This window comes from Talpa occidentalis, unplaced genomic scaffold (assembly GCF_014898055.3).
Source record: "Talpa occidentalis isolate TD23 unplaced genomic scaffold, MPIMG_talOcc4v2.1 talOcc4.6, whole genome shotgun sequence".
In the NCBI taxonomy this organism is placed as follows: Eukaryota; Metazoa; Chordata; class Mammalia; order Eulipotyphla; family Talpidae; genus Talpa; species Talpa occidentalis.
In genome coordinates, this window is record NW_023604972.1 from 51970599 (window position 1) to 52870041 (window position 899443).

Sequence of the window (899443 nt, forward strand, 5' to 3'; positions counted from 1 at the left end):
AACAGTGTTTCAACCAAATTAGCACGCTTTGATCAACGTAGAATTGCTAAATTCAGTTTGCCTGCTCTGCTGTGTGCTCCTAATCAACCCAGGGGACATTTGGGGGCAGGCTTCAGTTCTGACAAAACTGAGTCAGCAATTGCGAGTGGACTCCCTGAAACAGGCTTAGAGTGGGGAAGTGGTAGTATCATTCTAATGTCAAAGGTGTTTTTCCTTGCGCTGCAATCTGCAGAGGCTTGTGAATTTCCTCTATGAAAGATGAAGCAACTTGGACTTGCTGTTTCCTTTTTTTTTTTTAAAGTCACTTTGCCCTTATAATACTGTATCCATTTGTAAATGATTCACTGACTGATTACAAGATTCAGTAGTGCTGATAATCGCAAGGAATATTATAAATGAGCTAGGAGGCTGGGGGGGGGGCGGTTTGTGGAGGTATGTGTTGCACCTTCTGTTTCTGTGGGGCAGTGACTACCAAAAAAAGCATCATGCCTTTCAGAACGAGACGATCAGATGTGTGCAAATGTTATCCCCTTCAAATATGGGGAGAAATGTTACAAAATGTAATTTTACACCATACCTCAAAATAAGTCGATTTTGAAGTTTGAATCTAAAATTCTGTTTTTATGGAAATGTTTCAAAGTTCTATGAGAAGACTATGTCAAAGCAAACCTAAAAATACGTTTTAATAAATATTAGTATATTTTAAGGAGCAAGGTGATGGGGTTCCAATGCTTTATTTATTTATTTATTTATTTATTTATTTATTTATTTACTTGATCCACACAAAGTAACTCTGCGCAGTTAGGTTCCATATTTCAGTAGCCATCTTTCAATACTAGTAATTCTATTTAAATCAACACTCTACATCATCATTGAAAACTTTTAACTCCAAATAAAGTCTCAGACAACTTCTTACAATGAATTTTGTAATAAATAATTAAAACGCACAAATGTGGGGTGAGGGGTGTTTTTTCTTTTGGCCTTTTTGGTGTTTACTCTTCAGAGTTTCTCCAATCTATTACTAGAGTAGTAACATTGCAATAAAATTTTTTCCTCCTAAGAATTTTATTTTTGGAGAAAATAGATTGGATGACATGAATTGAGTGAGTATTGATACAAAGAGAATTGAGTTCTTTTAAACATGTAGACCGGCATGCATATTTAAAGGAAGGTTTTCATTAAAAAGAAGGTTTCAGGAATCTTGTTTTATTTACATCAAAGAGAAAGTTCTCTTTGAAATTGTTAGTTACAAATATTTTTTTCTGTTGAAAGAAACACATGCAATAAAGTTCATGGACAAATCAGTATGCAAATACAACAAGCAGTTTCTTGTTAATGTCTTACAAACTTAAAATCTCACAAAGGTTTTTCATTGATATAACAATACAGCAAGATTTTTTCTTTTTTTTTTGAAACCATATAAACCTAAGCACTAAAGTAATGGACATGATTTTAAAAATCATTGATTTTCTTGCAGCTGTTTCAAATCTGTCATCATTACAGCCCTTACCTTCTTTAATCTTTGTTGACTGCTAAGTGTAGTTTCTCTGTCGTCTTAGGGTTCAGGTCTTTTTTTAAAAGGTCAGATTAGGTTCTCCTGCAATATGATCATTATTTCATAAGTAGTCACTCTCAAATAAACTCAAGGTCCTCTATAAAACAAAGAATTGTGTTAACGTCAGATAAACCCTTTGTGCAGAGGCCAGATGGAAAGAGATCCAGGCATGTGCAGCAAACTCCTCTGGGAATAGAGGAGCCAACATGAAGGGCTATTTCTAAGCAGAGCCTGTTTCCCAACTTACAATTCATGAATAAGATGATTGTAGAGAATAACAATCAAGAGGATATCTGTGACAATACACAAACAAAACCCATATTTGTTTTTAACATGATTGAAAATTCTATGAACATAAACAAGCCAAGGACAACTACAAATGAAGATGGAAATATAAGGCTTATGAAAAATATCTAAAAACAATAAGAAGAAAATAAACAAAATAGAAAAAAATGATTTTGGAAAATTATCAGGATAAATAATTTGCATTAACATTTGCTACTTAAACAATTATTTCCTTTACATCTGCTTCTAAGACAAATAATTTAAAGTTGAGCAGGTAGGATGATCCCAGAGGTAAACACAAGTAAGTTATGAATTTTTGGATGTTTCTTATCCTAAAATTAGGATATATTATAAAATTATATATAAACTAATAAAATTATATAAAATTTTAAATATGGTGCTAAATTATGCTAGCACACAAAAATTAAAAGGAATGGAAGCTTCACTCTCATCTTTTAATTACATAGTCACCGTATTCAAAATATATGTGCATTTTCCCAGGCTACTAGGTATAACAATAGAAATGCCATATTGTTTTTCTCTTCTTTGAAAGAGCCAGATGGAAAATAAACTGGGCAAGCAAATGAAAGTCTCTGGGGATCATGGGAATTGAATGACTATAAAAGCCATTTCCAGACCAGAATAGTCTTAGTAAAGCACAGTTTTAATGTCATAATTTAAATTATTTTATAAAAGACAGTAATATTTCTATTCTGCTTTTCCCTCTTTATGTGGACTGTCTAAAAGACCAAGTGAATAACAACAAGCCATATTTATCTGCACTGATTGAAATTTAGTTTCATTCTTTAGTCCTGCATTTGGAGAACTTCTTATAATTAACTGATGAGCTGTCTTCAAGACAGTGCCATTTAGAGTCATTACTGCACTCTAATTGGAGAGAAATGCTTTCAGAAATTTCCAATTAGAGACTTTTCTGTTCTTCTTATAAATACAATCAAAGGAAGGATTGAAGCATTTGTTTGTTTGTGTGGTGGGGGGAGGATGTTGTAGGTTGGTTTGTTTGTGTTTTTACACTTAAGTAAATAATAAAAAGTAAAGCTTCTTTGAACTTCAAAGAGTAAAATGACCACAGGATGAACCCAAATAGTAACTTTTTCTTTTGCTCATCATCATAATGATCATGATTATAATAAAAACAGGAATTTGAGGGGGGGGAATTTATTAGTAGTGAATTGTATATCTATTGATACTTAAAGTTTGAGGCCCCTCTTGATTTTCAATTCATGTTTCTTTATGGAGAGCTGAGGCTTTTAAAAAGAATATTTTTAAAAGTTTTTACAAGTTAAATACAGTATTATGTGAACTAGATTTATTTCACTCATTCAAAGCTTTGGCAAAAAAATAGTGAAGTAGCTTTTTATAGCTTTTGTTATTGCATGTTTTGTGGTACTTTGAATAAAATCCAAATCTGATTCATTCTCAAGTTCAAAAATTTCAGAGTTGAAAGGATTTATTTTCACAGGTTGAAAACAAGCCCAAATAAACTTTTAATTATGCCACAAGTTTTAGTCATCTTGATCTTTATGTCCAGAATTACTGTTCATCATTGACCTTTCTTAAAAATAAAGTAAAAACAAACTGGTTTTCCTGTTGTTTACAGAATTGAGAACAATTGCTTGCAATGAGCCATGTAAATAGAAATTTGAAAAAAAAAATTAAGAAAGCTCAAGTTGACTAACAATTTTTTTGATCTAGACAAACATCTATAGTATTTATTTACAGATGAAAAGTACAAAGTTAATTCTCAAAAATACTTTAGATTGCATTTAAATTATGAGTCTACAGATGCAGGAGTCAGGGGCGGTCTATTAGCTAAATAAAGTAAAACACTGCCACCTGCTGACCAAAATGACAAAACTGGTTGGTCTTTGGCATGTCAGAGAAAATAAAGGAGAAACCCTAATTCAAGAGACTGCTATAAAGCTATTTTATGTCTTTTAATCATGCTAAAAACTGCTATGCTGGGTGATGTAAAATTAATCAGTCTCCTATATGTAAATTTAGGATCCTATTCCCTACTAAAATGTGATGGTGGTGTTAGCATTATTTGAGAAAGCTGACCAACAATTAAAAGTGGTTATTAGGTTTATTAGTATTTAGACTAGTAATATTTGGCTAAAATAGCATTTAGTTTTATGGCTAAAACATAAAATGAGTAGATTATGATATAATCTTGGGATTTTAATTTGAAATACTTAATATAAATATTTTCACTTATAATGTGTAGAGTAAGGTAAAAGTATCCGGCTTTTCTGCCCTCCCACCATTAGGATAAATGAAGGAACCCTGTGGTCCTGAATACATGCCTGATGGTGGGCACCTAGAGTAGGGTGTGGGCATATGTAGATGGGATTCACCTGGGCTAAGACTGGATTTATAAGGGCGGTGTTACTGGGACGCCAGCAGAAGAAGCAGAAGCAGCAGCAGAGCAGAGATGACCAGAGAATGCCAGAGAGCCCAGAAAAGAGAGAAGACTTGCTGGGGGCTGGGAGGCCTGCCAGCCTCCCGGCTCACCATCATCTCTGCCTGCCATGTGCCTGGTAAATCCCAATAAAAGCCTGCAAAAGCCACTGAGGGCTCCAGGACTCTCTCCTCCTTTATCCTGTCTGCTGGATCAGAAACCTGCTCCATGTCCCTTCCTGCCCTTTACATAATGTATAACCACACTAAAAATAATCTGAAAATAGAAATTGTTAACGTTTCCTTCTTGACCTAATTATTTCACTTTGCAAATATCTGAGTGACTATGTCAAAAATTTTATTGCCTGCAGGATATATGAATAAGATCTAGTATCTATCCTCAGGGAATTCAGTCTAGTAAAGGTGACAAAAGTTAACCAGAAATTAAAATATCTAAAGAACTATAATAAAAGCAAATACAGGGTGGTAAAGGAGTGTCATTCTGCTCTAGTCAGGTACACAAATTATTAAGAACAGTCCAAATAAATGGAAGACTAATGACCATTTGCTCTTGTCTTCAATTGCTGCAAATAACTTGGATTTGTCCAAGAATTGTATTTTAAAACTCATCTCGAATGCTGTTACTTATAAACCTCTGTAGGGTAAAAGATTGTCAGGCTTTTCTGCCCTCTGCCATTAGAATTGATGATGGATCCCTGCGGCCCTGAATGCATGCCTGATGGCGGGCACCTGGAGTGCAGTGTGGGCACATGTGGATGGGATTCACCTGGCCTAAGACAGGGCTTATAAGGGCAGCATCACGGGGACACCAGCAGAGAAAAGCAAAGTATCAGGAGAGAGAGCGCAGAACAGAATGAGCAGAACACCAGAAGGAGAACAAGTGAGAGAGAAGCAGAGGCCACAAAAAAAAAAAAGCCAGAGAGCCCAGAAAGAGTGAAGACTTGCTGGTGCTGGGAGGCCTGCCGACCCCCCTTCCCCCCACCCCGCACCCCTGCCTGCCGTGTACCTGGTAAACTCAATAAAAGCCTGAAAAAGGGGTGTGGGGCAGGACAGGACACTGAGCAGGTTTTCTGATCCAGCAGATGGGATAAAGGAGGAGTCAGTCCTCAGTGCTTTTGCAGGTCTTTTATTTAGATTTACCAGGCACACAGCAGGCAGGGGTGCTGGGGGGCCGGGAGGCTGGCAGTCCTCCCAGCCCCCAGCAAATCCTCACTCTATCTGGGCTCTCTGGCGTTCTTTCTGCTTCTCTCCTTCTCTCGGCTTCTGTTCTGCTTCTCTGCTTCTGTTCTTTCTTGCCTTTGCTGGCGTCCCAGTGATGCCGCCCTTATAAACTCAGTCTCTTAGCCTAGGTGTCCCACTGCAGGTGCCTGCCATCAGGCATGCATTCAGGACCACAGGGTTCCTTCCCTCATCTATCGTAATGGCGGGAGGGCAGAAAAGGCTGATACTTTTTACCTTACCCTACAAGGGGCCTCCCTGGTGGCGCAAGGGGTTAAGAAGCAACCTATGAAGCCAGCCACAGCCTCTGCAGCTCGAGTTTGATCCCCAGGCAGGGAGCTACTCACGTTGCGCAGCAGACCTCTCCTGTCTCTCCTGCTGCTCCCCTCAGCAGTGTATTTCAGTCAGTCTGCCTGTTCTGCTCCCCACTCTGTCTCTGGTGAATCCTCTCATCCCCCCACATCTCTGGCCTGTGCTCCAGCTCTTGTATGAATAAATAAATAAACCTTACCAAAAAATAAAAAAAAAAACCTGAAAAAGCCACCAAGGGCTCCAGGACCCTCCTCGTTCACCTGTCTCCTCGGGTCATAGAAAGCTGCTCTGTGCCTTCCTGGCACTACAACCTCAAAAAACAATCTCCATAGCACTTCAGTTTCTTTCTTCTCTTCTATCAAGTCTATTACCAAGCATTATCAATTTTACTTCTTAAGTATTTCTTTCCATTTTCTCTGGCATTACTATCTCACTTTTACAATTGTAAAAACCTTTCATTTGCTACTCACATTCATGTGGATGCCTCCAATTCAGTCTTCCCACTTACAAATTTTCGGTGGTTCTTGGGACCTACCATAATTCATCCCCCACACACTTCTTGATCATTGACTTATACCATGGCTTCTTGCACTTTCACTGCTGTGGTTACCTGCTGCTTTCAGTTCCTCTTTCTTGCATGTTCATTGCACAATATATTCCCTACCCCTTCATTCTTCACCTACCTTAAAAGAGCCTTCAGTGAACTACTTAATCACAAAATCCCACCATTAAAAGACTCCATAAAACCACTCAACCTTCCTTCGTAGCACTCATCGCAGATGCAATTTGATAGTTGTATGTGTTAGTACATGACTTGTCTATAAATTCAGTGAGTATGATGACTGTGTCTATTTTTAGTCTATTGTTCTAAATTTAGCAAAAAAACATTTTGCATTACAATTTTTTTCCCAATTTATATGGAACAGTTTTGAATTAAGCAATTAAGAACTATCTCAACTTAAAATATACTAATGAAAAGGACAATTCTAAATGCATATATTTTTCTCATACTGGAATACAAATTTAGCTTTATTCCTGTTTCTTATTATATGTCACAATAAGACTAAAAAACATATTTGTTTTCTTTGCGTAGTGGGCTTAATTATCTCCATTAAAATACTTGCAAATTTGACTGTGTGATGTCTTTAAGGCAATATCGTATTAGGAGAGGATCTACAGATAAGGCTAAACATGGACCCAGTTTTTTATAAATTTTCTCTAACACTGAAATGTTTTCTGCTGCCCTTTATATCCTTATATGTCTGCCAACATTACGTGCCTTTTAAAATCAAATTCCATTTTTTACTGGACTTTTGAAACTTCCAGCCAATGGGGTGGGAGTAGAAGGACACAGTAACAAACAAATAAATCAGAAACACAACCTACAGTTTCTTTGTTTTATTTATATTTAAAATTTTTCTTTATAGCTTGTTCTTCTAGATAGAAGCAGTCACACACATCCATAGATTTCAGTTTTCTTCACTTGTTAATAAGTTGACATTCTGAATTCAAATTGAGACTATATAAAATAAATCACATGATATATCATTTCAAACATTTATTTTTCTTTAAACAAATTCAAATTAAATTATTTACCATGATGAGATACTATCATGATTTACTGTATGTGACAACTTAATTGTTTCAAAGGATGCCCAGATATTCTGAGTATGCCTGTGAGGGTGTTTTGGGATGAGGTTAATATTCAAATTGGTAGACACAGTAAAGCAGATTGTTCTCATTGGGTGGGCTACTCAAAAATGTTGAAGACTTGAACAGAACAAATAGGCAGTGTCGGGAAGAATTTGTTCTTGGTGTAACTGTCTTCAAGCTGGAGCAATGGGCCTCTCCTGCTTTTGTACTTACGTTATTGACTCTCTTGGGTCTCCAACTTGCTGACTGTAGATCTTGGGATGTCTCAGCCTTCAATAAAAGTATGTCAGTTCCTTATAACAAATCTCTTTATTATATCTGTATCTATCTGTCTACCTATCTATCTTTCCATCATCTAGCTATAATTGGTTCTGTTAATCTGAAGAACACTGATTAATACATACACATGACATTAAAGACTGACTGTAGGTACTTTGACCTTATACTATTTACACATAGCTATTTTGATTAGTTTTGGTTTTAATTCTAAGCAATTTTCTCTTGTATTTACATCTATTTATGAAATAAGAATAGATACACACATACACACATTCTGCATTCTTTAAACATCTTTCAGACTCTTTTTTAAAGATTTTTATTTTTATTTATTTGTGCATTCAGGAGAGGGGTGTAGGCCAGAGGTGCGGGGAATGAGAGGATTCACCAGAGACAGAGTGGGGAGCAAAATAGGTGAATTGACTGAAATACATTGTTAAAGGGAGCAGTGGGGAGAAACAGGAGAGGTCTGCTGTGCAATGTGGGTTAGCTCCCTGACTGGGGATCAAACTCATGCTGCAATGGCTGGTGATAGTTTGATAACTCTGAGACTTTAATCCCCACACCACCAGGGAGGTCCATCTTTCAGTCTTAATTTTTCAAATTGGCAAACAAAATTTCCCAATCTCCTCTTTCTTGCCTTCTCAAATTTTTCAAAGGCATGGCCTATTTATACTTCATTTATGTTCAGTTTCTCTACTCATTTCCAAAATAGTCATTCAATAGTCTGTGACTTTAGCACTCTGTTGAAAATGCTTTTTGCAACATCAAATAAAATTATATCCTAATGCAACATCAAATAAAAAAAGAGAAATCCATAGCCTGACATTTCTGATGAAATGATGGAGATGCAAAAATCCTCAACAAAATCCTAGCAAACTGAATTCAGCAATATATTAAAAGAATCATCCATCATGATCAAGGAAGTTTCATCACAGGGATACGAGATTAACTCAACAACCACAAATCAATCATTGTCATTCACCAAATCAACCAAAGGGAAGATAAATTCACATGACCATTTTAACAGATACATTAAATGTATAATGAGTCAATACCGCTTATGATAAAACATTCAACACAATGAAAATAAATAGAATTACCTCAATGTAATAAAAGCCATGTCACAAATTCACAGCCAACATTGTATTAACTGGTGAGAAACTAAATAAGACAAGGATGACCCCTTCCACCACTACTGTTCAACATACTAATGGAAGTCATAGGTATAGCATTTAGGCAAGAAAAAGAAATTAAAGGATCCAAATCAGAAAAGAAGAAATGAAAGTATCACTATTTGCAGATGACATAGTAATATGTATAGAAAATACAAGACTCTACCAAAATACAACTACAAATAATAAATGAATACAGTAAAGTGACAGGATACAAAATCAATACACAGAAGTGGCCGGGGATCGAACCAAAGCTGCAGAGGCTGCGGGCAGTTTTGCAGCCCAGCACTCAACCGCTGCACCACCAGGGGAGGCCCAATAACGTGGTCTTCAATAAAAGAAGACACAAAGAAGGCCTCCCGGGTGGCACAGCAGTTGAGCGCTGGGTTGCGAAGCTGCCCGCAGCCTCTGCGGCGCCAGTTCGATCCCCGACTGCTCCCTGCCACCGGAGGAGGGTCCCATATGGCACGCAGACCTCTCCTGCCGCCCGCTGCTCCCCTCAGCAGTGTACTTCAGTCCTTCCGCCTGCTCTGTTGCCCGCTCTGGCTCTGGTGAATTCTCTCACCCTCCCTCGCTTCTGACTGTACCCAGTGCTTGTATGTATGTATGTATGTATAAATCAATCAATCAATCAATCAATCTAAAAAAAATCCACAAAAAAAGGAAGTATATTCTGTGCTCATGGGTTAGAAGTACAAGCACCATTAAAATGATCACATAATCTAAAGAAATTTACAGTTTCAATGCAAAACCTATTAAAATCTGAGTCTTTTTTTCCCAAGGAAATAGAATTAACAAATTTGTATGGACCCACAAAAGGTCTCAAATAGCCAAAATGATGCTGAGATAAAAGAAGAAAAGTGGAGGTAACACAAACCTTGACTTCAGACTATACTATACAGCAATGGTAAATGAAATATTATGGTCTTAGGGAAAAAACCAGAAACACAGAACAGTGGAATAGAATAGATAACCTAGGGATAAATTCACACAAATATGAACAGTTAATTTTTAACAACGTAGTCATGGCCTCACAATAAAGTTTCTTTAATGAATGGTGTTGGGAAACATGGATAGCCACATGCAAGAGAGAGAGAGAGAGAGACAGAGACAGAGAGAGAGGAAGAAGAAAGAGAAGGAGGAGGAGAAGGAGGAGGAGAGGAGAAGAGAGGAGAGACCAGATCCATACTCCATAATCTCCATAAACAAAAAATAATGCAAATTGTATGAGATTTGGTTATAAGACCTGAAACCATAAAACACTAAAAGATATCCTAAGGCATACACTACTGTTCATCATTTGCCAAGATGTAATTGGAGAGGCAACCCCACTAGTAAGGGATACAAAAGGAAAAATAAGAAGGAGGGGGGCCTTCCTGGTGGCACAAGGGGTTAAGCACCACACTATGAAGCAATCTGCAGCCTCTGCAGCATGAGTTCCATCCACAGCTAGCCAGGGAGCAACCCACATGATACGGCAGACCTCTCCTGTCTCTCCCACTGCTCCCCTCAGCGGTGTATTTCGTCAGTCTGCCTGTTCTGTTCTCCACTCTGTCTCTGGTGAATCCTCTCACCCTCGGCATCTCTGGCTTGTACCCCAGCTCTATAAATAAATAAATCTTTAAAAAAAAAAAAAAGAAGGTGGGACTACACCAAAATAAAAAGATTTTGTACTTCAAAAGAAACCATCACAAAAACAATATGGCAACCAACAGATTGGGGAGGAGATATTTACTCATCACACATCTGACAAGTTACATAAATATGTAAATGGCCAAGATGTTAATAATGAAAAAACAAGTTAATGAAAGATTTACAATAAATTATTTTAATAATTTTTCTAATGTAAAAAATACAATATAATGAGATAAAGTTCTGCTGGCCAAAGTTGTTAGTGATTATTTTTGGCAACAGGACTTGGGATAAATCTTGCATGACTCCTTTTTTCTGTAAATTGTTAAGATTTTCAAAATGATAAATGTGTATCACTTTTATAAGGCTAATTTTTTTATAAATATACTAATATGATTAAAAGGATAAATATACACTTAATAAAGTGAAGATAAAACAGATTAACAACTGAAGAAACCTAAAATCTAAACCTAAAATTCATCTATGGTCCTGTAGGGGTCACTGGAACACTAAGACCATTGTCTGGTCTGGACATTGCGCTTACTAAGTTGTTGGGGGCAATACTTTCCTCCTACACTGCCACAGTGGGCGCCTTCTTTGAAGAATGCCACCCTCCTTGGCCCAGGGGTTTTGCAGGCAACAAGAATCTTTTACCGAGGGCTGCCAAGTCTTGCATCTGTACCACCTCTTCTAGAACATAGAGGAAAAGTTCTCTCTTGGGGCTGATTGTTAAGAAATTTTCCAGTTTCTCTATTCTAAAACTGATCTACAGAAACCTATTTGCTCGAAACTAGCCTGATCTTGTACTTTGTATCCAAGGAAATATATGTAATTACTCTAGACACCTTCTCTACCACATTAACAACAGGATTGCTTGTCCACATAGTTAAAATACATGCTGCCTCTATTGGGGAATTTGTTGATAAACTCATTGAGCAAAAACTTGCCCAACTAAAATGGGGAAACTGTCCTCCATCAGGCAAGTCCATGATACTGTTGAACTGAAGTCACAGCAGGCATTGATTCAAAAGCATCATAACCTTTTTGTCCAGGGAGTAACATTGCCACGGCCTTGAAAGTTATTGACCTGAAATGACTGGATAGAATGCCCAAGGAGGTGAGGAATGCCCTGGACTTTCATATCTCTGAGCAGAGTAGGATGTCTTGAAAAAAGCAGGAGAACTTGGTAAACTGAGCAGAAAAGCACGTGGTGCAGAGCATCTTTGCACAACAGGAAAAGGAGACCATGTAAAATACATTGCAGATATAAAAGTCAAGTTATCATTACCAAGGTTAAAAACTAAACCCCCATTTCTTGCCCAGGAGGCAAGTTTGGGAGGGTTGAATATGTAAAGGGACTGGATAAGGTTGCTAGGGGAATTGAGACTTAAGACCAATTACCTTGACTATGAATGCAGAAGTAGGGCCAGGACACATTCTGCGTCAAAGGTTAACACCCAAACCAGATATCCCAGCAAATAACCTGGCCCAAGCTGGAACCCCAGGTAAGAAAGCTCTCAAAAAGGGAGTATAAAAGAAAGACTTATGCTCTTCCTGGTGCACAGACTTCTGCCATTTTGCCCTCTGCACTCTTGAAGAGTATTTTAATCTCCTGTTTTTGTTGTTCTTCACTCTGTTTCTGGTGATTTTTTTACTCTGGTGCCCCCGGTCTCACCTGCTATTTCTCCCAACTAAACTAAAGCTGCTGGCAACAAAGCAAGGCCAGCTCTGTAAGTGATCCATCCCAACTGAGACAGCTAGAAACAATTGACTGACTAAATGGAAACCAATCTTTGTGACAAAATCTTTCTGCTTTGCTGTCTGCTGAAGTTACAGTTAATCTTTCCTAAAACCGAAGTTTTCAAGTTCCACATAGAGAATTAAAACAATCTATTGGCCAGTGAGATATTTCTCATCCTTCTTTCTCTACATTTGGAGTTGTTCATGATTATTTTTGAATAAGCAGTTTGATTTAATAAAATGTGGTATTTGACTGAAGATTACCAAGTTTTAACATTTCCAAACCACATTATTATTTATAGTGAAAACATCGTATTATATTCCCTACTTTAGTAATCATATTGAAAATAACCACATTAGGGCCTCCCTGGTGGCGCAAGGGGTTAAGACTCAATCTATGAAGCTATCCACAGCCACTGCAACACGAGTTGGATCCCCTGCCAGGGAGGTGACCCACACGGTGCAACAGACCTCTCCTGACTCACTTGCTGCTTCCCTCAGCAGTGTATTTCAGTCAATCTGCCTGTTTTGTTCCCCACTCTGTCTCTGGTGAATCCTCTCGCCCACCCACTCCCACACCTCTGGCCTGTACCCCAGCTCTTGTATGCATGAATAAATCTTTAAAAATAAATAAATAAATAATGGGCATCCTCTGGTGGCACAGCGGTTGAGTGCTGGGCTGCGGGGCTGCGAGGCTGCTCGCGGCCTCTGCAGTGCCTGTTCAACCCCCGGCCGCCGGCGAGGGTCCCACATGACACATAGACCTCTTCTGCCACGCCCACTGCTCCCCTCAGTAGTGTGTTTCGTCAGTTTTCCTGTTCTGTTCCCCGCTCTGGCTCTGGTGAATTCTCTCACCCTCCTGCACTTCTGACTGTACCCAGTGCTTTATAAATAAATCTTTAAAAAAAAATTTTTTTTTTAAAAATTTAAAAATTTAAAAAGAACCACATTATTTTATTTTTTTTAATTTTTTTTTTTAATAGAGGCATGTTTTATTTATTTATTTGTTTGTTTGTTTGTTTTGTTTATACAAGCACTGGGTACAGTCAGAAGCGCGGGAGGGTGAGAGAATTCACCAGAGCCAGAGCGGGGAGCAGAGCAGGCAGAAGGACCGAAGTACACTGCTGAGGGGAGCAGCGGGCAGCAGGAGAGGTCTGCGCGCCATGTGGGACCCTCCTCTGGTGGCCGGGGAGCAGCCGGGGATCAAACCGGCGCTGCAGAGGCCGCGGGCAGCTTCGCAACCCAGCGCTCAACCACTGCGCCACCGGGGAGGCCCAAAAAGAACCACATTATTTTAGGGCCACCATCATAGCAGAAAAATAATAATTTTAAGATAGACCTAATTCTCTTCATTGTCTCCTCTTTCCAGGGACAGCATTTATCTTCAAAGGGCTTAAGTATAGTCATAGTGTGGTGTAAACTGTTTACAGCAGCTCTGCCTGGGGTTTCCATCCCCAGCCATAGCCATCTTTTCTCATCTTCTGCTGAGTCCTGTTTCCCTTATCAGGTTTTCAGTCATAAGGTTTCATTACTGTTTTCTGCCCAACTCTTTCTTCAGTCTCCACTGCATTTGAACTACAAGGAAGGAAACATTGGCTGCTCTGTCTTTTCTTCTTAGGGTACAATGTAAATCTTCATGAGTCAGCCTCAACCCAGGCCTCTTAAATATTGGGCAGAGATTTCCCTCAGCTTCCTCATATTAGGTAGGGTTAGAAACTCTTGGACTCAGTATCTTATAAGGACAACCAGACCTGAGGTTCAGCATAAATCTCTTCTAGTCTCAGATCCCCAGTATTTGGGGGGCACTATAACGGTCCTTCTCTCCTTTGAGAGCTAAGAGGTCAGAATGGGCAACCACAAGGAAAGGTACAGGAGTACTTGGTCTTTTCTTGGACATAGTACTGGTGTCCAACAACTGCTTCCTCCCTATCTATAGAGAATAGAGAGAGCACAGGGAGAGAGAAAGTTTTGACAGAAGGCTATTTGGAAACTTGGAGTCAGGAATGTGGTGGTTAGGAGACTCATTGTACTTTTTTATTTGCCCTGTAAAAATAGTCTTTCTTAAACCTAGACTTCAAACTTCAAAATTAAGAACTTGATGTTTTTGTTTCTCTGCTTCCACTATGATAGGTACTTGAAGGAAGAAATGGGTTTGCTGAACCTATGGGCAAATAACAATCATTAACCCTACTTTAATGTTTTGAAAAGTAAAAGAGAAACTTTGGAAAGTTCCATTTTTACCAATTTACCAAGACTTGGAAACAAAACCATTAATATAGAAAACAAGCAAAAAATTCTAAATAAAATATTAGCATTTTTACCCTAACAATTAAAAAAAATAATAGGCTGTGACCAGGCCATATTCTGAGAATGCAGATTACATGTTTGTGGATTTATATTTTTTTGTATTGTATTGTAATGAAAAGCTGCTACATGGTGGAGTATAGTACCTAAAATACAGTGGGACATGTAATACAGACCTCATGGACCTGAAAGATTGGTTGGAGAGTCAGGTGTATCTAACTGATGATAGGTGTAAGAATCTGTAAAGGTAATACATTACTTTTTTCAGATGAATTGTATAAAGACACTGTAGGTGTTTCTAAAAGTCAGATTACTTTATTGTAAAGTGGTAGGGGAAGTCGTTACAGAGAGGGCTAATGTGAGCACAGTGTTAAAAAAATAAGTTGGGCATGTATGTGGTGAGGAGAATTTTTTAAAAAGATATATTTTTGCATACAAGAACTGGGGTACAGGCCAGAGGTGTGGGGGTTGGGGGGCGGTGAGAGGATTCACCAGAGACAGAGCAGGGAACAAACAGGCAGATTGACTGAAATACACTGCTGAGGGGAGCAGTGGGTGAGACAGGAGAGGTCTGCTGTGCCATGTGGGCATCTCCCTGGCCGGGGATCGAACTCATGCTGCAGATAACTTCATAGGTTTTGTCTTAACCCCTTGTACCACCAGGGAGATTCTCTGGTGAGGAGAATTAAGGCAGGCAACACAACAGGTGAAATAATGAAGGAAGGAAAACTGGCCATAAACATGTTGCGAATACAGCCTGTTAACTTTCTGTATACAAGGGTGAATTGTTTTGGTTTAGAGACACTATGAGTTAAAAATCTACTCCTGAGGTGATATTGATTTAAGTGATTTGTTGTGTATCCTTTAACATATTCAGCTGGTAAAACAGTTTGAAATATCTTAGTCTACACAGAATACACTATTCTGTGTGAGTGTGACTTTCTATCTGTAAGGTTGCTATGTGCTTCCTTTACATGGTTACCACCGAAATGAATGAATGAAGCCTCAGCCCCCCTTACTTTCTCTTGACTTTATTTCTCTCAAGACTTGACTGCAAATAAAGGTCAACTCTTCTACCATACTCTTTGCCTCTATTTTCAATAGTCATTTCCTGGATCCTTTTTTTTTTTTTTTAAGATTTATTATTTATGCACGAAGAGCTGGGAGGCAGGCAAGAGAGAGCTTGGGGGCCGGCCAGAGGTGCTGGGTGGGTGTGAGAGGATTCACCAGAGACAGAGTGGGGAACAAAACAGGCAGATTGACTGAAATACACTGCTGAGGGGAGCAGCGGGCGAGTCAGGAGAGGTCTGCTGCATCATGTGGGTCACTTCCCTGGCTGGGGATAGAACTCGTGCTGCAGTGGCTGCTGATAGCTTCATAGTGGTTACACTTAACCCCTTGTGCCACCACGGAGGCCCAGTATGCATTCTTTTATATTAATCAAGATATCATCAATTAATTTCAAATGGAATACAACTGCTGCTACGAAATATATAGGAATAAATTTCTTGTGTATTGAAATTTTCACAAAATAAACTTGAAACTGGTAAGAAATAACTGTGCTGTATTGAAAGACTGTTGTTTGCTCTGAGAACATGAATAGTTTTTCTGATTTGGACTGGATTCCTTGCAACTCAAAGACTAGACATTTATAATTCTTTGTGTACATTATATACTTAGTGGGAGCACCCCTCAACAGCACTAGAGACAGAATTACATAGCGGTTTAGATGGGAAAACATAGCAATGCTATTTCTTTACCCCGGGGCACTGATAGAAGAAGACTTTTTCCTAATTTTAGCATTTTTCAGTCACTCTCCTCACCTTAGCCTTTTCCACCCCCTGCCCACGGTCCTGTAGTTTCTCTACCATCTTTGCTTACTAAGCCTCTGACCCAACTGCATTAACCTCTTATTAAACCTCATATTAACCTCTCATTGCGGATCTTGGTGTTTAGTTCTCGGATCTAAACAGAACTTGCTTTTTCAAGGTCCTCTCCACTTTGCCGCAGCCTCCTTTATCCCTAACAAGAGTACAACCCCCCAAACATCTGCTCCTATTCTGCATCTACTTCACCTCTTATCTTTTCTCAATCTCCAATTTCCTCCTGTTATTATTCTCAACATATTTTACTTACTCCCTAAATGTTTGTTGATTGATTGGTTGATTCTGCATAATACAAAAGGGTTACTGACTCTATTTAAAAAATAATGAGAATTGTGATTTCTGCAAGCATGAGTTGGGAGCAGATAAACTCTTGCATGACAAATTGAAAAAACAAACACCTTATTAGATTGTTTCCACCAAGATGCAAATGAAACAAGTGATAATCACCATCAGTTAAATTACAAACACTGCTAAGGTTTATGATGTCCTTATCATATTTTCAATCATTTTTTGTTGGTGGTTTAAAATAATGTTATCTAAGTCAAAGGGAGCATGAAAAATGCCCACTGGATCAATAGTGTGTTCTTTTCACCTGACCCCAACTCCTGATAATGATTACAGACACATTAAAGGTTGGTTAGTATGGGACTCCATCAAGGCAAAAGGGAACAACAGCAGCATAAAACAAGGCAGTCACGGTGTAGCTGCGTTGTCTTGTATCTCAATTGCTATCCCATTAACAAATACGAGATGGGCTCTGGGATGTTTGCGACTTGAAGATCTGAATTTTGTATGCATTTTAAATCATTTAGATTTCCCTGGCTATGGTTTCACTCACTCCTTTCCTGAATTCTGTTCTCCTTCCTAAACATGCCTTCATGGTGGTCAAAGTGGATTCCTCATTCAAAAGTTTTGGCATTTCTCTGTTTTAGAAATGGAATGAAATGGAGTAAATGAAAGGAGTGAGGAAAGGAAAGGAGTGAGTGAAACCATAGCCAGGGAAATCTAAATGATTTAAAATGCATACAAAATTCAGATCTTCAAGTCGCAAACATCCCAGAGCCCATCTCGTATTTGTTAATGGGATAGCAATTGAGATACAAGACAACGCAGCTACACCGTGACTGCCTTGTTTTATGCTGCTGTTGTTCCCTTTTGCCTTGACGGAGTCCCATACTAACCAACCTTTAATGTGTCTGTAATCATTATCAGGAGTTGGGGTCAGGTGAAAAGAACACACTATTGATCCAGTGGGCATTTTTGGCTTTATGGAAGCATATTTACTTCTGTCTATGCTTCCTTTTTAAAGTAATTACATGCACTGTTTTAATTGACCAGATTATAAAATCAGAGTTCATATCTTATTCATCTCTGTTTATATAGTCTCGAACACTGGTGATGCCATATATATACATACACACATATATATATATACACACATACACGCATACATATTAATATATATTGATATATATATATTTATTGATTAATAAATAAGTGAGTGGTTATAGATGGAAGAACTGGAAAAAAAGGAGGAGAAAAGATATTCATGAGCTTATGATGTGACAAAGCATAGAGAGGTGGGAAAAACAAAAGCATACTTAAAATAAACACATTTTTCTAGCTTGGTTGAAAGTATAATGTATATGTTAGGAAAGGTTGAATGTGGTCAAATTTGAATCCCAGATTGAATGCCAAATTTAGGAGTTTGGATTTTTTTTTTTTAAAAGATTTATTTATTTACGAATACAAGAACTGGGGTACAGGCCAGAGGTGTGGAGGGGAGGGTAAGAGGATTCACCAGAGACAAAGTGGGGAACAGAACAGACAGAATGACTGAACATACTGCTGAGGGGAGCAGCCAGTGAGACAGGAGAGGTCTGCTGCCCCATGTGGGTAGCAACCTGGCCAAGGATCAAACTCATGCTGCAGTGGCTATGGTTTTCTTCTTAACCCCTTGTGCCAACAGGGAGGCCCAGAAGTTTGGGTCTTTATTCTCCAAATAGTATTGAATCAAGTCAGTGGCTTGGGGACCATGGGGGCTCTTCTTGGTTTTTGTCTTGGCCAGGAAAGAAGTCAATGTCGAGACCTGGCTTAGCAAAGTGAGAGATTTATAGTAGATATGAGGAAGGACAGGAAAGCTCTCAGAACAGAGAAGAGGTCCTGAGTGGGTAGCCCTCAGAGGTGGCAAAGTGTAGGTGCCTATGTGGGTACAGTGGGCAAGGAGTGGGCGTTAGGCCTTTGGGTTTCTTGGCGTTGTGTCTCCTGCTGATTGGTTGGGGCCTGTGGGGCTTTCTAGTGAATCCTAGGGCAAGTTAGGGAGAATTAGGCAGCCTCAAGGACAGTGCAGGTGGGGCCCTCCAGAGAGTTAAGGAAAACTCCAGAGATAAGGGCAACAAGAGGAATGCAACTAATTACGCTGGGAATAATAAACATCCCAGAACTAAGATCACCGTTGTTACCCAAATGCCAGCCTCAGTTTCCCTCAGCCAATAAAGGTGGAGTTTGGGAAAAAAGGAGAGTGGTTTAATTTATTGACTAATGAGGAGGGCAGCAGACTCATGTCTGAAAGACCACTGTTCTGCCCTTTGACAGAGTACAGGGATATTTATGCAAGGGGGAGATGGGATGGGGTCAGCACTGAGACTGGTGGGCACCAGCCTGTTTTTCTTCAATAGCTGATGTTTTTGACTTTCTCTTCCCTAAAATGCAGGGATGCTCATTTGGGAGACTGGGTCATAAAGATAAATCTAACAAACAAGGAGGAAGATGCAACAAATGGGGAAAGACAAACCTGTTAGATAAGGAATGTGAAGATCCCCTGCTCAGCAGCAGTTTAAGTGAGACAGCAGAGAACTAACCAATCACAAAGAAACTGGGGGAGCTTTATAATTAGGGGAAAAAGGTACATATTCCCTGAGACACGATTCCACTTTGGCTTCCTAGCCCCTACTTGGCCTGGTTTCATGACCTGGGAGTCTCACTTTATTTCTGTTCCTTTTCTCCTCAATAAACTTTTTCTTTCTCTAAACAAACCTGCCTCTTCTTGCTTGCTTGCCTGAACATCTGCGAAGTTCCTGCTGCGGCTTCCTAAGACACCAACCGGAGGGGTCTAGTAGCTGGGGCTCAGCGCTGCCCCTGCAGCCTGGGATCCGTTCCTGGCTGGGAGACTAGGCCTGACAATTCCGGTATCACTAGGGCACTGAGACCCACTGAGTTTCCCACATTTCCTGGCATGTCTTTCCAGAACCAGCTTTGGTCTGTTGCATTAGCATTGTGTAACTGTGCTGGTGTTCTGAACATTCCATTTTTTAATTGAGTTGGTGAGTACCCTGACTCCTACCCATTGTTCCCCATTCAGTTTGATAAATGGGGTTAGGGACCTGGGTTGGGGGGTGCTCTTCTGGTTCCAACTGATTTTTCCTTATTGAAGCTGATAAATGATCTTTGGACACACGGGCTTGGGGTTTGGGGCACCCTGCTCCTAACTGACTACCTTACCCAATTCCTAACTTCCTCATTCAATATGAAGTTTGAACACATTATAAGAGAAGAATGATTTAAAGAAAATAATGTTTTGGGAATAGTAATCCATGTACAGAATGCAAGAAGGATTATGTTAGGGAGGGACTGGAGGTTGGGAGGTGAGTGAAGAGGTTAAAGTACAAAGGCAAGTTAGGTCTGAATGAGAGAGGTAGCACCAGAATAGTAGCACGGTAACGTGATTTGAAAGAAGAATCATCAGAATTTTTAAGTTTGTGTTTGGAGAGCACAAGAGAACTATGTGAAAAATGATTTTCTGATTTAGAATTAGGATAACAAAAACACTGTTAATTCCATTGCCAATAACAGGGGAACCTGGTGCCAGGTTGGGAGGGGAAGTTTTGGAAGTAGATTTTAGAAACTTAATTTTAAGGAGATTGGGAAATAAATGCTTATAAAAACCCCACATAGTTTAAAATGAGGGGCTAAAATTCTAAGATGAAAATGGATCAAAATTTGGTAGTAAACTATCAATACAAGCTATTTTTTTTTTTTTTGGACTTTCAGGTGATTGGATTTATTTATTTTTTTATTTATCTTTTTTTTATTTTAAAGATTTATTTATTTATTTATACAAGCACTGGGTACAGTCAGAAGCGTGGGAGGGTGAGAGAATTCACCAGAGCCAGAGCAGAGAGCAGAAGAGGCAGAAAGACCGAGGTACACTGCTGAGGGGAGCAGCGGGCAGCAGGACCCTCGCCCTAAGGCCGGGGATCGAACTGGCGCTGCAGAGGCTGCGGGCAGCTTCGCAGCCCAGCGCTCAACCTCTGTGCCACCGGGGAGGCCCTGATTGGATTTATTAATTTTTTTTAAATTTTTTTTTATTTTATACAAGCTATTTTTAGAGAATGGAAAAAACTCTAAGAAATACTGGGAGAACAGTAGAAATAAAAATTAAGCTTTGGGATTAAATATAGTAAATCAGTTCATTTATAGTCAATGAACATGAAAAAATGAGATGATCAAATAAATGTTTACAGTTATTTCCTACATCACCAAACAAGTTAACCTCTGTAATGTAACTTCATTAAATGTCTTCAATTGAGCTAAATAGATGAAACTAAAGATTATAAAGGGTACTCCAACAATCTCTCATATCTTTCAAGGTGGGAGATATTTTAAAACTTATACATGGATGGTATTTTTGCTATTTCACTCTATTCCCTTTTTTTTTTTAAAGATTTATTTATTTATTTATTTATTTATGTATTTATTTATTTATTTATACAAGCACTGGGTACAGTCAGAAGCACGGGAGGGTAAGAGAATTCACTAGAGCCAGAGCGGGGAGCAGAACAGGCAGAAGGACTGAAGTACACTGCTGAGGGGAGCAGCAGGCGCGGCAGGAGAGGTTTGCGTGCCATATGGGACCCTCACAGGTGGCCGGGGATCAAACCAGCGCTGCAGAGGCTGCAGGCAGCATCGCAGCCCAGTGCGCAAGCCCTGCGCCACCAGGGGAAGCCCGATGATGGCCTATTTTAATATGTCTATAGACCATCTGTTTATCTTCTTTGGAGAGTATTAACTCTGCTACCCATTTTTTTTGATGCATATTTGTTATCTTTTTGTTGCATTGTATAAGTTCTTTGGATATTAGCCCATTGTTGAATATATGCTGTACAAATATTTTCTTCCATTCAATAGGATATCTGTTCACTTTAGTGAGAGTTTCTTTCAATGTGCAGAAGTTTCTTAGATTGATGTAGTCCCATATGTTTACTTTTGCTTCTGTTTACCTTGTCATAGTAGTCAAATTCCCAAGTACATCACTGAGGTCAATGTCATGGACTGTTTGGCCTTTTTCTTCTATGTATTTTATGGTTTCATGTCTTACATACAAGTTTTTAATCCATTTTGAGTTATTATTTGTAAATGATATAAAATAGTGATCTAGTTTAATTCTTTTACATGTGGCTGTCCAGTTTTCCCAATACCACTTTTGTCAAAGATACTTTTTTTTAAAGATTTATTTATTTATGTATACAAGAACTGGGGTACAGGCCAGAGGTGCGGGGATGGGGGGTGAGAGTATTCACCAGAGAGAGTAGGGAACAGAACAGGCGAATCTACTGAAACACACTGCTGAGGGGAGCAGCGGGGGAGGCAGGAGAGGCCTGCTGCACCATGAGGGTTGCTCCCAGGCTGGTTGGGATCCAACTTGTGCTGCAGGGTCTGGCCATAGCTTGATAGCGCTGTCTTTAACCCCTACACCACCTGGGAGGCCCTGTTGAGGATCATTTCTCCAATGTATATTCTTGGTACCAATGTCAAAGTTTAACTGTCCAGATATGTATGAGTTTATTTCTGGGATCTCAATTCTATTCCATTGTTCTGTGTGTGTGTTTCTATAACAGTACTGTACTGTTTTGATTAGTATAGATTTATGTGTAGTTTGCAGTCTGAGAGTGTCCAACTGCCACTTTACTGTACTGATTTTTTGTTTCTAATAGTTTTTAGTGGAGTCTTTAGGGTTTTCTATGATATCATGTCATCTGAAAATAGTGATAGCTTTACTTTCTTTTTCCCATTTTTTTTTAATATCTTTGTCTTGCCTAATTGCTCTATCTAAGACTCCCATATTGTGCTGAATAGTAGTGGTGAAAGTAGATATCCTTGTCTTGCAAATTATCTTAAAGGAAAAACTTTTAAAATTTTCACCATTGAGTACAATGTTAACTGTTGGTTTGTCATATGTCTTTTAATATGAGAGGTATTCTCCATCTATCTCCATTTTTTGAGGGTTTTTATCTTACATGGATGTTGAATATTTTCAAACACTTTCTCTCCACCTACTGATATACTCACATGAGTTTTGTATTTCCTTTTGTTAATGTGGTGAATTATAGTGATCAGTTTTCAGATTTTGAACAATTCTTGTGTTCCTGAAATAAAGCCCACTTGGTCATGATATACGATCCTTTTAATGCATTGTCGAATTTGATTTGCTAAGATTTGGTTGAAGGTTTTTGCATTGATCTTCATCATGAATATTAGTCTGTAGTTTTTTTAAGATTTATTATATTTATGCATCCAAGAACTGGGGTATAGGCCAGAGGTGTGTGTGAGTGGGGTGGGGGGGTTAGAGGATTCACCAGAGACAAGAGTGGGGAGCTCAACAGGAGGATTGACTGAAATACACTACTGAGGGGAGCAGTGGGCTAGACAGGAGAGGTCTGCTGTGCCAAGTGGGTTAGCTCCCTGGCGTGGGATCGAACTTGTGCTGCAGTGGCTGTGGATAGCTTCATTGTGCTGAGATTTAACCACTTGCGCCACCAGGGAGGCCCCTGTATTTTTCATTTTTAATTTTGTGGTATCTTGTCTACTTTTGCCATTATTGTTAGCCTCATAAAATATGTTTGGAGGTACTCATTTTTTTTCTCAAAAGTTTGAAGCAGTTTGAGAAGAATAGGTATGAGAACATCTTGAAGATTTGTAGAACTCACTAGCAAAACCATCTGCTCCTTTGTTTTTTTTTTTTGTTTTGGAGACTTCTCTCTCTTTTTTTTTTTAAAGATTTATTTACTTACACATACAAGAACTGGGGTACAGGCCACAGGCATGTGGAGGGTGAGAGAATTCACCAGAGACAGAGTGGGGAGCAGAACAGGTGGACTGACTGAAATACACTGCTGAGGGGAGCAGGGGCAAGTCAGGAGAGGTCTGCTGTGCCATGTGGATAGCTCCCTGGCTGGGGATCGAACTCGTGTTGGGGATAGTCATAGGTTGCGTCTTAACCCCTTGTGCAACCACCAGGGAGTCCCTTGTTTTTGGAGATTTTTGATTACTCTTCATTTTCCTTGCTTATAACTGGTCCTTTTTGGTATTTTATTTCTTCCTGATTCAGTCTCCGAAGGTTGTATACCTCTAAGAAGTTGTCCATCTCTTCTGTGTTACTCAATTTAATGGCATATAGATGTTTGTCGTATTCTCTTATGATCCTTTTTATATTTTCTGAGATGTCTGTTGTAATTTCTGTTTTATTTCTAATTTTACTTATTCAAGTTTTCTCCTCTTTTGCTTTGTGAGCCTACCTAGGGGTTTGTCCATTTTGTTTAGTTTTTTCAAAGAAGTATTTATCTTAAAAACTCAGATGGGTCTCTGGAGACAGCAGAAATTTTGGGTTTTGATTGCTACTCTGTGTCTTTTGATTCTTGAGTTTGGTACATTTACATTTAGGGTGATTATTGATATAGCGGTATCTTTTACTGCTGTTTTGTCTTTATTTTGTTCTGGTTCTATATATTTCCTTGTTCAATGCTTTTATAAATTTTCTTCTATTTGATTTAGATAAGAGGTGCTCCTTTTCACCTTTCCTGTATAGGAGGTCTATTGCTTGAAAACGCCTTTGACTTTTGTCTGTTTTTCTCTCATATCCTCATGTAATTTGCCACATTAAAGTACATACTTAATTTTTGCATCTGACTTGTATTATTATTATTTTTAATTTTCCTAAGATTGACAGGTTAGCAGAGCTTTTTTGAAATACCTATGCTCAGGTCCTCTCTCTTATATCTCAGTGAGAATATATAGGGGTGGGATTCCATCAAAGATGTATTGTTTTTAAATCTAAATGATTCTACTGAGCACTCAGGCTAGAGAGTAACTGGGCAGGAGAAGAGAAAGTATGTTTATATATTATGTACATTTTGCACATCTTGTACAAGTGTAGGCCAACTACACTTTGAGTGCTCATGAAACATTAAGTATGCCTTTCTTAGACTAGGTCTCTTAGTGGCAGATGAGGCCTGAGTTAGAAAGCTAGTACTTTATTCTATAGTGCTTTCACTTTTCGAGGTCACACAAATAAGATGAATAATATCCATGACAATGGCAGATGTGACTCATCCATTCTTTAGCTTTCAATTTCCTTTGGGACATTATGTTTCCCTGGGATCACATTTGGGTCAGGTTATATACTCTATCAGCCATCTGGCACAGCTGGTGATTTTAGCACTTCTTCATCTATACTTTTTAAGGAATATAATCCAAAAACTGTGATAAATGCATGATATCAGTTCATTTGCATATAAAAATGGAAAAATATTTGCATGGTTATGATAGAAAATGTTGATTGATCCATATTTATTTTTAAAGTATTTACTGAATAGTTGCTGCATGGTCAATACTTACAGGTTGATCCTTACCCTCAATAATCTTACATTCTTTTTTTTTAAATATGTGTGTGAGTATACAGTAGGGTAAGTTTATTGTAAAAAGGGAGAGAAGTATTAAGAATGCTTGCACAGACACAAATGGGCAGAAAGAGCTGCCCCTAGATGGATAGGTTTATTTTTTATTTTTTTAAAGATTTATTTATTTATGCATACAAGAACTAGGGTACAGGCCAGAGGTGCGGGGGGTGAGAGGATTCACCAGAGACAGAGTGGAGAACCAAACAGGCAGATGGACTGAAATACGTTGCTGAGGGGAGCAGAGGGCGAACCAGCAGAGGTCTGCTGCATCATGTGGGTCAGCTCCCTGGCTGGGGATCGAACTGTGCTACAGTGGCTGTGGATAGCTTCATAGTGCTATGTCTTAACTCCTTGTGCAACCAGGGAGCCCCCTAGAGAGACAGGTTTATTAAAAAGAGCAGCCTGCATAGTCAAGGCAGGTAGCCTTGAGAGGAGATCTGCCTCTGCTGTTTTGCAAAAGGAGAAGTTCAGTGAAGAGTAACACCTGATAGGCACAGGTGGGCAGAAAGACTGCTGCATGTTCTTTATTTTTATGATGGTGATAGATCTTTTTTTAAATAAAAGGTACAACTGATATCTAATATTATGTTAGCTACAGGTGTACAATATAATGATTTGACATTTATACATATTTGAAATCATCATCACAATAAGACATTAAAATGTGTGAATTGAGTGAAGCTAGGATTCATTCGCAAGCATAGTTACAAATGGTTTTCTCTTGTGAAGACTCTTATGCATGCTAACACTAGAGTGTTATAACAACCTCATGACTTTACTTTATTACTAGAAGTTTGTTTTCACCTCTTCGACACATTTCACCTTCTCTCCACACCCCATATCTGGCAAAACAAATCTCTCTGGTAAAACAGATCTGCTCTCTGTATCTATAAGTTTGGTTTATGTTTTGTAGACTTCACATATAAGTGAGATTATAGGGTAATTGTGTTTCTCTCTGTCTGACTTATTTCACTTAGCATAAAGCCCTCATGGTTCATGCATAGTGCTGCAAATGGTGAGGTTTATTTTTTTACTCCATTTTTATTTGTTCATCTAAAGGACAAAAGTAATTACTGATGTATTATTTAAAACTCTTCTATTGAAATAGAAAAACAGAAAGTTCTCCTTGAGCTCACCCTCCTCCTTCTACCCCAAATATTAAATAAGACATTTTCAAGTGATTTGGAATTTCCCTTTCTTAAAAGAGGAGGAATTAGGGTCAAAATAAGTGGGGGTGGGAATTGTATAGGGACTATAACCAAGATGAAAATGCATACATTGTGCAAAAATGAAAAATGATGTAACAAATATATAAAATAAAATTTAAAAAAATCCAAACCCTTAAAAAAAGTTAAGAAAATAAAAAAAAAAAACTTTGTTTTATACTATGTTTGTGAAGAGTTACACAAAGACCTCAAAAACATCTACAAATGGAGGAAACCAAAGGAAAATAAGTCATCCTAAATTACAAAATGAAAATATTCTGAGTAGCAAAGCTATCTAGTAATTTATGTGACAGAGTGGAGGGAGATAATTAAGTCAATTTGCTGAGCCTAAAAATTCAGTATGAAGATATTTATGTACTCGAATGTGAAATTATTATGAAGTATAAGCTTATGTATTCCCATAATTATGATCCAATGAGAAGCAACTGGCTAGTTTGGGGTTCTGAAGTTTTTTCATATGGCTGCAGTGAAATGAGCTTGGGCAACATCCCAGAGGTCTTCTTGGGAGGTGAAGATGCTGAGTTGATGGCTTCCTTAATCAAGATGCTGCTAAAATTGCCATCAAGAAATAAGCAATATAAATTTCAGAACTTTGTTTATTCAATAAAACATGGTTATAAGTTGCAGGATCTTCTTTACAATTGCTTGCTCACACATGTTTTTGCATATATATAATATGCCTATATATTTAATACATTTTTTTATGTATATTTGGTGAGATAAACCTTTTTCAAAAATTTTTATTGTCTTTTTCATTGCAGTGATGGTTTAAAATACTGTATATGATTGAGAGCTTAAGGTTCACACCTCTTCAGATACCCACATTCTTCAGTATATTACTACACTGCATCTACCCCCAAAGTACCCACAATACTCCAACATAGTTATTGAGATCCTTCTCCCTTGATATCCCAGCCACCTGCCCCCCTCACAACCACCCTCCCCGCCGCCCCCCACCCCTGCCATTCTCTGGCAGTCTCAAATCTATAGACAGATTTCTAGAGTTTGTTTTGTTTTGACTATTTTTTTTTTAAGAATTATTTATTCATGCATACAAGAACAGGCCAGATGTGCGGGAGTGTAGGAGGAATCACCAGAGACAGGTCGGGAACAGAACAGGCAGACTGACTGAAATACATTTCTGAGGGGAGCAGCGGGCAAGGCGGTAGAGTTCTCCGTGCCATGTGAGTATCTCCTTGGCAGGCCAACCTGCTGGGATTGAACCTGCCTGCAGAGGTTGCGGACAGCTTCACAGCACTGCACTCAACTGCCTGCGCCATCAGGGAGGCCCTTGACTATTTCTTTTTTGGTCCTTTATATTTCACATTTGAGTGAAAACATTCTGTATTTATCTTTTTCCTTCTGACTCATTTTGCCTACCATAATCCCCTCCTCTTCCATTTGAATGTGTCTCCCAAGTTGCAGCACTTAAAGTTCAAAAATACACTTTTCTTTTTGTTTTGACTTAACCAGTGATTTTCTCACTTAGCATAAAGCAAACACCACAATAGAGGAACTCATAGCGTGTAGAGGATATTCATAAAATGATGGGAGACCATGCATGAGAGATCATGCATATTTATCAATCATAGCACTTTCATGATTACCTGTGGGGAGCTTCTTCATACATTACTAACTGATAAAAGTTGCTGTCAGAATTCCTCAATTTTGCATGGATTTCTCTAGCTGAATATAACATGGGATGAACTATATTTGTGAATTCACAAAGTTTATCAGCTATTTGCATTTCTTTTAGAACAAACCTAAAAACTGGATGGTAAGTTACATATATGTAATGTTATGTACATTTAAAAATACATCAGGCCCTCCCCTGGTGGCACAGCAGTTGAGCGCTGGGCTGCGATGCTGTCCGCAGCCTCTGCAGTGCCTGTTTGATCCCCGGCCGCCTGCGAGGGTCCCACATGGCGCGACAGACCTCTCCTGCCATGCCCGCTGCTCCCCTCAGCAGTGTATTTCATCAGTCTGCCTGTTCTGTTCCACGTTCTGGCTCTGGTGCATTCTCTCACCCTCCCGTTCTTCTGACTGTACCCAGTGCTTGTATAAATAAATAAATAAATCTTTTAAAAAAATAAAATAAAAATACGTCAGCAACTCAGTGAACTTACGCTATTGGACACTGATAATTTTTCCTCATAAAGAAAAAAAAAATAGAATATAACTCATTTGATGAGATCTACTTGCATTAATTTTGTCTGCAATTTATCTAATAATGAAGTCATCATAAATATACAGTACTTACCATTAATTTACCATAAATCTAAAAATAAATAATTTAAGGTGCCTGAATAAAATAAGAATTTTGCTTTCTTTTGTCATTTTTAAACTCAATTTTATTAAAGCATAATCATGTAAAATTAAATAAACACTCTTTCCTCTTTGATATATTTTGACAAATATGTCCACCCAAATAATTATAGTCCAAATCAAGATATGAAATATTTCTTTAATTCGCAAAATTTCCTCATGCTTAAATCCTTGGCCTTATGAAAACACTAATCTACTTTCTGTCACTATAGATATTGATTTTTTTTTCAAATTACTGAGACGTAATTTACATAACAGATAACACATGCATTTAAAGTGTACAGTTTGGCTGGTACAACCACTATGGAAAGCTGTGTGGAGATTCCTAACCTGCTAAAGATGGAGCTTCCATATGATCCAGCAATTCCACTCCTAGATATTTACCCAAAGGACAGAGAAACATTAATTCAACAGGGCACCTGCATCCTATGTTTATAGCAGTACTATTTACAATAGCTAAGCTTTGGAAACAACCCAAATGCCCAAAAATAGATGACTGGATCAAGAAGATGTGGTACATATACACCATGGAATATTACTCAGCAATCAAAAAAGACAAACTCATGCAGTTTGCAGCAACATGGGTGGAGCTGGAAGGGCTCATGCTCAGCGAAATAAGCCAGAAAGGAAAAGAAAAATACCGGATGGTCTCACTCATAGCAGGAATTTAGAAAACCTAAATAAGGGACCAGGAAAAAGACTAATTATAATAAAGAAAAAATCAAAATCAACAAGCAACTATAAACCAAAGACACACTATGGGGGGATGTGGGGAGGAGGGAGTAGGGTCAAAATAAGGGGGGGTGGGAATTGTATGGGGAATATAACCAAGATGAAAATGCATACATTGTGCAAAAATGAAACATGATGTAAAAATATAAAATTAAATTAAATTTAAAAAATAAAGTGTACAGTTTGGTAAAGCCATTGATTTTCAGAAAATGAAATTATTTTATAATGTTTTGCTCTTAAATCTCAGCTATAGCTATTGAACTTAAAAAATGAACAAAAACCCAAAAACTTACCAAACATTTGGTTATATAAGATGTCATTAAATAAATTCTCATTTTTTTTATAAACACAGTCACTTCATATTGCACTGAAGTTTTATGATATAATATTCTTGATCTGTAACTATTCTTGAAAAATTACTATTATAAGGGCTAGAGAAAGCAAACATAAAACTAACCTACTGATTTAGAGCCAAGCTACTATTAGCTACTGCTACCCAGCAATAAATCATAAGACCTCTAAAATATAGCTATTAATGGTATTCCTAGCTAATCACTCATAAAATTATTTTAAGAAAGGTGGAGTATAAATCTCAAGCAAACAAATGAATAAATAAATATTTGATGTGTGTGGTAGGAGGAGAAAGTACAGGTTTGTTACCCAGGGATTTCCACTAATGGTCCAATTATGAAAAAGCTTATTTGAAGTTATTAACATATTTTATGACTTATTGATTTCTAAATGTCTTCCCAGTTTGGTAAGAGAATCAGATCTTAGTAGACGTCAGCTAATCCTTTTTATCAGATACATTTCAGTGTGACCCAGCTCCATGAATGTGAAACAGAGTGATTTTGTACAATGTAAAGTACCCCAATTTGCATGTGAATTACAGTAACAAATGTTGGGAGCAAATTATTATACCTTTCAAATTCAGATCCTCTAAAAAGAATTTAGGGAAGCGACTCCTGAACCACTCAAAATCTGCAGAATAAACAAGAATAGCTGTTGCTACAGTTATCCAACAACCATTGTACAATCTATCACTTCTTTTAAACAAACAAATAGTGTGAATGTATTGTATAGGAAATGTCACTTCAGGCCATGACAACATATAAGCAAAGAAGGGCTTCTCTTCCTAAGTTCCCACTTTAAAAATGCAGCAGAAAAAGAGAACATTAAATAAACCATTGCAACATTAAGTGCTAAGCTTGATGAGAGAAATAAAGGACCATGGCAGGAAAGATAAAGAACACTGGAACTAGGCTGAGAGAATCAAAAAAAGCTTCTTAAAGGTAATAATATTTTTGTTAAGTCAAGGGAGACCAGAAGAAGTTAGCCAGATAGGAGAAATAGAGCCTGTTTGGATACAATCCTAAGAAAGCTCCTGTTATGAAAAGTCATATTATAACTAATTCAATATAGAAAGAAGGTAAGATGCTAGAGATCTTTAAGGTTGTAAGAGGTTTTTTTCTCTGCAGAAATATCAGCAATAAAGATATTTCCATTGTTATAAGGGTATTTTGTGCCAACAAAATATCAAAATGCTCAAAATCAAAACTGAGTATTTTCTCATTGATGCTTTGGTTCACACAACCTCAGTTCCTTCTGTCACTGTGTTCTGACCTCAAAATTGTACTTTCTATATTGATTACAATAGCCAGTGGGGGGAAAAAAGAGCCCAAGAAAGAAGTTCAAAGAAAGATGTTGACAAATCATGGAGCCATGTCTTTCCATGGCTGGTTTGCCTGAATCAGCCACCCCTTGCTAGTGAGCTATTTATTCTTAATAGAAATCAACATTATCAATAGTAGTTTACAAAATGCACAGTAAGTTTCATAATTAATGTATTGCATTATGTCTGATTCCCATTATAAAAGTTAGTTCTATTAGAGAAGTGTCTGAAGTTTGGTTTTATTGTAGCATAAAACCCATCTGAAGGTATGTTGAGAGAGGGGCTGGACAATGGCCAGATCCTCAATAGCTGAGTGTGCCATAGAAGGCATTTGGCTTTTACTCTGAAAGTAACAGAGGGCAGTTGATTGATGAATTTCAGGGAGAGATAAGAGCATAAAGTTTGAATATAGAAAAAGCCCTCTGGTAGCAGTGCAAAATACAGATTAATTGGGCCCCCCTGATGGCGCAAGGGGTTAAGCACCACACTATGAAGCAATCCACGGCCTCTGCAGCATGAGTTCGATCTTCGGCTGGCCAGGGAGAAACCCACATGGTGCAGCAGACCTCTCCTGACTCGCCTGTTGCTCCCCTCAGCAGTGTACTTCGGTAAATCTGCCTGTTCTGTTACCCACTGTGTCTCTGGTGAATACTCTCACCCCCTGCATCTCTGGCTTGTACCCCAGCTCTTGTATGCATAAATAAATAAATCTTAAAAAAATACAGATTAATGTGTTAAGGAGCTATTAGGATAATGAAGATCTAAAGCAAGGCTAGTAGGAAGGCAAAGTGGGGAAAAGTTTAGAGAGCTAGGAGCATTGAATGGTTTTACTTAGTGACTAACTGGATGTGTGTGTATGTATGAATATGTGTAATTGTGGGCCTCCCCTGGTGGCACAGGCAGTTGAGTGCCACACTGTGAAGCTGTCCGCAGCCTCTGCAGCTCTGGTTTAATCCCGGCCGGCCGGCGAGGGTCCCACATGGCATGGCAGACCTTTCCTGTTGTGCCTGCTACTCCCCTCAGCAGTGTATGTTGTCAGTCTACCTGTTCTTTTCCCCGCTCTGTCTCTGGTGAATCCTCTCACCCTCCTGTGCATCTAGCCTGTACCCAGGTTCTTCTATAAACAAATAAATAAATTAAAAAAAAAAGAAAGAGGAGAAGTATGAGCAGGATTTATGGAGAAGAGTGATGAAAGAAGATGGCTCATTCATGAATTTGAGGTATATGGGATATCTAAGAGGAACTACTCAATAGTAGGCCTGAAAATCAGGGAATGCCATAAATTTTAAGCTTTTTGAAAATAAAATTCTAAAACTTTTATCAAAATAAAACCTACAATTGGTTAAGAACATCAAATTGTCCACAATGGCTTATAAAGGATAATCATGATTATGGTGTGGCAATTATCAATTCATTGCCTCTCAATTCCAAATCCTGCTTCGCATTTTCCCTTTGTATGCAGCACATTAAGTGTGTTAAGCTTTACAGTAAAGGGTGCTGGAAGGACACTGGAAAGACACAGGACTAGGAAAAGATTTTTCCTACTATATTCCTATATGCTACATCAGTCAACTCCTGCAGCATGGAGGGCTTCTGCAGGAGCAGAGCTAAAAGCAAGAACAGCCTTCTCCAGCTCCAGAGTGCATTTGCCCAGCTTCCCAAGCACCCAACGGGCCACTAACTTTCTTACACATTTTCACTGGCAATGTTGTAACAAGTGCCTAGGTGTGGCACTGTAATGTGAAGCATGGACCTGAACCTGCTTTACCTGAGGAGAAAGATTTCATTTATAATTAAAGCCAATAGAGTATCATTACTGGGGGGAATCCACAAAACAGTAATAAAAGCATACAATTCAATTGTCTTTAAAAGCGGGGAGGATACAAGCCAATAAGATGAGGTCTGGGAGATCAGTGGGTTAGAACACTGAATGATTTTACCTAATGACTACCTGGATGTGTATGTATGTATGAATATGTGTTAGGGGGGTCACATTAGGTGTTAGGTGTGGACTTTCAAGTGTTCTCAGCTCATGTGGATGGGAGCACTGTTCCTCCCTGAAAAGCCTCTGGCAACCCATGGCCAAAATTTGGTGAAGTCTTTGAAGGCCCAATGGACATGGAGTTCAAAGCCTCTCAGGTTGAACTGAACTTAATTCACTTCCCATATTCACATTAATTTTACAGATGTATTGTGAGGGCCATCTATCCTTCCCTCCTGTGTCTGCATATCACTGTCCTCATAAACAAGTGCTTGTTTTCACTTGGAATTGTCAAGTCACTCCATTTCAATTAAACTCATTTCTTGATCAGTCAGGATCATGATGACATGTAATAGGCATCTCCCTGTAAATGGCTTTCCTGTGAATGGTAATTTTTTTTTTTTTCCTGGCACCTCAGAGGTTGAATTTTCAGCCAGCAAAACCTAATATTCCACTGTCATGGTTCTGAAGTATCATGGTTCTGAAGGTCTGGATCTCAGCTCTGAAGCTGGAACTTTCCTTTAGCCTTCTAGCTCAGCTCTAGGTGAGTGACTGCTCTTTTTTGTCATCTGGTATTCCTTCATGCTTCAGAGTTTTCTTTAGTACTTAGTAGTCCATTTTCTGTTACTTCAATCTTATGCTAGAGTTTAACTTTTGACTTCATACTATTTTTTAAAGATTTATTTTTATTTATTTATGCATAGAAGAACTGGGGTGTAGGCCAGAGGTGCAGGGTAATGGTGAGAGGATTCACCAGAGAGAGAGAGGGGAGCAGAACAGGCGAATCTACTGAAGGGAGCAGCAGGCAAGACAGGAGAGGTCTGCTCTACCATGTTGGTTAGCTACCTGGCCAGGGATTGAACTCATGCTTCAGTGGCTGGTGATAGCTTGAAAGCACTGAGACTTTAACCCCTGTACCATCAGGGAGGCCCTTTTGTGTTTATAATTAACTTTCCATATTCAAACACTTGGGTGTTTCTTCTGACTGGATTGACTCACTGTCATCTTTTTTTTCTACTCTTCTACAAACCTAATACTATTCTCAAGAGGCAATGACTTATTACTCTTTTATTTTCCATTCATTATTATTATATTTTTACTATTTCTTATTTTAGTTTTTCTGACTTTTGGGCTAAAATAAAATCTTCTTGTCCTCACTCTTTCACCCTGGCCCCTTTCCTTAACCCCCTGCTGCTAAACTTCTGAGAAGAGTTGTCTATACTGACTGTCTCAAGTTCTCTTCTCCTTTTTTCTCTTCAACTCATTTCAATCAGGATATTTCCTCCAGTACTTCAAAGAATTGATTTTGTCAAGTAACCGATGATTTCCACACTGCTAAACCTGCAAGCCAAATCCCAGTCTATGTGTTTTCCTTACCAATATGTTTGACACAGCTGACCATAACATTTTCTTTGATTCAGTTTCTTCATTTGATTTATATTACACCACTCTTTTTGTCTTCCTCAGACCCCATTGTTAACTCTTGTCTCCTACTCTTCTTTTTTCTAGGTTTGTCATGTTGGAGTGCTCTAGAATGAGCATTTTTCATTTCTTGATCTTCTGTATTCACTCACTTAATACTGTCACCAAGTATCAAGCATATAGTTTATGTCTAGACTTTTCTCTTGAACTCTAGCTTCATATACATAATCTATTAGATATCTCTTCTTGTAGGTCTATTGGTAATCTATGTTGGTAATTTGCATGTTGAAACAAAATTACTAGTCTCATCTTCTCTACCTATGATCTTTTCCATTTTAGTTGATGTAAATTCTAACTTCAGGCTTAGTTGCTTAAACCAAAATTCTGGAAATTATCTTTGAAATCATTTCACTTCTCATTGCCCATGTCCAATCCATGAAAAATCTTTTGGCTCTGCTTTCAAATAAATCTAGAATATAAAACCCTCATAAAATCTCTGAGACCATAGACATGCTGGGCCCTCTGATCCACTCTTCTATTACTTTCCTATTCAATTTCATGCTCAAAGCCATGAAGAAAGACATATTATTCTTCTTGCTATCCATCTAACATGCCAGGCATTTTTTGCACAAGCGTGTTTTTTTCCAACTGTCCTCTGTCTCTAGTCATCTGCTAGATATTCAGTTAGTTTTTAAAAAGTTTTTCATAAAATATCCCTTCTTAAGGAAATCTACTTCAAACAACACCCCTCATTCCCCATTTCCCTTTACTTGCTATATATTGTTCAGATACCAGAAATTTTCCTTTAAAGAGTTTCTTCATTTTGATCTCTATTTCCTAAATCAGTGATCTGCAAATACTTGAAGGGATATATTTACTCTGAAATAATTTGTACTTATATATTCTATAGTCATATGGGGTTATTTATCTGTGTGATATATAGAGTTTCCAATTCAGAAGATTCCTCAAAATACAGTGATACAAATTCTTAGAGACTTGGAAACTATAGTAGACAAAGGCTAAGAATAGAAATTATTGTTGTCCCAATAATAGCAATTTCTAGCATTTATAAAGAACTTTTAATATTGGGTCTCCCTGGTGGCACAAGGGGTTAAGATGCAACCTATAAAGCAATCCACAACCACTGCAGCACGAGTTTGATCACCAGCCAAGGAGTTACCCACATGGTACAGCAGACCTCTCCTGACTTGCCTGTTGCTCCCCTCAGCAATGTATTTCAGTCAGTCTGCCTGTTCCGTCCCCCACTCTGTCTCTGGTGAATCCTCTCATCTCCCACCCCCCCGTGCCTCTGGCCTGTGCCCCAGTTCTTGTATGAATGAATAAATAAATCTTAAAAAAAACTTTTAATATTTCAGCTACTGTGAGCAGTGAACATTTGCAGTAAATGTCAGCCATGTTCTAAGTGTTTTTATTTATTTAAGCTTTACAGTAAAACTGTAAAGTAGGTAATAATATATCTGTCTTCATAAATGATGAGAATAAGACAGATTGAAATTCAAAAACTTGCCCAAGATCACAGAGTCAGTAAACTGTACAGCTGGAAATCGAATGTACGTAAACTGACTTGAACATTTTTGTTTTTAACCATTACTTTTCATATTGATTACTATATTGAATTAATTTTAATTACAAGTAATATAATATATTTCATAGAACATTAAAAAAGGACATAATGAAACATGAAGAATTAATAACAAATAAAAAACATTATGAAAAATGAAAAGATCATTTCAAACACCATTTTTAAGAAACTTATACTCATCAGGAATCATGTAGCAACTTTATTTTTTGGGGATAGTAGGAGTTTGATAGTTTGATGATTTTTTTAACTCCAGTTTCAAAAATTTTGTAATAATTTTGATAACAACAACATTAGAACAAGCTGTTGCATCTAATTTAGCTAAAGATTTGATAATTAATGATCTTAAAGACTGTTGTGAATTACCACCCACCTCTATGCTCGGTAAATGTAACTTGGTAATCTTTGGTTTTGACAGGTGGGAGGATAACTGCTCACTGAAGGATTTGTAAGCTGATATGTTATCATTTTCTACTACAGTACGCTATCTGACTCTATACACTCTTATTTTTCACTTTCAGGAAGCTTATAACCATATGCTTCTATCAAGCAGATATAAATTGTTATCATCTACTATATTAATATCACCACATGTACTCATAATTGTATAGAACATTATGAGGTTAAGATTTATATAATATAAAAGTGGGAGTACTGCATTGTTTACAACCAAACTTGAAACAAAATTGTCAACCAGTTATCTTATTTTTTTAAATATTTATTTACTTATGCATGCAATAACTGGGGTACAGGCCAGAGGTGCGGGGAGTGAGAGGATTCACCAGAGACAGAGTGGGGAACAGAACAGGGAGATGGACTGAAATATACTGCTGAGAGGAGCAGTGGGCAAGACAGAAGAGGTCTGCTGCATCATGTAGATTAGCTTCCTGGCTGGGGATAGAACTCATGCTGCAGTGGCTGTGGATAGCTTCATAGCTCTGTGGCTTAACCCCTTGCACAATCAGGGACAATGTTATCTTTTACAGTAAAATTGTCTTAAGGTCAACTAGGAGGCAAAAAAAAAACAAACATGTAGTAAAAATGCTTCCAGTAAAAATCTCACAGGACATAATATCTATGGGACATAATGTTGTATCATGTTAGTATATAATCTCATTAGTTAGTGACTGAGTGTCTTTATTTTACTGATAAGGACCTGAGACTCAGAAATTTTTTGTAATGGTCATATGAATGACAGAAGGTGGAGATAAGGTTTGGAACCCAGGAGAGTTGAAGTACAGAGGTGATATTCTCTCTTTCTCCCTTTTTAAAAAAGATTTACTTTATTTATTTTTGTAAAAATGAAGCCAGAGGTGTGAGGGGTGAGAGGATTCACCAGAGACAGAGTGGGGAGCAGCGCAGGCAGATCTTCTGAGATAAAATGCTGAGGGGAGCAGTGAGCGAGATGGGAGAGGTCTGCTGCGCCATGTGGGTTAGCCCCCTGGCCTGGGATTGAAGTAGTGCAGCAGTGGCTGGTGATACCTTGAAAGTGCTGAAACTTAACCCTTGCACCATCAGGGAGGCCCCAAAGTTGATATTCTTAATCTCTTGGTTGAATTGCCTTCTATGGGATCCTGACATCTGAAGGAGAATGAATCCAAACCTATGGAAGCTAAAATGCGAGTTAGTTTAATCAATTTTTTAAAGGCATAATTGTGCTGCTTCATGGTGCCAGAGTATCTGGACTTTGCTGATAGCTTCATGGAGTCAGAACTCCAACTTTGCTGCTAGCTGCATGACTTTGAGTGAGTAAGTCAATTTCTTCAAATCCGTTCCTACATTTGCAAAAAAAAAAAAAAAGGGGATAATAATACTGAATTTAATGTAAGGTTGTGAGATTAAATGAAATATGTAAGTGCTGAATATAATGCTTGCCACATAGCAGGTGCTCAAAAAACATTAATCTTCTGAGCATAAAGATACAAAGATAGTGTCTTTACAGATTCAGGAAAGTGTGGTCAACGCAGACAATCAAAATACTTCTGGACTGAAGGTTTTTTCCTAATCTTTTAATCATTTAATGCTCTTACATGTGCTTTGGGTTTGGACAACCTCCTAGAATTGAGAATGATAGGAACAGAAATTTCTACATAAGAAGTAAGAGCTTTCAAGTGGATTGCTGATTTTTTTCTTTCATTTCCCTTTGTTGATAATGTAGCAAAAAGTGTAGAATTGGGTAGAAGGTTACATGCAATTTCCTGAAAAATTTCTTCCAACTGAGAGACTGTGGAAGTCTATGATGGTCTCACTCATAGCAGGAATTTAGAAAACCTAAATAAGGGACCAGGAAAAAGACTAATTATAATAAAGTAAAAATCAAAATCAACAAGTAGCTATAAACCAGAGACATACTACAGGATTTGTGGGGAAGGGAGAAGGGATTAGGGTCAAAATAAGGGGAGGTGGGTGGGAATTGTATGGAGAATACATACAAGATGAAAATGCATACATTGTGCAAAAATGAAATGATATAAAAATATATATAAAATAAAAAAGAGAACATCATCCCTTCTCCTTTTACTCCCTCTTTTATTCAACACATTTTGAAATTTTGAAATTTTATTTATTTATTTTTTAAATATTTATTTAATCATGCAAGAACTGGGTACAGGCCAGAGGTGCAGGGGGTGAGAGGATTCACCAGAAAGAATGAGGGGTACGAACAGGCAGGTCTGAGCAGCGGGCGAGACTGGAGAGGTCTGCTGCACCATGTGGGTTGTTCCCTGGTTGACTGGGGATCGAACTCATGCTGCAGAGGCTGAGGAAAGCGTCATAGTGCTGCATCTTAATCCCTTGCACCACCAGGGAGGCCCTATTTAACACATATTTATCAACTGCCTAACTGTGTCATGCACTGTTCTATATGCTGTAGACACATACTGTGGTGATAAAAGGAGAGAAAGCCCATGTCTTCATGGTCTTTACATCTTAATACACTTGCCAGAAGTAAACCAATGAACAATAATATAATAGCAGGAAGTGATAGATGCTGTGGGGATAAATCAGGGTAAAGTAATAGGAGAGAGTTACGGGACTGTGAATGATAAGGGGAGATTGACTATAGAGCTGAATCAGGCAGGGAATGAACTATGTTACTGTCAGGGAGAACATCCTAACTGAACTAAGAGAAAACACAAAGAACCTGAGGCATGATGACTGGCATGGGGTATATGAGAAATAAAGCTGCCACCAGATTGGCTTAGAGAAGGCTAAGGAAGTGTGCTTGGAGATGGCCTCAGTGGCTAGACCATGTTAGTCTTCAGGCATTATGGAATGGATTTTGTATTTCATTCTAAGTGACATGAGGAGGCATTGCAGGGTTTTAAGCAAAGGAGTGAAATGATTCGACTCACATTTTCAAAAGGCGCCTGTGGTGTCTTCATGGAGAAAAGCAGGAGAGGAGAGAGGGGTCAAGAATGATGAATAATGATTGCTCTTGTCTTTCTTTCTTTTTTTTTTTTTTTTTTCATCAACAGACTTCTGCCTTACTTCTTTTTTTAAAAAAAAATTATTTTATTTATTTATGGGTACAAGAGCTGGGCTGTAGGCCAGAGGTATGTATGGGGTGAGAGGATTCACCAGAGACAGAGTGGGGAACAGAACAGGCGGATCTACTGAAATAGACTGCTGAGTTGAGCAGCGAGTGAGACAAAAGAGGTCTGCTGTACCATGTGGGCTAGCTTCCTGGCTGGGAATCAAATTTGTGCTGTAGTGGATATGGATAGGTTCATAGTGCTGAGACTTAACCCCTTGTGCCACCAGGGAGGCCCCTGCCTTACTTCTTGACTAAATATCCCTGGCCATTCCATTTGTCACCGTAGTTGTGTGAGCCAAAGTCAATAATCTGGTGAGACAAGGACTGTGAGTTCTCATTGTGACTTGTCAGTTGTCTCCTGCTCTTAATTTTTTTTATCCTCTTCGAAGCTCTCACTTGAAAATCTGAAGGAATTATCATCAAGAGAGAAGGGAATGGAATAACATGAGTGGTTGGGACCAAGAGAAGCTGGAAATACTGAGACAGAAACCACATAAAAATTGAAAAAGGGTTCCAGCAAAGTTAAGATTATGACAACTACCATCTTTTGTCTCTAATAAATATGTTAACCAGAAATAGATGTTTTATAAGTGGAAATTTCTTCTGAGATATGGAGAAAGCCCAGCAGCCTAAAGTGGAACAAGAGCAAGAGGGTACAAAACTATAGTCAGGTACTCACAAATGAGCTGGGAATGATGGAAGGAAGGAAAATGGAATCAAAAAGGGTCTAATGATGAACATGATTTGCTGCTGAATTTGTATTTCTGCCCAACACGCTAAGTTAACCTCTGAACTGTCATACATTGAGCTTGTATGAGTAGGCTGGAAGACAGCTGCCTCAATTTCATGCTCATTACTAATTTTCCTCCAACATGGCGAGGATAAAGGGTGAGAATCAATCCTTGACTCTCCTCTTTCAAGCTTCTCTATGTTCAGTTTTCTGTGAGGATGCAAAGAGCTCAGGTGGTTTGTGTGACAAGAAAAGATCTGACAGCATCTTTTGATATCCTAAGTTGTGAGTGTGATATTTCAATGCATCTTTCATCTTGACAGTCTTCTGCCCTGTGGCTGTACTTCACGGGAAGAGACTATTGCTCCAGGATGATTAATCAGTAACTGACTCATTTTGTGATTGGAAATGCAGCACGAGTGTGAGTATGATAATGCAGTTTCAAAGTCCTTTGTTTATGAAGTGTTTCATCATAATTTGAAAAATATACTTGTTTTCACATAAGCCTAAGAGGCTGGTTATTGTCACTGCCATTCTAAAGATAAAAATGTGGAGCTTGGATAACTCCCACGAGGTCATATCAGAAGTTATTGGCTTAGTCATGATGAGAACTCACAGTCCTTGTCTCATCATATTATTGCCTTTAACTCACATAATTATGGTGACAAATGGAATGACCAAGGATAATGGCTGAAGAAGCGACACAGGTATAGAAGTTTATTGATGCAAAAACTGAAAGATAAGACAAGGGGCCATTATTTATGCAACAAATGTAGTTGGTGCCATAATTTTAAGTCACTAAGGACAAGTAGAAAAAAAAATTAAATTTACTTTTTCATTGTTATTTGTACTGTCTCTATTACCTGAATACTGTTCTTGCTTTTAGGTTTGTCAATAAAAGAGACTTTATGATGTCTCTTATCACTGCTAGAAGTAACTTTTTTTTTGATTTCTACTACTTTTTTTTTTTTAAGATTTACTTATTTACACAAGAACGGGGTACAGGCCAGATTTACAGTAGGGTGAGAGAATTCACTAGGAACAGAGTGGGGAACAGAACAGGCAGACTGACGAAATACACTGCTGAGGGGAGCAGCGGGTGAGACAGGAGAGGTCTGCCATGCCATGTGGGACCCTCACAGGCCAGCCAGGATTGAACCTATGCTGCAGAGGCTGTGTACAGCTTCACAGCACTGCCCTCAACCGCCTGCGCCACCAGGGGAGGCCCTGGCAGAAGTAACTTAAGTAGGACTTGATGTTTCCATGTTTCTTTAAGTGCTGTAGAGGTTTTAACAATTTCATTCTGCTTTTCCCTTTTAGAATATTATAAGATATATTGCTCTATTGAAAGGAAAGGAAATTGAGGGTGAAGACAAAAACTATCAGTCTATTATTTTACCTAATTTCCCAATATGGTAATTAACAAAAGGAGGTCTTCATATTATTAGGCAAGTGAATCATAGACAAAGCTTGAGATAGAGTCTGAAGCAAACTCAGGCTTTATCATCTAGAGAAGGAAATTATTTCACTCATGTCTGATGCTGAAGATTTAAAAGTAAGGTCTTCATTGTTCTATTCTAGTTGCCACCCCTTCAGTATTGATAGGACTGAATAAAGGCATGTGGAGGGTGATAGCTCTATCACAAAGCAGACCAGAAGGGTTACCCATGAGTGCTGGCAGTAACACAGCTTGTGAACAAACACAGGCAGGACTAACCTATAGTGGAGCAACAGCCTTTTTAATGCCATGTATGCAAGAGTGGGGAAACATTGCTCACTTCACATCAAGAGGAAGAACAATTACAAGTAAGAGAAAAGATGGTAAATATGAAAAAAAGCCTTGGGAATCACATGTCAAATCAAGATGGTGCAAAGGAAAGTTGTTAGGTCTGTTCTCCCTTCATGGGAGAGAAAATTATAAGACAATCCAAAAATATTAATTCACTAAGGGTAATTTTCCTCTACTTCAGTATAATTTGTAAGTGAATATTTTCAGAGTGAACTATAAAACTGGCCTGGATAGGCCCCTCCCTTTGTTTTTCCATGGTGCTGTGCATCACACACACTTGCACCTACAATACAACTCCCTCCTCCCCCCTCATTGCCAGATCTAGGATTAATGAGGACAGGAATCTTGTTAAATTGTTCAGTGGAGCATCTCCAATGCCGGAAATATTATGCTTGAAACTTAATACATTAAATGGCTGTTCGTTGTCCAAAGGAATTAAAGTGCATCAAGGAAAAGGAGGTACAGATAGGAGAAAAAGTTGATTTTTGTTTCCCAAATCTAATCATTGGCACTGTTTTAGGAGACTTACAGTATATTATAATTGAGACACAGAATTCTTATGTTCTAAATTGAGATTTGTCATCTCCAAGCTATGTCATAACAAGATGTTCCTTAACCTTGCCTATGAATAGGGACAATAGCACTGATGTACATCAGTGGATATATAAGGGATATATGTTTTGCTGCATGTAGAAAACTCAGAAAGAGTAGTTAAATATGATAAGGGTTTATCTTTAATCCTAAAGATAAATCAGTTGAAAGAGAGGTAGTCCAGGACTGTATGGCAGGTCCACTATCCAATTATGACCTGGGGTCTTTATACCCTTTCTTTTAACCAAGTGTGGAGTGTATCTATGGTTACCCAAAAACAGCTAGAGCTCCAGCTATTGCATCTACCCTCCAGACAGGAAAAATGAGATAAATATAAACAAACTCCCCATGAAAGTAATTAACTTTGCTTTAAAGAAATCTCTCAGAAGTTTCAACTCAAAAACCCTATTTATGTCTTATTGGCGAGAACTGTGTCATATGAATCCTCCATTCGGATAGTGGTCTGGCTCTTTCATATAATTGCGCATATTGCTACTCCACAAATAAAAGTTATCATGTTGCAAAAATTGAGGACTGGCAACTGGACAGGCAATTAACAGGGTTGGACCTTAAGGATACACAATGGTCTCTCATCAAATGTTGCTTTTAAAATCAGGCTCTTGATTGTAATTGAATTTGTAAAAACATAAAGAAATGATGAGTACATAGAGTTGAACATTAGATTTACAGGATATACATTTTGGGTGGCTTCCTAGCTTATGGGTAATGTTTAATGCCAACAGGTATTTACCATGAATGTGGTTTTTTTTTAAAGATTTATTTATTTATGCATATAATAACTGGGGTACAGGCTAGAGGTGCAGAGAGATGAGAGGATTCACCAGAGACAGAGTAGGGAACAGAACAGGCAGACTGGCTGAAATTCACTGCTGAGGGGAGCAGCAGGCAAGACAGGAGAGGTCTGCTGAGCCTTGTGGGCTGCTCCCTGGCTGACCGGGGATCGAACTTGTGCTGCAGAGGTTGCGGATTGCTTCACAGTGCTGTGCTTAACCCCTTGTGCCACCAGGGAGGGCCCGAATGTGTATCTTAATATATATTCACTTATTTAATCTTTAGCCACAACTGTGGGTAATTATGGCTATTATTTTCACCTTGTGAGTGAGGGAAAAAAAGACTTAAGTAGTACGCTACCATAAACACCAACTGGTGGAGCTAGGTGAGATTTGAACTCAGTTAGTATGTGGCCTTAATAACTAATGTAAGTGAGAGTTTCTTCTAGTAAAAGTGAATTAAAAAACTCATTTCCTCTAAAAATATTCCCAGTTCTCTGGCTAGTATATGTTAACTATGAAGTCTTACTAATTTATATAAACTTGTTGTGTCTCTTGATACCATGTTCAAAATAAGGAGAATAAATAGCAGATGGTGATATCTGTTAGAATATAAACCCAATAAGGAAAAAGGCTGCCATTTTTCTGGCTGCAGCAAGTGCCTAATTTAGTGTCTCAAACATTATGAAACTACTTGGCAAATCACATTTGTTAGTAAAGCCCACACTTTGACTTTCCCAGTTATCAAACTTCACATAGAAATACGCTGCAATTTAATAGCTTCCTTTACAGATATGTAAGGGCCCAGGACTGGACACAGTGCAGGTTTTCTGATCCCATGCAGACCAGGTAAAGGAGGAGTCAGAGTCCTCAGTAGTTTTGCAGGTTTTTTATTTGGGGTTCACCAGGCATATGGCAGGCAGGGGTGCTGGCCTGCCAGCCTCCCAGCCCCCAGCAAGTCTTCACTCTCTCTGGGCTCTCTAGCGTTCGTTCTGCTGCTTCTCGGCTTCTGCTTCGGCTTCTACTGCTGCTGCTGCTGCTGCTGCTGCTGCTGCTGCTGCTGCTGCTGCTGCTGCTGCTGCTGCTGCTCGCGTCCCCCCATGACACCGCCCTTAAAAGCACAGTCTTAGCTCAGCTGAATCCCATCTACCTATGCCCACACCCTATTCCAGGTGCCCGCCATCAGGCATGCATTCAGGACAAGGATCCATCATCTATCCTGATGGCGGAAGGGCAGAAAAGCCTGATATTTTCTTTACCCTACAAGATAGAACTAAAATTCTCATCTTTAGTCAAAATGACAGTGTGCATTTTATAAAAAAAATTTAAAGGTGAATGATCACCAACCAAACAGCTTGTGAGAAAAGGCAATATCAGATTGCATGAATATACCTATATATATACATATGCACATATTTTGTATGTATATATTAAAAGCACTCATTCTTATATAAGAAAAAAGAACCTGATCACTTTTAAAACATGTGTTGGGAGAAGAGGACATTACTCCGGTACCCTTTAGGGAAGATACAAGTGGTAGGGGCTGACTGATTATGAGAAGTGTAGGTTGTCTATACAAGGTCAGATGAAATAAAGCTTCCAATTGCCTTCCAGGATGAAGGCAATTGAAATGCAAATGTGAGTGGAGAAAGATGTAGCAATTGTTGTGCCTGGGCGCCCAGTGACAAAATAATGATCAGGCTTAACCCTGTCTGCAAAGGCTGGAGAGGGCACTGATGTTTATCTCCTTTTCGATTTCTCTTGCCAACCTACTACGGATGTATCTGCTCCTGATTGGCTGCCTTCACAGCCTGTGAAAGGAGAGGGAAGGGAAATCAGCAGGTGGGTTCAAGGGAGCAGTTTCATAAGCTGGAGGCTGGATGATATTTCTATGATAATTAATTCTAAGGGATTGCTTTTCCTCACCTTTGTATTTTGTTAATTAATGCCAAAAATGTTGACCCTTCACTCTGCCCTCAAAGAAACTCTTCTGCCAGGGCTGGTGGTTACAGCTTTTAGTCACAGGCACTCAGGAATCAGTAAGTACTTCCCTGTGATTGGTCTGCATCTTTTCCTTTGGGCTTCATGGTTCTGGTAGCTTTTCTTTCTCCACTTTTGGACCTCAACTCTCATAAAAGTGACTGTGAGGAATAGTGGAGGATGCTAATTCTACTCAAGAATTGGCTCTTGTTGGGTAGCTCATAAACTGGGTCTGTTCTAGGGTTGGTCAAGGGTTCACTTGCTGCTGGGTTGGAGATTAAGGGTTGGAGAACTCCACTATGAAACAAATATCCATAAAGACTATTATCTTTTGTAACATATTATTCATGTTGTTATTGTTACAATTATTAGAGCAACATTCTTAGGTAGACAAAATCATGGACGTATAGGAAATCAACTGCCTTTTGATTTCAGTAGAAAAGAGCTTTTTTACCTTTTATCTTGTCATTGCTTTGTAGTTACTAAAAATGTGTGAAATTTACATGAAAATGTGTGCTTCCCAATAAGGCTGAGATGAAAGAGCAAAGAAGAGGGTAGTGATACCGATTTATTTCTTCCTAGAAGTTTTACTTTGTATGGTTACTTAAAATATTGTAAGAAATGTACACTGCTGTTGGGAATTTCAAAAACATCTACTTTTAAAACTATAAAAAATTACTTTCTTGGCATTAGGTTTTGTATTTGAGCAAGACTATTCAGATTTATATCCATGGTAACAGGATACAAAACATTGAAAGATTGGCTAAATTTAATTTTTCTGATTATTAGAAGAAAACAGCTACTTATGTGTCTTATTATCTCTTTTTCCTTTCTGAACACTAATATCTCATTAGTTTAGATGGCATTAACTAGCAATTTGTCATAATTTAGGCTGGGTGACATTTTTCTAGCTAGTTCTTAAATAAATGGCAGAGTAAATAGGTTGAGAAAATGAGTTTGTAGACAGAAGGTTTCAAAGAATAATGAGAATGCATTGTTTTTTAATTATTCACAAATTGTCTATCCAAAAATAATTTGAAAACATATTTGCATTCATACAAGCCTGTGGTTACAAGGCATTCTACTTTACCAATGAATGAGTGACACTCCATTCAACAAATATGTATGAAAAATCTGTTTTATCAGAAGAACTATGCTAGCACTAGAGAATGACTGACTGACTGACTGAATGAATGAATGAGAGATATCTGTGGCTTCAGAGAACTCACAGCCTAGTGACATGACAGGCGGGAAATAAATAAATTACAAAGCACAGGTTTCCCCTGCTATCCAAAAGTAGTATTCCCATGAAACCTTTTAGCAAGCCAAAATGGCATAAGGTGAGGAAGCAATTACCATTGATTTATATGGAAAATATTTTGAGCATTCCCAGATGCCCCAAACAACCTGCAAATCATGGCAACTAACACTTTAAATCTAAAATAACACCGACATACAGTAAACACAGAAATGATATAATAAATATAGTTTTATAAGTAGTTCCCAGAGAAGGCATTTGGGGTGTCACTGCCTCTAGAACAGCTGGTTACAAATGTTGATTGTCATGAAAGCAGAAATAATCTTCACATTTCTTTTGGTTAGCAAAAATAGTTACTAATGTTATCTTTTGTAAAAGTAAAGTGACATTAAAGAGAACTTTTCAAAATTGGGGCACGGGGGGTCACCTATAGTTAATGTTCTTGTGTGTGTATGAACAAAATGCTTTGTACAAAGGTCACTGATTATAGAAGTCAAAACGTCTTGAGGATTAATTTTAGAGGAAACATTTGAGTTGGGTTTTGATAATAAAAAAGTAAGCCAATAATATGCTGGGTGGAAAGAATAAGGAGGTTAGCACCCAGAGCTGTGAAGCGACCTGTGTACATGTAAATCTGGTGTGCCTGAGTAAGTTGGATATCTTGGCCTGGTGTTCCTTGACTGGCGAGGCTTGAACATTCTAGATTCTGTATGGGCAGGGCAATGGTGTTAGTGATGGCCGGTAGCAAGAGATGAGGTTGAAAAGGCAGGTTGGAAAGTTAGAACTCAGGTTCTGTATTCCCTCTCTTCTGTTGTCAGGAGCACTGCAGGGAGTTGAGAAATACCAGGCCAATGGAGACAGAATTTAACTTTGTCATTTGTTGACGCTTTCCATGCAAGTTTATAGAAAATGGTTTATTAATATCTCTCAGAACAAATGGGAAAATAAACTTAGGAAAATCTTGAAAAGTGCCTAGCAAGCTGTTGACTTAGGTATTTTCCTTTCCCTCTCAAAATGCCATTTACAGCAATCTTCCAAGATCTGTTTGTGTAAGTGAACAAGCCCCCCAACTGAACCTTTTCATTTGTTTTGTACAGATTGAAACTGGGGCACTGCGGCGGGGAAAGACGGGATTTTCCTACTCCACCTAAGCTGCGGGAGGCACAGGAAAAAGGTGGGGGTTAAACTCCGCCTGCACTTTAAGTTGCAGCCTGTGGCCAGCCCCTCCCTTGGTGCTAGTCAGCTTTTGAGCACAGACCGGGAGTTTCCTTCTGGCTGCCTAGAGCACTGCCTCTGGGCAACACTCAGGCTACCAAGCAGCTCTAGGGCTGCAGGACCACTGGCTGCACCGTGCACGGAGACCTGGAGCTAGTGGCGGTGCAATGCTGGCCTTTTTCTATTTGGATGTAGAAAGGACCAATGAGGTGCAAGCAGAGTGATTCAATTGTTAATTATTCAGCGCCAAATGATTCTACGTGATCCAATCATCACTTAGAATTGAAAAGGGTCCAATTAGGAGTTATCAACTGGGTGTGTGTGGGGTGTTGAAAGAGGATATAAGGCAGGGCAGGCACCACCAATTTGCAATGACTGGGCGGCTGCCCCCGTTTCTGGTACTGCCACCGCCTGAAAAGAGCATCAAAAGCCCCAGGCCTGGTGTCTCAAAGAACTGTTTGCTGTAGTGCAGACCAACATCTCTCAAAGAACCATAGCAGTCGTTTTTCTAATTCTGACTCTGGTGACCCCGTGATTGACACTCTGTGTCCGGTCACTTTTGAGAGGTGGTGACTCAGTGTATCTGATCATCTGGCACCACCTCTAGTTGCTGTTCATCCCGGCAATGTCAGGCTGTGGTTGGGGCTGCTGCTGTGTCATCTCAGCGGCCCTGCCTGTGAGCGCCTCCAGCTGGGGCGTGTGGGATCCCGGCCCAATGTCTCCAGCTGCCATGCACTCCAGGCCCTCCTTGGCAGGACGGCGCCATCTTGAGCGAGTGGCCTTCTGTTGGGGACTTCTGGACACTGTGGACACTATCTGAGGGTAAGAGCCGGCCACCTGTGGCCTTAGGAACTCTTTGTTTCCCCTGTTTGTTAAATAAACCCCATTATTGTTGTTCCCTGAATATAAGTGGTCTTGCAATTGTGTGCTGGGGTGAAACCGGGAAGTGACCCGTGGTCTGTTGGCCACTGTCCTTTGATCTGCTGTAGCTCCCCCATAGCCCTGTTTCAGTATGAGCTATGGCAGGTACTCCATATAGAGTCACCACAAACTTTCCAATTTGATTATATAAACATCAATAGAGAATTTGGAACTTAGAAGATTCGGACTTCTAGGTTGAATTTGATCCATCATTTGATCCATCCATCCAAATCAGTCTGGATTTAAACTCACATAAAGTTCCTGCAAATATTTTTCCTCCTAGTCTTTTTTTCAGGAGGTAGAAATAACATGTTTGCTTCTATGGGAATTTTTGGAGTACATATTAAATAACATTTGCAAAAGTGATTTGAAAATATCCATGCAAAAGTAAAATAATAATACTTCACAAAATTTTTATTAGGTAAATGTGGATTATGTTATTTGAATTGTTAATACATTTTGATAATCTGCTCTTGGGATAGAAATCTGGTTGAATTGAAAATGCAAGTGTCAAAAAACTTGTTCTATTTTCTTAAAGATGATAAATACTCAGTTCTAAACCTAATTTAGTGACTACGCCTTTTCATTTGCTATAAGTATGGTATGTCATGGAACTAGAATAATGTCTTTATATTCATTTTATTAAATCCCAGAACTCTTAGTGTGTTGGCCAAAATTCACTGGTCAGTTCCATAGCAGTCAGTACATCTTGTAATACCTATTTTCAAAAGTCTTAAATTCTTTGAGAATTTTTGTTGTTTATCATCATACATAAGGTCTAATGTATTCTGAGTTATAATCTTACCATAATAATAATGACTGATAAAATCCACAGTTACTAAGATTGAGATTTTTCTGATGTTAAATATGTGGTTTTTTTTTTTTTTCTTACTAGCTGCTGTACCCTACTTGGTTCCAAGAGCTGCTGGTGTTTTTTTTCCCTAATTACAATTTGAGGGTTGCATTGTCTTTGATTGTGTCATATACAAGTCTGTTAGTCTCATGAAACTGCTTGTGTTGCTACCAGTTAGATCATAGCAAGTGCATTTTAATTCATAAACTGTAGTTATATCCATGACCATTGTGTAGAGACTGTAATGACTCAGGTTTGCATTTGACAGCAATATGAATAGCTCATGTAAACAAGTACATCTTTTCTTAGTGATACAAGAGTATTTTTGTTGTGAAGTTTAGATATTGCAGAAGACAAGTTGCCATTATGACATGGCAACAATTCTTTTTGGAATTTGCTTGAAACCTTTACAATGCAGTAAAATAGTTTCTTGGCTTATGTATTGCATTCATTTCATTGGTTTAACTGAGAGATTTTTATGTGATCTCCTTGGGATAACCAAATTGTTTTCAATTAGATGATAACATTAGTACCAATAGTCATCATTTTTTGAAAAGGAGTTTAGTAATACACTGTGGGAATCTAATTTAGCATTATTTTATTGGGACATAAAAGAGAAGCTGAAAAAAAATCAATAATTTATATGCATATATTTATTTTGCTATTCACTCCTGGGATCTTTTATAATGTGACCTTTGTGGTAGTTATAAAATGTTAGAGTGAAACAAGATCATAATAAGAATATTAACCTGAGACAACACATTACTTAAAATCAATTTTAATGTAAACCTCATTATAATAAGACAAATCTCCTTATTATGCTGATTACTTTAAAATGATAATTAAAATCAGTATTAATCGTTGTTGGGTACTCATTAAGTCATGGCTTTAACCCACACTTTCTATTCAATTTCTTAAATTAAAAAAATGGTCACTTTAAGGAATTCTATTCTGTTTCCATACAATGGTGATAGAATTTCCTAAAAGGAGAATGGAATTTTTTTTGAAGGAAATTGTTAAGGTATATATTTGATGATATTTAATACTTACGTGATAAAGAATTAATGACTGAACAAATATTTACTGTGTCTCCTATAAACTCAATATCATTCTATCAATAGGTATGGAGAATGTAACAGTAAAAGTTGTTGCTTTCATGAGCTTATGTTCTCTAATCTAGAATGATCTACTGATGCCAAAACTCCAGTTGATGAAAAGCCTGTTTTAATTACAGTGATGATCTGCTGTTTTCCCAAGGGGAAACTGATCAATAGTTGATTTCATATTCCTATATTTTTAATAAGATATAAGTTGCATTTGGAATTAGATCACAGCCATGTGGTGATGCTGGGAAGGCTCCATGGATCTGCATGTATGAGCATTGTTCATCAAAGCTCTAGAAAGTCTAGATCTGTGGTTCTTGAACTTTAGATACATATGAAACAACTTTTTTAAAAAGTAGTAATATTATGAACTTAATCTATTATTACTAATCACTACTAAAATTACAAGCTTATAGATAACCTTAACTGTTTATTGGTATAGATGAAACCTATGACCCATTTGAAAAATTAATTTTAGCATGAGATTTAGGAAATGTTGCTTTCCTGGGGAATTAGAATATTTTATCCTACAGAAGGGGAAGGAATTATGCTGAGGAAATGTCAGAAGGAGAAAGTAAAAAATACTGGATGATTTCATTCATATGTGGGATAAAAATAGTTTTCTCTAAAACTAAACCAAAACAAACCATAGGAATCTGACTGCAGAATAGAAGCTACCAGAGGGGAAGGATGGGAGGGGAGGAACAAAGGGGGAGGTGAAGGATTATACTTGGTGGTGGGTGTGGTGTATGACACATCTGACGAGGTGCAAACCTATAGACCTAAATCTTACAGTGTTGTAAACCAACATTGACACAATGAAAAATATGCATTAATAAAGGAATATTTGTCTTACTAGGTAATATGAAATGTGTAACAGACTATGTTTCCCTTTCTATTTTGGCATTCAGACAACTTTGCACTGAATTGATTACTAAGCAATAGTCATAAATTTGATCATTACATTCTAATTCCTTCCTTCGTATCACCAAAATCTGAAACTGTCTCTTCCAACTGGCATGTCTCTATAATTCTGATGCTTATTTTTTTCTAAAGATTTATTTATTTATGAATATAAGAAGTGGGGTATAGGCCAGAGGTGTGGGGGGTGAGAGGATTCATCGGAGACAGAGTGGGGAAACAGAACAGGCAGACTGACTGAAATACACTGCTTAGAGGAGCAGTGGGCGAGTCAGGAGAGGTCTGCTGCACCATGTGGGTAGCTCCCTGACCGGGTATCGAATTCATGCTGCAAAGGCTGTGGATAGCTTCACAGGTTGAATCATAACCCTTTGTGCCACCAGGGAGGCCAGCTTATTTTTTTTTTTAATTCATATTTAGCCATTGCCCTTCTGTAAATAACTCCAAAAAACTTGGTGGAATGAGATATAAGAAAACTATCTCATAATTAAGATTTTTATTAATTCAGACCAATATTCCTTCTAATTTAGTCTAATTTAGGTGTACTATGTTAAAGAGAAAAGCAAGTTTCCTCATCTTACAGTAATCATATGTATGAAATTTATCTTTGCTTAGGAAATGCTGAGAATGTGATTAATAAATATTGACATTTGTAATAACCGTCAGGCCCAGGATACTCAATTACGCTATGAAAAAGAAGTAGAGAGTCCTCATCTAAGAGTCAAGAGCTTTGGACTATGTTTTAGCTCTGTGTATAATCACTTATATGACTTTGGAAAAATCACAACCTCTTTGAAGCTTTTTTTTGCCTCCACGGAGTCACATGACCTGGAGTGAAGGTTCTCCAAGCCTCTTTTAGGCTTGTTTTCAGATTAATATAATTTTCTTTTTTAAAAAAAAGATTTATTTATTTACGCATAAAAGAGTTAGGATGCAGGCCAGAGTTGAGGGGCGGGGAGGGGAGGCGGTGAGAGGATTCACCAGAGACAGAGTAGGGAACAGAAAGGGCAGACTGACTGAAATACACTACTGAGGGGAGCAGCAGTTGTGAATGGAGAGGTCTGCTACACCATGAGGGTCAGCTCCCTGGCTGGGGATTGAACTCCTATTGCAGTGTCTGAGGATAGCTTCATAGTGCTGAGATTTAACCCCTTGCACCACCAGACAGGCTCCAGATTAATATAATTTTCAATATGATTTATATATTAACTCTTTTTCAGTACATTTTAAAAATCAGCAGATGAATATGTCTAAATGGGATACTTTTATTTAATTGAAAAATCCATCAGAAGATTGACTCTGGGGCCTCCCTGGTGGTGCAGGCGGTTGAGCACAGCGCTGTGAAGCTGAGCTCAGCCTCTGCAGTGCATGGCATGACAGATCTCTCCTGTCTTACCTGCTGCTCCCCTCAGCAAGGTATTTCATCAGTCTGCCTGTTCTGTTCCCCACTCTGTCTCTGGTGAATCCTCTCAACCTCCCGCACATCTGGCCCTGTACCCTGGTTCTTGTATAAATAAAAATTAAAAAAATCTTAAAATAAAAGAAAGAAGATTGACTCTGACATTAAGAAATAGGCCAGACCCTATTCTAAGATGCTTCTTACACATGAAATTGAAGTCACAGATAAAATGTTGCTAACACCTCCAAAGCCTGATCATTTCATAGTAGTTATGCAAAGAGAATATGAAGATGTGTAATACTTTATCAAGAAAATTAAATTGCATTCTAATAAATGTGAAATTTTCATTTGTAAATTTGTTTCAGTACCTTCCCCCCCCCCACTCTGTTTAGCCTTCCACACACTTAAATCCAGCTCATTCACTAGATTGTTCAGGATAGACCTGAGATAGAGATTACAAACTATTGTCAAGGTGGTTTTCAAATGCTAATTTCTGAGAAACTCATTCAAGTTGGAGAATGTTTTTATTTCCCTTAATGGGTCACATAAAAGACTATGTATATAAAAACATTTTTGAGGACTAAAAATTATACTTTCATCATGCAGAGTGATAAGCTTGATGAGAACCTCAAAGTATTGTGAAGCTCAAGGCCTCTTGATAGAATTTGCTGAATATATGATGCAATCTTGTTGCCTAGAAAGGGAGAGACAAAACAATTTTGAGCACTTAACAATGGCCTCAGTATCCTTTGTTTCTTCTATGATAAATGTTCAGAGAGAGTTGAAGCTGTCAGAATATGCCTGGAAGCAGCAATCTTTAGACATCTGGTTAGTAAAAAGATATTTAATCATGACCACACAAAACAGAGGCAGCACTAATTAGTCTTTTTTTCTTTTTTCCATTGCATTGGGACAACAAACATTGTCATCAAGAGGGATGGCCACCATATATTTTATTAACTTGTGTATGTTCTTTGCCATGCTTATAGTTCTTAAAGAAATATTTGCCTCAAATAGTGTAGTTTTAGGAATCACATTAGAGGAGTAAAAATAATTGTGGAATTTATGACCAACTTTTCTTTCTGTTCCAACATTCCATGAAAGGTTTTCATCAATGATTAGATAGTATATTTTTTCTTAGGCTGTCATTAGTTCATTTTTATCAGATTTACTTAGGTTGCCACAATTTTTCATTCAAAAACTACTTTGGGGGCCTCCCTGGTGGTGCAAGGTGTTAAGTCTCAGCACTATGAAGCTATAGGCAGCTACTGAAGCATGAGTTTGATCCCAGCCAGGGAACTAACCCACATGGCTCAGCAGACCACTCCTCACTCATCCACTGCTTCCCTCAGCAGTGTATTTTAGAAGATCTGCCTGTGCTGCCCCCCACTCTGTCTCTGGTGAATCCTCTCACAGCCCTGCACTTCTGTCTTACACCCCAGATCTTGTACGCATAAATAAATAAATCTTTAAAAAAAAAAAGAGTAGAGACCTATCTCTGGGAAGACAACAAGGAGCTCATGTGTCTGGATTTGACTCTGACATCAAGGGCAACAAAAGCAAAAATAAATAAATGGGGCTACATCAAACTAAAAAGTTTCTTCACAGCAGTGACAGGATCTGTAATATAAATGAAAAGACATTTTACTGAATGGGAGGAAATATTTGCACACAGAACATCTGACAAATGCAGTGGGAGGCGACTACCCTCAGGTGGGGGCCACCAACAGAAATTCAAAATCCCAGCTATCTGAAAAAAAAAAAAAAAAAAAAAAGAAACAACTTCATAATTCTCCATATATGACCTGCCTTGAAACTAGCCAATGATCTTCAGCTAAGTCCACTTTTCTTTTCCTTTAGTCTACTCCTTAATCTATAAAATGTAAGTCCCTTGTTCTCAACCTTGACCCCCCAAACCAATATAATCTTATTCCCTCTCTTACCTGTTGGGACAATTTTGAGTTAATTGATTGTCTCCTTCTCAATCAACTTTCAACAAAGCTTCTTTCTTTTCTCAAAATCTGGTGTCACAGTTTATCAGCATAAGTGGCAAATCCACTGCTTAGTAACACTCTCACTAGTAACCAAATTCACAAACACCTTGATATCTGTCTCATTTTCTAGCCTCCAGAATTGTGAGAAATCAGTATCTGTTGTTTAAGCTACCCAGTCTGCGGCATTTTGGATAGCAATTAATATAGGCCAGTGAATAAAATATTCTCCTGTCAAGGTTGAATTTAATGAAAACTGCTATCTTGCTTAGTTGTAAGAACCAATGCCAGTTTTTATTTTTAATTATGATCAAAACATATATTAGGTTTAACATCTTAATAATTTTTAAATGTATAGTTTAAGACTGTTAAATGATGTTGTTTTTGGAGTTGATGGGTTTGGAGAGCGGGGTCCTTGGGTTCACTCTGGAAAGGTTTCACCAGAGCTCCCTTTCAGTAGCAGGTGGCGAGTTTCCCAGGTGAATTTCTCTACGAGACAGACATGCAGGTTTATTAGGGAAAGAGACAGAATAAAGGACACTTGCATAGATGCAAGCGGGCAGAAAGAGCTGCCCCGAAAAGGACAGTTTGCTAAGAGAGAGGCATTCATGGCTGCAGGCGGGCGGCCTTGAGGAGAGCTGCTTCTGCTGAGGGAGGTCAGTGAGGAGAAGTACCAGCATGGTCCATGTCGTGGGCAGGGAGGAAGGCTGCTGCCCTGTGGAGGGACAGAGAGTTGGTGAAAAGGAGCACCTTCATAGTTACAGGTGGGCAGAAGGACTGCTGCCCTGTACCATTGCAGAGATTGCTCTGATGTAGTCTTCTCTTTGGGATGGGCTCACTCCTTCATGGAGTAGTTTGGTTTTGACTTTGAATAATCTATGTAGAATTTGAAAGGAGCCAGATTTCTGCAGAGGCCCTCAGCCTCCATGTCTTTTCCTTCAGGTCAGCACTCCTGACACCCCCTTCAGCAGTCTGATACCTGCTTGGGTCTGGCGCTTTGTGATCTACTAGGCATTGGAGCCAAAGGATCTAAGTTTCAATAGGTGGGTTAATGGCTATGTTAATACATTCTACCCCCACCTCCAGCTCTTGGCATTGTATGAGCCAGGTTTCTGGTCTTATGGAGCCTCTTTTCCAGTTTTTCTGTTTTTATCCTCCATCATTGAGTACATTCAGAAAATATCTCTGGAACTTTTTTATCTTGTACAACTGAAACTGCATACCTATGAAGGAGCAATTTTCCTTCTCTCTTCCCCAGCTTTTGCAACCACCTTTCTAATTTTGTTCCTCTGATTTTGACTACTTTAGGTACTTTATCTAAATGGAATCACACCTTATTTGTGCTTTTGTGACTGGCTTATTTTTCTTAGCATAATGTCCTCAAGTTTTATTCATGTTGTAGCATGTTTATTTTTTAAGGCTGCATATTATTTCCTTATAAGTACGTAGTACATTTTTTAAAATCCATTTCTCTATTAATGAACATTTGGGTTACTTCCACCTCTTGGTTGTTGTGAGTAATGCCTAATAAAGTGATTATTTACCTAATTATATCATGAGATAATTTTAAATTGTGTTTTTTTTAAGGTTTATTTATTTATGAATACAAGAACTGGGGTATAGGCCAGAGGTGTGGGGGGTGAGAGAATTCACCAGAGACAGTGGGGAACAGAACGGCAGATCAACCAAAGTATACTGCTGAGAAGAGCAGTGGTGAGATATGAGAGGTCTGCTGCGCCATATGGGTTGCTTCCTGGTAGGCCGGGAATCAAACTCGTGCTGCAGAGGCTGCGGACAGCTTCACAGGCTGTGTTTTAACCCCTTGTGCCACCAGGGAGGCCCCAAAAGTGTGTTATTTCTAAAATCAGGGTTCATTTCACTTTTCATGTCAGTGGTAATGTATAATAAATGCATGTCAATGATGTGATGATTAAATAGTTAGTTGAAAGTTTGAAACAAATACAAAGAGAATGCAAAACCTGTTTAATAGCAAAATTGACAAATCAATTATATACATCAGTTCTTGCCTATAATTCACTTAAATTTTATATTCATTGTTATAGACTTTTTTACAATTTTCACCTACAAGATTTCAATGACTTGAAATTTCGCAAGCTTTTAAACCTATTCATTTTCTATTATTGTTACTCTCAAGCTGCTCCAGACACTGGCTTTCTAGTTATTTCTTAAAGATGCCAAGTTCATCCTTATTTCTTGACTTTGTATTTGCTGTTTATTCTTTATAGACTGCCCAACTGCCAGATTTTCAAGTGACTTTCTACTTATTAGCTATCAACTCATTGTCATCTTGCTCATTTGTCATTGCCTGACATACATTATAAAAGAGCAATCCTTCTTATTGCTTCTCCAGATTTGGTTTTCATAATAGAACTCTAAAATTCTTACTTCTGGCCATTATATTATGTATTGCTTTGTGTTTGCCTGCCGCTGCACTAGAATGTAAACTCCATGAAAGTAGGGACATTTACAGTTTATTTTCTACTGAATCCATAATTGCCTAAAATAGTGCATAACAAATTGGATTTTATACAAACTGAGGTTGAATAGAATGAATGGTAATGGATGAATTTTGTATTATTGTTTAAATGTTGATTCTTCCCTGTTTTCATGCTTAACTATTCTGTGTCTTCTTTTTTCCTTTTTATTCTTAAGACAAGAATATTGTACCAATGGACTTTGGCTTATTGAATATGTATTTGGAATTCAATGGCATACAAAATTATTGTTTTCTTTAATTATCTCTCACAGCTTGCTCTTGTATTCCCTCTTTCAACCCATAATCAGTGATTTAAACCTTAATAGTTCATCTAACATGCTTCTTAGGAGAATACTTTGTACTAACCCACAGAGATCATAGCCAGAGCTTATTAATTTATAACAAGTACCAGAAATGGTTGGAATTTAATTTGTTTTTTTAAAGGTTTTTTTAAAGATTAATTTATTTGTGCTTACAAGCACTGGGGTACAGGCCAAATGTGTGGAGGGTGAGAGGATTCACCAGAGACAGAGTCGGGAACAGAACAGGCAGACTGACTGAAATACACTGCTGAGGGGAGCAGCGGGTGAGTCAGGAGAGGTCTGCTGCGCCATGTGGGTCTCCTCCCTGACTGGGGATCAAACTCGTGCTGCAGTGACTGCTGATAGCGTCATAGTTTGCGTCTTAACTCCTTGTACCACCAGGAAGGCCCTGGAATTTAATTTGTAAACGCAAAGAATTGGGAATGCTAAAAGTAGACTTTTGTGTGTTTCTGTTTCTACCTGTTGCATTTGTATTTTTCTCTTTGTAAGCAATGCATTATCAATGAAACAACTAAGTTGAATTAACTAACATTTAAGATATCTTCCCACATATACAAGTCGATAATTTAAAGAGTATTCAAGAATTTAATTAATAACTTTAGAGAAGGCAAAGCTTTTGTCTTTTCACCCCCCACCATTAATTAACCTACCTTACACAACACAAATATTTGTTGAATTTGAAAAATTTGTTGCATATGGAAAAACAAAAAATGGGTTTTTTTTTCACTCTCTGAGTTAATAAGATAGTAAAATCTTTTTGCAGTAAGTGACATAATAGGCGAATTTGCAATTTGATTGGAAACTTGGATTGTTTTTTACTATTATAAGAAAACTGTGATAGAAGTAGATCAAAGATATTTGCTAATGCTAATTTTTAAACAGATTTGCTTTCCGATTATGTGAATGTCGCAGACTTTTCTTGAGAGAAGGTAGTTAAGAGTAATAAGACACTGGTTTTGTTTTAAAACATTTTTTATTAACTTTATTCTACAAAAATATCAAGCCTTAATACATTAACATTCCAAAGGCTTTCACCATATAGTGGCATAATGAGAGAAATTTCCTTAGTATCATTAATTTAAGTGGGAAACCAGAGGTTTCTAGTTGTCCCTTTCAGAGCTGAAATCATTATACTTGTTATTGTAAGACCAAATGATACCACTAGATGGCATGAATTGCAAGTTGAAGGCAATAGTGTTAACCAGAAAAAAAGTACAGCAGCCGACATACAGCTTACATTTGTATGGTGGCATATTAAACTTGGGAACTCTTACTACATACAATATGAATTTTGTTTGGACCTTTACCAAACAAAATACCAATAAAATACCAATAAAAGATAGAATACAGGTATTAAGTTCATTTTCGAAAAATTAAAGCAAAATAGTTTTTTAAAAAGATATAATTGAAGTCATTAAATATTAAGTTAAAAAATCAGGGGACCTTGGGCCTCCCTAGTAGCACAGGGGTTAAAGACACAGCACTATCAAACTATCACTAGCCACTTCTGGCAAGATTTTGTTCCCTACGGAGGGAGCTAAACCATGTGGTGCAGCAGACCTCTCTAGTCTTGCCCACTGCTCCCCTCAGCAGTGTATTTCAGTAGAACTGCCTGTTCTGTTCCCCCCTTTGTCTCTGGTGAATCCTCTCACCACCCGTACCTCTGGCCTGCACCCCACTCTTGTATGCATAAATAAATAAAATAAATCTTAAAAAAAATATTAAGGGACCTTAATGGATAAGTGAAGTTAGCCCCAGGCAAAACTGCAAAACTGCAAAAAAAAAAAAAAAAAAAAAGAGGTAAATTCACTCCTCTTTCTGGTATCCTGTAGGAATCAAAACAAATGGTTCTCCACTTTCCACTTTTGGAAAGTCCCTTCTCCCAGCTGCTCTCTTTCTGTCATGCCCAGCTGCTCCATGGTCATCCCTGTGGGCAGGCAGCGAACTCTTTTTACTTGTAATTCATCAAAACATGCCTATTCTATGTCTCATCTCTTGGAGTTAGAACTTTGAGTTCTTCCTTAATATTGACTCATCAAGATATAAACCCATGTCCATATATATGAATGGGGTTAGGGTTTATTTATTTATTTAAAAGATTTATTTATTTATTTATTTATTTATACAAGCACTGGGTACAGTCAGAGGCACAGGAGGGTGAGAGAATGCACCAGAGCCAGAGCAGAGAGTAGAACAGGCAGAGTATGAGTACACTGCTGAGGGGAGCAGCGGGCGGCAGGAGAGGTCTGCGCGCCTTATGGGACCTCATCCAGTGGGGATCGAACTGGCACTGCAGAGGCTGCGGGCAGCTTTGCAACCCAGCGCTCAACCGCTGCGCCACCTGGGGAGGCCGGGGGTTAGGGTTTAATGGGAGAATTAGCTCAGCTTTGTTTTATTCTCTACTCAGGTAAAGTACATTTTCAGGGATGGTCTGTTGGTCAAGATCTAAGCAGGAAGTAGGCACACATGGGGTAAGAGAAAAGAATATCAACTAGGGGTGGGAAACCCCCCACTCTCACCCCCAATCCCATTTTTTTGAGAGTTGGTGAAACTGCTGGTTGCCATGGAGTAGGGGTCTCCCACAGGAGCTGTGAACATAAATATGTAGAAGAATGTGGTCACTACACACTGGAAGTTCCAAGCTGCTGGTGTGTGGTGGTATTGTGAGGGTTTAAGAAAAACTGAGCTGTATTAAACCCTTTAAGAGTTTATTTGAACCAAAATTAATTCAAATTGGCAAGCATCCAATCAAGCAGGTAGAAAGGAGTTCAGAAAGCTGCTCAAAATGAATGACTTTTATAGGTAGAAAGGAGAGAGACAAAGTAGTTATACTAAACAAAAATGTGGATTGGGGGGTGTTATGCCCAAGGTCAGCAGACTCGCGAGCATAGCCTCCAAGAACCCAAAGACAGCTGATGCAAACACAAAAGGGAGTTTATTTCAGACTCGAGTCCGGGTCCACGGCACCTACCAACGCAGTGGCAGATACCGAGAGGCCCGGACAAAGGAAGCAGGGGTCTTTTAATAAGGTTAAATTATGCTGGCAGTTACTCATTGGCTACAAGGATGCGTTCTCCAACTTTGCCCGGCTATCATTCTAAGCTGACTGGCCAGGCCAACATGCAGCTCCAACCTGCAGCTCCAATTACAGTAAGTTCGCCCTCATTGGTGACCGGAGAGTAAGGGTGGAGTGAGGGTCCAAACTATCTCTGGAATGCAGTCTTCTCCCAACAAAACCTAAAATTCTAAAATGGCAGTTACACAAAGCAATGGCTAAGAATACTTATGCTTGGTTCCACAGGGGGGGTCCAGTGGTTTAGGATAAAGGACTATGCGTGATTTGAGGCGGGGGAGGGGTGGTGACATACATCTGAGCAGGTGTGAACCTATTCCCCTAAATCAAACACAATGTTGTAAACCAGTGTCACCTCAATAGAGGGAAAAAAGGGAAAAAATGTGGCTTGAGGGTTACTCTCCTTTTGGGATACTAGGTGTCTTCTAGGCAGATAACTTAATTGCTTTTGGTCACATGATTCCTGATGGACTGATTTACAGTTCCATTTCTGGGAGATTGAAAACTAATTAATAGTTAAATCTAGGTTTAATGACATAGGGCTTAGGACAAATGACCCCATTTTTGACCTGTTGTTTTGTTTTTTAACATTATGCAGGGGGATGGCGTGTACATAAAATATTCAGACTCTCCCTTCACTGTCGCAGACAGGTTTCCTGCTGTTGCTTCCAATTGGGGAGATTTTAACCAGAACTCAGAGGACAAAGGAACCTGGGAATGTAATACCCACAGATAAGCATCTCAGTGCAAAAACAGGACAGAAAAAATTAAAGAAGGAATGTGGAGTGTTAAATGAGGCTATCCAGCATAGGAAACTTGTAAAAACCGTACTTTTTCTAGATTGGGCCTCTAGCTGGAAATTTCAACTGATCAGATTTGTTGGCAATGTGTCACTCAAAGTCTCACTCTCTAGGCAGATCTACATTCTATATATATATACTTACTTTTGTTTTGAACAGTATTTGATAAAAACCAAATAGCTAATATCTCTTTATTCTGATTGTCTTTGTATGTCAACAAGTAAGTATAGGTGGTTTATCAAGATATTTGATTTCTAAAAGAGATCTCTTCTCAAGTGCTTTTCTCCATCTTCATTAGAAATTCTTAGTATGTCAAAGAAGACAATGCCACATCCTTTTTTATTTCCTAAAAAAAATTGCCTTGTGAATGCAAATACAAACAAAAGTAGGCAGCATTTATCATGAAGATTTAACAATTCAAGTTTTTGGACCACATTCCCTAAACTTTTACTAAAGGAACAAACCTTTGGGTCAGAATACATTATAAATATAAAAGTGTTAACAGGGCCATTTTCTACTGTGTAGGTCAAGCTGGTTCAGTGTCAGAGCTAGCTGTGTGGTTTGAGTCCCCTGATAGGTGACTTCTTTTTTGCCTCCATCTACTTTTATTATTTTTTAAAAAAAGATTTATTTATTATTTATGCATACAAGAACTGAGGTATAGGCCAGATTTGTGGGGGATGAGAGGATTCACCAGAGACAGAGTGGGGAACAGAACAGGCAGACTGACTGAAATACACTGCTGAAGGGAGGAGTTGGCGAGACAGGTGAGGTTTGCTGTACCATGTGGGTAGCTCCCTGGCTGGGGATCAAACTCGTGCTGCAGAGGCTGTGGATAGCTTCATAGGTTGTATCTTAATCCCTTGCGCCACCAGGGAGGCCCTCCATGTACTTTTATACAGAAGAAAAGAACACAGGCCACGAGAGGGACTAAAGCAGGGAGGAGCTTACCTGGATGTCTCCTGGGTTTGATTCCGAAGACTCCACAAAAAATTGAGCCCAAGCACAGTTCAGTAATCGACACACTACAGACAGTTCTGTTCTACTGGGCCTTAAATATAACCAGTTAAAACACAATGTGGATTTTCTTGCTTCTTTTTATTTTTTATTTTTTTGGCTCAGATTAACATGCCTCTAGAGAAACTAGTCACAAAAATTTAGAAATGCTTCACCACCCCAGACAGCTTTCTAGCTTACTAAAGAGAAATTTTACAAATAATTAGAATTTTGGTCACTAGATTTAGACCTTTAGATTCTCTTTGTATTTAGTACCAGGTTGCTAAGCATTTGGGTAAAACTAGGCCATCCATGGAACTCTTATTTTTCACTTTAAACAGTCTCCATGCAAATTTACTTAGCCTCATTGTCCCAGCTACCAACAAAAATGACCCTTGGTTAAATGTTTTCCTCAGATTCAAACACAACTGCTTCATAACTAATTTTTAAAATCTCTTTTTCAGATAATGCCACTACAATCTGCCTGTGAGGAATTCTTAATGCCGCCTTCTTCCTCACATCTCAGTAATCTCACTTCTCATTAACTTCCATTTACTTTCTCAGTACTGCTAGGACGAAGACTCTTCCCCATACCACTATACCCATACCACTCTATCACTGCCGTCTGTCAAATTGTTTCCCCACAGCATCACATGCGCTGGCAGTTCTGAATTATGTGCTCTTTTCCAAACCAGGACATTGATCTTCATATTTTTGTGTTGGCCTTTTCATCTTTTCATTTCTCTCTCTTTCTTTCTCTCTTTCTTTCTTTCCTTTTTTCTTTCCTTCTTTCCTTTCTTTCTTGATTTATTTATTTTTATATAAAAACTGGGGAATAGGCCAGAGGCACAGGAGGGTGAGAGGATTCACCAGAGACAGAGCTGGGAGCAGAACAGGAAGATGGACTGAAAGCACGTCTGAGGGGAGCAGCGGGCGAGACAGGAGAGGTCTGCCGCGCCATGTGGGAATCTCCCTGGCTGGCCGGGAATGGAACTCACACTGCACAGGCTGTGGACAGCTCTGTTCAACCCGCTGTGCCTGCCACCAGGAAAGCCCCTCATTTTGTCTGCTTTCATTGATAAATCCCATTTTTTTTTTATTTTTGCACCTAGAAGAACTGGGGTGTATGCCAGAGGAGCAGGGAGTGAGAGGACTCACCAGAGACAGGGTGGGGAGCAGAGACAGGCTGATCTACTGAAATACACTTCTGACGGGAGCACAGGCAAAACAGGAGAAATCTGCTGCACCGTATTTGGTTATCTCCCTGGTTGGGGATTGAACTCAGGCCATAGAGGTGATAGCGCTGAGACTTAACACCTAGGCTACAGGGAGGCCCTGATTAGCCCAAATGTTAATTCCTCTGTGATGTGAAATCATGGCTGATGTCTCCAGGTAAACAGCCTTAATCTTTCTCTTGGTACCTATTGTACTTTGTACATATTTCCCCTATGTTATGGCAATTCCTAATGCACTGCACTTGATTATTTCTATGTCTCCAGTGTCCTAAAACTCTTTTAGGAATTGGGATTAATATCTATGTGTCTCTAATAATCATAATTGGCATTGAATAGGTGTGATTAATTAAATAAATGATTATATATGTGTAGTACTATCTCCTTGGCATGGAACCAAAAACACTTATTACACCAGTGAAATCTAGTCAGATGGCCTCATTTAACAAAGGGGTGGTTGGATGGGAAATAGAGTTTATCTAGTTGCTATCCTACTGCCATAGGAACTGTGTTATTGGAATGATACATATTTGGAAGTGGTAGATTCATCTTTAAATAAAAAAAATTATCATTATGTAGTGAATCCTGGTAATTCTTTTAGCCTTAACAACCATTTTTGTATTTTCTGATATTAATATAGCTGTATGCACTTCCTTTGAGGGATTTTTATCTGAAGCATGCATGCCTTTATTTTCTGTAACTTTATATTAATCATTTAGATGTGTCTTGCAAAGAGCATATAGCTGAACACTTAAAAAATCTGAAATGGTAATCTTTCTTTTTTGGTATATTAAACAATTAAATTTAAAATTTACACTTAAAAATATAGTTTTATGACATACTTTGACTTAATTTCTCCATCTTATTTTATTGTTTTTACTTGTCTTTTTGATAAAATTCTTTTATTTTTTCCTACCATCTTTTAAATAGATCAAGATGTAAGAAATTCCCTTTTCCCTTCAACTACAGTATATGCATCACTGCTTTCCTAGCTGATGCAAAACTATTTTCCAAAGTGGCTTTGACAATACACCACTAGTAGCACACATGAATTTTCTTTGTTTTGCTTTTTACCAACATGTGATATTGTTTGACTTCTGTTATTTTTGGCAATCCAGAATATGTACAGTGGTATCTCCATGTGTTTTAGTTTGCATTTATTTGATTATTGATGTTAATTAAAAAATACATTTAGTGGCTGTTAAGATCCTTCTTTTCTAAAGTGTTCATATATATAGCCCATTTTTTCTATTAGTTAAGTGGTTTCTTCTGTAACAGTGTAATATCCATAGAAAAGAGAGGTTCCAGGTTCCTCACCCCAACCAAGGGAGGGTAGAGTGAGGAGGGAGGAGGAGTTAGAAAGATGAAGAAGACTTGGAGGAGGCATGTGGAACACAGACATGTGAAGAAGCCATGCTTGCTTCTTGGCCTCGGGATTATACCAGGAATTGGGGCACATAGGAGACACTTGAAAGTGACAGAGATATGGGTAGGAGACTCTTGGGGAGGCTGACAATGGCAGCCTTTATGTTTACTTTGATTTTTTTATTTTATTTTATTTTTTTAAAGATTTATTTATTTATTATTTATACAAGCACTGGGCACAGTCAGAAGAGCGGGAGGGTGAGAGAATTCACCATAGCGAGAGCGGGGAGCAGAGCAGGCAGAAGGACTGAAGTACACTGCTGAGGGGAGCAGCGGGCGTCAGGAGAGGTCTGCGCGCCATGTGGGACCCTCCTCCGGTGACCGAGGAGCAGCCGGGGATCGAACCGGCGCTGCAGAGGCTGCGGGCAGCTTCGCAACCCAGCGCTCAACCACTGCGCCACCAGGGAGGCTCTACTTTGATTTTTTTTTTTTTTTTTTTTATTTTTAAATATTAAATTTTATTTTTATATTCCCCCATACAATTGCAAACACCCCATTCTGACCCCAATCCTTCCCCTCCCGCCCCCCACCCCCCAAAAAGTGTCTCTGGTTCATAGTTTTTTGTTGATTTTGATTTTCACTTTCTTATATTCATTTTCCTGGTCCCTTATTTAAGTTTTCTAGATTCCTGCTATCTACTTTGATTTTTTAAAAAAAAGATTTATTTATTTATGCATACAAGAACTGGGATACAGGCCAGATGTGCGGTTGGGGGGTTGGGAGAGGTAGAGGATTCACCAGAGACAGAATGGGGAACAGAACAGGCAGATTTGACTGAAATACACTGCTGAGGGGAGCAGCAGGTGAGAGAGGAGAGGTCTGCTGCACCATGTGGGTAGCTCCCTGGCCGGCTGGGGTGCAGAGGCTGCGGATTGCTTCATAGTGCTGTGCTTAACCCCATGCACCACAAGGGAGGCCCTAGATTTCGATTTTGATTTTACTTCTTTCCTCCCAGACTTGCCTGGCCCTTTTGCCCCTTTTCTATGGATCCCCACCAGAGATCCCTTAGACTTGTGGCAAGCTTTTGGACCTCAGTGGCTCTGCTTGGGCCAACCCTGTTTAGCTGGGAATTTTCTCATGAGGGGGTGGGTAACTTTTGGTGTTTTATGGGGAAATTTTTATTATTTTTTTTAAGATTTATTTATTTATGCATACAAGAGCTGGGATACATGCCAGAGTTGTGGGGGGTGAGAGGATTCACCAGAGACAGAGTGGGGAACAGAACAGGCAGATCAACTGGAATACTCTGCTGAGGGGAGCAGTGGGCAAATCAGGAGAGGTTTGCTGCACCATGTGGGTAGCTCCCTGGCTGAGGATTTCGAACTCATGCTGCAGTGGCTGCCGATAGCTCCATAGTGCTGAGACTGAACCCCTTGCACTACGAGGGAGGCCCTCTACGGTGTTTTTTGATTAAATGATTTAATTTTAAAGTGGCTAGATTTATCTTTTTTTTATGGTTAGTAAATTTTGTGTATTAAGGCATCTTTGCCACCCCTGAGATCTTAAGATATTTTTCCTACATTTTCTCCTGAAAGTTTTGTACTTTGTACTTTATTTAACTTGTAAGTGAAGTCAGTCTCTGGCAGGAGGCAGAGGTTTTGTTTTTTTAATTAAGAAAGCTAATTATCATAGACTATCAATTATAATTTGCCATAATACCTCCTCCCCCCCTGGATGTAATAACACCTGTAGTATCACGTATTTATGTATGTATGTGTCAATTTCTGGACCTTTTTTTCTGTTTCATTGTTCTTTTTGTCTATCCTTGCAGCATTACTGAAGTCTGATTTTCTTTGGCTTTATGGTAAGCATTGTTATGATAAGCACTCTTTCTTTCTCATCCTTTCCATGTAGCCTTAAGACAAGCTCTGGGCCCTAGAAGTCAACAAGTGCCTCCAGGATAGGATTCATTTGGATACTAATTTGTCATGATGCATTCCTTCTTCTTCATTTTCTGGTATTTAAAAGACTGTATTTAAAATACAATGGTGGTTTTTTGTCTGCAAGGATTTTTCAGGATATATTGTTCTCTACATTGTCAGAGGGGAAATTCATCTACATTTGGCAAGGAGAAACAACATGCATGAAGAGCATTTCCAGATTTTGAGAAATAGTTTAACATTTCTGAGTGCATACCAAGAAGAAAGATAAGTTTTGTTTTATAACTTGTCTCCAGAGTCATGCAATGCGTTATTCTCAGGCCTTGATAGGTTTTCCCAGTTATAATAATACATTTGACATGGAATAATTTCAGATGTATTAAGTAGCTTACTGTTGTTTTTTGTTTTTCTATAGCAAACACTTGGTAAATTCTTTCAGTTGATTAACTGATATAGTATCTCAGAAGATAACCTTTGAAAAATATTTATATAATTCTTATTATGTGCCAGGTACTATTTTAAATGGTTTATGTATATTAGCTCATTTAATACTCACACAACCCAATGAAGCATTTAGTGTTATAACAGATGGATCAACCAAAACATGGAATAATTAATTAGGTTGTGTATGGTAAACAGCTGGTAAGTGGTGCATCTGGGATTGGAATCCAGACAGTCTGGCTTCAGAGTCAGCAATTTAAACCACAATGCTATGCATAATTCAGTTTGTGTTTTCTGGAATTTGTTGTCTCTTTCAAATGATAGAAATTTTAATGATAATACATGACAGGAAGTCCTGAGGAGAGAAATAAGAGATCATATAAAGTTGTTGCACCTCGATATTTGCAGTAACTTAAAATAATTTAACCCTGATGTTTATCACATGCAAGCAGGATTTAGAAGCATGCTTACATTACCTTTTATTCACTCAACATCTTTGTATACTGATTATATGGCAAGTACTTTCCTACAAGAGGAGGGTAAAAATATGAAAGTCGTGCTCAAAAAAATTTAGAGCAAGTTTGCCAAAATGGCAAACATGGGTTCCATTGAAAAGAGAGACCCCTCTGTAAGAACTTCCTTAGATAAGCATAGTTTGAGATATTTAAGAGAAAAAAAGGTAAATATAAATGAAATAAAGCAAGAAGCTAAATTATTTATTTTGATTATTTGCTGACTTGTTCTTTTTTTATGCAAAGTAGAGACCTATTTTCGTTTCTGGGACAGTATCCCAGGATTTCTTTTTCTGTTGGATTTGAGCAGTACAGATAAAATGTAGATGTGATAGATAATTTTGAGCATGATAACTTCAGGGAAATTCGTGAGGAATGAAAAAGAACATGATACATCTCAGAGTTCATTAGTTGTCATTTTTCTTGGAATATAAAACAGAGGAAATAAAATTGAAGAGTATTCAAAAGTAACAGGGCAGGGGATTATCAGCACAGTAAACATGGTTATAAGACTTCCATTCTGTTTGTGGAACCAGCTTGTATATGACCATAAACAAAATATGTGTGGGCACTGGCGTTTTTCACTACCTAATTCCCTGAATGGTAAAATAAAAGTAAAACCAAGATAAAATCAATAAAAATATCAAACTAATACCAAATATCACAGTCAATAATATAGTTTCTTTTAGTTTTTAGGTTATTGTTTAGTTGCAAGTTTTGTATTTTGTATGGTTTCTTGGGTAACTCTTCCAGTAGCAGGGATAATTTTATATTATTCTTTCCATTCATTCCCTTTTATCTGGCTCCCTTTCCCTTTGTGACAAATACCATGAAGAAGATCATTAAGTGGTATTCCAGTGAGATGCAACATTTATGTAAATTGATTTAGTTAAAAGAACATAATTATTTTATTGATTTTCACACTAAAGAAAATGTGTCATTGCACTTGTTACATGTCATATTAGAAACCATACAAAAAATTTTAGGATAATAGGAAAAAGAATTGGGGCAAAGTTTGCAAAGAAATGCTAGCAACAAGAGAGCAGTAGCATCTTAAGAATCAGGAAAACTCTTTTTCCTAAAGCACTACATAGATTCAATGTAATCTCTATCAAATATCCAAAGGCATTTTTTTTTTTTTTTGCAGAAATAGAACAAGAGGATCATAAAATTTAATTGGAACTACAAAAGACCCTGAATAGCCTTCTGTTTATCACTACTCTGTTGTCAGAATACAAGAATATAACAATTTGTTTTGGTTGTGTTTTTTTGTTTATTTACCTTGGTTGTCTTCACATATGAGTAAAATCATAAGGTATTTGAAAAAAAGAATCAGGAAAACTAATGGAACTCTGGTACACATCACTATAAAAACATTTCAGAGGGCGAGGAAACCTCCCCACTTGGAGCTTCGATTATGATTCCGAACCTTATATTACAGGAGTGGTAATGATGCATCAATGAAGTCAGTCATGATAACAAAAGATCTTTAGGTCATTGCTTCCCCGGGACACTAAAAAAATAGAGGTCAGTACTCATTCTTAAGAAGGAAATGAGGGCCTTCCCAGTGGGGCAGCGGTTGAGCGCTGGGTTGTTAAGCTGCCTGCAACCTCTGCAACGCCGGTTCGATTCCCGGCCACCGGGTGAGGGTCCCACATGGCGCGCAGACCTTTCCTGCCTCCCGCTGCTCCCCTCAACACTGTACTTCGTCGGTCTGCCTGCTCTGCTCCCTACTCTGGCTCTGGTGAATTCTCTCACCCTCCCGCGCTTCTGACTGTACCCAGTGCTTGTATAAATAAATAACTCTTTTTTTTTTAAAAAAAAGAAGGAAATGAAAGGTGAACATGACTAATGCAGATAAAGTTTACAACATAGAACAGGTAAATTTATCTATCTATCTATCTATCTATCTTTCTATCTATCTGTCTCTGAAAGGAAGCTCTTCAAGGATATAATAGTTCAAAAGCAAGAGGGCATGAAGTAGAACAAAGAAGGACTGACATTTAAAGAATGTTTTTTAAAAGAGTGTAGTTTGTTTTTTTTTCAAAAGAGAATCTGTACACCTATGTCTACTGCATCACTATTTACAATAGGCAGAACCTGGAAACAACCCAAATGCCCCAAAATAGATGACTGGATCAAGAAGAAGTGGTACACACACACAATGGAATATTATTCAGCAATCAAAAAAGATAAACTCATGCCATTTGCAGCAATGTGGATGGAGCTAGAAGGAATTATGCTCAGCAAAATAAGCTTGAAGGAAAAAGAAAAATATCAATGGTTTCACTTATAGCAGGAATATAGGGGAGCCAAATAAGACTCAGTGTAAAAAAATATTAACAGTACAAAACACAACAAAGCGAAATGGACAATTATAAATCAGAGACATACTGCAGGGGAGGAGGAGGGAGAGGGATGCGAGGGAGGGAGGGAGGAGCACAGGGGACTGAGGTGATGATGCACGGGTGCATTGGTGAAGGCAACTCTATGAGGACTACATGTGAGGGGGTGGGGGGAAGCAAATATTGTTTGAAAATGAACAATGATGTAAACAAAAAATAATTAATTAAAAAAAATTAAAAAAAGAACATTATTCCAAATTGGCTCAAAAGGAGTTTCATAAGTCTTGTAGAACTTATGCTAATTTTTCTTTCCTATTACATTGTCTTTTATTTCTTCTTGACCCAAAGGGTCAAAGGAGTTGAAAACAAATACAGTTAGAGAAATAACACCTTTATTTTTATTTATTTTTTTCAATAAAGAATTTTTTTTAAAGATTTATTTATTTATACATGCACTGGGTATAGTCAGAAGCGCGGGAGGATGAGAGAATTCACCAGAGCCCGAGCAGGGAGCAGAGCAGGCAGAAGGACCAAAGTACACTGCTGAGGGGAGCAGCGGGCAGCAGGAGAGGTCTGTGTGCTATGTGGGACCCTCCTCCGGTGGCCGGGGAGCAGCTGGGGATCGAACCGGAGCTGAAAAGCTGCTGGCAGCTTCGCAACCCAAAGCTCAACCGCTGCGCCATTGGGGAGTGCTGCACCTCCCCCTGCAGTGACCCTTAGGGCTAATGGCTTGCTCCACGGTCCCTAGGTCCGGCTGGGCAACCAGCGTGCAGGGGGAGAACAGCAAAACCCACTGAAGACATACCTGCTGCACCTCCCCCTGCAGTGACCCCTAGGAATCCCTAGGTCTGGCTGGGCAACCAGCGCGCAGGGGAAGAACAGCAAACTCCCTGAAGACATAGATAAGATGGAAGCCTGTTGAAAGATAACGACCACCAGGAGCCACTACAGGAATGTTGTCCTCCCGGAAACTTATCTCACCTTCTCTAGACCCACAAACTTCATTCTAATACAACTGTCCCTATAAAATCTTTTCTCTTTCTAAAATCTTTTCTCTTTCTCTGTCAAAAAAGGTCATTGGTTTGCTGATTAAAAAAGAACATACGAAATCTAATAACTAGGCTGATTCAAATGAAACATTACTAAACTCTGTGTATTAATAGAACTGTTAGCTTAATAATTTCTCTGTTGTATGCTTAGCCTTGTTAGTATTAATCTTAATGATAAAAATATTACATTGTGAAAAGTAAAATTCACCCGTGCTAATTAATAGTAATTTAGTGGTAGTGAGTAGTTTAAACAAAAAGTATTCACATAAAATAAAAAGAAAAATTAATAGCCTAACTACTTAGGAATGCGCCTGAGTCCAGATGTAAATCACTGCTCTGTCAATGATAAGCTAAACCTATAAGCAAGCTGATTTCTTCACTGATGTTCGCCTTTCCTATGCTTTTAGAAAACATATATATACTGGTCACCAACTCAAATTAAATTACACTCAGATTTTCACTCTTGAAGTGTGTCTGTCATTTCTTTAACCAAATCCCTGACCACCCTGCGCAGTCTCTCAACCCTGATACGGCCTCATCGTTCACTGCTGTGCAAGTCTGCGGCAGGGGAGGCCCAGAAATAACACCTTTAAAACCACTTTTTCTAACATACAGTCCAACTTCTCAAAATGGCAATAAGTCTGTTAAAAGCAATACTGCTGAGCGTGGCATGTGCAAAGACTCCCAATATTAAAATCCTTTAAGTTTGTAACATCTTCCCTAATAATTCTGCTCTACGGAGGCTATCCTCAAGAAGTGGAAATGTACAGAAATTTGCAAAACTGAACATTTGAAAGCAATTAAAAGCATAAGCAATGTTACACACTGATGAAAAGAACATATTATAGTGATGGCACAGAAAGACAGTGTGATGGAGCCATTACAAGCACAGATCTGAGTCTGAACACCGATCACAGGGAAGCTTCAACTTTCTACTCATTTATGATGATATCTTTATAACAGAGATGTCTATATTAACTTTATAATCAGGTAGGGAAGTCAAATTTTTTATGCTGAAAAATTTTTGTTGACATTTCTGTCATTTCATAAAACATCTTTTGTTGACATTCTACAAATGATACCATCCAGTAATGTCCCAATACTTTCTTCTTGTGAAGATAATTTATATATCTTTTTGACGTCTGTAATATTTGTTATTTCAGGAAGACTGTTCAGAGAAACTTGATGACCTTCTACCTGAGAGATAAGGTATTCTTGATTTATCTGCTTTTCTCCCTCTTCAACATAAACGATTAGAATTGAAGTATCATTTGCTGAGATACCAAATTTTTTCAAAGCCTCTGAAATATTATTATTTGGGGAAAAGTTGAAAATAATTTCAGTAGACAGAGTTCTTGTTTTCATTTTTCCCAGTTTGTAGAGGTGAACTGCTTTATTTGCTGCCACAAGTATCTGAAATGGATCGACAATCATTGTAGGGTTTATTAATGAACCATCAATGGCACCTTCCATGGCCCTTTTTCTCAAATCGCCAGCATTTTTTACATCTTTAAATAACAGAAGGGTCATCCTGCATTCGGGAAATAGGTCCAGCTGATGAGTTAACTGCATTTCATAGATAAGCAGGATTCTCTAGCTCTCCCTTCTCAGCACCACCCGGCCCAGCCTGGTCCAGCCAGATCGCGAGCCAGGAACCCGCACCGTCGCGTCTCCCATCCGTCTAAAAGAGTGTAGTTTTTAAAAGAGTGTGTCAATAATGGCTAAAGGTGCACGTGGGATTTTCTGTTTAGGAGGAAAAAATATATTAGATTCCTATGTATAATCATGGAACAAATTGGAAAGTGTTGCAAGTAAGACCTTAGAGTCTTTCATGAACTTTTGTCTTCTATCTTAGTATATACAATACTTCATGGATTGTTCAGAGGTAAAGATCACATCTATTGGACAATTGACCTTATATACTACATTTAATTAATTGCTGGCAATCGTATATCAAAATATATTTTGAATAAATATATATATTTATTTGAACTACACCAGCTTAAGGGTAAAAATTAGAGCAAATTGTACTTTTTTCTGAATTTAGTTTTATCACATGCTATTTCATGATTTTCATTATCTGTCAGATCTTGTCTACACATTTCTGGAGATGTCCAGGGCATCTCCTGTGGTCTCAAAGATGTTCTTTTTAACTGTTGGTGGCTGTGTAATACATTTTACTTGCTGTTTCAGTGCCCACAGTCTCCTAGTAGTCATAGTCTGTAGCCACCACCACCAAATACCAGCGCTTCCTTGGTGTATTAAGGCAGCATTTACCCTGTGGACCCTCCAGTGAATTGTAGGGTGCTTAGCTACACACAGCCTGCCCTGCAGAGGTGGGAGGGTGTCTCCCATGTTGGGTTTTGTTTGCCATGTGGATACTAAACCAGTGCTCCCTTGGTGAAGGTGCATTAGACATTTTAGTGAAAAGATCCCATACATATTTTTGTTTCAATATAGGGTTGAATGAATGGGTCAGGGCAGATGGCTTATAAGAAACATGTGCTTTTTCTATGCTGATGACTAAGGTTTTGTTACTAGGCTTAGTTATTTATATTATTTGTGCATATTCCTTCCCTAGATGCCTGCTTCTCAATCTTGAATGCAAACAGATTTCTGTATTTTCCTTTGTTCTCTCAAAGTTGTTCAGAAAAGATTTAGACATATCTAAAGTCCAGAAACAAACTTTTTACTAAAGTGGGTAATCAGTTTGAATAATGAATATTAAAAAATAAGGCCAAACAAAACAATACAGCGAAGAGGTAGAGAAGAAGTAATAGAAGGAGAAAAAGGGCAAAAAATCAGAAGGTAAAAATTAAAAGTAATAGTAAAGCAGCTTCCCATTTGATTTTCTTCCATTGTTCCACATTTTTGTCTTTCATTAGTTCTTTGATTCAGATGTCTCTTAGTTTAATATTCAACATATCCCTTCTAATGGTATCAAAATTGATTATTTCCTATCAGATGGGATCAATTATATCCCACCGAAATCTTGACGTTCTACAAGTGAGATAGTGGAAGCAATTTCATGGTTCAAATGAAATTCGTTTTGAAGTGGTAACTACTGTATAGACATCCAGCTTTATTCTTTTTATTTCTGAGAGAATGCCAGAAACCCACTTCTTTGTTTACTGAAGAGAAAGAGATTCTCTTTATAGCTCTTTCTGATTCTCATTGCCCCCTGTTTTATGCTATAATTTTTTTTGTTGGTGGCTGGTGTCATCTTTAATGTAAGTTTTCATGGCATAAAATTTTTGTCTTCAAAAACATAAGTTGTCGCTTCAATCCGGTTGAGCAGATAAGTTTTACATATTTCAGTGACAACAGCACAGCCATGAGCCCCCAAACATAGCAAGTTGAACTGTGTGAACTTTGGTTCCTTTAATTTCTGGAGGATAGGGCACCTCACAGGCAAGGTGAGGCAAGCCTCTGATGCTGGGAAACCAGCCATTTCTATGCTTGCATAGATTTCTGTTCTCAAAGAGGAGCAACATCTCACGTTCATAGACCATTAACTGTAGTTGCTGCATCAGTGTTGGCTATAAATGGCCAAATTAGGGAATTATATCAAGCTTCTCTTCTAATCATTGAAACCTGCTGGAGAATTTAAAGTAGTCCAGTTTTAAAATTGAGATAATTATAATTATAAATTATAATTATAGTTTATCATGCAGTTATGATAAATAAAATGGAGTAATCTTTTGTATACTGTCTAGTTTTCCCAGTAATGCCAGTGATAGTTTACTAACAAACAGTGTATGGACATGCATACAGTCCACCAAGCTTACTCAGAATTGCTTGTACTCATACACATACATGCATGTATGTATTGTATGTTTGCATATATGTGTATGCCTATTAAGTTCTGTACAGTTTGATCATCCTATAGGTTCACGGATCCACCACCGCAGTCAAGATACTGAACAGTTCCAACACCACAGCTCCCTCAGATGCACTTTATGGTCACACTCACCACCTCCCATCTGCTCCCCAACTCCATACTCCTTAAACAACCATTAATCTGTTCCTTCGTTCATTTCACCATTCATTAATATTATATAAGTGGAATCATACACTGGGTAACCTTTTTCAAAAGTATGCTCTATTTTTTAGAGCTTTTAAGGTTCACAGCAAAATGGAGCTTGTAATACAGAGTGCCAGTACCACCATCTCCACCACAGCAGCACACACATTACAATCAATAAACCTATGTTGACACATCTTTATCATGCAAATGCTGTGGATTATATCTCTTATATAGGGTTCACTTGTGATATGCTTATTCTGTGAGTTTAACCAAATGCATAATGACATATATCTACCATTACAGTATCAGAGAAGTATTTTCACTGTCCCTAAAATTCTCTGTGCTGTGCCCATTTCTCCTTCTAAATCCCTACAACCACTGATTTTTTACTATCAACATAATTCTACCTTTTTCAGAATGCTATATAGTTGGATTGGGAAATTGACATTTTTCATATACTACAATTCTCTGGACATCCATCAAAGTTGTTCCATGTATTAATAATTTCTTCTTTTTTATTGCTGTTAATATTCCATGATATGGATGTACCACACTAAATATTCATCTGTTGATGAGCATCAGGATTGATGCCAATTTTTGGCAATTATGAATAAAGCTGCTACTTTTTGTGTGAATGTAAATTTTCAATTTTGGGGGATAAATGTCCAGGAGTGCAATTGTTTGTACTCGGTGGTAGTTTAGTTTTAGTTAAATAAGAAACTGACAAATTGTTTTCCAGAATGGCTTAATCATTTTACACTCCCACCAGCTATGTGTGAGTGATCAGTTTCTCTCTCTATAGCCTTCCCAGCCTTTGATGTTGTCACTTTGTATTTTGGGTGACAATTCCAGAGCTCCTCCCAGCTCTAGATTCTGAAGAATTTTTCTTGTGTAAATTTTTTCCTAAAAGTTTTGCAGTTTCAATTTATATTTGCTTATGATCCATTTTGAATTAATTTTTGTAACACCTAAGACAGATCATTTTGCCTATATATGTTCATTTGATGCAGTTATTTGTTGAAAAGACTAACCTTTTGTTGAATTGCTTTTGTATCTTTGTCAAAGATTAGTTAAGCATACTTACTTTAGTCCATTTTGGGGTTCTCTATTTTGTTTCATTGATCTATGTGTCTGTTACTGAGACAGTCTATTTCTGTGATCTGATTTGATGAATGCAAATACTAGAAATTAATTCACTATGTCACGATTTTAAGATCAATAGTTTATGGTCATTCCAAAATTTTCTTGTTTGTAAAAACTGAACTGGTGAAGCTAAAAACTGAAATAAAGAAGATAGCTAAAATTTTCTGGGAGCTTTGATTTCTTTTGTAACATTTAATTTGCACAACAATACTGCTAAGTGAAACTGGGGAAACTGAAGCACAGAAAAGTTAAATGGCACTTCAATCAGAATATGACTCTGACTCTTGAGTGAGGACAGTTATTGACAATGCTAGACAGTTTCTTACAGTGATAATTCTATCACTGTAGAAGCCCAGGTAACATTGGGCCTCCCCAGTGGCACAGCGGTTGAGCGCTGGGTTGCGAAGCTGCCTGCAGCCTCTGCAGCGCTGGTTCGATCCCCAGCTGCTCCCCGGCCACCAGAGGAGGATCCCACATGGCGCGCAGACCTCTCCTGCCTCCCGCTGCTGCCCTCAGCACTGTACTTCAGTCCTTCTGCCTGCTCTGCTCCCCGCTCTGGCTCTGGTGAATTCTCTCACCCTCCTGCGCTTCTGACTGTACCCAGTGCTTGTATAAATAAATAAATAAATCTTAAAAAAATATATATTAAAAAAAAAAAAAAAAAGAAGCCCAGGTAACATTGCTCAAGAGATTCATCTTTTAATGCCATTTTGAAAGTTTTCACCTACATTTTGCCAAGAAGCTGATCCATAACACAAATAAATATGTAATTTAAAAACAAAAAGTGACTGCCTAAAAGTATATAGAATTTTCTGAAAGACATCTTTGATGTTTAAACAACGTTGCTTAATTTTCCTTGCTACTTGATGACCTTTACTTTGATAATATCTACCTAATTTTTGTATTAATTTTTAATTATTATAATTTGTTATAGTTAACTTATAACAGAATTAATAATAACCAAAAGATAGATATATCCTTATGACCCTAGGCGGTGTTTATTGGCTTATGGCTCTTTTCCCATGACTTGATTTAAATTGCACCTTGCATACATATAAATTCTTGCTTTAATCCTTTCAGAAATGAGTTTAGCTTTTTTTTTTAATTGGGAGAAGAAAAATGAGTTGTCCATGAAGACTTCCCCACTGGGTATTCTGACATGCTAAATGAAAAGTTTATAAAGTTCTTTAAATTCAATTAAAGGATTTGAAAATATTGCCTTAAAAAACTTTGAAGGTTTTATTACTGAGGTTATGTGACCTATTGTTATCATAGTATTTTCTTTCACTTTCATAATATTGCTGACATTTGATACTTTTCTGTTGTCATATGTTACTGACTATGATGGGCTAAACAATGACTTCATCAAAGATGTCCATATCCTGATCCCTGGAACTTGTGGCTGTTTTCTTATATGGCAAAAGTGACTTTGCAGATGTGATTAAGTTAATGATCTGGAAGTGGGAAGATTACCCTGGATTGTCCTTAAATGTAATCACAAGATACCTTCTAAGAGGAAGGTAGAAGGAGGAAGGTAGCAGGAGAGGCAGTTGTGGTGATGAAATCAAGAGATAAGTGATGCAAGGAAGTGGAGAACCAGCAGGGGAGGTAGATGGCCTCCAGCAGCTAGAAAAGAAAAGGAAAGGATTCTCCCTAGACCCTCTTGAATGTAGCATACTGTTGACACCTTACCTTTTAACCCTCTGAAGCTAATTTTAAATTTCTAGTCTCCAGAACTATAGACAAAAAGTTTATGCTGTTTTAAGTTATCAAGTCTGTGGTTTCAGCAGCTATGGATATGAGTTATAGTAGTCTTAGAAACAGGTAGAGGGATGGAATGTTGGAAGGGTCTGATTTAAAATATGTTGAGGACAGAAATTTCTGAAATTCAGTTTAAGAAGATTAATTGCACAATCTTTTGATATGATTATTTTTCAAAAGTTGGCCTGTTCCAGCACTGGGGGTAGGAAATGCAAGAGGAAGTTGGCATAACAGGGATCAGGAAGGGCCAGGAAAGAAATTTAAAGGTACAGTTCAGAGAGTCAGCAATCCTGAGAAAACAGATAGAATCAATCATTAACCCTGTATAAGTTTTATTCAGGCATGCAGAAGATTTTATGAATACTTTTTAATTTTTTTTTTCTTACATTGATGTTCGTTTTTGTACAATATTTGATTTCTCCTCTCAGGTGCGGTCCCCATAAATCTCCCACCATCACATCACCTGTGACCCATCACCATAGTCCCTTGTGTTCTTTCTTCCCCTGTTTTGATCCCTTTCCCTCCCCCTCCCCTGCTGTATGCCTCAGATCTATAGTTTGCCTGCAAGTTTTGTCCTTTTTTTGAACTGTTTGTTCTCCCTATATTTCTCCTATAAATGAAACCATACGATACTTTTCTCTTTACTTCTGGCTTATTTCACTGAGTACAACCCCTTCCAGCTCCATCCATGTTGCTGTGAATGGCATGAGTTTATCTTTTCTAATTGCTGAATAGTATTCCATTGTGTATATATGCCATGTCTTCTTGATCCACTAACCTGTTTTTGGACATTTAGGTTGTTTCCATATCTCAGCTATTGCAAATAGTGCTGCAATAAACATAAGGGTGCACGTTTCCTTTTGAATTAATGTTTTTGTTTCCTTGGGTAGATTTTATGAATATTTTTAAACAACAAGGTTTTGTATGTTTGACATAGTGAAGGAGCATATTCCTTAAAGACATATAGTTCTATATCCAAAACCTGGCTCTGATATCCTTTCTTGTGTTCCTTTGAGCAAGTTACTGTAATGCTGTGAATATCAGTTCATTGTCTCTGAAATTTTACTTTTTTTGGCAAGGATTAATGATATACTTCACACCTTAGTACAACCCCCAACATGATAAACTTCCGAAATGATTGAAAAAGCATTATAGAACAGGTAAAATATTTCTTATTTGAAAAGTCAAAGTTTTAAGGAAGAAGAAAAATAAAGGTTAAGGTGAAGATAAAGTAGGGAAAAAAGTATCAAAAGATCAGTGGTGGGAGAAGCTAAACTAAGAAAGACTATGAAAGTGGGGGTCAGGTAAAGATTCACCTGAATGATGAACTGGTTATGACTCAAGGTTACTTTCACTTTGGTTGCATCACAAACCACTGTGTAAATTATATCCATCAGAAAAATACACAAATGAATGTATCCACTTTTCTGGTGCCTCCCTTGTTCCATGAAAAGCTGCAAAGAGGTCCTGTGATCAGGACTGAAAATTGGGAATTTAAAAACCACTAATTCAGAGGAGAGAAGAGAGCAGAGGCCCTTCTCTGCTTCTAAACAATTAGTCTAGGGGTGGGGCCACTGCATATCAGTGATCCACTGATAGGCCATGTGGGACCCTCGCCGGCTGCCGGGGATTGAACCGGCGCTGCGGAGGCTGCTGGCAGTTTCGCAGCCCAGCGCTCAACCGCTGCGCCACCAGGGGAGGCCCAAAATCTGTATACTTTAATGAACAAATTAATGTTTTTGTTGTTTTGATACTAGACAAAAATAGGGGTATAAAACAGATGAGATTGGTTATAAAAAGGAATTTATAAAAACAATTTTTTTTCACATTTAAAAAGGAGGGTGCAAATTTTGAGTGTTATTCATATTTAGTCCTTTACTTTACATTCTTACATCCACACTATCTATTCCAGAATTGTGTGATTTGCTCATTGTATGATTTGCTCTTAGCTATAAACTTTTGCTTATTATCTTTTAGTTATCTCAAAGCTTGGTCATCATTGACTTCATACTTGTGAATCTAATGACCGTTCTCTAGTCCTTAGTCCATGACTTCTGTTCTGCTCCTGGAGATATCAGTTCGCATATTATCCTCATTCATACCCTGCTCTGTAATGCGTGCTGGGATCTGAGCCTTGGAGGCAGTGTTTTGGGGTCTCCCATGTGACCTGCTCATGACTGGGGTGAGATAAGGGGAACCATTGGCTGGAAAATGTAAAGGGCCCTTTCTGCTAACACCAATAACTGAATCATCCCTGGGTTGCCTTGATTTCTTTATTTTGAATTTTAGAACATTTAACTGACTTTTCTAAGGTTTTTACATTTTGATGGATGCACTATATTGCAATGAGTTGTCCACTATGTTCTCTCTCTTCATTCTCAAATATATATATGTTTCTTAATGATTGCAAACTCTTGACTTACTGAGGGCAGACATAAATGTTAATGGCTAAATGAATGGGTAGAGGTATGGGGTGAGGTAATTGAGACCGCTCTCCTTTGGGAATGTTCAGAATCAACTTTTCCAGTCACTATGAAAGCCATATGGAGGTTCCTTAATACACTATTTCACTCCTAGGAAGCTAGCCGAAGAACACAAAAACTCCAATTTGAAAGGAAACCTGCATCCCTATGTTTATTGCAACACTGTTTACAATAGTCAAGATATGGAAACAGATGAATGGATCTTTTGATATATACACAATGGAATATTACTCAATAATCAAAAAAGATAAACTCATGCCATTTGCTGCAACATGGATGGAGCTGGAAGAATGGATACTAAGGGAAGTAAGTCAGAAAGAAAAATATAAATGTTGGATGATGGCATTTATAGGAGGTATATAGGGAAACCAAACAGGGTCAGATAAAGACAAACCTTGAAAGCTGGCTGTGATATAACACATACAGGAGAGGAGAAGGAGGGAGTGGGAAGGGGTGAAAATTCAATGTCTTAGTATTTTGGGTGGTAATGGTATTGATTACTATGAGCCATAACTCTTTCCTTCTATACTTTTAAATGACTCCATCTTCCTGTTATAAAACTCCCAATAAAAGAAAATCCCATCGTGTTAGATAATGTGTGTCTCCTGCTCCAAACTATTGCTACAAATCTAACTGCAGCTTCACCATCTGCTTAAACATTGTTTCTGAGGTCCCAGAGGACAAAAAATCATATATCTGTTGACATTCCTTGCAGTACACCTCATCTTTGCTCTTACCGGATATGTGTGATCCCATTTAGGAGAGAAAAGCTAAAATGCTAAGATGGGAGAGGGGGCAAAATAGAAGCCGTTGATTGCACTGCAAATCTGATATGCAAATTTTATCATGGTTGCATTATTACTAAAGTTCATTTTGAGGCACTCTGGATGTGATGAATTTTAAGGGCCATACAGGATGTTGTCTGCTGACAACACTGTTGTTTAGCAGCCCTGTGGGATAAATGAACCTGTCTGCTTGCTTATTATCAAGGGGATTTTTAATATAAGTGGAGGCATACCAGTTAGAGTAGAACATTGTAGTACCTTATTTTTACAGAAGCTTAAACTATACTAGGAAGTGAGCTATAGGATAAATGGGCCCACTGCAACATAGGTCAAGGTAATAAAATAAAAATATTTCAAATTCTACCCATTTGTACTTTTTCATGCATCATAAGAACGATTTGTGCCTCTTGGAGAAAAGATTCTTCTCTATCTATCTATCTATCTATCTATCTATCTATCTATCTATCCATCTATTAATCTTCACCTATCTCATCTATCTATCTAAACTATTCCATTTTCCTCAGTCATAATTTAATTACTTTCTTATAAAAATTTATACTCCATAACATCTTCAATAGTCCTTTGGGAATTAATATTGCAATGTGTTATTTTTAAATTGATGAACACATTCTTTATTATTGCACAGCTAGTGTAATTTAAACTGGATTATAAGCGTTCAAAGAAAAAGAAATATAACTTCCTTTATGCATTACTCAAAGGTGTTAATGTTGTTCTCAATAAATATTTTATTGAGTTTCAATTACCCCCTATGCCATTTATTTCCTAATGTTACTGAGAATTTAATTTATGAGGCATTTTTATACATGGTAGCAGGGAGAGTGGGTAGATATATTTTTCTTCTTCTTTTGTTTTTTCAGTTTACATAATTACTTTATTTTTTCTCCTTTGCACATAAGAAGACGTATTTCCCAGTATCCCTGAGGTCTTCTGATGGGAGGTGAGTGGAGGTGATATGGCATACTTGCAGGCATAATCTAAAAGTCCTTTTGTAATCGTCCTCACCCTTTCCCCACAACCAGCCAGGAGGGAGGGAAGTCTTCTTATGGTAGAACACACAATGGAAATGTCCTGAATCCTGAGCTTACCACCTGACTATGTTGCTCAGAGATCTGGCAGGAACTTCAGCTTGAGATTTTATATGAGCAAGAATATTGTGTTATTGTATTAAGCTGCTGAGTGAGATACTGGGCTTGTCAAACACAAATTAATGTTGAATAAGACAGAAAAATCAATAATAAGCGTTGAAGTATTAAGAATTGCAATTAGAGTAAAGCAAATTAAAGGTCTTTGATTGGAATGCATAAAGGAATAATCAGAAGTAAGATGCTGCTGGAGATATTAGTGGTTGTAGGATTTTTTTTTTTTTTGCAGGTGTAAGTATCTTAAGAAGTGAGGCCAAAGATTCAGTTAAAACTTTTTTTTTTTGAGAATGTGATATTTGCTACATATAAAAGACTATATAGTGATGTTTATCACCCAGTCTAAGAATCAGAAAATTGTCATCATTGAAGCTGCAAACTGTATAGATAAATTTTAGAAACATGATGAAAAAAAAATATCAGATTACATTTTAAATGAAAACATTTTTTATAAAACTCACAAAATAATGAAGTATTTAGAAATACATATATTTAGTTTTTGTGTTGCTATGTTGTGTTCTTTTATCCTAAACCTTCAGTAAAACCTTTTTTGAATTTTGTTGGTACGCAGGGAGAATAAGATCTGAATTTAATGAGGGTATAGAGATAAACACCTTTATATATATATATATATATATATATGCATACACACACAAGTATATATACATATTTCTCAAAATGTATTCTGTGAACCAGCAGCCTTGAAATAACTTTGGATCCTATTTGAAAGCACCAATCAGAAATACTGATTTTAGGGAGGTAATTTGTATGCGTATTAAAACCTGAGATTCACTAAACTACAACACATTCTCCAGAGTTGTATTTTCTCTTTTCCTGAATTGGCCCCATAAAAATATTTCAGCATGGGGACAAAAGAAAATGATAGGAAATCAACATCTACTAAGAATCTACCTCGAAATACAGAAATATAGTGTTCCCCTTTGTTGCCTTTCCTACTCCCTGAAGGTCTATTATATTCAAGCTTCTGATAAGAAGAATCACTGACTCATATAAATCCTTAAATCACTGTACTTGCTGATTAGAGACATGTCAGTAGCAGTACTGACTTCCTGGAAAATATTGGTTGTAACAACCTAATACCATGCTCCTGAAGGAGATCATGTATTAGAATTTTGGGTTGAAGTGCCAGGATTAATTGGGATGAAACACTAGTGTGTTCCCTTCTCAGAAGAAATCTCAGTCTGTTTTAAATGCTGGTTGTATTTCACATGGTACTGAATGAATTTGCTGGCTGCTAATGCATGCCAGAAAGCATTAATTTGATCCAGTTTTTACCATGTACTGATGGATTCTGTCAGGCATAGGGCTTAACGATGAAATTAGACATTTCCTTAGCTAGATTTAAAAAAGACAGTCTCTTTGATTCTGTAAAATGAGTTGACATGTGGCATTAAATTCATGGCTGTTATCTGTCTAAGCTTTTCTGGGAAGAATAATGAATGTTAAACTTTATTAGAAATATGACTCAATCTTAATATCACAAATGTGTTGGTAGACCAGAAGGAATGTAATTGTTTTATCACAATGACTTTGGTTTTTGAAAGTGTAATTAATGGGAGAGGTAACTTATGGCATCAGAATTTCTCATTCAGATTTTGAAAATTTGACAAAAATTTAACAGGGAAATATACCAAAAATAAATCATACTTCATAACAAAGAAGATTTAAGAATAAATGAGGCAACTTTACATTAAGCATGGTGGATAGCCATATGTATTCACTGCTTCCTCCACTGAAAGCTCAGTGAAATGACAATATAGAGATGAAAAACAATCATAATCCTCAAGGACAAAAAAGACCAGAAAAGGGAGAAAAATACATCATAATTTAGAGTGGAGAATGGAGATCATTCTGGTTATTTATTGCTGCATCATTAACTATCTCAAAAATTAATGGACGAGGGCCTCCCCGGTGGCGCAGTGGTTGAGCGCTGGGTTGTGAAGAAGCTGCCTGCAGCCTCTGCAGCGCCGGTTCGATCCCCAGCTGTTCCCAGGCCACCAGAGGCGGGTCCCACATGGCGCACAGACCTCTCCTGCCACCCGCTGCTCCCCTCAGCAGTGTACTTCAGTCCTTCTGCCTGCTCTGCTCCCTGCTGTGCTCTGGTGAATTCTCTCACCCTCCCGTGCTTCTGACTGTACCCAGTGCTTGTATAAATAAATAAATAAATCTTAAAAAAAAAAATAATGGACTACACAACTATGTTATCATACCACATAATTTTTGTGGTCAAAATTTGAGCAGGGACCAGTTGGGTGGTTTTTCTATCCCTTATGGCATTGACAGTGGTTCCTCAGGGGTATTCACCTAGTAGCTGACTGACCTGGAGTACCAGGATGGCTTTACTTACACACTGGAGCACCTCAGAGTCTGGCTCAGCTGCATCTCTTTCTCCTCTTTGTGTACTCTCAAGGTTTACCATGTTGCAGGTGGTCAGATTATCTACCCGATAGCACAGGTCGCCTAGAATGAGCATTCCGGAGTAAGGTATGGTAGCTGTCACTCAGTTCAGGCTTAGGTCTGACCACTGGTACTGCTTCATTTCTATCATATTTTACAAGTCAAAGTAGAAATCTCACTAGAACGAATGGGACCAAAATTTAAAAAAAAATTATTTTATATATTTTTTACATCATTTTTCATTTTTGTTCAATGTATGCATTTTCATCTTGTTTATCGTACCTATAAAATTCCCCCTCCTTGCTTTGATCCTACTCCCTTCTCCCTGCCTGTAGTGTGTCTCTGATTTATAGATGCCTGTTGATTTTGATTTTTACTTTATTATAATTAGTCTTTTTCCTAATCCCTTATTTAGGTTTTCTAAATTGTAGCTATGAGTGAGACCATCTGGTATTTTTCTTTTTCTTTCTGGCTTATTTCATTGAGCATGATCCCTTCCAGCTCCATCCATGTTGCTGCAAATGGCATGAGTTTATCTTTTTTTGATTGCTGAGTAATGTTCCATTGTGTATATGTACCACATCTTCTTGATCCAGTCATCTGTTTTTGGGCATTTGGGTTGTTTCCATAGCTTAGCTATTGTAAATAGTGCTGCAATAAACATAGGGGTGCAGGTGTCCTTTTGAATTAATGTTTTTGTATCCTTTGGGTAAATACCTAAGAGTGGGATTGCTGGATCATATGGAAGCTCCATTTTTAGCAGATTAAGGAACCTCCACACAGCTCTCCATAGTGGTTAGACCAGTTTTCACTCCCACCAGCAGTATAGGAGAGTTCCTTTTTCTCCACATCCTTGCCAACATTTGTTATTGTTGGTTTGTTTTTTTTTTAATATGTGCCATCTCACTGGTGTAAGATGGTATCTCATTGTAGTTTTGATTTGCATTTCCCTGATTACAAGGATGTTGAACATTTTTTCATATGCCTGTTGGCCATTTGCATTTCCTCTTTGGAGAAGTTTCTTTTTAGCTCTTCTGCCCCAAATGGGACCAAAAATTTATTGCCATCTTAATTCTGTCAACCACCTAGATGAATAATAATAGACTTAGAGGAGTGGAAGAGTATGAAACCCAAAGCGCAGTGAGAGAAACATGGAGGTCAGTTGAACCCTGACATAGAGCCTCAGAAAGGTTTAGAAATTTTAGATACTTGCGCAAACAGGGAGAACAGTTCCAGTAAGGGTGGAAAAAAAAAAAAAACAATTGGTTTAAAGTCTATATATAAACAGAGTCCCTGATGTCCTCCCACAAGTTACTGAGCCCTTCTCCATGCTGACATAAGGTGAGAAGTTTCATTTCCAGAGAGGTTCAACAAACAGACTCTTTACTTGGGCACAACTGAAAGTAGGGGAAGACTACAGAAACAAAGATATTGAATTGAACTCCATGTATTGTGCCATGTAACCTTTTCCCCCTCATATCGTAAATCAAATTCTGATAATATTGGGAGTATAATCGATAATACTTCTGTAAGAACTGATGCTCCTCTAGCAATATAACAGCCTAAGAGAAAATAGCTGCAGCTGTTGACAGTCAGGGGTCCAGTGACTTGGCACCTTTACATTCACACCAATGAAACCGTCAACAAGTTGCATCTATACATGATGTGTCTACTCAGGATCTATATATGATGTGTCTACTCAGGATTTTAGTGCCTCTTAGATGAGCAGACAATCAAGTATTTATAGACATTTGAGGCAGCTTCCTGAGATGCATAGGCCAAACCCAATACATAAAAATTAAAAAAATAGAGTAAATAAAAATATAAATACACAGTAAAGTTAAAAAAAACAAACAAACTATAATATCCCCACATGGATGATGAAAAAACATTCTATCTATGAAACAAAAAGAAACATTGAGCAAGTAAGCAAACTAGAATTCTTGGAATAAAAACTATAGGATCAGAATTAAAAATTCAGTGGAATATTTGAAAGATACATTTAAAGAAATTTCATAAATAAAATAACCAAATAGATGAAAAATAGTAGAGAAATTGAAGATAATGACAAAACAAGTTCAGGTGGTTCCCCCATCCACACAACAGAATAAACAAAAAGAGAGAAGAGAGAAAACAGAAAGGAATAATTGGGGAGCTTTATCAGGAAAAAATCTCATAGCTGAAGGATATGCATTGCCAGACTGATAAACATCATGGTGGAACCACGAACAAAAGTGAGAAAAGCATCTACACTGTATATATCATCATGAAATTTCATAATATTGAGGACAAAAAGAAGCTCCCAGAATCTTCCAAAGAAAAAAAGTAATTGACCAAGATTCAAAATTGCACAGATAGAGGACTCATGAGAGCAGGTGTAAAACTGGATGTTGAAGATAATGGAGTCACATTTAAAATTCTGATTGAAATGATTTCCAATCTTGAATTCTATGCTCAGCTTCATTATCAATCAAGTACTTAGAGAAAAACGATATAATGCTTTTTACGTGTTTAAAATGTGATCAAATGCATTCAAGATCCCTGAAAGTTGATCAAAGAGTGATCACCTCTTTTTTTCATTATGCATTCCATTCTTAATTAGACTTTAAGGTTCCTAGGGGATATAATTTTACTTTGTAACTTGTTCTGCATAACATCTGCATAAGATAAGCATTTATGAATAAATGGATTCTATTCTACTTTAAACCATGATTATTTGAAATGCTGAATATAATAGCATTGTTTTGGGATTTGAAAGTAATTTATTTTCATAGTTGCCATTTCTTGATGCCATATGTCTTCTCAGGCATCATTTATGATTGTTTTATTTTTGTGTTGTTTTCTTTTCCGTTTATTTCCCTTTGTTTTTATATTTGGATGTCTTCCCCTGTTTGTTCTTTGTTTCTTCATTCTTTGTCTGTATCTATTCTAGATTTTTCATTTGTTATCTCCATAAAGGTAATATCAATCTTTTTATGTCTAAAAAAGTCCTTTTTGGGTTTCTCTGACTCATCATCATTTATATAGGTTTTGATATTTTCTTCTTCAGCTTTAGCATTTTTTTTGTTGTCTGATATTATTTTTTATACTTTTTCTTCTGTATTCCTATTGTCACTTTGCAAAATTTTGTGTTCTGTTCTTTTCTTATAGAAGAGTTCCTTTCAACATTTCTTAAAGGTTGTAGTAAACTCTGTTTGCTTTTGTTTTTCTGGGAAAGACTTCATTTCACCTTTATATTTGAATGACACGTTTGCAGTATTTTTGGCTGGAAGTTTTTGTCTTTAGTTTTGTGAATACATCATTCCACCATCTTCTAATTGAATCTGACATCTCAGAGTTTCTTCTGAGGTATGTGTGTTGCTTAATTTGCTTTTTGTGGTAGGGACATTGTGGGTTTAATTTTCTTTGTTTGTTTCTCTTCTTTGTTTACCTTGGGATCTGATAGAGAGGGAGGGGAAGCTGGTATTCAAATATTCATTCTTGGTTTCAGTCCCAGTGAGGAGTTACATCAGCTCCAGGGTGATAAATTGCTTCTGTCCTTCTTTTCTCTCTCCAAAGCAAGCTCTGCTCAGTGGTTCAGGGATCCTAAATTCCCACCCTACCTGCTTACTCTTTCTGCTTTATGGGACTTTTTCCACCAAGCTTGACTCACCTGTCAAGGGGCATCTGGAATGGTCTATAGGGCATGAGCAACCAACCAGACACAAGCCACCTTGTACTGCTATCCAGAAGGAATCAGTTGTGGGTGTATGCCATATGTTGTTTGGGTTATGCAGCAATGGCTACCACCAGACAAGGTGCCTAGAGTACAGTTCACTCCTAATCATTCACTTGGGATTTTCTGGAGGGAGTAGGGAATGGTATCTCCCACATGTTCCACCTACTGCCAAACTCTCAGCAGGTGAGCCCAGAATTGCTGCTGAAGTTCCCTTTGTCAGATCTTTCTACTGGGAGGTGAAATCCTCCCTTATCATGTCACTAATTATTGAAGACCTTCTTATTAAACCTGTGTTCTTATATGTTTGCATGTCCATTTGCATTACTCTGTCTTTGAAAAGTCCCTCTGAGATATCCTGCAGGGGAGGGGGAGGAAGAGCTATCAGAGGGAGGGAGGGAGGGAGGAGCACAGGACTGAGGTGATGGTGCACGGGTGCATTGGTGAAGGAAATTCTATGGGGACTACATCTGAGTGGGAGGGAAGCAAACATTGTTTAAAAATGAACAATGATGTAAAAAATATATTTAAAAAATTTAAAAAAAAGAAGAAAAAAGGGGGCCTCTCTGGTGGTGCAAGGGTTTAAGACACAACCTATGAAGCAATCTGCAGCCTCTGCAGCACAAGTTCAATCCCAGGCGGCCAGGGAGCAACCCACATGGCGCAGCAGACCTCTCCTGTCTGGCCGCTGCTCCCCTCATCAGGGTACTTAGGTCAATCTGCCTGTTCTATTCCCCACTCTGTCTCTGGTGAGTCCTTTCACCCTGCCCTGCCCCGCTGCGCCCCCGCACCTCTGGCCTGTGCCCCAGCCCTTGTATGCATAAATAAATAAATCTTTAAAAAAAAAAGAAAAGGGGCCTCCCCGGTGGTGCAGCGGTTGAGCGCTGGGTTGCGAAGCTGCCCACAGCCTCTGCAGGGCTGGTTCTATCCCCAGCTGCTCCCTGGCCACCGGAGGAGGGTCCACATGGCGCTCAGACCTCTCCTGCCACCCGCTGCTTCCCTCAGCAGTGTGCTAAGGTCCTTCTGCCTGCTCTGCTCCCTGCTCTGGCTCTGGTGAGTTCTCTCACCCTCCTGCGCTTCTGACTTTACCCAGTGCATGTATAAATGGAAGGAAGGAAGGAAGGAAGGGAGGGAGGGAGGGAGGGAGGGAGGGAGGGAGGGAGGGAGGGAGGAAGGAAGGAAGGAAGGAGAGGAGGAAGGAAGGAAGGAAGGAAGGAAGGAAGGAAGGAAGGAAGGAAGGAAGGAAGGAAGGAAGGAAGGAAGGAAGGAAAGGTAGGTCCCTCTGATAAGACTTACCATGCCCAGTAAGACCACCTGTGGCAGGTCCTCAACTTGTCCCATAGGCCAGTGTAGCTGCCGCCCTGACTGCAGTTACTTTCACCTGTTCCATCTCAAGCCACCAACCTCAGTGCAAAACCTCTGTAGGGTAGTCCTTTGTCTCTGTTGATGAACCTCCAAAACCCCTTTTGAGGAAATTTTATTCTAGCTTTATTTTCCTTTTAGCTGTGCTTAAGAGAAAAGATGATCCAAACCTATCTGCCATGTTGGGGTTGGGGTAGTTTTTTTCTGAAATTTTAAACAAGGAATCTATCCTAGTTTGTTTCACATAATAGGTGGACAATCACTTCTGAAATTGTGTATTGCCTGAGCTGCAATAAACTTGGCTTATGAGAAACTTATTTTGCTCAGTACTCTTTAACTATAAATATATGTTTTCAATATCTTTCCGTTATAGTTTTATTTATGTGAAAAATTATGTGTGTGTGTTGTGATGTGAGGATTCTCTGACTCAAACTACTGACTGATATTAGGTCCTTTGTGACTCAAGGAGGAATCAGTCCTAGGTCATCAGCCCATCTTCATCAACCCAGTCAGGAGATGAGCATGGTAGCGGGTGACTTTTTGTTATGATGATTCTGAAATAGTAATTTTATTCCAATGTTGTATAGGAAGATCGTGAGTTTCTCCAGTTTTGAAGCCATGTGGATGAACACGTATCAGTAAAAATTTACTTATTTGACAATTGTTGAGTAAAATCATCTTTAGAAACTAAACTGTCTTTAGAGTTAATTTTCCCATTTCCAAATTAAAAAAAAATGTTGCCTAGACAGTAACCCCAAAGTAATATCATTTAATTAAGCTGCCTATTTATTGACTTTCCCAAGAGACTTTTTTTTCTCACTCTTCCTATATTATAACGTTACCATGATGGTTCTTTATTATTTCTTATTTTCCACATGCATTGCTCCAATAATTGGAAAGAGTCAGAAAATTCAACTATTGAAATGAGTGACCTTTGCATTTGGAAAACTAATTTGTTCAACAAAAATATAGGTGTTTTCATCATGTTACCTAATACAAATATAATTAACAGTCAACTTAGTTTTTTATTGAAGGAACTTATTTAATCAGAATATGCATGACATATCCTTATGTTTCATTTTCTTTCTGTCACCCATTTTTTTTCCTCCTGCTTCTTCCTCCCCAACTTAAACAAGTTTTAATTTTGTTTTTTTGCATTTGACATTTTAAAGATTTTTAGATATAAGCATAAATCAGTGTCCAAGAAATTAGTGACAAAAGGGTCATAGCAGATACAGAGAGTACTTGATTCACTCACTAGCAATTCCAGGTTCCTCCCATGTTTACTATTAGAAGAGAGCAACTTTGTGCTTTCTTTCATCTTTTCTTCTTCCCTTCCCACTCCCCTCTACTTTATTCATTTATATTTTACATTGTAAATGACATTCATTAGTATTTTAGACAGCAGTATGGTACCCTGGAACTGATTCTTAAGCACGTCTTCAAGGAACTTCAATTTCAATCTCTCCAGCCCAAGGTCACTGCCTTGTTTAGTTTTCAGCCTAATACTTGATTGTTTTAAAGAGTGGGAAAAAACCATTTATACAAAAAATGATAGCCAGTGCCAGAAGACAGGTCCTTGGTCTTTCCAGCAATGGTGGGATTCACTGAGTGCTATGGGAGGCCAATGTCTTTACCCCCATGGTGGTAAGCTAGAGGGGCTATAAGATTCCCTGACCAATTTCAAGAAGCTTCACATCCCTGCTTAGCTACAGTTTTCCCATTAAAAGGTGAGGCCTCTCAGATTTATTCATCTTTACTGGGAAAAATAAGGGCTCAAATATCTAATGTGCATATTTGCACAAGAATATGTGACCAGGGTTTGGTAAATGAAAGAACTTTAGGGCCTCCCCGGTGGCTCAGCGGTTGAGCGCTGGGTTGCGAAGCTGCCCGCAGCCTCTGCAGTGCGGGTTCGATCCCCGGCTGCTCCCCGGCCACCGAAGGAGGGTCCCACATGGCGCGCAGACCTCTCCTGCCGCCCGCTGCTCCCCTCAGCAGTGTACTTTGGTCCTTCTGCCTGCTCTGCTCCCCGCTCTGGCTCTGGTGAATTCTCTCACCCTCCCACGCTTCTGACTGTACCCAGTGCATGTATAAACAAAACAAATATATAAATTAAAAAAAATGCCTCTATTTAAAAAAAAAAAAAAGACTTCTATCCTATAGAAGACTTTAAAAAAAAAAAGTAAGAACTTTAATGTGGAGCTGGACTAATGGGAAACAGGGCTTGGGAGAACAAGAAATGAATTCCACTGCCTGGGGAGTGTCCTGGGGATACAGAAATATGACTTTGTCAGGAGGTCATTGGGAAAAGTGGATAGGAGGACAGAGGAATGTAGAGTTGACTGAAGGACATTGGCTAGTTATATATCATCCCACAAAGGGAGTTCATTTTAAAATGACCAGATCTTCCTGGTGAATGGATCCTTTGCTTTTGAATGATGTTTGGGTGATTTCTTGTCCTGTATTTTTGGTTCCATGTCCATGGTCTCTTGGTTCTGGACCTATGAGCCGTAGCTGAGTGTCATATTCTGTTGCTCTGTAATAGCAAGGTCAAAATATAGTCAAACATGCCTATCTGTTTTTGCTGACAGGGTGGATGGGCCATAGTTGCACCATCATTTCAAAACAGTTCTCTTACTAATCAAAGAAATATTATGTTTTGAATCTGTTTCCTGCCTCTCCCCGTACATCCAAAATTTCTTACTATGCCAGTGACGACCCAGGTTCTGTCATTTGTAAACTGCTCAACATTCTTTATCCTCTCATCTGATTGTTCTCATCACATTCTTGTACAAGTGACACCAACTTTTATTGACACTGCCTTGTCGTCAGTCCCTCCAGGGACAGCTGTGTTTTCTTTCAAACTCCATCTGAACTTATTCTTTTTCACTGCCCACAAATCTTCCTCTCCTTTCTATTTAAACCCTAAGTAATCTTTTATATGACTTCAAGTTGTATGGATATGCCACCTTTTTTTAGCTCATGAATTAACAAAGCAGTCCCTATTCCTCCTGCAAGGCTAGAAACATGGATCCTACCTTTGCTTTTCCACTTTCTTCTTGCTGTGCTTGATTCTTATTTGGTTGACTCTCTTAGCTCCAACAGTCTTTCTGTCTTCTTTATCTTGCCTGCTTTCTTTACTCATGCATATAATTAGTCACACATGTTATGATGTATATGTATACTCATATACACACACACACACATACCCATAGCTCATATGCCCCTTATATGTTCCCACATATCTATTCATGTATAGAATTTTATTCAAACCTGGTATTACCAGTAACTGCACCAATATCCCATTTTTACCCCCGACTTAACCTTCCATCCGGATAAATCCTAACTTTCCTATTCCCACTTTGGTTATTCTGCCTCTTAAAGACTTCTTAGCAACTGAGCTTTCCTCAGTTTAGCCATTTACAACCCTCTATTGATGTCCTTTTCCCCAATTGTACCTAGCTTAGATTCCAAGTTTTGCACTATAATTATTAACTTGCTAAATGTTTAAGTATTTTCACAGTGCCCCTCCAGCCTAGTGTGCACATTTTGACTCTATTCAAGAGTGGCTGAAATTGCTGGATAACAATCCCAATACATTATTGACTAGTCTTACTTACTTACTTTATTTATTTATTTTAAAGATTTATTTATTTATGCATACAAGAACTGGGGTACAGGCCAGAGGTGTGGGGGGAGGTAAGAGGATTCACCAAAGACAGAATGGGGAACAGAACAGACAGATTGTCTGAAATACACTGCTGAGGGGAGCAGTGGGAGAGTCAGGAGAGGTCTGCTGCACCATGTGGGTCAGCTCCCTCGCCGGGGTAGAACTTGTGCTGCAGGGCCTGTGGATAGCTTCATAGTGCTATATACTTAACCCCTTGTACCACCAGGGAGGTCCCCTAGTCTTACTTTAGATTTATGAACACAGGTCTCAAAAGCCCTGAACTTTCAGAAAATCTTATTTTACTTTTCTTGGCAATTCAACTTCATCTTCCCTAGATGACTATTTTCATACCTTCTCTTCTCTCTTCTAAACTCAAAACAGTGTTTAATCTCTTTACTCCCAATTAATAACTTTGTTTTACATTTCCTAGAGAAAATAGATGTAGTGGAGAAGAAATACCTCATTGTCCCAAAACCCAAGTATGCATTTAGTCATCTAACTCACTTTTTCTTATCTATTATTCTTGGCTGTGTCCTACCACTTTGCTTTCTTAAGATTTTAGGTTTGGTTAGCTCCATTTTTTTTTAAGCACATGTCTAAATGTTGGGGGTGCCCATTATTTCTTTAATCCTCTAATCTTTCTGGTTACACTTTCCTTAGGAGAAATTCCTAAGGAGAATCTTAGGATTCCTTAGGAGAATCTTTTTAGGCCCACAGCATTAAATATTTTTTATGTGCAGATGGCATAAATTTTTATCTCCACTCCTGAACTTTTTTTCTGAGTACCAGAATCATATAATTGATTTCTTATTCAACATTTTCTAATTGGGTGTCTTTTTGGCTTCCCTAACCAAATATGGTCAAGACAGAATTCTTAGTTTTCTCAAAAACAAAAATGCCCTTTCTCAGTCTTTCTATATATCAGTAAACAGTGATCAACTCATTGACTGTTCAGACCAAAAATATAGAAATTATTCTTTAATCTTTCCCTCACTGCCTGTATCAAATCCATCAGCAGGCCGAGTTTGCCTTTACTTCCAAATTTTATACTAATATGATGACATCTCAACATATTTAGATGAAAACCAAATTGTCACTATATTTTATTCAGTGCACTTAAATTACATTTAAGTCTGACGATCATCGATCATCATTTTCAGATAGAACAAATTGTCACTGTGTTTTAACTCAGAACACTCAAAGGTTCTTGAAATTATGGTTAATTTTTCTATATTTATTTTCTGCTTCCTCAACTTAAAAATATAAACTCTTTGAGACAAAGGGTTTTTTTTTGTGGTTGTGTTGTTGGCGTAGTATAACTGGTGGGAGGCTGCCCATGGGAAGTTACACAGGAAGTCTATTTTTTTTAAGATTTATTTATTTATCCATATAAGAACTGGGGTACAGGCCAGAGGTGTGGGCGGGGATGAGAGGATTCACCAGAGACAGAGTGGGGAGCAGAACAGGCAGACTGACTGAAATGCACTGCTGAGGGGAGCGGCAGGAAAGTCAGGAGAAGTCTGCTGCGCCATGTGCATGGCTCCCTGGCTGGGGATCGAGCTCATGCTGCAGTGGCTATGGACAGCTTCATAGGTTACATCTTAACCCCTTGCACCACAAGGGAGCCCTTCCATAGATTGCGGTAGTTCGAGCTTGGGTTTACCTGAAATCAGTGGGCTGTCCAAAGACTCCATGACTTTATTGCCTATCTGCCGGGGTGGTCTGTGCATATCCTTGCGTGGGCTGGGTGCTATAAGAGCTATAGCATCAGTGGGATGCTACTCGGCTGTATTTACCATAATCCATGGATGCCATTTCCTCTCCTTTGACAGTTTAATCTCTCAGAGACAGTGTAATTTCTATTTTTTAAAAAGATTTATTTATTTATGCATAGGAGAGCTTGGGTGTAGGCCAGAGGTGTGGGGAGTGAGAGGATTCACCAGAGACAGAGTGGGGAGCAGAACAGTACATTGACTGAAATACACAACTGAGGGGACCAGCGGGCAAGACAGGAGAGGTCTGCTGCGCTGTGTGGATCACTTCCTTGTCTGGGGATCAAACTGTTGCTGCAGTAGCTGCAGATTGCTGATGTTTAATCCCTTATGCCACCAAGGAGGCCCCGACACCAAATCTTCTAGAGAGAAGATTTGGGTTCAAGTTTATTACTGAGAGTGTTAAGTTATGAAGGCGATAACTAAGTCCTATAACCTGTCAACTAAGTATATAACATATTTGTCATATGTTGTCACATGTATTGTGTATATATAACCCCATAAGTTATTATTTTTAATGTTAGGAGATAAAATGAGAAAAAAATTCCTTAGGTGGTGTAGAGGCAGGAAGGCCACAGAGCAGGCTATTTCTGATCTGAGCAGACCGGGTAAAGGAGAGTCCTGGAGCCCTCGGTGGCTTTCTCAGGCTTTTATTGAGCTTTTACATGTAGCGCAGCAATCAGGAACATGGCCCGCAGGGCTTCAAGCCCCCGGCAAGTCTTCACTCTGGGCTTCTCTGGCATTCTTTCTCCCCTTCTCTCTTCTTCCTCTCTCCTTCTTCTGCTTCTCTTGGCGGCTATAACAATACTGACCCATGGCCCACAGAAGTAAACAGCACAACTTAAAACAGTTTAACAACTGCAGGTGCCACATCAGGCTGGGTAATCCTAATGATGGGAGGGCAGAAAAGCCTGAAAATCATTTGCCCTACAAGTGGTAATGTGGTTTTTAAATGGTTGTTGTCATTATTTTTGTTTCCTCATCTATCAGTTATTTTTCTAAACCAAGTATTTATTTTATTTCATTTTTATTGAAGTGACAGTGGTTTAGAAAACTGTGTATGATTCAGACATATAGGCTCACATCTCTTCAGATGGGTGTTGGCCCCACCCCACCCACCACCAAAGCAGCCATAGTTCTTTACTGTAGACCATTGAGTCCCTGTAGTTCATTACTGTAGTTCTTTACTGTAGACCATTGAGTCCCTACACATCCTGTTCTCCACTGTACCCCTCATGCTCCCGTAGCCTCAATTCTACAGTCAGACTCCTAGGGTATGTTACTGCTTTGGTTCTGACACTTTGTTTTGTTTCTTTATATTCCACATATAATTGAAACTGTCAACAATTTGTCTTTCTCTTTTTGTCTATTTTACTCAGAATTATCCCCTCTCATTGCATCCATATTGTTGCAAGCGACAAGAGTTATCATTTTTATTGCTGGGTGGTTCTCTATTATGAAAATATACCACATCTTCTTTATCCTAATCCCAGTTCTGTGGCAAATGTTATTAATATGGGGTGCGCTATCACATAAGCTATTCATTTTTGTTTGTTTTTAATACTCTTTTTCTAGATTAGTTTTAATAAATGTTTGACTTATCATCAAGAATGTGATTCTTTTTTAAAATATTCTAAAGTTTATATTACATTGCTTTTTTGCATATATTTTTGCAAAATGGGAATGTAGACCAAATATATATTTTTCTTATAAATCACAATATTGCGGTACTCTACTTAACCATCATGTAACCATTGACTGACTTCTTTGTCCTGGAGAACAGAATGTTTCAGACATAAGGGCTTTAAAATTTGAAGTGCAGAATTATGGACAAGGGGATACATTTTTATTTTATTGTTTTCTCTTGTTTATTTTTTATTTTTATTGAGGTAACATTGGTTTATATGACCCAGAGGCATAAGTTCTCCTCTTCAAGTGTTTTTACTGTACCATACCCAGCACCAAATACCCATAATCCTTCACCATAGTCATTTGTGCTCCCTTCCCATTTTATTCCCTCCCCTAGCTTCTTCCTCTGGTTGCCTCAGTTCATCAGCCAGATCTGGGGTGTTTTTATTGGTTTGACTTTATTAGATCCTTTGTTACATTCGTCTACATCTTGTATTTGACTTTCTCCTTATGACTTGCTTAGCATAATCCCCTATAATTCCATCCATGTTATTGCAAATGGCAAGGGTTAATCTTTTATTATAGCTGAGTAGCATTCCATGTGTGAGCCACTCATCCGTATTTGGGAACTCAAGATGTTTCAGTTCCATAGCTTGACTGTTATAAATAGTGCTGCATTGAACCACAGGAGTTTATACATCCCTACTAATTGGAAGAATGGGATTCTTATAGTTGATGTTTCTTTCTTTCTTTCTTTTTAAAATTGAAGTAACATTGCTTTATAACATTATGTAAGTTTCAGAAGTTCATTGGTGATAATCAGCATATATACATTATGAGTTCATTACCAAACATTGAAATCTATTCTTTAAATTACCATTGTTTCCTTCCCCCCAATTTACCCTCCTTCTGCTTCAATAATCACTCCCTTCTTTTCAAAAGAAAACAAAGGTTCTTGGAAAGTTTCATAAGGTCTTAGGGTAGTAACTTTTGCTGCTAATGGGTATAATACTATAACTCTACCATGACAACCAAGGCAAAGTTTAAACTTCAGAACCTCTATGAATTCTGTAAAATATAAAGACTACAATATAGTCTGTGCAAGAATGCAACACTGAAGGAGTTTCCTGATGTCTGCTAACCACTTGAAGAGCTTCTACTTAAATCCTTTGCATGTTTTTTAAGAATAGAGAGAATACTAGCTTGAGTGTGTGTGACATACTTGAAAAACAAAGAAAATGCTGAGATATATAGAATATTCCTCATATATACAACTTTAATTCATATCTCACAGCCAATGATTCCAATCACTATATCTCTTAGCTTACGTTCTAAGATCATATATGCTATTTGGAATTTTCTCAATTTGTGCAAAACAACATAATCCACAACCCCATTATCCTGTATTTATTCAATTTTCTTTCAAGGTCCTTTCTAAATGGTGGTTCTTATTTTCTCAGGCTGACTCTCATTTCATCTTGCTCTGTGCAGTCAGAGTCTGTACTCAATCATTGATTCCAGTAACCTTTTCTTTAGCTTTCCAGTCCCACTGCTGAGATAGTCAAAGTATCTCATCACTCTTGCTGCATCGTCTGCTGCCCTAGATCTAACTAATTCTTGCCATGCTTATTCCTTTGTTAACAGTTAAATCTTAAGTGGAAATATTCACATTAAGCCTGATGGTTTCCTTGATGACATAACCAAGACTGGAGATCAAAGACAAAGATTTTGATTATCCATTGTTCTTGTCTGACTTTTGCAATCTAGTAGAAAGGATTCCTTTTGTCTGATGTTTCAGGTCATGTTTTCCTTCATGATTTCCAGAAAAAAAAAATCTGACATTTTGAGAATGTGTTAGCAATTGCATTTTTAGTTATTTTCTGAGCATTAGTAGTATCTTTGCTGCCCTGCTCAAAAAAAAAAAAAATACGTTTTCCCCAATCTTGTTCTAACAAAATCAATGCATTTTAGTGCATATAGAGTACTCATTCTCATATGTCAGAAACGGATATTCTCAGAGTAAGAACCAGTTAGTGGAGAAGCCCAGATATTCAAGTCCCTTATTGCTAGTATGACTTTTAACAAAAACCCAACTAACTCCTCTGTTTTCTCAAATTTAAGATAATAGTAAAAGATTACCCTCACAAGTTTGTTAAATATAAAGGTGACAACTGTAAAATATCTAGTATAGTGCTGGGGGCAGAGAAGTTTGTCACTAAATTTTATTATTGTATATTGCTGTCTGTTTTCATCATCATGCATCATTATCACTATTTCTACCACTGCCACCACTGCTCCCTCCCCCTGGAAAAATACTGTTCATCTTAACCACTTCTCTCAAGGAAAAACCTAGCACAGTAGCAAAATCCCAAGTACTTATAACAGATTCTTTTTTTTTTGTGGGACCCTCGCTGGCAGCTGGGGAACGAACCGGCGCTGCAGAGGCTGTGGGCAGCCTCTCAGCCCAGTGCTCAACCGCTGCGCCACCAGGGGAGGCCCACTTATAACAGATTTTAAAAACATCAACAACAAAAAAATAATACTCTGGATTCTATTATTTGGACCTTTTTAAATATGGTATAGATAAGAAGAATAAAAGAAGAAATTTTGACTAGAATTATTTCCTCTTATTTTACTTATTCCAAGGATATTCTCATCTGGAAGTTGGTGGGTGTTCACTTAAAGCACACATGCACACATGGGTGCGCACACACAAACACACACCCACACGCTTTCTTAAAATTGAACATGTCTTTGTGAGACACTTTCCAGCTGCAATGTTTAGAAAGCTATTCTGAATAAATGGCTCCAATCCTGAAGAAAAGAACTTTATACTTCAGAATTGAAATTGAAAAATTTCCAAATTGTTTGCATAAGAATATTAGATTGGGATTTTGAGTTATTTTGGAGGAAGACTACAGAGATTAAGTATATAAAGAATAAATACTAGCAACATGACTTGTCACTGTTGTTGTTGACTTTGATCTCCTAGCTAAGGTGTGATTTGTTGGGTTTTTCTCTGTAAAGTTACTGCCCTTCCACTTACTGTATTCTTTGAAGAAAGTCAGTACATGTAACCTGCACTTAAAGAGTTGGGATTTATATTCCACCTCCTTGAAGGCAGAGTATCTACATAAATTATTTGGATTTCTTCTTTATGAGAGACATGTCTATTCTTCCTATTTACTTATTTTTCAATATTTTACTTGTATCTATATAGACTCATGGATATTACATTAAGTTTTCATATTATAGAAAATAGAAAGCTTTGAGTGAATTAGGATAGAAGAAACTACAAATATACCTAGTCTTTCTCTGCAAGTTTATTTTCATTTTTAATAGTAATGAGTGAAAAATTCAGAACTATTCCCATTTTTCTCTACTAATCATGCTGATGTGTATATGTGATCTCCAAAATTTTACAAAAAGTATTTATGAGAATAAGAGTAGGGTTTATACTTTAAAACACAATACATATATTTGAAAATCCTTCTGTCCATAATTATTCAACTTCAGAAAATATTGGGGACATGAGACTCAACAGAATATACACAATGTAGTTTTATATTGTGGTCTATCAAAGGTTTGATAGACCTTTGATATTGGTCTATTAAGACTACTTTTTTTGTACATCTCAAGATATATTAAATATTTTGAAACAGGAGCAACTTGCATTACTATTTTTGAATAAATTGCTTCATAATTTTCTGTTAAGGTCAATTCTGTCCTTAAAGAGGAGACAGTTCAGATTTCACATTTTCTGTATCAGAGAGGGGACACTGTTTTTCTGATTCTATGATGATAACCAAGAGTATTTATTCCAACTTACTAAAGTCACTTAGCATCATAATTTTAGATTTCACACCTTAAATAAATTTAAAAATCTATATGAGTGTAACAAGACAGTAACTTGCTATGAAATCTGAGCTTAATACTGCAGAGGAGCTTGATAAACAATTTTCTGAATTAGGTAAAACATTAAAAGGTGTAAAAGATTGAAAGGAAAATTGTAAAAATGAATTTACAATTCATAAATTGTAAAAATATATGATTCTAAGGTTTGATAGCAAGTCTCAATTTCTCAGTGGGTCTCTGTCATTAATTTTTTAAAGGTAGGGTCTCCCTTGTGGCCTAAGGGTTAATTATCAGCACTCTTACACCTATGACCTCAGTTGGACTCCTGGTCAGCGAGCTATCTCACATATGAGTAGCAGACCTCTCCTATCTCACCTGCTGCTCCCCTTAGCAGTGTGCTTTGGTAAATCCACCTATTCTGTTCCCTGCTCTGTGTCTGGTGAATCCTTTCACCCCAGCACCTGTGGTCTACACACAAGTTCTTCTATGCAAAAAAAAAAAAAAAAATTAAGGGCAGTTCCTTTAGCGTTTTAATGCCTTTTGAAAGATATATTTTAAAGGGAAGCAAACATATACTTAGTTTTCTAATATTGTTTACTATTTAGTAATGATCTACTCTCAGTGTGACTTGACTTTAAAAAACCTAATGTAATATCTGCTTACAAATTATAATACATGGAGTACCAATGTTCTCCCAAATATTGTTCATCAACTCCCCCTTTTTTTGGTCAATGTTCCTACTCACAGAGAACACTCTTGGATTTTTAAACAGAGAGATTGATTTCAGCCTTTTTCTTTGTGATCACTTCAGTTTCATCTCCTGTTAAGTGTTCTCCAGTTTTCATAATATTTAAATCAAAACAACCAATTTCCTGTTATTTCCTTTTTAATGATATGGCTTACCATATTATCTGCCCTCTGGTATTCTCATTACTAGTCTCCCAAACGCTGTTTGCAGCTCTCTACAGCATTAATGTATTTGCCAAATTAATAAAAAAAAGTGTGTCTGTTCTGAGGCTTGCACAAAAGGAAGTTCTGCCTATCCATAGCTGCCAAGTGGGCTAGCAATTTCTTTCTGATGTTATGCTGCTGATGAAGAATGTGAACAGGTGCATGGCTGCCTGCCCCTAGAGAAAAAAAAGGATTTTGCACTAAAATATATTATTGGTCATACTAAAGTGAACAACCTTGGAAAAACGGAAGCCAAATTATTGGGGATATCTTTTTGTTCATATCAGTCATCTTGAAGATACTGGAAACAATGTGCAGTATAATTGGGTGAGGGTGATCAGTGGCAAAACAATGCCAAGCTTGTAGTGAATCATCATAACCAGCACCAACAAATGTTCCCTATGCGTCCCCCAAGTCTGCATGACATCCAAGTGGTTGCTATGGGTTTACAGTGTTTAGTTTCCTACTCTTGTTCAGGCTTATGGGTGACAGCAGGTCACCAGTTTGTGGCAGAGAGTGTGGCTGCTTTCCTACCCCCAACTCTAGCAAGTGGCAGCTTTCAAATGGGAAACAAATAAGAAAGGTGATCATAAATTCTCCTTTTTTTTTTTTTTTGCAAGGGGGATAGTGTTCCAAACAATAGAAGCTGTCTCTGCTTTTGTTTGATATTTCAGAATTTAGGTTATTTATGTGAACATATGTGAAGTTAACATCTGAGAAAAAAAACTGACCATTAAAAACCATTTGGAATAAAGATTAGCAGAAAAGATTATAGAATTAGGCAAATAGCAGTAGTAAGAAGGAAAAAGTAAACATCCTGACTCTACGGAGACAGGTTAAATTTGGAGGGTCTCAGAAGTGAGCAGTATTTAGGCAGGCTAGAAAGATAAAGACCATTCAAATATGGAAGGACGCTCACCCGGAAGCACAGATTCTGTGACAGATATTCCAAAGTTTCTTGCCAAAAGGGATGATAGCCAAGAGATAGAGGTATATGAAAGGTGGGGATCAAAATGAAATGTCGGAATGAAAACCAAGAAAGTTTTCATGATATCACAAAGAGCCATATATCAAACAAATGAACTGAAATAGTGTTGTAAATCTTTACTCCAAACAATTTTTTTCTTCCAGTCATATTGTACATGAGTCTAAGTCTAGATATTTAGGGACTTAATCATGTGTCAATGAGAATTTCAAGACATTGTTAAAGGATTTTAAGCATGACATATAGAGATGGAAAGGCATGCAAGGCTGATGGATTGGGGGAATAAATACAGTCGGATTGACTGTTCTACAAATAGCGATACATAAAGTTAACACAATACCCATTAAAATAACAATATTATTCAAAACCTTGAGCAAAAATGTTAAAATTTATAAGGAATCATAAGATGCCTTGAATAGCAAAGTCAATTTTGAGAAAAAGGAGGGAAATGGAGTCATCATGTTACCCAACTTTATACTATAAAGCAACAATAATTAAAACAATATAGTATTGGAAGTGCATCAGTGGAACAGAAATAAAAGCCCAGAAATAAGTCCATGTATCTATCAACACTTAACTTATGATTAAGGGGCACAACCAGACAACAGTGAAAGGGAAGTTTTTTTCAATAAGTGATCTGGGATAACAGACTATTGCATGTAAAATAATGTTGTTTCACTTTCTAACTTCAAGTACAAAAATAAATTCTAAGTGGATATAAGACATAGATATAAGACCAGTAAGAATAAAATATGTAGAAGAAAACATTGATGATACATTTCATGTTATCAGTAATAAAGATGTTTTTAGAAACTCAACCCTTATGGCAAAGCAAACAAAATAAAAAATAAACAATTGGATTACTTCAAATTAAAAAGCTTTTTGCACAGTGAAAGAAAATATAATTAAATAGACATCCCACTTGGGCCTCCCCGGTGGCGCAGCGGTTGAGCGCTGGGTTGCGAAGCTGCCCGCAGCCTCTGCGGCGCCTGTTCAATCCCCGGCTGCTCCCCGGCCACCGATGGAGGGTCCCACATGGTGCGCAGACCTCTCCTGCCGCCCACTGCTCCCCTCAGCAGTGTACTTTGGTCCTTCTGCCTGCTCTGCTCCCTGCTCTGGCTCTGGTGAATTCTCTCACCCTCCCGTGCTTCTGACTGTACCCAGTGCATGTATAAACAAACAAACAAACAAATAAATGAAACATGCCAAAAAAAAATAGACATCCCACTAAATGGGAGAATATATTTATACAGTATATAACCAAAAAGGAATTGATATCCAAGTTATAAAAAAAAATTCAATTTAACAAAAAAATCTAACAACCAAATTAGTAAATAGATAGTAGATCTGAACAGAAATTTGTCTAAGAGGATATTTAAAAGGCCAATAGATACATGAAAAATGTTTATCATCACTTTTTTTATAAAGATTTATTTATTTATACAAGAACTGGGGTATAGTCAGAGGCATGGGAGGGTGAGAGGATTCACCAGAGACAGAGCGGGGAGCAGAACTGGCAGACGGACCGAAGACACTGCTGAGGGGAGTAGCCGGCAAGGCAGGAGAGATCTATTGTGTCATGTGGGTTTCTCCCTTGCAGGCCGGGAATTGAACCCGTGCTGCAGAGGCTGCAGACTGCTTCACAGCACGGCGCTCAACCTGCTGCACCACTGGGGAGGCCCTATCATCACTTGTAATAAGGGATTACAAATACTTTTAATCATCTATTGTTCTTTATTATGAAAATTCCCCTAATATTGGACTCCATTTTTGAAAATTTTGCTGCTTTGTGTCTTTATATTGCTTTCCAAGTTAACCACCCCATGAAAATGGTTCATTGAATCATCAAGCACTTATTCCTTGCAGAATAACTAAAATAATTACAGTTACCTACTAATTTTTTTCACTTTGACTCAGCTTCTTATTTGTTATAAGAACTTGGGAAACTCATTTTACCTCTCTAGTCTTTAGTTTCCTCATTAGTAAAATTGAGATCAATAAATCCAATTTAAGGGATAATCTGAATGTTAAGAAAGATAATTTAATTTTACTTAATTATAATTAGTCTTTTTCCTGGTCCCTTATTTAGGTTTTCTAAATTCCTGCTATGAGTGAGGCCATCTGGTATTTTTCTTTTCTTTCTGGCTTCTTTTGCTGAGCATGATCCCTTCCAGCTCCATCCATGTTGCTGCAAATTCCATGAGTTCATCTTTTTTGATTGCTGAGTAATATTCCATTGTGTATATGTGCCATATCTTCTTCATCCAGTCATTTATTTTTGGGCATTCGGGTTGTTTCTATAGCTTAGCTATTGTAAAGTAAAAATCAAAATCAACGAGCATCTATAAACCAGAGACACACTGGTGGGGAAGGGGGGGAGTGAGTAGGATCAAAACAAGGGGGATGGGAATTGTATGGGGACCATAACCAGGATGAAAATGCATACATTGTGCAAGAATGAAAAATGATGTAAAAAATATATAAAATAAAAAAAATAAAAAAAACCAAGAAAGATAATTTATGTGAAATCCTCACTCAGAGCCATCCTTATTAGTATTTACCCCAAAGTATTCCTACAGAGCCCTTTTGTAGTAGCTTCTGTTAAAATCTAAGGATCTACCAACAAAATAGACATGGGTCTGGCTCTTATGTAGCTTCAGTCTCATAGTGAATACCAACATTAAAAATATAATTGCAGTTGATGACAGATGGTATGCAAATGGTTGTGGACATTGATGACTGTATTCTATTATTGATGTATTTCCCAGTTCTGTTGTAGAAAGTCTTCTATTGTTAATTTTTTCTTATTTCCATTGGAAGCTGATGTTCAGTTCTGACTCACTGCTGTTCTCACAGTCCATGTATCATCTTGGTTTCCTTTATTCCAAAGAAAATAAAATGCTGAGTCTTAGAATGGAATTTCCTAACTATTAAATATGTAAGTAAAATCTTACTGGGAAGCAGAGGATTTCTATTTCATTCTTTCACTCATATGTTTATCAGATAGTCAATGAAATTAGAATATACAAATAATTTCAGGGAAGATGGAGATGCTCAGGCCAATTTGTTTTTAAGACACAGGTGAGAGTTAAGCAATGCCTCTTTTGTGTTTGATTTGCTATTATTGTCTTTAAATTGGATCAAATATTTGAGTTGAAAGGTTTGAATCAATGTCTGATTCAATAATGACACTAATAACGAGACAGAATCATATTTTTAAAAAGTAATTTCCTTTAAAAATGTAGCTAAGACTATGAGATAAGGAAATGAATAAGGGATGTCATATGTTAAAATTCCTTGTCTTGGTTTTACAAGCAAAATTTCATAGTATTTTTGTCAGAAGTTTTCAATCATTCTCAGTCATTTCTCAATCTCTATCCATGCCTTTATTATTTTTTAAATCTTTATCTCTTAATTGACATTCATACCTTAGGCATTCAGTAATCTGCTTTGACACAATGTATTCTACAATTTATAGTTTAAAATCTCTCTTTCTCTCTGTGTGTGTATGCGTGCATATTTAAGATACCCACTGACATGATTCAGAAATCCAATTTCTGTTCAAGCATGTAAATTAGGTTCAGGTCATATATTCCAATTACATTCTTAGCTCTATTACATTTTTGGTGGTGATCAAGTGATCATGTGATGTGTCTAATCTCTAATAGGGTATATAATTTCATTGATATTTTGGTTCTCTTACTGTTTTTTACAATATGATTTCAATTTATTTTCTGTCATTTTTTTTATAACATTTATCTTTCCCAGAGTAAGGGCATTATTAAATACATTCTTTTTCTCAATTTTTTACCTTTTCATTTTGTAGGTTATACTTCTGACCCCATTAGTATCATATTTGGCCAATGTTTTACTAGGCTAATAGAATGTGAGTGGCAGTTGCAATTAAGTATAGCCATGTATATCTGTCAATATTGTTTTTCTTTTGCTGTGAGATTAAAATAAGGACTGCTTCTTCAGTCTGGATTTCAGGATGAAGCAGTCTTTCAGTGAGAACTGATACTGACACAGAAATAAATGACATTTTTTATTGTGAAAATGGCAGCTTTTGGTGGGTTCATTAGTTAATGCATTATTTCTAAGATAATATAAAGGAACTGGTAGTGTAATTACTGTTAAGAGGTGGGGGGTGGTCTTAGTGTAACACAGAGGAAAGAGCGTTATGTTTTGATATGAGGGAGATATAGGTTTGATCCAAGTTTGAATTTTTTTTATCGATGTGACTACATGGGCTAGTTATTTAACTATATAAACCTCGGTTTGTTCATCTATAAAATGGGGTCAAACCCCAAACTTACTTTGCTGCCATAATTAAATATCTACATTAATGTAATGCTTACTGCTATAGCTATCAAATTTAAAAAATGCACAATGACTCAAAAGCTATAGAATTTTCTTATTCACTTAAACTGCAAAATACATGATCCTGATTGTCAGGTGTTTTTTCCCCAAACAATGATTCAGTATTCTGTTTTGTGGCTGTTATTTGCTATACAGTGTCCAAGTTTGCCTGAGCACTATTTCTATTCCAGTTATCCAGAAGGATAAAGTAACCTGGACATACCGAAGAGGGAGCTTTTCATGGGTTAGGCTTCGAATAATACACATTGCTTCTGCTCATTCTGATAGTTAGAATCCACTTGCATAGTCACACTGAAGTACAATGTAAGCTGGAAATAAAGTAAATTCTGCTTAAGGAGAAAAGAAAATAGATTTGAAAAACAGGTAGCTCTCTCCATCACATTCTGCCTTTCATTCTACCATATGTGAAGGGTATAGACTACCAACAAGAACCCAGCAGATGCTTAATAAACATTCTTTTCCCTTTGCATTTCTAGGTACCTTCAAGTCTTATGTAAATATCAAAAAGAGTGTCTGTTATCTATTGTCATCAAAAAAGAGTATTTGCTATCTATTATCAAAAGGAGTGTTATCACATGCCATTTAGGACAGTATATACAAATCTTGTATCATGAAAATTTCTTAGTTCAGGGATCGTTCTTGGATGATAATTCTTTTTTTTTTTTAAAGATTTATTTATGCATACAAGAACTGGGGTACAGGCCCGAGGTGCGGTGGGGGGGGCGTGAGAGGATTCAGAGTGGGGAACAGAACAGTAAGATTGACTGAAATACATTGCTAAGGGGAGCAGCAGGCTGCGCCATGTGGGTAGCTCCCTGGCCAGCCAGGGATCGAACTCATGCTGCAGAGGCTGAGGATAGCTTCACAGTGCTGTGCTTAACCCCTTGTGCCATCAGGGAGGCCCTCTTGTATGATAACTCTTGATATTCACTTGGCAATGAGCCTTAGTGCAAAGGCACAGGACTCTCAGAGCTAGAGGCAGCGTTAACAGGCATTTAGTAAATATCTGCTGAATGACTAACCTAGTAAATATACCTCTCTTGGTTTGATAAAATATTGTGACCAAGCGTTTTAACCTTTTGTAAGATGTGATAAAATATGAGAAACTAAAATGACTTTTTAGAGATTATTGCTTTGCCATCCAAAAATTGGTTTTTGACTTCGATTTACTATGAGAAACAGTTGTATTTCTAATGTAAACTTGAAAACTTTTACACAGAATTTTATTTTCAGCATTATTGAATAATTCTTTGGATTTACTCTCTTGTAAAGTCTTTCACATGGCTGAATACATGTGAAATCTACTGATAATTTCTTCTTGTTGAAATCAGATTTGAAAGAGTTTTCCAACACATGGTAATGGTTTTGAATATCAATTCTTTTACCTCTTGTTAGGTAGTTGAACTTGGACAACTTCAATTTATATATGTATATAGGGCTTTAATAATTTATCCACAATGCAGGGTGAGGACAAATCTAGGTTGTACGTCCATAGTGACTTTTAAATGAAGTAAACATATAAAACAATTAATATATTACACAGCAGGTACTCAGTAGATGACTATTGTGGCAGGATGGGCACATTGCAGGTTTTCCATGATTCCAAGCAGGCAGGGTAAAGGAGAGTCCTGGAGTCCTTGGTGGCTTTCTAAGGCTTTTATTGAGCTTTTACATCTAGTGCAACAACCAGGTACAGGGCAGGCAGGGGTGCCATGGGGCCAGGAGGTCAGGAGGCCTCCAAGCCCCTCACAAGTCTTCACTCTGGGCTTCTCTGGTGTTCTTTCCCCCTTCTCTCTCCTACCTCTCCTCCGGCCTCTGCTTCTCTTGGCAGATATCTCAATACTACTGCCATAGCCCGCAGAAGTAAACAACATAACTTATAACAATGTAACAAAATGCAGGCGCCCCATCAGGAAGGGCAATCCTAATGGTAGGAGGGCAGAAAAGCCTGAAAATCATTTACCCTACAACAATTTATTTATTATAATTAATAACAGTAATGATTACTTGCAATATAAGAAATAATCATTATCATCATAATAATAGAATAATAATTAACTTACCAGGGAAATGTCTGTTTTTCTCAGAGATGTACGCTAGGTGAGAAATAGGAATGAGGTTTAAACATTAAATATCAGATATTTTTTCTTTAAAATCCTAGATCAAACATAAAATGAGGTTGGAATATGCTTCTTGTAATGCCCAGAGCTGGCTTTTGTTCTCACCTGAGTGTTTTGACATTGCGTAATTGGATAGTAAACAAATTATGTCACATGCTTGGCTTGTACTTCTTAATAATTTTGGAAAGCCACTAGAGGGTGCTACTTTGTTAGGAAAATATAAGCACCTCCCAACAGTAGCATTCAGTCTGCAGCCAGCGGCGACGTCTGATGTTGAGGGCCAGAACTGAGCTCTGCTGTGAGTATCCGGATATAATTTATTCATTTATCGTTTATGTCGGAAGTAAATAGCAATAGTTTAGGTAAGCCACAAAAGTTGATTCCAATAAAATCCTAGCCTTTTCTTTCAGTAAAGGTCTATAGTACTTCTGTTATGAAAAAGCTGTGAATATTCTTACTAAACAAAATTGTGAGGCTATAGCACTTTCTTTCAAGAAATAAGCTGGCTTTAATACAGGTGTTGTGTTTTGACTAGATAGCTATATTGCTTTAAATTTGGTATAATGATTTTTTGTTCTTTGGTAGTTTTTATTATAAGGATTGGTGGAAACAAAGATCTTGTATTATGTTTGCCTCTGAAAAATATTATTTCAATGATCCAAAGGTCACAAATATATTCAGGTGGGTGAAGTATACACTAAGTAATTGACCTTCATTTTTTTTGCTCTGGGTAAATGTTATGTCAGTGAGAGGTTTTAGGAGGTGTCAGCTTCAATTATGAGGAACAGTTCGGAGTCTGTAGTTCATGTTCAGTGGCAAGTGAATCTTTGTGGAGCCAGTTAGCTAAGTGCGAATCAGTCAGCCTGGGTTTAGTCAAAAGATTTCTGCATGTAAAATACTGTGTTTTCTGCTGACCATGAGGTAATGATAGAGATGGAAGAAGATTGCAAGTAGTTGAGTGAGAGGAAGAGATTAATGGAAGATATAAAAGAATTTTCATTCTTCAATAAAAATGAAATAAATGAAAAATGGGGTTTTCCTTATAGAAGAGTTAGCTTCCCGAGTACATATTCTGAACTATTGTACAAGGTAGGGGGAAACAGTTTCTGATATGATTTGCGTTAGTAAAAGGAATATCTAAAAAGTTTCAGACAAAATGATGTGGAAAAATATGGTTCCTCAAGTCTTCTGAGTTCCTCAGAACTAAGTTAACTAATCAACAGCCTTAGTTGGACTGATGATTATACAAGAATAATTGTTCACGGGACTGGTTCATGGAGTAGTTTGCATGTGCACACACATTTAATTACAACCTTACGAGGTCATGTCAGTCTGAGAATCCTGCCTTGCCCTACTTTAATATTTAGTGATAATTCAAATTCTTTATGTTGCTTTATGTTTACCTTGTGGAACGGTTTTTCTGAGTTAGATAATTCTTAATGGTGTGTGGAAAGCAGCAATCAAGAGATTCTGAATGTTATTCACTGTTAAGATGTCTTCAATTTCATACTTCAAATCCTGTATAGAAAATTTGAGACACAATATTTGGGTGGCACTAAAAGGAAAAACAAATTCCTCCATCTTTTTCATTAATGTTGATTATCTTTCTTTTCACCTAAGTTCACTTGAGAACAGGAATAAAATGGAATAGGTTATCTGATTGTCCATGTTAGGTAATTAGGGAAACTATCCTCTGGATGATAAGAAAGGGAATTTTCATGTCTAAGCTGATTTTTTATTGAGGAAAATACCTCTATTTTAATTTGTCAACTATATGAAAGTATGAATTATAGAAAATAATATTTAACAGGGAAGTTGGGGATTTTTAATTTAGCCCTCCGATTCTGATTTCCAGCTCTAGTTGTGACTACTGGCTTTACCTTGAATAAAACATAGACATGACTAAACTCTAGGTGGGTTTGTTGGTAAGAAAAGGTGTCTCTTTGGTGTGCATTAGAGAATTGTTGGGAGTGACATATAAAAAAGTTCCCCCAAACTATAAAGAACAGTAGAATTGTTGCCATGCTATGTGACCATCAAAATGGGCCTTACTAGATTAATTAAGCACTATCAAGAAAATGCTCTTTTCCTGTTCCTTGATTTTCTTCAGCCTTCCAGTTTCTCATCCCACACAATTAGTTATCTTACAAATAGTTATATTCTATCTCAACTTGATAGCAGACATGAAGGTGTGCTGATGAGGAAGGTAGAAAAAATTTGTTTTCTCAATTCGGTGTCACTGCCAACACTCTATAGCTGTGCTTTTGCTTTTGTCTTCTGCATAACTTCTCAACAACCCAATTTCTCCATTAAAAGCACATTGTATTCGGGCCTCCCCAGTGGCGCAGCGGTTGAACACTGGGTTGCGAAGCTGCCCTCAGACTCTGCGGCGCCGGTTCAATCCCCGGCTGCTCCCCGGCCTCTGGCAGAGGGTCCCGCATGGGGCGCAGACCTCTCCTGCCGCCCGCTGCTCCCCTCAGCAGTGTACTTCGGTCCTTCTGCCTGCTCTGCTCCTCGCTCTGGCTCTGGTGAATGCTCTCACCCTCCCGCGCTTCTGACTGTACCCAGTGCATGTACAAACAAACAAATAAATAAATAAATAAAAATACATGCCTCTTAAAAAAAATTAAAAGCACATTGTATTCTTGGCTTCTTAAACTCAGATGTTTAAGTTCATGGGTTCCCCTTTGTTGTCCTGCAGCCAGAATGGATATGAAATTGGAAATACTCTACTTGGAATTCTTATTTTTTGCTAAGATTTTTCTCATTTGAAAACTTGTTACAAGGTTTTTAAAGTAGCTTCTTTTGCTGTATCTCTCAAACCCTGAATCTAGGTGAATCCAGGCTTTACTTTTTCCCACACTGGGCTGAATATTGTGAAGGAATCTTCTTTGTTTGCCTTTTGTATCCTTATAGAAGCCCAACATAGGAAAAGACAGGTTTGGGTTCCCTGCCTAAGTTAGTAACATAGATATTGTATTCATTTCAGCTTCCTCCTATGTGTTGCATAAAATAGATGGGTCTCAAAGAGATCAAAACATCACTTTTATTTTTCATGATTGGCTAAACAAATATTGGGGAATGTGACTTAAGGAAGTCACAATGATTCTATCTTAAGAGTCAGCCACATTCAGGTAGCTTGAAACTGCCTGGGTAAAGGTCTACCCATGTTACACCTAAAGGCGGGGTAGAGTGTGTTCAGTTTCTCAGGGTAGCTGACTCTTTTGGGGATGTAGAAAGAGCTTTGTCAACTAAGTATCTCTCCACTACTCAGCTTAAGTAACTAACTTTCTGGGGTGAGAAACCTTAGAAAAGCCCCATCAGAGAAATCTGAGGAAAGGAAAGACTATTCCAACCCTCTATCTCTCAAAGTATTCTGCAGTGTTATTTTCTTTATGGAGCTTAACTATCAAGCCTGTGGAAAACAAGATTGTTGGAATCATGTGGGTCTGCTCCGGATACTGGTGAGAGCAATTCAATTTTCCCCTGGAAAGATCCGAAGGAGTCAGCCTGTTTAAAGGTGAAAATTCTCTCCCCTTTCTATTTCTAATCCAAATTAATATCCAGCTACATTTTTTAAGCTTATTAAAGGTTTTGCCATAATATGAAATGACTGTGTGGAGCTAGTCTACCAATTACAGCTGAAACATTATAACTGTAAATATAAATTTTGCCAATTATTTTATTCCTCAGCAAAAATTAAAGTTCAGATTTAAACTCCTGCGAACTCTATCATTCAAATGTATAAAAACCCAGAATCAAATTATTGTACTTTGAAATTTCAAAGAAATTAATAAGAAAAATGAACTTTGCCGACTTCTTAGCCACTGAAGAGGCTTCTTGATGACTGAAGATGACTTTCCTTCAGCAGTTATTTATTATAGAAATGGAAACAATGTAGTTCTTCTTACAATTAAAAAATGGTATCGATTCATTGCCAAGTGTCTTATGTATCTCATTAAAAGAAGTACTCACAAGATTACTATGATAATGACCCTTTCCCACCAAATTTAGGGGAAAACAAAAACAAAAACAATACTTAGTCCCTTCCTGGAAGAGTTTGTTCTGGAAAATTGTGTTACCTAGGCTCAAAATGTAGTGAGGCATGTGCATATCTAGATATGTAGCTATATTCCCCAAACTATTGTATTATAAACAAATTCATTGTAAACCAATGGTAATCCAATACAATTTTCTTACAAGAAGATTACAGGGGAGACTCTGTTTTCTGACAGCAGTCTTGATTTTAGTCTGATCTGCCACTGAACATGGCTGGTTCTTAAGAATCTGTGGCTTAGCAACTTTGATTAAATTGGTAGAAATCACTTATAAATATTACCTGTGGTTTTAGGGAATTTTTGGATCCTGGGAGGAAATCCATCTATGAACTGGTCTCTTTTCCTAGAAAGGGATATTTGAGACATGCTTGGCAAGCTTAGGAATTTGTAAGGTTTCTACACTTTTAATTTGGCGTGCTTTTGGGCCTTCATTTGGGTCATCCTACTGTTGATTAGTGTGGATTTGTTCTTAGTGACAAGCTCCCCACCCTCCTCAGACTGATTCCAGTATTTTTTACTGTAAAAATGTTTATCCCTAACAACTCTTTCTTCTAGAGAAATCTTCTTTCTCTTCTTCATCCTTATTGTAGCTGGAGAAACATCTTCAACAACTCACCCAGTTGTTTGTATTTCTTGAAGTTTGTAGACTTAGGGAGATTTAGTGAGAACAGATAACTCTCTGTGTTCTTGGAAAAGATGTTATCTGGCACACAAAAATTAAAGCTAAGAATTCGCACTTCAAATCACTCATAGGACTTAGATTCTTCTGTCGTTAAAGACAGTGTCTACAGGGCCTCCCCGGTGGCGCGGCGGTTGAGCGCTGGGTTGCGAAGCTGCCGAAGCCTGTGCGACGCCGGTTCGATCCCCGGCTGCTCCCCGGCCACCGGAGGAGGGTCCCACGTGGCCCGCGGGCCTCTCCTGCCGCCCACTGCTCCCCTCAGCAGTGTGCTTCGGTCCTTCTGCCTGCTCTGCTCCCCGCTCTGGCTCTGGTGAATTCTCTCACCCTCCCGCGCTTCTGACTGTACCCAGTGCATGTATAGACAGAAGACAAACAAACAAACAGATAGATAAATAAAACATGCCTCTAAAAAAAAAAAAAAAAAAGTGTCTACATCCATGGTTGTAAACCAGAGGGGGGAAGAATTGTTTCACTCACTTTTCACACACAATAGGTAGTTCAAGGTCATGCTGTGGTAGTCAGTTTCCAAGGTCTTTGTAGCTAATATGACTCTATTTAAGCTCTGGGAAACTTAGCCTGTGTAAAAACAGCTTCTCACTTTATAAAAATAGTCACACAGTTGTGGACAAGTCACCATAAGCTCTAGTTGTCCACCAAATGTAAAACCCATTACTGCTTATCCTTTTAAAGTTTAAGACCTGCTACATTTTTTGCACTGATTGATTCTAAGCACACCAGCTGCAGGGTGCAATGTAATCTCCTGCAATATACCAAAGTAACAACAGCTAGACTGACCTCACTCACTACCTCAAGATTCAAGGCTGTTTTCTCTCCCACATTGCACTCCATGTCGGTTTCTCAGTAGTACTGATTCAAAGCATATTATATCAATTCTACCTTGTATTGAACTTCCAAATTGTGGGCAGAGGCAGAGTCTGCCCTCTAAGCCATGGGATTTGAATAACAGTGGTGAATGTGTATTTTTTTTTTTTAAAGATTTATTTATTTATTTATTTATACAAGCACTGGGTACAGTCAGAAGCACGGGGAAGGTGAGAGAATTCACCAGAGCCAGAGGGGAGAGCAGAGCAGGCAGACTGACGAAGTACACTGCTGAGGGGAGCAGCGGGCATGGCAGGAGAGTTCTGCGCGACATGTGGGACCCTCCCTGGTGGCCGGGGATCGAACTGGGCTGCAGAGGCTGCAGGCAGCTTTGCAACCCAGAGCTCAACAGCTGCGCCACGGGGGAGACCCTGAATGTGTATTTTCTGTAGTAGCTGGATCACAGGGCAGGGGCAGATGGAGAAGCTAGACTACTCATGTTTGCTTCTTTGTTCGAAGTCACCAGTTAGGTTCCTTACTCCATCTTAATACACAAGAACTAGAGGTATTAAGGACAAATATCTCCTCAAGGAAAGCTGAGAATTGGAGATGTTCTGTTCCCCCTTAACAGAACTTGATTGAATCTCCCCTCTGTGGATTCCTTTGATAGCCTGTCCTTGAAACCAATTGTACTCTACAGAATGAAAATGCAAAGCCAAACAAATAAACACAAAAGACTTATTGCATTCTAAGTAATTGATAAGCTCAACAGTTGAATGACTCAACTGATGCATCATCAATTTCAGTTCTTCTGCAGTTTTCCCCAGGTGTTTTACATATGTTAGCAGTAACTGATCTCTTCAGACTCTCAATATAACACATTACCGGAAATTCTTGGGCAAGTTGTGTATTCAGAAGTTGATTGGAAATATTTCAAATAACACAATTGGGAAAAAAGTAAATAAATAAGGAAACAATTCACAGTGTGCATTGATACAGGGAGATGTAATTACATTAAGTGAGGAAACAATTGTAAGACCACGTGGCAAACTTGTGAACTACCACGTGAAGGCAAAATCTTAGCTGTTATATTCAGAGAGAATGGATTGCAATTTGAAGGCCACAGTTCCCATTATAAGAATTTTGGTATTAACTTAAAAAGTGTAGTTTCATTTTCTCAAAGAAACAGAACCTTGATCTTTTTAAGCAGTAAGTGATCTTCTTAAGCCTTAGTCTAGAGTTACCAATTGAGTGGATGAGTGTGAGTAGAGACAGTGCTGGCCTTAATGGTTGGTATCAGAAGTTGCTGAGGTTCATGTGAAATGCAAACCACCCAGGCAAGAGACCCTGACAAAGATGAAAACTTGACCATAGAAAAATGTTAGTAATATCCACTCTAGATATGAAGGAAAAGAGCTATGTATATTTTGGAACCTAAGAGGAATCAATTCCCTCTTTTTTTTTAATAATGTCATGAAATTATTTTATCCGTAATAGCTTTGTAAGAAAAGAAATCAAAACATAGTATTACAATGCCCAAAAATAGACGACTCGATCAAGAAGATGTGGTACATATACACCATGGAATATTACTCAGCATTCAAAAAAGATAAACACATGCAATTTGCAGCAACATGGATGGATCTGGAAGGGATCATGCTCAGTGAAATAAGCCAGAAAGAAAAAGAAAAATACCGGATGGTTTCACTCATAGCAGGAAAACTTAAACAAGGCACCAGGAAAAAGAATAACTATAAGAAAGAAAATATCAAAATCAACAAACCACTATGAACCATAAACACTCAATGGGGGGTGGGGGGCCGGGAAAGGAGGGCTTGGGGTCAAAATAAGGGGGTTGTTATTGTATGGGGAATATAAAAATAAAATTTAAATAAAAAAACCACAGTATTACAAGAGGTCCCAATCTGTTTATGTCCTTCTTCTAAGTAAGTTTAGTGTATGTAAAGATTCCATCCAGAGAGCTAATTAAAAACTTGTTATTTTGTCATTTTGTTTAAATACTTAGGTCAATGATGCATTCTCTTGTCTTAATGAAATATCTCCTTTCAGTGATAAACAATTTCCTTATGGGATTTACAGTGGACAGTATGTTCTGCTGTAGAGCTTGTTTTGAGAATGAAATTGTTCCAATACATTTGATATGTTAGGAAATGATTTGAACACGACACAAATTTTATCCTTGTTTCTTCACAATTTTGTTTTGGAGAAATTCTAGGGTGAATGCAGTAAACTGCAGCCAGCAGAACCCAGCTACATAGTAATTCCCTCGCTGTCTCACACACACCCCCCTCAAATATCTACCCATTATCTCAATTCGCAATCACCATTCCCACCCACATCTAGCGTTAGGATATTTAGACTCACTAGCTGCAACCTTTTTGCAGACTTCAGGTTTCTTTCAAGGAAATGTGCCATATTTTTTCTGGTAATTATGTATTTTGTAACCTTGTCATTTGTATGAAACTATGCTACTGTTTTTGCTAGGTTCTTGTCCTTTATAAATACATGTGTCACTGATGAATTTTCTGAGTGTTGTGTCCCTAATCCATTTTTCTCATAAGGCCTCTTGTTTTTATTGTGCAAGTTTTCATAGCTTGGTAATTTCAATGAGTGCACATGCTATGTAATAGCAGAAATTTTAAATTCAGTTTCTCACTTTTATTTCTATTTTGGAGCAACAAGTGATACAATTCTCCATATCATTTCTCTTTTACCCTCAACCTCTGTTTTTATAGTGCTGTTAGTTTATTGATGCCTGTGAAGTACTTGCTGCTAGGTTCTGTGGCAGCCAATCTAGATTTACATGGTCTGTGAACAATGTCTTGTAGCTAAACACCTTTGCAATCAAGCAGAAACCTGTAATATTTTGTCTTAAGACTCAAGTCACTCAGTGATAGCAGTCACACACATTTGTTTTTCATACTCTGAATTTGAGAAGTTTAACAAGTCATAAAGCTTCCACGTATGATATTTAATAATATGGAATATACATAATAAAAACCTTTCCCCCAGAATTTAATTTTTATTTTGTGTCTCAGTACCAGTCCAGGCATAATAGCACGTAGATGATACACACATTTACTGTAATAATTATTGTTATATGTTTTTATTTATTTATTCATTTTTTTTAAAGATTTATTTATTCATGCATACAAGAACCTGGGAACAGGCCAGATGTGCGGGAAGGTAAGAAGATTCACCAAAGACAGAGCAGGGAGCAGAACAGGCAGATCTACTGAAATACTCTGGTGAAGGGAGCAGCGGGTGAGACAGGAGAGATCTGCTGCACCATGTGGTATCCTCACCAGCAGGCCGGGATTGAACTGGCGCTGCAGAGGCTGCAGACAGCTTCACAGCGCTGTGCTCAACCACCTGTGCCACCAGGGGAGGCTTTGTTATATGTTTTTAGAAATACTTTTTCTTTACTTTTTGAAATTTTACCGAGGTATAATTGACAAATAATATTGTAAGATATTTAATAGTACATTGTGATGATTTGATATACATACCAGTTGTGAATGGATTCCTCCCACCTAGCTATTTACACATCCATCACTTCACATATTTATCTTTTACATTTTTAGAAACACCTTTCTTTTCTGTACCTCTTATCCCATTCATAATGTACCATATCCTGTGCACAACCTCTGTGCATGAAACAGTTTATAGAACAAAATGTCCAATGATGTGCGGGAAGGAAGAGCACATGTATATAAAAGCTGAAAATTTCTCCTCTTTCATTTATGATCCTATTTATTTGTGTTCTCTCCCATTTTTTTCTTTGTGAACCTGGCTAGAGGTTTGTCTATTTTGTTTAATTTTTCAAAGAACCAACTTTTGGTTTTGTTGCTCTTTTGGATTTTTTTTTTTTTAATTTCTGATATCATACATTTGGTATTTTTATATTTTATTTATTTTTATATTTTATTTATTTATGCTTTGATTTTTATTATTTCCTTTCTGATACTGGCTTTTTTTGTTGTTGTTGTTCTTTTTCTAGTTCTTTGAGATAGAAGATTAGATTTTTCTTTGAGTTCTTTCTTGATTCTTTTTTTTTTTTTAAAGATTTATTTGTTTATACAAGCACTAGGTACAGTCAGAAGCACGGGAGGGTGAGGGAATTCACCAGAGCCAGAGCAGGGAACAGAACAGGCAGACTGATGAAGTACACTGCTGAGGAGAGCAGCGGGCGTGGCAGGAGAGGTCTGTGCACCATGTGGGACCCTCGCCGGTGGCTGGGGATTGAACCGGCACTGCAGAGGCTGCTGGCAGCTTTGTAGCCCAGCGCTCAACTGTTGTGCCATCGGGGAGACCCTTTCTTGTTTCTTGATGTGAGCTTGAAGTGGCCAACAGGTATATGAAAAAATATTCAACAGCCCTTAATATTGGGGAAATGCAGATCAAAACCACAATGAGATACCACCTTACACCAGTGAGAATGGCCCATATTGAAAAAGCGGGCAACACAAATGTTAGTGAGGATGTGGAGAAAAAGGAACTCTCCTACATTGCTGGTGGGAGTGCAAACTGGTCCAACCACTATGGAAAGCTGTCTGGAGATTCCTCAGTCTACTGAAAATGGAGCTACCAAATGACCCGGCAATTCCACTACTAGGGATCTACCCAAAGGACACAAAAACATTAATTCAAATAACTGCACCTTTATGTTTATTACAGCACTACTTGCAATAGGTAAGGTATAGAAACAACCCAAATGCCCAAAAATAGATGACTGGATCAAGAAGATGTGTTATATATATGCAATGGAATACTATTCAGCAACTGAAAAAGATAAACTCATGCCATTCACAGCAATATGGATGGAGCTAGAAGAGATTATACTCAGTGAAATAAGCCAGAAAGAAAAAGAAAAATATTGAATGGTTTCACCTATAGAAGGAATGTAGGGGAACCAAACAAGGGATCAGGAAAAACAACAACAATGTTAATAATAATAATAAAACAAAATTTGCAGGCAACCATAAATTAGAGACATTCTGCAAGGGAGTGGGAGGAAAAGGGATTGAAACGGGAGAGAAGAGCACAAGGGACTATGGTGATGGTTCATGGGTGAATTGGTGGTGGGAATTTTATGGGGAATTTAATGGTGTAAAATATATAAATAAAAACTGAAAATATATTTCTGTTCTTCAGCTTCCTTTGATATTCACTATTAATGTATCTCATTCAATCTTCATATTATTCCTTCTAAATTTTACTCTCCATTTTAATAGATAAGGAAATGGAAGCTCATGAGAGGTCATTAGCTGTACTGGTTTCAAATGGACTCAAAGTCCTAGGTCAGTTTGGGTCCCTGATAATTGAAAACAAGGACTAGAATTGACTTGCAAAAGAGTTATTGAAGAAAATACTTGTGAAAAATAAAGAAGGGAGGGAAAAGTTTTGAGACCATGATGCAGATCTGACACTTGGGAAAGGAGAGAAAAGAAAGGAGATCTTAGTTGGAAGAGACTCAGATTGCACAGTTCTGAGAAGTCTCAACCAGGCATATCTCCAGAGAACCCTTGAGCAAAACATGCCCATTAGAGGAGTCCTGCACTGCATTGAAATTGCCCTTCTGGTACCCCTTCCATGAATTGGAATTGTCTGGCAGCACCCCAACAGAAACTTCGACTCTTGGACTCCAAGGTGGATCCAAAGGTGGCTCCCAGTCAACTATGATCCCATGAATAGATTCTCTTGAAGGGAGTCTGAGAGGGCACTTCACTGCCACTCACAGTCATAATGCAGGGCAGAAACTGCTCAGGTCCAAAATTCTTCTCTACATTATAGCAGGGAGTGCATCCCACTAGTCAAAAATACACCCTTAATCATTTTCAAAAAATATAACCTGTAAAAAATTTATGGTTTTGATTAGCAGACACAGCCTCAGGATATGTTTGTAAGTTTCCCAGCTCTCACCAACTTGTTTCATCCAAGTCCCTTCTAGAGTTTTGTAGCTGCTACTTAATAGCAAAGGCAGAAAAACAATCTTCTAAAGCAATGGTTCTCAATTTTGGCAGCACGTTAGTCAGCGAGGGAATGATTAACATTTCCTACAGCCTGTCGGTACCTCAGCCCAATTAAATTAGAATCTCTTGAGGTACAGCCCCAGCTCAGTATTTTTTAAAGTTTCCCAGGTGACTTCAATGTACATCCAAGGTTGAGAGTCACTGTTCCAAAGCATATCTATCTTAGATGAAAAAGTATATATATCTTTGAACATTCTTCTAAATACTCAGTCTCTCTTCTAGCTCCATTCAAACCCCAGGAAGATATCAGAGGTTATCAAGCTTAAGAATAAATGTTTGGTATTTTTACAGGAATCCTCTAAAAGATTTTCCTATACCTAACTTTTATTTGCATTCACACTTTTGCTTACTTTAATTTCAGCACGTGTGTGTGTGTTAAAAAACAGAATAAAAGTTATGATAAGTCAAAAAAAAGTTATGATAAGTCATAACAAGACGTCGTCCTGGTTTTCTGACTATAGTCAGTAATATGGTTTTTGGAAGTTATCTAGACTCTGGGAAATTGTGGAGGTAGAGGTAGACAGAAATTCTCATCTTTCTGTGGAAGAAACATTATCATTTTTTTTCTAAGGTTTTAAAGGAAAACAGGAAGGGGGAGATTATGCATTTAAATGAATAGAGTCCAGATTGGGTGTGTTTACTTATAATAATTATTATTTTTTAAAAAGTTTCATTTATTCATACAAGAACTGGGGTACAGGCCAGAGACGCGGGGGATGAGAGGATTCACCAGAAACAGAGTGGGGAACAGAACAGGCAGACTGACTGAAACACACTGCTGAGGGGAGCAGCGGGCAAGACAGGAGAGGTCTGCTTCACCATGTGGGTTGGTCCCTGGCAGGCCGGGAATCGAACTCGTGCTACAGAGGCTGTGGTTTGCTTCATAGTGCTGTGCCTAACCCTTTGCGCCACCAGGGAGGCCCTATTTATAATTATTTTTATCCTAAATTAATATCAAATGAGATACATATGCATCGTAAATTTTTGGAAAAATATAGACAAATGAAATTCTATGTTTAGTATTTATATTAGCTTTTTTTCCAGAAATATAAACTGATCAATATATTCACCTCCAATGAGCTCTAAACTTAGATGAGGATAATTTAATCATGCTATGGTCTTTGGTACCTGACTTTGATTATACTCTTAATTTTTCCCGATTTAAAACACACACACACACACAAAAACAAAAACCAAATCCACCCAACATCTATTCATTTGTAGTGGCATATCAAGAGTAAAATGGAACTGTCTAAATTACTGGAAACAGGCAATAAAGGGTTGTTGCATGGTCTGTAGGAAAAGAAAACTTAGAAGCAATAATAAAACTAACTGAAAATTGACTCTTAAAATTACCACCATCTATTGGCAACTCTAAACAATGTCAGTGATAAATATTCTACTCTACAAAAATGTTTTTGTGGTCTAAGTTTTGATTTTCTGATTATCACATTTTAAAAACATATTCCTTAATAAATTTAAAACTTATTCCTTAATAAGCATTCTGTGTATTCTCCATAGGATATTCCCATTTGTACAGCTGGTCTCTAACTTATATGAAATTAGCTAAATGCTTTGCTTTCAGAGTTTATGTAAATATTTGACCTCCCAGCTAGGGCAGATATAGTTTGTTTTTCATCCCTCTGATAACATAGAGTTCTGCCTTTATTATTTTTTCTTTATGTCTGTCTATCTATCTATCTATCTATCTATCTATCTATCTATCTATTTATCTATCTATCTATCTATCTTACAACGTTTGCTTTCTTTTCTCAGGTGTAGTGCCCATAGAACTTCCACCACCAATTTACCTGTGCAGAATCACCATAGTTTCTTCTGTTCTTCCCGCCTTAAACCCTGGTCTCTTGCCCTCCCCCTCCCCTGCAGAATGTTTCTGATTTGAGTTGTCTTTTTATTGTTGTTTGGTTTTGTTGTGTTTTTTATTTTTATTATTTTTCCCCTTTACCTCTCATTTGGTTCTCCTGTATTCCTCCTATAAGTGAAACCATCTGATACTTTTTCTTTTTTCTTCTGACTTAGTTCACCGAGCATAATTCCTTCTAGCTCCATTCATGTTGCTGAGAATGGCATTATTTTATCTTTTTTGATTGCTGCATAGTATTCCACTGTGTATATATACACCACATCTTCTTGATCTAGTCATCTATTTTTGGGCATTTGGGTTGTTTCTATGTTTTGCCTATTATAAATAATGTTGCAATAAACATAGGGGTGCAGGTATTCTTTTGAATTAATGTTTTTGTGTCCTTTGGGTAGATCCCTAGGAGTAGAATTGCCAGGTCATACTCCATACAACTGATAAAGGACTGATCACAAAGATATGCAAAGAACTCACACAACTCAACAACAAAAAAAAGTAAACAATCCAGTCAAAAATGTGCAGAAGAACTTAAAAGACATTTCTCCAAGGAGGAAATGCAAATGGTTAACAGGCATATGAAAAAATGTTCAAAATCTCTTATAATCAGGAAAATGCAAATCAAAACCACAATGAATTCTGCCTTTAAACAATAGTCTGAATATAAACAAAGGTGGTAAAGAAAGTGTAAAGAGGATGAACTAGAGCTTAAGTTAATTCAATTTTGTCATTCTATGGGGTGATTTGGAGTTTTTTTTTTTAAAGATTTATTTATTTATGCATACAAGAGCTGGGGTGCAGGCTAGAGATGTGGGTAGTGAGAGGATTCACCAGAGACAGAGTGGGGAACAGAACAGGCAGACCAACTGAAATACACTGCTGAGAGGAGCAGCGGGCAAGACAGGAGAGGTCTGCTGTGCCATGTGGGTTGCTCCCTGGCCGGCTGGGGATCAAACTCATGCTGCAATGGCTGCGGATTGCTTCATAGTGTGGTGCTTAACCCTGTGCGCCACCAGGGAGACCCTGATTTGCAGTTTTCATTTATCTTTAAAGTTTAAACAGTCATATAGTGTAGAATGTGGTGAAAATGATCTGCTCTTGTTGCCAAATAATCTAGGTATGCCACTGCTCAGCTCCTTTTGCAGTTTGAAAATCACTGAAATGTGCTTCATCCTTTTTTCCTTCATTTTGTCAGTTTCTCTTTTTACCACGTATGCCTTCTTCTTTCTTTGCTTGTTCCTGGCACCCAATCTCCCAGGGCAAGAAATGTCTCCTAGAAAAATGTAGGAAAAAGTAATTAGTAGGGGGCGGAGCAACATGGCGGCGAGGAGACGCTGCGAGTAAGATCTCCCATTAAAAAAAGTGAATAGGGAGGAAAAGCGGCAGGTCCCAGTGAGAACTGGGACACGGAAGATAAACGGGTGACGCCAGCGAACTGCCCGAAGAAGAAACTGGCCATAAAAGAGGACTAGAAGGGAGGGAAGCGCAGAACCCTGCTCCCCTCCCCCGCCCACAGAGGCGGCACTCTCCGACCCGCAGAGAGGAGGAAACAACAAACCAAAACGGCCCACAAGAACAAACGACGCAGCAAGCGGGACTGTGAGTGGAAAGGAACTATTGCAGCCACCACACCCCGTGAACGGGAGCTGAGGCGAACCCTGCAGGATCCGCCGCGGCGGTGAGCGAACGGCTCCGGGCGCCATTAGAGAAGAACAAAGACCCCGGGAGACGCGCACACAGCCCGGGCTGCTGGTAAGCCTGCGCGGGAAAGCGGCGCGCTCGGCGCGCTTGAAAAGCAAGTGCAGACCGGGATCGCGGCTGCCCAGGTCCCCGCGCCTGCGACCTAGGCTTGCGGGGAGACGACCTAGGCTTGCGGGGAGACGCGCGGAGGTCCTCACTGAGGTGAAGGTCCCTCCCTGAGTGAGCAGGAACCAGGCGCCCAGGCACGGGAGCGGTGCAAAAGGCGCCATTCCCGCGCCACTGAACTGGGCTACAGCCCGCATCCTGGAACTGAGGGCTTTGAACTGAGACCCGGGGCACGAAAATTCGGGGCGTGGTTTCTCCACGACGGTGGGGCACAAGGCAGACACAGCACCCCAAAGCTGTTGAGGTGTACCCTACCATTCCCGCTCTGTTCTCTGTCCCACGGGGTGGGGGGAGGCGAAAAACAGCCCCCCAAGGACAATAGGAGAGATCTCTGGCGCCACCTAGCGACCAGGAAAAAAAAAAGTCACTAACACCCTATAAAACAGGACATTTCTTAAGACTGCTTGAAAAGGGCAGAAGGTTTCTGGAGGACCCAGTGGCCAGCCGGGAAGTTATTCCACGCCAGGCCCCTTCCGACCAGCAGTCTGAGCCCACAGAGGGAGCAGGCACCCACGTCCGGGGCAGACCGGGTGCGCAGAAGAGTGTGCCTGAAACCGGAGGCGCAGGGACTGCATCCCGCTTCGCCATTTGAGAACAGGGACATTTCTTCAGTAAAAACTGCCTAAAACCAGCAGAAAGCTCCCCCAGAAGACAGAGATGGCTCCTGGAAGAGCCAGAGGGGAGCGGAGAAGTTCACCCAAGATGTCAGTCAGTCCGAGCAACACAGTGTCCCAACGCATACGACAAATTAGAAAACAGACAGTAGGGAGTAGAAGAACCACACGCAACCTAACAACTCCTCAGGAAAGAAGCACACCACAAAAAGAAAACCACTCCCCAGATTGCAACGACAGCAACTTGGAAGAACTTCTGAGCCTTCCAGAAAGAGAATTTAAAATTGCCATGATTAAAAAAGTGATAGATCAGAAGAAGGAAATTGAGTCCCTAAAGAGGGAAGTAAGAGAAATGCAGGAGATCAAAGAATTAATGGAGGAACTAAAGAACTCTGGGAAAAGCAATGAAAGCAGAATAGATGAAATGGAAGAACGAATAAGTAATCTTGAAGACACAGAAATAAAAAGAACCAAAACAGAAAAGGAAAGAGAAGTACGAAGGAAAAAGAATGAAGAAAGACTTCGGGAACTATCTGACTCCATGAGGAAAGGAAATATAAGAGCTATAGGAATTCCAGAAGGAGAGGAGAGAGATGTAGGAACAGAGAAAATATTCATGGATATAATTGAAGAGAACTTCCCAAATGAGAAGAAGGAGCTGAAAATTGATATACAAGAAGCAAGAAGAACACCAAACTTCCACGACGAAAGGAAAAACACAGCAAGACACATAATAGTAAAGCTCCCAAGAATCCAGGACAAGGAAAAAATAATGAAGCTGACAAGAGGGAAGAAACAGATAACATTCAAAGGAAAACCAATCAGGCTGACATCAGACTTCTCTGAAGAAACACTACGGGCAAGGAGAGAGTGGAGGGACATAGTCAACAGACTCCAAGAAAACAGATGCCAACCAAGAATACTCTATCCCGCAAAGCTCTCTTTCCTCCATGAAGAAAGAATATGGACCTTCCCAGACAAAGAGAAACTCCGGAATTTCATTGCGACTAAACCCCCACTCCAAAAAATACTACAAGGAATCCTAAAGCCAGAACCTCAGAGGGACGAATAACAACGAAAGAAGACCAAAAAAAAAAAAAGTTATTAAAAGAATAAATAAATAAAATCAAAGGAAAGACAAACATAATGGCAAATACAGATGCTAACATATCAATATTAACTCTAAATGTAAATGGACTAAACTCTTCAATAAAAAGACACAGAGTTGCAGCCTGGATTAAGAAACAAAACCCAACCTTTTGCTGTCTCCAGGAAACACATTTAGCTACAAAAGATAAAAATAGGCTCAAAGTCAAAGGATGGAAAACAATCCTACAAGCAAATGGGCCAAAAAAGAAAGCAGGAACAGCTATACTTATATCAGATAAAACAGACTTCAAACTCAAAAAAATAAAAAGAGACGCCAGTGGTCACTACATTATGATTAAGGGGACAATACTTCAAGAAGAAATAACACTCATTAACATATACTCACCAAACGAAAGAGCACCAAAATATATCAGACAACTGTTGTCCTCTCTGAAAACAGACATCAGAGAAAACACATATGTAGTGGGAGACTTCAACACACCACTATCAACAATGGATAGATCAACAAGACAAAAAATAAGTAAAGAAACTAAAGCTCTAAATAAGGACCTAGAGCATTTGGGCTTAACAGACATCTATAGAACACTAAACCCAAAAAAAACGGAGTACACATTTTTCTCAAGCGCACACGGATCATTCTCCAGGATCGATCACATACTGGGGCACAAGACAAACATTAACAGATACACCAAGATTGAAATCATACCAACCATCTTTTCTGACCACGAAGGCATAAAACTAGAAATAAATCATAAAAAGAAGGCAAGGAACTATCCTACCTCATGGAGATTAAAAGCCACACTACTGGAAGACCACTGGACTAACGAGGAGATCAAAGAAGAAATTAAAAAATTCTTTGAATTGAATGACAAGGAGGACACCAATATCCTAAATGTATGGGATGCAGCAAAAGCAGTAATAAGAGGAAAATATATAGCAATAGAAGCTCACATCAAAAAACAAGAAAGAACTCAAAGAAACAACCTAATCTCGAAGCTCAAAGATCTAGAAAAAGAACAACAAAAAAACCCCAGAACCAGTAGAAGAAAAGAAATAATAAAAACCAAAGCAGAAATAAATGAAATTGAAACTAAAAAAACAATCCAAAAGATCAATGAAACCAAGAGCTGGTTCTTTGAAAAAATAAATAAAATAGACAAACCCCTAGCCAGGCTCACAAAGGAAAAAAGGGAGAAAGCACAAATACACAGGATCATCAATGAAAGAGGAGAAATCACAACGGACACAGCAGAAATCAAAAGAATAATCAGTAACTACTATGAACAGTTATATGGAAACAAGTTCAACAATCTAGAGGAGATGGACAAATTCCTACAACTCTACAATCACCCAAAGCTAGATAAAGAAGAAATAGAACACCTAAACAGACCAATTACAAGCAGCGAAATTGAAATGGTAATTAAAAACCTCCCCAAAAACAAAAGCCCAGGACCTGATGGATTTACAAATGAATTCTACCAAACATTCAGAGACGAATTAGTGCCTATCCTTCACAAACTCTTCCAAAAAATTGAGAAGGAAGGGACAATACCAAACACGTTCTATGAAGCCAATATTACACTAATACCAAAACCGAATAAGGACAACACAAAAAAGGAAAACTATAGGCCAATCTCCCTAATGAACACTGATGCAAAAATCCTCAATAAAATTTTAGCTATCAGAATCCAACAATGTATCCATAAGATAATTCACCACGACCAAGTTGGATTCATTCCAGGGGCACAAGGATGGTTTAACATCCGAAAATCAATCAACGTTATCCAACACATCAACAAAAAGAAATATAAAAACCATATGATAATATCAATAGATGCTGAGAAAGCTTTCGACAAAGTGCAACACCCATTCATGATAAAAGCCCTTGAAATTCTTGGGATACAAGGAACATACCTCAACATCATAAAGGCCATCTATGACAAGCCAACAGCCAGTATCATTCTCAATGGTGAAAAGCTGAAAGCAATTCCATTAAGATCTGGAACAAGACAAGGATGTCCACTCTCACCACTGCTTTTCAATATAATACTGGAAGTCCTAGCCAGAGCAATAAGACAAGAGAAAGACATCCAAGGAATCCAAATAGGAAAAGAAGAAGTCAAACTATCACTATTTGCAGATGATATGATAATATACATAGAGAACCCCAAAATCTCCACAGAAAAACTAATTCAACTCATCAATCAATTCAGTAAAGTGGCAGGATACAAAATCAACACGCAAAAGTCAGTAGCCTTCCTATACACAAACAATAAATCTGAAGAAGAAGAAATCAAAAACCACCCCTTTTATTATCGAAACAAAAAAAATCAAATATTTGGGAATAAATCTAACAAAAGAGGTAAAGGACCTATACAAAGAAAACTATAAACACTGTTAAAAGAAATAGAAGAAGACACAAAGAAATGGAAAGACATCCCCTGCTCATGGATTGGAAGAATAAACATTATTAAAATGGCCATCCTACCAAAAGCAATATACAGATTCAATGCTATTCCAATCAAAATCTCAATGGCATTCTTCAAAGAAATAGAACAATTATTGATGAAATTCATATGGAATCACCAAAAACCCGAATAGCCAAAGCTCTACTGAAAAAAAAAGAAGGAAATGGAGGCATCACACTCCCAGACTTCAAACTATACTACAAAGCCATAATCATCAAAACTGCATGGTATTGGAACAAGAACAGACATACAGACCAATGGAATCGAATAGAAAATCCAGAAATAAACCCACAGATTTATGGTCAACTAATCTTTGACAAAGGAGCGAAGACTATGCATTGGAGCAAAGAAAGTTTGTTCAATAAATGGTGCTGGGAAAACTGGGTCGCTACATGCAAAAGAATGAAGCTTGACCACTACCTCACACCATACACAAAAATCAACTCAAAATGGATTAAAGAACTAGACATAAGACCTGAAACCATAAAATACATAGAAGGAAATATAGGCGAAACACTACGGGATTTGCACATCAAAGACATCTTTACAGACACATCACCCAAAGCAGTGATAGTGAAGAGAAAGATAAACAGCTGGGACTACATCAAATTAAAGAGCTTCTGCACAGCAAAAGAGACAATAACAAAAACAAAGAGAAACCCACCAACTGGGAGAACATTTTTGCACCCAACACTAATGATAAAGGACTGATCACAAAAATCTGCAAAGAGCTGATGAGACTCAGCAACAACAAAGAAAATAATCCAGTCAAAAAATGGGCAGAAGAGCTAAAAAGAAACTTCTCTGAAGAGGAAATGCAAATGGCCAACAGACATATGAAAAAATGTTCAACATCACTTGTAATCAGGGAAATGCAAATCAAAACTACCATGAGATACCATCTCACACCAGTGAGAATGGCACATATTAAAAAAACTAGCAACAACAAATGTTGGCGAGGATGTGGAGAAAAAGGAACTCTTGTGCACTGTTGGTGGGAGTGCAAACTGGTCCAACCACTATGGAGAGCTGTGTGGAGATTTCTGGACCTACTAAACATAGAGCTTCCATATGATCCAGCAATTCCACTCCTAGGTATTTACCCAAAGGACACAGAAACATCAATTCCAAAGAGCACCTGCACTCCTATGTTTATAGCAGCACTGTTTACAATAGCTAAGCTTTGGAAACAGCCCAAATGCCCAAAAATAGATGACTGGATCAAGAAGATGTGGTACATATATACCATGGAATATTACTCAGCATTCAAAAAAGATAAACACATGCAATTTGCAGCAACATGGATGGCACTGGAAGGGATCATGCTCAGCGAAATAAGCCAAAAAGAAAAAGAAAAATACCGGATGGTCTCACTCATAGCAGGAATCTAGAAAACTTAAATAAGGGACCAGGAAAATGAATATAAGAAAGTGAAAATCAAAATCAACAAAAATCTATGAACCAGAGACACTTTTTGGGGGTGGGGGGCGGGAGGGGAAGGATTGGGGTCAGAATGGGGCGTTTGCAATTGTATGGGGGAATATAAAAATAAAATTTAATATTTAAAAAAAAAAAAAAAAAGAAATAAAAGCACAATATCACTTTTGAAAAAAAAAAAAAAAGTAATTAGTTACATTTACAGTTCTGCTTTTCCTGTGTTGTCAAAGAGGCTTAAAGTAATCCTTCCTCAGACCTGGTCAAGTATTAGCTGAGAAAGCTTGAAGAAATCAGTGAGATTGATTTGACCAGTGCTGAAGGAGTGTGATGAGTATTCTACTGAGAAAGGTAATCTGATTTGGACAGCCCAAAAAGATTGAACAGATTAAGTGGTCACTATAGTCTGTGAGTTCTATTCAGCTCAACTATCAAATACTTAATTCCTCTTTAGTCTATAAGCTAAGCTGACAACTTCTTTTTGAAGGTGCACAGTTAAGGGGGAAAAGGAAACCAGTGTTTCCATTGATTTAGGACATTAAAGCGCAGAAATGGAAGCAGAATAAGATTGGAGGAGTTATTTTATATCTTTAGCCCTGCTTTCAAACAGAATGGCATCAGTATATTTCTGGAGAGATACAAAATCAGAACACGTTAATGAAAAGTCTTGGAGTTGGTATTCTGGGTTCTTGTTTTATTTGTGTAATAACTAACTGAGTAATTAGGACGCACCACTTAACCATCAATGTAAAGACAGAGGGACTAGGTGATAGGATCTATATAAGTTATTCTTCAAGCAAACTACTTACTTTTAATGGTATCTTAAAATGAACTTTAACTAGAAATATATGACAAAAAAGTATTCTGTTTCCTTTGGTGTTGTCAATAAGAAATAATTCTTGAAATTATACTGGTTTTTCATAGAAATAAAAAGGAGGGGAATATTTGCAACAAAAACATGACTTACAGACTCATATACTTACGACTTCAGATAGAAGTAATTAGTATTGTTAATATTATCAGATCACTTTAATGATAACATTTTAATTTTTTGAATTGTATTTACTAAGCTATCCTTCAAACTTATAAAACTTAAGAGAATAATGTAGCAAATATCCATATATAGTCTCATTTTTTCACAATAAAATTTTTGCCAAAAGTATTTTGCTATGACCATTTCAGAATTCTTTTGAAGAAAGAAGAAAGGATGATCACTGTTAAATTTCATTTACTTCTCCCCGAATTTATTTGCTTCTCTCTCTCTCTTTCCCTAGGAGTAAGTACCACCCTGTATTTTGTGATTACCATTATCACATATGATAGAGGTCGCTGTTGCTTCCACATTCAAGTTCAGTAAACCGTGATTTTAGCTCTACTCAACTACTTTGCATTTCTATTTTAGACACCTGTTAGGCATTTTATACACTTCAGAGTCATTTGTCATAAATATTCTGTGGGACCTTGGACCACTAATTTTATTTTATTTTCTATTTTATTTTTTTAATTAATTTTTTTACATCATTGTTCATTTTTAAGCAATATTTGCTTCTCCCACCTCCTCAGGTGTAGTTCCCATAGAGTTTCCTTCACCAATGCACACTTGCACCATTACTTCAGTCCCCTGTGCACCTCCCTCCCTCCCTCTGATGCCTCTCCCTCCTCCTCTCCTGTAGTATGTCTGATTTATAATTGTCCGTCTTTGCTTTGTTGTGTTTTGTACTGTTATTTTTTTACAGTGATGTCTTATTTGGTTCCCCTGTATTCCTGCTATAAGTGAAACTATTCGATATTTTTCTTTATCCCTCTGGCTTATTTCACTGAGCATAATTCCTTCTAGTTCCATTCATGCTGCTGTGAATGGAATGAGTTTATCTTTTATGTATGTATGTATGTATGTATGTATGTATTTATTTATTTATTTATACATACAAGCACTGGGTACATGGCAGGGTGAGAGAATTCCCCAGAGCCAGAGCGGGGAACAGAACAGGCAGACTGATGAAATACACTGCTGAGGGGAGCAGTGGGCATTTGGGTTGTTTCCAGGTTTTACCCATTGTAAATAGTGCTGCAGTAAACATAGGAGACCACTAATTTTAGCAAGCCATAACTAGTTCTTCATTGACCACCTCTTTTTGGAGAAGCCAAATCGCCTTCACATGGGGCAACTCAATAGCATTTACCATGCACTTGGCTTCTTGTTGAAGCCAGATAGGTGATGCTATGGTTCCATGTATGTACAACCCAGAAGTGTGTGTGAGAGGGGTAGATGGGGAAAGTTAAAGATTTGTGTAGTGAAAATATAAGAAATAAGAGCTAGGAGCCTGCAAATAAATTCTTTCTTCCTTGGGTTGGGAAGTCATTTATATATTCCTTCAGAAGATGGTCTTGTGAGATGATCAATCGATCATGCTTTATCTCTTGAACTGTTTTTTTTGCTTCTTCCCTGTCTCATTCCTTTTTGTCCTTCATTTCTTTTGCATGGGGTTGTACAACTTAATAAAGTACTAAGCTTTTGCCCAAGGCTGAACATTCTTGGGAGACCAGGTTAAAGCAGAGATAGTTATCTTGTTCTGACTCTGTCTTTCTGTCTTTTTCTGCCCGTATTTCATCTATAATTGCTGTATGTTTAGAACAAGAGTGGTATAGCTTACTGTTTATCTGAGCTAGAAGTCATTGATCCTATATTTGCAGCTTTTTCTTGCTGAAAGTTATTAGCATTATTTTCATATTCACCAAAAAGTCTTTAGCGTTAGTTATTCATGTATTTCCTGTCACATATAAAGTAATATGAATGCACTTTTAGCAAGAGCCTAACATCAGAAAAGTCCATTATAACTATTAGTTTAATTTCTGTAGCTTTGAAAAAAATATTGTTCCCTAAAATCCCAGAACTTGAGCAACCTTTTCTCTATTTTATATCTATTTACACAACTGTAACTACCTCATGCTAGATTGCCCCTCTCCCTTATATCGGCTTTCTCCCAAGACTGTGAACTTGAGGGTGGGAATTGTGTTTCATCTTTGCACACAGTACAGCGCATAGCCCAACTGACTTTAAGTTAATGGATGCGGAATAGACTTGACATTTGGTGTGTACATAAATAAGCAGGGCCGAACATTTTGGTTATTTATATGCAATTCTCTGACTCCTTCCCTGAATGTAGAAAACTCTCAGATTGTTAGGAGCTCTCTGTTGTGATTCCTGCTGCTAAGTACAGCTGTTTGAGCAAATGTACTCACTGATGTGATAGTTTGTCTGGAGGAGGGAATACTCTGCAAATAGCATACATCCAGTAAGTCAAGACAGCTCATAATAAGGATTTGGTATCATGAGACACGTGTGTCATTAGCAATAAAAGCTATTAATGTCACTTTCTTAATGAAGGATTTAAATAGTTTCCCTCATTAGAATAGAAGGCGTAAGAGTGATGCAATCAACATTGTAGATGGAGATTTGGTGAATGATAGGCATATTGAAGGTAAAAGAAAAAGCTGAAGCCCAAATTGACTCTGAAGTATAAAATTTGGGTAATAAAAACAGATGATTATGTCATTTTATAAGACAATGAAATAGGAAAACAGAAAGATGTCAGCGAAAGTTGATGACTTGATTTTTAACTGACTTTAATATCAAACAATATCTATTCCTTCAAGAATTAATTTATCAATGTATATGACACCTATTATTATTTTTTTAGAGATTTATTTATTTATACAAGAACTGGGGTACAGTCAGAGGCATGGGAGGGTGAGAGAATTCACAGAGACAGAGCAGGGAGCAGAACAGGCAGACGGATGGACGACACTGCTGAGGGGAGCTGTGGGCAAGACAGGAGAGGTCTGCTGTGCCATGTGGGTTTCTCCCTGGCCAGTTGGAAATTGTACCTGAGGCTGCAGAGGCTGCAGACATCTTCACAGCGCGGCGCTCAACCCACTGTGCCACTAGGAAGGCCCCATATAACACCTATTATTATCAGACATTGTGGTAAGGTGTGAGCAAACAAATGATACTGTCAGGCTTCCCCTTAAAGAACTTTCTGTCAAAATTTTTCATCTGACTCAAATGCAAGTGGAATAACAATTTCGTTAGATGAAGTACTTTGGATAAAAATTCATATTATTGAATTGATAATGTTGGAACAAAATTAAAGCATTAAAATTTAAAAATTTGCGATAAAACTTAATGCCTAATAATATGACATGGTTACCCCCCATTTAAACATTTTTAAGCAATATTAATACAAATGAATAATGAAACAGGGATACATGTTTCTAAAATAAATAAATGCACAAAATAGTAATCCGTTGTCAACTTTTCATATCACCTCTAGGCTGTTATGTTCAATTATGGTACCACATTTTAAATATTAGTCAGCCAGGTGAGCTTAATTCTGTGTGATGTGAAGAAGCATTAAATGACCTAGGCACAATTAGGAGAAAAATTGTTTCGATGTATTATCTCGCCATCCAATGCCAATGTCAAAGTTGAGGCCATTTATGTAGAAATGCTAGAGAGAAAGACAATGCATTGTAGTTGTCACAGTCTAATAATTGGAGCTCTCATGTGAATAAAAACTTCACTAAAGACTATATGAAGGGAAAGTAGTAAAAAGCACTCTGTTAAGGTGCACAGACCTCTCCTGCGGTGCCGGCTGCTCCCCTCAGCAGTGTATTTTGTCAGTCTGCCTGTTCTGTTCCCCACTCTGGCTCTGGTGAATTCTCTCACCCTCCCGCGCTTCTGACTGTACCCAGTGCTTGTATAAATAAATAAATAAATCTTAAAAAAAAAAGCACTCTGTTAATAGGGAGTTAGTATTGCTTGCATAAGATTTGCATGTGTGCTTTAACATCCTAGTATCCCTGATCCTCTCATTATAAATCTAAAGGAAAAATAAAAAGAGGTTAATATATATATTTATATATGTGTTGCTCTTCTCTTTTTTCTTTTTTTGAACCAAATTAAAGACTACAATAGGAGGAAGTAGATCCATAAAATGGCTTTGTGCTCCAATTTTATGGGCATTTTTTGTCAGCTATGCTGTGGGATGATATTCTCATAGAAGAGGAAAATTAAAAGAATATTGATTTACAAGATTGGTTGGAAAAAAGGTTATTATGGTTGCTTATAGATAAAAAGGTCACATATAAAGATTCTTCTAGGATGTAAAAAATGAAATATCCCTTTAATAAGTGTCTGCTAGGAGAACACAGCAGTTATATATATTTTTTATGATTTTACTATATTTTTATTTTATATATTTTTATATCATTTTTCATTTTTGCACAATATATGCATTTTCATCTTGGTTATAGACCCCATACAATTCCCAATTCCCACCCCCTTTATTTTGACCGTAATCCCTCCTGCTCCCCCACCTGTTTTGCGGCTACATGGATGGAGCTAGAAGGGATCATGCTCAGTGAAATAAGCCAGAAAGAAAAAGAAAAATACCGGATGGTCTCACTCCTAGCAGGAATTTAGAAAACCTAAATAAGGGACCAGGAAAAAGACTAATTATAATAAAGTAAAAATCAAAAACAACAGTTACATACTTTTTATTCTGTTTGAATTTGTGAAGTTAAATAAATAATTGTGAGCAGGTACAAGTGATGTAACAGTTGCTTATAGTGATTCAGTCATTTATTTATTATTTACTAAGTGTCTGTTAAAGACCAGGAAAGAAGGAATGAAAACAAAAGGTTATGTCAGCAAAATAACTGAAATCGCAGGAAAGGATATAGGAGGTAAATAAATGATTGGAATATAATGTCTTGGTTAAATGTGATAACCACTACATGCATAAACTTGGAATGCAATGTGGTAGGTGGTAGGTGAACTATTAGAGGCAATGTTACCCCCAAATAAGGAGTTGATACTCTGCAGAGTTTGAATATGTTTTACAGAATTGCCCTTAAAGAGTGAAGTTCAGATGGAGGATGGAGGAAGGAATTTCAGTAAAAGAGTAGAATATGTGCAAATACTCTAATCTCTCCTCACTCCTGCCTCCCCACCAGTGTGTCTCTGGTTTACAGTTGCTTGCTGATTTTGATTTTTTTCTTTATTATAATTAGTCTTTTTCCTGGTCCCTTATTTAGGTTTTCTAGATTCCTGCTATGAATGACACCATCCAGTATTTTTCTTTTTCTTTCTGGCTTATTTCGCTGAGCATGATCTCTTCTAGCTCCAACTCATGCTGCAAATTGCATGAGTTTATCTTTTTAGATTGCTGAGTAATATTCCATTGTGTATATATACCACATCTTCTTGATCCAGTCGTCTATTTTTGGGCATTTGGGTTGTTTCCATAGCTTAACTATTGGAGGGATTAGGGTCAAAATAAGGGGATGCAATTGTTATGGGGAATATAACCAAAATGAAAATGCATACATTGTGTAAAAATGAAAAATGATGTAAGAACTATATTAAAAAAATATATTAAACATAAAAAATAAGATAAAAAACAGAATATATGCAAATACTCTAAGATGTAATACATTAAAATGTAAGTGTTCTCAGGCTTCTGAAAGTAATAAACAGAACAACAGTGATAGCTAACAAATATTAATATGTTCAAAAATGCCAGTCCAGGCATGTTATATGTATTAGTCTACTCTGCATAGAAATATGTATCAATTTGACTTCAAACTCACATGTTACATACTTTCTTGAAGAGATGACTTGAGAGTTGATTGAGTATTGCTTTGCTAGCATAAGAGGTTACATATCTTAAGGCTAAGTAAAAGTAGTGCTTCAGGGCCTCCCTGGTGGCGCAGCGGTTGAGCGCTGGGCTGTGAAGCTGCCCTCAGCCTCTGCAATGCTGGTTTGATCCCCGGCCACCAGGCAAGGGTCTCACATGGCATGCAGACCTCTCCTGCTGCCGGCTGCTCCCCTCAGCAGTGTACTTTGTCAGTCTGCCTATTCTGTTCCTCGCTCTGGCTCTGGTGAATCCTCTCACCCTCCCGCGCTTCTGACTGTACCCAGTGCTTGTATAAAAAAAAAAAAAAAAAAAAAAAAAGTGGTGCTTCAGCAGTGTAGCTGGAAATTATACTTGTTGGTACTGGGAGGATAAACTGTTATAAACCCATCAGAAAATTGTTTGCTATTATTTTGTATAATTAAATTGGTTCAATGCTAGTTTACATATAACACTTTCACTCCTGGCTATATACCTTAGAGAAATTTCTACACATGTACTTTAGGACACATGTATTTTTAGAAGAATGGTGTTTTTAGAAGAATGGTGTAAAAGGGTGTTTTTTGAAGAATGTTAGTAATAACACACACCCTAAACACACATTCAAATGTTCATCATAAGTTATTATTAGTAATAATAGAATAGATAAAAACATTGTGATAATTGTACATATTAGAGTATAAATAAATGAGTTGCAGTGCTGACATGGATAAATCTCAGACGATTATTCAGTTGTTCTTTATTTCTGTTGATTCTGCATCTAAGGTTTCAACCAACTTGGATAAAAATATGTACTGTACAGTTAGGCCTAGGATGGTTGGGTCAGTGTGGAACATGTGTAGTAGGTCCTTGAACAACGTTGTTCAATGTTGTTTCATTAGAGAGTTGATGAGTAAAGCAATCCTGGTCTACACCGAAAGAAATGATGATTTTCCACGATCTGGTTTCATCATACATAGTTTTGCTTAAAATCACAATTTCTAAGAACTTACAATGACCTTAAATAAAGATTTACTATAAGACTCTTTTTCCTGATATTATTTCCAGCACAGTATAATAGTACTTTTCTATAGCATTTACATTATAGTAGTATCCTAAAGTAATTTTGAGATGATTTAGAGTATATGGGAGGGTGTGCATAGGTAATGTGCAAATACTGTGCCATTTTATATAAGGCATATTTAGTATCTATGAGTTTTGGAATATTTGGGATTCCTGGAAACAGTCCCCTGAAATACTGCATGATGACTGTACTGAACAAAAAGAATACATTTTAGAATACCTTTATTTTTGTGTCAAGTTCAAAATATGCTAAAATAAACAATGTATTTATTATAGATGTAAACATGTAGCAAAATGATAAAGAAAAGCAGGGAGGGATGGATTTAAAAAATTACAAATACATCACTGAAACTTGTATGCTGGAGTTTGCGTTTGTTTTCTTCTATGTGTTTTATGAATACAGGTATTACAGCCAAGTATTTAACCTTTTAGAGTTGATTTTTGTGTGTGTTATGAGACTGTAGTCTAGTTTCATTCTTTTGCATACAGCTATCCAGTTTTCCAACACCACTAATTGAAGGGGCTTTCCCTTTTCCAGTGAATTTTCTTGACTCCTTTGTTGTAGATTAACTGTACATATTTGTGTGAATTTTTTTTTCTGGATTCTGAGTTCTTTTTTTTTTTTTAAAGATTTGTTTATTTATTTATTTATACAAGCACTGGGTACAGTCAGAAGTACGGGAGGGTGAGAGAATTCACCAGAGCCAGAGAGGGGAGCAGAGCAGGCAGAAGGACCGAAGCACACTGCTGAGGGGAGCAGCGGGCGGCAGGAGAGGTCTGCGCGCCATGTGGGACCCTCCTCCTGTGGCCAGGGAGCAGCCGGGGATCGAACCGGCGCTTCAGAGGCTGCTGGCAGCTTTGCAACCCAGCGCTCAACCGCTGCGCCAGGGAGGCCCTGGACTCTGAGTTCTATCCCACTGCTCTGTGATTCTGGTTTTGTTTCAGTACCATGCTGTTTTAATTATTATGGCCTTATAGCATAATTTGAAGTCTGGAAGTGTGACACTGCCATTTTACCTGTTTTGTCAGGATAGCTTTGCTATTAGGGGTCTTTTTTGGTTCCACTTTTTTTTTTTTTTTAAGATTTATTTACTTATTTATACAAGCACTGGGTACAGTCAGAAGCACGGGAGGGTGAGAGAATTCACCAGAGCCAGAGCGGAGAGCAGAACAGGCAGACTGACCCAATACACTGCTGAGGGGAGCAGCGGGCGGCAGGAGAGGTCTGTGCACCATTTGGGACCCTCCTCCAGTGGCCGGGGAGCAGCCGGGGATCGAACCAGTGCTGCAGGGGCTGCGGGCAGCTTCGCAACCCAGCGCTCAACCGCTGCGCCACCGGGGAGGCCCTGGTTCCACTTTTATTTCAGTTATGTTTGCTCCATTTCTTTGAAAAATGACATCAAAATTTTTGTTGGGGTTGCATTGAATCTGCTTTGAGTAAGAGGACAATTTTGACAGTGTTGATTACTCCAGTCAATGAATAGAGAATATCTTTACATTTCTTCGTGACTTTAGTTTTTTTTAACAACATCTTATAATTTTCTTTGTAAAGGTCCTTTACCTTCTTTGTGAATTTACTCCTAAATATTTAATTTCATTTCGTTGTGATTGTAGAAATGATCATTTTCTTAATTTCTTCTTTTGGCTCATTGTTTACATGTAAGAAGGCAACTGATTGTTGACTTTCCATTTTGTAACCTGCCACTTTGCTGAACTTACTGTTTTAATTAGTTTTTCCATGGAGTCTTTAGGGTACTCTCTATATATTATCCTGCTATCTGCAAATAATGATAGCTTTTCTTATTTTTACCCAATTTGGATTTATTTTATACCTCTTTTGCTTAATTGCTCTAGCTAGGAATTCTAATATTATGTTAAATAGTAGTGGTGAGAGTAGATATCCTTGTTTTATACCAGATCTCAGTAGGAAAAGGTTTCAGGTTTTACTTTTGAGAGTGACGTTAGCTGTGGGTTTGTCATAAGCAGTGTTTATTACCTTAAAACATATTCCATTTCCCCAGTCTTTTGAGGGTTTTCATCATGAGTGGGTGTTGAATCTTATTGCATCTATTGATATAACCACTTGGTTTTTATCTTTCCTTTTTTTATGTGGTGAATTATATTGATTGATTTTCAAATGCTGAACCATTCTGGAGTCCCTGGTATAAATCCCACTTAGTTATGATGTGTAATTATTTTAATGCATTATTTAATGCATAGTTTGCTGAAATATCATTGAGGATTTTTGTGACTGTATTCATTAGGCAGAATTGGTGTAATTTTATTATTATGTATTGTCACTGTTTAGTTTTAATATTAAAGTTATATTGGTCTCATAATTAGAGAGAAGGAAGTATGCCTTCTCTCTCAATTTTTGGGAAGAGTTTGAGTAGGATCGGTGTTAGCTCATCTTTGAAAGTTTGGTAGAACTTGCTTGTGAATCCATCTGGTTGTGGACTTTTGTTTTTTGTGCAAGTTTTGACTACTGTTTCAATTTTCTTTTTGTCACAAATAGCACGATTTCATCTCTTTTACAGCTGAGTAGTGTTCCTTTTTGTATATATACCATATCTTCCTTACAGACTTATCTGTTATTGGATACCTAGTTTTGCCATAATTTGGCTATTTTAAATAGTGCCACAATCAACATAGCAGTGCACATATTCTTCAAGGTAGGATTTTTGCATTCTTTGGATAAGTACCAAGAAATGGAATTTCTGGATTATATGGTAGATATATCTTAAATATTTTCCATATGTTCTGGACCAGTCTACATTTCCACCAACAGTCCTTTCCTTTTTGCTGTGTGCCATTTTCATAGGAGTATGGTATTATCTCATTGTGGTTTCGATTTGCATTTCCATTATGATATTGATAGATGATGATGTGCATTTTTCTTTTCATGTGCCTGTCTGCCATATATATATCTATATAACACCTGTCCATAGTTACTAAGATTTTTATGAAGAAAAATAACATGGTGGGGTTATATGATTCTTAGAACTTAATTATGATATCACTTTGGACAGCTACACTTTGAACACTTTCATTCATAATTTACTTTCAAATAATAAATATTATCCTTTAAAAAAGTGGCCTTGAGTGACAATGTATGCAACATTCATTTTTTTAAAGACTTATTTATTTATTTATTTATTTATTTATTTATTTATTTATTTATTTATACAAGCACTGGATTCGTTCAGAAGCGCGGGAGGGTGAGAGAATTCACCAGAGCCAGAGCAGAGTGCAGAACTGGCAGACTGACAAAGTACACTGCTGAGGGGAGCAGAGGTCACCACAGGAGAGGTCTGTGTGCCATGTGGGACACTCGCTGGCGGCCAGGGATTGAACTGGCACTGCAGAGGCTGCAGGCAGCTTCACAGCCCAGCGCTCAACCACTGCGCCACTGGGGAGGCCCCAATATTGATTTTTAAAAATAAAGTAGCTACCATGTGGGAAGTCTGGACTTTCTTCCCCATCTGAGAGTAAATAGCACCCCCAGCCCCCTCCTTTTGGTTGGTCTGAGAGAGGCTGGTGAAGAGTCAGATCTTTTATCCTTGCCCAGTGGAGCTGAGATCACTTCCTTCACGTTGTCTGTATAGATGACGCAGATTGTTAGAAATCCCAAACAATCTAGCATAAATGAAGAATTACTCTTCATTGGTATCAATGAAAACTGAGTGAGGGATTTGAATTTGGTAGAGGGAGCAAGGCAGTGTTCCTGCTACCCAAATTAAGTGGTGTTATAGAAATTGAGCTAAAACAGGTTTATATAAGATCTAGAGTTTTACAGTATATTAAAATACACAAACTTTAAGGGCCTTCCCTGGTGGTGCAGCGGTTGAGCGCTGGGCTGCGAAGCTGCCCGCAGCCTCTGCAGTGCCGGTTCGATCCTTGGCTACCGGCTAGGGTCCCACATGACGCAACAGACCTCTCCTGCTGCGCCCACTGCTCCCCTCAGCAGTGTGTTTCAGTCCTTCTGCCTGTTCTGCTCCCCTCTCTGGCTCTGGTGAATCCTCTCACCCTCCTGTGCTTCTGACTGTACCCAGTGCTTGCATAAATAAATAAATAAATCTTTAAAAAAAATACACAAACTTTAATTAAAAAAAAAAACCTCATACTAAGAACCAAGGAGCTCTCAAACTTAATGAAAAGAGACAATCAATAGAAGCCACCAAGGTGACAGAGATGTTAGAATTATCTGATAATGTCACTGTGATAAGAATGCTCCAACAGCAATAACAAACACACTTAAAAAAAAAGGAAAAACAGAAAACATCAGCAGAGAAATGGAAGCTATAATGAAGAACCAAAGGGAAATTTTGGAATGGGAAATACAGTAACTGAAATAGAAAAAGATTCATTGGATAGACTCAGCAGCAGAATAGGAGGGGGACAGAGGAAATAGTGAGTAAATTGAAAGGTATAATAATAGAAATACCTAATATGAACAATAGAGAGAAAATAGACTGAGTAACAAACAAAACAAAGAAACTAACAAATCCTGAGCTGTCTGCGGATTCTAACAAAAGTTCTAACATATATATCTTTAGAATACTAGAAAGAATATAGAAGTAAGTGGATTTGAAAGAGGAAAAAAAAAGCAAAAATAGAAACTGTGGACGGTCATAAGGGTGAAAGAGGGGACTTCAAAAATAGCATAAAGTTACCTTTCATATTGTAGTTTATCATTAATCTATCATTTCAGTCCTTCTAAGTTTCGAAGCTTTCATGTCTTAGTCTTGTCTATCTCTGGTACATATTGGTGTCACTTGTTTCATTTATTGCAATTTGAGAGGGACAGACAAATAACCGCAGCTTTTCTGAGTTCTGACAGACACTAGTAAATAAATAAATGGTTTTTATTGACTTTATGTCTCTATGGTGCTTAATCACAGACTGCTCCTCATCCTAAATGATGTGGTCAGTGTTGTAAATATAGACTATTGACTAAATGAGAGTTCAGCTGAGAGTGTCTGTATAACTTTGCACAAATTTGTCACCAGTGCCAGAAAAACAACTGAAAATACATATTTAATAGCCGTATAGCGCAGTCATGTCACATGTCATAAATCAAATTACTGTCTTGTTTTTTTTAAGATTTATTTGTATTTATGCATACAAGACCTGGGGTGTAAGCTAGAGATGCAAGGGCAGGGTGAGAGGATTCACCATAGAAAGAGTGGGGAGCAGAACTGGTGGATCTGTTGAAATATACTGCTGAGGGGAGCAGCGGGCAAGATAGGAGAGGTCTGCTGTGCCATGTGGGCCACCTCTCTGGCCAGGGATGGACCTCGTACTGCGGTGGCTGGTGGTAGTTTGATAGTGCTAACTTTAACCCCTGTACCATCAGGGAGGCCCCAAGTCATTATCTTCTGTGTTCCAAAAATCAGTGTTTAGTTTCCCCACAAAATTATATAGTTGGAAAAAAGAAATTTGTCATGGAATAGCAAGTATGTATTATTGGCATCTCATTTCTATTAAAATAAGAAAAACTTAAATTTTTAATAGTGATGTTAATTTGGTTTAAGATATATTAACATGTTTATTTTTCTATTCAGCTTGGACTGCATTGAAGGGTGTTTGTGTTTTTAAGGAATGCAACAGTAGTGAGTGAATATGAAGAGTTGCTTTGCAACTTAAACACAGAAACTTAATGAAGGTCTTCCTTTAGTTAGAAACAATGCTTGTTGGTGGCGGGTGGAGGAGAGAGACAGTTATGTTATAGTAAGCCCTCTCTTGACTTTATCCATGGCTCTTGTCCTATTGTGTTATCTCTAGGTCACCTAAGTACTTCATCTCCTGGTGACCTCAAAATCTGGGTGACTCCAGTTCCTACGCCCACACTCTCATCATCTAAAACTACCTCTTCTATGTTTTATCTCATCAGAGTGCATTCTTCAATATTAAAGATCATAGCCAGCCACCCCAGTCAAAGGGAATGTGTACAGATGGCTTTTTATGTTTCTTCTGTATTTTGCTCTCTCTCTCTCTCTCTCTCTCTCTACATACACACACACACACAATACGTATTTTATTTATACACACACACACACACACACACACACACACACACACACACATACACATATGTTTCAAGTAACTGCTGAGGACCAAAACTTGAACCCAGGGAATGATGATAGCAAAGGAAATTCAGGTGTTGTGGAAGACAGATTTGTGATTTTGTCTGTATGTGGCTTTTGATGTTACACTTCGTAGATAGCTGCTTACATTTTCATAAAGATGAATCTATTCATGATCAATAAACATGTTTATTCCACTAGATTTTTAGTGCAACAATTAAAATCATAATCCTGAATTAAAAAAATAAATGTGTTAAATAGATTATATATTCATTTAATTCTTTTCTTGAAGTACTGATGTAAGTCAGGCAGGTAATACCACAGTAGAAATGTATTATCTTAGGTTGACCATCAGTTTTGTAGAATACTTATTGGAAGACTAGCAATTCCATTTTTTAAAAATTAGAATCACTTAAAACTTAGAATAGTTCAGTTGTTACTTGTACATGTTCTTTGGTGTTTGAACATTATGCATTTGTAAATGCAGGCATATTTCTTGAGTTCCTCTTGTGTTGCTAGCTCTGAATTCATCTAAGGGCCTGAAACATTTCATGTAGAGAAAAATACTATCTGATTATTTGGGTTTATGAAGGATTAACTAGACATTATACAAATCTTACCTGACCACATAACATTGAAATGAAAAAAAAAAAAAAATAAGGGACAAACAAGTGCCAGGCTTTCCCAAGCGCACTCGGACACACACAGAGAATAGCAACAAAAAGACAAAGAATCAGCAACAATTTAACTCAAAGTCTGTAGTTAGTTTTCCAAACTCCAAATCCCATACTGATCCTCTTGCAGATCCATGTCTGCTCCTCATTTACAAGATCACCTTTCACACATTTCTGAGCAAGGTTTTCTCAGTGTGTTCAACCTACAGTTCACCAACTCTGCAAGGCAGATGGTAAATTTGCATATAGCCACACTCTGGCAAATATTTTCTTGTTGGTGTTACCAAGTCAACAGTTTCATTTTCCTAGTGAAACAGCATGGAGCGTCTTTTAAGTACACTGAAATGTTAACCCATTTTTAATTATGTTTCCCATTTAGAAAGTAGATTTTGTAGTTTTAACCTGCAATATTGTGAAGGATTTCAACTTAATAGATACATGCAACTGTGATATACCAATTATTTACTTTTCTGTTTAGATGTTTGTAAGTCTGTAAGGAATCCAAATCCTTCGGTCAGTCATATCTGCTTTCTTCTCTGATTTAAGTGAAAGTCAAAGACTAAGCAACTGTACAGAGATTGCCAATTTAGAATAAGATTAGGCTAAGATACATAAAAATATTGCTGGTCTATAACATTTTTACCACATTCCTCCAGTTATCAACAGTATTTTTTAAAAATATGTTTTCCTGTGGTAGTAATGTTATTCAAATCTCATTTTTTGTCTTATGCTTTTTTAGTAAGCCATTTTCAACTCCCAGCACAGGACATGTTCTTTCCCGTCTCTGGCTATTTCAACACATTGTGTTCTTTATGCTTAAAGTAGTCTTCTCCCTCCCTTTGTCCTCATTCTTAGTAATTCCAACTTAAAATTTAGATTGGGGCATAAAAGACTTTCTGCGAGGAAGAATTTCATCCTCCTTTAAGTCAGGCTAATGACTCCTAAAATTGTCCCCCGTCATAGTATATGACACACCATATTACAATTTACTGATATGTATAATCCTCTATTCTGGAACCTCCATTTGATCAGATTTTATTCTGACATAGTTCATGATTGTGGCAGTGCTTGGCCCATAGTAGGCATATTCCATGTCATTTTTATGAAATGGACTAAATGGTACCTTAATTTCCTGAATGTTCTATTTAAATGTCTAACCCTTGTGATCTCCCTTGCTTTGTTTTTTGTAGAATTACCCCTATAACTATAGATTTATATGGATGTGAGTATGTTTATACATATTGTCTCTCTGCTCCCTCTCCCTATAAGTGTGGAACTTGTATTCTACAGTAACCATAGATGAAAGCTGAAGGTCTGCTTAATGTTTTGCATGTCTAATAAATAATCAAATAAGTTTTATACAAACTAATTTCTGGTTTTATACAGTTGCAGTGTTGGTGTTTTCCATAGGATCTGTTTATATACTATTCATCGCTGGCCCTAGACTTCTTGTGTCACAATGCTAGGTCATTGGGAGTGAGTGATGGGAGTGCTCCTGGAAAGTTGTTACAACCCTGGTGTAGCTAGCAGTAACTCAGTCGTGCCCAGGCATGACTGTGCAGGTTGTGCATATAGATACTTTATACCTAAACAAAATCTATCTCCATATTTCTTCTTAACTTCATCCCCCCAAATGCCTGTGACCACTTCAGTGCCACATAACATTAGGGAAAGACAGAATGGAAAAAGACAATTGTCTTTAACTAATTCTGTCATCTGTTTAACTAATTCAATTATCTGTTTTCTTTTGCAAGATTTATAGAACAAAATAGAATGAGAACACATTGTTGTGGTCTTGGAGGGATTGGAGCATGTGAGGGCCCTTAAAGTTTAGCTTCATTTATTTGAAGATAGATAAGTGACTGCAGGCCAAGCTGCCCTGGGGTTCAATTTGGAAGAATGAGAATGGAGGCAGGTCTGGTGAAATTCATGAATTACTTCCTTGAATTCCCAGAAAGACCCTCAGACACCTCAAGTTATATCTGATCACAGATGGAAACAACTGCTCGATACTATCCTGCTTTCCAGGGCCCTTTATGTTAATACAAAGCTGAAGAGCTAAATTTGCAATGAGGAACATACATTTTTCAAATATAAAGAAGCACAATTCCTTTCAGCAGAAAGTCTTTCATGTTTTTAAGACTGGTTCTGTCGAGTATTATCAAAATTATAACTCATATATCTGCTCCTGATCTGTAGAAAATAGCCACATTTTCAAGATCATATCAAAACAATGCTGCAAAGATCTTTTGAAAAGGAGATGATGAATTGGTGAGGAGTGCTGCTGTGAAGGCAGGGAGGGGAGGTGCAATCAGGTGTGATTATAGGAGTATTGCTTCTGTCTGCCGAGCCGTCAAACCTGGGAGAGTAGTGGATTATGTTGCACAATATAAATGCCTGCCCATATGAACACAATTTGGTAAGCAGTGCATGAAAATTTCCAGCCATAACCAAGTAATACAACTCAAGAAGAGATGATTTGAAGATTCTTCATGTACTGGGCCTCCCCGGTGGCGCAGCGGTGAGCGCTGGGTTGCGAAGCTGCCCGCAGCCTCTGCAGCGCCGGTTCGATCCCCGGCTGCTAGGTGAGGGTCCCACATGGCACGCAGATCTCTCCTGCCGCCCGCTGCTCCCCTCAGCAGTGTACTTCGGTCCTTCTGCCTGTTCTGTTTCCCGCTCTGGCTCTGGTGAATTCTCTCACCCTCCCGTGCTTCTGACTGTACCCAGTGCTTGTATAAATAAAATAAATAAAATAAATCTTAAAAAAAAAAAGATTCTTCATGTATATTATAGGCCCTTTAACTTGGAAACTGTTTTCATATTTAGTGGTATTCACCCTCCTGTAGCAACCTCAAAGGTACAGAGTGAAAGAAATCAGAATGCAGCTATCATCTGAGAACATAGGTGCTTTTATAGCCAAACTCCCACAGGTGGTATGTAATTTAATCCCTGAAACAAGAATCCCTGATTTTTTAAAAAAAGGAACATGTAGTTTAGTATTTGCCAAGGTTGATCGAGATAATGAGCAAAAGAATGCAAATATAGGGTTAATTAATATAGTGTAGAAAAATGAATTTTGTTCTTTGTGCCAGCATGTAGGGAACCCAGTGAAGTATCTTTTCTGAACACTGGAAATCGAGATGGTCTTCTGAAGACCTTAAACTAATCAAGTCCAAATACATAGCTGTGATTGTAAGAGCAAATATGTGGGCAACAAGAAAGGGAACCATCAAAATACCAACAAGCATAAACTGGGTACATTCATTTATAAGACAAAGTATGGGAATAGGAATGCAAATGGGGAGAGGGAAATTCAATGATTTCATGCTCAGTATGAAGAACACCAGGCAGAATGGACTTGGTGGGGACAGTGCCCATCTAAGCTCTACCCAGTGAAGGGGAATGGCTTTCCAAGGAGCTATACGAGGATGAACCCTGTATTTTTTGTTACTGATACATATTAGATGCCCACTAAATATATGTTGAATAAATTTCTTAAGACATAAAACAGAAAGTCAAGTTCTTTACTTTGGAGCTGTATCTTATGATCTAACTGTCCTTGTTTAGAATCTGTGCTTGCTAGGAAAATTTATTAATTTGTATTTATAGGTACCTTATTTTTAGGAAAGAATTCTTATTTGGTCAAATTATTATTCTAATATCTGAGACCTTAATATGCCCTGCTACTGAGAATCTGATTATTCTCATTTGTAGTCATGGATTCAGGAATCTCTCCTGTACATTTTATGCCTGCAATTAATTTACCATGGAAAACTGTGACCTTGGGAATCTTTCATTTCCAGTGTCTGGTTTTTGTAGGTGACATTCCACTTCATTAGGTACCTTAAAATGTACAATATTTCTTTAATATTTAATGCTAATTAAATATTTATATATTAGCTTTTAGGAGACATCATTAATTTTAAAGATACAGGATTATAAGGAATATCTTCATTTTCTGTTCTTCAGACATAAAACATTTCCCAAGTAGGATCAATTATGTTATGCAACAGAACATGGGCGAGGTGGCTAAAGACTGATAAATACAGCATAGGGATTTTACAAGTTATGCTAGATCCTATTTTTTATTCCTTTGCTTATTAAAAAAAGACATCATCATGAAAGATAACATTTATTTATATTGAAAATGTAGGACAAATATCAACAAGCCAGGAGAAATAAGGAGGCTGGCAAAATGTCTGGTGTAGGAAAGGTCACTATTTGAGGAAAACCATGGCTTTTCTGATAATTACTACACCATCTACAGTAGAAAGATTACATTACTGCTCTTAAAACAAAGTGTTTCCCTAAGTATTTCATGTTTTGCATGCTATTGTAAATAATAACTTAAATTAGCGGTTGAATCAGCAGTTGAACTTCATTTATTGACTTAATATCCCGAATCATAGAAAATCCATCTATTAGCTATCAGTAGCTTATTTTGTAGATTCATTAGAACCATCTCAGGAAATAGTTACATTGCTTTACAGAGGTTTAATTTCTTTTTCTTCAATCTGCATGTTTTTTTCTTCCACCCCTCTGTTTTATTGTATTGATTAGGCTGTTGAATATAATACTGAATGGTGATAAAATAAATATCTTTATTTTGTTATTGATTTAGGGTGAGAGCATTCAGTCCTTTGCCATTAAAAAACACTAAATGGTGTCATTTTTTCCCCTAAGATTATTTATTTATGCTTATAATAACTGAGGTAGAAGCCAAAGGTGGCGGGGGGTGAGAGGATTCACCAGCGACAGAATGAGGACCAGAACAGGTAGATCTATTGAAATACACTGAGGGGAGCCGCAGGGGAGACAGGAGAGGTCTGCTGTGCCATGTGGGTATCTCCCTGGTTGGGGATTGCACTTGTGCTACATTGGCTGGTGATAGCTTGATAGTGCTGTCTTTAACCCCTGTGCCACCAGGGAGGCCCTAAATGATGTCATTTATATGTGGGATATAGAGAAACAAAGGGTCAGATAAAGCCAACCTAAAAAAAACGAAACCTTGACCTGGCTGTGGAATGAGGGCAGCCACAGGGAGAGGAGCAGGGGCAAGGAAGTGAGGAGAACATCGAAGGGAGGAAGCCCAAGGGCTGTGGGTTCTTGGGTGATGGGTTCATTAGGGCAACAATGCCTGAAGAGAATCCTACACTTTCATTATGGTAACAAAAATGTAAACCAGTATTAACTCAATGAAAAATATTTAAAAAAAGATGTAAGTTGTAGTTTTGTTGTAGATATCAACCGAAGGAGTATCTGAGAGTTAGCTGAGGGTTTTTACCATGAATGATTGTTATCAAATGTTCTTTCTCCATCTATTGAGATGATAGGAATTTTGTCATTTATTCTGTTAGTGTGGTGAATTAAATTGATTGATTTTAAAATGTTAAGCCAATCCTGCATTACCGTATTAGCCATACTTAATAATTTTATATATATAAATACACACATACATACATTTACATGCACATACATACACACACATAAATACACATTTATATATATATATACACACATGTAGCCATACTTGGCCATTTTATGTATACACACACATATAAATACATATGTAAACATTTAAATTTATATAACTGTATAAATACATGAATATAAATATATGAAATATGTTTATATATGGTATATACATTTATATATTTTGTATACATTTGTGCACGTTTCTGGAATAAATTAGCTAATATTTTTTAATTTTTATTAAAATTTTTTTTTTAAAGAGGCATGTATTTTTATTTATTTATTTATTTGTTTGTTTGTACATGCACGGGGTACAGTCAGAATCACGGGAGGGTGAGAGAATTCACCAGAGCCAGAGCGAGGATCAGAGCAGGCAGAAGGACCAAAGTACACTGCTGAGGGGAGCAGCGGGCGGCAGGAGAGGTCTGCGCGCCATGCGGGACCCTCTTCCAGTGGCCAGGGAGCAGCGGGGGATCGAACCGGCATCGCAGAGGCCGCGGGCAGCTTCACAACCCAGTGCTCAACCGCTCCGCCACCGGTCGGCCCAGCTAATATTTTTTAAAGATTTATTTATTTATGCATACAAGAACTAGGGTATAGGCCAGAGTTGTGGGGTGTAAGAGGACTCACCGGAGACAGAGTGGGGAACAGAATAGGCAAATCAGGTAAAGTACGCTGCTGAGGGGAGCAGCAGGCGAGGCAGGAGAGGTCTGCTGCGCGTAGGTTGGTTGCATATTAACCCCTTGCGCCACCAGGGAGGCCTTAGTTAATATTTTAAGGATGTTTGAGTCTATGCTCATGAGACACATTTGTTTTTAGGTTTCTTGTAATGTCTTTGCTTTTAGTATCAAGTTATTGTGGCTTTACACAATTAGTTGGTAAGTTTCTCTCCTGTTTTCTAAAAAGAATGTATAAATTTGGATGATTTTTCTTTATATGTGTACTAAAATTAACAATCATTCCATCTGAATCTCGCGCGTGTGTGTGTGCGCACGTGCATGCGCACTTGCCTATAAATTTTAAAATTTGAAATTGTATTTATGCATTTTGAAATGCAATTATTAGGATTTCCATATTTAGGGTTTTTTTTTAATAAATTGAATTTTCTATTTTATGAAACATTCTTGTAACTGGTAATACTCCTTATCTTAAAATCTAATTTAATTGATATTATGTAATATAGCCTCTGTAGCTTTCTTCTGATTATTTGTATGTTTATTTTTTGTCTTTTTTAAAAATTTTTGGTATTTTTAATTGAAAATTCATCTCTTATAGCCAGCATATTTTGTTCTTTAAAACTATTCTGATATTTAATTTGATTGTTTAGTTGATTTTCATTTAGTATCATGATTTCATTTAGTATCAAGATAACCCATATACTAAATTTTCATTTAGTATATGGGTTATCTTGCTATTTTTCCATTTGTTCTATCTATATTTTTCTTCTTTTCCTGTTTTCTTTTGGACTAGGAAAGTATAGTTTGTTGTTCTGTTTTATCTACTTTCTTCATTTTTAGTTTTACCTCATTGTTACTTATTTGGTTTAGAGATTTACATTTTAGAGATTTATATTTTAAAGATTACAGTATTATATTTTACTTATCACAACCTTATACCTCTTCCTGTGAAATTATAAAAAATGTCGATGATAAACTTCTGTTTACTCTTTCTTCCCTTCATATTTGTTTTCATTCATTGACTTTGAGATATATTACAAGTTTCCTAATATAATGTTAATATTTGTGGTTTAAACTATTACATGAGTTTTCTTTTTTTTTTTGATGGGACCCTCGCCGGCAGCCGGGGAGCGAACTGGCATTGTAGAGGCTGCGGGCAGCCTCCCTCGCAGCCCAGCGCTCAACCACAGCGCCACCAGGGGAGGCCCACTATTACATGTATTTTAGAGAAAATAAAAAACCTGAAAGAAATTGTTCCTCTATCTTCAATTTTTATTTATATATTCCTTTGTGTTACTTAAAGTTTTCATGTGTGGTTGCTTTTGTTTTCAACCTGAAGAATTCCCTTTAATAATTTCTTTTCAAGTGAAGTTCTATTAGTTATGAATTATCTGAGCTATTATTTTTATGTCACTGTCTATTTTATCTTAATTTGTAAAGGGTATTTTGCTGAATGTAAGTTGACAATTTTATTTTCTTTCATTCAGTATTTTAACATAGCATTCTATTGTCTTCTGACTTGCATTGCTTCTAATAAGAAGTCAGCAGTATTTATTACTGTGCTCCCTTTTATGTAATGAGCCTATCTTTTCCTTCTGGTTGTTTTTAAGTTTTCTCTCTGGTTTTCAGAAATGTCATTATTATGTGTCTATGCATGGCTTTCTTTGTGTTTATCTTTATTGAGTTTTTTTTAACTTTTTAAATCTCTTAATTTGTTTCCCAAAATTTGGAAAATGTATACCATTGCATCATTAATTATTTATCTGTCATATATTCTCTTGATGAAAGTAAAATTATGTGTGTTGCAATTTTAATATTTGACATTTTCCACAGATCACTGACTCTATACTTAATTTAAATTATATATTTTCCTTGGTTTTCAGTACTCCAATTTCTGTGTGAACTCCATAATATCAGTCGAACTAAAAGCACCTAACTAGCAATTTTCTGCAAGGCGTTACAGTTTTGCTTGCCTGTGCACAGTTTAAAATACAGCTAAAGACTTAAAGTGACTATGCTTTTACCTGCATCTCTTTTTCTGGGCTGCAACATAATCTTATTTCTTTTTAATTGCCCCTTTAAAATTATGAGGGTAAACAAAAAGTGGAATCAGATTATCAGAGGAATTTTGCATATACATGGAGAAACAGAGAAACAACGGGATCACCAATAGATTACTATTGTTACAGAAAGCATTACAATAAAAAATATTTTTAATCAAGTTTTGTGCTTTCTTACTATTTTTTGTTGTTCAGACTCAATTCTCACAGAAGTAGAATATATTAATACTAGGTTTGAAATTCAGCAGCATGTGATGGTTTCATTATAGTAATTGTTAAATCAATGAAAACTTCTGATGAAACCCTTGTGGTATCTGCCCACTTTCTGAGCGTTCCCTAGATCCTGATTCCTCACCCTAGGACTCTACACCTGATAACCTATCAACTTAATGTTTAAGATTTGGTTTAGTAGGGGGGATACTGGGACCTATTTTATACTACATTTGGTGTCTTATGTTTTACTATAGTGGTTAAATATTTCTAAAGACATCCTTTCTTAGATGTATGTTGTGATTAATATTCTTCGTTTTCACAAAATAGTATTACATTTTCTGTTGATTGAGCTGAATGGAAAAATAAAATAGCTTCAGCCAAGGTATTTGTAAGGTAGAATTATCTTGATTTATTATCATGTGATGCTTTCTGGAAGTTGAGACTAGCCATCTTACTTAGCCTCGGGATTATATGAGTGATATGCAATCCATCCATTTCTCATTTAGACATGAGAGTTTGTATCTGAATTAGATCAGATTGTCAGAGAGATGTGTATTTTAGAGAGATTTGTTTTAGTCCCTGCTTGAATTGCTTTCACTAAACTAGTCGATGGTGTACCATTTAATTTCTGCACTGAAAGGTATTTTGAGAAATAACACAATTCACTTGCTATCGAAAGGTCTTTTTTATTTTTTTAACAAGAATTCAAGGTAGAAAATACTTCCAGGGCTTATTAGGGGGTATAATTTTGCTTTTTGACAGTTACTTTTATTTTCATGTGAGGAAAACTGTGTACAAGTACACCTTGGAAATAATACAGGTTTGATTCCAGACCATTCAATAAAGTGAATAAATTGCAATAGAGTCACACATTTTTTTGTTTCCCAGTGTATATAAAAGTTATATTTATTCCACACTCTAGTCTTTTAAGTGTTCAATAACATTTTGTCTTAAAAAAAAAAAGCTCATACCTTTATTAGATGTATCACAAAGCAATGAAGTGCGAACATGCTGTTGGAAAAATGGTGACAATAGACTTGCTCAATGTAAGGTTGCCACAAACCTTCAATTTGTTTTTTTTTAAAAGCATTAATATGTGAAGCACAATAATGCTAAGTGCAATGAAACAAGGTATGCATATATTTAATAACTAATGATATTTCTTTTCCTGGAATAGTCATCAATTTCAGAACCAAATTTCCTACTTTTAAAGAATCATCATTTTGCCTTATTCCTACTTTTTATATAAGAACCTTATATGGTAAGAATTTAAAAAAAATTCTCAGATCATTTTTAAATAAGGTTGAGTACAATAAAGCAAGTTAAAGATATCAAAACATAATAAACTTTCCATTAAAAATGTTCTCTTTATGTGTATGAAACTGGAACCACAGCTATTTGCAGAGCAGGGAGTTGTATACTCCTGTGAAGATCGTTGTTAACAGATACTGGGATGTTGTGTGCCATTGATGCAAAGATGCACATTTTATGTTGAAAAATCTAGTTGCATTTTACAAGTGAAAGTGTCTTGAATGACAAGGAATATGATACTTACATGCATTGTGGATGCTATTTTTCCTTAGAAGCTAACTGAAGCCTTGCCTTTTCTATTATGTAGTACATCCTTCACTCCTCTGTCCCTGTCCTGTTTGACAAGCCTGATGTACTTTTGAATGTTAATTTAAGGAGATCTATCACCTTAGCTAAGAGGCCTTCCTTGATACTTTGGTTGAGTTTAGGGAAGTTCTTTTGTGCTTTCAAGCATCGATACCTCTTCCATTGCATTTCCATTGCATTACCATACTGTTGTAATTATTTGTTCAGGTATTTGAGAAACAGTATAGCTGGATGGTTAAAAACTTCGTCTCTGAAGGAAGACACCCTTGGATTTAATTTTACTATTACCAGCTCTTGGTAAAATTGCTCAAACTAACTGCCTTGTATTTTTGCAATTGTAAAATGAAATTATCATGGCAAAATATTTCATGGAATTATTTCAAGTATTAAGTGATTATACATTTTGAAACAGTGCTGGGAATAGTAAAAGTATTTTTTCTCTTATTCCTTTCCTTCTCATACTTTCTTCTCTTTCCCCACTTCTTTCCATGTTCTTCTCCTCCTCTGCATTTCCTTCCTCCTTGTCTTCCCTCTTCATGTCATCCACTAAAGAATGTAAGCTCTGAAAGGAGAAACTGCCCAAATCCCTTCAAATCTTTCATTTATAATTTCTTATGACCTACAAAAGTGCTTGTTACAAATAAGTACTTATATATGAATTATATATGAATTTTGGTTGAAGTCATAGTTTAGTGAAAACTGAACTGTTTATGAAAATTTTTATGAAACACTAGTTACCAGTGTCTTGCTAGATGATAAAAAAGTATTCCTCTCTTTGAAAATAATTCAACTGCTTATTTAATAACATTTGAATGGCAACTCTGTGTCAGATACTGTTCTAGATTTTGGGAATGAAGAGGTGAAAAACAAATTTTATCTTCAAGGAACTAATTTTCTAGTGTGAAAAAGTGATAGCATTTGATTTTTTTGACTGGACACGTGAATGTGTTAGGAAAATGACCTTAAATCTAGCACTTTGTCAGCATATATGCATAAAACTTATTATTCTATAAATTTATTTTGTTTCAAAGAGTTAGTCAGGTGATAATAAACATTAATTTCTCCCCCAAAATTTCTAAAAACTACTTTTCTACTCTGTGATGCATTGAAAAAACAGAATTGACTGTCTGGCCACTTGATATTTTCTTTATATATCCGAAAACCATTCCTAGCATTGGAGATTGTGTGGCTTGCATTGTGTGGCTTCTTTAATTATATTTGACATTACTTAGAGCCTCTGCAAATTGTTAGAGAAATTGGCCCTTGGTTTCAGGTTTTTCCACTGGTATTTCTTTAACTCAGTTGCCCAGTTCATAAAAATTTTCTCTTTAAAATAAACTCAATCTCTTGTGTTTATGTTGTGCTTCTAATATAACTGTAGTTATGACTCCTTTAAAATAATTTAAAAATTTTTTTGACTTGTATGATGGAAAACTGTGTTCTTGAATCTTTTAACAAAGTCTTCCTTTCCTGAAGGCTTCCTTTTGAAACTAATTATTCCATGTGCTTTAGAGCCTGCACCTAAGTTTTAGCTGATGTGATTTTGGTACAAATCTTTGGTACAAATCTTAAGAGACAGTTCCTTTAAAATATACCTAACCCACAATTCTGGAGCAAGACTCTATCTTCTGAAAGTAATTATCACTTATGTCTTGCCTGTTTTGCGTATTTCAACTTATTTGTGCATCTGGTATTATACTTCCAAGTCTTTACCATTTATGAATCATTGGCCATATTCACACCCAATTGTTTATGACTCACTGGGAAACTTTGCCAGTTTTTTCAGCATTTAAAGGATATTTTTCCTGTTTTATGTTCTTTCATTTTAACAGTTGGCACATATGCTCCTTTATACTGTAATTTCAAATAGATGTCAGATTAAAATTGGTTCCCATATTTAAATCTTTTACACATGTAGTCTCTTGTTCTAAGAACTCACAAATAAATACATCTTTTGGGACTGCTTTTAACAACACATCAAATTTAAACATCTTTTGGGACTGCTTTTAACAACACATCAAATTTAAACAATGTGAACATTTCTGGTTGAGACATTAGTGTGAATAAAATGTAATTCCAATCCTGCAGGAAAATTGGGAATGTTCAATCTCTTTAGATAAATTATACGTTTCAAGATTTATCCCTTTATGTGCATAGGCTCTGTCACTCATTAACATTTGATCTTAGACAAGACATTAACAGCTTTAAACATTTCCCCATTTGTAGATATTTAAATCTGTAAGGTTCTCTCTTCAGTAATATAAAAAATCTTTACATGAAATTTGTTCCCTGGAAAATATCTTTTTGATTAGAAGTAATTTAGAACATAACATACAGGATGAGTATATGGAAGGAAGAACTGTGACTAATACATATATTTTCAGAGGTAGGAATAGCTATATATAATTATCTCACATTGATTTTGGGGGAAGCATTAAACAAAGTGCTATTATCCTAAGTATATGAAAAGAACCTACAACTTAACAAAGAGTAATGTCCTATTAGTATAAAAATGAGGAAGACGTGAACAATCCACACACAAATACATAAAAAAAATCACAACTTGATTAGATACATGGGTAAGAAATCTTCCCTCTCTATAGTAACCAAAGAAACATCAAATCAGCAATAAAATTTCTCTTTTTATCCATAAATTGATGAAAATTTAAAGATAATACGTAATGGGAGCATGGTTTTAGAAAATAGACTTTTTTTTTAAAGATTTATTTATTTATTCATACAAGCACTGGGTACACTCAGAAGCGTGGGAGGGTGAGAGAATTCACCAGAGCCAGAGCAGGGAACAGAACAGGCAGACCAATGAAATGCACTGCTGAGGGGAGCAGCGGGCACAGCAGAAATGGTCTGCGGCGCCATGTGGGACCCTTACTGGTGGCCAGGGATTGAACCAGCGCTACAGAGACTGCAGGCAGCTTCGCAGCCCAGCGCTCAACCGCTGTGCCACCAGGGGAGGCCCGAAAATGGACATTCTGGTAGAACTACAATTACATTATTTTTAGAGATTATTTTGGCATCATGTCTCAAAAGCCTTCATATATATTTCTAAACAAAATATGAATCAATTTCTTTCTAGACATTTATTTTGCATAATCAGAAAACCCCACACATATTTACATATTTTGCATGTCATTTGATATGCATACACAAAATACCAACTTAATGTTGTCATTAACTGTGGGGAATCAAAATAAACAATATATTACCAACAAAGCTGCTCCACTCTTGGATTCCCTGTTGTAGTTAGGGGAACTTCTTTGGATAACAATTTGGGATTATTTTTGTTCCATCTTTTTTTTTTAAAGATTTATTTTTATTTATTTGTACAAGCACTGGGTACAGTCAGAAGCGCGGGAGGGTGAGAGAATTCACCAGAGACAGAGCAGGAAACAGAACAGACAGACCCACGAAACACACTGCTGAGGGGAGCAGCGGGTGCGGCAGGAGAGGTCTGTCGCACCATGTGGGACCCTCTCCAGCAGCCAGGGATCGAACCAGTGCAGCAGAGGCTGCTCGCAGCTTCGAAGCCTAGCGCTCAACAGCTGTGCCACCAGGGGAGGCCCTGTTCCATCTTTTTTCATCTATCTATGTAGAGTGAATTTCCAAGTTCATTTATTAGTATTCCAGATTGAGGCATTTCTTCTTTAATACGGTTTAAGGAGATGAAATGTAATTTAGTTAAAGAACACTAAACTGTGTGTGAGAGCTCCTGAATTCACTGATTACTAGCTATTAGTACTTGAGATAATTACTTGACTACTCTAAACCCTACTTTTTTTCATGTGTGAAAAAAGCTATATGCAACTAATGTGTCATTTACCAATGTTTCAGTCAACGACCTATCACATACATGGTTGTGGTCCCAAAAGGCCACGTCATAGAAGCCTAGATATGTGGTAGGCTACACCACCCAGTGTCGTGCATGTACTCTATAATGCTAGCACAATGATGAAATCACCTAAAGACACATTTTTAAGGGTGTATCCTTGTTATGAAGTGACAGTTGACTGTATATTCTCCCTACTGAATTTGTAGAGTTGCTTTGAGGAACTAAGTACCAATTATAAAAGTATTTTAAAGGCTTCTTTCTGTATTTTGAGTCTTCACATACAGTGAGTGGGTACACTCACTGTGATGAGATTGGGGAGAGAATGAACAGGGCTGGGTGTTGGCAAGCCAGGGTTTGCCTTGTGCCTCTGTCAGTATTGAGATTTACTTTCTCAGTGGAGGAATTTTAGATAGGGAAGGGTGGTGGGGAGAAGATTAAATAGAATAAATAAAGGACATAATGTATGGCCTCATTAAAAACAATAAAATGACTTTAGGTTAATAACATCAGAAAAGTTAATAAGAGTATATACTTCTGCATATGTGTGTATAAAAGTAAGAATCAGAAATTGACTTGGAGAGAATTCAGATCAGAGAGGTCAGGTATAATACCTTCTTTCTGGATACTCAAGCAGTATAAATAATTCTCTTCCAGGTTATAGGATTTTTTTTTTTAAAGATTTCTTTCTTTCTTTCTTTCTTTCTTTCTTTCTTTCTTTCTTTCTTTCTTTCTTCTTTCTTTCTTTCTTTCTTTCTTTCTTTCTTTCTTTCTTTCTTTCTTTCTTTCTTTCTTTCTCTCTCTCTCTTTCTTTCTCTCTCTCTCTCTTTCTCTCTCTCTCCTTCTTCTCTCTCTTTCTTTCTTCTCTTCTTTCTTTCTTTCTTCTCTCTCTTTTCTTTTCTTTCTCTCTTTCTTTCTCTCTTTCTTTCTCTCTTTCTTTCTTTCTCTCTTTCTTTCTTTCTTTCTCTCTCTCTTTCTTTCTTTTCTTCTTCTTTCTTTCTTCTTCTTCTCTTTCTTTCTTCTTCTTTCTTTCTTTCTTCTTTCTTTCTTTCTCTCTTTCTTCTCTTTCTCTCTTTCTCTCTTCTCTCTCTTCCTCTTTCTCTCTTTCTCTCTTTCTCTCTCTCTTTCTCTCTCTTCTTTCTCTCTCTCTTCTTTCTTTCTTTTTTCTCTTTCTCTCTTTCTCTCTTTCTTCTTTCTTTCTTTCTTCTTTCTTCTTTCTTTCCTTCCTCTTTCTTTCTTTCTTTCTTTCTTTCTTTCTCTCTTTCTCTCCCTTTCTCTCTTTCTTTCTCTCTTTCTTTCTTTCTTTCTTCTTTCTCTCTCCTCTTCCTCCTTTCTTCTCTCTTCTTTCTTTCTTTCTTCTTTCCTTTCTTTCTTTCTTCTTTCTTTCTTTCTTTTCTTTCTTCTTTCTTTCTCTCTCTCTCCTTTTCTCTCTTTTCTCTCTTCCTCTTTCTTTCTCTCCTTTCTTTCTCTCTCTCTCTCTCTTCTTTCTTTCTTTCTCTCTCTCTTTCTTTCTCTCTTTCTTTCTCTCTTTCTTTCTTTCTTTCTCTCTTTCTTTCTTTCTTTCTTTCTCTCTTTCTTTCTCTTTCTTTCTTTCTCTCTTTCTTTCTCTCTTTCTTTCTTTCTCTCTCTCTTTCTCTCTTCTCTTTCTCTCTTTCTTTCTTTCTCTCTTTCTTTCTTTCTCTCTTTCTTTCTTTCTCTCCTTCCTTCCTTCCTTCCTTCCTTCCTCCTCCTTCCTTCCTTTCCTTCCTTCCTTCCTCCTTCCTTCCTTCCTTCCTTCCTTCCTCCCTCCCTCCCTCCCTCCCTCCCTCCCCCCTCCCTCCCTCCCTCCCTCCCTCCCTCCCTGCCACCGGGAGGCGCGGCTATAGGATTTTTAAAATACTAAGTTTGGAGTTTGGGTTCAGTTCTTTGCCATGTTCCTTTAAAGTAACTTTTTTTTTTTTTTAAGATTTATTTATTTATACAAGAACCGGGGTACAGGCCAGATGCACGGAAGGGTGAGAGGACCCTCCAGAGACAGAGCCGGAAACAGAACAGGAAGACTGACAAAATGCACTGCTGAGGAGAGCAGCGGGCGAGACAGGAGAGGTCTGCTGCGCCATGTGGGATTCTCTCCCACTGGCCGGGATCAAACCCGCGCTGCAGAGGCTGCGGACAGCTTCACAATGTGGCGCTCAACCGCCTGCGCCACAAGAGAGGCCCTACGGTAACTTAAGAAGATTTTCTATAAGGGAGAAAAGCAAGGAAGATGGCGCTTTATCTAATATCTCTATTTACCATTTGAAATAAAGTTACAGTAATTAACTCCCATAGTTTTCATTATGCTAACATATTACATATGGATTTAAATGCATTTGAACTGTCATTTAAAACCTATTCTTTTTTTTAAAAGAATTATTATTTTATTGTAAGATTTTTATTTTATATATTTTTGTGTAGAAGAACTGGGATGCAGGCCAGAGGTATGGGGAGGGGGCGGCGGTGAGAGGATTCACCAGAGACAGAGTGTGAAGCAGAACATGCAAATCTACTGAAATACACTGCTGAGGGCAGTACTGGGCAAAAATAGGAGAGGTGTTCTGGTGCCATGTGCATTAGCTCCCTGGCCAGGGATCGAACTCAGGCAGCAGGCATCACGGTGGTAGTGGTGAGACTTAATCCGTAGGCAACCAGGGAGGCCATAAAACCTATTCTTTAACAGCAATAGGAAAACATGTATGTGTCCCCTGCCCCCTTTTTCCCCCTGGTGATACATGTTATATTGAAGAGCCCTAACAGGTTTTTTTTTTTTAATACACTGCTGAGGGTAGCAGTGGGCGAGACTGGAGGTCTGCTGCCCTATGTGGATATCGACTGTGGACAGCTTCATAGGTTGCCACCTTGTGCCTTGTGCCACCAGGGATGCTTCCTGCTAGATGTTTTGGGTTTTTTTAAACAGAATTTTCACTTCTTTTGAAACATTACATACTAGCATCAATTATCTAATTTTTGAAATCAGAAAGATGTTGTCTGTTGTGCTTAAGTGTGTGGGCTGACTCAGCGTATTTATCAAGAAAAGCAATACATAAAAAGTGAAGAAAGATATTGACTATATTGTGGTATTTGTCCAACTGGTTTTTCTCTAACTCTGTATTCCTGTTGTCAGTGAGCTAACATGGAGGCTGCAAGCAAAACCGCAGAACTGCTTAAATGTGGTTTTCACTGTGACCTAACAAGTTTGATTAGCTTCATTAGGAATGCCCTGCAGGGAACTTTAGGTGAAAAACATGAAAAAGTTGGATTGTGAGCAAACACTTCATCCTAACTGGGCATGGTAGCCAATTTATACATTGATTGTCTCAACTAATTGGATTTACTAGTGTTACTGTATCAGTAGCATATCAGAACTCTGTGTCTTTCTTTTTAGACAGACTTCCACTGCCTACCTCACTATTTTGATGGAATAATCAGGATTCCTACTAATAGTGTTGTTAGGGAATGTGAAAAAGGCATTTTAAAATACTGGATATAGCTATTGTGATTCTTTTTTGTTTTTATTATTAACTGAAGTAATGACAAGCTGACAGGGAAAAGAGATTAAAATATCTTTGTTCAAAAGGAGCAAAGACTATACAATGGAGCAAAGAAAGTTTGTTCAATAAATGGTGCTGGGAAAACTGGGTTGCTACATGCAAAAGAATGAAGCTTGACCACTACCTCACACCATATACAAAAATCAACTCAAAATGGATTAAAGAACTAGACATAAGACCTGAAACCATAAAATACATAGAAGGAAATATAGGCAAAACACTACGTGATTTGCATATCAAAGACATCTTTACAGACACATCACCCAAAGCAGTGATAGTGAAGGCAAAGATAAACAGCTGGGACTACATCAAATTAAAGAGCTTCTGCACAGCAAAAGAGACAATAACAAAAACAAAGAGAAACCCCACCAACTGGGAGAACATTTTTGCACCCAACACTAATGATAAAGGACTGATCACAAAAATCTGCAAAGAGCTGATGAGACTCAGCAACAACAAAGAAAATAATCCAGTCAAAAAATGGGCAGAAGAGCTAAAAAGAAACTTCTCTGAAGAGGAAATGCAAATGGCCAACAGACATATGAAAAAATGTTCAACATCACTTGTCATCAGGGAAATGCAAATCAAAACTACCATGAGAATACCATCTTACACCAGTGAGAATGGCACATATTAAAAAAACTAGCAACAGCAAATGTTGGCGAGGTTGTGGAGAAAAAGGAACTCTTCTACACTGTTGGTGGGAGTGCAGACTGGTCCAACCACTATGGAGAGCTGTGTGGAGATTTCTGGACCTACTAAACATAGAGCTTCCATATGATCCAGCAATTCCACCCCTAGGTATTTACCCAAAGGACACAGAAACATCAATTCCAAAGAACACCTGCACCCCTATGTTTATAGCAGCACTATTTACAATAGCTAAGCTTTGGAAACAGCCCAAATGCCCAAAAATAGATGACTGGATCAAGAAGATGTGGTACATATATACCATGGAATATTACTCAGCATTCAAAAAAGATAAACACATGCAATTTGCAGCAACATGGATGGCGCTGGAAGGGATCATGCTCAGCGAAATAAGCCAAAAAGAAAAAGAAAAATACCGGATGGTCTCACTCATAGCAGGAATCTAGAAAACTTAAATAAGGGATCAGGAAAATGAATAACTATAAGAAAGTGAAAATCAAAATTAACAAAAAACTATGAACCACAGACACTTTTTTGGGGGTGGGGTGCGGGAGGGGAGGGATTGGGGTCAGAATAGGGGGTTTGCAATTGTATGGGGAAATATAAAAATAAAATTTATTATTTAAAAAAATATCTTTGTTCATACTTAGTGTCATATTCCGATCCTTATACTGGTTTTATTTTTTAAAAGTCAATGCTTTATAGGGCCTCCCCGGTGGCGCAGCGGTTGAGCGCTGGGTTGGGAAGCTGCCTGCGGCCTCTGCGGCGCCGGTTCGATCCCCGGCTGCTCCCCGGCCACAGGAGGAGGGTCCCACATGGCGCGCAGACCTCTCCTGCCGCCCGCTGCTCCCCTCAGCAGTGTCCTTCTGTCCTTCTGCCTGCTCTACTCCCCGCTCTAGCTCTGGTGAATTCTCTCACCCTCCCGCGCTTCTGACTGTACCCAGTGCATGTGTAAACAAAACAAACAAATAAATAAATAAAAACATGCCTCTATTTAAAAAAAAAAAAGTCAATACTTTATAAATTAATGTTCTTTATACAGAAGTCAAAAAAGAGGGCCTCCCCTGGTGGCACAGTAGTTGAGCGCTGGGCTGTGAAGCCGCCCACAGCCTCTGCAGAGCTGGTTCGATCCCCTGCCACTGGCAAGGGTACCACATGGAGCGACAGACCTCTCCTGCCACACCCGCTGCTCCCCTCAGCAGTGTATTTTGTCAGTCTGCCTGTTGTGTTCCCCGCTCTGGCTCTGGTGAATTTTCTCACCCTCCTGCGCTTCTGACTGTACCCAGTGCTTGCATAAATAAATAAATCTTTAAAAAAAAAAACACTTAAGAGATTGGTAATAATATTATTAAAAAAAAAAGAAGTCAAAAAAGAATCAGAAAGAATTTGAAGAAATGGCATTGCCTTTTATGTACCATTCTCAGGTAAAACATTCCAGACATTTTATAGGTCAGAATTTCAGATTTAAAAATTATTTTAAAAATTGCCTTCTCATAAGAGATCAACTGGATTTATAAAATTAATGTGGTCTTCAAATTCAGTCAGAAGTTTTAGTCTTCAGTATTCTGATTTCTCATCATACAAATGCAAGTTAATAATATCTTGACCATAGGTGTTTTGAATGGACTGCATTAAATGAGTGTATGTTAATCTCCTGGAACAGAATTGGTGCTCAATGCTTAACAAAATATATGCTCATTTAACACTATTCCTTAAACTAATTCTGACATTAAACTAATTCTTTATTCATGATGTTTTGCATTAAATATCCATATAATCAAAATTTTAAAAGCATTCTTCATTAAGCAGTGCTGTCAAAACTGCTAAGTAATCCAAATTTTTCTACTTATGTATTTGTTGACTACATTTTTTCTTTCTTCTTCCAATCTTTTTTGAATATATTCTTCTTCTTTCCATTTCTCCATCACTCCTGCCCTCTGTTGGTCCCTCCCTACCTTCCCATCTTCCTCCTTTCCTTCCTTCCTTTTAGGGGGGCCAGGGCGGGAGGGGAGGGATTGGGGTCAGAATGGGGGGCTGCAATTGTATGGGGAATATAAAAATAAAATTTATTATTTAAAAAAAAAGAATAATGAAAGACTAGTTGAGCATGAGTATTTTCTAGAATCCTACGTAGCCTTTCCCATGTGTAAGTTGTTCATGCTTAAGTGTTCACTGACATCCTTTCTTATAGTAGACACCATTAACCTACCAGATAGGAAAGACGCTTGCCTTATTTTAAGGGAAAAGTAAGACAGATGTATCAAACTTGGCCTTATTTATGCTATTCAAGTTGAATGTAATAACTCAAAGGAGAGAGGTGGGAGGCATTACTTTCCTTCAGTGTTTTATGTATTCTGAATATGTCTTCTATTAAAATTCTTCATTTTGGTAAGTTCTACTGGTTTGCTGAGCACTACAACCTTCAGCAATTTCCCTAGTAGCAGTTCTATAACATGGGGGTTCTCTGGCTTCTGTGATTAATTCATGTCACCCCTCTCTTTACCTTAAGTGCCCTCATTCCTTCTGTTGGAATTCCTTGTTGGAAGAGGTCATAGACAAATCTCTGTTCCTCCCAAGAACACTTCTGCCTACACAAGACCCAAGAAGTCTGTCTTTCCTTTGAACTCCTATGGCACTGATACTGTGCCATTTCTTTGCTACATGTCATTTACTTCTCATATTACTAGTATTCTTCTCACAGTTTGAATTTATCAGCTTTCACAACAAATATGTTCCTTTTTTGTGGTTCCTATCATGGTGAGCGACTTCACCATCCAAGTAAGTTTTCAAGCACAGACTGGACATCACCTGTGACCTTTAAGTCCTGTGTCATCTCAATATCTCTGTTTTCTGTCACTTCTTGAAGTCTTTCCTTGCCTAATTTGTGATCACTGCTTTGCCTTTCCCAAATGACAAGATTCCAGCATTGTTCACACTTACTATGTTTTACCTCTTGCAGCCTGAATATTTGCTAAAATGCAAATGTGACCTTTTTACTTTACTGCTTAAAACATTTCAGTGTTTTCGAAGTAGTTTAAAAAGTCCACACTTCTTATCATGGCATATAGAACCCTTTTTAGCCACCACTTATCTATCTATCTTTATATAGGGAAACTCTTTCCACTCTAAGTTCTTTCCTAATGGAATGAGCCCAGTTATTGCCTATGTTGGTGAATATGGAATGAAACTTTTCCTGCTGCCTTAGAATTTCTGCTAAAGTCTTCAAGTTAAGGACATATGTAGTAGACATATGTAACTTCTAGGAGGGGCATTGCTTTAGAACCTTATAAAATATGTTTGTGACTGTCATTTTCCATAACTTTTCTTTGGCCTACATAAGAGAAAATTCAAAATTCAAAAACAGTTCATTGGAAAGAAGACTTCCTGGTGGTTGATAGTGTGATGGTATTTCCCCTCTTCTCTTTATGAAAATCATAGGCACTACATCCTTTTCCCCAAGCCACATGGAGAGTCATCAGGAGTATCATTTTCTAGAGGCTGTAGGCGAACTCCATGTCCCAGAGTCTTGCTGGATGTTCACTGCACTATTATTGACCTTGGGCTTTTGTATGTACGGAAGCAGATAAATGAGAGCAATCTTGAGGGACTTCCTCCCTGGGAATTGGGAACATTCGGTATTATGGAGTCAGGTAATTGCATCCACCTCTTGTGAATTTGAGTGTCTGGAACCTGACTGAAGTAGCAACATGAAAGAGACAAGTGACGAGTTAGAAGAAGCAACATCTTTCATGGAAAGGGACTCGAAGTTTCCCATGGGTCAAATGGATGCTATGGAGAAAGCACTCAACTCCTGCAGAGATGAGGAAAGTCTGGCTCCATGTTTCCCATTAGAAAGCTCTCAAGTGCATGGGCTTTGGGGTTTGCCAAAGAACGTGGAGGGAATGTGTTGTCTGTTTGGAACAAATGCAGTCCAGGAGTGCATTTGGGGGTCAGTGTACCTGGTTGGGGGACAAGGATGGTCTCTAATGAACATCCATGCATCTTATGATACAACCAACATTTGAAGACTCTATAATGGTGTCCTTATATCCAGGTGCAGTAAGCCAAATTACAAGCACACCTGCCAAATCAGAAGACATCAGGTCTCTGTCTTCTAATTCTTCTTTCTCTTATTCCCTACCTTGGGAAAGTTTGGAAGGATGGGGATGAGACAGAGCAAAAGAATGAATGGTCTGAACTCTTTAACCACTGCAGATCTGGTGACCTGAGCTGAGGAGAGGAGAGAAGTTAACTCATTCCATCAATACACATTTATTATGCATTTATTTTATACTTGCTACTGTTTTTAGTACACGAAATACAGAAGTGACTAAAACATTGAAAGAGTATGGACCATATTAATAGAGGAGGAGAAATGAAAAAAATTAAAAGGTCAAAAATAAATATGTAGGAGGTGATATGTTCAGTGGAAGAAAAGGTAGGAGAGAGGACATATGGGGAGGTATAGAGTAGTAGGAGTGGAAAAATGAGAAATATTTGTTTGCCAATCAATAAAGTCAAGCAGTTCACTGAGGATTAGACATGGGTTAAGAGAGGTAGGCAGACTGGGCCTCCCCTGGTGGCGCAGTGGTTGAACGCTGGGCTGCGAGGTTGCCCACAGCCTCTACAGCGCCGGTTCGTTCCCCGGCCGCTGGTGAGGGTCCCACCAAAAAAAAAAAAAAAAAAAGAGAGAGGTAGGCAGACTAGTGTGATTTTGGGCTAAGCCACTGAAAGATGGAATTCCTATTAAATGAGAAGGGCTCTGCTACACAAACTGCAGATTAGGTGCAGGTTAATTTTATGATGTCCACTAGTTCAAGTGCAGATGTAGTGCAGGCAGCTAGAGTTCAAGGAGGAGGTTGGGCTAGAGAGAGAAATGTCAAAGTGGTCAATGTGTGGATGTCAATTAAAGCAATGAGACACATTTCAATTTATATGGCTCTGGAATTTTTTATATTTGAAATCAAAACTATTTTTAGAACTGAAAATGACTGAAAAGCCATGGGATTGACTCAGGATGGCAGTAAGTCAATGGGTGCACTGAAGTTCTTTTTTTTTTTAAAGATTTATTTATTTTTATACAAGAACCGGGGTACAGGGCAGATCTGCGGGAGGGTGAGAAGATTCACCAGAGACAGAGGGGGGAACAGAACAGGCAGACTGACGAAATACACTGCTGAGGGGAGCAGCGGGCGAGAGAGGAGAGATCTGTTTTGCCATGAGGGATTCTCTCCAGCCGGCCGGGATGGAACCTGAGCTGCAGAGGCTGCAGACAGCTTCACAGTGCAGCGTGCAACCGCCTGCACCACCAGGGAGGTCCTCCACTGAAGTTTTTTTTTTTTTTTTTAAATCTTTTAATTTTTTTTTTTTATAGAGGCATGTTTTTTTTTTATTTAGTTTGTTTGTTTGTTTTGTTTATACATGCACTGGGTACAGTCAGAAGCGCGGGAGGGTGAGAGAATTCACCAGAGCCAGAGCGGGGAGCAGAGCAGGCAGAAGGACCGAAGTGCACTGCTGAGGGGAGCAGCGGGCGGCAGGAGAGGTCTGCGCGCCATCTCCACTGAAGTTCTTAAGGAACATGTTAAGTTCAGTGATAGAAAAATGTTTTATGTTTTTGTCTCATTAAAACAGCTCATTCAGAAAACCATTTATACTTTTAATGTACCTGGTTATCTGGAATCTTACACTACATTTACACCTGACGTTCCCTGTCCGGAAACTACCTCTACTCATTGTTGCCTGAGGAACTAATGTGAATTTTTCTAAAATGCAATTTTATGGGAAGCATTTCCTCATAATTTTGTGATTAAAGTCTCTCCTTATGATCAATAAAAGCCCTGCCTTTCAGTATACTGTTCCTTGCTCTTCACTCTGTCTAAACTGGAAGTCCCTTGAGAGTAGTATATCTATCTTATTAACCTCTCTATCTCTAGAGTCTAGTATTGCATCCATTCATAATATTTGCCCAATAAATCATTATTCAGTGTAATTAAATATATTAAAAAGTTTATTTTCTTACTTCTTTGTTAATTTCTGGACAGTATTTGATTTCTCCCCTCAGGTATAGTCCCCATATCTCCCACCACCATATCACCTATGACCCATTACCATAGTCCCTAGTGCTCTTCCCTTCCCTGTTTTGATCCCTTTCTCTCCTCCCCTGTTGTATGCCTAAGATCTATGGTCAACTTAAAAGTTTTGTCCTTTTTCCCCCTGACATGTTGTTTGGTTTCTCTGAATTCTGCATATAAGTGAGCCCATCCAATAATTTATCTTTTCCTTCTGACTTATTTTGCTTAGCACAATCCCTTCCAGTGCCATCCATGTTGCCGCAAATGACAGTGTCTTTTGTGATCACTGACTATTCCATTGTGTCATTGTGTGTGTGTTTCTGTGTGCATGTGTGTGTGTGTGTATCACATCTTGATCCATTCGTTTTGGAACATTTAGGTTGTTTCCATATCTTGGCTATTGGAAATGCTGCTGCAATAAACATAGGAGTGTAGGTTTCTTTTCATATTAGTGTTTTTGTGTCCTTTGGGTATATTTCTAGGATTGTGATCATATGGTAGGTCCATTTTTAGTGCCCTGAGGGTCCTCCGCACAGCTTTCCAAAGTGGTTGGACCAGTTTGCATTCCCACCAGCAGTGTAAAAGGGCTCCTTTTTCACCACATTCTTGTCAGCATTTGTTGTTTCTTTTTTTAATATGGGCCATTCTCACAGGTGTGAGGTGGTATCTCATTGTGATTATGATTTTCATTTCCCTGATAACTAGTGATAGTGAAATTTTTTTGTGTGCTTCTTGGCCATTAAATGATGCAAGAAGATCAAGCACAGAAACTATGCTTTTAGGTTGTATTGTTTCCTGTGGTATTTGGTTCACTTAAGAACAAGAATGCAAATGTCGGTGTTACCTAAGGAGTCCTGTCAGTATGTTTTTGCTCACTATGGGAATCAGATACTTGATAATAGTAAATAGGCAGAGTACCGGTTTCCATAAATATTGGTAAGCTTCATTATCTCCAGATGTTATGAAAATGACAAAAGGATTTGTTGAGAATGGTTGGACATTATGTTGTGCGATGAAAACTGTATATAATTCACTAAACAGGTATAAATATACAACAGTTTTGAATCCTATGCTTAGATATTTCTCATAAATAAATATATACCCAAGTTAACAGTTTTCTTTTTGGTCTGTATTAATCTTTTCCTCAACTCTTCCTGATTTTGCTGATGTTTACCTATGGCATTACTGTTCTACAAGTTTCTGTGGAACAGAAACTTGACATTGTGGTTTAATCATTTGGATAGGGTCTAGTTCCCTATTATAGAAAATCTACAATAGTTAATTATTATTATTATTTTTAAGATTTGTTTATTTATTTATACAAGCACTGGGTACAGTCAGAAGCATGGGAGGGTGAGAGAATCCACCAGAGACAGAGTGGAGAGCAGAACAGGCAGACTGACAAAACACACTGGTGAGGGGAGCAGCGGGCGCAGCAGGAGAGGCCTGCGCGCCATGTGGAACCCTCACTGGTGGTCGGGGATCGAACTGGTGCTGCAGAGGCTGCGGGCAGCTTCGCAGCCCAGGGCTCAACTGCTGCACCACCGGGGAGGCCCTACAATAGTTTATGTAAAAAAGGTTATTTTTCTCTCTTATGAGATAAATCCAGAGATAGAGTAAGGGTAGTTTTGGAGATCTGGGAGTCTTCTCATTTTCTGCTTCTCCTTGTCTTTAGCATGTGCCACTAACTCCAAGGTCATCTAACCTCATAATCTAAGAAAGTTTTTGATGTGCCAGCCATCAAGTCCCAGACAGGAAAAAGAAGAAAACAAGGAGTGATAACAGGGACTTCCTTTTCAAAGGAGACTGCTACCTTTAACCAGCCTTCCTAGGAATCACACTCAACACTTCTACTTACATCTCTAATAGCCTGCTCTAGTGGGGACTGGGAAATATTGTCTTCTACCTAGAACCTGGTTTTTATTATTCACACAAAAGGAGATTGGACTCCCACCAGCAATGTAGGTGGACTCCCACCAGCAATGTAGGTCCTTTTTTACCACATCTTCGCCAACATTTGTTATTGCTAGTTTTTTTAATATGTGCCATTCTTACTGGTATAAGGTGTTACCTCAATGTGGTTTTTTTTTTTTTTTCATGATTTATTTATTTATTAATTTATTTGTTTGTTTGTACAAGCACTGGGTACAGTCAGAGGCGCAGGAGGGTGAGAGAATTCACCAGAGCCAGAGCAGGGAGCAGAGCAGGCAGAAGGACAGAAGTACACTGCTGAGGGGAGCAGTGGGCGGCAGGGGAGGTCTGTGCGCCATTTGGGACCCTCCTCTGGTGGCCGGGGAGCAGCCGGGTATCGAACCGGTGCCGCAGAGGCCGCGGGCAGCTTCGCAACCCAGCGCTCAACCGCTGCGCCACCGGGGAGGCCCCTCAATGTGGTTTTGATTTGCATTTCCCTGATGATAAGGGATGTTGAACATTTTTTCATATGCCTGTTGGCCATTTGCATTTCCTCTTTGGAGAAATATTTTTTAAATTCGTCTGCCCATTTTTTGACTGGATTGTTTATTTTGTTTGTGTTGAGTCATGTGAGTTCTTTGTATATCTTTGTGATCAGTTCCTTATCAGTTGACTGGAGTGCAAGGATTTTTTCCCAATCAGTGGGGTGTCTCTGTTTTGATTAATGTCTCTTTTGGGTAACTATATTGAATTCCAGTGTTGATGGTAGAAATTGGAAATGATACTGTAAATGCCACATTTCCATGATCAAAGTAGGATGCTTAGTCTTTCACAGGGTGCCCTTCTGTATTGCTCCTATGTATTAAGTTCTTTTTTTTTTTTTTGAGACTCTCTCTTTGAAAACTTTTTATTTTGTTTTTTTAAATATATTTTTATTATTTTTTTTTATTTTTTACATAATTATTCATTTTTAAACAATATTTGCTTCCCCCTGCTCCCTCAGGAGCAGTCCCCATAGAGTTTCCTTCACCATTGCACCCTTGCACCATCAGTCCCCTGTGCTCCTCCCACCCTCCCTCCCTCTCTCCCTCTGATCCTCCTCCCCTGCAGTATGTCTCTGATTTATAATTGTCTGTTTTTGCTTGATTGTGTTTTGTACTGTTATTATTTTTTTTTACACTGATGTCTTATTTGGGTCCTCTATATTCCCGCTATAAGTGAAGCCATCCGATATTTTTCTTTTCCTTCTGGCTTATTTCACTGAGCATAAATCCTTCTATTTCCATCCACATTGCTGCGAATGGCATGAGTTTATCTTTCTGGATTGCTGAATAATATTCCATTGTGTATATATACCACATCTTCCTGATCCTGTCATCTATTTTTGATTTGGGTTGTTTCCAGGTTTTACCTATTGTAAATAGTGCTGCAATAAACATAGGGGTACAGGTGTTCTTTTGAATCAATGTTTTTGTCTCCTTTGGGTAGATCCCTAGTAGTGGAATTGCCGGAGAGTATGATAGTTTCATTTTTAGTAGACTGAGGAAACTCCAGACAGCTTTCCATGGTGGTTGGGCCAGTTTGCACTCCCACCAGCAATGTAGGAGAGTTCCTTTTTCACCACATCCTCACCAACATTTGTTGTTGCTTGTTCTTTTGATATGTGCCATTCTTACTGGTGTAAGGTGGTATCTCAGTGTGATTTTAATTTGCACTTCCTCTTTGGAGAAATGTCTTTTAGGTTTTGCCCATTTCTTGACTGGATTCTTTATATTGTTTTTGTTGAGTCCTTTATATTGTTTTTGTATATCTTTGTGATCAGTCCCTTATCAGTTGACTGGAGTGCAAGGATTTTTTCCAGGTCAGTGGGGTGTCTCTCTGTTTTGGTTAATGTCTCTTTTGATGTGCAGAAGCTTTTCAGTTTGATATAATCTCAGGTGTTTATCTTTGCCTTCACTATCACTGTTTTGGGTGATGATCTTTAAAGATGTTTCTGAGATGTATGTCTTGTAGTGTTTTACCTATATTTTCTTCTATATATTTTATGGTTTCAGGTCTTATGTCCAGTTCTTTTATCTATTTTGAGTTGATTTTTGTTTTCCCAGTTTTCCCAGCACATTTATTGAACAAACTGTCCGTGTTCCATTGCATGTTCTTTGCTCTTTTGTCAGAGATAAGTTGTCCATATAAGTGTGGTTTTATTTCTGGGCTCTCTATTCGGTTCCATTGGTCTGTGTGTCTGTTTTTGTTCCAATACCAAACTGTTTTAATTATTATGGCTTTGTAGTATAGCTTGAAGTTTGGAAGTGTGATACCTCCTTTCTCCTTTGTTCTCATCAGCAGGGCTTTGGCTATTCATGGTTTTTGTGGTTCCATATGAATTTCATCAGTATTTGTTCTATTTCTTTGAAGAATGTCATTGAGATTTTTATTGGAATAGCATTGAATCTGTATATTGCTTTTGGTAGGTTGGACATTTTAATAATGTTAATTGTTCTATGAGCAGGGGATGTCTTTCCATTTCTTTGTGTCTTCTTCTATTTCTTTTAACAGTGTTTTATAATTTTCTTTGTATAGGTCTTTTCACCTCTTTTGTTAGGTTTACTCCTAAATATTTGATTTTTTTTGTTTCAATTATAAAAGGGATGGTTTTCTTGATTTCTTCTTCTTCAGATTGATTGATTGTATACAGGAAGGCTACTGATTTTTGTGTGTTGATTTTTGTATCCTGCTACTTTACTGAACTGGTTGATTATTTTGAGTAATTATTCTGTGGAGTTTTTAGGGTTCTCTATGTATATTATCATATCATTTGCAAATGGTGATAGTTTTACTTCTTCTTTCCCTATCTGGATACTTTGTATGTCTTTCTCGTGTCTTATTGCCCTGGCTAGGACCTCCAGTATTATACTGAAGAGCAGTGGTGAGAGTGGACATCCTTGTCTTGTTCCTGATCTTAAAGGAAAGGCCTTCAGCTTTTTGTCATTGAGAATAATACTGGCAATGGGGTTATCTTATATAGCTTTTGTCATGTTAAGTTACATTCCTTCTATCCTGAGAATTTCAAGGACCTTCATAAATGGATGTGGGCTTTGTCGAATGCTTTCTCAGCATCTATTGATATGATCATATGGTTTTTATTTTTCTTTTTGTTGATATGTTGGATTACACTGATCGATTTTTGGATGTTGAACCATCCTTGTGCCCCTGGGATGAATCCCGCTGGATTGTGGTGTATTATCCCTTTGATGCATTGTTGGCATCTGTTGGCAAGGATTTTGTTGAGGATTTTTGCATCAGTGTTCATTAGGAAGACTGGCCTGTAATTTTCTTTTTTTGTGCTTCTTTGGTTTTGGTATTAGTGTAAAGTTGGTTTCATAGACTGTATTTGGTAGTATTCCTTTTTTTTTTCAGTTTTTTGAAAGAGTTTGTGTAGTATAGGCACTAATTCACTGCTGAACATTTGGTAGAATTCATTTGTGAAGCCGTCTGGGTCAGGACTTTTGTGTTTTGGGGAGTGCTTTGATTACTGCCTCAATTTCGCTGCTTGTAATTGGTCTGTTTAGGTGTGCTATTTTTTTCTTTGTCCAGCTTTGGATGATTATATCGTTCTAGGAATTTGTCCATCTCTTCTAGGTGGTTGAATTTGTTTGCATATAGATTTTCATAGTAATCTCTGATTATTCTTTTGATTTCTACTGAGTCTGTTGTGATTTTTCCTCTTTCATTTATAATCCTATTTATATGTTTTCTCCTGCTTTTTCTTTGCTGGCCTTGCTAGAGGTTTGTCTATTTTGTTTATTTTTTCAAAGAACCAACTTTTGGTTTCATTGATCTTTTGGATTGTTTTTTTTAATTTCTAATTCATTTATTTCTGCTTTGATTATTATTATTCCTTTCTTCTACTGGCTTTAGAGTTTTTTTTTTTTTGTTGTTGTTGTTCTTTTTCTAGTTCTTTGAGATGTGAGATTAGGTTCTTTCTTTGAGTTCTTTCTTGCTTGTTGATGTGAGCCTGTATTGCTATATATTTTCCTCTTATTACTGCTTTTACTGCATCCCATACATTCTGGAAAGTGGTGTCCTCCTTGTCATTCAATTCAAAGTATTTTTTAATTTCTTCTTTGATCTCCTCATTAGTCCAGTGGTCTTCCAGTAGTGTGAATTTCAATCTCCATGAAGTGTGGGAGGGTTCATTGTTTTCTTTTCATGATTTATTTCTAACTTGATGCCTTTATGATAGAAGAAGATAGTTGGAATGATTTTGATCTTCATGTATCTGTTGATGTTTGTCTTGTGGCCCAGCATGTGATTGATTCTGGAGAATGATCCATGCGCACTTGAGAAAAATGTGTACTCAAATTTTTTTGGGTGCAGTGTCCTATAGATGTCTGTTAAGTCCATGAGTTCTATGTCTTTTTTTTTAGGGCTCTAGTGTCTTTATTTATTTTTTTGTCTCATTGGTCTGTCCATTGGTGAGAGGGGAGTGTTGAAGTCTCCCACTATATATATGTATTTTCTTTAATGTCTGTTTTCAGAGCTGATAATAACTATCTAATATATTTTGGTGCTCCTTCATTTGGTGAGTATATGTTGATGAGTGTTATATCTTCCTGATGTATTGTCCCCTTGATCATGATGTAGTGTCCATTTATGTGTCTTTTTACTTTTTTTAATTTGAAGTCCATTTCATCTGATATAAGTATAGCTGTCCCTGCCTTCTTTTTTGGTCCATTTGCTTATAGGATTGTTTTCTAACCTTTTACATTCAGCCTGTGTTTATCTTTTCTGGTTAAATGTGCTTCCTGGAGACAGCAGAAGGATAGATTTTGTTTTTTAATCCAGCGTGCTACTCTGTCCCCTTTTATTGATGAGTTTAATCCATTTACATTTAAAGTTAATATTGATACGTTGGCATTTGTATTTGCCATTCTGTTTGTCTTTTTTGTGATTTTATTCCTCACTTTATTCTGTTCTTCTTGATCATTCCTCTCTTGGTTTTGGCTTTAGGACTTGTAGAATTTTTTGGAGTGGAGGTTTAGTTGTAATGAATTTCTGGAGTTTCTGTTTGTCTGAGAAGGACCATATTTTTTCTTCATAGAGGAAGAAAAGCTCTGCAGGGTAAAGTATTTTGGTTGGCATTTGCTGTCTTGAAGTTTGTTGAATATGTTACTCCATTCTCTACTTGCCTGTAGTATTTCTTCAGAGAAGTCTGAGGTTAACCTAATTGATTTTCCCTTATAAGTTATCTGTTTCTTCCCCCTTGCCAGTTTAATTATTTTTTCTTTGTTTTGGACTCTTGCAAGCTTTACTATTATGTATCTTGCTGTAGTTTTCTTTTCATTGTGGTAATTGGATGTTCTTCTCACTTCTTGTATGTCTATATTCATCTCCCTTTTCATGCTTGGGAAGTTTTCTTCAGTTATCTCCTTGAATAATTTCTCAGATCCTTTGTCTCTCTCATCACCTCTGGAATGCCTATTTCCTCTCCTCATGAAGTCTAATAATTGTCTAAGGGTATTCTCATTCTCCTCCCTTTGCACTTTTCTCTCTTTTCCTCTTTTGGTTCTTTTTATTTCTGTACCTTCAAGAGTACTTACCTGTTCTTGCATTTCCTCGGTTCTGTTTTCAGTGCTTTTCCAAAAGCTCTTTGTCTCCTCTAGTAATCTTTTAGTCTCCTCCTTTTCTTTTATTTCCTTTCTTAAGGTCTCATTTTTGTTCTTCAGTTCATTGATTATTTGTCTCATCTCATTATACTTTTTAATCATGATGATTATTAATTCTCTATCTGACAGGCAGAGAAGTTCTTCCATGTCATTGTTGTTGAGTTTTGGTGACTGATTTTCTTTTTGTGGTGTGTCTTTCTCCTGCGGGCTTGCTTGGTTATTTGTATTTTTCCTTCTCCCTGCTCTTTGCTTTCTAATTTGTTCTGTGTTGGGACGTTGTGCCACTGGTGTTGGCAGGCATCTCTTTGGATTGATCCTTCAGGGGTGTTGGAAATTGTTTACCAAACTGAGACCAGCACTGGTAGACCAAAACTGCACCAGGGTGTTGATGCTGTGATTGCTTTGCTGGGCACTGCCTCTTACAATTGCTTCCCTCCATATTTACTCAGTTCCAGCAGGGAATTAGTTAGTTGGTGATTTTGCTCTGGTCACTAGATGGCGCTAGAGACCTGTACTTGCTGATCTGTGGTCTTCCCCTGTAGTTCTCTGAGAAACTGAGGGGGGCAAGGGGAGCACCTCAACACGGGGGCTGTTCTCATGATGGGTGCTGTGTCTGCCCCATGTTCATCGTGTGCTGTGTCTGTGGCTGTGTGGCTCCCGTGCCCTGAATTCTGCACTCTAGTTCTCAATCTCAGGGTCTCATATCCAAAATGACAGCTGTCACCCTGTGCAGTGCCCACTGTTATGGCGTGCCCCAGGCCCGAAACCTGTGCCTAGCTCTCAGTTCCAAAGTGGGATCGTGCTCCATACCTTGTTTCCCTTCTTACCCCTGTTTGCATGGCCCACGCCCTCTCAGAGCCTGAAGGTGGTTTTGGAGACCCTGGCTTCCAACTACTAGGAAGTTGGTGATTTTGTTCTGATCACTAGGTGGTGCCAGAGATCTTTCCTAGTATCCTTCCAGAGCTGTGCTTTTTTTCCCCCATGGGTCTCCAGCGAACCGAGTGGGGGTGGCATGGAATGGCTCAATGGCGTGGGGTGCTGTGTCTGCCCTGTGTCATGTGTCCTGGGGATCCCATGTCCTGAATTTCATGTCCTGGCTCTCAATTCAGAAGCCCTCAGATCCGGCATTCGAGTGGTAGCCCAGTTCAGTGTCCACAGAAATGGCACCTTTTGCACCCTGCTCCCTTGCCGGAGTGAGTGTTTTTTGATTACTCAATGAGGGTCATTCACCTCGTTACAGGGCAGGGAGAGGGGCAGCCCAGACTCCACAAACCTGCCTGCTCTAAATAGGTTCTGCCATCCGCAGCATCAATATAAAACATATGAGACTTGAATGAAAAGGAACTTTATTTTTTTGTTAAAATTTATTTATTTATTTATACAAGCACTGGGTACAGTCAGAAGTGCGGGAGGGTGAGAGAATTCACCAGAGCCAGAGCAGGGAACAGAACAGGCAGACAGATGAAATACACTGCTGAGGGGAGCAGCGGGCATGGCAGGAGAGTCTACGCGCCATGTGGGCCCCTCACCAGCAGCTGGGGATCAAACCAGCGCTGCAGAGGCTGCAGGCAGCTTTGCAGCCCAGCGCTCAACAGCTGCGGCACCAGGGGAGGCACTGAAATGGAACTTTAATACAATTAGTAAACAATACAGGAAAGGCAAAGAATATAGTTTCTAAATCAAGCACCCAAAGTTACCAGTCCCTTCATGGATAAAAGTCCACCCAAGCAGGATTGGCCCAGAGCAAGTCCCCAAAGCGTGTCACAAGTCTAAAGCATCTTCCAGTGGGGACCCACAGAAAAGGATCAGAAATAACCAGACAAGTCTGGAAGGAAAAGAGCAGTTCTAAAAGGAAAAGAGCAAAATCAAAATCAAGACAAAAACCGCCATTGTCACCTCCCCACAGGTCTCTCACCCACATCTGTTTCAACCAGTTCATGACCAAAAGGCAAGTGTAGTTTCTTCACGTGTCTCTCAGCTCCATGTGCCTCCTCCAAGTGTCCTTCTGGCTCTCCTTCCTGCTTCCTTCCTTCCTCAGTCTCCTCTGCAGCTTTTTCTCTCCTTGCTCAGCTCCACTCGACTGTTGGTGGGGCAGGGAACCTGGAACCTCCCCCTTTCCTGGGGACCACCCTGTTATAATCTTAGTGACAGTTCCCACGTGTCTCCCCGCGAACCTAGGTCGCGGGCTCAGGGACATGAGCATTAGCGATCTGTGCTTTTTTTTTTTTTTTAAGATTTATTTTATTTATTTATACAAGCACTGGGCATAGTCAGAAGCATGGGAGGGCGAGAGAATTCACCAGAGCCAGAGCAGAAAGCAGAACAGGCAGACTGACGAAGTACACTGCTAAGGGGAGCAGCCGGCAGCAGAAGAGGTCTGCGCACCATGTGGGACCCTCACCTGGCAGACGGGCATCGAACCTGTGCTGCAGAGGCTGCTGGCAGCCTCACAACCCAGCGCCCAAACGCTACGCCACTGGAGAGGCCCTGCGTATGGTTTTTGAGCACGTGTGCTTTTCTGCACAAGCTTACTGGCTGGCCGTGGGCTATTTGCAGGTTTCTCTGTGGAGTTCTTATCTTCCTCTAATGGAGCCCAGAGCCATTCGCTCACCTCTGCAGCGATTGCTGCACAGTTCTCCACAGTTTTCATTTGCAGGGTGTGGTGCCTGCGGTAGTTCCTTTCCACTCAGTCCTGCTTGATCTGTAGTTTTTTCTTGTTCTCTCGTTGAATACTTTAAGAAAATACCCTTCCAAACCATAGGGACTGGTTTCACAGCATAACCTGATCACATCTAGCAAATCCCCAGCAGTTTATTCCTCGCTGTGTAATTTACTTGGAAAATGTTAACATCCAAGAGTGCCAATAGTCACCTATAACATTCCAAGTGTCATAGAAGCATTGAGAATAGATACCCCAAATTTCCCCATTAGTGTGAATTTCTCCTATTAATTGTCTAGTAAATAAATGTTCTTTGTCTCCCAGACATGCACATACACACACATGCACTCACACTCACACTGTGTACCAAGGTAATGAACAGATTACTGGAGATTTTCATGCCATAAAATGCAGTGAATAGTTTTGTTTAACTTGACACATTTTCATTCTGATTTGTGGTTGCCATGTATTTAGCTAGTGAGCAGAATTGGAGAAAATCTGTGTATGTGTCCTTAGGGAGGCCCAGTCATGCTTTTTTTTTTTTTTGGTTGACTTTGTACACACTGGCTTGGAAGTGAGGGTCTACTGATTTCAAAATAGTAAAGCTTGAATAATTTTGAAAGAGGTGGTTTTTCGAATGTTTTCTGTTTTTTTATGATAGCTTAGAAAATAAGATGTAAGAATTTAAAAACTCAAATGGGAGAGGTAGTGTTAAACTATTAAAGATAGTTTTGCCATTTTATGAATTTGGATTGTTAGAGAACATTGTATTTACCCACAAAGTAACATAAAGGAAAAGTACAAATGTGATATGTAGATATCTTTTCATTTTTAAAAGGTAGTCTTACTTTTTAGAACAGTTTTAGGTTCAGGAAAATTGAGTTGAGAATACAGAGTTATACCTATCCCCTTTATGGTTCATAATAATAATAAGGTTAATAATAATAGCAATTATTATTAAATATGTATTGTTTTTAAAAATTATATTATTTTTATTGAGATATTTTTGGTTTACACCAATGTATATATTTTAGAGGTAAAGATTCACACTTCTTCAAATTTATGTTTTCATACCATATCCACCATTGAAGGGTTTGTTTTGGTTTGCTTTTGTCAATTTCTTTGCTTGCTTTCTTTGTATTCCACATGAGTGAACTCCTTTGGTCTTTGTCTTTCTCCTTCGGGCATATTTCACTGTCTCTTCCCTTCTGTGATAGTCGTTATTCTTATGCTGGCTTTCTTTAAAAAGTGTCAGATTGTTCTCGAATTTCCTCTTCAATTTATTTATTTAAAAAAATAGAGGCATGTTTTATTTATTTATTTGTTTTTTTTTTTTTTTTGTTTATACAAGCACTGGGTACAGTCAGAAGCACGGGAGGGTGAGAGAATTCACCAGAGCCAGAGCGGGGAGCAGAGCAGGCAGAAGGACTGAAGTACACTGCTGAGGGGAGCAGAGGGCGGCAGGAGAGGTCTGCGCGCCAGCGGGACCCTCCTCCAGTGGCCGGGGAGCAGCCGGGGATCGAACCGGCGCTGCAGAGGCCGCGGGGATCGAACTGGTGCCGCAGAGGCCGCAGGCAGCTTTGCAACCCAGCGCTTAACCGCTGCGCCACCAGGGAGGCCCTCTTCAATTTATTTTTAAATCTTGTTTTTCTTTCTTCCGCCTTGGTCCTTGGTGCATTATTACCTACGAGATCACTGATTGTGTCTTCCATTTGATGTATTCTACTTTCATAGCTTTCTCTACAGTTTTTGATCTCGTTTATTGAGTTTCGTCCTCTTATTTCTTATTTAAAGTTTAAATTTCTTCATTCTTTTCATTGATTTTATTTTTGAGCTCATTAATTTTTCCCCTTAATTGTCTTGGACCTCATTTTTTTTTTTTTAATGTTCTCTTGTATTTCTTTGCTCACCTTTGTGAGTTCTCTTGTATTATTTTGACTTTCTGCATTTTCGACTCTTTTTATTATACCAGCACTGAAGTCTATCTGATAGGAGATATTATCTTCCATATTTTTGTTTTTGGATTCTGGAGAGTTTTTTCTTTTGCAGTGTCCTATTCTCTTGAGGTTTCATATCTATCTGGTATTTATTTTTTCCGCCTGTCTTGCTACATGAGGTCTTCTTATTTTATTATCATTTTAAATTTATTTAACAGTAATTTAGGGGTTAAGCTATTTCACTTTTCCTGTAGGTGGTAGTGTGGTTTTGTTTGATTTTATAAATTAATTATAAATTAGCTTATGCTTAATTACTTAGTTAATTTTGCCTATTTGTAGTCAGAACTGTGGGAGAGGGGGTTTGAGGTTCAGATGTTGTAGATGAGTTGGGATGGGTCTGGCTCATGTCTGTGATATCCCTGATATCCTTCTCTGTAGTTTGTGATCAGAGACTTAGCAATCCCAGTGTTCTCAGTGTACATCACAAGGTAAGCACCAGTCCAGTGGGCGGAAAAGGAGAGTGCAAATTAGAATGACTGCTCTGCTATTATCTTTACTGAGGACCCAGGCTCTGTGGAGCACCCCAGCTCCTCCATAAGGCTTTCTCTTCCTTCGGAAGCGTGTGCCTCAGTATCAGCTCTGCTTCCCTCTGCTCATGGCCCCTTGCTGAGCCAAATGCCTGCCATCAGTGTCTCCTACTCCAGTCCATTATCCCTAGCTCTTCTTTCCTCCAGTCTCCTGTTCAGTGTAGCATGGATCTCCTCTGTGTTAACACTGATGAGTTCTGTGCTAGTTTCTACTTTCCAAGGCATTATCAGTTTCATTCTACAGTATTGTTTATGACCTCTGCATTGCTCCAAAAGCCACATCAAGTGGTCCTGCTCATTGGGGTCTTCAAGGGCCTACTACATCAGGGCCACTTGCCAGATCTCTGCTTTTTGTGGGGCCTGCCAGGCCACTGAGGTCCGTATCATCCAACTGGGCCGCTTGCTAGAATTACTGCAGTGCTTGCTGGGGCCTCCACCTCTAAAAATTGCTCGTAGTGTGTGCTGTAATAGTATGTTTTTCCATCAGGAATTATTGGCTTTGTTCTGCTGCAATCTACCTGTATTTGGAGGAGGTGAGTCCAGCACCTTTAATTCTGTCACCATATTGCTATTTCTCTCCTTATGTTAGTTTAAAGGTGAAATGTTAACTCTTGTTTCTGCCACTGAATTATAATGTAATTCTCTTACGTTCAGATTTTAGTACTTTTTAGGTTACTGTAATAGTGACCATTTGAGGTAATCATTAACTTGTAGGACATAGAATTAATATAACATGAACATAATTTATATTATTTGACAATTCTGTTGTTTTGGATTGAAGCAATGCACTTATAATTTACATGAAATTACTTCATTTTAATGCAATCTCTTTATTTGGTAAGTGAATACTTTTAAGTGAAAGTAATTTTGTTATCTGTAAATTGTTACACCTCAATTAAAATAATTGAGTATACAGTGAATGGGAATTTTATGACTGCTATTGTGGAAAGCATCTGTTGCCTCGGTCACTCTTGAAGTAGTAAGTATAATCTTGATACCAATTTATCTAACTAAATAAAGGCTAATAGAGAAATTAGCTCTGTTACTATAAAGTGTATTTATGCTGATGATTTTTCAGGAGCTGTCCTAGCTCTTCCATTTATCATTAGGAAGTAAATGTTAGTTGCAGTACTCCTTAGTGTGTTCCAAGGCTTATACTAAGAACTCAGAACCTCCTTTCCACCATTTTATCATTCATGGGTTGACAGTTTCTCTGTGGGGAATATTTATTTTTAAATCCAAAAGGCTAATGATTTGAATATTGCGTATTTTCCCCTTGAAATTTCTAATTATCTTGATGTTCTAATGTATTTGTGTGGTTGAGGAGAAGAATATACATAAAAATAATTTTAAAAATATTCTGCCTGATATTTTTTGTACTCATTTTTCCCCTTGTTGTTTCAAGTATTGTCATTGACCTGATTCACAAGGTTAAAAAGCAGCTGATTGGATCTTTTTTTTTTTTTAATTTTTTTTACGGTAGTATTATTTTACAACACTGTATATGTTTCAAGATTACATTTTTTCACCACACCCACCAAAATGTTCAGTCACCATTCACCATTAAAAATTAGCCACCTCTGGGCCTCCCCGGTGGCGCAGCGGTTGAGCGCTGGGTTGCGAAGCTGCCCGCAGCCTCCGCGGCGCCGGTTCGATCCCCGGCTGCTCCCAGGCCACTGGAGGAGGGTTCCACATGGTGCGCAGACCTCTCCTGCCGCCCGCTGCTCCCCTCAGCAGTGTACTTCGGTCCTTCTGCCTGCTCTGCTCCCTGCTCTGGATCTGGTGAATTCTCTCACCCTCCTGCGCTTCTGACTGTACCCAGTGCATGTATAAACAAACAAACAAAATAAATAAATAAATTAAATAAATAAAGCATGCCTCTATAAAAAAAAAAAAAAAAAAAAATTAGCCACCTCTGTCCCTACATCCTTCTTACCCATTGGTAACTGCCATTCTGTTGTCAGTGTCTAGGGTTTGTGTTTGTTTTCTTTATATTCCACAAATGAGTAAAATCATACGGTATTGTCCTTCTCTTTTTGACTTATTTCATTTAGGTTAATTTCCTCAAGGTACAACCATGTTGTTGCATGTGACAAGTTTTCATCTATTTTTATGACTATTATTCCAATGTGCATATCACATCTTTTTATTCACTCATCCATCATTGGACATTTGGATTGTTTTCATATCTTGGTTATTGTAAATAGTGCTGTAATAAGAATGTCAATGAAATGTCTTTTTGAGTTAGTATTTTTGTTATCTACATGTAAATACCCAGAACTGGAATTGCCATATAGGAGTTCTATTTTTAATTTTTTGAAGAAACTCTATGTTGTTTCCTATAAAGAATGCTCCATTTTTGTTGTTGTTGTTGTTGTTATTGATGAATTGCTGCTCCCATGATGTAGTTTCTTCTTTGTGAGAATGTCTTTTTGCCTGTCTTATCCCTCTAGGTACTGCCTTTTTATCCTTTGTTGTGGAAACTCTATTTATTTGGGATTCAGGTCTGTTTTTGTATACCTTAGTCCATATTTAGATGTAAATTTGATGTGATAGAAGAAGGAAGTAAGCACTATTTTGCATTTTGTTATTTTTTTGAAGATTTATTTATTTGTGAAAACAAGAGCTGGGGTACAGGCCAGAGATGCGGGGCATAAGGGGATTCACCAGAGACAGAGTGGGGAGCATAACAGGCAGACTGAGTGAAATACACTGCTGAGGAGAGCAGTGGGTGAGACAGGAGAGGTCTGCTGCACCATGTGGGTTACTCCCTGGCCGGCCGGGGATTGAACTTGTGCTGCAGAGGCTTGGGAATTGCTTCATAGTGTGGTGCTTAACCCCTTGCGCCACCAGGGAGGCCCCTATTTTGCATTTTGGCGACACACCTACCTCCCCTTCCTTTTTAACTTGTAGATATACTCAGATGTCAGCCAACACTTTTTTTTTTTTCAGCCAACACTTTCTTACTTTTCTTACCTCTTGTGATTCTTCTTCATGTCTTTAAAGATATGTAGTCTGTCTGTAATTACTTCTAAAGGGTGGAAAATTCCTAAGATGTGTATAAATTGAATCATAATGGGCATAATTTAGAACTGTCCAAATACTGTTTAGATAGAGCTATAAAGCTATAGCCTCTAGTAGTCGAGGTTTTCTTTTTCTTTGTCTAAAGATTTATTTATTTATGCATAGAAGAGCTGGGGTACAGGCCAGAGATGTGGGGGATAAGAGGATTCACCAGAGACAGAGTGGGAAGCAGAACAGGCTGATTGACTGAAATACTCTGCAGAGGGGAGCAGCGGGCGAGACAGGAGAGGTCTGCTGAGCCATGTGGGTTGCTCCCTGGCTGGCCAGGGATAGAACTCGTGCTGCAGAGGCTGTGGATTGTTTCATAGTGTATTGCTTAACCCCTTGCTCCAACAGGGAGGCCCGATTTCTTTCTTCCTTCCTTCCACCCTTCTTCCCTCCCTCCCTCCCCCCTCCCTCCCTTCCTCTCTTCCTTCCTTGTTGTTGTCAACATTTGTAAATAAGCTAGCAAAACTTTCCAGTCTTTTTCTTAGTGAAATTTTCAGAAGGAATGATTAACAATGAGCTGTTGAAATGAATTGTCTTAAGAAAAAAACAAAACCAAAAGAAACAGCTGATTAAAATATTGGTCATGACTTTAGACAAGAACATTGAGAGAGGACATGCAGGAGGTGGAAATGGTTCAGTGATAACTAAAGTGCAAGGTTGGTAATTGGAAAGCGGCAATTGTTTTGGATTTAATCCCATCAGACAGTCTCCTGAGCAAGACTGTCCTGTAAGCTGTCAGTGACCACTTCATACTTTCTCACTGCACTAGACTTGACTTCCTTTATATGTTCATCAGAGAGAGTGCTCAATTAACTGTAGAGCTAATATTATAGGGGAAAAAAAGTATTCAAAGATTACAGAACTCCCTTGAATCCTAGTAAGAAAGCAACGATGAACTGCCAGGCAGCATACTCATCTCAATTACTTTAGAAGATTGTTCGTTGCTAGATACAGAGATAGAAATGGCAGAAGTGGGTACCCAGTTTCCCATGCACTTTGGGAACATAAACATCCAGCATTACTGGGCATCAGAGTGGGAGACTGGTTGTGAGTTTATAAACTGCCTGTCCCTAACTGGCATAATCAGGAGCATAATGAAATATCATGCGTAGAAATTGGGCCCTAGTCCTGTATATCTAGCTCAATAACAGGTTAGGAGAACATCGGCCTTTCCCTAGGCCTCATCAGGGGGTGAGACTCTAGCCCCGTGGTGGCAGGTCTATGTTTTAGTAGCCCATAGTCCTGCTACACCAATTCCAGCATTCCATGGGATGACCTTTCCCTATGGGTTCCGGGTGTTGCTGCTCCTCAACTTCCTCTCTGAGCAGTCAGCCTATGGCAGTCAGTCTTGGACAAATTAGCTCTTCCCTTTATGTCTCCCTCCAGTCTCCCCAGCTGCCCAAGCAGCTGTACGGCAAGGACAGAGAAAGAAACCCTTGGAACGTCACAGTCTCTATCATGTAGTATTGATAGTCACAGTGGTACAGCCTTACAAACAAGATACTTGATTTTCAAAGAAATTTCATTTTGGTTTAAAAAAGACTTCTTTAATAAAGTTTTTGTATTTTTTCACTTCTAGCACCAGCTTCGTAAGAGTTCAAGCTCTTAGAAAATCCATTTGCTAGGCAATTTAAAGTTTATATAACTACCAGTTAATGTGTGTTTCCAAAATGCCTGGCACATAATTGGGGCACGGTCATTATGTTTATATTATGAATAAGGTATTGGAGACTCTGAGAAATATCTAGCTTAACCAAGGTAACATAGGTAATAAGTGGTCATCAAGGTGAGGCTCCAAGACTATGCTTAGATTTATTTTCATTTCCAGAACTCTTATATTCTTTTTTTAAAAGAGATATATTTATTTATGCATACAAGTTCTGGGGTACAGGGGGGGAATGAGACGATTCACCAGATTCAATGTGGGGAGCAGAAGAGGCCCATCTACTGAAATACACTGCTGAGGGAAGCAGTATGCAAGACAGGAGAGGTCTGCTGTGCCGTGTGGGTAGCTCCCTGCCTAGGGATCAAACTCTTGCTGCAATGGCTGTGAATAGCTTCATAATTCTGAGACTTAATCCCTTGTGCCACCAGAGAGGCTCAGAAGTCTTATATTCTAATGACATATTACCTCTTCCTGATTCCTATAACATGTTACCTTATGTTGAAACATAAAAAATATGCATCTCTTTGAATTTTATCATAAAATTTCTCATACATATCACTGATTAACAAATAGAATTTACTGAGGATTTAATGGGGGAGTCAGAAGAGGGGTTTACATTATTGACCTGATCTTGTTACCGTTTAATAAATATACACTTCTGCCTGTGGCACTGTGAAGAAATTCTGTTCAGTTCAACCTTCCTTGCCCTATTGGTCTCTCCTTTCTCCTTTTCCCTTTTCTTCTTTTGGCAAATCCAAACAAGCAAATAAGCTAGCAATATGTCTCTCTCTCTTTAAAAATATTTTTAAACAAGGCAACTGTCCTCTTCCTTTGAAATTTTGGTGTCAGTCAAAGTCAAGGCCCTCAGTACCTTACCTTCTAGTCCAAGTAATTATAGAATCACCTCCCCATTGCTCGCATATCCTCATCTCTCTAAATGTGTGCACACTTTGAGATGAACATAGGGTTTCTAGTTTTATGATCAGTAGATGGACTACTCAATTTACTGCAGAATTTGAGCTCTGACAGTTAACACCTAGTTTTTGATGGGCAGGCTCTTGATCTTGATCTACCACATCTTAAATTCCTTCAGACTGAAAAGTTCAGGAAGTAAAAGAGGATGACAGGGTGAGGTGAGGTGATTCAGAAGGGATCTTTTTTCCAAATTCATATTTTAGGGAAGACATTACTTTGTGGACTTCTGAAATATAAGTTAAGATTTTTCTTAAAGATATCTGTCTTCATTGAGTCTTTAAACTTATTAATTCTACATGCTTTTCTTTTTGGTTTAACTCAGATAATGGTCTCAAAAATTAAAAAAAGTAAAGATTGCGTGGGTCATGAAGCTTTGGGGTCATAAAGCAGTTTTATTTGGTATAACTTAATGAATTAGAAAAATTTTCTTAAATTTTTTTTAAAATTTTATTTATTTATACAAGAACTGGGGTACAGGCCAGATGTGCAGGAGGGTGAGAGGATTCACCAGAGACAGAGCGGGGAACAGAACAGGTAGACTGACTGAAATACACTGTTGAGGGGAGCAGTGGGCGAAATGGGAGAGGTCTTCCACACCATGTGGGATTCTCGCTGGCTGGCCAGGATTGAACTCACGCTGCAAAGGCTATGTTACCAGGGAGACCCCTTCTTGAACCTTTTTTAGAGCAGATGACAAAGGAATATAAAACATCTACCACTCATATGTTGTCAATTTTCTTTTCTAAAAGTGACTTTGTAAGTACTAGAAGAGTTCAGTTTATTAATGTATAAATTAAGGGCATTGTTTTGTAGGATAGTAAGTTCCCTTTCTTATTCATTACCAATGTGGACCATGATCTAAGGCTGTTATTATCTACAGATAAATTGGGTGATAACTGTAAAATTTGTTATGTTCATTCCTCTCATTCAACTTATTTGTTTATAAATTAATTCACTTTGGTTTATTAGATCTTTTCTTAAAATTGGAGTGAATTATTGATGGATCTTCCAAAAATCTTTCTGAATACAGCTATCAGTAGATTGTCATTCAACCTAATTAAGTAATAAGGAATTTGTACCTCTTTAAATATTTTAAGTAATTATAAAACATGGTTTCTGACTTTTGTGAAATATAGTACGTGCTTGAAAAATTGAATTGCTACCAATGTAATTTCTATAATATTATTTCTCCTTTGTCTCTTTTTCAATTCTTTCATCTTATCCATCACCAAGCCCTGTCCATACCTACTCTGTCAAGTTTTCCAGACTATTCACAAATATAGACTCTGCTGCAGTCCGTCATACCAGACTCCTTATTATTCCCTAAATTCACTCTCTGTTTTCCTGCTACCATTTCTCTCTCCACTTGCTGAAATCCATCTCAGGATTTAAAGGTCAGCCCTGATAACCCCTTAAACCCACAGTCTTCATTGACTGTAATAACAGGAAGTTGTTTCTCCTTTCTCTCAACTCTTTTGGAACTAGATTTTGTCTTGTTATCCTAGCTACTCTGAATGTCTCCTAAGCGGTCTGCAGACTCATTTTTCTTTTTCCAACAAAGTCAAAGGTAACAGAGGAATGCATGGAGGCGCTTCATCCTGAGATCCAATAGATCTCCTTGAAATCTCCTAGATTTCCTTGAAAGTGGAGAGGTCATGCACTTTCAGTGTATCTTTCTGTTTTGATTGCCCACACCCCAGTATCAGATAAGGCAGCCAGTCCATTGTCAAGAGCTTTCTGTATCTATTCCAATTACATCTGTTACTGCCCTTATACTCTTTTGTATCAAATAGTCTTTCAACAGCTCCCTAGGTTCTTTTCTACTTTTAATCTTCAGTCTTAATCTTCAAATGTGGCTATCTTTCTTCCTACTTTTTTCCTATTCCCACTTTGACCAAATTAATGAGTAATTAATTATAGCAAATATCTTCTATTACTGCACCTCTGCTTGGTTTCATCAATTAGAATTTCTATCTAAAGAAAGAATACACAACCTGTAACACTAAACTAATTCTTTAATAGTCTTAATTGTTTTTTCTTGCCCATGGGCTATTTAATTCTGCCACTGGGAGTTACTCTTCCTCTCCATCCATGAGTCCTCATTGTTTAAAACTTGACTTTTTCTCCCTCCAGGCCAAAGTCTCCTCCTTTATTTCTGTTTTCCCCACTCACTCAGGAATTCTATACCAAATATTTGGAAATAAACCATCTTTACACAAAGCAATTTTCACATACCTGACACTTGTCATATTTAGTTACAATTTATGGGTAATACTGGCCTCTATAACTCCTATTCATTGTACTTACCAGATGGGAGAGGCTGGGAGATGTAAAAGAAATGCTCTGGAAGTGAATCTTTTAAATTGACACATGCACTGAAAATAGTAAACTAAAACCACTTTGAGGTTTAATGAAGCAATTTTACATGCCATTGCTTCTCACAAAGGCCTTGTCACAATCTTGAGAGCAAAGAAAGCCATTTTTTGAGGATAGAGACAGTATATTAAATACTTTAGTATTTTTCACAGTGTTAAATAATTATAGAACAAATGAATAGAATCAATTATGTTTATGACTTGGATTTGACGATGTTTATTGGGTATAACAACATTTGTTGATGTCCTTTCCTTTACCTTTTTTTGTGGTTAACAAATATTTGGTATTGACACAGAGTTGTCATTATAGATACACAGACTTTCAGAACTGAGAGAAACTGCTTTGTGCTTCATCTTTCGAGTACCAGTTGGGAAAAATCCATAGTTGGAATAGTCATTTCCTTTCTACAAGGTAGGTGGTAACAAGCTTCCCTGGAAAGTTTACTGGTGGCTATAGGATATTGACATGGGGACATATTGGATGACTTATAAAGGCAGCTTCAAAGGAATCTGGCCACAATGCAACTATTGCCAGTCTTTGCTCTTCTTCTACTTCCTGTACATGATGATTTCGTAACACTGAATATTTCTCTTGAGAGACTCACAGTGTCAGTTTTTCAAGTTTCATAATAAAAATGCTTGAAACCAATCTCGATTTTTAGCCATTTTCAAGCTCAAGAGTGATATCTGTAATGACAGGTAAAGTCAGTGGAATAGAGAGAAAAGTATAGCCAAGGGATGAAAATAACTGTAATGAAAACTAATAAAATGAATAAACAACTTACAGTTTTCATGCCAGCAAGAAATGATTTTTTAATATTGATGTAGGTTTAAGACAGAACTATATACAGATAAAATATTTTATCTTCATAATTTGGTTTTGTATTCTTTCTTACGCTCCATTTCTTCCTATTTGTGTGTGCACATATATATGTACATGTACATGAATACTTACTGTCTCCTTGCTAAAGATTTTTTTTAAAGATTTATTTATTTACTTATACAAGCACTGGGTACAGTCAGAAGTGCGGGAAGGTGAGAGAATTCACCAGAGCCAGTGTGGGGAGCAGAACAGGCAGACTGACGAAGTACACTACTGAGGGGAGCAGTGGGCACGGCAGGAGAGGGATTGAACCGGTGCTACAGAGGCAGCAGGCTGCACATGCAATTTGCAGCAACATGGATGGCGCTGGAAGGGATCATGCTCAGCAAAATAAGCCAGAAAGAAAAAGAAAAATACCGGATGGTCTCACTCATAGCAGGAATCTAGAAAACTTAAATAAGGGGCCAGGAAAATGAATAACTATAAGAAAGTGAAAATCAAAATCAACAAAAAACTATGAACCAGAGACACTTTTGGGGGGGTGGGGGGCGGGAGGGGAGGGATTGGGGTCAGAATGGGGGGGTTGCAATTGTATGGGGAATATAAAAATAAAATTTATTATTTAAAAAAATAAAAAATAAAAACTGACAGAAATAAAAAAAAAGCTGGAAGTTCTTAATAATATAGTGAATATCAATATCTATTACGACAAGAGAACGAGAAAATTAAAATGTAAATAAATGAAAAAATATACCAAAAAGTTGTGGCCAAAAATATGTAGCAAATAAAAACTTTTGGTGGTTTGAGCATTTGGAGAAGTGAAAGGAAAGAGAATCCACTTGATCTGATGTGTGTTACATTCTAATAGCAGCAGGGGTTTGACAAATTTTCCTTTCCCTAGGAGTTTTAAAAATTAATTAGTTATAGAATTAATAGCAATTACATAACTACAATATAGTAAATGCAGTTTTTAAGTTTCTAATTTTACAAATGAATTTTATAAATGAAGCACTGAGATTTTATCACATTTACAGAATAGGATGAAAATGTGAATCTTGATAATATGCACTTGGTGATAAAGCTGATAAGTGTCAGGAGGTGGGGGGGAGATTAGTATAGAGTGGTATTTACCAAGATGATAAGGAACATTAGTTGAAGTTGAAGAAACAACGTGTTCTAAGTACCTAATATAATGAGGGTCGATCAGTGGAAAAAATAAAAGTTAAATATGTAATCAACACACTTAGGTAATGAAGAATGGGGGAGCAGGGAATTGGGAGTCATGTTTATTCCTCAGGAGAGTCAATGGGAACCATAAATGATCCATAGAGAAAATAAATAAAGTGAGTGAACTAAGAGTGATGGTGAGTTTTGTGTATCAACTTGTCTGGTCATGGAATGTGCAGATATTTAGGCAAATATTTTTGGGTGTTTCTGTGAGGGTTTTATGGATGAGTTCAATATGTAAATCAGTTGACTGAATAAAGCAGATTGCCCTTCCTAATGTGGTGGTTCTTATCCCGTTAGTTGAATGTCTGAATAGAATAAAAAGATTTACTTTTTCCTAAGTAAGATAGAATTCCACTTTCTTGAATGTAGTGAACTGGGATATTGATTTTCTCTACCTTTGAACAAAAACTGAAGCCTTCATTCACCTTAGGTCTTGAGGCTGAAGGTCTTTTAACTAGAACTAAACAATCAGCTTTCTTGGGTTTCTTATTGTTGACTCAATTTGCATATCTTGGGAGCTAATTCTTTATAATATCCCTCTCTCTTTCCCTCCCCCCACCATTCTCTCTGTGTGTTTATGTATATAACCTACTAGTTCTGTTTCCCTTGAGATCTTAATAAACTGGGAAATAAAGGCATATATTTATATCCGTTAGAATTTTAATGATACCACTGAAAAATCTAAAAACCCAAATGGGAGCTTTCAAAAAGAAAGGGATATGTGTAGGGAGATTAAACTTCTTTCTGTTAATTTTTCTGTATCACATATATTACTTTATGAGAATAATGAAATACTGAACCTAAAGAAATATTTTGAAGTTATGACTTTTATTTCTAACCTGTTTGAAATACTGTCTCTCAAATATATAATAAAAATATCACGAGATTCAAGTTGTTTTGAATTCTTTGTAATAGCATAAAAGCATGTACATTGTGAAACTAAGTTACAATTCAAAGTAGTGAACTTGAATTTATAAGGCATATACATAGATTTGTAATAAACCTAGACAAGTAAATATATCCAAAGGTGTTAATTGTTCATATATCACAGGTACTTTGTTTATCCTGTAGATATTGACTGATTTTTGAAAACTTTACTTCTCTTATAAAACCACACTGTACCTAAGTGCTATAGAGCAATGGTTATATGGGGCTGCAGTGTGATAAGGTAGCTGTACTTGAGGAAATACAGATTTAGTGTACTTTTGTTGTGTCATTGTTATTCAACATATTTAGTATATTAATATGGCAGATTTGAAAAAAAAGACCATTATAAAACTGTCAGGTAAAATATGACTTATTGGTATATTAGTAAGTGTTAGACTAGGCAACTCTCCTGCCCACCTGTGTCTGCAGGTGCTTTTCTTTTTCTCCTTTTCCTAATAAACGTGTCCTTTTAAAATGTTAAAAAAAAGTGTTAGACTATGATGTGTCCATGGAAATTGAAATGCTATAAAAATAGGCAGTTTACTATTGGTATATGTATTTCTGGTGTGCTTAAATCTAGAATGATTGTTCTCCCAGAAGACATGGAAAAGCTGGGAGAACTAACTCCCTTGTGATTTTGGAGACTTTGAGTGATGAATTCCTGCTACTAATTGAGTCATAATATCAAGTGCAGACACAGGTATGCAAGTAATCTGAGGACCTAACTGCTACTAGATTTCAATTAAACCAAACAAACAAAAGGTCATGGGCACTATGGTGCCATGTCAGCCCTAGGAAGTTGAATTAGAAGGCATGTATGTGATCAGATCCTCTAACAGTCTGAGCAAGAAAAGTCCATTTAAGGAGTTGATAGTTCATTGCTCCTACCTAAAGGGGGACTGTTTTGTAGGGGTCTCTTCTATTAAATCACATTTTATCCAATTGTTGCTGTAAGCACTGATTATATGGGGCTGGGAAGGTGTATTGATCACTACCTGTATATTGGCTGTATATTTGACTATATATTTGTTTGGACAATGATTGTATATTTGTTTGGAATCTTCCATCTAGACTTCAGCACTTGCTAATGAGGAACATGACAAGTTGTACATGATAGTATCTTATTTTCTTATTTTTGAAATAAATATGTGTCAAGGTAACAATGATTTATATTACTGATTTTGATGTATAGCATTATAATTTGACATCTGTATACACTACATCGTGATCACCACCAAAATGCTAGTTTTCATTCATTACCATACAACTGACACTTTTTGCTGTTTCACCTATCCCCAATTGCCTTCTCCTCTGTAACCACTAATTTGTTCTCTGTAACTAAGAGTTTGTTTGCTGTGTGCTTTGTTTCTGAAAGGGATTTATTATGACCTGTTTTCTATCCCTGACTCTGCCTGCCTTAGGCCTGCATTGTCCCATCTTCCAGCTGTTACATAAATTTTTGACTCTCTTGCATCCAACCACTGTTTCATTAGTCCCAGTCACAGAGTCAAGTGTTAAAAAATCCAAATTATATTTTAATTATTTTTGAGGATGTTGTTAAATCCCTGATAGCAAAAGGCTGTGAGATTTGGGTGAAAAGAACATTATAAATATGTACAAGAAAAGCAGAATTTTATCTACGTAAAATTCATAATATTAAGTAGCCTTTCTGAATATTCAACAATTATGAATGGGATGTTACTGTCCGTGGTATGAATTCCTCAAGATAGCAATCATTCTACATCCAAATTTCCTCTGACAATACCTTCCACTCCCAAAGCTAAATTTTTGTGCCCTTTCTTACTTTAAAAGACAAGGTGAAACTTGATATGAAAAAGAAGGTTGGTTGAAAGGCATGTATAGTAACATTGATTTTACTTCATGATGATAGATCTATTCTAGGTGGAATGCTCATGTGATCTAATAAAAATTCATCCTGAATGAAAGATCTGCTGAGAAGTTAAGAACATTTATAAAGGAAAATATTGCTTACCGATATCACCATTTCAGGTTGTTGCCTTTGCATTCTGGAAAAAATGGTATTTAAGAAATAGTTGTAATTTTGCCAAGTGTCTTCCTTTGATTTGGTATGGAATGGTTCTCTGATAGCTCTTCCTCAGTTTCCCCTCTCTCTATTAGCCATTCCTTCTTGTCTTTACATAGGACATCTATGACTAATTGCCAATGTAGACACCCAACTTTGCATTTCTGTTGACCTACCATTCTTTCTCTTTCCTCATCTTTTTATCATTTTTTTTCTTGCTTTAACATAAGCCTATCTTGTTTCATTCAGCTGGAGTTGGCTTGAGTAAATCCCCAAATTATTTAGTTGATATTAACTAATTAACCAATTTGTTTTAATTGAGCAATTGCTAAAAACCTAGTAGTACCTGCCCTGAAAGTATTGACTCCCAAACTGGAGCCCTGGGTTTATAGATAACTGTTAAATTAACATTGTTTATAATTTCAATTGTAATGCTAAATAACATGTTATCTAAAATAGTACACTTTCCTATATAAGACTGCACAGGCTAGCAAAGCGTAATTTATTTTTGGTTGGAGGGACAGTAATTCCTTGTGGTGCCAGAAATGATCTCATATGGGTCACAAACTGACTTGTGCACGTTTGGAATATCTTTACTGTGTAGTTAATCCATTACTTTGTTACATAAACAGGAAGAAATGCATTAATTATTAACACAAGTTTCTTTAGTACATACTATACTTTAAAATATGAAGTTTATGTGAGGAGATAGCAAAAAGAAAAAAATTTTGGTAAAATATTTGTAAATATTATTTGTTTCAAATTTGACCTGTAGAAATTGAAGTGGAGATACAGAGCACACAATTGTGGGATCCCTCATCCTCATTTCAATTAAAGCATTTGCAATTGTAGAAGCTTACATATTCAGGGTATTCATAATGTTTGGAAACTTCTTATTTTTTCAGATTAGCGATGTCCTTGGTGACATCATATTTTTCTTCTCTACCAGACTTTACAAACACCTGCTAGTACTAGGCATTTGCTTAACTTTGACTAAAAAGAGGCTTTATGAGACTCTTCTGTGGCTGTAGAAGATTGAAAATCAATGTTCTAGAAAGCTGGCTTGGCCAGTATGCCTGCATGCTTAGTGACTTGGAACAACCTGTGAGAAGCATGGCCTTGGTAAAAATGTGACAATGGGGCCTCCCTGATGGCGCAGGGGGTTAAGTCTCAGCACTATGAAGCTGTCCCACAGCCACTGCAGCAAGAGTTCAATCCCCAGGCAGGGAGGGACCCACATGGTGCAACAGACCTCTCCTAACTCACCCATTGCTCCCCTCAGCAGTGCATTTCAGTCAGTCTGCCTGTTCTGCTCCCCACTCTGTCTCTGGGGAATCCTCTTACCTCCTGCACCTCTAGCCTGTGCTCCAACTCTTGTAGGCATACATAAATAAATCTTAAAAAAAAAATGTGTGTGGTGCCAGGATAGGCACAGAGCAGGTTTTCTATGATCCGGAAGATAGGTAAAGGAGAGTCCTGGAGCTCTCAGTGGGTTTCTCAGGCTTCTATTGAGCTTTACATGTAGTGTGGCAAACAGGTACACGACAGGCAGCAGGGCCAGGAGGCCACCAGGCCTCCAAGGCCCCGGCAAGTCTTCACTCTGGGCTTCTCTCTCTCTCTCTCTTCTGGCTTTCTCTCTCCCCTTCTGGCTCTCTCCTGCTTCTGCTTCTCTCGGTGACTATGTCAATACTCCTCCCATGGCCCACAGAAGTAAACAACACAACAATGTAACAACTGCAGGTGCCCCATCAGGCAGGGCAATCCTTATGGTGGGAGGGCAGAAAAGCCTGAAAACCATTTACCCTATAATGTGACAATGGACTTAAGAGTACAGTAAGTAGGACTCTATGTCGTTACTCTTTCTATAGTTGGGACACTAAGAAATTCATCCATATAGCCACCCCCAGTGTATTTCAACAAGAGTGATTTGATGCTCAGTCCCAAACCATGAAACTGACTCTGATTTGAAGTACTTGATGGAATTGAGTCTATAAGGGGGAAATCAAGTGATCCACAGTATAAGAGGAGATTTGATGTGGAGGACAGCAACCAGTTTGAGTTTGACAGCTAGTCAGAATTGTACAGTTTTTAGCTTTAGTTTTCTATGTGGATAGAGGCAACACCCATGTTATGTTTTTCCATTTTGAAACTCACTAATATTTTTTAAGAAATATCAAAACTTCTCTTTCTGTTTCTTTTTTCTTCAATAGTTTTAAGCTCATATGACATTCTGTACAATATTTCTGTATGTGTACAAGTCTTTCCTTCATAAGTGATACTTTCTTGGCTTATATTTTCTTATAAAAGCTTTTATAATACATAATAGGAAGAAAGTACTGTTTTCTACAGCTGACTCTTATTACAAAGGTTATATGATCAGTGTGATCAATGTGTAACTTTGTTGTCTCAATTTATCCTCACATATCATTTTGATGGTGATTATAATAAGATTTATGCAAATGACTTAAATATTAATAAAGTAAACCACAATGACAGAAGATTCCAATGTGATTTACTTTAAAGGTTATCAGGTTTTCTTGCTCCATCTTTTATTGTCATATTTTATGGGAAGAATAATAGGAAAATGCAGTTTTTCAAACATGAACAAGTAGTAAAACTGGCGCATAAAACCAAATTGCCTTGAGTAACAAATGGGTGTTTACTGATAGTTTTTGTAAAAAATATATTCCAGTGCTTACACTATCATTTCTGAAACAGTGAAAAGTCCTAAACTGCATATAGGATAAAGTCTTGTAAGCTTTGGAGTTAGGAAAATATGTAGTTCTTGTGTAAACGCTTCCCACTTGCACTCATATTGCTAAATTAATTTTCTTGCCTAATGACTTTTCCTGTTAAAAGCGTTCTCTGTGAATCTTTTCAATTGATAGTTTATTTTCTCTTTACTTCCTCTCCCTCCCTCCCTCCCCTCCCTCCCCTCTCCCACCCTCTCTCCCCCTCCCTCTCCCTCCCTCTCCCCTCCTTTCCCCCTCCCACCCTCCCTCCCCCTCCTTCTCCCCCTCCCCCCTCCCTCCCCTCCTTCTCCCCCTCCCACCCTCCCTCCCCCTCCTTCTCTCCCTCCCCCTCCTTCTCTCCCTCCCTCCCCACCTCTGCATCACTCCCCCTCTCTCCCTCCCTCCTCCTCCCTCTCTCCCTCCCTCCCCTCCCTCTCTCTCTCCCTCCCTCCCCCTCTCCCTCCCTCCCCTCCTCTTTGTTGAAGCTAATACAATTTGGATTCCTAAAGTTAAATATATATGTATATATAGTTCTAAAAGTGACTTATTTAGTCCTCAGAATGCTTAAAATCAGGGTTTATTGAATAATGTAGTTGACTGAAAAAAGTTGGTTTGTGAGAAAAGGCATGAAAACTGGGATTGGTAAGTTTTAGCTAACAGATAGCATACTGAAAGTTGGTGCAAATTGCCTTTGAAGGCATTGTCTAACTTGATGCTGTTTTCTTTACTTTCACATAGCTCTGGTATACTTGTTTATTATAATCATTCTCCTGAGAACTCTCATAATGGATGTCTGATTATTACCTACACTTACTTTATCTTCCCATAAAGTTACACCAAAGGAAAAAAAAATAAAACTTTTAGTTTACTTGGAAAACAGACAAAAGATACAAATATATATATGAAAAAGTTTTTATATTTTATAATCTTGAAATTTCTATCAGGAATGGCCCTTTCTGATTTGGTGTTCATTTGACTTTGAGACGTTTGGCTTCTACTTACATTCACATCAGGGAGCAGCTTAGCAACCACTCACATTCTTTCTGACCTTGCTTGTATTAAATATTGTATCTTTGATAAGATCTTTCTTACCATGTTGGCCTTACTTTCCAAACTGCAAATACAACCAGCTTTAGGGTGTATTACATGATACATATGTAGTATTTCTTTATTCTAAGTGAAGGACTTACATTGATAGGGACTTGTGAAGTGGCTGACAGTCCACTAGCAAATGCTGAATTTACTGAAATACTCTATGGGAGATTGTTATAATAATAACTACACTAAATCATGTCTTAGTACCAGTGCCCTTTTGCTTTGTAACTTGGTTTCCCCTCTAAGAAGTGAAATCTGTGTTGGTACACGTTAAGCCTAGTGTTTGATCTTGTGACTTCCTTTGACTAATAGAGTGTGGCAAACAGGAGGTCCTGCAAGTTTTGGAGCTAAGATATTAAGAGAAGTTTGTGTTTTTTGGAGCCTTGCTATCATATCTTGTGAACAACCTAGAGTAGCTTCTTGAAAATGAGAAATCAAATGCAGGAGACAAAGGCTTTCCCACAGATTGCCAGTCCCAGCTGCAGACATTTAAGTGAGGTCTTTTTGGATGAATCACCCCCCCAGTCACTCTGTCAAGAAGCTACATGAGTGATCCCAACTGAGTGTAGAAGTGCTCAAATTGACAGTCCATACAATTGTGAGAAATATTAAATCATTGTAATTTTAAATTGATGGAGTATTTTTTTATACTCCAATAGATAATTGGAAGAATCCAGGATAGAGAAAAGTGTAGGAATATGGGAGTCTAAAACTGAGATGTAATCCAAACTAACATTCCATAATTGTAAAATTTCTTTATTTCATGTTTCCTTAAAAATTTCTGTGACTTTGATTTATGTTCAGTATAACAATTTTGCTTATTTTTACCCAGAAATATATTTCAGAATTTTCCTATCACTAAATGTAATGGATGCTCAAGAAAGCACCTATCTATTGAGTCTATTTTGTGGAAACATAACCCAGGGCATGCCACTTTGTATCTCAATTTGAGTAATACAGTATTTTTAACATACAGGTATTGAAATGAAAAGTATTGGAAAAAATTAATTTGATTGCTCATTCCTTGTTATTTTGCCAGAATACTTTTTCTCTCATCACCCTTTATGTGATGAACTCTCCCACAGTTTATCCTTTGTATCCTTGAATAAGAATGAGTCTTAGTTATGTAACTCTAGGTAGTATGTATAAGAAACCACAGTGAGAGCCCTCCAGATGTGCTTTTGGTCAATTTTTTTACAACTAAGGTTTTGTTTTTTTGTCGGAAATAGATGAGACCTTTTCATTTTTGTTGTTGCTGGAAGAAATTAGTGGTTGCCTAGCAATCAGTTTGGCCATCAACTTCCTAAAGCAGGAGGGATTGCTAGGTAAATCGCCTTACAGTTTTTTTTTGAAGATTAGATTTGTCTAAACATAGTCTAGGGTTTGGACAAGCATCCAGGGAATATCAGGAGCAGGAAATTATTCAATCTTACATTAATCAGTTTTCTTTTATTAAAATACTGAAATACACTCAAAATTCTCGAGATTGTTAGTGATGATGTTTGTACAGTGATCTGAATATACTTAGTGCTACTGAATTGTGCACTTAAGGGCAGTTAAAATGCTAAATTTTATGTAATGTATATTGTATTTACACCCACATGTAAATTACAAATAAAAAAAATTGAAATGACATAAGGGAATCTAAAATTAAGAACTATTATTTCTGAAACATTTATTATGAATGCCACTAATGTTACACTTTACATACTACTTTTCATACATAGAACTCATTTACTCAATTCAGGTATTTTATCATACATAAAAAGATTATTATATCTGGACTCAGATAATTAAATAATTTCCCCAAAGGAATGGCATAATAGTGAAATACATAAGACTTAAATATGCACTGTAATGAGTAAATTTTCTGCAAAGCATTTTGTTTAGAGCTAAAAATTTTCTAAAGAAACATATTTTTAAAAAGTCTAGAAATTTTATGAATTTTATTCATACTTCTAAATGATAATTCTTTGTTCATCAGTCACCCTTGATCTGTGTAAATCACTATTTGATAAAAAAAGAGTACTCTTTTGTTACACCATCTTTGTTATAAACTTGAATATTTCTTCTTGGAGATATTATTGTTAATTATATTTTTCTTTACAATAATTAATATCTTTGCTTACTGAGTCATTTGTAATTGAATAGTTTATGATTATGTAAATCAGTATACTTAGCATAAAAAAGTATAAATCAAGATTGGTAAACAATGAAATGTCTAGTTTTATACAGTGTTTATGGATAATATAGGGAAATTGACTCACTGTATACATTTAATTTGCCAAACATCTGCCAAAATGTCACACGAGTTATACTTCAGAATAGATATGAGGCTCTTATTTCCAGTGAATTCTCTTGTCGAAAGTTTTCAAAGCATAGAAACAGATGCCTAATTTACTACTATATCACAAAGAAAACTAGGACTATGAGGTGACAAATTTGCCATTAATGTTTCATTGTTTTTGAATCACTGCAAATAAATGAGAAATAGTACAAAAGCCTTTTTTTTTGTGAAATTATGAAGTTAGTTTTTAAGAACTTGTTTGTTGAATAGGCAAAAAAATTGTAAAAATGAAAATACATTAATTTCTTTGAGATTATTGGTACTTTTAATATATTGTGTCTTTATGTTTACAGTTATTATGTATTTTTCTATGCAAGCATAGTTTTCATCCCTGGTATGAAACATCTCTGGTTTTCATTTGAGTATATTTATATATTTCCTTGCCTCTAATTAACACGTTCAGTTCTAACTTCTTGAACTTAGGGAATGTAGTAGTTATAACTGTTTATTGTCTGTGTGTGCTAATTCTATCATCTGAGTAATATCTAGGTCAACTCCAATCCATTGACTTTTTTCTACTTATTGGGCTTGAAATTTGTTTCTACTTATTGGGCTTGAAGCATGTTTGTTTACATGCTTTTTTTTCTTGGATGGTTTACATTGTGCATTTTACCTTATATAGGGTGCTAGATGTTTTTGTATCCCTAAATTTATTGTTGAGTTTTATTTTGAGAAAGTTAAGTAAATTGGAAACAAGTTAATTGTTCCAAGAGTTGCTGGGAGAAGATGTGGGTTTTCATAATTTGGGTTTGTTGTCCCTGAAATCTTTGGCAAATACGTTCATGGGATAATTAAAACATAGAAGAAAGGTATTTAATAAGAATTAATTAGAAACTAACATTTTGAAGTGCCCTTTATAAAGTATGAATTTGTTCATGCTATTTCTCTGTTTAAACTTCTCAGGTGACTATCTAGTGTAACAGGTTATAGATATGAGAGGATGTGGATTGGTTGAAGTTTTCTAATTTGTAACGTATGACTAGACTTATATCTGTTGTAATAGTTAGAGACCGAAGCTTTGAAGAGGGCGGGAATACATGAGGCAGGGCATGAGTATAAGGATTGCATCCTTACTTGTCTGAAGTCCCAAATTACAAATACTACCAAAGTTAATAGTATAATAATTACAAATACAGTTTAGCAGTCAGAAGATATACAACAGTTTCAAATAAATTAAATTTATACTTTAGACAAATTGTGAATCATTTTCTTGAGGACCTTCAGGGTAACTCTTTAATACAATAGCTTAGGTGAGGCAGTATATTCCTTTATTTAACAGACATGTGAGTGTCAAGATCAATTTCTAGAAAGGCGACAAGGGGTAACTTCTGAACATCTCTTCTTTGAGCACATTGGACTCCTTTCAAGAATTTTGCATTTCAGGAGACTGATTACAGACTTATTTTGTATAAAAAAAGTTTTGTCAAATGATTGTTAATGATTATATATCATTTGCTAATTGCACACAATTGCATCAGTGATATGGGGCATTACAAAAAAAGAGAAATCATGATTTTGTTACAACATACATTGATAAATATATGACATATCCATTTGAAATATTAGACAACAAAATTATTACTCGTAACCATGAATGCACATATTTTACCTGGTACCTACCTTGTTTGGTGGCGGAGGTAAAGGACAGTCCAGAGCACAATCTCTGATGTCCTTACTGTAGATTCAGATTGTGTGGTGTCCCCTAGCCCCTACACAGATACTTCCTCTCAATCAGTGGTGTGTGTGACACATTGTTTTTTTCTCCACTCCCCAGTGTCATTGGCTGAGCTGGAAGCCCCCAATATAACACAGCCCTGAATCACAAACTCCAAGCATTTCTCTTCACACACCTCCTATTCAATGAATTATGACTTTTTTTTTTCTATCTTCTTTTTTACAATATATGCAAAAGATTCATCCAAGCCACAGGATTTCAAGCGTAGTGTTCCCCTGGTAAACTTTTAGATAATCCTTTTAGGAATGAATCAAGATACCTTCTCTGCCTGCTCGTTGGTCCCTGACTCCCATTAACAGTTTTTTTCTAGATATATTAGAGGCTAAAGCATGATATTTGCAGAGTGAATTCTCAGCCCTATAGAATACCAAATTGCAGTAGACATACTTTCTTATGAAGTAGATTCTTTGAGTCTAAAATGCATTATGTAGATAAATGATATAGAACCAAAGCCAACTGTATGTAAAAAATAATAAGTGTAACATTAGACCTCTATTTTAACCTGGGAACTTCTCAAAATAGTAGGAAAAGTAATATTATTTTACATTAAAATGATGCCAATTGATGTAATTTTGGAATCCTTTTGTGAATTTTTTTGTGCTTTTTACTATTTATTCAACACTCTTTTGTGGGCTACATTTCAATAGGATCTTCATTTCTTAGTAATAACCTGACAGTTGCTAGGTTCTTGATAATGAGTTCATTTGGATGCATGCTTTTTCTTTAACACACTCCAATCTTTGTGAAGTAAAACTTCTAATTTTGCTTGAGTATATTGGTTGTTGGTGGTTACTGATACAGCTTTTTGAAATATGCTGCCTGGCATTTTTAGATTAATAAAGATTGAGTTGCATGTAGAAATAGCACCTAGTCACAGTGTTAAGTTGGTAAGTGAATATCCTGTCAGATTCTAAAGAAATTATGTTTCATTTTAAGACTTTGCTGATATCAACAAGCCATGTTTTCAGAGTGTGTTAGTATTTTATCCAGAGGTCATATCTTTATGTAGGAAGGGTCCATGGTGGTTTGTCTAGATGACTCTTTCCTGGCTTCTTACTCTTCTTTCAGGACACAGTTCCGGCACTCTTGTCTCCAAGGTCTTCTCATAGTTAAGCTTATGGCCGGATGCCCTCTATACCATTCTGTTGTCTACCTCATCACAGCATGTTCTCCCCTACCACAATGCTCACTTACTCTTTACATATCTCACAGCTTTAGGTACTAGAAGGTGCTATCTTTCTAATATAGGTCTTTGACAGACAATTATGTCTTTCTAATATAGGTCTTTAAAAGTTGACTTTTAAAAGTTGATAAGCATGTTATGAAAGTTTGTTGAATGAAGAATAGTTATGATTGTAATTGTTTAAAACTGATGAATATTCATGCTTTTTGTATGTAGAATATTTGTAAAATATGTTTGTGATTATTGGATATGTTTCAGCAAAATTGGTTGGAGAAAATCTTTAGAAAGAAGTTTTCTTTTTTTGTTTGCCAGTTAGTTACTTTGGTCTTTTTCACCAAGATACTAAAATCTCTGAATGATCATTTAAGAGCCTAAATATAAAATTGTTCCTGTAGTGTCTCATTTTACTCAAATTATACTGAATGGTTTCCTGGGTCTTAGAATCTTTATAGTATTGAAATGGTGTCTCTGCTTTTTAAATATATAAGAATACATTATAATTGCTGCTGTGAACATGCTACTGCTGTTCAGGAGGTTAATGTTCTGAATTTATATGGTTCCAGTAATAGAATATATACGATCCAAGTTACTTAATGTAAAGACTGTGCAAATATGTCTCTGTATCTACATATATGTACATCTAGAGCATTACTGATCTAGAATATATATGTATTCTAGATCAGTAATTCTCCATTAAACTAAGTTCATTTGGAAAGATTGAACTGTAAACAGAAAGGAAATTTTTTAAATTCTTATTTTTTAAATACTTATTAAATTGAGTCTACTTCAGATGGATAAATTAGAAAAATAGTTGAATACCTACCATATACAAAGCTTCTTACATGTATCATTTAACTCAAAATTTATGATAAGTCTATGATGCATGGATTACTGACTCCATTTTTTTATTTTTGTTTTTTAATTTTTTTTAAAGATTTATTTATTAATGCATACAAGAACTGGGGTACAGGCCAGAGGTGTGGGGGTGAGAGGATTCACCAGAGACAGAGTGGGGAACAGAACAGGCAGATCTACTGAAATACACTGCTGAGGGGAGCAGTGGGCAAGACAGAAGAGGTTTGCTGTGCCATGTGGGTTGCTCCCTGGCTGGTGGTTGGCGGGGGGGGGGGGGGGGAGGAAAGGGGGGGTCAGGGACTTGTGCTGCAGTGGCTGTGGATAGATTCATAGGTTGTGTCTTAACCCCTTGTGCCACCAGGGAGGCCCCTGACTCCATTTTTTACATGAGAAAACTGAGCATGATGGAAATTACGCTTTTTACTCAAATCTGCAAAGTTAGTAACGATGTCTGTATTTGAAGCCAGTTATGTCTGAGAATCATTGGCAATAGATTTGGTATAGTATTTGCTTTTGAAACTTTTACCATTGACCTCTTTAATTGTGTACTAAGGACCCTTTTGATGGTAGTGTAAAGAAAAGTTAACTTATTTTTGTTAAAAATGCATTATTACAAAGGGCTCACAGGTATAAAAAAAAGATTATACCATTATTGTGTCAACTTTGGTTTATATGGGATTATAAAGAATAATTTAACATATTTCTTTTATGTTATTTCTTCTTTTTTTTTTAAAGAAAATAACTAACAAACACAAAGGCTACTTTTTCTTTTTTTCTGTAGGTGCTTGCACAAAGGTAAAATAAAATCTCTAATTAGGTTTTCTTAACTATAAGCTGTCTTTATTTTTTCAGCAGGATTTAGTATGCAAGAACATTTTTACCATTTTTTAGTTGATACATATAACAGTTAAAAGAGGTAAGAGATTGATCCAATAACTATCCCCACCAACATTGCGGAAGCTTTTTCTAGTAAGGTGTAAAATAACTAAATCACAAAGAAAATATCTTTTGATTACTGTATATGAGGGTAGCTGGAAAGACAGCTATATTGTGTTTATGGAAATCAGTTAACATTAATGTGGTATATATTGAACATTTTTAAAAATACCACTGAATGCAAATAAGCTACAACTACATAAAAGGATAAAGTTAACTCTCAAGTTATAGATGACAACACAGTGTATTGAATTAGTGCCTTTGTCCAAAGTGATTGTAGCCAAGGAACGGGGGCCTCACAGCCTTCACATCTCACCCTCAGTTGTAATGTAGAGGTTGGTAGCCACTATCTTCCAATTATCTCTAAATGTGCTACACCAATTTAATATATCAAAAAGAATATGTAGAAGCAGTGGTAAATAAAGTATAATAAAAAGTGAAAATGGGAGAGTGCTTTAGATCTTAAAAAAGGGGAGCCCTAATACTAACCCCATTCCTCTTAGGGATAGTAATTTAGTGGCAAAGTTGCAGTTCATTAAAAAGTATTATTTAGTTTTCTCTTGAAAGTATAACTTGTGCATCATAAATTCCAAGAGTACAAAAATCCATACCCAAAGGCAAACCTCTCTTCAGTTCTTTTGTTTCTCTTCCCCAGAGGTAACACCATTACAGTTTTTTCAGTCTCTTCCAGACTATGTATTTATTTTAAACAAGGGATTTCCAGAATGCCCTGTAATGTATATTTCCCCGTGGAACACATTAAATGCACTTTCCTTCTCTTTCCTGCACCTTTGGAGTACATGTGGAATGAAAAATTAAAGTTGCCTGGCAATTCTGTCATCACATGCTTAATATGATATGTAAATTGTTGGCATCTTTGCCCTCTGTGGCCTCAGCTGGCTGAGAACTCCATAACAGCCGCAGAATGAATGACAGGTTAGATCCAGTGTTTAATTTTCAGTCAGCTAACTTGAGAAAAAAAGAATGAATCTTTACACTTAATGAAGGCTCAGTTATGCTTATCCTAGTGTTATATTACATTTCCGACAGCTAGGTATTCAAAAAGAAAATTTTGAGTAAATGTGCATCTCACATAATTGGGACTGTAATCTGTCGACAATTTAAACCTCACTTTCCACATCATTCTGTTCCAGTCCACACCTGAGAAGAATTACTGGTCACAGCATCTGCAAAGCCAAGTTGAAGGGTCAGTGTTAGCCTTAGTCTATTGTGGAAGCTCTGACTGTGGAACTGACTTAGAGAAGGGATTGTTTCAGATTCTGTCCCACCTCAGCTTGGGCACCTGTAACCCCTTAGGAAACTTGAGCTACTTTTACGTTCTAGAGAACTGACTTTCATGAGATTAATTTTTTAATTGTTATTATTTTTAGTAATACTTTGTTCATTTTTCATCAGTTTATAATATCACAGAAATTTCTGGAGTAGTTTCACACTTTGATGTGTGTGTGTGTATAGATATAGATATAGATTAGATATAGATATATCTCACTACCCACTGCAAAAGTTCTAGTGCCCTTTATACAATTGGGTTCAATTCCCAGGCTGTTAAAAGGGTTTGACAGGAGAGTGCTTTTTCAGCTGTGCCATTCCTGACCTTTGCTCTAAAGACAAAAAAATTAATGCTCTCTATTCTTTCCTCCCACAACCCTTCCCATTCTCTCCAGCTGCCACCATTGTTTTAGACAGAGATTAGAATTGTTTTACTTGTGTTTTGTTACTTTGCTTTGAAATTTATATTTAACAAATAGTGGCAACTGTCTTTATTTTCTTACTTAAGCTGCTTAGCACAGTCATGTCAAGTTCCAATTCATATTGTTGCCAGGGCAAAATTTTTTAATAGCTAACTAGTATTCCATTGAGTATCTATCTATCTATCTATCTATCTATCTATCTATCTATCTATCTACCTACCTTTATCACAGCATCTTAATCAAATAACTCATCAATGGACATTTAAGTAATTTCCAAGTCTTGGCTATTGTGAATAATACCCTAATCCAACCAGATATCCCGTGTCTTTTAGGTGGTAAATTTACTCAATTTAGATTTATAGTGATTATAAAAGTCTTTGCTACCACTTTGTCCTTAATTTTTTGGTTCTATGTATTTCCTTGTTTCATTATTATTATCTTTGACTTAAGATTCTAGAGCTCCTTTCAACATTTCTTTGAGGGGCTTCTAGTGTTTGCAAACTCCTTCAGTGTCTTGTTTGTCTGAGAAGACCTTTATTTCTCCCTCCTATCTGAAGGATAGCCTCTCAGGATAGAGTATTCTTTACTGGAAGTTTTTATCTTTACTCCCTCTATCTTGTCATTTCATTCACTCCTTGTCTGCAGTGTTTCTTCAGGGAAGTCTAATGTTAGCTTGACAAATGCTCCTTTATAGGTTTTCTGCTTCCTCCCCGTTGCCACCCTCAACATTCTGGGTTGTTTTTGTTTTGTTTTGTTTTGGTTTTTGTCTTGAACTCTTGGAAGTTTCTATACTTTGTTTTTGTGTAGGTCTCATTTTGTTTAGGTACCCCGGTGTTCTTTTAGCTTCATGGGGTTGTACGTTTAGTTCCTCCTCCTAGTTTGGGAAATTTTCCACTATCATTTAATTTCTTTAAATAAGTTCTCTGTTCTTTCCCCTTTCTCTTGTCCCTTTCTTGGGTACACTTTATTTATTTATTTATTTATTTATTTATTTGTTTGTTTATTTATTTGTTTATACAAGCACTGGGTATAGTCAGAAGCGCAGGAGGGTGAGAGAATTCACCAGAACCAGAGCAGGGAACAGAACAGGCAGACTGACGAAGTACACTGCTGAGGGGAGCAGCGGGCACAGCAGGAGAGGTCTGTCACGCCATGTGGGATCCTTCCTGGCGGCTGGGGATCCAACTGGCGCTGCAGAGGCTGTGGGTAGCTTAGCAGCCCAGCGCTCAACTGCTGTGCCACCAGGGGAGGCCCGGGTACTCTTTATTATTATGGTACTTTTTCTCATGGAGTCAGATAGTTCTTGAAGTGTTTCTTCATTTTTGCCACTTTATTTCTCTTTTTCTTTTTCTACCTTGTTTTGTTCATTCACAGCTTTAGGTTCGCTGATCTTCCGTTTGGTTCACTCTATGCCTTTAGCTTTCTACAGTATTTTCCATCTACTCTGTTGCTCTTTTTACATCTTTCAACTTTGTTATTTTCTTATTTAGAGGGTTATTTTCAATTTTCTGTTTGTGGATTTTGTTTTCAGAACATTGATTTGTTTTTCTGAATTTTCTTGTATATATTTGATCTGCTTTTCTGTGTTTTCTCTGTGTTCTTCAGATTTATCATGGCAATTTTGAATTCTGTTTCTGAAAGGAAAGCAAAGCTTCCATGTCTTTGGGACTCAGTTCTGGAGATTTGTTCTCTATCTGTGGTATGGTATTCCCCAGAGGACTCCTATGGTTTTTTATTGTTTATTTTTCTGTCTATGCATTATTTGTTTTCAGGGCCATGCTGCTTTGGGCTGTGGGTGATGCTTCCACTGGGTCTAGCTCTGCTCTTTCTACCCCGCCTTGAGCTGTGGTCCTTAACGGTGGGTCTGGGGGTCACTGATGCCTGCTGGGGCCTTGGTGCTTTAGTTTGGAGGTTATGGCTGGGGGCCAGGGTGTCTTTACTGGTAGGACTGCGGGTTGTTGGTGCCTGGTTGGGCTTTGGGGTCTTGGCTGGGAGCTTGTGCTGCCTCCTGTGTGCTTATCCCATAGTCCATTCTTATTTTAAATGTTTGTTGCATACTGTTATTAATAGTGTGTTCTTATATTAAATGCTGTGTTACTGTAAAAGGAGATAAATTTTTTGACATTAGTGTTTTGTCGTCGTAAATTGTTAGCAAGTTGCAAAACTCCATTAATGACAGATGAAAATTCTTAAATATTTCCTTATCCTTTAACATCAATACAGTAAAAAATTCCTCCTATGCATTTCTGTCCATTTTGTTCTTCTTTTATACAGTATTACAGAACTTTGCAAATGTTTGTGTTCTGAAATAATTAATGAAGGGTAAGTTTCATAATGGATCAAGTAAAAGTTTTAGGTCACATACACCCTAGGTGAGGTGCTGCTGAAAGCTGTCAGAAAATAAGCTCAACAAATACCATCTGGAAGGATAGATAATGTGACTTCACAGCACAGGCAAGAACTGTACTGTTAATAGAGACCAGACAGTCTTCAAGGACTGTCTTTGCTCCATAAGGCTTTTAGGGTTGTTGTATACGGTGGCACAAACTTTGAGTGCCCCCTCATTATCAGTACTTACCTGAATAGTAACTTTCTAGCATCAACATCATCACAAAGATATGGAGATTACCAGGTAGGTTACAAACTAAGAGGTTTAAATTGGGACACACCTGGAGTCAGGAGGGCTTCTGAGTACTAATTCTTACACTTGTATCAGAATCCCTTGAAAACTGGTTATACTATCCTCAGGTTCTATCAAGTTATGTCATAACTTTCTATTAACTCAATTTTTTTTTTTTTGAAAATTTATTTATTTATGCATACAAGAACTGGGGTGCAGGGCAGATGTGGGGGTTTGGGAAAGGATTCACCAGAGACAGAATGGGGAACAGAACAGGCAGACTGACTGAAATACTCTGCTGAGGGGAGCAGCGGGCAAGACAGGAGAGGTCTGCTGTGCCATGTGGGTTGCTCCCTGGCTGACCGGGGGATGGAACTCATGCTGCAGAGGCTGTGGATAGCTTCATAGTGTTGTGCTTAATCCCTTGTGCCACCAGGGAGGGCCCTTCTTTTCTTTCTGAATAGGCAAATTTTTCTTAGAGGCAAAGAATTAGCTCTTGTTGTGTTGCTTCTTTGCTCTAAGTCCCTTTACAGACTAGGCTTTTGAAACAAATACTTATATTTTCTGAAGTAATCAATCTTTCTTGAAGCTTGTTTGCTACAATATCAGATTATTGCACAAATATAAGGGAGAGTAAGAAATGGTGGAAAAGGAGGAAAATATCAGTTATTATTTCAAGTATATATTTTTTCACAACTAGTGTATGAACTCCCCAAGGAATTTTCCCTCAGGGATATGGAACATGTTTTTATAAAGAAAGGGAATGAATTTGAGTGACATAGAAGTTTGCTTAAACTAAATTGTCAGTTCTTTCCATTTCTCACTGGTTGATACTACTCCAAAATAAATTATATTTTATTATTGCATTCTGTACAATTTTATTCCTGAAAATGTGTTGTGTACTTGGCCCACAATTCACTTCTGTGCTGTTGAGGTACTTAATTTTATCAGAATAAAATTAGTTTCCCTAATTTTAAGAACAGTTACATTGACTTTTCCCCTTTGTCCCTGATTATAGTTTCTAACTATTTACACCACGTCTCTTCTTAGAGTCATATATTAGATTTCTGAGAAGTTGGTAGTCTCAGCTGTTCTTTATTTTTAAATACTAAGATTGTCACATTTTCTTATTTTAAAGTGATCTACTCCACATTTTCAGAGGTGTCTAGGCAATTATATTTAGAACATTAGTGGAAAAGATTTAATGAGTTGGTGTTTTTATTTAATATGCTTATATTTATAGTACATCTCTAAAATATAATTTGATGTGAAAGAGTGCAAATTAAAACACATGAAAATTGTAATCAGTAGCCACCACTTGCCAGGTATAGACACAAATATCATGAAAAACATATATATTTCATTTAAGTTTAGTATTTTCTTTGTAAGAACTGAGCATTCACATAAGGCGGTTTACTTTCTAGTTTCTTTTGTGATTGATTCATTTTGTGACTTTGTGAAAATATTTAACTCCTCCAGATATCTGTATTCTTTCCTTTATGATAAGGGAATTCAGTTGAATAGGTTGTGAACTCACTACTTTGCATAATCATTAGTTAAGGAAAAATTATTCTTTGAAACAAACAAAACATAAACTTACTAATTATGCATTTTCTTAAGAAATGTAATGTTTACAACTATATGTAAGATTCTTTTATTATTTTTCTGTTAAACAAGAGTGTCTGTTTTGAATTACTTCTCAGGAAATACAATAAAGTGTAATCATGATGGAATGTAAGATAATTAAATTTTTTTTTTTAATTAGTGTATTTTGACTCTTTACCAATCTTCTGAGCCACTCAACTGAAAATATGGTATATCACTTAGAGACTCTTGACATTGTATTATTCAAAACAAAATTTTCCCATTGAAGATAGGAAAAAATCAGCAATATTTTAAATCTAAAATATATTATTGCCCAGGCCCCTTGGGTTGGAACATATGACTTTCATTAGCCACTCTTCTTCTCTTGGCAATGACCATAGACATATATTATGTTTTATTTAGAAAACAACTTGTCACACACATATTGCCACCTGCTGTTTTTCGTTTCCTGTATTCCACACCGAGTTCATCATTTCTTACATCACTTTCTTATAATTAAAAAAAAAAATCTTCCTTAATAGCCAGACTCAAGAAGTAGAGTCTGATTAACAAGTAATTTCTTAAGGCTACAAAAAAGTGAGCAGAATTTGGCTCTCTCCAAGCCTCATTCCTGAGCCACATCAAAGAGTCAGAAAGGCCAAATGTGTTCTGTGGATTCCAGAATGCTCATTAACACACTTTATTGACCCTAGGATCCCTTCCAGCTAGAAAATCTTATTCCATTATGAATATCTGAAGCAGAGTTTTCATTGTGGTTGTTGTTTTGCCTTAAAATGTAGACTAATCATTTCTACAAGAATACTGTGCAGTAATCCCTTAGGAATATTCTTGCCCAGAAATTCAATCTCAGGGGGTACCATCTTGGTGGTTTTGAAAATTCCATGTGATTTTTGGGAAACTGTGTTTTGGGAATGCCAAGAAGTATGTTACTCTTGACAGTCCTGACTATTCCTAGAAATAGTATAACAAACCATCTAATTAAACTTGCAGACCTGAGTTGACTTGAACATTCTCTATTGATTACTATTAGTTCAAATAATGAGCTATTTATCTTTATCAGAGAAAGGTGTTAATTTTAACATGGAATGAGTCCTATAATCGAATTATAGACATTACCACTTACACTTCTTAATATCTTAAACATTCAGTTCTGTAGCTTGAAAAATGAAGTATTTGTGCAACAATATTACGCAAATACATTACTGGCCCTTCCTGGAAACTTGTGTTTCTAAATTCAATACACAAAGAAATATGTAAATAAATATTGACTATGAAGGACTTGGTGCCCATCCTTTTATTCCATATTTCCTAAAGGATTTAAATGCATATTAATCATGTTTTTTTTTTTTTTTACACTGGAAAGAATAAAGAAGGCTAAGTGCTAAAACTGCACATGAAGCCAACTGGACTTATGGGCATGAAATCTATGCAATTGCCCTGCCATTTGTTGATGCTCTTAAAATTTTTAATAACTTGTGTATAAGAGATTTCACATTTTCCAATTTGCAGTATATCTGTAAATTATGTACTGGCCCTGTTATTGTGACATCTTCTGAAATAGACCTTATAGATAAGAAGGTATTACTTGACAAGGTACACGTGCTCAGTAGCAAAAACTATTTTTTTAATCTCTCATTTTTATTTTTTTTACATCATTGTTCATTTTTAAACAATATTTGCTTTTCTTTACCCCCTCAGGTGTAGTCCCCATAGAGTTTCCTTCACCAGTGCACCTGTGCACCATCACCTCAGTCTCCTGTGCTTCTCCCTCCCTCCCTTCCTCTGATCCCTCTCCCTTCTCCTCCCCTGCAGAATGTCTCTGATTTATAATTGTCCGTTTTTGCTTTGTTGTGTTTTGTACTGTTATTATTGCAAAAACTTTTTTTTAGTAAACAAATTGGTGAATTAAAATATTTCATAATATATCAATAGTTACCTAATTTTCCCAAAAACCACTGCAAGTTTTCAGGGCTACCAACATAGTACCAAAAGGGAGTGAGTAGCACATTATGAAAATACAAAAAACTGGTAACAAATACATTTAAGCAGAAGAGTTTCTTATTAAAACTTGAAAATGAAGGCAGGACAAATGAAAGGTGGTAAGAAAAAGGTAATCAGAAGTTCTTTTCTTTACAAATTCACAAGAATAAAGCTAAACATATAGGTCCACTATTTATGAAGTAAGTTAAAAAATTAATCTGTTACTTATAAATTATTATCTTTTAACTTTTGATATTGTTTATGGAATATTTGCTGTAATATACTCAGAAATATTTAAGGATTTGCTGACAGTCCACTAGAAACCATATTCTTTTCAAATTTAGACAGCTCTTTTTAATTTCAGTGAATATACTTTCTCTTGTGTTATGATACATTATGAAAAGTAATGCAGCTCAATGTTTGGAAACTGTCATCTTCCTAACCTGTCTAACATTTGGCAACATATTAGCAGAAAATAAATCTGAAACTCCGAGAGATGGTCATTAGATCAATAATAAAAGGTAAAAAGAACCTGAAGTGTTTCAGTTCAGTATCAGAAATTTAGATCTATTATGTAGTTGTTTTCAACACAGTATCGTACATTATTTAATGCAATTGTTCTTCGTGCCAAATAAGTGAAGAGGTGGCATAATCATCAAACTTTTTGTACAGCCATTGAGTTCATCAGTGATCTAAACGTCATAGACTTGTTTAGCTTGGGATGTGGTCTTTTTGATGCTTATTCAGTCCTGGTGAGAGTTCTGTAATTGTGGCTTTGCTGCTGTAGACCTGCAGAGTGGTGTAGGTTTAGGGTGTAGTTACATTTCAGACCTATTATTTCCATTTAGCATAGAAGAATATTTCTATTAAGCAACAAGTGACAACCAAGTGTATGCATATGTTTAAACACTAAGGTTGGGCCTTCACAGTAATTTGACTAAAGCCGAGAATGATATGTCTGATTACTTGTAGATGCTCGTTAATAAATCCTATTCTCCCTAGCAATATATAACTTCTGGAAGAAATGAAAGATCTTTTCAATTCCAGAAATGATAGCTAATCCAATAGAATGTTCCTCATTCAATGTGCTGCTTTGTCGGAAATTGTACTTTCATAAATAAGCACTTTCAGAATAAGTTGAAATATTGGCCTGCTGGCTCACACTGCTACTAATTTCATTTTAATAGAAAAAATTAACTAAAATGGGATATTGATTTGATTTTGAAACTATATTTCCTTGGAAGAAGTTCATCTAATTTATTACAAATTAGAAGCTGTTTGACTAATGATTGTACCTATCAGTTTCCTCTCTAATATTTTAAAAGAATTATTGAAATAAGAATTCTAAGTTTCAAGTCTGTGATATGCTTTAACAGTCATTAAACATAGGTCTTTTATGTGGGGTTTTACTAGTGTAAGAATAAAATAAAACTTAAACAAATTAATAGGAATTTTAATACTTTTAAAAATGCAAACTTAGTTTCCTTATATTACTCCCTTATTTGTTTAATACCTTTTACATTATCATTTATATTAATACTCAATATTGCTTAAAATGTGGAAGATGCAAATTAATTCTTTAGTTTTATCCTTAATTGAATGTGTTTTTTGCTCTATAAATTTGTCAGTTAATGTTATTTATTTCTCAGAACTCTTATTCTTAGGAGTCATTCTCTGTTACTAATTCTGTGTCAGAAACAGAACAGAAAATATTATGACTAAGAATCAGAAGAGACATTGTATTATATGAGATTTACAACAATTCCCACCATGAACTGAATATTCAGGCATTCACCATGCAAGGATATAATACTTCTTTCTTTAAAAAAAAATGTTTACCAAAGTGATTTTATACAATTTCTTGTTTCAGGTGTGCATCATTATGAATCGGCATCAGTAAATGCTATGTGAAATTCACCACTGAAAATCCAGTTCTGTCCTTCATTATACAACCTGACCCTTTTTGCCATTTGACCATCCTCCTTCCCCTTTCCTTCTTGTAAACACTAACCTAATCCTATAGTCTAAAAGTTTATTTTTGTTTTATTTAGTTCGCTCATTAGTTTTTCAATGACATTTCTTTTATGAGAACACAGGATAATAATAAAACAGGACAATTATTCTTAAGCAAGTTAGGCCAGGATAATTCCTTCCTATACTAAAATATGTCTCCAAGTATATATTAATATATAACAAATCATAAGTAAATCCTTTTATGAAGCTTTGTTTTTAGAATGTCACTGGCTTACTGTTTTATGTATGTTTCGTTGTTTAGGAAGATATTGGCTCCTTTACAAAACTATTTTATGTTCAAAAGGAACGTATATTATCATGGTCAAGTTCTAGTGGGATTTATCTCAGTGGAGTATGTAATTCATTTTTATCAGGCACTAGAAATTTGTGCACGAGGGAAAAATCACAAAACATTGAACATGTTGTTTTGCTCTCAACCACTAACTCTGGATTAAAAATGAAAATCTTTTTTTTTTTTTTTTCTTGATCCAGTCATCTATTTTTGGGCATTTGGGTTATTTTCAGGTTTTACCTATTATAAATAGTGCTGCAATAAACATTGAGGTACAGGTATTTTTTTTTTTTAAATCAAGCTTTTGTGGCCTTTGGGTAGATCCCTTGTTCTAGGTATTTTAAATATATTGTTATTTATGTTCACAACAACTTTGCTTAGGTAGATATTATTATGCCCACCATAGGGATGTAGTCAAGAAGATGTGGTATATATATACAATGGAATACTATTCAGCAATCAAAAAAAGATAAACTCATGCCATTCACAGCAACATGGATGGAGCTAGAAGGTATTATGTTCAGTGAAATAAGTCAGAAGGATAAAGAAAAATATCCGATGATTTCACTTATAGGAGGAATATAGGGGAACCAAAAAAAGCCAAAAAAAAAAAAAAAAAAGAAAAAGAAAATCCTGGGCCTCCCTGGTGGCGCAGCAGTTGAGCGCTGGGTTGCGAAGCTGCCCGCAGCCTCTCAAGCGCCGGTTCGATCCCCGGCTGCTCCCCGGCCAACAGAGGAGGGTCCCACATGGCACGCAGACCTCTCCTGCCGCCCGCTGCTCCCCTCAGCAGTGTACTTCGGGGTCCTTCTGCCTGCTCTGCTCCCTGCTCTGGCTCTGGTGAATCCTCTCACCCTCCTGCGCTTCTGACTGTACCCAGTGCTTGCATAAATAAATAAATAAATCTTTAAAAAAAATTAAAAAAAATGAAAATCCCCTTTTTGGTTTCTAATCCTTAACTACTTTAATTACAGTGGGTTAGGGTCTAGAGCCGTTTTCATCACTGACATTTCCCATATTTCCAAAGCTCAAGATGAAGCATATGATAGCTAAATATGGTTTTAACTTTGTATTTCATATGAAAATCAGCACATGTGGATCCTACCAGTTTTATCTCTTGATTTTCCCAAAATATCAATATTATTATCTGGCAAATTAGCGTATGGGATTTCCATTCTCTGCTAAGCTCAGAGGAGACAAGATGGATGTTGACAACCTTGGATGGTGATGTGGGTTGAGGAATCAAAGGTCAAGTGGTGAAGGCTGTGAAGAGGTATAGGGTTGTAATGACCAAGTGACATGATCCACTTTACAGCAGTTATAAGCACAGTATTTGGCTGAGTGATCCCTCATTGGAATGTGAGATTTTTATTGGGGTCTTGGAATGCAATCAGTAAAAGATACCCTTCTCCCCCACCAAGATTCTGAAAAAATTAAGAAATAAATAAACTATCAAATAGAAGCATAATCTCTCTCTCGCTCTCTCTTACTCTCTCTCTCTCCCCCTCTCTTTCTTGCTCTCTCTCACTCTCTCTCTCAGAGGTCAGAGGTTTGCGATCCTAAAACCCACATGGATTAAATTTCTTGTCTCAATCAAGGATGGACAAGGATGGACAGACAGAAATTCTGAGAAAGAGCAGAAATCATGCTTCCCAGAAACAGGTCACACCCCAGAAGAAGCATGTTACTCACCACGCATATTGGATTTGTTCTGTATTTACCAATCAGATCTTTTTCTATGGGTGGATTGAGTAAAAGTTGCAGAGATCAGATCTGTGCTTATGAATAATCCTTCTTTATGAAAACTCTTTGAGTAGGGAGACATTTTTCTCTCTAAAACTTTTTGTTTTTAGTTTACTTATTATGTATATACTTTTTACATCATTATTCATTTTTAAACAATAGTTGCTTCCTCTCCCCGCTCAGGTGTAGTCCCCATAGAATTTCCTTCCCCAGTGCACCCGTGCACCATCACCACAGTCCCTTGTGCTCCTCCCTCCCTCCCTCTGATCCCTCTCCCTCCTCCTCCCCTGCACAATGTCTCTGGTTTATAATTGTCTGCTAAAACTTATTCTTAAAGGGAAACAGTATCACATAGTAGAACTCCTATGTCATAACAGAGTTTGGATTTAATAGGAAAATTGACAAGCATTTCTTAAAGAATTTGAAGAATAGTGGTAAGAGAAATATATTTGACTTTCAGAAAGAAAATTCTGGAATGGCATATAGCAAAGAGGATGAATGGGGTTAGAGTTTAGGAAAGGAAAAGAGATGAAAAGCAGGAGGATCATTTAGGTGGATTCCCCCTGAATCTTAACGAGAATTGCGAGAGTCTCAACCAAGAGAGTTCCTGAAAGACTAAGAAGTGTGTCTGTTTACATACCTACAATGTAACCAATAGAACAGTGGCAATCATCAAAAATTAAATCACCTGATTTATTGTTGTTTATTAACTTCTGTTCTGAATCTTTTGCTAAAAGTATAAATTAATGTCAGTCTGCTATTTCTCTGGAGCTTTAGTTCCCTGCATAAAAGCAGCCAAAGGAAAAGAAAAAAAAAATGATCCAGTGTACCTGTATAAAGGAGTGACTAAAAAAGGGTCTAAATAAAATACAGTTGTATAGCAAATATTTTTAATTCTTACTTTGGCATGTATAGGGAGTTGTCACCTGAGTTTCCTCTATAGTCTTTCTTACAGTGTGATTCTTAGAGTGACGTTCTTTGCATAGAACCTTGAGTTTCATTGTTGTCTATAACCTTGGTAACTGTTAATAGACTTTGATAGGCCCTTCAGGATGGAAAATTAAATAATTTTTTTTAAAGATTTATTTATTTATACAAGCACTGGGTACAGTCAGAAGTGCAGGAGGGTGAGAGAATTCACCAGAACCAGAGCGGGGAACATAACAGGCAGACTGACGAAATACACTGCTGAGGGGAGCAGCAGGTCCAGCAGGAGAGGTCTGCTGCACCATGTGGTACCCTCTCCGGCAGCCGGGGATTGAACCGGCGCTGCAGAGGCTGTGGGCAGCTTTGCAGCCCAGCACTCAACCGCTGCGCCACCAGGGGACGCCCTTGCTGGAAAATTAAATACAGGAAAATTACTCATTTTCACCAATGAAAATATTTCAAATGTTGTTTTCCTTATTATATGGGAAGCCGGGGATTTAGATAAAATTACACAAGCCCATTATAATTTGTTTGTCTAATATATAATTGCTATTTTATGTAAAACATTCTATTTATGAATTCAAGCATCAGAGAAAAGTATAAAGAAGTAAAGTAAAAATCAACATACTCAAATTTCACAACAAAGAAATAAAATTTGCAAACATTGTTTCAAACATCTTCCTATCCATATGTACAAATAGATATTTAAAAATAATATTAGTAATTACTGGAAAAGTAACTTTTATCTACTATTGTGGGAATGCAATTTGGCATTGCTTCTGTGGAAAATGGTATGGCAATTTCTCAAGTAAATAAAAATGGAAATTCAGGTAAGACCCATCGATACCTCTATTTGGTATTTATACAAATAATGTGAAAACTCTAATACAAAAAGATTTATCTACACCTGTGTAAAATAGCAGCACTGCTCACAATCACCAAATCATGGAACCAATCAAATGCCCTTCAACAGATGAATGGATAGAGAAATCATGGAATGTATACTTAATGGAATATTACACAGCTATTAAGAAAGATGAAATGGTGGCATTTGGGACAAAATGAATGGATCTTTAGGTGATTATGTTAAGTGAAATTAGTCAGAAAGCAAAAGAATCAAAAAACATTTACGTGCAAAAAATCACGAGTAAGATTTGAGCTTGGCAAAAAGAAGATAATTGTTAGCAGAGGGAATAGTGGGAAAGATAGGGGTGATGGGAGATGGAGGCAGATGGGATATGGGCATAGGTGATTGGCTGGAGGGGAAAAAAGGCAAAAAAATTAAAAAGACAAATTAAAACAAAACCAACCAAACAAACAAACAAAAACAAAACACCATTTTTTATACCTTGTTTAACTCTTCCTAGAATGGATTGCTCAAGGGGGGATTGCTGGGCTGAAGTGAATAGACAATAAAATGTTGCTACACACAAAAAAGAGTATTAAAAAGATAAATGGATTGCACTATTAAAATTTAATGACATTTATAGAAAGTAAAATTCTCAAATGAAGTTGCTGAAGCAGCTGAAACAAATGTCTGTAAGCCTAAAGACAAAAATCACTGAGAATATTCACTTATGTTTTTGTGTATTAAATACATGTTTCCACTGTAGATTATCTCATGAAAGGTGAAGAAATTGACAAGTTCACACTTTCTCCTACTTTGTTGCTTGGGCTAATGTGTACCTTGTGTTTTCTTTTCCTAAACTGTATTTTACATCCTTATAATTGTATAACTTTTCCTAAATATATTTTTTTTTTTTATTTTATTTTTTTCTTTATAGAGGCATGCTTTATTTATTTGTTTGCTGGTTTGTTTGTTTTTTTTTTTTTTTTTTGTTTATACATGCACTGGGTACAGTCAGAAGCGCAGAAGGGTGAGAGAATTCACCAGAGCCAGAGCGGGGAGCAGAACAGGCAGAAGGACCGAAGTACACTGCTGAGGGGAGCAGCGGGCGGCAGGAGAGGTCTGCGCGCCATGTGGGACCCTCCTCTGGTGGCCAGGGAGCAGCCAGGGATCGAACCGGCGCCGCAGCGCGGGCAGCTTCGCAACCCAACGCTCAACCGCTGCGCCACCGGGGAGGCCCCTCTAAATATATTTTTAATATAAAAATGATATTGTTTTCAAAAGTAGGAACTCATTTTGTAATCATAAAAACACATTCACAGAACATTTTCTTGAATTATGCATTTTGACTTTGAAATATGTTTACATTATTACATCAAACCTTGGGGTATTTTATTTCTATTTTTCTTTTTTTCCTATCTCCCAAATCATCCATGTTCATATTCCATCTGTCTTCTGCCCCCTTCCACTTTTCACTCTGGTAACCATTATCTTTTTTTTTGCTGAGCTCAAGTTTTATTCTTTCTGTATTTTGTATGTAAATGTTCTGAGTGAAACCATCTAAAATCTTAACTTTTTAACTGATTCCACTCAACATAATCACCCTGAAATCCATCCATTTTGTACAAATGCCACCATTTCATCTCTCTTCACAGCTGTGTAATAGTCCATAGAATGTATGCTCCATAGTTTATCCATTTTATCTGCTGAAGGGCACTTGGGTTGATTTCATGATTTGGCAGTTGTCTAAATATTCTTCTATGTTGCTCATTTCATATCAGAATTTTCAGAGACCCATCTTACTTTTGTAATTATTTCCTTTATTTCTTGGTACATGGTGATATATTTCAATCTTCAGTTAAAATTTTTATTTCTTTTGTTCGGTTTATGATATTTTTGACTTTCCGCCTATACTTGCTTTGTTCTCTGCATTATGAACAATGATTATATGTCAGACACTTTATCCCTATTATTTTCTTTATAATTACTGTTTTATTTTATGTGATATTTTTATGCTTAGTTGTTTTGTCCCTAGCTTTGATTTTTCTGTTTTATTCAGCATTCTCAGTTCAATTTTTCATCTTAGAAGAGATTATATGCTTGTTATAAGTTAAAATATTTTTAAATTATTTTACAGGAACTGCACCTGAGAAGAGAAAGCAAACATTATACAAAAATGAATGCTGATGTAAAAAATATATATAAAATAAATTATAAAAAATAAAAAAGCAAAACATTTTTTATATCATTGAATTATTTGTCTAAACTCTTCATCTCTCTATGAATTTTTCATGTCTGTAATAATTTTTGAAACTCTTTTTTTTTTAAAGATTTATTTATTTGTTTGTTTATACAAGCACTGGGTACAGTCAGAAGCGCGGGAGGGTGAGAGAATTCACCAGAGCCAGAGCGGGGAGCAGAGCAGGCAGAAGGACCGAAGTACACTGCTGAGGGGAGCAGCGGGCGGCAGGAGGGGTCTGCGCGCCATGTGGGACCCTCCTCTGGTGGCCGGGGAGCAGCCGGGGATTGAACCGGCCCCGCAGAGGCTGCGGGCAGCTTCGCAACCCAGCGCTCAACCGCTGCGCCACCGGGGAGGCCCAATTTTTGAAACTCTTACATAAACATCCTAAATTACTTTCTATTTGTTGCTTATTTTTGTTTTAGATTTATTTTTATTTATTTAGGTACACAAGAACTGGTGTGTAGGCCAGAGGTGCGGGGAGTGTGGGAGCGTTGTGAAAGGATTCATCAGCGATAGAGTGGGGAGCAGAACTGGCAGATCTACTGAATTACACTGCTGAGGGGAGCAGCGGGCGAGACAGGAGAGGTCTGCTTCACCATGTGGGTCACCTCCTTGGCCCAGGATCAAACTCAGGCTGTAGTGGCTGCTGATAGCTTGATAGCATTGTCTTTAACCCCTGCAACACCAGGATGCCCTATTTGTGGCTTTTTTTTTTTTTTTAAAGAGAATTATCTGCTGAGAAACTGAGGGAAGGTGTAGAGGAAGAGGATGCTGGAGTGACACATGCATTTAGACATAAGGCTTTTGTGCTGTTCTTTGACCACCAGACTAATTTGGTGGTTGTCCCTACTGTGTAAGTGTGAACCACGGTGCTTTTGTCTCCTTGATTCCTATTCAGTATTTCTACATAGTATGCCATAAAATAGTTTATGAAAACTTTTTTTTTTTTAGAACTGGTGAAGTTAAAGATTAGAATTTATTCAAGCTGCTCTAAATGCTGAGTTTCAAACATATACAAATAATCACACAATTATGTACAGTATACAAGAAGGTTGGGATGAAGAAATAGTGGTGTTGGGGGATACATCAATGTGTTTTCTAATTGCTGTACTATTTGTAAGTATATAAATACACTGTTTAGGAAAAAAAGAAAAAACTTCCACACTGAATATAAAGTGTGTTTGTGATTGGGATGCCAATCCTTCTTTCCAGGTGTAATTGCTAGCCTTGTAGTTAATGAAGTCCCACATCTGAGACAAGCAGTGCCTAGCAACCTTTCTGGTTATGATTCCCGGAGAGCCTAGCATTCCCCGAGTTGGTGAGACAGTCTAATAACGGTCTGCTTTAGATTCAGTCTTCCCGAGTTTATCAGGAACTTGATTGGCATATGGAAGAAAGTAAGAGGAAACAAGTGATCCCAAGAGGTAAAGCCTGGGATTGCTTTTCACCGCTTGAGGGGGAAATTTCTCCTCCTGGATGGTTAGGTTTCCCCAGAGTTAATTAACAATCCAAACTCCCTTTAAAAGAAAGGTGCTTGAAGAGTTCTCATTCCTATTTAACTTTCTTTCTCTCATTTCCACAATTACCAGTTAAAATTTGGGGCAGTGTCATTAGGAATCAACATGTTATGAGATAAAATGCCTCAGAGTGACTTCTCCAGGAAACATCTATTGGCAATTTGACAAGGAAGGTACATTTATTTTTCTTCCATGCTAGTGAAAGCAATTCATGTCAATTGTTGAAAATTTTGTTGACATCAAATTGTATACAGAGGAAAATAACATTCATGCACTATCTAACTGTTAAGAAGTAATTTAACATTTTCTATGGTTCTACTTAGCATAAGCAGAGTGTATGCATGTTTACATGTGTATGTCTCATACCGTGAGATTATACACTGAGTTTGGATTCTGCTGACTATTTTTTACTGAAAACTGTATCATAAACATCTCCCTACTTATTGTTTCTAAGAAATACAACTTTAAATCATGAATAATATTCTGAATAAATGGAGATGTCATAATATAGTTGATATCCCTGTAATGTATATTTACATTGCTTACAGATTTATTTTACTTTATAAATAACACTGCAATAAATATTAGGGGGCATAAATATTTGCCTGAATTTTGTATTTTTTTTTCATTTAAGCAGAGATCTGATTTACTAGCTTAAGGAGTATGAATATTTTAAGCCTTTCTGGCAAATACTTGTTATTCAGGTTTGAAATGCATTTATTCCAACTTTCTGTATTGTCCTTATAATTTAACATTTGTTGCTAAGATTTGTGTGTCCTTAAATTGTCATTAGAATCCCATATATTAATGGTACGTTGGTAAATTTAGAGATACTTTGTGAGTGTGTGTGCGTGTGTGTGCTTGTGCATGGATATATGTGTCTGTGCATGGTAATGATTCAACCAGTGTTCCTCAAACTGCTTTTTTTTTGAATTGATAGTTCTGTGAGGTGATACAGCATATGCTAAGGGGCATAAATGGTTCATATTCATAGAAATGTAGGAAACACTGGTTAGATGCTGTTTACACTTGCTCCACTTAACTACTCATCCATGGCAAACACCAGCCCCAAATGTGAATTGTATAAAAGTGAGACAGTCAGGGCTTAGTACTTGCAACAGCTATTCCCTGGGACTCGCTACATAAAGTATTGGCTTTTTCAAATAGGAAGTCTTTTCCAAAATTAATGGGAAGTCAGATGGCAAACATATTTTGATACTCTCTGACTCATCTTGCATGGACAGGTATTGGTGAAGATATATGTATTTGAAGGTTTCTGGTCACAGACTGTAATATGGCCCACTGAGATGAGCGGCATCAAGTCTCAAGGGCCTGGGGGTTAATACTAAGATACAGAGACTCTGAGATACATAAATATGCCTTCACATTCCTTTTCACAAATTAACTTGGAAAGAATGATAGTTCAAGCTAAAGTAAAACATATTCATCAGTGAATTCACAAATTATGTTTTCCCTTTTAGTAAAGGAATCCATTTTAAATAGACAGGAAAGGGGATCAAGAAGCTGTCCATTAACTAGAGATGTTTTGATCACTTGATAACAATTTCTAACTTCTCTTTGGTTTTCTGGAATGGTGCACTTGTGTATATTTTGATACAGTGAGATTACACATTGAATTTGGAATTTATTTGAGTTTTATTTTATTTAATTTTATTTAATTTATTATAGTTTAGTGGTTAGAAAGGTAACTGTTGGCATCTATGATATTTCTATCCTCGGGTGTCTGCTTGAAAGCATCATTCTTGGTTATTTACAAAAATATTACTTTGATGGTGGCTGCTAAGAAAGGAAGGATATCATTATTTATTGAGAAAAGCTATTAAATATGTGTGATACATATTTTTTATACTCCCTCAGAGGAAAATGTGACTTTTGTAAATAATTTAATATCCATTATACAAACAAAAGAAAATGAATAAGACCTTTGTTTTAACTAGTAACACTCTTTTACTTATTTATAATATATTTGCATTAACTACACACACATATGCACACCCCCAAAATTTGTTTTGCATTTACAAACTGGCTTTTGGAACTTCAAGAATTTGAAAATAGATGTGCCATAAAAAGGAAAATTGTAATGGAGACAATAGATAATTCGGAGAGAAAAAATGTAGAAAAGGGAAATTATGTTCAATACCTAGTTCTTTTCACAAGGGTGAGAATTGTTTCTCTCTAATTCCTACTCTATGATCCTAGCTCTACTCTTTGTGGCTGCTAGGCAGAGGTCTAATTTTTCTCCCAATAAAAACCATCATCTATTTGAGAACAGTCATGATTTCTAAGAGTGTATATTGTCGAGCATTCACATTTGTATTTACATTTCTTCTAATACCTTGTAGACATACCTATAAAATTTCTCATGTATATTTGTCTTTATATGCTTTTTTCTTTTTTAGATGTGTGTGCTATTAGAAAAAATAAATCATTTTAGATAACTGTTCTTGGAAGTAATTTTTATGCTTTGATCAAATCTTCCTTGTTCTGTTTTGGTCCTTTTTAGCATATAAGAGGATAGAACATAAATGTGTTCATGTTTCCACCCATTACTGCCAGTCAAGTTGTAGTTAGAGGAGTCAGAAGAAATGATTTCAAAGGCCCTTCTTTTTCTGATAGTCCTCCATAAACTGAACTGTTAACTCCTTTCCCCAGTTCTGAGATACTTCTTGGCTCATGAAGTCCTCTTTTAGGATAAGCAGAACACACAGCATTATTACTTGACTGAATGTTTAGAAACATTGACTTAATGTTTAGAAATGTCTTGACTTAGTGTTTAGAAATGTCTCCATACCCAACTAATTGCAAGGCACACTCCTTCACAGTTCTCTTACAGATGTGAGCAGTCAGTTCACGACTGATATTTTGGGGAAGCTCAGTTCCGTTCCACCATTTGGACTCAATTCTACTTTCTTCCACCAACTGCTCCCATTTTGTTGTATCAAACCCATTTCAAAATCTTTGGATATCTGGATTGTGTAAGGCTACTACTGGTGCTGATTTTTAATACAGGTGGTTTTAAAGGAAATTTTAGTTTGTAACAAATTTTTGAAGTTAAATAATATATGTAGGACACTGGGATTGCTTTAAAATAATTTATGTAATAATATTCAACAGGAAGAAAGTTCATTTGCATCAGAGGAGGAGGTCAGTGGCAAGTAAATACCTACATACTTAAAAATCAGTGATAAATTATCAACAAAAAGACACATTTACATTTTTTAGAAATAGAAATCATTAGTGTTTGCATCAATTTTGTGTGATTGCAATGATCTTACCTGTTACTTTTTTTTTTTTTTTTGAAGATTTATTATTTATACAAGAACCGGGGCATAGTCAGAGGCACGGGAGGGTGAGAGGATTCACCAGAGATAGAGCGGGGAACAGAACAGGCAGACTGATGAAATACACTGCTGAGGGGAGCAGCGGGCGCAACAGGAGAGGTCTGCAGTGCCATGTGGGACCCTCGCCGGCCGGCTGGGATTGAACCAGTGCTGTGGAGGCTGCGGATAGCTTTACAGCATGGCGCTCAACCCACTGCACCACCGGGGGAGGCTCTTACCTGTTACTTTTTTGTGAAAAAATTTGAGAGGCTAAATATACCCCGACTTAAGAAAAAATGGAAAAGATCCTTATGTAAGTAGAGAACACCTCATAGCATTAGTGGTGACTTCCTCACCAAGCTAATTTTCCTCAATCATGGAAGTTATGAGGGAATTCCTCAGAATATTTTGACCCTTCTTCTAGAAGTCTGGAAACCACAGAAGTGGCAGCCTTGAAAAGAGGTTAAGATCATAGACTACGGAGCCAGACAGCTTGAAAACAGGTCCATTACTTATTAGTAACTGCAGGTCTTTGGGCAACTCACTTAGTCCCATGCTCAGCTATAAAGCAGAACTAGTAATATCCCCTATCTCAGAGGAGTAGGTGAGATAATGTTTGAAAATCGAAATCACTGATAGCGTTGTTTATATTTAGTGTTATATAGACATGTATTAAAGTATAAAAAGATAAAATGAAAGAACCATAAGAATCTTTTCTGTATTAGAAAACCTTGAGTGTGCTGACTTGGAGCTTCCATGTGTTCTCATAAAGACTTATCCTCTAGTTTTGTATATACATTTCCAAGTATGAATTTTGTATTATGATTAGCTCTCTCACACCAGTTCGTAGCCCCTAGTATGGTCAGGCCTGCCAAGTACATGCCCCCTGCCTTAACCCTCAACCTAGCTTGTTAAGTTTAGTGCGCTAAGCCACATTCCTCAGGACTGTGGAAATGGGTTGCTTAATGCTCATGCAATATTTTATTCCTTCTGAGGATGCTGCTAACACCCGTGGGCCATTTAAAACTGCTATGACAGAAGCGAACAAATGTTCCAGGAAGGTCATTAATAATCCTGTGACTACCAGTAGGGCTGTCTGTTGCCTTCCTCGACCTGAGGACCTGAGGATGAAGAAATTCCTCTGAAACCCTTGGCATTCTTCTTTCCTCATTCATTCCTTCTTTAAATATGAACTGCTGTTCTCCCGTGGATGTATCATACATTAATAAAGGACTTCCTTGTTGAAACAATCTTCTGGTTCATTTTGGCTTTCTGAGTATGAGAGACACAACCTGTTTAGGTCCATAGTTCTAGGATCAAGTTCTTCTCGAGGCCTCATTATTACAACTAAGAAGAAATGGCACAGAAATGATTCAATGGTAGCACTCAAACTTTCCCTTTTCACTGTCATGGAGAGTTAAGATTTAACCTTGAGGCATCAGTTATAACTGTTTGAATATTAATGATTAAATTAATATCTAGTGGATCTTTGTGGTGGGGGAAGAGAATATTTTATACTATCAGTACTTTGCAATAAAGAAATTTCTTCTTCCTTAGAAGGTCTATACAGCTCTATCAGGAATCAAGTATACTTTATCAGCCTTGGAAAACACTACACTCAAGAGAGGAATAAGGGCAGAGAAGGAAAAAGAAATAATAACTTTACCTACCCAAACCCAAACAAGTCAAGGAGCAATTTAAAATTCATTTTATTTTATTGTATTCCTACTATTTACAGTGACTATGCACAGAGTAGGTAATGTGATGATTAAAAAACAGTGTTAAATATTGTTCTGATCCTGGAAAAAATAACTTCTATTATAGTTACAGAAAAAATCCAGTGTCCTCTGAAGCAAGCTACTTACCAAGGGCCATGAGAACATCAGCTGAAGATGCTCTGAGTATAGTGAGCTAGCACTTCAGCTGGGCCTTCCTTGCAGGATGACATATGTTAAGCATGGATGGAAAGAGGGAAAAATACGTATACAGGATAGAGATTAAAAAAGTAGTAAACATTTTTAAAATGCAGATTGGTTCAGTTTTCAGGGAAGGCAGAGGCAGGGAGGGTAATGGAAGATGTGGCTGTCAAGGGAGGTTGGGCTTAAGATAAATTGCCATGTATTGCATACCGTGGAATTAGAAAACTTACTCTAGGCAAAGTTTGGCAAGGGCACAGAAGTTTCTTATCACATATAGATTATGTTGTAGAAATCAAACTCTAGCTATAGAGAATTAACTGGCATTTTCCCTAAAATGTCTTTCAGTGTTTTAAGGTATTTATGCTTGTTTTAGCAAATTATTTTTCATTTTAAAACTGGCAAAGAAAAGAAAATGATAGGATAATTTTTTGCAGACTACATTTTAAAGAGATCACTTAGGGTCATTATATACATTTGCAAATATTGATTTTTTTCTTAGCTCAATACTAAGAAAAATGATGTTGGCAGTTTTCTAATTTAAAGAAGCTATCTTAATATATTCAGATATATCCAAGAGACAGTTTCTACTTTTTTAACCTTAAAACAGTTGCTTTTTTTTTATGTGAGAAGAATGTACTGTACTACTTTTTCTACCTTTGCCAAACTTTTAGAACTCTAACAAAAGAAATATAACAATTTATCTTCTTTCTATTGATTTGTTGTACTAAAACCACAGTACCTCTGCTTGTATTATTTGGTTCTAGCAATCTAGGACCAATAAGAATCCTAAAAACTCTGGGCCTCCCTGTTGGCGCAGGCACACTGTGGAGCTATCCACACCCTCTGCAAGTGCGGGTTGGATCCTGGCTGGCCAGGAAGAGACCCACATGGCGTAGTAGACCTCTCCTGTCTTACCCTGTGGTCCCCTCAGCAGTGCATTTCAGTCAGCCTACCTGTTCTGTTCCCTGCTCTGTCTCTGGTGAATTCTCTCACCCTCCCGCACATCTGGCTTGTACCCCAGTTCTTGTATGTGTGAATAAATAAATCCTTAAGAAAAAAAAGAATCCTAAAAACTCTCAGGTAAAGTTACAAGTTTTGGCTCATTTCATGAGTAAACAGGTAGGGAGTTAGACTTCTGTTTTCATTTATTCAAGTTTTACTTAGGGTAAATAACTCATTTATTGTATTCTAAGTATAGCAGTTCAACCTCATCCACTTCCCCAACTTCAGTTTTCTATGGTCCATGATGGGTCATAGATCCATATTACATACAATAAGATATTGTATTTGTGTGTGTGTGCTGTAGGCGTTCCTTTTGTATTCTGAAAATTAACCCCTTGTATGCAAGTGTACAAATATATTCTAGTGTGTAGGTTGCCTTTTTTTTTAAGATTTATTTATTTATGCATACAAGAACTGGGATACAGGCCAGACGTGTGGGGGGTGAGAGGATTCATCAGAGACAGAGTGGGGAGCAGAACAGGCAGATTGACTGAAATACACTGCTGAGGGGAGCAGCGGACATGTCAGGAGATTTCTGCTGCACCATGTGGGTAATTCCCTGGCCGGGCATGGAACTCGTGCTGCAATGGCTGTGGATAGCTTCATATGTTGCATCTTAACCCCTTCTGCCACTGGGGAGGCCCAGGTTGCCTTTTTTTTTGAAAGTATTTTTTTGTGGCACAAAATCTTTTACGTTTGACACAGTATCGTCTATTTATTTTTTTTTTTGATTTTGTTTCCCTTGTCTTTGAAGATGTGTGCCCAAATACAGCTTTGCAGTTGACATCCAGGAATTTATCACCAATATTGTCTTTTATGTATTTTACAGTTTCAAGTCTTCTATCCAAATCTTCAATCCATTTTGAATTCATTTTTGTGTGTGGAGTTAAGTTAGAATCCAGTTTCACCTTTTGCACGTAACTGTCCAAGATTCCCAGCATCACTTGTTAAAAGAGACATTTCTGCATTGTATGGGCATGGCTCCCTTATCTAAGGTTAACTGCTTTTTTTTTCTTGTGAATTTATTTCTATGCTCTCTATTGTAGTCCATTGACCTGTGTTTCTGCTTTTGTTCCAATATTATACTGTTGTGATTACTATCATTGTGTAGTAGAGTTTGAAGTTAGGGTGTGTGATACCTCCATTTTCCTTCTTTTCTCTAGAATTTGTCTACTTGGGGCTTTTTGTATTTCCATATAAATTGTGTAATTGTTCAGTTTTCTTGTCAGTGAAAATTTTGATAGCTTGAATTGAGTATGAAATTAATTTATGTAATATGGCCATTTTAACAATATTGTCCTTCCAATCCAAGACCACAGGATATCTTTCCTTTTCTTTGTATCTTTTTTGTGCCATTAATAATGTCTTAGAGTTTTTAATGTATAGGCTTCTGCCTCCTATTATAAATTTATTCCCAGGTATATTATCCTTTTTGGTGTGGGTGTAAATGGGGTTTCTTCTTAATTTCTCTTTCTTCTTATTCATTGCATATAAAAATATAACAGATTTAAAAAAATTTTTTTTAAATATTTATTTTATTTATACAAGAGCTGGGATACAGGCCAGATGTGCGGGAGGGTGAGAGGATTCACCAGAGATGGAGCAGGGAACAGAACAGGCAGAATGACCGAAATACACTGCTGAGGGGAGCAGCGGGTGAGACAGGAGAGGTCTGCCATGCCATGTGGGTTGCTCCGTGGCCCTCGGGGATCAAGCCAACACTGCAAAGGCTGTGGACAGCTTCACAGTGCTGAGCTCAACTGCCTGTGCCATCAGGGAAGCCCAATACAACAGATTTTTGTGAATTAATTTTGATCCTGCCACTTTTTTTGTCTTTACTTTTTATTCTTAGTATTTTTTTTTATAGTCTTTTGGATTTTCTATATATATTATCATGTTCTTTACAAGTAGTAATGGTTTTATTTCTTTTCCAATTTGGATTCCTTCTATGGCCTTTTTTTTTTTTTTTTTTTTTTTTTTTTTTGCCTACTTGCTGTAGCAGGATCCCAAAACCATTTTGAACAGTAGAGGTGAGAGTTGGACATGCTTGTCTTGTTCCTGATCTTGAGAGAAATACTTTCAGTTTTCACCATTGAATATAATGTTGGCTGTGACCTCTCTTCTGTTGTGACATGTTCCTTTTATTCATAATTTATTGAGAATGTTTTAATCACATATGGGTGTTAAATCTTGTAAAATATTCTTTCAGCATCTATTGAAATAATCATGTGGTTTTTATCTTTTGTTTTGTTTTGGCTGATGTGGTGAATGACATTGATTTATTTGTGTATGTTGAACCAACCTTGAATCACTGAAATGAATTTCATTTTTTCTTGGTGAATGAATTCTCTTAATAAATAGCTGGATTCAATTTTCATTAATTTTTTTTGAGCATTTTTGAATCTTATGTTCCTCAGAGACTGCCCTTCAATTTTGGGATCAAAAATTTCAAGCGACAATTTACATAAACAATGAAATATACTAATTTAAAATTCATTAATAGATGAGTCAAAAAATTCATACATCAAAATACATGTGTACAAAACATACAGTGATGTGTAACTATTATCAAAATCAAACTAGAGAACATTTACATCACCCAAAAGCTTTCCTCATTTTCTTTTTCAATCACATTCCTGTCTTTAGCTCTAACCAGTCACTGGTAACTGATTACTATAGATTTGTCTTCTCAAGAATCCATTTCATTTCATTTCATTTCATTTCATTTCATTTCATTTCATTTCATTTCATTTCATTTCATTTCATTTCATTTCTTTCTCTCTTTCTCTCTTTCCGTCTTTCTCTCTCTCTTTCCGTCTTTCTTTCTGTCTTTCTATTTATGTGATTTATACAAGCACTAGGGTACAAGCCAGAGGAGCGGGAGGGCGAGAGAATTCACCAGAGACAGAGTGGGGAACAGAACAGGCAGACTGACTTAAAACACTGCTGAGAGGAGCAGCAGGTGAGACAGGAGAGGTCTGCCACACCATGTGGGTATTTTCCTGGCAGCCTGGGAATTGAAGCTGTGCTGCAGAAGCTGCACACAGCTTCACAGCGCTGCACCCAACTCCCTGCACCAGGGAGGCCCTCAAGAATTCCTTTTAAATGGAACTATAGAATGGATACTCTTTTGTTTAAACTCTTTCAATAAGATAGTGTTTGTGAGAATCATCCCTCTGTGAGTCTTAACATTTTCTTTTTTGTTGTTGGATACCATTCATTTTAATGGATATGCCAAAGTAGCCTTACTCATTTACCTATTAGTAGGTATTTGAGTTATTTTAAGTTAACTATTACAAGTGGAGGTTCTATAAACATTTGTGTGTAATTTTTTGTGTAAACACAAATTTTCCTTTTCCTTGGGTGAATACATGGGAGTTAGAATTGCTTTATCATCAGTAAATGTTTATTTAATTATATACAAAAGTGCCAAATTATTTACTAAAATAGATGTACTATTTAAAATTTTCAGAAACATGTGAGTAGTGCAGCTGTTTCACATTCATCATGATATTTGCAATTGTCAGTATTTTTAATATTAGTCATCCCAATATGTAGTGATATTTTATTGATATATTGATAGCTAATAATATTGAGCACCTTTTCAGATGCTCATTGGTTATTCATTTTTAAGATGTTTGTCTTTATATATTAGGCTGTTTGTCTTTATATATTTCTCTTTCTCTCTGTATATACATACATGTATTTTTTTCTGCTAATATACTGAGTTAAATCAATTAATTTTCTAATGTTGATCCAACCTTACACTTATGTTTCTAGAATTAACCCCATTTAATGATGATTTTATCCTTTATTTTTTAAAAATATATTTATCTACAGGAGAATAGTTGAAGATTTCTTTTTTTATGTCTTTATCTGGTTTTGTTATTGTAGTAACACTGACTTTTGAGTTTAGAATAGCTTTTACTCTATTACCAGTTTAGGCCACCTACTGAGGCATTACCCCCTTTGGAGTTTCACTTGAATGTTTCAGAAGGACTCTATTCTTTCTCTAGTCAAACTCAAATATCTACTGACCCCATCTGAGCTCTTTTTCAGCTTTTAGTTCCCAGGGTTTTCTGTTTTTTTTTTTTTTTTTTGTCTTGTGATATTCTACCCCATGCATCATGATTTTGCATTCAGCAAGAATGTAAGAGGCACTAGTGTGTTTATAGAACTTTTGCTCCATGTTGGTTTCCTCTCTAGAATTTTTCCCTTCAAGTTCAGCATGCATACCCACCAACTATATACCCTGATTGTCCTAAATCAATGAGATATTTATGTGTTACTTATGATTTTCCACCCCTCCCTCCCCTGGCCTGGATAATACTTCAAGGTAGAAAGTTGGGGAGATTGTCATGTCACTTCTTTTCAGGGATTGGTATCTTGTGTTGCTTGTCTAATGTCTGAACTCACTTTTCAAATTATTTTGTCCAGTTTTCTAGTTGTTTACTATGAGGGAGAAGTCCATTTCTCTTTACTCTATCATGGTTAGAGGCAGAATTCCAGTGCCCTACTTTTGTTGTTAAAAAAAAAAAAATCAATTGAGTTGAACACAGTTGTCTGATCCTGCCCTCTTTGGATGTAGTGAATGAAACACTGCATGAATGAGTAAAGCACTGGATATTTTTTCTAATTGAGGGGCAATATGTCCCTTCTTTGAAAGCAGTCATAAATAGGCATTCATTCATTAGTTGGACAGTTGCTGAATCCAAAACCAGTTTGGTCAAGTGACAAGGCTTAGAAACATGACTGAGATCCCTTAAGAGTTGGCTATTTGTTTACTTAAAGATTCAGATATTATTTACAAATGATGAAAGAGTTTTGGACTTTTATTTAGAAAAATCTGGGTAGACTTATTTGATCATTATTTTTCCACCTTCCATTTAGGTACAAGAATAAAACCCAGAAAAACTCCAAATGAATTTGGATTTAGGGAGTACATGCAACAGTTAGGAGCAGAAAGGAGAGGTGAGGCAGAAAGGAGAAGTGAGGCCACTATACTTTAAAAGGGGAACACTTTGATTCTACATTGTGAACTCAGAATATCAAAATTTAAATGAATTCAATCAAATATTATCAAAATATTATCAGCATCGTGAGTATCGTGAGTATATGTATTTCAAAATTATGATATTTGGGGGTGCAGGGGGAGGAAGGATTAGGGTCATAATAAGGGGGGGTGCAATTGTATGGAGAATATAACCAAAATGAAAATGAATAAATTGTGCAAAAATGAAAAATGATGTAAGAATTAAATAAAATGAAATGTTAAAAAATTAATAAAATGAGAAAAAATATGATATTTAATTTGTACTACCCTTACTAGTTTGTCTTCTCCTTGCTACAGTTAGTAACAGGCATTTATACAACGATTGCTTGAAGTTAGAGTTTAACCTGTATGCAGAAACTATTAAAGCAAACTTGCCTTCAGACAGTTGACACTGACCTCTGATCAACACAGTACACTGTTAAAAAATGGAAGCCTTGGGAACAAAATGGAGTTACTCATGCAAGCCCACAGTTCCAAACCAAGATTTACCTTAATTCCATCCCACTCAGGTATGTAATCCTGGTTGGTTTCTGTCAACAATAGCAGGTAATCTGTTGATACCCGCCCCCCTGCAGCCCCCCCCTCCACTTCCTCTGATGGATGGTAACCTTCCCTGAAATAATCTTTTGTAAAAAAAAAAACAAACAGTTTCAGGCCTCCCCTGGTGGGGTCTTGAATAGGGTTAAACTGGGGGATGACTAAATTTAAGGAACCAAGAAAGTTAGAGGTGTTTGACCTAATACATATTTGGATCTATGGAGGAGGCTTTACACATGAAAGTTGGGATGCACCATTGATCAGATGGATGCCTTGAAACCCTTATTCCTTGAACTGAAAGTCAGAAGAAATTGCAAGGGGCAAGATGGTTCCAGTGCCAAGTTGGAGTGCACAGCTCCATCCAGGGTCCGTGGAAGGGAGAGGAGCCAAAGACTCCACTGAATGCACCAAGAACTAAAACAGATTAATTTGGAAACAATTAGATGGCTGATACTCCCTACAAGTGCTTCTAGAGCCATGACTGAGTCATGAATTACCAGCTCTAAACCACAGCGAAGGAGGTCAGCAGGGCTCAAAATGGCAAGGTCAACAAAGGTCATAGCTCTTAAGAACAGTAGACAATACTGTTCTAGCACAGTCCTCACAACACAATCCTCATGCATGTCTGAAAATTACCATGAATTCATTTCCACCAACACCATGGGAACTACAATACCCATTGGCATATCCTTGCTGTATATTCTGTCCTTTTCTTCTCATGCAGATTCTTCAGAGAGGAAGTTAGCAGGAGAATATTAGAGACACAGAATTTTTTGCAGAAAAGATGAACCTCCTGCAGATTGGATGTGGCTTAAGATTGGGATGGAGAGTTAAGTCTTATTCTCCACCCATTCACTAGGGGTCACCACAGAGATTATTTGTGGATAAGAATTTGTTAGGCCACAATGAAAATCTGTATCTCCTAAATGTTTAACCTGTTTAAGGAAAAAAAAAAAATTGAACTAATGGTTTATAATTTTGATATACATTTAAAATTATTTGTCTGAATTTATCTGAATTAGTGTCATTGAAAATGGAAATGTTAAATGTATAAACTTTGTTTGAGACATTATGGTAGGTTCAGCAAATACATATATAAGAGCCATCATTTTCTGTCACTTTTCTAGCCCCCGTTCCTCACATTCCCAAATCTTAACCGTGACACCATTATTAATCAATCAAAAAATTGTATTTTTCTTTTGTTGCTGAGACAAGTTGTTCAAGTTGTCAACCAATAAACAATCAGGAAAACATTTATTTGAGAATAGGGATGATGGTCATGGTTCACAACCAAGGGACAGACCTAAGGTTTAGGCCATGGGCAGAAAAGGGGAGAATTTATAAAGGACAAAGCAGGGAAGCAATCAGAGCTTGGATCATTTGTTATTAAGCCTTGGTTCAAACTTCATTTGTCTTTTTATGATTGGTGAAAAGGGTCTTCAGACAGAAATCTGCAGTGTGGGTTCTTCTGTAACAATCAGCACATGGTTTCCTGTTTTATTCATGATGGCTGATGAGAAAACAAGTAATTGCTGAATTAGGCCGCGTTCAGCAAATCACCAGAAGTCTACACATGGCTGTTAGAGACAAGATGGAGTCTGTTTTGACTTAAAGTAGATTCCACAACTCTTATGGTTCGTTAACAAGTTAGTTGAGGGCAAATGGAATTTTGAAGCAGGAGGAAAGTGAAAACAGCAAAGTGGGTTCCAGACAATATTTCAACATGGCACTTTCCAGGCGGCAGCACTAATTGCTCAAAGTTGGTAGGGGAGAAGAAATTTATCTTGCCAACCCTATAAAATGAGAAACCCAAATATCGTTAAGATATGGTCTCTTTCCTCAATTGAGTAATCTGATCAAGTAGGTAAGGCATGTATAGAAGTTGAATGACAAGTCAGGAAGCACATGATGTAGGGTTTGTAGATGGTGGAGTAATGAGTGGAATAATGAGAGAATTTCACACAAGGAAGAGAAAACTGGAGGCCAAAAGAATTAAGAAAATGTTCATCAAAACTGTAGCTTCTCAAGTGTCCTGTGAAAGGAATTTGGGGAGGTGAAGAGGATAAAGGGGTGAATTCGCTGATACTGTAAGTGGCCCTCTGATTTCCAGAGTACACTAGAACATATCATAAAGAGCATTAAAAAATTTGGGTTCAAAATGCCTCTGTGCCACTTACCATTGTGAATTTGGACAAGTGACCTTGGCTCTGAAATCTTTTCCCTGTTTGTGACATTATGGACCATAATAATCAAGGTATAGTATTTTTAGTAGTTAAATGGGATAACTTAGAATGCATTGAGTTCAGTGCTTAGTCCACAGCTGAACAGAGTAATCTAACCCTATTTCCTTTCTGTTCATCTTTGCCTTTCATCTGCTTTGAATCAGCAAGTTTCTCTTACAGAAGATTTTGTTCCATATAGTCTTCCTGTTCCGTTATTACTTAGTATAACATACTTCCAATTCCTATTATGTTAAAAATTCAAAAAGATTCACTGTAAATGAATGCTTCTTAAAGGAATCATAAAGCCAAGAGGGCTTAATTCAACTGATTTAAATAAATGCAATCTTTCACATTTCACAAGCTTCCCTTAAAACTCAAATGCAATACTCTATTTTTCATGAATAGAATATTTAAAATGATTTCATGTGCTGGGGACATTATATTTTCTTATCATCTATTAATATGTTTGTTATATATTTTTCTGGTCTATTTTATGTTCAAACTGTATAGTGTATAGGGGTTTAGATCTAGGGTAATTTAATCATGTAGTTCTTGTCAGAAGATTGTTAGTTCACAGAAACCTGAGCTCAGTTATCTAGTGTTTGCTTTCTGTCTTTCAAGCCCGCAGGCTAGTGTGTGAGGAGTTATTATGTACATGTGCAGTTTGTTGAGTTCAAGTTAACTGGATGATGTAGTCCACATCATCAAAATTTCTGGTGGAAATAAAGAATCCACCTGTATTTGAAACATCTGTATGGTGATCTGTAAATGTTTCTTATATGGTTTTTAAAAGATTTATTTATTTATGCATACAAGAACTGGGGTACAGACCAGAGGTGTGGGGTGGAGGGTGAGAGGTCTCACCAGAGACAGAGTAGGGAGCAGAACAGGCAGACTGACTGAAATACACTACTGAGGGGAGCAGCGGGCAAGACAGGAGAGGTCTGGTGGGCCATGTGGGTAGATCCCTGGCCAGCTGGGATAGAACTTGTGCTGCAGAGGCTGCAGATAGCTTCCTAGTGCTGTGCTTAACTGCTTGCACCATCAGGGAGGCCCAGGTGTGTTTCTTATATATTATGCAGAATAGTCACAGAATTTGGTGACTTGCCAACAAATGTAACAGTTTTTACCTGAAAAGATGTTATGCACAGTCTAACTGATGATTGGGCTATGGGTTGAGAGGGGAGATTTCATACACACACACACACACACACACACACACACACTCCCTCTCCCGCTCCCTCTCCCTCTCTCTAATCCCTGCCAAGGATGTAGAATTTAGAGGAAATGAGGTCGTCATGCAAACAGAAATAAATGGGGTATATTTCTCTTCCCCCTGGATTTTTTTTTATACATGTGACATTCCTGGACTATTATGGTCCTTTTGAAGTAGAGAAAAAGGATGAACACTTGTTACTTCCTTACTTTCTTCTACTTAAATTTATATTTTATTACTGACACAAATAATCTATGTGCTTCAATTTGGGGGAAATATATCAGTTTAAATATATCAGTTTCTCCTGGTTCACAAACCAAACTCAGAACTTAGCAATGCTAACTGGGATGGAAAATGGAGTTGGTGCCTGAATGTCTCTTGAGGAAAATATTTCCGCATGTGGCTTCCAAATGTTCCTTAATAACTGTCTCCCCTAATCAATTATTAGAGATTAAAAAAATGATATGTCTGGGGTCTCCTTGGAATGGAAGGATGAGGCAATCTGCAGAGAGGATGACACAAATTATGAGAACCATTAAGAATTAGTTGTCTGTCAGTTGGCTAATGTTAACTGTCTTTTGACATCATAGGTTCACATGTATCTTTGGATTTTTGCTCTTAGTATCTGTATGACCTTATTCCTTATTCCTGCAGTGATTTCAAGTTGGGGGTGTGCTCAGGATAGCTGTTATTTCAGCTCAGATCACCAGAACAGTGAGTCCCAAGTGCTGGTCTAAAAACCAGGACCTACCAGGAATGAGGTTCCACTGGCCTAAAAGAAAATGGAAAAACTGTGGGTTACCCAAATTAATGAGGGGAGATTTTAGAAGTCAGTGAAATTATTTCCATATATGTATACTGACAAATGACTAAAACTATTAAAAGGATCCAACAACGTTTTAATTTACCTATTAGCTGGAAAAAAACAACTAAGGAAAATTAAAAAATCATTAGCGATTCCTTATTTTCTCAGCAATAGAACAAGCAAGATACTTTTTGTATTGACCAGCAACTGTCAGGTGGGGAATATGGTGGAAGGTTAATTAGATCATATTTTATATAGTGTTTATATGAAAATAAAGATAGTGGCCAGAGCAAATTCTACTTAGAGCAATTGTTTGGGAAATTTACCTGGAGGATGTGAAAACTGTGGAAGACTTTACAGTAGCAATTAATATTGGTAAAGTCAGAGAGTGTTTCTGACATCATTGACTCATAAATTAACAGGCATTGAGGGCACAGCTTTTACAGAGAGTTCTGTCAGCTTATAGCCCTTTGCTCCACCTGTTCTATTACACATCAACCTGTGTGCAGTTATTTCTTATTATTTCCCCAGTGGGACAGACCCTAACGCGCCCATAGGACATGACTAACAGAGAAAATAGGGTTTTCTATTTGGCACAGGTCTAAGATTCTGAATTTCAGAGATCCAACTGAATGTTCTTTTACTTGTTTTTGTTTACTTTTTCCTTTAATTTTAGGCTATCTCATCTATTCAGGCAACAGTCAGTTTTAGGGTCTTCGCAAGCAATGCAGTTCACTTTTGCTGAATTACTCAGTGTATTGTTAAGTATTAAACAATATATTGTATTAAACAATAATAAGTATTAATAATAAGTATTAAACAATATATTCTCAGAGATAAATAAATATTAAACAGTAAGTATTAAATAAGCTAAATAAGTATTAAACAATAACTATTAAACAATATATTCTCAGAGCTAAATAAGTGATTATTTAGCTTTATATTTTATGTCCTTGTAATGACTAATAGCAGGTGATACTTCTAGGTAGCTTGAGATTTATGAAGCACAGTGCCTAAATCTCAGCAAATGTGGCACTAGAAGCAAATCATGATACTATTTACCCCGTGCTATTATATTTGCTAGGCACTGAGTTCATTATATATTTTACTTCATGTAAAGCTTTCGAAGATCCTATAAAGTAGTTACTACTGTTGTAGTAGAGTTATGTAAACGGAAGCATAGATGAGGTTAAGCAATTGTCCAAAGTGACAGTGAGAAATGGAGTCAAAGTCATTTGAATGCAGAGTGCAACCACTGAACAAATGACTAAAACTCTGTGGTTATTGATGACAATAGTGCAATCATCACATAGTAAGGTAGATGTGGCCATTATTGCCTTGCTAATCTAGTGTAAAACAAGGGATTATTTATTACTAAATTCCTTATTGTTTCGATTGCTTACTGTCTTACTTAAATCCCTACGACCTCTTGCAGGACATTGCAATAGTCTCCCCCTTAACCATGTGTCATGCATTCCAAGATACCCAGTGGATGCTGGAACCATGATGGCACAGAGTCCTCTGTATACTATGACTTTTCCAATACATATAGACATATGCTAAAGTTTAAGTTGTAAATTAAACACAGTAAGAGATTAACAAAATCTAGTAGCAGAATAATCATGACAATAGACTGTAATAAAAGTTATATGAATGCAGTGTCTTTCATTTTCTCTCATATATCTTATTGGATGCAATGTTTTCTGATCCACAGGTAACAAAGTATGAGAAATTAAACCAATATTAAAGGGGGAACTACTGTGAATTAAAGGTAGCATTTTTCTTTGGAGGTTTTAGTAAGGATTTAACTTGATAATTGGAAAACAGTAAGTTTGAAAAAACAAGACTTCTGTATAAGAGAAATAAATGGATTTCTGACAAGACATGTGCCTAGTTTTCTCCACTGTGTTGTAATCACAACCACTGCTGCCACCACCATCATCATCATTGCCATCCCATGGCTTCAGTGACCAAATGGAGAATTTTCTCTACAGATTAAACATTTTGCTATTCATTAAAGACTACTTTCATCTTTCCACATATACCATTACTTCAAATTTTCTTTTAAATGTAAATGTGTTGTTTGGTGTTGGATGAGAAGCAGTTTATAACTCTAGATTTCATTCGGATTTTCTAAACTTATTTTCTGTTTTAAAAAATAATCATTTATTTATTTTTAGTTGAGATAATATTTGCATGCCTCCATCAGGTAGAGCCACCATAGTACATCCACCACCAAATCACCCATACTCCACCACCATAATCCATTGTGCTTTCATCCCTCTTTGTTCTTCCCCTTCCCTCACCCTCAATTATTTCTGGGTACTTCTGTAGTCAGCTTTCAAGTTTTTTTTTTTAAAGATTTATTTATTTATGCATATAAGAACTGGGGTACAGGCCAGAGGTGTGTGTGTGGGGGGGCGAGGGATAAGAGGATTCACCAGAGACAGAATAGGGAACAGAACAGGCAGACTGAAATACACTGCTGAGGGGAGCAGCAGGCAAGTCAGGAGAGGTCTGCTGCGCCATGTGGGTAGCTCCCTGGCTGGGGATTGAACTCGCATTGCAATGACTGTGGATAGCTTCATAGGTTGTCTTAACCCCTTAATCAGGGAGGCCCTCAAGGATTAGTTTTTAATCTTGTTTTTATCTAACTCCTAGTTTTGATATCTATATCCACACATTAGTGACACCATCTGGTGTTTATCTTTCTCCTGCTGAGTTTTTTCATTTAACATTATTTCTTACAGCTCCATTCATGATGATACAAATGGCACGAGTTTATCTTTTTTTTATTGTGGAGTAATAGTCCACTGTGTGTATATACCACATCCTCTTGGTGCACTTATCTGTTTTAGGGAACTTAATTTGTTTTCATTGCCTAGCTATAGTAAATAACATTGCAATAAATATGGTAGTTTAACTTTCCTTTTGAAATAGTGTATTTGATTTTTTTTGATAGATGTCTAGGAGTAGAATTACTGGATTGTTTGGCAGATCCATTTTTAATGTCCCAAGATAACTTCGTACTGCTTTCCATAAGGGCTGGACCAGTTTGTATTCCTGCCAGCAGTGAAGGAATGTCCTGTTTTCTCCACATCTTCACCAGCACTTGTTTCTGGTCTTTTCAATATCGGCCATTCTCACAAGTGTGATGGTATCTCACTGTGCTCTTGATTTGTATATCCCTATTGATAAGTTATAGTGAATAATTTTTCTTCTGCCTGTTTATAGTCTGTGTACTTTCTTTGGAGAAGTGTTTGTTTAGTTCTTCTGCCTTTTTTTTTAATTGGATTATCATGTTTTTGTAAAATTTTATGTGTTCTTTGTATAATTTTGAAGTTAGTACCTTATAAGTAACCTGAAATCACACCTTACAGAGTGTGCAAATATTTTTCTCCCATCCAGTAAGGTGTCTTTTCATTTTAGTTATGCTTTCTTTCACTGCAGAAGCTTTTCTGTTTGATATAGTCCCTGTTGCTTTCCTTGTTTTTGTGATTGAATCCTGAAAGACACCACAAAATCATATATTGTGAAATGTTTGGCCTGTGTTTATTTCTTTGTCGTTTATGGATTCAGGTGTTACATATAAGTCTTTTATCTATTTTTTAAAAAGATTTTTATTTTCATTTATACAAGAACGGGGGTTCAGGCCAGATGTGTTGGAGGCTGAGAGGATTCACCAGAGACAGAGCAGGGAGCAGAACAGGCAGATGGACCAAAAGCACTGCTGAGGGGAGCAGTGGGTTCAACAGGAGAGGTCTGTGGCACCATGTAGGTTGCTCCGCAGCCAGCCAGAATCGAACAGCACTGCAGAGGATGCAGACAGCTTCATAGTGCTGCGCTCAACCGACTGTGCCTCCAGGGAGGCCCATCTTTTATCTATTTTGAATTGATTTTTGTGTTTGATGTGAAAGTGGTCTAACTTTATTTTTTTTTCATGCAGCTTTCCAGTGTTCCCAATACCACTTACTGAAAAGGCTTTCCTTGTTCAAGTGTGTGTGGCTTCTTTGTCATAGGTTAACTGTTCATATAGATGTAGGCTTAATTCTGGGCTCTCAATTCTATTCTTTTGGTCTATGTGTCTGTTTTTGTTATAGTACCAGGCTGTTTTAATTATTACAGCTTTTAATATAATATGAAGTATTGCAGTGTGGTATCTCCGTTCTCTTTGTCAGGGTTGATTTTGCTATTTGGAGAATTTTGTGATTCCATATGAATTTTAGTAGTGTGTATGTATTCTCTCTTTGAAAAGTGCCATTGATATTTTTATTGGGATTCTGTTGAATCTGTATAATGCTTTGGGTAGGATGGCCATTTTAGCAGAGCTGATTCTTCCAGTCCATGATTTTGGAATGTTTTTTCATTTCTTTGTGTCTACTTCTACTTCTATAACAATGTCTTACAGGTTTTTTTGATATAGATCTTTTACTTCTTTTGTTAGGTTTATTTTTAGGTATTTAATTTTCTTTAGGTGTATTGTAAATGGGATCACTTTCTTAATTTTTTCCTCCCCTATCTCTTCATACATAAGTTATTCTTGTGTGTTGATTTTATTCCCTGCCACTTTGCTAAACTGATTTTTGATTCATTTCTCCATGGAATATCGAGGGTTCTCTATATATATTATGTCATTTGCAAGTTGCTTTACTTCTGTCCCAATTTGGATTCCTTTTATATCTTTCTCTTGCCTAATTGCTTTAGCTAGGACTCCAATACTACATTGAATAGTAGTGGTAATAGTGGATATCCTTGTCTTATATCAGATCTTAGTAGAAAAGTTTCCAGTTTTTCACCATTGAGAATGCTTGTAGTTGTGCATTTGTTGTAAATGGCTTTATGTTAATATATGTCCTGTTTATCCAGGTTTTTTTTTTTTTTTGAGGGATTTCATCATAAATTGCTGTTGGATCATATTAAATTTTTTCTTAGCATCTTTTGATACTATCTTTTGATACTTTTGATACTGTTTTTTATTTTTCTTTATATTGATGTGATTAATTACATGGATTGATTTTTGGGTGTCGTACCAAATCTGTGTTCGTGGTATGAATCTTACTTGCTCATTATGTATGATCCCTTTAATGCATTGCTGGATCAGTTTGCTAGGGTTTTATTAAGGATTTGTGTCTGTGTTCATTAAGGAAATTGGTCTATAATTTCCCTTTTTTGTGTGTTGCCTTTATTTGGTTTTGGTATTGAAGTTAGCCTCATAAAATAGATTTAAAACCAAAAAAGAAAAACATCTTTCTGCCATATAGCATTCTGTTTCTCATTTTATTTAAAAAAATCCAAATATATTTCTCCCCATTTCCATTTAGCTGTCTTTGCCATTGAACCATCTTTGTTTATTCTGTTTTTTATAGATTTATTTTATTTATTTATGCATACAAGAACTGAGGTATAGGTCAGAGGGGGGTGGTGAGAAGATTCTCCAGAGACAGAGTGGGGGAGCAGAATGGGCGAATCTATGAAATACACTGCTGAGGGGAGCAGCGGGCAAGACAGGAGAGGTCTGCTGCACCATGTGGGTTAGCTTCTTGGCCAGGGATCAAACTCAGGCCACAGTGGCAGGCGATAGCTTGATAGTGCTGAGACGTTAACCCCTGTGCCACCAGGGCAGCCCTTCTTTGTTTCTTCTTCTCTTTTTTTTAAAGATCCATTCATCCATGTACATAAGAACTGAGGTACAGGCCAGAGCACGGAGGGTGAGAGAAATCACCAGAGACAGAGCAGGGAGCAGAACAGGCAGATTGAGCAGTGGGCGGGCCAGGAGAGGTCTGCTGCACCTTGTGGGTAGCTCCTTGGCCAGAGATTGAACTCGTGCTGCAGTGGCTGCGGAGAGCCCCATAGGCTGCATTCCAACCCCTTGTGCCACTGGGGATGCCCTATACTTTTTTTGGGGGGGTCCATTTTTGTTTTTATTTTATTTTATTTTATTTAATTCTTACATCATTTATCATTTTTGCACAATGTATGCATTTTCCTCTTGGTTATATTCCCCATATAGTTTCCCCCCACCCTTATTTTGACCCTACACCCTTCTCTCACCTACCCCATAGTGTGATACTAAATTTTGTTCCTCAAGGTCCCTGATACTCTATTGCTCTATTGCATCCTGTGGATTATAGTAACAACCATAAGGGCTAGTCCAGCCACAACACTGACCCTGAGAAGAGTTGGCCTGGAGTGATAAACTAGAGAAATGACTCAGGCAATCCTATCTTACCAATAGTTGGCTGGAACAAAAACATGTAGTATAACAGAAAGATACTGAAATATTTTTTTAATTTTTTTAGAATTGTAAAGCAAACATTAGAGCTAGGAAATAAAACTTGATTTTTTTCTCTGGATGAATTTAGATATAATGCCCATCAGAGATTACTAGTCACTAAAAATAGCAACATATTCGTAAGGCTATTGTCTGAAAACTAAGGGAAGGGGGAGGGAATCTCTGAACCATAAGGCACTATGTTCTAGAAAGCAATAAATCGAAATTAAGACTAGGGCCTCACCTAAACATCATAAAGGCCATATATGACAAGCCCATAGCCAATATCATTCTCAATGGTGAAAAGCTAAAAGCATTTCCATTAAGATCTGGAACAAGACAAGGATGTCCACTCTCACTACTGCTTTTCAATATAATACTGGAAGTCCTTGCCAGAGCAATACGACAGGAGAAAGACATACAAGGAATTCAAATTGGGAAGGAAGAAGTCAAACTATCACTATTTGCAGATGACATGGTAATATACATAAAGAGAGAGAGAGAGAGAGAGAGAGAGAATATGAAGGGGTGCATAATACCTGGGTGTTGTCTCTAGGGTTTTAAAGGATCATTCATTATTTCCTTTTGGGAAGGGGAAAGGGGAGAGGCCAAGAAGGATCATTCAAAAAGTCACTTACCTAGGTCACTCAGGGTTCTCTGAAAAGGGAAACTCATGGGTGGAGTGGCCCAGTTATTTGTCTGGTTGTTTCATTCCTTGTTGGCAACATATTTATTCAAAATAGATGACTTTTGAAATGGACATCTCATCAATCAAAAGTTTAATGTCATGCAATTATATTACAATGCTCCCATTTTTCACAACTTCATTCTATCTGAATGACAAAATGTTTTAATTATTGGTCTATAATTATCCCTTTTTCACTTAGTCTAACCCCCACAGAGAAAACCTTCCCACTCAGTTGGAAGAAAATAATCAGTTTTAGAAACATAATTGTTGCAATGAACTAAAATTATTAATTGTACTTCAAAGAATAACAATTTATTTCATTATTATTATTATTATTATTATTATCAGGGTCAACAAAGAGAATATTTTATTCTCCTAACTCAATAGGCTAAGAAATTGTTTGACATTATTATCCCATTAAGTTGATATGGCATTTCTCAGAATGCAGCTATCATTTAAGTATACATTTGAATGGATAGCATGTCTTCGTTCATCTCTTCTGATAGCACTTTAAATCAAGCTGAGTCTTCCAAACTGAATGATTGTACAAATGGACAGAACAAAATTCTTAACTCATTTTAGAGATGATTAATATTACTGCAAAATAATATACTCTGTCTCATACTTTAGTTGTCTGAGAGAAATGCCCAGACAACAGCTGTGTTTTACAGTTACTCTTGCATTTAAGAGGGTCCAGGAGATAGGGTATTGCCAGTAGAAGGGAGGGAAATGAAATCTGCCATTTTTTAAACTTTATTTTGGTGTAAGTTTCAGATAAGCACAGCTAGGTGTTAAGACATCTTGGTTTATTTCACTGAGCATCTGGTTTATTTCACTGAGCATGATCCCTTCTAGCTCCATCCATGTTGCTGCGAATGGCATGAGTTTATCTTTTTTGATTGCTGAGTAATGTTCCATTGTGTATATGTAGCACATCTTCTTGATCTAGTCATCTATTTTGGGGCATTTGGGTTGTTGCACTGCTGGTGGGAGTGCAAACTGGTCCAACCACTATGGAGAGCTGTGTGGAGATTCCTGCTAAAGATGGAGCTTCATATGATCCAGTAATTCCACTCCTATGTATTTACCCAAAGGACGCAGAAATATTAATTCAAAAGGGCACCTGTACCCCTATGTTTATAGCAGCACTGTTTACAATAGGTAAGCTTTCATTTATTTTTTCACTAAACATCAATTAAGTGATGACTATATGTCAAGGTAAGAACTAGGATTTGGGGATGCCAAAATGAAATCAGAAATTACCCCTTTTTGAAAGGTTTACAATTTAGTGAAGGGAGACATGCATTTAAGCAAAGTGCGTCAGGGAGCTGGGAAGTGCTGGACTCTTGTTCTGGAGAAGAGGAGGCAAATTTTGTGACTGGACAGGAAGGAGGGAAGTTCAAGAGAATGAGGCTAAATATGCAATATGTTACAGACCTTCTAAAATATGTCATTCTGGAGACCCTTGTAAGTGAAAGAATTCACCAGATAGTTTAAGTAAAACAAGTCAAGGTTTTTTTAGAAGCTTATATATAAGGAAACCAGTGCTACAAAAACTGAATAAATGTCAGAATGAAAACTAGGATTTGGGGATGCCAAAGTGAAATAAGAAATTATCCTTTTGAAAAAGAATGGGAGTAACATCATAGTTTTTGGGGTTGGGTTTTATAGGGAGATGCTTAGATAGGTTATATACTCCTCCATGTGTTACGTGTTTGGTCAGCATTCATCAACTGCATGTGCAGGGCTCCTGGCCATCCCTCTAGGAAATTGTAGGACAGTTGTTAGTGAGACACTTTTGTCCCACATGTTGCCTTTGTTTAATCTAGTGGGTAGAGTTGCTGGAACAATATGAAAGACGGAATAGCTAATCCATGACTAATGCACCCATTTAAATTAAATGCTGGAGCAACTCATCCTATATCCAAATTAGTTATTTAATGGGATGTTTGGGTAGCTTACATCTCAGCCTTTATTTTTGAATAATTTTAGATTTATGGAAAGGTTGCAAAGTTGGAGTTCCTGTAAACTATTCGCCCAACTTTTCTAATATTGTTATCTTACATAACAATGTCAAAATTAAAAAAATAAATTGATACAATATTATTATTTGAACTGTAGACTTTATTTGGATTTTCTCAGTTTCCCCACAAATATTCTTATCTGTTTCAGTAACAAAACCAGAATGCCAAATTGACTCAGTATCCCCTTAATTTCCTTTAAGTGTGTTAGTTCCTTTTTTTCTTTTTTACCTTTTAGATCTTTGAAGAATTGAAGTTGTGTTTTAGCCAATTTCTGGTTACCTCTATCTTCTTTCCCTGCTGCTTCCTGTATTTCAGTTATGATTAGGTTCAACTGCTTATAACAGAAAATTCGTAACAGTGGTCTAAACACGCATAAAAGATTAGCACCTGAAAACTGATAATGGTTCTAGAGTCTTCAGAAACTCAGGCTTTAACTCTGTGTCTGCCTTTTACCCTTTACATTGTCTTCTAGCTCCAATATTACTATTGGAGTGGTAAGGTAGGAGGAAGAAGCAGCTGCCTAGTCTGTTTAAAAAAAAAATGTTCTGGGCCTCCCTGATGGCGCAGGGAGTTAAGCACCACACTATGAAGCAATCCAAAGCCTCTGCAGCACTAGTTCGATCCCTGGCTGGCCAGGGAGAAACCACATGGCGAGGCAGACCTCTCCTGTCTTGCCTGCTGCTCCCCTCAGCAGTGTATTTCGGTAGATCTGCCTGTTCTGTTCCCCAGTCTGCTCTGGTGAATCCTCTCAACCCCCACATTTCTGGCCTGTACCCCAGCTCTTGTATGCATGCATAAATAAATCTTAAAAAAAAAAAGTTCTACCCTTCAACTTTTGATTAGATTTCATTGGCTTCAAACTAGTTACATGGTCTCATACTGACTGCAAGGAAGGTTTGGAAATGTAATCTTTCAGCTGTGCTTGTAGCCACCCCTAACAATTGGGTTTCTGTCTTTAAGGAAGCAGTAGAGAATGAATATTTGCTTGTGTTATTAACAGAATTGGCTTTATCTAGATAAGAATAAATGAGTAGATTAGTAAATGGTCTGAAGAATGTTTAGTAGAGAAACAGAAAAACAACCATTTCGGAAGCCTTGATGAAAAGGGATCCATTTACTGATTATGAGGACTGATTACAAACAGTTTATGGATTTATAATCCATAAACTGATTATAAGGACTGCCACAAAAATACTGCTTTGCTTACACCTGCAAAGTCACTGACTAAACACCTACCTTTTCTTTACAATTAGGTTAATGAATGCTTTAGTCTTTGTTCATATACAAATAAACTAATAAGCTGAGAGGCAAAAGAAGTATAAAGATATTTGATTTACATCTTCCTTTACACTTTCAGAAAAATGTCAAAAATTTACTTAAAAATAGAAGACATTCGTGGTTTTTTTTTTTTTGTTTGTTGTTGTTGTTATTGGGACCCTCACCAGTGGCCGGGGATCGAAGTGGCGCTGCAGAGGCTGCAGGCAGCCTTGCAACCCAGCGCTCAACTGCTGAGCCACCGGGGGAGACCCTAGAAGACATTTGTTGTCTGTATGGCAACACCTGCTATTGATGATGAGGCTAGCAGGGGGAGTCAGGAGGAGTCAAATGCTGAATGTTACAATGTCAGTTGTTAGGGGTTGTTTTATAGGGCTGTGTTAGGAGGCATCAATGGTCAGCTGGACTACTTAAAGAATGAATGCCTAGTTTTTGCTGAGGCCTTGCCTTGTTGAATAATAGGAAGTGTGTTTTTTTAATTTTAATTTCTGGGACCTCATATCTTGTTGTTTACGGAGGAGGAGGCTTTCATGAAGAAAATTTTAAATCTGCCTTGATTGGCCATGCAGAAAAATATTTGGATTACTTCCTAAGTATTTAATAAAACTCATTCACCTAACACATGCCAAGTTTTTTCAAAGTTGAATCTTTGTGTTTATTGTACATAATCTCATGTACTTACAATGAATAATGTGAAAGATTACTGCAACTATTTCTTTAGAATAGATAAACGTTTAATTGGTGCTCCCCTACTTCCTTGTTTATTACTAACATCTGTGATGAGGATAGTTATCTATTATAATGTTATACTTTGTTAGTTTTGTTAGGACACTAAGAGCCCCGTACTTGATCATGCAAGGCTTTGTACCTTGTTGTTTTGAAATTATGTTTATCGAGGTAGTGTTGGCTTACCACTCTGTGTTGTAAGGGTATAACCTCTACAAATGTATGTTATCACATCATACCCAATACCAAATCCCAATAATCCTTGTAGGGTAAGGAAAAATGTCAGGCTTTTCTGCCCTCCCGCCATTAGGTTAGATGATGGAACCCTGTGGTCCTGAATGCATGCCTGATGGCGGGCACCTGGAGTAGGGTAGGACATAGGTAGATGGGATAGTAGATGGCATAGGTAGATGGGATTCTACTGGGCTTTTAAGGACGGTGTCACGGGAACAACAGAAGAAGCCGAGAGAGAAGCAAGAGAAGCAAGAGAAGCAGAAGCTGGGAGAAGGCTGGAGAGCCCAGAGCGAAGACCTGCTGGGGGCTGGGAGGCCTGCCAGCCTACCCGCCTCCCAGCACCCCTGCCTGCCATGTACCTGGTAATCCCAATAAAAATCTGCAAAACCACTGAGGACTCTGACTCCTCCTTTACCAGGTCTGCTGGATCATAGAAAACATGCTCAGTGTCCATTCCTGCCTCTACAATCCTCCAGTAGAGGGGATTTTTAAGAAACATGTAATTGTCATTATCCTTTATATAATGTGATTATAATTTATATTTGTAAGGGGCAGGACAGGGCACAAGGCAGGTTTTCTGATCCCATGCAGACCGGGTAAAGGAGGAGTCAGAGTCCTCAGTAGTTTTGCAGGTTTTTTATTTGGGGTTCACCAGGCATATGGCAGGCAGGGGTGCTGGCTGGGGGGCTGGGAGGCTGGCAGGCCTCCCAGCCCCCAGCAAGTCCTCACTCTATCTGGGCTCTCTAGCGTTCTCTGCTTCTGCTTCGGCTTCTCCTTCAGGTTCTGCTGCTGCTGGCTGGGGCTGCTCGCGTCCCCCCGTGACGCCGCCCTTAAAAGCACAGTCTTAGCCCAGCTGAATCCCATCTACCTATGCCCACACCCTATTCCAGGTGCCCGCCATCAGGCATGCATTCAGGACAAGGATCCATCATCTATCCTGATGGCGGAAGGGCAGAAAAGCCTGACATTTTCTTTACCCTACAGTCCACCCCCTCAGGGTTTTCTGCCATATAGTCTATACATATATATACAATTTTCTAAGCAAACAAACAATGCAGCCATGGCCCACAAAAGCAAATACATCAAATATAACAAAATACAATATAACAAAATACAACAGAACACAAATAAGTCCAGGCAGGGCACCAACCAAGTGCAAAAGACAATTATTGGTACCAGCAGATGAGCCACCAAATCTGCTGCCGAAGGCACTGCTCATACGAGGGAGGGGAAATCACACACGGCATCTGCTATAACACACCAGGAGCCGTCAGGCTTCCTGGCCTTCTCTGGCTGTAGTCTCGGCTACAAGGCACACAGCATCCACCCCCAGGATGCACTAGCTCTGGGATTGGCAATTTTATTCTGTTGGGGGTAATCGCCAACCCTCAGGGTTTCTGTCTGCAGTCGCTCCAACACTCGGCCTTCATGGCCACCCATGCGACTCACAGACCCCTGCTCTCAAGCCAACCCACTGCACAAGCACATGGGTCGGGGATCCAAACTTTGCATTTGGCTTGGGCTCCACCCCAAGCCACATTCCCCACCCGTCCCCCAAGGACGGGCTCCTCAGCTCCTCACCCTCACTCAAGAATGAGCAGGGCATCACCCATAGGTGATTTTACGAGACTCACAGGGCTTCAGCATACCCAGGCTGCTTAACAGCCGCTTTAGGGCTTCTCAACTTAGCATCAGTACCAGCTTTTGCCACCTTAGTTGGCTTTTCTCCTCCACCTGGCCACTGGGCATACACAGGCTGCTTTTGGCCATCTAGGCCCACTGGCCACCCCCAGATTCTCAAAAAATAAACATAACCTGCTAAGGTCCTCCGCCTTCTGGCGGGATTGTCAGTCCAAAATCATCAGTTCATCAGTCTATCAGTCCATTGGCCTCTCCCTGCTTCAGCAATGGCCTGCTGCCTCAGGGGTCATTGGCTGGTCCTTTCCGGTGTCGTTGGCTGGTCCTATCCGGTGTCGTTGGCTGGTCCTTTCCGGTGTCGTTGGCTGGTCCTTTCGGGCGTCTCCTTCACGCCAGGTCTCATCCTGTAGCTCGTGGACGTATCCATCTTCTATACCGCCATGGTGCCTCCAGCGTCGTCACAGGCAAAATCTGTTCTCCTTAGTCCCTCCAGGTCTTCGGAGGGCTCCAATACCCGTCTGCATGGATCTTGCCGACATACGCCAATTGTAAGGGGCAGGACAGGGCACAAGGCAGGTTTTCTGATCCCATGCAGACCGGGTAAAGGAGGAGTCAGAGTCCTCAGTAGTTTTGCAGGTTTTTTATTTGGGGTTCACCAGGCATATGGCAGGCAGGGGTGCTGGCTGGGGGCTGGGAGGCTGGCAGGCCTCCCAGCCCCCAGCAAGTCCTCACTCTATCTGGGCTCTCTAGCGTTCTCTGCTTCTGCTTCGGCTTCTCCTTCAGGTTCTGCTGCTGCTGGCTGGGGCTGCTCGCGTCCCCCCGTGACGCCGCCCTTAAAAGCACAGTCTTAGCCCAGCTGAATCCCATCTACCTATGCCCACACCCTATTCCAGGTGCCCGCCATCAGGCATGCATTCAGGACAAGGATCCATCATCTATCCTGATGGCGGAAGGGCAGAAAAGCCTGACATTTTCTTTACCCTACAATATTAAAATACTGATTTTTAAAAAAAGATTTATTTATTTTATGCATATAAGAGCTGGGGTACAGGCCAGCGGTGTGGGGGGTGAGAGGGTTCACCAGAGACAGAGTGGGGAGCAGAACAGGCAGATTGACTGAAATACACTGCTGAGGGGAGCAGTGGGTGAGTCAGGAGAGATCTTCTGTGCCATGTGGGTCACCTCCCTGGCTGGGGATCGAGCTCATGCTGCAGTGGCTGCGGGTAGCTTCATAGTGCTGTGTCTTAACCCCTTGAGCCACCAGGGAGGCCCCAATAATAATGATTTTTAAAGAGTTAGTAATTTTATCTTAATAATGAAGTGTTACCACCCTCCCCTCATTCTGAAATAACAGTAAGTACTAATACTACATTGACCTTGGAAATCTTTATAAGGAACACACAGTCTTTCAGACAATTAAAAGGCTATGCTTACTTCAATGACTTTGACAAATTGTACTTGAGGATAGAAGTGATTTCATGGAATGAAATAAATGCATATGTGTTTAAAAATTAATTTATCAATGTGATTAGTTAGTTTTAGCAACACTCAACTCATGAAATACAAACACAGAGTGGTTTTATTTTCTCCAAAGTAGTGAGAGCAATCAAGCCACCTTTTTTCCCCTCTGGGTAGTATGCTCCACAGTGGCATCTTTCTAAGCACTACCATTTTGGGTTACATTTAACTATCAAAAAAGTTTGATCTTCAGGGGAAAAATAATAACAATACAAAACACAACACAACACAACAAAAACAAACTGACAATTATAAACCAGAGACATCCTGCAGGGGAGGAGGAGGGAGAGGGATCAGAGAGAAGGAGGGAGGCGAACAGGGGGCTGAGGTGATGGTGCTGGGTGCACTGGTGAAGGAAATTCTATGGGGACTACACCTGGGGTTGGGGGGGGAAGCAAACATTGTTTAAAAATGAACAATGCTGTAAAAAATATATAAAGAAAAAAATAAAACATTGTTCTGGAAAACAGAAAAATTTAAAAATTAAAAAAAATGTAAAAACAAAAGCAGTTTTATCCTAGTTTTGAAATGTAGTTCTATTTATTTAAAAATTTCTACTTCATGTTCAATTCAAAATGTTTTTCTGGCCTCAGCTCAGATAGAATCACCATTCTAGCATCTTGGACTGTTTTCTCACACCCCTCTCCTTATTTGCTGTGCATGTAATATTCTGTTTGGAGGAGGAGGAGATAGAAAGCAAAGACATTTCCTTAAAAGACTGTGTTTAGCAGTTAACTGTCAATGATGGTAAGGTTAACTATCACATTTTTGTCTGCTACTGATGCCTCTCTGTCTACTATTTGTTAATTCTTCAGGTAGTCCAATGTTGGGAGTTTGTCCTTTATTATTAGCTCCAATTTATATTAGAATTCTTTCATTTAACTCCTTTTACTTTGTCAATTTACCATATAGCCGTCCTGTATATATATATATATATATATATATATATATATATATATATATGTATATATGTATATATAGGGTGGTTTTACCTGCAGGTGACTGCCAGTGTGGAAATTGAATCCATTGCTATCTCTATGAGGTAGAGGTAATAATGTATTATTCCTATTTTTTACTCTATAGCTTTCCTCATCCTTTGACCATATCCCAATAGAATTATTGACCCAAATGGTTCCTTTAAATGAATTAGAAAAATTACTTTTCAGGGCCTCCCCGGTGGCGCAGCAGTTGAGCGCTGGGTTGCGAAGCTGCCCGCAGCCCCTGCAGTGCAGGTTTGATCCCCGGCTGCTCCCCGGCCACTGGAGGAGGGTCCCCAATGGCGTGCAGACCTCTCCTGCTGCCCGCTGCTCCCCTCAGCAGTGTACTTCGGTCCTTCTGCCTGCTCTGCTCCCCGCTCTGGCTCTGGTGAATTCTCTCACCCTCCCGTGCTTCTGACTGTACCCAATGCTTGTATGTATAAATAAATAAATAAATCTTAAAAAAAAAAAGAAAAATTACTTTCCAATTGAATTGGAAAAATGGAAATATGCATCTCTTTCCTAGATATGTATCAGTGTGTCATATCTTACACCTTGGCTTTGGGAGTGACTTGTTTTTCAGTCCTCACTTGCAGCCTCAGCTAGGTGATCTTGTAATTTAGGACACCAACTCTATGATCATACCTGGCAGTACTGAATTTTGGTATTCAAGCTGCTAGACCAGTGGTTCAGTATTCAGGCAGGTCCTTCTCACCGAAAGTCACAATGGGTGAGGACTGTTAGGGTAATAACAACCCTGTAGTAAATCACATTCTTGATATGACAGGAGAAGGTTGAAAAAGAAAGATTGCTTCTCCAAAAACTGCATTATTCCTACAAACCATCTCTCACAAACTTTTTCTTACTGCTTCTTAATGTTAAATGTCTCTAACCCAGTTGTCTCCCCTGGCTGGACTGGTAGTTCTCAGTTTTGTCCCCCACGGGACCTTTGGCAATGTCTGGAAACAAGTTTGGTTGTCACAGCTGGAACAGAGGTGCTACTCCCATCTACTGGCTTCAGGGCAGGGCAGAGATGCTACTAATCTACAGGACACAGGGAAGTCCCCACAAGGAATAATCCTGCTAACAGTGCTGAGATGAAAAGGCCCTGCCCTGGAGTATTGAGCATAATGTTCTGCCCATTGTAAGAGCCAGAAAATGACCTTACCCCATCCTCTGAGATCAAGGGGTCAGGAAAATTAAATTCTCACTTTGGATTTTTCACTTTGCTGTAACTTTGGACAAACCTTTGTCTCAATTTCTTCTATCAACTATGATGAAAATATCTAATATACTGACTTTATAGGGTGGAGCTGACAATGAAATGAGATAATACATATGAATATATTAGAAAAAAATTTAAAAGCCAAAATTCTCGTGATTTCTGTCATGTTGAAAGTTTTCCAGACCAAAAGCTCTCTGGCTGACTAGCTGAATTACTCTCTGCTTTATCCTTCCACTTAATGTTAATTTAAACTTCTCATTTTAGAAATATGTAACGTATTTAAACATAGGGAGAGAGGGCGGAGCAACATGGCGGCGAGGAGACGCTGCGAGTAAGATCTCCCATTAAAAAAAGTGAATAGGGAGGAAAAGCGGCAGGTCCCAGTGAGAACTGGGACACGGAAGATAAACGGACGACTCCAGCAAACTGCCCGAAGAAGAAAGTGGCCATAAAAGAGGACTAGAAGGGAGGGAAGCGCAGAACCCTGCTCCCCTCCCCCGCCCACAGAGGCGGCACTCTCCGACCCGCAGAGAGGAGGAAAACAACAAACCAAAACGGCCCACAAGAACAAACGATGCAGCAAGCGGGACTGTGAGCGGAAAGGAACTATTGCAGCCACCACACCCCGTGAACGGGAGCTGAGGCGAACCCTGCAGGATCCGCCGCGGAGGTGAGCGAACGGCTCCGGGCGCCATTAGAGAAGAACAAAGACCCCGGGAGACGCGCACACAGCCCGGGCTGCCGGTAAGCCTGCGCGGGAAAGCGGCGCGCTCGGTGCGCTTGAAAAGAAAACGCGGACCGGGATCCCGGCTGCCCAGGTCCCCGCGCCTGCGACCTAGGCTTGCGGGGAGACGACCTAGGCTTGCGGGGAGACGCGCGGAGGTCCTCACTGAGGTGAAGGTCCCTCCCTGAGTAAGCAGGAACCAGGCGCCCAGGCATGGGAGCGGTGCAAAAGGCGCCATCCCGGGCCACTGAACTGGGCTACAGCCCACGTCCTGGAACTGAGGGCTTTGAACTGAGACCCGGGGCACGAAAATTCGGGGCGTGGGTTCTCCACGACGGTGGGGCACAAGGCAGACACAGCACCCCAAAGCTGTTGAGGTGTACCCTACCATTCCCGCTCTGTTCCCTGTCCCACGGGGTGGGGGGAGGCGAAAAACAGCCCCCCAAGAACAATAGGAGAGATCTCTGGCGCCACCTAGCGACCAGGAAAAAAAAGTCACTAACACCCCATAAAACAGGAAATTTCTTAAGACTGCTTGAAAAGGGCAGAAGGCTTCTGCAGGACCCAGTGGCCAGCCGGGAAGTTATTCCACGCCAGGCCCCTTCCGACCAGCAGTCTGAGCCCACAGAGGGAGCAGGCACCCACGTCCGGGGCAGACCGGGTGCGCAGAAGAGTGTGCCTGAAACCGGAGGCGCAGGGACTGCATCCCGCTTCGCCATTTGAGAACAGGGACATTTCTTCAGTAAAAACTGCCTAAAACCAGCAGAAAGCTCCCCCAGAAGACAGAGATGGCTCCTGGAAGAGCCAGAGGGGAGCGGAGAAGTTCACCCAAGATGTCAGTCAGTCCGAGCAACACAGTGTCCCAACGCATACGACAAATTAGAAAACAGACAGTAGGGAGTAGAAGAACCACACGCAACCTAACAACTCCTCAGGAAAGAAGCACACCACAAAAAGAAAACCACTCCCCAGATTGCAACGACAGCAACTTGGAAGAACTTCTGAGCCTTCCAGAAAGAGAATTTAAAATTGCCATGATTAAAAAAGTGATAGATCAGAAGAAGGAAATTGAGTCCCTAAAGAGGGAAGTAAGAGAAATGCAGGAGATCAAAGAATTAATGGAGGAACTAAAGAACTCTGGGAAAAGCAATGAAAGCAGAATAGATGAAATGGAAGAACGAATAAGTAATCTTGAAGACACAGAAATAAAAAGAACCAAAACAGAAAAGGAAAGAGAAGTACGAAGGAAAAAGAATGAAGAAAGACTTCGGGAACTATCTGACTCCATGAGGAAAGGAAATATAAGAGTTATAGGAATTCCAGAAGGAGAGGAGAGAGATGTAGGAACAGAGAAAATATTCATGGATATAATTGAAGAGAACTTCCCAAATGCGAAGAAGGAGCTGAAAATTGATACACAAGAAGCAAGAAGAACACCAAACTTCCACGACGAAAGGAAAAACACAGCAAGACACATAATAGTAAAGCTCCCAAGAATCCAGGACAAGGAAAAAATAATGAAGCTGACAAGAGGGAAGAAACAGATAACATTCAAAGGAAAACCAATCAGGCTGACATCAGACTTCTCTGAAGAAACACTACGGGCAAGGAGAGAGTGGAGGGACATAGTCAACAGACTCCAAGAAAACAGATGCCAACCAAGAATACTCTATCCCGCAAAGCTCTCTTTCCTCCATGAAGAAAGAATATGGACCTTCCCAGACAAAGAGAAACTCCGGAATTTCATTGCGACTAAACCCCCACTCCAAAAAATACTACAAGGAATCCTAAAGCCAGAACCTCAGAGGGACGAATAACAACGAAAGAAGACCAAAAAAAAAAGTTATTAAAAGAATAAATAAATAAAATCAAAGGAAAGACAAACATAATGGCAAATACAGATGCTAACATATCAATATTAACTCTAAATGTAAATGGACTAAACTCTTCAATAAAAAGACACAGAGTTGCAGCCTGGATTAAGAAACAAAACCCAACCTTTTGCTGTCTCCAGGAAACACATTTAGCTACAAAAGATAAAAATAGGCTCAAAGTCAAAGGATGGAAAACAATCCTACAAGCAAATGGGCCAAAAAAGAAAGCAGGAACAGCTATACTTATATCAGATAAAACAGACTTCAAACTCAAAAAAATAAAAAGAGACCCCAATGGTCACTACATTATGATTAAGGGGACAATACTTCAAGAAGAAATAACACTCATTAACATATACTCACCAAACGAAAGAGCACCAAAATATATCAGACAACTGTTGTCCTCTCTGAAAACAGACATCAGAGAAAACACATATGTAGTGGGAGACTTCAACACACCACTATCAACAATGGATAGATCAACAAGACAAATAATAAGTAAAGAAACTAAAGCTCTAAATAAGGACCTAGAGCATTTGGGCTTAACAGACATCTATAGAACACTAAACCCCAAAAAAACGGAGTACACATTTTTCTCAAGCGCACACGGATCATTCTCCAGGATCGATCACATACTGGGGCACAAGACAAACATCAACAGATACACCAAGATTGAAATCATACCAGCCATCTTTTCTGACCACGAAGGCATCAAACTAGAAATAAATCATAAAAAGAAGGCAAGGAACTATCCTACCTCATGGAGATTAAAAGCAACACTACTGGAAGACCACTGGACTAACGAGGAGATCAAAGAAGAAATTAAAAAATTCTTTGAATTGAATGACAAGGAGGACACCAATATCCTAAATGTATGGGATGCAGCAAAAGCAGTAATAAGAGGAAAATATATAGCAATAGAAGCTCACATCAAAAAACAAGAAAGAACTCAAAGAAACAACCTAATCTCGAAGCTCAAAGATCTAGAAAAAGAACAACAAAAAACCCCAGAACCAGTAGAAGAAAAGAAATAATAAAAACCAAAGCAGAAATAAATGAAATTGAAACTAAAAAAACAATCCAAAAGATCAATGAAACCAAGAGCTGGTTCTTTGAAAAAATAAATAAAATAGACAAACCCCTAGCCAGGCTCACAAAGGAAAAAAGGGAGAAAGCACAAATACACAGGATCATAAATGAAAGAGGAGAAATCACAACGGACACAGCAGAAATCAAAAGAATAATCAGTAACTACTATGAACAGTTATATGGAAACAAGTTCAACAATCTAGAGGAGATGGACAAATTCCTACAACTCTACAATCACCCAAAGCTAGATAAAGAAGAAATAGAACACCTAAACAGACCAATTACAAGCAGCGAAATTGAAATGGTAATCAAAAACCTCCCCAAAAACAAAAGCCCAGGACCTGATGGATTTACAAATGAATTCTACCAAACATTCAGAGACGAATTAGTGCCTATCCTTCACAAACTCTTCCAAAAAATTGAGAAGGAAGGGACAATACCAAACACGTTCTATGAAGCCAATATTACACTAATACCAAAACCGAATAAGGACAACACAAAAAAGGAAAACTATAGGCCAATCTCCCCAATGAACACTGATGCAAAAATCCTCAATAAAATTTTAGCTATCAGAATCCAACAATGTATCCATAAGATAATTCACCACGACCAAGTTGGATTCATTCCAGGGGCACTAGGATGGTTTAACATCCGAAAATCAATCAACGTTATACAACACATCAACAAAAAGAAATATAAAAACCATATGATAATATCAATAGATGCTGAGAAAGCTTTCGACAAAGTGCAACACCCGTTCATGATAAAAGCCCTTGAAATTCTTGGGATACAAGGAACATACCTCAACATCATAAAGGCCATCTATGACAAGCCAACAGCCAGTATCATTCTCAATGGTGAAAAGCTGAAAGCAATTCCATTAAGATCTGGAACAAGACAAGGATGTCCACTCTCACCACTGCTTTTCAATATAATACTGGAAGTCCTAGCCAGAGCAATAAGACAAGATAAAGACATCCAAGGAATCCAAATAGGAAAAGAAGAAGTCAAACTATCACTATTTGCAGATGATATGATAATATACATAGAGAACCCCAAAATCTCCACAGAAAAACTAATTCATCTCATCAATCAATTCAGTAAAGTGGCAGGATACAAAATCAACACGCAAAAGTCAGTAGCCTTCCTATACACAAACAATAAATCTGAAGAAGAAGAAATCAAAAAAACCACCCTTTTATTATCGAAACAAAAAAAATCAAATATTTGGGAATAAATCTAACAAAAGAGGTAAAGGACCTATACAAAGAAAACTATAAAACACTGTTAAAAGAAATAGAAGAAGACACAAAGAAATGGAAAGACATCCCCTGCTCATGGATTGGAAGAATAAACATTATTAAAATGGCCATCCTACCAAAAGCAATATACAGATTCAATGCTATTCCAATCAAAATCTCAATGGCATTCTTCAAAGAAATAGAACAATTATTGATGAAATTCATATGGAATCACAAAAAAACCCGAATAGCCAAAGCTCTCCTGAAAAAAAAAGAAGGGAATGGAGGCATCACACTCCCAGACTTCAAACTATACTACAAAGCCATAATCATCAAAACTGCATGGTATTGGAACAAGAACAGACATACAGACCAATGGAATCAAATAGAAAATCCAGAAATAAACCCACAGATTTATGGTCAACTAATCTTTGACAAAGGAGCAAAGACTATGCATTGGAGCAAAGAAAGTTTGTTCAATAAATGGTGCTGGGAAAACTGGGTCGCTACATGCAAAAGAATGAAGCTTGAGCACTACCTCACACCATACACAAAAATCAACTCAAAATGGATTAAAGAACTAGACATAAGACCTGAAACCATAAAATACATAGAAGGAAATATAGGCGAAACACTACGGGATTTGCACATCAAAGACATCTTTACAGACACATCTCCCAAAGCAGTGATAGTGAAGAGAAAGATAAACAGCTGGGACTACATCAAATTAAAGAGCTTCTGCACAGCAAAAGAGACAATAACAAAAACAAAGAGAAACCCCACCAACTGGGAGAACATTTTTGCACCCAACACTAATGATAAAGGACTGATCACAAAAATCTGCAAAGAGCTGATGAGACTCAGCAACAACAAAGAAAATAATCCAGTCAAAAAATGGGCAGAAGAGCTAAAAAGAAACTTCTCTGAAGAGGAAATGCAAATGGCCAGCAGACATATGAAAAAATGTTCAACATCACTTGTAATCAGGGAAATGCAAATCAAAACTACCTTGAGATACCATCTCACACCAGTGAGAATGGCACATATTAAAAAAACTAGCAACAACAAATGTTGGCGAGGATGTGGAGAAAAAGGAACTCTTGTGCACTGTTGGTGGAGTGCAAACTGGTCCAACCACTATGGAGAGTTGTGTGGAGATTTCTGGACCTACTAAACATAGAGCTTCCATATGATCCAGCAATTCCACCCCTAGGTATTTACCCAAAGGACACAGAAACATCAATTCCAAAGAACACCTGCACCCCTATGTTTATAGCAGCACTGTTTACAATAGCTAAGCTTTGGAAACAACCCAAATGCCCAAAAATAGATGACTGGATCAAGAAGATGTGGTACATATATACCATGGAATATTACTCAGCATTCAAAAAAGATAAACACATGCAATTTGCAGCAACATGGATGGCACTGGAAGGGATCATGCTCAGCGAAATAAGCCAAAAAGAAAAAGAAAAATACCGGATGGTCTCACTCATAGCAGGAATCTAGAAAACTTAAATAAGGGACCAGGAAAATGAATATAAGAAAGTGAAAATCAAAATCAACAAAAAACTATGAACCAGAGACACTTTTTGGGGGGTGGGAGGCGGGAGGGGAAGGATTGGGGTCAGAATGGGGCGTTTGCAATTGTATGGGGGAATATAAAAATAAAATTTAATATTAAAAAAAAAATTTTAAGCCATCTAAAAAATGAAATAAAAAAAAAATAAACATAGGATAAGTTATCTAGATGAAAGAATTTTGTTGAAGTGATGTTTTTGGTATTTATTTTTTCTTGTACTCGATTATTTTCCTTATCATCACTTTTTTGGTCCATATTGACATAGTTTATTATATATATATCCTTGAAAAAATGATTTAAAATTGTGGTAGTTTATGCAATAGTAACATTATTTAAAATACCATTATTTATGATGAGACTGAGCTGAATATTTATAATTTTGAACTTGAATAGGTGAAATAGACAATTGACCTTGTATATTCACGAACATTAACCATTGTTTGACACCAACACACATTAAATTGGATGAAGCATTACAGAAATTCTATGTGCATATGAAAATGATTCCATAGTTAGGCCTCTACCAAAGCAGTGCTAAATGAAATGTGACTAGGGCCCAATCTGAACTTATTATCAGTGTTTGTTCATTTACTGAAACCATATGGTAGCTTATTAGAATGAGTCTTTAGTCAGCAATCCAGTTTTAAAACTTTAAGAGTTAAGAGGAATAAAGCAGAAAATTACATTAGCAAGATGCATCAAAATATAATCTTATTGTGGAATGAAAAGAGCATAATGGATGAAAGGTTTTTAGTTTGTTTTTTTTGAAACATTGTTTGAAAAGGTCATGCCTGTCTCAACCACATTAGGATGTTGTGTAGCTGTGTTATAGATGAATCATGTCAGTTTTGGGGAAAGAGGTAGAGCAAGTGAAAAATATTCCCCTCTCCTATTTGATGATTCCATGATCACAAAAATGACATATATAACATTTTCTGAGTTTCTATGGAATTTTAGAAATTCATCTTAGAAATGAATCTTAAACATGAACCATTATTCTTTTTTCCTTGGTTACAGATGTGGTTATGTTTAAATCCATTATTATTTTTAAGGTTTTAGTATGCCATGGTTTTATCTTCCTCATGCTAAACTGTCTAAATTGTGCCTTGTTCTCACATTTACTGAGTCCTTTGGCATAGAAATGAGGAACATGTGATGCCTTTTATGCTGCTCTTGCCTTTGATAGGGAAAGGAGAGCCAAGATTGTGTGGTGTATCTGGAGTACAGATGAGTATGGAAAGATCAGAATCGAATAGGGTAAATATCCTGTGATTTCTCGGCCCACAAACATTAATGCATCTGTTTCCTTTTCTGTCACTTTTTTAAATAAGAGAAACATCTTTTTGATACTCCTTAAAAATACTGCAGGTTGGGGAGGGAGGAAGTCATGGTGAACTGGCTTGTAAATTTACAAATTGTGACCTGAGTGAGCTCTTCTTTATCATTATGCATAGTGCATACATCATGAGTCAAAGTGAAGATATCTTTGGTAGGTTCATAGTCAAGCACTGACTGAGTTTGCTCTATGGCAATACTGTATTTGCTGAAATAGTGTAACAAAGATGGCAAACATAGACCAGAATTTAAATTGTTACTTAATCCAGATTGACAGATAGTATTACTGATGAAACATAAGGACTGTGGCTCACCACAGCAGTTTACAGGACAGTATGGCACATTACTGCCTTGCTCCGAACAATGCCCAACCCATTTCTGGAGCTTGGTGACTGCTCAACAATACCGATACTGTCAAGTGCTTCTTATTTTTCACCCAAGGACATTTACAATTCTCTGCTTCATGTACTTTCTAATTCTTCACGCTCAGTGATCAGAGTGAAAATTAATTACTCTGGGAGTCTGAATATTGCCTAGACTAATCATTTCTATTCTGTTAAATAATGCTTTCATTGGTGCAACTAGGAGGTGTCTGGACTCTATTCTGTTGTCCTGGTCCTCCTTCTTCTGTCCTAAGATCTTTCAAGAAATGTCAAAACTGAACAAGAGTAATTGCCTTTTAATTTAAGTCTGGGATTTAGATGTGATTTATTTTAAAACCTTGCTAAGTGTGGCATTTATGTCTACTTGAAATCCCCAATTCTCTATTGCTGTGGATCAGCCAAGGATGTCATTTTGATTTCTGAGCTGCACATTCCTGGGAGCATGGGTCTCATTTGTCAGAAAAAGAGAGATGTAAGCTCATTTGAAGTTTCAGTTGATTTATAGTTCTTTTTGACCTTTATTACTAATAGCTGGCAGAGAGTAAAACTAGACATGTCAATCATTATCTTGATTTTATAAACTATTGACTGTTACTTGAAGGATTGCAATGTTTATTTTATTGATCTGTTGTATCATAGGAGAGGATTTATAGTGTCAAAACACTGAAAACCATGGCTAGCTAGCATTATGCAGATCTACTGGTAATAAAGTCATTACAATTAATAACTATCAATTAAATATAAATGAGCAGAAATCACACCAAGGAGACAATCAAGCACACTTTAATCCCTAGATCTCTTTTGGCATTATTGTATTTAATACCCTGTAAAGAGCTGAATTAGCTAGTTTTCCTGGTTTGTATTAAGCTGAACACTTCTTAATGGTTTTGTTCAAATTTTATAGCTTGCCAAGAAAGGCTCTGCAGGCAGCACTCGCTCATGCTGTCACCCAGTGCGTAGCTGTTTCTGCTTTGCTCCACTTCAGGCCTTGAAGATTTCTAACACTTGACACAGTGTCATTCTCTCCAACATAACCTGTCATAATAACTGGTGATTTCCACTCTGCCCTCAGAGTTGTGTATAGTTCTCACCTACATTGATTTTGCCCTATATTCTGCCTTAGACACTCATTCTAATGTATATGCTCTAGACCAGCAGTTCTCAAAGTATGGCCCAATGTACCCTAAGAGTATTGTTTAAGGAAACTCTTGTGTTAACAATTATTTTCATAATACTGCTTAGATGTTATACTTACCTTTTTTATACTGTCATTACTACATGGGTATGCAGTGTTTTCCAGAAGTTATGTGGCATGTAATACCAAAACAGATGGACTATCCAAGCAGATCTGAGAATCCAACTGTCTTCTATTTAGCAAGACATTAAAGAGATATGCAAAATGTAAAACAATGCCACTCTCACTATTTATTTTGAAAACAGTTTAATTAAAAAAGGTTATGTTAATATTTAAAAGGTTTACTTTTATTTTAATTGAATTAAGTAAACATTTAAATTTTTTCTGTTTAATTTCTAATACAGTAAATATTAATAGGTATAATCTGTGTAAAATATTTTTGACCGGTAATTTTTAAGAGTGTAAAAGGGTACAGAAATCAAAAAGTTGACAATTACTGTCATTGACTACATTTCTCAAATTGTCTGGAAAGATGAAACCTTCTTTGTTGTTTTGTAATGTCTGTTCTTCATAGACTGAGATATTGAAAAATGAAATAAAAATAAATTAGTAAAAATGTAGGTATAAAAATTCAAGCTCAGTAATCAAATGATAGGGTATCACAGTATTTTCAAATTGCTGCTAAATTTTCCACTTTCTTATTCCCAATTTCTGCATGTGATGTTCACAGACTGGCTGTGGCACCACTCTGGGTGGCATTGCTCTGGACCTTCTCTTGAAAGAGCGATCCTTCCATAAAAGCAACTTCCTAGCACTGACCACAAACCATTATTTTTTCAGTTCACCCCCTCCAAAACCCTTTGAAACTGAAGGGAGAAATCAAATACTATAAAAATATGAACAATAATGTAAAAATTAAAAAGTTAATAAAAGGAAAAAAAGAACCACCAAAAACCCTTTGATTTCCATCAAGACCTTCAGTCTAATTTCCTGGCACTTTTGATTTGTCTTCAGGCTCTCCATACCTTATCCTTCCTTAAATGTCATGGTCAATGATGATAATTACTTTTTGTCACACTCTCAAATCCCTTGAGAAATTTCTTCCTTTCTTTTATGCACTTTTTATGCACTCACAATCTTGCTTAAATCCAACTCTACTCCCGTGACATGTTTGCCGCCATGCAAATGAATTAAGGGAAAAAACCCTTAATCATGTCAATAAGTCTTACTGTATGTTCACATAGGCCCTTAATTCTGTCTATATCAGCAAATTTTATCTACTTCTGATGTGATACAAAACTACTTCTGAGTCTCGGTAGGGAATTTAATAAAGGTTTGTTTTCTTCTTTCTCATTTGTTTTAAATGTATACCATGAGTCAGCTTTTACGTTTTACTCTGGGAAGTAGATTAATGGAACATTTCCTAGTGGGGTGCTGTGATATTTAGGCAAAGGGAAAGAAGAAATGGTAGGACCACAGACTTCTTAGAATTTTTTTTCTGAAATGGTTCATGTCATTTCCACCTATATCTGTTTGATTAAAGAATGCTATTTGACCAATGAAGTGGGAAGTATAATCCTCTGACAGGGATAAGCATGGTAAGGAGGTCCTGGGCAGTGAATGTTTGTACATATTCAGTGCTGTAATTTCTCGTTGGACCACTCTTTCATTCTCATAAATGAGAAATTAGTGCCCTCCTCGTTTCTACAAACCTCTAATACTACCTCTCACATCGTTAATCCCTATTGATGACCTTCGTTCCCATTTCACTAAAAAAAAAATCATAGCAATCAGAAAAAAAACTCCACATGATTCTCCCTACTCCCATACCTGAACTTGTAACCATATATTCTGCCTCCTCTAGTACTCCTACTTTCCACACTCCTGCTTCAGGCTGACATTTTCACTTTTTATACTAAATCATATTGCCTTTCCCAGTTCAAAATATTGCCCCAGCAACTCTTTTCTCATTTTAACATTGTCTGTCTATTCTGTATTGGATTATTCCTACGTATGCCAATGTATTATTGTTCTTTTTACTGTCTTAAGAAATAAAACTAAGGGCCTCCCCGGTGGCGCAGCGGTTGAGCGCTGGGTTGCGAAGCTGCCCGCGGCCTCTGTGGCGCCGGTTCGATCCCCGGCTGCTCCCCGGCCACCAGAGGAGGGTCCCACATGGCGCGCAGACCTCTCCTGCCGCCCGCTGCTCCCCTCAGCAGTGTACTTCGGTCCTTCTGCCTGCTCTGCTCCCTGCTCTGGCTCTGGTGAATTCTCTCACCCTCCTGCGCTTCTGACTGTACCCAGTGCTTGCATAAATAAATAAATAAACAAATAAATCTTTTAAAATAAATAAATAAAACTAAACAAAAAAGCCTTTCTTTATCTCATTCTGACTCATGATATTTCTCTATTTCTATTTTTGTTTTGCCCACATTTTCATGTATGTATTTTATGATTAAGGTCTTATGTTCACGTCTTTAATCCATTTTGAATTAATTTTTGTGTATGGTGTTAGATAGTTGTCTAGTTTCATTATTTAACATGCAGCTGTCCAGTTTTACTGACACCACGATTTGAAGAGACATTCTTGCTCCATTTGAAGTTCTAGACTCCTTTATTTTAAATTAGTTCTCTATATGTGTGTGATTTTATTTCTGGATTCTCTATTCTGTTCCACTGTTCTGTGTATCCATTTTTATTCCAACACTGTGCTGTTTTAATTGCTACCACTTTGCAGTACGATTTGAAATAGGGGAGCATGATAACTCCATTTTCATTCTATTTTTCTCAGAAGTGTTTTTGCTGTTTGGGGTCTTTTTAGTTCCAGATCAATTTCATCTTTTTTTTTTTTTTTTAATTTTTTGTTTCTGTGAGGAATGCCATTGGAATTTGGAGAGCTCTTGATCTCATTTATTGAGTTCTTAACATCCTGAATCTCTGTTATTTTCTTATTTGCACGTTTAATTTTCACCCCCTGTTCATTTTTTAAATTTCTGAATTCATTCATTTAGTCTTTTGAGTTTTGCTATATTCCTCCTATTAGTTTTCCTGAGTCCTCTGTATCACTTTGGTTTGCCTTTCTCAATTTCTTCTATCTCTTTGGGTTCTTTTTGTTATTGTTAATTAATTAACTAATTTAATTTTGAGCCCTATCTTATAGGGAAATATAATTTTCTCTATCTTGATAGCTGGATCCTGGAGAGTTATTCTTTTCTTGTCATATCATATTCCCTTGAGTTGTTGAATTGCCAAGTATACTTTTTTTTGTCTGCCCATTTTCTACTTTAAATTTCCCTATTTAAAGAAAAATCTATGGAAAGTTGTGTGGAGGATCCTTGAAACACAAAAAATGGATCTATCATATGACCCAGTGATTTCACTCCTGGGAATACACCCAAAGGACACACAAAAACTAATTCATAGGGAAATCTGCACTCCTATATTTATTGCAGGACTGCTTACGGTAGCTAAGTTATGGAAAAAACCTACATGCCCCAAAACAGATGAATGGATCAAGAAGATGTGGTATATATATACAATGGAATACTACTCAGTGATCAAAAAAACAAACTCATGCCATTTGCGGTAACATGGATGAAACTGGAAGGGATGATGCTAAGAGAAAGAAATCAGAAGGAAAAAGAAAAATATCAGATGGTCTTATTTATGGGGGTACTACAGGGAAACCGAACAAAGAATCAGGAAAAAGACAAAGCTTGCTGGCAAATTATAGATCTGAGGCATACCACAGGGAGGGGGAGGGAGAAGGGTCAAAACAGAGAGGGAAGAACACAGGAGATTATAGTAATGGTTCATGGAGAATTAGGGGGGCTAAACCTGAAGGGAGAAATCAAATATTGTACAAAAATGAACACTGAAATAAGAAAAAAATAAATAACAATAACTAAATAAATCAACAAAAAACAATTAAAAAATCGAAATCTTTAACCACAACCTAGAGGATAAACTGCTTTCTCACAGGTGGAATTTTGTTTGATTTTATTTTATTTGACTATATCTGGCATCTGCTGGCTTCTACAGGTACAGATCTACATTAAAAATGTAAGTCTATTCATTCAAAAACACTTGCCCACCAAACATTGGATGGTTGTAAGATACAAGAGGTATTTCTCTGTGGAGTTTCAGACACCCATTAGAGAGGTTGTTATCAGCTCTATTAGTAACCTCTAGATGCAACACTTTTGGAGTCTTCAAATAAGATGAAATTAGAATACTCAATATTAGAGTGGGCATGTGTGTGTATGTGTGTGTGTGTGCATAAGCATAGTTAGAGAATGTTTACTGAGTTTTTTTTGGTTAGCCATTTTCTATCTCTTTTACTTGTATTAAGCCATGAAATTATTTTAAAATATCTATCAGGTAGTCATGATTATATTTTACATCTTAGAGAGAACCAAAGCACAGAGGAGTTAACAAAGTGTGTGAGGCTCCTACAATTAACAATAGTTAAGCACAGAACTTGCATTTGAGCCCTGGCAGAGCTGACTTGGGAGCTGGTCTCCTCATGTGACTACTAAGCTATATTAGCTCATAACTACATGGCCTGAGATAATCTCTGTATACATCTGTTGTCTGGGCATAATTATTCAGAGTTTATTCTCTAACTCAGTCTCAGTTTGCATGAAAACTCATGTGGCCTTCCTTCTCATAGGTCATGCAAATGTTTTTGTTGTGATATAGCTAGTTAATTCCATATTGTATTTTATTAAACTTTATTTCAAATTATGTGGTGTATCCTGTATTTTTATATATTTAAAAATGAATCTAAAACTTGCTTGCAACTATTTTTTTGAAGATTCATAAATTATAAAATTCTGATTGCAAGTTTTTGAAAATAAATGTTTAATGGTAGAATAGTTTTGAATTATAGAAATATTGCTGATAATACCTTGAATTCCCATGTATCCCACTTTGTTATCCCAGTTTTTAACATCTTTCACTAATAATTACATTTGTCACAACTAACAAAGTTAATAAATTACTACTAATGAGAGTTAATACTTCCTGTGGATTTCTTTGTTGTTGTTGTTTTTATTTATTTATCTTTTCCACTGAATAGCTCTTTTCCGTTGTAGGATAAGACATTATTCCTCAAGCCCACCAGACTGGGACAGTTACTTTCCTTGTTTCCTCAGACTTGCCTTATTCCTGATAACCCTGACAGATTTGAATACTGGTCATATATTTTATAGAATGTTCTCAAGTTTTTAAAAGTATGAGTTTTTGTAGGTACAAATCATATTCATGTTAGTGTTGTATTAGTATTGCCTTTTATAACAAATGCATATAGATGTGGAAACATTTAGAAAGTCATTTTTGTGAAGTATTTTCTTTAAGAAAAAGAAAAACACCGAATGGTCTCACTCATAGCAGGAATTTAGAAAACTTAAATAAGAGACCAAGAAAAAGACTAATCAATACAAAGTAAAAATCAAAATCAACAAGCAACTATAAGCCAGAGACACACTACGGAGTCGGTGGGGTGGGGGGAGGGAGAGGCAGGGAGAGGAAGGTCTAAAGTCAAAATAAGGGGGTGGGGGTGCAATTGTATGGGGAATATAACCGTAATGAAAATGCATACATTGTGCAAAGATGAAAAGTGATGTAAGAATTATATAAAATAAAATATTTTAAAAAATAATTTTATCTTTCCTCATCATATTCAAGGGATAATTTCTTTGCTGGTAATTCTTAAAATTTTGTTTTACTTAGGACAGATTATATACAAAGGTATAATTATTTTTGAAATCATTTACTTGGTAACATAGTACCAAGTACTGCATATTCCATAAGGCAAGTCAGCAAATGTGGAACATGTGTCTTATTTTAACAGAAACTCTTACTACACCTCTAGTTTAACAATGCTTTTAAGACTTTAATGCAAGTTAGCAAATGACATCTCTGGCTTGTGTTCTACTGAATTTATAGTTCAGCTATTGCATTCTTCAACTCTGTGACTTCTATTTAGGGTTTTTTCATATTTCCTCTGTCTGTGTTGTATTTCTCATTTTGTTTATCCATTGCTTTACTGATTTTTGTAAGCAAAATCATTGCTTACAAAATACCGGATTGCTCTGAAGTCTTCTTCCAGTAATTTGGTTAATTTGGTTGCATTAAGGACTTTTCCCAGGGTTTTGTCTTGGTTCATAGATTAGGGTGAATTCCTCTTTCTCTTCATTCTTTTTGATGTTCTGTAATTATTTTTATAAATTAAACTAGACTGATTTTCTTCACAGCTCTGTTTTAACGGTCTTACATTAGAATCACAGATTGCAGAGTAAAGACCTAGGGAGTTGAATGGTCTAGAATGTTGATCTTGGATGCTCTGTTTTCTATTGTTGTATTGGTTGAAATCTCATCATCAATAAAGATGACTCTAGATCAAGACCTAGTGTACAGTGGTTTTCCAAGGACCCAACAGGGGTGAGGGCTGGAAATGTGAGGGATGTGGAGATTGTTGCTATGCTAAGCCTCCATCTGTTCTGAAGCCACCTAAGCTGAGGGAGGCTCTCCACTCACTGTCTGGTCAAGGTCCAGACAGACCCCACTAGTGATATTCTCCCCCAAATCTTAAAGTACAGCTGACCCTTCAGTGGCAACTTAGTTCTGCTCTCAGCAGGTTTTGCTGGCAGTGCCTTTTCCGGGAGGCTTAGGTACACAGTTCCAGTTGATCAGCTCAGTGCCCATCCTGCAGTCAGTGTTTTCTTTGGGAAGCAGGGCTTACCTGGCTGCAGTGGGCTAGAAGTCCCAAGAGGCTGGTGGAGTGTGGGTGAGTACCTTTCAAGATGCTAAGCTAGCTGCCAGCATTTTGTCAGGGATGTTATCTCAATGCCTTCCCCACAGTAAGTGTTCCTTCAGGAAGATGGTGCCAGCTAGGCCAGTGTGGGCTAAGAGAGGGAGTACAGGTGTGGTGGGTCAGGTGCCTCTCCCAGTGCTCTGATTTCAGTTCTGACAGGATTGTTTCTCAGACTTTCCTGTCCTTCCAAAGGTCTTTCTCTTCTCATTGTGGAGACACTAATTATCAAGAGAACTGATTGTCAGTTCTGTTTCAAGCACAAATCCTTCATTGTTGATGCCTGTCTGCTGTGGCATCAGGCACATCCCTATGGAGGGAGATATGACTCGTTCAAGCTAAAGTGCACCAACTTAGACCCTGGTTGAGTTTATTTTAAAAATCTAATTGATGGTATTATACCATCTAGCAGAAGAAAGGTGCTAGTGGGAATGACTATATTGTAATAACCTACTAGGGTTTTTATGAGGAATAAGTGAGTTCACAGAAGCAAAACTCTTGGCATATACAAACAAACCATGGGATTGTTATTGCTTATTGATATTCAAAATATTAGTAACTGGATATTACATCCTAACTTGTTTAACCACTGTTTAAAAAAAAAAATATTGTGACTACCACTTTAAGGAACTCAATTGTAAATAATTTTTTCCATTATATCAGATACTTACATGTGCAATGATTGAGTCAAAGAGTATTAGCATTTTCAGTCTCTTGAATCTATATTTAAAAATTCCTCCTTTGAAAAGCTATGTTTGAAAGGGATCCTCCTCATTCTCATTATCTCTTGACAGTCATTAAATATAACAAACATTTTCACTTATTTCATAAAATTATTGTATTTGCTTTCTTTTGTTACTTGTATTGCTAGCAAGATGGAATGAAATTTATTAATTTGTGAATGCTGAACAAGTAAGTCATATGTTTTCTTGAAAAATAAATCTGGTTCTCATAGGAAATATACCACAGCCTCTGTTTTTAGAGACAAATCAGGCATATTCAAGTCATTCTATTTTTTTTATGAGATACAGGATTTTATCAACTGTTTGCTTATACTTTTTTCAATTGTATCTTTGACAGCCTACAAAGTCCTCCATACTGTAGAAATATTGCTAAAGCAATCTACAAATGTTTTGAAGTGGCATGCCTTCTGTTCACTTAGCAACAATGTCTGTGCTCAGTATAACCTTAGGAAGACTGATAAAACAGTGTGTTTGGTCTTTGTAATAGAAACTGCTGTGTACCAGGGATGTCTCATGTAAAATGAAGTTAAGGAAAAGACTGGGGAGAAATGGGTGGGCTGGTGTGTTAATGCTGTTAGGAGCAAAAGCCTCTTTGAATAACCTGCTAATACTATAATACCATAATTTAAAACACACCATCTCATAGGCAGTGTGTTTCCAAACAAATCTTTGTGTCAATATTGTCTTGCTCGGTAAATTTTATTTTAAAAGGTGCTGACAATTAGTGTAAAGGTAGTCTTTATTATTATTTTTTTACTCATGAGTTAAAAAATAATAACTGAAACAAAGACCAATGAAGAAATCCCTTGTGAGATTGAGTTGCCTTATGTATAGCATGCCTAGATATGGGAATTCAGAGGCAGTTTTATTGTATTTTTTACATCATATGAAAATTATTTGGTATATTTCAATGATCAAGTTCTTTTAGCCCAGACTCATAGCAATCATCATATATGTATTGAGTGTTCCCCCAAATTAATACTTTAATTGATAAATGATAAAATTGTAAAAAGAGACATACCCCAAGTACTTACTGCTTATCTTTGTAGTAGAAGCTGAAAAACTTTGTAATAGAAGCTGTAGTAGAAGTAGAAATGGTTACAGTACAGACTATCATAGCTTTTATTCACTTATTAGTTACCTATTAAAAACCTGATCGAGCCAGGATCTTTACTTGTAGTGGGGATATGACAATGAACAAGAGCGTCTTACTGCCATGAATTCAGTGTGGTGGGGAGGGTAGATGAATGAATTAATAGTAAGACTAATAATACAACTGTTATAAAAAAGGATGTAGGCAGCACCATGAGAGAATGGGCACAAACATCGCACTGTTGAAGTGAGGTGGATGGGCCGAGGGCAAGTGCAGAGGCTGGAGAAAGTGGTCCTCAACTTTTGGAGCCAAGAGGCAATAAAGAGGATCACATTTATCCTTCTAAATCAAGAATTAAAGTAGGATGTAAGGATATTTAATCTATTGATGAGAAAATAAAAAAACTATTTAAATATATATTGGGGGTACGATCTCAAAAGAGAAACTGTCAAAATTGTCAACAGGACACTGGGATGAAGAGCACTTCAATGTGTGTGAGGCAGGATTCCAAGACTGTATTCTAGGTCAGTGGGACGTGGCGAAGACCTAAATAAAGGGATCAGAAATGCCAGCAAGAAAGAAGGGACAGAAGGATGACCTGGATTTGGAATTTATAAGGCACTATTATGGACCAAAATGTGTCCTCCAAAAAAATCAGTGTTTTGAAGATTTAATCTTTAGCACTTCAGAATGTATGTATTTGGAGATAGGGTCTTTAAAGGTCTAAGTGTATTGAAAAGGAGCCCTATATATCTTACATTCCATGCTGAAGGGTTTTAACATAGCGAGAGATAATATAAAACTTTCTAAGCTCACTTGTCCACCTCGCAAATGGAGATTCCTCTAACTTCATATGCATAATACAAGGGTTAAAGCAAATCATATCTGGAAAACATTGAACTCCATTGCTAGTATATCATAGGAACTTAAAAATCCTTATGTTCTTCCTTTCTTTATTCCCCTGATTTTATTACTTATTTATTTTAATTGTAATAGTTTTGATGTTGTTGTGGTAACAATTGTTTACAACTTTTATATAACGTTTACAACTTAAGATATACGGTACCCCTGCAAAAAGTACTCATAATCCTCTACCCCGTTTATTGCGTCCCTTCCCCCCCTTGACCTCCTCTCTCACCACTTCTCTGATAGTCTCAATTGTGTCAGATTTCTTTATATTTTTGTTTGGTTATGTGAAACAAGTCAGAAGGAGAAAGATAAACACCAGATGATTTTACTCATATGTGGAATATAAATAAATAAAAAAATGGAACAACATAACTAAGCAAAAGTGGATCAATAAAAAAATCATCTCTACTTTTTTGCTAAACCAATAACTAGATGTCTCATGTAGAAATTTGCTGATTAGTAGCAAACATTTTGGTTCTCCACAGATTATATCAATTGGGTGATGACATATAGGTATCATGATGTTCTGGTTTTGTCAGAGATAGGGACATAGGCATAAATTCTTTATTCTTGAATACATTTTTGTCTTCAAAACTTGCTTTTTAAAAAAATGTAGACAATGATTACAAAGATAGATTCTAGAGCTGTAAAATAATCTTGAGTGGTTCCTAAATTCTTCCACTCTACTTTCTGAATTCATATCATACAGCATAGTTTTTATCATTTATTTATTCTATAGCAAGGGTTATTAAATCTTTACATATTTTAATAATTGAATATACCTCAAGATTTTTTAATAATGCACATTTCTAAAATCCAGGAATAAAAAAAATCCTGTTAATCTTTACTCATCTCTGCTAAGAAGTATATATTTCTATTAAAAAAAGCATAGGGAAATATTTCTGTAGATTTCATTTTTAATTCTAGCTATTTTGTACAGAAGGATTTGTTAGCTCTGCATAGGAAAACAGAGTTTTCAAGACAGCATTTGAAGTTTGATATGGTCTTGGGCCAAGCAAGCATAATTCAGGGTATTGAATTTTATTGTGCTACTGGGGGCATATATGGCTAAAATACTGTTTAATACTCAACCTGCCTTTTTAATTTGTTATAACTCCTTTTGTTCCTTCTTCATTAACATTTTTTGATGCCTTTCATTTGTACCTGGAAATAATGTGAGAAATGCAATGCAATGTAATAACTTCTAAAAAAATTGTATCTACTCTAAGATGTCAACTATTCAAATGTAAACTGAGAAAGTCAGTCAAAATATGAACACTTAGACTGTGTTATAATCTTCTCAATATTTGGAAACATTTTAAATGGGCTAATTTGAAAGAAGGAGACTGGTATTATTACAACCCAGTTTATAAACAATGATTGATCTTTTTCTTTTTAAAACTGTAATTTAAGCAAGAAAACATGTTGCCTTACTCATTGCCATATCTTCAGAAATATGAACAGCTGTTTTGTCAGTAGTGGATTCTTTTTTCTATAGTCTAAGTAGCATTTGAAAAAAAAGTTTTTCTGATTTCGGAAGGACCAGCTGCTCTGATGTTTTGGGAATAACCCCATATGTTCTGAATGGGAAAAATTAAATGAAGCCAAACCAAAGGCTTTTGAGTTCATAAAAGAGACAAAGCTTTTAAAGACCTTTTCAACTAGAAAGTTTATAATTAGAGTATTAATTTCCTGGAGGGAATTTTTCCTTCTTTGTGTAACTTAAAGGACAAATTCTTCATGCATTTTCTCATAGGATTTTGTTTTGTACTTAGAATTAATAGTCCAATGAATCAAAAATAGTCCCTGGTGCTTGACTGAAAAACTAATTCAAGAACCACAAGAAATGTATTAAAACATGAATTACTCCTCAAAATTAGTCTTACAGTCCATCAGAAAAATATATGAATCTCCTTTACCAATGACTATTTCATATTTGTGTTTCATTTAACTGGCTCTGTTTTGAAGACATCTGTTTTATGAATACTAACATTTACACTATATAACGAAGAACAAACAAACTTCTCTCCCAAGAAACCCCTTGCAGAGATATTAAATGGCTTATGATTTGTGAATCAGCTCTGAGAGTCTGGCTTACAAATCAACCATTAATTTTCACATCTACAGCCGATGTTTTTTGTTAACTTGTATTCTCTTCAGGTTATTTGTGGCAAGAGAGGAATTGGATTTTTTCAGTCATGCCTTCACAGTTTACATGAAGTGGACTGGGAAATGGATCCATATGGGAGGACATGGACCAGAATTTTCTAGGCAGGCTATGTCTAGAGATGACCTCTCCACCTGGAAATTGTACATGATCTTGAACCTAATAAATGTGTGTTTTCCTTTAATTTTGATGAGTTGATAACCTGAACTAGTTCGTTGTGTTAAAAGAGGTCAGCTAGCACAGAAATGATCAATTAGTTACATGACTTTATTAAGATGGTAAGAATGCTGATTTTCTTGGTTTCTTCCAGTTCTAAAACTTGTGTGTCCTCTATGGGATTGTGTTTAATCAGTGCCCATACTGCAGTTCCTAATCTTCTGCAGAATATCAGATTTGAAGATAATTTTGTCATACTTTAATTTTTATTGTTTATGTTGTTAAATATATATAAAAAACTATTTTTCTAAACTACATACACATTCATCTCTTTCTCTCCAGTATTCATGTATGTATCAGGAAACTCTTCATTTTTCTTCACTATTTGAGAATCAACTTTCAGCTGCAAGGTATCTACCTTCATGTAGTCAAACAATAGCACTTAAATCTGATTTAATTTGAGAAAACCAACATCTGTTGATGGTTTTCTGGGCATATAGTGTAATGATCAGTGATAATAATAAAAAATAATGACATCAGTTGACAACTACAGAATGCTGTGTTCAGGTGTTCAGGTGCAATGTCACATGGTGTTTTTTTTTTTTTCATTAATCTTTTATAACAGGTATTTATAGAAAGTATCTCCCTTTTTTTTCTGGATCAGAAACCTAGGGCTCAGTGAGATTAAGTATCTTACTTAAGGTCACAGTTCCCTGTTAAGAGGGAAGGTGGGAATGAAGGTCTGTATCACCTAACTTCAGAGCCAAAACCTTTGTTGTTTTCATTAAGTCATACTGCTTTCTCCACTAATCTCTCTCTAGGGACAATTGGGATGAATGTACACATTGACTTCAAAGATGGTGTAGCAGCAGGAAGGGATGGAGCAGGATATCTGTGATGGGAGCAGACAGAGTAAAGGAGGAAAGTCCTGGAGCCCTTGGTGGCTTTTGCAGGCTTTTATTGAATGCATCTACCGGGTACACAGCAGGCAGGGGTGCCTGTGGCGGGCAGGGGCAGGAGGCTGGCAGGTGAATCTTCATTATCTTTGGGCTCTCTGATGTCTTCTCAGAGGCCTTTGCTTCTCTGCTGGTGGTTTCTTTTGCTCTGCTGTACCATTCTCATTCTACTCTGCTGGTGTCCCCGTGATGCCACACTTACAAGCCCAGTCTCAGCCCAGGTGAATCCCATCTACCTATGCCCACACCCCTCTCCAGGTGCCTGGCATCAGGCATGCATTCAGGACCGCAGATCCATCATCAGTGCTAATGGCTGGAGGGCAGAAAAGCCTGATACATTTTTTTTTACCTTACCCTACAGATGGTTAAAATCTGTAGCACATAGTACACAGTGCTTTTTTTTTTTTCATTTTCCATTTATATCTTTTTAATCTCCCTCCCTCCTACCATAGGTAGTTCTCTCATGCTGCTATAGATCCTCCGTTGTGTAAAGTTATTAGGCTATTTTTCTTAGAGCTGGAAACATTTATGACAATTTTATAAAAAGAGTATAGACAGCAGACAGTGCTCACTATAAATAAATGATTCATAAATTAAAGAATTTCTGCTGTTGATTCAAGTTTTGGAAGAACTGGGGCCTAGTCTAAAACTTGTTCTTGGCTAATTTCCTCCACACTGGGTAAATTGTGTGGGAATGGATTTACCTGTAAAGCTGAAGATACGAAACTTCTTTCCTTGCCATGTCCACAGAAGCAGCCACCCTCATATCAGGATGAAGCTTCCCTGAATTTAATAGTGGTTCAAGATCTCGAGAGCTCTGTACTTGTAAACTATTTTCTTAGAGTGCAGAGCATTGGTTTTTGTTGCAAGTGCTTCTAAAATGGTGATGTGTGTTGGAAGAATAAAAGTGTGGTAGCAGAATAAGAATTAGGCTCTCTGGACCCAGTGTGACTACATTTTGCATTGAGCCTGAAACTTATAGCTTGTTTTTCTAATTAGCTCTTCTCACAGCTAGGGGGATTTTGCTGAAACTTGCTTCATCTGCTGCTAATTTTTGAAGCTACCTTATTTTTTTTAACATTTATTTATTTATGCCTACAAGCACTGGGGTACAGGACAGAGATGGGAGCGGTGAGAGGGTTCACCAGCATGGGGGGCAGAACAGGCTGTTTGACTGAAATACACTGCTGAGGGGGAGCAGCGGGTGAGTCAGGAGGGGTCTGCTGCACCATGTGGGTTGCTCCCTGGCCGGGGATCAAACTCATGCTGCAGTAGCTGAGATAGCTTCATAGGTTGTGTCTTAACCACTTGTGCCACCAGCGAACCTAACTACCTTGTTTTTTAAAACAGATTTTTGCACTCTGGAAAACTAAACCCTAAACATAACCTAGTCTCACAGACTACTGTGTGTACACATATGTGTTTATTCAGTGGATTAATTTTGGGTGTGTGGACTCTTTCTTTGCCTAAGGAAGTGTACAATGTGTATAATGTTGCAGTATATATATATTTTTTTAAACTTTTTTTTTTTAAAGATTTATTTATTTATACAAGCACTGGGTACAGTCAGAAGCGCGGGAGGGTGAGAGAATTCACCAGAGTCAGAGCGGAGAATAGAGCAGGCAGACTGACGAAGTACACTGCTGAGGGGAGCAGCGGGCAGCAGGAGAGGTCAGCGCGCCATGTGGGACCCTCCTCAGGTGGCCGGGGAGCAGCCTGGGATCAAACCGGCGCTGCAGAGGCTGCGAGCAGCTTCGCAACCCAGCGCTCAACCGCTGCGCCACCGGGGAAGCCCATGCAGTATGTATTATATACTTGTAGTGTCAGGAATGGACACTGAGCAGGTTTTCTGATCCAGCAGACCGGGTAAAGGAGGCGTCAGGGTCCTCAGTAGCTTTTGCAGGTTTTTATTGGGATTACCAGGTACACAGCAGGCAGGGGCGCTAGGGGGCCGGTAGGCTGGCAGGCCTCCCAGCCCCCAGCAGGTCTTCACTCTGGGCTCTCTGGCCTTCTCTCGGCTTCTGCTTCTCTTGCTTCTCTCTCGGCTTCTGCTGACGTCCCCGTGACGCCGCCCTTAAAAGGCCAGTCTTAGCCCAGGTGAATCCCGTCTACCTATGCCCACACCCTACTCCAGGTGCCCACTATCAGGCATGCATTCAGGACCGCAAGGATCCATCATCTATCCTGATGGCGGGAGGGCAGAAAAGCCTGATTCATTTTCCTTACCCTACAATACTGTAATGTACAATACATATAATACAACGTATTAATTTATGTATAATGCAGTGCATAATGTATCATTTCTCAATGATGAACCAATGTCTGAATATCATATGGGCTTTTATATCATTGAAGTAAAAAATACTTGTTTTATGTATGTGTTAGCATAGGAATTGATAAAAAATGTTGGAAATAACTGACCAGATCTCTTAAAACAGGCAGAGCTCCAGTGGCATTATTCCCACACAAATCTTATTAAAGTTGCCTATATTGTTATATTAAGTAGAAGTGCAGGTCACAACTGTGGAAGGTTTGAGACTTTACCTTACTTGATATCAAATGAAATAGCCCATCACAGTTTCATTGATGTTAAGAATACAGGTCTCCTGTGTTAGAGCTACAGCACAGTGTATTACTCCAGTCAGTACCTATAACCAGATAATAAACATTTTTGTGTTGCTCCGTAAGCTCTAATTAGGGTGATGTGAAGAGGACCAGATGCCACCTTCTCCCATCCCCACCACAGTCGTTTGACAAATGTTTATCTTAGGCATCAGGAACATTTTATAATAGTCACTATGCAAATCTGTTTTCTGCTTTGAAGGAAAACACTATCTCTATCCTTCAAGGCTGCTTAATAGTCGAACCTTGAAAATATAGTCTGTATGAAAGGACAATTAGGGCCTTTACTTTTAAGATATAAGATATATTTTAAGATATATTTTAAGAAATAAGAGACAGGGCCTCCCCTGTGGCGCAGCGGTTGAGCGTTGGGTTGCGAAGCTGCCTGCAGCCTCTGCAGCACTAGTTCGATCCCCAGCCAACGGGCGAGGGTCCCACATGGCGCGCAGACCTCTTCTGCCGCCCGCTGCTCCCCTCAGCAGTGTACTTCGGTCCTTCTGCCTGTTCTGCTCCCCGCTCTGGCTCTGGTGAATTCTCTCACCCACCGCGCTTCTGACTGTACCCAGTGCCTGTATAAATAAATAAACTCCCTGGTGGCGCAAGGGGTTAAGCCACAGCACTGTGAAGCAATCCGCAGCCACTGCAGCAGGAGTTGGATCCACAGCCGGGGAGGTGACCCACATGGTGCAGCAGACCTCTCCTGACTTGCCCCCTGCTCCCCTCAGCGGTGTGTTTCAGTACATCTGCCTGTTCTGTTCCCCACTCTGCCTCCGGTGAATCCTCTCACTCTCCTCACCTCTGCCCTGTGCCCTAGTTCTTGTATGCATAGATAAATCTTTAAAAAAAATAAAATATGATAGTGAAAAAAAATAAATCTTAAAAAAAATTAAAAAGGAGGAAATTCAAAACAGAGTAATATAAAATCCTGATTAAAAAAAAAAAAAGAAATAAGAGACACATGGAGGAGTATCTCTCAACAGTTTCTCCGCTCTTCATTTCCTGGAGCAATTTTTTTCTCTTTCCAGAAACCCTGTTGAACTCTCACCTGGCACTGGTGAACAAAACCAGCAGAGAGAAAAATGGTCAATCTGTTAAGTCAGCAGTCAGTTTAATCCATTTTGTAAGCTGAGCTGATCAGTTGTGCAGAAATTGTCCATTAAGGCTGTCAAAATTGATAGTCATGAAAAACACTCTACTGGAAAATATTTTCCACCAGAACCAAGTTTTAAGGCTCAAGAGTAAAGTTTAACTGGGATAAACCCTGACTAAGATAGCCAAGAACTAGAGATCTCCTGGCCCAGTTTTGGGAGAACAGATAACTTAGTTGAATGTGATAGTTGAACATTGGTAAGGATGGCAGTTATAACCTAATTTACGAAGAGATTAAAGAAAAGCTCCTGGGCCTCCCCTGGTGGCCCAGTGGTCTAGTGCTGGGCTGCGAAGCTGCCCGCAGCCTCTGCAGTGCCGGTTCGATCCCCGACCACGGACGAGGGTCCCACATGGCGCGCAGACCTCTCCTGCCGCGCCTGCTGCTCCCCTCAGCAGTGTATTTCGTCAGTCTGCCTGTTCTGTTCTCCGCTCTGGCTGTGGTGAATTCTCCTACCCTCCTGCACTTCTGACTGTACCCAGTGCTTGTACAAATAAACAAATAAATCTTTAAAAAAAAAAAAAAGCTCCTAAAAGATTGGCTTCCTGGTTGTTCTCTTGTTGGCTGTGGCCCTAAATCCATTTTCCATCTGTTGTGGTCCTGCTGTCTTCCACAAAACACCTACCACTGGACTTCACTACCCAAATCCCTTGCTAGCTGGCTTCCGCTAGGAGACTCTAGGAGTGATTGAAGGTAGGAAGAGAGAGAGGTAGATTTCTTTCCCATGCCCTGTTTTGGCCATCATTCTAGTAGTGACTGAGTCGTTCTGTAGGTGTAGCTCCTGCTCCTCTCAGCCAGTCCCTCGTCCTCAGTTTCAGTTCTCACTGGATTCCCATGTTCAAGAGTAGGTGGTAGTGGCTTCCCAATATTGCTAGCCCTCAGGTGCCTCTGTATCCTTCTGTCATTCTCTTAATTTTGCCCACTCCTCTGAATTTCATGCAAGTCTCTTGAATATTTTAAGTTAGATTCCACTTCCTGTTGAGACTGACTAATATAAGTAAGGGAAAAAGATAGAACCTTTGTCTCAAGGGACCTGAAGTAATAATAAACATTTACTGAACCATCACTGTATGTCAATTTACACCTCACAGCAAGTCTGTGTTAGAAACTCCATTAGATACGAAATGGTAGAAATGAAGAAGTTAGGGAAAGAAGAAATGTAGTACTTGATGGTGCAGGGACTTAAACCCAAACAGTTGGACTTTATGTCCTCACTGTTATCATCATATACTACTACACATCTTGCTGAGACCAGCCCCCACTCTACGTACCTCTGTGGGTCAGAGGTTTAGTTATTACAATCAGAGGAGGCAGGTGGCCACTCAGGAAGAATAAGATAAGAGTAAAATGCTAACGGCTTGTCATTCAGGATTAGTTGCGATCAGGGGCAAGCCTGTCTTGCTGCTGATTTACTGGTTTTAGTCTGAGATGAGTTCTACATAATAGGCTCCAAATCCAGTCTTTTTGAGGGAAAGACTCCCTAGCTATGGGAATTAAGGGATACAGGGACCAGAAGTCAGGGCTGAGTCATCATTATGTGTAGGTTTCGGGCTACAAAGTTGTATGTCCGTTGCAAATATCTGCATCCATCTAAAAATGGAAAAATATACTATGGAATGCAAAGACTAGTTAATACTATTCAAAACCAATTTAAGTGTTAAAATTTCATGAAAGGGCTATATGTTAGTAAAATGATATGAATTAAGTCAAATAGAGTGAGCAAAATAAAAATAGCATGGCCAGCTGAATGGATATCTGACCTTCAGTTATTTGGCACTATTAACTTTCCAAAACAACCATGAACATGAAAATAAGCAAAAAAGCAAATAATCACAAACCATAAAAATAGCTCATAGCATATTTGAGATCATTTAATGGTTAAGAGGAAAGGCATTAATATTTTGGCTAAAATTACAATAGAGCTCAGTTCTCATTGACATCAAAGCCCAGAATCCCTGGAGACATAAATGGGTAGACAGAGAAAAGCCTGATGAAATGATATTTGAAAATATCTGTGCACTAGTTTTTCTCTAAAAGGCCACTAGCTAGTCTCATTACAAATGCAGCGTGGACAGAGAGAGAAAAAAAACAATGCAAAGTCAATAGAGATTGTGATGAGAAGTGGCAGCCCGTAACAGGAATCCTCATTAGGGAGGAGAGAGAAGAAATACCAATTAGCTGAATACAGCAGCCAGAGATCATTTGCTGTGTTGGCAAGTCTAGCACAGCCTTCCCCGATACCCTCACAGTTTCCTATTCCAAACACTCAAACCAGCACAGGGCATGAGCCTGAGGTCATCTAACTGCCCCTACTCCTGCCAAAGCCTTCTGCTTCACCATAGATTTTCTCACTCTTACTGAAGTTCAGCCTTCTGCCCTAGTAGTCAAAGAAACTTCTCTGGGGGAAAAATAACATGCCGGAGATGCCTCTCATAATATGCCTCTCATACTGCCTCCTGAACATTCTCAGAATTTACACATCAAAAATGTGTGAGATTCTATAGTAAGAACCACATTTAATTTTGCTTAATGCAAACTGTCAAGCTAATTTAATATTGAAACTTTTTGTTTCTGACTCAAGAACATTCTTTGGGAAATGCTCAAGTAGTTGCTTCAGACCAGACATTATCATGGCGTCACCTGTATCAGTTAGGGTTTGGTATGTAAGGAGTTTGAAAAGGAACTGTTTGCACAGGTGTGTGTTCGGTTGATATGAAGGAACAAAGGAGAGTGAGATCACTGGGAGTCAAGTCAGAGAGCAGTTATAGCTCCCACGCTATCAAATTTGCAGAAAAGGAGAGAGCTGTGTGGTAAGGAGTATCCCCGGTGGAATGATGCCACCATGCTGAGGTGACACAGTCAGGAGAGAAGAGCACGAATGTCTGATGTCCTTTTCTTCTTCCCTTTGAGTCTGCTTTTGCCAGCGGCTGCCTCACCAGGGTAGCGAAGTTCCCCGCGTGATCTGTGCAGGACAGCAGAGAAGGTGGGCATGATAGCGAGGGGCAAACTGACAGCGAGGGACATCCAGCACAACATATCTCCTACTTCCCATCAAGTCAAAACTTACTAAGTTGAGGATGAATCGTCTGTGAAATTTGGATTATATTTAAAGAGACCAAGCAGAGATCTCTCCCAGCCTAAAAGGTTGGATGGATTGATGTAGTGTGCTTATCCTTGTTGCAAAACACAGCTCAGAATGGACAGCTTCTGTTAGATTTTGAATCAAATAAGGCTCTTGACTAATTGGTTCGTGTATGCAGTTAAGTTCATAGGAAGCTATGTTTCATGCAAGTACTTCTCACAAAAAGATCAAAAAATGGTTACGTTTGGTTCATTGATTACTGAAAGATGCAGAAAATCATCTGACTAAACTTTCGGAGTAAGTCATGGCACTAGAAGATATGAACACAACTAGCAGACATGAACTTGTATTTTTGAAACAAAAATATTGTGTTTTTTGTTTTTTTTAAATTTTATTTAATTTTATAAATTTTTTCTATCATTTTTCATTTTTGCACAAAGTATGCATTTTCATCTTGGTTATATGCCCCATACAATTCCCACCCCCCTTATTTTGACCCTAATCCCTCCTCCCCTCGCCCCCCCCACTCCCCATAGTATGTCTCTGGTTTATAGTTGCTTGTTGATTTTGATTTTTACTTTATTATTATTATAATTAGTCCTTCTCCTGGTCCCTTATTTAGGTTTTCTAAATTCCTGCTATGAGTGAGACCATCTGGTATTTTTCTTTTTCTTTCTGGCTTATTTTGCTGAGCATGATCCCTTCCAGCTCCATCCATGTTGCTGCAAATTGCAAAGTTTATCTTTTTTGATTGCTGAGTAATATTCCATGGTGTATATGTACCACATCTTTTTGATCCAATCATCTATTTTTGGGCATTTGGGTTGTTTCCATAGCTTAGCTATTGTAAATAGTGTTGCTATAAACATAGGGGTGCAGGTGCCCTTTTAAATTAATGATTCTGTGTCCTTTGGGTAAATACCTAGGAGTGGAATTGCTGGATCATATGGAAGCTCCATCTTTAGCAGTTTGAGGAATCTCCACACAGCTTTCCATAGTGGTTGGACCAGTTTGCACTCCCAGCAGCAGTGCAGGAGAGTTCCTTTTTCTCCATATCCTCACCAACATTTGTTGTCGCTAGTTTTTTTTAATATGTGCCATTCTCACTGGTGTGAGATGGTATCTCATTGTAGTTTTGATTTGCATTTCCCTGATCACAAGTGATGCTGAACATTTTTCATATGCCTGTTGGTCATTTGCATTTCCTCTTTGGAGAAGTTCCTTTTTAGCTCTTCTGCCCATTTTTCTGACTGTATTATTTACTTTGTTTTTGTTGAGTGTCTCTTTGTAGATTTTTGTGATCAGTCCTTTATCATTAGTGTTGTGTGCAAAAATTTTCTCCCAGTTGGTGAGGTGTCTCTTTGTTTTGGTTACTGTCTCTTTTGCTGTGCAGAAGCTTTTTAATTTGATGTAGTCCCGCTATTTATCTTTGCCTTCGCTATCACTGCTTTGGGTGATGAGTCTTTAAAGATGTTGCTGAGGTGCATGTAATACAGTGTTTCGCCTGTATTTCCTTCTATGTATTTTATGGTTTCAGATTTTATGTCTAGTTCTTTAATCCATTTTGAGTTGGTTTTTGTGCATTATGTGGGGTAGTAGTCAAGCTTCTTTCTTTTGCATGTAGCAACCCGGTTTTCCCAGCACCATTTATTGAACAGACTTTCTTTGCTCCAGTGCATATTCTTTGTTCCTTTGTCAAAGATTAGTTGACTGTAAATTTGTGGACTTATTTCTGGATTTTCTATTCTATTTCATTGGTCTGTGTGTCTGTTCTTGTTCCAATACCATGCAGTTTTGATGATTATGGCTTTGTAGTATAGTTTGAAATCTGGGAGTGTGATGCCTCCATTCCCTTTTTTTCAGGAGAGCTTTGGCTACTTGGGGTTTTTGGTGGCTACATATGAATTTCATCAATATTTGTTCTGTTTCTTTGAAGAATGTCATTGAAATTTTTATTGGAATAGCATTGAATCTATAAATTGCTTTTAGTAGGATGGCCATTTTGATAATGTTAATTCTTCCAGTTCATGAGCAGGGCATGTCTTTCCATTTCTTTGTGTCTTTTTCTATTTCTTTTAACAGCATTTTATAGTTTTCTTTGTATAGGTCCTTTACCTCTTTTGTTAGGTTTATTCCCAAGTATTTGATTTTTTTTTGGGTTTTAATAATAAAAGGGATGGGTTTTTTGATTTCTTTTTCTTCAGATTTATTGTTTGTTTATAGAAAGGCTGCTGATTTTTGCATGTTGATTTTGTATCCTGCTACTTTACTGAACTGATTGATTAGTTTCATTAGTTTTTCTGTGGAGTTTTTGGGGTTCTCTATGTATATTATTATATCATCTTCAAATAATTATAGTTTGACTTCTTCCTTTCCTATTTGGATTCCTTGTATGTCTTTCTCTTGTCTTATTGCTCTGGCTAGGACTTCCAGTATTATATTGAAAAGCAGTGGTGAGAGTGGACATCCTTGTCTTGTTCCAGATATTAATGGAAATGCTTTCAACTTTTCACCATTGAAAATGATATTGGCTATAGGTTTGTCATAGATGGCCTTTATGATGTTGAGGTATGTTCCTTGTATCCTGAGAATTTGAAGAGCCTTTATCATAAATGGGTGTTGTACTTTGTCGAAACCTTTCTCAGTATCTATTGATATTATCATATGGTTCTTATATTTCTTTTTGTTGATGTGTTGGAATACATTGATTGATTTTTGTCCCTGGAATAAATCCTATTTGGTTGTGGTGAATTATCTTATGGATACATTGTTGGATTCTGATAGCTCAATTTTTTTTTTAATAATTTTAAGTGGATCTTTAATGTTTCCCAATACTTTCTCTATTTTCTTAGTCCATTGACTCATTTTATTTATTTATTTTATTTATTTATACAAGCACTGGGTACAGTCAGAAGCACGGGAGGGTGAGAGAATTCACCAGAGCCAGAGTGGGGAGCAGAGCAGGCAGAAGGACCAAAGTACACTGCTAAGGGGAGCAGTGGGCTGCAGGAGAGGTCTGTGCACCATGTGGGACCCTTCTCCGGTGGCCGGGGAGCAGCCAGGGAGTGAACTGGCACTGCAGAGGCTGTGGGCAGCTTCGCAACCCAGCCCTCACCGCTGTGCCACTGGGAAGGCCCCTGATATCTAAAATTTTATTAGGGATTTTTACATCAGTGTTCATTAGAGAGACTGGCCTGTAGTTTTCTTTTTTGTGTGTTGTCATTGTTCGGTTTTGGTATTACTGTAATGTTGGCTTCATAGACTATGCTTGGTATTATCCCTTCCTTCTCAATTTTTTGAAAGAGTTTATGAAGGATAGGCACTAATTCGTTTCTGAATGTTTGGTAGAATTCATTTGTAAATCCATCGGTCCTGTGCTTTTGTGAAACAAAAATATTTTAATGAAGAACAATTCATTGATCTATTTAGAGAAACAATGAATAATTAGTTTCTGTTTTGAACTGTAGAGAACATATTTTGTCATTCTGGAGAGGTAATATTTTAAAGTAATTTAATACAGAAATTTATAGTTGGTAAAACTTGGGGTAGAGGGCCTCCCTGGTGGCGCAGCGGTTGAGCGCTGGGTTGCAAAGCTGCCCGCAGACTCTGCAGTGTTGGTTTGATCCCTGATCCCTGGCTGCTCCCCGGCCACCACCGGGGAGGAGGGTCCCACATGGCAGACCTCTCCTGTGGCCTGCTGCTCCCCTCAGCAGTGTACTTCCGTCCTTGTGCCTGTGCTGCTCCCCGCTCTGGCTCTAGTGAATTCTCTCACCCTCCTGTGCTTCTGACTGTACCTAGTGCTTGTATGTATTGTATGTGTGTATGTATGTATAAATAAATAAATATTTAAAAAAAAAAAACCCAAAAAACTTGGGGTAGAATCCTTGCTCTTTCCCAAATATGGCAGCACTCACCTGGCAAATCCATCAATCTCTGCAGGCACTGTTGTTTTGGGTAAATTATAACCTAATGATGAAAGGAGCTAATTTGCACCAAATTCTTATATAATGTCATGCCCTTTAAGTGCATCATTTCAATAATATTTTCAATAAACTTAGGGAAGTTACAGTTACTCTACCTTTAAAATAAAGAATTTGAGTCATTTGTCAAAGTCATGCTATTAATGTGTCTAAATCAATGGAATGTTACTTGGTAATGCAAAATACCTGATAAATGTTAGATGCTGAAATTATTTATTTTAGTAGTTTTTTGTTACTTATAAAACTCTAACTGGCAAATAAAGAAATAACAGGCAAATGCAATACCTCTAAAATTAATTTGGCTAGATTGATTTTATATATGTGAAAATATTACTGGCCTCCATAAAAATAAATGTAATGATAGTTGAGTTTTTAAAATGTAATTGTTCTGAAATTTTCAAAGGTGTTACACATTTGCTTAGAATAATTTAATATATGAAGGGATAAATTATATGTATGTTTCTGGTTTGTTCCTTAGATTTTACATATTTAAAGGAAGAATATTTCAGGACAGTTTGTATAGAAAAACAAGTATTTGGTTGAAGCATTGACCTTAAAGATGCAGGTTTTAGACTCTGAGAAAATACTAAAAATCATTTAGTCATTTACATAGCCATGTAGTGTTACTAAGCTCCTGATATGTTTCAGGCAGACCAGAGATTATGAAAAAATGTTATCAAAAATTTGTCACTGACCTATTATATAGAAACTATACTTCAAGATCTACTCTGCTGTTGGATTTTTTGCAGTACAGGCACCTGAAAAAATAAAAAAGGAATATGTTGTTTATTCTAGAAGTTCTAGAATACGTGAAAGCAATTTATGATAAAAAAGGGCATGAGAAAACCTCTGGGTTCATTAGAATGTTCTGTACCTAGGGAGTAATGATATGGCAAGTGGATAGTCGAGGCTTTTGGTGGTGATATAATGTCACACGTCTGAAACTTCCATAATTGTATCAACCAAGGTCACTTCAATAAAAAAAAAATCTTTTAAAGATTTTTTAAATTAAAATATTGAAAGACAATATAGGATTAAAACATATTCTAAATATTGAAAGACAATATAGGATTAAAACATGTTTTGTATGTAGATAGAATTTCAAATTGCATACAAGTTCTGTTGCATAATTTGTAGGCCCAGTACAAATTGAGAATGTAAAACTTCTTGTTCAGATGTTTTGAATGAAGTAGCAGAGCTTCAACCCAAGCATCTAGTTCTTCTAAGTGTGAGCTCCCGTGGGACTGTACAGGGCACACATGTATTTGTCAATGAGCTGAACCTGTTAGGTCCCCATGTAATTATATCTCAATTAAAAATATAAAATCAAGTGGAAGTCTGGAGGTTGAAGTTTGGGTTCTTAAGTAAACAAATTATTAATTCTTTATCATATAGTACCTAAATTATCATTCTCATGATGGATGCTAATGAGCACATACACAAACACACAGATTATATAGTCTATGCATAAGTCTTTATACATAAGAAGCTAAAGAGCTTACAGTGTGGTTGTAATTGTAATTCTTATTATCTTATTATCTGGTTATAACAAAGTCTTTGTATCTGCTTACAAACCCAATCTGAGTTTTGATCTTCTCATTCTATCTTTCTATACCTTAGTCTTACTTCAACCATCCTGATATTAGTTTGTTCTTCTATCAAAGCAGCAAGTTACTGACAAGTGTTTCTGAGTTCTCAGATTAAGGGTGTAGAACTATATCCCACAATTTGATGCACTTTTTCTACTCTCACTCATGGGACCATGAGTCCTTGAGATACTTTTTGCTATTCTCACTGGGAGGTCAGGCTCCTGCTCCATTCTAAAATAATGTAATTCTTTTAATTTCACCGTAATACTTAGCCTACATTTTAAATAATATACTTTATACATAAAATTATTTGAAGTAAAATATTCCAAGATTCCATCTTACTCTGTCTCTAACTAGCCTTCCTACTTGGAAAGAGTCATTAATGTTTCTGAGTCTTTGTTTCCTACCTGAGAAATGAGGAAACAGGGGTGACCCCATTTTCTACAGTCTGTAGACACCAGGAGAAATTTGCAGGCACAAGATGAATATGCCTCCTCGTTCTCACCTATCCCACCAGATATTCACCTATATTCCACTTTTCCCCAGAGAACTTGTTTGGTGAGCCTTAAGGAGTTTTCTCTCCTGTTGGAAAAATTTTAATGGTTTCAAAAGGACTTTTCTATGCTCTTAAAAGAAGTTCTCATAAACTGCAAGGAAAGTGAAGAGTGTATTTATAAGAAAATGCACAAAACTAAAACATTAAGTTCTTCCTGTTAAAATTTAATAGCGTAAGAAAGATGGTAAAACTAGTTCAAGGCTTAAAACAACTTGATTTTATCTTGCTGTTCTGCTATAATTTCACCTGGATTTGTCAAATATTACATGGTTAGCATCTCAGTTTACTTGTAGCTTCACTGATAACGACTGAAGAAATTCTTTACACTTTTGTAGTCATTGAAGAGAGTATCAACAAAGCACTGCTTTGGGGTCATGTCCTAAAGGGGGTGTCTGAAGAGGAGTATTTTGTTTCTACCTCTGTTACTGCACATCTCTCACTGAATTATCCATTAGAATTAGTAGTCTCGGTATGTCTTTCTCCCTGGGCTACAAGTTCAGGGATGGCAGGGAACTTTGTGCCCAGCAGAGTAGTCTACTGTCAGCAAGTCCTCAATTACTATGTTTTATTTTGTTGAATTACATTGAAATCCAGCACAATTTGGTTTGTAGTTGTCAATTTGAAATAAAACTAAACAAAATAAAATAATAGCTTATGGAAATTCTCAGAAATATATTAAGGATGACATGTGAAAATATAACTTGTCTATGTAAGGAATATCTTCTAGATTCTGTTGGATAAAAGGAGTAACAATATATGGGCTTTCTGACAATGCACACTGTCATAAATAAGATGTCACTGAAATAATGGGTGATACATCTTCATTTAATTGAAATAAGATGGTGAATTGAAAGTAGTAAAGATTCTACTAGTGACATTTTTATTGTCAGTGGTTATATAAATAGACACAGACAATTATAAAGAAGGGGGGAGACAATGACCTCTCAGCTTGCACCTATGTCCTTAGAGTCAGTGAATTCAATCACATGTTGAAGGGATAAACATTTAAAAACAAAAACAAAAACAAAACAGTATTGGGACCTTGATATTTAGATAGATGTTCAAAATAGAGACCTCAAAATTTTATTCTAATTCAGAAACTCCATTAATTTTTGATACTTTAAGTGTAAACCAATTATTTGATACTTTACGTGTAAACCAATTATTACTTAAAAAAATTAACTGACTATATTTTATAATGTCTTGCCTATAGCTACATAATATATACATATTTGTGTGTATATATTAACACACACATATATAACATGTGTTTTATAAAATATATATTAAATATATAAATATAATATTAAATATATATATATATATATTTGACTAACGGAAGCTATTCCTCAATTATAAGTGACCTAAAAGACAGCAGCAGCCTTATTTGGGTTTATTTTCATACATATTATTTAATTTCCTATTTCTTTTTATGAGTAAATTTTACTATCTTTTTTTATGACATGTGGTCTTCACCAAGATCATGGGAATATTAATGAGTCTGAACTACAAAAATCAGCAAATGCTGAAGCATTCACCCAAAAAGGATTCTCCCTTTATCACAGACACTTTTCATATCAATTATCTGTTAATCTTTTTTTTCTTAACGTTTCTGACTATGTCAAATGATTTTCTTGAGAATGTCCACTCACATGATATGAGAATGAAGTGTTTTATGGAATTTCCTAGATCTTCCACAGAAAGATCAAAGAGATACTGGGGAAATTATAATCTTGATTTGATTCATTTCTCTGCCAAATTTACATTCTTAAAAAATGAAGTGGTGTTTGTTTAGCCCCGTTTTTACCCACAGCAGCAATTCCTAGTGCCTGGGCAGCACTGGATTCAGTACACTCTTAAAAGAAGGACTTCGTCTTGAGTTGACATTTCACAAAAAACTGAGATTTTTAACTCATTTTGAGGTTCACAAGCAAATGTGTTTCAAGATTAATCAATGCTGTTTTTTTAAAGCTTCCAGAAAAGCTTATTGCACCTCTTTTACGTATAGAAAAAAAATTCTAAGTCTCACTGAATTCTCTACAAATTACTTTGATTTTTACTCTTAGTGGAATTTAGGTGAGATAGACTAGGAGATGTGAGTATTTGAAGTGTAACTGGTAAATTTCAGTCCCCCTCCCAAATATGAAGGGTACAGTACATCCTGTTAAATGACAGATAACTATCACCTAATTAATGAGCTGTCCCGTTACTATTGTTCTTAATAATTGCTTGTACTTGTGTCTAAGGGTGATGTTTCTTTGCAGTTACTCTGCCTACAAACATGAACCGTGAATGTTTAATCCTTTTGTTTCAAAATGATTTCAGTGACTCTTGTTTGAAATTGTTAAAAATGAGGTTACTCCCTTTTGTGTGCATCCTAATATTATAGCCCTCACTAGTTTGTGATAAAGTCCTGAGAACAAATGAGTCCACATTTTACTGCTTATTCTTGGCACTGTGGCCTGAAAAATTCTTCCCCAATATATCTGAGATTCTCCAGACATTTATATGTATCTCCAAATTAATCTTGCTTGTTGATGCTGCTGCTGCTGTGATCAGCTTTCCGTGACTTGCCCCTATTCACAGAGACAAATAGCCTGTGCCACTAAGTAGGATCCAACAACATCAACTTCCCAGCTTCTTCTGCCAAGGCCGGGCATCTGCAGTCACTGGCACAATCAGGGCTGGAGGCTCATGTTCACAGCTCTGGTTGTTTGACAGAGCTGTGACCTTCACTACTACTGTCGGCGGCAGCCAGACCAATATGTGCATCCTTCCCAGACCTTGCACGATAAAGTGGGCATGGAAATGGTAACCTTCCTCGAGTAGGTGATGTTATGGGGATACCTTAGCAAGGTCGCATAGATGTCAAGATGTTAAGAGTTTAGTGAAACAGTACCTGTATTAGCAAAATTGGCTCCTTTCTCTTTAAGATATATAATAGTCAAACCAGAATCTAGAGGAGGAGAGATTCCATTATTTGTAGCCACATTTCCTTTCAAGCTCTGTCTTTGCAAACTCTCCTAATTAATTAATTAATTAAATTAATAATGAGGCTGATTAATTAACTCAGAGATTAATGATCAAGGTCCTGCTGACTTTACTTGAAATTTTTCTTCTGTTAGTTCCTCTTTCCTTGTGTCCTCAGTGTGCTAGATTTGTTTATATATGATCATAGCTGGAGAACCCCTCAGTTCCTGTGTAGATCAACTGATTCAATTAGAGATGGGGTATGGGGAGAGTGTGATGCAAAGTATCACATGACTAAACTACTACAGTCATAACTATACATGACTCAGCTGAGATGGCCTTTCTTTATATTTAATGGCCTTTCTTTATATGTGTAAGCATACAATGCTTTGCTTCTTAGAAACTCTGGGTGGACAGGTGTAATTGAAAAGTTCCCTCCTGCAGTTCTAATAATCTTTTCTGTGAAGTTACAGAGGAACGTAAGAAGAGTGTGAGTATTGAGGAGGAAGGTACGTCCCCCATATCCTATAACAGTAAAATCTCTATCACTATAAGGATATATTATAAACCTCAAGTTATAAAATAATGTACTTAATTAGTTTTAGGTAAGGTTTAAAGTAGGTACAACAAAATTCTCAGAATAAGTGTGAGGGATCTGAGAAGTTAAAGCCTGGGAAATCGCTACTTATAGTTCCTCCAGGGTTTTAGTCTATCCTGATTTTATTGGTCTTTCATTCTGACTCCTCCAAACATCGTGTTTAATTACAATACTTGTCAGCTTTATGAGATCATGTCTCAGGTGGGCTTTTATACTTTCTCATTCTATAAGAGTGGTTGGTATGGTGATTTATTTTTGCCTCATTTAAAAACATGTTTTCTTGAAGAATCTCAAGAAAAGATTTTTTAGAGAGGTAAAAATAATTACCCATTAGTGTATAACCCAGATTTCTTTGAGAAGTAATAATAGAAATAACATATGATTCAACTATCCCATTACTGGTTATTTATTAAAAAAATAGGAAAACACCAATTTAAAGAGATGTGTGTACCTCCATATTCTTCATAGCATTATTTATAATATCCAACACTTGGAAGCAACTTAAGTGCCCATCAACAGATAAATGGATAAAGAAGATGTTATGTGTATGCAATGGAAAGCTTTTCAGGTATAGGATGAAATCCTTCCATTTGCCACAGCATGGATGGACGTAGAGAGGATTATGCTTAGTAAAATAAATCTGACAGAGAAATATAAACACTGTGTGATTTTGCTCATATGTGGTAGATAAAGAAAAAAAAAACAAATGAACAAGCAAATCAAAAGTTAACTCGGGTTATAAGATCAAAATAGTGGTTACAACAGAGAAGGAGAAGAGTAGGTAAATGTGCACAAGAAGTCAATTATCGGGTCGTCAAAGAAAACTAGAATTCTGCTATCAGACTTCATGTAGTATATGCATATGTTGATTTATTAGGATGTATTCCTGGAGCCTTATATAATGTTACAAACCATTGTTACTTCAATAAAATAAATAATAAAATTAAAAATATTTTCGATCATTTTAGTGAATGAATAGTAGCTATGTAGTTCAGTGTTACCTTAGCTTTATTGATGAGGGGTAAATACCAGAATTAGCTCATGCAAAGAGGCCACAGGAGATTGGGCAATGACTTTCTGGAAGCTGATAATGGAGTTGAAGCTATAGCAAAGTAGGAACAAATTTAATTGGTTATAGTCATGTGGAGACTTACAAGATCAATAACACATTATTGTAAGGGGAAATCAAAGAATTAGGAACTTCAGAACTAGAAATGATTTTCTAAATCAGTGACTGTAAAACTGTGCTGACTAAAACCTACAATTAGAAAGACATTTTAAAAACAAACTCATTGAAAAAGATATAGAACTTGTGGTTACCAGTCATGGGGGTAGGGCAATTAGAGGAAGGTGTTCAGCAGGTAGAAATTTCCAGTTATAAGATAAGTAAGTACCAGGAATGTAGTGCACAGCATGGTGACTCTGGCAAACACAGTTGTGAGGGATACATGGATGTTTTTAAGAGACTAGATTCCTAGAATTCTCATCACAAGGAAATAAAAATTGAATCTTTATTTTTTATTTTCTTGTACCTGCTCGAGATGATGGATGTTAGGTAAACTTATTGTGGTAACTTGACATGTGTAACTCAGATCATTATGTTGTACATACTAAATTCATACAGTGTTGTATGCCAATTTATATGGTAATAAAAATGGGAAAAATGCATGTTGCATTATGGCTCAGTACGTGCATAGCTATGTCTGAAGCAGAAGTTTCATGTATATTCATACAATAATGATATACTTACCAAAAGGAAGCACTTATCCTCTATTTTATTATTAAAACACTAAATTAATTTCATAGTCCATACACACCTGACAGAAATTGCAAAGTATTATTATAGATCACCCTGAAAAACCTTTGATTTTTCAGCAAGATTGGAAAGTCCTAGAAATTAAGTGAATTTCACAATGGTTATGGCTACTCAGGTCTAGAACTCATGTCTTCAGCTTCTTCTGGATGTGCTTTCTTCTCCATACCAGTTTATTAGAAGTAGTATAGGGCGCTTCATTTTAATGTTTCTGTTGTACAGAATATATGTTAGGCTATATAAGGGCTATAATTGTAACTCTGGTACAATTTTGAATATGAATGTATATTAAAACTATTGTTTAGATAATGGTACATGTAAAAATGTTGCTTGACATTCATATTTGTATGCATGCAAAGAAACAATAGGCAAAGGCTTAATAATGTGAAGAATAAAATTAGATGCTGCTCCTGAGAAATAAAATTTTGGGGTCCTTATTATTGCTTGAAGTCAGATTTCCTTGATTTTTCGTCCACTCCACAATGAATCACTTCCTTCCTTTATGGTTGTGAAAAAAATAATTAGGGGCACAAATTTTATTTCAGTAGCAAATAAAATAGTAATAAATAGTAGGCAAAAATCTTACTTATGGAAAGGGACTTGGAGCATTCTTGGCTCCTAGCTGGTCTCCTGTTAAAAGTTAGTGGCCATCAGTCTACCTCTCTTGCATAGATATTTCTCTGGCACTCTTCCTCCCCTCAATGAGTCATACTTTTGTTTCATTTTTAATTGCTTTTCCAATAGATAGTATTGAATCATAACAAAATAATATAGTTCCATTTCACCCTCGTGGCCACTTACAAACCCAATGACTGGTAAATGATTTTGTAGGAGTTGTCATCAGACCATTAATATTATGTGCTTGGTGTGTTTATTAGATGTGCAGAATCCTGAGTCCCATTACAGATCAACCAGCCTGGATTCTGAGAAATGAGCATAGGAATCCATATCTTTGATAAACTTTGCTTTTGTACAAAAGGATGATACTGTGTATTTCATGTTTCAGTCTTCATATCTGGTTTTCTCCTGACTTCATCTCTAGTGAATGGCGCATTGTAGACCCATAAGGATTATTTTTTTAACTTACCGGAATATCTCCTATTTCTTCATTCAATATTTGAGGCAATTGATCAACCAACACTACTGAAAATTTTAGTGAATGACGGTCACCAAGATGACAGCAGAGAGGTTTCCTTTCCTCTCTCCCCAGAGGGACACTATATGAAGAGAGTTCTATGGCTTTGTCAAAACTTGACATTGGCAACTTGGACAACAACACAGACAACATGGATGAGATCCAGCATTGAATAGGGGTTGGTGGAGAGAAACAAGAAAGGAGACTGCAGTTTTGGGTAGGGAACTCAGGCAGCAGAATTGCCAGTTCCACTAGAGAGCCTTGGGAGGGGAGAGAGAAATGGTGTGGAGGTATATAACCTGACCAAGGGAAGAAGTGTAGAGATGGGGATGCTCCACCAAGGCTGGGTCCCTTGTAAAAAGAACAGAGCCAGTACTCTGGTTTTCACTCCTCCGCCCTGGCAGCTCAGACCTGAAACTGACTTTGTGAAGCATGCTGACAATACATAGACTGCAAATCTCAGTTCTGGTCCCCAGGGAGGAGGAAAACCAATGGTGCCACAAATAGGAGACAACCTTTCCCTCAGGCACATTCGTACTAGTGACTGGATTGCCCTCCAGGGTTCTCCCCAGTCCACTAAGCAAGAAACTAGAAAATCAGGTCTCAGTATCTGTAAGAAGCTGGCAAAGGCAAAAGAAAAAAAATCAAATCAAATCAAATCATAGCACCACCAATAGGAAAAGTAAAAGTAGTTCAACTTTCTAAGCTACCGCTACATTTGTTTAAAAAAAATGATATTTAAAGTAGCAAAATGGGCAGACAAAATAATGTAACACATGGCACATTGAGATCTCAAGGAGCTATGACATCAAAAGGAGAGAACATCTCTGCAGAATCCAACTGTAGTGCCAGCAACCAGGCATAGAACAGGCAGGGGGCTGGGAACCCAGGAGAGTGACAGGCTTCCCAGCCTCAGCAAAACTTTATTCTTTCTCTTTGGGCTCTCTCTGGCATTCTCTGACGGTTTCTTCTTCTTTCAGATGTCACTCATCCTCTTTTTTTATTTTTACTTTTTTAAAGATTTATTTATTTATTTATACAAGCACTGGATACAGTCAGAAGTGCAGGAGGGTGAGAGAATTCACCAGAGCCAGAGCTGGGGCAGAACAGACAGACACAAGCTTCACAGCCCAACGCTCAACTGCTGCACCACCAGGGGAGGCCCTCACTCATCCTCTTGTAACCATTCAACACAGCCTTTCTCTTGTCTGTGTGACACCATCCTTATTTCCCCAGCCTCCAGGCTCAGGTATGCCCACTTACGCATGCCCACACCATGCTCCAGGTGTCCACCATCCTGCATGTGCACACCTGCCCACGCTCCCAAGCACCTTCTGCATTTAAGGTTACAGGTGATCACCACAGAGACCAGTTGCTCAAAAGCCTAATCATTTCATTTACCCTACACCAACCAAGAAACATGAAAGATTATATTTCTTCATCACATAGAAAGTTCAAAATTGCTATAATAAAGAAAATCAGAGATAAAAAATGCAGAAAAGCAACTCAGATACAAGAGAACTCAGAAAAGCTAATTGAACACATAAAACAAAATTGAGAAATCACATTTATTAATGCAAATAAATTAATGAACAAAATGTTTATGTATAGTATATGTTTAATGAATATAGGTTTAATGAATGAATGAATATATGGATATGTGTGTGCTTGAATGAATGAAAGAAATAAATGAGTTAAAATGAACAGATGTGGAGACACCAAGAATAGACTATTTTTCTAATAAATATGACAGAAAACAATCTCAGAGGTAATTTTTTTTTTAATGTGGAGATCTAGGTATGTTCAAATTAGTTGAAAGAATGGGAACTGTGCAGATGGATATAGCATGGAATAGACAGGCTGGCTTGCTTGAAGGAGTCAGTTCCCTAAGGAGATGAGTAGGAATGGATCCCAGATGGAAGGGTTATCTTTGCAAGGGTATTTTTAATTTACCTTTTCCTTTTCAGGATAAAAATTATCAGCAGGAGAAATCAAAATCTTTTGCAAGTAAATCTGGGTTCTAAAGAAAGCAGTGTAAAAATTTATTTTATGTGTTTTGAGCTGGAGTGGTTTGAGTTAAACTGATTTGTTCTCCTGCATGTGCCATTTGCAATTAAGGACTATTCAGCACCAGCCATCAACACCTGCTATTTGTCTTGGATTTTTACCTGGCACTATTTTCAGAGGTTCTATTTCTAAATTACAGATTACCTTTTAAAAAGAACACAGCCTGGATTTGTAAAAGGAGATGCTGTGCAGCCTAAAAGGCAAAAGTTGGCTTGTAAATTTATGTTTTGGTTTGTAAATTCTGTGCATGACAATAAAACATCTATGGAAAGGCTCCCAGTTTCTGTTTTAGATGAGGATGTGTTGCATTTCCAAAAACAGACTCTTGCTTGATTGTTGAATTTTGGAAAATTTGAAAGCAATTTATGCACTTTTCTGAGACCAGTTAAGTTTAATCTGTTTGACAAGGATAAGTTACAACTGATTTGTTTAATAGATCAACTGTGAGATGAAATGCAAATGAGGAAATGGTGAATGTAGGGTTAAGTCCCCTGTTCTTTTCCAAGAGAAGGCGAAGCAGATTTTGCATGTACTTGGTGGGCCATTTCCAGATCAGATTAACGTTAACAGTAGAAAAGGTAATCCTTTGTTGTTGTTTTAATTTATAAGACACGAGTAGGGTGTAAATGCAGCTCGGCAGAGGGTGCTGGGATAAGAACTACTGCTCTTCCTTCATCCCAGCATGCAAGAATCAATACTTCAAAAGCTGAGCTTCCCATGGCACCAAGTAAATTGAATTGGAAATGACTGCAGCTGCTATGTGGACTCCCTTATGGAAGTACCTAAGAGTGCCAGCACCCAAGTTTACTACCTGCTTTTCAATCCTTGCTAGCACTAATTGCTGGCTGTTTGATCTAATGCATGGTTCATAATGGTACCTACTTCATGGAACTTCTGTGAAGATAGAACGAGGCACATATGACTAGGTACAGTGCCTCAGAATATGTTAGCTGACATTATTTTTCCTTTTGGTTATTAGAAGTAGAAAATATAAAAAGTGCAACCCATGCAATAGAAAGAGACAAACAAACAAAAAAATGGCAACAGCAGCATCAACAGTGATTTAAAAGCCTATCTAGTACCAGCAAGCACAGGGCAGGTTCACTGTGGATTCAGGCAGATGGATAAAAGAGTGTCCTAGGGCCCTTGGTGGATTTTTCAGTCTTTAAATTCTCTCTCAGGGAACCAGGTACATAGGCACACCAGGCAGGGAGGCTGGCATGTAAGGAGGCAGGCACAGGCTGGGCAGAAGTTCTGAGATGCAGGCAGGCAGCTGAGCCTCCAGCCCCCATAAGTCTTTGTGCTCTTTCTCTGGGCTCTCGGTGTCTCATGGTCTCACCTCTTCTGTAGTCACACCAGTCATCCTTCTGTTGCCATTGCTACCACTGCTTTTACCTTAGCCTCTGGGCTCAGGTGTGCACACTTACACATGTGCACACACCCATACTTAGTTGTTCACAATCAGGCACGTGTGCCCCTTACCCACACTCCCAAGTGCCTCCTGCATTGACACAATCAAGGTTGAAGGTGATAGCAATAGAGGCTAGTGGCTTAAAAAGCCTGATTAATTCACTTACCCTACAGCTGGAAAGCTAGATAAACCGCAGTTTGTCCAACTGTGAGTCGGTTTTTTTTTACTATTGGGGCTTCTGTCCACTATTGAACACCCCATACTCCTGAAATGTATGGTTCAAGGCTTGCCATCAGAGCACCCTGGGCAGAGGTGGTCTTGGCACCTAGAAAAGAGCATGGATAACACCTCTGAGAGTAGTAGGCTCGTGAGGAAGGGTAGACATTTAGGATATATTTTTGGTGACTGAAAATATCATTTGTTTCTGATTTGGAGGTGGAGTAAACATCTGGATTTGCATGATGACTAAAGCTGAGCATTACCACATTGTTGGTTGCCAGCAAGTAGGTGGTGTCATAAGGATAATAAAGGAAAGCTGTCACTTAAGTGCTGATGATTTGGCGGGTTGCTGTGGAAAAAGAAAAAGCTGGTATCAGCAATTCTGACTTCAGGCACAAGCCCGCTGGTATTGAGAGAGTCATAATCTTCCTGGACTTCAGCATCCTCATGTTAAAATGAGTGCTTCTGATTTGGTGATCTCTAAGATTCCTTTGTGACCATAATTTGAAGATTCAAGTGGAAGTAGTACTTAGGCATGTGGGAAGATGGAATGGAAATAAGAGAAAAAAAAGAAATGAGAGAATTGAAAAGTGAGGGAAGGTATGTAAGATGAAAGAGAAGAAGAAAGAAAGCAAAGGCAGGAGCAGATCAGCAATAGGAAAGAAAATACAAGATAAAACAAATACTGTGAAGAGATATGGTGATGAAGCCCTATAGCTACTTTATTGGTTAATGAAGGAACTGATTTGAGAAGAAAGGACTCTTGTGGCAAGACTGACTTTCTTTCAGTTGCACAAATAACACTTGGCAAGTCAAACACTTGCTGTTAGAAGAAAATTAGGAAATTCAGAAAGTTTAGGTAGGATAATTGGAGCTTGAAAATTAGCTTAAAGAAGAGCTGACGGAGGTTGGTGATGAGGGAATGTTGCCCAAAGAAAGGCATATGCAATCAAAGGGAAGCATGAGGTGTGTCACTTTGCGCCTCTCCTTGGCTCACCAAAATCCTGGACTTGGTCCTTTTGTGTCAAGAGTTTCCTATCTCTGCTCTAGTCAGTTCCTGCTATATTTCTGCAGAGTGGAGGAAAAAAATGGAGGTTCTTTTTTTGCTGTGTCTGACTTTATCTTGTATTAAGTCTTCAGATTTTTGTTTATCTCAGGGCAATCTGATATTCCCAGAAGTCACTATCTAGGTATCATAACAATGTTCACATTTCAACTTCCATTTATCTAAATAAATATTTATATAAAGGTCAGCTCAGTATTGCCTATCTAATTTTGAAATTCTATTATCACTGCTATTTATTACATAAATAAATAAAAAAATCTTTTTTAAAAAAGAGTCCTTCAATAGGCAAAATTTTATTTTATTTTATTTTTTTAAAGATTTATTTATTTGTGCATACAAGAGCTGGGGTGAAAACCAGAGGTGCAGGAGGGTGAGAGGATTCACCATAGACAGAGTAGGGAGCAGAACAGGAAGATGTACTGAAATACACTGCTGAGGGGAGCAGCAAGTGAGACAGGAGAGGTCTGCTGCTGTACCATGTGGGTCACCTCCCTGGCTGGGAATTGAACTCATGCTGCAGTGGCTATGAAAAGCTTCACAGTGCTGAAGCGTTTAACCGCTGCACCACCAGGGAGGCCCTAGAATTTTATTTTTCCAAAACTCTGTAGCATATACTAGCCAAGTCTCTACATTATAAAACTATAAGAACTACAAGGAAATAGCAGTGATAATAGAATTTCAAAATTAGATAGGCAATACTGAGCTGACCTTTATATAATATCAAAAACTGGGTTACTGAAAAGCTCATGTTCCTATGAAGTGCACGGTGATTCCAATTTTGTTCTTTTATTGATACTGATACATGGCATCCAGCTGTACAAATTGCAAACTCCCTAACTTCTAGAAGCTTAATCAGATTCTAATGTTTTTTAGTTTTTTTCTTTTTTTCAGTATGTTCTGTCATATGAATTTTCAGTAACCTCTCAATGAAAAATTTGACTTATTTCAAGTGGTACTAGGGAATTATGTGTTAGGGAATTATTCCATGTGTGAATACTAACAATGTGAATGACTAACTTACAGGTCAAGATTGCTTTCTCATTAGTTAACTACTAAACTAGACAAATAGTTAGGCAAAGAATATCTACCACAGAAAATAAAAAATGAGTGCGCATAATACCCTGATGCCTACTATTTTTCCTCAAAGCAGTGTATACATTTAAGTAGTCGTTGCTGCTTGAACTAGTGGGAGACATTTTTTTTTTTTAGATGGTCATTCAATTTATTTACTTGCTTTTTATTTTCTGCTTTTTTAAATAGAAGTAACATTCAACACTGTATATATGATTTAGAGGTATATATTGAATATATATGAATATACAGTGATCACACCACACTTGAGGTTTATGTTATACACCACACCCACTAAGGCACTGACAGTCCTCCATCACAGTCCATTGTGCTCCCTCCAGACTTTGCTCTCTTCCCTATTTCCCCCCACCATGGTAGCCTCAATTTGGTAGTCATATTTTTAGGGTTCATTTTGCTTTAGTTTTATCTGACCATTTTTTTGTTTCTCTATATTCAACGTATAAATAACAATGACATAGAAATGACAAAAAATGGTATTATTCTTTTTCTGAATTATTTCACTCAGGATAATACTTCCAGTTCCATTATGTTGTCACAAAATTCAAGAATATCTTTTCTGTAGCTGAGTAGTATTCCATTGTGTATGCACATACCACATCTTCCTAGTCTACTCATATGTCTTTGGAAACTTAGATTGTTTCCATAGTTTGACTACTATAAATAATTGTCCTATATCTTGATGCTTCTTCATTTGGTGAATATATATTGATAAATGCTATTTTCTTCCTGATATGTTCTTCCCTTAATCATGATATACTGTCCGTATCTGTTTCTTATTAACCTTTTTAACTGGAAATCTATTATGTTTGTTATAAGTATGGCCTGTACCCCAAGTTCTTGCATGCATAAATAAAAACAAATCTTTTTACAAAAACAACTTTCAACATTTCTTGTAGGATAGGTCTCGTGTTTGCAAACTCCTACTTTTGTTTGTCTGAGAGAACATCTATTTCTCCTTCATGTGTGAAGGAGAGTTTTGCAGGATAAAGCACTCTTGGCAGGCAGTTTTTTGCTATAAGTATTTTTAGCACATCATTCCATTCTCTTCTTGTCCACAGTATTTCCTCAGAGAAGTCAGATGTAAGCTTGGTGGGGGTTACCTTTATAGGTTATCTTCTTTTTCCTTCTAGCCAGTGCAGTATTCTTTCTTTGTCTTCAGTTCTTTGTGTGTGCCTTGGTTATATTAAGGTAACCAGGTATTCTTTTATCTTAATGGACTTCTCCAGGTTTGAGAAGTTTTACTCTCTGCCTTCTGGAATATTCATTATTCTTATATTGCCTTTCCTCATGGCACCCAATAATTCTCAAAGTGTTTCTTCATTTTTTTCTTTGTATTTCTCCTTTTCTTCTTCCACCTGGACCTTTAATGCATTATGGGTTTGCTCTTCCCTTTGTTTTATTCTACCTCCCATAGTTTTCTCCAAAATTTTTAATCTCCTCTATTGACTTTTTTTACATTCTGCATTTATGTTTTCCCCCCTTATTTAAAGCTTCAATTTCTATCTTTTCTTGATTTTATTTTTTTCTGAGTTTTCTTGCATATATTTATTAAGCGTTTGTGTGTTTTCTTCCATTTCTTTGAGTTTCTTTGTTGTGGCAATTTTAAAATCTGTGTTTGATAGGAAGATAAGGCCATCCCTGTCCTTGTTATCACTCTGTGGTGAACTTGGAATTTGGAATCTTGGAATTTGTTATCACTCTGTGGTGAAATACTCCTTTGAGGCCTCAAAGTTTCATGTTTCGTCTTTTTATTTCTCTCCATTTAGTAGGTTTCTATTAGTTCCAGTGCCCTGAAAATGCAAAGATTCCACTTTTTTCAGCGGATGAGGTTGTATGTCAGGGACAACTGATCTGCAGCTGTTGAGTCAGGAGGTGGCGGAATTCCCTGTAGGTGTCCAGACACTGGTGAAATTGGTGTGTGCATTGTCTTGCATTTTTGGCACTGCCGATAGCCCTCAGTTTCAAGACTGAGTCTCTGCAGCACCAGTTCACAAAATCAGCAGGATTCCCAAGTGGATGGGGACAGGAGCAGTGTACTCTGGGTGTACCGTCTTCTTCAGCAGAGATCCTGCCTTACCTGCACACAACAGCTCCTCTGCATGTATCTCCTACAGTTAAGAGTGCACCTCCACATCAAACAGATTTCTCTCCTTCCCAGGGCTACTAGCAAGATAAGAACAGTTCCCTTCCTAACTGCAGTGTCCGTGCCTCTCTCTACCCTTTTATTGTGTAAACTTGAATTTCCTCAGTGCTCTTCTGTCTTGGCCAACATTGGTTTCCAACGTGCAGGAGGTGCTGGGGTTTTGTCCCGGGTCACAGGATTCTCAGAGTCCATTGCTACTCTGGATCACCTTAGGTATATACTCCTGGCCCAAAGAGGGGATGATGCCCTGTTCCCCTCTCCTCTGACCTGAGGCTTTTGTTCTGAAGGAGCTCAGAGATTCATTTAAAAATTAGGCTTGCATGACATCGTAGTATTACCCAATGACTTGTCTCTCTTATCTAAATCTTACAGTCTTTGCTGTGTGATTACGTCTATATCCAGACTCTCTTTCTTGTGCTATTTAGTATATGCACTGCCAAAGAGAGTACTCTTATGGCATCTGGCAAAGCAAACTTCACTATGACTGATCATATGGTAATGGCCCTTGGAGATAGCTTTGTAAATTTTTGTAATGTTACATTGACTAGCTGATGAGATTTAACTGCCCAGTTGACATATATAATCACTTTTATTAACTCAATAAAACCTCTTAATAAAAGTCAAAGGAATAATTTTGATTATATTTCAATCACCTAAAATGTAAAGAATTTAGACATATTCCCTGTGATGAATCATATTCCCTTTATAAAGACACAGTTGGCTGCTAGATATAAATTCATATTTGTAGAGGTCACATATTGCCAAAGTTCCTAGAAATTGGGGTAGTAAGACAGGAAATTCACTACTGATTTCCAGGTCTCTTGAATATTCCACAGCAACACATACTGACAGCCTATTTTGATGAATTGCTTTCTTTCTCCTCAATTTCACTCTCACCTTGTCATAGGACTATGCATTTGTAGTCTTTGCATTACCTCCCCGGTAAAGTAAGTGGATTATACGTCTACACACCACTAACTTTAGTTTGATGTGACTTTTTGGCTGCTGAAATATTAGCTGATGTTATGCAAAGATGTTCCAAGTGTATTTGCATGATTGGGTGTGGTTTCTTGTCCTTCTGCCATGTAGATGAGAAAACCATGCTGTGGGAAGTCCTGGTCTCAGGACCACAATCATATGGAACAGCCCTTAAAGCAAACTTGACTTGTAGCCTAGAGAAGACTCATCCTACCAATATGAAGACACATTAGAGAGAAATAAATGTCTGTTTTTGTTAATTGTTGAGATTTTGGGGGTTGTATATTAGATGAATTCATCTAATTAATCAGAATCTCATTAATGTGTCTATACATAGAATGTTTTTCTTTTCAAATTCAGTTTTCTATGAGGTGAATTAAATGATAGTGGACACATCTAGAAAGATGTGTGGTTACCTCTACAAGATCTCTGTAAGCATAAAGGCTGTCTGAAGTAGGATTGCGCTTCTTTTTGAAATGCCCCTATGTTGTGGTGAATTTTAAAGAAAAAGTAAGAAAGCTTATCTGAACTATTTCTTCTTGGTCCCCACACATGTTTTAAATGATGTAGTCAGTCTTGATATGTTGCCTGATAGGGTATTTGAAATACCATTTGAGTTCTCTTACTTTAGATATCTGAGTGCTAAGAATACTTAAATGTGGAGTAACCTTTTTAATCCCCTTTCAGGGTGCAAAAAGATAGATTTAGAGGGTCTAATGCAATTTCTCATTCCAGATTGTCTCTTTTTTTTTGTTTTTGTTTTTTAAAGCTTTATTTTTATACAAGAGCTGGGGTACAGGCCAGAGGCACGGGAGGGCGAGAGGATTCACCAGAGACAAAACGGGGAACAGAACAGGCAGACTGACTGAAATACACTACTGAGGGGAGCAGTGGACTTGACATGTGGGATTCTCTCCAGCCGGCTGGGATTGAACTCGCACTGCAGAGGCTGCGGACAGTTTCACAGCGCTGCGTTCAACCGGCTGCGCCACCGGGGAAGCCCTCATTCCAGATTATCTTGATGTTTCTACGCCATTTCTACATTCATAGAGGACCCTGCTAGAATATTTTTAGCCAAGGGCATGTCTACTAGTAGGCTCAACTCAATCCAGTTCCTGGGGTGAAACTGGGAAATGCAGGCTGCTTGTTAACCACCTCCGGATTCTACCAGCAGGTGGGGCTATAGAGTTACTCATGCTCCAACAGCGTCCATTAGTCCTCATATATGACCAATGAACTACTTGTTCTTCATAACCTTCTTTCAGTTGACCCCAATCTGTAGGCCCAGTGATTAAGCTGTGTGTGTAACTGAGCTTTCTGGTTTCCGGGTGGATTTAACTAGATAGCCTGACATTGGTCACTTGATTGAAACTATGTTGTTTTTCTTGCTTTTCAAATATTCTTCCACCCAGGAAATGGACTCTTTCCTCCATACTTACAAATAAGTCTATTCCACTCTGTATACATTTAGCATCATAAAGTAGAACCCCATCCACCAGATTTGTGGCATTGCCTGTGATTGTGCCTCTGCATGTGCTGAGGTTCCCTACATTTCAGAAAGTACCTTCCCACATCTAACGTTATTTAGTCTCTTGACACCAGTACCCCTGTGTTTATTGCAGCACTATTTACAATAGGTAAAACCTGGAAACAACCTAATGCCCAAAAATAGATAACTAGATCAGGAAGATGTGGTACATATACACAATGGAATATTATTCAGCAATCAAAAAAGATAAACTCATGCCATTTGCAGCATCGTGGATGGAGCTAGAATAAATTATGCTCCGTAAAATAAGCCAGAAGGAAAAAGAAAAATATTGGATGGTTTCACTTGTAGCAGGAATATAGGGGAACCAAATAAGACATCCGTGTAAAAAATAATAACAGTACAAAACACAACAAAGCAAAAATGGACAATTATAAATCAGAGACATACTGCAGGGGAGGAGGAGGGAGAGGGATCAGAAGGGAGGGAGGGAGGAGAACAGGAGACTGTGGTGATGGTGCACGGGTGCCTTGGGGAAGGAAATTCTATGGGAACTCAATCTAAGGAGGTGGGGGGAAGCAAATATTATTTAAAAAAAATAAAAATTTAAAAAATTAAAGTTAGTCCCTTGGTCACAGTTATCTTATTCCTGATTCCTGATTGCTCTTATTGGATGTTAGTCCTTCACCAGGATTGGTTATCACCAGCACCACCTAATTTGTCTCCTCCAGTTCATGTGTTTATTCTCCCACTAACAATCCAAATCGGCAACATTCCTCTCCATGCATGGTTACAAAATCAGATTTTTATTTCCTTCTTTGTTTTGATAGAAAATCCCCTCATGTATTATTTTGCCAGGGTTACCATAACAAATAACTTAGAATGGGTGTCTTAAACCACAGAAAATCATTTCTTCTCAACATTGAAAGCTAGAATTCCAAAATTAAGATAATGGCATGGCTAGTTGCTAAAGAGTCCTCTCACTTTGCTTTGCAGATGGTCACCGGCATGCTGTTGTCTTTCAACCCATGTGGTAACCTCACATTCTTGTTGAGTTAGCGTTCAGCCTAACTTTTTAACTTAATTGACTCTTTAAAGAACCTATCTCTCATATTCTGAGATATTGGCTGTACAACTTCAACAAACAAGTTTTTGTGGGGAACATAATTCAGTCCATAAAACTTTTTTTTAAAAGATTTATTTATTTATCCAAGAACTGGGGTACAGGTCAGAGGTGCAGGAGGGTGACAGAATTCACCAGAGAGAGTGGGGAGCAGAACAGGCAGACGGACCGAGAACACTGCTGAGGGGAACAGCAAGCAAGACAGGAGAGGTCTGCCACACCATGTGGGTTTCTCCCTGGCAGGCTGGGAATTGAACCCACACTGCAGAGGCTGTGGACAGCTTCACAGCGCAGCTGCACCACTGGGGAAGCCCATAAAACTTTTTTTTTTTTTTGCAAATAAAAAATTATTTTTAGGTAACAAATTCAAACTTATTTTGACACATTTTACTTGAACTTTAACAATAGTTTAATCTTTGATTCTTTAGGATGCTGACAAAGAAAGGGTCCCTATCATAAAAATGTCAAAAGATAGTTTTCTGATTACTTATTTTGAAGAATTTACAAAATTCTTAAAGCCGGATTATTATCATGTAGCACATAGATGGGTAAAATTACCCAGGGTGCAGTGATTTAAATTATGTGTGATATTTATTGATAGGTAATTCAGAAGTGAATGGAGAGAGAAGAGTATGGTGATAAGTGAAGTGTGACAGGACACAGAGTCTCTTAGCAACAGCATTACTTAAGAGGGAATTGATCATAACGTTGCCACTAAGCCTCCAATTCATCTCCAGGCTGTGAGTGTAAGATTTCAAGCTGTGAATTCTCTTTCTCATTCTCCTACTCCCTTACATAAAAACTCATTCCATCTACATCTATTGCTTCACATGCCTGGAATCCTACTCTTTCATACTCTCTTATGTGCTTTGCTTTATTATTCCCTCTCTTCCAAATTATCAAACTTTTCTCAAGAAACATTCCATTCATTTTTACATATGGTGAAGTCATGCTCATATATCAATATTGCTGTATAAAAATCCACCCAAAATTCAGTTACTCCAAATACCACCATTTATTTATCTGATCAGTCTGTGCGTGGGTGACTTTGGCTGGGTTTGGCCGAGCAGTTCTCAGATCTTAGATGGACCCAGTCACAAACATCGAGTGATGGGGCTGGGGAAACAACATCCTTATCCCTTCTGTCTCAGTTCATTTCCATATGGTGTCTAGGTTTCACCCTTCTCCAGTTCTGCAGAAATTGATCCCACTAAGAACACAGTGACCTACTTACTTATTCAAACCAAGAGAGGATTTCCAGATCTAATCTTGACTGTACTTCAGCATTGGTACTAATGATGGCCACTACTTTCCTGAAATAATTTTCCCCCATTGGCTTTTAAGGGTTCTGTATTGTCTAATTTTTACTTTTTTTTTTAGTTTTTCTCTTATGTGATTTTTCTAATCCCTTAAATACTAGTACTTCTCAGGGTTTCATGCTCATTTGTTTCATTCTACTCTGTTTCTCTGAGAGTTGCATTTGCTCCCATGGTATCAGTTGCCAGCTCTACTGTCTGAAACAGAGAGGGTGAGAGTACAAGAATCCTGGGAGTTCCCTTAGGAGGGTTACAGAACCATAATTTAAGTGGAAGGAAAGGCAGATAAACTGAAGGAGGCAGTTCTTGGTCACCCAGTGAAAAAGGAAGACCAAAGATAGTCCTTGAACATATGGGAATAAAACCCAAGGTCAAAAGTTAGGGGTAAGTAGGAATGCAGACAACAGGCAATTGTGAAAGTGGGATGGGGAGGAGAGAGTAGAATGTGGGTGAATTACAGGGATAGAAATGGTATTGACAGACTTCTCGATACTGCTTGAGGACCAATTTAATTTTAAAAGCTAACAATTTACTCAAAACATATTTATTCACTATTTACTATATTCCAGGCTCAGTTCTAGGCACTTAGAATAGGATGGGGGGGAGAGAGAGAGAGAGAGAGAGAGAGAGAGAGAGAGAGAGAGAGAGAGAGAGAGAAACAGAGACAGAGATTGAGAGAGAAAGAGAGAGCAATCTGTTATTAAAATATTGTCATTGAGGGTGAAGAAGTGGTAATAGACCATAAAAATTAATGTAGCACAAAGCAAAAAATTCTTTAAAAGGTGATGATTACTATGATAAAAAATAATTAAAATGAAAACAATAGTAAGGGGAATCGAGGGTGCAGAACTATATTAAAATTTAAAGGGTAATTAGGATTGGCTTATTTGAAGCAGAACACTCCAGAAGGAGGTTAGAGCTAGTACAAACATTTTATCCCTTAAGCGTTTGAAAAATGAAGCTGTGGACAATATCACAGGGCCCAGCACACTTAAAAGTAACACAGAAGAGCCTCTGAGGTTCCTATGTACCCTGAAAGGCACAGGTGAGCTGGCTCTGATTGGAGGTTGCTGCAACCGTGTGGAGGCTGGTGGTGCTGATGTAGAGCTAACAGAGTTGGTGCCATGGCTGATGGTGAGGGAATCTAAGCCTCAGTGTGGCTGAGTAAGGGCAAAGGTGGCGCCCAGAACCCAGTCTCCTTTATAGAGTGACATGTAAGCTCTTTTGAGAGCTTGAAATCTAAATGATTGGAAGAGACAAGAGAATAAAAGGGAAACTCTAAGTTTAACTGAGTATTTGTCACAGGAGACTGAATTGTAAATTAAAGGGAAATAAATTACAAAAAAAGTTAGCTTTCTATTCTTGAACAAAAATTGTAATTTGGAATACAACTTAAATTGAGGTATATTTTTAAACATGAAAAATATTATACATGTCGTATGGATGGTTTGTAGATGAAGAGAAACCAAGACTTGATTGAACAAAAATATTCTATTTCAGTTTTTAATCACTGAAAGTTACATATCAGCTTGTTAAAAAATATATTTGTATATCATGTGTTATTTATCAAATATTTGTGGGGTACCTTCCACATTAAAACACACTGACTAGAGATTATAGGCATTTTATAAAGCTTTGAGAGGTACTAACTCTGTCATCAAGGGGCTGACATATATAATATGAAAATTTTGTTACTGGAAACATTTTTAGTGGTCTTTGAAATTTTGCTCCCATTGGGACAGAGATAGATTTGAAGGTGAAGTTAATTTTTGAGCAAGTTATTGAAAATTAAGTGTGACATGCAGAGTTCTGTAAAGCCCTCTTAACATTTTTCATTAATGCAGTATGTTTGTTGCAAGTGATGAGATAATATTAACGTATTATTATAAAGTAAAACCCACTGGAGTTCACTCTATGTGTTAAATGTTCCATAATGTTTGACAAATATTTAATGAAAAATGTCATCATTATAGTACCACAAAGAATAGTGTCCCTGCTCTAAAAGTTCACTGTGCTCTGCCTTTTCATCCTTATCTCCCCCTAACTTCTGACAACCGTGAATCTTTTTAATATCTCCATAATTGTGCTCTTTCTACAATCTCATACTGTTGAAATCATAAATACATAGCCTTTTCAGATTGTGCCTTATTTCACTTAGTAACATACATTTTAGATTTTTCATGTGTTTTCATGGTCTGATAGCTCATTCCTTTTTATTGTTGAATAATATTCTTTTATATGGATGCACCACAGTTTATGTATTCACCTATTGAAGGCTATCTTAGTGGCTTTGACAATTACTTTTTAATTTAGTCATTCTATTATTCTCTGACTGGATCTTAATTTTTTTCTTAGTTAAATTTGGTCCTCCTATGTTTTACTTGAAAAGCAATGATAAAATGTTGTATTAAAATTATTGTGACAGAAACCCAAATTCACTTTAAGTAGACAGCTTCATATACTCGAAGGGTGCAATGATAATATGTGGCGCCCATAAAAAGAAATAAAGACTGAACCTCAGAAAAAAATAGAACTTGTTTCAGGATATCTCCTCTTGATTGTAAAAGTGGATTGTGTTTGTGTGTGTATTTATAATATATATATTTTATATATGTTGATATCATATACACATATACACGTGTGTATACATATCTGTTGCTTTAACATACATTTACATGTACGCACACATAAATATGTAACATATTCTTTTCAGATTGACTTTTAGCAGTCTATATTTTATTCTATGGAAATAAATTATTCTGATTTTCCCTCAACTACCAAATCTAGATTTCTATCAAGACACCATTGATCCAGTTTTGGTACCCTTCTCTGGGCCAATCATGCTGTTGAAGCATGGTCAAGAATGCTTGCATGGGCCTCCCCGCTGGTGCAGCGGTTGAGCGCTGAGCTGTGAAGTTGCCTTCAGCCTCTGCAGTACTGGTTCGATCCCCGGCTGACCAGTGAGGGTCCCACATGGCGCACAGACCTCTCCTGCTGCACCCGCTGCTCCCCTCAGCAGTGTATTTCGTCAGTCTGCCTGTTCTGTTCGCCACTGTCTCTGGTAAATCCTCTCACCCTCTGGCATATCTGGCCTGTACCCCGGATCTTGTATAAATAAATAAAATCTTTAAATAAAAAAAAAGACTGCTTGCATGACCACATGGAAAGATGGGATGATTGGGGTGGGATGAATGATGTATGGTGGAGGTCAGAAGAAACTTGCACATCTACAACAATCAGGAAGTTTTTAAAAATTCAGAATTCATATTTTAAATATAATTTAATTACAATTATACAAAATATCTCTGAATACAAAAAAAGACAAAAATTATAAAAAAATTTCAGTCATTGTTTTATTTTTTTCAATTCTTTTACTATTTGTTTTTATCATGAAATGATGTAATAAAAATTAGATCTACATTCAGGATCATATCTATTACAGAAAATAACTTTACTCAGGGCAGTTTTGAGACCAATAATTTAGAGTTCCATAGGTCCTTTGAATGACATTGTTTTGTTCAATGTTGTTTCATTATAATGTTGATGGAAAAAAAAATTCCCCACAGACTTTGAGCAAAACAATGCTATTAGAGGATCTGATTTCCTTACATGTCATTTAGCTTAAAGTCACAGTTTCTAAGAACCTACTAATGACATTTTAAGTGAGGATTGGCAGCACACATGTGCTCTTTCTTTATCTTACCACTGAAAAAAGAATAAGAAAGAGTATTCAATTTTCTTTGGGCCTATGTGACTCCATTCAGTGTAATACTTGTGTTGATTTTGCCACACATTATTTTATGAACTTGCAACTGAGTCATTTTGGAATGACTGAAATATCTCAATGATATCCTACTCATACTACATTTTAAATCATCAGTAGCATTGACCAACTAACTAATTTAATACCTGGGAGTATTAATGAATTCACTTACTGTTAGAAGGTCAATGACAAAGAACTTAAATATGTCATGACATTGACATGACAAAAAGAGGGACTTTGACATGACAGAAAGAGAGAAATGTTACTAGACAGGCAGAAATGAGAAGTCAATTATCCATTTACCATTATTCACTATTAATTCAACCTGTGTTTACAGAGGGTTTGCTATCAACAGTTGTCATTGTTTGTGAGTTTTCTAGTTTGAACTCTGATACATGGTCTTTCTCTCTTGTATCTCTTTGTATCCTCATTATGTAAAACTGCACTTATTGTAGAGTAACGGCACAATCCATATGCATTGATTTCAACTGAATTGTGTTGTCTGGTGTTGGCAAATAAGAGGTGACTAAGAGGTCCCTGTGCTTAAGGAACTTACCTAGCAGGACAGTAATTATTGAGGAAAAGTGAACAACACATAACAGCAAAATGTTTCCTTTAATTGAGTGCCTATTGCATGCTGAGTGCTTTTACATATAGCGCCTTTAAATTTCATAACAACCTTATGTATATGTCTGTCAGTAGGGGTTGTTATATGGAGAAATTAAGTCTGTTAACATTTTGAATGTCTTATTCGATGTACTTAGTTAGTAAGTCTCATGTTCAAAATCATACTCTAAGAATTCTGTGTTTAAATTTATTATGGGTTCATATGATGAGATTGGTTGGTTTGCTTATGTACTCTATCTAATCAGTTCCTCTTCCTTTGCCTACCACCAGAAAAATAGTACTATTGATTTTCAATAATGCACTTGATTTGTTTTCCAGTGGGATTATGGGACTCATTAAAATGTTCATTCTGTCTCATTTGTGACCAATAGTAGACATACTATCAGGGCCATGGGAGCCTTAATGAGTAACCTCTTCCTCTGTGTGACATTAAATTGTTCTATGGGGATGGGTACAGTGACCTTGGCTTCATTAATGCCATGCGTTAGTCAACTGAGCTCCAGTACACTCTAAGCTCATTATTCCTTACAGTCTCTTCGATGTGTATAACCATCAGCCTCCAGATGATAATGTTCCTTCCTGCCAATAATTAGACTCTGAAAACTCAAATGTCAAAAGATATATTTTTAAAACCCTTATACATATTATATGAAATCCCAAAGATTGATTTAAAAATTTTTATACATGTACTTCTATAAAAGCAGGTATGGTCAGAAAGCAAATGTGATCTTTTAGAAATGTGATCTTGCAGTTAAAAAGAAAGGCTTTATTACCCAAAAGGAATTTGGATCGATTTTGTTCTATGGGCGAAAAAAGAAAGGCGCCCAGGCATCTGTCACTAGATAACACAGGATTTTTATCATTCTCCTTGTCAAAATACCTCTTTCTCTCTTAAGGATGTGAACACTAACAGGACCTGCTGTGCTGAGTAACCATTCTCTTTGTTTCCTGCAATTATCGCACTATTTAGCAATGACAGACTTTTCTTAATAGAGAAATCTGGAACTGAAATTTACCCCATATGATTGTCCCAAGTGTGTTGAAAAGCAAGAGCTCAAAGGTGAGAAGGAGTCAAGTAAGAGAAAAGAATGGGTAACTTTATAGTTTAGCATCTTGCAAAATAAATGTCTTTACACATCAACCAATATCTCTTAAATGATGTTGACACAAAGCAGCACTAAGTTTGTTAAATAAAAGCCATGGGTTTTGCTTTCGTTAAACATTTTGACATGTTGTAGCATGAATCTAATAAGGAACAGAAAAAATACTATAAGTTGTAGAGTTTGATATCTAAATGGGTAGATACGAAGTTAAAGTAATAGCATTCTCAAAATAGACTTGGAATAAATAAGGTGAGGAAATCTCTCCAACGGAAATAACCAAATAAGTGCAACTTTCTTTTATAATTATGTTTATATTACTCTAGTCTTTAAAATGAAAAGTAAATATGTGATAGGTGAGAAAATGCAATAGATATTTCCCATGTTTGAAAACAACTAATTTTCTTCTTGAAGCAATCATTTTTGAATATATCCTCATATGACTTGCACATATAAGGAGGAATCCATTTTTAACATATTGGGGATTTTTAAACTAAAGACATTGCAATCTTGGTCTCATTTCTATATTTTGCTAATGCCTTCTCTGGGCCCTTGATCATGTTCCTCCATCCAACCTTCCACAATGACTTCCCTTCAGTCCCTTTTCTGCAAAAGTGTCCTGGTACCAGATTTGATATTCTACAGGATAGGCTGAAAATAGTCCTGTGACATCACCTTACTAGGTAGCATTTGTATAGGTGGAAGGATATTGTTGACCCGGAATAGAGCTAGGCATTACTTAGCTGCTAAATAAATACTTGATTCACATGATTATTACTTTGCATAAATATGGAAAACCTTCCATATCCTCACTATCCCTACTTCCTTAAAAAAAAAAGGCACTGGAAAAGTATCTACTTACATTTTGAATAATTTTGTTAATTATATCAAGTCAGCTTTTTTTTCAATGCATCCACTGAATAAAAGAGAAGTTAAAAAATCCATATGAAATCCCGATTTATATATTTTTTTAAGATTTCTTTATTTATGCATTCAAGAACTGGGTTCAGAATAGAGGTGTGGGGGTGGGCGTGAGAGGATTCACCAGAGACAGAGTGGGGAACAGAACAGGCACATGGACTGAAATACACTGCTGAGGGGAGACAGGAGAGGTCTGCTGTGCCATGTGGGTCACCTCCATAGCCAGGCATAAACCTTGTGCTGCAGTGACTGTAGATAGCTTCATAGTGTTGACACTTGACCACTTGTGCCACCGTGGAGGCCCCCAATTTATAAACATTTTTAATTTGGATAAATCAAAAAGGTCCATGTGAAACCCCAATTTATAAATATTTGTAATCTGAGGTACAGATATATTCATTGTTATTTCTTCATTCAACAATAAGATATTAAGAGTTGTAAACACAACAGATGCTGGCATAATAAAGACACTTAAAGAATAAGACAAGTTTCTTTCCTCTCAGAGCCATGAGTCTGGGGGAATGTGAGATGCAAATCAAAGAAAGAAACAGCATCTATCACAGCCATTTGGGTGTGCTTCTAGCCTTTTCTATGGACACAGTGTTTTAATTCCCCCTCCACTCTAAATTTATATTTCAAAACCTAAATCCCCAGTATGATGGTATTTGGAGAGGTGGGCCTTTTGGGAATTAAATAAGGCATGAGGATGGCGCCAGCATGAGGATGAAGCTGTCATGGCTGAGATTAGTGCCTTTATCAGACAGAATAAAGATGATCTCTCTCCTTTCTCCTCCATTTAATAATACAATGAGAAAAGGGCCATCTTTAAAACAGATACAGTGTTCTCATCAGATCCTAATCTACTGGTGTTTTGATCTTGAACTTTCAGCATAGAACTAAGAGAAATGAATTTCTATTGGTTAAGGCACTCAGTCCATGGTATTGTTTGTTATTGCATCCCTAACTGACTAAGACATCCTTACTGCTAATATTCTCTTGGACCATAATTCCACTTCACACTTGGTCCATGGGCTTTTGATTATTAAATACATAGGAACAAAGGGAATCTGAAAGAATAAATTATGAGAAGGAGAATTTCTGGGGAGGATGTATTTTCAGAACACTGCATTATCTGAGTCTTCACTTATTAATAAACATTTATTGAACACATGATGTGTCACTCTATTGGATTTACATAGTGATAAACTATATAGAAAAAGAATCTCTCAAGGTAGAGTCAATTGAAACAAAATCCCCAAACAAAAACCTACAAAACATAAAATTTCAGATAGTGATAAAAAACTAATAAAGTGCTTATGTATTAGATTGTTACCAAAATAAGGGAAAACACTGCATTTTGTTCATTGGCTATCAACTCAAGCAAAATCAGCATTTTACACATGGAAGCTGCAGTGATAAAATATTTGCTAATAACCCTGGGAGATAATATGAGGAGAGGTTGTGGAATAATCAGAGTAGGTGTATCCATTTTTCTATTGCTGCTATAAACAGATTACATTGAATTTAAGTTTTAATTAAAATAATACAAACTTGTCATCTTTCTATTGTTCGAAGGAAAAAAATGGCTCTTATTCGGTAAAGTCAAGGTGTCAGCAGGGCTGCATTCTTTACAGAAGTTTTAGGAGAGATCTTTTCCCTTGTCTTTTCAAGCTCCAGGTAACCACATGTCTTGGATAAAGTCATTTTGCTCCCATATTCAAAAATTCTGAATTTTTCTCACATTGCCTTGTCTGTTTCTCTTTTAGTCGTATCTTTCTCTTCCAGTATAAAGGACTCTGGTGATTACATTGGGAACACCAGGATAATCTCCTACTTAAAGTCAGCTGATTAGCAACCTTAATCTACATGTAGTCACAATTCTCCTTCACCATGCAATCTGCTGTATTCATGGGTTGGGGGGAAGAGAATGCAGTCATCTTTGGGAGACCATTATTCTGCTAACACATTTTTCTCTGAATATTGATGTTGAGGAACTAAGTCATGAATGATGGGATAAGCCAAACATGTAAGGTGGGTGTGGGGGGAGGGTGGGGTGTGAGTTGGAGGGGGAAGGCTGTGTGTGCATAAACTAGTAGGGAAACAGTGGGTGGTTTTTTAATATAGCCTGAGGGAGAGTTAGGAGTTTGTATTTTATTCTTGGAAGTTACTGGTTTTAAGCAAAAGACTTATCTGATATGTATTTTCAGAGGGTCACTCCTGGGAGAGATATTAGGAAAGGGATAGAGCCATTAAAACTATCAAAAATGCTTTAACTGAAGGAAACTAGAAATGTGATGGTTGAATTGATAGGGGATGATGAGAAACAGGCTATAAACTTGGGGTGCTGAGGAACTTGCTTTTCAGCTAAAGATGTGGTCAGGAGAGTAGGAAAATTGGAGTGAGGAGGACAAGGAGTTGGGAGGCCTTAGCATGGGGCAGTTGCATTGGGCGTGAGCACAGTCTTCTCAGGTGAGTCTTTTCCAGATTTTTTGACAATATGAACAAGTCTTTATAAAAAGCCAGGATACATGTTTGCTTTTGTTTTTTAGATTCCAAAGATGATAAATGAGGGGTTTAGTCATGAAAGTGAAGAAGATTCCTGAATCAGAGACTCTGATAAATTTGTGACCACCTGGAAGTAGCCAGTTTTGGCAAGCATGTACCTTTTGGAGTCTGTAACTCAAAATGTTTTGGACTAGGAGAGCTTAAAAGAAAATGGATCTACAAAATTCTATTTTAAAGACTATTTTTTCAACACAGGAAGAAGAAAGTATTTTGTTTTGTTTCATTAATACCCATGAAATCCTGCCTCATGGAAAGGATAGGGAGCAACTTTTCATCATTTCCTATTTATAAGAGGCAATTGTGGAAGAATGGGTGCAGTGTGTGCGGTGCCCATAGGTCTGGTGTATTCTGGGGTGCCCATAGGTCTGGTGTGTTCTGGGGTGCCCAGTACAACCCCAGGCTCATGGGGGTTTTCAGTCAAAACTGGAGCTCTAGAAGGCATCTGTATTTGTTTAGTAAGTTGTAATCATATCATTCTCATCCTGTATTATTTATTGAAATGCCTGTGGGTAAGGCAACATCAGTGAGGGAGTGCATATGGTGCTCTGTGCTGTGTTGTGCTGTGATATTAAGGGATTACTGTGGAGACTGAGGATAAACTAATGGCACTGATACCTTCTGCTATTAAGATATCCAGACCTGTTTGCCATGCCAAGTGTGGCCGGGAACAGGTGACTTGGCAGAGTCTCAGCCATAAACAGATGCTCATTTGGATCCTAATTAAAATTTATAAACCATGTGGCATGCTTTTTGGTCATACCCTTTGATAAGTTATTTGTTAAATATCTTCCAAGTGCACCCCTTAATAGCCAATTAAAATTATTTTAAAAGAATTTACTGTTTGAAATGGAAGATATTATACTATAGGTGCCCAAAAAGAGGGCAGAGGGTAAGGAGCCTCCTGCACTGAGATATGCAGCCTGAGCTAATTGAAAACAAAACAAAACTCCACATTTGGGTGTTCCAGATATTTGGTGACATGGCATGTCTGCCTGGGAACCTACAGTAATGCCTACTCTGTGTAGGTGTATGTCTTCTAGTGTCTGCCGAAGGATTCTGCTCTCTTTGACAGAGGAGTTGTGGGGTCCATTTTTTCTAGTGTCCTCCCAGCTTCTCTGTAGTCACTCGGCATTCTTGGAAGAAGTCCAGCTGCAGACAAAGAAATATCAGGGCTGTCAGGAGAGAGGGAATGAACCACTCGCAACAACAGGTGATGCACGCAGAAGAGTCAGCAGGAGTTACTCTGGGAGAAATTGCTGAGAACATTTACATAGCACACAGTTGGGACCTGCAGATGGAGGGCTGAGAGCTCTGGAACAATTGGTGCTTCTTTCCGCTGCCTCGCTCAGTGGGAGATTAGAACAGGATGGCAGAGATGGAGGACCAAATAAGCACTGATTGATTTGGCTCAGCCAATGGGCTGGAATTGGCAATAGGTGAGCGTGTATTTTCTCTTTTTCACTGATCCATTTCCTGCCACCCCTCAAATGTTTTTCCGTAATCCTTTTAATATATGCAGGAAGTTACCATCTGAGGAGGGCTTAGAGACAAAGATAGAAAAAGGCTATTTACTGTGGATAAAAATAATGAATCTCACTGGGATTTTCAGGTAGTACAGGAAATAGGGAAATAACGGAATGTTGGGGGGGTCACGCCCAAGGAGAAAAACCTGTTTAGAAAGCTTTGTGTTGTAAAGACCTAAAAATTATCTTTTCAGCTATTGTGGCCAGTGTGAATTTCCCAAGCAACAATCTTAGAACTCCCTCTCCAAGGCATTAGATAGACTTCTTTAATTTATTAAGTCAACAGATCTCTGCATTTGAGACACTATATTTTGTTGCTGTAAGCTTATTTCACTAGAGATAAAAGGACTCACCCCTCCTAGATGGCATTTCTGAAACTTACGTTGAGGAGAAGGTTTTGATCTGAACTTTATCATGGGCAGAAGAACTTCATTATGTGAACTGTGGCACCACATAGATTTTATTGAACCTCCCCCCCTCAATGGAATCATTCATGGAATTAAGAAAAAAAAACTCACTAAGAACTAAAAATATACTTCATCCAATGTAACCATTCAAGAGATGTTAAATGAATATCAAGAATTATAGATTAAACCCAAAAATTATAGATCATGACACAAAATGTATGTGTAAGAGTATAATTATATATTGGAATAGTTTTCATTTCAAGGAGTATTTTTATTTTAAATTTATGGTTCAAAGCATTATAAGAGTATTTTTTCTGAAAGCGAAAAATCCTTTTGTTAGAATTTTATTGGTTATAAAACAATTAACAATTGCTTTTAAATATGTATATACATTAAAGAAGCACAAAATTACAAATGAGATTATTGGCAAGATTTAAGATGATAGTAATGCCTATGTAAAATTATTTGTATTATGATTATAAGAATATTAAATTGCATATTCATTTGTTCATTCATTAAATAGCTGATTGAGTTTTTACTATGTACTAGCTAGTAGGAGTCATGGAAAGAGAAGATGCTTGCTCTCAAGAAGCTTACAGACTATTTGGAGGCAAATCCATAAGGGAACAACTGTAATACATGACATATTTCACAAAAAGATTTTTTTGGATGTTCAAAGAGAGTGTTTGTACCTTGACTGAAGAAGTCAGGGATGGCTTTGCAGAAAGAGATAATAAAAAATTTAAAACTTTGAGAATGAATACGCATTTGTTTGCTAAATAGTTAGGGGAAGAACCCACAGCACAGTTTCACAGATTTTTGGGAAGTCTATGGAATATCAGGGAATCAAGAATGACATGACAAATAAGGATCAGAGGTCTCTTAGGGAAATTGGTGGCCAATGAGTCTGGATAGACAAAAAGGGGTTGAGATTCCCCAAGGAGCTTTATGTAATATGCTAGATTTTAAATTAGAAATAAAGTTAAAATAGAAATAAAGTTAAAATAACATAATAATAAAATCCCATTTTCTTCTTTAATTTTATTGATTCATATGATTAATTATAATATATATATATTTTATGTGTATATTTTATATCATTCTTCCTTTTTGTATAATGCATGCTTTCTCTTCTTAGATGTAGTCCCCGTAAAATTCCCACCACCAATTTACCTGTGAACCGTCACCATAGTTCTTCCTTCCCATTTTGATAACTCTCCTTCCCCCTACTTTGCAGAGTTTCTGATTAATAGTTGCCTGTTAATTTGTTTTTAATTTATTATAATTATTTTTTTCCTGATCTCTTATTTGGTTCCCTTATACTCCTCCTATAAGAGAAACCACCTGCTATTTTTCTTTTTCTTTCTGGCTTATTTCCCTGAGCATAATCCCTTCCAGCTCCATCCATGTTGCTGCAAATGGCATGCATTTATCTTTTTTGATTGCTGAATAGTAATCCATTGTGTATATATACCACATCTTCTTGATCCAGTCATCTATTTTTGGGCATTTATGTTGTTTCCATGTCTTACCTATTGTAAATAGTGCTGCAATAAACATAGGGGTGCAGGTATCCTTTTGAATTAATGTTTTTTGTCCTTTGGGTAGTTTCCTAGGAGTGGAATTGTGGGGTCATATGGAAGCTCCATTTTCAGTTGTTTGAGGAACCTCCACACAGCTTTCCATAGTGGTTGGACCAGTTTGCAATCCTACCAGCAGTGCAGGAGAGTTCCTTTCTCTCCACATCCTTGCCAACATTTGTTATTTTCTGTGTTTTTAATATGTGCCATTCTCGCTGGTGTAAGGTAGTATCTCATTGTGGTTTTGATTTGCATTTCCCTGATTACAAGTGATGTTGAACATAAAATGCCATTTTTTAAATTTATTTATGCATACAAGAACTTGGGTGTAGGCCAGATGTGCGGGGCGGGGGGTGATGCTATTCACCAGAGACATTAGGGAGCAGAACAGGCAAATTGACTGAATTAATTACACTGCTGAGGGGAGCAGCAGGCAAGACAGGAGAGGTCTGCTGCACCAAGTGGGTTAGCTCCCTAGCCGGGGATCGAACTCATGTTGCAGTGGTTGGTCATGGCTTGATAGTGAGTGCTGAGACTTAACCCCTTGTGCCACCAGGAAGACCCCAAATTCCATTTCAATTCAAAATGATCTTTCTGATGCCAGAGATAATTGATTTGGAGGGGCTTGAGTATATGAATTAGTTTCCTATTGCTGTGGTAACAGATGTCACAAATTTATATTTAAAAAAACCAAAAAAATTATTGCCCTATAGTTTGCATGTTAGAAACTCTAAAATCAAAGTGTCTGCAGGGCTGTATTCTTTTTGGGAGACTGTAGGGAGAATTGGTTTCCTCCTTTTTTTTTTGTTTTTTAGCTCTTAGAGGCTGCCTAGATGGTCCCTTCCTCCATCTTTAAAAGCAGCAGTGTAGAATCTCTGAGGCTTTTTCAGATCTCTCTCTGTCCTTCTTTCTGTCTGTCTCACTCTGTCTGTCTGTCTCTCTCTCTCCCTCCCACCCTTCCTTCCTTCTTGCCTCGCTCATGCTTCCCTCTCAAAGGACCTTTTTTAAAATCACACTAGATCCACCTGGATAATTCTGGCATAATAGCATAATTCCCTCATCTGAGATCCTTAATCACATCTGCAAAGTCCCTTTTGCCATGTTAAATAACATATTCACAGCCTCCAGCAGAAATTAGGTGTAGGGGCAGGACAGGACACAGTACAGGTTTTCTATGATCCAGCAGACCGGGTAAAGGAGGAGTCAGAGTCCTCAGTGGCTTTTGCAGGTCTTTTATTGGGGTTTACCCAGTACACAGCAGGCAGGGGTGCTGGGGGGCCGGGAGGCTGGCAGTCCTCCCAGCCCCCAGCAAATCCTCACTCTATCTGTGCTCTCCAGTGATCTCTGCTTCTCTCTCAGCTTTTCTTTTGGCTTCTACTGGCGTCCTCATGACACCGCCCTTAAAAGCCCAGTCTCAGCCCAGGTGAACCCCTCCTACCCATGACCACACCCCATTCCAGGTGCCCGCCATCAGGCATGCATTCAGGACCGCAAGGATCCATCATCCATCCCGATGGCGGGAGGGCAGAAAAGCCTGACATTTCTTTCCTTACCCTGCAGTCCACCCCCTCAGGGTTTTCTGCCATACATTAGGATATGGACATTTTTAGGAAGTTTTATTAATCTCGCCACCGCAGGATAGTTACAAAAGAATGAAATAGGGAGATAATTTAGGAGACTGTTTATCTAGGTTAGTGACAATGAAGACTTAAAATGAGGTTGTGAACAAGCAATTTTACTCTTAGATATTTGCCAAGAGAAGTAAAAACACATGTCTACAAAAGACTTGTACAAAAGTGCTCATAACAGTTTATTTCTCATAGCATCAGGGCAAAAAACAGTGGAAGAGTCCATTAACAGTAGAATAAACAAATTATGGTATCTTCATATAATGGAACACTACGTAGCAATATAAAGGAATAAAATTGTATCACTAGCCGAGCATGCAAAATGCCAAATGAATGAAATCAGACAGAATGAAATAAACGCTATGTAATTCTATTTGAAGCCCTGGAATAGGTGAAGGTAATCTTTTTTTTTTTTTTTTTAAGATTTATTTATTTGTTTATACAAGCACTGGGTATAGACAGAAGTGCGGGAGGGTGAGTGAATTCACCAGAGCCAGAGTGGAGAACTGAACAGGCAGACTGATGAAATACATTGCCGAGGGGAGCAGCGGGCACGACAGGAGAGGTCTGCGCGCCATGTGGGACACTCGCCAGGCCAGCACTGCAGAGGCTGCGGGCAGCCTCACAGTCCAGCGCTCAACCGCTGCGCCACCAGGGGAGGCCCAAAGTTAATCTTTAGTGTGAAAAATCAGAAGGGTGGTTCCTCAAGAATGAGGCTGAGATTCCCTGGAAAGCTGAATGAGGGAACCGCATGAGATAGTGGACATGGTCCACCATGGGATTGCATCTATCAAAATATGCTGAACTGTAGATTTAAGATCTTGGCATTTTCCTATTTATGAAGTATACATAATTTGAAATAAAATTACCTTAAAAAGTTAGGTAGTAACATGGGGATAATAAGGAAAAGAAAGATCAAGAGCTATTTTGAATCTAAAATTGACAATAATTTGTAAGCCGTTGAATGTTAGTAGGAAAAGAAATAGGAAAAGAATGGATAGGGAAATAAATTTCCAAATAGATTGAGAAAACAAAATTAATAGTGTGGTATTAGACACATTTCAGTTTTATCAGCACAATAAAAATAAGACAAAGTATTGAATAATGGTTTATAAAATAGAAAAAATAAAAAGCACTTGAGTCATTCTTTGTGGTTTAATTTGAAGGAATAACTGTTAGTTATTAACCACTGTTGGGAAAGTGACTGAGTTTGGATGGTTGGTATGAAAAATAGGACTGATAAGATTCAAGTTTATTTGTTAAATGGAAAATATATACATAATTAATACTAGCTCTGCTGCACTATAGAACCAGTCTATGAGGCAAGTAAATCCAGCAATTAATGTGTTTACTTGGAATATGAACAGAATATATTTCTTGAACTTTCCAGACCTTATTCCTTCTGTGAACATTATCATGGCCTTAAATACATTCAACATTTTTTTCTCAAATTATGTGAAGAATAGTTAAATTGAGTTAAAGTTACAAATTATCTTAAAAAGATGCTCAGTACCATTATTTTGATAATAGATTGCTAATTTGAATACTAATTTTTGGAGTTTATTTTGTATGAACTAGATACCATCTAAATCTCATTTATGATCATTTCTTTGGTGACCTACTCAGTTTCTATCCTATGTCTTCCTTTCTTTTATTGTTTCTAGATTCCTTCCTCCCTCTCCTCCCATTGTCTCTGTAGGTTATATCCAGTCCCATGCACATGCTGATAATTCAAATTTCTGTATGCCATCCAGACCCTTCAACCAAGCCTCAGTCTTGGATGGCTCATGTTACACAGAGGCTGTTGCAATTCAGAGCTTTGCAAGTTCAAAGAAACTCTGAAGGGTCCATGTTATTCTATAGATTTCAGCTTGAAAATACCTTGGACCTCTGGTTACACACGAATGTGCTCCCATTTCTTCCTACATTTGCATACCGCTTCTAAAACTTTGTGTAGGGAAGCTGTCATAAAACATTAAAAATATTTGTAACTTTGTCCTGACCTGCAGAGCTCAGCTTGGAGTCTCTGATTTTTTCAGCTGCCTGTATTTGATAATCAGTATGACTGCCAGCTCTTTATTTATGATGTAGGTAGTTTACTATTTTAATTAATGAAGTTTTATGGGTATCTGTGCCCTAAGGCAATGTAAAGCAAAGGGCATAGTTTCTGAGCCTTTGCAAAATAAATTCATAAACACAAAAGCCGTTTTGAGCCAGACTAATAAAAACTCACTGGCTTTAATTGACCACAGGCTACAGTTCAAGCTGAGCACCTTCAAGGTAGTGACCTTGTGGAGTCTCTGGTGAAACATTTGAAACTCAAGGTCGAACAAAGTCTTAAGCATTTTTGTTGAAAGTTGACATTTACAGTTCAGAATTGTGAGCAAGGCTGAGAAAAGAAAATGGGTTTAAACGAAAAGTGGAAGGGGTGGTTCGTCTATCTGGGGAACACTTTGGGGTTTCCACAGAGAGTCAGGATTTCTGCCTTTGTGTTTCCATGAAACCATTTGTAAAAGAAAGACCTATAGTGTAGAGGGCAGGACCGACCACAGTGCAGGTTTTCTGATCCCATGCAGACTGGGTAAAGGAGGAGTCAGAGTCCTCAGTAGTTTTGCAGGTTTTTTATTTGGGGTTCACCAGGCATATGGCAGGCAGGGGTGCTGGCTGGGGGGCTGGGAGGCTGGCAGGCCTCCCAGCTCCCAGCAAGTCTTCACTCTATCTGGGCTCTCTAGCGTTCGTTCTGCGGCTTCTCTTTTGGCTTCTGCTTCGGCTTCTACTGCTGCTACTGCTGCTGCTGCTACTGCTGCTGCTGCTGCTCACGTCCCCGTGATGCCGCCCTTAAAAGCACAGTCTTAGCTCAGCTGAATCCCATCTACCTATGCCCACACCCTATTCCAGGTGCCCGCCATCAGGCATGCATTCAGGACAAGGATCCATCATCTATCCTGATGGCGGAAGGGCAGAAAAGCCTGATATTTTCTTTACCCTACATATGGCTTCCATGAATTTTCTTTTATAAACCAGAAGAAGCATTCCATTTTTGGTGTCAGCTTGAGAGCAAATGGTTTTGAGAACTCAAAAAAGAAAATTCCTTTATGTCATGCTTTGAATATTATGCAGGATCTGGTTAGAATGGAAGAAGCAGGACAGGTTTCCATTTCTCCCTATTTTATTAAAATCTTAATAAAATTTAGGAATACAGCTAAATTGCCTGGAGATTAAAATTCATTGTCTGAAATATAATGTCACACGACCTGGAAGCATTATGATGTTGAGGATAAACCAAAGAACGAGAAAGTTGAAGTTATCACTCAGGAAGAAACTCTTTTAATTTACAGAGAATTTCTGCTGCGGGTCATCCGTCCCTCACATGGTGTGGATTAACTTCAGACATGGCCCGGGGCTCTAGTAATGCCATCAGAATACATATATTTTTCCTTAGGAGTTTGTATTGTTCTGTGTAGGCTTTATTCTCCGTCTCCTGGGGGGGTTTCAGGCACTTCTTCCTAGTCTCAAATTCACTGGCTATAGAGTAAATAATCAGTGTTGCTCCCCGCACCTCTTCCCCTCTGTGCTGTAAACCTTCTCTTTTCTTTAGTCCAGGTCTTTTGAGGTTGTTTTTCTCTCAGTCTCTTCTAACCTAGAGGCCATTTTATATTCTCTCTCTTGTGCCATTCTTTCTAAGAAAGTCAGACTCACTCTTCTTAGCCCCATCATCTCCTACAGCACTGCAGAGAGGCTCACCTAACCACCCTCCCCCTCCCTTGACTCATGTGCTTTTTAGAACCGTAATTTACACTTTAACATGTTTAAGATAATTGCCACTAAGTCTTAAAATGTTCCAATTTTCCTAAGTGATTTAAACATTTAAAATACTTAGAATTCATATACTCTTTAATTTTATAATAAAAACTTTTTCTAAAACATTTTATGCATGGGTAGTTTTAAAACCAAAACAAGTGAATTATAAATCAGAAAAGAGCAAAAGGGAATGGGGGCCTCCCTGGTGGGGCAAGGGGTTAAACTCCACACTGTGAAGCAATCTGCAGCCTCTGCAGCACGAGTTCGATCCCCGGACAGCCACGGAGCAACCCACATGGCAAGGCAGACCTCTCCTGTCTCACCCACTGCTCCCCTCAGCACCTACTGCTCCCCTCAGTGTATTTCAGTCAGTCTGCCTGTTCTGTTCCCCACTCTGTCTCTGGTGAGTCTTCTCACCCCCCTGCATCTCTGGCCTGTGGCCCAGCTCTAGTATGCATAAATAAATAAATCTTTCAAAAGGGAATGGAAGGTCTGTGGCCCCATTAGCTAGAGAGAGAGAGTATTATCTTCTTGTTTTAATTTACCCCCCTCTTCTCCATTACTCCTGTTTTCCATGTGCCTTCTTTCTTCCTTTCCATGTTCTGATGTCTTATTTGAACACATGCACATACTTAATGATGTTATAAGGTTCTCCTTCTATCCCCTGGCCATTCCATTTCAGTCTTCACTTCTGAATCTTCCTATCTCTCTCCTCTTCCAAATCTCTCTTGGATCTCATCTTTCTGACCTTTGGATGTTAATATCCTCATGGTTCAGCCATCACACATCTTCATCTGCTCTCATTTCCAAGATTTCGCTCAGCCCTTTGGCTTTACAGATCACCTGTATTGTAATTACTCTAGCTTAGACCACCACTTGAATTTCAGACCCATACATCCAAGTATTACTTTGCAATTCCGCTTGGATATCATGATGGCATGACAGCAAGGAACTGTTAATTTTTATGTCCATGTTTGCTCTTCTTGTGCCTTTTCCCCCCATCATGTAAGTAGGATCTTTCCACTTATTTAGGTCAAAACCTTGGCGTCATTCTCGGTCCTTTTTCTTTTATATATCCAAACCATCAGTAAGTTTTTATTTCTCTGCCTTCAAAATACTTCTAGAATTGCTTTCTCATAGCTAATTGCCATAGTTGTAGTCAAACTTATCACTTGCCTAGTATATTGTAGACTGTCTGCCTTTACCTTTGCCATTCCCTTTGCCTCTCCTATGCAGGGTTTTTTTTTTTTTTTTTGTAAAGATGAGAGATTTTTCCTAAATGTCACTCTACTCCTTGAAACTCCCTCAGGACTTCCCATTCACACAAAATAAATACTTACATTTTTATTGTGGCCTAAAAGTCTATGACACTATGTGATCTGCACTCCTAAACCAGATGTCTCTTGTATCTCATACACCATTTTCTATTTTCTTACTCCATTCTGCTAGGAAACCCCTTTGCCTCCTGCTGGTCTTTCAGTGTCTCTTGACAACGGCCTTCTTGACAACAGCCAAATATGCCTTTCATCGCCCTCCTGAGAATATATCATGGGTCTTTGTGCTACCTAACATGCACAGACTGTGGGGCCTGCTACCAGATAACTGAAGATTAGTTCACTTCCTTGATGCAGGCATGAAGGGAAACACCATCATCCCTCATGTGAAGGTGCTATGAATAATGTGACCTGTACCCTTTCTTTCCCACTTTTATTGGGTTATGTCACTTGCACCTCCAAGAAAAATCACACCTCATCCTCTTTTCCCCAGACAGTAATTTCTGCCTACACAAACCTTTAAAATATTTCCTCTAACCCCACTTAATAAGATATTGTATTATTGTACAATTGTATCTACTTTTGTATCTACAATTGTATCTACAATTGTATCTACAATTGTATCTATTATTGTAGATATTGTATCTACTCACTGCTTTCAGGCAGTGAGTAGAGTGACTATAATAATCACAGAAATGCAAAATAGTATTTTCTTGGGTCTGACCCACACGTTCTGAAGGGGCTTTCCATTCTCTCTAATTCCTTCCTGGTTCATTTAGGGGAAATCTAAGATGCTTAGATTTGGAAGTCTAGAGTCAGTGTTTTTCATTTTCCACCTCACTTGTTTTGGTTCATCATAGTAATGGCTGCTTACTACTGATGCCCAGAGTGTTTCTTCTGGAACTGTCAATGCCCAAGACCAAAGGAGCCAGCACTTCCCCCTCATTTCCTGATGTTCACTATCCAGGACACTGATGGTGCTGCTGTCACAATCAAACTTGTTGCCATTTTCACTATTACTAATGACAGCACCATTCAATATCTCAGTAGATTGATTATCTCTCTTTTAGCTCTTCTTGCCTTGTTTTTGGAGCTTACGCCCCTAATTCTGAGTGTGCAATAACCATTTGTGTGACAGACGCTGTGCACACATTGATACATGCATAACACATGCAGTCATGTGCTCCAACCAGCAGCCTGGTTCTCATGGAGCTTGCCTTCTAGTAAGTGAAATCCTTGTTCTCATGGAGCTTGCCTTCTAGTAAGTGAAGTAGACAATAACATAAACAAGCTACTATTCAGCATAATTTCGGGTGTAAGTGCTATGAAAAAAATCTAAAACAAAGTAAGAGGTTATGCAAGCACAGTGATATTTTAAAACAATTATTTTGTCCTCCTGCCTATATAAACAATGTAAATATCAAACTCTATGGTGTCCATTTCAAAAATTTCTTATACAGGAGCCTCCCTGGTGGCACAAGGGGTTAAGTTGCAGCACTATGAAGCTATCCTCAGCCATTGTAGCACGAGTTTGATCCCCGGCCAGGGAGGTGACCCACAGGGCACAGCAGACCTCTCCTGCCTTGCCCACTGCTCCCACTGCTCCCACTGCTCCCTTGGCAATGTACTTCACTAGATCTGTCTGTTCTGCTCCCCACTCTGTCTCTGGTGAATCCTCTCACCCCCCTCACCTCTGGTCTGCATCCCGGCTCTTATATGCATAAATAAATAAATCTTTTAAAAATCTATATATAGTTGGAAGCATGACGACATATGGTCTTATAGTACTTGACAAATTTTAAACTTGCCTCAGACTGAGATTTGAGAAGTCATGGAGAACAGGCAATCACATTCTTTAGGGTATTATTTCCCAACTCCCAGTCACACATGGACCAAAAATGTATTAGAGGACAGATTGAGTGTTTTATCCATCTTTCCCAATATCTTTTCTATAAAAGTGATAATGATTTTGAACAAAACTTAGCAACTCAAGGCAGAGTTTGTATCGATTTAGATGCTATATTTAGGGGGCAGAGGTTGATGGGGTTTGTGGTGATGGGTTTTTAAAATTTTTAAAAATTAATTATTAATTAATTTTTAAAAATTAATTAATGCATGGAAGAGCTGGGGCACAGGCCAGAGATGCAGGCAGTGAGAGGACTCACCAGAGACAGAGTGGGGAACAGAACAGGCAGATTAACTGAAATACACTGTTGAGGGGAGCAGCGGGCGAGACAGGAGAAGTCTGCTGCGCCATGTGGGTTGCTCCGTGGCTGTCTGGGGATCGAACTCATGCTGCAGAGGCTGCAGATTGCTTCATAGTGAGGTGTTTAACCCCTTGTGCCACCACGGAGGCTCCCTTTTTTTTTAAGATTTATTTATTTATGCGTACAAGAACTGGGGCACAGGCCAGAGGTGTAAGGGGTAAGAGGATTCACTGGAGACAGGGTGGGGAACAGAACAGGCAGATTGACTGAAATACACTGCTGAGTGGAGCAGTGCGCAAGTCAGGAGAGGTCTGCTAGGCCATGTGGGTTGCTCCCTGGCTGGGGATCAAATGGATGCTGCAGTGGCTGCAGATAGCTTCATAGGTTGGGTCTTAAACCCTTGCACCACCAGGGAGGTCCCCTTGTGGTGGTGGTTTAAAGGTCTCAGGTTGCAAGGAAGTGACCAAGCCTGGCAAACTGATAGGAAAGAAAGATTCATCTCCACATATTAACCCTATGGAGCCAGGAGGGCCATTCTCACTAGACCTTGTGAGTCAACTTTGAATCACTCAAATGGACTGAAATCTAAACATGAAGGCCAGCAGTGAATGCCATTAAGAACTAAGGCAGGGCCTCCATGTTGGCTCAAGGGGTTAAGTCTCAGTACTATGAAGCTACTTGCAGCAGGAGTTTAATCCCTGGCCAGGGAGGTGATCCACATGGCACAGCAGATGTCTCCTGACTCTCCCACTGCTCCCCTCAGCAGTGTATTTCAGTGGATCTGCCTGTTCTGTTCCCCACTCTTTCTCTGGTGAATCCTCTCATCCCCCCGCCCCTGTGGTCTGCACTCCAGCTCTTGTATGCATAAATAAATTAAATAAATCTTTTTTAAAAAGACCAAAGGCATACCAACAAACAAGTAAAAAGCTGATCTGAGATGATTCCTCTAGTCATATCTTTGACAGAACAGGAGGTAGAGTAAGAAAATCACTGCCTTGTAGGTTTTTTTAATTTTGTTTTTTAATCTATTTTATGCAATATTAATATGAAATTATTCTATGGCATCAATTAGAGGGAACTTCTTATGCAATAATTAGTATTTGCTTTCTAAAACTCTCAGAATGCATGGATTCAGCATTGTCAGGCCTGCTTTATAGTGAATGGAAGACACCCTTCTTTATGGTCATAATTTTGCAACAACAAAGAAAAATGAAGTTTAATTTTAACTGTGTTGCATCATAAAAAAGAGACAATGAGAGTTCAATGTATATATGCTTGCAAATATTTGTCATATTTTTTTGCACATCTAGAAAGAACTATGGAAATAAGTCAATTTGTGTCCCCAGTAAAATAATTTTTTTAAATAATATAATAATATTAATCTTCTGCCATAAAAGAATACTTTGAAAGGAGGTTAGTGTTCAGTGAGGTCTTCTTAACAAATAGGATGGTTTTAGCTCATGGTGAGTCAGGACAGTGGAGTGGTGGACAGCCTGGAAAGGTGTGAGATCACAGTGGGATTATGCATATCAGCGGCGCATCTTGGACAAGTTTCTTAGACTCTCTATGCTGCATTTTTCCCTTATGCAAAATAGAGATAATAATAGTATCAGCCTAATAGGGCTGTTATGAAAATTAAAGGAATTTATAGACAAATTGCACCTGGAAAATTGTTATGTAAATTATAGTTACCATTGTGTTATTAATCATTATTATTATTATTAGCTTTGTTACTCATGTGGTATGACATGAAAGATTATCTTCCTGAAATCCCATGACCAAACAACATAAAATAAGTTCAGAACTAAACATAAAGAAATCCAATATATCAATAGAACTAATGAATAAGAAGGCTTTATAGAGGGGGAATTCCCTAAATTTTTGGGTTTTATTCAATGTAAATGTTAACCACAAAGGTGCGAAAAGACCAATTAGGCAACAACATGATATTAGATGGCTCCTTGAGAAACATAAGCATAATTATTTATAAATGACAATTATATTTTACATCTAGTAAGTTAAATAAGTGAAAAAACTGCTTTCTCATATTTGGCTTCAAATTGACTTCTCTGATACCCTTTATCTTTATAATTTAGGTGGCTTCTAAGGCCTATCATTTAATATTATCACTTTGGAGAGCTACAATTTCTATTACATGTCTCTGTTTCTAAATGTGAATAGACAGACTCTCCAAAGCCACAGCTAAATTCAGATTCAGAGAGAAAAGACTGAAAATTATTGAGTGAGTACCTACTCTTAACATTCAAGTTGTTTGCATGTATTTTTCATAAATGTATTTATTTCCTACAGATGCACTTTGAGATGCTTATTATCATTCCTAGAATACTGGAAAATTAAGTAGCTTGCCCAAGATCTCCCAAATAGAAGATGATGCCTGTAATTGAACAGATTTGTTGATTGTAAATGCAGTGAACTTTAATTCAACAACAAGTATTCAAGGAGTGTAGATTCTTGGAATCACAAAACTCATTTTTTTTACTTGCTAAAGATGTTTATTTTGCAATTCACTTAACCTTTCTAATCTTTATTTTCTGCTGTATTAAACAAGGCAAGACCAGCTGCCTCCTTAAAAAAAAAAATTGTCATGAGAATTAAGCAAGGTGATGAATAGAAAATGCTTCAGAATCAGACAGCTCTGATTTCAGATCCCCACTTTACCGCTGAGAACTTGGCCAAGTTATCTCAACTCTGTGCCTAGTGGGTGAATTGTTCCTGAAGGTATAGTTTGTAAGACGTAGTAATGTACATAATGAATGTAACCCAAACACTAAAATATAGTAAACTCTGTAGATGGTTGTGCTTAATAGATATTTTATAATTTAAAACATTTTATACATGTAATTCTAGAGAGTTCAATCTATCCATAATTAGTGAAAGTGTGAATTTGAAAATATGGGGATATTTTGGGAAAAATTCAAAGTCTAAAGATCTCTCTTGCTTTGTATATAGATTGTCATGATAGAAGACTGTTTTTCAAAGTATCTAAATAATGAAAGTACCTAATTTATATATGATGCCCACTTCCCTTAAGCCATAAAAATGGGGAGCTTGTGACTTATTGCTACAATAAATCACCATATTTAGTAAAGGTTAGTTAGGTGTCTCTTTGTACATTGAAAACAGAAAATGTAAACAGATATATAGATCCACCTGGTGGTGGACTGACAGCTCTTTCATGAACCCATTCTCCCCATTTTCCTTATTAGTACAGTTTGACTGGGTACACAGCTGCTTAGCTAGTACTGATGTTTCCCGTTCTGCCATCTAGGTTGGCAGAGTCATGAGATCATGTGTCTACCAATGGAACTTGAGTAGAAGTGATGGTGCCTCTTTCAGGTCTCACCCTTAAGGTACTGCACCTATATTTGTCTGCCTCGTTCCCCTTTCCTTCTGAAGCATGGTGCCCACCATCCTACTTGGTAACATACTTGGTAGCTATGTTAAGGACAGTCTGAATTCCTAGAGAACCTTCTGGTATGGAGCTGCTCACACTTTTATACCATTTGATTAGTCCATGGAAGAGACTTATCTTTCTTATTTAAGCCATGGCATTGCGGTGTCTATGTTATGGGAGCTCAAACTTAGCCCTAACTAATGCACAAGTAAAATCAGAACATTAGTGACAGTTACTGTGACCAGTTATTCCTTTCTCTAAGGAGCACGATTTCTACCAAGAGAAACTGACAAAGCAGAAGCAATATAGTAGAATATAACATTAAAGTTAAGTTAATTTACAGTTAACAAAGGTGAAATAAAGGGAGGAAAGAGAAGAAGTTGGGGATTGGGAAAGGAAGGGCCTAGGGCACTGCCACAGGAGGTTTGGGATGGTGAGTAGAGCATGTGCATATGTGGATGAATAAAAATGTAACTCCAACACTATGTAGTCACTGAAAAATTTAATAAACAACAACAATAATAATACATAACTTTCAAGAAACCTTAATCTAGACCACTATGGACTAGTAGGGGTTGCATGGGGCTGAATACTCTTCAACCAGGCTGGAGATGGGAGCTGTATTTTACTTCTGGCAGGAAACGAGCCTGAAGACTCAAATAGAGATGCTGGAGTTCAGCTGGGTCTGTCAGAGTTCAACATTAACACCTTTCTGCACCCTCTCTCCCCGTCCAACATGGACATTCACCGTGGCTAGTAGACCACACTAAACTCCACAATTTTTAAAAACCTTGCTTGACACTGGGATTCTCACCATTGACTTCTAAGTGATCAATATATTGTCTCTATAAATTAAGCTAAAAAATGTAAGTTTAGGAAAATATTATTTGGTGAGATGATTATCAATTACTAGAAATTCTTCCCTATAGTCCTATTTTCTTCTAAGAAGTTAATGTTACCTTCATGAATAGTATTAATTGGGACATACAAAGTCTACTATTGCATTCTGTAAAAACTGGAATAACGGAACTGTGTTTATGTTTGTTGAACAGTTCCTGTCATTTTAAAATCCATTTGTGCTTGAAAAGGAAATGTATTTCTACATCACTAAATGGTTTACATATCCAAAACTGTTTTGTGAAAATCAATTTAAAGGAAGTTGTTTTGTGTTTTTTCATCTTTTGCCTTCCACTGGAACGTAAGCATTCCTACTTCACATTCTTTCTTCTAAATTCCTAATAAGGGCCTCCCCAGTGGCGCAGCAGTTGAGCGCTGGGTTGCGAAACTGCCCGCAGCCTCTGCAACGTCGGTTCGATCCCTGGCTGTTCCCTGGCCACCGGAGGAGGGTTCCACATGGCGCGCAGACTGCCCGCTGCTCCCCTCAGCAGTGTACTTTGGTCCTTCTGCCTGCTCTGCTCCACACTCTGGCTCTGGTGAATTCTCTCACCCTCCCGTGCTTCTGACTGTACCCGGTGCTTGTATGTATAAATAAATAAATAAATCTTTAAAAAAATAAATTCCCAATAAAATTCAGAACTTCTTGGGGAGTGGAATCACTGGAATGAGCCGCAATGGCGTCAAGGAAGCTTGTGTTCAGTTATTACTCCAGGATTTACCAGCTGGAGAGATTTGACCAAATTACTTACTCTAGTAATTCTCAACTTGGTGACAAATTAGAAACATCCAAAAACTTTAGAGTATGATGATAGAGATTCCCCACCTTCCTCTAGATTTGGGTTTAAACAGTTCATCATGGAGTTAGACCTACGTATTTTTTTAAAAATTTCCCTTAGTGATTCTAATGGGCAATCAGAGAGTTGATAGATTATTTGGGCTTCTATTTTCCATCCTAATTTTCCATGTTCTAAGTTATTATTAATAGAAAAATGCATTTTTAACATTTCAAGTTTAAAATGCTGTGAAATTAATGATAATGAGAGAACATGACAGAAGACTTCTGTATCCCTTGCAATCATTGCCTGTGTTTCAATGAATAAAGTGAACAAAGCCATTTCAAGATGTCTAAAGAGCCAAGATTTATTATTATAATTGCTTGTGATTTGCATCCTATTTTACAAGTGACTTCTTTATTATTTCTCCTAGGAAAATTATTAAAATAATTTTACAATATTACTAATATAAAAATGTTCATTTTATTATTTATTCAGACATCAGAAAATGAGAATTTGCTTTAACCTTTTTATAAAGTTGACATTTTGATTACCATGGAAATATTTTTATAATGAATGTTTTGAATTTGGTAAGAATTTGGTAATCTTGCTTAAGATTTGTGAGTTACTTTATTTATTTTTGTAGATTTTAGAGCAAAAAGAACATGCACTGTAAGTTAGTGGCTACAAGGGTCATTTGACTCCTGCCTTAGGTCAGGTTCCCTGAAAGCAGGGCCTAAGATAGGGATTTGGATGCACATGATTTATTGAGGGAGTACTTGCAGGAGAGAAGGGAGTCAGGGAAGTCAGTTTAAGTGGGGGAGAAACCTAAGCAAAGATGAGACCTCAGGAGAACTCTAGCCTTTCTGCCCCAGTGAAGGTCAGATTTTGGATGAAGGCAACTCTCTGGAGAAGAAGGGCAGCTGTGCACTGGGCTAGCCAGACTCATTGCAGCTGGACTGTGTGCACTAGCTGGTCAAAGACCCGCAGCATTTAATCCAATGCTGCATATATTATCCTCCCCACTACCATTGCATGTTAACTGTTTCATTCCTTTAGATGTTTAAGAGTCCTTGGTATGATGAAAATAGCCATTAAATGGGTCACACCTTAGGTGGGCAACTTAACTATCAAGAAAGAAGAGACAGATAAGCACTGCCCACCTCCTAGTTTTAGTTGTTAACATTGTGCCATCATCATTCACAAGTTAGCCAGAGACATTGAGTGGTATGAGAGCAAAATATATTTAAGAAAGATAGTTGAAAAAGAGTAATTTCAAAGGAGTTAAGACTAGAAATTCTGAGTACATGCACCAAATGTTAACTTTGTGAATCCCCAGGGAAAATGTATGTTATTCAGGAAATCTATGCTAACATGAGAGTAAATAAATGACACTAGGAAATAGAGTGATGACAGAGAGGTACAATTAGCAGAATTTGGTTCATTCACATTTTTTGCCAGAGATAGGAAAAATGATCCCAAATTAGGGATTAAATTTAGACTTAATAAAACACAGAAACCCATATTTCAAAAGGCACCAGTGCTGTGCAAGGACAATATTTCTCTTCTATGGTAACTTTCATTTTTTAACTAGGAGTCTAGTGTTGTTCTGAGGAATTTGTCACGAAAGTTGACTAATTTAATGCAATGTCCCATAAATCATGACTTCTGTCAATATTCTGTAGATCCCTCCCCTATGAACGAGTCAGAGTCAGACCTTTGTTGACTTGATAATTGTAGTAGAAAACATTTGTTCATTTTCTTGCAATCTTCCAGGCAGAATGCCCATCAGATTTTCATCAGCCTTGCAAACATTCTTTTGGCATGGAACATGATTTCATTAAATTGTGCTGGAACTTTCTTCCGGGGTTACACAAAACCAACTGCAGGTGTGAATCAGGGTTCCCCCCCACCCCGACCCCACCTTGCAGATTCTAGCTTTATAAATGCTAGTCTGCTGTTTGATCAAAGGCGGTTTCAGAAAATCCTTTTTCTTGTCATCAGCAAGTCCCTTTAATATTAAAAATGACTGCTCTGTATCCTGGGAATACTGGCATTTGATAATTTTTTATTCTCAAACTTCAGTACCAGAATGATCACAAATTTGTAAAAATAAACACCCACTTATTTCACTTCCTCCTGCCTACTCTCATGCAGCTGTATGAAAAGTGTGATCTTCCTGTGTGCATCTACTCAACCATTTGAAATTTGCACTATTTTCCATTTAAAATCTTAACATATAAGCAAAGGTTGATAAAAATTAGTAAAGTGCCAACCAGCTAAACATAAATCAAATTCAGAAATACAGATATACATGCGCTGTCCTGCCTCTGGGAAGAAGACACTATGGTAAGCCATGGGCTACTTGGAATTCTCTTTTATGGATGATAGGTTTACAATGAACTGTTTATAGATCCTTGGTGCCCCTTGAAGATCTCCTCAGTGCAACTGGTTCTCTATCTTTCCCCTCCTCTGACCCATGTGAGTGACGAATTTAACTGCTGAACACTTTCCCAAAGGCGGGAATATCCAGAGAAATAAAGTCCTAGCAGAGCAGTTACGATCTCAGCACAGTGGAACTGCATTTCTTTTCATGAAAGAAGTTGTGCGTGATAGAACAGATGTAGACTGGAAATCCTAGCCAGAGAGGCACTCTTGACTGCACTGCATTGCTCACTATTTATGATTCATTTCAAAATGTTGTTGCTTTAAGTATTATGACCTGTGACAGACACTCTAATGCATCATAGCACTTGAGATGCTCAAGACAGTACGTCAACAGATCAACATCACAAGAGATGGTTATTGACTTTGTGAGGTCATGACTGACAAAAAATTCTGAGCTAGCAGTGAGACAGAGGTTAGAAGACTTGACTTTACATGCACGCCGTGGGTAGTTCTTCCAAGTGTCACTTCGATATCCTTAGATTATTAGGTGATTTCTAAAGTCTCTGAACAGAAACTTCAAATCAGTCTTAACTTTGACAATCTACTAATTAGTCCTTAGAGAACAGCTAATGAGCCCTTTGTAGGCTCAGAGAGGTTAGATCACTGAAAAATATATATAGTGTTAGTGATAAGAACAGTTTGGTGAACACTGTTTCAGGTACTCGAGCAGAAGTTATCTCTAATCCTTTCAGTAATTAAGAAAAGTAAAAATCTCCTTTTATAGATGAGGGAATGAATTTCAAATGGTTAAATAACGAAGGTATAACACATCAAATTATGCAGAGAGGCCTCTGTTAAAATCACATATTTAAAGTACACCACAAAAACTAGTTTTAGGACACAGGATCCTCCTCATTTGAGCCTTTAAAATTTTGAATATCTTAATGTCCAACAACAGACTTTTATAAATATATACCAGCATAGCTGTAGGATGTGATACCTGTAAGTAAAAATGTGAACCATTTGAGTATACTGTTGAGTGAGAGGTGATACACCAAGTTGGTTCAGTAAATGTGGGTGTGTATATACATATGTGTATATACGTATATACACATACACACATGTGTATATACATATATACACATACACACATGTGTATATACATATATACACATACACACACACAAAGTGATGGACTTCAGAAAGTAGGATTTGGGGTGACTTTGTTACTTATCCACCTCATTAGGGATGTTGTGAAGGTTACATGACAAAGTTTCATAATAGGGCCAATCTAGTGTTTGATCCATTCTATGCATTAAATAAATGTCAGTCACTAAAAGGAAAAGAACTTTGTTTTAAAAGTTCTATTTTCTTTTTTATTACTAAGATACATTTATTTAAAAAGTTAATAAAATTAAAATCAATGTTTAAATTCTTTGAGAGATTACCATCTTTCTGGAAGATAATTACAATCACTAGGAGGGGCAACGCAACCAAAGTTGAATTTTAGTCTGGTTTATTGAGTTCAGATGTCAAGTGGTATTACTGTATTTGATACTAAACAATGAATATGTAAAACTACTGAAATTCAAGTGCAGCAGAACTTCCAGCTTGAGACGTAACTGTGTTGTTTACCTTGGCATTTATGTTTCAACATGCCCAGAAGATGAGTAAAGGCTACCTCTTATCTATCTGCTTACCTGAGGGAATGAGGATTCTTTTGGGGAAAAAACCATGGGAACATGGAGCAGTTTGAATAAAAAACAAGGATCAGGTTTGCAGGATAGGATTGATTTTGAGGTGTGTGTGGCCTTATACTTTGGCCAAGCAGGTAAAGTGGCAGATGACCATGTTTCCCAGGAATATGGCCCAGAGTCAGGTTTAGAGAAGGGCAGGGACACATAACAAGAATAAAGGACTGTCCCTGGAGAAATAGTGTTCATGGATTGATGAGTCTATGGGTCTGCTGGTCTGATACATTATAGAAAAGAAAACTTGTTTTCTTTGATAGGTAAATTCCCAAATAAGCTAGCGTGGTTTTAAAATTTTATGAGTATTCCATGGATTCAAGGGATAGTGTCAGAATCCCAGAGAATGCTAAATCAGCAACCAACCTCTTACCCTCACTAATACACCTAAAAAATTTATAATGCTGTATAAATTCCCCTGCTTGTGTTTTCATTTTTTTAGTGTCTTTTCAGGATAAACCCTGACAGATAGTTGAACAACTGCCCTTTGGACGGTGAATGTAGATAATTGAGCAAAGGGCCTGAGAATTCTGAAATACAGATCAGATGACATTCTTGTAACTTAATTATCTTGAGTTCTCTAACAGTCTTTTATCTGTCAACATTACCATATTAAAATTTTATCATGCCTGAAATGTCTACTCCTACAGTCAAAATAACTTCAGATTGTAATTTTTTCTCCTCTCAAATATATTTCTATTTCATTATTGTTGGTTTTATTTTATCACCCTGTGATCAGCTGGCATGACCTCATATTTAAGTTTTCACTTCATTGGATTTGTGTTTCTTATGATGCCAGTGACATATCTATTCCACAGACTAAATTCCATGCTTCAGCAGGCTGGAAGCTGTGACTGGCAGCATTCAGAAACAACCATGATGCAATAACAGTCAGCTGTCAGGGATTTCCTGGTCTCAGTAGGACAGACTTTGGCCATAAACATCACAGAAACATGTCATCCTGGTTTTCTTTTTTTTAAATTAATAAATAAATTATTTTATATATTTTTTACATCATTGTTCATTTTTAAATTAATTTTTACATCATTCATTTTTTTTAAAAGATTTATTTATTTATTATTTTATTTATTTATACAAGCACTGGGTACAGTCAGAAGCACGGGAAGGTGAGAGAATTCACCAGAGCCAGAGCGGGGAACAGAACAGGCGGACTGACAAAATATACTGCTGAGGGGAGCAGCGGGTGGCAGGAGAGGTCTGCGCGCCATGTGGGACCCTCCTCTGGTGGCCGGGGAGCAGCCAGGGATCGAACTGGCGCCGCAGAGGCTGCGGGCAGCTTCGCAACCCAGCGCTCAACCGCTGCGCCACTGGAGAGGCCCCATTGTTCATTTTTAAGCAATATTTGCTTCCCCCCACTCCCTCAGGTGTTGTTCCCATAGAGTTTCCTCCCCCAATGCACTCGTGCACCTCAGTCTCCTGTGCTCCTCCCTCCGTCCCTCCCTCTGATCCCTCTCCCTCCTCCTCTCCTGCAGTATGTCTCTGATTTATAATTGTCTGTTTTTGCTTTGTTGTGTTTTGTACTGTTGTTATTTTTTTTACACTGATGTCTTATTTCTAACCAGGTGTGCTAACTGTGATCCACTAACTGATCAGCGTTGTTAGGGCGCCCCCGCCGTCCTCTCCCACTTTTTCCTGGATCTAATAACTCACAGCTGTATTCCAGTGCATTTCTGTTCCTGAAGAGAGGAGATGGGTTAATAGCTGTATAGACAGAAAATTGTTTTCAGAAGGAGTTGGGAACAGAGCTGTAAAACCATAATGTCTTCCAGGCCAGCGTGTTGTCATCCAGACAATCATAACTGACACTCAGTGTTGGTTCCAGGGCTTTTCTCCCCCTTCCCATCCCCTCTTAGAGGCTGCCTCCTTTTAATAACATCTCTTCATACTTGACTTCTCAAGCAAGAGACCCATCCTAATATTTTTTTAAGGTGGGTTCTATCATTTGTCTTCACTTTGATTTTCCTGTGTCTTCCCTTCTCTTCCCTCTATAATAATTTAGAGTCTCAGATCTCATTTTCCCTGCATAACCTCTTTTGTGTCTGTATTCACCTTTTCAAAATGAATATACTTGATACTGACCTGAAGCTCCAGTGGTGAAGTGGGTTTCTAAGTGTCCCTTCAACCTTGTAACTTTCTTTCTCTTCTCTTGTCTGTCTATAGAACCTGATCATTGAATCTTTTTAAACATTCCTTGGCTTTGTTTCAATTTTTCTTGTCAAGTTAAGTTCCCTTTATTATATAAGCTCCTTGCTGACTTTTGAGAGAAGATATGTGCTTGCCATTCAAATCCAGCACGTTTGTGAAGTTATTCTTACTCCACTGAATTAGTCTCAGTTCATTCACCTTGCTTCGAAGTTCTCTGCTGATATTTTTCTTGGACATTTTTGTCTCCCTGTTTTATAGTTTTAAGCCCCTAGCTTAAAACTAGGGCAAATACTCATTCTTTGAAGAATCATCTGTAATATTTTAGAGTCATATTAATATATGAGGGCAGCAACTGCTGCTGCAGAGCTTTGTTACTGCTGAGAATTACTCCCAGCATCATTTAATTGATAAATACAGCCAATGCTTCTTCCTCTCCTGCAAAGAAAAAACCAGTAACTTTGTGATTGCACCACAAAATTCCCCTGTGTACAACAGTTTCATCTCTTTTTAACTTTCTGCTATCTCATTTTTTTAAATATGTTTTAGGTTTAAATAAAAGCTATAATTTTACTTTTACCTTTCTTTGTTAATGTTACATATATCTTTTGGACTATTTTTAGACTGTCTACATACATTTAATGGAAGATGTAGGACTATTTGATTGGAAATTTTAGTTGAAGTAAGAAGCCAGGATTCTTTCCTAAAGTTATACCATGAGACTAGGAGGTGTTGTTTCTTTGATTTTTATCTTCCTTCAATTTTTTTTTTTTAAATTTCCAGATTTCATTTATTCCTCGTCCCTTCCCTGATCACAACTTTGAACTTGACATTTCTAATCTTCTGTAAGTTGAGAAATACTCAGGTAAATATTATAAGTTAACTAATATTTACGAAGGCTCTCAGCAAGTGATCAGGAACATAATATCAGCTTTCATGCTGGAGTAGCTTATTTGTGAAATTTACATGATGATCTTGATGTCATCAAGGAGGGAGTGATAAGACATTGCTTGCAACACAGCTACTGAGTGAGGAGACATTAGTGCTCACCCATAACTCTTTGTTGAAGAGGGTCTCCTACCAATGCTTTTGGAATGAACCCCAAAGTACCAGTATTCCAATGTATAGACCTGAGAGAAAAGTATAATTTCACACATTCAAACATATTTTAATTAATAATTTTATATTGTTTCCTATGTTCTATGATTTTCCTTAGACAAATAAACTGTTCCATTTAGAACAGCTGTGCTCATTTTAGTGCCATGTTGTAAGATGTTTTCAGAAGTCCCACGCCCTTGATCTACAAGATGAAAGGGGCACTTTGTCCAGTGTGCTGGCTGCCCAGCCCTTCCCTTTGCAAAGTAGGTAAATGGAAATATTAGACAATGATTGACAGAACAGAAACACTGCTATGCAGATCTTTTGTTGTGAAGAGTGAGATGCAATTCTTTCTAAATGTCAGGGTTCTCCAAACAGCAAATGCTTTTAATGATCTATTTCACACATTGGCAAAAGGATATCTATCAATCAGTCAGTTGATCAGTCAATAGATAGAGATCTATCTATCTATCTATCTATCTATCTATCTATCTATCTATCTATCTATCTATCTATCATCTAATCTATCTCTTTGAGACAGTGATTGTTAAGCATAGGTAAAAGGAGAAAGGTGTGCAGTGGATCCAGCATGACTAACTACCAGTAGAAGAAATTCCAAAGTTCAAAATAGCAATAGCCAGTATCATTATTTGTCTTATTAGCAGGGGTGAGTAGAACAAATGGCAGTGATATTAATCATTTCAAAATCAGAGGCATCCTGGTTCTTTGAATTCTAACACAGAGAGTTGCTTTTAAGAAACACATAATTTTTTCCTCTGATTTTTATATAGTAGTTTGTATAAATATTCCACTCCTCTGCCTATGTAGACATTAAAATGTTAATTTTAAAATGGAATGTCAAAATGTTTTTGATATTAGCTTTTCTAAAAGGAATCATTCTTTTTAACATTCTGTCTTACATAGTAACTTGGATGTTAACTGAAAAAGAATACTATAAAGTTCAGTGATTATCTAAAATTCATCATTTTATTAATTTCATGTGGCAGTTTTATCTGTTTGGTATTTAATTTATTAGATATTGCATACCTAATGCATATTTTGTTATTAATATATTTAGAAAAATTGGTTCAATTTTATTTTGATGTGATCATTGGTGCCCTAAACAGTCACAAGCTGATTGACAACCTGCATTTAAACACACTTCTTTCAGGCAGCTGAAAACACAGCACAGCTCGGGCCTTACATGCCCATCAATCTGATTGGCAGCAGTGGAAGTGAGGGCTTGCAGTATTTTCAATTGCTATCACTTACAAATAGTATCTTTGTAATATGTTGCTTGGTTATTTAGAGATATATTTTAAGTCATGATTCTTTAGTCATGATTACAACTTTGTGTACTATTTTTGTATTCACATAGATTTTGTTTTAAAATGGAAATGACATTATATATCCAAGTTTTTAAAAATGCTTTAATAAAGACTGCAGCTCTTTTTACTTTTATCTATTAATATTCTTTTTTCCAGAGTAGTACAAATGGGGAGAGAGAGAAAGTATAAGCCTTTTAAAATAAAGGAAGATACATGAACACCCAATTGATATGTAAAAAGAAGGAATAGACAAAAGATTGGTAAATATAATTTGAAGTATATTAAGAGATAAAATAAAAGTTTTATATTTTTCATAATAGTTAAACTATTATTTAAAATTCTTAAAGACTTGCTATGTAGTTCAGATAATCATCTTTAAAGCAGTTAAGCTTTTAGTCAAGGAATACAGTCATAACAGAATTTCAGAACCATCATTTTAGGGAGAAATGATCTTAGGACTTTCAGCATTTAACATTATATGTTTCTAAGACAGAATCCCAAAATGTTGTATGTTATGCATTCTGCTCCCCTCCTGCCAGAATTACTTCTTGAGAGTAATGTTGTTGTTAGGAGTAAGGGCAGAGACTCAGCAGAAGTGGAGGGTTAGGAGGTGAATTAAAAGTTTTCTATCATTAGCTGGAGAAGTTCTTAGGGAATTGTCAAAATCTAACCTGGGGCTAATTTCTAGGAAAGTATGACCACCTCAGAAAATAAGAAAATGTCCAGATTGTCATTTTAAAATATATTAGTCACCAACAACTATGTATTCATAGTTAAGATCTCACAAAAATAATGACTTCACTCTGCCATATTGACATTGTTTACTTCCTCTCGGCTTCTGGCTTTCTGCTTACTTCTCATTGCTCAACTTGGTGCTCTGGCTTTGCCAAATTCCCAGCCGCCTGACATACTCCAGTGTGGTCTCATGTCCGCCCTTGCTTTACCCGTGATTCTATGTTGTTGGTTCACTCATCCCTAGCTTCCCCACTACCTAACTTCTTGGCCCAGGGCTCCTGAACTTTGAACCCTGTACTTTTCCAAATTGCCTTCCTTTCTAAAAACAATTCTTAATTCCCTGTTAGAAAACAAGTGTTTATAGTCCTTGCTTCCTGGTTTCTTCCTTCTTAAGGTTCACTGGGTTAAAACATTTACTGGCCCACTCCAATCTAAATTTTCTCCTCCTGAATATTTTATTTATTTTTAATTATATATATTTTTTACATCATTCTTCATTTTTGTACAATGTATGCTTTCTCATCTCGGATATTGTCCCTGAGAAATTCCCACCACCAATTTACCCGGGTACCATCACCATAGTCCCTTGTGTTCTTCCTACCCCTGTTTTGATCCTACTCCCTTCTCCCCCCCTGTAGAGTATCTCTAGTTTATAGTTGCCTGTTGATTTTGATATTTTTTGACCATACTGCCTAACTTTTTAGGTCCCATCCAACTTATGGAGCATTGCAGAATTATATAGCTGTGTCTACCATTCACAGGCTCTACTGCACACATGCAGGATATCGATCAACTGACCATATTTGAGAGCCAAATAGATACAAATAGTTGTGTCTTCTCATAATTGTGGTAGGTATTGGGAGGCTTACAGTACAAATATATCAATGTTGACTTTGAGGAGCGTGTTTTAGTCTTGTTGGGACAAGATTAAATTTGCGTGAATGGACTGGCTGACCCTTTTATACAAATACACATTGCTTCACTCCAGCACATGAGTAGAGAAATACCCCAGGAGGAGAAACTCAGATAGAGGGGACTATAATTCAATCCAACTCTAACATTTTCTTAGCTGAAGTTGTCTCCTGTGTATTGCTTCTGCTACTTAATTCTGTCATGTCCTTACTTTCTCCAGGTCAGTCTTACAACAAAAATTCCTTTTTGTATGCATTTTATCACAGTAGATATGGACTTTCATTCTCAAAATACATTATTAAATAGTATGTCAAATAAAATGTTAACAATATGTGACAAAAAAACTAACATCTTGCTGCATGTTTTGCCAGGGATGGTGGTATAGATGCAACTGGAGGCCAGGGCAGAGTTCTTCAGAATCAGTACATGTCAAAGAGATTACAAGTCATGTCCTGTCCCAGCAGGAAAGAAAATTTTTCTAATTCTAATGATGCTAACAAGAGGAAAAAAGACTGACTCCAGAGTAACATCTTCTACGTCCTAAAACAGCATTTACCATCCTAAAACAGCTGCTGGAAAATGCAGCAGCCATCTTTACTCTCATCCTTCACATCTCTTTTCCTCTCAGCCTCTACCTGCCTTTGGCCATGCAGCCGTTGGAGACGGCTTGTTTTCAGCATTCTGGAAACTTTCAATGAGGACAGCATTCTCCACAGAAGAACAGACTGTATATGATAAAATCAAGCCTCTTATTATTCCAAGCTTCACCAGCATGTCCCAGATACAAAGGAAAATTCACTTCAAATTTCTTATCAGATGGTCTTGCCTCATTTACAACTGATTAATTGGCAGCGAGCACTAAATAATATTGTATTACTTCTAGAATTAGGCATGCAGTCCTGCCTTTCCAAATAACTTTAAAAAAAAGATTTTTAATGGGACTAGATTAACCACAAAGATATACAGAATACAGAGTTAATGTGTTTATTGAAGTTTGCATATGCAAATAATGAAACTAGGATATTGTGGCAGGTTGTCTAGACTTCACTGACAGTCTTTTATTAGCTATTTGCAAGATTGCTGCCCTACAAAGCAAGCTTGTATTTTAAGAACAGTCAAGAGGACATGTAGGAGAGAGCATTCATGATGAGACATATAGCACTGCCCCAATCCAAGGCTAAAGACCCCTTGTATAAACACTGGAGGACCTGCCCTTAGTAGCGCAGGGAGGGGAAGAAAGGTCACCTTCTCTGAAGATGCAAGACCTGTTAGGTCCTGCAGTTTGCTGGTTTGTGCATGTTTAGGCACACTTTCCTGATTCATTTAAGTAAGATTCTGAATATTAGGGCCTCCCCGGTGGTGCAGCGGTTGAGCACTGGGTTGCGAAGCTGCCCTCAGCTTCTGCAGTGCCGGTTCGATCCCCTGACGCTGGGTGAGGGTCCCTCATGGTGTGCAGACTTCTCCTGCCGCCCACTGCTCCCCTCAGCAGTGTATTTCATCGGTCTGCCTGTTCTGTTCCCCTCTCTGGCTCTGGTGAATTCTCTCACCCTCCTGCGCTTCTGACTGTACCCAGTGATTGTATAAATAAATAAATAAATAAATCTTTTAAAAAAAAAGATTCTGAATGTTAATGTTCAGAAGATTAGTAGCTAGAAACCATTTTCCTTTGTAGCTTGCATGATCCCTGTCTGTAGACAGAGATAAAAATATCCCTACCCCAGTGGTCTTCTGAGCCAAAGGACCAGTCTCCCCATGGCTGTTCTAGGCTCACACTGAATTTCAGGTGAAGGTAAAAAGCTCAATTGTCCTTTCTCAGAGTATTTTATCATGGTAGGGCTTGGGCTTCTGTTCTGCTTGCTGTTCCTCACTCCTGCAATGCTACACACTCCTTGGTTGTTGAGCTTTCTTGACCTTTTGACCACGTGCATCTGGCTACTCAAGCAACTTGTAAGGATCTTTTGGGTTTTATTTTATGTGTGGACTTTGAGCCTCTTCACACCTTCTGCTCTTGGATGTTTGTCTAATTAAATTTGGACTCACCTGCTGCTTACCTTTCTTGTTTGCATGAACACTGCTTCCTACTATTGAAGCCTTAGCCCTGATCTGCGGCCATTCATAAATATGGAGCAGCTCACTTTTCAGAGAGTTAAATATCAGAAATTTTTGTGTGTAATTACTGCATTCTCTGCAAGACTATCCTTAAAAATCCAGTATCTCCCTGTGGTTATTGCTGCCTTGCTTGTTTTCTCTATGTTGCTTTCATCATGGAGATTTCAATATTCGTGTAACTCTTTCAAAAATTTTGAAATGAGATGTGCTTGATTTGGATAGAAGATTGATCATTCAAGGACTCATCGCTAATTGGGTCATTATGGGCGATGAAGAATAGCACTTAAGGGATTTCTTTTGAAACTTGAAACAAAATATAGTATGATTGGTGTCCCTAAGTCAAAACTTAATTTGTAGGAAGGGTGTGATGCTAATGGCTGGCTGCCTCTAAATTATATTTGGGGAACTTTCAAGAGAACATGGGCTAGATAAACAGCCCTGTATGTGAGACAGACTTAGATTTTCATCCCAGAACTGTTTTTTTACACCTTAGGTATCTTTAGACAAGTCCCCTAACATCATCTGTGAATTTCAATTTCTTGCAGTCTCCATACTGTTGGTCAAAGAAGCAAGTAAAACAATATACACAAAAGGTCTAGTATAAGTTGTAGAAAAAATAGATCTTTAAAAAATGACACTGTTAATATCCCTTTGTCAGAGCCTGCATTCCTTACACTGCAACTGCTTTACATACATATTTGATCACTTTAATTTCTTTTTCCGACCTTTCAGTATCTTAGGATGAACTAAAAAACCTGGAATGAAGATAAAACTCCTTAGCAAGGTCACAATATCTGAATTTATTCACTAAGGTACCTAAATATGAGGGTACATATGCTCAGGAGGGCATTCCTCCTACCTTGCATCCCCTCACCCTTTTAATTTTCCCAGAACATCACTTTTGCCTTTTAGTGATTCCTCTATTGCCTCTTTGCAAGTTTTGAGTTGAAAGGAGGGTGTCCATGTAGCATATGTAACATAAGAACTGAGCTAAATCTTGACCATATGGCCAGTTTTTCTTCTGGATGGATAGAAAGTGATAGGTTATCAAAAGGGGGAGACTAGTTTAGTCTCTGAGTGCACAATGTACTTTGTTTACTGTGGTGGGAACTGTATCAATTACAGACTCAGTTCCCCCCTAACTCCTGGGTAGGATTGATGGATATGCTCACTTAAGTATACATTTAAAGATCACAGGAGAATGACTGTCTGTGTGTGACCCAAGTCTGTGTGTTGCTCTCATTCCTTTGTCTCATAGTATGGTTATTGCTCCACATAAGGGATTTCTGTCTAGACTTACCTTAGGAAGCTCTTTCTAAACCACAATGTAGTATCCCTAACTCTATTATTTATACTAGTTTCATGATTTCCCTAAATTTGTGAGCCTATTTTATGATTGTTGTTACTGTCATTGCATACTTTACCAGAGACAAATGAACTCACATATTCAACTCACAGGGAGAAGGGAATAGCAGAAATAAAAATGCATTGGTTAATATTTTAAAGATAGTATCTTCTCATGGAAATGCAATTCCATCACATGGAAATGTTCAGAAACTTTCTACCATGATATGTGTGTGAGAAAATGTAATCATAACTTCAATCAAAGTTATTGGGAATGTATTACCTGCTGCTATAAATGTGGCACCAGTATACCCTGCTTCCCATCTTATTCACATGACTACTGGGCATCTGAACTGAGGACTTTTCCACTTCTGGTATGGGCATCTGTGATCTGGACCAACAGGGGCAAGTTGAGCTGTCAGGGATATTTCTCCATTTTAGCCTCCTTCTTGCCTTTAGCTCCTGCTCTCTATTGAGTTTTTCCTTTGTGTTCTAACCACTGGTAGGTAGATTTTCTTGTCAGCAAGGACTTTATTCTCCCCTGTGCACTGTGACAAAATAAATTATCTGCAAATTTGGCCTTTACACTTTTTCTCTGAACTTAGTAGGTAGGTTATTTGTTACTTTTATTTTTTTTTTTTTTAGCAAAAAAGGGAAATGGTAGGGAAAATTACTTTTTCAGGTATATTTTTGGTTCTTTCTCTGTTTGGTCTCAGGTCAGGAAAGAACTTGTGTCTGGTTCTAAATCAGTAGACTCCTCCTCTGCAATTAGAAGATTTGACATGGAATTATACTTAATCCATCACTCACAATAGGATTGAGTGAGGCACATAACATGCTGAATTAAGATTAGTCCTCATTTAGGAAAGAATATAGAGTCAGTTTTTCTAAGGAAAGTCATCCTAGATATTCTGTTCCAGAAGCCAGAATAAGTATTCCAATGTGAAGGAGGAGAAAGGTGTGAGGAGAGGAGATAACACAGAGCCCATATGAGAACAAGCTGCCATCTCATTTCCTCTTTATCCTAAGGAATCCCTCCCTAACTCTATGAAATGTACATTGGGTTATGTTTGGACTAGGGTTTAAACACGTGATAAGTTGTGGAGAAAAGATAAAAAAGGAAAATAGAAGGATTCCAAGGATAGGATGAGAAATCCAATCAGAGAATTCAGTAGGAAATTTGGCTAGACACCTATTTAAGTTAAAAAGTACAGAAGTCAGTTGTGTGTATTAGGAGCTATTTACTTGGAAAGTTCATTAGCTTCATGCTTTCTTGGATAGAAACAACCAATACTGACTCAATTTGTCAGCTTCCAATGGACATCTTTCTGATTTTGAAGTTTGAAATCTTTGTCTTTTCCAGCATTTGCTACAAATATTTATGTTGAACGAATTGGCCACCAAGGTCTTTGCATGATCATCTCAATTTTGGTTGGGATTTCATGATGTCATATCTTGGGGACACATAAAGATCAAAGTCTTATAGGGTATCCTGGGAATGAATGAGCTTAGTATTTTCTAAGATTTATTTATTTTATACAAGAACTGGGTTACAGGCCAAATGCACAGGAGGGTGAGAAGATTCACCAGAGACAGAGCGGGGAGCAGAACCGGTAGACTCACTAAATACACTGCTGAGGGGAGCAGTGGGCAAGACCGGAGAGGTCTGCTGCACCATGTGGGGCCCTCGCCGGCCAGCGGGGATCGGACCCACGCTGCAGAGGCTTTGGACAGCCCCACAGCGCAGCGCTCAACCCCCTGCGCAACCAGGGGAGGCCCAGCTTAATATTTTCTAAGGTTTAAGTTAGCAGTGATATAATAGAAGATGTTCTAGGCTGAATGGTAGGAATGAGAGCCCCCATTGTTGAGTGTGCTCCATGTGTCAGACATTGTGCTTTTTAGTTCTCAGGCAATGATTCATTTCATGTTCAAGATAATTCTGTGGGTGCCGTTATGACACTAATGAATACCAGATAGAGAGAACACACCTATGGAATGACTGGGGAGAATGCTGATTAATAAGGAACTATCAGGACTTAAATCATTATTGGAAACACACACATGTGCACACATGCATGAGCACGCACACACACGCACACAATGGTAGTTATACAGCTGGCAAGTAAGTCAGGAATAGACTGTTAAAGAAACTGGTACAAAAGACTAACAAAAAATAAGGATCTCTAAGGAAAAAATGCTTGGTTCTGGTAGAATAAGTGGGTCAGCTTCCAGCGAGGCATTTTTAGGAAATCCTATAGTGTAGATGACATTTTTGCAGTGCTTTATTTCCATTTCCTAACCTCACCCTTTATGAGTCCACTGGATGAAGCACATGTGCAGATTCTTGTATATGTAGTTTTCCAAATCTTATAAATCATAATGTTAATACTAATGCAGACTGTAGTGTACATTGATCTATGGGATTTGAAAACTTCCATTTTTACGCAACTCTATCTCTATAATGTCTCAAATGCCTGACCGATCCGTGAGTATGTTATCAATTGTTTGAACCTCTATGCTTCTAATATTCAAACATCAATCTATTCATTGCTCCTTCCAGGTCCTTGTGTGCTGTGATATGAAGCTATTAGTCAAGCAGTTGCAATCTTCATGAAACACAAATATATTGAAAGTTGTTCTTTAAAGACTAATGGATGATAATAGAAATTACTTGATTTCATAATGTAATTTTTTCAATATCACCATGGTTATTTGGAAAAAAAAGAGAAAGATTTCAACCTCTAAATTCTGTGCTGAAAGATCCAAGGTTAAGATAAGGTTATAGCATAGCTTACTTATTAGCATTATTAAAAATGATGATTGAGTTAATTAAGATTGAATTATAGTGACACCATCTCGATAGGCTCTTGACAGCCATTTTAATGAGTTCCATTAAATGTAGCAATAAGAATTAAGCTATTTGAAACACACTCAATAGTTTTTATAAGGAATCTATCAAGTATATTTCTCTTGTGTCCCATAGGTAAAATTGTAGTAGCAGAACATTTAAACTGTGGGCTCTAGAGATAATCTGTGGCCATGGTTGCTCTGTAATGAATTGCTCAGTTAATTAATACTATGCAATTTATTTCAGAAGAGCAACTACAATGAGCCTATGTTATTCCTCTCTACACAACTCTTTTACATCAAAGAACAATGGTAACACTAATGGAGAGGGGACAGGCTAAGGCAATGACAAAGGTCCCCAGTCTACCCAACAGTTGGGTACTCCATTAATGTCTAAATATTTAAAATTTTCATATGTAAGTAACTGCATTTTTTACTTTTCTATGGGTTAATCAAAGCTCTACGAATTCACTAAAAAATGCATATATTAGTCACAACTTCTACATACATAGGAGAAATATTAGTGAATATTTGTTTGAACCAATGATGTATTTTACTCTCAAAGTTGCTATATATTTTTCCCCCTTTCCAGATTACCTCAGGATAGGGTAAATGTATTGGAAATCTGAGATATAAAAGATAGGTTCCCATGTTTTTGCTACTTCTCCTTGGATATCTATATGAGCAAGAAATTGGGAAAAAGGGCCTCCCTGGTGGCGCATCGGTTGAGCACTGGGCTGCGAAGCTGCCCACAGCCTCAGCAGCGCGGGTTCAATCCCCGGCCACCTGGTGAGGGTACCACATGGCGCACAGACCTCTCCTGCTGCCCACTGCTCCCCTCAGCAGTGTATCATCAGTCTGCCTGTTCTGTTCCCGCTCTGGCTCTGATGAATTCTCTCACCCTCCCGCGCTTCTGAATGTACCCAGTGCTTATATAAATAAATAAATAAAATCTTTTAAAAATAAATAAATAAATAAATAAAGTTAACTGTTTTTAAAAAAAAAAAGAAATTGGAAAAAAGAAAAATGGGTTACTATGGTACAGATAATAATATATCTGACATCTACTTGCTCTTTCCATGAAAATGATTTTGCTATAATTTATCACAAACATCTACTTTATGTATTTATATTTATAATTGGAACAAAATAAAATTAGAGGAAGGATAAAACTGGGTATTTATTTTTCGGTCCTAATGCTTTGAATATTGAAACTTTATTCAATAAATAACTCAAAAAAATTTCATTTATTAAATAAAATCTTGACTTTAATGAGCTCAGGAATTACCAGTGGTGATAGGGAACATCACTTAATATAGATAATTTTTAATGCTTTTATTGTAGCCTTTAAGTTAATAATTCATTTTTTTTGAAAGGCTTATGACTGCTCAGAAGCCACACAAAATTCTGATAAATCTTCATAGGTTGACTTTTAACGTTCATTAGTAGTGTTATAGGAAGTTAATACTTAATTTTTCAGGGAGTACTAGGTTGTTACAAATCTGTTTGTTCATGGACTATTAGCTTAGATAGGACCACAGTATGCTCTCCCCTGGAAAAGGTTATTGCCATGGGCGATCCCTGTAACTATTAAATAAGAAAATACAATCACAAGGTCCCTATTGTAATGATATATAAATGCTGTCTTTTACTATTAAAGAGTCTATCCATATATATTATACAAAATTATATATTTCAGAAACATAATCAATAATTACAAAGTCAACATAGATATAATATGAGTGAATTGCTAACATAGTCACATTAAGAATATTGACTTTTTGCCTATTGAACTGTATGTTCAGAATGAATTTATTTGCAAAATAATCCCTGACTATGATAATTAATTACAAGAACCTGTATGGAGGCAACACTAAATTTTGACAAACACCTTTGTCTAAGTTGACACTTTTCCTTAATAAAATTGAAGGGCAACTTTGTTGTAATCATCTTTTCTTTTCATGGAAATTTTTTTTTTTTTAAGATTTATTTATTTATACAAGCACTGGGTACAGTCAGAAGCATGAGAGGGTGAGAGAATTCACCAGAGCCAGAGGGGAGAGCAGAGCAGGCAGACTGACGAAGTACACTGCTGAGGGGAGCAGTGGGCGGCAGGAGAGGTCTGCGCGCCATGTGGGACCCTCGCTCGGCGGCGGCTGGGCATTGAACAGGCGCTGCAGAGGCTGCGGGCAGCTTTGCAGCCCAGCACTCAACTGCTGTGCCACCAGGGGAGACCCTCATGGAAATATTAACATAAATCTTCAGTCTCAGATTTCTAAAGTAGTATAACCTTTGTGTGCAAAGTATGTTGGTTATTTTAAGTAAAATTTGACTGTGTTTTTTAACCCAATAGAGGACATCATGAGGAATTAACATAATTTTTCACATGACAGGAAGTTTCATCTTAAATATTTGTCTTATAGCATTATTTTTTTTTAAAGATTTAGTTATTTATTTATACAAGCACTGGGTACAGTCAGAAGCGCGGGAGGGTGAGAGAATTCACCAGAGCCAGAGCGGGGAGCAGAGCAGGCAAAAGGGAGCAGCGGGCGGCAGGAGAGGTCTGCGTGCCATGTGGGACCCTCCTCCGGTGGCCGGGAGCAGCCAGGGATCGAACTGGCGCTGGAGAGGCTGCGGGCAGCTTCGCAACCCAGCGCTCAACCACTGCGCCACTGGGGAGGCCCTTATAGCATTATTTTTAAGACAGGTCTAGTAAATTTAATATTTTTACAATAATTCAATAGGAGAAGAGGACTAGGGTAAAAATTTAACATTTGAATCCCTTTTAAGCCTATAGTTTACATTTCCCTAAATTTTGTCAAGTTTTGACTTAATGTAAGTATGGGAAAGTTCAAACCCATGTATATCATTCTATAGTTTCATCAGTAATTCAAGCTAGAATTTTAAATAAAAAGAATTTTGTTGTTGTCTTAGACTTTTCCTAGTGTGTGTTCAATGCAGGGAATATTTTAATGTTCACAAATTGATTTTCAAAAGATTTGATATAATCACTAAACTTCACCACTTTACTTATAGTGTCTTTTCTGATTTTGTACATTTCAAAGCCAAAGATTCTGTGCAACTCATACTAAGAAAAATCCACCTGATAAGTACCTGAATGTGTGTTTCACAATATAGGTCCATTTTCTTTTGATGTACAAAGCTATGCATTGGGAATTTAAAGAACAAATGAACAAAAATATAAAATACATCAAAATGTCTTTACATGCAGGTTAATGTCTGGGCTGGTTTCTGTCTAAAATAATTATATAACACTAAAATATGAAAAGTAGTTTATTGTTTGCCTGTGAAGATGATGCCAGTAACTTTAAGATTCTAAATTTGAGCTGAGAGTAAACATCAAAAAATTGTAGCATTGTTTCTGCTTTACCTTGGAGGGAAAACGTAAAATTTGCTCTCAATCTTTTTAATTCACTCATTCCCAGTGATTGAAAATGAATTTCCTGAAGGCATGGATAATGTCTGATCTGACTTTGCATTATGCATAAGCCATGTGTTTGGAAGGTGTTTAGCATGTTTTGCCTGTATAAATGAACCATCCTTGTACAAGGCAACTACTACTTTCTTGAATTTTCTCATTTCTCCCAATATTATTTTTCTTCATAAAATGGTGAGTATTGGACTCAACTACACAACATTTCTAATGCTGATGATAGTACTTGGGTAGCCACAGCAGTTTCAAAGAACATCAGCAAGGGTATGGGTAAAATTTACATTCATGATGAATGTTTACCTACTGTGTAAAGTCTCGGCTTTACACTCTAGGCTCTGAGACTGCACCTTGCAGGATAAAGGGAGAACCTCATCCCAGTGAGCTACCCACATACCCCTCACAAGGTACAGAGCGACTTACTGATATTCAGATCTCAGTGCCACTGTCCACTCTCTTACCTGGTGACTTTTGTCTGCCCCAGTGTTGCACCTGGGTTTGATCTTGTTGCTAACTGCTTCAACAGATATTGAGCACTCCAATCCCAAGCCAGACAGAAGAGACTTTTCCAGTGATAATCTTTTTTTTTTAAAGATTCATTTATTTATGCATACAAGAGTGGGGTACAGGCCAGAGATGCAGGGGGTGAGAGGACTCACTAGAGACAGGGTGAGGAACAGAACAGGCAGACTGACTGAAATACACTGCTGAGGGTAGCAGCGGGCAAGACAAGAGAGGTCTGCTTCGCCTTGTGAGTTGCTCCCTGGCTGGGGATCGAACTCGTGCTGCGGAGGCTGTGATTGCTTCATAGTGTGGTGCTTAACTCCTTGCACCAACAGGAAGGCCCTTTTCTGTGATAATCTCAAAATTATTGTAGTAGGCTCCCCAAAGGTGGTCTCATTTTCTGCATTCCATTTGTTGTTTTGGAAATACCCTTTCCTGAAGAACTTGGAACCTTTTTCCCTACATTGATTCATAATACATTTAAGTGAACTCAGCTGATATCCCATCCAAATCTTCCTTATTACTTGAAGATGCATGGAAGAGTTAAGCTGAAGTCTTGGTGCTTCAATTTCTATCTCATGGGAATCCCCCCCAAGATAGTCATTGTAGGGTCAGGACTGGTCACAGGGGAGGTTTTCTATGATCCAGCAGACCAGGTGAAGGAGGAGTCAGAGTCCTCAGTGGTTTTTTGCAGGCTTTTATTGGGATTTACCCGGTACACAGCAGGCAAGGATGCTGGGGGGCTGGGAGGCTGGCAGTCTTCCCACCCCCCAGCAAATCCTCACTCTATCTGGGCTCTCTGGTGTTCGTTCTGCTGCTTCTCGGCTTCTCTTTCAGCTTCTGCTGGCATCCCCGTGACGCCGCCCTTAAAAAAAAAAAATCCCAGTCTTAGCCCAGGTGAATCCCATCTACCTATGCCCACACCCTACTCCAGGTGCCCGCCATCAGGCATGCATTCAGGATCGCAAGGATCTATCATCTATCCTGATGGCGGGAGGGCAGAAAAGCCTGACATTTTTCCTTACCCTACAGTCATTTATAAGCCTCTTTTGCTGGTCTTTCCATTCTTGAATAAAGCACACTGAACGCAAAGTCTTCTGAAATCATATATGATAGTCTGCTCAGCATTTGGAAACTCCACCATTTGTCCTCCTTAGCCTCTGCCCCAGTTTATTCTCAGCTTACCCCATTCTATTCTACTCTTTGGAAATAAACCTTCACAGTTTGCTTGCTACCATTTCATACTTGAAAAAAAAAATTAGAAATCTACAAAGCAAAAAGAAAAGTAAAGGGGAGGATAATGACTTTGTAGACCTATTTCCTTTTTTTTTTTTTTTTTTGGTCTGCTTAATGTCCTATTTCTTGAACTGCCTTTCAATTATCATCTTCTTGGAATATATTCCTAGTTTATTTTAAAAATGTTTCCAAAAATACCGTATGTGTTTGGTAATTTTTTTAAAAATTGAGGAACTAGTGACCTTTGATTTAATTCCTTACACAATTGACCTCTTCCTATTTTTTCTCTGTCTTTAAAAAAAAAATTCTAATTTCTGTATTTCTCCAGTTATACTTCAGGATCTTGAAACTAATACTCACTTCTCAGGAACTAATTTCCAAGTTTATGAATTATCTAAACCACTTGCTGTTCTTCCCGATATTTGCTATGGCTTTTTGGCCAATTCTCTCTTCATTAGCACCTCCAACAGATGGTGAGCACAGACAGAAAAAGGGAGAACATTTAATTTTTCTATTTGTGGGAAACTTAAATGAGAGGTTTGGTCAGATAAGGCATTAAAATTAATGCCTAAAATGGATTTTAAATTGGTCTGTAAGAGGATAACAGTCTTCTCTTTACAAAAGGATGTAATGGTCACCATTACTGTCAAGAACATGACCAGTATAAGTGATATCTGAGAGGGGAATTTTGCTGTGCTTTGCATAGGGAGATGCTGCTGCTGACACATAAGTTAACAGAATCCAGAATTTGTACTCAAATGGCCTGAATTCAGGTCTTGTCTCCATATGTCTTAGCTTATGGGTTCTTGAGCAAGGTGTATGAAATGTTTCTCTCTGTACTCTTTTCTATACAATGTAAGCAGTAATAGATTTTTCATAAGTTTGCTTCAATGAAAAGTTATACATAGGAAGGTACTTTCAAAGCTATAAGGTATATTCCTGTTATTTTATTATCATTATTAACATGAATGAGTTATGATAATTCATTTGTACTTTCTTATTTAGCTTTCTTGCATGATAAATTGCCTAAATTGATAGTAAGAAACATTTAATTCTTGTTAATCTAATTGGTTTTAAGTACTTTGAAGTAATGGCCTCAGTTCTGTGTCTCACATTAACTGAGATACAGTCCACTCCAGGAAAATAACATTTTATCAAGTGTGAGATCAATTGCTTTTAGTGTCCAAGTTCATTAGTTGACTTAATAGCTCTACTGTGTACCTCAACTATGTATTTCCTATGATTGGGGTAAGAATCCATAATGCATTGGGTTCTCTTTAAGTTTCAAATTGTTTGAAAGCAGATAATGCAGGGGAAAATGGAAAAGAAGGCAAAATAGTACATTTTTTATTTAAAGAGTCTGGAGTAGGGTGGAAAAAGGATGTGATACAGATTTCCTAGGTAAATGATAAAGTTTGGAGTATACATAACACTGCATTTAGATGCATTTCAAGAACTTACTGATTAATTTCTTTTCTACCTGCTTGAGTATTAGGTAATAGAAAACTGTTTTTAAAGTTATATGCAATTTAGGTAGTGTTTATGTAAATAATTTGGGGAAGTAGGATTATTTTGCTTCTATGGAATATTTTAGTCTTCTAAAAAGTGTAAACCTAATGAGAATATTCCAACATGAGAATGAACTTGAAATCTACAAAAGGTATGTGTACTGAGAGTAAACCCATCTTGCTCTTACTGGTACTCAAATAAAATTAGATTTTTAAATATTATAAGTTTCATGTCAGTTTTATATCAAGAGTGAAATACCCAAGTAGGAAGTTGCATGCCTTGGGGACCGTTTCACTTTGTGGGTGTGCATATGTGATATAAATGGCATGGTGTTTGTGTATGTGTGTGCATGTGGTATATACACGTTGGTGAGTAGAGAAAGAAGAGAGGGTGTGGTGAGCAGGAATGTGAATGAAGGGGAATGAAGGCTGTCTGACAGAAATTAGGAGTCAGCAAGATCAAGGAAACTCTAGACTAGTGAGAGATTTAGAAACGACCACTTAAAGTATAAAGCAGAAGTTTTTGCTGGGAACTGATGGGATGGGGGTGGGGTGATCTGCACAACTTGGAAGGGAGAAGTTAATTCTTTAACAGAATGCAGTGAATGCTCCAGTCTTGGCTTAAACAGCATCAAAGAAAACCATTTTAATTGAAATCTGAGATTAGAATTTGGGCCCAGGCAAAAAGGACCCTGCTTGACTAGAAAAGGTAGGCATAAGCATGGTGGTGAAGAAACAACTAGACTTGTTCAAAATGTTAACAACACTTACCTCTGAATGGTGAGATTTTAAGTTTTTAATTTCTTCTTTTATGCAGTTTTGTAGCTTTTCCTCTTCATAGATTGAACATATATTATTTTTGTAATTAGTCAAAAAGTAACCTATTAATAATAAATTTCATCATGGTTGTTTTGTACTCTTACTCTGGGGTTCTAAGGAACAAGGGAATAGCATGGGGGCTGCCCCAAAAAGTATGTCAATTCAGTAAGAGAACAGTGATGGTTTCTACATGCTTTCCTAGGCATTTAAATAGGTATATAGCATTCTTCCCTTTTAAAGTCCTTAAGTGATGGCAGGCCTGTGATGCAACTGTAAAGGGTGGAAGTATTCTGCAGCCATAGTAGCCTTATTTCTTTGGTTCGTTCCTTTATTATCTTTCTCACAGGACTTGGCTGGATTGATGTGGTCTCATTTTAATAGTAGCAGTAGCAGCAGCAGCAGCAGCAGCAGTAGTTAATTTTGTTTCATTGCCCTGGAATGTGTGACCCAAAATGTTGGGGAGAATGAGCATGAAATTCATTCAATCTCTTTCCATCTTATTTAGCTAAGACAAAACTGCACTTTCTCAAGGAACCAGGAATAAAGAGAAAAAACAAAAAAAAACCCTGATGTTTTGAAACAGACAAACTTTAAAGCATAAACTTCTATCTAAATCCTTAAATCAGATCTTGGCATATTTAATACCCACACAAATTATGCATTGTTGGTGAGAGTCTGAAGGAAATGTTAAGATTTTGGCAATTCTTGACTATTCAGTTTTGTTACTGTGTTTTTTGCCCTCTTAGGAATTTATGTTCCCTTAAAAGAAAACATAATTAAAGAACCCAGTATCTTATATTAAATAGGCAAGTGGGCAATATGACAACACATTAGTAAGGTCTTTAAGGAATCTGGTAGAATCATAATTGTTAATTTAGTAAAGTTTATTAAAACACATGTTTAATCCATGCCTTTAAATAGTACTTTTTGACCCATATGCTTAAAATATTCGACAAAGTGATTATACAAACTCTTACTGAGAATCCTCCAACTACATTTCAATGAAAGTGACCTGACGAAAACAACAGCCAGGGGACTCTGAGCGTGTTTTTCCTGTCCTTGACGCTGGCAATGCTGATACTCCAAACTTGTCCAAGTACAGTGAGGTCATTATTTTCTCCTTACTCCCCTCCTCCTCCCTCCTCCACCCCTTCTCCATTTCTTACTCATCCTCCCATCCCCCTATTCTTTATCTTCTCCTTTTCCTTCCCCACTCCCGGACCTCCCTCGCCTCCTCCACCTCTTCCTCTAATTTCAATTCTGGGTCCCTGGCATTCATCTTGTCCTGGAGGTATTGATACAGCAATGTCTTTCCTGCTCTGGAGAGACACTCTCTTCCCCCTCGAAGTTTCTTTCATCCTAAACAAGCCTTATAGATACGAGGTTTATAACTAGCAGTGAGGAAGTGATGGGGGCTAGGGAGCAACAGAAGGACACCATACCTACTATAGGAATCTGCACATACACTCATAGCACAGGCTGTGCATACACACTCAATGACTAATGATCTGTTTTCTTTGAACTAAAACCTTTTCTTTGAACTGATTTCCTGCCCTGATGATACCCAGTGAGTGCTGGAAGTTGATGCCATCAGAAATCAACCAAGCGGGCCAGAATTATACCGAACTCAAGATAATTGGAAGCTGACAACAAGCTCTGGGGGCTGAACACGGTGAAAAAGCAGGAACATTAACTACGATGGGGGCTGTCCTGCTGAACTAATTCACTTATGACTGTTTTCGTTCAACTTGCTACAAAAGAGCCAGGTAGAGATGAAATGTCAGAATGGTTTCTTCAGGCTGATATGTCTACCATTCTCAGATTATTGCCAAGCTGTCTAAACAAATGTATTTCTTATAAATTCAGTAGTAGTGACAGCCCCCAGGACCCAGCATTAATGGCAACATTATTACATATCTCTGTTTAAATCTGAGACCCCTCAAATCCTGCCTCTCTCTCTTTTTTTTTTTAAAGATTTATTTATTTATTTACTTATTTATTTATACAAGCACTGGGTACAGTCAGAAGCGCGGGAGGGTGAGAGAATTCACCAGAGCCAGAGAGGGGAGCAGAACAGGCAGAAGGACCAAAGCACACTGCTGAGGGGAGCAGCAGGCAGCAGGAGAGGTCTGCGCACCATGTGGGACCCTCGCCAGTGGCCGGGGATCGAACAGGTGCTGCAGAGGCTGTGGGCAGCCTAGCAACCCAGCACTCAACCACTGTGTCACTGGGGAGGCCCCCTGCCTCTCTTTTATGCTGACCTTTAATAGACTCCTCTAAGGGCATCTACTTATGACACGCTCAGAGTCCCCTGGCTGTTGTTTTCCTGAAAAGTTAGTCCTCACCCTTGAATCATTTGTGGGTTTTATGGAGTTCCTGGAAAGCACACCTTTAATTCAGAATAGAGTTGAATGGCAAAATTCAGCATTAAGTGATTCCCTGGACAAGCTCTCACCAGAGACCCTGGAATTTTTTATTTATTTATTTATTTATTTATTTTTTAGGATTTTATATATACTTTACATCATTCTTCCTTTTTGTACAATGTATGCTTCCTCCTCTCAGGTGTAGTCACCATAAAATTCCCACCACCAATTCACCTGTGCACCATCACCATAGTCATGACGAATGCCATCTTCTTGGAGTCTGTAGCAGTCACATCAGCATCCTCCTCTGTTAGAATCTTTCAAATCTCTTAAGAGTTTATTTCTCCATTAAAGGTACTCCAATCTGTATACAGGATGTTTATCAGCCCCAATTAATCCACAAATAAGAGAGGAATATCATAGTCTGAGTCCCATGAACAACCAAGCATTTATAATCCAGCTTATACTCTTTGTCACAGATTCTTTGTTCCTAAAGGGCTTCTGGGAAAGGAACACAGCGGTCCTTTTGTAGAGAAGTAGAAGGGAAAATGGGAACTTATATTAGTAGTTGTATTCCTTCTTGCTTAATTCCTATCAACTCACACTTGTCTTCCTAAGGATTTTGAATCCATCAAGTGTGTGGATTTCATTTTTGTTAATTTCACTGCTTTCCAGTTTTCATATAAAACTGCCCATTGCCATCTACCTGCCAGAGTATATAGCCATCTGACTTGATGAACCTCACATATTCCTACCAATTAAAAAATATGCTGTATTATTTCCAGCTAGGATCCCCATACACAATTTTAAAAAGAAAGTGCCAAAGAGATTTTTCTCCCACAGAACTTAATTTGATTCATTAAAGGGATGAGAATTCTCCAGCCAGAAAATGGGCTATCAGTGGGATATCAGTCCAGGATAAGGCAGACCCTCAGGAAGACTTAGAAAATTCAGAAAGAGAGTAACACAAAGAACCTATCAGTGTCCACACAGAATTTTGGTTTTGGTGTTACTAAATTTGAATGTACTCTTCCATAATCCTGGAGATCCCTAATGAAGACACTCTTATGTTGTGCCTAAAGATATCTGGTGACCATTTCTAAATAACATAATACAGCGATCTCTGTAAAGCTTTTTGAAATAATTTAAGCTGACATTCCAGGTAACCAATACTGTAAAATCTGCAATAGTGAAACGTTTACTGTTTTGTCTTCTTTCATTCTTGTGTAATCCCAAGAGTTCTGAAACCACTGATAAGGGAGTAATTATGCTTTGTATTTTTCTAAGGATCTAACTAGAGGGCATCGATCTAAATTAACATATCTAGGAACACAGGTTTAATGACCCCGGTAATTCTGATTGGAGAAATACTATTTGATACAGACCACTAAGAATAGCAAGTAAAACTGGGGGTGGTGTGGGGTGGGGGGTTGGGGGGGTTGCTATTTGGCCAAAGAGAGGAACGCTCCTCGAGTGCAGAGACCTATACTGCCCATCCTTCTTGAATCCACAACCGCAAATCGGTGACAACTTGTAAGTGTGATACACATGAAAGACACCCTGTGGTGTCACTCGGGCTCCATATAACTAAGCAGGGAGGCAGTGGGCAAGCGCAGGGTTCCTCTTGATCTCCCCCAGCAGTGCGGCTCCAATCTTCTGATGCTGCCAGTTGCCAAATGAAATCTGAAACCCCGGGCTGCGTCTGAGGGTTGGCCGCACTCAGTTGTTCCAGCCTCTTGTACTGTATATTTACACATTCACACACAATCACTCTTTCTAACTTCTGGGACTCTTCTTTGCGCAACTGCTAGGATTTCTCAAGTGCATGTGGCAACTAAGCCCAGCTCCGGGTGGAAACCGGCCGGGCTCCCGAGGGCCAGGGGAGCTGTCAAGGCTGTGGCGGGGACAAGAGAGGATCCTCGCGGGGTCGGCGGGGGGAAAACACCCACAACTTTGCACCCTAGACTCAGCTCTTTTGGCCGCTGCGTATTTCCTCCTTAAGGACCGCGGTGCGGCCAAGTGCATGGGGCGCAACACTTCCCCTCGTCGTGGGAAGTAAAGGAGCCTTCCCCTCCTCCTTTTTGCTTTTCTTTTTCTCGTTCGGCTCGTCCGGAGGGCCGTTTTCGTCCGAGCAGCCTCCGTCCTGCATCTGTCTCGCGCTCCGAGGAGGAGGGTAGGTGACGCCGCTGCAAGGGTATGCGCCGGGGCCGCCGCGGGAGGCTGGGACGCTGGACGCGGCCTCCATGGCGCGGGGGCTGCGGGCGCAGTTGCCAGCCCCTGGGGAGGAGGCGGCTGGGGACCAGGAGGGAGTGCGGGATCCCGCGGTGGCGCAGAGTGTGTGTTTGTGTGTGTGTATGAGAGATGGGGAACAATGCTGCTTTTTCATGACACCAACAGCGCAAGCTGTGACTATATGTTGTGTGTTTTAGGGCTTAAAAATAGATGGAATTGATAAAAGTTGCTTGGGTAATTCAGTTCCCTGCTAACTATCCATCCTCCACCCCACCCTCATCCCAGTGTTTCCACTGGTGTCTTATGAGATTTCCTAGAGAACAGTCATACAGAAGTAGGTGTTAATAATAAACACTTCTACTGGAAACACGAAACAGTGGAGAATTTTCTGTGAAATTTAAGACACCCTAAAGGTTTGTCTGGATTTTTGGGGGACAAAAAGTAATATTTTGAGGACATGCGCATCTTCTTTTGAGGATGTATGTGCAATATGTACTTGTTCCAGGACCTTTCCTGATTCATTGTAATTTATTTTTTAAAAAATACTGCATTTCTTTTATGAGGTTCCAAATAGTAGGGGAGATAATGTTACTGTGGATTCCTTAGAGGTGATAAGTTTTCAGTACCAGACTCCCTTATAGTCTGTATCTATGAGATCTGTCTAATTAATTTCAATTAAAAGATTATCTCCAAGTAATTTTTGTTTCCATCATAGTTTATTTTATAGTGTTTTAAAACCTACAAGGTATCATTTTTTAATCTCTCTAAAAATAGTAAATAAATAAACCTTGCTGGGTATTTGAAATATGAAAGTTGTAAAGGGTTTGCTTATCCATAAGTAAAACAATATGTGTTACTGTGTCTACTCAGTGAGGCAAATTAATTGAAATCCAAGGATATTTACAGTAGAGTTAAGAGCTTTGCTCAATTACTGCAAAGAAGGACAGACAGATTAAATACAAACAATCTGTCCCCTGACTCTAATTAGAACTAAAAACTAAACCTTAAGGGAAAGAACAGATATTGGTGTTAAGCTGGGCATCATAAACACACAGAATTAATATATTATTAAAAATGTATAAAGTATGAAGCCACATCAGACTTGTTTAGATCTCACTATCCCTTTTAAATTTCTTTATTTCATTTTTATTTTGGAACCAACCTAAGTGTCCATCAACAGACAAATGGATAAGGAAATTGTGGAATATATACTCAATGGAATACGACATAGCTATTAAATTTCTTAGTACTTCTCTTCTTTGGAGGATATTTCAGCTTCTAAAAGATCCCTGTAACACTATTCCCCATTTTTGTCTTCCCTGACTTCCTGACCTTCAGGTAGGACATCACCCTTTACTGAGATGTCAGAGAATTCACCTTAAGATAGTTTGGAGACTGAGATATTGGCTAAACTTTAAAATAAATAGCTTCCTCCTACCACTCAGAAGAGACTTGTTCTTGGTGGGAAAATCTTTAAGTTGGAATTAGGGATAAACTGTGAGTTATTCGGTACTGGAATTTAGTTTGAGTTATGGATAAGGAATATACAACTAGCATGTTAAAGGAAGAAGAATCTGTACTTTTTTCTGTGTGTGAAAGGCTGTTGAATTCAATGTCTCCTTGATTTTCAACTATATTATTTGGTTTTATTACTTAATCTCAGGGGTATGGATTTGAGAAGGGGGAGGGATTCTCAGTAATGTTCTTTGGGGGCTTTATCTACTGTGAACATGAACCATTTTGAAAATACAAACCTGGTAGTAAATGGGAAAAACTTAATTTCTTAACAGGAAAATTATTGTAGAAAAAAATTGGCAAAACATAGATTTAGGTATAAAAAGTGAAAAATGGACTGAAATCCTCAATGAAATCTTTTCAGTTTTTGCTGGGATAGTAATGGGCAAAGCTCTGAGAGTTTCCATCAGTCATGGTTTTATATATTGTGTGATCTGGGACTTGCTGGGTAAAGAGTAGGAGGTATGGGAAGTGGGGGCTGGGCAGGAAGAATGAAGAATGTGCAGCAGGTGGTGATGAGTGCTTTGAGTCTGATTATTTTTGCTGTCTTGCCCAAAGGCTACTTGGTGTTTACCAACAATGCAGTAATTTTGCAGTAACCTATTGGACCACTGAAGTGTATTTCCTTTGTGGCCCTTTTCTAGTCTAGGCTGGTTTCTCAGGCATGAAAGCAGGACTTTGCTGCAAAGTCCAGGCTGTGCATTTGGTTCCCACTCTTAGTGTTTACCATGTTGTATGGCTACCGTAGGTACATGTAGTTATTTTCCTGTGGCATTTTTTGGCCACTGGTGAAGGATCTTTTCCCATGAGTGTATCTAAAGCTGATTCCTTCTTTCCAGGTTTCCATTTTTGGTAAGGGTAAATTCAAGATGGAGGATGTGGATAGAGCTTCAGCTTGGAGCCCAGTTAGAAGGGGCAGCTACCCAGCTGATCACGTATAGGTGTGGAATAAGTTGAGGATAACTAGAACTTGAGACATTCATTTTAGGCTGATCATATTTTGCTGAGAAACAAAGCAGAAAATTTTTGAAATAAAAAGATGCCAGTGTGCTCTTAAATCATGGTAAAGGATTGAGACTTCTCTCAGATGGAGAAAAGTATTTAAAAATTAAATTGCAAGTAGCCAATTTAAACGGGAAGTAAATGCTCTTCATGCGAAGAGTTAGAACCACATACTGAGTCTTGAAATGGTAAGCCATCTGTCTTTGCTACGTGGACTGAAAGTTTACAAGAGTATGATGGTTTCAGTGGCTAAGTAAAAGCACATTTGCAGTGAAGGGATTATTGTGATGAGTCAAAGAATGTTCAATTTTCAGAAATTATTGTGTCCATGTGTGCTTTTAAGCAGCACACCCTCCACCGTGGCATTACCATTGTGTGTCTTTGTGAAGTTGACATCCATTTGTGTGAGTTCCTTGTTCTAGAATGTTTGGCAGATCACAGTGACCTATAACATTAACTCTAAACACTTTAGTATAGTGACTAAGAGCTCTGCAAGGCTGTACCTTTTTAGTTTTCACTTCCCACACAAGAACCCCTCACTGCTCACACTTCTGATTTCTTATTCTTGGGTTTTCATGCTGTAACACTGTCTGCCTCGAAAGTTCCTCTTGGTTCTTGCTAGTTCAATCAAGTGAGACTTCCTTTTAGAGAACTTACCAATTTCATGCAGAGAGAATAAATCCTTTCATCTTGTCATTTGCTATTGTGTTTTGAACATACTTCGAATATTTATCTACTAATTTTTATGTGCCCCCTACCGACTCTAAACAATAACAGTGCATTTCATAATGGGTGTAGTGGTGGCAGGCAAATTACCTGTATCCCAGTGCCCATCACGGTGGTGTCTGAAATGTAGGAGACAGTAATTAAAATTTCCTTAGTAAATGGGCAAAGTCATGAATGAATAAAGTACTGGTGGGCTTTAATTTACACAGATAGTTAAATCCCCAAAAGTCTATTTGAATGTTTGTTTGGACGCAGGTTATTTTCTAAAAGTAACAAGGCTAAAAAATTCTCTTGCCATATCAGCCCATTACTTAATTCTGACAATAGATAAAATATTGTGCTCTTGCAATTCTAAGCAAAAGCAAAACAAAACAAAAAATGCTGTGAAATCTTTTTTTTTTTTTTTTTTTTTTGGAAATCTCAAAATGCACTTGAACTTAAAAATGATCTGTTATGGGCCTCCCCGGTGGCGCAGGCGGTTGAGCGCCGCACAGTGAAGCTGTCCGCAGCCTCTGCGAGAATCCCACATGGCGAAGCAGACTTCTGTCTCACCTGCTACTCCCCTCAACAGTGTATTTCTTCAGTCTGCCTGTTCTGTTCTCAGCTCTGTCTACAGTGAATCCAATCACCCTCCCACGCATCTGACCTGTACCCTGGTTCTTGTATAAAAATAAATAAATTAAAAAAAAAAGAATTAAAAAATCTGTTATACTAGATTCACATTTCCCACAATTTTTATATTATACTAATAAAATCTGTAATCTTATGAAATCCCAGTGGGAGGTCTTCTATTTAATTGTGAAGGCTAATATTAGCGCTAAACTTGGAGATTCAGTTGCCTGTGGGGTAGGCAATAATCTTAATTAATCAAACAAAATAGAAATACTAATTTTGGCTATTTAATGATTATCTTCAGTGCTAGTGCTTGAGGGAAACTGGATGTAATTAAAGGAGAATGTGAAGGTGGGTGGAGAGGAAGATAGAAGATGGCCATCTTCTTTCATGTAACTGATTATTTTACTGATTTACTTTTCATCTGATTTGAACATTTATCCAAAATTCGGATTTAAGCAAATCTAAAAGTTCTTGAAAAACATTGTCTTTGTCCACATTTATTTCTGCTGCTTAACATGAAGAAGGGGTGTCTTACTTCATTTGAGCCAAACTAGAAATTGATTCATTAAATTTTCAAGACAGTAATACTTTTTCACTTGTACTCCTGCTGTTTAGCACATGGATGATTTTTCAATAAAAAATGCATAATGATTGTGTTTCAGGCATTAGGCAGGACCCTACATTCAAGGTGCCCCATGTTTAGTAACTCTGAGAAGACCAGATAAGCTAATCATTTATATTTAAGAGGCTAACCACTCATTTCTCTAAATTTTCTCTGTTTCCATATGTGTAGTTATATGACCAGAAATTAACCTACCTTAATCACATTACAGCACCTTTTTGTTAAACTGTCCCCATTACACTATGCTTTAATATACATTTTTTTCCTGAGAGTCAAAAGAGAGCTTACACAGAAAAAATCTTGACCCTTGTTACGTTATTTCAATATTCCATATGAAGGATCTTTGCTTTTTCTGCTTTAAAAGGTGTTTATCTTTGGATAACTAGTGTTTTTGTTTTTTGTTAAGAAGAAAAGAGACTAGATCACTTTGGGTTAACTAGTGACTTTTTTTTTTTTTTTTTTTGGTAAAAAGAAAAGACTGTGTTTCTCATTTTGGCCCATCACCCTAGAAGTTCGGAACTACATTTGATACTCAGTGGTACCCTCAAAGTTTTCTTATGACATGGTTTGCATTCTTTAGTCATACTTTAATGTACCTATCAGACCCTTACCTTTGAACTAAGTTAATTCAAATACCTACGGAAACAGGTTGATTGTCCTCTTTCGTATTTTTAACTCGTTTTAGACAGATAGTTGAATATATTTATATTTTTGTAGCTCCAGTTTGTCATTTTAGAACCAACATTTTTTCCATATCAAGCTAATGTAATTTAGTAAGTATTATAGAATTGAGAATCAAAACCAGATCTATTGAATCCAAATACTCTGCTAGTTCTGTTATGTCACCTTTTTCTCAGCACTTCCCTCCTCAGTTATTACTTTCAGAGTCATAATCTGAACGTTTCAATGAATTTGACATACTGGTGCAGAACCTGGTCTCAACATGGTCTCCATGAAGTGCCATTGGTTCTCTTGCAGGGCTTTAGGATGACAGCATTTTTGTGCTGATGAACTGAGGCTCCTGGGAAGGGTCACCACTCTCCAGGTTCTTTTGTGAGGAAAAAGAAGTTCCGTCTACCATAAGCCAATAATTGACTCCATCTAGAGCTATCAGCCTAACCAGACTTTATTTCCTACCAAGAGTTTAACAGAGAAAGTGTGGCCCAGGCAGCTTCAAGGATCAATTCCAGTACTCAATTCTTGGAGATGGGGACATGCCCCAGGAACACTGAAAACAACAGATGGAGGAGGAGAGAGGGAGAACTGAGAACTAATGACCCAACTTGAGAACGTTGAAATACAGCAGGAAGTTATGGTTTCTTTGGGGAGCAACATCTCAGAAGGAGAGATAAGTTAAGGTACTGGCAGCGGTACTCACTGGCCACACAGAAATGAATTGGGAAATAAGGAAAAGTAATTTCCAAGCCAGTTTTTCAAAAGGAAGGGACAATTATCACAAGCATTTTTGGAGTGTTTATAAAGATACCTAAAAAGACAAATTTCCAGTCTCCTTGCAGCTTCATCTTTGATTGATCATTGCATTGGGATATCTTCTAAAATTTCTTCCCACTAGAAAGAAGTTGTAGTAAAAAAAGATGGGCCAAGGTCATCAGCAATGCCTGATGTTACCTTGTTGTTTTTTTTTTTAAGATTTATTTATGTAGTTATGTATTTATTTATTTATACAAGCATTGGGTATAGTCGGAAACGCGGAGGGTGAGAGAATTCACCAGAGCCAGAGCGGGGAGCAGAGCAGGCAGAAGGACCGAAGTACACTGCTGAAGGGAGCAGCGGGCGGCAGGAGAGGTCTGCGTGCCATGTGGGACCCTCGCCTGGCGTGCAGGGATGGAACCGGTGCTGCAGAGGCTGCAGGCAGCTTCGTTATCAACCCAGCGCTCAACCGCTGTGCCACCAGGGAGGCCCTAATGTTACCTTGTTACACCTAATTGTAGAGCTTAGCCATACCGACACCAGTTCAGAGTTTCCTTTTTTTTTTTTGTATCCTATGAAATGTTTTTAATTGTGCAATGCTAATGATTTTATATAAAGGCATCTTTGGAGTATACAGAGACCTCATCCTTCTCACATTTATGATTTGCTGATTAGAGATTTCATGTTTTGGTAAACTCACAATTTCATCATAGAATTACTTTCTTGTATCCATGGGGTCATCTTGGTCTTTGGTAGTCTTGGCCTTTGGTTCCTAGAGACAGGTGGAGACCACAAGGAATTTCTGGGTGACGAACGCCCATGCAACAGATGGAGCTGCTAGAGGAAGCTGAGTGGGAGAAGAGCAGGTAACAAGTGTCAGAAGTCAAGATATCAAGAACAAAAAGGTGAACCTGACAAAACATGAGAACTAGAAGTTGAGGGAAGGGAGAAAGTGTCTGAGTGGCAATTAAGAATTCAGTCGCTATCTAAAAATATATATAACAATTATTGAAGCCTTATTATGTGCTAGTTATACCAAGCAGTTGTCATGGGATTTCTCCTTTAATCATCGCATCATTCATATGGGCTCTATTATAATCTCTTTTATAGGTGGGAAAATTGAAATAGGAGAGGCTTGATAGTTTTCTAAAATCATACAGTCACTCAATGTTTGATCTGATATTTAAAGCCAAAATATTTCATTCCAGAACCAGACCGGTATTCCAACAGGACTCTGATATGCAAAAGTTTTGTTGCATTAGCCTCTCTGAACCAAAGAGTTCCTCTCTATCAGGATGAGCGCTAAATAATACTTTATAAAGTTATTATGCATTTTAATTTATAAATGACCAACACATATACAGAGGTAACTTTCAATAGTTATTAATAATAAAATAAATGAACATGGGAGAAATGAGTAGTATTTTTCAAGGTACAGGTTTTGATCTGTCAGTGATCATGAAATGAAAGCAGTGGTTCATGACTAATGTTTCTTTTTTTTTTTTTAAAAGATTTATTTATTTATGCATACAAGTACTGTGGTATAGGCCAGCAGTGTGGGGGTGAGCGGATTTACCAGAGACAGAGAAGGTAACAGAATAGGCAGACTGACTGAAGTACACTGCTGAGGGGAGCAGTGGGCAAGACAGGAGAGGTCTGCTACGCCATGTAGGTCACCTACCTGGCCTGGGATTGAACTCGTGCTGCAGTGGCTGCGGATAGCTTCATAGTTTGTGTCTTAATCCCTTGCACCATCAGGGGGGCCCTAATATTTCTTTTAAAATGAAAAGCAATAGATAGGATGGAATGGAATAGAAGAACAAATCAGCATTCATTATATATAGTAAAAATAAGAATTACTTCTTGTTTTAATTTTTGTTTTTTCACTGGTGTGTGTGTGTGTGTGTGTGTGTGTATATGTATGTCTCATACACTGGGTGAAAAAAAATGTGCTTCTGATTATAACCTTCAAAAGATAACTTTAATCATTTAAAGTAGAAGTTCTCAAAATTTGGTCCCAGGACCAGCTCTGTTAGATATCCAAGTTACTTAGCCCCACCTGGACACAGTATTTTATGTTTTAGCAGTACTTTAGGTGATTAAGGTCATTATGTATTCAAAGTGACATTTGGAACACCTTTAAAAGTTAGGTAAGGGCATGTCTAAATTACTTGAGAATGGTGAGAAGTACATGTACTGACTAAACATTTTCATTTACAGAATGTTGTTCTGTGTTGTATGATTTTGATTTTATGTAATTGTTTTATCTTATTTTTCTATGCAGCTAGGTCACAAAGCAAGTGGGTATGTTCCACAAAAGTCCAGTTATATGTAGAAGGATGCTGAATAGTTAGAACCTGTACTTTCTTCTAGCTCTACCAGATAAACTTTTAACATTCTTTGTGAATAACATGGAACTCTGAAAGTTGTGTTCAATTTGTAACATTTTAGTGAAAATAATCCAGAGGCCTGGACAGCTGTAAAATTAGGAATTAATAAGGAACTCATAAAAAAACTGTACTGAATATTTTGATAACTCAGATAATTATTATTTTTTTAATTTATTTATTTATGAATAAAAGAGCTGGGGTATAGGCCAGAGATACGGGGTGTGAGAAGACTCACCAGAGACAGAGTAGGGAACAGAACAGGCAGACTGACTGAAATACAATGCTGAGGGGAGCAGCAGGTGAGACAGGCCGGGGATCCAACTTGTGCAGCAGAGGCTGTGAATTGCTTCATCGTGCAGTGCTTAACCCCTTGCACCACCAGGGAGGCCCCCAGATAATTATTTTGAAAAACACATGCAGGCAAGAGATTGGCAATCCTGTTAATTCAATTGATACTGATGAAAAATTTAAAAACCATTTTGTTAAAAATGGAAGTAACAGGTTTTTATATTGGGAGAGTTTATTTCTTCTCAAAGAAAACGATGAATGTGTTCAAGATATTTCATGTATTGTGTACCTTCATTTTAAAGAGAGAGCAGGTAACATTGTATTGATGAGTATTGTTTGTGATATCCTTTAGTGCAGTGCAGTGTGTTTGGTTTTGGTTGAAAGGGGTGTGTGTGTGTGTGTGTGTGTGTGTGTGTGTTTTAAAGATTCATTTATTTATGCACACAAGAACTGGGTTGTAAGCCAGAGGTGTGGGGGTGAGAGGACTCACCAGAGGGAATGGGGAGCAGAGCAGGCAGATCTACTGAAATACACTGCTGAGGGGAGCAGCAGGTGAGATAGGAGAGGTCTGCTGCGCCATGTGGGTCAGCTCCCTGGCTGGGGATCGAATTTGTGCTGCAGTGGTTGGTGATAGCTTGATAGCACTGTGTCATTAGACCTCGTGCCACCAGGGAGGTGTGTTTTCTTTAAGACTTAAAAACAGCATCCAGATTCACTACTTAGGATGATATCACCTTGGATTTTTTAAAAGCAGCTTTTCAATGAGTGTAGTTCTTAGTGGTGTGAATGTATTTTTCAGCACAAAAAAAGTGTCAGAAAAAATGAGCTCCAAGGGTAAGAAATTCTACCTTCTGGCTCGCTGTTGGTAAGTTTTCATGTGTAAATGGTAGCTTAAGAGATGTTTCAAAAGATCCTTCTTTAGTTTGCATTCTATGGTTGGAGAAGAGAGGACTGGAAAAGAGTGAGGGGTGGGGACCTTCATGCTACCTCTGTATTAATTAGCATCTGTAAACTCAACCATATCCCTGCGGTTTTCTGGGCTTTAGTCACTTTATCTGTGATCTAAGGACATTGGATAAATCCTTTCTAGGATTGTTGCAGCCTTGAAAAAAGAGTCTGGTACTAACTGGTGCTATGTTTCTCTTGAACAGCTTTGATAATAGTGTGGCTCTTTGTATGCATTGGTCGGGCTGGGTGAAGATCTGAAAATTGTATACAGCACATGAGAAAGTTTATCTTGCCCTTTGCTTGACAGATTTCATGTGCCAATAAGCTAGTTTTCATCAGCTGTGCATTTAGGCACATAGGAGATGCCAGTCACTAGGAGGCATGTGAAAATGTGTGAGGGTGTCTTTACTCATCACAATGAGTGGGTGAAGCTACTGACATTTAGTGCCCAGGGGTCAAGAATGCCATATATCTTGCAATGTGTGTGACAGCTCCTAACCGCAAAGAAATTTCCCTCCCCCAATGCCAAGGACGTCCCCATAAGAAACTAATGATGTTTAAAAATTGAGTTTTAACTCATTCTGTTATAAAGTCAGCTGGGAAATTGGAAATGAAGTTGTATAGTTTCTGCTATTTCAGTAAGAGAAATGCAAACAATATCTATTCTTAGATGACAACTGGTGTTTATGATGCCCGGGAGAGAACAGCGCTAGTTCTCTGCACTATATATGCAGTAAGAAAAGTAGTAAATATCCCAGCTCTGTTAGTACCGTGTGCAAATATAACTTGAGGATATATTAGGAATAGTTTCTTTGAATACGAAATTACTAGTTTTCTGATGATGACCATAATTTTATTGCAAGGGCTTGTATAAGTAACTTCATTGTAACTACACATTTTTTGTTGTTGTTGTTTTGAAATAAATGCCATGAATAATGCAATACACACATAGAATTGATTCCCTATGATAAGAATATGAGTACTTCTTGTTTCTCCTCTGGCCTTTTCTGCACTTGGGGAGACCTTGTAAATGCCAGGTCAGATAAGGAGTAAAGCCATTCAGCCAGAGTGATTCATCCAGGACTGTCCCAAGGTCCTTGAAAATACTTTCAAAGTGAAGGTGAACTGGTCTTGGAATCACTTAAATCACAGGATCATTTACTAAGTTTTTTCTCTTTTCCTTCTTGCATTTGTCAAGTCCTTGCTTTGATAATGTGTACATTTTTAAACTACTGCTTATATTCTGTTCTTAGCTACTGTAAGTATAAACGGATAAAATTGTTGTCTAGAACATCAAAGTCACCTTGATATTTTTCAGCAGTGAAAGAGAACTCTGCTTTCTTTGCTAAAGCTGGGCCTTAAAACCTCTGCAGGAGGTGGGAAAGGGTAGGTGGAGTTGAAATGTGTAACTTTTCCAATATTTTGGTAAAAATTTAGAATTAAGAAGAAGGTTGAAATTACAGAATTAAGGGGGAAAAACTTCGAGTAATCTTTTATGTTCATTATCTTGCTAGCCCTTTACAATATTAGCCTCAGAGCAAATTAAAAGTTGTATGCTACATTCCCCTTAGAATGAATTTATTTGACTTCAGAACAAAATTCCACTTACAAAATAGCTATTAAACATCTCACCTCAATCCTTTAATAAGGAAAATGAGTTCGGAGTGATTTAGATGACTTGCCGTAGAACACAATCAAGATTAGGCTGACCTGTATCTTAATTTTTGGTTATTAATTTTTCTACTGCTGTATTCTTCACAGGTCTTTCCCATTTTTGAGTTCCTTGGGACAATGAAACCAAAATGCTAACTTAGGCCTCTGATGCATATAATGAATTGTCTCCTCCTTTCTGCAACTAGAGGGTAATAGTTAAGTAACATCTAGCGAAATGGAGAAAAGAGTCACTCATGATTTTCTGTACTCCATTATTTAGGTGAGAAATTATGGCTGAGAAAAAAGAAAGTGAATCTGTAACTATCATTTAAAAATATATTTTTGTTGAGCCTGGGTTAACCCAAAAGGCATATATACCATATGAATATGATTTCATGGACTGTATTAAAACCAAGGTGTAACTTGTAATACTTTCCAGTTTTGGTTTCATTTGGAAGTTAACTCCTTGTCATAATAATTATGTTAAACCCATTTATTACCAGTGTTCTTAATACACTGTAGTTTTTCAATTGGGGAAGACTTCAAACCAACAGAACTGTACATTGTCCTCCTATTTGATGTTCATAATTCCTGAAAAAAATAGAAGGAAGCTTTATAGTACTTAACAATTCAGAGATTTCATGCAGAACAATAAAAACAGGAAAACCAACTGGTTTATCTTTTTAAGAACTGCCTTGACAGAAGAGTCAAAAATCAGGATGGAAGATGAGTGAGAAAACAGAAGAGAGAGAGAAAGGAGCTCATGGCAACTGATATGTGAAGCTAAGAAACCGGGGGAGTTCTTTCTATGTGCAACTTGTATTGTCTCTCTGTTTGCCGTACCATCCTCTACTGTTTAATGTGCAGAACATTCCAGTGAGTATCCTTAGCTTCCTTGACATGAGCCTGAGACTGGGCTTGAAGACTCTGGGAGACTCCTTTCTGAAACAGGGGGAGGATAAATAGAGCAAGCCTTTTAGCACCTGTCTCAGCTGGTTGTGGAAGAGCAAGGTGAGACATTGCGCCACTGAGTTGTAGATACCAAAACCTGTTGCTCCGTGTATGCTGCTGGCTGTTCTGAGAAGGGTAGGATGTCATCTGTCACTCTAGCCAAACTTCTGTATATCAAAGGAGAGAATACCAGATGCTTAGACTTCCTTCTGTTTGCATGTGGCACAGTGTTGTCACATCTGGAACTCTGCTTCTGCTACATTTATTTTTAAATGAGAATAGGGCACAAGTGGTTTGTGATGGCTAGACTTTACTTGTTTGACTGAATGCCTAACAGTAAAAGTAGCATTTTTTTTCTACTGCTGGTTTCTGTCTGTTTAATGTAATAAAGATTTTAATGTCTTAGAAGGGCCATTAGGTGAAATAAAATTGTATTTAACTCTTTTATGGAAATACCAAGCAATTAGGGTATAACATTTATGAGCTGCATTATTAATATGAAATGCTAAAATAATTCAGAAAGAGTAAATGATATGAAAGGTCATATTACCATGAGCCTGGAGGGAGTGGAAAATTGGGGAAGATGATGGAAGAAGAATAAGTAAATACATGAAATAAATACATGTGTAATGTTGAACTAGAATGCACTAAAATTGTTGTCGATGATTTCCTAGCAGTCTGGGGTATGCTGAGTGGCAGCCAAAGCTGCTATTTGTCAGGGTTGTTAGGTAACAGGTCCTGTTACTACTTAAGTTATTGGAGATTGATTCCTGATACCGATGTTGACCCCAAAATTATAACCAGAATAATTAGGACTGTGTTTACAAACTTGGGGGAAGGAAGCAAGGCTTCTGGATGTTGTTATTTTCTTTCTTTTTCTTTCGTATTTTTTTCAGAGAAAGCTTTTTATTTTTTTAATTTTTAAAAATTATCATTTTTTAAATTTAACATATTTTTCACATCATTTTTTATTTTTGCACAATGTATGCATTTTCATCTTGGTTATAGTCCCCATACAATTCCCACCCCCTTGTTTTGATCCTACTCCCTCCTTCCCCCTCCCCCATAGTATGTCTCTGGTTTATAGTTGCTTGTTGATTTTGATTTTGATTTTTACTTTATTATAATTAGTCTTTTTTCTGGTCCCTTATTTAGGTTTTATAAATTCCTGCTATGAGTGAGACCATCTGGTAGATGTTGTTATTTTCAATGGGCCTGGTCACATTATTACCTTAAACCCAAGGTTTGATTTGATTGGAAGGTATTAGCTAACTTTTCTTGCGTGGGTAATTCCTTTATATTGCAACTGCCTGTTTCTCTATTGTTGAATTTCTGGGGAAATCTCTTTTGTGCTCACACCTGAACCAGAATACATTCACATAATAACCAGTGTACCTTCCTGATTTTCTAGAGACTGGATTTGGCGATATAATTGATTAATCAGAAACAGAGAAGCACCCAAACTGTAGTTAACAATCCCGGCATAGGGCTACAGGTTTGTTTGGTGGCTTTGGGGAAATTACTAAATTTGCAGTTCTACTCCCATTTAAAAGCTGCATCTGGGCCTCCCCTGGTGGCGCAGCGGTTGAATGCTAGGCTGTGAAGCTGCCCGCAGCCTCTGCAGCGCCAGTTCTATCCCTGGCTGGCGAGGGTCCCACATGGCGAGACAGACCTCTCCTGCCACGCCCGCTGCTCCCCTCAGCAGTGTACTTCGTCAGTCTGCCTGTTCTGTTCCCCGCTCTGTCTCTGGTGAATTCTCTCACCCTCCCGCGCTTCTGACTGTACCCAGTGCTTGTATAAATAAATAAATAAATCTTAAAAAAAAAAAAGCTGCATCTGCCTCTGCAGTCTATGAGTATAGAGATTTTTGTTTGTGACAAATGAGTGGCCACTAGCTAGAATTTGATGGTGTACTTAAATAGGTTTTTTTTGAAAACGGAAATTGTATGGCACATCACAAGAGACTTTATGATGGTATGATTCATAATGAACTTTCCCCCATAGAGATCTTCTGATATAATTTAAAAAGTTGCGGAGTTACCAAACAAAGGGTCAGGCAAAGCCAAGCTAACAACAAACTCAGAAGGCTGATAAGAGACCTGAGGCATTGGGGAATGGGGCAAGGGGAGGGCCAGAGAACAACATGGGAGGGAAGGAAAAGGTGCTTGGTGGTGGCAGTGGTGTGGTAACAACACCCAAAAGGGGAAATCCTTTAACTCTAAAACACAAACAATGCTGTAAACCAATGTTAACTCAAAAAAAAGTTGCAGAGATTTTAATCTTTGTTTTTTGTCTAGCACAGATGCATATTTCTGTGGACTCCAGTTTGCCTTTTAATGGGTTTGTCGAGCTAAACACTTTCTCTGATATTCAAGCACAGTTAACTTTCACCTGCTACCTGTTACTGTTTTTTTGTTTTTTTTTTTTTAAGGGTTGGTACAAAACTTGGTATTTTGGGTTGATCAACTTTCTAATTATCTTTATTTTTTCAAGGTTTTTAACTAAACTAGTCATACTACTAAATATTTTACTATTATATAAAATGCTTTCCTACACTAATTTTAAGTTTGTAACTTTTTCATTTTTAATGACTTTTTATTTATTCTTTTGATATTGCATTTTTTAGGTAACATTGATTTACACACCTCTTTAGCTATGTGTTACCACACCTCACACCAAGGTATGCACAGTATGCCACCGTAGGCTACTGTGCCCCCTCACCCATTTGTCCACCCTCCAGCTTCCTTTTCTGCTAGTTTCAGTTTTATGGTCAGATTTCTAGGGTTTGGTTTGGATTATTTTTGTCTGTTCCTTTTTTTTTAGATTACGATTATTGATGGCTTATATGGTCTATTCTTCCATCTAAGTGAGCCTTTAAGAAAATAACCCTTTTGTTCTTTCTCATTTCCTCTGCAGTTTTTTATGTTTGACTTTAAATAGCAGACTCTGAAATTATGACTACAAAATTTAGTAATGGTACCTGGTCTCTTCTGATATTAATTGCCACTTATATTCTGTGACTTTTTGACTTGTTTATATTAATAAATCATCCAAGTTCTATTTCACTTCAAGCATTATCTGGAAATCACCAGTATTCCTGGAATCTCTTCACATACACATAGCTGCCTGGAATTCAGTTTGAAGAGAACAGTGATGCTGGGCAGGGTTCTGAGAGGATTCACAGTGGATTAGGTACTAATTGGAGTCTTGGAACTAGAGGTTTTTTGTCAGGACTTTGCCAGGAATCTACACTTGCTTCTTGGTCCAAGCAAGGTTCTGAACAGAGCTCACTGTCAACTAGAGAACAGATACTTTGTCCTGTTATGATAGCCTCTGATGAGTATGTGTTTCTGTAATGCTGTCTCAGAAGAATTAACCTTAAGTTCCTGAGAAGGTTCAGCTGCTTCATGTTCTGAATTCTTATGAATTTGAAACTGTATTGAGCAGGTGACAGTTATGATTTAGCAACTATATGTACAGCCCATTCACTTATATTCTGAGTCAAAAAGATTGGCCCGTTTTTCTTCGAAGTTCAATGTCTTGTTTCTCTATTTTTTCTTTCTGCCATTTTGATTCCCTTATTCTCTTTGTTCCTTTGTTTTATCTCTTTATTATCTCAGAAACTTGTCATGTCAATTTCCTGTTTTCTTCCATATTCCTTCTCATTATTACTATTTATGGGGTTGAATTGCAACAATGTACTGCATCGATCATTACTTCTGTTCCATTTGGGTGCATCTGTGTGTTAAATATTTCACTTTAATGGTCCCAAGATGCTTGAACAAGTTTTGGTATAATAATTATTATGTATATCTCCTTTCTATTCTTACCACTATAAAGCTTGTGTAGAAATATGAAACCAGTTAAGCAGTTAATTTGGCAAATATTACCTTGAGCCCTGGTTCAAAATACTGTAAGTGTAAGAGTTAGTTCTGAGATTCACTAGTAGTCATTTAAAGTATTTTGTAAAATAGGAATAATGATGATCAGATAAGACAATGTTGCTGAAAGCATTTCACAGTACAAATGTAAGGTGTTACTGAGAATTAATGTTGAAGGTCACCATTCAGAATGATGGGACATTTTGAAAATTACATTTTACTACTTTTTAAATTTTTATTTTGAAATAATTTCATACATATTATGATTTTCAAAAAGTAGTACAAAGAATTCTCATAGAACCTTTTCTAAAGATTAATACTTGAAAGTTATCAAAATCAGATTATCTTTAATATAATACTATTATATGGCCTACAGATGCTATTAAAATTTTATTAGTATATATTCCTATTGTCTTTTTCTGAACCAGAATACAAACAGAAGTCACATGCAAGTTAGTGTCATTTCTTTTAGTCTCCTCCAATCCCGGACAGTTCCTCAGTCTTTCTTTTTTTTTTTAAGATTTATTTCTATTTATTTGTGCATATAAGAACTGGGATATAGGCCAGAGATGCGGGGGGTGAGAGGATTCACCAGGGCAGCAGAACAGGCATATCTACTAAAGTACATTGCTGAGGGGAGTAGCAGGTGAGACAGGAGAGGTCTGCTGCACCATGTGGGTAGGCAGAACTCATGTTCCAGTGGCTGCAGGTAGCTTGATAGTGCTGAGACTTTAACCCTTGCACGACCAGGGAGGCCCAGTCTTTCTTTATCTCATGTGGTCTTGATACTTTTGAAGAGTAGTGACCGATTATTTTGGAGAATCTCTTTCAGTCTGGGTTTTCTCTCAATTAAATTCAGGTTCTGCACTTTTTGACAAAAGTACCATAGAATGATGCTCTGCTTTTCTCAGTTCATCACAGCAGGAAGCCTGTAATGTCAAAGTGTCTAATTACCAATGAAGTAATTATTTTCAATTGAGGTCTGCCAAGTGTCTCCACTGTTAAATTGCTGGTTTCCTTTTTGTAACTAGAAAACATCTTTTAGGGAGCTACTTTGAGAATATTTTTATCAGAAAACTTTTACACTTTCAGAATTGCTAACCCATATCTTTGTGAAAAACAAAGTTGCTAAATACAGTAGAATATTTGTATTTAATTTTTTTTATCCTTTAACCTTAGCAGGTAAAGTCAAAATTTTATGGTCTACAGTGAAAACTATGGAGATATCATCTTGATCTGAATACTTGTATATACTTAACCAAATAAATTACAAGTCAAGCATTTTTAAAAAATAGGATAATTTTAATATTTTATTACCAGTAGGAAAAGGGGGCCTCATATTTCTAATGTGTTTTCAGGCTGCTCTGGAAATTGGACAAGAATACTGACCACAATTAGAAAAATGTAAAGCCCATTAAAATATCATATCATTCTACTAGAAAATTTTAATTATTTTTAAAGCTTTGCTTGAATTTGGATAGCAACTAGTATATAAACAATAGTTTATTCATAGGATGGTTTCAAGCCTTTTTCTTTAGCTCTCACTCTCATTCTTCTGGTTCTTTCATAATATTCCCTGGTTCTTTCCACTCTACGCTGAGAACTGAATCAATTTCAGGTTGTAAAAGTGGAGATTATGGTCAATTTTATAGCCTCATCCCTGTTTCCAATATCACCAAATATATATCTTTCCTAACCAATTCTGCATAAGAGATATTCAAAGAGACAAGCAGCACATTTTTTATTGCACTTACTTTTTATCGTTACAGTATATATCATAGCTTTTCTTTGATAGAAAAGCAAAAACAAAACCAAAAAACCTGAAACAACCAAAACTACAGGAGTTAGAGCATTTTTTGTCTGTTGTTAGTCAAGCTTTAAATGACTCAGGTACCATGGGACACCAGTTAATATTTGCTATTCTGGCTTCTTCCCCCATCAGCACTCTTTTTAAATACTTTTGACTTGAAGGACTCCCTGGTGGCTCACGCGGTTGATCACAGCGCTGTGAAGCTGTCTGCAGCCTCTGCAGTGCTGGGTCGATCCCCATGGGCCTCAGAGCAACCCACATAGCAAGCAGACTTCTCCTGTCTCACCCGCTGCTCCCCTCAGCAGTGTGTTTCATCAGTCTGCCTGTTCTGTTCCCCGCTCTGTCTCTGGTGAATCCTCTCACCCTCCCGCACATCTGGCCTCTAACCTGGCCCGCTCTTGTATAAACAAAATAAATCTTAAAAAAAAAAAAATACTTTTGGCTTTAGGTGGGATTTATGACATGAGTAATGTTCTTTTTCATAGAAAGGCTTGTTCTATTTTCTTTTAAAATGTGGCCCTTTTACATTTCTTCCACATAGAGTAGAACTTTAATCATCTGCACTTTAAATTGTCCCCCAGCTCTGGGAAACTGCATGTAACAGTAGTTAAGAGTAATTAGGGACTGGGTTGATTTACTCTAATTCTAATCCTTAATCTACCAACCATTTGATTCTTTATCAAACTACTTAATCTCTATTGACTTCAGTTTCTTCATCTGGAAGATGAGAAAAATTACATAGGACTCCTTTACATGTTTGTTGTGAAGCTTAAATGAGCTAATACAGTGCTTAGAAGCATACCTGCATATAATAAGCACCCACTAAATGTTATTGCTGTTTTACTTGTTATTATTTTGTACCTTGTCTTTCTTTGGGTCTTATCATCATCCTGCATTTCCCACTATAGTTTTTGCCATTAACATAGATATTTAATATATATTTGTACAGTAAACCATAGGAATAGTTCGTTTTTCATTACAAAGAGTTGTAATGCAACTCCTTAGCTGAGGATGAAGTAAAAGAGGAGATGGCTAGTAAAGAAAAAATAATGCAACATTATTATATGTTTTTTCCTATTTTAATATCTTTGATCTTCATTTTAGTCTCTCACATACGAAATAAAATGAAATGGTTTTCTTCAAGTTTATATAACTGAATACAATAGGATAATATTTCATGAAAAGCTCCAAGTTAAGGAGTGATTTAAGCCAAAAATAGACACTTCAACCTGATGGGCATTTTGCCTTTCTGAAAAACAAGACCTGTAAACTAGAGTAGTTTCTGGGTTCCAGGGATGCAAGAGGATAGGAAATGGCAAATATTGGAGGAGGTGCCCCTCTAGTACAGTTAAGTAAGAAAAGCTTATTATCATTTATTTATTGGAAATTATTAGATGAGGAAAACTTGACTTCTATTAAGATGCCTCTTACTAACTGTGTCAGAATTTAGTGTCCTGGAGCATGGCGGGTGTTGCAAACATTTTCTGATGTCCAGATAGAGGTATGATAGTGACTCAGTGCAAGGGTTTCTGTCCTTCACTGTGATGTGAGCATCACTGTCATATCTCTCTCTCTTTTTTTTAAAGATTTATTTATTTATGCATACAAGAGCTGGGGTACAGGCCAGAGGTGCGGGAGGTGAGAGGATTCAGCAGAGAAAGAGTGGGGAACAGAACACGCAGATTGACCAAAGTACACTGCTGAGGGGAGCAGTGGGTGAGACAGGAGAGGTCTGCTGCGCCATGTGGGTTGCTCCCTGGCTGGCCAGGAATCGAACTCATGCTGCAGTGGCTGCAGATAGCCTCATAGGTTGTGTCTTAACCCTTGCGCCACCAGGGAAGCCCACTGTCTTATCTCTTGGATTGAGGAAGAGAAAGAAAATTTTAATCTTTCAGTGGTAACACTTACTGTGTATGTGTTAGGTCTTATTTTGATTTGGTAGCTTCCAAACCCTGTGGAGTGCATGAAGTAGTTAGATGAGTGTTATTCTTGTGAGATTTTGAGCTTTTATCTTAAATAACATAGTGAACTCATTCTCTTAGTGAATGCATTTTCCACTATTAGTCATACTTACTGGTTACAGAGTTTCTGTTTCTTTTATACACATGCCAACACTTAATATAACGTTTTGGCTTTTGAAGGGTGCATGTTTAGAGTTATTGGGAACCATGAAGAGGTAGATACCCCAGGTGTTTATTTACTTAGATTATAAGAGAGTCTCTGATAGGGTATTGTTATCCTTTGTCTGCAGAAATTGAGGAAAGCTTTTGGTTGCATGTGCCTCAATGGTTTAGCATTTGCAAAACAGAAACAGCTTGTGAATCTCACCATGTGACAGGCCATCAGCAGCAGAAAGAGGTCCACAAACACACTGTTAATTTGTGCACAGGAATCCTTGGTATGGTCAGAATGTTTATTTGTTTACTTTTCATAACCTAAAGTAGAGGACTCCTTCCTTGAAGAAGTCTATTTCCCCTCTGGCTTTTGAGAAGGTTATAATCTTTTGTAAGATTTGTTGATCACCTTTTGACCACCAGTGCATGTCATGTCATAGTAGCCGTGCTTTAATCACAAGGAAAGAGTTCAGCAAAATATCAATAAACATGGCCATGCAATAGTGTGAAGACAAATAAGGCAGGCTCCACAGTATATACATAGTTGTAATAAAAAAAAAAAGCCAAAAAAAAAAGTCTTAGGTGCCAGATTGTCCATGGCTTATTTCTCAAAATTTCATATGCATTTTATAGACTCCTAGCTATAAACATTAGCATCCATACATTGGTCACAAGTGGAAAACATTTTGGGAAATTGGTATTATGCAAATATCTTCTGGGGAAAATCTAGTCTTCCTAAGAAAGGTCCTACAAACAGAATATTGAGGGATGACTATAAAATTTGTTGATAGACACACAAGGAAAGACATTTTCTGAGATTTGCAAGTGAAAAAGGAAGGAAGTCACTTCAGACAGAGGGAACTTAAATGCAAAGTGTTAGAATGAGACTATTAAGAGATGTTTGGTAAGTGCCCAGGATTTTAGTATGAATTTGGAAAATGCTAATTAAAAGGAAGACATGGAAGTCAAAAATTGTGAAATGATTAAAATGACTAAACTAATGACTAATTAAAGTTTAATAAATAAAATGTTTTAAAACATTGCAGTTGGGGAGAAGGGGTTTGCAAAGACCCTAACCTACTGAGCTTTCGTCCCTGACTCTGCCCCTTCTGAACTAGCTTGATCATAATGTTAAATAAGATGTTGTGAAGCCTAAAAAACATGGTTTCGTGACTCAATTCTGCCCGTCATCTGTGCAACTTTGGGAAAATAACTTATGCATGTAATAATTCCTGAAAAGTACACTTATTTTTCATAGTTTTATAGCAATTAATTGGAGATGTCAGTTTGAAATAACTATGTAAATGCAGAATGTGTTGTTATTCTGTTGTCCAGTGCTATAAATTGTCAACATTAAAAATGGATATTTGCAAAATCAGATCTTCTATGCTAAATTGAGAATCACAACACCACGGCCCTAGCTTTTCAGTTGTACTTTTGTAGTGGTCTCTGCTCACACCACAACTTTGTTATATATACTTGGATATCCCTGAGCATTCAATTCCCATTTCCATCTTTTTAATTTCTAATCTCAGTGAAACAAGAGGTAGCTATGGTTGAGTTCCTTTTCCTCTTACTGGTTAATGAAAAGTGTGCACTCCTTTTATCCAAGTAAAATAAATGCACAAACCATGAGCAGACTCATAGTTTATTTTCTTTTCTTTGGTGACAAGAACAAGGAAATTTTTTAGGAAACAAAATACTTGTTTGCAAAGAATCAGTGTTAATGTGTCAAAGGTGACTAAAATCTTGAATCTCCTCCAAATACCTACTACAGGGAAACCAAGGACACAGTAAAATAATGACCATCTTTAATACCTAGTTTGGCTCTCTCAATTCCCTTTCTATGTGGATTGTACCCCAGTGAGCTGGGCCAAGTCTCAGTCAGATAATGTAGACATACATGGCTTTGCTTCTTTAACCCAACACTATGGAGAAAACATCCCAGATGGCTAAGGTTGTTATTTTTTCTGTGACTGTCTTTCTTTGGCATTATAAACTCATGGTTTACTAAAGAGAAAAGGAAGAGAATCCTAGGACAAAGTGATTCTATGCCTCATATCTTGGCTGAGTTCATAAGAACCCCATGTCCCTAATGGAGCGCCTGTAGACCAAACCTACTATATAGGTCACAAGAAAGTGAAGATAGTCAAGAAGAACTTTCTCCTCTAAAGCCTGAGAAGAATTAAAATTTTTGGAAATATGGTCTAGGACTCTACATTTTAGCAAATTCCCCAACTGAGTCTTCTGTTTGTGAAAGTTTAAAAATATTTAATAGTTTGAGAAACCTCCACACAACTTTCCTTAGTGGTTGGACCAGTTTGCATTCCCACCAGCAGTGCAGGAGAGTTCTTTTTTCTCCACAACCTTGCCAACATTTGTTTTTGCTATTTTTTTTTTTAATATGTGCTATTCTCACTGGTGTAAGGTGGCATCTCACTGTGGTTTTGATTTGCATTTCCCTGATTTTAAATGATGGAGCTACCATATGACCCAGCAATTCCACTGATAGAATCTACACAAAGAACACAAAAAAATTAATTCAAAAAGATACCTGCACCTTTATGTTTATAGCAGCACTATTTATAATAGATAAGATAGGGAAACAACCCAAGTGCCCCAAAATAGATGATTGAATCAAGAAGATGTGGGGGCCTCCCTGGTGGCGCAAGGGGTTAAGGCACAGCACTATGAAGCTATTGGCAACCACTGTGGCACAGGTATGATTTCCCCGCCAAGGAGGTGGCCCACATGGTGCAGCAGACATCTCCTGCCTCACCTGCTGCATCCCTCAGCAGTGTGGTTCAGTAGAGCTTCCTGTTCTGCTCCCCACTCTGTCTCTGGTGAATCCTCTCACTACCCCCCCTCAAACCTGTAGCCTGTACTCCACTTCTTATAGGCATAAATAAATAAGTTTTTTTTTAAAAAAAAATATGTGGTATACATACACACACACACACACACAATGGAATACTATTCAGAAATCAAAAAAGATAAACTCATGCCATTTGCAACAACATGGATGGAGCTGGAAGGGATTATGCTCAGTGAAATAAGCCAGAAAGAAAAAGAAAAATATCAGATGGTTTCCCTTGTAGGAGGAATATAGGGGAACCAAATAAGGGATCAGGGAAAAAATAATAACAATAAATAAAAAAAATTAACAGTCAACAATAAATCTGAGACATTTTGCAGGGGAGGAGGAGGGAGAGGAATCAAAACAGGGGAGGAAAGAATACAAGAGACTATGGTGATGGTGCATGGGTGAATTGGTTTTCAGAATTTTACGGGGACTATACCTAAGAGGAGAAAGCAAACATTGTACAAAAATGAACAATGATGTAAAATATATATAAATAAATAAATTATAAAACAATTAAATTTAATCTAAAAAATAAATAAAAATATTTAAAATGAATCCCCGGTTATGGTCTGTATGGTGGAGACTATGGTGTGGTAACATACATGTGGAGAGTTGTGAACGCATAATGCTAAATCATATATGGTGCTATAAATCAATTTTGCCTCAATAAAATTTGAGTAAATTTAATTAATTATAAAAAATAACTAAAAAAGAAATGCAGTTACCAATATTTATAATCAGTAGCTTGTATTCACATTTTAAAGACAAAAGTAAGTTACCTCTCAGGCAAGGGATCAAATTATTAGAACTTAAACAAGTCAAGTATTTCTGATAAAAATTCAATGTCCAGGGCCTCCCCGTTGGCGCAGCGGTTGAGCGCTGGGCTGCGAAGCTGCCCGCAGCCTCTGCAGCGCTGGTTCCATCCCTGGCCGCCGGGCGAGGGTCCCACATGGCGCGCAGACCTCTCCTGCTGCCTGCTGCTCCCCTCAGCAGTGTACCTCGGTCCTTCTGCCTGTTCTGCTCCCCGTTCTGGCTCTGGTGTATTCTCTCACCCTCCCACGCTTCTGACTGTACCCAGTGCTTGTATAAATAAATAAATAAACAAACAAATAAATAAATCTTTAAAAAAAATTCAATGTCCAAATTGTGATGAGCTGTAAGTATAAAATCAATACACGCTGGTGTTTTAAGATGTGTAAAATATCTCATTAATATTTTTATTTATTTATTTTTTAATTATCTTTTTAAAATTTTATTTAAATATTTTATTTGATATAATTCTTTTTATCTTTTTTCATCTTTGCACAATATATGCATTTTCATTATGGTTATATTCCCCATACAATTGCGCCCCCCCTTATTTTGACTCTAGTCCTTCCTTTCCCCTCCCTTTCCTCCCATTCTCCCCCTGTAGTGTGTCTCTGTTTTATAGTTGCTTGTTGATTTTGATTTTTACTTTGTATTGATTAGTCTTTTTCCTGGTCTCTTATTTGGGTTTTCTAAATTCCTGCTATGAGTAAGACCATCCAGTATTTTTCTTTTTCTTTCTGACTTATTTCTCTGAACATGATCCCTTCTAGCTCCATCCATGTTGCTGCAAACTGCATGTGTTTATCTTTTTTGATTGCTGAGTAATATTCCATTGTGTATATGTACCACATCTTCTTGATCCAGTCATCTATTTTTGGGCATTTGGGTTGCTTCCACAGCTTAGCTATTGTAAACAGTGCTGCTATAAACATAGGGGTGCAGGTGCCCTTTGAAATTACTGTTTCTGTGTCCATTGGGTAAATACCTAAGAGTGGAATTGCTGGATCATATGGAAGCTCTATGTTTAGTAGGTCAACAAATCTCCACACAGTTCTCCATAGTGGTTGGACCAGTTTGCACTCCCAGCAGCAGTGCAGGAGAGTTCCCTTTTCTCCACATCCTCGCCAACATTTGTTGTTGCTAGTTTTTTTTAATATGTGCCATTCTCACTAGTGTGAAATGGTACCTCATTGTAGTTTTGATTTGCATTTCCCTGATTACAAGTGATGTTGAACATTTTTTCATATGCCTGTTGGCCATTTGCATTTCTTCTTCAGAGAAGTTTCTTTTTAGCTCTTCTGCCCATATTTTGACTGGATTATTTTCTTTGTTGTTGTTGAGTCTCATCAGCTCTTTGCAGATTTTGTGATCAGTCCTTTATCGTTAGTGTTGTGTACAAAAATTTTCTCCCAGTCGTTGGCGTTTCTCTTTCTTTTGGTTATTGTCTCTTACGCTGTGCAGAAGCTCTTCAATTTGATGTAGTCCCAGCTGTTTATCTTTGCCTTCCCTATCACTGCTTTGGGTGATGTGTCTGTAAAGATGTCTTTGAGGTGCATGTCATGTAGTGTTTCACCTATATTTTCTTCTATGTATTTTATGGTTTCAGGTCTTATGTCTAGTTCTATGGATTATGTCTTTAATCCATTTTGAGTTGGTTTTTGTGCATGGTGTGAGGTAGTGGTCAAACTTCATTCTTTTACATGTAGCGACCCAGTTTTCCCAGCACCATTTATTGAACAAACTTTCTTTGCTCCAATGCATATTCTTTTCTCCTTTGTCAAAGATTAGTTGACCATAAATCTTTGGGTTTGTTTCTGGATTTTCTATTCGATTCCATTGGTCTGTGTGTCTGTTCTTGTTCCAATACCATGCAGTTTTGAAGATTATGGCTTTGTAGTGTGGTTTGAAGTCTGGGAGTGTGATGCCTCCATTCCCTTCTTTTTTTTTTTTTTCAGAAGAGCTTTGGCTATTTGGGGTTTTTGGTGATTCCATATGAATTTTAATCAATAATTGTTCTAGGGCCTCCCCGGTGGCGCAGCGGTTGAGCGCTGGGTTGCGAAGCTGCCCGCAGCCTCCGCGGCGCCGGTTCGATCCCCGGCTGCTCCCAGGCCACCGGAGGAGGGTTCCACATGGCGCGCAGACCTCTCCTGCCGCCCGCTGCTCCCCTCAGCAGTGTACTTCGGTCCTTCTGCCTGCTCTGCTCCCTGCTCTGGATCTGGTGAATTCTCTCACCCTCCCGCGCTTCTGACTGTACCCAGTGCATGTATAAACAAACAAACAAAATAAATAAATAAATTAAATAAATAAAAAAAGCATGCCTCTATAAAAAAAAAAAATAATTGTTCTATTTCTTTGAAGAATGTCATTGAAATTTTTATTGGAATAGCATTGAATCTGTATATTGCTTTTGGTAGGATGGCCATTTTGATGATGTTTATTCTTCCAATCCATGAGAAGGGGATGTTTTTCTATTTCTTTGCGTCTTCTTCTGTTTCTTAATATTTTTAAAGTTAGTATTAACATGAATGCTGTCTACCTGTGGAAATGATACACTTTTTATAGAGAGAGTTAAAGTACATGATTAAAATTAGTTCCACCTGTTTCTACCTTTTTAATGTGAATAATAGAAAACTTTGTGACTTCCATTACATAGTGATGGGTCAGCACTGATGCAGATGTTTATGACAGCTCCAGAATCCCATAGCACATCCCCAGTAATCTCTGTTTACTTAGAAATCTATGTTCCCTTGTATTTATATTAATATATAAATATACATATAATACATGTATATATATATTAAGAATAATGGCAATAGATAATTTTGTGGTTTTAAAAATGATTTGGCTACTTTATGGCTGAGAATACGAATTTTTAACCAAATGTATTGAATAGGTATTGACTCATTAAAACTGCTGGGAATATTTAGTGTGAGAACTGAATAAATGTTTGCCAAAATTACTTCCTTCTTCCTGATTTATTTCCCACAACTTTTATTTTTAAATATTTATTAATTAATTTAAAATAACAAAGCAATTGCATGTTAACATAAGTATTTTTATGAAAAAAATATGTTCTCCATTATAAAAAAAGGGGAGGAGAGTAACATTTTAATTTTTGTAATTTTTCAAATGACTAAATTAGTAGAAAATAATTGTATGCTCAATTTATAGTTGTTGCTATTGATGTTTATGAAAAAAATTCAGATACCTAGAGGCATATAGTTGAAAAAGAGAGATATATTTGAGCCCTGTCTACATATACATGTAGATATTCTTCTTTGATGCTACACCAATTTTTTCAATTTGTTTTTGGTTTACAATACTATTTAAGTTTCAGGAGTATAGCTTCACAACTAGATAAATGTATATATTACATCATATGCACTAAAATTCTAGTATCATTCACTACTATTTAATTGACATTTCCCCCTACCCACTCTGCTAGCCAACCTCTCTCTCCTTTCTTTTTTGCCTCTGGTAACACTTCTGGTAACCGACCATATTCTGTCAGTCTAGGATTGTTTTTGTTGTGTTGTGTTAGTTCACTTGCTTTGTTTCTTTATCTTCCACATCTGAGTGAAATCATCTGGTATTTTTTTTTCTTTTTCTAACATATTTTGCTTTAATCACTTAAAGTTTCATCCATGTTATTGCAAAAGACAAGATTTCATCTTTTTTATGTAGCTTAGTAATATTTCACTGAGTATATTTACCACATCTTTACTCAGTCATCCCATTGATAGGCATTCAGTTTGTTTCCTTGTCTTGGCTATTGTGAGCAGTGTTGCCATTTACATAGGGTGCATATATGTATTTAAAATTTATCTTGTCACTATTAGCTAGGTAAAATATATTGTTCCAATTGTATCACATGATGCGTATAAATCAAGCATTAGATATTTACACATTATCTGTTCAAATGTGCATTGATCATGTCCACAAGTGGAATACAGGAACCAGAAAATATGCAAATCCCAAAGATAAAGCTCCAGCACCTTCTTCAGACTTTCTCTCTACTGCTGTTATCCTTCCCTACTTCCTTACCATTTGATGTCTGTATTATTGCTGTTTTGTGCACCAATTTAACATATCTGCCTTTAGCCTTTGGTACAATTAAATCCATCTTCATATTGGTGCCAGTTCAGTCTTAAAATCATTGCTTTCTTCATGTCTCTCCTCTTTCCGAGAGTGCATTGGTTTCCACTTGTGGGGACTTGCCTGTTGTAACTTGCCCATAGACTGATCTTTATACTGTCTTCTTCCCACATCCCCATATTCCTCCTCCAGTCATTTCCCTGCCTGGAATTCTCTCTTCTCCCTGGTTTGTGTCTTACTAGGCTTGGCAGCAGTCCTATCCTTCTGTGAAATCTTTCTTTAGTTCACCTCTGCAATGAGCATCACGCCAATGTCTGAAGTTTTAGAAAGCCCTCTTACAACTGATTTATCATTTATAAATTCTATTTCCTGCTATTATCTTTCATTCGTGTATTTTAACTGGAAATATCTTAATTGACTTATAAAAAGACATACACCTGTTTAAGAACATATACAATATGCTACAGAGAGAGGACCGACTTATCAAAATCTTGTTTACGATCACTAAGTTTAATGCTATTCACTTTCTTGTTTACTTTTCCATGATACTTTCCTTGGTTTGATTATTTTAAGTGATTTTTTTTTTACTTTGTTTGAATTTTGAGGCTTTTCACACAATTTTTAGTTGTATAATAGCTAATGACTGCCCATTATAATACGTATATACTTATAAATTAAATATAATACATTTAAAACTGTTACTTGTATATAATGGTCTGATGTAGTTGAGTGTTTTATTAAGAAAGTTCTGCTTCTAATAAATATCATATTCTAGCAGCAGAAAGACAGAGGGTGACAAGATGTGTCTCCATATTTATGGCCCTTGATCTTTACTATCCAGAAATATTTCTCAAAGATCAAACCACAGCACACTTGGCTCTTGGCATAGAAAACTTGGGCTTTGATGATGATCAAGAATTGCATGTGATGTGGCGGCTCTTTAAAAGGGGCTCTCAAAATAAAGTGATACGAATATACACTGCTCTTTTGTTGCAGAGAAAAGACTTTGCCAAGATGAAAAAAAAAGTTTGTAAGAATATTTTCCTCCTTAGGGTTTTTGACTGGATACTTATTATTATAAGAAAGTGCCATGGAATGTGTCTCATTTCATTCTTTTTCAGATGTCACTAAGACCCTGAAGAAAGTGTTGTTTATACTTATCAATAAACAGACAAACAAGATTTCACACCTGCCATCATATTCAGCACATTTTTCCACTATTCTCTCTCCCTCTCCTTATGAGATCTTCACTTGCCTTGTGTCCTATTTTCAGTTTCATTTTTCTTCCTTTGCTCAACTCTCCCTAATCTTCCTCTTCTGTCCTTCATGTCATCATTTCCTTGACAATATATCTTCTGTATATCCTTGTTTCTACTCCTCTGATTCTATATTTTCTTTGCTTTTCATTTTAAAAGGAAAATTAATGTTCTGGGAAAATGTTGGTTGTGTAGGATATGCGTATTGTGTAAACTCACTTGACCGTCTTACTTTAAGTCTGTGTCTTCTAGATGAGCTCTTAGAGTTTGGTAATTCAAATAAAAGAGGCTAGCAGACACCCACAAAATACAAAGAATCCTTGTTTGAAGATGAAAATTGCTTCAGGATAGATGTTGGTCATTCTGGTAATATAAAATATTTTGTAAAATATTTAAAAATAGCTACAAAAATTATGTTTACCACAGCTCAGGCAGAAAATGGGAATTCTGATTTAGAAAAAAATACTGTTTTCAGTGGATTTTCATGTCATTAGGATTAATACAATTGAAAAAGTATATCTATTTTGCATTATTATTAGATATTTCTTTTATCATTAAGGAAAGATTTTAAGCTGACATGGCATTAAAATATGGCACTCTGAAGGTTTTAGATTCTTTCTTTCACTTTTCAGATTGCCCAATTCTGGATTGTCTGTCATTTTGGTATTTGTCTTTAAGGCTTGATCTAAACAGTGTTTTCACTTGCCCCTTGAGAGGTGTCATTAGAAGGCTCCTAATGTGTGTATGATTCCCTTAACTTGAATTTTTTTCTTAATGAAAGATCTGCATTCTTGTTTTCTGTCTCTAGAAATTATCTCCTCACATTGAAAGTCTTTGTGGAATGGTTTATTTTAATAAAGTTCCTACAACTTTCATTCTATGATGGTGTAAATTACTCCCTTCCTGTATATATTGCACCCACTGAGATACCTTTTCTTTCTCCTGTGTTCATTCCTTGTTGCTATGCTCATTTTTCCCCACATTCAGTAATCAGTAACATCCCTAGCAGTTCTATTATAGATGATGCATTTATTTCTTAAGGAGACTTTGCAATGAGTTTAAGAATGAGAAGTAACAATGGGTTGCCTTTTGCAGCAATACACTAAATATATTCCACAATTTTGTCTATTGCTCATCTTAGGCAACGTGGCAGTTACAAGTGAGTCTTAGATTTATTACATAGTTTTATATAGTGTAAAATTGATATGCCAGTAGCACTTTAGCAAATATTTATGAGGGTCTGAAATATACAAGATAATTTATAAACTTAGATAGTAACAAAGGTATTATGTTTTTCTTTTCATATTTATAGAAGCTAATTTTTAGAGGGCTGCTGAATACCTGTTATGTAGATATTTATTCAGATTTCTAATTCTACTCCTCTTTTCTAAGTTCTTTTACATCTTCTGTCTTTACCAGGAGAAGAAACTTCATTCAGGTGCTCTGACCTTTTTCTTCTTTCTCAAATGCCTTTTTACCACCACAGAAGGATTTGTACATGATGCAAAACTATCTCCAGGCAGCTGCAGATATTGTCGTATAAGTATGGGATAAAGGGAGATAGCACAAATCAACAATGTCAGGAATGAAAAAGCATTAAAACTACAGATACAAAAGGGATTTTAAATCAAAGGAAAGTAGTATGACCATATTCTAGCAATAAAATTGGACAGATTAGATGAAACAAGTGATTTTCTGAAAAAAATATAAATTATCAACTGATTCTACAAAAAAATAGAAATTGTGAATGTATCAGTGACCATAAAAGCAGTTAAATTTTTGGTAAAATGTGTTTCCCTCAATCTCTAAATGACACCAAATCCAAGTATTTACAGGCATAGATTTTAAAATCTATAAAAGCAGAAAATTCGTATGTTAAATTAGATAAACTGAGTCAGAGACTCAAAATAGGATATTTAATTAATTCACTTTTTTTTTTAAAGATTCATTTATTTATTTGTACAAGCACTGGGTACAGTCAGAAGCGCGGGAGGGTGAGAGAATTCACCAGAGCCAGAGCAGGGAACAGAACAGGCAGACTGATGAAATACACTGCTGAGGGCAGCAGTGGGCGCGGCAGGAGAAGTCTGTTGCGCCATGTGGGACCCTTGCCTGGTGACCGGGGATTGAACAGGCGCTGCAGAGGCTGCGGGCAGCTTTGCAGCCCAGCGCTCAATCGCTATGCCACCAGGGAAGGCCCTAATCAAATCACTTTGTGCAGCTAGTGTAACTTTGATGTTAAAAATAGGTGTAAGGATCGAGTAAGAAAAAAATATGGTATATTATTACTTAGGAATATAAAAGCAAAAACCTTAATGTAATATTGACAAATATTTTCAGCAGTCTATAAAAACTTAGAAGATAGTCAAGAAATGATTATCTAAAATTGCTGAGGATGGTTCAGTTATTGAATTTAGCATTTACATTATTGACTTTAGCAGAAAACTGTATATGATTTTCTAAATAGATGGAGAAAAAGTCTTCAATAAAATTCATCACTTAATTGTGGCATAAAAGTAGGAGTAGAATGTAAAAAAACTTTTCTGTTATATATTAAAAACCTCCCCCCAAAATGTTTTAGGTATTTGGAAAACCTTATAAATATAACTATTAAAGTCAGCAACAGGAATTACTGTAATTATTCCCATTATTTAGCGTTGTGCTGGATGTTACGCCAACTTTAAAAGGTAAGAAAGAGAAGAGGGGAAACAACTGAAACAAAGAAAAAGAAATTTTGCAAATAATGAAACTGACCAGAAAATACAAGAGAGGCATCAAATATATCATTGGAACAACTTGGAAATGTGTTAGGTATGTTACCTGATTCAAGATTAATATACATAAAATACTAGCATTCCTGAAAATTTGCAACTAAGCAACTGAAAATTTTCAGAGAAAAATATATATACTATTTATGGTAGATAGAATAGTGACACGGCCTCCTCCCCCCGCCAATAATGTTTATCCTGGAACCTGTGAACATGTTAATTGCTAAAGGAAAATTAAGTTTACAAATTAATGTAGGTTTAAACTTGAGATTATCCTGGATCATCCAGGTGCGCCCAATGTCATCATAAGTGTCCTTTGAATAGGAAGGGGGAGTGAGAAGAGTCATTGTCAGGGTGATATGACATGAGAAAGACCCCACTTGCTGTTGCAGGGTTTTAAGATGAAAGGCCATGAGCCTAGGAATGTAGAAAAGACAAGAAAGCAGATTCTCTCCTTGAGTCTTTAATTGTGGAGGAAGATAACGCACCTTTATTCTGCTAGGATGCCCAGAAAAAGCTTCCCTGATCTCTTTTCCTTTTATTCCCCCATACCTAGAAACCTATAAGGCTCAGACTTTTAATCCTTTCACTACTTGAGTTCTTGGACCTCTAAGAGACCAGGAGTTTGCACTGAGCTCACTCATTCCACAGGGGAGAGACCACAGTCACCTGCAAATCCAGTAACTAAGTCAAAAGAGGCAGTGAGAAAGAGGTAGCAGTGAAGGGGAAGGAGGTCCAAATACCAGAAACCCCTTTACTAAGCTTGTTTAAAATTCTTGTCCAGTGAGCCACTGACCACACATTTCAGAGCCCCAATTGATCAACTGAATCATTAGTTGTCTTTGCATAAATAAGATATATGGAGTTTATATTCAATTAGTAGATAAAGATGATATAACCTGTCTTGATTGGGTGCCCTCAAGAGTAGATCCTAAAACAAGGATTTGAGTGAAGGTGACTGCACATGTGATCCAAGGAAGCCTGGAGAAGGAGTGGAGAAGTTGGGAGAGAAAAAACAAAGAAACAAAGAAGGTGATTATAGTGTAGGTGACAGAGGTGGCAACTGGGACCTGTCCTGTTGGGGATCCTTTGAAGATGATATAGAATATTCCTTAGAATTAACTTTTCTTGGAAGCTGTAACCTGGGGCTTTATTCTTCAGCCTGTCAGCCTGTCCTGCATGAATGAGCCACAGTACTGTTATTAATGATCTGAGAATTCCCCCAAGCAGAGAGATACTGCTTATTATTCCTTTGGATGGAATTATAACTTATGAATGGTAAATCTTTTACATTTGTAATAGTCAAAATTATGTAAAAAAGAGACAAACTGGTGTGTGAATACATACGTTTTTATTCTTCTTTATTACACAAAAGGGTATGGCATACATATTCCTTCAAATCTTTTTGTTTTCTTAACAGTATGCAAGTCACTCTATACAGTCCTAGTATTCTTTCTTTTTTATAGATTTATTTATCCAGTCTCTTATGGATGGGCATTTAAGTATTTTCCATATTTTATTATTATAACATTGTTATTCAAAATTATTATGATTTTAAAATTATTTCCTAAGTAGCCATAAACATGCTGTTTAATTATTTTTGAGGTTAATTTTTAAGGTAAAATTAAAAAAGTGATATTGCTTGGTTAAAGGGTAAATGCATGTTTATTTTAGATATTACCATATTCTTATCCATAGGGTTATCCAATATTGCACACCCGCATCAATATGCAACAATGTATGTTTCTGCCCAGCTTTGCTAACAGTGTATGCTGTCAAGTATTAATATTTCAAGTATTAACATTTTTGTCTATCTAATAGGTGTTATTTCAATTTGATTTATTTTGACAATTCCATCATTCCTTGTTTTTATGAATGAGGAAATTTATGTATCTTTTGGGGGGATAAGGTTCATATTTTTGTTTTTTTCTTTTGGGATTTTTGCTTTTTTATTTTTCAATTTTAAGAGCTTTTACATATTTGTGTGATAGTATTTGTTCACAATACACATTGTAAATATTTTCTGTGAACTAAGTCAATTGTCTTATTTTTGTTTTTTTATTATTACTTAATTTATCAATCTTGTATTCGGATCTGGATTTTAAATATAATTGGAAAGGCTCTTCTTATACGTAAGCTATGTTTTCTTCTAGTACTTGCACATTTTCATTTCTTCTCTCTCTCTCTCTCTCTCTCTCTCTCTCTCTCTCTCTCACACACACACACACACACACACACTCACTCAGATATCTAGTTCATTTAAATCTATGCTGGTATAGAGGGTGAGATAGGATTCACTTGTAGGTTTTTACAAATAGCTCTCCAGTTTCCCTAATCCTAGTTTTTAAAGTCCATCCTTTCCCCACTTTTATCATGTAAGAAGTTTCTATGGTAGTTGGTTCCATTCTGAAATTTCTCTTGATTTATTTATATGCCTGTGATGGAACAATATGACCTATATAATAATTGTTATAAAGCTTACAAACATTTTTTTTAATTCAAAAGTTTTTGTGTTGGGCCTCCCTGGTGGTGCAGCGGTTGAGCGCTGGGTTGCGAAGCTGCCCGCAGCCTCTGCAGCGCCGGTTCAATCCCCGGCTGCTCCCCGGCCACTGTAGGAGGGTCCCGCATGGCTCGCAGACCTCTCCTGCTGCCCGCTGCTCCCCTCAGCAGTGTATTTCGGTCCTTCTGCCTGCTCTGCTCCCCGCTCTGGCTCTGGTGAATTCTCTCACCCTCTGGTGCTTCTGACTGTACCCAGTGCTTGTATAAATAAAAAAAAAAAAAGAAAAAAAAAGAGTTTTTGTGGTAGCATACATTTGAAGATGTGTGAACCTCTAACTCTGAATAATATACAGCGTTGTACACCAATGTTACCTCAATAAAAAATATTTATTTAATAGCCAAAAAGCTAAGTTGCATTCTTATATCATTAAAATGGTTAAATATTTTCTCATCTGCTTTCTCATTCATATGCTTATTTACTATTTATAATGTCTCCATTGTGACTTTTCATATTGACTTTAATTTGATGTTTTCTTATTAATTTCTATTAGATAGTAACCTTCGAATGAAGTAATCCTTCAATCATGCTTACTGCAATGCTTACATAGTTTATTACATTTTAAATGTTATTTGTTCTTTTTCAGGCTGTCTTAAACTTTTGGTTAAAAACTGTAATACTTTGCTTTTATTATTCCTTCAGCCAGTTCTAAAATAACTACTCATTCATGAGATTTATATACATTTATAATTTGGGGTGAATGATTGATATTTATTGTAATATAAGAACAATCTAATACAAACCTAATGCTTGCAGTGTAATACAAGCTTGAAGTAGTAAATTAGAAGACAGAAGTGATTTTACAGGCAGGCACAATGACAGCTTTAAGAAATGACATCTTATGAAAGGATAAGAAATTTTCTAAAAATATCACACAGAAATCCTCAAAATTATAACAACTCTAAGGCCCAGTAAAGTAGATCAAACAGATCTCAAACAGATCCCTAAAATGATATTCACAAAGTTATTGTGAGCTATAAAAATATTCAGTGATGTTCAGGATATTATGGTAGTAAACAAAAAAATATGTAATGCTTTAGGAGATATTTCTGACTCAAGCAATTAAAAAAAATAGTGTCGAGAGTCGTAAAATAGCTAACCAGGAAAATCGGCTATGAAGAGTGACTTGTTCCCAGGGGAGCCAGTTAGATGATATTTTATAATAATTATTTGTCACCTGTTTTATATTGCTTCCTAGAGTCTAAGTTCCATAGGAATAATGGTAAGGATTTATTCTTCAACTCCCCTTGAGTGGCACAGATTAAAAGGGACTAGATGCCATCTGAGTGCCTTTGTCCTAAGCAATAAGCACTTTGCCATGGAGAAAATGAAAGCTCAGAGAAGTTACAGTTCTGGTTAATTCTGAGACCAGAACTGTCTGGGCTCCCCCCATGGCTAATTCCTTTCTGGATACCTGGTGCAGTGTCTTGCTTAGGCTTGGTTCAGTTTGCCAAGGAAATCAGCAAGTTTATTATTTCCAGTTACTCATTATTATTAACAAGAAGTTGGGCGTGGCTGATAGAGTTTACAGTTTTGTCAGAGAAACAGGATACACATATGAGAGAAGGCCTCAATCAAATGATAATTTAGTCCATCATTTAAGTTAACTTTCTCAGAACATCAGCCCAGAAGCCTTTGCATAGAGCAATTAGATTCTCGTAGGATCTGAATATACTTTTATTTTTTTTTACATATGAGAACTGGGATGTAGGCCAGAAGCACAGGAGGTGAGGGATTCACCAGAGACAGAGTGTGGAGCAGAACAGGTGGATCTACTTAAATACACTGCTGAGGGGAGCAGTGTGAGACAGGAGAGGTGTCTTAGTGAGACACCGGCCTATGCGCACATACAGTGTTTATTGTACCAGACCCAGCTGAGCTGCCTGGCCGGGATAGAACTTAGGCCTTAGGGGTGAGAGTGTTGAGACTTAACCCCTAGGTGACCAGGGAACCCTGAATATACTTGTTCTTGAAGGAAAACAAGTCAGGTCAGCTGAATCTAGGATCAAAGTATTACAGGCAGTCTCATGTTAGCCTTTCACGCTGGCATCCAGTGAATTCTTCATTGGAACTCTCAGTCTCTTAGTTCCGTTGATTATGTAAAAGCAAAACAAAAGAAAACTCTTTGTTTTCAAAGCTCTCCCTGTCTGTGATTTATGTCAAATGTTCTCCTACATCATTTTCCACATTCTTTCTTCACAATGTGATTGTGGAAATGATGACTTTAGCAAATCACTTGTATAATTTTCCATTTATTTAATTGTTGTCACCCCTCCTCTCCATTTTTCAGCTTTGGTGAGGTATGATACGGCATTTTATGAGGATTTAAAGACATGCCTACTTTGCATGATAAAGCTGTTTGTGTATTGTTCCTTTATACTTAAATTATTGCTTCAAAAACATCTTTGGTCTTCTTTTCACCATAAGCCGGCTGAGTGAGAAAAATAATGTGCTAAAAAGAGGTATAATTTTCACAGTCAATGTAGGAAAACATAGGATTTATGCAGTTTTATGATATAATAGGTGAAAAGGTTGTCAGGGACTTGCGAAATGATCCATAAATCTGAGTGCCCTGGTGAGAGAGGAGAGATACTGCCCAGCCCCTGGAGGTGTTGATGGAGATCTCAGGTTGCAATACAGTCTTCTCACCAAGTTTGTCAGATAGTCTTCAATAACGTTTGATGTAATAACAGAAACACAGTGTTTATATATATTATATTGTATTGTATTGTATTATATTATACTATATTATTTGTATTATATTATACTATACCTATATTAGAGGCAGTATGGAGAAGGACATTTCTTACTTCTCCACTTTGTGTTTCCTCATTTATATTGCAATGACTTCCTTTTTTTTTATTTATACACCACTGCACTTCAGTCATTCATGCAGGGCCCACTGCTACCAGTATTGACTCAGAATAGATTCAGTTGAACTTGTATATTGTTAGTATATGGAATCTTGAGGATGCAGACATGAATCAATGATTACCTCTGATGGAAAGTATGGGGGACAGGGACTGTCAGGAAAGGTTAATGATTTGGCCAGTGGAATTGCTGTGAACATGAGGTGCTGTGAGGTAGGTGACATTACTTGAGTAAAGAGTATACTGGAGGAGTGGGGAAAGATTACAGGGAAAGATTACAGGGTATTGGAGGGTAGAAAATTTGACAAGAAAAATGTATACCAAATTGTGGTATACAATATATTACAATATATTACAATATATATTACAATATAGCTTATATATTATTTGAGCTGCATCAGGGAAAATTCTAAAGCTTTGGGGTAGGGCAGTGATATGATTCAGTTTTGTTTCAGCAAAATAGCTCATGGCAAATCATAGGATGGAGTGGAGGGGAAGAACCTCTTGGTGAATATATGAGACACCAGTTTAAATGGTCTTTTCCTCAAGCTCTTTAACAATGTCCTCAATTCAATGACTCTCAAAATGACATTCAGTTTCATTCATAAGCAACAATAGTATTATTCTCTGTTCTCTTCTGAATCTGTACTCATCAATTCCTCACCCCAGCACTAATCTTTGGAGATCTCTTATACTACTAGACAAGTCTTTGAAACTTACATAGTGATTGAGAGCAGGTAGGCAAGATACTGCCAAGATGAACTTCAGAACAATTAGAAATGATAACATCCACTTTCCATCCAGATATACCTATACCTGTGCACCACCATCCTCTGGATCACATTCTCTTAACCTTTGCCCTAAAGGCACACAGTCAGTTCTTTGACCCGCAGTCTTATGACAATACCTCACCGTTCTCATCACAGTCATTCTCAGACTGTGTGCTCTGCTTTGTGTCTTTTCCAACCTCTGGGTCACTCCCTTTCTTGTTTTTAGCATCTCTACCTACTGCTGAATTTAATGTTATCTAGTCAGTTCATTAAAACTGCCTTTGATGTTCATTTTAACTAATTTTTACCTGTTTAAAATATTAATAGGAACATAGTACATAATTGTCATGAGCTTCACAAGAAACTTCATAGGAACTAACTTATTATGACCCAGTTAAGAGGCTGATATATTTACAAATTAGCAAGACACTAACCAAAGTTAATAGCAACCTGTTATATTATAAAGAAAGGAATTATATCAGTTTGTCCATGGAAGAGCTAAAACTATCACATTGTTAAGCTCACATTCCTTAAATCATTGATATATTTGATGTCTGCCTTGGAGAATTTTCTTGTTAACAAAAACAGGAAATTATATATCTACTAATGTGTAGCAGCACTGGTTTCACTTCAGTTCATGTTTCAGTTCTAGGAAAATATTCACTGTGTGAATTGCCCTACTAATTAAAACTTCATAAAATTAATAGAAAAATTCTAGAACATCTATTTTATTTATATCTGAAAATTAAATATGTCTGGAAAAGAAAAGTAAGGTACCAAATTGAACTTTGATTTATTCAAGACCATTGTAAACACTAATGCACTTTAAATAACACAATAATAAAATAAGACCATATTAATTTAATCCAGTTCAATCACACATCTAGGAATTTGTTGTTGTTTTAAATACAGGTCATGAACTTAGTTGATGAAAAATCAAAATAGAAAATACTTCCTTTGATATAAATTATTATTTTCATATCACTCAATAATACTGGTGTTGGTGTGATACTAATAGTAAGTAGCAGCAGCAGTAGAAATGAAGTAAGTGGCAATGATAGATACAGGAAATGTGCTGTTACTACCACATGCACTACTCTCTTTTCTCCACTTTTACCTTTCCCCCACTTGTTATCCATATTCCTATTTGGTGTATGTTCTGGGTATTTTATGAGGATTATCTGTAAATAGCATAATTAAATAAGCAGACAGTACTATCCTATCTTTCAGAAGTGGGGACTGAGATGTAAAGAGCTTAAGTAATCTATTTAAGTCTGATAAATTGTGACATAGTAGAGCGAGCATTTGAACTCAGATCCCTGGCTCCAAAATTCTTGGTTGTTTAATTATACTGTGTGGTCATGTTATCCTGTCACCATTTATATACATTGTACAAAGAAGTAGAATCATATGATTTTTATTTTCCCTTTAAAGTCTGTGTAGAGGTATATGGACTATAGTTTCTCATCTGTTTTGGTTTGCCTTTCCCCCTGCTTATTCAAACAGTTGGTTGCTTTTCTATCTTTCTGTCTGATGTGTGTATGTAAATAGCCTACTAGTCACATGACCACATGCCAGATGGGCTGGTCATTTGCCCTTCGGCTGCTGAAACACATCCAGGTGGTTCTGCCAGTCTTTGACGTGGTTGAATGGTATCTGATGTATTCAGATAATGTTAACTATTCAGTACTGAGAACAAAAGCCCATATATAAATGGAGACCACATTCTTTTTTGAGATAGTAAAGAAGGCCTCTGCTATTTAAGGATGCTTATTACATATCTAACACTTCCCTATGTATCATCTATATTCATCATCAATACTAAGATGAAAATCATGTATTAAGTGACTTAAGTTGTCTTTTGAGGACAGTTCAAGTACTTGACTAAGAACTGCACATGACTTCTAGATTTCCCACTAAAAACAACATGTAACTTCAGTTTGCAGCCGTAAATGCCCCAGTGCATCTCCTCATTGCCTTCCACTGGAATGTATCAAAGAATGTTAACCAATTTTAGACATGACTTAATCAAAATATGATTAAAGGCACAGGTCTGGAGAAGACAAATGTAAACAAATATAAATACTATTTGTGCCATTGACAGCTTCATTAATATAAATAAGACTTGTCCTAGAGACACTAAACTTCATTTCCTGTCCAATTTGCAATGCAAATATGGGCAAGATTGCTCTGTAGCTGTTGCAAGGGGGTACTGAGGGTGTTTCCCAATAATGTGAGCTATTGGAATTCAAGGATCTGTGTTTCATTCTGATTATAAAATGTGCTGAGTGCCTAGGTTCTCAATAAATACTCTGTGGGACTCCCTAAGCTTATAAATGTGATGTTTCCTTCTTTATGATAAAACAATGATAAAAAGAAGATTGGGTATGAAGAATGGTATCTCCAAGGACCAATTTGGACTACTGTTTCCGTGATATTGAAATATTTGAACTTAAGAGAGGATTGTGGGTAAAAGCTACTTAGTTTGACATACCTTCTAAAGACACTTTCAAACTAAGTCAAAACTGAATTACTATACCCTATCTATCTAGTACAAGACATTATACTCTTTGTCTTTCAGGATTGCAAGGTGGTTTTAATGGAAACAAAATATAAGACAAACACTTTTTGCCTTTTCTTAAGGGTAAATGAAAAAACAGGTCATAATTACCTAAATTTTACACTTATTCAGCCAAAGAGAATTGTTTAATTTGCAAAAATTGAAGGCATAAAGTTAAAATGTTATTTTATGACCCAGTAATTCCACTCCTAGGCATCTATCCAAAGATTTCAAAAATACTAATTAACAGGAAATTTGCACTGCCATGTTTATTGCAGTGCTATTTAATATAGCTAAATTATGGAAACAAGCAAAGTGCCCCAGAACAGATGAGTAGATCAAGAAGATGTGGTGTATATACACAATGGAATAGTACTCATCGATCAAAAAAGTTAAACTCAAGCTATTTGTGGCAACTAGGATGGAGCTTGAAAGGCTAATGCTGAACAAAGATAAGTCAGAAGGAAAAAAGAGAAATACCCTATGGTGTCACTAAAATGTGGAATATAGAGTAACTAAATTATTAGTCAGATAAAGACAAACTTAGAAACCAATCCTGGATAGCTGACTACAGAACTGAAGTACCAAAGTGGGGAGAGGGTGGGAGAGGGATAAAGGCCAATAGAGGAAGAAGCACAATGGTCTCTGTGGGTGGAATATAAGTGAGTTGGTGGTAGGTGCACTAAAGTGATAATATCTGATGGGGGTACCCCAATATTACCTACATTAAAACAAAATTGATTACTTAATTAAAAAGAGAATGGAAATAGATTATTTGTAAAAATAATAAGCATTTGGTTGGCTTTTTATTTACATAATCATGATATATGCTGTGTAATATAAACAATTTTATGTTAATCAGATTTAAAAAAAAATCACTTTAACCAAACATATTTGTATCCAGCTGTCAATTCAGAGAAGTTTCCATTATATGTCCTCATCTTCAGTCACAGGTCCAATTCAGATTTCTTTCACTGGTAACATCATTTGAAATTATGTTCTTGAAAGTCAGAAAGACTTTGGACTCCTAGCTAGAGATACGGATTTAGATATGGACAGTGGGTGCAGATCTGAATATAATTTCCTTAAAAGATAGACTCCATGTATCAAAAGTCTCACATAAAATGATGCCTGTATAGGGAAGAGTGGGAAAGTTTGTGAACGTGTAGACAAACATGTAGATTTAAATGCCCTTCAAAATACAAATGAGTTTAGAAATCAAGGAAGTCATGTTTAAGGGATCTCAGTGGATAAAGTTCTTGTCTTTTCAAGTGTTTCTAGGATACCCAGACAACACCTGTCTTTCCCAGGTCTTCTTGTCACTTCATCCTGGGAGTTAGCCCTGCTAAACATTTTATCAGACATTTTTGAGCTCATGGAAGATTAGCAGTCTGTCTCAGTAAGTATCCACGTCAACAGTAAGAAGGAAATTATTACAAACCAAAACCAAAATCACTCCTTCCATGTCCTTAATGACCTGGAAATCTGGAAATTAATGATCTGGAAATCTGGAAATCCTATTTCTCTAGCTCTCAGAAATAAATTCCACTCCTTTTCTGGGGTGCTTAACAGATCATGCTTTTCATCTACTTGCCTCTGATAATAGCAAGTAGAATTGAGAAATAAACTATTAAAGCAGTACTTGGAGGAAAACACAGACCAATAAATTTCACTTATTTTTTTTAGGTTTTATTATGGTCATGTATAATAAGGTATCACTCTCACAGAAAGTAATACCACATCTCTACTACCTTCATCACAATTTTTCAGGTCCTTAATGTTCTAGTGCCCATAGTACTTCGTAAGCATTTTCAATTTTTAAATGCATGAATATTATTTTTAAAAATTCTGATGATAACAGTATGTTGCTCAATTTGTTCAGATTTCTCTTTACTAGAATCTATTCTTTTATCTTTAATGGGCAGAAAATAGATTTTGTAGTTGGTTTGGAAAAAATTATATGTGAATCCTCTGTTAAATTTTATTTTCTTCTAATTTTATTATATTTTCTGGAATCTCATGTTGCATATTTGACATAGTAGTTCTTAATTAAAAAAAACTGTCTTTACTCTTTAAAAGTGTTTTTCTCAATTGTTATTGATTTGCCAATCATTTACATGACTGTATGATCTTTGCAGTAAAACCTCACACCTCCATATGTGCACATGCCTCACCTTGCTCCCAATGCTCCAGTGTCTTTGCCCTATAACCCTCTGTCCTCCATCATGCTCTTCATCCTCTGCTATTCTGTCTGGTAAACCATATACTGCACACAGAGTCTAAGAATTATTTTTCCTATGTTTTGTCACTTTGTTTCTTTGAAAACCATTTTCTTTAAATAAATAAACCTTTAAAGATAAAAAGTGAAAAAATACTTTTAGGGGCCTTTTTTGTGTTTAAAAAGCATATTAAATTTATAAGTGGATTTATATTTCATATCTAAATATAGTTAACAACTAGGATCAGTTGACTTACAAATAAAATGTCTATAGAAGAGCTGACAGGAAGAAAGATTATTTTTTCCCTCTGTGATAGAAAGTGAGACAAGGTAAAAAAGAATTGGATCCTAATGATTTCTATATATTGGAAATAAAAACTAGAGAGTGTAGGCATATAACACTATTTGTTGTTGATCCTGAAACCTGTAGTCTTGACATGACTTACAATGACATGACTTACAAATCTACAATCCTGTAGACTTACAGGATTGATCCTTACAGAGATTGGTCATTTCCATATAGAGTGGTCATGAATAACCCAATTCTGTATATATATATATATTTAAAGTAATATATATATATATAAAGATTTATTTATTTTTATACAAAAACTGGGGTACAGGTCAGAGGCACAGGAGGGTAAGAGGATTCACCAGAGACAGAGAGGGGAGCAGAACAGGCAGATGGACTGAAATACACTGCTGAGGGCAGCAGCATGCAAGTCAGGAGAGGTCCGCTGTGCCATGTGGCAATCTCCCTGCCTGGCCGGAATAGAACCCACGCTGTAGAGGCTGCAGACAGCTTCACAGCGCTGCGCTCAACCCACTGCGCCATCAGGGAGGCCCCATGGTTTATATTTGTATACCTAGTCAGACTTTTGGAGATAGGATTAATTATCAGTTATGACTCTAGAATCATTTGAAGATAATATTCTCTACGTATACCATAGTTTTATTTATTTATTTATTTATATTTATTTATTTGTTTTATTTATTTGTTTGTTTGTTTGTTTATACAAGCACTGGGTTCAGTCAGAAGCGCGGGAGGGTGAGAGAATTCACCAGAGCCAGAGCGGGGAGCAGAGCAGGCAGAAGGACCAAAGTACACTGCTGAGGGGAGCAGCGGGCGGCAGGAGAGGTCTGCGCGCCCTGTGGGACCCTCCTCAGGTGGCCGGGGAGCAGCCAGGGATAGAACCGGCGCCTCAGAGGCCGCGGGCAGCTTCGCAACCCAGCGCTCAACCGCTGTGCCACCGGGGAGGCCCTATACCATAGTTTTACATAGTGGTTTGTTTATGTCATAATTATCTGGAGAATTCTGCTATAGAATCCGAACCCCCCATTCTGGACCCTTGAATAAAAATCTTGGAATGCGGACATATTTTTACCAAATTCCTGGATGACTTTAATCATTCAATAATTAATAACTACATTCTTGTTGCTTCTACTATCTGTCTTCAGCTAGTAAACATAGAGTACACACTATGTAAGATTTTAACTGTTTAATGGATAGGAATTTAGTTATTTTGATAAAGTTTCTATCACATCTTGTAGAGGTCATAAAAACAGTATCTATCCCATACTGAAAATTTGAACAAAAATGATGTTCCATGATCACACAAAATCTGCAGTGCTTACAATAGCCCTGAATAATGGGTGATACTATTCCCATTTTATTTAGGGACACAATCTAAGTAACCTGGATTAAGTTACACAGACAGTAGGTATTATTAGAAATTAAATCCAAACATGACTTAGTCTAAAGCCTGTGTTGGCATCATTGTGGCAGAGTGATCATTTACAAATTCACAGCTTTGGACAGGGTCATGACTAGTTCATTTGGTACCTCCTTATGAAGCTGGTAAAGGCTCTTCGTCCTTCAGAAAGATGCAGCTCATCTTGTGGGGCTATAGCATCCTGTGGTTCATTGTGTGGGACATGAGGCAGGTTTTACCTCTCCTCTCTCTCCATCACGTGTCCCTCTCCAGTGAGCAACAAGAATTAACTGTTGCTGGTAGTGTAGATGATGCTTTTAGTGAGTAAGCTGGAAAGCTTTATAATACAGATGTAAGACCTTATGAACACAAAAAATATGTTCAGGCGTCCAACTTAAATCCAGTAAATGTGACAGGGTTGAAGTTTGAATATAGCTTATTGATCACTGAATTCCATTGACTTATTTTTATTGCTTTTGGGGTTCTTATAGAATTGAGTGGTTTTGCATTTTTTTAAAGATTTATTTATTTATACAAGAACTGGGGTACAGGCCAAATGTGCAGGAGGGTGGAAGCATTCACCAGAGACAGAGCGGGGAACAGAACAGACAGACTGATGAAATACACCACTGAGGGGAGCAGTGGGCAAAACAGGAGAGGTCTGCCGCGCCATGTGGGACCCTCACTGGCTGGCCCGGATGGAACCAGCGCTGCAGAGACTGCGGACAGCTTCACAGTGCTGTGCTCAACCGCCTGCGCCACCAGGGGAGGCCCGGTTTTTCATTCTTATTTTATGATGGAGATGTGTGTTATCTCCTAACCTTTTAGCTAGAGTCAGGAGTAATTTAATTTGGTTTCATCCACATCCACATTGATTCTACTATTTTCCTAAAATCCAAGTTCTGTCTTTGATACTAAATGACAGTAATAATTGTACAATATTTAAGACCCGATTGGAGTATTTCTTATCACTTTATTTTTGTTAATAGTTTCACATGGGCCATGTATTATCAGCAGTTTTTAAAAATACAGCTTATGTTTGTGGCTCATGCTATACATTTATATCTTTTCACACCTCTTCAGGCTCCCCTCTTAGGTACTGTATTTGTTTCACACTTTCTTGAATCTCATCACTAGCACTCTTTTTTTTTTTTTTAATTTATTGCATAAAAGAAAAGGGTTGTAGATCAGGGGTGCAAGGAGTGAGAGGATTCCCCAGAGACAGAGTGGGGAGCAGAACAGGCAGATCTACTGAAATACATTGCTAAGGAGAGCAGCAGGTGAGACAGGAGAGATCTCCTGCACCTTATGTGAGTTAGCTCCCTGGTTAGGGATTGAATGCAAGTGACAATGGTGATAGTGACTAGCACTCATCTGAAAACACAGAGTTTTTAACCTTCCCATTCAACATATAAGTTCACATAAATCTGATGAATTTTTTTTTAAAGGTTTATATATTTAGGGCCTCCCCAGTGGCGCAGCGGTTGAGCGCTGGGTTGCAAAGCTGCCCGCAGCCTCTGCAGCGCCGGTTCGATCCCCGGCTGCTCCCCGGCCACCAGAGGAGGGTCCCACATGGCGCGCAGACCTCTCCTGCCGCCCGCTGCTCCCCTCAGCAGTGTACTTCGGTCCTTCTGCCTGCTCTGCTCCCAGCTCTGGCTCTGGTGAATTCTCTCACCCTCCCGCGCTTCTGACGGTACCCAGTGCTTGTATGAATAAATAAATAAACCTTTTTTTTTTTTAAAGATTTATTTATTTATTTATGTATTTATCAAGCACTGGGTACCGTCAGAAGCGCGGGAGGGTGAGAGAATTCACCAGAGCCAGAGCAGGGAGCAGAGCAGGCAGAAGGACCGAAGTAGACTGCAGAGGGGAGCAGTTGGCGGCAGGAGAGGTCTGCGCGCCAAGTGGGACCCTCACCTGGTGGCCAGGGATCAAACCAGCACTGCAGAGGCTGCGGGCAGCCTCGCAACCCAGCGCTCAACTGCTGTGCCACCGGGGAGGCCCAATCTGATGAATTTTTTAAAAAATTCTCATGGTATAAATTTCTTTAACAAAAACCATAACTAAATATTCAGAACATGCTTCTGTTTTTGCCTAGGATATCATATACATTAGTCACTCTAATTGTTTAGCACCTACTGTGTATCATTTCCTGTTCTAGGTTATTTGTATGTTTTTAAATCACTCAACTAGGTTACCATAGTCATTATTTTGGAGATAATATTCTAGGGAAATAAGTGATAAAGTGTGGCTACTTTAGTACAGACGTGTCATCATTCCTAGAAAAAATATATCCCAGCCAATGTATATATATTTTTAAATTTTCTTATATTGTTGTTCATTTTTGTGTAAAATTTGATTTTTCCCTCATTGTAGTCCCATAATTTCCCACCACCACACCATATGAACCACCACCATAGTCTTTTGTGCTCTTCCCTCCCCTTTTTTGACTCTTCCTCTGTCCTCATTCCCTACCATAACTCAGATCTCTGGTCAGCTTGCAATTTTGTCTTTTTCCTGACCCTTCCTTAGGTTTCCCTATATTCCACCTATAAGTGAAACCTTTCAATGTTTTTCTTTTTCTCACCTATTTTGCTTAACATAATCTCTTCCAGCTCCATCCATGTTGCTGCAAAAGCTCAGCCAGTGTTTTATTAGTGCATTAGCCTTTGATACCATCAATTCAATAAGCCACATCCTGCAGTTTCTAGACTGTTAGTTGTAGTCCATGTTTCTTATGCTCCTTTATTCTTAAAGAGTCAACCTTTTATTTTGTGCTCATTCTTTTTGTTAGAACAATGGAATCAGTTTTTTGTACTGAACTTTATCCTCCCCCAGGGTATCTTTTGTGGAGGTGTATGCTTTTAATCCTTTTGTTCCAGTTCTGTCCTTTTTAGTAGAGATTATGGGCCTAAGGAATTCAAAGTTTATTCTGATGAACTTGTATTGAGTACTGACATGAATGGATTGAGCTTGAAGTATGTTTTAAAGACTTTTTTCCACACCTCAATATAACTTTCTTGACATCAGATTATGAGATAGAAATTAGTTGCCTGAAGAACCATATGATTTTAAGTGTTAGATACTGGTAAATGGTGTATCTTGAAGCCATTATTGAAGACCACATGGCTTCTGCCTGCGTAAAGACAGGAGGACAACTCATAAGATCAATTTTTTTTCTGACTGTTACCATTAAACTGGCATACTTTTGTCTGATCTCTTTTTTGGGATCCTAGTGGAGATTGCTTTAGATATTGTAGCTTCTGGAATTTTGAAAGCAAATATCACTTTATTCCAATCAAAGAGCTGAGTATCATATTAAATTTATGAGTCTCTTATATAGAATATATACATGAGGAAAAATACCCTTCTATCATCTTTAAGATGAAAATGCTCAGTTTATTTATATTTTTAGATACAAACTTACAGAGCGGTTCTATTATGTTGTATTAATATTTTACTTTTAGGAATATTACATGTGACCTGTACATTTTTATGCAACTTATTTCCTAGCATCCCAAATGGCAATTTTACTTTCAGATCTTATTTAAAGTTTATTCACTGCTTTGTCTATTTCGGGTCAGCAGTATCCTGCATATTTGCTTTTCTCTGGGGACTTGGGCTAGATCAGTGGGATGTCTATAGGCACAATGAGCTCCAGAAAAAGGTGTGACAGAAATATTAAGTTACATTATTGTATACAAAAGCTGGAGAGGAAATAGTTTCAGGGGAAATTTTTACCTTTTCTGAGGCTATATCTTATTAATAATTCATTGCAATTTAGAATGCAAGGTAATTTTTTTTGTTTGTTTTTTTTTACAATCAGCATAGCTTCAGCACATTTTCACTACCTGCTTGTAAGTTTCACTTATGACTTCTATTCAGTTAGCAAACCCATCTGGGGTATTACTTGTGTGTGAATCACTGCAGTAGGTGGAGTACTATGATAAACAGGTGTAATTTCTACCTGGGAAGATAAGATATACATATTAATAATTAAAAGACAAAATTAAAAGTTTGGAACCACAAGTTTTCCATGAAGGTATTGTGTAAGTTCAGGAATGGCAAGACCAATTCCAACTCCAGAAAATCCCTCTCTTTTTTCTAAGAGTCTCACCATTTTAGTCTCATCCCCTCAGAAACCTTTATTTTGCATGTGGAAAATTTTACCGAGGTGTGTTGCACTATTTCATCATTTTTTCATTTATACTTTAGTTCTCCTCTTCCCCAAGAAGGGACAACTTAATACTTTCTTTGTATACTCATTCTTGTGCTGTTACTCAACCATCACTTTGAAAAATAGAAATACTATTGAAATAAAAATGTTGTCACTTAACCCCACCAAGCATTTTTTTTTCTCCCATCTTTTAAATTACTCCTGAAATTTTCACCTCATGCACAAAATTTTTTGATTTGATCGAAGACATGGACATGGATTTTCCTGCAGCTCAACATTGACAACAAATATCCAATTCCTTTCTCTGATTACCTAAGACTTATATTCAATGTTTAGTAATTCAATTGTTTGGAATGTTCAATGTGCCAAGAATGAAAACAAATCTGAAATAAGTTTATTGAACACTGATAAAGGAAATAGGTATTTGAAATAAGATTGCACTATGACATGGCCAGTGTTACTATATTAATGTATGTTTGAAGTGCATTATGAACACAACGTTACAAACATAACTCTGGGGGAAATGATGAATAAGAATATACCAGAAAGAAATGAGAGAGAAAGTCACTGTAAGAAGGAACCAGTGTATACAAAGGCACAGAAGCATGGAAAAAGATGTTGATTTGGGTCAGATTGTGGCAGACCCTGTATTACATAAAATGACTGCTGGTTTAAACAAGATAATACATGTTAAGTTCTTAATGCATGGCTCCATACACAGAAAGTTAGAAAAAAAGTCAACTATTTATACTAAAAATACTCTTGCCTATATTAATCCATGAAAAATCAGTAAGAAATCAGGAGCCACTGGAGAGTTTTAAGCAGAGACATTCAGAAAGTATGCTACAGAAAAATGACTTTGTTTTAGACTGCTGTATCAGTGTAAAATATGGATAGAGGAGAAAGTTGGGTAGATCAGTTGGAAATTATAAAAATTATATAGGCAAGATGTAATTAGGTTCTAATGACATGGGTGTGAGAATTCTCTCTGTATCTGTTTCCTTATCTGTAAGTAATAGGACTATAATGGTATTAAATCCATAGCATATCCATGAGGATTAAATCATATCTTCAAAGTTCTTAAACAGTGCCTTGTGAACCCTATGAATTTATTGAACAAAGTTCAAACTGATGAATATGGCTTGCATGTCTTTTTTTGTTTTGTTTTATATATATATATATTTTTGTTTTGTTTCAAGATTTATTTATTTATTTATACAAGCACTGGGTACAGTCAGAAGCACGGGAGGTTGAGAGAATTCACCAGAGTCAGAGGTGGGGAACAGAACAGGCAGACCGACGAAATACACTGCTGAGGGTAGCAGTGGGCGGCAGGAGAGGTCTGCGAGCCATGTGGGACCCTCGCCTACAGCCGGGTATCGAACCGGCGCTGCACAGTTCTGCGGGCAGCTTTGCAACCCAGCGCTCAACCGCTGCGCCACTGGGGAGGCCCGGCTTGCATGTCTTTTGCATATGCATGAGTTCTAGATTGCTATAATTGGCCATGAATTGTATCTATGTCACATTCGTTATATAGGTAGTAATAAAGAATTGTACATTTCAGTTGATTATAATTATAATTATATTCAGTTGATACTTGCCTATTCAATACTATCAAAAATAGAGACATATCTTGCTCTTCTTAATCAAGTACATAATAATACCTTGATTACTCTACAGCTGGTTATCTTCAGTGATGGCAAAATTCTTCTTGTGCATACCATGTAGTAGTCATTGCCTTAAGGGATCAGAGTACATAAATATAAAATAATATTTTGTTGTTATCAAGGATTCTAATAGAACTCAGTTTTTTCCCCAGAAGAGACCATTTGCTACCGTGTCCTATAAACACCAGCGGTAAATCAAATTATGGATTTTGGCAAGTACATTGCCAAAGTTCATAATTTTGTGATATCCTACCTCTGTATAATTAAGTAAAGCACCTGTTCCTTTACCATTGAATTTTGTTAAATTTTAGATTATAAAAGGTTTGCTTGATTCGCTCTAATATTCTGACTTTAAGGTTATTACTGATTAATAACAAATGCTGGTGAAATCTGTCAGAGGACTTACTCTAATTCAGTTGCCCTGAAATTCTTTGAGTCACCCATTCTGTGGGTTTCCATCATCATTTAGTTATTAGATCAGGGGCTCTCAAACTCAGGATTACTGACATTTCAGGTCAAATAATTAATTTTTGTGGGAGTCTGATGACTATATTCTGGAATTTTTAGCAACCTTCCTGGCCTCTACCCATTGGATACCAATAGAGCTCCTTCCCTTGGTTTTGACAACCAACAATATGTCCAGATGGTGTCAAATATCTTGTGAGGAGTTGAGAGTAATCACCCCTAATTGAAAACATCTGTTCCACATGAGGATTACTATAATCTAAAAAGAAGTGTAATTTTCTTGAGCCATGCATCCAGACTAACACTTTGTTCAGGATTCATCTCAACAATTTCTGTTTTTTACTGATCTTCAGGTAACACATTTTTCTCTTGAGGATATGTAAAAAGTATTCTCTTCCAAATCATTTTACTGGTTTATCAAAATTTTAAGTATTCCATTTGGCAGATATCTGTTAAGTGAAACTTGACATACCATCTCGTGGGCTCTGAAGCTAATTTCTTCATTTCTGTTTTTAATTATATGACTGTCATGCTACTTTAAAAAATTCCTTATCATTTTATCTTGTTTCTTTTGAGAATTGGTAATTTAACTCTACAAATATATTTACAGTGCCAAGGATGAGAATGGCATTTAATTAATATTTATTGAATGTATAAAAAACTTCACTCTTTCATTCATAAGAGATTTGCTTCTTAATTAAGAACTAAAAATAAATGTTCATTATGGGTCTTATATTCCTCCAGATCTAGTTGACAAGTGAAAATTTCCAACTTACTCTCCTTTTTATAAAAAGTCTTGTCTTTATCATTTATCATTTTTTTTAACTTGGACATTTTAAAATTATTTTTAAATTTTTTTTTACATTATGTTCATTTTTAAACAATGTTTGCTTCCCCCCACCCCTTCAGGAGTAGACCCCATAGAGTTTCCTTCACCAATGCATCCAGCACCATCACCTCAGTCCCCTGTGCTCCTCTCTTCTTCCCTCCATCCCTCTTCTGCCTCCTCCCCTGCAGTATGTTTCTGATTTATAATTGTCTGTTTTTGCTTTATTGTGTTTTGTACTGTTATTTTTTTTACACTGATGTCTTATTTTATTCCCCTATATTGAAACCATCCTATAAATGAAACCATCCAGTATTTTTCTTTTTCCTTCTGGCTTATTTCACTGAGAATAATTCCCTCTATTTCCATCCACGTTGCTGCAAATGACATGAATTTATCTTTTCTGATTGCTGAATAATATTCCATTGTGTATATATACCACATCTTCTTGATCCAGTCATCTGTTTTTGGGCATTTGGGTTCTTTCCAGGTTTTGCCTATTGTTAATAGTGCTGCAATGAACGTAGGTATACAGGTGTTCTTTTGAAATCAATGTTTTTGTGTTCTTTGGGTAGATCCCTTAGTAGTGGAATTGCCGGGTTGTATGGTAGCTCCATTTTAGTAATCTGAGGAAGCTTCAGACAGCTTTCCATAATGGCTGGACCACTTTCCTCTCCCACAGCAATGTAGGAGAGTTTCATTTTCACCACATCCTCGTCAACATTTGTTGTTGCTTGTTTTTTTTTTTTTTGTTTGTTTGTTTTTTTATATCTGTGCCATTCTTACTGGTGTAAGGTGATATCTCAATGTGGTTTTGATTTACATTTCCCTGATGATAAGGGATGTTGAACATTTTTTCATATGCCTGTTGGCCATTTGCATTTCCTCTTTGAAGAAATATCTTCTAAGTTCTTCTGCCCATTTCTTGACTGGATTGTTTATTTTGTTTTTGTTGAGTTGTGTGAGTTCTTTTTGCATCTTTGTGATCAGTCCCTTATCCGTTGAATGGAGTGCAAAGATTTTTTCCCAGTCAGTGAGGTATCGCTCTGTTTTGGTTAATGTCTCTTCTGCTGTACAGAAGGTTTTCAGTTTGATGTAATCCCAGGTGTTTATTTTGTCCTTGACTATCTTTGCTTTGGGTGATGATTACTGCAATGTATGTTTTGTAGTTTTTTTTTTTTAAAGATTTATTTATTTATTTATACAAGCACTGGGTACAGTCAGAAGCGTGGGAGGGTGAGAGGATTCACCAGAACCAAAGCAGGGAACAGAACAGGCAGGCCGATGAAACACATTGCTGAGGGGAGCAGCAGGCATGGCAGGAGAGGTCTGTGTGCCATGTGGGACCCTCGCCGGTGGCCGGGGATCGAACCGGTGCTGCAGAGGCTGTGGGCAGCTTCACAGCCCAGTGCTTGACCGCTGTGCCACCAGGGGAGGCCCTGTATTGTAGTGTTTCATCTATATTTTCTTCTATATATTTTATTGTTTCAGGTCTTATGTCCAGTTCTTTGATCCATTTTGAGTTGATTTTTGTGCATGGTGAGAGGTAGTGCTCTAGTTTCATTCTGTTGCATGTGGTAGTCAGTTTTCCCAGCACCATTTATTGAACAAACTGTCCGTGTTCCATTGCATGTTCTTCACTCTTTGTCAAAGATCAGTTGTCCATATCAGAGTGGTTTTATTTCTGGGCTCTATATTTGGTTCCATTGGTCTGTGTGTTTGTTTTTGTTCCAATACCAAACTGTTTTAGTTATTATAGCTTTGTAGTATGGCTGGAAGTTTGGAAGTGTGATACCTCCGTTCTCCTTTGTTTTCATCAGTAGGGCTTTGGCTATTTGTGCTTTTTTGTGGTTCCATATGAATTTCATCAGTATTTGTTCTGTTTCTTTGAAGAATGTCATTGAGATTTTTATTGAAATAGCATTGAATCTGTATATTGCTTTTGGTAGGATGGCCATTTTAATAATGTTAATTCTTCCAATCCATGAACAGGGGATGTCTTTCCATTTCTTTGTGTCTTCTTCTATTTCTTTTAACAGTGTTTTATAATTTTCTTTGTATAGGTCTTTTACCTCTTTTATTAAGTTTATTCTCAAGAATTTGATTTTTTTGTTTCAATTATAAAAGGTATTGTTTTCTTGTTTCCTTCTTTTTCAGATTGGTTGTGTTTAGGGAGGCTACTTATTTTTGTGTGTTGATTTTGTATCCTGCTACTTTACTGAAGTGGTTGATTATTTTGAGTAGTTTTTCTGCGGAGTTTTTAGGGTTCTCTATGTATATTATCATTTCATTTGCAAGTAGTGATAGTTTTACTTCTTAAAAATGGAAGAAAACACATATAAATAGGATTATAAATGAAAGAGGAGAAATCACAACAGACTCAGTAAAAATCAAAAAATAGTTAGAGATTACTATGAACACTTATATGCAAACAAATTCAACAACCTAGAAAAGATGGACAAATTCCTAGAATGATATAATCATCCAAAACTGGACAAAGAAAAAATAGAACAACTAAACACACCAATTATAAGCAGCGAAATTGAGGCAGTAATCAAAGCACTCCCCAAAAACAAAAGCCCAGGTCCAGATGGCTTCACAAATGAATTCTACCAAACATTCATCAGTGTATTAGTGCCTATCCCACACAAACTCTTTCAAAAAAATGAAAAAGAAGGAATACTACCAAATATGTTCTACAAATCCAACATTACACTAATACCAAAACCAAACAAAGGCAGCACAAAAAATGAAAATTACAGGCCAATCTCCCTAATAAACACTGATGCAAAAATCCTCAACAAAATCCTTGCCAACAGAATCCAACAATGCATTAAAGGGAAAATACACTACGATCAAGTGGGAATTATCCCAGGGGCACAAGGATGCTTCAACATATGAAATTTGATCAGTGTAAGCCAATACCTCAACAAAAAGAAAAATAAAAACCATATGATCATATCAATAAATGCTGAGAGAGCATTTGACAAAGTCCAACATTCATTTATGATGAAGGCCCTTGAAATTCTCGGGATAGAAGGAACATACCTTAACATGATAAAAGCCATAAACAACACACCTACTGCCAATATTATTTTCAGTGGTGAAAAGCTGAAGGCCTTTCCATTTAAGATCAGGAACAAGACAAGGATGTCCTCTCTCACCTCTGCTCTTCAGCACTGGAGGTCCTAGCCAGGGCAATAAGACAAGAGAAAGACATATAAGGAATCCATTTATCATTTTTTAAAAGATTTATTTATTTATGCATATAAGAGCTGAGGTACAGCTGAGGTAGCGGGAGGATTCACCAGAGAAGAGTGGGGAACAGAACAAGCAGACTGACTGAAATAACTGCTGAAGGAAGCAGCAGGCGAGACAGGAGAGGTCTGCTTCGCCATATGGGTAGCTCCCCAAATGGCCAGGAATCGATCTTGCGCTGCAGAGACTTCGGATTGCTTCATAGTGCAGTGCTTAACCCTTTGCACCACCAGGGAGGTCCCATTTATGATTTTTAATCAGCTTACTTGTCTTATTAGGGCACTAGAGGGTCAAAAATAGTAAAAGGACATGACATATGAAGACTGAATTTCTAGCACATGTATATTTCACTTTCAAAATGAATGAGAATCATATGAACTATACTTGTTTACATTATAGCATTTCTTATTATCAGATTTTCTATTATCAGCATGGAAATTTGGTCTGGACTGTTTCACTGTAATATTTAACTTTTGTAAAAATATTTTCTTCATCCTTTTCACTAATCCAGAGGGTTTATCACTTTGGTGGACTCCAAGAACTCTATCAGGTCTCTCCGATACATATCTTATAGCCCCATTTTGCAGGACAAAGTTATTTGAAGTGCATTTCTGGATTGTGATGTTCCAAAAAGAATCCAAATAACACTTTATCAAGCAAATAAAATACCAATATTTTTATACCAGTTTTTCTCACTGTTTTGTATGTAAGACGATGCATTGGCTCTATGTAATAGCTCAGTGATAGCTCAATCCCCAAATAGATTGTAAGGTCTGTATAAGTAGAAATTATGTCTGGCATTCCTTAATATTTCCTAGTATAAGAGCATCGTCAGAGATCACTCAGAAAATCTGGATTCTTTTTCTGAATGGTATTACTTTATGTATTTAATTGTGGTGGGATCAAATTCAACAACCTGGAAGAGATGGACAAATTCCTAGAATTAACTGGTTAACTACTTAACTAATTAACTAGTTAACTCAACCTAAGGAGAGAGACAAAGAGTAGTCACTTGTTACTTAGCACTTTTTGCCCAAAGAGATAATTAATGAACAAATAAATGTTGGGTCCTGGTTGTTGTTGTTGTTTTTTTTTTTTTTTTTTTTACTTACTTAAGTGCAAAGATTGCTTTCCATAATAAAAATGATAAAATGATACAGGATTTTAATAATATTTTTTCATAGTTTGGTAATATTCTGTAATTTGCTAGAAACAAGAAACAAGTTCTTTGGGTTGGGAAGTGAAATAAAAAGAAAAGAAACACTCACAAAAAAACAAAGGGAAATCAAAGGAAACCAGATTCTCTTTCCTTTCTTATATGTATTAAACAAATCTAAGAGGTTTTCTATGCCAATTTTTTGAGCAAAACCAACAGTCCAATAGCTCGTTTGATCTCAAGGTCAAAATACATGGAACCAAGAAAGGAAGATAAAGTGAAAGTTTCAAGGAAAGTAGTACACATCCAATTGTGGGAGATGATAATTTCTTTGCTAGTATACATTAATAGTGTATTTTATTCAGTGCTCTGTTTCCGACACTTAGAGTAATATCTGGAGCACAGGAAAGATTCAATGAATATTTGTCTAGTGAATGAATGGAGAAGTGACTTCTCCAAGCACAAGGCTTTAACTGACATGCATGTGTTAGAGGGATGAGGAATGTATTTCTAATCACAAATGACCTTCCAGGGATAATTTGTGCTTCTCCAAATTATTTTGATTTTAGGTTGATCATTCTAGGAAAACCGATGCATCTCTATATAGTATTTCATTACTGGATTTGCAACTTATATATCTATTTTGTTAAGTTGTTAATACAGGTATTACATCTGTCTTTGCAATACATATAGCAACTCTGGGAGTATACTATTTTGTGTTTTCATCAAATACTCATTTGTAGTAATTAGTTTTTTAATTATGTTTATTGAAATAATGTTCATCTACATTTTTTAAGATTTATTTAATTAGGCATACAAGAGCTGGGGTACAGGCCAGAGGTGTGGGGGGAAGTGAGAGGATTCACCAGAGACAGAGTGGGGAGCAGAACAGGCAGAGTGACCAAAGTACACTGCTGAGGGGATAGTTATCCACCATTGGGTATTTATGTAGTTTCTGTGTCTTGTTATTGTGAATATTGCTGTTATGATTATTGGCATGCATAAATATTTTCATGTTAGTAACTGCATATTCTTAATTTTGCTATGTATTATACTTTGAAATAAAATATTATCTGTAGAAGTGGTAATGCTGGATCATATGGTATTTCATTTATATATTTTTAAAGGAATTTCCATACCATTTCCCATTATTCTCTACCAAGTTACATTCCCATTAACAATGGAGGCATGTCCTTTTTCTCCACATTGTCATCAGCATTTTTTATTTTAGCCTTTTAATATAGGCCGTTTTCACAGTTATGAAATGATAGCTCATTGTGGCTTTGATTTTCATTTCCCTTATAAGAAGCTACACTGAGCTTTTTATCTTTATGTGCCTTTAAGCCTTCTAATTGTCCTCTGTAGATAAGTGTCTATTTTGGTATCTTACCCATTTTTTGATTAGTTTGTTCACATTTTTGTTGTTGAGCTTTATGAGTTCTTTATATATTTTGTAAGTTAACCCCTTTTCAGATGTGTGTCTGTCAATATCTTTATCCAACAGTAATTGCCTTTTTTCATATCTGATCTTTTCTTTTGAGGTTCAAAAGCTATGTAATTTGAAGTAGTCTCATTTATTTTTGTTTTGGTTTGTCTTGCTTTAGAGTTGTATCCACAAGTATAATATCTTTGCAGCTGTTGTTCAGGAGTGTATTACCTGTGTTTTCTTTGAAATATTTTATGGTTTGAGGCCTTTTATCCAAGTCTTTAATCCATTTTGAATTAATTTCTATGTGTGTGTGTGTGTATATATATATATATATATAACTATATATATATAGTTATATATAAATATAGTTATATATATACATATATATACATATATATACATATATATATATAACTATATATATATAGTTAAGTAAGGAAATAATTTTTTTTGGGGGGGTGTATGTTTGTACAAGTTTCCCATCAACATTTATTGAAGAGACTTTTCTTTTTCCATTGTATATTCAAGGTTCCTTTGTCAAAGCTTAACTGTCCATATTTGTGTGGGTTTATTTCTTGGATCTCTGTTCTCTTCCATTGGCCTGTGTGTCTGTTTTTGTTCTAATACCATGCTGTTTTGATTATTATTGCTATGTGTTATACTTTGAAATCAAATAGTATGATACCTCCATTTATCTTCTTTTCCTCAGGATTGCTTTGATTGTTTGGACCTCTTACAGTTCCACACAAATTTTGAAATTGTTCTATTTCCTTGAAAAAGTCACTGAGATTTTGATAGTTATTGTGCTGAATCTGCAAGTTGTTTTAAATAATACAGCAATTTCAACAGTGTTTGTTTTTCCAATGCATGAACACGGGTTGTCTTTCAAGTTCTTTGTGTCTTCTTTTCATGTCCTTTAACAGTATCTTGTAGTTTTCACAGTTTGGATGATACCTTATCTCCTTTGTTAACTACCAGATATTTTATTTTTTTGTGTTGTTTTATTTTTTTTTCCTTTTTTTAATTTAAATTTTATTTTTTATATTTCCCATACAATTACAACCCCCTTATTTTGACCACAAGCCCTCCTTTCCCCACCCCCCACCCGCCATAGAGTGTCTCGGGTTCATAGTTGTTTGTCCATTTTGATATTTTCTTTCTTACAGTTATTCTTTTTCCTGGTCCCTTATTTAAGATTTCTAGATTCCTGCTATGAGTGAGACCAGCCAGTATTTTTCTTTTTTTTTTCTGGCTTATTTCGCTGAGCATGATCCCTTCCAGCGCCATCCATGTTGCTGCAAATTGCATGTGCTTATCTTTTTTGAATGCTGAGTAATATTTCATGGTGTATATGTACCACATCTTCTTGATCCAGTCATCTATTTTTGGGCATTTGGGTTGTTTCCAAAGCTTAGCTATTGTAAATAGAGCTGCTGTAAACATAGGGGTGCAGGTGCCCTTTGGAATTGATGTTTCTGTGTCCTTTGGGTAAATACCTAGGAGTGGAATTGCTGGATCATATGGAAGCTCTATATTTAGTAGGTCCAGAAATCTCCACACAGCTCTCCATAGTGGTTGGACTAGTTTGCACTCCCACCAGCAGTGCAGGAGAGTTCCCTTTTCTCCACATCCTCGCCAACATTTGTTGTTGCTGTTTTTTTTAATATGTGCCATTCTCACTGGTGTAAGATGGTACCTCATTGTAGTTTTGATTTGCATTTCCCTGATTACAAGTGATGTTGAACATTTTTTCATGTGCCTGTTGGCCATTTGCATTTCCTCTTAAGAGAAGTTTCTTTTTAGCTCTTCTGCTCATCTTTTGACTGGATTATTTTCTTTGTTTTTGTTGAGTTTCATCAGCTCTTTGCAGATTTTTGTGATCAGTCCTTTATCATTAGTGTTGTCTGCAAAAATGTTCTCCCAGTCGGTGGGGTTTCTCTTTGTTTTTGTTATTGTCTCTTCTGCTGTGCAGAAGCTCTTTAATTTGATGTAGTCGCAGCTGTTTATCTTTGCCTTCCCTATCACTGCTTTGGGTGATGTGTCTGTAAAGATGTCTTTGATGTGCATATCATGTAATGTTTCGCCTATATTTCCTTCTATGTATTTTATGGTTTCAGGTCTTATGTCTAGTTCTTTAATCCATTTTGAGTTGATTTTTGTGCATGGTGTGAGGTAGTGGTCAAGCTTCATTCTTTTGCATGTAGCGACCCAGTTTTCCTAGCACCATTTACTGAACAAACTTTCTTTGCTCCAATGCATATTCTTTACTCCTTTGTCAAAGATTAGTTGACCATAAATATGTGGGTTTATTTCTGGATTTTCTATTCGATTCCATTGGTCTGTGTGTCTGTTCTTGTTCCAATACCATGCAGTTTTGATGATTATGGCTTTGTAGTATAGTTTGAAGTCTGGGAGTGTGATGCCTCCATTCCCTTCTTTTTTTTTTCAGGAGAGCTTTGGCTATTCGGGGTTTTGGTGATTCCATATGAATTTCATCAATAATTGTTCTATTTCTTTGAAGAATGACATTGAAATTTTGATTGGAATAGCATTGAATCTGTATATTGCTTTTGTTAGGATGGCCATTTTAATAATGTTTATTCTTCCAATCCATGAGCAGGGGATGTCCTTCCATTTCTTTCTGTCTTCTTCTATTTCTTTTAACAGTGTTTTATTGTTTTCTTTGTATAGGTCCTTTACCTCTCAAAGAATTTTTTAATTTCTTCTTTGATCTCCTCGTTAGTCCAGTGGTCTTCCAGTGTGTGGGTTTCAATCTCCATGAGGCAGGAGAGTTCCTTGCCTTCTTTTTATGGTTTATTTCTAGTTTGATGCCTTCATGGTCAGAAAAGATGGTTGGTATGATTTCAATCTTGGTGTATCTGTTGATGTTTGTCTTGTGTCCCAGTATGTGATCGATCCTGGAGAATGATCCGTGTGCGCTTGAGAAAAATGTTTATTCCGTTTTTTTGGGGTTTAGTGTTCTATAGATGTCTGTTAAGCCCAAGCACTCTAGATCCTTATTTAGAGCTTTAGTGTCTTTACTTATTTTTTGTCTCATTGATCTATCCATTGTTGATAGTGGTGTGTTGAAGTCTCTTATTACGTATGTGTTTTCTCTGATGTCTGTTTTCAAAGATGACAATAGTTGTCTGATATATTTTGGTGCTCCTTCGTTTGGTGAATATATGTTAATGAGTGTTATTTCTTCTTGAAGTCTTGTCCCCTTGATCATAATGTAGTGGCTGTTGGGGGTCTCTTTTTACCTTTTTGAATTTGAAATCTGTTTTATCTGATATAGTTACAGCTGTTCCTGCTTTCTTTTTTGGTCCATTTGCTTGTAGGATTGTTTTCCATCCTTTAACTTTGAGTCTATTTTTATCTTTAGTAGCTAAATGTGTTTCCTGGAGACAGCAAAAGGTTGGGTTTTGTTTCTTAATCTGGCCTGCAACTCTGTGTCTTTTTATTGAAGAGTTTAGTCCATTTACATTTAGAGTTAATATTGATATGTTAACATCTGTATTTGCCATTGTGTTTGTCTTTCCTTTGATTTTATTTATTTATTCTTTTAATAAATTTCTTCTTCTTCTTCTTTTTTTTGGCCTTCTTTCGTTGTTATTTGTTCCTCTGAGGTTCTGGGTTTAGGACTCCTTGTAGTATTTTTTGGAGTGGGGGTTTAGTCGTAATGAAATTCCGGAGTTTCTGTTTGTCTGGGAAGGTCCTTATTCTTTCTTCATAGAGGAAGGAGAGCTTTGCGGGATAGAGTATTCTTGGTTGGCATCTGTTTTCTTGGAGTCTGTTGACTATGTCCTTCCACTCTCTCCTTGCCCGTAGTGTTTCTTCGGAGAAGTCTGATGTTAGTCTGATTGGTCTGCCTTTGAATGTTATCTGTTTCTTCCCCCTTGTCAGCTTCATTATTTTTTCCTTGTCTTGGATTCTTGGGAGCTTTACTATTATGTGTCTTGCTGTATTTTTCCTTTTGTCATGGAGGTTTGGTCTTCTTTTTGCTTCTTATATATCAATTTTCATCTCCTTCTTCACGTTTGGGAAGTTCTCTTCAATTATTTCCTTGAATATTTTCTCTGTTCCTACATCTCTCTCTTCTCCTTCTGGGATCCCTGTAACTCTTATATTTCCTTTCCTCATGGAGTCAGATAGTTCCCGAAGTCTTTCTTTGGTCTTTTTCCTTCGTACTTCTCTTTCCTTTTCTGTTTTGGTTCTTTTTATTTCTGTGTCTTCAAGAGTACTTTTTCGTTCTTCCATTTCATCTATTCTGCTTTCATTGCTTTTCCCAGAGTTCTTTAGCTCCTCCATTAATTCTTTGATCTCCTGCATTTCTTTTACTTCCCTCTTTAGGGACTCAATTTCATTCTTCTGATCGTTGATTATTTTTCCCTTATCATTGTTTTCCTTTATGACTTTTGTCAGTTTTTTAATCACAGCAATTTTAAATTCTCTTTCTGGAAGGCTCAGAAGTTCTTCCAAGTTACTGTTGTTGCAATCTGGTGGGTGGTTTTCTTTTTGTGGTGTGCCTTTTTTCCTGAGGAGTTGTTGGTTTTTGGTGTTGTTTTAAATGGATTGTTTTCTTAATTTTTCCTTCTTCTAATTCATTCTTTGAAATATAGAAAAGCAACAGACTTTTTGTATTGATTTTTCTTCCTGCCACTTTACTATATTCATTAATTATTTCTATAAGTTTTTCAGTAGAATATTTTGCATGCGGTTGTCCAAATTTCTGTGTATATTATGTCATCTGCAAATAGTGATAATTTCACTTCTTTTCCAATTTGCAGTGCTTTTATATCTTTTCTTGCCTGATTGCTTTGGCTAAGTCTTCCAATACTATGTTGAACAAAGTGGTGAAAATATACCCAATTGCCTTGTTTTTGATCTTAGGGGGAATGCTTTCAGTTTTTCACCATTAAGTATGATGTTAACTGAGGGTTTGTCATAAATGACTTTATTATCTTGAAGTAGGTTCTATTTATTACCATATTCTTTTTATCATGAACATTGTTGAATTGTGTTGAATGCTTTTTTAGTATCTATGTATGTGATCATGGGCTTTTTATCTTTCATTTTGCAGATGTGGTGAATGACATTAATTGATTTGCATATGCTGAACCAACCTTGCATCCCTGGGATGAAACTTATGTCATTGCCTAGTTCTCATTTCAACAGGTTTCTTGGCACTGTTCTTTCCCTGACGTTCTGGCATGAATAGAGTGGACAGAAGAATGTGAGCTTGGATTGCAGGCATATACCAAAAGAAGTTGCAGATTGAATGGTAGTTAAATTGTCTAGATTCCTGCCAAGTCCAGATAGGGGAGGGACAGGTACTTCTGGAATGCAGCCAAGCTAGCCTCCAGAATCCCAGGTGCTGTCAGCTCAGTTCCATGCAGCAATCCGTGATCTCTTTGGAATGTATATGCTCATTCTGCTGCAATAGACCAGGAGCTATTGGAAGCTCTGGGAGTCCAGACAGGGGAGGGGTGAATGCCTTTCAGAAGTGCCAAGCTAGTCTCCAGCTGAACCAAATGGATGAACTCAGCACTTGCCTGTCAGTCAGTATTCCTTATGCTTTGGTGCTTGCCTTGCCGAGGTGCATTAGGAGCTCAGGGAAGCCCCAGGAGATTGGATAGAAGAAGAGAGGGTGCCTTTTGGGATTTCAGAGTCAGCCACCTGTAGCCCCAGGTGTGTTATCTCCACATGTGTCTGGCAGTCATGTTGTTCAAGGGAGGCAAGGAGGTGGTTCACTAGTCCTTTGGAGGCTGTGAGCTAAGTGGAAGGTCCAGGAGTTCCTGCATGGTGGTGGGGGGTGGTATTGCTGAGGTTCCCACCAGTTCCTGAGCTATGTAAGCTGACTTCCACCCAACAGTCAGTATTCTTTATATTAAGCAGAGCTGGCCAGTTTTTTCTGTATGCTATAAATCAGAGGAAGCCCCAGGAGTTGAGGCAGTGAAGGAGATGGTGTTTTGGGGGATGCCTAGCTAGCTTCCAGCAATCTCTGATATGTCAGCTCCCTGCCTGCTCAGTAGTCAGTTGTTCTTAGAGTAGGTGGATCTTGCCCTGCTGTAGTGGGCTAGGAACAGAGGGAAAGTAAAGTGGGTACTATAGTTGGTAGAAGTTGATGTTTGCTATCCTGGAAAATAAACTTCCTTGCTTCTCCTAATGGTGGAGAGATGGGACCCCACCAACCACAGCAGGTTATGATAATTCACAGAAATTCAAAGTCCAACAACTTCAAGCTTTGGGGAGGGGTGGACATGGATTCTCTCCACCTCTATGCAGTAGTTCTAGAGACAATATGCCTTCAAATATGAAGTCTCCTTCACCTGTTTCTCACTCCATCATGACTAGCCATGGCTGTACCCTCCACCACAGCTGTGTTTGCAACTCTGCCCTCCCTCTCCTGACTCTGCAAAACCATGGGCTTTTGGCCACCCATATTCAATAATGCAAATGCATGGGTAATCAGACATCCTCTGGTGATACGTTGATATGGTATGTCTGAGATATTAAGCTGTTTTTTTTTTATATACATAGGGAGATATTTTCATCACAACACTTACTCTGTCATATTTTCTGGGAGTATCTCTAAAATGAGTTATTATTTCCTCTATTTTCAAAAATAAATAAAAGTTAAGCAAACTGATTTACACAAAATCACTTGTACAACTTATGAAGAATGATCCAGGGACCAGGATTACCCCATGTTCCTTATTTCAAAGGGTATCCTCTTTCCAGAACATGCTGTATCAGTGACCAAATCTCCTGGTATTTTGTTAGCATTTATTAACTGTAGTGTCCCAAATCTCGCAGAGCTCATTGGGATACACAGTTGACCCTTGAACAACCGAGGTTTGAACAGCATGGGTCCACATAAATGTGAGTTTCTTTTGAATAAATATATAGTTGACTTTTTAAAAAAGATTTATATGTTTATGCATACAAGAATTGGGGTACAGACCAGAGGTGTGGGGGTGAGAGGGTTCAATAGGGACAGAGTGGGGAGCAGAACAGGAAGACTGAATGAAATACACTGCTGAGGGGAGCAGCAGGTGAGACAGGAGAGGTCTGCTGTGCCATGGGTTAGCTCCCTGGCCGCCAGGGTGGGGATGTATTGAATTTGTGCTGTGCTTTAGTGGCTGTGGATAGTTCATAGTCCTGCAGCTTAACCCCTTGCACCACCAGGGAGGCTCTATAGTTAACTTTTAAACTTCACACATGTCAAAAAAACTATCAATAACAAATGTTGGCAAGGATGTGCTGAAAACAGAACTTTCCTATATTGCTGGTGGGAGTGCAAACTGGTCCAACCACTATGGAAAGTTATATGGAGTTTCCTCAGTCTACTAAAAATGAAACTTCCTTATGACCCAACAATTACACTCCTAGGGATCTACCCAGAGGACACAAAAACACTGATTAAAAAGATTACCTGTAGTGCTATGTTTATTGCAGCATTATTTATAATAGGTAAAACCTGGAAACAATGTAACGCCCCAGCGTAGATGACTAGATCAAGAAGATGTGGTATATATACACAATGGAATATTATTCAGCGATCAAAAATAGATAAAATAATGCCAAGCACAACAACGTAGATGGAACTAGAAGGAATTATAAGTCAGAAGGAGAAAGAAAAATACTGGATGGTTTCATTTATAGGAGGAATATAGGGGAACAAAATAAGACATCAGGGGAGAATGATAACAATACAAAACATAAAACAAAACAGAGAGTTATAAACCAGAGTTATCCTGAAGGAGAGGGGGAAGGAGAGGGTTGGAGGGAGGTAGGGAGGAGCACAGGGGTGAAGGAGTATGGGTGCTTCAGTGCTGGGAGAGGTGTGGTGAAAACATCATTCTTTATCTACAATTTGACCATGCAAAACGTAGTCTATCCATGTAAACCTTTATATTTAACAGCTAATATAATGTTTTGTGATTTTTGAAAGAGGAGAGTACAAATACTTTGATCACATTGCACATGTGAACTTCAGTTAGGATCTGACAACAGTGTTTCCTAACTTCTTATTATTTTCCATGAGTTTTCTGCCATTTCAAGATCTTGCTGCATGAAAACAAACTTTGTACTATGACCACTTTAACCCTGTCACTGTTAGGAAGCCTCAACCAATCCTTTGTGTATAATGCTATTTTTATGCTGTCCACTGCATTCTGTCAGTGATGGAAAGCTTCTGTGTTCCTGAGTTGTTCTATTCACTGATCAGTGGCAGCTCTCAATAGGCAAAAGTCAATTCTGTCAACAAAAGGCAGTGACTTGGGAGAGCAAACTTCTCTGCTAAGACCTTGGCGTGATACCTGGGCCAAAGTCACCTTCAAGGATATAGTGTGTGTTTTACTTTCTATGTGAGAGGTTATAAAACCTGAACAAAATTTTCTAGCACATAGTCTGAAATAAAATATACGATGGGAGCTTTTTGGGAGAGTTTGAAGAGAAGTAGCTACCAGTTATGTGAGTGGACTTACAGTATTAATTACCAGTGAAATTTTTCCTATTAATTAAAAAACCTCCTTATAAATTTTGAGACACCAGTTTGAGGGAGGGGATATTTTTATTATTTTGATTTTTGTTGTTGTTAATTTTGTTCAAAAAGAAATTTCCTAGTTTTTAAGCTAAGTAAGAAAACTTTGGTATAATGCATTCAATGTGTTTCCTATATTTTGCTTTTAATTATTTTTACCTTTTACTTTAAATTTATGTTATTTTGTTAATCTAGTTGCATTTTATTAATAGTTTATTTTATTTGATATGCATTAAACAGTCAAAGTTTGAATGAAAATATTTTCTTGACTGAACTTTACCTTTGAAGATATAGTTTTCAATATTTTAATTTGCTTTATAGGCTAAGATTTCTGCATGATTTATAGCATAAAGACAGAAGGGAATCTTCTTTCAATCTGGGACTGGAATGTACCTTTGGGATCTAGGATACTGTTTATATACTATCAAATACATTTATTGGCCTTTGTCTCAGTTGTTCAACACAAAAAATAAAGATATCATTAACAGATTTTGTTTTATTATGAATATTACTATTATATCATTATAGATATTAATATAACTGTCAAATGGAGTCTATTCAAATGCATAAAAATACCATATATTAGAATATATTATGATAACCATTAATTTAAAACTCTTTGAAAGATTTCATCTAAATAACTGGCCTTGTTTAGTTGTTCTCCAAGGAGACAGAGGGTGTATGAGAACATCAAAACTTTCTCCCAGGATAGCATTGGGCTTGGCTAAATATGTACATGAGAGCCAAGTAATTAGGGTACAAAAAATCTGCAAGTCCTGTACCAGGGAATGGATGAGGATACTGATCTGAGGCAGATAGAACTCGTCTAAGGAAGGCTGTAAAACAGCTCACACTAGAATGGAGGTTATAACAGAGAAATATATGTGATATAGCTTTTTTGAAAGTTTGTCTTAGACCAGTTCTCTTTTATGATAGGCCTGCATTAGTAACTGGGCTAACCAAAAGAAATCTGAAAAGGATTTTATCTTTTAGGACAAAAGGAAGAAAGCAAAAATCATGATCAGCATTTGTTTTCCCGAGTGATTCTAGACGCAGCCTGTACCCCAAGCAGGGAGAGCAGTACCACCAAACTCTCCCCTGAATTTGCTTTAAACAAGCTGGGTATTTATCATATCATTCCTCCTTTTATATATTAGTGTGATTTTAGGTTCAGTGTGTTATTTGGTATGATTTGGCAGGTTATTTCTTGGGACCTGGAGACTCTTAGAAATGTTTCCATCTTATATACCATGGTATATTACTCAGCATTCAAAAAAGATAAACACATGCAATTTGCAGCAACATGGATGGTGCTGGAAGGGATCATGCTCAGCGAAATAAGCCAAAAAGAAAAAGAAAAATACCAGATGGTCTCACTCATAGCAGGAATCTAGAAAACAAATAAGGGATCAGGAAAATGAATAACTATAAGAAAGTGAAAATCAAAATCAACAAAAAACTATGAACCAGAGACACTTTTTGGGGGGTGGGGGCCGGGAGGGGAGGGATTGGGGTCAGAATGGGGCATGTGCAGTTGTATGGGGGAATATAAAAATAAAATTTATTATTTAAAAAAAATAAAGTAATAGTAATTGCTTCACTTCATGCCATTTCAGTTTTCAAAATGTTGTTAGGAATGCTCTACTTTTGCATAGAAAGGGAAGTCAGAAGATTGGTATGGAAACAGACAGCATCACAAGTAAGGAACAGTAATTACTGGGTGACTTGAAAGAAGACATCAAGGAAAACCAGAAAATATGATTGAGAATACCTTCAATTAATTTTGTTCTGCAAATTGTCAATAATTAGGACACCTGGTTTTACTAACTAAAGAGTTTCAAATAATGTTCTTATGTTTGCAGAGTTAAGGCATGACTTTCTTGGTATTCTCAGAGAGGTTTGCGCCTTGGCCATTTCCTTCAGCACCAGGAATGTTGTTAAGATTAACTAAAAAAAAACCTGTGTGGTGACAGATTTTTTTTCTGGTTATAGGTAAAGAGCGTTGGTCTATTATTGGTAGAGAAGGCAGTTGGAGAACACTAAGAGAGATGAATGTATGTGAGGATTATATGAAGGGTGGTAAGGGAAAATTAATGATGCCTCTGAAATTGGGATCAACTAAGTGAAATTGTATGAATAGTATCTAGTCCCTATATATCTTAATTATTAATGAGGCATAAGAATATTTGTATAAATTTCAGGCATATGCCGTATCAATGGGATCATTCTTTTTGACTTCTCTATTTGCCAACATAATCAACACTGCTGGCATTGGCCTTAGGGGAATAGGTTAAAGTGACTGAAAAAGGGGACCATGACTGTTTTCCCTTCAGTTCAAACCATACCTATTTAAGATCCGCTGGGCTTTTTGATAGGCATTTTTATAAGTCAAAGGCAATAACCTCCCTGAAGTTGTGTTTTACTTATATATTTTTAAAAAGATTTATTTATTTATGCATAGAAGAACTGGGGTGTAGGGCAGAGATGCTGAGGGTGAGAGGATTCACTAGAAACACGGTGGAGAGCAGAACAGGAAGATTTACTGAAATAAACTGTTAAGGGGAGCAGTGAGTGAGACAGGAGAGGTCTGCTATGCCATATGTGGGTTAGCTTCCTGGCCAGGGATTGAACTCAGGCTGCAGTGGTGATAGCACTGAGACTTAACCCCTATGCCAACAGGGAGGCCCTCTGAAATTGTGTTATAAATTAAGTAAATCTGAATGTCTTCCAAGATAAGAATTTGAAGTGCAAGTCAAACTGACTTGTGACCCTTCATGCTGTCCCTTCTAGTTCCATCCATGTTCTTGCAAATGGCAAGGATTCATCTTTTTTTTTTTTTATTGATGAGAAGTATATGTTTATGCATATATACCACATCTTCTTAATCCGTTCACCTGATGCCTCTGAAACACTTGGGTTGTTGTCATAATTTAGCTATAGCAAATAGTGCTGCAATAATTATGGGAGTGCAAGTTTCTTTTTGTTTTGGTGTTTTTGTATTTTTTGGTAGATGTCTCATGGTAGAATTAGTGGGTCCAATAGATGAATGTGTTGAGATACCTCAATACTGCTTTCCATAATGGCTGGATCAATTTGCATTCCCACTAACAGTGTAGAAGGGTTCCCTTTTCTCCATATCTTTGAATGATCTTTTCCATACCGGTGTGAGATGGTATCTCATTGTGGTATTGATTTGCATTTCTCTAATTATAATGATTGTGAATATTTTTCATGTGCTTCCTGGTGGCTTGAATTTTTCTTTGAAGAAGTGGCTGTTTAGTTCTTTTGCCCATTTTTTGATTGGGTTATCTGCTTTGTTTTTGTAGTTTCATGAATTCTTCATATAGCTTTGATATCAGTTCTTTGCCAGAAGTACAGTGAGAAGATATATTCTCCCATTCAGTGGGTATCTTTTCATTTTAATTATGGTTTCTTTCACTGTACAGAAGTTTTTAGTTTGATGTAGTCTCAGCTGTTTATATAATATTTTGTTTTCCTTGCTGTTGGGGATGAATCTCTAAAAGCATCACTAAAGCTAATGTCATGAAATGTTTTACCTATGTTTACTCCTATGTATTTTATGGTTTCAGGTTTTACATCCAAGTCTTTGATCCATTTTAAGTTGATTTTGGTGTATGGCGTGAGATCATGTTCTAGTTTCATTCTTTTGCAATCAGCTGCCCAGTTTTCCCAACAACATTTATTGAAGAGTCTCTACTCTTCTTGAGAGTGTACAAGGCCTGGCCTAATGTCCTATAGAATGAAACCAGGGTTCTATTCCAATTCTTAGTCTTGGAATTTTATATATATACTTCTGTGCATTAGAATTTTAAATTATCTTCTTTTTCAAAAAGTTGTACATGTCACTTGAAAGTAAGAGAGGTGACTCCTCTATTCAAAATCTTCTCAAGCCATTGTTTAATTACTTCTTCAGGGCATCAACATGATCAGTCACCGTGGAACTCCAAGGGTTTGAGGGCTTGGTGGGGTGCTGTCCATCTTCCACCATCCTTCATAATTGATACTTTCATTTAAATGGATTATTTATGCTTTTCAATCTTATGTAGAGACTAAGACATCTTTAGGAAAGATTGCTATTTTTATTGACATACTACCTGAAATCTAATTAACTATACTTATTTGGATGCTGTACCTTCAAAGCAGGGTTTCTGAATCATTGGCCTTTTCCCCAAATAACATTAATGACAGAGATCTCTCTATATTTTGACTATCATAATTCTTGTGTCCTTGCCTTTCATAATATTATTCTTTACAGATAAAATTTTTTAATAAAATGATCTCCCTTAGAGACATTTGTTTGGAACTAACTGTATATCGAAGAAATACTATACTTGGTATAATTTTACCACAAATATAGAATTTAATATCATTTTATTAAAAAGATAGAAGTAGCATATTTAAAATAATTAGTGGCTAATTTTATTACTGACAACGAGTACATTGTATTAATTGGTAATTGAGAGGCATAGAGATAGAGGTTGGATGTAGAATCTGAAACCAAACTGCTTGGCTTGAATTCTGGGTCTACAACATACTAGCTGTGTGACCTGGCACAAGTTACATGAATGCTTTGGACCTTTTGAAAAATTTCACAAAGTTTTTGTGAGGATTATGTGTGTTAAAATATAAAAAGTACTTACGATGTTGTCTGGTACCTAGTAAGTGATGTGTAAGTTTGCTGGTGATGATAATGATTTAGTTGGAGTAAGTTCCAAGAATGAAGAGGTTAGAACAAGCACAGTTTTGGGGTTAAACGGAGTACACAGATTTGTGTGGTTGCTTTATAGGGTTCTTGTTGGAAGAGTAATAAATTGGAAACTTAAACCGGTTTAGATTATGCCAGCTCAAAAGTGAAGCTTAGTTTAAACTTGATCTGCTATACAATTGGCAGCTATTGAAGGTTCTGAACCATATAAAATACACATTTGAGAATTATCAGTCTGCAGCAACTCTGAGAGAAGGGCACTTAGATGCATGAAACTGGAGGCTAGAAAGAACTCATCATCTGGATGTGAGGCAAAGAGGTGGCATGAAAATAGAACAAGGCAGATTAGGATAGAGGGAATATTCAAGTTGAAATAAAGTAATATTTTAGTGTGGGAGCAGGAAGAATGATATCCACTGTTGGTATAGCTGGGGAAGGGAAAATGACTATCAAATCTGGATCATTTGGCATTCTGTTGATGATAAAAGTACTAGTAACTGGACCCTATAGTGTTACAACATTCTGAAAGAATTCTGAATCTCAAAGCAAGCCTGCACTGTGTTTATTATCATTTTGGTTATAAGTACGATTGCTTATTCCAATTAATTGGAAATAACAATTTTTATATTACCAGATTTCCTATTTGATCAATCTGAGTGTTACATTTCACAACCATGTTGAAAAACAGAATTTCTCTACAATCCTTAAAATGTGCTTTGAAATATTCATTCAAAGATGGTCATTTAAGTTGTACTAATACTTTAATTTTTTATGTGATCCTTCATGTAATGTCTCCATTTGATATTTAAATTATTGAAGTCTTTAAGAAGCTCTATGTAAATACTATAAGAGTATTTCCTCAAAGGTCTACTAATTTTATATTCTACATTGTTATAATAATATATATTAAGTTATATATTATATTATGTATATAACCTAATATGTATATAATGTTATAAATTATAACCTATGTTAGGTTATAATATAAAAAAGTAAATATTCTTTCTTCCCTTATTATTTTATTTCTTCCTCATCTTTGGGGAACTCTAAGATAGTAGTCTGAATTAAGTGATGGTGTAAGTATGAAGCAATACAGTTCAGTTGCAGGGGGAAAGGGAAAATAAAACTTTAGGATCTAGTGGCAAAAATTCTTGCTGAGATATTTGCTAAGTTTATGAGTTTAGCAAGGAACTTGCTTGTCGGTCCTATATACAGCAGGGTCATCAGCCCTACTTTTTTTTTTTTTTTTTTTTATCATTTTATTTATTTTTTTTTATTTTTTTTTTTCTGTTTTGCTTTTTATTTTATTTTTTTTTTAAATATTAAATTTTATTTTTATATTCCCCCATACAATTGCAAACGCCCCATTCTGACCCCAATCCTTCCCCTCCCGCCCCCCACCCCCCAAAAAGTGTCTCTGGTTCATAGTTTTTTGTTGATTTTGATTTTCACTTTCTTATATTCATTTTCCTGGTCCCTTATTTAAGTTTTCTAGATTCCTGCTATGAGTGAGACCATCCGGTATTTTTCTTTTTCTTTTTGGCTTATTTCGCTGAGCATGATCCCTTCCAGCGCCATCCATGTTGCAGCAAATTGCATGTGTTTATCTTTTTTGAATGCTGAGTAATATTCCATGGTATATATGTACCACATCTTCTTGATCCAGTCATCTATTTTTGGGCATTTGGGCTGTTTCCAAAGCTTAGCTATTGTAAACAGTGCTGCTATAAACATAGGAGTGCAGGTGCTCTTTGGAATTGATGTTTCTGTGTCCTTTGGGTAAATACCTAGGAGTGGAATTGCTGGATCATATGGAAGCTCTATGTTTAGTAGGTCCAGAAATCTCCACACAGCTCTCCATAGTGGTTGGACCAGTTTGCACTCCCACCAACAGTGCACAAGAGTTCCTTTTTCTCCATATCCTCGCCAACATTTGTTGTTGCTAGTTTTTTTAATATGTGCCATTCTCACTGGTGTGAGATGGTATCTCATGGTAGTTTTGATTTGCATTTCCCTGATTACAAGTGATGTTGAACATTTTTTCATATGTCTGTTGGCCATTTGCATTTCCTCTTCAGAGAAGTTTCTTTTTAGCTCTTCTGCCCATTTTTTGACTGGATTCTTTTCTTTGTTGTTGCTGAGTCTCATCAGCTCTTTGCAGATTTTTGTGATCAGTCCTTTATCATTAGTGTTGGGTGCAAAAATGTTCTCCCAGTTGGTGGGGTTTCTCTTTGTTTTGTTATTGTCTCTTTTGCTGTGCAGAAGCTCTTTAATTTGATGTAGTCCCAGCTGTTTATCTTTCTCTTCACTATCACTGCTTTGGGTGATGTGTCTGTAAAGATGTCTTTGATGTGCAAATCCCGTAGTGTTTCGCCTATATTTCCTTCTATGTATTTTATGGTTTCAGGTCTTATGTCTAGTTCTTTAATCCATTTTGAGTTGATTTTTGTGTATGGTGTGAGGTAGTGGTCAAGCTTCATTCTTTTGCATGTAGCGACCCAGTTTTCCCAGCACCATTTATTGAACAAACTTTCTTTGCTCCAATGCATAGTCTTTGCTCCTTTGTCAAAGATTAGTTGACCATAAATCTGTGGGTTTATTTCTGGATTTTCTATTCGATTCCATTGGTCTCATCAGCCCTACTTTTTAAGGATTTGTCAGGTTTATAGAAAATGTGTGATATCAGTTACATGAAATTTATGAGAAGTCCTTAATGATGATGATTTTTTTTTTTTGCACTGTATGTGTTAGGCATATTAAAACATGATGGATTCTAATTTTTTTTTTTTTTTTTTTGTGGACCCTCGCTGGCGGCTGGGGAACTAACACGCGCTGCAGAGGCTGCGGGCAGCCTCGCAGCCCAGCGCTCAACCCCTGCGCCACCAAGGGAGGCCCATGGACTCTAATTCTTACTGTTACTGTTGTAGCTTCCTTGTCTTTCATCTCTCTCAGATCATTCTATTGTCATTCAAAAACAAGTTGTTCAGTTTCAACTTCCCCCAGTGTCGGTCTCATAAAAGGTGAGCTTGAGATTTGCATGCATCTAGAGAGTCTTAACAGAACTAAATAAATAAATGACTGCAGATATTGGCACCTGGAGTGAGTGAACAAGTGTTAGTTATGCTGTAATAAAATTCTGAGTACTTATAGCTTTGTTCTTTCCAACTAAAATAATATAGTGGTCTACAGTTTCTTTTTCTTTTTTTAAATTTAACTTGTGGACAATATATGATTTCTCCCATCAGGTATGAAAATGGGGTTTGGGGAAGAACATAAGGGAATATGGTGATGAACTTTGGGTGCTTTGACAGTGGGAGTATTCTGGTGGCTATAGTTTCTTTTTAAAGGTAAAGGAATTTGTCATCTTTACTGTGATTTTTTTTTTTTCTTCATAAAAGATCAGGCACATGAGCCTTATTCTTTTGGCCCTGAATGGGAATATCCAGTGTGCTGCAGCTTGGGGCTTATTGGGATTTGCTGGTTTCTGCAAAAGAATGGCCAACAAGCAACTATAAACCAGAGACACACTGGGGGGTGGGGGAAGGGTAGGAGGGATTATGATCAAAACAAGGGGTTGGGAATTGTATGGGGACTATAACCAAGATGAAAATGCATACGTTGTGCAAAAATGAAAAACGGTGTAAAATATATAAAATAAAAATAAAAATAAAGAAAACAAACAAACGAAAAGAATGGCCAAGCAGCTGCTTCTGAGAAGATTCTGAGATACTTCACCTAACTGTTTCTAAGCTGTCAAAAGGGAAATGGCTGTCCATCAGTGTGGCTAAAGGTTCACATAGAAGGATCTACCAAGACTTAGAATTTTATCAGTAAAATGTCAAAATTAAATATATGGCCGTAAATATCAAAATAAGAATATATCAGTGTTAGATATGGACAATTAGGCTACATATAATCTTTCTCTCTCTCTCTCTCTCTCTCTCTCTCTCTCTCTCTCATCTGTCTAATCTATCTAGACATCCAGGTACTAGATTTTAGAATAAAGCAAACTTTTATGACTTGGATCAGCTTTTCTAGTGGAATTTTTTTAATACAAAGACAATTTGTGATAGAGTTTGTATTTATCTAATATTTGAGACTTAAAGTAGAATAGTTAAGAAGACTATTTCTGCAGGCACATTACCCAGGTTTGAATGCATGGTTTCTTTTCAACAACCACTTATAGCAGTAGGACTGTAGGTATCTTTTGGCACCTTAGTTTCCACTTCTGTAAAGTTACAAAAATCATTTTGCTTACTCCATAGATCTATTGTGAGAATTAAATAAGTACATACACACACATTTGTACATGACTAAATGTTAGAACTTAGACTAGTGTGTGTCTAGTAAGCAATATATATTATTTAGTGTAGTCATACTTTGTTTAATTGTTATTTGCTTTATTGCACTTTACAGAGTTTTCATTTTTTGCAAATTGAAGTTGTGTCAACCTTATATCTGCAAGTTTATTGGTGCCATTTTTCCAACAGCATGTGGTCACAGTGTGTCTCTGTACAGTTTGATAATTCTCATAATATTTCAGTTTTTTCATAATCATTATTATGTATTTTATGGTAGTCTATGGTCAGTGATCTCTAATGTTACTCTTGTAATTGTTTTGGGGTGCTATGAACCACACGTATATAAGATGTCAAGCTTAATTTATAACTGTGTATGCTTTGGCTGTTCCTCTCCTCTCCTTGGATCTCCTTATTCTCTGAATCAAAGCAACAGTGAAATTAGGCCAATTAATTACCCTGCATTGGTCTCTAAGTGTTTAAGCAAAGCAAAGAGTTGCACATCTCTTACTTGAAATTAAAAGCTAGGAATGGTTAAGGTTAGTAAGGGAGGCATGATAGACCAAAATCTAAGTCTCTAGCACTAAACAGCTAGCCAGGTTGGGAATGCAAAGGAAAAGTTATTGACAGGAATGAATAGTGTTACTTCAGCGAACATAAGAATGATAGGAGGGCCTCCCAGGTGGCTCAGCGGGTTGAGTGCAGTGCTGAGAAGCTGTCTGCAACCTCGGCAGCACGGGTTCGATTCCTGGTTGGCCAGGGAGATACCCACATGGCAAGGCAGACCTTTCTTGTCTCTCCCGCTGCTCCCCTCAGCAGTGTATTTCAGTCAGTCTGCTTGTTCTGTTCCCCACTCTGTCTCTGGTGAATCCTCTCACCCTCACGTGCCTCTGGCCTGTATCCAGCTCTTGTATAAATAAATAAATATTAAAAAAATTATAAGAAAGTGAAGTAGCCTTATTGCTCATTTCAAAAATGTTTTAGTGGTTTGGATAGAAGATCAAACTTGCCACAACATTCCTTTATGCCAAAGTCTAATCCAGAGCAAGGTCTTACTTAACTCTTTTCAATTCTATTAAATCTGAAAAAAATCAAGAAACTTTTTCTTTCTGGCTTATTTTGCTGAACATAATCCCTTCCAGTTCTATCCATGTTGTTGCAAATTGCATGAGTTTATCTTTTTTGATTGCTGAGTAATATTCCATTGTGTATATGTACCACATCTTCTTGATCCAGTCATCTATTTTTGGGCATTTGGGTTGATTCCATAGCTTAGCTATTGTAAATAGTGCTGCTGTAAACATAGGGCAAAGAAAAATACCAGATGGACTCACTCATTGCAGGAATTTAGAAAACCTAAATAAGAGACCGGGAAAAAGACTAATTATAATAAAGTAAATATAAAAATCAGCAAGCAACTATAAACCAGAGATACACTACAGGGGATGGGGGGAGGCAGTAGGATGAAAACAAGGGGACTATAACCATGATGGAAATGCATACATTGTGCAAAAATGAAAAATGATTAAAAATATATATAAAATAAATAAATAAAAGATTCACTATTTCAAAAAAAAGAAAGAATCGAGGAACTTCAAAGAAAAGTTTGAAGCTAGTAGAATTGGGCTCTTAAGGCTTAAGGAGAGACACCATTGCCATAACTTTAAAGTGCAAATTGAAGAAAGATGTACTAGTGGTGAAACTGCTGAAAGTTATGTAGAAGGTGTAACTAGGTAATAGATGAAGGTGGCTACACTAAACAACAGATTGTAATGTAAAATAAACATTCTTATATTGGAAGATGTGATGTAAGACTTTGCTTGCTAGAGAAGAGAGTAAATAACTGGTTTCAAAGTTTCAAGGGACAAGCTTACTCTCTTAATTAGCTCTTATGAGCTAATGCACTTGGTTGCTTTAAGTTGAAGTGAATATTGCCTAAAAAGTCTAAGGCCCTTAACAACGATGTTAAATGTGCTCTAAAAATGGAACACCACCACCTGAGTGACAAGACATCATTTTACAGTGTGGTTTATTGAATATTTTGAACCCCTTATTGGGACCTGCTGCTCAGGAAAACAAAACTTTTCATGTCATACTGTTCATTGATAATGTAGCCATCAAAGATCACGTTGTTTTCATGCCTGCTAATATAACATCCATTCTGCAATCCAAGGTCAAGGAGTCATTTCAACTTTCAAGTCTTATTCTTAAGGCTATTGCTACTTTAGATAGTGATTTCTCTGAAGGATCTGAGCTAAATAAATTGAAAACTTTCTAGAAAGAACTCACAATTCTAGATGCCATTAAGAATAGTTGTGATTCATGGGAGGAGGTCAAAATACAAATTGATTAACAAATTGATTCCAACCCCCACGGGTAACTTTGGAAAGTTTAAGACTCTTGTGGGGGCTGTAACTGAAGATGTGCTGCAAAGAACATGAGAACTAGAATTGAAAGTGGAGCCTGAAGACGTGACTGAAGTGCTTATGAGAAGTGCTCATGAGAAAACTTTAATGGACAAGGAGTAGGTTCTTGTGGATGAGCAAAGAAAAGGTGGGGGGGGAGGGTTTGTTGACATGGAGCTTATGCCTGGTAAGATCTTGTGAACATCATTGAAATAATAAATGATTTTGAATATTATATAAAATTAGTTGCTTAAAAAAAAGCGACAGGATTTGTGTGGATTGACTCCAATTTTGAAAGAAGTTCTACTGCAGGTAAAATGCTATCAATCAACATTGCATGCTACAGAGAAATATTCCAAGAAAGGAAGAGTTAACTGATGCAGCAAACTTCATTGTTGTTTATTTTAAGCAATTACCACAGCAACCCCAACTTCAACAACTACCACCCTGATTTATTAACAGCTATTAACATGGAGGGAAGACCCTCTGCCACCAAAAAGGTTATAACTTGCTGAAGTTTCAGATGATGGTTAACATTTTTTAGCAATAAAACATTTTTAATTAATGTATGTACATTGTATTTTTAAACATAATGTTATTGCATACTTAATGGTCTACTGTATATTAGAAACATGATTTTATATGCACTGAGAAACCAAAAATTCACGTGATTTACTCTATTACAAATTCAATGTTTATTTTATTGTGGTGGAACTGAATCCACAATATATCCAAGGCATGCTTATAAATTTGAATCATATTTCTATCTAAAATCAAAGAATTTAGAGCCATATACAGATTTTCAGTGGTAGTTAATGTTTTTTTATAATCCTCTAAATCAAGGCATATTTTCAAAAAGCAATTATGTTTAACCTACACACATCCTCCTGTGTACTTTAAATCAACTCTAGATTACTTACAAAACCTAATATAATGTAAATACTATGTAAATAGTTGTACTGTATTGTTTAGAAAATAATGACAAGACAAAAAGCTAATGCATTATTCAGCAGAGAAGCAGCCATTGTTGGTCTAGCTATATAGTTACATTTTTATATAAATGTGATTGGGTGAATCCGCCCATGCTTGAAGAAAATGCATATATTCAGGGTAAACTGTATTTGACAAGTGAAAGCCACTTCAAGCTTCTTCCTGCATTCTTTTGATAATTCCTTGTCGTTTACAATTATTTCCTTATATTCTAGCACATGTTCTAAAATCATCTTGTACTTTTGTTAACCAAGTCCTAGAACCATGTAACCCTGATTCCATTTTGAAATGACTGGCATTTAGAAATCATGATCTGTATACTCTGTGTTTAGTTATTGCTGCTGGTTGTCATAACTTGTAGGCCCTCTCAGGGAATAGCCTTTGTAAATTCAGTCTATGTTTATATCTACCTATCTATTATATCTATAGATATCTATATATCTATTAAAACCATCAGATATTAGGCAAAGTGTACAAAGTTACAGTTATGAAGGCTGAATAAGTCTAGAGATATAATATACAGATGATGACTGTGGTCACTCTAATGATTCCAGAGTTTTCATCACACATGCACAATAGTAACCATATGAGAAGATGGTTTGTTAATAAGCTTGATTATAATAATCTTTTCACTGTGTATATATAAATCAAATATCATGCCACATACATTAAATATATATCGTTATTATTGAAAATAAATAAAATGAAAACAAAACCATCAGTCCCTACTGATTATTTTCAGTTTAGATTACAGGATACAACCCACTGTTCCAATTTCCACATTTGTAACTTCATTTTCAAACAGTAAATAACTGACTTCCCATTATGTTCAATAAATAGATTCATATTTGCTCAACTGCATATACATAGAAGCTAATTTCAAAATTGCTCATTCATATCATAGCATAAAGCAAACTTGCTAACTAGAATTCTGTATTTTTTGTTTTTTAAAAAATGGAATGTACTCAGTGTAATTTGTGTGCAATATGAAGCACATAATTCAAATTTACTCAATTGTGTACACCTATATAATTCATGCCTCATCAAGATAAAAGGTACTTCTATCACTTAGAAAGTTTTCTTGTACTTCAATATCCAATTCCTCAAAAATAGCCATTTTTTCTGATTTTTTTATCACCATTGTCTAGTTTTCCCTAGTCTAACATATGACTTCATGTGAATGGAATCATGGGACATAGACTTTGTATCTGACTTCTATCTCTTAATTTAGTTACTGTGGGTTTCATCTTTGTTTTAATGTATTTCTATAGTTTGTTGATTGTTACTGCTAAGGACTATTTCACTGTAAAGTCAAATCACAATTTGTATACTTACTTGTTGATGGGCATAATTTAGGTTATTTCTAGTTTGGGGATATTATAAAGAAAACTACTATGAACATTTTTGTGTTAATATTTTTGCAAAAATATGGATTTCATTATTTTGGTTAAATGTCTTGGATTAGAATTGCTAAGTCATTGGGTAATGGAATATCTATTTTTATAAGCAATTGTAAAATATTTTATCAAAAAGCTTTTGATATTTGCATTCCTACCAGAATTATATGAAAAATCTGGTTGCTTCATATATTTACCGATATTTGGTATTGTTGATAATTTTTTTTTTACTTAAGACATTTAAATGTCTATATAATGTTATATCAAAGTGGTTTTAACATGTATTTCTCTGTTTTTTAGTGGTGCTGGCACATTTTCATGAAATTATTGCATATGTGTATACCTTCTTTTGTGAAGTGTGTATTTAAACTTCTTCCCTCATTTTTTTATGTTGCATTTTTTTGTCTTTTTATTATTGAGTTATAGGAGTCCTTTATATATTATGGATATAAGTTCTTTGGCAGGTATATGTTCTGTAAATATTTTCTAACTGTCTCTGGTTTGCCTTTCACTTTATTAATGATATCTTTTGGTGAGCATAATTTTACTTTTAATGAAAAAAAGCAGTTTACTTTTAATGAAGCCTAAATTTTAATAAGTCTAAATTATAATATTTTAGGGATTTACACTCTGTATCCTTTCTAAAAAATCACTTCCTTCTGCAAGGTTGTGAAATTATTCTGTGTTATCTTCTAGAAATTTTAGCTTTTAAATATAGATCTGATATCCATTTTGAATTATTTTTATATATGATCCAAAGTAAAGGAAGTTGTATATGTTGTCAATTTACATTTTTTCTTATATATAAATATATATTTTTAACATCATTGTTCATTTTTGTGCAATGTATGCTTATATGCTGTCTCCTTTTAGGTGTATTCCCCATAAAATTCCAACCACTAATTCACCCATGAACCATCACCATGGTCCCCTGTATTCTTCTCTCCCTGTTTTGTTTTTTTTTTTTTTTTTTTTTTTTTTTTCTTATTTTTTTTTTTCTCCCTGTTTTGATCCCTTTTTCTCCCTCTCCCTTGCAGAATGTCTCTGATTTATGGTTGCTTGCTAATTTTGTTTTTTTTATTTATAATTATTGTTATATATGTTATTGTTATAATTATTGTTATATTGTTATAATACATTGTTATATTATTGTTCCCTGATCCCTTATTTGATCGCCTAGATTCCTTTTTATTTTTTTAAAGAAAATTTTGCCAGGAATATTTTCATTAAGTATTTTTTCTTTGTTATTACTAAAGATTCCTTCTGGTAGCAAGTGATTAAAATCAATTCAAATTAGATGAAGCCAAAGGGAATTTCCTGATTCACTTTGCCTAAAAGAAAAAAAAAATTCTCATAGGATCCAAAGAAGATGCACAAGGACTTCAGGAGCTAGAACTAAGATAGATATTCCAGGTTGGTCTCCATTCTTTTTTCAAGTCTGTTAGTCTCTGCCTGGCTTCACTGTGCAGACAACTTTGCTATAGGAGGCAGGAAGATGAATATAGTCAGCCTGAGATGCTCATCTTTCCTGTCTCTCTATCGCTATTCTAAGGAAGGACTCCAGTAGGCACTTCAAAGAGGGATGAAGACTTTAAAACACGAGCAAAGAACACTTGCTAAAAATGGCAGCATAGATGTGAGGGTGTTGGTGTATACAATGACAACTTCTATTTTATTTTAAATAAGTTTTCTACTTACCTTGTTTTCTATCCCATTGGAATAAGCACCCATTCCAAAGCTTTATGATCAGCGATGTTGGTGCATGTTTGAAATGCAGTCTGTGTAAAATGGTGATATTGTATGTAGTTTGAAATCAAATACTCATTGAACATCTTCTAGGCAAGGTGGTATGATCTTTATATATATGTGTGTGTGTGTGTGTGTGTGTGCATGAAGAAAACTTCATTCTTGTGAATCCTTAAAATGTGTGCAATGTAAACTATGCAATATAAACACTGGTACTTAGGATTCTGTTTTGATTATTACTTTTAAAGATTTATTTATTTATGCATACAAGAACTGGGGTACAGGCCAGAGATGTGGGGGTGAGAGGATTCACCAGAGACAGAGAGGGGAGCAGAACAGGCAGATCTACTGAAATACACTGCTGAGGGGAGCAGCTGGCGGGCGAGATAGGAGAGGGTCTGCTACGCCATGTGGGTCACCTCCCTGGCCAGGAATCGAACTCATGCTGCAGTGGCTGCTGATAGCTTCATAGTGTTGTGTCTTAACCCCTTAACTACCAGGGAGGCCTCTGATTATTTTTTTTTTAATAAACTACTCTTTGATTAACAAACTACTCACAATGTCTTTTCCTGGGCTGGTCACTATAGCTGGGCTCTGGCACTGGGATACTTGCACCCACTGAAACAGCATGGCATGAAGGAGAGAAAGTTAGGCAACTGGACATTCCAAGGAACATCGGTCCCGCCGAGCTTCCTATTTTCAAAAAAAGCTGTTTGTATATAAGATATCTATTGCTGAACTGATAATAAAGTATGTTCAGGTGCATTCAGGCTAGGTTTCCGTTCAGTTTATCTAAAACCTAAACATGAACTAATTAGATATGTTGAAGAACTAAAATGTGTTCAAATTTTATATATGAGATTAAAAGTATCTCATCAAAGACCTTAGTTTAACACATCAAAGTCTATCACAATGTGAATTATGCTGAATAAAGTGAAATAGCACTAAGATTTTTTCACTTTGACATCTCCCCACTTTCCTTGAATTCTAACCAAAAAAAAATGTGTTGTCAGTAGCTCATTATAATAAGCCATTGGGAGAGCAACTGTGGTTCAGTGATTAGGAAAAGATTTATATATTCAGAGAGCCCAGTAACTTTCTGGAGCTTATAAAGCAAGGCTGAAGATGTGCAACCCACAGGATTAATTGACAGAGAAGCAGATCTTATTGGAAATCATTAAGTACCTCAAGGCTTGCTTTTGAAGGAGGAAACCTGAGCGTCCATTGTAGACAAATGACTATCTCAACCAAAGTTACCTAGTTGCAAATTATTTCCTTCAAAGTGTGGTTAAATAAAAACTGGCCCCAGAGATGCTTGAAATAATAATGTAATCAGTAATCTGATTTTTCTGGGATGGGCTCACTATAAGAAATGGACAAAATTAAAAAAAAAAATTGGATGCTTTTAGATTTTTTTTAAATTTTAAATATTTTGTCCATCTTTTTTTTTTTTTTTTTTTTTTTTTTACAATGTATCCTTTCTCATCTCGGTTATAGACCCTGTGAAATTCCCACCACCAATTCACCCGTGTACCATCACCATAGTCACTTATGCTCTTCCCACCCCTGTTTTAATCTACTCCCTTCTCTGAGTTTCAAAAAGTCATCATCAGTGGACAGAGATATATGGAGTCTGTGAGTGATGGGCTCAGAAGTTTTTCCTTGTGAGAGGAGGACCCAGCCAAGAAGGTTCTCCCTACCTGAGTCTCAGTCTCGTAGCATTTCACCTGCTTCAGCTTTGCCCTCCCCACTCTCCCCACTGTGTGCAGAGTTCTCTTCATTGCTATATTGCTTCTCCCATCCTTTAGCTATTGCAATCCCATTACTTTCCAGATTTTGGTGAGAAAAACCCCTTTGGTTTGTTTTTAGGCTTTTCAATACAAAGTTTTACCAATAAACTATGAATGAGATAGGTGAAGGATACACTAAAGCTTAAAACCTGAGATGTTTTTTAAAGCCACTTTTTTATCTTATTTTAAGGGCATAGTCACAGATTGGATTAATATAAAATTAGGGACTTCAAACTCCTATTTCCTTTCCCCTACTTTATATCTCTTTTCTTTGTTCTTTATGACTGGGATGCAATGATGGTTGCCGGTTAAAGCTCTCAGTAAAAAAGTCCTTTTAAAGAGGTTACCTTTTTCTTCTTTACTGTTTCAGATGCTATTCTCTGTCGTGGGGAGTCACTGGGTATCTTTTCATATTAGAGTGATACTTTGAGTTCTTGGTTTGTTTATGGAATTGGAGTAACAAAGAATCTTCCTCTCCATTTCATACGTGACTATTGATTGTGACTATCAACAGTGTTATATATTGGGAGGGTATATCTCAGTTCCATAGGAAAGTGACTGTGATTAATAATAATGTCTGCCATGATCTTGAAGAGCAGCAAAGATTGTCATGTGTCTCATTTTAATCCCATCGAGAGTTAAGTATTTGTTTTGATTTAATTTTTGTTTCTACTCAAGTTACCAGCATTGGGAATTCTACTGGTTTATATCTATCTATCTATCTATCTATCTATCTATCTATCTATCTATCTATCTATCTATCCATCCATCCAGACACACACACACACTTATCAGTCTCTTTTTATTATGTACAAGATTGCACTCTTTCCCTGCTTTTCTGCATACAAAATAATTTATAATTCAATAATACTACATATTGTAATCATTTTAGGCATTTTGCAAGCAGTTTGATGGGGTGGTAGGGAACACATCTAAATATATTAAACTACTTTTCTCCCTATTGAATTAAAACCTTGAGAGCAGTTTCTCTACAAAGTTGGAGGCATTAAACAAGAACAAAAATAAATATTAAGGAGTATTTTTAAAGGTTCATTCCATTAAGTTATTTTTTTCTTACTAAATTAATTTGAAAATATTAAAAGTTAAAATATAAAATAAGGATTGGCATTCCTGACCCACCCTAACAAACACAAATTTTTTCTGTTATTGTATATTTTTTTGATGCTTGAGATAATTTTCAAATGAGTCAAGAAATAGATTTTTATTGTTTTCCTCGGGAAAATAGCTGCTCATTTACACAATTATTACTTGTTAATGTTCCTCCAGGTGTGTTCTTCTGGTGACTATTTAAAACTTTGTATTCATGACTGTTATACTTTAGTAAATCACCCTATTTTCTTCACATTGAAACTTCAGTTTTAAGAAGAAATGTTTTCTCTATTTTTTTTAAGATAACTGAATTTGTGACCATATCTTTCAGCTCACAAAATATATCTGCATTTTTTTAATGCTATTGACATTTATTTTTTTATTTTTTTAATAATAAATTTTATTTTTATATTCCCCATACAATTGCAACCCCCCATTCTGACCCCAATCCCTCCCATCCCGCCCCCCACCCCCAAATGGTGTCTCTGGTTCATAGTTTTTTGTTGATTTTGATTTTCACTTTCTTATAGTTATTCATTTTCCTGGTCCCTTATTTAAGTTTTCTAGATTCCTGCAATGAGTGAGGCCATCCGGTATTTTTCTTTTTCTTTCTGGCTTATTTTGCTGAACATGATCCCTTCCAGCGCCATCCTTGTTGCTGCAAATTGCATGTGTTTATCTTTTTTGAATGCTGAGTAATATTCCATGGTATATATGTACCACATCTTCTTGATCCAGTCATCTATTTTTGGGCATTTGGGCTGTTTCCAAAGCTTAGCTATTGTAAATAGAGCTGCTATAAACATAGAGGTGCAGGTGCTCTTTGGAATTGATGTTTCTGTGTCCTTTGGGTAAATGCCTAGGAGTGGAATTGCTGGATCATATGGAAGCTCTGTGTTTAGTAGGTCTAGAAATCTCCACACAGCTTTCCATAGTGGTTGGACCAGTGGTTGGACCACCAACAGTGCAGAAGAGTTCCTTTTTCTCCACACCCTTGCCAACATTTGTTGTTGCTAGTTTTTTTAATATGTGCCATTCTCACTGGTGTAAGATGTTATCTCATGGTAGTTTTGATTTGCATTTCCCTGATTACAAGTGATGTTGAACATTTTTTCAATATGCCTGTTGGCCATTTGCATTTCTCTTCAGAGAAGTTTCTTTTTAGTTCTTCTGCCCATTTTTTGACAGGATTATTTTCTTTGTTGTTGTTGAGTCTCATCAGCTCTTTGCAGATTTTTGTGATCAGTCCTTTATCATTAGTGTTGGGTGAAAAAATGTTCTCCCAGTTGGTGGGGTTTTCTCTTGTTTTTGTTATAGTCTCTTTGCTGTGCAGAAGCTCTTTAAATTTGATGTAGTCCCAGCTGTTTATCTTTGCCTTCACTATCACTGCTTTGGGTGATGTGTCTGTAAAGATGTCTTTGATGTGCATATCACGTAGTGTTTTGCCTATATTTCCTTCTATATATTTTATGGTTTCAGGTCTTATGTCTAGTTCTTTAATCCATTTTGAGTTGATTTTTGTGTATGGTGTGAGGTAGTGGTTAAGCTTCATTCTTTTGCATGTGGCGATCCAGTTTTCCCAGCACCATTTATTGAACAAACTTTCTTTGCTCCAATGCATAGTCTTTGCTCCTTTGTCAAAGATTAGTTGACCATAAATCTGTGTTTTATTTCTGGATTTTCTATTTGATTCTATTGTTCTGTATGTCTGTTCTTGTTCCAATACCATGCAGTTTTGATGATTATGGCTTTGTAGTATAGTTTGAAGTCTGGGAGTATGATGCCTCCATTCCCTTCTTTTTTTTTTCAGGAGAGCTTTGGCTATTCAGGGTTTTTTGTGATTCCATATGATTTTTATCAATAATTGTTCTATTTCTTTGAAGAATGACATTGAAATTTTGATTGGAATAGCATTGAATCTGTATATTGCTTTTGGAAGGATGGCCATTTTAATAATGTTTATTCTTCCAATCCATGAGCATGGAATGTCTTTCCATTTCTTTGTGTCTTCTTCTATTTCCTTTAACAGTGTTTTATAGTTTTCTTTGTATAGGTCCTTTACCTCTTTTGTTAGATTTATGCCCAAATATTTGATTTTTTTTGTTTTGATAATAAAAGGGATGGTTTTTTTATTTCTTCTTCTTCAGATTTATTGTTTGTGTATAGGAAGGCTACTGACTTTTGCGTGTTGATTTTGTATCCTGCCACTTTACTGAACTGATTGATTAGTTGAATTAGTTTTTCTGTGGAGTTTTTGGGGTTCTCTACGTATATTATCATATCATCTGCAAATAGTGATAGTTTGACTTCTTCTTTTCCTATTTGGATTCCTTGTATGTCTTTATCTTGTCTTATTGCTCTGGCTAGGACTTCCAGTATTATATTGAAAAGCAGTGGTGAGAGTGGACATCCTTGTCTTGTTCCAGATCTTAATGGAATTGCTTTCAGCTTTTCACCATTGAGAATGATACTGGCTGTTGGCTTGTCATAGATGGCCTTTATGATGTTGAGGTATGTTCCTTGTATCCCAAGAATTTCAAGGGCTTTTATCATGAATGGGTGTTGCACTTTGTCGAAAGCTTTCTCAGCATCTATTGATATTATCATATGGTTTTTATATTTCTTTTTGTTGATGTGTTGGATAACGTTGATTGATTTTCGGATGTTGAACCATCCTTGTGTCCCTGGAATGAATCCTATTTGATCGTGGTGAATTATCTTATGGATACATTGTTGGATTCTGATAGCAACAGTTGAGAGCTGGGTTGTTTTCTCTATTATTGTGAACTGTGAATTGTTTCTCTATTTTCAAATTGTGATTAGGGGAGATCTGATGAAACAAATAGGATTTTTCTTTGATCAGTAGTTTTGGAAGTTCAGTTTAGCTTTAAGTCAATAAAAGCTTAAAAGTTTAAATTTAAATGGGAGCCTTTGAACTCAAGTCCTTTCATTGTGATCTGATAACTTCAAATTATTTGATAATTGTGCACTGTACCCTGGGGAAACATACGAATTCTGGAGTGAATTCTAGTAGGTCATTCATTCATTTATGTATTCATTCATCTACATTTATAAACAAATCTTTGAGTATTTAATATGTTTACGTTAGTCTAGTGGAATCATGGAGCTTGTATTTTCAATAAGTTATGGTGTAGACATTTGAAAAATAATAAATGTCATAAAGCATATGTACAGAATAATACATAGAAGCGCATGAAAGTGAAGTTCCTGACTGTGGACGGTAATGGCACCAGGGAAGACTTTCAGAAGAACTGATGGGTGATAAGAATGTAACCATGAAGTCCAGGCAGTGAGAACAAATGTGGATGAAACCCAAGGTCCTTTAAAGGTACTTTAAGAAATTCAGTTGCTTCCTAAAAACATATTTAGGCTCCTAGAATGTATCTTGGGACTAAAAATGCATCTACTAAAATCTTGGTTGTATTGGGCTTGGGAAGCTGATTTCCTTAAGGCATCACAGTGGAGAGGTGGAGTGGAAGAGAATGAAGTACAGAAAAGGAGCTGTTTTTCCTCTTTCCTTGGTGTCTTATGTGAAAGAAAGAAAGAGAGAGAAAAAGAGGGAGAGAGAGAGAGAGTGAGAGTGTGCAAGTGCAAGCCTAAATTTGTTTAAATATTTAGAATATTAAATAACTAAGTTTTAAATCATGCAAACAATTGCGTTTATTAAAGAAATGTTCTAGGAAGTAACATAAATAAAAATAATACTATAATTTCATAGATTGACTAATATATTGTGACCAGATTGTCAGTGAACATTATATGGTAAAGTTCTTTTTTTTTTATTTCTTTTTTTTTTTTTATTAGGTAATAAATTTTATTGTTATATTCCCCATACAATTGCAGCCCCCCCCATTCTGACCCCAATCCCTCCCCTCCCGCCCCTGCCCCCTAAAAGTGTCTCTGGTTCATAGTTTTTTGTTGATTTTGATTTTCACTTTCTTATAGTTATTCATTTTCCTGGTCCCTTATTTAAGTTTTCTAGATTCCTGCTATGAGTGAGACCATCCGGTATTTTTCTTTTTCTTTTTGGCTTATTTCGCTGAGCATGATCCCTTCCAGCGCCATCCATGTTGCTGCAAATTGCATGTGTTTATCTTTTTTGAATGCTGAGTAATATTCCATGGTATATATGTACCACATCTTCTTGATCCAGTCATCTATTTTTGGGCATTTGGGTTGTTTCCAAAGCTTAGCTATTGTAAACAGTGCTGCTATAAACATAGGGGTGCAGGTGTTCTTTGGAATGGATGTTTCTGTGTCCTTTGGGTAAATACCTAGGAGTGGAATTGCTGGATCATATGGAAGCTCTATGTTTAGTAGGTCCAGAAATCTCCACACAGCTTTCCATAGTGGTTGGACCAGTTGCACTCCCACCAACAGTGCAGAAGAGTTCCTTTTTCTCCACACCCTCGCCAACATTTGTTGTTGCTAGTTTTTTTAATATGTGCCATTCTCACTGGTGTAAGATGGTATCTTATGGTAGTTTTGATTTGCATTTCCCTGATGGCAAGTGATGTTGAACATTTTTTCATATGCCTGTTGGCCATTTGCATTTCCTCTTCAGAGAAGTTTCTTTTTAGCTCTTCTGCCCATTTTTTGACTGGATTATTTTCTTTGTTGTTGTTGAGTCTCATCAGCTCTTTGCAGATTTTTGTGATCAGTCCTTTATCATTAGTGTTGGGTGAAAAAATGTTCTCCCAGTTGGTGGGGTTTCTCTTTGTTTTTGTTATTGTCTCTTTTGCTGTGCAGAAGCTCTTTAATTTGATGTAGTCCCAGCTGTTTATCTTTGCCTTCACTATCACTGCTTTGGGTGATGTGTCTGTAAAGATGTCTTTGATGTGCAAATCACGTAGTGTTTCGCCTATATTTCCTTCTATGTATTTTATGGTTTCAGGTCTTATGTCTAATTCTTTAATCCATTTTGAGTTGATTTTTGTGTATGGTGTGAGGTAGTGGTCAAGCTTCATTCTTTTGCATGTAGCGACCCAGTTTTCCCAGCACCATTTATTGAACAAACTTTCTTTGCTCCAATGCATAGTCTTTGCTCCTTTGTCAAAGATTAGTTGACCATAAATCTGTGGGTTTATTTCTGGATTTTCTATTCGATTCCATTGGTCTGTATGTCTGTTCTTGTTCCAATACCATGCAGTTTTGATGATTATGGCTTTGTAGTAGAGTTTGAAGTCTGGGAGTGTGATGCCTCCATTCCCTTCTTTTTTTTTCAGGAGAGCTTTGGCTATTCGGGGTTTTTTGTGATTCCATATGAATTTCATCAATAATTGTTCTATTTCTTTGAAGAATGACATTGAAATTTTGATTGGAATAGCATTGAATCTGTATATTGCTTTCGGAAGGATGGCCATTTTAATAATGTTTATTCTTCCAATCCATGAGCAGGGGATATCTCTCCATTTCTTTGAGTCTTCTTCTATTTCTTTTAACAGTGTTTTATAGTTTTCTTTGTATAGGTCCTTTACCTCTTTTGTTAGGTTTATTCCCAAATATTTGATTTTTTTTGTTTCAATAACGAAAGGGATGGTTTTTTTGATTTCTTCTTCTTCAGATTTATTGTTTGTGTATAGGAAGGCTACTGACTTTTGCGTGTTGATTTTGTATCCTGCCACTTTACTGAACTGATTGATGAGTTGAATTAGCTTTTCTGTGGAGTTTTTGGGGTTCTCTATGTATAATATCATATCGTCTGCAAATAGTGATAGTTTGACTTCTTCTTTTCCTATTTGGATTCCTTGGATGTCTTTATCTTGTCTTATTGCCCTGGCTAGGACTTCCAGTATTATATTGAAAAGCAGTGGTGAGAGTGGACATCCTTGTCTTGTTCCAGATCTTAATGGAATTGCTTTCAGCTTTTCACCATTGAGAATGATACTGGCTGTTGGCTTGTCATAGATGGCCTTTATGATGTTAAGGTATGTTCCTTGTATCCCAAGAATTTCAAGGGCTTTTATCATGAATGGGTGTTGCACTTTGTCGAAAGCTTTCTCAGCATCTATTGATATTATCATATGGTTTTTATATTTCTTTTTGTTGATGTGTTGGATAACGTTGATTGATTTTCGGATGTTAAACCATCCTTGTGTCCCTGGAAAGAATCCTACTTGGTCGTGGTGAATTATCTTATGGATACATTGTTGGATTCTGATGGCTAAAATTTTATTGAGGATTTTTGCATCAGTGTTCATTAGGGAGATTGGCCTGTCATTTTCCTTTTTGTGTTGTCCTTGTTCGGTTTTGGTATTAGTGTAATGTTGGCTTCATAGAACGTGTTTGGTATTGTCCCTTCCTTCTCAATTTTTTGGAAGAGTTTGTGAAGGATAGGCACTAATTCGTCTTTGAATGTTTGGTAGAATTCATTTGTAAATCCATCAGGTCCTGGGCTTTTGTTTTTGGGGAGGTTTTTGATTACCATTTCAATTTCGCTAATTGTAATTGGTCTGTTTAGGTGCTCTATTTCTTCTTTATCTAGCTTTGGGTGATTGTAGAGTTGTAGGAATTTGTCCATCTCCTCTAGATTGTTAAACTTGTTTCCATATAACTGTTCCTAGTAGTTACTGATTATTCTTTGATTTCTGCTGTGTCCGTTGTGATTTCTCCTCTTTCATTGATGATCCTGTTTATTTGTGCTTTCTCCCTTTTTTCCTTTGTGAGCCTGGCTAGGGGTTTGTCTATTTTATTGATTTTTTCAAAGAACCAGCTCTTGGTTTCATTGATCTTTTGGATTTTTTTTTAGTTTCAATTTCATTTATTTCTGCTTTGGTTTTTATTATTTCTTTTCTTCTACTGGTTTGGGGTTTTTTTGTTGTTCTTTTTCTAGATCTTTGAGCTTCGAGATTAGGTTGTTTCTTTGAGTTCTTTCTTGTTTCTTGATGTGAGCTTCTATTGTTATATATTTTCCTCTTATTACTGCTTTTGCTGCATCCCATACATTTAGGATATTGGTGTCCTCCTTGTCGTTCAATTCAAAAATTTTTTAATTTCTTCTTTCATCTCCTCATTAGTCCAGTGGTCTTCCAGTAGTGTGGTTTTTAATCTCCATGAGGTAGGAAAGTTCCTTGCCTTCTTTTTATGGTTTATTTCTAGTTTGATGCCTTCATGGTCAGAAAAGATGGTTGATATGATTTCAATCTTGGTGTATCTGTTGATGTTTGTCTTGTGCCCCAGTATGTGATCGATCCTGGAGAATGATCCGTGTGCGCTTGAGAAAAATGTGTACTCCGTTTTTTTGGGGTTTAGTGTTCTATAGATGTCTGTTAAGCCCAATTGCTCTAGGTCCTTATTTAGAGCTTTGGTTTCTTTACTTATTTTTTGTCTTGTTGATCTATCCATTGTTGATAGTGGTGTGTTGAAGTCTCCACTACGTATGTGTTTCTCTGATGTCTGTTTTCAGAGAGGATAACAGTTGTCTGATATATTTTGGTGCTCCTTCGTTTGGTGAGTATATGTTAATGAGTGTTATTTCTTCTTGAAGTATTGTCCCCTTGATCATAATGTAGTGACCATTGGGGTCTCTTTTTATCTTTTTGAGTTTGAAATCTGTTTTATCTGATATAAGTATAGCTGTTCCTGCTTTCTTTTTTGGTCCATTTGCTTGTAGGATTGTTTTCCATCCTTTAACTTTGAACCTATTTTTATCTTTTGTAGCTAAATGTGTTTCCTGGAGACAGCAAAAGGTTGGGTTTTGTTTCTTAATCCAGGCTGCAACTCTGTGTCTTTTTATTGAAGAGTTTAGTCCATTTACATTTAGAGTTAATATTGATATGTTAACATCTGTATTTGCCATTGTGTTTGTCTTTCCTTTGATTTTATTTATTTATTCTTTTAATAACTTTTTTTTTTTTGGCCTTATTTCATTGTTATTTGTCCCTCTGAGGTTCTGGCTTTAGGACACCTTGTAGTATTTTTTGGAGTGGGGGTTTAGTTGCAATGAAATTCCGGAGTTTCTGTTTGTCTGGGAAAGTCCATATTCTTTCTTCAAAGAGGAAGGAGAGCTTTGCGGGATAGAGTATTCTTGGTTGGCATCTGTTTTCTTGGAGTCTGTTGACTATGTCCCTCCACTCTCTCCTTGCCCGTAGTGTTTCTTCGGAGAAGTCTGATGTCAGCCTGATTGGCTTTCCTTTGAATGTTATCTGTTTCTTCCCTCTTGCCAGCTTCATTATTTTTTCCTTGTCCTGGATTCTTGGGAACTTTACTATTATGTGTCTTGCTGTATTTTTCCTTTCATCGTGGAAGTTTGGTGTTCTTCTTGCTTCTTGTATATCAATTTTCAGCTCCTCCTTCACATTTGGGAAGTTCTCTTCAATTATCTCTTTGAATATTTTCTCTGTTCCTACTTCTCTCTCCTCTCCTTCTGGTATTCCTATAACTCTTATATTTCCTTTCCTCATGGAGTCAGATAGTTCCCGAAGTCTTTCTTCATTCTTTTTCCTTTGTACTTCTCTTTCCTTTTCTGTTTTGGTTCTTTTTATTTCTGTGTCTTCAAGAGTACTTATTCGTTCTTCCATTTCATCAATTCTGCTTTCATTGCTTTTCCCAGAATTCTTTAGTTCTTCCATTAATTCTTTGATCTCCTGCATTTCTTTTACTTCCCTCTTTAGGGACTCAATTTCATTCTTCTGATCGTTGATTATTTTCCCTTATCATTGTTTTCCTTTATGACTTCTGTCAGTTTTTTAATCACGGCAATTTTAAATTCTCTTTCTGGAAGGCTCAGAAGTTCTTCCAAGTTACTGTCGTTGCAATCTGGGGGCTGGTTTTCTTTTTGTGGTGTGCTTTTTCTCTGGAGAGTTGCTAGGTTGCGTGTGGTTCTCCTCCTCCCTACTGTCTGTTTTCTAATTTGCCGTATGCGTTGGGACACTGTGTTGTTGGGACTGGCCGGCATCTTGGGTGGGCTTCTCTGCTCCCCTCTGGTTCCTCCAGGAGTCATCTGTCAGTTTCAAGCAGTCTTTACTGGAGAAAGGCCCCTGTTCTACAATGCCTATGTGGGGACACACTCCCCTGTGCGCCTGGTCCGCCCCGGCGGTGGGTTCCTGCTCCCCCTCTGGGCTTGGACTGCAGGCCAGAGGGGGTCTGGCATGGGCGAACTTCCCCCGCTCACATCTGGCTCCTGAGGAAGCCTTCTGCAGGTAGTCTTTACTGAAGAAATGTCCCTATTCTATAATGGTGATGTGGGACACGCTCCCTGCGCGTCCGGTCTCAGGCACACTCTTCTGTGCGCTTGGTCTGCCCAGGCTGTGGGTGCTCGCTCTCCCTGTGGGCTCAGACTACTTGTTCGGAAGGGGCCCGACGTGGGCTAACTCCCCAGCTGGCCACTAGCTCCTTCAGGAGCCTGTGCTGGCTTCAAGTCGCTAGGTGGCGCCAGAGATCTCTCCTGGAGCCCTTGGGGAGCTGATTTTCCACCCCGTGGGACAGGGAGCAGAGCGGGGATGGTAGGGTACACCTCAACGACTTTGGGGTGCTGTGTCTGCCTTGTGCCCCACCGTCGTGGGGAACCCACACCCCTAATTTCGTGCCCCGGGTCTCAGTTCCAAAGCCCTCAGTTCTAGGACGCGGGCTGTAGCCCAGTTCAGTGGCGCGGGAATGGCGCCTTTTGAATCCCGCTCCCCTGCCTGGGCGCCTGGTTCCTGCTCACTCAGGGAGGGCCTCCGCGGGTCTCCCCGCAAGCCTAGGTCGCAGGCGCGGGGACCTGGGCATCTGCGATCCGATCTGGATCCGCGTTTGCTTTTCAACTGCACTGCTTTTCAGCGCTATCCGCGCCACCTTTCTGTGCAATCCTGACCGTGATCCGCGCCTGTTTTTCCAGCGCGCCCCTTTTCCGTGCAGGCTTACCAGGCGGCCGGGGCTGTGTGCTGGTGCTGGTCTCCTCCTGGGCGGGGTCTCTCTTCAATGGCGCTCGGAGCTCACCTCCGCGGAGGATCCTGCAGGGTTCTCCACAGCTCCCGTTCACGGGGTGTGGTGGCTGAAATAGTTCCTTTCCACTCCCAGTCCGGCTTGCTGCGTCGTTTGTTCTTGTTGGTTGTTTCAGTTTGTTGTTTTCCTCCTCTCTGCGGGTCGGAGAGTGCCGCCTCTGTGGGCGGGGGAGGGGAGCAGGGTTCTGCGCTTCCCTCCCTTCTGGTCCTCTTTTATGGCCACTTTCTTCTTCGGGCAGTTTGCTGGAGTCACCCGTTTATCTTCCGTGTCCCAGTTCTCACTGGGACCTGCCGCTTTTCCTCCCTATTAACTTTTTTTAATGGGAGATCTTACTTGCAGCGTCTCCTCGCCGCCATGTTGCTCTGCCCCTTTATATGGTAAAGTTCTAAAAAGTCCTTTGATTCATTGAAGAATGTTAGATCTACAGGAATATACTTACATGTTTTCAGTGGCATGAGACTTAGTATATTAAAAATAATCTCAGCAAATATTTTGCCTTTAAAGATTTTCTTCCCTAGAGATAATATGTACACAATGTATATATACACCCACACCCACCACACACACGAATGAATACTTACACACATACCATTTCAATTTCTAAGTATGTTTGCATTTTGTGAACCATTTCCTATAGAAGGTCAGTATCTTGGCATTTAGACATGAAGCTCAATAAAGTATACAATAAAGTAAACCAGCATGTTAGCAACAGCTATAAAACAAAATTTATTTTTGTAAGAAAGATTAGAATTCAGATAAATGTGGGTGATCTGTAGTTTTACATCATGGATAGTGCAGTCACATTTACATTACAAAGGAGTTAGGATTTAATGTCAAAACAAAAGTGACTATTGGATGTGATCAAAATTGCACTTGAATGTCAGATAAATCTCATAAATTGCAGTATTTTACCAATCCTGCCAGATTTGTTTTTGCTTTCTTTCCAGTGATAGACAAAGTCTTTATTCTTTGACTGATGAACTGGAATAGCTTGTCTGTGTTGAGGAACCATGTGTCGTAAAATTATTTATATTCTGTATCTCTGGGGTATCCTAGTAGTGCCCCAGAAAACTGACACCTACAGTAATGCACTCCCCACTTGTTGTAGCAGCATATGTTCATCAAGTGTAATGGAAATATTGATGTGAAATTGTTTCTGCCATTTAAATCATTCTCTAGTTCTCCTTTCTCTTTCTTTAGGGTTTCCTTCTTCTATGTCATCTTGTGTCTTCAGCGGTCATGTGTAGTTATGTAGGCAAACCTAAAAACATTACAGGTCTATGGCATATGCCATTTTGTTTACTTACATCTTGGTTTGTATACATGTTTAGGTATTCTATGATGAAATGAAGCTACAAATATAAATATCTGTGTGTGGCTGTTTGACTTTTAGAAAAGTCTGTTAGGAGCATGAGTTTTATTTTTGATTTTATCTTGTACTGTTCCTAGCCCATCTGGTTGTAAAAAGGAACCAGATGTGTAAATGTATAAATCAGTTCTCACCCTTAGCAAATAATTCAAAGCTGTGAGGCCACCAGATAATCAGAGCTTTCTAAGCTCAGCATTGGATGTTATACATCAGTAAATCTTTTCCCTAAGATTGATATGAAGACACAAGTTGTTCTCAATTCTGTTTTTGTTTTGGTTTAGAGTAACTGTTTGTTTATGTTATTGTTATGTTGTCAGTATTGTGTCAATTTTCTAGAAATGTAAGTTTGTGCTTCCATCTTGTAATCCCATATACTACCCAGTTGCCATGATCTCACCACAGTGAAAGTGCTTTCCCAGTGGAGAGTCTGTTAAATCATTCTCTGAGAATCTGTTTTCTTCATGCTAAAACCACAGTTGATTACATGTATTTTCTACGAAGGCTAAAAAGTATAAATTTGGATTGACATTTCTTTGTAATGGGTGGTTTCTGGTTTGTTTATGTTTGATGATTTTGACATTGTGTTTAAGAGCAATTTTCATGTTAATATAAGCCTTCTATGCCAAAGGGGAAAAAATCAAGTTCTTGAAGTACAAAACCTTTAAGGCATTAAAGGTAATTAAAAGAACTCTGCAAGTAGACTTTGAGGGAATTTTATTGTGGTTGTTGCATAACTACTCTCCTTGATTCAACACATGTTTACTGAATACCAAGTAAGCAATATTAAAGAAACTGGGTATACTGTCGTGAGGAAAACACATCCTTGACCTTCTGAAGCTTATGGTCTCCTGGAGGGATAACTGAAAATAAGCAGCTAAAAAATAGCAACTTAGAGAAGTCTTAGGCATACAGAGGACAGAGCTCAGTGAAAGAGAACAATCTTTGGGGAATTAATTCACTGATTGGTCAGTACCACCTTGTTGGGGAGGTACAGTTTAGACTACGATTTAAAGAGTGGCAAGGGAGCCCATGCAATGAGCATGGAACACAGTAGCCGAGATAGACACCAGCAAATATCAAGACTCAAAGAATAAAAAAACTGGGGTATTTCCAGAACTGAAAATAGACTGTGGTTACTTACATCAGAGCTTGTGTTTGTGTGTGTGTGTGTGTGCATGTATGTACATGTGTGTGTGCTGGAGTGGGGTGAATAAAGAAGAAATGGCATGAGATTAGGTTAGATCAATAAATAGATGACAAATGATTTAGAGCATTATAAACAATGTTAAGACTCTGGACTTCAAAATAAGTACAATGGGAGTCAATAGCATTTTAAATGTAGAAAATAATTATCTGATTTAATTTTTTTTTAAGTTGACTTTTTTTCTGCTTTGTGGAGAATAAAATGCATGTGGTTGTGACTAAAAATGGAAATAATGAGATCAGTTGGAGGATTAGAATTGTCTAATCAAAGATAATGGTGGTTTTGATCACAGAGATGGGGCCAATTGGATAGATTTGAAATATTTTTTAGATTATAGCCTCCTGAATTTGCTGATGGATTTCATATTTAGGAGAAGGGAGAATAAGGACTCAAAGATGACTGCTTTTGCAACTGGGTATATCATGGTGACATTTATTAAAATCACATTTTGGGTGGGATCAGCTTTCAGAGGGTGATCATGTTAACTTTTAGATACCTAGCACCAAACCTATTGCAAAAATGATTAAATCACCAAACATTGATTGAGCTTTAATATATGACATATATTGTATTCAGTGTGAAGATATCTGGTATTCTTATGCTTATGGAATCACAGAGGTGATAGATTTTAGAATGTTAGGAGGGGTCATAATCCTCATTTTAAAAATGAGGCAAAGATTGTAAACCATTTAATTTCTTGAGAAATGTGAAGACTTCCCTATAAAAATCATCATTATTTTAGTAAAATTTAATTTCATTTATCCAGCAGTAATTATGGCATTATTTTCCGTTAGGAATATGATGCAATCTATTTCTATTTTTCTTTTAATGAATTGTTATAATTAATGTTATTAAATCCTTTCTAATGTATTCTGAAGTCATGAAAGTATAAGCGTAGTTAGGAGTTCATTGGGCAATGCTGTCATTGGTTTCGGTCAGACTTACATGCAACATACTCAAGACAAATCATAAACCATTTACTAACGTGCTTATTTTTTTTTTTTACTAAGGCATTAATAGTAGACAAAGGGAAATTGAGTACTTGTATTTTTTATATTTTTCATAATAGGTTGCTAATTACCTTGAACATTTTAAAGGTTTTTTTTTCAGACTTAATAGAAAGCATGAATATGAAAGGAGAGGGAAAAAAAGGCCCCTCGAAAGGATTTGCTATTGTGTGCTGAATTATAGATTTGTATGTGTATGTGTGTATGTTGGAAAGTTTGCTTTTTTGGTCTTATTTAGCTTTATAGGAAGATATTTGCTCAGAGAATAAGTAATGATAAAATAGCAAGTTATGTGGATTTAAACAATTTAAATACCAGGAGACCAAAAAAATTAGAGTATCCTAAATAAGCATACCTATTATCTCAATTACATCACAGCATTTATTGTTCACTTAGAGTGAGGTTTACTTGGCTCTTTACACTAGATCAGGTAATGTGAATAAAAGTGATGAAAGTTCTTGGCTTTAGGGCATAACAAACTTGGAACATCAGGCATGATCCAGTCTGTGCAAGCTCATGCACACGCAGCATGAGAGACTTTCCTGCGGCAGCAGTTACTGGTATGGGAAGGCCTTGTGGAGCAATGCAAGTTACAAGGTGTTATGTAGAGAAGACGACCTGAGATATGGAGGATATTTCAGTGTAAGGAATGAAAAAGTGGATATCTAACAAGATAAATGGGAGTCAAGTGAACTACTTGTAACTTACAAGTGGTTTAAAGAGATGAAAATAAAAGTATGATGGAGAGAGATTGGAATGCAGTCCAGTGACAGAGGTGAAACTGCTACTGTGAAGTTGGTTGAAATGATCAAAGAAGTCATTAAAACCAAGGTTCTGCTTAATCTCTACAGGTGGAATGAATGGCAGGACTAAATTTAAAGGAACTGGAGACATTTGTGGAAAGAGGAAAATCGACTTTTTGTTAATTGCTAAATGTTCCAGTGAGGTTCTGTTTTTGTTGGGATGTGCTATATTGTATGTACATATTTATAGACCAGTGTCTCTGCTAAATTTCTAAAGCTCAGAAAAAAAGTGTGGTAACGTCTTGATGTTTTTGTTAATTATCTAAATAAAAGCCACATGAACATGAAAAGGAAAAGAAAGCAAGAGGAAGGAGAGAAGGAAGGAAGAATGGAAGGAAGGAGAGTGGACTGATAGAAAATTTGAATCTTCAGTGAAGAAACAGAAATAACCTAGGGCTGACAATTGAAACTTCTTTTTAATTTATAACTAGGGTTGTGTGTGTGTGTGTGTGTGTGTGTGTGTATCAGTTGAAAAATTAGTGGTGAAAATGAAGGCAAGGCTAATTCTAGAATTAATCAGAAATAATAAAATAAGAGCTTTGTGCATGAATATGTCAGAAGGGGAATACTCTGTTATTTAACTTGTAACTTTATATCATCATCAAAGACAGCAATAAAAGTGAACTTCTCACTTCTGGGGAAAATGCTTAGAAATAAACATTAGGAAGAATTTGCAGAAAATCTTTGGGACAGGAAAATCTCTGAATTTGTAGCCTCTTGTCTCCGGCTCTTCTAGAAAGTCCACCTACTTTGTTCTCACTATGATAGGTTAGTTTCTCACCTGTTGACTAATATTTTCTCTATGATAAACTCATTTTCTTACTCTCTATACACCTTTGCACTCCTTCACGTAGAACCTAGACATATTCTTCTTTATGCAATTGACGAGAGTGAACCACTCATTCCTGAAGTTTTAAAGTGGATGTAAGGCGGAGGAAACTCAGCTGGCCCAGTAGGGTTTTTGTTGTTGCTTTTCCTCAATTTTCTCAGCTGTACTAATTCCTGACCAGCCAAAGCAACTCTCAAGGGAGTATTTTGGGTAAGAGGGGCAGATATAGCTTGGGAAACTTAAACACTTTTAAAACTAATGTCTTCCATTGAGGTTTTTGAAACAGTCCCTTTAAACTTTAACACGTGTCAAGCTAGTGTTTGCTCCGGTAATCATAGGCCTGCACAATCAGACCACAACCAGTGCTCACAGACACAGAGGCACATTATCTTGAGAATGTTTTTGAGGGTGTGTAAAGGGCAGGAATGGGCACAGAGCAGGCTATCTAATCCAGCAGACAGAGTAAAGGAGGAGAGAGTCCTGGAGGTCTCAGTGGCTTTTGCAGGCTTTTATTGGGATTTACCAGGTACACAGCAGGCAGGGGTACTGGGGATCGGGAGGCTGGCAGGCCCCCCAACCCCCAGCAAGTCTTCACTCTATCTGGGCTCTCCGGCGTTCTCTGGTGGTCTCTGCTTCTCCTGCTGCTCGTTAGCTTCTCCTTGCATCCCTGTGATGCTGCCCTTAAAAACCCAGTCTTAGCCCAGGTGAATCCCATCTACATATTTGCCCACACCCTACTCCAGGTGCCCGCCATCAGGCATGCATTCAGGACCACGGGGTTCCATCATCTAGCCTAATGGCAGGAGGGCAGAAAAGCCTGATACTTTTTATCTTACCCTACAGGGTGGTTTTAGTTCATTTTTAAAAATCGTTTCTTAGCACATTACCACTAGCTAGTTACCATTCTTTAGTTTTGCTTAGAAAAAAGGGCTCTCATTAGCCAGCAGCTGACTTACTCATTTAAGGAAGACACAACAAATCCTATCTAAGTTTCCTTCAGATATATTGTTGTCAAGTGTGTGGTTTGCTTCTGGAAATTTGATCAGCAAATTGACATATTTCATTCTGCTTTTTTCCACCCCAGTTAAATCATGGGAGAGAGGTCATAAAAAATAGCAAAGCACCTTATTTCTTCCTTTTTTTTTTTTTCTTTGCTAAATAGGAAAGACCATCAGCTTGATAATGGAAGAGAACAATGAATCCACGGAGAACCCCCAACAAGTCCAAGGGCGAAACAATGCCATCAAGTGTGGGTGGCTGCGGAAGCAAGGCGGCTTTGTCAAGACTTGGCATACCCGCTGGTTTGTGCTCAAGGGTGATCAGCTCTATTATTTCAAAGATGAAGATGAAACCAAGCCCTTGGTAAGTGGGAGAAAATAAAAGGTTTTGTGGGCCTGAGCAATCCAAGAAATAAGGGGTTTTTTTAGGAGCTGGAAGTTAAGAACAATCCAGTCTCTCTGGTCTCCTCCAGTTCATTGTCATTCGCTTTTCCTTATTGTTTATTTTGGTACAAGATGGCTGTAGGGGCAGGACAGGGCACTGAGCAGGTTTTCTGATCCAGCAGACCGGGTAAAGGAGGAGTCAGAGTCCTCAGTGGTTTTTTGCAGGTGTTTTATTTAGATTTACCAGGTACACGGCAGGCAGGGGTGCTGGGGGGCTGGGAGGCTGGCAGTCCTCCCAGCCCCCAGCAAATCCTCACTCTATCTGGGCTCTCCAGCGTTCTCTGCTTCTCTTCTCTTGGCTTCCGTTCATTCTTGGCTTTTGCTGGCGTCCCCGTGACGCCGCCCTCATAAACTCAGTCTCTCAGCCCAGATGTACCTACTTCAGGTGCCCGCCATCAGGCATGCATTCAGGACCACAGGGTTCCCTCATCTATCCTAATGGCGGAAGGGCAGAAAAGCCTGATACTTTTTCCTTACCCTATAATGGTGAACTTGCTAATTGAGCCAAGGGGCAAATTGTACTTGTCTAATAGTTATTTTGACTTTTACTTGCTGCAACAGACTGAGTCCCTCAGGCAAAACGAATTCCTGAAAAAAAACTTTAATGGACATCTGCTAGAAGATATATGTTGTAGCCAAAACATCTTTCCTTTTCTCAGAAGTAAGTTGAAGGCACATATTTGAGGGGAAACTGTAAATGCAACTTTCAGTATTAACTTCTGACTCGTTTTCTGCTTCATTTCTCTGGGGTTTCTCCACCTTAACTTGCGTAAAATATGGATGTGGTGCTAAACAGAACACTATTAGCCCTGGGATCAGCTTCTATATCTGTTTGTGGTTCCTTTGAGGTCTTTTCTTCACTTATTTACTTATCAATCATAAATCTCTAGGCAGAAGTGGAAAATGACCATATTCCCCTGCAGCTGCAGTAAATGTTATTGAGATCATTGCCTATTAATTGGTGAAAGAAGATGCTGCTGAGACATCAGCTCTGTGTTTTTCCTTCATCTACAAGATTTATAAATAAGAGAAGAAACATTTTAGATTAGCTTACATTAACATCTTTGATAGTATGTTCTTAAGGTTTTTTCCCATGTGTTAAAGTTCAGGAATTTAATTTGGAATTTGTATTTTAAACTCCTCAAACATGATTTTACATAGTTCTCATTTGTCTAATTGAATAACATAAAAACAACAAAAGTACATACTATATATAAAACCAACTTTGTTGGAAATTACTCCCATTTTTTTAGGCCTTTACTAGGGTTAATCATCAGACTAAGAAATATATAAATATATGTGTGTATATATTATCTTTAGGTATACCATAGTATATATTATCTTTTGAGCAACATGTGACATAGGATTATCCACATTTATGCATGAAGAAACTAAGGTTTACTGTCATGCAGATTGCTACCCAAAGTTAAACATGGTGGTGCCATGTTTTGTCTCTAGGTAAGTTTGAATTCACATGGCCTTAGTGAAAGACCATATAAATTGGTCTTAGTTGCAAATTGAACCTAATAATAGCTCATATTGGTATCTGACAGCTGTAGTACATTTTCATACGTTTATTACGTTTGCCGTAGCAAACAGTGGAGAATGTGGGGATTATAAACAGGTGAAGAAACTGCGGTTTAAGAGATATGAAGCAAAATGACCAAAATCATATAGATACCAGAGACAAATCAGTGGAATCTTCAGGTTCTTATCATACTATATAGTAAAATATATTTTTAGAAATATCTTCCATTTAAACTGCATGCCCCAGGACTTTTAGATAGTTACTTTAAAAGGTTTTAAAAATGATTTAAACTGGCTTTATAATATTTGCTTGACCATCTTTTATTAATAATCATAAGAAATGGGCCTCCCTGGTGGCGCAAGGGGTTAAGACACAACCTATGAAGCTATCCACAGCCACTGTAGCATGAATTTGATCCCCAGCCAGGGAGCAACCCACATGGCGCAGCAGACCTCTCCTGTCTCGTCCACTGCTCCCCTCTGCAGTGTATTTCAGTCAGTCTGCCTGTTCTGTTCCCCACTCTGTCTCTGGACAGTTCTCTCACCCCCCGCACTTCTGGCCTGTACTCCAGCTCTTGCATGAATAAATAAATCTTAAAAAAAATCATAAGAAATAACTATGGCCTTAATTATAGATATTTTAACATGGAGGAAGCAGCTGAGTAATAGATAAATTATGAATATTATATTATTCTAAAATTAAGGCAGTTATATAGATTTTGTAGAATAAATCCACTGAAAATTTCCTTGTGCCTTTCCTAAAACCATGTTGTTTCACCTCTATTGTAAAGTATTTTATTATACAATAGCTGAATTTCAAGTTTGGATATACCAGTGAATGCCTGGTATGTCGTGGGTACTAGAGTTTGACATGGGAAAGTATCAATTTTTAGAACCAGTTTAAGTCTCCTGATAAAATGACTAAAACCCAAATAGGCACCAACCCAATTAATCTAATCCAGACTTTCCACAATAGATATTGGTCTCGTTATGTGGGAAGGGTTTTTCTCTGGACATGAGGAAGTTTACACTATATTAGATCAAAACATATTTTCTTAACTTAGAAAACAGAGTGATTTTGAGTGACTTATAGCCTAAGGGCTGTCCTCTAAATGTTATAAAATAGATTACTGGTTTAAAAGTAAGCTCTAATTTTATATATTTAATGAAACTCGTGAGTTAATGACATTTAGAAATCTCTAAGGCAGTTGTTGTTCTCTGTTAAAATATATGAGCCAGAAGAAGCCAAATCTTTATTAAGTGTTTATAAAATAATACTAGCAACCTTAAAACTTAGATTTCATCCTCAAATCTAAAACTGACTTTTGATATAGTATCTAAGTCTTTTGATATATGAAAAGACAATCATATGATATATATTATTTGATATATGAAAAGACATGGTGTATGTCTTTTAAGGAACTCTTATCTCTGTCCTAGAAATGATTATATCAAACAGGGAAGTTAGCATAAAATATTATTTTATCCTACTATTAGTTGAAGAATTATTTTTTCAGGAATTTTTTTTAAAGATTTATTCATGTAGGCATACAAGAGCTGGGGTACAGGCCACACATGCGGGGGTGAGAGGATTCACCAGAGACAGAGTGGGGAACAGAACAGGCAGACTGACTGAAATACACTGCTGAGAGGAGCAGCGGGCGCGATGGGAGAGATCTGCTGCGCCATGTGGGTTTCTCTCTGGCCAGCCAGGGATCGAAGTGCTGCAGAGGCTGTGGACTGCTTCATAGTGCTGTGCTTAACCCCTTGTGCCACCAGGGAGGCCCAAGTTGAAGAATTTTTTATTATACACTTCTGCATAACAATCTAGATATAACATTTATTTATTTCACAATAGATAAAAACATATGCTTTGGAGTCATGTTGTTTGATTGAATGTTGCCTCGGCCGCTTATTAATTATGATTAGTAAGTGTTATATTAGTAAGATATCTGGTGAGTAAGCTGGTTGAAACTTCAATTGACTAATCTGTATGTACAATGAGATAATAATAGTACCAACCTTATAACATTGTTAAAAGGATTAAATGATAATATGTAAAGAATCTTAGAAAGAAGTGGCACATAGGAGCATAAAATTAATGTTAGATTTTTAAATTATATTAGTATGACAAAAGATATTATATATCTTAAGATATTTATACTGCTCATGCATTGATTCAATTACATTTATTTATTTATTATTTTCATGGTACCACATAGTATGACTTATTGACTTCTGGACGTCCATAGACTTCTATGTAGGGGAGCTTTCCTGTTTTTTGTTTTGTTTGGAATTTATTTATTGTGGTAACATTGGTTTAACACTATTCAATTATATCTTCTATTCAGTGTACATTTATAGATTTCTAATGTGCCAATTATCTATATTGTGCTAGAGTCTAGGAATCATAATGCTGACATAACAAATGTCTAAATAAATAGATCTCCCAAATTAAGTATTTAAAAAGAAATAGCTCATTTCTTTCACTGATGAAAGTCTAAAGCCATTCTGGGTAAGTGGGGGAGGAGGGTGTCTGTTTCAAAGGCTTGGAAATCTATGTTGCCAGTGATTTTGCAGTTTTAACTTTTGGCTTCCCAATTTGCCATGGGGTTATGTCCTTTCTGTACATCTGAAAACTGGGTTACAAAATGGAGTATTGCATAGAAGGTTTAGATGAAACAGGTATGGCAGTGGCTGCTACCATTTATGTTCACATTCCATTACCTAGAGCTAAGTCACATGACCATATGTAACTGCACAGGAGCCTGAGGATGTAGCCTGGCTTCATCCTGGGTGCAGAGGAAAACATGCATTGAGGAAGAGATTGTCGTTTCTGCCAGGGGTGACCAGATAGCACTAAACATCCATGAAGATGGTTTTGTTTTCAGTATAATGTTTTAATAAGGATACTCAGAGAATGGTTAGAAGCCATGATACTTATCAAAATGTCAAGGTTCAGGAAGTATTTTTCAAAATAATATATATTTAGCCTCAGAATTGAAGACAGATACAATTTTATTGCAAGCTGCTGGGATAAAACATATAGCAGACTAGAATATTCAATCCATGATCCTTTGGTAAATTGTTAGCATATTGATACTGGTGAATTATTTGAGCACACAAGAAAGATCATAAGTGATATGAGATGAACTTGAAAAAGTAAACACACACATATTTGAAAAGTCCAGCAAGCAGATTTAAGGATTGAAGGTTTTATCCTCAGGCCTTATATTTCCTCTTCATTTATGTTCTTATTTTCCTTGGTTTGTTGGATTTAGATCTAAACAGTTAAAATAGGTCTCATTCTACATGTAGCTCATTGTGATGGAATCCAAAATTGCCACCTACCAAAAAAATTCTCCCCTGACAGTCCTGCAACTCTGGTGTTCCTATAATCAACTATTTTGTATTATGCAAATTTCTGGAAAAGTGATTGAAAAGCAACTGTGCTACAGATGAACAATTGACTTTTGACCATATGTTATTACCTAGGTATGAATTATGGGAATGCCCATCGCATCACTTTTGACAATGAGAGGGAGAACCAGGATAATCTGCGACTACTGGAGGGGGCATTTGGTATAAGAGACATACCAGATATCTTGGATAAAGGTAGAAATTGATGGAGTTGGCCTGATTGCCACAGGTGTCACAATGTATGAGATTTTGTCTTCATATTGACTTTGTCACAAATGGACATTTACCTGGGAAGAAGTTGAGCCAACTAGTTTTGTGAACAGCTTCTAAAGTCAGACTCCCTGGCTCAGTTTTGACTCCATCATTTATGCAGGCCTTGTGTAAGTTACTTGTTCTTTACTTTGATAAGTTACTTCTCTCTAAAATGTAAGTGATACTAATACCTATTTCACAAATAGTTTTATCACTCATGAAATGATGTGTCTAGAATACTTACACGGTGCCTGGCCACATATTAAGCACTCAGTACATATCAACTGTTATTACTATATCTTCATCATCATTTTTTCCCATCTTTGACCTTCAGGATACCCTGACACAGAATTTTGGAAGTCAGAATATATAACATATACCCTATTAGTTGAATTAATTTCCTTAGCGAAGGAAATAATAGGTATCAGCCCACATAAGTAATGCTAACTTCAAACAGAAGGTAACTTGTTTTCACTTGAGACCTGTGCTGTCAATACTCTGAACTCATATGGAAAGATTCTCAAAATAACAATGCTCACCTTGTAAGTATGTCTTTTTTCCTTTGTTTAAAGCACTCTCTGAGCTCCTTTTGAGCTTATCAAAGTGGTTATGATGACAGAGAAGGAGACTTGGAGGATTCTCTTTGTGAAATTGGACCACCTCAGAGAAAGTCAGACTTGGTTTTGTGTCACGTACAGCACCTAATCCTTAACATGAGTTTGTAGAGACAACAATGGAGTTGAATCCCTTGTGTTCTACTTCTGACATTTACTAATATTGATGAAGGCTTTCGTACTTGAGATGAAATTCAATATGTGGTACCAGATGGTTCATATATAGTCTATCTTATTAGCATAAACTATTATCCCAACTAGTGTAGAAGAGTATTTAGGGGAAAATGAATGGGTAAAAATCCAATTTGAATGTTTACACTTTTAATGTTTAGAGTAATATATTTTGTTTTTAATTAATTACTCTTTTTGTGGTAAGATTGGTTCAGGGGACATATTTTAAAAGGCTACTATTTCTTCACCTGATATAAGTAATACTGTACAACCATTTGCTACTTAATTGCCTTAGGGTATTTTTGAGCACATGATCTTCCTGTCTTTTCATCTTTAGCTTCATTTTGCATTATTCCAGCTGCATTATTTGCATTATTTTTTAGTGCTTTTAATTATGTTGAACCCATTCAGTGGCTACATGTCAGTGGTAAACTACATATATGATAATTCATAAAAGTTTGGTCACTTTTGATGTATAAGGCAGCAACTTCAGATGTATGCCTTTCTCGCTTTTTGAATGCTGACTTCTTCCTTTTGAAATAAGGTTTTCAAGGCTCACCCATGTGGTCGTACATATTAATACTTCATTTCTTAATGTGATCAAATAGTATTCCATTGTATTGATATACCACATTTTGTTTATTCCTACATCAGTTGATGGACATTTGGGTTGTTTCCACCTTTGCACTCATGAATAATAAGATCATGTGGTAACTCATAACCTTTTGAGGAACTGTGCCCCTACTTTTAGTTACTCACTTTGAATGTAACTTTAAATTCAAGCCTTGGGCTTGGTTTCAATCTCATGTCTGTTCCCATGCCATATTAGCACTTGCCAGTCTTTAACACAGGAGGAAGTACTCTATGCATTTGTTTGCTCTTTGCTCTGAGCACTGGGGATAGGCGTGTGTGATTGCATGTGTGTGCTGGGGCAATGAACTGAATGACATTTCCTTATCTTTGAGGTCTCTGAGGTTTCTTGTGCTGAGTGGCAGAGGGGGAGGGGAGAGGAAGTGTCTGTCTAAGTGTCTGCTAAATGTCTGTCTCTATAAATTGACTGAGCTTCCTGCCCTAGATGTATCTTGACCATAGTCTAGTCTTGGCTTGACTTGCCACATGCACTGATTAAATAAGGCAACATACTTTGTATTGTTAACATTCATCTCTTTCTCAAGAGAAGGTAGGATATATTAGAGTAAGATGATTCATTTTCAGGTAATATTTTAGTGTCTAACTCTTATGTCTATTTTCAATGGTTTTCTATTTTTAGAATGCCTAAAATTAATACTAATTTTTCTCTAGATTTAAAAGAGACTTCCTATATCCTGCCAATTTTTGTTTTTCATAAACACATGTTGGTCCATATAGCAGAGTGAAGGACAATGCTGGGCTAAGGACTTCATTCTTTCATTAAGGAGGATGTCACCTTCTATTAGTCACTTCTTCCTGTAATTCCTCTGTTAAATAAAAGGAACAAACTGATAGCTTCATAGTTGTTTTTCAATCCCAGGTTTCTAGAAGTCTTGTTTAACCTCCTGATTTCTAAAAATTAAACTCTTGTGATTTTTCCAGTGAGCTAAAACCTTAAATTATTGGACCCAATAATTACATTTACCTCTAAAATATGTGTTGTAATATCCACAGAAATTTTGGAAATGGAATATTTTAGAGAATTCTAAAAGAGGTGGGAAATGAGCAGTAATCCCATTTTTTACACAAAGATTCTAAGATTCATTTTGAACATTTAAGCAAAAATCTGTTGTGAAGTCAGTTTTAGTAGCGATCATCAGAGAATCTAATTGCTTATTGAAAATTACTCAGTGCTTTCAAAACATCCTCTAAAGTATTATTATTTCACATATAATTGTATAAATAGCAGTGTTTATTTAAAATGTATTTTTGACTTTTAAAAAATGCTGGAAAATATTTTAAAGCCACAAAGAGTAAGTTTGCATCCTCTGAAGCCCTTTTCTTCCAAAATCATGAGATGCAAAAATCATCAAGATAGAAGAGTTGACTGGAGATTTTAAACATGCATGCATCATTCATTAGGCTGTTGTTTACTGCTTGAAATTCTGTCAATGAATTCATTTGTCAAAGAAGAGACTGTGACATTCTTTGTGTCACTACCCAGAACATTTACAATGGGGTCAATTTAAATATCAGATATTACTTTTTCAATTCTTATAACCTATCTTCATGTTACTAGGGGAAAAAAACCTCAAATTATTTACAGATGTAAGGCAATAATCTGAGTTGAAAGTTTCAGCATATTTTAATTAAAATATTTTGAATTGCATAATTTTTTTTCATGGCAATAATAATTCTTAGAACCAATATTTGTTCTCTTTCCAAATTTGCACATCTCTGATGAGTTACTTCATTAGAAATTGCATTTTTGTTTCTGACTTGTTCTCTCCTCTTATATTCAAGATTTGGAAACAGCTGCTGTGTGACCCCTCCCTCAGATTTCCACTGTGTGGAATACACATACTTTATATTTTTTAACTTTCTGTTCAGATGTGTGTCTGAAAATCACAGATTTTTCTCTTGTGAAATCTATGAGAAATTTGCTGAATGAGTTCTCAGAAATTAATTCAGTTATAGGCTTTCTTTTAGAGTGTAACTTAGTCATTCCTCAATTTTTAAATTTTGTATTAGAGTGGCCATTACTAGATCTAGCCAGAAAAATTTAAGATACACATTGAGAGGTAATCTCTCATTCTACTGTGGCTTTCCAGGGGGATGAAGGGGAGCAAGCTTTATTATGAACAGCTCTGTGTTATGTTCTTTGCTCAATACTCTACTTATATTTATTATCTCATTAATTCTCACAACAACACTGCAGCATGCTTGTTTTTATACTGACCTAACCCCTATGGAGAACAGTATATTAAAAATAGATCTGCCATATGTTCCAGAAATTCCATTCATAGGTATCTAACTGAGGACTACAAAAACACCAATTTGAGGGAGTATATGCACTTCTATGATATTGCAGTACTATCAAAACAGCCAAGGTATAGAAATAACATAAATTCCAAGCAACACAGGAGCAGATTAAGATGTGGTACATGTACACAATGGAACATTACTTAGATATGAAAAAATGTGAACTCTTTGCATTTGCATCAACATGGATAGATCTGGAGAGCATTATGCTAAGCAAAATAAATCAGAAAGAGAACACAAATGTCAGATGATTTCACTCATATGTGGACTATAAAGAAGCAAAGCAAGGTAACAGAACTAAACCAATAAAAACTCCAGAACTCTGCCAAAACAAGTCTACTGAAGTGGGTAGCAAAGTGGGGAGGAGGTCCAGCAGACTATGGTGCTGCTGTAGTGGTTTGGTGGTGGATGTGATCTGGTAATATACATCTGAAGAGGTGTGAACCTTTGCCTTTAAATAATATATGGTGTTGAAATAAATAAATGAATGTTACCTCAATGAAAAATAATACAATTAAAAATCATGATGAAGGAGTACACTTTTTTTAATTTTATTTTTTTAAGATTTATTTGTTTGTTTATACAAGCACTGGGTACAGTCAGAAGCGCAGGAGGGTGAGAGAATTCACCATAGCCAGAGCGGGGAACAGAACAGGCAGACAGAAAGAGGACACTGCTGAGGGGAGCAGCGGGCATGCAGAAGCGTTCTGCACGCCATGTAGGACCCTCGCTAGCAGCTGGGGATCGAACTGGCGCTGCAGAGGCTGCAGGCAGCTTCGCAGCCCAGAGCTCAACTGCTGCGCCACCAGGGAGGCCAAGGAGTACACATTTTTAAGGCAATGACTGTACCTTTACATCTAAGATAATTTTAATTCAGTAATGTAATTCAGTTAAAACTAATTCTTTATTTATATTTTTAATGTTACAAAAACTTTAGACTTGTATTTTATATTGTCAATCTCATGTTCTAACAGACATGTGAGGAAGTGAAAAGGCAGTGCATGCTGAAAGTATTTGTTCCTGGAATACTTAACCTCACTTTCTGATTTAAGTTTCTGGTTTAATGTTGAATAGATTAAAAATGGAGATTCATGAGGTCTTCTCACCTTTCTAATGGTCATCAGGTGATATTTCTTAGAGATAAATTGCCTATGATGTGAAGCTTGCAGGGGAGGACAAGTGTGTAAAAGGAATTATGTTAGACCTCAGCGACCTGGCATGTGTTGCATAGATATTTCTGGATACTCAACCACCTCCTTTTAGGTTTTTAGAGGGAAACTTCTTTGGGTATTATGTTTACTAACAAATGTAACTGTAGTCTAGAGGGATCAGGAGACTAGAATTTTAGTTCTGCCACCTAAAACTGAGCAATTGATAACTAGAGGTTTATTTTCTCATTTAAAAAAAGGTGGAATATTGCATTGGAGGATACCTAATATTTATTCTAGGTTGTAATTCTGATAACTTTTGAAGTGTTCTCTTTAATAATGATCCATGGATTCATTTAATTTGTTTATGCAAAAAATAAAGAAGAAAAACAGAGGACAGGACATTGTACCATTGGTTAAGTGTGACTAGGGAAAAGAGTTTTTAGTTTTATATTTAACAAATTCTCTTTATCCCATAATCAAAGCAATGCCCAATTTGGGAATGCATCTCAAAAACAAATAGGCAGTAAATCTGGTTCCTGTTAACACCTTCTACACCTCTGGCTAATATACTCAACAGAGCTGTTTAAACCTTTCATTTCCTTTGACTCCCCAAATCAAGCTATCCTTGTTTTTGATCCTCTATTTTGAAATGAAAAATTCATCTTTACATATCTATTTAGAGACATATATTTAATTGAAATACGGTGTTGATTAGAGTTGAGACTATGCTTCAGGAAAGCCAACTCAACAGTTTTTCTTTATTAAATGTAACACAAAGGAACTTCATTCCTATAGCAAAAGTGAGGGACCATATATGCATTTTGAGATACAAATTTTATGTTTTGTGCTTTTAAAGATTTTGAGACATCAGCCATCAATGTACTTTAACAAATATATACAACACATACTACTATCAAATGTTGAAGAATGCTTTCAAAGTAGATTTAAGAGTGACAAAAAATAGAATGTGGATTTTCATTTTACAAATATTTCCTTCCTGAAGTCTAGAAATTTGATCCGATATTTTTCAGTCTTTGCTGCATGTTTCCCCACCATGCCATATTTTTTAATAGCATAAATTTACTGGTGAACAATTTTAAGTCCAGAAAGCTAAAAATGTCTGTACATTCTAATTCAACTAATATAATCTAATCTAATTTTCCAATATAATCAATTAATCTTTTGATCAGTTCTACATGGGAGTACCAATTGGTGCCCCCATTCTGGGGACCAGTTTTTCAGTATGTATCGAAAGCCATAGAAATTGTCTTATTGTTTGACTCAGCAACTTTACTTCTAGAATCTTATCCTTTGGAAATAATTAGAGATGTAAAGTACAACTATTTGCATAGCACCATTTATAAATGGAAGATGTTAGAAACAGCCTAAATATCCAAAAGTAGGCTATTACAAGCAAGCAGCTTATCCTATATAATGAGTTATAAATCTATTTTATTCATTTTTATTTTTTTTATTTTATTTTTGTAAAGATTTATTTATTTATGCATATAAGAGCTGGAGTACAGGCCAGAGATGTGGGGGGTGGGGTGTGAGAGGATCCACCAGAGACAGAGTGGGGAACAGAACAGGCAGATTGACTGAAATACACTGCTGAGGGGAGCAGTGGGCAAGACAGGAGAGGTCCGCCTCGCCATGTGGGTTTCTCCGTGGCTGGCCAGGGATTGAATTCATGCTGCCGAGGCTGCAGATTGCTTCACAGTGTGGTGCTTACCCCCTTGTGCCACCAGGGAGGCCTTCTACTTTATTTTAAAATTTTATATATATATATATATATAATTTAATATATATTGCTTCACAGTGTGGTGCTTACCCCCTTGTGCCACCAGGGAGGCCCTCTACTTTATTTTGAAATTATATATATATATATATATATATATATATAATTTAATATATATATATATTTACATCATTGTTCATTTTTGTACACTGTATGCTTGTATGCTTTTTCCTTTTAGGTGTATGCACCCTGTAAAGTTCCCACAACTAGTTCACCCTTAAACCATCATCATAGTCCCTTGTGCTTTTCTCTCTACCGTTTTGGTATCTGTTCCTCCACCTCCCTTGCAGAATGTCTCTGATTTGTGGTTTCCTGCTAATTTTGTTATTTATTTATTATTATTGTTATAGTTTTTTTCCTGATCCCTTATTTGGTTCCCTATATTCCTTCTATAACTAATATAATATATCATATCTTTTTGATCCAGTCATCTAATTTTGGGCATTTGCCTTCATACCTTACCTATTGTAAATAATGCTGCAATAAACATAGGAGTGCAGGTATCCTTTTTAATTAATGTTTTTTGTGTTCTTTGGGTAGATTCCTAGGAGTGGAATTGCTGGGTTATATGATTGCTCCATGTTTAGTAGACTGAGGAATCTGCACACAGCTTTCCATACTGGTTGGGCCAGTTTGCACTCCCACCAGCAATGTAGGAGAGTTTCTTTTTTTCCACATCCTTGCCAACATTTGTTGTTGCCTGTTTTTTTTTTTTATGTATGTCATTCTCACTGATGTTAGGTGGTATCTCATTGTGGTTTTGATTTGCATTTTCCTAATTATAAGTGATGCTGAACATTTTTTCATATACCTGTTGCATACCACATTTTTGTACCAATTACTATAATGTGCATTTTCCATGTTTAAGATTATTTAGATTATATGGTTTTTAAGAAAAGGCAAATACTATCAAAGCATTACTTAACTTGTGATTTAAGACAAATGAATTGGTACCACACAGATTTTAATGTTTAGAAAATGACTATTTAATGTAAATGAGATTTTAATTTGTGTGGAATCGAAGGGATTTCCCCTTCCTTTTCTCCCTTCATCTTTTTATGCCCTTCCAACCCTCCCTTCTTTCTTTTTTTCTTTTTTTTTTCCTTTTTCTTAATTAAAATAAGCACTCATTAAATAGCTATGTTCTGCCCGGCTGCCTGTCAGAATAACATACTTTATAGTAGACCCAATTTTACTGCCTGAAACTCCCTAGATTTTTATCAAAGTTACTAGTGTACTATAAAATAAACCTAAATGTGTGTTTAAAATTTAACTCAGATACTCTCACGTTTTTCAGTACATTTGCCACAATTCTTAGAAATGTGTATGGGAAACAGTTAACTGAGTAGTAAAATATAAATTAAAATAATTGGTTCTAGTTTTCACATTTGTAAAATGAAAATATTTCATTTTTAACCAAAATAGTTTTGAAAAATACCCTTTCATGGTACACCACTAACTTGTAGGATTTCATTTTTCACTAACTTGCTACCATTGCTAAAGAAGTAGGAATTGCACTTCTCCTAATTCTCTGCTTCCTCTTTATATCAAACACACATATTCTTGTCATTCTGTTTGGAATTAGGTAGTTAATCTGGGAAACCAGAATGTCTAGGTATAATACTAGGGTGCTCAACTTTAGTGTCACTCTGCTCCTGTGTCATAATTACTTATAAAGACATGTCACAGGTCTTCAGTGAAATTTTAAGATTGAGGAAAATTTGCTTTTTATAAATGCAAGTGCCTTAAGAATTATCCCTGCAATATTCACTTGCACTTTGGTATTACTTTATTGGAAGAGAGGAGAATGGAATTGCAGTTAGAGCCTTGAAAATTTGCCATATGTCAAAACTTAACTATGTCTAAAGATAGTTATAAGCGTAAATGAGTTGTTATGTAGAAGGTTCTTGACATGTAGAAAATACTCAGCAAATATTGGTTAATAGTATTATCATATATAAACAGCCAACCTTGACCACCAAGAACACCAAAATAAACTTATATTATTAATAACTTTACTAGAAATTATGTGTATCATAGCAGAAGCAAAAACAAGTTTGGAAATCTCTGGAATACCGTAATCTAAAGCTAAGTTCATCAGATGATCTTAAAATATGGTTCCATTCTTCGTTTCCTTCCCAAAGCAGACTTGTCTTCTCCATCCTGTCATTCCTTCCCTCCCAGCCTGGTAAATATCTTTGAAATCCTTCTTAATATGGCATTCCAGGAAGCACCAAATATTGGTCAGATGCAGCATGAGACATGGTACATATCTGTCAGTCCAACTTTAGATTCAGCAGCCACTGGATTGGCCCTCTAATCACTATATATGGAAAGGAATCTCATTTTTTATCTCAGTACTTATTAAAAGAATCCCCATATTTTCTAAATATAAGATTAAAAATACAGCAATATTGACTCATTCTCTCTAAAATATGTGGCAGACCAGTCTTTTATAACCCCATGAAAGACATACTGTGTAACCTGTATTATTTTGACAATCTGTTCATGAATGTCTCTAAATTAAAAATCAAAACAAAACAAAATTAAAACACTGTTTAAAATTTAACTAACTTAGATACAAAAAAGGGACTGGGTAAATTAAAATTGCATTGCTTAATTCACTTTCATGAAAGATTATCATGTGTTCTATCAATATATAAAAAGTGGGTTTAAGTGAAAGAGACTCATCCTCCAAAATTGCAATCTTACATATTTTTCTTTTTGCGTCATCTTAGTTGTGCTTTTACTCTTTTCCTTTCACCGAAGTCTGCCATCTATACACACTCATTACCACCTATCATCCCTGTTCTCTCAGGCTTGAACAGTAATATAACTTGTGCACTGAATAGACTTTGCAGAATAAGAAAATGTTCCTCTACTCAAGTAACTGGCACATATTAAATTGAAAACACAGGGCCTCCCTGGTGATGCAATGGGTTAAGTGCAGCGCTGTGAAGCTGTCCGCAGCCTCTGCAGCACGGGTTTGATTCCCAGCCGGCCAGGGAGATATCCATATGGTGCGGCATGTGTCTCACCTGCATGTGTCTCTCCTGTCTCACCCACTACTCCCCTCAGCAGTGTTTTCCGTCAAGTCTGCCCGTTCTGCAACCTACTCTGACTCTGGTGAATTCTCTCACCCTCCCGAACCTCTGGTCTGTATTCCAGTTATTGTATAAATAAATAAATCTTTTAAAAAAAGAATCTTTAAAAAAAATTGAAAACACAAACAACAAATGAATAATCTCTTTTTCAGGTTGATAGAAGATATGAGGCAGTGGGAAACTCCTTTCTATTTAGATACCCACTACAAATGAGTATCTTTTGGCAGACAATAATGCATTGTTTATTTTGTGCCCATTTATGTTGTACCTAGAGAATGCATAAAATAGTGTACTTTTTGTGTAAAGCACTTGTAAACAAATCAGGTGTTGTTTTTAGTTATCTGCTAGGCATGGGGCAAAATACCAAAGTTCTCCAAAATTACCAAGCTTACCTGATTTGAGATTTATGTTTTAATTTTCTCATTGATTTTAAGTGTGTAGTATTTACTTGTAAGTGCAAATCACTGTGCTGAATTAGAAAATTGGAACTTTCTTTTCTTCTGTGGTTTATATAAAGAGACTTGTGAATCATTAAGGAAGTTACTGTTAAATAATTGGGTTGAGGACCTCCCCGGTGGTGCAGCGGTTGAGCGCTGGGTTGCGAAGCTGCCCGCAGGCTCTGCAGCGTCGGTTCGCTCCCCGGCTGCTCCCCGGACATCAGAATAGGGTCCCACATGGCACGCAGACCTCTCCTGCCTCATGCTGCTCCCCTCAGCAGTGTACTTCGGTCCTTCTGCCTGCTCTGCTCCCCGCTCTGGCTCTGGTGAATTCTCTCACCCTCCCGCGCTTCTGACTGTACCCAGTGCTTGTATAAATAAATAAATAAATCTTTAAAATAAATAAATAATTAAATGATTGGGTTGAGGAGAGAGGAGGAAATGAAAACAAGTTTATGTTTTCAGAGAGATTGAGATAATTGAAAAAGAAACATTCCAAAGATGGTTATAGCATATGAATAATATAAATACATAAATTTATATTATATATTTATATTTTATTTATTATATTTATATTTATAAATACATAAATAATATAAATACATATATTCACCTTTCAAGGGATCTGTACCCTAATGATAGGTATAATTATTACAGTACATCATTATAATTTGACCACACTAAAATATTTAGCAAAATGTTGATTGACCTGTAATGATCTGAAAAATAGCATGAAAGATGCCTTGGTCTGATTTGCCATTGAGAACTGATTCTGTCCCAATCTCTTACTCCTTTCTAAATACCACTGCCAAGCATGTGTGTAACTACTCCCATCAGAGATCTGATTGTATATTCCTTTTAGTTAAAAATCAGTATCATTTTGTAAGGGTCTGGGAAGATGGTGGATTTGGAAACACCAGATAAGTCTTTTCTTGTAGATAACAATTGTACTGGCAGAATCTAATGTAACTATTTTGAATAGAGAGTCTACTGAAGGCATGTAACTTCCAGGGGATGCTGGGACAGTACATTGCAGTTAATGTTGGTCAATTTCAGCATTTAGAAGAGCAGTAGCTACCCATCCTCCATCTACAGTCATATGGCATGCAGCTGTGCATATGTTCCTAGAATATCTTTACACACAGCTGTGGGAGCCAGAAATAGCAACAAGGTCCTCCCTGCCTTACAGATATAGGGGATCTGTATTCTGATTTCTGATTTTTGGTTTTGATCATAGAGGTGCAGGAAAAAAGGTAGACATCCATTGTTCTTTCAGCCCCCACCATTGTGGCCAGCCTTTCCCACTCCAACTGCAGTGACTTCAAAGGAATAAAAAGGGACTGTACCCTTTTGTCACTTTCCCATCTTCATTTTTCTCATTCCCTCCTTTTGGGATGCAGTTGTTAAGGACTGGGACATTAAAAACCAACAGGATGTGTGGAGAATATATATTTATATGAAAGAGACCATATATGGAGAATATATGTTTATATGCCCAAGGGAAAGTGTAGGATCAGAAAAGAAGTGAGACAATCTTAAATTTACACCTCAGTCTGATCCTTTGCACAAATATAACCTACAGTAATTAAAAAACAGGAACAATAAATAAAAGCAAAAATAAAACCCAGCAATTTCTTGCCTTCAACAAAAAGTAATAAAGTATATATAAAGAAATAGGAAAATAAGGCCTATTTAAAAAGAAAAAAAAATAATGAACAGAAATTCTCTGAAAAATATCTGAGGGCAGATTTACAACGACAACACAGTAAAACAACTGTCTTAACCAAAAGAACAGGTAAAAATTACAAACCATATATCTGATAGGGGTTATATTCAAAATACAAACAGTGAGGTTTGTCAGTAATATCTCAATAAAACTGTAGGAAAAGCATAAAGAACTGAAGATGATCAAAGAATTAAAGGAAGACAGAGAAAATCAAGAAAAAAAAGTCTACAAAAGACAGAAATACCAGTAGAGATATATAAGATCTATATAGAAGATAAAAATTAGAAATGTAAATTAAAATAACAAACGAAAAATTCACTATTGGGATTCAAAGGGAGATTTGAACAGACAAAACAAAAGAATTAGTGAAATTGAAGATAAGGCCATATATTTTGTCAAATCTGAGGAGTACAAAGTAAAAAAATTTTTTTTTTTAAATGAACGGCCTGAAGGACATGAGGGACACTACTGAATAGAGAAACTCACACTTTGTGGGAGTTATGGAAGGAATGAGTGAAAGTTCAGAGAGGATATTTGAAGATATTATGACTGAAATTTTCCCAAATTTGATGATGAAAGACCTGAATATCACATCCAAGAAGCTCGACAAATGAAGTAAGATGAATTCAAAGAGATCCATCCCAAGACAAATTATCATCAAACTATCTAAAGGCAAAGACAAAAAAATCTTGAAATCAGTATAAAAATGACTCATCGCAAACAACGAAATGTCAGTAAGACTATCAAAAGATCTGTCATTAGGAATTTTGTCGATTAGAAGGCAGTGGGAAAATGTATTCAAAGTATATAGTAAAAAACCTAAATGACAAAAACTGTCAAACAATGATTCTATATCATGCAAAACTTTCCTTCCTGTAGTGAGGGAGAAATTACAACATTCCTAGCTAGACAAAAGTTGATTTTGTTTATTATCATTTACACCTGCATTGTAAAAAATGCTTAAGGGAGTATAGCAGAGTGAAATGAAAGTATTCTAGACAGTAATTCAAAAATGTATAAATAAATATTTCAGAAAGAAAACTAAGAGTCCTGAAATGGCTCACCATTATCAAGACATTGGTACTTCAATAAAGATATAGGGGTACACAGATATTTTACAGAATGACAAAATTTAGCATATTTATTATATTTCATCACACTTTTTAACTTTCCATAAATTTTCATGTGCATATGATTTTGCATAATTATATAAATGGAATTCTCCTCATTCAACCATCCGCAGACACCTATCTCCACATAGCAACTTCTTCCATGTTCATTTTCCTCTACTTGGAAGTATATTGTTGGCTTTTTAAATACAGTATTTTTGACTTTCTTTTCCTTTTTTCCTTCTCATCTTATTCCTAGAGAATAATTCCTATGTTAACAAGTTAGTATGTATTTTCCAATATTCATATAAGTTAATAAAGCATACACATAACATGAATATTTGTAGTTGCCATCATTTTACAGATATAGGAAGATATGTTCTTTTACAAATATTGCATAATGTCAGTCCTACTTTCTTCCATTCTGCTTTCCTCACTTAATAATACCTAGTATAAACAAGTGACCTATTATAACTATTATACTCTGATTCATTGTTTCTCTTGGTTTAAATTTACTAATTCAGTAATATTCATGTATTTAAGAAATTAATATCATTTTGCATGTGAAAACTTAGCTTTTCTTACCAATCCAGTATCACTATTGCTGATCCTATAAAAATTTTTGTTATAGACAGATGGGATATGATGAATAGAAACCTATAATACCTGGAAATGCATTTTACTTTTATTTGAAGAAAACTGTAATGCATGTTTATGAATCCAGTGTTACCTTAAGAATTCTAATTCTTTTATGCCTTGCATATAAGTGGAATGGAACATTGAATACCAACACTGAAGGTCAAACATCATGTAAAGATATGGCCTGCTAAAAAGATTGGCAATCAAGGTCCTGAGTCCCATAATATGACTATTTAGAAACAATTGCTGAATGAGCATTTTCCAATTTTTGCTTTATCTTCCATTAAAAAAATATGTTGTCTCAGTGAAGTTTGCATAAGAGCTAAATGAAGTAAGAGAAGAGAGATGGAGTCTTTTCAGGAGTTTAAGGTATTCTTGTTTGGTATAGCTGGAGATTGCCGTGGCTGTGAGGGAGCCAGTTAAAATTTGGTATACATTTTCTTCCTCTAATCTTACTTGCTTCTCAATTTTTAGACAGCTTTTCTAAAATAGGAAGTAGTAATTCTAATGGTCTAAAATCTTGAATATTCTTAAATACAAATGGAATGGAATTTATACATAAAATATTTCAGCATAATATCAAACATTTGCCCTACATGTTCTAAAGAAAAACAAAATATAGTGGCTAGATAATTTGACAGAAGTTTTAAATATAATTAGGAGTATGGATTCCATTTTCAAGTTATTACTGTTTTCAAGAGTACTCAGAATTTCCATCTTTCGATAGTTCCTTAATTAGGTATCATAATATTTTAAGTTCAACTGTCTTTTGTAATAAATAACTTCAAAAATATAAAACCATGATTTATATATATATATATAAATGGTTACATTAAAGGAGAAATGACAAGCAAATTCATGCAATGTACTTTATCAGTAAAAAATAGTTTTTAATTAAAAATTTCACCTTTATTTTGACAATATTCAAACATATATGCTGGTTTCATGAATAAATTGCATATTAAAAATCATGCTTAAGAAATATTCTTTCACTCAATGTTAAGATACAAGATTTTTTAAAATATGATGATGTAATCAGAACAAAAAATGAAGTTGTTGATTTTCTTTACTTCCTTTAAAAGGGAGTGGACAAATTCTCCTTTCCATCAATATCACCCAACATATTACCACCATGCCTAAACATCCATAACTGTATACTTACTTTCATGGTGTTTAGGAGTTCTTGTCTATAAATGTGGTTAATTGAATGTGAACTTTGTGAGGTAAGTTACACAATCTTATTCATAGGTCCCATTGTCAAGCACATAGTTAGCACTAGTTTATACTGGTTGGGAATAAAATGAGTTTACAAATTAAAGTGAAATTACTTAAGGACACTAAGCCCTTATCCTTATTGAAGGATAGAGGTGTGATTCCTAGAGCCTTCTAGGGGCAGATAAAGTTGTTGTTGAAAGAGGTAAGGAGGCAAGAGTAAGGGGTAAAGTGTAAAGGAATATACTACCTAACCCCAGATTTGTCCTTTATCCTTGGTCATATGGCTACCACATGAATCTCTTTGAAAATATAAACTTTGTACTCCTTTTGGCCAATAACTATAGCTTTCTCTATGTAGACAATAACTATAGCTTTCTCTATGTAGACAATAACTATAGCTTTCTCTATGTATGGGAAGCATGGCATATTGTTTATTAAAGTTATTATATATGTAAAAAGTTGGACTTTTATCATAAATGCCTTGATAATTTCCATAAGAAATATTTTTTCAACATATTGAGAAGTAGAATATCTTTATAAATGAAATATAACTTTCAGAACATTCTACCAGTTGAGCCTGTAGTAAAATGAATGTAACATGAACTTAAAAATAAAAATACCCAAGTATAATATAAATGAAGATATCTAAAAGCTTGTTAACTACATTTATGACAGACAGTGAGTGGTATTGTTGACAACTGAGATGTTACTTGGGAGATTGCCAAATGCATCTTTCATCCTTAATTTTAAGTTAGAGAATGATATTAAACTGTTCTAAGGAATGGATATGTTAAAGAAATGCATTCATTTTGCAGTCATATTACCAAGTAAAAAAATAGGATCTTTGTGACTTCTCAAAAGATGAATTTCACATAAATTTCATATTTTTATTTTAGAAACTTATTTATTTTCATTTAAAAGTGAGATAAAATTTTAGCTATGTTTCAATTAATAAAAAGATATAAGATGTGGAGATATTAAATTTATGTAAATTTATTAAGTACAAATATGGAGCTATTCTCATTCTACAGTTATAGATATATCAGAATTTGGGTGGCCAATTTTCATTCTCCCAACTCCCCTCTATCATTTCATTTAAAAAACTCAAGTCATCTGAAATCACATAGGTGTTTAGTGGTTGGGGGTGGGGGGGGAAAGGGGAAGGAGAGAGAGGGGGAGAGAGAAAGAGAGAGAGAGTGTGTTAAACATACTCACTAAAATATTATTTGGTGTTTCTCAGTAGTTCATCATTATACTAATATATAGGGATGATTCTTTGAGATTGCTGGCATTTGAAACTATTATTATTTGAAAAGAATATGATGAATGAAGTTAATCAAAGGGCCAAACTGGTGTTCTGGATTTCATATATTAATGTAAGCCATCATTATAATATCCCATTTGGTTATATGATAATTGACTTATAGAAACTTGGAAATCCTACTTTGAAGGATTTTTACTAATAATTTGTTTCATTTCCCAAGGCAAATAAATAATTGCAAACTGAAAAATCTCTCTAATCAAAATGTTCAAAGGAATTTAATTCAGATCATAAATGCAGGCCACCTATGTAATATAATTTTTTAATGGAATGTAATTATAGAGAACAAAATTAGAGAGATGAAATTAATTCTATTAATATATATTATTGATAACCCAGTATATCCCAAATATTATCATTTAAGCTTGTAGTAAATGTAAAAATCGCTGATATAATTTGCATTTTTGTACTGTCTTCATTTCAAATTTTCAAAAGTCATGTGAGTAATTTCTGCCACATTGGACAACATAGATCTGAATGTCTACCATTTCCCTTTTCATGAGGGAGGAGTTAACAGAGAAAATTTAAAGAGAGTGCTGTCTTACTTACTTTGGAGAGATGATGAAGAGCGTGTGCTGGTATAGAATATTAAAACATATGACAGCAAACATTTCATTTCACAAATGATGTTAGGACGTAGCAGTATTGAGCCAGCCCAGGAGTCCAGACCTGTAGAAGTTATAGAGCTGGAAATAGCTCAGATCCTCTTGAGCTTTCTGTCTTTTCCCACACTGTATGTCTTCTCTGAGAAAATATAAATCAGTAAATAATGCCAGAAAATCCTCTACATAAAACGTCCAGAGAACAGAAAGAAACCGCCTTAGCTTTGTGAAAAATCTGTGATTCTTAACCCAGAAACCTTCCACTGGACTTGTTAACCCAGATTTATCACATATTGAATGTGATGTGTTAATCACATTTTGGTGACATTGCTGTAATAACAGAACTTAAAATTTTACTGAAAGAAAACATTTTCTCCTAAGAGATACAAGTGAATTGCTATTAAATTAATTATTAATTTTTAGTTTTGTATTATATATGTCATAATTCCTACATATAAAATTCATACAAGTGAAAATGACTGTACTATTTATATTTTGCAATTTATAATATGATTTAATAACTGATTATTTGTATTGTAGATGTTTTGCAAATTGTGGCCTGCAGCGGTACCTGTATTTATTTATTTATAGTTATTTTATTGCAGTAAATTTCTTCAAAATATTAAAACTAAATGTATCATATTGCCCATAGGGGCTGGGCAGTCTATATTCCCACCAAGTATGTACAAGGGTTTCTTTTTCTCCACACTCTAAACATTTGTTATTTCTGATTTTTTACATATAAGCCATTCTCACAGGAATGAGAGATTTTGTGGCTTTGATTTGCATTTCCCTGATGAGCGATATTGAAAATTTTTCAAGTGGTTATTGGCTATTTATTATATGTCTTCTTCAGAGAATAATTTTCATAGATCTTCTGACCTTTTCTTGCTTGGGTTATTTGTTTTCATTTTAGAATTGTATGTTTTTTTTTTATACATCTTAGATATTAGCCCCATGTGGATGTATGTTGTTGAAATATATTCTTCCATTTGGTGAAACAAATTTTTACTTTAATAATAATTTCTTTTGCTGTACAGAGCTTTTTAATTTCGTTTGCAGTACAGAGCTTTTTATTTTTACTTTAGCAATAATTTCTTTAGCTGTACAGAGCTTTTTAATGGGTGTAGTCCCATTTGTTTATTTTACTTTTTAAAAAAATATTTATTTATTTATTTATTTATTTATACAAGAACTGGGGTACAGGCCAGATGCGCAGGAGGGTGAGAGGATTCACCAGAGACAGAGCAGGGAACAGAATAGGCAGACTGACGAAACACACTGCTGAGGGGCGCAGCGGGCGAGACAGGAGAGGTCTGTGCGCCATGTGGGACCCTCGCTGGCCAGCTGGGATCGAACCAGCGCTGCAGAGGCTGCGGACAGCTTCACAGCGTGGCATTCAACCGCCTGTGCCAACAGGGGAGGCCTTTGTTTATTTTACCTTTGCTTTTGTTTCCCTTGCCATTGGAATTTATTCTTCAAAGGCTTTTTTCCTTAATGAGTATAGCTAGAGGTTTTCTCTCTCTATATATATATATTTATATTTAAGAATCAGCTTCTGGCTTTGTTGATCTTTGAACAGTCTTTTTGACTTCTATTTCATCATTTCCCTCTAATGTCTATTATTTCCTTCCTTCCACTGGCTTTGGATTATTTGTTCTTTTTCTAGTTCACTAAGGTGTAATGTTAAATTATTTATTTGCTTTGGGATTCTGGACAGTTGTTTTCACTTCATGATGTCATACTCGCTTGAGGTGTTTTATTTCCATCTTTTCTGTTTTTTTGTCTGTCCATTTGCTACTTGAGGTCTCTTTTATTTTTGACAATAACTTTAGGTGTTAAACTATTTTACATTTTCTACATGTGATTCTCTGGTTTTGCTAGATCTTATGTATATATTTGTTTATCTATTTATTTGTATTTATGCCTCTGCTGGTCTGTTTGTATGAGATTTGCTTTGCAGTTGCTGAATCAGGAGGTTGCAGAGGGTCTTGTAGGTATCGAGATGTTAGTGTGGATGAGTTTGGGTGGTGCTGATTTATGTTTGTGGCACCCCAAATATCAGTCCTCTTTGGGGTTTGGGATGAGAAACTTGGTGGTACCTGTGCCTCAGTGAGCCTCACAAAGTAATAGTGCCCAAGTGTGAAGTGGGGGAGCATAGATCAGCATGCTTGCTCTGCTATTATCTTTACCATCCTGTGTCTAGCACCCAAGGTCATGTAGAAGGTTTTCCTCTCTTAAAAGAGAGGGTGCCTTCACATGATCTCCACTCACTATGCCCCTCTTTCTAGGGGCTTTGGCTGAGCTGAGTAACCTGCCACGTAGTCCCCTCCATCAGCCCACGACCCCTAGGTTTCTGTTCCATGTACTGTGAATCTCCTCAATGTCAACCTTGCTGAAGTGTGTACTGGTCTCTTTTGTCCAAGGGGTAATCAGTCCCACTGCTATCTATGGACTGTCACTCTGAACAGTGTCCCTCTGTCACTCTGCTCTAAGGGCCACAGTCAGTGGGGACATGGCTTGCTGTTGCCTCTGATAGGGCTTGTCACATTTGTGCCCTTTGACATGGTCTGTTCCAGTGCTTTCCATTTGTGGGATTCTTCCAGGCCCTCCCTTACCAGGGTTCACTGAGATATGCAGGGGTCTACTATTTGGGATTGCTTCCAGATCCTGTCCAGGGGCCCACTGATGCCAAGGCTGCGTACCAGTTCTGCTTGGCTGCTTGTTGTGTCTACCAGGCCCAGATCACCCCCTGGGCTACCCATGTGGCCTGTTCTACTCCTTGGCAGGGTGCTCCTCCTCAAGAAGTTGTCCTACTATGTACTGTGATCATCTGTTTTTCCTTCAAAAGGTGTTAGATTGTTCTGCTGCAGTGTAGCTCTGAGTTTATAGAGGAGGTGGATGCCTACTTCCACCTTCTGCCACCATCTTGTCTCTTATGCAATTAGTAGTTGGTAACACTGTTTTTAAACATAATGAATTCACTAACGTTGTTTAGTTTATGTAGTTAACACACATTTAGTTCTTACTGTGTACCAAACAGTCTGTTGGAGGCTGGGATTAAAATTGAAGACATGATAACATGCCTCTAGCCTCATGGACCTAACATTTGATTTGGCAGCACAAATAATAAATATGTAACTAAAAATAAAATGGTAGTTATCACCATGTTAAATATTATACAGACAAAAAATAAAACCAGTGTACTGAAGTAGAGAATGGGGAGGGAGGAATGTGGGAGATTTGCTCTAGGTAGAGAGGGGGAGAGGGAAATAGCAGGTGCAAAATTCCTTGGATAGAAAAGAATTTGATGTGTACAGACACATAAAGGTAGTCATTATAGCTGAAACAGAGTCAGTACAGTGAGAGAAACAGAAGAGTCTGGAGCTCTAAGCAGAGGCCAGATAATCCAGGCCCTTGTTAAGGACATTTGTTTTCCTAGCATATAAGTGGAAAATTGTATTGAACAGTTTTAAGATGGGGAGTGATGTAATCTGACTCATGTTAAAGAGTTCACTGAGGCTACTATGTGGAGAATGGGTTTCAGAAGAGCAAAAAAGGCACAGGGATAATAGCAAGGTCTTTGTACTCCAGCTGATTGGAGAGGAGATGGGACCTTCATCTACCAAAGAAAAAGATTTAGAAGGTATGACATTCAAATTTCACTATGGAGTAAGACTTTGCAATTAAATACTTTAGAGAAACAACTTACCTTTCTTTGGAAGGGTAAACCTGCAGAAGATATTTGAGGTTGCGCATAATTAGGTATTTTCACAGTTCAGACATTTCTATGCTAATCTACTTACTCAAGAACTTAAGCTTCTCTCCATCATGCTGGAGTTTCCATCAATATGGTTTTCACACAAGGCACACGTAATATACTGTACTTATTTAACTCTTTTTGCAACTACCACAGAAACTTCTTTTAAACATTCCCAGGGCAATGTATTCCAACTGACACATGCCTTGAAAGGCCTTTTTATTTGTGTGTTTTGCTCACTTTTTCCAAAAAATGTGAAAAATGGATGCCTAGATCAGATTTTTGTCCTCCACAAGGTTATTGGAAAATGATGGGTAAAATTTGAATATGCTATTAGAGTAGCTTTTATAGCAAATAAGAATATGCTTATTTTGTCCAATCATTGTAGTAATATAATGACATGTTGAACATTTTTATTTTATCGCTTTTGATTAATTCTTTTCAATGTTGAGTCTCTTTGATTTCTTTCTTGTATGCCATTCATCACAGTTTAAAATTTTAATGTGTTGTTTTATTTTATATTTCTCAACTGAAAGTCACTTTTGTAGAAGTGGATTTATTTTCTGTTCTGTTCATAGAAATCATATAATTCTCTTTTTTAGATTTATTTTCATTTATTTATACATGCAAGAACTGGGGTGTAGGCCTGAGGTGCAGGGAGTGAGAATATTCACCTAGACAGAGTGGGGAGTAGAATAGGCAGATCTACTGAAATACACTGCTGAGGGGAAGCAGAGGGGAGACAGGAGAGGTCTGCTGCTCCATGTGGGTTAGCTCCTGGTCTAGGATCAAACTCATGCCTTAGTGGCTGGTAATAGCTTCAGAGTGCTGAGACTTTAACCCCTGCACCACCAGGGAGGCCCAGAACTCGTATAATTGTTAATGCATATTAGGTGCTCAATAAATATTTGTTGGATAAATGGATAGTTGAAGAAACAACTGGAAATAAACTTTGGTATTTTTAATATAGCAAAACCCATTTATTAAAGAATGAACTATTTGCCTAGTGTTATATACAGCAACTTCTTCTGTTTAATCACTCCTTTAACTCTTCTTATATTAAATAGGGTTTTCAACCTTAACACTATATTGACATTAAACACTGGACAATTCCTTGTTGTGTGAATATCTTGTCATTGTGTTTTTGCATTGATATAATCCCTGGACTCTACACATTAGATGCCAGTAGCACCCTTTCTCCAAGTTGTGACATTTAAAATTGCCTCTATATGTTGTCATATGCTCTAGTTGAGAACTGCTAAAACATTATTTTCATTGGATGCTAATAATAATATTGAAAATACCTATGTTCTGAGGCATTGGGCACTGAATTCTGGCAACTTTTATATGGAATGTTTTATTTAATATTTTTAAAATTTTATTGTAATATTTTATTGAGGTAAAGTTGGTTTAAAACACTTTGTGATTTAGAGGTTTAGAGTATTTTACCAAGAAGGTAAAGAGAAACATAATAGAGAAACCAGAAATAGACTTATATAAATATTATCACCTGATACTTGGCAAAGGAATACGGGCAAGAAAATGGAGCAAAGATAATCTCTTCAACAAATGTTGCTGAACTACTGGACATTCATGTGAAAATGTAGACATAGGCTTTATACCCTTCACAAAAATTTTCTGACACTGGATCACAGACCTCAGAAAAACATAAAATATCTGTGGTGGCCTAGGGATTAAATCTCAGCACTCTCACCCCTATGGCCTGAGTTTGATCCCCGGCCAGGGAGCTAACCCACATATGGCACAGCAAACCGCTCCTATCTTGCCTGCTGCTCCCCTCAGCAGTATATTTCAGTAGATTTGCCTGTTCTGCACCCCACTCTGTCTCTGGTGAATCCCCTTTCTCCCTGTACCTCCAGCCTACACCCCAGTTCTTCTATATAATAAATGAATGAATGAATGAATGAATAAATCAAATTAAAGATTTTCAGCATTCAAATGACCTTTATAAAAATCCTTTAAAAAGCATATGGAATATTTTTTATCCTAAATTTTATTAGAGGATAAATTTGGTCAGTTATTGCATGGGGATGTACCTAAGCAGACAGGAGCTGAAGAAATTAACCCCTACACAGACACATTTTCAAGGTGGTGGTCAACCACCTCCAAATTTTATTAAATATATAGCACTGCAACATAATAACTTACGTACTTTCTTACTCCTCAAATTAATAGAAGACAAAAAAGTCATGTCAATTAAATAAAAATTTTAACTTTAGTTTCTCCCGAAAAGGGAAAATATTAGTTGATTATGATTAAGTAGTTTATTTTCTCATGCTAGCATGAAGTGTAGCAAAATAAATGATCCAAGACACTTAAGAAAACAGCATCTTTTCTCACAAGTGTCAGCGAATGGTGCTTTTATGAGCTTGAAATAACAAATAGCCCCTAATATATTAGACATTAAATTAAGTAAGCTTGATGGACTGAGGTGATAATTAATCAAAGATAATTTTCTCAGTGTCATTACCGAGTGCACATTATAATATTTCTCTCTAAAATCTAACTGTGGGACCGAAGATGAAAGTCCCTTTTATAAAGGACTAAGCAATTAAGAATAGGGCAACAAGAGAAAAACACTCAGAACTTGCCATGACAGGAAGAGAGACCACTGTTAGATTCCAAATCAGTTGACTTAAAAATTCCATTGGTAAATTAGTCTAAGACAAAACATTAAAAAGTTTTAGTCTATTTGTGTATCAGTGTTCTACTTGACTTCATTTATAACATCTTAATTCAGAATCAGATTAGTAAAATAATTTGAATATAAATTAATATATGAATTGCATGGGTTAGAATATATAATGGGGGGAGGGGCTACAATATCATTAAATTTTTGTATGATAATTCACCAGTGACATATCTACTGCTTTTTTCCAAAATAAGAATATACTTTCTTGTTATATCCATCTAAACAACCTTCGTGAGTAAAACAATAGTGGTATTAGAGTGAATAAACATGGTGTGAGCTTTGAAATCACTTTCTACTGCCACCCATATCATCCCTTAAACGTTGTGTTTTCTTCAGAAAAGTAGAGCCTCATAAATTGTCTATGTGGTCATTTGCTCTGATTATCACATCTTGTCTTGGAAATTATGTGAGATATGATGTATTTTCCCTTCAAGTGATACTTCCTTTTTCATGTTCAAAGCAAAGCTTTATTTGCATGATGGTTTACTCCGATCAATTAAAATAATTCTGGAAATAATAATGCAAGCATTCCACTGAAAGCACTGTCACATGAAATGACTCTGGCAACCTTCTTACACTCAAACTTAGAAAAACTCTATATTTTGACTTGATTTATAGATTGTGTGCATCCCTCCAAAATACTAATAAGTTATTTTCTGGAATTCCAAACTAATTCTAAATTTTATATAGAGAGGCAAAAGAAAGATAGTAAACACAATATAAAAGAGAACAAAGACTACTCTCTGATTTCAAATCTTACTATAAAGCTACAGTAATCAGACAGTATGAGTTGATAGTGCTGAGACTTAACCCTAGGCCACCAGGGAGGTCCGAATAACTTTACTTTTAAAACATAGATAGTTTATGTTTTTCTGAGGTGAAAAGAAAATTGGTTGAGGTTTGTTAAGATCAACTGAATGCCATTCATTTTCTCATCTCACAACTGATGGTCAAATTGAAACAAAAATAGACACCATTAGTACAGTATGGGTGACATATATAAGAAAGTTTTGTGTAAGATAGAATACTTAGTCATTCATTTATTTCTTGTTTAAATTTTGGTTTGCTCACATACATGGCACTGTGACAGGTGGCAATAATCTATTGATGGGATTGCACTAATGGTTCACTAATTTGCCTGCAGTATGAATGCTATAGTTTGGTGCTCCAGATAAATATAAGCTAAACATGTAAAATTGCAACTGTGCTAGGAAAATAAGTTCTTGGGGTTTGAGAATACGTAATAAGGGAATCTGACCTAAACTGAGAAGTCAAGACGGTTCATTGAGGAAATGGTATTTAAGTTCAGGTCCCAGTGAATAGGATGTAACCTGTGAAGGCAGGGTGGGGAGCAGTTGGGGTGGTCAGCTCCTTAAGTAGAGGAAACAGTGTGAGAAAGCCCTTTAGTAGGAGTGACTCAGTGTAGGCAAGTATATAGCAGGGACTATACAAGGGTCATGAGTTGTAGAACTATAATAATCAGAAGCTTTAGTGAAAAAAGTGAAGGGTTTTCACACTTGGAAGTTCACACTGTCTACAGATGGAGAAGGGCCTACAGGAAGGTGGAGAAGATTCAGCAAGACTTCAGAGGACTGGAAATGTGGAAAGCATGATAAATCTAAGGAGATGACTGGTGAGATGGAAAGAAATTGTTTGACTTCAGATCACTCAAAAAAGGAAAGTCAACAGTACTGAAAAATGGATTAGATGGGGGGTTATAAGAGAGGTTTGTAGCTCATGTGATTCATGATCCTGGATCTCCCTGCTGAGAAATAGAGGATTGCAAGAGGATCAGGTTTTACAAAGTCAGATAATAAGTAACTAGAAGGTCCATAGGCTCAGATCTCTGAATTGGTTAGGTCTCCATGTATTTTTCATTTTCAAAATTAAATATTTTATTCAGACTACAGTATCTCTTATTTATTTGCCATCTTGTAATACACTGAGCAAAAATGAGACTCATTTACCTTCCGTGGTATTTTTAAAACTGCTAAAAAGATGGCATGTATCTTTGCAAATCCTAGGAAGGCAGCTCAGTAAATATCAAATCCATTAAGAAGAATGCAGTCTGCAGAACAAAATGTTGCCTTGACCACAAAAGCAGATGATGTCAAAACTGGACTGGAACTTGAGATTTCCTGTTTTCCAGTAACAAGCTTGGATGACTCATTAGTTTTGAATGAGATGCTGTGAACTGGGGAGACTACAGTGATGTTCTCTGCATGTCAAAGTGAGAACCACCTCCTCGGCCTATTGCTAATCCTGCCTCCCACAGATATATCCAACTATCCAATGCTGAAAACAAACAAACAAACAACTATAACTTTAGCTTTTGAAAATAATGTCTAGGTATGACATGCCATTATAGAGTCACCCGTGGTCAATAAACATATGAGAAATTCCTTTACTTGTATTTTTTAAAAGATTTTGTTTATTTTTGTATACAAGAACAGAGGTACAGGGGGTGAGAGGATTCATTAGAGACAGAGTGGGGAGCAGAACAGGCAGACTGACTGAAATACACTGCTGAGGGGAGCAGCAGGCAAGACAGGAGAGGTCTGCTGCGCCATGTGTGGGTTAGCTCCCTGGCTGGGGATCAGACTCAGGGCATAGAGGTGACAGTGCTGAAACTCAATCCTAGGCCATGAGGGAAAAACCTTTATTAATACTAAGCTTGAAACAACATATTTGGAATTGACCACAATAACCAGCAATAGAGGACTTTGTTGAGATAAATCCTATTTGTATGTTAGAATAATAAGCATCCATCAAAATAATCCACCAATTTGTTGTATAAGTAGAGCCTGTAACATTTTTCTGAGTCCTTATAGTCACTCATTTTTTGACTATTCATTCATTCATTTAACAAATAATGGCTAAATCTGACAGGAACTCTTCTGAACCTCAAAGACAGTCTAGTGAACAAAACAAAGTCATGTTTCTCATTCTTGTGGAATGAGACTGACCATATATAAATACACACATACATAATATGCCAGATAGAGTAAATACTTTGATGAAAACTTAAACCCACACAAGGATAAAAGAGGCTGGAGGGCAGGGTGGAAGATGGTTGTTTTATAGAGAGTTGCCAAAGAAGACTGACGAGGGGGTGACACATGAAAAAGTCTTGAATATGAGACAATGATAAATATCTTCCTTCCTTCCTTCCTTGGGTCACAACCATGTTAAAGGGCTTTTCAAATGTATACAGACTTCTTCAGTATCATCCAGCTATAGTTCTGTGAAGTTTTAATTGCCTTTGGTAAGCAAGGGCTTGAGTTCACTTTCTTCCACCTAAAGGTATTATTCCTGTGGAGAAAGGGTAGATATTAGAAATAGATTGAGTGAGAATAATAGAATCTCTCCCAGGATCTGAATGGTCAGATGATTTCCTTTTTGCCTAAATAGAACTAGTAAAATATAGATTACACTGTTCCCTATAGAGAACTGTGCACTCAGCATTAAAGTCCCTTTAAGTTCCTTTTATTTTAGCCATAAAGATTGTTCTTTTTAAAAAAGCGCAAGAGTTTGCAAAAAAAAAAAAGAAGAAGAAGAAGAAAGGAAAGAAACCCACAAGCATTCTTAACAGTTCATTGGTATTGGGGTCATTAAATATCACTAAAAATTCACACGTCAATGGTCTCTGTACCCCTCCCCTAATAGCTTTAATAACTTCAGTTTAATCTGTCCTAGATATTTCTCTGTGGATTTCACGACATTCACATATAGCACAGCCACTCTAGGATAAATTTTAAGTCATCAGAAAGAATAAAAATTTCTGAAAATTGTCAAACCTTAATTTTGAGACTTTCTCACCCAACCCAGGTGTTAGTGCTGTGGTCACACCTGCCAAAAGTCTCAGGGTTTCGTCCTCGGGTCCTGTACTTTCCTCAGGTGTTGATGGGGCTCAAATGAGAAGGAATATGAGAGTACATGATGCTCACTGTTGGCTGCAGACCAGCTCAAAGTTCTGCGGCTTGGTGTTTACACAGGTGTGATTCTTACTGCTTGTGGGTCTGCAGTTATAAAAGGGAAACTATAAAATGCATCGAGAGGGAAAACCTGTGTACAGGGAAGCTAAGACTAAAATGAAACTCTTTAGTCTCTATATTTAAAAATGTCTTCCATCTAAGACTTTTTTCGCCCTAGTAGATGGGGTAGCCTTGTTTATAATGAATGAGTAGAAAGTGTTGTTCTAGTGTATGCTCAAAAATTATGAAATGAACTTAAATAAGGAAAGGAAAGAAAAAGGAAAGGAGAGAGTGGACAAGGGAGGGATACTTAGCACTTTAGAACATAACTAAGACATGTTAATGTGGAATTTTTGAAAGGATACTAATTGGTTAGTGATTAATGCTCCCCTATATTTATCCATAGAGACAACAAATTTGGGTGTTATAAGGCAAGCGGCCATTTTAGCACCGTGTCTTTTTTTTTTTAAGATTTATTTATGCATAAAGAACTGGGGTACAGGCCAGAGGTGCGGGGGGTGAGAGGATTTACCAGAGACAGAGTGGGGAACAGAACAGGGAGATTGACTGAAATACACTGCTAAGGGGAGCAGCGGACGAGACAGGAGAGGTCTGCTGCACCATGTGGGAGCTCCCTGGCCAGGGATCGAACTTGTGTTGCGAAGGCTGCAGATACCTTCATAGTGCTGTGCTTAAAACCCCTGGCACCAGCAGGGAGGCCCATCTTTCTTTTATGTCTTGCACTGATGTCATATATATAGTCAAGTCTCTGTGAGACCTTTTGCATTTATTATTTATATATAATATTCTTATAGTAGTTCTCATTCTTGTAGCCACAGTCTCAACATGGTACCTCATTGATAGTACTCAGTAAATTTTTGATACAAATTTTTTTGATACAAATTCATAAATTTAACCAAACCTGAGGATTTTCTTTAGAAAGACAGTACAGCATTAAGAGGTAGATTCTGGAGTCAGACTGCCTTGTTCCAGTCCTGGCTCTTCCACCCATATGACCTTGTTATGTAACCTATGTGTGGCTCAGATTTCCCATTGTTAACGGAGAATAATATTATTTACAGCAAAATACTATTGTGATATCTAAATAAATTATGTATATAAAATTCTTAGAAAATTGCCTAGCACATAATAATGAGTGCTAGAAAAATGTTTATTATTCAATTCGGACAACTCCATACTCTGAAATTGAAACCCTATGCAATTATCTATTTTGTTAAATGTAGATTAAATATAATAACAATAATGTAAACAGGGAAAACTATCTTCATTAAGAAATTAGTGAACACCATCTCTCAGTAGTAACAATAGCTTTATTTCTGTTCTAATCTAGAACATTTGTATTGTACTATACATAATGATCCTCTTCTACATACCCAGCATTTTTCGAGTACAGTAGAGTTTCTTTGTTTCAGGATTGAGTTTTTATTACAGTTTTTGCCAATATTCCAAATTCACTTTAAGTCCAATATTTATCGATTTCTTAGGCACGTTATGTGTTATTTAACAAGTTCTACAAAATATGAACTCCTCCTTAAAAAAAAAAAAAAAAAAAAAAACCTAACCAGAGTCCTTCTTAACTAAAATGAATACTTCTTAGATAATTTTCCTTTCCTATATTGCACCCATTACAACAACGGGGAAGGTGGTCCAGTGAATTTTCATTGTGGAGCATGATGAAGTTTTTCATTGGATTATGAACTAAAAAAGGCATTCTTCATTGCACATCACTATGATACTACGTTATAAATGCCATCACATTACACTTATATGTAAATACTTACCTACTTTTTGCCACTCACCAAAGATATTTCCAGATACACAGTTATTGGGGCATAGGACAATTTAATGAACAGTGTTTATCTCTGTGAGCCCCCTGAAGCTATGGACCAAATCTGAATCAAGGTCTGGTACACTGTTTGCACTGGTGTGTTGAGTTGAAGAATTTACAGAGATGCTGTGCTCGAAGGCTTGTACTCCTTAGAAAGCACCCATGGATTATTGAACCAACCTATTAAATGGGTTTGTCTCAGTGCCATCAACAGAAATAGATCAGATGCAAAGGCTTTGGGATAGGTAAACTGAATTGGAACAATTTCAGAAGTCAATCTCTCAAATTGGTTTTTAGCACTTTAGGGAAAATTGCGATGCTTTTTTCCTCATGTGTAGTGATTCTTCCTGCCATGGTGAACAGGTTTCCCAAGTTTCAAAGGTCTTATCAGTAGCTCCCAAGGTTTCCATTCACATTCACCAAGAGTCTTTTATGTCTCTTTCACTGTCTCTCCAGCATCCTTGATAGCAGTACAGGAAAAGTTAGGCCTGGGTTTATCTAGATTCTTGGTGTGATTGTATGCTATAAGAGAAGTTAGAAAAGACTGCCTTTGGGCATCAGCTTATTAATCTAAATATCAATATATTCATATTACTAGAGTAGAGGATGCTTGTTATTAATAAAAATAGAAAAATATTTAAATTAGGACCTAATTTCATAAAAAATAATGTTTTATTAGGACTTCATCTTGAAATACAGTCACACAAATAAAAATATTTCATCTAATGTAAAGCAAGTTATAATTGTAGCAAATTGTTACTGATACATGGTAAGTAAGACCATTTAAACAGGGACAAATTTTAGAAGTTAGTTATAAGTGACTATTTTGTATTGTCAAATTTTGTATTGTTTAATGTGACCTTATAAATGTAGGGACTTGGACAATAGATTTTCAAATTTAACACACTTACCTTAACTCCTCATGTGAATACACTGATGGGCATGAAACACATTTTCTATGATGTTGAGTAATGGAAGTCATTTTATAATAATTATCATACATCTCCACTGGATCCCAAGAAAATTGTCTTACCTAAGGAAAATGATAGTTTTCAAAACTAAATTTTTAGGCCTTTATAGAATGTGTTTAACTGGGGAACAAAGGAGGGATCCAGTGGTCTCTGGTGGAAGATTATGGGTGCTGTGAAGGTGGGTGTGGCATGGTAGCATACAAACGAAGAGATATGAATGCATACCCCTAAATCTTTTTTTTTTTTTTTTTTTTTATAGAGGCATGTTTTTATTTATTTATTATTTATTTGTTTGTTTGTTTTTGTTTATACATGCACTGGGTACAGTCAGAAGCACGGGAGGGTGAGAGAATTCACCAGAGTCAGAGCGGGGAGCAGAGCAGGCAGAAGGACCGAAGTACACTGCTGAGGGGAGCAGCGGGCGGCAGGAGAGGTCTGCTCGCCATGCGGGACCCTCCTCCGGTGGCCGGGGAGCAGCCGGGGATCGAACCAGCGCCACAGAGGCCGCGGGCAGCCTCGCAACCCAGCGCTCAACCGCTGCGCCACCGGGGAGGCCCCATACCCCTAAATCTTACAGAATTATAAGCCAATATCCTCAATTTAAAAAAAAAGGTTATAAACATTTTCTGTTTGGGGGAATGTTTGGGACTTACTTGTTATCATAACAAACATTGGTAATTCATTACCTGAGCTGTTTTATGGTATTCCTTACTCCCACTGCCATCCCCTCCTTCCATGATTTATCCCAAGTCTCTGGCAATGTACTGTCCTGAGGAAAACAACTCAAACTCGTGTATCTCTCAGAAAATGCAGTACATGATTGAAAATTAAGATTATTCTTTGAGTTCAACGGCAAACATGTGATGAAAAAATGTAGATCCTGCTTGTTGAAACTTGATCGGGTATGCAGGAAAGGTATGAGCATAACTTGCTTGTTTCCAAACTCTCATCTTTATTAAAGTGGCAGGCGATTTCTTTCTTTATTCAGATGCTTAATTATAATCCCCTACTTGACCTACACTTTTCTCTAAATTCTGTTATAATATCAGTGGGTGTATTGTGTGTAGTGTCAAGGAAACCTTATAAAATTACTGGTGGAAATATTAGAATATTAGGGCTGTACAAAATTACTTCTTTGATGGTTTATCAGACAAATATATGAATAAATTGTGTTCTTTTTCATTACATTCAGACACACACACACCACCCCCCCAGAAGGGACAATATACTAATTTCTAGGCCCTCTTCTTAAATTATGAAAGTTGTATTTTTAAGATCATTGTATTTTTAAGTGTACCATAACATGGTCCCAGTGACTGTGTACTAAAGGGAAACTATATTCCTTTTCCTTCTAATACTATTTTTAGTTTTAATTATAACATAGTTAAAAATCTCAGAAAAGTAAACCAATCTAAAGTAATCATGTGTGGTATCTTTGAAGAGGTGTGAAACTGTATTCATAAAACAATATTGTAAACCATACACCTACAAAAAAGATAACTACATATGCAACATCTGCATTTAACAGAATTAACATTTTGCCATATATTTTCAGATAGCATTTTTGCAAAGAAATAAAATAAAACAGATATAACAAAAGCCTTTTCATTCCATTTCATCTTAGAGTTAACTACTATTCTGAAGTTAGTGTTTAATGCCCTTGCATCTTATGTATATTTTATATACATGTATATCCATTAATCATACACTAATTTATATTAAAAAATTTTAATAAATGTCATCATAGTTTTTAACTCCCTTGATAGTTAGCTTTAATCACTCAACATTATATTTTTAACTTTTATCCATGTTTTATGTTTAGTACCTAGTTCATTAATTTTAATTGCTTTGTAATGTTCCACTATACGAAACCAGCCCCTATTATAAGAGATCTTAAATCTATTGAATGCCTAAGTGTTTGGCATTGTGATAGATGTGCTCATGTATATCATATATGACTTTTCTGCATCCAGGTTATTCCTTAATTTAATATTTAAATCATGCATAGATTGACAAGGCTAAAAATGAGAAAGTTTTGTTTACCTGCACAGCAAAACCAGTATTCCTGGGGTTGATTCTGTTTGCAAATCAGTTATTCTGATCATCTTGTCAATTTCTTGGAGCACTTTAGTAAATACACATAACAGGGACTTGCTCCCCACCGCCTTTTTTCCCCACAAAATACAAGAGGACAAATCCACTTTTATTTACTGGCTTTTCAGTAAGTTTAAGTCCTTGAGGGTTGCAGCCTCACGTGGATTCTGTGTCCTATGGCTTTACTAACAGGATGCTTTGCAGTTCCACAGGGACCATGCCACTGTTTCCATGGACACAAGTTACTGTTTGCCAGATTACTCTAATTTTTTTTCAGTTTGCCACCAGAAGTCACTGTGTTCTTTGTTTTGACACATAAGAACATCTCTTGCTTAGATAGAATTCAGTTTCTACTCCAGCATAAGCACCTTCAATTTTAAGAAACGGTTATAGTCCCTCTGGTTCCAGAGACCCTGTGGTAGCCAGCAAAGATGACCCGGGACCACAGCTTTCCAGCCATATTTTAGAAATCCCACTCCAAAAAGGCCTCTACAGGGCCCAAGATGGCGGAAACCTTACTAATTCCTTTAACACTCAGATGGACACCTGCTGACATAAGTTCACAAGTTCATTGGGTATATTTTCTGTCAACGAGTTATAAAAAACAACATGTTTTTGCCATCTGTCTACACAGTAGATAGATGTATATGTATATATGTGTGGTGTATATATGAAACACACATACACATATATAAACTTGCCATATTTACCCTATATATTTTATATGTATATATGCAGTCAACCCAAATCAAGGAATAAATGTTTCAATAAATCAGCATTGCTTATGCAGCAAGTATATATCTGGTATAAGGGAAAAATACACCCTTTTCATGAAATTGCAGAGACATTTCTTCTAAGGGTTTTCTTGAGAATTAAACTATAATATAATAAATAACATCCTTAAAATAATTACAGTGTTACACTAGTTTTTCACAGGGTTTCTTATGTTCTTATATATAGGCAAATGGCATTGTGTCAAATTACATTTAAGTAAAAACAATGCTGCAGTGAGGACCAAGGGCCATCTGTTAATATCTGCGTGACTCTTTGATAGCTTACTTGAATCACTGGCTCTATGAGTAATTTTAGTAATGATGGGATTATATGGTATGGTTAATCTTCTAATATATAAGGTTATCAAAAACTTTAATGTGACATTTAATTGCTTTCAAGGTGTGGGAAATTCATATGGGGAAAATTCATAATATATACCCATATTGCATAATGGAGAACAATGAACCAAATTTGTATAATTTGGTTGGTACCTAAGTTCAGAATCAGTCCACATGTACTCTGGCTCCTGGTTTGCCTGGAATGCATGGTTCTGAGACAAATAGAGCTATTCCACAAGCAGACTGCTGGGGCTGATCAGAATGAAACTGGTCAGCATCGAGTCAAGGTCAGCTCATGGAATTAATATTTTAATCTTCCATGTTTCATTTTATTTTCTTCATTTTTAATTCACCTCAGTTTTACTACTATTATTTAGTGCTTTTCTATATCTGTAAAATATGTATTTATTTAAACATTATCATAACAAAGCAAAATGAAAACTAATTAATTTTGTGACTGATTACTGGAAGAAATAATAGTCACTGAGAGATTTCCTTGATACTTAGCAATGACTAATGTCATTTGATATGCAGCTCACCTGAGCAGTAGTAAATAAATCTCACCAGGCTACCATTTTGCAAGAATTTCTATGTGCCATTTCCACATATCCTGAGTTTAGAATCTTTTTCCCAGTTCTCAGTTGACATGAAACATGCATGATAGGTCATATCTATCTTTAAATTATTAAATGTAATTTTGATAGAATAATTATTAATTGAGAACATATAAATCCATGGTGAAGAATTAACTGTGTTGTAATTATGAACATTTTAAGCAAATATAAACTTGGAAGAGCCAAGCAGTGATTATACATCTTCTAGTATGAATTGCTAATGAGCAGCTAATGTGGGAATTCTCACACAGAATTAGTGAAAATTTTAGCCAGTTGAAATGATCCATTTTATTGGTCAATAAATGTTTTAAATTCATATAAATATGCAAGTGTTTATGATCATTGGGAGTATTATTTATATTATTTATCTTGGAAAAATAATTATTGGCATATCTATTCCAAGACAATATTTTGACTGTGTTGTATATTTGATTTTTTCTGATGCTGGGAAAAGGCATATTTTAAATATGTGCCTTAGAGCAGATTAGACTAACTTAGAACTCACAGTTTTAATAACCACAAACTGGTGGTATAGCTTTAAAGGAAGAGAAACTTGCATGTTTTTCTGCATCATTGAATTCTTCATCTTAAGAAACTATATTAATCCAACAGATGAGAGACAGGCTTAAAACAAAAGATTTGAGGTTTTCTTAGCAACAGCTTTCCTGACCTTTCCAAGTAGTTAATATTGTGATCAGAATTACAGACCGACAGTTATGCAAATAATTTGTGGATTCTAGCTGTGCTCATTTTTTTTTTTTTTTTTGGTTATTCAATGTATGACCTTTGAATGAAAACATTAATTTTAACAGTTTAAGTTACCTTCTTATTATGACTCTCTTATTTATAATACTTTAGCAGTTTCTAACGTTTGAAGTCTCTAAATATCACTGACTCCTATTTTCATGTTGGCTATGACTTTGTGTAAATTATAGTAAGGCCTGGAGAAATAGATGTTAAGAAGTTATTAAGTTTCTTTTTTTGGTATTCATTTTTGATTCCCAATCTGGAAAAAGCTGTCTCCTTTGCCTTTTTGTATTTTCAATGCTTTCAAAACCAGTTTTTTCCTAATTCCCAGATTTAAGAAGCAATGTATGTGCATACCAATGAGTTGTAGGAAAACAACAGGTTTTATATATCTATATCTGTCTTAAATACATCCATTTATAAAATGTATTATTTGCTTAGCTATGTGTTAAATATATCTAAATGTTTTTATATTTATATATCTATATATCCATACATATTTATATGTATGGATATATAGATATATATTTATCCATATATTTATCTATATATGGATATATATATTTATATATGGATATATAGATATATTTAATATTTCTAAAGTAAAATTTTAAATCCTCAAGTGAACGTACAATGAAATATCTTTCTCCTAGCCCTCTTCCTCAGTCACCTAGTTGTATTTTAAAACATTACTGCTTCCTCCAGAGATATTCTGTGCACACATAAATATATACATGCATTTTTCCTATCTTTTGAAGATGTGTAGCAGACTGCATATTTTATTCTTTTTTTTAAAGATTTATTTATTTGTGCATACACGAGCTGGGGTGCAGGCCAGAGATGCAGGGGGTTGAGAGGATTCACCAGAGACACTGGGAAACAGAACAAGCAGATTGACCAAAGTACACTGCTGAGGGGAGCAGTGGGCGTGTCAGGAGAGGTCTGCTGTGCCATGTGGGCTGCTCCCTGGCCGGCCAGTGATCTAACTCGCACTGCAGAGGCTGCGAACAGCTTCACAGTGCAGTGCTTAAACCCTTGTGCCACCAGGGAGGCCCTGCATATTTTATTCTTTAGCTTGTTTCTATGTCTGTGAATTTATCTGTCTATGTAGAGATATGTAGATTTCTGTCTACACACAGAACCTTCTCATATTTATAACTGATCCATAATACTCCATTACATGGATGTACCTAATCTATTTAATCAGTACTCTATTGATTGCAATTTGTTTCTACTTTTCTGATATTACAAATGATAGTTATGCAACATTTTGCACATGTACAACCCATCAATTAGATCAATTCCTAAAAGTGGAAAGTAATGTTTATTTATAGTAAATATTTGCAAATTGTCACCTATTTTACCAATTTATATCACCACTAGCAAAGTAAAAAACTTTTTTCATATTCTCTCAAATATTGAATGTTGCCAGCCTTTTTTAATTTCTGCCAATCTAATTGATGAATATATATTATGCATATGTGTATATAAATGTGTGTATATATACATGTGCATGTGTGTTTGTCTATATAGATACATATACACATGTGTATATATGAGAGAGAAGAGAAGCAGATATTGGTGCAGATATTGATGGAGTTTATAAAGATGAAATTTTCAGCTATTTAAAAAGTAAATTCTGAGTTTTGTATCATTCTTAGGAAGGTCTTCTACACTCTTAAATTATTAAAATAAACTTTCCATGGTTTCTTGTAGTACTTTAATTTTTCCCATGTCATTGGTCCATCTGGCATGTATTTTGGTGTAAGGTGTGAAATACAGGTCCTAGTAACTTTTGCATGTTGATATTTCTTTGTAACATATACAATAAGTTTGTCTAAAATGTGCCATGACTCCCTTTATTGAAATTTAATTAAAATTCCAGGCTAATTTAGTGAAAATCGACATCCTTATAATTTAAATATTTTTTTGAAGATTTATTTATTTATTTATACAAGCACTGGGTATGGTCAGAAGTTCAGGAGGGTGAGAGAATTCACCAGAACCAGAGTTGGGAGCAGAACAGGCAGACTGACGAAGTACACTGCTGAGGGGAGCAGCGGGCACAGGAGGAGAGGTCTGCTCGCCATGTGGGACCCTCACCCGGTGGCCGCGGATCGAACCAGCATTGTAGAGGCTGCGGGCAGCTTAGCAGCCCAGCGCTCAACTGCTGTGCCACGGGGAGGTCCTAAATATTTTTTTAAAAAGATTTATTTATTTATTTTATACAAGAACCGGGGGACAGGCCAGGTGCGTGGGAGGGTGAGAGGATTCACCAGAGACAGAGTGGGGAACAGAACAGGCAGACTGATGAAATACACTGCTGAGGGGAACAGCGGGCGCAACAGGAGAGGTCTGCTGCACCTAAGTTAAATATTTTAATCAAAAAATGTGATGTCCAGTTCCTTATAGTATCTCCAAGTAATGTATTAAGGTAATATCCAAATTGATTTTCCATATTTCAGATTTTAAGTTAATGTAGCTATTTCTTATTTCTGTTGCAATTTTTAGGGAGTTGTTTTTGAGCCATTCATTACTGGTAATTACATATTTGGATGCTATTGATTCATTTAACTATGAATTCTTTATATAACTGTTAATTCATATATTCCTTTTTATGTTTCCTTATATATTCCCTTTTCATTTTTCAAATTTTCAGCTGGTTCTTTTGGCAAACAGGCAACAAATCATATCTGCTCATAATTTTATGTTCCTAATATAAAATGTTTCAGCACTAATGTGCTGCTGAAAAACAATAAATTTCAGTGACTTAGGAAAATAAAATTTAGTTTTACATCATAGTCCAATGCAATATGATGGAGCGGGCTGGCTCTACTCCAGGAGTAACTCAGGGACTTCTATTGCCATCAACTCAGTGGAAGGGTTTTTTGTTTTGTTTTGTTTCTGTACTGGGCTAGACAGTGAATATTTTAAGCTTCGTTGATCATACAGACTCTATTGCAACTACTCAACTGTTGTAGCTTGAAAGCAGCAATAGACAACATAAAAGAATAAGTATGGCTGTGCAATAAATCTAATTTGCAACAACAGGCGGTGGGCTAGATTTGGTCTAAGAGCCCTGATTTGCTAACTTCTATTCTGAGGCCTCAGAATTTTATATACATTGGATTCTCTGGACCCAACTGGCAGATGTGGGAAAAAAGAGCCAGGATCACTTGGAACATTTTTATTAGACTTGGAATTAGTATATTTAATTTTCCCATGTTCTACTTATAGTAGTTAATTATCTAGCCTTGCCTATTAGGAAATTTGGCTTATGTATTTAACCAAGGAATATAAAATAAAGATACAGTGTTGATCTTCCAACTATTTTCTACTATATTTTTGCTCAGCAATCTTTGCAATGATTTATTTCTGTTGTCTAATTATATTGGCTGTCACCCCTAGAAAAGTGTGAAGCAATAGTGGTGAAAGTGAAGATCCTTTTATTGTTTCTGATGTTAATGACTTGCTAGAATTTGTCATTAATCTTGGTTATTAATTTTAAGACTAAGAAAGATGTATTTTATCATGTTGTGGAAAATTTATATTCTTTTTATTTCACAACAAGTTTATATTCCTATTATTTATGGAGGAGTTTGTTTTAGTAAGACTTCTGAGCTAACAATAGTTCTTATATTTTTAACGGGTTATAAAAATAAGCAAAGAACAATGTTTAACACAGACTGTATGTGGCTCACAAAAACTAAAATATTTTCTATCTGAAATACAGAAAACATTTCTAACTCTTTTTCTAGAATGGTGCTACTCAAAGTGTGGACTAGACACAAGCAAATTTAGTAACACATAGAAATTAAGCACTATTAACATTTGTTATAGGGACAGTCTATTGCAATTTAGATGTTTAGCAGCCTCTCCGACATTGATCTTCCAGATAATATTAGTATCTACCCACACAATTGCTACCAAAAAAACAAAAACCAAAACAAATATTACCCAGAGGGCAAAAGTTATGACTGTTGAGAACCACTGATCTAGAAACTTCTTTGGAAATATAAACTCATGGCCTCATTCCAGATACTCTGTGTCAGAATGTCTGGGGCCAGGGTCACAGGATTGTGATTTAGCTAGCTCTGGAGATGATCCATATTTACATTAAAATTTGCAAGCGATTGAGTTTAGAGAACTTTGGAATCATCTGTTTTTTAAAATTGATAGAATTCCCTATATAACTATAAGGTTTGTTTTTAGGGAAACATTCTAATAGTGTTCTTTTTACTTTCTATGTAAATTGAGTGGTTTGAATGTTCTATCTTTTTTGGTGACATTTAATAATTTATATTATCTAGAATATGAATCATTTCATCCAGGTTTTTAATTGTGTTCATATAGGTAGAGCTAATGATTTCTTATGACTCCTATTTATACTTAATTTAGCTAGTAGTTTAATTGCTATTTCCAATAGTGTTTTCTAATAGTTTTATTGTTGTTTTGCTACTTCTTTTATTTTTATTAATTTTTAATTTTGAATTTATCTGGACTTTTATGTAGTTCTTTTCCAAATTTTTTCATAAGTAATCCTTTTAAAAATATTAGTTTTTAGGAAAGTCTCTTCAATAATTGGTGCTGGGAAAACTGGATGGACACATACAAAAGAATTAAATTAGACCACTACCTTACACATACATAAAAATCAACTAAAAATGGTAAAAGGGTTAGAGGTAAAATCTGAAACCATAGAAGAAAATATAGGGAAAACATTCCATAATGTTAACCTCAGAAACATCTTTGATAACTCATCTCAAGCAGCAAGGAAAACAAAGGAGAAAATAAACAATTGGGACGAACTAAAAATCTGTTTAGCAAGAGACAGTAACCTAAACAAAGAGACACCCTACTGAATGGGAGAAAATATTTGCACATCATATGTCTAACAAGGGACTGCTATCAAAGATCTACAAAGAACATTTAAAACTTAACAAAAACAAAACAAATAACCCAATAAAAAAACGGGCAGGAGAGTTAAATATGCACTTCTCTAAAGAAGATATGCAGAGGGCCTCCCCTGGTGGCACAGGTTGTTGAGTGCCTTGCTGTGAACCTGTGAACCTGTCCGCAGCCTCTGCAGCGCCGGTAGGATCCCGGCTGGCCAGGGAGGGTCCCACATGACACAACAGACCTCTCCTGTCTAGCCCTCTGCTCCCCTCAGCAGTGTATTTCATCAGTCTGCCTATTCTGTTCCCCACTCTGTCTCTGGGGAATCCTCTCACCCTCCCGTGAATCTGGCCTGTACCCCAGTTCTTGTATAAATAAATAAAATAAATCTTTTAAAAAAAGAAGATATGCAGATAATCAATAGGAATATGAAAAAATGTACATCATTGCTTATCATCAGAGAAATGCAAATCAAAACAATAATGAGATACCACCTCGCATGTGTGAGAATAGCCCAAATTATTAAAAAACAAACAAACTAAAATCAACAAGTTCTGGCAAGGATGTGGATTAAAAGGAACACTTGTACAATGTTGGTCAGAATGTAAATTGGTTGTGAAGGTTACTCAAATTACTAAAAATGGTCTGCCATATGACCCAGCAATTCTACTCCAAGAATACAAAACACTAATTGAAAAGGAAATCTGCAGTCCTCTGTTTATTGTAGCACTATTTACAATAGCCAGGATATTAAAACAACCTAAATGCCCCCAAATAGATGAATGGATTGAAAAATTTTGGTATGTTTATGTAAATGGGATTGAAAATTTTTGATATATAATGGAACATTACTCAATGATCAAAAAAGAGAAACTCATGCATTTGCAGCAACATGGAAGGAGCTGGAAGAGATTATGCTAAAAGAAAAAAGTCAGAAGGAGAAAGATAAATACCACACGGTTTCACTCCTATGTGTTATACAAAGAAGCCAAACAAAAAGTCAGACAAAGACAAACCTTGAAGGCTGACCATAGATCTGGTGCATCTGGGAGGGGGAGAGGACAGAAAGCAGAGAGACAAGGGGTGAAAGTAGGAAGGGTAAGATCACGTTGAAATATAAGGCTACCAAAAGGGCCATGTGGTAGGGTAGGAGCAAATGAGCCAGGGAGATATAATGGAGCATTACTGGGGCTTTGTTGTTGGGTATAGTGAAATAACACATAATTACAGAAATGTAAACCTATAGCCCTAAGATGTACAATGTGATGTAAATCAACTTTACATCAATAAATATAAATATACAATACATATAAATATAGAAAGAAATTATACAAATAACTGGAAATTAAAATTTTTATTTATTTAAAAAAGATTTATCTATTTTATGCATACAAGAACTGGGGTACAGACCAGAGATGTGGGGGTTGAGAGGATTCACCAGAGGCAGAGTGGGGAACAGAGCAGGTAGATTGACAGAAATACACTGCTGAGGGGAGCAGTGGGCCGAGACAGGAGAGGTCTGCTGTGCCATGTGGGTCACCTCCCTGACTGGGGATCAAACTCGTGCTGCAGTGGCTTCAGGTAGCTTCATAGTGCTACGTCTTAACCCCTGAGGCACCCGGGAGGCCCCATGGAAAATATTTAAAAAAAATAAAAAGATCATATAGACATAATTTTATAATTTTGATAGGTTTTTCATATTTCCAAAAGCATTTATTAGTTTAGTGTGACTATTTAAAGTAAACATATTCTAGTTTCTAACAGATATTTCCCATGAGTTTTGTTAGGTAATTATTTTAATATTCATTTTTTTCTGTATATACTAAAATTTTAGTTTTGACTGTCTTTTACTTGTTTTTCTAAAAAGAAAGCTAATTTTTAGTTTTTAATATAATTTTTGCTCTGTTTTAATTTCTTAATTCTGATTCCTGTTACACATTTCTGGTTTTATTAAATGGGCATGAAAAATATTATTTATGTTGAGTCTATTCTTTTGTAGAATATAATGAAGAAGAAATGAAGGCTTCATGTAATTGATTTTTGAGTTCTTTTTTAAAGTCCTTCTCCTGAATTAATGTACTTTGGATTTTACTTTGTTTTCTAATTTGTTAGTTTCTTTTACATATAATAGTTGAGTTTACAATAGTTTTGCATGCTCACTACAGTATGTTGGCATGATTGATTAGATAATTCTGTCATCTTCTTTTACATTATACTTTCAGTTTATATTGCCTGTTTTTCAATATTTGCATTTTGAACTTGTATTTTCTTTGTTTTGCTTACATTTCTTTTGATAATGTTTACTTTTTTGGATAAAGTTTACTTTTACTTGAAATACCTTTAAAAATAGAAATTTATTATAAGATATTTCATACTTTTCATTATTCAAAGTCATCTTTTTATACCTAGGAGGAGCAATGATTATGCTAGCATACTGTTCTCCCTACTTTTTCTCTTCCACACCCAATTTGTTTTACAGGGTTATATTTGTCAATATAAAACTGTGTTGTTAAATAGGCTGAAACTTGTCCAACTGATCACTTTTAAGAGAGAAAGTTTTTCAATTAACTGTAAGAGAAATGCAAATTTACATTTAAATTTTTCAAATCTTCTTTCTTTTCTTTTTTCATTAAATTAATACTTTATTATCAGAATTATAAGATTTACAAAAAGTTCTATAAGCCTGATCCCCACATATGTTTAAATAAATTTTATTTTTTTTTTTTTTTTTTTATAAATTTTATTGTTATATTCCCCATACAATTGCCGCCCCCCATTCTGACCCAATCCCTCCCCTCCCGCCCCCGCCCCCTAAAAGTGTCTCTGGTTCATAGTTTTTTGTTGATTTTGATTTTCACTTTCTTATAGTTTTTCATTTTCCTGGTCCATTATTTAAGTTTTCTAGATTCCTGCTATGAGTGAGACCATCCGGTATTTTTCTTTTTCTTTTTGGCTTATTTCGCTGAGCATGATCCCTTCCAGCGCCATCCATGTTGCAGCAAATTGCATGTGTTTATCTTTATTTTAATGTCAATTTTTAATCTTTTTCCTAAAATTTTCCCATTCTTTCCTCTTTGGCGAAATTATTCAATTACTTCTTCAAGATGAACTCTTAGTCTCGCTTGTTCAGAAATATGAGAGGAAAATTATAAAATCATGTTTTCTGTCTTTGATACAATTTTTTCTGATGTTTTCTAATGTTGAGTAGTGTGGTAAAGGAAAGTGAGATCAGACTGAATTTTAGCTGCTTAAAAATAATTTGATCATACTGCATGGCTGTCTAAAGAATATTTTCTTTGTCTAATAAATACAATGATGAAACTCAAGTACATTTCATTATGATATAACCCTCATAGATGATGTGTCTTTTGTATCTGTAGATCCAATTATTCCTTTATTCTGAAAAATTTCCTTGTAGTTTATGACTTGTAATTTTTTTGTATTCCTTTGTCTGATTTCTCTATCATTTTATAAAATCTTCTTAAGTCTTTCTTTTAAAATATTTTTTTATCTTGTTCAGTGTACCTGTGTCTTGAATTTTAGTCTGCTCTAATATTTTCTATTTATCTGGTGATTTTATTTTTTTCTTCCACTCCTTTCTTGAATTTATCAACTCATTATTCATCTATTTGTGTTTAGTCACCATCTGTCTTTGATCCTTTTTATAGCTATGCATCCAGGAAAAAAAATTGGCTAATACTACTATTTAAAAGAGTAAGAAAATATACTTGGGTGACAAAAGCAGTTTCTGCTTCAAATAAAGACTGACCTATACAGATCATTTTTCTTGTTCTAAGCAATATGTCACATAATGTGAGGGGACTGGGAACATGTATTGCCTGAAGACCTACCATTCTTTTATCTGTAATGAATAAAGAGAGGAGGCAGGTAGCATTTTCCTGGGTTCTACTGGTGGAAGGGCTCAGAATTTCATCTCATCAGATTTTACAGACTAACAGTATGTAGATTATACACATTGTGAATGGATATATAAACTGAAAACACTGTTGTGCTTTCATTATGTTTTTAAGCCTTTTATATCATGTGTATACAATGAGGCCACAGGACTTGATTTTCTGTTAATAATTGTGCAGCCAGCTGCCAAGTCTGCATTAATTAATAGCAAATTAATATCTAGTATCAATGTCCAATAAAATTCTTGCCTCTCCAAGTTCCAATTACTTTTGCAATTGCAATTACCTCTGGCTGTGTATTTCTTCACATCATGAGGGTGTCATTTGCAGGTTTATAAATGTTTTAGAATATCAGGAGTTAAAATTAAATGTTGTTTTCCTTGGTGAGATAACAGATGTTCTAGAATGCTAATTACGGTATCATTTGCTTGGAATAAATTAGGCTCATTAATTTTTTTTTTCTTTTGGTCTTGTTCCAATGGATAGTATTTTTTTTTTATATGTATGTTTGGCTCAAGGGAAAAATAATAATGAGAATACTGTTGTCTAGGGCCCACAATTTCAACTGTTAATAAAAAGCTGGCTTTGGAAATGCTTAGTATATGTATATGTATAACATTACCACACTGCCCATGTGGAAATATTGGCACCTCTCTCTCTCCAACAGTTCATATGTATGACTGTCTGTGTTTTCCTTTGTTTTTCTTACTCTCGGTTCTTTGGCTACCTCTTCTACTCTCTTTCCCTCTTAATGTGAATCCTTTTGGTTATCTGTCAATCTAATTATAATTACACACATAAGGAGGGCATATGCTTTGCAAATTTTACTCTTCTTGGATTATACTGGAATGCTTAGAAAGATACTATATATAGATAATTTTTGACACATTAGTATGTAATTCTTTCCTTAACTAGTATTTACACAAATCGTCCATTCATATAGAACTATGGTATATGTGTTTAAATTGGGTAATTTCTTCGAACTCTAGGCAACTGCAAGGTCCTAAAATTTTAATGCAGATTGCTCCTTGAACTACCTCTCAATTTATTTTGCGTTACGTAAAATACACAATTTCTTTCCAAAATGTTCTTCTAGTAGAATGATAATTACCACCATTGGCTTTTTTACTTTTTTTACTTAGTCCATTTTTCACTCACCAAGATCCAGGAAATTAAAATGTAATTTTATATTAAGACCTTGATTTTATTCATTTTCATGTATGAGTAGTAAATCAATACTTCATGAAAGATATTTTTTATAATAGGTGTAATCACATGCTTCCTAAACTATATTGGGAGTCTGTTTCCTCCTCTTTAACTTAAAGTTAAGCTCTGAATTTCAGATTGGGTCAGCAACCAGATGCCTTTGGTTCTAGTCCCAGTGAATCAACATGATTTTCTTTTCCCAAGTAAATGTTTCTTTGATCTTTATCATAGCTATGTTTGCAATGGTTTTCTCAGCTACTTTGCGCAAGAAGAATGTAGAAATGTTCTACAGTTCTTCTGAAGATACTGATTACTGTTTTTATGATTTTTCCTATTAAAATGACTGGATATGATACTTGAATGTAAATATGCAACTGGTGTTTTATATGTAGCAATGATCAGTTTAACTAAAATGTGGAAAAATAAAGTGACATTGTCCTAGTATGAGCAGCTTTGTTTCCAGAATTTCTGAACTCTATGTGCTAAGTATTTTATATTACTCAGATTGAAAAATTTGTTGTGCACTAATTATCACTGATATTCCTTAATTACTCCATTTTTTAATTTATAGTTTTTCATTTTTATTAATGTTTTTAATCAAATGTTATCTATTTTCCATTTATTAACAAAACTATATATTTAGCAATTATATCTGCACACCTCAATATGTGTATGTAGTATACTCACCCACCACCGAAGTTTTAGTGCCTTGCATTCCTAGAATGAACTCTGTTTGTGATACATGATTCTCTTAATGTATTTCTGAATTTTATTTGCCAAGATTTAATTGAGACTTTTTGCACCAATGTTCTTTAGAGATAGAACATTTCGTACTTTTCCTTTTCTGTTTGCTTTCATTGTCTATTCTTGGGACCAGGGTATGTTGTTCTCATACAATGTATTTGGGAGCATTTCCCTTTCTTCAAGGTTTTGGAAGAGCATGAGAATAGTGATTAGATTTTCTTTCAAAGTTTGGTAGTACTTACTAGTAAAGTCATCTGGTTGTGGGCTTTTGATCTCGGGGAGACTCTTGATTATATTTCAATTTCTGCATTTGTGATTGATCTGTTCTAATTTTCTATTTCATCCTGGCTCAGTCTTGGAAGTTGTGTAATTCTAAAAATTTGCCCGTTTCTTTTAAGTTGTCCAATTTGTTTACATATAGATGGTCATAGGAGTTTCTTATTATACTTTATATTTCTGTGATATCTGTTTTAATTTTGCCACTTTCACTTATGATTGTCCTTATTAGGCGTGTCAGGTTTTTATTCTTAGTGTTCATAGCTAAGGATTTATCAGTTTGGTTACCCTTTTAAATAATCATCTCTTGGTTTCTTTGATCTTTTGTATCATCTTTTTGCTTTCTATTTTGTTTATTCCTCATCTAATTTTTCCCTTCTTTTTGCTGACTTTTGATTTCATTTTTTTTTCCTAGTTCTTTCAGATGTAAGGTAAGATTTTTTTTGAGATATTGTTTTGTTTGTTTATTGACATGGGCCTGCCTGCATTGCTATGAACTTTCCTTCTAAAACTGGTTTTGCTCATCACATAAAATTTGGTAAATTGTCTTTTCATTTCCATTGGTTTCCAGATAATCTTACTTTTCTATTTTTATTTTTTTTGTTGTTGATACAAGAGTTATTCATTTTGTTTAGTTTTGACATGTTTGAGTTGTTTTTTTTTCCCCAATTTTCTTTTTGTGGGTGATTTCACACCATTGTGATCAGAGAAGATGCTTGATAGAATTTCAATCTTTACATATTTATTGAAACCTGTTTTTTGTGTCCTGAAATCTGATCTATCCTTGAGAATGTTTCATGTACATTTCAGAAGAATGTGTATTTATTTCTTTTGGGAAAAAGATTCTAAATGTCTTTAAGTCTATCTGGTACAATTCTTCATTTAAGGCCATCATTTCCTTATTTGCTTTCAGTTGATGATCTACCCTTTAATGTAAGTGGTATGTTGAGATAAGCTACTGTTATTGTGTTGCTATCAGTGTTGAGTGGGTAAATGGTAGTTATATCTTTTTTTTTTTTTAAAAAAAAAAAAAAGCATGGAGGGTGAGAGAATTCACCAGAGCCAGAGCAGGGAGCAGAGCAGGCAGAAGGACCGAGGTACACTGCTGAGGGGAGCAGCGGGCGGCAGGAGAGGTCTGCGCGCCATGTGGGACCCTCCTCCAGTGGCCGTGGAGCAGCCGGGGACCGAACCGGTGCTGCAGAGGCTGCAGGCAGCTTCGCAACCCAGTGCTCAACCGCTGCGCCACTGGGGAGGCCTGTAGTTACATCTTCTTGATGGATTGTCCAATTGATCTTTATATGGTATCCGTCTTTGGCTGAAATTCTAATTTATTGAATATGGGAATAGCAGTCCTTCCTTTTTCACCATATTATTCGCTTGAGATATCTTGCTTCAGCCTTTCACTCTAAGTGTATGTTTGTGTTTAGGTTTGATGTCAGACACTGTTTTGCAAATTATAAATAGATCATGCTTTTTTTTATCCATTGTATTTGATTGGTGAGCTCACTTTGCTTTCATTTAGGGTGAGTATTGACATGTAAGCTTTACTATCATTCTATTGATATCTTGTTTTCTGGCTGCTTTATGTTTATCTTCTTGCTTTTCCCATGTGTTTTTCTTTTTATTTAGACGGTTTTCTTTCAGCTGGTACTCACAATTTCTTCATTATCTCTTCCAAGTGTCTCTGCTCCAGATTTCTTTTTTCTGCAGTAACTATGGGGATAGTATCAAACTTTATGTATCTAGTAAGTTTTGTGTGTGTTTGGCATTGATGATCATTTGATTATCCTGATTCTCTCCCTTTTCTCTTTCACTTTATTATTATTGTTTATATTGTCCTATGTTTTTATTGTTTATGTTTCTGATTCTGCATTAGTATTTATCACCTTGTTCAAGGTTTTGTGTTGCTCTGTTTTTTCTTTTCATGTAGATGAACTTCTTTCAGTATTTGTTATGGGACAGGTCTGGTGGTGGTAAATTTCACTAACATTTTTTTCTGGCGAAGTCTTTATTTCTCCATCATATTTGTGTAGTATTTTTTTGGGTAGCATATTCAGAGATGGCAGTTTTATTTTTTTAGAATTTTGAAAATGGCATTCTAATTTCTTCCAGCCTAGAGCGTATCTGCTGAGAAGTCTAATGAAAGTCTTATTTGGATGCTTTTTTTGTATTATGATGTGGTTTTTTTTTCCCCACCAAGCGCCCTTTAGTATTCTTTATTACTAAATTTGAGTAATTTGACAATGATGTGTGTGGTGTATGCAATTTTGCATTTTGCATCTTTGATTTTCTGTCAACTTCCTCGACATCTGTGGTTAGCTTTTTCTTAGATTTGGGAAGTTCTCTGCTATTATTTTATTTATTTATTTTTTTTGTGGGACCCTCGCCGGTGGCCGTGGATCGAACTGGTGCTGCAGAGGCTGCGGTCAGCCTCACAACCCAATGCTCAACCGCTGCGCCACCAGGGGAGGCCCTCTGCTATTATTTTTTGAGTGGGCTTTCTGCTCCCTTCTCTCTCATCGTCTTCTAGATAACCATTATCCCTACATTTTTTTTTCTAATGGGATATAATATTTAACAGTCTCTTCCTTTTTTTCCAAATGGTCTCTCTCTCCTCCACTTTAGTCATTTGTATGTTTTTATCTTATGGTTCACTGATTCTTTCCTCTGTAAGACTAAGCACTACTATGTTTTCTATGGTTATCTTCAGTTTTTTCATTATATTCTTTATATCCACCATCTGTGTTTGAGTTTTTTTAATAGTCTGAATTTGTTTGATAAAGTAGTCCTTCTGCTATAGAAAATCTTCTGATGTCCTGAATTTAACTTTCTGTGGTTAATCAAGACATTGAATTTTGTTGAGGTTTTTTTTCATGCTTGTTCTCTTAAACTCTGTTAGCGCCTTCAATTCTACATTATTATGTTTGGATTCTGGAGCTCTCTCTTTTGGCTTCTCCATCTCCTGTTTCCTATTATACTTTCTCAGCATGCATCTTATCTTCCTTTATGTCTGGTAGGTGATTCTGTGGCTTTACTTTGGATATCTTCCTTGTTTATCTAGGAAGTAGAAGGGGGAGTACAGAAAAGTAGGGTTTCAATTGTTGTAGCCACGACCTTGATGTAGGGAAGGGCCATCCAAAGCTGGGGAATCTTTGCTGCTCTTGCTATCTCTGTGACCAGACCAAGTTTCAATACATGCCCAAAGCCTGATTTCTAGGCTCCAGCCTCAGTGTTGAAGATGTCTGTGTTTGCCTCACATTTCTCTCCAGCCTCAAAATTCCTCACTTCTTGAATGTTGTGGGAAGAGGGTATTGCACTATTATGAATCAGACAGTTCAGGACTGAAAACCAAGTCCCCAAGCTTAGTCAATAAGCAGCATGATACTCTGTGCCCAATGTTAAGGTCCCCTTTGCCAACCGTGGTGCAAAAGAACTTAACGCCTACTGCAGTTTTCTTTTTCCTTTGCCAGGAATGACCACCACAATGGCCACAGCACCTGCCCTCCCCACTCCCTGATATTTTAATTCAGTGAGTGACCTCATACCCACCTCAGTGGAAAAATGATGTGTGGGTCAATCCGGTGACATAGGCAATGAGCTGGTGATATTTACATGTGGGCAATAGTTGACTATAATAATATAGGATTCTCTTAGATTTCTCTCAATTTTTAGAAGCTTTGATACCTTCATATATGTCCAAAGACTGGCTGTCTTTATTAGATGTCTAGTGTGTACTCAATCAGGTATTCCCTTCAGTTTTCAAAGAGATTTGGTAAATTTTTTCCTCTCTTGCATTCCTTTTTTATTTTCCTGTATCTCCTACTTTAATTCTTTTAGATGCCTACAAAAGGCATTGGTTTTCATAGTTAATTAAACACCAGTATTACTGCTGATAATCTGCAGCATTTGACTTTACCTCCATTCCTGAGATATTTCATTCTTAGTGAAAATATCACTAATGCCTGCTCCCTTGCTTTTCCCTTTTTCTTTGCTGACTGTCATACACTTAAGCTTGAATACATGGGCAAAGAAACATTTTCAGTGACAGGCCTTTGAGATACTCAGGATTATTTCTATATTTTGACTCAATTACTTTCTTTGAAAAAGATATTCTTTTCTTTTATAAGAAAAGATTTATTTGTGCATACAAGAGCTGGGGTACAGGTCAGAGGTATTGGGTGGAGGGGAGAGAGGATTGACCAGAGATATAGTGGGAAACAGAACAGGCAGATTGACTGAAATATACTGCTGAAGGGAGCAGCAGGCAAGTCAGGAGAGGTCTGTTGCACCATGTGGGTTGCTCCCTGGCCAGGGATGGAACTCGTGCTACCTTGTCTGCAGATAGCTTGATAGGTTGCATCTTAACCCCTTGCACCACCAGGGAGGCCTGAAAAAGATATTCTTTTCACCAAAGATTCTGATATAAGTAAATATAACCCATGTCAGAATCCTTAGAAACACATTTTCAAAACAAGGGGACAATCCCATCTGAACTTAATTTAAAAATATTTCAAAACAGCTATGGCTGTCAACTATTTGTATTTAACAATTATATTTATACCCATTTTCTAGCAGCTTTTTCATGTAATCTTTACCCTCTTTAATTCCCCAAGCCCATTTACTGGTTTTTTAGTATTGGCAGATGATTTTGCTAGTTTACAAAGTATACTCTCACCATCAGTTACATGGACTATACTCTTTAAATTGATATATCTCTGCCACCATTTCTGCTTTCTCACTTTTTCATCCTTCATTGTTTAAGGAAGTAACATGGAAGGCTTAACATAATCTCCCCACCCATTCAATTTCTGGTTATCAAGTTTTTGAGTAAAGCCTTTCAGAAGTGTTGATAGTTATTTAGCTTCTATTATGCTTTTCTCTTTTGTTGCACTATACCAAAATTTTCACACTAAGGGTTTAGTCTCATTTCCTCCATTATTTGTAATCTATTTTGTTATTATTTCACTGATATCTCTTTTAAATTCTGTTAAATTTCTTTTTCTTTATAAATAGATCCCATGTGATTTTTTTATGACTGTATTCTTAATTTTCATGGTCATTTGATGTTATTATCCATTAATCTTTCTTTCCTGGTTTCCATCATAATGCATTTTCCTGGTTTTCTGGTGAACATCTCTCTTTTTTGTTTCTTTGAATTCCCTTTTCAGCTTCTCATATCATTGGCTTTGACCTTCACTATTCTCTTTAGATGTTTTTTCTATAGTGAATTACTAGTACAAACTTTATTCCCAAGATAATCTCTCCAGTCTCAACATTTTATGTATTCTCACCCCATAGTCCCCTGACATCTGCATTCAGTGTCCAACCCAAACTCACTACAAAGCTTCCAGTTCTGTAGACCTTAGTTATTTAAATTCTCTATCTCAGTTTCCTCATCAACAACATAGCAATATTGATAATAAATTTCCTGGCTTGTTATTATCTACATAGATACTATGGATCTAGATATATGTAGACATATCAATGCTAGTCATCATTATTACTTCTTGACACAAAATTGCCAATTAAATTAGGCAGTTCTCACTCCCACTGAAAATGCAGTAGAAATGCTGAATGGTATTCCTTTATGGAAACTATTTCTATAACCTGGAATTGTTCCATATTAATGGTCCCTATGGCCCACTGAAATTTGAATTTCTCATGAAGTTTTTCTTAATAAATCAGAGGTCAATTAATTTGTCACTTTTTAATGTCACTTTTTATAGTAATCATTATGTACCAATTAGATGTGTATCTTCTTCCAAACTGAATAAATTCCTAATGGCTAATTTATATGCCTGTTTTCTTGCTCTCAGTGTTTTGGTCTCTAAATCACAAATCAATTTGCAATTTATTTTTTGTAAATAATTTTTGAAGGCGGAAATGAATAAATATGCTATAATACTCCCAGACTCTCACATTCATGGGCATATGATGATTTTTCTACATAACTAAACATGTAAGCAGTATTGAATCAAGAGTCAGGTGCAACGCATTAACTGAATGTTTGACTTGCATAGATAGCCAGTGCTACCTAGAAATCAGGATATTTAGTCCTAAGAGTATAATTTTAAATCAAAATATGCTTATGAGATATCTGAAACAGGCCTAATCATCTCTGGAACACTTCCTTAAATGATACAAAACTACAATCATAGTTTATATCCACTAACAAAGATGATGATCTCAGTCATGGTTAGAGTCAAAGTTATAGTCCAAAAACTTTTCACAACAACCTTCTGGTCTATAAAACCCAAAATTTTGGCAAAAAATAAGGGCTTAATAAAGAGAAGTTTTAAGTTGATTGACATGCCAGTAAATATTCATTCAGTTTCACTCATTTTTCACTTTTAAGATACATTTACCTCCTAGGTATTCCTCACTTATAGACTCCAACATCTATATGTGTATTATCCATAGCCTCACATAGTAAACACTAACCACATGTGGCTATTGAGCAGATGAGATGTGACTAATCTGAATTGAAGTAGCCACTAAGTATAAAAGACAATTGATTTCCAAAGCTTTGTATTAAAAAAAAAAACAAAATATCTTATTAATTCTTTCAAAATCTAATCATGTTGAAATCAGAATGTATTTGGATCTATTTGCTTAAATAATTAATTATGCCTGTTTTTTAACCTTTGTTGATGTATCTACTAGATAGTGTTAAATATTTGACTCTCATATTTCTATTGGACAGTAGTGACCCAGATCAAAAAAATATTTGAAGTTTTTCTTTAAAATAGAAACATGAATTAACATAGAAGACTGTTGCTAAGAACTTGGACTATGGTTTGCATTCCTATGGGGTTTTATCCAAAATCTACACTCTCATCTCCTGAACAAAAGTTTCTTCTACACCACACACTATCTTAGTAATCACATTCTTGTCTCAACTTATCTCCTTGGTAATCAGCACCTGAGCAGGCCAGGAATGTGACATAGCTTTGTAATAACTTGTAGATCTCTACTCCCTTCTCACCAACCATGATGGTCTTGCATGTTCATCATTCTGCCTTGGCCATAACTTAAGAAGAACTGTAGCAGTGAATTAGTTAGAGGAATAATTTTGTATTACTTTTCTGGTACTTTTAGATCCAAATGCCACATTTAATGATACTTCTCAACCTTTTATATGTAATATAATACAATTTCTTCTAAGATTCTACTTGACTTAGTGGGTTTTAGTTCAGGCTGTTCCAATGAATTTAGAGAAGAGCCTGATGCAACTTACTTTTCTTCTTTCTTAATACCTTTGGCATTGCTTGAAAAGCTAATGGGATGCATTCTTCCACCGACATGTGACTTCTCCAAAACCCTCTAATGGTTGTGGGAAGAAAAATTCTTTAAGTGATAAGAGCTTATTTTGAACCTAAAGAAAATTTATGACAGTCAATTCAACAATACAGAACTGTGTGTTCAGGCTCTTTTTTTCCCTTCCTTTCTGGTATTAACATCTATTTAAATTTTATAGGTATGTGTGTGGGGGGAACAAGTATACCTCACAATGCCTATGGTACCTTATCATTCTGGATCAAGGGGTATGCAGAAGTTTTTCTTTTTAATCTAAATTTTAATTTGCATTTAATTTCTAAAGTATACTACCAAGGCCTGATGTGGCATATCCTCTGCTTGTTTGATATTTATTAATGAAAATCCTCTATGCAAAATTATGAAGATTAATAATTCCCTTAAGGGGAGACTAGTGATTAAAAAATGCTGGTGAATTAAAGACAAAAACCTGATGCTATTCATTTGGCATTGAATTTAGTGATTGTTGTACTCTGAAGGTCATTTCGGAATCTCTTTACCAATTCTCACTCAGGTTTTCTGTCACTGTATATGAACATGAAGCTGAAGAACATAAATATGATACTTTTAGATAGCTGCTCCTAATATGTAGCTGATGAAATGGTAATGTATTTATGAGTCAAGGCCACAAATTTATATTCTTTGGATTGGTTTTCTTTTTTTAATATTTTATTTTATATAATTCTTACATCATTTTTCATTTTTGCACAATGTATGCATTTTCATTGATTGTTTTTCAAACTGTCCCCATAAGAAGGAGGGTAGAGTCCATGGACTTAAGAATCAAACATGACCACTATTATCTTCAATCACAGCTGGGGATATTTTTTACTCAGCAACTTTAGTACAGACTGATTACAAATAAATCAGTACTTTATTTTGTTTCAGTAAATTCTAGAATCTCAAAACATTTCAAGAGCCTGTTTTCGTATAGCTAATGTTATCCTGAATGTTAAGTCATAAGAAAAAAAAATCCTGAGGACAGAGAAGCAGCAGTTTTTACCTGTTGGCAGAGACAGGAGGAGAATAGGATTTGAAAAAGAATGGAATTCTTTACACCTTATCTAGTGTTCAGTAGCTCTAAATAGCTAATGAGCTCTCAGCATTAGCATTGAGATATTTACATAGTATAATTCAGAAAAAGCATTGCTATTTTGTCCTTTAAGTCAATGAAGAATTAATAACCTTAAAAAAGAATTTCTGTGATATCTTTTATACTTCTTTATATTTGTGTACAAAAATAATTCAATTTAAAAGTAAGTTATATTAAATTGGTATGCTTATCTGTTGGAGTAAATAATCCCACCCCCAAAATTTACCATTTTATTCATTAAGCATTTATGAAAATATGAGAGATTTACTAAGATTTGTACAGATTTAGTCTGTGTATTAACATCAATGCCAAAGGTACTGGGTTAATATGATGAGAGGCTGAAAAAAGTCAGAAATACTGCAATTTGCTAATACTAAGAAATTACTAGGAAGTAAATTTCTTAGTAAGGCAAATTACTAGGAAGTAAAGCAATAACTTTATAAAGACCTTGACTCTTTATTTTCTCTATGCTGTTGCTTTGATAAGTGACCTTGCAAATTCTGGGGAAATGATCTGTCCTGGATTAGCAGATTCTGAATATTAGTAAAGAATTTTCCTTGGAGCACCCCTCTCAAATGCAAACAAAAACTGTGCATAATTCACAGTTCCTCTATTGTTTCTTATACTCTTACACTTCAAGCTACTCTCTACCTGCCCAAATCACTCCATGACCAACTACTGACATCCTTTACTCTCCAGAGCTGGCTGAAGTAATTCACACTAGCAAACCATAAATCTTCTTATTCTGCTTTGTTATTCATTCTTTCTGATGGAAACCATGGTAAAAGTTCTTGCCCCCATTCCTTCCCAACTTCTCCCACTCCATTCCTTTTACCTTTTGAACAGTCCTGAGTGTCCCCTGTGTCCCCCGTTTTGGCCCCATCATGACCTGGCATAATGTACCAGGATCTGTGAGTGTAATAAACTGTGAGTGTAACAAACTTCACTTAGGATCTGTGAGTATAGCAACTATCTTCTCAATGGTAATCATCTGAACTATTTCATTTGTTATCCCTAAATAAGAATAAGGCTTATATTTTAAAACATTCTACCTCAGGGTTTTAATGTTGATAAGAGTGTTGTGATACACTTCTATGTTTACTTACCAGTCTTTCACTGAGTCTCTGCTATCTCTAAAATTCTCCTAGGTTTTATATTTCCTTTCTGTTAGATGTAGTCCTTGAACTAAGAAATTTAGTTGAGTTGTAACTAATACGTTCTTCAACTTAATAGAGGAGTGATGGTTCTTTAAAATGTAATTGAGGGTCTCCCTGGTGGCCTAGGGGTTAAGTCTTAGTGTTACCACACAATCACCACTGTGGCCTGAGTTCAATCCCCAGCCAGGGAGCAAACCCACATATGGCACAGCAGACCTCTCCAGTCTCCATACTGCTCCCCTCAGCAATAGATCTGCTGTCCTGCTCCCCAGTCTGTCTCTGGTGAATCCTATCATCCCTCACCCCCACTTCTGGCCTACATCTCAGTTCTTATATGCATAAATAAATAAAAATAAATCTTGGAAAAAAATTTTAAAGATTTATTTATTTATTTATACAAGCATTGGGTACAGTCAGAAGCGCGGGAGAGTGAGAGAATTCACCAGAGCCATAGCGGAGAGCAGAACAAGCAGACTGACAAAGTACACTGCTAAGGGGAGTAGCCGGTGGCAGGAGAGGTCTGCACGCCATGTGAGGCCCTCAACCGGCGGGCAGGGATCGAACCGGCGCTGCAGAGGCTGCGGGCAGCTTTGCAACCCAGTGCTCAACCGCTGCGCCACCAGGGAGGCCCAAATCTTGGAAAATTTAAAAAATAAAATGTAATTGATACCCCTCTTTATATATATTCACTACTTCTTTAAATTCTCGTATCTCCTTGCATTTGCATAAGCATAGTAAGGAGTTGACTATCTGTAACAAACAAGGGTCAAAGAGTAATGTATATCAATGGAGGAATAATGTCAAAATTATATTAATTAAATTATAAAAACAAGTTTTGGTTCTTTAGACTATCTGGTTGACAGTAGGTTCTCAGTAATGGACAAGTATATAAATTAATCAATAGTAAATCAGTATAGACTGAGATTTTATTTGTAGGTGTGTATGCCAGTTTTCCCACAAAACTATGTGTTTGAGTTTCCCAAATCCAGGAAAGATTAGCTTGTGTGCTGATTTTATTATCTTTAACCACTTTAATCTTAAATATCTTAGGCTGGAAGTTAATCTAATTTAAGATAACACATGTTGACTTCAACTTTGCTGCAGTCCATGAGGAGAAAAGTGTCTATTTGAAAAATACATGGATAATATATTTTGACTTAGAGCAAAAACGGTAGACCATAATTCTTGGGTATAAAATAGATCAGTGTCTTACTAGCTACATGAAGGACAAATGACTTAAACTTTGCTATCTCTGTTTCCTCATCTATGAAATGATGTAACATGTGTGTGTGTGTGTGTGTGTGTGTGTATCTGTGAAAATTAAGTAAGTACAGAATTTAGAACAGGTTATTATTTACATTAGTACTAGTGAGTATCATTATGATCTTGGGGGAGTAAATTTGTTTAATGGAAAGAATATCATGTTAGGTTTAAGTTTGAGATCTGAGTCTGATTTCATCAGTAACAGATTGTTCTGAGAAGAGTTGTTACAGGAAAAGGTGAGGGACATCCTGAAATCCCTAAATCTACCCACTCTAAATAGGTTCTGCCATCTAATGCCTCAAAAAAACAAAAACAAAAAAAAAACAACAAAAATAAACATACTCTAGTGCATAATACCTTTAATGGAAAGGAACTTTAATACAATTAGTGTGCAACAAAGAAAAGAGAAAGAATAGTTTCCAAATCAAGCACCTGAATTTACCCCTCCTCTCATGGGTAAATGCCCAGTGAAACAGGGTTGGCCCAAAGCAGGGCCACTGAGGCCCAAAAGCCTGCCATGTCAGAGGCACCTTCTGGTGGGTACCCATAGAAGAGGGTCAGAAACAGCCAGATAAATCTGGAAGGAAAAGAGCAATATCAAAAAAACCTTCCTACAGGCTTGTCACCCACATCTGTTTCAGCTAGTCCAGGATCAAGAAGCAAGCTCATTTTCTTCAAGTTGCTCTGTTCCTTGTGCCTCCTTCAGGTCTCCTGGCTCTCCAACCTTCCTCTTCCTTCTTCCAGCCTCCTCTTCAGCTTCTCCTCTTCCCTGCTCAGCTCCAACCTTCCCTGAGTGGAGCAGGAAACCTGGAACCTCCCCTTTCCCTACAGATCACACTGTTAGATTATCTTTCTCTCTGCTACTCTGACATCTTACTCTATTGTGGATATTATCTTAGATGCTCAATTATACTTAAAAAATAGTTTAATATATTTTACATTGAGTTTGAGGTACTTGGGCTTATCAGTTACTTAAAAAAGTTCAGGAAAAAAGGAAAAGATTCACATACTAAAAAAGAATCACAGTGCATGTTCTTTTAAAACACAGATAAAGGAAATATTTAAATTTTTTTTTCATTAGGTCTTTCCTAATAGATCCAGTAGATTCACCTCACCCAACATGGATGACAGAACAGACAACTTTAAAATAATAAGTTCAAAAATACAACATTGCTATTTACTACCATAAATCTTAAAGTATTTTATGAAAGTGAAAACTCTTATTTCTGTCCTCTGAGTTTATAATAGGAAGATTTTTTTCAGTCAGAATACAGCTTGTAATTTATGAACTAGAAAACAAAACATTGTGTCTCAGCTTGCGAAATCCCTCCTGGTTTAACACATTCCATTTTTTTCCAAAAATATTAATTTTGTTTATATTTCTGGATATTTAGTGACCCTTGCCTCCTAGAACAAAATTATCATGCCTTTTGGGAGTTTCCCTGTATCTTCCATTCATTTTTTTTTTTTTTGTTTAAAGCATGATAGTATTTTAACTTTGCTTTCGGTTACAGTGTTCTAAAAGAGAACATACTATAATTTTGCATTACAAATTATTAGAAATTAATGTTCACAAAGGGAATCTATGCCACATATATGCAGTCACAATTCTGGATTAAGAAAAATGTTTTAAGTTTATAACCTAATTAGGAAAGTAAAATGCTAAATATGGCTCCAAATGAAGTAGGTAATTATTTGGCAGATATCATGGACTTTCTGTGTAATACACTTAAATCCCATAATATTTACTGGGCATCTAACTCATGTCTAACACTCTATATTTTACAAGAATAATATAATTCTTTAGTCATAGAATGGCTTCAGTTCAGTAGCCAGTTCCCCTGACATCTCATTTAGCTTAGCTTAATTAGCATATTAATCACCTATTGTGTTTTTAAGTACTTTTAAAAACATCATATTTAATATTTGTAACAGGTCTGTGGAGGACACATATGTCCATTTTAGATCTAAGTAGTTTCAGAGGGATTTGATTTTGCAATGAAATTCTAACAGAAATGTAAATGAAACAATCAGAACTCAAACCTAGTTATACATTCTGATTCTAAGGACAGGGCTTGCGCCATATACCTCAGTACCCTGCCTTTAATGATTTGACATTCTTCCTGACAGTTAATATAACATATTCTTTTGTCACTCAGTATTCAGATTGCTCTAATTCACAGTTAAGATATTATTGATTCATGTAATTATCTCTCAGAAATATCTGATCCATAACTGACTATTGATACTTGTTCTCAAAATATGATATAGTCTAATTGTGAAGCAAGACCAAAGATATAACAGAAACCAAAACAAATTTCCTAGCAGAGCATATTGATCTTCCTCCTTTCATCAATTATTCCACAAGCAATAAAGTATAAATGGACTAGCTTCCCTTACTGTGTGATTGATTTCTTGCATTTATTCAGCAACCCGTATGTTGTTACCTAATTAATAACTTCCTTGCATATTTGATACTCATTAGACTTCATAATCTCTTCAAATGTTAGGCATTGTCTTCCTTTTTTTCATGGTTAGGAAAATTAGGGCATAAAGATATTGAGGCAAACATCCAAGGTCCTATGACTAGCCATGAAGTTTCAAAGCACAAAAATCCAGACTTATTGGCTCTAAATCTTAGTCTTTCCACAATACTAACTCCCATGATTTTTTACTTACACAACTAAAGGCATTATATTGCACAGCAAAATAGACTATGTGTAAGAAGTATGTGGTCTTTCTATAATTCTCTTCAGCAATGATTTGACTTAAGAGTACAAATTTCATATTTTTCCTGGGATGGTTGAGCCATGAAAGATGTTGATACCAATGAAACAAAAGATGATGGATTTCAGAAGTAAACCACTTAGTACAATAATAGACACTATTTAGAGATAATTTTACTGTCACTGAAGGAATTTGAGACAAACTTAGAAATAATTAGAAAGATCAATTCAACTATTTTTATTCCAAATCATCAGAGGATAGAAATATTGCCTGCATTGATAAATTCGATGAATTATTTCATTCTTGCAATATTTAATATGTATTTAGCATTATTGTTGACATCAGCATTCTGGGGTTTGTGCTCTAGCATCACCACCAGCTAAATGAAAACTTAGTCAATAGTCTCTGAGCTTCCAGTGTTCTCATCCATAAATGAGGATCATAAGAGTGCCTATCTTATTGAGTTGATGTTACTCATCTTCACATTAATCAATGACTTAACATGCATCAAATACTTAGAACAGTGTGTAGCCTCTGCAGTAAGCCCTATATAAGTACTTGCTATTATTATTATAGAATTGCATTATAAAAATCACTACAGTTAATACTACACATCATGAATTGTGGAACAATAACCATGTAAAAAGCCATTACTACACCTTATATTTTTAAATTGAAGTAACAGTGAATTACAACATTAGGTAAGTTTCAGGTGTTTGTTATTGAGACTCAGCATGTGTGTATATACTATTTAAGTTCATTAAGTTCTATATATTTATTATCAAGCTAAGTTCTCTATCAGAGAGATTTCATGAAGCAGGTAAGGTCCTAACTGAGAAGATGAATATTGAAAATAACAATGGAACTTGTGAATGTGTTGATCATTACAAATACCATTTCTGATAATAGATATACATATTTCTAGCACAAATTCTTTAGTTAGGTCAAATTGAGCATTGATAATTATCCTTGAAGTATTGAACTCCTTCAGAGAATCAAAATAGGAAGTATGAGGGTATAGGATCTTATTCTTTAATGACATTACTTAGAGTAACATTTAACCACCTAAAATTTAAGCAGACTCTAATTTTGTAGGCACTTCTGTGTGAGGACTTCTGTGTGAGGACAATGTTCTAAGTAGAGTGAAAAGTATATACAAAGTCCCTAATGTGGAAAAAGTTTAGTGAAGTTGTGCTTAATGAGCAAAAGAGTGACAAGAGAGAAAGAACAAGAGAGAAATAGGTCTGCAACTATATATGTATTTTTTGGAACGAGTTTGTGTCTCCTTTAAATGTAATCGATATCTAAAGGTGTTATGCAAAAGGGTGATCTACTGTTGGGCATTGAGGGATAGGGAAACCTAAGGGTATAGAAGAGGACAGTAAGGAGATTAATTCATCAGTGTATTGGTGGAATATGCAAATGGATTTTTGAAATATTTTTGTAGTTAGAAATGATAGGACTTAGGGCCTCCCTGGTGGCGCAGGCAGTTGAGCACAGTACTGTGAAGCTGTCCGCAGCCTCTGCAGCGCTGGTTCGATCCTGGCCAGCCGGCGAGGGTCCCACATGGTGAGGCAGACCTCTCCTGTCTCGCCTGCTGTTCCCCTCAGCAGTGTATTTCATCAGTCTGCCTGTTCTGTTTCCCGCTCTCTCTCTCCGGTGAATCCTCTCAACCTCCCACGCATCTGGCCTGTACCCGAGTTCTTGTATAAATAAATAAATCTTTAAAAAAAAAGAAATGATAGGACTTATTGATGGACTTTGTTGGATATAAGATGTAAGAACCACATAGGGGTCAGGAAAACTACTAGGTTTTCCTCAGGTTTTTCCATTGCTGTATTTACCTCAATGAATACAATGAATTCACCTCAATGTGATTCAATTAACTTTTTAATCATTCTGCAAATAATAACAAAATTAAAAGACATTTAACAGTTTCTTCATGATTACCAGTATTTCATTTTTTAGTAATCATTTCTAGTTTTTATCCAAACATACTGTTTCCATAACTGTGAACAGAGTATACAAGTAGAATTTTTTCTCGTTTTACTTAAAATAGGTCATAAATGGTCTTACTTTATTTTGCATCTTTATATAATTAATTTTGATGATTATGCACTGTATATTCCTTTAGGGTCATATATTTAATTAAATTAACCATCTATTAAATATTTCATTAAAATTAATGAAACTAGATTCTAATTTCTAATAAGATGGTTTTGATCTTTCAAAATTAGACACATTATTAACAGGTATGGACTTGGGGATATGAAAATCATTTAAAAATCTCTGATAGTGAACACTAGTTTTTTTCTCAGGAAACTCATTTCTTAGCACAATTTATAGTCTGAGACTTTTACTGATAAGACTGGTGCATTGTTTTGCTTGCTCACTTCAACTTCAGCAAGTGTTTTTTTAGTGTGAAAGCAAAACAGCTTTATGCTACCAACCGTATTACAATGAAAAATTTATAGACCAATGTCCATATTAGAGATTTAAAATGCTCTACATTTATTTGTTATTTAGTAATGAGAAACTAGATGATTTTGACTTGCTTACTTCTTGATACATTTAGTGAGATTCTCACTTTAAAATGATAGTTATAGTACCCCAAAAAAGGCAATAGAATTTCTAATTAGGAATAGTTATACTATCTTATTGTCCATAATATTACTTCATTGACTCAACTTATGAAATAGGGTAAAATTCAGAATGTGAAATTCTACTTACTGAAGAAATTCATGAGACATTGATCCATCATTTTTACAAGTAAAATTTTGATATTTTCAAAAATATTTAGTAATGATGACAATGAAGAAGGAGAATTTTTACTCTTTAGTAAGAACCGCCCAAGTCATTCTAGCTCTGATTCTTATGGATAGATGAGATATTTATTTGTTCCTGTTATCAGTAATCTAATATAATGAAGAGAAGTGTACCATTGTTTGAGGGAAGCAAGAACTGTGGATTTGGGGAAGTTCATGTAGGGGAAGTTCATGTAGGGGTGGTATTTTTGATGTGCTTCCATTATAGACAGCAATTGTTTTACAAAGAGTTGGTCTGTCTTGATTGGTTTGTAAAAAGGACACTTTGAAAGAACCTATATATTATTGATTGAACCTATAAATAATGATTGTAACTAAGAATTTTTTTGTTTGTCTATTTTTTGTTTTAGAGTCAGGCATATGTTTATTTTCCTTGGTACATTTTTGTTTCAGTGTTAATTTTTCTTAAATTATTTTTTGCCTCAAGATATTAAGAACTCTTGAGATACATTATAAATATAGAATATGATTTTTCCCCTAAAGTGATAATCATATTGGTGAACCTCTGACTACTAGCTAAGATTATGTCTAAAGGTGAGGGGGAGTCTGATAAAATTTTCAATCCAAAGTAATAATATGCAGTGTGTTTAAATGTGTGATCTGTTATTAAACAGAACTGAATAAAACAAGGCTACATCTTCGTAACAGATAAGTCATTTTATATTTTTCGTATATGAATAATGATGGAGTCATTGGAGGATGTCTATAATAATTATTGCAATTTGGGTAAGGGCTTAGGGAAGTCCTTTTATGTGTTATAAGAAAAATTCTTCTGAACATTATGAAATTTGGTTGAGTAGATTGTAGGCATTCCTGATTTGCATATGCTCAATACGGTAACTACTAGCCATAGGAAATAATTTAAATATGTCAATTAAAAATAAATAATTTCATTTATTGAATTGAATTCTCCATTGGACTCATTACATTTCAAATGCTCAATACTAACATATGATTGGTGGTTATTTTGTTGGACAACATAGATGACAGCATATTTCCAGCATGGTGGGACATTCTCTTCAGTACTGCTCTTCTAGATAAAACTTAATCATGCTCCCTTTGCCTTATTTTACCAGAATAATTGTTTTTTGAAAAGGATTTATTTTTGTTTATTTATGAATTTAAGAACTGGGTTGTAGGCCAGACGAGTAGGGGGTGAGAGGATTCACCAAAGACAGAATGGGGAGCAGAACAGGCAGATCTACTGAAATACACTGCTGAGGAGAGCAGCAGGCAAGACAGGAGAGGTCTGCTGCACCATGTGACTTAGCTCCATGGCCTGGGATCAAACTCATGCTGCAGTGGCTGGTGATAGCTTGATTACGCTGAGACTTTAACCACTGCATCACCAGGGAGGCCCATCAGAATAATTCTAATTAAAATATAGCTAACGGTTTGATACAAGAATATCAGACAGCATATATTTTAATGTATTTTATTTAATGGATATTTAAAAATTTCTATAATGTAGGTCTTATTTCTCACATGTGATAAAACCATGATCACAATGGAAAAATTAACCATTGATAGAGATGGAATTCCAATTCATATCTCCCTCATGCTATGATATAATGTTTCTTACACATGCACATTCTGATAGATTCATGAAAAAAAATATTTTATCTGCATTTTGGCAATAGAAAATCTGAGGCTATTTATGCTGTTGAAAATACATCCTATAGATTGGAGCAGGAGGATTAGGAGGTACTTAGCTGTAGATTCTTATTCTAGCTATTGACACTTTTAAAAATATATATTATTATCCAGTCAGATTCATGATAACACATAGTGTATAACATGATGTAAATGTGTACTTGGGGTGTTAGTTAAAATTGACAAGTGAAATCTGAGAGACAAAGGATTGGAATATCTCATTTACTGGCAGGTAAGAGTTTATAACTTAATTTAAAATGCTTATTTGTAAAATATTTCTTATATTTTGAATATTTTTCATTAATAACATGTACTTTTTTTGGCAACTAATTTTAGGTCTATATGTACATGTGAACATTCTTTGTTACAACGCAGTATTCAAATTAGGTTACTGAGAATCAGACTGCAAAAGCTATCCAGGGGTGTGGTGATAAATGTCCTCACAATTAATTACATGTTTTGTTTTTTTTTAATGAATGCTTTTGTACTTGGTGTGATACTGAATGCCGTCCTCAGTTTCCCTCAGCCAATAAAAGGAAAGTAGTTTGAGGAGAAGGAAAGTAGTTTAATTTGTTGATAAGCTGAGGAGGGCATTAGACTCATGTCTGAGAGACCACCGTCCTGCCCTTTGGCAGAGTGCAGGGTTATTTGTACAGAGGAGTAAAACAGAAAGAAGGAGAGCAGGGGTAGGCATGTCCTTTTGATGCAAGCATATGGAGATTTCAGCTGGGCACCAGCTTGCTTTGTAACACCTGATGTTTAACTTCCTTAGATGTTTAACTTACTTATTATTCTCTTAGGGATGTCCTTCCTTTTCCTTAGAATGCAAGAGACAAACTTGTTCAATGCAACGGATAGGAATGCTTATCTGATGGGACAGGAAGAGACACCTGTCCTGTTTCATTGCATCAGGAGGACATTTACCAGCTATGTTATATAATATTGTTTTGGAATTGTTTTTGAGTAATGTCCACTAGGGGCTTGCTACTGCAAAATAACTTCTTTATGAAATGAGCTGAATAGGAGAATTCAATTCATATCCCTTTTAATAACTTAGCTTAATAGCTACTAGAGAAAATATTTATGCATAGCTTTAAATCAGTGAAATTGGAGCTTTAAAATAGAAGTTTGGTTTGATCAAAATGGGAGGAATAAGGATACTGTACACCTGAAGAAAATATTTTGAAATTCTCATCAGAATTTCACTCAGCAGCTGATGAGAAGTCGCCATTTATTGGGTTGCTTTTCAGTAGCTTAAGTATGATATTTCCTTAACTGCTGGATAAATTCAAGTGGCAAACTATGGTTTTTGAACTTACTTACAGCTCTTGCAACCTGCACGGATACTTACAACCCTTTATTTTTGGTTAAAAAGCATATTTTCTAAATTACTTTTAGTAAGAAATTGTGGTAAACATGAACACAAAGTTACTTAATATTCTTTAGAGGCAAATATATATAAAAATACTGATGTTATAAAAGAGAAACAAGAAATAATTTATGCAACCACTGAATCTGAAATTGTAATTAAATATTTAAATTGCATTTTTAGAAAGTGAATTTTAATTTTAATTTTTACTGAAATGTTTTGACAGGAAAATACAACACATAGAAGAGCAAAAAGATAGACAATGTTTAATCAATTGCTTTACCTTATATGAATGATTTAATAAAGCTCACTCTTAATTAGTTATTTTAATTGAAAGCATGATAATCATAGCCAATGTCTATGTTTGACCAGATCTATCACATGCATTTTGGAAGTGGCCTCATTAATGGTACCAGTGTTTAACACATCTTGTTCCTTTTGTAGTCCGCTGAGACTTCTCTTCTTAGCCAAAGTATAGGTTAGTGGAAAAGTTTACAGCAAATCATATAAAACACTACAAAATTAGATCAAAATAAAAAAGATAGAAGTAATATAAAACTAATAGTTCAAGGGTGTTTTGGAACAATTTTTTATTGAATAAAATGAAATAGTTATTGTCTTGTTTTTATTCTTGTCTTTAAACATGATATTGCCAGATTTTGAGTTCTTTTAAGCCTTTCCATTTTTTTCTCTGGGCTGTGGCTAAATATTTCTGTCTTTCCAAGCCCCAACTTATGTAACTGTACAATTGAGAAAGAATTTCTTGAACCTCTTCATGATTATGTTTTAAAAAGTTATCATCGTATGGAAGGAAGGAGGGGCACAGGGGACTGAGGTGATGGTGCATGGGTGCATTGGTGAAGGAAATTCTATGGGGGTACACCTGAGTTGGGGGGGAGCAAACATTGTTAAAAAATGAACAATGATGTAAAATATGTATATAAAAATTCTGTCAAGCACACTGAAACCAGTAGAGGAGAGGGAATGCCTTCTAAGTGGTCTGCATTTTTCTTCCTTTTGAATTTGGTAAGATTTAAGAACTATTTCTTCAAAGAAGAGAGAAACACCTTCTCTTTTTAACTCTTCTTTCTAAAACTTGTGAACTGTAATTAGCAGTACATCTTTAATCTGTAACTGACAGTAAAACTTTCAACAGGTTCGTAAAGAAATATAGGAAGGAAAATGGTCAAAAGAGAATAATACTTAGGACCCTGTCATCCAGCTTTCCCACAGGATGACAGGGTACTAGTACAGGGTACTAGGCAAATATGTGACTTTACCCTTCAGGCACTTTCATGATGAAAAAATATTCTCATTTGGTTGGAAAATTGCAAATCCTTCTGGGGTCGAGGACAATTATAAAATGGAATTTTGTAATATTTCAAGATTCAAATGATCCATTAATAAGTTTGTCAAAACTCTCTTTTTGTCACTGACTACATCCTCTCCACTTTTCTTAGATATATTTTTATAAAATATAATTTTAATAATTAAATCAGTTCAAATCATCACTATTGTGACACTTGATTTATTACCTCCTTTCTTCCCCCTCAGTAAGCAAAGCACATTTATTAATTTTGAAGGAACATTAACACATCTTTTTTGAAATTTATAACCTGAGCGCCTGAGACAAATTTTACCACTCATAGGACTTTTGTGATAGAAACCAATTAAAATGAAAAAGATTCTCTTTTAATAAAAAGTTTTTATTAACTTTATGATAGGAAGTTGCTTTTATGAAACTCATTATCAACCTATTATTTGTAAGCACTAAAATAGAGACTTTTTATAACTATTATTTCAGCCCCACGCTATTATACTAAAATGTCATTCTGATACAGAATTAAGCATAAAGTAAGCACTCATTTGCTTTGCCTTTATTATCTACATGTAACAGTATCTCATGTGTGAATTTGACTCAGCACTATAACATCTAGACTAATGTTCTTAGGACCATCTCCACATTAGCACATCTGCACACAGTGTCATTTAACGAAAAACCACCTTTGAAGCTATTTTCCTCTTGGCTGACCAAAGTTTAGAAAATTCCTTTTAACAAGCTCTGTGTTGGCAAAAAACATGTGGGGAAAGACTGATTAACTTCACCAATGAGAGGAACAGAGTAATGGAGGCCCTCCAGCCTCTCATATTCAACACTCCCATAGAGAAATTGAGTACAACAATTAAAAAAAAATACATTCACTCATAATCAGACTAAATGAACAAATGTTCTCCAGTACATTCACAGTTCAGGCAAATATATTTTCTAAATGGTTATTATGATTTAGAAAGATAATTTACCTATGAAGAATGGTCAGAAGGTAGCTAATATCAATAACATTGCTCTTAGTTGAGATCATCTAAGATGAAAAAGGGGAAAAGTTTTCTTAGAAGAAAATTAAGCTGATTTTTTTTTGTATTATCAGATAATTTATTGACAAAAGCAAATGTTATACTTTGTGGTTTAAGATAGAGGTTTAAAAATTGATGTAGGCTGAAGTAATGAAGAAACTATGTGACTTTAGATTGAGTTAAAATATTAAGATTCAAATTTTTCATCAAATAATTTTTTTAAATATATTTTTTAAAGATTTCTTTATTTATTAATACAAGCATTGGGTACAGTCAGAAGCGCAGGAGGGTGAGAGAATTCACCAGAGCCAGAGTGGGGAACAGAACAGGCAGACTGACGAAGTACACTGCTGAGGGGAGCAACGGGCGTGGCAGGAGAGGTCTGTCCCGCCATGTGGGACCCTCGCTGGCAACCGGGGAATGAACCAGCGCTGCAGATGCTGCAGGCAGCTGTGCAGCGCAGTGCTCAACTGCTGTGCCACCAGGGGAGGCCCTTCATCAAATAATTTTTGCTAATGATTTGTTTAGTTATATATGGCAAACATAAGAAAATTGGAAAGTTTTCTTGGACTTGTGTAAGTTTGAGTTCAGTAATTCATAACATATTACTTGTCAAATTCAGAAACACTGTGAGCCTCCCCGGTGGCGCAGCGGTTGAGTGCTAGGCTGCGAAGCTGCCTACGGCCTCTGCAGTGCTGTTTTGATCCCCAGCCGGCCAACAAGGGTCCCATATGGCGTGTAGACCTCTCCTGCCATGCCCACTGCTCCCCTCAGTCTGTTCTGCTTCCCTCTCTGGCTCTGGTGAACTCTTTCACCCTCCCACGTTGCTAACTGTACCCAGTGCTTGTATAAATAAAATAAATAAATCTTTAAAAAAAATCAGGAACACTGTAAGAAAAATGTTGTTCTGAAACTTCAAAATAGTTTCAAGAATTTGTTAATAAACTGATCACAAACATTTACATTTTAGTTCTCCAAATAGAAAGACAAATATTGGACAAGATTGGCATTTTGGGGATGGTATTATTATAGGAATAATCCGATATCATGAATTGGATTTGAAAAGCCAGAATGTCTTTGTAAGAGTCTCCAACAGTAATCTTAGAGAGGGAGTTCTTTCAATATTATTTTGATTGAGAAAATCGAGAACCTATCAATAATATGTAAAGAACTGTTCTTGCTCCTATGATCAATTAGTGAAAAAAGAAGACAGAAAATGCTGTCCTTATAGAACATACAACGTAGTGGGAAGATCCAGATAATAAACTAAATAAGCAATTATACAGTGAGATTATAAATACTTAGGAGAAAAATAAACTAGGGAAACACAGAGTGGGGGCAAAGGTAAGTGCCATTTTAAATCCATTTTCAGGGATGACCTCACTGAGGGATACTTTTGATCAAAGACTTGAGGAAATGAGCCTGCCAGACAAAAGAATCAGCACAAACAGAGACCCTGAGGCAGGATTCTGTGTGAAGTATATTGGAAGAAGTAGGAAACCTGTGTGACTGGAATAGAATGAGAAGACTTCAGAAAATCAATTTTTAAAAACATTGACTTTTACTTTGTGACATGGATAGCAATGGGAGAGAGAAGTTAGCAAAATTTTAATACTATCTGTCTATCTGGTCTCTTGAGAATAGAATGTAGAGGAAAAGGGTGGGACAAAGACAAGTTAGGAGGCCCTCAGAGTAATCCAGAATTTAGGTTATAGCAGCTTAGACCATGGCAGGAGCAGTGGAAAGGTGAGACATATTTTCATTATGTTCTGAAATAGAGTCAGTAGGATTTGCTAAGAAATATAGATGTGAGAGAGCGCCAAATCAATCATGGTTTTAGGCAATGGTTCTCAACTGGTGGATTTTTGTTCCTCCCCATTCCCCTTGAGGGTTTTTGACAATGTCTGGAGACATACTTGGTTGTCACAGATGGGGAGGGCGCTCTATGTGTCTAGTGGATAGAGACCATAGATGCTTTTAAATAGTCCATGACACCCAGGACAGCACTCTCCAAGGAACCACTGTCCCCAAATATCAATAAAACTGAAATTCAGATACTCTAGGCTAAAATTTTTGGCCAGAACAGGTGGAAAGATGGAGTTGCCAGTAACAGAACAACAACAAGGTTGCTAGTGGTGCAGTTCGGGGAACTGAAATCGGGACTCTGTCTCTTTGAGGTCTCCATGACATTTTTTTAAAAGATTTATTTATTTATTTATACAAGCACTGGGTACAGTCAGAGGTGCGGGAGGGTGAGAGAATTCACCAGAGCCAGAGCGGAGAGTAGAACAGGCAGAGTGACGAAGTACACTGCTGAGGGGAACAGCAGGCCAGACAGGAGAGGTCTGCGGGCCATGTGGGACCCTAGACCGGTGGCTGGGGATCAAACCGGCGTTGCAGAGGCTGTGGGCAACTTCGCAACCCAGCGCTCAACCGCTGCAGTGCCAGGGAGGCCCTGTCCATGATATTTTAAAGAGAATAATATCAAGTATAACAATATTGTAAAGTAAAAATGAGATTAAAGTTTGTCCTTTTAAAAATAAGTTTTAGTGCTTCCTTTAGAAATTAAATGTGCCTATAGAATAGACTGGTGTCACAAACTATATCCAGGTCTTCTGCAAGGTTTCCATAAGTTCCAGTATTTCAGATGTGTAAGAAAAGCATGTGTAAGTGGCCTTATTAATCCCCCCCCAGCTCTATTGCATTATTTGAAATGATATGATTGTAATCTTAGTAAATTCTTTCTCCTCATTTTTACAAACATGTATTATAACTAAAATAAAAAGGTTATTGTTAATGATTCCTAATACATTATAGCTCTTTTATCACTTTGTTCAGTCTTATCTTTACAAAGAGGAAATTTCATGCTAGAAGAGTTCATTAATCTGTAAAGGGAGAGATAGTATTATGGCTCATTTTCTTTTTCCTTCTTCCCTCTTTTGGATCCAGGACTAGTGCTATGTACTTCTTCAAACAGCATTTCTGGGTTTAGGAGATAATCTTTTGAGGTCATCCCTAAAAATTATTCATATCTTTTTACCTCTTAGTCCTACAGAATAGTGTCCTTTGTCCTCTAAGCCAAGAATGCTTGCAGCTGAACAAGCTGCTGCAAGGACACATGTCTTGTTGCTAGGGGACGTTAGCCTTATTACTTCTCAGCCACTCTTGGGATATATAGGGGAAAAAAAGGAATTGGTTAAAATTTTAAAGCATTTTAACTTTCATTTAAGTAACTGAAATTGAATTTAATTAATTCCTAGATTATGACTGTCCCTCTCTCTCCCTGTATACATTATTTCTGTGGGCAGAGGCCAAACAGCAAATACCTCAGACCTGCCCAACAGCCAGGAAGCAAGGGCTATGCAGATGCCAGTGATGGAATTAATTCTCATACTTTGCTTAATACTACTCCTGATTTTTCTTTCAAAATGTTAATTTTTCTCTTGAAATGCCATATTTAAGTAGCTTTACAATGCATCTTCCATGTAAATATAACTAATCAGCTAGAATAATTCATTCATAGCTACTAGCTTCAACAATTCAGATGCCCAGAGGTGCAAGTAGTAAAATGGTGAGACAGCAAAGAAAAGGGACTTGTTTGAATTAATTTAAAAGAAATCCTATGCATGGGTATCTTTAGAAAACTGTTGGCAGACCAAAATACTTAGTGTGGTTTTTAAAGTTACAATTACTAGTCTATTTTGTATTTTGAGAGTTTCTATTCATCTTCACTGCTACCACTTTCATTAAGAACTTCAGAAACAGAAGCAATCAGATTCTCTGATACCATGGCTTGTATTTTATTGTTACTAAGATATTGAAAGTCGGATATTTGATCAGAAACATTATGAGAATGATTGGTACCGGCTACAAACCTAGAAATGCACCAAATTAGAAACTCACACATAATTTGTTGTAACCGAATTGATGTGTGGGTGCTTTTCTTCTGGAAATTTATTTTTATATTTATTTATTTATTTAAAGATTGATTTATTTATACAAGAACTGGGGTACAGGCCAAAGGTGCAGGAGGGTGGGACAATTCACCAGATACAGAGTAGGGAGCAGAACAGGCAGATGGACCGAGAACACTGCTGAGGGGTGCAGCAGGTAAGGCAGGAGAGGTCTGCCACGCCATGTGGGCTATCTCTCTGGCTGGTCGGGAATTGAACCTGCCAGCTGCAGAGGCTGTGGACAGCTTCACAGTGCTGTGCTCAACCCGCTGTGCCACCGGGGACGCCCTCTTCTGGAAATTTAAATGGATAATGTCAGAAATACAAAATATAGTTGTGACTGTTAAAAACTGGTAAAGGAAGAAAGTAGTGTAGTTTATAAAAATTGAGTAATTAGGGATTAAACATGTCTAAATAAAAAAAAAAAAAAACAGGGCCCTCCCTGGTGGTGCAGGAGTTAAAGACAGTGCTATCAAACTAAAACCAGCCACTGCAGCATAAGTTCAATCCCCGGTCAGCCAGGGAGCAACTCACATGGCACAGCAGACCTCTCCTGCCTCGCCTGCTGCTCCCCTCAGTGTATTTCGGTACATCTGCCTGTTCTGCTCCCCACTCTGTCTCTGGGGAATCCTCTCACCACCCCTGTACCTCTGGTCTACATCCCAGTTCTTGTATGCATAAATAAATCTTTAAAAAAACAAACAAACCAACCAGGAAAATAGAGGGCTATTTAGCTATTTTTCCTCTCATTTGTGCTTAGAAACCATATACTTAAATTGAAGTTAGTGGTAAAACCTAAAAATTATCTGTATTAAATATAATAAACAAATATTAGTATAATACTAATATTTCCTTATGTGGTTGAGTAATCTAAAGCTTAAAGATTTTTTCAATATGGAAAAGTTGCACATTTCAATGGTTACTTAAATGCTGGTCAGTATGCTGTTGTGAGATGCCCTTAGTGTTGTCATATTTCTTGATAACCTGACATAAAAAGAAACAGGAGTTAGTAAATAATAAATTTCTTATTAAAGGAGACTTGACCCAATCCATTTTCTCCTCAGTGATTTTATTTGGTTTATTCTAATCTTTCATTCATAGACTTTTGTTAGCCTTGAAATTTATAGTTTACTCTGTGTTTAGATCAAAGACCATTGAAATAAAACAAAAGCAGTACACAGTTTTACTTCCTTACTTCATTCACCCTCTATTCTACAATCAGTAACTGAGAATTTATTATGTACAGGCAGAGATGTAGCTACAGGGATTGCTAGGAAAATAAAATAGACATTACCCACAGTGAGCTGGTGGGGAAAGTGAAAGAGAGCAGGGAAATTGACAGACATTTGTAGTGCATTTTCAGAGTGCTATATAAATACAGGCAAGCACATATTATTATAGTAGATGATGTAGGGCTTAGCTAGGAGAGTAGGAATTAACTAGAGGAGAGGTGATTGTCCTTGCCAAGAGCATAGAATTTTGAATATATTATTTTTTTTCTGAGTTTGAGAGAGGACACCTCATGAAACAAAGTAGTAGGCATAGAAAGGTGGTGCTTCACCAGGGCCTTGTGACCCAATCCGTATTAAAAATTTGGAACTTGATCCAGAGAACAGTAAGGGGTCATGGAGTGTTTTAAGTTCTACTCTAAAATATTGGATATGCATTTCAGAAGGATTACTTTGGCTCTTATTTTGGAGAAAAGAAGTGAGGGGGAAGAAAAGAGTAAAGACCTTCAAAAGATGGTAAAAGGAACTTAGGAGAGAGCACAATGTATGCTTTCTCCTCTCAGGTGTGGTGCACATAAAATTCCCACCACCAGTTGACCCATGCACCATCAACATAGTTCCTGGTCTGTAGCAGGGTGAATGCTGGACGTGGATACATTCAGATTCTAGATTAAGTGATAAGATTTCTAACATTCTCTTTCTTTTCTTATGATGCTGTTAGCTGCCATTTTTTCACTGAATGACAGAATGTGATCAAAAATACTTAGTGGTCACAGTTTTTAATTCAGTGACCATGTTTCATGTTCATGGTTGGTTGCATAAAATTCAGAAACATTTAGGGCCTCCCCTGGTGGCACAGGTGGTTGAGCACAGCGCCGCGAAACTGTCCGCAGCCTCTGCAGTGCCGGTTCAATCCCGGCCGTCCAGTGAGGATTCCACATGGTGCGGCAGACCTCTCCTGTCTCACCTGCTGCTCCCCTCAGCAGTGTATTTTGTCAGTCTGCCTGTTGTGTTTCCAGTTCTGTCTCTGGTGAAACCTCTCACCCTCCCACAAATCTGGCGTATACCCCAGTTCTTGTATAAATAAATAAATAAATATTTAAAAAAATTCAGAAACATTCAGCCATCAAAAGTATACATAGTACACCGGTGCCAAAGTAGAAATTATCTCAAAGTTCAATTTTCACTTCCAAGGTAAGTGACCTGTCAACAGATAAACAACATTCTTTCATTGGATTGAAAAAGTCTGACCTTAATTTTATCTTTCATTAATCTGTAGGCCTGATTTAGATATTTTTTGTGGATGACTAGATAATATACATAGAAAATCCTGAAGACTCCACTGAAAACTATTAAATACAGTAAATCAGTACAGTGAAGTGTCAGGCTACAAAATCAGTATACAAAAGTCTGTTTCATTCCTATGTGAAAATACTAAACTAGAATAGAAAGAAGTTTTAAAATCTATTTGATATAACATTAAAATATAGCTAAAACCTAAGAATAAATATTCAGTGAACTCTATACCCAGCCATATTCAATGAAAACTATAAGACACTGCAAAAAGGAAGAGAAGAAAACACAAGGAAATGGAAGATATTCCATGCTCATGAAATGGAAGAATTAACATTGTTAAAATGGCCACCTTACCCAAAGCAATACATAGATTCAATGTAGTCCCTATCAATGTTTCAATGAAGTTCTTCAAAGAAATAATGCAAACAATACTGAAGTTTATATGGGACCACATACAACTCTGAATAACAAAAACAATCTTGACAAAAAAGAAAAAGAATTAAGGTATCATGGTCCTAGATCAAACTGTACTATAAGCCTATAGTAATCAAACCAGTATACAACTGGAATAAAAATATGTACATAGACTAATGGAATAGAAATAGAGCCCAAAATAAACCCTCACACAGATGGACAGTTAATTTTTGATAAAGAAGTCAAGAGTATACATTGGAGAAATGAAAGCCTCTTTAATAAATTGTACTGGGAAAACTGAACAGTTGCATGCAGAAAAATGAAACTAAACCACTTTCTCACATCATACACCAAAATGAACTCACAATGGATTACAAACTTGGATATAAAACATAAAATAAAACAGAAAACAGAACAGAAAACAGAAAATACATAAATGAAAACATAGGTAAAACATTCCACAATGCTGGCTTCAGTAATGTGTTTGAGCACTTGACTCTAACAGCAATGAAAGCAAAAGCAGAAGTAAACAAATGAGACTACATAACATTCGAAAGCCTCTATAGAGTGAAATGAACTATCATCAAAACAAAAAGACACCCCAGAGAATGGGATAAAATATTTTCACATCATACATCTCAACAAGGGTCTGATGTCCATTATCTACAAAGAACTCATACAATTCAGGGCCTCCCTGGTGGAGCAGCGTGTTGACTGCAGCGCTGTGAAGCTGTCCACAGCCTCTGCAGCGCGGGATTGATACCCGGCCGGCCAGGAAGAGTCCCACATGGCACAGCAGACCTCTCCTATCACACCTGCTGCTCCCCTCAGCAGTGCTTTTGATCGTCTGCCTGTTCTGCTCCCACCTCTGTTTCTGGTGAATCCTCATACCCTCCTGCGACTCTGGCCTGTACCCCAGCTATTGTAAAAATAAAATAAATAAATAAATATTTTAAAAAAACCTCATACAATTCAACAAAAGATAAACAAAGAACCAGTCAAAAAAAGAAGAGTTCGGGGCCTCCCCGGTGGCGCAGCGGTTGAGCGCTGGGTTGCGAAGCTGCCCGCGTCCTCTGCGGCGCCGGTTCGATCCCCGGCTGCTCCCCGGCCACCAGAGGAGGGTCCCACATGGCGCGCAGACCTCTCCTGCCGCCCGCTGCTCCCCTCAGCAGTGTACTTCGGTCCTTCTGCCTGCTCTGCTTCCCGCTCTGGCTCTGGTGAATTCTCTCACCCTCCCCCACTTCTGACTGTACCCAGTGCATGCATAGACAAAACAAACAAACAAACAAATAAAATAAATAAATAAATAAAAAAAAAAAAAAAAAAAAAGAAGAGTTCGATCCCTGACCGCCGTGAGGGTCTCACATGGCGTGACAGACCTCTCCTGTCTTGCCCGCTGCTCCCCTCAGCAGTGTATTTCGTCAGTCTGCCTGTTCTGTTCCCCGCTCTGTCTCTGGTATCCATGCTTGCATAAATAAATAAAGAAATCTAAAAAAAAAAAAAAGAACTAAATAGACACTTCTCCAAAGAAGACATACAGATGGAAAATAAGCACTTGAAAAAAATCATCATCATCACTTATCAGAGAAATGCAAATCAAAACCATAATGAGATACCATCTCAGTGCTGCAATAATAGCCCAATTTAAAAACAACAAACAAACAAACAAAACCCAGCACCAATAAATTCTGGTAAGTTTGTAGAGAAAACATAACTCTTGTACACTATTAGTGGAGATGCAGATTAGTCCCAAGTCTATGGAAAATAGTTTGGAAGTTCCTCAAAACTTATTATTAATGTCCTAGATATCTCCCAGGAGATACATTCCTAATTATCTACCAGAAGAATTTATATATATTTTTTGATCTATTTATTTATGCATACAAGAACTGGGGGGTAGACCAGAGGTGCAGGGGATGAGAGGATTCACCAGAGACAGAGTGGGGAGCAGAAAAGGCAGATCTACTGAAATACACTCCTGAGGGAAGCAGCAGGTAAAACAGGAGAGGTCTGCTGTGCCATGTGGGTTAGCTCCCTGGCTGGCTGGGGATTGGGGATCCAACTCGTGCTGCAGTGACTGGTGACAGCTTAATAGTGCTGTCTTTAACTCCTGTGCCACCAGGGAGGCCCAGCAGAAGAATTTAAAAAACACTAATTTGAAGGGATGTATACACTCTTATGTTTAATACAGCATTATTTATAGTAGCAAAGCTATGGAAACAACCTAAGTTTGTCCAGCTGCAGAGGAGAGGATTAAGAAGATATGGAATACATGCATGATAGAGTACTACTCAACTATTAAAAAAGATGAATTCATGCCATTGTCAAGAACATGGATGAAAGTGAAGGGAGTAAAGTCAGAAAGAAGGGGAAAAAGAAGGGGAAAAAATCAGAAAGAGAAAGACAAATGCAGGATTATTGTACTCTCCTATGTGGAATAGAGAAACAAAACAAATAGAAGACAAAACTAAACCAAGGCTAACCTGAAGAACACAATACAGAACTGAGGTTACTGGAGGGAGAAAAAGGGTGGGGGTGGAAGCAGTGGGAAGGGAGGCTAACAGTTTGTAGTAAAGGTGTGTTGGGTTTGTTGACATGCATTGAGGTAGTGTGAACCTATACCTCTTTATCATATACAGTGTTTAAATCATTGTTACCTCAATTTAAAAAAAATAGGACCAAATTTACCATATTTCAATGTGTTCCATCCTTTGGGCAAAAGCTTTTTAACTTTAAATTATTAAAAGATGAGTAAGTTTAGTATGAACACAGCACAGTATCCCCTTCCTAATGAGGAAACCTTTTGCACATCAGGAGTCATTCTGCTCTTATTCTGATGTGTTTTGTGTATATAAATGAAACAAAAAACATGTGGATTGAATTTCTTTTAAAAATACTTAGTCACGTGTCTAAAGACCCAGAGCACTGTGGAGAAAATCCGGGTGGAGTAGGAATGAATTAAGGAGAGGAGATGTTTAATTAAGGCATTTTGTGGCAAGATGAGTCCATTCAATTTCCGGCTACAAATCTCCTTTATCTGTGAATTCCCTTTTAACTTGTGCTCCCTTTTAGTGCAGCCTTCCTTCTGGAGTGTGTAAATGTTTCATAACTGTGCTGCAGTCACAACATATCTATTGAGGTCACAATGAAGACACCAACTGGTGTCACACCAAAGGGTGTGACCTTCCCTCCCCACCCATGCTTGGTTACAGAGTTACAGAGTTTGATCTTGTCAGAGAGCTAAGGCGGAACCATTCTCATCACTAGCTTAATTACTGCTCTCTATCCACAGGCAAAACTTGGTCCCCAATCAACTGACCCTTCTGTTGCAGTCTTGTTGAGTTTTGGTTCCAAAGGAAAACCAGGAGGCAGACTCCTGGTTCCAGTTGGGTTTGGCTAATTCAGGAAGAAGCTGCCTGTGTCTGTCAATATGTCCACTGAAGGGAAACATTTGCCCCGTGTGTCAATCAGGATGAGCATTGAGAGAAAACTTTATTTTAAAAGATTAGAAAAGTGGAAATAGAAAATACTGAATTCTTACATTTTCATAGCTAACTGTTCCTCTTTGTGTAATTAAATTATCTTCCCTGCCTAGCACTTACTTCATCAAGTCTGGTAGTTTCATGTTCTGCAACCATAATGATGTAATAGCATGTGATTTTTAATAAGACATTGAATTTATATCATCCTTTCTCTAAGGGCTCTTGATTTTGTTATAAACATTTAATTCAGTTCTCTTTTCTGGACTTGAAGGAGCACGCATTTCACCTTTATGATGCTAGCCAGTGACAGTGACACAGTTTTGATTGAACAAGCTGGGAAAGCGTTTTCTCTTTAATAAGATAAAGATGAGCTTATACAGGGAACATGTGCAGTCTATATCAGCCGTGTTGCTCTCTGCCCTTCTTTTCACTCAAGCTGTATGTTCCTTTAGTGCCTAGTTGGAAGATTGCCTGTTGTTGATTTGCACTTGTGCTGGCCTGATTGAGAACAGTTCCCCACACCCATTCACAATTGTATAGAAAACCCTCCAGGCAGCCCGTTCATCTAGCTGCAGGTCCTTTTTAAAGGATGAATATAATGTGTCATGTAATTTTTAAAATACAGTACTCTTTCACATTTGTTTCTGTTACTTTTTAATTATTATTGAAATCACCCCATGGCATGGAAAATGAAACTTCCCTGAGCATTTTCTTTTCATCCTCTACTTCTCTGCCAGTTTTCAGCTCTCTGGTCTTCTGTCCATGGCTTGGTTTTATTCTAAGAATGAAATTTTCAAGATATGAGTGAAAGAAAAAAAGAGAACACAGAAGTGTCCATTCATCAGGAAGAGCTGGAAAAATGCCTGCAGAACATTTTAGTAACTGTCTCATCCTGCCAGAAGGGACATCTAAACATAGAGAACTTGATTTGCTTTGATTAACTATGAATGTTGATGGGAAACTTGGGCTAGTACACTTTGTCACGTAAAGTCAGAGACTTTCTCCTAGTAACTGCATGGGTCAGGTTTTTAAAACCCATAAATGTGATATCCTGATCTGGGAGCGCACTCTTTCAAAAACACGTGCATCTATTTATGTAAAAAAAGATCGGCTTACACAGGTTTGCAAGACTGTGTTTTATTGCATAGTTCATATTTAGTGGGAATAACAAAATCACAAGAAACCACTGGCAAAAATCTAGATTAGAGGGGGCCCTCAAATAGTGTCATTTAGTTCAATGTAATTTCAATATAAAGTTGATAATCAGAAAAAGTACTATCTGGCCAACATTGAAGGAAACAATTTTATTTGAGACATGATTTAACAATATGTCATCTTCAGTGAAGATGCAGATTTATGAACCCTGTTGATGACTTTATGTGAAAACTTACATTGATTTGCTGTGAATGAGTAGAGTTTCACAGGGGGGGTGGGGGGGCGGGTATCCTAGCCTGTACTCCAAGCTTACAAGTCAGTGGCATGAGGACTAAAATTCCAATGTACTGATCAGGGCTATGCTTGGCATCTTTAACTTCCATAAGAACTACCTGGACAGCTGATTCCACAGGCCTGGAGTAGGGCCCAATAATTTACCCCATTGACACTATTCTGAGATATTGTTGATATTGTGATAACACTTTAAGAGCCACTTCTGAAGCAGAAGCAGTAGGTTGTGTCTCTCTTCCTACCAGCGTAACTAAAAGGGACTAAAGCAGGCAAATTCAACTAGTCTTATTAAACAGTCCCTCTTAATATTGAACTCAGATCATTTATCTTCTACTGTCAAAGTATACTCATCTTTTTAAGTAGTTTGTATCATTTGATTATTTATCCCAGAATAATATAAAATCTTTTTATATGGTAACCATATTGTATCTTCCCTGTAGTTTTCCTTATCTAAGTCAAACTTCCATTTAAGGTTGCTACAGCAAATGTCATTTTGCATATATTATAAATGAAATCTGAACCTTGTGTAAGACCTCCAGTATTTTTAATCACACAGCTAAAAAGTATACAGACAGCAAGAAGTAGAACTCAGTTTTTCTGACTCTAAGTCCTATGCTCTTCTGACAGCCTAGTACTAAAAACCAAAGAATGAATGGGACCTTTCTTTGTCATATAAGATGTCAGTAGCAATCCACTTAATATTGGTTATGTAGGTTGTGTGAAGATTAACTCCATAAACCTAAAACTAAGTATTCACATTCCAGTGCTCATAACCATCTTGAATTGACTTAAAGTTAGTCATTGTGTAATTATTTGTCTGGAATTCCTAATGGATAGTGGATACAAACGGAAGCCCCAAATAGCAAATAAATGTGCATTTTGCTAATTACAGTTGTACACATTCATTCACAAGTTCTAATAAGGCTGCTGTGATACTGTGCATCAACAAGTTAGGCTGAGAAATCTTTTTATTGTTTTTAATTCACACTATTTTTAAATTTTTATTGAAGTAACACATATATATGTTTCAACTGTACACTGTAAAAAATCAACATACATTAAATTCACAGAGGATACTCTTAAGCAGTGTTTTAAAGAAAGATACATTATGGATTTAGGATAAAGGATAAAAAAGCATCCTGGTGAGGAAAAATGTAAGTAAAAGTTGGCAAATCTTTGGAAGAATGAAGACCAAAGGCTGTATGTAAAAGAAAGATTAGGCAATTATAAAAATGAGAGAACAGTTGAAAATCCAAGATACATATATCCCTGAGATGCTCCACTAAGAAATTCCTGAGTTGGGGCCTCTCTGGTGGCGCACAGGTTAAAGACAGCACTATCAAGCTATTGGCAGTTCGATCCAGGCTGGCCAGGGAGCTGACCCACATGGTGCAGCAAACCTCTCCTGTCTTGCCTGCTGCTCCCCTCAGCAGTGTATTTCAGTGGATCTGCCTGTTCTACTCTCCACTCTCCCTCGTGAGTCCTCTCACTTCCCCACACCTCTGGCCTGTACCCCAGTTCTTGTATGCATAAATAGAATGAATCTTAAAAAAAAAAAAGTCGTGAGTATAAGCAGGAGTTCCTTAATAGAACTGAGGCAAGACCAACTCAGAAATGCAGAATGTATCATCTCCCCTTACTAGTCTTCTCTAAATGTTCTCTTTAGAAAAATGTGCTTATGTGGAAATTTAGTGCCTGCCTGCAGTGGTGTTAGTGATTCAGGAGGACTAGGATGACAGAATTTTGCATTGGTTAATGTGTGTGAATTCCCAGATGTTGCTGCACTGGCCAGAAGAATCAGGGAAGTTCTGAGAAAGACTGGATTGTGGGGTGCCCATTTTCAGACATCCTTCTAATGTAAAATTTTCTGTAATGTTTAAAGGTGATGAGACCAAACTTCACAAATGCCACCAGTGGCAGTTCCCACCTCCTGGAGAAGTGATGACAGTGAGCATATGGAGTTAGTGCAATTGATGACAGTAGTGACACTCAAGTGTGTGCTATGCTGCACTTGACATTTTGTTGAGCTTCAGTTGGCTTGTGGTCCACCTCATTTGATGAAGCAAAGCCTCAGTGTTTGAACATGCCTCTGATATTTACATGATCCTCTCTACTCACAGTCATCACGCTGGATAGTTACAGCCAACACTTTCACATGTAATTATGTTTGCTTTGAAATGCATCTCTGACTCCCACTCTGAACCTTAGTAACTGAGGTGACACCCTTCATGTCCTCCACATTTTTCCACTGTCACCCACTTTCAGGAAAAGCCGCCAGGAAGACTCCAATGATAAACTGGAGAAGTAATGAAATGAGTTTCCTAAGTTACAATAATTGATGATGATTATAAAATTGATGGTAAGTTTTCATTGCCTAATTTGATGGATATGGCAGTTATCATAGCAGACTTGAACAAGATAATTTATCTCATGGAGTCTGATTCTGCATAAATATTTTAAAATGAAAGGCATAATAAATCTGTACAGAGCACACATACAGTGGGCTGCCAAATCTGCCACCTGTTTAAGGTTTTAATGAACCATTCTGCATTCAACAAAAAACCGTAACAAATTAATGCTGACATTTTGCTTTGCCTCTGCTTTTCCTATCCGAGGAACTCTGAGAGATTATTTTGCAAAATCCTTCAAATGGGACAATGCTGATCTTTCCATTAGACTTCAATAGCAATTGTAAAGTAACACCCCTAGAATTCATATTTATTTCTGCTGCTAGATTCGGTGTTGGAGACACAGTGCTAGGGGAATGGATAATCAGGCAAGAGAGTCATTCTGGTATCTGATGACCTTTTGGCTCCTGAGAATCCATTGCTAGAATTATTGTGCATGCCCTAGGTCTGGAGTTCGGGAGAACTAGGAGAGTTATGGTTAAGATCAGACACTGGAGTTCTAGTGGGGGATCAAGCAATGCCTATTCATCTTTTGAAAATTTTGCTGAGGCAAATAGAGCAATATCACCTGATCCTCTAAAAATGTTGCCTTTTAAGTTTGTCAAAAGATGAAGTTGTTTTGAAGCACAATAGTACATAATTGAAAGAATCCCTGTATTTCCTATTCTAGTGTTTTTAAAAGACAACAGGAATTGGAAAGTGGCATTATATGAAACAAGCAAACAGCCATTGCCACCTTGGGCCTGTAAGAAGGAGGCTTCAGGCACATAAGGTGCTCATACTGGGGAGAGCAGAGCATCATGTTGGAGGAAATGGTGATTTTCTGAACACTTTACAGCAAGTAGCTTTGCTCTTGAGCAGCATGGATAGTCTGTGAATCAAAATCTTTTATTCAAAAAAGGTCTTTAGTAAGAGACACATGTGCAAGTCATTGCTTTTTCTTCTGTTCTATCATCAAGCTCCTAACATCTTAATGAGCTTTTAATCCTTCATTTTTATATTGTCATGTTTATACACTGAGATGTATCTTGTGCCCTGGACCTTGGTAGACAGCCCACATTTTATATCATATTTTTGGGGAGGTAGGGGTTCCAGTGTGCCATCCAACCTCTTTAGACACACAGCTTGGAGCTCCCTGCCTTTCCTCGGAATGACATTCACGATACAATGGATTAGCCTGTTTCACATTCAGAATATATTTTCCAGATAGCCTCTGGACTTGACAGGACACTAAGTGTGTATCTATTCTTGCTGCTGCTGATGATGATGATGGCGAAGTGAGTTTTTAGCTATGAACTATTATGAGTCTCGTCTGCTAACATTTCAGTGGTGAAACCCCTTTGATATTTTCATTTCTTTTGACAGTGATCCTTCAGAAGGAATGAAATCCAGGATTCCTAGCCAACAAGTGGTGCCATGAGCACACACAGTCTGTTTAAGTCGGGGATATTCTTTTTATTAAATTTCAGGAAAACAAACATAAACCAGCTGGGTGTTGGTATTAATGTATTATTTTTTCAACTTTGAGGACTATTTTTTACTAAACTATTTTAAGAGGGTTATTTTCATGTGACAAGTAATATCAGAATTCAGCAAAATCAGTAAGAGATTTGCGTCTGGTGCTCAAATTTGTTTTTAATTGATAATGATTTTGGAAAGAATTTAAAGAGGCATAAAATAAAAAGCACAAACAAAACATTAAAACAAACAAAATAATAAAGGCAGCTGGAGAAGTACAATTAATACCAGAAAGCTTTGACTTATTCTTATGGTAACTCTAGATACTCGGGGTTGGAAAGAACTGCAAAGTTAGGCCATATTAATTTCTCAGGTCCCTTTCTCTGAGAGTCTTTCCAGTATCTGCTTCTTTTGCTTGTACTTCAGTTCTTCTCTCCCACTACAAGTCCAGATTTAAATTCCTTTATAATCTAGTTAAAATTGGACATAGACAGTAGATACAAAGAAATATATTTGTACTTCCCAGCTGGACTCTCTGCAATATTCTAGGTCTGAAGCATTTTGAAATTTGATATTAATTTGAAGATTTTTCTTTCTGGCTTTGTTTCCCTACAAAGTGAACAGATCTTTCTAGCAACTCAATATGGAGTGATCATGAACCAAAAACTAAACTCAGGAAATCTGCAAATTATCTCCAATACTATGAACCTGTTTAACATGATCATTACCAGATGACTGTTTGGTCTTTCTTTAAACAGTTCCATTGACAAAAACAGACTGGCATCCAATAGTTTCCCTGTCTGTTCTTCATTGCCTTTCATTGGAAAGTATTCTTTTATCCAATTAGCTGAAACCAAAAGTCAATAAGGTTTTTAAAAAGTCATGCCTACCCTCTAATGCATAATCAATCTTTCAACACATGTCTTATTGCCAAAGTAAACTACTAAACTGAAATTAATTAATTTTGAGAGTAAAAAAAGTAGTAAAGAAGTTTCATGTATTTCCTTTCATTCAAGTTCTGATGGTACCAGACCATGAACCCGTACAGATATATGGTTTTGGGTACTCAGTACCCTGCTTCTAGTATGTACTCACACATTATTTGAAATTTTGTGAGATAAATGTTACAGAGTAAATTGATATTCAGATGGGTTACATGACTAACATTCACACAGGGAGTAAGTGACAAAGGCAAAATTAAAAAAAAAAAAAAAAGAAGGAAATACCTTGAAGTCAAACCCACATGCATAAATATCTTTCTACTATTCTTGATTTCAATGGATGAAGATAGCACTGTGTCTATTTTGAGTTAAGACTTATATTTTGAGTATCATAAACTTCCCAAAGATTGATAGTCCATGCTAACAAAATAAAAAGTTCTCAGTGGTGAGCCTCTTTCTTTATATGTTTCTATATTTTTCTGTTTTCTTTTTTTTTTTTTTTGTGGGACCCTCGCCAGTGGCCAGGGAAACGAACCGGCGCTGCAGAGGCTGCAGGCAGCCTCACAGCCCAGCGCTCAACCACTGCGCCACCAGGGGAGGCCCTCTTTATATTTTTCTGATATTTTCTGAAGATAAAGTGGCAGAAACTGCAAAGAGGAATCTTAGAGTACTTCTTGTTTTAAAGGGTGGTGCAGGCATCCAGGGGTGTTTGACATGAATATACCAGAGTTTTCATATAAGAATTACCAAAAAATATTCTCTAAACTCAACAGTTTCCAAATATGCAGAAAACCTCCTAGTGTAAATTTAAGACGTGAAACTAAGACTGTCTTCTAACTCTTCCAAAGTTTTTCATTCTGAGAATATTTCTGCTTAATTTTTTTGTGTGTGTGAGACAATGAGATTAAAAAAGAATGTGCATATTGTGCTGTAAGAAGCTACTCAGCCCAAATGACTCCAACATGAACAATTTGACAATCCTGTGACTCAGATCTAATTTGAGGTCCCCAATGAACTGATATTTCTGGTTTTGTTTCAGATGCCAGTAATTTTTCTCCTTTTTCCTTCTTCTAAGAAACACCACAAACCTAACCACATAATGAACAGCATTTGATACAATTAAACATGATGTAAGTTCAAGAAAGCTTTTGCAAACCATATGACACTCAGCTTTCCATTTTCCACTCTGGGCTCCATCCTGTTTGGAACATTGGATCAAGTTGTGGCTGGTTAGGAGGAGATAACGGCTGCCTTGAGCACTCTGAATGCATGTGGAAATTGCATACTCGCCCCAGAGAGTGTCAGTTTTTTCTAGAAAAGTGTCCAAAGGACTTATATGTGTGAAACTTGAAAGTATTGATTGAAAAAACTTTGTATATTCCATTCCCACATGCAAAACAATAATGGATAACAGCGCTTACATTATTTTCTTGGAGGAAATTGAGCTGACAAAGTTGGGGAGCAGTTATAGATCAGCCATTAGTGTATGTCTACTATTCATGACTTTTATTTCCATGTGATGGTATTTTCAATTCAGTAACAAAATACAATCTTTTAGAAGAGCAGAGAAAATAAAATAAATGTCATAGTAAGATTGATTGAACACTTACTATATGTTAGATGCTGTTCAAAATGATTTACCTAGATTATGTATTTTGATTTTTAAAACAGTCCTAGAATGCAGGTTCTATTATTATCCTAATTTCACAGATGAAGATACTGGGCAAAAATTATGAAACTTGCCCAAGGTCAGGAAACAGTAGGGAGCCTAAGTCAAATAAGTCTGTCCAAATATCACCAATTTACACTCTCCCCTGAAATATATATATATATAAAGAGGATATATATCAGGCAGCATTGACCAAGCTGGGTTGGACACTGTCCTTTAAGTACCTGTGCCAGCACCCTACGGTTGCTTTATTTAAAAAAAAAAAAATTAACTTGGCCACAGATAGACAAGTTTTCCTGATCATTTATATTGTGTAACATTATAACGATACCAGTAGAGTGATGTCGTATGAAAACAGTATGCTAATTGTATATTTTTTTAAAGATTTATTTATTTATACATACAAGAACTGGGGTGTAGGCCAGAGTTAGGGGCCGGTAAGAGGATTCACCAGAAACAGAGTGAGGCCTTCCTGGTGGTAGGGGTTAAGTCTCAGCACTATCACCCCTTTGGCCTAAGTTCATTCCCTGGCCAGGGAGCAAACCCATATGACACAGAAGACCTCTCCTGTCTCGCCCGCTGCTCCTCTTAGCAGTGTATTTCAGTAATTGACTATTATTAGAAAGTATATGTCTTGTTTGAATGTGAGTAGGCACTTGTGTGGACAGTCTTAGACTTGGATTTTTACAAAGCAGATGCAACCAGGCTTCATTTTGTGAATCCCTTAGAAAAAACTGAGGGGAACGAGCCACTGTGACTCTTCCAGCTTTAATGGTAACAATGTAGACCAAACTCCCTTGCTTGGAAATCAGTATAAAGAGATGCTAGAGATGCAGTGGAAATGCAGGATCACCATTTTAGCCTTCTAGAAATAGAAATCAGAAAATTTCCTTCAAGTAATGCAAAAATTCAAGGTTGGAGTTTTGAGCCCTGAATCATCAACAGAAAAATATTCCTGCCATTAGGTGGTTCTTTGACCCTTGCTTGCATTACACACTTACCTCCTCTTGATTAGAAGTTCAGAAGCAGGCACTATGAAAACTGCACTGATCATCTCCCCCCGCCACCCCCCGCCCCGGCTTCTAATACTTCCCAGCTTTTTGCATTCCTAGGTCCTTATCTTTTGGGTCTCAGCTTTTCAGTGTCAAATTTGAAGGTGATCCTATGAAATATTGTAATCTGCATAACCCCACATCACATTACCAAGCTTTCTTCCTTACAGCATTTACATAGTCATAATATGCCTTGATCAAAAAGCTTAACTCAGCTAGTTCCTGAAAACCAAAGGATAAATTACATTTCTAAGAACTATTATAATAATTAGAATCCCAGAGAGCTGACTCTGCTTATTACTTAAACCTGGAAACATTTTTCCCTCAAGTTTTATTAATTTGTCAGTCCTTTATCATTGATTATCTCTATAATAGTAAACTTTGGGTAACAAAAACAGAGGTATCTTTCTTGAAGGAGTGGTATTATTCCTTCTCATCAATGTAACCAATGCACCACAGTCTTTTGAATATATTGGACACTTTTAAAGATACATAATATACATTTGCTCATTAATCTTCCATTGCCAGAAATGATGAACTCTCTCCTTTTTCTGCTCAGTTTATTCCAAGAAATGAGGCAAAATTATAGATTTCATATAGGGTTCAAAGCTAGTTCTTTATAAACTCTAAAACTCCAGCAAATTTTTGGTTTTGCTGGAGGAGAAGGGGAGAAAGAGAGATATAGAAATAGGGAGAGGAAGAGAGAACAGAGTAAATTGGAGGCAATAAGTCTTTTAAAAATGAGATATAATTGATATCTAACAAACTATATTAGTTTCAGGTGTACAGCATAATGATTCAATATATGTATATTTTGTTAAATGGTCACAGTCTAGTTAACATCCATCAACACACACAATTAAATTATTTCACGGGCCTCCCTGGTGGCGCAGGCGGTTGAGTGCTGCACTGTGAAGCTGTCCACAGCCTCTGCAGCGTGGGTTCGATCCCGGCCAGCCGGCAAGAATTCCACATGGCAAGGCAGACCTCTCCTGTCTCTCCCGCTGCTCCCCTCAGCAGTGTATTTCTTCAGTCTGACTGTTCTGTTCCCTCCTCTGTCTCTGGTAAATCATCTCACCCTCCCGCGCATCTGGCCTGTACCACGGTTCTTGTATTAAAAAAAAAAAAAATCCTTAAAAAACATTATTTCATGATGAGAAATTTTAAGATTTACTTTCTTAGCAACTTTCAAATATCCAACACAGTATTGTTGAATATAATTTACTTAGTATAGTTACCATACTCTATATTATATTCTCAGTTCTTATTTTATAATATCAAGTTTATACTTTTGACCACCTATGATCATATCATTCCCTTTCCCCCCAGCTCTGATAAGCACCAATTTATTTTCTATATCAATGACTTTAGTTTTTGTTGTTGAAGATGATGTGTTGTTTAGATTTTATACATTAGTGACATCATACAGTGTTGGTCTTTATCTGATTTAGTTCCTCAAGGCCATCCATGTTGTCACAATTGGCAAGATTTCCTTCTTTATATGACTAAATAATATTTCATTGTATAGCCCACTGTGATATGTATATGTATCCATTATGAAATATGTATACATAAGTGTGTATGCATTTCTATGTCTCACATTTTTATGCATCCCTTTATAGATAGATATCTATGTTGCTTCCATGACTTGACCACTATAAATAATTCTGCAATGAACATAGCTATGACTATATCTTTTTGAATTAGTACTTTAATTTCCTTTAGATAAATAATTGAAGTGAAACTTCTGGATCATACTGTAGCTCTAGTATTAAATGTTTGAGGAAGTTTCATACTATTTCCTATAGTGACAACACCAGTTAGTATTCCCACCAACAGTGTAACCAACACTTGTTATTTTTAGTTTATTAACACTATTATAACAAATATAAGATGATATCTCATTGTGAGTTTGAAATACATTTCCCTGATTATTAGCAATGTTGCACACTTTTTAATGCACTTGTTGGCTATGTGTATGTCGTCTTTGGAAAAAAAAATTAGATACTCTGTCCATTTTTTAATTGAATTTTTACTTTGAGTTGCTTGACTTTATATATTTTGCAAGTAACCCCATATCATAATACAGTTGCAAATATTTTCTCCCATCCTATATTTTGATGATTTCCTTTTCATTTTTTTGACAGTTTCCTTTTCAGTGCAGATGCTTTTTTAGTTTACTATAGACCTACTAGGTCATTTATGCTTTTGCTGCCTTTGCTAAAAAATTGTTGCCAAAATCTATGCCAAGGAAGTTTTTGCCTATGCAATGGCTATAACGATGCTTCTGCATCAAAAAACCCATAGAAGTTTTATAATCTCACATCTTACACTCAAGCTTTTAATCCATATTCAGTTAATTATTATATATAGTATGAGAGCAGTTCAGTTTCATCCTTTTACACATGACCATTGAGTTTTCCCAACATCATTTATTGATAGAATGTCCTTGCCCAATTTTATGTATTTGGCTCTTTTGTCATAAATTAATTGACCATGTGTCCATGAATCTATTTCTGAGCTCTTAATTCTGTTCTATTGATCTCTGTGTCTGTTTCTTATGCCAATAGCATACTGTTCTGATTATTGTTATAATACAGTTTCAAATCAGGAAGCATGATGCCTTCAATGTTCTTTTTTGTCAAAATTGCTTTATTTGAGTTTTTTTCTGTTTATATACAAATGTTAGAATTGTTTGTTCTATTTCTATGAAAACTTCTGTGGCAATTTTGACAGGAATTACACTGAATCTGTAAGTTACTTTGGGTGGTATGGATATTTTTATTATTTTAATTTTAATTTTCCCAATGCAATGAATGTTGATAGTAAAAAACAGTGGCACTTCTTATAGATATAGCTTGGGGAATGTTGAAGAGGGTGGTGGGGAAGGGAACCTGTACTATTTCCATTAGCAATATTTCCTTCTATTAACACATGCTCATATAAATTCTCTTACACTTTGTAATGGTGTGGAATGATGAAGATCTATCCCTGTTTATGAAGATAAATACAGTTATTGAGATAAATAAAACTTCTCTTGAAAAAAAAGTACTGACCATTTAGACCTGTACCATGATCTTTAATTGTTTGCTCATTTAACTCTTAATTCATCTGCTTATTTAAAAAATGTTTGAACTAATTTATGATAAAAATATGGATTCTGTTAAATTAGTTATCCTAAATTATTTTTCAGTAATTTGAAGTTGTAGTAGGCTATTATAATAAAATATATTACCTTGTAAATATATATTTTTATTATGATAAAAATCATATATTTGCTCCTTTAAAAAATTTAAGTGTATAGTACAGTATTAACTGTATGCACAAAGTTATACAGCAGATCACTAGAATGTTCTCATCTTGCATAACAAACTACTCTTATTAAACAATGTCTCATTAAACAATATCCCCGTTCCCCAACGCCTGGCAAACACTGTTTTTTGCTCCTTTGAGTTTGACTACTTTTGGTACCTCATAGCAACTGAATCATATAGTATTTGTCTTTCTGTGATTGGTTTATTTCTCCTAGCATAATGCCCTCAAAGTTCATCCATGTTGCAGCATCTTACAGGATTTCTGTATTTTTTAAGCATATATAATATTCCCTTATATGAATATACCACATTTTCTTAATATGTTTATCTGTTGATGTATATTTTTATTTGTCCCACATCTTGGCTGTTATAAATAAGGCTTTGGTGAATATAGGAGAACAAATATCTATGCAAGATTCTGTTTTGAATTATTTTCTTTTTTTTCCAAAAGGAAGTTAACTCACTTCATTTTTTTTAAAGAAGTGGGGTACAGGCCAGAGTCGTGAAGGGTGAGAAGATTCACCAGAGAGAGCGGGGAGCAGAACAGGCAGATGTACCTAAATACACTGCTGAGGGGAGCAGTGAGCAAGGCAGGAGAGGTCTGCTGCCTAATGTGGGTTGCTCCCAGCAGGCCGGATCAAACTCACGCTGCAAAGGCCATGGACAATTTCATAGTGCTGCCCTCAACCCCGTAAGCCACCAGGGAGACCCTCAGTTATTTTCGATAAATACTCAGAAGTGGGATTGCTGGATCATATGGTAGTTCCATTTTTAATATTTTAGATAGCCCTTGTCATTTTACTTAGCAACTGTGTCATTTTGCTTTCCTTTCAACAGTGTACATTCCAATTTCTCGCCATCCTTGTCAACACTTGTTTTCTGTTCTGTTTTGTTTTTGATAGACACCATTCTAATAAGTGTGAGGTGATACGTTATTTTACTTTTGATGTGCATTTCCCTGATGATTAATGATAAAACACATTATATTTTAATTTAAGAAATTTTGAATACATCCAGAGAATAGACTCCATGCAAAACTATATTATACTAAACTACGAGTTATTCATTCTTTGACATGTCAAATGGTTTGTGCTTGAAACTGAGTCGTTCCTCAGTCTGCTTCCTATGCTATAGAAAGTTGAGAATCATCCTTTCATGTTCTTTTGTCCTTTTGCTATCCCTGTCATCCGGACTGATACCATTTCCTTTATAACTTTGTGAGCCTCAGGTGTGTCATATTCTGATCCATTCAATTAATCAGAAGCTACATCCACATTTCTTCCTGAAATAGTCCCTTCTATGCCTCGGATGGAGAGTCCAAGTGCTGTGGGAAAATGCCCTAAGCTTCTTAGAAGTCTTTCTGTTTAGCCGCTATGGTCAACACACAAAACAGGCATCTTAGAATCTCTCCTAACAGAAAAGTATCACACTCTAAGATTTTGAACTCTACAGGACATATTCCTAAAACTTTTTGAGGTCTCAAAAAAAGGTCTTAAAACAATACCTTTGAGATGTTTACAACTTGACTGGTAGTGTCCTGGATTTGCTTTTTGGCTTGAGGCGTTTTCTTATATTATGCTCTTTTGTTGCCTGGAGAATCTGGGGATTTTAAAAAATAGTTTTATTATTAGACTCAGTAAGTCTGCCTCCTCTATATTTTTTCTGAAGTCTTCTTTCTAGCAGTTGTTTATAGCTCATCTTTTCCTAGCTATTTCCTATACATTATCATATGCATAAAAAAGAAACCAGTTGGCATTTTCAATATGTTGCCTGAAAATCTGAGTGAAATCCCCTGGTTTATGTGTGTGTGTGTGTGGTGTGTGTGTTTACCTTATCAGTGGTACTATGTTGCTAAGCACTCTGCCAGTACATATATAGGCTTATCTTTCATCCAGACACTAATTTCTTTGTAGTTCTTCATGCCTCCCAAAAAGGCCTTTTTTAAGACCCATTTGGCTTCTGTTTATATTATGGTTCCAAAGTCATATTGTGTATTTTAAGTTTCACTACAATTGCAGTTCATTCCAGGCACCACTCTCTTTTTGCTGTGTATGACTACATAGTAAACGACCCCAACACTGGAGGCTCAAAATATCAATGATGATATATTTCATGAATTTAAGCAGAATTTGGCAGAATTTTTCTACTCTAATTGGAAGCTACTGAGGACAATCCATGGTATTCATTGGATGACTGAACCGGAAGGTTCTCCCACACGTCTGGCAGCTTGCTGCAGGCAGCTGGGCTCCGTTATGGCTGATAATCTAAGCCCTTCCATGTGCGCGCTCTATAGCTTGGCTGTCAGCATAGCCGGTAGTTTTCCAGGGAGGATCAGCTTTTCAGAGGGTTGTACAACATAGTACTGGGAGCGGAAATTGGCACACATGTAAGGCAGTCATCGAACCAACCTACATTTCAGGGAAAAAACAAGGTATTTTCTACCTTAAATGTTAAAGAATTTTTACCCATATTTATCACCACATGACAGTATAAAAAATAAGTCATTAAAAAAATAGAAGGAATGGAACCAAAATTTGTTAGACAAAAGACAATTAGGTTATAATGTAAAAGTTTATTAAATTTAGGGTGCTAAATAAATTACATTCTTTCACACTTCTCTTTGAGATAATTCCCTTTTTTTATATTAAACAAATACCTATACTTGGCTACTTATTGGGGGATAAAGACTATCTTGGGCCTCCCTGGTGGCACAGCGGTTGAGGGCTGGGTTGCGAAGCTGCCCGCAGCCTCTGCAGCGCCGGTTCAATCCCTAGCCACAGGGTGAGGGTCCCACATGGCGCGCAGACCTCTCCTGCCGCCTGCTGCTCCCCTCAGCAGTGTATTTCACAGTCTGCCTATTCTGTTCCCGGCTCTGGCTCTGGTGAATTCTCTCACCCTCCCGTGCTTCTGCCTGTACCCTATGCTTGTATTAAAAAAAAAAAAATCTTTAAAAAAAAAAAAGACTATCTTGAAGTCCATATATAATTGTAAAACTTGAACACATTTTTATCCCCTAATATTATAAATTAAAAGACTTCGCAGGAAGGGAGGCAGGGTATTCTAAAAGAAGAGGATAAACTTTACCAAAATTATTGCATCAGATCAGTCAATTAGCCTTTCCAGCTTTAAACATTTGGCAAACATACATAAACTTTGAACATTTTCAGAGATGTCCACTCAGAAGTAGGAAAGAGAGACCTTGCCCAATGCAGAACCTTTCCGTAAACCTCTTTGTGACATGTCAGTGTTGAGATGGGATTGGGGAAAAGAACCATACGTTTAACAACTTCTAGAAAATTTTCCCAACCTTCAGTTATCTACAGTAATACCTAGAGAGATGATAGATAGATCAATTTTAGTAAATTAATATTATTAATTAATTAATTAATTAATTTCAACTTAGGGAAAAATCAGTAGGAAGAGGTTTTGAAGTTTTACAGAGGGTACTTGGTTTGGGAAACCATATACACAGTGTTTACATTTCGTTATATTCTGGGAACTATGAAATTTTTCAAATATGAGAAAGTCTTTGGATGTTCAGGCAGGAGAGACTTGGAGATCAACTAGGTAGTTCTGGAAGAACAGGGCATTTGCAGTGAATTTGTCATCTGCACAAGTCAGACCCTCCCCAACTTTCTCATTAGCCAAACATCAACAAGGGAATAGAAAGGAGCAGTGTCTGTCTTCTCTGCCACAGTATGCCAATTACCAAAAGTATCTGTTTTCTGAATGTAAATCTTTATATTGTTATTGAAGATTATACTACTATTGTTATAAATTTTTATGATTTGTAAGGAATCATAAATTGTTTATATTGTTTGGATAAATGATGAAAAGTGCTTTTAGCCTTAAAAATTCTGTCTCTGACTTTCTCCTTTTCCTTCTCATACTCTGGTGTGAATGTGTGTTAAGGTATGTGTTTTACATAACACACACACATAGATGCACACATATATATGTGTGTAAATACATGCATAAATGTTCACATACACATAACTATGCATTTTTGTTAGTTTTCAGTCTACAAACTATGAGATTGCTAGGCAAATATCAGAAGGTTTTCTTTCTTTTTCTAATTGCACAGATAGATATTCATCTCAGAATTGTTATTCAGCTACTTATCTTCAATAAATCGCATGTAATGAATTGGCCCCACATATCATACACAGAATGATCTGGATTTATAAATGAAATAAAGGAAAATGACTAAGGACAGCTCCTAGGAGAACAACAATAAATATGAAGGCAAATTAAAATGTTTAATACTCCAAGGTGTATTTAAAACTAAACCTACTAGACTTTTTATTTGGGAATTTTAATAAAATAATTTATTTATTTATTTATTTTTTTAAATAATAAATTTTATTGTTACATTCCCCATACAATTGCAGGCCCCCCATTCTGACCCCAATCCCTCCCCTCCCGCCCCCGCCCCCCTAAAAGTGTCTCTGGTTCATAGTTTTTTGTTGATTTTGATTTTCACTTTCTTAAAGTTATTCATTTTCCTGGTCCCTTATTTAAGTTTTCTAGATTCCTGTTATGAGTGAGACCATCCGGTATTTTTCTTTTTCTTTTTGGCTTATTTCTCTGAGCATGATCCCTTCCAGCGCCATCCATGTTGCTGCAAATTGCATGTGTTTATCTTTTTTGAATGCTGAGTAATATTCCATGGTATATATGTACCACATCTTCTTGATCCAGTCATCTATTTTTGGGCATTTGGGTTGTTTCCAAAGCTTAGCTATTGTAAACAGTGCTGCTGTAAACATAGGGGTGCAGGTGCTCTTTGGAATTGATGTTTCTGTGTCTTTTGGGTAAATACCTAGGAGTGGAATTGCTGGATCATATGGAAGTTCTATGTTTAGTAGGTCCAGAAATCTCCACACAGCTTTCCATAGTGGTTGAACCAGTTTGCACTCCCACCAACAGTGCAGAAGAGTTCCTTTTTCTCCACACCCTCGCCAACATTTGTTGTTGCTAGTTTTTTTAATATGTGCCATTCTCACTGGTGTAAGATGGTATCTCATGGTAGTTTTGATTTGCATTTCCCTGATGACAAGTGATGTTGAACATTTTTTCATATGCCTGTTGGCCATTTGCATTTCCTCTTCAGAGAAGTTTCTTTTTAGCTCTTCTGCCCATTTTTTGACTGGATTATTTTCTTTGTTGTTGTTGAGTCTCGTCAGCTCATTGCAGATTTTTGTGATCAGTCCTTTATCATTAGTGTTGGGTGCAAAAATGTTCTCCCAGTTGGTGGGGTTTCTCTTTGTTTTTGTTATTGTCTCTTTTGCTGTGCAGAAGCTCTTTAATTTGATGTAGTCCCAGCTGTTGATCTTTGCCTTCACTATCACTGCTTTGGGTGATGTGTCTGTAAAGATGTCTTTGATGTGCAAATCACGTAGTGTTTCGCCTATATTTCCTTCTATATATTTTATGGTTTCAGGTCTTATGTCTAGTTCTTTAATCCATTTTGAGTTGATTTTTGTGTATGGTGTGAGGTAGTGGTCAAGCTTCATTCTTTTGCATGTAGCGACCCAGTTTTCCCAGCACCATTTATTGAACAAACTTTCGTTGCTCCAATGCATAGTCTTTGCTCCTTTGTCAAAGATTAGTTGACCATAAATCTGTGGGTTTATTTCTGGATTTTCTATTCGATTCCATTGGTCTGTATGTCTGTTCTTGTTCCAATACCATGTAGTTTTGATGATTATGGCTTTGTAGTATCGTTTGAAGTCTGGGAGTGTGATGCCTCCATTCCCTTCTTTTTTTTTCAGGAGAGCTTTGGCTATTCGGGGTTTTTTGTGATTCCATATGAATTTCATCAATAATTGTTCTATTTCTTTGAAGAATGACATTGAAATTTTGATTGGAATAGCATTGAATCTGTATATTGCTTTTGGAAGGATGGCCATTTTAATAATGTTTATTCTTCCAATCCATGAGCAGGGGATGTCTTTCCATTTCTTTGTGTCTTCTATTTCTTTTAACAGTGTTTTATAGTTTTCTTTGTATAGGTCCTTTACCTCTTTTGTTAGATTTATTCCCAAATATTTGATTTTTTTTGTTTCAATAACAAAAGGGATGGTTTTTTTGATTTCTTCTTCTTCAGATTTATTGTTTGTGTATAGGAAGTCTACTGACTTTTGCGTGTTGATTTTGTATCCTGCCACTTTACTGAACTGACTGATGAGTTGAATTAGTTTTTCTGTGGAGTTTTTGGGGTTCTCTATGTATAATATCATATCATCTGCAAATAGTGATAGTTTGACTTCTTCTTTTCCTATTTGGATTCCTTGGATGTCTTTCTCTTGTCTTATTGCTCTGGCTAGGACTTCCAGTATTATATTGAAAAGCAGTGGTGAGAGTGGGCATCCTTGTCTTGTTCCAGATCTTAATGGAATTGCTTTCAGCTTTTCACCGTTGAGAATTATACTGGCTGTTGGCTTGTCATAGATGGCCTTTATGATGTTGAGGTATGTTCCTTGTATCCCAAGAATTTCAAGGTCTTTTATCATGAATGGATGTTGCACTTTGTCGAAAGCTTTCTCAGCATCTATTGATATTATCATATGGTTTTTATATTTCTTTTTGTTGATGTGCTGGATAACGTTGATTGATTTTCGGATGTTAAACCATCCTTGTGTCCCTGGAATGAATCCTACTTGGTCGTGGTGAATTATCTTATGGATACATTGTTGGATTCTGATAGCTAAAATTTTATTGAGGATTTTTGCATCAGTGTTCATTAGGGAGATTGGCCTGTAGTTTTCCTTTTTTGTGTTGTCCTTATTCGGTTTTGGTATTAGTGTAATGTTGGCTTCGTAGAACGTGTTTGGTATTGTCCCTTCCTTCTCAATTTTTTGGAAGAGTTTGTGAAGGATAGGCACTAATTCGTCTCTGAATGTTTGGTAGAATTCATTTGTAAATCCATCAGGTCCTGGGCTTTTGTTTTTGGGGAGGTTTTTGATTACCATTTCAATTTCGCTGCTTGTAATTGGTCTGTTTAGGTGCTCTATTTCTTCTTTATCTAGCTTTGGGTGATTGTAGAGTTGTAGGAATTTGTCCATCTCCTCTAGATTGTTAAACTTGTTTCCATATAACTGTTCATAGTAGTTACTGATTATTCTTTTGATTTCTGCTGTGTCCGTTGTGATTTCTCCTCTTTCATTTATGATCCTGTTTATTTGTGCTTTCTCCCTTTTTTCCTTTGTGAGCCTGGCTAGGGGTTTGTCTATTTTATTGATTTTTTCAAAGAACCAGCTCTTGGTTTCATTGATCTTTGGATTGTTTTTTAGTTTCATTTCATTTATTTCTGCTTTGGTTTTATTATTATTTCTTTTCTTCTACTGGTTTTGGGGTTTTTTTGTTGTTCTTTTCTAGATCTTTGAGCTTCGAGATTAGGTTGTTTCTTTGAGTTCTTTCTTGTTTCTTGATGTGAGCTTCTATTGCTATATATTTTCCTCTTATTACTGCTTTTGCTGCATCCCATACATTTAGGATATTCGTGTCCTCGTCGTTCAATTCAAAAAATTTTTTAATTTCTTCTTTGATCTCCTCATTAGTCCAGTGGTCTTCCAGTAGTGTGGTTTTTAATCTCCATGAGGTAGGAAAGTTCCTTGCCTTCTTTTAATGGTTTATTTCTAGTTTGACGCCTTCATGGTCAGAAAAGATGGTTGATATGATTTTAATCTTGGTGTATCTGTTGATGCTTGTCTTGTGCCCCAGTATGTGATCGATCCTGGAGAATGATCTGTGTGCGCTTGAGAAAAATGTGTACTCCGTTTTTTTGGGCTTTAGTGTTCTATAGATGTCTGTTAAGCCCAATTGCTCTAGGTCCTTATTTAGAGCTTTGGTTTCTTTACTTATTTTTGTCTTGTTGATCTATCCATTGTTGATAGTGGTGTGTTGAAGTCTCCCAGTACATATGTGTTTTCTCTGATGTCTGTTTTCAGAGAGGACAACAGTTGTCTGATATATTTTGGTGCTCCTTCGTTTGGTGAGTATATGTTAATGAGTGTTATTTCTTCTTGAAGTGTTGTCCCCTTGATCATAATGTAGTGACCATTGGGGTCTCTTTTTATCTTTTTGAGTTTGAAATCTGTTTTATCTGATATAAGTATAGCTGTTCCTGCTTTCTTTTTTGGTCCATTTGCTTGTAGGATTGTTTTCCATCCTTTAACTTTGAGCCTATTTTTATCTTTTGTAGCTAAATGTGTTTCCTGGAGACAGCAAAGGGTTGGATTTTGGTTCTTAATCCAGGCTGCAACTCTGTGTCTTTTTATTGAAGAGTTTAGTCCATTTACATTTAGAGTTAATATTGATATGTTAGCATCTGTATTTGCCATTGTGTTTGTCTTTCCTTTGATTTTATTTATTTATTCTTTTAATAACCTTTTTTTTTTTTTTGGCCTTCTTTCATTGTTATTCATCCCTCTGAGGTTCTGCCTTTAGGACTCCTTGTAGTATTTTTTGGAGTGGGGGTTTACTTGTAATGAAATTCCGGAGTTTCTGTTTGTCTGAGAAGGTCCATATTCTTTCTTCAAAGAGGAAGGAGAGCTTTGCGGGATAGAGTATTCTTGGTTGGCATCTGTTTTCTTGGAGTCTGTTGACTATGTCCCTCCACTCTCTCCTTGCCCGTAGTGTTTCTTCGGAGAAGTCTGATGTCAGCCTGATTGGCTTTCCTTTGAATGTTATCTGTTTCTTCCCTCTTGCCAGCTTCATTATTTTTTCCTTGTCCTGGATTCTTGGGAGCTTTACTATTATGTGTCTTGCTGTATTTTTCCTTTCATCGTGGAAGTTTGGTGTTCTTCTTGCTTCTTGTATATCAATTTTCAGCTCCTTCTTCACATTTCGGAAGTTCTCTTCAATTATCTCTTTGAAAATTTTCTCTGTTCCTACTTCTCTCTCCTCTCCTTCTGGTATTCCTATAACTCTTATATTTCCTTTCCTCATGGAGTCAGATAGTTCCCGTAGTCTTTCTTCGTTCTTTTTCCTTCGTACCTCTCTTTCCTTTTCTGTTTTGGTTCTTTTTATTTCTGTGTCTTCAAGAGAACTTATTCGTTCTTCCATTTCATCTATTCTGCTTTCATTGCTTTTCCCAGAATTCTTTAGTTCTTCCATTAATTCTTTGATCTCCTGCATTTCTTTTACTTCCCACTTTAGGGACTCAATTTCATTCTTCTGATCGTTGATTATTTTTCCCTTATCATTGTTTTCCTTTATGACTTCTGTCAGTTTTTTAATTACGGCAATTTTAAATTCTCTTTCTGGAAGGCTCAGAAGTTCTTCCAAGTTACTGTTGTTGCAATCTGGGGGCTGGTTTTCTTTTTGTGGTGTGCTTTTTCCCTGGGGAGTAGCTAGGTTGCATGTGGTTCTTCTCCTCCCTACTGTCTGTTTTCTAATTTGCCATATGCGTTGGGACACTGTGTAGTTGGGACTGGCCGGCATCTTGGGTGAGCTTCTCTGCTCCCCTCTGGTTCCTCCAGGAGTCATCTGTCAGTTTCAAGCAGTTTTTACTGGAGAAAGGTCCCTGTTCTAAAATGCCGATGTGGGGACACACTCCCCTGTGCGCCTGGTCCGCCCCGGCGGTGGGTTCCTGCTCCCCCTCTGGGCTTGGACTGCAGGCCAGAGGGGGTCTGGCGTGGGCGAACTTACCCCGCTCACCTCTGGCTCCTGAGGAAGCCTTCTGTAGGTAGTCTTTACTGAAGAAATGTCCCTGTTCTAAAATGGTGATGTGGGATACACTCCCTGCGCGTCCAGTCTCAGGCACACTCTTCTGTGCGCCTGGTCTGCCCCGGCTGTGGGTGCTCGCTCCCCCTGTGGGCTCAGACTACTGGTCGGAAGGGGCCCGGCGTGGGCTAACTCCCCAGCTGGCCACTAGCTCCTTCAGGAGCCTCTGCTGGTTTCAAGTCGCTAGGTGGTGCCAGAGATCTCTCCTAGAGCCCTTGGGGAGCTGATTATCCACCCTGTGGGACAGGGAACAGAGCGGGGATGGTAGGGTACACCTCAACGCCTTTGTGGTGCTGTGTCTGCCTTGTGCCCCACCGTCGTGGGGAACGCACGCCCCTAATTTCGTGCCCCGAGTCTCAGTTCCAAAGCCCTCAGTTCCAGGACGCGGGCTGTAGCCCAGTTCAGTGGCATGGGACTGGCGCCTTTTGAATCCCGCTCCCGTGCCTGGGCGCCTGGTTCCTGCTCACACGGTGCGGGCCTCCGCGCGTCTCCCCGCAAGCCTAGGTCGCAGGCACGGGGACCTGGGCAGTTGCGATCCAATCCGGATCCGCGTTTGCTTTTCTTTTTTTTTTTTTTAGCTATTAAGTGAAATTTTATTTTTTTTTCTTTTTTTTTTATTAGATAATAAATTTTATTGTTATATTCCCCAAACAATTGCAGCCCCCCCATTCTGACCCCAATCCCTCCCCTCCCACCCCCGCCCCCCTAAAAGTGTCTCTGGTTCATAGTTTTTTGATTTTGATTTTCACTTTCTTACAGTTATTCATTTTCCTGGTCCCTTATTTAAGTTTTCTAGATTCCTGCTATGAGTGAGACCATCCGGTATTTTTCTTTTTCTTTTTGGCTTATTTCACTGAGCATGATCCCTTCCAGCGCCTCCATGTTGCTGCAAATTGCATGTGTTTATCTTTTTTGAATGCTGAGTAATATTCCATGGTATATATGTACCACATCTTCTTGATCCAGTCATCTATTTTTGGGCATTTGGGTTGTTTCCAAAGCTTAGCTATTGTAAACAGTGCTGCTATAAACATAGGGGTGCAGGTGTTCTTTGGAATTGATGTTTCTGTGTCCTTTGGGTAAATTCCTAGGAGTGGAATTGCTGGATCATATGGAAGCTCTATGAGACCTGAAACCATAAAATATATAGAAGGAAATATAGGCGAAACACTACGTGATTTGCACATCAAAGACATCTTTACAGACACATCACCCAAAGCAGTGATAGTGAAGGCAAAGATCAACAGCTGGGACTACATCAAATTAAAGAGCTTCTGCACAGCAAAAGAGACAATAACAAAAACAAAGAGAAACCCCACCAACTGGGAGAACATTTTTGCACCCAACACTAATGATAAAGGACTGATCGCGTTTGCTTTTCAACCGCACTGCTTTTTCAACTGCTCTGCTTTTCCGCGCGATCCCTTTTCCGCTCTGCGCCGCCTTTCCGCGCAATCCCGATCCCGATCCCGATCCCGATCCGCGTCTGCTTTTCTAGCGCGCCGCTTTGCGCAAGCTTACTGGGCTGCCCGGGGCTGTGTGCTGGTCCTGGCCTCCTCCCCGGGGGCGGGGTCTCTCTTCAATGGCGCCCGGAGCTCACCGCTGTGGCGTTTCCTGCAGAATTCTCCTCAGCTCCCGTTCACGGGGTGTGGTGGCTGCAATAGTTTCTTTCCACTCCCAGTCCCGCTTGCTGCGTCGTTTGTTCTTGTTGGTCGTTTTGGTTTGTTGTTTCCCTCCTCTCTGCCGGTCGGAGAGTGCCGCCTCTGTGGGCGGGGGAGGGGAGCAGGGTTCTGCGCTTCCCTCCCTTCTGGTCCTCTTTTATGGCCACTTTCTTCTTCGGGCAGTTCGCTGGCGTCACCCGTTTATCTTCCGTGTCCCGGTTCTCACTGGGACCTGCCACTTTTCCTCCCTATTCACTTTTTTTAATGGGAGATCTTACTCGCAGCGTCTCCTCGCCGCCATGTTGCTCCGCCCCCTCTTAATAAAATAATTTAATCTCCCTGGCCTCCCTGGTGGTGCAAGTGGTTAAGCACAGAGCTGTGAAGCTGTCCACAGCCTCTGCGGTGCCGGCTTGATACCCACCGGCCACAGAGATACCCACATGGCTCAGCAGACCTCTCCTATCTTGCTTGCTGCTCCCCTCAGCAGTGTTTTTCGTCAGTGTGCCTGTTTTGTTCCCCACTCTGTCTCTGGTGAATCTTCTTACCCTCCCGCACATCTGGCCTGTACCCTGGTTCTTGTATAAATAAATAAATCTTTAAAAAAATAATTTTATCTCCCCCCAAATTTTAATTCATAGTCCAGCAAATAAAGGGTTAGGAGAGAACATGACTAATTGATAAAAGAGTGAATGTCATGTCATCCTTTCATCCATACTTATGCTTTATTCATTGTTTTAAAACAACCATCATTTATTTTTGTGTCATGATGCTCTAAGTCAGCGAATTAGGCTGGGCTCAGCTGGGTGGTCTGTTGGTTCTTTTTTTTTCTTTTAAGATTTATTTATTTATGCGTACAAGAACTAAAGTACAGACCAGATGTGTGGGGTGAGAGGATTCACCAGAGACAGAGTGGGAAGCAGAACAGGCAGATTGACTGAAATATGCTGCTGAGGGGAGCAGTGGGTGAGTCAAGAGAGGTCTGCTGCACCATAGGTTGAGTCTTAACCCCTTGTGCCACCAGGGAGGGCCCGTCTGTTGGTTCTGATTAGCCTTTCTTATGAGTCTGTGGTCAGCTGGTAAGTTCACTGATCAAACATTGTCTCATTCACATGTCTGGTGATTGACTATTCACTTGTCTCTACACCATATGACCTCTCCATCAGCTAGCTCACCTACCTGGGTCATTTCTTTACTTATGGATGAACAGGGAATTATGCGCAGTAGAGCAAACCAGAATGACAAAGGGCAAACATTGAGTGTTTATATAGTAGATGAATCAACAATGCAAAATACAAAAAAAGCAGTAGATGTTAATAAATGAAGTGAGGTTTCTGAGGTTATGAGGAACAGGGGAAAGATGAAGGGACAAAGGAATATAAGGATTGGTGGAGGTAAAACATAAGGGAAAAACAAATTCTGCTCTTTTTCTCGCTTCACATTATCTCAGACATGCACAATGAAAACAGAGTTTGTCTTCACTCAAGATATTTGTCCGTTACATGGACATGGGGAGGGTTTAGGTATTCCCTAGCTCATTTATGCATTTGAGTGAGACTAGAGCTTAAAACTTACCCTCTATAATCAGAGTGTCCAATTGTACCATAGATGAAAAGAAAAAATCTGATTTTTCTTAAGGTGTCTCTTTTATAAGCTGACAACCTTCTATTATGAGCTAAAATGCCATTGTCATAGTAAATAGAGTTATTAGTGAAGGATTTATGCTTTGCTTGTCACTGACCCTAAAATATTAAAATTAATATGTTAACAATGTGAAGCTATGTAATTCACTCTTGATGGGCTGAATAGTAGGAAGTTAAATAGATTAGAGATATTTTTTATTTGACTATGAACTATTAGTTAATATTCATTAGACTAAATCTATTTAATATTCCCTTAAATCTGTTATATTTGAAACAAATTAATTGGTATAATATTTTATTCAACATTTACTAAGCCCTACCTTTTTATATCTGACACATGGTACCCAAAAGCAAATACAATTCCATTGAGGAAATACTCATAAAGTATTAGTTAAATTCATTTTCCTTAAGGAAATATACTGACTAAGAACGGTTTAAGGCAAGCAAAAGAATGAACATTTTCCTTTTCATCTATGGTTATCCATGGGCAGATAAAAGATGATGTAGTATTTTAGAGACAAACTAACTTTTCCAGATATTAGGATAGTGGTAATTTTTCAAAATATGTGAATCAGGTTAGGAGTGTTTGCTCTCATTTGGGGACTGATAGTTTTATTTTATCTTATTTTTGAAAACAAGTCTTAAAATGCTTTTTTAAAATTGCTGAATAATAATGTGTATATATACCACATCTTCTTGATCCAGTCATCTATTTTTAGGCATTTGGGTTGTTTCCAGGTTTTACCTATTGTAAATAGTGTTGCAGTAAACGTAGGTGTACAGGTGCTCTTTTGAATCACTGTTTTTGTGTCCTTTAGGTCGATCCCTAGTAGTGGAATTGCTGGATCTTATGGTAGCTCCATTTTTAGTAGACTGAGGAATCTCCAGCCAGCTTTCCATAGTGATTGGACCAGTTTGCACTTATGCCATTCGCAGCAACATGTATGGAGGCTAGAAGGAATTATGCTCAGTGAAATAAACCAGAAGGAAAAAGAAAAAATATCGGATAGTTTCACTTTTAACAGGAATATAGGGGAACCAAATAAGACATCAATGCAAAAAAAAAAAATAGTAACAGTACAAAACACAACAAAGCAAAAACAGACAATTATAAACCAGAGACATCCTGCAGGGGAGGAGGAGGGAGAGGGATCAGAGGGAGGGAGGGAAGAGCACAGGGGACTATGGTTATGGTTCATGGGTTCATTGGGGAAGGAAATTCTACAGGGACTCAATCTGAGGGGGTGAGGGAAGCAAATATTGTCTAAAAATTAAAAAATGAAAAATGTTAAAGTAAAAAAATACTTTTTTTTTCATTCCTGGAAGATAATATATACTAAATGTATTTATTTCTTGCCTTATATTCAGCTTTTACTAGAGTCTGACATCCGGGTTGGTCATTAATAGGAAAAAAAACATATTTACACAATATTTTTACTGTCAGAATAAGGAAAAAGCAGATGCATATTCAAGAAATATCAACCTCATTTAGAAGCCAGTAAGATAAATGATTTATTTGAATCATTTTAGATTCATGATTTATTTCTTTCCTCTGACTAACACATTTCCATTTCCCGTTTTATGCCAGTAATGTATATTATTTTAAGTTGAGTGACCTTTCATATTCATACACTTTGAAATTTTGCATTAGATGGCAAGTTGGTTTTCTGAAAAGATCACATGTGTAAGTACTTTATCTCCAAGCCCATTTTAAACTTAACTCACAACAGGATTGTGCTCATTGTTGATATGCGGGCTCCAAAAATCATCCTCATGGGTAAGGTAAAGACTTTTCATTTAACTGGACAGAGAGAGAAATGGCCACAGTCCCTTGTTGACTTATACAAAAAGATGCCATGTATAAATGATGAAAAAATGGCATACTCAATTTATTGAGGACCCCTCTGTCCTTTCCTTCCAGCAGAATAAAAAGCAACAAAAAAGGATGGATGAGTAACGACAAAAGTTTTCTTAATAGGTTTTATTTGGAGTGCAGTTTGGTGAGTTGAGGATGATAATTTCAGTAGAAAATGAATGTGCTACGAACACCTTTGAGTTGTACAAGATAATTAGTTTTGTATTGTTTCCCAAGTCAATGAACTGGTATGCATTTATGCTGTTAGCAAGCATTGAGTTATAATTATACATGGAGAGAATGACTTCATCTTTAGCATTGGACTATACTCCACAGAAATTATGTAGACTAAAATAACCTTATTTTTGTACTCCAAGAGCTTAAATATCTAGTTGTGCACAAGAAAAGTCATGCGTGAATCTAATCATGCTTAGTTAACAGCACACTGCTATGCCAGTAAACTCACTTGTATAAACTAGAAAATGGAACAATATAAACAAATTAATATGTTCTAGAAGAGAGCTTAGCACAATAGATAAAGTGGGAATCAGCTGTGCTTAGTTTCTGAGGGAAGGAATGATGCAGAAGGTAGAGTTCCAACTTTACTGGTGGGTGAAATGTTGTACAGAATGTTAGCACGGGCATTTCCAGTTGAGCAAACAGTATGAGTAAAGCACAGAAAGTGGAAATGAAAATGTTCTGAGGTTGGATGTAAAGGAGGTAGAGACAAAGAGAAAAAAGCAAGGGCTATACCCTTGACCAGAGATGATAGTATATGTTGGGAAATAATTAAAATTAAAGTGGAAGAATCCAGTTTACAAAAAAACTACAAAAACATGGTGGAAATACTTTTTCATTTTATTTTTTAAAAATATTTATTTATTCATGCATATAAGAACTGGGTTATAGGCCAGATGCACGGGAGGGTGAGAGGATTCACCAGAGACAGAGTGGGGAGCAGAATAGGCAGATCTACTGAAATACACTGCTGAGGGGAGCAGCGGGTGAGACAGGAGAGGTCTGCCTCGCCATGTGGGATTCTCACCGGCCGGCCGAGGCTGCGGACATCTTCACAGCACTGTGCTCAACCGCCTGCACCACCATTTTATTTTTAATGTGTTAATCTTACTATATTTTCTTAGTAAAAAATATGCACTGTTATTTAGAAAGCAAAAGTTAGTAAGGGGGTTGTGTTTAGGGGAGTGTGGTGAGGAAGTGGGGAAAGAAACTAGCCAGTTGTTAAAATTGTGTTATGTCTCTGCCCATTGTACCAAGTTTATATAAACTCAATTATTTCAGGTATAATGACATCTAACATCTATATCACTTTGAAACTTGGATTCCAATCAGAGAATCTTCATATTTAGAACTTTAATGAACATATGGGCAAATAGAGAGTTACTAGAGTTTCTGTGACTAGGGAAGCAAGGAGCCCAAGTAGGAGACTGCAATAGGGATATAGCTATAGAAAATAGAGAATTCTCATACCATTTGCAGCAACATGGATGGAGCTGAAAGGGATCATGCTCAGTGAAATAAGCCAGAAAGAAAAAGAAAAATACCGGATGGTCTCACTTATAGCAGAAATGTAGAGGATCCAAATAAGGGACCAGGGGGGAAAAACTAATTATAAAAAGTAAAAATCAAAATCAACAGGCAACTATAAACCAGAGATATACTGCAGGGGAGGAGAAGGGAGTAGGATCAAAACAAGGGTGGGAGCAAGGACCATGGTGATAATTCACAGGTGAATGGGTGGTGGGAATTTCATGGGGTCTATAACCAAGGTGGAAATGCATACATTGTTCAAAAATGAAAAATTATGTAAAAATATATATAAAATAAAAAAATATATAAAAAGGAAATAGAGAATTCAACAGGTTTAAACATTTTTCTGAGGGATAATTAGATTTTTGTGGGAATAATTTAATGTTAAATATCATTTTTTTTTTTTTTAAGATTTACTCATTTGTACAAGCACTGGGTACAGTCAGAAGCACAGGAGGGTGAGAGAACTCACCAGAGCCAGAGCAGGGGAACAGAACAGGCAGAATGATGAAATACACTGCTGAGGGGAGCAGCGGGCGCAGCAGGAGAGGTCTGAGCACCATGTGGGACCTTCACCGGCAGCCAGGGATCGAACTGGCTCTGCAGAGGCTGCGGGCAGCTTCACAGCTATGTGCTCAACCGCTGCACCACCGGGGGAGGCCCTAATGTTAAATATCTTAACCTTTGTGAGATACTATAAATTTTACTTAAACATAACACTTTTGTCTGTAACATTTAAACTGGTGCATTGTAGAGATATCTTAGTAAGATTGGACTGCCATATCAAAAGTAACTTCGAGGGCCTCCCTGGTGGCGCAAGAGGTTAAGACATAACCTTTGAAGCTATCTGCAGCCTCTGCAGCATGAGTTAGATCCCCGGCCGGCCATGGAGCAATCCACATGGAGCAGCAGACCTCTCCTGACTTGCTGCTGCTCCCCTCAGCAGCGTATTTCAGTTAATCTGCCTGTTCTGTTTCCCACTCTGTCTCTGGTGAATCCTCTTCACCCCCCCACCACACCTCTGGCCTGTACCCCAGCTCTTGTATGCATAAATAAATAAATCTTTAATAAAAATTAACTTCGATGGGGTGTCATAAACAACATTTATTTTCTCAGGAGGTTGAAAGTCTGAGATCGGGCTGTCTGCATGGTTTATGCTCTGGTGAGATCTCTGTCTGGCCTGTGGATTATTGCCTTCGTGTGTTCTTCCAGAGCCTGTTGTGCACAGTATGTGTGGGGAGAGAGAAGGTGAAGGAAAGGGAGAGAGAGTGAAAGATCTCAAGCTCTCTGCTGTGTCTTTATCAGGGTAGTCATTACTTCAGTATAGTGCTCCATCTTCATGGCTTAATTATATCTTTCCAGTTCCATCTCCAAATACCTCTCTTTTGAGGGTTATCTTAAAGTATGATTTTTTGGGGGGAATTAAAGATTCAGTCTATAACAAATGGATATTTTTATTCTCTCCAAAAATTCTCCTTCCCATTCATTCATTGCTTTCTCCCTTTCCAAGTCTGGTTTTGAGAAAGATTTGGCCCAGAGACCAGGAAATTTCAATATGGGGATTTCCTTGTTTATCCTTTTTTCTAGATAAGCAGGAAGCAATCAAACTGTCAAGTTTTATTAAAAATTTTACTTTTCTGGGCTTTCCTGATTGCACAGGAGGTTAAGTCTCAGCACTATGAAGCTATCAGCAGCCACAGCAGCATGAGTTCGATCCCCGGCCAGGGAGCTACCCACATGGCCCAGCAGACCTATCCTGGCTTGTCCACCTCTCCCCTCAGCAGTGTATTTCAGTCAATCTGCCTAATCTGCTCCCTACTGTGTCTCTAGTGAATTCTCTCACCCGCCCACAGCTCTGGCCTACACCCAGTTCTTGAATGAATAAATAAATGAAAATAAACCTTTAAAATAGTTTTACTTTTCTAAAGGGTATATCCTGACTAACCTACTTAATCCTAAAACCAGATAGTCTTACTCACCTCCCAGTAACTTTTGACCTCATCTAATTCTATTGCCATTGTCATTATCATCTTCTCAGATAATACATAATATATTTATTTATGTATTGTTCATTATTATGTATACATTATGCATTATTATCATGTATTATTGTTCATCATCTATCATTAAATGGAACATGCACTAAGGCAGGGATTTTTATTTTGTTCAGTAATATATCCAAAGTACTAAGGATGATGGCTGGCAATTAGTCAGTACTCAATATATCTCAATATATATTATTGAATGAATAAATCTGCAATTATTAAATTTGCAAGAGTCAAAGGATATATTTACCTATTGACTATTGATAAAATTTTAAGCAAACACTATGTTGTACAAACTGAATTAACATTTCAAGACTCAGACTTAGCAATGATTTTTTTTTTTTTTTAGAGGCATGTTATTTATTTATTTATTTGTTTGTTTGTTTGTTTTGTTTATACATGCACTGGGTACAGTCAGAAGCGCAGCAGGGTGAGAGAATTCACCAGAGCCAGAGCAGGTTGCAGAGCAGGCAGAAGGACCGAAGTACACTGCTGAGGGGAGCAGTGGGCGGCAGGAGAGGTCTGCGCGCCATGTGGGACCCTCCTCCGGTGGCTGGGGAGCAGCCGGGGATCGAACCGGCGCCACAGAGGCCGCGGGCAGCTTCGCAACCCAGTGCTCAACCGCTGCGCCACCGGGGAGGCCCATTAGCAATGATTTTTACTTTCCTAAAGAAATCCTACAGGAAGGGTAATAAGAAATGGACCTGTTGCACATGTATGTTGACAAAAGAGCCAACATTAGCTACTCATGCACTGGGTGGAGGTATGAAAGAGGGATATCAAAAGTAATGTCAAGATTTTTGGTTGTTTAATGTGAGGGGCAAAATTGCCACCAACTGAGAAGGGAAGACTTATAGAGGAAGCAGGTGTCCTGGTGGTGGTTAGGGGGTGAGATGCAAAACTCATCTCTGAGTTTTAGTGAAATTAAGATGACTATTATGCATACATCTAGGGGGAATTAAATAGCTGAATATACAAACGTGAAATTAAGGATAAAAATCTGAGCTTCTATCCTTAATATTTTATAAATTTGTATTGAGTTCTTTAAAAAAATTCTATTATTGTGAGTTTGTTGTGACATAAATATGCATATGTTCTAACTTTAAGATAACACAGGAAAAAATGCAAAGTGCTTGTCCTAATTTCTGAGCTGTGCCCTGTGTGATCATAGCTCTCTTAAAATCCCTCTTCAAACAGGTGAGGGAAAAGTCAAATGTTTTTCTCCAATTATTACAAAGTGCTTTGTTTTTTTAATGCAGGTATCATTTATAGTATTTACTTAATAACTATTTCTTATGGAAATTAAGTTTATCTTGAAGAGGAAGACATTTTGTTGTAAGAAATAAATTCATTTTTGATATTTTATTCCATCACTATAATGGCAAGAATTTTTTTTAAGTTTTATATCAAGAGAAGTTAACTATAACCACCTCTATCTCTGCCTCCATTTTCTTCCTGTAGATGGCCACCTATGACTTGAAACCCCTTTATCTTCATGACCAAATTACTTATCTGTTTTGTTATTTGCCTAATAGCCACTAGCTGCTTTGTTGTTGGTGTTGATTACATCTTTCAAAAATGTGATACCTTGTGCATGGCTACATCAACTGTCAAATAAGAGGAATCACTAAATCCGAACTTGCAACAGCCTTTACAAAAGGAAGCCAATTCATTTATTTCATATCTTATCTGATCAGATTTTGGTTGATTGTAATTTTCTTTTTTAAAGATTGAGAATTTCTTGGGTGTTCCTGACATATTCAGGAACCTTGTAAACCAGTGCCATCAAGAGGCAGATATGGACATGTATGCACATGTGTGTCTGTGTGCTTTTATATAATAAAATGAGGGCTCCAGCTGACTGCAAACATGTGTTAAGTGCATTTATTAAGATTCTTTTTTGGAAGCTGATCATCGAGACCATCTGCAGTGATGTCAGATCATACTTCCTTCAAGTCTCATCTAAGAGGACAAAATAACCAGAGATTAGGACCCTGTTCCTCAGTCTAAAAAGAGAAAATTCAAAAGCGCATCATTACCATGGTACATATTTCTCCTGAAATTTCATTTCATCTTTACTTCATGCCAGTCCATCTGTGAATGTAGTGTCTCTCTTTTCCTCTCTCTGGTTATAATGTGATGTGTATAAAATACACATACCCATATGCAATCAAAATTCTCCTTTTATGACTCCTTTGTATTTGAGGATACAGATACAATGAACTGAGAGGAGGAACTTAAAAAGGGAAGTATGTCCTCTGTTATGTTTTGGTGAAAAAGGAGAATGAGAGAGAGAAGTAAAACAAGTTATTTTTTAAAGTCTGCTATTTTGTACCTAAATGAAGCAAATGTAGACTATGCAGATGTAGTTTTCTTAAAATTGGAATAAAATAGGGCCTCCCCTGGTGGTGCAGCGGTTGAGCACTGGGCTGTGAAGCTGCCCATAGCCTCTGCAGCACCGGTTTGATCCACGGCCACCAGGCGAAGGTTCCACATGGCGCGGCAGACCTCTTCTATCTCACCCTGGGCTCCCCTCAGTAGTGTATTTCGTCAGTCTGCCTGTTCTGTTCCCCGCTCTGGCTCTGGTGAATTCTCTCACCCTCCTGCGCTTCTGACTGTATCCAGTGCTTATGTAAATAAATAAATCTTTAAAAAAAATTGGAATAAAATGTACTTTAAAATGATTGTTTCAAGTTACTTCCTAGCACACAGTAAATGCATGCCCACTTTATTAACAATAATTGTTATCTTTTATGAAATATATTGCTATAATGTAGCTGCTTAAATATTTCAAAATATATGGGTGTAATAGTGTTTTTATGGTCTCAAATTATTATAAGGAAAGATTTTGTAATTGAATCTATATTGGCTTATAACATTGTATGGGTATATAGTGGCACCAATTTTTAAGCATTCTATAAAGCATAGTTAATTGTAGATCAAGGAAGTGGAGGAATGTCAAGATATGTACAATCTCTCATATCCACATATGTATATATTCCCTTGTTTGTGACCAGAATTCTAATTTCCATTCTTCACCATACAGTTGGCCTTATAACTCGATTTACCCAAACTTTTACTTTTACATTCCCTCTGTTAACCATTATTTTGTTCTGATAGTCTAAATTTTTTTAATTTAATTCATTCATTTGTTTTGTTTCTTTATGTGCAACATAAAGAAATGAAATTAGATGGTGTTTTTCTCTCTCCATCTGATTTATTTCACTTATTATAATACTCTATAGTTCTATCTGTGTTGTTGCAAATGGCAGAATTCATCTTTTTTTATACTTGATCATAATTTAATTGTGTGTATATACGACACTTTCTTCATCCACGCATCTGTGGTGGGCATGTGATTAATTCTGACTCTTGGCTATTGTAAATAATGTTGCAATAAACATGGGGGCATATACCTGTTCAAATGAGTGTGAAAAGTTATTTTAAGACACAATAATTGGCTTCTTTTCAATTTCTAATGTTTTTATATAAATCATCAATGGCTTATTTAGTGTAATGAACAGAACAAAAAAATAATTGTTTTGTTTTCTTTGCCTTGGGGACTGGTTAGCTTTGATGTGCAAGATTCTCAAGATTAAATATATGCTAAGGTTAAAAAAAATTATGTTTAGTTACAGCATCATTTGTATTCAGTTTCAAACATATGATCTCAGCTTTCACTATTGTAAGAATATAGACAGTACTTACTTTGATGTGATTTGGTCTTTGTATTTGTGAATTGATGTTTTACTGTCTATATCCTACACACCCTAGCTTCTCACAGCTTGTGAGAAAACATGAACAAAATTTTAATTTGCTTTATGTGACCCTTGAAGGTCATGCTTTGATTTTGAAAGCACAAGATGGGCTTATAACAATGATGGAACTAGATCTTAACTATAAAAAGAAAAGGACAAACATTGTTTGATATCACTCACATATGGTACATAAAGAAACAAAAAATGAAATAATAAAGCAAAAATAAACTTTCAGGCTATAAAACCAAATTAGTGGTTAACAGAAGGAAGGGGGAAAAGGAGTGTGGGTATATCAGATAAAAGGGATCAAAGGGACAGTGAGGGACGGAATTAGAATTTTAGTGGTGAACATTATGTATTATATATGAATGTTGATTTAAAATGAAGCATACCTGTAACCTGTGTGTCATAATCCAGTGTTATTTTAATAAAAACTTTTTTTTAAAGATTTATTTATTCATGAATACAAGAACCGGGCACAAGCCAGATGTACGGGAGAGTGAGAGGAGTCACCAGAGACAGAGTGGGGAACAGAACAGGCAGATTGACTGAAATACACTGCTGAGGGGAGCAGCGGGCAAGACAGGAGAGGTCTGCCAGGCCATGTGGGATTCTCGCCTGCCAACCGGGGTCGAACCTACACTTGCAGAGGCTGCGGACAGCTTCACAGTGCGGTGCTCAACCGCTTGCGCCACCAGGGGAGGCCCTATTTCAATAAAAATTTTAAGAAAAGAAATAAAACCAATGAATGCACAAAATAAATGCAGATTCTTAGACAATAAGAGCAAACTAGCAATTAAAAGAGGAAGTAAATGGGGTTAAAGGGGTTAAGTGTGTGTTGAAAGATGAAAATGAGACTTTGGCATCTCACATAACATAGTTTATACAAATGTTGATTTATAATGTTATAGATGAAACTATATAATGTTATAAGACAATGTTACTTAAATAAAATTGTTTTTAAATAGGAAAAGAAGGAATTTTACTATTTTGTCTTCCTACCACCAGTGTATAACAGTGTTGATTTCCTTGCCAACACAAACATTATCAATTTTTTAACTTAGTAAATCATATTGTCATTACATAAGTAAATATAGCATTGCATATGCAAATTCAGTACCAATTCTTAAGCATTGTATCAAACATAGTTCATTGTAGGTGAAAGAAGCAGAGGGATGTCAAGAAAATTAGGTGTGTCATAAGCCAAGCAGATTTCTTAAAGGAAGTTGAGAATGTCAAAAGCAGCTGTGTGATAAAGTCATAAATTGCTCTCTTCCTGGTAAAGACATTTGCCTTCCATATAAACTTTCTAATTTTTGGATCCTAATAAATTAAAAGTTAGTAACTGTGAAATAATAGTTCTTGATAATTAAAAAATTAGCAAGTCCATTGCATTCTATATTCAAGGTTATTTTGGTACTGTAGATTTAGATATTATATAGTTTCTTTGAGGTTAAACTTAGGTATTTTCCATTTTTTAAATTTATTTTTTAACTTACATGATACAGTGACATTAATTTACAACACTGTGTAAATTCAGAGATATAGGATCACACCTCTTTGATGTATGTTATCACACCACATCTACCTCACAGGCATCTGTAGTTTCACACAATATTCCACTGAGTCCTCACCACACCCTGCTATCTACACTCTCCTTACCTCTCTAATAACCTCAGTTCTACAGTCAGAATTCTAGGGTTTATTAGGGTTGTTTCTGTATTATTTTTTGTTTTGTTTCTCTATATTTCACATACAAGTGAAACCATTTGGTATTTGCCTTTGTATTTCTGAATTATTTTTCTTAGCATAATTCTCACCAGTTCAATCCATGCTGTTATACATAGCTAGAGTACACCTTTTTATTAGCTAAATTATATCCCATTATATATCTTCCTACTCTACTCATCTATCCTTGGGCACTGAGGTTGTTTCCATAACTTGGCTATTGTGTAGTTGTGAAATGAACATAGGGTACATATATCCCTTCAAATTAATGCTTTTATAATCCTCAGGTAGATAACTAGAGTGGAATTTCTGGATTGTATGGTAGATCTATATTTATGTATGTATGTATGTTGAGAAGCCTTCTTAGTATTTTCTGTTAGGTTCATACCTGTCTACATTATCAGCAGTAAATAAGGTTCATTTATTTCTCCACATCCTAATCAAGAAACAGGGCCTCCCTGGTGCGCAGGTGGTTGAGCGCAGCACTGTGAAGCTGTCGGAAGCCTCTGAAGTGCCGGTTCGATCCCCGCCAGCCTTGGAGCAACCCACATGGCGAACAGACCTCTCCTGTCGCGCCCGCTGCTCAGCAGTGTATTTCATTAGTCAGCCTGTTCTGTTCCCCACTTTGTCTCTGGTGAATCCTGTCACCCTCCCGCGCATCTGGCCTGTACCCCAGCTCTTGTATAAATAAAAAATAAATCTTAAAAAAAAAGAAACACTGTTGTTTCTTTTCTTTCTTCTTCTTCTTCTCCTCCTCCTCCTCCTCCTCCTGCCATTCTCAAATATGTGAGATGATACCTCACTCTGGTTTTCATTTTCAGTTTCCTGATGATGAGTGACGATTATCATTTTTATGTGCCTGTTTACCATCTGCATGTCTGGTTAGCCTTCTGCCTAGTTTTTGGTTATTTATTTTATTTTATTTTTTTGAGTGGTCTGAGTTCTTTGTAGATCTTAGAATTAATCCTTTGTCAGCTTTATGATATGCCAATGTTTTCTCCCATCCAATAGGGTGTATTTTTGTTTGGATAATAGTTCCTTTGGGGGTGCAGAAGTTTTTCAGTTGGTCCAATTTATTTATATTCCCTTTTGTTTCTCTTGCCATTGGAGATGATTCTTTAAAGATATCACAGAAGACAATGTTGTGGAGTGTTTTAACTGTTTTCTTCTATATGTTTTATGGTTTTATGTCTTATATTCAAGTCTTCAGTCCACTTTGAGTATGTGCTGTGAGATAGTGGTCTAGCTCTATTCATTTGCATGTGGCTGTCCTGTTTTCCCAACACCGTTTGTTGAAGATACATTCCTTTTCCTAGTGTATATTCTTGGCTCCTATTTCATAGATTAACTGTCCATGTAATTTTGGGTGTATAGCTGGACTCTCAATTCTATTCCATTTGTGTCTGTGTCTGTTTTATTCCAATACCATCTTGATTACTTTATAGTATACACTGCTTTGTAGAATAGTTTGAAATTTGGGAGTGTGATATCATCATTCTTTTTTGTCAGGATTTCTTTGCCTGTTAAATGTCTTTTATGTTTCCATATAAATTTCAGTGAGGTTTATTCTGCTTCTCTGAAGAATGCCATTGAAACTTCATAGGCATTTAATCAATAGATTGCTTTGGTAAGAGGTCATTTTAAAAACATGGGCTTAAAATGTCATACATTTCTTTGTGTCTAATACTTCATTTAACAATGTCTTATGGTTTTTCATTGTATAGATCCTTCACCTTCTTTATTAAATTTACCACTAGATTTTTTTTTTCACTATTGTTGGTGTGATTATAAATGGGATTTTTTTTTTATTTCTTTCTTTTCTAGTTCATTGTTTGCATAGAAGAGTCAACTGATTTTTGTAAATTTATTTTGTAGCCTGCATTTTACTATACTAATTTATTGTTTCATTAGTTTTTTAGTATAGTCTTTAGGGTTTTCTATGTATATTAACTGGAGAAACTCTAATGGTGGATTAAGAAATGAATCATGCAACAGCTATCTCAGAAACACAGAGGATCATAATAAATTACTATGAACATCTGTAAGCACTTAAGTTGAATAACCTAGAAGAAATGGACAAAATTTTAGAAATATGTAACCTTCCAAGAGTATAAAACCATTAAGAAAACCAGTAAGAATAGAAAACCTGAACAGAACAAATTACAAACAAGGAAATTGAAGCAATTATCATAAATTCTCCAATAACCCAGTACCAGAAATATTCACTAATGAGTTCTACCCAGTCTTCCCAAACTTACCCTTCTCAAATTCTTCAAAAAAATTGACAAATATAGAAAGCTTCTATACACACTTTTGAAGCCAACATCAATCTGACACAAAAACCAAATACATAACCAAAAAATGAGAACTATAAACCAATTATAATGGTGACCATAGATACAAAAATCTTTAACAAAATCTTTGCAAGTCATATTCAGCAACACATTTAAAGTGTCATGTATCATTACCAAATTGGATTTATTCCAGGGACACAGATGGTTCAACATCTGAAAATTAATCAATGTAATTCACCACTAAGACAACAGAAAAGTTAAAAATCAAATGATCATATCAATAAATGGAGATAAAACATTTGATAAGATTCAACAATTTATGATAAAAAATAGAGATAGTTGGAATATGACCTCAACATAATACAGACCATAAATAACAAATCCATAACTAACATCATACTCAATGGTGAAAAATTGTAAGTTTTTCCCCCTAAGATTTAGTATAAGGCAAGGATTTCCACTTCCACCACTATTCGACATGATATTAGAAGTCCTAGTTAGAAGAGTTGGATAAAAGAAAGATATAAAAGAAAGCCAAATTGGAAAAGAAGAATTAAAGCTATCAAATTTTTCAGATGATGGATAATAGGGTTTATTAGATAATTATAAGTTAAAGAGATATTTTAATTATCATCAATTTTCTGATCTATTGATAATTATTGGACTCTTCCTTTTAAGAATTGGACTTTTCCGTAACACTTACTACATAAGACTATTTTTGCTCTTCATATTTCTGTTTCATAATTTGACATAAATTCCAAAATGCTTTTTATTTTTTGCTTTCTCTACCACTGCCATCAATTTTGCTTTAAAGTTTTGACAATTTACTGAAAACTGAGCAACTGACATTTCTTTCTCTAGTTGATAGATAATAAATATTGTAAAATGGCATGTACTCTTGGATACAAAATACAAGGTCAAGGTCCTAGCACTTGAGAAAGGTTAACAATCAAACTGTCCTCTCATGCAAAGACATATCCTCTCGCTAGTAATAGCCTTAAGTATTGGTGATGGTGTGAAGATTGTGATGATGACTGGGTAACATAAGAATAATGTTTTGATGATGATTGCAGTTCATTCATTTATCAAATGTGTATGCATTTAATTCATATCAGCCACACCATATTTAGATATTTTCTGGAAATGTCTTCCACAGTCCTTCAAAGCAGACGCCTAACCTTAAGATTCCAAAATTCATCTATCTGTTCCTGCCTTTTGTAATTTTTCTTTGGTTTAAACATATATGTAGGGCCTTTATGGTGGTGTAAGGGGTTAAGCACAGCACTCTGAAGCTATCCACAGCCTCTGCAGCATGAATTTGAAACCCAGATGGCCAGGGAGCTACCCACATAGCGCAGCAGACCTCTCCTGAATTGCCTGTTGCTCCCATCAGCAGTGTATTTCAGTCAGTCTGCCTGTTCTGCTCCCCACTTGTCTCTGGTGAATCCTCTCACCCCACCCCACTCATTTGGCCTGTACTCCAGTTCTTGTATGCATAAATAAATAAATCTTTTTAATAAATAAATAAATAAAAATTAAAAAAAATATTTTTTAGTATACATGTAATATGAACTCCTTATTTTTTAAAAACAGGAAAATCTTTGCAAAATAAAATCATTTATAATTTGAATATCTGAAATAGCCTGTATTTTTTAAAGATTTATTTATTTATGCATACAAGAACTGAGGTACAGGCCAGAGGTGCAGGATGTGAGAGGATTCACCAGAGACAGAGTGGGGAACAGAACAGGCAGACTGACTGAAATGCATTGCTGAGGGGAGCAGCAGGCAGACAGGAGAGGTCTGCTGCGCCATGTGTGTAGCTCCCTGGCAGGTGATTGAACTCATGCTGCAGAGGCTGTGGATAGCTTCACAGTGCTGTGCTTTACCCCTTGCACCACCAGGGAGGTGGTGAAATAACCTGTATTAACATTTTCATTTTTTTCTAAACCTTTGAAATCCTCAACAAATAATACATGCTTAAGTTTTATGACTAAGCAAATAAGTGAATGAACCAATAAATCATATTGTAACTTTCTAATATATAAGGAATATTAACTAAGGAAGTAGAACTTATACTCCTAGGGAGACAAATTGCATCTTTGCACTTTACCAGCTGCATGCTACTCAATTTATTTATGTTTCAACACTGCTCCTATGAAATGGACAGTTACAATTGTATCTCCCTACACGGATTTTTAGAAGATTGATGGACAGCAGAGTGTTGGCGCATAGTAAATGTCAATAGATGTTAACTGTGAAGATTCAAGATGGAAAATGGGTATTTTGCTCCAAAGGGGAGAATTTGTAGAATCATTGAGGGATAGATTTTATATCAGCATTTGAACATTTTTTCCCAATTTTAATCTTTCTAAAGTAGCATGGGACACCATAATAAAGATCATAAAATGTATTTTGGGCAAATTTTGAATTCATATGCAGAAAATTCACATATTAAATGAGCATAGGAAAGGTAACTTCTCAGGTCTCCACTAATTTTGAGGGTATAATTACAGAAATTTCGTTTTAGGATGATAATGTCTCTTTTCCTACTACATTTTAAATCTGTCTTTCCACCCTAGTAAAGAAATTTCTGCAGTTACCAGTGAACCAAAACATGTAGACAAATAGGACGGATCTAAAAATAGCTAAAATTTTAATGGTTTTGTTCCTAGAGAAAATGTTCATGCAGAAGGGCTCCATTGGGGAAGAAGTTAATGTACATTTTTTGTTATGTTCAGAGTGCAGTTTACATGAACTAAAGGATACTTGTATCTGAAAAAAAAAAAAAAGTTGAAAAATTTTAAATTAACTACATCTAAATAGTACACATATTTTAATCCATCCGTATTATGTTAGCCTTCTGAGATCTGAATACATGTAATATTATTTAATACTATTTTTAAATTAAAATGAACACAAAATAAGTGGTTCTCAAATACTGAATCTGCAGTTTGCAATATAAATCATTAACATGAGAGTGAGGCTCCCCGTGGCGCAGCTGTTGAGCGCTGGGTTGCGAGGCTGCCCACAGCCTCTGCAGCGCCAGTTTGATCCCCAGCCACTGGTGAGGGTCCCCCCAAAAAAAAACAAAACAAAACAAAACAAAAAAAACCAAATCATCGACATGAGATATCTGTATATAGAATTTATTTCAATTTATTCAATAATTATAAAATAATCTTAATGTGGTTATGTTTGTCATTCATTCACATAATGGTTTGAAAATATTATGCTTATTAATTGCCTTTGTGTGTTTTAAAAGCTGGGGGAAAATAAAAAAGAAAATAATGCATTTTGCAGTTTATACAACTTTAATATTATACTGTTTCTCTATAAGGCAGTTTACAACAATGCTTAAGTAATTGTTCTACGGTTTGTACACCAAAATTACTTAGGTAGATTCTAAAATTATACTCATTTGCAAGTCTCTCCTCTTCTCTCCCACCCTTATCCCAGAAATCAGTGTAACTAAGTTCAGAATCTTAAGAAGTAACTGGATAGCTATTTATAAAATTTCTGCTTAAATAGTAGTAATTGATTAGAAATATAAATATAAATTAACTTAGTACTTCAAGACAAAATCTTTAAAAAGCCTACATTTATTCATTCATTTATCTTTTTAAACACATATGTATGCAGAATCTACTGTGCCAGGCTTTTAGTAGGCACCCCTAAACTTTATTTCCCTAATCTGTAAAATGATACTTACATTGTAACAGCCAATTCATGATACAAGTAGCATGCACATTAGTTTAGTTAAGTAATTGTCAGGAAATGTTAGCAATATTATCATCATCATTATGCTATGCTATTTACTTTATGATTGTTAATTAGAGGATTATTTGTTTTGTTATTCTATCCTTGAGACATGATAAAAATTGACTTCAAATTTTCTAATTAGTTTATCTTCCTGCTTACTCAACTGAATAATGATGCTAGTTGATAGTGAGCATTTGTAGGACACCTCATTATGTGGAGATTTGCAAAATATGGTCCCAAAATATTTTGAGACTTCTGGATATAAGAAAGATTTTAAAAAATATATTTAAAACAACCAGTCAAGACCAGGTTTTCCAGCCAGCCAGCCATCCATCCATCCAACCATCCATCCAGCCAGCCAGCCAGCCAGCCATCCAGCCAGCCATCCATTCATCCATCTCAAAGTGACATTCTGAAATAGGTTCTATTTTTATTTCATTTTAAAGATGAAGAACCTAGGAGGATGAGTCATCTTGCCTGAAGACAGCCAGTCAGTGATAGAGGGAGAATCTATTCACTTTGACTATGGCGTAGTCATCATCATTGGTGAACTGTGTAGTTGCCAGAGTATTTGAAGATACAAATTTGTATCTTTCACAGCATATAATTTATTCTTTGATTTTCAAAACTGGAGCTTATCTTTAAATATTTTTTTGTCAGTTTTTGACCTTCCCTGAGTAATTCTAGATCCAGGAGTGGGACATTATTGGACTTTCTCACCATTTTATTTTCTGTGCCTACAACAGAATGTGGTACATGCTAGGTATTTAGTAAATATTTGCTTGATGAATTACTGAAATTACTTGCTACAAAGAAAAAAATTCAAATCAACCTATGTCATTTTAATAAAAAACATTGAATAGTATTTACTTTACTATTTGATCATCTTCAAATATCTGTCTAATAGCATTAAAAGATGTGTATTATCAAGCTCAGATTTTGGCTAGTTTCTTGTGATTGATGCTCATAAACATTGCTCATAATGGAAAAAAAGAATTTTCATCTTTGTGCTTATGACTATAGCCAACAAAGCTACTGAACATCCTACCTTTTTTTTAAAAAACTCAAATTCCAAAGAATAGTATCACCATCCTTATTTTCAGCAGCTCTAGTCTTACCCCAGTATGTTATGGTTTTGACTCAATGATCTGATATTAACTAAAAATGAGATTGTTTTCTAATAGCAATTTTAGCTAGAAACAAAAATACTAGTATGGTTCTGAATTATTTTTCTTCTGCCAACTCTGCACTCAAAGTATAAAAGATTTTTGTTTAATGTATTATTCCATTTTTAAGTTTTAAAGATTCTTTATAAAGATGATATTCCCTATAAGGGATATATATATATATATATATATATATGTGTGTGTGTGTGTGTGTGTGTGTGTATATATATATATATATATATATATATATATATATATATATAAAATTCTGTTCTGAATATGCTGACTATTGTCGTATAACTATTTCCATTTGTACTGAACTCTGACCAAAAAGGTTACAACCCCTTCTTATACTTGAGCTTTTTTTCATTGGTCATCCACACCTTGCAGTGAGGTATACTGAACATCATGGAGCAATAAGGCCTTTTTTAGAAAGTTCAGCGTGAGTACTTGCACTCTGGATATTTTGTTGCTCAAGATCCCAGCAAGAAATCAGTCACCCCAAAAGGGGTAATTGGAGAGTGTGTGATACCCTCCACATTTATGCAACGAATGCCAAAGTTAATGGAAACCAACCATAGTGAAATTACCCCAGGACTAAAAGCAGTGAGGAACCCACTGGAACCTGGAAGCCTATAAGTTTAGGATATAGACCATTTCTCCTTCAGGGTGGAAGGACGTCCCTGCGGAGGAGAATAACCATCATGAGTTCCAGTGCTTTGTCCAAACCTCAGATGCGAGGCCTTCTGGCCAAGCGTCTTCGAGTTCATATTGTTGGAGCATTTGTTGTATCCCTGGGAGTTGCAGCTCTCTATAAGTTTGCTGTGGCTGAACCAAGAAAGAAGGCATATGCGGATTTCTACAGAAATTATGATTCCATGAAAGATTTTGAGGAGATGAGGAAGGCTGGGATCTTTCAGAGTGCAAAGTGATCTTGAACCATAAAGGATTTCTTTGGCTTGATTTCCATGGAAGTTTGTCACTAACATGTGCTCCTGAACTATGAAACAAGAATATGTGTGTAAAGGAATAATTTCTCTTGATAAATAAATACTGTGGACAAAAAAAAAAAAAAGTTTAGGAGATAGAGACTAAAATAGCCAGTGTAACTACAAACAAATTGTTACATACCCTGGAGGGAGACAGGACAAAAAATATCTTGCCCTGCTTTTTCTGTGGCTTTCTCAATCTTGCTATTGTCTCTCAAAATTAGCCTAAAGTCAGAAGTCAAGAGAGCTTGACATTTCTGGCATTTATAGACATGAGTCTTCCGGGATACAAATAGTGATAGATGGAGAGAAGATTTTGAGGGGCAAATAATATCCAATATATCTACTAGCAGAAAATTAAAGATTATCATAGAGTTTGACTTAAGTGTCTCAGTTTTCTGGAGCTTGAATCTTTATAATTTTCTATTTCTAACAGGAGGCATCACCTTTCTTCTAGATATACAAAAGAGAAAATTTGAAGCAATCTTTGACTACTCATTCTTCTTTCCATATGTTAAAATTTTAACAGTTTATTTACATATTTCTTAAAAATATACTCGAATAATGCATTGCTAATGTAAATTTTTACTATTTCTACTGCCAATCCATTTTATTGGTATTAATTCTACCATCTTATGTAAACTGATTCATGGTAACAAAATTCTAATAGGCTGTTATTCTTTTTTTCCACTTTTTTGTTTTGCAAATTCTTCACATTTATTCCAGAAAACACACTCAGTTTGGAAAGGTAACATTGGTTATTTCCATCTCGCACACTGACCATGAATGAGCTCTGTCTGCCCCAGAGATTTAAATCTCTTGAATTCTGGTGTGGCGATTTCAAGTTTTTTACCTTGAAAACTTAATCTCATATACTGTGTAACTGTAGGAGTGATATTCTAGCACCTTACTTTTTTGGAAAATATCTTAGTTCTTAAGAACAAGAAGCAAGAAAGCCAGCCAGCTACATATCATTAAGATTCTAGGAAAGAGGCGGGTATCCTTAAATTTCCACCTACTTTGCTCAAACACCTGCTCTGATTCTCAGTTGTTATGGCTATCAGGTACAACATTCCCTGCCTTAAGATAAATTTTCCACTGTATTTCCACAATATTATCAATAATCTTGACTTCCTAATCTTTCCTCCCATGAATCTTCTTTTTCGGCCATGAACTGTACATATACCTCTAACTACTTGTTTCACTGATTTTATTTCCTCCATTTTGAAAGATTACTCCTAGTTCACTAAATCACACAACCTTACCTCCGTTTATTAAAAACCATTGTCATGATATGCATATCAGAGACATCTTTACAGACACATCACCCAAAGCAGTGATAGTGAAGGCAAAGATAAACAGCTGGGACTACATCAAATTAGAGAGCTTCTGTACAGCAAGAGACAATAACAAAAACAAAGAGAAACCCCACCAACTGGGAGAACATTTTTGCACACAACACCAATGATAAAGGACTGATCACAAAAATCTGCAAAGAGCTGATGAGACTCAATACAAAGAAAATAATCCTGTCAAAAAATGGGCAGAAGAGCGAAAAAGAAACTTCTCTGAAGAGGAAATGCAAATGGCCAACAGGCATATGAAAAAATGTTCAGCATCACTTGTAATCAGGGAAATGCAAATCAAAACTACCATGAGATGCCATCTTACACCAGTGAGAATGGCACATATTAAAAAAAACTAGCAACAACAAATGTTGGCGGGGTTGTGGAGAAAAAGGAACTCTTCTGCACTGTTGGTGGGAGTGCAAACTGGTCCAACCACTATGGAGAGCTGTGTGGAGATTTCTTGACCTACTAAATATAGAGCTTCCATATGATCCAGCAATTCGCCACCTAGGTATTTACCCAAAGGACACAGAAACATCAATTCCAAAGGGCACCTGCACCCCTGTGTTTATAGCAGCACTATTTACAATAACTAAGCTTTGGAAACAAACCCAAATGCCCAAAAATAGATGACTGGATCAAGAAGATGTGGTACATATACACCATGGAATATTACTCAGCATTCAAAAAAGATAAACACATGCAATTTGCAGCAACATGGATGGCGCTGGAAGGGATCATGCTTAGCGAAATAAGCCAGAAAGAAAAAGAAAAATACCGGATGGTCTCACTCATAGCAGGAATCTAGAAAACTTAAATACGGGACCAGGAAAAAGAACAATTATAAGAAAGAAAATATCAAAATCAACAAAGAACTATGAACCAGAGACACTCTATGGGGGGGTAGGGGGCGGGGAAAAGAGGGATTGGTATCAAAATAAGGGGGTAGTAATTGTATGGGAAATATAAAAATAAAATTTAAATTAAAAAAATTGTCTGCATTTATCTTAGCTAATTAATCGTATGGGGCTCCCTCCTAAATAAGAAAACTTTTTTTTTTTGTTTGCTGTAATTTCATGTATTTTGTTTTTCTTGTATTTAGAGTGAAGAAGTTATTTTTTCACATAGCTCACAGCACCTGAAATAGTTCTGGAAATAATATCTAACATGGTAATGTCTAATGCATTACATTTCAATGAGACTGGACACTTGACTTATATTTGCCTATTATTTGTTTGTTTGGATAGCTAATTTAGAGCCAATCTAAAAGAATTAATCAGGTTCACACAAGCAGTGCACACTTTTCCTCTCATAGGTTATTTGTCCTAAAGGAATAGCTTGAAGAGAAGAAGCTCAAATATTTACCTTCACGGATGCTCATTAAAATGTTGTTTATAATAACACAAAGGAAAATATTTTTAAAACATAAACATAAAAGCCACTGATATAAAAGTACTTAAGTGTTTAAACAAGTACTATACTATTCAGCTTTAAAAAATTATGTACATTATTAAAATGGCATAATAATAACAGTACATACCTTAAATTTTGAAGAACATTAAATCTTTAACTTCTGTCTTTGTAAAAATTACTGTGTATATAGTCAAGATATGGAAACAACATTAAGTGCCCCAGAACATATCAAGAAGATTTAGGTTTTATACACGATGGAATACTACTCAGTGATTAAAAAAGATAAGCTCATGCCATTTGTGGAAACATGAATGGAACCAGAAGGGATTATCCTAAAGTAAATAAGCCAGAAGGAGAAAAATAAATGTTGGATAGTTTTACTCACATGTACAATATAGAGAAATCAAACAAAAGATCAGACAGACTTTAAAATGGACACTTAACAACTGTCTATAGATATGAGGCATCAAGGAGGGGAGTGGGTGCAGAGAAAACAGAGGGAGGGGAGAACAAAATAGACTATGGTGGAGGACTGTGGGTATTTTGGTGGTGGGAGAACTATGGTGACCTCACCTGAGGGGAGAAAGCTTACATTGTGAAACAAATAACTATTGTGAAACAACTAACTATATATGTGTGTGTATACATATGTGTATATATGTACACACATATATACATATACATATATGTATATATACATACATTCAATATATACACACCATATATATACATACAAATATGGGAGGGTGTTAGTCTTGGTTATCTATGATAGTGGGTAAATTATTTTGTTGTTTACCTGCATTTTCTGATAATATAAGCATTGCTAAAATCTTTGGAAATAACTAAGTTAAGAAGTTGAGATACTTCTCTTAGTTGTGAAGTTTAACTGCCTGTTTTCTATACAAGGTTATCAAGTAGCCCTTTCAATTATTATTTTATTTTACTTACTGACTTTATTTAACTTACTGTTTACTTAATGAATCAATCACTGTTAATATCTGTCCATTACAATATATGCTGCCCTAAAAATTCCCTGCTGATAAACTTTTAAGCTATTATTTTTGTATCACAGTTTATTTGGAGAACTATCAACACAAAAAACCTGTGTAGTATCAACTTTGAAAATGAACATTAAATTTGTAGGCAGAATTTGCTATTTAAAACATACTAAAAAGATAAAGGATATGGGGCTTTCCAGGTGGCGCAAGGGATTAAGTCACAGCACTATGAAGCTATCCACAGCCACTGCAGCACGAATTCAATCCCCAGCTTGGGAGCTACCCGCATGGTGCAGCAGACCTCTCCTGACTTGCCCCCTGCTCCCCTCAGCAGTGTATTTCAGTCAATCTGCCTGTTCTGTTCCCCTCTCTGTCTCTGGTAAATCCTCTCATCCCCCTATACCTCTGGCCTGTACCCCAGTTCTTGTATGCATAAATAAATAATCTTTTAAAAAAGATAAAGGATAGCATTACTGTTAGTCTTTTAATTTCCAAATAAGGCAGTTTGGAAATTCATGGGAAGGGGAATGCCTTATGCAGAAGAAAACAGAGTTGAATTCTTGTAGGACATATGTACAATTTAAGATCCTAAGTAGAGCTTAGAGGCATAGAATTAAGCAGGAATATAGGCACATTCAGACATGCATACATGAATATCTCATCTATCAGGAAGGTTAAATAATGTGTTCTAAAATTAAGCTAAACCATAAATTCAGTTACTTCACAAAATCACTTCAGGAAAACATGTAATTGAAATAACTGATTCCATCACGTCATATAGAAATCATATAGATTAAATTTATACGTAAGAGAAAGGTATTTTTTGTTTCAAGCCCCTTGGAGTTTTCATCTACAATTAACCCTGATATCCCCCTTGTCCCTTTCCATCCCCTTCCTTTTTAGCCTGACAGCCCTCAACATGTTTATTCATCTCCACAGGTTTTTGAAAGTGGTTTTGCATTATTGAATTGTCTGCTATGTACATGTCCACTTTTTGTTTTTATTGTTCTGACTTGTTTTACTACACATGATTTTCTCACATTCCCTCCATTTTGTTGAAAATGGTTGCATTCTTTCCTTTCTCTTGGCTACATAGTACTCCACAGTGTGGTCATACTAAATTTTCTTGATCCACTTGTTCAGTGATGAACACTGCTTCCTTATACTAGCTTCTGCTATAAACGTTGTGGAACATACATACTTTTGTGTTGATGGCTTCATGTTCTTTGGGACATGAACTATGTCCAACATTGGGATTATATATATGTCCAAGATTGGGATTGTTGAGTCATATGGTATTTTCATTTTTAGTTTCTTAAGGTAAATTCAGATTGCTTTCCATAATTGTTGCACCAGCTTGCATTTCCACTGACAATGTAATAGGTTTCCTTTTTCTCTGCGTCCTCTCAACACTTGTTGTTGAAGTTTTTTGGTTTTTTTTTTAAATATATGACATTCTCACCAGTGTGAGATGATACCTGTTTGTTGCTGTAACCTGCATCTCTCCTATTGAAAGTATGATGAATAGCTTTCATATATCTATTGGCCTTCTGTATATCCTCTGGTGAATTATCTATTCATGTCTGCTGCCTATGTATTAATTGGGTTATTTTTTATTAATTGCTGGGTCATATGGTATTTCCCTTACCAGTTGTATACTATATGAATATTTTAAGAGAAAGTTCTTAATTATGATGAATCTTTAAAAATATTTAGTAATTTAAAAAATTATTGAAAGATATAAGTAAACAAAATGGGGCTCATGGGTCAGAGAACACTTGGCATGATGAGAACTATGAAACTTTACTTCTTGATGGAGGAAAACAAAGATAGTGTGTGTCCAGTAACTCACCCTGTAAATCCTGAAAAGAGAGGGATACCTCTTACCTACAATTCCATGTGTATAAGTAGGGGAATGGTATGCTTTAAAATCACTGTAAAGTCAGAATGGGGCATGGAGCTGATGACTATAATTTTCAGTGTTAAACCAGGTAAGATGAAAATTGAGTAAAGTATTACTTGAACTAGACATTGCTTCAAGCTGGAGAAAATGGACAAGATAATATAGTGAAGAAGAGTATAGACTTTCAAATTCAGCATACTTGTTTTTGAATACTGACTTTATTGTACTAACAGAACGTATTAATTAAATAAACGATATAGTTTATTTTATCATTAACTCAATACAAGACAAAATTGTAAGAATTGGTATTACATTAGAAAGCAAAACACTTATTATACTTGCTGCTTTAAGTTTTAATGAGGTGAAAAGGCATTAATCAAATATTCTTACAAATAACAATTATATACCATGGTAAATCAGCTCAAGAGGAATTCAGGAAGCTATGCAATTATATTTTAGAGGTACCTGACATGAAAAATGGATATAAAATGACCAGGGGAAGAATATAGTCCTAAGAAAGTTGGAAGCATGGAGTCATTTATAAAAAGTCAGGCAGGATCACAGAACTCATTGGAAAGTTCAAGAGAGGAAATTTAGCTAGAGATGTGGGTAGAGACAGACCATCCAGAGCTTTATACTATAGCAAATGAAACATTGGAAACTCTCAAGCAAGAAAGTCACAAGATCAAATTTCTGTTTGGAAAAATCATTTTTAAAAAATCCATCGATATTATAGTATTGTGGAGAATACTTTGAATAGATATTTGAAACATTCCTTACAGGAGGCAATCATAGTTGCTTAATCTAGGGAGTGGTGGTAATAGAGATAATAGTAAATCAAGTAATAGAGATATATTATAGTATAGATATATAGTATAGTTTATTTCTGGCATTTGGAACTGACTAGAAGATGATGCTAGTGACTGAGCTAGGGGACACATAAATGGGACAATAATTAATTGAATTTTAATTTGACTAAATTTAATTTAAGATGCCATTGAGACATCCAAATGGAAATGTCAAATGAGTTTTTGGATATAAAGTTCAATTGCTCAGAGTTGTGGGTTAGAAATATTTATCTGATATTTGTTGACTTATAGGTGGCTATTGAAGTCAGCCATGGGTGAGATAGCTTGGGGAAAGATAGTACAGAGGAGAAGAGAAGGAATCTTTTAAAATCTCTGATATTTAGAGCCAGCAAAATAAACTCAGACAACAATAAAACAAGAGAAAATCTCTAGCAAACCAAGAAACTACTGAAAGATGAGCTTCACAAAACAGTGATTAATAGTACTGAATGAGGGCCTCCCCGGTGGTACAGTGGGTTGAGAGCAGCGCTGTGAAGCTGTCTGCAGCCTCTGCAGTGCAGGTTCAATTTCCAGTCAGCCAGAGAGATTTGCATGTGGCGAGGCAGACCTCTCCTGTCTCGCCCGCTGCTCCCCTCAGCAGTGTGTTTCAGTCTGTCTGCCTGTTCTGATCTTTGCTCTGTCTCTGGTGAATCCTCTCACCCTCCCATGCCTCTGCCTTGTACCCCAGCTCTTGTATAAAAATAAATAAATTTTAAAAAAGATTTATAAAAAATATACTACTGAATGACCCTGCAAAGTCACGTTCATTGAGGATTGAAAACTGTCAAGGATGCAGCTTGTGAAAGTTATGTAACTGGAATTATGTGTGGCACAAACCAGACCACAGTGGATACATATGAAGAAATAGATGCAGTGTAGACAACTCTTTGCTAGCTCGGAAAAAAATTAGGCAATAGCTAAAAGGGAAGATGAAATCAAAGTAATCTTTTAATAGAATAGATTTTAAATATGTCTCAGTGGTAAGAGGAATCATCCACTATGGGGAAAGAAATTCAACAGATAAAAATAGAATTGACAATTAAAATAAGGATATGGCAACATTGGCTAAATTGTTTAATTTCTCTGTATTCATTTTCAAATCTACAAAATTGGGAAAACAATATGTACCTCATAAGATTAATGGGTAAATATGATGTTGGAAGAATGCTAAGTAAAATTTTTGGCATACAGAGCTCATTTAATAAATTAGTGCTCAAAATGAATCAAGCACCTAAGATAGTCTTATACCTATTTTATATTATCAATAAAATTTTGCTAAATGTTGAAAAAATATGATTCTGTTACATGAGTTTCGATTAGTTGGGAAAATAAATAAGTTTAATGCATATTATTACATACTGGGTTATAAATGCATCTTGGAGAGTCTATGATGATGATGATCACACTCATATTCAATATTTGCCCATCAGATGATGTTAATATTTTGCACATTTGTGTTCACAGGGTACTATTTTTCTGCCTGGAAATAAAGTCCTCGAACATCCCTGCAATGAAGAGAGTCCAGGAAAATTCCTTTTTGAAGTAGTTCCAGGTAAGATTATCTTTTCCCACTTGATTAAATTATTGCCTTTTTAGATTGGTAAGGTTGGATACAGGTCAGATAGCCTTGAGTGTTGGCTGAGAACATTCATTTGAAGAGACAATCTTAAATTTGTTAAGTGTGTACTTAGATAATGATTCTAGGGTTTGTACACTAGTACAACAAACACATACAAATAGTCATGATCGCATGACCATAAATTACCCATTTATCCCTGAGACTCCAGAGTTGACCCAGAGTCAAGGTGCTGCATTTGTAAGGAACTCTTGGAGACAGCAGTGACTTTATAGTGCTCTTATATTATGAAATTTGACCAGGTGTTTTATGCTTTGCTGAACTGATTCACTGGCCTATTTCCTCAAAAGTTTTCATCTTAAAAGTGGCTTTTCTATAAAAACAGAACAAAACAAAATGAAAACCATCCTTTAGTGACTTACCAAATATTGCAGATCTGTACCTCAGCTTTGCTCCCAAACAACCACTTCCACATGTTTGGCTTATATGTTGGAGGACATTTCTGCCAAGTCATCTGATACTGCAGTTAAATTTCTTCAACATCTGTTCATTTTTTTCTAGTCATCTGCATCTATACTTCTCTGAGTACTTGATCTCCAATTAAATCTTTGACTCACCCAACAACAAAATCTTAAAGGCCATGATTTATTTTTTGTCAGTTTTCTAGTCTTTCCTTAACTCTTTGGTAAAAGAAGTGAATTAGAAATGTGGATTTTATCGCATTGGTTTGGGCTGACTCCGTTTATGTGATAGTGACATTGATTTTAATCCCAGTCTACGGTAAATAGGAATTTATTTGTGTGACTAATATGTAATGTATATCAATAACGTTGGCACAAAGGCAGTCAAAACATTTTCCCCAGCTTCATAAATGCTGGGAATCTAAAATGTGAAAGCATATTTTTCCCTCTCAATGAAAACAGCTGTAGCACTGAGTTCATCTGGTTCTTGATGGAATCCATGACTAAATGTTAATTAATACAGCTGAAGTGCAGAAAGGTTAGTCAGATGCATTGTGTTATTTGTTTCCCCCCAAGGAGAACATATTGTAAGAAACCTGAATCTTGTTTGCCCTATTAATTTTTTTTCATTCTTACTTCTTAGTGGAATACCCTGAATGGAACCAAATTCCAGATGTTGCAAAGTCTTTGAAGTTTTAGGAGAGGAAGTTTCTTTCCCTATTTATTTTCAAACAGTGCCTTTTGACATTTAAATAAGTGTGGTATGAAACTGATGACTGTTTATTTCCAGTAATACCAAAAGTCTACTTCTTAGTTAAGTCTACTAGCTGTATAGAGATTTCATGTGTTGGTAAAGACTTTCTGATATAAATATGGATACTGTCAAGGCTTCTAGAAAGAGCTGTGTCTTCAAACACAGGAAGCATCAAACCTCCTCTCCAAGATTGCTGTTCATGGACATGTGTTTCACAGGCAGCACATATGACATAATGACTTTTGTTGAGCAGAGCTTAAGAAGTTTAAGACTGTGAAATGTGGAATCTTGTCCTTTCAAAACAATTCTTGCAAATATTTAGGTTTGCATCAGTCATTATGGCAGTAAATATACTATGTAATAGATCATTTGAAAAGATGCATCCTGAATCAGTAGTGCAATATATAGTGGCTTCTAAACTGAGCTTTATAATTTTGAATTGTATTGTGGCATGACAAGTGAACTGTGCCAAAGGATTCTTTGAAGAAGATAGAAAAACACTGACTACATTGAAAAACCAGCAACAGTGCCATTAGTCACTCAAGCTTTATTAGTGTATCCCTGACACAATGATAGAATTTCTAGGCGCACACTTCTGTATTTGTGTGAGAGTGTGGGGACTGGTACCATGTGATTTTAATGACTTTTTTTTTTTATAAAATCGGGATTACTTAAGGATAGAGTGATTCTTGACTTATCTTTACAAATGGGAAAAGAGAAATTTTTCTAATTATTCCCAACTGAGTGATTGTTTGACATGGGAAATATAGGAAGTTACAAGAGTATTTTCATCTGTGAGAAAGTATAGGGACAGGAAGGAATGCAGAAATGTGGTCAATCCTTTGTACATAACCCTCTGCAAGCCCACCTGGCAGCACAGCCTCCTAACATGTTCCTATTTTCCATTGCCTTTCTGTGTTATAACCTCTCACTCACTTACATCTGTAAGATGTATAAAACACATCTTACAGATCACTCTTCTGTTGTTATAGATAATACCCCAAGACCAACTGCACAAAGTGTATCAAGGAATTTCATTAAGTTTCTTAATCCTTGCTGCATAGAATTATTTCCAGCAAAACTGGCAAAAGCCTTCAGGAAGCACTTTGCCAAATATTCTAGTACTGTTTATCTACAGCATTTGCCTGTGATTGAGTAGTTGTATGTGTGTGGAATTCTCTATCTCTATATCCATTGTAAGGGTATACCTATACTGATCTATATCTCTATCTTTATCTCCACATGCATACATATAGTTTATCCATATGTGTACTATGTCTCTTTATAATTTATCCATATATGATATATAGGTAGGAGTTTTTGTTTTCTTTCATTCTTATTTTTACTTTAGTTTAAAATGCTCTCTGAAATTAAATAATAATCATATTCAAAGAATAAAAAACAAGATTTTTCAACAGAACTGAGGGTTTTGGTTCTTTTTATACTATCTATATATTTTTGTTTGTAGATTTTATTTCTCTGCAGGTTCCAGGCTTTTGTAAAATCCTACCTGAAAAAAAAAAGCTGCCATAATTTAGGATTAATTTCTTATCAACTTACTATCCCATGAAATGAATTTTGTCTGAATAATGCCAAGATTTAGAGCATCTCACTCCAGTTTTTCACTCCTATTTCTCTATTAGTTATTCAAAAAGGAGATGTTGGCCTAATTGGCAAATTTTATGACTTAGTTGTCAGACATGCCAAATTTTAGACTGGGTGAACTTTTATGGCCAAGTGCTAAGCTTTTGGGAAATGTGGTTGAGAAAGGAATGTTGGCAGACCTTTAATGTATAGTGCTTGAAGAAAGAAAATGCAGTTGGTCTCATTGCTTCTCAAAATGTGTTCTGGAAAAGTTTTTCTTGTGATGTATTGAAAAAAACAGCATAATTAGTGAAATGATGATGTCTTAACATCTTAGAAGAATGGTTTTCAGAGGGCAAAAGGAAATAGTGATTCAGGGACAGACAGAAACAAACAAAAAATGGTAAGGCAGTAGGTACTCCACCTGGTAACAGCTGCATCTGTCTTGCTCATTGTTATATTCCTAACACCTAGTAGAGTGTAATCTCAGCTGCTGGATATGTGTTTTATTGAAATACATATACTTACCAGGTTTATGGAGGTATATCAATCATATGAAAATATTTTAATAGTGGCATTTGCTGACTTTATATGGATGTTTTTTAAATTGTTTTATTGTTGTCAATAACTACTCCCAACTTAGGTATGTTGAACTTTTATTTCCTGCTGTGTAGGGTCTTTCCATCCCTGGTGCAGCAAAGACTTCTTTGTGGCTCAAGTGGAGGAAGTAGAGGGAAAATCTCATTCTCTTTCTTATTTCTCTGCCTCTTCTGATAACAATACCTAGAGCAAAATAGAAGGTAGCAAACTTCCTCCACAGAAGCTAATAATGGATTATGTCCCTTAACATTCGTCATGATATTCCTCCCCAAGTGCAGACTCTTGGGGTACATTTGTATATTTCAGTATTCCTAGATTTAGAAATCTACTTCCTGTGGTAGGATTGCCTTGGGGATGGGCCTATTAGATGGGATACCAACAAAATGACTCAAAGGCCAGCTGTTATCTCCATGCTTATTAACTACCAGGAAACACCTATACCCGACCTGTCAGGTATGGGTAAGGTGGGTTATTTCCTTTTCCTTCCTCCCTCAGCCCTGCCATCTTGTCCCTTTCTCTATGGAGCAGGAGCTGCAGCTAGTGTAGCAGCAGGATGGGCACAGGGCAGGTTTTCTATGGTCTGAGCAGATGGGTGAAGGAGTCGTCCTGGAGCCCTCGGTGGCTCTTTCAGGCTTTTATTGTGTTTACCAGGTACACAGCAGGCAGGGGTGCCGATCTGCCAGCCTCCCGCCCCCCAGCAAGTCTTCACTACTTCTGGGCTCTCCAGCATTTTCTCGTGGCCTCTGCTCTCGTTCTCTCTTTCACTCTTGCTCTGCTCTTCCTTTCCCTCTCTTCTGGCATTCCTGTGACACTGCCCTTATAAACTCCATCTCTCAGCCCAGGTGTACCCACCTACGTATGCCCACACCCTACTCCAGGTGCCCGTCATCAGGCATGCGTTCAGGACCCCAGAGATCCATCATCAGTCCTATTGCGGGAGGGCAGAAAAGCCTGATACTTTACTTACCCTACAACTAGCTTCGTATAACTCTTCATCTCGGAGATCAGTGGGTGACAGTTCTAGCACATTTCAAGATATGAGCAACTCTTCTGTGTTTTTCTGACTTGTTCTGGCAGTTGTGAGAAATCTTTTCCTTCCCTCTCAAAAAAAAAAAAAAAAAAATGAGTGTTTGTATTGAAAACTGCTTTCTCCAAGTGGCACTTCCTCTTTGCTAGTCTTCCACTCTGATAGTGGGGGCTAGAACCTGGTGTTTGGGTTCCATCTGTGAAATGTGTTTCTCTTTAAATCCTGCAAGGAAGTGGTTAGGCACAACTTTCATTATTTTTTTTTTTCATTTAGATTGTGAATTTTTAGCACTTATTTTCTTCAGATTTAGACCTGACAGCAATTCAAGGTTAATGGGAAGGAAAACTTTTGTGTCTATCTGTAACCTTAGCTTGAGTTCCCGGGAAATACACTGTGATGGAGAGTTGAGTTAGAATGCTTAATGGATAATGCTCTCTGGGGATAGTTCATCTGTGGAGAAATTGGGGAGGAGAAACTGGTCTATAATACGTCTTCATCAAAGATCTTCGCTGATCGTAGGTGGAGCTCAGAAACTGGGACATCCCTCAGATTTGTTCTAAACTGATGGATCAGGCCTTTGTTTCTGGCATTGGCTAGTCCACAACTAGGGTGAGGAGAGACAGAGAAACTTAAGTGAAGCAATTCCCTGTTGTAAGGAGAACAATTTCCCTGAGGGTATCTCTGAGTCATCAACAACCAGTATGCCATAGACAGAACATTGTCATACCCGTTATAGTATCTACACATTTATCTAACTTCCAGTATGCCAGGCAATGTTCTAAGGTTTTTACATGCATCACTTAATGTATTCTTCACTAAAGCAGGTCCTTAAAATTAACCATATCAAGATAAAAGAACTTAGCCACAATTTGATCAATGTCAACGAAATAGTGAAAGTATGTGTGTGAGTGTATGATGGATTTACCTTTACAAAGATAAAGTTCTATGCAGCAAAAAATAGTTGTTTATATATATGTTTACATATATATACATGTATATATATGCTTAAAAACGAGATATCAACAGGCCCTTCCCGGTGGCACAGCAGTTGAGTGCTGGGCTGTGAAGCTGCCTGTAGCCTCTGCAGCGCCGGTTCGATCCCCGGCTGCTGGAGAGGGTCCCACATGGCTCACAGACCTCTCCTGCCACGCCCACTGCTCCCCTCAGCAGTGTACTTCAGTCCTTCTGCCTGTTCTGCTCCCTGCTCTGGCTCTGGTGAATTCTCTCACCCTCCTGTGCTTCTGACTGTACCCAGTGCTTGTATAAGTAAATAAATAAATCTTAAAAAAAAATAAGATATCAACATATTAGAGGCTAGGGACTAAAATGTTTCTCAAGTTTCTAAAACATGAACATGTGAACTAGCTTTATTATTAACTGAAATAGATATACATGTGTCTCTTTTTAGCTCATCTTCTAAGAGTGAGAGTTTGGGCAGTTGAAGTGAGAGTAGGCATTTTCATTTATTTGCAGCTATTTATGTTTTACACTGTTTAATCTATCATTAAAATAGGCAGTGGATAAAGAGGTCCACTTACAGTTCTTTTGAAGGTATATTTCAAGGCCACAACTATACTGTCATGTAAAAGTGGGAAGAAAAATCCACTTGCCTTGCAGTGGCCTTACTTATATGTGAATGACTATGCCAAAAGATGTATCTTCATCCATGTTTATTTTCTGAAGAAGGCTATCACATGCTGGTGTTCAATTCTTTTCATTACAGAACTCACATTGGTGAAATTATTTTCAGCTTCTTCACAAACTCCCTCCACACATTGGCCAAGTTATCACTCGCTGAATAGCCATCAATAAGCACAGCTGATAGTGCTTTCATGTTGGCAATAGATCCACTGACCTGCATAGTATTATATAGTCAGAGACCAATTATGGGTCTTAAGGGAAATCACCAGTATTCCAAGCACTCAAAGTCCCATCTTGGCCCAATCCCCCAAAGTCATAATAACTAGAACTGGTAGGTTGTTATATCCTCTTCCTTCCCCAGGGAAAGAAACTAGGTGAACACAGAAAGAAAAGAGAATGCGATAAAGAGGCTATTATGGAAACAAAGGATAAAAAAGAAATATTGAAGGGTAATAAAAAGTGATTTTCATCTGCCTGGATTTGAAACTAAGTCCTTCAAAAGGGAGAAGCTGTCTTTTCTCCCCTTTTAGAAAAGTCTATGTAAATTATTTCTGATATCCTCTGATAGTTACATATCATGTTTGTAATTTTCAATAAAAATGTTTCTATTATAATTACATTCCAAAAAGATTTTTAGGAGATAAGTGAACAATTATATAATATTGGTGCTTAGAGAATCTAATAAATACATTATAGATCTTTTTCCAGGAAATTGAATGTATTTCAAAAATTGCAAATACTTTTGGGAAGATTTAGAGATTCCTTGAACCTCATCATGGTTAAGAACTAGGTTAAGAACTATCCTTTACCTCAAAGGACAGAAGACTTTCTTAATTTCTTGCTATATATTTAGCTATTTATTTCTATGTTCCTGTTCATTTCTCTTTCCTCTACACACTCCCATGCACAAATATGACATTTTTTCCTATTATTTGTAATTATGTGGTATATTAATAATCAGTTATTTTACTTTTACCTCCCTAATTCATTTGTTTGTACTCATGATTCTAAGATTGTGTCATTGCACAGACCTGTTTCATACAAAGGAATTTTTCCTGGGTAGAATATTTCATGGATCTAGAGACTGTAAAATTTTAATTTACCAAAGTTTGAGTTAGTTAGATGGTGAATGCAGCTGCACTATATAATAGACTTTGAGAGGAATAGATAGTGCTGAGAGATATTCATGGGTGTGTCTGAGAAAGGAAAAACAGTTTGGCTGACTTTTGAGGTTTTTTTTTTAACAATTATGTGATAATATTAGCAATGAAAGTTAATCATCCATGTCTGTAGTTCCAGATCCTTGCAGGATGAGCAAATTTCATTGGGTATATTAATTTGTTGCCATTTAAAAATGTAAACCAGTATTTGGTATCTATTTTATATAAAATTGCAAGATTTTTAAAATTAATTTTAAAAAATTTTTTACATCATTGTTCATTTTTAAACAATATTTGCTTCCCCCCACTCCATCAGGTGCAGTCCCCATAGAGTTTCCTTCATCAACCCAGTCCCCTGTGCTCCTCCCTCCCTCCCTCTGATCCCTCTCCCTCCTCCTCCCCTGCAATGTCTCTGATTTATAATTGTCTGTTTTTGCTTGTGTTTTGTACTGTTATTATTTTTTTACACTGATGTCTTATTTGGTTTCCCTATATTCCTGCTATAACTGAAACTATCTATCTGGAGGTTCCTGACCTGGAGATTCCACTCCTAGGGATCTACCCAAAGAACACAAGAACATTGATTCAAAAGAACATCTGTGCCCCTATGTTTATTGCAGCACTATTTACAATAGGTAAAACTTGGAAACAACCCAAATCCCCAAAAATAAATGACTGGATCAAGAAGATGTTGTATATATACACAATGGAATATTATTCAGCGATCAAAAAAGATAAACTCATGCCATTTGCAGCAAATGTGAATGGAGCTCGAATGAATTATATTCAGAGAACTAAGCCTGCAGGAATATTTTAACAGTGTTTTAACATAAAAGTGGGTCATTCTCTTGATCATTAGTTAAATATTCTGCTCAGACATTTAATTTTACAACAACCTCTTTATCTTATTTTTTTCCTTTTGTGTTAGCACTGTAAGTTAAAATCCATGCAATTATATTTGTTATCCAGAGGCAACTATGACAATCTCTTTTTTGTCCTCCTAAGTCTGTAGGCAGTACAGAAGCATTTTTTTTTAACTTTCTGCTTAGTTAATGCCTGCAAATCATTTAGAGAATGTGAGTAGGCGTTATTTATGGTAAGAAAATATAATTCTATATACACAAGTCATTCTGAGCATGAATTAGATAAGTGTATATTGTAACTACTGTGTATTCTTTGATTTGAAAAAAATGTTTGGGATTTTTGCTTCCAAATTCTCTTCCTACTAAAATACTTTAAAATATTTTATTTATCTTATTTTAAAATATACATTTGAAAAGGACAATTAAATAAGACAAAGGACATTTTAAAATGTAATCTCTTGAAATTCTGTCTAATTCCATGTCACCCAACAGGCATTTGGGGCACTGATGACTGATTAAGTGTGTGCTCATAGCATCACACTTATGAGAATTGCCAGCACATGGAGTGCTCTCTTACATGCCTGCCGACATTTTGAATCCATCCGAATTCAATTTTAATACTCCTTCAATGGGACAGAAGGGATCGACTCTTATTTTCTAAAAGTACCTAAAGTAAATATTTCTGGCTTTGGGGGGTCTTCCATTCTCTGTTACAACTACTCAACTTTGTCATCAACGCATAGATAAATGGTTAATGCTATTCTAGTAAAGCTATCAGCAAACACCAAAATTCAGATTTTATATAATTTTCACATTTCAAGAAATATTAGTCTTTAAAAAATATTCCAACCATTTAAAAATGAAAAAAATATAGACGGCCAGATTCAGTCCATGGGCTATAACTTGCCAACTCATATGCTGGATAAAAAAAGCAAACCTATGAAAAGGAGGCTGAAGCTACTAATATAAATCACTAATCCCCACTGGTGCCACTGGAACCAGAATTAGAGCTCTGAGACAGTCTGTCTCCCCAGCCATGGCATCACCCACTGCCTCAAAATCATGATTCAGGAGCTGTCTGCCAACATTTTTATTTTTGCAGTTTCATCTTTGAATATCATTTTTTTTAAAAAATCATGATGAATCTAAAAAGTGTTAGTGACCAAAGTGAAATTCTCTATTTACACTGGATTAGTTCACTTAGAACCCTAGATTCTGACCAGAGCTGGTATCTATTACATGACTTCTTAGGAAGAGAAGGCCATGAATAGGAGATTGGGTATGCCAAATATGAAAGACATTTCCCATACTTTGCCTAGTCCACATAAGATCAGGACATATTCATAAGTTTTCTGATATGGAAACACCCCTGCAAGAACTAACAAGCTTGAAGAATCTTCTGAACTCTCTCTTTTATAATGTAAATTAGTTCCTTAAAGTTCAAAGTATCTCACAGAAAATGACCAGACTTTGCTTAAGGATAAAACTGACAAACTCATTTTCTCAAAGGAGCAGTTTATTTCTCTCACTATTCATTAACATCTGTCCGCCCCAACCCTACCAATTTTCCTTCAACATCAGTATAAAAAACATTCCCATAATATTTGCAGATACTATGTACTGAAATGGGTCAGACCCCATACTCGTATACTTAAATCTTTATTTATGGCAGCTTATTTAATATGAGCACACTTACTTAAAAAGATTTATTTCATGCATACAAGAACTGGGGTACAAGCCAGAGGTGTGGGGGCGTGAGAGGATTCACCAGACAGAGTGGGGAGAACAGGCACAGTGACTGAAATACACTGCTGAGGGTGGCAGCAGGCAACACAAGAGAGGTCTGCTGCGCCATGTGGGCAGCTCCCTGGCCAGCTGGTGATAAAACTTGCTGTAGAGGCCTCAGATAGCTTCACAATGCTGTGCTTAACCCCTTGCGCCACCAGGAAGGCCCTAATATGAGCACACTTGTGATAGGTATTCTCTTCACTATGATCAGTGAAACAAATTCATATACTAAATAAGTGCTAAACCCAGTCTTCATACCCATGCGAATCCATGAAACAACCACATGCTTTAGTCTTGTATCTATAAAAATGTAGTTATCTGGATTCCACAGAGACCAGATATTCAAGAATTAAGAGAAATAAGGAAGACAAATGAAGAGTAGAGGCTTGGCCAAAAATAGATGACTGGATCAAGAAGATGTGGTACATATATACCATGGAATATTACTCAGCATTCAAAAAAGATAAACACATGCAATTTGCAGCAACATGGATGGCGCTGGAAGGGATCATGCTCAGCGAAATAAGCCAAAAAGAAAAAGAAAAATACCGGATGGTCTCACTCATAGCAGGAATCTAGAAAACTTAAATAAGGGACCAGGAAAATGAATAACTATAAGAAAGTGAAAATCAAAATCAACAAAAAACTATGAACCAGAGACACTTTTAGGGGGGCGGGGGTGGGAGGGGAGGGATTGGGGTCAGAATGGGGGGGCTGCAATTGTATGGGGAATATAACAATAAAATTTATTAAAAAAAAAAAAAAAAAAAATAAAAGGTAGTGTACTCTGCCTTTCCTTCCATTCTCCTTAGTATTTACATTTCTTATTTTGTCTGTATTCTCTTTCCTCCTTTTGAGACTTAAAGTTCTTGAGAACAGAAAAAACACCTTCCATCCTAGTACCTAGAAGGGTGACTGCCATACAGTATAAGCTCAATGTATGTTTGTTGAATTAATGGATAAGCTAGACCTCAGTTTCATCACCTGGATGATTGCATTGGATTAACCAAAATTAAAAGGGCCTTGTAGCTCTGAATTTGGAACTTGATTACAACTCTTTTTTCTCAATATTGTAGCAGACTAAAGAAGTTCATAAACTTAACAGACGCTGTACTCTTTAAAAAAAAGTAGTCTTATTGTCTCATCCTTTACGCTTTCATTAATACTAATAGTATTGGTAATAGAGTCTCCTAGTATTTCCATCACTGAAACTGTTTATTAGCAGATAATTTGCTGAATAAATGTGATCTCCCCTCATTTTATGACTTGGTTTTAATTATATATTCACAGACTGTTTGTGTTTACCTGCTTTTTTTTATCCAATAGTTGAAAAGAGCCTTGCAGTCCAATAAAGCTAAGAAAATAGACAATAAAGTGCTAAACAAATGTTGGCTGTTGTTATTATCAAAGTTTCTCCAGGCCATTATTTTTCTGTGATAAAACTTCTTCAAGTTGTATGGTAGTTAGGTAAGGAGAGTGTTTGGGTCAGTCAGTGGTCATTGGAGAAAACAATCAATAGGTAGAAATGACATAGATAGGAGAAGAAGAAATTATGCTTCCCAAGAAGAAGAATACCAGAAGAAAAAAATAAAATGTGCAAGCACATTTTATTAGGCCAGCATCATTATTATTACCTGAAAAAAGTTATGACGAAAAATTAAAATAACAGACCAAATATCTCTGATAAACACACATGCAATAATCCTCATCAAAATCAGAGAGACTGGAACCTCTCTGATGGTGATGGGGTAATTCTCAGTACTATCATGTTAAAACCACAGTGGCCTGGGAAGGAAGATGCCTGTGGGGAGAAGACTAGGAGTTGAGAGTGAACAGGAAAGCTGTGGAGGCTGAGGGAGGAAGACGGTAAAAGCTAGAGACTTCCTGTCAGACAGGACTAGAATATAATCCCAGTCTACAGCTGATGCTAGTTAGGCTCTCTAAGCCAGTTTCCTCTTAGCAAATATTAATATGAAGTAAGAATATTCCCCTCATAAAGTTGTGTTGAGTATGGTGGGTGATTTGGAGGTAGTTTGGGGGCCATTAGCACTCTTTCTGGCCAAGATTAAGGCTTACATACATGAAAAGTAACATTCTGGAACAATTGTCTATATAGTGTCATATATAAACACATGCTGGTTTATCTACTAAATTGTCTTAGATGGGATTATAAATGCAGTGGAATTAGAAGCAAATAGAAGCAAAAGATCACTGTGGACTGGAGTAATCAAGGAAGTCTCCCCAGATGCAGTGAGCCTAGAGCTGGAATTTAAAGAAACTACCAGTTTCCATTAGATGACTATAGAGTTAAGAATTTCAGGTTGGAAAAATATTGATTAAGGCACGAAAGAAGTTCTGGGACCAGAATGGGGTACTAATTGAGTAAGAGGTTGGTATGTTTAAGGGACATTCAATGTGATGTATAGTGTATCCTGTTAATCCCCGTGGTCGTGGGGAGCAGGAAGCCATGGCTTTTAGAGGCCAACTCAAAGGGACCTGATCCTCGGGGAACTTGGGCAGTATTGAGACACCAGCCTATCCTCACAGGGACTATCAGCTAATTTTGTGAAAATTTATAGCTGAATGCTAATCTAATGCTTGCATTCCAAACATCATAATAATAAAACTAAATTCAGACTTCCATGTTACATTGAACTGCATCCACAAGCTGTGAGTCTAGTAGGCCTCACCCACCCTAAAGCACAGTCATTGGACTGTTCTCTTGAAGTGTACTAAATTAAGGTGCCTCTAGTCCCCTGTAGAAGATTGTCCCCTGAACTCCTAGTTGATCTGTTCTATTTTTAAAATAACATTTTATGTGTGTGTGCCATGAAAGAGGGGTAGGTAGAAAGAGTGCTTATTAGATTTCTAGGATTTCCTAGCAAAGTAATTTGCACAGAGTGGGTGGCTTAAACAACAATAATTTATTTTCTTATAGTCTGGAGGTTAGAAGTCCAAGATCAAGGAGTTGGCAGGTTGGTTTCTTCTGAGGCCTCTTTCCTTCCTTGTAAATGGCTACTTTCTCTGCCTGTCATCACATGGTCTTCCCTTTGTGCGTGTCTGTGTCCTAATTTCTTTTTCCTAAATAAACACAAATCATATTGTATTAAGGCCTACTAGAATGATCTCATTTTAATCTAATTAATTTTAAATAGGATCTTTAAAGACCCTATCCCCAAATAGGGTCAATTCTGAGGTTAATAGGTCTTAGGACTTCAGCATAGGTACTTTGAGGGAACACAGCTCAGTTCATAACAAAGTTAAAAAAAAAAAGGAGAGAGAGATAAGACATCAGTGCTCTTCAAGAGGCTTCTCTTTTAATAGGGAAACTCATGTTTCTACTGACCACTTGAGTTTCATCTTCACAAAACGAAGCAGAAATTCAGACCTCGCTGTGTGTGTATTAACACAATGAGAACACAACTTGATCCCTTCATAAATATTGCAAAGTCTGAATGAATTAGCAGCCAGAGTATGCTTACTACCCACATGGCTCAGCAGACCTCTCCTGTCTCACCCACTGCTCCCCTCAGCACTGTGTATCAGTAGATCTGCCTGTTCTGCTCCCCACTCTGTCTCTGGTGAATCCTCTCCCTCCTACCTCTGGCCTGTACTCCAGTTCTTGTATGCATAAATAAATAAATCTTTAAAAAAAAAAAAGAAATGGAGGCTCCCCAGAGAAATGACAAATATTTTCTATTTAGCTTCTCTTTCCTGCCAATTTTCCTTGGAATTAAAATTCTTCATAATTCTGTCCCTAGATGTGTTTGTGTTATTGTTTTTTTTTTTTTTTTCCCTCAAGAAGTAGACTTCACATCTATTCTTGTGGTGGTGTTATTATAATTGGATTTTTTTTTAAGTTCAGACTTAATTTTATTTGGGTACAAGATCCTCTCTGAAAGTGGCACACTAATGTGATAAACACTGCTGTGATGGTATAGTGAGGGAGCGTGAGCCAAAGGGGGCCCCTTGATAGATCTTATGCATTTGCCCAGCCTTCTGTAGTGAATTACCAACTTGACATTCAGGATGTAGAAGAGCAAGGAGTATCAAGACAGGCAATTAAGACTTCTGGAAAACAATTAGTGCAAGGTCATGACATGATGTAAGGTTCATTTCCTTAGCACCAATCACGATGTCTTTCTCATGACTCATTATTTCTGATGTGTCACTTGCTTACAGGAATCACAGGAGAGATAATGACAGAACTGTGCTTGGGGCCTATTTGGCCCTAATTTAGAGGCTCTGATTTGCCATAATGGATTCTTTGAGAGACAAATAATTCATTCTAATATGGATATAACTGATGCAAATCAATTATCATTTGAGTAGATGATTAATTTTGTGTTTTACTTTTGAACAATCTCTCTTTCCCACAGATAACCTTACTGCCAACTTAATTTTATGGAAATTAACATAATTTCCTGATATCAAATATACAAAACTCCTTAAATCTGCCATTTGGTCATCTTCCCTTCTGTTGTAACAGAACACCTGTCCCATTTTCTTCCTAAATCTTGCTTCCTAAATCTCCTCCCATTTTAGGAGCCATAACCTATGGATTGTACAGTTCTCATCTTGTTATATAGTTTTCACTTCTATATTAGATTATTTCCAAAGCCTTAGAAGGATAACCTGGGAACTGGCATATTAATTTAGAATGCAATTTAATCTCAATCACACTAAAGTTTGAAAGGTAATGAGCATACAATCATACTACTGTTCTGATTAAAAGAAAAATCATCTCATAACCATACTTCTCTCTCTACCCATCAACTTTATGCTTTGTTTCATTTTTCAACAGAATTGCTCTACATCTGTGTAATTGATAGGGCCCTCTCCAATCCCTGTCTTTGTCCCCACCACACTAAATCCACTGGGCTTTTTCTTATTCAGTCATCAGTGACCTCTAACTTCCTGAACCTAATGATTAAGTTTCAGTCCTCATATGAATTACCCAGATTGTTACTGTGCCAATAACTTGACAACAGCTGATCCCCTACTCTTTCTTCATACTCGTTCTTCAGTTGACTTCAAGGGCACTGTGCTTTCCTGATATTCTTCCCATGTCTTTTCAGACTCCATTGTTTATTCTTCCTTAACTCCTTGGCCTCTTCATGCTGATGGGCTCCTGGGTTCAGTCTCTGGACCTCTTTGTCCCAGTGAACTGCCCTACACCGGTTAGCCTGTGGACTCGAATCTTCCCTGCTGTGCTCCGTCCCATATGCTGCAGCCAAAGTGACATTTTAAAATAAACTTCATTTTATTTTATTTCATTTTTTAAAGATTATAATTTTTTAATGATTTATGCACACAAGAATGGGGGTGCAGGCCAGAGATGGGGGGTGAGAGGATTCACCAGAGACAGAGTGGGGAACAGAATAGGCAGACTGATGAAATACACTGCTGAGGGAAGCAGTGGGCAAGACAGGAGAGGTCTGCTGTGCCATGTGAGTCAGCTACTGGCCAGGAATCGAATTCATGCTACAGTGGCTGCCGATAGCTTGATAGTGCTGAGACTTTACCCCTTGTGCCACCAAGGAGGAGGCACATTATTATAATTTAGAGTAGTTATTTAGAGTAGTTATTTAGAGTAGTTTTTATTCAATGTTTTATTCTTCTTTCTTGCTGTCTGAACAGTAACCATGCCGGTTTCCTTTCAGTTATTCAAATGTGCCAGGCTTCACTCTAGCCATATGTTCTCTCCTTGTGAAATGGTCTCTTCCCATCATTTCAGGATTCATAAGTCTTACTCAACTCTCAATTGTTACTACTCAGGGAAACCTATATTTGATTCTACTTCTAAGTCTATTGTCTTAACCCACCATTAATTGCCTATGATCTATATTTCTTGCATTTTTCATAAATAATGTGTCTCCTCAAAAATATAAATCCTGTGAGTAATGAAACTCTGATTTTGCTCATCTTATTTCTAACATATAGCAAAGTTACCAAAACGCCATAGTCATTTATTAAATATTGTGAAGGAAAAGAACGGTGGAGAGAGGTAAAGGAAGTCAGTATAATCTAGAAATGGGTATTTTCTGGAGTTGATAATCAGGAGGCTTGACTTTTACACTAGTTCTGTAATTCAACTCAAGCTCAAGGTTTGGTTTAGCCAGAATTATGTACCAGGTTCTTATCCCAGAGGAGTCATGGTCCATCATCACGAACATCCCTTAGAGGCAGAGTTCCACTGAACACTCTGGGAAGCTCTGATCAAGCCTAATTGTGATCAGCCTGTGATATTCCTGCTCCTGCTCTATCTTTTAGGCAAGGCCTCTAACCCCTGTGGAACCCTTTTCCTAATCAGTAAAATGAACCTCTCCCCATGAAATTGCCAGATAAAGTGATGTTTAATGTGTGCATCTAGTGTCAACCTAGTGAGCACAGCAAACTGCCCCATAGTCTGCCATCATGTGTGCTAACTTGCTCGCAGCTCACCTTTCTTTAAATGGGAACCTCATTATTTCCAATAGACTGGAACACAGTGATGTCTCAGTAACATCATTCTCTATCATTTTTGCTTCGAGTTGAAGTGATGTGTGAAAATCAAACCATGTGGAAGGATTCAGTAGAAAAAGAATGGGATGATCTATGTGCTAATTGAAAAAAAAGAATTCTTTTACACAATTGTGTTCCTTTCCTTCTCTGAATGCTGAAAATCCATATTTGAACCATAAATGACCCTTCGCTTTAATCAACATTATCTGGCGCCCAAATCTTCAACCCACCCTTTGTGCTCAGCTGATGGTTATTCACCTGTGGGCCTCAGATTTGACTGCTGCTGTCTTGGGCGTGCATGTCTTCTACATTTTTTGGGAATCTGGTAGAGCTTCCTTGCTAATCTGGAGCACAAGGTCTTAAGGCCATCAATGACATCACAGATGGCACTACTAGTAATGGGAGTAATCATACATGAGAAACAATTGGCAGCAAACTAGTGGAAGGTAGTCTGTAGGTTACTTACTTAATTACACAGAAAGAACCAGACACAATGACTTAGTAATAAGTCCATGGCAACTGGAAACACCACCCCCTTCAAGATGCATTATTATTATATTCTTGCTTATCAAGATAATTGGGGTGCTTCTTTTTTCAATATTTGTTTTTTTGAATTTTGGCTGTCACCTACTTGGTATTTACAAATGCATACTCACCTACAGGTTACTTATTTGAAAATATGAAAGAGCATGGAATCTTGACAACCACCAACAGTATAAAAAAATTGTCCTGAAAGGGTGAGAGTAAAGGGTCCACACTGAAAGGAAAGAAGTAGACTAACACTTTTGACAGCTTCTACCTCCTAAGACATTGATCCTGTATGAATAAACTGTCTGCCAAGTTGAACCAGAGATCCAGCAAGCACTATATTTACTAGAAGCAATTAACAATTAGAGTCATGCCTTTATAGCAAAACTTGAATCTTTAGGAGTCCTTGACCAGATATTGAAAATTACTTTTATTTATTTTTTTAAATGTTTATTTATGCATATAAGACCTGGGGTGTAAGCCAGGAGTGCGGGGGATCAGGTGAGAGGATTCACCAGAGACAGAGTTTGGAGAACAGGCAGATCTACTGAAATATACTGCCGAGGGGAGCAGCAGGTGGGGCAGGAGAGGCCTGCTGCTCCATGTGTGTTAGCTCCCTGGCCAGGCAGGGATTGAACTAGTGCTGCAGTGGCTGGTGATATCTTGATAGTGCTGTCTTTAACCCCTACACGACCAGGGAGGCCCAGAAAATTACTTTTAAATAGGCTCCTAACAACAACAAAAATAACCTCCTAACATGCACCTAATAAAGCTAGATTTTTATCTTTAACATCAAAAAGCAAAATAAAATGTAGGGTGGGGCCTCCCCGGTGGCGCAGCGGTTGAGTGCTGGGTTGCAAAGCTGCCCGCAGCCTCTGCAGCGCCAGTTCGATCCCGGGCCACCTGCGAGGGTCCCACATGGCGCGCAGACCTCTCCTGCCACCTGCTGCTCCCCTCAGCAGAGTACTTTGTCATTCTGCCGGTTCTCTGCTCTGGCTCTGGTGAATTCTCTCACCCTCCCGCACTTCTGACTGTACCCAGTGCGTGTATAAATAAATAAATAAATCTTTAAAAATAAAATAAAATAAAATGTGGGGTGGAACACTTTTTTTCCTTTCATTAACAATGATTTTAAATACATTTGTTTTACTACTTGAATAGTATACACCATTTATGAAAAGACTGAACTCAAAATCTGTTCCAAATTAGAGTTAATATTTTCTATTTCATATAAAAATTAAAGAAGTAGTTTTTACACCTTTCTAAAACACACATACATTATATAGAAACTACCTCACAGAGCAGAAATTATAAAGATCTAATTAGGCTCAGTGAGAGATGAACAGGTATGTTTTTGTATGTGCCTAAAATTGCAGTGGGAGCACTTGAATATTATTTCCAGTTTTCAGAGATCCGGAATCCACATCAGCTACGATCATTTTATAAGTTCTTCTCATTCTTGTAGACTACAGACTTTGTTAAGTATTTTTCTTTTTTAAGAATAAAAGGATGATTAGATGTGTCTTTTTATGAGATTATGGATTTAATTTTTGAATGTTATTTTTCATTGAGATAGTGTTGATTTACAACACTGCTAGAGGTATAGATTCATACCTCTTCAGTAACCACACTCAAAGCCCACTGGGGTCCTTCCACTCTCTGCTTCCTGTCACCCACACTTTCCCTGTTGTAGTCTCAAATTTAAATCTATTAAAAGATGTAGCCACAAGTATTTGCATGGTTTACTACTATGGTTTCTACCCTTGTATTCCAAGCAAGGATTGATTTTTAAATAAATAAATTTAAATCTGAAATTAAGCAAGAATTCTAAAGACTTTTGCAAGGAAAACAAAAATCAACAAACTTCTTACCCTTGTTTTGCAGAAGTTTTAGGAAAACTTAAAGATGATTTATTCATTTTACAGATATGGAATATGGGTCCCAGAGAGGTACTGTGGCCAACCTTGTATAAATCCCATATTCCCAGTTAAGTAGTTTTTTCGTTTTTTTATATTCTGTTTGATTATATATGTATCAAATTTCCTTGATTTCTCAAGTTTAAGGAGCAAGTACTGCTATCCTATGTGCACTAAATTTAGTAGTATAGTAATGATAATTGAATACTCATAATAATCATTACACTGAATGTTAATTATAGAATTGGGTATTTTTATGCATTATTTTATTTTTGTGCTTTTATTAGTTAATTTTTTTTCACATGATGAAGTTAGGATAAAAAGTTTAAGGCACATTCCAAGATCACAAAACTAGTAAATGGGTGACACAGTTCAGATGCAAGTTTTTCTCATCTGTCAGAAAAAGTTTGATTTTATTTTTAATAACTTTATTCAGCTATTTCATATAAAAATGCACTCATTTAAGGTGCACATTTTAATGGTTTTTAATATATTCAGAGTTGTGCAACTATCATCATCATCAAATTTCAAACATTATTGTTATTCCAAAAAGAAGCCTCATAACCATTGACTTTCACTTCTTACTTCACCCCAAACATTAGACAACTATTACTTTACTTTCTAACTGTATAAGTTTGCCTCCTCAGACCATTTCTTGTAAATGAAGCTCTGCAATATGTGTGCCTTAGGACTGACTTTGCATTTTACATATGTATAAGGTCTCTACGTGTTGTAGCATGTATTGTATATTCATTAATTTTTATTGATGATAATATTCCAATGTGTGGATACACCATATCTTGTTTATTCATTCTATTGGTGGACATTTAATTGATCTTAATTTTCAGCCTTTATAAATAAGGGTGCTGTGGACCTTCGTGTATATGTATTTGTATGGACATCGATTTTCGTTCTTTTGGTTATATACCTAAAAATGGAACTGTTAGTTCTTGTTATAACTCTTTGTTTAGGGATTGCCAAACTGTTTTTCAAGGTACTGGATGATGTTACATTCTCATCAGCAATATTTAAGGGTTTTAGCTTCCCTATATCCTCACCAATGCTTGTTATTATCCATCTTTTCAATAATAGCCATCCTAGCAGTGATGAAATTGTGTCCCTTCTTGGTTGATTTCCATTTCCCTAATGACTAATGATGTTGTGTATTTTTTCATGTACTTTGGTCATTTATTTATCTTCTATAAACAACTACCTTTTCAAATCTTTTGTATATTTTCAGTAGAGTTTGTTTGCTTGTTGTTGGGTTGTGAGTGGTCTCTGTGTAGTAGTGGTCTCTTGTGTCCCTTATCAAATACATGACTTCCAACTCATTCCATTAGTTGTCATTTTACTTACATGATGGTGTCCTTAAAGCACAAAAATTTTAATTTTGAAGCCCAATTTGCCTAATTTTTCCCCCTTTAGTCACTTTATGTTATATCTAAGAAGACTTTGCCTAAATCAAGATCATGAATGTTTAACCCAATGTTTTCTTCTAAGAGTTTCATATTTTAGTTTTATATTTAGGTCTGTGATTTATTTTCACTTATTTATGTGTGTGTGCATGGTGCAAAGAAGAGGTCCAATCTTTTTTGCATGTAAACATCTAGTTGTTCTAGCACCATGTAAAAAAGGCCACTTTCCCCTATTGGATTATCTTGACAATGTTTTATTTTTCTCAGTTAAGGGATTTTCTCCTTCTGACTCAGTCAGCTGCAGAAAGTGCAAGACCAGGCATATTTTTTAGGAAACATTATTTAAAATTTTTTAACCATTCACTTGTTTGCTGCTTGCAGTCTACTTTAGCTCCAGGGAGGATGCCAAGCTCTAGCCTAGGAACACTATGGTTTGATGTTGTTAATGTCTTGAAAATAAAAAAGGACATTTTAGAAACTAAGCCTTACTTGCCTTGCTCAGTTGACTGCTTTTCTTAATGTGACTAATGCCCATTTCTAGCTTTGGGCCAGAAGAACTACTAAGGCTCCCTATTGAGCTTTCTCTGCTTACCTGTCTGCTTCCCGCCTACATGCCAGTCCTCTGGGTATTGATCATTTGAGTCTTTCAAACCTCTTCTAGTAGTTTCTTCTCTAGGCTGCCAATGTTCATATAATCGGATGGAAAGTTTAGGATTTCGCAGAACCCAGGACATCATCCTTAGATTCTTTCTTTCTCACCCTTGGCATCCAGTCCATCAGCAAGTAGCACTGATTATTCTTCCAAAATATATCTTCACACTATCTTCTCTCTCTCACCTCTTTCTCATTTTAATCTAAACCATATTGTCTCTCTCCTGAATTTTAGCAATCTATTTTCTTTCAAAATTATGGAAAGATCATTTTTAAATAACCTAAGCCAGCTTGCTGACCACATGAAGTCTTAATAGCTTCTTATCACACTGAGCATGCCATCGAGACCCCATAAGCTGCCTCACAGTCTGCAGGATCCCATCTCTACCTGCCGCTCCTGGTTCACCATGCCACAGTTGTAGTGATTTGTCTTATAGTTCAAGAATGTTCCCAGATTTCTTGGATGTAAGTCTTTTCTGTGCATTTTGAACATCTTTCTTATAATGTTCTTGTTTCAATTTTTTTTTGGACTACTTTTTACTCATCTCGATTTAAAAGTCTTCTTTTCTGAGGAGACTTCCTATTGAAAGTAACTACCTCTTATCTGATTATTTTTATTAATCATGTTGTTCATTTCTATCACAAGCCACTATGTTATGAGTTGAAGGAGTTATTTAACTTCTTTTTACCTGTTTTTTTCATCCTTCTGTATGTCCAGTTCCTATTTGACACTTAATAAGCAATCAAACAAGGCAATACTTCAGTATCGTCTTTCCTTCCTCTTGTTCTTTCTTTCATCTAGTGGAACATGTCATTCTTTATTTATTTTTAATCCCTGGCTTAGTTTATTATGAGACAAACCCCCAACTTACCCACCATTATCATCTGTCAGAGATATCTTCAAATACAATGCTACCTTGTGGATGTTCCTCACTAGCCCTGCACTATCGCAGAAACACAAATTCCCTAAGCATGGAAGAGCAATGGTAATAACTGGCTACATTCAGCATTTATTCTGCTCTTTCTTTACTTTAACATTACTGTGGAATAGTAGCTACTATTCTTTTCAATTACAAAGAAACAGAAGCTTCAAGGCAACATTTGATGCTCAAGGTCACTAGCTGGTAAAATGGCTGAACCAAGGTCCCTTTTACTGATAACCATTTTCTGATCACTCAGAAGGAGGTGGGGACAGGACACTAATAATAGCTGTCTCCCTTCAGCAGAAGACAGGTCTTCTCTCTGTGCATAAGAGAAAAGAAACTACAGAAAATGAAATTGTACTGAAGATGATTACTTTTTTGTGAGGTAAAAAATGGTGGAATCTTGGAGAATATCTGTGGTACTATTAAATGACAGAAGTGAAGAAAATGAATCTTTTAAAAATAACCAAATTTTTGTTTTCATTTACAAAATTGCCTCACTTAAGGTTTATGTCATTAAATGTATAAAACTTCTTGCTATTTTGAGTCTGACTCTAGATTTTTATAATTTTAGTTCACCTGGGTATGCACATGACTTGGAGACAGGCAGGAATACCAGCTAACTGCTAGGTGGTTGGAAGCTTTGTGGCAAAGGACTCCTCAGGTATCTGGTTGTGGGCTGTGTCCTGCGGTAGAATTGGTAGAAGAGCCAAAATATTGAAACTGACTGCAAGTTGAAAGGAAAGCTCAATTTGTTTCAATGTCTAGTGACATTTCAGTGTATATTTTTACAAAATAGTAACTGTTTAATGAGTGTAGGAGAGCAAAGAAGAGTTCCAAGTTGCAGGTACTTTTCCTTCATGCTTTATGTGGTCGATGAATATTACAGGGGCAGCAGGCATGACACGTGTTCTAATTATGTAGTTCAAAAACCAAAACCAAATAGAAAGATGTGTTCTTTGAGCAGTACAAAACACAACAAAGCAAAAACAGACAATTATAAACCAGAGACATCCTCCAGGGAGGAGGAGGGAGAGGAATTAGAGGGAGGAGGGGAGGAGCACAGGGGACTGAGGTGATGGTGCATGGGTGCATTGGTGCAGGAAACTCTATGGAGACTGCACCTGAGGGAGTGGGGGAAAGCAAATATTGTTTAAAAATGAACAATGATGTAAAAAATTAAAAAAATTAAAAAAAAAAACTTTTCCAGCGAAGGGGTTATGGAAAAAATGACAGTGGTTTAACGTCTACGTGCTATTTGCTAAAATGGGGGAGGGAGTGGAAAAGTTAGGGGAGTGGACTGGCCATGGAGGAGCTTTAAAATTCACCCAGGCTGATTGCCATTTGACTCCTAGGGCGTGTGGGGGAAAGACTCCATCTGTCACCATTTGGCAGGACTTGGTCACCAGGGAAGACAGTGGGCAACTGTCCTCAACTTTAGAGGCAGAAGTTGGCAGCTGACCCAAATGTCTGCTTTCTCCTAGGAGAGATAAGCAGTCACTGAGCTGAGTTAGTCTGATGTTGCTTTCATTTGGTGCAGTGTGGAAACTGGGAAACCAGGAGAAAAGGCTCAAGAAAGTGGAAGGAAGAGGACAATAAAAAAAAAAAAAAGCATGCTAATGGACTCACCCTGTCTGTTCAGCTAAACTTGAGATTGATTTGTACACTAATGGGATAGCCAACCTGTATTGGTAATTGAACAGGTAACAGAATTAACAATTAATTTAAGTATTGAGGAGGAGAATGAAAAGTATATGTGTCTAGATATAGCTATATATTGATATACATGCATATTGAATTTACTTGATGTGTACATCAGGAAAAAAGTATTAGGTAAATCTCCCTATAATGCCATTAGGGTAGTTTTTGTTTGTTTGTTTGTTTTTTAAATTAAGTCCAATTTACAGATGTGGAAACTGAAATTTATGACAAAGTTCAGCCTTTGTTTTGTATAATTCCAAAGCATATGCTGTTTTTTTTTTTAAAAAAGATTTATTTATTTATGTATACAAGAGCTGGGGTACAGGCCAGAGATGCAGGAGGTTAGAGGATCCACCAGACAGAGTGGGGAACAGAACAGGCAGATAGACTGAAATACACTGCTGAGGGGAGCAGTGGGCAAGTCAGGAAAGGTCTTCTGCGCCATGTGTGTTGCTCCCTGGCCAGCCAGGGATCGAACTCATGCTGTGGAGGCTGTTGATAGCTTCATAGTGCAGTGCTTAATCTCTTGTGCCACCAGGGAGGTCCCAAAGCATATACTGTTATTTAGAGTTTATATATTCTCTATTATTAATTGTTCAAGTTATTTTTTTAATGTCACTAGCTAGCTTACATGTTTTGTCAGGGACCAAAACAATATCTTAACTTTTTGCTGCCATTTTGCACAGTTTATAAACAACAAATGATTATGTTTTGTGACTGTTAGTATGTTGTATAAACTTGTTATGATGTAAAAATTTTGTGATAAAGTATATTTGAAATTTCATCCCACACCTGAATGATTTAAAATGTTGCTAAGCCTCATGGTTTACAGGAGCCCCAGAGACTGAGTGAAGTCTTGAATAATTGTGGTTTATGTAAAATTTTAAGGCCTCATCATGTTTCTGGATCTCAGTTAAGGTCAAACTCTGATTCTCTGAGCAATGATAGAGGTTTTTGTAATTCGAGTATCACTTGGAAAAAATTGAAAGTAAAAGGAAGACCATGTTGTTAAGTTGTCATATGTGGTTATCTGGCAGAAAAAAAGAAATAAAACATTATGGAACCTATTAATTATAAACAATGCTTAAATATGGGTGTGAGATTAAAGCAATATGCCTTTATCTCCAAAGTGGTTGCTACTGTCAAATATGGATAAATTGATTCAAGGGTAAAGGAGGAAAATCCTATAAATTAAGCAAGCACTTTTCATGTACTTAACTGCACAGAGTGTAGAAGAAGTAAAAAAGTGGAGAAAATATTCAGTGGCATAAATTCAAGACAATTATATAATAGAATTGGCTTCTGAGCACTAAAGGAAGAGTATAAATAGGAAAATGCTCTTTGTACAAAAGAAAGTATGGAGGTATCCATGAAGGGAGAGTCCCAATCAATCAGACTGGATTGAAAGCTGGAATTGGCATATTTTAAGTTCTAGAGGTTATTCTAATGCCTTCTGGTCCCACAACACAATGCTGGGTAGTACAACACCACATTCCAGACCCTTCCACTGAATACTGATAGTCCGGGAGACTAAGATAACATACGTGTCAGCAAATGAGCACAACTGCATGTGAAAGGCACTTTTTGGTGTCACTTAATTAAAATCAAGTCAAGCTTAGTTTTTTTTTTTTTTTCTTTTTCTTTTTGTTTCTCCTCTAGCAGTGCTATTGAAGAAGAGGTGTTGAAGAAGAGAGAGTGAAAAGTAGTAATGTAGGAACCTGATTTTTATTGTGGTATTTTTTTCAGGTGGGGAAAAAGAATATAAGCTTAGGAATTACAGACACATTCCCTCCTTAGTGATATTGTGGTCTGATTTCCAAGAATGAAGAGAATAGGCTGGAAATTTGCTATTTCATTAATTATCATCATTTAAGGACTCAGGTTAAAATCGTGACACACCATTTTCTCATTTCTGGAGGCATGCCTGACTCTCCATGAAGTGCTATTCTCATCGCTTTGTAGTTCTCTGCAAACTTATGCATCCTTTTGCCTCAACTCCTCTTCCAAAGTCTCACAATAGTGGACTTCTTGGTGGCACAAGGGGTTAAGTCTCAGCATTATTAAGCTATTGCCAGACACTGCAGCATAAGTTTGATCCCCAGCCAGGGGGCTGACTCACATGGCACAGCAGATCTGTCCTTTCCAGCCCACTGCTCACCTCAACAGTATATTTCAGTAGATACACCTGTTCTGCTCCCCACTCTGTCTCTAGTGAATCCTCTCACACTCCCCCACCACCTCTGGCCTACACCCTAGTTCTTGTATGAATAAGTAAATAAAAATAAATCTTTAAAAAATAATTCTCACAATAACTAAGTGCCGAAACACTAAATTACAAAATATTTTATCTTATGTTTTTTCATGCATTTGGTTGTTATTTTCCTTTTGTACAATTTTAATTTTTTTACATTCATTTCACACACTCCAATTTCTCAAACAGATAGTGAATTTCTTGGGGTCAGGGGCTATATTTTATTTCCCTGTGTATCCCTTAGCAACATGTCTGGATAGAAAGGGCACTACCATTACTCGATGAGTTTGAAAATGAGACTTCAGGGTCCTTATTAATATGTGACCAAACACTGGCTTGAACCCTGTTCCCGATCAGTACAAATGCATCCCGGAAAATCCACTTCTTTCTTTCATTTAAAATCACTACAAACAGCATTAGACAGAACATTTTTTCTGCTTTTAAGGAAATGCCTACAGCGACATGAGCAAATCTTCTTTAAAATAAAATTAATTTCATTTATTGCTTTTCTAATGTCTTAGCAACACTTGGGATTCAGTTCTGTTTTAGAAAAGTGATAAAGTTAAAATATTTTTATAGTATAAAAGTACCACTTAAAAAAGATATATTTAAGAGGTAATGTTGAAGGATATTCAAACTTCTGTTGAGCAAAACAAAGCACCAAGCATGAAACAAATGAACAACAAAAAACCCAGCAACATGACATTAAAATAGCCCCCGAATGAAAATCTATCATTTATATTTAGAGTCTGAGAATAAATTTAATTTTTTAAAATATAATCATTCGGAGAAAATAGTAGATTAAATAATGTTGTGAATAAATAATGATGGGAGAGGAACCAGATTTTATGCTTTTAAACCTTTGTGACTTTAATATGAGAGTAATAAACCAGATATTGTTAGAAAACCAATGAGGCGCTTTAACTTAACAGGTCTATTTTTGTTAATGCCTGAGTTTACTACTGTGTGGAGTTTCTTAGTCATTATGTACAAAATACACAGCAATACTGCCCTCTACAGTTCCCCTGTAAGACTGCCACTTCCTTCAAGTGTGTAAATGAGCCCCACGTTAGATGAAGATTTAGTTAGTGTTTGGATTTACACCGTCCTAGTGGTAAGCAACATGGACCATCACCCTACCTCTGTGCATGATAGCCACCTGTAGACATTTAATTCAGCAAAAGACTTATGTGATCCTTGTTGTATCTATGAATACATGATATTAACAGTTCTTGAAAGATTTTCATTCTACAATCCAATTAGCAATGCATACTTTTTTTTTCTCATACATATGCCGTACTAGAATTAAGAAAGTGTCTCATCTACAGGAAGACAATGGAATATATAAGTCCAGGAAAAGTGTTTAGGATTGAAAACAGTGATGCTGCTTCATAGCCACATCTTTTATTTGAGGTGTAGGAAACATTGGTAGCTTGAACTCGGTTGCCCCTGAAAATGAAAACTAAATAGAAAGACTATATGATGTAAACTAGCTTCAAGGGCAAATGTATGTGTGTTAAAAGGTATCTTTTTAATTGTAGGTGCATGCGAGAGACTGTAAGATACCTATAATCATATGACATAATATATAGAGACTTTGCAAAATGGCTTGAAAATAAAAATATCTAAAGGCAAAATGTATTGTTTCCCAAATATGATGCAAAAAGTCAGTGCATAAGAGTAAAATTAGTTCAAATTTCAGTTTTGTCTCATAGTGTATAGTCTTGGTAGGTTACTAAATCTCTTTGTGTTTGTTATAATTTAGTAGCTATATAAGTATTATGTAACTGTTTGAAATTATATTACTATTTTAAGTGTTAAGTATTTAGAGAACTGTGCTTAGGAGCATGGGTAGGTTGTGGAGAGACTGAGGGCATCAGTAGCAGAATGCAACTCCTTAGTTTAAACAAAACAGAGGTGGTAATATAATAAGAATTTAAGGTTTATTTCCAGAGATCAAGGTAAAACTGCCACTAAAGCTTAGGATAAACAAAAACACTTCACGTAAAAGCTGGGAAAGCAGTATTTTTTCCCCGTTTTTGTCTTCAGATGCTATGCTATTTTTGAGCATTCATCTCTCCCATCAGGCTGTCTGTTTGTCCTTCATCTGTCCTTCAACAGGGTAGGACATGGCCTCCCATGACTTTAATGATGTTGTTACCTCTCTAGTCATGAAGATGCTGAATTGCTTATTCTTAGCTCCTACCCAAAATTCTTGGGAAAGGACTCCATCCCAAGGAGGATGAGGCCCTCAGTGGTGGCTAACCAGTTATGGCCATCAGGAAAGAGACTCTAGGAGAAATGTAGACTTAACATGCCTTTCTATCATTTCTAAATATATGTTAATTAAGGGTCACTTTAATTCTTGCTCTATAAGCAGTCTCCATTTATCTAAATTTTGCATTCAGATAGTTATCTGCGGTTGTTTAGAATTCAGAAAACATTTCCTGTGCCAACTCTGTCACACAATATTTTAGTTTTAGGAGAGTCTTACATCATCCATCCCCCCAAAAAAACAGATCACTACGTATCTGAAAACTTATTACTAACTGCTATTGATCTCCTGGGACCACACAGCAAAAATTTTTCAAGGCTGCTCTGTTTTCATATGATCTTACCGAATTTTCAAACTATGCATTCTTTTTGTTATTTAAAAACTATCGTTCCCACAAATATAGCTTTATCACAATGTTTAGTGTTAGTTTTTAGAAGTAAGTTCAAGGTTTCCTTTCCATGCTGTTGGCAGCAGCAGCAGCAAGAACATGCTCTGCACCATCATCCATGCATACACATTGACAGTCATCCATCTTCTCAGGCATAATATCAAACATGTCAAAATACCTTATCTTCTGGAACTTTTTTGTTTGGAAAAAACAAACAAAAAATATAAACACTAAAGTATCAGTTAATATATGATTATCAGTAATGATAAGTGCTGTTTTTATAAAGTAAATACATCAGGGGATGGTGATATGGAGGATTGGATAGTCTCTAATCAGATGAGAGATTTCTAGATTTTTTTAAAAGATTTATTTATTTATGCATACAAGAGCTGGGTATAGGCCAGAAGTGCGGTGGGTGAGTGGATTCACCGAGACAGAGTGGGGAGCAGAACAGGTGGACCTACTGGAATACACTGCTGAGGGGAGCAGTGGGCAGCAGGAGAGGTCTGCGCGCCATGTGGGTAGCTCCCTGGCCAGGGATTGAACTCGTGCTGCAGTGGCTGCAGGTTGCTTCATAATGCTGAGACTTGACCCCATGCAGCACCAGGGAGGCCCCAAGATTTCTAGGTTTAAATGGGTTGAAACTGTGGTTCTAGAGCCAGGATGAGAGACTCTAGAATAGAAGCTTATGGACCAAGGAGTTGGAGACAGTCAAAATGACCTTATTAATTTGTCGTATCAGAAATACCTAGGCCTGAAATGGTTCTTACTTCTTGTTCTCACTCTGAAACACTGAAGAGTCCTTCCTTTCTTCCTCCTCCCCCTACCCCACCCATGTTTCTGCTTTAGGTTTATTTGTACAAATAGCACAGGAAGCCACTAGTGCCTTATAGACAGCAGCCGAGTGGCCATACCAGTCCTCTATCCTCACATGGGAACACAGAGTTCTCTATTCTGGAGCCTTTGTGGGGCCTGCGCACCTTAGGAACCTGTGCTGTAGCTACATCCTGGGCCCAGGTTAGAGCATTGGTCTTTGGTGAGAAGAGCCTGAGACCTTTGGTGATATGGGCACCGGCATGTTTCCCGAGCTTGGGGTGAGTGATGTGGGCAAGTTGACTGAGCTTGCACCTGCTGTCCTTGGGCATGTTGGCCTTGACTCCTCAGGCTTTACAAGGGTCTTGAGAGCCTCAGCACATGCACTCATGGCCTTGCATTGTCAGCCTGTATCTTCTCCAGGCCCTTTTTGTTGTGCTTCTTGGAAAAGGGAATGTTCTTTAGGAACTTGGGGTCCACCCCCTTAAGGATTCATATCTTTGTGATAGGGGTTTTTTGATGCCATTTCTGTGTCATTTTCAGGATTGGTTGTGTGCAATATGGTTCTTGAACTTGGGCATGTCTGCCCAAAGCCAGTGGTTTCCAAGGTGCTTTTCTATTAATATTTCATTTCTTTCTAAGTCCTTATTTCATTCTCTTGAATTTTTGTCTTCCTTGTTCCATTGCAGTTTAATTGTGATTTTCAAAGTGTGGTGGGTTATTTTTTGGGTTTTTGAGGTTTTTTGGTTTCTTTATAATCATTTTTATATTACTATGCAAAATAAAACAAAAATCCAAATGTTCCAGAAAGAATAAACATAAAAAAAGAAGTTTTACTGAGTTACTGGCTTCAACACATCAATCTTCCTAACTAGGTATATATACACAAATATATGTATGAAAATGATATATTTATATTTATTTGTAAATAAATGTGATTCATATATATCCATTTACTTATGAATTTTTTGGATGTGTTCTTCTTGTTTTATTGTTTTTTCACTTGATAATTTATGTTTTTATATCAGCACATATAAATTTACTTTTTTTAGGCTAATTATAATAAAGTAAAAATCAAAATCAACAAGCAATTGTAAACCAGAAAATCACTACAGGGGCGGGGAGAAGGGCACTAGGATCAAAACAAGGGGGGCGGGGAACTATAGCCCATATTGTATGGGGATTATGATGAAAATGCTAACATTGTGCAAAATTGAAAATGATGTAAAAAATATATAAAATTAAAAAATAATAATTAAATATATGAAAAAGATACAAAAATAAACTGATGATAATAAAATATGGTTTATGATATTTAAATTAGAATTTATTATATATGGTGTCTCTAAAAACAAGTCTGTTAAAATATTTAGCAAATTTCTGTATTCTACTATGAAAAATGAAGGACAGAAATATTAGTATTTTTTATATATTTTTGCATCGTTCATTTTTTATAATGTTGAGAACTCATTAATAAAGATACAAATTTTGTGACTGTTCAAAAGATGCTGAAATAAGCCATTGTTTATAAAAGTATACAGCTCCTATACATTTTGCTTTCTATAATTTATATATCCCAATATAACTATTCACAGCCTCTGTATAAAATGGAGTAAAGAACATACACCTCATAGTCAGCACTGTGATATGTTGTTTGAATGTTTTCTAGTTTAAGTGAAAGCTGAAAAATTGGACTCACCCCAGGACTTGCACTGTAGAGTCAGTTATAATTTTTTTAAGTTTTATACACCGTGGGTTCTAATGAAACCAGCAATGGTATGTCTTGATTACTATTACAAGCAATAATAAAACTATTAAAAAGAAAAAAAAATTACTTTTTTGTTTCAGTAGCTGCATAGTATTTCATTGCATGAATACAAAAGTAATTATATTTTTCATTCAATTATTATTAGATTGTAGTTGTAATCAAGCAGAAATCTCTCTCCTAGCAAACTAGCTGGCTCAGGTGTGTGTATATTAAGTTTATATATATGTGGTGGACAGTTAGACATTTGGGGGAATTATAGGTCAGAAGTTGTCCAATATTGACAATTTTATGTGGTTTATATGGTTTGATAGATATTGTCAAGTTGCTCTTGAAGTTCTCAGCCAACCTTTGTTTATTATAAATTTTCTAACCCTATTGAAACAGAGAGGAAATATCTTGAATGTTAAGCTATGCTAGTTAGTGAGAAAACTAAATGGATTGTTATCACTGCAAATTCATAGTTTCCTATTAACTAGTCCCACAACTCCACTCAGGAAGGTTCCCAAGAGACTGCCTTCCAATTACCTTAATATGCCAAGATCCAGAGTACAAAGCCAGAGTCCTATACTGCTATAGTTATTGAACAGGGGAGAAGAGAAAATATGAGCCTGGACTTGATGTCTGTTTTAGGGTAACATTGGGTAAATCATTTAACCTTTCTAGATAGATTCAAATAAAGAATACAGCCAATATCTACTTAAAAATAAATGAGATTGGACCTCCCTTGTGGTGCAAGGGTAAGTTTCATTGCTGTCAAGCTATTGCACTGGCAGCATGAGTTCATCCCCAGCCAGGAAGCTAACCCACATGGTGCAGCAGACCTCTCCTGACTGCTCACCTCAACAGTGTATATCAGTAGATCTACCTGTTTTGCTCCCCACTATGTCCCTGGTAAATCCTCTTATAACTTGAACCTCTGGCCTACACCATAGTTCTTATATGCATAGAAAAATAAAATAAATCTTTAAAAAATAATAGAGAATCATTCCCCTGACACTTCCTGGCATAGTGTTATTTTTGTATATTGAATTGTCATTATGGTTATTCTCTTTGTTAACTAAAGAAACTCAAATGCTCTCCCAGACCTGACTTGGATCTCATTCAATATTCATCAATCAGTGTGTATGTGTGTGTGTGTGTGTGTATATATATATATATATATATATATATATATACATATATAAAGACCCATCACTATTTTTACAGATAAGAAAAGCGAGACTTTGTGCTTACATGTTTTAGAACAGTGGAGGGGGCACCACAAGACCTGCAAATAGACAGACATATGTTTCACAATGGTCAACAGCACTTAGTATCTTTATGCTGTGAGCAAATTCCTTCATTTCCCTGAGCTTCATTTTCTGTAAAATGGAGTTAAGAAGGCTATTTAAAAGTGTGGGGTTGTGTTTATTGTATAGTACTTTAAAAAACAGATATAACATGTCTGGCATTTTGAATGACACAAGAAAGTCCTAAATAAACATTAACTTTTCTTTATCATTCTCTATATTGATATTATAGTAGAGATTGGTGTCATTAAATACTACCAGAATTTTGGGAATTATAGATAATTTGTTTTTGTTTGATTTTTTTCATCCTATAACAAATATTTATTCATTTCTCTCTCTCACCAAATGTCTAAGTACATACAAGCATATCGCAGACATATTTGCTCTGAGTTTATGAGAATTACAAACCAGTTCTGCCTCAAACATACATACATAAATGTAAAATATATATGATTTGTTTTGCTTGTATTGTTAGCAAAATCATGTGTGATTATCACATTGAAAACCTTTGTTCTGGGTCATTGTAATAGCCTTGTAGAAAACAACAACAAAAAACACACAAAGATACCGACAAAACTAAACCAAAGTAACCTAGAAATATGACTACAGAATTGAGGCTGCAGAATAGAGATGAGAAGGTAGTGGTAGGAACAAGGGAGGGAGGGGGCCCAATGGTCTCCGGTAAAGGACTCTGGGTGTTTGGATGGTGGTGGTGGGGTGGTGACATAACATCTGCGGAAGTGTGAGCCTATTCCTCTAAATCATTAACAATGTTGTAAACCACTGGTACCTCAATAAAGGGGGACATATGTGTGTGTGGGAAACACTCACATCCAGTTAATTTGTAGGGAATGTGTATTGTCAAGATAAGGCAGTGCAAATTTTAACAGTGTAGAAAAAATATTCTTTTCAAGAACAGTTACAGGAACTGAACTCTTTTAGTTATCTAGCAGATGTTTAATTTGGAGAAATTTTTGAATGGGTTTAATAGCTTGAGAGAATAAGCAGATAACTTACCTTCTGATACCTCTTTGTCAATAGTATAGAAGAGAAAGAATGTCTCTTAAATCAATTGTTATACTGGGAAGGCCTATTTTACAGTGAAGAGTATATTTGTATTGTGTAGAATTGTTCCAATTATATGAATACAGTCTATAATTGTAGGGTTTTTTTCCCTCTATTTTTCTTTTTATCCTGACTTACAGGTATTGTGGATTTGGAGCCATCAGGCCTTAATCCTGGGAAGAAGAGGGTTTCAAATATATATATATCTCAGGTAGTGAGGTGTGTGTGTGTGTGTGTGTGTGTAATTATATTTCTCAGCTAGTAAGGTAGACATTTTATGGGACCTACATTCCAAAGCCTCTTGTATACATCAAACTGTAATAAAGACCAGTCTTGCTTCAATAACTAAGGAAATTTTTTGTTAATACCAGGATATCATCCTAAACTTTGTATGGTCACATGTTTCTGAAAACAGTTTACAAAGCAACATTTCAATAGAGCAGTTTGTGGAACCTACACATAACACTTTGTGCTCTAGCTGCTGGCTTCCTCAAATACTTGTCTGGTAAATTGGTTTTGAAAAGAAGAATGTTCCTTTTTCAGGCCTATTTTTAGATCAGCAATCGTTTTTCTGAATGAGCAATAGTTTTCCTAGAACTATGCTTATTTAGCAATATTTTTCACTTAATTTTAACTTTGAAATTATAATTCCATTGACAGTACACAACATATTTTTCTCATGTATTATCCTTATTAGAATAACTTCAATGATATTTAGGTTGTCATCATATTCCCTAGAAAAGATCAGATTGCAGTAGTCTTCCAAGGTGGAGGGTGGAGAGAGAGAGAGAGAGAGAGAGAGAGAGAGGAAATTTTTAAGTTCTACTTAAAGTTCTATGAATGCATAAAGAATTTAATGTTTCATACTTGGGTAGACGTTGAACGTAAAAATCTTCTGAGCAAGTGATGTCTTAACTTTGACTCTTGAACATTTATAAAGATAAGGCAGAGCAAATGGTAAAAGGCTTTGAAGTCAGTTAAATGTTGAAAGCAGTCAGAGATCCTGGGAAAGGCACTAAACTAAACCAGAAGCACTGAATTTAGCCCTGACTCCAATTGTAAATCATGAGACACTGAGCAAGTCACTTCATTTGTTGGTTCCTCTTTTCATGTGTCTATAAATCTAGCATGACTGTTCTGCCCTGTCTACTTCTTATGGTTCTTCCAAGAACCAGACTGAATGATGCATTTGAAGAAGCTCCATAGTTCTAAAGTGTTTCACAGTTATAAAGGTGTCAGGTGTTGGTGTTCATTGTCTCTATTGGGAGTTCTGTAAGTTTTTCAAAAATTTTTTTCTTTTTATTTATATATTTTTTACGTCATTGTTCATTTTTAAACAATGTTTGCTTCTGCCCCCAACACCCAGGTGTAGTCCCCATAGAGTTTCCTTCATCAGTGCACCCGTGTACCATCACCACAGTCCCCTGTGCTCCTGCTTCCCTTCCTCTGATCCTTCTCCCTCAGAGTTTGGGGCTTTTAGGGGAGGAAGATTGTCTGAGTCAGAACTCTTTATGAGACCTGTGCAAATGAGTAAAGGAATGTGTTACATAAATTTGGGTAGAAAAACAATGGGAGGTGATTCCCCCACTATAATTTTCTGTGTACTTGTTTATTTTGCATGTTTTCCTACAATCATAAAATACAAGTTTGTTTTTTTTTTAAAAACCAGGTCATTATATTTATGGGGAAAATTCTCCCATAACAAGAAAATTAATTTGCTTGTCTAGGAAGTCTTTAGTAAGTGAAAGTTTGTTGTGGAAAAGTCTACTCTTTATGGTAGTGCACTGTGTTTCTAAGTGTATCTGATGTCAGACATCAGCATGTAGACACGTCAAAGCTTGTATGGTATTGAGTGTTACAACATAAGACATAACAACGCTAACACAATGGTTTCACAACCATGAATTCTTCAAGGATTGAATAGCACATTTCCTCCTTATTTTTTTCAGCAATAAACATACCTTCATACATTACCACAGCTTCAGTTATTGATCTATGAAGGGAAAACTTAATGCTCTAGAAAGCTTCCTTTTATTTTATATCAGTTATGTCTGGGGACACTGAGTTTCATATTGCTTATGGCCCCTACTAGCAAAAAATAAGACACTAGGAAATACTATGTTTGAGATTACAATAGCCGGTAAATGACATAGTATATCCATTCCAATATTTTTTTTTAGTAAACTAAAAGTCAAACACACATAAAATAATTATAAATATTTAAGTTATTCTATACATTTAATAAAAAATATATTTTTAGAAATTAAATATTGTGGTCCACACCTAACGTACCTTCTAAGAACTAGAGCGCTAACATTTTATATCTGACTTTAAAATGTTAAAATTCAAAATTCATATTTTTTCATTATAAAATAACTTTAGGATATTAGTTAACTAATATTCATTTATAATTATTGGGAAATACATAAGCCAATTCTTCATTTTCAAAATTCATGTGAATCATTTTTACATATTAAAAAAAGGGGACTAAAGCAAGTATTTCTAAGTATTGAAGAAATTACTTTCTTAGTATCTTTTCCTCCTTTGAATGACTTGAAAGTGTTCAGTGACTCCAATAACTTTGAGTCATTATAATCTTCATACTGTTTAGAGAGGAAGGAATACTCTAATAAATCACACCTATGACAGTGCCTAGACTGTTGGTTATATTTTGCGGACCTCCAGGACTCAAGACCAGTTGCTGAAAGGCAACCCTTAGTTGACCATGGCAGTGACTGAACATATTCCATAGCAATGAAGCAGACATTAATAGGGTTACACGGGTGCCCTGTGTAATCTTTACTACAAAGTTACTTTTGTATGTTTTCTTGTTTTTCAGTCATAATAACACAGTTGTGTGGAGGTTCCTGGAATCCTGCTTTTCTGTGAAAGTCAGATGACCTTTCTAAGATTAGAATGAATTAATTATAGCACAACTTGAGTTGGCCTGCCTCTCTCTCCCGGTCAACTTTCCCCCTCGTTGAAATTGGGGGATATCCCAGACACTCACTAGAGGGCAGCAAGGGGCCAGTGGAACTAATTGTTTTAGAACTATGTTATGTGTTCTTCAAAAAAAAATAAAAAAAAAAAAAAACAACTAACAGTTCGAAAATGTTATTCATTCTGTTCAAAATACTGTGGCATTGGTAATCGATTCATGTACATGTGTTTGCTTCCTAAAAACTTGAATGAACGACAGATACAACCTGGTTGTTATAATGAGAGAAGTCTATCAATCCAAGGCTTTCATCAGCTACACTTCCTGGAGATAGCTGGGTGCTTAGGACAAACCAGACCTGCAGGGGCCTGTCTTGTGTCTGTGCTGTCATCAAGTCACAGCTGAGTGGATATTAAGGCCTAACATCTAGTAGTGAGGAATAAAGGGCTAGGCCTCGCTAATAAGCTGGGGTGACACAGGAGATATTCCCCATTAGCAGACAAAAAACCCTAGTCCCAGCTCTATCCAGCTGGTGTGTTCTCAGGAAAGAAAATCTCTTACACGGTCTTACAGTACAGCCCTGGGATGAAATTTAGACAAAGATTATGAGCATCTTGTTTTACAGATTTATGCTGACTGGGGAGCCTCACTCCTTAGTGCCTGAGGCAGTTGAGAGAGCAGACAGGGAGCAGCTTGACAAAGGGAATGACTATATAAGAAACATCCTGAGGAGGAACCACATTGTGTAAAGTGACAAGAACACTGGAGAGACAAAAGGAAGAATGATTTGAGTAGTTACGCACCACAGTGAGTAACAACTGCTCAGAGACCAGTCTGTGGAAGGAAGGACATTAAGGCCCGTCAAGGAAAATTACATCAGAGCTGCTTTAGAACCCACTTAAGGAAAGAAGCCTAAGATTCAGAAGTTGCTATAATTTTGCTAATGAGGTTTGAATATAAAGTTTACTTTTATTATCCTTATGCTACCATATTTCTTTGAATATAAACCATAGAATGGAGTGAACTGTACAATTATCAAAAAGCATTGCACTTTAATCCCAAATTTCACTCTCAGATGTTGAAAGAGGATAAATATAACATGCCATAATAGAATTTTATTTATAACCAAAATATTTCTGAAGAAATATTAATCCCAATCTCAGATGTTCTCTCCGTACCATCCGGGGACCCTATGCATTAGAATCTCACAGGGTGAAATTATGTGCTGATAACTTCAGGAGAAAAAATTAATAAGGATTATAAGAGAAAGATACAACCAAATGTTAAGGGAACATAAAGGAGATTACTTTCTGCCAGAAAAATCAGAGAAAATTTCATCAGGAAAAGAGCACTTGAACAGGTCCCCAGGTCCCCAAAATATAGATAGGGTTTTTACAAGCAAAGTAGTAGGAATAACATTCTAGCAAAAATGGAACAGAATAATTAATCAGTAGCTGTTTGAGTAGACAAGAGAGATTGATGGTCGTAATACTGGCAAAAAGGTTTATCCCATCTTGTAAAGAATTTTTTTAAAGATTTATTTATGCATACAAGAGCTGGGGTACAGGCCAGAGGTGATGGGGGGTGAGAGGATTCACCAGAGACAGAGTGAGGAACAGAATAGGCAGGTTGACTGAAGTACACTGCAGCGGGCGAGTCAGGAGACGTCTACTGCGCCATATGGGTAGCTCCCTGGCTGGCCAGGGATCAAACTTGTGCTGCAGAGGCTGTGGACAGCTTCATAGGTTGCGTCTTATCCCCTTGCCCCACAAGGGGGGCTCCCATCTTGTAAAGACTATGCAAAGTGTTAAGAAGTTTGAAATCTATTCTGTGACCACTTTGGTAGGTATCTGACAAAGCTACGTGATCAGAATTACACTTGCGGACAGCATCTCTGCTTGCAGGTTTGGGGCAGAGAATGAAGGCAAAATGTCAGATCTGAAGAGATAGGGCAGTGGCTGTTTGAATGGAAGGGGGATTCATGACACATTAAAGAGGAAAGAAGTTGGTTCTTAACTTGAAATCTTCAAAGATATTTTATCATTTCTTGGAATGAGGGACACATGTTGTCTTTGAAAACTTTGCCTTTTGTAACCATGGACCATTTGGGATGTGGCCAACGGCAGTGCAACTCTTTTCAAGGTTCAGCAATTGATTCAGAGATGGAGGCAATGAGGAGATAAAGAGGAGGAAACTCTGTTTTTTTTTTTTTAAGATTTATTTATTTATGCATGTAAGAACTGGGGTACAGGCCAGAGGAGTAGAGGGTGAGAGGATTCATCAGAGACAGAGTGGGAAGCAGAACAGGCAGACTGACTGAAATACACTGCTGAGGGGAGAAGCAGGCGAGACAGGAGAGGTCTGCTATGTCATGTGTGTCACCTCTGTGGCCAGGGATAGAACTTGTGCTGTAGTAGTTGCGGATAGCTTCATAGTGCTGACGCTCAACCCTTGTGCCGTCAGGAAGGTCCAGGAAACTATGTTTTGTTAAGAGAGTTCCAAAGTGTTACAGATAGCTGGGAACTTAAGGCTTTTCTTAGCAAAATGCAAAGAAACTTTTTCTTTCTTATTTCTTCAAATTTGGATTTACTGAATTATACATTTACACATTTCATTCAACTTATTCGTTACATTAAATATCACAAGGTTATTTCAATGAGGAGACATCTGATTTTAATGCTAGGTAATAATTAACACTAAACTAATATTTTGCAATCATATAAACTGATTAACCTGAGATCTTTGTAGCACTATGTATCAAAGTTTTGAAAATATTTTGTGACTGACCAAAGAATGAATTTGGCTATTATATAATCTTTATTTAAATGTTTCAACCACTGGAAATGTCCCTTTTTTATTGCAATGGGATTTTACATGCAGATCTAAGGAACTTAGAATTTTCTATTTGATTTTTTTTAATTGTGGCATTAAACTTCCCATATGGCAAAAGAAAATGACATTTTCTTTCTGCTATTTAAGTAATCTGTTTCCAAACAGGGAAAGCAAGAATCAGGACCAAAAAGTCTGTGACACTTACCTCTGGAGCAAGATTTGAAGCCAATTAAATCATTGCCATATGATGTTGTTTGGACAATAGCTGTTTTTGTAATCAGATACAGGAAAACAGAAGGCCCCTGAGCCAAGAAGGACAGAACTTGGAAGAGTTCAAGGCCCATCATATTAGTGAGTTTTATAAATTGTGCTCAGAAGAGGTCTGACTTGCTCCAAGTAGTTCACAAATTAAACAGTCCATCTAGGTTTTAGGTACATTTTCTGCTTTCCAATTTTAACAGATGTGTATCTGTTAGGTACCAATTGCACTTTGAAAAATATTTCTTAGCTCCCTGCCTCTCCTTGTTTTCAGCCATAGATCATTAATACTATAGTTTATCAATAATTTAAAACAAAAGTATGGAAAACAACAGTAATGAGACCTTTGTAGGTATTGCACTGTCAACAGTAAAAATGAAGACATGGTAATGAGGAGAATATCAGTCTGATTACTGCAGAAGGGATAAGCTTTTCATTCTTTTGTGGTGGTGCGGAACTTGCAATTACCTCCCCAAATATTGTTTCATATCATAAACAGCTTGGAGACAGTTGGAAGTCTCCCTACTTTTATGCTCTCTTGTTATTCCATGCTTTACCAAAGTTAAAGAAGTATGTATACACATCTTATCAATTACAGTCAATATTTATTTTTCTAAGCTCTGTAATGATTTCTCTTACAATGTGCTGACACCTTTGTGGAGTGGAGAATCTTCCCCTCTTACAGAGCTCCTCAGCAATCACTTCATCCCATACTAACTTATCTCACCTGGAGCACTGGATTTTTATTGGCCTTTTGTTTGTATGAATGAATTCTCTTGTTTGTTCTTTCAAACTGTAAGTTATAATCAAGAGAAGGTGAAAACTAAAACTAAGAGAAAGTAAAGGGAATTGAGGGAAAATTATAGTTGGAAACCCTAGTGCACCTCATGAGAGAGGCTGATTTTAAAAGACGAGAAAATAATGAAGTCCAATTTTTGGGTCAAATGAAACAAGAAGACTCTATTAACTGAGACTGGTGATAATCACAAAAACGGGAAATAACAAGTGCTGGAGAGGATGTGTAGATACAAGAGCCCTCACACACTGTTGGTTGGAATGTTTGTTGGTGAAACCATTATGGAAAAATGGAAATCCCTCAAAAAATTAAGAATAGAAATACCAGGGCCTCCCCTGGTGGCGCAGCAGTTGAGCGCTGGGTTGCTAAGCTGCCCGCAGCCTCTGCAGCACCGGTTCCATCCCTGGCCACGGGCGAGGGTCCCACATGGTGCGCAGACCTCTCCTGCCGCACCCGTTACTCCCCTCAGCAGTATATTTCATCAGTCTGCCTGTTCTGTTCCCTGCTCTGGCTCTGGTGAATTTTCTCACCCTCCCGTGCTTCTGACTGTACCCAGTGCTTGGATAAATAAATAAATCTTTTTTTTTTTTTAAAAAAAAGGCCTTATATGTTTAAAAAAAGAGAAAAAGAATAGAAATACCAAATGATACAGCTATTCTGTGTTTGGATATTTTTCTGAAGAATATAACAACACTTAATTTTAAGAGATGGTTGTATCCCCATGTTCATCACAACATTATTCACAATAATTAGGAGTAGGGCGCAACCTAAATGCCCACCAATGAATGAGCAGATGGAGAAGTGGTGTGTGTATACACATGTGGGGGAGGGGGAAGAAAGCTGCAATCCAGTCATTTGCACCAACATGAAAGGAACTAGAGGTTATCATGCTAAGCAAAATAAGTCAGTTGGGGAAAAAAACAAACAAACAAACAACAAAAAAAAAAACACCATGTGGTTTCCCTAACGTGTGGAAGGTAAAAAAACAAAAAAAGAAAAAAGAAAAGAAAAAAAAGGTTTTCAGATTATAAAACAAAATAGTGGTTACCAGAAGGAAAGGGGAGGGAGTGGGAAGTTGGATAGAAGGGGTCAACTAAATGGTGAAAAATGGAAACTGAAATTCTGGTGGTGAAAATAACATAGTGTATGCTGATGTGGATTTATTAGGATGTATACCTGAAACCTATATAATGTTATAAACCAAAGTCTCTTCAATACAAAATACCACTAAAAAAGATGATTAGGGGCCTCCCTAGTAGCGCAGGGGTTTAAGACAGAGCTATCAAGCTATCACCAGCCACTGCAGCACCAGTTCGATCCCTGTCCAGGATGCTAAACCACATGGTGCAGCAGACCTCTCCTGTTGGGCCCGCTGCTCCCCTCAGCAGTGTATTTCCTCAGTCTGCCTGTTCTGTCCCCCACTCTGTCTCTGGTGAATACTCTCACCCCCATACCTCCGGCCTACACCCCAGTTCTTGTATGTATAAATAAATAAATCTTTAAAAATAAATAATTTACAAAGATAACCAATGCATGAGAAAGGGGTAGAATTTCAAGTTAATTAAAAAAATGCCTAAAATGCCTTTATGAGTTCTTTGTGAGATGTAAAGGTGGTGAGAGTTTCAGAAGTAGAGACTTCTTCAAGGAGCAGGCATTATTACAATCTCTTTTCACCTTGGTATTGCAAAGGTTTTAACCTGTGGACACTGGCTTTTCTTTTTGGAGGGAGAACATAACTGTCAGTGAATGGACAAATGGATTTAAGGTATTTGCACAGAGAAGAAAAACTGAGTCCATAGTAACGGCTGTATTATGATCAACAGTGCAATTTTGTTTCTTCCCCAAAGTTCCTGTTTATGTCTCACAGTCTTTATATTGTCTTTTCAAGAACTGAGCCAGTTGGCCAGTGGCCATGGTAAAATTGCATTGCCAGTGAGTATAAATACATCCCATCAGTGGACACATTTTTCAGTATTCTGCTTAAGCTCACTTTTCCATTTAAAAGGCCATATAAGTGTGGGTAATTAGAGAACAGTATTTAAGATAATTTGCTCTAAATAATGCCCAAATATTAAGCTACAGAGATAGAACAATTGTCAATATTATTACTTTTTTATTTTTTTATTTTTTTGTGGGACCCTCGTCGGCTGCCAGGGAACGAACCAGAGCTGCAGAGGCTGCGGGCAGCCTCTCAGCCCAGCGCTCAACCGTTGCGCCACCAGGGGAGGCCCAATTGTCAAATTATTAAGAAGTGAAATCTATTTTTATTTTTAAAACTATACATGCAATTATATTATGCATTTAATTTGACACTCTTTAAGCATTTGTCTCATGTTCATATTTTATTTACATGTTTAAAATTTAAAGCAACCATAGCTTAAGTCTTCTTTTGTATGACTGATTTTCCTATTAATTGTCATAAGAAAATATCTTTAATATCACTTTAGAATCTTGCAAACATGACATCAGCATTTTGAATCCAACCCCAGATTCTGATATTGCTATAGTTACAGGAAATCAGTATTGCAAGTGGAATGATTTGTAGTTATTTGGTTCGAAAATGCACACAGTATAGTATTCATTTGTGATAAATCATTGACATTATGCTATGATGGTCAGGCCATTATTTTCTTATATTAGGAAAAACACCTGAATGCAGCAAACCAGAATTATATCCCATGTAATGGTATTTGCAAGAATGATTAACTAGGGTGCCTGGGGCACTTACATAAACAGCTGTTTCTTGTATTTTCCAGGTGATAAAACCCATTAGTTTGCAACTTACAGAAAAGCCATTAGATTCACCCCAGTGCCACTGGAATAACTGAGACCCCTTAGGCAGGTTATACCTAAAATAATAAGAGGAAAGGGACACAGAAGAAGCTGAAGGAGAGCCTCAGAATACTGTCACCCAGTGAGACCAGAGAGAACCTCAAGTCTTTAAGTGGCTGGGGCGGGGGTTCAGATTTTTATCATTTATTTCTTGGTTTGGTCATCTGTCTGTTCATTATTACTGTTTTTAATTTTAAAGGGAGAGTGTATCAAATGCTAATTTTAACCTCCTGAAGTATTACTGGTGATGGTTTGAGACTCATTAAATTTTCAGATCTATGTTATACTTTAAAAAGTAGCATCTCAGCAATCAAGGCCTTAAGCTTTCTTACCAGTCATAATAAGAAAGCTGGAGTCTTCCATACTAAAGGCCTTTACAAAATGCAAATGCAGCCATCAACAGGGTTGATATTTACCCTAATATTGTATGTAACACCTGAAAGTCAGCATAGTCAGCAGCTTATTTTCCATATCAGAGTATATATCAAACCTTATTTTTTAATGTGAACATATAAGTGTGTGTGTGTGTGTGTGTGCGCATGTTCCAATATATTTACAAAGAGTTTATTGACAACACTGAGTTCTTGAAAATTTTATTGATTTTTTTAACCACCAAAAAACTGTACATAAGAATATTTTCTCCACTTTTTCTTTAATTTGTAACTCCTTATACTATATTTTAAATGCATTGTCATGAAGAGATATGCTGGAGAGATGCGCTTTTCTATTATAGTGGGAGGGCTCTTCCATGCCAACATTTTATTATTGTGCTCCTCTTCAATAATCACTGCATTAAAAGAGAGGAGAGTTTATGTAGGGACACTGAACAATTAGTAAAGCGAGTTCTGTAGCAATAATAATGTAATGGAGTCACTGAGATTTGATTAGTGCCCTTTTCATTCTATGTAGAGATAACCTTTATTGATATCATTAACCAGATGAAACACTGGTTTGATGAAGCTCTTCTAACCACAGAGCCTGGTATTGATTGAGGAGCAAGATCTGAGATTTTGTTAGTGTCGAGCTGTTTACAGAAATAAGAGGTACATTCCTCTCCTTTCTTCCAGCCCCCAAAGTAATTGGTTTTTACCTGCTGCTAAAAGAGAGGAGAAAACAAGGACATTTTCTTACCTTTGTTCTATTTCTATGAACAAAAAACTGTTAAAATGAGAGAGTACTTTCTGAATGCTCACAGGATAGAGCAATTGTTATTTTATATTAGCAATTTTGGAGTGGTGTGAGTGTATTCTCTTTTAGTTATTCTCAAGGATCTTTCATTATCAAGTCCTTCATTAGTATTTTCAATTTTGAAAGTTTATGCTCCTTGGACATTTTTATTATTTTAAAAATCAGATAGATTTAATCATTGCCCTGGCAGGCATATGTTATCTTAAGAAAGACCTAGAGATTTTTCCGGTTGGCACAGATAATTGATTACTTTTGAAAAGCTTAATCTGTGTCTGCCTCTATACTATAGAAATGAAATGTCTGTTTGTCTTTTTAATGAGTGACTTAACGTAGTAATCACACCTTACATTTTAATTCCCAAATTAATGTTTAAGTGAAATCAACTCTAAAATTGAAAACACTAAACATTTAGAAAAGAGTTTAGTGAAAAGTAATTATTGCTTAAAATTGTGACTTTTGACTTACTTTGGTGAGAATGATTTGAAAATAATTCCATTTATGATATATGGATGGATTGTTTAGTGAATAGACTATTAGAACATTAGAAGTAAAATTAGCAAATCAGCTCCAGAAAAATAAGTGGGTTTGAGGATTTACTGAGGTACATACATAAAGAAATTGTTTGGAAGGGGCAGAAAAATTCTTAAGATTGAAGAGTACTTTCATATTCTTTAGGTTTTGCACAATAATAGTTTAAATAAAGAGCTGTGGGGATCTACAATTTTTATTAATAAGTTTGTCACATATTAAGAAAGAATATAATTTAAGTAAAAAAATACTATGTATATGCAGTTTCAGATGGATAAAATTAGCAAATTCACTGGAAGATAATGGAGTTAGGTAATAAGACTGGGTGATTGTTTATTACGAAACTGAAAACTATCTGTCTAATTTTAGTTTTCAAAAAAAAAGACCAACTTTTTCAGATGGAAAGTACATTGTTGTTAATCAGTGTTGATGACTTTCTTTTAAAACATGAAACCTCACATACTGCATAGTCCTTTCTTAATGAATAGAAGAGGGCAGACCAGTAATAAATTCACATTCAATAGTATAGTGTCATTGAAGTTTTTTTGTTTGTTTGTATGCATGAGTTTATTTCCACTCATGTGAATTACAGATTATTGTTTGTGCAAACTTTAAAGATACTGATCCTGCTGCACATTACCAAGGAGTTAGATTTCTTGTACTTTGTAATCTGTCTTCACCTAAAACAACATCAACAATAGTAATGCAATATCAAAATACATAAAGCCCTGGAGTGAAAATTCATCAAAATAATGTTCCTATTTCCTAATCCTAAGTATTATGAATCACCAGCATTCCACATATTAAAAAAAAAAAAAAGAAAATGGAGAAGGAAAGTTGGGGCTGGGAATAAGGGAAGTAAGTAAAGCCCAAAGGGAGGGTAGGTTATGGAAGAAGGGAATAATAAAAGTAATAAAAATATTAGAAGAAGATTTTGACATGTATTGCACTTGCATAAAAGGCCTGGGGTACAGTTTAACACAAGGAAAAAACTCTTTCCTCCTTGACCACTGCAGTATCTCTAGGTCCTTCAAATTGAACCATTCTTTTCAAAGCAGTGATGTGAAGAGGCTTGTTGCTCCAAGTATAACCTTCTGGCCAGCAGTATCACATAGAAATTTGATAGAAAACCAAACTCTCAGACCTCTACCTACCCCCAGGCCAGATCAGAATTTATATTTGTAAGTAGCTCTCCTGACAATCAAAAATGCTTATTTATAATAGGACTAGGAAGCACAACCATAGATGACCCACGTCTATTGGCAGAAGATGTTTTCATTCCTGCATGACCACAGATGGCAAAAAAGGAAACATAGCTTCTGAAAAGTAGGAGCCTAATCTTCCAGAATAACATACACAATTCCCATTTATGTACAGTGCTTCCCACTACACAGGAAGTCACTAGGGTCATTCTTCAGCTCTAACCTGAGAAGAGCAAACTACATTCGGCTCATCTGCCTTTATCTGCTTTTCAAAGTCAAACAAAAACTTTCTCACTGTTAATGTTTAACAGATGTCTTTTTTAAAAGATTTATTTATTTATGCATACAAGAACTGGTGTGTGAGCCAGAAGTGCGGGGGAGGTGAGAGGATTCACCAGAAACAGAATGGGGAGCAAAACAGGCAGATGTCCTGAAATACACTGCTGAGGGGAGCAGCAGGCGAGAGGAGACAAAAGAGATCTGCTGCGCCATGTGGGTTAGCTCCTTGATCTGGCCAGGGATCAAACTCATGGTGTGGGGACTGGCAGTAGCTTAATAGTGCTGTCTTTAACCCCTGCGCCACCTTAATAAATGTTTTTGAAGTCATATTTGTCCTTACTAGCTCAATATTTCAGGTAATAATCTCTTAATGGTTTGGTTTTGAATGCATTTGTATCTGTTTCCAAGTTTTTTTTTTCTTTTTTTTTTTTTTAAGATTTATTTATTTATTTATACAAGCACTAGGTATAGTCAGAAGCGCGGGAGGGTAAGAGGATTCACCAGAGCCAGAGCAGGGAGCAGAGCAGGCAGACTGACGAAGTACACTGCTGAGGGGAGCAGCAGGCATGGAAGGAGAGATCTGTGTGCCATGTGGGACCCTCGCTAGTGGCCGGGATTGAACCGGCGCTGGAGAGGCTGCTGGAAGCTTCACAGCCCAGTGCTCAAACACTGCGCCACCAGGGGAGGCCCTGTTTCCAAGTTATATTGCTTCTAGCTGACCATTTCTTACAGATACATATTTTTGATAATTTTTATGTTTGTGTTTGTTATATATGTTACATGACCATGTTGTGTACATGCATGTGTGTGTGTGCAAACACACATAAATTGTTAAATATATTAATACTACAATGATCCTGACTGATTGAGAGATGAGAGCAACTGAGAGTGACCAAAGCTATCCATTAAAAAGTAATTGCTTTTTTATAAAGGCATTTATCATCTAGTACACTAAAGGAAAAGATGAATAAAAACCTGACTGTTGATAGGTCAAACATGAATTAAAATTAATAAATGGCCTTGGTATATACCTCTAGAAAGTAAGATGGACACTGGCCTCTAGGCACATGGGTCTCTGAAGTCTTCTCTAGCTCTTGGCAAAAACCATGGGAGAGGCCTCCATGGTGGCGCAAGGGGTTAAGACACTGCACAAGGGGTTAAGACGCAACTCTATGAAGCTCTCCAATCCATTGCAGCATGAGTTCAATACCAGGCCAGGGAGCTGACCCACATGGAGAAGCAGACCTCACCTGTCTCATCTCACCAGCTGCTCCCCTCAGCGGTGTATTTCAGTAGATCTGCCTGTTCTGCTCCCCACTCTGTCTCTGGTGGATCCTCTCACCCGTGCATCTTGATCTGCACCCCAGCTCATGTATGCATAGATAAATAAATCTTAAACAAAAAACCCATGGGAGATTTTCCCTCTGATAAGAGGCCCCAAGGGACTCTGCATCCAACTAACTGCTGCTTGCTCATCCTGGTCTAAATGGTTTGTATCCCTCACCCTTTTACTGATAATTGAATTGTCTGCTTGTATTATTATACTGTGGATCCCCAACAGTAAAACCATAGCATGGTCATATGTGTTACCTTGAATCAGAAATAAAATCACTCCAGTGAGAGTCAGCAGTCTTGAGATCTGAACCTCCTATCTCTCTCTCTCTCTCTCTATCTCTCTCTCTCTCTCACACACACACACACACCCAGACACACACACTTGTAGGAAAGTAGAGGAAAAAATCCTCTGCATTTCTAGGTCCTCTTGGTCTGGTGGAGCAAAAAATTAACAGTAGACAGATATAAGGAGAAAAATAACATTTAATTACATAAATATGAAAGATTTACATTACTAAATTCTAGACTAATGGATAGACTGAATGTTTATATTCTGAACTAAGGAATAAGATAGGGACTTAGGGCATTGTAGAGAAAGGAAGGGGTCTCACATGATGAGGAGGGGATGACTCTAGATTTCCTTTATAAAAAGGTTATTTCTGGAGATAACACCAAATATGGAGAATCTTTTTTTCTTTAAGGTAATGGTAACTATATCTCTTGAGATTTTCCTATGGCTCTGATTGTCCTTAGCTCTACAGGTCAAGCTGGAATGAGTTGGTAAAAGCCAACTCTGGACATCTTGGAAAATGTTTATCTGAACATCTCTGGGTAAACCTGTCCTTCACCTTTCTTATAAGTTCTAAGAGTACAGCAGAGTTGATGACACGCAGGTGGAAGAGGAAGAGGCTTGTTGTCTATACCAAAAGCAATGGAATTTGACAGACTATTTCAACAACAAAACATTAACCTGTACACTTGGGAAGGAAGAAGGAAAATACATCCGTTCTTCTATACACATATTGCCACGAGGAATAAGTTATTACAGAAGGAAGAAAAAAATGTTTTCAAATTTCATTGTTATTTATTAGTCAAGGCAGTAGGAAATCTTTTCCAGCTGTGGTTAATGAATGTCAAAAATGATTGCAAAAAAAAAAAGAGAGGCTCTTCCCAAGTCATGATATACTGAGTTGGAGCTGAACTTTGTTATCCCTGTTTTTGTCTGTCCAATGACCCTCTGATGTGTGAAATAGAGAATACAGAACATGTTTGTATATATAATGCTACAATGCTTACATTATTAACTTTTGTTTATAATTTGGTCCTTGGAAATGACTATTGAGAAAAGGAATTCCTCTAAACTTGAAAATCTTGAGACATTCTGAGGGGGCAGCCAAGGAAATGTACCAACTCCTAAAGAATTGTCTTTATTCTGAATGAAAGATAAACAGTGTTTTACAAGGTAGAAAGGGTGTCAGAAATTCACTCTGACAGGCTCAGAGAAAAATTAATGTTCTGATATGACTGCGCTGCTAACCATGAGCAAAGTAAAATGATTTGGCATGATAATTTTCAAAAATACTATAGTGAAATAATAGAATGAAATAATTAAAAATAAAAAATGGGAGATGAGAACAAATGAGAAAAGTACACTAAATACAGATTGAAAGCAATCTAATAATATTAGATAAAATCAAGGGAGAAATCTTAATTTCTGCACAAGTACCCAGTGCTAGGCAAAATAAAGAAAATGCTTCATAAGGAAACCACAAGTTCCATAATTAATGAGCTCAAAAGTGGAGTGATAAAAGAATAGGAAAAAATGCTTCTGGTTTGGCAAGGTAAATTGAAAAACTTAAGGGCCTCCCCTGGTGGCCCAGGTGGTTGAGCGCTGTGCTGTGAAGCTGTCCGCAGCCTCTGCAGCATGGGTTCTATCCCAGCCAGCCGGTGAGGGTCCCACATGGCGCAGCGGACTTCTCCTGTCTCGCCCACTGCTCCCCTCAGCAGTGTACTTCATCAGTCTGCCTGTTCTGCTCCCTGCTCTGTCTCTGGTGAATCCTCTCACCCTCTTGCACATCTAGCCTGTACCCTGGTTCTTGCATAAATAAATAAAATAAATCTTTTCTAAAAAATTGAAAAACTTAAAAAGTCTTATATATCTAACAAATAAATTCTGTCAAGAAAGAATGAAAGGCAGCACTGAAGACAGATCACTGGCATAAAGGAAAGAAATACTTGAAATGAGCATGGTTAAAACTGAAAGGAGATACAGAAATTAGAATAACTGGAGAAAACATGGTATCTCTGAAGTGTAAGAACCAACAAATGGATTAGGGTGGAAAAATTGAAGACACAATGAAAGAGAGAAAATCAAAAGACTACCTGAATCTGCAGATTAATGGTCACATCAAATTGATATGAAACATAGATTATCTGTGCATATCCTTGTTATCTGGCATCAAAAGAAAAAAAAAAGGAAAAATTCTGCTGGAATGCAGGTAATACAGACAAGTTATATAGCATGGGAACAACAAAACAAACTTATCTCAAAATTCACAGCAATTTTGAGTGCCAGATGACAAGAGTAGAAGTTCTGAGGACAATTAAGTAATACAAATGAAAATGTGTCCAGGCAAATAGCAGTAGTAAATTTTTTTTTAATTTTATGATACTTATACCCTCTTGAAAAACATTACTCAAATGTGAACTTTATGAAACCAAAAGTGAGTCAAAATCAGAAACTCAAGAATGAGAATTTGTGATAAAACTCTTACAGTGACATTGAATTAATTCAATTACAGGACTAAGATTAAACAATTGGGAAAATAAAATTATAGAACAGAAAAAATATTTAACATCATTGTTCTTAGTATTTGTAAATGTTATATATAATAAAATTGTAGAAGTTGTAGCAAGAAATGAGAAAAAGGTACTGGTAAATTCCCTGTATATTTTAAACAGGAGAATCCAATCACATAATCAAAAATCAAACTTGTGATTTAAAAAAAAATGCAATGTGTATGTGTGTGTGTGTGTCTGTGTATGTGTCCATGTGTGTGTGTGTGCGTGTGCGTGTGCGTGTGCGTGTGTAATGTTTTTAATTGTCCCTAGCTTGCTCTGTCTGGTAAGAGTCTAGAAACAATAGTTTGAGCTTTCGGATTGGTTTCTAACTGCCATTCTTCTTGAAATAAGTCAAGGTGGAGAAGACCGATTTAAAAGTCTGGAAGAGGGAAAGTATAGCTAAGCCTGAAAAATCTTATTGTACCAGAAATAAAGATGTGTTCAAAGAATGATAATGATATAGCAAAATGACAGAGGAGTCAGACTGAATAGGCTTCTCCTAGCCAAATCTGAAATGATTTGAGCAATACAGTGCTTAATAAAATCACTGGTTAAATCATTTGCATAATATAAAAATCCATGAGTTTTATATTAATCTAAATAAATAAATAAATTTGTGTGATAGGAAAATCTTCCTTGAAATAGAATGCCTAATAAATATAGAAAGAATGAAGGAGTTAGAAAATCATTAATGGATGTGAAGATTGCCGAGGGAGATTTTGATACAAAAATGGATCAAAGTTAATTTCATCAATATCAGAACAATCTAACCTCATGTGCTTCTTGATATGATGCAAGGAGAAAGACAAAACATCATTTCTTTGGTTTATTTGTTAAAAATACATCGCCTGAATGTAATCATCAGGATATTTTAGACAAATCTAAACTGAGAGACTATCTATGAAATTATTTGCTTGTACATTTAAAAAATTTCAACACAAGAAAAACAAGGAAATGTTGAAGTAATGTTCCAGGTTAAAAGAGACTAAAGAGGGCCTCCCCGGTGGCGCAGCAGTTGAGCGCTGGGTTGCGAAGCTGCCCGCAGCCTCTGCAGCGGTTCGATCCCCGGCTGCTCCCCGGCTACCGGAGGAGGGTCCCACATGGCGCGCAGACCTCTCCTGCCGCCCGCTGCTCCCCTCAGCAGTGTACTTTGGTCCTTCTGCTTGCTCTGCTCCCCGCTCTGGCTCTGGTGAATTCTCTCACCCTCCCGCGCTTCTGACTGTACCCTTGCTTGTATAAATAAATTTAAAAAAAAAAAAGAGAGACTAAAGAAAAGTGGCAAATACAGTATGCGAATATGGACTGAATTCTAAAATGGAGAAGTAGCTCTAAAGGAAGAATTTACTAATTTTAATATAAACTGTAAATTAGATATATGGGTTTTAATACAAAACACAACAAAACAAAAACAGACAATTATAAATCAGAGACATCCTGCTGGGGAGGAGGAGGAAGAGGGATCAGAGGGAGGGAGGGAGGAGCACAGGGGACTGAGGTGATGGTGCACGGGTGCATTGGTGCAGGAAACTCTATGGGGACTATACTTGGGGAGGGGTGGGAAGCAAACATTGTTTAAAAATGAGCAATGAGGAAAGTGGCCATAAAAGAGGACTAGAAGGGAGGGAAGCGCAGAACCCTGCTCCCCTCCCGCGCCCACAGAGGCGGCACTCTCCGACCGGCAGAGAGGAGGAAACAACACACCAAAACAACCCACAAGAACAAACGACGCAGCAAGTGGGACCGTGAGTGGGAAGGAACTATTGCAGCCACCACACCCCGTGAACGGGAGCTGAGGCGAACCCTGCAGGATCCGCCGCGGCGGTGAGCAAACGGCTCCGGGCGCCATTAGAGAAGAACAAAGACCCCAGGAGACGCGCACACAGCCCGGGCTGCCGGTAAGCTGGCGCGGAAACGCGGTGCGCTCGGGGAGCTTGAAAAGCAAGTGCAGACCTGGATCGCGGCTGCCCAGGTCCCCACGCCTGCGACCTAGGCTTGCGGGGAGACGCGCAGAGGTCCTCACTGAGGTGAAGGTCCCTCCCTGAGTGAGCAGGAACCAGGCGCCCAGGCACGGGAGCGGTGCAAAAGGCGCCATTCCCGCGCCACTGAACTGGGCTACAGCCCGCATCCTGGAACTGAGGGCTTTGAACTGAGACCCGGGGCACGAAAATTCGGGGCGTGGTTTCTCCACGACGGTGGGGCACAAGGCAGACACAGCACCCCAAAGCTGTTGAGGTGTACCCTACCATTCCCGCTCTGTTCTCTGTCCCACGGGGTGGGGGGAGGCGAAAAACAGCCCCCCAAGGACAATAGGAGAGATCTCTGGCGCCACCTAGCGACCAGGAAAAAAAAAGTCACTAACACCCTATAAAACAGGACATTTCTTAAGACTGCTTGAAAAGGGCAGAAGGTTTCTGGAGGACCCAGTGGCCAGCCGGGAAGTTATTCCATGCCAGGCCCCTTCCGACCAGCAGTCTGAGCCCACAGAGGGAGCAGGCACCCACGTCCGGGGCAGACCGGGTGCGCAGAAGAGTGTGCCTGAAACCGGAGGCGCAGGGACTGCATCCCGCTTCGCCATTTGAGAACAGGGACATTTCTTCAGTAAAAACTGCCTAAAACCAGCAGAAAGCTCCCCCAGAAGACAGAGATAGCTCCTGGAAGAGCCAGAGGGGAGCGGAGAAGTTCACCCAAGATGTCAGTCAGTCCGAGCAACACAGTGTCCCAACGCATACGACAAATTAGAAAACAGACAGTAGGGAGTAGAAGAACCACACGCAACCTAAAAACTCCTCAGGAAAGAAGCACACCACAAAAAGAAAACCACTCCCCAGATTGCAACGACAGCAACTTGGAAGAACTTCTGAGCCTTCCAGAAAGAGAATTTAAAATTGCCATGATTAAAAAAGTGATAGATCAGAAGAAGGAAATTGAGTCCCTAAAGAGGGAAGTAAGAGAAATGCAGGAGATCAAAGAATTAATGGAGGAACTAAAGAACTCTGGGAAAAGCAATGAAAGCAGAATAGATGAAATGGAAGAACGAATAAGTAATCTTGAAGACACAGAAATAAAAAGAACCAAAACAGAAAAGGAAAGAGAAGTACGAAGGAAAAAGAATGAAGAAAGACTTCGGGAACTATCTGACTCCATGAGGAAAGGAAATATAAGAGTTATAGGAATTCCAGAAGGAGAGGAGAGAGATGTAGGAACAGAAAATATTCATGGATATAATTGAAGAGAACTTCCCAAATGAGAAGAAGGAGCTGAAAATTGATATACAAGAAGCAAGAAGAACACCAAACTTCCACGATGAAAGGAAAAACACAGCAAGACACATAATAGTAAAGCTCCCAAGAATCCAGGACAAGGAAAAAATAATGAAGCTGACAAGAGGGAAGAAACAGATAACATTCAAAGGAAAACCAATCAGGCTGACATCAGACTTCTCTGAAGAAACACTACGGGCAAGGAGAGAGTGGAGGGACATAGTCAACAGACTCCAAGAAAACAGATGCCAACCAAGAATACTCTATCCCGCAAAGCTCTCTTTCCTCCATGAAGAAAGAATATGGACCTTCCCAGACAAAGAGAAACTCCGGAATTTCATTGCGACTAAACCCCCACTCCAAAAAATACTACAAGGAATCCTAAAGCCAGAACCTCAGAGGGACGAATAACAACGAAAGAAGACCAAAAAAAAAAAAAGTTATTAAAAGAATAAATAAATAAAATCAAAGGAAAGACAAACATAATGGCAAATACAGATGCTAACATATCAATATTAACTCTAAATGTAAATGGACTAAACTCTTCAATAAAAAGACACAGAGTTGCAGCCTGGATTAAGAAACAAAACCCAACCTTTTGCTGTCTCCAGGAAACACATTTAGCTACAAAAGATAAAAATAGGCTCAAAGTCAAAGGATGGAAAACAATCCTACAAGCAAATGGGCCAAAAAAGAAAGCAGGAACAGCTATACTTATATCAGATAAAACAGACTTCAAACTCAAAAAAATAAAAAGAGACCCCAATGGTCACTACATTATGATTAAGGGGACAATACTTCAAGAAGAAATAACACTCATTAACATATACTCACCAAACGAAAGAGCACCAAAATATATCAGACAACTGTTGTCCTCTCTGAAAACAGACATCAGAGAAAACACATATGTAGTGGGAGACTTCAACACACCACTATCAACAATGGATAGATCAACAAGACAAAAAATAAGTAAAGAAACTAAAGCTCTAAATAAGGACCTAGAGCATTTGGGCTTAACAGACATCTATAGAACACTAAACCCAAAAAAAACGGAGTACACATTTTTCTCAAGCGCACACGGATCATTCTCCAGGATCGATCACATACTGGGGCACAAGACAAACATCAACAGATACACCAAGATTGAAATCATACCAACCATCTTTTCTGACCACGAAGGCATCAAACTAGAAATAAATCATAAAAAGAAGGCAAGGAACTATCCTACCTCATGGAGATTAAAAGCCACACTACTGGAAGACCACTGGACTAACGAGGAGATCAAAGAAGAAATTAAAAAATTCTTTGAATTGAATGACAAGGAGGACACCAATATCCTAAATGTATGGGATGCAGCAAAAGCAGTAATAAGAGGAAAATATATAGCAATAGAAGCTCACATCAAAAAACAAGAAAGAACTCAAAGAAACAACCTAATCTCGAAGCTCAAAGATCTAGAAAAAGAACAACAAAAAAACCCCAGAACCAGTAGAAGAAAAGAAATAATAAAAACCAAAGCAGAAATAAATGAAATTGAAACTAAAAAAACAATCCAAAAGATCAATGAAACCAAGAGCTGGTTCTTTGAAAAAATAAATAAAATAGACAAACCCCTAGCCAGGCTCACAAAGGAAAAAAGGGAGAAAGCACAAATACACAGAATCATAAATGAAAGAGGAGAAATCACAACGGACACAGCAGAAATCAAAAGAATAATCAGTAACTACTATGAACAGTTATATGGAAACAAGTTCAACAATCTAGAGGAGATGGACAAATTCCTACAACTCTACAATCACCCAAAGCTAGATAAAGAAGAAATAGAACACCTAAACAGACCAATTACAAGCAGCGAAATTGAAATGGTAATTAAAAACCTCCCCAAAAACAAAAGCCCAGGACCTGATGGATTTACAAATGAATTCTACCAAACATTCAGAGACGAATTAGTGCCTATCCTTCACAAACTCTTCCAAAAATTGAGAAGGAAGGGACAATACCAAACACGTTCTATGAAGCCAATATTACACTAATACCAAAACCGAATAAGGACAACACAAAAAAGGAAAACTATAGGCCAATCTCCCTAATGAACACTGATGCAAAAATCCTCAATAAAATTTTAGCTATCAGAATCCAACAATGTATCCATAAGATAATTCACCACGACCAAGTTGGATTCATTCCAGGGGCACAAGGATGGTTTAACATCCGAAAATCAATCAACGTTATCCAACACATCAACAAAAAGAAATATAAAAACCATATGATAATATCAATAGATGCTGAGAAAGCTTTCGACAAAGTGCAACACCCATTCATGATAAAAGCCCTTGAAATTCTTGGGATACAAGGAACATACCTCAACATCATAAAGGCCATCTATGACAAGCCAACAGCCAGTATCATTCTCAATGGTGAAAAGCTGAAAGCAATTCCATTAAGATCTGGAACAAGACAAGGATGTCCACTCTCACCACTGCTTTTCAATATAATACTGGAAGTCCTAGCCAGAGCAATAAGACAAGAGAAAGACATCCAAGGAATCCAAATAGGAAAAGAAGAAGTCAAACTATCACTATTTGCAGATGATATGATAATATACATAGAGAACCCCAAAATCTCCACAGAAAAACTAATTCAACTCATCAATCAATTCAGTAAAGTGGCAGGATACAAAATCAACACGCAAAAGTCAGTAGCCTTCCTATACACAAACAATAAATCTGAAGAAGAAGAAATCAAAAAAACCACCCCTTTTATTATCGAAACAAAAAAAATCAAATATTTGGGAATAAATCTAACAAAAGAGGTAAAGGACCTATACAAAGAAAACTATAAAACACTGTTAAAAGAAATAGAAGAAGACACAAAGAAATGGAAAGACATCCCCTGCTCATGGATTGGAAGAATAAACATTATTAAAATGGCCATCCTACCAAAAGCAATATACAGATTCAATGCTATTCCAATCAAAATCTCAATGGCATTCTTCAAAGAAATAGAACAATTATTGATGAAATTCATATGGAATCACCAAAAACCCCGAATAGCCAAAGCTCTACTGAAAAAAAAAGAAGGAAATGGAGGCATCACACTCCCAGACTTCAAACTATACTACAAAGCCATAATCATCAAAACTGCATGGTATTGGAACAAGAACAGACATACAGACCAATGGAATCGAATAGAAAATCCAGAAATAAACCCACAGATTTATGGTCAACTAATCTTTGACAAAGGAGCAAAGACTATGCATTGGAGCAAAGAAAGTTTGTTCAATAAATGGTGCTGGGAAAACTGGGTCGCTACATGCAAAAGAATGAAGCTTGACCACTACCTCACACCATACACAAAAATCAACTCAAAATGGATTAAAGAACTAGACATAAGACCTGAAACCATAAAATACATAGAAGGAAATATAGGCGAAACACTACGGGATTTGCACATCAAAGACATCTTTACAGACACATCACCCAAAGCAGTGATAGTGAAGAGAAAGATAAACAGCTGGGACTACATCAAATTAAAGAGCTTCTGCACAGCAAAAGAGACAATAACAAAAACAAAGAGAAACCCCACCAACTGGGAGAACATTTTTGCACCCAACACTAATGATAAAGGACTGATCACAAAAATCTGCAAAGAGCTGATGAGACTCAGCAACAACAAAGAAAAGAATCCAGTCAAAAAATGGGCAGAAGAGCTAAAAAGAAACTTCTCTGAAGAGGAAATGCAAATGGCCAACAGACATATGAAAAAATGTTCAACATCACTTGTCATCAGGGAAATGCAAATCAAAACTACCATGAGATACCATCTCACACCAGTGAGAATGGCACATATTAAAAAAACTAGCAACAACAAATGTTGGCGAGGATGTGGAGAAAAAGGAACTCTCCTGCACTGTTGGTGGGAGTGCAAACTGGTCCAACCACTATGGAGAGCTGTGTGGAGATTTCTGGACCTACTAAACATAGAGCTTCCATATGATCCAGCAATTCCACTCCTAGGTATTTACCCAAAGGACACAGAAACATCAATTCCAAAGAGCACCTGCACTCCTATGTTTATAGCAGCACTGTTTACAATAGCTAAGCTTTGGAAACAGCCCAAATGCCCAAAAATAGATGACTGGATCAAGAAGATGTGGTACATATATACCATGGAATATTACTCAGCATTCAAAAAAGATAAACACATGCAATTTGCAGCAACATGGATGGCACTGGAAGGGATCATGCTCAGCGAAATAAGCCAAAAAGAAAAAGAAAAATACCGGATGGTCTCACTCATAGCAGGAATCTAGAAAACTTAAATAAGGGACCAGGAAAATGAATATAAGAAAGTGAAAATCAAAATCAACAAAAAACTATGAACCAGAGACACTTTTTGGGGGGTGGGGGGCGGGAGGGGAAGGATTGGGGTCAGAATGGGGCGTTTGCAATTGTATGGGGGAATATAAAAATAAAATTTAATATTTAAAAAAAAAAAAAATGAGCAATGATGTAAAAATATATAAAATAAATACATTTTTAAAAAGGTTATATGGGTTTTACTTGTATTTTTAATAATTAAATCATTTATTTTCTTATATCATTCATTTTTGTACAATATTTGCTTTCTCCCCTCAGGTATAGTCCCGGTAATTCTCCCACCCCACAGCACCCATGATCCATCAACATAGTCCCTTGTGCTCTTCCAGCCCCTTTTTTGACTCCTCCCTCCATCTCCCTTAGTATGCTTACAATATTTCTATCAGTTTGAAATGATGCCTCTATGTCCTTCCACCTTTGCACAATTACGTCTAGTACCACATCTCTGCCAGTGATAACAGGCCTTTCTGAGGTTTTTTACTCAACAGCCCATTCTGATGTATGCATGTTTCATTCTCTTACACACACTACACTTGAGTGCCCCAGATCTTGATGCGTATTCATCTTTTCTAACAATCTTCATTCTTCTGGCAACCTATCTGTTCTTATATATTTAAGATAAATTTAAATTTAAATATCAGCTACTTGTCAATAACAAATTGAGTTTGAAGAATAGAAATACTCCAATATTCCATCAAAAAATTCTAATGACACCTCTCCCCATGACTGAAATATATATTCTCTCATAGGAAGATACTGCTAACACAGATGATGGAACTATCAAATGTGTGATAGTTTCCAGTATGGAAATATAAAGAACATACAGACTAAATTTTCTAAGAAAAATAAATCAGTCTCTGCATGAGTGTAATTATCTTATTATTTCAGTAATAACTGCTGGCTAAAGACTGGCCTATGGGAGTGCTTGTTTTAATTTTTCAAGAAAGACTGAGAGATAGGCATTAGCATCTCAAACTCAGATAACATAAATTCAACAAGGATGCTGGGGTTAATAGACCCAACAAAGTCTTAAAATGATGAAGGAAACACTATAGAACCAAATTTATGATGAAGGAGGGGTATCTATTCAAGTCACACTTTCTATTGCTTAGTAGTCATATAGTGATGATGAAAAATACTGTACTCAAGTTTGAAGCATCCTTACACAAAGACAATGATTAAGAGACACTCAAAGAAGCAATTCTTGAGCACTTGATTAAAAGGGGTGTGGATGGATACTAGGCAAGTCAATCCACCAGTGGTTATTTCCAGGGACTTTTTCCCATATTGATGAGATCAGGGTCTTTGGTGTGATTCATCATTCGACTCTGTAAACATGTAATAGGTATTCATTTTCCTAAGAATATTGAAGAACTACTGCTAAGAGATCATTGCACTTATTTTTCTTAGCCACTTGATAATTTGTACTGTTAAAGCCAAAGTCTTAAGGATAGAGGAGAGATTTTGTGATGGGAAAAGAAGACACATTTATTATTATGCCTGTTTGTTTATCTCCAAAGATCAAAAAATTCAATAACTGTGCTAAAAATGAGGATAAAATAACTATGGTTTATTTTAAGAAATATATTTGTGGATTACATATATGTATGTGTGCAAATGTGCATGTTTGTGGATAGATATAGATAACTGATAGATGATAGATAGATCTTAATAGATGATAGATATTAATAGATAATAGATATCTGGATGGATGATGTATAACACATTAGCAAATGTGTTTAATCCTCAAGAATAGTATTGGTGAGAGTTGTGAGGGTAGGAATTTAAAATTTTATGCTATGTACTTCTTTGTTGTTTATGCTTTTCTAAGGGACTATGTTACTTCTGTATACAAAAACAACCAAAATGTTGTGACAAAAAATGTCTGGCTCCCTTATATTTGGTTGCATTAAAGCTTGCAGTCCAATAACACAGACTGATGGGCAATTTGTTTTCATTATTTTGTAAATCACCCTTGTGTGGCTAGGCACTTTTCAAAAATTACAGATCTGCTATTTATTGCCAACATAATGTCTCATAAATGTGAATTCATTATTTTCCTGTGAAAAATGACAGTGTTGAGAAGTTAACTATAATTCTGGGAGAAACCTTTGTTTTTCTGTATAAACTCAGGAAACTTGGTCCTCAGTGTGCTTGGGGAGCCTAAATGAGCTTAGTATTTAAAAATTATTAAGCACAATGTGGTTAGGCATTTTCTATCTCAGGACTTTTCCCCTAAGAAAATTCTAATAGTCCTCCTGTTATATCCTAAAACATGAAATGTCTCTCCATTGCCTATGTTTGTATGCTTGGGAGCCTTAAAAATCATTATTATTGTTACTATTGCAGTTATATTGTCAAATAACTAGTTGTTTTAATTTCTTTATGATGCAACAGATAATCTCCCAATCCCCATTATGTAAATAAACCTTAAACAAATTTAAAACATATGGGAGATAATTATCTCAGAGAATAGTCGAATTTCACATCTGAAAGAAACTTCAAGGTAATCTTACAAAATCCTCTCATTTTTTATAGAGGAAATCTAAGTCCCATTGAAGTGAAGTGTTTTGTCCAAGGTCATACGAGTTGCAGAAATAACCAAGGGTTGTAAACCTAATCAATTTTGGCTGCTAGCCCTTGTTTGTAACTGGGAATGTTTGCTTTCTATGCTGCCCAACTTTCCCTTTGTCTAACCTAGTAAGGAACTGGCAATGTAAGGAAGGATGTCTTATTCTCAAGAAGGAATCCAGCAGTGGAGCAGAAAAGTGGATTAAGTTTTGATTCAGTTTACTATTTATTCGTATTGACTTAATGATGGATAATACACTGAAAAAAATAAAGCCTGTGCTTATTTATAAACAATCAAAATAGCTAGGGGCACCTATTACCAATATCTTAACTTTATTACTAAGATGTTTATGGGAATACATTATATGAGAGACTAAATACTATACACCTGTTATATGTTACTCATTTATAATGGAGTGCCATTTTCCAGGATTCTGTATCATTTTTAAATAAGCCACAGAACTAAAATAATTAACATATCCCAGATAACTCAGTTGATCTGACCTTTGCATATGTTTTTGTATACCATGTTTGAATAGAGTAAGAATTCTTGACTTTTCTTGTTTTGCCTCCAGGAGTCTAGACATATGACCTCATTCTTGATACTATCATCATCTGAAGGCAAAGTTAATGTGTACCTCTGGGTAGAGTGGCATATATCCAGATTTGCTACAAGAATCCTAATTTTTATTGGCTATCCTACTGTAATTATTAATTCCTCCTTTTACTCTCAAAGAGTTAAGGTTTAGATGGGAATGCACACGGTTGTCCCAACCATAAATGATGTAAAATATGCTGGAAAAGGAATTTTCCTATTCCAACTCTAAGGCAAACCTTAGCATTTTTCTCTGTTTGAGCTATGTCTTAGCCCCTGTGTTTTCAGTATCATGAGAGTTTTACCTCTTATTTTTCTAGATTCATTGGAACTGATTTATTCTTCAAATTTCTTTGTTACTTAAAACTCAATATTTGACTTGATTGAACTAGGGTATCCACCAGATCCACTTTCATTTTGTTTTCTGCTGACTGCTAGAATAGGATATGAATAAATCTTTCAGACTTAAAAATAGTTTATCAAAGGGAATTTGGTGATTTATGTTTTGCTGGGTAGTTAAACTCATAGCTTCATAGAAATTACACAAATACCATTATTTGTGTGTAGATTCTCAAATTTTAACATGTTTATGCCTGGAAGACCTAAGCTGTTATGCCTAAGGAATCTTAAGATGAGACAAATTATGTTTCAAACAATCTTGTCAAGTCTAGCCATCCAGTGTTCATGTTTAAGAAATTGTCTAAAATTTTTGATGTTTTCAAAATGACGGGAGGTTTAATGTGAAGAATACGGCTTTGTGATCAGATGGAAATTAATTCAGATTCTGCTATCAGGCTTCCAAGATGGGTGCCTCAGCTTCTTCATCTGTAAATGGAGAGAACTTATGAGAAATTTTATATAATGATGATTTATATTTTCATGCAATTTTAATACTGGATATGTTTATCTGTGGTGAATTTTTATATCTTTATTAAGGTAACATTGATTTACAACACTATATAATTCAAAAATATAGGGTCTTACCTCTTCAGGTATATGCCATCCCTCCACACCCACCACTAAAGCACCCATAGTTCTTACCATAGTCCATTGTACCCCCCTTTCCTCTCTAAATTCCCCATCCCCCCCTCAGTAATGTTAGCTTTACAGTCAGATTTCCAGGGTTTGTTATTGGTTTGATGTTATCCAACAGTTTTGTTTCTCTATATTCCACATATGAGTGATGCCATTTGGTATTTATCTTTCTCTTTTTGACTCATTTTGCTTAGCATAACCCCTCCAGTTTCATCCTTGCTGTTGCAGTTGGCAGGAGTTTATATTATCTATCTGTCTATCTATCTATCTATCTATCTATCTATCTATCTATCTATCTATCTATCTATCATCTATCTATCTATATTCTAGCCTAATAGCATTCCACTATGTGCGTGTCTCTGTGTGTATACACCACATCTTCCAAATCTACTCATCTGTTATTGGGTCCTACCACCCTGACCACACCCAATCTTGTCTGTAATGATTTTGTAGAGGTTTAGGAATTTTGCCTTTCCCATAATTTTCTACCCATAAAAAAAGTTTAAATGTCTTTTGAGGCTATTTCTGTCTCTCTGTCCCTTGTGTCTAATTTTAGAACATCACAATATCTCACTTGGATAAATAACCTTTTAAGTGATTATCTAGATGACCTGTCCCTGAATTCTCTTTCCACTTAGCATTGTAAAAGACAAAATATCCCTTTTTAAAATCCTTTAGTATCAACCCATTGCCTGCAGGATAAAAGCCAAATAGATAAAAAGACAATAGAAACTTATTTTCATAGGGAAATTTATATTCTAGATAAAAATATGATTAGTTTATGAGATAACAACAATTATGCAAACCTTATTACTGAGCAAAGACTTTGTTTATAGAAGACAATCATTAAGTACAATATTTATACCTTTGATGCACTAAGTAGATGCCACTCATGTACTTAAATTACATGTAATTAAATTAATGTACAGTCAGTACCAAATGTTAGTTGTCACTGAATAGCAAAATTTCTGAAGAGAGATATTTATTCTACCTTGGTGTCTAGGGAGATGACTGCTCTAGTACTTAGGGGTGCACTGTCTCTTTGCTTGCTATCACACTACCTTTCTTTATTATCCCATAGAGTCTCTGAACCCCAGAATCCAGAAACTTATTCACTACAGTAGTTAATGAGGAAGCAGTGGGATGTGGGACATGACAGGAAATCTAATTTATAGGTTCCTGGGGAGTTCTGAGCAGTGTGGAGAGAATTGAGGTAGAAGATTAAATTATATGTGAGTTTACCATTCTAAAATTGTTTAGTCTGCCCTCTTTTCATTTCAAAAACATATGTCATGAATGCAAGGATTTAACTTTTGCTCCTGAAGAGTTAACAGCTGATAACAGTTTCTTAAAACCATCTGTATGGACAGAATTAGCATTAGAACTTCTGCTATTTCAACAAGGGCAACTACTGTAGAGTTCAGGGAATGAAGGAGATCTCAGAATCACCTAGAACCTTCTAGCAAATGTTAGATGCCTCTATCTAGTTAGAGGCAAAAGTTCACAGGAAATTGTCTGGTAAGTCCAGGCTGTATTCTGATAGTTGTATGAACAAAATTCAAGGGTTTAGAGGAACCTGTGTAGATAAAACTACATCAAGGCCACTGGGTTTTTTTTCCTATTTCCAGTGATGCCTGCTGCTGAGCCATAGGGAGATTTGCAGAGGTAATAAAATTTACAGTTGTGTTTAGTATTTGTTTTTATCATTTTGACTTACTTTATTGCACATAATTATCTCAAATTCCCTCCATTTTGTTGAAAATGGTTATAATGCATGCTTTTTCATGGCCATATAATGCTCTACAAGGTGTATATACCACATCTTCTTGATCCAATTGTCTACTGATGTGTATTTAGGCAGCTTCCATGCCCTAGTTATTGTAAATAAAGCTGCTGTAAACATTCTGGAACAGAGTTTTTTTGTTGTTGTTGATGGTTTCATATTCTGTGGATATATGCCCAAAAGTAGAAGTGCCAGTTGATAGGGCATTTCTGTTTTTAGTTGTTTACGGTTATTCCAGTATACCTTCCATAATGGTTGCACCAGTTCACATTCCCATCAACATTGCAATAGGATTCCTTTTTCTCCACATTCTCTCCTACATGGTTTGTTTGGAGTCTTTTTAATATGTGACATTCTCATGAGATGGTATCTCATTTTAGTTTTAATTTGCATCTCTATTATTAAAAGTGAGGATGATGTTATTAAAAGTGAGGATGAACACTTTTACCATACTTCTTTTGGCCTTCTGAATATCCTCTTTGGTAAATTGTCTGTTATACACACTGCCTTGTGTTAATTAAGTTATTTGTTTTATTGTTGTTGAATTGTGTGAGGTTTTTGTGTATCTTGGATATCAATTCCTTATCAGTAATATATTAGGAGAATTTTTTTCCCATTCGGTAGAGTGTCTTTTTTTAACCATCTGTATAGACACTTTTTAATTTGAGTGTCTTTTTTATTTTTATTTATTTTTATTTTTTTAAAGATTTATTTATTTATTCATACAAACACTGGGTACAGTCAGAAGCGCCAGAGGGTGAGCGAATTCACCAGAGCCAGAGCAGGGAGCAGAGCAGGCAGAAGGACCGAAGTACACTGCTGAGGGGAGCAGCGGGTGGCAGGAGAGGTCTGCGCGCCATGCGGGACCCTCCTCCAGTGGCCTGGAAGCAGCCGGGGATCGAACTGGTGCTGCAGAGGCTGCGGGCAGCTTCTCAACCCAGCACTCAACTGTAGTGCCACCGGGGAGGCCCAATAGACACTTTTTAATTTGAGGTAATCTCAGTTGCTTATTTTTGTTTTTAATTCTTTGCCATAGCAGTTGAGTCACCAATATCTTTCTGGTTAATCATGGAACATATGACCAATGATTTCTTCTATGTATTTTATTGTTGCAGGTCTCATGTCTAAATATTTATTCCAATTGGAGTTTATTTTTGTGTATCATGTTAGTGGTAATCCAACTTCATTCTTTTATGTGTGCCTCTCCAAATTGCCCAGAACCATTGGTTAAAGAGACCATCTTTCCCATTTTATGTTCATGGATGCTATATCATAGGTTAGGTACTGGTATGTTTCTGGGTTTAGTTCTGCCTTTCATTTCTGTTCCATTGATCCACGTATCTGTTTTTTTGTGCCAATACCATATTGCTTTTAATACAGTTGCTTTATAGTAAAGTAAACTTAAATATAGTAAAGTATAGTATTTAAGTATAGTAAAGTGAAGTCAAGTAAATTTATACCTCCCTTTCTCTTCTTTTTCTTAGAGTTGCTTTGCAATTTGAGGCCTTTTGTGCTTCCATATAAATTTCAATAATTTTGTTCAGTCTTTGAAACATATTGTTGGTGTTTTGGTAGGAACTGAGTTAAATTTGTATATCATTTTGGGTGGAATAGCCATTTTAATTAAATAGCGTCATTTCATCCATGAATAAAACCTTATAGTTCTTGTTGCATAGGTCTTTGACCTCCTTTGTTAGGTTGATTCTGAATTTTTTAAAACAATTATAATTGGTGTTATTATCTTAATTTCGCTTGCTTCTTGTGCATTGTATATAAAAAGGTAATCATGTTTATGTGTTGGTTTTATAAACTGACATTTTGCTGTATTAATTTTTGCTTCTAATGTTTTGTTTTTTGTTTGTTTGTTTTTTTTTTTTTGGTCAGATGCTAACTCAGTATTTTTTAATTTCCCCTTTATTGAGGTAATAGTGGTTTACAACACTATACATGATTTAGGGAAATAGGTTCATACCTCCTTAGATGGATGTAACCACACCACTCCCACCATCAAAGCATCCATAATATTTTCTCCTAAGCTCGTGGACACTCTCCCGATTTTCTTCTATTCCCACTATTCCTCCCGATCCAGAAGCCATAATTATGCAATGATATTTCTAAGGTTAGTTTTGAGTTAGTTCTATGGTTAGTTTTATCAGTTCCTTTATTTTTTTCTATATTTCATATATGAGTAAAATCATCCAAAATGTGTCTTTCTCCTTCTTACATATTTCAGTTAGCATAATCCCCTCCAATTCTATCATTGTTGCAGTTGGCAAGAGTTCATCTTTTTTTTAAAGTTGAGTGATATTCCATTTTATCTAAGATCTTTAAGATCTTCTATACATAATATATCATTTTCAAATGGGAATCGTTTCACTTCTTTTCTTAGTTAAGATTCTTTTTATTTTCTGTGTTGTCTGATGGCTTTGACCAAAGCCTGCAGTACTGAGTTCAGCAGAAGTGGTGACAATGTGTACCTTTTTCTTGTGCCAGATCTTATAATACTCACTTTTTCTTCAGTGAATATTATTTATATTGGCTGTTGGTTTGTGATAATGACCGTTATTATATTGAGCTAGGTCCCTTCTATTTCCATCTTGTTTAGAGTTATTACCAGCGATGGGTGCTGAATACTATCAAATATTTTCTCAGCATCTTGATACTATCATTTGCTTTTTATTTGTACCTTTTTTAATTTAATTTAATTTTTTAAAAATTTATTTATTTAGTTATACAAGCATTGGGTACAGTCAGAAGTGCGGGAGGGTGAGAAAATTCACCAGAGCCAGAGCAGGGAGCAGAACAGGCAGACTGATGAAATACACTGCTGAAGGGAGCAGCAGGCAGCAGGAGAGGTCTGCGCGCCATGTGGGACCCTCGCCCGGTGGCCAGGGATTAAACTGGTACTGCAGAGGCTGCGGGCAGCTTCGCAACCCAGCGCTCAACTACTGCGCCACCGGGGAGGCCCCTATTTGTACCTTTTTTTTGACATATTACATTAATTTATTCATGTATATTGAACTATCCTTGTACCTCTGGGATAAATCCCACTTGATCATGATGTATAATCCTTGTGGTACACTGTTGAATTTGATTTGTTAGTATTTTGTAAAAAATTTTGACATTGATATTCATCAGGGATACTAGCCTATAATTTTCTTTTTTTTGTGCTGTCTTTGTACAGTTTGAGGATTGTTGTAATGCTGGCATTATAGAATATATTAGGGAATTCCTTGTATTTTCTAAAAGCAATTGAGTAAGGTGGACATTAGCTCTTTTTTAAAAGTTTGATAGAATTCATTTGTAAAGTCATCTGGTCCTGGGCCTTTGTTTTTTGGAAGATTTTTTTATTACTGTTTCAAAAGTGCTGACAGTCTGATTAGTTTTCTCTAATAATTTACATATTTTTCTCCTGATATATTTAATATGCTGTCCTTGTCATTGGGTCTCAACAACTTTATCATTATTTGTCTTGGTGGATATCTGCTTTGCATTATTTCTTTGGAACTCTGGGCATCTTGGATCACAATTTATGTTCATTTGCCAGACTAAGATGGTTTTCAGTGATTATTTCTTTAATTAAGTTTTCTATACCTTTTTCTTTTACTTCTCCTTCTGGGATCCCCATGATATGAACATCATTTCTCTCTGAGTTGTCCCTGAGGACTCTTACACAATTTTCATATTCTCTTTTCTCTACATTGTTCTAGCCTTGTGTTCTCTGATGTTGTGTTTTTTCAGCCCATTATTTCTCTCCATTGCTTCTGTTTGTCTGTGTAGAGACCTTCAATTTATTTTTAAAATCAGCTAGTGTTTCCTATTATATTTTTACTTGTGACTGCCTTATTTTTTCCCTATCTTTATGCCGTTGTTTTTTTACATCCCCGTTGTGTTTTTTTTTTTGTTCCATTGGTGGTGTCAGAACTGCTGCCCTGAACTGCTGCCCCTTCTGTCATGATCTTCATTTTTTCAGATTTGGGGCTCTTTTCAGGGTTTTGTCTCTGACACTTACGACATGTTCTTCTGTGTCCTCATTTTTAATTTTTTAATGGGTTTTAATAGGGATAGATTTTCAATTATTGTCTTTGTACCTGTTGGAGTAATGGGGGACTGACACCAGTGGGGGATAGTAGGTATCAAAGGGGACGAGGGCATTAATCACCACGTGATCATCTCCAGAATACATACAGCTACTTGTGCTGTACGTGCCAGAGTTGTGTGCACCTGCACATAGTGAGTGCATCCTCCAGTCCAACTCCTTGGTGTCAGTGTTCTCTTTCCCTTCCGGCTCCTTGGTGTCAGGCAATTGTTCTCTTTTTCTTCCCAGCCCACAGTCTTACCTTGAGGCACATACATGTGCTGTTAATAGGTGCTCCAGATCCATTTTTTTCAATCACTTTTTTGGGCGCTGTGGCAGGTGTTAGAGATATCTCTGCCTGGGCTTTGAGTAGTGGTCTCTTCTATAGGGAAATCCAGGTGCACTGACCCAATTCAGGCTACAACTGCATTCAGACAATGTTATGAACCTGAAACTCAAGCCAGTACTCATTGCTCTATGCCCTTAGATCTATTGCTTTCCAGCAATACACCCTTAATTCTGGATGCCTGCTCATGCACACCCTCAATCCAATGCAGTGCTTGGTCATAGAAGTCTGTCTCAATGTTGGCATGTAGGCAGATGCCCAAGTCAGTAGCTGTAGGGAGGCCTCCCTGGTGGCACAGCAGGTTAAGCACAGCGCTGTGAGGCTTCCACAGCCTCTGCAGCGCGGGTTAGAGTCCCTACCCACATGGCGTGGCAGACCTCTCCTTTCTCCCCCGCTGCTACCCTCAGCAGTGTTTTTGGTCTTTCTGCCTGTTCTGCTCCCCGCTCTGTCTCTGGTGAATTCTCTCACCCTCCCACATTTCTGGCCTGTACCCCGGTTCTTGTATAAATAAATAGTAAAAAAAAAATAGCTATAGGGGGCTCTGTGCAGCAGCTACCCCTCCCTTTGTAGGTTATACTGTCCAACATGTTACCACTCCCAACAAAGTTCATTTAAAGTTTTCCTACCCCTTTCTTCCTGGGAGCTCCTATTGTGTGCTGTGGTCATCAGTTTTTCCCTCAGGAGTTTCTGGGTTTTGTTTTACTGCAGTTTTGTTGTGAGTATCTGGAGTAGGAGAGTCCAGCATATTCACTTTGCTGCCATCTTGTGAGACTATGCTTGAACTTTTGTATACATCAGTCCATTGATCTGTTTAAAATGTCCACATATGAAATTTCCCATGCATAGAACATTATAATACAATAGCTGATCAGGCAACATTTTCCTTCACTGCTATCACAAAAGAGCTCTCTGGAATTCCTTCATAAAAGTCTTCTTTCTTCTAATGTTACTGTCACCTGAAAACTGAGAGGAGGAGATCAAGAGTTAGGGAATTCCAACTGCTTGCCTGTGCTAATATAGCCTGCCCTAGAGTTCACCTCTGCGCTAAGTACTTCTTCAAGCAGTGAAATTCATCTCTGCGGATCCAGCCTTCAAAACAGAGTAACTATTCCCCTCTACCCTAGGTTTCTGAACTCTAGGGCATGACCAGAGTATGGTAACCTGGAGTATGTCCAAGGTATCTAAATATAGAGGGACTTTTTTTTTTTTTTTTTAGTGATTGTGTATCATGTGCTATTTTAAATTGTGTTGAATTCACGTATTGACAGTATATACTTCTTTCCCATGGTAGAAATAAACTTTGACATGAATTACAAAGTAAGTATGAGGGCCAATTTTCTGTTGCTTGCCCTGGTCACCAAAATTGCTAGTTCCCCTTTTGCTGAGCCTATTTTGAGGGACTTTGGTTCTTAAATTTAATGCTTGTAATCTATTTTCTGTGGCTTAGCCCACTTCTGCTCTAAACAACCTGCTTGTATGTGACTTCTATTTACACTTTTCTTCCTATGTCTACTCAAAAACTCTGAGTCACCCTGACACATTCCATCTAAATCTCTGTGCGTCTCTGCACAGCCTACGTCTCTTTTAAGATTTGCTCTTATTTCCTTCCTGGCTCATTTACCAGACAAAAGAAAATTTTCAGATCTATAGTTTGCCAGCAAATTTTGTAATTTTCCTGCCCTTTGTTTGGTTTCCCTATATTACACTTAGAAATGAAACCATCCACATCATAAATTTAAGAAGTAAAAAGAAAAAAGAAGAAAATAAAAAGACTACTTTTGGTAGTCCCAAATAATATATATCAGTTATTGTGTCAAACTATTTTTGTATTTGATATATTAGTGTTATGTGTAAGTGTACATGTTAATATGTTTGAGATTTTCTTTTGTATAGAGCTCAGTTAGATAAATTAGCAGAGAATGAAAGGTGATTGGGATCTCACCTAAAAGTGTGTTTTTTGCAATATTTTTTCTGCAACATTTATGTGTTTTGTATCTCAGTTGATTATTTGTCAGTATTAGAAAATTTACACAGTATCCATTAATTACTAAATATTTTAGGAAATATGTTCCCAAAAATCTCATTGTCACATTGCTTTTAACCCAATGATTGGGGCAAGAGCACATACAACATGATCATAAAAGTAAAGGAAAATTATTAGATAATTATTAGATAATTAGTTTCTGAGTTAAAGAATTAGAAACAGTTTGAAAATGAATTTTGATGGTGAGAAGGGTGTTGAGAGTGAGCTATTCAATGGATAGGATTTAAATAAACTGTGGGTACATGCTTTTATTGTGGGAATGGATAGAAAGAATTTCTGGAAAATTGGTCTTACTTAGCATCTAAACCCATTGATTTTATTTGAAATTAATGCACTTCTCTAAAAAAATCTGTTGTCAGTTACTGTATTCCACAAGGGCAAGATGAGGTAGGTTTATTACTATTCAATTAATATTTGTTAATTACATAAATGAATGAATACATTTATAAAAGAATTTTTAATTAGAATAATAAAATCACTCCTTCAATTAGAAGTAAATAATTTCTTCATAAATATGTACCAAACATTACGTGAAAGATAACAAAGATTATGATGCTTTTATAAAGCAAAATAAGAAATCAATAGCAATTGAGAAAAAATTTCTATGTATGGTAAAAAAATATTGACAGATTGAAAGGGGGATATTTGGTAATAATAAACATGTTTTTAGTTCAAAGCCAAGTACTATCACCAACACCAAGTAGAAGTATTAAAGATTTACTCTAGTACCTAGCTCAGTACCATCTCTTACGGATGTAATTCTCTGTAAGGACTAAGGGATATTATTAATGTTCCTTGAAAAATGGCAGATTTCAAGATATAAATATGTTCTATAAAATCATTAAGGGAAAAGTTTTTTTTTCCCAATTATACAAAGAAATTGAGTTATTATAAGGAAACCTAGTATTAAGGATTTTGATGGGAAATATCTGTGAAGATAGGAAGACTCTCACATCATAATTGTGTTAATGTTCCCTGACAGCTCATTAGGTATTATATGAGGATACAGAGGAAAACTGTAAGCCATTTGCTCTCAGGTATACTAACATAGTAGAAAGAGCTTTGAATTGGGAATTGTGAAACCTGGTATCTATTCTGAGCCGTGGCAGTAATTAGCTATGTGAGTGACTTTGGACCAATCACATGTATTCTGAATATCAATTCCCTAATCTATAAATGAGAGTATTCTACTAAATTATATAAAAGATCTTGATGTGCTCTCAGTTTCTTCTACTTTTTTTTTTAACTTTTCCTGATGCTCAAATACTACATTATTTAAGGTATATTTCCTAGTAGTTTTTTTTTTTTTCCCCTCCCCTCTCTGTCTCTTTCTTCAATATATGGGATAGGAGGATACTGACTAAGTCTGAAAGGAAGGAGGAAGAAGAAAATTAGCTACAAGGAAGGGTTTATATCCCCCTCTACAAGAAACTTATTATATATCTACCACCGCCTTGAAAGGAATGGTTAATGTCCAAACAGCATTTTCCAGGCAAGCTCTGTACTATTGTGCCAACAGAATTAACTTTAAACTGAAGGCAGTAGACAGTTAAACAAGAGTCGGCACTGGAAACAGCTGTGAGTAGACAAGACCAGTTACTTATAAGGTATTGTTTTTTACTCATTGAAATCTCCTTCAGAGTTCATTTGTTTTCTGCACAGTGATCATTTGACCTTCGTTTTACCCCCACCCTCACTCACCTCTATTCTGAGAGAAAAGGGACTCTTATCTTCTTAACTGTATTGTTTTGTGGCTGCTGATATTTGAAGCTACAGGATTTGGTTTTGTTTCGTTTTGTTTTCAGGAACTAAATGATCTTTGTTGTTATTTTATTTTAAAGCTCAGTTTGGCTTTTTCCTTTCCTGTATGTTTTCATGGGTGGTTTTTATGTTTCATTGTTTCTGGTGGATAAAAATGTGTCTACTTTAACATTACAGAATGCACAGAATGTTGTTGACTGAGGGGGAGGGGGGCTAATGCATCTTCAACTTGAAGTATAGAACCAATATAGAGCCAATCAGATAAGAGAAGAGGGACAGGGCAGCTCCAGGCACTTGACTGATCCTGTGAAGGCTCAGACTTCACAGCTTGGTGTATCTGATCTGGAAGACATCCTGTAATTTGCTTCTTCATTTAATTGTTCATTTTAACCATTCATTCCCATTTATTACTTAAAATTTTGGTGAGCCTGCTTTTTTTTTTTAAATAAGTTTACCTTGCTTAAACTCGCTTACTTTAAAGGAACTTTTCTAAGAGTGATATTCACAATAAGATTTCAAATCACTGAAGTATGTAGGTGCGCTCAGAGCAGAACAAGGGGAATAACCCAAAGTGGCAATGCGTGGACTTGAGTAACCTATGTTCCTGTCATGCAAGGCGGCACTCTTTTCTCCAAAGGCCTGGTTCGGTAATGTGTAATATTTGCTGCTGGACAGTAAGCAACAGAAAAAAATTAAGGAGTTCTGCATATGTTGACTTTCCAAAAAGGAAAGCTTACAGATTTACCAGTGAAAACTCTAAAAGTTTTACAACAAATTTAGCCAATTTTCAGTAGTTATCTTGCTGAGATCCACTGTATATTTTGATATCTTTCTGGAGGGTACTAAATTCTATTTATTTTTTTCTGAATTACTCAGCATTCTCATCATGCATTCACATTATAGAATTATTCTATAATGTAATGATATTTATAGGTCTATTCTGTGGTGTGCAGGGCTATTACAAAGGTCACACAATCACTGTGCTTTTAAAAATTCTTGTATTATTTCTATAGGACCTTTTTCTTCCTGTCTCCACCCTCCATATGGAAGGATGGTTTCTTTACTTATTGGTGATGACAGTGTATCCTTCTAACAATGCCCTTCAACATCTACAACCACATTATAATTATTATTTCTTTTGTGGTACACACACAAAAACAGTTTAAAAAAGAATACATTAGGAATGAGAAGCATTAACTTTGTCCAAGGACCTAACTGATTCTCATAAAAGTGGATGTACCAAAAAGCATAGACACAGTAACATCTATTTTAAGTACTCAGGAGACTTTTTGGTTTGTGTCCAAGCTCTTAGTTGTGTTCTGTAGTAGAGGTTGCCATGGAAGTGGCTCTGGAATAAGTAAAGCATTACTGCATCTGATACAGAAAGTGTTGTTTGTTCTCCTTTTTCTAAAGTTACTGGATGTATGTGTCAAGGAATCAGTGACTAACTAAACCCCAGGGGACAGACGTAATCAAGTACTAAGCATTTTATTTTAGTCCCATTCACACATATTCTGTTCACATACGTACATGGCTGGGAAATAGCTTAATAATGCTTTGTGAGAAAGAGAGGAAAAGAAAAAAAAATCATTTTCTAGTCTGTGCAATTTTTCTCTGTGGAGATTATGCCTTATAAAACAAGAACAATGAAAGACTGATTGCGGTAATGACATCTTGATTTCTTTAACCGCATCCTCACTGACTTGCAACTTGCTGTAATCTGGAAATACTATAAAGTAATTATATAAACCATGTGCATTGAATTTAGTAGTACAATTTGTTTATTTTCCAGTATATTTAAAGTTATGTATTTCAGGGCAGAATGAATTACTGGTTCCTCAATTATCTTGATACTGCCCAGAAGTGGGCATCACTCTACACAAGAAAAAATTAAAATCAAACATACTGGACTATGAACTATGTCCGAGGCAATTCTAAATTCCAGCATTAATTAGAGTCCATTGCTAATAACCTTATCATACAGTTTTTTTTTTTAAGATGCTGTGATGCCTTTTATGTTTTTTTAAGTACAATTTTATATTGTTCCTGGGTGTTTAAAGCATCTTTTCTGACAAACTTTTTCAGTTTGAAACAATGAATTAGAAACTGTCTTTTGTCTGCACTGAATTCAGGACCCATATATGTTTGAAGTATTGTCTAAAAGCTAGAGATTTTGCTTATTTTTGCTTCCTTCTTCTTTTAGCTAAATGGCACAAGTTATTCCAATTGAAACAGTTCTTTAAGGTAGAAAATACACTATGTCAAATCAACTCCATAAAGATTTTCCTTTGCTTGACTGAGTCTTTCAGTTTCATCAAAATTTAATTTTCACATTCATACTTAATTAGGAAATTTGACATATGAAGTAATGTGTATTTTACAATGAGAGCAACATAACCACTAGACCAAAACTATTCCTGAAAGTCAATGGCATAATGAATGCCTGATTAGGAAGACTTCAATTTGGAAAGATGTTTTTTAACTTAGAGAAGGAAGGAAACACTGAAATAAATAAATGCATGTTAGTATTCACTGATAATGCCCTTCTCAATACATCTTTCTAAAGCCTCTCTAGGAAGCCTCAGAACCTAGCCCTCATGAACTAGACTACAGTGATTTATGAAAACCAGATTTATGGTTTTCAAAAAACTGTCACTGCTGTAGATTGTGGATAGAGAGAAAAACTACCAATATTTTGAAATTGTTAAATAAAAAAAGATAGCTGTGTTGTTTTCCTCAAAATCCACATTTAGTTCATTTTGACTTACTGTCAGAAATGATGCTCAAACTTAGTCAAGTATGTCTATATATTGATCTTTGGTTAATGTACTGAATTGATATTTCTGGGCAATTTAAGAAGTGATTAAGTCAAATACCAAGATTCTTTTTGTGTTAGTATGTCTTAATCATGTAATAAAATGTTTGTTTAATGAATATAATGTCTGAAAATTAAAAACGGCATTAAAAATTAAAATGACTCTAAAGGCATTGTTTTACTTTACATTTTATTCTAAGAGTATTTAGTTTCCTGCTGTCTCATGCTAAAATGTGACTTAATGAACAATATCATTTCATACAGTATGAAATTATTTTTAGTTATCAGTAATTTGGAACTGTAAATTGTTATGAAGGAATGCACTGGGTGCCTATAGTGAACAATAATTTAAAAAGCAGCATAGGAGGACATGAAGGTGTCATCCTTCATCCTATACCTTTTCTGTTTGTATTATTTTGCTCTAAGGCATTGTGGAACTTATACTTTTGCTGCAAGTAGATGCTGCTATTTTAAGACCATTTATTTTGTTGTTTTATTGGTAAAGTCAGCAGGAAATTCAAAGAACAAATAAATGTGACTGAATCTAAGAAAATTTTACAGGCCAACTATTATTTTGATGATAGCAAAATCTTAAAAAAATAAGATTATGTAAGCTGTAGACCTCCCTAGATAAACACTGATTTATTTCTGAACTACCAAAATGATAATAATCCTAAGGATCAATTTCCATTCTGCTTCAGCTTCTCACTTGAACCCACTTTCTTTTGAATATGCTTAATACCAAGGGTGTCTTCTATAGCACTTCTCCACAGCAGAAGATTGCATCTTCCCCAGAAGAGAAGGTGGCACCTGTATGTTCTCCATTTTCACACTTTATAAGGAGAATTGAATGTAATGAAAATGAAGACAATAACCTTCCTATAACCTTGGGTATATAAATTGTCCTACATAATTCAAGGGACTTAGCAGTTACAACGGTTGTAAAGAGAATGACAATATGTAAAAGGAAATTGAGTAATTGTCTCCAATTCCACTCTCTAGTGGATTCATTCTTTTTGTTAGATTTCTTTCTGTGCTTGTGTGCGTAATATTGTATTAATATTTTATTTGCACTTTTTTTACACAATTGGCTTAATAATGCAAATTTAGATTCTCCCTTTTTTCATTTAACATTCCGTTGGGAACTTTCATTCAGAACACTTAAAAAAATTACAGCAGCATAACATTCTATTCCATGCCCATATCTTATATAGTAGAATATGTCCCCCATTGTTGGGGTTCTGTGTTGTTTCTGTGTGTTTGGTCGTAAATAAAATAAGGATAAACAGTCTCATATGTGAATTTTGCTCCTTTGGTTGTCTGAGGGCTATATATGGTATATACAGTATAATGACTATATACAGTATAATGACTTAGAAATTAGTGAATTCATGTGGATAACTTTTGCAGAATAGGGGAATTGAGTTGAGAAGTATACTGCATCTAGAACATAAGCTTCAGTTTTTAGTCTAATTTTTACATTTACACAAAAGAAGTAAAGACTGGTTGATAAATTTTTCAGGGGCAAGTGGGGAAAACATAATTTCCTTCTGTCTGACTAAGAGGTCAACCATGTACCCTATTATTTGAAAATCCCCAGGGAATGGAAGCTTTCTCATACTGAAGAAAGAAGTCAAGGTTCTGTGCCAGAAGTCATTATTACACAAGGGGTGATAAACATATAATGGCTATGGGAACATCCTTAAATAGCTGTCATTTTATTAATGAGTATTTGCTAAGGCATTTCCTCAGTCACTGGTGTTTATGGAACTTTCAAACAAAATATTTATGAAGACAAAACCAGGCCTTATTTCATAAATTGTCCTTTTTACTTGCACCTTTGCTTTTCCTCGATAGATCACCAAGGTTCAGGTCTCAGTTGAACTAGGAAGACACTCAATGTTCTCAACCCAGTTCTCTCTTCCTGATGCCAAGAAAAAATTGCATTTTCTGTCTTTGTGTCCTCACTTCCCTCTGACTCTATAACCTGGTACAGTTTTGTATTTAGTTTTACCACAAGACTGAAATTACCTTTCAAGTTTGTTAATGGTGATTGCACTAATTGTTAAATCCAGCCATTTTTTTTTTAATCCCTCTCCTCACCTCTGTTCTTTCTGCTACTTGTATGGTTTACAATCATGTTCTTCTTGAAATATTTCTGACTTTTGACATCAGGAATCTATGGTTCTATCGGTTTTCTTCACTCTTTACAGGACGCCTGTCTTCTTCCCACCTTCTTGCTCTTTCTATTCACTCCTTCCCTTTTATACTGTCTTCCTCAGAAGATTGCAGCCAGTCCCAGGACTTAGAGTCGAATTGAACTTTGAGTCCAATCTAGAGGTTGACAAGATGTCTTCTAACTCACACCTTCTGTATTAGTTGTAATGAAGATCCTCTGATTTTTCAATGTTTGTATTGGGATGTTTCACTTTGCTGAAGATTGGGCTGAATTTCATTTCCAGCAGGCTCTGCACAATCTCACATACTTGCCTTACTTGTCAGAGACCCTCCCTGTACAAAGCTGTCTAAGATATTCTAGTGCTTCGAACTGCACCTTTCCTCACTCAAACTGGTCCTTCATCTTCTGTCTCTCCTTTCACTTCCTATATAATCAGGTGACAATTTTTACAGAATTATATTACCTATCTATTTTTCTATCTATCTATCTATTCTTGGAATTATTTTCTCTTCATTCCCGTGGTCACCATTTTTCTCAGAAGTTAACTATCTCGTACTAGCTCCCTGTCTCTTCACTATTATTCTTTACAATCCTTTGCCAATCCAGTCCATCTTTATCAACTGCTGGCAATTTAGAGGGGATAGATGATAGACTGATACATGGATGGATAGACAGATAGATAGGTAGCCTGCTATCTATGTCTATCTAATTATCCTGCAAAGTTTCAATTAATCCTTAACAGATGGCTAAGAGGAAGAGTTGTGGAGTTGAATTTCAGAATTTGAGATCTGCATCTAGCACATTTTGCATTTAACTATGCAAGTTATTTAATATTTCAAAGGCTCCATTTTCTCATATAATAAAAGGGTACCAATAATGAATAACATGCATGTGCCCGTCATAGTGCTCAGTTCACTTCCCATGCATTCCTTCATTCACTACTCAAAATAGCATATTTTATTAGATTTATAATAGGCATTCTAAAAAAAGGAATCTGATTAGTTTAAAGAGACATGTCTTTTCTTTATGAATTCAATTTCTTTTTTCTAAAGAAGTCTACAGTAAAGTTAATTTCAGATAATATTAGTGACCTTAGCTCAGTTGCATGTGATGATAAAAACAAAGGCAAATGGGTGTTATATTTCATTTTGAAACAAAGGCATCTCCTGCCCCGTTTATTTTTCAAGTAAGGGGAACAAGAAAAGTAAAATGAAATGTTTCTTCTTTTTTGATAGCTACAAATGACATGATGTTTATTAAATGTTTCTATGTGATTTTCTTTGGTTAATCTTTATGAATCAACTTTATGACACAAAGCAAACAGTTCAGTAGTCAGGAATCTGACAGGTTTTTTGACAACAAACTACCTCACTTGCAGGCTGCTTCTCTCCTTTTTTTGAATGTAAGCATCCATGTAGTAATCTAGTCAAATTTAAGTGGAAATATTCTGAGGGTGTTCAGATGTATGCCAGATGTTTTACTATAATCGTACTCAAGAGTTGAAGGTTAATTTAGTGGTTCAAAAATGACATATGTCTATCACTTTGGGTAGGTAAACTGACCATTTTCCTTGGTATCAAAATGGATTTTTTGAAAGCTATTATTAATGACTCCTCGAGTGCTTCTGCAGCAGTAGCTAAGTAATTTCTGTCTGAAGACTTTAGCTTCTTTTGTAGTAGCTTACTTCATTGTCCTTAATTCAATAATTGCTTATAAATGTAATTCAAGTAAATCATAACTTGACTTACAAGTTTGGTAGGATCTTAAAGGTTTTATAGTTAGCCTCTAATATTTTACAAATGACCACGTCAATCTAAACAAGGCTAAGTGACTTAACAATGATAGGAGAAAAAGTCTAGAACATGTTTCCTATATAATAACATCCACTTTGCAACTCTGTTTGCAACTTCTTAAAATATTAATTCCTTGAAAATTCTAAAAAATCATAGTAAAGAAATATTAGCCTTATATTTCCTTCTCCCTCCATCTTTCAACGTCAGTAGGAAGGAAGAGTTGGAAATTAGTGCATATTTTAGAGATCCAACTTCCCTCACATGTTCTCTTTTTTTGGTGGAGAAAGCCTTCCAGATATTTTTCGATTGACTTTGAACTTTTTTAGCTCCTAAGATGGGCATTAGTAGCATACATAGGAAACAAAACTATTTATGAATCATCCCCAAAGTGTAACTCCTAATGCTCCACCATGTTCTCTGAAGTTAGTCTCTGGGTCAGATATATTTGTACATTTCAATAAGTTAACATTATATTATGGCCACTTTGTCATAAACACACACACACAGAAGTATTGGGAAAATGGCTGAGGATAACTAACTTGATAAGAATGGACATTTTTCTTTCTCCCCTAAGTCTGTCACTGTCACTGATACTAGCATTTCCCTATAGTCTCCCCATTTCCACCTTGGCTATGGTCCTTTCTGGAAATCATTCCTTCTTGGAATCTCTCCCTGACTCCAGCCTTTCCTTCTAGTTCCCACAGCCCTCTTCTGTGGTTTTCATCACTTTGCATTTTCAGCATCTTACTGACTGGCCTACTTTCTAGCTCAGCTGCTTTGCAAGTGTCTCAAGAACAGGGAGGATGTTTGTGTGATCAGTGTTTACTTAGCACAGAGCCTGACACTTGTATGCCAAATTTAGGGACCTGAATTGCTCTAATCTTGTGCTTACAGTAGGCCATGAATCCTGTATGAGGTATTCTCGCACTTGGGTATGTTACAGCCTAGAACCAGCTGTCACCCTAGATATTGGGTTAGTCAATTGGAAAGTAAAAAGACACAAACAAGAGAACATGAACTTGCTTCTTCTTCACTTTTGTAAATTGTCCAAGTTTTTTCTCTTCATATATTTTATCTCATATTTATTCTGATTCTATGAGAAATACAGGTGACCATTCAAGATGTCCATTAAATTTATTAGCTTCTTCACCATTTGTCAGTTTCAACAGTCCCTTTACCTGATGGACACTTACACTTGGTGTTGACATTCAAAGACTCATTTCATATGTTCACTTATGGCCTGTCCCGTATGGTTGCTCAAATAGCATTCATTTTATGACAAGTATTGCCTCAGAAAAGGAATAATTCAGAAAAACAGGTCCTTCAGATATTTTTATTTGCAGCAGCTTTTGAGTTTCAAAGGACTAATCTCACAAAGCCTTGGGGATCTAAAGTTTAAATGAAATAAGCAGCAACCACAAAATAAGGCAGATCTCTTTATCCCATCCCTAAGAGCATATAGTGATTTTCATGATAGTGGAGTCAAAGGGAAGAATCAGAGGGAGCAAAGGAAGCTTAGAGACCTTGGAAAACAGTGAGATTTTGAGGAACTGTTCCATGATCTGCCACCCACTGCTTTACTCCCTGAGCTGCATACAATGAAGACAGAACTGAAAATATGTATCAGATTGGTGGTTAAGATCTCAAAGCAAAAGCATCTGTGAATCATTGCCTGTGGGGAGTGCATGAAAGCCTAAAACTCGAATCATTTTTTATTGTTACTCTGTATGGTGCCAGATCATTAGAATAGGTATTAGGGTAGATATATCTGAAAGAAACCCCCAACTTGTCCCATTCCCTGACTGCAGCAAGGAGAAGCAGAGAAGAAGCAGTGAGAAAATGAACCATGAAGGAGCCAGGTGTCAGGTGAAGGAGGATGTTGTCCCAGGCTCTGTTGCCAAAAGTCCAGGAATAGACAAGATAATAAAATCAACATTAGAGATGCCTGCATGTGCAGAGGTTGATGACCATGGACCAGATTCCAATTCTCCCTCACCTAAGACATGGGACCTTGATGTCCCTGACTCTCAGGAAAAGTGGAGGCCCTAGATTAACTAAAATTAAGTCACCTGACAGTATAAAAGAATAAGGAAGTTACATTTTGTACACCTAACTTTGTGGACTAATATTTTTTTTTCCTTCTATATGAGCAATTATTAACTTAAACCAATTGTTTTTAGTATTTTCCTATAAAAATGCTAGTGTGGAAATAATTGTTTATAATTCTAGCAAAAGTCTAAACTATACTTATTTTTCTTGGAATTTGGAGATATAGGAAAGTAGAAATATGAAGTGTAAGATGTTACCTATTTAGATCTTGAGCACAGAGGTGAGATTCTTTTATTTTTATTTTTATATGTTTATATATTTTTTATTTATATCTTTTACATCATTATATATTCCCCATGAAATTCCCTATAGTGATGGTTCACGGGTGAACTAGAGGTGAGAAGATCAGGAATGAAAATAGTAATTATATTAGAGGACCTCTGCTCTAGGCAACTTAATAGAGTTTCATATTTTAGTTTACATTTCACCCATATTCTAGTCTCTAAGGACAAGTAACATATGCTATCTTTCTATTCCTTATTTATGTTAAGTAACACAGAGAAAATGCTAAATTTTGATAAATTCCTTAGGAGGATTATTGCCTGGCTAAAAGAACCTTAAAAAGTGAGCCCAAATTGGTAATGAATAATCCTTATCCAAGCTCTTAAAGCACAGGTAAATTCCCCAAAGAGTAACATCTGCTCCAAGTCTGTGAGCTTCACAGAGATCAAAGACAGAAAGAGAACAAATAAAATAACTTGCTGGATTTCTGAGGAGTTTACATTTTACTAAAAGAGTTAAGGCTAAATTTGGACTCATCAAGAACTTTCCTATGAAGATCTAAGGCCTGACTTCTTCGCCTACTGATGTGAGAATTTTCTACATTCATAGCCTATTTAGGTTAACTCTGGTCCTCTGGGATATCTATGGAATTTCTTGGCCAAAACTTGGTAACTTCCTGGGTATGGTCCAGTTTCCTGCTTCCCAGTATGCAGACAGGGTGGGGGTGTATACAGAAGTGGGATTGTGTAAATAATGGGGCAGGAGATTGTCATTCCATGCAAGTATAAATGAAGGCTCTGAACAAAATATTTTCTGAACAGCTACACATGACATCCCATAGGATAAATAATATTGGGGTATAATTTGGGGAAACAGTCAATTCTAAGAGTACCAACTGAAGCAAACCCAACCAGAGAGAGCAAGATGACAGCCAATCAAAGAGAAAGTAACACTAAGCATGTCAAGCCCACTTTCCTTTTCCAGAGACTTAATAGATTGGCTGGAGTTCAGGGATAGAACTCTTAGGAGTAAAATGGAAAGCAAGATGCAGGCTCTTTGAGCACTAGAGAGACACTGAGACACTAAAACAAAACACTGGTTTCAGCAGAAGAGTCCAAAATCTGATCCTAAAGAGTTTGGGACAGAGCTGAGCTAGCAGTGAGAGTCAAGTGGTGGTGGAAAGAAGCTAATTGCAGGTATTAGAAACAGAGAAAGTCAGGTTTTTGCAGGCCTATGCCTATTCTAGACTTCCAATATTCATAGGAGACTGCGGCAAGGCTTAGGGAAATGGAAAGATAGTATAAGTCTTTTCAATGAAACCACTATATTTTTGAGAATTACAATTGCCCCCTTCCTGAGATACAAGGTTAAGACTATTTCAAAACCCATTGAGAAGTCCTATTAAACCATCAGTGTGGCATTTTCTCTTGCTGTAAGATCTAAACAGGAATGTTTCATTACCCAAGTTCCTGAATGTCTTCCAGTTCCCTGATTTTCAGTGTTCTCTTATGTTCTCTCAATAAATCTGTGGCTAATTAGATTTTTTCAAAGGTGCAGAAGTCACATGAAAAAATTAAAACACGGATTCAGGGACTTGGGTGCCAAGATTGTGTCATTCAGTTAATCTAATCTGGGGCCATGGAATATGTATTTTAACCAAAACTCCAGGTGATTATGATGATGTGGTTCAAGGACCACAATTTGAGAGCAGTGTTTTAAGTCATCTAAATGACTTGAGAGATTTGACAATTCATTGGCCATATTATATGTGCCATATTATATGTGCCATATTTCCTCTTGTTCCCCCTGAATACCATTCAAAAATCACCATAGATTGTTTTTTGACTGTCTTTAAGTTTATTGTATCTATAATTTTAAGGAGGATCTGTTTTTAATTGAAATTTAAATGTATTCTGGGATATGAAAATGGTTTTTCCACTTGTACCTGAAATATATAAAACTGTATCTTTGCTCTTCTTTTTGCTGTCTTCTAGAATGAAATATGATTCATAGTTATTAGAGAACTGCTTTCAACTGCAAGCATAAAGAAAGCTGTAGAATCTTGGTAGAATAAAAAGGAGTATTTAGGATATTTTCAGTGTCTCTTTCAGAATTGGATGCTGGGCAACATGCAGTTATCACATATGGGAAAGATTTACATTGCCTGAGTGGGCTCGAGTTTGATGTAGCATAAATGGTATTTTCAAGAGCTCCAGTTCCCCAGATTTTCCATGGTTACAGTATATGCTCTTGTCTCTACAAAGAAATATGTTAGTCTAGGGAATAATGAATAAGCATTCTTCCAGGCACTGTAGTCAGAGCCTTTTGTTTTCGGCCAAGTTTAGTGTGACTGTTTCACATGTGATTTTGCTTTTCATGAACTATATTGGGAAAAATGAAAACCTGATCTAAAAATAAATATATCAGGCATTTAATCACTCATCAGTAAACGTTTGCTATCCCAAGGTTTGTAAGAACCAAATAGCAGACTTGGGAAGCATATTGAGTTCTGTATTGCTTGGAACTCTTGTGTGTTTACCCTTTTTAACTCAACAAAGAAATAAAGAACTACAGAAAGGAAGGAACACCAATAAAATATTACATAAAGGAAATGTCTTTAAAATCCAGATAGAATTGGAACTGAATATCCCTATTTGAGGAACTTGTGAAGCTTTCTTAAAGAGTTTTTGATAATAGCCTTAGTATATTTAGAGTTATAAATTCTTCTGTTATAGGGACCTCCCTGCTGGCACAAGGGGTTAAGCATTAGCACTATGAAACAATCCGAAGCTACTGCAGCCCAAGTTCGATCCCTGGCCAGGGGGTGTGACCCACATGGCACAGCAGACCTCTCCTGTCACCCCTGCTGTTCCCCCCTCAGCAGTGTATTTCAGTCAGTCTGCCTGTTCTGCTCCCCACTTAGTCTCTGGTGAATCCTCTCACCACCACCCCACACCTCTGGCCTGAAACCCAGTTCTTGTATACACAAATAAATAAACCTTAAAAAAAAATATTCTGCTATCCCCTTTTCAGGTGGAGCATAAAGGCTTAGTTGAGGGTAAAGAAAGTAGGCAATAATGTAAAATATTGCTCTTTCCCAAAAGTGATCCCAGAAGGAGAAATTTCAAATGTGATCCCAGAAGGAGAAATTGTATATATTGCAATGCTAAGTTGTGAATTATGTTTACTAAACATTTTCCACTCTCTGGTATACAGATAAATACAGAATTGTATCTTTACCCTCTCTTAAACTTAGTCATGGCTATATAACTTTCTCTGGTCAATGCATAATGAACAGAAGAGCTGTATCTTATTTCCAGGTAGAAGTTCTAGGTGCCCCTATTCAGATTAATGTGCACAATTCCAACTACTTGTGCTGGAATTGTGCAAGCACATATTAGGGTCTTAGAATGATTATTATGAACTGAGTTCCCTGCTGACTCACGATACAATATTGTAAGATAATTTGGATTTGGAATTGGCTGTGAGTGCAGCATCATTTGATCCATCCTGACTAGTCCAAGCATAGAGTTAGAGGCAAAAATTATCTCAAGAGTTTTGGTTAAAATTGGAATTTCCCAAGTAAAACTGGAGGTTGTCAATAATGTACAATTATGCATTATGTATCCATTTAAAGGAGCTCCAGTGTCAGTCTAGTGGAAAGAATTGTACTTTTTCCACTTCTGTAGCCAGGTTTGATTTTTAATTCTTTTATTAAAGTAACATTGCATTATAACATTATTTAGGTTTCAAATGTGCATCATTATAAAGCAACATGTGTATATAATGTTTTATCTTCACCATTCAAAAATTTGATTTCATTCTACACCATGTAATTGTGTTCCTTTCCCTGGCTTATCCATTCCCTAGCTGAAGGTTTGAGTTTTTAGGAGCTAAAGATTCTATTGAAAAATTCACATTTCTGGATATGTATATAGAAAACAGCAAAATTTTTGCTAATTATTACATTTGCAAATTGAGAATGAAAATAAATGGTATGAAGGTTGTACTTTTTTTAATGATCTTGAAGCAATTTTATATTAAAAAATACAAATATGGGAAAATGTAGAGCTATTGCCAGGGAAAATCTAGTTTAAAATTTTAATAATGTATTTTTAAATAAAATACAGTTTATTGGGATTAAGAGAATTTAGAATATGCTGGTCCTGAGCCAACAACCTAAAATCAAGAATTAGGAAGGAAAATGCATTATTATCCATTACCTTATAAAAGCCATGTGCACATAGCCTACTCATCAAATAGAAGGCTTTAGAGAAATGTTGCCTGGGAATTGTTATTTTTTTAATTCAATAATGCCTTAACACAATATAATATTGTGTTCCAATTCTTTATCACTGCAATCTCTCTTAAATTTTTTTCATTGCTTGCAGCTGTCCCCCACAGCCTGTCTGAACATTCAAAAGACACTTTTTCTGAAAGCCAGCCCTTGGCCTTTCTTTTTCCTTTTCTTCCTCTTCATATTCCCTCTCCCACCTTTAGGCAATATGTCTCTTAAGTGTTCAGCTTTCCACACACATTATGCAGTTGTTGTAAAACTACCGCAAAGAGTATAATAGATGAACTCTGAATATTATTTGAAGTGAAAAAAAAAAAAGTCAGTAGTCAAAGACAAAATGCCCTGTAGCAATCAAGAAGAGATAAGATATGAAAAATACACTATTCATTTTGTCAATTAGGAAGAATGAACTTATAAGGAACTAGAAGAACTAGCTTTCATTTATTTGTATAAGTACCCCATTGCTTATAGTTTCTGTAGAGTAGGCCTCTTTTTAAAAATTAGTATTGGGCCTCCCCTGGTGGCGCAGCGGTTGAGCTCTGGGTTGCGGGGCTGCCCACAGCCTCTGCAGCGCCAGCTTGATCCCCAACCACCGGCGAGGGTCCCACAAAAATAAACAAATAAATGAATAAATAAATAAATAAATAAAAATTAGTATTGTGGTTTTTCTCTTGAAATTAGCTAGAAATTTTTTTAAAAAAGATTTATTTATTATTTATGCATGTAAGAGCTTGGGTACAGGCCAGAGATGCAGGGGTTGAGAGGATTCACCAGAGACAGAGTAGGGAGCAGAACAGGCAGACTGACTGAAATACACTGCTGAGGGGAGCAGCGGGCAAGATAGGAGAGGTCTGCCTCGCCATGTGGGTTGCTGGCTGGCCAGAGATCGGACTTGTGCTGCAGAGGCTGCCCATTGCTTCCTAGTGTGGTGCTTAATCCCTTGCACCAACAGGGAGGCCCTAGCTAGAAATAATTAAAGGCTAAACCATGTACTTTATACCCAGTCCTCTAAGACTATATACACTTTAATGGCATTTTCAGGGATATTACTATAATTTGTGAATAATATCTCAATTTGCTATTGACTCAAGAAACCCTTTTGATATGTCATTCTTTCCAGTGTCATCCTTGTTCCAGTGTTTAGTTTCTTTGGAAAGAAAAATCTGATCTTAAAGAGTTGCTATATTTCCTGTTTTGAGCATTCAGATCATCAAGTTGATTTATTATAGTATAGTTTGCAACTCAGTAAGAATTATTGTCAGGCACTACTGGAGTACATCAGTAAATTGCATCCATCAACTAATATTTGAAATTATTTAGCTCTCTGTCATTATTTAATCAGGCTAAAAATTGTAACAATAAGCAGAGAACACACTGTTTTTCTGTATTGAGGAAATTATTGTTGAAATCAGGAATATATTTCCCGACCACATAAATTACAGACCATAAGATAAATAGAGCATTGACAGATGCAAAAGAAGTAATACTAACTCACAGTTATGTAACACCAATAATTTTTTTGAAAATATTTATTTATTTTATACAAGCGCTGGGTACAGTCAGAAGTGCGGGAGGGTGAGAGAATCCACCAGAACCAGAGTGGGGAGCAGAACAGGCAGACTGACGAAATATACTCCTAAGGGCTTGAGCAAGGGGCGTAGAAGGAGAGGTCTGCGCGCCATGTGGGACCCTCACCGGCCGGCTGGGCATCGAACCGGCGCTGCAGAAGCTGCAAACAGCTTCACAGCCCAGCTCTCAACCGCTGCACCACCAGCGAGGCCCCACACCAATAATTTTTAAAGAATTAAATTTTGTGAGACCATAGCAGAAATTTAGAAAACCTAAATAAAGGACTAGGAAAAGACTAATTATAATAAAGTAAAATCAAAATCAACAAGCAACTATACCACAGACACACGGGGAGGGGGGGGTGCGGGGAGGTGGGAATTGTATGGGGACTATAACCAAGATGAAAGTGCATACATTGGCCTCCCCGGTGGCGCAGCAGTTGAGCGCTGGGTTGCGAAGCTGCCCGCAGCCTCTGCAGTGCTGTTTAGATCCCTGGCCGCCGGCTGAGGGTCCCACATGGTGTGCAGACCTCTCCTGTCACACCTGCTGCTCCCCTCAGCAGTGTACTTCGTCAGTCTGCCTGTACTCTGGTGAATTCTCTCAACAGACTGTACCCAGTGCTTAAATAAATAAATAAATAAATCTTAAAAAAAAGAAAGTGCATACATTGTGCAAAAATGAAAAATGATGTAACAATGTATAAAATAAAATTTTAATAAAAGGATGAAACTTTGTGTTAGCAGGTCATAAACATTGCAGGACACACTATTTGCTCCTCTATACTAGTATGAACATGTAGCACAGAATACATGTACTTTGACTGTCTAGACAAATTTGAAACATTTATTTGAGTATCTCTGGAGAGTAAATTTTAAGAAATTGCCAATGATAATTCTCATTGCTTATTTATAATATGTTCTTGTAATGAGGAATTCTTAAAGGGAACAAAAATTAACAAGCGTGTTTTATGTCCCTACATTTTTTAATGTATTGCTCTTAGACATGTATACTTTGATTTGGGGTCAGAATTTTAAATAGTGGGGCTGCGAGGACACTGAGTCTGCAAAACATAGTCCAGATAAATGAAAATGGCATTAGTAGAAATTTAAACTGTGTTTTCCACTGAATAAGCAAACAATAGGATAGTCCTTCCTCTTTTGGTTCTGTTTATGGTAACTGGAAAATTCTTTTCTATCACATTCTGTTGTAAACAATTCTTCAAAAATTTAAAAATTATGCCCCTATGTATATACTCCTTCTTAATCTTAGATAAAATATGTGATGGGATCAGAACAGGCTATTTCCTGTTGAAAAAATAAAAGAATGCTTTTGTGTATAATTTGAAAAGAAGAAATGAATAGCTATTAAATGTTTTCTTCAATATTAATCCACTACACACATTGTGCTAGGTATTGTCCATATCAAAACACACAAGAAGCAGTGCCTTCTTCTTGTGAATTTATGATTGATTGGAAACATGCACAATATAAGAAAAGGAATAGCAAAATGATAGGCATATAGAAAAGAAGATTTTGCAGGAACTTTATAAAGGCTTCACCTGAGAAGAAAATATTGTGATTGATTTAATAGTATAAGTCATGACTAAGAATTACCATATAGCTCTTGCCATTTTCTTCAGGAAACACTATTTTTCATGCTGAAGGGGGAAACATGTCAACATCATAATGAAACCATCTAAATGAGTATCAAGTAGAGGGGATAAAATCATACATTCTGGAACTCTGAGGGGAAAAGTCAGTTTTACCTTTATTTTCAATGTAACTATTTTCGATGACCATTGCTGTTGTTTTTTGAATTGAGGCCGCTGCAGGTAGCTGCATTATGTATAACATAGTTTGTATCTTTCATAAGGATATGTAAATTCCATGGAAATAATGTAATGGTGGCATGGAAAAGAGATGCTGTGTGTGACACTGAGGATTATTTTACAGATCTGTTAGTACCGTTTTGTAACATTAGTTGTGAAACTAGTGGTATAATCAATAAAAGTACAAAAGGAGAAAATTTAATACTCAGATATAATTGTGGTATGTGATACCTTTAATATATATCTTCAAAGCATTATTGCAGATACCTTTACTTGAACATCATCTTGGTCATTTTAGAAAATTCCTATTATGTGACCATATGATGAGTCACACTGGGTCTGTAACCATTTTTGGCTGTTTTCCCTCTTCAGTGACTTAGTGTGATGTTGCTCTGCAGCTGATAAAATAAAAGTCTGCCTTGATGGACCTCTTTGGTTATTCCCCTCAAAATGCAGCCTGGGACACATGAGAACTGGAGGGAAGGAGTCATGTTTAATTAACCAGACATTCTTTTCCTGGGTAGTCAATATCCAATTGCAAGGAAGCTCTATAGGTAAACACAGGATGTCACTTTTCACTGCCACGTTGCCTCCATTCCACAGTAGTTTTTCACACTTTAACATTTTTGGTATGTATCGATCTCAGAATGGAAGTATACATTGATAGAGAAATTCACAAAGGTCATACAAAGGAATCAGTATTAACCAGAGACAAGAAAATATGGCAATACCTTAAAGTCTTTTTCTCCCTTATTCTCTATCTTGGCTCTATTTTCTTTTCCCTTCCTCTTTCTCCCACCAAGAGACAAGATGGTTTATTAGAGAGATCCAACAAATTGGGGTTTAAATTAGAGAACTAATTGTGGACTCTTTTGGCACTCAGTTTTTTCCCCATAAAAGAGCAATGATGCCATTTTTACAAGGCTGTTTGAATATCTCTTCTGCCATTTTCCCAGACTGGTTGTTTAAAAGGCATTTTAACCTTTCTGTGTGATTTGCCCTGTCCTCTTCCATGGGAGAGCATATAAAGTGACTTTGAAGCATAGTGTCATGGATTCTTACATAATTTTTTAGAGTAAGAGGTTCCCAAAGGTTCTGAAACATTTTCACTTATAATAAATATAAGCACACCATTTTCAATCCCAGAACAAAAAAAAGCTATTTTTGTAAATAAGCAGAATATTTAAATGGCATGTTAGGGAATGGAACTATATATACCATTAGATTTAGGAAACTAAAGTTGGGTAAGTTTGTTATAATGAGCTTTATAATGAAAATACTTGGTATGGAAGCAGCTTGAGGTCTAGTTTTACGGCCCTAATAACTTTGGTGAATAATTTAGTGCCTTTATACATCAGATCACCCTTGTTTTTGCATTTGTTCTTATAGACTGTCTATATTTCTGCCAATATTTGCAAGAAAAATACATTTAAATATAATATTTATGTGAAATTTAGATATAAAATTCTATAAAACATAATTATAAATACATTATAATTTAACTGAAAGGAAATAATTTGCTTTCTCTTTATTAGCACCCAGTAACACTACTAACAGTACTTAAGTGAATTTTGCTTATTAAGAACACAGAAACACATCTGGAGCAGGCAGCTCAGAAACCCAAATCAAATTACTACACTAAGTAAGTGTTTTTTATATATAATATCGCAGATTGATGAATTTCTGAGAGAACACAATTAATTTTTTTAAGGTATGGCATTTTGATAGTACTTTATATTTTTTAAAACCAGTATACTGTATTCTAGTGAAAGTTGCCTATTCTAACCTTTTCTTCATTTATTCTCTTGAAAGTATTAAGTATATACAGAAACAGACAGTAATCAAATACACACAAAATCTCCTCTGTGCCATTTTTAGTTCAAGGATCCACAGAGCTTTGGAGCTTTTACATCAAGTTTCCTGCTATAGCTTTGGTTATTTTTTTGTATTATCAGTGGTGCCTAACTGTGTATTTTCTTTTAGTACCTGATTATAATAAGCTGCCATCTTAATTGCAGATACATGCTGACAAAACAAGAACAAAGATACAGTGTTATGGTGTATTTGAGCTCCAAGTTTATAGCATACATGAATGGAAGTCCATTAACTCAGCTGTGGTGAGACATTTAGTGAAAGTCTCATAAATATATATCATCTTGATACCTTTGTGTGAAACTACTGGAATGCCCTTCCTACTGATAATTCCTTGCCAAGTAGATGCCTGTGACCAAGATTTTGCTGTTGTTCTTTCCTTTCCCACCATAGTCCCCATCCCTTTTAACAGCCATAAATGTAAAGGTATTATTTAAGTTCTGCAAGTATTCAGTGTGGGTGAAGTTGAATAATCCTTCAGAGAAATCAGGATGATTATCTAGCCATTTTCATAGATTTCCTCACATCTGTTGCAGAGTCAATTTTTGCTACACAAATCTGCCATTAACAAGCAGTAAGAACTTTAATTAACTGAGCATACCAAGGAGTGAGCTCTGATAAAATGACACCATATGGAATAGAAGGATGTAAAATTCTCTCCTCAGCTGTGTTGATTAGGGATTGTATTAAAATTTGTCTTGATCACAAATGATACCCTTGCTGGGTAGGGTTAGTAGCAAAGTCTTTATGATTTGAAATACTTCGCTCATGTGTGCCACAGCATTAAAATGTAAATTTCCTGAGTTTCAGATTTTTACTTGGGCCTTTTGTTAATGCCCCATTAGACTCATTAACTTTGCCTACTCTATAAAGTCATATTGATCAACTTTGAACTTAAAGAAGTCAGTCAGAACCTAGCATGACCAAACGCTTAACACGTGCTCTTAACAATCTTATTTGCAAATTTAATATAAAGTCATGATAGTCTCCCTAGTAAACTCACTTATAGACATAATCACAAAATTTTGGCTATTTAGGGAGGGCTTTGTAGACTTTCTGAGGACTATCCACCTAAATCTGTGGGTTCCAGATCAAATAATCTCTTTCAGACACACTCTTTGTCTCTGTATATACAGCATTGCATCCACTTCATTCCATCAGTCTACATCATTTATGCTTTACTTGATCAGATTTTTAAGGTTCCTCAGCAAACATAAACTTTGGATTTAGAAACTATATCATTGTTCCAATTTGGTTAAGGCTAATGATTCCCAATTGAATAAGTTTCACTCTTGACCTGAAGGAAAGATGAAGTATATCAACTGCAAATCATAAGTCTTGGCTTCTGTTAATCCACCTAAGGAGGCAGGGGGAGGTACTTGAATAGATTGTATGAGAAAGTTGCATCTAGGACTCTATCATATGCTTCTTAGCATGGAAGCAATGCTTTCTGCCAATAAACAGTTTAGTTTTCATAGCGGGTCTTTGTTGAAAATATTTGTCTTTGGCAATAGTATTTGACAATCATGAATAACAAGGTTTAAATTATACATTATACTTGTTAGTACATTTGAGAGAAAACTTACAGATCAGTCCTAACATGTCCAAGGGAAATGACATACTCACTTGTGTAATAATCATTCCCTGTAAAAATGACTTTTTTCCCAATGGGGGTTATGATTAGGAATTCAAGAGGAGAAAGTTGCTACATAGTTCCTTGATATCAACTAAGACAAGCACAAATTTGGGAGTTAAGAAACAGATTTTCACCAGTTCTCTCATTAAATTATTATTTTCATGAATTTATTTGGATAATATCTAGTGATGGTTTTCTATGTGTAAATTAATAAATCAATATAATTCAAGAATTAGGTGACTGAAAGTTTTGATTGTTTGAAAATAGGTACTTTTTCCTACATATGATTTTTTCCTAATCCTAGTCATATTTATCTCAATCTGAGTAAAACCTTGCATTTTCAGGTGGTAAAGAAAGACTTATATGATATACTTTCTAACTTAACAGAAACATTATGTTATACTGTTCTAGAACATTTATATTACCTTTAGACAAATCAGTGGCACCCAGTGTCATAGAGATTCTTCAGATTAATGCTAGTGTTTTAAAGTTAAAAAGCTTTCTGTGTTTTGTAAAATTGTATAAATATTTGTAATACTGTACTTTTTACCCCACTACTGATTTGGTGTCAAACAGTTCCATTTTTCTATATTAAATCAGATTCTAAAATCTAAATCACCAAGACATTGAAGAATAAAAACTCACTATTATGGGCCTCCCTAGTGGCGCAGGGGGTTAAGCACCATAATATGAAGCAATCCATAGCCTCTGCCACACGAGTTCGATCCCTGGCCAGCCAGGGAGCGAACCACATAGTGCAGCAGACCTCTCCTGATTCCCCTGCTGCTCCCCTCAGCAGTGTATTCAGTCAGTCTGCCAATTGTGTTCCCAACTCTGTCTCTGGTGAATCCTCTCACCCATCACATCTCTGGCCTATACCCCAGTTCTTGTATGCATAAATAAATAAATCTTTTTAAAAAACTAAAAACTCACTATTAGCCATTATCATTCCTCCTCACCTTACCTTTCCCAGTCCTAAAACAGGGACTATTTAAAAAGTCGTAGAAGGACAGTCAGGTCTTCATCCCATGCCAAACTGAAATGATCAATGCCCGAGCCATTTAATGTTCCGATGGTTCTTCTGCTTCACTGGGGATGACTGAGGATGACTGGGGGCTTTGGGTCTTTGTCCATTCTTAGAGTCCAGAGTTCTAGGTTCTGGTCTCAGAGCTGTGCCTTGTCACTGTTCTCCTCCAGTTCCTGTTATCTCCCTGTCAACCCCCATTAGTCCAGCCACTTTTTCTGATCCTGAATAAGCCATCCTGATCTCTACACCTCTAACCATTTCTCTATATCTTTAGTTCTCCCTACTCCACAACTCTCGGCTCCCCAAATTTTCATCTCTGTCATTATAAACATAATGTTGATCTTTCTTGTGAACAAAAGTGTTTTTTTCTTTACAATTCCTATACATTTTTTATTTACTTATTAAGAGTTTTACATAGTTGTTTCTTTTTATAATGAAAGATGTTACCACATTCTTATATTTTCCCCAAATTTCCAAAAATATGATTGTTATTTCAGTGTCATCCTTTTGAAAGAATTAGGTAGAAGACATAAATATAAGAAATAGTCCCTTGCCATTCCAACTTAGTACTAGGCTTTTTACCACCAATCATTAGCCTCCTGCCTACTGTTCTTACCTCTCTGCCACAATAACTTTTTCTGGTTCAGTGTGAATTCTTCAGTCACTTACATCCTATAATCTCTGAGTTGCCTCCAGTAGAAATATTTTGTTTGAGTTTCTTCAGGTAAAGAAGACTTGGGCTGTCAATTACCAGCATTTTTTAACTTGTCCCAAAGAGGGCTGGTCTGGAAACAGGACTTGCCGTCATTCTAAGGTGTTATCTCCTCTCTGTCTCATCTCTTTCTCTGTTCATAACATTATGTTCCTAAAAGTCATAATATTCTATTCCTAAAAGTGAGAAGAAAGACAAAAAGAAATTCAGAGTGTATTTTATGTGAGTAGAATTCAAGTTCAAGAATGTTGCCTCTGGGCCTCCCTGGTGGTGCAAGGGGTTAAGACACAACCTATGAAGCTATCTGCAGCCACTGCAGCACAGCACGAGTTCGATCCCTGACCAGGCCAGGGAGCTACCCACATGGTGCAGGAGACCTGTCTTGCCTGCCGCTCCCCTCAGCAGTGTATTTTGGTCCATCTGTCTGTTCTGTCCCCCACTCTATCTCTGGTGAATTCTCTCACCCCCACACCTCTGGCCTGTACTCCAGTTCTTGTATGCATGAATAAAAAAATCTTTAAAAAAACAAAAGAAGAATGTTGGTCCTGATGTAGCAACTCATTTTCATTTTTTTTTAAAGATTTATTTTGTTTATACAGGAGCTGGGGTACAGGCCAGAAGCGCGGGAGGGTGAGAGACTTCACCAGAGACAGAGCAGGGGGGAAAAACAGGCAGACGGACCGAAGACATTGCTGAGGGGAGCAGCAGGCGAGACAGGAGAGGTCTGCCACGCCATGTAGCAACGCATTTTCAATCTTATTTTGATATTTGAATAATTTTTATTCTTCTACAATCTAAATGTCCATATGGTAATAATTTTCTGCTTTTATTATGAGGGAAAAAAAGACTTAAAAGTAGTCATGATTAAGTAAAGAAAAAGGGAGTTCTTTTGATGAGAGGAGAGAGGTGATTTGAAAATCAATCCAGAAAACAAGCCCTTTGTTACGTATGAACTGAATGAACACTATGCTTTCCTGGAAGTTAAAGAAAGAGATTATTCACGCAGTATCTCCCACCTTTCATCTGTTTTAAGATGAGTAACTGTCATAAGACTTGGGTAGAAAAAAATCATTACTGACACCTTGTTAAAGCTTTGGGAGATGCCAGAGTTACCTGGTTAGGATGGACACATATTCTATTAATAAAACTACGAACAGGATCAAACACCATTTTTTAAATCATCACTCTCATCATTTAATGGTTGTTGTCTAACCATCATTGTCAACCTATTAACATTTTAGATTTTTTTATATTAGTTAAAGAAATTTAAATTCAAAAGCAAGCAAGCCCTCCATTTGAATGGCAGTGAGAATAAAGACATTATTGTACAAAATAAAGAAAGGAAACAATCCTATCTAGGTAGTTATATAGAAATTCTTTTTTTTTTAAAGATTTATTTATTTATTTGTTTATATAAGCACTGGGTACAGTCAGAAGCGTGGGTGAGAGAATTCACCAGAGACAGAGCGGGGAGCAGAGCAGGCAGAAGGACTGAAGTACACTGCTGAGGGGAGCAGCGGGCAGCAGGAGAGGTCTGCTTGCCTTGCGGGACCCTCCTCTGGTGGCCGGGGAGCAGCCACAGCCGGGGATCTAAGTGGCGCTGCAGAGGCCACGGGCAACTTTGCAACCCAGCGCTCAACCGCTGTGCCACCGGGGAGGCCCAGTAGTTATATAGAAATTCTTATATCAAGGTATTAAAGACAGAGCGGTAAATAAAATATTCATGTGATTCATCAAATAAAATTCCAGGTAAGACCTATATAGATTACCTTATCCCACTCAAGGCTTAGTCATTTTCAAAGTGCTATAGTGCAATGAATATATGTATACATGTAAAATTTATTTTACATTGTTTAGTACCCTTCCCTTTTTTCAGGTGTAGAATCTACTTCAGGTCTCTTGGTGCTTGTTTCTAACATTTGTTACGGTTTCTGGCTCACAGAAATACACAGAAGTTTCTGGCTAACAGAACATTGTGGAGAGCCAAACTTAGAAGATAAACAAAGCTTTTAGTAGAATAGCAAGGATGGTACTTGCCAGGCCAGAGAAGTAGTAGAAATGTATCAGCAATGTGGTGTGTGTTTGTGTGTGTGTTTAACATATGTGTCTAGCTATGGGATTTCTATTTATCTTATTGCCCTGTATTCAACCTCCAGTCTTGAAATACCAGCTGGGATCCCTCAAAGGTATATTTGAGCATGTGGGGTATTTGTCATGAAATTCTGGTAGTAATTTTCTGCTTTTATTATGAGGGGAAAAAAAAAGACTCTAAAGTAGTGAGTTGTTGAAAACTCCTTTTTTAAAAATTTCAGCCTACCATTTCATATAAGTAAATTACTGACTCTGTAAGAGAATATCTTCTTCATCTTTTATTTTCAGCACAAAATAACTCTGTGACTTTGAGAAATGCCTTTAACCTTTATAGATTCAGTTTCTTCACATGTGAAATAACAGGGATAATATCCTGAGTAACGCTAGAGTTCTTCAAGGCCATGTTGCTAATAGCATGCTATCTATTTTGTTCTTGATCATAATTAAAGCACAGTATGGGCACATACATCACTTTCATAATGCAGCGCAGATGACCTAGTTATTGTTCCTCCTTATAGTTAACGCGATTGAGTGATCCTGGGCAAATCACTTAGATTTTTATGCTGCCATTTCCCCCTTTTTTTTAGTACTTCTTTCCAAAATTTAATTTTCTAATGGCATATAGAAAACCTTTTGTCTTAAAACTTCTATTAACTTATCTACCTTAGGAGTACCCTACATTCCATAACAAATAGTTCTAATAAAATATTTAATTGTTTTACCACAAGCTGACTAAACATCAATACTTCATTCTTTTGCACCAAACAAAAATGTTTTCAGTGTTTTTTTTTAGTTATAACACTACAAAATTATTAGAATAAAGGTTCACTAGAAATTTGAAATATTGTCACAACTAAATTAATAAAACTTACTAATATAGAGAAGAGTGCATGAAGGCAATATATCCATTAATCTCTGCACACAGAGTATTTTACATGATGGATTTTGCTTTTCTTGGGTGAAGCTGAAGATTTATTACATATGGTACCTACGCAAACATTTCAGTAATAATGAAAAGTTCAGAACATTTCTTTTCCAATGTTGTAGGTCTGTTGTAATTAACAGGAAAAAAATGTTGTTCAGTCAATATTTTTAACTTGATAATACAATAGGAATTTGGATATGAGTACCAGAATATTTTACATGTTTTGTTCATTTCATTCTACTTGTTCTTTTATTGTGTTATTTTTTATTGTGTTTTTAATGGTTTACAACACTGTGTATGACTTAGGGATAGAGATTCACTCTTCAGCTGTCTGTTACCACACCACATCCACCACCTAAGGCACGACCAGTCAGTCACCATATTCCATTGTATCCCTCATTGCTCTAAACTTCCCTCTCACCTTTGGTAGCCTCTAATTTACAGTCAGCTTTCTATGATTTATTTTTTATTTGATTTAGTGTGACCCTCTGTTTTGTTTCTTTATGGACCACATCTGAGTGAAACCAGCTAATATTTGTCTTTCTCCTTCTGGTTTATTTCGCTTAGTAGAATCCCCTCTAATTCTATCCATGTTGTTGCAAATGGTAAGACGCCATGTTTTTATAGCTGCATAGTATTTCATTATGAATATATACTACATCATCCTAATATACTCATTGAGTATTTAGGTGACTTCCATAACTTGGGTACTGAAAATAGTGCTTCTATGAACCTAGGAGTATGTATATCCCTTCAAATTAGTGTTTTTCTTAGATATCTAGTAATGGAATTGTTGGATCATATGGTAGATATATTTTTAATGTTTTAAGAAACCTTCATACTCTTTCTCCATTGAAGCTAGACCCAATCTACATTCCCACCAATATATGTGATGGTTCCTTTTTCTATGCACCATCACCAACACTTGTTTCTGGTCTTTTTAATATGACAGTGGCATATTTTCTAATGCTGAGATTCTGTAATATTTATGCTTTCTTTAAAAGCTTCTTGGATATTAAAATGATGGCCCATTGCCTGAAATACACTGCTGAGGGGAGCAGCAGGCAAGACAGGAGAGGTCTGCTATGCCATGTGGGTAGCTCCCTGGCCAGGGATGGAACTTGTGCTGCAATGGCTGCCATCTGTGTAATTTCTCTTCTTTCATTTCTAATTGTGTTTTTTAATGTTTTCTCTCTTCTGTTCTTTGTTAGCCTAGCTAGAGGACTGTTGATTTTATCTTCTCTAAGAACCAACAATAGTTTTATTAGTCTTTTATATATCATTTTTATTTCATTGATTTCTGCTCTTGTTTTTATTCCCTTCTTTCTACTAACTGTGGATCTTGTTTGTCCATCTTTATTCAAGTTGCTTTAGGTGTAACATTAAATTCTTTATTTAGGATTTTTCTTGTTTCTTTTTTTAAAATTAGCGATGGGGCCTCCCCTGGTGGCGCAGCAGTTGAGCGCTGGGTTGCGAAGCTGCCCAGCAGCGATCCCTGGCTGCTCCCCGGCCACAGGAAGAGGGTCCCACATGGCGCAGACCTGTCCTGCCGCCCGCTGCTCCCCTCAGCAGTGTACTTCGTCAGTCTGCGTGTTCTGTTCCCTGCTCTGGCTCTGGTGAATTCTCTCGCCCTCACACGCTTCTGACTGTACCCAGGCCTTGTATAAATAAATAATCTTTAAAAAAGAAATTAGCAATGTATAATTATTTTACATCCTTTTTTTTGTCCCACATTATAGATTTTCTCTCCTCAGGCATGGTCACCATAGCTTTCCCACCACAGTGCACCCATGGTACTCAATCATGTTCCATTGTGCTCTCCTCTTCCCACCCCCGTTTTCAGTTCTCCTTGCTTCCTTCCCCCCATCTCATCTCCCGAATGTCTCAAATCTATGTTCTGCTTTTAAAGTTCAGTCTCATAGTTTGTCTTTATCTGATTCTTTGTTTGGAATGTTTAGAGTGCACATGTAAGTGAAACCACCTGGTGTTTATTTTTCTCCTGGCTGACTTCACTTAGAACAATCCCTTCTAGTACCATCCATGTTGTCTCAAATGGCATGCTTTTATCTTTTTGATTGCTGAGTAGTATTCCATTGTTATCCATAAGATATCTTCTTGAGCCACTTATCTTTCTGGGGACATTTAAGTTGTTTCCATATCTTGGCAATTGTAAATAGTGCTGCTGTTGTATAAACATAGGAGTGCAGGTTTCCTTTTGAAATAGTGTTTTTGTGTTCTTTGGATAGATACCTAGAAGTGGGATTTTTATGCATCACTTTTATTGATTTTTTGTTTGAAGGTTCTACTGAGATTAGTATATGATGGATTATTTATGTTACCCATTTGGTGGTCTGGTCTCTAATTTTTCTGATGGCCCACACTGTTACTCTGTTCCTCTTCCTTCATGTTATATGATGTAGATTCATTTATGTTTAGATTCAGATGGGCCACATCTCCTATATATTATATAATTTAAGTATCTGTTACCTCTGTATTGTTTTGGTGTTGCTTTATAATAGTTCCATTTAGTACTTCTTTCAAATCTGAATTGGTGTGGATATATTCTTTTAATTTTTGGTTTTAGTGAAGTTCTTTAGCCTTTCCTCTCTGTTAAATGATAGACTTGCAGGATATAAGATTCTGGGCTAGAAATCCTTTCCTTTGAACATGTTAAATGTAGCCTGCCCATTCCCTTCTTGCCCGTAAGATTTCCACTGAAAAGTCTGTGGAATGTCCAATTTATTTTCTTTCGCTCACAGATTCAATAGTGTGTCCTTATCATTGGCTTTCAACAGTTTAATTATAATGTGTTTCAGATTGTGTCATTCTGGAATTATTTTGTTTGGAACTCTTTGGGCCTCTTCGGTTGGGATGTCTGGTTCATTTCCCAGATATTTCCCTTAAATAATTATTTTAAATAAATTCCTTTAAATATATCTTCTATGCCTTTATATGTTTCTTCTCCTTCTGGAACTCCTATTATATGGATATTATTTCTTTCTAGGTTAGCCAAAGAACTCATACTATTTTCATTTTTTTAATTTTTTTTATTTTATTTTATTGAGGTAATGATGGTTGGCAACACTGTATATGATCCAGACCCACAGGTTTACACCTCTTTTTTTTTTAATTTTTAAGATTTATTTATTTATTTATACAAGCAGTGGGTACAGTCAGAAGCGCGGGAGGGTGAGAGGACTCACCAGAGCCAGAGCAGGTAGCAGAACAGGCAGAAGGACCGAAGTACACTGCTGAGGGGAGCAGCGGGTGGCAGGAGAGGTCTGTGCTCCATGTGGGACCCTCGCCGGCGGCCAGGGATCGAACAGACGCTGCCAAGGCTGCAGGCAGCCCTGCAGCCCAGTGCTCAACCGCTGCACCACCAGGGGAGGCCCTTACACCACTTTTTATTTTTTTTTTCTATTTATTGATCGATTTGTGTGTTTTCCACCACTGTTCTTTCAAAGTAATTCTCTCATTGCTTATGCTTAAGGCTCTCTTTTGTATTTCTTCAATTTGGTTATAGTGTTTTTTGGATTATTAATTCTAGTTGTAGCAAACATTTTATTGATATTAATTCTTATTTTACACCATTAATTAATTGTTTTTCATATTTCAGCAAACATATTTGCAACTGTTAAATTCCTCCTCAGCCATATTCTACAATTCTGCAGAATTGAGAATTCTCCTGGGGTTTTATTGCTCCAGAATTTGAAATTTTTGTAATGTTTTTCCATTTCTTCATTTTCAGTTTGTATGGATTTTAATAAGAAATATCACTTTTTTAATGTTAGTAAATTAGCTTTATGCCCCACTTACATGAAGCTAGGTGTAGCCCTGGATTGTTATTATTTTCATTTTTAACCTAAGATATTTTTTTTTCTATCATTTCACATCCTGAAGTCCTTGCATCTGTTCAGGTAGCCACAGTACAGTGCTAGTAGCAGATAGGGAGGGACAAGGAGTATTAGGTAGGGAGGAACTGGGGCAGTAGAGTACTGAATGGTGGTCTCCAGTGAGCATCAAGGTTTCAAGCTTCCCATAGTGCTGCCCAAGTTGTGTGGTTGGAATCCACTGTGATCCACTCAGCTAGACTGAATCCTTGGCCAAAATTTCTTGTAGAATCTCATAATAGCCTCAGTCTCCATACTGGCTGAGTAATTGATGTTCCACTGAGTGAAGAATATACTTGAAAGAGGATCACAAACCCAAACTTGTTTTTTTCTGCTTTTCAGTATGGAGTCTTAACCTGAAGTGCTCTTTCCAGTTGCTTCAAATTCTGACTAGTGAATGAGTGAGAGCATTCTGTTGTCTTGGTTTCTGCCTCAGGTGTTGTCTTGGTTTCTGCCTCAGGTGTGTTTCATATATCACAGCCCTGGGCTGCAAATAATAAACTCTTCTATGAGAAGATACTCTTGATTCCATCTGTCTCTTCCCAGCAGTTCTGGCTTCCACTGTTGTAGTTTGGAAACCTCAGGCTCAAGCCAGTAATCATCATTTTGTGCCTTTACTATCAATACATTAGTTCTTGAGTTGTAGACCATTTTGGACTAGATCTAAGACAATATTGCGATATCAGACAATACTAATATTGGGATAGACTAATGCTGAATTTCCAAAGCTCTACTTTCCTTATCTCTGAAATGAAAACAGCTATATAATAATTAATTATATTAATTTATTCACAAAGCCATTGTCCCATAATCATCTTTTCTCTTAAAAAGTGGCGGAGGGGCCTCCCTGGTGGCACAGATGGTTGAGCGCCACACTGTGAAGCTGTCTGCAGCCTCTGAAGTGCAGCTTCCATCCTGGCCGGCCAGAAAGATACCCACATGGTGCGGCAGACCTCTCCTGTCTCGCCCGCTGCTCCCCTCAGCAGTGTACTTCGTCAGTCTGCCTGTTCTGTTCCCTGCTCTGTCTCTGGTGAATCCTCTCACCCTCCCACACATCTGGCCTGTTCCCCGATTCTTGTATAAATAAATAAATCTTTAAAAAAATAAAAGTGGTAGAGAGGAAAAAGTATAAACTTTTATGTCTCTTGGGCTGTTTTTGTTCTCTTGCCCATTTTAGATTTATTTGGGATCATGTATGTCAGAATGACTACAGGAGGGAGTGACTGGTTTATTCATTGGAAGGACCTCAGCTAGGAGGTCCCTTTAAATGCATCCCTGCTTTACTGACCATAACCCAGTATTATTCACCATAACCTTCAGAACATGGGTGAGAATGTGAAAACTAGTTTTAGGTAATTTATCTTTTCATTAGAGAGAAATAGGGATCTACTTTTAGCTTTCTTCCTTACCATGGGTCCACTTTCTCCTCACTGAAATCTTTCTTCTATTTGTTTGCTTCTCTACAGTCAGTTAACAACATTTATTGATCCCCTGTTGTGGGTAGAGGATGTTTATTACCTCCACTATTGCCTGGGCCCATTTTTTCATTCCTGCCTTCTCTCTCAATGTGCCACAGTAACCCTCTTCACAACAGATTATTTGCCATTATATAGACTCCTTTTTATTGTTGTTTTAATGGGAAGTGTCTTGGGACTTGTGGAAGGAGGTAATTATCAGAAGAAATACTTTGAAAACTACTCTTTAGCCACTTTGAAAACTTTGCTATGGTAAAAGCTATAAGGAAATGAGTTCAGGTTTTCTGCATCATGCTTTACTTTTGCTTTATGAGGAAATATTACCATGAGCTGATGCATTATTGCCTTTTTATTGTGTTAATATTTATACTGACCTACCAATAAAAGTCATGGAGTTCATTTTCTTTTTTTAATTGTATTTTTTTTGTTGAGTTACTATGGTTTATAACACTGTGTATGAATCAGAGGTATAGGTTAACACTGTTTCATAGGGTTCGTTTTAAATCAATGAAAATTAAATTAACACCAAATTCATAAAATTTAGTGTAGATTATCTCTAAGTGATGAGGCCTTAGATTCTCAATTTAGATGTTATTTAAATGTCTAGCATCTCATTTGATAGGTAACAACTCAGGACCTTGAGAGGGGAAGTGATTATTCAGGGTTGCTCCGTTGGTAAATGTCAGAGTCCATCTCCTTCACATTTGGGTTCTCTTTCCATCAAATAAGAACAACCCTCCACTTAAACTGCTGACACTGATCATACTTAGGATTTCCTTATTTCTCCAATTCCATTGTAAAAATTTTCAATGATAAGGAAAAGAAAATGAATAAAATCTGTTAGTGCAAAATCTTACTGATTGTTAGATAAGTTTTCTATATGCACATTTTATTTCCTTATGTTTTATTGTAGATGTATGGCATGAAAATCCTACCTGAGATTTGAGTATAATTCCTTCAAAATACTCTGTTGATTTAGCTGAAGTATATTCAATTCAAATAAGCAAGTGATAACATGTTTTTTTCAGTTATAATATTCTCTCTTTTCTTAGTTTAAAAATGTAGTAATTACATGAATATATTAAATGATATGTATCAAAACAAGTTGAATATAACTATTTTTTTTAAATAATAAATTTTATTTTTATATTCCCCATACAATTGCAGCCCCCCATTCTGACCCCAATCCCTCCCCTCCCACCCCCGCCCCCCAAAAAGTGTCTCTGGTTCATAGTTTTTTGTTGATTTTGATTTTCACTTTCTTATAGTTATTCATTTTCCTGGTCCCTTATTTAAGTTTTCTAGATTCCTGCTATGAGTGAGACCATCCGGTATTTTTCTTTTTCTTTTTGGCTTATTTCGCTGAGCATGATCCCTTCCAGCGCCATCCATGTTGCTGCAAATTGCATGTGTTTATTTTTTGAATGCTGAGTAATATTCCATGGTATATATGTACCACATCTTCTTGATCCAGTCATCTATTTTTGGGCATTTGGGCTGTTTCCAAAGCTTAGCTATTGTAAACAGTGCTGCAATAAACATAGGGGTGCAGGTGTTCTTTGGAATTGATGTTTCTGTGTCCTTTGGGTAAATACCTAGGAGTGGAATTGCTGGATCATATGGAAGCTCTATGTTTAGTAGGCCCAGAAATCTCCACACAGCTCTCCATAGTGGTTGGACCAGTTTGCACTCCCACCAACAGTGCAGGAGAGTTCCTTTTTCTCCACACCCTCGCCAACATTTGTTGTTGCTAGTTTTTTTAATATGTGCCATTCTCACTGGTGTAAGATGGTATCTCATGGTAGTTTGATTTGCATTTCCCTGATGACAAGTGATGTTGAACATTTTTTCATATGCCTGTTGGCCATTCGCATTTCCTCTTCAGAGAAGTTTCTTTTTAGCTCTTCTGCCCATTTTTTGACTGGATTATTTTCTTTGTTGTTGTTGAGTCTCATCAGCTCTTTGCAGATTTTTGTGATCAGTCCTTTATCATTAGTGTTGGGTGCAAAAATGTTCTCCCAGTTGGTGGGGTTTCTCTTTGTTTTTGTTATTGTCTCTTTTGCTGTGCAGAAGCTCTTTAATTTGATGTAGTCCAGCTGTTGATCTTTGCCTTCACTATCACTGCTTTGGGTGATGTGTCTGTAAAGATGTCTTTTATGTGCAAATCACGTAGCGTTTCGCCTATATTTCCTTCTATATATTTTATGGTTTCAGGTCTTATGTCTAGTTCTTTAATCCATTTTGAGTTGATTTTTGTGTATGGTGTGAGGTAGTGGTCAAGCTTCATTCTTTTGCATGTAGCGACCCAGTTTTCCCAGCACCATTTATTGAACAAACTCTCTTTGCTCCAATGCATAGTCTTTGCTCCTTTGTCAAAGATTAGTTGACCATAAATCTGTGGGTTTATTTCTGGATTTTCTATTCGATTCCATTGGTCTGTATGTCTGTTCTTATTCCAATACCATGCAGTTTTGATGATTATGGCTTTGTAGTATAGTTTGAAGTCTGGGAGTGTGATGCCTCCATTCCCTTCTTTTTTTTTCAGGAGAGCTTTGGCTATTCGAGTTTTTTGTGATTCCATATGAATTTCATCAATAATTGTTCTATTTCTTTGAAGAATGACATTGAAATTTTGATTGGAATAGCATTGAATCTGTATATTGCTTTTGGTAGGATGGCCATTTTAATAATGTTTATTCTTCCAATCCATGAGCAGGGGATGTCTTTCCATTTCTTTGTGTCTTCTTCTATTTCTTTTAACAGTGTTTTATAGTTTTCTTTGTATAGGTCCTTTACCTCTTTGTTAGATTTATTCCCAAATATTTGATTTTTTTTGTTTCAATAAAAAAAGGGATGGTTTTTTTGATTTCTTCTTCTTCAGATTTTTTGTTTGTGTATAGGAAGGCTACTGACTGTTGCGTGTTGATTTTGTATCCTGCCACTTTACTGAACTGATTGATGAGTTGAATTAGTTTTTCTGTGGAGTTTTTGGGGTTCTCTATGTATATTATCATATCATCTGCAAATAGTGATAGTTTGACTTCTTCTTTTCCTATTTGGATTCCTTGGATGTCTTTCTCTTGTCTTATTGCTCTGGCTAGGACTTCCAGTATTATATTGAAAAGCAGTGGTGAGAGTGGGCATCCTTGTCTTGTTCCAGATCTTAATGGAATTGCTTTCAGCTTTTCACCATTGAGAATAATACTGGCTGTTGGCTTGTCATAGATGGCCTTTATGATGTTGAGGTATGTTCCTTGTATCCCAAGAATTTCAAGGGCTTTTATCATGAATGGGTGTTGCACTTTGTCGAAAGCTTTCTCAGCATCTATTGATATTATCATATGGTTTTTATATTTCTTTTTGTTGATGTGTTGGATAACGTTGATTGATTTCAGATGTTAAACCATCCTTGTGTTCCAGGAATGAATCCTACTTGGTCGTGGTGAATTATCTTATGGATACATTGTTGGATTCTGATAGCTAAAATTTTATTGAGGATTTTTGCATCAGTGTTCATTAGGGAGATTGGCCTGTAGTTTTCCTTTTTTGTGTTGTCCTTGTTCGGTTTTGGTATTAGTGTAACGTTGGCTTCATAGAACGTGTTTGGTATTGTCCCTTCCTTCTCAATTTTTTGGAAGAGTTTGTGAAGGATAGGCACTATTCATCTCTGAATGTTTGGTAGAATTCATTTGTAAATCCATCAGGTCCTGGGCTTTTGTTTTTGGGAAGATTTTTGATTACCATTTCAATTTCCCTAATTGTTATTGGTCTGTTTAGGTGTTCTATTTCTTCTTTATCTAGCTTTGGGTGATTGTAGAGTTGTAGGAATTTGTCCATCTCCTCTAGATTGTTAAACTTGTTTCCATATAACTGTTCATAGTAGTTACTGATTATTCTTTTGATTTCTGCTGTGTCCGTTGTGATTTCTCCTCTTTCATTGATGATCCTGTTTATTTGTGCTTTCTCCCTTTTTTCCTTTGTGAGCCTGGCTAGGGGTTTGTCTATTTTATTGATTTTTTCAAAGAACCAGCTCTTGGTTTCATTGATCTTTTGGATTGTTTTTTAGTTTCAATTTCATTTATTTCTGCTTTGGTTTTTATTATTTCTTTTCTTCTACTGGTTTTGGGGTTTTTTTGTTGTTCTTTTTCTAGATCTTTGAGCTTCGAGATTAGGTTGCTTCTTTGAGTTCTTTCTTGTTTCTTGATGTGAGCTTCTGTTGCTATATATTTTCCTCTTATTACTGCTTTTGCTGCATCCCATACATTTAGGATTTTGGTGTCCTCCTTGTTGTTCAATTCAAAGAATTTTTTAATTTCTTCTTTAATCTCCTCATTAGTCCAGTGGTCTTCCAGTAGTGTGGTTCTTAATCTCCATGAGGTAGGAAAGTTCCTTGCCTTCTTTTTATGGTTTATTTCTAGTTTGATGCCTTCATGGTCAGAAAAGATGGTTGATATGATTTCAATCTTGGTGTATCTGTTGATATTTGTCTTGTGCCCCACTATGTGATCGATCCTGGAGAATGATCCGTGTGCGCTTGAGAAAAATGTGTACTCCGTTTTTTTGGGGTTTAGTGTTCTATAGATGTCTGTTAAGCCCAAATGCTCTAGGTCCTTATTTAGAACTTGGGTTTCTTTACTTATTTTTTGTCTTGTTGATCTATCCATTGTTGATAGTGGTGTGTTGAAGTCTCCCACTACGTATGTGTTTTCTCTGATGTCTGTTTTCAGAGAGGACAACAGTTGTCTGATATATTTTGGTGCTCCTTCGTTTGGTGAGTATATGTTAATGAGTGTTATTTCTTCTTGAAGTATTGTCCCCTTGATCATAATGTAGTGACCATTGGGGTCTCTTTTTATCTTTTTGAGTTTGAAATCTGTTTTATCTGATATCAGTATAGCTGTTCCTGCTTTCTTTTTTGGTCCATTTGCTTGTAGGATTGTTTTCCATCCTTTAACTTTGAGCCTATTTTTATCTTTTGTAGCTAAATGTGTTTCCTGGAGACAGCAAAAGGTTGGGTTTTGTTTCTTAATCCAGGCTGCAACTCTGTGTCTTTTTATTGAAGAGTTTAGTCCATTTACATTTAGAGTTAATATTGATATGTTAACATCTGTATTTGCCATTGTGTTTGTCTTTCCTTTGATTTTATTTAATTATTCTTTTAATAACTTTTTTTTTTTTGGCCTTCTTTCATTGTTATTCGCCCCTCTGAGGTTCTGGCTTTAGGACTTCTTGTAGAATTTTTTGGAGTGGGGGTTTAGTTGTAATGAAATTCCGGAGTTTCTGTTTGTCTGGGAAGGTCCATACTCTTTCTTCAAAGAGGAAGGAGAGCTTTGCGGGATAGAGTATTCTTGGTTGGCATCTGTTTTCCTGGAGTCTGTTGACTATGTCCCTCCACTCTCTCCTTGCCCGTAGTGTTTCTTCAGAGAAGTCTGATATAAGCCTGATTGGCTTTCCTTTGAATGTTATCTGTTTCTTCCCTCTTGCCAGCTTCATTATTTTTTCCTTGTCCTGGATTCTTGGGAGCTTTACTATTATGTGTCTTGCTGTATTTTTCCTTTCGTCGTGGAAGTTTGGTGTTCTTCTTGCTTCTTCTATATCAATTTTCAACTCCTTCACATTTGGGAAGTTCTCTTCAATTATCTCTTTGAATATTTTCTCCGTTCCTACATCTCTCTCCTCTCCTTCTGGTATTCCTATAACTCTTATATTTCCTTTCCTCATGGAGTCAGATAGTTCCCGAAGTCTTTCTTCATTCTTTTTCCTTCATACTTCTCTTTCCTTTTCTGTTTTGGTTCTTTTTATTTCTGTGTCTTCAAGAGCACTTATTCGTTCTTCCATTTCATCTATTCTGCTTTCATTGCTTTTCCCAGAATTCTTTAGTTCTTCCATTAATTCTTTGGTCTCCTGCATTTCTTTTACTTCCCTCTTTAGGGACTCAATTTCATTCTTCTGACCATTGTTTTCCCTCTTTAGGGACTCAATTTCCTTCTTCTGATCATTGTTTTCCTTTATGACTTCTATAACTTTTTTAATCATGGCAATTTTAAATTCTCTTTCTGGAAGGCTCAGAAGTTCTTCCAAGTTACTGTCGTTGCTATCTGGGGGCTGGTTTTCTTTTTGTGGTGTGCTTTTTCCCTGGGGAGTTGCTAGGTTGCATGTGGTTCTTCTACTCCCTACTGTCTGTTTTCTAATTTGCTGTATGCGTTGGGACACTGTGTTGCTGGGACTGGCCGGCATCTTGGGTGAGCTTCTCTGCTCCCCTCTGGTTCCTCCAGGAGCCATATGTCAGTTTCAAGCAGACTTTACTGGAGAAAGGTCCCTGTTCTAAAATGCCGATGTGGGGACACACTCCCCTGTGCGCCTGGTCTGCCCCGGCGGTGGGTTCCTGCTCCCCCTCTGGGCTTGGACTGCAGGCCAGAGGGGGTCTGGCGTGGGCGAACTTCCCCCACTCACCTCTGGCTCCTGAGGAAGCCTTCTGCAGGTAGTCTTTACTGAAGAAATGTCCCTGTTCTAAAATGGTGATGCGGGACACACTCCCTGCGCGTCCGGTCTCAGGCACACTCTTCTGCGCGCCTGGTCTGCCCCGGCTGTGGGTGCTTGTTCCCACTGTGGGCTCAGACTACTGGTCGGAAGGGGCCTGGCGTGGGCTAACTCCCCAGCTGGCCACTGGCTCCTCCAGGAGCCTCTGCTGGTTCAAGTCGCTAGGTGGCGTCAGAGATCTCTCCTAGAGCCCTTGGGGAGCTGATTTTTCCACCCGGTGGGACAGGGAACAGAGCGGGAATGGTAGGGTAAACCTCAACGGCTTTGGGGTGCTGTGTCTGCCTTGTGCCCCACCGTCGTGGAGAACCCACGCCCCGAATTTCGTGCCCCGGGTCTCAGTTCCAACGCCCTCAGTTCCAGGTCGTGGGCTGTAGCCCAGTTCAGTGGCGCGGGAATGGCGCCTTTTGAACCCCGCTCCTGTGCCTGGGCGCCTGGTTCCTGCTCACTGGGCGCCTGGTTCTGCAAGCCTAGGTCGCAGGCGTGGGGACCTGGGCAGCTGTGGTCCGGATCCGCGTTTTCTTTTCAACCGCACTGGTTTTCTGCGTGATCCCGACCCCGCTCCCGCTCTGCGTCTGCTTTTCCAGCGCGCCCCTTTTCAGCGCAAGCTTACCGGGTGGCCCGGGGCTGTGTGCTGGTGCTGGTCTCCTCCTGGGGGGCGGGGTTTCTCTTTAATGGCTCCTGGAGCTCAACTCTGCGGCGAATCCTGCAGAATTCTCCACAGCTCCCGTTCACGGGGTGTGGTGGCTGCAATAGTTCCTTTCCACTCCCAGTCCCGCTTGCTGCGTCGTTTGTTCTTGTGGGCCGTTTTGGTTTGTTGTTTTCCTCCTCTCTGCCGGTCGGAGAGTGCCACCTCTGTGGGCGGGGGAGGGGAGCAGGGTTCTGCGCTTCCCTCCCTTCTGGTCCTCTTTTATGGCAACTTTCTTCTTCGGGCAGTTTGCTGGCGTCACCCGTTTATCTTCCGTGTCCCAGTTCTCACTGGGACCTGCCGCTTTTCCTCCCTATTAACTTTTTTTTAATGGGAGATCTTACTCGCAGTGTCTCCTCGCCGCCATGTTGCTCCGCCCTCTCCTGAATATAACTATTATAACTACATAATGTAAAAAAAAAAATTAAACTTGTTCTTACAGTAGATAAGTGATTTATGAATTGCAATATGGAAACACTACATTTTCTCTTCTATAATTAGCTTTCAACAATTTGGTTTTTTTACATTGCAAAGTGTATTTTGAAACTTTTAGAAGAGTCACATGGAATTTATGAAATAAAATTATAATGGATGCTTTAGGTGACATGTTTTGGTAAATGTAATTATTGGCTATATAGAATTTTACCACTATTTATAAATTAAAGTAGAATTTATGAGATCAGCATCAACTTATATGTAATATTTTGGGGTGTAAATTTCAGTCTTTGTTCTATGAATAAAAATAAGCATGGTAACAGAATTTTTTGAACACTTTGGACCAGCAAAACACAGAAATTTGGTATATGGATTAAAGCATCTAACACAACGTATAGCAAATAAGTATAAGTGTGCTAATTTACTTACTCTCCATCCCAAAAGAAATACTTTCAAATGAAGGTATGCCAATTTTTTGTGACTTAAAAAAATGGCTCTCAATTAGAACAGACATTTGAATCCAATAATCCTTTGTTTCTAGAAATTTGTTCTCAGAGAAGACTTGGAAAAATGAAAATTCAATGGAACAAAAAACATTTTTAGTATAATAAAATAAGTTTATTAAAAAAACTGATAATAAAGTTTTGCTCCCAAATAGGGGAATGTATATATAAGCCATATTATATTAATTCAAAAAAATATTATTCAGGCATTATAAATAAGAAATGTGATAGTGATTTTGTTTATGTATCTTGCAGAGTACAAAATGTTTTTTAAATTTTCATTTGATGGGGCCTCCCCGGTGGCGCAGTGGTAGAGCGCTGGGTTGTGAAGCTGCCTGCAGCCTCTGCAGTGCAGGCTCGATCCCCGGCTTCTCCTGGCCACAGAAGGAGGGTCCCACATGGCGTGCAGACTAGGGTCCCACATGGCGTGCAGACTTCTCCTGCCGCCCGCTGTGCCTCTCAGCAGTGTACGTCGTCAGTCTGCCTGTTTTGCTCTTCCCTCTGGCTCTGGTGAATTCTCTCACCCTCCCGCACTTCTGACTGTACCCAGTGCTTGTATAAATAAATAAATACATCTTAAAAAAAAAAATTCTCATTTGATGATTGTGTTTTCAAGAAAAATGTTTATAAAGTATTCAAAGTGAATAAATAAAAAGGTTATATATGAATTATGACTATCCACATAAATCTCTACAAGTGGATAGACTGCAATATGTGCCTATCAGTGTGTGTAAGTGTATGTGTATAGAAATAAATAAGTGGACACACATATACAGATGAAGGGGCTATGGACATTGTTGTCTTTAATATTAGAATGTTTAATTATTTATTTATTAAGATTGATTTATTTATGCATACAAGAGCTGGGGTACAGGCCAGAGGTGTGGGGGAAGGAGGGGTGAGAGGATTCACCAGAGACAGAGTGGGGAACAGAAAAGGCAGATTGACTGAAGTACACTGCTGAGGGGAGCAGAGGGCGAGTCAGGAGAGGTCTGGCTCCCTGGCTGGCCGGGGATCAAACTTGTGCTGCCAAGGCTGCGGAGAACTTTCTAGGTTGCGTTTTAACCCTTTGCGCCACCAGGGAGGCCCAATATTAGAATATTTAAATAGAAACTTCTCCTAATCATAAATGCCCGCATTTGAACAGAAAAGGTGGTGTGCTTATTCCCTTGAGTAGAATCAAGCTTTAAAATACTATTTTTTTCATGATAGAATAGTTTTCACATAAAGGATCTTTTATTATTATTTCTATATGAATATATATGAGTTTTTCAATTGCTGTTTTTAATTAACCAAGATGAATTTAGTAGAATATTAGGTCACTCCATAAAAAAAAGTTTAAATGTATTTAAATTTTACCAGTTTTCAAAAATAATTCTTTCAAACACTATACCAACCAAGAGTAGGAATAATGCTGACTCATGTATTTGTGTAGTTAGAGTCCAAAGGAAGATAAAACGTAAGGTAAAGTATTTACTGTTCCCCTTAAGAGTGTTTATTAGAGGGCCTCCCTGGTGGCACAGGTGGTTGAGCTCAGTGTTGTGAAGCTGTCTTTAGCATCTGCAGTGCCGGTTAGATCGCCACTGGCTGGGGAGATACCCACATGGCACGGCAGACTGACTGAAATAAACTGCTGAGGGGAGCAGCGGGTGAGAGTGGAGAGGTCTGCCACACCATGTGGGTAGCTCCCTGGCTGGGATCGAACTCATGCTGCAGTGACTGCAGATAGCTTCATAGGTTGCATCTCAGTGCCTTGTGCCACCAGGGAGGCCCTGATCACCCTTTTTTTCTATTCTAACAATCAGTGTAAACAACTATTTTATACGTTTTTGGATTATAATATTTGTAGCGTCTGTAACATTTTTATGAATATATTTAATATGAATGATAAGAATGATGATAATAAGGGGTCTAAAGACTGAATAATTCCATTCACGAAAAATGTAAGCACAGTGAGTATATTTGTCAAGGAATAATTTTCAAAAATCTTTCCCAAACATTATGAATTAGAGTTACTTTTTTTTCTTTTATTTTTTACTACATGATAATAATGATCATAACAGAATATTAAGATGCAGTAAAAGAAGAAAAAAATAAATTGCTCTAATCTCAATACCTAGAGAAAAAAAAAACTGATACCATTGTAATGCGTAATTATGGGATTGTTCTACACAAATATTTATTTAAAATCAAATAATATTGTGTACATTCTTTTCTAACATGCTTTACTCAGTAAATGTACCCTAACATAATTTAAAAATCAAATCCAGACAGTTATCTATATTTCAATCATTATTGTACCATGCACATGGATCCCCTTGGTGGGAAGCAGGAGACCCATCCTTGTGTCCACTTTCTGGAAAGAGCCCTCACTGCCCATCTAAGGGAAGAGCAGCTGGGCTGTAATCACCATGTTCAGGCTGCAGTGCCTAGGAGTCCTCCCTGCAACCATTTGCTAGAACTGCCATGAAAGAATGACAATTATACTGCAAGGCTGTAATTTTACAAAAATTTCAGCTACTTCCAATGATACTGAGTGTAGATTGATTCGTAAATTGAAATACCCAGGAATTCCTTTTCCTGTGCTCACAAAAACATATCTTCAGGGTTTGTTTTTCTTTTTTACCCCTTTATGTGTATTCCTAAGTATTTCTTTTTCAGAAGAAACACTTGACTTTTTTATTCCCACCACCCTTCCTTATAACCCCTTCACTCTTCATCTCTCCTCCCTCCAGCCTCAGATACTTCACTTCATTGATTCACATCCACTAGTTTTTTTTTTTTAAGTATTTTACTTTGTTGAATTATCTACTATGTGATTATCCAGTATTTATCTTTGTTGTTCTGACTTGCTTTATTTCATATCTTCTCCTCAAAAATCCTTCCATTTTTCTGTAAATGTCAGCCTTCCATCTTTCTTTATGCAACTGAATATATTTTTAAAAGTTTTCGGTAAAACTAGTAAACTAGTTCTTCACATTTTAGAGTAGGAAAGGCATTAATAGGTGCTTTTTTTTGTATCCAGAAAAATAATTGGCATTCAGTAAAACAAACAAAAAAATTAATATTTAAAAATACAGTAAATTTTGACTTTCCAGGTAATGTTCATGGATTTAACTACATAGAGATTAATATACTTGACTTCACATAAATTTCTTTAAACATTCTCATAAAATGGTTAAAACACAAAAAGCTTATGCATTTCAGATTACTATAAATTTTTCCTTAAATGACCTTCATGGTTTCAACATTATTCACTCTCCAGGGCTAATAGGTATTATTATGTGAAGCTATTTCTAAGACGTTAGAAAAGAAGTCAAATTGAAGGGAGTAGCAGGAAAAAATGTGTTAGAAAAATGCTTTTTCTCATTAGTTTGCAACTAATAAAAACTTGATCCTACGCATCCATGAACTGAGTTCTACCCTAAGTGGAAAGATTCTAAAGATTTTAGACCTTAGAATATCTGTGTGAAATTGGGAATTCCTGATAATTCCCAATTCCCAATGGGAATTATCAAGAGGAATTCATCATTGTACAAGTTCGCAAAAACCAAACAGAAAACCAAAACATCTTATTTACTTTCTTCACTGCCTACAAATATTGATCCAAGCTTCTGAATGCTTCTTATTCGAAAGTTTAAACTTCAATAAAAATTCTTAGTGCATGTTTATAAAATAAGTATCTCAAAATACAAGAAAAAGAAATGACATTTCTAAGACAAAGCAGGAGGCAATGCACTCTTATTTTCTTCTGTGAAGCAAATATTAGCTGCAGTATTTGAAAATGAAAATATTTTAATGACACAGTATAATAATTTGAAGAAAGTATCAAAAACTGCTTTCCATTTTATTATTCCTGACTTGGAGAGGAATGAAAGTTTGCCAGTAGATTTATTTTGTTGAAACATCACAGTGAGAGTTTCTAATTAAAAAAAAATAATTCTGACTAGTTATTTTCATCCTTTCTTATTCAGAAATAACTTACGTCTGTGATGGAGAGAAAGCAGCATTTTCATTTTGGCCATATATTACATGTGTTCTGATAGGATGCACAAAAGATTAACTTTTAAAAAAACTAACTCTTTAGTTAAATATACTACCAGAACAAATGAATTATAATAAGCATCAAAATGCATATTCTAAGCAAAAGTATGTGGGTTCTTTTTTATGTGGGTTCATTGGTTGTTTAGGATGCTGTTATTGTTTATGTTTTTAATTAAGAATTTAATTTGAAAATGGAGATAAAAGTACTTGCCTTTATTTTTCTTTACTATTTAGTTTGATTTATTTCAAATTTAGTCAATGGCCCACTTACTTTCCTCTTCTTAGAAAAAATTGATTGTAACTGAATCAAAATATTGATTGTAACTGAAAGACTTTCAAATTTACTGTTTTCTTTTTAAGGCTAGATTTGAGGAGGGTGAGCAGGGCTAGATTTATAAAAGGTTTTGGATGGTGCACTTTGCAAACAGGAGTACTAAAATCAAAGGAAAGGTATAATCAGCCAATGGCATTTTCAGAAAAGATTGCAAAAATATGAAAAAGGGAAATTGATGGGAAGAAAAATTGATCTACCTAGATGATTTGGTATGAATTGAACTACGGGCTTTTCACATACAATTTCAAGTTTCTTCCTATAGCTGGAAATGACACTTAAAAAAACAGAGCAAAAACATATACTGTGTAGGACCCAGGTCCAGTTCTGCCTCTAGCTTTCCAATAAAGCTAGTAGAAAGAAACTAGCATTTTATTAACATCCTCAGACCCCAGGCACTGAAAATTATGACTCTTATACTGTACTTCAAACTAGAGTTGAAAAACTGTCTTTTCTGCTATATTTAGTGCTAGTAGATTGACTTACTTCTTTATGGACAGTCCTAAAGATCTACTAATTTAAGCAAATTTTTAAAAAGTGGGTGTATGTTGAAAAATACAGTGGTGTTCTACTATAGAAAAAGGCCTTTAAACTCAATCTTTAATCTGAAGACAGGTGGAACCAAAAAAATATAGTATTGGAATGTATAAGTAAAAATTCTTTTTGTTCCTGCACCCTGCAACAACTTCATTATTTAAAAACCCATCAAAATATTTTTTTTTCTAAAAATCTCTGCAATCTTTATAAACGGTGAAGAAAAGTTTTCTTGGTGACTTGTACTTTTGCCATCCCTAGTCCCAATTTTTTTTAAGATTTATTTATTTATGCATACAAGAGCTGGGGTACAGGCCAGAGATGCAGGGGGGAGAGGATCCATCAGAGACAGTGTGGGGAACAGAACAGGCAGACTGACTGAAATACACTGCTAAGGGGAGCAGCGGGCGAGACAGGAGAGGTCTGCCTCACCATGTGGGCTTCTCCCTGGCTGGCTGGGGATCAAACTTGTGCTGCAGAGGCTGTGGATTGTTTCATATTGTGGTGTTTAACCCCTTGTGCCACCAGGGAGGCCCTCTAGTCCCACTGTTTATAAAAACAAACTTTATTTCATTTCTCTTGCTAAGAAAATTCTGTTAACAATCTTATTCTGAATATGGACTGCTAGACCATGCAGATCTTTATTGTAATTCAAGGTGCACCACTCATTGGTAATAGTATGCAAGCTAATTATTCTCATCCACGAAATGGGAATAACAACAGCAATTCACAGGAATGTTATGAAGATTAACTGAGATCATATTCCTGAAGCTTCCAGCCCAATAAGTCTCTTAAGACAGGTGCTCACATTGTTAGTGAAAGGTCCTAGGACTCACTGGTCTCCCTTTTCTGTTCTCCACACACACACCCAGTACACACACACAACCTAATCGCTAAATAATGCATACATAATTATATAACATTAGCATGAATGCCCCAGTGCATTGGTTACTGTATTAACTCAGCGGTGAACTTGGCATTCCATCTCCTACTTTTCTCCTTCATTAATCCCCTTGGGCAACCCTCTCGAACACATGAGTGGGTACACCAGGGCATCAGGCAAACTGTGAAGCCAGTCATGCACATGAGTATTTTCTATTTTCTATCTAAGTTTCAGCTGGTCTGGTTCTGTCTCCAAGACCAGACAGAGCTCATGTTGCTCACAATTAACCAGACTCTGGCCATGTGGTCACTACCATCAAGATCTGCCACAAGAAAGACAGCAGTTCAATAAAATCTGGAAACCTATTTATAGCCCACTTGAAACAAACCCTTCCCTGTGAAGCCTAAAGGGTTCTCCTTGAGAACACAGAAAGTAATTCATTAGTCTTGTTATTAACCAGGGCAATCAAAGGGAGGAAAATACAGCAAGCACATTTTTCCCAGCACTCAGTTTACAAAACATTTTCTCCTACATGTTGTCCCATTTCACCCCCATGCCAACCCAGGAGGTAGATAAAGCAGACTCTAGTATTAAATGTCTATTTTATAGATTACAAAACTGATATCTGTAAGATTAAATAAATTGCTTCAGTTACAGGAGTGGTAAACAGGGGTAGCTTGGAGGCAAAGAATGAGAATGATTTCTTCTTAATGCAAGCTAAGCTTCAGTAAACACTTGCCTATAAGAACATGTATGCACTAAAAGAAACAATGATTTGGAATATCCTTGCAATCTTAAATTGCTTCCTCTCCTCTTTTGATAAAAAAACCAAAATATGAGAAATAAAAATCATACAGGGAATCACAAACATATTTGTATCTGTCTATAGCATATTCATTCAGAATGAATATATTTTAGGCAAGAAATGCCTCTTGAAACGTATCCAAAATAAAATATGCATTCATCAACACTAATCTTGAAAAAGATGGTAGGAATTTTTATGAGAAATTTTAATTGTCAGTCAGCTCTGAAATAAATATATCTTTGGGCCTCCCCGGTGGCGCAGTGGTTGAGCGCTTGGTTGCGAAGCTGCCTGCAGCCTCTGCAGCACCGGATCGATCCCCGGCTGCTCCCCGGCCACCGGAGGAGGGTCCCGCATGGCGCGCAGACCTCTCCTGCCGCCCGCTGCTCCCCTCAGCAGTGTACTTCGGTCCTTCTGCCTGCTCTGCTCCCCGCTCTGGCTCTGGTGAATTCTCTCCCCCTCCCGCGCTTCTGACTATACCCAGCGCTTGTATAAATAAATAAATCAATCTTTAAAAATAAATAAATAGTTAAATAAATAAATATATTTTACCATCTTTTTAATATGGGAGGGGTTGCATGATTCCAATATGTACATAAAAAAGCATGACTTCATTAATATGAATTAGTTTATGAGCCAGAAATGATTTTGTTCTTTAAAGAATTATTTTATTTTGATTTTGGCAAATGCTTTATTTTTCTAATACCTTTCTGTAAGCCCTGTTACCTTCAAAAGGGTATTCAAACACTTTTTTACTTGTAATAGATATCAAGGCAATTAGAATAGCTAATGTGAAGTGTATGTCTGTGTGTGTGTGTGTGTGTGTGTGTGTGTGTGTGTGTGTGTGTGTGTGAGAGAGAGAGAGAGAGAGAGAGAGAGAGAGAGAGAGAGAGAGAGAAAGAGAGAGAGAGAGAGAGCAAAGAGAGAGAGAGTGCCCCCCTGGGTTAGCCAATTGGCTCAGGACCTTTTGGAGTTTCCAAGATTTACATTTCTCTGATTGTTGTTGCAACTCTAATATATGGAGCTTGGAATTTCTTGAAAGGCAGTGTCTGAATTGTAGGGTCTTTCCTCTGTCTCTTCTCTTCCCACACACTTTTTTGCCCATGGTCACCTTGTAGTGACCTTGCAGGTATCTGTTTTTTTACCTGAGCTGGGAACCTACTAGTGCTGGGAGCTGGCAGTGTTTTCCATTCCTGGGTGATAGAGTCATGGGAGAAACTGCTGTGAACCAAGAGAGTAGAACCCGGCTCATATGTGCTTTAAGCAGTTCAGGACAGAAACAGCTGCTCGGTCTCCCAGCCTGGGAGTGCAGCCTGCATTTGTCACTGGCCACTGAAGTGTGATTGTGCAAGGTGAGAGCTGGGTGCTTTTACGTTCATTTGGAGACAAATTTCCAGGTATTGCTGTTGAATGTGTTTGTTAACTTGAGGATACAGATTATCAACACAAATTCAGGACCTAGACTGTGCGTGGTCTTCATGCTGTTTTATTTTTGTCACGATCCATTCAGCTCCCAAATTGTGGCAACAGTTTGGATAGTGCTGTGTTGACGCTGAGATTGGTTTGGTGCCATTTTCTTGGATTCTTTCATTGATTGCTGCTGCCAAATGTTATGGCAGTTCATGTTCAGAATTCCAGCACTGATTTAAAAGCATATGAAAACTACTTCTGATGCAAATCTCAATTGCTGTTGTTTGGAGTACTTGCTGTGGTGTATTCTCTTCTTCACCCCGTGTTTTAGTGGTTGAAACTTTGGTGAGAGCAGAGTGCCTTAGGGTCTGATTGGTGATGAAAGTAACAGGAGTTTTTGTGTTTTTGCATGTCAAAACGAGAACTTCTGCTTAGCTATGTGAATGTCCATCTGTGTAATTATAATATGAAACTGAGAGCCAAAATAAACCAAATAATAGTTTGCTTTATTTTGATGTATTTGTGGCTAACTCAGTGTATAAAGCTTTTACTGTCATCATATCTGAATTTTGAAACTTCACATTGTGTTTACACAAGGACAGACAACTACTGTGCATTGTGCCGGTATGTGAGACGTGGAATGTGTACTCACTATCAGCACAGTAGGAAACCAAACAGGTTCTTGGCTAAACTGAGCTAAACTGACAGGCCTTAATCCTGCCCCAATTTTGTATGTTAGCTACTTAACTGAACCTATAAAAATACAAAGGATATATAGTATCTAGATAATATATAATTATATTTAAATATGCTTGTATTCATGAAACACCTGTTCCAGGAAAAAGAAATGTATAGAATCTGGTATTATATAAATATGGTAAGAAAAGTTATCAAATTTTAAAAGGAAGAAAAGTAACATATTAAAATGAGGAATAATTATGATGAAACATTGAAAAGGACTTTAACAGCTCAGCTTTTTATATCTAATGAAAGAACAATAGTGTAGTTAGGAAAATTCAGAGTCAGCATAAATGAAGCCAAGGGCAAAAACTCTCAATAAAACATGTCAACCTGTGGAATATACTTGTGTGTCTTAATCAAGTTGCAATCTGTTGCCAGAATTGATAGAATTTAAAAACATGCAAATTTTAATGTTTTGTATAAAATTGTTGTGTATGTAGGTAGGCTTTGAAAACTAGTAAAGTAAAGTACATTATATTACAACACAATGAACATTAAAATTCTGTGAAAACACTTAACAAGTAGCATACAGTTTCAAAATAATTTGCTTCATTTTTGAGTCATGTCAGTTTAGTAAGAAGATTCCAGTACTCTAAACTAGAATGTCACCTGTTTAACATAAAAATATACTGCTTAGTCTTGGACACTCTCATCATGGTTTCTAATTCTATGTAACACCAGAATGGTGAGCAGAAAACTCCATTGTCATGCTTTCTATGGGCATTAAGGGAGCAGCAGTAGTTTCCATTGACAGATACAAAACTTGAGGTGCACAAACAATTGACTATTGGACTTTCCATATTGGAACATGTATACCTGAACTCTTCTGATGCTGAGATCTAAAGTTTTCTTTCTTCCTTAGCACCATAATTGAAAAGGTGTGATAAGGAGTCTGTAACCACTTTACAAACATGAAAGAATTTGTATCTCCTTCATGATTGCAGTCAGTATGTTCAAATGTGATGTACATCTGTACTGATGGTCACCTATTCGAAAAGACTAGAAACTTAGTCATCTATTTGATGAACCATAATCAGTGTAAATAATCAAGAAAAGCTTTAAATAGTGTCTGTGTTTAATCTTTAGATATCTAGCTTACTGAAACATACAAAGAGGTTTAAAAAGGTTTAGAGATTATTGACTGACCTCAAAGCACAGGCCAATCTGTTCAAACACATTTGCTTCTATGCAATTAGGCTCTCCCAGTCAAAGGAAAAGAGTTGTCTTTATTTATATATTTGGTAAGCATCTGCAACATTTTTTTAAACTTAAACTTCTTCCTATCTTGTGTTTCTAGTCCCTTTCTTCCTGCTTTCAGTTTTATACTTTATTCTACATTTTAAATTTATTAAGTACTTAAATGACTGAACTTTCTTTCTTTCAATCTACATTCAATCTCTTCTCCTTGGGCAAAAGTATAATTTTGATTGATTTCTTTAGACTGAGGAAAGACCTAACTCTACTGAGCCCAAGAGATCACTGCACACTCTGTAAGCATGATATAAAGTGGTTATTTGGAAAGAAAAGGATAAATGGTTACTAGGCAGGCAATAACTTTATCTATTATGCCTACCATTTCTGTTATCCGTTATTTCTTATCAATCTAGTCTATAAACTAATCTTAGGAACCTTTATCAACAATGTGTTTATATATACCAACATAGTTACACTTTCACAAAAAATATTGATAAATTGAAGTGAAATGTGATTTGTAATCTATGAAGTTGGCTTAAGCACTATCAATAGTTTCTATGTCTCTGTATTTATCATTTGAGGTAATTATGTTATATTCTGCCTACTGACTCCTCCCAAAGTGGAATACAGACAAATGAAGTAATGAGAACACAACTTTTAGCTGGTCTTTTCAGATTCCTTAAAGGTCTAAGTTGTTTGGGGATAGAACCAAAGAAGACAGCATGTGTGGCTTGACTATCCCCTGGTAGGTGTCCTTCTGAGGCCAAGTGTCCCAATTAATTGTTTTTAGTGGACCACAGGACTAAGAGTGTTTGGCAGCTGGAGGAGGAAAAGATGGTTGTAAGCAATGCTCTAAAATTATCTTATACAAGTCTGCTCAAGAGATCTGCCTCACATGTCTTGAATCAAGTGCATCTTCTAAGAAAATGGGATACATAAAGTCTGGCGCTGGAAAATTCTGGACCCAGACTGTGATGGCCTATAGTCCTAGGTTACTACAGAAGAACCCACCAAAGTAAAACATCTAAAATATACATTTTATAACCAATGCAAGTATTATTTTTCAAGCCTTTAAAAAATTTCTGCTAGGGAAGTCTTCAAACCTGACCCCAGTGTCTACCCAGGGCCCCCTAATAACCACCCCCAACGACACACAAGAAATATTTTTTAAAAAATATTAACAATGGACCTTCCCTGGTGGCGCAGTGGTTGAGCGCTGGGCTGCGAGGCTGCCCACAGCCTCTGCAGCGCCGGTTCATTCCCCGGCCGCTGGCAAGGGTCCCACCAAAAATAAATAAATAAATTAATTAAAATTAATAATCCATCAAAATCTTTATTTATAAAAAACACAAAATTATCATTGATATGTAATTCAAATAATCATTTGAAGGCAATGTAATTACAACTTCCAAATATTTCTAATGGCTAAGAAACTATACATAGGAAATTATTGCAAAGGCATTTTGGATCTTAAAGGAATATTGAAAAATTCTATTTCAACATAAAAAGTCAATTAAAGGTGACTTTCAGATCTTTCTTCTGATACAATAATTTAACATTCAGTACTTTGAATATTTTGATAATAAATTTTATCAAAAACACTGGACACTTCCTTTTCTATTATTTTCTTGTAGAATGAGCTTTCATTTGACTGAGGACTCATATTTGAGCACAACAATGTGTTAAGAGGGATTATTTTGTAGCCATAAGGAAGTGTCCTCTTTTCTTTATAATTTCAAATTAGAACTATGTTTTAAAATATAGATTTCATTGTTGTTCAGCTATAGTGAGACCAATAGATCAGGAGCTGATTGCCATTGAAGAGATAGCGTTTTATTCACAAATCCCAAGGGAAGAGAGCATGTCATTGGGGTTTGGAGGTTGGGATTGGGGGAGTACAAAGGGAAGTACCAGGGTTGGTCAGAACAAAGAGAAGGGAGAACCTGGGCAAGAGTCTTTATTGTGGTTTCCATGGAAGGAACCAGCAAGACAGCTTAAGCAAATTTAGCATTGGCTAATTTGACTAATAAAATTCAGCAGACATTGGGGCACAGGGATTGTCTAGTTGTCTGGGTATCTGACTGTAAAGGCAGGACAGGACACAGTGCGGGTTTTCTGATCCCATGCAGACTGGGTAAAGGAGGAGTCAGAGTCCTCAGTGGTTTTGCAGGTCTTTTATTGGGGTTCAGTGGGTACATGCAAGGCAGGGGTGCTGGCTAGGGGGCTGGGAGGCCCCCAGCAAGTCTTTACTCTATCTGGGCTCTCTGGCGTTCGTTCTGCTGCTTCTCGGCTTCTCTTTCGGCTTCTGCTTCGGCTGCTGCTACTGGCGTCCCCGTGATGCCGCCCTTAAAAGCACAGTCTTAGCTCAGCTGAATCCCATCTACCTATGCCCACACCATCAGGCATGCATTCAGGACAAGGATCCATCATCTATCCTGATGGCGGAAGGGCAGAAAAGCCTGATATTTTCTTTACCCTACACTGACTTTGAGATTAAGGCAGATGGGTAGTGACCTAGTGTATGAGAGTCCTATGAGGGCTGCTAAAGGAGGTGGTTAGGGTATGGACTCTGTATTGGATCATTTGCATATGAAAGGCATGCTCCCAGGTGAGGCTTTACTATCTGTGGGAATTGACTAGCCCTAGAACGGGCAGTCTGTGGAGGGTCAGCAAGGCCCCAGATATCAAAGCATCAGAAATACAGGAAGTAAAAAAGGCAATACAAATTAATACAAACTCATCCAAACAGGATTGAAATATTTAGTGTTGTTCTACAACCACCCAGGCTGGGCAGGTTCACCTTCAGTTTGCTCAGCTTCCAGTAAACTAGCACAGCAATGAGAAGGATGAGACGCACGAAGGTCAAGGCTGACACCACAATCAAGGGGATGATCCATGCTATCCTCCCTGGGGAAGGGCAGCTTATCACCCAGAGGTATTCATTTCAGCTGAGTAGCTCCTTCCTCTGTCTCTCAGGCCTGGGTGTCATCATAAATGCCCAGAGTGACACCATCTCTTAGCCCTCCCTTCTTGGCCCAGGTGTGCACATTCGCACATGCACATGCCTGTGTTCTTTGGGCCCAGGTGTGCATAACCCTGGGAGGCATGCAAGACCTCAGGTGCAGGCCACAGAGGCTAATGGTGGGAGGGTGTAAAAAAACACTGATTTTTTAAACTATTTTATCCAATAGTATTAATTGCCAAGTGTGGGATCTACCTCCTTAGTTCACTGTGGACAATAATTTCTTGACTATAAATGTACCCCAGCAATTCAGGTACCTTTTCTAGTAAATTCCAGAGAGGTTTTTGTTTCTGCTTTTAAAAATTACTTTAAAACAACTAAAGAATTGAAGATAACTGAATCTTTCTCACTGAATGAATAAAGTACATGTTACTTGTCCTACACAATTATGCATTATATAATTTAGAGCCAAACAATAAATACTTCCACATTGGGATTCTGGTTAAACCTTTAATTTGTCTAGAATTATTAAAGGAGTTATCTCTGCATATCCACCATTCATGTAGAAATCAGCTTCCAGCACACAGTAGTTAAATGAATTGATTGTTAAATGAACAAATCAATGGGTAAGTCCGATCAAACTCATTGGCAAAATTTTCTTCAGATTTTCTAAGAGCCCTTTATACTGTTCTCAGGTTGATCTTCATAATAAAGAAATTCAGAAAAGAAGAGAAAAAGATATTGATTATTCTGCTGAAACAAAAGCTAAAACATCTGCCATTTTAAAATATCCATAACAAGACTTGCCCTTAAAATGCAGTAAGGAACGTGGCATAAATTGAGTAGCCATTCAATTTCAGCTGAACTGGTGAAACTGTCATTCAGAATGCCCTACTCCTTGAATCCAGCAATGTACGAGACTTGTAATCATTGAATAAAATATTTAAAATTAAAATAGATCCAACATGTGCTGAAAATAACCTGTATTTTATATCGGCCTCTAGGCTCAGGTGTGTACACTTAATGCATGTCCACACCCATGCTCCATGTGTCCACAATCAGGACTGTGTACCCTGCTCCCACATGTCTTCTATTTTAAGAAAATCAAGGCCACATGTGATAGCCACAGAGTCCGCTGCATAAAAAAACCTGATTAATTCCTTTCCCCTACATCAAGCCACCATGCATGATGTGGAAGTGGCAGTTTCCTGCCTGGAGGGGGCCTGGATTTGGTGGCTTTCATGGCAGTCACCATAGTAGAAGGAAGGTGTCAAAAGTGACTCTTTCCTTGTGCCAGCTGGCCTAGTATTGTCTATATTGTTCAGGTGTTCATGCTCCTGAAATGAAGGAAAGCAAAAAAGGTATAAAAAAAAAAAACCTGATTTTCTTTTTTATTTTCAAGACTGATGCTTTCTATTTTATCCTGGAGCCAGACAAGTGTTTTAAAAAAAATGTAGAATGATTTCTTGCTCTTAACTCTTCTGACTCTTAAAGCTGGCACTTGATTGAGGTCTCAGAGGGGCATCACTTTCTGGTGTCTGCAGTTCTCTGATCTATGATTTCCATTGGGTGACAAGGGGACAAGACACTGACTGCTGTGCACCAGCCCTTCTGAATTATCAGACAGGACTGAACAGATTCCATAAGATTTTATGAGGTGTGTGCTTGGTGGAGGGCAGGAGGGCTTTAATTGGAAAGCTTTCCTTTAAGATCTGTGGATTCTTTCTTCCTATCCTCTAGTTAATTTCACTTCTAGTTAATTTCATTATCCTGGAATTCCTCCCCTGCCATGATCTCCAGGACTGCGTCACACTGTCCTGTCCTCTGACCTAGATAAAAGAAACACTCATGTCACTTATGTCATTCACGCTAAGTTCCTTACACTGACAGGCTGTTGGGAGCAAAGCACAGTGTCCCTAACCAACAGATTAAGGCAAATCCACAGCACTTCAATGCCTCCAGGCATTGAAAAACCACAGGGAATACCTTGTTATAGTTGGAATTTCTGATTTGTGGATTTGTATTAGCTAAGAACTTAAACTTAAAAACTTAAAAAGTTCTTAAACTTTTTTTTAATGGAATCTTGGAAAGTATAACCACTTTTCTAAATCAGTCATGCTGAAATTAGTCAAGGTGCTGAGAATGAAGGCCAAATGTGTCCATGCTAACACTTAAAAATAGGCATATAAGTTCACTGGAAGTCACAGGAAAGTGGTTTTAGCAACCAGATACAGTTTATATTCATTAAGAACATAGATGCTAGGATGAGGTGGACCTGTTTTGAAATCCATAAACATGTTGTTTGACTATGGGAAAGTCATTTGACCGTTTAAACCTCAGTTTTCACATCTGCATTATTAACATAAATCACTTATTTTAAGGTTGAAATGATACAGCATGTGTATGGATTTGTCCATAGTAGAAAGGATTATCAAAAAGTAATCAGTATAGATCATGAATGGAGATATTTTAGCAAAAATGATTGCCATAATATTGCACAGAATTTTTTTCTAGTTCAGGCAAAAGGATAAACTTGGGGAAAGTTACCAGAGCAAATAAAGGAAATAAATGGGAGAGAGGACAGGATAAATCTGACTAACACAGATGTAGATCTGATTGCTGCTTTATGTGTGTGTTTGTGTGTGTGTGTGTGTGTCCATCCTCCTCCCATATGACTAATGTAATATCTTACTTATGGTGGGTGCTTAGTTGTATTTGAAGAATGTGTGGATGGAGGAAAAATGAGGCAGAAACAGTGTTGGTGGAGGGAACTGAGGTTTATAGAAAAACGCTTAAAAACTCCTCCAAGGTTTCCTATGTGAAATACAGTGTTCTGGTTAGATTTACCTTAATACTTAAAAAAAAAAAAGTAAGACAACAACCCAAGAAGAACAGGTGTGATGCTTGCACAATATATTCTCTATCATAATACATAAGTGGAGAGAATGCACAACCAGAGTTCTTTGAACATGTAAAATAATGATAAACTTGTTTAATCAGAGACAAAGAATCCTATGAACACAGTGTGGTTTATGGTAGAAGTCAAAGGTGAAGCCAGGGCTCCAACTGGAAAAACCATTAATCTTAAAGAAATGGTACAGTGATTTCAACATGGAAGAGCTTTTGAAATTTGATGAGGGGCCAAGATTTCTTATCCTTGTTTTGTTTTGTTTAGTTTCCTCAGACCTTGTCCACTAAATGCCAAAGACTTCATCCATTTATTGTGAAAACTCAAATAATCCTGCACTTTTCCAAACATCCCTCATGGTGATGGTACTACCTGCAGTTGGGACCACTGAGAGTATAAAAATAGGGTGAACTATATTGAAAAATAGTGTGCTTTTAACTTGTAGATAGTGGTCTTCTTATCTTTCTGGGAGTGTCTGTCTTTGTGTCCAAATTTCCCTTTTTTAACAAGGGTATCAGTTATATTGGATTAAGCCCTACCCTACTGACCTCTTTTTAAGTTAGCTGCCTCTGTAAGTACCGACTCTATTTCCAACTGAGCACATTTCTGAGGGGTGGGGGTGGAGGGTTTAGGAGTTCTATTGATCTTTTTTTAAAACTGCAGTTTAGCCTGTAACATGGATTTGAAAGAGGCGGTAATGAAAGAACCAATGAAAATTCATGGTGCACAATTGGCTGTTTTGCTACCTCCATGCTATGGAAAGTGTGGGCAGTGGATCAGCTGCAGTATTTTCTTAGCTGGTTAGGCATGCAAACCTCAGTTCCCAACCTGGTGCCCCTGATTCAGAATGTACATCTCTGCCTAGACCTCCACGTGTTACATTTGTATTTGAAAATATGAAAAGAGCTGTTGTAGCTCAGGGAATAAAAGCAACCATCTCAAGTGCCAAGGAGAATAAAAATTACAGTGTTTGGGCTTCTGAAAAAAAAATACAGTATTTGTGTGCAGGGTCCCCATTCGTATGTGCACATAGAAAGTATGAGCCATTATTCCCACACAGCTATAACAACCCATTATTCCAACACAGCTATAACACCCTCTTTTTTAAAAAGGGTGATCTTTTAAAAAGGGTGATCTTTTAAAAAGGGTTGATCTTTGGGACCTAAAATTATTTAAGAGTTAAGCTTCAGTTATTATTTATTTCCTAAACTATAGCTTATCCCTCAGGAGAGAACTCAGATCATCATATATAGATATAACTCAAACTCTCTTTCCTGTTTTACTTTGCTGTGTAAGTTGCTCCTTTTCCGCCAGTGTATCTACAATTTGACTTGACCCAGCTAGTTAATCAGCTTAATCCTGAAATAAGGCCCACTGAGGAAAAAAAAAAATCTCCAGAATAGGGAAAAGACATTTGAATTTGTAGATCATCTTCTGAGTGATTGAAAACATGTGGTGAACTCTTACATAATTTATTTTGGTCTTTTCTGCCCCATGGTCTTCCTGCTTCCCCAGGAACTTAATTTAATCAGAAGCCTTAGTTGTAGAATCTAGATCACATGATGACAAAACAAAGATAAAACTTTGAAACAAAAGAGGTACCTTACTAGAGTCAGCTTGGGCAAATGCTTATCATAACAAGGAGACAAGGAAACAATGCAGCTCCCAAGACAATCTGGGGTTACAGTTCTCATGGTGAGGGGACTGGAAATAATATATGATGGTCCACAGAATTAAAATATGCTCAGGAGGAGGCTGCTCCCCTAAAATTCAGGATATCAGAAATTATAAAACATGAACCATATTCTGACTGTATTAAAATTACCAGGCTCTGGGTAATGTTTTAAATAAATATCCCTATGTAGGAACAAACCTCTCTAATTAAAAACTAGAGAACTATTAGTAACATAAAGTACCGTCTACTCTTGAGATCAATACTTGGTTTAGATTCCCAGAAAACATTGGTTTCTGATCTGTTAGCTTTATCTCTACATTAATCTGTAAGATCATACTTTGAATAATGTATGAGCAGCATTGTTTAATTTTCTTGAACATTCGTACATTCTTTATTGGGTTAAAATAATGTGGGAACACAATAAAAAAGTTGCTTCAATGTGTCAACGTGTTTTACCTTCTTAAAGGCTTTTAATCCACACAACAATGTTATAAATTATAAATGAGAAAATTGTACAGATGAGGAAACAGGCAAAGAGGTTGAAGAGATTGTATCATCAATTACTGCTTGAGTCAGAATTCTAGGTCTGATTCCAGAGCCCATATGGATAACCACTACAGTTACCACCCCTGAAGAGAGACCTGTAGTCATATTGAATATGCTGTTAAAAGACCAAAATAACTATTTGGAATGTGTTTTTAATCTCTTGTATTGTCCAGACAACTATTACTGCAAATATTACCCCTCCTTTTCTGGAACTGTGTGCTTCTACAAGTCATATTTTTTTAGACTTATTTATTTATGCATACAAGAACTGGGGTACAGGCCAGAGGTGATGGGGGAGAGAAGATCCACCAGAAACAGAGTGGGGAACAGAACAAGCAGACTGACTGAAATACACTGCTGAACTGAGCAGTGGACGAGACAGGAGAGGTCTGCTGTGCCATGTTGGTAGCTCCCTGGGCGGGCCAGCGATTGAACTCGTGCTGCAGAGACCGCAGATAGCCTCATAGTGCTGCGCTCAACCCCTTGTGCCACCAGGAAGGCCCTGCAAGTCATATATTTTAAGCACATTTCCTTTGAGATACAAGCAATAAGATGCCTTCCATACCCTGCCTCCCTCCCTAACTCCATATCCTCTCCATGTGACTTTGTCATGTACCTGTGTCTTTATTCATATGAGCAAGCTCCATAAATGTTTCTGTTCTTCCTCCCCTTGTATCTGCTTCTGGCTGAACTTAACCTCCTATTTTTATGTTGTTGTTCTTGTTTATATGTAATTTTTATAAAAATTACAGATCAGTTGCCACAACTCAAACATTGTCCATGACAGTCTCATGAATTAATACTTTAGATGGCATCTGATATGTTTGATGTTTGCTTATTTCCAGAGGGAAGAGGAAATAATGACAATGAACTAAAGGGTTGCCACTCCTATTGATTTATACTCAATGAAAGGACTAGAATAGACTCAATGAAAGTAATTACACAAATTATCTGGAACATTAAAAGTAGTAATTTGTAAATATGTATTGTTTAGCATAATTCTTGCTTTCAAGTCTCTTTCTCAAAGAGGAAAGTGCACATATTATTTAGAATGTATATCAGAGGATAGAATTCCTAGTGACCAATATTCTTGCCTTTTGTCAGTATTTATCGAAACTTGAATCCATGGTAACAGTGTCTATTTTCACATTGAAATTCTTTACCACTGCTGAAAAAGCATTAATATCACATTTTTCTTGTCATCGCTCCAATATTTTTGAGAATAAAATAAACTTGAGAATAAAATAATTTCATTGTTGACCAAGCAGATGCAAAATAAATGAGTTTAACTGAAATTAACTTACAAGCCACTAAGTACCTTTCTGAAGACATTCAGTGACTTACAAGTAGTTGGAGAAAACAGAGCAAAACAAACAACAACAAAAAACCCCACAAAATAGAATAAACTTAAAAAAACTTTGACAAAAAATTCCTTAAGAAAACTAGGCCCTTAAGAATCTGGCCTCTGAACCATGATGCTATGCAGCCTCTGGATTGATGCAGGGCCAGTTCCTGACCCGTGTTTTTGGATTGATGCAGGGCCAGTTCCTGACCTGTGTTTCTGGTGGTTGCTTCTACAGATTGTAAGAATTAATATTATACAGATCACTGGGCTGTGGTGAAGACTAAACAGTGTAAAACATTTTTTGTTATTGTTACAAGACAATAAAGGGACTCCTCCAGGACTATACAAATGTACAAAACATTATGAAATTGCCACTTTACCTCAATGTGGTCCCATAAAAGGAGGAGCAATAGAAAAAAAACAAAACCAAGTATTTCATGGTCATGATTCAACCCATGGGAAAAATTGGCAGGGCATATTATATACACATCAGCTGTGGCAAAAAATAAGTCAACATTGTTTGTACAACGCCTGTGATGTCTGGAGGACCAGCTGTCTGGAAAAAGAGCACAGCTTCCTTTCTTGTTGGATGCAGTCTGCCAGCCAGCTGGCATGAGCGGAAGTGGAAGGGAGCTCACGTGGACTGAGCCAAATGCATTGTGTAACTTGCCTCATTTGGTTCATCCACCTTGATGGTGCGGTGCTATCAATACTCCTGACACTTAGGGAGATCAGGGAACCCAGCCAAGAACCCACAGGTAGTGAAAGAGTCTGGCTCCAGTTCTGGCAAGCTATACCATTTACTACCCTAGATAATACTAAATATACTCACCATTAACCAGTTGAAGTTAACATTAAAAGCCAAATACTTGGGCCTCCCCGGTGGCGCAGCGGTTGAGCGCTGGGTTGCGAAGCTGCCCGCGGCCTCTGCGGCGCCGGTTCGATCCCCGGCTGCTCCCCGGCCACCGGAGGAGGGTCCCGCATGGCGCGCAGACCTCTCCTGCCGCCCGCTGCTCCCCTCAGCAGTGTACTTCGGTCCTTCTGCCTGCTCTGCTCCCCGCTCTGGCTCTGGTGAATTCTCTCACCGTCCCTCGCTTCTGACTGTACCCAGTGCATGTATAAACAAAACAAACAAACAAATAAAATAAATAAATAAATAAAACATGCCTCTATTAAAAAAATATATAAAAAAAATTAAAAAAAGCCAAATACTTCACATTAAGAAATACTACATTTCACATTAAGATATTTAAAGATAATATAATTAATAAATGCTTATTTTAAAATAGCTAGAGGGCCTCCCTGGTGGCGCAGCGGTTGAGTGCTGGGTTGCAAAGCTGCGGTTCCATCCCCGCAGCGCTTGTTCGATCCCCAGCCACCTGGTGAGGGCCCCACATGGCACGCAGACCTCTCCTGCTGCCTGTTGCTCCCCTCAGCAGTATACTTCGTCAGTCTGCCTGCTCTGCTCCCCGCTCTGGCTCTGGTGAATTCTCTCACCCTCCCGCACTTCTGACTGTACCCTGTGTTTGTATAAATAAATAAATAAATATTTTAAATAAACAAATAAATAAATATAAATAAATGAAAAGAAAGAAAGGGAGGGAGGGAGGGAGGGAGGAAGGAAGGAAGGAAGCCTCCCCCTGTGGTGCAGCGGTTGAGAGCCGTGCTGTGAAGCTGTCCACAGCCTCTGCAGCGCGGGTTCGATTCCCAGGTGGCCAGGGAGAAACCCACATGGCGTGGCAGACCTCTCCTGCCTCACCCACTGGTCCCCACAGCAGTGTCTTCAGTCACTATGCCTGTGCTGCTCCCCGTTCTGTCTCTCATCCTCTTGCGCCTCTGACTGTACCCCAGTTCGTGTATAAATAAATCTTTAAATAAATAAATAAATAAATAAAAATAGGCAGTAGTTTCTTTTCCCCAATGTTAATTTACTTTATTACTAAGGTAATAATGGAGAAGAAAATTATAAAAGGAATGAATATTATATGCCTAAGTAAGAAATTTTAAATGTGTTTTTTAAAATTTTAAGTGCCCATGATTAGGAGTACACTACATTTTTTTTCTTATAATAATTGATGAGAAGTGAAATCATGGACATTAATAAATTTGTCACTATTGAGTCAATAGCAAGTTACCATTCAAATTTTTATGACTGTCTTTAAGTTTTAAAAGATTACATTGATGCTACAACAATATTTTCTATTTAGGTTAATAGTGCTATTAAAATGCTAGATTAGTCAGATATTCCTTTTATTATCTCTATATGACTAATAACATAAAAATAGATCAGCAGAATTAAAAAGTGAGCCATTTGTCAGGAAACCTGCATTCTAGCTCCATGTTCTGTTATTATTATCTATAATTTGTAAGTAAGGAAAGGTTAAGCAGCTATTGACTGGCAGAGCTAATATCTGATCTCAAGATAATAGGAGAGACAAAAGGGATTCATGATAAGAAAATTTTTTAATAAGTCATAAACCTAGTCTTTAAGTCTTTTGACTCATTCATTATAGATAAAAGACGTAGTGTGTTTTTTAATAATTCTTGGAATAGGAGCTTCCCTGGTGGTGCAGCGGTTAAAGACAGTGCTATCAAGCAATCAGCAGCCACTGCAGCATGAGTTCCATCCCCAGCCTGCCTGGGAGCTGACCCACATGGCTCAGCAGACCACTCGTGTCTCATCTGCTGCTCCCCTCAGCAGTGTATTTCAGTGGATCTGCCTGTTCTGTTCCCCACTCTGCCTGTTCTGTTCCCCACTCTCACCCCAGCTCTTGGTTGCATAAATAAATAAATCTTTAAAAAAATAATTTAATAACATAATCAAGTATTTATAACATAATTAATAACATAATCAAGTATAAACTAAATAAAATCAATAATGTTTGACCACTAAATCTAACTGATAAAATACATCTGAATTTATAGGTTGTAGTATATTAAAAATTAGAAAAATTCTTTATAAAAACTTTATATTTTAAAATGCTTTCTTACATAGGTAATTTGTATATCTGTATAGATAGACATTTTATGGGAAGTTTGCCCATTCAAAGCTTAACCTCCCTCATGACTCAACATTTTTCGTGTGATTTTCATTAATACCAGGAAAAAACTTCTTTAATATGCTTTGTTCTGTAGAATTAATAGTGCAACATTGGGTATGATGTGGAAGGCAATACAGTCTCATCAAATTGAGAAATGTGCAACTATTATTAGAGTAAAATTTGGTTAGTTTCAGTATACTCATTTCTCTATACTTTTGTTGTTGTTTTCTTTGAGTGGGAGTAAGATGTGTTTATGCATACACATATAAGTGTATGTGTAGTGTGTGTATAAGCATATGTATGTTTTGAGTGGCATATATACTAACACTGGTGTATAAAACAGGAACAAAACATTCATTTTATTAGGTACATGTATATTGAACTTACCCAGCTAAAATATGCCACAATGATTAGGTGATTCATTTTTGTTTTTATATATATATATTTTTGTTTTATATATATATATATATATATATATATATATATATATATATATATATATATATATATAAAAAACTCTGGGCTCCCTGGTGGCACAAGGGTTAAGTCTCAGCACTAACAAGCTATTGGCAGCCACTGTGGCCTGACTTGGATCCCTGGCCAGGGAGTTAACCCACATGGCACAGCAGACCTCTCCCTTCTCACCCCCTCCTCCCCGCTGTATCTCTGGTGAATCCTTTCACCCCCACAACTCTGGCCAAGGACCCTGCTGTACTCTATTGCATCTCTAGCATACAGCTCTTTACTGAGCTTTATAAACCATTAATAAAATTCTATTAATATATAAAATATCTTCCATAAATTACAAAGTTTTAGTTTGGTTGCTTTGTGGTAATGTTTTGAGATAAGGAATATAAAGTATTCTATTCTGGTGTTAGCAGTTGTTAGTAGCAATTCACACACACACAATATGCAGTTTCTTCGTAACTAAACAATATTTGTCTTGTATTTATCTAAGAAAGTAGATAAAAGTAAAGTTTTATACCTTTTTAAAATGATGCTTTGAATGTGTTCTATATAAGCTGCAAAGACACTTGTATTTTAGGTAATTTAGTTGATGAAAGTTTAAGAAATTTCTATCAAGTTAATGAGAATGTTAGGGTATTCTGTAATTCTGGTTCTTTTTAATTTAAAATTTGGGTACCATTCAATATATGTAAATCATGGTGACTATGGTAAATCTTAAAAAGATAGGAGAATTGCAGATTTATGTTTGGGGAATGAGTTATTGGAGAATGGAACAAGGCCTGGGGAACTAATGGCCAATTTATATCATCAAATGTCCTCCTAATGGCAACAATTTGACAGATGTATCATTGACCAAGAGACTGGGAGATGCTAGTCTAGTGTTAGTTTCACCTAGATTGTTTTATGCCTTATAAGATTTATCACTTCCCGTTTTAACCTAATAGTAAGAAAAAAGTAGACATTCCTGTGGGCGATGCATTTTTTTTTTCCTTTTGTCAGTTAAACTTATTGAACAATGTCTGAGTGATAAAGGGAAAACTCATAACTTTCTTAGTGAACTTGATCATTATGATTTCAAATATAATTTGTTTTTATAATGTGTATAACTTAGGTAAAAATCACAAGAACTGTATTATAAACACAAAGTTGAAAAACAACCTGTTTTATGTCATTAATCAAAGTATATTAATCACAATGATCCTAGAGGTTGTTGCTGTTGTCCTCATTTTAAAGATTAAAAATAAAGTAAAAGTTAAGCATCTCCCTAAAGTCACATAGCTATTAAGTGGCACAATCCATTTCTAACTCAAATCTGTCTTACTCTCAAACTGTAGAAATAGTATAAAATATATTACTGTATATATATGTGTAAGTATTTTGTAATAGAAATGCAGTTTTGTGTTTACTTGCTCATGATTTTTTTCTGCCTTTCATTTTCCCTCTCTATCCCATGTACGTTTTTCTTATACACACAAGACAGCAGTATTTCTCATTAATACCCACATCACTGAGGGAGAAAAACACAGTCTTCTCAAATAAATAATAAATGCTGAATTGTGGACTAGAATTCCCACCTATGTGAATAGATGTTACTATATAAGAAAAGTTAAATGAAAGTTAGGCATTTTCATTGGTGGTTATTGGAAAGTCTCACTGTATCTCATTTATCTTTTTTTTAAAAGATTTATTTGTTTGTTTGTTTGTTTATTTATTTATTTATACAAGCACTGGGTACAGTCAGAAGCACGGGAGGGTGAGAGAATTCACCAGAGCGGGAAACAAAACAGGCAGAGTGACGAAATACACTGCTGTGGGGAGCAGCAGGAGCAACAAGGGAGGTCTGTCGCGCCATGTGGGACCCTCCCCTGCGGCCTGGGATCGAACCAGAGCTGCTAGCGCTCAACCGCTGCGCCACCAGGGTAGGCCCTCATTTATCATTTTTTTAAACAGGAAAAGTTTCAAACTCATTAGTTAAGTTTTTGTTTTTTTTGTTTTTTGTTTTTTTTTTGTTTGTTTGTTTTTAGCTATTTAGGGGATATAAATCTCAATTGGTAGTTATACTTTTTAAAGTATAATGTATGATCTTTTATTTCTATTACTTCACTTTTTTGGAGTTGTTATTGGCAGTGCTGGAAGAAAAAATTTTGCCTTCCCATAATCATCCTCTGCTCTACTCAATGATGTAAGAAAATGGGGAGCTCAGCACTACAAAATTTAACATCAGGATTTTTGACTAAAGACACTTTTTGTTGAGAGATATTCTTAGTTCTTAGTTATGGCTACGAACTTAGTTCTTAGTTATGGCTAATTCTTAGTTTCTTAGTTATGGCTACTGCTGTAAAATAAGTCAGACTATACAACATAAATCACATTTAAGATTAAGATTAGGGAAGTACTTTTCTGAAATCAATTCTCAGCATTGGAATAACTATAAAATGGTCAATTAATTCCCACCCAATAATAATAAGGTAATTATCAAATATCACAATGTTATTTTCTAACTTTGATTCAACACTGTTATGTAGATAAAGATAATTTATCAGGATTCCAATACTGTTTTCATTGGTATCTGAGAATTGATTTCTAACCTTTCAAAAAGGAAAAAAAAAAGAATATAGATTTGCACAGTTGATTTTTGAAATTTAGTTAAATAATATGTTACCCTTAAACTGTAGGTCCATCTTTGGAACTGTTTCATTATTTATGTTCCAGGATAAGATATCAGAGTAAGATTTATAACAGTTTATTCTAGTTTATAGCTTCAACTCTTGTCTAGAATATAATTGTAATATAGCTTTACATATCCTTGTGAGAGAGCTTGCATGCATACTGGCTTTAGAAACTAAAAATTATGAGGGCAAATACCTTTATGAACTATTTTGGTGATTTCTGAATTTCTAATAAGCTATCTGGAGTACTTGAAAATGTAATCAGTAAATTTTTATAGCAATGTAATTCTTTGTTTTTTTCAAAGATTTATTTATTTATGCATACAAAAACTGGGACACAGGCCAGAAGTGTGGGAGGTGAGAGGATTCACCAGAGACAGAGTGGGGAACAGAACAGGCAGACTGAAATACACTGCTGAGGGGAGCAGCAGGCGAGACAGGAGAGGTCTGCTGTGCCATGTGGGTAGCTCCCTGGCCGGGAATTGAACTGGTGCTGCAGTGACTGCAGATAGCTTCATAGGTTGTGTCTTAAGCCCTTCCACCTCAATGTAATTTATTGATATTAAGATTTTACTATTTACTTGATGATTTCCAGGCAGTTTCTAATAAGAGGAATTTAAGTAACACCTGACTACAAATTTAAGATATAGGGCCTCTCTAGTGGCGCAGGGGTTAAGTTTCAGTGCTAACAAGCTATTGGCAGCCATTGTGACCTGAGTTGGATCCCTGGCCACGGAGCTAACCCACATGATGCAGCAGACCTCTCCTGTCTCTACCACTGCTCCCCTTAGCAGTGTATTTTAGTTGATCCGCCTGTTCTGCTCCCCACTCTGCCTCTGGTGAATCCTCTCACTCACCACACCTCTGGCTTAGACCCAAGTTCTTGTATTCATAAATAAATAAATCTTTTATAAAAGAAAATTAAGATATAATTGACATAATACCATGTAAGTTGAAGGTATTGAACCTATTGATACATTTAGTATTTCAGTACTATTACTGTTGCAGAATTTGTTAATAACATCATCACATCACATAATTATCATTCTTTTTTTGTGGTCAAAACAATGAAAATCTAGTCTCAGCAGTGTTGAAGTTTATAATACAGTATAGTCTATAATGGTTATGCTGTGTATTAGGTCTCTGGAATTTGTTTATCTGCTAGTTATAAATTTGTATCCTAATACAATACCTCTGCTACTGGTAACCACCAATCTATCTGATTTTTACAGTTCAGCTCTTTTTGATTCCACATATTAGTGATATTCAGTATTTGTCCTTTGTTTGGCTTATCTCACTTAGCATACTATGCTCGGGTTTCATTTGTTTTGGATCTTATTTCTCCATCCCTCCATTTATGGGCCCTCACATTGTTCCTATAGTTTGTCTATTGTGAATAATGTTGCAATAAGCAAGGGGGTGGAGACGTCTCTTTGATATCCTGTCGAATATATAGTCAGAAGTGGGATTGTTGAGTCATATAGTAGACCTAGTTTTAATTTCTTGAGGAAGATCCACACTGTTCTCCATAGTATCTGCATCAATTTTTTTTGAAGATTTATTTATTTATGCATATAAGAACTGGGGTACAGGGCAGAGGTGTATGGGGGTGAGAGGGTTCACCAGAGACAGAGTGGGAAACAGAATAGGCAGATTGACTGAAATGCTGAGGGGAGCAGCAGGCAAGTCAGGAGAGGTCTGCTGCATCATGTGGGTTAGCTTCCTGGCTGCAGATTGAACTCATGCTTCAGTGGCTGCAGATAGCTTTGTAGGTTGTGTTTTAACCCCTTGGGCCACCAGGGAGGCCTGGCACCTGCACCAATTTACACTCTTCCCACAGTAGCCTCCCTTTTGCCACATCCTTGCCAAAACTTGTTATCTCTTAATGATAACCATTCTAACAGGTGTGAGGTGATGTCTGTTTATGGTTTTGATTTGTATTTCTTTGAAGGTTAGTGAGGATCATCTGATAATTTTTAACTCCTAGAAAATTTGCTAATTTTTTCTTTATTTGTTTAAAAAATATTTGGTAATTTGAATTATGCAGTAAGTACTACTCTGTTTAATAGGAATATGGCAGTAAGTTAAAATGTCAAGCTCCTTGCCTTTAATAATCTTACATTTTAGGCACAGAAAATATGTAATTACAACATATTTTTACATAAATAATGCTGAATAAGGTAAATACAAAGTATGTCAGATAGTAAGGACCATGAAAAGAGATACAGCAGAGAAAAAGGGTAGTAAAGAATTGGTAGAGCATGTAGGATGATGAAGACACACCTTTCTGGGGGAATTTTGAGCAAAAGGCTAAGGGGCTTGCTGTGTATGAGCTGTCCAGGCAGAGGAGACTGAAGATGCAGTGGACAGGTTCAGAGGTGGGAGTGGACCTGCCTGATGGAGGAACTACAAGGAGGCCAGTTTGGGGGGAAGGCCAGGTCAAAGTTGAGGGCATGTATATAGTTCTCACTGGCTCAATATTTGTTTATCTGTTTATTCACAACATTAGAGATTAGATGTAGAGGTGGAATGTGGAACATAGCACTGCCAAGGACTCAGGCAATCACCCATTCCTCAAGTTATAGGTTTACTACTTTAATATTTCACAATGCCCAGAAGAATTATGCTCATTTTTCAGATGAAGATCTCTCACTATAAGTGGGTCTATGTGGCTTACACAGGATTACACAATAATTGGCAGAGCTAATAATCTAATCTTCATTCTATAAATTTCCTCTCAGTTCACCACACTGCCTTCACAATGAGACAAACTTCCTCTGTCCACTTCTGAACTCAAATCAGAAATACATCGGCTGACTGATTAAATGTCCCCCATTTTTAATAAGATTTATTTATATATATATTTTTTATTTATACAAGAACCAGGGTAAGGCCAGATGCACGGGAGGGTGAGAGGATTCACCAGAGACAGACCTGGGAACAGAACAGGCAGAGTGACAAAATACACTGCTGAGGGGAGCAGTGGGCGAGACAGGAGAGGTCTGCTGCGCCATGTGGGACCCTCGCCCGCTGGCCGGGATCGAACCAGCACTGCAGAGCTGGTTCACAGCACTGCACTCAACTGCCTGTGCCACCAGGGGAGGCCCCTAAATGTCCCCCATTTATAAATTTGTTTATAAATTTGTACATTTGCATACATGTTTATTAAATATCTGTATTGCAAACAATTACCTGACCTAATGACTACAAAAATCCTACATATGTAAATAAAAATCTCAGGGGTAATATACAATAGTCAGCATTTTATTTTATTATTATTACATGCTAATTTTTTGTTGAAGTGACATTGGTTTACATCATTGGTTATATTTGGGAAGTATAGAATACCCTCTTCCTATTCTAGTGATATTTCCAAAGCTCTCCTAACACCAAAGCACCCATAGTCTACCACTATAGTCCATAGTGCTCCCTCCCGACTCCATGCTTGCCCCTCCCTTTTCCCTACCCACTGAATCTCTCAGTTATATAGTCAGCTTTCAAAGTCTAGTTTTTGAGTTAGGCTTTATCTGAATCTTTGTTTGATTCCTTTATATTCCACACATAAGTGACACAATTATGTATTTGTCTTTCTCCTTCTGAGTTATTTCACTTGGCATATCCATGTTGCTACAAATGAGATGAGTTTATCTTTTTACTTGCTGAGTAGTATTCCACTGATGTATGTACCACATCTTCTTGATACATTCAACTGTTTTGGACACTTACAATGTTTCCATAGTTTGACTATTTATAAATAGTGCTGCAATGAACATGGAAGTTCAGGTTTACCTTCAGATTAGTTGATTTGTATTCTTTGGAGAGGTACTTAGGCATGGAAATTGCAGGGTCATATGGCATATCCATTTTCAATCTTTTGAGAAACCTCCATACAATGGTCAGCATTTTAAATACACCTGAAAAATAGCATGTTGAGATTACAGAGTTCAAAAACCAGAAATTTAATTTCCCAGGGACAAGAGATATACAAACACTATATTTAAGCTCAAAGACCTTTTTATGTGTTAGTACTGATATTTGTTAGATGCTACCAATTCAGTAAAAAATGGAAACGAAAAATGTTCTAAGAGTAGCAAATTGCCCAGACTTATTGTGTAAAAACTGTTCTTTCTTCCCTTTTCCCAGCTCTCTCTTTCCCTTCCTTTCCCACTTTATTTGTAAACTGAAGTTGTTTTATAATATTATCTCTAACTCAATAAGGATCCTTCTGGAATGTTTCAAAATTCCATAAATGCATTCCTCTCTTGCTCTTTTTATTTATCTTTCCTTTCAGCCTAGAAGTGCCAGAAGACTTGTAGTTCAGTGACCGGGTTTCTTACATCACAAAGCCTAAAGTGGAACTTAGTTCACACTGATCCAGTGAGTCAGCTCAGACACCATGTATACACTTGATCCCTGGAGTACTGCCACTTGAAATGGTATTTTCAGGGATGACTTCAGAATATAAGAAATAGATACTCAATCATGCTTGTCATTGGTTCCAGCATCTAACAGGCAGCATTTCTAAAAGAAAAAAAATATAACAACAACACTTGGTAGATATAATATTCTGAAGTTGCCCTTAGCATGACTATTAACAATTGTGTTTTTACATGATTCTAGTTTTCCGTTAATGTTGTTTTGTTCTTATGGAAGTAGTATCAGGTGCCCTGGTATCATGTACCTGTGTGACCTGTGGTCAGTGCACACCATCACTCCTGAGGATTGCAAGTAATATCTGATATTGGTGGAGTTCCTTCCAATTAAAAAACAGTTGTATAAGCTTCATCCAATTTAAGAGCCTCAGTAGTTATTGTGGGAGCAAGTATGAGTTCTGTGAGAGTGAGTTGGTTAGTATTAAATTATCAGTCCACTGTGGTTAGGCAGTACTTGTGTGTACGTCTATATAAGAAAGTGAGAGCCTCTGAGTTCAAAGACACATTTTTTTCAGATCTAAGCCCACAATTTCCTTCACTAAACCATATAATATACAAATGTTAACAGATGGAACCAAAATTGACTGGGGAACCTATGATAAAGTGGAGAGTAAAGGAAATCAAATATAGGTTTAACATGTCTTAGTTTAATTTCACAGAATTTAATAATTCAAAATCATAGGATCCAAGACGGCCATGATATTTGTATTTTAACGAGAAAAGCAGCATCTGAAAATTTCCTCATTCTCTCATTTCCTGCCTCGGGACTGGCCTCTGGAAGGAATATATTATCCCCATACAAAATCAAGTTTAATACCACTGAATGAGTTTTGGGTTATTATGAATAAAGTTCATAGGAACATTCGTGCACAATTCTATTTGAAATCTATGAATGTGATGTCTGAGTAGTATGTTAAATATAGTTTTATCATTATGGAAACTCATCAGCTGTTTTCCAAATTACTGCCTGAACCATAAGCTACTAAGTATTGGACAACTTTTGTGCATCCATAGATTTTTTTTTTAAAGATTTATTTATTTATTTATTTATTTATACAAGCACTGGGTACAGTCAAAAGGGCAGGAGGGTGAGAGATTTCACCAGAGACAGAGCGGGGAGCAGAGCAGGCAGACTGACTGAAATACACTGCTGAGGGGAGCAGCAGGCACAGCAGGAAAGGTCTGTCGTGCCATGTGGGACCCTCGCCAGCAGCCGGGGATTGAACCAGGTCTGCAGAGGCTGTGGGCAGCTTCGTAGCCCAGCTCTCAACTGCTGTACCACCAGGGGAGGCCCCATCCATAGATTTTGACATCAGAACCTTAAAGAGATTTGCTGAATGAATGTTCACGTATGGAGCAAAAATAGAAAGTGATGACAGGGAGATAAATAATCTTGGGGGGTAAAATAGAAATCCTCAATAAGTGCCATCATATTTTAATAGTAAACATCCATTGTATAAGTTGATTATGAACTTAGTGGGCCAACTACTGAAATATCCTCTCTCTACAATGAAGGAGAGTTCCACATGTAAATTTTCATCACAAATATTTAATGTCATACTTAGGTCTCAGAATCTCCAAGGGCCAGTGCCAATGTTTGGGATAAGGTGACAAATGAAGTTTCAGAGCCAACACCACATACTGCTGAACCTTACAAAATGAGAGTTCAAATATTTAGATGTGTGGGCTATTTTTACTAACAGATTCCCCTAGATTGCCATATTTGGAATTCTAGCTTCCTGTTATATGGTTAAGGGCCTTTGTCTGCAAATAGTGCATTTTTTTTTTTAATCCTGGGTGGTAATAGGAACAGATGATAACCTTCCTGGTTATATTTTAATTTCTGGTCTAGTATTTGCTCTTGACCACCATATCAAAGTGGCAAGTCCATGTTTTAGAGCTTTCAATTTAAAAAAAATTCAAACATTTTTTCAGATGTGATAATATCATTCTCCCTGTTATTAATAGAGCAAAGCTTTCTGATAAGGATAGTGCCCCAAGCAGCCTTTAAATATTTAATGATGGTATCACAGAGCTGTTGACCTGAGAGAAAGCAATAAATTATAAAAATACCCAGAAGCTCATGTCAAATGAATCAGAACAATTGATTTTCTTTTTAAACGTGCGCTTGCCATGGGAAGTATTTTAATATGGCCGCAAAAGAGCCAAGAAGCTTAGATTTAGAATGAATGAAGCATGGAAGACGAATTACTGACAAGGTGCTATTTACGGAGAATATAAAAAGCAAGTGTGTAGATAGGTGGAGAAAAGCAGGGTGACTTGTTGAAATATGGTGCCCCTTGAAGGCACATTGATATATGATGCAGAATAAACACCGGAGATGCTACGATGAAACTGCAATTTACAGACATGTCCTCTTCAAAAACCAAATCTTAAGTACACCTGAAATTTTTTGTCACATCTCTTCCTTATGGTTTAATATTAGAACTGTCAGACCTCTTAGCCAGGCACAGCTTTTAAACCATTTGTTGTAGGATCCATTATGGTAGAATCACCAGTGTAATAGTCTGCAAGGATCAGAGTCTGTTTTTTATTGCATGTGTCTCTGCAAAACACAAGACTACCTCAGAATAGATGACTTCACTTAGAATAAAACACTAATTACCAAAGGAAAGTAGGCATTAAACATAACTGAAGTTCACGAGAACAGGACAACCACAAAGTGACAAATGATTAGGAGTGGATTTACTGTGTATCCTAGGTGCACTACAAAATATTTTTTCAATCACCAGTAGAATTAAGGTGGGTGTAGAATGAAGGGAGGCAATTGCTGGCACTTGTCTTATCTTCTCTTAGCCATTAAAATAGATCATGAGTCACTCTTCCTACTATTCATATTTTATGAGCAGATTATTAATATTATTAAATATTTCCTTGCTGATTTTTAAGTAAAATGTTTTAGAGGGAACATGCCTAATCTTGTTTTGCTCAGACCCATCTTATCAGTGTTTAATATCTCTATTGTTACTCTATATTTTCTCAGTACCTACAATATTCTGCATATACACTAACACATATTCAAATGCAACCAGTCTCTCACTTCACTGATTACATGATTTCCTTTTGTGGAAGGTTACACCAGGGCACAAAAAGAAAGAGAATTATCTAAAATCAGATACTATTTTAACATGAACCTAAGTGTCAGTCGGCCTCCTCATTCAGTTAGTTGTTGCTGGTGGCTATGTTTTTCCCCATTTCTTGCTTATTTTGGTTACTCTTGCCATATTCATATTTTAGTGATAATGTCCTTCCCATCTGTGGAGGGATTAGTATGAGATAGAACAGGAAAAGATTAAATCTTTTGCTGTGGGAACTGTATAATACATTTGACTATGCATGTTTCCTTGGTCAAAGTACAGATTTGTAGATATTAATCTTATCCTTCAACATTCCTTATTTCTGTGCTGGAACTTTTCTGACATAGCAATTCCTAGCTTATCCATTTATCCAAGTCTGCCATTTTTATTGTTTTGTAGATTAGTGCTTGCCATTCCAAAGTATAAAGCAAGGCATTTGTGGTGTGTACTGCTTAGGCACATTGCCAATGTGTACTGGATTGTTAAGGAAGAAAAGTATGAATGGTATTTATAGCAATTATTCTCCCATTTGATGTCTCAGGAAGGAAATATTTTTTATGTTTCCTTTTAATGTTTCTTTATTCTTCCCTCCCTTTCTGTTCCTGTGCCCACCATCTTTGTCCATTCACTCATTCATACCATAATTACTGAAATAATGTCTTGAGAGATCCCCATATCAACATGAAGTTTCCCTAACTCAAAAAAGTATTCATGAGTGGTTATAGTTGTTTAAATAATATACTTCTTTTACACATTATCTGTCATCCATATCTCCACTCAGTTACCCTTATGACTTCCTAAAATTAAAACAAAACAAAAAATAAATCATACGCTTGAATTGAAAAATTCTTTCAATCTGGCTTCCACAACATATTTTTCCAATGCATCCATATAGGAAATCTCCACTGCAGCCAAGTTTATCATTCACTGTTCCACAATTATTTCAATGCATAATTCTGTGTCTTGGATGGCTTCCTGTTCCTCCATTTCTCAGTGTTCTACTCTTCCTTGAATACCCAGCTAGAATTTCAGATCTTTCATCAGGGTTAACCACCTTTTTGGAATTCCAGCCTTTTTCTTGAATATGCAGATCAAATAACTATTCATGATATATGTGTTGAAGACACATGGCCTTCAGGTGATTCCTAGATATTCTATTAGAATCATCATTTTTTTAAAGATGTATTTATTTATGCATACAAGAACTGGGGTACAGGCCAAAGGTGTGGGGGGGTGAGAGGATTCACCAGAGACAGGGTGGGGAACAGAACAGGCAGATTGACTGAAATACACTGCTGAGGGGAGCAGCGGGCGAGTCAGGAGAGGTCTGCTGTGCCATGTGGGTAGTTTCCTGGCCAGGGATCGAACTTGTACTCATTTGTTTCTTGCAGTGGCTGCTGGTAGCTCCACTGGTTGCATCTTAACCCCTTGTGCCACCAGGGAGGCCCGGATCATTATTTTTTTTAATATAAGCTCTTTGCACTTGGCACCACTTCTCTTCCTGACAGGCCTATTTTGTTTGGCTGGATAACTCCACTTTCAAGTCTCAGCTAAAAGTTCAGAGATGTTTTTATTAAACCATGCCATGTAATGCCAGCTTCCACCCCATTATTTTTTTATTTACAAATCCCTATTTATTTCCTTCAATGCACTTATCACCATCTCTAATTACTAATTTACTTATTTACCTGATACTATAATATTTTGGTTTTATTTTTTCATTTTTTTATTGAGGTAATATTGGTTTACAAGAATATATAAGATTTACAAGACAGGCTCACACCTTCTAGGTGTTTGTTCTCATACCCCACCAACACCAAGGCACCTGTAGTCCTCCACCATAGTGGTGCCTCATCTTGACTTTGGTGCCTCATCTTGGTGCCTCATCTTGACTTTGCTCTCACACTCAGTTATAATTTTTGATGAATAAGCACAGACTTTAAGTTATGTTGGGAAGTAGGGAATGTAAATGATTAAATGAGAGGAGGAAATAATCCTCCCGAGGTATCCCCATGAGCCAAAATCCTTTGTAGTAAATAAGAGCAATAAGAAGTGCACAGAAATACAAAAATGCTAGGTAGAGCAAACTTGCAATTTTCTTCTCTGAGTTTTCTTTTTATGTGTTAGCGAAAGAGAAGCAATTTGGCTGAAATATTTCATTGAAATGTCCTAAAAATAAATCATTGGTGATAATATTGTGAGAAAGTATACGCATTTGAAATGAATAAACTCTGTCATTCTGAAAAACTAAGTTCCATTTGTGCCCCTTTCCTTAATTCAAGTAGTGCCAGCCCTGTGAGCAAATGAACTAATTCCCGCCCAACACTCATTAGGTATTATTTTGCAGATTTCCAATGATATAGATGGAGACGTGACTTAATAGAGCTTTCTACTTGCTCATGGAGAACATCTTTTCTCATTGGCCTTCTATTGGGATGAGTTTCAGAAGAAAGCTCATTTGTTTCTTTGCAATATTACTTCATTTTATGAACAAAAAGCTTTTAGAGCTATTTTTTAATTTTTATGTTAATAATTATTGTGACCAAATTAAATCTTAAGATTTTATGAATTGGTTGATGAGATGAAATCATCAGTCCACTTTAAATGAACTGCAAACTATGGTTGGGGTGTATGTTATATTTTATCTATTTTTCAGAATTGATTGTGTAATTTGCTCCAGAAGAAAACCTAAAACAAATCAAGATGTACACATACATCTTGGAGGGATTTTTCATTTCAATTAAGACCATTTATTTCTGAAAGATTTCCAGTTGGATTCTTTTGTAGAAGACATCTATAATACATTTAAAAGATAATTGGATTATTGAATTTTGAAAGTCAGCATAAATTTTTGTTATTTTTATTTATGATCACTTACGCCTTGCATATTTCTAAACTATTTACAATGGGAAACAAAACAATGGAAAGAAAAAATTAGAACAAAAATCAGTTAAAACATGCCAAGGAATGGATTTAATTGGTAGGAACATCTGTTTTGCAGTATGAATAATATTTATAATTTCTGTTCAAAATAATATTTCCTCTCACTCATTGTCTGTGATCCTCACATCTAATCATTTTGTGTTGGCCTTATTTCTCCTTCACTCTACAATGAATGGATGAACTATCAACTAATTAACATGTATGTAACATTAAGTATCAAGTGTTGTTGTAAAGATAAGAAAAGTAACTAAGGCACAAAGCTGTCAAATCAATTAATTGTCTTAACACATTGGGTTGTCTGAAAAGTCATGACTTGTTTTTTCTGTTTTGCAAGCAAAAATGTGTCACAACTTTCCTTACAACCCAATAGTTACAGTGACATTCAGAACCACAATTCTCCAGAAGCTTGGAGTAACTTCTCCAGGTTCAGAACTACTTGACCAGACAGCAAGATATGATTGTAGACTCTTGACTTAAAAAAAAAAAAAAAAAAAAAAAAAAAAACAGCAAAGTTAAAGGGCATTGCATTGGTATATATTGTCAACCAGCAAGTGTTCAAATTGAGCCTTTGGCATTTTTTCTGTTTTTCTTTTTTTCCAACATGAACAAACTCACCTCTGATTTTTATACATTTTGAAAGATTCAGTGCAAAGATCTTTTGTTGCTAATTTTCAAGCTTATTTAAATAAATAGCATATTTAAATGTATGTGAGTACTAAGTTCTTGTTCTTTCAAACCAATGCATTCCAGTATTTTCTGAGCTATTCTGTTCTGTTTATACACTGCCCACCACTCTTCTTGCTCTCTGCTCTAGTAGGCAGATCTGTGAGAACCAGCCCCACACCTCCTTTGCCTCTGCCTTTGGTTGGACTTGGATAGCAGAAAACCTAACCAAGGTGTCAGATAAAGGGAGGAGGGTAAGACTGTCTTTGCCCTGACTCCCTCACTGTGGGTGGATATAGTCACATCTGTCTGCATCCTGGATCTTGTGTCCAGACTGGGATAGTGCACTCTGGTTTCCTTACTGACCACCCATCACTTTACTAAACCCTTTTTAATACACCCTTTATTAAACCTGATTACCCTAGTCTGTATGTGTCATTTCCTCCTGGAGTCCTGATATAAACAGCCTGCGAGTTGTTCTGTACTGCTTATGAATTTTAATCAGAAAAAAAATGTCTTTAAATCTGGACTCTTTGAAAGGCTTCCTGGGTGTTTGGATCAAACACTTAACCTTTATTTTTTAAATAGAATGTAAAGCACTTGATTCAGGAGAACTAAATGGGAAGATTAAATGAAATAATTTATGTTTATGTAAAGCACCTGGCATGCAGCAGTCATTTTCATTTAAAAAAATATACTGATTGAAATGACCTATTTTCTCCTAAAATGTCATTGCTATTTATATGCTGTGTGCTCCATCTTTAACACGTGGGAGTGTAATTTGGCTTCATTGTCATGGATTCTGCTGAATTTACAACTGATGTCATAATTAAGAGACTATCAAACCTATGCTCATTAGCCAAATAGCTAATGTCAATAATATTTGACTTTCAGTCAACTAGGAGTGTATGATGTGGCAGGACTGTAGTTGATCATGGAAGAAGCAACAAAAAACATCTATGACTTGTTTTTATTTTTATTTGTTGGTGGGACATCATCTTTTTCTCAAAATAGCACAGGTCATTTAGCATGCTCAATAAATTACTCAGTGCTTTTTTTTGAGAGGGAAAAAAAAATGGAAACATAACACCACCTAACAGTTTCATTTCCTCTTCTTTTTTAGAATCCTATTTTTGTATTTTACTTTTAATCCTCTGTGTTATTATCAGACAATAATGACCTAAAATTCTATATTTAGTTGCTTTGGAGATATATATATATGTATGTATGTATGTATGCGTATATATATGTATATATGTATATGTGTGTGCATATATATATGATATGCATGTGTATATATATCAAAAGATGACCCCTTCTCAGAAGTCATATTGGACCTGGATGTTACAGTCTGGCATAAGCATAGAAATGGTGCCCAGGGCGATGGCTTAAGAAGATGTGGTATATCTACATAATGGAATGCTACTTACAACTATCTAAAAATAATGAACTCTTACATTTGTGACAAGGATGGAACTGGAGGGATTATGCTAAATGAAATAAATCAGGAGAAAGTAAATACCAGATGATTTCATATATATGTGATGTAATATAGGGGAGCAAAACAAATCCTAGAAATATGACTACTGAATTGAGGCTACTAGAGAGAGAGGAAGGTGGAGTGGGCAACAGAGGTTTACATTTCTGACTTAGTAAGTGTAAGGGCAGGAATGGACACTGAGCAGGTTTCCTGATCCCATGCAGACCGGGTAAAGGAGGAGTCAGAGTCCTCAGTGGCTTTTTGCAGGTCTTTTATTGGGGTTCACCAGGCATATGGCAGGCAGGGGTGCTGGGAGGCTGGCAGGCCTCCCAGCCCCACCAAATCTTCACTCTATCTGGGCTCTCTGGTGATCTCGGCTTCTCTTCGGCTTCTGCTGCTGCTTTCTCGGCTCCTTGCATCCCTGTGACGCCGCCCTTAAAAGCACAGTCTTAGCGCAGGTGTACCCACTTCAGGAGCCCGCCATCAGGCATGCATTCAGGATCACAGGGTTCCCTCATCTATCCTGATGGTGGGAGGGCAGAAAAGCCTGATATTTTTCTTTACCCTACAGTCCACCCCCTCAGGGTTTTCTGCCATATAGTCTATCAGTCTCTATATACAAATCATAAACACATGTCTCTTGGCAATATGAACACTGCAGCCATGGCCCACAAAAGCAAATACATCACAATATAACAAAATACAATGGAACACAAATAAGTCCAGGCAGGGCCCCAATCTAGTGCAAAAGACAATTATTGGTACCAGCAGATGAGCCACCAAATCTGCTGCCGAAGGCACTGCTCATACAAGGGAGGGGAATCACTCACGGCATCTACTATAACATACCAGGAGCCGTCAGGCTTCCTGGCCTTCTCTGGCTGTAGTCTCAGCTACAAGCCACACACAGCATCCACCCCCAGGATGCACTAACTCTGAGACTGGCGATTCTATTCTGTTGGGGGTAATCGCCAACCCTCAGGGTTTCTGTCTGCAGTCGCTCCAACACTCGGCTTTCATAGCCACCCATGTGACTCGCAGACCCCTGCACTCAGGCCAACCCACTGCACAAGCACATGGGTCGGGGATCCAAACTCTACATTTGGCTTGGGCTCCACCCCAAGCCACGTTTTCCTCCCGTCCCCCAAGGATGGGTTCCTCAGCTCCTTACCGTCACTCAAGAAAGAGCAGGGCATCACCCACAGGTGATTTTACGAGACTCACAGGTCTTCAGCATACTCAGGCTGCTTAACAGCCACTCAGGGCTTCTCAACTTAGCATCAGCACCAGCTTTTGCCTTCTCAGTTGGCTTTTCTCCTCCACCTGGCTGCTGGGCAATCATAGGATGCTTTTGGCCATCAAGGCCCACTGGCCACCCCCAGATTCCCATCTCCTGGGGTTTACAAACAAAACTGTTCCACCCCCAGGGTCCCAAAACATATCAACCTGCAAGGTCCTCCACCTTCTGGCGGGATTGTTAGTCCAAGTTCAATTGTCAGTCCATCAGTCCAAGTCTCTTGGCCTCTCCCTGAATCAGCACTGGCGAGCTCCAAATCTTGGTCCTCTCTTTGCCTATGATTCTTGCTGCCTCAGGGGTCTTTGGCTGGTCCTTTCAGGTGTCTCCTCCTCCAGCTGAGGTCTCGTCCCTCAGCTCCCAGACGGTGTCCACCTTCTGTGCCAACATGGCGCTTCCAGCGTTGTCACAGGCAAAGTCTGTTACTCCTTAGTCCCTCCAGGTCTTTGGAGGGCTCCAGTACCCATCTGCATGGATCATCTTGCCGACTTACACCAATTGTAAAGGCTGGAATGGACCACTGAGCAGGTTTCCTGATCCCATGCAGACCGGGTAAAGGAGGAGTCAGAGTCCTCAGTGGCTTTTCGCAGGTTTTTTATTGGGGTTCACCAGGCATATGGCAGGCAGGGGTGCTGGGGGGGAGGCTGGCAGGCCTCCCAGCCCCCACCAAATCCTCACTATCTGGGCTCTCTGGTGATCTCGGCTTCTGCTGCTGCTTTCTCGGCTTCTTGCATCCCTGTGACGCTGCCCTTAAAAAGCACAGTCTTAGCGCAGGTGTACCCACTCCAGGCGCCCGCCATCAGGCATGCATTCAGGATCACAGGGTTCCCTCCTCTATCCTGATGGCGGGAGGGCAGAAAAGCCTGATATTTTTCTTTATCCTACAGTAAGAAATCTAGAGGCAGGTAGTTATTACTGGTGCTTCAATGACCCTTGTTATTCAGTCTGATGCATCTGAGGTTCTCCTACCTTTTGCCTGTGAACACAAAAGGGTGGGTACAGCCTCAAAGCAGGGAAATAATGGAACAGCAGTTACTTCTCTCCCCTTTTTAGTATCCCATTTGTCACCACGTAGCTGCCTGGTTATATATCATTATCAAACCGTGGCATGTGGCTACAAAGAGGCTGTGTTTTTCTAGTCTCTAGAAAAACTTGGCAAGAAAATGGGGGTTGGGTATGTGTAGGGTAAGGAAAAATGTCAGGCTTTTCTGTCCTCCCGCCATCAGGGTAGATGAGGGAACCCTGTGATCCTGAATGCATGCCTGATGGCGGGCACCTGAAGTGGGTACACCTGTGCTAAGACTGTGCTTTTAAGGGCGGCGTCACGGGGACACCAGGAGAAGCCGAAGCAGAAGCCGAAAGAGAAGCCAAGAAAGAAGTAGCAGAAGCCGAGAGAGAAGCAGAGAAGGCCGGAGAGCCCAGATAGAGTGAAGACTTGCTGGGGGCTGGGAGGCCTGTCAGCCTCCTGGCACCCCCAGCACCCCTGCCTGCCGTGTACCTGGTAAACCCCAATAAAAGACCTGCAAAACCACTGAGGACTCTGACTCCTCCTTTACCCAGTCTGCATGGGATCCTAGAAAACCTGCACTGGTCCATTCCTGACTTTACAGTATGTTTAATGAAACATCAACCTTCAGCCTCTGTAATTCCAAGAACTTCATGCTGCTGGGCTATTTCTGCGTCCTTTGCAAGAGACTTGATTATTTCATTTGCCTTAGCTCTAAATTTCAATTTTATTCGGAGATCACGATTCCTGCAGCATTGGGCTTGTGCCTTTTAGGATCATCTAAGTCTTTAAATTTCTACCACCCTGTTTGGGGAAATTTATTTTTTTAAAGATTTATTTATACAAGAACTGGGGTACAGGCCAGATGTGCAGGAGGGTGAGAGGATTCACCAGAGACAGAGCAGGGAACAGAACAGGTAGACTGATGAATTGCACTGCTGAGGTGAGCAGCGGGCGAGTCAGGAGAAGTCTGCCACGCCATGTGGGATCCTTGCCGGCTGGCCGGCTGGCCAGCCAGCCAGAATCGAACCTGTGCTGCAGAGGCTGCGGGCAGCTTCACAATGCGGCGCTCAACCGCCTGCGCCATCAGGTAGGCTCCTGGGGGAAAATTTTTTTTTAATGTACAAAAAACTGAGAAACTTTCATTTTAACTAGTTTGATACCTAATGGGTGAACAGAATAAGGGAGTATATATTTCTTTTACACCACCTCTTGAAGATAAATTGGTTTTAATTTTCTATGAATTTCCATGATTATCTTGTTTTGCTTTTGTACATTAGCAGAAGCATTATGTTAAAGGATCCGGTAATATTTGTGGGAGCTGTATTTTGTGGCTGAAGTTGAGACATGTCAGAGAAAAAGGGAAATTTTAGTAAAGATTCAGGGTAGATTATTTGAAATGAGAATTCATTAAGACAGACCTGGAGGTCAGTTAATCCTCCGTATGACAAGAAAGTAACAAATTTGGGCTGTTCATCCAGCTGCCTGTATTTAACTATGGCTTTGTGCCTTTGACTAATGTTTCAATGCTTCTGTACCTTAATTTCATTATCTGAAAAGTGGTAAAGATAGTAACTACCTAGAGGTCCTGCAGATTAATTGAATTAATATGTTTTAAAAGTGTCTGACACATGGCCTCCCTGGTGTCCTAGGGTTTAAGTCTCTCAGCGCTATCACCGCTATGGCCTGAGTTCGATACCCAGCCTGAAAGCTAACACACATATGGGGCAGCAGACTTCTCCTGTCTTATCTGCTGCTCCTCCTAGCAGTGTTTATCAGTAAACCTGCCTGTTCTGCTCCCCACTCTGTTACAGTGAATGCTTTCACCCCTTGTACCTCTGGTCTACACCCCAGATATGGCCTACAGTGAAAAAATAAATAAAAGTGTATGACACATAGAAGGCGCTTAATAAATGTTAGCTGATATTATCATTAGGAGTAATAGCAATATTATTTCTCTCTTTAGCCTTAAATGTCAACCAATTGTATTTAGAAATATGAAACTACTTCCTGCTTATATTGTTAAGACTTTTTGTGCTCCTATGTCTATATTTTCTTTCTAACAATAAATTTAAGCAGTAGAACTCATCATTAGATATGGATGTAAAGCAAATTGATCTCAAGCATTGGTCTTGCTTTCTAGGAAGAAATAGAGGTCAGTCTACTCTGCTGACCTTTCTTCATTCATCTGTGAAAGCCCTGGTGTGTGCCTCTCTGTGCCATATACTGGCAGCAAAACACTTACAGGTTAAACTTTTTCAGAGTTAAATTCCACTAATTAGTATAGACTTTCCTTTTCTTTGCGCTCACCTAGTTAGGAGTGCTCGGAGGTTGCAGGTGTTGCATACACTGGAGTAGACATCTGCAGGTCTCTACCGTGCTCTGAGCACCCATTTACATTGTATAATAATATTTGATTATTTAATGAGGGCTCTAGGTTCCTTTCCTTTGATATTAAGTGTTTAGAGAGGAATTATTTTTCAGCCTCAGGGAGGAGAGATTGGGGGAAGCATGAAAAGAATAATACTTCCTTTGTTTTTAAGGTGCAGTATGCTCTGTTTCACTGTTTACTAGTTCATGAGTTTACTTCAAGTTTCCTTGTACTGATAGTATCTACTAAATGGTACAATTGTATTTCTATTTGCTGACTTGAGTAGTGTTGAAATAAGAGGAGGAATTATCAAGTAGATATGAGATTAGACTTGTTATTCTCTTATACTCTCCATTGAATAAATATCTCTTAAATAATTCCTGGTTGGGAGAAAGAGTACTGATCTTCTCATTTATCCTGAGGAATGTGTATAAGTCTATCATATAGCCTCAGAGTTTTAACCTCTACAAATATTTCAAGCTACTCTCTAGGTATAGGAGAGTTCCAAGTTTTGAAGCTCCTAAAACATGCCTTCTGGGATTTGTATTTAGGAGAAAGAAAGCAAAATTATGCATAAAAATCAATGCCTTAGAATAAAAGGAATTCACATCAAATCACACTTTCATGACAACTGGAAAATTCTCACAAGGAGCACATATCTAGAAAAGTGACAGGCTCATTATTTATAAAATACCCAACATACCTTCTTCCCAACCTTGACTGAATGAGTACTCTTTAAGAATATCTTTATTTGACAACTCCCTTGTAATATCACTTTTTTAATAGAAAAAATGAAAAGATAATTCAGCCCTTCCTCATACCACATATATAAATTATAATGCATCTAAGTTAAATGTGTATCTAATACAATGATTATTTCTCCAACATTAACTGACTCAAGGGGAAATGTAATGGTTGGCAAACTGGGATGGGAAGAGGAGGTAATAGGCTGTAGCTAAAGTATCTTAATTTTGTGAATTTTATGAACATTTAGACCATGTGAGCACCTTGATGTAGCTCCTGCAGGATCTTGGCAGATGTCCAGTGGAAGGGTCTTGAAGCTTCAGCTTCATTTGTTTCATAATTAATTACCATCTGTCTGAAACAAGGCAGTGATAGCGTATTGACCCTTCCTTTCATCCACAAAGTAACACCAGGCACATTGTTTTATTTATGTACTTCACTCTCTTGAAGACTACTAATTATTAGATGACAATCATTATGCTAAAATAAGGGTAAGAAGAAATTGGTTTCATTAAAAGGTAATGACTATAGCCAATATTTTTTAAAGTTTATATGCTCTTTAATGCAGACATTTAACCAAGGTCTACTGTGTACCACCTATTAAGTGTAATTCGTCAATGCACCCACAGGAAGAACTGTGAATATATTCATAAATTATTTACTTACATACTTCAAACAGGCTGAATGAATGTTTGTTTTTATCTAATAGGTTATGTTTTGATTATAAATGTGACCTTGACTTACGAACATTTTTATCTTTCCTAAGTCTTTTATATTAGGAAGACAGAACAGTCAACACATTAACATATATATCGCTCTGTCTTAAAACACGTTCTAAACTAAAATGAATCCATTGGAATTGAACTATAAAAATGGGTGTTATTATTTTATTTTATTTCTATTAAAATTACATTGGTTTACAACACTGTATATGATTTTGGGAAATAGGTTCACACCACCTCAAGTATGTTACCACATCCACCCCAAAGCCCAGGTAGTCTCTCAGATTTTGTTTCTGACATTTCCTGATAAGTGGTTTCACTGTAAGAAAACATTGACAGAGGCTGAGTCCCTGAGAGGCAAGTGAGAATAGAAGAAAGATAACGGTGTTTACATATCTTGGCTATAGTAAATAGGGCTGCAGTGATCCTAGGACTTTATGTATCCCTTTGAATTAGTGTTTTCACATTCTTTGGGTAGATAACTAGGAGTGAAATTGGTGGGTCTTATGGTAGATCTACTTTTAATAGTCTGAGAATATTCCATATTGTGTTCCAAGACTGAAACCATAAAATACCAGAGGAAAATATAGGAAAAAACACTCCATGACATTGAGTTTGGTGATGTCTTTAGGGACTGAACTCCAACAACAAGGAAAACAAAAGCAAAAATAAATAAATGGACTGCATCAAACGAAAAAAATTCTGCACACTGAAAGAAGCTATCACTAAACAAATGGGAAAAAATATGTGCACACCATATATCCAACATATATCCAATGTTGAAGATCTGCAGAGAACTCAGACAATGAAGCAAAAGCTAAACAAAGATCCCAATCAGAAAAGGGACAGAAGAGCTAAAGAGACACACTCCAAAGCACTGAATTTTTTAAAGGCTGTTTTTTTTTTTCCCTGGTTGGCAAGTTGTAGCTAGTCATAATATTGCTAGTGCTCTAAACTTTAAAGAATCCGGTGGTTGGTATCCGTGTTAAGCATGAAAAGACTGTGGTTTGTGATTTTTCTTCTCTAACAGTGATACCCCTATTCACTGACAGTATGCAGGAGCTCACAGTATGGATATCCAGGTCAGATCATATGGCAAAGTCTAGTCTAGTCCTTTCCAGCTGTGTCCATTTGGGGTGAATAAATTAACTTCCAATTTTTAACTTCCTCTGTTAATGTGAGAACGTGACTCATAAAACTGATACAAGAATAATTTGGAGTAATGAAGGACCTGGCTCACCTTCTGACATATTACGGCCACTTGATAAAATGTTAATTCTCTTTTTCCTTTACTTGCTCTTCAACCTGTTTCCTTTATAAGAGAGTACACATTATTATTCATAAATCACTATCCACTCAGCAAAATCTTGGGGTCATCTGCTATGTACCAGGACTTTTGCAAATGCACAGGATTTACAGAGCTGAATAAAACTCGGTGCCCTTTCCCAAGAGCTTACTCAAGAGTGGAGGGCAGATAAAAACTAACCAGTGTGTAATGGGATAAATGTAACCACGGTGTTCAGTACATTCAGAATGAGTGATTCCATTCTTGTCTGCACATGAGGTAGGCTTGCCCTCCTTTTATTTGCAATAATCCATTTCATGGGACATTATTTCATGCATTTCTATTTCAGTATGTTCATCTTGTATTTCTGTTACTTGACCTGTTGGTTGAGAGAGCCTCACTTTCTTTCTTCACACTGAAGCTGATGTCTGTTTTTATTCAAGATGATATCAGTTAAACCAGTAGTCTCAAAACATTTTTGACTATACTCCCTCTCAGTGAAAAAAAAAAAAAAGACTATTAAGTCTAATGCAAATGTATTGGTTTGATTATATAAATGTTTATTAATATTTTTATTATAAAACATGCAGAAAAAATCTAAGGTTAAATAAATTACATGCTTCTGCTGTGATGTTTCAGAAGTTCCTGAAAAATTACGTGTCTTGTAAAATTGCCTAATAAAAATATTAAGACATGAATTCCTCCATAGATTTAGGAAGAGATCACTGAAAAACAAGAAGGTTTGAGAATGGAGCATAAATAAGAACCATAACAATCTTTTTTAAAAAAAGATTTATTGATTTATGCATACAAGAACTGGGGTACAGGCCAGAGGTGTGGGGGGTGAGAGGATTCACCAGAGACGGAGTAGGGAACAGAACAGGCATATTGAAGTACACTCCTGAGGGGAGCGGGAGAGTCAGGAGAGGTCTGCTGTGCCATGTGGGTAGCTCCCTGGCTAGCCAGGGATCGAACTCATACTGCAGTGGCTGTGGAGAGCTTCATAGGTCGTGTCTTAACCCCTTGCACCACCAGGGAGGCCCATGAACCATAACAATCTTTATAAAAATACTAGCACCATTAAATTTACATGGTGTCATGTCTATGTGGAGTAAAGAGAAACTACATAAAGGGTAAGACAAAACCAAACTGAAAAACTAGTCCTTGAAAGCAGACTATAAAACTGAGATATTCGGAGGGGAGGAGGAAGAGGATATGTGAGCACAAAGTGGAGAGAGGGCTCAGTGGGCCATGGAGGTGACTACAGGTACTTGGGTGGTGGAAGCACTATGGTAACATCTCCACTCTTGGGGCAGAGGGAATCCTATACTTCTAAAATACAAACAGTATGTACCAAACAATTTATGCGAAATAAGTTAATTTAAAAACTTGTCTGTGGGGAATAGCATCTACCATCACTTTCTATCAGTCACTGTTGGGCAGCCTTGAATCCTGGATTAGTCCTTCTTTTGTTTTTAATGGGTACTTGTTTCTAATAAGAGACTTTCCAGTGAGCTATCTGGAAGGGTACTTGCTTCTAATAGACACCATTTTTATCAAAATTAAAAATCTTAATCCAGGGTAGGCATTGCCATTAATCCATTGTGTTGAGCAAAGGGGCTCTGTCTTGCAGTGTCTACAAGTGCACTTGCAGCTTAACATGTTAGCAAGTTGAGCAATTATTAAGATATTGCTCAGTGATGAAAAACAATAAACTCATGCCATTTGCAGCAACGTGGATGGAGCTGGAAGAGATAATGCTAAGTGAAATAGGTCAGAAGGAGAAAGATAAATACTGGATGGTGCCACTTACATATGGAATCAAACTAAGGGTCAGATAAAACTGAACTGAAAAACTAACCTTTAAAAGCTAAAACATCGGGGCTGGGGGTGGTGGGGTGGGGAGAGGGAGCAGGGGAGGGGTGATCCAAAGAGGGAGGGGAGCACTATGATGGCAGGGAGTGCACTATGATGGTGATACCGGAAGGGGGGATGCTAAACTTCCAAAATTACAACAATACGAGATAATGTTAGCTCAGTTAAAACAGTAAATTTAAAATAAGCAAGTGAAAACAGAAGAAAAAAAAAAAAGATTCTTAAATAAGCCACTCTGGAAGAAGGCACATCTGTAGATTTTCACCTTTGTTCTTAAGGGTCTCAAATACACTAAGATTTTATCCTTGAATGTTCGAAAGCTTATCCTTGATTTCTTCATAACATGAACGTTACGGAGAAAAGTTATGTATGAACCAAAACAATGGCTATATTCTCCTGATATCATTGGTCTAATAATCATGTATGAGGAAGTTCATATTTAAGAGACATGTAGAAGGGATTTTATTTTTGAAATTATCATTTTATTTGTGAATAATACAAAAAACAATAATTTAAATGAAAGATATTTAGTATGTAGCATTATTTTTCAAAATCTTTCAATGCTTTATAAAAAGGATTATTTTGGTGAGCATTGTAACTGAAATAAATGTTTCAAAGACAGAAAAAACATACTGAACTGTAGAGTTTAACATATACTAAGGACAAGGTCTAGCAACAAAATAGCATGTATACATATATACTTTAAATAATCTTGTTATTTTTTCAGTTTTTGACCTACTTCTCATCAGACCCAATTAGATCGTTTCATCTTTCCTGATGAAATTGATTTGTGCTCAGATTCTCAGAATTGTCCTTAACCTTTGGTGTCTTTCAAGGTCATGATCTCTGTGAGGTCTAGTTCCTTTTGTATATTTTTTATTCATATTTTTTATGGAGTTAACGTTTGTTTACATCTTTGTTTGAATTTCACTAGTGCAGTTTTCCCCCACTTCAAGTGTTGTTGCCAAAGTACAATTGTTAGGGGGAAAGGATGTCCTATGCAAACTCCATACAGGCTTTGTGGACTCCACTCCCACTCTACCAAGACACTGGGGACTACAAATCCCATGATCCCCAAAGGGAGGTTGCAAGGACCTAAGGGCAGAGTTAAGCAACCATTTTCTCTGCTTGTGTTTATAACCAGCCATGTGAGTGGGGCTCGCTCTCTTGGCTTGCTCTGTTGACCAGGCAGTGCTTGGTCTCAGTGGGTCATTTGGGATTCCACGTTAGTGGAACAGGTAGGACGCATTTAAGAACTTATCTCCCTCTTTTTCTCCCTGAGTTATTCATTTCCTCATTTCCCCTTTCCTTGTAAATAAGCCTTTGATTAACCTTTTGTGTGTGCCTGCACTTTAAGTCCCCTTTAAATGCGCGGATGAGAACCCACAGTCAGGCGATTCATTTTTCTATTGGGGTTGCCCTGTAACACACCCACCACCAAAGCACCTATATTCTACCACCATAGTTCATTGTGCTATCTCCTCTCTTTATTATAGGATGTGGTGATACACCTTAATAAATATTTCAGTTATTTTTTAAAAAAATGTAACCACATATTTGTGTATACTATAAAACTATTTATGTATGCAATAGGAGAGATAGCCAAACTTTTAATGTTAGAATTAATATTCAGTACTATTTGTTCCATCATGTTTTAAGATTTAGGAGAAAAGTCCCCCTAAGATAACAATATTTAATAAGCAGTGGAAATTTTTATTCATTAGTAGATGAAAGTCAACCAAACTCAGATATGATGCCACTTCATGATTGAAGAAAGCTGATTGTTTAACACTGATGTATGTGTGTGTGCATGTGTATACAGTCCTATATTCATTATTTTACATTTTATCTGAAAATGTGTACACATTGTCATTTCTGTTCCACTGTGAGTATTTGCTATGTCAGAGCATCTTACTGTTCTTGAATCTCCTCTAGTTATATCCTTTAAGAGGTTAAAAAAGCAATTTTAAAAGTTTTTCCCTTTATCTCCAGTATAACATTTTTCTTACATTATGGCAATTTTCTCTACAACCTTGAATTTTTTCCTTTGGCCACGTCTTATGATACAGGATGTCATTGTTGTGAAAACACTGAAGACACTATAAAATGTGAAATGAAAAATTGACATGGCACTCAATCTTCTCTGAGCAATTCAACCAAATGCAGTACCAGCCATTTTAGTGTTTACCAAAATATTGCAAAGGATGGCCTTTGAAAAGTGAGTGGAATTTTGTCATAAAAATAGTTAAGGGCCTCCTGGTGGTACAAGCCAGTGGCACAGCTTAACTGTGAAGCAATCCACAGCCTCTGCAGTACGACTTTGATCCCTGGCAGGCCAGGGAGCTACCCACGTGGTGCAGCAGACCTCTCCTGTCTCGCCCACTTTTCCCCTCAGCACTGTATTTTGGTAGATCTGCCTGTTTTGCTCCCCACTCTGTCTCCTTGTTGTATCTTTATAGTCCTTATTCTGTAGTCATTGATCCTTCAGAGAAGGAAAATGCCCCAAGAAATATTTTTTTTTTTAATTTCTTTGTCTTCCTTATTAATCCAGTGATCTCTTGCTAGTGCTTAGGCAACAGTCATTTTTTCCCATTTTCCATTATAAGTTCATATTTATACCCTCCTGATAGTTAAGATGGCATCTTTAGAAATTTAAAAGAACTAACTTCCGACACGGCTAACTAGTTATAGGCACTTGGCCTGTTCATTAAGTTCCATTTCTTCCTGGTTTCTGACCTGAAAAGTGAAGAATATGAGCACAATAATATTTGCTGTTCATCTTTGTTCTGTTTTTTAACAATTCTGAATATTGAAATATTTGCATGACATAAACCAGGAGGTGGGAGGGTAAAAACCTTAAATAAGCACAATTTGATTACAAACCTTGATTTGTCTATTTTGTTTTTTTAATAAAATGTTCAAAACAGTTTGAGCACTTAGTGTGTGCCAGCACTTAGTGAAATGTAACTATAAATTTTAGGATGCAGTTCATATCTACTCTGAGACTCAAGTCTAATGTCTAGAAGTTTCTAACAGTCAAAAACATTGGGGAGGTAAGACCAGATGTAGAGCCTGGCATAATTCCTATCATTGAAGCCACACAAAAGCCAGAAAGCAGGCCCAGGTGTCCACCAACTTAGTGACTCCATCAAGGCACAGTGTCTACATGGCCCAAAGGATTAGGAAGAATTTCTTTCTTTTTTTATTATTCCTTTTTTATTTTAACATTTATCATTTTTTAAAATTTTTTAAACAATATTTGCTTCCCCCCACCCCCTCATATTGAGTCCCCATAGAATTTCCTTCCCCAAAGCACCCATGCACCATCACCACAGTCCCCTGTGCTCTCCTCTCCCTCCCTCTGATCCCTCTCCCTCCTCCTCCCCTGCAGCATGTCTCTGGTTTATAATTGTCTATTTTTGCTTTGTTGTGTTTTGTACTGTTATTTTTTTTTACACTGATGTCTTACTTGGTTCCCCTATATTCCTGCTATAAGCGAAGCCATCCGATATTTTTCTTTTTCCTCCTGGCTTATTTCACTGGGCATAATTCCTTCTAGCTCCAACCACATTGCTGCAAATGGCATGAGTTTATCTTTTTTGATTGCTGAATAATATTCCATTTTGTATATATACCACATCTTCTTGATCCAGTCATCTATTTTGGGGCATTTGGGTTGTTTCCAGGTTTTAACTATTGTAAATAGTGCTGCTATAAACATAGGTGTACAGGTGCTCTTTTGAATCACTGTTTTTGTGTCCTTTGGGTAGATCCCTAGTAGTGGAATTGCCGGATTGTATGGTAGCTCCATTTTTAGTAGACTAAGGAACCTCCAGACAGCTTTCCACAGTGGTTGCATTCCCACCAACAATGTAGGAGAGTTCCTTTTTCACTACATCCTCGCCAACATTTGTTGTTGCTTGTTTTTTTGATATGTGCCATTCTCACTGGTGTAAGGTGGTATCTCAGTGTGGTTTTGATTTGCATTTCCCTGATTATAAGGGATGTTGAACATTTTTTCATATGCCTGTTGGCCATTTGCATTTCAGATTAGGAAGAATTTTACAAAGGTATTTCATGGGAATGCAGTAGTCCCTGGTAAGTAGCTAGGGTGTAGCAACAGAGAATATAGATTCATGAAAGTATCAAGTGGTGTGCCAGAATCAACACACAATTATCCAAACTCTAGTGATTTGAAGAAGACTTAGGAGTAAAACTAGAACCTCCAAAGAGTGCCAAACAGGAAACAAAGCAGGATTCGTGCTGTGCAGACTGGAGACCACAATACTGAGTAAGACAACTCGGCACTGCACAGTACACAATCCCCTGCACTGGAGCTGCCATCTAGGAGAAGTAGTCATATTTTACCTTGCTCTAGTGCTCAAGATTGGTAAGCAAGAAATTAAAGATATTTAATTATCCCCTGCCCTGTGTTTAAATGGTCTGAGTTGAGCCAATCTGGAGGAACAGTTCTGGGTAACCAGGGAATTTGAAGATGGAACTTGGGTAAGACTATCACTAGTTCTTTTCCACACTTATCACTGAGTAGGAAGGCTTGGAGATGTGTGTAGACAAAGAATTTGGTAAGAATAGTTAGAAATTTGCAAGGAAAGGAACTCCAAGAGATGGAAGGAAACATCTAACTAAAATGATTTATAAATAGTATTGGAAGAGATTGGAAAAATTATGAGTTTTTGTGGTTTTCAACCTTGACTGGATATTGGGCTCAATTAGATTAACTGAGTTGCTGGTAAAATTGGTTATGATAAAATTCTTCTGTATTCTTGAAGATTCCAATATGCAACAGGGTGATAGGAAACTTCCAGTTGGTGGGAATCCCATGTTCACAGATCCAAAGACAAAGAATATAGCTTTTTCAGGGGCCAGAATCATCTAGGTTTGCTGGTACAGGTGTGAGGGCACAAGTGCTAAAAGTGGGGGTAGGAAAATTAATACAGCATTACCCAAACAGTGAAGACCAATTGTAACAGGGTGGTCCCCAGGAAAGGGGGAGGTTCCCTGCCCCACCCAAGGGAGGGTGGAGCTGAGCAGGAAGAGGAGAAGCTGCAGAAGAGACTGAGGAAGGAAGCAGGATGGAGCCAGGAGACCTGGAGGAGGCGCATGGAGCCTAGAGACATGTAAAGAAACTGCGCTTGTCTTTTGGTCGTGGACTGGGTGACACAGATGTGGGTGAGACCTGTGGGGAGGTGACAATGGCAGCTTTTATGTTGATGTTGATTTTGCTCTTTTCCTTCCGGGCTTGTCTGGTTGTTTGTGACCCTTTTCTGTGGGTCCCCACTGGAAGATGCTTTAGACTTGTAGCAGGCTTTGGGGCCTTGTTCTGGGCCGATCCCATATGGATGGACTTTTACCCACGAAGGGACGGGTAATTTGGGTGCTTCATTTAGAAACTAGACTCTTTGCCTTACCTGTATTGTTTCCTAGTTGTATTAAAGTTCCTTCCCATTAAAGTCTCATATGTTTTGTGTTGATGCGGCGGATGGCAGAACCCATTTAGAATAGGCAGGTTTGCGGGGTTTGGGCTGCCCCTCTCCTTGTCCTATAACACAATGACAAATTCTTGAGGAATTATCTAAACTAGAAGAAAGCAAAAAAGTTACCAAGAGTCTAAAAGGACTGGGTGCCAAGGATGGTGAGAATTTCTGGGGAAATAATATGGTCACATAGTGAAAAATCTTGACAGACAGGTAGAAATCAGGAAAATGTAATGCCAGTTGAGAAGCTATGTAATCTTTTTTATTTTTTCCTTGCATTTTGGTCTTCTGTGATAGTAAAACTAATTGTTATAGTTTTGTCACATACTGACCTAAAGTATTTTATGCATGTTAAGTGAAAAACATCCTATGCCTCCTTTTTCTCTTCCTTTATAAAGTAGAGATTTAAACAACAAATATCCCACGTCCACTTAAAACTCTTATGGTGGTTTTCAGGATAAATATGTGGAAGTGTTGTTTATAGCATCTACTCTCACAAAAAATAAAATGTACTTGAGTAAAATGTATAGATTAAGTCACAGTTGCTAATAACAAAATATTTATTCATTAATACTATCACCTTCCCCAATCATTGTTGAACTGAGAATTCCAATTTATTTTCTGTTACCTATCTTTCAAAGAAGTATTGCTCAAACTTTCTCAAACAAATTCCTTTTAAGCATTATCTTATCTTTGAAGATTCCAGTTCATTCAAATAAGAAGATGCTGAAAAGTTAATGAGGGAAAAACTTTGTGCCTATTTTGACTTTAAAGACCATTGGGATAGTAAACCACTTCAAAGCCTGTCTTTTAATCTTCTCATTGTTGAGCCCTTTGTTGTGAGGGGACAAGGGGGTGTGATTTTTATCCCTGTAATCAGTTTCTGTCAAGACTAGCTTTCTAAACATTTGTTAAGGGGGAGTTACAGAAGTATTATGTCTGGTCACTGGTCTCTCACCCTTGGCTGATAAAAGAGAAGAGAATGAATTCAGCAAGCCACCAGCCTGGGTTGGCTTCCTCTGGAGTTCTATAAACTAACTCACTTTCCACAAACAAACCTGAAAGAAAGAAACCTGAATTTGAAACTGGCAAGTTGTAGAATGTTTGACTTTCTTCTAGAAAATATGGAAGGTAAAATCATTGATTTTTTTGTTATTAGAAATATTTGAGGGTATTGATGAACTCTTGGAGATGAATTTGGGGGTTTTGAATACAGAGAGATTATTGGAGCAATGAAAATTATTATTTTTGTCTTTTTATTTTCATTTACTATCTGCTGCATCCCAAATTAATTGTGTATAGAAATTATAATTTCTAGCATTGGCTACTTCCAACAGTTCAAGTTGGTGAAAATGGCCTTGGAAATTTTAAAATAATATCATTTCTTTAGATTTGTCAGGAAATAAAAAGAGTAGTGTGGTGTCACCATGTAAAATAAACAAGAAAACAAGTGAGGTGTGAGGGTTCTTTCATAATTTGAGACAAATAGTCTTTCTACAGCGTTCAGATTTGTTCATTAGCCCACACATTTTATTGTGACATTTTAGAATCTGTTTTTTTATGGTGCATATTAGATTCATTGTGATTCCTTTTATATAGTTTAATGTGTGTGTGTGTGTGTATTTGGTTGTGATTATAGTGTTTTAAGTAAGTGCTATACAACTCCTCTAGATTTTTAGTTTTGTAATCCAAATGAATAGCCTAATTTAGGCTTTTATTTGCTTCTGGAAACTTGGTGTTTATTTGTAGATTTTTAAGTACATGTTTTCATTTGTACTCTTTTAAGTTTGCTCTTCAAGAAAAGCTGTTTTTCCAAAGTCTGAAACATTTTCTTTAGAAACCTTTAAATATTAACTCTTGCTCAAAACAAGAGAAAACTTTTGTTTTCTCTTTTTCAGAGAAAACAATACTGTGGTTTTAAAATTTTCAGGACCCACTTTTTGGAAAGTTATTCAGTGTCTCTGACATAGAAGAATTTGAAATATAACAAAAGCATTATTTCATCATACACTCTGTAACTTATGTAAAACAATAGACATTAATGTGAATTTTTAATACTCCTCTATGGTAAGTTGGGGAAATCCTAGTTGGATCTTCTATATGTTTTCAAAGATTTGATAATCTCTCATGTGCGAAACCATACAAAAAATAAAATGGTGATTTGTTATGCTTAGTAGAGTGGTCATTTATCTTAACATCTGGGTTTAATTGTGTAAAGCTATATCTAGGAGAGGATAGGTTATTATGATGATATCTTATCCATTGTCTTTTACGCGCAGGAGATCAAAATTCTGTGCAATTAATGCCCTGCCTGGAAAGAGAATCCTTCAATAAAAGAAACTTGAAATGTAATATCATAAACAAGTTCATTGTTGTACTTGTCAAAAAAATTAAAAATTAATATTTAGCCAAAATTATATCACTGTGTTGGTCCTGTAGAGAATTTTGTAAATATGGTATTCTAAAAACACTTCAGGTGTTATGATTAGATTCATCTTTAATATAGCTAAACTTAGAAATAATTCATTATTAAAGGCCCAAGATAATCTTTAGCAAACCATGTTTTTAGCAAAAGTTTAATAATTATTAATGCCGAATGTCTGACAATATATTTACTATAATATGGCAAACTTCACCAGACATCATAAAACATTTGTACAAAGGGAAATAGAAATTATAGCTTGAGGGCCTCCCATGTGGCACAGCAGGTTGAACGTCACATTCTGAAGCTGTCCACAGCCTCTGCAGCGCAGGTTCGGTTGCCGGCCCGCCAGGGAGAAACCCACATGGCATGGCAGAGCTCTCCTGACTCGCCCGCTGCTCACTTCAGCAGTGTATTTCATCAGTCTGCTTGTTCTGCTCCCTGCTCTGTCTCTGGTGAATTCTCTCACCCTCCTGTGCTTCTGACCTGTATCCCGGTTCTTGTATAAATAAATAAATCTTTAAAAAAAAGAAATTATAGCTTGATTTGCTTATCTAATTCATATATTACAGTGAAATTTCCATGAATAGAATGTACTTTGTATTTTCAGTTATCATCCTGACTCCAGATTAACATTATCATGCCATGTAAGGATGAGTACTTTATAGATGAACAAGCAGTGGCCTGGAAGATGGTCCTGAAAACATCAAGTTTTATCATAATACATTGAGATTGTGTCTGCTACTACTTACAGTCTTGAGTTTATGCGCTCAAACTGATGGAGAGAAAGGAAATGATAAAAAGGCATTCAACGTCTATTTTCTGAATAGCACTTTCAAACTGATAATATTCCAAGAGCCTTGAAAGTATTAATTGAATAGCTTCTGTGTGTCTAGGAGGTTAATAAAGCACAAATTGAAGTCATGTCATAATTAAGTCAAAATGTTGAGGCTAGACCATCTATTTTTTCCTTAAAAGATACAAATAAAACAAATTGCATTAGGGGCCTCCCTGGTCGTGCAGCGGTTGAGTGCTGCGAAGATGACCGCAGCCTCTGCAGCACCAGTTCGATCCCTGTGCCCCGGCGAGGGTCCCACATGGCGTGCAGACCTCTCCTGCGCTCACTGCTCCCCTCCTTCTGCCTGTTCTGCTCCCCACTCTGGCTCTGGTGAATTCTCTCACCCACCCGCGCTTCTGACTGTACCCAGTGCTTGTATAAATAAATAGATAAATCTTTAAAAAAAAAAAACAAATTGCATTAACCCCATATGCTGTGAAGAACACAGTTCATTTATTCCCAAATATTTGATTTTTTTTGTTTCGATAATAAAAGTGATAGTTTTTTTTATTTCTTCTTCTTCAGATTTATTGTTTGTGTATAGGAAGGCTACTGACTTTTGCGTGTTGATTTTGTATCCTGACACTTTGCTGAACTGATTGATGAGTTGAATTAGTTTTTCTGTGGAGTTTTTGGGGTTCTCTATGTATATTATCATATCATCTGCAAATAGTGATAGTTTGACTTCTTCTTTTCCTATTTGGATTCCTTGTATGTCTTTCTCTTGTCTTATTGCTCTGGCTAGGACTTCCAGTATTATATTGAAAAGCAGTGGTGAGAGTGGACATCCTTGTCTTGTTCCAGATCTTAATGGAATTGCTTTCAGCTTTTCACCATTGAGAATGATACTGGCTGTTGGCTTATCATAGATGGCCTTTATGATGTTGAGGTACGTTCCTTGTATCCCAAGAATTTCAAGGGCTTTTATCATGAATGGGTGTTGCACTTTGTCGAAAGCTTTCTCAGCATCTATTGATATTATCATATGGTTTTTATATTTCTTTTTGTTGATGTGTTAGATAACGTTGATTGATTTTCAGATGTTGAGCCATCCTTGTGTCCCTGGAATGAATCCTACTTGGTCGTGGTGAATTATCTTATGGATACATTGTTGGATTCTGATAGCTAAAATTTTATTGAGGATTTTTGCATCAGTATTCATTAGGGAGATTGGCCTGTAGTTTTCCTTTTTTTGTGTTGTCCTTGTTCGGTTTTGGTATTAGTGTAATGTTGGCTTAAAGAGAAACCCCACCAACTGGGAGAACATTTTTGCACACAACACTAATGATAAAGGACTGATCACAAAAATCTGCAAAGAGCTGATGAGACTCAACAACAACAAAGAAAATAATCCAGTCAAAAAATGGGCAGAAGGGCTAAAAAGAAATTTCTCTGAAGAGGAAATGCAAATGGCCAACAGGCATATGAAAAAATGTTCAACATCACTTGTAATCAGGGAAATGCAAATCAAAACTACCATGAGATACCATCTTACACCAGTGAGAATGGCACATATTAAAAAAACTAGCAACAACAAATGTTGGCGAGGGTGTGGAGAAAAAGGAACTCTCCTGCACTGTTGGTGGGAGTGCAAACTGGTCCAACCACTATGGAGAGCTGTGTGGAGATTTCTGGACCTACTAAACATAGAGCTTCCATATGATCCAGCAATTCCACTCCTAGGTATTTACCCAAAGCACACAGAAACATCAATTCCAAAGAACACCTGCACCCCTATGTTTATAGCAGCTCTGTTTACAATAGCTAAGCTTTGGAAACAGCCCAGATGCCCAAAAATAGATGACTGGATCAAGAAGATGTGGTACATATACACCATGGAATATTACTCAGCATTCAAAAAAGATAAACACATGCAATTTGCAGCAACATGGATGGCGCGGGAAGGGATCATGCTCAGCGAAATAAGCCAGAAAGAAAAAGAAAAATACCAGATGGTCTCACTCATAGCAGGGATCTAGAAAACTTAAATAAGGGACCAGGAAAATGAATAACTATAAGAAAGTGAAAATCAAAATCAACAAAAAACTATGATCCAGAGACACTTTTTGGGGTGTGGGGGGTGGGAGGGGAGGGATTGGGGTCAAAATGGGGGGTTGCAATTGTATGGGGAATATAAAAATAAAATCTATTATTTAAAAAAAAAGAACACAGTTCATACATATTTTGACATAAAATAATGTTTAAATAAGGATGAATTATATGGACATTTTATATATATATATCATATGCATATACTTTATTATTGGTCATTTAAAGACAGTACATTTTTATAAAAATATATATATTTTCTCTTGCAACTAAAGAATATCTTTGGTTATACGCAAATCATCATTTTCCCTGGATCTTTCAGTATGTATTGACAAATTTGAATTGTGCTGTATGATAGACTTAATCTCCTTTCCTAAAGTCAGTTTTATCTGAGACTCAGAAATAGTATCATCCTTAGTTCCCCCTTTCCACATGTAAACCAAATGCTTCTATTTCTATTCATTACTTTGCCCACCCCCCTTATTTTTCTTTCTTTTTTTCCCTATTACAAGTCTGGGATGTAGTTTCATTTCTATTTCAGTTTGCATTCCTCCAAACCTAAACAATGTATTCACCTCTCTAAGTTTGGATTTTGTACATGTGGATCAATGCAAGCATTATATTCTATGCGGAGTAAGGATACTAAGGGGGGATAAAAATATTAGGGTCTATGAAACCCATTTTCAATAAATTCAGGTTATCTGTTTCATGCCAGTAGGTCAACAGCTACTGAAGCCTATTTTGGAGAACCACAACTACTTCAGAGATGTTTGAACTCTTACTCAAGTACAAGCTAGTAGCAGACCTCTCCTGCCTTGCCCACAGCTCCCCTTCTTCTGCCTGTTCTGCTCTTCACTCTGGCTCTGGTGAATTCTTTCACCTACCCGGGCTTCTGACTGTACCCAGTGCTTATATAAATAAATAAATCTTTAAAAAAAAAAAACAAATTGCATTAACCCCATATGCTGTGAAGAACATAGTTCATATATGTTTTGATATAAAATAATGTTTAAATAAGGATGAATTATGGTATGAAACAGATAACCTTATGGGAGTTTAAGGGCAACAGGCAGGTCTATATGCATCACAGAAAGAAGACTCTAGACAAGTTGGTGCAAGGAGCAAGTGAATTTGGGAGTTTTGGGGTAGCACTAGTGTTTATTCAGCAACTAAAGGTAGAGCAAACAACATACACATTAACTTGGGATCCAAGAAAGATAGGGGTAAGTAACCTATAGTAATTGTATAGGTGTGAAGGTTTTAAATAAGTGAAAATAGAGAAGATATTTTCTTTTCATTTATTTTGTAAATTTTATTTATTTTTAACTGAGGTAATATTGAAGTGTCCCCATAAGGTATTTCCGCTGCAGTGCATCCCACACTATCGCACCCATATTCCACCACCATAGACCATTGTGCTTTGTTCCTTCTTTGTTTTCACCCCTCCCCTCACCCTGCCCCTCCCCCATCCCTTCCCCCTGGTGCTTCAGTTCTGTAGTCACCTATCAAGAGTTTCTAAACTTGTCTTTTTCTGACTATTAGTTTAGTTACTTTGTGTTACACATAATTAGGGATGCCATCCAATATTTGGTTTCTTCCTTCTGACTTATTTCACTTACCATTTCCCTTTGAGCTCTATCTGTGTTGCTGAAAATGGCATGACTTTATCTTTTTTTTGAGCATTGAGTATTGTTCAATTGTGTGTAAATACATCTTGATTCACTCATCTGTTTTGGGGCCCTTAGGTTGTTTCCATAATTTAACTCTAGTAGATAGTGCTGCAGTAAACATGGGAGTTTTCTTTTGGATTAGTGTTTTTTGAATTTGGTGGGTAGATAGCTGGTAGGGTTTAATGTTTGGAGACATGTCCATACTGACTTACATAAAGGCTGGACCAGTTTGCATTCCCACCAGTAGTGTAGGAGAGTTTCCTTTTCCCCACATCCTTGGCAGTGGTTGTTGTTTCTTGTTTTTTTTTTTTGTTTGTTTGTTTTTTTAAGATTTATTTATTTATTTATACAAGAGCTGTGGTATAGGCCAGATGCGCGGGAGGTGAGTGGATTCATCAGAAACAGAATGGGGAACAGAACAGGCAGACTGAGGAAATACACTGCTGAGGGGAGCAGCGGGCAAGACAGGAGGGGTCTGCCTCACCATGTGGGACCCTCTCTGGAAGGCGGGGATCAAACTGGTGCTGCAGAGGCTGCAGACAGCTTCATAGCACCGTGTTCAACCGCCTGCACCAGCAGGGGAGGCCTTGTTTGTTGTTTCTGGTCTTTTCTCCATGAGCCATCTTCACAGGTGTGAGATGGTATCTCACTATGGTCTTGACTGACATTTCTCTAATAAGTAATTGTGAACATTTTTTCACATGCTTATTAGTAATTTGAAAGCTTTTTTGGAGAAGTATCTGTTTAGTTCTTTTGCCTATATTTAATTGGATTATTTGTTTTGTTTTTGTAGAGTTTTATAAGATCTGTATAGTTCTTTGATATCAGTCTTTTGTCAGTTGCATAATGTGTAAATATTTTCTTCCATTCAGTCGCATGGCTTTTTATTTTAGTTATGAAAATGAAACAGAAGCTTTTTAGTTTGATGTAGTCCCAGCTGCTTATGTTTTCTTTTGTTTTCCTTGCTGCTGTGTGTCTCTTATTTTTCATCTTCCCTCCTTTCTAAATGCACACAAGTCTTGTTTTATAATTTCATATATTTTTGAAAAGTTACATATCCCATTTTTTTAAAAGATTTACTCATTTTTTTTTATACAAGAATCGGCGTACAGGCAAAATGTGCAGGAGGGTGAGAGGATTCACCAGAGACAGAGCGGGAAACAGAACAGGCAGACTGATGAAATACACTGCTGAGGGGAACAGCAGGTGCGACAGGAGAGGTCTGATGCACCATGTGGGACCCACGCTTGCTGGCCGGGATCAAACTGGCACTGCAGAGGCTGCGGACAGCTTCACAGCGCTGTGCTCAACAGCCTGTGCCACCGGGGAGGCCCTACATATCCCATTCTTAATTTAAAAACTGACAGAGTTTAAAATCTTACATTTTTGCTGTCTTTTACTTCTGGGACCCTTATTTGAATTTTTTTCAGGTGTCTCAGTGAATCTGGATTTAAGAAAGTTCTACCTATACTGTTTACAAATGATGTTTCTTACAGCTTCAGATGTATTTCTATTAATTGAGTTAATAACCCTTTGCAGTATATTTTAAAACTCAAGAAACTTTAGGTCTTTTAAGGGTCTTACCATGTAATTATTTCAAGAGGCAGATATCCTACTCAATCCATGCAGAAGAATGCCAGAATTTTTAATTAAACAAAAAGTAAATTCTATTTGAACATACAGTAATACTGTGACAGTTTTAGTTTCTCATATCTATTGAGAAAGTGTTTTTGTTGACCTGCAATATGGCAAGAAAGACCAAATTCTCATATTTACCCAATGTGTCACCTGTTTATGCAAAATGCAAATATGCTATAAATTTATAAGCCTTTCTAATGACCAAAATTGTAATGAAAATCATTATGAATGAAATAATGTACTTAGCCAGATGTTTCACAAGCACTGGGATCATTATTTCCATTTTTATGTAAAGTAAATAAATAAAAATTATAAAATAAAGTAGCACCTATCATTCTCTTTGTAGCAAGGCTGAGCTGCAATTACTATTACATAATAGTATATAAGGCAGTTCTATGGGTAAGTGTCAGAGAACTTCTTTCATTGAGTAGTTAGTTGCCTGTCTACTGGTGCTTACAGAGCATAATGGATGGACTGCCAGGAGAAAACACAGGCGGTCTGATTGGCTTAGGGACTTCTGAAGTTTACAAAGCTATTGAAATGAACTCTTCTATAAATAATGCCATGCTTCCTGCTATTTCTATGAAATGGAGCTTATAGTAGCAAGAGCAGCCTCAGCATCACGTTTCTTAATCTCCCAAAATGCCTTATTCTTAGATAAATCATCTGAGTCCTGGCAGAATCTTGTATTGACCCTCTAAGACTTTTATTGCCATTTCATTCATTTTTTTTTTGCCTCTTCTTTCTTCTTTTTTTATTTCCTAGATCCATGAACGAAAAGGGGGTTAAATTTTTCATTTTCTTGTGAATGATGGATATATAGTTTCTTCCTTATCAGGCTGTCAAGGTTTTAGGAAAACAAAGCTCCCCTGTTATGAAAAGCAAATCTAAGCGCTTGAATCACCAGACTGAGGAAAGTTCTGTGGAGGCAATCAGTGGCTTCCCTTTTAGCTGTCAGTTAAGGACACCAAATCCTAAGCACTTCCTGAATGTAAAATAGACTCAACTACTTCATTACTAACACTTTCATCCTAAAGACTTCTCTGTCCCCTGACTTTCCGTTCACTATTCTTTTCCCTTTTTTGATCATTAAACAATTTTTGCTGAGTTCCTACCATGGCAAAAGTTTTACTAGGGGTTGAAGATACAAAGATGATGGCATCATTTCCCCCACAAACTGACAGCCTGGTGGGAGAGACAGATACGCAAGCAAAGAATCATAGTATTCTGTGAACAAGGCTGTGATAGGGGCATGGTTAAACATAGCTGTGAGGAAGGCTTCAATTTCGCCTGACTACGAGAATAAGAGTAAGAAATGAAACAATAAGAAAGTGAACTAAGAATAATTTCAGTGAAATTTTCTAGCTGCTCTTAGTTTGAACATAAAATTTGAAAATAATCAAAGAGGTACGGGGAAACACAAAAGTAAAAGCATGCTCAGGCACTGGCAGCTAGAATAGTCTGTCTAGAAAAACAGGGCAGATACAATGGGGTTGGGATTGAGAAGAGGACTGGAAACATGTTTGAAGTCAGATGGTTAAGGGCTTCATATGCCTTTATAACTGGGGAAGTGATTATCTGATGATGATTGCTATCAAAGATTTTTAAACAGAAGAATTATCAAACTAAATCTCTGAAAATAACACATAAAGTCCATTAGGGCAGGGATTTTTTTTTTTTCCATTCCCTTCTAAATTTCCAGGACAGATTAGGCAGGTACCCTTAAGTACTCACTTAACAATTTATCCTACCGATTGCGTGGGATCATAGTGGAGGTAGTATTGCTGATCGAAGATCAGAGATTTGAGGAAACATTTGTCATAGTCTAGGTGAGAGATAATGACAACCTGCACTAGGGTGAGGTGTCAGTTTGGTTAGAGGTGAAATGGCGATTTCAGAGGTAGTGAGTAGGGCTTGGTGTCTGATAAGGTCTAAGACCCACAAGGGAATCTCGGAATTGTACTGGGGACTACAGTAAATTCCAAGCAAGAAAAAACAGGCAGGAGAAAAATGCAGGTTTGTGGGTGAAATTAGTATTCATTTGTGGATAGTCTCTGTTTGAAGTCAATATAATGTATTGGGAAATATACCATCAATATAATACATCTCATCTACATGAGGGATAGAGATTTTAAGATTAAGAACATCACACCAGAATTAATAACCCAAGCTTACAGGAACAAATGAGATTTTTCACAGAGACTCACATTAACAAAGTTCTTTGTGGTGAAAGTAGCTTAAGATGTTGTAGAGGCAGGAATGGACACGGTGCAGGTTTTCTATGATCCAGCAGACCGGGTAAAGGAGGAGTCAGAGTCCTCAGTGGCTTTTTGCAGGCTTTTATTGGGGTTTACCAGGCATACGGCAGGCAGGGGTGCTGGGGGGCCGGGAAGCTGGCAGTCCTCCCAGCCTCCAGCAAATCCTCACTCTATCTGGGCTCTCTGGCGTTCTCTCTCTCTCTGCTTCTCAGCTTCTCTCTCAGCTTCTACTGGCGTCCCCATGACGCCACCCTTAAATGCCCAATCTTAGCCCAGGTGAATCCCATCTACCTATGCCCACACCCTACTCCAGGTGCCCGCCATTAGGCATGCATTCAGGACCGCAAGGATCCGTCATCTATCCTGATGGCGGGAGGGCAGAAAAGCCTGACATTTTTCCTTACCCTACAGATGTACCAAAAGGGAAGGATGAATTTTATTTTTTTATACAAAATTTTTATTACTACTTTTTATGTTTAATATATTTTATTTTATATAATTCTTACTTCATTTTTCATTTTTGCACAATGTATGCATTTCCATTTTTGTTATATTCCCCATACAATTACACCCCTCTTATTTTGACCCTAGTCCCTCCTCTTCTCCCCCCGCCCCCATATTGTGCCTTTGGTTTATAGTTGCTTGTTGATTTTGATTTTTTCTCTATCATAATTAGTCTTTTTCCTGGTCCCTTATTTGGGTTTTCTAAATTCCTGCTATGAGTGAGACCATCTGGTATTTTTCTTTTTCTTTCTGGCTTATTTTGCTGAGCATGATCCCTTCCAGCTCCATCCACATTGCTGCAAATGGCATGAGTTTATCGCTTCTGATTGTTGAGTAATATTCCATGGTATATATGGACCACATCTTCTTGATCCAGTCATCTATTTGTGGGCATTTGGGTTGTTTCCATAGCTTAGCTATTATAAATAGTGCTGCTATAAACATAGGGGTACAGGTGCCCTTTTGAATTTTGTTTCTGTGTCCTTTGGGTAAATACCTAGGAATGGAATTGCTGGATCATATGGAAGCTAGGAAAGGATGAATTTTAAACAGCTAGAAAAGTAAAGGGTTGATCCAGGAAAAGGGCAAATACTCCGCTTCCTCTCCTTGGACTTCTGTTGGTTTGTGACGGCACCACAAGCTCATTCACATCAGACAACATGATTGGCAACAGAAATTTTGTTTATTTTCGTTTATAATTAGTTATATTTGAATCACCTGGGAATTAAGGACAGCTAGTGACCACATTATTCATTAAAATATACATCATACAGCTGAGACAAAACAGCTAATTGGTAACAATCTAAATATAGGCCATAATTTACTTGTTTATTGACACCAGCTTTGATAGTTTTCCAGAGGAAAAGTTTGTAATAGATTTCCATAGGAAAACTATCAGTGAAGAGTTTACAACCAGAGCTGACGCAGTTAAATTAAATCTGTGGGATGATTAATTTCTCATGTAAAGACCTTTATCCCAGAGGTCCTCCCTGGTGGCCTAGGGGTTAAGCCTCAGCTCTGTCCTGCTAAGGCCTGAGTTCCATCCCTGGCCAGGGAAATAACCCATATGGTGCCCAGACCTCTCCTCTCTCGTTCACTGCTCCCCTCAGCAGTGTATTTCAGTCGATCTGCCTGTTCTGCTCCCCACTTCTGTCTCTGGTGAATCCTCTCAACAACCCCCACACACGTACACCTCTGGCCTACGCCCTAGTTCTTCTATGCAAAAATAAATAAATAAATAAATAAATAAATAAATAAATAAATAAATAAATAAACAACCTTTATCTTGAAGAAGTTCACCTACATAGAAATGACTAAGGCTTCCTCCCATATGTGCATGCATTTTCTGATTTTTGCGTTGTTTTTCAGAAAAAAAAAATTGTGAGATCTTTGGATTTTTTTTTCATTGTTGTCTGTTCTGTTGGTTTAGTTTTTTACAACTGCTTATGAGGTATGGTCAAACATCAAAAATGTTTTATGATAGAATTCATATGTGGTCTTCCTTGATATCTATTCAGCATGACTTCTACCTGTGCTCTTTTCTAATCAGAGTAGATACAAATGATCCAGTACACGGAGGAGGGATGAATAATGGGAATTTTGTAGAACTGGCATATAAAAGAATAATGATCAACAACCCCTCTTCAAAAAGCTTTGAGCTAGAGTAGTCACATCTTATTTTTTAGCCTTTTGATACTGTTTCTAGGCTGACTGCCTGATAAAATGAAAATTTAATGCCAGTTCCCAAAACCAGTCTGAAAGATTTATAGGCCATTTGTCTCTTCCAGTGGTTATTTATAGATCTCACCATCTGTAGTGATCAATTACTTTAATTCCGTGGTAGAGAGTATACTTCAATGTAAAGTTAATGACTTCTGTGACTAAACACAAAAAATAATTTTACTGAAAGAAAAAGGCAAAAGAACAGAAAGAGTCCATAATCCTAAATTAAATAGATATCTTATATCAAGTATTGCCAAATAAAGTGAATATTTGGTGGAATATTTAAACCAAATCTCCAAGTTTTAATGAGATGATGTAGTTATAAATGAAATAGCTTCTGTACTTTATTGTGTTGACTTTGGGTACCCAAGAGTCAGTTAATATTAGCTTGTTTAGGTTTACTATTAGTTTGTAATTACCTTCTTATTGTAGCTCTTTTCAAAGGAATTGTCTCCTTTAATCTCAAAGAAATTGGCATCTATTTCTTTTTTTTCTATATGCAAAAAAATAAAAATTTCAGCCTGCAGTTTTGTAATATGTGGTGAACATGTTTACAGCTTTCTGGGATTTGTTTTCAGATGATGAGTCCTCATTTAACATCCTCCAGAAGTTCTTAGAAACTGTGACTTCAAGCAAATGAAACCAATTTTATCATATTTTAATTTTTTTTTTTTAAACTTTTTTTTTTTTATATAGAGGCATGTTTTCTTTCTTTCTTTCTTTATTTGTTTTGTTTTTTTGTTTATACATGCACTGGGTACAGTCAGAAGCGCGGGAGGGTGAGAGAATTCACCAGAGCCATAGCGGAGAACAGAGCAGGCAGAAGGACCGAAGTACACTGCTGAGGGGAGCAGCGGGCGGCAGGAGAGGTCTGCGCGCCATGTGGGACCCTCCTCCGGTGGCCGGGGAGCAGCCGGGGATCGAACCGGCGCCGCAGAGGCCGCGGGCAGCTTTGCAGCCCAGCGCTCAACCGCTGCGCCACCGGGGAGGCCCTATCATAGATTAATTGATATAAATAAGGGTCAAGTTCCTATGCCATTTATTTCGCTTATACCTGTCTCCTAACAAGAATACAGTGTTTGTCTTATTTAAAACCTTCTTTTCCATTTCCATGCTGTAAATTCTAACCTCTTCAAGCCTCTTCTAACAGTATTGTTGTTGATTTCTTTTTAGAAGTGGCACATGGGTAGAATGCATTTAGAAGTGTATGCCACTATGCAAATTTTATTTGCATAGCACATATAATGTGTTCATTTAATTGTTTTTTTTACTTGAGAGATAATGGGGTTAAAGCGCCTAAATCTCAGGACCCTTTGCCTTTCTTCTTGCCTTCTTTTTCCAGTGATGCTCAGAGGCTCTGAATGTGTTTCCTGCTTGCTCTTGAACTATCCTTTCATATCCAAATGTAGCAATTGTCATTTTTTGCTGCTGCTTTGATAACCTTTTTTGAATGTAACTTTAATGTGATGTCCTCTCTTATCTCTCTACTTGAAATAGATTAGTCTAGATCATGGCCCATTATATTATGGCCTACCATGCTCCAATGGCAGAGCAAATATCTTGCTATCTATGAGTGCTGACTGTAAAGTGTGCCTCTTCAAATGCAATATATCTCACAGAGCTTGGTTAAAAAGATCTCCCTTAGATTTATTCTGTCTCATTGGAAACTGGTCACCTTAGTTGTTGCATGTACATCACATTGAGGACATGATGGAAAACAAGCATGTGTTCTACATCACATGCTGCTTTTCTCTTATTCAAATTTCCTGTTCTCATGAACAGACCCAAATGTCTCCATCTCTTTTCCTACAAAAAAAATTCCTACATCCCCTAAAATCCATCCAAAACAAAAACCCACCCCATTAAAAAGAAACAAATACTTAAAAACAGCGAATGAAAAACCTAAACAAAAGTAAATGTGAGAGGCAAATTGCTATATAGGAAACATGTTGTATGCCTGCTCCATTTTAACCCCTTACTTACCTCACCCCACAATAGTTAGTAACACATACACACACACACACATCAGATCAATCCCAGCTCTTCTGTGCTCAGTCTGAATGTTCATTTGAACACAGATAGTGTCAAGCATCATGACTTCAAGTAATATTAATTCAAAAGGAAAATGTGAGTGGAAATCACTCTACCCACTGATTTTATTATGCATGACATATAATTTGCCAGTATTCGAATAGCTAAAGAAATGAAAGTCAAAATTTAACACAAAATCTAAATAGTAACCCTGGGCCTAGGCACCTCCTGATTCTCCTCTCTGATCTGACTGCTCTTCTCATTCCTTTGTCTTCGTCCCCACTCCATGGTTAGATTTGTTCTTTTCTACTTATCTTTTTCATTCTCTGTGATATTTTCTCATTCCTATTATTCTTGCTGTATTTTCCCAGTCTTTCTCTTTTCTTTTTACAACCTGATGAGCAGTCAAATGCAATTGTAAATGAAATGTCTTCTGTAGTTTATTTTGTTTGAGGGTCACATTAGGTAAATTCTGCTAAGAGTCACATTAGGTAAATTCTGCTCCTTTTCTTAGGTAAATTCTGTAGTACTATTAGGGGAGACTTGAGAAGGGTAGAATTTCCAGAATGGGACTGGGACAGAAGCTTTCAAATTAAGACAAACACTGTTTTCTTCTTAGGAGACAAGATAAGAGAAACAGATGGCATAGGAACTTGACCCTTATTTATATCAATTAACCTATGATACATTTGGTTAAATAATAATAATATATAAATAAACAAAACTATCAGGCAACTATAAATCCTCTGCATTCTGCAGAGAAAGGGGAGAGATGGGGATCAAAACAGGGGATGGAAGAGCACAGGGAACTATGGTGATGGTGCAGCGGTGAATTGGTGGTGGGAATTTTATGGGGACTACACCTGATAGGTGAAAGCAAACATTGTACAAAAATGAACAATGATATTATATATATATAAATTTATTGTCAAAAAGAACATTAAAAATATTTAATTAAAAATTTAAAAAATGGTTTCATTTGTTTGAAGTCATAGTTTCCAATTGTTTATCAAGTAAAGCAGATAACCAACTAAATTTAAAAAGATTATCAATTAATGTGAAGTGGGTAGAGTAATTTCCACTCACATTTTCCTTTTGAATTAATATTATTTGAAGTCATGATGCTTGACACTATCTGCGTTCAAATGAACATTCAGACTGAGCACAGTAGAGCTGGGATTGATCTGATGTGTGTGTGTGTGTGTGTGTATGTGTTACTAACTAGTGTGGGGTGAGGTAAGTAAGGGGTTAAAATGGAGCAGGCATACAACATGTTTCCTATATAGCAATTTGCCTCTCACATTTACTTTTGTTTACGTTTTTCATTTGCTGTTTTTAAGTATTTGTTTCTTTTTAATGGGGTGGGTTTTTGTTTTGGATGGATTTTAGGGGATGTAGGAATTTGGGGAAAGCCTCAAAATGAAAGAAATTGGATCCCAAGACATTAAATTGCTATTTAACATTTATAATGCCTTCTTCTTAGCTATAATTGGCATTTTCGTTGATGTTGTGATTACGATTAGTAAGCTAATTATTTTCCTCTTGCTTGAAGACCAGTCAATAGACAGAAGCCATTTCCATCTGCACCTGCGAAAGTAGACTTAGGGAGTTCCAGCAACTTCCCAGTGGTACATTGTGCTGGACACATGACTTTCCAAAAATGTTCCAAGATGGATGCAGCACTATGAAGCTATCTGCAGCTACTGCAGCACGAGTTCTATCCCAGGCCATGGAGGTGATCCATATGATACAGCAGACCTCTCCTGTGTTACCCGTTGCTCCCCTCAATCTGCCTGTTCTGCTCCCCACTCTGTCTCTGGTGACTCCTCTCACTCCCTGCACTTTTGGCCTATATCCCAGCTCTTGTATAGTATACATAAATAAATGAATCTTTAAAAAAAAAATTCCAAGATGACTGCCTCAGGCAAAAGCTGAGAGAGTCCTTTGGAAGCAGCATTAGTCTAGGGTACATGTAAGATCAAAAAAATACTTTTGGTAAATCAACTCACAAGAAGAATGTCAAGATGTGAGCATGAATAAAGAGTGACATACTTTAAAAAACTCATTGAACCAGGTTAATGGAACAGTTGGCAGAGCTGGAATCTTGGTTTATCACTTCTTTTAAGAAAATACAAACATCCAAAAAGAAGCTGAAGAGTTATTCCTATCAGTCATGGAGAGAGTCAATATGTGTATAAAGATATTTAATGGTTTAAGGTTTAACTATATTTTAAAAATTCACCAGATAAATTTTCTGGGAGTTTTTAAAGCACAACTTTATTAGAAAATGTGTTTAAGACCAAAAGTCCTCTTGGTTTCATTTTGGGAAACCCCTATTTTGTGAAGAAACATCTTTGAAAGGAATAAAAAGTCCTATACTATATAGATAAATAGATAATTTGAAATACGTTTATAGAATGCAAATAAGAACAGAACAGAATCTTAATGGTAACTAAAAGAGAATTTTACCACCCCTTCATTTGGAACAAGGTCAGTTAATCAGTAAGTAACTTTGGCAGTGTTACAAGCAATGTTCTGTAGGACCTTTCAGTTCCTATCTTTGCTTCATCTGCACTTTTTCAGAGGTCACTATTTCTTTTCTCTACTTTTCATATGAATATTTTCACTATGCAGACACATAATCAATAAGGAAAGTGAAGACAGAGGAAATGTTTTAAAGGCAAAGGGGTAATAAGATACTATCCAGTGATTTAAAAAAGACTGACATTATACAGCAAAACTAATAAATTCTAGAGGCAAAATACACTTTGAGATATCATCTACTCAACTCCCAGGTAAAATTAAATTTAAACCAAATGGTAAATTAAAAGTCTGGCTTCTTTCTAATGCTGTTCTAATGCTGTTCTAAATCCAAGTATAAAAATCAGTATCTTCATCAGTAATATATATCACAATATGTAGAGTCCATATTCAGCAAGATATTTTTAAAATGTGATACATATCATGTAGGAAGGATATTCACAAAATAACAAAGTTCATGAAGATATCATTGAAGTATGTTCTACAACATTAAAATATACAACATTGTGAAGAAAACAGAAGAACAGAAAGAATGTGTATATTAAAATGCTTTACTCTCAGCTTGTAGTACAAAGAAAATATAGTCACAGAAATTATTATATAGAATTCTTAACAGTCATTACCGTAACTGTTTGATGATGCCTACCTGTTAATACATGTGTTAACATATTCTCAACACAACTGTTTCCTTCCTTTCTGTGAATCTATAGTATTCTCATAACTATTCTGGATTGTTCTCTCTTCAATGTCTGATCATCTTAGCTGATAGACTGGGAAGGAATAGAGTATGTAGCAAGTACAACTCACATTTGTTCTCATGAAAATATAAATTATGTGCAGAATTTAAATTGCCTTGTCCTTTGGATCATTTTTAAAGATTTATTTATTTATCCATACAAGAAAACTGGGGTACAGGCCAGAGGTGTGTGGGGGGGGGTGAGAGGACTCACCAGAGACAGAGTGGGGAACAGAACAGGCAGATGGACTGAAATACACTGCTGAGGGGAGCAGCGGGTGAGTCAGGAGAGGTCTGTTGTACCATGTGGGTAGCTCCCTGGCCAGGGATCAAACTTGTACTGCAGAGGCTGCGGATAGCTTAATAGGTTGTGTCTTAACCTCTTGCACCACCAAGGAGGCCCTTCAGATTATTTTTAATACCCAAACTTCTTTATACTGAAGTGCTCCTTGTACCAAAACGTCACATGTTTCTCCTGGGGCTCAGAAATGCTGAGGCTATGCTTCTAAACTGATGATTTTGTATAAATATGTGTCTACCACTGATAGTCTTCCAAATTCCACTCATGCTTGCTGTCCACACTGTTGATTTTTCTCTTGCAATAGCATGAAAGATGGTGAGTTCTTTAAAAATAGCACTACTTACCCATGAAGTTTGTATGAAATCATGGTCATATAGCTGAAGATGTCTTAACCAACACTTTGGACACAGGTAGACATTCATTTAAATAGTCCACTTAAAAATTTGGTTGTAGCAGGGAACTGCAAAATAATACATCCAGAAAATAGACATTTTATATGAATTAAAACATTTTATATATATATATGTATATGCACTTGCCAATTTTATTGAGGCAAACCTCTTTTCTGTGAATAGGGATCAAATGATTAGCATTCTCCTTGACATTTTGTATAAGTTGCTCTGGTAATTTATCATTTGTAATTTCCAGATTCAGTTTCTTTACAATGGACTTGTAAAATAATGTCAGTTTAGAACCCACTTGATTGTTCTCATTTGTTTTTAACATCAGATGTTGAAATATGATTTTTAAAACCAATTATTTTGGTTGTTTTGCCACATCTGATTTAATAGCAATTTTATTTTCTATCAATCACATATAGATTTGGTAATAACCACAACTTACCAGGCTGGTAACAGTGGCAGTGAACAAAAGTTGTAAAAGTATACTTTATGATATTCAGAGTGGTTGAATTGGAGAAAGCAAAGTAAAATTAGGTCTGAACAAAATTAAGTTTCTGCTACATTCCCTGAAATACTCATTATTGCCATCATTGTGACCAAACATGTAATTACATGGATCTTTTCATAAAACATGCCACTCATTTAAGACAGTGTAGGTATGAAGAATAATCTTTCTCATTCATGAAGAAAATTGAGCACAGTGACTATCAGTGCCTAACCAGTGACAGGTGACTCTTGTATGTCAATAAAATAATCAATATTTCTAAACCTAAGTTATCTCCTCTATATTGTAAACATTATACTTAAATATGGTGAAGTTCATCTATGACAAACCTAGAGCTAAAATCATACTAACTAGTGAAAAATGAAAGCTTTTCCTTTAAGATTTGACACATAATAATGATATTCATTTTTACTACTATTGGATCCTAGCTAGAGTAACTAGGTAAGCCAGAGATATAAAAGGAATCCAAATTGGGAAAGAGATAAAATTATCACCATTTGTTGATGAGAAGATAATATACACAGGAAATCCTAAAGAGTCCACAGATGGTATAAGATGCCATCTTACACCTGTGAGATGGCCCAGAATGCAAGATCAGAAACAACTAGTTTTGGTGAGGTTGTGAAAGAAAAGAAACCCTAGTACACTGTTGTTGAGAATATACACAGTCCAAACGATACGAAATTTTCTCAGAATATTAAAAAACGGTCTATCATACAATCCAATAAAATTCCACACCTAGCTATCTGCCTGAATAATGCAAAAATACTAATTCAAAGGAATATATGCACTCTTGTATTCATTTCAGCATTATTTACAAAGCCAAGTTATGGAAACAACCTAAGTGCCAAGGATAAATGAGTAGAGTGGGAAGATATATAATGGAATACAATTTAGTTATAAAGCAAAAATGAACTATTGCCATTTGCAGTGTCATGGATGCAACTGGAGGGAATTATGATGAGTGAAATAAATCAGAAGGAGAAAAAAATGCTGGAGAGTTTCACTTATATGTGGCACATAGAAAAACACACACACACGCAACAAAGGGTCAGACCGAACCCTGATTGTAGAATTTAGCTACCTGATGGAGAGGTGGAAAGGAAAGAGCAATGTGTGAAGAGGGCCTGATGGACTATGGTGAAGGAGTATGGCTGCCTTGGTGGTGGATGCCTTCATGGGTAGCACAAACCTGAAGAGTTGTGAACCTATACCTCTGAATCATATATAGTGCTATATGTAAACCAGTGTTGCCAAGACAGAATAATTAATTAAAAGTCAAAACCTGTGTTACAAGATTGCTGTGAGAATTAAATAAAATGTGTGAAAATGCCAAGTACAGTGCCTGGCATATAGTGGGCATATAAAAATATTACTTTTTTGTTTATACTCACTATAAGTCCTCTCAGTTGCAAACTTGACCTATATTCTTTTTTAAAAAGATTTATTTATTTATGCACACAAGAACTGGGGTACAGGCCAGAGGTGGGGGGGGTGAGAGGACTCACCAGAGACAGAGTGGGGAACAGAACAGGCAGATCGACTGAAATACACTGCTGAGGGGAGCAGCGGGCGAGTCAGGAAAGGTCTGTTGCACCATGTGGGTAGCTCCCTGGCCGGGGATTGAACTTGTGCTGCAGTGGCTGTGGCTAGCTTCATAGGTTGCGTCTTAACCCCTTGCACCACCAGGGAGGCCCTTGACCTGTATTATTAAAGGCAAAGTCAACCTTTTACTACATGTATGTCTTCACTTGCAAGGTATAGTCACTTTATTTTCTCTTGGGTAAAAGGAATTTTTTGAGGGTCAATTATTTAACTTCTTTTAGGGAGGTCATGCTTCTTGCTTTTGCTACTAGCAATATATTCGCAAAAAAATAAGAAAAAAATGATTTGCCAATCAGAGGTATAGACCATTCAATCAAAGACCTGACTTCATTTTTATTTGATGTTCAAGGAGACGTAGTAAAATAGTTTTGTTGATTTATTTCTTGTCAGAACTCACTATGGGAAACCAAAGAACAAAATAGTAATAGTAGTAGTAATAGTAGTAATTAACAAGAAGCTTGAAATCATAAGACTTCTCAAACTGTTTTGATGGAGCTTATGGTGTGCTGACATACATCTGAGGGATGAATCTGTTACTAAATCATAAACAGTGATGCAAACCAATGTTAACTTCAATAAATAGAGAATTTTAGTATTAAAAAAATGAGATCACCTTTCTCACATACCATTTACCTTTCACATTGTAGACTAGTAGAAAATTTGATGGGTGATCAAATTTTACATCGTGTTTAGAATCCTAGTAGATAAATAAAATTTGATAGATGAAAGTTTGCATTCTTGAGAGTTGCTTTTTATTTACGCAGGAAGGAACTTGAAAACATACATGGGAAATTAATTAAACCAAGCCATTTACTAGTTGCTTTAAGAATTTATTGTAGTGCTGCTTCTTCATGAATGTTCAGTTTATAGGTAAGGAGGGATTTGTTTGTCAGACAGAAAGTAAATATTTAATGTAGTTTTACTAATCAGAAGAGATGGTCCATCCAGTTGGCAGTCTGTTTACCAAACTATGAATGTTATTTGGGTGATTCTGACTAAGCCCTAGTCTTCAGGGCTTATTTAATATGCTACATTTCTGGGGCCTCCCTTGGTGGCGCAACAGTTGAGCGCTGGGCTGCGAAGAAGCCCGCAGCCTCTGCAGCGCTGGTTCAATCCCCAGCCACTGGCAAAGGTCCTACACGGCATGACAGAGCTCTTCTGCTGCACCCGCTGCTCCCCCCAGCAGTGTATTTTGTCACTCTGCCTGTTCTGTTCCCTGCTCTGGCTCTGGTGAACTCTTTCACCCTCCCGCGCTTCTGACAGTACCCAATGCTTGTATAAATAAATCTTTAAAAAAAAAAAAAAATGCTACATTTCTGTTGTAGTAGAGTCCCAGAAAGATACTTAAAATCTCTGTAAAGCTCAGATAGAGCACATGGTTAACAATTGTAGCCTACTGACCCATCTAATTTAGAGATTTTAGTATTTTCTTTCCCAGGAAACTTTTTTTCCAAATGGTCACTTTGAGTGGTTCCAGAGCTTCATGCTTCCACATTCCAATGCAGGTTGAATCAACACCATAGTTCCGTCTCTCAAATAACCTTCCATATTCTTCCATTATTTTAAGGGCAGTTGAAAGAAGAAAATAAAACCTCCATGGTCTGGTAATTATGGGCTGTCCTTATTTGTAACGTGTTCCCCTTGAGCTGAGTCACAGATCTGTTTCTAAAGAGCATATCAGTATTGTCTGGAAGAGAAGGCAAGCAAAGCCAATCAGATGAGACTGGAGTTTTTAAATTTGATGAAAACTTAAAACTTTCTAATTGAAACTGATTTGAGCATTGGTGAAGGGTTTAATTGTTCTGTCTCATATCCCAGTGTGCTTTTTATTTTCTCCAGTAAACAGGCTATGTTCATGTAAACTTTAAGAATGATCAACTGAAGGAGTAATTGAAAGTTGGAAAATATTTGGAAATATTGGAAAATATTTCCTCTTGTGATTGATTAAAAAGATAAAAAAAAGTATGTTTATTTTTTTTCTTAAATGAGAAACTTTGTATACTACTGTACTCCATGTTAGAGAGGGTACAAGTTCAAAGAGTTTTTTCTAATTAGCTGAATGCTTTGATCTTAGGTCAAAAACATTGAAAATCTACATCTTTTGATATACACTGGGCCAGTAACATTACTAAGAGTACTAATAGGTATATACAGTGATGTAGACCAATGCTACTTCGAATAAATACATCATTAAAAAAATAAAAGTGCACTATTAATTTTTGCTTTTATTAAAAAACTTACATTTTGTTCACCTCTGGGATTTTACAGTTTATAGCAGTCATATTTTGGTGCACTCCCTACAGAATGTAATGACACTGCATGGCTTAGGGAAATAAGTTTGAAAACTGCAGTGGGTTGACCATACAAAGTTACATATTTGAAAATTTCCACTGTTAGCAATGTGAAGCTGCTACAAAGCATAACTTCAAGATTTAAAACTTCTAATAGTTCGGAGCATTGTTTTTAAAAAAGTTAAAATATCTCTTAGGAGAAAGATAAATACTGGATGGTTTCACTTATATGGGGAATAGAGAGACCAAGCACAGGGTTAGACAAAGACAACCTTAAAAGCTGACCATAGGTCTGAGGCATCTATGAGGGGCTGGGGAGGAAAAAAGAGGAGTGTAAACAAGAAGGGGAGGAGCACATTGAGCTATGACTAAGTTTACCAGAAGCTAGATATAGTGGGGACAGCAAAGAGTAGAGGGTCTAATGGAGGCTTAGTGGGACTTTGGTGGTGGGTGTGGTTAAATAACATGCATTTGTAAATGTGTAAGCCTATATCCCTAAGACATACACTGTGATATAAACAAACATTACCTCAATAAATATAACTTTAATATAATTACCTTTAAAACTTCTTTTAAAAGTATGTGACATTTCTATATTGCATCCTCTGAGATTCTTATTTGCTTTATATGAAATAGGCCCAGCTGATTTTTGCATTCACTGTAGACATAAAAATTGATGTTTTCCATAGCATATTGCATAAACCACAAATTTCTTGAGGTATTTTGCAAAGAGAAGTTGCCAATCAAATATGTCGGAGATCCAATGCATGGCATCTTTTACAATTTTTTAAAGAGCATCTCTGATAAGATTATAATAAGTCCCACAGAGAAGAAAACCAGATAACTTGGTTTAACCTGTACTTTATCACATGTATATTGGACCCTGGATAACTTTGTTATGTGGCATCTCTAACCAGACTATGAAACCTGCTTTGCCCAAATTGTCCTTTGAAAAATGCTGCTACATGAAATTTGACAAAATCTATTTACACAGTATTGATTTTTTTTTTAATATATGCTGGGAAACAATTGTGAGTTTTAAATTCTTTTTTAAAAAAAAAAAAAAAGATTTGTTTATTTATTTATACAAGCACTGGGTACAGTCAGAAGCGCGGGAGGGTGAGAGAATTCACCAGAGCCAGAGCGGGGAGCAGAGCAGGTAGAAGGACCGAAGTACACTGCTGAGGGGAGCAGCGGGCAGCAGGAGAGGTCTGTGTGCCATGCGGGACCCTCCTCCGGTGGCCGGGGGAGCAGCCAGGGATCAAACTGGCGCTGCAGAGGCTGCGGGCAGCTTTGCAACCCAGCGCTCAACCGCTGCACCACCGGGGAGGCCCAAGTATTGATTTTTTAATGCGATATGATTGTGATTCCTTTGAGAATGCACAACTCTCAATACTATTGAGAATTAGTCTACATTTGTTTAGACCTACGATGAAACATTACTATTGCCTAATATAGTAATTAAAAATTAAACACTAAATATTCACACAGCTTTTGTATGATTTATTTTCTCATTGCATGGAAAAATCAGGACAAATGCTACATAAATAAATGGATGGACAGATGAATAAATGAATGAGTGAATGAACGTGGTTTGTTTCAGTGATTCAGGTGGCAGTCCTGTGAAAGGAATAATGGCTATATGAAGTTATACTACTAATGTGCTCTTATTACCATATCATTAAATATCTGTTGAATTGAAGTTTACAGGTACAGTCATTTTGTAGGTAAGTGATCTTCTCCCATTATAGGGTGACTTATTAACATGCATCTTTTCAGGCCACATGCTCCAGTAACTGAACTAGACACATTATAAACATCAACTCACTGAGTAGAAGGGACTTTCTTCAAATCTTCTTATACCTACAGAAAAGGTGATCTGTTGTTTGGAGTCACTGAAAAAAAAAAGTTGGGATAATGACTTTTACTTCCTAGATATATATTTACACTACACATTCCCTTTCCCCTTTCTTCTTTCACCTGCCCCATCTGCTCTAGTTCCCTTTCTTTCTTCCCTCTTAGAAAATACCTTTCACACATTGGGTTTCACTGGAAATGGTAGCAAGTAAATGTTAGCAAGTTTCCATGCGCTCTGTATAGAAAACATCTCCGTGAGTCTATGTTGCACGTAGCTTATTGTTGCACTTTATTTTTCAGTACATATAAAGAGCTTTTTACCTCAAAGCTCTTTCAAAGGATAAAAGAACTATCAAAAGCAGTCAATTTCTCCCTCACACTTAGTGAAGCGAAGCAAAATAAAATGTCCTATGCCAGTTGCATGTATGTGGGTGATCTGAAATTGTGAGCATGGGTTTCTGTGCACGTTCCAGTCACCTTGGTTGGTTTCATGATGTTGACACCTGGGCTCCAATTAGTGCACTGGACTTTTGCCAGGAAGGAATTTAAATCAGGCCATCGACTCACTTCATCTTAGCACCAAGGTCATGGCTAAGTTTATTTTACCTAGAGGCCTACCGGAAGCCAGACATTGTTTAGTCCAGGAGCTATAGTATATGCAGGACACGTTCAATAAAAAGAGAATATGCAGGCATTTCCACCCCCCTTTTCACAATTTTTTTACAAAAGAAAAATAATGAGAACCTATCACAAATATTTCAGAATTATGACAACTACTTACTAGCATATAAAGTGCACATTATAGATTTTTCCAGAATGATAAACTATATCATTCATATAAGGAAGCTTAGATCACTCTGTTATTTCTTAAGCAGACAGAAAGCCTACCATCTGGAGTGCAGAGACTGTGCTCAGTTGTCAGAAATGGGGATTTAGGAGGAAGTTTGTAGTTGGGATTGATAATATTCAAATTTTCAGGGCTAGGATTAATAGTGATTTGGAGTCTAAGGGAAAGAAAAAATCTGTGATAGTGATTCCATCTTTATTTTGATATTTTGTTCATCATAGATTTTTTATATTCACTTTTCAAGAAATATGTCATTCACATTTTATTTGTTTTGACTGCTGAGTATTTTGGTGCTTTAAATTTTGTACCATCTTGGGCCTCCCTGGTGGCGCAGCGGTTGACTGCTGGGCTGCGAAGCTGCCTGCAGCCTCTGCAGCACCAGTTGGATCTCTGGCCACCAGGCAAAGGTCCCACATGGCGCGCAGAGCTCTCCTGCCACCCACTGCACCCCTCAGCAGTGTACTTCGTCAGTCTGCCTGTTCTGTTCCCTGCTCTGGCTCTGGTGAATTCTCTCACCCTCCTGTGCTTCTGACTGTACCCAGTGCTTGTATAAATAAATAAATAAATAAATAAATAAATCTTTAAATAAATAAATAAATAAATAAATAAATTTTGTGCCATCTTAATCTTGGCTCTACAAACTAATATAATGTGAAACTTCAGAAGATTTATGGAAAAATTATAGTGAAATAAAAATTACCTTACGTATTTCATATAAGTAAATCATAGATCTCCAAGATTCATCATTACTAATGTTCCAGATTTTTTTGTGTATAATATTGGACATTAAAGCTGTCAGTGTCATTGGGAGCTAATAATAAGTTGACTTCTGACCAAAACTTCATGGAGGGAAAGATAAAAGAGATGTAGCTGAACTGCATAAATTGCGTGATCTCCTGTTTTTATTTATTTATTTATTTATTTTTAAAGATTTATTTATTTTTTATTGATTGATTGATTGATTTATACATACATACATACAAGCACTGGGTACAGTCAGAAGCGCGGGAGGGTGAGAGAATTCACCAGAGCCAGAGCAGGGAGCAGAGCAGGCAGAAGGACAGAAGTACACTGCTGAGGGGAGCAGCGGGCGGCAGGAGAGGTCTGCGCGCCATGTGGGACCCTCCTCCGGTGGCCGGGGAGCAGCCGGGGATAGAACTGGCGCTGCGAGGCTGCGGGCAGCTTCGCAACCCAGCGCTCAACCGCTGCGCCACCGGGGAGACCCTATTTATTTATTTTTTAAGATTTTTATTTTTTATTTATACAAGAGCCAGGGTACAGGCCAGATGCGCGGGAGGGTGAGAGAATTCACTAGAGACAGAGAGGAGAACAGAACAGGCAGACTGACAAAATACACTGCTGAGGGGAGCAGCGGGTGAGACAGGAGAGGTCTGCTTGCCATGTGGGTTGCTTCAAGGCTTGCTCACCATGTGGGTTGGTTCAAGGCCAGCGGGGATCGAACCGGCGCTACAGAGACTGCAGACAGCTTTGCAGCGCTGTTCTCAACCCTCTGTGCCACCAGGGAGGCCCCATCTTCTGTATTTAAACAGGTGCCTGTGTCCAGTCAGATCCCCCTCACCTTACTCTTTAGGAAAAGGATAAGTTCTAGGAGAAAACATATGTTGATGAAAATGAAGACTGAATATTCAAGGAACTGTCTGATTTTTTAATTTTATTCTAAAAGCAAAATAAATAGAAAATTAAACCTGATTTGCATAAAATCTTGCTTGCCTAGACATCTTGTGAAAATGACAATTCAGCCTTGACCAAATTCTGAGCTCTTAAATAGGAATTTCAAATTACTACTTTGCTCCTTTGTGGTTAATATATTCTTAGTGTTAATATGTCTCTAGGTTAAAGAAAAAGCCCCCCAGTGGCCAACTTAAGCAATTGGTATTCCAACTTCAAAATGCGTAGTCAAACAAATCTCATTTATATTATTTAAAATTTTACACATAGTTAAAATTTTTCACACTTGACTCACGTTAGAAACCTAAGTAGGGCCTCTCCAGTGGCACAGCGGTTGAGCGCTGGGTTGCGAGGCTGCCCAAAGCCTCTGCGGCGCCAGTTCAATCCCAAGGTGCTCCCCGGCCACCGGAGGAGGGTCCCGCATGGCGCGCAGACCTCTCCTGCTGCCCGCTGCTCCCCTCAGCAGTGTACTTCGGTTCTTCTGCCTGCTCTGCTGCCCGCTCTGACTCTGGTGAATTCTCTCACCCTCCCACGCTTCTGACTGTACCCAGTGCTTGTATAAATAAATAAATAAATCTTTAAAAAAATAAAAAAAAGATGTTCTTTATTAAAAAAAAAGAAACCTAAGTAGACACATGCAGACCAATTTAATTTAAAAAGTTAATACCTTGAAAGTTCATTAAGTATCCTGCTCTTCATAGTCTTTTTGAAATTTATTTTATGAATGACTTCTTCAACACTATATGTTTTCTACACTCATGTGAAAATGAATTCCTGTGTGATTCATAGCTATCAGTAAAGGTCTATGTATCTAAGCATGTATATGTATAAGTGTGTGTATGTGTTTGTATATGTACATGAGTGTGTATGCATTACAATTACCCACAAGGACCCTCTTTCATTTGGATCAAGAATTGGATATCATATCCTTGTTAGTGCCCCACTAGATGGCACATTACTTTTGAACAAGAGGTGTAACTTAATCACCTTTATATTCATGACTCTTAACTAGCTTTGTGCCTGCTATGTAGTATTACTCAAGAGGAACGTACACAAAGAGTGATGACTTGTGCTACTGTATTGTAGATATCTTCTAATAATGGAGCACATATTTATGTACAATGATCCTGAAAAATCAGTGACAATAAAAGGAATAGCTAAGAAAAGCTCGGAAGTGGATCAAAAGAAATGCTTTTGTGAGGGTTGGGGCATTCTCAGAGCTTACACATAGACTGAAGGAATTCCAGAACATGTGGGAACCATCTCAACCCAAGCTTCATTGCAGCAGAGACATACTAGCCAGGTTTTCAAGCACACTGACCCCCGCATGTGCTCATATTCCTCTTCCCATTACAACACCACAATGCCTTTGAGATATTTATCAAAATACTTTTTCATGTCCCCTTACTTTCAGAGACGGTAGTCTTTCTGATAACATAAATCATTATTTACTTCTTACTTTCTTAATAAATGACACCTCTTCCTCTCTATATCATTAATTTTCCTCATTTCATACTTCCTTTTCTTAACAAAATAATATTGTTTTGATGGAGAAAGCATCCTATTAACTTTTTTTGTACTCTTCACAGTACCTTCGTAATATTAAAAGTATATAAAAGTTATGCACATGTAGTATTAAACTAATTGTAGGTTTATTATATTTGTCCCTTGCAATGAAGTTAATATGTATCTAGACCTTTAAAAATGAGGAAAATGTGATTTTAAAGACATAAATGTTATTGACACATTACCTCTTACTAAAACCTATCTTGATTCTTTGAAAATGTATACAACTAAGGGAACAATTTTTTTTTCAAAAAGTTATTGATAAGCATGTATTTGAATTCAGAAAGTGAAATGCATATGTGGTACTACTCCACTCTAAATAAAAATGTTTTATATACCATACCAGAAATACAGTGCTATGGAAGTCAGGGGAGAAGTATCAGATATACTTGGAGAGTCAGCAGGTCTCATTCGGTTAAGATGTCTGTAGATTTCAATGGAAAAGAGGAAATGCAATTAAGAAATTCAACACAGAGTGTACAAAGTGAGTCATAAAAAGATATAGAATGATTCTAAAGAAACCAAGGATAATGGAAACAGGAAATTGACCTCCTGTGTCAAACTGAAGCCTGTTTAAATTCCAGCTCTGTCATGTGTTAGCTATGTGATGTTGGAAATGAACACAGCTTCTAGGCTACTCAATTTTATCATCTGTAAAACAGGCATCATAATTCCTACCTCACAGCTTTTCCAACTGGAGTCATGTGATAATATGTCTTTCAGTGGCCAATCATTTATGATAGTAAATTATCCCACTATTTCCCTTTCATGGTTGTTTCCTGCTGACATCCACTTTTGGTATTGAATAATTTCCTTTGTTTTTGTTCATTTCTTCCTATGTAATATGTTGTAAACCATCAAAAGATCTTCCTACATGGGTTTCAATAAATTTTAGATTTAGCTTTTGGGCATATTAAAGAGCAATAAAAGTAATAATGTTTAATGAAATGAAGTCAGGGATTTCCCCAGTTCTCCACTTATTCAACAAATATTTCTAAATAACTATTATAATTAATTTAGCTTTGGTTTCTTCAGATCTTCTGAGTCTCGTCAGGCATTTCAATTGACTAAAATATTGAGTTTGCTTGGAGATGTTTACAGACTCTTCTAAAGAGAAATCCAGTGACCCTGACTTAATCTTGGTTTCAATTACAAAACATTATTTTCAATAAATAACTGGCTTCATATAGTTTTTTTAAAATTCTTTGTTTTATGAGATCTACATGTCTTCTACCCATTCATTTAATGCCTTGCTCCCTCCCTCAAAAAAGACTAGGGAAGATAGCATATGTCTGTTACCTCTTTGGTGGTTTCCTTGAATTATAATTAAAAAAAATATTCTATTACTTCTCATTGGGATTTTTTTTTTTTAGAAGTCTCACCTTTATTTTAACAATAATCCTGTCAGTCTGCCAACCTGTATCCACTGTTTAGCCAGACTTACGTTGGTAATTTATGTGAATCACACTTCATGTTCCCCAGTAGTGACTGGTTTACTGACTTCTAATTCTACTGCATCCACCCCCGGGTATTCATTAAATGTTAATTAATGATGGTATGCTGAGTTGAATTGACTTGCGGATCCTGGTTGATTAGTCTTCAATTTAAAATTATGAGATGCACAGCATCAGTATATCAGCAGGTGGATTCAAATGTTAATTCATTGCCTGTATCTAGAAAATTGTAAAGCTTTAGGAATTCAAGTAAATAGTTATTTGTATGAGAAATAAAAGATAATATGCAACGAAAATGAACACAGTATAAATAAATGGCTTGACCTACTTTTTTGCCATTGTGATTTTTAAAAATTTTTAGTATATTAGTTCATAAGCAGATAATTTTGAGAACTTTGAACATCTTGATGCCCTGAGTGGATGTTGTACTTCCTTTTACCAATACCAGTCACCATTTTTAAAAGCATTGGGAGTAGTTACAGTGTTTTTGAGAGGTGGAAAGAAATCCCTGAAATATTAAGTTTTTTCAGCATTATGATGGTTCTCATTTGTTAAAAGTAATTAAACTCAAACGTCTATAAATATGTTCCTAACCTCCTACAAATCATTATTGGGAGTCATAGTTTTAGGAGGTAATTTCATATTTTCATCCAATTTTTTTACTTATTATTATTTAAAATTATTATAGGGGTGGAAGGAAAGGGGGAGGAGGCCAGTGGACTATGATGGAGGATTATTTATTCGTGCTTTGGTGGGCATCATGGTATTACATATTGATATTAATAGAGGTGTGAACCTATACCCCTGAAACATAAAAAGTGTTGTAAAGCAGCATTACCTCAATAAACATAATTTTTTTTAAAAAGAAAAGGAAATGACAACACAGTGGGAAAATAGGCATAGGATTTAATTGGGGAGTTCATGGAAAAGAAAACCCTAACTAATAAAAAATAAGAAAGAAGCACAGCTTCTATCTGTGATGGTAATTAGGGAAGTTTGGTATATTAAATATAAAAGCAATTAAATATAATTTCAAACTTTTCAAGATGCACAATACATTCTCAAAATTAAAAACTCACATTTAGGCAAAATCAACAGACAACTATAAATCAGAAACATACTCTAGAGGGGTGGGAGAAGGGAGTAGGATCAAAACAAAGGTGGGAAAAGCACAAGGGATCACGTTGATAGTTCACGGTGAATGGGTGGTGGGAATTTTACGGGAACTATAACCAACATGAAAATGCATATATTGTACAAAAATGAAAAATAATGTAAAAATATATAAAATAATTTTAAAAACCCTTGGTTCAGTGAATTCAGAGAGCAATTTGATAATATTTGTAAAACTAAATATACTATGAAACACACTTCCAGACTATCTAAGAATATGTGCTAAAAACATTCATTGAAGAATTCTGACATTGAAAATGGGGAACAAACTAAATATCATTGTAAGGTAATATAAGCAAACTAATGGATATAAGATGGAATTTTATATAGTTGTGAAAGAATAAATTATTGAAGGACAAAAGAAGTTTGAATGATATACACCATTAAATTGCCATTTATATCAATTTGAAGCAAAAACAAAAACACCACATATTTTTGTGGATTCATGTATTCTTTCTGAAATCTAAGTGAATAGTTAAAATAATCAGGAATTGTTTAAGACTATTTCCAGAAATGACAAGATTTCTTCATACAAATATTTCAAGCAAAGAAGCAATATAGTGCAAATATACCAGTCAGTGCTATGATTTTCTGATTGCAAGTGCATTGATTATGCATCAATATTATGTTTGATCAAAATGTAATATATACAACTTGATAAGAATTGCAATTTATGTAGAGAATAAATCTTAGAAGTATAATTATATTTACTATATCTCATTATTCTCAAAAGTAAATATTCCATTATATAAATTTATGTACATCATTTATATTTTGCATAATTAAGTTATAAGTGATATATTGTCTACCCATTATATGTATAAGCAGCATTTTTTATAAATCAAATGATCAAAGATTTAGTAATTTTACTGCACTTATAAAGAGGAAGTCTGTGTTTATGTTTTAATCCTTTCTGTCTTACCAGATCTTTATACTTATGTAGTATATTGATACGTTCACTGTGCAAGTCAGTTCACATCAGTACTGAATTTATGGTAACAGTTAAACAGATATAAATAGACGACAAAATGCATCACTTAATACCTAGAATTTTACTTGGCTGAGTTCACATGAGGAAGTGAAGAATATAAGTAAAAAATTGGAGAAAAAACTGGAAATAAATAAAATTATAAAATAACTTTCCTAAGAGCCCAAGAAAATCCCTATATCATAATTCTTATATACTTAGCCAGATTGACTGTAATTTAATATAAAGCAAAAGGACTTACTAAAATGAATTTGATATATTATTTAGCATTAAAATTAATTTCTGAAAAGAGTTTTGTTTTTAATGTCCTAAAAAGGGCTTTTTGTTAGTTAAATACTCCTCAGTGCTATTTTCAAATAAATGTTTCATTGATAAAAGCTACAGAGCCCTAGAGATTACTGAGATTTCAATTCCAGTTTCAACTTTTATTTATTCTTAAATCTAGTAAATTTTGTGTTTTGAGTAAAATGTAATTTTGTGTTTGGTCGAAGCACAACTAACTTATAAAAAATTAACAAATTAGATTTCCAAAAATATTTAAATGCAGTTCATTCATTTTAAGCCATACCATTATCTTTAATACTCTTAAGCAATTGAGTACCATCTGAGGACAGATAAAGAGACTTCCTAAAGTCTTCCCAAGTATGTAATGATATTTACCAATATTTTATGTACAAACATTTGCATTTCATAAATATTTTTATTTTAAAAATTCATATTCAAGCATTTACTTACATTAGTTGGATTCTGCACATACACACCCTGCTTGGTTTTAAACCGTCTCTTCACATCTGATTTGCATTGAATTGATTCTATGTCTCCTTTAATAATTTCTCCTATCTGACTTGTTCATCCTGGTGGTATTATAAATGATATTGAAAAGAATGGACTCACTCAACAAAATTAATGGAAAATGTGAATTCCAGAAAATTTAAAAGGAAGTTCAATTCTTTTAAATGTTTAGAACACATGTAAGACCGTATCAGTAGTCTTGACTATAAGGAGTCAAGTTTTAAAGAATAGACCAAGGTATCTAAAACCAGCCTCAGTACAATTATGTTTATGTTCATATGTTTTTTAAATGTGTATATTTTATTGTGTTTATTTTAAAAGAAACCAATCTAAAATATGTTCATATCATTAAAATGAGAACTAAAAAACAAGTCTGCTTAGCTTTTTTGAGTGTTGGCCATTCTAAATTATTATAGTATGTAAGAACTTGGATAAAAAACAGATATAGGGCCTCCCTAATGGTGCAAGGGGTTAAGCACTGTACTATGAAGCAATCTGCAGCCTCTGCAGCATGAGTTCGATTCCTGGCCCACCAGGGAGCAACCCACATGGTGCAGCAGACCTCTCCTGTCTTGCCCGCTGCTCCCCTCAGCAGTGTATTTCAGTCAGTCTGCCTGTTCTGTTCCCCATTCTATCTTTGGTGAATCTTCTCAACCCCCACCATGCCCCGCCTCGCACCTCTGGCCTGTACCCCAGCTCTGGTATGCATAAATAAATAAATATTTTAGGAAAAAAAAGAAACATATATAAAGTAGTATTCTTTATAAAAACTCAATACCTAAAGTGATTTGAAAAATAATGTGTGACCTCTGGTTCCTATTCCTTCTGCAGCGTCTTAAAATTATTTGTAATTAGAGTGTGGAAAGTTGGGTGAAACTCCTAATTTAGACATTGGTTTAGGAATTAACAGAGTGAACATAGAGATTCATCAACATTTATTAAGAAAACAGCTTACACTTGAGGAAATCATAGAGCTAAAATATAATTTGTTTGTAGTTGGGAAGTTAATGAAAATATTCAGTCTCCTTTCTAGTGGAAGTGAAAACCACAGGAAATGAAACACCAATGTTCTTATGTTAGATATTTTATGCATAATAAAAATGTGTGTTCTGTAAATATGTACATTTACTTAAAATGCTGGATTCAAATTCCAGATCTGAAAGACATATTTTACATCCTACTGTCCAAACAAGGTACAAGGGCTCACAAAACCCAGAAAATCTGGACAAACTGTGGGAGATAAAGTGCAATGGACAATTAAGCTGTTTTGATTACAAAGTTAATTTTATTTGCTTAAGAGAATTCGAACTGTCATCACAGTTTTTTTCTTAATTTTATAGTATTACAATGATTACTAGTTGGCCTTTATTTAATGGAATAATTTAATTTTGCTCTCCTATGATATTTTACAATATCATTTCTTTATATCTATCAAAAAATTGTATAAAATTGCTACTATGTAAAATTGGGTAATCAGCATATTTGTCAATTTAAACTAGTATTGTATAAAAATAATTGTCCTAGTTCAGTTAAGTTTCCAGAAATCTCCTATTGAGCAAATACTATAAATTATGTTCAAATAAAGATAGTAAAATTTGGGCCTCCCCTGGTGGCTCAGGCGGTGAGCCCACAGCCTCTGCAACCAGGATCAACCGGCGAGGGTCCCACACGGCGCTGCAGACCTCTCCTGTCTCATCCAGCTGCTTCCCTCAGCAGTGTATTTCATCAGTCTGCCTGTTCTGTTCCCCGTTCCATCTCTGGTGAATCCTCTTCACCTTCCCGCACATCTGGCCTGTATCCCGGTTCTTGTATAAATAAATAAATAAATCTTTAAAAAATAAATATAGTAAAATTTAATTTTAAAAAATTGTTTATGTAGTTAACCTCATTCCTTCCCTATTTTGCCCTCAAAGCAAAATAAAGCTGTAAAGAAACAGCTGCTCAAGGCTAGTTCCTTTTCTTTCAATGACTTTTTAGATGTTTTATTTTGACAAACTTTAGAGAGAAATCAATTATATTCTTCATTGGACCTCATTAAATAACTGCAGAAAGTGGGAAATTTTAAGCACCACTTTATAGAAATATGCATAAGTATTTAAACTTCCTCACTTCAACATCAGTGTTTCCTTCACCAGTGACTTATTTTCATAATCATATAATATCTATAATATTTTCATTTTTTTTAAAAGATTTATTTATTTATGCATACAAGAACCAGGGTACAGGCCAGAGGTGTGGAAAGTGAGAGGATTCACCAGAGACAGAGTGGGGAGCAGAACAGGCGGATTGAGGGGAGCAACGGGTAAGACAGGAGAGGTCTGCTGCACCATGTGGGTCACCTCCCAGGCCGGGGATCGAACTCGTGCTGCAGTGGCTGAGGATAGCTTCATAGGTTCCGTCTTAACCCCTTGCACCACCAGGGAGACCCTATAATATTTTTCATCTTCAGCCCCCTTGTCCTCGCAACTCCCCTACTATTACCCTCAATTCTCTGCTCCTTTGCAGTCTTTGTTTTGTTCACTGCTACTATCTCAGGACCCAGGATAATGACAACATGGTACAGTTGCTTGTTAGATATTTGTTGGAAAAATAAATGAATGCTTTGCTTTTCCTCCCAGGGTTGTTGAAAAATCAAAATGAATCAAAGGATATAAAAGTAATTTGTAAACATTCTGCATTTAACAATTGATATTATGTTAATCTTACAGATTTGTACAATTCAAAAACAATAAAGAAATTGAACACAGAGAATTTTTAAAATATCTAATCTAGATCTTCAAAAGTGGTATATCTCCCAAAATTCAATATTCATTTTCACTCATCAAATGCTGGGCCTCAGGGAAAGAGGTATAACAAATCTATTCAAATGCAAAAAGGAACACTCTAATGTTTGCTCTGATAAAGTATGGTATCTTTAATACATGAGACCCACAGATTTGCTAGACTCAATAATCCCAATTTGAATAACATGTCTTTGCAAAACTAGTTGGAGTGTTAATCATTTACAATGCAAATAAGCAATTAGATAATTGATATGATCCATAGCTTTAAAGCTTAGTCCTGTCTGGTGGAGTGGCTGTCACTGAAAGAATAAGACATGGATACAAATTTAATAGGGTGAGTGTGGTTGAAATACATGAATTCTAAAATTTATAACCTCTGCTTGTTAGAGCAAACTCTCTTATAAGAGTAATGGTTCTCAAATTGTGTGGATGCATCAGAATGCTCTGGCAGTCATACAGGAACTGGGGTGTAGGCCAGAAGTGTGGGGGACGAGAGGATTCACCAGTGACAGAGTGGGGAACAGAACTGGCATCTAATGAATACACTGCTGAGGGGAGCAACAGGTGAGACAGGAGAGGTTTGCTGTGCCGTGTGGGTTATCTCCCTTGCTGGGGATCGAACTCATTCTGCAGTGTCTGGTGATAACTTGACAGCACTGAGACTTTAAACCCTGCACCACCAGGGAGACCCCAAGCAGTGATATTAAAGCACAGATTTCTGGATTCCACTACTATAGTTTCTGATGCAGTTCATTTGGTATAGGCCCACATATTTGCACCTCTAATAAGTTTTCCAGTGCTTCCTCTCCTCCTGAGCATACACACTGATGTTCCATCCCACTTTGGGAAATGCTACAGGAGAGAATTTGTTGTCATGTTAATGGGGTGTAAAAAAGATCAATATAATTCCAAAACATTTCTTCTAAATTTTCCATTATCTTTAGAAAAACACTTTTAATTTCAGATTTATGCAAGTCAACAAACTTGTTGCCATAGTATTCCCTTTGCTACAAGCTGCAGATTATTACATTAGGACTGGCTTTCCCTGTGACTCTGGTCTGATCCATCATTGTTGAAGTAACATAGATCTGAATATGCATGTCATCTAGTCTACCTGTCTGCCTTTTATATCGGTGAAATAAAAATCTGAGTTCCTTGATCTCCCAAACTAAGTCAAGCTAAATTAGAAGAGAACATAGATTCTAGATACATTCGTTCAGTCAAGGAAATGTTCTATTTTTATTTCCCAGAGGTTTTATTCAGAAGAATTCAATTAGATGCTAAGAAGGAAGTGACTAGATTCTGAGCTTCTGACATAAGTTAAATTTAAAATATTGCTCTTGGACTGAAATTGAGATCCTATTGTTAGCTAGTACAATATGGAAAACAAATATCTAAAATGTTATAAATTATAGTGTATTTAGAATTAATGTGTCTGCACAAATAGTTGAGCTTTGAAAGAATGAATCCAAGAAATGTAGAAATTATAAACTATCCAAGAAAATTAGAAATTATAAACTATCTCTATTGAGGTTTGAAAATTTTCATTAATTATTTAAAAGTGAGTATATCACAATTGTACCTTTAAAAAGCTTAAACACATAGGGGGCCTCCCCTGGTGGCACAGCGGTTGAACGCTGGACTGCAAGGCTGCCCGCAGCCTCTGCAGCGCGGGTTTGTTCCCTGGCCGCCTGTGAGGGTCCCACAGAAAAAAAAAAAAAAAAGCTTAAACACTTACCTATTAATGCTGACTGAAACATCCAGAGGGCAACAGGACTAGGGAAGTGGGTAGAACAGGAGGGAAGGAAACACAATGCACTATGGTGATGAACTATGAGTGATTTGGTGGTGTGTGCCCTATAATGACAATATCTGATGTGGGATCCCCATACTTCCAAATACCAACAATAATCTAAGCCTCCATTAAGAAAATAAATACATATATTTAATAGTTAAAAAAGCATGGGCAGTATGCAAATTATCATTTATTTGAAAAATAAATCAATACATACTTTCCTATGTAAGAGCTTTACAAATATTCAAAATATTTGCTCAAAGGTAAACTACCTTTTTGCATTTTAAAGAACTCAAATTATATATATTTATTTTTGAAACATGTTCACATCAAAAATTATTGCTTGTGACAATAACAATAACAACACAGCATCCTGTGTCCCAAGGACTATCCCAAGTATTTTAGGGTATTATTCATCCAATTAATTTACAATAACATTCTGAAGCAAGAGTTCTTATCACCATAGATTAAAGATGAGGTATCTCAAAGCTACTTAATAACCAATTTGAACTCAGGGGGCATGGCTTCACTGTCTCTCAATCTTGTTTCCACATTTCTTTGTAAGCTTGTATTTGTTTTTTGTAATTAGCTTTAAACAGCATACTGTTCTAATATTCACATTTTGGGTGACATTTTTATAGCCAAGTTTGAAGAAAAACAATCAGAAGTAACTTTACAATATAGAATTTTTAAAGCAATGTTTTCTATATCTGTAGCCAAGTAGGCTTCCAACAAGTTATTTCTAAATTTAACATTTAGATTTTAACCAAAATTATTAAATACTGTCCCATTGTTAATTGATTCAGATGTGTGCATTTGTAGCTACTTTCATCTTAAACATAACTGAATTACGTATTGCAGTATGAGTCCTTCTTACAAGAGGTTATGACCTAGTAAGGGGTATAAGAAATATATGAACCCGTATTATAATATAGTCATGAAATTAAAATGTAGCATCAAATTATACAATAATGCATGATTACATTATATGTAATCATTGCATGTAATGACTATTATTACATTAGTAATAATTATTATTACATTTGTTGTGTGATTCCGATTCTCTGCCACAAAACACAATGGTGGTTACCGCCACAGGGTCTTAATTCTCACTTTCTGGTTTAGAGACTTAAAAATATTCAAAATTTCACTACAGAGGAATGCAACATTTCTGCTGACAAAATGCACTGAAACTTTGCCCTTTTGAAGCTTTTTAAATTAACATTTGAGGAGGAAACACTTGGGAAAAAATTGATTAGCAAAACAATCCAAAACTGTTAATTTCCATATCACAATGTTTCTATAATACACTAAATAAGATGAAAAATTAAATATGCTAGAGAATGAGAAGGCAGTTTGCTCTTTGCCTTATCTTGTAAATTATGTGCTGTTTTGTTATTTTTGTTGCTGCTTCTTAAGAGGTAATAGTATCCATAGAAGCTTCTCATTTGTTGCCTGTACTTCACATAGCTCTATTTTCTAGTCTCCATAAAAGGGAAGAAATGTTTTCCCATCTTAGTCATTTTCCACTGACATGTTTCTGAATTTAGTTTATATCTTGTAATTTATCATCAAGTTTCTACTACAAATAAATACCCAAACTCAGTTTGAGCAAAATAATGCTAAAAAAAAAAAAAAAAGAAGAATTTACTGTTGTATGAGTAAAATTAATAACCCTACTTAAAACATTAAAGTGTTTTCCTGTAAACTCTGAGAAATAGACAGTACAAATGTTCCTGTTTTGACCTGATTTATAATTGGAAATGAGGAAATATTTCAGCTTTGAAATTATTAGCGGTATCTCAAGAGCTCGCTGAATTGTCCTCAGGTCTGAACAGTGAGCTGTCTTGGAAACAAACCCAAAAGTCTGGGACCAGTTTCCCTGAAACAACTTAGTTTAAATTCAAATACAAACATGTAATTCAAATCACTGTAATATCTTTAAAAGTTTGTTTTCTTGAGACCACACACATATGAGTACATCACTTTTCAGTAATTGTTTTGTCATTCAGTTCATAATCTTGAACAATTTGCAATTATTTTTCTCCAAGAAAGAAATAATAAAAATAGACTTTGGTGATTGTGTTTGGAAATTTCCATGCAATAAATTCAGCAAAATATTCCCTTAGATATGTATTTTAAGAAAGGTAATACACGATAAGTCAAGCTCCTTTTAAACTGAAAAGTCCTAGCTACAAGACATATTGATAGTTTATATTTGAATAAAGTTTCTGTTCTGACCCAAAGCAGTGTCTCAGGAAAGATAGAAAAGAGGCTCTAGGTAAATCAATGAGAATTCAAAATGAATAATCTTAAGGCAGCACTGAGTGAGGTTAGTGATACTTTCCAGTTCACCGTGGCTTTTGATTGATCAGTGTTTGTTCTTTTCAATAATATATTTTTTCTGATAATAAAATAATACATGGTCGAATATCTGGAATTACATGTATTTGAAGTACAACACATGGTCGGAAAATATAAAAATTTACAAAAAGAGAGAAAAAAATCCCAATCCTAACATTCAGAGATGAGCATTATTGAAATTTACATATATTTCAATATAGTATCATATTTATTTGCAGGTTGAGGCAGATTGCAGATTGAATGCAATCTGAATTGATTGAATTGAATTGATTGAATTGAATTGATTGAATATCTCATATGATATGCAGATTGAGGCACTATATGCAAATTTTTATATTTCCTTTTATACAGTAAAAATCTGTATTAGATATTCTTCAAATTCCTATATCAGTGACAGCATCATAAGGCAATGAACTTGTATGTTCGGGCATATCATTTTCAGTTTTTTCCTTGAAAATCTGAAAAATCTTTGCAAAGTTGTTTATCAAAAGTTTTATCTTTTAAATGATTATTTTGTAATTATAGAGAAGTTTCGATTTTCACATAGTTTCACATGGCTTATGGATATTTTTATTTCTTGTTTAACTGTGCAGTTACTTTAGTATAGATTTCTTTAGCCTACCTTTCAATTTTAGATTAAGTTCTTTTTTTTAATGTATTAATAAACTCATTAACCTTTTCAAAATCTACCTTTTAATTTTTGCAAAAGTTTTTCATATCAAGTATTTTATATTTTTATAATCAATTTTATTTCTGGAAAAGGATGCAAATATACAGAAGCTTTCAGTAAAATGTTCAGATACTTTCAGTTACATATGAACACTTGAAATTGATAAGACCTACTCAATTAACTTAAGATCACAGATGCTTAAAGTAAAACTCTGACCCCCAAAGTATTGCTACCAATTTGAACTAGTATCCAAAAAGATGTATACCACTTACTGGTACATTGTATCCTTTAAAATGTGTGGAACTCCACCTTCATCCAAAGCAATATTAAAAAATAAAACTGCATAGGTATTTATGTTAAAGCAGAATTTAAGAATGGAGAATATATACTATGCTATAATGTACTATAATATAATGTAATATATTACACATAAACATATATACATATGCATATATAAATATGGATTAAAGGTGACTATGACATTCTCATGATATTAGATCTCCCGGCTCCTTTATAAAATTGCAACTTTAAAAAAAAAAATAAAATAAATAAAATTGCAACTTTTGCAAGCATATTAGATTCACAGATAGCTAAATGGACCATTAAGTTCCATAAAGAATTAACAAAGAAACTGAAACTTGATCTACATAGTTGAAGTCAATGTTAATTTTATTCATTTATCAGATCATACATTCAATAACTTGTTTTTGAACCCATTCAATTGCAAAGCACAGTACCAGGCTTTTAGACCTTCGAATGCATAGACATACAAATGAGAAGAGATGGCATCTCCAGTTATGATCCAGCAATTCCACTCCTAGGTATTTACCCAAAGGACACAGAAACATCAATTCCAAAGAACACCTGCACCCCTATGTTTATTGCAGCACTGTTTACAATAGCTAAGCTTTGGAAACAGCCCAAATGCCCAAAAATAGATGACTGGATCAAGAAGATGTGGTACATATATACCATGGAATATTACTCAGCATTCAAAAAAGATAAACACATGCAATTTGCAGCAACATGGATGGCACTGGAAGGGATCATGCTCAGCGAAATAAGCCAAAAAGAAAAAGAAAAATACCGGATGGTCTCACTCATAGCAGGAATCTAGAAAACTTAAATAAGGGACCAGGAAAATGAATAACTATAAGAAAGTGAAAATCAAAATCAACAAAAATCTATGAACCAGAGACCCTTTTTGGGGGGTGGGGGGCAGGAGGGGAGGGATTAGGGTCAGAATGGGGGGTTGCAATTTATGGAGAATATAAAAATAAAATTTATTATTTAAAAAAAATAAAATAAAATTGACTAAAAAAAATTTAATAGTGTTTCAAATTGAATCACGTTTGTTCTGTTGTTCTGCAGAACAATACGGAAATATGTTTCCATTTAAATTAGATATCAAGAGTATGTTTTTTAGTTTTTACCTACTGGGAAACAAACAAGTTAAAATATATCTTCTGAATATGGTTGGTTTTGGCTTGATTTTTTTAGTCTTTAAACAAGAAAAACAAAGATTTTAAATAAACATTAAGGTATTAAAAAAAAAAGAAATGGCATATATTTAGTAGAGAATAACTAGCTCATATCTGTACATATAACTAATTATTTTAATCACATTCTTAGCAATGAGTCTGTTGTCTTCAAGATTCATAGAAAAACTTTTAATCTTTTCCCCTTCTCTTGCTAGTACATTGAGGAATCAAGATCTATATCCATGGGTGAAATTCACAGATGGGCTTTCATATCTGTGATTGACAGTCTAAATGAGATTCAAGGTCAGACGCACAGCGCAACTGGCAGAGATAGAGAATCAAATGAAAAGTCAGGGGATAATGGCCAGTTGTGCTTATAATTCTGTCTTTTCCCTGCTTTCAGTCCTAGCGGCTGTCACTCACTCTCATTACCAGGGCTGTTTCTGCCTGGACTGGGAGTGACACAGCAGGATATTACTGTCTGAATTGCAAAGCATCCTTCAGGCAAAGATAATAATTAAAATATTCTGATTTCAAAATGGTAATTTTTTTGGCCCAGTACTGTGGTACGGTGGATCAGAATACAGAATTAAATTTCACTACTATGACATGCCAAATGAAGCATTATTTTCTTTATCATTTAGTCCTTTCTGCCACTTGCATGCCTACAGTTATGATGTGCATAGTAATGTGTGGCATATTTACATACATGAGCAGTATGCAATTTTGGTGTGCATTGTTGTATATCAAAAAAAGATAACCTTTAAAAAAAAACTTCTGTATATATGTATACTACTAATTATTTCAAAGCACTTTCTAGACATACTATAATTGAGGTGAAATTAATGCAATACGTGTTTTGGCATTTGTGGGGGTGAGAGGCAGTTATATATGAGACTGAATTAATATTTATAGAATTTCTCTTTTAGTCTAACACAGTGCTAGTATTTTTACCTATTTATTTAATTTAATTCTCACAAAAGTTATTATAGAGAACAATTAAGAACACTTTCCAGAAGTTATAATAATTTCCCAGAAGTCAAACAACTATGAGACAACAGAATTGATTTCACTTGAGTTTTTTCTAAGGCCTAAAGATGTTTTCTCAGATACAGGTTGGTTGAAGTCATAATTGACCTTGGATATTGCTAGAGGTGTACGAGGGTCATTGTTTCCTAATAGTGAGAGGGCCTCTGTGATATGAGAAACAGATTTGAAGCCCTTAACCCCTTGACTCTGTTCCCATTCAGTTGTATTAAAATGTAAAACACCAATTACAGTTGTTCATCTGGTCAGCTTAAAGTTACTTCATTTCTCTTACTTTTTACCTGTTCTATAAATTTATATCAATCCTAGAAGAGTTATTACTCAACCCAAGGCATAAAATTCAGAAATCACAAAGTCAAATGTCTAAAACTTCAGAGCTATGACTGAATTAGGTTGGCTATTAAGGAATAGGAAGTGTTGTTGCTTGTTGTAAATTGGATTCTGCAAGCTACTGAAAAAGGTACTAAAATACAATGAGAAACAAATAGCCACCTCTTAAACAAACAAAATACTTGCATAAGAATCCAACAATAGGCTGCATGTTTACAGCACTCATTGAAAGTTTAAATGCTGATACATTTGAGCATCTTAGAATTTCTTATAATATTAAAATATTATTAGAATTTAGGTAAATACTTAAAGTTCCATTTCCTTAATTATGCCTTTTGTGAATAGCACTATTCTTAAAGAGATTGGAACCATATAGTCACTAATACTTAAGGAATACTTCTTCAAATATATAATAAAAGATAAGAATAATCATACCTCAACCTCTTTCAAGATCATTTAAGGTTATCCCTATTTTGTAAATGAGAAAATTAAGACACCAAGAAAATTTAAATGTGTTGTAAAAGATTTCTAATAAATAAAATCACTTGCATCAAAGTCATAGTCCATCATTTCAAAATTGATATTAGATATTATAAAGGTTTTAAGGTGTGGAGGTTATTTGTTTGGGAGGAAAAAAAGAGAAAGAAATCATCAACCTTGGCATGGAGGCATGACTGGATTCCAAAAGTCCATCTCTCAGTGGGAGTGCCCTGTGGAAAACTCATTTGTCTATGTGGCTGGCCAGGCTGTGTCTTTTTCTTTCTTTTTTTGTTTGCCCTCCTGAAGGTGTCAGGAAAAAGTATCCCTTAAGGAATGAGCCATACATATGAGGACTTCTTAGATAGTTTTTTACCTGTGCCTCTTTTCTCTTTCTTAGAACTTCCCTTCCCACCTGTGATATCCTGGTGACCTCACTGTGTGTGTGCTAAGCAGTACTGAGACTTGTTTAAATCAAAATCTAGTTTTTGTAAACACTTTTCCCTATTTTATTTTGTTTCTGCCATATTTCCCTGTTCAGTAGCTTGGTGTAAAAAATGGGTAGAGCATAAAACTGGCTGCACAGTCTGTGTTTCAGGGATTCCCCAGGAAGCTGCTGATGGGGAGCCTCTGACTGAGCAGATGTGTTGCTATCTTCTTACAGGAGGTGATCGAGATCGGATGACAGCAAATCATGAGAGCTATCTCCTTATGGCTAGCACCCAGAATGATATGGAAGACTGGGTGAAATCTATACGCCGAGTAATATGGGGACCCTTTGGAGGAGGTGAGTATATTTTAAAATCATGGGAAAATAGAAAGTTAGACCAAATTAACGTATCTCTTCTTCCCACTCCTATTTTCAAATAGGCAAGTATCAAAGATAAATAGCAAACATGTCACATTATTAGACCTATATCTAATTCCTGTAAGTTTAATTTAGATCAAATATGATGAATAACCTACCTTTGTCTATGAAAATCTTGAATTGTAAAAATGAATGTTTTTTTTATTTTCCCATTTAATTAATCATAAATAATTTGTGGATATTGTAATTATAGTTTAAATCATCTACAGTCTGGGCAAAACCAAAGTTTGACTGGTTGCTTTGAAAGACATCATAGTCCAGAATACCCAGTGGTATCAAAGGGGAATGGCAAAGCTTTGCTTGAAAACATGATGATTAATGGAGTTTTAAAAAACTGCTTTATTTCAGGCAAATTTTTGTGGATTTGATAAGTTTTAAAAATCTTAGTAAAGATAGTATTGAGAATGCACCATATGAAGAATAAACTAATTGAAGTTAGTAATAAAACTTAAGGAAGGGAGAAAGGTAAAAGATGTGATTTTTTTCTCTTAAGGATTATAAGCTAGAATAATATAAACAGAAAATTTATTTAAAACAAAAGTTCAGTAAAAAACAAAGAACAAGGATCCCAAAATAATGATCTGCAACAAGCATGTATTTCTAAGAATATAATCTCTAATTGTTCTATGTGGATAGTTGAAATAAGTTGTATTAAGTAAAGCTCTCATTTGGTAAGCCAATGACAACCCCCATATTTATTTTATGTTCTCTTTTCTGTATTTTTAGCACTCTTTTAGAAAGGAATTTTCTTTACCTCAACATATCACATTTCATGATTGTTAAGAGTATTAGATTTACTAGCCACTTTATATTTAGCTGACTTCAAAAGGATATTTTTAAAAATTTGAAAATTAATAGGTTAAAGTTAAAATACTAATGATTCATTGAAGACATTTAGATATTTTATCAGTTAATGATAGATGTCTACCAATGGTGGTTTTTTTTTTTTTCCAAAACTGGTCTTTTTTTTTTTTTTTTAAAGATTTCTTTATTTATTTATACAAGCACTGGGTACAGTCAGAAGCACAGGAGGGTGAGAGGATTCACCAGAGCCAAGGCGGGGAGCAGAGCAGGCAGACTGACGAAATACACTGCTGAGGGGAGCAGCGGGCGGCAGGAGAGGTCTGAGCGCCATGTGGGACCCTCGCCAGTGGCCAGGGATCGAACCGGAGCTGCAGAGCCTGCGGGCAGCTTCGCAGCCCAACACTCAAACGCTGCGCCACCAGGGGAGGCCCTACCAATGGTGTTTTTAGCACTATTCTCCATTGCGGAAGGAGGTGGTTCCTAACCAGTTTGACCATTTCTATTTGTCTAGTAACAGTCTGGTTTAAACTGTTGTCCCTGGCTAATTATTGGCAGTGCTACCTTTTACACTTAATGTGTCCTGCTTTAGATGGCAATTTTTTAAAATTTTATTTTATTATATATATATTTTTACATCATTTTTCAAAATCAACAAGCAACTATAAACCAGAGACACACTATGGGTGGGGAGTTGGGGGGTAGGGAGTAGGATCAAAACAAGGGTGGTGGGAATTGTATGGGGACTATAACCAAGATGAAAATGCATACATTGTGCAAAAATAAAAAAATGATGTAAAAAATAGATGACAATTTATTTGGTCACCCTAATCATATGCTGAAATGGCTAGTAAGTGACTATGTAGAACATTTGAAAAGACCTGTGGACTGAGATCCTCATACCCCAGGGCCTTAATAGAGGATTCCTCATTCCGTGTACTCAACTGTTAGAGGTTTGCTAGAGGTATGTACAGCATCAACGGATTTGTTGGCCACCTCAGGATGTGTCTTTCCAAAGTTCTTGTCATTTCTAAAGAGTCTCTTTTCTCCTCTGTTATCAGATTACTAGGGTGTCTGAGGTCAGGAGAATCCTTACTGTTTGCTAAGGGATGTGATTTTGTTGACAGATTATTTCTATCAGGGGTGTCATTCTAGTCCTTTCTCCTCTTTTCATATGTCCTTTTCTCAATTAAATGACTGAGATTCACCAAATCAGTGACCTTAGGAATTCCTACCAGTAGCCCAAGAATCTCAGGAATGATCTTAATGGGACTAGGCAAGAACTTCACATTTATAAACCTCAAAGGAATATTCTAGTAGTTGATTCATTTATATACTTTATTTTATGGAATGTATGTGAGGGATTTTCAAAGGCTGACTTCAAATTTACTTTTGAAAAAAATGTGTCTTAGTGTAGAACACTCACAATAGAGACAATGCTGCAAAGAATAAATCTCCTACCCTCTTTGTTGCTGTGAGACTGCAAGTCAAACTTTCATAGTATTTCCTCAATTTGCAAGAAATTCTTTGAGATTCACCTAAATATCAGTTTTCTACTGAATATAGAATATAGAACTGAGCTCAATGTTCATACTCATAGAAGATTTCAGCGGCTTCCCAGCTGTTTCATATTAATATAATTCTCTATACTCACTGAATTTTAAAGAAATGTTATAAATTTTAATGACTGTAAACTCTTTTATTTATCTTAGTTATTAGGACTCCATTTAACATTTCCTTAAAAATAATTTTTCCATTAGTTCAACACCACATTTTGTGAATTAAGTCAGTAAGACCCAGGGAGGATAACTTGTCAGATATCACAGAACTAGGAAGAAAACCCATGTCTTGATATCATAAAAAAAAGTGTAAAGATAACTCATAGAATGGGAGGAAGTACTTGTAAACCATATATCACATAATGAACTAATAAAACACGTAAACAGATGCTCAATATTACTAGTTATTAAGGAAATACTAATAAAACCACAAAGAGATACTACTTTTTACCCCTAGGATTACTAAAATTAAAAAAGTCTGATAATAACAAGTGTTGACAAGGATGTGATGAAATCAAAACCCTCACATGCTCATAGACATGTGAGATGGTGCAATTGATCCTTTCAAGCAGCCTGACAATTCCTCAGTTGATTAAACATAGAGTTAGCATATGTCCTAACATTTGTACTCCTGTATGTATCCTCAAGGAAAATTAAAACATAGATCTACACAAATATTTTTACATGAATATTTATGGTGGCATTATTCCTAAGAGCCAAAAAGTGAAGACATTAAACGGTTTACCAGCTAATGAATGGACATACAGAAGGTAGTATATCCATATAATAAATTATTATTCTGTTGTTAAAAAATGAAAAAAATACTGATAGAAATTACAATAAATGAAGATCAAAAACATTATACTAAGTGGGCCTCCCCTGGTGGCACAGGCGGTTGAGCGCAGCTCTGTGAAGCTGTCTGCAGCCTCTGAAGTGTTGGTTTGATACCAGCCAGTAGGTGAGAATCCCACATGGCGCGGCAGACCTCTCCTGTCTTGCTTGCTGCTCCCCTCAGCAGTGTATTTCGGTCAGTCTGCCTGTTCTGTTCCCTGCTCTGTCTCTGGTGAATCCTCTTACCCTCCTGCGCATCTGGCCTGTACCCTGGTTCTTGTATGCATGAATAAATAAATCTTAGAAAAAAAATTCTTTAAAACATTGTACTAAGTGAAAGAAATCATAGAGGCCATATACATGATTCTACAGATTCTACAGGGAAATCTACAGAGACAGAAAGTAAGTTAGTGGTCATTATCACTGGAATGGGAGAATAAAAGATTTTGGGGGACATAATACATAAAAGAGAGAGGAGATGAAATGTTGTAACATTAACTATGATGGTGGTTGCATGTATCTGAGTATATTTAAAAAACATTGAATTGTTTACATGAGAATATTCTAGGGTTTGTGAATTATATCTCAATAAAGCTGTTTTTTTAAATTCCTGAATTGACAAATTGCCTTTCATAAGAAATACTTTCCCCCTTTTTATCTTAGTTATAGAACCCACAACTTTGTTAATTCTACGTGAAGACCTCTTAGCTTCCAACCCTTCCCACCACGCTAACATTGTTGTGGTCATTGATTCAGTAGCATCTGTAAAGACATTTAAGAGGTGACATATCACCCTGATTTAACAATTTCTGATTTACCACCTCTGGGTGTATTTTAAATGTGTCTATTACAGAGAAGGCATGTCATTGTCATTTTCACAACTTGTGTTTTTAAAAAGTTGAAATTCCTCATGAATTACTTAAACTCATCTTTGGTCAGGTTGTGTAAATATTCAAAATATTCCCTTTTAAGCATTACAATAATAGACATTTGATAAAAATAAGGAATTATTTGGGGAACTTGCTTAGTATTTCAATATCTCAAAAATTAAAAACTTATGTAAAAATCAGATGTGGATCTTAAGAATTATAGACTTTTCCTAATTTTTAAATAGAGCAAACACAACAAATATTCTGATGGGAGAAGAGACGCATTTGAAATGAATAAATAGACATCCTCCCCTAATACCTTGGCCTGACAACAAAGTTCACTATTAAATCTAGGTATCTCAACTTAGTATTAACTGCTTAAAACCACCCACAAAGAGCAATTTCCTTATTAACACTGCTAACTGAAAAGCACATGGCTCCTGATTATAAGTTAAATTCAAAAGCTGGATACCAAAATATTTATTTGGCTTTGGAAATATTTAAGGGTTTTGTTCTTTTTTTTCATACTGTGTTTCTTTTTATTTTTTTGAGATAAAATGTATGGAAAACAAGGATCTGGGGTAAATTCATGAATTGTTCATTTAATCAGAGCATGTAGCCGAACTTTAGGTACTAAAAAAATCAAATTCCTGAATATTTCTGTCTCCTTATAAAGAGTTGAAACAAAAGACATATCATGACACTAAAATTACTGAATGTGAATAATTCTATGATGACTAATTGGCCGGTGGACAGAGAGGGGTTAATTAGGAAGTGTGGTCTTGCTGCAGACACTCCCCAACCACTGAATGATCTTGTATGAGTGGTATTAACTTCTTCATCTTCAGTTTCCTCACTTGTAGAATAAAAGACTTAAACAAAATTGTTTTGATTAAGAATCATTCCAGCCCTAAAGCTTACCCTTGATTGTATGTGCTTTCACCACACCAATGTTCATGCCTTGAAGTCTTCAGTTAGCTGAGGTGCCTCCTAGCCCAGCACTGGCAATGCCCTGGTAGTTTATACTGAGTTATACTTCAGGGTTCCTTTTAGGCTGTTCTTTTTTTAATTTTTTTTACATGATTGTAGTCTCCACAGTTCTCTCAACACCATATCACCCATGAACCATCCCCCTAGTCCCCTGTGTTCTCCTCTCCCTTTTTTTGACCACTCTGCCTCCACCTCCCATACAGTTTCCCTCAGGTCTATGGTCAGTTTGCTAGCTTTGTCTTTTTCTTGACTTTTACTTGGTTTCTCTATAGTTGCATATAATAAGACCATCTGGTATTTGTCTTTTTCCTTCTGATGTATTTTGATTAGCATAATCCCTGCCAGCTTGATCCATGTTGCCACAAATGGCATGAGTTTGTCTTTTTTGATTGCTGAGTAATATTCCATTGTGTATATACACCATAGCTTTTCCATCCATCTGTCTATTTTGGGGCATTTGGGTGGCTCCCCTGTCTTGGCTATTGTAAATAGTGCTGCGATAAACATAGGAGTGTAGGTTTCCTTTGGAATTAATGTTTTTGTGTCCTGTGGGTTGATTCCTAGTAGTGGAATCCCTGGATCATTTAATGTTTTGAGGAATCTCCACAAAGCTTTCCATAGTAGCTGGAACAGTTTACAGTCCCACCAGCAGTGTAAGAAGGCTCCTTTATATCCATATCCTCTCCAGCATTTGTTGTTTCCAGTTGTGGTTTTTTGTTTTTTGAATATAGGGTTCCTTATTTTCTAAGCAGTAAGCTATGAATCAGAAAGCAAAAACAATGTTTGCTCCATCGGGAAGAAATTTCTAATAATGATCCCTTCAATAACAAAATATTACCTATCAAGGCATTCCTAACCAGAGCAATGACATTTTTTAAGGGAGTACTGTATATTAGTACCCTTTCCAGCTTTGTAAAACTATTACTGAATGACTAGCAAGGAACACAGAGGACTCGGGGGTCAGTTGGGGTTAAAGCACTAACATTCCAAATCTGCTCATGGAACAGCAGGTGGATGAATGATTAACCCAGTGATAAATTGGTCAGTGAGCAGGTCTGAGAGGGTTGCTGGACATGGGGGGTGGTACACAGGATACAGGCAAGAGAAGGAGAGTCTGTCAAAAATAAGATTGGTTTTTAAACCATCAGCAGGGAAATAGATTAGTGTAAATATATAAATACACAAGCATGTATGATTTGACTAGTTTTGTGGTTATATCTGCAGATTCTGTTACTGGATTTAGAATAGTTTTCTGTTTCACAAATGCCAAATGTTTAGTTGTATGCAAACACACACACGTTTGAATGATAGGCACATTTAAATCACCATTCACAAATAGATTCAATTGTGAAATATCTATAAAAGAAACATCGTGTGTTGGAAGAGAATAAATGCAGGAAAAAGGAGGGCAAAAAGTTTACTCCCTTGGGGATGATTTGGGGCTATTTGTTTTCTGGAGGGGCTGAGTTAACCATCTGTGAAGGTGTTGCACAGACAAAACTGGGAAGTCAACACAAAGTCAAAGGAAGAAGAAAGGGGTTCACACCGCCCCCGCCCAGCCCAGTGGCAGCTCCCTCCGCCCTTCTTACTGTTGTGACTGCACCTGCTGCATGTGACCGCAGGCACAGAAGGCAGCCGCTGCCGCAGCCGCAGCCCCGGTGACGAGGCAGCCGCAGCAGCCCTGCCAGCTCCCTCCGGCTCTCATTTGAAAAATGGGAGACTGAGCCGGAGGAGGGGGCGGAGAAGCTCCTTGCACAGCTACTGCCCCCACGGATCCAAGGAGCCTCCTGGAATGGGCACTGGTCTGTTTTGATGTGGCGATTACCTCGGGAGTCCCAGGAGTTTAAAGACAGATGAGAGAAGGGAGAAGCCTGCAGAGACCATCAAAAGATGAGGTGTGCTCTAAAGGGATCGGGGGAGTCCTTTGACAAGAATCTGTCATGCACTGAAATGCTTTCTGGAGAAGGTGCCATTATTTGCCTCCCCTTGTGCTCAGATGAAAGGAGCCTGCAAGGACTGGTCTGAAGTATGCCTCAGGGACCTTTCTGTCATTGTTCCTCTTTCCCCTTGCACAGAGCTATTGCTGACCTTTCCAGAGGAATCTCTGTCCCAAGTTCCAGCTAAGAAGACAATTTCTTATTAAAAAACAAAAACAAAACAAAAAAAAAAAACAGCACAGTAATAATTCCTTCTTTTTGAATGGGAGGTGCAGCTTGTTTGCTGCAGTTCTTTTTGCTGTGACATTTTGGAATGTCTGCAGAAACTTTAAAAAAAATACCTTAAAAACTCCTTGGATTAACAAGAGGAAAGGAAGTTTTTGCCAAAAGGAAGTAAATGAGAGGTGGTAACTTATCCCTGATCCAGAACCTGGATGATCAAAACCTTTGAGTTCTAGGAATCAGCACTTCCAACCTAACATATAAACAAACAGGAGAAGCAATGGCTGAGGAGTGTCACGCAGAGGCAGGTTTTAAGGAAATCTGAAAACTGGTTGTGAACTTCGGGCCTGTATGATGCCTGAGGACCGAAATACAGGGGGACGCCCCTCAGCTGCCTTAGCATCGACACCTTTCATTCCTAAAACGACATACAGAAAAATCAAAAGATGCTTTAGTTTTCGGAAAGGTAGGTAGAGAATGTGCTGATGTCCTTTTTAAAAAATATGCATATATTCTCTGATGCTGTAAGGTGCGTCTTTGCTCAGATTAAAAGGAGAGTTTGGAAATAAGAGTTTAGACCTATACAAGTGATTTATAGGTTTGTTTGCTTGTCTGTTTTTATTTTCCAAGGTTCATATTGATCTGTTTCTTACTGTCTGAGTATGGGCCGGGTAGGTGGGACTTAATGAAGGGTTGTTCTATGAAGATCATCTTGCCTGGGGGCAACTAAGTGAGCTGGCTGACACTCTGAGAGGAGGGGGCAAGGCAACCCCGGATCACACAGTCAGTTTGTCACTCCTTCAGTGGGGTCCCCAATTCCCCTTTCTGTGCCCCAATCACGTTGTTGTCGTTCTGGCTGCCTGCTTTTGCCTCCCATTTCCTACTGAGAAAATTTTAATAATCAGGTTATCTGTGGTGACGTCTTTTCATGGGAGTATTAGTCAATTTGATTAACACTGATTAGGAATGAGAGTCACATTGACTTTCCAAATATATCATATGGTTGCATTGGAAGAGGCCAAAGCTATGAACTATTAGGAACAAGGCTGAGAAAACTTAATTCATGATCAATAAGAGAAACTGAGGTATTTCTGAATTTGGGGGACTCAAAGGGTACAACATGTAAAAGGAAATGCTTTCAGAAGTCATCTGCATCAAAATATTTTTAAAATATACTTTGTCTTTAAAATGAGAATTCTTAAATGGAATGATTATCTAAGTGGGTGCTAGGTATTTGTAATTTTAATGACATGCACAGTAAAATGATAATTGAAGCTCAAGCTGATTTGAGTACCACCTATGGTTGATTCTTCTCCTTTTTTGCTTTGCTCTGCCACTGATTAATTAACTCTCTCTACTTAGTAATGAACAACAACATGAAAACAAAACAAAATAAGAGAAAACACACATACAAAGCAAAATACAGTGGGAAATTTTTTAAACTAAGCTATGGTCCTTCAGAGTCTTTCCCTTGGAGCAGTTAAACTCTGCGTTCATTCTTGAATAACATCAACAAGGAATTCAGGTGTTAAAGTATATTCCTGTTTATCCACAAAGAGGGTTAAATGAGCTACATGGCTCTTATTTCATAACTGTATAGAGATTTCATGATTACCCTAAGATTGCATCATTGATAGAGAAAGGGACAGTGATGGAAATTGAAAAAGACTATGACCCAGTTGTGTGAGGGGCATTCCCTTTTTTTCCCCCACCCATCAGCAACAACACTGTGTTTAACCAAATGCATAAAGAAGTCTACTTTTCTGTGTTTTTGCTGTTCATTTGTAACTTGAAAAGTCCTGGGGACAGTGAATGTATCTTCAAAGCACAAAGCAAGGAAAACTTTACCTTTCCCACTTCCTTGCCCCAATATCAGAGTCCAGGCATGACTGCAGGAATCCTGGTTAATACTGCTGTTCATTATGCTCTGTTCCCTTTTTTCTCAAATATCAATAAGGAAAGGCAGTGCCTGCCAAGAAATTCCCATAACTGGCAACTACAGACGTGGGGAACAGCTTCCATCTATCAACTCTTGTGGGTTATTTTTAAAATATCATCCTTTCCTAAGCAAATCCTAGTAATTTGAAGAATGTTCAGCATTTGAGTCAAGGATTAACAGATATTTCATTTACCGAGCTGTGTGCTGGTTTCTGCTGGATCCAGAGAGGAGATGAGGTGCAGGAAGCATTCAGCTGTTTTAAGTTTCCTTTCCCTTCCTCCAGGGCCAGGCGCTTGCCAGCCTTGCTCAGTCCCTGGCTGTCTGACCACAATGACGCTGCAGGGCTCTGGGAGGGAAGGTGGGCAGCTGCTGGCTGCTGTTTCTGTGCTGCACTGGTCATTCACATCCGCGGCAGAGTGAAGCGTGGGGCGTCTCCATCTTTATTTGAGGCTCTATACTGAAAATAATGAACTTTTCTTTCAATCTGGTTTCCCAAACCATGTGCCACCTTAAGAGTGTTCTTTTGTGCTTTGTTTTAATCTTCTGGGTACTCAAGGAGTTCAAGAAATTGATCTGGATTTCTCAGTTTGTTCCCAAGCCTGTTGGAGAGCAACCACTTAAGTCATTTCAATGAATGCAGAAAGGAGAGTTCATGAATCATGGAAAAGTGCCCAGAAGTAAAAACTGTTGACGTGTCTGCTTTCCCTGGTCCACATTTAAAACATATTTTGTACTGTTGTCAAGGGTAGGATTACAGAAGAGGAGACTCACCACTTTGAGAAAGTCTCAGAATGAAGTGTGCAGATGAGTTCAGGTTTGCAGAGCTGGTGCTTTGGAACTTCCTTGCATGTTGTGCAAGCCATAACAACTGGCTAAGGGTTCCCTTCTCTTCCTTCCTTTGCTACTCTTTTCATTAATATTTCTTTGTTTAGGTGCTAATAAAGGTCACTGAAAATGTCTCCCCAGTGGTTTCAGAAATCCAGAAACTAAGGAACATCTATTAGGCTAGAAGCTGGAGGTGATGGTATTTTGGAATTACATTCTGGTCAGATCAAGATTGAAAATGTATTCTTTTGCCTATTGACTTTGAAATACATATATATATACATATATATATATATATATGTATATATATATACACACACACACATATATAACTAATATCTAATGTCTGAAGCATAAAAATAATCCTTTGATTACCTGAAGATTAGTGTTAATTTCTGTACATATTAGGCTAACTGCTGTGCTTTGTTATGAAGGACATAATAAAGTAAAATTTTAAGCCTTAACTTTATTTTTCCTGACTTGCTCCCTTGTTGGAGATAAGTCGTCTTTCATTCTCTGGTGGTTTATAACCACATATGCTCCAATGCTTCTTCCTCCTTTACATACTTTCAAATATTTCTAGTTCTATTAACTTAGTTCTCAGTGTTTTTATTGTTTCCTGTACACAACTTATTTTACCTAAGAATTGGCTCTTCAAAATGCCTCCAACTTTACTTCTTTCCATACATCACAAATTCCTACAACACACAGCCCATCTTGTAAGGCACTGTCCAATAGGTATTCCAAAACAGTACTGTCAAGTAATATTCCACTGCTCAAAATGTTTTGAATCCCTAGTGTTATGAGAAGGAAGTCTTAACTATTTTACGTTGTTATTAAGGTTTTCAAACCAATTCCATCCATTCCGTAGAGAATAAATTCCCAGTTCCCCAGACCACTCCACTCTTTCTCCCTAAGACATCTCCTCCATTACCTCTGTTGTTTTTTTTTTTTTTTTCCACTTTGCCACTCTTCTATGTTGCTTCTCTCCTCTGTTGTCTGTCAAGCTTTGTAGTTTCTTCAAGATATTGTCAACTCTCATTTTCTATCAAGTCTTCACTGTTTACATATTAGCATCTACACTCTAGCCCTGATATTACTCAGAAGCTACTACTTGGCCACTTTGACTATATAACCATATGAAAGTGCTTTATACATATTTATGGTTAAAAAATGCATTTGTTTATTTTTTCCAAAAACAAAGAGGGCCAATAGATCTATTTAATCAAATGTGAATTTCAAGGCTGATTGCAAACTGGTAAAGTACATAGTATTATTGTTTATGTTTCCTGCTAATCCGTAGGCAACCATTAATCAAAGCAGAATGATTTTATTTTGGTGGTAGAGAAGAACAATATTTTCTTGAACATTTACTGTATGTTAAATTACATTTATAAAAATTGATTTTTTAACATACTACTTTCCAACTCTATAATTTTAAATGGTGCTATAAATGGTTAGTTTATTAATTCATATATCAAAGTTTATGCAGTACCTACCAAGTGATGCTGAGGATGAAAACACAACAAAAAAATTAATGGCCTTAAAGCTCTGAGTTCTCAGACTCCAAGGGATTAAAAAAAACAAATAAACAATTGCTTACTCAATAATAAGAATTAAACCAAGTCCATAGGAAGTCTGAGGGGTCCATGAACAAAAGACAGACTATGGAATCATCTGCAAAGGTAGAGATTCATCTATATAATACTGAAAGAAGATCACTAGGTTTATGGGAAAAAAAAGTCTGAATTTAATTAACATAATGTAGAAGGAAGCAAATCTAATGGACATGTGTTCGGGTCCTAGCTCTGCCACTTGTAACACATGTGACCTGGCATCTCTGAATCTGTGTGTAGATGGGAGACTTCTTTAGAGAATGTCTGAGTCTCAAATAAGAAAATACATATAAATTACATAACTTGATACCCAGATGTTACAGTGTCTGAGAGTTGGGTAACTGAGTGTCTATATTCATGTTATTATAATTTCTAATTTTTCTAAGCCTTTATTTCCCCCTCCTCTTCCCCTATTCTGACTACAAAAAAAGTCAGGATTGTACTAAACATTCACTGATTATTATAGATTCTGAGATCCTTGGATAAAAAGTTTTCTATTCATGCAAGGTTTACTGGTAACTTAGAAAATTCTGGTTATGGACTGAAGCAAATATTTGCAGTTTTTCTTTCTAAGTTCTGTAGCAAGTTGAATATTTTCTTTTGATTTCCCCATTCACCATGGGTGAATAGTCATTTTCAGTTGAAAATTATTATAATGCTGGTGATACCATGGCTGATTCTGCTAGCAGGGTTGTAATAAATAGAAAGATACAGAGCTGTCATAGATGGCTTATCATATTATTTATAGGAAGAAATGAATAAGGAAATAAATAATAACAGAGAACTTGAATAAAACTAAGATTTTTTTTTAACTTCTAAACCAATTATTTCTTTTGTTTACAAGTTTTTAAAGAAATCAAAGCCACGACTTGAGAACTATTGATGGGTTTTGTTTTACATTAGAGGTATACCTTTATTTCTATAATTGAGGTGAAATCTCTTGTTTCAATGCATGTATTAATACCATAATTTTTATGGAGCATTTGATTCTTATTGACTTTGCTATTAAGTTCCAGAGATATAAGCAAGAGAATTTGATGAGTGTCTTTGTCTTTTCGGAATGCTATAACAAAATGCCCCAGACAAAGTAAGCTTATAATCAACAGAAATGTATTTCTCATTGTTCTGGAGCTGGAAGTCTGGGATCAGGTCAGCCTGATGAGGTTGGGAATAAATAGTAGAAAGTGAGATGAATTGGGATTCAGCAAAAAGGAATGTATCAAATAGGTGAAAATAAGTTTGAGAACAAAACCCCAGATGACCAGTAAATTTTTGAAAAGGGTATAGTAGGTAACAAAGTCAAGAAGGAGACTGAAGGAACATTCTGGAAGACAAGAATTCTATAACATATGAGAAGTGTCAGGAAGAATAAGATGGATAGTTTGAGAGGAAGTGAAGCATAAAGTAATACAAAAATTAAATTTGGTTCACACTGATTTGGACCCTAGTAAGTTGTTGATGACTGTAGAGAAAGACCTTTGAGTAAAATGATAGCATTAGAGGCAAAATTACAATAGCTGAACAAGAGAATAGAAGGTGATGAAATGGAACCAGCATCATATTTAACTGGCAATTGAGAATCAAAGAGAATACTTTCAGTGCACAGAAGGCCTAAGAAAGTATTTTTTAATTTTTTTATGTTTTAATTTGTAGGGCAGATGGAATATGTCTATGTTTATCTAATCATACTCACTAATTTCACAGGCTGCCTCTAGCTATAGGGTATATGAATAAATGAGACATTTAGGTTTAAATCAATCTCTCGCTCTTTTTATTCTCTACGCCCCTCTTCCAATCCCTCTCCTTCTTTCCAGTTGGAATAGCATCCTACAGATATAATAAATTCACTTGTGTGATTTACTTTCTCAGTCCAATGAAAACTCATATCTTGGGTGATGCTTTATGACATCATCAGTGTACATTCAAGGGATGTATACATGATATACCATGATCACCCAGAAATTGTGGGTATGGCATTTGTCAGGGAGTCTGAAACCTCCCTGGGAATTTAAATGGATATAGCTAGGACTGTTTGTGTGATTCATGCCACAGGGAATATTCTTGTTAATAATCTATTAATCAATGTATCCTTTTCCCCACCTTGCTAGTTGGAAAAGCTCATGACCTATGTGGTTTTTTTGTTTGTTTTTTTTGTTTTTTTGTTTTTTTGTGGGACCCTCGCTGGCGGCCAGGGAATGAACCAGCGCTGCAGAGGCTGTGGGCAGCCCCACAGCCCAGCTCTCAACCGCTGCGCCACCAAGGGAGGCCCATGACCTATGTGGTTTTTGTTAACTTTAGCATTTGAAGCTACACTGCTCCTTCAAAAAGAAGAAATAAATAAAGAAGTTTTTTAAAGATATTTTCACCCCATAACTTTCTGCATAAAAATCATTGTTATACAGGGAATTAATTCACACCTACCCATTCAAATCAGAGACAATGGGGACATTCTATGTCCAAGGCCAAACAATGAGAAATATGAATCTCTTTTAATTAATTCTTAATTTTTTACAAGACCAAATCTAGGACAGAAAATTGTTATTTATTTTTCCACAGAAATTTCTAAATATATGTACATATTTTCTGTTTTTAATCTATTATATATTACATTGCTAAATAGGTATCTTTACATAAAGAAAATCTTTTGCTTGGGCAAGATGGTGATTAACTTTTGAGTTTTTACTTTCTTTTCTTTCTGACCTTCCCCAAATTTTTATTTGGTGAGCAAAACACACCTCTTCTAGTGTGAGGGAAGGAATTGAGGTCAGAAAGCAGCTGCTTTCCTCCTTCATAGCTCAGTTTCCAACCATTATGCAAGCTATTCAGTTTTGTGTAATAAATGCAGAGTGGCTCTGAAATCTAATAGCCTTGAACAAATCCTGGTTCTACCATTTATTAGCTGTGTGACATTCAGCAAGTTACTTTACCTTTCTGTGCTTATGTCTCCTCTTCCATAAAATGGGAGTAAGGGTGGTATCTATCTCATAGAGAGTGCTATGAGTTTTGAGAGAGCAAGGCAAGTAAGTTGCTTATATCCATGGGTCTGACACACGTAATTACATTTTAGCTATTATCAGTTTTTAGAGTATGGAAATAATGAGACTTTACTCATTTTTAGAATTAACTAATATTTTACATTACTAGAAAATGAGGACACATGATAATTATGATTAAATAGAGGAAGAGACTGGAATGAGCAAAGGTTTGAAAGCTGAGTAAATCTGGATGTGGCTGACATTGTTACTTGGTTTTGTTTGGCTAACTTTGGTGAGTCATTTAATCTACCTGAGTCCCAATTCCTGCTCATATAAAATAGCTACCTTATACATTTATTATAAAAATTTAAAAATATATGTCAAGGACTTGGTACATAATTACTTACTAAATTGAAAAATGCCAAAATATTGGGATTTTTCATTTCTTGCTATACTATGCCTCAAGCAAATTCTTACTTTAAAGCAAGCCTTTTTGTAAGAAAAAAAAAAAAAGAAGAAGAAGAAACCAGAGAATCCCATCTAAAGGAAAATTTACCTGTGCCTGTATCTCTTCCCTGATGTATTGGCAAAAAAGAAATCCTAAAAGTTTAAGAAAAGAATATTTGACTGTTTTTATTACTGCATAAAACCAAATCTTGAAAGTTTGGTTGTCATTGATAGAATACATGGAGATATGACTGGAATATTTTTAGTAGATTTTCTCCTTGAAAAATAACATGGAGAATCATTAATAAATAAGATTTATCCCAAAGTCAGCATATTTTAAATGATCTATAAGTGCCTTTGAGAAGCTTAATTTTGATAGGTTATAATCCAGATATCCCAGGCAAATAAGCATTGAGTTTGTTGGTTAAAAAAAAAAAAAAAAAACTCCATGGGAAAACAAAAAGCTAATATTTTCAAATTCTTCATTCATAATCAAACTATTGCATTCTTTGATATCAAAATACTAGAATATCTTCAAAATCATTATAACTACTGAGTGATTTAGAAGTCTGTGTTGCTGAAAATAACAGAAAACCTAGCGAAGTGGTGGCATAAGCAAACGGGAAATTAATTTTCTCACATTAAAAAGAAATCTACATGGATGCATCGTTGGCTCAGGTCAGTGAACTAATGATTTTAGCCCCATTTTCTCTGTGAATGTTTCAGTCTTTTGCTCATTCTGTTGCCTGATGGCCAAAGATGACTCTTACATTGACAGATGCAAGTCCAAGTTCAAGATCAGCAATTCCAGCTGAGCTTTTCTCTTTCATCAGGAAAAATATGTATTTGTAAAGTCTCCAGAAGACTTCTTGAGAAGTAGAAGTATTACATTCTCCTGCCTCTAAAGTGGAGATGACAAGAGAAAACAGGGTGTGACTATTTGATAAGTTAGTGAACAATGTCTCACCCACTATTATTGACGAACTGCTTATTCCAAAGTCTACAAACTAAGCTAAATAAATCTGTCATCAGCTTAAAATTGTCACTGCCTGTAGTGAGTGCCATTTTCTAATTCTGCTTTAATATTAGGTCATTCAGCCTTTTATCCATTAGTGCTAGATTTGATACCAAGTGTAGAACAGTCGGTGAGTGTGTGTGTGTGTGTGTGTGTGTGTGTGTGTGTGTTATTATTTCTAACTGAGCTAGGAGTGTTGTCTTTGGTAGCAAGTGTTTTTTGTTTGTCTGTTTTTTTAATATGTAGATTTCACATTACTGAACCCATAAATAATCTATAGATATTGAGGTAAATTATCTGTTCTTACGGTCAAAATCTAAACCAAATGGTTTTGAAAAAATTTCCCAAACTTCTAGATTGTGACATAATTTGAACATGCAACATTTATTTTTCTTCCACATTTATGAAACTCATTAAACCATTAAAACTATTTGGTGGTACTCATCCCACCTGCGAGTATTGGAATTATGTTTGCCTTGGCCTTTTCTCCCTCTTCGGATCACTTTTGCCAAACTACTGCTTAATATAAATATATTTTAGAGTCATAGCTTCTTAAACAATGGGATGCCAATGGTGAATTGTGGGGTTGTCCAGTCCCAAATACTTGTACCAAGAAACCCATTGTCTGTAGTATTTTTAAATCTATAAGAAAGCTGATCAAAATTGGATTTTTATTGCCACTATATAGTGACAAATCTAGACAATCTATAATAAAACATGCCTCACAGAAAACCACCACGATCCAGTCTCTTCTCATTTGGTATGCACTGCTTCATACTTCAAATATTTTCCTTTTTTAAAAAAATTTATTATTTGGGCATACAAGAACTGGGGTACAGGCCAGAGATTTGGGGGGTGAGAGGCTTCACCAGAGACAGAGTGGGGAACAGAACAGGCAGATCTACTGAAATACACTGCTAAGGAAGGCAGCGGGCAAGGCAGGAGAGGTTCTGCTGCTCCATGTGGGTTGCTCCCTGGCTGGCCAGGGATCGAACTCATGCTGCGGTAGCTGCCAATAACTTGATAACGCTGTCTTTAACCCCTGCGCCACCAAGGAAGCCCCAAATATTTCCCTTTCAAAGAAATGAATATAAATTATTTATTTAAAGCAAATAAATTAAAGTTTTAAAAGAAATCATTATCTGAAATGTATGAATGAAAATTCTGAATTTCCCTTCCTAGTTATCTTTTTTTTTTTTTAATATTTATTTATTTATTTATTTATACAAGCACTGGGTACAGTCAGAGGCGCGGGAGGGTGAGAGAATTCACCAGAGCCAGAGCAGGGAGCAGAGCAGGCCGAAGTACACTGCTGAGGGGAGCAGCGGGCTGCAGGAGAGGTCTGCACACCATGTGGGACCCTCCTCCGGTGGCCGGGGAGTAGCCGGGGATTGAACCTACGCTGCAGAGGCTGCGGGCAGCTTCGCAACCCAGCGCTCAACTGCTGCGCCACCAGGGGAGGGGAGGCCCCCTAGTTATCATCTTGATATGGTCCATGGTCTCATCACTTGATTGAAAACAGGTGAAGAGAGAAATGAAAGACATTTAAACTAAATGAAAGTTAGACATCAAGTTAAATTTGTTACAAAAATAGAATTTTATACTATCTGCAGGATATTTGTGCTTTTAAATTTATGAATCCAATTCTTATCCAAAAGAAAAAAATACTAAAATTATATTTATTACAGTGTTTATTGTTTCAAAGTAGAGATCTCCAATTATGCATTGCTATTTTGGCTTGGGACAAAATGTGCAATGCAAGGGCAAAGGGGCAGTATAAGGTAAAGATTTTTTATTTGTAGGATTATAGATAATGAATGTGATTCAGTAATAATGTGAGCTACCAAATGTTAAATGTTCATTACCATTCCAATCTTTGTTTTTCCTTCACATTGAGTTTTATTATTTATTTACTCATTCATTCATTCATTTTATTGATTTGATCTTGGTTTATACCTTTGCTTGCATTTTGGGAGTATAGGACACCTCCCTACACACACACACACACACACCCTTCAAGTGTCGTTGCCATAGTTCTCCCACCACCAAAGTACCCACCATTCACCACCTTAGTCCACTGTGCTCCCTCCTCACCTTGCTCCTCCCACTCTGGATTCCTCAGTTCTGTAATCAGTTTTCCAGGGTTAGTTTTTATATTTCACTTTACCTGTTCCTTTGCTTAGCTTCTCTGTTTGCCATGTATCAGTGACACCATCTAGTATTTGTATTTTAAAGGAAAACAACCAAGTGAAAAGACGTAAGTTTCTCAAATTGAATTTTGCACCTCTATTTCTCCAGGCATTTTTGGACAGAAACTCGAAGACACTGTCCGTTATGAGAAGAGATATGGGAACCGCCTGGCTCCAATGTTGGTGGAACAGTGTGTAGACTTCATCCGACAGAGGGGGCTGAAAGAAGAGGGTCTCTTTCGACTTCCAGGCCAGGCTAATCTTGTTAAGGAGCTCCAGGATGCTTTTGACTGTGGGGAGAAGCCATCATTTGACAGGTAGAGTTCAAGATTTTACTGTCCTCTCTGAGAATTTCAAATTGAAATGTCACCATGGCCTGAGGTGACACTCCCTCACTGATCATGCTACTGTTTACAGGATTGATTATATTGTCTCACAGGGGAAGATGCTTTTATTAAATCACCAGGGAATGTATTTGATGTTTTACATTTCCTTCTCTTCCATAAATTCTTGCCCTTAAAACATTATTATCTCTTCTTTTTTTGATACTAAATTAAAATTCTATTCAAGTTTTATACTGGAAACGTGAATGTTTAGAATAGACGTATTCTGTGATACATTTTTAATTCTTTCAGCTAAGGGATATTGCAAGTATTTATATGCACAGCTTGGGTTATTGGCAATGTAATTAAAATAACTAATTTTACAATAATAATTAAAGATAGTTCCAATGCTAGCTAAGAGTTTAACAGTAACAATATTTTATGAATTACCTCTTTCTCTTCATTTCTTTCATTTAGTAGAGAAAATAAATTTTATCTTAATGTAATTAAACATTGTATACAAGATTTTTCAGTATCAACTGTTGAAAATACCTTTTTATTTCAATATATTTAACCTAACATTTTATCATTGGCAACCTCTGTAAGCATAATTTATAACATCTAAAATTTCATCCTACAGGTACACTGTTTAAACACTTTTAATATTGTTGGACTTGTTCCATCATTATAAATAATGGTGTCACGTATACCCATACATTCCTGTAAATATTTTTAAATTTTGGCATATAGCCTCAGGAGATATTCCCAGTATTGGACTTGTGGACAAGAATAAACTTGGTACTGGAAAATTGAAAATTACCTACCACGTATTATTTCTCTTTGAAAGTGTAGAATTAGCATGGCTATAAAGAGATATAAAGAACAGATAGAGGTCTCCCTGGTGGCACAAGGGGTTAAGTCTGAGTGCTGTCAAGCTATCACCAGCCACTGCAGCATGAGTTTGATACCTGGCCAGGGAGCTGACCCACATGGCGCAGCAGACCTCTCCTCTCTCGCCTGTGTATTTCAGGAGATCTGCCTGTTTTGTTCTGCACTCTGTCTCTGGGAAATCCTCTCACCCTCCGCACTTCTACCCTACACCCCAGTTCCTGTATGCATAAATAAATAAAATAAATCTTTAAAAAAAACAGAGAGACAAGAAGACATTTGTCTACAATTATATACATGTCGACTACTGAATGTCTGACATGGGGCAAAGCAAGTATCATTGAAAATATGGACTTTGACTAACAATCCTTGAAATTTACATTGAAACCCTTTAACTGGTCACATTAACAAAGTTCTATTATTATTGTATTATATACTCAGTACTGGCAAAGTGTGTTGAGGTAGACAATGTGAGGGTAAAAGTTCAAAATTATTATAGTCTTTCTGAAGAAATTGAGTAATATGTTTCAAAACCTTTTAAGCAGGAAATTCCAGTTCTAGAAAAAAAATCAAATTTGCAGAAAAAATTTAAGTTCAATGTTGATTATTAGAATCTTTATAATAGTAAAAAATCAACAGTCTATCTTCAACAGTGAAGTATGGTAATGCCTTATAAACAAAAATTATAGTTATTAAAAACTCTGTTTTTAATATGCTAGACAACTATAGATGGAAATAAATAATAAATGAAAAATAAGACAATAACAATTAAGTCATTAAAATTCAACTTTTTTACAGAAAGTATTGCAGTTTTATAAAGTTTTACAAATTATCTATAAGAGAAAAAAATTAGTATGGAGGTTAAGAAGCAAATTCAAAATGAGATCAGAGAACAAATTTCCAGACTCTGTGTGTGTGTGTGTGTGTGTGTGTTTGTGTATACTTTAGCAGGAGAGCCATATATCTTCATTTTTACTTTGAGAGAAAAACCCAGATCAGTAGTTACACAAGCTATAAAATAATGGCTTACCTAAGGGGAAAATGTGATATTTTAAGTTGGAAAAAATTTATTTGATAATTTCTAAAAATTTAGAACTTTTTAAAAAATCAGGAAATTTGTCAATGGGTCCTCACATTAAAATATTACACAGTGACATAAACAGCATCCTTTACAATGAATTTCATATGATATTGATGAGTTTCAGTGGCCTTTTTTTCATATTTATATATGGCCTAAATATATATAGATGTCATTATAGCAAAGCATATTTATTATAAATTATTTTGTTATAGGAATCTATGAATTGGTTCTCAAACTTTTGCTAATATGGGAAAATGGGGGCTATCTTATATATTATGTACCTGTAAGAAGAGATGTACCCTGTAAGCAGTTAACGCCATATTAGGATCTTGAGACCTATGGATGGACAACTGAATATTGTGCAATCTTCATACAAAATGTGATCCCAATGATAAAAATGTATTTTTAAATACAATGTGTCAATGCATAAACAAACAAAATAATTATAACAAGGAAAAACATTGATTTTGTGGGATGAATGATACTCTTCCCTGCTTTATATATAATTTCCATATGTATTCACTCATTTTATAATCAGGTTTAATTAGAAAGACCTATAGATTCCATGTGCATAAAATTTCCTTTACTTTTTCATTTCTGCAGCAAATTACAGAAGCTACCTGTTAAGTTGAAAACCTATAAAAGAGACTTGTAGAGCATTTCAATGCCAGGCACAATATGGTATCTTTGAGAAAAAGGGAGAACATCATTTCCTCATTCATTGTTACAGGTTTCTACTCTTTTATAACAAACCTCCCCTCCAACTGTGTGGCTTAAGCAATAGCAACCACTCATTTGCTTACAATTCTGCAGTTTGGAAAGAACTGGGTCAGCATATGCCTGCTCATTTCTCTTCCACATGATGTGGATTGATACAGATTGATGAGTCTTAAGGTCCCCAAATGACTTCACTCATAATTTTAAAGCATTGTCCTAGAGGGATTATTACAATCTTCCCAGTTCCCCCTCACCACCTCCCCCCACCTCTTTCTCATCTCACATCTAATAGAGCTTTTTCTCAGTTTATAACTCTATCATATTATTCAGACATACTGATGTAATAGCTCAGAGTTCCAACAGAATGAAACTGGTGGCTTGTTATCCTCACCAGGCTAAGCCCAGATGACATAGTGTCAGTTCTGGAACATGCTATTGGTCAAAGCAAATCACAAGAAATGTTGCATGGATATTCAGGTAAAGGAAATAAATTCCATCACTTGATGAAAAGAGCACAAATATATACTGTGAAGAAAGGATTTGTAGAAGGTTATTTTGGGGGGAAATCCCTGTAGATTTAAAATCTAGAGATCAGATGGAGTAAATTCCTTTTTTGAGAGTGTTTTGGCTATTCTAGGTCATTTACATTTCCAAACAAATCCTGTTAGGATTTTGATAGAAATTTCATTCAATCGGTAATCAATTAGGAGAAATGAACATCTTAAAAATATGGAATCTTCTGATCCGTGAATATGACTCATCTCTCCACTTTAATCAAGACATTTTGTAGTTTAAGCAATGCTTGGTAATTTTTAATGTAAGCGCCTGATCATTTTGTTAAATTTATTCTTAAGTATTTAAAGATTATAGATGTCCCTATAAGTATAATTATTTTATATATAATTTTCTAGTTGCTCACTTATAGATTATACAAATATAATTGATCTTTTATACATAGATCTCTTGTCTTACAAATTTGACAAATTCATTTATTAGAACTAGTGGGCTTTCTATAGATCTCTTAGGATTTTCTGTATACATCACCTTGAATGTACATAATGAAAGTTTTTTCTTCCTTTCAACATGTTCACCTTGTGTTCTTTTTTCTTGTTTTTTTTGCACTAAGAATTCTTCTACAATAATAGTGAAAGGACATTAGAGGAAGATTTCAGTCTTTTGCTGTTAGGTATTATAGTGACTATAGCTTCTTTGTAAATGTCCTTTATCAGGTTCATGAATGTCCTTTTATACCTTTTAATAATAAATGAGAATTGAATTTTATCAAATCTATTTCCTGCACTTACAGCATTAATTATCTAATGCTTCCCTTTTATTATATTATCATGGTGAATTGCATTGATTGCTTTTCAAATGTTAAAACCAAGTTTAAATTCCTAAGATAAACCACATTTGGTTGTGATGCATTACCCTTTTTATATTTTTTTGTATCTGACTAGCAAATAAGTTCTTGAGAAATTTTAGACCTATATTCATCTAGTCTGTCAACTTATAGATTTCTTTTCTTGTAATGTTTTCATCTAGTTTTGTTCACAGAAATTCTGGCCTTAAAATTAGAAAGTGTTTCCTCAAAACTGGAAAATACCCCTTCTACCTCTATTTTCTGAAAAAGCATGTATCCTGTGCACTATTTTCTCCATAAATCCTTGGTAAATTTACCAGTGACATGATGCAGTCTTGAAGTTATCTTTGTGGAAAAGATTTTAGATTTTTTTTATGATTCTTTGTGTGCTGGTTTTGGTCTTCTGTCTTATCTTTTGTGACATGCAGGCACTGTAATGATGTCTTCTTTTACTTCTGAAGTTAGCACTTGTGACATCTTTTTTTCTTTTAAAGATTTTTTTTTTTATTTATTCATCCATTTATTTATTTATTTATTTATACATGCACTGGGTACAGTCAGAGGCGCGAGAGGGTGAGAGAATTCACCAGAGCCAGAGCGGGGAGCAGAGCAGGCAGAAGGACCGAAGTACACTGCTGAGGGGAGCAGCGGGCAGCAGGAAAGGTCTGCGTGCCATGTGGGACCCTCCTCTGGTGGCCGGGGAGCAGCCGGGGATCGAACCGGCGCTGCAGAGGCTGTGGGCAGCTTCGCAACCCAGCGCTCAACCGCTGTGCCACCGGGGAGGCCCTGACATCTTTTTTTCTTAATCAATCTGTGTAGCATGATGTTTATTTTATTAAACTTTTAAAAGAATCAGTTTTAGAGTCATTAATTTCTATTTTTCTGTTTTTTGGTTCTTTTATCCCTGGCAGTTGTTCTTTGTTTAACCCTGTGAAGTTTTAACCTCCCCCTGCTCATCTTGGAATTTGGAGGAAGATTCAAAAAGACCTGATACATAGATTTCTATTTTTTAAAGGTTTATTTATTTATGCATACAAGAACTGGGGTACAGGCCAGAGGTGTGGGAGGTGAGAGGATTCACCAGAGACAGAGTGAGGAACAGAACAGGCAGATCAATGGAAATACACTGCTGAGGGGAGCAGTGGGTGAGCCAGAAGAGGTCTGCTGTGCCATGTGGGTAGCTCCCTGGTAGATCAGGAATCAAACTATGCTGCAGTGGCTGTGGATATCTTCATAGTGCTGTGCTTAACCCCTTGCACTACCAGGAAGGTCCTAGATTTCTAAATGTGATTATTTTCACAGCTCCCTTTCTCAAGTAGTCTTCATCATAAATCAATTACTTCACCTTCCCCAACTTCCATCTCCTTAGCTCGGTGAGACTGCTCTTTTCTATTTTGGTCCCTGCCCCTGACCCAGGGTCCCTAAATGCCTCCTTGTTCAGGCCTGGGGCAATATAGGACTTAACTCAGTTAATTCTGTTCTCTCAAGGGTCACATTTTTGCATCCTATGTTGTATAATACCTGAAAAACAGTTGTTTAAAATAGGCTAGATTTCTCATTTCTTATGGCAGGTCTGGTACCTGATACTCTGTGAAGGAAGAGGTCAGATTCTCCTGAAGTCCTGCTGGACACATGCCAGGGCCTCTGCCCTGGAGAGAGAAATGCCCCTTGGTAGGGTTTGGTCCTCTTGCCATTGGTTCTCCTCCACTATTTAGTCTGGCCCCTGCCCTTGGATTTGCTGTTTGAGATGTCTTCCCTCTTCCCTATGAAAGGACTCATTTCTACTTGATTAGCTTTTCTGCCTGCTTCCACGCCATAGAAAGTTGGAGGCCCAAAGCCACTTTTCATTTTAACTGTCACTGCCCTATATAACCCAACTTGCCATAATTTCTTTGAAAACTTTTTCAATTACAAATTGGAATCCTCTTCTAAGACAAAGTGACATCCATGGATCTCTTCATGTTAAACTCTTCCATATTGAATCTTTGAAATCAGGTTGCTGTGAAGAATTTTATGATTCTTCTGTGTACTTTTGTATTGCTAAAACAATCTATGGCATGCCACCCTAAGCCTTAAAAGATTGTTAGAGAAAAGTGCTGTGGTCACTGGTCTTTAGATTATATATTACTGGCTACATCCTTTTTTTTTTTAAAAGATTTATTTATTTATTTATTTATTTATTTATTTATTTATTTATTTATTTATTTATACATACAAGAACCGGGGTACAGGCCAGATGTGCGGGAGGGTGAGAGGATTCACCAGAGATAGAGCGGGGAGCAGAACAGGCAGACTGATGAAATAGACTGCTGAGGAGAGCAGCAGGCGAAATAGGAGAGGTCTGCCGCACCATGTGGGACCCTCGCTGGCTGGCCGGGATCAAACCGGCCTGCAAGGCTGCGGACAGCTTCACAGCATGGTGCTCAACCGCCTGCACCACCAGAGGAGGCCCTTACTGGCTACATCTTTATTTGATCTTTGCTCTATGGCACTGTTTTACTTTTGTGTAGCCTTTACTAGCCGGAGACACTGTACCTGGAGCTACTAAAGTTCCTCTAAATTCTTCCTTGAATAGTTTCTTCTTTAGTTTTATCAATAACATTTTTATGATCCAAGTTGCTGCAATTAGCGTTGCTAATTTTATCATTACTGCTTAATAAGCACTTACCTTTCCTAGTCTCTAATGGAAATTTTCTCACTGCCCTTATAATTCTTCCTCACTGTCTCCTCACTGAGTCTCTAGACTCTGCCTGGTTCCAAAGTCAATACCATATATTTTAGGTTTTTGTTGTAGCAGCATCCAATTTCTGGTACCATTAATAACTGTTTCCGGTATTATTTTCACATAGCGAACTACTCAAAACTTTATGGCTTTGAAACAACCACAACTTTTTCTAATTCTTCATTTGTTTGGCAAAGACACCTTGTCTCTGTTCTACAAGGTGCTGAATGTTACAATCCAGTGCAGCAGTAATATCCAAGGAAACTGTATTCAAAGTCTGGCACCTGTGCTCCACGGGCTGAAATAGTCAGTGGCTGGTTGAGTCTCTCCTTGTCTTTGCAGTCCAATATCTTCCAAGCCTTCTTCTTTTAGTGGATTGTTAGGATGTTTTACACAGTGTTGTAGGACTCACAGACAATAAAAGTGAAGTTACCAGTCTATTAAAATAGGGCTAAGTCCAGAATTCCCGCATCACATCCACTGAATATTATTGGTCAAATGCAAAGTATACAGCCAGATCAGGTGAAAAAAGAATTGAAAACAACTCTACTGTTTTGAGAGTAGGAGTGGCGTGGTTGTATAAGGATGGGAAAAATTATTGACAGTCACTTTTGTAGACAGTCTGTCTCATTTATTGATCCTGCACATAATTTTGCAATTTTTAGTATGTCTTACACACTGTTTTATGTGAAAAAGACTGAAGTTTGCATTACTGAGATGGGTAAACAATAAACAGTCAGCCCAAAGGGTGATAAAAGGGATATGCTAATATGTTAGTGAGTGAAGTGGTGGAGACATACATTGCCTTCAGGAAGATATAACATTTGGGTCTTAGTTGAATGACAAGACTATCTTGCCATAACTAAGCTGCTTCTTAGTGGAGCCACATTGCAGTTAAAATAGTAAGTACAAAGGCTTTGAGACAGGCTCATTGAAAAAAATAAAGCTCATCAATGTGACTAGAATACAATGAGTGATGAGTAAAATTCTTGGAGATGAGGTGACAGAGATTAATTCTTGGTAACCCAGTGCATTATAAGAAATACAGTTTTTATTCTAAGTGAAATGGAAAACTGCTGAAAATTTTAGCAAGTAAATGAAATGGTTTTATTTAAATTTTAAAAAATGGTCACTCTGTAAAGGAAAACTGTTCTTTTCCATTACTCTACCCACAAAATGCTTCAGACACCAACTGTATGGGTTTTTCCACACCAAGCATTTCTCCAGTTCTTGGCAGACACTGGGTGTTCTGCAATTTAATTTTATTCTGACATTCACTGCCTGGAGTCAATGCAGACCCCTTCAGGTTAAGGATTCAGTTCCAAAAGACTATGTCTTCCATTCTCCCCTCCCCCAATTCAAATGCCAATCATAAGACTTGGGCTGACTCTTGTGCTTCTGATCAACCAGCTATAAATTAAAATTTGATCAAATTCAGTAATTTGCTAGAACAGCTCATAGACTTCAGTAAGATACTTTGCTTACTGTTGTTTTTTTTTTTAATTTTTTTTTTTTATTTTATAAAAGGATCCAACTCAGGAATAGTCAGATGAAAGAGGTACATAGGAAAGATAGGGGGAAGGAAGCTTCCTTCCCTGTACCTCCACATGTTCAAATCAGAAGCACTCCAAACCAATTTAGTTAGGGTCTAATGGTGACCTCTACATAGGCAGAATGATTAAGCTCTTCCTGGTGATTGGTCATTGAACTCAGCCTCTAGTCCCCCACCTTTTTTCAGAGCTGAGCAGTGAGGCTTAAAGATCCAATCTGCTAATTACTTATTTGGTTCCTCTGGCAAATACCTCTCCAGCCCCCTTTTTTGAGCCTTTCCAAAAGTCACCTCATTAACATAAACTCCAGTGTGCTTGAAGAGGCTTGGTATGAATAACAACAGACTTTCATTTCACCTTCAACATTCCAGAACAAGTTCAGGACCCGGGCATAAAAATCAGGTATTATAGCAAAAGAAGGTTTTTTTTATCAACTTCATCAAGGTAATAAAGGTTTTAGGAGCTCTGTCCCAGAGTCTGGGATGAAAAAAAAATCATGTGTTTCTTATTGCAGTACAGTGTGAAAGGTTCGGCGCAGTAAAGAAAAGGAGAGCCAGGCTAAATTTCTCAAAGGGAGGGAAAGTTTATTGCGCCCCGGGCGGACCTCACAGACCCAAGGCGGGGGTCAGTGGAGTCGCCCACATTGTCAGGGGGAAGCAGGGTTTTATAGGATGAGGAGAGGTCAGGTGGGTAGATGGGCTCGTATGGCGGGAAAAGTTTGTAGGGCAGGTAGAGGTTCTTTGTCTGAGAAGAGACTCGTAGAGGGAGGGGGGAGGCTCACTGCCTGAATCCTCCAGGCAGGTATCTGCATTCCTGCCCCCCAGGTGGGCTTCCTGTTAGGCTTTTGCATTCTGACCTGCTGCATGGACCTTTCACAGTGTACTGTGGCAATCTCAATACTCTCATTTTTATATAAAAATTATTAAATTGGAGTGCCTCTGTTATAGGGAGGCCCCTATACAAATTACTGGATTCTGCTGTTTAAAGAAAAAAAAAAAAAGAGGACTCCCAGATCCACAAATAATGAAATAAGAAGTAATATATCTGTGGCAACCTGTAGTTGTAAATGACAGTGGTAGGAGAATAAATAATCCATATTTTCCTGAGGAGCATAAGAAACATGTCTGAGTGCACCACCCCATCAATTGTTTTAAAGATTTATTTATTATGCATACAAGAGTGGGGTACAGGCCAGAGGTGTGGGGGGAGTGGTGAGAGTATTCACCAGAGACAGAGTGGAGAACAGGACAGGCAGATTGACCCAAGTATACTGCTGAGGGGAGCAGTGGACGAGTCAGGTGAGGTCTGCTGTGCCATGTGGGTAGCTCCCTGGCTGGCCAGGGATTGAACTCATTAGAATTCATGCTGCAGAGGCTGCTGACAGCTTCACAGGCTATGTCTTAACCCTTGGGCCACCAGGGAGGCCCCACCACCCCATCCATTTTTTAGTGAGTTAGCTGAGTCTGAAAATCACACGATCAACTTTTAGTTCAGATTCTAGTTTTCAGGATGTGAAGGCAAACTTCCTGGGAACATTTGCTGGTTCCAGTTATCTCACCAATCTTCACTATGAAAATAATAATAAATACATGTTAAAATATGTATAACAATGTTTGAAATAGCTATTAGGATGAAAAGCAAAATACAGAAATTTTTTCACTATGAAGTATATTATAGAAAAAATGAATAAATAATCTTCCCTACTGATTCTAATAGTGTTTGTATCTCACTAAAGAGTCCACAGGATTTAGTTTTCATCATTGTATTTGTTAAAGCCTGGAAAGGAATTCCCACAGGAATTCTGCAAAGATAATCTCTAATTTTAACATTAAAGCCTAATATTGTTGTAGCTCTCATATTAAGCCCTGAAATTTGATTTTTAAAGTAATATTTTGAAGAATAATAACAGTATGAAATATTAAATTTTAATTTAAATATTATTAAAATTATATTTTAAGTTATTTTTGTAAATAATTCAGACTATAGATGAACATATTTGGAAAGATTAATATTTCAAAATTAAGCAACCCAGAGAGTTCTTGCTATGTATAACATATAAATAAGTAAATATGTGGAAACTGAGACATAGAGACATATCAAAATATCTATATACACAAAGTATTGGAATCACAGACTTTACGTCGTGTTTTTTCTCACTAACATTAAATCATGAACAATTTATTGAGTAGATTTCATGGGATCTCGAGGCCCTATACTCATCACATCAGCATGGGTTGGTTTCATCCTGCCTCTTTTGCTGTTTCCAGGGTTTTGCACACATTAGTATCAGTCATATGCTGACCAGCACCTGTTTCATAAAGCTGCTTGTACTTTGAAGCTCTGGATCCATTTAGGGTTTGAAAGGTATTTTGAATATCTTTCCGTTTGAATGGGAAGGAATATTTTGCTCAGTGGGAGAAAAATAGAGGCAGGTTGAAAAAAATTTAAGACATATTTGTATTTAGAGGGGCTCACAAGTGCGTGTTGCAGCTTTTATTAAACTATGCAATTTCTGCTCTCCTTTAATTACATCAAATGTTATTTTTCCTGTTCCAAGGTTCAGGTTTAAGACTTTTATGCATGCATGACTCATTGCTGCTGCAATTAGATCTCATATCCCCACAAGCTCCTTGACCAAAATGATTCTGTGAGAAGAGATATTCTCATTGACCTGAAAGGATTTGCATTTTATCAGTATTTGAAAACCATAAAAAACAACAGATATCATAGTTCCTACCCATTTTTTTTTCTATTCAGGAATGCATGCAAATTAAAATAAGACATTTTACATTAGACTTCCCCATTTCCAAGGGACAAAATGAAATATACAATGTGTAAAATGAAATTAGGAACCAAGTATAATTTAGTTTCCAAAGCTGTCCAGATGGCACCAGCTGTTAAAGAAGATACATTTTGGAAGAGCTGGGTAGGTGGGATCCTCATAACATTAATTGGTGGGCAACAAAATAACTTTTCTCTTCCAACAACACAGTTTTCAAAAGCAAGGACAGAAGACAAAAGGAAGCCAGCGATTTCCCACATCGCACCCCAAAAAACCATAAAGCAACTGCTATGGAGGCACTCCAGCTGCCCTCCCGCATGCTCAGTTTATTGTCCTTTGCCTTCCTCCTCTTCTCTTTCCTTTGCTTTTCATTTTGCCACCTAAATTAGAATCAATCAACAAACTACAAATCTACAGAGATAACCTGAAAAAGAAGCTAAAAGTCCAAAATTTAGGAGACAGAAAAGCCAAACATAAATTAACTTAATCCTCTGGATAACTCTATAGCTTTGAGCAATGACGTCATAATTTTAAAAAGTGACCTTGAACGTGGGGAACACTGCAGATGTTCTGCATCCAAGAATGCAGAGATTCTTGAATGTTAGTTTGTGTAAGAATGAGCTATGAAACTATCTCAAGAGTCAGTTGTCCTGACCTCACTCGCTGTCATTCTGATTTGAAGGGTTGGATGATGCTAGGAATCTGCATTTAAAAAAAAAAATCCCTGGCTAATTCTTCTATACATGGTCTCCAAAACATAACTTGGTAAATACTTGTCAGATTATATAATTGGTTGCAGGAGTGTGGAGTAAAGGAATTACTCAAGGAAAAATCAACCTTGTAGCCTTCTTGGAAGCAACATGTTGATTCTGACTAGCCATGCAGGTCATAAGCTTCTATGAAAGGTTAGATTTTTCATGGGGTATGCAGTTGATATGTAAAATATAAGCTTCCCTATTTGCTGAAATGAGCTTAAAATTTTAGTATCTTGAATATATATAGAACTATTATTTATTTATTTGCTTTATTTTAAACATTCTTGTTATGAGCCTAAAATTTTAGAACCGGCTGAAAAGCACATCCCTTTGCCTTTATGCTCTGATTCATGTGAAAATTGAGACCCTGGAGATTTCAGTAGCAAACTGGACAGTTAGAGAGTCCTTGTATCATAATGTGAATAAAGACCTAGGAGTACTGGGGGAAAGTGTAGTGAACATGTGGTAGCTTGAGGGCATGTGAATAGGTAGAGTTGGCAAAGGGAAAAACAGACTCCCAGTGCCTACAGCAGCCCTGATGTGCAGCTGGTATACTATGTTCAGCACCCAAAATGATTCTCTGAAGTGAAGAGAGAGACCAGCCACCAAAGTCCTGAACTGCTGTCTAGCTAAGTTAACCCATTTGTTTATTTTGATGAAGTTGTTCGCTGTATTAATCAGTTGGTAACCATTATCTTGGTGAAACTCTTAAATATCTGCCTTCACAAGTACCAACATGAGTTTAGCCCTATCTGTATAACACTTGCATTCATGTTACTGACAGTTTTCTTTAAACTTATTCATTGTTTTGTTAATCAAGTTTGTTGTAAAAGGAATTTTTCATCATTGTTTATTTGAAATCAGTTCCACTAACCATAAATAAAGTTCAGTAAATGCAATGACAGTAACGCTTGTTATTAATGCCACCTGAATGCCCTCTGTTTATTTCATGAAAATGAAGAGTGGCAAGTGCTAGTACCATGTTAATACTTCTCTCATTCCCCATTGGTACTTACCATTTGATATAACCAGGATCGCTGAAAGAAAATTAGAAAAGGACTAATGATTCCACTATGTGATTTGATGTCACTAAATGTCCTATGGCATCCTAGTAGGAATAGCCCACACTTCCAGAAATAGAATGAGATCATTCTCTGCTAACATGGGCAGGCTTACTCCCTGGAATGCTTGACTTCTTACCTAATTTGAACAATGGGTGTAACTTGCAAGGGCTCCATGGAACCTCTTTGTAAACATCCCAAGGTCTGAAAAATTAATGAGCTTTAAGGGAAAATATTCTGTATGTGGAAAACAGTCACATGAATGGATAGTTACTAAATATTTTATGTAAGACAGGCTGTTAGCTGGAGATCGTTCATGTTTCATTGTATTTTGCTCTCTAGGTGATGTAGCTAAGAGGCCTGTACATCTAAATCCACAGACTTGAGTTTCACTTTCCTTTCAATTTACCTTGAATAAATTTCAGCAGACTTCTATTGAAAGTGGATTGAGTTATGAATAAAAATAACCAACTTACCTAGAAATTTCCAAATATTTGTCACATCTATCAGTTGATATTTGTATACTTACTTGCAAGAAAGCAGTATAAGAAAAAGTATTCAGGCTTGGGTGACAGACCCATGAAGCACTCCATTCCAGGCCTACCATTTGCTCCTTAAGCTAACAAGCTGGGATTAGTTAGTTTCTCCTAAGTCCTGTTTTCCCATATGTAAAATGGAAATCACAATGCCTAACCCCACCAGACTGTTGTATTAATTCACTTTAAAATAAAATAAAATGGAACAAAAATATCAGTAGTAAATGATATAATGTGAATAAGACACTTAGCACATGTATCAAAATGTTCATGATAATGATTCTAAGACAAAGTAATATGCTTGAGTCTATAATACAGAAACTAGTGCATAATCATAACTCTTCATATTTTTAAATCTAGGATAGCATCATTTCTTTTTTGAAATCTCTATCATAATCCCTAATGAAGAAATAAGATACCTGTGAGGTTTTATGTTCTGAAAGTGTGTGTTTTGGGGTGTCTTATAATATACACAAAAGAGAGATTATAAATATTCTTATATGACATTGGTGAAAGTATATCCATTAAGCACATATATTTTCTAAAATAAACTTATTGGGTTATATTTTGCATATCATGTAATTCACCCATTTCAAGGGTACAAGTCAATGATTTTCAACAAATTTGCCAAATTATGCAACCATCACCATATAACAATTGAACAATCTTATTTTTCAAATAAATACCCTTATGCCATTTATTGTTCCCAGCAACCCTTCATCCTCAGTCAACCAATAATCTGTTTTTCTGTCTGTATAGCTTTTCCCCTTTTTTGATATTTCATTTAAGTGCTATTATTCAATAGATAGTCACTTGCATCCAAGTTTTCACTTAGCATAATGCTTTTGAGGTTCACCCATGTTATAGTGTATGTCAGTAGTTGGTTCCTTCTTATTGATGAATAGAATTACATTTTGTGGATGCAGTACATCCTGTTTATCAATTACCAGTTGGAAGACATATGTTTCCATATTTTGGCTTTTATGGATAAAGCTGCTGTGAGCATGCATCCACAAGTTGTGTTGTGGAAATGTTTTCATTTCCCTTTGATATATTACTAGAAGTGAAATAGCTGAATCATACACATGTTTAATATGTGAGGAACTGCCAACTGTTTTCCAAAGTGGGTGTACCATTTTATATTTCCACCAGCAATGTATGAGTGTTCCAACTTTTTATTCTAATCTATCTAGTGAGTGTGAAATGGTAACTCATTTTAATTTTAATTTTTCTAATGACTACTTATGCTATATACCTTTATATGTGCCTATGAGCCATTCATTTATGCACTTTAGGAGGAATGTAGTTTTAAATGTTTGATTTTCCATATTATATTGCTAATATATTAAAGAAAGTAGTGAACTTGCAAGAGACTCAATAATAATATTCTAGGAATATCTGGGTAGGATTTTTGATAAATATCTATGGTACCATAAGAACAGTATATGGAATATCACTATGGATATTCATTTAAAACTGATTCATAAAATGAAATGACATATTTATAACTAGAATATAAATTCAATGGAAGTAGAGAATTTTATGAATCTTGATCACCTTTTTTTTAATCCCTAATACTTAGAACATGGTTGGCACAATGTAAACATTCAATAAAAGTTTACTGAATAAATGAATACTAGGAATACATTTTGAATGTGGATGTCTTAATAAATAACCAAATCATGTGCTTATTTCCATAGGTTAGAATTTAGGAAATTGAAAATTTCCATGTTTCAAAATAACTCTAAAATTGTGAGGATATCAGTTTTGTCAACTAAAGCAAAATGCCTGCCTTTGTCAATATACCATCATAATCTGATGAATGGATTTCATAAAAAGCCACAGCTCTAAATTAAGATCTGTACCTTTATCTGTTTTGTACTCCAGACATGTTCTCATGAATATAGATGAACTATGTTCTTAAAGCGAACTCTATTTTGATTTATAGTAAAAATAAGAACCACAAAACCCTTACTTATTCTAAGTACAATATTGTTTACATCTTTCTATAGACTTCTCTTGAAAGTGGTCCACCACTAATATAATAAATATTTGTGTATATAGTAGCCAAGTAACCTTTCCAACAAAGAACATTATGGCATTTTAATAGGAGATCCATAACAAATATATAATTGAATTCTTTTAAAGTTCCTTAATCCTTTCCCATATATGATTTTATCCCCTTTCCATATATATGGGAATATATATGTTAGCAACATATATGTTAATAAACTGTAACTATATAATTTAGTTAATATGCTGAGAATACATCTATGTTGTAATAAGAAATGTTCGAAGTGTTCAGAGAAGTAACAAATTTTGTGTAGAGTGGACTCTATATCTACAACAAGGTGGTGTAGAGAAGGTGGGATCACCCTTTTCACCTAAAAACAATATTATCTGTTAATATGTCTATGAGATATTTATCCAAATAAACTCTAATACAAAAAGATTTATCTATGCCTATGTTCAAGGAAGCACTGTCCACAATTGCCAAGTCATGGAACCAACCTAAGTGCCCTTCAACAGATGAATGGATAAAGAAATTGTGGGATATATACTTAATGAACTTTTACACGGCTGTGAAAAAGATAAAACAGTGACATTGGGGCAAAATGGATGGACCTCAAGGTGATTATTCCATGTGAAATAAATGAGAAACTGAAAGACAGATGTCAAATGGTTTATGAAATAAAATTTTCTTTCCATTTTGTCCCTGCCAGCATTCAGTCTCCTTTTCTAAATCAATTAGTTTATCATTTTCATGTGCATCTTTTCAGAACAGTTGTCTGTATGAGTAAAATATATGCATTTATATTCTACAGATGTAGAAATAAAGCAGGCAAAATAAAGCAGGAATAATCTTGAATCAGTGGAAGACTGTAAGGGTTATCAGGAAACAAAGTGGGGGGTGGAGGTATTGGGGAGGAAGGCAGATGGAATAAGTGGCACATGACTTGGTGAAGGGTGAGAGGAACATGTACACACATGGAAGAACAAAAATGTAACACCAAAACTTAATTTTTTTTAAAAAAAGGAAAGCAAAAACATTTATCAGTAAGCTAATATGGCATGTATATATGACATATATGCAAGTGATAATTTAAAAAAAACAAGGTGCAAACTGATCAAGGAATTTATCATTTTTAAGGTTTTATGTATGTATTATTTTATGCATGCAAATAACTGTTCTGGAATGACACACATGAAAATGATAAACTGATTTAGGAAAGGAGATTGAATGTTGGCAAAGGACAAACTGAAAAGAAAATTTTATTTCATAAACTGTCTACTCTTTTGTACTTTTTGAATTTATAGCATATGAATGTACAACTACTTCAAGTAAAAAATTCACACAACAGGGCCTCCCCGGTGGTATAGCGGTTGAGCGCTGGGCTGCGAAGCTGTCTGCAGCCTCTGCAGCACCGGTTCGATCCCCAGCCAGCCGGCGAGGGTCCCACATGGCACGCAGACCTCTCCTGCCACGCCTGCTGCTCCCCTCAGCAGTGAATATTTCGTCAGTCTGCCTGTTCTGCTCCCCACTCTGGCTCTGGTGAATTCTCTCACCCTCCCATGCTTCTGACTGTACCCAGTGCTTGTATAAATAAATAAATCTAAAAAAAAAAAAAAAAAAAACTTAAAAAAAATTCACACAACAGACTTACCAAGTATGAAAATTGCTACCAGCCCAATGAATGAGAAATCAGACCTAGGAGAGCCATGTGGGGCAGGCCTGAACAACACACCCACTGCTGTCCTCGCTCTCAGGCCATCTTCTGTGAGCTGTTGGTGCTGCCTATCAGGACTTGCAGGCAGTCTGTGGGGGACTGAATACTATGAAGAAATGCATCCACAGTCAAGGGGATCCTTTCTGTTCAGAGGGTCAGAGACAGTTCAGATGCTACCAGTCTTCATGGTCAGGAGATGTTACCCAGAACCTGACCTTAGGACACCTTTGTCAGAACCCTGTGATCACATTTACTTCCTATAGACTTGAAATAAGCTCCGAGATTCCTTATTGCTTGTGACTGAGGGCCCAAAGTTTTTACATTTGGAATCCAGTTCTCTTGGTCCTTTTGGGAAGACTTGGGTCTAGCTCTGACCAAACACAAGGACAGAAGGAGCCTCCGGGGAATGAGCTTCCCAGAAACTTTGTAGATAGGCCCAGGTGTAAATAAAACCTGAAATCAGGAGGCTGAGCTCCCCTCGGGGCTATGGGCCTCTCCACCTGCCTCTGACACCTGAGCACACCTTTGCTTGACACAACCTTGAGCCTCTGGGTTTGCTGCATGGCCAGGTGGGGCCTGGAAGACCAGAGTTCCAGGCTGCACCCACCTTCTCCATCTTTTTACCTGTACCTGTCCAATATAACTAATAACACCCACATCTGCTCAGTGAGCCAAACAGACAGGAAGTACTGTGTTCTAGCACCTTCCTGTCCTCTACCCAGATGATGGTATACCCCATTACCTGGCACTTGTTTGTGTTAGAGAATGAGTACTCGTCAGGATTCCAGGCTCTCCGGGACACTGGTTCCTGATTCAGAGTTGCAAAACCCTTTGAAGTCATTGAAGCCTACAGCCTGCCCCCTTTGCTGCTGACCAGGTTATCCCAGAAAATCCTGGAGTGGCTCTGGGCCATTTTGCAGTCTCAGTCCGAAACCTTGAGATGTCTCAGATTTCCCTCATAGTTTCTGCTCTGTGTCATCCTGATGGTTTTTATAGTAAAGAAGAGATTAATGGTAACAAGAGGTGAAAAGCAAACCAAAAGATATCAAGACGGGGTTGAAGCCTGTGGAAAAATTGAGAAGGGAACTGGACCAAAGACATAAGTCTTTGAACTCTGGAGTTGCCTGCAGTGTTGGCCAGGCTTCCCATGCTAACCCTGTACTTGGTGGCACTTACTACAACTCCCAATAGGTTGTCACTGGTGGACAAGGAAGACTTCCTTGATAAAGGACAGAAGAGCGAGTCCCACACCCCTGCTTTCATTTTCCTGGCGGCTGAAGGCCACCTGCAGGGGCAGATGCAGTCCCTCTGTGATGTGCTAGAAGCCCACCTATTCCAAAAACATGATGCAAAAAACATGTTGGAAATATCTCATGACCAATTATGACACCTTCAGAAGAAGTAAATGGATAGTTTAGATAAAAACATTCATGTTCAACAAGATCTAGAAATGCTGTCCCAAGAAAGGGAGGGATGGACACAGGGAGTATGGGGATTGCGGAAACAGGGAGATTTGTTGGAGCCTCACAGGCACGAATTGAGCAGATGACAAAGAAAGCCAATTAAATTCTCTGGCCAAAATCATCCTGAAGGCCATCCATCTGTCTGGTCTTTTTAAGGAGGAGCACAGAGTTCGACTCCTTGGAAAGAGAGGACAAGAGAGAATCAGCAGGTGCACATCTCCCAAACTCTCCATCTGAAGAGGAGCTAAAGCCCCTCATTTGTGCTTCAAACTCACACGTGCCCTTTCAGAAGCAAGCAGGGGGAAACAAGAGAACCATCCAGAAAACTGGATGAAGAAAATCCAAGGGAGCTTACTGGACAAATAAAAAACCTCAAAATGGAGCAGGCATCTTGGAAGTCTGGAATTCTCAGCTCAGAAGTGAAATTCAGAAGCTTCAATGGCACCCTAGCTACTACCTGAGTTACATGAAGAATTTATAAGGCAGCTGCTGGGAAAAGAGAATGATAAGGAAACCTACTGCCTTACCACCCAGAGGGAAGATCCCAACAAGGATAGAAAGGGGAGCCACTGTCTGCTTGGAGATTGCCAATGTCATGGAAGAAGAATTGTAGAGAAGCACCTTCTTCTATCAAAACATGATTGTCTTCCATGAAAAGCAATCTCAGGAAAGATGGATCTCAGTCTGTGGAATAAGCGAATTTCCCACCAGTTAAGGAAGGAAGATGACCACTTCAGACAAATATTATCTAACCTCTAGTTCACCTTCTATGCTTTCCATAGGGCAGTTTTGCTGCTGCTGCTCAAAGCACACCCACAGAGGTCTGCAAATATCAGTGTGCCCCCCGCTCCAACCAGGTCCCCTGGAAGGAAACAGGTCCCTCTGGGAAGACTCAAGGATGGTGGATCACTGGAAGATTCAGTGCAATTTTTGCAGAAGCCAGACCTGAACACCTACAACCTGGAAAAACATATCTGTGCTGTGTCTTCTCTCTGTAAAAGTACCTTTAATTTCTCTCTTTCCAGATTGATTCATGATTTAATTGATGCTACAAGCTCAGATTTCAGTTTTATGCATTATAATGCATAGGCAGATTTTTTTTCCCATTACAGATTCATTTAATGAATTCCTAATAGTACCTTATTTTAACAACATTGGTTCCTGTATGATTAAATTTTATAACTACTGCATTTTTATTTCAATAAAAAATTTTAAAAAAATTGTATAGACTTGAATGATTTAGTGTTAATTAATAAACTCACCTGCATATTCAAGATAATCCTTTACAGTTCCTCTATATTTGGAATCAGAGAGTCAGCAATGTAAAACTAGCTCTGTACTCATTTTCTTTAAAGCACAAAGGTCTTATTTTCTATGTTATTGAGATTATTGGAAGAAAATATGTTTTCTGGAAAAAAAAAGTTTGCATTTTTTTGTCAGATCATCAAAATTTGTCAGATAATAAAAGTTACCAAACTTGTGACAGTTATGAAAAGAAATGGGTGACATAAAATAGGGTCATTGTTAGGGACACATTAATGAGAAAAAACACATATATTAAGGAAACATTGATTATTATTTAACCTTTATTAGCTGGGAAAATATTTGTGATATTTAGTCCTATTTAAAATACCGTAAGTTATTAAAATATGTTTATGGGTTTAAAATGTTATTAGAAAAATTTTAAAAATATTTTTAATATAAAATATAACCCCCCCACCCTTAACCCCCACCCCCACCCTGGCATCAGAACATCAATAATGCTTCTGTAGGAAACCCTTGGTTGCACAATCAAAAACCTCCCAGAAAAATAAATTGTTGAATTTATTATGATGATTACATCTTTTTTGTTTCTCCTAAAACTACACTAGCAACATTTACTAAAGAGAAAATCACATAGGTGGACAATATATATCATAAGCTCTTTATTTTAACTAAGCCAAGTTTATTAACCATTTGCCAACATTTTAAAAATCAAATGAAACAAAAATTATAATCTATGGCACTTTAATCCTCAGTGCAATTGAAGCAAGAAAGACTATGTGACAAAGTCTCAGGTATGTACACTTACTATTATAAAGACATGAAAACGTAGAGTCATAAAAAGGCTCTAGAAAGAATATTTTTGATACCTCCTCACTGTCAGGAGTCAGTTGTTAGGAAAGAGAGCATATCCCATTTAAGCAAGAAATGAAAGCTCATCATTTACATAGTCGAATTAGATAGTTTCCTGATCCTAGTGTATATTTGTTACAAGGCAGGGTGGGGCCACCCCAGAGCCCCCAAACCTGCCCACTCTAAATAGGTTCTTCCATCACTGCATCAAGACAAAACATACTCTAGAATGTAAGACCTTTAATGGAAAGGAACTTTAAAACAATTAATGTGCAATATGGAAAAGGAAAAGAATTACGTTTCCAAATCAAGCACCCAAGCTTACCCATCCCCTTGTGGGTAAATGCCCAGTCAAACAGGGTTGGCCCAAAGCAGGGTCACTGAGGCCCAAAAGCCTGCCACAAGTCTAAGGCACGTCCTGGTGGGAACCCATAGGAAAGGGGCAGAAGGGGCCCAGCATGTCTGGGGCAGAAGGAGCAAAACCAAAATCAAGATGAAAGCTGCCAGCCAGTGCTTGTATAAATAAATAAATAAATCTTAAAAAAAAAAAAAATTAAAAAAAAAAAAAAAAGATGAAAGCTGCCACTGTTATCCTCCCCACAGGGCTCACCCACATCTGTTTCACCCAGTCCAGGACCATGAAGCAAGAGTGGCTTCCTCGCATGTCTCTCTGCTCCACGTGCCTCCTCCAAGTCTCCTTCTGGATCCCTATCTTTCTTCCTTCCTTCCTTTAGTCCCTCTCCAGCTTCTTCTCCTCCCTGCTCATCTCCACTCTTTCTTTGGTGGGTCAGGGAACCTGGAACCTTCCCTTTTCCTGGGGGCCACCACATTTTGAGTTTGTATTTTATTTCTTCCTGCTGTCTTTATTTCTGAGCCATTCCTGGAAGCAATGTGAGGTGAGCAGGTGGTGTCTCATTCTACTTCTGTCCCAGTAATCACATAGCCCATTGAATAGTAGTTCTGTTTATTAAGTATAATTTTGAAATTTCACTAAATAAAATTTCTTGTAATTCCTGTTGTGAATAGTTTCTTGATATCCACCTGGAAACAGGTCCTATGAATTGACAATAACCTCCCAAATCATTTTAATAATTCTTGTGTTTCTTGGCATATATTTTATACTTTGTGAATTTAAGAAGTTACATTCCACAGACTAGCCAGAGAAAGTGTTTTTGTGTGCATATTAATGGGTGGTGACTCCCAACCTAGATTTAGAATGCCTATGTTTATTAAAATCCTGGACAACCTAACTACTTCAGCAACTATAGATGCTCTGTGGACCATAATAGACTTAGCTTTCTCCTGAGATAATTATAAATTAATGCATTAAAAATCTGCTGGTACTGAGAATAAACAAAGCCAACATATAATCAATCAAGGAAAGCCTAGGTTGATTTTTTTTCATACCACAGAACTTATTTGGTATGTTTTCAAAATTCTACCAAAAAATATGTATATATGATGTAGTACATTTGCATATGTGTGTTATGTATATACAGACATCAATAGATAGTATCAAAAATACATCCAATAGAATCTCTCTGGTTTGCTTACAGGCTTTCTACAATCTTTTTATCATTGGTGACTTTCAAACATTATCTTATATGAATATTTATTCTAAATAATTATATACTTTTTGATACTAATTGGCTCTTAGTTTAATGGGAAAATCATTGTGGCTCCACTGAATTAAGATTTAATTTCCATGGAAGAAATATCTGGAAAATTTTTAATACTTGGCTCTTAAAAATATTGATGTTTAAATATTGATGTCTTTGGAAATATTGATATTGTCTGTAGAATCAGAATGTATCTATGTGTGTTTGAATGCTGGTTCTAAGTTAAATTTGTATATAACCTTGGACCCTGAGTACCAAAATCGCTACACTTGGAGGGACATAATAATTTATTTTAGTAGCCATGGGGATTAATTTGATAACTGAAAACATTTAACATTTCTCTTTTCATTGTTCTTGGAACTGAATACAAATATATATACAAGATAACCTGTTAAAATAGTTATCCTGAGGTAATATTGCCTTAAGGAAACTTTCCTGAATGTTCTACATCAAACTTTATAATTATCTCAATTCCACAAACCTTTCCTCTCAAAAAAAAAAAAAAAATGCACCTTGGCACTATTAAGGAACAAGTCAGATTTTACTTAGTCAAAATTTGTCAAAATATTTTGTTTTACTTAGACAAATAGGAATATGGTTATTTATAAAGTAGATCCATGCTCTAGATACTCACTAAACTAATTAACATGCTAACTAAACAGTGACAACTCTAGTAAGCCTGTAAAATAATTACATACATTTCTCTGTGGTGTATATGTGTTGTATATCTATATCTTTATGTATTTAAAGATTTACCCTTTGTATTTAAATATGGTATTCAAATAGCTATACAACAAGGCCATTTACTTGTAATTTATATATATTCATTTTTTGTGAATACCACCTTTAGAGTTCACATTCAGGGGACTGAAAGTGTAAACACAGACTTAAAGCAGAGAAACCAACTTACATGATTATGACTGTGACACAAACTTGAACTTGAGCAAGACAGTGATACTGCTGAAGAGGTGGGGGGTTCCTATGGTATTATATCAGAAGATGTAGGATCCAATCATGAGTATTTTTTAAAACTTTCCAGGTGATTCCTATGTGCATCTCATTCTGAGAACCACTAATTACTGTTAGATTTAGGGTCTCAGGAAGAAGAAAATTTAGGTTGGCTTCTCAGGTGTTTTTGTTTGTTTGTTTGGTTGGTTGGTTGTTCATGGGAGTGGCAATGCCTTGCATTGTTGAGTAAATGGTAAAAGAATAATTTCGTTGCAAGGGTCTTGGTCAGCTTTGTTCATATGGAGCTCAAAGAGTATATGGAACATCTAAAAATTCAATAGAAAAGTCTGGTATAGAGATGAATACTTCGGTTTTTGGATTGTAATCATTCAAATTTTATTTTTACAATCATAATATTTTCAAAATCTTATCATACCCTAAATTTCAGCAAAGTTTTGCTATATGCTCTGTTTCTATTATTTAATTATTTTTTATTGAAGTAATACTGCTTTACAGCATATATAATGATTGGAAGGTATAGAATGACTCCTTTCATGCATTGCTACTACACCACACCCATATTGTAGTCACTGTAGAAAAGTGACAGTTGAACACTATCACTATCAGGGAATGTGCATAGAATTGAGGGAAATAACACTCAGAGGCCAGCAAAGGAAGCAAAACTTGGGAGCAAACTGATTAGGAATGATGGCCAAAAATAAGGAGAAAAGGTGCAAGGAGTTAGTAATAGAGGCATTAAAGAAACAATGAAGTGAGAGACTTATTTGCAGGAAATAATCATCAGAAGTAGCAAGTGAATGGATATCCTTTTTTTTTTTTTTCTTCAGTGTGGTAATGTCATTACTTTTTTTAGGGGTCTGTAATTTGGAATCACAAACTCAAATTACTCTAAGCAATTTCTCCCTACAACTACAAAACAGGGTATTTCTTTCTTTGATTATTAAATACACCTATCAGCATGAGTGTGTATTTGTATTTGCATACCTGTGTGGCCATGTGTGTATGCAAGTACTCTTGCATGTGGTATGCTGGATTGTATATCAAATTGTCAAATATTCTTACATAATTGGCTAGAATGGTAAGGGAGGAGTCTATATACACCTAGGTCTATAGGCATACCTAATTCTAGAAGTAGGAAAGAAAAGATCAGTGTGACAGTCTGGCTTAAGCATGAACACCATCTCCCTACCAACATTCCTCCCACCTCTGTTCCAACAGGGAAAAGTGGAGAGACAAGTATATAGTTATGGACTCTAGAGTGCACAAATTTACACTTGTGACCAGTGCTCATTGGAGCGGCTTCCTTTTCTTGGAAGTTTCTCCCCCCAAATACATATCTTATATTAGTGCTTTTCAAACTGACAGCACAGGAATCACCTTAAGAACTTAAAAAAAAAAAAAATCAATGCCCCAGATTCAGCCCAAAATATATGTAAGACTATATAGGATCCAATCATTAGTATTTTGAAAAAGATCCATATGAAACTAAGGTGGAAAATCACCCTGCTGTATCACATTGGTCTAATTGATAAAATTTCCAAAAATCCCTGTTATCTGAAAGCATGGGTCTGCCTTTCTTTCTTTCTTTTTTTTTTTAAAAAAAAAGATTTATTTATTTATTTATACAAGCACTGGGTACAGTCAGAAGCGCTGGAGGGTGAGAGAATTCACCAGAGCCAGAGCTGGGAACAGAACAGGCAGACCGATGAAATACACTGCTGAGGGGAGCAGCAGGCGTAGAGGTCTGTGCGCAGTGTGGGACCCTCGCTGGGGACCAGGGATCGAACTGGCGCTGCAGAGGCTGCAGGCAGCTTTGCAGCCCAGCACTCTACTGCTGCGCCACCAGGGGAGGCCGGGTCTGCCTTTCTATTAACATTTCATTATACAAGTCTAGTAAAATATGAAAAAAAAAAAAATACCATTGACTGGGTGGCTGAAACAACATAAATTTACTTTCTCACAGTTCTAGAACTTGATGTCCAAGATCAGGATGACAAACTGGTCAGGCTCTGGGATGGATTCTCTCCCTGGCTTGAAGATGGCTTCCTGTACATGGCATCCTGCCAGCCAGTGTGTCCACAGAGCCCTTCCTCGTTGTGTACACATGAGGACAAGTCTCTGATGTCTCTTTTTATAAGGGCACAAATCCCATCAAATCAGGGTACCATGCTCATGACTGCCACTAACTCTTAACATCCCCCAAAACCCCAGCTCTAAATAACATTACATCAGATGCTTTCAACATATGAATTTCCTAGGGACATAATTCAGGTGCCTTCTTGGAGTTCTCTGCCATCATTACTTTCAACAGGAGACTTGCTTGGGAGAAATAAAAATTCATTGCAGTCCAGGACTTTGCTTTTAGGTAAAACTGTCTTTTTATGTTGTGTGTGATTCACTGGTGACACTTAACATAGCTTTACAATAAGTCTTGACAAGTTTCACTGGAAAAGTGTACTATTTTTGACAGATATTTAAGAAATTAAATTTTAACAGTACCAGACTTTTCTTGCAGACAGTTAATTTGGAACTGCTTACTACCTTCGGATTTACTCTCTTTTTTGGGGGGGTATATTTCGTAAACATTGCAGCATGCTGTTTAAAACAATTCATGGAAATTTCATCTTGGTTATGCTGCTGAATATCTTCAGTCAAATGTCAATTCTCCCTGAGGTGCAGGGAGAGGGGGAGGTGAGAGGATTCACCAGAGACAGAGTGGGGAGCAGAACAGGCAGACTGACTGAAATCCACTGCTGAGGGGAGCAGTGGGTGAGTCAGGAGAGGTCTGCTGCACCATGTGGGTAGCTCCCTGGCCTGGGATTGAACTCAGGCCGCAAAGGCTGAGGATAGCTTCACAGTGCTGTGTTTAATCCCTTGTGCCACCAGGGAGACCCCGTTATTTTTCTTAATTGCCTGGGATTTTAGATCATCTTGTGGTAGATATTGCAAATAAGTTCACAATACCTGGAATTAGTTCCTGTGTGGATGTTTTGGAAATTTATTCTGCTCCATTAAGTCAATGAATTATATTGTGTTCTGTGCATGTGTCAAAAATGAAAAATTCCTATTTCCAATTTTGAAGTTTAAACATTTGAATGTTTTGTCTGGTAGTATTATACCTATGGTTGCAGTGGCCTTTGGACATATCCTTGTGTGTGAGTCTTTTTATCAGGAAGGGGCTAGAGATGAGCTGTTGTCAGATTCTCATATCCCTGCTCATAAGAGACCTGCATTATACCTTGAATATAATTAAGAGAGGCAATTTCCATGAAACATAAAGAACATTCTTAAGATCACATACCTGGAAGGGACCAACTTCACAGTTGGATACCAGAAAGTATAAAAAGTAAAATGAATGAGGCAGTTTATGGTGATCAGTTAAAGAGATAAAAGCCCAAGTGCGACCAAAAGAAAAAAAAAATCTATGTTGTTCATTTCTGTTCACTTGGCATATGACATAAAGCAGGGCACACCACAAGTTTTCAGAAGTTCTGTGCTAAATGAATAATTTCATAGAATAATCCAGAATGACCAAAAGAACTTAGGAAAATGTAAAATAGAATAATCAAAGAAATTGTCATGGAATCCTCCCTTTAAATTTGTTTTTTTTTTTAAATATTTATTTATTTTTGTACAAGAGCTGGGGTACAGGCCAGATGCGTGGGAGGATGAGAGGATTCACCAGAGACAGAGTGGGGAACAGAACAGGCAGACTGAAAGCAATGCTAAGGGAAGCAGTGGGTGAGACAGGAGAGGTCTGCTGCGCCATGTGGGTAGCTCCCTGGCCGGCCGGGATAGAACCACACTGCTGCGGACAGCTTCACAGCATGGCGCTCAACCTGCTGTGCCACCAGGGAGGCCCTCTCCCTTTAAATTTGATTTAAAAGTTCTACACACAAGGATATAGGAATCAGAAATAAAAAACTCAATTATAACCTAAAGTGGAAACAAAACCCATATGTTGATCAATTAAGGGACAGATGCTGCAGAGCTTTCCTAGTCTGACAATTCCTCTTCTCAGCATCCCTGGGCCTGTGTCCGACTCCTTGCTATCACTGCACGATTATGTATCTTAATTTCTGAAAACAGATTCTACCACAAGGTGAATGAAGGAGACCTGATGTCTGTATAATGATTATGCATTAGCATATAGTTTTTTTTTTAAAGATTCATTTATTTATGCATACAAGAGCTGGGGTACAGGCCAGAGATGTGGAGGGTAAGATGATTCACCAGAGATGGAGTGGGGAGCAGAACAGGCAGACTGACTGAAATACACTGCTGAGGGGAGCAGCGGGCAAGGCAGGAGAGGTCTGCTGTGCCATGTGGGCCTCTCGCTGGCTGGTCGGGATCTAATTCATGCTGCAGAGGCTGCGGATTGTTTATAGTGTGGTGCTTAACACCTTGTGCCACCAGGGAGGCCCAGCATATAGTTTTGGATTACTTTTTTTAAAAGAAAAAAGATTTATTTTATTTATGTATGCCTGCAAAAGCTGGGGTGTAAGCCAAAAGTGCAGGGGGAGGCGGGGTTTAGAGAATTCACCACAGACAGAGTGGGGAGCAGAACAAGTGGATCTGCTGAAACACAGTGCTGAGGGGAGCAGAAGGCCAGATAGGAGAGTCTGCTGTGCCATGTGGGACACCTCCCTGGCTGGCCAAGGAATCGAATTTATGCTGCAGTGGCTGAGGATAGTTTCACAGTGCTGAGACTTGACCCCTTGCACCACCAGGGAGGCCCCGAGTTTTGAATTTCTAATAAAAGTTCATGACATTAAAATCCTTCATATCTCAGAGATTAAGCAAAAGGAATTTATCCATGCAATTTCCTGTTATTCACAGAAGTGGGGTTCACAGCCAAACCTAATCGTTGAAGTGCTGTGTGGGCTTGGGACAGGAGTTCCATAAGGGTCTGTGTTGCTGCTGCTGCTGTTATTAACAAGGTTAGGGATTTTGATTCCCCATTTACATCAACTTTTGCCACAATGTAGTCACTTTACCTTATCTTTATGAAGGCTGAGGTACATTTCTGTAAGACAAAGCTGGTAAATTCCTCTAGTTGAGTTGGGCAATTAACACACAATATTGGAATTTACTTAATTGACTGTGCACCTTAAAGCAAATATTAATTAGGCAAGGTAATGGGATATCAGTTAAAGATAGCAGGCAGACAGTTTGCTGCAGAAGGTTGCTTGTTTTGCATGGTATGTTACTTACCTAAACTGGATTGCATCACTCTTACGCAGAAAGTCTGACTCTGAACTAGAAGATAATTTCCTCTAAGGAAACTGTTTATTAGCAAGTGGCACCACATCAGATGGAAGTAGTGTCAGTACTCAAAAAAAGCCACCTCGCAGAGGCACTTCCTGGTGGCTCAAGGGGTTGAATGCAGCTCAGTGAAGCTGTCCGCAGCCTCTGCAGCACAAGTTCGATCCCCGGCCAGGCAGGGAGCAACCCACATGTGCCAGCAGACCTCTCCTGTCTCACCCGCTGCTCCCCTCAGCAGTGTACTTGGGTTTCTCTGCCTGTTCTGTTCCCCACTCTGTCTCTGATGAATATTCTCACCTCCCACACCTCTGGCCAGTACCCCAGTTCTTATATGCATAAATAAATAAAACTTGAAAAGCCTCCTCACAGAGTGATGAGTGAAAGAAGACTGAAAGATTGTATAGGAAAGAAAGGAATTCGGGACCTGCAGGAGTGGGGACAGTTTCTCCATTCTCAGTCCCCTGGTGGGGTTTGGGGGGTGGGGGGTTTGGGCAGCTGGGGCCAGCCAATCACAAGACAATATTTCTGGGAGAGTTGCTCTTTTCTGCATTATCAATTTAAAACGACCTGCAGGTGTTCTCAGGCACAATGTTATTAGCACCCTTGGAAGGAACCAGAATATTTCCACAAACATTAGGCAAGCTAACATAATGGCCCCAAGGAATGTAGTTCAGTGGCTTTTAAGACAGGGGTCACATCATTATTCTTGGCTCAGTTCTGAGCACAGGTACATAAAGAAAGATTCTTCAGAAATGCCAGCCTTCCCATTGCAGGAGGTGGCATAGTGAGTGGACTCTGGACTTTTGACGTGAACTAGCACTGGCAAATGTGTTGGAGTCTGCCCAGAAGTGATTGTTTTTCTTCCATTCAGTGGAAAGGGCGAAGCCAGAAATGAGACTGCTAAGGAAATGTAGAAGTCTTTATTCCTGCAAAATACGTTTAATAAAACCGACAAAAGAGTCATACATTTTTCAGTTTTAGCCTTGAAGCAAAAATATAATAATCTTTTTTGCTTAAAAGGAAAGAAAATGTTTGGTCATTTTTTCCCCTTCATCATTTCTATAGAACTAAGTGTGTGAGTATGCTAGAAAGCTAATGTAACGTATCACTTTAGGGAGGATTAAAATAATCATCCCACTACACGTCCCTTACCTTGATTCATAGCTCAAATATTCCTTTTCTGTGAAAATTACTGCAGCTTTGGTGCTAAGAAAATTGCTGGCAATGAGAAATGATTCTGCAACCTTGCATCCTTTACAATTTTGCATCGTCTGGATTATTCTAACTTTGCAATTCTGCCATCTAGTGTTCAAACGTCTCTAGTACTGTGAGTCATTAGAAGCAAATACTACAGAAGTAACAATCAAGCTAGTTTATAAACAGTGCTTAAGGAGAGTCATCGTGCTGAATAGTCCGTCAATGAAGCACTAAAACAAATTTCTTGTTAGATATATATTGCTTTTTATCATTAGTATCTTATTCATTGCATTCATTTCCGAGGTATTTCATCATTTTATTTAGCTATATTATAAATATACATTATACATGGCACACTCAATATTTTGAAATCATATATATTTTATATTATTTTATATTGCCCATATATTCTTCTCTTAACTAAGTATTGGTATGCACTCTGAAGGCAATATGATTCCAACATATGATGGATTGGCTTCAATTATAGTGGAATCAAAGGATGGAAATAGTTTATTGCAATCTTTGATTATACTGCATATCCTGCTCCAGGGCATGGTTTTGATACAAACGATGATTATACCCTCATGGATCAGGCAGGTGCTTTGCTATATAGCCATAAAAACATGAGAAACACATGAAACCAACAAATTTCATGATATTCATGAAATAGAGTGATTTGCCAGGAATAAAAAGGTAATGTCTGTCTGTCTTACCATTGAGACTGTTTTAGGTTTATTTTTTATGCAAAAATGTTTAAAGTATTTTTAGAAATTACTGAAACCTGCTCTGACTTACTCCGAAGTTCAAAGGGAAAACCCTGTCTGTTTCTGAGACCCCTGGTTCATGGGGATTCTGCCAACCCCTCAAACCTCAAACAGTCCCACTCTGAACTCCAGTCTCACTAGCCTCTTGTCAGCTCCTCAGCTTGAGACTCTTCCTCCACACTGAACATGGTTTGCTGCCTTGCTTTAATCAGGAATGTTCTTTGCTATTCTTGTGTTCTCACATAGATATCTGTTACACACTCTTCAGACCATGACAGAGAAGTCTTCCTACTGCTAGATTCGTTGGCTCATTCGATAGCATCCTTATTAGTTTCCCTTAGTACTCCATACACTTTGTAATGATATGTTTATGGTATCATCTGCTTAATATCTCCTGTCCTTACTTGATTATAAATTATGTTTTTTTTTTAACTGCTAGCTACTATGTTTCCATGATGCCCAATTCAGTGTAGCTGTATGGGAAATACCTGGCAACATCAACCTGTGAGTCTAAAATTGAGGACTGAGGTTCCATTGATCCCAGTCCATGTGGTTTGTGAGGTCAGTTCTGCTTTCACGACACCCTTGAGGCAGGAGATTACTCAGTGAAACAAGAAATTCTAATACCTGCCTTCCAGTTTGTCATGGCAGACATACCTTCCCTGGGACTTGTGACTTCCTATAACACAGTCTGAAAGTGGAATGTATGTTCTCACTACTTCAGATTCCCTAATCTTTTTCACTGCCAATCTTGGCTTTATACTTGCCACCTACCAATCTCTCCTTCCTATGCTCCTGTTCTCCTATCCCAAAAGAAAAAAAAATATTAATAATATAAACAAATGTGTCTTCATGTCTTTACTGTTAGTCGTCTTCATTGATTAAAAAGGGAAGTTAGAGAACAAGCTATAAATTAGTATTTTAGTGAATAATTCTGCTACTATTGCATTTAGCAAAGTTTGCATGTTACATAAAAGGTGCTCTAAGTTTTCATTGTTTATTTTTGTAGCACTTTCTTTATCTAGAGTCTAAGGATTCCTGATGATCTTAGACTATTAGGAAAACAATCATCTTCAAAATGAGTTTGGCTTAAAAAGTTCTATTGTGTCTTATTGAACTTTAGGTATATCTATAATCAGTCACCAATGTCTTCTCAAGAACAGGTGTGACATTTTGAGAAATGAAATTAGGAATCAGAAGTAATTCATTTTGACAGTGAACACTTTCCTATACACATATGTAGTTTTGGCATTTTTTTATATATTGTGTTATATTTATATTTAATGTCTGCTATATTCTCATTATTTAATTTTTCCACATTTATGCTTGATTCCAAATACGCACAAAAATAAAGTGATTGAAGTGAATATTTACAAATCATGCTGAAGATTCCTAAAACCTTTCTAAGTCCCTCTTCTTTCCACATGTAGTAGCTTCTAATGGGCATTACAAAAGGCATGTGCTTTCTCGAGAGTGAATTGACGGCTTCAGTTGCCAACTAGTATAAAATTTTGACTCTTAGGTGTATGTTTGATGCAGTAGTAAGTTAAATGGTATTAGTCTCACTCCAAACATCTTCACACTTCTATCTTCACAGCAACACTGATGTACACACGGTGGCTTCACTTCTTAAACTCTATCTCCGAGAACTCCCGGAACCTGTTATTCCATATGCAAAGTATGAAGACTTTCTGTCCTGTGCCAAACTGCTCAGCAAAGAAGAGGAAGCAGTAAGTTGATGCATTTATTTCCTTTCCAAAGTTTTGTTTGTGGTCTTTGTCTGTGTTCAAAGTCTTTAATCTGTAAATTTTTCTTTGTCTTATCCTTAGATAGTTTTCACTACTTTGTGTATTGACAACTCACAGATTTAGACATCACACATACAACTTAGGCCCCATTATTAATTCCTTGCCTGATTAGAATGAAAGATGTAACTGGATAAATGAAATTAGCACTCTTTGCCACTATGCCCCTTTAAATGATTAATGTGGTGCTACAGCAGACCCAGCATTTCACGAACCCATGGTGCTACATTTCCTCCTCCTGTTCTCCTGGTGTACCCCCCTCAATAACCTCAAACAAATACTACCTTCTGCCTATTAGTATATAACTATACAATCACCTATATAAAGTATATAATTCAGGGCTTTTCGTATATCCTTAGAACTGTACAACCTTCACCAATTTCTAATTTATAATATTTATCACATTTTCATCACTCCATAACAAACTCCAGACCTACTCTCCAAGCTCCTCTTTCCCCAGCTCTTGGCAAATATTAATCTACTTTCTGTCTCCTAGATTTATCTATTCTGGACATATAAATGGAATCATTTGATATGTTGCCCTTTGTATAAGACTGCTTTCATTGTTTTCAGTTTATCTTCTTTGTCATGTATCAGTGTTTCACTCCTTTTACTTATTCATCCATTCATCAGTTGCAGGACATATGTGCTATTTCCATTGTTTGGCTGTTATCAATAATGCTGCTATGAATATTATCATGTACAAATTTTTGCATGGGTACATGCTCTCATTTTTCTTCTATTCATATGTAGGAGGTAGAATTGATGGGCCATATATATCTGAGCTTTCCAAAGAGGAAATGAATTTTAAATTCCTATCAGTTCCAACTTTTCATTTATGCCAGCACTAGTTTGTTGTCTGTCTGTCTGTCTGTCTGTCTGTCTATCTATTTTTCAATAAAAAAAGAATTTTGATACAATTAGTGCATAATAGAGAGAAGAGAAAGAAAATAGCTTAAAATAATTTCCAATTAAATACCCAAGGTTATCCATCCCCTTACTGGTAAATGCCATCCAAACAGGGTTGGCCCAAAGCAGGACTCAGGATTGCTGAGGCCCTAAGATGTTCCACAGTCAAAGGGACCTTCTAGTGGACATCCACAGAAAAGGACCAGAAGGGGCCAGGCAAGTCTGGAAGGAAAAAAGGCAAAATCAAAACCCAAGTCAAGATAAAGTCTGCCATTGTCAGCCTCCCTATGGGTCTCTCACCCACATCTGTCTCTTTTAAGTGTCTCCCCAAGACCGTGGGGATAGGTCCAAGGCCAAGAAGCAAGCACAATTTCTCCACATGTCTCTCTGCTCCATGTGCCTCCTCTAGGTCTTCTCCATCTCCCTCTGCTGCTTCTTCTTCTACTTCTGTCTTTTTTAAAATTAAAATCATTCTAAGCAAAGTGGTATCTCATCGAGGCTTGAGTTGCCTATCTCTGATGCCTCATGATATTAAACATCCTTTCATGTACTTGTTGGTTATTCCTATATTTTCTTTGGAGAAACATATGTTCACAACATTTAATTTAAATTGGTTTATTTGTCTTGTTTTTGTTGAGTTGTAAGAGTTCGTTATATAATTTTGAATAAAGGTCTTTATCAGATATATGATTTGCAAATATTTTCTCCCATTCTATGGATTATCTCTTCATTCTTTGAAGCTCAATAAATTTTAATTTTGATGAAGTTCAAGCATTTTCTTTTTTCACTTCTGTATTTAGTCTAATATCTAAGAAGACTTTGTTTAACCCAAGGCCATGAAGATGTGATCTTATATATTTTTTATCAATTTTATAACTTTAGTTCTTATGTTTAGGCTTATGCCCTATCTGAGCTAATCTTTGTGGTCTGAGAAGAAGTTCAAGTTCACTATTTTCTAGTGTGTGACTTTCCTGTAATTCCAGCCCCAATTATTGAAATTACTATTCTTCCCCCATTGGATTTTCTTGGCACTCAGGTCAAAATTTCTGCTTATTTCTGTAAATGAACTTTTATTCCATTTGTTATAAAATATTGTCTGTGACTGCTTTTGTGTTATGGTAGAATTATTGAGTAGTAGAGATTCAGACATATACCCCGTAGAAATTTAAAACAACTGGCTTTCCAAGGAAAACAGACCAAATTTCATTTTCTATTCTCTTTTCTGGGACCATTTGCATTCTAGATTAAATTCTACAAGGAGAAGAACCAAGACATTCAAACTCTTTATGGATTTCCAGGAAGATCAGGTTTTCCAATCCTCATCTCATCTCCAAAACTGAGACATAACCTGTCTTGAGAGACTTATTGGTAGATGTGTGTTTGGGTATTAGACATGTTAAAAATAAGAAGAATCCTCACTACATCAAGGCTACTTTTTTTTTTTAACCAAATAACTTTATTATATATGAAGCTATCTTCCCTTTTCAGTCAAGTGTGAACTATTGTTAAAAATGTTAGAAGAGGGCCTCCCCTAGTGGCGCAAGCGTTTGAGCGCAGCACTGTGAAGCTGTCCACAGCCTCTGCAGCACGGGTTCAATCCCAGCTGGCTAGCGAGAATCCCACATGTCGCAGCAGACCTCTACTGTCTTGCCCGCTGCTCCCCTCAGCAGTGTATTTCAGTCAGTCTGTCTATTCTGTTCCCCTCTCTGTCTCTGGTGAATCCTCTCACCCTCATGCACATCTGGCCTGTATCCCGGTTCTTGTATGCATGAATAAATAAATCTTAAAAAAAAATAGTTACTAAAAAGAAGAAAAAAATTTTAAAAAATGTTAGAAGACCTTCATTTCACTTAAATATGTTTCTCTACAAATAGTGCTTATGGTGACATTTAAAATGCTTTCACATCTTCGAAAACATTTCCAAAACATTCGCTGTGATGGTGACAGGTTTTTAGGACAGTATCTTTCACTGATAATATGTCAAATGAATTTTAAAAATGGATGACCATTTTCCCATTAGCTTTAATTGCAGAACCAACAGTTAGAAAGATAACATTTATTCTCTTTTTTATACTCAGGGTGTTAAGGAATTAGCAAAGCAAGTGAAGAGTTTGCCAGTGGTCAATTATAACCTCCTCAAGTATATTTGCAGGTAAGAATTGTCCTAAAGACAAAACAAGACTTAACCTGACATGAACTTATATTTGACAATGACTGAAATCACTTAATTGCTCCGAGCTGCACTGTTGGCTTATGTAAATTTAAGAGGTTTGACAAGGTAAGCTCAAAGGTTTCTTTGACTGTGAAAAGTGCTTCATTGTATAATTTTGTTTCAAAGTTTTTCTTTCTACTGCATATTAAAGTATGTTGCTTTGAACTTCCAAAGTCATCTGTATATGTCCTTTGTGCCATTATTGAACAGGAGCATATACCTGGGTATGAAAGATCTGCTTGGGAGCATAGACAACATATATGCCTTTATACAATTTTCTTCTCCTCTTTGAGTCTAAGGGTCTGGAAAGGACAGTAAAAGGACAGTAAAATCATACATTTCACAGTTTAAAAAAATTAAATTATGTTTTTACAGGATTAATGTATAGTATGTGTTCAATAAATATCATTTTCTTTTCATTTTGCTCCCACCTAAGACTCATTGAAAAGATATGTGTAACTTAATTCTGTAAGAATAACAATTGTGGAATAGAGGCTCCCCCTCCTCAGCTCCCCCTCCTGCTGAGGAGGGGGAGCCTCTATTCCTCAGTCATGCACAGTGTTGTAAGCCTATGTCGCCTCAATAAAAAATAATAATTTTTTTATTTTATTTTAAAAAGAAATAAAAGATTTAAAGTTATACTCCTCACAGTTTTTACATGTGAAACAGAGTCACGGCCACCTGGGAATAAGGCCTTCTTCTAAGGAGATTCTTCATGGTCGCTTCAGAGTAAGAGGGCATGTGTCTGAAGCTTACTCTCAAATAAATAAACAAATAAAAAGTAAGCACTACGGTTATTGTCTGGAAGGGATCTAACAAAATAAATTTCCGTGAATTGTTAAGGACCAAAGCAGTAACTGTTCCATAATAAACTCCAAATAAAAATAAGATCTATAACATGGGGGGAATAAAAAGAATAACAATTGTGCCTGGTAAAGCTCTCTGTCAATAACCATGCATGGTCTGTGCCATGCCTGTGCTCCTGTTTAAGAAAGCAAATATGTAAAATAGAAACATATTACATAAATCAAGGAAACATAAAATTTAAATAAATAAAGAGATTGGTGATTGACACAAGTATTGGATGTCTTAAATGATATCTTCCCAGTGCATTTAAAAAGAAAATTTAAATTTTTAATTTAGTACAATGCATTATTTATGTTTGTTTTTTGTGTGCATGATTAGATAAATATTCAGCAGACTAGGAACTATGGCATTAAGACTAATGCCAGACATTGAAGTTCATTGTCAACACTAAGTAGGAATTCTAAAACCTATCATAACCTTTTCTGATTATAATTATGTTTAAAAGGCAAATAAGAGGGAAAGACAGTGGTAAGAATAAAGAGGGAAGAAAACACAATGGACAATGCGTGATTTTGGTGGTGGGTGCACTATAGTGGTAATATTTGATGGGTCTATCCAAATATTTCTTCAATTAAAATAAATTCATTAAAGTAAAATATAAGTAATTTTTTTAAAAGAAGCAAATAAGATCTTCAGTTTCAGAATCTGAAAAAAATTAAGAAATATTTTCACTGGCAGCATAGACTTACTAACATGTAAGACTTCCATGCCAAGATTTTTCAATCAGTTAGGCTATCATAGAGGATGATAAAAAGGTTACAATCTCCTGAAGTACAAGGAGGGAAAAGGCTTGTTTGAGAATCATATTGTAGTCTGTTTCCGCAGTGGCAAAACTGAACTTTCTTGATGCATTTAAGAAAACTTTTAATTTTAGCTTTTGTTTGACTTTTCACCCTCCTGTCCTAGTAAAATTTAGACTGCATACTCATAGTGAACATGTGGATGTGGACACCTTGTTGTTGTTAACTGAAGTGGCATGATGCTATTCAAAACTTTTTATCCTTTTTAAAATTGAGTTAATAAAATCATTTACATCATTATTTGTGTTTTAGAGGTATAGGATCTCCTTCTCCTGGTATAGGCACTTACTTTTAAAGTCAAGATATAGTAGTTGAGAACACAGATTCTAAGGTTTAAGCATGTAAATTCAAATTTCAAGCTACCACTTATTAGTTCTGTGTCCTTAGAAAAGATCCCTAACCTCTTTTGTGCCTAATGTGTCTCATCTGCAAAGTAGAGATAATAATAGAATTTATCTCACATAGACACTTTGAGAATTTAATACATTAGCACAATGACTGGTACAGAATATAGTATTTTAAGTAACACAAAGAAGTTATTTTTCCTAATTTCTTCTTTGCCTCATCAGTAGAATTAATAAGCCATGAAATTACAGAAGCTCTTACAGAAATGAACATGGGGTGGGGAGAAAAAAAGACCTGAAAGATTACAAAAACAATCCTTCCTACTAAAATCACTTGAGGAAGGCCTATTTCATGCCTCTTATTCTTTAGCATCTAATAAGTTGAAGCAATTGATTTTTGTGCTTGCAATTTTTCATATTAGTAGAACTGAGGTTTTAATTTAAACCATGTTTGCCTATATTTTTAATATACTATAAATTAGAAGCTTACAAATTACCCCATAAAAAAGGTTGATTTCTCCTCTCTGAAATAAAAGGATTGTATCAAATGATCTAATTTATAGTTCTTGATTTAACTGCATATATTTAGGGATGGAAGGGAATCCATATTTTAATTGAGGTAACATTGGTTTAAAACACCGTATATGATTAAGAATTATAGGCTCACACCTTTCAGATATACATTACCACACCCACCACCAAAGCACCCATAATCCTGCACCATTAGTCTTGTCTCTCAAGTCTGTATTAGCATTTTCCAAATACATTTGTTCCTATGACTGACAGAGGAAACCAAGACAAGTCATACCAGAGCTGATATTTAATATGATCCATAAAGTTTGATCTTTAATAATTTGCAATATATTTTTACCACATATGACTGATACTTGAATTTCTAAAAAAGTTTGTCTGTAATCATCTTTGAACACTCTCCAGCTCATATATTTCCCAATGACCCATTTTCTTTCACTGACAAAAATGATTCCATTGTGTTTGTTCATATTTTATACTCAACAGATTCTTGGATGAAGTACAGTCCTATTCTGGAGTTAACAAAATGAGTGTGCAGAACTTGGCCACTGTTTTTGGCCCTAATATCCTTCGACCTAAAGTGGAAGATCCTTTGACCATCATGGAGGGTAAGTGAATGATTATCTTATAACTACATTGAAAGAAAAATAAGTTGTCTCTGGTTGACCTAAACCTATTGTTCTCTGAGCAAACTAAAAAAATATGGAAACTTCATTTATTTTTTTAAAGATTTATTTATTTATGCATACAAGAGCTGGGTTGTAGGCCAGAAGTGCAAGGAAGGGGGGTTGGTGAGAGATTCACCAGAGACAGAGTGGGGAGAATAACAGACAGATTGGCTGAAATACACTGCTGAGGGGAGCAGATGGTGAGCCAGGAGAGGTCTGCTGTGCCATGTGGGTAGCTCCCTGACAGGCTGGGGAAGGAACTCTTGCTGCAGATTGCTTCATAGTGCTGAGACTTAACCCCTTGCACCACCAGGGAAGCCTGTAACTTCATTTATTGACTCAAGTTCTTCAAATGCAAAACCATCTCTTTTGGAGTGAGGCATAGTTTGAGTTTATTACATATGCTAATTTTAAATAACTCCTCAGTAGCTTCACAATATAAATGGAACTTCCATAAATCATATATAAAGTATTATATAGAAATTGGAAAAATCTAGGTCATTATTGAGTACAATACAATTTACAATAAATTCAAATAGTAATAGTTACTATTTTAATGTTTTTCATAATTTTGGTTTTCTTTGAGTTCGTGAGGTAAAAAATGTGATCTTCTATAAAATGTTGCAGTTTATTTACCTTTTTGTTGGAACATGAAGGAATTTTTTTTTACATTAAAATATGACAAATTATTTTTTACAATGAACTGCTACTTCTTTTTATTTCTAGAAGACCTTTCTGCTTGAGTCCTTTTCTTACTTATTACCCTTAGCAGGGCATAGTTTTCTACAAATTGTCTAAATTTAGACATGTAAAAATTTAATAAGGAAAGAACAAATAATTATTTTCACTGTCACTGTGAGAATTTTTAGTTTAGAACAAAGTATTTCCTTGATACCATTCCTTTTTCAAAATTCTAAGATTTTCATTCCTCATATCTTGTAAGAGAAAAGGCTTTTTAAAATTGTTATCTTACATCAACTAGCTTAATTTCCTCTGTCAAATATTTAATGCAATATAGAATAGACATCAGATTTTTGGCAATAAGATTGTTGGTGCAGAAAATTTAATTTACTCCTGAAGAATTTAATGGACTTTCAAAAATATAAAATTTGAAGCTACAAGAAGTTTAAAGATACTTTACTGCACTGTTTTCTAAAACCCTTTTCTTATTATGAAATAAAATACATAAAACAGAAAATCACATTACCATTATCACCAACACACACACACACACACACACTCACACACACACGTATCTAGAAATCATCACCTAGTAAAGAAGTTTTAACTTTCTGGGGATCCCCAAAACTCAGGGTTTTTTTAAGATTTATTTATTCATGCATGCAAGAGCCAGGGTACAGGCCAGATGTGCTGGGGTGGGGGTTAAGAGGATTCACCGGAGACAGAGTGGGGAACAGAACAAGCAGATCTACTGAAATACACCGTGGAGGGGAGCAGCAGGCGAGACAGGAGAGATCTGCCATGCCATGTGGGTATCTCCCCGGCTGGCCGGGATTGAACCCACACTGCAGAGGCTGCAGACAGCTCCACAGCGTTCTGCTCAATCGCCTGCACCACCAGGGAGGCCCCCCAAAACTCAGTTTCGTGTCCTATCCCCCCCATCTAATCCTCCTTATTTAAATCTCCATCTTACTACCTAGACATATTTATCGATCACTTCCTTGCATTACTTTGTAATTTTAGCAACCAAATAGATTTTTCTGGGCATTATATTTAATATTCCTTTTTCAGTTCTATTGTGCTATAATTGACACATCTGCATAAATTTAACATGTACAGTACAATACATTGACTAACATATATTCTGAAATGATTTCCATAATTTGTTAGCATTTCTTATATTAATATAAAAATACCAGAAAAAATGTATTTTCCTCATGACAAGATCTTCTAGGTTCTACTGCTGGCAAATTTCAAATATGCTATAGAGCAGTGTTAACTATAGTCATCAAGTTTACTGTACAACTCCATACTTATTTTCTTATATATGAAAGTTTGCATACTTTGACCACTATCTTCATCTACTTCCCTCACTTTAATCTCTGCTATTCCTTTATTTGATATCTTTTTAAATTTATTTAAATATATAGGATTCCCTACAACTTTATGTCAAAATTTAGGATTTTTTTTACCTATGTAGTTTCCTATAATATGCATATTGTTCATGGCATATTCATGGTATAGTTTAACACATTTTTCTGCCTTGTTTTCAACAAATAGGATGAAGATAAAGAATGTGAACAAATTCTTGTGTGTATGTGTGTGTTTGGTGCTTTTTGTTTTGGTTTTGCTATATATTGTATTGTATTCTTTCATTGGCATGTCTGAGCATCTCTATTTTTGTGATCTTAATGCAATTCTTAAAATTATTAATTCATTAGATATTTAAATACTGATATTATATTCCTATAATTTTTTTCCAAATTTTTTTGGTAAAATATGTTTCTAGGCCTTTCAGTAGGGAGAGCTAGTAGATAAAAATGCATATGTGCAGACACACATATTATACATACCACATCTTACAGACATACTTAAAGATTAAAGAAAAATTCTTCACAAGTTCACATTGTAATTCCAAATCAAAATCATGACTATAGGATTTTTATTTATTTTTTTCCATGTTATGGTTTTATCTCCATTTTTCCAAATAAGATTCCTGGTTCTCAAAGTTATTAAAGATAACAGAATCAGAATACCCTATAATTAATCCTTTGCTCTATCTCTATTTAAACATAACAACAGTCTCAAAATAACATTAATAGTACTACCGGCAACAGTATTTTTTTTAAAGATTTATTTATTTATGCATACAAGAGCTGGGGTACAGGCCAGAGATGCAGTGGGTGAGAGGATTCACCAGAGACAGAGTGGGAAACAGAACAGGCAGAATGACTGAAATGAAATACACTGCTGAGGGGAAGCGTGGGTGAGACAGGAGAGGTTTGCCTCGCCATGTGGGTTTCTCCCTGGCCGGCTGGGGATCAAACTTGTGCTGCAAAGGCTGCGGATTGCTTCGTAGTGTGGTACTTAACCCCTTGCACCACCAGGGAGGACCCAGCAACAGTATGTTTATAGCAAACATTTAAAAACTGTTTACATATGCTCTTCTAATTCTTTTGTTTTTTTTTTTAATTTGTTAAATATATATGTATGTATGCATGTGTGTGTGTGTGTATATATATATATAATGACAGTACATCCATTATCCTCATTTAGGCTTAGTGTATATATAACTATGCATCTAGTGCTCACCACCAGTTCTTACATTGTCTCTCTAGCCTAGAAGTCCTCAAAATGTGGCCTGTGATACCTAGAGTCACCAGAGATGCATTCAGAAGGTCCAAGAATTCACACATATTTTGGTTTTTGCTGTTTCATTGTGTTGACACTTGCAATGATTTACATCTTAGTGTAATGAAGGCAATGGTGCCAAATTCCAATGACATCCTTGTATTCTTCACTGCCTTGCACTGGCAATAGTGGTGAAAGTGTCAACTTTACGTAAGAATGTTCCCGCTGAACAATAAAAAATATTAACTATACTAAGTCCCTGCTCTTGAGAATGCATCTTCTTGATATTCTGGTAAAACAATGAGCTCTATGCATAACACAGTTCTACATAGTATTTTAAAAAATAATACGTGGTCAGCTCAAGGAAAAGCATGTATGTGATTATGTGAGTTGAGAGCTGTATTAATTACCTTTTCATGGAATTCCATTTTTCACTTGAAAGAACAACTGACAAATTATTATTTGTTTAGACTTGAACCCTTAGCAGACATGTTTTCAAAAATACACTAAGCTAACCTTTCACTTTAAGGGAAACAACTGGCAGAATTTGTTGCAATTGATGAAATTTGAGCTTTCAAGTAAAGAATTTGTATTTAACACCTTGAACTTGACAGCTTCCTATTATTTAAACACATTTCTGGTGAAATTACTGTTCATATTACAAATGAGCTTTTGATACTGTGGAATTAAATGTGTTACCCTTTGGAAGATCATCGTAACTGAGTGAATTTTCCAGTGGCATGTTTTCATAAGGCGTGCACCTGTGGAAGATTCTGTGAACACTCAGGTTAGCTTCTCTCACTCCACAGAACTCAATCTTCTGTTTTCTTCACATACAGCTCAACCAATATAGCAACTTTCTTACTAAAGATGTGCTGGCTATATCCCCACCTTCCCTTTCTTTCATCTCTAGTATCTTAGTTCCTTGAATACTTTGCATTCCAAATTGTTTCCTCATTCTTGTGGAGCCCTGTCTGGAAGGGAGCTGTGACTGATCATTGTTGAGAATCCAAGGGACTAGAAGACTCTATATCCTTTAGGCCACCACATACCTCCTGGATCACAATTGGGTTAAGATTGGACTAGGCACAATCCTTCCCACTTTCACTTGGCGAGTAGCTCTATGCATTTTCCAGTGAATGCTTATATGGTCCTTTAGGAATTTCTACTTTTAGGCCCACGAGAACCCCCATTCTTTCCTGAAATACAGACAATACCATTGTGCAGTATTTGGGGGGCAGTAGAGATTCATCTCCCCAACTTGTATTTTAGAGTTTTGGAGGACAACTTGCCACCTAGTTTTGTTGCAAATGTTGTCCATGAATTTTGGACTTTGTGTCTAATTACTTTGATTCTATACAGGGATTTGCAGAAATGAGTTTTATGTTGCCACAATCTTCCTGGAAGCCACTGGTTTAGGTTTTTTGTCTCTTTATTTTAACCCTTGTTAAAATATGTTGTTTTAGAAGAATATTTTACAGATTACATAGGCCTCTCCCTATATGGTCAATAGAAGAAAGCAAAATTTCTCTGGGAAGAAGCAGAATCCTGAGTTCTGGGAGTTTCCTGGGGCTCTGAAAAATCCCATTTTAATAGGATTCATGGCTTCTTTTCATTGATGAGAAAACTTATACCCAATTAAAAAAGAAATTTTCCCTAAAAAACAGTGGTAATTTGTCCAGGGATAGGCATACAAGGAAACAAATGGGATTTTTAGAAGCATCAAGAAAAAAATGGAAGAGCAAAATAATTTCACCTATTGTCTTAATTTGTTGGGGTCATGAGAGGTCTCAACTCCAAGGGGGTTTCGGATATTTCACTGATCCCAGAGTTGATCAACCTCCTGAAGAGATGGTTTCTAGTAACTAAACCTTCTGTAGACTTCACATATTGCATAAACCATATGTTACTCAACTACTTCGTGGCCCCATCTGAGCAAGAGTCAGTATTTAAAGAAAATACCATATGGTGTCACTAATATATGGAATATAGAGAAACCAAACTAAGGGTCATACAAAGACAAGCTTAAGTACTAACCCTTGAAAGCTGACTATGGAACTGAAGCACTGAGGCAGGCTAGGAAGGGAGGGGGAGTTTGGGAAAGGAATAAATAAGAACACAGGGAGAAATGATCACAATGGGAGCCTCCCTGGTGGTGCACGGAGTAAAGCAAAGCACTATGAAGCTATCAGCAGCCACTGCATCACGAGTTCGATTCTCGCTGGCCAGGGAGCAACCCACATGGTGCAGCACACCTCTCCTGTCTTGCCCACTGTTCTCCTCAGCAGTGTATTTCAGTCAGTCTGCCTGTTCTGTTCCCCACTCTGTCTCTGGTAAATCCTCTTACCCTTCACACCCTTGCCTGTACCCCAGTTCTTGTATGCATAAATAAATAACTCTTTTTAAAAAAAAGAAAGAAAGAATCACAATGGACTATGGTAGTAGACTATGGGTGATTTGGTGGTGAGTGCACTATAGTGCTAGCCTAACATTACCTCAATTACAAATTAAGCCATCAATTAATTAATGGATTAATTTTTTAAAAGAACATTTAATAATACCATAATAATTCAAAAAATAACAAAATAGCATTCTTGCATCCAGAATAATTAAAAGCAAGTTAAAAGTTTTTTTGTTCTTAAAGGAAACACCAATCTGACAGTACTATTATTGCATAAGAAGATATGTTTATGGGATCTATTATTCTCTCTCTCATTCAATGCATATAAAATGTCCTCAGTTCTTTTCTTCCTCCAGCTCAACAAAACTTTCCCAAATAGATGCTATTTAGTTCTCATCTCCCTATGTCCCCCCAACCCTTACAAATTAATGGATTTACATATTTACATATTTATATCTATGCATAATTTTCTTCTCATTGATAAATGCATCATGACTTTTCTAACAACCCAATAGTTCAAGTTAAAGCAAAAATGATTGATATTTATATTCACCATATTATGGGTACATGAATATAATTAATACCTAAGAATAAAAATAATATTAAGAAAATCTTAAAGGAATCAGGGAGTCCCAATTTCTAAAACTAATTGAGAAGCCTGTTCAATGATGGCAGTTGCTTTTTAAGGGTGAAAACTCAGCTTGTCAGTCAGTAAGGGATATGTGTGTATATATTTTGAAATTTCAACTATTATACCACAAAACCTGATAAATCCATTGAGTTTTTAAAAATAAATTACTCATTTAATAATAGGTCAATTTTTTTGTCCTCTGAGTTATTTTTACTTACTGAAACTTCTAAGGTATTTATTTTTGCTTCCTACTTTACAGTGTACAGTAAAAATAAGCGAATCAAATGAGAACCATAGTATTTTCATCTGTGTTAGAAAATTGTTTTCTTTTGTAAAAATTCCTTTATTTAAAATGTCCTCAAGCCTTGGTATTTCTTGTAGTGTGGATTACTAGCAATGAATTTCCTTAGTGTTTCTTTATCAGGTAGTGTTTTTATTTCTCCTTCACCATTGTAGCTTGGGTTTGTTGGAATTCTTATTGGATAGTCTTGCAACATTTTGAAGATTTTATCCCATAGCTTCCATGGCCTCTGATGAGAAATCAATTGTTCATGATATTGAGGATCCCTTTTTCCTGTGCTGCTTCCCTCTTGCTGTTTTCAAAGTTCTCTGTCTTTGGTTTAAGATAAACCATGATGAAACTAGGTGAATCCTTTTTGCATTTAACTTGCTTGGAATTTGCTGAACTTATTGAATGTGTAAATTCATGTTTTTCATCAAATTGGACACTTGAAATATTTGTTTAATTACTGGTTTTGTTTATTTCTATTTCCAGTCTGTTTGGGGGACTACTTTTATGCATATGCTACTGTGCTTGATGGTCCCTGCACCTCTGTTCATTTTTCTTCATTCCCTTCACTCCGTAGTCCTCATATTGGACAACCTCAACTGGTTTATCTTCATGTATGCTCAGTTTTTTCCTGCCTGCTCAAATCCGTTGTTGATCCCCTCTATTAATTTTATTTTCATTTCAATGATTGTAGTTTTCAACTCCAGATATATACTTAGTTATTTTTATACTCTTTATTGATAGTGTCTATTTGGTGAGTCATTGTTTTCATTTTCCTTTTTTTAAGATATGATGTCCTAGAGTTATTAAAATATACTTATGATAGTTGATTTAAAGTCTTTATCCAAGGAGTATAATATGAACACCTCCTTAGATTCTGTATTTTCCTGTATATGGGCTATACTTTTTAATCTTTGAATGGCTAATAATTTTTGTTGAAAATTAAACATTTAAAAAAAATATAATAATGTGGGAACTCTGGACCAGGTTCTCCTCTTCCCCAAGGTTTCTTGTTTCATTGTTTAGTGACTTTGAAGTCCATATTCTTTGCTCTGTGTGATCACTGAATTCTATGCATGGTTTGCTTAGTCGTCAGCTAATAATTGGACATAAATTTGTGACCTTCATCAAGTTACCTTTATAATGTAGTGTTACTAATAGTACTTTTCACAGATTTATTTTAAAACCCAACTAAATTAGCAGTAATAAATCACTTTTATAGTTCATAGTATAAAGTAATTGCTCAAGAAGTGTTTGCCTCTCTTGTTATTATCATCATTAAAAATATAGTTTGACAATGCTAGTAATACTACTACTGAATGAATGACTGAATCCTCAAAACTGACATTTAAATTGAAAAATAAATCAAAACTGATTCACTATTTTGTTTTCTGTGGAATTCCAGGCACTGTCGTGGTCCAGCAGCTGATGTCAATGATGATTAGCAAACATGATCACCTCTTCCCCAAAGATACAGATGTGCAAGGCAAGCCACAAGATGGAACAAGCAACAACAACAATGAAATTCAGAAGAAAGCCACCATGGGTCAGCTACAGAACAAGGAGAACAATAATGCCAAGGACAGCCCTGGTCGGCAGTGCTCTTGGGACAAGTCCGAATCTCCCCAGAGAAGCAGCATGGATAATGGATCCCCCACAGCTCTATCAGGTGGCAAAGCAAATAGCCCAAGGAACAGCATTAACAAACTGGATGTCTCTCGGAGCCCCCCTCTCATGGTCAAAAAGAATCCGGCCTTCAATAAGGGAAGTGGGATAGTCACCAATGGCTCTTTCAGCAGCAGTAATGCAGAAGGTCTTGAGAAAACCCAAACCACTCCCAATGGGAGCTTACAAGCCAGAAGAACCTCTTCGCTGAAGGGGTCTGGTACGAAAATGGGAACCCACAGTGTACAGAATGGAACAGTGCGCATGGGCATTTTGAATAGTGACACCCTTGGGAACCCCGTGAATGGTCGCAGCATGAGCTGGCTGCCCAACGGCTATGTGACCCTGAGGGACAACAAGCAGAAAGAGCAGGTGGGAGAGTCAGGTCAGCACAACAGGCTCTCCACCTATGACAACGTCCATCAACAGTTCTCCATGATGAACCTTGATGACAAGCAGAGTGTGGACAGCGCCACCTGGTCCACCTCCTCCTGTGAAATCTCCCTCCCTGAGAACTCCAACTCCTGCCGCTCCTCCACCACCACCTGCCCAGAACAAGACTTTTATGGGGGGAATTTTGAGGACCCTGTTTTGGATGGGCCCCCTCAGGAAGACCTTTCCCACCCTGGGGACTATGAAAATAAAAGTGACCGGAGGAGTGTAGGAGGTCGAAGTAGTCGTGCCACCAGCAGCAGCGACAACAGTGAGACATTTGTTGGTAACAACACCGGCAACCACAGTGCCCTGCACAGCTTAGTTTCCAGCCTGAAACAGGAAATGACCAAACAGAAGATAGAGTATGAGTCCAGGATAAAGAGGTGAGGAAGTATGATTGCATCCCTACCATAGTGGGTACAGCAGCTTGCTACTGGGTTAACTCTCACATGGAAGGTTAGATATGCTGGCTCCAGAGTCAGGTCCTGAGTTCAAGTCCTCATTTCATCATTCATGAACTGCAGGACTTCGGGAAAGTTCACTTCATGTCTGTGAACTGGGTTTTCTAATGTGGAAAATTTACATACTAATATTATGTACTTCAAAAACATGTAAGAAATCATTGAACATGGTCCTGGCACAGAATAGGTGCTCCATAATGCTGTGCTTTTGATATTAGAGTTTGTAGGTTAATGTTAGAGGGTTGGAGGAGAGATGTAAAGAGTGAATGGAGAATAAAGAGTTTGTTTTCACTGACAGGAAGAGGACGAAAAAAATAGAAGTCTCTTCTACTTTTCTCTTTCTTATTTTATCTTCTTCCTGTCAGTGAAAGAAAATAGATCTTTAATTTCACTCTTTCACTGTGGAATGCTGACAGAGTATCTGTTATCTGCCAGACTCAGTTCCAGGCCCTGAGGATTCAAGTGAATAAAAGAGAAAGTCGAGATTGGCACATGCTTCCATTCCACTGGAAGAGACAGAGACATAAGTAAAATATATCCTATGCCAAGTGGAGAGTGAAGCAGGGAAAGGGATGTGTTTATGAGGGGCAATCTCAAGTTTGAGCCTTACCGGAGTCTAAAGAGTATGCTGTGTGCATCTTTGGAGAGGAGCACATGGGACACCTCGAGATGAGATGGGAGAGGAGCAGAAAGGTTTTTACTCTAAGATTGGAATTCTTGCAGGTTTTTGAAAATGCCATGCCATGACATATTCCTAGAGCAAGAGAAATGGAAGCTTAAATAGGGAATTAAGGGCCTCCCCTGGTGGCACAGGGGGTTGAGTGCCATGCTAAGAAGCTGTCCTCAGCCTCTGCAGTGGTGGTTTGATCCCCGCCGGCGAGAATCTCACATGGCACGGCAGACCTCTCCTGTCGCGCCCACTGCTCCCCTCAGCAGTGTATTTTCGTCAGTCTGCCTGTTCTGTTCCCCGCTCTGTCTCTGGTGAATCCTATCACCTTCCCGTGCATCTGGCCTATACCCCGGTTCTTGTATAAATAAATAAAAATAAATAAATCTTTAAAAAAAGGGAATAAAAAATATAATTTATAATGTTACAGTTATGCTAAAACCTAACTGATATCAGTTCACATCTTTTCATAAGATAACCAAGAAGTTTGCTTAGCAACTTCTCCAAGGAAGCAGCCCAAGTGAGGGCAGGGGTGCTGGCTGAATGTCACATGTTCACATGCCCTGACTGTCAGATGTCCATGGACACAGAAATACAGACAATGGAGCACAGGACTCGCCATTTGTGCTGGGAGCTGAAAGTTGCCATGCCTGTTTTCACCATGGTCACAGAAGTTGCAAAGTTGATTGCTTTTATGTTCATCTAGAATAGTGTTGGGAGAGGGCAGAAAAGAGAAAGCCCTGCACTCAGGAGCCCTCTAGTGAGCCAGGTCCTGATCAGACTCCTTGGTGGATCTCTCCTTATGTTGACTCCCAGGGACCTCATGGTTGGTTCTGTCAGCTTCTGTCCTCATCCAACTGCTTCCATGACGTGACTCTGCACAGTTTCTATTTTATAGACAAAGTTGACTTTATCTTACCATTCATTTATCAAATTATAAGACCAAAAGACACATTATTTTCTAAAGCTAGGGTGAAGTAAATATTTAAAAAATTACTACTTATAGGTTAGACTGAAAAAATGCTTTCTTTGAAAAGAAAATTTCACTGAATGGAAACTTGGCTTGGACTTTTTTACATAATACTGAGTGACAGGGGCTTTAAATAAGAAAGAAATGGTGTCATCACCTTATAAGGTTATTCTTCTTTTTGAATATAGTTTTTGGAGAACTGGCTACTGAAACTCTTAATTACTGGTGATGAATTAGCACTTAGCAAGAGATAACACTTCAAAAATATTAATTAGTACAGGAAATAAGGGCCTCCCCTGTGGCGCAGCAGGTTGAGCTTAGTGCTGTGGAGCTGTCCGCAGCCTCTGCAGCGTGGGTTGGATTCTCAGCTGGCCAGGGAGATTCCCACATGGCGAGGCAGACCTCTCCTATCACGCCCGCTGCTCCCCTCAGCAGAGCTTTCAGTCTGTCTGCCTGTTCTGCTCCCTGTTCTGTCTCTGGTGAATCCCCTCACCCTCCCATGCCTCTGGCCTATACCCCAGCTATTGTATAAATAAAATAAAAAAATCTTTAAAAAAAATAGGAAATAAGTTGCCATTCTGAATAGCTGTAGAAGAACATAGTCATTTTTGAATAGGTGATACATTTATGTTCTGAGATTTATACTACATACCAGAGACTTTGATAAAGTAATAGAACTTTCCAACAGTGTCGTCTCACTGGGCTTTCCATTGTAGCATTCTTATCTACCTGAAAGGCAAAGGGAGAAGTTACAATAAAGTAGAGCACATACTCAAGCTTCAGAAATACCACAGATAGCAGTGCTAGATATTTTTGATTATTACTATTTAAAGTTATACATTCTCCTTTTGATTTTTTTAAAAAAATATATTTATTTATTTATACAAGAGCTGGGGTACAGTCCAGCAGTGTAGGTGGTGAGAGGATTCACCAGAGACAGAGCGGGGAGCAGAATAGGCAGACGACTGAAAACACTGCTGAGGGGAGCAGCAGGCTTGACAGGAGAGGTCTGCTGCGCCATGTGGGTATTTCGCTGGCCGGCTGGGAATAGAACCCGTGCTGCAGAGGCTGCGGACAGCTTCACAGTGCTGCATTCAACCCGCTGTGCCACTGGGGAAGCCCCACCTCTTGATTCTGCTTTAACTCCATTCTGCAAGCATCAAATTTAGATAATGATAAGATAGATAGATAGATAGATAGATAGATAGATAGATAGATAGATAGATAGATAGATAGACAGATGTTAATAGACAGATGATAGGTGTTTTAATTTGTCTAATTATCAGTCACTGATTTTTTTTTACTTTTAAAACATTGAATTTTGTGTTCTTTTACCCCTTTAATAGTTTCTATATTCACTATAATTGTAGCAAGAGAAATTCATTTCTATAATGTCTATTTTTTGGTCTAGTAAAACTTACATTTTTATTATTTGTTTGAGATTCTTTTGGTAGTATGATTCTTTTGGTAGTAGATCTGGTCTACTAATCAAATCAAATCTACTGTTCAAATCTTTTATATTTCTCTTAATTTTTATTAGATATATCTGTAATATCTGAGAAAGATAGCTTAAAATTTCCTAGTATTGTAGGAAATTTATCAAATTTTTCCTTAGAATTATGTTACATTTTACATTAAATAATGGGAGACTATACTAATAGGTGAATAAAGGTTCAGAATAATTTGTATCCCCCTGATTAATTAATGTTTTATCACTATGCTGTGATTTTCTTTGATTGTAATAAGTTTTTGCTAAGTAATTTTTTTCTTAATATATCACATTTATTTTGATTAGTAATTTCCTGCTCTATATATTTTTTCATTTTTTAACTTTCAAAGTTCATATTTCATTATTTGATCTGAGGACTTATTTAAATCTGGAATATTTTTATCCGTCACTTTTTGGCTTACTCATCCCATGCATTTTCCCAGTTTTCTCCTTCTACAATCCTTAGTAAGGTATGTTGAAACTTCTTAATCCATTCTTCATCTCTGTAAGTTTCTCTTCTGTATGTTAAATTTCCATCTTTTTCAAACTGTGAGACATCCTGGGGAATTTTTTTCATACTTGTTTTCCAGTTTACTAATTCTTTCTTTGGCTGATTTAATTTAGTCACCTCCCCAAACCCATGAATCACACTTTCTTTTGTCCATTTTCATAAAGACCATTGATTTTCCATTCTCTCTGTCCAATCATTTTCCGCTTTTTCTTTCCTTATGCTTTGTGTAATATGCAACATGGAATATACCAAGTGGAAGCGTAATATACCAAGTGGAGCACTTAGTTCTAAATTTAAGGGTTTTTTTTTTTTTTTTTCTAGGTTCTGATACCTAAAAATACTTTATTTTACCTGGAATATGTGTTTTAAAAATACTTTTCTTAGACTGTTCTCCACCATTACTCTATGTTTACAGTGATAGGGGATTACTTCTATATTCACCTTAGTCTGTTAGATCCCGGGAAGTTTAATAGAAGTGCCTGATATGTGCAAGTGGGGCATATTTTTTGAAAGGGATTGTCTTTCTTGGTATTTAAGCTTGAATTTGTTCTAAAATAAATAACTTGAGCAAAGAAAAGGGATGTATCATATAGTTATTCTGAGTGGCAAGCAGCATACTACCAGGTCATTCCATTAAAAATGTGATCCTCTAATCAAAATAGACTTTTAAAGGGAGTATGGAATGCTGGAGACCAGCCCCAGTGAACAGGGTTGAGGAGAGGAACCGAAAGAACTTGGAAATAAAGAATTGACAGACACAAAGTAGAGTTTAAGAGAAGCGGGACCCAGGGGACACAATGCCTCTCATTCCAAGCTCAAGCATCCCGACTGCCTGGTGCAACTCATTTTTATTGATCAACCCCCCCCCCTTGTTAGTTACTAGACAATGAATCATTCTCTTAGTATTTAACCTTGTCCAGGCACACATTCACCACCAAGTTTCTGCATTATCGAATATATTCTATTCCCTTTCTAATCTTGCCTGTTTCGCAGGGTTAGCTTTGCTAACACAAGAGACGACATCGTGGTCTGGGCATGGGCCAGTCTTCCAGCCCATGTTAACCAGTCACCCCACATTCTCTCTGTCTCAGCACCTCACGCCTTAGGGGTCTCCTACAATGGAACGTGAATGTTTTAAATAGTAATTGCTAACAAAAGGAGAACATTTATAGGTATTGTTACCATTATCTGGATGAAGTAACAGCACATGGGATTCACTTATTTCAAAACAGAAAAACAAAAGACTTTAATTTCAAAATTGTTATTAAAATAATCAGATTTCTAAGAGATACACACTCATTTTTTTTTCAAATTTCAGTGGTGTGATAAATTTAAACATGCTTTAGGGACTAGCTCAGAATAGGATAAATTTAAAAGTCAGCTGTTACAAAGGTGGATCTTATGACAAACCTAGTGCTTCATACTCCTTTTTGAACAACAAATTATAGATTTGTGATTATAACTGAATAAATTATTGATTTCAAAACTTAGTCATCATAAAGAAAACTATTTTAAAGGAAGTTGCCTGAAATTGTACAATTATCCAAATCTGGTATCAGTCTATACAAGTATGAATCTAAAGATTCTAAGATTCATAGCAGTGATAACTGCAGATGTCAAGCTACTTGTCCATTGTCACAAAATGCCAGTTGGATTATTTATTCAATACATGTAATATCTACCTTTTCTGTCAATGGAAGTGGCTACTCTCAAAAGATGGAACATTCTAGGTCTCCAGGGAGTCCTTTCTCAGCAATGGAGTTGATCTAATAATGATATTTTCACTACATTATTTTTCTTTTGATAGAAATCAAATATGGTTACCCTGGTTTCCTTTCAACTTTTTCAGACTTTCCCCCACGTAAAGTCAACTTTACACTTAATCATTCCGGGAAGTCCTGCTCCTGACACTGTGTGCTATGCGGCATTATCTCTGGCTTCTCTGTCCTGATGTCCATTCACTCATTATCCAGTGACAACTAAGTGCTTCTAAGAGACACCTAGGGCTATTCTTGTTATAATAATAGTAAGGTGTCTGAGCAAAAAGTGAAAAAAAAAATCAACAAAATAACACCTTTTAAATCATTGAGCCTTGCTTTGCTTATTTAAAAAGACTGGTTCCCATTTCATAAGTATTTCAGAGATAGAATTTAGAAAATATTTGTACTCCTCTTACATTTCAAGTGAAAAAAATAATATTATTTCTTCTGCTTTCCCCCACCCTTTGTAGCTTAGAACAGAGAAACTTGACTTTGGAAACAGAAATGATGACCCTCCATGATGAACTGGATCAAGAAAGGAAAAAGTTCACAATGATAGAAATCAAAATGCGAAATGCCGAGCGAGCAAAAGAAGATGCAGAGAAAAGGAATGACATGCTTCAGAAAGAAATGGAGCAGTTTTTTTCCACATTCGGGGAGCTGACGGTGGAACCCAGGAGAACCGAGCGAGGAAACACAATATGGATCCAATGAACCTCCATTCTCCCGTTGTCTCCAATAGATCTGGGAAGGACTCTGGGGTCCTGATGGGAATATTATGTGGGATCAGGTGGCTGGTCCCCTGCTGTACTGAGCTCTAACTGGTGAAAGAGTATCATTTTCTGGCATTACCCATCCATATCTGCAATGTGTACCAAAGTTATATCATACCCCATAATGCTACTGTCAAGTGTTACAACTGGATATGTGTATATAGAGTAGCTTTAAAAGGTAAACTAAAAGGAGAAGCATAGCTCAAGAATTATTTTATTGCAAGTCTTGTATTTAAAATGTTAAATTGATACATTGTTGCAATTTAGCTTGCTTTCAAGCTTCACCCCTTGCACTTAACATAAGCTATTTTTGGCATTGTGTTATCATCAGCTTATTTTATAGATCAATATTTTTATTTCCCCTTTTGTTGAGGAAATGAAGATAAGCAGATATATAAATATATATAAATATATATAAGATGAGATATTAAAATCAAAAGAATACTTTGTGGCTGTTGCTGTTTGTGCCAATAGACCTTATCATGACCAAAAAGAGAAATGTAAATAATTTTATAAAATACAGTAGAACCACCAGGAGCCTTTGAACTGCTCTTTACATACTTTTCCTAACATGGCTCAGTTTTCTTTGTGAGTTGACTTGACATGGAAATTTGGGACTTTGTAAAAAAGTCCCTTTCTCAAGTCCCCTTGTATGCCTTGCCAGTTCCGTGGATAAATTTCTCTTATGAAAGAAGCTCTAAATGTTAACGTTAAAGAAAAAAATAGAAACAGGTATTCCTTGAATTTTCTGCTCTTCTAAATTGAGTATCTTTAACTGCTCAGTAGTTATTAGAGAAGCTCTTCCTGCTGGTTGGAAGTTGGGAAATAATGCTTGTAAACAGTGTCCACTTGAACAGCTGGCTCCCCCTCAGTCCTCTTCCCTGCCCCATCAATTACTCTTAGGGACATCAACAGTGAAACAGTCTTTACTGTGTCTCTTTCAGTAAGAACTATGTGGCATGTAATATTTTTCTCTCACTCAGGCTAATTGTTCTGTTGTCATTTGTTGTCATCTGCACAAGGGTGGGCAGAGGTGGTGTGCAGCAGAGGAAGATGATAAAGAGAAGTAGGAGACACGTTTGGAAGACAAACTATTTAACTTGTAAAATTTTCATTAGTGTTTCATTAGCCATCTTTTAAAATGTGAATGTCTGAACTTCCAATTATGACTGATTTGTGAATGTCTGTACTGGTAGCTTTCCAGAGAAACCCCGAGTTCTCTGGAAATAGTTTTGGAAGAACAACTCTTCACACTTCAAGGAGGCAAGGATTTTGAGAAGCTGGGTAAATAAATCTCACACTAGAACAAGAAGTCACAAAAGATTTAATCAGAAATAAAGATTACTTAAGTTGATGGGAGTTTTATTGTTTGAAGATTTATGTTCATGTGTGTTTATTTTTAAGGGGAGTACTTAGTAGTCTTTTACAGCATTAATTTTTGTAACTGTGCTGTTTTGTGTTATATCTTTCCACTGAAAAAGCAAACGTGGTCCTTTGGTATCAACCAACCATCTATATAGTAATAGTATCTTTATCATTAGTTCCCTTTTCTCTCTCATTCCTTTTCAACCAGACATTTCTCCCTGGATATCTTTTAGGAAATTCAAATTGTGCAAAATTGAACTCAAAATTTCTCTCCATATGCCTTTAATTCACTTTCCAGCTGGTATCTTAGTGAAAACTTTAGACTGATTCAAGCAGCTGTATGATTAAAAGAAAAGGCCACCAAACTGCCTGTGTACAAATTTTTGACCATTTAGTAGCAGTTTCTGATCCTTCCATATGTCATTTTTTTCATCTGTAGAATGAGGTTAATAAAGCTACTACGCCCGTTGACTTATTTGGTTTCAATGAGATAACTTGTGTTCAAGATGAGTCCAGCACCTAGTACATGGGAAGACATGCATGTGAATACTCTGCTTTGCTATCTTCACTATTAAATTCACCCAACAACTACTGTCCACTTTTCCAACCCTCACCATTTTAATCTGCTCCTTTTGATCAGTATCACTTCATCTTTTGACGAAAGTCTTACCTAGCCCCTTTTACTCCAGTTATCTCTCCTTTCACCTTTTGCAGGCTGCCCTTTTTAAGACATCCACCTCACTGTATATTGGTCTTGCTAATACCATAGAACTCTCACTTGCGCACACAATAATGTGTGGCCTACAGATGTGAGATGCTGACCTATAGTTTTACTCTCCTATCTTACCACTTCCCGCCCTCGCCATCCCTGCCATGCCTCTGGAACTGTCCTCCTTCTATTGCTGTGTTCATTTTGACTGCCTGACTTCTGGCACACTCCAACCCTCTTTTCTGAGTACTAAATCTAATGCCATCTCCCCTATGAAGTTTTGCAGGTTCTCAAAGCAAGGTAGTTACCTTTTATAGTCCCAACTTGAAGTCTATTTTAGACTTTTCCACAAATTATGAGCACACAAGAAAAAAAATTGCTTTCAAATATTGGTTTCACTAGTCAAAGTACATACCTTTGTATTCTTTAATTAAGATTTAAAATAGAATTACTTATGAAATCAGGCCAACTTGAAGTATAGATTTTACATGTAATTTCATTATGAATAGGCTAACAACCCTAAATAGTATTTGAATAATATCATTCCTATATAATTTTATTATTCACAATCTGAGATCTGTAAAAAACTATGTTATACCCAGTTAGGATAGTTTAGATCACTGATATAATTCTCTCACCTTGGAAAGTGAAGAAAGTATTAAAGAACATCATGGCAGACACAAACCAAGTGTTCCTACATTGTAAATTATACTTGCTTAGGGGTACATCATAGAAAGAATATGCATGAGCGTTTAGAATCAGAAATCTGGATGATCATCTCAGCTCTGCCACTTTATGTAGTTGTATGAATTCAAAAAAAGTCACAAAATGTTTATAAACTTTAATTTGGTTTGTTTGTTTGTTTGTAAAATAAGATAATATCCTTGTTCCTCATTAGATTTTTTTTTTTTTTTTGAGAAGGGAAAAAAGACAAATGAAGTCATTATCACAGTATCTGGCATCTAGTAAGTACACAGTAAATGGTAGCTGTCAGCCCTCAAATTGCTTCTAGTAAAGGGTGTTCCAGCTTCCAGAAAATGTAATGGGTTTCTGGCCTTAGAAATTTCACCAGCATTGAAAAAGCAGCATGATCTCTAGTAGAAGGTATAATTATTTCCCTGTCCTGGGGACTCTAGTTTTATCTCTGCCCAGATAATCTGCCAGAGACTGATAGCAAGGAAGGGACAACCCAAAGCATCCTTACTAAACTGAGATGATAAAATTGCATCCATTATCTGAGAATAATGTTTAAAGAATTGCCCATAACATCAGTGCATCAGCCCTACCCACATGGACACTGAAGAAAAGGTTGCATGTCAAAGGTATCTGGCAAAATACAATGTAATGTCTCAGGCTATGGATCCATGAAATGTTTAAACTCACATAAACATTGTATTAGTGAATATTTATTGAACATCTACACATGCCAGGCTGGCCTAGGCTATGTGCCCTGGGATAGCTGTTATAATTGCCACATATGATGATATGTTATGAAAGTAATGAAGGGTTCACAAAGATAAGGCTGGGAAAGGTACTGCACAGCTTTGTGCCTGACTGTAAGGGGTGTCCTGAAGGATAAGTCAGAACTTACCAGGGTGATAGCCTGGAACAGCATATGGAAAGATGCTTTCAGTGACGACCCTGAGGAAAGTTTTCAATGAAACAGAAATGACCTATCAAGTCTGTGCTTTCGAGGGGACACTGTACATTATATCCACACATTATGAGACCAGAAAACATGCTTAGGGCCTAAGGGTCCTCTACTCTTTTATTCAAAGAATGCACCAGAGCTGGACACATTTTGCCTTTTTTGAACTTACCAACCACAGGAAAAGAGAGTTGGAGTGCTCTTGGCTCCCAAAGGCCTGGTCCATATTCTTTTTATCCTCTTCTAATAGAAAGATAGAACTGGCCAACTTAAGGATATTTTGTGGCAAGTAACAGAAAACTAACAGTTCCCCAGACATCCAAAACGTAATGAACCTACTGTAGATCTCTGAGTAGAAGTTTAGTTGATGGAAAACGTGTTTTTTTACCAAGCCATTGTGGCTGCAGGACACTTTTTCCTTATGGACCATGTATAACTGCTACCCTCTGGCCTTTGAAGGCCAAGGCCAGGTAAGACCAGCCAGAAGAGGAGGATTACCTTTCTTAAGTAGAGAGTACAGGTAGCAGGAGAAAACTGAATTGTTTGAATGAGAGTTAAGTTGTGTTGAACAAAATTGCCCCTTGGGGCATCCCTGGTGGTGCAAGGGGTTAAGACACAACCTATGAAGCTATCCACAGCCTCTGTAGCATGAGTTAGATTCCCCTGCCAGGGAGCTACCCATATGGTGCAGCAGACCTCTCCTGTCTTGCCCGCTGCTCCCCTCAGCAGTGTATTTCATCAGTCTGCATGTTCTGTTCCCCACTCTCTCTGGTGAATCCTCTCATCCCCCACACACACCTCTGGCCTGTACCCCGTTCTTATATACATAAATAAATCTTAAAAAATTGCCCCTTGACTCTGAGGGAGGTCCTCAGGGTACTACTTGTTTGTGTGAAAACACCAACTCTATCCAGCACTTTCCTCTCAATAGACATATCACTGTCATCTCATAAGTCATTAGAATCGTTTATGCCCCCACCAAAATAATCCCCAATGTTGTACCACGATGGTCTCCTCCTGATTACTTATATCAATAACCAACATCCATTTCATTCACCTCCACCTCTGTAAGCACCCCCACACTGCTTAGGACATTTCCTCATTTACTTCAAGTTGCTTCCCTTGCCCTTCCTCAGTCTTTCCCTTCCACCTGATAGATCTTAAGCCGTCATCATCCTCCCCTAAATCTCTGAAACATGGTCACAGCTAAAGATGCCATTCTCCTTCTTAGCCCTCCCAAATTTAGATTTTTTCCTTCCCACACCTGAATATCTTTAGTCTGAAGGAAAAGTAGTTTCCGCTTTGCTCGTTGTTGCTGCTCCAGATCTCTGATCCTCCCTTTTTCCTAATACCCTCCTTGGAAGTTCATGTAACATGGTGGAATAAGTTAGCACCTAGTCAGTTGTTTGTTCCTACTACTATTCACGTGCCATCCATCAACCTGAACACTCAATTCCATGACCTGCTCACTCTGCAAATCTTGTCCTTCGTCTGTCACTGTGGTCACGTTATTACTAATAACTGCACTGTCACCAAAATGCTTATGCCAAGCACCCAGTCTTTGATCATCTCATCTCTTTCTAAGTAACTTCCTTTAGCACCCCCATTCCATCAATTGTTGGGTACTCTTAGAGGGTCTCCAAGCCATTGCGTTTTTCTTCACTATCTTCCTTTCATGTTGTTTTCCTCCTTGACCACCTTCACTTGTGTGGTTCCTGATCATAAATTTTACCCTTATCCCCATTCTCAAATCCTATCTTCTCTTACAGCACTGTACTCATCTAAGGAAAACAAACAAGTGAAAAACAACTGGATCCTAGCTAAATTCAATCTCTGCTGATTCCTAACCTCTATGTAAGAAAGAAAACATGACTGCAGGGCAAAAGAACAACATGCTGGCTTGTCTGACCTTATACTTCTATAAAAACAGCTTTCACCACTCCTTGAAAACTAATCTTGAACATATGCTAAGGTCAATATCACACTTCTCAAACCTCCTGAAATAACTCTTCCTCAATCTCAGCTGATAGTCTTACCTCTGTTTTTACTGGGAAAAAATATGAGTTTACGCCCTTATGTTCCATCATCATATTTACCAAGGACCCACATCTGTCCTGTGCCCACTCCCCTCCCTCCAGCTGCAATGACTGCGCTGCTGGCTCCAGCGGGGCCACTGCTCCACTCAGACTGCAGCAGGTCCTCTGGCTCTTTCCCAGCAATTTTCCCTTCAAGGAAAACATTCTCTCCCACTACCAATTTTACGTAATATGTATTAGTCCATCAATACATACCCATGCTGATAGAGCTTTTATTAAAAAAAAAAAATCCTTTCTTTGTGTCCTATTTCTTTTTTCTCTTTTTATATCTTTTAATTTTTTTTTTACTTTATTATTCATTTTTGTTCAGTAATTGATTTCTCCACTCAGGTGTAGTTCCTGCAGTTCCTCCACCACAGCTCCCGTGATCCGTCACCATAGTCCCTTATGTTCTTCCCTCACGCGTTTCGACCCCCTCCCTTCCCTTCCCCCACTGAGTCCCTCAGAGCTATGGTCAGCTTGATTTGTCTTTTTCTTGACCTTTTGTTTGGTTTCTCTATATTCTGCATATAAGTGAGACCACCCAATATTTATCTTTGTCCTTCTGGCTTATTTTGGCTAACATTACCCCTTCCAGCTCCATCCATTTCCTTCTAATTTCCACATCATTCGTCTGGCTCAAATTTTACATTAAAAAAAAAAAATTCCTGTACCTGTGTCTATTTGTTCTCCATGTTAGCTTGATTTGAGTCATGCTTTCTTGCTCAGTACTGCAGAGACAGTGCACTAGTCAAGGTCAGCAATGGCCTTCACAAAGTCAAGTCCATTTGTCAATCTTCAGTCCCACCTGACTCAGTCACTCAGCAACATTGTTCCCATTGGCCATGCCCTCCTTTTTGTTTTGTTTTGTTTTAAAGATTTATTTATTTATGTGCACAAGAGCCAGGGTTTAGGCCACAGGTGTGGGGCAGGGGGGTGAGAGGATTCACCAGAGACAGAGTGGGGAGCAGAAAAGGCAGACTGACCAAAGAACACTGCTGAGGGGAGCAGAGGGCAAGCCAGGAGAGGTCTGCTGCGCCATGCGGGCAACTGCTCCCTGGCCGGCTGGGGAATTGAACTCATGTTGGAGAGGCTGCAGACAGCTTCACAGGTTGAGTCTCAACCCCTTGTGCCACCAGGGAGGCCATATGCCCTCCTTTTTGAAACACCTTCACATAACTTTCATATCAGTGTGCTCTCCTGGTCTCTCTCCTCACTGGACATTCCTTAGAAGACCACATTGGTTTTTGATTCCTATGTGTTGTAAGAGGTGCCTCCATCTTTATTTTTGTAATATATTTGGAAAATTTGTTTCTGTAAATTATTGTTCATTTTTGTACAATATGTGCTTTCTCCTCTCATGTGTAGTCAAAATGGGAGGGAAGAGCACAAGACACTACGGCAATGCTTCCCTCTTTAGATGTCTTGTCCTCTGTATCTACACTCCAAGTCTTGATGGCCTCATACAGTCTCAGAGTTTCAAACACCACTTAAAAATCTGATTATGCTCAGATTTATGTTTCAACCCAACTCTTCCTCTATCTCCAACTCACTGGCTGCTTCTGTTACTTCACTTGGATGGTCTTTAAAAACCTCCAAAATAAAGCATGACTTTCTTCCCAAATAAACTCCTAACCCATTATTAACCATCAACTATTCCATCCTTGATCTTATGGCTGATATAAAGGAAAACTCAAGAGTCTTCCTTGATCTTTTTCTTTCCTACCGCATTTCAATCCATCAGCAAATCTTATCAACTCTGCCTTTACAATATAAACTTAAGTGTATCTCAAATCTAATAGCTTCTCAGCACCATCACTTCTTAGTCTAAGTCTCATAATGTCATTCTGGGCTACTATTATACCCAACAATGAACTCTTAATTTCCATTTTTAGCTTTCTTCCTAATCTCCTCTCCCACCCAGAAGCCAGAGGCCTCCATTTAAAAAGAAAATTTAGATTATATCATTTCCCTGCTCAAATTTATCCATCATCTTCTGATAATTAGAATTGAATGCCAAGATCTTGCCATGTTCCACCCTTGCCTGCCTCTCCAATTTCATTTGCTATCAGACACTCTCTTGTCCATTCTGCTTCATCAATGACTCTAGTCATTCCTCACATATATATGAAAGTGTGTAACTATAGAATCTTTAAATCTGCTTTGCCCTCAGTCTGAAATGCTCTTCCCCACATACTGAAATGGCTTATTCCCTTACTTTATTCCGGTCTCTGCTCAAATATGATGTCTTGAGAGGCCTACCCTGACCATCTTGTCTAAATAGCACCCTTTATCATGCTTTATCCTTTTCACCTGATATCTTTTTCTAGCGCTTCCCACTTCCTATTCCCCCATTAGAATGTAGACTACAGAAAGACAGGGAGGTTGTCCGAATTCATTGCAGCTGTGTGTGCCCAGAACAGTTCTTGGAAGAAGAAAGATCTCAATCAATATTTGTGGCATGAGTCAATGAGTGATATTCAGAGCTCAATGTTAAGGTTCTGGTTCAGATATTCAGTGATGTGGTGAGTTGAATCTCTTAATATAAAATAATACATTACAAAAGTCTACCTTTAGTTATTTTATGTCTCTAACTATTGCCCGCAGGCTGAAAAAATGGCAGCTATTTGGCTTCATATGAGATTATCACTGTAGAGAGACTTTGATGTCTGTGGTGGTATCATTTGATTTGGAGATTGTGGTGCCAGAAATACAAAGCTCCAGCTCAGCACACAGGCCCAACAGCTTACAGAGGAGACGTTTATCAAAATAAACTTTATGTAATACAGAAAAGAGATGTGTTTCTTTTAAGCCTCTGAAATTTTTATCTATTTTTCCCAGGATACAGATCTGAGTGATTGGTATGGTCTCGGTATGTCATCATATCTCTCCCTTTACCTAGACAGTAGTATTTGGCTGAAATATGCCAAGGATTGGCAGTTTACCTTTTAATTTAGAGAACAGAATGAGGATACATCTATTTCCTTGCTGAGTTAATGCAGGCTTATTTTGCCTCTCACTCTCATGTCATTTAAAAAAATAAATCGTAAAAATGGTTTCATCCTATAGAGTCATGGAAAATATCCAAAGTTCTCTTATGCTGATGCAGTAAGTATACCTATGTACAATTAGACAAAATGATAATATTGAAAGAAGCAGATGTTTCCTTTCTTTAAGAGAACTTAAATAAGCTAATTCAAGTCACACCACTAATTTGAACACATTACTGCTTTAAGAAAATGAGATATATTTTGTTTTAACCATTATTTTTAAACAGAAAGATTTATTTACTCTGCAGTTTTGATAAGGGCTTTGCTGTATTTGTCTCCTATGCAAGACACATAGATCGATGCTTAGTAGATGTTTTTAGAGCAAATGAATGTACTGCTTAAGAATGTAATTCAGAAATGAAAGTAGTTTAGAGCAATCTTCTTAGTACTTAATATTGTAAATCTAAGTTGGCAGTATATTAACCAATGAAGAAGCAATTGCTTCTTAAGGGTTTTCTTTTTAAAAAGAAATAATTTAATATTACTAGTTCCCTGAGTCCATGTAAAATCTTGTCTGGGTTATAAAAATTGATTTTACCTATAATTGCTCACAAACAATATTTTCACAGAGTGAATGTAAAAATATTAACGGAAGGCAAATTATCTGTGCAACATTCTTGAAGATATAGTGTGGAGAGTTTTCAAGATTTCTTACCTGTTTGTAAGTTGCAAGCAATCTAGACTATTAAGTGAAAAGAGAGATTCTAGAATAGGTCAAGGGAAGGGCAGAACCAGAGGTGCAGTGAGGAGGGATGAAGCCACCCACTCCATGAAGTGAAACTTGAGTCTTCTAAATTACATTTGACTTATTTTATGTTGGGCTTAGATCAGGAGAGAATGTCTTTTAAGCAAGTAATATATGACCCAAGAGGGTAAAAAATTCCAAATAGGTGTTAGAGCTTCTTTTTATACGTGCCGTATTTCATATGTTTGAGAAATGTACATTTCCACATCTTATTTTTAGTCACTAACACAGAAGACACTGACCTAAAATTTTGAACAGCCAGTTTTTAGTCTGGAGTTGAGATGACTCGCCACGTACAGTAGCCCCTGACATGAAATGATCTGAGATGGTGGCATCCTCAGTGTTTCACTAATTTCCCCTATCTTCCATGCAGACTTTTGAAACTCTTGGAGGAGAGACAAGTTATACATGGAAAACACCATTTTAGTTAATCTGTGATGTCAAATCAGGGCAGTTATTGAGCAGTTGTTCTAGGTAACTCATTCCACAAGCAGGAATAAGAAAGGTAGTTTCGACACCCCTTTCTTCTCGCTGCAAACTGGGTCAGAATTACTCAAGTATTTAGTAACACCAATGCATCAAAAAGGGTGCTTCTTTTCTTTTCTCTCCCTGAGTTATCCTGTGGAATGCTGATTCCCTTCTTAATATCCAGGGGATTTCCAGGTACCTATATGTGACCATTTTAAAAGTTATTTTATTAAAAGAGTAAAGGTCTGTGATTTAAATTAGAATAAAGGCTGTGCAAGTGATTACAAAAGCTTTTTGTTTTCTGTTCTCCTTAAGTAATTAAAAGATAAATTGTGTTCAACACAAAATAATACATATGTTTATCTTCCAGATTTTCTTATAGTTAGCTAAGTATTTACAGAAACTGAAGTGGCATTCCTCAATATTATTCAGACACTTCCAGGTAAATTAAAGTTTAATGTCACAAAAACATATTTTTTAATTCACTGAGTTTAAGATGCTAGGGTTGGCTACCATGTAAACAAAAAGGAAACTTGTATATGCTCTTTTTGGTAACAATTTAACTGATTAAGAATTTGGATGATTAACCTGGAGAATTTAACCTTATTCCACTCATTTAATGCTCCCCCAAAATGATTGTTTTGACATTCACTGTTTTTATACTCCAAAGGAAACTTACCGAAGTGAGCTATACAACTGGTATCCACAGGCAGAAGTGAAGATTATTTTTAGAAGAAACCAGTCTCAAGTGAAAACACAGCCTTTGACATGGTCACATATATATTACACACTCTTGACCCATAGTGAGAAAGTAAGTCATTCTTCATTTCTTATTTATTCCCTATCACAACCAGACCACACACTACATGTTTCTTTCACCAGATGTCAAAATGAAATCATGTGAGATGTTTCAGAGCTACAGTAAGGGCATGAATCCCAAGACAATGAGCCACACAACAACCATTGTCAACAGGCAAACTCCAACAAAGTCTGGATTTGGATTTGGTTTTATGTTCAGGGAAGTAGATTTGCTCTGGCTTTTAATAATTCATAAGAAACAGAAATCACAACATATCAACTCAATATCCACCTACAAAAAGTCCAAAGGAGTCAAAGTCCCCTCCCATTCATCTTCTTGTTCCACCGACATTTTGAAAATAAAGGGGACAAATAGAAATGAAAAAAGAGGGAGGAAGAAAACAAAAAATAACTTAAGTAAATTCACATTCTTATTAAACATCACTGAGATTGAATTTGATCCATCAGGCTGACTTTAGTTCTTACCATAAGATCTTGCAAGGAAACTGGGTGTCCATGGTTTTGCCTTCCAGGATTGATCTAGAACTCTAAGGGTGAAGTATGTATGGATGTGTGTGTGTGTGCTTTAATTCCATTTCATAAACACTGACACAGGACAATTCTCATCATTGGTAATAGTCTTTGGAGTCCAATCATGCAAAGGAGCAGGCAAGTGCAAGTTAGGTCTCATTGCAAGATAAACATGGCAAGGTGAACAGTTTAATGCTAGATAAGGGTTGGGAGATTTGTTTCCATTAGAATATACTGGCCATTGGTCCCACATAATCAAAAGTTAGATATACAGGATTTATATATAAACAGAAGCCTTCCATTTCCATTTGACTGACCAAGGAAATGGATCAAAGTGAACCATTTCGGACAGTAAAAGAACTAAGTGGCAAAAAGAAAAAAAAAAAAAAACAAATCTTATATTTTAATTACATGGAAAATAACTGATATACTATTTACATTGTAACTTGTTTGCTGTTTTTACAGAAAGAGGCTTCCCTGCTTGGCTTAATAATATTTGGAAAATGCTGGACTCTCACAATTGAGTGTGTGTGTGTATGAGGGGGTTGTGAGTAGGAAGTGGAATTCCTCTTGGGCATCAAAGATTCTTGGGATATTTTTATTCCTGTCTCTGAGTTGTAAATGATAAATTTTTCTGCAAAGCCGGCTGACAATTTTCTTTATGGAGCATAGTGCCTTCAAGACTTCGATCGTCATATGCAAAGATAATTAAAGCAGATTTTTATATTTTAGATTTTGCAGTGAATATTTAAAATTTATACATCAATTTTGCTTATTGGTCCTCCCCCTGCCACCCACATAGCATGTCCTAAAAGGATTTATTTTTTTCTCATCTATTCTATTTGCTGATTCACTGATAGTCAGCTGCTATCAGTATTCTTAGGTAATACTTTCCTAATGATGATAACAGATTGAGAAGAATTACCCAACTTTTCAACCCTCAGTTAAATATCTTACTTTAATTGGAGGGATTTGGGCAGGCCCTGGGTCACCTGTGGGGTATAGTCCTACAAAGCTCAAGCATCAGATTCTTGAAGATGCAAGATTACTACCCGTTTTTATTCCATAAGAAGAAATGTATCTTTTTGAAATGTTCTCCCACATCTCCTTTTAAAAATTTACACACTGACCCACAAAATACATATTAAGAAATGAAAGTAATGGTGATTTTACCAAATTACCTAAACAATTGAATCTCTCCTGCATGTGGGGACAGTCAGCCCTCCTACAACATACTCTGGAACATTGCATTCAGGATCACTGTGAAAACAATGGCCCTCTAGGGAGTGACAGGTTGGCTTCTCTCAGCAGCCACTTCACACTGCAAAGAGAGCCTGACCACAGGCAAGACCTTCAGTTTTTCCAGAAATGCAGTGCAGGTGCCTTGAGACTTCACTAACCTAAAAGCAAGAGAATCCTTTGGAAGTAACAGGTGACTGTATAGGAAATATTAGTGTTTTTTTTTTTTTAAGAAAACAAAAAGACTCAATGCAGAATATATTCTGTGAAACTGATGACATAATCACCTTGTGTAGGACTGGTGGACTTTTGAAATAATGATTCTCTGTTGTACCATCTCCCATCTTGCTTTGATAACCGAGTAAGCAGTCAAGAAACCAAACTCTTGTCTCTATTTGTATGATACTTCAATCCGAGATACTCATTCCACTTTTTTTCTAGTTCATAAGGGAGATCTGGCTAAAATAATCAACTCCCAAGAGCTATACAACAGAAAAGATAAAACAAGTAGAGTTTAGGGAAGGCAGCAATAATAAAGGAGAGGCATTGTTTAGTTCTTGCCTGGCTTAATCTAAGCAAAAAATAAGTAAATCACCACTTGCGCAAATAAGAAAGCCAATCTAACTGTCAAGCACTTCTAAGATGCTGCCTGGAAATTTTCTTTTGTTTTGAAGTCATTTTGTGGCTAATGGAATTCCCCTTGCTACTCACTTTCTTTCAGACAGCCGACTGCTCTCTGCACTTAATCCCATGTGGTAGAAAGCCAAGAGTGGAGAAAACACAGTTATTATACTGGGAAGACTACAGGAAAGGAGATAAATAAAGAGTAAAGGACATGAGAAGGGAATATTTTAAAAGGGGGTTGGAGTATGATAGAAAAAAGAGCATATGTGAATCGAGGTATTTTTAAAATCAGGTTATCTGCGATATTAACCAAAAATAATGATAGTATGAGCTAGAAACTGGGCCACTTTATTCCAAGGGACAGATTGCAGTCTAATGGGAGTTCTCCCCATTTTAAACAAATAACCCCTTGTCTTGAATCTCAGTGTGTGAAGCAATCTCATCAATGGCAGCATTGTTGTCCTGGTGATGGTGGGGGGTGACTCTATTGCTTGAAAAGAGACAAAGCTTCCCTATTGTGGAATTTAAGGCAGTTTTTAGAGTACTGACATTCTTTTTTTGCTCTATTATTGAAGGGATTTCATTTATCAGTCATATCACACTCATCAACCATCCACTTCATGCATCTCACTTCTTCAGGTGAAATATCACCACATTGGTGAGCACCAATATGGTCAGAGTGCAAATAACTGTGATGGATACTCCACCAGAGTGATTAAGAGGGGAAGCTTTGGCCTGGTCCCTATTATTGCTGAGAAGTCACCCTGGTATTGCCTTGTATATAACCAAGATGATTCACAGTGCCTCCTTAAGTGCTTGGGAAAGCACTTTCATTTAATTTCAGCTAAAATCAGGTGATTTTCCTAAGCATTGACATAAATGTTTCATGGCTTTTAAGACAAACTCATATTGCTAAAGCTACTTAGCAGCAGTAACTTATAGGCATAGTTATTGCTGTCACATCGACTGCAGTACAAAACTTGGA

The 899443-nt window shown here is 36.9% G+C and overlaps 2 protein-coding genes across 7 annotated transcripts; one reads left to right on the top strand and one right to left on the bottom strand.

Annotated features, from left to right (window-relative positions):
* Positions 1–72815: 72815 nt before the first annotated feature.
* On the bottom strand, positions 72816–73417 carry LOC119261012 (EKC/KEOPS complex subunit TPRKB). The gene has a single exon (XM_037530206.1). The coding sequence runs from the start codon at positions 73391–73393 to the stop codon at positions 72866–72868; it is 528 nt and encodes a 175-aa protein (XP_037386103.1). The 5' UTR covers positions 73394–73417; the 3' UTR covers positions 72816–72865.
* A 36899-nt stretch (positions 73418–110316) lies between these two features.
* On the top strand, positions 110317–885650 carry ARHGAP24 (Rho GTPase activating protein 24). 6 transcript variants are annotated; one of them, XM_054688429.1, is made up of 10 exons: positions 110317–110335; positions 467228–467427; positions 602981–603068; positions 812393–812515; positions 830921–831128; positions 863304–863436; positions 866499–866572; positions 869661–869782; positions 877881–878958; positions 884904–885650. In XM_054688429.1, exons 2-10 carry the CDS (start codon positions 467248–467250, stop codon positions 885145–885147), a joined length of 2250 nt encoding a protein of 749 aa, XP_054544404.1. In that variant the 5' UTR covers positions 110317–110335; positions 467228–467247; the 3' UTR covers positions 885148–885650. The 6 variants fall into 6 exon arrangements, with proteins under 6 accessions (XP_054544404.1, XP_054544403.1, XP_054544405.1 ...); XM_054688428.1 differs by lacking the exon at positions 110317–110335 and adding an exon at positions 365993–366436; XM_054688430.1 differs by lacking the exons at positions 110317–110335; positions 467228–467427; positions 602981–603068 and adding an exon at positions 674924–675184.
* The last annotated feature ends 13793 nt before the right edge of the window (positions 885651–899443 follow it).

Excerpts from the sequence above, each read along its gene's own strand:
- ARHGAP24 (XM_054688429.1), top strand. The coding sequence starts at position 467,248 with ATGGAAGAGAACAATGAATCCACGGAGAACCCCCAACAAGTCCAAGGG. Across the intron at positions 467,428-602,980 it reads AAGATGAAACCAAGCCCTTG|GGTACTATTTTTCTGCCTGG; the intron begins GTAAGTGGGAGA and ends TTGTGTTCACAG. Across the intron at positions 831,129-863,303 it reads GAGAAGCCATCATTTGACAG|CAACACTGATGTACACACGG; the intron begins GTAGAGTTCAAG and ends CTATCTTCACAG.
- LOC119261012 (XM_037530206.1), bottom strand. The coding sequence starts at position 73,393 with ATGCAGTTAACTCATCAGCTGGACCTATTTCCCGAATGCAGGATGACC.